Source organism: Mobula birostris, chromosome 5, assembly GCF_030028105.1.
Source record: "Mobula birostris isolate sMobBir1 chromosome 5, sMobBir1.hap1, whole genome shotgun sequence".
Taxonomy (NCBI): Eukaryota; Metazoa; Chordata; class Chondrichthyes; order Myliobatiformes; family Myliobatidae; genus Mobula; species Mobula birostris.
Window position 1 is genome coordinate 58422908 of NC_092374.1, and position 1044281 is coordinate 59467188.

Below are 1044281 nucleotides of genomic sequence, written 5' to 3' on the forward strand. Positions count from 1 at the left end.
TCTCTACTGAGGTTGCGGCTCAGGTTTAGTTGGTTTTTAGTTGTTTTTTTTAATTCATAGGGATGTTTTTGGGGACAGAGTATAGATTCAGGGTTCAGGTTAGGGTTTACCAACAGGGATGTGGGGGAAGCAGAAGCTGAACCGGAGTGTAGGCCTCTGCTCCGCATTCAAAGGCCAGCAATATGGACGGTGTTGGGCCTGCAGGCCAGTGGGGATGAGCGCTGGTGACCCCCACCCCCCACTCCCTGCGCCAGGTCTGCAAGTCTTCAGCAGGCTCCAGGATCAAAGTACCATGGAGGCAGGAGAAATGAGTGCCAGTGACCTCCTATGTACACGAATCGTCGAGGCTGGAGTTCGAGGCCTAGTGTTCAGGGTCCCGGTTACTGCAGTGTTCAGTATTCAAGGCCTAGTGTTTGAGGCTTTCTTCCAGGGTATACATTCATCATCATTGGCGATTCCTGGGGTCGATACTGAAGATCAAAGCCCAAAGGTCAATTGGAATTCCGGGTCAAGGGCAGATGGCCAAAACCCTGAGTCCACTGAGGAAGTCAATACGCAATATCTGCAAATCCATGAGTCCACTGGAGACTGGTGGGTGGAGATGACCTTTCCTGTTGGAGGATTGTGTTGTGGTTGTGTGAGTGGGTGGAATGGAGGAATGGGGCTTGTTTTGCTTTTGTTGTTTAGTTGCTAGTTTTGTTGTGTTCCAGATCACTCTGCCAAGTGTTGTGGGCATGCAGTGCTGGCATCAGAATATTTGGCAAAACTTGTGGGCTGCCCTAGCTCACCTTTGGATAGTGTTGATTGTTAATGCAAATAACACATTTCTTTGCGTATTTTGATGTACCTGTGATAAATAAAATAAATCTGAACAATAACTAGATTCAGATTTAGATCTAGTTATTGTGTGGGGAAGGGATCTGGGTAGCCAGCTTCAATTACACTTGAGATAGTGAAGGTACCTCCCCAGCCGGTAGGCCAGGAATTCCAGGCTCCAAGTTAGGGTGGAATTTGATGAAGAGAGGCAGAGAGGGAAAGACGCCATGTGAAGTTCCTAGAAGTCTAAGTGAGCTGTTTTAGTGCAGTTGAAGATGGTGCACATTGCAGTCTCAGAGCACTGGCAATGAAGAGAGTGAATGAATGTTTACTATGATGGGATGAGAGCTGGCAGTCACATACGATTATCACCACTGTAAGTTCCTATCCAAGCTGCAGTGCCTCAACTTACGCTGCTATCATTGGATCTGAATTCTGAAGCAACACCACACGAGCACTTTCAACATGGGAACTGCATTAACTCACGAACGAGGCTCCTGCCACCCCCTCGAGGCGATGAATGATAAATACTGACTTTGCCCACAAACCTGTAGCAAAGGTGAAAAACAGACTCCTCTATCATGGTTGGTGTTCATGCTTCTTGAATGGTGTTGGAGTTGCATTAAAGTGAGGAATTTTCCATTGCATTCCTGACTTGTGACTAACAGAAGGTGAAAGTGCTCTCGAGAGATAAGTCATTTTCTTTGGCCACCACTATATTTGGGAGACTAGTCAATTTAGGAGTTTCAGGTCCATGATAAACCCTGGAGTTTTTATGGTGGGGAACTTGATAAAGTTAATTCAATTGACTGACAAGGGAAGATGGTTAGAATATTTCATATTGGTGACTGCCATTGTCTAGCACTCACACTTGGAACTCTGAAACCACAGATTCACATAGAACAAAGAAAGAACATAGAGCAGTACAGCATGATAACAGTCAAGTCAAGTCACTTTTTATTGTCATTTCGACCATAACTGCTGGTACAGTACACGGTAAAAACGAGACAACGTTTTTCAGGACCATGGTGCTACATGAAACAATACAAAAACTACACTGAACTATGTAAAACAACACAAAACTACACTAGACTACAGACCTACCCAGGACTGCATAAAGTACACAGAACAGTGCAGGCAATACAATAAATAATAAACAAGACAATAGGCACAGTAGAGGGCAGTAGGTTGGTGTCAGTTCCGGCTCTGGGTATTGAGGAGTCTGATGGCTTGGGGGAAGAAACTGTTACGTAGTCTGGTCATGAGAGCCCAAATACTTCCGTGCCTTTTGCCAGATGGCAGGAGGGAGAAGAGTTTGTATGAGGGGTGCGTGGGGTCCTTAGTAATGCTGTTTGCTTTACGGATGTAGCGTGTGGTGTAAATGTCTGTAATGGTGGGAAGAGAGACCCCGATGATCTTCTCAGCTGACCTCACTATCCGCGGCAGGGTCTTGCGATCCGAAGTGGTGCAATTTCCGAACCAGGCCATGATGCAGCTGCTCAGGATGCTCTCAATACAACCTGTGTAGAATATGGTGATGGTGGGGGGTGGGAGATGGACTTTTCTCAGCCTTCGCAGAAAGTAGAGACGCTGCTAGGCTTTCTTTGCTATGGAGCTGGTATTGAGGGACCAGGTGAGATTCTCCGCCAGGTGAACACCAAGAAATTTGGTGCTCTTAACGATCTCTACGGAGGAGTCAACGATGTTCAGCGGAAAGTGGTCGCTCCGTGTCCTTTGACCTACAATATTGTTACAAACCAAATAAATTAGTAATTAAGTAACCAACTAAACTAATCCCTTCTGCCTACACAATGTCCATATCCCTCCATTTTCCTCACTTTCATGTGCCTATCCCATCATCATTCTGTGCTGTGTCATGTGACATGGGCAATCATGGTCTTGACCATTAATATTCTTGGCAAATTTTTCTACAGAAGATTATGAGAGACAGGGATAGAGTAGACAGACCTCTACTTCTGGGAAGTGTCTTTACAAGACAGGTGATCCCAGACATTATCAATGCTTGTTAGAGATTGCCTAGCATCAGTGAACGCATAACCAGGACTTGTGGTATGTACCAGCTTCTCATAGGACCATCCACCACCTGCTCCCATGGCTTCACATAACCCTGATCGGGAGCTAAGCAGGTGCTACACCTCGCCCAAGGGTGACCTGCAGGCTAGCGGACGGAAGGAGCACCTTGCACCTCCCTTAGCAGAAATGTATCTCCACCCTGCCACTCAAGTGCCTATCTAAACAACTCTTAAAAGTCCCTAATGTATCTGCTTCTGCCAGCACCCTAGGTGGCGTATTCCATGCACCCACTACTTTCTGAGTAAAAGAACCTGCCTTTCACATTTCCTTTAAAATTACTCCTCTCACCTTAAATGCATGCCTTCTGATATTAGACATTCTACCTTGGGAAAAAGATGTCTATCTACCCTATCTATGCCTCTCATAATCTTATAAATCCCTTTCAGATCTCCCCTCAGCTTCTGACGCTCCAGAGAAAACAACTCAAGTTTGTCCACTCTTTCGTTAAAGCACATGCCCCTTAATCCAGGCAGCATCCTGGCAAACTTCCTTTACACACTCTCCAAAGCCTTGACATCCTTCCCACAATGGGGTCACTAGTACTGTTGCAATACTCCCAATGCAACCTAACTAAAGTTTTAGAGCTGCAACAGAACTTCCTGAATTTTGAAATCAATAGCTCAACTAATAAAGGCAAGCATTCCATAATCCTTCTTAATCACACTGTGTAGCCACTTCAAGCGAACTATAAACTTTGACCCTAAGATTCCTCTGCTCATCAACACCATTAACAGTATGCTCTTTATATTTGACTACCAAGGTGCACACTTCACATTTGGCCAGGTTAAACTCCATCTGCCATTTCTCTGCCCATATCTGCAACTGATCTATATCCTGCTGTATTCTTTACCCGTCATTTATGCTATCGACAACTCCACCAATTTTCATATCATCTGCAAACTTACTAACCCACCCATCTACATTTTCTTCCAGGTTATTTATATACATTACAAACAGCAGAGGTCCCAGAACACCACTAATCACGACCTCCAACTTGAATAAATCCTTTTGACCACCACTTCTGTCTTCTATGGGCAAGCCAGTTCTGAATCCAATGCCCATTTCACCATTAATCCCATGCATCTTAATCTTCCAGATGAGCCTCCCATGAGGGACCTTGTCAAACGCCTTACTAAAATCCATGTGGCCAACATCCACAGCTCTTCTTTCATCCATCATCTTTGTCACTTTGTCAAACAACTCAGTCAAATTAGTAAGGCACAACTTGCCCCACACAAAGCCATGCTGACTCTCCCTAATTAAGCCATGGTTTTCCGAATGCTCATAAATCCTATCCCTAAGAATTCTCTCCAGTAACTTCCCTACCACTGATATGAGATTCAATATTGTGGGTGTAGGGAACTCTAGTTGCCCCGTAGGAGGAAGGAAGCAGAGGCTAGGAAAGGGTATAGAAGCGGTTCAGCACGATGCTGCCTGGATCAGAGAGCAGGAGCTACAAGGAGAGGTTGGACAAGCTCAAGTTGTTTTACTTGGAGCATCAGAGGTGGGGGAGAGATCTGATAAAGTTTATATATCTATTAGAGGCATCAATAAGGTAGGCAGTATCTGTTTTCCAGGATAGAATTATGAAGCAGCAGAGGATATGCATTTATGGTGAGAGGGGAAATGTCTTGGGTTAAGGGTGAAGGGGGAAAAGTTTAAAGGGAACATTGGGGGGGGGCTTCTTCACACAGAGAGTGGTGGGAATGTGGAATGAGCTGTCAGATGAAGTGGTAAATGTGGGCTCACTTTTAATATTTTAACTATTTTTAATATTTTTAATATTTAATATTTGTAATCCAGGGAGTGTGAAAGTGCAGAGACAAATATCGCTGTGATGATTGTACATTCTAGTACCAATTGTTTGGCAACAATAAAGTTTAAAGTATTTAAGAAAAACTTGGACAGGTACATGGATGAGAGCTGTACGGAGGGATATGGTCCAGGTGCAGGTCAGTGGGACTAGGCAGAAAAATGGTTCCGCACAGCCAAGAAGGGCCAAAAGGCCTGTTTCTGTGCTGTAATGTTCTATGGTTCTGTGGTTCTAAGTACAGGATTTTTTTTTAAACACAGAGAATAGAAGCTGTCTGCTCTGGGCTGCCAGGGTGATGGTGGAAGCAAAGACAATAATGGTGTTTACCAGGTTGTGATATAGACACATGAATGTGCAGGGAATGGAGGGATGTTCATTAGGTACAGGCAGGAGATATTTAGTTTCATTGAGCTGAGTGCAGACGTTGTTGGTCTGATGGATCTATTCCTGTGCCGTACTGTTCTAGGTAGCCAATGATGTCATTCTGCAATAGAGAATCTGGCCAGGAAATGCAATTGTGCAACTTTTTTTTGGTGCCAAACAACTGAATTTCATCGAAATCTCATCTCCAACCAGGATCGTGTCCTTAATACACCATTAGTGCGGCTGGTCCTCTGTGTACAGAATGCAGATTCACACGAGGGGCCATGAGTATATGCAGAGGAAGAGAAATGGTGTGTGGTGGGAGTGTTGAAGTCATGCTCAAAATTTGTGTGGGCACAAGTGGAGTAGTTCACTCACATGAAGAAGGGCTCAATAACGGGACTTTGGCTTTGGTCAGAGGGACTTAGCCGTAGCTGTTTTGAATCTTGCAGTTACATCCTACTCCAAGCAGTTTTCAGACATTAGCCAGCCTTCACAACTCCTATTGGCTTCTATTGTTTAATAGGGTCCTCTGCCCATCCATCACATCCATCTCTCACTGATTGCCCTTTGTTCTACTCCAACCCGGGCTACCCTGCCTCTCCTCCATCCTCCCCAATCATCTCTTGGCCTCCTGTGGAGAGATCTTTGTACATCTGGAATGGACAAACCCTTGAACCTCATGTGCAATAGTTCAACGTTCCCTCGAATTTCCCATGATTGACCCTGCAATGTAGACCAGTACAGAACAGCTGTGGAAGATTCTAAGCCTGTGAACAGTACATCAGCCTGAGTTTGGTATTTTTGCTGTTGTGTTCTGGAAACAATTGAAATGCTAATCTTAAATTAAGTCATAAAGCAAATGCTTTAGCAATCAGAGATCTGATTTTTCTTCTCCTGCCTGATATAATTTTATATCAATATTAATTGAATTTACATTCTGTAACTGGTAATGAAAGATAGTGAGGGATCACTTGTAATTCAGAGAATAATTAAACCATTGTGGACCCCTGTTTATGCAAGTTTATATGTCTATTTTCTTCTTTTACAAGATGAAGGATCAACTGAATTAAACATAAGCAAAGCCTCTATTCTTCAACCTGGCTAATCAATATTCAATATTGCAAAATCTCAGCCACCATCACATCTTCAATTGACTGTCACAATGCAATTTATTAGCCCTAAGTGAAAGATGCTTCAGTGAGGCTTCACTTGCAAGTGTGAGGAGAATGGAATGGAAAATGTCATGTGGATGATAAGATATATCCTGATCAGGCACATTTCTTTAACCCTGTCCTCTCATATTGCACAGATAGAGGAAGACAGACACGCATTTCTATTGCACCATCCTCATTCAGGAAGGCAGAAAGTGCCCTACAGCCTTTGTGGTGCCTTTAGCGTGCAGTCACTATTGTAATGTATGAAGAGCAGCAACCATTGTGTGCACAACAAGGTTGCAAAAGCAACAAAGTAATAAGAGAAGTTGCAAATCCTGAAATTTTGAGCAACACATAAAGTGCTGGAGAGACCCAGGAGGCAGGCAGCATCTGTGGAGGGAAATGGAGAATGGAAATGTAATATTTCCACCCTGGGAAATGACTCTATCTATCCTATCCATATTTATCATAATTTTTATCAACTTCTACCAGCTCACTGCTCAGTCTCCAACACTCAAGAGTAAACAAAATCCAGGTTTGTCCAAACTCTCCTGACAACAAATAATCTCTAATCCAGGCAACATCCTGAGTAACTTCTTCTTCATCCTCACCAAAGCACCCAAATACCCCCTATAATATGGTGACAAGAACTACACACAGTATTCCATATGTGATTTAACAAAGGTTTTATGTAGCTGTACTGACTTGACGATTATCCTTGCTCATTGCCCTGACCAACAAAGGCCAGCATGCTGCGTGCATTCTTTATCCACTTTCCATCAGTATAGACCAAGCTTCCCTCTGTACATCAATGCTCCTAGAGGTCCTGCCATTTACTGTAGACTTTCTTCCTATATTTGATGGGTGGTGAGGAAGACAAATGATACGATAGCATTCATTTTGGGAGGACTAAAATATATTTGTAAAAGCAAGGATGTAAAATTGAAGCTTTATAAAGCACTGGTGAGGCCTCACTTTGAGTATTGTGAGCAGTTTGGGGTCCCTTTTCTAAGAAAGGATGTGCTGATGTTGTGGAGAGGGTTCAAAGGAGATTTACAAAAATATTTCTGGGATGGAAAGGCTAATCAAACAAGGAACACTTGATAGCTTCTGGGCTGTACTCATTGGATTTCAGAAGAATGAGGCGGTAACCTATTATAAGGCCTCAATAGAGTGGATGTGGAGAGAATGTTCCCTATGATGGGGAATCTAAAACCAGAGGACACAGCCTCAGATAGAGGAACATGCACTTAGAACAGAGATGAGGAGGAACTTCTTTAGCCAGGGGGTGGTGAATCTGTAGAATTCATTGCCACAGGCAGTTGTGGAGCCTAAGTCATTGGGTATATTTAAGGCAGAGGTTGATAGATTCTTGATTAGTCAGGGCATGAAGGGATACAGGATGAAGGCAGGAGATTGGAGCTGAGAGGAAAATGGATCACCCACGATGAGATAGCAGAACGATAGGCCAAGGGACCTAATTTTGCTCCTTTATCTTATTGTCTTATGATTTCCAGAATGCAATAGATTACTCTTGTCATTAAACCCAATCTACCATTTCTCCACTGATCTATATCCTACTGTAACCTTGACAACTTACCTCATTATTCAGATTTTGCTACTTTTTGCATCAACTGCAAACTTAATAATGAGTCTATTTACATCTTTACCCAGATCATTTCCACTTATCACATGCAGCAGAGGTTCTAGCACTGGTTTCTGCCAAACAGCACTGGTCAGACTTCCAGTCAGAACACACCTCTTCATCATACCATCTGTCTTTTATGGCCAAACAAGTCACCATGCCTCATCTTCTGAATCAGCTGAGCATGGGGGCCTTGTAAAATGCTTCTTAAACTTCATGTGTAAAACATCCACTGGGCTGCCTCATCAGCCATCTTCCTCACCTCCTTACAAAGATCACTTGTTTGTAAGTCATAGCCCCAACACAAAGCCATGCCAACTATTCCTAATATGTCCACACCTTTCCAGATGTGAGTAAGTCTTATCCCTGAAATTTCCCTACAACTGATGTATGACTTACTAGCCTGTAATTTGCTGTTGGGCTTCTCAAACAAAGGTAAAATACCTGCCTATTCTCTAAACCCATGAGACCTTGCTTGTAGCTAAAGAGGATATAAAAATTTCTGTCAAAATCCCAGGGATCTTTTTTCTCACCTCTCTTAGAATAGAACCCATCAGACCCTGGGGACCAAGCACTAAAGTGGAGCAGTCTGAGAAGATTAATTAAGGGATTATGTGTGAGGTTAGAACTCTTGTTTGAAAGTGGTAGTAAATAGTTTCAGTTGTTAGTGCTAAGTGCTTCTCAAAGCAGAAACTTGTTTGGACTGTACTTTTCTTCCAAAATTCAGTTCCATTGACTTCAATCAAACCAGAGTTCTGAAATAGTGTACATAAGATCATAAGACTATAAGACATAGGAGCAAGATTAGGCCATTTGGCCCATTGAGTCTGCTAGGCCATGCCAGCATGGCTAATTTTGTTTTGCAACTCTATTGTCCCACCTTCTTGCTGTAACCCTAACCTCCTTATCAATCAAGAACCAACCAAACTGTGCCTTAAATACACCCAATAACTTGGCCCCCACCCCCACGGCCCTCTGTGGCAAGAAATTCCACAGATTCACCACTCTCTGACGATATCCCTCCTCATTTCAATTTTAAAGGGACATTCTTTGATTCTAATGATGTGCCCTTGGATCATAGGTTCTCCTTCTAAACGGAACATCCTCTCCATGTCTGCTCTATTCAAGCTTGTGAGTAACCAGTTTCAATGAAATCTCTTTGACGAGTTTTAATGAGATGTCCCTCTTCCTTCTGGTCTCCACTTAGTACAGGTTCGGAGTCATCAAATGCTCCTGATTGCTAAGCTTATCATTGCTAGGATCATTCTTGTAACCTCCTCTGGATCCTCTTCTGGGCCAGAACATTCTTCCTCAGATACAGGGCCCAAAAGTGCTCACAATATTTTAAACTGGTCTGACCAATGCTTTATAATGCCATATAAAGGCAGTCACAACCATTTTATGCATTTAGCTGAGAGCAACGGTGAATTACTGTTTCCAGAAGTTTATAATAACAAAGTTATGCTTCTCTCACTGCTGTGTGGAAACAGACTCACAGCAAGCTAATATTTAGCCAAGTATATTGTACACAGTGTTATCAATCACATTGAAGACTGTGTGAAATATAGCTTGCAAATAGCCAAACAAACGACATTAGATGGAGAACAACGTAATATAATGTCAATCATTGCTAAAATTACCAAACTTGATAATGTAATATTTTCCACAAGGACTAAATATTATCTGATAAGAATTATTAAGATAAACATTATCGGGTCCTATGGATTTAAGTCAAAGAAGGTCATACTTGCTCCATTAAGCCTTGACAAAGTCACACTGTGGGGTAAGGTTTTGGTTGCAGTAAAACAGGTAATAGCATGTTGAACAGACTCCAAAGGAGTGAACTAAAAGGGATAACAATTGGCTATTTCAAACTGTAATAAAACACAAGCATCATCTTCCTAGTAATAGCAACTGTTATGTTTGTTCTTTAACAAAGACAAACTTTGTATGGGTTTAAACTAACACATATTTATTCACTGGACACTACAGTCATGGCTTCTAGCTGCACACTTCAGCGCACATTCCTGGTTCATCAACTCCACTTCCAGTTCCAGGTGAACCGTCTGCATTGCACACTGGGAACTGAAGTTCTTTATTATGTACACACTTAATAAATTAGCAACTGCACTCATTTCTGCCCCTTGACACTCTTGAACTTCCAGCATACTGCTGAGTCTCTTCTATAGTGAAGACTGATGCAAAATACTTATTCAGTTTGTCTGCCATTTCCTTGTCTCCCATTACTATCTCTCCAGGGTCATTTCCCAGTGGTCCAAATTCTACTCTCACCTCTCTTATACTCTTAGCATATATGAAAAATCTTTTGCTATTATTGTCTAGCTTACCTTCATATTTAATTCCACCCATGGATTTTTTAGATGCCTTCTGTTGGTCTTTAAAAGCTTCTCAACCCTCTGATTTCCCACTAATTTTTCCTGTATTGTATGCCCTCTCCTTTGCTTTTACGAAGGTTTTGCCTTCCCTTGTCAGCCACGGTTGCATCATCCTGACTTTGGAATACTTCTTATTTGGGATGCATCTATCTTGTGCGTTCCAAATTTCTCCCAGAAACCCCAACCATCGTTTTGCCATCATCGCTTCTAGTGTCCCCTTCCGATCAACTTTGTCCTCCTCCTCTCTCATGCCTCTATAATTCCCTTTACTCCAAAGCAGTACTGATTTATCTGATGTTAACTTCTTCCTCCCAAACTGCAGGGTATATTCTATAATACTATGATCACTGCCTCCTAAGGATGCCTTTACCTTAAGCTCCCTAATTAAAACCAGCTTATAACACAACACCCGATATAGAGTAGCCTTTCCCCTAATGAGCTCAATCACAAACCGCTCTAAAAAGCCAATTCTTAAGCATTCTACAAATCCTCTGTCTTGGGATCCAGCACTAACCTGATTTACATGCATATTGAAATCCCCTATGCCTATCATAACATTGTCTTTTTGATATACATTTTCTGTCTCCCACTGTAATTTTTAGCCCACATCCTGGATACTGTTTGGAGGCCTAAATATAACTCCCATCAGGGTTCTTTTATCCTTACAGTTTCTTAATGCTACCAACAAGTATTCTACTTCTTCTGATTCTATGTCACCTCTTTCTAATGATTTGATTTCAGTTTTTTTAGCATCAGAGCCATCCACCCCCAATTACCTGCCTGTACTTCAATACAATGTGTATCCTTGGATGTGAAGACCATTGGAATTTGGATTTCAAATGAGCCACCTGATGGCGTGGTGAAAATATATCCAACATTAGCTTTCAGAAGTAAATTGGATGAAGATTTGAGAAACTCCAAGGATTTGGAAAGAGGCAGAAGGAGTAAAGAGCTGGTGGCCAACTATACTGACTGCCTGTACTTAATTTTGTTTTATTTTCTCTCTCTCTCTCTCTCTCTCTCTCTCTCTCTCTCTCTCTCTCTCTCTCTCTCTCTCTCTCTCACTCTCTCTCTCTTGTTTCTATAACTTTAAGGCCAAAGAGCAGAGGAAGATATGGGAATGTTTTCATGTTGTATGTCATTGTGATCCACAACCTGCTCCTCACAAGGTCAGTGCAAGCAGATTCAATTAGGATTTTCAAAAGGGAATTCAATGGAATCGCAAGGAGGAAAACACTGAAGGTTTAAAAGGAAGTAAAGCAAAGTGAAACTAAGATGATAGAAAGCCAGCATGAATTTGCTGATTTGTACTGACAGATAATTATACTGATCTTCTCAGGGTCAAAACACCTATCAGAAGTAAACTCATCACTATTGACTAATCAAATCAAATTCAAGTTTAATTATCCTTCAATTATAACTCAACCATACATGAATACAGCTGAATGAAACAACATTGCTCTGAGGCCAAGGTGCAAAACATACACAGCACATTCAAAATAGTGAGCAAAATAAAACTTATTCACGCAAAAAAAAACACATATACAGCCAAGACCCTGAGTGACATGCCCTGCACATTGATGGTCCTTAAAAACAAGTATACCGCTTTGGATACTTCTGTGGGGGATGACCTCCCGGGAGAATGCCATGGCAACCGGGTGACAGGTACTGAGCATAGATCCATGGTGCAGAAGGGAAAGAGAGAGAAGAAGGGAGCAGTAGTGATAGGGGACTCAATAGTGAGGGAAACAGACAGGAGATTCTGTAGACGTGAACGGGACACGCGTATGGCATGTTGCCTCCCAGGTGCCAAGGTTAGGGAAGTCTCAGATCGTGTCCACAACATCTTGTAGAGGGAGGGGGAGCAGCCAGATGTCTTGATACATATTGCTACCAGTGACATCGTAAAGAAAAGCAAAGAGGTCCTGAAAAGAGAATTTAGAGAGCTAGGTAGAAAGCTGAGAAGCAGGACCTCCCGGGAAGTAATGTTTGGACTGTGGCCTGTGCCACGTGCCAGTGAGGGTAGGAACAGGATGATTTGGCAGATTAATGCATGGCTGAGAAGCTGGTGCAGAGGACAGGGCTTCAGGTTCTTAGATCATTGAATCTCTTCTGGGGGCGGTATGACCTGTTCAAAAGTGACGGGTTGCACCTGAACCGGAGGGGGACCAATATTCTCATGGGCAGGTTTGTTAGAGCCATTGGGGAGGGTTTAAGCTAATTTGACAGGGGGGTGGGAACTAGAGTGAAGGGACTCTGGATAGGACAGATGGTAAAAAAGTAAAGATAGTGTGCAGTAGGACAAGTTTGCTGATCTGTACTGGAAGGGTAGGCAGGTGATGGGACTTAGTTGCAGCCAACAGGCTGAGTACCAAAACACTGGGGATGCAGAATCAGAAAGGACAGCAAATATTGTATTCAAGGTGTTGTATCTCAATGCACGGAGTATAAGAAATAAGGTGGATGATCTTGTTGCACTATTACAGATTACCAGGTATGATGTTGTGTCCATCACTGAATTGTGGCTGAAGGATAGTTGTAGTTGGGAGCTGAACATCCAAGGTTACATGTTATATCAGAGGGTTAGGAAGGTAGGCAGAGGATGTGGTGTGGCTGTACTGGTAAAGAATGGCATCAAATCAGTAAAATTATGTGACATAGGATCGGAAGATGTTGAATTCTTGTGGGTTGAGTTAAGAAACTGCAAGGGTAAAAGGACATTGATTGCAGTTAAATACAGGCCACCCAACAATGGCTGGGAAGTGGACAACAGTTTACAACAGGAAATAGAAAAGGTGTGTAAAAAGGGAAATGTTATGGTAGTCATGGGAGATTTTAACATGCAGGTTGATTGGGAAAATCAGGTTAGTAATGGATCTCAAGAGAGTGAGTTTGTTGAATGCCCAAGAGATGGCTCTTTAGAGCAAATTGTCATTGAGCCTACTAGGGGATCAGCTATGCTGGATTTGGTGTTATGTGATGAACCAGAGGCAATTAAGGAGCTTAAGGTGAAAAAAACCCTTAGGAACCAGTGATTGAGTTCAACTTGAAATTTGATAAGGAGAAAGTAAAGTCTGATGTAGCAGTATTTCAATGGAGTAAGGGAAATTACAGTGGTAATTCAGAATTCAAAAGGCCTTTGACAAGTTGTCACACATGAAGTTGCTTACCAAGTTAAGAGCCCGTGGTATTACAGAAAAGTTACTAACATAGTTAGAGCATTGGCTGATTGGTAGGAGGCAGCGAATGAGAATAAAAGGATACTTTCCTAGTTGGCAGCCAATATCTAGTGGTGTTCCGCAAGGGTCGGTGTTGGGACCACTTCTCTTTATGCTGTATGTAAATGATTTACTTGATGGAATAGATGGCTTTGTTGCCAAGTTTGCAGATGATACGAAGATTGGTAGAGGGGAAGGTAGTGTTGAGGAAACAGGTAGGATGCAGAAGGACTTAGGCAGATTAGGAGAATGGGCAAGAAAGAAGCAAATGAAATACCATGTTGGAAAATGCATGATCATGCACTTCGGTAGTAGAAATAAATGTTTCTCATGGAGGTGTCTTGGTTGTCAAGTGGGCACAGCCTCAGGACAGAGGAACACCATTTCAAAACAGAGATGCAGAGAAATTTCTTTAGCTAAGGGTGGTGAATTTGTGGAATTTGTTGCCACATGCAGCTGTGGAAGCCAGGTTGTTGGGTGTATCTAAGGCAGAGATTGACTGGACATGGCATCAAAGGTAATGGGAAGAGGGCCGGGAACTGGGGTTGAGGAGGAGGGAAAAAAGATCAGCCGTGATTGAAAGGCAGAGCAGACTCGATTCCCTAATTCTGCTCCAATGTCTTATGGTGCACAACCACTGTAATCCAGCCTGTCATTCCACCAATCGAACACCGGAGGGCAGCACTGACTGGAGTGGCCAGCCTACAAATGAGCGTGGACACCACACTGCACTGCCTTCAGCATCTCCTCTCTTGGTCTGCAGCAGTGGCCAGCTCCTCCGACACCCAGTCCAGCTACTCCGATCCACAAACTGATCGGGTAGTCCTGCAGTATCCGAAGTTCTTGAAATCCAGCATTGTCTTGCGATCATTAAAAAAAATTGACAAAGAAAAATACACCTTTGGTTGGCCCTGAGAGGCAGCTGCGGACGAATACGTCGCCACCTTACTGGAAGAGAATATAAACCAGTTGGTGCTTTCTCCCCCATTGCAATTTTGGTGAATGTGTAACACATCAAACCTTTCCAATGTTCCGTGTATTTAAACCCCTTGGCACACGCAAGTAATTTTCTTTATCATCTTTAATAAAATCAAAATTGCAACAGAACCAGTCTGGCAAGATTACCAAAAGATACCAGGGCCATGGAACACAAACAACATGGTATTTATTGAAGTGCTGACAGGTGACTTCTGGCAATGAACATGGGGTAGGCAAGTGTAATGACACTGTAATGAGAAAATAATACAAAAAAATACGAGATCACCCAGTCTTGGAAGAGTGGAAGTGCTTTCCGAGCACCATCTTTGATTTAAATTTTTGGGATATGGTTTTATGCTTGTGTCCTCAAACATGGCCAGAAGGCTTCCCTTAAGCTCAACAAAATCATATAAATGAATTGTATGTATCATAGTGCTTTGAAGATAAATTTTCATGTTGCTGCCAGGGCCAAACAAAATGCACACCCAATTCTGTATACTAAAGATTCACTTTCTCTCCCACCTGAGTGCTGTAGTTACAGTGTGTACCAGGAAAAAAAAATCCAGTGTAGTTACTCACCAAAGATTCGTGACAAAACTTCACAAATCTGTACACTCCATTGTGCAGAAGAACAAAGGTTGCAGATACAAAGGATACTATTGTCCGCAGCTTTGCTTTGAAGTCAACAGTTGGAAAATGTGTCTTTGTCACTGGGTCTAAACCCTGGAACAGTTGGTAGATCTTTGCCATAAAGACCAGAACATTCACATGGCTCTGCATTGAACTGAGGGTGTGTGGACGGACTCTTTTTCAGGGACTTCAGTTCAGAATGTTATTTGCTTGCTTTTATTGTTTGCATGATTTGTCTTTTTTTTGTCTGCACATTGGGTGCTTAATGGTCTTCTTTTCTTTTAATGGGTTCTTTTGGGTTTCTTTGTTTTGTGGCTGCCTGTAAGGAGACGAATCTCGAGGTTTTATAATGTATACATACTTTGGTTATAAGTGTACTTTGAACTTTGAAGCAATAGAGAAGTGTGACTCAGCACCAGCAACTAGGACTGGGAAGTAAATGTTGGCATTGCCAGTGACATCACATTCTACGAGATAATAAAAATGTTGATGTAACGTAGAGCCAATAAAACACTTCTGAAGCATCCACAATCAGAAAATTAATAGTGATTCAGTAATATAGTTACACGGATCAGGATATAATCATTCACTCCATCACTTCTCCGTGTGAGAGTTTGGACAGAAGTTCAGTTTAAAGACTCATGAAGACAGCACACCCAGCGGTGCTATGCTCTCTCCGCGCTGCAAGGAAGGGGCAGATTAGAATTCTGTGCTCAAGTTTTTGAAATAGAACTTTAGAAAGAACTGTCTAACTTAGAAAAATAGTACCGTCTATTCGACCACAGGTAGTGAGCATGGCATAAACATGAGAAATTCTGCAGATGCTGGAAATCCAAAGCAACACACACAGATTACTAGAGGAACTTAGCAGACTTGGCAGCATCTGTGGAAATGAATAAGCAGTTGATGTTTTGGGCTGAGAGCCTTCTTCCGGACTGGAAAGGAAGGGGGAAGATGGCAGAATAAAAAGCTGGGTGGGAGGGGAAGAAGAGTAGCTAGAAGGTGATAGGTGAAACCACATGGGTAGGAAACAGTATGGGCTGGATAGGAAGGAATCTGATAGGAGCAGAGAGTGGACCATAGGAGAAAGGGAAGGAGGAGGGTTCCCAGGGTAAGATGATAGGCAAATGAGAAGTGGTAAGAGGCCAGAGAGGGGAATAGAAGAAGAGGGGAGGGGGAGAGAATTTTTTTTAACGGAAGGAGAAATCGTTATTCATGCCATCAGGTTGGAGGCTACCCAGACAGGATATAAGATGTCAAGAGGCCATGGACCACATGATAGAATGGGAATAGGAATCGAAATTAAAATGTTTGGCCACCAGGAAGTTTTGCTTTTGACTGATGGAGCTCATCAATGTAGAGGAGGCCACATCATGAGCAAAGGACACGATAGACAACCCCAGCAGATTCGCAGGTGAAGTGTTGCCTCACTTGGAAGGACTGTTTAGGCCCTGAATGGAGGAATGGAGGTGAGGGAGGAGGTGAATGGGCAAGTGTAGCACTTTGGTCATTTGCAGGGATGAGAGCAGGGGGGGGAAATTAGTGGGGAGGGATGAATGGACAAGAGAATCACGGAGGGAGCGATCGCTGTGGAAAGTGGGAGGGGGAGGTAATAATGTGCCTGGTGGTAGGATTCTTTGGAGATGGCATAAGATGCAGACGATGTGTTGGATGCGGAGACTGATAGGGTGGTAGGTAAGGACAAGAGGAACTCTATCACTGTTAAGGCAACAGGAAGATGGGGTGAGCGCGGAGGTACGGGAAATGGAGGAGATGCTGGTGAGGGCAGCATCAATAGTGGAGGGAGGAAAAACCTATTCTTTAAGGAAGGACACACCTCTGATGTCCTGGAATGGAAAGCCACATCCTGGGAATAGATGCGGAGGTGAAGAAACTGAGAAAGGGGAACAGCATTTTTACAGGAGACAGGGTGGGAAGAGGTACAGTCAAGATAACCGGGTGAATCAGTAGGTTTATAAACAATGTCATTTAACAGTTTGTCTCCAGAGATGGAGACAGAGAGATCGAGAAAGTGAAGGGAGGTGTCAGAGATGGACCAAGCCCAGGCAATGTGTGTTTACAAAAGATTACAGATCTTAAGGAGGGCACAGAAAGCATTTTAAGTGAATCCCTTTACATAATATAGTTCCAAGGGGAATTAGGTCAGTAAAGGCTGATTGTTCTATGAATAAAAGGTGTTTTTAAGATTTAAAAAAATTGATATATCATACCGCAGGTGAATTTGGAACAATGCGCTGTTGTTGATGGTATTGTGGAGAAATTTATACTGGAAAAAGTTTTCTCGCACAAACAAAAATCCCACCAGAATTTTGGGAGTTGGATCTCTCTTAGGTTCTGGGGCCCAGAGCATTTGGTGCCAATTTGTTCTGCTCAGGTGAGCCAGTTTTCAGCTGCTCTCCACCAAAGATTTGAGAAGAAGTTCCTTGGTTTGCTCTACATGTACATTGAACCTTTGAAGACAACTGCAAATACTCTCTGTCTCAGCATCTGTCTTTCTGACTCCCTAGCAACCAACACAATCTCATTCCACCTGAACCTTACATTCTATGCATATGTTTTGGGAGTACTTAGATTTCTAGGCTAAAAAGTATTATAGACAGGGAGCATTACAGTGCACTGTGGTGTCCTGGCATTGATTGCCCTGCTGAGATCCGATTTAATAAATAGTATAGAGGAAACAGAAAAGGCTTCAAAGTCTCCAGACTTGAAACACTTGCATTGGATTCTGGATAAGTTTGTCTCACTGTGGCAGGGGAAGTATGGGAAGTTGAAGGAACCATGGTTAACAAGAGATATGGATCATCTAGTCAAGAGGAAAATAGAAGCATACTTAAGGTTTACGAAGCAAGGATCAGACAGGACTCTAGAGTTACAAGGTAGATGGGAAGGAGCTGAAGTGGAAGGGTGGGTTAGTAAGTCTGAAGATGCATGAAAGTTGGTGTTGTTGTGGAGGTTTAGAAGGTTGTCATAAGTTATATTGGGACATTGATAGGATACAGAGCTGGGCTGAGAAGTGGAAGATGGAATACAATCATGATCTGTAGGTTGATACACGTTGGAAGATTAAACTTGAAGTCAGAGTACAAAGCTAATGGTAGGATTCTTAGTAGTGTGGAGGAACAGAGGGATCGGAGCTCCACGTCCATATATCCCTCACAGTTGCCATGCTAATTGGTAGCATGGTTAAGAAGGTATATAGTGCACTACCCTTCATTAGTTGGGGTATTGAGTTCAAAAGGTATAAGGTCATGACGCAGTTCTACAAAACTCTGTTCTGGTGACCTCATTATAGGAAGGATGCAGAATCTTTAGAGCGGGTGCAGAGGAGCTAAACCAGGAAGCTGCCAGGAATAGAGAGCATATCTTATGAGGAGAGGTTGAGCGAGCTAGGGCTTTTCTCTTTGGAGTGAAGAAGGATGGGAACTGACTTGACAGGGCTCTGTAAGATGATAAGAGGCATAGATAGATGGAATGAATAGCCAGAAACTTTTTCCCACGGTGGAAATGGCTAACGCAAGGGGGCATAACTATAAGGGGGAAGTATAAGGGGCATGTCAGAGGCAGGTTTTCACACAGAGATTAATTGGTGCATGGAATGCGTTGCCAGGGGTGGTTGTAGAGGCGGAACATTAGGAACATTTTAGATTGTCGCGCAGATGAAGAAAAATGGTGGACTATGTGGGAAAGGAGGATTAGATTGATCTTAATATAGGTTAGAAGGCCAGCACAATATTGTAGGCTGAAGGGTCTGAGCTGTACTATTCATTGTTCTATGTTGTGTTAGCTGATTCTCTTTCCACAGATGCAGTCTGGCATGTTTCCAATCTTTTGTGATTTTATTTCAGGATTATTTCACCTACGCTTTTTATTTCAAAGTAAAGAGTTGCCTGAATTATCAAACATTTTCATTTTTAATTTTTCTACACTGAGTATAGGTGAGGTACAATTCTAGCCTGGACATGATATTTTGTAGAAACTACTGTACACCCCAAATATCCCTATAGAAGATCGTTGAAATTAAATGTTAAAATGCTCTCTTCACTTGATGGGTTTTTCCAGTTTTAATTTTAGTTGTTTTTATTTCACATTCTAAACATCCCAAACCCTATTCCATGTCTGATGGCTCTTGACTGAGTAAGTGATTCCCCACATGGAGTCCAGTGACAGGGCGTAGCAACAAATCATCTTTCACTTATTAAATTCTTCTGTGCAAATCTCACCAACAATCTGTCCTAGTCCAGCTACACATCCATGTTTGCCTTCATCAGCTGTGGCATTGGTTACAACGGTTTACTACAGTCATGCAAAATGTTGGTTAGGTCGCTTTTGGAGTATTGTGTGCAGTTCTGGTAACCGCATTATCAGAAAGATGTAATTAAGCAGGAGGGGGTGCCAAAAAATTTCTGAGAGATGTTGCTGGGACTGAAGAGCTTGAGTTATAAGGAGAAATTGAAAACACTGGGGCAGTTTTCCCTGGAGCAAAGGAGGTTGAGAGGTAACATGATAAATTATGGGAGGCTAAGATAGTGAAGCAGACTCTATTTCCCATGGTTGTGGTCTCGAAAACTGGAGGGGGTCTGAGGGGTAAAAGTTTCTCACAAAGGGTAGGTGATATCTGGAATGAACTGCTGGAGAAGGTGGTGGGGACAGGAACAGTAACAACATTTAAGAGGCAGCTGGACAGGCACTTGAAGGTGCAGAGCATAGGGAGAGAGAATTAATGCAGGCAAGTGGTATTAGTATAGAAATGGATAATGGTTGCATGGGTGTGAAGAGCATATCAGTAATTTTTTTGAAAAAGCTGCTTGTCTACCTTGGCATGATGGGTTCCACTCATCTCTGAGTCAGAAGATTATGAGCTTGATCCTCAGCAGAAATACTTTCCATAAATCTGAGCTGCTAGTAGTGCAGAGAGAGAGCAATGCAAAAGTGAATCATGTCAAGTGGAGTTACAGAGAGACAGGCTCCTTACCCTACCTGAATCCCAGTTTTTTTTTTATTCTCTCTACAATCTCATCAACTCATTCCAGATTCTGCCACTGTGGAGGGTTCTAGAGAGTTTGACCATTCACCCACTCACGTTGACAATTTACACTGGTCAATTAATCTACCAAGTAATACATCTCAGACAAACTGCGGCACCCAGAGGAAATCAATACTGTCACGCACAGTGTGTAGGTGCTGACATAATGTGCAAGCTGAACACAGACAGCACCCCGGATCAGGATTGAACCTGGGCCTCTGGCACTGTGAGACAGTGGCTCTACTCACTGCACCAGTTTGCCACACTCTGGACAGTGAAATGTCAGAGCACTACTTGGAAGGCAAACAGGGGAGTTCAAATGCATGAATCATACAGCTGAAGAGCTTTTCACCCAAAACACTTACTGTTTCTCTCCCCAAAGATGCTGACTGACCTGCTGAGTGTTTCCAACATTTTCTGTTTTCATTTCTGAACTGCATTTCTTGGATTTGACTTTCTTATCATACACAGCTGGTGGGATCTGGCTCTGCAGGACATTTGACTGCCACCTTTCATCAGTGACCGTACTTCAACAATGCCTCATTACCCGTGAATTTCTTCCTTTACTACTTCACAATGGTGCAAAAGTAGCTGTAGTCTTTGCGTGCAAGGAAGGAGTTTAGCTTCCAATACTTGGCATGTGATGTGTAGCACTGAAAATTAATTTATTTTCCTAAATACAGCTTGTATAATCAAGTTTTGTTTTCCAGTCAGCAGTTTCTCACAAGAATGAAGTCAAAAAACTGTTTTAGAGATCACCAGCAACTAATCTATAATGACCAAGTAACAAAATCAAAAGGATTTATGGATATTTTAAAAAAAGTCTCTTTGGCCACACAGACTTCAAGTAAACAACCAATTACATCTCACAGTGAGCTTTAATTGAATAATCTAATTTTTCTGCATAAGCTGCTCTTTATTTTGCATGCTGAGATGTTGGTTTGATCAGGGAATAATCCATGGCTTTCACAAGGCATTCCCGGGCCACACTAATAACATTTTGATGCTTGGCGTTATCTTCCAGCTTGCCAATCACAGTCAGGATCTCCAGCAATTCGCTCTCAATCATCCTTTTGGCAATCTCCTTGTCCGCTTCCATCAGGTTTAGAACGATGACCAGACCACGATGCTGGATCTCCAAGTTGTCATGCAGACAGAGTCGCTGCAAGATCTCTAGCCATTGGACTGTCTGCGTTCAAAGGGAGGGAAATAAATCTCATTGGATGGCTTTCAAAATCCCACTTTGACTTTTCCTCTGCAAACTTTATTGAGGCAACATGATTCTAGGAACTATGGAAGAATTCAGGAGAGACAAACTGGAGGCAAGGATTTAAATGGTGGTGGATGTTACAATGCCACTGATTAGTTGAGGAGAAGATTTCATCAATAGTGATGTAGCTCATGAGTGGAGCTAGGCTAGGATGAGGGGAAGGGGAAGAAATGAAGGGGGAAAAAGAAGAGAAGAAAGGGAAGTAGCAGGGTGAAGGGAAGTGAAAGGGAGTAGGTGAAGGAGAGAGATAATCAGAAGGAAGAGGAAAGCAATAGGAGAGGAGAGGAATGATGAAGGGAGATGGATCCAGTGAGGTGGAGATATTGGGCTTGTTAAGATCGCTGAAGGGTCAAGGATGATGGAGCAAGGGAGAGGGGAAGATGTTTGAGGAAAGGAGAGTGTGTTTCAACAGCAGATACACTGAGGTATAGCTGGAATCAAGTGAGATCATAGTAATGGGAAAAGGTGATGTGTTTGGTGACAGAATCATTTGCCCCAAAGTTCATCCTTAGGGTAAATATTACATGAAGATTGGGTCAAAATATGTCAGCTTTAGAGTTTCCAGGGAGTAGAATGGGGTCAGTGGCCAGGGCACAGTGGTTGTAATGGAGTCTTAAAGGATTTAGTTTTCTAAATATTTCTACTCATACAGTCCGGTATGTTAGACAGGATGTCCAACAATTTAGGGACAGTACAGATAGTGCTAAGATGGAGCTTGCATTCACCTGAACTTGATGTTATGGGTGCAGGGGCTGGTGCATAGATAAAAAACAGAAGGAACAAGGGCAGCGTCACAGAGAGGGAAGCCACTGAGTAGACTAGAATAGAGGCGTGAGTGATTCCCACCTAGATAACCAACAGGGAAGAGGCACTGGAGGAGAATGGCACAGGGAGCAGTGTCAGGGCTGGCAGATAGTGCACGTTATTAAGAGTAGGGTTTGATGTCTTCCACTGGCACAGGTGACAGCACACATCATTCTATAACGAATGACTGAATGATTACACATTCTACCTTCATTCATTTTAAGATGCCCTATGGACGTTTGGAAGTCGGGCATTATAAATTTAGGAAACACACCATCTAATTTATGCAGAGAAAGTTCCCACAAACAGCTAGAGTGAATGGTCTACCATAATAATGTTAGTCAAGGATAACTAATGAGCTCAGGTCACAGAAGGGATTCCACTTCTGTATGAACGCTATCTGCAGGATCTTGTATGACTATCAGTGGAATAGACTAGTTGTCTTCACGCGTCGTGTTCCTTTACATTACAGCGGTCACGTCAGATGTACCCAGTACCTCAAGAGCACATTGAGTGGTGGAAGGTGCGAGATAAAGACTCTTCATTCTCTCATGCACTCTAAGATTGGCAAATCATGCAAAGTTATGAGACGAGTCAACTCACGACTGTTGTTAGTTTGTGGCAGAGTTCCTTGCATTTGGCTGTGAGGGTGGCAAGAGCTCCACTCGCTGCTCGCTGGAGCTTCACATCATCTTCACCACACAGTAGTATCAGTAGCTTCAGTCTGTCATTCCCCTCAACAGTATAGCGCTGCTGGACCTTCAGAAATAAAACCAAGGTTCATTGCAGGAAGGATGAGACTGTGCTGGAGAGCATACAGAGAAGATGCACCAAAATATTTCCAGTTTTGAAGGAGAGAATGGCTGACAGAGGTATATAAAAATATGAGTGCTATAGATCAGGCAGGCAGTAAGAACCTTTTACCCATGGTGGGAGTATCTAAAACGTGACACCATATGTTGAAGGGGAGAGTTAGGAGGTTTAAAGGAGATCTAAGGGAGAACTTTTCCACATGGAGAGTTTTTGGGATCTGGAATGTGCTTGTGGTGGAGGAAGGTCCTCTCATAACATTTAAAAAACATCAATTTAGGTACCTGAGTGATAAAAATTTCCCCCTATCTCAGCCAGCTAATGGCAACACTTTAGCTTGAATCACCAAATGCAGGTAAATTGGATCAGTATGGGTAAGTACAATGATCAGCCTGGACAAGGTGAGCTGAAGGGCTTATCTCTGAGCTGACTCTATGACTCTTTACAAGTGCCACCTCCGTGAATGACTGATCATTGCTTTGTTCAAGGTTCTGGCTGGGACCAATGGGATAAATGTTGAGCGGCTGTTTCCTCAGGCAGAAGAGTCTAGAACCAAGGGATGTAGGATAAGGATGGAGCTGCCCTTACAGGAATGAGGATTTCTTTCCTGAAGAGGCCAAAAAAGTACAGTACGTCCCCATTGAACCTCACCAGTTTTTATGGATGCATCATAAAAAGCATTCTATCTGGATGCATCATGGTTAGCTGTAACAACTGCTCTGCTTGAGACCACAAGAAAGTCCAGAGAGTGTGAACACAGCTCAGCATCTTATTAAAGCCAGCCTCTCCTCCATGGACTCTGTCTACACTTCTCACAGCTTCTGTAACGGGCCCAGCATAAACAAAGAGCCCTCCCAAACCGGACATTCACTTTTTACCCTCTTCCCATCAGGCAGAAGATGAAAACACCTAAGAAAATGTACCACCAGGCTCAGGGACAGCTTCCATCCTGCTGTTATAGACTATTGAAGGTACCTCATGTATAATAAGATGGACTTTTGACCTCACAATCTACTGCACCATCACCTTCCAGCTTATTGACCACCTGCACTGCACTTTCTCTGTAACTGTATCCTATTTCTGCATTCTGTTATTGTTTTTCCCTTCTACTATCTCAATATAATTAGTAATCAGTAAGTATGGCACGCAAAACGAATTTTTCACTGTACATCCATAGTAAACTAATTTATTATTTAAAGAGAAATTACAACTCTCTGTCACAGTCAAGATCTGCGAACAACACTCCTTTGGTCGACATCTTCTGGATATATCATGAAATCATCTTTTTCACTTCTTTTATGTCTTTTATATTTGCTGTTTGGAGATTGTTTGGATGCTTCATCCTCTGCAGTCTCCGAGCGGATTTCCTGGAGGCAGAGACAGTGTGTACAAACCTTGTAGAGGGCAGGCTGCAGGATGGGCTGAAAGCCAAAGCTTGGCTCCATTTCATTGATTATAGCTTCCATTATTTGCCAATGAAAGCAACGAGGGAAACTGAAGCCACAAAGCAAGTGCAGAAGGTGAGCGCCAGCTACTTGTCTTTTGATTGGTTGCTCTGTACCAGAGAGGGGAGAGCCTGCCGCTGCTGCACCCTGAGAGTGCTGCCCAGGTTTTTGCCTGCATTTTGGATGTGGACTTGGCCTATGGACTCTTTTTTTTTTCCAATCTTATAGTTTTTATATTCTGTGTTTTTTCAGGGGCATTTGGGGGTCAGTGTGCCTGATCTATTTTCTTTGTTTTTCGTGTGGGAGGAAGGATTTGGGGGTCGATGTGCCCGATCCATTTTGCTCAGTTTTTGCGCAAAAGAAGGGATTGGGCATCAATCTGCCTGATCCACTTTGCTCAGTTTTTGTGCGGAAAGAGGGTTTTGGGGGTTGATGTACCTGTTCCGTTTGTTCCTCTTTGTTGTGGGGAGATGGGATTTGGAGGCTGATGATTATGTTGCCTTTCTTTTATTTCTTGGTTTCATGGCTACCCAGATAATTGAAGAATTTCAGAGTTATATACTTTGATAATAATTGAACCTTTGAACTTTTGAATAGTTCTTAAGTCTAGAAAGTTGCAGCTCTTTGTTATTCAAGGCGCAGACTGGTAGAGTTTTAGGAATTAGTGGATTTAAGGGATGCCCAGAACAGGCAAGATGGTGGAGCTGAAGACAAGAATCAGCCAAGATCTTATAAATGTCAGCGCAGTCTTGATGCCTCGTGTGGCCTATACTGTGCTCCTCCTTCTCATGTCGTACATGACTCACACTATTCAATCAATAACACAACCAATCTGCGAACACTGTAAATCTGGAAAAAGACCAGCAAATGCTGAAAATCCTGGCTACAGTTATATTGGGATGGATGACACTGGCCTGTGGCTGAGCCAGAATCTGGAGAATGAAGGCAATAAAAAGTTCATCCCCTTTCATTTATGCTTCAATATCAAAATTAGTTAACAGATGGAATGAAAAGCATTCTCACATTCCTGCAGATAACAAATGATTAAACTATACCAAGTCACACTTACTTCTTTGCAAATGGCCATGTTGCACATACACTCAGTGGCTGCTTGTCGAATTTGATCATGTTCCTCATACATATAACACTCAATCTCAGGGAGAGCTTGCTCCTTGATTATCTTTTGCCTAAAAGCAGAATGAAAGGCAGATTCTAAATAGTATTTTGTGATCTCAAGATCGACCACACTCAACGAATATGGTGATGAGTGAAACACTGGCATGCGCTTAGTGTCAGCAAACAGAAACAAGTTCTCCAATTTAGTTCTTTCTTTAGAGCTGGGTGCCTTTCCGCTTTTTATTTCAGATTTCCAGCTGAATTTCTGTTCCCTCAAATTGTACTAAGTCCAGCATATCTTCAAGTTGCTTTCAACAGGAATGGAATTCAAACTAATTCAACTAGAAACACTAGGGGCCTTTAAGTCTGTTACTGTTTCACCAGATGCTGCCTGACCTGCTAAGCGATCCCAGCATTGTTGTTATCTCGGAGTTCCAGCAGCTACAGTTTTTTATTTTCAGAGAATGAAAATGTCTTCCTGATATCATCTTTCCCTTTTGGCTATCAGCAAATGACCCAATGAAACCAAGCTGTATATCTCATATGAAGAACATTTGATAGAACATCTGTACTCGCTGGAATTTAGAAGAATGTGTGGAGGGGGGCAGCGGTCTCATTGAAACCTACCTGATCTGACCATGGACTCATCTCCACCTACCTGCCTTTTCCCAAAACCTTTAATTCCCCATCTATGCAAAAATCCATCCAACCTTGTCTTAAATATATTTACTGGGGTAGCCTCCACTGCTTTATTGGGCAGAAAATTCCATAGATGCACTATTTTCTGGGAAAAGCAGTTCCTCCTCATCTCTGTCCTAAATCCACTCCCCAAAACTTGAAGCTATGTCCCCCAGTTCTAGTAGATGTGGAAAGGATGTTTCCCATGGTGGGATAGTCTAGGACAAGGCACAGCCTCAGGATAGAGGGGTGTCCATTTAAAACCAAGATGTGGAGAAATTTCTTTAGCCAGCAGGTGGTGAACTTGTGGAATCTATTACCACAGGCAGCTGTGGAGCCCAAGTCATTGGTGGTATTTAAGACCGAGCTTGACAGGTTAATGTTGGAGCAGACTCCATAGGCCAAATGGCATAATTCTGCTCCTACGTTTTGTGGTCTTATAATCTTATCGCTTGTGATAAGCGGTCTTCCGTTGGTCAGGGCCAACTACAGATGTCAATGTGATTGATACGCAAGCCAGGGCAGTACAATATGGAGAGCAAGCTGTTGACCTAGTGATAAAATCATCGGGAGATGCTGTTCACCTGTCAAAGCTCAGTGAACCATTCATTCATAATTAACCATAATAATAAGTTCTCTCAAATGCAAATAAACATTGCTTTTAAAGCCACGCCAGTCCTTTAGATTTTAAACAAGAATGTCATTTAAAAACACCCTTTTGTGGTTTGTTTCCTTAGTACATCGTTAGAAAAAGGTCTGATCTAGATTTGAGTAGCGGTCTCACGGCTACACAAAAAAAGATGGAGATAATGAATACTTCGCATTTCCAGCCACTTTGAAGCTGGATGGTTGTAACCTTCAGCAAGGTCTTCAAGGTCTGTACTCTAGGAAAGAGAAGACTGTGGGGTGAGTTGAAAAAAAGTTTTTAAAATTATGGAAGTCTTTCATGGAAAGACATTAACATTTCCATTTGATGCAGCAGCCAAAATTAGCTATTAATACAAGATAATCACTGATAATTACAATAGTGAATTCAGTAAAACTTCATTATTCAGACTTATGAAGGGTCTTGGCCTGAAACATGGACTGTTTTTTCATTTCCATAGATGTTGCCTAACCTGCTGAGTTCCTCCAGCATTTTGTGTGCTTTGCCTTGGTTTTCCAGCATCTGTAGATTGTAACACACATCAAAGTTGCTGGTGAACGCAGCAGGCCAAGCAGCATCTGTAGGAAGAGGTGCAGTCGACGTTTCAGGCCGAGACCCTTCGTCAGGACGTCGACTGCACCTCTTCCTACAGATGCTGCTTGGCCTGCTGCGTTCACCAGCAACTTTGATGTGTGTTGCTTGAATTTCCAGCATCTGCAGAATTCCTGTTGTTTATCTGTAGATTGTCTTGTGTTTGTTATCCAGCTTATGATAGGAATATGAACTTCCTTCCCACAGCAAGTGGCTGTGATGAATAGATAAGCTGAATTAAAGGGGAAACTGGATAAATACATGAGCGAAAAAGTAATAGCAGATCTGATGATGGACTGAGATGCAAAGGAACAGGAGAAGGCTTGCGTAGATCATAAGTGCTAACCAACCACGTCACCAACATCAAATGGGGAAGACTAGGTTGGAAAAATGCTGCTGATCCTCTACCTCTCCTGGAAGGGTTGTTGAGGTCCCAGGATAATAGTGAGGGAGAAGGTGAATAGACAGATATGTCTTTCCCTTCCCATGGGGCAGGGGAAAGGAATGGATGGCTGGGGTGGAATGAGTGGACAAAGCAGTGACAAAGAGAGTGGTCACTGTGCAAAGCAGTAATTGGAGGACAAGGGAAGACAGGACCGGCAGTGGGATCCCTTTGGAACTAGCAGAAATGATGAAGAATGGTACGTTGGTTTGGGAATTGGGCAACTTTGCATCAAAAATTAATAAGTGTTTTGGTAATGTAGGGAGGCTAGGAATGTTCTCCTTAACAGCAAACAAGGTTAGTGGAAGATTCATTAGTATTGGTCTGAAATTATGAAGGGTTTCGTCAGAGGAAATGAGGAAAAACATGGCAGAAAAATCAATAGCTGGAGATCAAGAGTTGTTACTTAGCACAAGAAGCAACGGGAGACAAGGTTACATATTTATCAGAGTTGTTTTTATCCTGTCTGCATTGCCTGAAAAAAAAGTGGAAACAGAGTTATAGAAAATTGCATAATTATTTGAAATTTGGAAAGAAATTTCTGGAATTTGGAGTCAGATGAGAAGAAAGTTGGAGAATATTGGTGGTATCATTCAAAAGGGCAGTGCAGGTGTAACGAGGAACCCTCTAAGATGCATAATTCTGGTAGAACAACATAAACAAACATCGACAGAAGCAGAGATTTGGCTTTGCAAAGGTAAGCAACTTGCCTCAGCTTCTCATTTTTTGCCGCAAGGTTTGTGAGTCCCATCAAAGCCTCATAGTTCTGCAGGCCATCCCGCTCGGTGTTCAGAAGGCTGACCAGTGGCCTCACCACTTCATAGATCTGAAGGGGAGGCAGAGAAGAGATCAGGCTCTATAAAACAGGTCAGCGATGAAGATGACAAGAATACATATGACCAAGTGACTGCTTTTAAATGACTCATTTTCATGGACAACTCTTTCAAAGAATGAGCACAGAAATGGAGCTGTTTGTCAGGGAGAGAAACATGCACAACAGAAAAGATTCCAAAGACACTAAAAATAAATGTGATTAGGCTACTCAAATAAATCAACATTTTGAGAAGGCTTTTAGAATAAAGTCACTTAATGCAAGGAGAGTTGTATAGCACAGAAACTCGTTTAATTTATCTTAAAACTCTGCTTTAAGATATCTCTACCATGGGAGAAAAGAACTTATGAAGTCTCCCTGTGAAATGATGCTGTTCTGAAGCCCAGAGAGCAATGGAGAAAAACATAATCAACAACTGACTGACTTCCATCTTTAACCTCACATATGTACATAGTGAGTGGAATGTGCTGTCTAATTCATACTGTGGCTATTGTAGGCACAATAGCGTCACCATTATCATTACTACTAAATTATCTTAATGTTGCAAAATCCCACCTTTATTCCCCCCACCCCCAACATTGGTAGTGATCATTATCCAATGACCCACTTACCCACCGCCCTCAATGGGCAGGACATCGTCACCAGGTCAGTAACAAGTTATTAGAATGAGCCAAGTTTGGAAATTTTTACTTTGGCTCAAGATGGCTTTTTTTCTCTAAATTAAACAGAGAAAGCCATCCAATATTTTGGTGGGTGAAAGGAGAATACCACAAAATCAGTCACTTAATAGCAGTAATGACAGAGTCCACAGTGATTGCTCCAATCTACCTAGATAGAGTTATTGTCTATGCGTTTGACCAACCATCAGCTGGGATAATGAAGTTATGACACTTGCCTTGACCCTGACAATCAAGGAGCCAAATAAGTTTTTTTTGTGTTGTTACAATTTCAGATCCAGTACAAACTGCAAAAAGAAAAGTTTCAGTCCCTTCTCTCTTCTTCAGGCCAAACCATGGACAGCAAATAGAAAGGGAAAGAAAGAGCAAGTGAAATAGAGAGAGAGAGAGAGAGAACAGAAAAAGTGAGGCAAGCAGAGAGAGTGAAAAAAAGCTGCAGCTAGAATAATCCAGAGCGGTGTTTCCCAACCTTTTTTATGCCATGAACCAATAACATTAAGCAAAGGGTCTGTGGACCCCAAGTTGGGAACCCTTGATCTCAAGCAAAGAACATCTACTGGATGACCTTATTGAGTCAGACAGAGGAACAGTTAACATGTTGGGTCAAGACACCTGCATCATGATACAACAAAGGCCTGCAAATCTAGAATCCAGTAAGTAAGGGAGGTGATGTGGAATAAGATAATGGAATGATGGTGGGCAGATAGAACAAGTGGGAGATGAAGAGACAGAAAGATGGATACATAGGAAGAAGATAATGAGACAGTCAAATAGACAGATGGGGGCAGAGAGAATGAGAAAGAGAGAGAAAGGGACAAGAGAGAGGGAGAAACAAAAGAGACACAAACTTGAAGCGCTGTAGTTCTTCTATTAAATGAACTCCCACAGTGACATTAGGAGAGAAATTTGCAGGATATAGACCTAACAATGATGAAGAATTGCCACCTTCTTTCAGGTCAGGTCAGTGCATGAATTGAAGGGAGCATGCAGGCAGTGATTCTTCCACGCACCTTCCACCCACGTTTTTCTAGCTGTTAGAGATTAGGGGATGACAGGAACTCCTGAGGGCCGAGGTAAATTTATCATGTGTCTGACATGTGCTGCCACCATGGTTCATCAGAGGAAGTAGTTTCAGCCATGCTGCTGCATGGAACCTTAACCAGAAGCAAACATTTGCTTGAACTGTCCCAGGTTGTTACTTCCTTAAAGTGAAGGTGAGCAATGGAATTAGAAGATGAACATCGCTCTGGATCGAATATGAGTCAGGTTGGTGCAGCCACTGGAGGGTGAATTTAGAAATCAAATTATATGGCATTGTAGTCCCCCTTCTTTAAACATATCCCAATATCTTGGCAGACTGCCTTCCAGAATATTCTATATTGAACTCATTCCAACTCTAGCCTGGCTTATTTATGAGGTTGGAAACTTGGCTTCTCAGAAATCTACAGCTTATTAAACATACTCTGAGGCTTGGAAGCAAATTGCTCTGAATAATGGCAGATCAGTTCCAAATGATGAAGGTTAAATTGTCTGTACTAGGCTTCTGATGAAGGGTCATTGGTGAAATATTAAATGCATTTTCTCTGGCAATGGTATTCTATCTTGCCATATAAAAAGGATTTTACACTGCCTTTCATGGAGTCAGGATGTCCCAAAGTGCTATAAAAGAATGTAGTCACTGTTCTAATGTTGGACAAACAGAAGCCCATTTACATTCAGCAATATTCTACGAACAGTAACCTGATATTAAGTGCAACATTAGCAGAACTGGTTGGTATGCCTTTAATAATTTTATTATTGAGTTCTATCGCACTGCTGAATCATGCCAGAATGTGCAGTATGTCAGACGTCTGTCAGTCTGGGGAGAGAGACACAGAAAGAAGAATGTTGTCCCTCATTTCAAGTGTTTATTTTAATAAAGTACCTTTGTTGTCATTTGATTGACTGACTAGTTTCCAGCATTTGGGAGAGACTTACTAAAATTACGAGCAGGAAATTGGATCATATTTGAGGCTGGTGGCTGATTGAGAAATAAATATTGGATACTGAGAATATCCTCTCCGCTTTCATTGAACATTACACAAGGGTTATTTTACTTTGGAGGACCAACAGAAGATTGGTTGGTCATCAGATAACAACATCCTTCTGAACTCGGCACCCTCTCACTGCTGCATTGAGCTGTCAGCCTAGGCCGAGTACTCGAGGCTCTGAAGTAGGTCAGACCACAGCTTTTTGACTGAGGCATGGCTGGGTCCCATTGATTCACTGTTGAATGAATTCAGAGCTTTGAGTGATCTTGGGAAACATATTTTGATGACAAAGGCAATGACAAACAAGTGATCCTGAATAACACATACATAGTGCTGGAGGAAATCAGCATATCAAGCAGCATCTATGGAGGATAATAAATTTTGAGTCAAGACTGGAAGGAACGGAGGTGGATGACAGAATAAGAAGGTTGGGGGTGGGGAGTGGAAGGAGTACGAGCTGGCTAGTGATAAGTGAGAACAGTGAGGGGGAGGGGGAGGGAGGAGAAATGAAGTGAGAAGCTGGGAGTTGATAGATGGAAGAGGTAAAGGGCTAAAGAAGAGGGAATCTGATCGCAGAGGACAGTGGACCATGGAAGAGAGGGAAGGAGGGCTCCAGAGAGAAGTGATGGGCAGGTGAAGAGGAGTGAAGGGGTGAGGGGGGAACCAGAATGGGGAATGAAAAGAAGAAAGAAGGAGGAGGGGGGAGAAATTACTGGAAGTTAGAGAAATAAATGTTCATGCCATCAGTTTGGAGTCAACCCAGACTCAATATGAGGTGTTACTCCTTTGACCTGAGTGTGGCCTCATTGTGGCAGTAGAGGAGGCCATGGACTGACATGTTGGAATGGGAATGGGAAGTCGAATTGAAAGGGGTGGCTATCAGGAAATCCCACCTTTTGTGAAGGTTGGAGCAAAGGTGCTCAACAAAGTAGTGCTCCAATCTTCGTCAGTTCTCACTGATGTGGAGAAGGCCGCACAAGGAGCACCAGATACATTGCCAGTCCATTTTCCCTTTCTCCCATGGTCCATGGTCCTTTCCTTCTCCTTAAGCCCTTCATATCTTCCACCTATCCCCATCCAGCTTCTTACTTTATTCCCCCGCCCTACTCACCAATCTTCCCCTTCACCTATCACCAACCAGTTTGTACCCCTTCCCCTCCTCTCACCCTTCTTATTTTGGCTTCTTCCCCCTTTCTTTCCAGTTCTGATGAGTGATCTCGGCCCAAAGCATTGACTGTTTATTCACTTCCATAGGTGCTGCACAACTTACTGAGTTCATCCAGCATTTTGTGTGTGTGCTGCTCTGCAGAATCTCTTGTATTTATGAAACCAATTCTGAATATCATGCAATGATTGAACTTAACAGCACTGTGGGGAAATGTGGACAAGTTTTGCAAATTTCTCTCAGGGAAACCAATTTGAACTGCAGTGCTCTATCAATCAAAATCATTAGTACATTATTTGACTCTTTGAATGACTCACTCTATTTCCAACATGACTGAAAGGGGATAACAATAACTTGCATTTGTATAATGTGTAGTAGAGGTAGTAAAACCTCCCAAGATAACTTAACAATGTTCATATACCGTATGTTTAGAAAAGTGCTGAGATCTGTGCTTCAAGTTCATATCTGCATTAGCTTTCAAGTTATGTTGAAAGAAAGGTGGATTTTCAGCTATACGGTACTGATCATGACCTTCTAGTTTGCTGCAAATGCATTTAATAGCCATTGGAGACATTGTCCCTCCTGTAGGAAGTGGGACAGATAATTTGTCTACAATATATTCCCATGAACAGTTCTCTTGTAATAACCAAAATCTGTTCTTTGAGGCTGATATATTGAGTCGGGCTTTATGACACTGCCACTCGTCCTTGTAAAAGAATCAGTGAATCCTTAGTCCAGTGAGGACTTGGTTTAATATTTCATTTGAAAGACAGCATTTCTGACAGTATAGCACCAGATTTGTGACTCAAGTGAGATCCATAAACTTGTAACTCAGACATACATGACACGGATGGAGGCACAGCAGATTTGGTTAGAAAGTAGCCACAATGCCTGTAAAGTGAGCCCCCCCACCCCCCCGCCCGTCTCTCTCTGTTACTAAAACAACTCTTTTACTGAATGTCTGTTTCTTTTCCATTCAGTCACTTCCAGTTGCCAGATAGATTTTCACTTACCCTTTCACCAGGGAAGGCTATTTCAGGGTCGGAAATGGCAGTGATCTTAGCAAGAGCATGGGATGCCTTGATTTTGCCAATGTCAGTACCATGGAGGGCAAGTGGTAACAACGACTGAAAATGAAAATAAAAGATAGAGAGGACAAGGAAGACTTTATCAGAATGCAGAGCTTAATATCGAAAATCACAAGTTTCTGTGTAAGAACTTGTTATCTGACTCTAAAACCCCTCTCTTTTAATGAAATATTCTGCTCAACAAACTCAATATAACATGACAACTTTCTATTTGATTGTTACCATCAGCATTTACAAACTTGTACAACTTGCTTTCCCTTAACATCAAAGACAATCATCACAGATCACTTATCAAACACAGCTTAGTACAGAAGCTCTGAGAGGGATATTAGGATTGGGAGGGCAAAGGACAAATCAGTGGGGTAAAGGTGTAGGGAAAGAATTCTCAAGTTTTGACCGCTGAAGGCACAGCTACCAAAGATGGAGCTATTAGGAATGGAGGTGGCTCAGAGACCAGAAATGGAAGAGTTCAGATAACTAGGAAAGTTATAGCTTAGAGGAGGTTACAATGAGTGAGACAGTGTAGGAATTCACAACCATAACTCCCTTCCCTGCTTCCTTACAACTCTCAGTCCACAAAAGAGACCCATATCAGAATCAGGTTTACCATCACTCAACTATGTCATGAAATTTGTTTTTTTTTTGTGGCGGCAGTAGAGTACAGTGCAAACATAAAGTTACTACAGCATTGTGCAAATGTGCTAGGCACCCTAGCTATATATCTGTAGCTAAGACTTTTGCACAGTACTGCATAAAATCATACAGGACCCAGACAATGTAAAGAACAAGGTCTTTTGACTAAAGTGACCAAAAGCCAGGATGGATGATAGTTGGGAGTTGGAGGGAGTCTGGAAACTGATGTTAAGAGTACTTAATAATGAAGACCTTAATAATCCTCACTGTTCACATGTAAAATTAGCTTTGGTGTGCACTTGGTAAGCTGAAACCCATAAACTGAAAAATGGCACTGGATCAAATAGTTCTTCAACAGCCACCATGGACAAATAAGGCCAGAATCATCCTCCTACTCCATGGATATTGACACTTATATACAAACTAAAATGTCAGAAACTGTTTATTATTTATTAATGCTCCCAGGATAAAAATATCTATTGAGTGAGCAGTCAATAGAAGACTCTACTAAAAAGAAGTATCAACATATATTCTAGTTATCACTGAATTGATTAGTAAAGGATATTTATTTGGTGTCACAGATATACACCTTGAGTTCCTTCTCTTTCTCCACTCACTGAGGTGGTCACAAGCATTTATTACGGTCACCACTCATTATTGTTGATATCTATTCTTCATGACCCCAGAGAATTATATCACAGCCATGCAATGCCATAACATCACATCAGTAAATGCACATTAGCCAATGATACCAAATGAAGGGAATGTTATTAACAGGAAAGGATAAAAGCAGAGTAACATCTTCAACTCAACTGCTAAGGGGCGGCGTTTGAAAGATGAAGAAGATTGTGAAAGTGTTGTGGGAGAGATGCAGAGAAGCTGTTTCTGTTTGGGAAGGAAACCAAACTAGGTCCCACCACTTTTGAAACAAACACTAATAAATCTGAAAGAGCATTCGGGAGAACCATTTACACAAAGACCACAAAAATGTGGAACCCACTTTCACAGAGAGAGGCTGAAATAACTAGGAAAGATACGCTGAAGTGGAGGCCAGATGGAAAAAGAAGTGGGCAGACTGGGGTGATATGAAGAGGAGGGGGAGGAAGTTTATATTTAGCACAGATAATGGCACAAATCAGAATACAATTCTTCTGTACTGCATGCTCTGTGTTATTCTGTATAAATACCTTTCCACCACCTTGTGCCACAACTTTGCCACGATCTCTGACATCCTCAACCAAAGCAAGGAACACTCTAAATGTCAAGAGGAAAAGGGGATTTAGTTGTATATTAAAAATATATGACACACATGCTTTCTAAGAACTAAAAATGCCATTCACAAAGCACAGTTAGCTAAACCATTGCCTCGCTGAACAAAAGGCCCAGGTTCAGTCCTGGTCTCGGGTGATCTCTATGTGGAGTTCGCACATTATCTGCATAGGTTTCTTCCTGGTGCTCCAATTTCCACCCAAAGCTGGTTGCTAGGTTAATTGGCCACTGTAAATTGTACTTAGTGAGAAGGTGGGTGGTAGAATCTCTGTGGAATTGACAAGGATGAGGGGAGAATGAAAGATGGGATTAATGTAGGGCTGGTGTAAGTAAGTGGTTGGTGATCAGTTCAAACTCAGTGGGTCGAATGGCCTATTCCTCTCTTTCATTCTATAAAGATGCCATTCCTTGCTGACGTTTACTTTGCAACAGCACTGCTATTAATCACAGAATCCAGGTGGACAACACAAGGTGCACTGTGGGAGCTGCCAATTAATGCAAGAATCTGATTTCAAATGTATTCATTTTTCTGGGATTTGAACTTCACAGTCAAGTCAAATCTTATATTGACTATCCCTATTGGCCATTGATCTGGAATCATCTCTAGGCCAGACTGGCTTATGGTTGAAGGATATTAGTGAACTAGATTGGCTTTACAATAATCAAGTAATTTTGTGGTCTTTATTGATAATGACTCCTTATTCAATTTCACACTACGAGACTGAGACTTTGGTTGCAGGCATCTGTGTTACTGGACACTAGTTCAGTCACAGTACCATCTCCCCCACTGAATTCAGATAGGCAAAGTAAAGATCACTTTGGTACTATGTAGAAACTGCCCCCCCACCAACCTTTACCCTGGCAAATATTTATCTCCTAACCAGTATTTTAGCACATTCTAATGTTGCAAAAGGAATTTAACAATTGGAAGACTTAGGCAAGAGAATATTTTAGTCAGCGTAGGGAATGCTATTTGAATTTTGTTGTACTGTATTAATAGCTTTTCTCAGCCAACTTCTCTCAGTGGGTTGCATGTGCAACTCCAAATGTGTCACATGACACACACACACACACCTCACTCTCTGTGTATTAAATAAACATGAATACCCTCAGACTGCATACAGCACATTGAGAACCAGTGTTTTATAGCACTTCAGTGTTGCCGATAATGATCTATCTCTGTGTCAGAATGCTGTGCCTCAACTACAGCTTTAGAGCACGTTGTTTAGCCTGACACCTACATGACCAGCTCTCCAATACATCCAGAGAGAGATTAAACTGAAGCCCATTTAGCCACGCCGGAGAACGTTTTGAATGCAGTTCTCCTTAAGCCAAACATAAGATATATCTCACCGTGCCATGAGCTCTTTGGTCTGGTCTGTCAAGATTTCACTGTCTGCCTTCAGCATGACAGCAAGGGTGGAGACAACACCAGCTTTGATCAAGCGCTTCACCCTCTGGATCACAAAATCTTTTTTATCCTGTGTGCAACAGCAAGAGTGGTAATCGTTTTACAGCCATAATCATCTAACATTCTCCTTAATGACTTCATTCAACACAAAACACTGCTCCTTGCTTGTCTGATCCATGCCTCAAATTCACCCGACCTCCATGCGCAACTCCATCTCTCTCTCATATTCTTTTCAGGAAGTCAAGAGTCGTATTTCAGCCTAAAACTCAGCACTGCTAGCCTATGGGGGCTTTTAGCCGAGATGCTAAAGCAGGGCCTGTGTGGTCTTCTCAGTTCAATCTAACAAATCCCATGTCCATGATTTGAAGAGTCCTTCAACATATCCTGGCCTGTATTTAATCTTCAGCTAAACACAAAAGCCAGACTGGCTTAGAATTTGATTCTTGGTCACTGACAAAAATGTACACAAAAATTAATAGATTTGGATTGTAGTTCATTGTCAAAACTTGGTCTATTAACTGCAAATGGGTAACCAAGCAGACGTTTCTCCTCCAGTACCTCATTACTGTCTGTGGAAATGCATTTGATTGCCACTTAAAAGTACCTACTTAACTATTCCCTCTATCAAGAATGGAACACTTCAATTTTTCATATTGTCACCTGGTGTTTTTCCAGATCTGTCCATAGTCTTGCCCTCTCACTATAGATTTCTCCAAAATCTTCAAAATTACGGACCCCCCTGATTTTAATTGCTCCACCGCTAGTGATCCCGCCTTCATCTGTTAACCCCTTAAATACTGCAATTCCTTTCCTAAACTTCCCTCTCTCTCCATCTCTTTTTTTTTAAAGTCCTTAAAACCTGCTTGTCTGACTAAGCCTTTTATTTTCTGTGTTAATATTTAGATATGTAGCCTCTCTCAATTGATGTCTCTCTCACAAAACATCTTGGAAAGCTTTCTGATTCAAAAAAAATCCTCTATAAAGTAGTGTTTTAAAGCAATTTGGATCACCTTGAAGACGTGAAAGGTGCTATGGAAATGCGAGAATATATTTTTACCTTTGGATGATCTTCAGGCACATGTTGCTTTGACAACTTTGCCAACTCAACCAGCTCGGGTATCTTTTCTTTTACATCATAGCTGTTTGTGCAGTTTACTAGGACTGATCCCACAGCATAAAGGATCGTCTTGTCAGTGGACTAAGAGGGAGGAAGAAATAATATTAGGAAAAGGCGCCATCCCACCTCAAGTCTCCATACTTCCATGTGAAGAAGAACACAAAAACAGTTTAATTATGGTGGAATTTCATTAACGATCGGAAGTGACAGCATCACCAACACTAATCAATCGTAACTAATTAACACTAACTCAGACTATATTTCGTGTTTCTCTCTCTGTCCCTCTCTCTCAACTTGCACTAGCACTAGTATGTTTTTTTGTTTAGTTGTCATGAAAGTAAAGTATGTTATTTCATGTTAATTTTTGTTTACAGTAATATACTGTGTTGCTTCTGCTGCTGCAGGGTTAATTTCCATGACATTCATATCCTGTATATATATGACCATGACAATAAATTTTAACTTGGACATGATGAACTAGTATGAAAAATTTAATTATTTATTCAGTTCCCATTTTTAACCAAATTCAAAGAATACTGAATTCCATGTCAACGTGATAATTATTTGTCAGTTGTTCAGATTCGGTTGTTCCGCAGATGACTAGAAGATCATTGTCAGCAGTGAGCACACTCCCTGACCTTTACAGGGACAGGAGCAGATGGTTTAAGAAAGTATGTGATGAATGTGTGGACAGCATAGAACAGACTAAGACACTGGAGCATGTCAACGTTAAGAAAGCAGATGTGTAGCTTTTGAAAAACATTAGGATAGATAAGCTCCCGAGGCCAAATGGAATATGTAACAGGATACTATGGAAAGTGAGGGAAGAGATTGCTGCACATTTTGCAATGATCCTTGTGCCCTTACTGGTGACAGATGCAGTTCCCAAACACTGTAGAGTGGCAAATGTTATTCCTTTGTTCAAGAAATGTAATAGGGATAATTTTGGGAATTATACACCAGTCAGTCTTACATCAGTGGTGGGCAAATCATTGGAGAGGATTCTTAGAGACAGGATTTTTGAGCACTTGTTCATTCAAATGTGAATCTGCTACTGTTGGAGCCTGTAATCTACATTTCGGTGGTGTGTTTTCAGGCTGATTGAGTGATCTGGTGCTTTGTTGTCTTCGAAAGGGTTCTGTGAGGCTTCAGGCTTTCATTTCTGTGTGCTTTGCTCATTTTTTTGCCATATGCACAATTTGTTTTTTTTTTGTGTGGGGGTTGGGTTTGATGCTTTTCTTTGAATGGGTTCCATCGTGTTCTTTGTTTCATGGCTGTCTGTTGGAAGCTGCATACATACTTTGATAATAAGTGTAATTTGAACTTTTGAACTTTGAAGCATAGCTTGATTAGGGATCACAAACACAAGAAAGTCTGCAGATGCTGAAAATGCAAAGCAACACACACAAAATGCAGGAGGAACTCAGCAGGTCGGGCAGCATCTATGGAAAAGAGTAAAAAATTGACATTTCATGCCAAGACCATTTTGCATCAGGGATAGTCAGTATGGTTTTGTGAGGGACAGGTAATGGCTCATAAGCCTGACTAAATTCTTTGAGGAAGTGTCAAAAATTGATGAAGATAGAGCAGTGGATGCAGTGCATGTAGATCTTAGTAAGGTGTACAAGAAAGTTCCCATGGTAGGCTCATTCCAAAAGTCTGGAGGAATGGGACCCAGGGATATTTGGCTGTTTGGATTCAGAATTGACTTGCCCACAGAAGGCAGAAAGTGGTAATAGATAAATGGAATTCTGCCTGCAGTCTGTGACCAGTAGTGTTCTGCAGGGATCAGTACAGGGGCCCCTGCTCTTTATGATTTCTAATAATAATTTGGATGTGGATGTGAAAGGATGAGTTAGTAAGCTTGCAGATGACACAAAGGTTGATGGTGTTGTGGATGGTTACAACAGGACATTGATAGAATGCAGAGCTGGGCTGTGAAGTGGCAGGTGGAGTTCAATCTAGAAAAGTGTGAAATGGTAGATACACTTAGAAGGTCAAATTTGAAGATGGAGTACTAGGTTAATGGCAGGATTCTGAGCAGTGTGGAGGAACAGGGGGATCCTGGGGGCCAAGACCATGGATCCCTCAAAGTTGATATGCAAGTTGATAGGGTGGTTAAGAATGTATATGATGTGTTGGCCTTTATTAGTTGGGGGATTGAGTTCAAGAGCTGTGAGGTAATTTTGCAGCTCTATAAAACTCTGGTTAGACCACACATGGAGTATTGTGGTCAGATCTGGCCACATCGTTATTGGAAGGATGTGGAAGCTTTAGAGAGGGTGCAGAGGAGAGTCACCAGGATGCTGCATTAGAAAGCATGTCTTATTTTATTTATTTTATTTTATTTAGTGATACAGTGAATTATATTTATTTAGCGGAGGGGGCCCCTCCAGCCCTTCGAGCCACCCCACGCCAGCAAGTCCACAAGTTATGAGGAAGTGTTGAGCAAGCAATGGCTTTTTCCTTAGGTGTAAAGGAGAATGGGAGGTGACTCAATAGAGATGTACAAGGTGATAAGAGGCATAGATAGCGTGGACAGCCAGTGCCTTTTTTTCCCAGGGAGGATATGGCTAATACAAGGGGGCATGATTTTAAGGTGATTGGAGGGTAGTATAGGTGGGATGTCACGGGTAAGAATTTTTACACAGAGACTGGTGAGTGTGTGGAACATGCTTCCGGGGTTGGTGATAGAGGTAGATAAATTTGGAACATTTAAGATTCTCTTGGATAGGCACATGAACGAAAGAAAAATTGAGGACTATGTGGGAGGAAAGGTTTAAATTTATCTTGGAGTAAGTTAAAAGATTGTCATATCATGGGTTAAACATAGAAACATAGAAAATAGGTGCAGGAGTAGGCCATTCGGCCCTGCACCGCCATTCAGTATGATCATGGCTGATCATCCAACTCAGAACCCTGTACCAGCCTTCCCCCCATACCCCCTGATCCCTTTAGCCACAAGGGCCATATCTAACTCTCTCTTAAATATAGCCAATGAACTGGCCTCAACTGTTTCCTGTGGCACAGAATTCCACAGATTCACCACTCTCTGTGTGAAGAAGTTTTTCCTAATCTCGGTCCTAAAAGGCTTCCCCTTTATCCTCAAACCGTGACCCCTCGTTCTGGACTTCCCCAACATCGGAAACAATCTTCCTGCATCTAGTCTGTCCAATCCCTTTAGGATTTTATATGTTTCAATAAGATCCCCCCTCAATCTTCTAAATTCCAACGAGTATAAGCCTAGTCGATCCAGTCTTTCATCATATGAAAGTCCTGCCATCCCAGGACTCAATCTGGTGAACCTTCTTTGTACTCTCTCTATGGCAAGGATGTCTTTAAAGGGACTGTACTGTTCCATGTTCTAAAATCAATATGATACAGATGCTGAAAATCTGAAATAAAAGCAGAAAATACTAAGAATAGGCTGCAAGCCAGTGAGTATCCATGGAGAAAGAAAAAAAAATAGAGTCAGCATTTCAGATTTGTTACCTTTTATGAGAACTTTATTTCTCTCCTCATGGATGCTGACAGTCCTGCTGAGAATTCCTGTATTTTCTATTTTCATTTACTAATTGAAGAATGTATTTTTATGCTCTTTGGAGGGAGTGTAGCTCTCTGTAATACATGGAACTGGGGCCCATTGAGACCACGTACCTTTGATAAAGCAAACATTGCCTGCATTGCTGGCTCGTCCTGAACGAAGTCGTCTTTCACGTCAGCGTCCAAAGTCAGGTATGCCATGCCCTCAATTGCCCACTTTCTTGTGCGGGTGTCGATGTCCTGGTTGCATAACCACCTAAAAACATGTTCAGTTTGTTTACTTGGCTCAACACTGCATTCCATTCACAGTAATTCAGTGTATTTAGCTTGGCTTGTTAACAGATATCGGGACATCCAATCCAGTCAGGAAGCACAGTGGTACAGCTTATAAAGCCACTCCCTCATGGTGCCATTACCCTGGGCCCAGTCCTGACCTCCAATGCTATCTGTGTGGGGCTTTCACGTTCTCCCCTCACCGGTGCCCTGGGCTCATCTCACATCTGAAAGAATGTGCAGGTAGGAAGGATTATTTCGGACTTTAATTTACCCCTAGTGTGTCAACAGGAAGGTGGGGGGAAGTTAAGATAACACTAAACAGCGACTCCTTTGCTTGCGTCTTTGGAAACACCTTTATTTCTATCTTTGATTTCTCTTTTTTTTTTCCATTTGAGGGTGTGGGGGGGTTCGTCTGAAGATCCTGACCCAGAGTTACACCCTGACTTCGGTTCTTTGTGGGAATGGGACCCGCTCTCAGGGCCTCATGACGGGCCGCTTTTTGATATTCCAAGCACGTGGCCTGGAAGGTGAGTGCACCTTCAGGGTTCCAGGAGTTCATGGCCCTGGGGAATTGCAGATCCTAGGCTGGTGCATCTGACTGACGATTCGCAGGAGAACACAGAACATCAGGAGCAGCGGGCTAGCTGCCAGGGGTTATGTATCCGGACAGCTGCGCCTCTCTGGGCACAGAGCTCGGAAAAAGCAACACAACAGACTTCTAACGTTATAAATCAGCGAATTGTTTGTTATGTCTCCCCTCTCACTGTGAAACAGGGACACACCTTTTTCCCTCATTAGAGAGAGTGAGAGCATGTGGTATGTCGGATTATCAGGTGAATGAGCAGTTTTAGGGGTACGGCAAGTCTGTGTCTTTGTTGATGCTTTGCTACACGCTTGAGTGCTCGGTGGAGGGTGTTGTTGCTCTTTTGCTGGTGCGGGGGTCGTTGCCTTGCTGCTGCTTGTGTGTGGGAGGGAGAGCTGGGGTGGGGGGCTTTGGGTTCGAATGTTTTAACTGTCATTCATTCTTTGGAACACTACTCTGTTTTCGTGGATGTCTGCGAAGAAAAGGAATTTCAGGATGTATATTGTATACATTTCCCTGACACTAAATGCACCTATTGACCTATTGACCTATAGATAAAAGGAAGAATCTGGGAGCAGGAGAGGAAGAATAGAATGAGGTGGGGGAGAGATAATGTAAAAATGGATGGTTGATAGTCAGTGCAGGCTCAGTGGGCTGAAGGGCCTGTTTTCATGCCATATCATTATGACAGTCAGTGGAAAATCAGCCATTAATCTCCATGAAAGGGAGTTACTGTTGTAGTTATCAGGTTTAGAGACCTACGCTAAATGGCAGAATTATTCAGATTGCCTTTACTCAGGACATCCCAAAAGCAATTTACAAAGAATTAAGTGTGTTTACTGCCTTAGTAAAGGTTCCACAACCTCAGTGAGATAATGACCAAATCATTTTTTGAGTGGATAATTATTTTTTGGGCAGAAGACAGGGAGCTGATGGAATCTCAGTGTAAAACTCCACCTGAAGGACAACACCTCTAACTCTGTATTCCTTCTTTGCTGCTGCACTGGTAAATCTCCAGTCGGGAGCTTGACTAGCCCCCTCCCATCCACCCTCCCCAGCCTTCTGACACATGGATGAGGCTAACCTGGCTCAAGCACATTAAATTATCCTGAAGAACTGATATCTATTCAAACTTCATCCTGTACCTTATCAGTATTATATTAAGATATAGATATTAAACTAAAAAAATCTATTTTATCTTTACGGCCCTAATATATGCTACACATACATTTTTCTTCTGGTAAAATATTTGGACAATCATTGAAAAGGCAAAAGCTTTAGTTGCAAGAAACTTAATATAAAAAATAAAGTGATCTTTCAAAAACCCCAGGCTATGTTTACAAAGCTCCCTTACCAATATAAAATCTACAATTTTCACTTGTAAAGCTGCTATTCACTTGACTCAGTTCCTTGGTCTCCACTGCATCTGTTCTCAGGATGAGGCTTTCTATTCCAGAACATCTGACATGTGCTCCTTCTTCAAAGAATAGAGTTTCCCATCTGCTACCATCAATACTGGCTTTAACTCCATCTCCTCCACTTGCAGGATATTCGCCCTCACCCCATCATCCCTCCACCATAACAGGGATAGAGTTCCCATTGTCCTTACCTACCATCCATCCGATCATTCTCTGTAATATCCACCTTCTTCAACAGGATCCTACCCCTAAACACATCTTTCCCTCCCCTCCACTCTCCACTTTTCACAGGGATCGTTTTCTATGTGACTCCCATCCCGTAGATCCCTGCAAGCGGATCAAGTGCTACTGCTGCCTCTTCACTTCCTCACTCTCTACCATTCAGGACCCCAAACAGTCTTTCCACCTGCAAGTCTGTAGGGGTCACTTATTGTATCTGGTGCTTGTGGTGTGGCCTACTCTACATTGGTGAGACCCGACATAGATTGGGGGACTACTTTGTTCCCCTTTGCTCCATCTGCCACAACAGGCAGGATTTACAATCTTCGATTTGTAAAAACGCTATTCCTATTTTGGCACGGACTAGATGGGTCAAAGGACCTGTTTCTGTGTTGTAGTACTCTATGACTCCATGTTCTTGTGGCCACCCATTTTAATTCTATTTTCCATTCTCATTTTGACATGGCCTCCTCTACTGCCACAACGAGGCCACTCTCAGGTTGGAGGAGCAACACCTCGTATTCCATCTGGGTAGCCTCCAAACTAATGACATGAACATTGATTTCTCTAACTTATTGTAATTTCTCACCCCCTCCCTTTTTTCTCTTTTCCCATTCCCAATACTGGCTCCCATCTTAACCCCTCCTCTCCTCCTCACCTACCCATCACCTCCCTCCAGTGCCTCTCCTCCTTCCCATTCTCCCATGGTCCACTCTCCTCTCTTATCAACCTCCTTCTTCTTCAGTCCTTTTCCGCTTATCACCTCTCAGCTTCTCACCTTGGTCCCCCTCCCCCACCCACCCAATTTCCACATCACCTGGCTTCACCTATCATCTGCCAGCTTTCTTTCTTTACCCTCTGCTTACTCTGGCTTCCCCCTTCCTTTCCAGCCATATTTATTACAGTATTTCCAGCCTTTACTGCTAATAAGTAAGTTGATATTTAGAGCCCAATTTTTGGTGGAATTCTGGAGTTAGTAAAAAAAAAAGCCTGGGAAGGTAAGATATGGAAATACTGTATATTTTCCTCATCCAGTTTTTGTAACACTTCAAATTTAAAACTCTCATCCTTACTTTCAAGACCTTCAGGTCTTCAACCCTTCTTCCTCAAACGCTTCTGGTTCTACTATCCTCCAAAGTCCCAGAACACCCCTAATCTGCTCTCTAAATTATTCCTGAATTTAAGTGCTGCCCTTTTGGTGGATGTGCCTACAGCAGCTCAGGCTCCTTCTAAGCATCTGCACTTCTTTCTTCTCATTGAAGCAGGTCCTAAACGAATTTACCTCCTGGGCCGAGTTTTTGGTTCATTACCACCATCTGAAGTTTGGTTTCAGCTTTTGTTTGTAAGCAGCAATGTAATTTGTTCTTGTTCTCGTGCTCTACATACCTACCTTCTACATCACTTACACCTGTGCAGTGACTTGTCTTAACTATATATCTATTCTAGAGCTCAAAGTACTTACTTCCTACATTGTTTTGCAAGTTTTTCAGTGGATCCTTCAGAGAATTGCCTCAGTGCATAGTCCGTCCCTCCAGCTGATCCAAGCTTGCATAGGCCCTACAGACAGAAATTTAAACAGTATTTCTTTATGGTGGCCTCTAAAATTTACATTCCTTTGTTACGTCAGCACCAAAAGATATAACAAAATACCATTGGTAACAGATCTGAAACATCAACTTTGCTTCTGTCACCATAGATTCTGCCTGACCCAATGTTACTGGATTTTCTGCTTTTTATTTAGTTTAGATGCTTTGAAATGAGGTGATCAATGTTTTTAATTCTACCACAGAACAATCAAGACAATAGCTAAATTACCGTATCTTAACATTTTCAAAAAAGGCAAGTGTTAAAATGCTTTACTCCATCATTCAAATGAGATCTGCAAATAATTCAGTTGTCATAAGTCTCCTTTGATTTGTTTCGTAAGTCATTTATGTTTACACCGCAGTTGGAATATTACAAATAAAGTGAAATTCACCTTTTATCAATGAAGTTAGGAGATGAAAAGATCCATCAAAAGATCTTTCTTGATAAATTGGAAATAATTACCCAAATTTGGTACTGAAAAAAATCATATCATAAAGAACCCTCCCTATGATGCCTCATATACAAAAGTATTCAAGTGCCTTTGGACTTTCAAATTAAGCCCAATAATTTTTTTGCTGGTGGTATTGCACCTTTAATGAGAACCTTGAACACATCAGAAATTCCAAGACAATGGAATTTCTTATCATTAGTCTCTTATCATGAATGTCTTATTCACACATAAAGGGTTATTAGGACAGATTTCACGAAGTTTGGCTGAAGAGATCCTGTTCTATGGAATGCCTTAAAGGGGGAGAGAGAGGCTGATATGCTCAGCGTAGGATTTCCAGAGTTTAGGGCCTTGGAAGACAGGCATGCTGACCAAAGGTGAGGTGAACAGATGAAGGTGGAGAGTGCAGAGTTCTTGAAATGTTGTTGGGATAGGTAAACTAGTCTAATTAGACAGGACATAGTTTTGGTCATCTGAGATCAATAATGTGGGAAGTGAGGCACAAGAATCATAGCCTTTGGATTTCAACATACTTAGCTTATCTAAGTACATTCACAAGGTTTCAGTGTTAGGTGTTGATGGCTTTTGTACCAAGAAAATCTGCCGTTTGTAAGATTATCTTCATTTGCTTTGATATTAATAGCTTGCATGCTTTCAGATGAGGCAGCAGTGCTCTTGTAGATTCATTGCAGTGGCACTTCTTACCCTGCATGAGTGAATGCCTAGGGGAAAGAAGTTGCAATCAAGCCACAAAAAAAGTATTATTCCTTGGGAAGAACATGGGTCAGGAAGAGGTCATATCTGTCTATGCTGCTATGCAATTATACCTACTCTTTCTCCATAAAAAGTGCTCTTCTTCAAAAATGTATCCAATTTGCTTTCAAAAGTTCCTGTTGGACCTGTTTCTACCACGCTCCCAGGTAAGATGTTGCAGATCACAACTCACTGTGGAAAGACGTTCTCCTCATCTCAACTTGTTCTTTAGCTTCATCTACAATCTGTGTCCCTCTGGCTACTGATCATCCTGTCCCTTAGGGGAAAGGATGCTCTTATAGATTATGAAGACCAGCATAGAACAGTTGTACTGAATGTCGCATTTCTGAGACATAATCTGAAGATATTGGATATATTCAGGATTCAGGCAGCCCCAGTGGAAAGAGAAACAGAGATAACATTTTAGGTCAAAGAATCCTCCTCAGAACCAGGAAAGAGAGAAAAGCAATTTTTTAAAGTTGCAGAAAGCTTGAAGGCGGGATGGATGCGACAAAGGTAATATCTGTATTGAGGTAAAGCCAGGGACAGTCAAAATTGCAGTGACAGTGGATTAAAGGCACAAGTTAAAGTATAAATAAAGGCAAAATGACAATAAAATATTACAAAAAGCAAAGGTGTGGAATATGCCCAGGAAGTCAGGCTGTGCTAATGGACAGAGAAAATGTGCTTAGGTCTCACCAATGGATTACCTACAGCAGAAACAGTCAGCTCTGATACTGACAGAGAAAGCAAGCTACTGGGAAGTTTCATTCAATATTGAACCCAGAAGGTTGGAACATGTGCAAACTGAAGTTAATGTGTTGTTCCTTAAGCATGCATTGGTCAATGATATAATGGTGCAAGAGGTCACAGACTGTGGATCAGAGTGGGAGTGGAATAGTGAACTGAAGCAGCAGATGCTTAATGTTGGCCCTGTAGATTGAACACATGTGTTCTCCAGTGTAGTTATACAATTTACATTTGATTTATTCAATATAGAAGCAATCATATTGTGAGTATCAAAAGCAATAAGCTCAGTTGGAAGAACTGCAAGTGAGTTGCTACTTTGCCTGGAGGGACTGTTTGCTTTCTGGGTCGCCAGCCGGTTGGAAGGGAAAAAGTGGAAAGGAGGTGTTACATCACGTGCAGTGCCATGATAAGGCTGATTGGTGGTAGAGCCAGAAGAGTTTATCAAGGGGAATATTTCTTTGAAATGCTGAAAGGAGTGGGGGGGGGTGAAATAATATGCCTGTTGATGGAATCTTGTTGGGAATGGGGGAAATGCAAATACAGAGGCTCGAGCAGTGGAAAATTTCTAATATAAGCCATTTTTTTATTTCTAAGGTCCATTTCTTATCCCCAAGTTTTACGCACTTTGAAATGAGCTAAGTGAAACACAGGAGTGCTTTAAATGCTATCTGAAGAAGCATGTTATCCAGACAGCCTTTGGAGAGAACAATGAGAATGGCAAAAGTCATTTAAGGTGCCACTGGAATTGCAGTTCTGTGACTTTTTATGATTTTTCGACTATTACTAGAAAAGCTAAGCAGAATAAAAATGTCATGATTAACTTGCAGGCAACATCTTTTATTGCATCTGGGTTGCTGGCGTTGTAAAAGAACATTAGTTTGTTCTGTCCTTTAGAGCTCAACAAGAAAAATATAGCCATCTCATTCTTCAGTAAGAGGTAGCGCTTTACATGAATATTATTCTATTTAATCCATTGGCAATGGAGAGAATATTTTGGCAGTAGTCTTCATAACCTCTCTGCTGCTGGCAGCCATAACTAAACTCTGAAATTTCCTCCCCAAACCTCTGTTTCCTCACTCTCTTTTCTATTTTCAACATATCTTAAAAACCATCTCTATTCCAATAACTACTAATGTGACTTGATGTCAAATTTTGCTGTAAACAACCTTGTTTGATTTAAGACTCTGTGGAATAAAACACTGTTAAAACAAAGTTTGACTTTAAAATAAACAACAAATCACTTCTCGACAGAAAACAAAACTGGAGAAGAGTTTTCACCCAGTTAGTAATCTGGGCCTAAAACATTTCACGTGTTAGTAAAGGTATCATTTATAAAAGGAAATTCCATTAGAGAATGTTCCCTAATATCATTAGGACGGGAATATGTGCAACTTGATAAGTGAGCATTGAAATCAGGTTATCACAAGAAAAGTGGCAGTGTTTAATAATGGATCACTCTGAATAACCCAGTTTTAAATTACTCAAATATGTATGGAACCATCTGTTAAGGAAATCAGATCTCAGTAGTTCATTAAGTGTGATCAATTGCCTTTAAACTTACCTGTTAATGCGCTTATAAACAAACATACCATAACTTCCTCAAAGTCTTGTATCCAAGTGGGCTAAGCAGAAACGGATTAAATGGATTGGATTCTAGAAGTGATTTTCTAAACTGGGCTGAAGTATAGTTCGATCTCCTAAACTATTGCATGGTACTGCATGAACCTGATTTACACTGGATGAAATCAGCAGTTATAATGTTATCATTTCTGTTACTGATCGGGCCATTTTCAAATGAACAAGATGAAACGGAAGCTCTATCCAGTAACACTATAAAAAGACACTTGATTCTGCATTCTGTTATTGCTTTCCCTTGTGTTAATTCAATGCACGGTTGCAATGAAATTATCTATATGATAGTATGCAAAACAAAGACTTTCTCTGAACCTTAGTATATGCGACAATAATAAATCAATTTACCCATTTATCCTATTGCTCACATAGTTAGCAAGAACACTTGAAGAGAACTCACCACTAAGGCTCTGATCTTGATTTTCTCATTGGTTGACTTTTTATACATGTCCTTCAGTAAAGTGATTCCATTGGTGATGATGAAACCTGCTCTACTGGCTTTGCTAGCTGCATGGATGACGGCCTCCAATGCCACCACTTGGTCAATCTCTCTGTCTGAACCACATAGTGCGACCATCATCTCCATCACCCCTTGCAAAGCCAGAATGCTGTTGCCAACATCAAAGGGTCCCTGAAGGAGTGCGGACACGCACTGAATTGCGTGCAGGTTTTTCTCCATGTTCTTGGGATCAAACTTGCTCCTGCAGCATGATGATGAAAATATATTTTAAAAATTTGAGCATTATTCTCCTCCTTGTTACCACCCAGTAAACTCAAACTCATCCAAAATGCTGCTTTTCAAGTTTGAATCCTCTCCAATTAAGCCAGCAGGTGATTCTTTTAGAAGTCATACTGTGCAGAGACAGTCAAGTCCAACATGACCATCAGGCACTTATTTACACTAATTCTAAATTAATCTCGTTTTATTCATCCTTCCTTCAAACCAAACTCCACCTCCCCCAGCTTCTAACATGAATCTACACACTATCAGCAATTTTATGGCAGTATATCGACCTACATGTCAGAGCACCCAGAGGAAGGCCAAAAGCTCAGAGGTAGAACATGCAATCCTTACACAGATAACACCGGAGGTCAGTATCAAACTGAGGTCATTTGAATTGTGAGGCAGTGGCTCAACACATTGTATTACTGAGCTGCCCAATATTCTCCTTATTTGATAGCTCTCTCCTGCTCACGGACGTATAGTCAGACAGTCTCATACCCAATTTCAATTTCATTAACTCTACATTTGATGGATTCTGCAATTTCCTCTCAAAGTCTCTTACCTCCTTTCAATTTGGGCACACTCATGTTCAGCTTAGTACCAAATGTTGTCTGTTAATTGCTCCTGCCACATTCTTCAGGGAAATTTTAATATATTAAGAGTTTTTAATGCAAATTATTATTGTTTAGAGATATTTAATGTAGTTCTTTCAATTGGTTCTAGTTTCCTAGTGTAAATTGAATGAGAGAAGTTAAAAGGCAATTGAAATTCAGTTTCCAAGCAAGCCACACTTCCCTTCCCTTTAAATGTTCCATCAGTCGAGGTCTGATACAAATTGATTAGTTCCACTTGAATTTCATAAATCAAATAAATTTGAAAAACTTTGAACCAGAACTTCATAAATTTTAAAAAATATTTTGCTTTTCACACTCTGGAATAATGTTGTAAAGTTATCTGAGGTGCAGGCTAAAATTTAGCTGTGTCATTAATAATTGATTTCCAGATGTGGTTTTCAAATGTGGCTTAGTGTCTCCAGATCATGTCTACAGGTCTACATCCACAACCCATGCTGAAACCTCAAGCACAAACCAAGTTAACATGGCGCTGAGAGAATGCCACACTGTCAGTGGTGCTGCCTTTTGTATGAAGCTTTAAACTCAAATTTGTATGCCTCTCTGCGAAGCCTGAGAAGTCCCTTGACATTGTTTTTAAGTAAATCAAAGGAATTCTTCCTTGTATTGAAGCTAAGGCTTATCAATAACAGAAAAATCAGAATTTCTGGAATTACAAAAGTAACTGCCTTGACCCATGGAGGCTCTCAAATACGAAAGTATTAGTTTTAACTTGCTGAATGATCTCTGACAGCTGGCAATGGAAACTGGGATGGTCAGCATTATCTGAATAGCAATGCGAAGATGAGGGAAGATGCTCTCATTTCCATACTGAACAATAAATTCAAGAAGCTCTTCAGGTCTTGATATTTTCATGCCTTGATGGAAACATTCTGCAATCCAAAATGTCTTCATATAGCTGCTGTCCATCAACATCAGAGCTGTACAATTTGCCCAAATTTTCGCACTTCTTCTTTAGGTCGTTACTGTCAGCACCGTAACACAGTCCCTCGACATCAAGAAGGAACCCAAACTTGGCGTCAGTGTCGTGCAAACGAGCGACCCTTTCGTCCATTTCTCTGTGAAGACGGTCGAGTGTTCCCTTAATGACTCTTTCCATTTCCTCCTATTAACCCAGCATCTCTTGAGTTCTCATCAGCCATTCATTTCTTTCGTCTCTGATGTCTTTCAACTTCAATATTCCATTCTTGACAGAGACCGACTCCTTCTTCAAGTGACTTACTGACCAACACTTCTCTTTCATCATAAAGATGATCTCGGAGGGCTTTCAAATCCAGGGCAGCATCGTGGAAGTTCATGCTAGGATCCTGCAGCCTCTTTTGAATATGGTCAATGCGAATAAGTACTTTGTTCTAAATGAATTCATTCAGGACACCCGGTGAAAGATAAGACGTGGATTCAGGATGACTTTCCAAATGAGTGAGGTGTTCTTTTATGACAGGGTCAAAGATGGCCAGTAGTTTCAGTAAGCCAAGGAAATTTCCCACGTTGGAGTCATTGTCTAGCTGAAGTGACTCACTGTGTCGCAAAGCCAGGTTCTGAGTCGCAAGGAATTTTATGCAGTGAACGATTCTTGTCAAGATATCACGCTGCTTTTCCTTCTCAATCTGTGACTGAAATACTGCGTCAATAACTCCTCTGTTTCCAGCTAAACTTCTTTCCATTTCTTTCCACTGTGTGAAGCATTCTCGATGATTCTTGACATTTTCATGAACACTAATCCTTTCAGGTGCTTTCCACTGGTTGAATCCACTTTCCTGCTCCAATGAGGGTTCATGGTCTGCCGAGAATAGAGAAGACAACAGATACAAAATACAGACTTTTTAGAAGGGGAATAGACCAGCCATGAGTGTATCACTTCCTCACCATGACCATTTCCCAATTTCCTCTTGAACCAAGTTTTGTTTATTGAGCGGTTACTTGTTGGTAGGAAAGGCTCCTCTTGGATAGGAGAGTTATTCTATTGTACTGGAAGGGTCTCAATCCACCTACTGTATTTTTTTGGCTCTCCTCCATTATGTCTTGTTTAAGTTTGGAGAAAATAAGAAGTCGGGCGTTTGATACATCTTTTAAATTTGAGCAAACTTGGTGACCTTTTATTCAATATTTTCATATGATGTAATTCTTATTACTTTTACAGTTAACTATTCTTTTTTCTGCAAATTTTTAGACTTGATCAGAAGGATTTTCCCCTTTTTTTAAACTGTATCCTCAAAGTGGACTGCACAGTCCCCTTTTTTTTGTTTTAGGTTAGCTTAGTGGGTCTTTTTTTTCTTAATAATAGAAAATTTTGAATCTTTTTTTTCCATGAACTGTTAAGAGGAGAAGTGGTTCTCTTTTCTCTTTATATTAGCTTAATACTATATATGATTTTGACAGTGTATACTCCTTTCTTTATTTGTATTATTTTTGAAATATGTATTTGAGATAACCTCTCCTCTGGTTTGTATTTATCCTTATTCTTTCAAATCAATAAAAAAAAGATTGAAAGTGGAAAGGCCCCTCACTGTTCTGGAAATACTTCGAACCCAGCTTTATTATTTCTGTTCTCAACGCGTCAGGCAGGATTGCTTTTCCAGTATCCTTGTCAAACTTCCGAAGTCCAATGTCATGCTGTTCAATCACTTCTGGTATGACAGTCTGAGGCTCTTTGACACCATCCAGTTCACTAGGTTCAGTGTCGTCCGGTTCAATCTCGTCAGGTAAAATCTCACCAATAAACTCAACATCACTACCACCACCATCGTCTTCCACTCCTGTCATATCCATGATCTCTGTGGCAGCCTCACTCTTAATCTCATTATACTTGGATTTATCTGACTTGACTTCCTCCTCGGCTTGTGACGCATTTGTACTTGATCCGCCTTCGGATTCTAACAAACTTGTAGCAGGTGCAGGCTACGCCATGGAACGTGTCAAACTACTTTTTCCCAGCTTTTCAAAGAAGGGCATGAAGAACTTGCTCGACTTCTTGGCTTCCTCCACCTCCAACTTTCGTCTCTTCCGTCCTTCAGCTCCACTTTCCTTCTGTTACATACCTCAAGGAGATCTGTGATTTTTTTTGGGAGAATGATGTAATGGTCTTTTGGAGGTCACCTGATGTAACTTTCCCACTGGTGTGAGGTCACGTGATGACATGTGCACCACGGGTATATAAGGGAAGACCCCAGATGACGCAGTTAGTTTTCAGTTTTTAGATTCCAGCTAGAACATACTGTGTCTCCGTTTCTGTTGAGTATTTGTTTTTATGACGCAGTTTCATTTTTTAAATGGTTGTTACATTCTGTTGCAAGGTACAATATTGCTGGACCGAAATTTTTGCTAGATGTGTTGATGTACCTTATTCTAGCAGTAGTACGGGAGAGTGAAGACCTTATCGACGTACGGGACCGGAAGGATTGAGAGGAGTCGGTATCGTTCAGCAGTTTAACAAAGGATCGTCCTTATTGAGTCTTCGTTGAAGGAGTAGCGACCTGCATCAAAGATAACTCTTGCCAAAAGAAAAAGAGTTCATGCAAGGTTTGCTCTCTCTAGAATTTAAGGTCAGTTGTTTTAAACTGTTTATTTACTGCATCGTAAATCCTTTGGACAGAACCAGCAGGAAAGTCACGTCTATGAAGAAATCCTTCTCCAGAGAAGTCTCTCCCAATTGAACGTATAAATTCAGTGGACTTTCGAATTTACCATTTTAAGAACTATATCTGACTTTACCGGTTTAAGAACTGTTTTCGCATTTAACGCTTTAAGAACCAGTGCCGAGTGATGATTTGTTGAACGGCTGCATAGCAGTTCACTTCCGGTTAAGGTTTTCGTTTGTTTTTTTTATCGTTTATCCGTGTTTAATAAATGTTTGGTTGTTTTTATATAACCTGTCTCAATTGATATTCATTGTTGCCAGTTACGTAACACTTCTTCTTCGTGAAGCAACGTTTCATGGTCTTCTTACACAATGCACTGAAATAAGGCCATCCTAGTGCTTCTCACCCATGATAATCAAAGACAGATCATACATCTGAAGAAAATTCTTTCTTCACTATCCGAGGATGGCTTGTCTGACTTTAATAGAAACTGCTCAGTGGTGCCTCCCCCTTCAAGTGGCACCCAGGGTACGTGCCATACCTGCCATATCTTAGATACGCCACTGCTGCCAAGGCTGGTGGTGGAGGAATTTACGAGACTCTTAGGCACAGAAAAATGTAGAGAATGGACAGACATAAACCATGTGCAGACAGAAGCGATTGGTGCTATTAGCTTAATTAATTTGTCATAACATTGTTCCTATCTGTATAGTTGTTCTATGTTGTAAGTTAATTTTTAGGTTTACTAGGAGAATGAAGAAGGATTTGTTAGGACAAAGAACATGTCCCTGTCCTGTTTAGCATTCACTACACGAGGGGTAATTGATAAGTTCATTGCCTAAGGTAGAAGGAGTCAATTTTAGAAAACCTAGCACCTTTATTCTTCAGCATAGTCCCTTCCTACATTTACACACTTAGTCCAGCGGTCGTGGAGCATACGGATCCCTTTTTTGTAGAAGTCAGCATCCTGGACCTCCAGAAGTGGTCCACAGCAGGGGTGATTGATAAGTTTGTGGCCTAAGGTAGGAGGAGATGAGTTATTAACTTCAAACTTTCTGCATAATCACTTAAAGAGTTGAACTGCAGTTGCATGTAATGAGAGCTGTATAACTCATCTCCTTCTACTTTAGGCCACAAACTTATGTTCTCGACCACTTCTGGAGGTCCAAGACGCCGACTTCTACAAAGAAGGGATCCGTATGCTCCACGACCGCTGGACTAAGTGTGTAAATGTAGGAGGGGGCTGTGTTGAAAAATAAATGTGCTAGGTTTTCTAAAATTGACTCCTTCTACCTTAGGCCATGAACTTATCAATCACCCCTCGTAGCTCTACCCACTGCAAATTTTAGCATTGTTTGTTTTTTTAACAACCGCATATCATTGATTTTACATGTTTTCAGAGTGGTTTTTCCTAATTGTCCTCATTAACATATCAACCATTTTAATTCATCAACAATGTATCCCTTCACCAATCCCAAGCTCACTCAATCATTTACACTGCAACTTAAAATTTGCCCTAACTATCCTTCCCTCATTCACGCTGCAGCTTAAAACAAGCTTGTTCTTCCCTTAAGGGCAATCCAACCTTGGCCTCAGTGTCATTTATCTCTTCCCTCCCCATACACCTTGACATCACTGAAGCTCAGTGTCAGTCAATCTTCATCTTGAATATACTCAATGACTACCTTGCACAGCTCCCGAGGGCAGCGAATTCAAAGATTCACAACCTTCTCAAATGGGCAATCATTTATTCTGACACACAAAAAATAGGGGATAAGAGACCTAGAGGGGATATGCAGAAGAAGCAGTTCACTGAATGGTGGTTGGAATTCAGGTGCTCATCATGATACTTCTTAAGCGTTGTAAGTATCTGCCTATATAGTTGGTTTAGGCAGGTACTCAAAACGTTTTGGAAGTGTATTAATGAGCACTTGAATTGTCAAGGTTTTGAACGCTACAGAGTGAATGTTGGTATATGGCATTAGTCTAGACAGACACTTGGGAGTCAGTATAGGCATGCTGAGTTGAAAGGCTTTTCTGTGTGCTTTATCACTCCCTGACACTAAGTCCCCAATCCTCATGATGTACTTGAAAAACAACTTGGATTTCTATCAAATTTTGCACATCTCAGAGGTTTTTACAGGCAATGAAGTACTCATGAAGAATAGTCATTATTGTTATGTAGGGAATCTTGCATACAGTAACATCCCACAAATGGTAGTGTAATACTGAACAGACAATTTGATTAGTAATATTAAATGAATGGTAAGTATTGGCCAGAACACCAGGGAGAATTCCATTTGCTTTGCTTCACAAAAGTCCCTTAGCACCTCTTTAACTCTCTGAAAGTTAATTCAAACAAAGATACCTGCTCTAGTAAAATAAGTGACACAGTAGTGTAGTGGCTTGCACAATGTTTTAAAGTACCAGCGACCTGCCGCTGTCTATAAGGGGTCTCTCTGTGACCGCATGGGTTTCCTCCAGGTGCTCCATTTTCCTCCCACAGTCCAAAGACGTACCGGTTGGTAGGTTAATTGGTCATTGTAAATTGTCCTGTAATTAGGCTAGGATTAATCAGGAGTTGCTGAGCTCAAAGAACCAGAAGGGCCTACTCCATGCTGTTTCTCAATAAATAATTAAATCTGATTGCCAGATTGGACTATTACACTCAGCTCTATGGGTTGGAACGTTAACCTATATTTATCAGACTTGAAGATAAACCATCTTGCACAGAATGGAAGCATAAAGGTCAGAGAACTTCACGGCTGATGTTGTTTGGAATAATGTAAGTACTCTCTACGCTCCCAGACTGGGGAAAGGACACTTGTCAGGCTACCTGTGCTTAATGCTGAGAATGGGATTGTGCAAGGTCTCTCCTAGTCAGTTGGTATGCTGATGTCTACTTGCTTTCTTAGATATATAACCAAACAGTATGACCATAACAGGAACCACACATCAGTCTTAAAACCAAGTGTTCAACCCATATACAAGTGATATAAGAAAAATAATGTTGCCCGGGTGGCACAGTAGCATAGTGGTGAGTGTATCGCTTCACATCACCTGCGACCATTAATCAGGGTTCAATTCCCAGTGCTGTCTGTAAGGAGTTTGTACGTTCTCCCCATGCCTGTATGGGTTTCCTCTGAATGCTCTGGCTTCCTCCCACATTCCAAAGCTGTATGGTTGTGGTTAGTTGTGGGCATGCTATGTTGGCACTGAAAGTGTTTTACACTTGCGGGCTGCCCCCAGCATAATCCTTGATGGTGTTGGTCATTGACGCAAATGACACACTTCACTGTATGTTCGGATGTTTTGAAGTACATATGACAAATAAAGCTAATCTCTTTAAGATAATTGCTTTAAATAACAACACATAAGCATACCTCTGCCCAGATAATAGAACTAAAACATAAGGTAACAGGTAGCTGGTCCACTGACAATCAGGAGTAATTTCCACCCCCATATGCCACTTACGTTATATATCCCTCACAGATTTTTCGGAAATTTGCTCTTTCCTGGTCATCTCGAAGATCACAGTAAAGTTTGTTGAGTAAGATCGAAGCAGTGAGGCAGGTGTTCTCAGTCAGGGGCAAGCAGTCTGGCAGTTCAGGGAACTGCCCTCCCACTTTCAAGATTTTCTTCAAACCTGAAGGTGAAATATCATTCTTGAATTAAATACAGAGAGAAATTGATTGGTTTATTGATTCCTCAAAGACTTCTCCTACATAGTACTGCTAAAACCATGTAACTATGGTAACTGAAATTAAAGTGTTTTGGAATATGTCGGAAAGCTCCAGTCCTCCATTTCCACTCATATGAGTTTCCACAATTTCCATTGACAGTGTATTTTAGCTGCCAAGTCCTAAACTCCGAAATTCCTTCCTTAAATCTCTCTATCCATTGAAATGCTCTTTAAACCTGGCTATATCAGCAGGATTGTACATCTACAATGTACATCTATGTGGGTCAGTGACAATTTTTGTTTGATAATCCGTCCTGTTTACTATCTTAAATAAGCTATGAAAATATAAATTGCTTTCATAGTTGTTGACTTTTATACATCCTCTTAAATGGCGCAGCAGGTAATTTGTTCCTGGGCAAGCTTTGGCTCAATCAGTAATGCCCCTATCTCGTTAGTATAAATAATAGAAAAAATTAGCTGCTGGAGGAACTCAGCAGGTCAGGCAGCATACTGTGGATGGAAAAGGACAGTAAATGCTTCAGGTCAAGACCCTTCATATGGACTGGGCCTATCAGTCCAAACTAAGGACCACAACCTAAAACATCAACTGTTTCTTCCATCCCCGCCCCCACCCCCAACCAATGTTGCTAAAGCCAGTGAGCTCATCCAGCAGTTTGTTTCCCTTGCTCCAGTGTGTATCTAAAAACAAAACCTTTATTTGGGCTATCACAGGCAGAAAAGATACTAATCTCAGTACAGGCACAAGGAGAGGAATTTACTTCAGCAATGCTCTAGTGACCCTAAACTTTTGTCCCCACATTCTAAGCAACATTACTTCATAATGTATAACTAAGAAGACAAATGATGAAGAGTTTACTAACCTAAATCAATGGTTTCCAAACTTCTGGTGTTGTCTTTAATGTCCAGGTTCTTTCGAGGTACATTTCTAATCAGTAGGTTGAGAACTTGATCTCTCCCATGTCCTGTGACACGGGGGTGAACCAGCATTTCTAGCAGGTGTGTGATTATCACCTTCATAACTTTTGATGTATCTGCAGAAAATAAAACAAACTTAAAACCAAGAGGAGAAAGAATTCTTCTTATGTCAATTATGGCAAACCTGTGCAAAGATATAAGCCAATAGGAATCCACTGAAGTCAAGCCAACAAACTGAATCATATAAAATCAACAGAAACCATTCTCATGTATGTTTACCACTTGCGGCGAAAGACAAAATTATCCTCAGGGCCATAAAAAAAATCTCTCCAGTCCACCTGTACAGTCAAAACTCCAAATATTTTATTGTAACAGATCCAGAGTTTTATTACAGTGAAATAACAGGAGATATTGTGATTATCAATAATGGATCTTGTGTAGTGCATTGGGCCCGGAGGTTATTTGTTTAAATCCCACTGCAGCTCCAAATCTGGACTGTTCTGTCAGAAATTGATGGCCTCAGCGCTACCTTCTCAAGGGCACTTGTGGATGCACAGTAAGTACTGGCCTTGCCAGCAATGTCCACATTCCATAAATTAAGAATCATGAACAGTTTTCAGAAAGTAGATGGATATGTAATGGAATGGGAACAATTGGCAGAGTTTTGGTGAAAGTGAGAGGAGAGTGATTAACTGGTAGGTCATTCAAAGACCTCTAACTATGTGATGGAGCCAAATTTTTTCCTTTGGTGCCTGATGATTTTATCTAACACTCGGTGTGTCACATATTAATTCAGCCAAAAAACAATCTGATTTTTTATTAAGTGGGCAAAATCAGCAAAATGAACAGAGCAATACAGATTGTGGAAAGTGAAGTGTGATCTGGAAAGATATTATTTATAGGAGAGAGGTATAACAAAGATACAAATTGTAAAAAATTGCAGTAAAACATAAACACTTATGTAGAAAACATTTGATAAATGTTATCTTCTGTGGAATAATAATAAAGTATTTGTAAGACTATTGAATGGATCTCTTGTATGATAAAAATGAACTCTTGAATGGAAAATTCCACAAAAAGTAATGGATATGGCCCAGTCCATCATGGGTAAAGCCCACCCCACCATTGAGCCCATCTACACAAAGCGTTGTTGCAGGTAAGCATCATCCATCACCCATCAGGGAACACCCAACCCCCCGCCACCCCCCACCCCGCCCAATCTAGGACATGCTCTCTTCTCGCTGCTGCCATTGGGAAGAAAGTACAGGAGCCTCAGGACCCACACCACCAGGTTCACAAACAGTTATTACCCCTCTTAAACAGAAAGGGACAACTTCACTCAGCTTCACATACCCCATCATTTAGATGTTCCCACAACATATGGATTCACTTTCAGGGACCCTTTGTCTCACATTCTCAGTATTTATTGCTTACTTATGCATTATTATTATTTCTTTCTTTTTGTACTTGCACAGTTATTGCCTTTTGCACAAGTTGGTGGGGTCTTTCACTGACATGGTTATGGATTTATTGAATATGCCTGCAAGAAAATGGATCTCAGAGTATATGCTGTCATATATGTACTTCGATAATAAATTTACTTTGAACTTTGAACCCTGTTTCACAGTCTACCTCCACATGGCCCTTGTACCTTTTTGTCTGCTACATGTCACTTTCCCTGTAACGGTAACATTATATTCTCCATTCTGATGTTCATTTACCATTGTAATACCTGCATGTACTTACATATATTTAGAAATTATCTGTCCGGAGAGCATGCAAAACAAAATTTTTCACGACACAGTATCTCAGTACATGTGACAATAATAAACCACTTATCAATGACAGGAAAAACAACAATCAGAAAGGTTACAAAATACACAAATTTCATGATCAGGATGTATGCATCTGAATTACCCAAATGAGAGGGTCAAACAAACTAAATGGTTAGAAGCATGTAAGGAGACTGGAAGTTATTTATTTATTTAGATATACAGCACTGAATAGGACCTTCCTGCCCTTCGAGACACAGCACCGCGAATCACAGGACAATTTACAATGACCAATTAACCTACTAACCGGTTGGTCTTTGGACTGAGGAAGGAAACTGGAGGACCCAGAGGAAACCCATGCGGTCCACTGGAAGGACATACAGATTCCTTACAGGTGACATTGGAATTGAACTTAGCCCTTAGCTCTGATAGCGTCGCACTAACCACTACGCCAGAAATCTGCAGGAATGGAAGGCAATATTCAGCAGGTTAGGCTGCAACAATGCAAAAAGAAGCACAAGTTATTGTTTTGGGTAAACAGCCTTTCCTCAGAGCAAATGCTGAAAGATCAGTGAGTTGATCTCTGTTCCTCCTCCCAAGGTCACTGCCTGATCTGCTGTCAGCATTCCCTGCTTTAAATTTCAGGTTTGCAGCATCTGCTGCATTTTATGCTTGTGGCCATGATTAAGACATTAACATTCCTGTCTGCAAGATCTGTAGGAAGAACAAATTGGCAGTGAAGAAATTGCCAGGGCTTATCTACAAATCAGTTGCTGCCATTGTCACCAAATGGGATCAGAAACCATTAAGGCAAATACCCTTGGCGCTCAACAGATGTAACCAAATAGTAAATAATATTTTGCCACATATTAACATAATGCAAGTAACAACTAAATCATTATCTGATTGTCATTATTGCCTTTAAAATGATTGTTTAATACATTTTAAGGTAAGTTTTCTCCTTTGGTTAGATCTATAGATAAATAGTTCTCCAAAAGTGACATTACAGGTAGACAGGATGGTAAAGAAAGCTTTTGGTATGCTGCTTTTCATCAGTCAGGATGCAGAGTAAAGACGTTAGGACGTTATTTTGCATGTTTACAAGATGTTGGTGAGGCTGCATTAGGAGTATTGTGTTCAGTGTTGGTCATGCTAGTGTTAGAAAAATTCTAAGCAACACACACAAAATGCTGAAGGAACTCAGCAGGTCAAGCAGCATCCATGGGAATGAATGTTTCGGGCCAAGACCCTTCATTAGGACTGAAAAGGAAGGGAGAAGATGCCAGAATAAGAAGGTGGAGGGAGGGGGAGGGGGGGGATGAAGTAAGAAGCTGGGAGGTGATAAGTGGAAAAGGCAAGGGGCTGGACAAAAAGGAATCTGATAGGAGAGGAGAGTGGACCATGGGAGAAAAGGAAGGAGGAGGGGCACTGGGACCTGGGAGAAAAGGTAAGAGGCCAGAGTGGGGAAATGAAGACTCTGTGACTCTATGACTCTAATAAATGGACAATTCTGTTTGAATTAGTTTTAACGTAAACCCAAGAACCAGATACATACCAAGCACCAGAGCTTCATCTTTCCCACGATGCTCCTTACTATCTGTGCCTTCAAAGTTATCCATGATGGTCTGGAAGAGACTGGATGTTGCCAAAGTAATCTCTTTGTCGTACAAGCCCAAGAAACCACAAATCCTATCCATTTCCACATAATGCAAAACAGCCAATGCCTACAAACATAAGATTGTCATCAGAATTAGTATCCAACCCTCCTAATAAAGAAGACATGCACATACTGACAGAAGGTGAAATAGGAGGTGGTAATTAAACTCCTCAATCTTTTGCCATTCAAGTCATTGCTGATTTAAATATACTTACCCTGACTCTGTGTTCTTAACATACTGGTTAGGGCAAAAGTAAAAAAGGTTAAGTTGCTTTTCAATTTGTATCAGAACTAGCCAGTTCTACACTATGGTTATCCGCCTATAACATGACATCAGTTTCAATCGCTCCATAGATGCTGACTGCTCTGCTGGGCATTTCCTGCATTCTACATTTGGTTTCAGGTCTCAGCACTGCACCTACCTGCATTTCAGCTTTTACAAGTCCATTTATTTGTTTTCTCTTTATCTAACTGCCCTCATTAATAAATCATCCAGAAGGATGCATTAGCAGTGTATCACACTGGCAATTTTGACCCCACACTTTGAGAAACATTTCCTTAATCTTACCCACCTCTACCCCTCCCTCTCGGCCAATGTTTTCTCTCTTTCCCAATGAACATTCCTCAACCTGAAATATTAACACTGTTTCTACGTCCATAGATGTTACTTGATCTACTGACTTTTTCCAGTACCTTTTTGACTTTTGAAATTTATTTTAAATTATAATTTGAGTGGGAATCTGCAGCATTCTGGAGAGAGAATTCCATGCTTCTAGATTTTACAGGAATAGTTGATTTCTCTCCCAAGTAGCCTACCTGCTTTTGTCCTACATTGTCTTAGAACTATTTTGCTTCTGAGTGATCTCAGTCAACCCACCATTTAATCTTCCATATTCCAGTGGTAACAGGCCTAATTTCTGTAATTTCTCTCTGTCAACCAGATGGGTGACATTTGGGGAAACTTTGCTGCACTTTGTTCAGGGCCCATCCATCTTTCTTATGTTGTGAAGCCCAAAAGTATGCACAGTTCTCCAGGTCATATCTAACCACGGCTTTGTGTAGTAAAGACCTGATTAGATATCATCTGGATAATTTATATATATATATATATATATATATATATATATATATATATATATATATATGTGTGTGTGTGTGTGTGTGTGTGTGTGTGTGTGTGTGTATATATATATATATATATATATATGTATGTGTGTGTGTGTGTATGTATATATATATATACACACACATATATATATAAAACACAACTGTAGATTTCTTGTTTGTGATTTTATTAAATGAAACTGAGTGGGAGGTTTTTTATGGAATATTAACACCAGCACGCCACTACTCTAAAAACAAACTAGGGCTTTAGTTTGTGTTTTTTAATGATAGTAATCAAAAAAGCATGCCCAGAAATTCTTTTTTAAAAGGTTTGGGATGTTTTAGGCTATTGAAACTGTTGGCAACTCATCTGAAAAATATTAACCATGTGTTTTGCTTTTCAAATGTTACTTACCAAGATGGAGAATTTATGTATAGACCACTGATCAATCATATATGATGATGGATGCAAAACAGAACATGCTGGACAATGGTATGAGTGTAAAACTTGAGGGTTGGCAGTGGCCCAGGATATGAAAAATGCAAGCAGTAATGCGTAGCCATGAATACACAGGTATTTATTATCATCATTGCCAATTTATTCTGAAAACTGAGAGTTAGTTCAAGATTTTTTGTGACAGATGTTCTGCTAAACAATGATAAGTCATAGAGTTGTACAGGAGAGAAACAGGTCCTTCAGCCCACCATCTTCATACTGACCTCTTTGCTCATCTAGACTAATCCCACTTTTTTGTATTAGGACCAACTCCTTGCCTATTTAAATGTCAGGTATAAAACCCTCTTAAATATAATAATCTAAAAAAAAGACCCTGTAACGAACCTTATATGGGCAGGATGTGGAGGCTTTGGAGAGAGTGCCAAAGTTTACCAGGATGGATTTAAACATCGTGTCCAAAAAGCAGAGGTTGAGAGAGACTTGGTAGAACTTTATAAGATTATGAAAAGCATAAACAGGATAGACAGCTGTTATCTTCTTTTCCCCAAGGTCGAAATGTCTTAACACTAAAAAGCATGTGTATAAGGTGAGAGTTTGGGGTGTCTGAAATGTGCTGCCAGGTTGGTAGTGAAGGCAAATATGATAAAAACATTTAAGAGGCTCATAGATGAGCACAGGGATGTACAAGAAATCAAGAGACAGGGACAATGTGTAGGCCAGAGAGATTAGTTTATTGAGGTGTTTAATTACTAAATAATTCTGTGGAGTATAATGAACCAAAGGGCCTGCCCTTGTGCTGTTCTTCTTTATTCCCGATGTCCTATGAACCAAAAAAAAAAGTTTTAGCCCTCCGTATTCTATCAATTCTATATGAGTTCATACTTACTCTTGACTTGTGGCGGCTGCACAGGCCCGAAAGTGTTCTGATTGCAGCCAGCATCATTTCCGGCTTCTTGGTTTCAATTAGTTGGATCAACAGACTAAGTCCGTTGTTTCTGAAGATCTTCTCAGCTCCTGCATCTTCCCTCGCAAGTACAATCAGGTTATTTGCAGCCTGGTAGAAGAAACCACATTTAGAGGAGGATTTAGGGGAGCACACATTAAGTAGTGATGCAAAGTAAATGTTTATGAAGCATAAAAGGCCACCATGAACTGTTGAAAGCCCTTCTTTCATCTGTGAGCTGGAAGGTGAAGAGCCCACACCACCTTGCACAAGAACACAGAAATTAGAAACAGGGCTTAGAGCATGGATTGATACCTGAAAGTATGATGTGGTGGCTATTAGTGAAACATGGTTACAGGAGGGGTGTGATTGGCAACTAAATATTCCTGGATTTAATCGCTTCAGGTGTGATAGAATTGGAGGAACAAGAGGGGGAAGTGTTGCATTGCTTGTCAGAGAAAATATTATAGCGGTACTCTGGCAGGATAGATTAGAGGGCTCGTCTAGGGAGGCTACTTGGGTGGAATTGAGGAATGGGAAAGGTGTAGTAACACTTATGGGGGTGCATTATAGACCACCAAATGGGGAGCGAGAATTGGAGGAGCAAATTTGTAAGGAGATAGTAGATATTCATAGCAAGCACAAGGTTGTGACTGTGGGAGATTTTAACTTTTTTAGATTATGAAAACACGCAGTCCCCTTTTATTGTCATTTAGTAATGCACGCATTAAGAAATGATACAATATTTTCCCAGAATGATATCATGAAAACACATGACAAACCGACTTAAAAACTAACAAAAACCTCATAATTATAACATACAGTTACAACAGTGCAAAGCAATACCGTAATTTGATAAGAACAGACCATGGCACGGTCTGGCACAGTCACCCATAGACTTGGAAGCCCATACTGTAAAAGGGTTGGATGGTTCAGAGTTTGTAAAATGTGTGCAAGATAGTTTTTTGCAGCAATACATAGAGGTACCAACTAGAGAAGACGCAGTGTTGGATCTCCTGTTAGGGAATGAGATAGGTCAGGTGACAGAGGTTTGTGTTGGGGAGCACTTCGGGTCCGGTGATCACAATGCTATTAGTTTCAATATAATTATGGAGAAGGATAGGTCTGGACCCAGGGTTGAGATTTTTGATTGGAGAAAGGCTAACTTTAAGGAGATGCAAAAGAATTTAGAAGAAGTGGATTGGGACAATTTGTTTTATGGGAAGAATGTAATAGAGAAATGGAGGTCATTTAAAGGTGAAATTTTGAGGGTACAGAATCTTTATGTTCCTTTTAGGTTGAAAGGAAAGACTAAAAGTTTGAGAGAGCCATGGTTTTCAAGGGATATTGGAAACTTGGTTCGAAGAAAGAGAGATATCTACAATAAATATAGGCAGCATGGAGTAAATGAGGTGCTCAAGGAATATGAAGAATGTAAAAAGAATCTTAAGAAAGAAGTTAGAAAAGCTAAAAGAAGATATGAGGTTGCTTTGGCAAGAAAGGTGAAAATAAATCCCTAGGGTTTCTACAGTTATATTAATAGCAAAAGGATAGTGAGGGATAAAATTGGTCCCTTAGAGAATCAGAGTGGATAGCTATGTGTGGAGCCAAAAGAGATGGGGGAGATTCTGAACAATTTCTTTTCTTCAGTATTCACGAAGGAGAAGGATATTGAATTGTGTAAGATAAGGGAAACAGGTAGGGAAGTTATGGAAACTATGATGATTAAAGAAGATGAAGTACTGACGCTTTTAAGGAATATAAAAGTGGGTAAGTCTCCGGGTCCAGACAGGATATTCCCTAGGACCTTGAGGGAAGTTAGAGTGGAAACAGCAGGGGCTCTGACAGAAATATTTCAAATGTCATTAGAAACGGGGATGGTGCCGGAGGATTGGCGTATTGTTCATGTTGTTCCATCATTTAAAAAGGGTTCTAAGAGTAAACCTAGCAATTATTGGCCTCTGAGTTTGACGTCAGTGGTGGGTAAATTGATGGAAAGTATTCTTAGAGATGGTATATATAATTATCTGGATAGACAGGGTCTGATTGGAAGCAGTCAACATGGATTTGTGCATGGAAGGTCATGTCTGACAAAACTTATTGAATTTTTTGAAGAGGTTACCAGGAAAGTTGACCAGGGTAAAGCGGTGGATGTTGTCTATATGGACTTCAGTAAGGACTTTGACAAGGTTCCACATGGAAGGTTAGTTAGGAAGGTTCAATCGTTAGGTATTAATATTGAAGTAGTAAAATGGATTCAGCAGTGGCTGGATGGGAGACACCAGAGAGTAGTGGTGGATAACTGTTTGTCAGATTGGAGGCCGGTGACTAGTGGTGTGCCTCAGGGATCTGTATTGGGTCCAATGTTGTTTGTCATATACATTAATGATCTGGATGATGAGGCGGTAAATTGGATGAGTAAGTATGCAGATGATACTAAGATAGGTGGAGTTGTGGATAATGAAGTAGGTTTTCCAAAGCTTGCAGAGAGATTTAGGCCAGTTAGAAGAGTGGACTGAAAGATGGCAGATGGAGTTTAATGCTGATAAATGTGCGTTGCTACATTTTGGTAGGACTAATCAAAATAGGACATACATGGTAAATGGTAGGGCATTGAAGAATAGAACAGTGGGATCTAGGAATAATGGTGCATAGTTCCCTGAAGGTGGAATCTCATGTGGATAGGGTGGTGAAGAAAGCTTTTGGTATGCTGGCCTTTATAAATCAAAACATTGAGTATAGGAGTTGGGATGTAATGTTGAAATTGTACAAGGCATTGGTGAGGCCAAATTTGGAGTATTGTGTACAGTTTTGGTCACCGAATTATAGGAAAGATGTCAACAAAATAGAGAGAGTACAGAAAAGATTTACTAGAATTTTACCTGGGTTTCATCACCTAAGTTGCAGAGAAAGGTTGAACAAGTTGGGTCTTCATTCTCTGGAACGTAGAAGGTTGGGGCGGGGGGAGAGAGTTGATAGAGGTATTTAAAATTATGAGGGGGATAGATAGAGTTGACGTGGATAGGCTTTTTCCATTGAGTGTGGGGGAGATTCAAACAAGAGGACATGAGTTGAGAGTTAAAGGGCAAAAGTTTAGGGGTAACACGAGGGGGAACTTCTTTACTCAGAGAGTGGTAGCTGTGTGGAACGAGCTTCCAGCAGAAGTGGTTGAGGCAGGTTCAATGTTGTCGTTTAAAGTTAAATTGGACAGCTATATGGACAGGAAAGGAATGGAGGGTTATGAACCCAGTGCAGGTCAGTGGGACTAGATGAGAGTAAGAGTTCAGCACAGACTAGAAGGGCCGAGATGGCCTGTTTCCGTGCTGTAATTGTTATATGGTTATATATGGGTAGGCCATGAGACCCTTCAAAGCAGCTCCACCAAATAGTGCGATCAAGGGGGATCTATGCTGGACCTAGTAAAAATCCCCCTATTTTTAATCTCCAATTCCTTAGATAAAGGCCAAGATGACACTTGACTTCTTAGCTACTTGTTGGACCTGTCTGCTGGCATTTCACCATGTGCCAACGACCCTCACCAATTTCTATAGATGCTTCATAGAAAGTGCCCTACTCTGATGCGTCATGGCTTGGTATGGCAACTGCTCGGCCCCAGACCACATGAAACTGCATTGTCATGGACGCAGATCAGCACATCACAAAAAACAGCCTCCCCTCTGTTGACTGTGTCTGTGCTTTTCGCTGCTTCAGTAAAGCAACCAACACAATCAAAGACCCCACCCATGCTGAACATTCTCCCTCCTACCAAATCCCCACCTTCATTGGGCAGAGGATACAAAAATCTTAAAGCATGTATCACCAGCTCAGGGAGAGTTTCGATCCTACTAGTATTGAACGATCCCTTTGTACGATAAGATGGACTTGACGTCACAGACTATCCCATGTACAATATAATCTATCTGTACTACACTGCTATTGCTTTACTCTTGTACTTCCCCAATGTACTGGTGTGAAGAAATATTTTGTATGGGTGGCATGCAGAACAAAGTTCTCAATTGCACGTTGGCACATGTGGCAATACTAAACCAATTTAGATTTGAATTTTAGATTTAGAGATGTAGCACAGAATAGGCCCTTCCAGCCCTTTGAGAAGCACTACCCCACAACCCGATTTAACCTTAACCTAGTCACAATTTACAATGATTAATTAACCTACCCGGTAAGTATTTGGACTGTGGTTGGAAACAGGAGGACCCAAAGAAAACCCATGCATTCCTCAGGGAGGACGTACAGAGACTCCTTACAGAGGATACTGGGATTGAATTCCAACGCCCCAAGTTGTAATAGCATCGCGTGAACTGTGGCGCTGATTTACCAGCTTATCAATTTTTTTTGCCTATGAATTATAGAATTTTCTTGTACTCATTATTTAGGTTATTAAGAGGCTTCTTAATAACCCAATTAATGAAAATCAAAAACTACAGTTGGTGAAAATCAGCACTGAATATAGTAAATGCTGAAAACACTCAGTAAGTCAGGCAGCCTGTGCAGAAAGAGAAGCTTAACGTCTCATCTCAAAGACAACAGTATTGCCCACATTGCTGGACAGTGGGAAAAGGTTAATATGAATGACAGTACCTTCTTAGAGTAAAACTAAAACACTTGTATTTTTATATTTCATCTCATGGCCTGAGAAACTCACAATGTTTATAGGCCAGGAAGTCTTTCTGAAGTGTGGGAACGTAAGACCATAAGACCATAAGATAAATGAGTAGAATTAGGCCAATTGCTCCACTGATCATGGCAGATTTATTTGCCCTCTCAGCCCCATTCTCCTGCCTTCTCCCCATAACCTTTGACACCATTACTAATCAAGAACTTATTAACTCCTGCTTTAAATATACCCAATGACATGGCTTCCACAACCATCTTTGGCAGTGAATTCCAGAGGTTCACTTCCCTCTGAATAACGAAATTCCTCTTCATTTGTGTTCCGAAGGCATGTCCTGAGGCTTGCCTTGAATTTACATAGAGCAAGCCTCCACTAGAAAGCAATGTGAGAGTGACCAAATAATCTAGTTTAGCAAGGCCAGGCAAGGAATCAGAATTGGCCTTACTCTGGGCAGAACACATCTGCACTTCTATGTTCACGTGAGAGGGGGTTGGTTTATTGTCTCCTCCTTCCCCAGCAGATCAACTTTTATATGACATCTGCAGTGGGCCTTGACACAATATTCTTACTAAGAGGGGAATATATTCCCAAATGAGTCATAGGCTGATAACTCTGAACTTATTAGAAGTCAATGTGAAGCGACAGTCATAATCCATAGCAATTCAACATTACCAAACAAAGACAAATTTCTCCCCTGGTTTCCCATCTTCAGGTAAAGAAAATCAGTCCAAGATTTAGACAAACCTTTTCCTTCCTTTCTTTATCAATACTCTCATCCAGTAAAACCTCAAACATCCGTTCCACTCTCGAATCTGTGGAGAACTGAATTTTTAGCTGTTGGAAGGGAAAAATACACATTATCACTTGAAAGAGTGTGAATAAAGCATTTAATTTGCTGACTTAGTCAAGCTTCTTTGCACTTTCCCTGTGAGAATGAAAATTCTCCCACAATCTGAGACCATGGACATAGATACTTTTTGGTATAGATTCTCCCCAGGTGAGAATGAGGCTTAACAGGAGTTGACAATCTCAGACTGAATCATTGTTGTATACACCAGTCTTACTCCCAACATTCAGTAGACTGATTCAGAGTTTGAGGAATAGAAGATTAATTTAATTTTTGAAAAAAGCACCTCTGTGCTGGTATTTACATTCCTTCTCAGATTTATTCATCCCACCTCATTACCAGTACCTTCTTCTCCATTTATTATTCTCTGAAACACATCTGCTCTATAGACTGTCACTCCACATTTCCACTACCCTCTGGGTAAGGAAATGTCTCCTGAATTTCCTTTTAGTAAGTGTGTATTATCTATGGTCCCATTTTTGGTACCTTTCTCAAGGGAAATTGTTTCATCCATGTTTGTCCAAAGAACTTGTTCTTTAACGTTAAAAACATCTCTCAAGACATCTCAATTTCCTCTTTTCTGGAGAAACAATCCCAGCCTTGTCAATCTTGTTTGATGGCTATAACTTCTCAGTTCTGGTCTAATTCTTTCCCAGTCTGTTTCTAGTGGCTTGAAATCAAATATAGAGACCAAGCTTGTGCACAGCGATCCATGTGTGGTGTAGTCAATATTTGATGCATAATTTCACAGCAGCCCTGCTCTTTAATTCTCTCTCTGGAAATGAACCCCATGGTTGGTACTCCCTGTCAGCATGAAAAATTATGGATGCTGTAACAATGTTGAAATAGTTACTTTGGTCATAAGCCAATTAGAGCTAATTCTAAGACATAGGACTAATTATATGCTTTCTTTATCTCTGTGCAAATTAAATAATGGTTGCCAACCATGAAACAAACACGGCAACTTTCCACCTACATTAAACTGTGACACTGCAAAATATTTCATAAAGTAAAACTCACATTTCTGTAGACTCTTATAAACCCAAAGCAGTTGACAAACAATTAAGTGTTTTTGAAATGTAGTCACAGTTGTAACAGAACATAGAACGTAGAACAGTACAGCACAGGAACAGGGCATTCGGCCCTCAATGTTGTGCTGAACCAGCTAAAAAGCAAATCAAAAACGCCTAAGCACTAATAGCTCCTACCTATACAGCTGGAAATGTGGCAGACAGTCACATACAGAAAACAATGTGTCATAATAGAATAATGAAGAATGTTTGAAATCTTCACTTTTATATTAACCCTCTGGTTTTCATTTTACTTGGAAAAGCAGAACCCATTTTGGTCTGGAGCTCAGGAGGCTCTGGAAGCATGGTGACACTTGTGGGCTGCTCCCAGCACTTCCTCGCGATTTGATTTTGTGCAAATGACACACTTCACCATAGGTTTTGATGTACATGTGACAAATACAGCTAATCTTTATCTTTAAATCTTTATATACAAGTATGGTGAGGTACAGCTGCAATGAAAAACTTGTAGCAGCATCACGGGCTCATAGGTTCAGACAACACACAGAATATAAATTATTGATAAATTATACAAGACAGTGAAGAGGAAAAAGACTATGCCAAAAGAATGCAAAAAAAAACACATTCAGAGGGAAGCTCATGGCAGAGCCAGAGGTGGTTCTGTTGCTGAGGTAGGATTAGGGTTGTTAGTTAAGTAGCATGTTTTCCAATGGACTTGAATGTGGCCTAGTCCAATATCACAGATTATTTTCACTGAGTTGCAGATGAGCTCATTTTCTGATGGACATATTAAAAGCTATTCAACAAGTTAGATCGTGTTTCATCTGGCCCATCACCCATGCTTGCTTTCTGCACTTTTTGCACAGTGCACTTACTTTATGCAGTCCTTTGGGTCTGACTTGTTGCGATCCACCTCTTGCCATCTCACAAGGCCAATTGTGCCTCAGATGGTGGCCATAGAGCACCATGTCGGTCTGCTGCTATCAAAGGCCTTCAACTGCTTTTAAATGTTTATCAAGGGTTTAGAATGTTTAATTTATAAAAAATAAACTTTTAAAAATATGAAGTACATTTTCCAATACTCTCACTTAAGTGGGAAAAGTTATTTGAAAACAGCAGTAGTATCTTTTGAATCAAGGATGGCAAACTTGCACAAACGAGTGTGTTGCAATACAGCTGTCAGAAACCCCTGCCATGGAGCTAAGGAGCTAGTTGTGAAGTGGAGAGTCCAACAGCAGAGCTGCAGATCAGATGCACCAACATCTGAGCTTCAGTTTGTTCCTTACGTCCACCCTTGCTGTTCACGGGCAGGAATGTCAAGAATGAGCTGACCCCTACACTGTTCCCAGCTGATGATTCTCTAAGGAGCAGCTGCCCAAGGGTGAGCACAATTAACACTGCTCTAGCCCTCTCTCACCTTCTCTTGAATATCATGATTCAGACGCCGCAAAGTTTCTTGAAATATCTTGTTCTTCGGTTCCAATGTTGCACATCTCTGGACATCTTTAAAAGCTTGGTCCAGTTTTCCCAACTTCTCCAATGCTTGACTACGCCTGAAGAGAGCTTTGATGTCTGATGCGTCCACATCAATAGCTGGTAATAGAAGTAAGCTATTGCTTATTCAGGTAAATACCTCAATTTATCACTGAAACAACAACTTCTATTTACAACACAGAAAGCGAAGTAGCCCAAAGTGTTCATTAGAGTAATAAACAATAAAATTCAATGATCAGCCAAAAGGGCCAATGAGCAATGATGATCAAAGGCTTAGTATTAGCAATATTTAAGGACAGAGAGGCAGGGAGATTTAAGGAGGACAGGGGTAAGTTTTTTACTCAGAGAGTGGGGAGTGCATGGAATGGGCTGCCGGCAATGATAGTGGAGGAGGATATGATAGGTTCTTTTAAGAAACTTTTGGATAGGTACATGGAGCTTAGAAAAATAGAGGGCTATAGGTAAGCCTAGTAATTTCTAAGGTAAGGACATGTTTGGCACAACTTTGTGTGCTGAAGGGCCTGTATTGTGCTGGAGACTTTCTATCTTTCTATCTTTCTATTCCACAGCTTAGCACCTTGCCAGCTGAAGGCACAACTGCCAAAAACAATTTAAGTATATTTGAATGTAAGGAAGGGGTCTGAATTGAAAAATAGCAGATGACAGTGTAGATGGGGATACAGTAGTATTTGAGAACTAGGCTGAAAGTTTTAAGAAATTAGATGACAAGGGATCATAAGACTTTACCTTTGGAAGCATCTGATGCAGCAGGCACATAATTTTCCTTGAAAGAAGCAAAAAAAAAGTCAGGTTATGACCAGTTTTATTTAAATATGTGATGCAAATTGCAATGCATTTCACTCTACTAGACAAGAAGCATGAGCTTAATAAATATTATGGTATTTTCTGAAAAACGTGCCAATCCCATAAATACAAGAATTTCTGCAGATGCTGGAAATGTTCAGCAACACACATAAAATGATGGAGGAGCTCAGCCATTCAGGAAGTACCTATGGAGGGAAATGGCCATGTGACATTTTTGACTGAGACCTTTTGTCTGCACTGAAGGACAGACGGAAAGATAGCTGGTATGAAGAGGTTAGATAAAGGGTAGAAGAAGAGCCGTCAAGCAAATGGATCTAGGTGTGGAGGGCTGATAGGTAGATGGAAGTGGGAAGAATAGAAATGGTGAGAGAGGCTGGGAGGTGATACGTATAAGCAACGAAGGACTGCAGATGGTCCCCTCTCCCTACATCTCCGACCTGCTTATTCCACCTCCCTTATTTGGTTCCCTCATCCACATTACTTTCCTATCAAATTCCATCCCCTTCATCCTGCATCGCCTGCACACAGTGGCTGCACAATGAATCACCCGAACAGTCACTAATTTAATTCAGTGGAATCCTCCACGCAACAGCAAAGAAACTTGATCATTCAAACCAAAATGAAACAAGAATGCAATTCATCATTACCACCTTGAGCGATGGGTATTAGATGGAGAACCTGCCAGATGCCTTCATCCTATGAATTTATGTAAAATATGATCTCTTATCTTCATAAGAATGAGGGTAATTGTTTTAATTTCAATAAGTTTGATGTGGCATATTTCTGTGTAAATTATTAGCAACCAAGTTTCTTACATCACAACTGTACTTCAACATCAAAGGTGCATCAGGTGCTTTAAACGGTTGGAGATGGAAGACAGATAATTTGCAATTCAGGCAGCATTGGTGACTGTGTGGCTAAGTACAGCTCCAACACCATATACAGGTTTGCTGATGACACCACTATTGTGCAAGGGTGGTGATGAATCAGCATACAGGAGGGAGATCGAAAATTTGTCTGAGTGGTATAATAACAACAAGCTCTCACTCAGTGTCAATAAGACCAAGGGACCGATTGTTGACTTCAGGAGAAGGAAAGCAGAGGTCCATGAGCCAGTAATTATTGGAAGATCAGCAGTGAAGAGAGGGTCAGTAACTTTAAATTCCTGGGTGTCACTATCTCTGAGGACCTGTTCTGGACCCAGCATGTAAATGCAATTGCAAAGAAAGCACAACAGCGCCTCTGCTTCCTTGGAAGTTTGTGGAGATCTGGCATGTCATCAAAAACCTTGGCAAACTTCTGTATATGTGTGGTGAAAGTGTGACTGGCTGCATTACAGCCTGGTATGGGAGCACCAATGACTGAGCGGAAAATCCTAAAAATAGTAATGGATTCGGTCCAGTACATCAAGGGTAAAGCCCTCCCAACCATTGAGCATAATATGAAACGTTGCCATAGAAAAGCAGCATCCATCATCAAAGATCCTCGCCACCCAGGCCATGCTCTTTTCTCATTGCTGCCATCAGGTAGAAGGTACAGGTGCCTCAGGACTCACACCACCAGGTTCAAGAACAGTTACTACCCCTCAACCATCAGGCCCCTGAACAAAAGGGATAACTATACTTATTCTATTTCTGGTATTCCCATAACCAATGGTCTCACTTTAAGGACTCTTTATCTTGTTATTTCATGTTCTCATTATTTATTGCTGTTTATTTATATTTGCATTTGCACAGTCTGTTGTTCACTGATCTGCTTACTGTTACTGTTCTATAGGTTTGTTAATTATGCCTGCAGGAAAAAGAAACTTGGGGTTGTATGTAGTGACATGTTTGTACTCTGATCATAAATTTTACTTTGAACTTTGAACATTTTATAAGCCATCTGGGGCCTCAGTGAATGATGAGATAAGCACTTTCAATCCTTAACTGAGTTTATGGATTGAGAAGGATACATACAAACACAGAAAAAATGGATAAATAAGTGTCATATAAAAAATAGAAATCCAAAGAGAGCACAAACTTTGATTTAAATAACAGAGACTGAAAAGTAAGAAAAAAGTTTTTTAATATTTTAAATGTGTTCAGAATTTTTAAGAGGGGTTTACTAATGTAAGAACAAGATTGAACAATTACCATAGTTTCTTTTCTGTGCTAGCAAGTGCTTTAATATTTACCACATCATTTAATTCTCAGGCTTAATTTCTACACTGAGTTCAAAGTTCAAACTTTGACCTTGAAATCATTTTATCCCCAGACTTAATTTCAACATTGTTGAGTTGAACAATTAATGAGCAACTCTAGAATGTTGAGAATTACATCAGGGAGGATGAGATTGAGAGGTCACTTAGGTGAAACAATTGATGGAGCAGTGCAATTCAACTGGCAAGTTCAGAGATTGTTAATTCTTTGCTGCACCTCTTCAGTTTTACTCCACTTTTCACTTTGGAGTAGTGAAAGCAAGATCTGTGCAAGTGTGAGAAACGTTGAAAACAACAAGTCTCCACACATGTGAGTTTCACCTGGCCAATAAAAAGAAGTGAGGTTTAAGCAGAGCGGTCATTGTCTGAATGAACAGAGTTAGAGTGGAGAACTGTGAATTTGGCTCAAGGGGCTTCGGTGAGAAGGGGTAGAGACCAAAGTCCCGGAGACCATTTCGGATTGGTCAGTGTATGAGTGGGCAGTGTAGTGGTCTGAGGTCTGAGGTTTTGACTCAAGGGGGTTCAGCAAGGAGGTACAGATGAGTAACAGGTAAGAACAGGTAAGGTCTTTTTTACAGTAGTTAACTATAAAAGGTAGCAAATTAAATAAATTAGGAATACAGGATCAGGTGATACGTTGTAGCTGCATGAAAGAGGAGCTGGTGCACCCCATTGATGTTATTGATAACCACATCTACAGCAAGTGTTGGTTGCTTGAAACACTGTGACGCATCAGGAAAAGGATGAATTTCCTGGACACTGTGTTCCAGAAGGCAGTCATACCCATTAAATTACTCACTTCAGATTCTGGGTCAGAGACAAGAGGTTGTGATTGTGAGTGAGGCAGGTACGGGGATCCAAGGAGTCTCAGTCCTTGAGCTAATTCAACTGGTCTGAAATTGCTGTGCCCTGTGAGGATGAGACAGGAAGCTGTAGGAAGGATAAGCAATCGAACTGTGGCATCCTAGTTCATAAAACTATTCAGTGGCAGGAGGGGGGATAGGAGAGAAGAGAAATAGATTGGGGCATTGGGGAATAGATGGGGGAGCAGTATAGTCAGAGGAATAGATACAATTCTCTGTTGTTGTGAACCATGTCGGTCCCAATAACATAGTAAGAACAAAGAAAGAGATTTTGCTGAGGAATTTGAGTAGCTGGGAACTAAATTAAAATGCAGGACCAAAAAGGTAATAGACTCTGGATTCTTACCTGAGTCACATCAGATTGGTACAGGGTTACTGACAGCAGAGTGCTAAACGTATGGCTCAGAAATTGGTATGGGAGAAATGGGTTTGAACTTGTGGGACATTGGCACCAGTATTAGGAAGGAAGGAGCTGTTCTGATGGCCTGGGCTCCACCTGAATCATGTTGGGAGCAGGGTCGAGGCAAATTGCATAATTGTGAATTAGGGGTCTGGACAGGGCTTTAATGTAAATAGTAGGGAGCTGGATTCAACAGTTTGAAAAACTATGGATAAGGTAAAAGAGAGGGAGAGTGCAGGAGGAATTACTGAAGTCTCCAGAATAAAGAATGAGATGAAAAGTTTAGAAAGGGATAAAAATTTAACTTCAGGTAACATGGAGTCAAAATTGAGAAGAAGGGTAATGAACACAAGACTGAAGGTGTTATATTTGAATGCACACAGTATAGGAAATAACGTTCCTGTAGCACAGTTAGAAATTGACAGGTATGATATTATGGGCATTACTATCACTGAAAGAAGTTCACAGCTGGGAGCTTAAGGTCCAAAGGTACGCGTCATATTAAAAGGGCAGACGGGTATGAGGTGTCTTAGTTGATAAAGAATGAAATCAAATCCTTAGGAAGAAGTGGCATGGAATCAGAAGATATAGAATTCATGTGGATAGAGTTAAGAAATTGCAAAGTTGAAAAGACCCTGATGAGAGTTACGTACAGGCCTCCAAACAGCAGCCAGGATGCGGGGTACAGATTAGAATGGTAGATCAAAAAGGCATGCAAAAATAGTAATGCTACGATGGTCACGGGGGGATGTCAATATGCATGTTGTTTGAGAAAATCAGGATGGTGCTGGATTCTAACAGCAGGAATTTGTGGCATGCCTACAAGATGGCTTTTTAAAGCAGCTTGTGATAAAGCCCACTAGGGTAAAGACGATTCTGGATTGACTGATTCTGAGATACAGCACAGAGTAGGCCCTTCCATCCCTTCAAGCCATGCTGCCCCAGCAACCCCCGGCAACCCAACTAACCCTAACCTAACCACGGGTCAATTTACAATGACCAATTAACCTACCCAGTATCTCCCTTCTCCAACCTCATATCCCTTTTGCCAATCAACTTTACAGCTCTTAGCTCCATCCCTCCCCCTCCTGTCTTCTCCTATCATTTTGGATCTCCCCCTCCCCCTTCCACTTTCAAATCTCTTACTATCTCTTCTTTCAGTTAATCCTGACGAAGGGTGTCGGCCCGAAACGTTGACTGTACCTCTTCCTGTAGATGCTGCCTGGCCTGCTGCGTTCACCTGCATTTTTTGTGTGTGTTTCTTGAAATTCCAGCACCTGCAGATTCCTCGTGCTACCCATTATATCCTTGGACTTTAGGAGGAAACCAGAGGACCCAGAGAAACACATGCATTTCATGGGGAGGATGCATAGAAACTCCTTACAGGTGAACTTCAAGCTCCAGAACACATTAGGTGTTGTGAAATGAACCAGATTTGATTAAATTGCTTAAGATAAATCTTTGGAGGCAGTGATCATAATAAGATAGAAACAAGTGAAAGTCTGCAAATGCTGGAAATCCAAGCAACACACATGAAATGCTGGAGGAACTCAGCAGGTCAGGCAGCATCTGTGGAAAAGAATATCATTAATGTTTCAGGCCGAGACCCTCCATCAGGACTGGAGTAAAAAAGATGAGGAGTCAGAGTTAGAAGGTAGGGGTAGGGGATATGATAGAATTCACTCTCCAGTTTGAGAGGGAGAAACTAAAATCAAATGTATTAGTTCAGAGTGGAGTAAAAGGAACTACAGAGGCATGAGAGAGGAGATGGCCAAAGTTGATTGGAAGAGGTTGCTAGCAGGGATGACAGGAGAGCTGCAATGGGTGGAGTTTCTAGGAATAATTCAAAAGTTGCAGGATCAGTTCATTCAAAAGAAGAAGCATTTCAAAGGGAGATCGAGGCAACTGTGGATGACAAGGAAAGTCAAAGATACCATAAAAGCAAAAGACTGAGCACAAAATATTGTAAAAATTAGCTAGAGGATAGGGAACATAGAACATAGAAATCTGCAGCACATTACAGGCCCTTCGGCCCACAATGTTGTGCCGACCATGTAACCTACTCTAGAAACTGCCTACAATTTCCCTAGTGCATAGCCCTCTATTTTTCTGAGCTCCATGTACCTGTCAAAGAGGCTCTTATAAGACCCTATTGTATCCATTTCAACACCACCAGCAGTATATTCCACACACCCACCACTCTCTGTGTAAAAAACTTAACTCTGACGTCCCGCTTGTACCTACTTCCAAGCACCTAAAAAAAATGCCCCCTAGTGTTAGCCATTTTGACCCCGGGAAAAAGCCTCTGGCTATCCACACAATCAATGCCCCTCATGATCTTATACACCAAGGAGAAAAGGCCAAGTTCACTCAACCTATTCTCATAAGGTATGCCTTCCAATCCAGGCAAAATCCTTGTAAATCTCCTTTGCACTCTCTCTATAGTATACACATCCTTCCTGTAGTGTGGTGACCAGAACTGAACACAGTACTCCAAGCGGGGTCTGACCAAGGTCCCATGTAGCTATAACATTACCTCACAGCTCTTGAACTCAATCCCACAGTTGATGAATGCCAACACACCATACCTCTTCTTAACAACACTGTCAACCTGCATAGCAGCTTTGAGTGTCCTATAGGCATGGACCCCAAGATCTCTCAGATCCTTCACACTGCCAGAGTCTTCAAATTTGACCTACCAAAATGAACCGTTTCACACTTATTTGGGTCGAAGTCCATCTGCCACTTCTCAGCCCAGTTCTGCATCCTATCGATATCCTGCTGTAATCTTTGACAACCCTCCAGACTATCCACAACATCCCCAACCTTTGTGTCATCAGCAATCTTACTAAACCACCCTTCTATGTCTTCATCCAGGTCATTTATAAAAATCACATAGAGGAGGGGTCCCGGAATTGACCCCTGCAGAACACCTTTGGTTATCAACCGCCATGTTGAATGCGAAGCTTTTAAAAACCAACAGAAGGAATAATGAGAGAAAAGATGAAATATGAATGTAAACTAGCCAATAATATAAAAGAGAATACCAAACATTTTTTCAGATATATCTAAACAGTCAAAGAGAGACAAGGGTGGACATTGGACTGTTGGAAAATGACACTGAGGCAGTAATGGGGAACAAAGAAATGATGGACAAACAGAAGATACCACGGTTTTTTTCTGGTGTATAAAGAGTAAACGAGAGGCAAGAATGGACATCAGACTGCTGGTAAATGACACTGGAGAGGATGTAATGGGGAACAAAGAAATGGCGGAGGAACTGAGTAAGTATCCTGTACCAGAATTCGCTGTGGATGACATCAGCAGTTTGTCAGAAATTCAAGCCTGTCAGGGCATAGAACTGAGTGTAGTTACTATACTAAGGTTAGGGTGCTTGGGAAATTGAAAGGTCTAAGGTAGATACAATGCCTGAAGAAGATGAACTATATGCCAGGATTCTGAATGAGATAGTTGAAGAGATTGTGGAGACATTAGTAGTGATCTTTCAAGAATCATAGATTCTGAAATGGTTTTGGAGGATTGATTTCAGACTCTTCAAAATTGCAAATGTCGTTCAATTTTTTAAGAAGACAGAGGCACATGACAGGAAATTATAGGCCAGTTAGCCTGGCTTCAGTGGTTGGCAAAATATCAGACTCCATTATTAAGGATGATTGGAGGCACATGATAAAGTAGGCAGAAGTCAATATGGTTTCCTTAAAATGGAAATCTCACCTGACAAATCTGTTGGAATTCTTTGAGAAAATAACAAGCAGGACAGACAAATAAGTATCAGTGGATATTGTTTACTTGGATTTTCGGAAGGTCTTTGATAAGATGCTGCACAATAGACTAGTAAACAAGATAAAAGCTTGGTATTACAGGAATAGACAGAAAACTGCTGGCACGCAGAAGGCAAAGTCTGGATGCCTTTTATGGTTGGCGGCCAGTGACAAATAGTGTTCTGCAGGGGTCAGTGCTGGGTCTGCTACTTTTCATGTTATATGGATGACAGAATTAATGGCTTTGTGCCCAAGTCTGCAAATGATACAAAGATAGATGGATGGGTAGGTAGTGCTGAGAAACCAGGGAATCTGCAGAATGACTTGGACAGATTAGAAGAATAGGCAAAGAACTGACAAATGAAATACGACGTAGACAAGTGTATGGTGATGCACTTTGGTAGAAGGAATAAAGGTGTAGACTACTTTCTAAATGGGGAACAGATTCAAAAATCAGAGATGTAAGGGGACTTGGGAGTCCTTGTGCAGGATTCCCTGAAGATTAACTTGTTGGTTGATATGGTAGTGAGGAAGAAAAATGCAATGTTAGCATTCATTCCAAGGGGGCTAGAATATAAGAGCAAGAACATAATACTGAAGCTTTATAAGGCATTAGTTAGACCATATTTAGAATATTGTGAGAAGTTTTGGTACCCATATCTTAAAAATTATGTGCTGCCATTGGAAAGGCTCCAGAGAAGGTATATCAAAATGATCCCAGGAATTAAAGGGTTAACATATGAAGAGCATTTGATGGCTCTGGGCCTGTTTCTTCTGGAGTTTAGAAGAATGAGGGGGATCTCACTGGAACGTACAGAATATTGAAAGACCAAGATAGAGTGCATGTGGCGAGGATGTTTCCTATAGTGGTGGAGTCAAGGATCAGAGGACACAGCCTCAGAATAAAAGGACATCCCTTTAGAACAGAGATGAGGAGGAATTTATTTAGCAAGAGGGAGGTGAATCTGTGGAATCTGTGGCCAATAATTGGGTATATTCAAAGTGGAGGTAAATGTGTCACTTTGGGGAAAAGACCGGAGAATGAGTTGAGAGAGAAAATAAATCAGCTATGATCAATGGGCTGAATGGCCTTATTCTGTTCTATGTCTTATGGTGTTCTGGTCAAGTGATGATCATTTATACATTAATAATGGTGGACATTTATAGTCTGGGTTTTAATTTCAACAAGATCTGGCCAGGTGTATGCATGAGGCAGACTAATTATCTCCTCAGACTCACTATGAACAACGTAAACTAAATTCATCCACTAGCTTTCATTCACCTCTTGGGAGGTGTTGCACTGCTCATTTCTGAACGTCTTTCACCTTAGCCCTCGAGGCGTAGTAATGTTCTCATAAGACAATAACCAACAGGTTATCAGGAATCTTTATTTTTAGTTCTTAGTGGGTAACAGATTGCATTAATTTCCACTTGGAATAAATTTGATTTAAATAATATTCCTCTTAATCCATCAAGTTGATCATCAAAATTAGAAATTTTAGGCAAAAATACTCCCAGAATCTAGAGGGCGGAGCCCTAGCCCAACAGTAACAGACCAACCATCTCTCCCAAAGTGCGATCAGTTATCCTCTTACCCCATTTTACCCGTTGTACCTGCAGCTCTTTCCTTCAGAAACTGGCCTTTAATGGCTGCAAATGAATCTGTTTCCACCATCCTATCAGGCAAAAGGTTGTAAATCCCAAGGATTCACTGCATATAAAAGTGTTTTCTGCAGGTGTTATATATCATAGATACTGAATACATAGATCCTCTAACCCAAATAAGAAGAAATTTTTGATGGAAGAAGGACATTACCGTGGCTAACAAGTGAAGTCAGACCCAAAGTAAAAGCAAAAGAGAGGACATACAAGGAAGCCAAAGCTAGTGGGAAGATAGAAGATTGGGAAGCTTTTAAAAACTTGCAGAAGGAAACTAAGAAGGTCACTAGGAAGGAAAAGATGAATTATGAAAGGAAGCTGGCAACTAATATCAAAGTAGTTAAGAAAAGCTTTTTTAAGTATATAAAGAGTAAAAGAGAGTTGAGAGGAGATATAGGACCAATAGGAAATGATGCTGGAGATATTTGTAATGACAGACGCAGAGATGGCAGAGGAACTGAATGCATATTTTGCATCAGTTTTCACAGTGGAAGACACTTACAGTATACTGGACATTCAGGAGTGTCAGGGAAGTGAAGTACGTGCAGTGAAAATTATGACTGAGAAGGTGCTCAGGAAGCTTAATGGTCTGGACCTGATGGAATGGACCTTCGGCTTCTGAAGGAAGTAATCGGAGAGATTGCGGAGGCATTCGCGATGATCTTTCAAGAATCGATAGATTCTGGCATTGCACCAGATGACTGGAAAATTGCAAATGTTACTCTGCTATTTAAGAAGGGTGGTAGGCAGCAGAAACTATAGACCTGTTAGCCTGACATCAGTGGTTGGGAAGTTGTTGGAATCGATTGTTAGGGATGAGATTATGGAGCACCTGGAGGCACATGACAAGATAGGCCAAAGCCAGCATGGTTTCCTGAAATGAAAATCCTGCCCGACTAACCTACTGCAATTTTTTGAGGAAATTACAAGCAGGATAGACAAAGGAGATGACGTAGATGTGCTGTACTTGGATTTTGAGAACGCCTTTTGACAAGGTGCTGCACATGAGGCTGCTTAGCAAGATAAGAGCCCATGGAATTACAGGGAAGTTACTGGCATGGGTGGAGCATTGGCTAATTGGCAGAAAACAGAGAGTGGGAATAAAGAGATCCTATTCTGACTGGCTGCCGGTTACCAATGGAGTTCCACAGGGGCTGGTGTTGGAACCGCTGCTTTTTACGATGTATGTCAATGATTTGGACTATGGGATTTGTGGCTAAGTTTGCCAATGATACAAAGATAGGCGGGGGAGCGGGTAGTGTTGAGGAAACAGAAAGCCTGCAGAGAGACTTAGATAGTTTAGGGGAATGGACAAAGAAGTGGCAAATGAAATACAATGTTGGAAAGTGTATGGTCATGCACTTTGGTGGAGGAAATAAACAGGCAGACTATTATTTAGATGGGGAGAGAATTCAAAATGCAGGGATGCAAAGGGACTTGGGAATTCTTCTGCAGGATACCCTAAAGGTTAACCTCCAGGTTGAGTCGGTAGTGAAGAAGACGAATGCAATGTTGGCATTCATTTCTCAAGGTATGGAATGTAAGAGCAGGGATATGATGTTGAGGCTCTATTAGGCACTTGTGAGACCTCACTTGGAGTATTGTGTGCAGTTTTGGGCTCCTTATTTTAGAAAGGAGCCTCAACATCACATTGGAGATGGTTCAGAGAAAATTCACAAGAATGATTCCAGGAATGAAAGGGTTACCGTATGAGGAACGTCTTGCAGCTCTTGGACTGTATTCCCTGGAGCTCTGGAGGATGAGGGGGGATCTCATAGAAACATTCCGAATATTAAAATGCCTGAACAGATTAGATATAGCAAAGTTATTTCCCATGGTAGGGGAGTCTAGGACAAGAGGGCATGACTTCAGGATTGAAGGATGTCGAATTAGAACAGAGATTCAGAGAAAGTTATTTAGTCAGAGGGTGGTAAATCTGTTGAATTTGTTGCCACAAGCGGCTGTGGAGGCAAAGTCATTGGGTGCATTTAAGGCAGAGATAGATAGGTTCTTGATTAGCCACATGGCCAAGTGGTTAAGGCATTGGACTAGCAACCTGAAGGTCGTGAGTTCAAGCCCCAGCTGAGGGAACGTGTTGTATCCTTGAGCAAGGCACTTAATCACACATTGCTCTGCAACGACACTGGTGCCAAGCTGTATGGGTCCTAAAGCCCCTCCCTTGGACAACATTGGTGTCGTGGAGAGGGAAGACTTGCAGCAGGGGCAACTGTTGGTCTTCCATACAACCTTGCCCAGGCCTGCACCCTGGAGAGTGAAGACATGGTCTCGCAAGACTAACGGATGCCTTTATGATTAGCCAGGGCATGAAAGGGTATGGGGAGAAGGCAGGGGAGTGGGAAATTCTGGAAGAATTGGATCAGCCCATGATTGAATGGCGGAGCAGACTTAAGGGGTCGAAAGGCCTACTTCTGCTCCTGTATCTTATGGTCTTACGATCTAACCCTATCTGTATTCCTGCTTTCTTCCCATATTCCTTGATGCTTCTTGTGTCAAGAAATGCATTTACCTCTGTCTTGGATATACTCAACATTCTATTCTGCAACCCTGCAAAAATTTCCTTTCCAAATACTTTTCTAAATCTCTTTCCAACACTCTTATTTTAATATCTCACTGGGCTTGTGATCATATATTTTCTAAATGGAGTCTCTCATTGCTGATGCAGGATTTTGACACAAAATGCCAAAAATTCCATTCCTCCCACAGATGCTGCTTGACCCACTGTGTTCTTCCAGCAGTTTGTTGCTCTCATTTTAATTATTTGTACATGGGCAAATCTTACGACGGAATGAGCATGCATTTGTCAGTAAAGTTGCAATCATTTAGAGTCAGTCCTTACCTTTTTCAGGTGGCATGCTGCTCGGTTTCTGTAAAGTGTAGCCAGAGCTTTCTTGTCTTTAGTCAGTTGAATAGCTTTAGTGTAGCAGTCAATGGCTTTGTCATAGTCTTTGTTCTGAAAAAATGCATTGCCATTCTCCTTTAGCTGAATTGGATCTTCCATCTGAAACCAGTGTACAGTAAAGGAAAGTGAACCCACCGTGCAGGCTGATGTTCATAGTGCCATATTGAGGGAGCTCTGTGCTATTGTAAGTGGTAACTTCCCAAATCTGGGCTCCATCTCTGCTTTCAGTTTGATGCAAATGATCCCATGGCCACCATTTTAAAGAAAGATAGAAAAGGTCTTTCTCATTTACTGGTCAATGCCATTTCAACTTGATGTTGATATTAAAAAATGATTTGCCTTATCATATAAATATTCATGAAAATCGCTTCTGTTTTTCTGAGGCATTGTGTCTGATATAGTCTAAGAAGCACAGTGAGTAATTGGTGCAGGGCAAGTGCAATAATGTCTATGTAATCTGCTGCAATGATTTTGGTTGTACAATGATATTGACCCCCATGAGTAGAGAGGACATCCCCCCCCATCCCACTGCCATAATTGTATTCAGCAGAGCGAACCACTGTTTAGCTTTAAAGAGATGTCCCTTTAAAAAGTGATGAGGAGTGTTATTTAGCTAGAGGATGGTGAATCTATGGAATTTGTTGCAGCAGAAGGCTGTGGAGGCCAAGTCATTGGATATATACTAAAGGCAGAGATTGATAGGTTCTTACTTGGTAAGGTGGAAGAATCAAATTTAAAATAGCTCCAATGATTAATGGACCAAAAGGACTAATTCTGCTCATCTATCTTATAGTGTTTATCATCTCACCCATAGAAATCAACACCAAACCACACTCTCTTCAGTTATTGCATCCTGCAATAAACAGGATGAGTCTTCCAAAAACGGAATCATCATGCTCTTTTAATTTTAAATATGTACGGTAGATTATTTTCATTTAAACAAAGCAAGGTTACTAGATGTATGGGAATTCCATAGGTAGATGAGTAATTTAAATAGACAGACCTGAAAGCAAAGAACAGATGGATTTGTTTTATTGGGGAGAAATGAAGAAGAATGGAAAGAGGCACAAAGATACAAGAGAGATTGTAAAACACAGAGCAGTACAGCACAGAACAGGTCCTTTGGCCCATGATGTCTGTGGCAACCATGATGCAATCCAGACTAATCCCACCTGCTGGCATATGGTCCATATCCCTCTGTTCCCTAGGTGTTCGTGTGCCTGTCTAAATGCATTTTAAATATTGCTATTGTATTTTCTACCACCTCTCCTGCCAGCATGTTCCAGGCACCTCCCATTCTCTGTGTAAAAAATCTTGCCATGTAAATCTTCTTTAAACTTTCCTCCTCTCACCTTAAAGGTTTGTCATTTCCACTCTGGGAAGAAGATTCTGACTATTTACCCTATATATGCCCTTTTATATATTTCAGCCAATTCATCCCTCAACCTCCGCTCCTTGTATGATGGCCAGTTGAGCCTGTGCTTCAGGCATGCCTTCTGGGATGCAGTCCCTTTTCTCTTTGCTGAATGTAGGAAGTGCTGTACATAGTCCTGCTACTGTCTTAACTAGGATTCAATATTAGTGTCACTTCTTCCATAAAGTTCAACAGCTGGTATTATGAGCGGATGATACCCTTTTTTTCTTCTTTAAGTTAATATCCTGCCTCTCCCTTGGCATAGCAGTGCTTTCATGAACACTTTGCTCGAGTCCACCACTGAAGCTGCATTGATTCTTCCCACAATGATAACTTTCCATGCGGTGCGTCCCTACTTTACAAAAGTCAAAGTCATCTATCATTTCTAACAGGGTACAAGGAGACAAAATAGATACAAGGTCACACAATATCTGTCCTACAAATGCCTTCTCTGTGGTAAACCATATATATATATATGTTGTAACTGAGTTACCCGTCTGGACACGCCCCTCTGCTCCTGTGGCTCCTCCCACAGACCCCTGAATAAAAAGATTGTGCCACTGATCCTCCTCTCAGTCCAGGGCAGATACTCAGCATGGTCGAGGTCACTTTTACTGCTAATGAAAGCCTTTCAGTATTTACTCTACTTCCAGTCTTTTGGAGTAATTGATAGTGCATCATTCTCCCAATCACCCTCATCACAAAACACCCATCTTAGCTATTACTGATCTCATTCTTCAGATTCTTTGTTACCTGATTGGCTGACTCAGTCAAACAACAGATGTCCCTTCTTCTGTATTTTTGCAACCAATGGAAATGAAAACAACATTGCAATCCATATTTTCAGTTGTGGTACTGTTCACAAAGAGTTTCCAAAAGGATTGCTTGTGATCCCTGCTGAGCTAACGCCAATTCTGCCGGGATACCCAACTGCAATATTACCTCACTAGAAATATTCTCCTTCCACCTCTCAAATAGAAAACTTCAGTCTTTTGGAGTTATTGAAGGTGCTTCAGTCTGTCCTGTGTTTTGTGATATCACACCGGAGGAAATATTGTATCATTTGTTAATGCATGCATTACTAAATGACAATAAAAGAGGACTGTGTGTCTTCATAATCTAATCTAATAATCTAATGGTTGTTGGTTCAGGACCCACTCCACAGACTCAGGTATGAAGAACTAGGCCAAGGCTCTGCTGCTCAGTTAGAAGAGCCCTGATTTGTTGGAAATGCAGTTTCTCAGATGAGATATTATACTGAGACACCACTTTGCCCCTCATAAACCAGTATCTTCTGGATGAAGATCAAAGTTTTCCTGAGTGCCTCAAGCAAATGATTCATATAATAAACCAGAGTAAATCAACTAGTTACTTCAAGGATGTTTGCATAACTGCAAGATATCTTGAAACACCAAACCAATGAATTACTTCTGAAGAGTAGGGAATGTTTGAATTATAGCAGCCAAAATGTGCAGGGCAAGATCTAGAGGCAGCAATGAAAAGTGTCCTGTTAATTTATTTCAATAAGGCTAAAGATTGATTATGATAATATGAAGACCTGCCCTGCCCTTGTTCAAAAGCTGCAGCAGGTTATTTTACTTCCACTTGAACAGAGAGGGCCTTAACTTAAATGGCTCATGCAGTGTAACATTCCTTCATTGTGGTACCAGGAGTGTTTAAACTGAACCCCATGCTCGCATCACTGGAGGGAACTTACATGCTCGGGGCAATGGAGCATTGTACTCCCAAAGGATACTGGCTTTCTGAAAGATTGTACTGAGCACTCCATCTAACAAATTTCATGTACTCTTATGTTACTCTCTTAAACATTACGGGTAGCAGAAACTAGCACTTCTCGCACGTTTCTCCTGAAGCTGAGAAAAAAAACACAAAACCGGGTTTTTAAAATAGAGAACTATTTCTAAAAAGCTGGTCAAATAGCTTTCATCTACCAAACCACTATCTATTTGTACATCATTTTATAGGACCATAAGATACAGGAGCAGAATTAGGCCATTTGGCCTATCAAGTCTACTCCACCATTTTGTCATGGTTGATCCATTTTTCCTATCAGCCCTAATCCCCTGCCTTCTCCCCGTATCCCTTCATGCAGTGACCAATCAAGGACCTATCAAACTCTGCCTTAAATATACATAAAGACTTGGCCTCCACAGCTGCCTGTGGCTAAGAATTCCACAGATTCATTACTCTCTGGCTAAATAAATTCCTCCTCATCGAAAGGGGCACCCCTCTATTCTGAGGCTCTGTCCTCTGGTCTTAGACTCTCCCACCATAGGAAACATCCTCTCCACATTCACTCCATCAAGGCCTTTCACCATTTGATAGGTTTCAATAAGGTCACCCCTCATTCTTCTGAATTCTACTGAATACAGCCCCAGAGCCATCAAACGCTCTTCATATGATAAGCCATTCAATCTTGGAATCATTTTCACGAACCTCCTTTGAACCCTCTCCGGTTTTAGCACACCCTTTCTAAGATAAGGATCCAAAGCTGCTCACAATACTCCAAGCGAGATCTCAGCAGCGCTTTATAAAGTCTCAACTTTACGTCATTGCTTTCATATTCTAGTCCTCTTGAAGTGAATGTATTTGCCTTCCTCACCACAGACTCAAACTGCAAATTAACCTTGAGGGAATCCTGTACAAGGACTCCAAGTCCCTTTGCACCACAGTTTTTTGTATTTTCTCTCTATTTAGAAAATAGTCAGACATTTCATTTCTTCTACCAAAGTGTGTAACCATACACTTCCCAACAATTCCATCTGCCATTTCTTTGCTCATTCTCCTAATCTGTCTAAGTATTTCTGTAGCCTCTCTACTTCCTCAAAACTACTTGACACTCCACCTATCTTCATATTGTCTGTAAACTTTGCCACAAAGCCATCAATTCCATCATTCAAATCACTGACATACACCATAAAAAGAATTGGTCCCAACACAGACCCCTGTGGAACATCACTAGTCACCGGCAGCCAACCAGAAAAGGCTCCCTTTATTCCCAGCCTTTTCCTCCTGCCAATCAGCCACTGCTTTATCCATGCTAGAATCTTTCCTGTAATACCATGGGCTCGTAGCTTGTTAAGCAGCCTCATGCGTGGCACCTTGTGTGGCCTTCTGAAAATCTAAGTACACAACATTAACCGATTCTCCTTTGTCTGTCTTGTTTGTTGTTTCTTCAAAGAATTCTAACAGATTTTTCAGGCAAGATTTTCCCTTTAGAAAACCATGCTGACTATGGCCTATTTTATCAAGTGTCTCCAAGTACCCTGAGACCTCATCCTTAATTTGGCACAGACTAGAAGGGCCGAGGTGGTCTGTTTCCGTGCTGTAATGGTTATATGGTTATATGGTTAATGATCGACTCCAACATCTTCCTAACCACCGAGGTCAGACTAACTGGCCTATAGTTTCCTTTCTTCTGCCTCTCTCTCTTCTTGAAGAGTGAAGTGACATTTGTAATTTTCTAGTCTTCCTGAACCATTCCAGAATTTAGTGATTCATGAAAGATTATTACTAATGTCTCAATGTCTCAGCCACCTCTTTCACAACCCTAGAGTGTACACCTCTGGCCCAGGTAACTTACCTACCTTCAGACCTTTCAGTTTCCCAGGAACCTTCTCACTAGTTATGGTAACTTCACACACTTCATGACCCCTGACACCTGTGGTCCGATATCCACACTTGCCTCTCTTTTATACTTCATGTATCTGAAGAAACTTTTGGTATCCTCTTTAATATTATTGGCTCACTTACTTTTGTATTCCATCTTTACCTTCTCAATGACTTTTTTTATTTGCTTTCTGTTAGTTTTAAAAATCTTCCCAATCATCTAACTTCCCACTAAGTTTGCTCTAGAATATGCCTTCTCTTTGACTTTTATGTTGGCTTTGATTTCTCTTCTTAGCCACAGTTGTGTCATCTTTCCTTTAGAATAATTTTTCCTCTTTGGGATGTATGTATCCTGTGCCTTCTGAGTTGCTTCCAGAAATTCCAGCCATTGCTGCTCTGCTGTCATCCCTGCCTGTGTCTATTTCCAATCAATTCTGGCCAACTCCTCTCTCATGCCTCTGTAATTCCCTTTACTCCACTGTAATACTGATATATCTGACTTTAGCTTCTCCTTCTCAAATTTCAGGGTGCATTTGATCATGTTATAATCACTTCCCCTAACGGCTCTTTTACCTTAAGCTCTCTAATAAATTCCAGTTCATTGCACAACACCCAACCTGGAAAAACTGATCCCCTAATGGGCTCAACCATGAGCTGCTCTAAAAAGCCATCTCATAGGCATTCAAGTAAGTCCCCCTCCAGGAATCCAGCACCAACCTGATTTTTCCAATCTACCTGCATATTGACGTCCCCCACGACTATTGTAACATTGCCCTTTTGGCATCCATTTTCTATCTCCCATTGTAATTTGTAGGCTGCATCCTTACTACTGTGGGGGGTGGGGGTGTACAACTCTCATAAGGGGCTTTTTACATTTGCAGTTCCTTAGCTCTATTCACAGTGAATCTTTGATGTTTATAAATTTTGATCTTTATATATTTACAGTTCAAATAGGAAAAATACTTACCTGCAAAGGATCTGTTATTGTAACACCAAATTTGTTTCTCTTTCCACAGATACAGCCTGACTATTTGTAGTATTTTCTGTTTTTATTACAAAAGATATATCTATCCTTCCTGTCCTTAGATTCAATGGTACATAGATTGTCAAATCCATCTTCATTTAGCCGTGCTGAGAGCCACCTATAGCAATGGATTTGTCTTCCCACTTTATTGAGTGAATTACAGATTCAAACTCACATGCATCAGTAAAACTCAGCATTTGGATTTGTCACAGGACACCACTGCACTTTTCAATTTGCTGGCACATTGATGAAATGCTTAAGTTCCATTCAACTCAGTAAAAATTAAATTATAAATACTCTAGCACTATGGAGGAAAGAGTGGGTGTCAAGTCCACTTCTTAACTTCTTCTGAAGATAAGTCACTTCTTAACTTTATCCCCAGGACATTGATTTCAGGTTGCTAGTCACAAGCTGAGTACACTGTAAAGTTGGTTATCTTGGAAATTACTTGGCTGTGTTAAAATAGCCCCATGACTATATCATCAGACAGATAGCCCAAGAACATTAAATATTCCTCTCTAGGCCAGATCCTTTTAAACTTATTATTTACATCTCAACGAGACTTTGATCTCGAAGATGGAAGAATAACATTTCCCAAATTGTCGTCATCAAAGGTCAGATAGATGAGTTTCTCTTCACTACAGACAGAAACACTGCCGTTACAAAGGCTTTTGATTCCATCCCAGTCAGAACAAAATAACTTCAAGAAAGTAGGAGTATCCAACCCAAACCCAGCCAATATAAATACAACAAAAAAGCCTAACTAAAGTGGTTTGGAGAATTTCGATCACTGCCCAGATCAGAATCCTGAAGTGGTATCGCAGCTAAAGTTAAGTACGCCAAAGCTTTTAAAATTCCGTAAAACACATGAGTAATGCTATCTGGCCTGCTATCCTCCCTTATTTGGGTAGCATTTACTGAGACCATGTCTTCCTTCCCTAACAGTTGCCCAGCTCATTAGCTTGGCATTGTAGAATAAAAAGTTAAATTTATTTTTGCAGCTACAGGTAAGTGGAAATAAAAATAGAACCTCATTGAAATATACAAGCCTACCAGAATGTGAGGGGTGAATAACAGGCCACTGTTTCAAGAATAGTTCCAATATTGAACTGATTAAGAATCTCTAGCCTAATTAATAATCTTTCTGCCAAACCTGCTCCCATTGATTAAGCTAGTGGATATTTGAACATTTTCTGGTTTTTTTCAGACAAATTGGATTCAACCTGTAGCTGTCAAGATATTAAATAAATTCTGATAAAGACAATTCAAGAGATGTCATTGCAAAAGTAAATTATTTACACATTATCACATTGATTCTCTGGGGTTCACTGTGCACAATTTAGCTGCTTTGCCTTTTACTTTTAAGAAACTTTCTAAGTGCTTCACAGATTATAAAGTACTTTATTTTGATCTAAGGCTGTAACTGATGCCAGAGAAATGCAAAACTTTCCTTTCAAAGTGATTGGAGAATTCACAAAATAACTCAAACAGTTGCAAAAGGTTGCTTACGTACCCTTTTGAAGGTGGTGCACCAACTTGTTCCACGTATTGTGTGCTGTCACACTTCTCTGCATGCGTTTTACTTGTGCTAACGTGACTTGTTCAGTCTATATATATACATATACATCTCAATGAAATACTCCAAGACAGTGTAATGGCCCTGGTGCTGGTAGGGAGGTACTTTGCCCTTCCAAATTACTTACTAGTCTAACAAATTCTTTGTGAATGCCATTAGCAGAGAAATAGTCTTAGAGGAAAAATATCTTATGATTCTGACCACAGTGCCATTTGGATTAAATTCCCTATCAATGGTTTCATTAATGTTTTTCAGACCCCCTCTCAAATCAAGTTAGAACTGTCCACATCTATTTAGAGAACAGAGAGACAGCTGAAGATTGGGAACAAGTGGTGTGATTGACATAACCAAGGGAGACAACTATCAGCAGCTGCTAAAGCCAGAGAGTTCCAGCAACTTCCAGCAGCTTTCTTATTCCTTTGTTAAGTTTACCATGTGATATGCTGATTTTATTTTGGCACCTGTAGCCATATTTAAGTGAAAATGGATACAAAATTCTCTGGCCTGGAGGATTGTGGAGGCTGGCTCAAAAGGGGTTGTTAAAGAGAAAGTAGACACATTTATTGAAGATCGCAAAATTGAGAGCTAGGGAAAACTGGCAGAAAAGAGGTGATGAGGCCTGCAGCTGATCAACCACAATTGCATTAAATGGCTGGGGAGGCGTGAGGGCCGAATGGATTATCCCTGTTCCGATTTTCTTGTTTTTATGTTTAAGTCTGTGCTAGCACTCCCAATGCACTTCTGAGAGCCAGCTACCTTCAAAGAAATTAATCAATGCATTGCCTGCTCACTCTAATGAGATAAGCTATGTATCCTGGCACTAATTAACGTTAAATATGTAACAGAGAACATTGCAGGACCTTCAGCCCACAATATCAGTACGGAACACAATGTCAAATTAAACTATAGCTCTTCAGTCTTCTCATGATCCATATCCCTCCATTCCCTGCATATTCATGTGTCTAACAGCTCTTAAATTCCACTATCACATCTGTTTCCACCACTATCCCCATCAATCTATTTCAGGCATCTAACAATCGCTGTGTAAAACAATTGACCCACACATCTTAAAACTTACATCCTCTCAACTTTAAAGACACACCCCCTAATATTTGAAATTTCTACCCTGGGAAATAGTATGTTGACTGCCTACTCAATCTGTTCCTCTCACAATGTTTTAAACTTCTGTCTCAGATACCAGAGAAAACAATAAAGTTTGCCTACTATCTCACTATAGCTCATGGAGATGTTGGTGGTGGCTCACATGCCCTCTAATTTAGGCAACATCATAGTAAACCTCTTCAGTGCCTTTTTGAAAGCTTTTCCTGTAACAAGCAACTAGAATTGCATACAATATTCCAGTGCAGCCTAACCAAATTTTATATATCGGTAACATCGCTTCCTTACTCTTATACTCAGTATAGTGACCAGTAAGGGCAAGCACGTTATGCATCTTCTTTATCATCCTAGCTACTTGCATTAACACTGTAAGGGACCTGCAGACTTGGATCCTGAGATCCATTTGTACAACAAGGTCTTGCCATTAGCTGTACACTTTCTCTTTATATTCCCTGCATGTTTGATTGGGTTAAAACCCTCTCTGGTATTTCTTCCCTCATATCTGTAACTGATGTGTCATTTGAAAGCCATCTGCACTGTCCACAACTCTACCAAAATATATGTTGTCTGAAAACATGCTCACCCATTTACATTTTCACTCTATTTTATATATATTTGTGTGTATAAAATATATATAGTAATGAGAGAGAGAGAGAGAGAGAGACAGACAGAAGTAGTAGAAGTTTTTCTGGTATTTTGGGTTATACCTCATTGAGCATCATATGAACTGGCCATCATCAAATTGGTGTTTGTGGGATCTCATTGGGCTGAGATCACTGTGCTTCCTTTGGTGGACTGTATTTTGAAAATACCTTTATTGCCAAAAAAGTAGTTTGACCACTTGTTTCTATTTGGGAGAATCAGGCGCTATAAAATTAACCAGCCTCATCCCCTGTTTTCAGTTGGCAATAGGTTTACAATTGTCATATATACAGAACTATAATGAAAGTGGTTTCAAATGGGCCGAATAGCCTTTTCAGCACTGTCCTTCTCTACGGCTCAATAAAAGTGTTGTCTTGCATGCCACCCAGATGGATCACTCCTAAAATTGAGGCAGTACAAAAAGAAAAAGTAATAACAGAATGTAGAATAACAGGCTCTGCTGGTTACAGAGAAGGTGTAGTGCAAGCTTTCAGTAAGGTGCCTGGCCCATGATAAGATAGACTGAGAGACCACAACTTCACCTTTGTTGTGCAAGAGGTCCATTCACAAGCCCTATAACAGTGGCATAGAAACTGCACTTGCGTCAGTGGTGCACGTTTTTAAGCTTTTAGATCTTTTGCCTAATGGAAGCTGGAAGAAAATTGATTAGGTGGTGGGGGGGGGGGGAGAAATCTTTGATTATATTGGCTGCAGTAGACAGTCCATGGAGGGGAGATTGGTTTTTGAGATATGCTGAGCTTTGTTCACAATTCTGTAATTTCTTGTGGTCTTGGGCAGAGCAATTGCCATACCAAGCTGTGATGCCTCTGGGTGGGATGCTTTCTATGGTACACCTGTGAAAATAGATATAGAAACAGCAAGCATCCCATTCTATCCTTTTGGAATGGTAGTCACCCAAGGTGGTCTGGCAATTCCTGGAAGGATTGTAAAAGATACTGTTAAAAATGGAAGCCCTTTCTTCTAGTATGAAATGCAAATTTGATTCCCACAGTAAAATATCATAAGGGCTACATCTGGGTGATTTTGTTTCACTCAAGAAATACACAACAATCCCTTATCCAAATACACCAGATGGATGCAAATTATTGCTGCACAGTAAGGTTACAACAAGGTCAAAAGCTCTATTGCGACTAAGACACAACGCGCTGCGTGATTTATTTGTGTGAACTGAATGACAAGCAAAAAATTGGGAACAATGATTGGGAACTACTGATTCACCATGGTGCTTCGGAAGATGGGGGTACAAGACTCAGCAGATGCTGAAATCTCGAGTTAAAGACAAACCACAGGAGGAACTCAACAGTTCAAACAACATCTGCAGAGCGAAAGGAACTGACAATGTTCCGAATGAAATCCCTGCAGCCAGTCCTACCAATCACTGTGTTTGCCCTGGACTGGTTTAACTTCCTGAAATGCATCACTTCCTCTTGTCTGAGTTAAACTCCATGGGCCATTCCTTTGCTCTCTTTCCCAGTTGATCTATACCCTGTTGTAACCTTACATAATCATTTTCATTGTCCACTACACAATCCACAAACTTACTAACCAATCAATGAATTGCTCTTTTAATCCTTTTCTAGTTTTTGATCCTGCCTGGCTGTCCTACTATGTACACCGGTATCTATGTACTCAGTGGCCACTTTATTAGGTACCCCTTTACACCTGCTGATTAATGTATGTATCTAAACAGCCAGTCATGTGGCAGCAACTGAACTAATAAAAGCATATAGACATGGTCAAGTGGTTCAGTAGTTGTTCAGAGCAAACATCACAATAGGGAAAAAATGTGATCTAGATTACTTTGACCGTGGAATATTTGATGGTACCAGATGGAGTGGTTTGAGTACTTCAGAAACTGCTGATTTCCTAGCATTTTCATGCACAACGGTCTCCAGAGTTTACAGAGAATGGTCGGAAAAATAAAAAATATCCAGCAAGTGGCAGTTCTGTGGGTGAAAACACCTTATTAACGAGGAGATTGGCCAGACTGGTTCAAGCTAACAGGAAGGTAACAGTAGTTCAATTAACCATGTGTTACAACAGTGGTGTGCAGAAGAGCATCTCTGAACGCACAACCCGTCAGACTTCGAAGTGGATGGGTTACAGGAGAAGGTGACCACCAACATGCACTAAGTGGCCCGTTAATAGGTCCAGGAGGTTCCTAAAAAACTGGCCACTGAGTGTACAGTATATCATCTCATGGGTTCTCATTGTCTGTAAATCTCACTTTATTTTCTCTCCAGGATGCGTTATCGAATTTTCGACCCACATTTCCTGTTTAACCCCTCTGAGGTAAAGTGGTGTTAAAGAACGAAAATAGTTTTAATTCTTTTATCCCCCATGTATTTGGAAATGCTGCTCAATGTGCCTGTCAGGTATTATGTGTAACCTGCGACGCTGAAACACCATTGCACAGAACAATGCCTCTCAGTGTGAGATGTTTGTGCAGTCGTTTGTTCCTCAATACCTCCTTTATAATCAGAATGGAACGAGTTAATGAACCTCCCAGACATCCACAATCACCCCATCTTCTCGCTGCCTTGACAGTGATAGAGATACCTATCACCCTAAGAGCCTCCGCGACCAACGACCAACACATCATTCTCCACAACTTCAGCCATCTCCAAAGGGATCCTGCCACCGAACATATCTCTACCCATGCCCCCTACTCCCCCACCCCCACTCTCCGCTTTCTGCAGGGATCACTCCCTCTGTGATTCATTGACCATTCGTCCCTCCCCACTAATCCTCCTCCTGGCGCTTATCTCTGGAAATGGCCAAAGCACTACACCTACCCATTCATCTCCTCCCACACCTCCATTCAGGGCCCCAAACAGTCCTTCCAGGTGAGGCAACACTTAACCTGCAAATCTGCTGAGGTCACCTGCTGTGTCCACCACTCCCAATGCAACCTCCTCTACATTGGTGAGACCCGTCTTAAATTGGGAGACCACCTCATCAAGCACCACTGTTCCATCCACTAAAAGTGGGAATTCCCAGTGGCCCATCAGTTTAATCTCGTTCTGACACGTCGGTCCATGGCCTCCTCTTCTACCACAATGAGGCCAAGCTCAAGATGGAGGAGCAACAGCTTATATTCCGTCTGGGTAGCCTCCAACCTGATGGCATAAATATTGATATCTCCGTTAAAAAATTTCCATCCCCCAGCGCTCTTCTCCTGTTCCCCATTCTAGCCTTTTACCTCTTCTCACCTGCCTATCATCTCCCCCTGTGTCCCCTCCTCCTTCCCTTTCTCCTATGGTCCACCCTCCTTTCTTATTAGATTCCTTCTTCTTCATCCCTTAACCTTTTCTACCCACCTGGCTTCACCTATCACCTCCTTCCACCTTTTTATTCTGGCATCTTCCATCTTCCTTTCCAGTTCTGAAGAAGGGTCTTGGCCTGAAATGTCGACTGTTTATTCATTTCCATGGATGCTGCCTGACCTGCTGAGCTCCTCCAGCTTTTTGCGTGTGTCGCCTTTGGAAATAGCAGAATAAACTTTCTCCAATGCTTTAATTTGTGTTCTGAATACAGAAGGATCTGCTTATTCTGATGAAGAATTGGGCCATTTGGCCCATGGGTCCATTCTATCTCCTTGGGAAGCAACCTAATCAATTCTGCCTCCCATCCTTGATTCCCCTGCAATCAATTCACCCTCATGTGCTAATCAACTTCCTTGTTATGCTTTTACTGAAGATTGTTGTTGTTCACTCCCCAGAAGGCATTAATGTTACCACTTGTTTACCTGGCTTCAGAGCACAGATATGTCTATATAATAACTCTAATAGTGCTCTTAAGATCTAAAATCATAACCCAACAACAATGAAGATCAATAACAGGACTGCAGTTGCTGGAAATCTGAAATAAAAACAGAAAATGCTGAAACAATCTGCAGGTCAAAGGGCACTGGTCTTCAAGCTGAAACATGAACTCTGCCTGTCAGAGGGTTGCTGACTCAGCTAGTTCCATCAATGGCCCAATCCTCCCCAGCATCAAGGACAACTTGCAAAGGCAGTGGCATCAAGAGAGTGGCATCCATCATTAAGAACCCTCATCATCCAAGACCTGCTCTCTTCTCATTACTGCCATCAGGGAGAAAATACAGGAGCTGAAACCCACACTCAGCATTTTAGAAACAGTTTCCTACTGTCTGCCATCAGACATCTGGACAGTCCATGAAATCATGAACACTATTTCACCATTCCTCTTGTGTACTATTTATTATTTATTTTTATTTTCACAACTTATATCACTGGCAATAAACCGGATTTTGATTCTGATTCTAATCCCAAAGATATTATCTGACCTATTGTATGTTTCCAGCATTTTCTGTTTTTATTAATCAACCATGAATTTCTCACTTTATTTTTCATTGCAGTTAGGGCTGGATTTTTTTTAACTTTATATTTGTATTTTGTTTTTGGCCCAAATCCAAGTGTGAGGAGGAATGCCCTGCTGTTTGGACGATTTAACAGCCGGGCCGGATCATTTGAAAAGGTAGGGTGTTAGGACATGAGGCAGGGGTCAGACAGGTTCTGCTTGCTGCTCCGTGACGTTTACTCAGCTCTGTGCTGAACTGAGGCTGACACTGTGGCCTGCTCTGGCTGCTCCAGGCTTCATGCTCCAGGACTCAGTTTGGTTTGAATGCTGTTTACATTATTGATTGCACAATTTGTGTTCTTTCTCTCTCTCTCTCTTCACTCTGAATGTTTGACCATCTTTTTTATAGATTCTTTTAGAACATAGAAATCTACAGCACGTTACAGGCCCTTTGGCCCACAATGCTGTGCAAACCATTTAACCTACTCTAGAAACTGCCAGGAATTTCCCTACCACATAGCCCTCTTTTTTACTAAAGTCCATGTACCTAATCTATGAGTGTCTTAAAAGACCCTATTGTATCTGCTTCTACCACCTTCACTGGCAGTGCATTCCATGCACTCACCACTCACTGTGTGAAAAACTTAATTCTGATGTACCCCTTGCACCTACTTCCAAGCACCTTAAAACTATGCCCCCTCATGTTAGCCATTTCAGCCCTGGGAAAAAGCCTCTGACTATCCCCACAATCAATGCCTCTCATCATCTTATACACTTCTATCAGGTCACCTCTCATCCTCCATCACTCCAAGGAGAAAAGGCCAAGTTCACTCAACCTATTCTCATTAGGCATGCTCTCCAATCCAGGCAACATCCTTGTAAATCTCCTCTGCACTCTCCCTATAGTATCCACATCCTTCCTGTAGTGAGGTGACCAGAACTGAACACAGTAGCCCCAAGTGGTCTTACATAGCTTTAACATTACCTCACGGCTCTTGAACCCAATTCCATGGTTGATGAATGCCAACATACCATATGCCTTCTTAACAACACTGTCAACCTGCGCAGCAGCTTTGAGTGTCCTATGGAAATGGACCCCAAGATCTCTCAGATCCTCCACACTGCCGAGAGTCTTACCATTAATATTATATTCTGTCTTCAAATTTGACCTACTGAAATGAACCACTTCACACTTATCTGGATTGAACTCCATCTGCCACTTCTCAGTCCAGTTCTGCATCCTATTGATGTCCTGCTGTAACCTTTGACAACTCTCCAGACTATCCACAACACCCACAACTTTTGTGTCATCAGCAAACTTCTTCATCCAGGTCATTTATAAAAATCACAAAGAGGAGGGGTCCCAGAACAGATCCCTGTGGAACACTACTGGTCACTGTCCTCCATGCAGAGTACAAACAGTCTACAACCACATTTTGCTTTCTGTGGGCAAGCCAATTCTGGATCCACAAAGCAAGGTCTCTTTGGATCCCATGCCTCATTACTTTCTGAATTGAGACTTCTGAATGGGGAACCTTACCTTTTAAAGATTAAAAATTATTTTAAAGATTGAAAAGTTTTGGTGATAATAAAAAACCCCACTAAGCAGAAAAAGTGGGGGAAAACCCCCATTAGGTGTACAACCCCAGAGCCATGCTTCATAGAAAAAACTTCTAAAGATAAACATCAAACTGCCAGCAAGAAAAAAATACCAAAAATTTACAATTAGATCATGGAGAAAATCTATCAATTAACCCAAATGATAATAACAAGCAAATGAACCCCATCTTTTCTCAAAATCAAGTAAAGAAGCAAATCTCAAGGTTCTATAATGTATACATACTTTGATAGTAAAGGTACTTTGAACTTTAGATTTTCAATCTGTGTAAAATCAGATATTTTAAATTTTGTCAAATGTAACAGCTTTCAATTTTTACAATAGATAGCAACTAAATTTGAGATGACAAGAAATGATAGTTGCACATTCAAATTCATTGTATTTTCCACCTGGGTTATGTACTCATATCACTGACAAGTCTATCCAATTTATTTGCAACATCTGGGAGAAACTGAAATCTGATATACTTGGCTGAAGTTATTTTTAAATAATTGAAAATACCAGATTTTGCAAAACAACAATAATAGCCAAAGAGATCCCATTCTCTTGAGAGTCAATGTACAGAAAGACATTTATCTGCCACAGGAAGGAACAGCGCACAGCTCCTTAATTGTAACATCGTCCTTGTTGTAAGTGTCCTTGACTCCATCACATAATGAACTACTTGGCTTAAACCTTCAATTATCCTTGAACTACAAGAAATCAAAAGAGCCCCGCAGCAGACACTGTCCCTACTCATATTCTCAAACTGAGCCCGAGGAACCACTGTCACAAATTTAACATCAATCCTGCCTCCCTTTTCTGAGAAGAGGAGGGACTTAGCCACTGTGGTGATGCCAAAATAGTGACCATCTTCAGAAGAGAAGACAAGTTTGATTCTGGTAGATATAGAGGAGTCTCCCTATTGCCTGCCGTACTCGAGGACATGCACTTAACGTGAAATGGGAAGAGTTCACAGGAGATGTGCAGGACAAGTTGCTTTACACACAGAGAGCTGGATACCTACATGCGCTGCTAGGGGTGGTAGTGGAAGCAAGTCTGATAGAAGCATATAAGAGGCTTTTGCATAGGCATATGGATGTATAGAAAATGGTAAGATATGGAATTTGTGTCGGAAGAAGAGATTAATTTAGTTAGACATTTAAATACTACTTTAATTAGTTCAGCACGACATCATGGGCTGAAGGCCCTGTTCCTCTGCTATACTGATATGCGCTCCATGTTTTAGGTTGCTAATCCCACTTGCTGTCCACTTGCTGTACATAGTCCATATCCCTCCACTCCCCGCCTGTTCACATGCCTGCCTAAATGTCCCTTGAATATCGTATCTGTTTTCACTGCTTCCCCTTGCAGCATGTCCCAAGCAACGGATACTCCCTGTGAAAAAAAATTACCTACCTCATAAATCTCCTTTGAACTGTACCTCTCTCACCTTAAACCTTTGCTCACTCGTACATACAATTCCACACTGGGGAAAAGACTGAATTGCTACCCTACCTATGCCCTATCTGTCAGAATTTTATAAACTGCTATAAGGTGGCTCTTCAGCGAACATGGTCAAAGTTTGTCTAACCTCTCCTCACAGCTATTATTTCAAAAACCAGATGATGTCTTGGTAAATCTCTTCTGCACCTTCTTCAAAACCTCCACATACTTCCTGTAATGGGGCAACTGGAACTGCGGATGATATTCCAAGTGAGACTTAACCGAAGTTTTATACAGATGCAATGTGACTTGCCAGCTTGTTTACTCAGTACTTTGACAGGTAAGCATGCCATTAGCCTTTTTACCACCCTGTTGACTTGTGTTGCCACTTTCAGTGACTTGCACCTCAAGATCCCTCTGTACATCAGGATTCCTAAAGGCCCTACCATTTACAGTGTACTTTCCTCTTGCATTTGACCTCCAAAAGTTGCAGATTTGGCAGCAGGCAAAAGGAGCAGGTCATCTGATCTTCAAGCCTGCTCCGATATTTATAACTTCATGAAATAAAATAAAAATGACTTAATAACTTCATGGCTGATTTTCTACCAATATTTTTCTGTCCTATCTCCATGTACTTTGATTTCCTTATTATAGAATGAACTCCATGACAGAGCCCTCCATGCCCTCTGAGGCAGTGATTTCCCAAGATTCACCAGCTTGTGAGTGAAGCAAACTCTCTTCACTTCAATCCTAAATAGCCTATTCCTTAGTTTAAAACTATGTTCCCAAGTTCTTAACTCCTCAAATAAGGGAACTATACTCCACACATCTTTCATAGAAACATAGAAATCCTACAGCAGAATACAGGCCCTTCAGCCCACAATGCTGTGCCGAACACATACTTTCTTTAGAAGTTACCATTGGTTACCCATAGTCCTCTATTTTTCTAAGCTTCATGTACCTATCCAGGAGCCTCTTAAAAGACCCCATCATATCCGCCTCTACCACCGTTGCCAGCAGCAAATTCCACGCACTCACCGCTCTCTGCGTAAAAAACTTACCCCTGTCATCACCTCTGTACTTACTTCCAAGCACCTTAAAACTGTATCTTCTCACGTTAGCCTTTTCAGCCTTGGGAAAAAGCCTCTGACTATCCACGAGATCAATGCCCCTCATCATCTTATACACCTCTATCAGGTCACCTCTCATCCTACATCGCTCCAAGGAGAAAAGGCCAAGTTCACACTACCTGTTCTCATTAGGCATGCTCCCCAATCCAGGCAACATCCTTGTAAACCTCCTCTGCACCCACATCCTTCCTGTAGTGAGGTGACCAGAACTGAGTACAATACTCCAAGTGGGGTCTGACAAGGGTCCTATATAGCTGTAACATTACCTCTCGGCTTTTGAACTCAATCCCACGGTTGGTGAAGGCCAATACACTGGATGCCTTCTTAACCACACAGTCAACCTGTGCAGCAGCTTTGAGTGTCCTGTGAGCGCGGACCCCAAGATCCCTCTGATCCTCTACACTGCCAAGGGTCATACTATATTCTGCCATCATATTTGACCTACCAAAATGAATCACCTCATACTTATTTGGGTTGAATTCCATCTGCCACTTCTCAGCTCAGTTTTGCATCCTATCAATGTCCCACTGTAACCTCTGACAGCCCTCCACATATCCACAACACCCCCAACCTTTGTTTCATCAGCAAATTTACTAACCCATCCCTCCACTTCCTCATCCAGGTCATTTACAAAAATCATGAAGAGAAGAGGTCCCAGAACAGATCCCCGAGACACATAACCGGTTACCAACCTCCATGCAGAATATGACCTGTGTACAACCACTCTTTGCCTTCTGTGTGCAAGCTAATTCTGGATCCACAAAGCAATATCTCCTTGGATCCCATGCCTCCTTACTTTCTCAATAAGTCTTGCATGGGGTACCTTATCAAATGCCTTGCTGAAATCCATATACACTACATCTACTGCTCTACCTTCATCAACGTGTTTACTCACATCCTCAAAAAATTCAATTAGACTCGTAAGGCACGACCTGCCTTTGACAAAGCCATGTTGACTATTCCTAATCATATTATGCCTCTCCAAATGTTCATAAATCCTGCCTCTCAGGATATTTTCCTTCAACTTACCAACCACTGAGATAAGACTCACTGGTCCATTATTTCCTAGGCTATCTCTACTCCCTTTCTTCAATAAGGGAACACATCTGCAATCCTCCAATCCTCCTGAACCTCTCCTGTCCCCATTGATGATGCAAAGATCATTGCCAGAGGCTCAGCAATCTTCTCCCTTGCTTCCCACAGTAGCCTGGGGTATATCTCATCCAGTCCCGGTGACTTATCCAACTCGATACTTTCCAAAAGCTCCAGCACATCCTCTTTCTTAATGTCTATATGCTCAAGGTTTCCGTTCACTGCAAGTCATCCCTACAAACGCTAAGGTCCTTTTCCGTAGTGAGTACTGAAACAAAGTATTCAATAAGTGCCTCTGCTATCTCCTTTGGTTCCATACACACTTTTTCACTGTCACACTTATTTGGTCCTACTCTCTCATGTCTTATCGTCTTGCTCTGCGCATACTTGTAGAATGCCTTGGGGTTTTCTTTAATCCTGCTTGCCAAGGCCTTCCCATGGCCCCTTCTCTCTCTCCTAATTTCATTCTTAAGCTCCTTCCTGCTTGCCTTATAATTTTCTAGATCTCCATCATTACCTAGTTTTTTGAACCATACCCACATTTCTGAATCTTCATCTTTTAACAAATTTGATTGAGATGTATGGGAAATCCTTACTCACAAGTTATTTAATAAATTTTATAATTAATTTTCTATTTCTTCTCCTAAAGTGGATGACCTAATATTTCCCCCCGCACTGTCCCATATACTCAGCTTCTCCATACCCCCTTTATACCTTCACAATCAATCATCCAAGCCAGGGGTTCCTAACCTTTTTTATGCCATAGACCCCTACCATTAACCTAGTGGTTCATGGACCCCAGGTCGAGAACCCCTGATCTAAGTGTATTACTCCAATAAAACTTAGAGAAATGATACTTGGTCCCCTCATCAAAACCATTGATATAGTTTGTGAATAGCTGGCGTCCAAGCATCAATCCCTGAGGCACCCCATTTCCAGCCTGTCAACCTGAAAAGCATATGGGCCTTACACTTAATGCCCATGGTACTAAAGTTCTCTACCAACCTGACCATAAGGTGAAACACTGCCATTCAACAACAGAGATCCATGTCAAAAACCTGAAAATTGTGCTCCACCTTCAATATCTTTGAGATATCCCTCAGCAAAGGCTGGCTTTGTTGATGAAAATAACCATTGCCTTTTGCATGCAGCACATCCTTCAGTTGCTGCTGAAGAAAACCGTGTTTGAAAATGAAGACCACAAAGCTTGGCAGCAGTGAACACTGTCCTCCTGTACGCTGGTGGGACACAGAATACCTTTTACTTTGAGAGTATTGGAGGGAGACCAACAATGACGTCTCCGTGGAATATTGCAAAACCTCTGCCAGGATCAGTGAATCAATATCAGCAGTCTCTTCCAGAGCAACATCCTCAGCATTCAGGCTCTAATTGCACTTTGCTGGCTCTGATAAGCCGGCCATGCTGTTTGCACACCAACACAAGACTCACAAAGTGCACACACTATTCCAAACTCTGACAAAAGCAAGATGGAGATCGGGGGAGGATGAAAAATTCCCTAGGCAAAAACTGGAAAGGAATGGTAAAAAGCTAACTGGTACAATTAAGTGCCCCCAGTTGGTTCTGAGAAAATATATATTGTAATAAAACATAAAGAATCAAAAGAAGTTAGGCAAAGCAGAACAGCCATTGCTTGAGTGGACAGTGTTAGAGTGGGGAACTGAGACTTTGGGTCAAGAGGCTTTGGCAAAAAGAGGTGACAGCTAAGGTAATGTTTTGTTAAGTTGTATTTCTTTCTTTATCATTGTACAGGGAGAGCAGTGGGAGTGGAACCTAGGGAAGTGGTGTGCTCCTCTTTCATAATGTGAGAAGTCAGAGAGAATCCAGTGTCTCTGCTTACTTCAGTTTCTTGCAGTCTGTATTGGGAAAATGGAGCTGGATCTGGATAAATTGTGGGTTATTCAGGAGAATGAGGACTGAGGAGACAGGAGTTACAGGGAGGTAGTCACACCTAAGTTGTGAGAGGCAGGTAGCTGGGTGACTGTCAGAAAAGGGAAAGGAATAGGCCGTCAGTGTATGGGATCCCTGTGGCTATTCCCTTCAAAAGCATGAATGTAGCTTTGAATACTGTTTTGGGGGGGGCAACATACCAGGGGAAATCTGGCACTGTGTTTCAGAAGGAAGTGGGGAGAAGAGTGTGGTAGCCCAAGGGAATCAATCACTAGGGGAACCAAAATGAGATTCTGTGGAGATAAAAGAGATTCCCAGATGGTATGTTGACTCCCAGGTACCAGGGTCAGGGATGTCTCAGGAGGATGGTGAATAGCTGGAAATCATGGTAGCTAGAAAAAGGGATGAGATCCTGAAGAGCAAATACAGGGAGAGTTTGGAAGTTAGGAGCTAGGAATATAGTTACTACAATAAAACTTGGAGAAATGATACTTAGTCCTCTCATCAAAACCTTTCATATAGATTGGGAAGAGCTGGGAACCCCTGAGGCATTCTATTCACAACCTGACAACCTGCAAAGCATATGAGCCTATATAGATAAGATCTCTGTATTGCTGCCTACATTCCTTGTGCCAGTGAGGGTAGAAAGAGTGTGGTATGGTAGATGAATGTGTGGCTGAAGAGTTGGTGCAGGGGGCAAGGTTTCAGTTTTGTAGATCACTGGGATCTGTTTTGGGAAAAATGGGGACCTGCCAGAGGACAGGGCAGCTGGTGTAAAGGTACTCTGCCCTACTGTTCAATGTGATGAAGTTCTTTCTCATTCTAAGACTTCAGTTTAAACAATGTTTTAGCATGTTCAAAAAAAATCTTCTGCACATTAATATATAGCGAAACACCAACTGAAAAAATGTCATTAAATAGTAAGTGAATTATTCACCTCTTGAACATTAATTACCAGTTTACAATCTTATAGAGTATGTTTGCATAATTAGGTAGTCAGTTTACTTGGCAGGTCCAGCTGATTAATATCTCAGTTGTTTCAGATTATTTAAAGCATTGAGGAATGAGCATTATAACCTTTAGTGAGTGTTGAGATTAGATGATATAATGAACATAAAGGTTGAGTTCATCTTTGTGTTCATCATACCATCTAACCTCAGTGTTCAGTGCCACCATTAACAAGATGGCTTCATTATAGAATTAACAGCTTCGACATGTGCAAAAGATTTCCTAAACAACACAGCTTTTATGCAATCCTTTACTCTCAGCACTTAAAGAGTAAGTGTAGAACAGGGATGCATCTCAGTAAGATCAGGTAGTAAGATTGTGTTTCTAAATACAAACCTGTTACCATCCTTCACAATTTTTCCTGTCTTTTTCTAATTAATTTGTTGTTTGTTTTTGGATTTGGCCAACAGAACCAAAGCTTGACCCTAACAACCCTTGAGGAGACTGGGGGTGAGCTGTTGTCATGAACAGCAGCATCTTTTTGGTGAAGGTTCTTACACTGAGCTTTTGGGTAGGGACTTTCAGGACATAGACCCTGTGATAACGAAGACCACATTTCCAAATCAGGATGGTGTATGACTTGCAACAGAACCTAGAGTAATGGTGTTCCCAAGCACGTGTCCTTCTTGGGGGATTAGGAAGATTGTGGGTTTGGGATGTGTATTCATTACAATCAGTGGGCATCAGTGATGGGCCTGCTCTTGTAAGCACAGTATTTATGTGGCTGCACCACTACAGTTCCAGGTCAGATGTGACTCAAGACATTAATTTAGCTTACCTTGAGATGTTGGTGTCAATAAATGTTAAGGGGAGGTGATAACACTCTTTTCTTTTGTACATCACCAAAGACTCTAGTAAATTTCTACAGATTACCATTGAGAGCATTCTGACGTGTTGCACCATGGAGGAGCCAATGCATATATTCAGAAAAAGCTGCTAAGTGTTGTCTCAGCCAGCTCCATTATGGGCACGAGCCCCCCTCCCCACCCATGAGGTACTCAAAAGATAATATCCCAAGGAGGTGGCATCCATCAGGAAGGACCTTCACCATTCAGGCAATGCCCTCTTCTCATTATGACCATCACAGAAAAGATACAGGAGCCTGAAGATACACTCTCAATGTTTTAGCAACAGCTTCTCCTGCTCTACCACCAGCTTTCTGAACAGTCTATGAACCCATAAACACTACCTCACTACTTTCCTCATGTTTATTTATTTTTATATATTCTCATTGTAACTTACCCCGTAATTTTTTATGTACTGCACTGTACTCCAGCCACAAAACAACAAATTTCGCAATTTACTGTGTATCAGTGATAATAAAGATGATTCTGATTCTTATTGGAAATCAGAAGCAAATTTCAGAATCAAAATCAGATTCAGATATATTATCATGACATGAAAATTGTTGTTTTGCTGTTGTGTTTCAGTGCAAAGACATAAAATTACTTCAGATTACAAAAATACGTAAACTGTGCATAAAAAGGAATAACTAGGTCGAGTTCACAGACCATTCAGGAATCTGATGGTGAAGGAGAAGAAGCTATTTCTGAATCATTGAGTATAGGTCTCTATGCTGCTGTACCTCATCCCAATGGTGGTAATGAGAAGAGGGCATATTTGAACAGTGTAGCGCTTAGTAATGGGCCCCACCTCTTGCAGATGTCTCAATGGTGGAAGAGGTTGTGCTCATGACAAAGCTGGTGAAATCTACAACTCTTTACAGATTCTTTAAGTGTTGTAGTTTCAGCCAGCTCCATTATGGGCACTAGCCACCCCCCCCCACCCGTGAGGACATATTCAAAAGATAATGTCCCAAGAAGGTAGCATCCATCATGAACGACCTTCACCATTCAGGTAGATGGTCAGCTCATGGCATTTTTGTGGTACTAATGTCCATTTGGGTGGTGGGGTGGAGATACATCTCTACCAAGGACAGTGTTAGGCGCTCATTCCCTCCACTAGCCTACAGGTCACCCTTGGGCAAGGTGTAATAACTGCTAAGCCCCCTATCAGGGCCATGTGAAGTTGTGGGAGCAGCTAATGGATGGTCGTGTGAATAGCTGGTGCATTCACAATTTCTAGTGACGCGACCACTGCCACCAGACAGACAATCTCTGAAGAGTATTGATAATGGCTGAGGTCACCTGTCTTGTAAAGACACTGCCCAGAAGAAGGCAATGGCAAACCACTGCTGCAGAAAAATTTTCCAGGAACAACCAGGGTCACAAAGACCACGATTGCCCACGTCATTGGACATGGTAGATATTATTGATGATAATCATGAATATCCATTACCACTTATAAACACATAACTGAATGTTGTCCGAGTCTTGCTGCTTGTAGGCATGGACTGCTTCATTTCCTAACATTGTTTCTAGCTCTTTCTGTCTCATGTGTTAAGGCAACTCCCCTTAAATCCATTTCTTTCATACTACACAAATCCCTAAAGGAGTGGGTTCCATACTCCCACCATTTTCTCGATAAAATTATACACTTTAATACATTTACAGTATTAGTGACTTTTGTACACTCAGTACCTCCTGTACCTAATAAAGTGGCCACTGGATATATACTTATGGTCCCTGGTTTTAGTCTTAACCAAAACAGGAAACATCTTCTTGTATCTATCCTAACAACTTACTTTTACATAAGCCCATCACCACTATAGGGGCATAGGCTGCCATCAGCATCACACCAGAGGCCTCTGTCCTGGGCCAGTCTTTCAAGTTGTCCCCAGGTGTAGTCCATCTTAAACCTTCTAGGCAAAGAGCCTTCCTCTCCCAAGGATGAGGTCTTTGGAGATTCTGTAGACCTGGGCTTCTACGGGATGGGGTTGCTAGCCCCATGTCCAACCCTCTGCCTTTCGCAGCTAGGCTTGGGACTGTCCATGGCAGAGTTCAACCCTTATCAAACCTCTTCATAACTTGAAAGACCCTATCAGATCTCCTCACTAACCTTCGCAGTAATCGAGAGAAGATTTTTATTCTTTAGCTGTTGCCTCTCGTTCAAAGATCATTACTTCAGTTATTTTGTGTATTCAATATTTTTTGTAAAGGACATCAAGCCAAGCTATCCTGTGCTCATAGGATATTCTGAACCCATTGAAATTTTAAAACTACCAAGAAATGTATTTATAAAACCATTTGTCTCTATGAAACGTCGCTGTGTCTGACTTTAGTCAATGCAGATTCCTCCATTTCTTTGATAGTTATGCAAGCAAAAGCCAGCTGTAATATTCTGGTCTGCCTGCTTTTCTTCCATTTTTACATTTTGTAAACTACTTTGGAAAAACAAGGTATAGAGCAGCTATGGCAATATTTGATAACAGTTCTTGAAGCTGGGACAGTGAAAAGCAGACATCAGACTGCTCCCCAATCATTATCAGGTTCCGAATTCCATTTCTATGAACTATAGGCAAGCTTATATCACTAACTAGGTGCCCTAATCCTCTGCAGTCTGAAATAGTGAAAGTCATTTAAACAAATAGATGCTTTTAGTGTTTTCCAACACAATTATCAGCTTAATGGAGATAAGCCATGGGGAGTAGAGTTTCCACTCTTCTCTACCTCTGATGTAGGCATAATGTGGGTGGGAGAATTAAAATCAATGCCAACAACTGTGGAAGGTTTAAGCATGAGTGAATAACAGCCAAATTCACTCAGACTCACTCATCTGGCATCTCCCCCAGTGCAAGATCCTGCCAATTGCAAAACTTCAGGGTAGGATCTGCAAATCATGCCTAGCATCATACAGATACAATGGGTAATTGGCCACATGCTTTAGAATTTGTTTCACATCGATAAGAAGCTGATTTACCAAGAAACTTACTAATGCAAACTGATTAAACATTTAAATGGTTCACTGTAGTTTATACTCTAGAAAGCCATTTTCAGTTACTTTAAATTGTGTTATTTGCAATTAAACAATTAGACACCACTAGAATAATTATTTTGTGCTAATAAACAAGTTTTTATTCCAATTTCTTTAGCAAGATCAATAAAGGTTTCCTTCGGAACCCAAACTTCTGTGTTTAAGCTGGCTGGTAAAAGAGTCAGGGGAACAGGACTTTCAAGTAACGAGTGAGGCAAAGCTAGAACATACTGCTTGAAATAGATATGAAAAGATTTATTGGCAGGCTTCAGAATGGAATTGAATAATAGAAGAAATATTGCTGGAATTTGAGGAAAGAGCAGAGAATGGCACTATATGTAAACCAGTTACCTGAATGCACACAGCATGTTAAGGAAACATGTTTGCAAAATAGCCGAGGTTGAGAGTTAAATGTTCCAGGATATTCAATTTTTAAAAGAGGTAATCAAAATGCAAGAAAAGAAGGGATGGTTGTAATAATAAACAAAGAGGCAAAACAGACAGAAATGTGTACCTTAACCATATCATAAACGTGTTTGTTATATGTAAGAAAGTCAAGAAGTTGAATCAGACTGGATAAAGCTAAGAAATGTAACAACTACCCTGCCAAGCTCCATCAGAAATTTTGTTCATTTTAATAAGACCAACTTAACTCAAATGGAATAAGCCTAGTTTGTTTAATCTCTTGTCACAGCTCTAGCGTAAATGCTGAGTTGAATGAAATTAGCATTATCAAAACAAAAACTAGAGAGATTAATGAGACTGGAATGTGATAAACCCCAGCGCCCGATGACATACATCCCAGGGGTTTTACAAGGTTTTGGATAGAGGTGGTTATCAACTTCCAAAAATATTACAAATTATGCAGCGTTTCCCACATGTTGGAAGGTGGCAAGTGTGACTCCTAATTAAGAAAAGATGGAGAGAAAAACAAGTCTGAAAGCATTTATCACAAGGCTCAAGAACAGTGTCTATCCTGCTGCTGTAAAATGATTGAAAGGGTACCTAGTATAATAAGATGAACTTTTGATCTCACAATATACCTTGTTATAGCCTTGCACATTATTGTCTCCCTACATTGCATTTTCTCTGTAAGTGTAGCACTTTATTTAAATTCTGGTATTGTTCTCTTTTGCAATACCTCCATAAGATATAGGAGCAGAATTCGGCCATTTGTTCCATCGAGTCTGCTTCGCCATTTCATCATGGCTAATCCATTTCCCTCTCAGCCCCAATCTCCTGCCTTCTCCTCATATCCCTTCATGCCCTGACTAATCAAGAATCTAACAACCTCTGCCTTAAATATATCCAATGAATTGGCCTCCAATGCTGCTTGTGGCAACAAATTCCACAGATACACCACTTTCTGCCTAAAGAAATTCCTCCTCATCTCTGTTCGAAAAGGATGCCCCTCTATTCTGAGGCTGTGTCCTCCGGTCTTAGATTCCCCCACCACAGGAAACATCCAAGATTCAAAAGTCTATTTATTATCAAAGTATGTATGCAGTATGCACCTCTGAGATTTGTCTTCTCCAGGTAGCCACGAAACAAATAAAACCATAGAAATTGTTCACAAAAGACTTCAACCCCCACCACAGAAAAACTTACAAATCGTGCCAAAATTAAATCACTCAGACAGCAACAAGAAAAAAACAGCTGAAAACACAGAATATAAAAGACATAAAATGGAAAAGAGTCCAGTCCAATCCATAAACCGCAGAACTTCGATAACACCATCCAACGGCCTGGAGAGAGAACACTTGAGCGCAGAGGAGACAGGCTGTTACGTACAGAATTCTTATCCGGCAGCACCGAGTGATAGGCCATCACCCACAAGCACCTTATCCAGCAACAATAAGTGATAGACACCTTATCCAGCAGCAGTGAGAGGTAGGTAATCAGCGCTGAACACTTGTTCACCTTCCGCATTTGCCTCAATGTTCCAATATTCCTCGATGCTTTAATTAGTAATTAATGGACTCTTTAATCAGTGAAATGGAGTCAAAGATGGGTTCGCATCCTGTCTCTAATCTTTGCCATAAGGTTGCCTGCACTCACCTCCTGGAATGTTCTCAGAGAGAGCAGAGTACAAGATCACTCAATCAGTCTCCATATGGTAAATTGCAGGTTTTAACAGTCCCAGAAACACATCTCAGATAAAAAGATTTACAAGAAGTAAAATAAACAGTTTCGTAGACTATCTGGAAGATGTTGCCCAGGAAATCATTGCTCAGTGGCGTCATCTCCACATCCACTCTACCAAGGCCTTTCAACATTCGGGAGGTTTCAATGAGATCACCCCTCATTCTTTTGAATTTCACTGCGTACTGGCCCAAAGTCATCAAATGCTCATCATATGAAAAGTTTTCAATCCCAAAATCATTTTCATGAACCGCCTTTGAACCCTCTCCAATGTCAGCACATCCTTTCTTATATAAGGAACCCAAACCTGCTCACAATACTCCAAACAACAGGAATTCTGCAGATGCTGGAAATTCAAGCAACACACATCAAAGTTGCTGGTGAACGCAGCAGGCCAGGCAGCATCTCTAGGAAGAGGTGCAGTCGACGTTTCAGGCCGAGACCCTTCGTCAGGACTAACTGAAGGAAGAGTGAGTAAGGGATTTGAAAGTTGGAGGGGGAGGGGGAGATCCAAAATGATAGGAGAAGACAGGAGGAGGAGGGATAGAGCCAAGAGCTGGACAGGCGATAGACAAAAGGGGATACGAGAGGATCACATACTGCACCTCTTCCTAGAGATGCTGCCTGCACAATACTCCAAGTGAGGCCTCACCGGTGTCTTATAAGTCCTCAACATTACATCCTTACCTTTATATTCTAGTCCTCTTGAAATAAATGCTAACATCACATTTGCTTTCTGCACCTCTGACTCACCTACAAATTAACCTTTAGGGAGGGAATCCTGCGTGAGGACTCCCAAGTCCCTTTGCACTTTCATCTTTGATAATAAATTTACTCCGAACTTTGGATAAAGAAACTTATCAATTCCTAATTAGCAGAATGCTAAAATCTATAATTAAGGACATAGTATTAAGGCAGTTAGAAAATTATAGGAGGATCAGGCAATCAATGTGGATTTATGAAAACCATGTTTGATAAATCTATTAGCATTTTTGTGGTTTTAACTCACAAAGGAATTGGATCTTCAGGCAACCTTCAATAAGGTACCATACAAGTGGTTATTAAATAAAATTATAGTCCTAGGATTAGAGCAATACAGGATTGTGGAAGGTAGACTGATTAATAAACATGAAACAGAGATTTGCAATAAAAAGGTTTTTTTCTGATTGTAGGTTGGTGGCACAGGGGTCGATTCTGAGGCTCCAGTGATTCACAATTTACGTCAATGATTTAGAAGAAGGGGAGTAAGTGCCATGTATACAAATTTTCCTGATGATAAATTGTATACGAGGTGAATACAGAGAGATTTTAAAAGGATGTTGAAAAGCTAAATGATTGGTGATAACTTGGCAGATGGAATGCAATATGGAAAAATGTGACATCATCCTCTTTGGTAGAAAAAATGAAAAAGGTGGAGTTTAAAATTGTTTTGCATGGTCACTGATTGAAATATGGTGTTCAGAGGATGTGATTGTACCCTTGTATTAGTCATGGAAAGTTAACATATGGGTACAGTAATTGGGAAGGGAATCAATATGTTTACTTACATTACAAGAAAATTGGAATTCAAGGGGTGACGATAGCTCCCTGGAGCTACATATAGAGAGAATGCAGAATTTCCTAGTGAGAGTGCATCTAGTCTATTGTGCACAGATGGAGTTATACAGCATGAAAACAGACCCTTCAGCCCATCTCAACATGCTGGCCAAGTTGCCTACCTGAACTGGTTCCATTTGTCCGCATCTGGCACATATCCATGCAAACCTCCGGTCTTTGTGACAGAGGGAATGCAATGAAGGTTTACCAAATGGAAAGGGAAATAAAATAGGTCTTATGATTTTTAGAGGACAATTGACTGGACGTGTGTGTGTGTGGGGGGGAGGGGAGATGAGAACTAAATGATTATGTTGTTCAATGGCTCCAATTGGCACCTTCCAATGTTGTGTAATAATCTGGTCGAGATATTCTGCAGTTTGGCTGCTTTGCATTTCCACACCAACCACCAGGGGGACCACTTCAGCAGAACTGGGAACTTTCATTCCCGTACTGCGGCGGCGGGTCTTTATCTCTCTGTCCAGTTCACAGCTAAATGAAACTTACTTCTGGGGTAAGCTGTTCATGCGGATTCCTTTCCAGTTTAAAGTCAGGGTTGCAAAGGCAAAGCAAAAACATTCCGGAGAAGTGAAGCGGGCCACATAGCAAGAAACGTGAGTTAAATGAATTGTGACCTATTTAAAATGCACATTCTTTGAGGGAAATGGAGCTCTGACTGTGGTTGCATAGGCTGGTAATTTTATAATAGGTTTACTGATGCCAACCCGTACTCATTTTATGGTTTATATACACGATATGATTAGTTGATCATCATTCAGAGTGTGTAATGACGGTTAAAAGTGGATTAACTCATTGCTAAAATCAGGATGTGATTCTGAGACACCCACAAATAAAATAGCTCTGGGTTGATATTCGCACTCTTGTGTTAAGGAGGGAAAGGCTGGTGTCGCAGTCCGAAGGTGTATACGCTGGGAAACCTCTTCAGTGCTGTAATTAGTCCATATTCCCGCGGGATCATAAATGGTAGACGTTATTAAATAAATGGAGCACCCGGCCGGGCAACTGGTGGAGGACGCAGTACAGCCGTTGCAGGGTCTATGCCTGGCGTTGCGTTATCGGCATAAAATGTGTTCATTTTCCACTTTATCAGCTGTGCGGCTGCCCAAGGGCTGGGTTCTTTCTGTGCACTAGCTGACCGGATGAAGCAAGTGGAGATTGGACCACACAACAATAGCTCTGTGTATCTCTCTCGCTCGCTCGCCCTGGGCGCGTGCACGTGAGGGGGCGGCGCGTGCTTGCGCGGGTTGCCGGCTGGTGCGCGCGCGCGCGCCGAGAGTGGACCCAGACGGCGCTCACCTGGAGCACTGGGCAGCAGGTAGGGAGCGGATGCACCGGGGCGGCTTCAGGTCAAGGCGGAAGGGTGGGGAAAGGAGGGCAGGGCTGGGCAGTTAAAAGTTGCGAGGTTTGGCGGGGTGGTGCATGAGGGGAGGGGAGATGGGTGGAGGTTGCGTGTGTTGGAAGGGGGCTGAAGTGTGTATGGGAAGTGAATGATTGGCTGTAGTTGGAGGGAGTTTCGAGAGTGCTGAGGGGGATTGTGTGTAAAAAGACGGAGTATGTGGGGAGGAGGCAAAAAAGAGTGGGTCAGGTGCTGCATTTCTCAATAGACTGTGTCCTGTGGTTATAGAATGTGCTGCTCTGTAAAATCGCAACTGTGCTTCCTCATACTGGAGTATGGAAAGCAGTTGTTGGGAATGGTTATGTCTTAGTCCAATGGTTTTGGTAAAAACAAAATGAGCTCATTAATAAACACTGGAGACCATGGTCTTGTAAACTGCACTTTCTGTCCAAAAGTATGTCTGACACCCCATCCCCTCCCCACCACCTTATATTGTCTTTTGCCCCTATCTTTCTAGTCCTGATGAAGGATCTTAACCCAAAATGTCAACTATGTATTCCCTCCATAGATGCTGACTGACTTGCTGAGTTCCTCCAACATTTTGTGCCTGTTGCTCAAGATTTACAGCATCTGCAGAACCTCTCATCTTTTTGTCTTTCTGTAGAAGAATTTTGGCTTAGTGGTGTGACAAGCTCTCTAAAGCACTTAAGATTGAACGTATTATGTTGTTAAGTGGCTTTATCTTTTAGTTCAGCTCTCATAACCTGTTCTTGTGTTAGGAAATAACAGGAGTCATTTTGGCTAAGAGAGAAAGCTTCATAACATAAATTAAAATTTTAGTCCAAAGTTAAATTTTGTATCAAATTCTGTTTGAGAACCTCAGAATGTACTTGACACAGATCAAATGACTGCTTTGTTTTGAGTCATCTGCAGTGGAGGTTGACAAGGACTTGGATAGGGGAAGAAGGGTCATTGATTGAAGAGGGGTGCAGGAACAATGCAGATGAGGTGTGGAAAAGGAGAAATAGATACATTTATTACATATAAATATACATGTTTACATATAAATAAAACATGTCAGTTTTCATCATAAACACAAGTTTCTCCAGATGCCAGAAGTCTTGAGGACACACACAAAATGCTGGAGGAACTCTGAAGTTAGGCAACATCTATGGAGGGACATAAACTGTCGACATTTTGGGCTGAGGCCCATCATCAGTTTTCATCTAATTTTTTCAGTGTCATAGTGTAAACTGAGTTTGCATACAATTCATTTCAGGTTTTTTTAAAATTAACTTTTCTACTTTTGATCCTAGTTCCCTCTTTTGTAATAGTAGCGATTTTAAGTTTGAGAAGCAGAGGTTTTCCTTTTCCCCGATTTGATTTTCACTTTAAAAAAAACAGTTCAGAACAGATTAATCGTTTAACTTGTTGCAGTGGTGATTGGTAAAGAATGGCAGGCATAATATGTGTGGATGTGCAATTTTCACACACGGATTATTGTTTTTATTTAAATGTGATTTTTGAAGTGAAATCTCAACAAAATGACTTTGTTGGTGTTCAAAATCCATTCTCCTCGAATCAAGTGGGCTGATCTTTATTTTGGCTGGGTATATACAGATATCTTATCAATAAACTGGAGTTTGAAACAGACGTAGAGGTGACTTACGAATAGTTATTTCAGATGCTTGCTGGCCAAATCACTAGTAAAGGCACATTATCATAAATTCTGCCCAGTTAAGTAATATTAATTTGTTGCCTACATCAATGACAGAGCAGATTAATGTGTAAAATAGCCAGTTTGTTTCAAAACTATGACCTCTACTACCTAGCAAGACGAGAACAGTAGATGAGAGAAATTGCCACTATCTATAACTTCCCTTCAAAATTCCTTTATCATCACCATTTCAAAATCCATTGGCTGCCCTCCCAATGACTACAGGAATGCCTTCACCACTCCATTACTTTGAGGAGGTATGTCAAAGGACATTAAGAGGGTTAGAATACTGGCCTTGCTGATGATTTCTTCCTTCAGGGAAAATAGTACAAAAATGTTACACGGAGTGCAAAATTTCAGCTATCAGGTTTTCAATATGAACTTTCTAAACTAAATATCTACTTTAATGGAGAACTATCCTGCCCCTCATCTGAATTATCATATCATGTACACTGACCTCAGAGCTAAATTGATAGGCATTTTGACATGGGTTTTGTATAATTAAATTTAGTAAAATGGAATTCAAAGGCATGACTTCCTTTTTTATTGTCTGAGAAATTTTAAAGTGGGTGCTGCGGAAAGTAAGAAATAAACAAAATATGGCAACTCTGATCTCCTCAAAGACTGCATTCATTGCAATAGTACTTAGCATGTTCCAGGGGCGTCATCAGGCAAAACATTGTGTCCAGCCTTAAAGATAATTCCAAACTGTGATCAAAGGACTGGTAGCTTTTATTTCTAATTTTTATTTTTTTATTTAGAGATACAATGTGGTAACAGGCCCTTTTAGCCCAATGAGCCTGCGCTGTCCAACTATACCCATGTGACCAATTAATCTACTAACCCGTATGTCTTTGAAATGTGGGAGGAAACTAGAGAAACCTGGAGGAAACCCATGTAATCACCCACTCCTTATAGGCAGTGGCAGGAATTGAACTTGGGTCACTGGTGCTGTAATAGTGTTACACTAATTACTGTTACTGTACAGCCCTTTAGGAACATCTTCAAAGAAATGCATTTGTATAGCACACTTTGCTTTTCTTTGATATCCTGAAGTTCTTTTACAGCCAATTAATTTTTCAGGAAACGTAGTCGTCAAATTGCATAGAGTAAGAGGAGACGTGGGTGACTGCAGATGCTGGAATCTGGAGGAACTCACCAGGCCGAGCAGCATCTACGGTGGATAGTTGATGTTTCAGGTCAAGACCCTTCATCAACACTGGAAAGAAAGCAGAGATAGCCAGAATAAAATGGTGGGGGGAAGGGGTGGAGCAAGAGCTGATAGGTGATTGGTGGATCTAGATAAGGGGGATGATGGAAATTCTTTGCCACTCAGACTTCATCTGTGGAGAGAGAAATGTTGTTAACATTTTGGGTTGCTCAACTTTCGTTCATTACAACTGGGAAGTGGAACCAGTTTAAAGTTGCAGAGAGAATGGGGAACGGTGGAGAGAAGAAATGAAAAGTTTGTGGGAGGTGGAAATCAAGAGAGATAGGATGGCATTTGTGGACATGACACCAGCTGAAATTGTGTGGTGATGATGAAAATTAACAAAAGCTGTGCCTTAGAGCGGTTAAAATAGATGAGTGAAATCTAAACTAGAGAAAAGGGGAAAATATACATGGGAAGGTATGAGAGCAAGAAACAATCTCTGGAAGAGCTCACTGGGTCAAGCAGCATCTGAAGAGATGGGGGGGGGAATGGAAGGAACTGCTGATACTTTGGGTTGTAACCATGTACTGTAACAGTTTCGTTCCCACCTAGATTCTGCTTGACCTGCTGTGTTCCTCCAGCAGATTGTTTGCTGCTCCATATTCCAGCATCTGCAGTCTCTTGTGTCTCCAGGGGGTACAAGAAATAGGTTCTGAACCTAAAACATTGACAATTTCTTTCCCTTGACAGATGCAGCTTGACCTGCTGAGTTCCTCCAGCAGATTTGGTTGCTCTGGATCCCAGCATTTGTGATCTGTTGTCTCCTAGAACAATATACAAGGCTGGGAAGTTCGAAGAAACTTTGAGGGGATGGATGTCTGAATTTTGTGTTGAGTCCTGAAGGCTATAGTGGGGAGATGAATGGCTCTTCCTTGATCTTGTGTTGGGCTTCATTTCAATAGTGTAGCAGGTCAAAGTGAGGTTAGAATGGAGAAGTAAGACAACAGGCAATTGTGATTTTGGGGTCATTCTGGCAGATTGAATGAATGCTTTCAAAGAATCACCAAAAGTTTCACAATGTCAAATTTCCCCATATAGAGGAGTCTGCATGTTAGCAACAATTCAATATATTGCTTCAATTGAGGGACTGTTTAGGTCCCATCACAAGAGGGTAGTTGCAAGGGAAGATGCAGTAAGAATGACCTAGGCCCTGGTGGAGATGAAGGAGTGGGATTTCTACAAAGGAGACATTCATTCAGAATGCTGAAATGGTGGTGGGAGGGGGAGGTGAAGCAAAAGATTGTTTGGCAATGTAATCTTATCGGTGGTATTAGAAATTACTCAGGATGACTTGTTGAGGATAGAAGCTCGTGAGGTGGGAGGTGAACACAGAGGCAAATTGGTTTATTATTGGTACGTGTACTCGGATGCATTTTGAAGATTTGCATGCCATTTAGACAGGTAAGTCCATACACGAGTACATCCAGGTAGCACAAAAGGGGTGGGGTGTGGATAGAGAATATGCAGAATATACTGTTATGGTTGCAGAGAAAGTGCACAAATGAAGTGTGAGAGCCATGACGAGGGAGACTGTGAGATTAAGAGTCCATCTTTATTTTTGTAAGAGGTCTGTTCAGGAGGTCCAAATTGACAGTGGATAGAAGCTGGTTTGTGCTGAGACTCTGGGGCATGTGTCAGTCAGAAATAAGCGAAGTGCTTGTTTATTTTGTCTGATGGGAGGGGGTTGACAAGGTGGGAGAGGTCCTTAATTACATTGTCTGCTTTCCCCACACAACGAAGTCCCTGGAGAGGACTCCCCATGTGGCCTCCTGTATATAAGTGAGACCCAACGTAGATTAGGAGACCCGTTTGCTGATCATCTACACTCCATCTGCCAGAAGAAGTGGGATCTCCCGGTGGCTACCCATTTTAATTCCACTTCCCATTCCCACTCTGATTTATCAATCCATGGCCTCCTCTACTGTTGTGATATGACCACACTTGGGTTGGAGGAACAACACCTTATATTCCATCTGGGTAGCCTCCAAACTGATAGCATGAATATTGATTTCTTGAACTTCCGGTAATGGCTTCCCTCCCCTCTCCTTCATTTCCCATCCCTTTTTCCCTCTCTCACCTTATCTCCTTGCCTGCTCATCACCTCCCTCTGGTGCCCCACTTCCCTTTTCTTTCTTCCATGGCCTTCTATCAGACTCCCCCTTTTCCAGCCCTGTATCTCTTTCACCAATCAACTTCCCAGTTCTTTACTTCATCTCTCTCTGTCTCTCATCACCTACTTTTTTAATCTACTCCTCGTCTTTTTTTTTCCTCCAGTCCTGCCGAAGAGTCTTGATTCGAAATGTCAGCTGAACTTTTTTGCCTGGCCTGCTGAGTTCCTCCAGTATTTTGTGTGTGTTCCACAGAGGGGAAGCTGGTGTTTGTGCATTGGGTGGGAGGAGAGGAAGTGAGAGCAGACGTAGGGAATGAAGCAGATATAGTTGAGAACCAACTCAACGATGGGTAAGTGGGGTGCTGTGTAGCACGAGGACAAGTGTGTCATCAGATTAATCAAAACAGAGACTGAGAAACTGGGGAATGGAGTACAGTCCATGCAAAAATCAGGGAGGGAGGGGGTATATTCAGGAGAGTTGTTTGAATTTGTGTAGTGAAGGCTTACTGATAAATGGAGAGAGAGTAGTGTAGAGTCAAAGATGGGTCAGGTGAAAGCAACTGCAGGTTTAAAACTGACAGAAAAGGTGTGTATTTGGAATGAGTTGCCAGAAATGGTGGTGAGGCAGGCACATTAGCAACATTTAAGATCCATTCAGTTATGTACATGAAAATGAAAGATTTCGAGGACTGTGAGCCCAACACAGGCAGATGAGACTAGCTTGCTGAGCAGCAGTTAGCACGGACTTGTTAGGGTGAATGACCCATTTCCATGCTCTGATTCTGAGAGGTGGAAGATTTAACAGGGACCTGAGAGGTACTTTCTTCATGCAGAGGGAAGTGTGCGCATGGAACAAGCTGCCAGGAAAAGTAGCTGAGGCAGGTACAGTAACAGAAGACGTTTGGGTAAGTACCTGGATAAATGGGATATGACCTGAATTTGGGCAAATACAAGTAGCCCAATGAGCAGAGATTGGTATGGACGGGTTGGGTCGTAGGACCTGTTTCCGTGCTGTTACTCTCTGCAGTGTTGCAGTTCCATATAAGAGAAGGAAGCAGCACTGATACAGTCACCAGAGGAGTGAAAAAGAAAGTAAGGGACTGGAGTAGTTCCACATGTTCTACAAAGAGACACATATAACTTGGACCTATGTGGGTTCCCTTTAGCTACACTTCTGATTGAGAGGAACTGAGTAGAGATACTAAGGTGTACATACTGAAGCAAGAAAGGGAAAATATTTATTTATTTGATAGACTGAGATACAGTGAGGAGTATGCCCTTCCAGCCCTTTGAGTCACACAGCCCAGCAATCCCCAATCTAACCCTAGCCTAATCACAGGGCAATTTACAATGACCAATTAACCTACCAACTGGTACACCTTTGGACTCTGGGAGGAAAGTGAATCACCTGGAGGAAACCCACACGGTCACGGGGAGAACGTACAAGTTTCTTACACGCAGTGGTGGGAATTGAACCCAGGTCGCCTGTACTGTAAGGCGTTGCGCTAACCACGATGTATAGTTTAGGGTGGGAATTTAAGACCTAGGATTTGTGCAATGAAGGCATGACATGCTTGTCTTCATCAGTCAAAGCACTGAGTACAAGTCAAGAAGTCCTGTTGCAGCTGTATAAAACTTAGATTAGGTCACACTTAGATAATGTGCAATTCTGACCGTCCCATTACAGGAGGGATTATCAGGGTGCTGCCTGGTTATGAGAGTATTAGTTGTAAGGAGAAGTTGGGCAAACATGGGTTGTTTCCTCAGGAACTGAGGGGAGGCCTGATCGAAATTTTGAGAAGCATAGGATAGATGGTCAAAATCTTTTTCTCATGATGGAAATGTCAAGTACCAGAGCTTTAAGGTGAAAGGAAAGGTTAAAGATGTCTGGGGCAATTTGTTTTTTACAGAGTAGTGACTGGAAAGCTCTGCCAGGGTAGTGGTGGAAGTAGATATGAGAGTGGTGGTTAAGAGCCTGTTAGATAAGCACATGTAAATGCCGTGAATAGAGGGATATGGATCATGTGCAGAAGCAAATAGTTTAATTTTGCACCATGTCTGGAGCAGACATTGTGGGCTGAAGGGCCTGTTTATTTGCTGTACTGTTCTTCATTCTAAGACACGACTGCCAGTGGTGGAGTAATTCAAAGCCGAGAATGGCCCTGAGGCCGGAACTAACTAATACAGAATTGTGGCACGGTTGAAAGAGGTTGCAGAGATAAAGTAGGGGTAAAGCCTTGGAATTTCAGAGAGACAAGCATTTTAAAACTTAGCCATTGACTTGGGACTTCTGAGGTGAGAGCAGGCACTTGGCAATGTTCCCGGGCCTCTCTTAGCCTCCTGCTGTTTTATGTGCACTCAGATGGAGCACTATTCTGAGATGGTGGGAGTGAACGAGTTAAAGATGAATTTTACATATGCAGAATAAACGCTGCTTAAATGAGTATGTGCTTTAGTTACTGGTTAACCTAGGTTAATATTTACATGCTCTGCCAATTGTATCGTGAAGGTGATAGGGTTATATCATGAGGTGTGTATTTTAAAAATCAGAAACAGCTTTTGGCCTTTCCAAGTTGATTATCATTATGATCAACTTTCCTTCGATGTTGGACTAATTTAACCATAAACAGACCTCGCCATCATACTGGGTATTTTTATTGTTTAAACTTGAACTGTGAAGAGCTCCTTATGATTTCTACATTATTAATAATTTAAATTTATTAACTGATCTTAAATCCTCTAGGTGTAGAGGTTTAGTATCCACCTGGTTTTGAATCCATTTTGATTCCCAAGTGTTCATACAGAGCCCACTGCATAGTTGTTTGTCTAAATTTGTCACTATGATTTGCATACACATTAGTCAGTTTTGAATTCATTTAAATAGAACCTTTAAAAGTCCAAAGCAATATATCTGGGACCATTTAACTCCATCAATGCTAAAATGGTAAACACCAGTTATTTAAAGCTCTCAAGTTCCATTTATTTTTAAATAAAAACCTTTGACTTCTAGATTCTATAATATAATTTCATGAAAAGTGTACAATTAATGCCACTAAGTTTTTGAGGTTGGATTGAGGGAATATTCTGCTAGAAAAAGAGGAATCTATGGTTAATGTTCCATTTGCATTATGTTGGTTAAGACAGCTGTATTTGTCTTTGGTTTTTAAGAGATTTTTTTTTCTAAATTTGATTAGAAGAGTTTACTTCTAAAATCAGAATTGCACGTTAATACAAAAGTAAGGTACTGAAAGTTGTAGAAAATTTTAATTTAAAAATGTAAGCAGTTAGCAGGGTAGAGTGAATGTGGAGGGGAGGGCAAAATTAATATTTTAGAAAAATGACTGGATTAAAACAAAGATATTGGATAATGATTTATTCCAATTTAGACCATAAAATATGGGAAAAGAATTGGGCCATTTGCCCCATCAGGTCTGCTCTACATTCAATCACGGCCAATTATTTTTCCCAAACCACATTCTCTCACCTTTTCATAACCTCTAACCCCTCCCCCAAACCAATCAAAAACCTAGCAATCTCTGCTTTAACCTGCACAATAACTTGGCCTGCATAACCCTTTATGACAACAAAATTCCACAGATTTACCACCCCCCGTCTGAAGAAATTCCTTCTCATCTCAAGATGTGCCTTTATTCTGAGGCTGTGTGCTCTTGGATCCTGGACTCTCCTACCAATAGAAACATTCTTTCCAAGTCCACTCTGTCCTGAATGCAGACTCCAAGTCCACTTTTGCCGCTTATTTCTGAATTCTCTCCTTATTTAGAAAATAGTAAATTGCCTTTGGTGCATGCGGATGGTAAAATCTGAAGGAAAATTAGTGACACGCTAAAGAGAAAGTCAGTGAGGGAATAGAGGTGTTCTGTGAGCTGGCGTAGTTTCATGGTCCAACATCTAATGAAAATGTGGAAAGTGATTGATAGTTGATTATAAACAGATTGGGAGAGTTGATAGATCAGCGATGTGTCTGTACCTCCTAGAGCTCAGCTGGACTACATCCAGAGTTAATTCATAATTAAAATTATGAGTATGTGTTACACACCACCATCCCCTGCAAACCAGGCACAACCTTAATTTTAAATTCGAGAATTGGAGGATGTGTACAGAAGCATAAAGATTTTGTACTTTTACTGAGATTTTAGATATTGCTTTGAATAACCTCTGAAGTTCAATCTTCAGAATAATGTTTGACTGTGTGTCTGCTGTGGCTTCATTAGTGATTTTGTCTTCCTTCTGAATCAGAAGGTTGCAATCCCATTCCAGAGACGTGAGGAAAAAAGTTGAGGCTACTGTTCCACTACAGTACTGAGAGCAAAGGAGAGGCTGTCTGTTGAGTGGGACGATATATTGTGGTCTCATCTGTTCTCTGGGGTGGATGCAGAGGATCCAAATGTAACATTTGTAGCACAAATATATCCCTTGTATCCTGGTGAATATTTATCCCTAATCAATGTCTCTTGGAGAAACAATCTCATCATTAATGCAATTTCCCCACATCCCAAAGCCATGGGTTAGTAGGTTAATTAGCCACTGTAAGTGGCCTCTAATGTGTCAGTGAGTGTTAGAATCTAGGGAGAGTTGATGAGAATAACATAGTATTATCATAAATGAGTGGTTGGTCTGACTTAATGGGCTGAAGGGCTTGTATCCATACTGTGGTATCTTTCATAATGGGAGATTGCTGCATGTAAATTGGCTGGAATCCCGTCTATATTACAACATGCTCATCTATCAGGAGCTGGTTTGAAAGCTGACCGAAATATTAATATGGAACGAGAAAGAAGAGTTTTCTTTCTAGTATACTTATGAGGGAAGGGAAAGGTACCATTGGGATATAAATATGTCTTCATTCATCCTGAAAATTTCCAGCTGAACCCATCAGGGAAATTCATGGCAGCGTACTTTTAATGGAGGCACCAGTTCTGCAACAAATTTTCTTGACCATCAGAGAGGAGGTTGAACAATGTGTTGGTGGTTACCATCAGATGAAACTGTATTTGGAACAGTCCACACAACCTTGTTTTCTTTGCCTGCAAATTATCCAAAACTAAATTGAAACAAAATGTTGTAATGAAGTGGGGTTTTGTGTCATTAAAACCTCCTGAATGTTGAGGGGTTCCAGTTGGGTTGTGGGAAATGGTGTGAGGTATGGATGGAGTAGAAGAATAAATCATGTCAACAACAATTTGGATCTGTGAAGCATTTCTTTTAAAGGGAGGATCCAGAGGACTGGGTTATGGATGCTGGCAAACATATTGAAATTCCACACTGGCATCCAATAAAATTAAATTAAATACATTTGGAAAGCTAGTGTTGGTAATAATCTCAAAACTATCAGATCATCAGTCTGGCTTATTCATGTCTTCCACTAGGAAATCTCCTGCCCTTGCCCATCTGAGCTATGTGATTCCAGAACCACTCTCCCTCCCACCTGTACTCTAGTAAGGCACTCAGTTCAGGAAAGGGCAGTAAATGCTGGCCAAGTCGGTAATGCCTTCTGACATGCATCTTAAAGGAAAATGGATAAATCCCAAGCCAGTTCAAATATCCTAGTCATGCAGAGGAGGAGGAGGAGGAGAAGATGGCGACGCGACACAGCTTGCAGCGGCCACTCTGGTGAACGATATCTGTCAAGTAGGGTGCTGTGCACAATCCTGATTTGATGGAGACAGACGTGAGAAGCACGGAGGAACATCTGGAGAAACTTCTGAAATGCCTGTTTCACTGCTGCTGCTAAGGTGTGATCCAGAATCTCCGGAGGGGAAGGTCCCGAGTCCTCAGCTTTGCTTGTTGCTCGGCGGCTGGGGCGGGGTCAAAGCACTTGGCTGAGATGGTGCTCAGTGTCGGAGGGCTGGTCAGAAGCTCGAAGTTTTCGGACGGACTAAGAGTCGACTGCGGTCGGGTGCTTCCAATGCATCGGCAAGTTTGGAGCGCTTGGGAGTTCATGCAGGGAGGGTTGCTCCCTTCTACCGTCTGTGTGAGATGATGGGGCTATCGGGACTTGAGACTTTTTTTTTACTGTGCCCATGGTCTGCTCTTTATCAAATTACGGTATTGCTTTGCACTGTTGTAACTATTTGTTATAATTATGTGGTTTTGTCAGTTTTAGTCTTGGTTTGGCCTGTGTTTCTGTGATATCACTCTGGAGGAACATTGTATCATTATTAATGCATGCATTTCTAAATGACAATAAACGAGTACTGAGTGTCCTCATAATCTAATCTAATCTAATATGCATGGAAGTGGGGCCCTATGACCCAACTGGTCCATGCCAACAGAAATTCCCATCTCTGCTATTCCCATTTGCCCTATATTCCTTCAAGCTTTCTTAGGTACTTGTCCAAGTCCTCCTTAAAATATTGTTATTGTAACTGCCTAAGTCACTTCTGGCAGCTCATTCCATAAACTACACTTTCTAGGTAGATACAGGTGCTTCTCGGGTTCCTATTAAATCTTTCCCCTCTCTCCTTTAACCTGCACCCTCATTCATGACTCGCTGGCCTTAAGAAAAGAATACAAGTGCCCCTCATAATTTTATTTACCTCTATAAGATTGCCCCTCCTTCTCCATGCCTCAGTGAATAAAGCACTAAACTCCTTTACCTCTCTCCATGCCTCAATCCATCGAGTCCCAGCAGCATTCCCATAAATCTCCTCTGCTCTCCTTCCAGTTTAATAGCAATTCAATGGAATGTTTGGGAGAATAGGCCCAGAGGAGGGAGAAGAGGATGCAGGGGAGCCCTATACCATTTTAACAACTGCCTTTTTGCATGTAGTGTTTTTAATCCTGTGGCACTGCTGTAGAATATTTGACGGGTTAGAGTCAGACCCACAGCAGTCAGTCAAGTTGCCAGGCAACGGTATGTGCAACCTTTTGTTTTCTCCCTCATTAGTCATGATACCAGGTAACAGGGGTCAGGAGTGTTGGTTTCTGCAGCCTCGTGCAGTTTAATCACGGGATTTAGTGTTTTGTTTTTCTCAACTCTCCTACTGCAGAGGATATTTTTTCTATTTTTTCTATCCTGTTTTAACCAGTATGAAACAATTGCGATCGATTTTAATACTGGGGAAGCGGGGGGCGGGGGGGCAGTGGAAGTCATGAGTTGACAATTCCTTACAGCACTTCCAGCCTGAAGATGTAGAAGCACAAAATATTCTCCTCACTGCGAGTTAATTAGAAGGCCAAAAGGAATGCAAAGTGTCAACATATTGCAAGAGAAGGAATGAAAGGATTTGCATTTTCTCTGTGCCTTTCCCCTACCCGAGGGCATCCAAAAACATTCCAAGTCAATCTTTGGAATATGAGATGGCAGCTAATTTGCCCACAATCAGTTTCTGCACGCAACAAGCTGATAATGACCAAATTAAACTGTTTTGATTGGTTGAATATTAAATTGGAGGTAGAATCCAGTGGCTCCTCCATGAACCCATGCTGTGAGACCTGGGAAGTCTATGGGTTTGATCCATAGTTTCTGGTGATTCCTTCAAGGCACCTGGCCCAAAACATTGGGCCACCTGAACCAAGGCCTCCTTTTCTTCCATAAACTCTGATCCTGTAAAACTTCTGGAGAAACAACTGGGATGTTTCACATTGTTATGCAAGTGTGTTCAAAGTAAATTTGTTGTGGAAGTATATACCGTATATATCACCCTATGCTACCCTGAGATTCATTTTCTTGCAGAAATTCACAGTAGAATGAAGAAATAAAATGAAACAAAGACTGATCATCAATGGTCAAAAGAAGACAAATCTGTGCCAATACAAAAATACAGTATAAATTAGTTAATACATAATACTGAGAATGAAAATGAATCCATAGGCTGTGGAATCAGTTCAGTGTTGAGTGAAGTTATCCATGCTGGTTCAGGAGCCTGATGGTTGAGAGTAATAACTGTTCCTGAATCTGGTGGTGTGGGGCCTAAGGCTTGTTTTCCCCCTTCCTAATGGTAGCAGTGCAAAAAGAGCATGGTCTGGATGGTGGGAGTCCTTGATGGATGCTGCTTTCTGTGGCAGTGCTCGTTGTAGATGTGTTCAGTGGTGAGGAGGGCTATATCCACCACATTTAATAGGTTTTTCTTCTCTTGGGCATTAGTGTTTCCATAGCAGATCATGATGCAGTCAGTCAGGATACTCTCCACTGTGCATCAATAGAAGTTTGTCAAGGTTTCAGATGACATGCCGGGTCTACACAAACTTCTTAGAAAGCAGAGAAGCTGCCATGCTTTGTAATGACACTCACATGCTGGACCCAGGATAGATCCTCCAAAATGATAATGGCAAGGAATTTGAAATTACTGACCAGCCCCCCCCCCCCCCCCGATCCCCTCATGAGTACTAGCTCATGGGCCTCCAGTTTCCTCCTCCTGTATAATCAACTACTGTATTGTATTCGGTTTTGCTGACATTGAGTGAGAAGTTGTTCTTATGGCACCACTTGACAAGATTTTCAATTTCCCTCCTGTATGCCAATTTGTCACCACCTTTGATATGGCCAATAAGGTGTTGTTGTCAGCAAACTTAAATATAACATTGAAGCTGTACTTGGCCTCACAGTCATTAGTATAAAGTGAGAAGAGTAGGGCGATAGGCATACCTATAACTTCAACATAACGTAACCTTACCTCAGCTCTTGAACTCAATCCCTCAGCTAATAAAAGCCAACACTTTTATTACCACACCATAAACTTTCTTAACCACCCTATCAACTTGCATCGCATCTTTGAAGGAACACTCACAACACGCTGGAAGAACTCAGCAGGTCGGGCAGCATCCGTGGAAAAGATCGGTTGACGTTTCGGGCCAGAACCCTTCATCAGGACTGTAGGTGGAAGGGGCAGAGGCCCTATAAAGAAGGTGGGGGGAGGATGGGAAGGAGAAGGCTGGTAGGTATCAGGTGAAAAACCAGTAAGGGGAAAGGTAAAGGGGAGGCAGTGAGGTGATAGACAGGAAAGGTGAAGAAAGAATAGGGGAAAACACAATGGGTAGTAGAAGGAGGGGGAACCAAGAGGGAGGTGGTAGGCAGCTGGGGGAGGGGGCAGAGTGACATAGGGATAGGGGAAGGGAGGGGGAGGGAATTACCGGAAGTTGGAGAATTCTATTTTCATACCAAGGGGCTGGAGACTACCTAGACGGTATATGAGGTGTTGCTCCTCCAACCTGAGTTTAGCCTCATCATGGCAGTAGAGGAGGCCATGTATGGACATATCTGAATGGGAGTGGGAAGCAGAGTTGAAGTGGGTGGCTACTGGGAGATCCTGTCTGTTTTGGCGGACGGAGCGGAGGTGCTCGACGAAGCGGTCCCCCAATCTGTGTCGGGTTTCACCGATGTAGAGGAGGCCGCACCGGGAGCACCAGATGTAATAGGTGACCCCAACAGACTCACAAGTGAAGTCTGGCCTCACTTGGAAGGACTGTTTGGGGCCCTGAATGGTGGCAAGAGAGTAAGTGTAGGGACAGGTGTAGCACTTGCGCTTACAGGGATAAGTGCCAGGTGGGAGATCCGTGGGGAGGGACCGATCCCTGGGGGGGGTGGAGAGGGAAAGATGTGCTTAGTGGCGGGGTCCTGTTGAAGGTGGCAGAAGTTGCGGAGGGTAATGTGCTGGATCCGGAGGCTAGTGGGGTGGTAGGTGAGGACAAGGGGAACTCTGTCCCTGCGGGAGGATGGGGTGAGAGCCGAAGTGCGCGAAATGGAGGAGATGCGGGTGAGGGCATCATTGATGACAGCAGAAGGGAAACCACGATCCTTAAAGAAAAAGAACATTTGAGATGTCCTGGAACGGAAAACCTCATCCTCGGAGCAGATGCGGCAGAGACGGAGGAACTGGGACTAGGGAATGGCATTTTTGCATGTGGCGGGGTGGGAAGAGATATAGTTGAGGTAGTTATGAGAGTCAGTGGGTTTGTAGAAGATGTCAGTGGACAGTCTGTCTCCAGAGATGGAGACCGAGAGGTCGAGATCTATGGATGTAGACCCTAAATCCCTCTGTTTCTCAACAATAAGGATCCTGCCATTAATGTTATACTCTGCTTTCAAGTGCAACCTTCCGAAGTGTATCACTTCACACTTCTCCAGATTGAACTCCATCTGCCACTTTTCAGCTCAGCTTTGTATCAATGGCCAGTTGTAACCTGCGGTTATCTCCCAAAAGCATTGAAAGCCAAGTTACGGGCATGGTTCTTCAGTGCATATCCAGTGGAGTGATAGATCCTGTTCTTTCATGTGACCTGAGCTTCCTGTTCATTGTGGAAGTTAGTCAATGCAGATAAAGATTCAACAGAAAAGGTGAAATGACCAAGGCAACTCTTGCCCATGTGACTTGGGACAACTTCAAATAAAGACCATACCAGTAACAGGAACTTCTACACCATGCAATTTAGCACAGTTTCTCTTTTTTTAATTATAGAGGTGTTCTGCAGAATGTAATTTGACTCTCTCTATGAATTGAATTTGTGAAGGAAGTTAGTTCTTGAATAAATTAGGAAAGTTAAATAATAGAATGACATCCATAAATTAAAAGGCATTCTGTTACAGAGGAAGATTTTATATCATATTTACTTTAATATAGGTAAAATGTGTAAGACTTTTCCAAGGAGCATGGAGACAGAGGAGCAGCACAGAAACGGGCCCTTCGGCCCACTGAATCGTTTCTAACCATCGGACACCCATTTAACTAATCCTGCATTAATCCCCATTTTGTTCTTTTCGCATCTTCAACTCCTCTCTCCGGACTCTGCCTCTCACTTCCACACTTGGGGCAATTCACAGAAGGCAATTAGCCTACCAGCCTGCTCTTCTTTGGGCTGTGCAAAGAAACTAGAGGACCCAGATGAAGGCCACACTGTCGTGTCAGCTGCACGTGAGATTAGGATTGAACAGAGCTCTCTTGATTTGAGGTAATGACACTATTTTCTGTGCAACTGTGCTACATTATCAAAATAATTGATGCCATATTACATGAGATTATAGGGTAATAGCTTGATAGTTGATTTTTCTGAACGTTTTATGGGGAGGGGAAGGGAGAGAGGCACAGTGGTTTCAGGAAAATGATTGGAACCTTAGCGTCTTAAGACGTAGCTGTGATTGATGGGGTGATTAAAGAGGCTAGAGGTAGAGGTACACAGATCTAGAAGGAGATTGGAAATAGGATCAGGTGGGACCAAGAGGCCAATTAGGAATATGAATGAGAATCCTGTAATGCTGCTCAACACCTTGGTTGACCTCCAGAATTAATTTATTCATTTTTCAGGATCCATCCATAACTGGAAATGATTACTATGTTCTTCTCATTGTGCTGTTGTGTAGGCACTTAGAGGATTTAGACCTGCAATGATAAAGGAACAACAATATATTTCAAAACCCAAAAGTGCAACAGCAGCTGGATGGCATTGTCAGTCATATTTTATTGATGATTGAGAGTAGATTGACTGTATAAATATTGGCAGGACATAGAGTAGAAGTCCCTCTTTCTTCTTTGAAATAGAGTCTTAGCACCTCTTGCATCCATCGTGGGGAAATTGACACTTTTGACAGTGCAGCACTAAAAAAAAGGTACAGCATTTGCACCTCAAAGTTTGTGCTTTATTCTCAGAAGTGGGTTTTGTACCTATAGCATCAAAGTCCGACATAGGAAGAGTACTGCATGGTCAGTGCAGTGGGGAAGATTTACATTATCTGAGTCTGGGTGAGGGTTGTTAGATAGCCTGGGGATTGCAAGTGACTACATCATATTAGGCATAAGAACACCAATGACCACAGGCCCTCTGGGCTGCAAAGTTAGTCTCACTTGTGAGTTCCTGTCTCTCACAACAAATAGTCACACCAAATCCCATACAAAGCTGTGTGATCCCTTGAGGGAGGCAAAATTTCTGGCTAGAATTAGGGCTGGGGGATGGACCATTTTTTCCTCTTCCCACCACTGACAGCATCTATAGGAGGCACTGCCTCATGAAAACAACATCAATCATCAAAGATCTCCACCACAGGAGTCATGTCGTCTTTTCATTTCTACCATTGGGCAGGAGGTACAGGAATCCGAAGTTCCACATCAGTAGGTTCAGAAACTGCTGCTTTCCTACAACAATCAGGTTCTTGAACTAACCTCTAAAACCCTAACCCTACCTCAGAAATGCAACTTCAGATCTCTTGCACAACCATGGACATGACTCTGAATTTTTTTTTTGTTTTTTTTTGCATTTATTTCTTGTTTTGCACAGTATTTTATTGCAACATTAGGTGTAATTTGTGTATATTTATATGCTGCATGTCTGCCTGTGGATCCGCTGCAAGCAAGTTTTTCATTGTACCTGCACCTCACTGTACTTGTGTATATGGTAATGGTAGTAGTTTGGAAATATGTGAGTTAGGCATCTGGGTGACATAATCTATCCATTGGAATTGGTGTTGCTTTACCTTGTTAGAGATGCTGTACGTGCTGACCTTCTCCAGTACACTGGTGTGTCTGTCCTTTCAGCTGATCCTCAAAATCTTTCATAAGAGTCTTTGGTGGTACTGTTCCAGGGCCTGAAAGCCCTGGCATATGACAATAATGTTGGCTTGGCTTGTATTAAACGATGCAGTTTGTTTTTAGGATTTTTTTCAGATATTCAGTTTTGATTTAATTAGTGATCCATGGCTGTCATTTTCTCTTTGTTACAGTAGCTCACCCAGTGTTTCAGGAATGCTGTGGTCGGTCATTTGGAATTGCACTATATTTAATGGTTTCATTTTTTTTCTCTGCTTGCCCTCCATTTTGGGTACATCGGTGGTTTAATACATTGGCTCTCCCTCAGCTAGAAAATAGGAAGGCAGTGGTTCAGGTCTCAGTCCAGGAGCTCCAGTATAAAAAAGACCAGATTGACACCTCAGTGCCATTGAGGAATGGATGCACAGTTAGAGATCTATCTCTTGTATTCAACTTTAGGCTGAGGCTCCTTCTCTTTCAGGTGCATGCAAATGATTTTATGTTTTATATTTTCCCCAGTGCTCTGGTCAGCAGAGTACTTCAATGGTCATTGTGACATTGCTATATATAAGTTAATTTTATTTTTATTTTACTTATTTATTGAGATAAAGCATAGAATAGGCCCTGCTGGCCCTTCGAGCCATGCTGCCCAGCAATCCCTCGATTTAATCCTAGCCTAATCATAGGAAAAATTACAATGGTCAGTTAATCTGCCAACTGTAGATTAGTCTTTGAACTGTGGGAGGAAACGGAGCACCCAGAGGAAACCCACATTGTCATGGGGAGAACTAAACCCTGGAACTCCTTACTGGCAGTGGCAGGAATTGAACCCAGGTCACTGGTACTGTAGGGTTGTGCTAGCTACTGCACTACCATACTGCCATGTTTTCGGTTAATTATAGAGACTACATTGGATCTGTAAAATGAACGTGGATATCCTGAGGCTGTGAAAGACACTGATGTATTACAGCCTCCCTGTATTTCTGGCTGTATGTAGCAGATACTGATTTCTCTCCTTGGTGGAAATCCTAGTTGTAAATACTAGTTTATTGCTGATCAGGGCGTGCAACTTGATTAAATCAAATATACAATTTTAAAAATCCGAGGTCAGTAAGAGCCAAATTGAAGCTACTAAATCATTTGTAATTCCTTGTTTGCTCACCAGTGTGGTCTGAGGAAACAACTTCACAGCAATGTGAATAACTCTTAAACCATTCTCATTAATAGGCTCTAACTGAACCAGCCACACACATACCATGGCTATAGTAACAACCATCTCTTTGGTACAAGTCAAAAGTAAAACTGCTCTCTCTCTGCCTGGAAGAGTGCAGCTCCATCAACTCCCAAGGAACTTGCTGATTGGCGACCTGATCCACTTTGCCAAAACATTCTCTTATGCTGTCATGGTGCTGTGATATGTAACATCTATAAACAGTGTTGCAGTATCTCATCAGGACTTTCCTGCTTCCTCCTCCTCCAGCATTTTGTGTGTGCTGCTCCAGATTTCCAGCATCTACAGTTTCTCTTGTGAGCCAAGTTTTCATCTGATTAAATGGCAAGTGGTGTTTAGTACCATAACAGTTAATCCAAATCAATTTTTAATTAAATCTTCATTGATTTCAAAAATAACAGGAAGCACATCAATGTAATACCAGACTTCCTTGGTTAGGAATACCTGATTTACTGACTTCCCGACATATGAACAAGCTCTCACAATATCCTTAAATTCTGAAGCCTGACCTACGTACACCTGTTCATTCCAATGAAGGGTAGAGCTAGTCTCCTCTCTATCTCACTCTTTTTATTAATTGTTCCTTGTTAGTCTTGCATAAGTTTTATGCCATTCATTACAATACTGTACAGGAATGGTTACCATGTTGAGTATTTCTTGTGCATTTTCCAGCTTATGAACAAAATTATATTTGCATTTGCACAGTGTGTTCATTCATCCTGTTTACAGTTACTGTTCTATAGATTTGCTAAATATGCCCTCAGAAAAAAGAATCTCAGGGTTGTACATGGTGACAAGTATGTACTCTGATAATAAATTTTACTTTGAAAATTATCCTACAGCATCCATAACACAGAACCTATTCGTTATCTTGGGTCGATCTGTAACAAGGAACTCAGTTTGTTTACATTTAACAAATAATAATGATTTGCATAGAATAGGCTGTGACTCACAACCAGCTGCTTGAGGCCAATTAGAGATGAGGAATAATCTCTATTGCTCCTCTAAGTTTTAAGTTCAAGTTTAATTGTCATTCAACTATACATGAATATAGTCAAACGAAACAGCATTCCTGTAGGGCCAAGGTGCAAGCATATCACCAACAGCATACAATGCATTGCACATAGCGTATAGCATAAATAGTACATGTGTGTAACGTATTGCAAGAGACATTCTCTATTGGCCAGGCATGTCAACTCAGATAGAAGATATTGTGTCTCAGTGTGCTGTCTGTAATGAAAACAAAAACAGCAATCCAAGAGAGCCTCTGCTTCCTCACCCACTACCAGGAAGACCATGGGAGAAGATTGGCACAGATCCCTTTCACTACAATGGTACGGAATATCTGTTTTGTGTGGACTACTATTCAAAATATCCGGAGATCACCAAGTTAAGTGACACGTCCAGTCAAGGTGTCATTACCACAATGAAGTCGACATTCACAAGACATGGGATTCCGGATGTCGTTGTTAGTGACAATGGTCCACAATATGCCAGTGGTGAGTTCAGAGGGTTCTCAGAAAGCTGGGAATTTCAACATGTTACTTCCAGTCCAGGGCACGCTCAGTCTAATGGACAAGCAGAGAGAACTGTACAAACTGTCAAGAGCATGCTCAAGAAGGCACAAAGCAGCAACAGTGACCCTTACATTGCTCTGCTTGAATACCGCAACACACCGATCGAGGGTGTGGGGTTCTCTCCTGTGTAGCTGTTGATGGGACATCGTCTGAAGTCCAAACTGCCAACATCCACAACTCTACTGACTCCTGAAGGTAATGCTCAAGTACATGACAAGCAAAAGTACAAGCAAATAAAGCAAAAGAGCTACTATGACAGACATACAATACAGTTGCCAGATCTACATACAGGTGAAAATATCAGAATACAGAGAGGGGACACTTGGCAACCAGCTGTGGTTGTGAACAGACGTCAGCAACCAAGATCCTTCATAGTTCGCACGCTGAATGGAAGAGTCTACAGTAGGAACAGGAAGCATCTGCTGAAGACCGGCGAGAATGAGTTTCCACGTACAGGTGCACAGGACATTTCCACAGATACAGACATGGAAACAGACGACACCAAGAGTGATGCAGACTGCAAAGACACAGAGGTCACTCAAGAGACTGACATGGATGAAGGTCAAGCACAGTCACAGTTGTATCACACACGGTCTGGGAGACAAGTCAAACTTCCAGCTAGATACAGAGACTAGACATACAGTTTGAGGCAAAGTCACACATGTCATAAGTTCCAAGGTGTGAAATAAAAGGTTTATTAGTCTATGTTAGTAAAAGAAAATACACTGCTATTAGTATTGTAAAATATAATGCAGAATACAGTACAAGAAAGTAAGTTTTTTTTAGTTTATGTCATAGTTGTTGCACTGTGAGAAGGGCATACCTAGAGGCATTGTTTTGGTAATCCACAGTGTTACCAAAAAAAATCTTGAGAAGGGGGATGTAATGTATTGTGTGAGTATTCGTATTATCAGAGTGCGTATGACGTCAGGACGGGGAAAAGGGTTTAAAAAAGTGGAAGTCTGGTGAATAAACGTTGGTTGTTCAATCTACACCGGTGTCCGAGTCACATAAATATTACAATGTGGTTACAATTTCAGAAAACATACAATCAGAAAGAAAAAATATATACAGCCCTAGTCCCTGAGTGTCCAGCTTGCTTTTGCACCGAACGGGCACCGGAGAGTAGCACTGATGGGAGGGGCCAGCACCCAACCCAAACAGATTCCTGCACGCCCACAGAGCTTCAGATCTCCTCCCCTGGGCGACTGCAACAGCTGACCCCATGGCCTAGGGCTAGTCCTCACCACAACCAACTCCCCTGCCACTGGTCTTGCCAAAGAACCAGTGAATTAGACTGGCAGTGTTCTACATTACCAATGACCAAAAGGGTTGCGTGATCACGATAAAAAAAATCCAAGACAGTTACTCGCACTTATTTTTGGATTGTGCACCATTCAACAGCACATGACAAGTCCAGGCGACAGCACAACAATGAGTCATAACAATGGTACACAGTAAGCCCAGCTCCATCGTCATCAAGCCAATGCTGATGGGATAGTACTACAGTACTTGATGTTCTTAGTACCCAGCAGCGACTTGTGATCATGCAAGTGGTGTACAAGATGAACAAATACATTTTTGATTAGACCTGACGATGCCACTACATGGAAGCATGCCGCCATCTTACTGGAAGTGGCCAGCAACACACCCATTCCTTTTGGTAAATAGAATGAACCCTAATACTTCCCTCTGACTTATTTTCAAAGTGTAAATAAGCCAAATGCTGTGTTAATAAATTGGAAGCTTTCAATTACTAGTTTTTCTTTTCTCATTGAGATCAATTTAAAACTTCCAATTTAACTTGCAGTGATACAAAGCCCCTAATTGTAACTTAATTTGGATGAAAGTGTAGCTTGGGAAACTAGTTAAGACCAAAATAGTTGTTATTATCTACTGATGAAGAGTCTTTGTGATGTTACTGTTTTGGGATCATGTTTCGGTAACAACTCACAACTTTTCTATGTTCCTTTGTTTTACATAGGAAGATAAGAGCAAGAGTAGGCTACTCTGTCCCTCAGGCCTGTTCCACAATTGAATATGATGATGACTGGTCTGCCTTCGAGCTTACTTTCCCTTCTGTGCCAGTTCCCATGGCCCTCATTTCTCTAATCTTTCAACAAAATGTCTACCTCATTAAGTACCCCAGCAATTCTCACTCTCTAATTGTTCTATTTGCTTGATGGCTTGGTAAACAACATAATTACCTCAGTAACCCTGGCTTTGCCCCATTGATGAATTTCTTTTGCTCCATTCATCTATGACCTAACCTCTCTGCAACTTGGGTTTTAATTTTCCCATTATGATGCAAGGTTTTTAGTCAGAAATGTAAACTCTGTTCACTTTCCACAGATGTTGCTTGAACTGCTCAGTTTTCCAGCATTGTTGGAAATGAATAAATTTCATTGGGATCTGGAAGGCTGATGAAAACATTCAGTATCAGTTGCCCAAAGGAGATTCAGCCTGGGTATCAGAAGGTGAGTCCACCAGTTGTAGGATATCACAAGGTGAAGAACAGAGGTCTAAAAATGGAGGGACACTGAAACTCTGGGCATTTAGGCTCTAGGATTTAGTGGGATAAAGAAAGGAGGCACAATAGTGAGATGAATAACATATTGGGAGCAAAAGAGAGGAGGGGCAGTTATGGTAATGATGACTACAGATGTCCTTCCAAAGAATAATATGTAATTCATATTCATGTATTGGACACACATGTTCTGTGTTACTGTGAAAAGCAATCATGATGTTTGAAAATTTGATTTTTCTTCTGAATCTAATCCATCTTGGTGCTCAGACCAAATGAATTGAATAACATAATCACCCCAAATGTTCTAAATGCAGCATGTAATTATCTCCTGTGCCTCAGTCCATTTGCTGTTCCCCCAGTATAGATGTAGACTGGCACTAATTTCCATCAGTAAATCATGATATTGCACAAATAATCTCTGCTCCAAATCATTAAGAAAAAAAGTTTTCCTTTTCTTTAATTGAAACAACAGAACTTCAGGGTTATGGGCCAAATTGCCAATGACTTTGAGTATAATTAATGCCAATAAGGTCACAAAATTCAAGCCACAGGGACAAAATCTAGCCCAAAAAAAATCACATTATAATCATTTATAAATGTTTTGCATTGCACTTAATAATTTATTATATGTAAATTTGCAACACATTTCAATTTCTTTTTCCACCCGGATTCAATGCGTTTGTCTTTGACATTGAATTGCAGGTTGAATACAATAAGCATAGATGGTCCAGTAAGCAAGCAGTCATCCCTGATCATTTGAAACTCATTACCTTTTGTAGTGTAACTTTTTTTTCCCTCTGTGCCAGGCAATGAACATCTCCTAGAGAGGAGAGTACAATTACGTACCTTTGAAATACCGTGGCATTAATATAATCAATTCTCCAATTGTCAGTGTTCTGGGAGGCACCATTAATTTCTGCTTTCTGCAAGGCACAAGTCAGGAGTGAGATACAATATTCTCAATTTTCCCTGAATAAATGTAGCCTCAACAAAATGAAGCTCATTTAGTAGTCCTCTTCATTGCCATTCCTTTCACCACCCTAAGCATTCTATTTCTCACAAATTCACAAGGCACTATTATAGTGGAATGCATTTGACTTAACCAGTTCTTGAGCATCTCAACACAATCCAGGGCAGCAGCCCACTTTATTGCCACCTCAGTGGTCACAATAAATATTCTTGCTATCTCCATCACCTCATGGCTGTTGTGTGTACTCACCACAAAGTGTACTGCTATTTACACCCAAGGCTGCTGCTACAACTTTTTGTAGATCTGTGACCTCTACCAATTGGAAAAATAAAAGCAAAATGTACAAAGACATCACACCAAGTTGTATGTTATCCTGACTTGAGAATATTCCTTGATTGTCACTAGATTTAAATTGTTCAACTCTTTACTCAACATGTTGGGAATACCTTTAATATAGAGAGTGCAGTGATTTAAGAAGACTGTCATTACTACTTTTCTGAGAGAGAGGCAGTAAATTATGGCCTTTTGGTGACACCCATAATTCAAAAAAGAATTAAAGAATATTTTCTTTGTATAATGGTTATTCCCCCTGCATTTCTCCTGTATTCTTCAATACCAGCAAAACAAATGTAAGTTTGAGTATAATATAATATTTTGATTATCCCAGCATGTAATAGTCAAGATATGACACAGCAAAATATATAATTAGGTTGAACATTGCTGTTCATTGAGCCTCTCCCTAACCAATTCAAACAATGTTTGCACACAAGGTCTGTGATCTTTTCTGGGGCCATTTGTGAGTGTTTCGGTCTGATTTGGAGCTTAAGTACAAGTTTAATTCAAAGTTCAAAGTAAATTTATTAACAAAGTACCTAAACGATATGTCCATAAGACATAGGAGCAGAAATCATGGCTGATTTTTTTTTCTCCTCCTCAACCCCATTTCCCAGCCTTCTCCCCGTAACCTTTGACACCATGTCCAATCAAGAACCTATCAATCTCTGCCTTAAATACACCCAATGACCTGGCCTCCACAGCTGCATGTGGCAACAAATTCCACAATTCACCACCCTCTGGCTAAAGAAATTTCTCTGCATCTCTGTTTTGAATGGACGCCCCTCCATCCTGAGGCTGTGCTCTCTTGTCCTAGACTTTCCCACCATGAGAAACATCCTTTTCACATCAACTCTGTCTAGCCTTTCAACATTCGAAAGGTTTCAATGAGATCTTCCCCCCTCATCCTTCCAAATTCCAGTGAATACGACCCAGAGCCATCAAATGTTCCTCGTATGATAACCCTTTCATTTCTAGAATCATCCTTGTGAACTTCCTCTGGACCCTCCCCAATACCAACACATCTGTTCTAAGTTGTGGAGCCCAAAACTGTACACAATACTATTTCTTACCCTGAGATTCATTTCTTGCAGGCATTCACAGTAAATCAAAGAAACACAATAGAATCGATGGAAAAACTACACAAAAGATGGACAAACAATGTCCAAAAGACTACAAATTCTGCAAATACAAAAAGAAAAACAAAATAATAACAACAAGTAATATGAGGACATGATTTGTAGAGTCCTTAAAGTGAATCCATGTGTTGTGGAATCAGTTCAATGTTTGGGTGAGTAAAGTTATTCACTTTGATTCAGGAGCTGGTTGAGGGGGTAACAACTGTTCCTGAACCTGGTGAGTGTGGGACTCGAGGCACCTATACCGTCTCCCCAATGGCAGCAGTGAGAAGAGAGCACAGCCTGGATGGTAGAGGTCCTTGATTATGGATACTGCTTTCCTCTGTTAGCACTCCTTGTAGATGTGCTCTGTGTAGGGAGGGCTTTACTTGAGATGGACTTGACTTCATTCACTACCATTTGTCAGCTTTTCTATACAAGGGCATTGGTGTTTCCATACCAGACCATGATGCAACCAGTCAGTATTCTCTCCATCATGCACCTATACCAAAGAATCTCCTCAAACCCCTAATGAAATATAGCTATTGCCATGCCTTCTTTGTAATTGCATCAATAAGTTGGGCCCAGGATAGATCCTCAGAGATGTTGACACCCTAGAAATTGAAACTGGTCACCCTTTCCACTGCAGACTGCTCAATGAGGACTCGCGTGTGTTCTTTTTGATTCCCTGTCCTGTTGTCCACAGCAAATTCTTTGTTCTTGCTGCCACTGAGTGCAAGGTTATTGTTGTGATACCACTCAACTAGCTGATCTATCTCACTTCTGTACGTTTCCTCAGCACCATCTGAAATTCTGCCAGCAACAGTTGTGTCATCAGCAAATTTATAGATGGCATTTGAGCTATGCCTAGCCACATAGTCGTGGGTGTAGGGAGAGTAGAGCAGTGAACTATTTATGCATCAGTGAGGTATGCTGGTATTGAATGTCAAAGTTCAAGAAAAGGTAAAAGTAAGATTTATTATCAGAGTACATACCTGTCCTTGAAATTCTTTTCCTGCAGGCATACTTAGCAAATCTCCTTCCTTCCGCCCTTAATTCCTGCTGGAGTCGTTGGGGTGCCATCATGACAAGCTTTGCACCAGTCTGCTCCATCTGTCGCGGTTGTGTGCCAGAGCCTGAGTCACCGCAAATGTTTTCCCTGTCCATTCTCTAATGTTGTCCATCCATCTTTTCCTCTGTCTACCTCTCCTTCTTTTCCCCTCCACAGTTCCTTGTAGAACGGTCTTTGCAAGGCCACTGGATCTTGTTACGTGGCCGTACCAACTCAGCTTTCTTTTCTTCACCATTGTGAGAAGGTCTTCATGGGGGCCAATGTGGTGCTGGATTCCCTTGTGGACCTGCTCGTTTGTGATGTGGTCCAAGTATGAGATGCTCAAGATGTTGCGATAGCATCTCATTTCCAATGCCTGTATCTTCCTGTGTAGCTCTGCTGTGAGGGTCCTTGTCTCACATGTGTACAGGAAGATGGAGAATACCAATGCACCTGGGAGTCTGATCTTGTACTTCATGGTGATGTTGCTGTCCCTCCATATTGTCTTGAGTTTGGAAAGTGCAGTCATTGTGCGGTTCTTGCCAGCACTTCTGGTCTTGATCCTTCATCACTGATGATGGCCCCCAGGTATTTGAACTGCTGCACTGTCTCAAGTTTCTGACCATGGACTGAGATGTCTGTTTTGATGGCACCGTAGGCATTTGTCATGAGCTTGGTTTTCTCAGCACTTATTTCCATTCCAAACTTTGTGGAGGCTTTGTCAAGATGGCTGACCTTGAAGACCATGTGGACACAGTCAGCATCGGAGGGAGAAACATCACAAACCTAAGATTTGCTGAAGACATTGATGGACTTAGCAAATCTATAGAACAGTAACTGTAAACAGGAGAAAACTGCAAATGTAGGTATGAATAACAAACATGAAATAACAAGATAAGAATCTTTAAATGAGTGTAAGTATCCTGTTTTGTTCAAGAGCCTGATGGTTGAAGGGTAGTAACTGTTCTTGAACCTGGTGGTGAGTCCTGAGGCACTTGTATCTTCTACCTGATGGCAGTAGCAAGAAAAGAGCCTGAGTGGAGAGCAACGTTTCATGTAGAGGTGCTCAGTAGTTGAGAGGCCTTTACCTGTGATGTACTGGGCCAAATCCACTACCTTTTGTAGGATTTACCATGCAAAATCATTGGTGTTCCCATACCAGGCTATAATGCAGCCAGTCAGCACACTTTCAGCCACTTCTGTAGAAGCTTGCCAAGGTTTTTGATAAGATGCTGAATCCCGGCAGACTCCTGAGGAAGTAGAGGCGCAGTGAGGAGAGGTGTTACTTCCAATTAGCACTGACTGTGGTCTCCCGTTGAGAAAATCAAGGATCTATTTGCAGAGGGAAGTACAGAGGCCCAGAATTTAGAGCTTGTTGATTAGAACTGAGGGTATGATAGAACTCAATGCTGAGCTATAATGAATAGACCATAGACCATAAGACATAGGAACAGAATTAGGCCATTAGGCCCATCAAGTCTGCTCTGCCATGGCTGATCCATTTCCCTCAGCCCCAATCTTCCTGTCTCATCCCTGTATCCCTTCATGCCGACTTATCAAGAAACTATCAACCTCTACCTTAAGTATACCCAATAACTTGGCTTCCACAGTCACTTGTGGGAACAAATTCTAGATTCACCACTCACAGGCTAAAGAAATTCCTCATCTCAGTTCTAAAGAGATCACATCCAATTTTAACAGGACCTTTCAACATACAACAGGTTTCAATGAGATCCCTCCTTATTCTTCTAAATTCTAATGAGAACAGGCCCAGAGACATCAAACACTCCTCATATAATAAGCATTTCAATCCCAGAATCATTTTTCTGAGCCACCTTTGAATGCTCTCCAATGTCAGCACAGTCAGCACAATTTCTTCAGTAAGGGGCCCAAAACTGCTCACAATACTCCAAGTGAGGCCTCACTAGTGCTTTATAAAGCCTCAACATTACATCCTTGCTTTTATATTTTAGTCTCTGAAAATGAATGCTAACATTGGCACAATTAACTCAATCTTACAAATGAACCTTTAGGAAATCTAGCATGAGGACTCTAAGGCTCTTTGCACCTCAGATTTTTGAATTTGCTCTCCATTTAGAAAGTATTCTACACTTTTATTTCTTCTACCAAAGTGCATGACCATGCACTTCCCAACATTATACCATCAACCACTTCTTTGCCCATTCACCTAATCTAAGTCCTTCTGCAGCCTCTCTACTTCGACACTACCTGCCCATCCACCTATCTTATTGTTGTCCACAAACTTGGCCAGAAAGCCATCAATTCCGTCATCCAAATCATTGACAAATAATTTAAAAAGCAGTCACAATAAAGACCTCTGTGGAACACAACTAGTCACTGGCAGGCAACCAGAAAAGGCTCCCCTTATTTCCACTCTTTGTCTCCTGCCAATCAGCCAATGCTCTATACATGCTAATACTGTACCTTTCCCGTAACATCATGGTCTCACGTGCAGCACTTGGTCAAAGAATTTTTGAAAATCCAAGTACACTGCATCCACCGATCCTCCGTTGTTAATCCTGCTTGTTATTTCTTCAATTCCAACAGATTTGTCAAGCAATTTTTTCCCTTAAGGAAACCATTATAATTTTGGCCTATTTTGTCATATGCCTCCAAGTACCAAAACTACATCCTTCACAATCAACTCAAACATCTTCTCAATTATTGAGGTCAGGCTAACTGACCAATAATTTCCTTTCTTCTGCTTCGCTCCCTTCTTGAAGATTGGAGTGACATTTGCAATTTTACAGTCCTCTGGAATCATGCCAGAATCTATTGATTCTTGAAAGATCATTACTAATGCCCCCACAATCTCTTAATTCACCTCTTTCAAAACCCAAGAGTGTTGAACATCTGGTTCAGGTGATTTATCTACCTTCAGACCTTTCAGTTCCCCAAGCAACTTCTCCCTGGTGATGGCAACTTCACTCACTTCTGCCCCATGATGTTCTCGAACTTTCAACATAACACTCATGTCTTCCACGGTAAAGTCAGATGCAAAATACTTATTCAGTTCATAAGCCATTGCCTTGTCCCCATTATTACCTCTCCTGCAGTCTGATACTTACTCTTAACTTTATATATAAAAAAAACTTTTGGTATCCTCTTTACTATTGGCTAGCTTACCTTCGTATTCCATCTAAGCTCTATTATTCGCCCCCACTTTGGCTTTTATGTTTGTTTTGACTTCCTCTGTCAGTCACAGTTATGTCATCCTGCCTTTAGAATACTACTTTGGGATGTATTTATCCCGAATTGCTCACAGAAACTCCAGCTATTGCTGCTCTGCCATCATCCCTACTAGAGTTCCCTCCTAATCAACTCTGCCCAGCTCTTCTCTCATTCCTTTAATTCTCTTTACGCCACTGTAATAATGATACATCAAGCTTTGCCTTCTCCTTCACAAATTGCAGGGGAAATTCTACCATATTATGATCACTGTCCCCAAGAATTCCTCTACCTTAAGCTATCAAATTCCAGTTCATTGCATAACACCCAATTCAGAATCTACTAGTGGGCTCAACCACAAGCTGCTCTAAAATGCAATCTTGTAGGGATTCTACAAATTCCCGTTCTTGGATCTGGCACTAACTTGTTTTCCCCTATCTACCTGCATACTAAAATCGCACATGATTATCAGAATATTGCCTTTTAACATGCATTTTCTATCTTCCTTTGTAATTTGTAACCCACATCTTTACTGTTTGGAGGTCTGTACCCAACTCCCATCGGGGTCTTTTTGCCCTTGCAGCTTTTTTAGCTCTACCCACAATTCTACACCTTCTGATCATGCATCATTTTTCAAAGTATGTTAAGCTCCCAGGCATGAGAGATGTTAATCTCTCAGGCATGATTAAGCAACGCCCACATCATATGTGCCTATCTCTCACTGTGCTAGAGTTCATGTACATTAAACCATATACTCCATGCATTCAAATATAACACACTTACTCTTTTTATGTCCTCCTTTTATCCTCCAATTCATCCCATTAGCTGCAATTACGCCCTACCAGCAGCCTGTCCTTGCTTAGTCTCACTAGACACTGCCTGTGTTTGTAAAACTACTTCCTTGTCACTCCAGCCCCACCCCACCTTCGCCAAATTAGTTCAAACGCTTCTGAACAACTCTGGCAAACCTGCCCCCAGATATTAGCCACCCTCAGGTTCAGGTATAACCCATCCCTTTTGTACAGATCGTACCTTCCCCAGAGGCGACCCCAGTGATCCATAAATCTGAAGCCCTACCCCCTGTACTAGTTCCTCAGCCACACATTTATCTGACAAATGCTCCTATTCTTATCCTCATTGACGCACGACTCAAGCAGCAATCCTGAGATTACTACCTTAGAGGTCTGGCTTTTCTGCTTTCTACCTGGCTCCCTTAAACCTCTCTTCAGGAGCTCCTCACCCTTTCTACTTGTCATTTGTGCCAATATGTACCAAGACATCTGGCTGCTCCCCTTCCCCCTCTAGAATGCTGTGGACCCAATCCAAGACATTCCTGACCCTGGCACCTGAGAGGCAACATATCATCTCTATTACTTTCACAGAATCTCATCTCTATTCCACTATGAAATTTCCAATCACTACTGCAGTCCTCTTCAACCCTCTCCTCTTCTGAGCCACAATGCCAGAGACTGCTCGCTGTCACTGTGGCCTCCCCTCCCCCCACCCCGTCCCCAGTAGGTCATCTCTCTGAACAGTATCCAAAGACAGTGTTCGTATTATTGAGGGGAACAACCACTCTGTACTGACTGCCCATTTCCCTTTCTTCTCCTGGCAGCCACCCAGTTACCTGCCTTCTGCAACCTAGGGCAACTACCTCCCTGTTAGGTCATCTATCATTTTCTCAAGTCTCCCGAATGAGTCTGCAGCTCCTGTTCCTGAACACGTTCTAAATAGTTGCACCTCAGTGTGCCTAGTGCAGAAGTGGTTACCTAGGAGGATGGTGCCTCCCCGAATTCCCACATCTCAAAGAACACGACACAGCCCCTGAAGCCATTTTCACCGCACTAATTGTTCCTTAACAGACGAGGAAAAACATAGGAAACTCAGAAGCAGTCAGAGGAAACTTCCCCTCAGCATTCAGGATGAGGTAGTAAATTGGATTAGATAATGGCTTTGTGAGAGAAGTCAGAGAGTAGATGGTTGCTTCTCCGACTGGAGGCCTGTGACTAGTGATATGCTGCAGGGATTAGTGCTGGGTTCTTCGTCATTTGTCATCTGTATCAATAATCTGGATAGAACATAGAATAGTACAGCACAGTACAGGCCCTTCGGCCCACAATGTTGTGCCGACCCTTAAACCCTGCCTCCCATATAAAACCTCCCCCTCCACCTTAAATTCCTTCCTATACCTGTCTAGTAGTCTCTTAAATTTCATTAGTGTATCTGCCTCCACCACTGACTCAGGCAGTGCATTCTAGGCACCAACCACTCTCTGAGTAAAAAATCCTTCCTCTAATATCCCCCTTGAACTGCCCACCCCTTACCTTAAAACCATGTCCCCTTGTATTGAGCAGTGGTGCCCTGGGGAAGAGGTGCTGGCTATCCACTTTATTTATTCCTCTTAATATCTTGTATACCTCTATCATGTCGCCCCTCATCCTCCTTCTCTCCAAAGAGTAAAGCCCTAGCTCCCTTAATCTCCGATCATAATCTATACTCTCTAAACCAGGCAGCATCCTGGTAAATCTCCTCTGTACCCTTTCCAATGCTTCCACATCCTTCCTATAGTGAGGCGACCAGAACTGGACATAGTACTCCAAGTGCTGTGGCCTAACCAGAGTTTTATAGAGCTGCATGATTACCTCATGACTCTTAAGCTCTATCCCTCGACTTATGAAGGCTAACACCCCATAAGCTTTCTTAACTACCCAATCTACCTGGCAACTTGCAGGGATCTGTGGACATGTACCTCAAGATCCCTCTGCTCCTCCACACTACCAAGTATTCTGCCATTTACTTTGTACTCTGTCTTGGAGTTTGTCCTTCCAAAGTGTACCACCTCACACTTCTCCGGGTTGAACGCCACCTGCCACTTCTCAGCCCACTTCTGCATCTTATCAATGTCTGTCTGCAATCTTCGACAATCCTCAATACTACCAACCTTTGTGTCATCTGCAAACTTGCCAACCCACCTTTCTACCCCCCACATCCAGGTCGTTAATAAAATCATGAAAAGTAGAGGTCCTAGAACCAATCCTTGTGGGACACCACTAGTCACAACCCTCCAATCCGAATATACTCCCTCCACCACAACCCTTTGCTTTCTGTGGGCAAACCAATTCTGAATCCATCTGGCCAAACTTCCCTGGATCCCATGCCTTCTGACTTTCTGAATAACCCTACCATGTGGAACCTTATCAAGTGCCTTATTAAAATTCCCCTTGCAATGATAATAATATGGTTAACTGGATCAGCACATTTGCGAATGGCATCAAGATTGGGGATGTCGTGGACAGTGAGGAAGGCTGTTATGGCTTGCAGAGGGATTTGTATCGGCTGGAAAAATGGTCTGAAAAACGGCAGATGGAATTTAATGCAGACAAATGTGAAGTTTTGAACTTCGGTAGGACTAACCAGGTTAGGTCTTACACAGTGAACAGCAGGCCTGTAAAGAGTGTGGACCTGAAAATGCAGGTCCATAGTTTGTTGAAAGTGGCACCACAGGTAGATGGGGTCATAAAGAAATCTTTTGGCACAATGACCTTCATAAAAAGTGTTGAGCATCAATGTATGTAAATGCGAGCTTGATTTCAATGTTTAAGAGAAGATTGGATAAGTACATGGATAGTAGGGATATGGAAGGCTTTGGTTCCAGTGCAGACCAATGGAAGTAGGCAGTTTAACTGGTTTCAGCATGGACTAGATGGGCCAAACGGCCTGTTTCTGTGCTGTATTTCTCTAAACTCCGACTGCAGCAGTAAAAAATTGAAAATGTCATTGAACATTCTTGCCAGTTGTTTTCAGTGCCCTACCAGGTACACCAGGGCCAGATGCCTTGCTAGGGTTCAAACTCTAGGAAAGATGTTCTGGCATTGGTTTCCAGGACAGTGATCATAGGGTTACCAGGTGCTGCAGGGAAACTCCTCAAAGCTCCTCTGAGTGTTACCACTGAGGAAGTGCCTTCCTCTGGATGAGATACTTTTCTGCAACAACCCTATCCCTACCTCATCTGTGGGATAGTACGGACCACTCTTGCACTAACATAGACTCCTTCCCAAATGTCTTTTCTTGCACAGTCTTTATTTTATTTCCACTCTTTACGGTTAACATCTGTGTTGTTTTTACCCACATGCTGGTAATACTGCTGCTTCCAAGATGTTCACAGTACCTGTATCTATCCATACATGTAAACATGACAAAATTTGACTTGCCTTGAGACCTTATGACTGTGTCTTCACTCGTGATTTAGTAAAAGACTATTTAACAATATTTTGAAGTTCTTTGGCATCTTGGTCCAACTGTTCAAACAAATTATGCATATGTTTTCACTTTGTAATTTTGGAACTTGCTATGTGACAAGGGGTGTTGTGTTTCTGACATGTCAGTCATGACTTCATTTTGCATGGTTGAACACAAATTGACAGGTCTTGAAGTTGTGAAAGACTGCTTAATATCTTGCCAGGTAACCTTAGCCATAGTAGGTGAATCAGAAGGATTGTATATCGCAAGTGAGTCTCAATCATTCCTAATGAGTTGTATTCTGCATAATATATTTCCTAGCTAATTAGTGTGGAAAGAATCAATTGTTCACTCACACGATAGCAGAAAAAGTTCCTGTCAAATGAATTACCTTCCTGTATTGAATGGAATTTCATCTAGTTTGTGGTGTGTTTGTTACTGGTAATCCTTGTATCATTAGTGAATTTCCATTTAAATTACAATATGTTTTAAGCTTCAATGGATAGCCTAATTTCTTTCTCTCTCTTTCCCTTGACATGTCACTTTTTAAATTGTTTTTCAAATAGTTTTATTATACTTCCCTCAATGCCTGTAGCTTCTTTATGTCCTAAAGTACTCAAGATCACTCTGTTGTAGTTTGGGCCTTTTGATCATCTTCAGGTTTAATTGCTTCACCTTTGACAGCCAAGCTTTCAGCTGCAAGACCTTGGGCCCTGTAGATTTCTCCCTGAAACTCTGTTCTCATTTAAGGCTGTTCTGAAAACATACCTTTTCAGCTAAACATTTTGTTTTGTGTTCCGGAATCAACATGCACGGCTCAGCGTCAAATGTGTGCAACAGCATTCCTGCAGATTGCTTTGAGATCTCTTTGCCAGGTTGCAGTCAGTATAGGGAAAAAAAAACTGTTGTTCTCAATTGTTACTGCTCTTGTTACTGGTACTGATATCGCTGGTCAATTTTATCGTGGTATCTAATGGTGAATGTGCTCTCAAAGAATCACTCAAAGTTAGGCTTTTTTAAAAATTTGGATCTGGTTTCTGTTTCTACTAAATGTTGTTGTTGTCGTTGTTGTCATCATCATCATCAGTGATCACTTGTAGTTGAGAATGATTCTGGTTGATCTGTTCACTTGTGGGTCTTGAGATGACTGAAGAGACCAATCCATGATCCACAGGCCCTATTGCAGTGTTGGCAGGTATAGGTGGTGGATGCAGCTCGTTTGGCCTTTCCTAGTCTCTATTTACATCGAAGCCACTTAATGTTAGTGACACAGTGGAGGTATTCTTCGAACTGTGTAGTCCCCTCATAGCAAGTCCTTCTGCAGCTTTTCCTATCCTGTGCTAATTTCTCCCATCCATTCGGGTTGATGTGGCACTTCCTCACGTGGGTCTTGATATTGTCTTTGAAGTGCTTTTTCTGCCCTCTTGGAGTGTACTTTGTAACGGTGGTTGTTTAGGGAGGTGGGAGTCAGGCATACTATTAAGTGTAAGGCATTTTCAAATGTATCCTAAATTCTTTAGGCATTTTAAAATGCAACATTTGGACAAAATTGAATTTTTTTTGGACTTTTTCCATAAATTTAAGCATACTGTTTATAAATATCCTTGTATAAGATAAATTTATAAGAAAATTATGAATGCAGTATCTGGGTTTGACTAGTAATTGGAGAAGTGGTTTCCATTTAATATCTAGATGAACATTTCATATTATGTGTGCCTGATATCTATGCATTATTTCTAGAGAATCGTGTAATTCCTGGATTCAAACAACCAAAGTAAATTCTGTTTTTAATGTGAAGGGAAGTACAGTTTGTCTCAGTGCATGAAACTTTGAAAATAGGTGAAGGACATTGAAGGGCAGAGCAGCCTTAAAGCATACAGTGTTGAATTTCTGTTTCAGAAACATGCGTATTCGATCTCTCTTCCCATATACATTGATGCCTTTTGTATCTAGACATTGGCTTACCTGCTAAGTTTGACCATTGGTGGTAGTGAGTTTCACAGGTTCACCGTTTCCTATAGGGGAAAAAAATCCTCATTTTAGTCCTATTGTCATAAAACATATATTGAAATTGACTCCTAATTCTAATCCTCATCCAGGAGAAACGTCCTCGCTGTCAAGTCTTGTCAGATCTATTCTCATTCTGCTGAATGAATACAGGTATAGTTAACCCTATTCCTCCTTGTACAACAGGTCTTCTATTCCATACTTAGTTTGGTGAATCTTTGTTGTCTTCCTCTGTGACAAGTGTATCCTGCGGTGACGAGATCAACACAGCGCATACTCTGCCCAGTGAGGAATCGTCAGGCCCTTTTATATTTTAACTGTACAATAAGTCCTTGGCCTATTTTCAAGGCCTCTTGCAATGAAGGTCAGTGCACCTTTTCTTGTCTTAACTGTCAGCTATGTGTTTGCTTTCAGTCATTCATTAAAGGACACCCCATGTTCTTTTATACATCCAATCATTTTCAATCTTTCTCCATTTGAATATTATTTTCAATATTATATTGCATCTGCCATGTATTTGCCCATTCATCTAAATCACTTTGAAGTGTTCGCTTAATCCCACCCAGTTTTGTCCCATTTAGAAGTATTATTTTCGGTTCTCGAATCTAGATCATTGATGTATATTGTGAATAGTTGGGCCCAAGCAATGGTCTCCAAGGTAGCCTGCTAATCAGTGCCTGTCAAAGTTCCAGTTATTCCATACCATTTTCTGTCTCAATAAATCTTTTTGTTCTCTTGCATTACCCTTAGTTCTACATGCTTTAATTTTACATACTAATCTCTCTTGTGGGACATTATCAAATTATTTCTGAAAAATCCAAACACACAATATCTACTGTTTGTAGAGGTTGTGGAATAATTATAGAATAATTCACTGTGGGGGGCAGGGAGAGATTTGGGCCATTGAGTCTATGCCATCCAGCACCCAGTTGCACAAATCCTATTTTATTCTCTGCATTCACAACAGGCTACTCACCTACACACAGCTATTTGCAATAACTAATTAGTTTACTAATTTGCACATCTTCAGCACCTGTGAATAAACTGAAGTACCCACGGAACACCAGAGTTCAGGATCAGATGTACTGTAGGATGCTGAAAATGGACCAACAAAGGACTGTCGCTAATTTACAAAGCAAGGTGGTCTTCCTTCAAATCATGGACTAAGTTATTGGTCCAAACCATTAAAACATGTATTATCTGGTCACTGTTGCATTTCCACTTTGTAGGTGCTTGTGTGCACAAATTAGGGTTTGCATTCCTTCCTTGTCATGAGATTTCCACATCAAAACCTCCTTGGCAGAGTGGTACTCCAGCAAGTAAATCACCACCTCTCAGCTCCGGTAGCCCAGGTTCGATCCTGACTTTGTCTTTTTAGTATGCAGTTTGTACCTTACCACTGTGGCTGCATAGGTTTCTGCTGGGTGCTCTGATTTCATCCCATATTCCACAAGAGTGCTGGTTGGAAGGTTAATTAACCACTATAAATTGCCCCTCATGTAGGTGAATGGTAGAATGTGGGATGAATTGATGGAAATTTAAGTAGAATAAATGGTCACTACAAGGTTAGTGTAAATCGGTTAGCATCGACTTGACAGGCCAAAAGGCCTGTCTCTGTGCTGTATGACTGTGATTCTATTTACTTGACTTGAATTCGATTTCCCTCTTAAAGTAGACCTGTAACTCTCAGTTACCTATTACACATTCTAAATTCCACTGTAATTAGGAACAGGGTGATGAAGATAAACATATTGCAGAAATTACAACCTTTGTCAAATATGCTGAATAATAGATGGCAACCCAAAATGTTTGAGCTACTTGAGGTCATGGTTTTAATGCTTGCTTACTGTAGAAACTTCACCATAGCCTGCAGCACCCTGGCAAGTGGTAATTAATCTCTAAATTGTTGTTTTCAGGCAGGAGCAGAAGGCAGAGAGGAGAAGGTATGGTGCTGGGAAGGAACTCTTGGTGTTTTTGCTCAATCAAAACCTTTCTTCAAAGCTGCTTAGGTTTTAACTATGGCATGATCACATTTGTTTGGAATAGTATTGCTTTCTATGGTAACAAGTTACTTGATCCCTAATTTGCATCCAGTCTCAACATACTATTTCAGTTTGCTAATTGGGAGGAGTATTGTTAGCATTTAACTTGCGTCATTTCAGACTGCAAAAGTCTTATTTTAGGACTTGAAAGCAGCCTTTTCCTTGCCCCTATTGAGTGTCCTGCTGAGTGACCCTTAACCACTTGGGCAAGATAGAATGCGCTGAATGTCTTACCATTACAGTAATTCAAGCATCAATGCCACATGTGCAAGAAGTATAGGAGCAGGAAGAGGTCATTCAAACCCCTAGAGACTGTTCTGCCATTCAGTCAAGTCCCCACTGATCTTCATCTTGGCTCCATTTAACAGCTTGGTTTCCATGTTTAATTAACCTAGCCATACAAAATCCTAGCAATCTATCTTAAAATTAGTTGTACAAAGATGTGAAAACCTTTCATTCACTGCCAAGAAACAGTAATTGCGGTTTTAGTTTCTTTATCATCTAGGAGTTTGGGTTCTGCTGTTAATTTTTCTTTGTGATGGTCTAATGACTTTATATTTGCACTTGTACTCTTTCTCACAATGTGTGTAAACAACTGGCAGGATCACATGAGCTTGCATGTGAAAGACTGTTTCAGAAATTTTGAAGTGGTGGTTACATGGAATCTGTAGTGCAAATAGGTCATTCTGCTCAACTCTCTGTGCCAGTGTTTATGTTCCACTTGAGTTGCACATCATCTCATTCAATCAGCATATCCTTCTTTACCTCCTTCCCTTGTCTGTTGTACATCTTAAATCCTCATTAAGAGGTTTCAGATGTTGGAAATCTGTAATAAAGCAAAATGCTAGGTGCACTTAGAAAACCAGACATGATCTGTAGGAGAGAAACAAAGGCATTATCTCAGCTTACTGATCTGTTACATTGATATTGTTTCTCTCTTCACAGGCGCTGCCTGGGTCACTGAGTTTTCCCACCATTTGTTGATTTACTCTACTTAAATGCCTCTCCACTATTTACCCCAAATACTCCCCTGTGTGTGAGGGAATTCTATATTTCTTCATGTGCCTGGGTGAAGCAATTCTTACTAAAAAAAAAAATCTTATCACTTTTATTAGTGACAGTCTTCTAGTTTTGAAGCCTCCTTCCACCAGTGTAACTCCTGCAAAAGTGAAATCGCCCCATCTTCACCTGGCCTGTCAACTGTCGTCTTTATCTTTAAGTATCTGTTAGCTGATTTTTCTTGAGAGTCCCAGCTTCTGTAATCTTTCCCGAAGACAAAATTCTCTCTGTTCTAGTACCTTTGAGTACCTTTGCCAGTGCTTTGATACTGTGTGCAGTACTTCTGGATAATAGTCTTAGACAATAGACAATAGGTGCAGGAGTAGGCCATTCGGCCGTTCGAGCCAGCACCGCCATTCACTGTGATCATGGCTGATCATCCACAATCAGTATCCAGTTCCTGCCTTATCCCCATAACCTTTGATTCCGCTATCTTTAAGAGCTCTATCCATCTCTTTCTTGAAAGCATCCAGAGACTTGGCCTCCACAGCCTTCTAGGGCAGAGCATTCCATATATCCACCACTCTCTGGGTGAAAAGGTTTTTCCTCAACTCTGTTCTAAATGGCCTACCCCTTATTCTTAAACTGTGGCCTCTGGTTCTGGACTCACCCATCAGCGGGAACATGCTTCCTGCCTCCAGCGTGTCCAATCCCTTAATAATCTTATATGGTTCAATAAGATCCCGCTCAGCCTTCTAAATTCCAGAGTATACAAGCCCAGTCGCTCCAATCTTTCGACATATGACAGTCCAGCCATCCCGGGAATTAACTTTGTGAACCTACGCTGCACTCCCTCAATAGCAAGAATGTCCTTCCTCAAACTTGGAGACCAAAACTGCACACAGTACTCCAGGTGTGGTCTCACCAGGGCCCTGTACAACTGCAGAAGGACCTCTTTGCTCTTATACTCAATTCCCCTTGTTATGAAGGCCAGCATGCCGTTAGCTTTTTTTCCACTGCCTGCTGTACTTGCATGCTTGCTTTCAGTGACTGATGTACAAGGACAACTAGATCTCGTTGCGCTTCCCCTTTTCCTAACTTGACTCCATTTAGGTAATAATCTGCCTTCCTGTTCTTACCACCAAAGTGGATAACCTCACATGTATCCACATTAAACTGCATCTGCCCACTCACCCAGCCTGTCCAAGTCACCCTGCATTCTCATAACATCCTCCTCACATTTCACACTGCCACCCAGCTTTGTGTCATGGGCAAATTTGCTAATGTTACTTTTAATTCCCTCATCTAAATCATTAATATATATTGTAAACAGCTGCGGTCCCAGCACTGAACCCTGCGGTACCCCACTTGTCACCGCCTGCCATTCCGAAAGGGACCCGTTAATCGCTGGTCTTTGTTTTCTGTCAGCCAGCCAATTTTCAATCCATGTCAGTACTCTGCCCCCAATACCATGTGCCGGAATTTTGCCCACTAATCTCCTATGTGGGACTTTATCAAAGGCTTTCTGAAAGTCGAGGTACACTACATCCACTGGCTCTCCCTTGTCCATTTTCATAGTTACATCCTCAACAAATTCCAGATTAGTCAAGCACGATTTCCCCTTCGTAAATCCATGCTGACTTGGACTGATCCTGTTACTGCTATCCAGATGTGTCGTAATTTCATCTTTTATAATTGACTCCAGCATTTTTCCCACCACCGACGTCAGGCTAACTGGTCTATAATTCCCTGTTTTCTCTCTTCCTCCCTTTCTGAAGAGAGGGACAACATTAGCCACCCTCCAATCCACAGGAACTGATCCTGAATCTATAGAACATTGGAAAATGATTACCAATGCGTTCACGATTTCTAAAGCCACCTCCTTAAGTACCCTGGGATGCAGACCATCAGGTCCCGGGGACTTATCAGCCTTCAGACCCAACAGCCTATCCAACACCATTTCCTGCCTAATATAAATTTCCTACAGTTCATCCATTACCCTAGGTCTTTTGGCCACTATTACATCTGGGAGATTGTTTGTGTCTTCCCTAGTGAAGACAGATCCAAAGTACCTGTTCAACTGGTCTGCCATTTCCTTGTTCCCCATAAAAAAAAATTCACCCATTTCTGTCTTCAAGGGCCCAATTTTGGTCTTATCTATTTTTTTCCTTTTCACATACCTAAAGAAGCTTTTACTATCCTCCTTTATATTCTTGGCTAGTTTACCTTTGTACCTCATTTTTTCTCCGTGTATTGCCTTTTTAGTTACCTTCTGTTGCTCTTTAAAAGTTTCCCAATCCTCCGGCTTCTCACTCGTCTTTGCTATGTTATACTTCTTTTCTTTTATTTTTATACTGTCCATTACTTCCCTTGTCAGCCACAGCCTCCCCTTACTCCCCTTACTCCCCTTAGGATCTTTCTTCCTCTTTGGAATGAACTTATCCTGCACCTTCCACATTATTCCCAGAAACACTTGCCATTGCTGTTCCACTGTCATCCCTGCTAGGGTATTGTTCCATTGAACTTTGGCCAGCTCCTCCCTCATAGCACCATAGTTCCCTTTGTTCAACTGTAATACTGACACTTCCGAATTTCCCTTCTCCCTCTCAAATTGTAGATTAAAACTTATCATATTATGGTCACTACCTCCTAATGGCTCCTTTACCTCGAGGTCCCTGATCAAATCCGGTTCATTGCACAACCCTAAATCTAGAATTGCATTCTCTCTGGTAGGCTCCAGTACAAGCTGTTCTAAGAATCCATCTCGGAGGGACTCCACAAACTCCCTTTCTTGGGGTCCAGTACCAACCTGATTCCTCCAGTCTAGCTGCATGTTGAAGTCCCCCATAACAACTGTAGCGTTACCTTTGCGACATGCCAATTTTAACTCTTGATTCAACTTACACCCTACATCCAGACTACTGTTTGGGGGCTGGTAGATAACTCCCATTAGGGTCTTTCTACCCTTAGAATTTCTCAGTTCTATCCATACTGGCTGTATGTCTCCTGATTCTATGTCCCCCCCCTCGCAAGGGACTGAATATCATTCCTCACCAATAGAGCCACCCCACCCCCTCTGCCCATCAGTCTGTCCTTTTGATAGGATGTGTACCCTTGAATATTCATTTCCCAGGCCCTGTCCACTTGAAGCCATGTCTCTGTTATTCCCACAACATCATACTTACCAATTTCTAATTGTGCCTCAAGATCATCCACTTTATTTCTTATACTCTGTGCATTCATACAATACTTTTAATTCATTACTCCCCTCACCTCCCATATCAATTCCTATTTCACTTGGCCATACTGTATGATCCCTTCTTGAGCTTTCAGCTCTGTTGATTCTGCTGTCTTTCTTAACATTTCTTATTCTCACTTTCCCTTTATCTCCATCCTTATGTTTCCAGTTCATCTCCTCACCCCCACTACTTAGTTTAAACAAACCCGTGTTGCAGAGGCAAACCTGCCTGCCAGAATGCTGGTGCCGTGCTTATTAAGGTGCAACCCGTCCCTTTTGTACAATTCATCCTCACCCCGAAACATACCCCAGCGGTCCAAGAATGTAAATACTTGCTTCCTGCACCAGTTCCTCAGCCACACATTCCGATCCATTATCTCCCTGTTCTTGACCTCTCCAGCACAGGGAACTGGAAGCAAACCAGAGATAACCACCCTGGAAGTCCTGCTTTTCAGCCTTCTTCCGAGTTCTCTGAAGTCACGCTGTAGAATATCTTTCCTCTTCTTCCCCACGTCATTTGTGCCAACATGCACCACCACTTCTGGATGTTCACCTTCACTCTCGAGGATTCCCTGCAATCGGTCCGTGACATCCTGAATCCCGGCACCAGGGAGGCAACACACCATCCTTAAATCTCACCTGTTGCCACAGAAATCCCCTTCTGTACCTCTCACTATGGAGTCATAGTTTTGGTATACATCAGTTTGTGCTGGATTTTGGTTAAACAGAAAGGTTTGAGAAGTTCTTTGGTAATGAGAAAGGCATGTTCAACAAGAGAGTCAACACTTTTCTTTCAAGGAGATAGAGAAAACTGGAATCTGGAGCAGCACACAATCACCATCTAGTAGTTTTCATCCATTTTCACCTATCTTTCTCCATCACCCTCTCCATCTATCACCTACATGCCACTACCTCCCAACCTCAACCCAACCTGCCAATCAATTTCCACCCTGTAGAAGTTGGGATATTATGTTGGTGAGGCTACTTTGAGTATTTTGTGCAATTTTGTTATCCTGTTATAGGAGGAAGCTATTAAGCTAGAAAAACTGTACCTCAAATCTGTTACTAGTTCTTCCTTCAGTTAGTCCTGACGAAGGGTCTCGGCCGGAAATGTCAACTGTACCTTTTCCTAGAGATGCTGCCTGGCCTGCTGCGTTCACTAGCAACTTTGATGTGTGCTGCTTGAATTTCCAGCATCAGCAGAATTCCTCGTGTTTGCGTGTTGTTACGTACCCCATAACTGGGTTGCCAAACCAGCAGAAATGGACCACTAGTTGGAGTCTGGATTACTGGAAACTAATAAAGTTTTATTAAAGAAATAAATAACACAGTACTCTAATCGTAAGGATATAAATGCAACAGGTTAGCAGTGATAAAACACACATGTACACAGAACTAGGGTAACAGGAATCAACCAAGCTCTATCACAGACTAGGGGTAAAATGATCAATCTCAAGTGACACAGAGTTCCGTTCAGCTTAGTACAGTTCGCAGTAATCGCTCTTGTGCCGTTGGGGAGAGAGAGAAATGCAAATTGGATTCAGGCAGACCTTTGATGTTCACAAGTGGTTTCGGGTGGACCCTTTCATGTCTTCTGCGGTCACCGACTGTGACCCCTCCATTCGGGATACGACCGTTCTTCCGCTGTGAACTCAGCACCCAGGCAAGGGCGGACACACACACCAGGTTCCCACCGATCATACCCTTTTCACCCTGTGCGTCTATGGCCGGTTCCCGCGAACCAGACCTCTAACTACCACCAACTTGTGGGGGCACACCACTCTTCCAGGGTCTCGTTATCTCATGATCTCGTGGTGTGTGTCGTGCCTTAGCGAACCTGTTCTTTTTATCCCCCTGCTGGGGTATCGCCTGACCATCAAACTTCAAACAGTTCAGGTTCAAAGCAACTGGTCTGTCAATACTCTGAAGTGTGTCTCTTTTCGTTATCTCTCTCCCCTCTCATTAACATTTTGAACGTTTCTCCATTTGTCTCCCTTATCCCTCTCATCGGCATCAATCTTCTGATAACTTGGTTTGTTGTCACAGTGTAAACTAGAAAAAGTTCAGAAAATATTTACCAGGATGTTGCTGGACTTGGGGGATTAAGTTGCAATGAGAGGTTGTGTAGACTAGGACTTAATTCACTAGAACATAGGAGGAGTGGGGGTGGGGAGGGGTGACCTGTGAATGGTATACAAGATCATGAAGGGAATAGACACGGTGAGAATACAGTTCATAATGTGGGGTTGCTAAAATCCAGGAGTGCATAGATTTAAGATCAGAGGTGAGAGATTGAAAAGGAACATAAGGTGCAGTTTCTTCACGCAAAGGTGCTGTGTTTTTGAAATGAGCTGGTTAAAAAAAAGTCATTGAGATGGGCACATAAGCAACATTTAAAACCATCTAGATCGGTGCATAGATGGAGAAGTTTAAAAGGCTATGGGCCAAATGTAGGCAGATGTGACAGGATTGCTGAGAAACTCGGTTGGCATAGCCAAGTCAGGCTGAAGAGCCTGTTTCCTGTGTCCCCAGGTCATCAATATTTATATTCTTCTCTTTATACTGGAGAATAACTCTTCTCTCCACTCTCAGTCTTGATACAGGTTTTTGACCTGAAATGTAGGCAGTTCCTGTCCTCCTGCTTAATCTGCTGCATTCCATTGCTGGAGGAACAAGGTAATTGCAATTTTCTTTTCAAAATATTTAATAAAATCAACCCATATCCTGCATTAATTTTCAAATACTAACGCAATGACTAGTGAAAAGTGGTTTTGTAATCAACAGAGGTATGTTCCTTTCTTATACACACCACATCATTGAGGTTATGTGCTCCTTTTCTATACGCTATGTCTCTGATATTTGTTCGTCCTTTCATCTGGGAGCACGCTCCTCCCAAGTTCTCTTCCCAAAACATTGAGTAACAGAGGAAGCATTATTCTGTCAGTGGTTAGGCATATTAATGGGGGGAGTGAAGCCAGGGTGAAAGGGAAGATAAAAGGTTCAGTAAATGGCATCCAATTGTCTACAGGGGATTGGGGCTGCAGTGCATTGAGGACTGGTGGCTGTGGGAGTGGGTGGATGGGTCACAGTAAGTGTTGAAGATGGGAAACCACTGTGAGTACAGCTGTAGAGCACAGTTAGTGTCCCATTCTCAACTTTGTGTACCTAACTACAGTCAGTTCCCAGCACTAGATTCTATGTGTTGATCTCCCAGTGGCCGCACATTTTAATTTCACGTCCCACTCCCATTCTGATATGTCTATCCACGGCCTGCTCTACTGTCAAGATGAAGCCACACTCAGGTTGGAGGAACAACACCTTATATTCCGTCTGGGTAGCCTCCAACCTGGTGGCATGAACATCGACTTCTCTAACTTCCGTTAATTCCCGTTCTTGCCCCATCCCTTATTTATTTATTTATTCACTATTTTTTACTTTTCCCCTTTTTTCTCTCTCTCTCTTTTCTCCCTCTGTCCCTCTCACTATAACTCCTTGCCTGCTCTCCATTCTCTGGGCTCCCCTCCCCCTTTCTTTCTCCCTGGGCTTCCCGTCCCATGATCCTCTCCCTTCTCCAGCCTTGTATCCCTTTTGCCAAGCAACTGTCCAGCTCTTAGCTCCATCCCTCTCCCTCCTGTCTTCTCCTATCATTTTGGATCTCCTCCACCCCCTCCCACTTTCAAATCTCTTACTATTTCTTCTTTCAGTTAGTCCTGACGAATGATCTCGGCCTGAAACGTCGACTGTACCTCTTCCAATAGATGCTGCCTGCCCTGCTGTGTTCCACCAGCATTTTGTGTGTGTTGTTTCTATGTGTTGAGCTTTGTTTGTACAAGTCCCTTTTAAGTTTTACCAAGCTGGGCACTGCATTCACAACTTCTGCATAAGTGACCAGAGGCAATAAATGGCACCTTCATGTGTGTTGCAAACTGTTGGGAATTACTTGTGCTATGTAGTAGATTTTCTAAGCCAGCATGTTTTGTGATGAGGAGATGTGGAGCACTTAGTACCTGTTTCCACATAGCCAGCTCTACTTCCCTTGGAATGTCGTGTTATGAAGTTTTCAAAAAAAAAAGTAGACTGACGTACAATGTATCAAAAGGATCAAATATCGGAGACATAGCGTATAGAAAAGGAGCACATAACCTCAATGATGTGGTGTGTATGAGAAAGGAACATGACCTCCGTTGATTACAAAACCACTTTTCACTAGTCATTGCGTTAGTATTTGAAAGTTAATGCAGGACATGGGTTGATTTTATTAAATATTTTGAAAAAATTGCAATTACCTTGTTCCTACATCTGCCTTGCACCACTCAGCAGCTGCATGCTGTGAAATGTGTTTTAAAATAATTCTAAATATGATTGCAAAAGGCATAATTAAGCTTATGGATTTAGTACACATACAATTATAGGGATCTCCTCTCTTGAGTCCACTGTAGTAGGATTGTTTCTTCGAGTACTGTGTTGTTTTTTTTTAGTCATAGTCATATTTTATTGATCCCGAGGGAAATTGGTTTTCCTTACAGTTGCACCATAAATAATTAAATAGTAATGTGTAAATTATGCCAGGAAATAAGTCCAGGACTAGCCTATTGGCTCAGGGTGTCTGACCCTCCAAGGGAGGAGTTGTAAAGTTTGATGGCCACAGGCAGGAATGACTTCCTATGACGCTCAGTGTTGCATCTCGGAGGAGTGAGTCTCTGGCTGAATGTACTCCTGTGCCTACCCAGTACATTATGTAGTGGATGGGAGACATTGACCAAGATGGCATGCAACTTGGACAGCATCCTCTTTTCAGACACCACCGTGAGAGAGTGCAGTTCCATCCCCACAACATCACTGGCCTTACAAATGAGTTTGTTGATTCTGTTGGTGTCTGCTACCCTCAGCCTGCTGCCCCAGCGCACAACAGCAAACATGATCGCACTGGCCACCACGGAGTAAATTGGATTTACTCTTGCTCCAGCATTTGTGCTTTAATGGAATCTTGAGTTTGAATTTAAAAATAAATGCCTGGAACAGAACTAGGGTGAGACCATCCAGCCACATAAACGTGTTATGCCCATTAGATGAGATCATGGCTGATGTATGACCCAAACTCCATATTTAATCTTTGTTTACTTCTCCACCCCTACTGCTCGGCCACAGTGGAGGTGCTACACTCTGAAGCTGCTAATCCCGTGAATACACTGGGACCACTGCGATGAGGCCAACTGTTATCTTCTATCATTGCTTAACTGGGGCTTTGCACTGAACTCTTTCTACATCTTCCATTAACTCTGAACTTTTGTGTAGGAAGTGTTTCTCAGAAGTGAGTATTCAGCCTTGAATATAATGACCAGGTTTTCCACTAGTCCACAATCTTACACTGGAGCTGCAATCAGGATTGTCACCCACTCCACAATATTCTAGATCTTCATTAGAGCAATTTTTCATCATTAAAGCATTTTAGAGCAATTTTTCATCATCAAAGACAATTTGATCACTGACTGTTCTAATTCTTTCCGAGGAATTTGGTTCTTTCTTGCATGTATTTTGCTATTTTTCTAGGATATTAATTTTTTAACTAAAAGGCTCATATTTGAATATTTTAAAAAGAAAGCCTAGCACATCATTTCATATTTCCTGGCTGTGCATCAACTTGTTCATATCCTGTGACAATATGAGCAGCTGCAATGTTGCATCAGACCTTGGTCCCTGTCTGTGAGGGGTTTGTGTGTTTTTCCTGTGACTGCGTGGCTTCTCCTGTTCCTATATCTTCCCAAAGTTTGTTGGGCTAATTAGCTACTGAAAATTGCCCTTACAATATGGATGAGTAATAGAATCTGGGGGGGGGGGGGGAGTTGATGGGAATGTGGGGAAGGTAAAATAGAATCAGGGTAGGATTAGCAGAAAAAGTGTACTTGGTGGCCAGTACAGTCTCAATGGTCTAAAGTCTGTTTGCATGCTGATTTGAGGCTAGTATTGTATATAGTGATGCTAGAATTAATACGAGTATGGTTTATGTTCACATCTGCTTCCACTTCCAGCACCAACCCAACAATATCTCAGTCTCTGCTTGTGTTCTAAGCCCTCATTTGGACCTTTGCTCCCTTAAGTATTGAATATGCCAGTGCTCAGTGTAATACAGCATACCTTTTGGCCCACTATGTCAATGCTGACTGTCAAGTACCCTACTATACAATACCATTTCAGAATCAGGTTTAATATCACCAGCATATGGTGTGAAACTTCTTGTCTTTGCAGGAGCAGTACAATGCAATACATAATAATAGAGAAAAAAGTAATATTTATATAAATTAAGTAAGTAGTGCAAAAATAGAAATGTTTAAAAAAGTAGTGAGGTAGTGTTCATGGGTTCAATGTTCATTCAGAAATCGTGTGGCAGAGGGAACAAGCTGTTCCTGAATCATTGAGTGTATGCATTCATGCTTCTATTTCTCCATCTTGATGGTTGCAATGAGAACAAGGCATGACCTGGATGATGGAAGTCCTTAATGATGGATGCTACCTTTTTGAGGCATCACTCCTTGAAGGTGTCTTGGATACTACAGAGGCTAATGCCCATGATGGAGCTGGCTAAGCTTACAACTCTCTGCAGTTTATTTCGATCCTGTGTGGTAGCACCCCTCCTTCCCAATACCAGGCAGTTAGAGTGCTCTCCACGGTATATCTGTAGAAACTTACCAGCTCTTGATTCATAGCCTTCTGGTCCTTGGTAATTTATCTCCCGGCTGTTTCTTTAGGTTCAGAGTTGCACTGGATTTTCCAGTCTTCTTTCCCATATGCAGTCACTCAGTTTTAAAATTCACAGCCTTCCTTTTAACTCCCTCTTTATATAACCCCCTCCATCCCAAAGAGATCTCTTCAGTTCTCCATATCTGGCCTATTGCACATCTGATTTTTATTGGTGCACCACTATATTGACTGTCCTGTTCATAGCCATAGTCATACTTTATTGATCCCGAGGAAAATTGGGTTGTACATGTTATTTATTACAAATTACTATAAATTGCACATTTAGACAGACGTAATGTAAAGATTTTTACTCCTCATGTACTTGAAGAATGTAGGTAATAAAGTCAATTCAATTCAATTCAACTGTCTTGTATCCAGCTGCCACGGCTCAGAAGATGCTCCCTCCAATTAGATTAGATTCAACTTTATTGTCATTGTGCCGAGTACAGATACAAAGCCAATGAAATGCAGTTAGCATCTGACCAGAAATGCAAAGAATAGTGTTATTTTCAAAATAACTACGAATAAAAAGTAAGTGCTACAGCACACAAATGTAAAAGTACTGAGACAGTACAATATGGGTACAATACTGCTTAGTGATGTGAGGTTCAGCAGGGTCACAGCCTCAGGGAAGAAGCTCTTCCTGTGCCTGCTGGTGCGGGAGCGGAGGCTCCTGCAGTGCCTACAGAATGGGAGGAAAGTAACAAGTCCATGGTTAGGGAGGGATGCATCCCTGATAATGCTTTTCGCTCTGCCCAGGCAGCATTTATGGTAGATGTTCTCAATGGTGGGCAATTGGGTGCCAATAATCCGCTGGGCAGTTTTCACCACCTGCTGGAGTGCTTTGCAGTCTGATACGGGACAATTGCCATACCACACTGAGATGCAGTTGGTGAGTATGCTCTCAATGGTACAGCGGTAAAAGTCCATCAGTGTCCTGGTACAGAGGTGAGATTTCTTGATGCTCCGCAGGAAATAAAGGCGCTGTTGTGCCTTTTTGATCAGGATGGAGGAGTTCAGGGACCAGGTGAGATCCTCGGAAATGTGGACACCAAGGAATTTGAAGCTTGATACACGCTCCGCTACAGCTCCGTTGATGTAGATGGGGACGTGAGTGTGGCTCCTAGCACGCCTGAAGTCCACAATGATCTCCTTGGTCTTCTGGGTGTTAAGGGCCAGGTTGTTGTCAGCACACCACGCGGCCAGGTGCTGGACCTTGTCCCTGTAAGCCGTCTCATCATCCCCTCTGATCAGGCCAACCACCGTGGTGTCAGATCACACTTGCATGCCTATTAGCCCAATGACTCAAACTAACTTTTGTTCACTTTGTCCCCAATTTCTTGATTGTGCTGATGATGCCCCCCCCCCATGAATTAGTTTTGGACATTTAATGCATTAATTGCTGTAAATGCAATTTGCTTAATATTTACATTGTCATGCCAGTTTGGACATATAATAGTAAAATTTTGTAGTAAACCTGTTTGCCCAAAACAATAGATGACATGCAAATTAGATATACAGGTTTCCCCCGCCATCCGAAGGTAGAGCGTTCCTATGAAATGGTTTGTAAGCCGAAATGTCGTAAAGTGAAGAAGCAATTACCATTTATTAATATGGGAAAATTTTGTGAGCATTCGCAGAACCAAAAATAACCTACCAAATCATGCCAAATTACACATAAAACCTTAAATAATAGTAACATATAGTAAAAGCAGGAATGATATGATAAATACACAGCCTATATAAAGTAGAAATACTTTTCCACAATCATTACTGCACTGTTCTCCGTAGTGAAAATCTCACGCAAGCGCCGTCGGCAGAAAATCTCACGCAAGGGCTGTTGGCAAAAACACGGCACAAGCGCTCTCCAGTAACCTTTAAGCTATGAAGCTGCCAAATCATACCAAATAACACGTAAAAATACACAGCCGATATAAAGTAGAAATAATGTATGTACAGTGTAGTATCACTTACCAGAATCGGGACAGCGCAGAGCACACTGATGATGGTGTGTTAGGCTGAGTTGTCGCAGGTTGGGTGGTGCAGTGGCCCCCACCCTCCGGGCCACCAACCAATACATTGCTGTGAAGCATGCAGGAGTGCAGTGGTTGCCAGGAGGCACACAGCACATCATTAAGAAAAAAAGCGAAAATAAACACGCTAATTAATTAGTTGCCGCCCGACACATAATTGTTGGCCCAGATCAGTGCGGATTGCTGATTGCATCGCCTCTGATCTGGGCGGACAATTACCTGTGGGGCGGCACCTAATTAATTAGCATGTTTATTTCGGCTTTTTTCTTAAAGATGTGCTGTGTGTCTCTCGGCTACTGCTGCATTCTCCGCGAATCGGTACAGTATCTGTCCGTGGCCTGGGTGGTGGGACACTGGGGTGTCATCTCGTCGTCTGTTTCCATTAGAGCAGGCAGCTCATCTTCTCTTATGACTGCCCGCCTCAATGTCAAAGGTCAAGGTTCATCGTCTGCTGTGGCTTGCTTGACTGCTGAGCCTCGCGCATTTTTCTATCATACAGTTCTTTGTAAGGACTCAAAGAATCTTGCAAATATCCCCTAAACCTACGTACCCTTTCAAAATTAAAGTCGTACTTTATCACTACTCAGTCGGTTTCGATTGTTATCCTTTCCTCTTCCAATTGCATCAGCTCTTCCTCTATCAGTTCTTGGTCATGGGATGCCAAAACCTCTTCAACATCATCTTCGTCAGCTTCCACAAGCCAAACTCACTTTGTCCTTGCTTCGTTCACCATGATCGAAACACTTAATTATGTCTAGTTTTACGCTAAGTGTAACACCCTTACGAACTCTTTCAGGCTTTTCCGACACCATAGAACTCATCTTGCAAACGGCTGCTCACAGGCTCATGTTAAAGCAATGCTGGCGAGAATGCCGTTCCAAATCCGGGGAGAGCGGCTGCTCGGGGCGTGCGCTGCTTTTTATCGCGCGCTGATTTTTTTGTGTGCTGAATTCTTGTTCGTAACAGTGAAAACACCTTCTGAAAGCAAAAACAGGGTACTAATGTAGGTCTTTCGTAACAGTAAGGTTTCGTAAAGCGAACATTCGAAAAGTGGGAGACACCTGTAAAAGAAATGATTAAACTATTATGGGGATTCTCAGTTCCAATTTTCCACATACACTTATTTCAGTTGTTCTCAGTCAGCCTTGATACTTTGCTTCCCTTTCTTGGCCACTCTATTCCATTTTAGCAGGCAAGCTATCCCCCAAACATATTGACCCTTAGAGCTATTCTGATCCCACTAACTCTCGCCTTCCATTTTGCCATTTTCTCTGTTTACTTCATAACCTTTCTGGCAATACTGTCGTTTGTTATGATATTGTACTTTCTGTAGACCCTGCTGTATTGTGGCCCTTGGATGCAGGAAAAATATAGTTGAAAGGGCCAAAAACTCTGATCCATTTGCTGTACTTAATTCTCATTTTCCCCACAGTACTCCTGAACATTTACTTGGAGCCTCACACCACAGTGCTAGCCCTATTTCTTCTTCCTTAGTTCTCTCTAAGGCTCTAAAAATGTTCTTTTTTTTTTATTGAATTTCATCATCAAACAAACATTTCCATAAGATGTATTTCAGATACTGTACATATATATCATATAATCATATTTGTCGCACATCTCCACATAATTATCTGAGGTATACACTTACAGAAAGGAGAAGAAAGAAAGAACAATCGAAGGAAGAAAACTATGTACGTAGTAGGGAGTGATCTTTTTTTTTACAATGTATTCATTGACTTGTGAGATTAAAATCAGGCCTATGAGGTGTTATGTAGTTAAACCATTTTTTCCAGCATGAATAAAATTGTTCCAACTTATGATTAACAGATGCTGTTATCTTCTCCATTTTGTAAATGTGCATTGTAATTTCCATCCGTACTTTTAGAGTTGGGCTCTCCTGTGATAACCATTTCCTGGTAAGAGATTTATTTTCTTCTAACCAGTGCTGTCACCCAAAACTTAATATTACGTGGAGTGAGTTTAATTATCTGATGAGTGGTTTCTGTAATGGTGGGATTCTTAGGAAGCTGGGCTAGATTGTACAGTGAAAATGATTAGAATATTACAGCTTCTGACACGGTCTCTCCTGCTTTCCGCTCTATCACAGATATTTCCTACCTTTTCCCCTTTCTTGGCATCTTAAAACAATAACACTCATTTTTCTCTCTTCTTCCTGATGGAAGTCACCTGCTTTTCTGTGTTCTGCTCTCTGTTTTCACATTTACTTATGTTAGGTAATGGTTCATTAGTGTTTTGTAACTGCGATGTACATAAAAGGTTTTTAACATTTGATATCGAGTCATGGAGGCACATAAACGGACCTAACACCCCACCATATCCATGCTAACCAAGTAGACCATCTACACTGATCCCATTTGCCCACATTAGATCCATGCCTTGCCCATTTGTTTGACTAAATGTCTCCTAAGCACAGTCATTGTATCTGGTTCCACCACCACTTCTGACAATGAGCTCTGCATATGAACAACTCATTTTCTAATATTTCCGCAACCTTAAAAGATTCTATGTGCCTTCGGCAATCTTTTGTTTGAATTGAATAACAGTGATAATGATCAATATTAGCAATTGGCCCGAAGTATAATGGTGTCTTCTGAAAATTGACTGCCAAATGTAACACAGGAACGTTTTGTGCTAGTGGTTAACTGTGAACATTGGCAGATTTTTTAGAAAAATGTGGTGTTTAGCATCCAGGCAAGAGATAAATGTTCCTTAATGCTCGTAGGCTCCAAGGCAAGCTGGCTAATTGGATCCAACATTGGCTATGTGACAGGAGGAAAAGGGAGGAAAAGTGTTTTCTAATTGGAAAACTGACTAGGATTGTTGCGGCAATCTTTGCTGCTTGTGATTACATATGAATGACTTGGTTGTGAATGTAGAAGGCACAACTAATAAGTTTAAAAATAACAGAAAAATTCATCCCAATAAATGCAAGTTGATCCATCTATTGTAAGTCAAATAATTGCAGAATATACACCAAGTGGCCATTTTATAAGGTACGGGAGTTTTATTTATTTCTATTATTTAGAGATAGTGTGGAACAGCACCCCTCCTCTCCCCCCCCTGCCCAGCAGCCCTTTGACTTTAACCGTAGCCTAATCACAGGGCAATTCGAGGTCAGGGCCTCTGTCAGTCAGAGCTTGACTATGGATATTGCATCTAGCTGTCTAGATGCACAAGCCTGGGCAGTACGATATGGAGCTGTTGCCCATGTAGCAAGCTCCCCCTCTCCACACATCTGATGAACCCAAAGGAACAGCAGAGACTGGTACGGTTTGGGACCAGCAGCATCGCAGGAGTTGCCAGTCAGCATTGAACTCAATGTAGGGATCCCAGCTCTGGATTTTTCCCTCTGGGTTTACTCCCAAAACCTTCCCCCTGAGTGGGTACAGTCGCAAGGCAGTGGAGCTGTGAGATCAGAGTTTGCTTTCCCCTAGATGAGCTGCCAACCACGGCTGACAAGCCCCATCTGCCCAAAGTGACTGGTTTTAAGGCGCCAGTAACCCACCTTTTCCCCTTCTCCTGCCAGTAGAAACAGTTCCACCAGGCTTGGTAGCTAAGCCACACATGAAGGCCGGAAGCAGGACTTGGTTGTCATTGGCTATTTAAGGTGCATGCCATTGGGAGCATTTAATAGGTAGTAGGAGCTTGTCCCAATTACCACCCACCAGCTATATCAACCTTGAGGAACCACAGAACAATTTACAAAGACCAATTAACCTAATAACTTCTACGCCTTTGGACTGTGGGTAAAAACCAGGGCACCTGGAGGAAACCCACCCGCACACAGCAAGGGACATTGGAACTGAACTCGGAACTCCGCTCCGAGTTGTAATGGCATTGTGCTAATTAGGGTACCAAAAATGGTAGCTACAGGAATGGAACCCACTGTGGTCTTCAGCTGCTGTGGCCCATCCACTTCAAGGTTCAATGCGTGGTACGTTCAGAGATGCTCTTCTGCACACCATTGTTGTAAGGTGTGGTGATTTGAGTTACTGTTGTCTTCCTGTAAACTTGAACCATTCTGGCCGTTCTCCTCTGACCTCTCTAGTTAATAAGGTGCTTTTGCCCACAGAGCTGCTCACTGGATAGGTTTTGTATTTCAGAACATTCTCTGTAAACTTCAGATACCGTTATGTGTAAAAATCCCAGGAGATCAGTTTCTGAGGTACTCAAACTACCATGTCTAGCGCCAACAGTTATGCCACGGTCAAAATCACTTTCTTCCCCATTCTGATGTTTGGTCTGATCAACAGCTGAACTTCTTGACTGTGTCTGCATGCTTTTATGCATTTGAGTTGCTGCCACATGATTGGCTGATTAGCTATTTGCATTAACAAGCAGGTGTACAGGTGTACCTAATAAAGTGGCCACTGAGTGTATACAGTAAATGGCAGGGTGTTAAGGAATCTTGATGAATAGCAAGACTGAGGGGGTTCAAGTCCATAGTTCGACAAAAGTGACAATGCAGGTGGATAGGATGGTGAAGATGGCATATGGCATGCTTGGTTTATAGGCAGAGCATAGAATACGAAAATTGGAAGTTGCAATTTTACAAAACATTGGTTCTATTTTTAAAATGTATTCATTTATGGGATGTGGGCATCACCAGCTAAGCCAGCATTTATTGCCCATCCTTAGTTGCCCTTGAGAAGGTGGTGATGAGCTGCCTTCTTGAGCCACTGCAGTCTGGAGTATTGTGTGCAGTTCTCATCATACTACAGGAAGGATGTGATTGGGCTGGTGAGGGCAGAGAGGAAATTCTCCAGAATTTTGCCTGGATTGGAGTCTTTACTTACAGGGAGAGATTGCATAGGCTGGACTTGTTTTTCCTGGAGTGACGGAAGCTGATGGGTAACCTGACAGAAGTACAGTATATAAAATTGAGAGGCAGTGGATGGTTAAAATCCTTTTCCCATCGTAAGAGTATCAAAAATGAGGACATAAGCTTAAGGTGAGAGGAAAGAATTTTAAAGGGAATCTGAAAGGCAAGTTTTGCTTTAGACAGAATGGTTGATATTTGGAATGTGCTGGTGAGGAGGTGATGATATTGGATACAATTACTGAGTTTAAAAATACTTAAACACTTGGGGCTATAGAAGGAACGCACCAAATGCTGGAGGAACACAGCAGGCATGGAAAAAAAGTGCAGTCGACATTTCGGACCAAGATCCTTCAGCAGGACTGGTGAAAGGCCTCTGCCCGAAATGTCGACTGTACTTTTTTCCCATTGATGCTGCCTGGCCTGCTGAGTTCCTCCAGCATTTTTTTGCGTGTTGCTTGAACTTGCAGCATCTGCAGATTTTCTCTTGTTTGAGGGATAGAAGGGTACATCTCTATTGTAGGCAAATGGGAGTAGTGTAGATGTGCAGACAAGCTTAGCATGGGTGTTTGTGGCCCAGAAAGGCCTATTTCTGTGCTGTATAACGCTAATATATTCTTTCTGGGTTCCCAGGTATATTAATAAACTTAAAACAGATTTGATGCCACAAGAAGTTTGCATCCATCGTTAGGGCCATTCACAACCTAGGACATGCTCTCTTACTAATCCTAGCAAGGAGGTAGTAGAGGAGTCTTTAGACACACACACTTAACATTTTAGGAAGAGCTTCTTTCTCTCAGTTGTCAGGTGTCTGAATGATTCATGAACACTGCCTCACTATTTTGCTAACTTTTTACATCGCTTATTTATTATTGAGTTTCTGAACTTGTAATATAACCGTAACTTGCGGTAAATTTTTATGTGTGTACTGTTGCCGCAAAACAGCAAATTTCACGATGTGATAATAAACTTGATTCTGATTATTACTCTATGCTAAATAAATTATTAGAAATAAAAATTAGAAAAATAAAAATCTAGTATTTGTGTGGAAAATGCTGCAACTCTCAAAAGGTCAGATAGCACCTGTGAAGAGAGAAAGAATTAAAGTTTCAGATCAATGAGCTTTCATCAGAACTGTGGGGTGAAAAATGTGATGAATTTTGAGAGGTAGAGAAAAAGTGGGGAGAATAGAGCAAATGGGGAGAGACGTTGATAAGGTAGAAGACAAGAAAGGTTAATTTAACACATTAATTTTGGAAGATAAAAACAGCAAGGGAATTCATCTTGGTAACTAGATCAGTGGTAATGTTTTTATGTGTCCTGTACATTTATGGTGTTTGCGTGGGATGGTTCCCCGCACCCCCCCCGCCCCCCCGATAGTGCTGGGCAAGGTTTAATCAACGCACTTCGTGGATTGGACTCTATAGTTCGCATGTTTCTGGTCACACTTTTTTTTATTGCTGTTGAATAAGGGCAGCCTGCAGATAACAAACACTGAGATGAACTGAATATGCCTGGACTCTTTCGATATTGTGTTTATAGCCTGTTTTTTTTATGCATCGGGGGTGCGGGTGCGAGTTTGATGTTTTTCTTTGAACAGGTTCCAGGGCTGTCTTTGTTTCATGGTTGTGGCGAAGACTAATCTCATGTTGTATACTGCATACATACTTTGATAATAAATATACTTTGAATCTTTGAAAAGGGTTTTGAGGATTAATATTTTACCAGGAAAGTCCAATTAAAGATAGAAATGCATCATTTGAATTGAGTGTGCGTCATTAAGCTCCAGATCTGGGAATTGTCATTCTAGAGTTTTGATTTAGCAAGAGCAAACAATATCAGTGGGAGATACGAGAGCCTGCTGATGCTGGAATCTGGAGCAACAAACAATGTGCTGGAGGCACTCAGCAGGTTGTGGAACATCTGTGGGAGGAAAAGAAAATGTCAACACTTTGGGTTGAAACCCAAAGTTATATCCTTCTGGTCAGGGTGGTGCCTGCTTACAGCACTTCTGTGGTTGATTTCTTCTGGACAGATCATGAAACATACATTTCACCTTTTTTTTTTATGTATATCTTCATCTTCAATGTAATTCTGGAACTGTTGGAGCATGTGATCTGCAGTTTGGAAATTGTTTGGATGTTCCAGCACTCTGCAGTCTCCAAGGGGATTCCAGGAGGCAGAGGCATCATGCACAAACCTCGTGGTAGGCAGGCTGTGAGTTGATGTTCAAATCCATTTTGCCAATTAATGTTACGAGGGAGATTGAAATGCATTCTACCTGCCTTTTTATTGCTGGAGGATCATTCTGCTTACAGAGAGGGGAGACTGCCCTATTTTATCACTGATGAGATTACTCTGCTACCGAGAGGGAGAGTTGCCCAGGTTTTCTGTGTTTTGGATGTGGACTTGGACTGTGGACTTTTTTTTTCAGTTTTAAGGGGGTTTTTTTGCTCGCTGTTTTTTTGGGTGCGGGGATGGGGATTTGGGGGCGATGAATGCACTGCCTTTTTTTTTGGTTTCATGGAGAAGAAGAATTTCAGAGTTGTATACTTTGACAATAAATGAAACTTTGAACCTTGCGTCAGGACAGAGTGGAGAGGTGAGATGGCCAGCGGAAGGAGAAGTGGAGCGGTGAGAAATGATTCTGAGGTGACTGATGGACTGAGAAGAGGTGAGATATTAGATCAATAGTGCCAGGTAGTGGAGGTGAGGGGGTGGAGTTGGAAGACTGTGGCAAGTGAACGATGGTTGGAGGCAGATAAGAGGGGAAAATGTGAAAAATCAGTAAGGTGAGAGGAGTGGATTGTGAAGATGGGATGCAGCTGCTGGAGCAGTGCATAAGCGATAGGGCAAAGAACGGGTATGAGATCTGGCAGGTATGGTTAAGGAAAATCCCGAGAGCTTCCTATAGCTATATTAAAGGAGAGTGAGAGTAAGTTCCCTATAAATCAGCAGGGCCACCTGTATCTGGAGCCACAGAAGGTGGGTGGGATTTTAACCAATATTTCTCCCCTGCTTACTGAGCAGAAAGTCATGGTTGCTCAAGAGATAAGGGAAACAAATAGAGCTGTTTTGAAGAATGGTCACATTAACATGGAGGAGGTATTTGCAGCCTTACAGGGCATTAAGGTGGATAAATCCCATAATCCCATCCTCTTTCCCACCCCCTCCCCGCCCCCAGGACCTGACCAAGTGCATCCTCAGACTTTGAGAAGGCTGAGAGGAAAAAATATCAGAGGTCCTTGTGATTATATTTGCTTCAATGTTGGCCACGTGAAGTTCCTGAAGACTGGAAGGTGCCTACAGTTCCGTTGTTTAAAAAGGATAGCAAGGACAATGCAAGGAATCACAAATCAGTCAGCATGGAGCAGTTACTGGAGGAAATTGAGGAACATGGCCTACCCACATTTGGATAGACAAAGTCTGATTAGGAGAAGTCAGCATGTCTTTGTGTATGGGAAATCATGCTTGAAAAACCTTTTTAGAGGTTTTTGAAGAAGCCATCAAAAAGGACAGTGGATGTTGTTTATTTGGACTTCAAAAAGGCCTTTGACAAGGACCTGTGTGTAGGCTGATCTGGAAGGCTATGCCCCATGGAATCTTGGGAGGACTAGTTAGGTGGATTCAAAATTGGCCAAGAAGTAGGAAGTAGAGGTTGGTGGATGAAAGTCAGTTCTCGGGATGGAAGCCAGTGACAAATGGTATGCGGGAGGGGTTGGTGGTGGAGCTTTTGTTATTTGTTATTGATATAAATTATTTTAGTGATAATACACAAGGCGTGATTGGTAAGTTTGTGGATTAGACAAAATTCTGAAGTGAGAGATCTGAAGAGAATGGCCATACTAGTTCAAGCTGACAGGAATACAACAGGACTCAAATAACCATGTGTTACAACAGTGGTGTGCAGAAGAGCATTACTGAATGGACAACATGTTGAACCTTGAAGTGGATGGGCTTATGGCATCAGAAGACCACAATGAGTTCCACTCCTGTACCTAATAAAGTGGCTACTGAGTGTGTGGTGTTTTTGTATCTGTGAATATATTTGTTTAGAGATCTGTAAAGGTGTGGCCCCTATACGAAAGTATGTTATATCAAGAGTGTTTGAGGAACTGCAGATTTTAAAAAAAATAAGAGGAAGATTTGGGCTTCTTCTCCCTTTCTTTCCTGTCCTGATGAAGGGTCTTGGTCTGAAACAGCTGTTTATTAGTTTCCATTGATGCTGCCTGATCTGATTTCCTTCAGCATTTTGTGTGTGTTCTGATTGAGCAGTGTATTTCAGAAGAGGTGAAGCACTGAATTGGCCTGATAGGCCCCTGCCAATGTTTATGCTTTGTTTGTTGATACTGTCATGGTGGAATTGATCATCATATTTGCGCACATTATCTTGGCCTGGTATCCTGAGAGCTTACTTGGTTCTGGACAGGTTATTTGTTCTTGACTTTTAGTACACACACAGCTTCCTATCAAAGGTACTGTCTCAGAATGAAATTCTAAATCAGAACCTGTACAGTGGATGTTAACTATTTCACGGTGCTACTTGGAGGAGCAAGCAATTTCTCCTTGTCCTTGGCAATGCTTATCTAATAAGAAGAAATGTTGGTGAAGCTTGCTAAAGACAAATTATCTGCAGCATTCCTACAGCACAATAACATCCACCTCACTAATTAAATACATCCCAATGCACTTAACATGGATGTTATTAAATGAAAATTGGAAAAAAAAACATAGGTAGTAAAAATGGCACTGACAAATGACACTGCCGCTGACATTGGAGAGATTATATTAGAATAGTGACTGTACTTCAGAAGTACTTTTTTGGCTCTAATGCATTTTGGTAATTTATGAAAAGTGTTATGTTTATGCATGTTAGTTTTTCTCCCATAGCAGAAACCTGTTATATAAAGCTACCCTACTCTGATATACAGGCCCTTCCTTGAGTACACACCATGTGTCTGAGAAAGTGTTTGGGAATCCAGCAGGATGGATTTGCCAGTTGCTCAGGAGCGTCGGTGGCATCTACTGGGCAGGAGCTCTGTGTGCAACTATATTTCTAACTTGTGAATTGTGTGAGTTGCTGCTATAACCCAGGAAGGATTAATAATGGAACTGGTTAATCCGTTGCTGCTAAGGCCTTGCTTGCTATCTGCTGCAGAGTGGCAGCCAGTGATTTTTGCTTCCTTTACAGATATAAATTGAAATCCATTAGCCAACTTTGAAAGTATTTTCTTCCATTCATATTGCAGTCTCCTTTGCACTTGATGCTCCGCGTATACAGTAGGTATTTACACTTTTCTTAACATCCTGTTTGGGGTTTAAACTCTCTGATTTAATTGACTGATTTGATGGTTTGAATGGATCCATTTTCTATGTATGTAAGAGACCTGGGCTGTGTTCACGTTTGACTCCACAGGTTCAGTAAAGTTTATACTTCACCCAGTCTTGTGACTTCCCACAGTTTTTTTGCCAGTTGTTTCTGCTTGAGATGCAGATGTGAAATGTGCCTTCATGCTGACAGGGAAATGTACTTGTGCCCAACAGTTTATACAGAATTATATTTTCCATGTCAGCCTAGGAAGCAATCTTGTTAAATTAATTTCCAGAGTTAGTAGAGATTTAAAGTTGACTATAAACTGTGTCTGCATGGGTCAGTCCTCTTCTTCATTGTGCAGTTTTGGACAGAAATGGGACAATCACATCTCTGTCGAGAGATTTTGAGCATCATAACAGTGCACTGATTATTTTAAATGGGTTTCATCACTGCAATGAATCAAAATGTTAACTCAACCAGGAACTTGGCCACCACTGACTGTGATTGCCAATATTTCAGGATAGCTGTTATAGTCTCAGAATTAGTAATCAAACTACAGGATTCTGTAGTAATCCAAAAAAGTAAAATTTATAATGTATACTTTTACTTTTTGTCTTGCTTTAAGCATAAATTGAAGTATGTGGATATCTACGTGACGCTCAGCTGTGAAGTATCCTAATCAGTTTTGAGAAGCCTGCTTACTTGCAGCAGAGTTGCAAGAGGCAGGTCATCAGAAGGAGAATGTGTTGGGAAGCCAACAGCGCTCTGGGTTGGGGTATTTGCAGACAAAGTCAAGTGTGCACTGGAAGCTGGCAACCTCTCTAGTGGATAGGGAAATTAACTTCTGTTGTAAGGATTTCTTTGATATTCTTCTCAGATTCTTTACGGTAGGAAACTTTGTCACATGGTGTGAGCAGAATTATCTGCAGCTTAATGTGAAAAAGACTAAGGAGCTGGTGGTAGACCTGAGGAGAGCTAAGGTACTGGTGACCCCTGTTTCCATCCAGGGGGGTCAGTGTGGACATGGTGGAGGATTACAGATACCTGGGGATATGAATTGACAATAAACTGGACTGGTCTAGGAACACTGAGGTTGTCTACAAGAAGGGTCAGAGCCGTCTCTATTTCCTGAGGAGACTGAGGTCCTTTAATATCTGCCGGATGATGCTGAGGATGTTCTACGAGTCTGTGGTGGCCAGTGCTATCATGTTTGCTGTTGTGTGCTGGGGCAGCAGGCTGAGGGTAGCAGATACCAACAGAATCAACAAACTCATTCGTAAGGCCAGTGATGTTGTGGGGATGGAACTGGACTCTCTGACGGTGGTGTCTGAAAAGAGGATGCTGTCTAAGTTACATGCCATCTTGGTCAATGTCTCCCATCCACTACATAATGTACTGGGTGGGCACAGGAGTACATTCAGCCAGAGACTTACTCCTCCGAGATGCAGCACAGAGCATCATAGGAAGTCATTCCTGCCTGTGGCCATCAAACTTTACAACTCCTCCCTTGGAGGGTCAGACACCCTGAGCCAATAGGCTGGTCCTGGACTTATTTCATAATTTACTGGCATAATTTACATATTACTAATTAACTATTTATTACTATTTTCTATTACTATTCTATTACTAGTTATTATTTCTATGACTATTACTATTTACTGTTTACTAATAGTAATATTACTATTACTATTTATTATTTATGGTGCAACTGTAACGAAAACCAATTTCCCTCGGGATGAATAAAGTATGACTATGACTAGAAGTGATCCTTTCTTCCCTCTAAGATGCCGCTAAAGCCAGCATCAGCAAACTCTCAGCAAATCATGCAGTGTCTGTGGAGAGATCAGCAGAGTTAATATTTCTGGTTGGTGACCTTTCACCAGAAAAGATGATGTAAGATAATCAACCTGAAATGTTAACTTACTTTCTCTCTTTTCAGATACTCCCTGACCTGCTGCATATTTCCAGCAATTTTGGCTTCTGTTTCAGATTTTCAGCATTCTGAGTTTTAATATTTTTTTTACTCCTTAAAACCTCCATCTTTCTCTGAGCCTCTTCCCATTTAACCTGGTATCTTCAATGTAGTTCCTCCTCAGGTTTGTGTGACAATAATCCAGTGAAACACCGAGACGCTGTAATATCTAAAAGTTGCTGTAAGTCTTTTATAAGATGAATATCATCCGGTAGCACTTAAATCTACTGTGATGAAGTATTTTGAGAGGTAGGTGATGAAATATATCAATTTCTGCCTGAGAAACAGCCTGGATCCACTCCAATTTGCCTACTGTCACAATAGATCAACAGCAGATGTCATTTCATTGGCTCTTCACTCAATGCTGGAGCATCTGGACAGTGTAAGTGCATATATCAGGATGCTGTACAGTGACTGCAGCTAATCAATAAGAGTTGGGCCTTGATAACTCCTTGTGCAACTGTATCCTCAATTTCCACACTTGTAGATCCCAGTCGGTTTGGACTTGCAACAACATGTCCTCTGCAATCACCATCAGCACAGGTGTACCACAAGGCTGTGTCTAGCCCCTGCTCTACTCACTTTATACTTGTGACTGTGTGGCTAAGTATAGCTCCAATACCATATTTAAGTTTGCTAATGACACCACTATCATTGACCGAATCCAGGCTGGTGATGGATCAGCATATAGGTGGGAGATTGAGTGGTGCCACAATGACAACCTGTCACTCAATGTCAGCAAGAGCAAGGAGTTGATTTTTGACATCAGAAGGTAACCAAAGATCTGATCCAGTCCTCATCAGAGGATCAGAGGTAGAGAGCATCAGCAACGTTAAATTCCTTGGGGTTACCATTTCAGAAAATGTGTCCAGGTCCATGACATAAGTTCAGTTATAAAGAAAACACGGCAGTGCTTCTACTTTCTTAGACATTTGTGAAGATCCAGCATGTCATCTAAAGCTTTGACAAGCTTTAATAGATGTTAGGTGAAGAGTTTATTGACTAGTTGCATCATGGCCTGGTATGGAAACACCAATGCTCTTGAATGGAAAAGTCTACAAAAAGTAGTAGATACAGTCTGATGGGTCACAGGTAAAGCCCTCCCCACCTTTGAGCACATCCACATGAAGTGCTGTTGCAGGAAGGGAGGATCCATCATCAAGGACATCCACCATCCAAACCATGCTCTCTTCTCACTGATGCCATCAGGAAGGAAGTATTGGAGCCTTAGGAACCACACCACCAGGTCAGGAACAGTTATTACTCCTCAATCATCAGGTTCTTGAACCCAAAGGGGATAACTTCACTCATTCCGTCACCACACTGTTCCCACAACGTATAGACTTACTTTCAAGGACTCTTCATCTCATGTTCTCAATATTTATCATGTATTTATCATTATTATTTCTTCACTCTTTGTATTTGCACAGGTTAGCTGTTGCACATTGCGTGTTTGTCAATCTTGTTGGGTATGGTCTTTCATTGATTCTGTTGTGTTTTTTGTATCTGAAAATCCACACGAAAATAAACTTCTGTGTTGTCTACGGTGGCATATATGTACTTAGATAATTAATTTATTTTGAACTTTGAAATGGGTTACAACTTTTTCATTTCCAATACACTGTTTATTAACTAGAATAACAGGCCCCAATCTCTGTTTCAATATTTATTTAATCTCTCTGCCAGGCACTGGCTGTGTGATACAATATGCATTCAGTCCTTAGAATTTGGGGTTGCAATGAGTGATAAGGCACACAACTGCAAATTATATGCTTACATGTAACAACATACCGAGTTCCTTCCTTAATCTTACAATAACACTTGTAAATAAAACTATAGCAACCACGCTATCTTTGTTTTGGTGTCAGATTAACCAAGTAGAATATCTTCATACCTAGTGTGCTAAGCTTGTGTTTCCATTACAGTGTTACTTAAGATAATGCATCTGATGACACTTTATTTTTCTGTTTTGTATTGCAGTGTAAAATCATAACCCTAAAGTTCAAATTATATTTCTGGTCTATATGAGCTCTTATTACAGTTTTGCTTTAGGAGCTGGTGATCAGTTTCCATTAACAGCTTGATTAAAAAGCTTAGAATCTTTCATATCCATATACAGTCACCATCCCCTGGTACTCCTCCTTCCCTTTCTCCTATGGTCCACTCTCCTCTCCACTCCTTTCAGATTCAGATTCGTTCCTCTCCTGGTTTCACCTATCACCTTCCAGCTATCCTCCTTCCCCCCCCCACCCCCACCTTTTTATAATGGCATCATTCCCTTTCCTTTCCAGTCCTGAAGAAGAGCTTCGGCACAAAACATAGACTGTATATTCATTTCCATGGAATGCTGCCTAACCTGCTGAGTACCTCCAGTTGCTGATACTTGCATTTGAAGCACATGTAGTTCAAGCTCCCCATCTTGTACAAGAGCTGCTTCCAGGAACTTGTCTTCAATGCTATTCACATCATTTTCCAATAGTTCTTTCAAGTTCATCACACATTCTGACATATTTTAGAAATTTAGATACTAAAATCTAAGTTAACACAAGTGAATGATGAGAGATGACCCCACCAATAGAAGTGTTGCATTTCATGAAAACCCCTTTCAAATACTGTGGCACGTTCTCCAAATACACTGAGAAACGGATTCCTTGTGCTTCCTCTGGTTAAATGTTTAATGCTTGGTGTGTATAAATTGCCTGTCATGTTTCTGCAATCATAACAGACTCTACAATTCAAGAGCATTTCCTTGGTTGCAGATACTTTAACAGAACGGACCAGTGCCTCCAGGACACTTACTAAATTGACATTGGATTTTGGTTTCCCCCATTTTTATCCTTAATCCTTCAATAGCATTTGTACATTAACCATAATTGTAGTACACTTGACCAATAAAATGATGTACTGATCAGGTGTCTACCATGTTGCACACTTCTGAGACACACAACAGAGAAAGTGAATCTTAATTTTCAGTGAGTGTCGAATTGCATAGTATTTATAGCGTAGAAATGAACCATTCTGCCCAATCAGTCCTTATTGGTGTTTACACACAGGTCTCCTCCCATCCCTCTTCATCTCGTCCTTTCAGCAAATGCTTCTATTTTTTCTGCTTTGTACATTTACCTCAACCCCACTGCCTGTCATTCCCTTGGCTGGCCATTGGATGGCCATTCTCAAGAAGATGTTGTTTAGCATCACAGAGAAATGGTTAATCATCTCAAATGAGTTCTGATATTGTGGTCCAATTGCTGGAATTTTGTGAAGTCAAACATGTCAGAATCAGGCTTATTCTCACCAGCATGTGTCGTGAAACTTGTTAACTTAGCAGCAGCAGTTCAATGCAAGTCTACCAAAGACTTGCCAGTCTACCAAAGGCTTGCCAGTTTACCAAAGCAAGCACTGAAAGCCAGAGGGAATAATAATAACGCAAACAACAGGAATTCTGCAGATGCTGGAAATTCAAGCAACACACATCAAAGTTGCTGGTGAACACAGCAGGCCAGGCAGCAACTTTGATGGGAATAATAATAAAGTGCATTACTTTTGGTAATGTGTAGTTGGTTTATTACTGTCACATTTACCCAGCTACAATGAAAACATTTTACTTGCCATCCAAACTGATCATTTCATCACATCAGTACCTTGAGGTAGTACAAAGGGAAAAACAATAACAGAATGCAGAAGATCATGTTACACTTGCACAACAAGTGTAGTGCAAGCAGTCAATAAGGTGCAAGGCCATGAGAAGGTAGGTAGTGAGGTAGAGAGTCCTTTATATTCATACAAGAGGTCCATTCACATTACCTTAAAAGAGTGGGATCGAACCTAACCATGAGCCTAGTGATTACTTGTTTCGTGTAAGATGGAGTGCTCGGATGCAGTGGCCACTCCAGATCCAATCAAAAGTGTATTTGTCTTGTACATCTTTTTTACGATCACGACACTAAGAACGTCAAGTACTGCAGACTATCTCATCAGCGAGTTGCTTGATAGCAATGGAGCAGGTTTTACTGCATACAATTGTGTTCTGTTACCTGGACTTGGACAATGCGCAGTGCAAGTGATTGTCTTGGATGATCTTAATGCAATCGCAGGACCCTGTTGGACATTGGTAACATAGAATACTGCAATTTTGGTGCACTGGTTCATTGCCAAGCCCGTTTGCAGCCACGGGGGCGCCTATTGCAGTTGCCTAGGGGAGGAGAGCCAAGGCAGTGTGGAAACGAGCTGAGGCTCTCGGGAATCCACACTGGTTTGTGGCTGGCCCCTCCCATTGGTGCTGCTCTCCAGTGTTTGCTTGGTGGAAGAACCGGCGGGACCAGGACAATCTACAGTCATGCACTCAGGAACTTAGAATATATTACTTTGTTTCATTGTGACTTTTTTTGTTCCTGAAATCATAACCATATGCGCTATTTATGCCATCTGCTGTGTGTTGCTGCTAAAGTGTTTTAAGCCTTGGCCCTGAAGGAATGCTGTTTTACTTGGCTATATTCGTATGTCGTTGAATGATAATTAAATTTGAACATGCTCTCAGGGTTTTGTATCTTCTGCCTGACAGCGCGTAGGGAGGGGATGGTATGAGAGAATGACATGTGGGAGTGATCTTTAGTTATTTTGGCTGCTTTATTGAGGCAGCAAGAAGTGCAGAAAGATGCCATGGCTGGTTTTCAAGATGGACTGAGCTGTGTCCACAACTGTCTACAGTTTCTCGTGGTCCTGGGTAGAGCAGTTGCCACAACAAGTTGTGATGCATCCAAATAGGTAGTAAAGTGGTAATAGCATTGGTATAAAGGTAATTACAAAATGTAAAAGCTAAATCTATCTCAGTGCTCTTCATGTCAACCCCTCCTTTTTATAGCCGCCTAAGGAAGAAAATTTCAAAGATTCACAACTCTCCTGAATGAAGTAAATTTTTCTAATTAAATGGCTTCATAGTTCCAGAAGCTCTAATCAGTAGAAGCGATCTCTCAGCATCTACCCTGCAGGTTTCTCCAGAATCTAAGATTAGGTGAAATTAGCTAGTTTAGTTACCTAAATGAGAAGTTTAATTAGTACCAGGAAGCTGAAAGCTAGGTCTGAGAATGAAATAAGTTGCCCAGCAGTGTTAATGCATATAATTGAAACCAACTGCAGAGTTTTTCTTAAGTTGCCACAAGGCATTCAATGGAAACTTCAAATGGAGCAACAATATTTATTAATGTACTTGCACCATGTCATGTGATAATGTGATCAGTGTCAATTCAGAGCTTTAATTTGCATTGGGTCAATAAGATGACTATGAATTGTATAAATAGCTACATGTGCTGGGCAATAACAATTATTCTGAATCTGTTGCCGTTGCTCTACAGAATGAATCATGGGGACATTTGCTGATTTAGGGAGGGCAATTTTAGCTTATGTCTGCCCCCAAATCATCATCAGATTGAGTCCAATGCTATGATTTGCATCCCATTCATTTCTGCTCTCTTCTGAAACAAATGATAGCCTTGGGTTGCACTGGTACTGAGTTTGATAACAATTATCCTTGGGTGAGTGGGGACAATGAAAAGAAAAAATGAATTTCCACTTCCATAGCACTTCTGATAACATTGGAATCTCCTAAGTATTTAACTGCCATTGGAGCATTTTCTAGCAATGTCATTGCAAAAATGTCGGAAGAGTAGCAACCCATTTATACAAAGGAATATCCCCAGGACAACTTGGCTCTATTTTGGTGTTGATTATTGGGGTATGAGCATTGGACACAAAACCAGGGAAAACTCACTTGCTGTTAAGAACATAGACAGTACAGCACAGAAACAAGCTCTTTGGCCCATAATGTTGCACTGAATTCATTACGCTAATTAATGATGTGATCTCGCTGGCTGTCTCCTCAGAATTGGATCACCTGGTCAACAGTAATACCTACAGTCAAGCTTCGGTTTATTAACAACAGCTTAGCATTCAACACAATCATACCCTCAGTTCTAATCAACAAGCTCCAAAACCTGGGCCTTTGTACCTCCTCCTACAACTGGATCCTTGATTTCCTCACAGGAGACCACAATCTGTGCGGATTTGAAATAACATCTCCTCCTCTGTGACAATCAACAGTGGGGCGCCCAAGGATCTGTGCTTAGTTCACTGCTGTACTCTCTCTAACCCATGATTGTGTGGCTATGCACAGCTCAAATTGCATCTGCAAGTTTGCTGACAGCTATTGTTGGCAGAATTTCAAATGGTGTTGAGATGTACAGGAATGAGATAGATTAGCTAGTTGTGAGGTGTCACAACAACACCCTTGCATTCAATGTCAGTAAGACCAGGGAATGAATTGTGGGCTTCAGGAAGGGGAAGTCAAGGCAACACAAACCAATCCTCGCCAAGGGATTAGAAGTGGAAGGAGTGAGCAGTTTAAAGTTCCTGGGTGTCAACATCTGAGGATCTAGTCTAAGGACAACATATTGATGCAATTACAAAGACTCTTGGCAGTGTGGAGGATTAGATGGATCTTGGGGTCCGGGTCCATAGGACACTCAAAATTGCTGTGCAAGTTGACTCTGTGGTTAAGAAGGCATACGGTGCATTGGCCTTCCTCAATCGTGGGATTGAGGTTAAGAGCCAAGAGGTAATGTTGCAGCTATATAGGACCCTGGTCAGACCCCATTTGGAGTACTGTGCTCAGTTCTGGTCGCCTCACTACAGAAAGGATGTGGAAACCACAGAAAGGGTGCAGAGGAGATTTACAAGGATGTTGCCTTATGAGAATAGGTAGAGTGAACTCGGCCTTTTTTCCTTGGAGCGACGGAGGATGAGAGGTGACCTGATAGAGGTGTATAAGATGATGAGAGGCATTGACGTGTGGATAGTCAGAGGCTTTTTCCCAGGGCTGAAATGGCTGGCACAAGAGGGCATAGTTTTAAGGTGCACGGAGGAGATGTCAGGAGTAAGTTTTTTTACACAGATAGCGGTGAGTGCATGGAATGGGCTGCCGGCGACGGTGGTGGAGGCAAATACGATAGGGTCTTTTAAGAGACTCCTGGACAGGTACATAGAGCTTAAAAAAATAGAGGGTTATGGGTAACCCTAGGTAATTTCTAAGGTAAGGACATATTCGTCACAGCTTTGTGGGCTGAAGGGCCTGTATTGTGCTGTAGGTTTTCTATGCTTCTGAGGAACAAAGGCTATATTTCATTAGGAGTTTACGGAGAATTGGTATGTCACCAAAGACACTTGCAGATTTCTGCAGATGTACCATGAAAAGCTTTCTAACTGGATGCATCACTGTCTGATGTGGAGAGGCCACTGCACCGGATTGGAAAAATCTGCAGAAAGCTGTAAACTCAGTTAGCTTTTTTTCATGGGCACTAGCCTCCCCAGCATCAAAATGCGGCACCCATCATTAAGGACTCCATTACCCAGGACGTGCCCTCTTCTCATTGCTACCTTCGAGTAGGGGTACAGGAACCTGAAGACACACACTCAACATTTCAGGAACAGCTTCCCCTCTGTCATCACATTTCTGCATAGGCAATGAATCCATGAACACTACCTTAGTATTTTTCTTCCTCTTTTTGCACGACTTATTTAATTTGATTATTATGTATTGCTGGCACAAACATTTCATGACACATGTCAGTGATACTAAACCTGATCCTGATTCTAATTCTAATGGCACCTAATTCTTTCTACTTGTACATCGTCCATTCCCTCCATTTCCTTTATTCATGTACCAATCAAAGAACCTGTCAGGCTCTTCCAGTGTATCCAACTCCATCCCAGCATTTTCCAGGCACCCAGCACTCTGTGGGGTTATACATACTATATCTCCTTTGGACTTCCTTGTCTCATTTGAAAGACACGTCATCTCATATGAGATGTCATGATATCAAAAGCCAGCATCTTTGATAATGCAGCATTTTGTTAGTACTATGTATATTGTGAACATGGATTTATTTGTACCCAACTGTCTGGAATGTGAACTGTGCCCATAAACCATGTGACTTGGAGAAATCTCTTGGACAGCCCTTTGGCATCAAAGACAATTAGCTTCCACAAAGTGTGGATGATATCTGTGCATGATATATTTTAATATAGGTTAGCCATTGTACACCAGGTAATGCATGTTCTTGATAGAGTGAGGTCTTTCTTGGTCCAATGGCAAAGAGTACCAAGACAAATGGAAATCGGGCTCTGTTGTAGTGACTTTATTGCATGTCTACTTATGCATGTAGACATGTGTATATAACATCTGCATAGAGTCAGATATGTAGGATCACAAATACAGTTGCACAATCTTTTCCTTGACTCCCCTCCCTTGCCCCTCATGCCATCCCACCCTGAACTTCCTCATTCTCCCTACTTCTGACCCCTTTCCCCAATAACTCTTCCAAAATTCCTTGCTCCTCTTCCCTCTTAGCTGCCTCCCACGTTATTCAATTGTTACCCAGTGAGCTCATTCCCCCTTGAATCCTACCCTCCTTCTCTGCCACTTCCCTCCCTCCCCCCCCCCCCAACTTCTCCAGTTGCTCACTTTTTCTCAGATGGAGGCTATGCGCCACCTGCTGTGGTTCGTCCTCCTCGGGTGGGGGGGGGGGGTCATATCGCAATTTCCAATTGTGCTCTTCCCTCCCTGCCCATGCCCAGTACCAGCAGTCATGTCATCCAAGTCTGACAAAGTACCCAAGAGCCCCAGGACCTCTGCCAGAAGCTTTCAGGGGAATTCATTTGCCCTCTTGGTGCTACTCTGTGAGAGTAGACCATGGCTTGCAGTGGACACAAACAAATGGGGGTAGATTCATTCTGCAGATGTGGGACCATGTCTCTCAGCTGCCATTTTCATCCTGATATTAAGCTCAGAATCTACTTACCACACTCCTTCAAAGCTCCCTGGGCCCTCTTTCACTACCCACTCCTCCAGCCCTCCCCCACCCCCACCCCCACAGCAAGCACAGCTGAAGCCGCAGGGATATTGAAGGGAAGGCTGTGGATATTCTCCTGTCAGCCGATGGAGACAACTTGTGTTCAGATTACTGGTGGTTGGCAGGGTACTGTATCAGGGTGGCAAGGAGACTTTATGAAACTTCCAGCAGTCCATCTAACCAGCACTATCAATATTGGTTGTCTTTTAAGGGCCTAAATGCATTTCTGAGATGCCATATGTACTGTTTCCTGTGTAAGCTTCACAGGAGCAAGGAATTCATTGCATTCTGGTATATAAATATGATAAACTAACCTGAATCTGATGTAATGAGGTTTTTGTAATGTCTGGAAGAAGATGATGTTACTGAGCAACACAACCAAGGTTGACATCCTTCAGATGCTTCACGAAACTCGTTCTTTTACGTTTTCTTTCAAATGTGGTTCTTCTACTGTTGGAGTCTGTGGTCTCTACTTTGGTGTTGTGTCTTTGAGCTGATTGATCTGTTGCTGTGCTGGCTCCGAGGGTGTTCCATGAGGCGTGCAACCTCGAGGCCAAGAAGTCTGGAGTTGGGGCACAAGACTGTGATCAATTCCAATTCTCATCGATTTAAAGCACTAAGGAAGGTTGGCCTCATTGAGGCAAGTGCAGAAGGTGAGGGGGCAAGGGGGTTGTTCAACGCTGTCTGCCAGCCTTTCGTTCACTACCACTGGAGGAAGGCGCCTGCATGCGGTCTCTCTCTTTCTGTGTCTCTCTCATGCAGTACTTCTAAGTGTTCGGCAAGGGTTAATTGACACGGTTTGTAGATTCGGTTCTAATTCACATTATGTGCCTCTGGTTTCTGCTCCTTTTGTTTTTAATGCTATTTTGGGCAAATTTTGATCGGGGCGGCCTGCAGATAATGAACACTGAGCTGTATATGTATGGAGTGTTTGATTTTTGTGTTTTACGTTCTGTGTTTTTCCCTCTTTGTTGCCATTTGCGCGATTTTTTTTTACATGTTGAGGTGGGATGAATGGTTTCTCTTTGAACGGGTTCCATGGTTTTCTTTGTTTCGTGACTGTCTGTGGGGCAGGTGAATCTCAGGGTTGTATACTGCAAACATAATTTGATAATAAATGTGACACACAGCAAAATGCAGGCTAGGCAATATCTATGGAAAAGAGTACAGTCAGCATTTCGGGCTGAGACCCTTTAGCAGGATTGGAGAAAGAAAGATGAATAGATTTAAAAGGTAGGCGAGGGAGAGAAACAAGGTGATAGGTGAAACCAGGAGGGTGAAGTAAATAGCTGGGAAGCTGATTGTTGAAAGGGATGCAGGGCTGGAAAAGGGGGAGCCTGACAGAAGGCAGAAGGCCATGGAAGAAAAAAAAGGGCGGAAGAGCACCAGAAGGAGGTGATGGGCAGGCAAGGAGATGAGGTGCGAGAGGGAAAAGGGGATGGGAAATGGTGAAGGGAGGGAGGCATTACCGGAAGTTCGAGAAATTGATGTTCGTGCCATTGGGTTGGAGGCTATCCAGATAGAATATAAGGTGTTGTTCCTCCAACCTGAGTGTGGCCTCATTACGACAGTAGAGGCGGCCATGGACTGACATGTCAGAATGGGAATGGGAAGTGGAATTAAAATGAGTGGCTACTGGGAGATCCTGCTTCTTTTGGCAGATGAAGCGTAGGTGCTTGGCGAAGCAGTCTCCCAATCTACATCAGGTCTCACAGATATACAGGAGACCACATCGGGAGCGCTGAACTCAGTATATGATCCCAACAGACTCACAAGTGAAGTGTCGCCTCACCTGGAAGGACTGTTTGGGGCCCTGAATGGCAGTGAGAGAGGAGGGTAGGGACAGTGGTAGCACTTGTTTCACTTGCAAGGATAAGTGACGGAAAAGGGGGTCATGTCGGAAGCGATTCCTGCGGAAAGCAGAAAGTGGGGAGGGGGAGGGCAAGATGTGATTGGTGGTGGGATCCTGTTGGAGATGCTGGGAGTTCCAGAGAATTATGTGCTGGATGCAGAGGCTGGTGGAGTGGTAATAAATGTACTTTGAATCTTAGAGTTTCTTGATTCAATTTCTACTGATGTCATATAAAATTGCAATGTCCAGGAAATGATTTACATTTTAAAAATAATTTCAGGTACCATAAGCACTTGAATGTGGAATTTGAGTTGCCAGAGCTTAGTAGGCTAAAAACCTAATGTGGGAAAATGATATTTGTGTAGATTGCATGGATAGAGTGGCTTGCTTTTATGCTGTATGATTCTGTTCCTGATGGCTAGTGCTGAGCACAAAAGGAATGAGGAAGGAAAAATAATTTATAGGAAGTCTTGAATTGGGTGTGGAATTTGAATCGTGTAACTAACATACTATCAGGTCTGACTCATTTAATTATTCAGATTGTAAACAGTACTGTTCTAGGATCAGGAATTAATGTGAATATTTTGGAGGAGTTGAAAATACAGGGTTTTTTTTTATTACCCAATTTTAAATGCCTTTGAGAAGGTGGTTGTGATCTATCTCCTTGAACTGCTGTCGTCTGATTTGAAGGTTCTCCCTCAGTGCTGTAATGTAGGAAATTCGCAGGAGTGGCAGACATATTACCAAGTGGTGTTAAACATGAAAGGAAACTCACAAGTGGTGGCATTCCATGTACCTGCTGACCTCGTACTTCCAGGAATGTAGGTAAAAGGTTTGGGAGGTGCGGTTGTAAATTACTGATGACGACCAGGGTGGTGATGTAATTTTCACAGATTGGCTATCTATATTTTTAATACCAGTTGTACCTTCCTTAAAGATGGTGTGTTTTAGTCGTCTTAACTTGTAGCATTACATTACTGGATGTTCCCAGTGCATGATGGTCTTCCTGTGAAGGAATTTGGGTGAGTTCATATTCACCGTACTGCAGTAATCCACTTGAGTTTGAACTGCAAAGGAATTTGGGTTAGTTCATGTTCACCGTATTACACTAATCCATTTGAGTTTGAACTCGGTTTGCTGGTCTAAACAGATGAGAAGAAATTTCTTCAGCCGGTGAGTGGTGAGTCTTTGGAATTCTTTACCAAAGGGGAGAAGATACTGTATATTGAAAGGTGGGATTGACAGGAATCAAGAGATATTGGGGTGAACCCTGAAAAGTGGCACAGTGCTAAAAGATCGACAGTGATATTAGTGAAAGGCAGAGCTGGCAAGGAGGCTGAACAGTCCAATCCTGCTTCAGTTTCATATGTTCTTAATTTAGCTTTGCATCAGAAAATGAGTAAACCAGAGATGATTACGTACATTAACATTGTGCAGTGTGATGAGGCATTTTTTTCGAGCACTGATGGAGTCGTGGTGGTCTTTCAGCCTATTGTGCATGTACTGACTCTTCTGAAAGCAATATAATCACTCCCACTCCATTTCCTTTTATTCTGTAGCTCAGTAAATTTCCCCTTTTCAGGTGTTTATCTAATTTTCTTTTAAGAGTTGTTATTGAATGTATTTGCAGTACCTTTTAATGCAGTGTGTTCTAGCTGCTTGACTTTTAAAAAGTAGATGCTCGGGTGACGTTTTGCTTACCACAGTCCGGAGGCGACATTGACTTACACATAATTGGGCACTTTTTTTTAAAAGCATGTCGTACCAGACATTCAGCCATTCTTGTCTGGCACGTGGTGTCAGGATCGAGTCACATTATGAATGTTCCTGACTCGACCCTTGTATTTTTTGAGGCCGAGTGACTAGCTCAACACTCAACCTGGCACAGATGGAAAGTGTGCTCGGGGTGGCCTGACCTGGATTCGAACTCGGGGTCCGGCGCTGATCTCACTGTGCCACCAGCCGGCCTAATTAGGCACTGAGCCTAATTAAAAAGGAGTCAGGTTTAAGCAGAGTGGCCATAGTGTAAGTGGGCCAGTGTTGGCGTGGGAAGTTGAGCTTTTGGCTCGTCGAAGCTTTGGTGAGGAAAGATGTAGGCTGTAGGTAGATTTTTTTTCATTATTTATTTTTTCTATCTTTTTTTCTTATTCCACGTATAGAGCAGTGGGGATGCCAGACAGGATAGTTTAATGCTCTTGGAGGATGTGGGAAGGTAGGGAGATCTCTAGTGTCCTTGAATGCAAGAAGTGCATCCAGCTGTAGTGTCTAACAGAGCATGTTAAGGAATTGAAGGTGGAATTGGATGAACTCTGCATCATTTGGGAGGCTGAAGGGTTGATAGACAGGGCATGCAGGGAGGTAATTACACCAAACATGAAGAAGATGGGTAACTGGGTGACTGACAGAAGGGGGTGGGGGAAGAGAATAGGAAGCCAGAGCAGAGTACCCTGTGGCCATTCCCCTCAGCAATAGGTGTACTGCTTTGGATACTGTTGGGGTGATGACCTCGTAGAGAAAAGCCACAATGGTCAGATCTGTGGCACTGCATCTGGCTTTGTAGCTCAGAAGGGAAGGGAAGAGAAGAGGTGAGCTGTAATGATAGGGGATTTGTTGGTTAGGGGAAGAGAAAGGAGAATGAGATTCCCAGATGGCTTGTTACCTCCTGGGTACCAGGATCAGAGACATCTCGGATTGAATGCACAGCATTCTTAAGTGGGAGCGTGAGCAACCAGATGTTGTGCTCCACATCAGTGTGAATGACATGGGTAGGATGGGCAAAGAGGTCCTGGAAAGTGAGTTCAAGGAGTTGTGTGCTAAATTAAAGGGCAAGGTCTTCAGGGTTGTAATCTCAGGATTGCTACCTATGCTACGTGATAGTGAAGCCAGAATTGGGAAGATCATGCAGTTTAACATGTGGCTAAGGAGTTGGTGCAGGAGAGAGGGCTTCAGATTTTTGGTTCATTGGACTCTTCCAGGGAAGGTGGGACCTGTACAGAAGAGGCAGTTTGCACCTGAACTGGAGGGGGACTAATATCCTCACAGGAAGGTTTGCTAGTTGCTAGTGCTGCACAAGGGGTGGAGGAGGGCGGGTTAAACTAGAGCTCCAGGGGGGTTGGAACAAGAGTGTCAGAACAGTCAGTGGAATAGTTGTGAAGAAAATTGTTGTTAAGCTTGCATACAAAGTCGGGAATTAAAAGGTTGAGCATGGTGGGACCAATGTTCTGAGTTGCACATATTTCAGTGCAAGGAGTATATGCAAAGGCGGATGAGATTAGGGAATATATCACCAAATGGAATTATGACATTATAGCCATTATTGAGTCTTGGTTACAGATGGGCAGGGCTGGCAGCCCAATATTCTGAGGGAGGGATTAAAGTTGGGTGGATGGCATTACTACTCAGGGGAAAAAGTCATACCGGTGTTCAGTCACTTCTTGTCTATTGAGGCTCTATGGGAAGAGCTGAAGAATAAGAAAGGTTTGACTATGGTAATGGGATTATATTATAGACCACTCAACAGTCTGCGGGATTTAGAGGAACAAATTTGTAGAGAGCTCACAGACTATTGCAAGAAATGTAATGTTATGATAGTAGCTGATTTCATCCTTCTGCATATTGACTGGGACTCCCACAGATGGATGTGAAAGTATTTGTCAAATGCATTATGGAAAGTTTTAGTAATCAGTACATAGAAGTCACAGCTAGAGAGAGTGCAATACTAGATCTCTTATTAGTGAATGAGACAAGGCTAATGACAAAAGTTTGTGTAGAGGAACACTTTGCATCTTGTGATCATAATGCTATTAGTTTCGAGGTAATTTTGGAAGAGGATAGGTGAGGTCCTTGGGTTGAAATCCTAAATTGGAGAAAGGGCAATTTTGATGGTACGGAAATTGGGCAGGTTATTTTCTGGCAAAGTTGTACTTCCAAAGAAGGAAGCCTTCAAAAATTTTTGAGAGTACAGGGTTTGTATGTTCCTGTCAGTGTAAAAGGCAAGGGTAACAGGTTAGGAAATCTTAGTTTTTGAGCTATTGAGGCCTTGGTTAAGAAAAAGAAGGAGGTGCATAGTAGGTATAAGCAGGCAGGAATAAATGAGGTACTTAAGGAGTGTAAGAAATAAGGTGCTTAAGAAGGAAATGAGAAAAGAAGACATGAGGTTGCTCTAGCAGACAAGGTGAAAGAAACTATAAATGCAAAAAGAAATAATAAGTCAATAAATATTGAGAACATGAAAGATGAAGAGTCGTTGAAAGTGAGTTCGTAAGTTGTGGGAACACTTCAGTAATGAAACAAGTGAAGTTGAGTGAAGTTAACCCCTTTCATTGACGAGCCTGATGGTTGAGGGGTAATGACTGTTCCTGAACCTGGTGCTGTGAGCAATGAGGATCCCATAGCTTCCAGGATGGCAGCAGTGATAAGAGAGCATGACCTGGGTGGTGGCGATCCCTGACGCTTTCTTGCGACAATGCTCCATGTAGATGTGCTCAACAGTGCGAAGAGCTTTACCCATGATGGACTGGGCTGTAGCCACTACTTTTGTCGGATTTTCCATTCAAGGGCATTGGCGTTTCCATACCCGGCTGTGATGCAGCCAGTCAATATACTGTCCACCATGTGTCTATAGAAGTTTGTCAAAGTATTAGGTGTCATACTGAATCTTCACAAACTCCAAAGGAAGTAGATGATCTGGTTTTTAACTTGATGTTTGTGGGAGCTTGCTGTGTGGAAATCGGCTGGTGTACTTACCACAGCAAGAGAAAATCTGCAGGTGCCGGAAATCTAAGCAATGCACGTAAAATGCTGGAAGAACCGAGTTGCTCCAGCATTTTGTGTGTGTTGGTGCACCTACCATGTGCTATTGAGTACTTAATATTTAAGTAATATATGTGTAATCTTGTGTATGTGTTTGTATGTGTGTGTATATATTAAGAATTCTTCATTTAAGTAATTAGGAGTTATATGTATAAATGTGAGTTGCATACATATGATACATGTGCACCTCGCTTAAAGTAAACATGAAATTAGACCTGTATTCCCAGTCCTGCGTCTTCCTTTGAATTAGTTTAATGTTTTGAAGGTACAAAACATAATACATTCCATTACTGATGTGCTCCGAAAGAATTTAATTGGTTCTAAAGAATTTACTCATACAGCATTGATACAGGCCTTTTGGCCCATCTGACAAGATGCCCATCTAAACTAGTTCCACTTGTCCATGTTTGATCCATATACCTCTAAACCTTTCCTATCTATTTGGTTGCTCAAACATATTTTACCTGCCCCAAGCACTTCCTCTGGAAACTCATTCCACATACCCACATCCTCTGCACAGAAAAAGTCTCCACCACCCCTCCTCCCCAGGTTCCTGTTAAATCTCTCCCCTCACATTAACTCTGAGTCCTCTTGTTCCTCTGGGGAAAATGACTGTGTGCATTCACCCTATGCATGCTTCTCAGTATTTAATGCACTTCTATTTAGATCACCTGATGGTCACTTTCATTCATTCATGACTTGGCTTCGCAAACGAAGATTTAGGAAGGGGGATGCCCACGTCTGCTCCAGGCTCGCTGGTGGGTGACGAGGCCAATACGGGACAGGCAGGTCCGACCACAGCGGGCTGCAAGGGAAATTCTGTTCTGGGTTTATTGCTGCTGTGTCATGGTTCTTCCTCCTTCTCCTTTTGTCCTCAATGCCAGCCATGCATGTGTTCTCGAAGGAGGAGACAGACTAGTGAATGGTGTGTCACCAGGCCTCGCGATCGGAGGCTAGATTAGACCACTGGTGATGGTCAATGTGACAGGCACCAAGGGATTTCTTCAGAGAGTCCTTGTACCTCTTCGGTGCCCCTCTGTCACGGTGGCCAGTGGAGAGTTCGCCATACAGCAAAATCTTGGGCAGGCGATGATCCTCCATCCTGGAGACATGCCCTGCCCAGCGTAGCCACTCTAAGCGATAAAGCCATGGCCTATATAGTCTCTCCCTATATAACCCAATACCTTGAGTTCTGGCAACATCCTTGTAAATCTTTTCTGCATTCTTGTCATCTTAGTGGTATCTTTCTGATAGTAGGTGACCAAAACCGGACACGATATTCCCACTGCAGCCTCGCTGATGTCTTCTGTAACTGCAGTCTAACATCCCAGCTTCTGTCAGTGCCCTGACTGATGAAGCCCTGTGTGCCAGATGCTTTCTTCACCACCCTGTCTACATGTGATACCACGTTCAGTAAACTAGGTGCTTGCACTCCTTGTACCCTCTGTTCTACAACACTACCCAGAGCCCTGCTGTTCATAGTGGAAGTCCTACCCTGGCTTGACCTCCAAAAATGCAAAATCTTGCACTTATCTGAATTAATCTCCATTTTCCATTCCTTGGCTCATTTACCCAGCTGATCAAGATCCCGCTGTAATTTTTGATGCCCTTCGCTGTCTCTGATATTACCTATTTGGGATATTTTGATTTGGTGCCAGGTTTTCTATAAATACAACCCCATATTTAATGTAGCTGAAATTCAGCAAACCCTCATTCTCTATTTTAAAATAAAATGATTGAATTTAAAAACTACACATAGAAATGGTGTTCAACCAGCAGTAAATTGAGAAAACCCGACGATTTTGTTTTTAAATCTACTTATCAGTCTGTACCTGTAGCTTGACATTTTAAGGAAGTTAACCTTTGTACTTTGTAGCTTATCGTAGAATGAGTACACCATTTTATAATTGATATTTTATGCTGTGATCTTTCATGCTGCCAGTCCTTGTGATTTTCTTTATATGCTTTGATGTTTCTGTTTTAACTGCTATATCAGGTGCTTGCCATGGCTGTCTCTCTGTTAGTAATCATTTGAATTATTTTAGAATGCTTTGACTATTGGTTAGGTACAATAGAGCAGAGACGTTAATGGCCAATGCTGCAAGAGTATTTCAGTGTGTTTTAAAAATGCTCACTGATGTAACTGCATCGTAAATGTACAGGCTGTGAAGGCTGGAAATTTATAATATAAATTACTCAGAATGCTTCTCAGTTCAGGAGTTATCCGCAGACAGAGGACAACAGCATTGGCGCTCCGGGTCTCTGACGCTGGCAGTGCTATAATTGCATATGCTGTCAAACTGCAATTGCACTCTTAAATTTTGTTTAAAATTTGGAATTTTTAGGATGAACATTTTTAATGAGAGCTCTGAGCACCAGTGATCAGAGATAGTAATGTAACATCAGTCTGATTTTGTGGGACCTTTCTGTCCAGAACTTACCATCTCAAAGTGTGTATAAGTTTGTAAGTGCCTCATAGGAGCTCAAGAAACAACATATGGCCCATTTTATCTTCTGTCCCATTCACGATCTTTTCCCTTGGTGATACTGTTCTGCAGTATCCTTTATACCCCAAGGTCACCTTAATATCTAAATATCTGTCAGTTGCTCAGTGACCAAGTGCCCATAACCTTCTGGAAAATTCCAATGATTCACAACCCTCTGAGTAAACACATTCTCCCCACTTTCTGCTGCCCGGATAATCAAGGACACAACCCACCCAGCCAACACACTTTTCGTCCCTCTTCGCCACGGGAGAAGGCTCAGGAGCTTGAAGACTCGTACAGACAGATTTGGAAACAGCTTCTTTCCAACTGTGATAAGACTGCTGAACAGATCCTGAATGGGATCTGGGCTGTACCCACCAAATATCCGGACCTGCCTCTCGGTTTTTTTGCACTACCTTACTTTCCCTCTTCTATTTTCTATTTATGATTTATAATTTAAATTTTTAATATTTACTATCGATTTGTACTCCAGGGAGCGTGAAGCGCAGAATCAAATATCGCTGTGATGATTGTACGTTCTAGTATCAATTGTTTGGCAACAATAAAGTATAAAGAATAGCTAACCCCTTACTTTGAGAAGTTGATTCCTTTTTTTAGGGCATCTCAGCTCAGAAAAATTTCATTTCTTGAATCTATCCTGTCAAGCCCAATGAGATCGCTTCTGAACTCGGTTAAGTTGGGACCACTTTAGTGACTACCATGTGTCCTTGTAGATCCTGAGATTGCAAAAGATGTGACAGGAATTTGCTGATTGTAAAACAAATGCCAATGAATTGGAAGACTCTGCCCTCCTTGCAGTTTAAAAGAAAATGTAGTTTGGAAAGGAAATTGTTAAATGTTAGAAGCATACAGAATCATTTAGTCTCATGGTATGCTAGTGAGACCCACCCACAGCAGGTGAATAGGTTTTTCCAAACTGAAACTATTTGCATCATTGTTTGCTTGCCACCTTCTATGCTGCACGCCAGGAAGCAACTGCAGGTTCCTCTTTACTGGTGCGTATGCCCGACAAAAGCTGCAGCTAAGAAATGATTATAAAATACATTCATGAATTTAAAGATTCAAAGGTGAGTGATGACGCAGCCTTTCAAATTCTGTATTCATAGTTTCTGTGTACTTGTCTGCATAACTGTTTTGTTCAGTATGGAAATTCATGTCCAAATCACTGACTAATATGCTTGTAATTGTAACCCAGCATGGTAACCAATATTACAATCCTGGTTATTTGTTGTGGCTACCACCAATCCACAGGATTGTTCCAAATATTCACCTGCTTCAGCCACGTTTTATGAGAAGGAATTCTGCTGCCTCTAGTGTGATCTGTGTGTGTGTGTGTGTGTGTGTGTGACAACAGTGTAGCTGAGGCTGAACTCTCCTCTGAAAGTAAAGGCTGTCTACCTTGCTTGAACCTGTTTACATGGGCCAAATCTGGTTTAGGTTAAGTGTGTGCGATTAGGAACCATTCAAACTGGTTGGACAGTGTTGTGCAGGCATGTAATAGGAGACAAAAGGTGGAGAGAGGTAGATTGAGTGTGCGTGTGAAAGGGGGAGAGTGGGAAGGACTGGGGGTTGGGTAAGTAAAGCAGGCACGCACATTTTTTTTGTCAGGAAAAAAATCAAACGAGCTCGGCTGATTTATTCCTGTTGCTCAAGGGTTGGGCCTCCATTTTATATCAAAGCAGACCTCTACTAGCGAGCTGATCTGCTGAAGGGGCAATTAATAGTGGTTTTGCCAAAGATACCCACATCCAGTGAACTGGTGTGTGATTCTGATCTGATTCCAGCAAGCCTGGTATTTTCAAGGTACTGAATTTAATCTTCACAATTGGTATTTTAACTATGCTCAGTGCACGGTGTGCACACAGAGCTCCCTTTGAAAGGAGCGTAGCCTCCTCTCAGACCAGTGTACCGACAGAACATATTGATTGCAAATATCACCACTTTTAAAATGGAATATGAAATAAAGAATAGAACAGCAGAATAACAGGCCTTACACCCACGTCTGTGCCAACCATGGTTCCAATCTGAACCAATCACCTTTTTTCTGTTGCTTACCCCTCCCTTCAGGTCTGTTTCAGGTGCAGGTCTCTTGTATTTCTTCAATTAATGGTCAAGGTGAACTAATCTTGTGAGGAAAGTTTGTGTTTGGGAACTTTTGGATATTTTGCAAAAAGCCAGCACAGGCTTGATGACTGAATTGGCCTCCTGTGCTGTGTTCTTGCAGAACCTCAGTGTAAAATTCTATTGAAATCTCAACATTATGTAGAAATTTTAATTTAATTTTGGGAAATGCTGTTCTCTGTGGAGAACAACTATAGAATTATTGACTGGCGTTTCAGTTTGCTCCATCTCATTAAAAGTTGTCAACATAAATTGAACAGAGCTGATTTAAATGCTAACTGTGAGTTTAGTTATATTGAATACAGGTGTTTATACTCTCTCATCTCCCACCCCCAAACCGAAAGATGGTACATGCCCTTCTTGATTTTACTTTGCCTCAGTAATGCTGCCAGCAACAAATGGGTTATTTTTATCACCTTCAAATTTATGCCTCAGCCAAGTGAACCAGAAACTTAAGCGGAACTCCTGAATGGGGGATAATTTCAGAATTGACCATAAGACCATAGACCATAAGATATAGGAGTAGGCCATTCGGCCCATTGAATCTGCTCTGCCATTCAATCATGGGCTGATCCAATTCTTCCAGTCATCCCCACTCCCCTGCTTTCACCCCATACCCTTTGATGCCCTGGCTAATCAAGAACCTATCTATCTTTCCCTTAAATGCACCCAATGACTTGGCCTCCACAGCCACTCGTGGCAACAAATTCCACAGATTTACCACCCTCTGGCTAAAGTAATTTTTCCACATCTCAGTTCCAAAAGGACATCTTTCAATCCTGAAGTTGTGCCCTCTTGTCCTAGAATCCCCTACCATGGGAAATAACTTTGCCAAATCAAATCTGTTCAGGCCTTTTCACATTTGGAATGTTTCTCTGAGATTCACCTCCTCCTCTTCTCCTGAACTCCAAGGAATACAACCCAAGACCCGCCAGACGTTTCTCATATGGTAACCCTTTCATTCCTGGAATCATTCTTGTGAATCTTCTCTGAACCCTCTCCAATGTCAGTGTATCCTTTCCAAAATAAGGATCCCAAAACTGCACACAATACTCCAAGTGTGGTCTCACGAGTGCCTAATAGAGCCTCAAAATCACATCCTTCTAGAAATGAATGCCAACATTGCATTTGCCGCCTTCACAACTGACTCAACCTGGAGGCTAACCTTTAGGGTATCTTGCACAAGGACTCTCAAGTCCCTTTGCATCACTGCATTTTGAATTCTCTCCCCATCTAAATAATAGTGTGCCTGTTTATTTCTTCCATCAAAGTGCATGACTATGCACTTTCCAACATTGTATTTAATTTGCCACTTCTTTGCCCATTCCCTAAACTACCTAAGGCTCTCTGTTTTCTCAACACTACCCGCTTCTCCACCTATCTTTGTATCATCGGCAAATTCAGCCACAGATCCATTAATACAGTAGTCCAAATCATGGACATACATTGTAAAGAGCAGTGGTCCCAACACCGAGCCCTTTGGAACTCCACTGGTAACTGGCAGCCAGCTAGAATAGAGTCCCTTTATTCCCACTCTCTGTTTTCTGCCAACCAGCCAATTGGGTTTATTATCACCTGCTGTGTGTCATCATATTGTCACCAGGACTAGATTTGACTTGGGTCTCGTTTGCAAAATGACTTGACAAATCTTTGGTCATTGGCAATACCCTCTGGAATATAGCTCATAGTTGGAGGGTCTGGCTGTAGCAGCAGATTTCATGGGAATGTTCTTGCCATCCAATCATGAATTGCTCATCTGCAACCTTCCTTTCTTCCTGAGGGGCTGATCAAGATTCAAAATTGTTTACTATAATTTCCAGTTCACTGGTGTAAAGGAGAAAAAAATAATTATTACTCTGGATCTAATGCAGCATAAGATAAAGAACACAATAAATAAAAATACTTTAGTTTGTGTACATTGTACGTTCATAACATGACGCTAGGCACAGTAGTGTCTGTACATAAGGTATCTCTGACAGAAAGTGATAAAGTAGTGATGGGTGGGGTGGTGTTGAGGTGTAAGTTAGTGGATGTAGGTGTTGATCAGCCATAGAGTGATCATTCCATGGAATATGTCTTGTTTTATCACTCTGCTGAGGAAGTAACCTGGATTAAGACTTGGATAACCTCCTGGTGTATGTCAACAAATGGCAGATGTTATTTTTGGCACTTAAATGATAGGAATAGCCATTTCAAGAAGATAAAAAAACCAAGTCATATGTTCTTCTTTCTATGAAGAGTGGTTTTGAATGAAGGATACATGACTTGCCTGCTGTAGAATCTTAATGGATATGATCCTTTTGGTGGCTGCCCATTGGGTGATGATCTTCTTCACAATTATTTTACTAAAATGGATGACTTTAATGATGCCCTTTAACAAAAAAAACATGCTGTGTTATGTACATGTATATTCCATGCCCATGAAATGCTTGCAGTTCAATTTTAATGGCTTTAAGTTCAATTTGTTAAAAAAAACTGAGCATTGAGCACACAAGAGATTTGCATTTATGCGCTTGTTGTGGATACGCTTGTTCACATGGATATGATGGGTTGAGGATGTTACTCTGATCCTTGTGTCTACCATTTTGGACCAGTTAATACAATTTCAGCAGGTGACCTTTGACAATGTATCCATTTGCTCTCGCCACTGCAGCATTCAAATCCATGCAGTATTTGTGTACAGTATACCTTTTTCACTATGTTGATGAGAATGTGATTTTTTTTTTTCTTTTACAAAGCAATTTAGATTCTGCTGCCTACAAGAATGATGAAAATCTAGGTAAATATTGGAACGAAGCTGTGCAGAAAGGAAGATAGGAAATGGGATTAATTGGAGAATTCTCTCAATGAGCCTATGCAAACAGATTGGGCCAGATGTCTATCTGTGTGATTTAAATCAGAATTGGGTTTAATATCACTGGCATACATCATGAAATTTGTTTAGTGGCAGCAGTACCTTGCAATATGTAATAATAAAATAAAACTGTAAATTATAATAAAAAATATTTTTTAAAGTTTAGAGTTCATAGTGTACTGGTTTTCTTTCTCTTATGAAAATCCCTAAGCTTTATCAGTTGAATAATATTAAATAGATTCATCTGAACTGGTTCAAAGTTGTCTGGCCTCTTCACCTCATTATGTCCGCAAGTCAATTTCTAAAGCCGTGAACTTGACTGGGGAAGTTAAAGGTGATGAATAACAGCAAGATGAAAAGGCAAAACAAGTGCAGTCTATTTTGCTCAGTCGTAAACCCAGCCTGAAGTCTCTCAGTGATTCCAGAAGGTGTGGCATTGTTAGATTGCAGCTTTGCATTGGTTGACTATGTCCTTCAAAAACAGCAGTGTGATGGTTACCAGGTAATCCAGATCAGGTATCTTACTGTTTGGATTTAAATAGATATGTTTTATTGACATTGGTTGTGGGATAAATGATGGCTCAGGCAACAGGGAGCAGTTCCAAGCACTTGGAGATCTTTGAAACCTACCTAAAAGAGTTTACATTCTTATCTGAGACATGGCATCTGCACTCTGTAGCATGCTCTCTGCTGTACAGGAGTATTGGTCTATATTTCAAAATTCAAAGTAAATTTATTATAAAAGTACATATACACTACTGTATACTACCCTGAAGTTCATTTTCTTGTGGGCATTCACAGTAGAACAAAGAAGTACAATAGAATAAATGGAAACACTTCACACCAAGACTGGTAGACAACTAATGTGCAAAAGAAGACAAACTGTGCAAATACAGTAAAAAAAAAAATGTGAACAAAGTTGTAGAGTCCTTGAAATTGATCCATAGGCTGTGGAATCAGTTCGATGTTGATGCAAGTGAAGTTATCCACACTGATTCAGGAGTCTGATGGTTGAAGGGTAATATCTGTTCCTGAACCTGGTGTGTGGGACCCAAGGCTTCTGTACCTTGTTCCCGATGGCAGCAACAAGAAGATAGCATGGCCTGGATGGTGTTGGGTCTTTGAGTGTTGCATTTTTATGGCAGTGTGCCTGGTAGATGTGCTCAATGGTGAGGAGGGCTTTTTCCTGTGACGGACTGGGCTATATCCATGACATTTTGCATTTGGTTTTTCTGGTTTGGGAACTTGAACCCACAACCTTCTGACTCCAAGGCAACAGTGCCATTTATTACATCAGGACTGACAGCTCCAGGTCACTCTGCGAACCTCTCCTAATCGTTTATGCAAGTGTAATGTACTTACTGAGTGCCTTACATGACCCAATGACAATAGTTTGCGCTGCGCACTGTTACACATCAGCAACTACTTGATTTGACAAGGTACTGATGTATTTTGTTTTGGCTACTAATGTAGCGTCTTGAGACATTTCTTAGTGTTAAAGAAGCTGTATGCAAGCAAAATATTGTAACCATGAATGATAAGCTGCAGTGTGCCAAGTTATATAATAAAAAAAGATTGGGGTCATTTGGAATGTTTTCAAATATGACTGAAGCCTTTGTGTTTATCAGGGATGAGAATTAATTAGTCTAGAAAGTATTGTGGGAAGAGTAAGGTATTAATTGTCCCACGTTTGATCAAATTACTTTTAATTTGAAGTATTTTGCAGATTAATTTTATGTAAAGCTGCTTATTATAGTTTTCAATAAATATCCTTTAAAACTTGACGTTCTTAAGACATTATTTCAGATATTCTTTTCACAATATAAGACGGCAGTTTTTTCTCTCTTAAAAACCAGGCTGAAAGGGGACCTTGTAGAGGAATTTCCTTTGTACGACAAGGTTCAATGGATCAGGCTTAGGGGAAAATGTTTCCATTTTTGAGCACTGAAGCATTTGTACAACCTAATCATTAATAATTCCAATAGTGAATTCATTAGGGACTAGTTTACCTGGACATTGGTGAGAATGTGGAAATCATTCCCATGGAACAGTGGTTGAGGTGAATAGCAGAAAAGCAATTAAGGGGAAGCTCTGAGATGAAGAGGTTGAGTGGATGTCCTTGTGGAGCTAAAGCATTTGAAAAGACTTTTTCTCTGCTCTAGATTTTAAGATGTGTTCCTTTCTCAAAGACTTTTGAACACAAATATAAATAGAACATAATTCTACAAGTCTTGATGAAGGGTCTTTGCTGAAACTGTTTACTCTTCCATTGATGCTGCCTGGCCTGCTGAGTTCCTCCGGCATTTTTGTGTATTGCTTTAGAACATGGGCCTTATTAATGAAACTGCATTATTTTTATTTTGAGTTATAGATGAGATAGTATATTACTCACAGCAGATATCTTTTTTTAAACATCTGTTTATATGTGGAGGAAATGGAAACTATAGCAACCTTTCCCAATAGGAGGATCATTTCATTAATATGTGTGGAGGATATTTACATGTAAATTCAATGCAAATAAATCTCATAGCCTACCTTATTGCATGTTGTCACCAAGCTTGATTGATGGGGTTTTTATCTAAGGAAATAGGATTGGCACAGGAAAATAAAACTTGGAAACTTGGATAACAGACCAGCCTTGACTATATCAAAAGGATTAAAAGGCCTAGTCCTGCTTCTATGTTATATATTCTTATCGCATTCAGATTGACTGTCATTATAACTGACTCAACCTAAAGCATTCTCTGTTTCAAAGCAACACATAGAAAATGCTGGAGGAACTCAGCCGGTCAGATAGCATGAACAGTCGACATTGCAGGCCGAGGCACTTCTTCAAAACGAAGGGTCTCGGCCTGAAACATTGACTTTTTTATTTCCATAGTTACTGCCTGGTCTGCTGAGTTCTTCCAGCATTTTGTGTGTGTTGCTTTGGATTTCCAGCGTCTGCAGGATTTCTCAAGTTTATTCTCTATTTTTAAGATGTTCCTAACTTTAACTTTTGTATTCCACTAAAACCCTCAAATTGCATTTTATGATTTCAAAGGTCATCTGCTTCTTTTAAGGCAGGGATCAGATACAGGTCATCTGCTTCTTTTGAGGCAGGGATCAGATACTGTAAGCAAAATTGGATCTAAATTAAAGTTATCTTAAAATAAAACTTTCAAGCTCAGTTCAGTCAGGACTTTTAGCTGTAGAATATTGGGGTCCAGTAAAGAATGGATTGAGCACTGTATGGTTGTTATCAGTTGTCAAGTTAAAACGTTAGGTGGAATAAAAAAAAATTGAGAGAACTCCAATGTATACTTCCTTTCATCCATAACACTGTTACCTGTTCTCACCAGGTCACAATCTCCGATGGTATGAATATATCAAATAACGATAAGATTAAACCACATGACTCAAGACTGTCCTACTCTTCAGTTATATTATTACTGATTCTCAAATCTTCTTTTCCCACCTGATTTCCAGCTGCTTTAATTCATTTTTTGCAGAAAAATGGGATTATGTCTTGAGGATATACATCGAGTGAGCACTCTGGCATTGAGGCTTCTGACCACTGACAACCTGCAGGGTGTAGAAATTTCTCCTTGCCCCAATCTTAAAAATGGCATCTAATCCTGAAGCTATTTTCCATCATTCTAGACTTCCATCATGGCTGATTTAAAGCCCTCTCAAATCCACTCTCCTGCCTTCTCCCCGTAACCTTTGATGCTCTGATTGATCAAGAACCTTTCAACCTCTGCTTTAAATATACCCAATAACTTGGCCTGCACAGCCATCTGTGGCAATGAATTCCTCAGATTCATTACCCTCTGGCTAAAGACATTTTTCCTCGTCTCTGTTCTAAATGGATGTCTGTCAAATCTGAGGTTGTGCCCTCCGATCCTAGAATCGCCCGCTCTATCAGACATCCACTCTATCCAGACCCTTCAGTATTTGATAGGTTTCAATGAGATCACCCATCATTCTTCTCGTATGTTAACACTCCTCATACATTAACGCTCACCTTTCATTCCTGGGATATTCTCATGAACCTTCTCTGGACTCCATCCAATGCCAGCACGTCCTTTCACGGATAAGGGGCCCAAAACTACTCTCAATATTCCAAGCACGGTCTGACCAATGTCTTATAAAGCCTGAGCATTACATTTTTGCTTTTGCATTCTAGTCCTCTTGAAATGAATGCTATCATTGCATTTGCCTCCGTACCACTGACTGAACCTGAAAGTTACCCTTCAGGGAATCCTGCGCGAGGACCCCCAAGTCCCTCTGCAGCGCTGTTCTTTAAAAAAATTTTGCCCTATTGACAAAATAGTCCATGTCTTTATTCCTTTTGCCATGCAGTTCCTAACATTAAATTTCATCTGCCACTTCTATGCCCATCCCCCCAATCTGTCCAAGTCCTCCTCCTGTAAACATCCACTCATTCTCCTTTGTCTATCCTGCCTGTTATTTCCTTAAAGAATTCCAACAGGTTTGTCAGGCAAGGTTTCCCCTTTAGAAGACGATGCTGACTTTGGCCCATTTTCTCATGTGCCTCCAAGTACCCTGCAACCTCATCCTTAATAATAGACTCCAACATCTTTCCAACCACTGAAGTCAGGCTAACTGGCCTGTGATTTCCTTTCTTCTGCCTCCCTCCCTTCTTGAAAATTCGAGCTATATTTGCCATTTTCCAGTCCTGAGGACCCATTCTGCCACTCACTTCTGTCCCCTGACACTCTCACATTTCTGGCATTCTGCTAATGTCTTCCAAGTAAAATACTGACACAATATACTTAAGTTTCTCTACCATTTCTTTGTCCCCCATTAATACCTCTCCAGTGTAATATTCCAGTCATCCGATATCCACTCTCGTCTCTTTTACTCCTTGTATATCTGAAAAAATTTTTTTTGCATCCTCTTTTATATTATTGGCTAGCTTTCCTTCATATTTATTCTTTCCTCTATTTGTGGCTTTTTTTTAGTAGACTTCTGTTGCTTTTAAAAAGCATTCCACTAATTTTTACAATATTATGTGCCCTCTCTTTTGCTTTTGTGCTGTCTTTGACTTCCCTTGCAGTTGCCTCACCCTTACTTTGGTATACTACTTCATCTTTGAGATGCAATTTTCCTGAGGTTTTGGAATTTCCCATAGAAGCAATAGCTGTTGCTGTTTTGCCGTCATCCCTGCTGGTGTCCCCTTCCGATCAACTTTGATCAGCTCCTCTTTCGTGCCTCTGTAATTCACTTTACTCCACTGTAATAGTGATATGTCTGATTTTAGCTTCTCCTTCTCAAAATGTAGGGTGAATTAATCCTCCAAAAATGCTCCCGTCCCCATTGATGATGCAAAGATCATTGCCAGAGGCTCAGCAATCTCTTTCCTTGCCTCCCACGGTAGCCTGGTGTAAATCTCATCCAGTCCTGGAGACTTATCCTACTTGATGCTTTCCAAAAGCTCCAGCACATCCTCTTTCTTAATGTCTATATGCTGAAGCTTTTCAATCGGCTGTAAGTCATCCCTACAATTGCCAAGACCCTTTTCCGTAGTGAATACTGAAGCAAAGTATAAGTATCTTTGCTATTACCTCTGGTTCCATACACACTTTTCCACTATCACACTTGATTGGTCCTATTCTTTCTCATCTTATCCTCTTGCTCTTCACATACTTGTAGAATGCCTTGGGATTTTCCTTAATCCTGACCTCCAAGGCCTTCTCATGGCCCCTCTGGCTCTCCTAATTTCTTTCTTAAGCTCCTTCCTGCTAGCCTTATAATCTTCTTGATCTCTATCATTACCTGTTTTTTTTTAACCTTTCATAAGTTTTTCTTTTCTTCTTGACTAGATTTTCAACAGCCTTTGTACACCACTGTTCCTATACCATACCATCCTTTCCCTGTCTCATTGGAGTGTACAGGTATTCATCACCCTTTTTGATTTTGGCCCTCTGTTGCACTTTAACTCATTGTGCTCTTTAACTCATCTTACTGACTGCAATTTTGCCCTGTCATCTGTCTGTCTGTCTTCACAGTCTCACTGCATCTACTTGTATACCAACTGCCCCATCCTCAGCCCTATCACTTCAGTTCCCATTCCCATTCCCCTGCCAAATTTAGTTTAAATCCTCCCCAAATGCTCTAGCAAACCTACCCGCAGGGATATTGGTCCCCCTTGGGATCTGGTGTAACATGTCATACCTTCCCCAGAGGAGATCCCAGTGATCCAGAAATCTGAAACCCTGCCTCCTGCATTCAGCCACGCATTCATCTGCCAATTTATTCCGGCATTCCTACCCTCATTGCCACATGCCACAAGCAGCAATCCAGCAATTACTACCCTCGAGGTCCTGCTTTTCAGCTTTCTACCTAACTCCCTATATTCTCTTTTCGGGACAGCCTCCCTTTTCCTATCTAAGTTGTTGGGACCAATATGTCCCATGACTTCTGACTGTTCATCCTCTCCCTTTAGAATGCTGTGGAACTGATCCGAGATGTCTCTGATGCTGGCACCTGAGAGGGTAAATACCATCTGGGTATCTATTTCAAGTCCACAGAATCTACTTTTTGCTCCTCTAATTATAGAATCCCCTATCTCTACTGCCCTCCTCTTTCTACCCCCTTTCTCTTCTGAGGCACAGATGCAGAGACCTGGTTGTTGTGGTTCCTCCCGGTAGGTCGTCCCCTCCCAACTGTATCCAAAGCTGTATACTTACTATTGAGGAGAATGGCCACAGGGATACTCTGCACTGGCTGCCTGTGCCCTTTCCCTCTCCTGACAGTCACTCAGGCACCAGCCTCCTGCAATTTAGGGGTGACTACTTCCCTGTAGCTTCTATCTATCACTTCCTCATTCTCCCCTATGAGCTGAATATAACAGTCTCTAAGGAGCTGCAGCACGATATATTTTGTGTAAATGTAGTTGTTAGGGAGATTGGAGATCTCCCAAGTTTCTCACATCTCTCACAAGGATCATACCACTGCCTCCAGATCTATTCTCAGCATACTAGATATGTACTGACAGAAAAAAATAGAAACTTTCTTGCTTATTAACTTGAACTCTGCCTGTGCTTGTCCAAGTCTGTTCCCATCCAAGCCTGATGAGCCTAAGCCACACAAATCCCTCTCATACCCAATGAATATATTTCAATTGAATCTTCAATCTTCAAAATGCCAGAAAGTTAATCCTACTTAATCTTTATATAACAAGCTTCTAAGCTCAGAAAGACTCGAGAGAGCATTGATTCTATTGATATAAGTGTAACATTAGAGATGGACATCAAACAGCATGGTTCTGTGAACGAAGTTACACCAAGGCCCAATATAATTGGATCCTGACAAGAGATTCTGCAGATGTTGGAAATCGAAAATAACACACACAAAGTGCTGGATGAACTCAGCAGGTCAGATAGCATCTGTGAAAAGGCATAACGAATCAATGTTTTGGTCTGAGACTCTTAACCCACTTTCTGGCACGAACTATTCCTTAATTTCCTTCATATCAAAAATATCTTCTTTCGTTTTATTTGACGATTGAGTCTTCATATCTCTATTAAACTGCACAGAATCAAGCCCTTCATCCCAACTATTCTATGCCAACCAAGATACCAATCTAAGCTAGTCCCATTTGTCTGCTGGGCCCACATCCCTCTAAATCTTTCCTATCCAGGTACCTGTTCAAATGTTTTTAACTGTTGTTAATGTACCTGCCTCAACCACTTCCTCCAGCAGCTCTTACCACTCTGACCACTCTCTGTGCAGAAGTATTTCCTCCTCTGGTTCCTATACCCTCTCACCATAGACCTATGACCTTTAGTTATTTATTCTGGAACCCTGGAAAAAAGAATGCATTCACCCTGTCTAGGCCACTCATGATTTTATACACCTCCATAAAGTCACACCTGCCCCCATCCTGTCGGTCTCCTATGCTCCCATGATATAAATTCCTATCCTGCCCAACTTCTCCCCCGAATCCTGGCAGCATCTTTCATAAATTTTTGCATTATTTCCTGCTTAATGACCTTTTTCCAATAACAGGGTAGCCAAAACTGTACACAATATTTCTAGTACTGCCTCACCAATAACTTGTACAACTGGACAATAATGTCCAAACTCCTGGACTAAATGTCTCTTCTCCAGGGTAGAAAATTCCAGAGATCTACCTTCTGAGTAATTTTTTTTTCTTCTCATCTCTGTCCCATTAGCACAGTTGTCACTATTTTAAGGCAAGTGACCCATTATTCAAAAGAGGGAAACAAAATTAGACAGAGCTATGAAAGAAGTATATGTAAAGATGATGAAACTGAATCCAAGATTTGAGTTTAATGAAAAATTTTGAAGGAGGGAAGAGGGGTGTATTCTGGAAGTTGACTTCTGCTGAAGGGATGGACCGCAAAGGTGAAGTAATGAAATTTGGCAATGTTTAAGATCCCAAAAATGGAGAAGAATGGATCTTGGAAGATCATAGGACCAGAGTCAGATAGAGACACAGGAAGCGGAGAGACCAGGAATGGATTGAAGTTTAAAATCTCTGCATTCCTTTCTTGGAGCTATGATAACTTCTTGGTAAAACCTTAGGCTAGTTTGCAAGTACAATAAGCAATTAAAAAGGCTTATCAGGGCAGTCTTGTCTCAACTTTCAGGGAGTCTGACCTGAGGTTGTTTATACAATTTTGCTCTTTAAACAGGAATATGCTTGCATTATGGTCATTTCAAAGAAACCGCATTAGATTTATTGAATGAGTTGAGTAATTAGAAGAGATCGAGCAGGTTGGGTGTAGATTTATTGGAGTTGCAAAGAGAGAGATGTGTTCTTATTGAAACCTGTGATATTCTGATTGGTCTTTATGGAGTAGATGTTGAGAAGATGATTCATTTCCTGGTGCGATCTACAACTAAGAGAATGATTTCTGAGTAATAAAAGACTAAGTTAGAAATGAGAAGGAATTTCTTCCAGACAAGTCATGCTTCTTTAGAGTCCTTTACCACTGCGTGCTGTGGAGTCTGAATTATTGACCATATTTAGTCAAGTAGGACAGATTTTTGCTTTGTTAGGGAGTTGAAGGTTATCAACCATGAACTTATTGATTGATGGAACAAATTTATGGTGTAGTATAGCCATGTACTGTTCGTGTTTCATGTGATCTTGTGTTCTTGGTGTTGTCACTATGTAGTCTGGGACTTCCAACAGCCAGCCGGTTCAGTAAAGGCCTACCTTCAAGTAAGACAAATCATATTGTGCCTTCTAGGAAAAAAATAGTTCTTCAGATTTAAAGTAGTGAAATGTATGAGATATCCAAGTCATAATGTACAGATCAGCAGTGCCAGGCTCAGACTTAGACTTTTGTTGCCCTTTTCCATGCATTGCACCCAAGACTGCATCTTAAAAGCATTGCAGAGGGGCACTGCCTTTTCCATTACCCAAAAGCCCCCCCTTCCCACAGCACTTTTCTGAGTAGACACTGGAGGGGGAGCACTACCCTATTATCAGATTTCTTTTCTTCCTATTGTTCCAGGTGGAACACAAACATGCACATTCTTTCCACTGATAATACGCATTTGCAGTTCAAGATGTGGCCTCTTATGTTGGGAGGGAGGGACCCAAACAAACTGGGTGACCACTTTACAGACCAGCCAGTCTACAGCCATGATACTGAGCTTCCAGTCACCCAAACACGAGGAAATCTGCAGATGCTGGAAATTCAAGCAACACACAAAAAATGCTGGTGAACGCAGCAGGCCAGGCAGTATCTATAGGAAGAGGTACAGTCAATGTTTCAGGCCGAGATCTTTCGTCAGGATTGAGTCCTGACAAAGGGTCTCGGCCGGAAACGTCAACTGTACCTCTTCCTATAGAGGCTGCCTGGCCTGCTGCGTTCACCAGCATTTTTTATGTGTTGTTCCAATCACCCGTCTCTTTAATTCTTCATCTCATTTGCAGACCACCCTTGTCCTTCAACACTCTTTCTCTGAACCTGTCACAGCTCATCTTTCTATTTGGAGTTCTAAAGGGTTGGTACTGAATTGCCAGCACGCATTCAGCCAGTTATGTGGTGCAAGTACACGTACTCACACTGCCCACCTTAAGCAATGTTAGCAGTAGAGTTGAACAGCAAGTTTGCAGGAATCAATTGCTACAGCTTAAGTTCAAGAGCTGGTTATGCCCAAGTATCTTTTTTGAGATGTTTCCTGCTTTTGCAATGTTACTTTCCATTGCCCGTTGCTCTATTTAATCCTTTTAACATTGCCGGCTGTCTGCAATTCCTCTTCTGAAACAATCCATGAACCCTGACATTTTGACCAAGTTTTTGGCTCCCTGAATGCATATCTTCATGTGTGTCTCGTGTCCAATTTTATATGATTTTAAAAGCTCCAGTGAAGCACATTGATAGCCTTGTTAACAGTGTTAAATAAGTGGAAGCTGTTCTTTATTGAACAGACCCACCTTTCGTTTTGGTATTTGAAATCTCAAAGGTTGTTCCTGTGCTCTTCAAAACATGATGTACTAAAGCAATTAGCCTCATTTGCTCATGTCCATTCCTGTGAGATGCTTTGTCCTGATTTTTTATTGAACAGAGAAAATATTTACAGATGGAAAAGGAAATTGAACTATTGAGAATTAAAGAGCTGAACAATTTGTTCGCAAGTTTACCTTCAAGATAGTTATTGATGCAATTTGTATCTTGTAATGTTGCAGTTTCTTGGGGTGCCTCCTTTAGAAGCTGGTTAATGATTCCATGAATATACAGAGGCACCTTTGTACCTTTTACACAAGTCGTTGGAGAGACTGCCATTTGAACCAGTAAATACGTTTCACATTACACAACCCGTGTAACAAACTTGCTCTTCAAGGCTGGATGATACAGGCTCAAGTTGGACTGAATGTGCTTCTGTGGAGTTTGAGATAAACTGTGTTCAGGGAAGTTGTTGATTTAAAACAATCCGCAGCTTGACTGAGTGTTTTGAAAAAAAAACATCTGGTTCCGACAGTCTGAAACTGGATCACAGCTTCAATATTTGCTGAACGACATTGGTAAGGAGATGGCTCATTATGGAGTGCAGTCTCTGAAGTAGATTTTATTCTGTTACAATAACACCTTGGACAGTAAGTTGGAAACTTTAGCATTAATTTTGATACTGTGTTCACAAATCAATGCTTCACATTCTATAACTTTGCTGAATTTTGCTGTTGTGTGAAATTTCTGAAGCATAGGATTAGATCTATAATGCTACACTTATTCTGCACATCTATAGGTGTCAGATTGGATAAGTTGATGGCACTTTCAGTCCTGAGTCATAAGGTTGTGGAACTCACATTCTGGAACTTTGAACTAGAATCCAAGTGCCTTTTAGTTGAAATTTTAAAGCAGTATCCCATCTACTCTTTTGGGTGGCTGCGAGAGATCTTGTGGCCAGTTTTGCAAAGATGAACTAGTTCTTCCTGAGTTCCCCTCCAATATTTTCCCTCAGCCGTCATCACCAGAACAGATCGATCATTATTGGATGCCTGCGACGCTTCCTACATTTCAACCTTGATACCACTTAAAGTACATTGACTGTAATGAACTGAAGGAGAGAATGTGCTATAGAAATCTGTTACAGGGTGTAGTTATTTGGGGGGCTTGATTTCCCAAAGGGCTTCTGTAATTTAGCTTGTTTATAAACAATTCAAGATTTGAGCATTTTCATCCCTCAGGCCAGTTCCTTTTTAACTTTATAGTATTTTGATGCCTTCACCCTTTATAATGAAGAATTTATTTTCATACAGGCTTTCATTCCTTTTCAATTTGGACTTCTAGTACCATTCACTAATCCTGTGTCATGTCGTTGCCCTTCACTCCTGGACAATCAACCAGGAGTTGGTGAGCTCAATATCTAGTGAGAAACAGGCCATTCAGCCAAAGATCCATGCTTGCCATCAAGTACTTAACTCAGCAATCCAACTTACCAGTGCTTGGCCCACAGATTTCTATGCATTGTCACATTGAAAGCTTATCTAAATGCTTCTTAAATGTTATGAGTTTACCTGCTTCATCCACCCACTGAGTTTTTAAAAAAAGATCTTAATCAGATCTCCTTCAGGTCTCCTACCTGTATTTTTATTTTGATAGCTCTGGTGTGGGGAAAAGTTTCCCACCGCCTTACAGTCCTTTGCCCTAAAAGTAAAATAATCCACATTCCCATGAATCCCTTGAACAGCTGTTTCAGGAGGAAAAACAAACTTTTACATGTGTTGCAATAAGCAAAAATGCAGGAAAAGAGTTGGGTTTCAGTGAGCAGCGAGGGATCTAGAGAGCCAAGGGGTTTTTCAGAAGGTTCTCCTGGTGCTTGAACAGCTAAAGGACATCCACCAGTACTGGAAAGGCTGCATTGAACATGGAAATGTATAGCACAGGAACAGGCACTTCAACTCACCATGTTGTGCTGAACTAATTAAACTAATAATTAAACCCAAATGAAACTGATTCCTTCTGCTACACAACCTCCATACCCTTCCATTCTTTAACATGTTCACATGCCTATCTAAGAGCCTCTTAAAGGTCTCATTCAATAGCTTTATTTGTCATAGGAACATTAATGCATATAGTGAAATGCATCATTTGCATCAAATCAAGGGAATTGTGCTGGTCCCCCTCCCCCTCCCACTTTCAAATCTCTTACTAGCTCTTCCTTCAGTTAGTCCTGACGAAGCGTCTTGGCCCAAAACATTGACTGTATCTCTTCCTAGAGATGCTGCCTGGCCTGCTGCGTTCACCAGCAACTTTGATGTGTGTTGCTTGAAATTCCAGCATCTGCAGATTTCCTCGTGTTATCAATTTTGCAGGTTTTATCTCATGATATTACAGATTCTGGCTCCCTCTCATAACATAAACCTTTGGAGGAGGTTTTCCTCCATCTGCCTTGTACCTTAATGTATGGTGTACACTGTTACCCTGTGAATGTTCAGTTTGAAAGATGTGCATCTATTGTTTAGACCACAGATGATGGTTTCCTGCATACTGACCAAATACTGGGCACTGTTTGAAGTGCAGACACAAGCCCTGCATCTTTGATGGCTTGCAGAACAATGCAACCCCTCTTTGTTTCATGATATTGCAGGGCAATACAGGAGCACACTTTCCACCCGCCATGCCTGTGTGAGTTCTTTGTCAGAGCTCTCCATTCACTCCTACTTTGCTCTTTCCCCATTGTTCCACTGGAATACACTTCCCTTCATTTAGTTTAACTCCCCTGTTGTTGAATCTGTTTCTGCTCTTCTGAATGATGCAGTCCTGATCATTATAACACACCGGGTTTATTCTTTCTTGGCTTTGAAATTGGAGAAAAAGAAGTATCTTCAACCAATTAAATGTGAATGATCATCAATATAATTTGTGTCAGCAGGAAGATTTTCATCTGTCAGTATATAAGCAAAGTTAACCACTAAGATATATAAAAAAATACATTTTAAGATCCAAAATACAAATCTCCACATCAGTTATAAGGCCATAAGATATAGGAGCAGCAGTAGGCCATTCGGTCCATCGAATCTGCTCCGCCATTCAATCATGGGCTGATCCAATTCTTCCAGTCGTCCCCACTCCCCTGCTTTCACCCCATACCCTTTGATGCCCTGGCTAATCAAGAACCTATCTATCTCTACCTTAAATACACCCAATGACTTGGCCTCCACAGCTGCTTGTGGCAACAAATTCCACAGATTTACCACCCTCTGACTAAAGTAATTTCTCCGCATCTCAGTTCTAAACGGACGTCCTTCAATCCTGAAGTCGTGCCCTCTTGTCCTAGACTCCCCTACCGTGGAAAATGACTTTGCCATATTTAATCTGTTCAGGCCTTTTAACATTTGGAATGTTTCTATGAGATCCCCCCTCATTCTCCAGGACTCCAAGGAATACAGCCCAAGAGCTGCTTGATGTTCCTCATTTGGTGACCCTTCCATTCCTGGATTCATTCTCATGAATCTTCTCTGAACCCTCTCCAATGTCAGTATATCCTTTCTAAAATAAGAAGCCCAAAACTGCACACAATACTCCATGTGAGATCTCACGAGTGCCTTACAGAGCCTCATCATCACATCCCTGCTCTTGTATTCTATACCTCTAGAAATGAATGCCAACTTTGTATTCGCCTCCTTCACCACCGACTCAAGCTGGAGGTTAACCTTTACGGTATCCTGCACAAGGACTCCCAAGTCCCTTTGCCATCTCTGCATTTTGAATTCTCTCTTCATCTAAATACTAGTTTACCCATTTATTTCTTCCACCAAAGTGCATGACCATACACTTTCCAAAATAGTATTCCATTTGCCACTTCTTTGCCTGTTCCCCTAATGGGCAAAGGTATGTTTTGACACCTTATAGAAGTACGTAACCCTGCCATGGATGGTCCCAAGCCTGGCTGTAAAAGGAGGTTTGGGCATGGAGCTAGAAACCCCATCCCATAAAAACTCAATGCTACAGGAATGCCTACAGAAGCTCCGAAGACCTCATCCCTGGGAGAAGGAGGATACGCCAAGAAGATGGGTGACACCTGGGAAAACTTGAAGGACTGGCCCGGCACTTAGATTTCTGATGAGCTGCTGGTGGCAACCTATGCCCCTGTAGGGGTGAAGGGCTTGAGAAGAAATATGTGGTGCAAACATTTGGAATTCTTTTATTCCTTTGAAATCCACATACATTATATACTGCTTGTGTGACAATTGCAATAGATTAAACATCAAAGTCCCTGTAAATGGTATTTGCTTTCCCTTACCACATTTAATTATACCAATAATAAATGAATTTCCTCCTTACAAAGAAAGCCTCTATTGTTTAAAATGTAATGCGAAGGATAATATCAAAATCAGCATTATTGAGTCAATAACCGGTAATTAGTACTACTTGCCACCTTCGGAATGTTATTTACAACTGCGTCCTTGAATTCTACTGTGGAAATACTGGAACTCCTTTAGAGAGGCGGTGTGCTGCGAAGCCATACTCATAGCAGCTGCTGCCATTTTGCTAGCTTTCAAGGTCACTTCAAGTGTTGCAACTTCTGAGGATAAATGGCAGTTTCCAATGTGACCCGGATTCTTCAGAAACTCTTACATTTTCACGGAAGAAGAATGTCAAGTAGGAGGACTAAGTTATCGGGGATTGTTTAAACCTGAAAATGTGCTCTGCATGGAAGCTGTGTATGGTTTTCTTCATTACAGTTGATGCCTTTTTAAATTTCTATTGTAAACTATTCCAATGTTCTCCTGGCCTGCATCCTTTCATTGCCTTACACCAACTTGTTCAACTGAAACCCAGTTGTTCACATCCTACCTCACATTTCTTTACACATTGCCTGCATGATCAACCATATTAATCCTTACTTGACAATATCTCAGTTTTCGTGCATCTCCTCCTTAGTTTTAATTCCATCCATGAGATCCAGCTAACCCCGTCCACCATCAATTTTTCAGTCTCTATAACTCTTCTCCTTATTTAACCATCCAAGACACCTCAAAGCCTCCAGTTTTGCTTTCTTGCACATAGCCCACTTTTACTGTCAATTTATGCATAGCTAGCTCCTATTTACAGCAAGGTTGCTATTGTGTTTCTTGCATTGACTACAGTTCTTTTTAGAGGGGGAAAATAATCTTTGTAAAATTCTCTAGATCAGGGGTTCCTAACCTGGAGTCCACAGACCATTCGGTTAATGGTAGAATTCCATGACATAAAAAAAAGTTGGCAAACCCCTGTTCAAGATCATCCTGAAGGAAAGATGTCTTTTTTTAAAATTTGATTTGCTTCACCATTGTCAGCTATCCTACTGGGACCTAAGCTCTGGAATCTCCTCCCTAACCCACAATCTCTTGTTCTGTCTTCATTACCTTTATCCAAGTATTTAATATCTCCTTACAGGGCAATCTTCATTAGTAAGATGATACAAGAATTGGCCAGTTCCAGAAGATCATGTGCCTGTTCTTACACATGTCTTTGCTTGATCAACAGGTGCTGATCCTCTGCGTTGTATCAATGAAGAAGCTTGATGCCACGATAAGCTGCAGATGACTTGTAGCCTCATTGTCAAGGAAGGTAACTGATAGACCATGTTAATGTTGTGGTATCTGAATCTGAGAAATACAACTTCATGATACATTAAATATATTTGATTGCACTTTCCAAACCATATTACTGCAAATCTTTTTATTGACTAAGTTCAAATGTGGTTCAAATAGACATGCTATTTCTGTTTGCTAAAACAAACTGCTGGAATAACTCAGTTGGTCAGGCAGTATTTGCAAAGGGGAATGGATGGTTAGTGTTTTGGCTCAAGAGCTTCATCTACATCTGAATCATCAGCTGCCCACTTTGATCCACTGTTCCTGCCTAACCCACTGAGTTCCTCCAGCAATTGGTTCTTTTTTCTGGCATCTATAGTATCTTGTGTCTCTTGATATTTCTGTTTTCTATTTTTATTTCCTTTAAGTTTAAAAATGATCCATAAACATTCAACAAGATAGGTAAAAAGACTAGTTTCAGTAATGGTACTTCAACAACCCCCCCACCCCCCAACCACTGTGTAGACACATCTTTCTGGCATATATTATTGGATCATCTTCCTCACCAATACTCAATAAGGAAACCAGTCACCTCAAATTTTGCGGAACTTCCAATGATATGTAAAAAGTGAGAATAGTATTATAAATATCCTTTAATTCTCCAAACATGAAGAAAAGTGAATTTTACGTGGTCTTGTTGTGTGTTAATGGAAAACCAAACTTATAGGGATAATGGCCTGAATTCTGCTTGCCTGGCAGTGTCCCAGATCCCTTAACTACTCATTGTTTCTATTTACTTTTTCATTGGTTTGCTTGATATATGTATGTTCCTTTTTTCAAAAAAAAAATCTGAATGAAAAACTAAATAAGTTATTAAATTTGTTTACCAGATGAGTTCCACTGCAGAAACCAGAAATACTACTGTTAGACAAAATGGGCACAGTGGTGAAAGTAATTTGCGGGAGAAGATCTACAAGAAGGTAAATGACCAGTTGTGTGGCATGCTTCTTAACAAACCCATTCATGGAATGGGGTGTTGAAAATAATGTTAATTGTTAATGCTGAGGATGTCTTTCATTTTGCTGTGTGCTTAATGCAATAGATTCTGAGCAGATCTGGTCATCAGCAACAGAGCGTACTTCTCCATAATTTATAACGTATGGGACATCCCTCACTCTTATAAACAAGACAGCAGAGCAACTGTATTTAATCAGGAAGGTAGACCACTAGGTTAGTAATGACACCTAATGTACCTAAAATGAGATTCAAGTTGAGTGAGGTTAAAAGATAGGAGCACATGTGCAAACTTCAAAGCAGCCGACTGTCTAGAGATCTAAGTGCTCCCACAATCATCAACTCACATCAAAACTCAACCATCTTGTCATAACTTGTTGTGACCTGCTAGTGGACTATTAACAGACTAAAAGAATGAGAAATTTCCAATGATAACCACAACCTCAGAGTAATTATCTTTAGTCAGATACGTGGAAAATAGATGATCCAATCTGGTCTTCTGAACACTTTCAGATAGTTTGATTCGCTCCATATGATATCAAGAAATGTTTGAGAGTACTGGATACAACAAAGGCAATGAGACCTGCCAACAGAGACCCCATAGACTGCAGATGTGGAATCTGGAGCAACAAACAATCCAATGTAGAAACTCAGCGGATCAGGTAGCATCTGTGGGAGGAAAGGAATTATCGACGCATCGGGTCTAAACCCTGCATTAGGACAGGTTCTCAATCCGCAATATCGACAGTTACTTTGCTCCCATAGATGCTGCTTGGCACAGTAGATCGTTTGATGAGACCAGACAACATCCCAGTTGCAGTGATAAGGAATCACATTTCATAACTTGCTGAGCTTCTAGTCTATCTATTTCAGTGCAGCTACAACACTAGTGTGTAAAATACCTGTGACAAAGGAAAAAAAAAACAAATTCAATCCAGGTATTAATTGTATGGAAACAAAAATTAAATGCATTTACAAGTCCACTCGTCTGTTCTTGATCATCAGTGAAGCGGCAGATGGTATTAACAATAGTTTCAAGAGTACTTATTCAACAATGGACTGTTCACTGATGGTTGAGTTTTGAGTTTTTCCAGGAACCTTCTGATTTAAACTTTATTGCAACATTAGTTTAACGTGTGGATGTAAGAGATGGATTCCTGATGTAAGGTTAGAATGGCAGCCCTTGACATTAAGGCATCATTTCACTGAATGTGACAACAAGGAGTCGGAGGAAAGTGAAAATCCCTGGCTGCTGAGGAGGAAATTCTCCTTTGGCTGAAGCTGTACCTCACGTGAAGCAGGATGATTGTGGTTTTGGAGGTCAAATTGGCTCCAGAACATTGCTGCAAGAATTTCTCAAGATATTGTCCTAGGTCCATCCATCGTCATCAGCTTTATCTGTGATCTTCCTTCATAAGGTGACAAATGGGGATGCTTGTTGTTACTGTGCCCTATTCAAACTCGTACAATGGAGCCATTCATGTCTGTATTAACAAATCCTTGACAATATTTGGGCTCGATTGATATGGCACAGTTTACGTTTGTATCAAACTAACGGCGGTCTGATTAACATCTCCAAGAAGAAGAGTCTAACAATCAGCCATTGCCAAGTTCCCTCCAGCATCAACATCCTAGGGATAATTGATAATTGGATTGGATTTTGGTTAAAAGACCAGTTCAGAAGACGACGACTAGAAGATAAGCTTCATTTGTCACATGTACATCAAAACGTGCAGTGAAATGCGTCTTTGCAATCAAATCAAATCAGTGAGGATCGTGCTGCTTCCATGCTTCCAGCACCAACATAGCATGCCCACAAATTTACTGAACCTAACCCTAACCGTACATCTTTGTTATGTGGGAGGAAGCAAGAGCACCCAGAGGAAACTCGCACATTGACGGAGAGAACATACAGACAACTCACACATCGACGGAGCGAACGTACAAACAACTCACACATCGGAGTGAACGTACAGACAACTCACACATCGGAGCGAACGTACAGACAACTCGCACATTGACGGAGCGAACGTGCAGACAACTTGGCCCTGAAAAGCATTTAAGCTAAGTGCTAGGCTACTGTGCTGCTACCTGATGATTGATGTCCTGTGGACTTGCAATGCCTTTCCAGCATCTCATAAAGCAGGAATATATGTGAATACCTTTCACTTGCCAGGAGGAATCACTCCAGCAATTCTTGAAGTTCAACACTACCCACATGTTTGCAACCCACATTGTCCAAGATATTCACCTACTCCACCAACAGCCCACCACAGTTTTTGTGAGGTCTAGAAAGTACACTGAAGCAGCTTGCCACAGTTTGGTTGGCACAGCTGACCAAGCCCATTTGCTACCGAGTGCATATCATCTGGAGTTGGAAATGTACAATAGTACCACCGATCCTTCATAATTACTCGGTCTAAATCATGCAGCTCCCTACCTAAAAGCACTTGGGAGTGCTCTTATCAAATGGACAGCCGGGGTGCAAGGAGCTCACTCACCATTAGTGCTTCAGGCAGCTGTGATCAGGCAATGAATCCCATTCTTTCCTACATCTCAAAGAAACAAAAAGATCCCACGCGTTTTGCAGTGAGGCATTAGAATCATCATGTTTTGCCACACTGAAATTGGTGTTCATCTTGGAAATAAATGTGATTGAATTTGCAAACCATAAATCAAGTTCAACTCCCAACCCAGTTTATAGAACAATTAAATTGTTTCAATAAATCTGGCCACACCATTATTTTACAAGTAATGGTCATCCCATACAGTGCAGAAACAGTGGCTAATTAATCTACCAATCTGCACACCTTGGGTATGTTGGGGAGGTGGGGGAGAAGAACCGGAGCACCCAGGGAAAATATGTGGTTATGGAGAGAATATGTAAACTCTACGCAGACTGCACTTGAGGTCAGGGTGGAACCAGAAGTTCTGCTACCTTGAGGCAGCAACTCGAGAGGCTGTGCCATCGTGCCACATAATTATCATCACGTTGCTATCAAAAACCCATCCAGTTCAGCAGTATGCTTTAGGGAAGGGGATCTGCTGTCCTTGCTCATTCAGATCTGTATGTGGTTCCAGTCCAATACCAATGTGGCTGGCCTCCTAGCCCAGCCAAACAGGACACCCATTTCAATGCTGCAACATTTTAACTTAAAAGACTGTGACAGAACAGGTGGACAGTGCTAATTCTCCCGCTAGCCTTGCCCCTTTGCCTGGTTAGTCACTTTCCCTCGTTCTGTCCCTGGTCTAGTTTCCCCAGTAGTTCACACACTTTGCCCTCCCATTCTGCAGTTCTTGGGAGTTCACCACTTACACACCCCGATAGTAAAACCAGTCGCTAGCTCAGCTAATCAAAACAATCCCTTCAGTTAATGTGCTCTACTGGTTTATAGCTCATAAAAATAAGGATTCCAGACTCCGGCATTCCAAACAGTTTCATTAATATTCACTCACATTGTTACATCGGTTTGTAGACAGCAGAACAGCCCCAAAAGACATGAGGGACAGTTTGGGGCATCCTAAAATAATGTGCGGGTTAGTGGGAGCAGGTGCGCTTACACTTTTTGCACCCTCTCAGTTTGACTTTGCTGAGGGGTGTGGAGGCTGGATTTGGGGTTGGTGAATAGTTATACTGGAAAGTTAAAGATAGTGTGTCATAGAAAAAGTCTCTGTACATCTGTAAATTTTCATACATGTTTTCATTTTTCTATTTGTAAATACTTCCTTTTCTTCATAACTTATGGGCAGATTTTGCTTTTTTTTCACCTGGCACTAAATAAAACCCCTTGCACTAATGTGCTGTTGCGGCTTACCATCTGTTTTTTAAACTGGTGGCCCTCGTTGGACATGCTTACCCACACCTGATAGTGAGATGTGACAGACTGTTCTGTAAATGTGGGCAATAAGCCTCAGGCTTGCAAGCAACTGTGAGTGAAATTGATAGAGTATAGATATGATATAGCAGAGTTGATTTTCTTGTTTACAAGATGTTTAATCATTTTGGGGAAAAATATCCTGTAAAGCTTTTAAGGTTTATTTTGTATATCTGATTTTTTTTCATGAAGATTGAGGTTTGGAAGGAGCATTTGATTCGGGCATCCAAGTGTGGCATTTGGTCATGATCAGTGCATTGTTGCTATGCCTGAGTCCTCCCCTTTTATCACAACTGTATGATCAGAACATTCTGTTTTGTTTTATTGTTGCTGAATAGACTTTGAGATTCTTCTGACTATAAACAATTTTGTTTTATAAAGCTTTGTATTACACACAGTAGTTTACAACAAATAGTATAGTCATAGTCGTACTTTATTGATCCCCGGGGAAATTGGTTAAAGACTACCAATTCCTTTGTGACAGCTTTTAAAATGGCTCAAGACATTTAACAGATGCACTATTAAACCAAAAAACTGCGACACTGAACCGCAGTTCAATGGATGTGGGTGATTGAGGTTGAAAAAGAAATGATTTTGAAGATGATATCTTAAATGTGGAGAGGGTTAGAATGGAACTCCAATGAATAGAGTCTTAAGCACGGAAATCTAAAACTGAAACAATGCAATATTTATATTTTGCTTTTGCTCCAGACTCCATCATCTGCACTTCAAGCATCTATCCAACTGGGGATAGGTTATGCTGTTGGAAACCTTACCTCCAAACCAGAACGAGATGTGCTCATGCAAGATTTCTATGTTGTTGAAAGTGTCTTTCTACCAAGGTTGGATTTTAACTTTTTTAAAGACTTGGTTCTACTTTCAAAATAATTCCACTTTAACTCTGACATTCTGGTGAGGCCATCTTAACTATTTTATGGTGGTTTAAAAGAAATTTTGGAAAGTTGTTAAGTAATGAAACTACAAGTTAGCCTCTGTAGAAAATTCATACGTCACAATGAACAGCAATAACATCCATTTACATAACGCTTATAATGTAACAAATATGTCCCTAAAGTAATTGCAAGTCTTCCGTGACCTTGAATTGTTCTTTTCAGTTTTCATATTAAACCCTGAGGATCAAAGAAATAGATCTTGCCAAGTTGCATGGACCTTGGCTAAAATCCATTGTTAGCAAAGAGATCAGAAGAGAAGGATCTGTGAGTTTAATACTTAAATTTAATCCCAAACCCCAACTCTTTAAATGATCTTTTAGTCATCATGTGTATGTCTTTCCTGGCTTTGTCATTCACTTTGGGCTGATTATGCCTCTTAATCTAAGGCATTTCCACATTAAAGACAGTAGATAGATTAAAAAAAAATGATGTTTGTAGAATTATAATTTAGCACTTTGATTTGCAAATGATTTTTCTTTTCCCATTTTGAGATCAATAGATTTTTGTGATTATTATCTATGTATATATTTGTAGCTGGTTCCTGGCTATATTATAACTGTTGTATAAATGAATAATGCTGCTGTTCATGTACTCTATGTTATTGTTAGATTCTTTCAATATTTTAATAAATAATCCAGCTCTGGTGTGACATTCATCTGCTTTTGAAGGGCTAAAAATAAATAATAATCAGACCAGAATGTAATTCAGCTTAAATTTGAGGTTTGCCAGGGGTTTCTGTTCTTTTAGATGACTGAGTTGTTTTAATGAGACGTTTTTTAAAAAAAAATCCTCTTCAAGACCAGCTTCTGACAGATTGATACACCAGATCTGGATCGAAAAGAAAGACCCCAAAAAGCCATCGTAGGAAGGAAGTTGTATTTCCATTGAACTTGTCTTCAGGATGCCTCAGAGATTCGCAACCAATGAAATACTATACTTTGTGAAGTTTGTTTAATATAGGCAATGTGGTAAACAGTCTGTGCATTGGAAGCACCACAGGCGACAATACAATGGCCAGCAGACATTCTGTGTTAGCACCCCTTTCCCGTACTGTTGCTTTATCCTTTGATGTGCAGAATTCTGTCATATACTCAGCGATGTGAAGGATTAAGAACAAAGAGTTCCAAAGATTCTCTAGCCTCTGAATGAAGAATTGGCTGAACCCTCACTTTGTCACTGTGATGGTTCTAAACCAGGGCTTCCCAGCCTCTCTCATGCCATGGACCAAATACCATTACGCAATGGGTGCATGGATCCAAGGTTGGAAACCACTGTTCTATACTTTCTATCTCTTCCTCTACTCTGACAACCCGTGTAAGGATATTGTATGTTTCAATGAGGCTACATACTATCTAAACATAGGAAAGCACAAGTCCACTCTCTGTCCTCTCTTGACAGGACAAACTCATCATCTCAGAAACAATCTCGTGTACTGCCTGTGTTGTAAATCAGTTGTTCTCTTGGAAGAGAGACCAAACTGGAGCAGAAGATTCTAATGCAGAGGCCTAAATAAGTACAGTAAAATGTTTTTATTCTTGTATACAGATTCCCTTGCATAATTTGCTTTCCAGATAGTTTCATGGAGACATGCTAATTATAAATGGCGTCACAGGTAGACAGCATGGTGAAGCTGGCCTTCAACAATCAGGGATTTGAGTATAGAAGTTAGGAAGTTATGTTGTAGTTGTACAAGATGTTGCTGGGGCTACATTTGGAATAATTTTTTTTGTTTTAGCCACCTTACTATAGGAAAGATATAATTAAGATGAAAAGAGTGCATAGAAGATTGCGAAGATGTTGCCAGAAATCAAGGGACTGAGTTATGGAAATAGGTTAACTGGATTGGGACTGTTATCACTGAAGCTTAGGAAAATGAGGGGTGATCCTGTAGAGGTGTATGAAATTATGAGGGGTATAGATGGGATCAGTGCACACAAGCTTTCTCCACTGGAGAAATTGCACAGTTTGGGAATTGAACTCGTTCTGCAGAGGGCATAAATTTAATGTGAGAATGGAGAGGTTTCATATGAAACTGGAGGGGTAACATTTTCATCCAGAGAGTGATCAGCATTTACAATGAGCAGCCAGAGGAAGCGATTGAGACAGGTACACCAACAACACGTAAAAGGTACTTGGACTCATACGTGGAGAGGAAAACTTTACAACAGGGATTCTTAATTTTTTTATGATATGGACCCCTTTGACAGTCCGGTGAAGCCTATGGACCCCTTCACAGACTAATATATTAAATATAGAAAAGACAGGAAGACAGCGATCATGTTCAGTCTAGCAGAGGGTCTAACAACTACCATAATTTCAAAGTAGTGATGAGCATGCCGTAAGTAATACTCTGAGATGTGTGTAACGTCTGTAATATGCTGTGAAAGAATCTGCGATTTCTATTGGTGACGAAGTCACAGGTACTGCTGACACTACTGTGGTTTATTGCCTACATTCATAATTCAAGGAAATGCTAAATTTCAGGTAGAGGTTAGTAAATATAAAGATGTAAATTTTTCCCATCCAATATCAAGGACCCCTTGGAATCTATCCACAAACCCCCAGGGTCTGTGGACGTCCCTGTTAAGAACCCCTGCTGTAGAGGAACGTGGGTCAGAAGAGGGGAAATTGGTCCAGTGTATATGGGAACTTTGGTCATCATGGGTGTGTTGGGCCAAAGGGCCCATTTCCAAGTAATGACTCTGAATCTCTGATTCTGTATGAAGACACATTTCAGTCAGTTTTTAAAAAAAAAACTCACTTTCTCATTATTTTTGCCAAATGCTAGAAAATTTTGCACTTTTTTACATGGTATTTCATCTGCCATCTAATTGGCTGTTCACTTGGCCTGTTTACATCTTCTTGAAACCTCTCTGCATCCTCTTCATAGCTTATACTACAAACAGACTTTAAAAACAAATTGGACATAATCCCCTCATCCAAATCATTGATATAAATTGTAAACATCCAGAACCACAACATCAGTCGTTGGGAAGTATATGACACCTTAATTGTCATTGCATTTAAGAAGATAACCCATCACTGTCTCCTGATGGACAATTAACAATAAATTCCAACCACTCCAACAATATTGACATCTCATATAATGAATGTTCTGTGTTTAAAAAAATTCCTGATATATAGTGCTTTTAATACACTTGTCAAATCAGTAAATCTATTCTCATTCCTTTTCAGTGAAGGAAGTAATCTTACACCTGCACATCGATATCCTGACTTTAGGTTCAAGACGTATGCCCCGTTGGCTTTCCGTTATTTCCGGGAACTTTTCCATATAAAGCCTGATGATTATTTGGTAAGTTCCATTTGTTGTCGTCTTTGATCCAATATTTTTGAAGGATTCATGGAAAGAAAAGGGAAATTTGTTGCTCTCCAAGGCACTGTGTAGGACATTTTTACCATGAAGGGCTACATAGATGCAAAATAATGCCAACTATTTGCCAGTTCCATAAAATAGTAAAACACTCCCAATGTGCATTAATAATGCACCATGTAAAGAGATTACAGCATAGGTAACTAAAGATTTAATGTGAGGTAGACTTTGAAAAGCATCTTACAGGAGAGGTAAAACTAGGTTTAGGAAGCGAATTCCAGTGCTCAGGACCTCTGGTAGCTGAAGGCACAGCAGCCAGTGTAGAGGAGACTAGAATGGGAACAGGGTTCAAGAATAGAGCATTAAAATAAGGTAGAGAATTTTAGAAAGCAAATATTTCTGGATTAAATCACAACATTCTTGAGGTAAAAGCATGATTTGAAGGTAATCTGGATGCCGTTAAGAATATTAATTGAATTGACATAATTGACCTGAATAAATTAATTAGGAAATAGATGAGTTGAGATCAGACCACATAAATTTCAAAATTTAAAGGCCAGAAGAAAGTAGCATTTTCATTAAAAGGATAAGGCTTTGAAAGAGGTGTGAGCTAAATCAAGTAAGTGTTTCATTGTTTTATTTTTGATTTCTCTTTTCAAATAGATAGTAATTGTGTACTAGGCTTGTGAAGATTAACACCTGTGGTTATTTAACTTTCTCCCATGGAATTGATCACATGCCATCTGACCCTGCTTATATTTTATGACTGAAAGCAAACGAGTAAATGCTTTATGTATACGTATGTAATGTGAAATCATGCATCAACTTGGTGAGGATGAGGAACCTGCAATTTGTGCATCTTCACAAATCTCACACAATTAACCCTGCTCAGTTTTTCCAGCCTCACATCTTCTACTCCTCCTCAACTACTTTATTAACTTTGAGAGCTGGCTAACCAAACAGAACAAAGTAATAGGACTAGTAATGATTGTCTTGGGCAATCTTTTAATTTGTTAATAAATGTTAATCTAATACCAATCAACTCCCCCACCTAGCAAGTGAATTACAAAACCACAAAATCTCATTCCAACAAGTATCAAATTGTTGCTCCAAATGTTTCAATATTTTCTGAGTCTTATCCTTGTGGTCTTTTTCTATATTTTATACATGATTTGATACTTCCTTATCTTTTGACTATCATGTTTTGAAACTTATAGGAACATAGAAAACCTACAGCACAATACAGGCCCTTTGGCCCACAAAGCTATGCCAAACATGTCCTTACCTTGGGACTGCCTAGGCTTACCCATAGCCCTCTATTTTTCTAAGCTTCATGTACCTAGCCAGGAGTCTCTTAAAAGACCCTATCGTTTCCGCCGCCGCCGGCAGCCCATTCCATGCACAACTAAAGTGATAAAACTTATTGTCATTCGTTAGAGAATGGAAACAGAGAATGCTGATAATATTCAGCAGATCAGGAGACATCTGTAAAGTGAGAAATAGATTTAACTCTTCAGCTCGACTTTACAATGTTGCTGTTAGACATGTTGATTACTTACATAATGTTATGCTTTTATTTTTATGTTTTCTCTACCTTCTCAAAGCAATAATGTTGCATGATTTACTGGCTGGGAATATTCCATACCAGCTTAAACACCTTTTTGCTTTTGAGTCATTAGTTCATGAGATGGAATATTTAATCCATTGTTCTCATGCACTTGCCTTACTTTTTATCAGTTTACAGTGACAGCATGAGAAATCTGAGGTGAAGGTGAAGGATGCTCTAGTTGGATGCAGATCTGTTGATCACTGTGTCAGCACCAAATGCCATGGCAATTTATTACACCATGAAGGAAGAACAGGTTCAAAATGTATGACGATAGGGAAGCTACAACCTTGATCAGAGTTCATCACTTTAAAACAATTTACTGTATATTTCAAATATGCAGTGATCGACTGCAATATATTTGGTACAAATGTGGAAAGGTACATAACTAATACAAACAGTTTCTAACCAGACTGGAATCTTGTATGCATCCTAATGCCTATATTTTTTTATGTAAGTTATGCATTTGAATTTGCATAACAAATGTATTTAAAAAGTTGAATTTATCCATGCATTGGATGAAAAAATATGAAGTGTTCAGTATTATTGAATTAGTGACTTAATTTCACCTTGTGTTTGATTGGTTTGCATTAAAGAAATGATGCTACAAATTTTATCCTTTCCTTAACTTGCCTTTGGTGAATTAATAGGCATGCTTCAGGCATTGATATTGAATGAACAAGAATCTTTACAACTTTAGAAAAAATTACAGTGTGAATGTTTTCCAAAATCCTAATGTGTTTATTCTGTTCCTCCTTCCCAGTATTCCTTATGCAATGAACCACTTATTGAGCTTTCCAATCCTGGTGCAAGCGGGTCCTTATTTTATGTCACAAGTGACGATGAATTCATCATCAAAACTGTGCAGCACAAGGAGGCAGAGTTCTTGCAGAAGCTGTTACCAGGGTACTATATGGTAAGACAGCAATAATCAAAGGCTTCCTAAGCCGTGTACTGGTTTCCCCTTTCACTAGTCATTGTATAGAGTTGAGTATAGTGGAGAGCGCGATCGTTTGATACCTGGGGATTGAGAGATGTATAGACTGGTTGGGAAAGGGGGAATGAGGCACAAGGTCGATAATTAGTCGCAGAGCTGACTTAAGGGCATGTGACCTAGTCCTGCAATTTCTTACATTCTTTGTTCAATATTCTGTTAAAATGGTTGCATGTACATTTAACAAGTCATGTAAAATATGATACTGGATTAAGAAATTGTACTCCGTGTGATATTTTATGTTTTTGGATACACTTGAGGAAACAGATTTAATAGTTTCATAAGAGAAATGCTTAAAGAGATCATCAGATAATAGGGAAGGATGAGAGAGAGAGTTGGTTGTTAATCAGAGGGACAGAGTTTCTCTTTGGAAGAGAATGCTCAGAGTGAAGGTTCAGTAACTTCCTGGACTATTTTATGGGCCTGAGTGGTTGACTGTCAAGGTTAAACACAAAGAACTTGTAGCACATTTCTGTATTTTGGTTGATTTATTTTTCCTTGCAACCCTATTGCCCTGCCTTCTCCCCATAACCTTTGACACCTTTACTAATTAAGTACCTCTCAACCTGTTTTAAATATACCCAATGATTTGACCTCCACAACCATCTGTCGAAATGTTTCACCTGATTCACCATCTTCACCACCACCCACCCCCTCCCCCATCGGCTAAACCTATTCCTGGTCTCCCCTATCCTGAGGCTGTGCCTTCTGGTCCTAGGCTCTCCCACTATTGGAAATGCCATCTCAACATCTGCGCTACCTAAGCTTTTAAATATTTCATAGGTTTCAATGAGAGATGTCATTCTTCTAAGCTCCAGTGAGTACAGGCCCAGCCATCAAATTTCTCATGCGTTAATCCTTTCACTCTCAGGATCATTCTCATAAGCCTCCTGTGGACCTTCTCCAATGGCAGCACACCTTAGATATGGGGCCCAAAACTGCTCACAGTACTCCAAATGTGGATTGAACATGCCTTGTAAGACCACAGCAGTACCTCCTTGCATTTATATTGTAGTCCTCTTAAAATGAATGCTAACATTGCATTTGCCTTCCTTACCACTGACTCAACCTGCAAGTTTGCCTTTAACTCAAATAGCTCTTGTATTCCTGAGTCCCTTTGTACTTCTGATTGCTAAATTCACACCCCATTTAGAAAATAGTCTATATCCTTATTCCTTCTACCAAAATGCAGGACCTTTCAGTAGACTTCCTGCTTCCTCAACACTACCTGCTCCTTCACCTATCTTTGTATCATCTGCAAACTTAACCAAACTTCGACAGAGCTGAAGGGTCTCGGCCCAAAATGTTGACTGTACTATTTCCCATAGATGCTGCCTGGCCTGCTGAGTTCCTCCAGCATTTTGGGTGTGCTGCAAGAAAATATCATTGCAGAACTGGCAAATTTGGATACAAAGGGAGCAAGTCCATTAGACCGTAATACTGAGCAGAATTAGGCCACTTGGCCCATCGGGTCTGCTCATCTATCGGATCACGGCTGATTTATTGCTGCCCTAGTCCCAGTAGGTGATGTGGTCCAGGATTTATGAGGTCCTGTCAGAGTAGCAGGGACTCAGCCATATCTTCTGTTCCTTACCTCAGCATCTCTTTCAGCACGTTAATGACGCCTTTGCGAGCAATCACAGGGAATGCGGTATCAGTCCTCTCCTCCCCTTTGCTTCTCACCAAGGAGTCTTTCCAGATGAAACAATCATTCACCTGCACTTACTGCAAACGTGTGCTCGATTTTGTGTTCATGATTCAGCCTCCTATACATTGGTTAAATTAAATGACGTTAAGCAATCACTTTGGTGTCAACAGAAGGGATAGGTGTAATTAGGCATCTTTAGTTTAATTGCTTTGGCATAACACCATGGGCTTGAAGGGTCTGTTCCTGTGCCATACTGGTCTGTGTTTACATGGAGTATTGGTAATTTAGTCAAAGAGCTTTCTCTTGCCTGCTTCTCTTGTTCACCATTTTACTTCCACTCTTATCTCTCTGAATGTGGCTTACTTCATTGTTATAACAAGGCCCAGCATAAGTTGGAGGAGGACCATCTAGGCATGTTGCAGTCTTCCAACGTTAATTTCTGCAACCTCTACTAACATTTTGTATCAGAACTGGCCAATTCTGCTGTAACTCATCCCTCTGTGACATTGCCTCCTGTTGGCACAGCCTGACCTGCTGGCAGGTCCCACAGCCCTGTTCTCCAACAGTTTACATTCCTTTGTCTGTACTATTGCCATTAAACAATTGACCACTATTTATTGCCACAGCAACCCTGGCCTCACCCCTTTTGAGTATTCCTTTTACTGAATCTATCCCTTCCTTCGAACCCCCTACTCCCACACCTTCTCTGCCTCTCCTCTTTCCCAGTTTTGATGAAGGTAATCAATCTGAAACGTTAACCCTATTTCCCTTTCCACGGATGCTATCTGAATTGAGAGTTTCATCACTTTCGCTTTCATTTCTGATTTCACTGCAGTTTTTCTCTGATTTTCTTGTTTGATCATTTCGTGACCTTGTTGAAGGTAACAGAATGTATCACCTTGAGGCCAAGTCTACATTCTTCCTACAACCCAATAGAAGCCTTTTACTTTGCCAGCCAACTTCTACTCAGTACCGAATGCCCATAATTGAAATTAATTATAATAATTATAGCTGATGCAGTTTGGGAAGATTTTTCTGAAACAGGTGCTCAGATTATAGATGCACTAATCTGCCTTTCTGGCTGTGTGACAGAGTGCTTGATTAATTTGTGAAAGGAAACACAATATCTTTGAGTAAACAGAAACAAGTATTTGGGGGGGGTGGTAGAGATTGGGGGCAGGGTTAGAAAACTGAAGGTGGAAGTGTGATTGACAACAGCTTCAACTTACTGAGACAAATCCAATTTTGTGAGAAAACGTGAAGGGATTTTCTTGGAATGATAATATGTTGCTAAATGTCATGATTAATGTATTAAGTTGTATTGATTTAATAATGAGTTCAATATCCACTATCGTTCTACAGGTAGGAATTTACCCAGAAATAGTCACCAGGGCAGATGGTTCAAACTAATGTTCTTTCCATTTCTTTGTGATTACTCATAATGTATAATGAATTTCATGTCAAGTTTCCCGTCCATAGTTTTAATCGAAATTGGCTGCAGGATTCTCATAGATGGGGGTGGGGTGGGGTGTATGCCACGTCTGCCTTTGACCATTGTTGCATGGAAGTGGAATTTAAGTATGGCCAGGCAGCACTTAGAAATTGATGTGCAACAATTTTAATCTGAGATTTTTTTTTCTCTCCCTTGCAGAATTTAAACCAGAACCCAAGGACACTGTTGCCAAAGTTCTATGGATTATATTGCATGCAGTCAGGAGGTACTAACATAAGAATTGTGGTTATGAACAATGTGCTGCCACGTTCTGTGCGGATGCATCAGAAGTATGATCTGAAAGGCTCGACATATAAACGCAGAGCCTCAAGGAGAGAGAGGGAAAAAGATATACCCACATTCAAAGACTTGGATTTTATACAGGACATGCCAGATGGTCTCTTTTTTGACGCTGAAACCTACAATGCTTTGATAAAAACACTTCAGAGAGATTGCCGGGTACGTGAAATGTTATTTTAATACTTGCTGTTGAACTTTTGAATGGATCGCAAAGGACATGGGCATACAGTGTTCTTAGCACAGATACTTGAAGCCCTGGTTAGACTTAATCTGAGTAATGAGCTGCTCAGGGAAGGATGCATTGGAAACAATACAGCATTGTTAACTGAATCTCTCTGGAATATTAAGATTTAAATATGAGGAGGAATCACAGAAATTAGCCTTGTAGACTGTAGAAAACTCTTTCCCAGATCAGCGAAAAGTCAAACTATAGGATATAGATTTGGGGTTAAGGGAAAAAGACTTGGCGGGGACATAAGGGAGTCTAGCTTCACCCAGAGAGTGACAAGAACCCACAATGTGCTCCCTGAGTGTGGTTGAAGCTGGGCTACTGACACAATTTAAGCAGTGTCCAGATGAGCATTTGCATTGACTGGGCATAGAAGGCAATGGAGCAAATGTTGGGAGGTGGGGTTAATATAAAAGGGTCTGTGTTTGTTGGTGTGGACAAGTTGGGCCAAATGGTCTGTTGCCATGCTGTATGATTCTATCACTGTACAATCCCCTGGAGATTTAAAGTCCAAGGAGTACCTTGGCCAAAGTGTGGTCTCTATCCTTTTTCAGAGGTGGCCCTGTAAGGTTGGCAGACTTGTTCCTATTACACCAGCTTATGAAACAAACAGTATCCCACCCATGCAAGATAAAAGCTCTACAATTTGATCAGAGTTTGCTTATAATATCAGTTTGAAAGATGTGATGGTGGCAAGACACAGAAGAGGCTTAACATTTAAGCATGTCTACAGAAAAGGTCCTTGAAATGCCACTTGTCCTATTGATAGCTTGTGTTCAGGTTGGTTCAACAATGCCGGATAAACTCTAATCATTGGGGGAATTTTAAGAGGTAGATGTAATACCATTATAGGATATGGCTTGTCAGCTCTGGGTGAACATATTCCAGGAGGCTTCACCATGTGACCTCTGGCCTCCCGGTCTTCATTTTAATAATCACACTTCTGGTTGGCAATTACACTCATCTTCATGATGCCTTGCCTTGCCTCCCTATCCAGTTGGAGATTGAATACTATTTGAATGATTCTCAACAGAGTTCATTTCTCTCTAACCGCCTTCCACACTCACACAAGTCTGGGTTTTTCTTTTCTCAGATTTCAGCATTGAGAGAAAATTAAGAGGGAAGTAAATCACAATTAGAAATTCCTGTTCATCATGGGTACATGGTTGTATTCCTTCTGTATGTTTGGTTTCATTGACTTCAGTGAGCAGAGATGAGGCCAACAGCAGCAGCTGGAATCAGCATGCACAAATAGACCTGACAACCCAAGAGATATCCTCACATTGTGTTTCAAATGAATTTTATTTATATTGACGCCCTGCAGATTAATCTACAAATTTTAGAGGCTTGAGGATAATTGAGGTGATGGCATGCACTCACAGAGACTAGGCTACACGAAGTAAATGGGGAACTAGGATTGATGAGATATTGCTTTATGCTAAACTATCTCCTATGTTGTGAAGAGGCATAAAAATAATAATGACAATAATACTTATAGTTTTGATGTAACTTTTTCTGCAATCATGCAGAGAGGAGACGAAATCTGTCGCTTCATTCTTTTAATTCAAGCAACTAATTTGTAATGTACACCATGTTTCTGAACATTTGATTTGCTCTTATTATTTGCCAGATTAATTGTGAGCAGTTATATTTTAGTATGTGTAGGATATATTTTGTGAGCATTTGGAATAATGGGTTTGACGAACGTAACTCCTACTGAACAACACAAAGGCTGAAGTTGTCTAACACTGCAAATAATACGAGAAGGTCCAGCGGGTTCATGAGAATGAGCACGGGGGCAGGGGGGAGGGTTAATGTATGAGGAGCATTTGATAGCTCTGGCCTTGTACTTGCTGGAGTTTAGAAGAATGAGGGGGAGGGGTCTCACTGAATATTGAAAGGCCCAGATAGGGTGGACATGGAGAGGATGTTTCCTATAGTGGAGAGTCTAGGACCAGTGGACACAGCCTCAGAATACAAGGACATCCCTTTAGAACAGATGAGAAGGAATTTTTTTTAGCCATAGGGTGGTGAATCTGTGGAACTCATTGCCTCAGGCGTCTGTGGAAACAGTCAGTGAGGATATTTAAATCGAGTTCGATATGTTCTTGCATAGTAAGGGCTTCACAGGTTATGGAGAGAAGACAGAGAATGGGGTTGAGAGGAATAATAACTCAGCCATAATGAAATCATGGAGAAGACGTCTGAGTGGAATGGCCTAATTTTGCACTTGTGTCTTGTGGTCTAATAGAAAGGTTCAGGTCTTGGATTTTGGGATTGGAGGTGAGATAGATGAAAGGGGAAAGCATAATATTTCCTGTCTGTCTTCAGGTAATTGTTTGTCTTTTTTTTAAAAAAAAAGCTCAATACTAATCAGGTTGATGGTAAGATATTTGATCATGGCCTACAAACGGTGGCATGCATTTTAAATGTTTAACCAGAACACATCATGGCTAAAGATTAATCCTCTGTCATAAACAGGCATCGATTGTGCTTGAACTCTTAATTCTGAAATTTTATTGACTTAAGTGGACCTGAGTTTTGGAAACCAGTTTTAATGGAGGGCCATCACTAAAGAATTTCTAACTCTTAAACTCCCTAAAGAAGATTGTACAGCATTACTTTTGGGCAGCTATCTCCGCTGAACCTTTAAATATTAAGAAACATGAAATGGAGGAGGAAGAGTGGTGATAGGCTGCCCCTATATGCAATTAATGAAAGTGAAAAATGTTGAAAAAAAATATTTATTTTATTGGAGATAAGTTTCAAATAAATGCCAAGTAAAAATTGCCTAATGATTAGTTTCAACTGTTTGAAAAGATGGAGGAAGGTAAAGGTTTAAACTGGGATCAACAGGCTGTCCCCAGGTAACAAATGGAGTTAGTTTTCGGAGGTCCTTAATTCAATTTTGATCATAAGTTGGTTAATACACAACAATCATTCAATATGGTAACCACAGCACTGTAATGAATGACAGCAAAAGCACATGAGGCTAATGAAAAAGAAATTAGAGAGAGAGAACTAGTTCCGCCATTTACCATTTCTGGAAATGAATATATGCATGTACATCAGAGTTCTGAATTTAATATTATGGGAGCTTGCTCGTACTGTAGGGGTGTCCATAAGCTGGGTATTAAATGGTAGATAATTGTGGAAGATAAGACTGATAACCTTGGAAATGCATTTGTTAAGTTATGAGTCTTGCTGGAAAACAAATTTTCTCCCAAGTTGCAGTTCTCTTGCAGACTGCGCCAGGTTTTCCTCCAGGACTTCCCTGTATTTTGCAGCATTCAATTTACCCTCTACCTTCATAAACCTTTCAGGGCCTGCTGCAGTGAAGCATCCTCACACCATGATGCATCCACCACCATGCTTTATGGTTGGGATGGTGTGTTTTTGATGATGTGCAGTGTTTGGTTGCGCTAAATATAATGTTTAGTCTGATGGCCAAAAGGCTCAATTTTGGTTTCATTGGACCATAGAAACTGCTTCCATTTAATTTCAGAGTCTCCCGCATGCCTTCTGGCAAACTCTAGCCAAGATTTCATGTGATTTTTTTTTTTCAACAGTAGCTTTCTCTTTGCTGCTCGTCCATAAAGCTGCAACTGGTGAAGCACCTGGGCAACAGGTGTTGCTATGTCCAGCTGTCCCATCTCAGCCACTGAAACTTGTAACTCCTCCAGAATTGTCATGGGTCTCTTGGTGGCCTCCCTCACTAGTCACCTTCTTGCATGGTTACCCAGCTCAGAATGGTCTGCTCTAGGCAGATTTACAGCTGTGCCATATTTTTTCCATTTCTCAATGATTGAATTAACTGTACTCCAAGGGATTTTCAGTGACTTGGAAATCTTCTTGTATCCATCTTCTGACTTGTGCTTTTCAATAACCTTTTCGTGGAAGTTCTTAGTGTACTTTTGTCTTCATGGTGTAGTTTTTGTCAGGATACTGACTCAGCAGCAGTTGGAGCTTCCAGATACAGGTGAATTTTTACTACAATCAATTGAAACATCTTGACTGCACTCAGTGATCTCCATTTAACTAATTATGTGACTTCTAAAACCAATTGACTGCACTAGTGATGATCTAGTGTGTCATATTTAAAGGGGGTGAATACTTGTGCAATTAATTATTTTCTGTTTTGTAATTAATTAATTAATTTAGATCACTTTGTAGAGATCTGTTTTCACTTTGACACGAAAGAGTCTTTTCCTGTTGATCAATATCAAAAAAGCCAAATTTAATCCACTGTGATTCAATGCTGTAAAACAATAAAACATGAAAACTTCCAAGGTGGGGTGAATACTTTGTATAGGCACTGTATATTATAGTTAGAAGAGCAGATCAGGTGCTTGGCATCCGGGTAAGAGATTCCCCAAAGCTCTCCATAGACTGCAGTCGGGTCAAGGGTTTCAAAGTAAATTTATTATTAAAGTACATACGCAGTATGTCACCATGTAGTACCCTGAGATTCATTTTCTTGCAGGCATTCACAGTAGATGCAAAGAAACACAATAGAATCAATGAAAAAGTACACACAAATTGTGCAAAAAGAAAATGAAAAACAAATAATAAATAGTATCGAGAATATGACTTGTATAGTCCTTGAAAATGAGTCCATAGGTTGTGGAATCAATTTAGTGTTGAGTAGAATGAAGGTATCCACTCTGGTTCAAGAGCCTGGTGGTTGAGGGGTAATAACTGTTCCTGAACCTGGTGGTGCAGGTACACCCTTAACACTTAAAATATATTTCATGTAACATTGCTCATAAATTCAAATATATCACTTTTGACTCATTTTTGATTCTTTCTGGACTTTAGTATTGAAAATATCAGCATCTGTCCCCAATGGGTTTAATGTTCAGTAAGCATGCAGGCAATTTCGTAGTCTTGACTTAACTATAGAAACATAGAAATCTACAGCACATTACAGGCCCTTCAGCCCACAATGTTGTGCCAACCTTGTAACCTGCTCTAGAAGCTGCCTACAATGTCCCTACGGCACAGCTCTCTGTTTTTCTAAGCTCCATCTACCTTTCTAAAAGTTTCCTAAGTGATCCTGTTGTATCTGCCTCTATCGCCTTCGCTAGCAGTGCATTCCATGCACCCACCACTCTCTGTGTGGAAAAACTTACCTCTGACATCCCCCTTGTACCTACTTTCAAGCACCTTTTTTTTTAAAAAGAGCCCACTTGTGTTAGCCATTTCGATCAATTCCTCTTATCATCTTATATACCTCTATCAAGTCACCTTTCATCCTCTGTTGCTCCAAGGAGAAAAGGCCAAGTTCACTCAACCTATTCTCATAAGGCATGCCCTCCAATCCAGGTAATATCCTTGTAAAACTCCTCTGCACTCCCCCTATGGTATCTAAATCCTTCTTGTAATGACATGACCAGAACTGAACACAGTACTCCAAGTCGGGTCTAACTAAGGTCTTGTATAGCTGTAACGTTACCTCACAGCTCTTGAACTCAATCCCATGGTTGATGAAGGCCAACACATCATACGCCGCCTTAACAACACTGTCAACCTGCACAGCAGCTTTGAGTGCCCTATGGACATAGACCCCAAAATCTCACTGATCCTCCACACTGGCAAGAGTCTTGCCATTAATATTATATTCTGTTTTCAAATTTGGCCTACCAAAATGAACCACTTCACACTTACGTTACCTCACGCCTTATCTTGTCTTTCGATCTTATCTTATCTTCACAACTACCTCTGTGTCCCATCAGCCTTTCATTATGGTTTCATGCATTTTGCTCTCTTGCTTGCTCTTCACCAATTCTGTTTGGAACATTATTGCTTCCTGTTCTCTTCAAAAGTAAAACTGCAGATGCTGGAAATCTGAAACAAGGGGGTTTTCTGTAAATACTTAGCATATCATTTGGCATGTATTAAGAGAGGGAAACAACAAAACATTTTTAATTCAATGAGTTAGAATTGGAGCTACTCGTGATACAAACTGGAAAAACTGGTTATCAGAAATGATAGGGTTTAGTGTGAAGTCTTGAGCAGTGAATGGTTGGCGGATGAAATGCTGTACCTCAGGTTTATGTTAGAACAGTGAAGGAGGCCAAAGGTGGTATCAGAAAGAGATAGAATTAAAGTGATAGGCATCAGAAAGCATCCTTGTGAACTGAATAAAGGTGCTCGGCAAAGTCAGTACCCAATGTGTATTTGGTTTCGGTGCTGTAATGGAGACCACATCATGAGCATCAAATGCCAGATTGGAAAAGTTACAAGTAAACTGCTGCTTCATCTAGAGGATGTTCAGGTCCCTGGGTATATAAGATCCTTCTGACCTCCCTGTCTTTGACATCTCTTCCCCTTCCATGAAAACCCAAAGTAAATTTGAGAAACAGCTTCTCGTCCATTCACTAAATACATTACGGTTCTCGAGATTCAACATTAAATTCAATAATTTAGATAATTAGTCCTTCCAGTTTCTGTCAGGCATTCTTCAAATATACTGCAAGATCATTAACCAATAATGTTAACCTTTTTTCCTTTACTGTAATTCTGTAGCCTACTGGTATTTCTAGTATTTCTAGTTTATTTGTTTTCCAGTAACTGCTGTGTTTTGTATGTCACATTCCTGTAATTTCTTTTCTCTTTTTGGTCTCTGTTTTCATTTAGTTCTTTCTATTTGTATCCCCTTTAGCCAGATGTGATGCAATTAACAAGTCTTCAACGCACTGAGTCTGTCATCACCAGTGACATCCTTAGTACTTTATTTCCCTTCATCTCCACAGATGTTTATTTGTTCTGTTTATTCCCCTTTTCTCAACATGTTTTGTAATGTTTCCCAATCTTGATGAAAGGTCATCAACCTGAAACTTCTGTACCTCTCCCATTGTCCTGTCTCTCCCCTAGGCCCTCATCTTTATCCTCACGTTTGTTTCCTTATGAGCACTAATTTATTTCATTTTATTCTTGAGTGGAAGTAAACTTCTTGCTCACTTTATGAATTTGTAAATTAGTGTTTCTTCCACCTCCTCAACATTGATCATTTTAGCTCCCCTGCTGATTCATTCTTTTGCATCTCTTGACTCGACGGCTCCAAAATGCTCTTCACCACTGCACTGTCTGTAATTTGAGTTAATCCAAAACTCTACTGTCCACACCTAACTTGCCTAAGTCACAGCAGTACATCACCCTTCAGGTTCCCTTTCTGAAGTTTCCTGACTTCTCTCTCCTCTTAAAATGTTTCCTGGAACTTGCCTCTTTGTCCAAATCCTTCGTACTTTTCTATGTTAAAGTAGTTGTTGGAGTTAAAATATTATGTTAAATACCACACTATATGACTGGCTCGCCATTGCAGCTTGGAGATTTAACGTTATTTCATTTACAGTGTAGGTGGATTCAAACAAATGATGTCATTAACTTGTGAAAATCAAAGAAACTGCAGATGCTGGAAGTCTAAAATAAAACAGAACTTGTTGGAAATACTCAGCAGGTCAGCTGTATCAGTGTGAAAAGAAAGTTAATGTTTTAGATTGATGGTCCTCTTCTGTTTTTATTTTAAACGCCATTAACTCGGTGGTTTGGCTAAATAAGTTCATGTGAAAACACTTTTGATTCCTAATATTTGGATGTTAACTGTTAACTTGTCATCAGGTTTTGGAAAGTTTCAAAATTATGGATTATAGCCTGTTGTTGGGAATCCATAACTTGGACCTGGCTGACAGAGAGAAAGAAAACGAGGTGGAGAGCCTTCAGACTGCCCAAGACGGGAAGCGAGCAGTAGGACAGAAAGCATGGTATTCCACTGCCCTGGAATCCATACAGGGTGTTACAAAATCGGGAGAATCTGTTGGAACAGATGAAACGTAAGTCAAGTCAAAATTCTCTATGGTGGTTGGTCAATCTTTGCTGAATTTAAATTAATTGCTGTGTTATGAACTGATTTATAGGCTTGTGGTTAATTGTTTTGCTTTCCATTAGAATGCACAGTAATGAGTGCAGTCCTACAATTAATTCACTGGAATAGTAATCTAATTAAATAGCTCACAGCACTTAACAAGTTTCTAAACAAGCAGAATCAGATTTATTATGATTGACTTGGATGATCTGAAAGCTGTTGTTTGCAGCAGTTGTCCAATACAAAGACATAAGATTACTATAAATAGTGCAAATAGAATAAGGAGGTATTGTTCATGTGTTCAGATTGTTCAGAAATCTTATGGTGGAGGGGAAGAAGCTGTTTTTGAATATCTTATTGTGGTTCTTAGAGCTCCTTTACCAACTCCTCGATGGTAGTAATGAGAAGAAGGCAGGTCCCTGATTGTGTGGGTCCTGATGCATTTTGCCACTTGAAGTTTCCTCAGATCACAAAAGTATAGAAGACCAAGAACAAAGTGCTAGTAAAGATGGGTACTTGGTCAGTATGGATGTGGTGGGCCAAAGAGTCAGTGCTTTCGATCGGAGTGTGTTGGAATGGGAGAGCCAGTGGCCTTATGAATGATAGCTTTTGTGGAGGTGGACATTGGGTGAATGATGGGGAATGAGAGGGATGAATGCAAAGTAACACCAATTAATAACATTGATGCAACATCTTTAACATTCTGTGCTGCATTCCAAGAATGTTGTTAAAGCAAATTTGACAACCGTTTACAAAGATGAGGGTGGGAACTGGAGTGATTGGGCTGAGGAAAGGGATGTCGGTTTACAAGCAGTGCAACTGTCAGGAAGGATGAGCAGATGAGAGGGCAAAAATGCAGTCAGTGGGATGGGTTGCAGTGTAAAAGAGGGACAAAATGGTGACAAATACAGGACTGCAGCTGTTACATTTGAATATAAAAATGATGTAGATGATCTTGTAATGCAGTTAGAGATTGGCAGGTTTCATAGAGTCATGGCTGAATGATGATTGTAGTTGGGAGCTTATTATCCAAAGATACAAAATCGATCGAAAGGACACAGGTAGGTGGAGGAGGAGGAGTGGCTCTACTGGTTAAAAAATGAACTCAAATCCTTAGAAAGAGTTGACATAAGATCAGAAGATGTGGAATCCTTTTGAGAAGATTTATGAAACTACAAGGGTAAGAAGACACTGATGTGAGTTATTTACAAGCCTCCAAACAGTAGCTAGGATATGGTCTACAAACTACAGCAGGAAATAGAAAAAACTTGTCCAAGAGGCAATGTTATGTTAGTCTTGAGAGATTTCAATATGCAGGTAGATTAGGAAAATCAGGTTAATGCTGGATCCCAAGAGAGAGGATTTATGGAGTGCTTCCGAGATGGGTTTTTGGAGCAGCTTGTGGTTGAGCCCACTCAGGGATCAACATTTCTGGATTGGGTGTTGTGTAATGAAATTTGATTTAAGCAGCTAAAGGTAAGTGAATCCTTGGGCAACAATGATCATAATATGATAGAATTCATCCTGCAATTTGAGAGGGAGAAGCTGAAGCCAGATGTATGAGTATTACAGTGGAGTAAAGGGAATTACAGAGACATGAGAGAGGAACTGACTAAAGTTGATTGGAAGGGGACACTAACTGGGATGACAGCAGAGCAGCAATGGCTGGAGCTTCTGGGAGCAACTCAGAAAATGCAGGATAGGTATACAGTACCTCAAAGAAGAAATAATATTCTAAAGGCAAGTTGTCCCAACTATGGTTGACAAGGGAGCTCAAAGCCTACATAAAAGCAAAAGAGAGGGCATATAATAGAGCAAAAATTAGGGGGAACTTAGAGGATTGGGAAATTTTTAAAGACCAACAGGAAAGATGCTAGCATGGATAGAGTAGTAGCTGATTGCAGAAGTCAAGAGTGGGAACAACGGAATGTACTTTGGATTCCCTGCCAGTGACGAGTGGTGTTTCACAGGGGTCCGTGTTGGAACCGATTCTTCTTGCCTTGTATGTCAACTATTTAAATGATGAAATTGATGGCTTTGTGGGCATGTTTGCAGATGATATGAAGATAGGGAGAGGGGCAGGTAGTGTTGAAGCAGAGAGGCTGCAGTAGGACTGACATTAGGAAAATGGACAAGGAAGTGGCAGATGGAATACAGTGTCAGGAAGTATATGGTTATGCACTTTGAAAGGAATAAAAGTGTAGATTATTTTCTAAATGGGGAGAAAATTCCAAAATCCAAGGTGCAAAGGCACTTGGGAGTCCTCATGCAGGATTCTCCAAAGGTTAATTTGCAGGTTGAATCGGTGATCAGGAAAGCAAATGCAATATTAGCATTAGTTTCAAGAGGACTAGAATATAAAAGCAAGATGCAATGCTGAGGTCTGTATTAGGCACTGGTGAGGCCTCACTTGGAATATTGTGAGCAGTTTTGGGCCCCTTTTTGTAAAAAAAGGATATGCTGGCATTGGGGAGGATTCAGAGGAGGTTCATGAGGATGATTCCAGAAATGAAAGGGTTATCGTATGAGCAGCGATTGAAGGCTGTGGGCCTGTACTCACTGGAATTTAGAAGAATGAGGGGGGATCTCATTGAAACCTATTGAATGTTGGAAGGCCTAGATAGAGTGGATATGAAGAGAGTGTTTCCTTTGGGTGAGTCTAGGACCAGAGGACACAGGCTCAAAATAGAGGGGCGTCCATTTAGAACAGAAATGAGGAGGAATTTCTTTAGCCAGAGTGTGGTGAATCTAGAATAACTACAGGGGGCTGTGAGGGCAGGTCATTGGGTGTATTTAAGGTGGTGGGTAATAGGTCCTTGATTAGTCAGGGAATGAAAGGTTATGGGGAGAAAGCAGCAGAATGGGGTTAAGAGGGAAATGATCAGTCATGCTGAAATAATGGAGAAGACTCGATGGGCCAATTAGCCTAATCCTGCTCCCGTGTCTTATGGTCTTTTATTACCATAGGTACCTAAAAGTTTTGTCATAGTTTGCAGTTTCGCGGAACATCTCAAAGAACCGAAGAGAACAAGAGGCTTAGAGAGGGGACACAAACAGCTTGGAGTCCTGATGCATCTGCAGGCACGGCTTTTGTGATTGACCAAACAACATATTCCACTGTATGTTTCCATATATATGTGATAAATCTGAATCTTAAAATAGAAAAGTTAGAGTTTGAACAGGACAGAAACGGAGATGTGCTTAGAGCATTATAAGACTGGAGCAGATTACTGAGGTAGCAGAGCCTAGTGTTCACATCTATCCAACCAGAGGCGTTGTTGCATGACCAATACTGCATTAAACATTTACTGTGGAAGATAGAGGTGAGAGCATGGCAGAGAGTGAAAATGGACAGTATCGATTTGGTGTAATATGGGTATTGCATGACTTGGGGTCAGGCTAGGTCTGTGAGCAAAGTGGTGATGTATGGGTGAGAAATAGTGCAATCTAGCACATGATAAGAGGAGTTTTGAATGAGCTGAAATGTATAGAGGATAGGTCAAGGGAAGCTCTCTAGAATGGTACTACATTGCCAAGTCTAATGTAAGCAAGGGCATGAATTAAATTATGGATGATCTGAGAATGAAGTAGAAGGAGACTATGGGGAGGTTGATGGGTCAAGATAATAAATATTAATTTGTAATGTTAGGATTTCTAACAAATGTATTGTTGGAAGAAATTAAAATGTTTCTTATGCTGTGTGGTAAATGCAGAGGATTTCTGGAATACTGTCTGTGTTTAGAACATCAATCATCTTCAGAAATAAACTTATCCATATGTTCTCCTGGTATATGTACTGTGAGTCCAAGAATTGCTCAACTGAGCCATCTTGAATTGCTAAATATAAAATTTGTGTGTGAAAATTTATATCTAGAATATTTAGTCAGGATTAATTGGGTTGGTGTAAGTGTGAGATTTAATTTCACGTCAGCCAAAGATGAAAGATGGTGCCACTTTCTGCCAACTCCCCACCTAGCCCCACTTCACCTACAGTCAGTGGCCACTTTATTAGGTACATGTAGACACCTGCTCTCATCAGCCAGTCATGTGGCAGCAATACAATACCTAATAGCATGCAGACATGGTCAAGAGGTTCCGTTCTTGTTCAGACCAAACATCAGAATGGGGAAGAAATGTGATCTAAGTGACCTTAACTATGGAGTGATTATTGGTGCCAGACGGGGTGGTTTGAGTATCTCAAACTGCTGATCTCATGGGATTTTTGTGCACACCAGTCTCTAGAGATTACAGAGAATGGTGTGAAAAACAAAGAACATCCAGTGAGCTGTAGTTCTCTGGGTGTAAATGCCTTGTTAATGAGAGATCAGAGGAGAATGGCTGGACTGGTTAAAGCTGACAAGAAGGCATCAGAATCAGGTTTATTATCACCAGCATGTGTCGTGAAATTTGTTAACTTAGCAGCAGCTGTTCAATGCAATACATGGTAATACAGAAAGAAAAATAAATAACTCAATTACAGTAAGTGTGTGTGTGTATATGTATGTATGCGTTTTACTTATCAAACTAAATTTCTTCAAACACCTAATGAAATGTAATCTTTGTCTTGCCTCCTTTATAGCTGCATTGATAGGTTGGGGCCAGGTTAGATCCTCAGAGATCTTGACACCTAGTAACTCAAATAATCACATATTGCAACAGTAGTGTGCAGAAGAGCATCTCTGAATGCACAGCACATTGAACTTTGAAGTGGGTGGGCTACAACAGCAAAAGATCACACCAAGTGATCCTGTACCTAATGAAGACTACTGAGAGTACGTTCTCTCCTTCCACACTTGTGAACATTTTTAGCCACTTTTATTTTCTTACATCGTTATTTTTCATTTCTCTTTCCAGAATGGGCGCCATACCTGCCAAGAATAGTAGAGGAGAGCGCGTCCTCCTTTACATGGCGATCATCGATATTCTACAATCTTACAGGTATTGACTGTTTGAGTAGAATTACCTTTATTTTGAGCAAGTGTTCCTTTTTCAAACTGACACTTCACACTAGCTGAAGATTCCGGATACATAAGGTGGCAACGGCACCTCTGCCATTGGAGGTTTAATTTTGTTAGTGAATGCATGTCAAATATTATTCCTTTTTATCTACAATTAGCAGCAAACATTTTGGACTGCCTTCGATTTTAAAATGCTTTACATCCAAGTTCTTAAAATCATACATTGAAAGAGCAGTGGGATTGGGGAATGAAAGGAGCACCTGTGATGACAAAATAAATGGTTCTATTGAATTTACAGCCCTCGCCCCATACTAAATTGTTAATGACACCACAACTCAGCTAGTAGAGTTGGGGCCTGAGAGAATCAGTCCTGATTTCCATTGCTGTATGTGTGGAAGTTTCGTGTTCTCTCTGTCATCACATGGGTTTTCTCCAAGTACTCCACTTCACTGTCACATCTGAAAGACACTGAGATTAGTGGGTTTGTTAGCTAGTGTACTTTGTGCCTAGTCTGAGTGAGTGAGTGGGTCTGGAGGGAATTTGATAGGGATATGAGCAGAACAAAATGGTTTGTGTAAATGTTGCTTGATATTTGGCACAGACTCAATGGGCTGAATATCCAGTTTCCGTGCTGGAGGATCAACAGTTGATCCTGTACGTATGGAATCAGAATCAGGTTTATTATCACTGGCATGTGACATGAAACTTGTTAACTTAGCAGTAGCAGTTCAATGCAATACATCATCTAGCACAGAGGGAAAAAAACAATAATAATAAATTAAAAATAAGTAAACAAAATCAATTACAGTATACATATATTGAAAAGATTTTTAAAAAGTGCAAAAACAAGTACTGTATATTTTTTTAAAAAAAAAGGTGAGGTAGTGTTCATGGGTTCAATGTCCATTTAGTAATCAGATGGCAGAGGGGAAGAAGCTGTTCCTGAATTCCTGAGTTTGTGCCTTCAGGCTTCTGTACCTCCTACCTGATGGAGGGGTGAGGCAAAAGTTTCAGAAGAACCTCATTGCCAAAGAATGATGGTGGGATTCTATGCATTAGCTTTCACCAAAAACAAATTTGCTGTCAGTATTGGGGTGAGGTAGAAGATGATGGTGAAGTTGGGGAGGACAGAATTAGTTAAGGCATGGGAACTAACAAAGCAGGCAAACTCCAATGTGTGAGCAAATAAAATGAGATTGGTATAAATAGGGTTGGGGTGCTTGGGTGGAGGGATTTAACATTCTATTAAGAGAGGCTTGAGTGAGAGTCTGTACTACTTGGGAGTTTAGGAAAATGAGGAATGACTTTAATCAAACATTAGGTATTTGAGTTGTTTCCACCAATAGGAGAGTCAGAAACCTGGAGGGATAGCTGCAAAATAAAGGGTTGGTCATTTAGAACTGAGTTGTGCAGAATTTTCTTCTCTCAGTATGATGTATTTCTGGACTACTTGGAGGATGGTAATGGCTAAATTATTAGAAATATTTCAGGTGGAGGTAGATAAATATTTGAGAGAAGCAGTGGAGGTCAGTGGAGAACTGGACAGCAGAAGCCAGCATAGATCAGCCATTATCATGTTGAATGATGATGCAGGCTAGAGACGCTGGTGGTCTGCACTTTAGAGGGCCAAAGGGCTATGTCTCAACTAGATTGCTGACTATATGCAGGTTTGACGTTCTGACTGGCATTTATCTCTCAGCAAAGCAAAATATGAGAAAATTCAAATCTAGATAAATCAGTCAATAAGGAACAGGAATAGCACAACAGTGCTTTCAATAGCGCGGCAGGGACAGGTAGGAATCTGTATATCAACCCATCCACCATAGCAGATTTAGTAGAAATGCTCCCTCATCGGCTGTTCAGTTAGATATTTTGGGTCTGAAGCTCTGTTGTAGCCAGACACAAAACGTTCACATGGCTACAGTAGGGAGGGAGGCACACCTGTGACCTTCAAGCACAATGTTGACGACCAAGAAAGGGAATCTTTGCTGTAAAGATACAGTAAAATGAAACGCTGCAGGAACTCAGCAGGTCAGGCAGCATCTACGGGAAGGAATAAACAGTCAACATTTCAGGCTGAGAACCTTCATCAGGACTAGAAGGGAAGGGGGATGAGGCCAGATGTCTGGGACATGGAGGGGATGTGTGTGAGGGCATACCCTTAATGGGGATCACCCTGTTATCTTAACAGGGATTGAGTTCTTCTCCTTACCTACCACCCATGAGCCTCTGCGTCCAGTGCATCTCTGCAACTTCCACCATCTTCAATCGGATCCTATCACCAAACACACCTTTACCTCTTTCCCACCACCCGCCACCCGGCCCCTATCTCCAGTTTCCACAGGGATTGTTTCTTCTGTGATTCCCTTGTCCATTCCCCTCTCCCCAATAATTTCCCTCTTGGCCCTTATCTCTGGAAGTGTGAGAAGTGCTACACGTGCCCATTCTCCCCCTCCTCCCTCACCTCCATTCAGGGCCCCAGTCTTTCCAGGTGAGGCAACACTTCACCTACAAGTCTGATGGGGCCGTCTGTATCCAGTGCTCCCAATGCAGCTTCCTCTACATTGGTAAGATCTGATGTAGATTGAGTGTTTGTTTTGTCGGGCAACTTTGCAGAACAAGCAGAATTTCCCTGTGTCCATCCATTTTAATTCCAATCCCATTCCCATTCCTACGTGACAGCTTCTAGTACCACGATGAGGCCACGCTCAGGTTGAATGAGCCACACCTCATATTCCATCTGGGTGGCCTCCAACCTGATGGCATGAATATCCATTTCTCTAACTTCCGGTAATTTTACCACCTCACCCTTCCCTCCTCTTCCATTCCCCATTCTGGCTTCCCTCTCCTCCTCGCTCTCCTCCTCCCCTTTCCGAACAGATTCCTCCTTCAGCACTTTACCTTTTTCACCTATCCCCTCCCAGCTTCTTACTTCATTTTCACTCCACCCACCTAGCTTCATCTTTCGACTTCTAGATTGTACTCCTTCCCCTCCCCTCACCTTCTAATTCTGGCTTCTTTCCTCTTTCTTTCTAGTCTTGGTCCAAAACATCAACTGTTTATTCCCCTCCATAGATACTGACTGATCTGCTGAGTTCCTCCAGCATGTTATATGTGTTACTCTGGATTTCTAGCACCTGCAGAATGCCTTGTTTTTATCTTTACTGTGTGACTAGGTTTGCTGATCATGTCACCAAGAGGTTTCTTCCTTGACTTTGCTAACCTCTTGATTATGAGCACAATGATTATGCATTGCTCATATTAGTACATTATACTGTTTCAAAGTTAAATCTTCCCTGCAACATTCAACATTATTTTTCAATATGCATCTTCAAATCACAATTGCAGTGAGTTAACATTTTCAAACACGGATATTTTTCTGCCCCAAAAGGTTCATCAAGAAACTGGAACACTCCTGGAAAGCCCTCGTCTATGATGGGGTAGGTATACATTTCATTTATCTTTGTAACTGAAAGAGTAGGATTACTAACTGTACTTAGAGTAGTGCATGGGAATTGAGAAAGTATCCCAAAATACACAAGTTTTCATTACTCTGTCAAGTTGTCAAGAGATGTAATTCCAAGTAATATATGTACTCATTCCACAAATGGGCCTGCGTATAATTGCACTATGTATAATTTATGGAGCATACAGGACTGACTGGATCTTCGTTGCCATGAACCTCCTTCCTTTATTACTCGAGGCACTTCACTATATGCTTCGACTAGTTTCTTACTCTCATGTGATTATGTACCACAACCACTTCCTGTTGGAGCAAGTTTGACATTCTCGGAGTTCTTCGGCTGAAGAAGTTCCTATTGCTACAATATTATTCATTAGTATTTAATTTATCAAGAGCTTGTGTGAAACATTGTTTTCATTTGGTGGTAGTGATGAAGTTGTTCTGGAAAGTCAAGATGTTTAATTTTGAGGTGGGATTATAGTAGGTTTCATTAAACACTTGTTTGTATGTTCTTGCCATTTTTAATTTGCTCTCCGTGATAGTGGCTTCTGAGGATAACAGTATTGTTATCACTAGGCTATGGCATGCCTAACAAGTATAACAGCCTGTGAAGTTTATGATCAGTTCCTGCTATTTCCACTATTAGGTAGGCCAAGTGGAATAGTATTACAGTCAGACTTGTATGTCAACTTTGCAAGCGTGAAAATTAGGCAGCCTCTGGGAAATTGGACATGAATCTGGATGCAGATAACTCAGGACCTGTTTGTCAAAGATCTCCCAGACCATATTTGTCCCAGGTTTGAATTCTTTCCAGTCGAAACAGAAAAAAGTGATTTGTTTATATAAAAAAATACATTTGCTGAAGTCATAGGGTGTGGTAAGTAAACTTGAGCAATCAGAATTTTCACTTGTGTTCCAATTTATGACTAGCCCTCTGGGTTGTTCACAATTTACAGCTTCCACCACAGGCAGTGTGGTCTTCATTGATATTTGGAGCTGATCATCTTGGGTATTATCAGGCAATAAATGATAGCTAGCATTTTAATCCAACTTCATAACTCAAACAGGGCACATGGAGATCTGGGAATAAGTTCCCACCATCATCCTGAGAGGGAAAACATCTTTCTTGGGCCGTGGGGTAACAATGTGAAGTTGTACATATTCCGATTGTCAGTGGGTCAGGCAGCACCTATGGAGAAAGAAACAGAATGAATGTTTCAGGTAGATGTCTAATTATTATAATAGGCAACATTTAGATACTTGGGTTTTAAGGTTAAGCTGGGTTGGGAGGGCAAAGGAACATATTTGTCATAGGATCAAGAACAGTGGCAATAAAATGATGCAAAGGGGAGATGGTGCAAACACAAAGGGGAAGGTAATAGGACGAAGACAGAAGCAGGAGGTCATTCTGGGGGAGGTGTCAATGAAGCAGAATCATTATCTGAGTTTACCAAAATAAAAATTGGAAATGTGCATTATTATATTCAATATTGAGTTTGAGAGGCTGTTTGGTCAATGGCCAGCTGCTGTTTCTGGAGTATTATTTTGAACATACCTAAACAATGCTGGAGAAAGAGAATTCAAGTGACAAGCCCTCAGTTCTTTGTGTCATTCTTACGATCACAAGACACTGCTGCGTATTAAGAACATAAAGTACTGCTGGACTATCCCATTAGTGAGCTGCGCAATAGTGGAGGAGCTGGACTTGTGTGCCACATTGCCACCTGCAACAGGAAGGCTTCGAAGTCAGTACGCGGAGGCAGTGCACAGACTAACAAACAGTACAAATGATTGTCTTGGACATTTTTCTTGAGGCCGCAAGACCCTGTTACTGCAAGTCCGGTTCATTTGCGAGACTGAAGGCAGGGGAGCTGCGTGGCCTCGGTTATTGCGTAGATCAAGACCGCATGCCGTGGGGTCACCTAATGCAGCCACCCAGGGAAGGAGATGCCCGAGGCGGTGTGGCACAGCTGACGTTCGTGCTGGGTTGGGGGCTGGCCCCTCCCATCAATGCTGCCCTCTAGTGCTCGCTTGGTGGTAGAGCAGCTGGATTGCGTTCATCTGTGGCTGCACTACCGCGTGATGATTGGGCTGCTGTGGGCTCGTTCTTGCTGACATCCCATGCACCATCAATCTACAGGACATGACAATCAGGGACTTGAGCTGTTTTTTTTTATGTAATTGCATGTTTATGCTATCATAATTATGTGTGCTTTTTGTGGCTTGTGCCGTATATGACTATTGGTACTGTGTTTGGCACCTTGGCCCCGGAAAAAGTGTTTTGTTTGGTTGTATTTATGGGTATTCATGTGTAATTGAATGGTAATTAAACTTGAATTTGGTATATATCATCTTATGATAATGCAATTCATACAGTCTGGCAACATATATGATATGATGGACTCTTAGCCTCATAATCTATATTGTTAAGATCATACACTTTATCGTTTACTTGCTGTGCATTTTTTCAGTAGCTTTTACACTTTACTCTGCATTGTTATTGTTTTACCTTATCCTACCTCAATGCACTATGTATTGATTTGATGTGTATGAACAGTAAGCTAGACAAGTTTTTCATTGTATCTTGGTACATGTGACAATAATAAAACTATACCAATACCAATTTATTGATGCGATATAATAATGTCCTTGAGCTATTCCTAGCATTATATCTCCCAAAACTCGTTCTAGCAATAGATTTGGGAAATAGGATGGCCATTCAGATGAGGACATTCATTGAAGAGGCAACATTTTAGCACAGAATGGTGTTTTTAAAGAAACCCACAGAGTAACATTACTTATGCCACACTGTCCAGTGTGGACCACAAGAAAAGGGCCATAAAGTGCCTCAAGCTTTTTCTGCCATTCAGTAAAATCACAGTTCAATTTCCTACCTTAACTTCATTTCCCCACAGATTAATCTTTTAACTATCACTTGGTGCCCAAGAATAATAACCTTAATCATGCCCATCCAGAGCCATTCTGAGATAGGTAACATTGAAGATTTGCAACTATAGATATTAGAATTATAGGCCTATACAGGATAGAAACAGGCCACTCGGCGCAATTTGTCCATGCCAACCTAGGTTTCTATCTGAGCTAATCCCAGCTCTTCTTCTCATCTCAGTTCCAAGTGGCTAACCCCTTGTCCTCCAACTGCATCCTCTTGTTCTGCACTCTTCAGCCAGAGCAATCACCCTCTCGCCTTCTACCCTGACATCCTACCTGGCATCTTGTATAGCTCGGTATGATCACTAATCCTTCCATCAAATTCCATCGTGTGTGAGTCACTCGCTATCAGTTTCTCTGCAGAGGGCAATGTTCTTATCAGAGTAGTGAATCTACCCTGTCCTGCTTCAGAGGTACACTTATTTTTCAAAGGTTCAAAGTCAAATTTAATGTCAGAGAAATGTATACAATATACATCCTGAAATGCTTTTTCTTCACAAACATCCACGAAAACAGAGAAGTGCTCCAAAGAATGAATGACATTTAAACATGAGAACCCCAAATTCCACCCCCACCAGTTTTTCACTGACAATGTGGTCTCACCAAGGTAAGAAAGCCTTCCGTTCTCCTGTGCTCTAAGAGCTAAAAGATTCGATATCACAAATGATATATCTATGTATCACAGGTCATGGCGGGAAAAACACTGATAAGTGTCCCTAAGGGTTGTTTGTCTTGCACCTTTTCCATTTTTGATTCTTCCTGTAGCAAGGACGGTCTGTGGTGTTGAATTTGACAGTATAATTGTCATCATGCAAAGCATTATTCAGCAAAGCATAAGCAAAAAAAGGTGATGTCAGAGACACTGAGGAAAAGAAAGGGTAAATTGCACAACTACCTATTACAATAGCAAGGACAATGAAACTGAATGATACATATTTGGATCCCTCTATAATTGGGCATGTCCTTTCTTGCAGTGACATTGCTCCTTGGCTTACTCCATCACTGAGCTTTATGGTGGGACATGAGTTTGTGTTTTACCTTATTTATACATCTAACTTTTTTTAAATCTTCCATTAGGACTCTGTGTCAGTCCATAGGCCGGGATTCTACGCTGATCGTTTTCTGAAGTTTATGAGCAGCAGGGTGTTTAAGAAGACATTGTGTGAGTATCAGGGAATGTTTAATGCTTTACTGTTGTCTGCCATTTTAGAACAACTGATAGATGCTGACTGTATGGAAAAAGTATCCAAGTACAATCACTTAAAGTAAACAGCCATTCAGCCCAATGTGTATGTGCTGGCTGTTTAAAGGAGTGATCCAGTTGGTCCCATCTTTGGCCCAGCAAATTCCATGTTGATATATACTTTTAAGTCTGCCTTCTTTCAGTCAGACCACTGCCGATCACAACTTGGTCCAATTTTATTTTTGAAAAGATTTCTTCTCTATTTTTTGTGTCTTTAAAGATGACCTCTGGTTACCAGCATTGGAGATTTTAATGCGCACCATCAAATCTCCACTTGACCACTTTTCTAAGGAAGAGAATCCCAGTTCCCTACTTTCAGTACACTTTTCATTTTTCCACAATATTTTTCTTGTGCTATTTTGAAGGAAACTGCCATTTGATGTTTTTGGCCTCCTGTCGATTGACAGGAGTACAAGTTATAGCAGTGGCGAAAGGTTGACTTCGGTTTGATTCCAAATTAACTAGCTTTACGATTAGTATCTATAATGTGTACTCACTATTTAACATTGGATACCTTTAGTTTAAAAGCTTCATTTAGATTACAGACCACACTTACCCAAAGAAAAACCAAACCTTATCAAAACCCTATAAGCATGCCTTACATCAGAAATTACTGTATAGGTGTTATATTGGATATTGTAAGTTTTCATCATTTTACTATTTAAAAAGCAACATAATGAAGCTTATGTAACTCTGAAATAATAGCAGGAGATGAACAGACAGGGAATGGAGGGATACAAACCATGTGCAGGCAGATAGGATTACTTTAAGTTGGCTTCATATTTAGGAAAAACATTGTGAGCTGAAGAGCTTGTTCCTGTGCTGTACTGTTCTACGTAAGATGCTAGAAACACTCACAGGTCATGCATTACCTGCAGAGAGACAAACAGATGAGGCTCTTGGTCTTTGATCTTTCATCAGTGGATAAATGTACAGATGAAAAGTCCACAACTTTAAACTTTAACTCTTGTTACTCTTTCCAGTAAAGGTATTTAAGGAAAAGATGGATATAGACCATAATTGGAGTTTATTCCATTCAGTGAATGTGGTCAAGTTCAAGGGGACATAAGACAAAAATGATTAGCAAAAGAATCAGAAGCGACATGAACAATTTTTTTATACACAGAGTATTTAGGACCTGGAAATCAGTGATGGAGGGGAGTAGTCAAGGATAGCAGTAAGAAGAGAACTGAATATGTGTTTTAAGTGAGGAGTGCAGAGCTTAGAGATCAGAACAAGTGCAGATCTGACACAGAAAATCTGTCATCATAGTAAATGCTGAATCAGCTTTGGTTGTGTGGACTTCTGTCTCTTGGGTTCTTATGCTTGTCTTTTGGTATTCTGCAAATGGATTTGGTATCATTGTCGATTTGTTCATTTTCACAGCCTTACGATCGTCTCCTTTGAAGAAATCTCGAAATTCCATTCCGGTTGTTAAATACATAGGGCAGGAAGTTTCAACCTCTGGACTCATACAGGACGTGGCTGAGGGGAAGAGTGAGATGCTGTTGGGAACTAGGAGCTATTGTAGTCTTGATGAGGAAGGTACTGCATAGTATTTATGTTTGACTTGATTTGGACATTAACCTGGGATTAAGGCTCATGTGAACAATTAATGTCTTAGTGAGAGGTGCTGTCTGCTAAATGCTCTTTGCCTCAAACAGATAGAATTTTGAGCTGAAATTGTTTCTGCTGTGGGTTTGCAGATTTAGGTGAATAACCATTTGCAGTCATTGGAAATGGACAATGGTATGTCGGAGTCAGACCTGCAGTCCAAATTTAATCAGAACTGTCCCCTACGCAAGGATTTTATTTGTCTACATTTCATCGCAGTGCAGCATGATCACCCAATTCCACACTTCACATTTTTGAAATTAAAGTAATAACTTTGTCATTTTAAATCTAATCCATTTCAGAGTTCAATTCCATTAGTACTTACCTCAAGTACATATGAGACTGATTCTTTGTCCAGTGGCAGACTGTTAGCTTTTGAAGAGAAAAGAAGCAAAGCTATTTGTCAATAATTCCACTCAAAGCTTAATCCCTGAATTAAGAAATAAGGGACATCCTGAAACTGGCACAAAAGAAAGTCATTCAGTTCATCAGGCCTTTGGAACTTCTATGCAGTTAGTTCCATTTCTTTGTTCCTTCCTTCTTCACCTGCAAGTTTCCTCCTAACTCTATCCAAGCTTCTGATACTTTAAAGTTATTCCTGGCTCATCTTCCATGGCCTTTCCAGGCACAACAGTCCAGATCCCAACATTAGTTTTTTTTTAATTTGTCCTCAAGTTACCTCTGGTATATTTTCCCATTAATTTCTGTTTGTGCTCTTAGGTTAAAGACCCTTCTGTCACTAGAAGTAATTTATTTACACCTTTATGATTCCGAGCACTGCTGTTAACTTTCCCTTCAGCAAGGCAGCCTAGTTTTTCCTCATCTTCCTATGTAGCATTCTTATAGCATTTCTGGTAAATCTCCTCTAGAACCTCCGTAAGACCACAGCGTTCTCCCTAAATTCTGGGATCCAAAGTTAGGCACAATACACATACTGAGGTACAACTAGTATTTAGTAGCAAAACACAAAATGCTGGAAATACTCAACCAGACTGCATCTATGGGAAGCAAAGCAGAATTAATGTATCTGGTCGAAGACGATTTATCTGATGCACTTTCTGTTATTTTAGATTTCCAACATCTGTAGTTTCTTCTTAATGTTCAATTACAGTTTACCTATTTTTGTAACTAGGGGTCAGTTTACAATTTGTGCATTTTTTTATCTATCAACTCTGCTTTCAAATGCATCTCCCCCATTTTACACACATCTGCTGTCACTCCATCCTCCCGCCACCCCACTAGGAATAGGGTTCCCCTGGTCCTCACCTACCACCCCACCAGCCTCCGGGTCCAACATATTATTCTCCGTAACTTACACCACCTCCAACATGATCCCACCACTAAGCACATCTCTCCCCCCCCCCCCTGCTTTCTGCAGGGATCGCTCCCTACGTGACTCCCTTGTCTATTCGTCCCCCCCCCATCCCTCCCCACTGATCTCCCTCCTGGCACTTATCCTTGTAAGCAGAACAACTGCTACACGTGCCCTTACACTTCCTCCCTTACCACCATTCAGGGCCCCAGACAGTCCTTTCTGGTGAGGCGACACTTCACCTGTAAATCGGCTGGGGTGATATACTGCGTCCGGTGCTCCCAATGTGGCCTTCTATATATTGGCGAGACCTGACGCAGACCGGGAGATCGTTTTGCTGAACACCTACACTCTGTCCGCCAGAGAAAGCAGGATCTCCCAGTGGCCACACATTTTAATTCCTCATCGCATTCCCATTCTGACATGGCTATCCACGGCCTCCTCTACTGTAAAGATGAAGCCACGCTCAGGTTGGAGGAACAACACCTTATATTCCGTCTGGATAGCCTCCAACCTGATGGCATGAACATTGACTTCTCTAACTTCCGCTAATGCCCCACCTCCCCCTTGTACCCCATCCATTATTTATTTATATACACACATTCCTTCTCTCTCTCTCCTTTTTCTCCCTCTGTCCCTCTCACCATACCCCTTGCCCATCCTCTGGGTTCCCCCCTCCCACTTTTCCTTCTCCCTAGGCCTCCTGTCCCATGATCCTCTCATATCCCTTTTCCCAATCAACTGTGCTGCTCTTGGCTCCATCCCTCCCCCTCCTGTCTTCTCCTATCATTTTGGATCTCCCCCTCTCCCTCCCACTTTCAAATCTCTTACTAGCTCTTCCTTCAGTTAGTCCTGACGAAGGGTCTCGGCCCGAAACGTCGACTGTACCTCCTCCTAGAGATGCTGCCTGGCCTGCTGCGTTCACCAGCAACTTTGATGTGTTCTCCAATATCTTTGCTACCTTCAAAGATTTAACAGCCCAAATCCCTCGATCCTCATTCTGCTATCCCTTTTAAGATTGCAACATGTGGTTTGTAGTGCTTGTAATTTTGTTATCAAAATGGATCATTTCAAATTTCTGTATTAAATATTTTATATGTCTTTCCACTTAGTCTGCCTTCTGAAGGCTGGTACTAAATACTTCTCTATCGACTGCGCGTTTGGTGCCTTTTGAAGAATTTGAAATTATACACTACACACAAAAGATGGATGGTCTCTACACTGACCCAGGGAAACACTTCTCTGTATTTTGTCTGAGAAAGCAGCTGTTCACCAGTCTGCTTTCTGTCCCTCAGTCCGCTTCGTACGTAAGCTGCCACTGTTCCTTTCATCTCATGGTGTATTATGACACTTGGAACATAATGTCTTTAATAATCAGTTCAAAGGCAGAAACTTAAGCAATGCACCACAACATTGTGAAAAGTGGTAATCATTTGAATTTAAAATATACAGTATAACCAAATTAATGGAAAGAACGTAAACATTATAATGAGCTGGCGGCAGTTACCTTTCATTTTAAGGGCCAAGAGAGGGCTGAGTAATTGACAGTGGGGGGGAAGGGTGTTTATGGAAGATGCTTCCATTTGTGGGAGAGGCAAGAACTGGGGTATTGCACAAGGATAGGCATCGATAATCCCAGAAGGGATTCAAATAGAGAGTAGTTAAGGATCAGAGCAGGAATGTGTTTTAAAGTAGGCTGGATAAATACCAGAGAAAGGAATGAAGTGAAAAGATGTGAGAGTATAAATGCTGGCCTGGACCAGGTGGACAAAATGGTCTATTTCTGTGGAATGTGATTCACTTGGAGATATGCTTCAGTTGAAGCCATGGCTGCTTTGTTGAAAGAGGCTATCCTTTTTTTAAAGTAATCCTTGGGAGAACTTGTTATTTTATTAGAGTATGAACTCAAATGCTGGGTGGTGTGGGGGCGTGGTTATACCCTCACCCACCTTGCTTTGAGAAAGGTGAACCGAGTGAGGTGCTGATGAATGGCTAATCTGCTACGTGTTCACGCCCTTAACAGAGTTTGAAAACTTGATCCTGGGAATCTGCAGGCATCTTGCATTGAATTAAGCCCTATTATACAACATACTATACACTGTATCTTCTGGCTTTGAGACTAATTGGAAGACTTACATTTGAAAGATTTAGCTTGCCATACATTTTGGATCATGTGGAAAACTTTTTTAAAAAATGGAAATAATCAGCGTGTCATTTGAAGAAAGAAGCAATCAACACTTCAGATCTATACCTTTCTTCCGAACTGGGAAGAGCTAGTGAGGGGGTTTTGAAAGAAGAAGGATGAGGGAGAAGAGAATAAAAGGGAAGGGCAGACATAATCAAATAAAAACAAGGTGGTGTGATGTGAAAGAAAAGGATCCTGGGAGGGGTACCCAAACAGAAAGTCGGGCTGATGCTGGGTTGAAGGTAGGAATTGCAATCATTTTCTGAAGATGGGTAATACAGATTTGAAGAAAAGAAAGCCAGGTTAATTTCACTTCTCACTAAAGCTAAATTTTAAGAGGTTTTTTTTAATTAATGAGTGGAAATTTGCCAGTTGCCTTGGTGAGATTTGTATTCAAGTCCTCACAGAGAGAGCATGTGTAACAGTGGCAGTAGTTGGCCATGTGGTCTGCTCTATCTCTCAGCACGATAATGGCTGATCTTCCTTAGCACCATTTTCCAGTACTTTCACCACACCTCTTGATGTTCATAACATCGAGACATCTAGCCATCCTTTTGAATGAACACAATGACTGAACTGCCATAGTCTTCCTGGTCAGAGAAATCCATGTTCACTACCCTCTGAATGTTTTTTCCCCCCTGAAACTGCCCCCCCCCGGGTCCCAAGTAAAGCAAAAATCTTTCCCACATCGAGTGTCAAGTCGTGTAAGAATTTTGTACATTTCAAGAAGATTTCCTCCTATTCTTCTACACTCCAGAGAATACAATCCCTGTCCACTCAATCTCTGCTCATGTTGCAATCGCACCATCCCTGGAACTAGTTCAAATGGATCTTCACTGAACATAGCACAATACAGGAACAAGCCTTTGACCCACAATGCCTGTGCCAAACATGATGTCAAATTAAACTAAATCTCTTCTGCTTGCCCATGAACTAAATCACTTTGTTTCCTGCATATTCATGTGCCTATCTCAAAGCCTCTTAAAAGCTGATATTCTACTGTATATACTTACAGCACAACCACAGCAACCTTTTCCAGACACCTACCACTCCCTCTTTAAAAAAAGAACAAACTAGACCCACATATTTTAAACTTTTCCCCCTTTTGCCTTAAATACATGTCCTCTGTTATTTGACATTTCTACCCTGGGAGAAAGATTCTGACTAACCTATCTATGCTTCTCATGATTTCATAACTTCTATCAGGTTTCCCCATTCAGCCTCCATGCTCCAGAGAAAATAACATGAGTTTGTCCTGACACTCTCTTCCTTCAAACACCACTACTGATGCTGCCCTCACCCACATCTCCTCCATTTCCTGGACATCAACACTCACCCCATCATCCTGCTGCTTTAACAGGCATAGAGGTCCTCTTGTCCTCACCTACCACCCCATCGAATACATCATTCTCCATATCTGCTATCTTCAATGGGATCCTACCACCAAACACATCTTTATCTACCGCCCCCCACCGACTCTCTGCTTTCCATAGGGATTGTTCCCTCCATGTTTCCCTTATCCATTCGTCCCTCCCCACTAATCTTCCACCTGGCACATAATCCTTCAAGTGACTGAAATGCTACACCTGCCCATTCACCTCCTCCCTTACCTCCATTCAGGGCCTCAAACAGTCCTTCCAGGTGAAGCAACAGCTGGCCTGCAAAGTGCAGCCAACTATCCGACCTTCTACATTGGTAAGACCCAATGTAAATTGGGGGATCTCTTTGTCGAGCATCTTAGCTCTATCCACCAAAAGTGGAACTCGCTGGTGACCGATTTCAATTCCTATCCCTATTCCCTTTCTGACATGTCAGTTTATGGCCTTCTCTTTTGTCATGTTGAGCCCACTCTCAGGGTGGAGGACAATACTTCATATTCCATCTAGGTAGCCTCCAACCTGACGGCATGAACATCGATTTCTCCCTCCGGTAATTCCCCCCCCCCCACTTCCCTCTTCTATTCCCCACTTTGGCCTTTTCCCTCCTCTCTTTACCTGCCTATCACCACCCCCAGTGCCCCTTCTTCTTCCCTTTCTCCCATGGTCCACTCTCCTCTCCTATCAGTTTCTTTCTTCAGCAGCCGCTTACCTTTCCTACCTATCTGACCACCTATCACCTGCAATCTAATCCCCCCCCACCTATTTATTCTGGTGCCTTCCCCTTCCTTTCCAGTCCTGAAGAATGGTCTCAGTCCGAAACGTCAACTGTTTATTCACTTTCATGGATGCTGCCTGACCTGCTGAGTTTCTGGAGCATTTTGTGTGTGTTGTTTATGGTTTGCACCCTCTATTCCAAGCTATCATGCTGAAGCTCTTCTGTACTCTTTCCAAAATCTCCGTGCCCTTCGTGTAAAGGGTGACCAGAATTGCACACAGATGCAGACTGCATCTTCTCTATGTGGCAAGTACTTGTACACAGTATTCTATTCAGTATCACAAAGCCCTGTCTGATTTGCAATAAAATTACCTGCTCCCTAATCAAACTCTCCCCACAGAGATGTCGGTATATAAAGTTAACTTTTACAGTGTCTCTAATTTGAGTTATGAATGCTTTGTGACTATATGGTTCAGAGAGAGCTTCATCCTATCAGGAGAGGGGGTGAAAGTAGTGATCAACCTGTCACATCAGTACGTTGATCTTACACTAAGGCCCCATTGAACATTAACATTTCAAAACATTTGTTACTTAACAAATTTCCCGAGTTTCTGTTACGTTCACCTAAGTTGATGTCACATATTTCCATATTATATTCCATCTGCCGTGCTCTTGCCCATAAGCACGGCTCCTGAGAGTAGCTGGTTGTTATTTGCAAATGAAAACACTTTGTGTGTTTTTTCTTTTCCCTGTTACTGTTCCTCACAAGCATCCACAATCATGTCTGAGACCAGACAATGTGACAGAGCTGGGAACAATCCTGGAGCTTTCCTGGTCAATATTGCTTCATTGTGTATCAGTAATTTTTCATAGTAGCATGGTGACTCTAGACTAGATACCCTGGGTCTTGAATTATCAAGTGCAAATCCCATGACATCTGGCAAATTTCAATTCAATAAAACATCTGGAATGAAAGTCTAGAATCAGACAAGGTTTTCAGATTGTAATAATACGTCCCTGCTTAATTAGATGCAAATCTGCCATAGTTAGCCGCTCTGGCCTCAGGACACATGGCAATGCAGCTGACTCCTGACTGGAGTTATTTTGATCAAACACAGCTATGTATGGAAAATAAATGGCAGAAATGTAAATTCAAAAGGTTGTTGGACCTGTTGTTGGTTACTTAGTTCAAAACAAAATTAAACTACTTTTTCCTTGCTTTGTAGCAATGGGATATCGTAGACGCAGACCTGATATCTTACCCAGCACCACATCTTTATTTGAAGCAACCTCCTTGGCAACAACACTTTCCTCCACTTCGTTATTTCTGAATGAACCAACACCATCTGAAGGAACTGCAAACTCTTCAAACAAGTATGAGTCTTGTTATTTTGTAGAGCACCTGGGCTTTTGAAGGTCGTATTTCACAGACTGCAAAGATGTAAAAAGTGTCAAAATTGAAATTACCTCTTCATTTGGAATATTCAAGTACTTGGGTACCTATGCAAATGTAGCCAGATGGTTTAGTGTGAAGTCCATTGGTAATGCTGTCGTAAATATCAAGAAGGATTCTGCATTGATCTTGTATCTGAATTGGTGTGAAATCCTGCAGTGTATAAAATTGAAACTGAGGTATTCTTTCTTGCTTGATCAGATTAGTACATTATTCCCTATTCGCTTCCACTACCTTTGCTTGAGATGGTGTTGAAATTGAGCATTGCCAGTGGCAGATAAATGTGCAGCAAGTTTTATTGTTTTGTAAGTGCCTTTGGGAATGTATTGACTTGTTATTTGCTGTGACATTGTAAGAATTTGAAAATCAATAACTCCAGGTTAATTATATCATAGAGCAGGAACTTGGCAAGTGTGTCTTTTCATGTTACTAATACATTCTCCCCCACTCCCTTCCTTCCTCCCCACTCCTGCCAAGCGTGCATATAAAAGGTTCAGCTGGCCAATGGCTTGTATTCTGTGCCTTGAAACACTAAGACTTAACACTGACCAATAATTCTCCCATAAAATGCTACATATGATGTTGTACTCTATACTAGAAGCATTGGAGTCCTCTAACCACTTGTATATAGAGTGTATACTTTGTTTGCTTTGTCAAATGGTGTTCCTCTTTTTAAAAAGTGCGGGGAACAGCTCACAACTATCCACTATTTATGTTCTGCATGCTAGTAATCAGGTTAATTACGAATATACCTAAAAGAAAGTAAATCCTGATCTTTTTGAATTGCTTTGTACCTCATCAAGCATCACAACACTGGGTGACGCACCTGCCGTTTTCCATTCCAGATCTAATTTTCAATGTTACAAATACTGATGGCAGTAACATTTTTATCTGCATGCATCTCTAACCTACCTAATGGGAATAAACACAAGAGAGCCTGTTGATCATTGATAGCAAACTTAACTGCCAGCAAGGACACTTTCTTATCTTAAGGGCTTGGTATTTACCTCAAATGATAAGACTGAGTTTCTCATTGATATTATTTAAGCAAAGAAGGAAGAATGATCCCAGACTTTTTTTTAGGAACTACTCCAATTAGGATTTTTAGTCCTAATACTAGGCAGTAATGTGAACATTTAATTGACATCACATTTAAAGGTTGACACTGTGAGAATCCTCCAGGGAAACTTTAGATATTTTGTATTAAGGGTTTACCTTGGCAGCTTCATTCCGGGCTTGCATGTCCTCATGAGGACAATTTATTTGCATCATACTGCAGACTACTTTTTAAATTTCATTTTGAAACTAATATAGTTTGAATATCAATCAAAGCTGGAAGTTTTCTGTCATAGTAATTTGCTTCAATAATTTATTACTATAACCCTTACACTTCAACATTCATGCAAAAAAACTCGCTGTGCATAACAACAGGAATTCTGCAGATGCTGGAAATTCAAGCAACACACATCAAAGTTGCTGGTGAACGCAGCAGGCCAGGCAGCATCTCTAGGAAGAGGTGCAGTCGACGTTTCAGGCCGAGACCCTTCGTCAGGACTAACTGAAGGAAGAGTGAGTGAGGGATTTGAAAGTTGGAGGGGGAGAGGGAGATCCAAAATGATAGGAGAAGACAGGAGGGGGAGGGATAGAGCCAAGAGCTGGACAGGTGATAGGCAAAAGGGGATACGAGAGGATCATGGGACAGGAGGTCCGGGAAGAAAGACAAGGCCGGGGGGGGGGGGGTACCCAGAGGATGGGCAAGAGGTATATTCAGAGGGACAGAGGGAGAAAAAGGAGAGTGAGAGAAAGAATGTGTGCATAAAAATAAGTAACAGATGGGGTACGAGGGGGAGGTGGGGCCTAGCGGAAGTTGGAGAAGTCGATGTTCATGCCACCAGGTTGGAGGCTACCCAGACGGAATATAAGGTGTTGTTCCTCCAACCTGAGTGTGGCTTCATCTTTACAGTAGAGGAGGCCGTGGATAGACATGTCAGAATGGGAATGGGATGTGGAATTAAAATGTGTGGCCACTGGGAGATCCTGCTTTCTCTGGCGGACAGAGCGTAGATGTTCAGCAAAGCGGTCTCCCAGTCTGCGTCGGGTCTCGCCAATATATAAAAGGCCATATCGGGAGCACCGGACGCAGTATATCACCCCAGTCGACTCACAGGTGAAGTGTTGCCTCACCTGGAAGGACTGTTTGGGGCCCTGAATGGTGGTAAGGGAGGAAGTGTAAGGGCATGTGTAGCACTTGTTCCGCTTACACGGATAAGTGCCAGGGGGGAGATCAGTAGGGAGGGATGGGGGGGACGAATGGACAAGGGAGTTGTGTAGGGAGCGATCCCTGCGGAATGCAGGGGGGGGGGAGGGAAAGATGTGCTTAGTGGTGGGATCCCGTTGGAGGTGGCGGAAGTTACGGAGAATAATATGTTGGACCCGGAGGCTGGTGGGGTGGTAGGTGAGGACCAGGGGAACCCTATTCCTAGTGGGGTGGCGGGAGGATGGAGTAAGAGCAGATGTACGTGAAATGGGGGAGATGCGTTTAAGAGCAGAGTTGATAGTGGAGGAAGGGAAGCCCCTTTCTTTAAAAAAAGGAAGACATCTCCCTCGTCCTAGAATGAAAAGTCTCATCCTGAGAGCAGATGCGGCGGAGACGGAGGAATTGCGAGAAGGGGATGGTGTTTTTGCAAGAGGCAGGGTGAGAAGAGGAATAGTCCAGATAGCTGTGAGAGTCAGTAGGCTTATAGTAGACATCAGTGGATAAGCTGTCTCCAGAGACAGAGACAGAAAGATCTAGAAAGGGGAGGGAGGTGTCGGAAATGGACCAGGTAAACTTGAGGGCAGGGTGAAAGTTGGAGGCAAAGTTAATAAAGTCAACGAGTTCTGCATGCGTGCAGGAAGCAGCGCCAATGCAGTCGTCGATGTAGCGAAGGAAAAGTGGGGGACAGATACCAGAATAGGCACGGAACATAGATTGTTCCACAAACCCAACAAAAAGGCAGGCATAGCTAGGACCCATACGGGTGCCCATAGCTACACCTTTAGTTTGGAGGAAGTGGGAGGAGCCAAAGGAGAAATTATTAAGAGTAAGGACTAATTCCGCTAGACGGAGCAGAGTGGTGGTAGAGGGGAACTGATTAGGTCTGGAATCCAAAAAGAAGTGTAGAGCTTTGAGACCTTCCTGATGGGGGATGGAAGTATATAAGGACTGGACATCCATGGTGAAAATAAAGCGGTGGGGGCCAGGGAACTTAAAATCATCGAAAAGTTTAAGAGCGTGAGAAGTGTCACGAACATAGGTCAGAAGGGATTGAACAAGGGGTGATAAAACAGTGTCGAGGTATGCAGAAATGAGTTCGGTGGGGCAAGAGCAAGCTGAGACAATAGGTCGGCCAGGACAGGCAGGTTTGTGGATCTTGGGTAGGAGGTAGAAACAGGAAGTGCGGGGTGTGGGAACTATAAGGTTGGCAGCAGTGGATGGGAGATCCCCTGAGTGGATAAAGTCGGTGATGGTGTGGGAGACAATGGCCTGGTGCTCCTTAGTGGGGTCACGATCGAGGGGTAAATAAGAGGAGGTATCCGCGAGTTGTCGCCGTGCCTCGGCAAGGTAGAGGTCAGTACGCCAGACTACAACAGCACCCCCCTTATCGGCGGGTTTAATAATGTTAGGATTAGTGCGGAGGGAGTGGAGAGCAGAGCATTCCGAAGGAGTGAGGTTGGAATGGGGACAAGGTGCGGTAAAGTCGAGACGGTTGATGTCCCGTCGGCAGTTAGCAATAAAGAGATCCAGAGCAGGCAGAAGACCAGAGCGAGGTGTCCATGAAGAAGAGGAGGGTTGAAGACGGGAGAAGGGGTCATCGGTGGGGGTGGAAGAGTCCTTGCCGAAGAAGTAACTAGCTGTGCATAACTAGCTAGTATTTATCAAACAAATCGCTTCAAAGCCCACTCACAGCCAGATATTGAATAGTTTTTAAGAAAAATTCAAGTTTTGATTGGCTCATTGTATATCAGCCAGGTGGATAAAAGTGCTAATGTACAGAATCATCTGTTCAAGAATTGGAGCAACACTTTTTTTCTAAATTTCTCCATAATTGTTTTCTGATTACTCAATATTTTTATGTTCATTTGAATCTTTTGTTCATGTTATTTTTTAAATTTTTATATTAAATGAGGCTTTTTTACTAATGCCTATGTTTTGGTGATTTAATAAAGTCCTTGCTATTTTTGCTATCAGGATAATATCCTAGCATCAAAATACATCTGAGTGGGTGCAAGAGGATTTAAGTAAGACTGATGTCAGTAGAAACCAGGTTAAAACTCTTCACCAGGCATAGCTGTAACTCACATAAAAGGAATTTGTTGTTAGAGACCAAAATGTCAACCCCAGGACATTGCAGCAGGAATTCCTTAATGTAGTGTTCAAGGACTAATCATCTCCTGCCACATCATCAGTAACCTTTCTTTCATCATAAGGTCAGAGGTAGGGATTTCTGTTGCTCTTCTGTTCATGTCTGCCCAGACAATGAAGCAGTCCAGGTCTGGATGCAGCAAGACCTGGAAAATATTTAGACATGGGCATTTGTGCTCCATAAGTGCCAGATAATTATCATTTCCAACTGGATACAGTCAAACAACCTCCACTTAATATGCAGGGCTATTATCTTAAGAATCCCAGTCAATGACATTCTGGGAATTGCCATTGACCAGAAACCTAAGTCTGCATAAATACCATGGGTAACAGAATAGGCCAAGTCACCTGACTCACCTCTCCACTGTCCAGGCCCTTTCTACCATTTACTAAGCACAAGTCAGTGATATGGTTGCCTGGATGAATAAAGAAGCTCCTCATCAACCATTAGAAAATAGCAATCCAGCTGTCAGATTAAGCACTCATTGCTTCCAATAGGCATGTCGTAGCTGCCACATGTCTCACCCACAAAGTACACACCAACAGCTGTCTTTTGGCCTCATACTGCCCTGCAAGTCACAACCAGCATGCTTAAGGGAACATCGCCATCCACGGGTTCTCCAGGTCATACAACATCCTGTTTTGGAAATGCATTTCCAGTAAGTCAAAATCCTGGAACTCACTGCACTACCTTCACCATATGCAAGGTATTGTCACCATCTTCTCAAGCACATTACTGGATGGAGAGCAAATGTTGGCCTTGCCAGGGAAACTTACAACCTGTGTAGGATGAATAAAAAATCATATTGTTTCTGCATTAGTTTGGACAGTCATGAAGGTGGATAATGCCTTGTACAAAGTCAACCCATTAATGGAATTTGGCAGGAAATATTGACACAGACCTTGTGTCAAGAAAAGGCAGCACAGTACCACCACTAGTGCAGAGACTGCAGCACACCACTAAAGAACTGTGTTCACTTCCGACCTTGGTATGGAGTTTGTACGTTTTCCATATGACTGCATGGCTTTCCTCTGAGTGTTCCCGCTTCCTCCCACGTCACACTGTGCAAACTTGTAGCATAACTGGCTACTATAAAAATGCTCCTGTAATGCAGGGTTGTGGTAGAACCTGGAGTGGGGGGGGATCTACCCCTAAACCAGGGGTTCCCAATCTGGGGGTCCATGGGCCCCTTGCTTAATGGTATTTGTCCATGGCATAAAAAGGGTTGGGAACCCCTGCTCTAAGCTTAAGGATAGAGGAACCAAAGGGCCTTTTCCAGGCTGCTTAACTCTGACTTGTAGCTGTGAGCCCCTCAACACTTAAAATGGAATACATTTGACAGCAAATTCAAAAACTTGCATGGAATAATTGCATGTGGAAATCTAGAAGTTGGTGTGCAAAATAGCCTGTTCCTTCTCGGGATTTTTTTTTGTACAAAAAGAATTGGTTACACCTGAACCCGAGGGGGGACTAATATCCTCGCTGGCACGTTTGCTAGAGCTATTGCAGAAGGTTTAAACCAGGAGATCCCAGCCTTTTAATGCCATTGACCAATACCATTTAGCAAGGGGTCTGTGGATCCCAAGTTTGGAACCCCTGGTTTAAACTACGTTGGCAGAGGGGATGGAACCAAAATGATAGGGCTGAGGATAATGCAGTTGGTATACATATCGTCGCAGTGTGCACTGAGACTGTGAGATGAACAGGTGGATCACAGGGCAAAATTGCAGTCAGTGGGATGAGGTGAAGTGTAAGTGGGACAAAATCAAAAAAGGTGATGAATACAGGACTGAAGGTATTATATTTGAATGCACACAGTATACGGAATAAGGCAGATGATCACGTAGTGCAGTTAGAGGTTGGCAGATATAACATTGTGGGCATCACTGAGATTTGACTGAAAGAAGATCATAGTTCAGAGCTTAACATCCAAGGATATGCCTTGCATTGAAAGGACAGGCAGGTAGGCAGAGGTGGGGACTGAAAGTATAATCCTTGTGAGTAGAGTCAAGAAGTTGCAATAGGAGTTATATACAGGCCCCGGAACAGTAACCAGGATGTGGGATATAAATTTCAATGGGAAATCGAAAAGGCATGTAAAAAGGGTAATGTTACAATAGTCATGGGGATTTTCAATATGCAGTTAGTTAGGAAAATCATATTGGTGCTGGATTCCCAAGAGTGGGAACTTGTAGAATCTCTACAAGAATGCTTTTTAGAGCAGCTTGTGGTTGAGCCCATTAGAGAACAGGCAATTCTAGGTTGGGTGTTGTGTAATGAACCAGATTTGATTAGGGAGCTTAAGGTAATGGAACCTTTAGGAGACAGCAATCATAATATGATAGAATTCACTCTGCCGTTTGATAGGGAGAAGCTAAAGTTAGATGTATCAGTCTTACAGTGGAGTAAAGGAAATTACAGGGTTGTGGGAACAGCTGGCCAAAGATGATTGGAAGGAAACACTAGCAGGAATGATGGCAGAACAATGGCTGGAGTTTCTGGGGCAATTCAGAAGGTGCAGGATAGATGCATCCCAAAGATGAAGAAGCATTCCAGAGGGAGGATGAGACTATCATGAGTCGCGAGGGAAGTCAAAGGCAGTATAAAAGCAAAAGAGAGCGTATATAATAAAGCAAAAATTTGTGTGAAGTTAAGCGGTTTGGAAAACTTTTTAAAAACTAACAGAAAGCTATTAAAAATAACATGAGGAAAGAAAAGATGAAATAGGAAGGTAAGCTTGCCAAAAATACCAGAGGATACCAGAAGTTTTTTCAGATATGGAAAGAGTAAAAGGGAGGTGAGAATGGATATTAGGCTGCTGGAAAATGATGTTTGAGTGCTAGTTGGGGTGGGGGGGGGGTGGAATAAAGAAATGGCAGAGGAAATTAATAAGTATTTTGTGTCAATCTTCACTATAGAAGGCAATAGCAGTATGCCAGAAATTCAAGAGTTTAGGAAACTGAGAGGTCTGAAGGTAGATAGGTCACCTGGACCACATGGACTGCACCCTAGGGTTCTGAAAGGGGTAGCTGAAGAGATTATGGAGGCATTAGTAATAATCTTTCAAGAATCACTAGATTCTGGCAGGGTTCTGGAGGACTGGAAGATTGCAAAATGTCTCTCCACTCTTTAAGAAAGGAGGTTATAAGCTAGTAGGCCTAACTTCAGTGGTTGGGAAGATGTTGGAGTCTATTATTAAGGATGAGGTTTTGGGGTACTTGGAGACACATGATAAAATAGGCCAGGGTCCGAATGGTTTCCTTAAGAGGAAATCCTGCCTGACAAATCTGTTGAAATTCTTTGAGGAAATAATGGGCAGGATAGACAAGAGTCATTGGATGTTGTTTACTTGGATGTTCAGAAGGGCTTTGACAAGCTATCGCACATGAGGCCGCTTAACAAGGTAAGAGCCCATGGGTGTTACAGAAAAGATACTAGCATGGATAGAAGTTTGGCTAATTGGCAGGAGGCAAAGAGTCACTTTGCCTCCTCTGAAGAGTCTTTTGTTTTCTGTTGAGAGCCACTCAACATCAAGACGACAAAAGAAATGATAATTGACTTCAGAAAGATGAGGTCCAGAGAAAAGCCCCACTATTCAGTAATGGTGAAGTCGTGGAAAGAGCTCCAGTTTCAAGCTTTTCGGGGATGAATATCACTGAGGGTCTCTCTTGGTCTGTCAACACAACCTTGATAGTAGGGAAGTCACAACAGCAGCGATACTACCTGAGGTGCTTAAGGGGAGCTAATCGGCTCCAAAAATTACTGGCCAGCTTTTAATCGATATGCAATAGAGAGCATACTGACCTACAGAATAACAGGCTGGTACTCTAGCTGCAGCAAGGCAGGTCACAAAACACTTCAGTGGGTTATTAGGATGACTCAGCACATCACTGGGACTCAACTACCAAACCTGGAGACAATCCTCAGTGCCTATGTCATAACATTATTAAAGACCTATCTCATTCTGGACACTGTCTGTTCAATCTCCTGCCATTTGGTAGAAGATATAGAAATATCTTAGCCAAGACAGTAAAACTGAAAATCAGTTTCTACCTGAGGGCTGTTGTGCAGCTGAATAATGCTACACCCTTGCTTGCCAATGGCCTTTGAGTGGTGTGGACTATCAAAGTCACTTGTTCCATGTATATATGGGAATTTCTTTTTAATTAAGCTGTACCACATGCATTGTGAATATTCGTTTTGCAGAGACTGGGGTAGCACTGCAACCTCGTTGTCTTGAGCAATGGCAATAATGTTCTAGTCTGTTCTTTTCAAAAGGGGGCCTATTCTGGTTGGCTGCAGAAGTTGACATGTGGACCACTTCTTTTCATGTTATATGTCAAGAATTTAAATGATGGAATTGATGGTTTGTGGCCAGTTTTGCAGATGATACAAAGATAAGTGGAAGGGTAGATAGTGTTGAGGAAGCAACGAGTCTGCAGAAGGACCTGGACAGATTGGGAGAATGGGCAAAGAAGTGGCAGATGAAAAATAGTTTAGAACTGCATGGCCATCTATTCTGGTAGAAGAAATAAAGGCAAAGGTGTAATTCAATTAATGTTTCATGTTGATAAGCTTTGATCAAAACCAGGATTGAACAGTTTGTATTATGAAGAGCATTTGATGGATCTGGGCCTGTATTCACTAGAATTCAGAAGAATATGGGGTGACCCAATTGAAACCTATCGAGTGGTGAAAGACCTTGAAAGAGTGGATGTGGGGAGGATGATTCCTATGGTGGAATCTAGGACCACAGGACACAGCCTCAATAGAGGGGCATCCTTTAATAACAGAGATGAGGAATTTTTAGCCAGAGATTGGTGAATCTGTGGAATGTGTTGCCACAGGCAGCTGTGGAGGCCAAGCCTTTACAAATATTTAAGGCAGAAGTTGATAGATTATTGATTGGTCAAGGCACCAAGGGATATGGGGAGAGGGCAGGAGATTAGAGCGGAGAGGAATAATGGATCAGCCATGATAAAATGGCTGAGCAGACTCGGGAGCCAAATGGCCTAATTCCGCTCTTATATCCTATGATTTTATGGTAAAGGGACTTGGGAATCCTAGTGCAGGCTTCCCTAAAGGTCAACTTGCAGGTTTGAGTCACTGGTAAGGAAGGCAAATGCAATGTTAGCATTCATTTTGACAGGACTGGAATTAAGGGCAAGGATGTGATGCTGAGGCTTTTTAAGGCATTGGTCAGACCACACTTGGAGCATTCTGAGCATTTTTGGGCCCCATAAAAGATATGCTGGTTTTGGTGAGGGTCCAGAGGAGGTTCTCAAGATTGAAATTATGTGGAGTGTTTGATGGAGTTTAGAAAAATGGGGGAGGGGCAGAATCTCATTGCAACTTGTGCAATATTGAAAGGTCTAGACAGAGTGGATGTGGAGAGCATGTTTCCTACAGTGGATGAGTGTAGGACCAGAGAGCACAGCCTCAGAATAGAGGAACATCCATTTAGAACAAAGGTGAGAAAGAATTTCTTTTGTTAGAGGATGCTGAATCTGTGGAATTCATTGCCACAGACTGCAGGCCAAGTCATTGAGTATATTGAAAGCAGGGGTTGATAGATTCTTAGTTAGTCAGGGCATCAAAGATTACAGACAGCAGACTCAATGGGCCAAGGGTCCTAATTCTGCTCCTATTTCTCATATATTTACACTAAAAAGCCTATTCCATCTGTATCAGTATAATTTATTAAGTTGAACCATTTATCATACAGGCCTACATGTATAGTTCTGTCTCGAAATAAGATGTCATCAAGGGTGCGGAACTGTTCAATGGCTTTAGTGGAAGTAGTGTTAGGAAGAGGAGCAGTCTAACGAGCAGAGCCATTGAAAGTTGAAGTTCATTATCCCCTTGAATGAGCAGATGCAGTCAGAAGTTCCCATCTGCCATCTACCCCAAACATTAGGAAAAGACAGACTAAGTAGAAAGGCATAGAAACAGAATCTAAGATCTATTACAAAGTGAAGAGAAATGAGAGAGGCAGGAAGCCAAGTTTTTTCAGTCATTTAAACCCAATATGCATGCATCTATCCTTAAAGTACACTCACACTTCAGTTTGCTGGTTGTACTACAGAGCTGTTTTTAATACATTATAGTAAAAGTATTGAAACAACTAATGTAATGACTGTCCTTAATAATTTTGCTCCCTCGATGGCCTTGTTAATTATTGTGTTAAGATAGGCGAGTTAATATGTGTTGCAGTATATCCTAGCATTTGTCTGATTGATTCTAACTCAGCATCCTGGCTCGGAAGTATGTTGGATTCCAGTTAATTGGTCCATGGGTTAATCGAGGCAGCTGCTTATTTGGGATAGCCCTTGAAGAATAAAAATTAATTGCAAAAATAGCTGGGATTCACTTTGTTTATTTGGGACATGATGCCACTTAATTGGGGCAGGAGACTGTTGTCATATAATTTCTAACTAGCCTCAGTCACATGAACTTGGTGTGGCCATTAGACACTACACGTGCTTAGACCAAACAGTTTTTAAATAGCGGCAGTTGTGTGTTTGTGTTCAAAAAGCAGTGATTTTTGTCAGTTATTGAGAAATAAGCAGTAAGACAATTTGGAACCGTTCTCTGGGGTTTCAAGCATTCGGGCATGGAGATGCCAGGAACGGCCGTAAGTGAAAATGAAATGATTTCATTACTTCAAGTTAGGAACTATGAAGAATTTGAAGATATTGACAATCATCTTCAATGTTACACCGAAAATGAAGATTTGGAGGATGCAATCATTGAAAGCATTGTATGAAAGCAGTCCCTTATCTGCAATAGGTGCCTGTGCTAATTTTGTTCATCTACAGTCAATCAAAAGAACACAGCTTTGTGTTGGCTGTCTGTCGTATCCGGTGATGATAGTGAAACCTGTGCTGGAGTGTTTTTTTTTAAGTGGAAAAGCATTGTACTGGGACAGTTTCACTCACTCAACCTCGGAAGTCCGGCTCCGATGGTACAAGTAGACGTCACAAACTGGGTTCTTCCTTGCTTGCAGTGGATAATCGTGACTACTTGTGTGCCTTATCACGCCCTTTGCTCTCCACAAACCGTTGCAAAGCCACCTTCTTGGCTGTTGGATTTCACCGTTGATCTCATCTGCCCAGTCCTTTGGAGCTAATTTTACATTCTAGGACAGGCATGTCTCTATTTCACCAGGGTATGAGGCTTGCCAGTGACCCTCACCTGGTTTAGCCCACCTGTTGAAATGGTGTACCAGAAGTGGCTGCTGTTACATACGAATAGCTACTTGTAGCTACAGACGTGAGCTGATTGTATGGAGGGGATCAAAGGTGAGTGAGCTACCCCAAAATGAACATGACAAGCCCCTTCACCAGAGGTGTGAATCTTCCCTGAGCACCCCATGCAGCATACACTGGATGAATTCCTCCATCGCTAACTATTAGGAACTAATACTCAGTTTTATAGTAGTGTTGTAATTTGTTCTGAATTTTATTTAAATACATAATTTGTTACTCAGTCAAATGGTAGTTTACTTTTTTTATGCTTTTATATAACTATTTCCATGAAATTTCAGCTAATTGAGATAGCCACTTAGTTGGGCTTAAATGCACCAGGCCCCAAAGGGGTCCAATTAACCAGAATCTACTGCATATCGATTTTTCTTCATAATGATTTTGTTAGAACCCTGGAGCTGTCTACGTGACAGCAACATGGGAATACTTTCCCAAGGGATAGTAAATTATAAGTAGGACAGCTGGGAAGTAGCACTATTCAAGAAGGTGGCTGATTGGCACCCTCTGAAAGGCATTGAGGATGGGCAATAAATAATGGCATTGCTGGTGCCTTCAAGTGTCAATGGAGAAAAGAATATTGATTATGACAGTACTCATTCCTGTTGGATATATTTGAGGACCAGTTGTAATATTTTGTCCATTCTCATTTTGTGAGGCATAAAGTTTTTCTGGAACCTTAAGATGATGTTTACAGCCCAGCTGTCTGAAGAATTGGTTTCTGAGAATTCAAAATAGTCTTCAGGAATCTGTCTTTCTCGTGAACACAGAATGATTCATCACTTAATGGAACAGTCTTTTTAAATTAACTAACGAGGGACTGTAATTGCTAAAATGGTGTAATATCCTGTTATTAACCTTTGTGCCAAAGCTACTGCAGAATGTTTACATCTTTTAAAGTGGTTCATCTGATTTTCCTACACCCAACATTAACTTTTTGAGAGATTCATTATCAGGTATATTTTTTTTATTTAATCCACATCCATCCACTTTCACTCTCCTGATTTAGTTTTTGGATTAAAGTAATTCAGTTCCCATTTTGCGGAGCTCATTTCCTGTTGTTCCGTTCACTCGTGACTTACGATTACACATCAAAGTTGGCATTGGTTTGGTGCTCTGATACCAAACAGAAATTCCTGATGCTCTGTTGCTGAAGGCAGCTGGTGCCATGATACAAAGGATCATCTGTTGGGCTTCTACTTAGAATAATTAAGTGTTGAGTTTGTAGACATGCCCATTCAACTATAAGATAAAGACGACCAGTCTAGAACAACGTCTTCTGTACCACCTCATATGAAGAGCTATTCACAGTATTTCTGAACCAAAAGGGGCTTCCTGAAATGGGGAAAGTGATGTGGTTTTAGATTTGTGTGGGGTTTGAATTATTCTGCAGATTGAAAGAAGGATTATGTATTGTGTTACCCATACAAGAGTAGAAGGAAGCATTTATTCAAATAGAAAAAAAGTCGCCTGTCAGGTGTGGTTATCTCAAAGCTTATGGACTCAGTGGTGAAGGGATCCACTAGATTTAATTGCAGCAGCCGCTCATGACACATCTTCTAAAACATAATCTTGTATGGCAACATAGCCAATAATTGAAATGTGTGGAGCCAGAAATTTTGATTTTTTTTAAAATCAAATAACCTATCCAGTGTACCCAAAATCCATATGTAATGATCAGAAATTCTCAGTTGACATTGTTGTGGTAAAATCAAAAGAGATGCATAAGAGTCATTTCAGTCCCAGTAATTTGTTGGTTAAAATTATTTAGTTTTGAAGTTTTGTTATTGTTTGATAACTGGTGAAGTTTAAATTTTAAGGTATTTTTATTACCCTACATTCCCTGTTAAATTCTAACAGCGAGCATATGTTAAGGAATACATACTTTGGTGACAGTTCACTAATTGAGTTGTTTAATAGGCTTTTTACCCAACCTTCCTGGTGCACTTCATTCAGGCACATCTGTAGCTGTAGAAAACATTGGAAATGCTCAAGATCAGGTCACATTTGTGCAAAGAGAAAAAGCTGTTTAAGGTTGAAGATTCTCCAATAGAACTGGGAAAGTGGGGGGGTAAAAAACAAATTTGTTCTTAAGTTGCAAGAGAGTGAGGAATGAATGTCGAGGACAAAGGGAATATTTCTAGTAGGGTGATCAAAGTTCCCTAACCCCAATCCTCGTCCTCATCCTGACATCTGTTTGGAGCTTAAATTCATCGGGGCAGATTCTGGAATTGGGCTGTGCTGTTTACAGAGCTGCCAGGTTGTTAGATTATCTGGAGAGAGAAAACAGACAAAGGAATGTGTAAAATGTGTGAAATGTAGGTCAGAGCTATTACTGACACTTGGAACTAAAAGAAAAGTACGGGAGTTACAGACAAAATGCTGGAGGGGCTAAGCAGATCAGAAAGTGTCTATGGGGCTGACGTTTCAGGCCAAGACCCTTCATCAGGAAATAGCTAGCAGATCTGGCAGTGTCGGTGAAGAGAGAAAAACTGAGTCACTATTACAAATAAATAACCTTAATGCAGGGCTGGCTAATTCTGATAAAAGCAAAAAGAAGTAGTCATGTGAAATTGTTCAATTTGGTGTTAAGTGACAAAGGTCTTAAAGAGCCAGGAAGGGAGATGAGATGTCGTTCTTCAAGCTTAAGTTTCTGGTTTAATATAGTGCTGGTGAAACACAGCGACGTCTTACTGGCAACAAACAGAACTATGAACTACTTTATGGATCACACTTTTTCTGTGAAACAATCAGTGCCATCAATAGCCTGTAACTTCCCTCCAGAGTTGAACTTTTGAACTGCCTGTACAAACGACCTGGCATTTTTGTGGTGGGAACAGAAGCCTTGAAGGTGCAGGACAGTTGTGGCATGGTGTGTACAGGCGGAAAATGAGGTGGTGGGGCCTAGACCAAGCAGCAAGGAACATGCCACTGCTGGAGTGGACACGGGCCCGCACTTGTGAGCGAAGAACGAGGCAGTATTTGACCAATTTAATCACCGGATCAGATTGGAAAGGTCGGGATGTCAGCCCCATGGTGAGGGACAGACCAGTGTTCTGCTCACTGCTCAGATAGGTTTATTCATTTCTGTGCTGAACTGAGGCTCTGGCCTGCAACTAACTGGCTTTGTGGTTGTGAACTCACTTTTGTGAACTTTAGTTCTGAATGTTAGTTGCCTGCTTCTGATTATTTGCACAATGTGCTTTTTATTTTGCACATTGACAGTCTTTATTAATAGGTTCTTTTGGGTTTCTTTGATTTAGTGACTACCTGTAAGGAGACTAATCTCAAGGCATACATACTTTGATAATAAATGTACTTCGAACTTTGTTAGTCCTCATTGGAACAGTGCAGGATGCTCTGAGCATGCAGGTCAGAGAGGGGGTAGGGTGGAGACTTAACGTGATGGGCAACTGGAAGTTCACCCATGTAGAGCACCTCATTTAGTCCATGGGGGTCATCCCTGTCACTTTAAATCTCTCTCCTGCCCCACTTTAGACTCCTGCACAGTTTGTGTAGCCCAACACAAGCTTAAGGGAAAACACCTAGTCTTTCAACTGGATACATTGGAGCCTACAGGACACCATACTGAATTGAACAATTTTCTCTAAACTGCTTTCTCTGATTGATTAGTTCTGGTGTAAGATTATCCATCTGTCACATTAAGTGAATTTTTTTTTCTTTCCACAGACACTGCCTGATGTATTTGACATTTTCACCATTCTTTTGGTTTTAGCAATGACCTGCATTTGACAGCTTGAACATGTCCCTCTTTCTAACTGACTTCACTTATCTGTCAACCAGAAACCTCCGTAAACAATGTAGACCCTGCAATCACTCTCTTAGAGATATTTCCTCTCTCCTAGCCTCCCTACAACAAGCTTTCCCAGTTATGGGAAAAAGCCTTTGACCTGAAACATTAACTTTTTTTTTCCATAGATTGCATAGGGTCAGTGTCCCTTGGCTAACTTTTTCTTTTCCCTCATGCAGCCTAACGTGCTGAATGTTTCCAGTATTTTTATTTTTATTTTATGTTTCTAGCATCTGCAGCCTTCAATCTTCAATATCTGTAACTAAGTTTGTACATTCCAGATATTAGCTCAATTTAGTTGTGCCTGGTATTGTAGCAAACAGTCGCTTGCCCACCTTGATTTAATGCTTTTGAATTCTTAGATTGTTTGTTCTGATCACTCTAGTAATTTTCAATGCAGGAGAAACTGATTTTAGCAACCATGTCCATAAATAATAATGTTATTGAGACTAACTTTGGTTCCACCCTTTGTAGGTTTTACATGTTGAATGTTCATCTGGGAAATATTCTTAAAACAGTGTGATTTTTACCTTCAGTACCTTATCAAGCAGTGAAGTATCCATTTGAGTATTTTTTGTTCTTAGACACATCCAGTTCCATAGGTGATTTAAAAAAAAATTCTTGTAATCATCCAACCTTAAAATCCATGTTCCATGACAAAGATTAAGGGAATAATTTCTTCCTACTCACTCCCCCTTTATTTCACACACCTCAGCTAAATCCCCCTGCTCTGCCTCTTCTCTGTTCCAAAGAAAGCAATCTTAACCTTTTCTAACCACTGCAGGAAGAAAATATTTAACCTCCTTGAAATGATGTTGGGTTAAATTAGACTTCCATCTTTCTCTGAAAAATCTTTGGAACATGTTCAAAGATTTTGCAGTTTCAGATACATTGTTTATTTCTGCCTACCTAGAAGCCCACATTGATGTTCACACTATCCAAGGCAGTCGGCTATTAAGCTGTGTAGCAACCTTGTTTGTAATATGGGATGCCAAACTTGCAATCTCTCAAAGATTTTGACAAACCTCTATTTTTAATTTTAATGTAATTTCAGAGAAGGAAATCCAACTAGCTCCACTGTGACTTTGGAAGACAGTGCAATCTGCTTAACATTGGAGAAAAGTACACTTGAAATAGAAAATGATGACGATTCTGAATTTGACATTCGTTTGGTAAGTGCAAATGCGTGGGAATGGACCGTTCCATAAGAGGACATTTTTATTTCCCTTATTGTAGCACATACATTAATGTAAATGCAAGATTGAATCACAAATACTACATAGCCACAATATCAATTATTAATAATTTTCCTTTTGTAGTTTAATACTGATAAATGTCTTGTTTACAAGTCTCCATTTCAATGAGTTCATTGTGTGGTCAGAAGGCATTAAGGAATAAAATATCAATTTGGGTAAATGGCTTAAGGATAGACTTGAAGTTATTTTCTTCATTTGTATGGCTATTTTAATTATGAAATGTGAACTGAAAGATTAATGGTTCCATTTGAGAAGTATTTTTTGTTCTTAGTGTTTTATTTCACTGACAATTTACCCATTTTGGATTTGTTCCAATGTGGGCACTTAGCAACACTTTCTGCTTCGATGCATCCTGACCCAATTTACCAAGCAGGTGGTAAATTAGAATAAATGCTTTGAAAATACTGGAACACTAATGAATTGTTTGGCTTAATTAGACTCCTGTGAGCAAGTAGATTAAACAAGTTATGTGTATAGTGACAAAATTACTATTAGGACCAGTGAGAGGTAAAAGAAAATTACTTATGATTAAGCACAATTCTAAGTTTTCAAACTTCCACAAACTAATCCTGAGTAAAAATAAAATTAGTTTATAATCATTCAAAGTTAATGTTGAAGTTGCACAATTATCAGATTTCTGTTTAGAAGGCTCCTTAATTTTAAATGATTTCTAGTATGCATTGCCATGTAAATGACAAGCAGCAACATAATTATAGCATGAAGTATTGAGCATGCTGCACAAAATTACTATAAAGGCTAGGCTGATAAAAGCTGCTTGTATTTCTACAAGGAAAGCATGAAGAACATAAAATCTAAGAACAGGAATGGACTATTCAGCCCCTGAGACATACTCCACCATTCAAAAAGGTTATGACTGATCTATCCAATTTCCTGACTTATACCTATCTCCCTGATTTCCTTTAATATCCATCTGTGTTTTGAACACAGAGCTTCTACAGATTCTGAAGTCGAGAATTCTGAAGATTTATTGCCTTTAGAGTGAAGAAATCTTTCCTTATCTTGAGGCTGTAGTTCCTAGGTCCATGCTCCTCGGGCCAGGAAACTGTCCTTCCCGCATTTACCCCAATGACCCCCTAAGAATTTTATGTGAGTGATTTAAATATGCAGTTTACCATCTCCTTTCTCCCTGTGAATTCTATAGTGTTCTGTTTGTTCGGAATGAATAGACAGGAGATGCTGAGGATGTTTTCAGCAACAGTACTTTGAGGTTCATCAAGATGCACAGACAGGAAGGAAGCTTCTCTTAGTGGCTTACTATCCAGGTAGCAAAAGGAGATCCAACTGAAAGAGTCCGTAGTTCTATTGTGGGGGGGTGGGGGTGAGGAGAATGAGCAGGGTACAGTGTGAACAGTAATCCCTCTGTAAAGTCGCACCTTTGATATTGTCCCTATGGAGTCTCTTAATGCATGGCAAAAGCAGAGTGGCTTACCTCCAATATTTTCAGTTTTTTTGTTTCCTAAAAAGAAAAATAACAAAAGTACTCACTAACCCTTTTACACATGACAAATCTCTGCCATTGAGAGGATGCACATTCAAAATCTGTACACTGTTGCCGATTGCTTCCTTTGAAGCTTCAGGGGAAACGAACACATTAATGAGCTCGATCACATTCAACAGGAACTGAGCTTTGTGGCCACCCTTACACTCGCCCCATAGTCTCACCTCCTTTGTACAGCCAGTACCTGCTCAAGTAGACAACTGGTGGTATAGTGGCATCTGCAATGGACTTGGAGGTGAGTGACCCAGTGTTCGAATCCGGACGGCTCCTTGCATACTTTCTGTCCCTGCTACACCGAGTGGCAGGCTAGCAACTCGGCCTCAATTTAAAAAAAACAAATATAAGGAAACAGCAAGGTTGCCACCTATACGTCACAAGCCGTGGAAAGGAACAACAATATCTGCTCAAGTGGCTGCTTCAATTGTGGTGGGAACGTCCCACTGACAAAATGCCTTGAGAACCTCTTAAACAACAGGAATTCTGCAGATGCTGGAAATTCAAGCAACACACATCAAAGTTGCTGGTGAACGCAGCAGGCCAAGCAGCATCTGTAGGAAGAGGTGCAGTCGACGTTTCAGGCCGAGACCCTTCGTCAGGACTAACTGATAACCTCTTGTCAATTTTCACTGTCAAAGGGTGTTTCATAATTTCAAAATTCCCTTTGTTTACCAGAGATATTCACTTTCAGTTGAAAGAAAAAAAATTTTTAAACAAAAATATTTTAATTTATTCATTAAAAAAGTCACTATTGATGTTTTAAACAGTCATTTAGCATTTTTAAAAAGGTTGTAAAATCCTTTCCAACAAATGGAATTAAATTGATGCTTCAGCTGCAGTTGCTCCATTGCTGAGGGAGTGGAGACAAAGTACATCAGACACTCTTGGCTCAGTAATTAAGCCCCAAGCAGACCAGATATCAGACATGCCAGGGTCACAATTCACTAGCTAGTACTATTCTAAAGACCTAAACGCCTCTGTATTTTGAGCAGTCTGTTTCTCCATGAACTCATTATATACAGCATCTGTATGGGGGGAAAAATCCGGTGCATAAATTGCACTGTCTTGTAAATTTTTCCCCTCTCTATGGAGTTAAATTGGCTTTTAACTTGGGCAAGAATTCAACTAAGTATTCTATTTTTGTAACCTCCCAAACCCACAGCCGTTATCACTATGAAGGCACAATGACATGGAGTAACTTCAATGTATTCATCTGTAATTTGAAATGGATTACAAAACCGAGATTTGTGATTCTGAGAGGAGGACAGAAGTTTTTTAAATTGTTCTCTTTTGAGGAAGTAGAGACACTTGAGACCTGAAATTTCACCCACTGCAGTAAAATCACTAACATATACTTTGGTAATGCAACCATTCCTTTTTATTCACATCTCATTCTTCTTATCCATGGTTAGACTACGTCATTGTTTCAATTTTTAAAAAAGACTTGACTGCTATAAGTGGTCTATCTGGGTAAGCCAATAATTGATGAAAGCTAGGTACTCATAAGGATTGTATGTGCCCACGAGAATGAATGGTGTCTGATCAGATATAGAAACTTTCCAGCTGTTTCTTTGAGGTGGTCTCTATACCATGGGGAAATGGTCTTGAAGAAAATAGTGGTTGTGACTTTCCATTTAACCATCTAAGTGACTATCTAAAGTAGCACAAATTGTGCCAAATGCTCGCTAGGTTAGGTATGATAATACCTCCATTTTGTTTTATATTGCCATTGCCTCCAAATTATAAAGTAGTTCATTGGATGTAAGGCATTTTGAAACACTGAGAGTGGGGGAAAAGCAATAGGAATGCATATAATTTTACAAACATGAGAAAGTCTGCAGATGTTGGAAATCCAAAGCAACTTGCAAAATACTAAAGACCTGAAGAAAGGTCTCTGCCTGAAACATCAACTGTTTATTCTTTTTCATAGATGCTGCCTGATCTGCTGAGTTCCCCCAACATTTTGTATGTATTGCATATCATTTTATTAAATATAAGCTGTCCCCACTCAACTACCCCCATCTCTCCAATCAGATTCTGCAGAAATCTACTGGAATGCAGAAACCAACTTTGAGTGTGCAAACAACCAATTCCACATAAAGGTTAGCATTCAAATGTAGAAACTTGACACTGACTGCCCTCCCCATCTCAAACAGTTTTCCCGTAGCAAATAACGACCTTTCGATATGTTTTCATTTGGGCATCTTTTTGTTTATGGAGGTAATTTGGAGGCTTGCGTACAATGCCAAGGTCGTTTCCTTCTCGAGTCTTTAGTTAGTATTTGTGTTTATCCACATGAACTGTCTGTAGAAAGATAAAAGAAACTGTTAATATTCAATTTTTAAGTTACTCCCCTAAATAGTAATGTTTGAACACCTACACTGAAGCACTTCTTCCAGAAGCATCCTACTCTTCTAGTTACTGTACTGGGAGCAAGAAAATACTTGCTGTTGTACAGAAATTTAAAAAGGGTGCTGGAAATATTCCACAGAATGGGCAGCATCTTTGTAGAGAGAAACAGAATTGAAGCTTCAAGCCAGTGTCCTATCCTCCAGTTTTGACCTAATTATCTCTTTTATGTGAACTTAGTTAAGGGATTAATATTAGACCAGAAACATGAGGACAAGTCCACTGTGCCACTTAAGCTAGAGCTATGGGACCTGAGGTCATTTTGTGTCCACCTGAGAAGACAGGCAGAGCCTCTGTTTAATGTTTCACCTGAAAGATGGCACCAATGACAATGCAGCACTCCCTCAGTGTAGTAATGGAACGACAGCCTAGATTATCTGCACAAGTCTAAGTAGATCTCAAACCAACAATCTTAGTATTCCTTTTGTTTTCCTCTTTATTATTTATTTGCTTTCTGACAGGGAGTGTGGGTGGGTGTTGATAAATCAAATTAGGTTTGTGATTTCATTGTGGGTGTTTCAAGAGAATGAAGCAGATCAAAATTACAGCCACAACAATGTCAGTATCATCAAAATGATCTTTGTGCAATTAACCTATTGTAAGAACGTGAGATGCTCTGAAAAGCCACGAGCACCTGAAATGATCTCTTCCTGTGAAAAGTTAAAACCAAACAAAGAATCATGATGGCGTGAATATCCAGAGAGGAACTGTTAAATACTGCACCTTCCATTTAACAGCCCAACAAGCTAGAACATAGAACAGAGATACACCTTTCGGCTCACAATGTTTGACTGAATTAATTGAATTAATAATCGAATGCCCAAGTAAACTAATATCTGTTGTCTACACAGTGGCCATTAAAGCTGCTTCCATTTCCTGCACATGAACCTAAAATGGCTGTCTCTTGCACAACTAGGATCATGTTATCCAATAAAGTCAAGTTTATTGTCATAAGCATAAGTAACTACATACATAGTTGCAATGAAAAAACTTATTTACAGCACCATCGCAGGCCCATAGCATCATACGAGCAGCATTCACGAGAAAAACATACATTAAAATAAGTGGAACACATTTTTTACAAGAAAGGATACAAGTAGAACAAAAAAATTGTCAATTTTAGTGCAAGAGATCAAAGTGGTCGCAGTGTTGCTAAACTGCAGTGATTAGGATTGTGATGATTGGTTCAAGAACAGAATAGTTGAAGGGAAGTAGCTTGTATTGAACCTGGTGGTGTGGAACTCCAGTTTGAGTTAGTTTTTCATTCAAAGTTGTGAAAACAATACTGAAAAATATATCCAGACAGCCAGTGAACCTAATCTAAGTGTCTCCAGCACAGTGCAACCCTATGCTACCAGTGTAAAGAAAACTGTATCTAGGTAGACATTTTTTGGGGTCGGCTCCAGGAGAGGACTGCCACCTGCTGGGAAATGGGATATCGCGAAGTCATTGGATCATCAGACCAGTTTAGACAAATTATGCAAATAAAGATTGTGCTGTGCATTCTGCACAGAGGGAAACTAAGCTTAAGAGTTAACCATTCCAATTTAAGACAAGGTAACCTTGTTTATGAGAAATTATCTTGTTAGAATTATTTGACCTGGTGATTTGACATGGAACAGGAAAAACAGAAATTTGACTGCATACTCCTATTGTGTGAATGCAAAACATTTGACCTACATCAGACTGCTGTTTATTGATTATAGCTCAGCATTCAACACCATCAGACCCTCAGTACTAATCAACAAGTTCCAAAACCTGGGCCTCTGTACCTCCCTCTGCAACTTCCTCATCGGGAGACCACAGTCAGTGCATATCAGAAATAATATCTCCTCCTCACTGACAGTCAACACTGGCTCACCTCAAGGATACGTACAGAGCCCATTGCTTTACTCTTTCTCTCCACACCCATGACTGTGTGATTAGGCACAGCTTAAACAGCAGCTATAAATTTGCCAATGACACAACTATTGTTAGCAGAATTTCAGATGGTAACAAGGAGGTGTGCAGGAGTGATATCGATCAGCTAGTTGAGTGGTGTCACAACCATAACCTTGCACTCACTGTCAGTAAGACCAAGAATTTGATTGAAGACTTCAGGAAAGGGAAATCAAGGGAATACACACCAGATCTCATGGAGGGATTAGCAGTGGAAAGGGTGAACAGTTTCAAGTTCATGGGTGTGAACATTTCTGAAAATCTATCCTGGACCCAAAATGTTGATGCAATTTGATGCAATAGCAGCTATTTTTCATTAGGAGTTTGAGGAGACTTGGTATGTCAGCAAAAACGCTTGCAAATTTCTTCAGATGTACTATAGAAAGCCTTCTAACTAGTTGCATCACTATCTGGTTTGGAGGGGCCACTGCACAGGATCAAAAAAAGCTACAGAAACTGCTAAACTTGGCCAGCTTCAACATGGACACTAACCTCCTCAGCATCGAGGACATCTACAAAAGACAATGCCTCAAAAAGGCAGCATTTGTCATTAAGGACCCCCCCCCCCCCCCCGGAAGGCTGTACAACAGGTGGTCAAAACTACCCAATGCATCATGGGCATCAGCCTCCCTGCCATCAAGAACATACAGTATATACAGAAATGTGCCGGAAAAAGGCTAGTAACATCATGAAGGATCCCAGCCACCCTGCTCATGGACTCTTTGTCCCACTCCCATCAGGGTGGAGCATCCATCAGACTCAAAAACGGTTACTTTCTCCAAACAGTAAAGTTGATCAACACCTCCATCCACTAACTAACTCCTCGACACCTCCAATCACCACTACTTTATCATTTCCTGTCAGTCGCCTTATGTACAGACGCTCCTGTGCCAAATACCACTTTATGGATATACAATCAATGTATTTAAATATAAATACACAAGATAGGTTGATGTTTTTATTATTATTGTGTACTTTATCTTATTGCATTTTGTTTTGTGCTGCATTGGATCCAGACTAACAATTTTTTCATTCTCCTTTACACTTGTACACTGAGAATGACATTAAACAATCTTGAAATTTTGATTTGAATTGAACTATCAAGGAAGGAGAACAGGAGTCTGAAGTCACACACTTAGGAACAGCTTCTTCCCCACCACCATCAGATTTCGGAATTGACAATGAACTCATGTACACTACCTCACTAATTTTTTCTTTTGCTCTCTTTTTGCAGTATATATTATAGTTATTGTAATTGTAGTTTTTTCACTATTATGTACTGCTGCTGCAAACAACATATTTCATGACATATGTCAGTGATATTAAACCTGATTATGATTCTGACTAACCTTCCTTCGGGTTGATGTGCTCCAGTATGCACCAAAGGGCAAGAAAGAATTTTACACAATAAGTAGTGCAAAAAAAATCCATTTCCCTGTTGCTAAATACTCTAAATGAAATCAGTCACCTTTGAATGCTGGTCATTATTTCATATAGCAGAAACGTGAAATGATGACCAACATAAGAAAAGTTTCTGTCCTTGAGTCAAATTGTGAATTTTGGGTCAGTTTCATTGTGACTACAAAAAATTTGTTTAGGAACAGGTGAGATGGAGGGGCAGGGGTAGGGGTTGCATGCGTGACCCCACTATTTCAGAAATGAGAGAGAGGGGGCTTATCAGTCTGTTAGCTTAACATCACGGTTAATGGTTGATGTGGACCTAGTGGGCTCCCCCTCCCCCTCCCCCTCTCATTTTCAAATCTCTTACTAGCTCTTCTTCCAGTTAGTCCTGACGAAGGGTCTCGGCCCAAAACATCGACTGGACCTCTTCCTATAGATGCTGCCTGGCCTGCTGCATTCACCAGCAACTTTTATGTGTGTTGCTTAAAATTCCAGCATCTGCAGATTTTCTCGTGTTTGCGTGAATATCTTGCTTCTGTGTTTTGTGGCTCTAGACATGTGGAATATTTTTGAACATCTGGTGTATCAGATTTGAATTGACATTGGTTTATTTTTGTCATGTACTGAGATACAGTGAAAAGCTTGTCTTGCTTACTGTTCATACAGATCAATTCCTTACACAGTGCATCAAAGTAGTAGAAGGTAAAACAATAACAGCATTCAGAATAAAGTGCAGCAGCTACAGAGAAAGTGCAGTCAGACAATAAAGTGCAAGTTCATGACAAGGTTGTGAGGTCACAAATCCATCATATTGTTCTTATAAGTGCAAGGTAGAAGCTGTCCTTGAGCTTTTTGGGATATTCTTTCATACTCTTGTATCTTCTGCCCAATGGAAGGGGGGAGAAGAGAGGATGTTCAAGGTGGGTAGGGTCTTTGATTATGCTGACTGCTAACTGAAGTACCAAGAAGTAGAGGCAGAGTCCATGGAGGGAAAGCTGGCTCCTGTGATAGGCTGAGCTGTATCCACAACTCCCTGCTGTTATGGGCAGAGCAGTTGGCGTCCCAAACCATGATGCATCTAGATGGGATGCTTTCTATGGTGCCTGGACTAAAAAATAGTAAGGGTCAACAGGGAAATGCCAAATTTCTTTTGCCTCCAAGAAAATAGAGGTGTTAATGAATGATGTCTCTGTGGTTAGGCCAGGACAGGTTATTGGTCTCCATGTCTAAGAAATGGCATATTTCCCATGGTGGGTGTCCAACAAACGTTCACTGGACTGGTACAGGGTTAGTTGTGTGAGGAGGGACTGAATGGAGTAGGCCTGCATTCTCTAGAGTTCAGAAGGACAGGAGGTGATCTCATTGAAAATTTTAAGAATGTCATAGGCTGGATGCAAGGAGGATCTTTCCACAGGCTGAGGAATCTAGAACCAAGAATTGGATTCTTTAAATAAAGGAAAGTTTGTTAAAGAAGACAAGTTAAAATCTCTTGCACAGAATGGTGAATGTTTGGAATTCTGTTTTCCAAATGATTATAGAGGGTATTAGTTAAGCAAGCATTTATTTCCCATTCAAGCTGCCTCTAAACCCGGGGTTCCCAACCTGGGGTCCACAGACCCTTTGGTTAATGGTGTAAAATAAAAGGTTGGGAACTCCTGATCTAAACTGAGGGCAATTGATTGGACCAATTATTGAGGTAAGGATGGCAGATTTCTGTCCCTTCATGACAACTGAACCAGGTGGATTTTATGGCTGTCTGGTAATTTTGCAGTACAGTAGCTATTTTTTGATACTACTAGCATTCCAGATTTATTTAGCTGTTGCAGAGGATTTGAACTTGTCTCTCAAGAACGTTGGATGAGGCCTTGGGATTGCCAGTCGAGTGATTTAATAACTGTACTAACATATCATGTCAGATCACAATTATGGCTTCAGGAATACCAGCTTCTGTTATTTTGTTTTCCATGAACAAGAACTCCTAAGTGATAATCGTCATAGCATAATAGCATTATCTTTTAACTAAGATTATATTATCTCAAGTACTTTAAATGAAATGTTTGTTATACTTTTTTTTAAAAGGTGTAATATTACTGTTTGTGTAAGCATAGTAAATTATTTCTTAACTATGGGGGCGATGATTTTTTAAATTCTATTGTGGTTAATATTCTTATTATTTATTGCGTATACCCACAAGGAAGTGAATCTCAGGATTGTATATGCTGACATGTATGTACTTTCATAATAAATTTACTTTGAATTCTGGTTTCGTCCCACAGTCCAAAGATGTACCGGTCAGTAAGTTAATTGGGCATTGTAAATTGTCCTGTGATTAGGCCAGGATTAAGTCAGAGTATTGCTGGGTAGCATGGCTCAAAGGGCTGGAAGGGCCTATTCCCACTGCATCCCAATAAATAAATGAATAATAAACTTTGATCTGATTCATCCACCAGCAAACCACAATATATGACTTATTGACTCTTAAACCCTCCTAAAGGTAAGGGAATGAAACTGCACCCTATGAGGTGTTGCCCTGTAGAAAGCTTTGCTAAGATTATATAGGGCTGTGTTTAGAACATTGTGAATTGAAATTCTCTGTCTTGGAGGTCTGTGGATACTCAGTCATTGAGGATTTTTAAAGTGAAATCTATGTTTGGGTACTCGAGGAAATGGAGGTTATGGAAATGAGGCAAAAATGGGCGAAGTACAGAATCAGATATGATCTATTGCAATAGGAGAGTGGAGGAAGTGTCTACTTCCTCAACCCAATTCCCTTTCCATGGTGTCTAAAATTTTTTTCAGTCTTAATCTGGAGTATCCACATGTCACTGTGGTGCAGAACTATAAAAATATTCAAGACCTGAAACAAAAATAATTATCTTCATTTTTTGAAATAGTCTGCTCTTATCAAGAGTGTATCCCAAGTCATGAGGAACACTTACCCCATTAATCTCCCAAGACACTTGAATTTCTATAGCAAACCTATATTCCACATATATTGCTCTGTAATGTTGACATTTCATGGTTCCAGGAAATTGAAATGAATTATTTTAAAATATTAATTTCTTTTTTTAACTTACACAGAACTGCATCCCATGAAGGTTATTGCAGCATTAGAAATCTTTAATGCAACTGCCTTCCCTAAGAAGATTTTTGTTTTTAACCTAGTAACTCGACAGGATGAATTTGTTGGATGGATGTCAGCACAGGCAGAGAATAAACCTAGCCTAAACATTCCTTCACCACCTGGAAAGGAAAGATACTCTCTACACTCCGGCTAATTGAAGAATTAAAACAGAAGTCTCGTTTATTAAACAGAGGATTGTATAAACTCAGATACATGCCATGGACCTTGTCAACTGACATTGAACAGGCCAGGATTCGAAAATGAACATTTCACACTTCAGCACCATGTCTTTGTTGTCTGCTGTACAAATAGCTACTTTATTTTTTCCTCATTTATGTGATCCCTCTTGATCATCTGGGGGGAGAAAAAAAAAGTTCGGCATTTTTACTGGTTCTGAAATTCTACCAGATGTATATTTTGTTACTTTGCTGGTTTTGATTGCATACATTTCAGTATCTGGCAGTTTTAGAATTTAAAATTTTTCAGATGCCAAAAACACTTGTGCCTGAAGCATGGGTGTTAACTTTTCTATTTTGTTAAATTTCCTAAGGAGCAATCTTTTAACCAGCCTACGGATAAAATTGTCTACTTTGTACTTGCATTGAATTGCAATGTTTGCACATGACTACATTAACAGATATTCTAGAAACTCTAGTTTCGCTTACCTGTCAGTTTAAACAAAAGTTTACAGAAATGTATACACATCATCTCAATGTCTATTTTAAATATGACAAAGAGTCTATTTTAATGAACTCTTTCTGAGAGATCTTAAAGGTCTCTGTAAATAAGTATCTATAAAATTGTAAGAAGTTTGCTTGAGATGCTTCCTGCAATGTAACGTTCACTTAACAAAACTCGTGTACAGTAATAATCTGTCAAATTTATGTTCTGAGTTGTATAATAATTGAATGGCCTGCTGAAATTTATGCTGCATTATGTCTGTAAATTGTATAGGACTTGAGTTTTGCTGCCATTCTGAATCACTGTAAATCTTTTTCCAAGCAATCATGTTCAGATTATTTAAATGTTACATTATTGTTGAGCATCTATTTATTGAAATTAGTCTTGCTGCAGCCATTTTTCTGGTAATGGGAGATTCTTGGCATCCCCTAGCGGATGTGGTTTAGCACTGCATAACCTGGAGTGCAAACTAAAGATCGGTTTAATTGGCCAATGTTTTGAATCAAATAGAAAGCACTTAGAAAGAAACCACCAGCAGAGAATGAATAAAAAGAAATGTTTAACTTGAAACTGAAGCATCACTTCATTTTTTTAAATTTGCAAATTGCCTGGTATTGTTTTCTCTTAAGAGGCTTGGGTGTCATTTGTGTGTCCTAAGTAAATCTTCAACATTTTACCTAGAAACTACATGTAACTGATCAGCAGGAAGGATTTCATTCTATTAACCTGGCCAAGGAATCTGTTTATTTTGAATGGCAATATTATTCTGAAATTGAAGCCCTGGATTTGCACTCATTATTTATGGGTAAAGCATATCTTTGTATTTGATAACAATCCTAGTATATTGACTGAAGGGAGTGAGACAAAACATAAAGGATGTATTGCTTTCCAAGGTCTGGAACAACTTGCATCTTTGAAGAATGCATTGCTTTGTAACGTTGAAGTAAACCAATACTTGGAAAAGGAGACCCCAGAGTGACCAGCTCTGTGTTTTAAAGCAAAACAGGGAAGAACCATCGAGTTGGACATGAAGGCAAGACTGTGTAAAATTTACTTTTGAATGATAGTGATTAACTACTTATGCCACAGTTGTGTGGTGGTAATGTGCATGTGAGATAAGTTGATTATTCAGAGTCTGGTTGGGCTAAGGTCTGAAAGGGGATTTGTACCCCAACCTGTCATGTGAACAATAGCTGGTGTTAAATGTATACAGCATCCACCATACACATCACTTGGTGCACATCTTACCATATAAATGCTATTGATAACTGTGACTTGTATGTTTACATTTAGAATATGATTCTGCATCATAGTGCAACATTACATTCATTATATACACATTGCTTTCCTTTACAGCATAAATATGGAACTGAAAACGAGCTGTTAAAAAAAACAACAGGAATTCTGCAGATGCTGGAAATTCAAGCAACACACATCAAAGTTGCTGGTGAACGCAGCAGGCCAGGCAGCATCTCTAGGAAGAGGTGCAGTCGACGTTTCAGGCCGAGACCCTTTGTCAGGACTAACTGAAGGAAGAGTGAGTAAGGGATTTGAAAGTTGGAGGGGGAGGGGGAGATCCAAAATGATAGGAGAAGACAGGAGGGAAGGGATAGAGCCAAGAGCTGGACAGGTGATTGGCAAAAGGGGATACGAGAGGATCATGGGACAGGAGGTCCGGGAAGAAAGACAAGGGGTGGGGGGACCCAGAGGATGGGCAAGAGGTATATTCAGAGGGACAGAGGGAGAAAAAGGAGAGTGAGAGAAAGAGTGTGTGCATAAAAATAAGTAACAGATGGGGTACGAGGGGGAGGTGGGGCCTAGCGGAAGTTAGAGAAGTCGATGTTCATGCCATCAGGTTGGAGGCTACCCAGACGGAATATAAGGTGTTGTTCCTCCAACCTGAGTGTGGCTTCATCTTTACAGTAGAGGAGGCCGTGGATAGACATGTCAGAATGGGAATGGGATGTGGAATTAAAATGTGTGGCCCCTGGGAGATCCTGCTTTCTCTGGCGGACAGAGCGTAGATGTTCAGCAAAGCAGTCTATTCCTCTTCTCACCCTGTCTCTTGCAAAAACGCCATCCCCTTCTCGCAATTCCTCCATCTCCGCCGCATCTGCTCTCAGGATGAGGCTTTTCATTCTAGGACGAGGGAGATGTCTTCCTTTTTTAAAGAAAGGGGCTTCCCTTCCTCCACTATCAACTCTGCTCTTAAACGCATCTCCCCCATTTCACGTACATCTGCTCTCACTTCATCCTCCCGCCACCCCACTAGGAATAGGGTTCCCCTGGTCCTCACCTACCACCCCACCAGCCTCCGGGTCCAACGTATTATTCTCCGTAACTTCCGCCACCTCCAACGGGATCCCACCACTAAGCACATCTTTCCCTCCCCCCCCCTCTGCATTCCGCAGGGATCGCTCCCTACACAACTCCCTTGTCCATTCGTCCCCCCCATCCCTCCCCACTGATCTCCCTCCTGGCACTTATCCGTGTAAGCGGAACAAGTGCTACACATGCCCTTACACTTCCTCCCTTACCACCATTCAGGGCCCCAAACAGTCCTTCCAGGTAAGGCAACACTTCACCTGTGAGTCGACTGGGGTGATAGATTGCGTCCGGTGCGCCCGATGTGGCCTTTTATATATTGGCGAGACCCGACGCAGACTGGGAGACCACTTTGCTGAACATCTACGCTCTGTCCGCCAGAGAAAGCAGGATCTCCCAGTGGCCACACATTTTAATTCCACATCCCATTCCCATTCTGACATGTCTATCCACGGCCTCCTCTACTATAAAGATGAAGCCACACTCAGGTTGGAGGAACAACACCTTATATTCCGTCTGGGTAGCCTCCAACCTGATGGCATGAACATCGACTTCTCTAACTTCCGCTAGGCCCCACCTCCCCCTCGTACCCCATCTGTTACTTATTTTTGTGCACACATTCTTTCTCTCACTCTCCTTTTTCTCCCTCTGAATATACCTCTTGCCCATCCTCTGGGTCCCCCCCCCCCTTGTCTTTCTTCCCGGACCTCCTGTCCCATGATCCTCTCGTATCCCTTTTGCCTATCACCTGTCCAGCTCTTGGCTCTATCCCTCCCCCTCCTGTCTTCTCCTATCATTTTGGATCTCCCCCTCCCCCTCCAACTTTCAAATCCCTTACTCACTCTTCCTTCAGTTAGTCCTGACGAAGGGTCTCGGCCTGAAATGTTGACTGCACCTCTTCCTACAGATGCTGCTTAGCCTGCTGCGTTCACCAGCAACTTTGATGTGTGTTGCACGAGCTGTTAAAATATTGGTTTTCTGCACTGCATGCTTACATTATCTAACCTTGTGTCTTCAAGTTCATTAAAGAGAAAAAGATTCTAGCCTAGCATCCTTGTCAACATAATCTGGACAGAATGAGTGGATCTTTTCTACCTGCAATGAAGGACCCTTGGGTGCCCATTTTTCTGCCTGTAAAACATACAGCAAGGCCAAATTGTTCTCTTGAAATTGTATACCAATGCACAAATTTTGTATTTATTTCTTTTAACTTCCATTCAGTCCTTGTTTTGACTTAGTTTCACTTAAATGTTTTGTTTTGCCCGTACCAATTGGGGAAGTGATGGGAGTTATATACAGGGCTCCGAACGGTAACAATTACTACTAATTACAACAGGAGATGGAAAAGGCATATCAAAAGGGCAATGTTATAATATATAGGTAGATTGGGAATATCAGTTTGTGCTGGATCCCAAGGGGGGGAATTTGTAGAATGCCTACAAGATGACTTTTTAGAGCAGCTCGTGGTTGAGCCCAATAGGGGATCAGCTGTTCTGGATTGGGTGTTATGCAATGAACCAGATTTGATTAGAAAGCTTAAGATAAAGGAACCCTTGGGTAACAGTGATTATAATATGATAGAATTCACTCTGCAATTGAGAGGGAGAAGGTAAAATCAGATGTATCAGTATTACAGTGGAGTAAAAGGAATTACAGAAGCATGAGAAAGGAGCTGGCCAAAGTTGACTGGAAGGGGACACTCGCAGGGATGTTAGCAGAGCAGCAGTGGCTGGAATTTCTGAGAGCAATTTGGAAGGCACAGAATAGATACAGTACATCACAAAGAAGAAATAGTATTCTAAAGGCAAGATTACGCACAGTGGCTGACAAGGAAAGTCAAAAGCCACGATGAAAGCTAAAAAGAGGGCATATAATGGAGCCAAAATTAGTGGGAAGTTAGAGGATTGGAAAACTTTTAAAAAACCAACAGAAGGCAACAAAAAAGTCATAAAGAAGGGAAAGATGGAATACAAAAGTAAGCTAGCGAGTAATATTAAAAAGGATACCAAAAGTTTCTTCAAGTACATGAAGAGTAAAAGAGAGGCAAGAGTAGATATTGGACCACTGGAGAGGTAGTAATGGGGGACAAAGAAATGGCAGACAAACTGAATAAGTATTTTGCTGTGGAAGACACTAGCAGCAAGAGTGTCAGGGAGCAGAAATGAGTGAAGTGGCCATTCCAAGGGAGAAGGTGCTTGGGAAACTGAAAGGAGATAAATCATTTGGACCAGATGGTCTACACCCCATGTTTCTGAAACAGATGTCTGAAGAGATTGTGGAGGTACTAATAATGATCTTTTACGAATCAATAGATTCTGGCATGGTTCTAGAGCACTGGAAAATTGCAAATATCACTCCACTCTTTAAGAAGGGAGGGAGGCAGAAGAGAGGAAATTATAGACCAGGTAGCCTGACCTCAGCGGTTGCAAAGATATTGGAGATAACTGTTAAGGATCCTGGTGCAAAAAGTCATCTGTTTATTCATTTTCAGAGATGCTGCCTAGCCCACAAAGTTCTTCCAGCAGTTTGCGCGTGCTTTGGATTTCTAGCATCTGCAGACTTTCCCGTGTTTACAAATGCTAAAGAATGTGGTTTTGGAATACTTGAAGGCACATGATGAAATGGGCTGAAGTCAGCACGGAATCTTGCTTGACTAATCTGTTGGAATTCTTTGAAGAAATAACAAGCAGGATAGACAAAGGAGAATTGGTGGATGTTGTGTATTTGGATTTTCAGGCCTTTGACAAGATGTCACACAAGACTGCTTAACAGGAGCCCATGGTATTACAGGAAAGATACTCACATGGATAGAGCACTCGCTGATTGGCAGGCAAAGCAAGGGAATAAAGGGAGCCTTCATAGTTCCACCATGATCTGTGCTGGGACCACTTCTTTTTATGTTGTATGTCAGTGATGTGGATGATGGAATTGATGGCTTTGTGGCCAAGTTTGTGGATGTTACAAAGATGGGTGGAGGGGCAGGTAGCGTTGAGGAAGCAGGGAGTCTGCAGAAGGACTTAGATTGATTCAAAGAAGTGATAAATGGAATACAGTTTCTGGAAATGTATGGTTATGCACTTTGGAAGAAGAAATAAAAGTGTAGCCTATTTATGGAGGTACAAAGGGACCTGGGAGTCCTCACGGAGGATCACCTAAATGTTACTTTGTAGGTAGAGAAGGCAAAAGTAATATCAGCATTCCTTTCGAGAGGACTAGTATATAAAATCAAGGATATAATGTTGCGGCTTTTTAAGGAACTGGTAAGGTCTCACTTTGGAGTACTGTACTGGGAGAAATTTTGGGTCCCTTTTCTAGGAAAGTATGTGCTGACTTTGGAGAGAGTTCAGAGAAGGTTCACAAGAATTATTCCAGAAATGAAAGGGTTACCATATGAAGACCGATTCATGGCTCTGGGCCTATACTCACTGGAATTCAGAAGAATGAAGCCTATCAAATGTGGAAAGATCTGGATAGAGTGGATGTGGAGAGGTTGTTTCCTATGGTGGGGGAGTCTAAGACCAGAGGGCACAGCCTCCGAATAAAGGGACTTCCATTTAGAACAGAGATGAGGAATTTCTTTACCCAGAGAGTGCTGAGTCTGTGGAATTCATTGCCACAGGTGGCAGTGGAGGCCAAGTCATTGCGTATATTTAAGGCAGAGTTTGATAGGTTCTTGATTAGCCAAGGCATGAAGGCAAGAGATTGAGGCTGAGAGTGAAGTTTTCTGACGACTCTGCCATAGTTGGATGCATCAGCAAGGGAGATGAGGTTAGGTACAGGGCTATGGTAGGAAACTTTGTCGCATGGTGTGAGCAGAATTATCTGCAGCTTAATGTGAAAAAGAATAAGGAGCTGGTGGTAGACCTGAGGAGGGCTAAGGCACCAGTGACCCCTGTTTCCATCCAGGGGGTCAGTGTGGACATGGTGGAGGATTACAAATACCTGGGGATACGAATTGACAATAAACTGGACTGGTCAAAGAATACTGAGGCTGTCTACAAGAAGTATCAGAGCCATCTCTATTTCCTGAGGAGACTGAGGTCCTTTAACATCTGTTGGACAATGCTGAGGATGTTCTACGAGTCTGTGGTGGCCAGTGCCATCATGTTTGCTGTTGTGTGCTGGGGCAGCAGGCTGAGGGTAGCAGACACCAACAGAATCATCAAACTTATTCGTAAGGCCAGTGATGTTGTGGGGGATGGAACTGGACTCTCCGACAGTGGTGTCTGAAAAGAGGATGCTGTCCAAATTCCAAAGACATCTTGGACAATGTCTCCCATCCACTACATAAGGTACTGGTTGGGCACAGGAGTACATTCAGCCAGAGACTCATCCCACCAAGATGCAACACAGAGTGTCATAGGAAGTCATTCCTGCCTGTGGCCATCAAACTTTACAACTCCTCCCTTGGAGGGTCAGACACCCTGAGCCAATAGGCTGGTCCTGGACTTATTTTCTGACATAATTTACATATTACTATTTAACTATTTATGGTTTTATAACTATTTAATTATTTATGGTGCAACTGTAACAAAAACCAATTTCCCTCGGGATCAATAAAGTATGACTATGATTAAATGGATCAGCCTTGATAAAATGGCGGAGCAGACTCGATGGGCCAATGGCCTAATTCTGCTCCTGTATCTTGTGTTCTTACATGATAGTTACTGGTAACAGTCATTAATGGTATAATGGGCATTGATGTGGAATTGCTGTTGCCCTCTGGGAACTGGAGGATTTCAAAGGATTATCTAATGTGTGTGATGGGTGGCATGAGTTCATGGATATTTGGATTTTCTTATCCAGCCATTGCTATGTGCAAGATCTGGTACTAAAAATTCACTAATGTAATGTGTTCCGGGGTTACATTTAGATTTCCTGATACAACAGAATGGTTTATTAGGTCAGCACGTTTGAGGGGATTTAAAGGTTGAACATTGTAATGGCCTGGAATCACCCATTAGTCAACTTGAACAAGGTCAGCAGTATTTCTCCTTTAGAATGAGCCAACGAGTTTTAACAATTAAATTGTTTTAAACTTACTTTTACTGAGGTCGGTCTTTTATTTCCTTTATCCAATCTAATTTCTGCTGACTTAAAATTCTGAAAATGTTCTGATGTTATCTGAAGCCATGTTCCCTGAATTACCATATCAGTAACACAATTATTAATAGCAGGAAATTGCATTCTAGGAAATAACAGTAACAGCATTTGTACAGAATGCCTAGAACATAGCTACATACATTCAAAAGATACTCCACCTAGGTCAATCTTACTTTTCCACAACTCATTATCAGGCAGCACCAGATTAAGGGTGCCTACCCTGAGATGAAGAATGGTGGATACAAATATTCACAGGCTTGCAGTTTGGGCTTAGATCACATTAAATAACCTGTCAACTTGTTGAGAAAGCAGAATTAAAGATGTGCTAGGGTCCTAAACAAATCATTTTAATCACATTAGCTAAAAATGACAATGGTTGTGTCATTGGGTTGGGGAAAAAATGGAGGACAGAAGTTCAATAGCTGGAAATTTAAATTCAGTTAATTCAATCTAAGTTAAAAGCTAGCACTCATAATCAGTACTATTAAACTACCAAATTGCCGTGAACTCAGTTCAATAAAAACCAGTAATAGAAGGAACACTGCCATCTTGGAAGAGCCGAGCTTACATGTGACTCTTGTTTCACAGAAATGTGGTCAGCTATTAAAATGTCCTCTGAAGTGCTGAATCCATTACAGTATTTGCCAGTGTCACCCAAACCTCATGAAATAGTGATTATGATTATAAGGACACGCAGTCCTCTTTTATTGTCATTTAGTAATGCATGCGTTAAGAAATGATACAATGTTCCTCCAGAATGATATCACAGAAACACAAGACAAACCAAGACTTAAAAAACTGACAAAAACCACATAATTATAACATATAGTTACAACAGTGCAAAGCAATACCGTAACTTGATGAAGAACAGACCATAGGCACGGTAAAAAAAAAAGTCTCAAGGTCTCTCAAAAGTCTCCTCATCTCACGCAGACAGTAGAAGGAAGAAAACTCTCTTCCTGCCACGAGCTTCCAGCGCCACAAACTTGCCGATACAGCATACTGGAAGCACCCGACCACAGCCGACTCTTGAGTCTGTCCGAAAACTTCGAGCCTCCGACCAGCCCAACAACACCGAGCACCATCTCTGCTGAGCACTTCGACCCCGGCCCTGGCAATAGGCAAAACCAAGGGTTTGGGGCCTTCCCCTCCGGAGATTCTCGATCGCACAGTAGCAGCGGCAGCGAAGCAGACATTTTAGAAGTTTCTCCAGATGTTCCTCCATGCTTCTCACATCCGTCTCCATCAAATCAGGATTGTGCACGGTCCCTGCTTAACAAATACGGTATCATTTCGGAGCAGCCGCGCTCGCTGCATTGCACCGCCATCTTCTCCTCCTCCCCCTTAATTCTCTGTAATAATACAAAGGATTAAGGCAATTCAAAGCAAAGCAGGATGTACAGCAAGATTTTTTAAAAAATCAGATCGAAGTGATCTATAGTCAGTATCAATTACGAATTATGTAATTTCAACTTACTTTAAATGCAGAATAATTTAAATTTCTGAATGCGCACTGCAGAATAAATTAGTCAAAATCGAGAGAATCTACAGATGCTGGAAATTCAAGCAACACACAAAATGTTTGAGAAACTCAGCAGGTCAGGCAGCATCTGTGGAAAAGGGTCTGAAACATTGATTGTACTCTTTTTCCATAGATGCTGCCTGGACTGCTGAATTCCTCCAGCATTTTTGGTGTTGCTTACATTATTTAAACCCATTTTTGTCTCATTTAGCTTTTCCACTGCATTTGTTTATAATCAGTGGTGCTATTGACCAGATAATTGTTTGGCTGTAGTAAGTTCAGGACGAGATTCAGATGCTGGGCAAAAATTGAACTATGAAATATTATCATCTGGGTTAAAATTATAACAGTTCAAATTTCAGAAAACTTCAGATTTTTAGCACCATGATATTTCACTATTGTCATTTAATTACATTCACTTTTTTGTTTAAACAAAAACATGGATTGCAACTGTGCAGCAGTTTAGGTGGCTACACTAGCATGTCAACAGGTGGCCAGATGGAAAAAATTTCAAATGTACTCTCCATTTAACCACCATTCCAGAGGATATGCCTTGATGTTGATAACTTCAAGGGAGAGAGTAAAGAGCACAAAGTTCCTTGGTGTGCACACAAAGTTCAATTTAACCTGGACCCACAATACCTCATTAGTCAATAAGGAACAGCAGTGTCTACATTTTCTGAGGAGATTGAGGTGTGCAAGGCTCTCTGCCCCCATTCTAACAAATTTCTACAAGAACACCATCAAGAGTGTCCTCTCCCGCTGGAACATTGTGTGACACGGAACTGCAAGGCATCGTACCATAAGACCCTGCTGAGGATTCTAAAAAAAACGCAGAGAGGATTACTCAGGCCACACACCCCCTTATCTGTGACATGTACTGGGAGCTTTGGATACAAAAGGCCCTAAGCATTGTTGAGGATCCCTATTACCCATCCCACAATCTCTTTAACCTACTACCATCAGTAAGGAAAGTGAGGGAGAGCAGCCAGATACATATTGATACCAATGACATAAGAAGGAAAAGTAAAGGGGTCCTGAAAAGAGAATTTAGAGAGCTGGGTAGAAAGCTGAGAAGCAGGAACTGCTGGGTAGTAATTTCTGGATTGCTGCCTCTGCCATGTGCCAGTGAGGGTAGAAACAGGATGATTTGGCATATTAATGCATAGCTGAGAAGCGGGGCAGGGCTTCAGGTACTTGGACCATTGAGATCTCTTCCGAGGGAGGTATGACCTGTTCAAAATGATGGGTTGCACCTGAACCCAAGGGGAACTAATACTCTCGCAGGCAGGTTTGTTAGAGCTGTTGGGGAGGGTTTAAACTAATTTGGTAGGGGGTTGGGAACTGGAGTGAAGGGACTCGGGATAGGACGGATGGTAACAAAGCAAAGATAGTGTGCAGTCAGACTGTCAAGTAGGGTAGGCAGATGATAGGACATAATTGCAGCCAGCAGAGTGAGTATCAGTGCATTAGGGATGCAGAATCAAAAAGGCTACCAAATACAGTACTCAAAGTGTTATATTTCAATGCACAGATTATAAGAAATAAGGTGGATGACCTTGTTGCACTAATACAGATAGTCAGGTATGATGTTGTGGCCATCACTGAATCATGGCTGAAGGGTAGTTGTAATTGGGAGCTGAAAGTCTAAGGTTATACGTTATATTGGAGCGATAGGAAGGTAGGCAGAGGGGCTGGCATGGCTCTACTGGTAAAAAATAGCATTAAATCAGAAAGATGTGACATAGGAATGGGAAATGTTGAATCCTTGTGGGTTGAGTTAAGAAACTGCAAGGGTAAAAGGATCTTGATGGCAGTTATATATAGTCCTCCCAACAGTAGCTCGGATGTGGACCGCAGATTACAATGGGAAATAGAAAAGGTGTCTCAAAAATGTTATGATAATCATGAGAGATTTCAACATGCAGGTCAATTGGGAAAATCAGGTTGGAAATCCATCTCAAGAGAGTGAGGCTGTTAAATGCCTAAGAGATGGCGTTTTAAGAGCAGTTTGTCATTGAGCCTACTAGGGGATCAGCTATACTAGATCGGGTGTTATGTAATGAACCAGAGGTGATTAAGGAGCTTAAAGTAAGAGAACCCTGAGGAGGCAGTGATCACAATATGATTGAGTTCAACTTGAAATTTGACAGGGAAGGAGTAAAGTCTGACATCCCAGTATTTCAGTGGAGTAAAGGAAGTTACAACGTGAAGAGAGAGGAGTTGGCCAAAGTAAATTGGAAGGAGATGCTGGCAGGGATGACAGCAGAGTATCAATCATGCAAGTTTCTGGAAAAAATGAGGAAGGTGCAGAACAGATGTATTGCAAAAACAAAGAAATACTCAAATGGCAAAATAGTACAACCTTGGCTGACAAGGGAAGTCAAAGCTAATGTAAAAGCAAAAGAGAGGGCATACAACAAAGCAAGAATTAATGAGAAGACAGAGGATTGGGAAGCTTTTAAAACCCTACAGAGAGCAACTGAAAGAATCATTAGGAGGGAAAAGATGAAATATAAATGCAAGCTAGCAAATCAGTATCAAAGTGGATAGTAAAAGCTTTTTCAAGTATGTAAAAAAGACAAGGACATGGCAGATGAACTAAATAAGTATTTTGCATCAGTTTTCACAGTGGAAGACGCTAGCAGTGTGCCAGGTGTTGAAGGCTGTGAGGGAAGAGAAGTGAGGGCAGTTACTATTACAAGGGAGAAGGTGCTCAAAAAAACTGAAAGATCTAATGGTACATAATTCACTCAAACCAGATGAGCTGCACCCTAGGGTTCTGAGAGAGGTAGTGATAGAGATTATGGAGGCATTAGTAATGATCTTTCAAAAATCACTGGAGTCTGGCATGGTGACTGAAGACTGGAAATATTGCAAATGTCACTCCACTCTTTAAAAAAAAGGACAGCAGCAGAAAGGAAATTATAGTCCTGTTAGCTTGACCTCTGGGTGGAAAGATGTTGGGAGTCAGTTGTTAAGGATGAGGTTATGGAGTACTTGGAGACACAGGACAAGATAGGACTAAGTCAGCATGGTTTCCTTAAGGGAAAATCTTGCCTGATAAACCTTTTGAAATTCTTTGAGGAGATTACAAGTAGGATAGATAAAGGGAATGTAGTGGATGTTATATATCGGGACTTCCAGGAGGCCTTTGACAAGGTGCCACACATGAGACTACTTACCAAGTTAAGAGACCATGGTATTACAGGAAAGTTACTGGCATGGTTAGAGCATTGGCTGATTGGTAGGAGACAGTGAGTAGGAATAAAAGGATCCTTTTCTGGTTGGTTGCCAGTGACTAGTGGTGTTCTGCAGTGGTCTGTTTTGGGACTGCTTTTTATGCTGCATATCAATGATTTAGATGATGGCTTTGTTGCCAAGTTTGCAGATGATATGAAGATTGGTGGAGGGGCAGGTAGTGGTGTGGAAATAGGTAGACTCCAGAAGGACTTAGACAGATTAGGAGAATGGGCAAGAAAGTGGCAAATGAAATACAATGTTGAAAAATGCATGGTCAAGCACTTTGGTAGAAGAAATAAATGTGCAGACTATTTTCTAAATGGGGAGAAAATTCAAAACTCTGAGATGCAAAGGGACTTGGGAATCCTTGTACAGAACAACCTAAAGGTTAACTTGCAGGTAGAGTCAGTGGTGAGGAAGACAAATGCAAAGTTAACATTCATTTCATGAGGTCTAGAATACAAGAGCAGGTATGTGATGCTGAGGCTTTGTAAGGCTCTGGTGAGACCTCACCTTGAGTATTGTGAATAGTTTTGGGCTCCTCATCTAAGAAAAGATGTGCTGGCATTGGAGAGGGTTCAGAGGAGCTTCAGAAGGACGTTTCTGGGAATGAAAGGGTTATCATATGAGGAACGTTTGATAGCTCTGGGTCTGTACTCCTTGGAATTTAGAAGTATGTTGGGGGTGGGGGAATCTCATTGAAAGGGTGACCATTCAAATGTTGAAAGGCCTAGAAAGACTAGATTTGGAAAGGATAGTTCCCATGAAGGGGGAGTCTAGGACAAGAGGGCACTGCCTCAGGATAGAGGGGCACCCATTTAAAATAGATGCGGAGAAATTTCTTTAGCCAGAAGGTGGTGAATTTGTGGAATTTATTACTGCAGGCAGCTGTGAAGGCCAGGTTGTTGGGCAGATTTAAGGCAGAGTTTGGCAGGATGCGGCATCAAAGGTTATGGGAAAAAGGCCGGGGAGTGAGGCTGAGGAGGGGAAGAAAGGATCAGCCATGATTGAATGGCGGAGCTGACTCGACGGGCCAAATGACCTAATTCTGCTCCTGAGTCTTATGGTGCTGTGGTCTTATGGTCTAGGAGGTGCAGGAGCATCTGGGCTAAAACAGCCAGATTAGATAACAGCTGTTTCCCTCAGGCTATTGAATACTCTGCCACCACCGAGGTCTTGTCGCAGGACAGTGAGCTATTTACTGTTTACCTGTGCTGTGCACTTCATGCATTTTGACACACAAAATGAAATACAGCAGACTGCAGGTAAAATCACAGAGCGGAATACATACCATGGAACTCAGTCACAAACCTGCAGAGCTCAAGAATTCCAGCTTTTACAAACATACAAAATCATGATCAGTTGGCACTGTAAGATCCTGCTGCTGACAAACTACAGTGGCTGTACAGCATCTTTATTTCTGGGCAGACACTGAACCATGTCTGATATGGAGCTCCAACTTTTAGGAATATCTTGAAGGGGTTCTCATTTTGTCTATTTGCTGTTAGATATACCTCCAGTGATGTCCTGTGAGCTAGACTGTGTTTGAAATGGCCTGTCAATTTTCTACATTTTCAAAGCCACCATCAGAGACACCTAAGGTAATGAATCATTGCAGACTGTGAGCAATAGCTGATGTGTTCAAAGGCAAATGGCTCGCTGCACCTTTCACATTTAGTGTACCTTTGATACTAATTATTGCTTTTCATTTAATATTTCATCCTTTTGCAACATCCAAGAACTATAATGCACACTTTTTATTGATAACTTACCATTAAAGCAAATGATTGTCAAGTCTATAGCATCAATCAGGTGTACTATGACTGCAAGAAAACATATTACCCAAGGGTGTTCAATAAACTCCAGTCAAAGCAATGGCTACAATCTATATCACTGCCATATGTCATGAAATTTGTTGTTTTGTGACAGCAGTGCATTGTAATACATAGTAAAACAAAAACCTATAAATTAGAAGTATATTTTATATACAAAATTAAATTAAATAAGCAGTGCAAAAAGATGGGAAAAATACTCAGGCAGTGTTCATGGCTTTATTGTCCCTTTAGAAACCTGATGGTCAGGAGAAAAAGCTGTGTCTGAAATGTTGAGTGTGTCTTTAGGCTGCTGTGCCACCTGCCTGATGATAGTAATGAAAAGAGGACATGTCCTAGGTGATGGGGGTCCTTAATGATGGACACTGCCTTTTTGAGGCATTGCCTTTTGAAGCTGTCCTGGATGCTGGGGAGGCCAGTGCCCATGATGGAGCCTGCTGAGTTTACAGCTTTTTCATGTGCAGTGCAGTGGCCCCTCCATGCCGGACAGTGATACAACCGGTTAGAATACTCTGCACAGTACATCTGTAGAAATTTATGAGTGTTGTTGGTGACATATCAAGTCTCTTTAAACTCAGAATGAAACATAGCTGCAGTTGTGTCGACTTTGTAATTGCATCAGTATGCTAGACCCTGGATAGATCCTGAGATGTTGACACCCAGGAACTTGAAATTGCTCAACCTTTCCACTTCTGATCCCTCAATGAGGACTGGTTTGTGTTCCCTCAACTTTTCCTTCCTGAAGTTCACAATCAATTCCTTGGTCTTACTGATGTTTAGTGCAAAGCTGTTGCTGTAACACTCTCAACCAGCTGATCTACCTCACTCTTGTATGCCTCCTCATCACCATCTGAAATTCTGCCAATGATAGCTGTGGGCAAATTTATAGATGTTTCAGCTGTGCCTAGCCACACAACTGTAGGTTAGAGCGTAGAGAACTGGGCTAAGCAAGCATCCTTGAGGTGCACCAGTGTAGATTATCAGCAAGGAGGAGATGCTCTGAGGGTGTGATAGTGTTGAATGTCAAGATGTCAATAAACAGCAGCCTGACATGGGTAATGCTATTGTCCAGGTGATCCAAGGCCAAGTGGGAAGCCAATGAGATTGCAAGCACTGTAGACATACTGTGGTGATAGGCAAATTGCAGCTAGTCCAAGTCCTTGCTTAGGCAAAAATTGATTCTAGCCATGGCCAACCTCTAAAAGCAGAGGGAGGTAGTCACCTCTACCTGCAAGAGGCAGGCAACCAGGTGACTGTCAAGATCGTTCTCCTCAATAATGTCACTTTGGATGCTTTTGGGAGGGCCAACCTACCAGGAAGAAGCCACAGCGAGCAAGTCTCTGGCAGTGTCTGGCTCTGTGGCTCAGAAGGGAAGCAGGGAGAAGAGGAGTGCAATAGTGTTCAAATATATAAAGAGTAAAAGGGAGGTGAGAGTGGATATCAGACTACTGGAAAATGATGCTGGAGAGGTAGTAATGGCGAAGGAACTTAAGTATTTTGTGTCACTCTCCACTATGGAAGACACTAGCAGTATGCCAAGAATTTGAAAGTGTCAGGAGGCAGAAGTGAGTGTTTTTGCTATTACTAAGAAGGTGCTTGGGAAGATGAAAGGTCTGAAGGTAGATAAATCACCTGGACCAGATGGACTCCACCCCAGTGTTCTGAAAGGGGAAGCTGAAGAGATTAGTAATCATCTTTCAAGATTCACTAGAATCTGGGATGGTTCTGGGGGACTGGAATATTGGAAATATTACTCTACTCTTTAAGAAGGGAAGGAGACAGAAAAAAGGAAATTATATGCCAGTTAACCTCACTTTAGAGGTTGGGAAGATGTTGGACTCCATTATTAAGGATGAGGTTTGGAGTGCTTCAAAGCACATGATAAAATAGGCCAAAGTCAGCATAGTTTCCTTAAGGAGAAATCTTACCTGACAAATCTGTTGGAATTCTTTGAGGAAACAACGAACACAATAGACAAAGGAGAAGTCGGTGGGTGTTGTTTACTCGGATTTTCAAAAGAACTTTGACAAAGTGCTGCACATGAGGCTGCTTAACAAGATAAGATCCATTAGTATTACAGGAAAGATACTAGCATGGATAGAAGATTGGTTGACTGGCAGGAGGCAAAGAGTGGGAACAAGGGCCCTTTTCTGGATGGCTGATGGTGACTAATGGTTTTCCGCAAGGGTTGGTGTTGGGAATGCTTCTTTTCACGTCATATGTGAATGATTTAAATGATGGAATTGATGGCTTTGTGGCCAGGTTTATGGACGATATGAAGATAGGTGGAGGGGCAAGTAGTGTTAAGGAAGCAGGGAGACTGCAGGAAGATATAGACAGATTTGGAGAATGAGCAAAGAAGTGGCAGAAAGAATATAGTGTAGGAAAGTATATGATCATGCACCTTGGTAGAAGGAATAAAGGCATATCCTCGTGCAGGCTTCCTTGAAGGTTAACTTGTTGGTAAGGAAGTCAAATGCAATTTTAACATTCACTTAGAGAGGACTAGAATATAAAAGCAAGGATGTAATGCTGAGGTTTTATAAGGCATTGGTCAGATCATACTTGGAATATTGTGAGCAGTTTTGGGCCACTTATCTAAGTAAAAATTTGCTGGCTTTGGACAGGGCCGAGAAGAGGTTCACGAGAATGATACTGGGAATAAAACGGTTAAAGTATGAGAAGTGTTTGATGTCTCTGAACCCTTACTCGCTGGAGTTTAAAAGAATGAGGTGAGATTTCATTGAAATTCATCTAGTATCAAAAGGTCTCGATAGAGAGGATGTTTCCTATAGTGGGTAAATCAAGGATTAGAGGGCACAGTCTTTGACTAGAGGGATGTCCATTTAGAACAAAAATGAGGAGGAATTTCTTGAATCAGATGGTAGTGAACTTGCAGAATTTGTTGCCACATGCATTGAATATATTTAAGGCAGAAGTTGATAAGTTTTCGATTAGCAAGTGTATCAAAGGTTACAGGGAGAAGGTAGGAGAATGATGTTGAGAGATAATAAATCAGATCTAATGGAATGATGGAGCAGATCTGATGGGTCCCCTATGTCTTTTGGTCTTATGGTCTTTTGTTCTGACATCTGCCTCCAAGACAGAGATTACAGGGTCATCAGTTGCTGCACGTATTTGCACAGGTGTAGTTACATTCTCCCCTCAAAGCATGCACGAAAGGCATTCAGTTCATCTAGGAGTGAAGCATCACAACCATTTATGATATTAGGTTTTATAAGAAGTAATAGCCTGCAAATACTGCCAGAGCTGATGTGCATCCGATTGCATCTCGAACCTCAATCAGAATTGTCTTCTCACTCCTAAAACCACAAGTTGTATCTGGGGATGTTGTATAGTTCTGGGTCACCAGTCTTGAATGCCATAAATCTAGCCCCAGCAGACTACAAATCTCCTGGTTTATCCAGGACATTTGGTTTGGTTATGTCTGATATGTTCTTAAAGGCACTACTTATCCACACAGGTCTTGCCGAAGTTGATAACTGTGGCGTACTCAGACCCAAATGAATCCCTAAATATTGTCCAGTCCACCAACTCATATAAGTCTTGTATGCACTCCTTCGCCTCCCTTGACCATACCTTCTTGGTCCTCACCACTGATGCTGCCGTCTTTCGTCTCTGCCTATATCCTGGGAGTATAAGTACAGCCAGATGATCAGACTTGCCTAAGTGCGGGTATGGGATGGCACGGTAACCATTCTTGATGGTGGCATTAGTGGTCAAGTGTGTTAGCTCCTCTGGTTCCACAGGTGATACACTGGTAGTAGTTACATAGAACAGTACAGGCCCTTTGGCCCACAATGTTGTGCCAACCCTTAAACCCTGCCTCCCATATATCCCCCTACCTTAAATTCCTCCATATACCTGTCTAGTAGTCTCTTAAATTTCATTAGTTGTTCAGACTATTAGTTGAAATCTCCCACGATGATAGCAAGGGCATCAAGATGTGCAGTATTGTGCCTGCTGATTACGTTTCTTAGCTCCTCCAGTGTTGCCTGACGTTGGCCTAAACTGGAATGTACACTGCTACCAGGATGACAGCAAAAAACACCCAGAAGATAAAATGGACAGCATTTGACTGCTTGGTGTTCCAGTTCAGCTGAACAGGACTAACAGAACTGACATGTTTGTACACCACAATGAGTTAATCATACAGCACACTCCATCTCCTCTGCCTTTAAGACTCAGCTCTCCTGTCTTTGCAGAGAATCGTGAAGCCATTGGAGTAGTGTACTTCTCAGACAACAGCAACTGCATGTGGAGGCAAATAGCCTAGTGGCAGGGTGTCAAGAAACAAACATTCTCTCGATGTCAGTAAATGTGATCTAGTCATTAACTTCAACAAGAAGGCAGAGCATATGCCTGTCTCCATCAATTGTGCTAAGGTAGAGATGATTGAGAGTTTGAAGTTCTGAGGTATAAGTACCACCAATAACTAGTCTAGCTTCAGCCACATGGATGCTATAGCTGCAAAACGCTCACCACCACCTCTACTCCCAAGGAAAGGATAAAGGCTAAGGAAATTTGGCATGTCCCCATGACTCAGAAATTTTCATTTGATGCACCATAGAAAGCATCTTATTCAGGTACATCACAGATTGACATGGTAGCTGCATTGCTAAACTGCTCCACAGACCACAAGAAATTGCAGAGTTGTAAGCATAATAAAGTCCATCACACAAATCAGCCTCCTCTCTAGTGACCCTGTCTACATTTTCCGTTACCTTGGAAAAACCGTCAACATCAAGACCCCACCCATTCCGGTCATTCTCTCTTCTCCCCTCCTATTGGCCAGAAGATAAACAAATCTTGAGAACAGATGCCACCATCTGCTGTGAAGAGAACTTTGAACATACACTAAAGAGTATTGATTTCTCAGTCTACCTGGTCATAGCCTTGCCACTTTATTCCTCTACCTGCACTGAAATTTCTTGATAAGTTACTTGTTATTTTTCTTAAGTGTTAAAAGTGCAAAATTCACTGACAGTGGCCATACAAAGTTGTGAAGAAAGCATTCTGCATGTTGGCTCTCATCAGTCAAGCCAACAAGCTTAGGAATAAGGACTCTCTGTTGGGAGTTATACAAGCCGTTATGAGGCTAACCTTGAGTTTTATGTAGGTTTGGTCACCTTGTTATAGGAAAGGCATTGTCAAGCTGGAGAGAATGCATAAGAGATTTACAAGGATGCTGCCTGTACTAGAGAGCCTGAGTTATAGGGAGAGCTTGGTCACATTGGATCTTTATTTCTTGGCATTTAGAATGAGGGATGACCTCATAGAAGCCTATAAAATCATGAGGGGTATGAGGTAACTTTTTTCCATAGGGAGTCTAAAGCTAGAAGGCACAATACAAAAGGGGAAAGATATAAAAAACACACACAAAATGCTGGTGGAACACAGCAGGCTAGGCAGCATCTGTAGGAAGAGGTACAGTCGACGTTTCAGGCCAAGACCCTTCATCAGGACTAACTGAAAGAAGAGGTAGTAAGAGATCTGGGAGGGGGAGATCCGAAATGATAGGAGAAGACAGGAGGAAGAGGGATGGAGCTAAGAGCTGGAAAGTTGACTGGCAAAAGGGATACCAGGCTGGAGAAGGGAGAGGATCATGGGACAGGAGGCCTAGGGAGAAAGAAAGGGGGAGGGAAGCACCAGAGGAAGATACAGTGAGGGACAGGGAGCAGAGAGAGAGAGAGAAATGGGAAAATATATATTTTTCTCCCTTTTTCAGCCTGGTATCCCTTTTGCTAATCCACTTTCCAGCTCTTGGCTCCATCCCTCCCCCTCCTGTCTTCGCCTATCATTTCGGATCTCCCCCCTTCCCTTACTATCTCTTCTTTCAGTTAGTCCTGACGAAGGGTCTCGGCCTGAAACGTCGACTGCACCTCTTCCTAGAGATGCTGCCTGGCCTGCTGCGTTCACCAGCAACTTTGATGTGCGTTGCCAGTGTTCCCGCCCACATTTTGGTCCGGCCCATCCGAACAGTACGCATGCGCAAGCCTCTCGCTTTTACTTCCGGTCGTTTTCATGCCGGCGCCCGGTCAGGGTGAGCGTGCAGTACAGCCAGCCGTACCCGAGGCAGGGCGCAACTAACAGACATTTGATGACAGCGTTAGCCTGCTGCCGGTGACAATGGCAGGCATTCTGAACCGGAGTCGCCTCTGCCTCTGCCCAATGATCCAACAGTTTGCTCGCTACCCGAGGCCGACAGACATCAGGGGACTGCGGCACGCAAATAGCCGCTTTCCCAAGGTGAGTCCTTGATCCAGCTGCTGCTGTTTTATTGTTGTCTTTTTACGCCTCCATTCACGTGCTACTGGCTTTCCCGGCCGCTATTCCGCGCCCGACATTCCCTCAATTCCGCCCTCTCGGCTTCATCCGACCGGATGTCCCGCCCTCTTCTTGTTTTGCGATGTTATTGGTGCACCGTTGCCCCCGCGTGCCCCTGGAATCGTTGACGTCATGCTCGTCTGTTTAAGCCAATCGTGAGCGCTCTAAGCCAACTCACGGTCAACTCAACACCTGTCCTCTACCTCGGGCAAAACTCTCAATGCTGGGCAATTCAGCAAGTCAGGCAGCATTTATGGAGGGAATCTCTGTCTCACACGTATCTAGAACACGCCTTCTCTACACTCCACTCCGGTTTTTGTGGCTGGTTGATGGCCCATCAAACAAATACAGTTCGGCAAATGTGAAAGTAGAAAGGCAGAACCATCATCTGGGGAAGAAAACTGATACTTTCGGTTTGTGTCATCACAGCTTTTGGCCATATAATTAGTGTGCGTACTTGCTACAGAGGGAGTGCAACGACAATTTACCAAATGGTTCAAGGTATTCAAGATTAAAGATCGTTAAAAATCATTACACAGGGAGAACGAAATAATGGTTACTCCGGATCCGATGCAGCGCCAAAGACACACAAGAAGGAAAAGAACACAATAATTTTAAAAAACACAATAAACATTAATACATAAGATAGATGTTGGGTTTGTTGTATGCAATAAGCTGGAGACTGCATTTTTCAGTTTAATAGAATGGAGGGAAGGGGAATCCAATAAAAACTTATGTTCTAAAAGGGCTCAAGAAGCTTGGTGAAGGGCGGCTGATTCTCCTACTCTTGGACTGGAGTATGGGGGTACACTTAAGAATGAGTAAGCTGCAAGTAACAGCCTTACTGAAACAGAAAGTGAAAGGCTAAATAGTGGACAAATGGAGAGAATGGAAAGAAAACAGCAGTTCACACAGAAGAAACCGAAAATCCTTCATTAAGTATATAAGTGAGAATGAGAGAACAAATTGAATGGATTATGGATAGCAGTGGGCCAACAAGATTGCAACTACTGGCCTAGTGAGGTGTTTGGGAAGGATTTAATCCTAATTGGAAAGGGGATAATCATGGTAGAGTGGACACATAATGGGGAGATGGAATTTAGAACAGTGAAGATAGAAGATTTAAACAGCGTTATTTGCCATATGTACATCAAAACATGCAGTGAAATGCGTCATTTGCAACAACGGCCAACAATCAAGGGTTTGACAATTGTTGCCATACTTCCAGCACCAACATAGCATGCCTATATCTTACTGTCCCTCACCGGACACCCTTGGGTTTGTGGTAGTAAACCAGATCACCCGGAGGAATCACACAGGGTCACAGGCAGAATGCACGATTTCCTTACTGTTAGTGGCAGGAATTAAACCCCAATAACTGGTGCTGTAAAGCACTGCCCTAACGTCTACGCTATATGTTAGAAGTGATATATTTTGGCAGAAAGAAAAATGACAAACTATATAGATGAAATGATGCACTTCTAAAGGGTATGTAGGAACAGAGGAACCTCAGCGTAGCAGAGCTGATCGAAAGAGAGGCCAGTAATGTAGATGCGGTGCCAAGGATGGGAGCATCAAGTACAAAAGTGGTGAGGTTATGTTGCATGAAACAATGTTTGGGCCACATCTGGAGAAATGCATCTAATTTTGGACGTTTATAGATATTTAGATCCTAAAAGTGGTGCAGAAAAAATTTACTAATATAGTTCCAGGATGAGGGAATTCAACCATAAGCTTGGAGTGGGGACGCTGAGCTGTTCTTAGAGCAAAGAACACTGAGAAGAGGTGTATAAGGTCATGACTAGTTTAGATGGGATAGAGGTTCAAGAGTAAAAGGTGTCCACATTTTTATATAATTCTTATAATTGTTGAATGATGTTTTCATTTGCATGTTGCACCAACACACCACAGAAAATTCCTAATACATGTATGTAGCGATTAAAGTTGAATCTGATTCTTAATCCTTGATCAAATCTGTGGCATGGACCTGAAATCACAATCATTTCAGAGAGTTCAACAAATCCATCTTGTCAATTAAATTTTATTCATTTCTTGATACTTTTTTGTTGTTTCATTGACATTTTTATATGATCATGGTTCTGTAAAGTGGCAATTACATACTTTTATCCATGGAAAAGTGCCAGTATAAACTTATCATTAACTCTACTTCATTAGTCATATGATGGGTGATACACTTAACGCGTAGTGATGTTCAAAGTGGAAATTGATATTGACATTTTTCTGGCTGGCTCTTCGTGCTCTGACTTCTGCCTTGATTCTAATGTCAAAAACCAAACCCCATGGGAAAGACATTTGGATAGGTAGATACTTTATTGAACCCAGAGGAAATTACAATGCCATAGAAGCATTACAAGAACACAGATATACAAATACTGGAAGAGAAGTAAGAAAGAATTAAAAAATAAGTTACCTCAAGCAGTCTAAAAGGATAGCGTCATCACTTACCCAGCTACAGATTGACTCATTATAGAGCCTGATGGCCGAGGGTAGGAATGACTTCATGTAAGTGCTCTTTGGAGCAGCGCAGTTGTTACAAATATAATTTTAAGCTCCTTAGGAAAATCAGGATACTCACAGCCACAGAGACAACATGTTATAGAGCAAGTAGTCAACATCATAAAAATATCACAGAAGGGACCCACTTGTAGCCCAGTTTCTTTTGCACCACAAATTTAAACTAGTTATCTGGTTAGTTCCATTCCCATGCTACTTTTTACCTCTCCATTTAAGTTCCTGTCCAATTTACTTTTAAAAGTTCTTATTGAATTTGTTTCTGCATCCCTATCAGCCCACACATTATACATCATAAAAGCTTTGTAAAGAAAAATCTCATTTCCTTGTTTGATTCTTTTCTGGTTACCTTGTATGTTTCGTTGTAACAATTTCTTCTTGTTCCACTAGATGGAGCCTCAGATAGACTGCGTTAATGCATTCCACTACTAGAGGGTGTTAAATGTCAGCAAGTGTTTTTTACACACATGAAGAACTACAATCATAATAAGTGTGGTGCTGTGTGAAATCCTTCTCATTGCAGAAGCAACATAACATCATAGAGGAATACAGCGGAAACAGTTTGACCTTCCACACTGAGTAGTTGCTCAGATTTTGCTATGTTTTAGGTTTGTAGGGATGGTTTTGGCGACAGCTCAGGAAGACGGGGGACGGGTTAGGTTTAGGGAATAAGGAGAGTTAGAGTCAGAGGCAGTAAATAACGAGCCAGGGCAGGAGCTGGAGTTCGGTCAGAGCGCTCCATAGTAGAAGGCCAGTGATCCCCGTGGATGGATGTTAGGTCGGTTGTCCCCATGGACAAGGACTGGTGACAACCAGAATGGTGAGCCTTGGGATCAGAGGCCCATGTGGTTGAATACGGAAGGTTGAAGACTAAAGTAACCAAGCCCGGAAATCGAGCCTGAAATTTGGAGGCCTGATGTCTATGAGTCAGGGCCAGAGATGGACCTTACCTTCTCCCCACCCCCACCCCCACCCCACCCAAGTTGGCAAGTACCAGGGTAAGAAACCCATGCGATTCTGAAATTTGAGACCAGGAGTTCACGCCCCATGATTGGCGAGTCCTGGGGTCACTGCCAAAGGTGAAAGCCTGAAAGTTGAAGACCAAAGTCTGCAAGTCTGAAAGTCAAGACCCAATGGTGTGGAGTAAGGTGGTCTGGAAGTCAGAAGCCTCTTGACTGGGACACTGAAGGTTGGAGGCCAGGAGACAGCCTGTCTTCAGTTTGGAGACCTGTCTGTGGGTGAGTGGGTGGGAGGGAGGGAGGGAGAAAAGGGGCTTGTTTTGCCATTGTTGTTCTGCCCAAACGTTGTGGGCATGCTATGTTGGCGCTGGAATATGTAGGGAAACTTGCAGGCTGCCCCTAGCGCGTTATTAGAAACACAAACAACATATTTCACTGTATGTTTTGGTGTATATATGTCAACAGAATCTGAATCTGATACAGGCCTTTCAGTCCAACCAGTCCATGCTGATCACGGTGCCCATGCAGTGAGATTAAAATTCCTGTATTCACCCTGCATCGACATCCCTGTGAGTCCCACCCCTCCATGTACCTATTAGGCACTGTTTAAATAGTACTATTTTACCTGGTTTTAGCTACCAAGTATGGCTCTTGCACAAGTGTGAACATGTTGCAGAGTGTGTGATATGACTTGTATGGACATGTGCACAGATCAAAAAATATGAATGATTCAGATTAAGTCATACATACTAGAATAGAATGGCGTTCCTTGCTCATGCGAAGCTCACAGAGCAAGGCATATTCATGGTAATAATAACACAAGAATGTATACAGCCAGTGCAAAACAATGGAATGGTGCAAAATATAGCAATGTTAAGTGAAATTGTGCAAAGAGAAATGCAATAGTGACGATAACAGGGGGTAGAATTAAGGGGTTGAGAATGTGTCAGTACTACTGGGAAAGGGATGTGAAAGATACTGGTTCAGAAGTCTGTTAGCAGTGGGGAAGAGGCTGTCCTAAGTTGGGTCGTTCAAGCTTTCAAGCTCTTGTTTCTACTAAAAGATAAAAGAGAGACAGGAAGTGGCCAGGGTGACAGATATCTTTGACTGCTGTCAGCTTTCCTGAATGCAACACCATGAAGATGGATGGGATGGAAGGAAGTGGGAGGCCTGCGATAGACTGAACAGTGCCTTCCACTGTGGGTTCTGTCAGTCCTAAACTGAGCAGTTGTTACATCAGCTCGAGAATAGAAGCTATCCGTCAATATACTTTATATGGTGCTTCCTTTGAAGTTCACGAGAATCTTCATGAACAAGTTGAATCTCGTCAAACACCCTAGAAAGTATATACCCCAGTATGCTTTCTTGATCACCACTTCATTGTGAAAGTTGCTGGTGACCTGGATGCCTAGGAATTCAAAGCTGTTGACTATCTTTACAGAATCTCCATCAAATGAATAGGGTTGTGTTCAAACCCTATAACCATCCCCTTCCCCGTTCCCGCTTCCTTAGTGTGACAACAAGCTCCTTCATCTTGCTAACATTTCTCTGCTTTTTTTGGATAATTCTTACTGCTCTGCATTGTATCAAGTTTTGATCTGTGACAATATTTAATGTTTGTGCCATCTGGGTTCTCATAATCCTGTATGGTAATTCAGAAACCCCAAAAGTTCAGACTCTGGGCTCACCAGATAATACTTCCTGCTCAGCGTTTTGACTCACTAAGGCCCCAGTTCCATACATCTTTTTAAATTACCAGGTTCACTGAAGCATTTATTTTCTTTTTTGTTAAGATGTTTAACACCTTTAAAACAAAGTGAATTACAATTGTTGAAGTGTTAACAGGAAAAACATTGAATGGCCTTGAAAATCTGCTAATCTGTCCCCACCAGAGTCACAGATAAGATGGATAAACTGAATTTTAGCTAAACATAGCGTATAGTGTGCAAAGAACACACAGGGCTCCAGGAGGTGTGCTTACTGTATTGAAGGTCTGGCACAAGTTATGTCATGCAGTCAAGCAGCAGTTGTGATGTGAGAATCAATCAATGTTTCAGGTAGATTCTTAATTCTGGAGGTTCTCAATAAGCCTCGGCAATTGTTTATTTATTTATTGATATACAGTGCGGAACAAGCCCATCTGTCCCGTTGAGCTGTGCTGCCCAGCAACCCTAGCCTAATCATGAGACAGTTTACAGTGACCTGTTTGCAGACGATTTGCTGAAGACTTGTTCAAGTCTGATGGGGATGAAAGTTTTTTTTTGTGCAGATGGTGGTGAATCTTTGGAACTCTGTACCTCAGAGGGCTTTGGAGACTCACTCCTCAAGTTCATTCAAAGCAGAGATTTCTTAGGTAGTCTCTTAAGATCAAGAGATAAATTCCATTTCATTCTTGGATATTCTTAGGAGATATGAAGGAAATGAAGACATATGGGAATAGTCTAGAAATAGTGTTGAATGAGATTACTCATGATCTTGATCAATAGGATTCAAACTGAAAGGGCAAACTCAGACTTCTACTCCCAATTTTTATTTTCATACCTTAAATTCCTTTTCAGCCTCATCCCTATTTATCATTATGTGTCTCTGTAATATCCTTCAACTTGCTGTTCACCAGCTCTCCATTCAAATGAAATTCCTTTAGCCAGAAAATGTGGAACGTACTTCCTTATGGAGTGGTTGAGGTGTACAGCACAAATGCATTTAGGTAAGGACATGCAGGAATAAGGAATAGAAGATTATGCTGATAGTTAAATAAGAAACAATGGGGGTCTATTGAAACGGAGCTTTAAACTATACTTTGGGTATGTTTGTGAAATGAGCTGAATGTCAACTGTGTATTGTCTAATTCTGTGCAACTCAGTATTTGCTGTCCTAACTGGGATCCGCTAACTCAATAGTGAAGATTGAGCTTGCACATTGGCTGGGGTTTGTGGCTTCTGTGATAAATGTATCACAGAGCCTGCCCATTAAGCTTTTGACCATTGGCTGGTATTTCAAAGATTCAAAGTAGATTTTTATCAAATAATATATAAATTGTACAACCTTGAGATTTGTTTGCTCACAGGTAGCTACAAAGCAAGAAACCTGAAAGAACCCAACTAAAGAAAAAAAAAGACTTGCACCCAATGTGCAAGAGAAAGGAAAAAAACACAGATCAAGCAAACAACTGAAGCGAACAACAACATTCTGAATCATGAAGTTAAGTCATCAGATCGAAACTCCAGAGTAGGCCCAAAGCCTTGCTTATCAGTTCATCATACTAGCAGGCACAGAGCACAGCAGCTGGGGTTGTCTTCATAGACTGCGCCATGGAGAGAGGAGTGACCATTATGTAGAGCGAGCAGAATCGGCTCTGGCCTTGGGTCCTGACGCCCTATCTTTTCTTTCAGTCTATCTGTGCTGCAGTTTAAATTAACCAGACAACAGAAGAGAGAACGGTTCCAGCATCCTGGAGAGGGGAGTGAACTTCGTGGAGAGTGAGCGAAATTGGCTTTCGCCTCCGATCTGGGCCAACGATTAAATTGCCTAAACAGCGATCTCACCTTGCACTGGAACCTGGCTACTGTGAAAGGCTCGGGGCCTAGACCGCACCGCCAGCAACTCACTCTGGGCCCAGATTTCACTGCCCAGCCCGAAGCCGCTCTCAAGCTCTTCAAATCAGCTCCATGCCCAAGGCAATCCAACCTCACACCTGGTCTAGTTGTTTGGGCATCAGAGCTCCTCTGCCCCAGCCGCGATTTCTCCTCTCGGTGCCTAGAGCCATCCAACCTGGCACCCGGGCCAATTGTACAGGCATCAGAGCTCCTCTGCCCCGGTCCTGATTTCTCCTCTCAGAGCCCAATTTGATGCAACCTCACACTCAGGCCAGGTGTATGGGCATCAAATCTCCTCTGCCCTGGTCCCAACTTCTCCTCTCTGAATGGCTCACTCCATCTGCATTGATTCTGTAACACAGTATCTTGACACATCCCCCAAACTCGCCTTGCCACCGCTAGCCCTTTCACTGTTTGTGGCGGTAATTTAACATAATTTACCTCAGAAATGGTGTTTTTCGTGATGTTTTTTGTCGGATTTCTCAACTTAGTACGTGCAAACCTTTTCTTAGCTAAATTTATCACTTGAAGAATTTCACTAATCGTTTGTCATGTTACCTTTTGCAGAATTTCCATTCAGAAAAATGTTTAAAGCTCCAAACAAAAGAAATCCATTCCTCAATTTTAAGAAGAATGGAAAATACAAGGTACCCTAGATTGACAAAAGGTTTTGTTCATTGGTCTGTGTGCACAGTGTCTGTGTGTAATATGTGCATGTAGTGTGGGTTGTCAGTGCTCACTGTGTGTGTTGGTTGGCTGTTCAGGTGTACACTTGAGCATGCTCTACATGTAACTGCATGTCAGTATAGTCCACAGTATATACGAAAATGCACATGTGCATTCTTTACATATTGCGTGTGTATACAGTAGTTTCTAACTGCATATATTGTCTAGATGCTTGTAATGTCTCATTTGGTCATAGTTAGTAATTCATCTTATAAATTAATTTGGGTTTGTGTTGACAAATCCTATTTCCAACACAACAAAAGCATAATGATGTAAAGACATTTGGAAGAGGAGAGTAACAGAGCTTCAATAATTTGAAGATCTACCATTCATTATGGTATTTCTGATTTGGGGTATCAAATACAAAGGATTTGTTTGCCTTGACAACGAAAAGTTGTAACAATTAATTTGTTGTCCACAAAATTAACATTTCTAATCTCTTTTCCATCTTGTCTGCAAGAATCCCCCTCCTACTACCTGATTCCTGTAAACTGCTGACCACCTAACATTAAAGCCCAACCATCTTCTCCAATATATTTCCTCAATTATTCATTTGATTACTTGAGATTTAGATGTTCAGAAGTGCCATGTGGAGTAGAGAAAGTGACAGGTAATCTATGCATTTCAAACTTTCATGGGACAATGTAGTAATAACTAAACTGTCCAATTGTCGTAACTACAAAGAGGTTTCCCTGCCCTCAGCCACATCACCAGAATCCTCCTCAACTGCCTTTGTCTAGTGGCTACGTGACTTGTAATGTAGATCCTGTCCACTAGAGTCACAGTAGATGTAAACTTCATCATGGAACAATTTCAACAGAAGAGCAAGGAACAGTATTAACATAAACAAGAGAGAATCTGCAGATGGTGGAAATCGAAGCAACACACACACACACAATGCTGGAAGAACTCAGCAGGACAGGCAGCACCTATGGAAAAAGTACAGTCGCTGTTTCAGGCTGACACCCTTCAGCCGTACTAGAGAAAACAAAATGAGGAGTAGATTTTAAAGGTGGGGAGGCCATTAACATGGCCTTTTCTGACTTCACTAAAGCATATGACTGCATCAACTGGGAAGGACTATAGAATTGTTATCTTACATTTGCATCATGATGATATGGAAGCCCTGAAACTCCTCACAACAGAACCAATTTCAGTAGAGGCCATTCCTGTGACTTGTTTTCAGTCTTACTACAATGCTTTATGTCACTTCCAACAAGCTTCCCACAGAGAGGAAGAAATCCATAGGATTTATGGGAAACAGAACTTGCAAAACTTGTATCATCCCCATTTCCAGAACTAAAGTAAACCTAAATTCCATAATTACGCTGCAAGACACAGATCACACTTGTTCCAAGCCACTACTGATTCACAGACATATCTGAGAGAATTGGCCTAACATTCAACATCTGCAAGACAAAGGTCCTCTGCTAAGATACTCCCAGTGTATGATATTATACTCAAATAATAACAATTCATAGCAAGATCCAGGAAACCAAGAACTAAATTACATTTCTATGGTGTGCTTCATTAATTGTTGGAAATGGAAAGAGAGTAAATAGTACATTTCTACAATATAACCTGCTAGTTCTTTGTTAAAGAGGAAGGTTTGTTGTAGTGTTTAGAAGGGGCAGAAAATGTTGAAGCAAAGAAGGACTGAAACTATTTTTCTTCTCCGTAGCTTGCTGGATGAAACCACCTATGAAAGAATTGCAGAGGAAACACTGGGTCTTTTATCTGACTTCTTTGAAGATCTTGCAGATCAGTCTTTTGTTCCAAAAGACTATGATGTAACATTTGCGGTAAAATCTGCTTGTCTGTATCTTATTGTCCAATTTCATACTTGTGGAACCCTTGTGTTTCCATGATACTATTTACCCTTTGGCCCTGTAAAAGGGACAAACTGCTGACTTACTACATGGGAAGAAATGTATGAGCATAGCTTGAGAGAAATTACCAAGTGATGATCTACTCTTGACTGTTGCGCATGCATAGGTCAATGAGTGGAGCCAAATGGTTGTGCTAAATGGACGCCATTGTACACCACTTACCATTTCAGTTGTTACTCTCCACCTTGTCTGCTGACCTCCAAGAGGTCAATAAGTCATCAGGCTAATGGGCTTATACTATGAAGTGGTACAGGTCAGAGCCCAGCAAAGTTTGGACAATCAGGGCAGAGAAAAGAAAAATGATGGTGGCAACAGGAAAAGGGCTAGTTTAAGGACTGGAAATGTCTGAATAGTGATTGTACAAGTGCTGGACCTGAAAAATGAGTGTCCAGGAATACGTAGATGATTGTGATGTTGGGAAACAGCAAATCACCCATATTTAGATGGTGCCAGGAGGGGGATGGGAAGCAGGAATCCAAAGATGTTCTGGTGGGGAGACAGTTGGAAATTGGGAGACCAGTAGCATAAACCAATAGAACACAAATGCTGGAAATCGGATGTAACAACACTAACTGTTACATGTATTTGGTGGGTGAGGCAACATCTGTGGAAAGAGATATAATTAACATCTCAAAAGCCCTAGACCTAGTATCAGAGACAACAATGCTAAATGGTAATAGTGCGGAGGAATCCTTTTAAGGTGGCTTAAGAGTGATGTGTCTTGGATTTGGTTGATGAAAGTGGGTGAGACCTGGCAGCTACCCAATCTAGCACCACGGGTGGACCAGTTCTGTCAAAGGGAGTACTTCAGGGAGATATGGTGTAATTCCATGGGTCCCTGACACTTGAGGATATCTTGTTCTGGAGTAAATTTCCAGTGTAGCGCAAAGTGTCCTGAAGATTGCTATTATTATGTTCTTCAGATAATATTTTTTTCAATTGTATAATGTAGAAAAGGAGCATATGTAATTGAAGTTCCAAATAAATATGTCATCATTATGTTCAGCCACAATTATAACAGTGAATGGTAAGGCCCTGGGAGTGATGCAGAATAGAGAGGCCTAGGGGTACAAGTACGTAGTTCCTTGAAAGTATGTGCTACAATTAGATAGACTGGCAAAGAAGATGAATGGCATTTTTGCCTTCATCCAGAGTTGGGATGACAAATTACAGATGTACAAGATGTTGGTGAGACTGCACGGAGTATTGTGTGTAGTTTTCGTCATCACACTATAGGAAACGTGATTAAGCTTGGAAAGTGTGAGAAAAGATTCACAAAGCTGTTTCCAGTATTGGTGGACTTGAGCTACAAGGACCAGAAGGCCACAAGACATAGGAGCAGAATGAGGCCATTCAGCCCATTGGGTCTTCACTGCCATTCCACCATGGCTGATTAATTATCCTGCCTTCTCCTGATAACATTTGATGCCCTGATTAATCAAGAACCTATCAACCTCTGCCTTAAATATACCCAATAACTTTTCCTGCACAGCTGTCTGGCAATGAATTCCACAGCTTCATCACCCTCTGGCTACAGAAATTTTTCCTCATCTCTGAGCTAAATGGACTTCTCTCAATTCTGAGGCTGTGCCCTCTGGTCCTAGACTCTCCCACATTAGGAAACATCCTCTTCACATCCACTCTATCTAGGCTTTTCAACATTCGATGGGTTTCAGTGAGATCCCACCCTCATTCTTCTAAATTCCAGCGAGTACAGGCCCAGACCCATCCAACACTCTTCGCATGTTAACCTTGCCATTCCTGAGATCATTCTCGTGAATCTCCTCTGGACCCGCTGCAATGCCAACACATCTTTTTCATCGATAAGGCGCCCTAAACTGCTCAAATACTCCCTTTGCCCCTCTGATTTTTGAATTTTCTCCTCATTTAGAAAATAGTCCACACTTTTATTCCTTCTACCAAAGTGCATGACCGTACACTTCCCTACACTATATTCCATCTGCCACTTCTTTGTCCATTCCCACAATCTGTCTTAAGTTCTTTTGCAGACACCCTGCTTTCTCAACACTATCTGGGTATCATCTGCAAACCTGGCCACAAAGCCATCAATTACTTCATCCAAATCATTGACATATAACATGAAAAGAAGTGGTCACAACACTGAGCCCTGCAGCATATCACTAGTCACTGGCAGTCAACCAGAATAGGCCCCCTTTATTCCCACTCTTTGTCTCCTGCCAGTTAGCCAATCTCCTACCCATCTAGTACCTTTTCTGTAATATCTTGGGCTCCTTGAAACAGCTTCATGGGTGCAGCCCCTTGTCAAAGGCCTTCCGAAAATCCAAATTTGTTTATCCTGCTTGTTATTTCCTCACAGAATTAAATCAGATTTGTCAGGTAAAATTTCCCCTTTAGAAAACTGCTGACTGGGGCCTATTCTATTATGTGTCTCCAAGTACTCTGAAATCCCATCCTTAATAGTAGACTCAAACATCTTTCCAACAACTGAAGTCAGGCCAACTGGCCTATAATCTCCTTTCTTCTGCCTCCCTCTCTTCTTATAGGGTAGAGTAACTTGCAATTTTTCAGTCCTCCAGAATTCTTGAAAGACCATTACAAATGCCTCCACAATTTCTTCAGCTACCTCTTTCAGAACCCTGGGCTGTAGTCCATTTAGTCCAGGTGACTTATCTACCTTCAGACTTCTCAACTTCCCAAGCACCTTTTCCTTAGTATTAGCAATGACACTCACTTCTGTCCCCTGACACACTCACGTTTCTGGCATTCTGCTATTCTTTCACAGTGAAGGTTCACATAAAATACTTACTAAGTTCGCTCATCATTTCTTTGTCTTCTATCACTACCTCTCCAGTGTCATTTTCCACAGGTCTGATATCCACTCTCTTCTCTCTTATGCTCTTTAGTGTATGTATCTGTAAAAACTTTGTGTCCTCGTTTATATTATTGGATAGCTTACCTTCATATTTCACCTTTTCTCAGTTTATGGCTTTTTAGTAGCTTTCTGTTGGTTTTAAAAAACTTGCAAATCCTCTTACCTTCCCACTAATTTTTGCAATATTATATGCTCTCTTTTGCTTTTATGCTATCTTTGCTTTTCCCTTGTCGCACACACTTTCCTCATCCTCCTTTATCTTTGCGATGTATCTTTCCTGGTGCCTTCTGAATTTCCCCCAGATACACCAGCCATTGCTGTTCTGCTGTCATCCCGAATAGTGTCCCCTTCCAATCAACTTTGGCCAGTTTCTCTCTCATCCCTCTGTAATTCCCTTTACTCCGCTGTAATATTGAAACATCTGGCTTTAGCTTCTTCTCAAACTGCAGGGTGAATTCTATTATATTATGATCAATGTCTTCTAAGGTTTCCTTTGTCTTAAGCTCCCTAATCAAATCTGGGTTGTTACATAACACCCAACTCAGAATTGCAGTTAGCCTAGTGGGCTCAATCACAAGCTGCTCTAAAAAGCCATCTTGTAGGCATTCTACAAATTTATTTTTCCAGGGATCCAGCACTAACCTGATTTCCCCAATCTACTTGCATATTGAAATCCCCCATGATTATTGCTAGATTGCTCTTTTTACAGGTCTTTTTTATCTCCTGTTGTAATTTGTAGCCCACATCCTGGCTACAGTCCAGAGGAATGTGTATAACTCCCATCAGAGTCTTTTTACCCTTGCAGCAGTTTCTTAGCAGTACTCAGAATGATGCTATATCTTCCGATCCTACGTCACCTCTTTCTAAGGATTTAACTTCACATTTTACCAACTGAGCCACACTACACCCTCTGCCTGCCTGCTTATTCTTTCAATACAATGTGTCTCCTTGGATGTTAAGCTTCCAACTATGATCTTCTTTCAGCCACAATTCAGAGATGCCCTCAACTTCATACCTGCCAATCTCTAGCTGCACTACAAGCTCATCTACCTTATTCCATATTCTACCTGCATTCAAATATAACACTTTCAGTCCTGTATTCATCACCCTTTTTGATTTTGCCCCCACGTTACACTTCAATGCATCCCACAGACATTCCTCACAATCTTACTACACACTGCATCTAGTTATATAGGAACTGTCCAGTCCTCAGCCCTATCACTCCAATTCCCATCCCCCTTTAAAGTCACCCCACAGTTCAAGCAAACATGCCTACAAGGATATTAGTCCACCTTGGGTTCAGGTGTAACTCTTCCTTTTTGTGCTGGTCATACCTTCCCCAAAGAGATCTCAATGATCCAGAAATCTGAAACCATGCCATCTGCCCCAATTCTTCAGCCACACATTCATTTTCCAGATCATCCTATCCCTACCCTCACTGGCACACTGCGCAGGTAGGAATCCAGAGATTACGACCCTGGAGGTTCCGTTTCTCAGCCTTCTACCTAACTCACTATATTTTCCCTCTGGGACCTCTTCCTTTTCTTATCTACGTCATTGGTATCAATAGGTACCACAACTTATGGCTGCTCACCCTCCCCCTTTAGGATGCTTTGGACCTGATCCGAGACATCTTTGACCCTGACGTCTAGGGGGCAATGTACCATTCGAGTGTCTCTTTCATGTACACAGAATCTGCTTTCTGCTCCTAATAATGGAATTCCCTATCACTACTGCACTCCTTTTCTCCCACCCCCCCACCCCGCCACTTCCGTTCTGAGCCTGAGACCTGGTCATAGAAAGATAGAAAACCTGCAGCACAATACAGGCCCTTCAGCCCACTAAGCTGTGCCGAACATGTCCTTACCTGAGAATTTACCTAGGGATACCCATAGCCCTCTATTTTTCTGAGCTCTATATACCTGTCCAGGAGTCCCTTAAAAGATCCTATTGTTGCAGATTCCCCCGGTAGGTCCCGCCTCCCCCCCCCAAACACTTTCCAAAGTGGTATATCTACTATTGAGGGGAATGGCACAGGGGTACTCTGCACTGGCTGCCTATTCTGTTTTCCCCTCCTATCTTCAGCAACTTGGGGATGACTACCTCCCTCGTGCTCCTATCTATCACCCCTTCATTTTCCTGTAAGAGCCGAAGATCAACCAGTTGCAACTCAAACTCCTTAACAGGGTCTGTAAGGAGCTGCAGCTCAGTGCACTTCTGCAGATGTTATCAGGAAGACTGGAGAGGTCCCACATCTCACACAAAGAAAATACGTTACCTCCAGACCTATTCTCAGCACACTAGTCACGTACTACAGAAAGTATCTTACTCGAAACTTACTTACCTACTTAGAACCTGTACTTGCCCAGGCCTGTACTCTTAGGTGCCTGTTGAGTCAAAGCCAGACCACTCTAACACTGCCCCACTGCAACAATGGCTGTTACACCTCCCTTCCTTGTATTAGCCTGCACTGATTGCAGCCTGTCGAAAAGAGCTAAAAGCACTGGAATTCCTTTTAAACCTCGCACTGTGTCACCAACAAAGGACGGTCCTCTCGCACTGATATATGGAGAGACTGGGACTGCTTTCCCTCGTGTGAAGGGGTGAACTTACAGAGGTCTATAAGACCAATAAGAGCATAGATAAATTTCCTTTCAGATTAGGGGATTCTAAAACTAGAGGGCATAGGTTTAAGTTAACAGGGGAAAGACTTTGGAGACCTGTGGGTTTTTCCTCACAGAGTGGTGGTTATATGGAACAAGCTGCCAGAAAAAACGAAAGAGGGGGGCAATTTTTAAAAAACATTTGGGTACTTGGTCTTCATGTACCGAGATTGGCAACAGTGGGTCATGCTCCCATAAACAAGTTGAGAGTTTACACATTCTATCTGCCAACAGCGTTCTACACTGGTGATCGTACACCACATCGTTTTACTTGTTTAAGGGAACATTTGTATACGGAGACATGATCCACTCTCGCTGATCTCGGTACATGAAGACCAAGAAGGACACCACTTTAACTGGGACATTGTGGAGGTTCTAGCGCAGGCAAACACGAGACAGGCATGAGAATTTTTAGAAGCGTGATTCTCTTCTGATAAGTCCATAAACAACATTGAAATAGATGCCATCTACAAACCCCTAAGAGGTAGCTAATCAGGACTGAGGCAAGCGAACAGGGGCCTCTGTAAACGCGAGCACTCCCAGAGAGAAGCACTAACTATTGTGCACTGAGGGTGTCATCTTGACTGGTGATTAAATGTTTGCAAGCTAATTGCCAAGCTCAGTGAACACTGGAGTATCAGACAAAGCTATACAAGAAGATATTAGTATATTTAAATGGAATGGATAATGAAATCATAGCTCGGTAACAGTTTATGCTGACTCTCCACCAGAATAAATCCCAATTTGCAACCTTTCCCTACATATGTTTTCTTTCAAATACTGATCCAGTTCCCTTGTGAAAATTACTTTTGAACCTGCTTCCACAACTCCATCAGACTATGCCAGATTCCAGATACAACTTGCTCACATCAGAAAAAAAAATCTTGTTGCTTTGGTTCATTTTCCAGTTACTTTTTTGTGTTATTAGGTTAGGTACTAAGACATGTCCTAACTGTTAGGCCAATCACTTACAAAGGAGATTTTAGAGTACGTAAGGCAGGGAGCATTAAGGAGTGGAATTCTGAAGTTAAGCATGTGAAAATTGGAGCAATGAAAACTGTGGTCAGAATTCTAGATTATGGAAAGAAATGCAGTATTTTATAATGCACATTCTCTTCAATTGAAAAAAAAATTCCCAATTTTAGACAGACCTTATTTAAAGAAGCAAATCAAAACCAAAAACAAAGTATAAATTAAATAAAATGAAAGATTTTTTACAAGAATTGACTAAGTATCTTTGCAGATGGATATTCATAAGGAAGCTCAATAAAAATGGCTGAGTCCTGCTGTATGCACCATATCAGTAACACAATTCCAACCAGCCAACAGCCTAAATAGGGTGAACAGGAGGAACCTATTTCCTTTGTAACCAAGAATTTATAACCAAGCTGAAGATTAGAGGGGAATTGAGAGAAAAAAATCTTAACAAGGGTGGAGATCTGGAATTCACATCCTGAAAGGGAGATGAAAATAGAAACTTGCATCATATTTAAAAGGAACATGGTTGAGTGCTCGAAGAGCCAAAAATAACAAATAGCCTCCATTGTTGTTGAATATTTTAATGATGTGAGTGATGTGTGTTTTTTTTTAAAGTCACTTGGAACTTTTTATACCGATAAAATTCCCAATCTAATGTCAGTTGCTTACTACTAAAGTAACGTCATAAAGGTACTCACAACATTGACAGGCAATATGTATGTATTGAGATTGAAGTTACCTGATAACCCAGTTTTAAAATGTACACAATTGACTTAAAAGCACAGGAGCAAGTCTGGAGCTTGGGGTTTGAGGTGTTTGGCATACCTATGTTGGAAATCTTCCCAGTAGTTAACGTTTTTGCTCTAACCAGATCTGCGTTTCATTGTTAATAGTACGAGGGGTGATTGATAAGTTTGTGGCCTAAGGTAGAAAGAGTCAATCTTACAAAACCTAGCACATTTATTTTTCAACATAGTCCCCTCCTACATGTACACACTTAGTCTAGCAGTCGTGGAGCATACAGATCACTTCTTTATAGAAGTGGTCCACAGCAAGGGTGATTGATAAGTTTGTGGCCTAGGGCAGAAGGAGATGAGTTATTAACTTCAAACTTCCTGCATAATCGCTCAGAGTTGAACTGCATGTGCATGTAACGAGAGCCTCTTGGACCTCCAGGTGGTCCACAGCAGGGGTGATTGATAAGTTTGTGGCCAGAAGGAGATGAGTTATGCAGCTCTCGTTACATGCACGTGCAGTTCAACACTATGAGTGAAAATGCAGAAAGTTTGAAGTTAATAACTCATCTCCCTCTACCTTTCCACCTTAGGCCATGAACTTATCAATCACCCCTGCTGTGGACCACCTGGAGGTCCAAGACACCGAATTCTACAAAGGAGGGATCCGTATGCTCCACGAACGCTGGACTAAGTATGTAAATGTAGGAAAAATAAATGTGTAGACACGAGGAATTCTGCAGATGCTGGAAATTCAAGCAACACACATCAAAGTTGAGACTGTACTTCTTCCTAGAGACACTGCCTGGCCTGCTACGTTCACCAGCAACTTTGATGTGTGTTGGTTGAAAAATAAATATGCTAGGTTTTCTAAAATTGACTCCTTCTACCTTAAGCCACGAACTTAAGATCCCTCGGACCTTGAAGGAGACTAGTGTTGAAATTGCGGGGGTCCTGGCAGAAATATTTAAAATGTCGCTGTCTACGGGTGAAGTGCCGGAGGATTGGAGAGTGGCTCATGTTGTTCCGTTGTTTAAAAAAGGATCGAAAAGTAATCCGGGAAATTATAGGCCGGTGAGTTTAACGTCAGTAGTAGGTCAGTTATTGGAGGGAGTACTAAGAGACAGAATCTACAAGCATTTGGATAGACAGGGGCTTATTAGGGAGAGTCAACATGGCTTTGTGCGTGGTAGGTCATGTTTGACCAATCTGTTGGAGTTTTTCGAGTAGGTTACCAGGAAAGTGGATGAAGGGAAGGCAGTGGATATTGTCTACATGGACTTCAGTAAGGTCTTTGACAAGGTCCCGCATGGGAGGTTAGTTAGGAAAATTCAGTCGCTAGGTGTACATGGAGAGGTGGTAAATTGGATTAGACATTAGCTCGATGGAAGAAGCCAGAGAGTGGTGGTAGAGAATTGCTTCTCTGAGTGGAGGCCTGTGACTAGTGGTGTGCCACAGGGATCAGTGCTGGGTCCATTGTTACTTGTCATCTGTATCAATGATCTGGATGATAATGTGGTAAATTGGATCAGCAAGTTTGCTGATGATACAAAGATTGAAGGTGTAGTAGACAGTGAGGAAGGTTTTCAGAGCCTGCAGAGGGACTTGGACCAGCTGGAAAAATGGGCTGAAAAATGGCAGATGGAGTTTAATACAGACAAGTGTGAGGTATTGCACGTTGGAAGGACAAACCAACGTAGAACATACAGGGTTAATGGTAAGGCACTGAGGAGTGCAGTGGAACAGAGGGATCTGGGAATACAGATACAAAATTCCCTAAAAGTGTCGTCACAGGTAGATAGGGTCGTAAAGAGAGCTTTTGGTACATTGGCCTTTATTAATCGAAGTATTGAGTATAAGAGCTGGAATGTTATCATGAGGTTGCATAAGGCATTGGTGAGGCCGAGTCTGGAGTATTGTCTTCAGTTTTGGTCACCAAATTACAGGAAGGATATAAATAAGATTGAAAGAGTGCAGAGAAGGTTTACAAGGATGTTGCCAGGACTTGAGAAACTCAGTTACAGAGAAAGGTTGAATAGGTTAGGACTTTATTCCCTGGAGCATAGAAGAATGAGGGGAGATTTGATAGAGGTATATAAAATTATGATGGGTATAGATAGAATGAATGCAAGCAGGCTTTTTCCACTGAGGCAAGGGGAGAAAAAAACCAGAGGACATGGGTTAAGGGTGAGGGGGGAAAAGTTTAAAGGGAACATTAGGGGGGGCTTCTTCACACAGAGAGTGGTGGGAGTATGGAATGAGCTGCCAGACGAGGTGGTAAATGTGGGTTCTTTTTTAACATTTAAGAATAAATTGGACAGATACATGGATGGGAGGTGTATGGAGGGATATGGTCCGTGTGCAGGTCAGTGGGACCAGGCAGAAAATGGTTCGGCACAGCCAAGAAGGGCCAAGAGGCCTGTTTCTGTGCTGTAGTTTCTATGGTTCTATGGTAACTTATCAATCACCCCTTGTATATTGAGATTATGTTATAACCAAGTCTTTGGGAAGGTGCCAACAAGTTCCACTGAAGCCAATATTCATCATATTGCTTTCTGCAACTAGCTCTAGATCAACACATGCATAATCGTTTAACTAGTTACTCAACCAAAGTTTAATCAAATGAATTTAAATTGAAGAAATATTGTATGTTTTTGTTATTTAGGAATAAATATTAAATAAATGTATAATTTTATTGAAACAAATATGAGGAAAGAATGTTTGCCTTTTAAAATATAGTCAGAATTAAGTTTATGAGCTCTACCTGTCCAAACCCATAAGTCTGTCTCTGGTCTCAAAACATTAAATCCATAGCAGATAAAAGAATATTTATAAAACTTTTATTTTCAAGACTATTAATAAAATAAACCTTCCAGTAGATTTATTTTTATCCTTTTTATAGACTGGTGTGCTGACAATAAAGTTGGGGGAACCTTTGGGAACTTACGTGATTAACAAACAGACTCCAAACCGACAGATCTGGCTCTCATCTCCAATCAGGTATGTACTGAAAAAAGAACAAAGCTCCTTTCCTCTGACATATGACAATGGTGCTTAACAAAAGAGTTTAAAGAGATTAATTTTTATGTTTTCTTCCCTTTTGCTGCATTTCTCACAGCATCACTTTTCACAATCTTGAATCATGAACAACCTAACACAGTTGGCGGACACCTGGCCCATTATATCTTCTATGGCTCTTGCGTCTAGTCCTAATTTGACCCACTGTCTTGTTCTTTTCCTAAATGTTTGCAGTCCTTTCTCCTTTAAGTATTTATCCAATTCCTCCTCTGAAGGAGACAGTTAAATTTGGTCCAACTACCCTTTCGGCAATATGTTCCAAACTGTAACCACATTGATAAAAAGTTTTTCTCTTATCACGTCTGGCTGTTTTGCCATTTACATTAATTATGTTTTCTGATTATCAACTCTTAATATGTTGGAAATTATTCTTTTTATTTAATCTACCAAACCAATTTGAGCATTGCATTAAATCTCCTATTATTCTTCCTTGGGGTGAACACCTCCCAGTTTCAGCAGTTATAACACTTAATGTCTGGATTCATTCCAGTAAATCTCATCTACACACTTTCCAAGGCTTTCATATGTTTTCCAAAGTATAGTTTTCAGAGTTTGCCACAACATTTAATAGATTTCTTCCTTGCCTTTGTATACTCTTTACATTGTAAAGTCCGTGATTCCATATATTTTTAATGGTTTTGAAATTTTTCTTGCCACCTTCAAAAATTATGTGCACAAAAGCTCTGTCCTTTCTGTTCTTTTACTGATTTTGGCACATTTAATATCCATGGTCTCTTGCTGTTCCTTTAATTTTAAAAAAATGACAGCGCAGAAGGTGGGACCTATACAGAAGAGACAGTTTGCACCTAAACTGGAGAGGGACTAATATCCAAGTGGGAACGTTTGACGGTATTGCATGGGTGGGAGGATTTAAACTAGAGTTGCAGGGGATGGGAACCAGAGTACCAGAACAGATACTAGAGTGGTTGTGGAGACAAATGTTAACACCTCAGACAAAGTCAGGGAGCAAAGGGTGGCAAAAGGAAGCAAAAGCATAGTGGGACTAATGTTCTGAGCTGTGTATATTTCAATACAAGAAGTATGTAGGAAGGGTAAATGAGCTTAGGGCGTGAATCAACATGGGTTATGGCTGGTGGTGTAGTGGCATCAGTACTGGACTCTAAGGCAGATGGTCCTGAGTTCAAGCCCAGCCGGATCCCAACCTGGGCAGCAGCAGTACCTGCGCAGAAGAAAGGCCTGGCGATCTACTTCCATATCTTGCCATGGAAACACTATATGGTCCATGAGATCACGAAGCGTCAGACTTGACTAAACGACTGAACAACAACAACAAAGCCATTAGTGAAACTTGGTAGCAGGAAGCTCAATATTCCGGGATTACATTGTTTTAGACATTAAAGGGGGAGGAGTGGCGTTACTAGTCAGGGAAAATGTCACGGCAGTGTTCAGTCAGGACAGACTGGAGAACTCATCTAGTCAGGCTTTATGGGTGGAACTAAGAAAGGTATGACCACATAATGGGTCTATATTATAGACCACCCAATAATCCACAAGATTTAGAGGAACAAATTTGGAGAGATATCGCAGACTGTTGCAAGAAACAAGGTTGCGATAGTAGGTGGTTTTAACTTTCCACACATTGACTGGGATTCCCATATAGTAAAAGGACTAGATGGGATAGAATTTGTCAAATGTGTTCAGGAAAGTTTAGTTAATCAGTCCATAGAAGTCACAATGAGAGAGTGTGCAATACTTGACCTCCTTTTAGTGAATGAGACAGGGCAGGTGACAGAAGTTTTGGTGGGGAACACTTTGCATCTAGTGATCATAATACCATTAGTTTCAATGTAATTACGGAAAAGGATTGGTCTGGTCCTCGGGATGAGATTCTAAATTGGAGAAAGGCCGATTTTGATGGTATCAGAAAAAATCTGGCAAGTGTGGATTGGGACAAGCTGTTTTCTAGCAAAGATGTACTGTACTTGTTAAATGGAAGAACTTCAAAAGTGAAATTTTGAGAGTACAGAGTTTGTATATTCCTGTTAGAATAAAAGGCAAGGATAACAGAGTTGGAAACCTTGGTTTTAGAGAGATATTGAAGCCCGGGTTAAGAAAAAAAATGATGTATAACAGGTACAGACAGGTAGGAACAAATGAGGTACTTGAGTATAATTCATATAATCAATCTATGTACAGTATATAAGCTTTCTTAAGTATTTCTATTTATTGTGTTTTTTATTATTCTGTTCTTTATCTTAGTGTTTTTGTATGCTGCATTGTATCTGGAGTAACAATTATTTTGTTTCCTTTACACTTGTGTACTGGAAATGACATTACACAATCTTGAACAGGAAATGCACGTACTATATAATATCAGGGCCCAATTATTATAAAGGCAATCTTCATGTTATGAGATACATGGGAAAATCTGCAGATGCTGGAAATTCAAGCAACACACACAGAATGCTGGAGGAACTCAGCAGGCCAGGAGGTGTTACTGTTTTCCATAGATGCTGCTAGGCCTGCTGGTGTTGGCCCGAACCATCTTTTCCATAGATGCTGCCTTGTCTGCTGGGTCCCTTCTGCATTTTGTGTGTTGTGCCTCATGTTATGAAGATGAGGTTGCAGTCCTAGAAAATGACACATACTGTGATTAATACAAAGCTACATTATCTGTACATGTGTCTAGAAATGTGATGAAAAAATAAACTTCGTGTTCATTTCTTTTATTCATGTAAATTATGTAAGCAAACTTTATTCTACATCTCAAAATTTTGAGTAATGCTTTGTGACTTTTGTAAGGACAAATTGTCATTGTCCAAATGGTTGTAATTGGAACAGTATGTTTGTTATTTTTTTTAATTTATTTTCCTTTAAATCTCTTGTTCCTTGGATATCATTGCCATAGAGACAAAACAAATGCCAGGTGTAACTTAAGAGAGACACATTTGCTTCTAAGTCAGAAAGCTCTGTGTTCAAATCCTCAGCATAAGTCTTTAGAGACAAATTCAAAAATCTACCCTACTATTCCTGGGTAGCATGAAAGAAGAATGAATGCTGTTGATTCATGTCAATGTAAAATATGCTATGGCACAATTTTGAAGAAAAGTAGGGGAATTATCTCCACTACCCTCTACAGTACCTATCCCAATCAGAATTAGGTTCCACAATTAACATTAATAAAATGGTGTTTGGTTTAAATACATTGCTGTTTATTGGAGCTTGCTGTACACAAACTGGCTGTTATGTTTTCTACACAGCAATATTGATTACATTTCAAAAGTACAATATTGACTGTAAAGTGCTTTGAGACTGATCTGAAGATGAAAATGAAAAAAGATCTGAAAAGGATTGTGAATTGTGGTCAGAAATGCAAGTTTTTCCTCTTCCTTTACAATGTTCAGAAAATTAAAGCTCATTCATTACTGGGCTGTTTGATTAATTTTCTTCATGGGTATTTTTTTCCAAAATTATTGCATGGGTTAGGAATTAATTGGAGTCAATGGAGAAAATGTAATGAAACTGCTAATATGTTAATGAAAATATGTTCCCATTTATCATTATTCTGGAGTTTCTTTGATCTTTATTGCAGCAGCTGTTGGTAGTCATTTCTTATTCAGAACTATTAAGGTTTTGCAACTTCTTTCTTCAAAGTTAGTCAAACTTGAATATCTGAATCTATGCCATCTGGAAGGGTCTTTCTCTTGGCTCTACTTTCTCTGAACCTTTATTTTAATGATGGCATCTTAAAACATGGACTAGATGGAGGCAGGCAAGTGATCCTGTTTGACATTTGAGGGCCCTAGCATCATCAAGTTAGTGAAATGATATTAACTTCACAATGATGCCTAAAGGGGTTGAGTATGATGTGTGGCAATCCTGTCAATCTGGAGCTTGGAAATAAACTTGCGGTAACATGTCGTCATGAATTTTGATAAGTTTGCTTCAATTTGAAAAGCTCATTAGAATTGGCTACCCTGCTTAAGCCTCTCCTTCCTTAATCACACTGCATCCTTTAAGTAGCTTTCAGATGTCACTGGTAGTGACCTATCCTTTGTATCATTTACAGTGGCTCCTTGCAGGTGAATTCCTGCCTCTGCCCACCAGACAAGTCAAAAAAAGTCTTGGATCTTTCATCTAAAGGAAATCCTGCTGACAGGATGCCATGTTGTGAGGTTTAAACTGTTCTCATCAGTTTTTTTTTCCCCTCTCTATATTTTTCCTCAGTGGTCCTAAACGATATGATTGGACTGGAAAGAATTGGATCTATTCTCACGATGGAGTTTGTTTACATGAACTGCTCACAAAAGAGTTCTCCACGATGTTCAAGACCAAAGTGGATGTACTTGCAGTCGTTGATATGAGTTATGTGTGACCCTGCAAGAAACTATAAGGAATGATTCTGAAGAAATATTTTGCAGATATTATGTATGGAACCTTGTTCTTTTGATGGGAACTGGAACACTGTGAAGACTGGATTCAACTTATATATTCCTGATTAAATTACTGCACTTCTTTCCACTGGAGTCTTGCTCATCACTGAATGATGGGAAACTCTTCCAATATATTTTGTTTTCTTAGTCTGGGTTTTTTTAAAAATTTCATGCATACTTTCCATGATAAATTGCTGATTTGTTTTCTAAATTTAGTTTATGTAATGCATTGGAAAATAATATTGGATTGTTGGCTCATTTGCTTTCTGTTAATTATGACAATCTTCTATAATTTTGTTTTGCTGCAGCATGGAATTTAAGCATTAATACCAAACTACATTTAACCTTAATATCCTCGATCTTTAAAAAATCTATATTTTCTTAGCTGTGGAAAAATTATTATATCATCCATTAACAAATGGGTAAACATTCCTTTCTGGGTTCCTGCTGGGGAGCAGAATATGAAAGGATGGCAGGATGGATATTCAAAGCTGCAGCCTCGTAGTCCTATTCATAGCTCAATTTTAGTTCGGGGAAGGAAATTAACTGAAACATTTAAAGCAAGGATTATGTAACTTTTTTGCATTTATTTTGAAGTGCTATTAACTAGATCATATTTGCCAATCACTGGTATATGACAGGAAAGAAGATTATTCTTGTTTCCATAGTAGCTGAATTTGCCCTCTTTGTCCTGTTTGGTAAGGTGGGAGACAATTCCAAGGTTGCTCATTGTTTGAAATGTAGGTTAATGCTTCAGTTACTTTTCACTCATCAAAAATAATTTGTATCATCATCTAACAACAAAAAATAATAGTGGTACAGGACGTAACTGGATGAGGAAGCATACATATGGTGACACAAAATGGACTGAAGAAGGAGGGGAAACAAAACAGTATACAGTGGACAAACAAGAGAAGATCTGCAGATGCTGGAAATCCAAGCAACACACCCAAAATGCTGGAGGAACTCAGCAGGCCAGGCAACATATCTATTTAAAAAAGTAGCTGATGTTTCCAGCCAAGACCCTTTGGCAGAACTGGAGAACTACTCATCTCTATTTCTCCATTCCTGCTGAAGGGTCTTGGCCCAAAATGTCGAGTATATAGTGGATTCTGATTAATTGCACTATTGGTTAATCGAGGGAGCCGCTTATCTGGAACAACTCTTAAAGCACAAAAACTAATTGAGAAAATAGCCAGGATTTCCATTGTTTATTTGGGACACTATATTGCTTAATTGGGTCAGGAGACTGTTGCCGAACAGTTTCTAACTAGAGTCAGACGTGTGCACTTACATGGCCGTTAGACACTACACTGCTTAGAGTGAACAGTTTTTAAATAGTGTCAGCTGCATGAGCTTGTGTTCAAAAAGCAGTGATTTCTGTCACTGCTAGTTAGCAAGAAATAAGCAGCAAGACAATTCAGAACTGGCTGTTGTTTCAAGCATTCAGGCTTGGAAATGGCTGAGAGTGAAAATGAAATGATTTCAGTACTTCAACAAGTTAGGAACTACCAAGTATTTGAAGGTATCAACAAGCATCTTGAATGTTACAATGGAAATGAAGATTTGGAGGATGCAGTCGTCGATAGCATTGTATGAAGGAAGTCCATTATCTACACTAGGTGTCTGCACTGATTTTCATTGTTTACAGTCAAACAAAAGAACGTGGCAGCATACAGGTACACTGAATGAATTTCTCTGTCAGTAACAATTGGGTATTAATACACAGTTTTATAGTACTGTAGTATTGATAGTGTCAAATATGTTCTTTATTTCATTTAAGTACATAATTTGTTACTCAGTTAATGGTAGTTTGTCTTTTTTATACCTTTATAACTTTCCAAAGTGTACTAGTCCCAAGGTGGCCATATTAACCAGAATCCAGTGTATTTGCTTACCACTTCTGTCAAGTGGAGTAGATATACAGTCTGAAAACTAACCTCAATTACCAATCTTCTCAGTATGTACTCTACGGTTGCCTTTAATATTTTCATTTCATACAGTTACAGTTAACTATGATAGAAAAGCAGCAGTTTGATGTTGCATATTGAGATTTAACAGCCAATTGACAACCACCTGGGCTAAGTGGATTGCTTCAATTCCTCCATGATGTTCAAGGTTGGAATAGGAATTTAGAATATGACTCTTTAATTGTACTTCCCTGCAAAGAGTTTAAATCTATATTGTCACATTTTGGTACATAATAAACCCACCTTGCATTTCCAAACAAGTCTTGCTCAGTCCGCTATTGTACTTGGAATCCCATTAGCTCTCCAAATGCAGTGAATTTACAGAAAGGCGGATCTAAATGGCATGAAGATTGATAGAACTGTGTAGCTCCTTCCCTACTTAAGGCTGATGAAATTCAACAGCCTTAAGTGAATAAATACTGTCTTTGGATAACCAAGTTTCTTCTCCGTGTCCTCAGATGATTAAGAATCAGGCATTTGGACCATCCATGGTGAGTCTGAATAACGACTCTAGTAAGTCAACTTCAGAACTGAGCTGCAGAGCCATTTTTGACTCTTGTGAGTAGTTAGAAAGAAGTGTTGAGAAAGTAATAGAGGTAGGAAAGGCCGGAAAAATTAGTATTATTTATTTTTGAAGATTTGATTACTGAATATATAAAATACAGGAAATGCAATAATCACTATTTGCTTCAATTGTATTAGAAAAGTAAATATCCTGTGTAGTATGGAAGCAACAATTTGCAATTGCACATTGTTTTCAGTGTAGCAAAGTATTTCTGACCAGAGCACATCAGCAACCAGGAGGAAGGTTAAAGATGCCCTTTAAGTAGGTCAACAAAATGTTCCAGAATGTCCTTGCAGACATAACAAGGAAAGCTGCAACTTCTCCCATCCTATCATCATTAACCAAAGACTCAGAGCAGAAGATTGTTAAGACAATAAATAATAAATGGAGCACCTTTTAGTACTCTGAAGCATCCCAAAATGCTTTGTTGCTAGAATAATACTAATGAAGCAAAAGTCAAACTGCTGGAGAAACTTGGCATCTGTGGAGACAAAGGGATAATCAACGTTTTAGGTTGAGACCTGCATCACAACTCGATCAATCATCTCATTGCCTCCACAGACACTGCCTGACCCACCAAGTTCCTCCAGCAGTTTGTATTTTTGCACCATATCCTCATACCTGCAGTCTCTTGCATGTCTTTTTTATTGTTCCACTATGAAATCTCTTCAAAGTATGCCCATTTTGAATAAGTTTTCCTTCAGTCCTGATGCAGGGTTGTAATTTAAACATCAACTATCCCTTTGCTTTAACATACTGTCTGACCCACTGAATCTCTGGCAGTTTGTTTTTTCCAGTGCCCAGCACCTGCAGTCTCTTGTGTCTTCATAGTACTCTTGAAATTTGCTCACTTGTATTAAAATCATCAGACACAGGAGCAGAATTAGACCATTTGGCCTATCGAGTCTGCTCCGCCATTTCATCATGGCTGATTTGCCATCTTTCTCAACCAGGTTCTCCTGTCCTCTCCTGCCCTTACTAATCAAAAATGTATTAATGTCCACTTTAAATATAGCCAATGACTTGGCCTCTATAGCCGTCTGAGGCAATGAATTCCACAGATTCACCACCCTCTGGCTGAAGAAAATCTTCCTCACTTCTGTTTTATAGAGATGGCCTTCTGAGGTTGTGCCCTCTAGTTCTAGACTACCCCTCTGCAGAAAACATCCTCTCCACATTTAATCAATGCAAGCCTTTCTAAATTGGATAGGTTTTAATGAGATCTTCCCCCCCCATTCTTCTAAACTCCAGTAAGTACAGGCCCAGAGCCATCCAATACCCTTCATACATTAACCCTATCATTCCAAGGGTAAGTACAGCAAGGCCTTGGTGCTTCCTTTCCAAGTTGATCTGTGTTCAGACGCAGAAATCAGCAGATGAGATTGAACTCATGGCCGACATTCTAGATTTGCTCGACCACTTCATTTATTATTTACAAAGGGCTTCTATTTAACAGTGCCTTCAATTTAGTAAAATACTTAAGAATTTTTTTGTGATAAGGGTTATTTAAAACAGCCGAGTCATATAAAGACCTAATAGGGCAGATGAATAAATGTTAGGTCTAAGAAGAGGGAATATTTTAAAGGAAGAAACAGGTGAAGAGTCTTGGGAAGTCAGTTACTGAGCTTGGCAGCCAATAGAGGAATTTTTAAATTCATGGATGCACAAGGCAGCAAAATTAGAGGAAGGGAGATCGATGGTGATCAAAGGACCAGAGTAAATTACAGAAAAAAAGAGGGTGAGAAGAAGTTGGTGTACATGAATAATTGTTTTTGTTGTGATGCTTCGAACTTCTGCAACACCCAACATCCAAGACAGTAAGGGAGTTGCACCTTTTGTACATCAGCAGTTTTGGCGGTTATTGGAGGAGAAGGGCCAGCTGGTGGTGTAGACTTCAAGGCAGATGGTCCTGAGTTCAAACCCAGCCAGGTCCAAACCTGGGTGGCAGTAGTATCTACGCAGAAGAAAGGCCTGGCAATCTACTTCCATATCTTGCCACGAAAACCCTATGGTCCATGAAGTCATGAAGAGTCAGACTCAACTCAATGACTGAACAACAACAAATTGGAGGAGATGAGACTGTGTGATCGGAAGTATAGGGGAGGGATGATTGTGAGGGAGAGGAAATGGGTCAGTGGAAGTGCATTGGGCCCTGTGCTAATTGTAGGGTTGTTGTGAAATCATGAGTGGAATTGAACTTGGGGCATCAGAGATGGTGGTGGGGGGAGAGTTTGGTAATGCAGAGTTGGGAGGGGTGGGAGTAGCTCAAAAGATAGAAGTTGATTGTAGGTGTTGGTGGAGTCTCAGTTCATTACAGCATTTGGAAGACTTAGTTGTCCTGGGAGTTAACAATAATGGATTCTCCCAGAACAGTTTGGTTTACAATGCCTTTCAGGAAGGATTTCAGAGGGTGTACATCAGATACACAAACTTAGTGCGTATTCTGCAGTGCTGCAAAACAACCTAGAAATGGTTATTAAATGAGCTACTGGCGGAACTCAGCAGATCAGGCAGCATCGGAAGAGGAAAATAGACAGTAGATGTTTCAGGTTGAGACCCTTCATTTCCACGGAAAAGAATAGAGGGTCCAAGTGAAGGTTTTTGACCCAAAATGTTGACTATTTCTCTCTACAGATGTTGCTTGACCTGCTGAGTTCCTACAGCAGTTCATTTTTTGTTCTGAATTCCATCATCTTTCTTGGGTCTCTGTAGATAATCAATACAGCATTTCACTCCATGGTTAGTATATTTTCAATTGAGAAACAGCACAAATTGAACTAATTTCTTGGGATTTCTGTTTTCCGAGTGAATTGTCTTTGTTGTGCAATTAATTAATTGTTTTGTGCCTTATTCTACCTGTAAGGGGGTTTCGATTTTTATGTTACTGCGGAGGCTAATTAAAATGGCGTTTTTGTTATGTTAATCTGGGGAATGCGGCTTTGTTGTGCTTTAACGCTGAGAAAGTTTGCGCTAGCAGCTTATTGTGGTTTAGTGTGTGATAAGAGAGTGCTATTAACCAATTGGGATAGTTGTTATGGTTTTGGTGTATTTGAAGATACTGTATGCGCGGGGTTTTGGGGCAGAAGGCGGGAGAGCGAGACAGAGGATGGACCAGGTGCTGTGAGTCCGCTAACGGGGTCGGACCCCGAGCGGGACGTTCGGCGAGGAGACGGAGACGGACTCGTGTGGAGCGTCTGGTCGACCACCGTTGTTGGTCCCAGGCGGCCGGTCGAGGTGGTCCGAGGGGTCACAGGGTGAAGAAGAAGGTCCTTGAGCTCCAACGGTTTTTGTGCACGAAGAGAGTGAACTTTGATAAGTGTGGCGCCTTTTATTTTCCTTTTATATTTTATTCTCTTTTATTTATATAGTTCTAGTAATATCTATAAACTGTAAATCATTTAATTGCATCTGGTGTATTGTCTGTTATTTGGGCGGGGTGGGGTACCTCACACAGCATCCACACAAACGAATTACCCAGTTTGGCGGGGCCGAGGCTGTTTCCCTAGACGACAGCGAGCCGAGCGACCCTGAGGGTGGCCAGGGAGGCTACATACCCAACCTCCAACCCTTTGGCAATGTCAGTGATGTCAATAAATAATCTTTTTAACAACTAATAATGACGGGCACAATTAACATAGTGATATTTTCCATCAATAATGACCTTTTAGATTTTAATGCACCAAGGAAAATAACCTCGATTAATTTACTGGTGTACTATTATCTTTAACCTCTCAATTTGGCAGTCTGAAGTACCCACCTGCTTCAATAACATGGCTTCAATTATACCCATGCCTCAGAAGAAGAACGTAGTAACCTGTCTCAATGACTATCGTCCAGTAGCGCTTACATCTGCTGGAGTGAACAGCTTTGAGAGGTTGGTGATGAAACATATTAACTCCTGTCTGAGAAGCGACTTGGATCTGCTCTAATTTGCCTAGTGGCACAACAGGATAACAGCAGATACCATTTCATTTGCTCTTTACTCAACACTGGAACATCTGGACAGCAAAGTTGTATGCACCAGGATACTCTTTTTTCAATTACAGCTCGACATTCAATACTGTCATCCCCTCAAAACTATTTAATAAGCTTCAAGACCTTGGCCTCAATACCTCATTGTGCAATTTGATCCTCAATTTCCTCACTTACAGACTCCAGTCAGTTCAGATTGGCAACAACATCTCAACACTCTCCATCAGCACAGATACACAACAAGGCTGTGCTCTACTTACTTCATATTTATGATTATGAAGCTAAGCACAGCTCCAGTACCATATTTAAGTTTGCTGATGACACCACTGTTATTGGCTAAATCAAAAGTAGTGATGAATCAGCATATAGGAGGGAGATTGAAAATGTGGTGGAATGGCGCCACAACAATCTCAATATCAACAAGCCCAAAGAGCTGATTATTGGCTTCAGGAGGAGGAAACTGGAGGACCATGTGCCGGCCTCATCAGGGAAATAGAGGTGAAGACGGTTAGCAATGTTAAGTTCTTCGGTGTTACCATATTGGAGGATATATCCTGGGTCCAGCATGTAGGTGCATTTACGAAGAAAGCATGGCAACACATGGCAAAATTCTTTAGAAGTTTACATAGATTCAATGTAACGTCTAAATCTTAGACAAACTTCTGTAGATGTGTGGTGGAGAGTATATTGACTGGTTGTATCATAGCCTGATATGGAAACACCAATGTCCTTGAGCAGAACATCTCACAAAATGTAGTGTATATGGCTCAATCCATCACAGGTAAAGCCTTCCCCATCATTGAGCACACCCATACCGAGCACTGTCACAGGAAAGCAGCATCCGTCATCAGGGTCCTCTACCACCAGGTCATGCTCTCTTCTCGCTGTTGCCATCAGGAAGGAGGTAGAAGAGCTTCAGGGCCCACAACACCATGTTCAGGAACAGTTATTACCCCTCAACTATCAGGCTCTTGAACCAGTAGGGATAACTTAACTTGCCTCCATCACTGAACTGTTTCCACAACCTATGGACTCACTTCAAGAACTTTTCATCTCAATATTTATTGTTTATTTTTTATTATTATTATTTATTTTTTCTTTTCTACTGTATTTGCACAGTTTGTTGTCTTTTGTAAGTTGATTGTTTGTCCTGTTTGCCCTGCCTGTTAATTGAATTATGTTTCTTGGATTTACTGAGTATGCGTAAATACGAATTTCAGGATTGTATACGGTGACATATACGTACTTTGATAATAAATTTACTGTGAACTTCGAACTTTCTGCATGTTACAACAAAAAAAACCTAATCTTTATATCTTTTCTTCTTTTCAGCCTGATTTCCCTGTACTAAACTAATGGGATTAAAGTCTGTCAGAAAGAAGCAGTAAAGCAAAAGGAATACATCGAATGCCATTCAGGAAGGCCACTGTTGCAACTACAGTATCGGTAACAACTTAGCATGAAGGGCTTCAGACTGCAGAGCAAATGAGAATGTATGCTGTCGCTATAGACTGACACCTATTTACCTGTTGGCTGCATTACCTAATGAAACACCCACTAGTTATACAGAGAGGAAGTTGCAATGAGTCACCTGTATGTCATTTCAGTTTCGATGCTAAACAGGAAGTTGACTATTTCTGCTTATTTGAGGGGCCCCACAACAGAACAGATATAGTGAAGTTAAAACAGAATCCTGGGGAGAGCTGCTTCTGGTGTTCGGTGAACAGTAAGTTTCTTTTTTGTGATTGTGAGCAATGTGTACTTGTGTGCGTGTGTGAGAGAGAAAGTTTCTGGGTAGATGGGTGTGTTCAGTTTCCAAATACAATAGGGCTGCAAAAATAAAAAGTAATTGATTCCATTTCTTAATTATGTTTTCCAAATGTAGTTTGCAAGGAAAAAATACTTATGTCAATTAATGGAAAATTAAATTCCTGGTTCAAACGTTCATTGGCTGTGAGGATGTAAAGCAGATCTGTTTCAGTGCAGCTTACTTGTGGACCTTGCATTCATTAACTAAAACATAATTTGAGCACTTTAAAACACGTAACCTGAGTCCATATTGAATGCATCAAGTGGTCTAACTACAAATCAAATGATCTCAAGTTGCATTTGGGCACACCCATCAAGATCAGCATTTTTGAAGCAAAATTTAAATGAGGTATTTGTTGCTTTCCTTGTTGCCATGTAATGTAATTTAATTCCAATAACTGGGAAGTGATTATAGCCATGTGACTTCTTTGCTGTTTTTTGCTGTACTTTATGGCTGTTTTTTTTACCTGCCAGCCTTCCTTTGTTACAAGCTGATAAGGAGCAGGCAAATAGCTAAAGGAAAGGTTCAATATTATGCAGTGGAATGATTTTTAAAATATGCTATTGCAGATTCAGTGATCTGAATGTACCAGGGTAGTTAAAACATTGTTTATTTTGGATGGCAGCAGATACTTCATAATTTCACAATTTTTATGAGTTGTACTCTTGAGACCACTGTGTATTTTGATTATATGTACACTTTACTGCAATTCCTGCGCTGCCAGTGGAATAATGGAGTTCAAAGGTTGGATTTCTATTGCCTGCACTGAAACTGTGATTATGGTTGCTTCAACTTTAGAGAGAATTTTTTTTCTATTTCTTTCTTGATTCCCATACCATGTGCTATTGGAAATAGAGCAAGATCACGCAATTTCTTCAAAGCCATCTTCCAGTGCTCTCTTGGAACCAACTCAGCATATCTGCAATGGCATGTCCACTAATTGCTTTGTTTTTATATGGTAAAATACCTAAACGTATATCATGGCTACATTGTGAGGAAAAAATTGATTCTCAGCTACAGTAGATGTATCCCCTGCTCAATCTTTCACATCCACAGATTTCACTGCTCCATCATTGGCAGCTGAGCCTTCATCTGCCTGCACCTTAATACTGCAATTCCTGCTCTAAACCTTTAACTCTTTCCTCACTGTCAGGATTTTTTAAAGCCTCCCTTTTTGGCCCAGTCATTTTTCCAGATACTGTACCTCCTTATGTTGTTCAGTGTTAAATTCTGAATGATTGCATTCCCCCAAAGTACCTGGGAATGCTTTACAACATTAAAGATGCAAGTTGTTGTATTTGATAACAAATATTAAACCAAATTTTAAAAAGGCAGCATCATTCATAGCCATTGTCTACACTTTACGGATACCCTGAATGTGAACAAATTCCCTAATTATTATTAAATTCAATATTTTTATATATGTACATATTTTCATTCCTATTAACAGCAGAACAAGTTTCCCCTCTTTCCACTTTTAGTAATTTTTCATTCTAAACAGTCTTATGTGCTTTCTATGTTCTATAGACATTGTGCAAGTAGGAGGGATTAGTGTTTGGATGTTTTTGATTTGCTTTGTAGCTGGTTCAGCACAACATTGTGGGCCGAATGGCCTGTTCCTGTGCTGTACTGATCTATGTTCTGTGCATTTGATGCTACCACTACAGTCCCGTAGAAGTATGGTTACCACATCAAGAGTTTATTGAGTATTTTCTGACTAATGGACAAAATCAACATGAATGTCTATAAAAATGACCTCTTCATTACCTAGGGATGACCTATACCAGCACCGTGTATTGTGTTCCTTATTTGTTATATGTAGTCTATGTTTAATTGTTCTGAATTTTGTCCATGACTTCAACTCCACCAGCAATGTTTGCGCAAGAAGGTGTGCTGAAATGCTGATTGTACATTAACAGACAATGAGTACTCCATTATCCTCCATGGAAGCCCATCCTGTGGTACAATGCATAATAAGGAAGAACCTCAGCTTTGTATTCCTGCATGTAAATCTAAGATTGGATACTCTTGGATTAAACCTCCTGTTTAATTTCTTGTTTTAGTTCCACAGTTTCTGGCTCGATTTCTTCCTCATCTTGTTTTTCTTCAAACTTGACATCAGACATTGGTGCCATGTAGTTCCATTAAAGTCAAAAACAAAGATTTTTTAAAATTTCTGGTTTTGCACTACTTATTTAAACAATTGAATATGCATGAAAGTCAGCAGATGTTGGAAATCTAAAGTAACACACATAAAATGCTGGAGGAACTCAGCAGGTCAGCCAGCATCTATGGAAATGAATAAACAGTCAATGTTTCTGGCTGATACTAGTCTTGGATGCTACAGAGGCTATTTTCCATTATGTAACTGACTAATTTTACAACTCTCTGCAGCTTACTATGATCCTGTGCTGTAGCCCCCCCCTCCCCACATACCAGACAGTGATGCAGCCTGTCAGGGTGCTCTACACAGTACATCTGTAGAAATTTTCGAGTGCCAAATCTCCTCAAACTCCTAATGAAATATAGCTGCTGTCTTGTCTTCTTTATAGCTGCATAGATATGTTGGAACCAGGTTAGATCCTCAGAGACATTGACACCCAGGAACTTGAAATTGCTCACTTCTCCACTTCAGGTCCCTCTTTGAGGATTGGTGTGTGTTCCTTCATCTTGTCCTCTCTGAAGTCCACAATCAGCTCTTTGGTCTTACTAACATTGAGTGCAAGGTTGTTACTGTGACACTACTCAACTAGCTGGTATATCTCTCTCTATTTTTCCAGTTCTCCTACAAAGAAGGTTAATATTGTAGGGAAAATAGCTGGGATATTGCAGATTCAGTCACAGTCTGTTCAGAGTCAGCTACTCTAAGTTGGATGGCTGTAGGTGTGTTATACTGCCAGAATGAGGGAAGAGAGAAACACCCATTCAATCAGTGTACCAGTGGAAGGCTTGCATTTCTGTACTACTTTTAACAATGTAAGCCAATGATGTACCTCAGAAGTGTAGTCACTGTCATAGTGTAGGAAGCACAGTAGCCAATTTGCACACAACTATGACGCACACACAGCAAGACAATGGCCAGACACTCAGTTATTTTGTAGTGTTGACTAAGATAAATAGTTGACCATGACATCAGAGAGACTCAGCTGTCCTTGGAAACACTGACATACTTTATGAGGGAGTGGAGCCTTGGTTTGGCATCTGGGTTGAAAGGCATTTCCAACAGTGTAGCAATCCTTCAGCACGATTGGGGCAGGAACTCTCAGCCACATGCCTCAAGCAGCACTGAGCTAGGTTCCACGCTCTCTTAAGAACCTACTTAATTCATTTGCATTAAAGGGATTCACTGTAGAAGTTTCACTCATAAAATAACATCAATTGTCCTATGTGGAAATGAAAACTCAACAGCTCGTGCACCAGTAGGGGGCAGCCATGTTAGCTACCCAGGATCAGAACTGTCTTTTCAGATAGATGCAAAAGATTCCGCATCATTATGTTAAAGCACACCAGGTGAGTTCAGTGTTTATCCTTCTGCAAACACTACCAGCACAGATTATCTACTCATTATCAAATTGCTGTCTTTGGGAGATTACTATGTGAAAACTGGTTGCTGTATTTCATACAAAACAATGACTATACTTCAAAAACACTTTGTAAAATGCCAGGGTTGTTCTTTGCTGGTCCCTGACTTCTCAGGAATTTCCTCCCATCCTCTTCATATTCTACAAGTTCTTTGTCTCTTGTGTGTTTAGCAAGTTTCCATTTCAACATGCACTGTACAGAGAATATTGCAATTTTATTTACCTTTTCACAGCACAAAATAATTTCCATTTTTAATTACTAACTTGACATTTAATTTATCCTTACTTATGCACCTGGACTATAGTAAATTGCTGATGATGTTGTCTGAGACCTGTTGTAGCAAATGCTCAGCATGGTGGATTCAAAATCATATGGAACCTTTATTTGGGGGAGTTGGATACTAACTAGAAGGAAATACAAGGCTAAGAGGAAATGCTATTGTCCAGCTAAGTAGAGTGCTTTCCTTAAAAATAAAAGTGCAAGTTTGACGAACTGAATGACTTTCATGCATTATTGTACTCTCTTTATTATTGTGTTCAGGTAATCTATTGAGTGGTCTTATAAATTTGAGTTACAAGTCCTCATTATACTGGTGCTAAAATCCGCAAGTTCTCAATATTAAAACCTGATGTGTTTTTTTGAATTCCTTCATGGTTGCACTCCCTCTCTATCTTCATGATGACTTCCACAGCTATAAACTTTCAAGGTTCCTTTGTTTATCTGGTTCTAGTCTCTTAATCCTCTTGAATTTAATTATTAATCCATTGGCAGCCATGTCTTCACTTAGCAAGGCTCTATTGTCTGGAACTCCCTTCCTAAATTTCTCTTCTTTAAGATTCGGTAAAACCCTACTTTATTGAACAAGCTTGTAGTCACCTACCCTAATACTTTCTTACATATGTAGCTCATTGTTATATTTGTTTTGTAACATTGCAGAAATGACTTGGGAAAGATTGCTATGTTCAATAAGTGCATACATATAGCACCTTTAAGTTATTTTTACACATGTAAATACCACAGCAAAGTAACCAAGCAATGTAATCTCTGTATAATAACTCAATGGGTAGTTGGCCAAAAATGTGACAAGTCTAAATAACCATCGTAAACAAGTTGCAGCAATACCTATTGCAACACACACAACATGCTGGAGGAACTCAACAGGTCATGTAGCATCTATGGAAATGAATAAACAGTCAATGTTTTGGGCTGAGACCCTTCTTCAGGACTGAGGAAAAAAAGGGGGAAGATGACTGATTAAAAAGGTGGGGTGAGGGGAAGCAGGCTAGCTGGAAGGTGAGAGGTGAAGACAGGTGGGTGGGAAAGGTAATGGGCAGAAATCTGATAGAGAGGAGAGTGGACCACAGGAGGAAGGGAAGGAGCAGGGGATCCAGGGGGAAGTGATGGGCAGATAAGAAGGCCAGAGTGGGGAAAAGTAGAAGAGGGGAGGGAGAGGTAAAACATTTTATTACCGGGAGGTGAAATCAATATTCATGCCATGATGTTGGAGGGTATCCATAAGGAATATAAAATGCAGCTCCTCCACCCTGCGGGTGGACTCATCTTGGCAAAAGAGGAGGCCAAGAACCAGCATGTCAGAACAGGAATGGGAATCAGAATTAAAATATTTGGCCACCGGGAAGATCCGTTTTGGCAGTTGGAACCGAAGAGCTCAATGCAGCAGTTCTCCAATTTACGATGGGTCTCACCAGTGCAGAAGGAGGCTGCATCAGGAGAACCGAACACAACAGATGACCCCAGCAGGTTTGCAGGTGAAGTGTTGCTCACCTGGAAGGACTGCCTGGGATCCTGGGTGGAGATGTATGGACCGGTGTAGCATTTAGGCCACTCGCAGGGATAAGTGCTGGGAGGGAGATTAGTGGGGAGGGACAAATGGACAAGGGAATTGCAGAGGGTGGGGGGGGTGAAGGTAAAGATATGTTTAGTGGTAGGATCCCTTTGGAGTTGGCGGAAGTTGTGGAGGCCGATGTGTTGGATGCGGAGGTTGATGGGGTGGTAGGTGAGGACAAGAAGAACTCTTAACACTATTAAGGCAGTGGGAAGACAGAGTGAGTGTGGATATTCAGGAAATGGAGGAGATGCGGGTGAAGGCAGCATCAGTAGTGGAGTGAGGGAAACCCTGTTCTTTGAAGAAGCGGGCAGTACCTATTGGTATTTCAACTATTTTTGATATAATAAAATAAATTTCACGTCACATGTCGGTGATAATAAACCTGATTCTGATTCTGAAGTTTAAGAGTTGCACTTAACAGCATTCTAAGCATTTCACAATTAAGGTCACCGCATTTTTGGAAGGATGTGGAAGCCTTCCAAAAATGGAAGTGGAGCTGCTCCAGCCTATGGTCAGGCCACACTTAGATCCCCTCCAGTTCGCCTACCAGCCCCGACTAGGAGTTGAGGATGCCATCATCTACCTGCTGAACCGTGTCTATGCCCACCTGGACAAGCCAGCGAGCACTGTGAGGGTCATGTTCTTTGACTTCTCCAGTGCGTTCAACACCATCCGTCCTGCTCTGCTGGGGGAGAAGCTGACAGCGATGCAGGTGGATGCTTTCCTGGTGTCATGGATTTTTGATTACCTGACTGGCAGACCACAGTACGTGTACTTGCAACACTGTGTGTCCAACAGAGTGATCAGCAGCACTGGGGCTCCACAGGGGACTGTCTTGTCTCCCTTTCTCTTCACCATTTACACCTCAGACTTCAACTACTGCACAGAGTCTTGTCATCTTCAGAAGTTTTCGGATGACTCTGCCATAGTTGGATGCATCAGCAAGGGAGATGAGGCTGAGTACAGGGCTACGGTAGGAAAGTTTGTCACATGGTGTGAGCAGAATTATCTGCAGCTTAATATGAAAAAGACTAAGGAGCTGGTGGTAGACCTGAGGAGAGCTAAGGTACCAGTGACCCCTGTTTCCATCCAGGGGGTCAGTGTGGACATGGTGGAGGATTACAAATACCTGGGGATACGAATTGACAATAAATTGAACTGGTCAAAGAACACTGAAGCCGTCTACAAGAAGGGTCAGAGCTGTCTCTATTTCCTGAGGAGACTGAGGTCCTTTAACATCTGCTGGATGATGCTGAGGATGTTCTACGAGTCTGTGGTGGCCAGTGCTATCATGTTTGCTGTTATGTGCTGGGGCAGCAGGCTGAGGGTAGCAGACACCAACAGAATCAACAAGCTCATTCGTAAGGCCGGTGATGTGGGGATGGAACTGGACGCTCTGACGGTGGTACCTGAAAAGAGGATGCTGTCTAAGTTGCATGCCATCTTGGTCAATGTCTCCCATCCACTACATAATGTACTGGGTGGGCACAGGAGTACATTCAGCCAAAGACTCATTCCACCGAGATGCAGCACAGAGCGTCATAGGAAGTCATTCCTGCCTGCGGCCATCAAACTTTACAACTCCTCCCTTGGAGGGTCAGACACCCTGAACCAATAGGCTGGTCCTGGACTTATTTCATAATTTACTGGCATAATTTACATATTACTATTTAACTATTTATGGTTCTATTACTATTTATTATTTATGGAGCAACTGTAACGTAAACCAATTTCCCCTGGGATTAATAAAGTATGACTATGTCTATGACCTTAGAGAGGAAGCAGTGGAGATATACCAGGATGCTACCTGGATTAGACAAATATCTTATGAGGAAAGGTTGAGCAAGCAAAAGAGGTTGAGATGCGACTTGATAGAGGTGTATAAGATGATAAGAGACATGGAGCGAAGAGCCAGCACCTGTTTCCCAGTGTAGCAATAGCTAATATAAGAGGACGTACTTTTAAGGTGATTGGAGGAACGTTTAGGGGGGAATGTCAGAGGTAGTATTGCACCACTGTGGATGGTTGTAGAGACAGATATATTAAGGACATTTAAGAAACTCTTAGATAGATACATGGATAAAAGAAAATGAAGGGATATGTTGGAGAAAAGGGTTAGATTAATCTTGGAGTAAGAAGGATGGCACAATATCATGGCCAAACCGTCTGTACTGAGCTGTACTGTTCTGTTCTTCTGGTGTATTGTTATAATTTAGGAATTTTGACACATTAAGTTCCCTCAAACGGCAGTGACCCAAGAGTTGGTCAGTTTTGCTGGTATTTCCATAAAGAAATGTGGATATTTCTTAGCATAAGTACCAGCAGATTTCAGGATTCTGATGTCAATTCAAGTGCCAATATTTTTGGTTTGAACATCACTGGCTAGTTCCTGGTTCTGCTTCTCACATGGCATCCAATGACCAAGCAGGAACTTGCCGAGATTCCCAGAAATATCGATGGAATACAGTGTTACCTGCTTTTATTGCCCATTCCTAATATCCTACCTGAAATTTATAATCTCTGACAGTGCTGCTCTCCTTCAATACCACATTGCACAATCAATGTAGATTACATGCTCAAGTTTCTGTTAAGAAACTTGAACCAACTAATATTAACTCAAACTCAAGGAAGCTACCTACTGAGTTGCTGTGACTCATACTATAGAAACTGTGATTCAATCCCAGCTACAACCCTCTGTTTTGAATTAAATGTATGATTTGTCTGAAAATCTGACAGCTATTTGATAACACATTGTCTGGCAGTTATCTAGAATAGTAACCTTTGAGCTTTGCTGCATTTCGAAACCAGTCTTCAACTGACAGCACCTTTCACCAGACCTGCTGCCTCACAATACCAAAGACTGGGTTCAATTCTGACTTTGGATACGGTGTATATTGAGTTTGTACGTGAATTTCCTCCATCCTCCTCCCACATTTCAAGATGCATGTGTTGGGAGATTAATTGACCATTATAATTCCCCTCAGTTTGTAGGTGTGGTTGAATGTGGAAGGAGATCTGTGAATAATATGGAGTTGTTTTTGAACTCATGTAAATTCAATGTTGATGATTCCAATATTTGTATTTTATTCTAGATTTTCAGCATCTACAGTGTTTAGCTTTTGAATGAATAAACCTCTTCTTTGAATGTTTGAGTATTAACAGTGGATGAAGTTTGATCAACAGTTCCCAGAGTTCCAGGTGCATGAAAAATTGTCTTTTTAGACATTAATCTGAGACCTGTTTGGCTCTTCTGAGGAAGAACAATGTCCTGGATATTTTCCCCCCTGCCTTGTCATTTGAGTCATGCAAGGAGTACAGCTAGGAAATCATCGTAATTAGTGTCACTATCGGCAGACCATGTGGACACTAGTCAAGTTTTGCAGGATCTTTCAAATTTTCAGCTGAGTTCAGTACATGGATTGAATGATCTTTCACTATGATAGCTGTAGATCTTTCCTTAGTGATAGAGGTTGTGGGCTTGGGAGGTAGTGTTGAGTAATCTCTGCGACATTCTTTGCAAGATATTTCCAAGAAGGATTGTGAATGGTTTTAGTTTCTTTCTGAAAGTCTGCAAACATGGAATAAAATCTGTTCTTTCAGGAGTTTACCTGGTTTCCAGGATTTTGACCATTCTTCAAGTATTGTAGCAGCTTCAGCAGTGCTGGGTATTGTGGGGTAAGCATATGCAGCACTTGCCCATGAAATTATATCAAGCTGTGACTTGAACACCTTGATGCTTTAAACCTCGGGACTTCCATATGGAGTTCAGATGAATGAGATCAATTTCAATAAAATCTGAATTCAAAGAGAACTTCGGAGCTTAAATAGGGTGAAGGCTGAGTCCAGCATTTGGGCTTATGGTGCATATAATGGATCAGCCATAGCAGACTATTAAATTGACGATAACACTGAATCTTTAAATCACCCCAAGGTGTGATAGACAGGCTTCATAGATGCTTTGAGGGATCTGAGATTTTTCTCCTCAGACAGTAAATATCTTGGACGGCTACTGTTCTCAGTTATGTTTCTCTGCAATAATACACGTTTAGGGCACTAAGATGGGGTTTGTAAATTGATACAGAATTTACAAGCGGCAATGTAAAAATGTAAAGGAAATTACTAAAGAAACAATGTAACTAAAAACTGGTGAATTCTGACAATCATGCACTTTCTCTTGCCCATAAAATTACAATCTTACTTCTAGCTGCTCTCTGGAACTTTGACAAATTAGTTTGTAACATTAACACATTTTTAACAGCAGGAAATTGTAATGTTACTTAATGACAGAAAATACAATATCTGGAATTCTTCAGAAATCTTAGAATTATCTAGACATGATGTCAGTTATAATATAGGATATCCAATCAGGTCAGATTTGCCTTGAGTAACTGAAAAACTGTGTTACACTCACTGTTGAGAAAAACTTTAGCTCTTTTTAATTAAAGCTATCACAATGGAGCTGAAAGCATATTTTTATACTGCATTATTTCTCACAAGTTGTTTAATGTATCTATCTTGTTCAAAGACTTAACTAAGTGTGGTATTATTCAGCTGAATATGCTGTCTCAAACTGCATTCATCAATCCTGGAGAGTAACTCTGATACAGGGTTTAGCTGATTTCATAGCTGTGTATATTATTATTATCTATGTAATCAAGTCTTATTCAGAGATATTTATTTGACTTAGCCCACATATAACTTGGAAGTCAATTATCCCTGAAACCCAGGCTCGTCTAACCGTTGTCTAGTTATGTTCATGTAAGTTTAGTCAACTATCCTTGATCAAAGCCCACTATTGGTACTGGTATCATTGCTTTTGTGGGTTTTTATTTAGCTAAATATCTTCAAGGTTTTGATTAGTCAGTTTCCCTTAAACAATTATTACAAAGTTTCCCTGATGATGTGATTGCTTGCATTCTTAACTCTGTTTTTTGCTTATGGTTCATGATTTGTTTAACCATCATTGTCCATGAATTATCAAGTTTTAAAATTCCTTCACAGTGTGGTATATGGATTCCTATATTTCAAAGTACAGCTGTTTCTCACAGTCAGCTGGGAGCTAGTTATAGTAGGTTGTTTGTGGAATATATATTGGCCAAAACTCCCTTGTCCTTGATTTATTGTCACAGAGCCTCATTTTAATATCTCATCAAAAAGGCAATACACGTTCCTTCAGTACCGCACTAGCATCAGCCTGAATGATTATACTCAAGTTTCTGAAGATAAGACTTCAATCATCAATTGAATGTCAACACTAAGGCTTTCTATGTATCACGTTATTAAATCTGGGAGCTCATTCAGATCTAAAGTGGAAGTCAGATGCTGTGTTTAGAAATGTCTGTACTTCAAACCACTTTACTGACTGCATGGCATTTTGTTTCTTCCCCAAAAAGAGTACAGAAAGTCCACGTAAGCCTTATCCCACCCTTCTGCTCAGTGTCAACAAATTCCTGTATTTCACTGCAGCAGGCTCAGTGGTTGAATGGCTTAATTCTGCTCCTATATCTTCTAATCTTTCTCTTTCAGGATGATCCAGCTGACCCTAAAACACACTTCCACTGTTTGTCTCAGTGTTACATATTCAGCACCCTGCAGCGAAGACACTTATCTTAAATTTACTAGTGACTCTTATATTCGTAAATCTTTAGCTCTGGACATAATGTCTTTTCAATTCACAGATGCTGACCAATCTATGTCATCACACCTTTTACCTTTTTTCACCCCTCTAAACAAGCATTGGGTGAAAGTTTTCTTCTGCAACTGCCACAAGCACACCACATCCTTTTTTTGGCTATTGCGGTTCCCATCAGCTTGCACTGACAACCAGCAGCCACTTCCTACTACCAAGCGTAACTTTCCTTTTTTAACTGGGACTCTCCCATGCCCTGCCACACTACTTTATTGTGTTTGTCAAAAATAACACTGGATTTCATTTATATGGTATCTGTAAGCAAAGCAAACTTGTGATTTTCCACACAGTAATTATTTGGCAGAGTTTCTCATCAGACCTCTGAAGGAGATGTTAGGACAAGTGACCAGAAGGTTAGTCAAAGGCTAAGTGAAGTCAGAGCCTTGATGCTGAAAATGTTGCCCAGGTTTGTCATTCCTCCCTGTGCCTTGGGGTGCATTGGGCAGCAACCCTGCCATTCCTTTAGCATTTGTCTGTTTGTTACGAGTCCGAGTTGCTAGCTCGAGGCTCAACTCAGCACGGATGGAAAGCATGCAAGGTGCTGGCCAGGACCACTCGCCTCGAAGCCCAGTGCAGATGCCACTACACTACCAGCCAGCAATACTTAGGTTTGGGAGTTGGTTAGGTTATCATGCAATTGGAGGGCTTTGCAGAGATAATATTCGTATTACTTCCCCAGTTCTTGGTGCCTAATGTAGGTTCTCCTTGTCTCTGAATCACACAACAGGATGGGTACTACTGCTGTTCAGTAGACCATGAATTGATGCAGTGTTTGAAGAACAAGATCACAATCCCTCATTTCTCCAGTCAGCCAAAGATCATGCTAGTGCAGTGTTGTCACTTTCATTGAGTAGTAGCTCCTGTGAGGTCAAAAGAAAGGTCATTTATATTCCTCCTTGAAATTAATGCGTGGTGAAATTTATCTCCACTACCTCTAGATAGACAATTTCCAGATGTAATTCTTCAGCCAGTGTAAGGAGCTATTTGAGGAAAAGTTTTCCAGTGACTTTCCTTACTCACAGAGCATGTAAACAGGCACTACAGCCCAACTCAACCAAGATACCCATCTAACTTAGTCCCATAGCCTCCAAATCTTTTAAATCCATATGCCTGTCTTTGTGACAGACTAGGGGAGAAACACCTCTATTATAATTCTGACATCAAGCTACCTTTTTTGCCAATGATCACCACAATGTCTATGTGATTCCAGGGTATGCTGTTCTGTTCCCAAGCTGGGGAAATGAGGAAATAAATTCAGGGCATAAGTACTTCCTCACCATTGTTATGTGCTGAAGATGGAATTTCGTCCATTCCAGGGAACATGTTGTTTTTCAACTATTAGATGGTCTTCATCCGAGAAGCTAAACAAGGCCTCGATCTAACGTTTTACCTGAAGAACATTATCTTTGTCAGCAGTACAGCAAGATTCTCTCTGCATTGGGAACTCAACCCAAAAGTATTTTTCAGAGTACTGACCACTGGGCAGCTGATGAGGCACAATTCTTTTTCTTGTAAGGTTTAATGGAGGTTTGCAGACCAAATAATGTGCATTACTGCCACCTCCTGAGTTGGAATGTGGAGCAAAAAGACGTGAAGTAAACCCCCAACCCACAACTCAAATAATATCAAACTGTCTAATGCTTTTCAGAAAACTAACTACACATTTATATACATTACAACGGCAGTGATATCCCAACAAACTTCACAAGTTGAATTGTGCCTGTCCCAAAGATCTCAATTTAGCAATTATGTTTCACTTTGCACTTCACTGGAACTGTATTCAAATAATACATGCTGCACTGTTTCTTGACAAGTGCACTCCCTACTAATGCCCAAATCACACGCTTTAATTCTGAGAAAGGAATTATTTAACCTAGTATATCCAATGCGTAAATGTGTAAGCATAACTTCTTCCTCCCTTTTATACCCATCTCCCAGTGGAGTTCCCACTATCCTCTGAATTTTAAATGCTGTCCTTTTTTTCTTTATCCAAACTTTGTTGCCACAGTGCTCAAAGAGACTTTTTAATTATGGCTTTCACCTCCCCTTTATCCAAAGTCACCACTACATTTATGTCCTTAATTTTAAGTGATTGCTTGGCTTAAATCCCTGCCTGCCTTCAACCCCAGCAAGAGCAGAGACCTGGCCCATAAGAAATGCATGCACCAGCAACCTCAACAGATGTTGTCCGATCTTAAGACAAATGTCTGGCCTACAATTTGAAGTACCTGTTTTAATAGATGTCAAAACAGAGAACAAATCAGAGCACCAAAATAAATAATCAGGGTGTACTTCTTCAACCCATTCCAAGGCTAAAATGATTGCAACCATCTCAGATGTGAGTACTGATACTTTGTCTGATCATCTTTTCCTAATAGTTGCCTGAAACTTTGAAACATAAACAGAAACGCCTGAACAACCGGTCAGTGGATCTTTTGAACCGTAGGTGTAGATATGTATGAAGTGTTAAAAAGCCATAATTCTTGTTTTTTTTTCTTGAAGGCTTAAATCAACTGCAGGCAAAGTGGAAAACCATGGAGGAGCAACAGGAAGGGATACACGGGGCCATGTTCCACAATAAACAACCCAAGATGTTGTGCCCATTCATTTCCCATCCACCCAAAACGTATAAATGCAGTGCTCCCAACACTGTACCAGTGTTGCCAATATTGGAAAACCTGCTTTATGACCCCTTACGTTAACCCAATACTGTAAATCATTGCGAACTGTGACCTGCGTTAAAGCACAATGACGTCAAACTCCTTTGAAGTTTGGATTCTTTCATCCTTTCGCAAAAAGCACTGAGGCGTTGGCCATACGTGGAGCATGCCATTCTGCACACAGAAGGGAGGCGGGGAAGGGAGTGTCACAAATAGGCTATTTGTAAAACAGTCGAACGCAACACACGGTGTACAGCTCTTGATGAACTAATTTCAAGTACTGCAACTATAGATGTCGAGCCCTGCGCTCGAAGTAGTGTATGTAATGAGTTCGCTCTTTCTTTGCCGTTCCCACCCGCCCCAAGTCGCAGTGTCCAATCCCGAAGGTTTAATAAGAATGTTGCAACCAGCATTGTTGCGAGTTTCAGGGAAACTCATTCAGAGCTGGAAAGTGATTGGGATAACTTCACCCAGCTATTAGCTACCTCTTTGTAGTGAAGAAATTCGTTTCTGCAGACCCCAACTCGCATTGATGTGAAAAGATATTTCCCCCCACTGTCGCTTCAACAGGAAAAATGCCCGTCAGAAGAGGAGAGGTGATTGTAATCGCATCTTGTTTTGTAACTGAATTTCTTCCGACCTTTTGTTTCTCTGAACCCTCCTCCTCCCACTACAGTACAATCTTAACTTTTTTTAAAACCCGCCCGCATTTTTCTTAAAGTTAAAAATCTAGCTGTAACTTTATTTTAGTTGCGGTAAAAGTATTCTTAAGATAATGTAACTGAAATAGTAATAAGATTTGCGCAAACGGGTACAATTTACGTACAGGGAACTGCCATGTAAACAAGACCGAACGAAACCAAAGTGATCATAGAACCGTTCAGCGTTGAAACATGCCCACCAGCCCACCATTTCCATGGTGACCATAACTGACGTAGAGTTGACAGAGTTCTGTAAAGAGAGATTGGGGTAAATCGAGTGTTTTTATTTGAGGGGCAAGACGATATAATGGGCAGAAGGTCCTTTTCTGTAAGACTGGGTTTACCAAATGATTGAGATACTGCAAGGCTAAGGCATGATGACATGTAATGCTGTAACAGTTCCCAAGCAGAGTTCTGGCTCTCAGATGGTCATTTCATCCAGTGTTTATTGATGTAAATGTTTAAAGCGTTGTTGTGTATACTGTGCACATTTAATCTTTATAAAAATTTTTTAAAAAAAGTGGGAAGATACGGAACTGATACGGAGATTGAAACAGTTAATATTTTTCTGTCCCTGACCTTCCATCTATGTTTAACAGTGGAGTGCTCAGGACGCTATTGTCTGGCTTCTTTTAAAGAAGCAATGACTAATTCTACGCTGAAAGGGTGGCTGACCTGATGGTGAGATCAGATGGAAATGTTTTACCTAGTAATTGTATTACCCTGTTTTCCTAATCTAATATCTTGAAAATGGAAAACGTCTGCAGTTTACATCATAATAGAAACTCTTTGCATATATAAATAGTAAACGTTCAGTTACAAATGCCACAAACTGAAAGACATCTGGCTCTGCCACCAGGCATCCATGTTACAAAGGTGGTCAACACAATCTTTATTTTGTTTGGGAAATGAAATCATGAGTATTGAAGGTAAGTTTATATATTTTCATCTTAAATCCTCAAAAAGTTTTTGTCTGAATTTTAATTTCTCCAACTTCTGACATTTCTCTCCCCCCCCCCACCCCTCGCCCCTCCCCCCCCTTTTTCATTCTTCATTCTGTTTACCCTCTTACCTTTTCATCTCCTCACCTGCCCATCACCTCCCTTTGGTTGCCCTCTCCTATTGGATTCCTCCTCTTTCAATTCTTTACTTCCACGTATCCTCTCCCAACTTTTTACTTCATCCCCCTCACCTGGTGTCCTTTATCACCTACCAGCTTTTACTCCTTCCCCTCCCCCCCTCACCTTCTTATTCTGGCTTCTGCCCCCTCGCTTTCCAGTCCTGATGAAGGGTCTTGGCCTAATACGTTGACTGTCTATTCCCCATCATAGATGCTGCCCGACTTGTTGAGTTCCGCCAGCATTTCGTGTGAGTTGCTTAACAATTCCAGCATCTACCAAATCTCTTGTGTTTATTAACCACTGGCTATTGGGATTGCATGTAAGTTGCTGCTGCAGTCACTACTCATACCAGTATCATGTTGAGGCAGCTATTTTGAGTCAACCCAATATGGTTAAATTTACAAAAGAAATGTAGACGTTTTGTAAAATGTTGTTATACAAGGCCATTGCAGCAGATATTAGTTGTAATTAGCAGTAATAGAAGCATTTAATTCTGCAAGATTTTTTCACAAAATTAAATATCCTATTAAAATACAGTCAGCCCTCCGTATCTGTGGATTCCACATCCGTGGATTCAACCAACTGGGGATGGGGAAAACCTGGAAGTTCTCTCTCCAGCACTTGTTGTTTGAGCATTGTTTGCCTCGCATCTCGTTCGGGTTATATGGGAAAAATTTTTGAGCATTCCCAGATCCAAAAAAAAACCTACCAAATAACACATAAAACCTAAAATAACACTAACATATAGTAAAAGCAGGAATGATATTCTACTAGCAGAATCAATACCGTAGTAACATTCGGCAGCTTTCAAGATTCTTTCTCTCTGCGTGTAAATACATAATACGAATGGTGGACGCAGGCAAGTTCAACGCACGCGCAATGTCTTTATTTCGTTCACCACGATTGAAACGCTTAATTACGTCCAGTTTTATGCTAAGTGTAACACCCTTACGAGCTCTCTTAGGCTTCTCTAATACCTTAGGACACATCTTGCTAATGGATACACAAAATAAATCGAGATAAAGCAATCTCGCTGCTCGGGGTGCACGCTGCCTCTATAACAGCTCGCTGCAAAACAAATGCTGAATGCTAGTTTCGCTTTTCATAACACCCTTACGAGCTCTCTTAGGCTTTTATATAAGGGACTTAGCATCTGCGAATCTTGGTATCCGCGGGGGGTCCCGGAACCAATCCCCCACGGATACGGAGGGCCGACTGTACACACATGCAACTTTGACAATGTTTTAATTTGGCCATCCAAGCATTTGTAGTTACGTACAGCAGAAACTTTTTTTTGATCGCACCACATTTATCTTGTCCGTGTGCATTTAGTGATGTGGAGGCCTTGCACTGTAAAGTCCGCTCCCTTCAACGTCCCATTCCCATTTGGCATAGGTTTCCCCTCTTGTGAGTACACTGAATTTCACTGTCAAGAAGTATATGATATGTGCTTGTTGGCAGTGCCTACTGGTAGCATGTTGAAGCTAGTCAGATTGGTGGAGCAACGCTGCATAGCCTTTTGGTAACCATTCCCTCCTTCTGTTTTTCCTTATCCCTGTCACCCCACCACCCCTCCTCTTCCCCACCCTTGCCCTCACCATCTGTCTTCACCTTTCTTTTATTCCTTGGTCTATTCTGTCCTATCAGAATCCTCCCCCTTTAGTCCTTTGTCTCTCCCACGTATCATCTCCCAGCTTCTTGCATTATTCCCTTTCTTCACTCCCACCCCTCCCTTCTGGCCTGGGTTAAACTATCTCTTGCCAGCTTATGCCTCTCCCCCTCTCCCTACCCTTTTATTCTTCCTTTCTAGTCTTGATGAGTGGTGTTGACTGGAAACGTTGCAAGCTTTTGGACCTGTTGAGTTCCTCTATCATTGTGTGTGTGTGTTGATACTGGAGAATAATTCCCATTCTGGAAGATCAGCAGCTTTCAGGAAGATAACAAGGCCTCTTGTGCTAAGTTGATGTACTCTGAGCTGCATTCAAATCCATCACCGTGCACCTGGAAGCAGATTGTGAGCAGAATCCTCAAGCCACTGCTGATGAACTGGATCAAATATCGCTGCCCATATTTCTCATGCAGTGGGGCATTTCAGCAAGGGAAGGTTGAGATTGTGGCCTTGTAGCACAAGGGTTTTCAAGCTGGGGTCCACGGACCCCCTTGTTCAAAGGTATTGGTCCATGGCAAAAAAAAAGGTTGGGAACCTCTGCTGTAGCAGCTGGAGAACAGCTTGCTGTGGTGCAGAGGTTCTGGGTGTTTTGTACAAATGCACAGAGTGAGATCTTTCTTGCCACCATCCTGGCCACATCATTGTACCTGTAAAACCAACCAAGAGGGTGATCGTTGAGTTTGAACTGCCCATTCAAAAGCTCTCTCTTTGGACTATTATGTACTGTTCAGGCCAAGATATTCTGGTAGTGAAATAGATTGTTTATTGGCATTCCTCAGTACTTGCGTGTAAAGCAGAACAAAATCATTGTTACTGGGGATCCTATGCAGCCTAAAAAGCATTATAAATATAAAGGCAATCCTATAAAACACAATGTACATGTAGCTGTTGTATCCAAGACTATCTGTATGTCATAAAGTGACATTAGGTGATTGTGTGTGTAATGGTGATAGGGAAGATAAAGAAACAGTAAAAATGTATTTGAATTAGATTAAAACTTCTATTGCAAAGAGCCTAAAAATTGGAAAATTTGCAGACTGGTAAATCTTTAAAATAGCTCTAATCTTTGCATTGGTGAATACTGAGGAATCATTTTCAATGGTCGATACAATGACTTGGATAAATATCAAGGGAAGTTTTAAAATGCTGATGTGAGGGATTATTGAATGAGTGGAGAATGCTATACCACAACTGGCAGTGGATATATTAATATTTTGTAATATTCTGTGTGTTGCTCTTGAAATACTAATAATCTAGTTTATAAACAAGCACTTGAAACGAGTGGAGAATGTTGTTAAGATTTGTTTTCTGAACTAAAAGTAGTATGGTTGTATACGATAAGGCTTGGGATCCAGGGAAGTTTGGCCAGGTGGATTCAGAATTGGCTTGCCTGCAGAAAGCAGAGGGTCATGGTGGAGGGAGTACATTCAGATTGGAGGATTGTGACTAGTGGTGTCCCACAAGGATCGATTCTGGGACCTTTACTTTTCGTGATTTTTATTAACCACCTGGATGTGGGGGTAAATGGGTGGGTTGACAAGTTTGCAAATGACACAAAGGTTGGTGGTGTTGTGGATCGTGTAGAGGATTGTCAAAGATTGCAGCGAGACACTGATAGGATGCAGAAGTGGGCTGAGAAGTGGCAGATGGAGTTCAACCCGGGGAAGTGTGAGGTGGTACACTTTGGAAGGACAAACTCCAAGGCAGAGTACAAAGTAAATGGCAGGATACTTGGTAGTGTGGAGGAGCAGAGGGATCTCGGGGGTACATGTCCACAGATCCCTGAAAGTTGCCTCACAGGTAGATAGGGTAGTTAAGAAAGCTTATGGGGTGTTAGCTTTCATAAATTGAGGGATAGATTTTAAGAGTCGCGAGGTAATGATGCAGCTCTATAAAACTCTGGTTAGGCCATACTTGGAGTACTGTGTCTAGTTCTGGTTGCCTGACTATAGGAAGGATGTGGAAGCATTGGAAAGGGTACAGAGGAGATTTACCAGGATGCTGCCTGGTTTAGAGAGTATGGATTATGATCAGAGATTAAGGGAGCTAGGGCTTTACTCTTTGGAGAGAAGGAGGATGAGAGGAGACATGATAGAGGTATACAAGATATTAAGAGGAATAAATAGAGTGGATAGCCAGCGCCTCTTCCCCAGGGCACCACTGCTCAATACAAGAGGACATGGCTTTAAGGTAAGGGGTGGGAAGTTCAAGGGGGATATTGGAGGAAGGTTTTTTTACTCAGAGAGTGGTTGGTGTGTGAAATGCACTGCCTGAGTCAGTGGTGGAGGCAGATACACTAGTGAAATTTAAGAGACTACTTCTCTGTGTTACGTACCCCATAACTGGGTTGCCAAACCAGCAGAAATGGGCCACGTGTTGGAGTCTGGTTTAACAGAAACTAATGAAGTTTTATTAAAGAGATAAGTAACACAGTTCTTTAATTGTAAGGATATAAATGCTACAGGTTAGCAATGATAAAACACGCATGTACACAGAACTAGGGTAATAGGAATCAACCAATCTCTATCGCAGTCTAGGGGTAAAATGATCAGTCTCAAGTGACGTACAGTTCAGTTCAGCTTAATACAGTTCACAGTAATCACTGTTGTGCCGTTGGAGAGATGGAGAGAGAGAATGCAAATTTTGATTCAAACAGACCTTTGATGTTCTTCGCAGTTAGCTTTAGGGCAAACCCTTTTATGTCTTCTGTGGTCACTGACTGTGACCCCCTCCATTCCGGATACGACCGTTCTTCTGCGGTGAACCCGGCACAGACACACACACCAGGTTCCCGCTGATCGTACCTTTTCACCCTGTGCGTCTATGGTCGGTTCCCGCGACCAGACCTCCAAACTCACCAACTTGTGGGGGCATACCGCTCTTCCAGGGTCTCATTATCTCGTGGTGTGTGTCGTGCCTTAGCGAACCTGTTCTTTTCATCCCCCTGCTGGGGTATCGCCCGTCCATCAAACTTCAAACAGTTGAGGTTCAAAGCATTCGGTCTGTCAATATCTGAAATGTGTTTCTTTCTCGTTAATCTCTCTCTTCTCTCTAATTAGCATTTTGAATGTTTCTCCATTGTCTCCCTTATATCTCTCTCATTAGCATCAATCTTCTGATTACTTGGTTTTTCATCACATCTGGTAAACCAATTACTTGATCAGCAGAATTTTTGGGGATGAAAAGCACTAAGATGTTTATTGAAATAGTCATCAAAATGATACAAGTGGAAATGATGTATGAAAGGCAGAATTGTTGTAGATCTCAAGTATGGAAGTAAAATGATAATTTAGTGAGAAAGCGGGGTCCTTTGGCCCACCAACCACAGTAATCTTATGATAATCTCGCTTTTATTTTCTCCCATGTATCATTCAACACCTTTCCCATATCTTTTCTCCACGTTTCTACTTAGAAACAGATGATGTTCAATTTATAGTGTCCAATTAACCTAACAATTTAAATGTGAGAGGAAATGGGAAGAAATCAACAGCGAAGCAGGAGGAATCAGTCTTGCTAATTACTTGAGCACAACAGCAGGCAATCAGTGGATAATTGTAATTACAATACAGAACATGTCTGTTAGGGTGTATTCTGGGGTTAGGGGATATAACAAATATTAATTTCACCAGCAACCAATCTTCAAACATGAACGTGGATTGTAGATTGGATTTTAAATGCAACCTGAACAATAGTTTTCCTGGAGCTGTGCACTGGAGTTGACTGCAAACACAGTGTTGTGTTAAATGCCTAACTAAACTAGTCTCTTCTGCCTACATAATATCCTCAATTACCAGAATGTTCTCTGGATTAGAGGGCATGTGCTGTAATGACGGACAAATTTGGATTGTTTTCTCTGGATTTACAGAGACTCTGTGGAGACCTGAGAGAAATGTATGAAATTATGAGGCACATAGATAAGAGTAGACAGCCAGGGGTGGTAGTGGAGGTAAATGTGCACATTCCCTCCATTCTCTGCACATTCGTATACCTATCTACTCATCTATCTAAGCGCCTCTTGAATACCTTTATTACCACCCCTGGTAGTGCATCTATCACTCTATGTATATGGGGGGAAATTGCCCTGTCCATTTCCTTTGGACTTCTCACCTCTCACCTTAAATGCATGCCATTAGACATGTTAATCCTTGGCGAAGAAATACCGGCTATCTACCCTATCGATGCACCTCATAATTTTGTAAACTTCTCTCAGGTCTCCCCAGGCTCTCTGTTATCCAGGCAAAACAACCCAGATTTGTCCAACCTGTCACCAGGCATATGCCCTCTAATCCAGGAAGCATCCTGGTAAAGCTGTTGTACACTCTCTCCAAAGCCTGCACAATGTTACTCTGTAGGCTTGAGGGTTTTGCCGGAAGCCTGAGTGCTGCGGTTGGTGGGTGAGACTGGGGATGCCATTTTAGTCTGGGGTGGAAGGGAGTCCGTGAATTTAAAATTTGGTCTGAGGCACTGCAGCTTTTATTTGAATTTTCACTTTGCATTGTAAATTGGTAAATTAATATTGTAATGGTTTTGATTTGTAAAGCAGAATCTTTTATTAAAGCCAGTGATGCATCAAAAAGTCAGTCTATTAGTATATTGCAGAACTGATGAGTTGTAAAATTATTTCAACCAAATATTAAAAAAGCAAGCCTTAATTTCCTGGATTTTAAATGAAGAAAACATTCTTGATTGTTTTTTCTTTCTTAGGTGGTTTTTGTGGCTGAGATGACTCAACCGAACAGTTCTCTGGTAGATAAAAAGATGAGAAATCTGACTAAATAATCACTAAAAATACCTTTTCTGAAGTAATGTGTTAAGTTAATGCCGCAAACAGTGAAGGGATGAGCCGAAATGGTGCGTTGCAGAATCGAGTTCCGATGGCCGTAGGACTGGCCCGGGTGCGAGGATGCATCTCTCTGGGTGCTGAGAGGAGAATTTGGGGCCTGTACCATTGGACCGGGTGTGAGGTTGGATCGCTGTGGGTGCTGAGAGAAGTTGGGGCCTGTACCATTGGACCAGGTGTGAGGTTGGATCACTGTGGGTGCCGAGAGGAGAATTTGGGGCCTGTACCATTGGACCAGGTGTGAGATTGGATTGCTCTGGGTGCTGAGAGGAGAATTTGGGGCCTGTACCATTGGACCGGGTGTGAGGTTGGATCGCTGTGGGTGCTGAGAGAAGTTGGGGCCTGTACCATTGGACCAGGTGTGAGGTTGGATCACTGTGGGTGCCGAGAGGAGAATTTGGGGCCTGTACCATTGGACCAGGTGTGAGATTGGATTGCTCTGGGTGCCGAGAGGAGAATTTGGGGCCTGTACCATTGGACCAGATGTGAGATTGGATTGCTCTGGGTGCCGAGAGGAGAACTTGGGGCCTGTACCATTGGACCAGGTGTGAGATTGGATTGCTCTGGGTGCCGAGAGGAGAATTTGGGGCCTGTACCATTGGACCAGGTGTGAGATTGGATTGCTGTGGGTGCCGAGAGGAGAATTTGGGGCCTGTACTATTGGATCAGGTGTGAGGTTGGATCGCTGTGGGTGCTGAGAGAAGTTGGGGCCTGGGCAGATGAGGCTTGGTGCCCGTACAACTGGCTCGGGTGTGAGGTTGGGTGGCTCTGTGCGCCAAGCAGATTTGAAGAGCTTGAGAGCGGCTTTAGGCTGGGCAATGAAATCTGGGTGTGGAGTGAGTCTCTGGGTGACATGGTCTAGATACTTGGCCCTTCGCGGTAGCCAGGTCCTAATTGAGATGCAATCCACTGTTTAGACAATTTAAATGCTGGCCCAGATCGAAGGTGCGAGCCGACTTTGCTTGCTCTCCGGGATGTTCAGTCCTCTCTCCAGGGTGCTGGAGCCTTTGCTGTCCATTGTATGGTCAATTTAAAAGGTGGCCCAGATTGTGGACCACCATAGCCTATACCCCATCCTTTATACTCAATATTATTGTAATGTGAGAGACACTGAAGCTAGTTGATATAAAAGTGGTTTGTTCAACAAAAACAAGCAGCAGGCATCATATTCGGACACTCTCGGAGGAAGAGGCCTCCCAACCCAATATTACGTGACATTTTTATCTGCTAAAGGTCAAACAGCAGGACAATTCGAAAGTTGCAAAGTATCTACAATGCTTCCTTTGAATTGCATTTAATTTTCACATACTTTCTTCTTCACACCCACACTCCAGACACCCAAAATGAATGTTAATCAGCATTATCAGGTTTGCAATCAACTCCAGTGCACAGCTCTACGAAAACTATTGTTCAGGCCGTAATTTAAATCCAATCTACAATCCACATTCATGTTTGAAGATTGGTTGCTGGTGAAATTAATATTTGTTATATACCCTAACTTCAGAATACACCCTAACAGACATAATAAGATAAGGTATTAACACCAGGGTAAACTAATTGACCCAAAGGGCCAGGTTCCAAGTTAATAATTTATTATTTAGATTACCTGTACTATCACTTCTCTCTTTGTACATTTAAAAAAAAGCACAAATGGGTCACCTCAGTTCTCTTTCCTTGAACAGCCAATTTGTAGTCTTCCCTAGTGGTTGTATACTCTCTCAATTCCTTTCTCATCCTTCTTTCTTTCTAGCTCTATATATTTCCTCCTGACTTTGCAGCTTTGGTTAATGGATGGTCGACCAATTCCTCATTCATATCTAGGCTTTTCCAGGATTACACATCTATATCAAAACCAGAATCTGTTTTTATGCAGAACTTTTATCTAATTTTCTGGAGGCTTGTGTCTGTGATGTGATAAAGCATCTTGTTGTGAACCTTCTGGTCGGGGAGAGGTCAAGGGCGACATGTGGATGAAATCTGTCCTTTCCAAAACTGTAAAGGCTGCAACTTGATGGATAACTTTAAAATAGGTAATCTTAGTATTTCCTGATGCTCAGTTTGATTACCTTTCAGATTTGCTTATATGGATAATTGATCTTTTTGCTTCCTACTGTTGCTTCTAAATTAGTTTAGGCTTGGTGTTATCTAACTTCAAGATGTTTTATCAGCACTGTGTGTACATCATCTCCACATCATCTCAGCCCCACACCTCAAGATTCAGTTCATTTTATTTAAGTTCTCTGCCTAATTGGATGTCGCAAGTATGTAATTTGCTCAAAAAGCTTCCATTAGGTGGCAGTTTTGGCCTTTTATTCATCTAGTTCAATCACTCCACATTTGGCAGCAGTTCCTTAAATTGTCAAGGCCCTGTACTCTGTAATTCTTTTCCTAAACTATTCTACCTATACTTTTCCCTACTTATAAGATTTTCCTTCAAAACTTTCTCTTTGACACAGCTTTTATTCCATTCCACTAATGATATGTTGTTAGGTATCAAATTTTGTTTGAAATATCTGTTGTGTTTTGCACTAAAGATAATGTATAAGTGCCAGTTGTTGGTACACTTTGCCTTACTTTTGGGAAGTAAAGCTATAGCGCTTGCTGTTTATTTCAATCATGTTCAAAAACACATTTTCATGTTATGGAATACTGTTGAAGCTTTCTACTTTGAACTTGGGGTGGCTTTTATTGCCTATCCCAGAGAGATTTTTTACAATAATCCGAGGAGTTTCATAGTCAGCAGTACTCAAACTGCATGATTCTTTTTGATTTGCTTCATTTCTTGACTTTGATCATTTTTACTGTCAGCGGAGAACAAGCTAATGTCCAAGGTGATGTTAAGAAAGAGCCGGTGTTGTATTGGGATTGGTAAATCCCCAGCGCCTGATGGGATATAATCCAGGTTGCTATGGGAAGTGAAAGAAAAGATTGCTGGGTTGTTGACAATAGTCTTTGTATCCTCTCTAGCCTCAGGGGTAGTACTAGAAGATCGGACGATGGCAAATCTTGTTCCTTTGTTCAAGAAAGGTAATGGGGTTAACCCTGGGAATTGTAGACCAGTGACGCTTATGTCAGTGTTAGGCAAACTAATGGAGAGGATTCTTGGGGATAGGATGTATGAGTATTTGGAGAAACACAGCCTTATTAGGAATACTTAGCAAGGCTTTGTAAGGAGTAAGTCATGCCTCACAAGCCTGATTGAAGTTTTTGAGGAAGTGACAAATCAATTGAAGGTAGGACACAGACATTTCAGTAAGACTTTTGACAAGGTTTCCCTGTGGACGGCTCGTCCAGGAAAATCATGAGGCATGGAATGCACAGAAACCTGGCATTGTGGACTTGGAATTGGCTAGCTCACAGAAGACTGAGGGCTGAGTAGCAGATGGAACGTATTCTGCCTGGAGGTTCATGACCAGTGTTGTTCTGGAATTCTACCCTGTGATTTTTAAAATATGATGAGAATGGGGAAGTGGAAGGGTTTGTAAGTTTGCAGATATCATTGAAGGTTGGTGTCATTCACAGTATAGAAGGGGGGTTGTCATAGGCTACCATGGGATGTAGACAGGATGCAGAGCTGGGCTGAGAGCAGCAGATGGAGTTCAATCCAGAAATTTGTGAAGTGATACTTTGGAAGAGAGCTTGAAGACAGAGTTAGAGTTTAATGGTAGAATTCTTAGCGGTGTGAGGAAACGGAGAGAGATCTTGAGGTACAAGAACATTGATCCCTCAAAGTTGCTGCTCTAGTTGATAGGGTGAGTAAGGTGGTGCACAGCGTGTTGGCCTTCATTAATCGGGGATTGAGTTCAGCAGTGTGTGGTAATGTTGCAGCTCTAGAAAACTCTGTTTAGAGTATTGTGTTCATTTCTGGTTGCCTCATTTGTAGAAAGGATGTGGAAGTTTTGGAGAAGGTGCAGAGAGGATTTACCATGATGCTACCTGGATTGGAGTGCATGCCTATGAGGAAAGGTAGAATGAGCTAAAGTTTTTCTCTTTGGAGTGAAGGGGGATGACAGGTAACTTGATTGATAGAGTTGCCTAATATTTTTTAGGTATATTTAGAGTGGACAACCGGAACCTTTTTTCCCCGGTGTGACAATGAGTAATACCAGGGAACATTCTTTTAAGCTGAGTGGGTGGGGAAAGGAGGGATGGAAAGGAGTTCAGGGAAGATGTGAGAGATAAGTGTTTTTTTTCAGTCATCAATACCTTGAATGCACTGCTGGGGTTGGTGGCAGAGGTAGATGCAGTATATTAGGGACATTTGAGACCCTTAGATAGGCACATGGATGAAAGGAAAACTGAGGGCTATGTGGGAGGGATGGGTTAGATCAGTCATGGAGTCAAGGTTAAAAGGTCGGCATAACATTGTAGGCTGACGTGCCTGTACTGTTCAGTGTTCTACTTTTGGAACATCTTGTACATTAATTGTACAATCTTCTCTCATTCGTGGGTAGTTTGTATTTTTAAAAAGGCTGCATGCCTGTGCAGTGATTTGTTTTCCTGCCTTATCTTGAATTCTACCACATCTCGTCATGTGCTTCTTTCTGTGCTCTGAGTACAACGTTGCCAAAATTTCTGGAATTGCTGTTTGTAGAGAAAGAAACTTCCTACACAGAAGGAGGCCACTTCTCAGTGTCATCAACAAAAATCTATACATGCATCTTACAGATATCATCCAGTGTAATTAACCTATTGTCTGGCCTAATACAGGCTGAGTGCCCCTTATCTGAAATTCCAAAATCCGAAAACCTGCAAAATCCGAATTATTTTTGAGCGCTGACGTGACGTCACAAATGGAAAATTTCACAAGACGCTGGAAAAGTTCCCAGGCAGGTCTCTGTGCACCATAGACAGTTCTGAGAAGTGACCTCGTGTATGTAATGAACAGAAGTTAATGAAAAATAGAAGAACATTGCATCATAAAGTGAAAAATGAAGATCTCAAGTTGTGTATCATCAGTGTTATAGTGAAGATATGCCGCTTAATCCTAAACTGAACGTGAAACAAACAAAGGTCTGTTGCAATGAACTGAAAATTGAAGGTAATTCTGAATATATAGGAGGCTGGTTGCTGAAATTTAAGAAAAAGCATGGCGTTAGATTTTTAAAGCACCTGCTGATCACAAAAATTTAGCACCAGAACAACTCTACAATGCTGATTGATTTTATACCTTATATAAAACCTGAGAAAAGCAAAATACAAATAGTGTGCTGTAGCCTTTTAATCAAAATGTGGCATCATAGGTGGAGACTGAAAGCATGCCATAGCTTTTTGTTCAACAGCTGGTTCAGGTATTCTCCCAATGCTGTTATTGTTACCCTGCACACATTATATTCTCATCATATTAATGATATGTAATCACTTTTACTGTTAAGTGCATGTGTATGATGAACACGTGTAAGATAAAGACTGCTTACCAGTAGCACACAGATTCAGGGTCAGAAATGATGGCGATGCCAAGCTTTCTCATTATATATTCTAAAATCAGATTTTGGATTTTTTCTGAAACACTTCTGGCCCCAAGCATTTTGGATAAGAGATTCTCAGCCTGTACTAGCTCTAAAGAAACTAGATCAGCACTAATATACAAGATTTACTCTGTGGCCTTCCACGTTTTTGCTGATCTGGTTTACTTAAAGTCTTTTCCTCTATCACCCTTTTCAGGCAATGAAGATGCCAGATCATCTTTGCCCCTTTTGTGAGTTGGAGGGAGGAGAAACTCCTCAATTCTCCTCTAACATACTATTAGTTACTTAAATCTGTCTCTCTATGTTAAACAAATTAGTTCATTTGATCAACTCTTTGGGTCCTTCATGACTTTATGAATCTCAATTAAATTGCCCTTCATCCTATTCTAGTTAAACCTGACTAAACTTCTCCAGTTCTAACCTTCATGATTATCTTCTAGGCCCACTCGTGTGTTATCATATCCTCCCTGTGATTACAACAGAGGAGGCTGCTATCCATCCCAATGAAACTGTACCAACTCATGCAAGAACAATCTATCTCATCCCATTCCCCATAACTCTGCAATTTATTTCCATTCAGTTACTTTTCCAGCTCCCCTTGTAGTGGTAAATTTGAATTTGTCTCCAAAAGTAATGCACTGGGAATGCCTTCTAATGCCAATACTAAGCCATATTTTCTTGAGTTGCTTGGGTGAATCTACCATGGTTGGGCCAAGTTAAATTAGCTGGCAGCAGCAGTGATTTCTCCCCCCCCACCCCCAAGGTAATTGAATAGTTTTTATGAAAAGTGTGTGCATATGAAGGGACAAAGTTTTTATTTCTGTCTCACCATTTTAGTGGCTCATGACATCTTGATACCCCGTAGCCAATGCAGTATTTTTTTGAAGATGCATAGGAATTGAGAAGCTAATTTACCTTCTTCAAGCCCACTACCTGATTATTACTAGCTGTTCAAATTGTAGTTTATCTTGAAGTTCTTCAGTTGACCTAGATATTTACGATTGCTGGAAAGCACAAAAGTGGGACTCTGAATTGGCATTTGAACCTCATTCTCTCTATCCAAGACGAGCCCACTAAGTTGACATCTCAATACATGTACCTTACAAGAATTAGAGATAAGATAACTATATATTATGAGAGATTTATAACTTGAAAGCTTCATAACTAATACCATGAAGCTATAATTTAAACCAATGTGGTATATTTGCAGAAACAATCTACATAATTTGAAATATATGATGCAGACCTTTGTGCTTGGTTCTTTTTAAGCCACAAGTTGGGATACACAAATGGTAATGGCTTTCACATCTGAGTGAAATTGGAATCTTGGAAAAAGTTCAAAGGAAAGCTGTAGAACTGAGTTGTGGTCTAAAACAATGTTGTTGCCTATTTAGCTTTGAAAAGTTTGTTCTATCCATAGTACGTTGTTAGGAAGTTTCCACTGTGTCATCTCTGCCAAGAAATTCTGTGGTTTTTATCCGGGAGTGAGAGTCTGGATTGCAGGGATCTCAGCTGTCTAGGACAGGCTAGATTGACTGGCAGGACCAACATTTTCACATGCAGCTTATTTGATCATCAGGAAATTGCTCTGGAGCTGCGGATATTAAAAAATAAAGATGTAATTAATTGCAGTTACTAAAAAAAATTAATTAATTGCATCACCTTCAATACTGCATCAGTGTAAATCTTTTATTCTAGGGTCTTGAAAAAGATTAGAACCCACATCTGTATAACTCCAATTTGTGAGAGTCAGCCACTGAGCCAAAGCTAAGTCACTGTCTTGTGCCTCCCTCTTTGTTTAATGCGGCCAGCAGAAATGAGGTTCTAGTTCATGTATTGGAAATGAAAGGGAAGATGTTTGCCAGGTCAGTTACTCCTTTTCTTTAATATTATGACATTTTGTCCTCCATTAAAGCTTGGAAAACCTGGTAAAGGTTTGCCAGAAAGCTTTCATAAAGCAGCCTCTGCCGTGCTACTGATGAAAATGATGGAAAAACAGAGGAAGGGCAAGCAGTGGGTTAACAAAACTTTCATTCAGCCTCTACTGCAAGCTGATTTCGGTACGAAAATTATGTACATTTACTGGGCCATCAGTTAATCAGGACAGCTGTTTATTTGGCACAATTCTTAAATAGAGAAAGTAGCTGGGATTCCCTTTGTTTATTTGGGGCAAATTTGCTGAACAGTTTCAATCTAGCATCAGTTGCATGCTTAGGCACTACATATTTTTAAATAATGTCAGTTGCGTGTGTTTGTGTTCAAAAGGCAGTCATGTTTGTCACTGATAGTCGGCGAGAAACATGCAGTTAGACTACTCAGAACTGTTTTGCTCACTGCGGTTCCAAGCATTCAGGCTTGGAGATGCCAGAAACAGCCAAAAGTCAAAATGAAATGATTTCACTACTTCAACAAGTTAGGAATTATGAAGCTATTGGCAATCATCTTGAATGTTACAATAAAAATGATTTGTAGGATGTAATCATGTGAACATTGTATGAAGGATATCCATTATCTGGATTAAGGTGCTGAGCTGATTTTGTTCATTTACAGTCAATTGAAAGTACACGGCAAATGAACTTCTCCGTTGATAACTATTAGGAACTAATGCGCTGTTTTATAGTACTGTAGTACTGTTATAAATTTGTTCTGTATTTCATTTAAATGCCTAAATAGTTACTCAGTTAAATGGTAGTTCACCTTTTATAAACCTTTGAAATATTTCAATGTATCTTTGGCTAATTAGGACTACCACTTAATTGGGCCAAAATGTACTGGTCCTGATGTGGCCCAGTTAACTGGGATTGACTGTAGTAAACTGAAGGCACTGAAAATTAGAAATATGGTTGGTGTATGTATGGGAATCGGAAAGGTTTATACTTTGACACAGTTTTTATGGAACACTTTGTTGACTGTTTGTAATAGTATTGATCTATACTTAGTTGGAGGACAAATCTGCTTGTAGAAGATACATTTTTCCTTGAGTTTTATCTTTAAGTAACATACTAAGTAACCCCAGTTTGGAGAAAGAATAAAATTGGGGGTCATAAACGTAAGGCATTCCCTGTGGAGTTTATTCGTGACTTGGGGCAAAATGAATCAGAATGTGGGATTTATTCTTGGAGAATAGGGTATATTTAAGGTAATGCTGGATGATTAACACAAGGAGGGGATAGAAGGAAAGGTGGCAATATAGGCAAGTGGGGTTAGTGGAAATGAGTGTGGAATGCTCTGCCACAGACTGCAGTGGAGGCCAAGGCCATGGGTATGTTTAAGGCAGAAGGTGATAGTTTCCTGATCGGTCAGGGCATCAAAGGATATGGCAAGAAGGCAGGTGTATGGGGTTGAGTGGGATCCGGGATCAGCCATGATGGAATGGTGGAGCAGACTCGATGGGCTGAATGGCCTATGTCTTATGTGATGGCTGAAGGGCCTTTTTCTATGGTCTATAATTATGAAATATTGATAGTATCAGGGAGGAGGCCTGATTGGAGCATAAGCAACTAGATCAATCTAAATACTATGTATTTTGATTATTCTGCATATTTACATTATTCTGGGAAACTGTGCTCTCAACTTAATTAGAAATCAGCATTCTGCGATACAAAAATCTGTATGTGGTGAAAACAATGGCATTAGCAATGTAGAGACACCTATTTTAATTAGGAAATTCCAAAGATGCCGATGATTCAGGTCAACACACACAAAATGCTGGAGGAACTCAGCAGGTCAGGCAGCAAATGGAAATGAATAAACAGTTGACATTTAGGGCTGAGACCCTTCATCAAGACTTTTTTTTAAAAAAAGGTTGTTTGTGCACTTAATAGGAGTGGAGCATGTTAATTTTGAAATTCTATGCAGAGTTTTTTTTTCACCATTCCAGCCCAAGCCAAGTGATATTGTTTACTACTTTTTAAAAAAAACTAATTACCCAGCTTGGAGTGTTCTGTCTGTTCAACTGGCCTTGATACCTTCAAAGATTCTGTGTGTGAATCCTCCCTGGTTTCTTTTCCTGGGCTCCCTTCATAATTGTACTGTTTGCTACTGATTTCCTATGCTGCTGTCTGAATTTGAGCAAAGCTTTACTGATGATATCTTAATTCATTCTGCTTGTTTAGCCAACACTCACTTGTCAACTACATTGAATTCTGGTCTTATTGTTGCTTTTTTTTCCCCCTAGTCCTTGTAAGTTATTGCACCTTCTCTTGTCTGGAATTGTTCAAATTCTGGTGGGTTGAACATTTCCAATTGGCTAAAGCATTAGTGGCCCTGCCATCAATTTCACTTTCTAAATTGTTCGGCTTCTCCTCCGGTTTTAATGGACCTTGAAGTCTATGGCTCCAAGCATAATGTATAACTATATAACACTTAAAAGAAAATGCTCCTTCAGTGCAAATTGCTGCACTTAATTTCACCATTCTTCCTTCCAAACAATGATGTTTCTTGTGAATCCTTATTTGACCTTGTGATGGAGCATCGTCTTATTCTTTCATGGTTGATCTTACCGTAGCTTTCTCACAAATTTTACAGAGGATGCTTTGAAAATTTAGTACAGAGAAGAACAGTGAGTGTGTCATTATTAATAGTACAATATAATAACTCATGTATGATGCATCAGTTGCTAAGAACGCCAATTATTCTTTGCATGGCAGTGAATGAGTCTATTCTTTGAAATGAAGATTTTTAAAAAATCCTCATCATAGCCATTTGATTGGATTATAAATTTTAAATATTGGATCATGTTCTACTTCACTTTGAGAACTGCTTCATATACACTTTTTAATTAATACCTCAAAGTTCAAAGTAAATGTATTATCTTAAGTACATTTATGTCACCATACACAAACTTGTGATTCATTTTCTTGTACGGTAAATAAAAGAAACACAATAGAATCAATAAAAGACCACTCCCAACAGGGCAGACTAACAACCAATGTGTAAAAGATGACATACTGTGCAAATGTGAAAAAGGAAAAAAAGTAATAAATATTAAGAACATAAGATGAAGAGTCATTGAAAGTGTACCCTTGAGTTGTGGGAGCGTATCTGTGTTGGGGTAAATGGTTGTCCCTTCTTCAAGAGCCTGATGGTTGAAGGGTAATAATTATTCCTGAAACAGGTGTTGTGGCTTTTAAGGCTCCTGTAGCACCTTCTTGATGGCAGCAACAAGATGAGAACACTACTTGAATGGGGGAAATCCTCTGAAGTGACAACACCAAAGAATTTAAAGTTGCGGACCCTCTACACCTCAGAGGACTGACTCATGGACTTCAGATTTCCTCCTCCTGTGGTCAATAATCAGCTCCTTGCTCGTGCTAATATTGAGTGAGAGGTTGTTGCTGTGCCACCACTCTGCCAGATTTTCAATTTCCTTCCTATGTGGTGATTCATCACCATGTTTGATTTGGCCAACAACAGTGGTGTTGTCAGAAAACTTAAATATAGCTTTGGAGCTGTGCTTAGCCTCACAGTCGTAAGAATAAATGAATAAAGCAGGGAGCTAAGCACACAGCCTTGTGTGCACCTGTGCTGGTGTTGATTGCGGAGGAGATGTTGTTGCCAATCCAAACCTGCTGGGGTCTGCAAGTAAGGACTCTGAGGATCTAGTTGCACAAGGAGGTATTGAAGCCAAGGTCTTGAAGCTTATCGATTAGTTTTGAGGGGATGATAGTATGGAATGCTGTAATTGATAAAGACCATCTTGATTTATGCATCTTTGCTGCCTAGATGTTTCAATACTGAGTGAAGAGCCAATGAAATGGTACCTGCTGTGATCCTGTGGTGCCAGAAGGCAGATTAGAGTGGATCCAAGTTGCTTCTGAGGCAGCAGTTGGTATGTTTCATCACCAACCTCTGAAAGCACTTCATCACTGTGGATGTAGGTGCTACTGGACAATAGTTATTGAGACAAGTTATCATTCTTTGGCACCAGTATGAAAGAACCCTGCTTAAAGCAGGTGGGCAACTCAGACTGCCGAAGCAAGAGGTTAAAGATAGCAGTGAACACTCCAGCCAGTCGATCTGTAGAGGTCTTTAGTATTTGGGCTTCTCCGTGGGTTCACCCCGCTGAAGGATGCCCTGTCATTGGGCTCAGACTGAAATCTCAGGGTCTTTGGGAGCTGTCAGAGGTTTTGAAGGTGCCTCCATATTTTGAAGGACAAAGCAAACATAAAAGGCATTGAGCTCATCTGGGAGCGAAAGCTTGTTATCACCTATGTCACCAGTTGGTTTCACTTTGCAGGAGTTGATAACATTTAATCCCTGTCACAGCTGCTGTGCATCCTTCAGTGACTCAAGTTTGTTCCAGAATTGGCACTGTACATGTGAGATGGCTTTCCCGAGGTCACCGGACCAAAACACCACTAATCTGGCCCTCTGCAGACTGTGGATCTCATGGTTCATCAGGACTTCTGGTTGGGGAAGACTGAATCATTTGTGGGGTACACTTGATTATGGTTGTTTTTGTAAAAATGTTTGATAACCACAGCATATTCGTTCATTCAGATCCTCTGAGTCCTTGAATGTGGGCCAGTCAACCCACCTGAAGCAACCCAGTAGCCACTCCTCTGCCTCCTGCGACCACCTCACTGATGTCCATACCTCTGCAGTCTTGCTCTTTAACCTCTCCCTGTATGCTGGTAGGAAGAGGACAGCCAGGTGATCAGATTTCCTGAAAAATGGTCTAAGGATGAAATGGTAGGCGTTCCTAATTGGAGTATAAGGGTGGTCAAGATGATGGCACCCCCTTGTGCTGCGGCTGATGTGTTGATGATAATTGGGCAGAGATTTCTTCAAACAAGCCTGACTGAAGTCGCTGGCAGTGATTTGAAAGGCATCAGAGTGGGATGTTTCTTGTCTGCTACTCAGTGCTCTGCCAGTGCAGCGTACCCCTGTGGCTATTCCACTCAATAATCAGTATTCAACCTTGGGTACTGTTTGGGAGGATTATCTACCAGAGAGAAGACACAGCGAGCAGGTGTATGACACTGAGTCTGGCTCTGTGGCTCAGAAGGGAAGGAGGGAGAGGATGTGCAGTAGCAATAGGGGATTCCATAGTTGGGGTGGGGGCAGACAGGAGGTTTTGTGGATGTGATGAAGACACTCAAGATGGCGTTCTGCCTCCCGGGTGCCAGGGTCAGGAATGTTTCTGATTGGGTCCACAGCATTCTAAAGCGGGATGGTGAATAGCCAGAAGTCGTGACACATATTGATACCAGCAACATAGGTAGGAAAAGGCGATGGTCCTGAAGAGAGAATATGGGGAGTTAGGCAGAAAGCTAAAAAGCAGGCCCTCCAGGGTGGTAATCTCTGGATTGCTGCCTGTGCTACGTGCCAAAGACAGTAAGAATAGAATGATCTTGCAGATGAATGCATGACTGAGGAATTGGTGCAGGGTGCTGGGTTTCAGGTTTCTGGATAGTTGGAATCTCTTCTGGGGAAAGCATGACCCATACAAAAAGGATGGGTTTCCCCTGAACCTGAGGGGTCAAGTATCCTTGTGGGCAAGTTTGCTAGAGCTGTGGGGGAGAATTTAAACTAATTTGGCAGAGGGTTAGGAACTGGAATGGGGAGGATGGGGCAGTTCATATAAGACCATAAGATATAGGAGCAGAACTAGGCCATTTGGCCCATCAAATCTGTTCTGCCATTGCCTCATGGCTAATCCATTTTCTTCTCAGCCCCAATCTCCTGCCTACTCCCTATAACTCTCCATGCCTTGACTAATCAAAAATTTTGCAATCTCTGCCTTAAGTAGACCCAATGACCTGCTCTCCACAGCTGCCTGTGGCAATGAATTCCACAGATTCACCACTCTCTGGCTAAAGAAATCTCTGTTCTAAATGGATGTTTGTCATTTCTGAGGCTGTGCCCTCTGATCTTAAACTCCACCACCATGGAAAGCATCCTCTCCACATTCACTCTGTCGATGCCTTTCAACATTCAATAGGTTTCAATTGGATCCCCCCCCCCAATATTCTTCTGAATTTCATTGAATACAGAACCAGAGCCATCAAACTCTCCTCATATGATCAGCCTTTCAATCCCAGAATCATTTCCATGAACCTCCTTTGAAACCTCTCCAATGTCAGCCCATCCTTTCTTAGATAAGGGGCCTAAAACTGTTCACAATACTCTATGTGAGGCCTCAGCAGTGCCTTATAAAGACTCAACATTATATCCTTGATTTATATTCTGGCCATCTTGAAACGAATGTTAGCATTGCATTTGCCTTCCTCACCACTGACTCAACCTGCAAATTAACCTTTAGGGAATTTTCTCTCCATTTAAAAAAAATAGACTACGCTTTTATTTCTTCTACCAATGTGCATGACCATGCAATTCCCGACACTATTCCATCTGCCACTTCTTAGTCCATTCACCTAAACTGTTTATGTCCTTCCACAGCCTCTCTGTTTCCTTAGCACTACCTGCTCCTCCACTTATCTTTGCAAACTTGGACTCAAAGCCATCAATTTAGTCACCCAAATCATTGACATATAACGAATAAAGAAATGGTCCCAGCAGAGAACCCTGTGGAACACCACTAGACATCAGCAGTGAACCAGAAACTGCTCCCTTTATTCCCACTCTTTGCTTCTGCCAATTGGCTCTATCCATTGCTAGTATCTTTTCTGTAATACCATGGACTATTAACTTGCATGTGGCACCTTGTCAAAGGCCTTCTGAAAATCCAAGTACACAACATCCACCAATTTTCCTTTGTCTATTCTGCTTGTTGTTTCTTCAAAAGAATTCCAACAGATTTGTCAGGCAAGATTTTCCCTTAAGGAAACCATGCTGACTTCAGCCTATTTTATTTCGTGCCTCCAAGTACTCTGAAGCCCATTCTTAACAATTGACTCCACAATCTTCCCAATAACCGGGGTCAGACTAACTGGCTTATAATTTCCTTTCTTCTGCCTCTTTCCCTTATTGAAGAGTGGAGTTATATTTGTAATTTTCTAGTCCTCCAGAATCTCTTGATTCTTCAAAGATAATTAATAATGCCTCCACAATCTCAGCCACTTCTTTCAGAACCCTAGGGCGTAGACCATCTGGTTCAGATGATTTATCTACCTTCAGACCTTTAAATTTCCAAAGTACTTTTTCCCTAGTAATGGCAACTTCACTCACTTCTGCCCTCTCAAACTTCCATATCTTGCACAGTGAAGACTAATGCAAAATACTTATTCAGTTCATCTGCTACTTCCTTGTCCCCCATTACTACCTCTCCAGCATCATTTTCCAGTGGTCCGATATGTACTCTTGCCTCTCTTTTACTCTTTATACCTCTGGAGAAACTTATGGTATCCACTTTAACATTATTTGTTAGCTTACTTTTGTATTCCATTTGTTTCCTCTTTATGACATTTTTTTGTTACCTTCTGTTTTTTTTAAAAGCTTCCCAATTCTGTCACTTCCCATTAATTTTTGCTCTTATTATATGCCCTCTCCTTGGCCTTTATGTTGACTTTGACTTCCCTTGTCAGCCATGGTTGCATCACCCTGCTTTTAGAATACTACCTCTTTGGGATGTATCTATTTTGCATATTCCAAATTGTTCCCAGAAACTTCAGCCATTGTTGCTCCGCCATCATCCCTGCTAGTGTCCTCTTCCAATCAATGTGGGCCATCTCCTCTCTCGTGCTCCTGTAATTCCTTTTACTCCGCCATAATACTGATATATCTGACTAGCTTATTCCTCTCAAAATGTACCCAAGGGTTCCTTTACCTTAAGCTCCTTAATCTATTCTAGTTCATTGTACAACAGCTACTCCAGAATAGCTGATCCCTAGTGGGCTCAACCATGAGCTGCTCTAAAAAGCCATCTTGTATGATTTCTACAAATTCCCCCTGGTGGGATCCAGCTCCAGCCAGATTTTCCCAATCTACCTGCATATTGAATTCCCCCATGACTGTCATAACATTGATTTTTTGACATGCATTTTCTACCTCCCATAAGGAACTTTTTACCCTTGTAGTTTCTGAACTCTACTCACAATGTTTCTACCCCTTCTGATCCTATGTCACCTCTTTCTCAGGATTTGATTTCATTTTTTACCAATAGCAACACCCCACCTCTTCTGCCTACCTGCCTATTCCTTCAATACAGTGTGCTCTTTGGATGTTAAGTTCCCAGGTATAATCTCGTTTCATCCACGATTCTGTGATAGCCACAATATTATAAATGCCTATCTCTAACTGTGCTACATTATGCTTCATATTCTACAGTACTGCGTGCATTCAAATATGACATGTTCAGTCCTGTTTTCATCACCCTTTTTGATTTTCGTCTCCCTTCTACATTGCATATCCTTCCAATATCATCAGCCTTGCCTTGCTAGCAGTCTCACTACACAGTGTCTCTGTTTGTAAGCCAACTGCCGCATCCTCAGCCCTATCACTCCAGTTCCCATTCCCTGCCAAATGAGTTTAAATGCTCCCAAGCGGCTCAAGCAAGGATATTGGTCACCTTTGGGTTCAGGTGTAACCCTTCCCTTTCGTGCAGGCCGTACCTTCCCCAGAAGGAATCCTAATGATACACAAATCTGAACCCCTATCCCCTGCTCCACTGCCTCAGCCATTCATTTATCTACCAAATGCTTCTCTTTTTACCCTCACTGTTGCATGGCATAGGCAGCAATCCAGAGATTACTACCGAAAGGTCCTGCTTTTCAGCTTTCTACCTAACTCCCTAGAATCTCTCTTCAGGACTTCCTCGCCTTACCGAGCTATGTTATTGGTGCCAATATGAATCAAAACTTCTGGCGACTTATCCTCGCCTTTAGAATACCACAGACCTGATCCAAGATGTCCCTGACCCCAGTAAGGCAACATACCATCCAAGTGTTTCTTTCACATCCACAGAATCTCATGTCTACTCCTCTAAATATGGAATCCCCTAACACTACTGCAGTCCTCATCTTTACCCTTTCCCTTCTGAGTCACATAGCCTAACTCAGTCCCAGAGCTCAGGTTGCTGCAGTTCCTGCTGTTAGGTTGTCCCCCCTCAATAGCATCCAAAATGATACACTTATTATCGAGGGGAATGGCCACAAGGGTACTCTGTTTTGGATGCCCATTTCCTTTCCTTCTCCTGACAGTCACCCAGATACCTGCCTCCTGCAACCTGGGGGTGACTACCTCCCTGTAGCTCTTATCTATACTGTACATTCCTCAGTTTCCCATATGAGCGGAAGGTCATTGAGCTGCAGCTCCAGTTCCTTGTCACGTTCTGAAGAGTTACAGCTCAGTGCACCTGGTGCAGGTGTGGTTTCCAGGAGGCTGGAGGGCTCCCAGATTTCCTGTGTCGCACACAAGTAGAGGCAGTGTGTAGTGAGACTGTAAGGAAACACAGGCAGATGGTAGAGCAAAGCTACAGTCAGTGGGATGAGTTGAAATGCAACAGGGGGCAAAATCAGAAAGGTGATGAATACAGGACTGAAGGTGTTATATTTGAATGCACGCTGTATACAGAGTAACGTAGATGATCATCTTGAGGCGCAATTCCAGATTGACATTTGTGACATTGTGGGTATCACTGTGTCATGGTTGAAAGAAGGTCATCGTGGGGTGCTTAACATCCAAGGATACATTTTTTACTGAAAGGACAGGCAGGTAGGCAGAGAGGGTGGGGTAGCTTTGTTGGTTAAACATGAAATCAAATCCTTAGAAATGGGTGACATAGGATCGGAAGATGTAGAATCCTTGAGGGTATTGTTAAGATACTGCAAAGATAAAAAGACCCTGATGGGAGTTGTATCCCTCATCCTGTTTACTATTTGGAGGCCTGTATACAAGTTACAATTGGAGACAGAAAAGGCATGTAAAAAGGGCAATGTTATGATAGCCATCATGCAGGTAGATTGGAAAAATCGAGTTGGTGCCAGATCCCAAGAGAGGGAATTTGTAGAATGCCTATAAGATGGCTTTTTAGAGCAGCATGTGATTGAGCCCACTAGTGGAAAGGCAATTCTGGCTTGGGTGTTGTGAAATTAACCAGATTTGATTAGGTAGTTTAAAGGTAAAGGAGAGGCGAGAGTGGATATCAGACCAGAGGAAAATGATGCTGGAGATGTAGTATGAGGGGCCAAGAAATAGTGCATGAACTAAAGTATTTTGAGGCAGAAGTGAGTGTTGTTTCTATTACTAGGGAGAAGGTGCTTGGGAAGCTGAAAGGTCTGAAGTTGGATAAGTCATCTGGATCAGATGGACTACACCCCAGGATTCTGAAAGAGGTAGCTGAAGAGATTGTGTAGACATTAGTAAGATCTTTCAAGAATCATTGGATTCTGGAATGGTTCTGGAAGGACTGGAAAATTGCAAGTGTCATTCCACTCTTTGAGATGGGAGGGAGTCAAAAGAAAGGAAATTATAAGCCAGTTAACCTGGCTTCAATGGTTGGGAAGATGTTGGAATCCATGATTAAGAATGAGGTTTTGGAATACTTGGAGGCACATAATAGAATAGGCCAGAGTCAGCACAGTTTCCTTAAGGGAAAATTTGCCTGAAAAACCTGTTGGAATTATTTGAGGAAATAACAGGAAGGATAGACAAAGGAGTCAGGGAATGTTGTCGACTTGGATTTTCAGAAGGCCTTTGACAAGGTGCCACACAAAAGGCTGCTTAGCAAGACAAGAGCCCATGGTATTACAGGAAGATAAATAGAAGGGATAGAAGATTGGCTGACTAGCAGGAGGCAAAGTGTGGGAGTAAAAGGTGCTTTTTCTGGTTGGCTGATTGTGACTAGTGGTGTTCTGCACGGGTATTTATTAGGACTGATTCTTTTCATGTTATATGTCAATGATATGATGACAGAATTGATGACTTTAAGGCCAAGTTTGCAGATGATACAAAGATGGGCAGGGAGGCAAGTAGTGTTGAGGAACTTGGGCAAATTGGGAGAATGGGTAAAGAAGTGCCAATTGGAATATAGCATATGGTCATACACTTTGATAGAAGGAATAAATGTGTAGACTATTTTCTAACCAGAAATGTTTCCAAATTCTGAGGTGCCGAGGGACTTAGGAGTCCTTGTGCAGGATTCCCTAATTTGCAGATTCAGTTGGTGGTAAGGAAGGCAATTGCAATTTTAGCATTTATTTTGGGAGGACTAGAATATAAAAGCAAGAATGTAATGCTGAGGCTTTATAGCATAGTCATAGTCATACTTTATTGATCCCGGGGGAAATTGGTTTTCTTTACAGTTGCACCATAAATAATAAATAGTAATAAAACCATAAATAGTTAAATAGTAATATGTAAATTATGCCAGGAAATAAGTCCAGGACCAGCCTATTGGCTCAGGGTGTCTGACCCTCCAAGGGAGGAATTGTAAAGTTTGAATGACTTCCTATGACGCTATGTGTTGCATCTCGGTGGAATGAGTCTCTGGCTGAATGTACTCCTGTGCCCACCCAGTACGTTATGTAGTGGATGGGAGACATTGTCCAAGATGGCATGCAACTTAGGCAGCATCCTCTTTTCAGACACCACCGTCAGAGAGTCCAGTTCCATCCCCACAACATCACTGGCCTTACGAATGAGTTTGTTGGTTCTGTTGGTGTCTGCTACCCTCAGCCTGCTGCCCTAGCACACAACAGCAAACATGATAGCACTGGCCACCACAGACTCATAGAACATCCTCAGCATCGTCTGGCAGATGTTAAAGGACCTCAGTCTCCTCAGGAAATAGAGACGGCTCTGACCCTTCTTGTAGACAGCCTCAGTGTTCTTAATAATGCATTGGTCAGACTGCACTTGGGAGTATTGTGAGCAGTTTTGGGCCTCCTATCTAAGAAAAGATGTGCTAGCATTGGAGAGGGCCCAGAGGTCAGTCACGAAAATGATCCTGGGAATGAAAGGGTTAATTTAGGAGCATTTGATGGGTTTGGGCCTGCATTCACTGGTATTTAGAAGAACGACGGGGGATCTCATATCCTATCGAATATTGAAAGACTCGTATAGACTGTATGTGTAGAGGATGTTCCTTAGAGTGGGTGAGTCTAGGCCCAGAGGGTTCAGCCTCAGACTTGGAGTGACAGTTCTTTTTAACAGAGATGAGGAAGAATTTCTTTAGCCAGAGGGGAGTGAATCTGTGGAATTCATTGCCACATGTTGCTTGTGGAGGCCAAGTCATTGAGTATATTTAAAGCGGAAGTTGATAGTTTCTTGGTTAGCCAAGATATTAAAGGTTAGAATGAAATTGAATTGACTTTATTACTTCCATCCTTCATATACATGAGGAGTAAAAATCTTTGTTATATCTCTGTCTAAATATGCAATGTGCAATTTATAATAATTTATAATAAATATTATGTACAACAGGATAGTCAATATCATATAGAAATATAGTTGTGTCAGCATGAATTAATCAGTCTGATGGCCTGGTGGAAGAATCTGTCCTGGAACCTGTTGGTCCAGGCTTTTATGCTGCAGTACGGTTTCCCGGATGGTAGCAGCTGAGCAGTTTGTGGTTGGGCTGACTCTGTCCCCAATGATCCTTCGGGCCTTTGTTACACACCTGTCTTTGTAAATATCCTGAATCATGGGAAATTCACAACTACAGATGCGCTGGGCTGTCCGCACCACTCTCTGCAGAGTCCTACAATTGAGGGAAGTACAGTTCCCATACCAACAGTGATGTAGCCAGTCAAGATGCTCTCAATTGCGCCCTGATAGAAAGTTCTTAGGATTTGGGGACCCATACCGAACTTCAACTGTCTGAGATGAAAGAGGCGCTGTTGTGCCTTTTTCACCACACAGCCGATATGTATAGACCACGTGAGGTCCTAGGTGATGTTTATGCCGGGAAGACAAGAGAATGGGCTGAGAGGGATACTAAGTCAGCCACGATGAATGGCAGAGCATACTCAATGGGCTAAATAGTCTAATTCTGCTCCTATGTAAATTGTCTTGTGCAGTGGCAGGAAGACACACCCTTTCTCTATACACACAGTGGCTGCACCAGGCTTGTGTCATTCATAGTCATAGTCATACTTTATTGATCCCGGGGGAAATTGGTTTTTGTTACAGTTGCACCATAAATAATAAATAGTAATAAAACCATAAATAGTTAAATAATATGTAAATTATGCCATGTCATAAATTATGCCAGTAAATTATGCCATAAGTCCAGGACCAGCCTATTGGCTCAGGGTGTCTGACCCTCCAAGGGAGGAGTTGTAAAGTTTGATGGCCACAGGCAGGAATTACTTCCTATGACACTCTGTGTTGCATCTCGGTGGAATGAGTCTCTGGCTGAATGTACTCCTGTGCCCACTCAGTACATTATGTAGTGGATGGGAGACATTAACCAAGATGGCATGCAACTTAGACAACATCCTCTTTTCAGGCACCACCGTCAGAGAGTCCAGTTCCATCCCTACACCACTGGCCTTACGAATGAGTTTGTTGATTCTGTTGGTGTCTGCTACCCTCAGCCTGCTGCCCCAGCACACATGATAGCACTGGCCACCATAGACTGACAGAACATCCTCAGCATCGTCCGGCAGATGTTAAAGGACCTCAGTCTCCTCAGGAAATAAAGATGGCTCTGACCCTTCTTGTAGACAGCCTCATTGTTCTTTGACCAGTCCAGTTTATTGTCAATTCGTATCCCCAGGTATTTGTAATCCTCCACCATGTCCACACTGACTCCCTGGATGGAAACAGGGGTCTTAGCTCTCCTCAGGTCTACCACGAGCTCCTTAATCTTTTTCACATTAAGCTGCAGATAATTCTGCTCACAACATGTGACAAAGTTTCCTACCGTAGCCCTGTACTCAGCCTCATCTCCCTTGCTGATGCATTCAACTATGGCAGAGTCATCCGAAAACTTCTGAAGATGACAAGACTCTGTGCAGTAGTTGAAGTCCGAGGTGTAAATGGTGAAGAGAAAGGGAGACAAGACAGTCCGCTGTGGAGCCCCAGTGTTGCTAATCACTCTGTTGGACACACAGTGTTGCAAGCACACGTACTGTGGTCTGCCAGTCAGGTAATCAAGAATCCATGATACAAGGGAAGCATCCACCTGCATCGCTGTCAGCTTCTCCCCCAGCAGAGCAGGGCGGATGGTGTCGAATGCACTGGAGAAGTTAAAAAAACATGACCCTCACAGTGCTCGCTAGCTTGTCCAGGTGGGTGTAGACACAGTTCAGCAGGTAGACGATGGCATCCTCAACTCCTAGTTGGGGCTGGTAGGCGAACTGGAGGGGATCTAAGTGTGGCCTGACCATAGGCCGGAGCAGCTCCAGAACAAGTCTCTCCAGGGTCTTCATGATGTGGGAGGTCAATGCCACCGGTCTGTAGTCATTGAGGCCGCTGGGGCGAGGCAGGATGTCTTCCACAGTACAGGAACCCTCCAGAGCCTCAGGCTCAGGTTGAAAACATGGCGAAGTACTCCACATAGCTGAGGAGCACAGGCTTTAAGCACCCTAGTACTGACACCATCCGGTCCTGCAGCCTTGCTTGGGTTGAGACGTTTCAGCTGTCTTCTCACCTGTTCAGCTGTGAAGCCCACCATGGTGGTTTCGTGTGGGGAAGGGGTATAGTCATGAAAGCAGGGTGGGGGACTGTGAGGAGGGGTAGGGGGAGGAGAGTGGAATATGTGTTGGTTGGGGGCTGACAACAGATGGCTCATGTGTGGGATGGGGAGGGGCCACAATGTCAAATCTGTTAAAGGACAGGTTAAGTTCATTGGCCCTGTCCACAGCGCCTTCAGCTCCTCTGCTGCTAGTTTGCCGGAACCCAGTGATGGTCCTCATCCCCCTCCAGACCTCTCTCATGTTGTTCTGCTGGAGTTTCCACTCAAGCTTCCTCCTGTAGCTGTCCTTAGCCTCCCTGATCCTGGCTTTCAGGTCCCTCTGTATTGCCCTCAGCTCCTCCCTATTTCCATCTCTAAACACCCTCTTTTTAGCATTCAGGATGTCCTTAATGTCCTTTGTCACCCATGGCTTGTTATTTGAATAACAAAGGACAGTTCTTGTTGGAACATTGCAGTCCACAGAGAAGTTAACATAATCAGTGATGCACTCTGTGAGCCCATCAATATCCTCTCCATGTGGCTCACAGAATGCCTGCCAGTCTGTCACCTCAAAACAACACTGGAGCGCCTCATAAGCCTCCTCTGACCATTTTCTCACTGTCCTCGAAGTTGCAGGTTTACTCTTCACCAGAGGCACGTAGCAGGGTTTTAGATGCACGAGGTTGTGATCTGACTTTCCCAGTGGGGGGAGGGGAGAGGAGCTGTAGGCATCCTTAACGTTAGCGTACATCAAATCCAGAGTCCTCTCCCCTCTGGTTGTACAGCTCACATACTGCGTGAAGTTGGGCAGTGTTCTAGCCATGGTAACCTGGTTGAAGTCACCCGAGATGGTAATGAGGGCACTCGGGTGCTGGGTTTGTAATCTGGCTATGACAGTGTAAATGACGTTGGGTTGGCAGAGGGAGGGATGTACACAACAACCACAATTGCATGCGAGATTTCCCTCAGTATGTCATTCTGCACCTTGGAGTGTGCCACCCTGAGGCATTCTGATTCAGACAGCTCCTTGTTTTGGTTGACCAGTGCACTTGGGGAATATCAGAGAGGTTTCCAGTGAGCTTATGGCCTTCCAGCAGCTGCCAGTGTATGTCTCTGTGTGTGTTCCATGGAAGAGTCTGTGGGTAGTTCTGCAACCTGGGCTGAACTTTAGCAAAGGCCATCGGATCTGTTCTGGACTGTGCTTCCCGAGCATGCGATGCAGAAGAGGAGGATGACTACCTTATTTGCACCTGGACAATGTTGAGGACAGACTCTAGCTGTGCACAAAGAGTCTTGCAGGAAAGCCATGTCACCAGCAGCCAAGCATATGTTGCCATTTGAAATCTGTGGTGAGATGATGATAAGTGACTCCTTGAGAACATTAGACCACATCCACCATTTCTTGATCCTGTTGTGTCTGTCACCTGCAATGCAGACCACAGCCTGATTGACTTGTTTTGCAGAAGCTTCTGCACAAAGGATAGGTGTGACTGAACTCACGGAACTTCCTGGGATAACAGGCCCATCCCTAATGCTGAAGAAGAATTCTCAGCCTGAAACATTGACTGTTTACTCTTTACCATCGATGCTGCCTAGACTGATGAATTCCTCCAGCATTTTGTGTATGTTGCCGAGATGTGAAACTTCTTTTGAATTTTTTTCAAGAGTGGTAGAGAATATCGAAGTCAATACTTTCACCTGTCATTTTCCTCTGATGTGTAACATTAGCATGACGTCAGTAGTCAGGGATATTTAATGAAATTGGGCAACACCAGTGTTTATTTTCCAAGGCTGGGTATTGGGAGCCAAGCGTGGACTATTTGTGGACTTCCCTGTAAGCACTCCTCTAAAAATCCAGACTATCGGTTTAACTCTCTCTCCAGAGTCTTGGAGTTACAGTTAGAATATTTCCCTTGTGCTGTGCTGTAAGTGTCACCTTTCAGAGTTGTTAAAACTCACCCTTCAGTGGATTTAAGTGCTCATGAGACTTTAAGAGCAGGGGAGCTTTCCCTCAAAGTTGTGGAGCCAGCATTACCCCGTAACAACATTAGATCAGATTATCTGGTGTTTGCTGGGTGGATTTGGCTGCTACATTTCCAATATTGTAACGAAGTTAGAAATGGGTTGTAAAGTGCTTTCAGAACGGAACAGCAAAGGCCCTTTGGAAGTGTTAATCTGTCTGTCTGTATCTTGTTTTACGGCGGTTGGCATCCAGCTTAATGGTGCATTACCGCCACCCTCTGCTCCAGAATGTGCACTAGACATACATTCTAAATCCCTTCACCCAATCGCGCACGCGCACACGCGCACACACACACATATACATATATATATATACACACACACAAACCTACACTTCACCCTCCCATCTTTGACCATCCTAGTATCCTATTCCTGTTTATTCATCATATTCTATAAAAAACCCTTGTACCCCTTAAAAATGCTAAAAATACCCAGATTTGTGCTCTCACCCATGCCCAGCAACCCTTTTAGTGTGAATTCCTGCATCCCCAACTCCCTTAATTTATCTCTCATCATCTCTCTCTGTATCCCATACTTCCTGCAACTCAGAACTACATGTTCTACTGACTCCTCTTCCTGACATTCCTCACACAATCCTGTCTGATGTTTCCCTATCATTTTCAATGTTTTGTTTAATGCACAATGCCCCAGCCTTAACCTAGTCCACACAATTTCCTCTCTTCTGTTTCCATTACCTACCCTAGTAACTGCAACACTCTTTTGTATTTGATATAAATGCCTCCCTTTCCCCTCCCAGTCCCATCTTTCTTGCCACATTCGGTTGACTTTTTCCCAGATTACACACTTAACCTCTGCTTTACTGATACTAATGTGCATTTCCATATTTTCTTTCTTTAACGCCCTCTTTGCCAACTCATCCACCCTCTCATTCCCCTTCACCCCTACATGTGCTGGAACCCATAGAAATTTTACCTGACCTCCCTGATTTGCAATTCTTGTAACTAACTGAAGGACTTCATAAAGTACATCTTGCCGACTGTTTGTGTGAAAAGACCTTAAACTTGCTAGAATTGAGGATGAATCTGAACATATCAATGCTTTGACTTGAAGTGTTAATCTGTCTTTTTGCCCTCATTTTCAAATGAAGACTGGGAGAAAGGAAGGCGTGTGGTAACAAGGGAGATGAGAATCCCCACTGGCAGTGAAATACTTGTGAAGTTTAATGACATGTTCAGTAAAGTTATAAAAGAAAAATTAAATACTTATTTTAAAAAGTGCTACCAACATTACAGGGTTTTTTTAAGAGTAAGTGTAAGAGCTGCAGACCCAGGTACTGGGAGGAGAACCAGGTGTCTCCTTCCTGGTTCTTGGGGGGTGGGGAATCCTGCCTCTTTTTGTTAAACGAGGTAGTGTTGTTTTAACCTGTAGATCTCCAAAATGGCTGTGAGATTCCAGAGTCAGGCAAGTATTGGCTGCATGAAGTGTTTCTGTTAATCCTTGCGCGTCGTTTATTTTGAAGTCTCAGTCTCTTTGAAACTCGCACAGTAACGCCAGCGCGGGTTTTGCAGCCCTCAGCTCCCGTATTTTTGGAGCCGTTTGCAATCCGTGGCTCCCCCGCTGTTACAGGAAGCAGCCAGGGCGTGCTGGATGCTCAGGTCGCGGTATGGTTTGCGCTCCTGCTCCAGTCAGAAACGTACGGGGCTATTGTGCCTCGTCTTACATTTTCTTCCTTTATCTGTGGCGCTCCTGTTAATCTTGTATAAATTGAACGATGGCTTAAACTTTACAACGTTCTTGGCACTAGGTTACTTAATTCGTCTTCCTACGTAAATTACAGTGCAGAACCAGCTCCCTGCCAAATACTCTTGTTAATCGCTGGTACGTTTATCGTATATTTTTTTGGGGGGTGGGGGGATTTCTTCATGGGAGAAGATTATGGTTCAAATCTTACTCTATTCGTTAAGAGGCCATAGGGCCCATTGGACCTGAGCACTTTGAAAGGACTAATCCAATCCTCTGCTCTTGCCCCATATATCCTTCACGTATTTTCAAAGCTTAACCTTCCCAGTGCAGTGCCTTCTATTACCCTGTGCCAACTATTTGAAGGAAAGATCCCTGGTCATGTTCTAGTCAGGCTGATACTCGAATCTCAGACACGTGTGAAGAGACAATACAATTGCAGTTTTAATTTTTTAAGTGGATAAATTTGGAATATTTGCAAACAAATGTTGATTGGTGGTGATTACTGAACAAGAAATTGGCTACCAGCAATAATCTTTGTTGCTAATTCAATCAACTTGGTTAAAATTCAAATACTTGGCATGCAGGTACATTCTATTTTTGGATTAAAAACTCAACAACTGTCCTTTTAGAGAAGGTAAAATTTAAATGATTTGGACCACAGGTAGAGAAGTGATCAGAAGGTTGTTAGCTAATAGGACATTGCAAAGTATCCATAGTGCAGGTGTTGTGAGGGGTGAGGTAGGAGAACTGGGGTGGTGAGAGAGGTTACAGAGAGGGAGTGGGGTTGCTCTGAGAGTTAACATAAATCTGCTGGGCAAAGTGGTTTCCTCTTTTGTAAGAAAAGGAGGTCCAATAGACATAAAATGCAAGTCTTGGATGCTGAAACATGGTGATTTTGAAAAGGCTTTTGTGTGGAGATATACCTTGCAAAAGCAGTGAAACTTGTTTAGTAAGAATTAAATAACAAGGCGTAAAGACTATTGTAAGGATTTTGTTCACTATTTTGGGATGTTCCAAGCACTTTTTGTCAGGGATATACTTTTGAAGTCAAGAGGCTGTAAGAGAAGAATAGCAGCCAGTTTGTATGTGGAGAAAGTCCTACAACAATGTTATAACAATCACAAATAAGGGAAAATCTGCAGAACCTTCTTGACCAGCCTCCCATGCGGGACTTTGTCAAATACCTTACCAAAGTCCATGTAGCCTTGCCTTCATCCACTTTCCTGGTAACTTCCTCAAAACTCTGTAAGATTGGTTAGACGTGACCTACCATGTACAAAGCCATAGTGACTGTCCTTAATGTCTATCCGAATACTTGTATATCCAGTCTCTTGTAATACCTCCCAATAACTTTCCCACAACTGATGTCAGACTCACCAGCCTATAATTTCCTACTTTATGCTTGGAGCCTTTTTTTAAACAGTGGAACAACAACATTGGAGGAAAAGATGTGCTTGCTGGTGGGATCCTTTTGGAGATGGCAGAAATTACAGTCTCCAAAGAGATCCCACCTGCTTGCAAGCAGAACAAGTGCTACACCTGTCCTTAAACCTCCTCCCTCACCACTATTCAGGGCTCCTAATAGTCCCTCCAGGTGAGGTGACACTTAACTTGTGAGCCTGTTGGGGTCATCTACTGTATGTGGTGCTCCCAGTATGGCCTCTTGTGTATCGGTGAGGCCCAACATAGGTTGGGAGACTGCTTTGCCGAGCAACTATGCTCTGTCCAGCAGTAAAAGCGAGGTCTCCCAGTGGCCATCCATTTTAATTCCACTCCCCATTCCTATTCCTATTCTGACATGTCAGTCCATGGCCTCCACTATTGTCGTGATGAGGCCACACACAGACTGGAGGAGCAACACATTGCATTCCATATGGGTAGCCTCCAGCCTGATGGTATGAACAATGATTTCTGAAACTTCTGGTAATGAACCCCCCCCCCCCCGCACCATTCCCCATTCCCATTTCTCTCTCACCTTAACTTCTTAGCTGCCTGTCATCTCCCTCTGGTGCTCCTCCCCCTTTTCTTTCTTCCATGGCCTTTTGTCCTCTCCTATCAGATTCCCTCTTCTCCAGCCCTGTCTACAATCAACTCCCCAGTTTTCACTTCACCCCTTCCCCCTCCTAGTTTCACATATCACCTTGTGTTTTTCCCTTCCCTCCCCCCCCACCTTCTTAACTCAGGCTCCTAATCTTTATTCTCTCCAGTCCTGAAGAAGGGTCTCGGCCTGAAACATCGAATGTATTGTTTTCCATAGATGCTGCCTGGCCTGCTGAGCTCCTCCAGCATTTTGTCTGTGTTGCTTGAATGTTTATAACAAGTCATTTGAGAATTTTTTAAAAGGCATTGATTGAGAGATGACTGCCTGTTATATGAGCAGCTCTCTGACTCTTTATGAAAAGAGAGGAAACTCTGTTTTTATTTTATGCTGCCTAAAGGGGAGTTTAGGTGCAGGAGTCTCTCAGTACTGCAGTGGATGAGTGTCAACAAATGTCCAAAATGAGCCGTGAACCCACGTCTTCTGGCGGTGAATTGTTTGGAAGGAAACAGTTTGAATTCTGGATCAGTTTAATATCTTTGACTTTTGTCGTGAAGTTTGTTTTTTTTGTATGACAACAGGACAGTGCAATGCATAAAAAATTGCTATGTTATGATAGGAAATATTTATTAATAAGGTAAAAGAGAGCAAAATAGTAATGTAGTGTACTTGAACTGTTCAGAAATCTGCAGGAAGAGGGGAAAAAGTTATCTCGAAGATATTAGGTGGTTCTTCAGGCTCCTCTACCTCCTCCCAGATGTAGTAATGAGAAGAGGGCATGTTCAGGATAGTGAAGGTCCTTAATGATAGATGCTGCCATCTTGAGATGCCACCTTTTGAAGATATCCTTAACGATGGGGAGGCTAGTGTCCATGTTTAGCTGGCTGAGTTTACAACCCTCTGCAGCTTTTTTTTTATGGCTCCTGTGCTTTGGAGCTTCCTTACCAGTTAGATTGCCCTCCATGGTACATGTGTAGAAATTTGCTGGTCAAACTATACCAAAACAAATCAAACTCCAAATGAAGTATAACTGCTAGCCGGCCTTTCCATGATTGATCAATATGTTGGGCCCAGGAAAGATGCCCTGAGATGTCGATGCCCAGGAGCTTGAAGCTGCCCACCCTTTTCACTGCTGATATTTTTTTTATTTCAAAATATACTTTATTCAAAAATAAATATATACAATAAACCATTCAGTAACTTTTCCTTCTTTATATACGTTTCCATTATACTCAGTAAAATATCCGTATTAATAGCCACCCACGTAGCACTCCCGTAGTTCAGCTTAGCATATCATTGTTGAGGGGTATACTCCCCGCCCACCGACCCCTCCCACTCTCACGGGTGGAGAAACCTATACTGTGGTCCTTCCCCACCGGGCCCTTGCGGTGGCTGCACCAAGTTTCAGTGCGTCCCTCAGCACGTACTCCTGCAGCCGAGAGTGTGCCAGTCGGCAGCATTCTCCCACGGACATCTCCATGTGCTGGTAGATCATCAAGTTTCGGGCTGACCAAAGAGCGTCTTTCACCGAGTTGATGATCTGCCAGCAGCACCGGATGTTGGTCTCCGTATGCGTCCCCGGGAACAGCCCGTAGATCAGAGAGTCCTCTGTTACGCAGCTGCTGGGGATAAATCCCTCACTGAGGACTGGTATGTGAACTCCTCACTTCTTCCTGCAGTCCACAATCAGGCTCTTCATCTTACTGACATTGAGTTCAAGGTTGTTGTGACACCACTTAACTAGGCAACCCATCTCATTCCTCCACATTTTCTTGTCATCAAATGAGTTTCTGCCAACAAAAGTTGTGTCCTTGGCGAGGTTATAGATAGTGTGTGAGCTGTGCTTAGCCACAGTCATGGGTGGAGAAGAGAGTAGAGCAGTGGGCTAAGCATGCATTCTTGAGGTGTGCCTCTGTTAATTGTCAGCAAGGAGGAGATGTTATTTCTGAACTTTTGAAGGGAGGGGGAGGAGAATAGCAGCGAGTGGTTGGCAAACAGCTGAAGCATCTCTGTATGGTAGGGTGAAGGAAGAGCTGTACAGTGCATTGATTGACTTGGAGCATTTTGGGACATGATATCTCGCTGTGTGCACCCATTAGTCTTGTCTTTATTAGCTCTGTTAATGCGGCACAAAGGAATGATGCTAAATCAGGAGCTTGTCAACAAATAAGATGTCATCTTTGAGAGTGAATGAACAGAGACTTGATGGTGGAGGGAAATTGGTCAAATCCAGTGGAGAATGAGTAGAGGTTTTAGGGTTGGGAATGGTTAGGGGTAAGTGGGAGAGGAGGACAGAGAGACTAAAGATAGGGAAGAATTCTTAAAATCAAACATCGAAAACAGCTACTACCTTTAAACTTCTCCCTTTTGGCAGCAGTAATTGTGTGACATGGCTGGATCAAAGAAGCCTACTTTAAAACAAATAACTATATGCTTCTAACGTTCATCCCTGACCTGAGATTAATTCAAATGCAAATATCATAATGTGAATCTTTTAAGGGTGAGATGCCATATATGTAGCTAACAGAGCAGTGGTGGAAAAATTTGCCTTTTAATGCAGTGGTTGTCAAGTATATCTTTCACTGTAAGATGTTTAGTATTTATTTAGAGAAACAGCATGAATAGGCCATTCTGGCCCTTCCAGCCATGCCAGCAGCAACTCCCAGTTTAACCCTAGCCTAATCACAGGATAATTTACAATGTCCAATTAACCTTCTATCTTTGGACTGTGGGTGGAAACTGGAGCACCCGGAGTAAACTTGCACATTTATAGGGAAGACGTACAATCTCCATGCAGACGGCTTTGGAATTGAACCCTGAACTCTGCTCTCAAGCTGTAATTGCATTGTGCTAATTGACATTTCAGATGAGTATGTAGATATACGTGTGTCCTTTCACCTGGGAATGGTGGAATGATAACCAGTCTGCGGGGAGCATGTAATGAACATACTTGAGTGCGCACTTGTGCTGAGAGGAAGAAATGAAGATCTAGTTTGAAACATAGAAAACCTACAGCATAATACAGGCCCTTCAGCCCACAAAGCTGTGCCGAACATGTCCTTGCCTTAGAAATTACCTAGGGTTACCCATAGTCCTCTGTTTTTCTGAGCTCCATGTACTTGTCCAGAAGTCTCTTAAAAGACCCTTTCGTATCCGCCTCCACCACTGTCACCGGCAGCCCATTCCATGCACTCACCACTCTGTGTGTAATTAAAAAAAAAATTACCTCTGATATCTCCTCTGTACCTACTTCCAAACACCTTAAAACTGTGCCCTCTCATGCTAACCATTTCAGCCCTGGGAAAAAATTCTCTGACTATCCACACGGTCAATGCCTCTCATCATCTTGTACACAAGGAGAGCATGGAAAATCTTGGTAACGGAGTAGTCTTTAACTTTCATTGGGTCCTGCTGCTGAATTAGACTTTTAACAGTAATGTTAGTGAAAGAATTTGAGCAAGTAGATGCTTTCACGTTGAGGAAAAGAAGAAGGGGACAAAATAGAGGCTAATAAATAATCTCTTCAGAATCAGGTTTATTATCGTTAACATATGTTGTGAAATTAGTTTTGTGGCAGCAGTAGGTAAAGTTACAAAAAATAAGCGTGAAAGAGGAAGGGGGTTTATGGACTATTTATAAATCTGATCTTGGAGGGGAAGAAGCTGTTCCGAAAATGTCGAGTGTTGATCTTCAGACTCCTGTGCAACCTTGCTGATGGTATCAGTGAGAAGAGAGCATAGAAAAAAACATAGTACAGGCCCCTCAGCCCACAAAGCTGTGCCAAACATGTACTTACTTTAGAAATTACCTAGGGTTACCCATAACCCTCTATTTTTCTAAGTTCCTTGACTAAGCATGACTCAACTTGAGGCACTGCCTTTTGAAGTTGTCTTCAATGGTGGGGAGGATTGTGCCAGTAACTGACTGAGTCCAACACTCTGCGTCTTCTTTTGATCCTGCACGCTGGAGCCTCTACGCCATGCAGTGATACAGCTAGTGAGTATGCTCTTCACCACACTTCTGTAGAAGATTGCTAGAGTCTTTGTTGATGTACCAGTCTCAAACTCCTAATGACATATAGTTACTTGTGTACCTTCTTTGTGATGCATCCATTTGTGTATGATTTTGACCTGTACATTTTTCACGATTTTAAAGTATTTGGATAATTCGTCTACTGAGTTGCAGCTACAAACCTGGTTATAATTTTGTGAAATTTTGCATAGAGAGCAGAAATGTAATAGTTTTAATGGATTCTGTCCCCCCAGTTTAGCCTCTGCCTCCTGGTTTAGAAGTCTACCTCCCACCGCTGGATTTTAGACTGCCTTTCTGCATTCTCCTTATTGTATTGGTAGTTACCTGTGTTAACCTGGTGAACTTTAACTGTAAGAGGTCAGTAGTTGGAATTCCAAAGAGATGAGAGTTTTGCCTTTAATTGCATTATCACATTTAGTTTGTTCCAGCCTTTAATTCAATGCTGTCCTTGTATTCTCATTTAATATTTACGCCAAAGCCAAAATTACGTGACAATCACCTTGTTTTCAAATTTCTATCTGCCGGAATCTGTTGTGGGCAGTTGCCTGCCAGGTTTCCAGTATTGAAGCACTTCAAAAGGGAAATGTTTTATCGCAAGGCACTGAAGTGCACTGTATAAAGGGAGTCTGTTACTTGACATGGAATCTGTCGAATCAGTTGCATTATTCATTAACAAACATGGGGCCTTGTGTAATCTCACCTCATTTTGGTAAAAATCATGCTGCCTGTGACGTGAACCACTAAACTTCCTTGAAGTGATCAGTTGAAAATGCAGCAATGAGATTTGTAGCTGTTTTTTTGGGAATATTTGAATACATTTATTTTTCAGACTGATAAGTTGCTCAAACTGTATAACTTTATTCTCTTTTAAAACTGTGGCTGACAATGAAGTCAATGACCCCAAACAACTTTGGCTTGCTGCCTTGCATTCTGTGACAAAAATGTGAGTCTTCAGAAAGCCAAAGCAATTCACTCTAGTGGTGATTCATTTGAAAAGCTTTGCTTGAGATCTGAAATTAATTTCATTCTGATGATTCCTTTTGTATTTTGGTTTATTGTGCTGTTTTTTTCCTCAGGGGTACATGTAGTTTTTCTGAAACAGAATGGTGGGGGTGAGCATATTTCCTAGTCTCTGCTGCTTATTGCAGAAATAGAACCAAACCCAGTAGAAAAAAACAATCCCAGGCTTGACTGTTTAAAAATTGTTATTGTTTACTTTAAAGCCCTTGGGTGGATTCTGTTGGAACTCTTTCAACATGTTTCAATGGACCATTTGTTTTATTTTTTAAAGGTCGCAAAGGTTATTAGATAACACGGCTGACTTTCAGCAGAATTGTTCAGATATTAGAGATTGGTGCAGTTTTTGCATGATCGATTTTTCTGCCCTCCTAGAGTCCCAAGTTGAAATAGTCTCACTGATGGTCATGTGGCTCTTTGTTCCTGGGCTAGTAACAAATTTGCAATTATAACATCAACACACATAAAAGTTGCTGGTGAATGCAGTAGGCCAGGCAGCATCTCTAGGAAGAGGTACAGTCGATGTTTTGGGCCGAGACCCTTCGTCAGGACTAACTGAAAGAAGAGCTGGGAAGAGATTTGAAAGTGGGAGGGGGAGGGGGAGATCCGAAATGATAGGAGAAGACAGGAGGGGGAGGGATGGAGCCAAGAGCTGGACAGGTGATTGGCAAAAGGGATATGAGCGGATCATGGGAGAGGAGGCCCAGGGAGAAGGAAGGGGGGGGGAGCCCAGAGGATGGTCAAGGGGTATAGTGAGAGGGACAGAGGGAGAAAAAGGAAAGAGAGAAAAAGAATGTGTAAAAGAATAAATAAATAATGGATGGGGTACGAAGGGAGGTGGGGCATTAGCGGAACTTTGAGAAATCAATGTTCATGCCATCAGGTTTGACAAGTCAATAATGCCATGAACATTGACTTCTCAAACTAGGCCTCCTGTCCCATGATCCTCTCATATCCCTTTTGCCAATCACCTGTCCAGCTCTTGGCTCCATCCCTCCCGCTCCTGTCTTCTCCTATCGTTCTGGATCTCCCCCTCCCCCTCCCACTTTCAAATCTCTTACTAGCTCCTCTTTCAGTTAGTCCTGACGAAGGGTCTCGGCCTGAAACATCGACTGTACCTCTTCCTAGAGATGCTGCCTGGCCTGCTGCGTTCACCAGCAACTTTGATGTGTGTTGCTTGAAATTCCAGCATCTGCAGAATTTCTCGTGTTTGCGTTTTTAAATTATAAGAGCAGCCTGTTTCAAGACACTTCACCCAAGAATTATCTTGTTGTGTGGCACCTAGTTTTCACTGCTATTAGGGCTAGCGTTCAGTGAAAGATGCAAGTTTTAGGAAGGGAGCGTTAATGAGGTACAGTGCTTTAGAAAGTGAATTTTGCAGCTTTGCTTCGGCTGCAGCAAGCAGGATTTTCCAGTGGCCAACCGTTTTCATCCCAATTCCCATTCCGACAAGTTGCAGTCCATGGCCGTTTCTGCTGTCCTGGTGAGGCCATTCTCAGGCTGGAGGAGCAACAACACCCCGTCTTCTGTCTGAGTAGCCTCCAAGCTGATGGCATGAGCATCAGTTTCTCTAACTTCTGGTAATTTCTCCCCCACGTGCCTTCTCTTTATCCATTCCCCAGTTTGTTTCCCCCTTACCCCTTCTCTTTACCTGCCCATCACCTCCCCCCCTTCCCTTTTCTCCCATGGTGTACTGTCCCCTCCCATCAGTTTCCTCCTTCAGTCCTTTAACTTTCCGCTTGTCGTCTCTCAGGGAAGGGAAGCAGCGCCTTGCTCCTCTTTTGTATCTCTGTGCCACATGTCTTTACTTGTATAGTAGACAGACTCTTAATGATGTAGTAACATGTTCTGTTTGTAAAGAAGGCAGCGTTATAATTGATACTTGAGGTTAGCAGTTGAGGTAAGACATGACAACCTTTTATCTGTGCTTCAGCACTGCACCTTGCCTGGTGATTTTAATGTGTCAAATCTCATTATTAGTTCACAGGAATCTTTTGTGACCTTTGAAAATAGTGGATACTTTGTAAATAAAAATAATTTCCTTAAATCAGTTTATTGATTCATTGTTAACAGAGGAAATGCATGACTCTTAGATGTGCTGCTTTTGTGAATGAAGCTCTGCACTGGGTTGCTGACTGCTCACACAAGGTTTTGTGGTACAGAGAAGAGGGGACTGTTCTCTGATGTTCCAGCCATCATTTGTCTTTAAGTCACTATGTCTAGAACATTCTGTTCTCACGTTTCTGTGTGGGAGCTTTGTGTCCTTTTTACTGTATTACAATGACAGAAACAGGTGGCAGGGTGGAGATACACGGGCAGTACCTCCAATCCCACAATCTCTACCACCAAGGACAAGGGCAGCAAGGCATATGAAAGTATGATCTGCAAACTCCTAAATCACAAACCATTGTGACATGGAAATATACTTGCTGGCCCTTCACCACCCGTGACACCCTTCCTAACCGTGCTGCAGGAGTACCCCCAACAGTAGAAGTACAGCAAGTCATTACCACTTTAAGGATACCTGGCTCGGCAATGAACTTTGACCTCATTCATGATTCTGAAAAATCACAAAGTAACCTAGGAAACACACAAGGCAAGTGGATGGAGTTATGATGCAGGTCCCCAACTAGCCACTTAGGAGGCTGAATGGTCTCCCTATTCAAATATAGATTATAAAACATAATTTAAAGAGCATACGCATGCTAGTCAGGAGATTCAACGTATTGTGTTTCGTCCATCACCACAAGCCACCTTTGTATCTCTGCATAAAGTACCTATTACACTGCACATGTGAATAAATGACCAAAAATATGTAAAAGCACAAAATCCTGGAAGCATTCAGTTGGTCAGAAGCAACAATAACAGTTATTATTTTAAGTCAAAAGTTCTCACTGCACAGATGCTGCCTGACTGAGTGTTTCCGGCATTTTGTTCTATTTAAAATCCTGGCAACTGCATTTTTAAAACAAAAATTCACTCCAAAGCCATTTCATGCTGAGTCTTAGCAGTTGTGTGAAAGGTGCAGCAGAACTGTGACAGATTATTCTACAAAGTATTTGTTCTTTTTCCACTTTCTGACCGAGTTTCTGCTATTGATCACTATCGAGTACAACCTTTCAGAAGGGATCACTTGCCGCTGATAGTAATTGTTCACTTTCCGGCTCCCTTTTAAAATATTATTTAAGATGTTAAAATCTGATTTTTTTTTTGTGTGTGTGTGCTTTTACTTGTAGATTGGTACTTTCTGCATGGTTTCCATGTTATTTTGATGACTACTGCAGCAGTTTTTAATCCTGCCGAGATCTGCGCCCTGCTACTCAGTTGTTGGGTACTGTGCTAAAACAGCAACCAAGGAAAATCGAAGCAACTTGAATAATTTAGCATGTGATGCAGCTTCTTCCACAGCCATAAGCTCCCTGGTTTGGTAAAAATCTATTTGAGCTGTGCATGTGTTTATTTTTAATTCTGGTTGCTCTTGGTTTTGGAAATGTTTAATGAAGCCCAGTCAGCCTGATGAGGCACAGCATCTTAATAGGTAACTTGTGCAGAGATACAAAGGTGGCTTGTGGTGATGGATGAAACACAATACGCTGAATCTCCTGACTGGCATGCGTATGCTCTTTAAATTATGCTTCATAATCTATATTTGAACAGGGGGACCAATCAGCCTCCTAAGTGGCTAGTTGGGGACCTGCATCGTAACTCCATCCATTTGCCTTGTGTGTTTCCTGGGTTATTTTGTGATTTTTCAGAATGATGAATGAGGTCGAAGTTCATTGCCGAGCCAGGTATCCTTAAAGTGGTAATGACTTGCTGTACTTCTACTGTTAGTACTCCTCAGGGTACTCCTGCAGCACGGTTAGGAAGGGTGTCACGGGTGGTGAAGGGCCAGCAAGTATATTTCCATGTCACAATGGTTTGTGATTTAGGAGTTTGCAGATTGTGTTTTCATATGCCTTGCTGCCCTTGTCCTTGGTGGTAGAGGTTGTGGGATTGGAGGTACTGCCTGTGTAGGCAGGACTAATAATTGCAGTGCATCTTGCTGGTCATACACACTGTAGCCTCTGGTGGAGGGGTAGGGGGGGTATCGGTATAAAAACGAAGCCAGCTATTTTGTCCCAGATGATGTTGAGCTTCTTGGCATTTGCTGGAGCTGTGCTCATCCAAGCATGTGAAACGGATTATGCTCCTGCTTGTGGTAATGGAGAGGCTTTAAAATGCCATGTGCTGATTCTCTCACCACAGGACAGCTAGCCACTTACCTGCTCTTAGAACTGTACTAACTATGTAGTCGTTTCAGGTGAATTTCTGGTCAGTGACGGCCCTCAGTGTTGTTTGTGGGGGGGTCTTGACAATGATATTGCATTTGCATATTGGTTAGGCTTCCTCTTGTCAGAAATGGTCATCAGCTGACACTTTTGTGATGCCAGTATTACCTGCCACTTACTGAGCCCAGACCTGAGTGTTGTTTTCAGACTTGCAGACATGAATTAGTTTATTTGCCATGGAATTGCAAACATTTTTCATTGCCTACCTTCTGACTTTTAATGGAAGGGAAGGTCTTTAAAGCAACCAAACGTGTTTTGGTCCTGGGACACTAATCTGAGGAATTCCAGCAATAATATCCTGTGGCTGGGACGACTTGACTGCCAACTACCCCAACCACCTTCCTGTGAATGAGGTATGACTTCAACTTCTGAAGCGTTTTTGCTTGATGGACATTCACTTCATTTTCAGCCAACGTTCCTCAGAATCACCTTCAACCCAATGCTGAATAGATCTCGAGAGCTGTTGCTCTTGCCTTGTATTCAAAATTCATTTGTTTGGTCCATATTGATGTCAGTACCATAACTACAGAGGAGCAGTTTGGGTGGAATGCAGCTAGTTCTGGAGAGCAGGTCTTCATTACTTGGACATTCTCTGGTCCCTTATCCAGTGCTGTTATCCATTTCCGGATATCTCCTGGAATGAAACAAATAGACATGGGAATATCATGAGAATCAGAATCGGAATTAGGCTTATTATCACTGGCACGTGTTGTGAAATTTGTTAACTTAGCAGCAGTTCAATGACGTACATAATATAGAAAAAAAAGTAAGTCAATTACAGTATATATATATAAAATAGATTAAAAATCATGCAAAAACAGAAATAATATATAGTAAAGAAGTAAGGTGGTGTCCAAGGGTTCAATGTCCATTTAGGAATCGGACGGCAGAGGAGAAGAAGCTGTTCCTGAATTGCTGTGTGTGTCTCTTCAGGCTTCTGTACCTCCTGCCTGATGGTAACAGTGGGAAAATGGAGAAAAGGCCATGCCCTGGATGCTGGAGGGCCTTAGTAATGAACACTGCCTTTCTGAGACACCGCTCTTTGAAGATGTCCTGGGTACTTTGTAGGCTAGTACCCAAGATGGAGTCAACTAAATTTATGACCCTCTGCAGCTTCTTTCGGTCCTGTGCAGTAGCCCCCCTCCCCCATACCAGACAGTGATGCAGCCTGTCAGAATGCTCTCCACGATGCATCTATAGAAGTTTTTGAATGTATTTGTTGACATGCCAAATCTCTTCAAACTCCTAAGGCTGTCTTGCCTTTACAACTGCTTCGATATGTTGGGACCAGGTTAGATCCTCAGAGATCTTGACACCTAGGAACTTGAAAGCAGAACTGTTTCATCTATTTGGTGAACCTGGGTGGACATGGTTACATACAGTATGTGTCAGTCTTTGCTTTAGCTCTTGGCTGCTGGGTTTTGCCATCATTTTGGATGGAGGTATCCTGGGTTTTATGATCTTGACTCCCTTTGGTATACTGAAAATAGTAGGTCAAGCTACACCTGTGGAGAGAGCAGCAACTGATATTTAAAGTCAGTGATATCAAACTACTGATTCTATAGATATTGTAAAGCACCCACTGGTTTAGAGTGTTCTAGCTTTCCATCATCTATTTTTTGCATGAAGTGCTTCGCTGAACGTCCTCTGCTGAATGGCCTCCTGTTGTGCCCCGGTATCTCTTTAATTCTTTAATGAAGCCCCTGAGCTGCCTTGCCTGTAGCCTTCAGCTTTGTAGTACTCCTTTGCTCTGAATTTACCCATCTACTGTTACAGATCCTTTAGACATTTATGCTGAGGATATTGTCTAATCTTAGCAGTAACTTGAATTGATGTTTAAATCTGTCGCTCTGTTTGACGTTAAATTTACATGGGTATATTATGCATGCAAACACTGTGATTTGATCTTTTCATTTAAAGACTTTTTGTGGGAATTGATTCGCACTCTGGTGTGAAGGGAAAGTATTTTCTTGATTCTAGTGATGTGATTTACCCAAGTGGGCAGGAAATAGTTAACATAATAGTTAACATAACTGGATCATTCCTGTAGTTCCCTCATTTAATCCATCATTGTAATAATGTTGAGGTTTAGTCTTTTATAAGTAGTGGATGAAAATGCGAGTTTAGTTTTAAGTTGAACGACTAGTAGAACACACATCTACACTTTATTTATAAGTTTGGATATGATTAGCTGTTTTATTTGCAGTGATCATGCACCATAGTCCCTATTTGGTGTGTATGGTGTTATAATGCACTGAATTTTAGTATAGCAGCCAAGGTTCTGTGACTGACATGCATCCTCAATGGGTTGTTGTGCCTCCCCAGTACAATAGAACTGGCTGGATTTGTGGTGCATGTAGGGCAGCAGTGTATTAAGGTTATGTAATCCAGCTTGATAAATTCTGGAAATGGATGTATCCCAGGCGTGAGGCTGACCAGCTCTGGGTGATCGCTATAGTGCAGCATTGCACTCCGGTATGAAGTCCCTACAAGCACTGCAAAGAAAATGGGCCCATCTGATGCATTCGTTCAGGCTTTACAGGAGATTTGTGAGTTACTTGCCTCTTCTTTCTGGTTTCAAACTTTTTGTCCGTCTTAATTGGGCTTTGTGTACTTTTTCCCTTTCTGTTATAAGGTGATCCGAAGTTTGCCTCTGGTAGTTAAACATTCTGGTTATCTACTTCTGCAGTTTAAACAGGTATAGTGCTGCTAGCTAAAGAGATTTAATTGTTGTGCTGGCAACAAATTACTTCAAATGCAAAATAGAATGAAACAAATGGTGACAAATATATCAATTAGCAGTAATTGTGTATGCAGCCTCTTTTAAATCATCTTGATTTATACCTAATGAATCGTAGAATGATTCATTGCATCTCTGCAGATTATTTAGAAAGATTGTTTTGGTACCATTTGATCTCCCCTGCACTGCTAATGTGTTTTACCAGTAGCCCTCCAAATGTTTCTTTTGGTGAAGTATTTAGTTTGGTTCCCATATTGGAATTTGCACATCAGTCAGAGCATTCCAGTAATGAAGTTGCTCCTACCTATTGCCTATGGTGAGGTAAGCAAGTTTTTCCATTATACCTGAGCCTCATTCTTTTGCATGTTTTGACCCTGGGCTGGTAAATGCGAAGTGTCTCTTCGTGCCTGTGGTGTTAATAGGCATGGCCAGTGTTGATTTGGAACATTTCATACAATGGCACTCTGCTCCTCAGAGGACTTTGCAGAACAGAGCTCCTTGACTACACAGTGGCTGGTACAGTGGCATGCAAAAGTTTGGGCACCCCTAGTCAAAATTTCTGTTACTGTGAATAGCTAAGCAAGTAAAAGATGACCTGATTTCCAAAAGGCATAAAGTTAAAGATGATGTATTTCTTTAATATTTTAGGCAAGATTACATTTTTATTTCCATCTATTACAGTTTCAAAATAACAAAAATGGAAAAGGGCCCGAAGCAAAAGTTTGGGCACCCTGCATGGTCAGTACACCCCCTTTGGCAAGTATTACAGCGTGTAAACACTTTCTGTAGCCAGCTAAGAGTCTTTCAATTCTTGTTTGGGGGCTTTTCGCCCATTCTTCCTTACAAAAGGCTTCTAGTTCTGTGAGATTCTTGGGCTGTTTTGCATGCACTGTTCTTTTGAGGTCTATCCACAGATTTTCGATGATGTTTAGGTCGGGGGACTGCCATGGCAAAACCTTCAGTTTGCGCCTCTTGAGGTAGTCCATTGTGGATTTTGAGGTATGTTTAGGATCATTATCCTGTTGTAGAAGCCATCCTCATTTCATCTTCGGTGTGATGTTTGCTTCCAGAATTTGCTGGTACTTAATCGAATTCATTCTTCCCTCTACCAGTGAAATGTTCCCTGTGTCACTGGCTGTAACACAAGCCCAAAGCATGGTCGATCCACCCTGTGCTTAACAGTTGGGGAGGTGTTCTTTTCGTGAAATTCTGCACTTTTTTTTTCTCTAAACATACCTTTCCTCATTGCGGCCAGAAAGTTCTATCTTAACTTCATCAGTTCACAGGACTTGTTTCCAAAATACATCAGGCTTGTTTACATGTTCCTTTGCAAACTCCTGACGCTGAATTTTGTGGTAGGGACGCAGGAAAGTTTTCTTCTGATGACTCTTCCATGAAGGTCATTTTTGTGCAGGTGTCCCTGCACAGTAGAACAGTGCACCACCACTCCAGAGTCTGCTAAATCTTCCTGAAGGTCTTTTGCAGTCAAATGGGGGGTTTTGATTTGCCTTTCTAGCAATCCTACGAGCAGTTCTCTTGGAAAGTTTTCTTGGTCTTCCAGACCTCAAGTTAACCTCCACTGTTCCTGTTAACTGCCATTTCTTAATTACATTACGAACTGAAGAGACGGCTACCTGAAAGCACTTTGCTATCTTCTTATAGCCTTCTCCTGCTTTATGGGCATCGCTTATTTTAATTTTCAGAGTGCTAGGCAGCAGCTTAGAGGAGCCCATGGCTGCTGATTGTTGGGACAAGGTTTGTGGAGTTAGGGTATTTATAAAGCTTTGTAATTTGCATCACCTGGCCTTTCCTAACAATGACTGTGAACAAGCCCTAGCCCTAACAAGCTAATTAAGGTCTGAGACCTTGGTAAAAGTTATCAGAGAGCTCAAATCTCTTGGGGTGCACAAACTTTTGTATGGTGCTCCTTTCCTTTTTTTCACTCTAAAATTGTAGAAAACAAAAATAATACACTAATCTTGCTTAAAATGTTGAAAAGAATGTTTCATCTTTAACTTTATGACTTTTGGAGATCAGTTCATCTTCTGCTCACTTAACTATTCACAGTAACAGAAATTTTGATCGGGGTGCCCAAACTTTTGCATGCTACTGTATTGGAGATCCACAAGCCCGTTGAGAGAAGGAAACAGTGGATAGTTCCCATATAGTTCCCATATTGGCTATCAGTCATTTAGTCATTTGGCCCTGTCTGGACACCAGAGCTTTCAAACATTTTCAAAGGTTTTGCAAAGCTAGTGGCAAGTAGGACACCCCCTTTTCTCCCTCCCCCCGCACCCTTCCACCATCCATCAGTTTCAAGTCTTTCGGCGACCCGCAGCTAGCTATCATGCAGTTTATGGTGTAGTTGAGACAGATGACTGTCCTCCAAGAAGATGAGTTTGCCAAGCAGATGCGGGATGGAATGCACTGGTCTTTGTCAGTGTCCCCCTTGTGCTGCATAAGACAAGACTGCTCTATAAACTATTCCCAGGGATGCCCAGTCAGAACAAACATCAACTGCTACTGGAAGTTTAATAACTTGGGCAGACTCAAGTGCATTGCTTTCTAAAACTTCTCAGTCTTGGGTTACCAGGGACTGCATAATACAGATAGGTACACACTGAAATACTGAAGGCTCTGTGGGAACAGCCACAATATAACTCCTTCTGGTCATTTCAAACTGAAGAACTAGACTCTGCATCTCTTTTTAAAAAGAAGACCTCGGATTTGATACTCGTGGAATATATACGGAAGTAAATTTAAGGTCATGCTGACATAATTAGAATGATGTCTTTCACTGTGAACTACCTTGCACTATCTTTCCATGCCTCGAGTGCATTTTGGTAATCTGATCACTTGGCTATTTTCCTCCTACCTGCATACAGGTGGAGGCTAAAGAGCAAGGCTCCAGAGATGAGGAGGTGGTCGAGGGAATTAGAGGGGCGGCTATGGGATTGTTTCGAGTTGGTGAACTGAGCTGTGTTCAAGGACATGTCAGAGGATCTGAGCCAATAATTCACGGTTGTCATGGACATTACAAGACAGTTGTAGACAAGTGTGTCCCCACAGTATCATTTAGAGTCTTCCACAACCAGAAAATCTGGATGAATCATGAGATGTGCAATCTGCAGAGCATCAGAAAGTGGCGAAAAAGTAAAATACAAGAAGTCCAGGTATGAGTTCTGGAAAGCCATCTCACAAGCAAAGTGGAAATTCCCAACCAAACTTGAATCACTGAAACATGCTTAACTACACTGGTACAACTTAAATGCTATCACCTACCAAGCAACGTAGGTGACAACAGGGCTTCACTCCCAGATGAGCTCAACGCCTTTTATGCTGGCTTTGACTTTCGAAGTGTGGAGGCAATTTCACGAACTCCCACAGCCCCTAAGGACACTGTGATTTCAGTCCCTGAGGCTGATGTGAGAGCATCCTTCATGTGTGTGAGCCTACGGAAAGCATCCGGCCCAGACGGGGGATCTCACAGAGCACTACACACCTGTATTGATCAACTGGCTGGAGTGTTCATTCATATCTTTAACTTCTCACTTCAGCAGTCTGAGGTACCCATCTGCTTCGAGCAGACTTCAATTATACCAGTGCCTCAGAAGAAAGTGGTAGCCTGCTTCAATGACTATTGCCCAGCAGCAGTTACATCCATAGTGATAAAGTGTTTTCAGAGATTGGTGATGAAACACGCCAACTCCTGCCTGAAAAGTGATTTGAATCAACTCCAATTTGCCCAGTGGAGCAACAGGTCCACAGCAGATGCCATTTCCTTGACTCTTCACTCAACCTTGAGACATCCAGACAGTGAAGATGCATGCATTAGGATGCTCTTCATTGGCTACAGCTCAATACTACCATCCGCTCAAAAACTAACCAATGAACTTCAAGACCTTGGCCTTAATACCTCCTTGTGCAGCTGGAGCCTTGATTTCTTCACTTACTGACCCCAGTCAGTTTGGATTGGCAGCAACATCTCACCGCAATCACCAGCAACACAAGTGCATCATAAGGCTGTATGCTTAGCTGCCTGCTCTATTCCATCTATACTTATAACTGTGAGGCTAAGCACAGCTCCAGCACCATATTTAAATGTGCTGCCGACACCACTGTAGTTGGACGAATCAAAGGTGGTGATGAATTAGCAAATAGGAAGGAGATTGAAAACCTGCTGAGTGGTGCCACAGCAGCCTCTCACTCAATGTCAGCAAGACTGAGGAGCTGCTTATTGACTTCAGGAGAAACCAGAGGTCCATGAGCCATTCTCATTGGGGAATCAGAGGTGGAGAGGGTTAGAAACTTGATATTCCTTGGTGTTATCATTGCAGAGGACCTGTCCTGGGTCTAGCACACAAGTGCCATTATGAAGAGAGCACGGCAGTGCCTCTATTTTCTTAGAAGCTTGTGAAGATTCTGCACGACATCTAAAATTTTTGACAAGTTTAAGTAAAGAATGGCAACACACACAAAATGCTGGTGGAATGCACCAGGTCAGGCAGCACCTATAGGAAGAGGTACAGGTGACCGACCGTTCAGGCTCTTCGGTCTCGGCCCGAAACGTTGCCTGTACTGCTTCCTATAGATGCTGCCTTCCACCAGCATTTTGTGTGTGTTGCTTGAATTTCCAGCATCTGCAGATTTCCTCGTGTTTAAGTAAAGAATGTTCTTTTTAAAAAAAGTTCTTAGCTGTCCAAAAAATACTGCAGTTCATCACACTCAAATAACTGTGCTGTGGTATAAGCTGAAACTTGCTGCAGGTACCACAGGTTCCAGGGAGAAAGACCCAGTTTGGGGCCTGGAGCCTGTTTTTTTTTAAAGAAAAAAACACTTCATGCTGTTGGCTCTATTAATGTACATAAAGGAAGATTGTCATGGTGATTAAGGGCTTGTACTAAAATCAGGAACATGAATTTCTGTGTTGTACCTTTGCAAATTCTATCAATAAGGGAATATTTTTTGAAATTAAAACCAGATTGTTTGGATTTTGCCTCATTGCTGTTGGAACTTGTGTACAAGTTGCCTGCTGTGTTGGTGTATAGTTTATGAAATCCTTAAAGGAATCGGAATTGAGCCTGAAAGGAATAGGAAAAACACCATGGCAAGTTTTTTTTTAAAGAAATTCTTGTAAATAAAGAAAAAGCCATGCACCCTGAGGAACTCAAAGGAAAAGAAGCAGCATTTATAGAAAATAAATCAAATGGGGAGGTCAGGAGAATAAACTTAATTCCAATTTATTGAATACAAATTACAATGTGAGATAGAAAATGAATGCCAAAAGGGCAATGTTCTAATAGTCATGGGGATTTCAGTATGCAGGTAATTAGGAAAATCAGATCGGTGCCAGATTCCAAGAGGGGGAATTTGGGGAATGCCTATGAGATGAGCTCACTAGCGGATCAGCTATTCTGGATTGGGTATTGTGCAAAAAACCAGAATTGATTTTAAAAGGCTTAAAGTAAAAGACTCTCTAGGGCGAGTGATCATAATATGATCAAATTCCCTCTGAGATTTGAGAAGGAGAAGCTAAAGTCTGATGTATCAGTATTACAGTGGAGTAAAGGGGATTACAGGGGCATAAGAGAGGAATTTGCCAGAATTGACTGGAGAAGAGCACTGGCAGGAATGTCAGTAGAGCAGCAGTGGCCAGAATTGCTGGAAGCAATTCGGAAGGCACAGGATGTATACATCCCAAAGAGGAAGAAGTATTCTAAAGGCAAGATGACACAACTGTGGCTAACAAGAGAAGTCAAAATCAACTTAAAAGTCAAAGAGAGGGCATATAACGGAACAAAAATTAGTGGGACTCAAACACGAGGAATTCTGCAGATGCTGGAAATTCAAGCAACACACTTCAAAGTCGCTGGTGAACACAGCAGGCCAGGCAGCATCTCTAGGAAGAGGTACAGTCGACGTTTCGGGCCGAGACCTGTCGGCGAAGTCCTGACGAAGGGTCTCGGCCCGAAACGACGACTGTACCTTTTCCTAGAGATGCTGCCTGGCCTGCTGCGTTCACCAGCAACTTTGATGTGTGTTGCAAAAATTAGTGGGAAGTTAGAGGATTGGGAAGCTTTTAGAAGGTGACTTAAAAAAAAAAGTCATTAAGAAGGTAAAGATGGAATATGAAAGTAAGCTAGCCAATAATATTAAAGAGGATATCAAAAATTTCTTCAGATACATAAAGTGTAAAAAAGAGGCAAGAGTGGATATTGGACCTTTGGAAAACGATGCTGGAGAGGTAGTAATGGGGGACAACGAAATGCCGGATGAACTGGATAAGTATTTTGCTTCGGACTTCACTGTGGAAGACACTAGTAGTATGGTTGAAATTCCAGGTATCAGAGATTATGAAGTGTGTGAAGTTACAATAACTAGAGAAAAGGTTCTTGGGAAACTGAAAGGTCTGAAGGTAAATAAGTCACCTGGACCACAGGGTTCTGAAAGAGGTGGCTGAAGAGATTGTGGAGGCATTAGTAATGATCTTTCAATAATCGCTAGATTATGGAATGATTCTGGAAGACTGGAAGATTGTAAATGTCATTCCACTCTTCAAGAAGATTATAGGGCTGTTTGTTTGACCTCAGTGGTTGGGAAGATGTTGGAGTCAATTGTTAAGTATGTGGTTTTGGGATACTGGAGGCATATGATAAAATAGGCTGTGGTCAACAAGGTTTCCTCAAGGGAAAATCTTGCCTGACAAATCTGTTGGAATTTGTTTGAAGAAACAACAGGATAGACAAAGGAGAATTAATTGATGTTATGTACTTGGATTTTCAGAAGGCCTTTGACAAGGTGCCACACATGAGGCTGCTTAACAAACTATGAGCTCATGGTATTACAGGAAATATTCTTCTTCTCCTCCTTCTTCTTCTTCTTCTCCTCCCCCTCCCTCTCCCCCTCCTCGCAGTTGGCACCCAGCTTAATGGGGCATTACTGCCACCTTCTGCTCCGCAGTGTGCAATAGACACATTCCAAATTCCTTCACCCAATCATACACACATACTGTATATACTCTAATCTACATCTTATCCTCCCATCTTTGGCCATCCTAGTGCCCTATCCCTGCTTATTCATCATATCCTATAAAAAACCCCTGTACCCTTAAGAAAGCTAAAAATACCCTGACCTGTGCTTTCTCACCCATGCCCAGCAACCCTTTTAATGTGAATTCCTGCACCCCCAATTCCCTTAGCTTGATTATCATCAACTCTCTCTGTATCCTATACTTCCTGCAACTCAGAACTACATGTTCTACTGACTCCTCTTCCTGACATTCCTTACACAATCCTGCCTGGTGTTTCCCTATCATTTTCAATGTTTTGTTTAATGCACAGTGCCCCAGCCTTAACCTAGTTCACACATTCTCCTCTCTTCTGTATCCACTACCTACCCTAGTACCTGCAACACTTTTTTTAATTTGATGTAAATGCCTCCCTGTCCCATCTTTCTTGCCACATTTGGTTGATTTTTTTCTCAGATTACACACTTAACCTCTGCTTTACTGATACTAATGTGCATTTCTATATTTTCTTTCTTTAACACCTTCTTTGCCAACTCATCCACCCTCTCATTCCCCTTCACACCTACATGTGCTGGAACCCATAAAAATTTTACCAGGAAATGTAAACGTAACTTTGCTGGATCAAATAACGACAGCACAAAAAGATCGTTACTTATCTTTCCACCCATTTATTTCTTCGAGCTCAGCCGACAAGTGAACTTGGACCCGACATCAGGGAAAGAACTTTTCTCATCTCCCCGGCGGTTCTACAGGTTCACTGCCCGATGTCAGAATTGTCAGAAGTTATAAGGCCACCGATACAAAAGAACGATCAGTTTGATAACCATTCCGGTCAAGTCAATGGATTATTGATACAGAGAACAAAAGTGCAATCGATTTGTTAGATACTCCAGCCACCTTAATTAAAGAAAGGAATGTCCTACCTGGTTTGCTGGAGCCACAACTTAATTACAAAGATAAGAACATCCGTCAGATTTGTGCTTTAATTAAGAAAGGAATGTTCTGTCCAATTTCCATCAGGCACTGCCTTTTGTCAAAATCAAAAGGTGTGAAAAGCCCAGAGACATCTATGTAGATCTGGGCGAACTTTAACCCTTATCTCCAAAGAAGGCAGCTGTGAGACATTATTCAAACACACTGCAGTCACAGACATAGTCAGTACTGAATCTATTGTTTACGGGAATCTTGAGAATCCCCCTTTCCCTTAAACTTTATCAGAAAGATTCCAGCATGGATAAAGCAGTGGCTGATTGACAGGAGGCAAAGAGTGGGAATAAAGGGAGTCTTTTCTGGTTGGCTGCTGGTGACTAGTGGTATTCTGCAGGTGTCTGTGTTGGGACCAATTCTTTTTATGTTGTATGTCAGTGATTTGGATGATGGAATTGATGGCTTTGTTACAGTTTTCAGACAATTTGAAGATGTGTGGAGGGAGGTAGTTTTGAGGAAGTAGAGGCTACAGAAAGGTCTGGGAGAATGGGCAAAGAAATGGTGGATGGAATACAGTGGTGGGAAGTGTATGGTCACGCACTTGGTAGAAGAAATGAGAGGGTTGACTATTTTCTAAATGGAGAGAAAATACAAAATTCTGAGGTGGAAAGGGACTTGGAAGTCCTTGTGCAGGATTCCCTAAAGGTTAATTTGCAGGTTGAGTCTGTGGTGAGGAAGGCAAATGCAAAGCATTCATTTCAAGAAGACTAGAATATAAAAGCAAGGATGTAATGTTGAGATTTTATTGAGGTCTCACTTGGAGTATTGTGAGCAGTTTTGGGCCCCTTATCTTAGAAAGGATGTGCTGAAACTGGAGAGGGTTCAAAGGAGGTTCACAGAAATTCTGCTCCTATATCTTATGGTCTTAGGTTCTTATATAATCCATAGTGGTGTGAATGCAGGCAATTTGCTTAAAGAGCTGCATTTTAGAGGAAGGTAGGCAAGCACATGAGGGAGGAATGGGGTAAGGTGTACGGTGAGTACAAGTTCACATAAAGCACAAACACCAATCGGGGACAGTCTGCTATACTCAAATATTACTCCCTATCTTCCTGAAGTTACTGATGGGAGTGTGTGTTCTAGCAACTACACTAATTTGCGGTCTTGGGAGTTAAATCAATTCAATTCACATTCCACCTTATCTCATTCTCCAAGAGACTACAATACTTTCATGGATTTCAAACTGGCTGATATAGTTGAATTATTGTTGCAGAGTGATAAATTTTGATAGGCTTATTTATCTTTAAAGCATATAAAGAAAAGCAGAACCTATATTTCTTTAAAACCTTTCATGGCCTCTCAGCTTTAATAATCGTCGACGCTCTTCTGTGACATGAAAAATACTCACAGGAAGCTCCCACATACAACAATGTGATCTCCTGGAAATCTGGTAGGGGTTTGTTGACTGGGGGTTGAATATTGGTCTGAAGAGTCTGTGGGCCACCTTTCATCAAGAAATTTGGATTTCTTGCATCATCCTGAATAGCAGATGGTTCCCCTGTTCTTGAGTTGAAAGGCATGGCTGTGCTGCTGTTATTTCTGCTTGTACTTTTCAATGATGGTTGGCTATGGAAGCTGCAAGGACTTCAGGCTCATTTTTAATGGTAGTGGATAAAACCCAGAGCTGGCTGACTTGGCCCTTTTTGGGTGTTAAATAAAGAAGAACAGGCAGATATTGTCTAGTTTCTGATATTCATTCTGTAACTAAGTACCTGCCCTTTTTGGGTGTTAAATAAAGAAGAACAGGCAAATATTGTCTAGTTTCTGATATTCATTCTGTAACTAAGTACCTGTTGTTTAACATTTTTGATTCATTTCTTAAAATAGAATTGAAAAAACAAATATATATTGAGCTTCCTTTGAACCCAAAGCTGCAATTCAGTGGAAGTTGTGTCAAATCTGTTTGTTTCAGAAGAAGTGAATAGTTCTTCCAGGCCAGTGAATTAAACAAAGTTATAGATGAGTGTAATAGGATGGATGTAGATCAATAAAAAGAGAAGGTAACCAGTAAATCTAATAGGAAATTCAAATGAAATTACTTCATTCAGTGTGTGGCGTATCTATGGAAGTCACTTTCATGTAGAATAGTTAAAGTGAATAATAAAAATTCTCCAAAGAAGCTGGATAAACATACCATGAGACATTGCAGAATTAAGCCGTTCAGCCCATCAGGTCTCTTCCACCATTCCATCATGGCTTATCCTGGATCCCACTCAACCCCACACACTTGCCTTCTCACCGCATCCTTTGATGCCCTGACTGGAAACGATAAACTTCCACTTTAAATATACCCACGGACTTGGTCTCCACCGCAGTGCATTCCACAGATTCACTAGTCTCTGGCTTAAAAAAAAATTGCTCCTTACCTCCACTCTAAAAGGTTCCCCTCAATTTGAGGCTGTGTCCTCTAGTTCTGTATGCCCCCACCATAAGAAACATCCTCTCCATATCAATCTCATCTAGTCCTTGCAACATCTGATAGGTTTCAATGAGATCCCCCTGCGTTCTTCTAAATTCCAGTGAGCACAGGCCCAAAGCTGCCAAACCCTCCTCGGATCTTAACCTCTTCATTCCTGGAATCATGCTCGTGAGCCACCTCCGTACTCCAATGAAAGACATCTTTTCTGAGATATGGGTCCCAGAATTGTTGACAATACTCTTAATTGTGTCCTGACCAGAGTCTTATAAAGGCTCAGCATTGTCTCCTTGTTTTTATATTCTATTCCCCTTGAAATAAATGCTATCATTGCATTTGCTGCCTTTACCACAGACTCAACTTGTAAACTAGCCTTCTGGGAGTCTCGCACGAGGACTCCTAAGACCCTCTGCACCTCTGATGGTTGAACCTTCTCTCCATTTAGATAATAGTCACCACAATTATTTCTTTTACCAAAATGCATTATCATACTTTTCCCAACATTGTATTCCATCTGCCTCTTTTCTTCCAATTTGTCCAAGTCCTGCTGCAATCGAACTGCTTTCTCAGCACTACCTACCCCTTCACCTATCTTTCTATCATCTGTGGACTTTACCACAAAGCCATCAATTCCATTATCTAAATAATTGACAAACAATGTGAAAAGTAGTAGTCCCAGTACTGACCCCTGAGGAAAACCACTAGTCACTGGCAGCCAACCAGAAAAGGCGCTTTTATTTCCACTCGCTGCCTCATGCCTGTCAGCTATTCCTCCATCCATCTTTCCTGTAATGCCATAGGGTTTTATCTTGTTAAGCAGCCTCATGTGTGGCACCTTATCAAATGCCTTCTGAAAATCCAAGTAAATGACATCCACTGTCCACTCTGCTTGTTACTTCCTCAAAGAACTCTGATAGATTTGCCACGCAAGATTTCTCTAACAAGAAACCATGCTGACTTTGACCTATTTTATCATTAGTCCTGGAAACCTCATCCCTAATAGTAGACTGTCAACATTTTCTCAACCACTGAAGTTAGGCTAACTGGCCTATAATATCCTTTCTTTTGCCTTCCTTCTCCCTTAAGAGTGAAGTGATATTTGCAATTTTCCAGTGCTCCGGGACCATGCCTGAATCAAGTGCGTATTGAAAGATCATGACCAATGCATCCATTATCTCTTCAGCAACCTCTGTCAGGACTCTGGGATGTAGTCCACCATCTGGTCCAGGTGGCATATCCACCTTGAGACCTTTTCTAGTTTGCCCAGCACTTTTTCCTTTGTAGTAGCAATGGCACCCGATCCTGCTCCTTGAGACTCACGGACCTCTGACACACCATTAGTGTCTTCCATAATGAAGACAGATGCAAAGTTCCCATTTAAGTTCAGCTACCATTTCTTTGTCCCTCACTGCTACCTCACCAGCATCATTTTCCAGTGGACCAACATCAACTCTGTCCTCCCTTTTACTCTTTATATAACTGAAAAAAACTTTTGCTATCCTGCTTCATATTATTGGCTAGGCTTTTCCCTTCTTATAGCTTTTTTAGTTGCCCTGTGTTGGATTTTAAAGCTTCCTGATCATCCAACTTCTCACTCACTTTTGCTTCCTTATATGCCTTTTCCTTGGCTTTTATGCAGTCCTTAATTTCCCTTATCAGCTACAGTTGCCTACCCCTGCCACTTAAGAACAACTTCTGTGGGACATACCTATCCTGCACGTTGTGAACTATTCCCAGAACCTTCAACCATCTCTGCTCTGCTGTCATCCCCACCAGTATCCTCCTCCAGTCCACCTGGGTAAGCTCCTCTCTTATGCCTCTGCAGTTCCTCTTATTCCATTGCGATACTGATAAATGTACTCTCCCTCTCAAATTGCAGTATGAATTCAATCATATTATTATCACTTAATGTAAAGGGCTCCTTTACAGTAGCTCCCTAATAAGATCTGAGTTATTACACAGTACCAAACCTAAGATATCCTTTCCCCGAGTAGGCTCAAGCACAGGCTGCTCTAAGAAGCCATCTCATAGGCATTCAACAAATTTCCTCTCTTGCAATCTGGCACCAACCTGATTTTCCCAATCCCCTTGCGTATTGAAGTCCCCCATTACAATTGTGTCATTGCCCTTATTACATTCCTTTCCGGCTCCCTTTGCAATCTCAACCCTACATCTTGACTATTATTTGGAGGTCTTTATGTGATTCCCATATGTGTTTTTTTAAAAACCTTTGCAGTTTCTTTACTCCACCCACAAAGATTCAACATCCTCTGACCCGATATCACACCTTTCTAAAAATGTAATTCCATCTCTTTCGAACAGAATCAAACCACTGCTTATACCGTCCTGCTTGTCTTTTCGATACAAAGTGTATCCTTTGATGTTAAGCTCCCAACTATGGCCTTCTCTCAGCCACAACTCAGTGATGCCCACAGCATCACACTGACCAATATCTAATTGCACCACGAATTCATTAATCTTATTCTGAATGCTATGCATGTTTAAATGGAGCATCTTCAGTCCTGCATTTTTCGTCCTTTTGGAATTTGCCTCTGTGGTACAATGGGACTCTTCGCTCTGTCTGCCTTTGTACCTAATCATTGGCTTGTCCTTTCTCGCATTCATGTTACATCCATCATCTACTTGTAAACCTGCTGGCTCATCCTCAGCTCTGTTATACTGGTTCCCATCTCCCTGTCATATTAATTTAAACCACTCCCAACGGCTCTAGAAAACCTACTTGCAAGAATATTGGTTCCCCTCGGATTCAAGTGCAATCTGTCCCTTTTGACTAGGTCACACCTGCCCTAGAAGAGATTCCGATTATGCAGAAATCTGAATCCTTGTCCCCCGCACCAATCCTTCAGCCACACATTTACCTGCCACCTCATTCTATTCCTATCCTCACCGTTGCCTGGCACAGGCAGCAATCCCAAGATTACTAGCCTTGAGGTCCTTTTTCTCAGCTTCCTTCCTAACTCCCTGTATTTTTTTTTCAGGGCCCCTTCCCTGTTCTACCTATGTCGTTGGTACTAATATGTACCATGAGTTCTGGGTGCTCAGCCTTCCTTTTCAGGATACTGTGGACACGTTCAGAAACATTGTGGACCCTGGCAGCTGGGAGGCAAACTACCATCCGTGTTTCCTTTTCGCGCCCACAGAATCGTATACCTGTCCCCCTGCCTATAGAGACCCCTATTACTGCTGCCCTCCTCTTCAGTTCCCTACCCTTCAGAGCCACAGGGCCAGACTCGGTGCCAGAGGCATGGCCGCTATTACTTCCCCCAGGTAGGTTGTTTCCCCCCTCCCCAGCAATACTCAAAATGGATTATTTGTTGTTGAGGGACAGCCGCAGGGATGCTCCCCACTATCAGACATTCTCCCTTCCCTCTTCTGACAGTTACCCATTTGTCTGCCTCTTGTTGCCTTGGGGTGACTACCTCCCTGTAACTCCCCTCTGTCACAGGAGAAGGACGTAACAGAAGGGTCTGCTGACATGGCGAAATAAGAAGGGCTGATGGAAGCTTATATGGAGCATAAATGGGACAAATGTCTGTTGTGTTGTAAGAACTGTCATGAGTATTACAAACAGTTGTTGTTTTCCTACAGGCCACAGTCATGGAAGAAGTGATATGGGAACAGTTCACTGTGACTTTACAAAAAGTAAGTTTCCTTTGGGTAATTAAACACTATGTAAATGAATGGCCATGCAATTTCCTGTGTCTGAATGCCTGTCTCTCGTTCTCCTATGACTCTTATTTTAAAATGAAAGATTTATATTCTGGGTGTGGCATTGTGTGTATATCTTTTTTAATTGATTTAATTCTGCAACTGACAAATGTTCTTTTAATAGTCAAATCATTTCCAAATGGTATGTCTGTCCACAGATATTTTGGATTAATCTTCATTTCATGAGATTGATAACATCCTACTTTGAGAGAAGTTTCTTCTCAAAAAAAAACAAAACCAGATGTGGATCAATTAACTTTAATATTCTTTTCTACTGATATCTTAGTCTGTCTTCATTTGTCTTTATCAAATGGAATTGGATTTGTCTCATTCAATATAGATGGCGCTATTAAACACCTATTCAGTTCTCATATAAAGGAAGTTGAGTGGTGTTGCTAAGTTTATGTGACAGCCATGAAACTTTGGCCTAGTCACTCTGGTCCATTTGAGATGCTGCACTGCAGATGGGTTCCAGTTGGAAATAGCGGCTCTCCACATTTCCCACCGTAGATGCTGCCTGACCCGCTGGGTTCCTCCAGCACTTTGCATCGTTCGTGTTCCAGCAACTGCAGTCTCTTGTGTCACCAGCAGTTATAGTGTTGGATATCTATAACAGTTAGCGTTTAGCTGCCCTGTGGATGAAGCAACTTCAACTAACTTTTTAAAAATCTTAAGATGTTTCTTTGAAAGCTGTCCTTGTATTAATTGTTAAAATTTCAGTGTGAATAATTGTTTAACTGAATATGCAAACATTGTTATTTCACTCTTCCCCAGGACTCCAAGCGGGGATTTGGTATAGCAGTCTCGGGTGGAAGAGATAACCCCAACTTTGAGAACGGTGAAACTTCGATCATCATCTCTGATGTGCTGGAAAAGGGCCCAGCAGATGGGTTACTTCAGTGAGTAAGATTACCTGAACTTTTGCTATGCAAAACTTTAACTCTGAATTTGACTTGCAGTGTTTGGTTTTAAACATCTTCTGGCTCAGTGGACAAGGTAGTCAACTCCTGATTTTCAGAAATGTGTGTGTTCAAGTCCCAAACTGGATCCCTAAGATCTCACTTTTACTTCTGAGACATAATCAGATCAGGGAGAAGACACAAAAGCCTGAAACCACATATCACCAAGCTCAAGGACAGTTGTTATTATAAGGCTATGAATCAGGCATCTTGTTCCACAAGATGAAATGAAATGAAATGTCTTTATTGTCATTGCATAGTACAAATTGTCATGCACCAATACAGCGAAAATGAGTTTGCAACTCTCGTACTCAATGCTATAAAACAACAAATAAAATAAATAACCAATAAATAAAATCAAGTAACCAGCCAGTATAAGCAATGTCCAGCAGTACAAAAGCGCAACTCAGATGCATGACAGCCATAAAACCAGTATTAAAAGTAGCAATATAACAAATTTATGGATGATGCTTGCTGTGGGGGTTAGAGCTGTTTTTCAGTCTGGAAGTGCGGGCATAGATGGAGTCATGCTTCATGGCTTTGTACCTTATTGTCTGCTTGCACAGCACTTTGTGTGTAACTGTACTTCCTCAGTGTACTGGTGACGATGTAATGTTCTGTATGGATGGCGTGCAAAACAAGGCTTCTCGCTGTACCTCGGTACCTGTGACAGTAAATGAGTTTATCTTTGAGACGTTATGCAATCTTAGGAATTAAAGAATGAATGGGATTGTTTGAAGAGCAGCAGAGTCTCCCCAGTTTCCTTATAACTCATGTCCTCCAGACCCAGCACCATCCCTGTAAATAAGACTGAGAGTACAAAGAAAACTTCCATCTTTCTTGTAGGTTGGTGACCAAAACTGCACACACTAGGTCTCACCAATATCTTTTACATCTTCAACATAACATCTCAACTCTTACACTCAGTACTTTGATCTATGAATGTCATTGTGCCAAAAGCTTTATTAATTTACCTGTGACACCACTTTCAATGAATAATGGACCTGCACTCCCTGACACCATTATTCTACCGCACTGCTCATTGCCCTGCTGCTCACTGTATAGGACTCATCCTGATTAGTCCTCTCACAGAGCGACACCTCACACTTGTCTGCATTAAATTCCATCTGCCATTTTTCAACTCATTTTTCCAAGCTTTGATTGTCTTCCTCGCTGTACACTACACCCCCTAATCTTGGTGTCATCTGCAAATTTGCTGATCCAGTTAACCACATTATCATCCAGATTGTTGATATAGATGACAAACAACAACAGACCCAACATCGATCCCTGCAGCAGTCCACTAGTCCCAGGCCTCCAGTCAGAGGCAGCCATCTACTACCACTCTCTAGTTTCTCCCGCAGAGCCAATATATAATCTAATTTACTATCTCATCTTGATTGCTAAGCAGCTGAAGTCCATGTCCGCAACATCTACTGCCTTCATCAACTTCCTTGGTAACATTCCCAAAAAACTCTATCATGTTGGTTTGATACAATCTACTTTGCACAAAGCCATGCTATCTATCCCTAATCAATCCCTGTCTATCCAAATACTTGTAAATCTGGTCTCTTAGAATACCTTCCAATAACTTGCCACTACTGATGTCAGGCTCACTGGCCTATAACTCCCTGACTTATTCTTAGAGCCTTACTTAACCAGTGGAACAACATTAGCTAATCTCCAATCCTCTGGTACTCAACTTTCACTAAGGATAATTTAAGTATACCTGCTATGGCCCCAGCAATTTCAGCACATGCCTCCCACAGGATCCAAGAGAATGCTTTGTCAGGCCCTGGGGATTTATCCACCCTGATTTGTCTCAAGACAGCAAACACTTCCTTCTCTGCAAACTCTATGAGGTCCATGAACTTGCTGCATTTCCTCACATCTATAGACGCTGTCTGTCTCTCGGAGTAAATACAGATGCAAAAAAAAAAAAAAAAATCCTCTTAAGATCTCCACCATCTCTTCTGGCTTCACGCATAGATTAACATTCTGATCATCCAGAGGACCAATTTTGTCCCTTGCTCTTGAGATGGCTGTAAAAGCCCTTAGATTTCTCCTTCATCTTGATGGCAAGAGCAACCTCATGCCTTCTTTTAGCCCTCCTGATTTCTTAAGTGTTCTCCTGCATTTCTTATACTCCTCAAGTACCTCATTTGTTCGTACCTGCCTATATCTACTGTGAACGTCTTTTTTCCCTTAACCAGGGCCTTAATATCTCCCGAAAACCGAGGTTCCCCAAACCTGTTATCCTTGCCTTTTATTCTGATAGTCACATAGAAAAGGCTTTGTACTCTCAAAATTGCATTTTTGATGGCCTCCCACTTACCAAGTACATCTTTGTCAGAAAAGAGCTTGTCCCAATCCACACTTGCCAGATCATTTCTGATGCCATCAAAGTTGCCCTTTCTCCAATTTAGAATCTCAACCCAAGGACCAGACCTATCCTTTTCCATAATTACATTGAAACTAATGGCATTAAGATTCTAAATCTTCTGATCCTCTGTTGCCGCTTTCTAAAGATTTGTTTTCATTTTTTCTTAACAGAGCCAGCCCACTCCTTCTACCCACCTACCTGTCCTTTTGATACAATGTGTATCCTTGGATGTTAAGCTACCAAATATGATCTTCGTTCAGCCACACCTCAGATGCCCAGAGCATCATACCTGCCAATTTCTAACTGCACTGCAAGATCATCTACCTTATTCCATATACTATGTGTATTGAAATACAACACAATTGATCCTGTAGGCATCACCCTTTTTGATTTTTTAAAAAAATTTTCTCCCATGTTACTTTTCTGCTCACCCACTGACTGCAATTTTTCTCTATTATTTGTCTGTCCTTCTTCACAGTGTCTCTGTACACTGCATCTGCTTGAACACCAGCTGCTCCATCTATCAACACACACAAAAAATGCTGGTGAACGCAGCAGGCCAGGCAGCATCTATAGGAAGAAGTACAGTTGACGTTTCGGGTCGAGACCCTTCGTCAGGACTAACTGAAAGAAGAGATAGTAAACTATCTCTTCCTATGTACCTCTTCCTAGAGAAGCTGCCTGGCCCGCTGCATTCACCAGCATTTTTTGTGTGTGTTGCTTGAAATTCCAGTATCTGCAGATTTCCTCGTGCTCCATCTATCATTCTGGTTGCTGTCCTGCTGCCAAATTAGTTAAAACTCTTCCCGACAGCTCTAGCAAACCTGCCAACAATGATACCGGTCCTCCTCCGGTTCAGGTGTAACCTGTCCTTATTGGACAGGTCATGCCTTCCCCAAAAGAACTCCCAATGATCCAAAAATCTGAAACCCTGTCCTCTGTACCAATTCTTCAGCCATGAATTCATCTGCTGAATCATCCTATTTTTACCCTCGCTGGTGTTTGGCACAGGTAGCAGTGCAAAGATTACTACCCGGAAGGTTCTGCTTTTCAGCTTTCTACCTAACTCTCGATATTCTCCCTTTTCCTACCTATGTCATTGGTACAAATATGTTCCACAACTTCAGGCTGTTCACTCCCTCTTCTCCCCCCCACCCCTTTTGGAATGCTGTGGACCCAGTCCAAGACATCCCTGACCCTGCCACCCAGAAGGCGACATACCAAACGGGTATCTCTTCTGCATCCACAGAATCTCCTGTCTGCTCTCCAAACTATGGAATCCCCTGTCACTGCTGCAGTCCTCTTCTTCCCCCTTCCCTTCTGAGCCACAGAGCCAGATTTGGTGCCAGAGACATGAACGCTGTAGCTTTCCTCTGCCAGATCATCCTCCTTTTCCCGACAGTATTGAAAGTGGCATACCTATTGTTATGGGGAACAGCCACAGTGATGATCTGCACCAGCAGCCCTTCCCCACTTTCCTCCTCCTGTTGATCACCAAATTACCTGTGTCCTGCACCTTCGGATTTAACTACCTCCCTGCATGTCCTGTCAATCAATCCCTCAGCCTCCCGAATGAATTTGTCCAGTTCCAGCTCCACTTTTTTTTTTAAATATAATTTTTATTGAGTTTTCGAAGTGATACATGAGAAAATAATATCTACCCTCCGACCTCCCCCGATATATACTCCTACCTAAAAAGAAAAAAAAAGAACCGCCTGAATATTGGAAGGTTTGCACATTCTCTATGGAATAAAAATAAATATAGTATATATTTTTTACTTTCCCCCAAGGAACCAAGATCTTCATCATTGGAGCTATAAATAAGGGCTCCAAATATTCAAAAATGTTTCATATTTATCTCTTAAAATCTAAAGCATTACTTAGCTTCTCAACTCTCATATTTCCCTGGGGAATCTCTTTGAACTTCACCATGTTGCTATGTGTTTCCCTCCCAATCATCCAGCAGCTCCACTTTCTTAACACAGTCTGAAAGAAGCTGTAGCTGGATACACCTGCAAGTATAGTCATCAGAAACACTGGAATTCTCCCTCCCTGCCTACATCCTGCAAGAGGAGCATTCCACTATCCTGCTTGGTAACCCCACTGCTCTACTGTGCAGTGAGAAAGAAAAAATAAACAAAATAAAATCCCCCTACAGTCTCAAAGGTTCAAAGGTACGATTTAATGTCAGAAAAATGTATACAACGTACATCCTGAAATGCTTTTTCTTCACAACCATCCAGAGGGGTGCCCCAAGAATGAACGACAGTTAAATGTTAGAACCCCAAAGTTCGCCCCACCCCAGCTCCCCTCTGTCCCATGCGAAAGCGGCAGCAAGCAACAATCGCCCATTCCCCCCCCCCCACCAACATAAAAAAGCATCGGCACCCGCCACTGAGCACTCAAGCGTGAGCAAGGCAGCAGCAAAGACACAGACTTGCAGTTAGCCCAAAGACTACGTTGTTCACCCGGTATTCGACATACCGCAGGTTCTCTCTCACTCCCTAATAAGGGAGAAAGAGATGTCTCCATTTTCACAACGAGCAGAGAGACATAACAAACAACTCTCTAGTTTACAATGTTAAAAGTCTGCCGCATCGCTTTTTTCGAGCTCTGTGCCCAAAGATCATGAGTCTCTGAACACACAGCTGCAGATATTCTGACTCTCCCGACGACACACGGGTCTCCTGTCGTGACACCGACCCTCGATCTACTCATCTCCAGAGGCCTGAGATCCTAGGCTCCCAAAGCCAAGCCGAATACTTAGGCTAAGCCCTTGGAGTGCGGAACAGTGGCCAGTTATGAAATCCTGAGAGTGAGTCCCATTCCCGCAAAGAACCGTAGTCAGCAACTTCAGGTCAAGATCTTCAAAAGAACCCTGAAAGGGAAATGTAAAGATATTGAAGATGGAAATAGAGCTGTTTCTGAAGATGCAAGCAAAGGAGTTGCCGTTTAGCGCCTCATCACTCCACTCCGCTGCCTTTGCCTCTCCTTGCTGAAGCCAAGGCAGCTATAAGCCAGAACCTGAGCTCTGCACTCTAACACTAGCCTACTCACAATGGCTGCTCCCACAATGACCCAAGAATAATTGAGTTGCTGTACTTGTTCTGGAAAGTTGGTGAAACGCTTCCAGTGACTGGGATTGATAAAACAATTTATAACCTAGGGTTAATGGGCTATTCAAGTCCAACTCAAGTCACTTTTTATTGTCATTTCGACCATAACTGCTGGTACAGTACACAGTAAAAACGAGACAATGTTTTTCAGGACTGTGGTGTTACATGAACAATACAAAAACTACACTGAACAACGTAAAACAACACAAAACTACACTAGACTACAGCCCTACCCGGGACTGCATAAAGTGCACAAAACAGTGCAGGCATTTGCAATAAATAATAAACAAGACAATATGCACAGTAGAGGGCAGTAAGTTGGTGTCAGTCCAGGCTCTGGGTACTGAGGAGTCTGATGGCTTGGGGGAAGAAACTGTTACATAGTTTGGTCATGAGAGCCGGAATACTTTGGTGCCTTTTGCCAGATGGCAGGAGGGAGATGAGTTTGTATGAGGAGTGCGTGGGGTCCTTCATAATGCTGTTTGCTTTATGGATGCAGCATGTGTAAATGTAATGGTGGGAAGAAAGACCCTGATGATCTTCTCAGCTGACCTCACTATCTGCTGCAGGGTCTTGTGATCCAAGATGGTGCAATTCCCAAACCAGGCAGTGATGCAGCTGCTCAGGATGCTCTCGATACATCCTCTGTAGAATGTGGTGAGGATGGGGGGGTGGGAGATGGACTTTTCTCAGCTTTTGCAGAAAGTAGAGATGCTGCTGGGCTCTCTTTGTTATGGAGCTGGTGTTGAGGGAGCAGGTGAGATTCTCCACCAGGCGAACACCAAGAAATTTAGTGCTCTTAACGATCTCTACGGAGGAGTCGTTGATGTTCAGCGGAGAATGGTGGCTCCGTGTTCTCCTGAAGCCAACAACCATCTCTTTTGTTTTGTTCACATTCAGAGACAGGTTGCTGGATCTGCACCAGTCCATTAGCCGCTGCACCTCCTCTCTGTATGCTGACATTGTTCTTGCTGATGAGACCCACCATGGTTGTGTCATCGGCGAACTTGATGATGTGGTTCGAGCTGTGTATTGCTGCACAGTCGTGGGTCAGCAGAGTGAACAGCAGTGGACAGAGCACACAGCCCTGGGGCACTCCCATGCTCGGTGTGATGGTGTTGGAGATGCTGCTTCCAATCCAGACTGACTGAGGTCTCCCAGTCAGGAACAACTATTTGATATTTCCTGAAAATTGTAATCACTTAAGTATTACATTTAAGTTTTGTTTGTTGCCTTATTACTTCTGAGTTTTACTGCAGCCTTTATGACCAAATGCACTTTACAGCCAATGAAGTGCAGCGCTGTTTTAATGTTGGAGGTGTGACAGCAATCTCCCACAGTTGGTTGTCTCATGGTCTGTTTGGTGATGTTGATCAATGAGTAAATGTTAACCAGGCAACTGAGCAGAAATCTCCCACTATTCAATGAGCATATAATAGTGACCATGATATTTTATTTGTGTTGATTAGAGATGCATCTACTAGATTTAACATTTCATGAGAATACAATGTGGCACTTCCTCAGGGGTGTTGACCACTTTATTTTGTGCTTCAGCCTCTGAATGTGAATTGAGGTCTTCAGACAGCAGAGCTACCCACTGATGCACTTAGTTCATTTAGAAACTAATATTCCTGGAGGTTGGTATTGTGCAAACCAAAAGCCATCCAATATTTCAAGTACAGATCAATCACAACTTAGATTTGTGAATGGTGTTTTAACTGTTTTAGATGTTAAAATTAAATCATTGAATGTTTCTGAGTCTATTTCAGCCTGCTTTAACAGAACTTTTTTTTATTCCTTCAGTGAAAATGACCGGGTTGTCAGTGTTAACGGCTGTCCAATGGAAAATGTGCTTCATTCCTATGCTGTGCAGCAATTAAGAAAATGTGGGAAAGTAGCCCAAATAGTAAGTGTTGCTGATTCATACTTGCTGTGATTGATGATTCATTCATGTCACATGTGGCTGTTGATTTGCAGGTCTAAATACTGATGTTGAAATCCCATCTCTGTACCTGTGGATATTTGAGGTCAAATAATTAAGTAAAGCATAATGAAAATTTAGTTTCTGTGATGAGCTCAAAGACGTGGATTGTTGTTTTAAAAGAAAACACATATGGCTCATTCCTGTCCTTCATTAATTTGAAAGTCCTTTGATGATTTTAAACATGTGCTAAGTATCTTCTCATTCTGCAGGGCTTGAAGAATAATTTCTGCTTCTCTTGTCTGTTTTCATCATATTGTGGAAAATATATCTTCTGTGAACATATAGAATTTCAAACTACATTAGCAGAGTTTGCTGATTGTGATTTTTAATAACTGCCAGAATATCAGTTGTTAGTTAATAGTGGTAACGTGTATGGTTTGTTTCTTTGAGTGCTTTTCATCAGCCTGCTTATTGTTCAGATTGACCTCGTGTTTGAGCATGGTAATCCTTTCTAAACAAGTTCTCTTCATTGATCTACTGGAGCATTCCACGTAAAAATGATGATTTTATACATATATAAAAAAACATTTTAGTGGCTATAATGCAATTATCAGCACTGATTTAGCATGTGGGTTAACCGTCAGTAGCAAGTTTAAATTTAATAATGTTTAAAAGAAGCAGCTTGTGAGACTTTACTTTTGTCACATTTCTCAGTGTATGATTATCCTGGATTTTACTGTGGGTCTGCATTCCCTTCCCCCCGGCATTCTTCATTACTTTATCTCTCCCTACCACATCTTGTGCATTTCCTCTGTCGTCACAGGCTTGTTGCTGGAGGAAATCGGATGCTGGAAATCCGGTGAACCACAGTTAAGACTGTCCAGTCAGAATCTTGCCCCACTTTGCTTGTCAGTAAATGATGACCTATCGATCTTTCTTTGTGAAAGTCTGCTGGGGAAATGCAGTGGCTGATTGCTTTACATCCTCTTCCGATGCCTTCCTTGTTGTACTTGCTGGGAATTTTGCAGTGTAGGAAAATGCGGTTCTGCCCATTGTGCAATGATATTCCTCTTCCCCATGTCTTTTTCAAATAACTATCCTATTTACCATTTGAAGTTGAATAAGGTCAGAGACTGTGTGCTCCCAAATATGTAGCTTGATTAAAAACGTACCTTGGTATTGAAACATTTTAATGAGAGTAGAATTAAATATAGTAGGTTCCAGTTAACTGGGTCATCGGTTAATTGGGGCAGTGTTTATTTGGGACAGCTATTGAAGAACAAAAGCTAAATTGAGAAAAGAGCTGGGATTCCCTTTGTTTAATTAGAATGATATGCCACTTAATTAGCAGTTTCTACCTAGCGTCAGTTACGTGCACTTGCGTGGCTATTAAACACTACATGGTGCTTAGAGCGATCGGATTTTAAATAGTGTCAGTTGCATGTGTTTGTGTTCAGAAAAATAGTGAATTTTGTTACTGATAGTTGGCAAGAAATAAGCAGTAAGACAATTCAGAACTGTTTTACTTACCGCGGTTTCAAGCATTCAGGCTTAGAGATGCCAGACACAACCATTGTAATTCTTAACGCCAAGTTATGGATTACAAATGTATAACCAATCATCTTGAATGTCATAATGAAAATGAAGATTTGGAGGATGCATTAGTCAAAAGCATTCAATCATGGCAGTCCATTATCTGCACTAGGTCTCTGCGCTAATTTCGTTCATTGAAAGTCAATCAAAAGAACATGGCTGATGAATTCTTTTGCCAATAAATATTAGGAACTAATACACACTTTTACAGTACTATAGAGGTATTGGTAGTATTCTAATTTGTTCTGCATTTTATTTAAGTGCCTAAATTGTTACTCAGTTAAATGGTAGTCCGTCTTAACTATTTCCATGTAGCTTTGGCTAATTGGGCAAAAACTTATTTGGGTTAAAATGTTCTGGTTGTGATGAATACTGTATAATAGTTCGTTATTTAGAGAAAGCCTGAATAATGATCATCTGTTTCCTTGCCCTCTGGTGAAATATGGACATTAAGTGCCATTACTGAGGTGGTCAGAAGCCACTTTATGCCATCTAAACATGGTTATAGTTAAAGGTTAGCTTCGTTTATGATCCTGACTGTTGAATTGGAACAAGGGCATTCTGTCCCTGACTGCAGTGTTCAATTATCTGGTAAGTAACAATTTATAGGACAGTATTTGACAGCAAGCCAAGTAGGGAAATATTGTGAGGTGTTCAGAAAATGATGTTTTGAAGAGGAGGAAAGAGTTAGGTTGGAATTGAAGGGAATGTGGTAACAATAGAATGCATGTGACTGGTAGCTTGATAGTCATATAGACTGAAGGGCCTGTTTCGGTGCATTGTGACCAAGGAATATCCAAATAAATGGAACATACAAAATTGGGACAATGCCTGTGGTAATCTTTTCATCCCTCTTCCCTCCGAGAGAAGGCTCAGGAGCTTGAAGACTCGTACGGCCAGATTTGGGAACAGCTTCTTTCCAACTGTGATAAGACTGCTGAATGGATCCTGACCCAGATCTGGCCGTACCCTCCAAATATCCGGACCTGCCTCTCGGTTTTTTTTGCACTACCTTACTTTCCATTTTTCTATTTCCTATTTATGATTTATAATTTTAAAATTTTAATAATTACTAATTTTTACTATTAATATTTTTAATATTTAATATTTGTAATCCAGGGAGCGGGAAGCGCAGAATCAAATATCGCTGTGATGATTGTACATTCTAGTATCAATTGTTTAGCAACAATAAAGTATAATCTTGAGAACCTAGGAAGGAGGATACCAGTCAATTCCTCGATTCTTTTTATTCGGATTATGTCTATTATCAAATTCATGTGATTAATTTTTAAAAATTCAGGGATATAAAGTTAGGATTAAAATTGATTAACTATGATTACTGTTTCTGGAAGAATTCAAAATTTCTGTTACCCTCTTCTTGTTTCCTAACGTCACCCCTAATTATCTGGACTCTGTTCTTTAAACTATACATTATAGCTGAAGATTTTCCTGTCAGTGAAATGCATTGGTTTTTTTTGGACTCCTGTTAGAGTACACATTGAGCTTTTCAATGGCACCTGCCCCTTTAACTTTTTCCCTGTGGCATGATCTTTCCATTTCTTTGGAGTTTTTTCCGCTATTTTGAAGCTACTTTGGCAGAATATTTTTTGTCACCCTAATGTGTTGCCACAGACTTAACCCTTTGCATAACATTAATATCTTTTAAAATAAAAATGCAAGTTAATTGCTGGATGAATTGTTAAATCTGTTGTTTAATGGATTTGGAGTGGCTTTGTCACCCCTAGATTTTCCATAGGACCACATGCCAGAAAGAAACCATTCAGCTTTTCCAGCCTGTTTTGCCACTCATTTTCCTTTTCCAGCCGTGTCTCAGGCTGGTTTCATGTTCTATTTGGTCTTTCATGATGAAAGACCCTCTTGCCCCTAATAGGTGATGGATTGTAGCTATGTAGGTGCAGTATGATCAAGATTACAGCACATCGTTTTGGAGGGGAATGTTCCTCACATGACTAATTCAGCATCTGGCTCAAGCTGTAGCTTGATGCTTATTGTAAAACCCTTTACTGGTTTTCAATGTTTTTCTGAATGCTTCTTTGCCATTTTTTGCAAATATCTATTTTGAACATTACCATCAAGGTGAGCATTTGTGGCCCACCCTAACTATTCTACTGGAGCAGTTATTCTGGATCAGTGATTACTTGATTCCTTTCTGGGTCTGAGGAGTGGATGAAACCTGCATGTAATTTCTTTTAAATTGAGGTGCCTTCTGCGCACCATCTATCCCATGGACTTGACAGCGTGAGGTTTTGGATCAGTTGCAAGGAGGTTCCTGACATTTGGGGACAAGGTGTACACAGGTGAACTCTGACCACGTACATATGGATGAACATGTCCCTAGCCCCCACTGCCTCTCATTCCTCCATACTGTACCATCTTCTCTTTCTCTTACAAATGTAAGAACTAGGAGCAGGAATAGGTCATTTGGATCTTCAAGCTTCCTCCTCCATTTAATAAAATAGTGGCTGATGTGGTCATAAACTTAACTCTACAGTGGGCTATCTATCTCTGCTTGAGAACATTCAAAGACTGTGCTCCCACCTTTCTTTGGAGGAAGACTATTCCAAAATAGACCCTCGGAGCAAGAAGATTTGTTTCATTTGTATAAATGGATTACTTGTTTTCCTTGCTTCCTCAGGCCGTTGCAGTCTCCCCACCTTCTTCATCTCACTTTTAAGTCCCTTTCCTCTTCTTTTCCTTCTCTATTTTCCTCACTTTCTGCTTCTACCCTTCCTTTCCCACTGTCCCATTCTTCTCCAGGATGTTTCTAAGAGCTGTTGGGAGTGGATCATGTTTCTGTGGGTCTCTAAGCTGGGAAGGAAAGTTAATGTATTTCTCTAAAGAAGAACAGCAAACTAATTACTGAGGCCTGGTTTTATTTCAGATTCATTTAATTCACAATTTGCATTCATCAGCTGCTTTGGTGGGACGTCATCTTTTGCATCTGGATTATAAGTGTTAGTAACATTGTGACAACAGAACTGTTCCTTTAATTTATCTGATATTGTGACTGACAGTTGTACAATTGTGGGATGAAGTGCTTCTGATGACTGACTCAAATGGTGATCGCCTTGCTGTTTGTTGTTGTTTTAACAGACAGTGAAGAGGGCTCGGAGAGTCCCAGCTCGGCAGCCCGTGACTGAACCTGAGAATCGGTTCTTCGATGTGGCTGATGACTACGATCGCAGAAGTGAGCACAGTATCCAGAGTGACAGGAGTGACGGTGGGCCCAGAGGATATGACTACAATCAAGACTACAGCCCAGACAGAAGCTACAGACGAGATAGGGAGCGCAGCAGGAGTTACGAGAGAGGCCAGAATAGAGAGCATAGCCGCAGCAGGGACCACAGCAGGGGGAGGATATATGACGACGACAGAGGTCACGAGAGGAACTATGGGCGTGAAGGGCCTGGGCGGGCGAGATTATACGATGAAGACCAGGGACACAATAGAGCTTATGAACAAGGTGACCGAATCCAGGGAAGGGCGTACGAAGAGCACTGGGGTTATGATGACACCTACGAGCGAGATGACAGAGGTCGCAGAAGGAAATACGATGAGGATCGTGGTCGTAGTAGAGTCCACGAATATCGCAGAGAACCGGCAAGAGCCCCGAGCCGTGATCGACTCAAATCCAGAAGCCCATCACCAGAGTCTTTTCATTCTAATGATGGAGGGCTTCCAAAACCCTACAGAGTTATGCTGGTTAAGAGCAGAGCAAATGAAGGTGAGGAAAAAAGAATCTCCAATTGTTATCTGATATTAATTAGGAAAAGAACATGTATCTAAAAATGTTCAGGGTGGAGAGTTGTTGAAGCACTGTGTGCTGCCACTGTGTAACTGAATGAATGCACGTGTGCATGATATTAGAAATATCAGGCTCCTGTCAATGGTTTGGATCTGTTAAATTTTAACAGATGCATTCTGAGGACTTTTAAAAGTAATTAAGAATTGTGGAATCAAAGTAGTTAGATCGGGTTGAGACACAGATCCAGATGCTGAAAAGCATTGCAATATTTTTATGCAGAAATTTAAGCTATCGTTTGAGTCAGCATTAATTGAACACTTGCCACATACTGTATTTTCTTAGCCTTTTTTAATCAACTTCAGCAGTGATTTGCATGATGAAGGTGGTACAATTTAAAACTGAAATTCAAAGTCAAGAACTGAGTCAGCAATGCAGAAGTTTCAAACCTGTTTACTTTACATTTTGCATTATTGAGGCAACAGTCCCAAATTAACCAATAGTTTCCATCCACCCAGCATCTTTTTACATACTAATCAAGCCCCAAAGGGCTTCACAGCAGAATTAGGAAATAAACTTTGACTGATTATACATTGGTACAAGTTGACCTTCACTAATCCGACTACCTGTAATCCAATGGTGCCGGATTAGTGAAGGTTAGCTATTGCTTAATGTGATCCTTCTGTAATTCGGCACTTTCCCTAATCCTGCACTCTTCAGGTCCCGATGGTGCTGGATTAGTGAAGGTCGACCTGTACTAATGTAATGTCCAAAGGTTTGGTCAAAAAGTTAGCATCATAAAACAGATGATTCATGATGGAATTTTGGATATGAAGTTTATGAAGTTAGAGCCACAGCAACCAATGAGGGGACTAATTTGTAAACTGAAGGTGGGACATTAAATTATGAGCATTTTGAAGTATACTACATGATAGTTAATTTGTTTGGAAATGATGTGCATGAAAGCCTGGGCTTGACTATTTTGAAGGCATAAAATTCTCTCCGTGTTCTATTGCTACTAGGCTATAGAGGCAAAGGTTATCTACTGAGATGGTGGAGATCTGAAAGAATTGTGTGATGTGGTTAAAAATGCAAAATGATTGGCTCTGAGAATGCAGGAAGAAGGTTAATTGTAATGAATGTTCTATCAGTGTTGTAGAAATTGCCTCAATGAATCGGAATCAAGTTTATCGTCACTGTCTTATATGATATAAAATTTGTTTGCAAAGATGTAAAATGATTATAAATTACAAAATAATGCAATAAAAAGTGGAACGAGGCAGTGTTTGTGGACTGTTCAGAAATATGGTGGCAGAGGGAAGAAGTTCCAAAATTTTCAATTGTGGGTCTTCGGGCTCCTATTCCTCCTTACTGATGGCAAGAGCGTAGGCCTTGGAATGCAAGGGTCGTTAATGATGCACGCTGCCTTTCAAAGATGTACTCAATGGTGGGGAATTTTGTGACCATGATGGAGCTCTGTTGCAACTCATCAGAGGGTTCTCCACCATATGCCTATAGAAATTTGCAAAAGAGTCTTTGGGTGACATAGCAAATCGCCTCAAACCCCTGACAAAGTAGAGATGGTGGTGTGTCATCTTCATGATTACCTCAATGTGTTCAGCCCAGGATGGATCCATAGATGTTGACACCCAGGAGCTTAAAGGTTTTCACCCGTTTCACTGCTGACCCCTCGAGGAGGACAGGTGTGTACTCCCAACCTCCCCTTCCTGAGCACAAGAGATTCTGCAGATGCAGGAAATCTTGAGCAACACACACAAATTACTGGAGGAACTCAGCAGGTCAGGCAGCATCTCTGGAAATGAATAAACAGTCAATGTTTTGGGCCATGATCCTTCATAGGGACTGGAAAGGAAGGAGGAAGATGCCAGAATGAAAAGGTGGGGGAGGGGAAGGACGATAGCTTGAAGATGATAGGTGAAGCCAGTTGGGTAAGAAAGGTAAAGAACGTGAGGAGAATGGACCAGAGGAGAAAGGGAAGAAGAAAGGAACTTGGAGAGGTGATAGCCAGGTGAGAGAGGTAAGAGGCCAGAGTGGGCAATAGAAGAAGAGGAGAAGGGAGGAGCATTTTTTTTCCCACACAGTGCTGGACGAGCTCAGCAGGTCAGGTCACATTTAAAGAGAGAAATGAGCAATTGCCATTTTGGGCCAGAACCTGCCAACATTTTGTGTGTTCCCTTTGTAAGGTCCACAATTAAGCCAATGTCTGCACAGCTCTCGAGACCAAGAGAGGCTGAGTTAAGTAATATAAGAACAAAGTGAAATTGAGTTGGTATGCTTCTAACCATTTTGAAGTCTTTGTACATTTTGTCTACTAGAATATGGCCTTCGATTAGGCAGCCAGATCTTCATCAAAGAAATGACAGGAATAGGGCTGGCTGCCAAGGATGGAAACTTACATGAAGGGGATATTGTTCTCAAGGTAAGTTGTTTTTTTTAAATTGACTGTTCTAAAGACAAATGAGATCATGGTTTGCAGGTATGCTGGGTCAGAATATTGTAAAACTTCTACAGAAGTAATAGACAGTTTGGTCCACACAAACATGAGGAAACTGCAGATGCTGGAAATTCAAGCAACACACATAAAAAAATGCTGGTGAACGCAGCTATAGGAAGAGGTACAGTCGACATTTTGGGCTGAGATCCTTCGTCAGAGTCGGCCCGAAACATCGACTGTACCTCTTCCTATAGATGCTGCCTGGCCTGCTGCGTTCACCAGCATTGTTTATGTGTGTTGACAGTTTGGTCCAACCTGCTTCCAAAGTTGTGCTCCATAAACTTTGCTCAGGTGTTTTGATCAGAGTGGCATCTCTTAAGAGTACTGGGTTGAAGTTTCTTTATTCTCTCCAGGTCTATCTGATATGGAGAAAAAACGGTTGCTGAATAATGAAAAAGTAGGAAATTTTAAAATTTAGCATTTTCAAAATCAAGTATTTACTCTAAGCAAGAATGGGATGCGCACACCTTGGAGGTAGATTATATCTAGTTATCGTTGTTAAACATTCACTTTTAATTCTCTGTGGTGGGATTTAACAAGTATTAAATACAAGCCTAGCAAATCAAAGTTGAGTTTGTCACATGCACAGGTGCAATGAAAAACTTATAGCAGTGTTACAGGCACATAATATCATATAGGCAGCATTCACAAGAAAAAACTTAAATTTATTGAGAACTGTACGTAATCTTTTGAGAAATAACCCAATTAAAACAAAAAAACTATTAACAAGGAGGCTGAGAGTTAGATGCCATGCAAAGGAGAACAGTGTGTATTGACCAGCAGCTAGTGCCAAGTCACTTTGATCTCACTGACTGGTTAATCCGGATACTTAATAACTGCATGATAAACGGCTGTTCTCGGATTTGGTCTTTGATTGTCAAAATTCAACAGAGAATTATAACCTTGGCTTTATTCGCTGACTGTTGCTGCCTGTACCCAAACAGATCAATGGGACAGTCACTGAAAACATGTCCCTGGCTGATGCCCGAAAATTAATTGAAAAGTCACGAGGGAAGCTCCAACTTGTTGTGCAAAGAGATGCGAAGCAAACGTTGATCAGCATTCCACCTATGGATGACAGTGAGTCTGATTCAGAAGGTGAGGCAATAAGTAACTTCAACCAATATTAGCTCTTTTGCTGCTGAACTTGCTAATCTTCATTTCTAACTTCAATATATTGATTTTAAAGTTTCTGGAAATTTCTTCAGGTCCTTGTTGCCTTCTATCTCTGTAAACTTGTCCAATTTTATAAACTTTAATATTTTTGTACTTCTCTAATTTTAACCTCTTAATTATTTGCTTTTCTTCATTTACTTGAAAGGGAATCACTTCACTATTAGCAGCCTCAATAATGGCTATTGAGTTCCTCCATCTTCAGCCATCGAGTCATAGAAAAGTATGGTGCAGAAACAGGCCCTTTGTCCCATCTAGTCCATGCTGAAACCATTGAATACGCCTACTGCCATCAACCTACACTGGGACCGTAGCCCTCCATACCCCTACTATCCATGTACCTATCCAGCAATTACTTTGCAAAATCTTTTTGCTAAATAATTGCTGCTTCAATGTTATTTGTTTTTTTTTAAAACAAAGAAATTCATGTAACTTTCAAATGTGTATTTACTCTCAAAGTGAAATGTTTCTGCCATTTACTATATCAAAACTAGTCACAAGTTTGAACACAGTTCCCATTATCCTCTCTTAATGAATAAAGCTAGTGAGCCTATGATCGACACAACTTTCTTTATTTCGTCTTTCATAAATCTTGATGTAAGCTCGGGAGGAATGGGAAAGTCTTCAACATCTCTGCTTTTTCTTGACCCTCTATCTTGTACAGAAACCTCGGGTACTACACCACTAGGTTCAGGAACAGTTACCACCCCTCAACCAGCAGGCTGTAGAATCAAAGGGGATAACTTCACTCAACTTCACTTTTCTCATCATTGAGATGTTCCACAACCTATGGACTCACTTTCAAGGCCTCTTCATCTCATGTTCTCAATATTTATTGTTTATTTGTTTTGTTGGGTGGTTTTTCATTGATTCTGTGGTTATTATTTTATAGATTTATTGAGTATACCCACAGGAAAATAAACCTCAGGGCTGAAAATGGTGACATGTGCTTGGATAATAAAATTTTCTTTTGAACTATTGTCATCTTCAACTTTTTAAATTTTGATTTGTTTTCTTAAATTGTGAGTCACTTTTCCAAGTTTTGCTATACCTATTTTCCCTCTGTCCTCTTCCTAAAATTGTGACTATTAGAAGGGCAGTGGCAACAGATGCAGGGAAAGCCATTATTTGTATGTTCTCACCCCTTGGAACACTATACCAGCCTGATATAACTTCATGAGCGTTGCTCCATTTATAGTCTAAATTCTGGAACTGTCTGCCCAACAGCTTGGGAGCAGGTTCACCTCAATAACAGTAGCTCAAAAACCCAATTTATCACCAGCACCATTTTGCCAATAATTGGTAATAGACAACAAATGCCTGGGGATAACAAAATAAATTTAGAACTTGCATGTATCTTTGGGCTGAACAAAAAACTGTGCTTAATAAAGCTTGCCTGTAATGAACCATTCTTGATGTGACCCTAGAGCATTGAAGGGAAATGCTCAGTTTTCAGAATGAGTGTCAAAATTTCCTTTAGTTATGAGCAGTGTTCTGATTTCCACCACCACCACACACCATCATTTCTGCAAAATTTGAAAAGAAGAATTAAACTTACTTAAATTTTTTTTTAAACTTTACATTTGTGACTTGACAAAGAAAATGAATTCCTAATTGCATTTCTGAACTGAAACATGATTTGGGCCCTGGCCGGAGGACATGATCTATAAATATCTTTGTTTTATTTTTGGTACTGCATACTTTTCTGCTGCATTTCTAATAACCTGTGTGGTTGTTCTAGAAGAGTTGTATGAGGTCATTGAGTGTAAACTAAAAATGTGTTTGCGTCAATGGCCGACGCAGTCTGAGGATGTGCTGGGCATAGCTTGCAAGTGCCACTGTTTCCAGCGCCAGTGCAGCACGTTAACGACCTGTATTCTGAAAACTTATGGGTAGTATGTGGGAGGAAATTGGAGCATCTGGAGGAAACACACCATCACAGGGAGAGCATAAAAACTTACGGAGAGTGACAGGAAGTGTAATGCGTCAGGCTAGTGTTATGCTACCATGCTGCCCTTAAAATATAAAAAAAGATTTTTTTTATATTTGTAAAGTTTTTGACCAGTAAAATCCCACTAATCTACTAATAGCCTCCTCGAGTTCCTTGCTCTCAACATTCTGAGTAAAGGAATTTCTACTGAATTCTCTTTAAGGCGTGTTAGTGGCTGTCTGTCTTGTATTTATGGCCCTGGTTGTGGTCTTGCCCCACAGAATGCTTGTGGAGAATATGTCTCCACTTAGCAAAAAAAATTGCAATAATAAAATAAAATTCTCAAAACAGTAGAAACTTGACAGGAACCCTAATCTGTTCAGTCTCCCTGCATTCCCTAATTGATAGAAAAGAAAAATGCAGCTTCACTTCCTGGGTTAGGAGATAGAGTATGATGCTGTTTAAAATTTATTTTTCCCACCCTCCTGGCTTCACCTATCACCTTCTAGCTACCCTCCTTCCTCTCCTCCACCACCTTTTTATTCTGCTGTCTTCCTCCTTTCTTTACAGTCTTGAAGAAGGGTCTCTGCCCAAAACATCGACTGTTTATTCATTTCAATGGATGCTGTCTGACTTGCTGAGATCCCCCAGCATCTTGTGTGTGCTGCTCTTTAAAATGTGTTGTGTTCTTTTTATTGTTCCTCTATTTCTTTCTGCTCTCTGCTTGTTCTGTTAACCAAGTGCGCTGGAGATGGAATGGTCCCAGTTCTCATGTGGCTTGCTGAAGACACTCCACTCTGCATTGATTCATTGGAAAACAGAGTGCTTTCACAATTAGTCTTGTTTCCATGGGTTCAGTTATGGCATTGGTTGCAGTTGTAATGACACTTTATAGGTTGTGTTGTGGAGACTTTTCAGCATGCATTTAATAAAGGCACTCGGGCAGAATGCAAAACAACCAGTTATTTTAGGCGATTTTTGTTTCTCTCATCTCACCAAGTGCAGATTTGAACACTGGGGGAATTTGTTCTTGAAACAATGTCCTATTTAATCCAGTACTACAGACCAAAATTTTTAGCCAAGTTCATTGGCAATTATTGTAACATTCACTATATAACAATTACAGCACAAACATTTAACACTTCCAGTCCATGCAAGTGTTTATGCTCCAAGCAAAATTATTTTTTACCTATATTCATTGAGTATCAAATTGTTTAGAGTATAGGATTGTTAATAGCATTGAAAGAGGTCATTTAAGTCCATAGAAGCTCTTGGTGGATAAATTCCATTGGCCCTATTCTCCAATCATTCTCCATAGGCCTGCAGATTATTTTTCCTTGAATACTTATCCAATTTCCTTTAGAATGTGCTGATTGACTATTTCCCTCACTTTCCTCATATCTCACTGGCATGTCCTTTCGTTTGTGCACCCTCTGTATTTTCTGCAGCCATTCCCTATGGAATCAAGTCCCTGCTGCTTTGGAGAGAAAAGTTTCTTCTCAGTTCCCTGTGCATTTTTTTCATTGTCTCAAGATTTTACATTTGTGCTCAACAGAAACTTCCTGAACAATGGGGTTATTACTTGATTGAGATCCATTACAATATTTATCGAAAGTCAACCGTTTTATGAATTCACTTCCCTTGTAGGGAGGGTTCCAGGCTCTTGTACCTGAATAAAATGTTTCTTTGCTTTAGGCATTTCTGAAATTGATTCAAACCGCTCGTATTCACCTCCTCCGGAAGAAAGGAAATCACCGCATTCTGATGCTTCTTCACATTCTTCTGGAAGAACGACTGACAAGAAAAGGTATTTTTCCTCTCTGTCACCTGTCTTCCTAATATAAATACATTTGTAAACATCATAACTCCACAATTACGATTGCCTTTTTCACTCCCGTTTTCATGGAATCGCAGATGAGAAGCATCGTGTAAAAATGATTATAGGAGAACACTACTGAGGGAATATGATGATCGATGTGGAGTGGTATTGGGTTCTGATTCCCAGCATTTTATCAATCAGCTGCCAGCGTGGAATATACAGCTCATAATCAGACTATTCAATCCAGCTGGTGCTATTTAACCTCCATGTGCACCATGTTCTATAGTGACTGATTGTTACTCCTTAGTAAGACAAATAACAGGTAGAGTTAGAGTAATAGCAGTACCTGTTAAGACAATGCATCAAGTACAACCCTTCGGTATCGATACCGCTGTATTTTTAATCCATCCTCATTTTGCTGCATCTGCGTTTCTGGGCAGCTCGGTGGCACAGCTGGTAGAACTACAATTTCAGTAACATGGGTTCAGTCCTGGCTCATGCTGTCTGCGTGGAGTTTGAATGTTCCTCTAGAACCATGTAGGCTTCCTCCCATGTGTGGATTGGTCATTGTAAATTGCTCCCATGGTGTTTACAAGTGGCCATGCTCTTTTCATGCTGCCGCCATCGGGTAGAAGGTACAAGAGCCCCAAGACTCGCACCACCAACTTCAAGAACGGTTACTACCCCTAACCATCAGGCTCTTGAACAAAAGAGGATAACTACACTCCTCTATTGAGATGTTCCCACAGCCGATGATCTCACTTTAAGGACTCGATCTTGTTATTTCATGCTCTCATTATTTATTTATATTTGCATTTGCAATTTGGTATCTTCTGTGCTCTACTTGATCTTTCATTGCTCCTGTTATAGTTACTATTCTATAGATTTGCTGAGTATGCCCACAGGAAAAAGAGTCCCAGGCTTGTAAGTAGTGGCATAAATGTACTTTGATAATAAAATTTTCTTTGAACTTTGAAGCAAGCAACAGGAAGGATAAGAGATTAACATAGCAGTGCACAAAGGGATCAAGCATCTCCGTTAAAATGCAGTGAGTTTCTTGCCCATGTGTGTTCACTCTTCGGGACCAAGAGCACTATTGTGAATCAACATTATGTGGAGTAGAGTTAACTGGCCTGCCAGCATAATGCAGCTCTACAATTCACTCCAAACTTTCTCAAGACAGTCTGGCAAAAGGAGTTTCCCCTCAATTCTCCTTTAGAGTGGCAAGGTCTTTGAAATGAATCAGTTATTTCTGCTGCAGATATCTGGATTACGTTCATTAAACTGTTTGGTTTGTCTGAGATCTTACCTGTATCCATATTTTTAAACCTGGATTTAAAGCGATATTTCAATCGAGTTTTTACTTCTGAGTGACAGTTTTCAGTAACTTCTGCGGAACCTTGGGATGCAGCCTCTGTGTACAGGCAGTAAGGTATCATTCAGATATTTTCCCTGTTGTACAAAGTGCATCAGTTAATTTATCCACAGCAAGCTTTCGCAAAGCAGTGGGATAAGTTGCCAGTTTTAATCAATGGGGAAAGCAGTTGAGGAATTATCAGAGAGATGCTCTTGATTCATGGAATATTCTGATCTCAAATGGTGGTGGGGGGGGGGCACTTGCTCTAACAGACCAATACATCTCACCGCCGCAGAACCACCTTTTATGTGATAAAGCCACAGGTGATGCTGTAAGTTGTGCTGCAGTCTAGGACCTGTGTTATAAAGTACCATGTCAAGACATTGTGGTTTGAGATGTTCTGTTCCTCAGTGAGCAGTAGAAAATGTGAAATATTGCTGACCAGCTGCCCAATCCCATGAATTTCCTGGATCCATGCCCTATTTAAGAGTTAAACAATCATGCCCAAGGTTGGAGGTTGTTCATACCAGTAGAATGGCAGTCTAACCATTATTGGTTACTTTCAAACAGTGTTTGCCACTGAAAATAAACTTGTGTGGACTCTTATTACTTCTGCTTTTAGGTATTGCAGATTAAAAATAATTTCAAGTGACTTCCTTTGAACTTTTTAGCTCCTTACTTCCATCTCTATTCAGCTTGTTTCTTTTGCCCAGTGTAACTGGTAATAGTGTCCCGGTTTGGATACTATTCACTAGCTGTTCTGCATTGGAAGTACGTAACTGTTTGTCCTGTTCACCCGCATTCCAGGTTTCCCAATGATGTTAATGAGATATTTGCATATTCTACTGATAAGTAATCTGGCATCAAAATCAGAACAAGTTATTTGTGCAGTTGTAAAACCAGTGCTGTTTAAATGTCATCTGGCACAATCTGCTCTAGCCTCTGTAGGGCCATCCTTAGGAAAGCTGTGGACCACATTTTCCCCAGCATCTCTAAGTGCCTCTTTGTCTCTGTAGCACTGGCTACCATCATTCCTGCTTCAGATCATCTGTGCTGCAACCTTCATCCATGCACTTGTTACCTCGAGATGCGACTGTTCTAATGCTCTACTGTGGCCAGCCTCCCATCATTCTACTCTCTTAAACCAGAACTGCTACCCGAACCCTCATGAAGACGTGTTCGTTCTGCATTCCCATATTGCCAACAGTTCAAGTTCAGAGTCCCAGCTCTGTTAATATCTGGCCCCTCCATCTTTGCAATGTGCTCTGTCCTGATTACCTATTTCCCATTCAGGCCCCTTTATTCCTGCATTTGATTACCCTGTCATTGGGGCCATGTCTCTGGCTATCAGATCCCAGGGTTTGAATTCTTTGTGATCTTTTCTCCATGGTCAGTCTACCTTTCTCTCTTTCTAACATGTTCCATATGGCTTTGATTAATCACCTGGTCATCTGTCCTCATATCTCCTTGCATTGTTCCGGATCTCTTTTTTGGTTTAATATTTTCTCCTGTAAGGTTTCTTGATGTCTAGTTACATGTAAGAAGCTACACAGATTTTTGCTGGTGCCTCTGCCCTCTGAAAGTCTTTATTGTTTTGTATTCTGATCATCAATAATCTGAAGGGTCTAATATATAAAACAACACACCAGGAAAAAGCTGCAGGTGTTGAAAATTTGAAGTAAAAACTGGAAGTGCTTAAAGTACTCAGCAGGTTGGCTGGCTTCTGTGACGGGAAAAAACAGTTAATGTTTCAGGTCAACGACATTTCATCACAACTGGGCAAAGTTAGAAATCAGATGTATTTTAAGCTGCAAGAAAAAGCAGAAAAGGGTGAAGTAAACATCTCAATATATCTTTTAATCGTTCCTTTCCTTCTCTTCACCCATACCCTTTCTTCACAACTTTAAATATGTCTGTTTTCTAACCTTTTGTCAGTAACTATTTCTCTGTTCACAAATGCAACCTGACTTGGTGAACATTTCCAGCATTTTCTATTTTGACAAGTACTAAATGTGTTTTTTTTAACTTTGCTGCCTCTCCGCTTTATTGATTCTTGCTGCACAAAGCAGAGAGATGCTGAACTTTCTCTAGCACTGCTGAGTAAACATTCTTTTGGCATAGTTGAGAATGAGCCCAAACCACAACATTTTCTTCTTTTTCTAAAACCATAAGATTCTGTTTTTCTTATCCCTTTCATTCCCTCCTCTTCTGTTTGCCTTTGTTTTGATATTTTCTTTCTTCTTTTCCTGCCTTTCGATCCCTTCTCCCTTAATCATTCTCCCTTAACTTGCTACAGTATATATTTTTCCTGTTCTGTTGCCACACTGCCTGTTTTCTTAGCCATTGCTCATCATGACAGTAAGTGAGGTGGAAATTGTTATGCTCCACTATGCAGGCTTCTGTTCTGCAAACTTCTTGGCTTTTTCTGCCTTTCTGTTTAGAGGGATATCTGAAGCTCTTTCGTTGTAGACATAATAAAAGCCAAAATCTTTTTTTCTTCTTGCACAAACTAGGTTCAATGTATCATGATGGATGACTTGAGACTCGGTACATTTCCAATAGCCAAGTATTTAGCTCTTTTCATCCTTCTATTCTGCTGGGTCTGCTGGCAATCTAGGGCTGAACTGGCAGCCTCTAACCACAGAAGGGTCGACAAGTTGTTTGATTGCAGAAGTTCCAGTCTGCACAGTCTCACTGTTTAGTAGCACATGAAGTTCCGGAGGAGCTCAGCAGAGGGGGTAGGTTGGTGGGGGTGAAGTAAGAATATTTTGAATCAAGATGCTGACATTCTGTGGGCTATGTACAATACTTATAAATATGCCTTTTGAATTACCCTCACTCCATTCTGCAGCATGTATTTTCCCTTTAAGCAACGTACTTTTAAATTGACTTGATGAACTTCAGACTTCACAATCTTTGAAGGACTCTGAGGACTTGTCTCTCAAGCATACAGCTAGGACACCTTAAGTGAATGAGGATTCATAGCCATGGACAGAAGGAAGACAGGCATTGCGGGGGAGGGAGGGGAAGGTGGGGGGATTGGAGATCTCCAAGCCAGGCTAAAACGCAGAGGAATGAGACCTCCTCTACCCAGCATCTTAGCAAACGTACAGTCGCTGGAGAACAAAATTGAGGGTGTGAGGACAAGATTGCTGTATCAAAAGAAAATGAGAGATTGTTGCATTCTATGTTTAACCAAGACATGGCTTATTCCCAGTGTGCCATATATGGTGATCAGCCCTGAAGGCTTCTGGACTTACAGGATGGACCAAGCTGCTGGTTTGAAAAAGACAAAAGGTGGAGGTGTGATTTCATGATAAACTCTTAGTGATGCTGAAATGTGGTGGTTTTATTGAACTTGTGCTCACCCAACTTTGAACACCTAATAATAGACTGCAGTCCATTCTATTTACCTAGGGAGTTCTCATTTGTAATCTTCACCGGAGTTTGCATACCACCGGTGGTCTCGACTAGCATGATGCCACCTCCAAACAATACGTCCATCCCCTTGCATTTCATATCATAATCAGGGGACTTCAACCAGGCTCGCTTGAAGAAAAATCTGCCCAATTACCATCAGCATATAACCTGCCACTCCAGAGGTCCCAACACACCAAACCAGCCTCTTACTAAGATAAGGAATGCCTACTCTTCCATGCCCAGACTGCATTTCATAATCTGAATAGTTGGATGCCCTTCGACCTGCATACAGGCAGAGGCTAAAGAGCAAAGCTCCAAAGATTAAAACAAAGGTGGTCACGGAGCAATGACAGGGTTGCTTCAAGTCAGTGGACTGGGCTGGGTTCAAGGGCTCACCTGTGGATCTGAATGAAAATACTGGTTGTCAAGTACTTTATAAGATGAGTGTGTCCTCACAAAATCATTCAGTCTTCCCCAACCAGAAGCCCTTGATGAACCATGAGGTCTGCAATCTTCTGATGGCCAGATCAGAGATATCTGAGTCTGAAGTAGTAGTATTCGGATAGGATAGGACAGTGGATCATTGAACAAGAGGAAGGAAGAGGGGAGCCCGAGGGAGGTAATGGACAGGTGAGCTGAGAAGGGGTGAAATGGTAACCAGTATGGGGAGTGGAAAAAAAAGTGAGGAGGAGGAAGTAATTATTGCAGTTTAGGTGTATCTATGTTCATACCGTCAGATAGAGGGTATCCAGACAAAATGTGCGGTGTTGCTCCCTCAAACAGAGTTTGGCCACATGGCAGTAGAGGAGGCCATAGACAGATATGTCAGTATGGGAATAAGAAGTTGAATTGAAATAGGTAACCAACGGGGTATCCTGGCTTTTGTGGTGGACAGGGCGAGGGTGCTCAACAAATATGCCCCATTTCCCATTTAGGTAACCCTCACTCATTCTCTTCTCTTTACCTGCCCTTGACATCTTTCTGGTTCCTCTCTTCTTTCCCTTCCTTTCATGTTCCTCTCTCTAATTAGATTCTCTTATTCTTCAGCCCTTTACCTCTTCAACCTACCCCTCCCATTTTCTTAATATGCCCACTCGCCTATTTTTGCCAGTTTTTACTCCTGCTCCTCCCCCTCATCTGCCCCCTTTTCCAGACTTACAGAAGGTTTCAGCCCAAAGCGTCAATGGTTTATTCTCCTCCATAGATGTTGCCTGGCTTGTAGAGATACTTCAACATTTTGTGTGTTTAAGTCAAGTTTCCAGCATCTGCAGAGTTTCTTGTGTTTTGGCTCAGTGTTTACACTCGGAAATCTCCCTGAATCTCTCCTGTTGGATATTTGAATGTGTTTGACCTATTTATTTGAGTGCTGATGAAAGACAATATGAAGTCTTTTGCAGATAAGCTGACTTGTTATCAACAACTTGGCAATTTTGTATAGATAAATTTTTGAGCTTGGGGCATCTGGAAATCTTGGAGGTGGGGGTGGAGTGGGAGCTTGACAAATTTGACAAATAGCAAAGCTGTGGCAGGGTTTTCCCGTCACTGAAAAGCTTGAGGGCTTTGTTTGGACAGGTGGGATTTGATACAGTGCAATACTCTAACCCAATTAGTTTTATTTGAGGTCTTTCGTGGCCTTGTGCTCAGTTCCAGGAACTGTCAAGATTGGCCTTGAGCTATAGTAGGTAAACTTAGATAACAGGGACTGTGAGCTATCAACTGGGCAATAGGCCTCATTTACTAGGATATTGAATCTATAGTGTCAGTTTAGGCCATACACTCTACCTGGCCAACACTGTTGTTTATGCTGTGCAAGTCATCTTCCACTTCCCCTTGTATGTTCTATTGGGCTGCAGATAAGCTATGAGTTTGTGGTACGGAGCAATGGGCTTAGTGGTGTGAATAGTAACCTCCTGTTCCAATGTTCCTGATTTTCTCAGCATTTCTTTCTGTTCCTTTTTGTGTTTCCAGTTTGCTCTTGAATGCATTTGTGCTATGGGAGTGAGTTTTCACATCCTCACCATTCCCTGAATAAAGGCATTTCTCCTGAATTTACCATTGAATGTATTAGTGATTATCTTGTATTTGTGATGCCATGCATTGTTCTACCTCAGAACGGAAAGCCTATCTCCTACCCTAACAAACTCCTTTCTAATTATAAAGAGTCATATAACACTACACCACAGAATCAGGCCCTTTGCCTCATCTAGTCCACATTGAACAATCAGCCTAGTCCCATAGACTGCAACCAGACCATAGCTCTCCCATCATGTACCTCTCCAAATTTCTCTTAAATGTTGAAATCGACCCCGCATCCACCGTTTGCCTTGTCAGCTCGTTCTACACTCGCAGCACCCTTGTGAAGAAGATTCCTCTCATGTTCCCCTTAAACATTTCACCTTTCACCCTTGACCCATGACCTCGAGTTGTAGTCCCATCCAACCTCAATGGAAAAAGCCTGATTGCATTTACCCGATCTGTATCTTCAATATGTTGTATACCTCTATCAAATCTCCCCTCAATCTTCTACATTTTAGGGAACAAAGACCTAACCTATTCAACCTTTCCCTATCACTACTGTATAGTTGACCTAGTGAAATAGCTTTAAACCACCTTATTCCAGAGAATAACCCTGTTCTCTTGATTTGGGTGTTCTCAATTTGTACTTCTCATACCAATAGTATTTCTGTCTGTTGGGCTTGATTACAAGCTCAGTGCTTCCAGCCTTTGCTAAGTTAATAATTGGAGACTTCTAATATCCATAGTTTTTGTTCCATAGTGCTTTAATTCACTTCCTCTTCCAGGAATTCTCTTCCAACTCAAATAGGATCTTTCCTCTGCCAAAAAAATTCTTTGCCTCTTTTTGTCTCAACTTTAATCTTATTTTCTGTTATCTACTAATCAACATAATCATAGCAGCTGCACGTAAAGAAAATCTCTACCAGTCAAGTTAAACTGGCCATGTGATTGGCAGCCTATATGCCAACCTAGTCATCCACTCCCTCCATCAAGTCGAGTCAAGTCACTTTTTATTGTCATTTCGACCATAAACTGCTGGTACAGTACACAGTAAAAACGAAACAACGTTCCTCCAGGACCATGGTGCTACATGAAACAACACAAAGCTACACTAGGCTTAGTGAGACAACACAAGGCTACACTAGACTACGTAAGACAACACAAAAACTATACTAGACTACAGACCCACACAGGACTACGTAAAGTGCACAAAACAGTGCAGGCATTACAATAAATAATAAACAAGACAATAGGCACAGTAGAGGACAAATTACAATATAATAATAAATGATGTAGATGTCAGTCTAGTCTCTGGATATTCTGATGGCTTGGGGGAAGAAACCGTTGCTCAGTTTGATCGTGAGAGCCTGAATGCTTCGGTACCTTTTGCTGGATGGCAGGAGAGAGAAGAGTTTGTCTGAGGGGTGTGTGGGGTCCTTCACAACGCCGTTAGCTTTGCGGATGCAGCGTGTGGTGTAAATGTCTGTAATAGCGGGAAGAGAGACCCTGATGATCTTCTCAGCTGACCTCACTATCCGCTGCAGGGTCATGTGATCTGAGACGGTGCAATTCTTAAACCAGGCAGTGATGCAGCTGCTCAGGATGCTCTCGATACATCCTCTGTAGAATGTGGTGAGGATGGGGGGTGGGAGATGGACTTTTCTCAGTCTTCACAGAAAGATGCTGCTGTGCTTTCTTTGCTATGGAGCTGGTGTTGAGGAACCAGGTGAGATTCTCTGCTAGGTGAACACCAAGAAATTTGGTGCTCTTAACGATCTCAACGGAGGAGCTGCCAGTGTTCAGCGGAGAGTGGTCGCTCCATGTCCTCCTGAAGTCAACAACCATCTCTTTTGTTTTGTTCACATTCAGAGACAGGTTGTTGGCTCTGCACCAGTCCATTAGCCGCTGCACCTCCTCTCTGTATGCTGCCTTGTCGTTCTTGCTGATGAGACCCACCACGGCTGTGTCATCGGCGAACTTGATGATGTGGTTCGAGCTGTGTGTTGCAGCACAGTTGTGGCTCAGCAGAGTGAACAGTAGTGGATTGAGCACACAGCCCTGGGGGGCCCCCGTGCTCAGTGTGATGGTGTTGGAGATGCTGCTCCCGATCCAGACTGACTGAGGTCTCCCAGTCAGGAAGTCTAGGATCTAGTTGCAGAGGGAGGTGTTCAGGCCCAGCAGTTTCAGCTTTCCAGTCAGGTGCTGAGGAATGATTGTGTTGAATGCTGAACTGAAGTCTATGAACAGCATTCGAACGTACGTGTCTTTTTTGTCCAGGTGGGTGAGGGCCAGGTGGAGGGCGCTGGCGATGCCGTCGTCTATTGAGCGGTTGGGACGATACACGAACTGCAGGGGGTCCAGTGAGGGGGGCAGCAGGGTCTTGATATGCCTCATGACGAGCCCCTCGAAACACTTCATAATGGATGTGAGTGCAATGGGACGATAGTCGTTGAGAAAGGACACTGAAGACTTCTTCGGCACGGGGACGATGGTGGTGGCCTTGAAGCAGTGCACTGTGGCATTGGTGTGTACCATCTGCAAAACACACTGCGGTTTCCTCTGAGGTTTTCCAACAGCACCTTCTCCAGATCTGTGGTGTGTACCTTCTAAGGAAGGGGAGAGCAACATGTGCATGAAAACACCACCACTTGCAGGTTCCCCTTCAAAGCACACTCCATCTTTGAATGGAAGTGCATCATCTTCCTTTTATTCAGGGTTTAAAACCCGGAACTCCCTATCCAAGGACACTGAGGAAGCAGCTTCCCAAGAAGGACTTGCAGCACTTCTAGAAGACGGTTCACAAGCACTTCTTTGTCTGCGTTGGTGCAGATGGATTAAATTATCAATCTGCAACATCCTGTCGAATGATTGAGTTAAAACAAGACTGGAGAATAATTGGCTGTGAAGGAATGTTGATTTGAGAGGTGTGAAGCAAATTCATTTGTTTCTTTCTTGCATTCTACCAAATCTCTCATTTATAATTGAAGGTCATAATTGGAAATTTTCTTTTTGCACAGTTCCAAAGAGGAGCCCTCCAGCAGACTGGCGAGAATGGGAGCCATGCCAACTCCATTTGCAACAAAGTCTGACCTGCCCACTGCTATTGACTATGAGAAGGAAGATAGGACAGAGGAGAATTACAGAGGTAAGTTGATTTCCCTTTTCTTGGAGAGAAACTAGTTGGAAATGCTGTCTGCAATGTTCCTTCAAATAGTTAGTTCTTAAAATAATTAGTTTATATTGATTTTTTTTTTTTTTGCTTTGTTACTCCAAAATACGGCTAGTGTTTACAAACCTTGAATATTCTTTTGAACAATGAAATTCTCTTACATGGGAGAGACCAGATAAGATTGAGATTATCCTCCTAGAGTGGGGAGGAATATAACAAGAATTGATCAAATTTAAGAAAACTATTGATAAAGGTCAATGGAAAACTGAGTTGGCAGGAAGTTCAGTAAACAGCGAATTAAGACGAGGATTAAGTTAAAGAATGTTGAAGAAATGAGAATTTTTAGTGTGTTTTTGGATGTACTACTTGGGTAGTGGAAGAAGATAAATAACTCTTCAAGAAGGGAATTGATTAAATGTCATAGAAAGGCAGCTTCAGAAGCCAGCACAGGCACTATGGGTTGAATAACGTTTTGCATTTGTATTTTGGAAATGTGATGGACTGATAAAAATGTCTTTTTCTGCGTAATATCGTAAAAAATGCAAAACAATAAAGATGCTTTTCTTGGATTTTACCTGTTTGCCAACTTTACCTGTCTATCCTGAAATCATAGAGTTATTTCTACCTTTTTTTGCTTGTGTTGGAGAATCCTATTCACAGGCTTTGGCATTTACTTTATTGGGTTTCAGTCTGTGGGTAGTACTCTAACCTTGAAGGCAAAAGGTTTCTGATCTAAAAATCCAGATGTGCACCAGTGAAGTGATGTGAGAGAGAGTGAGATATATATAGATGTCTCGTATCTTCCTTTTGGGTAGTAATTAAATGGTCTCAATTTTGAAGAGCACAACAGTTCTCTGGAAATTCTTGTGCCAAGTTCTTAACAAGTCTTATCTGCTTGGCTATAAATATATTTAATTGAACTGCAATTTGTAAAATCTTCTTGTATGCTGATAGAGGATACATTTGCCCCATGTCTCCCCTGTCCATTCTATCCATTATCTTCAAATCTACACTCCAATGCCTTCCCTGCACCTTTTTTTCAGATTATGAGAACACTCAGTCCTCTTTTATTGTCATTTAGAAATGCATACATGCATTAAGAAATGATACAATGTTCCTCCAGAGTGATATCACAGAAAACAGGACAAACCAAAGACTAATACTGACAGAGCCACATAATTATAACATATAGTTACAGCAGTGCAAAACAATACCATAATTTGATAAAGAACAGACCATGGGCACAGTTTAAAAAAAAAAGTCTCAAGTCCTGATTGAGTCCCTGAGAGCAGGCGGCAAAAGGGAGAAGCTCCCTGCCATAAACCTCCAAGGCACCGACAACTGCCGATGCATTGGAAGCAGCCGACCACAACTGACACTAAGTCCATCCGTCCGAAAACTTCGAGCCTCCGACCAGCCTCTCCAATACAGCCTCCCGAGTGCCATCCTCTGCCGAGCGCCTTCGACCTCGCCCCGGCTGCCGGAACAAGCAAAGCCGAGGATTCGGGGCCTTCTGCTCCGGAGATTCCGGTTACCACACAGTAGCAGCGACAGCGAAGCGGGCATTTCAGAAGTTTCTCCAGATGTTCCTCCGTACTCTCACGTCTGTCTCCATCAAATCAGAAATGTGCACGGTCCCCTACTTGACAGATTACAGATATCATTCACCAGAGGGGCCGCACACACTGTGTCGCGCCACCATCTTCTTCTCCTGTAAGATGCTCCTTTTAACAACTTTTAACAAGCTAGGTCTAAAAAAAATGTTAGTTCTTAAAGCATTTTGAGAGCTTGGAAGCATTCAAATAGTTTTCTAATATTTATGTAATGTTATGTAATGTCTTCAGAGTGATCGAGCTCTACAACACAGAAAGTATACCCTTCAGTCCAACTCAGCTTTGCCCAATTTTTCTCTCTCGTTTTTCTACAGTTTCCAAAGTTGAAGAACCAGTAGTAACGGCTCCAAAGAAATTTCTTCAACCAAGTCCAGAAGATCAAGAGATCTTTGGGTAAGTCAGGATACCCAAAAGGGTCGATGTAGAGACAAGAACTGTTTGTTTTTGGCCAGGATAACTTTTAAAAAATAGAGCAGGCATTTCAGTAGTGAATTTTTAACTTGTTTACAGGATGTTGACATCAGTGGAAAGATCAGTGTTTATTGGTTAGGTTTTGATAATCTAACACCTTGACCTGTTGTTGTCCATGTGGTGAAGTAACTTCCACAGGGCTACTGGGTAGAAGGTTCCAACAACTTGAACCAACAACAGTGATGCTGTTACCATGTCCTGTATGGCTTTATGCATTTGGTGGTGTTCTGATTGCCTGCTATCCTTGTCTTTCTAAGTATTTGAGGTTGTGGCCTGAGAAGTACTATTTGAAGAAGCCAGTGCATCATGTAAAGGATGCACACTGCAGCGACAGTTTGGAAAGTTAAGGCAAATTGCAATTGGGTGAGCTAAATTGCTAGTTGTAATTCTGAGATTGATGTCTGTATAACAAAGGTATAAAGGGATTTGGGATTTTAAAAACAATGTATATATTTAGGTCACATCAGCTCTGATCTCATTTATTGAACAACAGAATGGGGTCAAAGGACCAAATGTTCTCTGAAGCCTTAATGAAAGGAATAGCAACAATTCCCTTTTTAACCTTGACCTGGATCGACTGTAATTTGTTGATATTGAACAGAAGCTTCAGTTTAAATTTGGAATAGAAAGCATTCCATATCCATGGCTGTGTTACTCCTTCAAGTTGAAGGATAACTTTGGTTTTGACAAACATTTGGAAATGGAATGGTGGGGGTTATTTAAAATGTTTTTGTTAAATGACATTAAGATAAATATTGCCATACAGACACATTCCTCAGCAACGCCATTGGAAGTTGATTAGTTTAAAGAATCACTTTGAACAACTGGAGAGTGAAGTGTCATGAAGTCGTTCATCATGGAAACTGACCTTTTGGTCCATTGATGCTGTTCCAATTGTTAAGCACCCACTTAAATAAACTTACACTAGCCCCAGTTTATACTGTGTTTGAACACCAGAACCAAATATTACAGTGCAGGAGGCCATTGGGCCCATTCTGACTGCACCAACTCTTTGAAAGAGAGCGCTCTAATTCAGACTAGTGCTTTCCCATTGACTCAGTTCCATGTGTATCAATTTAAATGGGGAATTTATGAATATAGATTCTGATAAAAGCAAGGGTAGGTCATTCAGGCTGTTGAGTCTATTCCACTATTGAATTATGTTAATGCTTTGTCCACTTTATCTTATTACCTTAGTTCTGGGATCCAAAAATATCACTTGCAGAACAAAACTTCATTAATCCATTTGTTATTTTTGATAACCAGAGGGAATGATAATCTTTTTTTCAAAGTTTTGGTACAAAATGCATTAACATTCACATTGCAGGAGCGGAACATTACTTTGATCCAAATATAATTATTCTTATTCTTATTCTAATTCCATTCCCCACCTCCCATCCCTGACTGGCTGTATTACACGCAGTATAGGATCCCCAATGCCTTTGACCAGAAAATCCTACAAAAGATATTGGATTCAGCCCAGCAATCATGGGTAAAACCCTCCCAACCGTTGAGCACATCTACACGAGATGTTGCCGTAGAAAGGCAGCATTTATCATCAAAGATCCTTACCACAAAGACCACGCTCTTTTCTCACTGCCGTCATCGGGTAGAAGGTACAAGTGCCTCAGGAATCGCACCACCAGGTTCAAGCACAGTTACTACCCCTCAACCATCAGGCTGCTGAGCAAAAGGGGATAACTATGCTCATTTAAGGACTCAATTTAGGACTCTGTGGTATTGATGAGTGTTATATAGTTATTTCATGTTCGTTATTTATTGCTATATATTTATATCTTCATTTTCACAGCTTGCTTACAGTTACTGTTTTATAGATTTGCTAAGTATGCCTGCAGAAAAAGAATCTCAGGGTTGTATGTGGTGACATATATGTACTCAGATAATAAATTTTACTTTGAACTTTGGAAGGCGAGGCTGTTCAGAGTGGAATATGAAATATTTTAATGAATAATACATTCTGTTTTCTACAGCCCAGATACAAAAATGGTGCAGTTCAAGAAAGGTGATAGCGTTGGCCTCCGACTTGCTGGTGGCAACGATGTGGGGATCTTTGTGGCAGGAGTGCAGGAAGGTAGCCCGGCTGAGAATGAAGGGCTTGAGGAAGGAGATCAACTGCTGAAGGTAACTCCTCGAGGCACCTCACTTATTGACTCACCTCTGTACAAACTCCAGTTTCAGATTTACAGGTACAGGGCTGGGATAGAATGGTTCAAAACATCTTCAATATGGCATGCTCCCAATCAATTATGATATCCTTTCCACATTATATCTACGCTGTCCGCCCCACCTAACAAACACTGACTAGGAATTGGTGTGGGGGGTAGGAGGGAACAGAGACTTAGAATTAACCTGAGGGGCTCTGTTGTCTGAGAATAATTGCCTTTGGTTTAGTTGAAGTGAAGTTGGATGCACTGACACTTCAATGGAGAATGGGTGATTTGATTTGAGATTCACGTGTCACATTATTTCCAAGTTATCCTTTCCATTTCCATGTAGAACCTGGAAAAGATTTCTCCCAGTATTCTTTCATTTTATTCCCTGTTCATGTTGTTGCAAAGTCCAGTATGTTATCAAGTAATTCAAGCATCAAACTTGATAGCGTCTTGTAGTTTGAAGCTGTTATCATATCCATTGACAGATGTCCATCTGTTTCCCCCCCAAATAATGGAAGAGTTAACCAGATGTGGATCGAGAAGGACTTATTTGACGTGCCATATCAAACCTTGCTGCCTAGTAACCCCTGATTTAATCCTAGCCTAATCATGGGACAATTTACAATGGCCAATTAGTATATCTTTAGCCTGTGGAAGGGAACTGGAGAACCTAGAGAAAACCCACATGATCACGGGGAGAACGTGCAAACTCCTTACAGATAGTGGCAGGAATTGAAACCCGGTCACTGGACCTGCAGAGCGTTATGCTAACCACTAGGCTACTGTGCATAAATTGTTGGATTAGAACTCATTAAGTAGGTTAAATACTTACTTTTATTCTCGCATCTTCCCGCTTCCTTTCCAGTCCTAAAGAAGGATCTTGGCCCCAAACGTCAACTGTTTATTCATTTCTGTAGATGCTGCCTGACCTGCTGAGTTTCTTCAGCATTTTGTGTGTGTTGCTTTGTGTTAAATGCTGATTTGATTTAACTTTGAAAATTGCTTAAGTGTTAGTGTGAGTTTTGACATTAGAATTGTAGAACTTGTCTTGGCACCAGCCTTGTGATGATGGCTTTGATTCCATCATCACGTCATAGGAAAGATGAAGTACATGAGATGAGGGGCCAGGATGGGTAGCCAATTCAGATGGGTAGCGATTTAAGGAATTGGCTATAGGAGGAGTTGAGAGGGATGTTTCAAATTGTGATCTGGAAAGGTAGTGAAAGCAAGTGCAATAGGAACTTTTGAAAGAATTGAGTAAATACCTGAAAAGTACTGTGAAGAGCAGAGAGATCTTGGAAAGTATATAGTCTTGCACTTGGCAGAATGGACTCTTCAGTGTTACATAATTCCACAAACACAGAGTGGAAGATGGTTAAAGGGTTACTTCTGATTTTTGTTCGATGCAACCTATTTGCCTGAAGAAAAATAAAAATAATGCTTCCCTGCAGTGTGCTCACCTCCATTTTATGAATGGGTGATAACTAAGTTGTTTGTATATCCCACCAGATAAACTACATGGATTTCCGTAGTATTGTACGTGAAGAAGCTGTTCTATATCTTTTAGAAATTCCGAAGGGCGAAGATGTGACCATCCTTGCTCAGAGCAAGTATGACGGTATGTAATTTAAACTAAGCCACTAAACACTAAACTGAGTTGATAAACCCTTATTAGGTGAATCCACGAGGATTCTTTATATTGTGTATTCTACTGCAAATGGTTCAGACTGAAGCCAAAAATTGCGATTGCTGCTCATTGTTCTAGGTCAATACCTGGAAATATTGACTGCTTCCCCTCCAGATTTGCTGTGTGACCTGAGTATTTCCGGCATTTTCTATTTTTGTTGGGTCTAGGCTGATTGGCTCCATTCTCTACCAGTCAAAGGGAGTTCGGTAATGAAATCCTTTGGTTTCTCTTAAAGTTGTGTAAAGTTATTACAAGATGCAACTTTAAGTTCGTCAGCCTAATCTCTCTGCTTCTTTTGATTATTTGATAACTGACAACCTGTGACAAGCTGATGAATGACAGCACAGTTACCATAAACACAAGAGATTCTGTGAATGCTGCAAATCTTGAGCAACACATACAAGGTGCTGGAGGAACTCAGCAGGTCGGGCTAAGACCCTTCATTGGGGCTGGAAAAGAAGGGGAAAGATGCCAGAATAAAAATAAATCCTTAACTTCATCAGAATGTGGCCTTTGCATGTATAAACCATGTCAGTATTGTAGAATGATGGTAGTAAGTGGATGTACTTCCTCTGTCACTGGAGACATTTTTTCCAATGAAAAGTGTGGGTCTTGTGGATATTGTTTCTGGTCCACTATCCACTGTTTTGGTGTGCTTTTAGAACCAGATATAATTTGGATTGGATTTATTGTGCACACAAACTGAATTGCAATTTGGCACTTAATCCAAGAGTAGGGCAACACTCACAACTCGCTGGAGGAACTCAGCAGGTCGGGCAGCATCCGTGGAAACGATCAGTCAACATTTTGGGCCGGAACATTGACTGTTTGTTTCCACGGATGCTGCCCGACCTGCTGAGTTCCTTCAGCATGTTGTGAGTGTTGCTTTGACTCCAGCATCTACAGAGTATTTTGTGTTTCCAAGAGTAGGGTAGATGTCTGTCAAATGCTCAGACTTGTATTCAGTCAGCCAGTCTCTGCATCAAGAGTGTTTCAAGGTGATGAAACTGCAGGAGGGGTCCCTGCAACTGAAACTTGGTGGGTTTGAGAATCTGATTTCCTTTTGGACAATAACAGAAGACGGTGGGTTTGAGAATCTGATTTGTTGTTGGACATTAGCTGGAGTTGGTGGGTTTTAGAACCTGATTTACTTTTGGACACTAACAGTAGATGGTGAGTTAGAATCTGATTTGCTGTTGGGTATTAACAGGAGTCAGTGGGTTTGAGAATCTGATTTGCTGTTGGACATTAGCTGGAGTCAGTGGACTTTGAAGACATGAAGGGGAGAGGGTAGGATTGGCAGTGGGATGGGGTAAGAAGGAAAAGACTGGTGGGTTGGGCTGTTAATGGGGTGGATTGTGGGAAGTGAATGGTGGTTATAGCAGGGTGATAGGTTGGTGGAAGAACTGGTTGGGGTGATGGTCTTGTAGAGAGGGTAAGGGGAGACTACCTTTTAAAAAAAAAAAAGTTTGGTACCCTCGTCGATACTAAACATCATTAATACTGGAGCAAGAATTGAGCATTGATTCTCCAAAAACCTCCTGCCATCTACAAGGCATAAGTTGGAAATATGTTGCAGTCTTTCCTATTTGCCAGGGAAAGTGTAGTTGAGCGAGGTGTAAGAGTTTAACATTGTCCTAGGACAAAGCATATTATTTAATTAATACAGTGTCGACCACCCTAACCTTCCTTCCTTTCAGCAACCTCACTTTAGCTGCAGCATGTGCTGTGCACAAAATGCATTCCAGTTAGTTGCCTAGGCTATTCGGCCAGCGTACCTCAAACTTGAAGCCTCAGCTACCAGTGACAAGGGCAGAGGGTTGTGGTGCACCAGCGCCAAAGGTTCTCCTTGTCGGCAGCTCCATCATTCCAACAGAGCATTTTTAAATACTTTTAACTTGAATTCCCATAGGTTCTCTGCTTAATGCAACCAGATTTGTCCTATTTCTTAAAATTTTAATGTACTTGGTCTTTCATTGGTTTCTGTTCTTCTCAAAATGGAAATGTATTGCTTGAAAGATAATCCCTAATTAAAACGAGCTGTAGAGGATTGTGTTGCTAAAGACTAGTAGAACTCGGTCTGTAGATGGACCTGGATTATTGATGGCTGCCTGTCCGGCTGATAAGCTGGTTTGTACCCATCCTTCATGGAAAATAATGTCAACCTCTTAGACATTGTGTTCAACTGCTTGTGCATCTAATTTTAGCCAATAGGATAAGAGATGGTCTTTTGCTGGACCTGATTTTTCAGAAAGTTAACAGTTGATTGGTAGATTCGCTTATCGTAGTTGCATGTACTGAGGGAAAGTGAAAAATTTAGTTTTGCATACCACCTATACAGATCGTTTAATCATATCAGTACATTGAGATAGCACGAGGGCAAATAACTGAATACAGAAAAAATTGTTACAGAGAAAGTGCAAGCAGACTGTAAGGTGCAAAACCGTGAAGCAGTAGATTAAGGTTAAGAATCAATCTTAATCATACAGCAGTTATTGTCTTGTAGGTAACAATAGTCTTATCACAGCAGGACACGTGCTGTCCTTAATCCTGGCAAGTACTTTCAAGTTTTTGTATCTTCTGCCGCTGGGGAGGTGGAGAAATGAAAATGGGGTGGGTGGGGCCCTTGATTATGTAGGCTGATTCATTGAGGCAGTGAAGTTTAGACAGAGTTCATGGAGGGGAGGCTGTGGTATGATAGCACTTGTGTTTCCCAGAGTTTTAATTATCAAATTGAAGGCAGTGGAAATTCTAAAATTAATTCTGGCAGCAGATGAAGTAGAATTCTGGAAGTGTTATCCATATATAAATGTTGTTTAGTTCTCTGCACTCTTGTATTGCAACAGTACAAGTCAGTACTGAAAATGGATGGTCAAATGCCATTAACATTAGTCCCTTCCTAATGCTTTTTTTTTCCTTCTCTTCACTAGTGTACAAAGATATAATTAACTCTGGCCGTGGCGATTCATTCTTCATTAGGACTCACTTTGAGTACGAAAAAGAGACTCCACAGAGTTTGAATTTTACCAGGGGTGAAGTCTTTAAAGTCTTGGACACCCTATACAATGGAAAACTGGGAAATTGGTTAGCAGTGAGAATTGGCCCTGACAACATCAAACACCTGGAGAAAGGAATCATTCCAAATAAAAGCAGGTGAATTCTGAAATTCCACAAATGGTTCATATAAGTAGAAGTAAACCATAGGAAATGGGTAATTTAGTTCCTAGAACTTGCTTCACTGTTTACTAAAGTCATATCTGATCTTCTACGTCAACATCACAGCACTGTATCTGTAGGGCAGCCAGAAACTCGTCAATCTGTGTCTTAAACATACTCAACTGAGCATTTATATTTCTCTTGAGGAAAGCATCTTCCCAATCTATGTGTAGGTGATGGAAATTAAGGAATCTGGGAAGTGGAGACAGATTAGCTCTGCAATTAAGAATGCCTGCATATCCGCATAAAGTACCAATATCCACACGTCTTGGAGACGAGCTGGAAAGAGGGATTAAACTTCGATGGCTTTGCCTTAGCGCAGAGCAAGACGTCCTATTTTCTTTGTTCAATGGTTCTGAGCATGAGGATTGGAGAGCATCAGAAGCTGAAGAGCAGGAGAGTATTTGTAAAGGGGGCAGAATTGATATACACACTTATTTGTATTCCATAGGGAAAATCAGAATGGAATCCACCTACAACTGTCAAATATGACCTTTTTGGGTTCAAGATAAATTTGGTCAGTTTGAACAAAGGGCTACTTACTTAGTCTGAGTATTTATTTATAAATCTCTACTATAGACAACAACACACACAACATGCTGTGTGTGTTAGTTGGATTTCCAGCATCTGCACATTTTCTGTTGTCTGTCGTAAGCAGCTGTATAAGATGCTGATTGATCATCCAGCTTTTCTTGGAAACTAGTCATATGATGCAATTACATTTTCCTCCCTGCTTTCTGTCTGACTTTAACGCAGAGTCTGCAAAGTTTAATAATAGGTGGTTCACTTGGGTTTGGTAATTCAAAGCCCAAGGTGTAGATGACACATTCCATTTTGCGTCAATTTAACACAGCAGGCATTTGATGCACTTTGCAGATGCTTTTGTCTTTTTCAATGGCATTCAATGTTTATGTTAGTTCATTTCCACTTGTGGCTTGTATTCAAATATCTCTGTAGCCTCATCCCTCTGTAACTCTGGAATCTCTATAGGGCTTGTAGCTGTCGACAGTCTGTGCTTCACCATTTCCGCTAGCTGGTCACAGCCCTCCTGCACTGGTGGCTATCTCTTTAGCTCCCTGAACCTCTTGGTCTCACATCTTTTGAAGATTCTCTTAAAACCTACCTAAGAGTCCAAGCTTTTGGTTTCCTATCCTAATTATCAGCTTTTTTCCCCTGGGATGTTTCTCACGAGTCAGAATTTGACATTTGAACTGCATAGTGAATTACTGAGGCTTGTGAACAATCTTAAAAAGAAGGATCAATAGTTCCTCAGTGGTCATAAGTTTTCTATCTAACCCCACTAGCACTAAAATTAGCCTAATTCTACTGCCCATTACCAGGTCATGACCATATATACATCTAAGTACTATTTAAATGAGGTGAGCATTTCTGCTTGCACCACAGTTAGTTCCAGAACCCCGCCAAATGTTGATTCCTTAGAGGGAGGGGGTCGCAACTTTTATTATGCAGTGGACCTTCACCATCCAGGCTGGAAACCCCTTCTCTTAGGGAAATGGATTCTTATTTATTCCATGTAGGCCCGCTGCAATTTTATACACCTCAGTTAAGCCTTCTCTAAAGCAAACAACTATTTCCTCATGGCTACAGAACTGAAGAAGTGAAGCTCAAAAATTAGTGCAAGTGTTCCTGTTGATGATGTTCAGAGGAGCATTACTCAGTCACTGCACAGTGATACTCCCTCATTCATAATTTGTTTCCAAAGAAACTAGCTGATATATACTGTTCTACCACAACCTTGCTGCTCTTCCGTTCCATGCCGTTAACTAATAATGGAAAGCATCCTGTATATATTTTTAGTCACTTTTGATCCATCCTGCTTCATATATTTCTCCAGGAACATGTACCTCAAGCTCACCCCTGTTCCTCCTCACCTTCCTGGCCCCCCTCTCATTTATTGTGTAATCCCATGCTTTGTTGATCCAAAGTGTGTTACTTTGCATTTCACTGGATTGAATTCCATTTGCCAAAAGATCATAGGTTTGTTAATGAGTTGGTGACACAAAGACAATTCCACAACTTCGTGCCCAGTTACGTCTTGTGATGGAGTGAATGAAACCAAGGATATAAGGCCAGAAGACATAGGAGCAGAATTAGGCCATTTGATCCATCGAGTCTGCTCCACTATTCAATGAGGGCTGATAATTTTTTTTCCCTCCTCAGCCCCTCTCCCAGGCGTTCTCCCCTTAACCTTTGATGCCATGTCTAATCGAGAACCTGTCAAGCTTTACCTTAAATACACCCAACTACCTGGCCTCCACAGCTGCCTCTGGTAATAAATTCCTCAAATTCACCACTCTTTGCCTAAAGAAATTTCTTCACATCTCTGTTTTAAATGGACACCCCTCTATTCTGAGGCTGTGCCCTCTTGTCCACCAGGACACCATCATGGGAAACATCCTTTCCACATCTACTCTTTCTAGGCTTACAACATTCGAAAAGTTTCAGTGAGATTCCCCCCCACCCCTCATCCTTCTAAATTCCAGTGAGTACAGACCCAGAGCTATCCAAACGTTCCTCATATGATAACCCTTTCATTCCCAGAATCATCCTTGTGAACCTCCACTGAACTCCTCTCCAATGCCAGCACATCTTTTCTTAGATGAAGAGCCCAAAGCTGTTCACAATAGTCAAGGTGAGGCCTCACCAGTTCCTTATAAAGCCTCAACATCACATCCCTGCTCTCGAATACTAACATTGCATTTGCCTTCCTCACCACTGACTCAACCTGCAAGTTAACCTTTAGGTCGTTCTGCACAAGGATGCCCAAGTCCCTTTGCATCTCAGATTTGTGGATTTTCCCCATTTAGAAAATAGTTTGCACATTTATTTCTACTACCAAAGTGTTTGACCATGCATCTTCCAACCTGTACATAGGGGACTAGCACTGAAGGAGTGTAGAGATCATGAACTATATTTCAGCACTGGAAGAGGTTACAGATATGATTGCAAAAAAAAAATCTTTGATTTAAAATCTCTGATCCACTGCTTTTTGTTTAAATTGGAGGCTAGGAGGCTGCATTTTTGCATTGCCACAGAAATTAAATCTCACAGGAAAGATACTTGTGATGAATGTCGAGGTTTTGCTCACTACTGAAGGGTTAAGGTCAATTCTTGGGCTTAGCATTTTGTGTGTATTGCTTAGTTAATTTTGTTGCCAGTTGAAGAGTGGTCACATAGCACTACTAGATTACTGTGTTCCGTCTAGCTAATGAATTAATAATTTTTTTTCTAATACCCTGCTAGAGCTGAGCAAATGGCCAATGTGCAGAATGTCCAGAAGGCAGCTTCAAGTGACCGAGGGGATTTTTGGAGGTCACGAGGTCAACGGGCGGCAATGAAAAAGAACCTTCGAAAGAGTCGCGAGGACCTCACAGCAGTGCCAGTTACCACCAGGTTCCCAGCGTACGAGAAGGTTGTTCTTCGGGAAGGCAAGAGTCATCTTTTGTATTACTCAGATGCCTTTCTATGTTAAATTCTTGTTGCTGACATACTTGGTTGACTGAATACTTACCCACCCCACAATTACAGAAATGAGCTATAACAAATCATCTGCTAGAGAAAATCAATGTTTAAACAATTTTTGAATTGGCATAAGTAACAATCCCTGTTGATAAAAATGTATGCAACACACATCAAAGTTGCTGGTGAACGCAGCAGGCCAGGCAGCATCTGTAGGAAGAGGTGCAGTCGACGTTTCAGGCCGAGACCCTTCGTCAGGACTAACTGAAGGAAGAGTGAGTAAGGGATTTGAAAGTTGGAGGGGGAGGGGGAGATCCAAAATGATAGGAGAAGACAGGAGGGGGAGGGATAGAGCCAAGAGCTGGACAGGTGATAGGCAAAAGGGGATACGAGAGGATATTGGGACAGGAGGTCCGGGAAGAAAGACAAGGGTGGGGGGGGGGGGGACCCAGAGGATGGGCAAGAGGTATATTCAGAGGGACAGAGGGAGAAAAAGAGTGAGAGAAAGAATGTGTGCATAAAAATAACTAACAGATGGGGTACGAGGGGGAGGTGGGGCCTTAGCGGAAGTTAGAGAAGTCGATGTTCATGCCATCAGGTTGGAGGCTACCCAGACGGAATATAAGGTGTTGTTCCTCCAACCTGAGTGTGGCTTCATCTTTACAGTAGAGGAGGCCGTGGATAGACATGTCAGAATGGGAATGGGATGTGGAATTAAAATGTGTGGCCACTGGGAGATCCTGCTTTCTCTGGCGGACCGAGCGTAGATGTTCAGCAAAGCGGTCTCCCAGTCGTGTCGGGTCTCGCCAATATATAAAAGGCCACATCGGGAGCACCGGACGCAGTATATCACCCCAGTCGACTCACAGGTGAAGTGTTGCCTCACCTGGAAGGACTGTTTGGGGCCCTGAATGGTGGTAAGGGAGGAAGTGTAAGGGCATGTGTAGCACTTGTTCCGCTTACACGGATAAGTGCCAGGAGGGAGATCAGTGGGGAGGGATGGGGGGGACGAATGGACAAGGGAGTTGCGTAGGGAGCGATCCCTGCGGAGTGCAGAGAGAGGGGGGAGGGAAAGATGTGCTTAGTGGTGGGATCCCGTTGGAGGTGGCGGAAGTTACGGAGAATAATATGTTGGACCTGGAGGCTGGTGGGGTGGTAGGTGAGGACCAGGGGAACCCTATTCCTAGTGGGGTGGTGGGAGGATGGAGTGAGAGCAGGTGTACGTGAAATGGGGGAGATGCGTTTAAGAGCAGAGTTGATAGTGGAGGAAGGGAAGCCCCTTTCTTTAAAAAAGGAAGACATCTCCCTCGTCCTAGAATGAAAAGCCTCATCCTGAGAGCAGATGCGGCGGAGACGGAGGAATTGCAAGAAGGGGGTGGCATTTTTGCAAGAGACAGGGTGAGAAGAGGAACAGTCCAGATAGCTGTGAGAGTCAGTAGGCTTATAGTAGACATCAGTGAATAAGCTGTCTCCAGAGACAGAGACAGAAAGATCTAGAAAAGGGAGGGAGGTGTCGGAAATGGACCAGGTAAACTTGAGGGCAGGGTGAAAGTTGGAGGCAAAGTTAATGAAGTCAATGAGTTCTGCATGCGTGCAGGAAGCAGCGCCAATGCAGTCGTCGATGTAGCGAAGGAAAAGTGGGGGACAGATACCAGAACAGGCACGGAACATAGATTGTTCCACAAACCCAACAAAAAGGCAGGCGTAGCTAGGACCCATACGGGTGACAAAGGAGAAATTATTAAGAGTAAGGACTAATTCCGCTAGACGGAGCAGAGTGGTGGTAGAGGGGAACTGATTAGGTCTGGAATCCAAAAAGAAGCATAGAGCTTTGAGACCTTCCTGATGGGGGATGGAAGTATATAAGGACTGGACACCCATGGTGAAAATAAAGCGGTGGGGGCCAGGGAACTTAAAATCATCAAAGTTTAAGAGCGTGAGAAGTGTCACGAACATAGGTAGGAAGGGATTGAACAAGGGGGGATAAAACTGTGTCGAGGTATGCAGAAACGAGTTTGGTGGGGCAGGAGCAAGCTGAGACAATAGGTCGGCCAGGACAGGCAGGTTTGTGGATCTTGGGTAGGAGGTAGAAACGAGAAGTGCGAGGTGAGGGAACTATAAGGTTGGTAACAGTGGATGGGAGATCCTCTGAGCGGATAAAGTCGGTGATGGTTTGGGAGACAATGGCCTGGTGCTCCTTAGTGGGGTCACGATCGAGGGGTAAATAAGAGGAGGTATCCGCGAGTTGTCGCTGTGCCTCGGCAAGGTAGAGGTCAGTACGCCAGACTACAACAGCACCCCCCTTATCGGCGGGTTTAATAATAAGGTTAGGATTAGTGCGGAGGGAGTGGAGAGCAGAGCGTTCGGAAGGAGTGAGGTTGGAATGGGGACAAGGTGCGGTGAAGTCGAGACGGTTGATGTCCCGTCGGCAATTAGCGATAAAGAGATCCAGAGCAGGCAGAAGACCAGAGCGGGGTGTCCATGAAGAAGAGGAGGGTTGAAGACGGGAGAAGGGGTCATCGGTGGGGGTGGAAGAGTCCTTGCCGAAGAAGTAGGCTCAGAGACGGAGACGGCGGAAGAAAAGTTCCGCATCATGGCGAACACGGAACTCGCTGAGGTGTGGGTGAAGGGGGACAAACGTGAGGCCTTTACTGAGAACAGAGCGTTCTGCCTCCGACAGTTGAAGGTCGGAGGGGATGGTAAAGACCCGGCACGGATGAGGGCTGGGATCAGGGGGGGGGGGGGGGGCGGGGGCTGGGTGTGTCAATGGTGAGGGACGGGTTGAGGAAGATGGGGCTACGGAGTGGTGGTGGGGGAAGGGGAGATGGGAGTCACAACAGTGGCACATAAAGACCCGGCCTGGAGTTCAAGGCTGGCGTCGCAGTTGGTGGTTGCGCAATCGCTGTGAAGGTGTCCATGGTCGTTGCTGGAGTCCGGGTTTTGAATATGCCCTGAGGTGTTGGAGCCAGCGAGATCAGTGGCAGGGGCCGCAATCTGAAGTTCATGCCTGCTAGCGTCGGGGCCAGCAGGCTCTGGAGTCCGTAGATGTAGGATCTTGCGATCTTTGCCTAACATGACAAAGTCAAAAAAACGGCAATTGCAGGCGTGAATCCATCGGAGGATGAAATAACGGGTAGGACCATTACAGACGGCGAAGAAAGTGTCCCGAAGGTGTGGAAGGGTCTGGGATAGGGACACCAAGTACCTCCTCATGGCGGAGAGAGTCGCCTTCAGAGCTTGACGGGAGAGGCAAAGAGAGGCAGAGTCAATAAAATGTGAGTACCTGGGATCCTCAGAAGGACGGGAGAAGCGGCGAGAGGCAGAGTCAATAAAATGTGAGTACCTGGGATCCTCAGAAGGGACGGGAGAAGCGGCGAGAGGCAGAGTCAATAATTGTATAAAAATGTATACAATGTAAAATGTATAAAATGTAAACAATAAAAATGTATACATTGTTAACACCTTTCTACATATAAATGAATGAAAAGGAAATCTAGTAACTGTGTTAGCACCTAAATCTCTTGAGCAACATCCCAAGACCTTTCATGCCGTTGAAGTGGTATTGAACTGTAGTCTCTATTATAATGCAAGAGACACTTCAGCAGATTTGGGGACAGCAAACTCCAACAAATAACAGTGACTAAATAATTTGCTTCTCTGATTTTAATCAAGGGGTAAATGTTGGCCAGGGTACTTGGGGAGGGGGGCAAGGTGGACTGGTAAAGAACTTGCTTGAATAAGGTGTTATCACCTGTCAGGACCATAATATCTTGGGGCTTGGTTGGAATGTTCTCTGCTGTTGCAATCAGAAGTTCATGGGCTCAAAACCAATTTCAGAGACTTGAGCACAAAATCTCAACTGAGGCTCGAGCAGTACTCTAAATGCTACACAGTCAGTAGGAAGTTAAACAGCTACCCATCTGAAATTGCAGACTATGCCCTGGACATTATTTCAAAATAGATAGGAAGGGCAGAAGGTGACTTCCTCTTGAGTAATTAAAAATTGGGTACAAAAAACATTACCAAAATAGATCATGTTGTTATGTTGCTTGTGAGCACAATTTGGCCACCATATTTTTCTGCCTTCTGGATGTCTGAAGTTAATTTTTTTGTGAAAGCAGATATTTTTGTTTTTTATTTAAATGATCAGAGAAGAGTTTTCGAGCCACACCACCCAATAATCCCCTGATTTAATCTGAGCCTAATCACGGGACAATTTACAATGACCAATTGACCTACCAACTGGTACGTCTTTGGTCTGTGAGAGGAAACCAGAGCACCCAGAGGCAACCCACGCGGTCACAGGAAGAACGTACAGACCCCTCACAGCTAGTGGCAGGACTTGAACCCAGGTCACTTGTACTGTAAAGGGTTGTGCTAACCATTACTGGTTCTGATATTTATTCAGTGGTGCTATGGAGACCTAAGCCTCTCACTATCGAATTACTGTGGAAGAAATTTTAACTTAAAGTATATTTGTTGTCAGGGACCTTCTACTTCCATGTAGTTCTGCACACTCCAATACCATACTTGATATTCATTTACCCCTCTTTGCTGTCTTTAGCTGGCTTTATGCGGCCTGTGGTGCTCTTTGGGCCTATCGCTGAAATAGCTACAGAGAAGCTGGCAACAGAGTTACCAGATACCTACAAAATTGCCAGTAAGTAAGCCGTGAAACACAGCTGTTTTAACAGAAGACTGTATGAATCTTCAGGTGCTTACGTTAGAAGCTAAAAGCACTCAGCCATGTATAAATTGTTATTCCAGAAACGGAACCCAGAGATGCGGGCTCCGAAAGGGCATCTGGTGTGGTTCGATTGAACACAGTCAGACAGATCATTGAAGAGGTAAGAATAATTCAGGCAATGACTTAATTTTCAACAATCTTTCAACATTCTAAAATGTCCCAAGGTATTCATCAGGCTAGTTGCAAAACAAGTAACACACACAAAATGCTGGAAGAACTCGTCAGGCAGCATCAATGGAAATGAATGAACAATTGACCAAGACCATTCGTTAGGACTGGAAATGAAGGAGGAAGGAAGACACCAGAGTTGAAAGGTCGGGTGGAAGGCGAGGAAGACTAGAAGGTCATAGGTGAAGCCTGGTGGGTGGGGTAGGTAAAGGGTTGGAGAAGAAGGAATCTGGGAGAAGAGAGTGGACCTTGGGAGGAGGGGAAGAAAGAGGGGCATCAGGTGGAGGTGATAGGCAGGTGTGGGAATGGGGTAAGAGGCCAGAGTGGGGAAATGAAGAGGGAAGAGTGAAGGGAAATATCACTGGAAGTTGGAGAAATTGATGTTCGTGCCATCGTGTTGGAGGCTACCTGGGTGGAAAATGTGGTGTTATACTCATGGTATAAGAAGGCTGACATGTTGGAGTGGGACTGGAGATAGGAATTATAATGGTTGGCCACCAGGAAATTCCGCTTTTGCCAGATGGAGTAGAGGTGCTCAACAAAGCGATCACTTTGGGTCTCACCAATGTCGAGGCCAAACAGAAGACCGTTAACCTGGCCAGGTAAGGAGGGGGTAGAACATGTGACCTACTGCACAGTCAGGTTTTTGGGTTTGAGGGGATAGAAAAAGAATTCCAGATCTTCACAACGTTAGCAACTGATACCAAGCAACCAAAATGGACCAAAGAAAATGGGCACAAATCACAAAGCTAGAGATCGAGTAGCACAGATGAAAGCTGTATGGCTAGAGGTGTCTGCAGAGACTAGATGTAACCATGTAACAATTACAGCACGGAAACAGGCCATCTCAGCCCTTCTAGTCCGTGCCAAACTCTTACTCTCACCTAGTCCCACCAACCTGCACTCTGCCCATAACCCTCCATTCCTTTCCTGTCCATATATCTATCCAAGTTAACTTTAAATGACAACATCGAACCTGCCTCAACCACTTCTGCTGGAAGCTCGTTCCACACAGCTACCACTCTCTGAGTAAAGAAGTTCCCCCTCATGTTACCCCTAAACTTTTGCCCTTTAACTCTCAACTCATGTCCTCTTGTTTGAATCTCCCCCACTCTCAATGGAAAAAACCTATCCACGTCAACTCTATCTATCCCCCTCATAATTTTAAATACCTCTGTCAAGTCCCCCCTCAATCTTCTACGTTCCAGAGAATAAAGACCCAACATGTTCAACCTTTCTCTGTAACTCAGGTGATGAAACCCAGGTAACATTCCAGTAAATCTTCTCTGTACTCTCTCTATTTTGTTGACATCTTTCCTATAAATCGGTAACCAGAACTGTACACAATATTCCAAATTTGGCCTGACCAATGCCTTGTACAATTTCAACATTACATCCCAATTCCTCTACTCAATGCTCTGATTTATAAAGGCCAGCATACCAAAAGCTTTCTTCACCACCCTATCCACATGAGATTCCACCTTCAGGGAACTATGCACCATTATTCTTAGATCCCTCTGTTCTACTGCATTCTTCAACGCCCTACCATTTACCATGTATGTCCTATTTTGATTAGTCCAACTAAAACGTAGCACCTCACATTTATCAACATTAAACTCCATCTGCCATCTTTCTGCCCACTCTTCTAACTGGCCTAAATCTTTCTACAAGCTTTGAAAACCTACTTCATTATCCACAACTCCACCTATCATAGTATCATCTGCATAATTACTCATCCAATTTACCACCCCATCATCCAGATCATTAATGTATATGACAAATAACACTGGACCCAGTACAGATCCCTGAGGCACACCACTAGTCACCGGCCTCCAATCTGACAAACAGTTATCCACCACCACTCTCTGGTGTCTTCCATCCAGCCACTGCTGAATCCATTTTACTACTTCAATATTAATACCTAACGATTGAACCTTCCTAACCAAACTTCCGTGTGGGACCTGTCAAAGGCCTTACTGAAGTCCATATAGACAACATCCACGCTTTACACTCGTCAACTTTCCTAGTAACCTCTTTAAAAAATTCAATAAGATTTGTCGAACATGACCTTCCATGCACAAATCCATGTTGACTGTTCCTAATCAGACACTGTCTATCCAGATAATTATATATACCATCTCTAAGAATACTTTCCATCAATTTACCCACCATTGGCATCAAATTCGCAGGCTGATAATTGCTAGGTTTACTCTTAGAACCCTTTTTAAACAATGGAACAACATGAGCAATACGCCAATCTTCCAGCAGCATCCCCGTTTCTAATGACAGTTGAAATATTTCTGTCAGAGCCCCTGCTATTTCCACACGAACTTCCCTCAAGTTCCTAGGGAATATCCTGTCAGGACCCAGAGACTTATCCACTTTTATATTCCTTAAAAGCTCCAGTACTTCCTCTTCTTTAATCATCATAATTTCCATAACTTCCCTACCTGTTTCCCTTATCTTACACAATTCAATATCCTTCTCCTTAGTGAATACCGAGAAAAGAAATTGTTCAGAATCTCCCCCATCTCTCTTGGCTCCACACATAGCTGTCCACTCTGATTCTCTAAGGGATCAATTTTATCCCTCACTATCCTTTTGCTATTAATATAATGGTAGAAACCCTTGGGATTTATTTTCACCTTACTTGCCAAAGCAACCCCATATCTCTTTTAGCTTTCCTAATTTCTTTCTTAAGTTTCTGTTTACATTCTTTATATTCCTCGAGCACCTCATTTACTCCATGCTGCCTATATTTATTGTAGATATCTCTCTTTTTCCGAACCAAGTTTCCAATATCCCTTGAAAACCATGGCTCTTTCAAACTTTTAACCTTTCCTTTCAACCTAACAGGAGCATAAAGATTCTGTACTCTCAAAATTTCACCTTTAAATGACCTCCATTTCTCTATTACATTCCTCAGTGGTGGACTAAAACACTCACCTAGGTTCTTGTATTCCAGTAACTGGACTGGGATGTGAGCCAACGACTTTGGACTCAAAGGCAAAACTGCACCCACTGAGTCGCATCTGAAATTAGAAATGGTTTTTCTAGCTTGGGGATAATGAAGAGGGAGGACAAGGATTAATTAGATTGTGCTGAGAGGCTGGCCTATTTTACAGTCCTGAAGGGGCCTTCAAGTTCGATTCTATGTAGCCCAGGAAGTGGAATTTTGTGTTCTAGGAGGGTTCAAGTCAACACTCTAGATTGATTTAGTGGAACAGTTGTCACCTTGTACTTGCTAGTGCAACTTCTGCTTTAGCTAATGAATAAAAGGTACAGACCTAGCTCTAAATTGTAGATTTATGCTGAAATTTTTCACTAGGATACCACACCAGTATTGGCAAGAATTTGCATCCTTTTACTCTTTAGTATTATTATGTTTGGCACTAAAATAACTAGCTTCTTTGAAAATATATTAAGAATTCCACAATCTGGACATAGTGCCTGAAACTAGGGATCAATTGCGAATGTGAAAAACTGAAGTGGTTAACATTTTTGTTAGGCAAAAGATATTAAAGATTATCAAACCCAGGCAGGTAGCATGAGCTCAGGTAGAGTGCCTTGAAAGAGTATTCAGCCCCCACAACTATTTTCACATTTTAGCACCTCATTTTCTAAATTTTAGGGTTTTTTGAGCTAATCATCATGTTGAGTGAAAGAAAATTCCAAAACCTGTCAACAATTTACTAGAAATTAAAAAACAAAATTATGAGGCTGCAAAGGTATTCATCCCCTTCGAAATTACTATACTGGCTTACTTCAGGTGTAATATACTGTATAACCTTACCAACTCATCTAATTTGATATAGAAAACTGGAGGATCACCTGAATAAGTAACCCCCCCCCCCCCCCCGCCATAACATCCTACAGGTACGGTAGATTTCCAACAGATCAAATCAAAATGAAGACAAGAGCATTCAAGGCAAGTCAGGGAAATGATAATAGGGAAACACAAATCTGGGGAAGGGTACAAGACCATTTCAAAGACACTTAACATACTTTACAGCTCAGTGCAGTCCATCGTGAAAAAAGTGGAAAAAAAATATGAAACCAATGCCACACTGCCTAGGTCATGCTGCCCCTCTAAACTTAGTCACTGGGGAAGAATAGAAGTTGTAAGAGAGGCTACTGTGATGCCAACAGTCACTGTGAGTGAGCTGCAGAAGTCGGTGGCTACAACTGGAGAAACGTTCATGACTCCACAATTCAGGTCTTGTACAAAATGGGTATTTATGGAAGAGTGGCAAAGAAGCAGCCCTGGCTAAAAAAACACATCCTTTCTCATAAAGACTTTGCAAAGCATCACTTAAAAGATACTGTAAAGATGTGGAAGGTGCTGTGGTTGGGTGAGACTAAAGTGGAACTTTTTGGCTGAGCTCTAAGCGACACATGGCATAAATCTAATACTGGACAACAGCAGGTAACTCCATCCGTACTGTAAAGTATGGTGGAGGTAGCATCATCTTATGGGGATGCCTTTCAGTAGCAAGGACTAGATATCTGGTCAGGATTGATGAGAAGAAGAGTGTCGGTAAACACAGAGAGATCCTGGATAAAAACCTGCTATCCTCTGCCAGAAAGCTTATAAAGTTCATCTTTCAGCAGGACAATGACCCAAAGCACGCTGCCAGAGCAACCATGGAGTGGCTTCAAATGGAGAAAATTTGTGTCCTTGATGGCGCAGTCAGAGTCCTAACCTTCTCCTGATTGAACATCTCTGGCAAGACCTTGAGATTACTTTTCACCACCGCTCCCCAACTAATCTGCCACAGTTTGAGCAATTTTGCAAAGAGGAGTGGGCACACCTTGCTTCATCACGTTGTCCAAAGCTCAGAGAGATTTGTCCAAAAAGACTACTGGTTTAACTGTAGTCTACGAGAGCTGGTTCAACTAAGTACTGAGCAAAGGGAGAGGAGTACTTTTGAACTGCTGACGTTCCAGTTCTTGAATTTTTAGTTTTTCATGCTTCACCATTTTCCCTGTTTTTTGGCACTACCTTTGGGGGGGGGGGGGGGGGAGGGGAGAGGGAGGAGCATGTGATTCTCAAATAAAAATGCTCAGTTAAATTGATCAAAATCCCTGGTGGTAATACTCGTGTGTCCAAAGGGCTGGGGCTGAATACTTTTACAAGGCCATTTATGGATCGGTGATTTAAATGGCAAAACTGACTCTGAGCTGAATGAGTTGCATTCCTGTATTCCTATTAATCTTCTATGTGAAAGAAATGGATTCTTCACTGGTTCATGTTGGTCAGTGAATTATTATTATCTAATTCTTTGAACAGGACAAGCATGCTTTACTGGATGTTACGCCCAAGGCTGTGGACCTGCTGAATTATACTCAATGGTACCCGATCGTTATCTTTTTTAACCCGGACAACAAACAGGGCGTCAAAACCATGAGGCAAAGACTGAATCCAACTTCCACCAAGAGTTCCAAGAAGTTGTATGAACAAGCTGTCAAGCTAAGGAAGAGTTGTTCTCATCTTTTTACAGGTGAGAACCAATATTATTTTGATAATGGAGCAGAGAATTGGGTAACAAAGAGGAGAAAATGACTACTCAGCCCATTATACCAGTGCTGGCTGTTTGTTGCCCAACTTGTCCTTTCCTGTGCATTGTCATTTTTTCAATGACAAGCTGAGGAATTGAATGAAATTATTACGCTTTCTGCAGTGAATTAAATAATTACACAGTTAAAGGTAACCAGTTAAACACAGGCTCAATGAAGAGCAGGAAAAGCTCTTCCTGGTCTCTGGCCAATGTTTGTTCACATTGTGTCCAATAAACAAAACTGGGATCTTGCCTTGTGCAAAATTGTAACAGAACTTAATAATATGCTTTAGCATATCTTGTGGACCATGGAAACATTCAATTCTATGAAGTCGTAGCTTAGGAGTATTCTGTGACCACAGTTCATAGAACCAGTCCTGACTGAAGGGTCTTGGTAAGAAATGTCCCCTGTTTATTCCCCTCCACGGATGCTGCCTGACCTGCTGAGTTCCTCCAGTGTATTGTTTGTGTTGCTCAGAAACTCCAGAGCTTATGGCTTGGGTAGCTGAAGGCACTGTTGCCAGTTGTGAAGTGAAGATTACCAGAGACCAGAATTACTGGAGTGCAGAGAACTTGGAGGTGCATCGGTGATTAGAGAGACAGTTGAGGCAGGGAGAGATTTGAATGCTACAGTGCAAATTCCTAAACCTGGGTATTTGCCAGGCCAGTGTAAAGTGGATGGGTGAAGCCAATAGTTAAGTGCTAAAGTTACAAAACATCCTCCTAGTATGGTGTCTGAACCTACAAACTTAATGCAACTAACTATGCCAAGGTGAGTAGCAAACGTCATTTGTTGTCAGGTCCACCCAGTGAAAATGTCACTGGCCCTGACTGTTAAGCTGGGTTTTCTGTGCACTAACTGTGGCTCATGACATTGATTGGTTAAATATCTGGGTGATCTGGTACAACTGTAGTTGTAAAGAGTTTGTATTTCTCTCTGTTTGCTTCTTCACTGTCTTCAATAATGATTCTGTGGGCCTGTCAGCTTTAACCATGTTTTGCATGCATGATATTACTAGTTTATTTAAGGCCATAATTGAGAATTTGAAGATTTTCTGTCTTTTTAAAGAAACAATTTATAGGAAGCCAGTGTTTTTAAATGAGCACCCATTTCATTCTTGTGTTGGTCAGGTAGAGGGGTGCAGAAAGTTAGAAAATCAAAGGTTAAACCTTTAAGCATGCAAAAGGAGACTTCAGAGGTATAATCCTGATTTAGCTTTGCAATGTAGGATGAAAAATTATGGAAGGTGACTTGCATTAAGCATAGATGTCAGTATAAACCATTTCAACCAAATGGCCCATTACTATATAGTGAATTGTATGTGTGTTTAGGAAGCATTTAATACAATGCATTCTATAGTATACCTAGTACTGATGTATCACCAAGTTACTACAAGGGCTTTCAGCCATGCTGATAAGGGGGAGATTACTAAATTTTGACTTTAACCTTGCAGAGACGGTTGATCTCAATTCCTCTCATGATGGCTGGTACGGATTGGTAAAGGATCTGATTCGAGATCATCAGGCTTCTGCAGTTTGGGTTTCGGAAGGCAAGGTATGTATCGGGCAAGTTGACAGTTTCTTGTGCAACACTTCTATGAGGCTAATTTTAAGATGAGTCTGATTTTAAAGCAGTATCTGATATTAACACATTATTAATTGATCCTAGTACACACATCGTGGGACTCACAAGAAAGGCTCACGCCGAGTGTTTTTGTAATGATTTGAAATCATGGGTATCAACTGCAGTTCCAACAGATGGAGTCTTTAGTTAAAGGACTAAATTAGTTATTGAGTCAAAATGTATCTCCATCACACTTGTCAAAGAACTTGAGCTGTGCTAGTCAGTACCTAACACAATTGTGCTGGAAAAGAATGGCAGCCCTTGAGAAGATATACAGCCTGCTCCTCTTAAGAGAAAATGGGATGAGAGTAAGTTTTATGCTTGAGTACTTGTTTCTCTGTTCCCACCCCTTCCAACCATTCATTCACCTCTCCATCCTTGTAGATGAAACTGTTTCAGAATTGGGTGCAATTCTCTTGACATTCTGATGCATCCACTGACCCTAGCTGATCTGCACTTTTTTTTTTGTTTAGTTAGTCCCATTAACTAGCCATAGTCATGTATTTTAAATAACCCCACCATTGCCCAGATGCATTAATTTGTGTGTTTTTTTTTAAGTAATTATTTCTTTGGTTAGGATTTTCCCAATGGATTATCCAAGTTGGCTGTTGTTTAACCACACCACAATGTAGAGATTACTCAGTTAATAGTTGTTAGTGTGATATTGAAATTTGGTGGACTTCAGTGCCCATATGTGGATGCTTTAAGCTTGTACATTTTTGGCCTGCAGTTTCTATTTCAGATTTCAAAGATTTGCGTACAACTATTTGCAACTGCCTATAGTGCTGGAATTTGGAATTTCTATTGTACAGTGGAGAAATCGATCTTTGAATCTTGGCCTGTCGTTATGGTACATTGATTGGGTTTCCAAATACAGTGGCATTAGTACGTCAGCAAATCAAGTTACTACTTATTTTGGGATGGGCAGTAAATACTGGCCTTAGCAATGAGCTCTCGCATCCTACAAGTGAACTCTGCAAAAATGTAGAGATCAAATTTTGGCAAAGGTTTAGAATGTGCTGGGAAAATCCTGCTTTCTCTTAAGAGGAACTGATCATGCATTAACCTTTTCCCACCCAGACTGTGGGTATGATGGGTCAGTTTGGCTGTTCTCCAGATGGGACTGGTTCAAGAATTGTAGCTGGGAAATTGGAGCTACTTTACAGATTTAAGTGGTCACAAATATTCCATCCTTTCCACTTGGGGCAGCCATTAGCTGTTGATCTATTCCCGCAAAGAGGAGATTTTGAGGTATCTGGGTGGGAAACTGTTTCCTTTGGTGAACACTGGCATTCATACACTAGCTTGCTCTGTTTCTAATGTAGGCTGACGGATTAGGAGATGAAGATCTTGAGATGCCTGACGATCGCATGTCTTACCTGTCAGCAATGGGAGCTGACTACCTCAGCTGTGACAGCCGATTGATGAGCGACTATGATGACACAGACACTGAGGGTGGCACCTATACAGACAACGAGCTGGATGAGCCAATAAATGAACCTCGAGTATCTTCTGTTGCCAGATCATCGGAACCTGTGCAGTTTGATGAGGTCTGTGTGCTACATTCAGGCATTTTCTTCATCCATGGATCTTGCATGTGACCATCAAGGAATATGGCCCACCTATATTTAAATCATCAGTAATTACACACAGGATTTGTGAGTCATTTATTCACATGCATCCCTTCCCATTCCTCTTTTTCTTAGTCTATCATTCTATCCATTTCTTTCTCCCTTGAGTGTACCCAGTTACTCCTTCAGTTTTCCTGTTCATCACTACCATTCCCTGCAGTATTGTATTTTACATCCAGACTACACTCCACAAAGTGTCTTTTGCACACTCCATAGGATTATCTGTGACGGTCTTCTATCAATGACCTCATTCTGATGTGGAAACATCTCGTTGAAGCAATTTCTACAAGTTAGTGTAGATGAGATTTACTAGCATTTTTAGTCAACATTTTTTATTATCAAACATATACATTTTTTTTAGAAATATTAAATAGTGTGTTCACGTCCATTCTTAGTCTTATGGGTACAGGTCCCCACACAAGGATGATTATTCAGTTGGATGATAAAAGACAATCTGTTCTTGTAATAGATTTGTGAATTTGTCCATTTTAAAGGTTCAAAGGTTCATTTATTATCAAAGTATACAACTCTGAAATTGTTCTTCTCCAGATAGCCATGAAACCAAGAAAGGAAAGAAAGAACGGGAACACGGTCATCACCACCCCCCCCCCCGCAAAAATCTCCCCTCCCCTGCACAAAAAATGAACTAAAACAATACAGGAACATCAACCTCCAAATCCACACCCCCACTCCCCACACACAAAATAAAGAGAAATATCAGGCGAAAAACACAATATTAAAAAAAACTACAAAGCCGGGGGAAAAAAGTCTTAGTTTACTAGTGTTGAGTAAAGTGTTTATCAATGACCCATCTTTTATTTTCAGCGGAGGCAAAGTCCAGAACCACCTGTAGCTCGAGGACAGATGAGGAGAGCAGGTAGCAGGGAAGTTCTGAGAGATCCCAGCCCTCCTCCTGACTTCAGACCTGAGCCACCAAAGGTAATGTTTGTCATCAACCGCCTGACACTATTTCAAGATCTGCTCTTCTTATTGTTAATGCATTTTATTTCTAACCATTGAAAACACTCTATCCAGACGCACACAGCTTGGAATGGCCAGGCTCACGGACAGCTTCTGTCATTATAAGACTTTTGAACAGGCCTCTTGTATGACAAAGATGAACCTGTGATAAAGTGAGAGCATTGAAACAAGCCCTGTGGCCCAACTGGTTCATGTCGATCAAGATTCCCGTATAAGCTAGTCCCAAGTCTTCCTTTTAGCCCATATCCCTTTATCATTTTCTAACCATGTACCTGTCTAAGTATCTTTTAAATGTTATTAATGTCCGGTGTCTACCTCAACCTCTTCCTCTGGCTGCTCATTCATATATCAATCACTCTGTGGGTGAAAAATAGCTCCCCTCCATCTCAGCTCTCTTAATGTACCTTGTTGTGGCTTTGTAATTTTTTTTCTACCTGCACTGCACTGTCTCTGTAATTGTAATACTATATTGTGACATCCTTTCAAATGACAGGGTAAGAAGAGGTGTTGTTTTAAGTAGCTGTGTGAGTCCTTTAGCTAATAATGAATGTCAGTGGATACAGCTTGTCAATTTAATCAATATTGTTTCCAACTTCCAATCTGCCCTGAAATTTACTTAGTTCATCTCTGATACCACTCTCTCCCTTTCTCAATTTCTGTCTCCTTCTGGAGACATTGTATCTATTAATATCTTTTATAAATCTACTGACTCTCACAGTATCTCGCTGAAATCTCTTCCTATCTTGTCACTTGTAAAAATGCTATTCCATTCCCTCTGCTCCTCCATCTCTGCCTCTTCTGTTCTCAGGATGAGGCTTTCCAATGTAGAACATCTGAGATGTTCTCTTTTCAAGGAACAGGGTTTCCCTTCCACATTGAAGCTGCTCTCACCTGGATTTCCTCCATTTCCCACACATCTGCCCTCAACCCATCCTCCCACTTTCATAACAGGGATATGGTTTCCTTGTCCTTGCCTACTGATCCATGAGCCTCTGTATCCAGCACTTCGTTCTCTATACCTTCTGCCATCTCCAACAGCATCCTACTACTAAACTCATCTTTCCCTCCTCTTTCACCCCACATGTTCACTCTACGCAAGGATCACTCTCTCCATGAGTCCATTGTTCATGCATCCTTCCCCACTGATCTCTCTCCTGGCATTTATCCTTGCAAGCGTAACAACAAGTGCCACACCTGCTCCTACACCACCTCCCTCATCACCATTAAGGGCCTCAAGTAATCCTCCCAATGGAGGCAACACTTCACCTGCGAGCCTATCATCTGTTGTAAGCAGCAGTTCTGGTGCGGTGAGGCCAGAATGGGGGACTGCTTCACTCTGTTTGCCAGTAGAGGCACAGTCTCGTGGTGGCCATCCATTTCAATTTGGCTTCCCATTCCCTTTCTGTCCATGGCCTTCTCTGCTATCATGAAGCCAAACTCAGGTTAGAGGAGCAACATTTCATATTTTGTTTGAGTGGCTTCAAACCTGATTACATTAACATCAGTTTTTTTTGGTTTTTAAACTTCCATGAATTACTACCCCTTCTCTTTTTCCATTCCCTGTTCCCATTACTCTATTACCCCTCTTGTTTCCACACCTGTCCATCACCTCCCTCTGGTGATGAGCAGGCTTTGCCTTTCTTCCATGGTCCACTGTCCTCTCCCATTAGATTTCCTCTTTCTAAGCCCTTTACCTCTGCCTTCTACCCCCTAGCAGCTTCTTACTTCATCCACCCTTGCCAACTCATAATCCTCCTCCCCCACCTTCTTATTCTGGCTTCTGCCCCCGTCCTTTCCTAATGAAGAGCCTTAGCCCAAACAGTCAGCTGCTCATCCACTTCACAGATGCTGCTTGGCTTAATGAGTTCAACCAGCATTTTATGTGTGTTGCTCAAGATTTCCAGCATCTGCAGAATCTCTTGTGTTTATGATTTCCAGCTCTTTGTATTCTTACTTATCCCTCTCCCTGTCTCCTGTCTTCACACTCATTTCCCCCTACTCCACCTATTGTTTTCCCTCTCTCCATTCACCTGCCACAGTCTTCCAACTCCACCCCACTCACCTCCCCTTCCTGGCACTTCCTGCTTGACATCTCATACCCCACCTCAGTTCCCCACTCCTCCTGTAATTCTTTCTCACCACTCCAGTTCTCCTCCTCATTACTGGCCACCTTGCCTCTCTGCTTTCGGTCCTAATGCAGGATTTCAGCCTGAAATGTTGACAGTTTCTGTCATCCAACAGATGTGGCATGACCTGCTGAGTTCCTCCAGCAGATTGTTTGTTCCTTGCATTGGATTGGGTGATGTCAGTTCTGTGTAATTGTACCAAAGTTAATTCTGTGGGATGTGGTAGGGTTGAGAACCTGCAAGTAATTGGGAAGGAGTGGATAGCACAGGAAGCATTTAAAACTTCTGCGTATAGAGTTATAGGTGTCCCCCGCTTTTCGAACGTTTGCTTTACGAAACCTCACTGTTATGAAAGACCTACATTAGTTACCTGTTTACGCTAACAGAAGGTGTTTTCACTGTTATGAAAAAAGGCAGCACGCGAAAGAAAATCAGCGCACGCCCCAAGCAGCCACTCTCCCCCGGATTCGGAACTGCATTCTCACCGGCATTGCTTAAGCACGTGCCTGTGAGCAGCCGTTAGCAAGATGAGTTCTAAGGTATCGGAAAAGCCCGAAAGAGCTCATAAGGGTGTTACACTTAGTGTAAAACTAGACATAATTAAGCATTTTGATCGTGGTGAACGAAGTAAGGACAAAGTGAGTTTGGCTTGTGGAAGTTGACGAAGATGATGTTGAAGAGGTTTTGGCATCCCATGACCAAGAACTGATAGGTGAAGAGCTGATGCAATTGGAAGAGGAAAGGATAACAATCAAAACCGAATACAGTAGCAAACGGACCGAAAGTGAAGTCGTCCAGGAACTGAACGTGAAGCAACTGCGTGAGATTTTCGCTGCAATGATAAAGTAGGACTTTAATTTTGAAAGGTTGCGTAGGTTTAGGGCATATTTGCAGGATGGTTTGAGTGCTTACAAAGAACTGTATGATCTAAAAATGCGTGGGGCTAAGCAGTCAAGCATAGTGTCGTTTTTCAAGCCTTCCACATCAGCCACAGCAGACAATGAACCTCGACCTTCGACATCGAGGCAGGCAGACATAGAAGAAGATGACCTGCCTGCTCTGATGGAAACAGACAACAAGATGACACTCCAGTGTTCCACCACCACAACCTCCGGGCCGCGGACAGAAACCGATCCGCGAAGAATGCAGCGGTAGCTGGGACGCACCCAGCACATCTTTAAGAAAACAAGCCGAAATAAACAAGCTAATTAATTAGGTACCGTCCGGCACTTAAGTGTCGGCCCAGATCAGAGGCGATTGCCAATTGCGTTGCCTCTGATCTGGGCCAACACTTACGTGCCGGGCGGCACCTAATTAATTAGCTTGTTTATTTCGGCTTTTTTCTTAAAGATGTGCTGGGTGCGTCCCGGCTACTGCTGTACCCCTGCATGCTTTGCAGATCAGTATCTGTCTGCTGCCTGGAGGGTGGGGGCCACTGCACCACCCTAACCTCCGACGACTCAGCCTAACACACCATCATCAGTGTGCTCAATGCCTTCTTGATTCCCATAAGTGATACTACACTGTACATACATTATTTCTGCTTTATATCGGCTGTGTATTTTTATGTGTTATTTGGTGTGAGTTGGCAGCTTCATAGCTTAAAGGTTACTGGAGAGCGCTTGCGCCATGTTTTTGTCAAGAGTGCTTGCGTTTAATTTTCGCTACGGAGAACAGTGTAGGCAATGATTGTAGGGAAGTATTTCTATTTTATATAGAAACAGAAACATAGAAAATAGGTGCAGGAGTAGGCCATTCGGCCCTTCGAGCCTGCACCGCCATTTATTATGATCAGGGCTGATCATCCAACTCAGAACCCCGCCCCAGCCTTCCCTCTATACCCCCTGACCCCCGTAGCCACAAGGGCCATATCTAACTCCCTCTTAAATATAGCCAATGAACTGGCCTCAACTGTTTCCTGTGGCAGAGAATTCCACAGATTCACCACTCTCTGTGTGAAGAAGTTTTTCCTAATCTCGGTCCTAAAAGGCTTCCCCTTTATCCTCAAACCGTGACCCCTTGTTCTGGACTTCCCCAACATCAGGAACAATCTTCCTGCATCTAGCCTGTCCAATCCCTTTAGGATTTTATACGTTTCAATCAGATCCCCCCTCAATCTTCCAAATTCCAACGAGTACAAGCCCAGTTCATCCAGTCTTTCTTCATATGAAAGTCCTGCCATCCCAGGAATCAATCTGGTGAACCTTCTTTGTACTCCCTCTATGGCAACGATGTCTTTCCTCAGATTAGGGGACCAAAACTGCACACAATACTCCAGGTGTGCTCTCACCAAGGCCTTGTACAACTGCAGTAGTACCTCCCTGCTCCTGTACTCGAATCCTCTCGCTATAAATGCCAGCATACCATTCGCCTTTTTCACCGCCTGCTGTACCTGCATGCCCACTTTCAATGACTGGTGTATAATGACACCCAGGTCTCGTTGCACCTCCCCTTTTCCTAATCGGCCACCATTCAGATAATAATCTGTTTTCCTATTTTTGCCACCAAAGTGGATAACTTCACATTTATCCACATTAAATTCCATCTGCCATGAATTTGCCCACTCACCCAACCTATCCAAGTCACTCTGCATCCTCTTAGCATCCTCCTCACAGCTAACACTGCCACCCAGCTTCGTGTCATCCGCAAACTTGGAGATGCTGCATTTAATTCCCTCATCCAAGTCATTAATATATATTGTAAACAACTGGGGTCCCAGCACTGAGCCTTGCGGTACCCCACTAGTCACGCCTGCCATTCTGAAAAGGTCCCGTTTATTCCCACTCTTTGCTTCCTGTCTGCTAACCAATTCTCCATCCACATTAATACCTTACCCCCAATACTGTGTGCTTTAAGTTTGCACACTAATCTCCTGTGTGGGCCCTTGTCAAAAGCCTTTTGAAAATCCAAATATACCACATCCACTGGTTCTCCCCTATCCACTCTACTAGTTACATCTATGAGATTCGTCAGACATGATTTTCCTTTCACAAATCCATGCTGACTTTGTCCAATGATTTCACCGCTTTCCAAATGTGCTGTTATCACATCTTTGATAACTGACTCCAGCAGTTTCCCCAGCACCGATGTTAGGCTAACAGGTCTATAATTCCCCGGTTTCTCTCTCCCTGCTTTTTTAAAAAGTAGGGTTACATTAGCCACCCTCCAATCCTCAGGAACTAGTCCAGAATCTAACGAGTTTTGAAAAATTACCACTAATGCATCCACTATTTCTTGGGCTACTTCCTTAAGCACTCTAGGATGCAGACCATCTGGCCCTGGGGATTTATCTGCCTTCAATCCCTTCAATTTACCTAACACCACTTCACTACTAACATGTATTTCTCTCAGTTCCTCCATCTCACTGGACCCTCTGTCCCCTACTATTTCTGGAAGATTATTTATGTCCTCCTTAGTGAAGACAGAACCAAAGTAATTATTCAATTGGTCTGCCATGTCCTTGCTCCCCATAATCAATTCACCTGTTTCTGTCTGTAGGGGACCTACATTTGTCTTTACCAGTCTTTTCCTTTTTACATATCTATAAAAGCTTTTACAGTCAGTTTTTATGTTCCCTGCCAGTTTTCTCTCATAATCTTTTTTCCCCTTCCTAATTAAGCCCTTTGTCCTCCTCTGCTGAACTCTGAATTTCTCCCAGTCCTCAGGTGAGCCACTTTCTCTGGCTAATTTGTATGCTTCTTCTTTGGAATTGATACTATCCCTAATTTCTCTTGTCAGCAACGGGTGCATATAAGCTGTGTATTCATCATATCATTCCTGCTTTTACTATATGTTTTATGTGTCATTTGGCATTATTTGGTACTTTATTTTTGGGTCTGCGAACACTCACAAAATTTTCCCATATAAATAAATGGTAATTGCTTCTTCACTTTACGACATTCCAGCTTAGAAACCGTTTCATAGGAACACTCTACCTTCGGATGGTGGGGGAAACCTGTACCTGCCCTTGGCCAATGGGATCCAATTACGTCTCGGGTATCAGATAAATTTTAAGTGCAAGAGTTAGGTTCAGAATGGCCATGTTTGGGTTGGGTTTTAATTTTATGTGTTGCAGCCGGCACACTGAGTGCAGCACTGAACGAAATGCTGAAATGCCAGAAGTGCTGTTGGTTGGATGTACCCTTAAATTAGAGCCCTCGTGTATGTGATATTCTGTGGTGGGAAGGGGGAAGAAGTGGGTGTTCTGGTCAAAGGTTATTGGCCAGAACACCCATCATCAACATCACTTTAAAAACAGATTTCCCTCTGGTTATCACATTGCCTAGGGAGTCTTGTGCCCAAATTCCAAAGTGAAATAATAACTGAAATGGTCTAGCATTATTACAATCCATTGTGTCTGATTTTATTCTTGTACAGGCCAAAGCTGAAGTGCATGGATACGCGAAAGAGCCTCCAAAGCCGTACTACGATTCTCGTTACAGTAGCTCGAGTCCTGGGAGCAGTGAGCACCCCCGCAGTCAGGAGGCCACAATCCCTTCCAAGCCGCAACCTCCTCCGGTGGCTTTGAAACCCTCGTTTGGGGCCAGAACGGCAGTCAAGCCACCGGCTCCAGCCACTATGCCCCCAAGTGAAGAGGGTGAGCAGTACATCGATGAAGAGTTGGGAGATGGGGACCAGCATAAATCAGTATTGGGCAAAGTGAAAATATTTGAAAAACTGGATCACAAAGCTCGAGCTCAGAGACTGCAAGAACTACAAGAAGCACAAATGGCAAGAGTAAGTTGCAACACAATTTTAATGATCAGTGCGTTTTCTGGTTTAAATTTACACTTCATCTCTAGCAACAGCAGAATTTTAGCAGTAATGTCCTGTTTCTGCTTTTGTAGAAAAGTAGATACAACAGTAAGAGACCACTTAGTCCATGATGTCAAAAGTCAAGCTGCTTGGCCTATTCCCAAACTCATCTCTCGCTCTGTAGTCCTGTTGGTTTTGACATCATTAAGTGCTCATGCAGTACACTTTAAATACCTGGAGTTTTTCTGCAGCGACTCCATCTTGAGTGAATTCCAGACAACCCCTGCCTGGCTGAAAGCTTTTATCTTCACCTTCCCTCCAATCGTCTTGCTTATTGCTTAGAATCTTCTGCTAAAGTTCTTGTTGACCAAGCTCTGAGCTCTCAATTACTGAATTAAGTTCACTATGGGTCAACGTCTCTCAATGAGTGGCCTGTCGTTTCAGAGTGAGATGAGGGAATTTTCCAGCCTGCTTCAACACTCATGGAACCGTTTGTCCTTCCCTCCCTCCCAGCAAACCACAATTCAACCTTGGCCTAATCACAGGACAGTTTACAATGGCTAATTAACTTACCAACTGGTATGTCTTTGGACTGTGGGAGGAAACCGGAGTACCCAGAGGAAGCTCACGTGGTCATGGGGAGAACGTCCAAACTCCTTACAGGCAACAGCAGGAATTGAATCCGGGTTGCTGATACTGTAGAGTGTTGTGCTAACCACTAAACTACCAATATCAGCTGTAGTCCTAACTTTTAAATTCCTGTTCTCACCCCCTTACCTCTTAATTCCTTGGCTGTCAAAGAAAACCTTTGAATCTCTGAAAGAACTTAACAACTAAGCACTTGGGGCCCTCAGAAGATTTTTGATCATACATGATGTCATTGAGTGTGTTTAAGTCAGAGATCTAAAGATGTTTGGATAGTTAAGAGATTTACATTGGGGTTTGAGGGTGTTAAGGAGTTGTTGAGTTAAATTAGCTGTGAACTTGTGAACAGTAGAGCAGGTTAAAGGTTGTACATCCCTTACATGCTTCTGTCCTTAAATTCTCAGGTTCAGCTGCTTTGACCCAATATTGCCATATAGGAACAACCATACTTAAATCCTAATTGAATCTTTCTCCTTCCTTATCTCTATAAATGAGCTCGAGCCCTGTAACCCTCAGATCTTTGCTCCAGTTTTGTATTTTCAGGTATCTGACTCATTTCTCAAGCCTCCGACTTTGACTCTATCTTTAACTCCCTCTTTCAAGCTTTGCTATACCTCCCGCTAAACTCCTCTTCTGCTAAAAGCTACCTCATTAATCACTTTTGTAGTCAAACTTACAACCTATCCCAGTGTTAAATGAGATACGAAATCAGTATGTTTTTAATTCAGTCAAATCTAAATGGTGTTGAACAAAAAATCTGCAAAATTGCAGCCATGTGAAAGCTAGCTAAGGTCCTGAAATGCAAACTCTTGATATTGATGAGGAATTTTTGTATTATAGCTTATTTGATTTAATTTACCTCATCAGTGGTTATCTGGTTTAAGACCATAATTATTCATTGGCAAAAGACTTCACTTTGATTCTCTAATGACATTTACTAGTTAACAGTGTTGTTATCCTTCTCTAACTTTGTTTGTTCCGAGTTGGAACATTGACTGTGTGATGAATTATTGGCCTAATCATCTCAGTTAGAGCAGGAGAGCATCCATTGGAAAACCAGAGGAGGTTAATTGGATATTTTTCATGAGGAATCATCTTGACAATGTTTAGGAATACAAAATGGATTGACCGAGGTTTGGCATTCATCACTGAGCACTTGATAACTTGTTAGAGTAGATTGTGTGGCAATTTGGTCAGCAGTGTATTTCAAAGATTATCATACAGGGAGACCTTACAACTCAACTTCAGGTAGTGAGGATGGGACATTAGGAATTACCATAAAGCTTCCAACTGAGGAATTTTGTGCTAAATCCTTTACAAAATACAAGGGAAATTTGTGAGAGCATGCAATGAATGAAATTGAATTTCTTCGAGACAAGATGGCACCAGCGAACAATGATTTCTCGGTCAACATCTTCCAGATGGCAAACCTTTCCAATTATTTCACTTCTTCTCCGTCTTCTGCTTGTTCTTGCCCTGTTGGAGACTGTTGGAGCCTATGACATACGGTTTAGAACTCGATCGAAGGATCCAGCGCGATGCTGTGCCTGGAGAGCTGCCTCACGGAGATCAGAGATGGGGAGCCAAAAAGGACTGAGAGCACGAGTTGAATTGTGGAAAAGACCAGAGACGGGATTAGGAACAACTCCATCTCGTAGCTGTGAGAAAGATTAAGCATTTAGCTGAATGCGGAGGGGGTCAGATCTGCGTTTGGGCCCGGGTCGACGGTCACTCTTTATGGCAGAACTGAGCTCATGTGGATACTCTTCTGGCATGCAGAAGAAAAATTTCAGATATTCTGAGATTTATGTGATTATTGGGCTGTACTTTACATTGGTGTCCTTCAATTTTTTTGTGTTTTCTTTCTTGTGGATGATTGGCAGATGGGTGATTTGTTAATTTTTTGTATGTGGGGGGGGTGCTGGAGATTTGGTGCTACTGTCACTATCCTTTTCTCCAAGTGATGGTCAGAGAATATTATTGTTGCTGTTTTTTTCTGCGAGTACTGGGGTCGGGGACTGTTATTGTCACTTTTTTTTGCTGTGGAGAGGGGGAATTTTTGGGGTCTGCGGGTTTTGTTTCTTCTCTTTTGCCTGCTTGGGAGGTGGAGTTGATGTCTTTCGTCAGCATCATGGTCTTTGGATATTTAATAGCTATCTGGAGTAGACAAATATCAGAGTTGTATTGTACTCTGACAGTAAAATGAACTTTGAAAAGAATAACAGGATTGCGAAGAGTCAACTTGGATTTATGAAATAAATTCCGTTTGACCAATATACTAAAGTTCTTGGAGGGATAATGGGAAGCAAAGCAAATGTAGTGTATTTGGATTTTCTAAAGTGTTGTGTGTAGTAGTTGGTTAGCAAATTTAGAGTGAAGAGTTAGAGTAACATACCGATATGGACTGAGGATGGCTCGTTGGATTAACTGTGGAAACTAATGGATCTATCTTGAGTTGCTGGGCTGTGACTAACCAGTGATCAGCTCTTGGGCTCCAGCAGTTCATGACCAACATTTCAAAGTTTGCCGATGATACAAAACTAAGAGAGATTGAGAGTAGTGAGGAGGATGAGTGAGTGGCAGATGCGGTATGATCCACTTTGTTGCATGGAGTATTCTTAAATGGTGAGGCAGTGGGTAGTGTTGATCTTCGAAGTGACTTGGGTGACCCTGCACATACACCACTCACTGAAAACCTTTGTGTAGATGACATAAGTGCTTAGCAACGCAAAGAGTGTGCTACCCTTTATTATGAGACAGGAGAAAAGATGTAACTTTGAGACTTGTAGTAACTTAAAACCTTATCTAGAGTAGTGTGTACAATTTTGATCTCACCTGAAAGGGATAATAATACAAAAGGTGTGCCTCAGAGTTTCATTAGACTAGGCACGTTTGCCACATGGGAAGATAGTGAATAGACCAGACTTGTATTCTCTAGAATTTAGAAAAATCAAAGGAGATTGAAATTAACAAGATTTTGAGGCCCTCCTTTGTTCAGAGTTGACCATAGATGTTGTGTCCCAGCCGTCTATGTGATACACAAGCCAGGGCTGTACAATATGGAGAGCAAGCTGTTGCCCATGTAGCAGGCTCCCCTCTCCGTGCAGCTGACAAATTCAAAGGAATGGCAGACACCGGTACACTTTGGCACTAGCAGCACAGGAGTTGTCAGTGTGTGTAGAACTGCCTTCCGGACTCCCAGCTCCGGATTTTTCCTTGGGGTTTACTCCCGATCCTTCCCCGTGAGTGGGTGTAGCCACAAGGCAGATTTATTTGATTTTAGTGCTGTCTTTTGTTAGATATATTTGCATTGTTGATTTAATAATCACATATATATTTTGATCTTTGTCCACTGTAATTTACACTGTTCTTTTTAACCTGGGTTAAATGGTGTCTGTTCTTTTTGCAGCTGGAAATAGCACAAAAGACCCCAGATATCTATGCTATTCCTATGAAACCACCTAAAGTGGAACAACCACAGTCACACAGGTAAGGCAGGTCCCTATCAGTAACTCACTCTCCAAATGTACAAAGTGTATTAGTATAGGTTTATTATTGTCACATGTACCAAGATACAGTGAAAATATTGCATATTGTCTTGCATATTGTTTATCCAAATTAAATCATTACACATGAGCTAGAATAAGGTAGATCAATAACAATGCAGAATAAAGTGTTAAAGCTAGTGGAAAAAGTTCAGTTCAGGTAACCAATAACGTGCAAGATCTTAACTAGGTAGATTGTGAGGCCAAGAGTGTCACAGTCCCGACTATTAATTCCCCATTTTCTCCTAATTCGCTTTGATGGCAACACAGCTGGTTTTCATCAAGACCTGCAGCATAAGAACCCCTCTTTGCACCCACTAGTTGCCAACTCATTGGTTTTGCCAGTGTGGTAATTAACATTTCCCGCCCACTTAGGATTGTGTGTTCTAAGTTCTACTCTAGTTCCGAGGTTTACCTGTGAAACTCAGTCTCTCCGTGTCAAGATCAGTATTCTAAGTTTTACCTCAGCACCGAGGTTTACCTGTGTAACTCTGTCTCTCCGTGCTAAGAAAAGTTTTGTCTGCCGCTTTCCTTTCTACGCTCCGTGTCAAGGTAAGTTCTGCCTGCCTCCTGCTTTCCTGCACTCCCTCCTGCTTTCCTGCACTCCCTCCTGTTTGCCGTGCAACACTCACGCCCGCATCTACATCCTAACTCACTCTCTGTGCCTGTGTCCTGCGTTTGGGTTCACCTCGTTTGCTGCAACAAGAAGTCCATCTGACTGTTCAAGAGTCTGGTAACAGTAGGGTAGAAGCTTCCCTTGACATTGGTCGTATGTGCTTTCAAACTTCTCTATCCACTGCCCGATGGGAGAGAGGAGAAGAAAGAATGTCCGGGGTGGGTGAGGACTTTGATTATTCTGTCTGTTTTTCTGAGGCAGCAAGAAGTATACAACAGCAGATTCCATAGAGGGGAGGGTGGTTCCTGTGATGTGCTGATATGTGTCCACAACTCTCTGCAGTTTCTTGTGGTAACATGCCGTGTAGTTGCCATGCCAAGCTGTTTGCGTCCAGACAATGCTTTCTATGGAACATCGATTTTGAGAGTCAACAGGAGTGTGCCAAATTTCTTTAACCCCCTGAGAAATAGAGGCTTTCTTGGCCATAACATTAACATAGTTGGACCAGGGTGGGCTATTGGTAAACTGCCATTTCATCCTTTGAATCTCTGTGTCATTCAGTCAGATCGTGATAGCTCTGTTAAATAACTCCATTGACCTGCCCATGGCTGTTACTACCTCTTGCCCATCCTCTTCCAATGTTGAGTTTGCAGTTTTCAGTTGATCTTTGTAACCCTCTTCCCCCAAAGAGCACCAAGACCAAAGTTCTACTCTCTTTAGTGTGAAGACTAAAGGGAGTAGAACTTGCTTGAATGGCCTGCCTTAACATTTTCAGGTAATATCATGATGCTCATGTGTTCTGCACACCCTTCTTCTCCCGCTCAACCATAGGAAATGGATCCTCTCCCTCTGTTCTGCCATTGTCTTGAGGTTAAATATGTGTTTAAGAATAACAGGATTTAGGGTAAAAGATAAAGGAATTGTTCCCTTTGGTAGAATGTTTAGAATGTGTTGGCCTTCATTACAAGAAGCTTTGATATAGGAGGAAGGAAGCCATGTTATAGTTGTACTAGGCATTGGTGAGTACTGGGTATAGTTTTGGTCTCCTTACTGGAGGATGTACTTGGAAGTTAGGGCTACAGCAAAGGTTCACCAGCTGTTCCTTGGATAGGAAGAAATTGAGTTCTTTAGGTCTCATTTTATCAGAGTTTTGAAGAATGAGAGATCTCATTGAAACGTGCAAGCATCCTTAAGACTACACAGACTACATGTGGGGAGGATATTTTCCCGAGGTGAAGTATCTAGAATAGGTTGTCATGGTCTTGGGATAATATGATAAGACATTAAGAACTGGAAGGAGAATTTTCTTCACTCAGGTTACGGACCTTAGGAATTACTTACCACAGAAGGTTGTAGGTGCCATGCTGCTGAATATATTTTGAGGTACAGAGAATTGCAAAATGAGAGGTGTGGGAGAGAGCAAGAATACAGTACTGAGGTAAGGGATCAGATGTGGTTGGACTGAAAGAGGGAGCAGGGTTGAAGGGACTAACAGCCAACATCTGTGTGCGGTTTCTCTAGAAATTCCCTAAGGCAAAGCCGATGAGGTGCTTTATCCACATGTACAGAGATTTTCTTCCCTCTTCTGCGGAATATGTTAGACAATGGTCAGTAGACTATTGTTAGATGGTATCTGTGAATGTCACTCACAGGTGGGTAAATGGTAGAAGACCAGGATCTGCTCCTGCCATCTTAACAACAGAAACATACAGTGTGATCAGAGATTTGATTGTGAATTCCCCTAACTTGTTCCTGTTTTGGCGAGAAGCCAAAATAAGTTTTTAAGTCCTATCACTTTTTGATCAGTTATCACCTCAGCTGGAAGGTCACAGGTCTTTCCCTGCCTTCTATTGACTGCAGCAGGCTGTTGTGTCGACAACTACCTTTCTCCTTACTTGCCTTGTGATTTTGCTTTCCTTTATGTGCTTTCTCGCTCTCTTTGGAGGGCACTCCATCTAGTGGCCCGGTTGAAAGCCACTGAATCCAGGTTGGATGAGGTTGGTTAAAATTTTCCCTGAAGCTCTAATTTAGATTTTGTACACTTGCACAGCTGAATTATTTTTACATTTGACTTTATTTTGAATGTATAGCAGGTGATTGGGCCCTACTGAGTCTGTGGTAATGCATCAGAGGAGCTACCTCTCTGTTCTCCTTATCTCATTAGTGCCTCTATTCTTCCTCATAGGTCAGAAGAAATGGAAACAAGCTCTTCAGCCCAGACTTGTTTATGTTGACTAATGTGTCCATTGGAGCATGTCCACATTTGTCCTACATCATTCTAAGCTGTTCCCATCATTGTACTTTTAAACATTATAATTGTACCCATCTCTACTATCCTCTGGCAGCCTGAAGCTTGTACATTTGTAGCCATCTCGTACAGAACACAATATAGAGGGTAGGTTGAGACAAGCTGGTCATGATGCTTTCATTCTCGACCACCTTCTCCAGCCACCTATCCACCACCACTTTCTAGGGGTCCTTCTGAGAGTCCACATCTATTTCACCTTAAGCACCTGAATAGAAATGCAAGAACCTAATGTCAGAGTTTATAAGTTAAATGATTGGTGTCAAAAGCCAGATCTGAAAAGATACCCTGTGAAATAGCAGAAGGAGTTCCACACTGCCAGAGGTGACTTCTTTCAGATAGCTCTTTCTGCCTTTACATAGGACATAAAATTCCAGTGAAACAAGTTAAAACTACATGGAAGTTGACCCTGATCTCCTGGTTAGTATTTATCTTACAGTTGGAGGTCTACAACCTGGGCTTCCATTTTAAATTTGCTAGCTCATGTACTTTTAACAGGCAGGAATATATTGGAATATTCACCACCTGTTAACAAAACCAGAAGAGAGTGCCCATCCAAATATCTCCCAGTACTTTGTTTTTGTTACAGAATGCGTACAATTTTTTTTGCATGTTTTGTAAGCCAGGGTGTTGGAGTTTAGCCATGTTATCTTCTATAATAGATCCCATTTTAATCACAAGTCTCTGAAATTCTTCAGCGGTTCTGAGATCTGTACGTTTTTTAATGAAGAGCTGTTGTTTTAAATAAATTCCATTTGGGTAAGCTATTTGAACCTTTTCTCACTTGGATAGGTGAATTGTGCTTCAATAATTGTTCCCATGTTAAGCATCCTAACCTGCAACCAAACTTTCTTCCTCTGGAAATATGTGATTTAGTTAGTTGTCCAGGGCAACTTGAAAGCATTGCTGACTTATGCATTATTGGAGCTGATCTTCCGATGTCCCACTGGCAGTTAGAGGATCTGCACCATAGTTGGAAGTCTTAACCTTCCACTGTGCTGGAGGACAATAATATGCACTTCAGCCATGATACTGAGCTCCCATGGAGTTCAGCATAGCTCTGCCATCTCCGACTATTTAGTCTGGTCCCGCCCCAGATTCTAGGCAGGTCCAACCTTTGTGAGTACGCTGGAAAGCAGAAGTAACATCGAGACAACATAAAAGTCACATGAGTTATTTTTCTGAATGCAGCGACTAGATTTTTAGTTCAAATGTGTACCAACTAAATTACTCTGTCATCCTCCTGTCTCTATATTTTATTGCCGATCACTGGTAGGTTGGAATTTTCTGATCCACATGGAGAACAAGCAGGAATATTTCTCGGTGATGTGAACTAAGAATAGCAGTATTTAAATTTCTGTGATATCAATACTCACATTATTAACAAATGAGATCCACCAGGGTTTATTAATTGAAACTATTCAGATTTACTGGGAGATCTACGAGTGCAGGAAATCTATGAACTCTTTACAGTTCTAACAATTGGTACTTTTGCAAATGGAGTGATTTGATATTGTATGAAAGAGTGCTTTCTTCATATCAAACCCTGGAATGGTTTGTTTTACACTGATATGTCTGAAATGGCTTAAATATTGTGACCTACAGGACACAAGATCAGGTACTAGATATTTGTGAGAGACTGGAGGCGGCCAAAATGACCAGAGTAAAGAGTGGAGAATAACCTGAACTTAATGGCAAAACAGTATTTCCCTGTTCTCAGGTGGTCAGATTGACGGTCTGATATGGACCACGGCAGCAAGCCACAGTCAGAACCCTTGATGTCAAGCTTGAGAGCCCTCTTCCCCAGGCCTCATCCCTCTTTCCCCCTCCCCGCTGAAGTTTTATCGAATTGGCCATACAAAATCATTTTCATAATAAAATTGCTGAGAATGTATAAAGCCAGAGAAATGATCCGCAAATCTGCAATGTCAAATGATCCTTGAGATCCTTTTGTTTTTACTTTGGGTCTGGGGACGTAGCTTTAACCTTTATATATAATTCCCTGCAGGGAAATAAAATTTTATCTTTGAGTTGTTAGGGCCAATTCGTTATTGATCTCGACTGCCTTGGAGCATATTTGATGACCTACTCGTGCTTCTTACCACAAAACTTGCCCAAAGGCAATGGAGAATATAATATGAAAGGTTTTTTGAGGTGACTTGCACTGTTCATGCAGATGTTAACATTTGAGCTGTTTGATTTTGTGTTTATCACCACCAGCAATGTGGGTCAAACTTAAAATGTGTTAAGACAATTAACAGACTCCTAGAATAACCCCCTCCTACTGGGTATGGCAGAGGTGTCTTTAAGACTGCCATTGGTACTCCCAAAGATCGGTCATGTAGTTTTCAGTGCATGCAAGTGATGTGTGTACTGTACCATACTCTGAACCCTCTTTAGATCACTGCTGAACTTCTTTGGGAGTCTATCAATGAGGAGTGAGGGTAATGCTGCATATTACAACTGTAAGTACTGTAATTATAGAATAGCTGGTAGCAACCTGTTGGAAGATCTAGCCCATTAAGTTTTCCCTAGGAATTGCAAGAACAACTCCATTTGCCTCAGCTCTGGTCAGTTATGTGCTTGCTTTTACAATATGCAACAACTGGCAATGCATAATACATTCAGGACATCCAAATTCAACCGCCTCCAGAGTTGTAAGAAGTAGGAGGCAGACATTGTCCTACCAGCTCTATGTCCTGTGGGAAAGATTGATGTTCTGGCTAGTCTTCCCAGAATATCAATGTCTTTTTAACACACGTGACATCTAGAGAGGATGTACCTGGAGTTTTAAGAGAAACCTCATGCCATTTTTGAACATGTAGCCTAAAAAAAACCAGAGGATTTTGACTGAGGTATGATCACTCAAAGCACATAAATAAGAAGGGAGGGACAAGATTATTGTTGAAAAATTAGTCACAGAAATAAATGGCAGAGATATGTTTCATGCGTAGAAAACTATTTTACTATTCTTAACTTAATTCAACTACGTTTAACAATTCTCTGCTTTATAACACCTAATTTTCTCTTGGTATTTTAACATTAGCTCTTTTTTTTGCTAACTTCAGACCTCCTGAGCCCCAGAAGCCCGCGCCACAATCCTACCTGGACCCCAGCGGATTTGGCTACAGAGCGGAAGATGATGAGGAGGAGGAGCAGTATCGCAGACAACTTGCAGACCATTCAAAGAGAGGTTACTATGGTCAGCATGGGCCTCATACCACCAAATACAGGGATACTGAACTTTAGAAAGGGGGATACTTCATACCATGGTTTTAATAAAATGAAAAATAAAATCAAAAAAACAGATGTGCTGGAAATGATCTGCTGGCCCACAAGCTCCTGGACCTTCAGTGCTGATTAACTTGCAGTTGCTCCCAGCAATAGTAACTTTATTTCAATGGGACTTGTATACTTCGCGAATGCTGCTCCAGCTGCCTTTTACTATAGTTTTCACATGAAGCTTTTTTTTATACATAATTTCCAATTCAAGGACAAATTAAGGTCTTTTTAAAAAAAAAAGGGCAGACCTTTGTAACAAAGTTCTGCACAGGAACGCAAAAGTGCCTCTTGTGTTTCTTTTTCTTGAACAAAAAGCTTGCTTTTGGAGAGATTGTAATTGGTGAAGGTAATGACACTGGACTTGGTATGAATTTGAGTTATATTTTTTAACTGATAAACCATTGTGGTGTAAAGATCCTTTTGGGACCAGAGGAAAGAGTCCTAATTTTGTACTGCATTTGCAATTGTCATGTGCAAGAATGTATCTTGTACACAGAATGCATTTTTTCTAACTTGTAATGATGGTATTGATTTTAAATTGATCAAATAAAACATTATGTATTTAAGTGCTATTACTTTTTAGCTTGGATATCAAGATGCAGATAAAGTTTGGTTTTGGGGATTTTTGAATTGTGCTTTTTAAATTGTGAATGATAAAAACTTGTTATTGTAGAACATTCTTCAAGTTATCAGAACCTCTCAATGTGTTATAACCACTGAAATACTTTCAAAAGTTTAATCACTTGAAGGAAATGCCAATTTTCACAATCTTTCAAATGATTCAATTAAAATATTAGGGTTATTTTTAACTTGTATAGTTCTACAAGATAAAATGTCACTGGCATGTATAGCCTCTGGAAAGGTGAGGAGATGCCACTTTCAAACTCCAGTCTGTGGGTGAAAGTGCTCCCGAGGCTCTGTTAGTAAGGAGCTCTGGATTTGGACCCAGTGTTGATGAATGAACAGTTAATGATTTGCAATCAAAAGAGTATATGATGTGGAACAGACTCTGTACTCTTCTTGTGTTCTCACAGATGTGCCTTGTCATTCTAGGTTGTAGCTCTAGGACCAGATGTTTGATGCCTATAATGGACAATCATGTGAACTGTGTGAGTGAGTCTGGGGCTGAGATCAATGTTGTTCTCCTTTTACCCCCAAAAGATTAGTTAACCAATGTACAGTAAATTTTAAATGGCCCTCAAATGAACTGTTTCTGGCACTTGTGCAATATATTTTCCCAAGCCTCAGTCCACTTGTTTATCAATTTCTGGTTCAAAATGAGGTTCTGATGAATGCCAGTCTTATTCACAATTAAACTGACAGCCTGTGTAAATTTATCACCCTCTGTACCTCATTGTGCCTGAATTAGAATTATTGATCATAAAGTCACATTTAATTTTGTATATTTCAACAACTTTTATTTAATCATTTACAACATCTAGGCATCGCAGCTAAGGCCAACAATTTATTGTCCATGTCTGATTGTTTGATATAAAGATTTTTTTGGGCCATTTCAGCAGATATTTGAGTCGACCAGTTTACTGTGGGTCTGGGGATGCATGTAAATGAGACAGGAAACAAAATCTGTCATTTTACCCTGAATGACAATATTGGATTGCTGCAGATGCAATTATCTTATGGCCATATTTGTAATTTAATGTTTTTTTTTATTGCCTGAATAGTCCTTCAATGTAGGGAAATTTGAACTTTGTCACTGAAGCATTTATCCAGGCTCCAGATAACTGGCAACACACAGAAAATGCTGGATGAACCCAGCAGGTCAATAATAAACAGTCGATGATTTTGGGCCGAGGCCCTGCAGGACTGAGAGGGAGATGCTTGAATTAAAAGATAGGAGAAGGGAAAGGGGCTAGCTGGAAGGTGATAAAGCCAGATGGGTAGGAAAGGGCAGGAAAAGGGTACTGATTATGGATGATCAGCCATGATCACAGTGAATGGCAGTGCTGGCTCGAAGGGCTGAATGGCCTACTGCACCTATTGTCTATTGACAAGGGGTGGAGACGAAAGAATCTGATAGGAGAGGGTATAATAGGAGAAAGGGAAGGAGGAATGGACCCAGGTAATAGGCAGGTGAGAAGGAGTAAAAGGTCAGAGTGGGGAAGAGAGGAAGTGAGGGGGGGTGGAGAATTTTGTTCATGGGAAAAAGAAATCTATATTCATACCATCAGGTTGGAGGGTACCCAGACAGAATATAAGGTGATCCTCTTCTACCCTCAGGGTGGCCTCATCTTGGCACAAAAGAGGCGGTCATGGATCAACATGTCGGAATGGTAATGGGAATTGGAATTAGAACGCTTGGCCGCTGATAACCGGTCCGGTGAAACATTACAGAACCCTGGGGTTCAGTGATCTTTATTCTGGAGTTCAGTCACTGAACTGGCTCTGAAAATTAGTTCCATTCCTCCAGGAAGTGTTGGAGGCAAGGTACAACTTAGTGGCAGAAAAGATTTGGGGCAGTGCAGCAGCATTGGCTCTGTAGCCTTTTAGTTGGTATTGTCACGCATGTCTCTTGCACTACATCATGGAACAAATGCAAGGGGCTGAAGTTATGTTGTCAGGTCTACATGCAATGTCTGATTAGTGCAGCTCAACTGTGCTTCAGTCACAATCTTATCATCCACATCTGGGATGTTGTAATCATGATCTAAGCCCTAAGGTAACTACAGAGGGATCTCCCCACAGGTAACAGTTGGATTGTCATATTTGTGACGATCAAATAAGGAGACAGATGGCGGGGGTCCGGGGAGGTGAACCACAGTCTCTGCTGATTTGAATCAAAGACTTGAGTGAGGTTGAAGAAGGCTGTATGCAGAGGCTGTTGCTGTGCACTGCATCTTTCTTGGTGTCACACGGCAAAGATCATATACGCTCTGCCTCTAGATGTCTGGAATCTACATTGATTTTAGAAACAACTCTTCAAATTCTAGGATGAATCTGTTCAAAGAAATCCAGCCAGTGATCTCCCAGTAAAATGAGGGTAGTGAGATTCCTCTCAAGTTACCAGAGGTTTCCTTGTCTCCTTTCTTGTAAATGTGCAAGACTACAACTCCCAGAGGTCTGGTATGGGCCTCCCTCTTCTCAAATTTGGGAAATGAGATTGTGGATTTGTGACTGACCCTCAGCAGCTAAAATGCAGTATATAGGTGTTCATTCCCTTTGCAGTTCATTCAGAGGCAAAGCTCCAAGCCTGCTTGTAATAACCCATTAAATGGTATTTTTTTCTTAAATAGTTGAACACATTACTCTTTATATCTTTCATTAATTGTCTGTCGTACCCTCTCTGCTATCAAAAGTGCACAAATTTTTGAAGACAGGATAATTTTGAAAGGTGGATAGAAATCTGGCTTTCTTAATGGAGAAGCAGGAAGGAAGTTCTGCTAACCTTCATAAACGATTGGATCCCAGTTGGAGTTTTCTGTTTGGTTCTGAGTATTGACCTTTCAATGGAATTCAAGTATGAGATGTTACCTATGTGGTGTACTGGAACGGTTCTAGGGATGAGGGAGTTCAAGAATGAGGGGACACTGGAGAAATAGGGGCTGCTCTTTGAACAAAGAAGATGAGCATATTACAAGAGGCTTCAAATCACATTTGGGGTTCACTAAATTAGCAATTTAGTAATTTTAAATGAATAATCAAGGAATGAAACCAGAAAACAGATTGAAAGTGATTTGTAAAAGGAAGAGGAAATTAATGATGATTTGTGACGGACTATGGTAACAGCAGGTACCATCAAAAAGGAATTGGATAAATATTTCAAAAGGAATAGCTGGCAAGGTTGGGGGAGAAGGGGAGTGGGTCTAATTGGGAGGCTCTTTCAGTGGTGTGAAACTGGCAAAATGGCTGAATATCCACCTGTATCTTGTTTTACGGCGGTTGGCATCCAACTTAATGGTGCATTACCGCTGAATATCTACCTGTGTTCTATCAGCCTCTTAATGTCAGAACAAGTGCTCGGCGTTCACTGTGGATTGTAACCAGCTGGACCATGTTCATTCATCATCTTCCCAAGCTTCAAATGAGCTATTAAACCAAGATCCCACCCACCCTCTCAGGTGAAAGTAAATGGTCACATGACATTTTTTGAACGCGAACTCCCTCCCGTATCCAATGTTTGTCCCTCAATTAACACCACCACGACAGGTTACTGAACTACAACCTCGTCGAGCTTACTACGCACAGATTTCCACGGTAATGCCGATGACCACCGGCGCTGCGATTGCCCAACCAAGGGTGAGTAGCCATTCCGCAGCTTTATGCAAAAAGCTGTGGGTTTTCTTAATCCACTGGATAGTCTGTCAAAGAGAGAGATGAAGTAGGATTGGAGGAATAGGGTCGACATTTGCGCTGTAAAATGTAATAGCAACGCCACCTTCACACTTGATATCCTGAACCTCCTTTATCGTATTGAATGATTTTGTGTGAGGTTCAATCACATTCTTAAATGCAGAAAAGAGCAAGAATCTTCTTAATTGCCTCCTGATGCTTATAAACCATAGCAACACACACGAAATGCTGGAGGAACTCAGCAGACCAGGCAGCATCTATGGGGAAAAAAGTACGGTCGACGTATCGGGGCGAGACCCTTCGGCAGGGCTGGAAAAAAAATTAGTAGATGTCCACTTTTCCATAGATGCTGTCCGGCCTGCTGAGTTCCTCCAGCGGTTTGTGTGTGTTACTTGAATTTCCAACATCTGCAGATCTTTTTGTTATAAACCATAGTGTTGCCTGTTTAGCACCTCTACCGCCCCAGACCACTCTTCCTCCTTTGTTTCTATTCACAGACGCAAAATGGAAACGGGCTCTTTGGCCCAATTCATCGACCCGCCAACCATTTTGCCTGCGTTTGGCTCATATCTCTCTAAACCCCTCCTATCCATGAACTTATCTGAAGGTTTTTAACACGTCATTGTATTGGTCCATTGCTGAAACCCTCTCGATGGCTTAGTCACCCATGAAGGTAACCATCCAACGCACCCCAAGGAGGTCACCCATCATAACCTTGGTTTCACACGGAAGCCTCTTGGTGGTATCCTAACGCACAGTTAGTGCCAGATGTCTCTCACACCTTGTGCTCACAGACCTACACTTGGGTCTGACAATGCCTCAATTTTAAAATGGTTATTCTCCATGTTCATTCTGTCTTCTACACCCTACTCGCCATTTCTGCAAACTTGTAACCCTCTATCTCTCCACCTGCTTATGATTCCGACTTCTTGTGTAGCACTGATTTCCATCCCCCAGCTGCCTAGTTCCTGAGCTCAAGAAACTCACTCGCTTACAGCTTTTTTCTCTGCGTTATATTCCTAGATCGAAGTATTCTTCCCAATATCTCCCAGAACTTTGAAACATATGATTGCGTCAGAGGTACCAAATAATTGCATGTTATATGTACTTCTAGCCAATTGAACAATTTTCCCTCACCAAAGAATGGGCTGGGACTGGATTATTTTATTTAAACTCCATTCTCAATCATAATGAAAAGTTAATTTGTGCAGTACGAGCAGCAGTTTTAACCTCGCCTGCAGTTTTTTTTTGCCGTAACAACAGTGTAAAATTGAAAGATTCTTTCAGAACTTCCCACTGAATCATGGATTTGAAGTGAACATTTCAGAAGGCACGGGAGGCTGCAGATGCTGGGATCTGCAAAACAAAAACAAAAACAAACTGCTGGAAGAATTCAGCCGGTCAAGCAACGACTGTGGAGGGAAGTGGGCATGTGCAGGAAGGGTTGCATCCGTTACATTTCTGTAGCGCAGTTCTTATCCTTTTCAGGGCATCCTAAGGTTCTTTGCACCAATAGAGTGCGAGCTGTTGGTAGTCAGAATAGTGATGCAGGAAGCATGACAGTCGTTCTGAACACATCAAAATGTATCACATAGATGATTTAAACGTTTTGTTAAATCTGAGTTTAATCAGTTTTACAGCACGAAACAGAACCTTCGTCCCAAATCGTCCGTGCCGATCCAAGCTGTTTCCAGGTATCCTGGTTTCTCTCATACCCCTCGAAACCTTTCCTATACGTTAATATAACATAAGGTGCCCTCAAAGGTTAGATAGAAGCAGCACGGGTCTCGATAAAACTGTAGCGTTGCCTGTTTCGCAGTTCTGTCACTCATTAACAAAGTTTTTTTGTATTGACGGGTTTCCATCTCAGCACCTCTAGTACCTTTCCGGACTAGTTGGATCTTTCTCCAGAACGCAAGTGATTTGAGTGCCCCTGCCAGATCTGGTAACGCAATCCCTATCTCGCCGGTAGTTATTTTAAAACTCCTCTACTGAGTCACTTCAGGGACGTGTGGAAGGGAGAGTTTTAGGAAAGGTTTTGATCCCACCCCCTTCCTCCTCCTGCTCCTGGAAGCGTGTAGGGTGGAGAAGGAGGGCGGTGAGTTTTCAACAAGGCGTTGTGAAAGAACTTCTGGACTAGCGCCGTGCTGGGGTTGTGTGTGACTGCAGAGTCTTGGGACCTTTCTCCCTCTCCTTGCTGCCCGTCCTCTGCTGCTGGATGTCACTGCCGGTAGTCTTGCCCAGTTCTTGCCCCGTGGTTGCTGGTGCAGCCGGCGGAGATCCCTCACTGCGCTGCCGAGGTCGTTGGGCTCCGGGAACGCTGCCCCAGAATCCTGGGAGCAACCCCGGGCGCCAGGCGGTATCCAGCCCGCTCTACGGCCGCTCCCTCTTCGCCCTGGGACTGCTGCAGATCGCCTTGGGTTTTTCCGTCGTCTCGCTCAGCTTCGGGGCTCTGTCCCTCACCGAATCCCCCAATGTCAGGAACTCGTGTCCTTTCTGGGCAGGCTCTTCGGTGAGTTGACAAACTTTAAAATAACTAGTGTAAAAGCTTAATTGAGGCATCAAGTCTTGTGTTGTGCCTTAGTTCTCGACTACACTCGGCAATTTAACTGTTTCGTGAGACTTCTCTATTTAAGAAGGGTCGTGAATTCTTACTAACACACACTCCTGTTTGTGAGCGATTTCTTACTAATTACTTTCTTCTAACCCTCTTGTCCTTTTTTTAAATAACTAGGCTACTGTTTTTTTGAAAACTGTATAAGGTGCAACCATGACAATAACAACAACATCTTGCATTGGTACATCTCTTTTAATGTAGAAACACGGTGCAAAGCGTTGCAAGAGAGGAAATTGTGAGTCGGATTGGCGGCAAGGGTAGATGTGACTTTAGAGAGTTTAGGCAGCATTTTAATGGGGGGGGGAGATTTAAGGAGCAATGTCATTGTTTAAGCCACAGGCAGTTGGAGTCACATCATGGAAAACGAGGGCAAGGTTGAGGCTAGAACAGGAAAAGGATGTTGGCGGGGTTAGTTGCCAAGTTGGGGACTTCAGAGGTGTTTCAGAACAATTTTCAGATCGACGTGTTGCTGACCAGTGAATCAGTGTAGATGAGGGGGTACTAGGTGAGTGGGATTTGTCGAGTTAGGGCATAACAAAGTTTAATTGGGGTGGAAGAGGGAGACTGCATAGGGGTGGTTTAGAAATGTCAAACATTAACAAAGACGTGAGTGAGTTACAGGAAGGGATGGAGATTTTCGAAAGAGTACAGAAGAAGTTTACCAGGATGCTGCCTAGATAAGAGAGTATGTGCTATAAGGGGAGTTTGCACAGACTTAGAATGTTTTCTTCAAATGTCGGAGGCTGAGGGGAGATCCGATAGAAGTTTACAAGTTTCTGAGAGGAACAGATTGGGGACACCGTCACGATATTATCCCCAGGGTAGAAATGTCAAATGTCAGAGGACCTTTAAGGTGAAAAGGGAAAAGTTTAAAGGAGATGTGCAGGAAGTTTTTGTTTACACGTGGGAAGTGTCTGGAAGAGGCCGCCAAGGGTAGTGCTGGAAGCAGATACCATGGTGGTGTTTAAAAGGCATTTACAAACGTTTGTAGATCATTGAAGGGGTATTGATCAAGTGCAGGCAGCAATGATTTAATTTGGTATAGTGTTCAGCTCGACTCCGTGACAGGAATGCCTATTCCTGTGTTCTAAGATTTTAACAGCAGGTCACCTGAGGTGGGAAAGAAGCCACTTGGCTCAATAGGTATCAGATTTCTCCCAAGGAATCACTGATTTATTTGCCCCGCTTCCTTCTTCATAATGTAAATATGTTTTTGGACATCACAGTTCTATTCCTTGAATTCCCTAGTTTCCATGATCACCTCCATTATAAATGGACTGGAAATACACATTTATCACCTTGTACATCTCCAATGGCTCCACAAATAGACAACCACACTGATCCTTAAGAAGATCGACTTTCTTCTAATTTACTCTTTTGTCTTTATATGCATGTAGACTCTTTTAGGATCCTCTGTCTTACCTGTTAAGGATATTGCATATTCCTTTTTTGTCTCCTGATGTCCTTTTTAAGTATACAATTACATCCCCTTCAGGGAACTTACTTGATCTAAGTGGTTATATCTGATATATGATTCATCCTTTTTTCCTGACCACATCCTTAATATACCTCATCAGCCAGGGCTCCCCAATTTATCCACTCTAAAAGAAATATGTTGGTTTTGAACATGTTTGTCAAATATGTTCAGGAAAGTTTCTTTAAACAATAAACAGAGGTCCCAACTAGAGAGTGTGATATGGAAGCTCCTATTAAGGAACGAGACAGGGCAGGTGAAGAAGTGTGAGGAGGAGAACACTCACAGAAGTGGGAACACTTTGGATCTCGTGGTCATAACTCCATTAGTTTCAAGATAATTATGGAGAAGGATATGACTGGTTCTCAGGTTGGGATTCTAAATTAGATAGCATCAGAAAGGATCTGGCCAGGATGGATTGGGAAAGGGTGTTTTCTGGCAAAGGTGTGATTGGTAAGTGGGAGGCCTTCAAAGGTGAAGTTTGTGAGCAGAGAATTTGTTTGTTCCTGTTAGAATAAAAGAGAAGGCTAACAGGTTTAGGAAACTTTGGTCTTTGAGGCATATTGAAGCCCCGGTTAAGAAGAAGGAGGAAGTGCAGAGGCGGGCAGGAACAAATGAGGTGCTTAGGAGTGTAATAAATGTAAGAGAGAAAGCAGGAGGGCTAGAAGAAGGCATGAGGTTGCTCTGGCAGTCAAGGTGAAGGAGAATCCCAAGGGCTTCTGCAACTATATTAAGAGCAAAAAGAAAGCAGGGGACAAAATTGGTCCACTTGAAGATTAGTGTGGTCATCTACACACACAGCTGAAAAAGATGGGGGAGATCTTAAATTAATGTTTTGCATCTCTATTTACTTGGGAGATGGACACAGAGTCTTTAGAGCTGAAGGAAAACAGTGGTGAGGTTATGGAGCATATACGGATTATAGAGGAGGAAGCATTTGCTGTATTGAGGCAAATTACGTGGAAATGTACCCACACGGAATATAAGGTGTTGTTCCTCCAACCTGAGTGTGGCTTCATCATTGACAGTAGAGGAGGCCATGGATAGACATATCAGAATGGGAATCGGAAGTGGAATTAAAATGTGTGGCCACTGGGAGATCCTGCTTTCTCTGGCGGACAGAGCATAGGTGTTCAGCATCTGGGTAGCCTCCAACCTGATGGCATGAACATTGACTTCTCTAACTTCTGTTAATGCCCCTCCTCCCGTTCTTACCCCATCCCTTATTTATTTATTTGTTTCTTTGTTTGTTTTTCCCTTTATTTTTCTCTCTCTCTCCCTCTCACAATTACTCCTTGCCTGCTCTCCATCTTCCTCTGGAGCTCCCCTCCCCCTTTCTTTCTCCCTTGGCCTTCTGTCCCATGATCTTCTCCCTTCTCCAGCCTTGTGTCTCTTTTGCCAATCAACTTTCCAGCCCTTAGCTCTATCCCTCCCCCTCCTGTCTTCTCCTATCACTTCAGATCTCCCCCTCCCACTCCCACTTCCAAATCTCTTACCATCTCTTCTTTCAGTTAGTCCTGATGAAGGGTCTTGGCCCGAAACCTTGACTGTGCTTCTTCCTATGGATGCTGTCTGGCCTGCTGCGTTCCACCAGCATTTTGTGTGTGTTGCTTGAATTTCCAGCATCTGCAGATTTCCTCGTGTTTGAGCCTGACATCAGTTGTGGGTAGATTACTGGATGGTATTGTAAATGATAGAATATAGAAGTATTTGGATACATAGGACCTAACTAGGGATAGTCAATATTTTTTTTGTGTATAGAAGGTCATGTCTAACAAATCTTAAAGAGTTTTACGAGGAAGTTACCAGGAAAGAAGGTTCACCAGATTGATTCCTGGGATGGCAGGACTTTCATATGAAGAAAGACTGGATGAACTGGGCTTGTACTCATTGGAATTTAGAAGATTGAGGGGGGATCTGATTGAAACGTATAAAATCCTAAAGGGATTGGACAGGCTAGATGCAGGAAGATTGTTCCCGATGTTGGGGAAGACCAGAACGAGGGGTCACAGTTTGAGGATAAAGGGGAAGCCTTTTAGGACCGAGATTAGGAAAAACTTCTTCACACAGAGAGTGGTGAATCTGTGGAATTCTCTGCCACAGGAAACAGTTGAGGCCAGTTCATTGGCTATATTTAAGAGGGAGTTAGATATGGCCCTTGTGGCTACAGGGATCGGGGGTATGGAGGGAAGGCTGGTGCAGGGTTCTGAGTTGGATGATCAGCCATGATCATAATAAATGGCGGTGCAGGCTCGAAGGGCCGAACGACCTACTCCTGCACCTATTTTCTATGTTTCTATGAAAGGTGATGAAGGGAAGTCAGTGGACATTGTATGAACTTTAGCAAGGCCTTTGACAAAGTTCCACATGGGAGGCTAGTCAAGACGATCCAGTTGCTTGCCATTCTTTGTGAGCTAGTAAATTGAATTAACCTTTCGCAGGAGAGACCAGAAAGTGGTAGTGGATGGTTGCCTCTCTAACTGGAGGCCTATAACCAGTAATGTGCCGCAGGGATTGGTGCTGGTTCCATTGTTGTTTGACATTTACATTAATGATCTGGATGATAATGTGGTAAACTGGATCAGCAAATCTGTGGATAAAATTAGGATTAGGGGTGTAGTGGACAGTAAGGAAGGCTATCAAATTTTGCAGCATGATCTGAACCAATTGAAGAACTGGGCTGAAAAATGGCAGATGGAATTTAATGCAGAGAGGTGTTGTACTTTGGAAGGCCAAATCAGGGTAGTTCTTACACAGTTAATGGTAGGACACTGAGAAGTGTGGTAGAACATACAGAGACCTGAGAATACAGGTCCATAATTCCTTGAAAGTGGTGTCACAGGCAGATAAGGTTATAAAGAGAGCTTTTGGCATATTGGCCTTCATAAATCAGAGTATAGTGTACAAGAGTTGGGATGTTATGTTGAAGTTGTATTAGACATTAGTGAGATCAAATTTGGTATGTTATGTGCAGATCTGGCCACCTTTCTGCAGGAAATGTATCAATAAGATTGAAAGCATACAGAGAAAGTTTACAAGGATGTTGCAGGGACATGAAGACCTGAAAAGGTTGAATAGATTAGGGAATAGAGTCATAAAGTGTAGGAGAATGCGGGGAGATTTTATGGAGGCATACAAAATTATAGAGGGTATAGATAGGGTTAATACAAGCATGCTTTTTCTACTGAGTTTGAGTTGGACTAGAACCAAATTGGTAAAGGTGCTGAGGAAGAGGATTTCTTGGAATGTATGCGGGATGGTTTTATGAACCAACATGTCGAGGAACCAACTAGAGAGCAGGCTATTCTGGACTGGGTTTTGAGCAATGAGGAAGGGTCAGTTAGCAATCTTGTTGTGAGAGGCCCCTTGGGTAAGAGTGACCATAATATGGTGGAATTCTTCATTAAGATGGAGAGTGACATAGTTAATTCAGAAACAAAGGTTCTGAACTTAAAGAGAGGTAACTTTGAAGGTATGAGACGTGAATTAGCTAAGATAGACTGGCAAATGACACTTAAAGGATTGACGGTGGATATGCAATGGCAAGCATTTAAAGGTTGCATGGATGAACTACAACAATTGTTCATCCCAGTTTGACAAAAGAATAAATCAAGGAAGGTAGTGCACCCGTGGCTGACAAGAGAAATTAGGGATAGTATCAATTCCAAAGAAGAAGCATACAAATTAGCCAGAAAAAATGGCTCACCTGAGGACTGGGAGAAATTCAGAGTTCAGCAGAGGAGGACAAAGGGCTTAATTAGGAAGGGGAAAAAAGATTATGAGAGAAAACTGGCAGGGAACATAAAAACTGACTGTAAAAGCTTTTATAGATATGTAAAAAGGAAAAGACTGGTAAAGACAAATGTAGGTCCCCTACAGACAGAAACAGGTGAATTGATTATGGGGAGCAAGGACATGGCAGACCAATTGAATAATTACTTTGGTTCTGTCTTCACTAAGGAGGACATAAATAATCTTCCAGAAATAGGGGACAGAGGGTCCAGTGAGATGGAGGAACTGAGCGAAATACATGTTAGTAGGGAAGTGGTGTTAGGTAAATTGAAGGGATTGAAGGCAGATAAATCCCCAGGGCCAGATGGTCTGCATCCTAGAGTGCTTAAGGAAGTAGCCCAAGAAATAGTGGATGCATTAGTGATAATTTTTCAAAACTTGTTAGATTCTGGACTAGTTCCTGAGGATTGGAGGGTGGCTAATGTAACCCCACTTTTTAAAAAAGGAGGGAGAGAGAAACCGGGGAATTATAGACCGGTTAGCCTAACGTTGGTGGTGGGGAAACTGCTGGAGTCAGTTATCAAAGATGTGATAAGAGCACATTTGGAAAGCGGTGAAATGATCGGACAAAGTCAGCATGGATTTGTGAAAGGAAAATCATGTCTGACGAACCTCATGGAATTTTTTGAGGATGTAGCTGGATGTGGTATATTTGGATTTTCAAAAGGCTTTTGACAAGGTCCCACACAGGAGATTAGTGTGCAAACTTAAAGCACATGGTATTGGGGGTAAGGTATTGATGTGGATGGAGAATTGGTTAGCAGACAGAAAGCAAAGAGTGGGAATAAACGGGACCTTTTCAGAATGGCAGGCGGTCACTAGTGGGGTACCGCAAGGCTCAGTGCTGGGACCCCAGTTGTTTACAATATATATTAATGACTTGGATGAGGGAATTAAATGCAACATCTCCAAATTTGTGGATGACACGAAGCTGGGTGGCAGTGTTAGCTGTGAGGAGGACGCTAAGAGGATGCAGAGTGACTTGGATAGGTTGGGTGAGTGGGCAAATTCATGGCAGATGGAATTTAATGTGGATAAATGTGAAGTTATCCACTTTGGTGGCAAAAATAGGAAAACAGATTATTATCTGAATGGTGGCCGATTAGGAAAAGGGGAGGTGCAACGAGACCTGGGTGTCATTATACACCAGTCATTGAAAGTGGGCATGCAGGTACAGCAGGCGGTGAAAAAGGTGAATGGTATGCTGGCAATTATAGCGAGAGGATTCGAGTACAGGAGCAGGGAGGTACTACTGCAGTTGTACAAGGCCTTGGTGAGAGCACACCTGGAGTATTGTGTGCAGTTTTGGTCCCCTAATCTGAGGAAAGACATCGTTGCCATAGAGGGAGTACAAAGAAGGTTCACCAGATTGATTCCTGGGATGGCAGGACTTTCATATGAAGAAAGACTGGATGAACTGGGCTTGTACTTGTTGGAATTTGGAAGATTAAGGGGGGATCTGATTGAAACGTATAAAATCCTAAAGGGATTGGACAGGCTAGATGCAGGAAGATTGTTCCCGATGTTGGGGAAGTCCAGAACAAGGGGTCACAGTTTGAGGATAAAGGGGAAGCCTTTTAGGACCGAGATGAGGAGAAACTTCTTCACACAGAGTGGTGAATCTGTGGAATTCTCTGCCACAGGAAACAGTTGAGGCCAGTTCATTGGCTATATTTAAGAGGGAGTTAGATATGGCCCTTGTGGCTACGGGGATCAGGGGGTATGGAGGGAAGGCTGGGGCGGGGTTCTGAGTTGGATGATCAGCCATGATCATAATAAATGGCGGTGCAGGCTCGAAGGGCTGAATGACCTACTCCTGCACCTATTTTCTATGTTTCTATATTTCTATGAACTAGAAGTCATGGGTTAAGGGTGAGAGGAGAAGTATTGAAGGGGAAACTATTGAGAAACTTCTTCACTCAGAGGGTTGTGCGAGTGTGGAATAAGCTGCCCGAAGAAGTGGTGGATATGGATTTGTTTTCAATGTTTAGGAGATGTCCGGGTAAATAAGTGAATGGGAGGGGTATGGAAAGCTATGGTCTAGGTGTAAATTGATGGGATTAGGCAGAATGACAGTTTGGCATGGACTAGATTAGCTGAAAGGTCCGTTTCTATGCTGTAGTGATCTATGACTCTAAAGAGATTTCACTATCTCAGTTTTAAAAGCCTCCCACTTACCAGGCATCACTTTACCTGCCAACAGCCCCTACCAATCAACCTTTGCAAGTTTCTGTCCAATGCTACAATTTATAACTTTAACATATGGACTAGTTCCAATTTTTTCCAAGCTATTTTACATTTTTGAAGTCTGGGCATTGGCTCCAAAGTGCTCCCAGACTAATACATCAGCCACTTGCCCAGCCTAATTTCGTCGAAGGAGGTCAACTGTTATCCTCACTCCAGTACAGCTGTCTATTTACTGCTTGAGAAAGCATTGCTGAATGCACTTAAATTCTCTCCCAGCTAAATCTTCAGGACTATGACATTCCTAGTCAATATTAGGGAAATTAAAATCACCTGCTGTTACAATCCTATCCACACCAATATGAGATGTTCCCAACATATCTGTTCCTTTAATTCTAGCTGCTTACTGGGGAGGCAGCAATTGTATGATTCTATCAACGTTATCACCCCCTTCTATCTTTTCTGCATTCTCCCCATACAGCCTAGGAATATCCTCTTTAAGTGCCGTCATGATACTAATGTTAATTCACATTGCAACACCCCCACCTCCTCTCTTATCTCCACTCCTATTGCAATAGTAGCATCTCTACCCTGGTATATTAAGCTGCTGGTCCTGCCCATCTCTCATCCATGTTTCTGAAATGGCTATAATATCACAATATCATGTATCTATTCATGCCCTTGGTTCATCTGTCTTACCCGTCTGGCTACTAGCATTTAGGTAAATTCAACTTACCCTACCAGACCTACCTCACTCCCAGTCCTGTTCCTGCCTGTACTACCCACTAGACTTGTAGGCTTTAACTTCTATATGTGCTTCAACTTTCTTATCTGGTACAGGACTACTTTGGATCTCACTTCCCTACCAGGTTAGTTTAACCCTCCTGAGCAGATACAGAAAATCCAGGATTTTTATCTTCAGGTGGAACCATCTCTTTTTTCAGGTCATCTCTGCCTCAGAAGAGATCCCAATGGTCCAAGAACCTGAATCTTCCCCTCCTGCACCAGCTCTTTAGCCATCCATTTATCTGCCTGTACTCACATTCCTACTCTTGCTAGTTCATGGCACCAGGAGGAATGCAGAGGTTACCTCCCTGGAGGCCCTGCCGTTTAACTTCTACCTAAGCCCCTACACTCACTCTGCAGAACTTCATCCCTTCTTCTATCTATACAACAGCCTCTGCCTCCTCACTCACCCCACTGAGAATACTCTGCAACTGCTGCGACCTCCTCGACCCTGGCACCCAGGAGAAAACACACCGCTTTGAAGCCTTGCTCGTAGACACCGGATCCCCTGTCCATTCCCTTTAGGATCAGGTCTCCTTTCGTTGCAACTTTCTCTGACCCCACCCTCCCTGTGCTGTGCATCAGAGCCAGTCATTGTGCCCCAAACCTGGCTGCTAACAGTACTCCTCTAAAATGCTATTGCCCCTCACCAGCCAAATGCTATATCTGTTACTAAGGGGAACGGCCATGGGGAAATCCTCACTCCCTATCTACCCCCTCTGCCTTTCTCGGTGATCACCCACCTACCTGCTGCCTGAGCCTTTGGCATAATCACCTCACTGAAGCTCCTCATAAAGATGCTTCCAGCATCATGGGTGCTCCTGAGTGAGTCCGAATGCCTGGCCACTTGATACGGTCAGTCTTGAGCTGCAGGGGAACATACTTCACACCTGTGTAGTCATCAGGGACACTGGAATCTTCTCCAATCTCCCGCATTCTGCAAGAGGATCATGTAGCTACCCTTACTACAGAGGAAATTAAAGATCTTGCCTTATCTTACTTTACCACGAGTCAGTGTCCAAAATGAAGCCTGTTGAATTAAAACCCTCATCTAAGACATTCCAAAATGCTCATGCCAGTGTTCATAGATAGAACTTGACCGAGCATCACATTAGGATTAGAAAAATCTGATGACCAAGCTGTCTCAGAAGCCAACAACAGAACATCAAATGGGCGAATCCTTGCAAGGCATCAGGCCTCGATGATGTACCTGGTAAGACTCTGAAAACCTGTGCCAACCAATTGGTGGGAATGTTCAAGGACATTTTCAATCCCTCATTGCTGCAGTTGGAGGTTCCCACCTGCTTCAAAAGGGCACCAATCGTCCCAGTGCCCAAGAAGAGCAGGGTGAGCTACCTCAATGACTGCCACCCAATTGCACTCACATCTACAGTGATGAAGTGCTTTGAGAGGCTGGTCATGGCCAGAATCAACTCCTGACTAAGCAAGGACTTTGACCTGCTGCAATTTGCTTATCCCCATAGTAAGTCTACAGTGGATACAATCTCAATGCCTTGGACCATGTGGACAACAGCAATAGGCTTGTCATTGATTACAGTTCAGCATTCAGCACCATCATACCCTTAGTAGTAATCAACAAGCTGCGAAACCTGGGCCTCTGTACTTCCCTCTACAACTGAATCCTTTGACTTCCTCACCAGGAGACTACAGTCAGTGTGGATAGGAAGTGATATCTCCTCCTCAGCAGCAATCACCACCAGCGGACGTCAAGGATACGTGCTTAGCTCATTGCTCTACTCTCTACACCCATGACTGTGTGGCTTGGCACAGCGCAAACACCACCTATAAATATGCCAATGATACAACTTGGCAGAATCTCAGATGATGATGAGGAGGCATACAGGAGTGAGGCAGATCAGCTGGTTGAGTAGTGGAGAGACAACTACCTTGCACTTAAAGTCAGTAAGACAAAGGAATTGATTGCGGACTGCAAGAAGAGGAAGTTGAGGGAACACGCTCCAGTCTTCATCAAGGGATCAGCAGTGGAAAGGGTGAGCTGTTTCAAGTTGATGGGTGTCAACATCTCCAACATCTCTGAAGATCTACCCTGGACCCAACATATCGATGCAATTACATGGAAGATATGAGTGGTTATAGTGAATTTCTGCTGTGGAGTGCATTCTAACCTGTTTCGTCACAATCTGGTATGAGGAGCAACTGCACGGGATTGGAAAAAGCTACAGAAAGTAGCAAACTCAGTTTGCTCGATCATGGGCACTAGACTCCCAGCATCAAGGATATTTTCAAAAGGTAATGATGGCATCCATCATTAAGGACCCTCATTACCCAGGACATGCCCTCTTCTCATTGCTACCATCAGGGAGGAGGTACAGGAGCCTGAGGTCACACACTCAACATTTCAGGAACAGCTTCCTGCCATCACATTTCTGAACGGACAATGAACCCATGAACACTACCTCAGTACTTTTATTGTTCTCATTTTGCACAGCTTATTTAATATATGTACAATTGTAATTTATAGTTTTATGACAAATTTCATGACATATGCCAGTGTTGTTCCATTGTTTAAAAAGGGCTCTAAGAGTAAACCTAGCAATTAATGGCCTGTGAGTTTGACATCAGTTGTGGGTAAATTGATGGAAAGTATTCTTAGAGATGGTATATATAATTATCTGGATAGACAGGGTCTGATTAGGAACGATCAACATGGATTTGTGCATGGAAGGTCATGTTTGACAAATCTTATTGAATTTTTTGATGAGGTTACTAGGAAAGTTGTCGAGGGTAAAGTGGTGGATGTCGTCTGTATGGGCTTCAGTAAGGCCTTTGACAAGGTTCCACACGGAAGGTTAGTTAGGAAGGTTCAATCGTTAGGCATTAATATGGAAGTAGTAAAATGGATTCAGCAGTGGCTGGATGGGAGACGCCAGTGGTGGATAACTATGTGTCAGATTGGAGGATGGTGTCTAGTGGTGTGCCTCAGAGATCTGTACTGGGTCCAATGTTGTTTGTCATCTATATTAATGATCTGGATAATGGGGTTGTAAATTGGATTAGTAAGTATGCAGATGATACTAAGATAGGTGGAGTTGTGTGTAATGAAGTAGGTTTTCAAAGCTTGCAGAGAGATTTAGACCACTTAGAAGAGTGGGCTGAAAGATGACAATGGAGTTTAATGCTGATAAATGTGAGGTACTCTATTTTGGTAGGACTAATCAAAATAGGACATACATGGTAAATGCTAGGGCATTGAAGAATGCAGTAGAACAGAGGGATCTAGGAATAATGGTGCATAGTTCCCTGAAGGTGGAATCTCATGTGGATAGGGTGGTGAAGAAAGCTTTTGGTATGCTGGCCTTTATAAATCAGAGCATTGAGTAGAGGAGTTGGGATGTAATGTTGGAATTGTATAAGGCATTGGTCAGGCCAAATTTGGAGTATTGTGTACAGTTCTGGTCAACAAATTATAGGAAAGATGTCAATAAAATTGAAAGAGTACAGAAGAGATTTACTAAAATGTTGCTTGGGTTTCATCTAAGTTACAGAGAAAGGTTGAACAAATTAGGTCTTTATTCTTTGGAGCGTAGAAGGTTGAGGGGGGACTTGATAGAGGTGTTTAAAATTATGAGGAGAATTGATAGAGTTGATGTGGATAGACTTTTTCCATTGAGAGTGGGGGAGATTCAAACAAGAGGACATGAGTTGAGAGTTAAAGGGCAAAAGTTTAGGGGTAACATGAGGGGGAACTTCTTTACTCAGAGTGTTAGCTGTGTGGAATGAGCTTCCAACAGAAGTGGTTGAGGCAGGTTCGATGTTGTCATTTAAAGTTAAATTGGATAGATATATGGACAGGAAAGGAATGGAGGGTTATGGGCTGAGTGCAGATCGGTGGGACTAGGTGAGAGTAGCGTTCGCCACGGACTAGAAGGGCCGAGATGGCCTGTTTCCATGCTGTAATTATATAGTTATTATTGTTATATGGTTATATTAAATCTGCTTCTGATTTAGAATTTACAGATGGAATGAAGAGGGAAAATCCTGATTGCAGCATAAAACCAGTACAGAACTTGTTGGCTGAATGGCCTGTTACTGTTCTAAGTTAATTAATTTTTGACTTGTAAGTTTCCAATTAAGTATAGTCCTTAAATCACAAATACTCCAAAGGAAATCCACAGCAGTACAGCGGTTAGAGCGGTGTTATTACAGCTCGAGGTGTCAGAGTTCAATTGTAGTGCCGCCTGTAAGGAGTTTCTGTATCCCCTCCCCATGGAATGTGTGGGTTTTCACCGGGTGCTCTGATTTCCTCCCACAGTCAAAGTCTGTACTGAGTCATTGTAAATTGTCCGCTGATGAGGTTATGGTTAATCACAGTTGCTGGGGCTTGCAGGGGCATTGTGTCTCAGAGGGCCGTCAGGGCCTACTCCATGCTCTATCCCTAAGTAAATAAATGAACAAATCCATGTGGATGTTAGTTTGAGATTGGTTCATTAAGTCCATATTACATATTTGGCTGAAAGTTTTAGTCCTCCTGTCTAAGCAGTTCCTGACACATCCTAAAGTTTAGAGCACTCTGTCCTTAACTTGAAGCCAGGTGTATGGCTACATCATAAGGTGCAGACTCTTGCATCTGTACATGTACAGGTTGCCTTGTTGATATTACAACTGTCTCTCCAAATTATCTTTGTCCTGCAGAAGCCAAATTATAAATGGTTTGGTCAGGAGTGGTGGTTATGTGGGAGTGACGTTGTAAGTAATTGGTGCATTAACTTTTACCATTGTTATGCCTTTTACTTGAAACCATGGGCAGAAAAGGTAAAACTGAAATGTATTGCAGCTCAGGGTTTGGGATATTGCCAGTACATAGTACAGAAAGCTGCTAGGTAAGAGGGTGGGGGGGGGTGTTAAAAAGGTTGGTGGTTCTTGTGGAATGGGAGTGGGGAGAATCACAGCATTACCCACTCTGAGAAAGAGTTGCTTTGTGATAGTGAAGAATTCTGACTGGCATGTAGTGTTAGTGTGTCTACCCCATGCACTTTTGAAGATTGTAGGAGTTCTATCCAATGATTGCTTGGATCATACAGTTAACCTTTTTTTCAATAATGTCTCCGAGGATACTGTGTGAGTTTCTGAAAGTTGCTTTGGGCAAAGAAGCTGCTAATTCCATTGAAGGTGCGGGAAGCCTGGCAGATTCAAACTGTGTACAGAATGTCCAATTGACAACCACACCAACAATCTAGGAAGCAAAAAACAATTGTGTCTGGCTCTGTTTCACCAATAAATCCAGTACAAGACTGAAGTTTGCTGATACCTCTATTTTAAAGAACATCAAGAAACATTGCACTGCACTGGAAGCTTCAACCAAGTCTTCCTGTTGCTTCCAAATAAATTACACCAAGTTGCATGTCTCTTGAAGTCCAGTGCTGATACCACTACACTACCAGCTGGCCTCAGGTGATCATATGTTTTGTCAAAGAAGTGAATTTTGGGGAGAGCATCTTAAAGGAAAGGATTGGGGAGTGACAGGATCCCAGAGGAAGGACCTCCAACAGGGGGAGTGACAGAAATTGAGGAGGCCCAAAACAACTTGGGCCCGGAGGGAGTTCTGAGGGACAAGGGATGGGGGTGGAGGAGATTTTTTTAGGAGGGATTACATGTGGGAGCTTCTTTCAGATATATTCTCATGAGCCCCATTGGGATTATTCATGACGTTTTGAAGGTGCTGTCTAATTGCCAGATAATTCCATTACCTGGGGCTAAAGTGTATCAGAGGAAGTGTGGTATTGGAATTGGTGGGGAGGTCAAGGAATGGAATCCGCAATGCAAAATGAAAGTTCCAAGCAACAGTCAAAGTTAATGGAACTGACACAACAGAGAAACTGATATCTTGAAAGCTCTGGATCCAGTGTGAAGGTATCTCTCTGTTAAACTCTGGGAACAGTTTATACTGTGCTACTGCACTAATGGACTGGTATTAGTTCAATTTCAGACAGTGTGAACACAGTCAATTCCGTCATGAAAACCAGCCTGTCCTCCATCGATTCCATCTACACTTTCCGTGCCCTTGGGAAGACCCCTCCCACCCTTGTCATTCCCTCCCCTCCACCCCCACCCACTTCCATCATAAAGAAAGGTACAGAAGTTTGAGAACAAGCTGAAGGCAGTGTTTGGACCTCTGTTGTAGCTCTTCAATAGACCTCTTGAACGCTAACAATGATTTTTTTTAATCTCTCAGTCTACCTCGTGCACCTTATTTGTTTACCTGCACTGTGCTTTGTCTGCAAACATAACACTGCATCCTGCATCTTGTTTTTGTACAACCTTGATGTACTTCTAAAGCAACATACTCTAAAATGCTGGAGAAACTCAGCAAGCCGGGCAGCATCTATGGAAATGAATAAACAGTCAAGGTGTTGGTCTGAGGCCCTTCATCAGGGCAGGAAAGGAAGGGGGAAGATGCCAGAATGAAAAGGTGGGTGGAAGGGAAGAAGGATAGCTAGAAGTTGCTAAGTGAAGCCAGGTGGGCAGGAAACATAAAGGGCTTGAGAGGCAGGAGTATAATAGGAGAGAAGAGTGGATTATAGGAGAAAGGGAAGGAGGAGGGGAACTAGGGGGAGATGATAGACGGGTGAGGAAAGTTAAGAGGCCAGAGGAAGAAGGGTGGGGGAGAGAAAAACTTTTACTGAAAGGAGAAATCAATACTTATGCCATCAGGTTGGAGGCTACCCAGATGGAATATAAGGTTTTTCTCCTTCTCCCTGAGGATGATCTCATTTTTGCCACGAGAAGTCCATGGACCAACATGTCAGAATGGGTCCACTCTCCTTTCCATCAGATTCCTTCATCTCCAGAGTGAGTCCGGAACAGAAAGTCATCCAGTGCTGGTCCAAGGAAACAACTGAGAGTCTACGTGATTGATTTGAGTCTGTAAACTGGTCCATGTTCAGAGACTTGGCTGCCAGCCTAAATGAGTGTGTCACTACCATCGCAGACTTTATCAGCAAGTGTATTGAGTACTTTGTACCAAAGAGGACAATCCAGGTGTTTCCAAACCAGAAACAGTGGATGAACTGGGAAATCCACTTCCCACTGAAGTCTAGGTCTGCAACATTCTAATCAAATGACCCTGACCTTTATAAGAAATCAAGATATGACCTCTGTAAAGCAATCAGATGCTAAGAGATAGTACCAGTCCAAAATCAAGTCTCAATCCAGCCAACAGCTGTAGTGGGGCTTACATGCTGTAGTGGGGCTTACATGCTGTAGTGGGTTACAAACAAAGAAGAACCGCATCACCAGCAACAGCACATCCATTCCTGATTACCTTAGCACATCATACGTACGTTTTGAACAGAAAGGAACAGATGTGTCACCATTCACCCTGGAAGTCTCCAGTGCACCTGAATCTACAATCATTGTCATGGACGTAAGACCAGCCTTCTGAAGGGTGAACCCGTGGAAAACATCAGACCCAGATGGTGGCTGTGGCTGTTTCCTTGGATCCTTCATGGATCATCTGGCAGTTAATTGCAGACTTTTTTAACCTCTCTCCAAGATTGTGGTTCTCTCCTGCTTTAAAAAGACCACTATCATCCTGGCACTCAAGAAAAGCAAGACAATGTATTTTAATGACTATCGCCCAGTGACTCTAACATCTGGCATCATGAAAGTACTTTGCGAGGCTGGTCATGGCACACATCAACTCCTGCTTTCTAGACAACAGTGACCTACTGCAATTTGCCTACTACTGAAACTGGTCTGCAGCTGACACTCGTTTCCCTGGCCCCTCGCTCATCTCTGGAGCATCTGGACCTGAGTCACCTTCATCAGACAATTCTTTATTGAGTACACCTTTACCTTCAATACTATTATTCCAAACAAACTCATCACCAAACTCTGGATGCTGGGGCTTAGTGCCTCCTTCTGCAACTAGATCCTTGACTTTCTGACCAACAAATTCAGTAAGAATGAGCAGCACCGCCTCTGCCATGATTATTCTAATCATTGGTACTCCACAAGTTTGTGTCCTCAGCCCTCTACACGTGATTGTGTGGCCAGATTCTGCTCGAAGTCCATCTACAGTTCTGAAGATGATAGCACTGTAGTGGGTTGCATCTCCAATAATGATGAATTGGAGTATGGGAAGGAGATAGAATTCTCAGTGAAATAATGTAATGACAACAATCTTTCCCTCAACGTCAACAAAAAAGCTAGTTATTGACTTCAGAAAGGGGGGCAGTGCAAATGCTCTTGCTTGCGTTAACACTGTTGATGTGGTGGTTGAGAGCTTCCAGTTGCTAGATGTGAATATCATCCCAAAAGCTTGTCCTTGTCTCACTATGTTGATGTGATGGCCAAAAGAGCTTACAAACACCACTACTTTCTCAGGAGGCTAAAGAAATTTGGCTTGTCACTGTCAACTCTTTTCCAATTGTTGTCAATACAGCATAGAAAGCTTTTTGTCTGATGTATAACAGCTTGGTATGGCAACTGCTCTGTGTGCGACCACAAGGATCTGCAGAGGATTGTGAACACATTGCTCAGTACATCACAGGAACCAGTCTCCCCTCTAAGGATTCTGTCTATGCTTCTTTCTGCCTCAGTAAAGCCTCAGTATAATCAAATACCCCACTAACTCTTGTTAATCTCTTTTCTTCCCTCTCCCATCAGGCAGAAGATACAAAAACCTGAAAGCATGTACGACAAGGCCTAAAGGCAACTTCTATCTCACTGCTATCAGACGTTTGAAGGGACTTCTTGTATATTAAAATAGACTCTTGGCCTCACAATGTGGACACATGGCCAAGTGTTTAAGGCATTTGACTAGCGATCTGAAGGTCGTGAGTTCGAGCCCCAGCCGAGGCAACGTGTTGTGTCTTTGAGCAAGGCACTTAATCACACATTGCTCTGCGACGACACCAGTGCCAAGCTGTATGGGTCCTAATGCCCTTCCCTTGGACAACATCGGTGTCATGGAGAGGGGAGACTTGCAGCATAGGCAACTGCCTGTCTTCCATACAACCTTGCCCAGGCCTGTGCCCTGGAGTGTGAAGACTTTCCAGGCGCAGATCCATGGTCTCGCAAGACTAATGGCCTCACAATCTATTTTGTTATGATCTTGCACTTTATGATCCTGGTCTGCATTTTTGGTAGCTTTTACAATTTACTCTGCATTGTTAAAGCTTTACCTTAGCTCAATGCACTGTGCAATGATTTGATCTGTGTAACAGTATGCAAGACAAGAATTTCACTCTATTTTGATACATCTGACAAAAATAAACCAATATCAATGCCAAGACTTCAGAGGAGATTTATGGGACGAGGGTCGGAGTCATGGAGAGAGTATGAGTAAGTTAAGACTTCTTCATTTAGCGAGTAGGAGAACGAGGGGTGATATTATAGAGGTGCATAAAATCATGAGGCATATGGACAGGGTGAATGCATGCAGTATATATTCCCAGGGTTGTGTAATCAAGAGCCGGAGACATAGGTTTAAAGTGAGAGAGGAGAGATCCCCGATGAGCAACTTTTTCCACGTAGAGGGTGGTTATTCATGGAATCAGCTGCCAAAGGAAGTGCTTGAAGCAGAGAAGTTACTTGGACAGGTGTTACTTGGACAGGTGCGTGAATAGAACATGTTGATATGGGCAATATGCATGCAAATGAGACTACCTTAGCTAGAAATCTTGGCATGGGCCAGTTGGGCAGAATGAGTTTCTGTGTTCTATGACTCTAAGAGCAGGAGCTGGCCATAGGACTGAATTGCAATTATAAGACTTTCTACATCAACTCTGCATTCCTTCCTGATCCTGCCCCTTCCATTGCCTGGAATGTTGTCCATCTTGCCCTGTGGCAGGAATATAGCCAACAACAGCCTCCTGGGTTTGAGAATTCCAGACTCTCAATACACGCTTGAGGAAGTTTCCCTGTATCTTGGTCCAAAAATGTGAAGTTTCCCTGCTCCAAACTAGCCACACTCTTTCAAACAGAATCTATTATCAGATCTAAAGTTTTTTAGGATTATGTGCACAATACCTACCTAGTTGCATGCACATCAAGACATGCACTTGGATGAGATGATGTATTCTGATCAACCTTCTGGATAGCTAGAAAATATAGATTATGGGACACATTGTATCTGAGTCTTAAAGTGCCACTTTGCAGATTTCTCCTGGAAAACTAAATCAGCAATAATCTTCAGATTCAAGATGCTCGCTGGACAATTTGGTCAAATAGTGGAATTTAATTGTGTTCCATTGTTAGATATTAGAGCAAGCTGAAGTAATACAAATGTTGGTTAAGGGAAGGCAGGTTTATTTGTATTGCACTTTTCAAATACAGGGCTCTACATAGAACAAGATATAAAAACCAAACATCAAATTTCAGACAATATAATGAGAATAAAATCACACACAAAAATAAATAAATAAAAATTGCAGTGCAGGGCATTCTACTTAAAAGCTACAGCAAAAAGAAAAAGTTTCAGGCCTTGAGTTAAAAGAGCTTAAAGTCAGGGCAGACTTCAGATCACCTGCAAGGTTATAGTAACTAAAAGCTGCTGCACCAGGTTTAGTTTTGACCCTGGGATGGTAAGCAAACCCACCCCAGATGACCTGAGAGCTCGGGAAGGTTCACAATGCAACAAGAGATCGGAGACGTATTTTGGCCCCAGACCATTCAGTGCTTTATAAAGCAGTAGTAATGTTTCAAAGTCAGTCCTTGGATGGACAGGAAGCCGGTGTGGAGTGATGTATTCGACTTTCTTGGTCTTAGTGAGGACTCCAGCAGCAGTGTTCTGAAAGGCACAGTGCTGGTTATTGCAAATTCAAGGGCAGTGCATATAGTTTTGGTCTTGATTTACTTTCTTAGCAAGCAATACAAAGAAGTTAAATTAGATTGTCCCTGTGATGAGGGGGTTGTTGGGTGATGGGGTCCTTCTCTGAACCTCCTGTTGACTATTGTGGGATCATGTGAGAAGGATGTCCACTCTGTTGGGGAAGTTTCTGAGTAAGGGAAAGCCCATCAGGTTGTGATGAGAAGGGATTACTTCCAAAGATTTTTGAATGTCCTGTATTTTCTGCCCTAGAAACCTGCGAATGCCTAGTTGCTAAGAGTATTTAAGAAATTTTGGGCTACTGGGGAATTGGGAGTTGAGGGGATCAGACAGGAAAATGTAGCTGACATCAAAGATCTGATCTGGTATGACCTTAATGAATAACAAAGGATACTTGAGGGAACATGTGGCCTTTCATCTGAATCTCTTGGTTACAAACTCTTGCATATCATGTAATTTCTTCAATTACAGCCCTTTGTGAATTTGAACACCTCTGTCAAATGTATTAACCTCAAGCTCCAAATAACCAGTTAAAATGCAAGTTATAACTTTTTAATCCCCATTTACATTAGTTGTCCATCTGAACATGAGGACAACTTCTCTGACTTGGAGTTTGTTTTTCATTTACAGGTAATTCTTTCAGGCATCCTGGGATTAACCACATGGAAAAGGCCAATGCTGCTTTTGGTAGGCAAGATTTGATTTTCTCTGTCTCCCTCAAACCAATTGGTATGGTTGGGCTTACAACTGAAGCACAGAAAGAGTTCCTTCAGCCCATTAAGATTGTTTTGGGTCTTTAAAACATGGATCTATTAATAACCTTTTCCATTTCTCCATCATAAAATTTGCTTGAACTCTTGTTTTATCACAAGCATCAGGCCCACTACCGCTGCAAAATCCTCCTTTGAAAGATTTATCTAATTGCCTTTTGAAAATTACTGTTGAGTCTGCTTCCACTACCTAATCCAGATCACAAATCATGTTAAAAATGTTTGCCTGCTCTTGCTTCACAAGACTAATTTTTCTTATCCAATAAATAACGTTACACTGCCTTTCTCTACTTGCATCTGTAATTTCATATCAGAAAAGGCTTTAGTCCCAGAGTTTGAATTCTGTTTCCATCTATTATTTGCTACATAATAGAAGGGTCTTGAAGCTTAGTGTACAGAATTTAAATCAAGGATCCATCAATAACCTTTTCCATTTCTCCATCGTAAAACTTGTTTGACTGCTTAAGTATCTGGTGTAAAGACTCCTGTCCTGCACAAAATTGGAGGTGGGCCAGCAAGTTGGACAGATAAATCTTTGCCCAAGGACTACTTTATCTAGCAATGTAGCCCAATGCTGAATCATTTCCATGAGGAGAGTAATCAGCAAACACTTTTATTAATTTTTTTTGTCTGCCTTGGAAGGCCTCTGCTGCAATTTGTTGTTGCATGTTTTCACCTGCCTGTCCCCAATGTTCTTGAATTGCCTCCCCAAATTACTCCTCTTCCCTCCTTCGGAATATGCCTGAGAATTTACCTATAGCCAAACTAATGATCACCCACCATAAAATCAGAAAATACTGAAAATGCTCCAGGCAGCATCCATGGAGGAAGAAACAGTTGATGTTTCAGCATCTGTCCATGGATATTACTTGGCTTAGGTTTTCTGTTTGTATGTCAGGTTTCCAGCATCCAGAGTGTTTTTATTTCAAACTGCTGTCCCAACTCAAACATGGCACACTCTTCAACCCAAACTATGCGATGTCCGGGGATGTGTTTCCATTATGTGAGGGCAGTGGCTCTTATCATGGGCCATATGGCCCTCCAGGGGGTCATGCTGGATTTCACGGGGGCCACAAGTTAAAGAAACAAGAAACATAGGGCCACAGGAGTTTCTGAATGGGCCATGTTACTGTTTTAATGAGATATTACTAAAATATATAAGTAAAAAAGAAGTGAATATATGTAACTTATTTGGAACCCTGAATGAACTGAATGGGAAAATATGCTGGATGATGCAAATGAGGCAGCAGAACAGCTTAGTCTGTGTGTGTAAAGAGGTGGGGGGGGGGAGGGATGCCACATCAAGTGTTATCTCTGCTCCTGCGTAACCATGCACAAATCACCTTTCACACCCAGAGTGGCCCGTGGAGCCCCGCTTCACTTCCATCCCCAAATCACAATTGGGCTGCCTGCAGCAAGGCCAGTCTGTGAGTATTCTGCAGGAGGCTGGTTCTACTGGCGTTCCACTGACCGGTAGTTGTTATGATGCATATAAAATGTGACAAGACGGCTACAGTTACTGCAGTGGGGTCATTTGCCAGAAACGGCTAAACTGCAGAAAGGCAAGAATGCGTGAAGTCTACCACTGCATCTTCCATTAAATCCCTGATACTTACCATATTTTGAAAGGAAGTTCAATTTGCTCTTCTTGGTGAGTCCACGCCCTTTATTACATATTTTGGCCAGTGAGGAAACGCAATTTGCCAGGGAATTTAAGACAGATACCAAAGTTTCAAAAAGTTTAAAGAGGTCAAGAGCTATTTTTGGAACACAATATTCCGGTGGAAAATATAATGGTTTCTGCAACTGATGGTGCTGCTTTGATAGTAGGAGATACAGAGGATTCTTTGCTCACTTAAAAAATACTGTGCCTGATTTTTTTTTTGGATATACTGTTCCATCCACTGTCAACACTTGGTTGCAAGAAAATTGGGAGGACATTTGCACCTCTACCGTTGTAATAATGGCTGTCAATTCCATCAAATTAAATGCACTTCAAGATCGTCTTTATTGACAACTTTGTGAAGAAAATGAAGAACATTTTGAACTACTAATGCATACAGTGGTCTGATGGTTATCAAAAGGTAATTGTATTTGCCACTTTGTTGCACTTCAGGATAGTATTGTGGCATTTCTAAGTGATAAACACCTTGGAAGCAAATTGTTGCTGCTAAGTCTGACATATTTACCTGTTAGATATATTTAAAAACTGAATTTATCATACAAAAAGTTGCAAGGAAAAAACTGCAATTTCATATCCTGCAAAGAGGCTATTGCTGAATGTGAACGATGTTGGCCCCACGTTGCAAGAACGTCTACTTGAGCTGCAGAGTGATACAACAGCTCACGCAAAGTTCAAATGCAGCAGGAAAATTTCTGGACCAGGAGTGATATTCAAAATAAGTTCCCACAGCTCTGGGAGATAGCAAAAATGTTTTAAATTGGATTTCCCACCTCTTATCTTACTGAATGTGGTTTTGGTCAAGCTTTTCACCAGCTATCAAAAACTCGCAACCACCTTGATGTTGTGAAAGGAGGGTGACCTTTCATTATCTTCAACTGAGTTGCAACCAGATATTCAAAACTCATTACTTTACATCAGCCACAAGGATTACACTTAATATCTGAAGTAACAATATTAAGCGCTTTTCTGTTGGAACAATATTATATTGTATATATTATAAAATAAAGTATCATTTTCAGAACTTTGAAACAGTTTTATTTTTCATGCACATCATATACCTATAAGCTGTTAAAACATAAATATTGACTGTATATTAGAATAATTAGTACAGTTGACAAAAAAAACTTCAGCGACTAGCAGAGACTATGGCAGGTGAGGGCCACACAGGTAAGTGAAAGTCATAAGTGGGTCAAAAGCAGGAAAAGGTTGTGGACCAGTGTGTGGGGGGGGGGGCTGCATAAACACTAGATGTTCTTGTGCAGTACACAGCTTTGTGATGTTAAAGACTAGAGAAAATTATTGATGAATTGAATGCAATATGTCAAATGAAATGGGATTTTCTACAACACCGCAACAGGTCTCTTTGCTTCCCCCGTTAACAACAACTTCCCTAAACAAGTGCATGCAATGTTAGTTAATCCCTGCTTCATCTGGTAGATCCTGGAGTCATACAGCCGAGCATTTACAGTCCAGGAGAACCTGCAGAATGACAATGGGGCCGTGCTGGCGAAGGTGAAGCTGCACTGCAGATGGTTAGAGTTGGCCTCATTTCTTGAAAAAATGTTGCTGTGATCTGCAGATCCCAGTTCCTAAGCAGTGAAAGGCTTGTATTTCTCTGCTGCCTTTTCACAGTCTCTGGGCATCGATCCTGCTTCACAACCATTCACATGTTTTCACTGTTACCCACACAATATTAGTGATTTCTTTTCCTGGACAATAACACTACTGTTGGTTACCTAACTGAAAGGCTTCGGTCACTTTACATGCAAATAAAGTAGGAACCATATACTAAGTTATTTTGGCGATCAAAATAATTCTTGCAGTCATTTTGACACACTCTAATATCTGTAAGAAATGTGAGAAAGTATAATTTTTGTGAAAGGCAGATTTAGATTACACAATATTACTTACTACATTGGCTAGGAGGCATCGAGGGCAGTGGGATGGTAGTAATGTAATTTCTGTTGAGTACTGTAATGTAATGTTAGTTCCTTACTAGCCTGAATCATCCATCTCTTCCAGTGATCATGTGCAAGAACCTACAGGTATTAGTTTTCACCTCTTCCAGCTTTTGGGACGTTTTGTCTCACGACTTCCTTACTCCAGTTGCCTACTCCTGGTCAAACATTTAAATTTTCCCTCAAAATTAGCAACAGGCGTATTTAAAGAAAATGAAGATTTATAAAAAAAAAAGTCTTTTGTTGGTCATAACAGGTAACTGTTTAATTCCTGATGATTTAGGATAATTCTAGAGTGTTGAGAATGCTACTGTCAATATGTTTCCTTTGATATTTGGTAACAGCCATGTATTGGTGGTTAGTGTGTTCACTTCCTTCTAACAAAGGATATGAGTTTGAGTCCCACTTTAGCGGGGGTTAATTTAAATTTTTTAATGGCAGCATTGAATTTACAACTTATAAAATATGATTCTATGTTTTTAATAGATATTGGAGCTTAAAAAATTTGGTTGCAGGGAATCAGAAATAAAAAGAGAAAATGCTAGGAGTCTTAACAGAGCAACACATACGAAATGTTGGAGGAGCTCAGCAGGTTATGTGGCATTTATGAAAATTGGGCCAAGAACCTCCTTCATGACTGGAAATGAAGGGGAAGATGCCAAAATAAAGTGAATAGAGGGGAACAAGGACTAGCTAGAAGGTGATAGGTGAGCCAAGTGGGTGGGAAAGGTTAAAGGGCTAGAGAAGAATGAATCTGATGGGAGAAAGCAAAGAAGAGGGGAGACCATGGGGAGGTGATAGGCAGGTGATGTACAGGTCGGGCAGTATCTGTGGATAGAGAAACAGGTAATAAATTAACCGGGGGAGGTGATAGGCAGGTAATGTACATCTCAGGCAGTATCTGTGGATAGAGAAACAGGTAATAAATTAACCAGGGGGAGGTGATAGGCAGGTGATGTACAGGTCAGGCAGTATCTGTGGAAAGAGAAACAGGTAATAAATTCTTTCAGTGCAACCAAAATGTTCTCCTTGTTATTACTTTCACAAGTATTGCTAGTACTGCTGTTTTTATTTTGTATGTAGAGCGGATTTAAATGTAATTCCTTCAGATCTCAGGAAGAATGAAATAGCTCTGTGCTACAATTAGGAGGAACATTGTTAATTCTGAAATAGTTTATAGTTTTCTTCCCTGCATTTAAAGGATCTGATCATCATGAACTAGACTAGTATTTATTACCCATCTCTAATTGCCCTTGAACTGAATGACTTATTCTAGAGTGTAGCTCTTCTTGTCCCCTTTAGTAGAAATTGTGGATTCTTTCATTGGCAGTGAGAAAGACAGTGAGAGAGTAGTTGATAGTCAATGGGTTCCCACATGGATCAGACTGAGTAAAGAAAGGCAACAGATTTGTATCCATAATCAACATTAGTGAATCAGTTGAGGATTTGCATCAAATCCATAATTTTTTTAACTTCTATTTTATTTCAGAATTTAAGTAACAGAATTTAAATTCCCTGGCTGCAGTAGGAATTTGAACTTGTATCTCCAGCTCATTTTCCAGTTCTCTGGATCATAAGTCTAGTGTACTGGCCCACACTGATGCATGTCAGACTTTTATTTTGGTAGACCCAGTGACCTCATGCTATCATATTTTTGTTGATATCCACCCTGAGTAACTTTGCTTTGATGTACTGTATGTGTAAGAAGACGGGATGACTGCAGGTTGAGATGGGTTGAACACCTGAAATGGCATCACATCCAGCAGCCATCCCTCCTATTGCCTGCTATTTCTCAGCCTGCCTTCTCCCTTTCATTTGAGTTACACTGAACTCTGCATCAGAACTACTGTGTACAGATGTGGTTGCCGTGCTCTCGGAAGGATAGAGAGGTGCTGAGGGCTTGTTATTTTGAAGGTGTAAATCCAAGCTGTTTGGGTAAGTTGTCCAAATTTGGAAAACGGTTTGCTTCCTAATACAGAACAGTACAGTACAGGAACAGCCCCTTCGGTCCATAATTTTACACCAAACTAATTAAGATAGTTCTAAGTGTCTATATACAATAATCCGATCTACCTATATAATGGCATATCCCTCGATTCTCTACACATCCACTTGTAAGAACCTCTTCAATATCTTTATCATATTTGCCTTCAGTATCATCCCTGGCAGTGCATACCAGGCTCCCACCACTCTCTGTGTTTTTTAAAAAAATAAATAAATAAAAAATAAAAAAATAAACAATCCTTTGAGCTTACCCCTCTCACCTTTCAATCCTAGTAAAAAGATACCAGCTGTCTACTCTATCTGTTCCACTCATAATTTTATCAAAGTCCATCAGCTCTGTCCTCAGCCTCAGCCACTCCAGAGAAAACGACCTGAGATTGTCCAACCTCCCTTTATGGCACATGTTCTCTAATCCAGGCAACAGCACCCTCTCCAGAGCCTCCACATCCTTCCTAAAACAAAGCAACCAGATTTGTATGCGATACTCCAGACGAGGCCGAGGCAAAGTTTTGTCAAGCTGCAACGTAGCTCCCAGACTCCTGAACTCAGTGCTTGAAATAATAAAGAATGCCATATGCCACCTTTAACACCCTGTCAGCCTGTGCTGCCACTTCCATGGAGCTATGGACTTGGACCTTAAGATCCCACTGTACATCAGAGGAATAGTTAGCAGGAGATAGGGAGGCTTCTGCAGAAGATTTCAGTGCTTGCGGCTTTGGTAATTTAGAAGGCAGGTATTACAGCCCAAACTCTGACCTATAACCTATTCGTGAGAGAAGTGACTGTTTGGAAGCTGGTCCCTATTAAATGAAACCCCTGAATTATGGAGTTGCAGAAGATTTGGAACTTGTATAATGCCTTATTGATATTTCAAAGCTCTTTACAGCCAAGGAAGTACTTTCAAAGCATTAATGTTACAATACAGAAAACAGTGTGGCAAATTTGTGCAGAGTAGGCTCCCAAAAACAGGTCATTAATTTTATCATACTCCAATAAGATGCTAACAGCAAAAAGCCATCATTTGCAATATCATCTGCTGTTTCTCAGCATGCCTTCTCCCTTTCATTTGAGTTGCACTGAAAGAGCTGGAAAGAGCACAGAGTATTTATGTAATGTTGACGAAGTTATAGGGGTAATTTGGGCAGGCTTGGACCTTATTCCTTGTACTGTGGGAGACGGGGATGACCTTATAAAAGGCCCACATGCAGGATTCCCATAGGTTAACTTGCAGACTGATAAGGAAGGCAAATGAAATGCTAGCGCTTACTTTAAGAGGACGAGAATATAGAGGCAAGGATCTAATGCGGAGACTTTATAAGGCACTGGTCAGACTACACAGAGTATTGTGAGCAATCTTAGGTGCTTCATTTAAGAAAGGAGAGGGTTCAGAGGAGGTTCAGGAGAATGATCTTGGGATGGAAAAGTTAACGTATGAGAAGCGTTTGATGGCTCTGGGCCTGTACTTGCCGAAGTTTAGAAGAATGAGGAGGTATCCCATTGAAACTAGTCAAAAATTGAAAGACCCAGACAATGAATGTGGAGAGGATGTTTTTTATAGCGAGGGAGTCTAGGACCAGAGAGCACAGAGAAACATAGAAAACCTACAGCACAATCCAGGACCTTCGACCCACGTTGCTGTGCCGAACATGTACTTACTTTAGAAATTACCTAGGGTTACCCCATAGCCTTCTATTTTTCTAAGCTTCATGTACCTATCCAGGAGTCTCTTAAAAGACCCTATCGTATCCACCCCTGCCACCATTGCCAGCAGCCTATTCCACGCACTCACCACACTGGGTAAAAAAACTTACCCTTGACATCTCCTCTGTACCTACTTCCAAGCACCTTAAACTGTGCCCTCTCGTGCTAGCCATTTCAGCCCTGGGAAAAATCCTCTGACTATCCAAAAGATCAATGCCTCTCATCATTTTACACAGCTCTATCAGGTCCCTCTCGTCGCTCCAAGGAGAAAAAGCCAAGTTCACTCAAACTATTCTCACAGGGCATGCTCCACAATCCAGGCAACTTCCTTGCAAATCTCCTCTGCACCCTTTCTATGGTTTCCACATCCTTCCTGTAGTGAGGTGACCAGAACTAAGCACAGTACTCCAAGTGGGGTTTGACCAGAGTCCTATATAGCTACAACATTACCTCTTGGCTCCTAAACTCAATCCCACGATTGATGAAGGCCAATACACCGTATGCCTTCTTAACCACACAGTCAACCTGCACAGCAGCTTTGACTCGGACCCCAAGATCCCTCTGATCCTCCACAACGCCAAGAGTCTTACCATTGATGCTATATTCTGCCATCATATTTGACCTACCAAAATGAAACACCTCACACTTATCTGGGTTGAACTCTGTCTGCCACTTCTCAGCCCAGTTTTGCATCCTATCGATGTCCCACTGTAACCTCTGACAGCCCTCCGCACTATTCACAACACCCCCAACCTTTGTGTCATCAGCAAATTTACTGACCCATCCCTGCACTACTTCATCCAGGTCATTTATAAAAATCACAAAGAGAAGGGGTCCCAGAACAGATCCCTGAGGCACACCACTGGTCACTGACCTCCATGCCGAATATGACCCGTCTACAGCCACTCTTTTCCTTCTGTGAGAAAGCAAATTCTGAATCCACAAAGCAAGGTTCCCTTTGGATCCCATGCCTCCTTACTTTCTCAATAAGCCTTGCATGGGGTACCTTATCAAATGCTTTGCTGAAATCCATATACACTGCATCTAATGCTCTTCCTTCAATGTGTTTAGTCACATCCTCAAAAAATTCAATTAGGCTCGTAAGGCATGACCTGCCTTTCACAAAGCCATGCTGACTATTCCTAATCATATTATGCCTCTCCAAATATTCATAAATCTACCTCTCAGGGTCTTCTCCATCAACTTACTAACCACTGAAGTAAGACTCACTGGACTATAATTTCCTGGGCGATCTCTACTCCTTTTCTTGAATAAGGGAACAACATCTGCAACCCTCCAATCCTCTCCCCGTCCCCAGTGATGATGTAGAAATCATTGCCAGAGGATCAGCAGTCTCCTCCCTCGCCTCCCACAGTAGCCTGGAGTATATCTTGTTTGGTCCCGGTGACCTATCCTGCACTGGCACAGCTTCAGAAAAAGAAGGACGTCTCATTACAACAGAGATGGAGGAATTTCTTTAGCCAGAGGGTGGTGAGTCTGTGGACTACAAATATGATCATAAGACCATAAAATATAGGAGCAGAATTAGGCCATTTGGCCCATCAAGTCTGCTCTGCCATTTCGTCATGGCTGATCCAATTTTCCTCTCTGCTCTGATCTCCTGCCTTCTCCCCATATCCCTTTATGCCCTGACCAATCAAGAATCTGTCAACCTCTGCCTTGTATATACATAAAGAGTTGGCCTCCACCAGCTGTCCATGGTGAACAATTCCACAGATTCATGACTCTTTGGCTAAAGTAATTCTTCCTCATCCCCATTCTAAAAGAATATCCCTCCACTCTGAGGCTGTGTCCTCTGCTCTTAGCCTCTGCCACCATAGGAAACCGCCTCTCCACATCCACTTTATCAAGGCCTATCACCATTTGACAGGTTTCAACGAGGCACCCCGAATTCTTCTGAATTTTAGTGAATATAGCCCAGAGCCATCAACTGCTCTTCATATGACAAGCTATTCAATCCTGGAATCATTTTCGTGAATCTCCTTTGAACGGTCTCCAATTTCAGCATATTCTTCCTAACATAAGGGGCTCAAAACTGCTTACAATACTACAAGTGAGGCCTCACCTTGCTTTTTATATTCGAGTCCTCTTGAAATGAATGCTAACATCATATTTGCCTTCCTTACCCCAAACTCGACCTACAAATTAACTTTAGGGAATCCTGCACAAGGACTCCCAAGTTCCTTTAACCTCTCAGATTTTTGTATTTGCTCTCCATTTAGAAAATAGTGAACCCTTTCATTCCTTCTACCAAACTGCATGACCATACAATTCCTGACACTGTATTCCATCTGCCATTTCTTTACCCATTCTCCTAATCTGTCTAAATCCTTCTGTAGCCTCTCTGCTTCCTCAAAACTACCTGAACCTCCAATTATCTTCATATCATCTGCAAACGTTGCAACAAAGCCATCAATTCCATTATCTGAATCATTGATATAATGTAAAAAGAATTGGTAGCAACACACACCCCTGTGGAACACCACCAGTTACCAAAAGCCAACCAGAAAAGGCTCCCTTTATTCCCACTCTTTGCCTCCTGCCAATCAGCCACTGATTTATCCATGCTAGAATCCTTCCTGTTATACTATGGGTTCATATCTTGATAAGCAGCCTCACGTATGGCACCTTGTCAAAAGCCTTCTGAAAATTCAAGTATCCAATATCAACTGATTTTCCTTTGCCTATCCTGCTTGTTTTTTCAAAGAATTCCAACAGAGTTGTCAGGCAAGATTTTCTCTTTTACTCTTTATGGTAATAATATTCTTGGCTGTTTGATTTGCCAAACCAAGGTTACTCTAAAATCTCCAGGCACAATCAAGACACAGGAGACTGCAGATGCTGTTATCATCAGCAGCAGCAGCAGACAATGTGCTGCAGAACTCAGCTGGCCAGACAGCACTGGTGGAGAGAAATGGACGGTTGATATTTTGGGGTCGAGACCCTTAATCTGGACTGAAAAATAGAGAATAATAGTCATTAAAATAACCAATAGAGGTGAGGTGAAAGGGCAGGGAAAGAGAATAGAGAATAATAGTCATTAAAATAACCAATAGAGGTGAGGTGAAAGGGCAGGGAAAGAGCTGGTAAGTGAAAGACTATAAGACATAGGAGCAGAATTAGGCTATTCGGCCCATCGAGTGCTCGCTGCCATTCCGTAGTGCCCGATTTATTATTCCTTTCAACTCCATTCTCCTGCCTTCTCCCCATAACATTTGATACCTTTACAAATCAAGAAACTATTGTCCTCTGCTTCAAGTATACCCAATGACTTGGCCTTCATAGCATCTGTGACAATGGATTCCACAGATTCACCACCCTCTGACTAAAGAAGTTCCTCGTCATCTCTGTTCAAAGGGACAGCCTTCTATTCTCAATCAGTGCCCTCTGGTCTTAGACTTACCTACAACAGGAAACACTCTCTCTACTTCCACTCTGTGTAGGGTTTTCAATATTCAATAACTCTCAGTGAGATCCCGCATTCTTCTAAACTCCAGTGCCATCAAATAGTCATAGTCATACTTTATTGATCCCGGGAGAAAATGCTCAGAGCCATCAAGCACTTCTGCACGAATCCTTTCATTCCTGGGATCATTGTGGTGAACCTCCTCTGGACCCTCTCCGGTGCCAGCACATTGTTTCGTAGATAAGGGTCCAAAGCTGCTCACAAAACACCAAGTGCGGTCTGACCAATGCCTGATAAAGCATTATATCCTTGCTTTTATATCCTAGTCCTCTTGAAATGAATGCTAACATTACATTTGCCTTCCTCACTGCCAACTCAACCTGCAAGTTACCCTTCAGGGAATCCTGCACAAGGACTCCCAAGTCCCTTCAGATTTTGATATTTCATTTTGAGTGCTATTTTTAGTTTTAGTAATATTGGGGAGCATAGGATTGAGAGCCATCCTATCAGGTACGGAAATGGATTTCGTTGTTCTATTTACTTTGTAGAGGGTGAGGCTTCAGGAAGATTGGTTAGGCAGCTAATAATAGAAGCTTGATAGAAGTGACTGATTGGAGGATGGAGGTCATGTGACAAAATCTCCAGGACAATGTCACCTCAGATGTAACAACCCTCCTGTTGTGGAGCTGGAGAACATCATCAAAGTTCAAAGTAAATTTATTACAACAGTATATGTATATATATATATATATATATATATATATATATATATATATATATATAACCATTTACAACTGTGAGATTCATTTTCTTGCAGGCGTACTCAATAAATGCATAACAGAATAATAACCATAACAGAATCAATGAAGGATCACACCAGCTGGGCGTGCAATCAGTGTGCAAAAGGCAACAAGCTGTGCAAATACAGCTTGTTGCCTTTTGAAATAGTAATAAATAAATAAGCAATAAATATCGAGAACATAAGATAAAATGTCCTTAAAAGTGAGTCCTTAGGTTGTTGTCATTTCAATGATGAGGTAAATGACGTTGAGTGCAGATGTCCCCTTTGGTTCACAAGCCTAATGATTGAGGGGTAATAACTGTCCCCGAACCTGCTGGTGAGAGCCCTGTGATCCTTGTACCTTCTGATGGTACCAGCTAGAAGAGAGCATGCCCTGGGTCCTGGGGGTCACTAACATTTGCTGCTTGGGAGCTTTTTTGGCAGTATACTACCAGGGGAAAAAACTGGTTAAATAGATATTCGAAGTGTCTGAATAGATTTACTCCTAATGTTTTCAGAACTGTGGTCCCCATTGTAATGACAGTGGTCAATTTCTCCATACGAAAATCTCACAAGAAGTTTTGTGATAATGGCCAATAATTAGCCCTCAATTATGTTGAGTACTGGATAAAGTTTGGCCTGGATGCCTGTGCACTGTTCTTTGAAAATGTTGGCATGGGACCTTTAACATGCAGATGAGGCTGCAGTCTAATGTCTCATCTAAATGCAGCTCTTGTAGGATAATATATCCAGTCCACAGGTTAGAGGTCCTGAGCTGGAGCAAGGCCAACTTTGTAAGATCTAGATGGTGTCAACTGGGAGACTTTATTTAAAGACAAAGGAACCTCAGGAAAGTGGGAGGATTTTAAAAGGATCATATCAGTCTAGGGGCAGTATATTCAGGTAATCCTGGATGACAAGAGATGTTGAGGCTCTGGTCAAGTGAAAGAAGAATGCTTGTATTGTGTCTAGGTAGCTGGGTGACTATGCCTTACTGGATATAAGAAGTTTAAGATCAGGCTTTCCGTGTTGTGCCATTGCAGTGAGGCGATGCTGGAGTGTTCTTTCCAGGGCGAAGGTCTGGGCAAAGTTGTATGGAAGACCGGCAGCTGCCCATGCAGCAAGTCTCCCCTCTCCACGACACTGATGTTGTCCAAGGGAAGGGCAAGGGCCGATACAGCTTGGCACCAGTGTCGTCGCAGAAGTTGCCAGAACAAGGTTGAAGGCAATGTCGGACTGCCTTAAGGACTCCAGCTCCGGATTTGTCCTCAGAGTTTACTCCCGAAGTCTTTCCCATGAGCAGCGGAGGTTTGAAATCAGAGTTTTCCCTCTCTTAGATGGACTGCCTTCCCAGGCTGACGAGCACCAAGACAACACTGGAGGACAATGCCTTCAAGTGCAGTCTCTGCAGCTGAGACTGTTACTCCTGCGTGGGCCTCCACAGCCACAACAGACGCTGCTCTACCAACACAGACTGAAGCAAGACTTTCCAGGTGCAGATCCATGGTCTCGCAAGACTAACGGATGCCACCACCAAGATCAGGCTTAAGGGGAAAATCTGGATGGGAGAAATAGGGTATAAGATGACAGATTTGGCAGGCAGAGTTAAAGATGTTCTTTAGTTATATTAAGGGTTAGGGGGTGACTAGGAAGAGACATTGACTGACAATGATTGTTTATTAACTTTAGTTCAGCTTTCAATACAATCATTCCCCAGAAGCTGGTGGGAAAACTGTCCATGTTGGGTCTCAACACTTCCCTCTGTAACTGGATTTTGGACTTCCTGATGAAGAGACCACAGACTGTCTGTATTGGCAGCTACATCTCTGGCTCCATCACACTGAGCACCAGCACCCCTAAGGGCTTCATGGTCAGCCTACTGCTATTCACAATGCCAAGGCCAAATCCAGTTCTAACCACATCATAAATACCAAGAATCTTGCAGATACTGGAACTCCAAAGCATCATACATAAAATGCTGGAGGAACTTAGTAGGTCAGGCAGCAACTTTAGAAATGAACAGTCAACATTTCAGGCTGAGACCCTTCTTCAGGACTGAAAAAAAAAGTGGGAAGATGCCAGAATAAGAAGTTGGGATAGGGAAAGAAGGGTATCTGGAAAGTGATCCGTGAAGCCAGAGTGGTGGGAAAGATATAGGGCTGGAGATGAAGGAGAGGAGAGTGGACCATAAGAGAAAGAGGAGGAGGAGGGGCATCAGGGGTGGTGATTGGCAGGCAGAGAAGAGGTAAGAGGCCAGAGTTGGGAATAGAAAAAAAGGGGAGCATGTGGGATTTTTTTTTTTACCAGGGGGAGAAATTGATATTCATGCCACCAGGTTGGAGGCTATTCAGGTGGAATGTAAGGTTTTGCTCCAACAACCTGAGGGCGGCTGCATCCTGGCATAAGAGGAGGCCATGGAGTGGCATATTGGAACGGGAATGGGAATTGGAGCTAAAATGTTGCATCACCGGGAAGTTACGCTTTTGGTGAATGGAACGGAGGTACTCAAAGAAGTGTCCCCCGATTTATGACGGGTCTTATCAGTGTAGAGATGGCCGCATCAGGAACACCAGCTATGGAATAGAAGGCCCAGCAGGTTCACAGATGGCGTATTGCCTCACCTGGAAGGATTGTTTGGGGTGCTGAATGGAGGTGAGGGGGGTGGTGAATGGACAGGTGTAGTGCTTTGGCCCAATGCAGGGATAAGTGCTGGGAGGGAGATTAATGGGCAAGGATGAATGGAGGGAGAAATCCTGGTGGAAAGTGTAGAGCAGGGGGAGGGATGGAGGTATAGATGTGTTTGTGTTAGGATGCCCTTGGAGATGGTGGAAGTTAAAAAGAATGATGTGATGGATAGGGAGGCTCGTTGAGCTAGCCACATCGCTGAGTTCACTGACAACACAATGGTGGTTGGTCTCATCTCCAACAAAGACGAAACAGCATTCGCAGAGAGGTAGAGCAGCTTGCAGACTCATGTAAACACGACAACCCGTGTCTCAACGGCACAAGACTAAAGGGATGATTGTGGACTTCAGGGAGTTGCAGGCCAACCACTACCTACTGCATATCAATGGCTTCTCCATGGAGAGGGTCAGGAGCACCATGTTTATGGGCATGCACGTTACTGATGAACTCACCTCGTCTCTCAATACTACCCTTTTAGCCAAGACAGCACACTTTCTGAGGAGTTGGAGGCAATCATTCTTATTATATTCTTCAGGAGCACCTTCAAGAAGAGTTCCTGACCAGCTGTATCAGCATCTGGTATGGGAATTGCAAGTTGCAATACATCAGATTGCAAGGGCCTGCAATGGATAGTGAGGACCCCTGAAAGCATGATCTCCCACATTCAGGACATGCTGTATATCAGAAGTGCTGCTTATATGTTGTCAAAATTCCTTCGATCCTTCCCACAATTGCTTTGACTTCCTGCCGTCACACAGCAGGTGCCACGGCATAAGGACCAGAATTGTCAGACTGAGTAACAGCTTCTTTCCCCAGGCTGTTCGACTTCCTAACACCATTGCCTCCCTGTCTGAATGCCCCTCTGCCTCGTCCTCCCCTCTCTCCCCAAGTCACGGACACTCTCATTGTGCACCGGTCACTTTTTGTCTTTTATTGCTGCTGTATCACCTATTTATGTGACTGCTTGTTTTATTATAACAGTGCCAGTAACATTTATATTGCCTTACATAATAATGCAGCTCGCTTTTTATGTGAACCTGTCAATCTCCAGGCCATGCCCCTCAGGGACACGTGCTAATATTATGTTGTGACTATATTGCTGGATCTTAACTACATGTGCTGTGTGTGACTATACTGTACTGCATGTGCTGAGTTCCGCACTTTTGAGGAGGAACAATGTTTTGTTTACCTGTATACTTGTGTATGGGTGAATGACAATAAACGTGAACTTGAACTAGGTCCCCTAAAGACTATCAGGGCTGCCTATGTATAGAGCCACAGGAAATGTCTGTGATGTTTAAATGTCTGTTTCTGCTCATGTTTACTTAGGAGAATATGATGGATGGCAAATAAATGAGGGTAATAAATAGTAATCGTGCTTATTACGAGGAAAGAGGTAATAGCAGCCTTGGAGCCCATTAAAGTGCGTGAATCCTTAGGGTTTGATCAAGTGCACTCCTAGACCTTATAGGAGGCCAGTGATATTTGCTTTACCATTAGCCACTGGCGAAGTCCCAGAAGACTGGAGAGTGGCTAATGTTGTTCCATTGTTCAAGAAAGACGGGCCTGAGACCTACAGGGGCAGTGAGTGTGATTTCAGCTGTGGAGAAGTTACTGGCGAGGATTCTGAGGGACAAGTTCTACCATCTCTTGGTAATCAAGGCCTGATCAGGAATTGTCAGCATGGTTTTGTCTGATGAATCTTTTGGAGGTTTTTGAAGATATAACTCGGGATAGGTGAGGGTAGGGCAGTGGATGTCGTCTAGATGGACCTTTGCCTAAGTCCCGCATAGCAGGCTGATCTGCAAGGTTAGGATGTATGGGATTCAGTGGGGGGGTTTTGAGGTAGATTCAGAATTAGCTTGATAATAGGAAGCAGAGTATGATGGTTGAAGGTTGATTCTCCTGCTGGAGGCCTGTGACTTGTGGGGTGCCTCAGAGTGTGGTGCTGGGACCCCTGTTATTCATTATGTATGTAGATGATTTGGATATGAATGTTAATGGTACAACTGGCAAACTTGTTGATACAAAATGAGGAGATCAGTGATAGTGAAGCAGGTTACAATGACTTACAACAAGATCTTGATGTCAGAGAAGTGGGCTGCAGAATGGCAAATGGGTTTCAGCTTAGATATGTGTGAAGCGAGGCATCTTGGGCATTTGAACCAGGGTAGTGAATGGAGGGTACTGACGAGTGTTGTGAAGCAGAGGGACCTTGGAATTCAGTTTGCACAGTTCATTGAAAGTAGACAGGGTGGTGAAGAAGACAATTAGCATGCTGGCTTTCAGTCAGGGCATTCAGTTTTGGAGCAGGGACGCTATGGTGCAGTTATATAAGTCATTGGTGAGGACACACTTATATACAGTTTTGTACACCAAAGGTCACCCTGTTAGAGGAAAGACACTGTCAAGCTGGAGAGGTGCAGGAGAGATTTACGAGGATGCTACCAAGGCCAAGGTGTCTGAGATAGAGAGAGGTTGGTCACACTGGATTTGCATAATGATAATAAGTACTTATTTGGAGCATTTTTTTCACAGATGATGTACCTCAAAGTGTTTCACAATGGAAAAAAAATGTAAACATGCAAATAAAAGACAAAAAGATCTTTGTTAAAAGCATAGTTAAATAAATAGGTTTTGAGCTGGTATTTAAAATGTGTCAACTGAGTCTGTATCCCCGATAGTTTTAGGTATTAAATTCCGCAGTTTAGTAGTGCAGTTCAAAAAAGCTGACCTGTTAGTTATGTTTTGCGGGAGATTGTTTAAATTTAAGGGACCGGCGGTAGAAGACCTGGGAGCTCAAGCAGGGTTATAAAACAGAAGTGATTCTGTGATGTACTCCAGTCCCAGACCATTGAGAACATTAAAAATAAGTAAGAGAACATTAGAATTCTAAAAGATACAGATAGCCAAGACAGAGTAGTCTAGCAAAGGCATTCTGAATGAGTTGAAGTTTGTCAATAGATTGCTTTGAAATCAAAAGGAAGGGGAGTCTATTTCAGCGTATGAGGCTGAATTGAAGAGATTGTTTGAGCATTGTCAGTTTGGTAATGGGCTTAAAGATACACACAAGATTGTTTAGTTTGTGGAACCTTACAAGAAAGCATTCAAAAATGGCTCCTAACTGAAACACATTACATTTAAAAGAGCAGTTGAAATAGCTATATCAATGGAAATAGCAGACAGATGCAATTGAGTTGCAGTCAAGAATGAAAGTGAGCATGAACAAAATTCAAAGTACATGGAGCTTAGAAAAATAGAGGGCTATGGATAACCCTAGGTAATTTCTAATGCAAGGACATGTTCGACACAGCTGAAGGGCCTGTATTGTGCTGTAGCTTTTCTATGTTTATAAAATTGCTATGTTTATAAAATTGCAATGTTTATCAGAAGCCAACTTGCCAAACAAATCGTGTTACCATTGTAGCAGGGGCTCACATACACTAGACCAATGCAGGTTTAAAGGTGAAACTTGCAGAAAATGCAACGAAGTATGACACATACAAAGAGCATGTTGGGCAGACAAAAATAGATGAACTGCGCAGGGACGAGAAAAAGATAAAAAGTCAAGTTGCAATTTCAAGAAGAGCACAAATCTGCATGCTGTTAATGACAAATCTGATAATGTTGAGAGTGACGTAGGACCAGGTAGCCTTGAGATTTAGAATATGAAAACTATCAAGAGACAAGCAATATGGCTTACACCAGAAGTGAACGGCAAATTAATTCAAATAGAGTTGAAGACTAGCTCAGCTGTTTCAGTCATTCCACAAAATGAGTTTGAATGGTATTTCAAAAATATGAAGCTGAAGCCTGCAGATAGGCAGCTAAAAACTTGTACTGGAGAAAAGATCGTTCTTGCAGGAATAACGTTCATAACAATGAAATGCAACAACCAACAAGCCAGTTGGGTGTGTATGTGGTAAAAACAGGAAGGCCAGCATTGTGGTGGTGTGGTTGACTGAGACAACTGCAACTTGATTGGAGATCCATCCTGTATTTGCATGCCATATGCCTTGCAATGGAGTCAGTTGAAAGTGAATTAAGAAAGGTACTGGATGTTGGTGCCTCTGTTTGGAAAGCAGACTGGACCAAAGAAGGACCATGTTGCTCAGAGGAATCGTGAAAGTGATGAAAGCAGTGGTCAGAATACAAAAGTTTTGTTGGCAATTTATCTGAGAAAGCTTCTGATATGTTAATCAGGCACTTGTGAAATGTGGTTCGGTTTTAAGCTGGTTCAATAAGCTTCAGGAAAGTTGCAAGCATTCGGTTTTTGTGAGAATAAAGAACCAGAATCTACTCTGTGTGCATTAAGATTATTGCATGAACTTCAAGCGGGAGACAAAAAGCTGCTTGCAAAAGTAGATGCAAAGAACAAAACCCAGATGGATGAATGGAAGGCCAAAAAGGAAGGAGTCCATGGAGATATAAAAACAAAGGATTCATCACATGATGTTGTGAATGAGGACCAAGAGGAGAAATCTGATCGTAAAGGGAGCAATAGAAGTTTTAATAAGAGAATACTCCAATGAACTAAATGCACCTTCTCAAAATCGAGGTGCACATCCTAGAAAGAAGGCAAAGAAAAACAGCAGGATAAAGAGAGAGAAAGAACGAAGCTGGGACCAGGAGAGAAGCAAGGATCAAAGTAGATCCAGAGAGAAAAGCTGAGGGAAGGAGACGAAATGTGTTTAGAGCCCTCAGAACCACTCCCTTTGGTCTCAGAGTCAACTCCTACAACCACCATGGAGGAGGGCCCAGAACCTGAGATTGTTTCACAGCTACAAGTCTCTCCTGCCAAGCAGAGTGATTACGCTTGTCAGGAAAGACATTATTCCGCAAGAGTAAGAAATCCTCTACAACGATTAAATCTTTAAGCCTGAATAGAACAACTTAAAATTTACTATGTTGTAGATGTCTGTACAGTGTTTACATTATATAGTATTTTGTGTTCCTAGATGAGTTGCAGTCTACATTGAGTTGAAGTTTATAGCTAAGCAGGGAGGAGTGTTGTGTATGTAATATTTCAGTAATATATGAGTAATATTGTAAATATATTTGATTAAACATTCTTATTTATTTCAATAATTCACTACAGGTTATATGTAAAAATACATGAATTGTGTACATCATGACACCACCAGGTGATACGTGCGCACCTCACTTAAGGTAAAAGCTGAAGTTAGACCCACATTCCCAACTCTCTTGTTTTCTTTTGAATTAGCTTAATGTTTTGGAGTTACAAACATACTAGGTGCATTTAGTAATTTCTAATGAATCGGAGTTTAGTGATAACCCTGCAGATGGTACTTTCACAGATGGAGGCCACTAATCTTGGTTTATTGATCCCTACCGTGATTTTGGACCGCTCACATTGGCTCCCTAAGTCATAGAGTGGATTCCACCTATCCAGAGGCACAGTAGACATGAAGTCCACACTCAGATTCCTTATTGCCACCTTTTATCAACTCCTGGATTCTCTTCTTCTGTGTTCTATAATGCTCCCAATATCCAGACTGCCAGCTATTTGCCGCAACATTATAATCCTCATCAGTTGATTCTATACCATTTTTAATTTCTCTGGTCAGTATCACTTTTTTCTTTTAGGGTTTTTTTTTGCCATGAAGGATTTTTTTTCTTGCAACTTGTGGGTTATTTCTTGTACTGCTAACCATTGGCTGCTCATTGTCATACCTTTTAAATTGTTCTACCAGTTATCCACATCAATTCACCTCGGTTTCCTGTGTTAGACTTAAGACCCTACTTCTGTGCTGCACCATCAAATCCAGTGCAAATTCCCTTATGGTTACTCTATTGAAGTCATTTATCAACCCCACCTCATTACACAAAATTTAAGGAAGGATTTTAAAGTCTTCAAAGTAGTTCAGTGGTATTGACTAGTACCTAGATTGGGCTGGTTCGGCTTGTATCAACTGATGTTTAGAAGTATAAGAGGGGATTTGATTAAAGCATAAGGTTATGAGGGATCTTGCCAGGATGGATGTGGAGAGTATATTGCCTCTTGTGCAAGAATCTAGGATGAAGTATCATGGCTTTAATAAAAAGAGTTGCATATTTACAACAGAAATTTTGTCTCATTGTGGACTTTCCACCTCAAAACTTGGTGGAAGGAAACTTTTTGAAAGTTGTTAAGGGTGAAGCAGATGGACACTAGCTTCGTTAGGAGGCAAAAGATAACTGGTGGTAGGCTTGTGCACGGCTGAGGCTATAATCAGGTCAGCCCAGGATTTTATTGAATGGCTGATGCTGCTCCTTATTTTGTAAGTGTTGGGGGAGGGACTGCAGAGAACCTTTGTTAGACTTGGCTCTCTGCATGAATTTGTCTCAATCTTATGTTTGTTTCAGAATGGGACAGTGGCATAGCCAGTAGAGTTAGTGCCTCGAGTGTCTGACTGTGACCTTGGCTGCTGCTGATGTGGAGTCTGCAAATTCTCCCTGTGAATGGATCGGATCCTCCCACATCCCAAAGGCAGCTTCTTGTTCACTGGCCACTACGCATTGCAGAGGAGTGCTGAAATTTGAATAATTTAAGAAATACGATTTGAATAAAAGGGTGTTTGAGGGTCAGTGCAGATTTGTTTCTATGCAGTGTGTCTCCATGTCTCCCTCTGATCCTGAGACACACTTCAAAGCAGTAAAAGCGCTTTGAGCGGTATTGTGCTATCTGTGTTAACATTAAAAAATATCCTGCCCTTGCATTAACTGGTTAAACATTTCACCATCTGTAGAAGCTGAGGTGGTAAAAGAAATGGTTTAAAAGCAAGTTCCATTCTTTCTTTGTCTGAAAGATAAACCAACCATAACTGAACAAGCACTGACCCGGGTTTCCTCCAGTCTCAGCACAAACACGTGTTGCCATGGTTAATCGCTGGATCTTTTATTCTCAAAGGAGTTGAAAGGGAAAGAACTCTCTGCCTCGTGCTGACCTTTATACACATGCTTTGTTTTTGTTGGACATGGAGTCCCCAAAATACCATAAGTAATCAGCCATTTAAATGTGCTTTTAAAATTAATCTGATTGTCATGACCTTCAATCTCCAAGTCAATATATTCTACAGAAAATATGATACATTTTATATATTCCAATGTGTCCTCTAGAAAATATGAACAGCTCTTTGAGATCTCTGTGTTCCTCCAATTCCAATTTCTTTCCCAAATTATTCCACCATTGGCAGCCATGCTGTCAGTAGCCCAGGGTCTCAGTTCTGGTATTCGCTCCACAAATCTCTGTCCTCTTCCCTATTTTTAAGTGCTCCCTAAAACCCACTTCAGCTGCAGTTTGCTGTTAAACCTTTGGTCATTTTTCAAGGAGTCAGACAATATCATATTTAACTGAGTTGGTGTGAGAGACTGAGGGTGCATCTATACTTGTGTCCCTTTATGTGAGGTGAGGAGGTGAATGTGTGTAGGTGGGGAGAGAGGGGAGTACGTGCTTGAGTAAGGCAGCAGGGTAGATTGGATGGGATGCGGGATATGAGTGGGGAGGGAAAGTGTGTGTAGGGTGGGATCAACAGTCCAGGTAAGTATTGTCTGTGAGCACAGATGTCTTTACAGCTGTCCCAATGAATAAATAGCCATACTGCAAGAAAAGTGACCCTTCAGTCCACTAAATCCATACTAACCAATAAGCACATGCTTACAGTAATCCTACATTAATCCTATTTCATTTTCCCCAATCCATCGCTCCACAAATCTCTTCGTCCTCTTCCCTATTTTTTTAAATGCTCCCTAAACCCCACTTCAGCTGCCTGCCCTGCAGGTTGCGGGGGAAAATTAACTTGCCAACCAACGTCATTTTTTGGGATGTGTGAGGAATCCGGAGAGCCCAGGAAAACACACATCGTCTCAGAGGATGTTCAAACTCCTCACGGTCAGCATCAGAATTCAGGATTGAACCTGCATTGCTGGAGTTATGAGACTCCAAGATACAGGCTACAATACTGTGCCACCCCACATGAGGTGACCAGCTGGCATTTGGCATTAGAGGGTTCAGTCCTTTCACAGAGCTCCACCTCCACCTGCTCTTAAACGGGTGGAGAGGGAAGACGATGGCCTATTAAGTGAAATGTTTCTTTGTGAATTTTTTATTATTATGAATCTGTTATACCACTGGCGTTTCGGGCAGCAATGAAGGTCCTCCATCTCCGGTGGTGTTCAGGGCTTCCTTCATCATGTCAGAAGCTTCCTCTCAGTTTTCACTACTGTCAGTCATGCAAGTCCCAGGTGGAGACTCAGGAATAACGTCACACTCAGATGTCATTGCTATTTCCATAACTATTTTGTTTTACCAGTCAGGGTTGTTAGCCCTGAGATGAATCCCCAAACCTGGAGGACTGGTGGACCACTCTTAGTCTGCTCTCTACCCTTTGACCTGTTTGGCATAGGTGACCCTACCAGGAGCCAGAGCATAAGGCCCTGGCACCAGCCAGCATAGCTCTCCGGGTCCTTGAGGCACAATTAGCCTCCAAACCCAAAGACAAGGTTGTGGTTGTCTTTAGAGGATTTTGTGAAATGGCTTCTGCTTAATGAGTGTACTCTGCTCAAAGTCTTGGGAATTTTTAGTTTGAAAATCAATGAACAATGCTAATAATTACACTGACTCCATAGTGTGACTTCCCTGACCAGGAATTGATATTGCATATTTGTTTTAATAATTAAATTGAATTTGCAAAGCAGTGGCTAATTGAAAAATATATTCTCACAGCAAGCCAGGCAGCATCTGTTGAAAAGTACAAAGGTCGACTGTTTACTCTTTTCCATAGATGCTGTCTGGCCTGCTGAGTTCTTCCAGCATTTTGTTTGTGTGTGTGTGTGTGTGTGGCTTGCATTTCCAGCATCTACATATTTTCTTGTATTTGAAAAGTATATGATGTTGTATTTGCATGTAGACCCATTCTGGTCACTCACAAGCACTGGCAAGCTTAAAAAGAATTTCAAGCAAAGCAGATAATCAAATGACACATATTACAATATCATTCGTTTTAAACAAGAAAACCACCGTTGGCTGATGAATTTTGTGCCGTAATGGGTGTCCTGAGTGCTCTGGTTTCCTCCTGCATTTCAAAGACGTATGGATTAGTATGTTGTGGGCGTGCTACGTTGGGTCCTGCAGGATGGCACACTTGTGGGCTGCCCCCAGCACATCCTCGGACTGTGCTGATCGTTGGGGAAAATAACGCATTTCATTGTATGCTTCACTGTTTTGATGTACACGTGACAAATAAAGCTAATCTTTATCTTTATCAAAGCAGAAACCAGGCTGTTGATATACTCTAGTGTTTGTGTCTTCAGTTACAAAGCTAAATTTATCCTTGTCTGGCTATTGATGGCTAAATTAAGATGTTCACACAAGTGACTCTTGGATGTGGTTTGCAACAGTGCCCTGCCCCAGCCTGTGAAAATACCTGTACCGCGCCTTGGCTCAAAAGGTCTGTATATTACTGCAACAAGCATCTGTACACTTCTTCCCCAAAACCTTTGTTCACCATTGCCCTCCCAAGTACAAATGCTCTTTGCCCAAAGCGTCTGTACATTACTGTGTGCCAAACATCTGTGAACTGCTGCCCTTTCCAATATTCCTGTGCATTATTGAACCCATAGTATCAGTGCTGCCCTAAAACATCTGCTTTCCATTATTTCCCCCACAAACATCTGTGTCCAACTGTCTTTCCCTCAGAACGTCTGTACATTACTGCTCACCAGTAAAACATCCATCTATTACTTCCCCTTTGTGACCTCTGACCATTTTAAGGACGTTATACTCATTTGACTTTGAACCAGGGTGAAACCAGCCCTGTCAGACTTCAGCATCATCTCTTTTGGGTAGCTTTGGGTTTTGCAGGTGGCAGCCACAGATACACTATGCTCAGCCTGTGGAAAAGTGAGCTTTTGCTGATGGCTGTCCTCTTTTGCTTAGGTCAACCTGTTCATCCTGCTGTCTGTCGTCTGCGTTCTGCTGAACTTGGCCGGATTCGTGCTCGCGTGCCAGAGCGCGCAGTTTGTGTCTGGTATTGTGGACTGTAAGCTGGTGAGTGTGTGTGGTATCTTCCTCACTGATTATTTCAATGAATGTGAAGAGGATCTATGGGGAAAAGAGCAAGGAATGAAGAAGGGCGCCATCCATAAGTCTGTGGTTCAGTGGTGGTGCCATAATACTACGGTATATTTTTATTTGATTACATAAATAGATCATAATCAAAGTGTCTGTATCCAGTAATAATATCATAAACAGAACTTAACAGTATCTAAGGTCCAGGCCTGGATATTTTACAAATCCAGCAATGTGCAAGTAGTTATTGTGTTCTACACAATAAAAGGAGGCTGTTTAGGCCATCGTTCCTGTACCAGCTCTTTGAAAGAGCTCTCCAATTAGACCCAGTCTTCCTTTTCTTCTGCCACAGCACAACAAAATGTTTTCCTATCGAGAACTTATTCAATTCTTGTGTGAAACTTTGCAGGTCACAACTGAGTATATTCATATATTTTATATTTTTGCTCTTTTTTTAAACAAATTATTTTAAATCTCTTGTCTGGTCTCTCTCACCCCTGATTTTGAGCAATTTTATTAATAATTTCCCCTTAAAGAGCACAGCATAATTAGAAGCAACAGTTCCCTCATGCTCGATATATCACCTTTCATCTCATCCCCTACACTAACCCTATATCCCTTAATTCCATGATATCTAACAAACTATTACTCTTTGTCTTGAATACACTTAACAACCGAGTCTGCACTGCCTTCTTGGGTGGAAAATTCCAACGACTCACTAGCCTCTGGATGAAGGAATTTCTTAGCATCTCAGTGCTGAATGGTTGACCCCTCATTTTGAGACTGAGGAATGGCAAATGGAGTTGAGTTCAGATAAGTGCAGGGCATTGCATTTTGGGAAGTCAAAAGAGGGCAGGACTTTCCCAGCGAAAGGCATTTCTTGGGGAGTGCTGTAGGACAGTGGGACCTAGGAGTACAAAGACATAGTTCCCTAAAAGTGTGTCATAGATAGACAGAGTGGCAAAGAAGGGTTTTGGTATGCTGGTCTTCTCCAGTCAAGGCATCCAGTATTGGAGTTATGAAGTTGTGCTAGATGTTGATTCAGCTGCACTTGGAGTATTGTATTTAGTTTTGGTTACCCGACTACAGAAAAGGTGCTATTAAGATGGAAAGAATCCAGGAAATATTTACAAAGATGCTGCCAGAACTCGAGGGACTGGGTGAAAGGGAGAGGAAAGGCAGGCTAGGGCTTTGTTACGGAGTGTAGGAGACTGAGGAGTTTAAATCAGTGAATGCACACACTCTTCTTTTTTTCCCCATGGAAAAGGAATCAAAAGCTAGCAGGCATAGGTTTAAGGTGAGAGGAGAAAGTTTTAAAGGAGCCTGAGGGGAAACTTTTTCACACAGAGGGTGGGACATGTATGGAATGAGCTGTCAGAGAAAGTGGTTGAGCCAGATAAAATGAAAACATTACAAAGATATTTGGGCAGGTACATAAATCACACGCAATTCCCTCCCCACAATTGATAATAACTCCAGAAGGTGATGTCTCAAGAAGGCAGCATCTTTCATCAAAGATCCCCACCATCTTCTTGCAGCCAGGGCAGAAGTCCCACTTTACAGCTACTTCCCTTCAACCATTCAGTCCTTGAGAACTGTTACCAGAGTGGTACACTTGTAAAGCTGCTGCCTCACAACTCCTGTTACCAGGTTCAATCCTGACCCACCGTGCTGTTGGTATGGAGTTTGCATGTCCGCCCTATGACCTTCCATATCCCAAAGACATTCAAGTTGATAGGTTATTTAGCCACTGTAAGTTGCCCCTAGGAGGTGGATGTCATAGGGTTGAGGTACAGGTTTGACGTGTATTCACAGCTGTATTTTAGACACACAGAAGCACAGCTAGATCCCATAAACACCAAAGATTCAAAGTACATTTATTATCAAAGTATGTATGCAGTATACAACCCTGAGATTTGTCTTCCCCACAGACAGCCACAAAACAAAGAAACACCATGGAACCAACCTGTTCAAAGAAAAAGATCAAACATCAAACCCACCCCCTTGCCACCACATGCAAACAGTAACACACCAACGTCTGTCGTAGTGAGTGGTGGGATTTGGCAGGGGTTGATGGGAAGGTGAGGAGAAGAAAATGGAATGAGTGTTAGATGAGTGTAAATGGGTGCTTGACAGTCTGCATGGACATGATGGGCCAAAAGGCCTGTTTTCATGCTGTACGACTCTATAACACAATGGTGTTTGTGGGACCTTGTCATCCTGCTGCATTTTCTAATTGACAGTGGAAATTACACTTCAAATGTGTATTTCACTGTGAATATGGCTTTGAGATGTCTTGAGAGGAAATTGAAATGTTCTATAGAAACACAAACCATTCCTTAGTCCTATTGGGAAGGCTTGTGATGGGTCCATGAATAGTTGTAATGGGATAGAGCTCCCCCATTCTGAAAACCATGTACTTTGCAGGTATCATTACCACAGTCCTTCTCCATGAGGCACATTTTAAAGACTTGAAGGGTGTGGTGTGCCTGCTATCCCGCCACTGTTTGTTCTGCAGGTGTGTTGATGCAGTTTAGTCTGAGCCCAGTGTGTTCCCAGCCACCCAGCGGAAAGTCTCTGTATTAACTGGGAGTCACCAGAAACTGTACACCAATCTTCAGAGTTGTTCATGGGAAGAAAACCAAAAGGGCTGTAAGAATGTAGAGTTTTAATTTGATTCTCCTTGAAGTTTAAAATATTGCAGATGGGATAAAAGGTTGGCAGTGCAGAAAGTAAAAAGTGTGGTTTGCTCGCCACTCACCAGGAAGGAAAATGGACAGAACAGGTGACCAAGGATGGGAGTGCAGGAGCAATGTGGTTATAGACAGGAATTGTGTTGTAAACTCTCCAATAATGTGTCTAACCAGGCTTGGAAGCAGTATTATCTATAGGATGGGATGAAGGTCAGGGGAAGGGTTTAAGGTTTATGATCTGGTGCCTAATGTTAGAGGCTTTGACTAGAAATTGCACAGGGGTCAAATGGCTTAGGTGAGACTAAATTTGGCCAGCAACAGATGGAAATACAAGCTGGACTTCTGACTCTGATTTTCAGGCCTCCTACAGATGAGACATTGGGGCATAATGCCTTGTTCGTGAAGGGCCTGCTTCCTCTTTTAGGGCACATACGAGCCTGCTACTAAGGACTCTATACCCTGGGACACATCTGAGTAAACAGGCATACATAGTACAATTAAAAGATCTACAGATATGGAGCCAGAAGAGGTGGAGATGTAGTTCTCCACTATCGTCCCCATCTCTCACTACATAAAGTAATAAGGCATGAAAAAGGCTCTTTGACCCAACTCATCTGAGCCGATCATAGTGCGCATCCCAAATATGCTCACCTTTGGCCTAATCCCTCTAAACCCCTCCTATCATGTATTTATCCGAATGTCTTTTTTAAAGCATACTAGGTGTCATTTCTAACAAATGAGTGGAGGCCAAAATTTGACCCTATTGTTGGATGATTTTATGGTAGAGAGGCAACAGGTGTTGCTTGTCCTACCATCATAATCTCCTCTCCACCTGCTTCTCTGTCTATGCATGTTCCTATTAATGTCATTTTCCCCTTCCAAGTTCCTCTTACACTCAGTCCAGCCGCCATCACCCTGTTCCTGCCCCCCCTGCCTCTCCACCTGCCTGTCACCCACACATTCCTCCCAGTGGGTTCCCTCCCCCTACTGTTCCCATCTGTCCACCTCACCTCCCTCACTTGGTTCCTTGGTTCCACACTCCACCTTCTTCTCCTATGAGATTCCACCATTGTCACCTCTACCTACCACCTCCCAGCTTCTGTTGCTAATTCCACACTCCCCTCCATTCCTAAATCTAGTTATTGCCCGCCAGCTCCTGCTTACCTCTTCCCCCACTTCACTTTATAGTGGCTGTCTCCCCTTGACTCCTGCAGTCCAGGTGAAGGGTCATGACCCAAACCATTACTGTCCACTTTCCTCCACAGATGCTGCCTGACCTGCTGAGTTCATCCAGCATTTTGTTTGTCAGTCTGAAGTTCCATTCGCCACTCAGCACTGTGCTCAACGGCCTGAACTGACTGACAGCTAAGTAACACATGAATGATTTAATCTTTGCTTTGAACGCCTGCACAGCTTTCAAACCCTTCTACATTTGTCAAAAAGTCATTATCAAATTTCGTAAATGTCACCAAAATCTACCCTGTGATTCATTTCCTTGCAGCATTCACAGTAGAACAGAGGTACAATAGAATCAATGAAAAACTACTCACAAAGACTGAAAAACTGTGCTCATACAATAAATGAATGATAATAACAATTGTTCCACTGAAATGTTGGGGAGGGAAGAGGGAGGGGTTAATGCTTTGTTGCTGCTTGTGCATGGGAGGGGGAGGGGGTCTTTGGGGTTCTAATGTTTTACCATCATTCATTATTTGGGTACTCTTCTACTTTTCATGGATGCCTGTGAAGAGCAAGAATTTCAGGCTGTGTACTGTACACACTGAACGGAACCAGTGAACCATTGAAGTAAGTAAATAGATAATACCAAGGGCATGAGTTGTAGGGTCCTTGAAAGTGAGTCCATCGATGCTCCCCCTGCCCTACTTATTGCCCAGCTTCTTCTAACTCTGACCTGCAGACCACCTTGGATATTAATTGATGCACTATTGATAACCACGCCATCAGGTGCCAAGGCCCAAAAATCCTCCTCTGAACCCTTGGTCCTCCATACTTAACTCTCTCCCTTACAGAGCTCTTTAAAATCTACTTCTTTAGCTACCGTGCCCTCTGCAGCAGCATACCTGCACTTACCGTGGGCCTCCTCACAGTGAAGACATTACACAAATTCAGATTGTTGTTGTGAGAGCAGGCTTCGCTGGGGAAAACACAGCTGTAGGATCACCTGTCGTTCTAAAGCGGTTGAGATTGAGAAGATCTTTGGATGAGTCATCTGTTCCATTAGTAAAAGCCGTGAGCTGCAACAGAGCACTCTCTCTGACCAGGCACTTTTAGATTTATGAAGTAATGTGATTTGCAGGGGTGGGGTTATGACATCTAGTAAATCTAAAAATACATCCAGTTTTTAGCTCTCAGAGTAAACAGCACTGGATTGCAGCCTACCTAGAGGCATGAAGAGATTTTGGAGGTTTGATGAACAATACCTACAGCTTGCATTGGTATAGCACATTTAACATCATTTTAAAAAAGACCAATTGCATCCAAGGAGCACGATGCAACCAGAATTTGACACTGACTGTTATCGAGGATGGATTTAAGCCAAAGGAGAGAGAAGAGGATTCGGGAGAGAATGGCAAAGCTGAGGACCTTGGCAGCTGAAGGAACTGGCTGCCAGTGGGAAAGAGGCAATGGGAAAGGTGCCAGAAATTGAAGACCACAACAATCTCAGAGATGCGCAGGGACAAGGACAAAGAGTGATTAATAAACACGGAAAAGTTTAAAATCAAGTCTCAATTCTTAGCTATTTTAGGTTGATAATGAATGTGATTTGCTCTTCACTCCATAGCTTTGTGACCTGAATATTCTGGAAAAGCCTGTAATGAAACAGAACGGGAGATACTTAGGGAAATATTACCCATTGGGCCCCAGGAACGGAATTGGAGGCTCCCCAGTGAGATCGGCCATGGCCAACCACGCTTTAGCCTGGGGAATGGCCCTCTTACCCGGCTGGGGTTTCGCCAGGCGTCCTGTGCAACCCAATACCCTGTGTCGCCACCAGACCACGAAAGTATCATGCTCGTGGACTGCAGCCAGTGAGCAGCTGTCCTCCCAAGTCTCTCAGCCTGGCAGACAGACTCGCCGACAGCAACTGCCCCACAGGAAAAAAAATAAGAGAAATGTTCTCGGCTCCAGATATAACTGGGGTGGAAAGCCCACAGAGGATGTAAGTCATTGAGTGAGCAGTGCAGTGTTTCAGGCTGAAGAACTTGCCTTTCTACCCCTCCTCGGTTTATCCCAAGTACTTACAAACATTAAAGCCTTGTCACCGTTTTAATGTGGAGATGTGGCACAGCAAGTTCAAAGGCAACAATCCGGTAATTGAACAGACCGTGTGTTTTGTGACACTGATTGACAGGGAAATGCTATCCAGGACATCAGTGTAACTTCCTTGCCCCTTTTTCAAAAACAATACCCATGGAATCTTTGACATGCACCATTAATTTAATAACGATAAACCTGGTAGCTGTTTAATAGAAGACATTTGCCTGGGTATACTCAAGACCTCCAGTGTGGACAACTTTGGATGCAGTGTGTTCATTGAACACAGACTGGTCGATCTCAGGGCTGGAAAATCAGCCATGATTTTGATGAATGGTGCAGTGGGCGCAAAGAACCAAATGGCCTCCTCCTGCCATGATATACTGTCATCTTAGCTGTTGAGTGGATTGTGCGATAAGAATCTTGATTGAATATGTCAAAATAAACACAGAATGTCGTAAATATGTTTAGAAATTAATCCGTATAGGTACGTCTCAGAGAAAGGCTTTTCAGCCTATCCCCTCCACACTAACAATCAGCTGCCCAAGGTATATTAATCCAACTTGACAACTTATATCTTGCTTGTAACTACTGCCTGCATATCTCTGATCTCTGCCAGCTCTATTACACTGAGAACTTTAGTCTCTAGCACACCAACGTTATATTCTCTCCACAAAGTTTCTAAAAGAGAATAGGGTAAGCATGTGAAGAATCTGCAGGGCAGTGGAGAAAGAGTGGAGAGTGGAGTTGAATAGAAGGCTCTCCAGGGCATTGGAACTGAAAGGTCATGTTCAATGCTGAAGAAAACGGTCTGAAGCACATTGGTCCAATTGCCTGCATGAAAGACCCTTCCATAAATGCAAATTCAAACTGTTCCTCCAGTGTAACCGGTGCTGATGCAATCTTCCACTTTAAGATAAGTTCTGTGTAATCCTCTTCCCTCTCCATTCTTTTCCCTTGGACCATTTTGTTTATTTGTGTTTTTTTTTGTTGAGAAACAGGCAGAATAGGCCCTTCCAGCTGTTCAAGCCACGCCACCCAGCAATCCCCTGATCTAATCCTAGCCTAATTATGGGACAATTTACAAGGACCAATTAATCTACCAACTGGTGTGTCTTTGGACTGTGGGAGGAAACCAGACCACCCGGAGGAAATCCACACGGTCATGGGGAGAACGTACAAAACTCCCAACAGGCGGCAGCAGGAATTGAACCAGGTTGCTGGTACTGTGAAGCGTTATGCTAACCACTACCCTACCGTGCTGCCCTTTATGCATCATGAAACAGTATTCTCACCCCATGATCTCCTGTCCATAAAATTTAGCAGATGGGAGTGTGGGGGCATGTGCGAGCTGTGTGGAAAATGTTGCCCCTTTGTTCCTGGAAACTGACCTGCATACAGTTTGGCATTTTTTTTTTTTTTTTTACATTCCAGGCAGTAACTTACATCCCTGTGGAAAAAGACTGGGAGAAGGAAGCCACCTACAGCACCATTTTGCGCATTTAAAATGCTGTTGTCAAGTCATAGAGATATAAAGCACAGAAACAGGATCTTTGGCTCATTTTGTCCACGTTCAATCAAGGTGCTTTCCTGATCCAGTCATGTTCACCACCATTTGGCCCGTGTTTCTTCAAACATGTCCGTGAACCTCAAATGATATAGTTGTACCTGCCTGTACCACTTCCTTTGGCAGCTCTTTCTATATACCCTCCATGTGGAAAAGTTTTCCCTTCAAGTCCCATTTAAGTCTTTCTCTTCTCATCTTAAGCCTATGCTCTCTAGTTCCATTCCCCTTCCTCAGGGAAAGGACTGTGACCATCTTATCTGTGTCTCTCATGATTTTGTATACCTCTATAAGGTCATTGTTCATCCTCCTTTACTCCAGAGGGGATAAAGTCCTGTCTATCCAGTCTCTTATGAATCGAACCCTTGTCAAAAGCCTTGTTGGAAATGTGTCTTGCAAGCAACAACATGATAATCCCCTTTAATGTTATTGATCGAGAGAAAGCTCTCAGGCAGTGAATAGTGAGAGCCCTGCCCTTTGGTGAAGTAAATACCCGGTGATGTTGCAAGGACATGACTGGGGATGAACCCAAGTGTAAGACACAGGTGCTGAGGGAGAGTCGTGAGGCGTTAGCACCGTCATGAACGGGCAACCAGCGTCCAGGAGAGTCTTTACACAGAGACAAGGGTCACGTAGAGTATCCAGAAAACGATGCGGAACTTAGAACTGACAGTTCTCAGGAATCAGGAAACAGAGTTTACTCACACCAGGATCGGCCAACAAACTGGCAGCTCCTTGTTGTGATCACAGGGTCTTTATCCTGTATTTTCTGATGGAAAGCAGGTGTGCGTAGTTAGTGGAACTGGGGAATGGTTGGAAATTCAACGAGGAGATTGAGGCCCAATTCCTAAGGTAACTGGCAAGGTGGGGGATTGTCAGAAGGGACCATGACAGGTGATCTTTAATGAAAGTCAGGAAAACTACATCTGTGGAAACTTCTGAAACAAAAATGCTGGAAACGCTCAGTAGGTCGGACAGCATTTGTGGAGAGTAAAATGGAAGACCCTTTGTCAGCACTGAGTAGGAGAGGAAAGGGCCAGTTAGTATTAGGTTACAGAGAAGGCATGAGAGGAGATGGATAGTACAAAGGAAATATCTGTAATAGGATATGCTGGGTCAGATGGATGAATTGTGATGGTGGTAGCTTCACTTGTTTGTGTGTGTTATGTTGATTACAGTGGAACTGGTCATGGTATATACCCAACTGGTCAGATTACACTAAAGGAGGGAGTAAAACCGATGCAGTATGACTTGTAGCAGAAGTGGCCAGTTGTGATGTATATGGAGAAAGTGATTTGGCTAAAATTAGAGAACACAATATGAATTCCAGAAGGCTACAACATGCTGAGACAGAAGATGGGGTGCTGTTTCTTATGTTTGTGCTGTGACAGTACAGGTTGGAGAGGGATAGAGAATTAAAGTGGCAGATAGGACGCTTTATCCTCATCTTTAGCCTTAGTCGGTTTCCTAATCCAAAAGTTGGCTCCTCTTTTACTGCAGCACACCCTCAGTTCTGCACGAGAGCATTAGCTTCGATTTTTGTGCTTGGTCTTGGGAACTCAGAGGAAGGTGTGCTACCCACTGGACTTGGCTAACGCCTAACAGTGGAAACCACTGCCAATCACAAAGAGAATTTCTAAACTTATTTCATGGGGACAGTTGGAGCTGGACAGGGAATGGAATTTTCATCAAATTGGATATGTTCAAATAAGCAAAAGTGAGATATAATCTGTAGTAGTGGTTTTATTGATCATTGTCACTGCCAATAATCCTGGCCCACTTGAAGCTGGCATTCAAAGTTATTCAACTAATTAATGTAATTGTAACCATTATAATGATGGTTCATTTAATAGTGATTTGTAATTTAATCACTGAATGTTTCTAGGGCAAACAACTGCTAGTAATTAATTCATAGAAAGATGTAGCACAGTGATGCTTTTCAACCCATCTTGTTGATGTTCTGCTCCTTAAACACTCTTGCTCTGTAGTCCTGCGTTATTTTTACTTCAAGCATCTATTTAAATCCTTCATGTATTTTCTATTAACTTCATTCCTCCTGCCTTTCCAGGCACTGAACACTAGATCACATGAATGACCTTAATCGGACAGGCAATCTGTTCCTTGCCACATTGTGTTGGTGGGAGCTTTCTGTGTACAGATGATTGGATTGGATTTGTTTGTTACTGTCACGTGTGCTGAGATGCTGTGAAAAGCTTTTGTTTGCAAGACATCTCGGCAGATCATGTCATAATTAAATAAATTGAATTGGTAAATAGAATAGCAGAATGGAGTGTGCAGGTGGATGAATGTAGTGCAAAGGTCACAATGAGGTAGGTTGGGAGATGAAGATTTCATCTTTATTGAATGAAAGGTCCCTTCAGGAGTCTGAATACAAAGGGGTGGAAACTGTTCTTGAGCCTGCTGGTACACGTTCTCAAGCATCTGTATCTTCTGCCCAATTGAAGGAGGGAGAAGAGAGAATGACCAGGGCGAGAGGAATCCTTGATCATGTTGGCCGCATTCCTGAGACCATGGGAAGTGTAGATGGAGTCAGCAGCAGGGAGGCTGGTTTGCATGATGGACTGGACTGCACTTAAACTCTCTGCAATTTCTTGCAGTTTTAGACAGAGCAATCGCCATACCAAGCTGGGATGCATCTGAATAGGATGCTTTCTGTGATGCATCTGTAAAAATCGGTGAGATTCATTGGGAACATGCCAAATTTCCTTTACCTTTTGAGGAAGTAGAGATGTTGTTCTGCTTTCTTGGCCATAGTGTTAACCTGACTGGACGAGGATAATTTGTTTAGCAACTACAATTCAACAATGAGCCTGTTTTAAAAAGCTTCATGCTGAGTTTCTGCGCAGAATCATTAATTTCTTAACTCCTTAACTGCTTTAAATTTCTGTGTGTTAACATGCTGGATGACCTATTCTAGGCATAGCACATAGATACAATCTTCAGGAAGGCACACCAGCATCTTTACCAAGTTAAAGAGGTTTGGTATGTCATTGAACACTAACAAATTTTTACAGATGCACCATTGAAAGTATTCTGACTGATTGATTCATGGCCTGGTTCAGCAAGCCAAATGTGCAGAAACATAACTAGATGTAAAGGGTAGTGAACCTCGGCCCAATGCAACACAGGCACCATCAAAAATATCTAATGAGGTCCTGCCTCAGGAAGGTAGCATCCATCATTAAAGACCCACACCATGAAGCCATGCAATCTTCTAACAGTTACTGTCAGGCAGGGGGTACAGAAGCTTAAAATCCATCTAGGCAAGTTCAAAAACAGCTGCTTCCCTTCAGCCAGCCTGCGTAATTCAGAGGAGCTAGACTACGACCACTTTGCACAGAAATGGACTATATTTTGTTCTAGTTGTGTTATTATTTGTATATATTATTTGTTTAATTTACAGTGCCTTGAAAGAGTATTCAGTCCCCACAACTTTCACATTTTACTGTCACGATTTCTATATGTAAAATACGTTAAAGTAGGATTTTTTTGAGCTTGTCTACAAAACCTGCATTATGTTAAATCAAAAGAAAAATTCCAAAACTTGTCAACAATTTACTAAAAATTAAAAACCAAATTTGTGAGGTTGTAATTTCTGTGCTAATTTTTCTCAGAAGCAATACTGTTTATTACCTGACTCATCTAATTTGTTGATGTGGAAAATTGGAGGTTTAGCTGTTTTTTATGAATTCATAAGAATATGTATCCCCTCCCTCTGTAAGGTCCAACAGTATGGTATATTTTCAACAGATCAAACCAAAATGAAGACAAAAGAGCATTCAGGACAAGTCAGGGAAATGATTATGAAGATGCACAAATCTGGGGAAGGGTAAAGACTATCTCAAAGGTACCGAACTTACCTCAGAGTTCAGTGCAGTCCATCTTGAAAAGGTGGAATAATATGAAACTGCAGTCACACTGCCTAGATCAGGCTCCCCTTCTAAACTTGTCACCAGAGAAGAATGGCACTTGTAAGAGAGGCTACTGTGATGCCAACAGTCACGGTGAGTGAGCTGCAGAAGTCAGTGGCTGCAACTGGAAAGAAGTTCATGGCTCCACAATCTCTAAGGCTCTTCACAAAAAGGGTATTTATGGAAGAGTGGCAAGCCCTGGCTTTAAAAAAAATATATCCTTCCTCTTAAAGACCTTGCAAAACATCACTTAAAAGATACCGTAAAGATGTGGAAGAACGTCTTGTGGTCAGATGAGACTAAAGTGGAATTTTTTGTCTTAACACTAAGCAGTACATATGGCGTAAATCTGATACTGCACATCAGGCAGATAAGGCTATCCCTACTGGAAAGTATGGTGGAGTTAGCATCGTGTTATGGAGACGCTTTTCAGCAGCAGGGACTGAAAATCTGGAATGGATTGATGGTGAGATTAATGCAGCTAAGCAGAGAGAGAGATCCTGGATAAAAACCTGCTAGCCTCTGCCAGAAAGCTTAAACTGGGGAGGAAGTTTGTCTTTCAACAGGACAACAAATCATAACATATTGCCAGAGCAACCAAGGAACGGCTTCAAATGGAGAAAATTTCTGTCCTTGACTGAACCAGTATGAGTCCTGACCTTAACATGATCAAACATCCCTGACAAGATCTCAAGATTGCTTTGCAACTAACTTGGCATAGCTTGAGCGATTTTGCAAGGAGGAATAGGCAAAGCTAATAGAGATTTATCTCAAAAAACTACTGGTTGTAAGAGCTGCAAGAGGTGGTTCAACTAAGTAGTGAGCAAAAGGGATGAATACTTTTGAACTGCTGACATTTCAGGTTTTCAATTTTTAGTTTTCCATGCTTTACAATGTTCCCTTTTTTTTTGGGCTCTACTATGAAAAAAGGAACGTGATTCACAAACAAAATTCTCAGTTAAATTGATCGAATTCCCTGGTTTTATCCAGGATCTCTCTCTACTTAGCTCATTTATGTGAACGAAGGGTTGGGGCCTGAATATTTTTACAAGACACTGTATGCTTTTGTGATTATTGTGTCTCTAATGCTATGTACCTGTGATACTGGTGCTGCAACTAAGTTTTTCAATGCAGCAAATGACAATAAACTTGACTTGCAGTGCAAGTCACTGTAAGCAAGTGCTGTCTTATCTGGAAGTAGGTACAGGTTCTGTGATCGCTGTGGAAGGTTGGGACCCATGTGATTTTAACTCGTGTTCCCAGAATAATGCCTGGTGCATTGAATTAGTACAAAACCACGTACTGCTGACACACTCATTTTCTCACATTCCCCATCACGTGCACACCCTCCTGACAGCTAGCGTTTTAATTGTGTCGGATCTGTCGAGTCTGCACTCCCTCTGTGCCTGCATAATCCCCACTGGGCTGAGAGCCCTGTATAAAAGGGGTGGCCAAGTGCTGCCGATCACCACTGCAGCCTCCCAGAGCAGATATGTCAGAGATGGCGAGTCAGAGCTCCCCGGTATCTGAGAGGAAGAGCCACCAGCCTAAGAAACTTGAGGGGTGGATGGGCTCCTACGGGCTGTTCGTCTACGAGCGGGAGAACTTCCAGGGCCGGTGCCAGGAGTTTACCGGCGGGTGCACGAACCTCTGCGAAGCCGGGTTTGACCGGGTGGGATCTATCCGTGTCGAGTCTGGCCCCTGGGTGGCCTACGAGCTGTCCAACTTCTCGGGGGAGATGTTTGTCCTGGAGAAGGGGGAGTACCCTCGCTGGGACTCCTGGTCCAACAGCCACCAGAACTACTACATCATGTCCTTCAGGCCCGTGTCCATGGAGTCAGAGCAGCACAAGATCTGCCTGTACGAGATGGCCGAATACAAGGGGCGCAAGATGGAGATTGTGGACAACGACCTTCCCAGCCTCTTCACCTACGGCTTCACGGATCGCGTGGGCAGTGCCACTGTGACCTGTGGCACCTGGGTGGGCTACCAGTACCCGGGCTACCGTGGCTACCAGTACTTGCTGGAGAGGAATGAATACAGGCACTGGAACCAATGGGGTGGTCGGCAGCCACAGATTCAGTCCATCCGCCGCATCCGTGATGGACAGTGGCACAGGGCCGGCTGTTTCAACTAGAGTATCCTCAGTGAAGACTGGAGCCAACGGGCCTGACCACATGCACAATGAGTGAGCGCAAGGTCGTGTGGTGCAGAGCAGTGAAAGACGGAGCATTTCTTCATGATCAACGCTCACCAGAGAGTTAAAATGTAAGACTTATTCAGTGGCAGAATTTGCTCCAGTGTTGAAAGCATCTTTGCAATGACAAATAAATTCACTTTAATGGCACTAAAAGAAGTTTCCTCTATGTTTTTTGACTTGTCTTTGTTACTTTCATGTATTACTGTTCTCATGCACTTTGGACTTTTCTCTCTCCTCTCTCCCTCCCTCTCTCTCCTCTCTCCCTCCCTCCCTCTCTCTCCCTCCCTCTCTCTCCCTCCCTCTCTCTCCCTCCCTCTCTCTCCCTCCCTCTCTCTCCCTCCCTCTCTCTCCCTCCCTCTCTCTCCCTCCCTCTCTCTCCCTCCCTCTCTCTCCCTCCCTCTCTCTCTCTCTCTCTCTCCCTCCCTCCCTCTCTCTCTCCCTCCCTCCCTCCCTCCCTCTCTCTCTCTCTCTCCCTCCCTCTCTCTCCTCCCCCCTCTGGAAAATTGAAGTTGTCTTGAAAGGCCCACACCCTTGCACTACCTACGTTCTTACTCTGTACGGTCCAGTCCCACTTTCCCTTTGCGCACTGACCTACACCAGCTCCTGATGAAGTAAGACCTCAATTTGCATTTTCTTACTCTTGATTTAAAACCCCCTTTCTATCTGAAACACTTTCTCTAGAAATCTCTGAACTCCCTGAAAACTCTGAAATCAAACCCAAGTTTAAACTATCTTCAGCTGCAAACTGTCTTCTGGAATTCCTTTCCCAAACCTTTTTCTTTATTCTGACATTCTCTACCTTCAAAATGCTTATCAAAGCTCTCTCTCCTTGACCAAAGTTTCGATTACTGTCCTAACTAGCATGGATAGAGCTTTGGTTGATTGGCAGAAGACAAAGAGTGGGAATAAAGGGAGATTTTTCTGGTTGGCTGTCGGTGGCTACTGGTGTTACACAGAGGCCTGTGATGGAACCGCTTCTTTTTACGATATATGTCAATGGGTGATGGAATTGAGGGCTTTGTGGCCAAGTTTGCAGACGATGTAAAGATAGGCAGGTAGTTTTGAGAAAGTACAGAGGGTACAGAACGACTTAGGCAGGTTAGGAGAATGGGCAAAGAAGTGGTAGATGGAATACAGTGTCGGGAAGTGTACGATCATGCACTTTGGTAGAGGAAATAAAAGTGTAGACTATTTTCTAAATGGAGAGAAAGTTCAAAAATCTGATATGCAAAAGGACTTGGGACTCCTTGCGCAGGATTCCCTAAAGGCTAATTTGCAGGGTGAAGACGCCAAATGCAATGTTAGCATTCATTTTGAGAGGACTAGTATATAAAGGCAAGGATATAATGTTGAGGCTTTAACACTGGTGAGGCCTCACTTAGAGTATCATAAGCAGTTTTGGGCCCCTCGTCTAAAAAAAGGATGTGCTGACATTGGAGATGGTTCAAGGGAGTTCCATGGAAATTATTTGGGATTGAAAGGATTGTCATATGAGGAGTGTTTGATGGCTCTGGGTCTGTACTCAGATGGTTCAATTAATATCGGAGACTGTAGCCAGTATACAACCTGAAATTCTTACTCTTCACAGAAATCGATGAAACAAGATAAAAACATCAGGACCCCAAAGTCCCCCTCCTCTCTTCCTATCACACAACCTGGAATTCAGAAGAATGAGTGGGGAGGGGGGGAGTCTTGTTGAAACCCATTGAATGTTGAAAGGCCTCGATAGAGTGGATGTGGAGAATGGTGGGGGAGTCTAAGACCAGAGGATACAGCCTCAGAGTAGAGGGACATTCATTTAGAATGGAGATGAGGTGAAATTTCTTTAGCCAGAGAGTGGTGAATCTGTGGAATTTGTTGCCACAGACAACTGTGGAGGCCAAGTCATCGGGTATATTGAAGGTAGAGGTTGATAGATTCTTGATTAGTCAGGGCCTGAAAAGATACAGGGAGAAGGCAGGAGACTTGGGCTGAGAGGGAGATGACAGAGCAAACTCGATGGTCCAAATGGCCTAATTCTGCTCCTAGGTCTTATGGTCTAATACCTCCTATGTGCCTTTGTGACATCTTCTGTTTGGTGATGCCCTGATGAAGGGGCCTTAGAACATTTTCCTACATAAAGGTTGCAAAAGGAATAGGATTTGTTTTCTTTCCATCACAGTTCCGGATGTTTATAGTTTTGCATTATTTAAATAATGATAACATTGTGGCAAAGCAGCCCATAGACATAGCACTTTGTGAAAGGCGCACAAGACCCTCTATTGCTTCTAGGTTAGAGCTTTGATCAAGGTGACAGCTGAACTTAGTCTTGAATGTTAAAGCTCATTTCTCACTGAGCACTCCTGTGCATGGAGTAATAGTTCAAGAAGGACTGGATAGGAAAGACATGTTTCAATCAGTAGAGAGGGTGTGCATTTAAAACAATAGAAACGTTGAAAGGAGTTGAGGAGAATGCTGTCCTCATGCCCAGAGGTGCTGGCAGTCTGGAACTTGCTGCATTAAGGTCTGTGTATATTGAAACCCTCAGTATATTGAATGAACTGCAGGGCTATGGGCCAAGTGCTGGGAATTAGGACTAGTTTCAATAGTTCTTACTTTGCTGGTATCAATTTGATGTGCTGAATAGCATTCTATGACTAAGTTCTGTGACAGAGCTGGTAATTCCGGTGGTGGTTCTGACAACCTCAGGGTGACCCAAAGTGCTTCACAGCCAATGAAATGATCACTGTTGTAATATGGGAACTACAGCACCTATCTGCACATGGGAAGGTCCAAAATGCTGACGTGATAATGGGCTGATCACCTGTTTTATTAATGTTGATTTCAAGGCTGAGAGTATGAAAGAATAATAAATAATTATCCTATTCATGCAAATGGGGATCTTTTATGTCCACCTGATGGCTCTCTGTGTCTACCTTCACAAGGCATCCAAAAAACAGCAGCTCCAATCTCTCAGAACTGCACAGAAAGTGTCAGCCTTGAGTTTCATACTCAGATTTGTGTAGGGAGATGAAGTCATTGCTTTTGACTTGGAGGTAAAATGGTGACTGACTGAGCTGCAGATGCTAGTATGAAATTCCTCAGCCACACTTAAAAGATGTTGGTTAACAGTTTCAATTTGCCCATTAGAATTAAACTTGAAAACAAAAATGAGCCATCTTTATCCTTTGAGAGTGGGGCACACTAGAGCAGGTGACTTGAATCTGTCCCTTCCCAAGATATTGATGCAGGTGATTTAAAAGTACAAACTCTGTGAATGTCAACTGCATTTGAGAATGATTTATTGGGAAAAAAACAGTAACTTGGTCCTTTTCTTAAGACCCATCCGTTCATCACAACTTTTGTGATAATTATTAGCCAAACGTATGGGAGAATCCATTTATATGCATGCTTAAAAATCACTTATAGACATGTATGTATGAGAACAGCAGGGCCTTGATGTAGCATCTCATCCAGTGGGTACCAATTCCAACAGTGTGGCTCCCCCACCATACTGCATTGCACTGTGGGTTAAGATTTTTGGGCTTACATTTTGGATTTGAGACTTGAGTTCAGAATCATATGTTGCAGTGACAAGAATGCCATCTGTCAGGGGAAACTCCCTTGGTCTTCCCAAGATAAGACCCTTTGAATCCTTTACATCACCCCTGAAGGATCAGCATCAGGAAATGTTGATGCTGTAAGTCAACAACAGATTGAAGTTGGATATGCGTCACATATTTAGTTGCAAACAGAAATTCTTATTGTCCGATGCATTCATTACTTGTTGAGGTTTGGCGTTCAGTTAAGCTAGAACTTCGATCTAATGTATTTTTCTTTTTGTACTTGCAGGTCAAGATTATTGAGGGTAGCAGTTGCTTCTGCTGCGAAGACAGCCAGGCAACGAAATGCAGCAGTAAGAAGGAAATATTGATATTATATCCAGTTCTCTCCGTGACATGTGACACTGTTCGCCTTGTGCTTAAGGTATAGTTCATGCATCACCTGCTTGTAAAACTATGGCATGTGGCTGGAAAATCCTTCACTGAGCTCCAGCTTGACCAATTAACAAGCCTGAATCTTCCAGAGCAATTGAATCCAGAAATTGAAAAGCTAAAACAGCTGATGCAGGCATTTCAACCAGAATGCCTCAGGATGTGATTGATACCTCCCTTGTGGCCTAGACAAGATTGTACATCTATAGAGGAACTGTGATCCCAGAAATCTCTCTCAGATGAGTAAAGGGCTTGAGTAGCTAGACAAAGAGAATAAAGAGACAAGGCCTATGCAAGGCTGGTCTCTTACTTATATAATCCAATGACTATAAGCACAAGCCTACCCAGGGCTGTGTTCTTTAACACCGCCTGTTCTCACTTTTTACAAGTGACTGTACCTCCACAGACAAATTCATTCAAGTCCTAAAGTTCACAGATGACATGACTGTAGTTGGTTTTGTTGTAACTGTGAACTAAGTCAGCAGGGAGACACGGCTGGTAGATATAAAATTATTTATTTGGGACACACACAAGCTGACAGCCTTTGGGGTCACGAGAGAATGAGAGAGAGAGAGAGAGACTCCCCTACCCAACATTACAGAACATTTTTATATGTTAAAGAACAAAGGCAACAGGACAATTTCTGTAGTTACAATGCCCTCATAATGCTGCTTTTGAGTTGCATGTAATTTTTAATAACTCCTGCGTCTTCCCACCAATGCACCTAAAATGAGTACGAATTACAAGTCGTATTCATGCAATGGAGTGTTGAGTGCATTCATGCATATGCAGACATATATCAGTCAATTGGGTATTTCCTGATCTTCAATTTACTGTTCTGAACTGTATTTAAATTCATTCTACAATCCATATTCAGGTTTAGATCTGAAGGTTCATTGCTGTTGAGGTTAATATTTGTTATATACCCTAACTCCAGAATATGTTCTAACAGTCTCATCTCTAATAATAATGTTATACTGCTATCAAAAAGAGTGAGACTGCCTGGTAGCATGGTGTGTTCCTAACAACTTGCTGCTTAATGTTATAAAGACAGCAGAAATGAAGATTGACTTTCGCCGACAACCTCCTACGTGCGCCCCCCCCCCCCCCAGAAATTAATGGTCAGGCTGTGTCTGTGATCGAGTCATTCAGATTCCGGGGGCCACCATGACTAATACACTGAATTGGGACAAGCATGTTACGTTCATCTGTAGAAAAGCCCAGCAGAGATTGTTCTTCCTACACCAGTGTGGGAAACTTAACATCTCAGGGCGTATCCCAGTGAGTTTTTACTCACATTGTGAGTACATTGTGACCACTTATATCACTGTTTAGTTTCCTGCCACCTCCTCCCTCTCCAAGTCCAGGTTGTAGCGAGTGGTGCACACAGCAGAGAAGATCATTGGCTGTGACATTAAAAGAGCTGTCTATCGCCAGAGCAATGAAAAGAGCTGGAGAAGTTACCGCTAACTCCTCCCACCCTAGCAGACACCCATTCACCAAATTGCCCTCAGGGATGTGCTACAAGTCCATCACCACCAGGGCTACACATCATCTTCTTTCCCGTAGCTACCCAGCTTCTCAACAAAACTCACACAGGTGTGATACCCTCACTGTCCCTGCAAAACATCCATAAAATGCTTTCCTTGTTCCGTTGATAATTATTGAGTCTGTTTATATGCTCACATTTATTTAAGTTTGATTATTGACATTTACACATATGACCATACTGCTAATTGTTGATTTCTCGTGGTTGTTTGCACTATTGTCTTGTAAAGTGTTGTTGCTACTGTGTTCTCTGTTGTGGTATTGTCCTGTTTTCTATGTTTGGCACCGAATCACAATCCATTCTGGTATGTTTTGTATACTGGCAATAAAGTGATTCTTTAACTATGTCATCTGTTGACTGGATGAGGGGATGTATCAGAATTAGAGCCATGCCATTCAGAAGCAATGTAGGCAAGCATTTTGTAACCCAAAGTAGAGTGGATATCTGGCACACCTTCCTCTAAATAGTTTCTTGAAGCTGGATTGTATGCCCCATGAAGGACAGATTTTCATTTAAATGGAAACCTGCTATTTATTTTAACAAATCTCATAGAACAGTGCATCTGCAAACTTATTAACTCGCCCTTCCACTTCCTAATCTAACTAATTTATAGAAATCACAAAGAGCAGGGGTCCCGGAACAGAACCCTGAGGAACACCACTAGGACTTCCAGGAAGAATACACTCCACCTACTACCACCCTCTGCCTTCTGTGGGCAGCCAATTCTGAATCCAAGCTGCCAAGTCTCCCTGGACCCTTTCTGAAGGGTCTCAACTTTCTGAATGAGTCTATAAATCCATATGGGCTGGCCAGTAGTATACTGGCATCAGTACTGGACCCCAACGTGTATGGTCCTGAGTTTGAATCCGGCCAGGTCCCAATCTGGGCAGCAGCGGTATGTGTGCAGAAGAAAGGCCTGGCAATCTACATCCATATCTTACCACGAAAACCCGATGGACAGTTGTCTACCTTCATCCTGCCTTCATTCATTTTTTGCCACTTCCTCGAAAAATGTCAATCAGTCTTGTGAGTAATGACAAACCCCTCACAACGTCACGTTGATTATCCCTAATCGGACCATGCTTCTCCAAATGCTCATAAGTCCTTTCTCTAACCTTTCTCTCCAATAGTTTGCCCACTGCTGATAGAGTCTCATTGGTGTATAATTCCTAGGATTATCTCTATTACCTTCCTTGAACAATGGAAATAACACTTCCCATCATACAATCTTCTAGTATTACTCCTGTGGCCAATGAGGATGCAAAGATCATTTCTAAAGGTGCAGCAATCTCTTCTCTTGCTTCCCATAGTAACCTGGAGTATATCCTAGCAATACACACAAAATGCTGGAGGAACTTAGCAGGCCAGGCAGCATCTATGGAAGAGAGTACAGTCAACATTTCAGGCCGAGGCTTGTCAGCAGTAGTGATGAAGGGTTTCAGCCCAAAACGTAGACTGTTCACTCTTTTCCACAGATGCTATCTGGCCTGCTGAGTTCCTCCAGCATTTTGTGTGTGTTGCTCGGATTTTCAGCATCTGCAGATTTTCTCTTGTTTGTGACTGGAGTATACCCTGTCCAGCCCTGGGGACTTGCCTACCCTAATGTTTTTCAATTCATTTCAATTCAAGTTTAATTGTCAATCAACCAAACAGGGATACTCATGAAGACAGCCAAATGAGACAGTGTTACTAAGGGGTTATGGTGCTAAAACACGTCACCAACAGTTACACACAAGAACACATTTATGGAATAAAAGAATCACAACCCCACCCCCACAACTCTGCGGCTTAATGCCCAGTCCTGGCACATACAAGTCAACAAACCCATATAGAATATCGGTAAGGTACAACAGCACAGAATATGCATGCATGTAGTCCAGACCCCCTAGCCCACCAGACCCCATGCCCTACATATAGAATATTAGGAAAAATACAACAATGTACAATATGCATGTATATATAGTCCAGACCCCCTAGCCCACTGAAATCATCTCTCGACCAGTCCCGATGCCTGCTGGTGATATCACAGCTTTGAGGCCCAGTCCTCGCTTATACAGGCACAAAAAGTATGTCAATAAAAACACAACCAGACAAATATATATGTATACATGAGGAATTCTGCAGATGCTGGAATTTCAAGCAAAACACATCAAAGTTGCTGGTGAACGCAGCAGGCCAGGCAGCATCTGTAGGAAGAGGTACAGTCGACGTTTAAGGCCGAGACCCTTCGTCAGGACTAACTGAAGAAAGAGCTAGTAAGAGATTTGAAAGTGGGAGGGGAGGGGGAGGGGGAGATCCAAAATGATAGGAGAAAACAGGAGGGGGAGGGATGGAGTAAGAGCTGAACAGGTGATTAGCAAAAGGGGTATGAGAGGATCATGGGACAGGAGGCCCAGGGAGAAGGAAAAGGGGTGGGGGGGGAAGCCCAGAGGATGGGCAGAGGTATAGTGAGAGGGACAGAGGGAGAAAAAGAGTGAGAGAAAGAATGTGTGTATATAAATAACAGATGGGGTACGAGGGGGAGGTGGGGCATTAGCTGGTTAACTTCTCTAACTTCCCCTAATGCCCCACCTCCCCCTCGTACCCCATCTGTTATTTATTTATATGGTTAGTTATGACTATATATAGTTAGTTCTTCAGTTAGTCCTGACAAAGGGTCTCGGCCTGAAACGTTGACTGTACCTCTTCCTAGAGATGCTGCCTGGCCTGCTGCATTCACTAGCAACTTTGAAGTATATATGTATGTAGTTCAGACCACTCAGTCCATTTGAAAGCTTCAGTCAAACACAACTGCATTGTGTCACGCCCTGGTGGAGCGTGATGGCTCAGACACCTCTGCCCCGGCAAGCGGCCCGCAGTTTGAGGCCCGAGTCTCATCGAGTGTCGCTACAAAATCTGCAATTGACCATAAGAGAGCTCATCAATTGCCGAGTGAAACCCTGGGAAGGCAGCGTCAGCTCTGTTCTGGATGCTGCGCCACACTGCCCCCAGGGGAGTGCCACGGCTTGGTCTCCTCACTGCGGCGGCTGCAAACAGGCGACACCGTGGTTTCAGACCTAGACATCACTCTGACTGAGGCCAGGGACTACTCCGCCATCTTCCTCTGCTCTCATCCAATAAATCAGCATGTTGAACTTGATTAACCAGATTAACAATGACCAAAGGGGTCTTGTGATCGCAAGAAAAGTGACCATGACAGCCTCTCGCTGTTTGACTGTAAGCCTCCATCGACTCAGGCTGCAGCATGTCGCACAGCTCTTTCGTCAACTCCACCAGTGAGCAACTCATTGATGGTGTAGACCTGCAGTTCTTTAAGCTTTTAATGAACGCAGGATCTTGTGAATGTTAGAAGTATGTTTAAGTACAATGGTAACACCTTTTGTTGACCCTATAGAAGGTGCTGTGACCAGTCATGCCACCATCTTGCCATCAAAGGTTCTATAAGACCATAAGATACAGGAGCAGAATTAGGCCATTTGGCCCATCGAGTCGCTCTGCCATTTCATCCTGGCTGATCAAATTTTCCTCTCAGTCCCAATGTCCTGCATTCTCCCCATAACCTTTTATGACCTGACCAATCAAGAATCTATCAAACTCTGTCTTAAATATACATAAAGACTCGGCCTCCACCGCTGCCTGTGGCAAAGAATTCCACAGATTCACCGTTCTCTGGCTAAACAAACTCCTTCTCATCTCCGTTCTAAAAGAACACCCTTCTATTTTGAGGCTGTGTCCTCTGGTCTTCAACCCCCACCATAGGAAACATCCTCTCCACATCCATTCTATCAAGGCCTTTCACCATTCGACAGGTTTCATTGAGGTCACCGCTCATTCTTCTGAATTCAAGGAATGCAGGCCCAGAGCCATCAAATGCTCTTCATATGACAAGCTGTTCAGTCCTGGAATTATTTTCGTGAACCTTTTTTGAATTCTCTTCAGTTTCAGCACATAGTCTCTTTCTTGACCTCGACAAGTTCCAGCATATCAGCCTGGTCTACACTGACCTCAGATTCATCAAGGTCCCTCATTTTGTATGTGTTAAATATTCCACTGTCGCTAGTTGTGCCCTGTGAAATTCTAAGCTTTAGAATTCCCTCCTGGACCTTCCCATCTCTCTGCGTGCACAGTATTTTCTAATTTCAGATTACCCGTGGTGGGGCTGGTACAGGAGCTGCGTCAAAAGTGAGAGACCCAGCCAGGTTCAATCCTGACCTTGGGTATTGTCTGGGTGGAGTCTGCACATCCTCTCTTCCAGACATTCCACTTTCTTTCCACATGCAAAAAATATGCAGATTGGCAGACTAACTGGCTGCTGTAAATTGCCCCCGGTATGTGGGTGAGTTATGGAATCTGGGAGGAGTCTATGAGAATATGGGGAGAATGAATAATGCAATTAATGTGAGATTAATGGTCAACATGAACTTGATGGGCCAATGGGACCCTTTCTGTGAGGACCCTGGTGAGGTGCATAAAGTGCTGAATCTTAGTCAGAGTAAGCAAGAAGAACTATGTCTTTAGCAGGGAAGTCAATAACAAGAAGAGAAAAAATGTAAAGTTATTTCTGGATTGATTAGAGGATGTTGAGGAAGAAGTTATTGTCCAAAGAACGGAGGGCTCCGGAACTCGCTGTCTGAAAGGGTGAAGGAGATGGAAATTGTCAGTGCGTCCAGGTGTGGCCTAACCTTCAGGGCTATGGACTGCGAGTTAGAATGTACCAGGAAGCTGCCTGGATCAGAGGCGATGAACTATTATGAGCGGTGGGACACACTTGGATTGTTGTCTCTGGTGCATTGGAGGCTGAGGGGAGACCTGAGAGAAGTTTGTAACATTTTGAGAGATATGGATAGGGTATGAAAGATCTTTTTTTATGTCCATATCAGAAATGTCAAAGACAGTTAAGGTGAGAGGGAGGATGTTTAAAGGAGATGTGCAGGCAAGTTTTTGACACAGAGTGGTGGGTGCTGAACCAGGCTGCCCGGACAAGTGGTGGAAGCAGATATGACAGTGGTGCTTAAGACACTGTAAGATAGGCACATGAATTGTGCAGGGATGAAATGATATGGATGACATTGCAGGCAGTTTAACTTAGCATTGTGTTTGGCACAGCCATTGTGAGTCGCACAGCCATTGTGAGTCATACAGCCCATTGCTGTGTTGTACCTTTCTGTGTTCAGAATAGGCTAAAGAGATTATTTATTTGCCCAGTGTAATGCTGTAGGCTCAATGGTCATTTCCTGTGCTGTGGAATACCATGTGCTTTATGATTACACATTCTCATCAGTCACTTTCTGGGAAACGACATTACTTCTGAACTCCAGGATATATCTCATGGTTAAGGCCACACAGGAAGAGTGATTATGCCAGGAAGGACTAAATGGGGTGTTTAAAAAGTAGGAGGCCTGGGTAAAATCGATAAGAAGAGCAGAGTATTTCATCATTTGAGCTGGTAGAGGTTTCAGAAGGGATTTGGGGAGAAATCTTTTCACCCAAAGTTTGCTTGGGGCCTGAAGATAACTGCCTGGAAAATTTGCTGGAGGTAGAATCATGCTCACATTTACAAAGTACTTGCATTTGTTGTCATCCACTCAGCCGTGTACAATGATCCTGGAAACGGGAAGAGTTGGTGATGATGCTGTGGTCCAAGTGGTCATCCTCAGTGCCTTGATTTTGAATGATTCTTTCACATCATGTTAACTCTCAGTTGCTGTATTACTACAGCATGGCAAGCAGACTCACTGCTCTAAAAATGTCGGAAACAACTCAGCAGATCGAGCAGCGTCCATGGAGGGAAAAAGCAGAATTAACATTTCAGGGTGGTGACCTTGCACCGATTCTTAACCTGAAATGTTATCTGTTTCTCTCTCCACAGATGATGTGCTGGTTATTCTCAGTAACTTCTCTTTGGATTTCCAGCATCTGTGGTGTTCTGCCTGGGCTCCCATTAATTATTTCTCTCTTTTTCCCCCCTCCCAGGACCTCCTGTTTGCCATTTGTGTGCTCAATGCATTGACCACCACAGTATGTGTTGTAGCTGCAGCTTTACAGTATCTCCAGATCTTCTCAGGCAGGCGACCTCAGGCGGTGAGCTTAACAAAACCACTTTTGTATATTTTCAAAACGGCCACTCATCCAAACCTTTTGATGTTGTGCCAAATCAGAGGCACTCTTGTATCCGATTTAGAAGGTTGCGTGCTTGAGTTCTTTTGCAGAGATCTGAGCAGCCAATCCACACTGAAACTACCAGTGCAGTACTGAGGGAGTATCCTACTGCGGGAGAAGCAATCTTCACAATGGGATGCCCCTATTAAGTGCTTTTGGGTGGATTTAAGAGATTATGGGTGGCTGTAAAGATGATACGGCCCTATTTCCCAGGAGAGCAGGAAGGCTTTTCCTGGCTGCATTGCCAATATTTATCCACCTTTAAAACAAATAATTGGATTACAATTATCATTACTTGAGAAATATGTAACTGGGATCTGTTGTGAAAAACACAATATAACTTGAGGTCCTTTTCAGTACTGCCCCAAGAAATGATAGAACTCTTTGCTAGCTGTGCCACTTGTAGGATATTGACAGACAATATCTTGCAGCAAGGGATGGTTCCTCGCTTTAATTTTCTACTCAGTTGTGCTCATTGTGGGTGAAGGCAGCACTTATTGCCCATCCTAACCTCCTTTGAGATGGTGGTGCTGAACAACTTTCACCACTTGCTGCAGTCAGTGTGGTGAAAGTTCTACTGATATGTTGGGATGCAGGTCCAATGATCATAAAGAAACAGGGACATGCAGTATTTCCAAGCAAGGATGGGAGCCTGCAGAAGGTGGTGTTCCTTTGCATGTAAAGGGGACCTGTGTCTCAGTCTCTCTGAGTTGTATGCATATCTCATTGTTCTTTTTGTTCAATATATTTTGTCAGATTGAACCCCCGGTACCCCAAGAAGAGTCTGAGGGTACACCCCAGATTCCGGATCTGGATGAATTTGTTCCTCCCATCCCACCTCCTCCGTACTTTTCCACTTTCTGCTCCTACAGTCCCAGGATTAATCCACGGTAAGGAGGGTTGTCCCTTTCCATCTTTTTCATCCACAGCACTCGGAATGCAACATGGACCAAATGAAACAGTGAAACGTTGGAATCCATGGCGTTCCAGAGATTTCCACAGATCACTAAAGTGTCATCGTCACAGTTGGTTAAAACAGAACAATCAAGAAGGCAAATATGTTTTGAGAGATGCGAAACTGCAGATGCTAGATATGGTGTATCTGGAGAAACGATCTGTTGGAGGAGCTCTTTGGGTTGAGCGGAGTCTGTGGGAGCAAGGGAATTGTGAACATTTCATGTCAAAACCCTGATCGGGATAGATGGAGCAGATGTTTGTTGCTTCAGGAAAGCATGTTATCTTTTATAATTAGAAAGCTCCAAGATCAAAGAGGAGGAGGAGGTCTTGTCACAGCTGCATGAATTCCTAGACTATATGCAGGGTACTGTGTACCACTTCAGATGACATACTCTAATGAGGATATAAAATCTTATAGATTAATTAGAGCATGACAAGGGGTCCAAGAGATAGGTTTTGAGGAATGATTACCAAAGCTAAGGCATTGATCTCTGGATTGTAGATAGTTAGTTTCTTTATCTTTATATGAATGACTTGGATTGAAATGAATGACATAGATTGAAAGAGACTGTAACCTATCAAGCTTTGATGGTGAGGAAGAGTTATAAAGGTTGAGCAAAAAGACAAGAATAAAGAATGGTTCAATGAAAAATTAGAAATGTTTGGTTCCAGATATATGAGCCCCACTGAGAGCACATTTAGAATATCCTTCATGGGTCTGCTCTTTCACCTAGGGAGTGATATATCTGCCATGTGGGATTACAGTGACGATGTATCAGATTGATTCCTGGGCTGATGCATGGGGAGAATAGGCAATCAGGCTGCCTATTTTCTAGCACTGTAAGAATAAGAAGTGACATCAATGGAATGTGTGCAGATTTGCCGGGTAGATGTTGGACCTAGATCACAGTCTCAATAAAAACTACTAAGAGGAGAAGATATTTCTTCACCTGGACTGTGGTGAATCTTTGTAATTTTCTATCCAAAAAGGCTCAGGAAGCTCAGTCAGAGTATATCCAAGACAGAGATTGGTAGATTTTTATATACTAAGGAATGAAGCACGAGTCTGTGTTCAGGAAAGTGGTGAGGCCTCTGTTGGTCAGAGTTGACCATGGATGTTGCATCTTGGCTGTCTAGATACACAAGCCTGGGCAATACGATATGGAGAGCAAGCTGTTGCCCATGTAGCAGACTCCCCTTCTCCACGCTTCTGATGAAGCCAAAGGAACGGCAGAGATCGGTACAGTTTGGTACCAGCAGCGTCGCAGGAGTTGCCAGTCGGCATTGAACTCACCTTAGGACTGCCAAAGGGACTCCAGCTCCAGATTTTTCCATTGGTGTTTACTCCCTAAGCCTTCCCCATGAGGGGGTATAGCCGCAAGGCAGCAGAGATTTGAGATCGGAGTTTTCCTTCTCCTCGATGAACTGCCAACCATGGCTGAATTCAGGAAAGTAGAGTTAAAGAAAACTGTTAACTATGATCTTATTTGCTGCCGGCACAGGCACGAATCTTATTTTAGCTTGGCTTAAGCGAATTTAAAATCCTTATCTGCTATTGTGTAATTTGGATTTTTATCTTGAGATTAGTGTATAAGATGATAGAGAGGATAGCCAGTTCCATTTTCCCAGGGTGGCGATGGCTAATACAAGAGGGCATAACTTTCAGGTGAGCGGAGGAAAGTGTTGGGGGTATGTCAGAGGTAGGATTTTACACAGAGAGTGGTGCGTGTGTGTAACGCACTGCCAGGAGTAGTGGTAGAGGTGGATATATTAGGGAAATTTAAGAGACTCTTGGATAGGCATACAGTATGGATGAAAGAAAAATGGAGGACTATGTAAAGGGAAGGGTTAGATCTTTGGAGTAGGGTAAAAAGTCAGCACAACTTTGTGGGCTGAAGGGCTTATACTGTACTGTGGTCAATGTTCTATCACCAGACTACAGCAAAGTAACAATAATGCCATTCATTCACTACCATTCACTTGGTTTTAATAAGAGATTGAAATCTAATGGTCAAATCTGTTATCTGGCTGCATAATGCTTGAAGACTGTCTGTCCTATTCTTGTTCCAGGATTCTTAGCAATGATGTAATTCCTTTGACGCATATCTACGCCTCCAGGATGAAAGGGATTGAAGTGTTTTGTCCTGTGGAACCCCCTCCCCCTTATGAAGCAGTTGTGAGGGACCAAAATAGCGAGCAGGTATGTTGGAGAAACAAAATGTGTTGGAAAACATACAAGGCAAGGATGCATATCCAGGAGTAGAGAGTCATTGATGGCGCTGTGCAGGTTGAAAAGGCCAGAACAAATATGAGCCAAACATTTGACTTGCTGAATGTTTCCAGCACATATTTTTTTTATTGGCTTTGGGTAGGATTAAAAACAGAGGTTTTTTTGTTGAACTTTGACTAAACCAAGTAGATTTAGTTCTGGCTGCCAGGACCTGAACCACAGGATCTTTGTATTGTTTATATGAGACACAAGGCCATTCAACCATGTTATTTTTCTACAGCAATCCAGTCACTCTCCCTCTCCTTTCTTTGTGGCACTATATTCACAGTTCAGTGCCTATGTGAATCCCTTTGGAGTCCCTAATTGACTCTGTTTACAAACTGCTTACAGAAGGAGGCCAGTCAGATTACTGGGTACATGCTGGCTTCCAGCAGACCAATGCCATAAGTCCTGTTTCCCCACTAGCTGTTTCCTGCAGCTTGTGTTCCTTCACATGTCCATCAGCACCACAGTATCTTTTTACTATACAGTCTACAGTGAACATACCTGCACACTGGGATGTGTGAAGGAACTGGAGCACCCACAGAAACTTGTGCAGTGGCAGGGAAAGGGTGCAAACCCTTCCTGAACAGCACCAGTGCTCAGGATTGAACCTCATTTCAATGGAATGCTGAGATACCCCCACTTTATAGGTAGAGTTGCAGATGGAAACCACCATGTATATGAAGGTTTATCCTGGACTCCCACTGCCACTCCTTGAATCTTTAGCCATTTCTCCAAATCTTTGTTATCTTATCCTTAAACCATCTGCTAATGGAAGCACCCTTTCAGTTACCCAAATACTTATCGTTAGGGTTAGGGTTAGGGAGTTGTGGGCATGCTACAGTATGTTGGTGCCAGAAGCGTGGCCAACGGTTGTCTAAGATAACACTGTTTGAAATGAAGGATGAGAATTACAATCTGTTGAAAAAATGTTCTGCATAAATGTATAATATTATAAAGGTGTAATAATAATAAGGTTGTTGTGGTGGGAGATTTTAATTTCCCAAATATCAATTGGCATCTCCCTGAAGCGAGGGGATAGATGGGGTGGAGTTTGTTAGGTGTGTTCAGGAAGGTTTCTTGACACAATATGTAGATAAGTCTTCAAGAGGAGAGGCTGTACTTGATCTGGTATTGGGAAATGAACCTGGTCAGGTGTCAGGTCTCTCAGTGGGAGAGCATTTTGGAGATAGTGATCACAATTCTATCTCCTTTACCATAGCATTGGAGAGGGATAGGAACAGATAAGTTAGGAAAGGGTTTAATTGGAGTAAGGGGAAATATGAGGCTATCAGGCAGGAACTTAGAAGCATAAATTGGAAACAGATGTTCTCTGGGAAACGTACAGAAGAAATGTGGCAAATATTCAGGGGATATTTGCGTGATGTTCTGCATAGGTATATTCCAGTGAGACAGGGAAAGGATGGTGGGGTACAGGAACCGTGGTGTACAAAGGCTGTTGTAAATCTAGTCAAGACGCAAAGAAGAGCTTACAAAAGGTTCAAAAAACTAGGTAATGATAGAGATATAGAAGATTATAAGGCTAGCAGGAAGGAGTTTAAGAATGAAATTAGGAGAGCCAGAAGGGGCCATGAGAAGGCCTTGGCGGACAGGATTAATGAAAACCCCAAGGCATTCAACAAGTATGTGAAGAGCAAGAGGATAAGACATGAGAGAATAGGACCAATCAAGTATGACAGTGGAAAAGTATGTATGGAACTGGAGGAGATAGCTGAGGTACTTAATGAATACTTTGCTTCAGTATTCACTACAGAAAAGGATCTTGGCAATCGTAGGGATGACTTACAGCAGACTGAAAAGCTTGAGCATGTAGATATTAAGGAAGAGGATGTGCTGGAGTTTTGGAAAGCATCAAGTTGGATAAGTCACCAGGACTGGACGAGATGTACCCAAGGCTACTGTGGGAGGCGAGGAAAGAGATTGCTGAGCCTCTGGCAATGATCTTTGTATCATCAATGAGGACGGGAGAGGTTCTGGAGGATTGGAGGGTTGCGGATGTTGTTCCCTTATTCAAGAAAGGGAGTAGAGATAGCCCGGGAAATTATAGACCAGTGAGTCTTACTTCAGTGGTTGGTAAGTTGATGGAGAAGATTTATGAGCATTTGGAGAGGCATAATGTGATTAGGAATAGTCAGCATGGCTTTGTCAAAGGCAGGTCAGGCCTTACAAGCCTGATGGAATTTTTTGAAGATGTGACTAAACACATTGATGAAGGTAGAACAGTAGATGGAGTGCATATGGATTTCAGCAAGGCACTTGATAAGGTACCCCACGCAAGGCTTATTGAGAAAGTAACGAGGCATGGGATTCAAATGGGATCCAAGGGGTCATTGCTTTGTGGATCCAGAACTGGCTTGCCCACAGAAGGCAAAGCGCGGTTGTAGACGGGTCATATTCTATACGGAGGTCGGTGACTAGTGGTGTGCCTCAGGGATCTGTTCTGGGACATCTACTCTTCATGATTTTTATAAATGACTTGGATGAGGAAGTGGAAGGATGGGTTAGTAAATTTGCTGATGACACAAAGGTCAGGGGTGTTGTGGATAGTGTGGAGGGATGTCAGAGGTTATAGTGGGACAATGATAGGATTGAAAACTGGGGTGAGAAGTGGCAGATGGAGTTCAACCCAGATAAGTGTGAGGTGGTTCAATTTGGTAGGTCAAGTATGATGGCAGAATATAGTATTAATGGTAAGACTCTTGGCAGTGTGGAGGATCAGAGGGATCTTGGGGTCCGAGTCCATAGGACACTCAAAGCTGCTGTGCAAGTTGACTCTGTGGTTAAGAAGGCATATGGAGCATTGGCCTTCATCAATTGTGGGATTGAGTTTAAAAGCCGAGAGGTAATCTTGCAGCTATATAGGACCCTGGTCAGACCCCACTTGGAGTACTGTGCTCAGTTCTGATCGCCTCACTACAGGAAGGATGTGGAAACCATGGAAAGGGTGCAGAGGAGATTTGCAAGGATGTTTGCTGGATTGGGGAGCATGCCTTATGAGAATAGGTTGAGTGAACTCGGCCTTTTCTCCTTGGAGTGTTGGAGGATGAGAGGTGACCTGATAGAGGTGCATAAGATGATGAGAGGCATTGATCGTGTGGATAGCCAGAGGCTTTTCCCCACGGTTGAAATGGCTAACACAAGAAGGCACAGTTTTAAGGTGCTTGGAAGTAGATACAGTGGAGATGTCAGGGGTAAGCTTTTTATGCAGAGAGTGGTGAGTGCGTGGAATGGGCTGCTGGCGGTGGTGGTGGAGGCAGAAACGATAGAGTCTTTTAAGAGACTCCTGGATAGGTACATGGAGCTTAGAAAAATAGAGGGCTATGGGTAACCCTAGGTAAGTTCTAAGGTAAAGACATGTTTGGCACAGCTTTGTGGGCCAAAGGGCCTGTATTGTGCTGTAGGTTTTCTACGTTTCTAAATACTGATCTTTCCCCAACCGTAACTGAGCACAGCTTCAGGATATTTTGCACCTTCCACAGGGACAGCAGAATGGCTCATCTGTGGAAGCTGCTGCCTCAGAGTTCCAGTGACCTGAGTTCAATCCTGATCTCGGGAGCTGTCTGCGTGTTCTCCATGTGACTCTGCAGGTTTCCTCCACGTGATCCAGATTCCTCCCGCATCCCACAGACGTGCAGGTTGATCAGTTGTCTGGCCACCGTGAATTACACCTGAAAGTGGCCACACCAGTAGATGGAGTGACAAAGGAGATGCACAGTGTGCTTCCCTTTGTTGGTTGGGGCATGGAGTATAAAAATAAGGAAATCATGTTGTAGTGTATAGAATTTTGGTTACGCCACAGCTGGATTAATGTGTCAGTCCCAGTTGTCCCATTGCAGGGAGAATGTGAGGCTTTGGAAAAGGTGCAGAAGAGGTTTACCAGTACGCTGTGTGGATTAGAGAGTATAAGCTATAATGAGTGCTCGGACAAACCTGTGTTGCTTTCTACGGAGCATCAGACTCTGAGGACAAGACCTGATAGAAATTTATAAGATTATGAGAGGCATAGAGTAGAAATGTCAACCAGTGGTGCATTGCTAGCCGGAGCACACCGGAACGCGTCCGGCACATCTTCAAGAAAAGAGCAGAAATAAACAAGATAATTAATTAGGTGCTGCCCAGGGTGATTTGAGTATCTCAGAAACTGCTGATCTCCTAGGATTTTTACACATACCAGACTCTGGAGTTTACAAAGAATGGTGCCAAAAACAAAAAAAATCCAGCGAGTGGCTGTTCTGTGATCGAAAACATCTTGTTAAATCCGCTCGTTGAAGTGCAAAGGTCGTTGAGGCAGGTACATGGATAAGAAAGGTTTAAAGAGATAGAAATAGAACATAGAACAGTACAGGCTGTTTGCCCCTCGATGTTGTGGCAACCTTTAAAACTACTCTGAGGTCAATCTAATGCTTCCCTCCTACATAATCTTTCATTTTTCTATCATCCGTGTGCCTATCTAAGAGTTTCTTAAATGTTCCTCTACCACCAGTGTCATGCACCCACCACTCTCTGTGTAAAGAACTTACCTCAGACATCTCCCTATACTATCTTCCAATCACCCTCAAATTATGCTCCCTTGTATTAGCCAATTCACCCTGGGCAAAAGGTCTCTAGCTATCCACTCCATCTATGCCTCTTATCATCTTGTACAGATCTATCAAGTCATCTCTCACCCTGCTTCACTCCAAAGAGAGGAACCCTAGCTCACTCAGCCTTCCTTCATAAGACATGCCCTCTAATCTAGGCAGCATCCTCTGCACCTTTCTAAGACTTCCACAGCCATTCTATAATGAGGCAAGCTGAACTGAACACAGTATTCCAAGTGTGGTCTAACAGGATTCTATAGAGCTGTAACATTAGCTTGCGGCTCTTGAACTCAATTCCCCTGACTAATGAAGACTAACACACTATATGCATACTTAGTAACCCCATCAACTTGCCCAGCAACTTGGAGGTATCTATGGACATAGATCGCAAAATCCCTGTGTTCCTCTACACTGCTAAGAATCCTGCCATTAACCCTGTACTTCACATTCAGATTTGACCTTGCAAAATAAATCACCTCACGCTTTCCTGGGTCGAACTCCATCTGTCACTTCTCTGCCCAGCTTCGTATCCTGCCAATGTACCGTTGCAACCTACAATAATCCTCTGCATTATCCACAACTTCACCAACCTTTAATGTGGGTGAAATGCAGACAAATGGTGCAGGCTGCGGTAAGCAACTTAGTCAGCCTGAACAAGCTGGGCTGGAGGACCTGTTTCCATGCTGGGTCACTCTATGACTCTTAACTGTCCTGCTGCACTTCTTTGAGTTTATTTTGGAATCGAGATGATATTTGTAGCTGTCACATGGCCGTGACACTGACACTCCGGGCTGCAGCCTTGTGTTTAGTCTGGTTGCCACAGCTTCAGGCTCAATAGTCACATCACATTGCCTCAGCGAAACAGGCCAAAAGGCAAGACTCAGTCCAGAGCACTTCCCTTTCACAAGCTGTTAATCTTTTCTCTTTCTGCTCTAGTGCATTTGTCACTGACGAGCTAGTGAGCAGCCTATAAATGGGTTGGCTGTGATTTTGGAAAGAGGTGCTGGCGGGGGATGGGCTGTCTGTCCTGCCCCAGTTTTACTATTGTATCCCGACAATGCACCATCTCGGCATTTCATGGATTCATAGTCAGTGACAGTAGAGAAAGGAAGACCATAAATATGAGCAAGGTTGAGAGGCAGCAGTCTCTCCATTCCCTGCAGATTGGTGCTTTTGTCTAAAATTGCTTCTTTATTGCTGAAATTTGTTGGCTCACTGTCTGGCACTCCCTTTTAAAGATTAAAAAAAATCAGTCTTGTCTTCAGGTCCCTTCATGATCTCACCACCCCCCTCGCATTGCTATATTGCTATAAAGTGTTTCAGTCTTTACATCCTCAGAGATCCTCTTCACTTCCAGTTACTGTACTTGTACATCCGTGATCTCAATCAGTGACTTACCCCACCAAGGTCTCCACTTTTCCTAAACCTCCCTGCCTCTCCTGCTTTTCCCAGGAAGCCCAGCTCTGTGACGCAGCGTTAAACAAACTGTCCTGAAACCTCTTTGGGTGTGGTGACAATCTCTTTTCATGATGACCCTGCTGTGACATATTGTGCGATGTTTCACAGTATTAATGATGCTGAAAAAATGCAAAGTGGTGTTGAAATAAGGAAAAGAAATTGCCTTTTAAACTCACGGGAAAGCATAGGCCATCAACTTTTGCTGTTGATGTTTCTGTAGTTTCTTTTTTTATGAGGCGGAGTTGCTAGCTGGGATGCTCCACCCAGCACGGATGGAAAGCGTGCCAGGGGAGCCGGCTGGGTTCGAACTCAGGAGCCTTTGCTCCGAAGTCCGGTGCTGATGCCACTACGCCACCAGCTGGCTAAGGTGGTGTTGCCTGCACTTTATATTTCAACTCTTCAGTCATCAGGGTGACATTCAGTTTTGACCCCAGTGTGATCTGCCCTCAGCTTTTGCCACTCCCAAGCAACCACTTACGTGATATACTAACCGTGAGCATGAATCAGCTAATCAAAGATGAATAATAACAATATTTAACTAATAGTCAGATAGTTATTTCTCATATCCACTCTTTCAGCGGAAGAATGCAGAAGGGATTATGGCTCCATGAATGTCAGCGAGAGTTGACTCTAGACAATGAATCAGGAAAGCCAGATGTCTGGACTTGTTGTCTCTGCACAGACAGGCACCAACTTCCTCCCTAGAGATTTTAAAAGAAGCATTTTGTCTCATTGAGCAGAAATGTTTTTAGAAAAGGTTTTAATCTGTATGATGTGTCTTGCAACCTTGGGGCATAGCGTAGTGTTTGTAAATGTTCGGGCAGCCAGTTAAAGGTTCCAAAGGTACATTTAATGTCAGAGAAATGTATACAATATGCATCCTGAAATTCTTTTTCTTCACAACCATGCACAAAAACAAAGGAGTGCCTCAAAGAATGAATGACAGTTAAATGTTAGAACCCCAAAGACCCCCCCACACGTAAGCAGCAGCAAAGCGACAATCCCCCCCATACAAAAAAAAAGTATCAGCACTCTCCACCAAGCACTCAGTAAAGACACAGACTTGCAGTACCCTAAAGACTACTTGTTCACTCAGTAATTCAACAGACCACAGGCTCTCTCTCTCCCTAATAAGGGGAAAAAGATGTGTTTCCATTTCACAGCGAGAAGGTAGACATAACAAACAAGTTGCTGATTTACGCGTTAAAAGTCCGTTGCATTGCTTTTTCCGAGCTCTGTGCCCAAAGAACTCGGGTCTCTGGGCACACAGCCACAGATCTTCCGTCTCCCACGATACACTGATATCCTACAGGGGCAACGACCTTGAGTTCGCCTGCCTCCAGAGACACAAAATCCTGAAACTCTGAAGGCGAACTAATCTTCTAGGCTGCGTCCTTGGTATATCGAATAATGGCCAGTTGTGAGAACCTGAGAGCAGGTGCCATTTCTGCAAAGAACCAAAGTCAGGGTGTAACTCCAGGTCAGGGTCTTCAAAAGAACCCTAAAAGGGAAAAACAGAGATATTAAAGATGGAAATGGAGCTGTTTCTGAAGATGCAAGTAAAGGAGTCGCCGTTAGGCGCCCTTGTCTCCTAAGCTCCACCCTGAGGTGTTGGTGATGTAGGAACTGCAACAACAAATTGTGCACAGCAAGTTTCAACAAACAGCAGCAAGGACAAAATCACATGCTTTTAGTGAAGTTGGCTGGGAATATAGTTGCCAATGTTCTAGAATTGCCCCAGTGTCTCTATGAAGTGAACTAATTTTTAGGGAAGTCCCTAACAGGGGAAGTTCACAAGGTGTATTTTAAAAAGAAACTTACTTTTATTCAACGCTTTTGCAAATGTACAAGAATGAACATAGCTGTTTAAGGCAAGATTCAAGAATCATCTGGTTGGTCTTTTGGTTTCCTGACTGTGAGAGGGCAGGACAATGAAGATTGACATTTTGGTTAGACATTGGTAGAATAATAGGATAAAGCGGGTCGTGTGATGAAAGGACTATATCCTGTCAGAGGTGATTAAACATAATAGAAGCAGGAGTAAGCCACCAGATCCGTCAAACCTCGTCCAACATTTAATATGCTCATATCTGCTCTGCCTCATACCTCAACTCGTCTTTGAGCCAGTTCCCCATAGCCCTCGGTTCCCTGATTCAAAATCGTAACCACTCTTATCATTCAACCTCCATGATCCTCTTGAGTAGAGAATTCCAGAGATCCACCAACCTCTGTGAGAAATTGTTTCTATGCAACCTAGTTTTAAGTGACTGCTTCTTAATCTTGTAACCATGTTCTCTTGTTCAAGATTCTCCCACTAGTGGAAACATCTCAACACTTGCCTATCAGGCTCCCTAAGAATTCTTCTAAACTCCAAAGAGTATAGGTCTACAAAGAACTTGAAAGCCTTTAATAGATGGCAGTGACAGCCAGTTTAGCACAGGTCATGTTGAATAGGTTGGCCTGTCTTCCAGGTGTAAAGCCTGAATGGATCATCAGAAGTTAAGACCATAGTTTCTGCCACACTTTCAGTGAAGTTTAAGCAGGACAGTGGTCAGTGTAAGCTCTGAGGAAACTCCATTGTGATCTTTAAAGCTGTAATTTAAGGTTGTTGAAACAATTATGTGGATATGACTGATGACCCTTGAGTTAGAGGGCTAAAAATAAAAAATTGCTTCAGTCAGTAACAATAGGCCCAGGGCTGTGCTCCTGCTAAATTAAAACATACAGATGCTACTCTTCCTTTACAGCAAGTCCTCTGAGGACAGGGCCAGATGACAAAATCCACAGGGATGGACGGAGTACTGATTTCTTTACCTCAGACAACAGGGCTTGGTGTGATATTGGTGGGAAGCATTATTACCTCCCAGTGAGAAGGCTGTACCCACTTCTCACTGGGTTCAAGACCAGTCCAATAACTTGATCTTAGAAGGTTTAAGGTGACATTCCGAGGGGTACAATGAGATTCACCAATGGTGAGATTATTGGAAATGGGCAAAATAGGAGAGAGGCAATAATTTGAAAGGACTTTTATCAATCCATTTATTAAATACAGTGAGGAAGTTGGGTACTGATGGACTAGGAATTTCTACTTGCTACTTGTTCAAAGTAAATTTATTATCAAAGATGTATATACTTTATGTGACCATTTTATTGGGTACACCTGTACACCTACTTGTTAAAATAATTTAATCATCAACTCAACGCATAAAAGCATGCATATATGGTCAATAGGTTCAGTTGTTGTTCAGATCAAACATCAGATTAGAGAAGAAATATGATCTAAGTGACTTTGATCATGGAATGACTGTTGGTGTCAGACAGTGCAGTTTGAATATCTCAGAAACTGCTGATCTCTTGGGGTTTTCCCTAATGTGAAAAACAAAAGCAACCAGTGAGCGGCAGTTCCATGGGCAAGAACACCTTGTTAATGAGAAAGCTCAGAGGAAAGTGGCCAGACTGGTTCAAGCTGAGAGGAAGGAAACGGTAACTCAAATAACCATATGTTATTACAGTGGTGTACAGAAGAGCATCTCTGAATGCACAAAATGTCAAAACCTGAAGTGGATGGACTACAGCAACAGAAGACATGAATGTGTTCTCAGTGGCCACAAGGCACCTACAGGAGGAACCTGATTGTTCCCATATACTACAACCAGGAGATTCATTTGCTTGTTGGCAATTACAGGACAAAGAAGAAATACAATACAATTTATGAAAAACTATACATAAACAGACAAAAACTAACAATCAATGTGCATAATAAGACAAACTGTGCAAACAAAAATAATGCTGAGGACATGAATTTACATTGAGTCTATAAGGCGTAGAATCAGTTTGGAGCAGTGGTGATTGAAGTTATTCATGCTGGTTCAGAAGCCTGATGGTTGTAGGGTAATAACTGTTTCTGAACCTGGTGTCTTGTTGACCTAAGGCTCCTGTACCTTATTCCCATTGGTAGTAGTGGGCAAAAAGCATGGCCTGGATGATGGGGATAGGTGCTGCTTTCCTGCAGCAACACTCCATGTAAATGCATTGCCTGTGATGGACTTGGCTGTATCCATCACCTCCTGTAGCCATTTCCATTCCTGGGCATTGGTATTTCCATACCAGGCCATCAGTCAGGCTGCAACCAATCAAGATACTCTCCACTGTGCATCTATAGAAGTTTGTTTAAATTTTTGTGGCATGCCAAGTCTATGCAAACTTGAGGTGCTGTTGTGCCTGCTTTGTGATGACACTTACATGCTAGACCCAGCACAGATCCTCTGATATGTTAACGCCAAGTAATTTAAAACTAACTGGTGTTAGTATTCTCATACAAACACTGATCCCTTTGAGGTTGCTAATATTAAAAGTGAGGTTTCCAGAACTGTGTGGTTGGGTCTTCTTGCATGGTGTTGCGTCGTGTTGGTTTCCATGAACCATTGCGTTGATCGAGTGTAAGATCCCACAGCTGCCGTGACTTGGCCTAGCACCTGAGACCTTGGGAGCCTGCCCTCAAGGGGAAATATGTAAAATACCAGCAGCACTCTACCAGTTCCTGTAAAACGATGCTGCTTTGGGAATGGATGTTGCACTGATCAGAGATGGGAGAGTGCCCCCAGAGATTTAAGGAATGTGGAGGCTTTGAAGAGGGTGCTGAAGAGCTTTACCAGGATGCTGCCTGGTTAGAGGGCACGTGCTGTAGAGGCTGAGGGGAGACCTGATTAAAGCGTATAAGAACATGGGAGATCTAGAACAGCACAATACAAACCCATTTGCCTACAATAGAGCTGAACTTTTCAAGTTCAAGTTGATTGTACATATATACAACCAAACAAAACCACGGTCCTCCAGACCACAGTGTACCCACAAAACACATATCACACACAGAACATAAACCAAAATAGTATACCATAAATAAATTAATAAAATATAGCTCAAAATATATTTAGTGTACAGCACAGGTAAACAGTAAGCAGCTCGCAGTCCTAGTGACGAGACCATGGTGGTGGCAGGGTATTCATTACTCTCACAGCCTGAGGGAAGAAGCTGTTCCCCAGTCTGACAGCCTTTGTCCTAATGCTTCTGTACCTCCATACTGACAGTGATGGGTCAAAGAGATTGTGGGATGGGTGGTGGGGACCCTCAACAATGCTTTGGACCCTTCGACTGTAATGCTCCCAGTAAGTATCCCATAAATAGGAGGGAGAGAAACCCCAGTGATACTCCCAGACTTTCTTACTATCCTCTGTAGGGTATTGCAGTCTGATGCTTTGCAGTTTCCGTACCACACAATGATGCAGCCATCCAAAGCACTCTCGATGGTGCTCCTGTAGAAAGTTGTTAGAATGGGGGCAGGGAGCCCTACACACCACTGTCTCCTCAGAAAATATAGACACTGTTATGCTCTCTTGACTAATGAGGAGGTGTTGTGGGTCCAAGTTAGCTCGTACATTATGTGCACCAAGGAACTTTGTGCTCTTCACTCTCTCCATGACAGAGCCATTGATGTGCAATAGGGAGTGGTTGACTTGCACCTTCCTGAAGTCCATAATCATCTCTTTTGTCTTGTCCATGTTGAGACTCAGGTTCTCACACCATTTGGCAAGCCTCCCTATCTCCTCTCTATTCCAACTCATCAGTGTTGTCCATGAGGCCAGCCACTGTTGTATCATCAGTGAACCTGATGATACAGTTTGAGCTGGATCTGGCAGTGCAGTCGTGAGTCAGCAGTGGGCTGAGCACACGGTCCTGGAGGGCACCAGCGCTCGGATAATTGGAGCTTTTGCTGCCAACTCAGACTGACTGGAGTCTTTCTGTCAAAAAGTCCAAGATCCAGTTACAGAGAGTGGTGCTGAGTCCCGACAAGGACAGTTTACCCACCAGCCTCTGAGGGATGATCATGTTAAATGCCAATAAACAACATTCTGGTGTATGAGGCGTCATTTTCTAGGTGGGATTGGACGGAGTGGAGAGCCAAGGCTATGACATTGTCAGTGGGCTGATTTGGGCAGCAGGTGAACCAGAAAGGGTCCAATGTAGCTGGAAAGTGAGATTTTATACAATCCAGTTGCTCAAAGCCTTTCATGATTGTTGAAGTCAGTGCTATGCAACGGTAATTGTTTAGGCCAGCTATCATCTTGTTCTTGGGCGGCAGAATGATGATAGCTGCCTTGAAGCCTGCAGAGTCAGTGGACCATTGCAAAGAGATGTTGAAGGTGTCCATTAAGATCTCTGTTAGCTGAGCTGCACAGTCCTTCAGCATCTGGCCAGGTATGATCTCGGCACCACAGCTTTGCATGGGTTTACCCTAGCTAGGGAAGCTCCTACCCAAGCTGCAGCCAGAGAGATTGCCTGTTCCTCAGGGGGCATGGGGCTTTCCTCACACTGTCACATTGTCATTGTGTCAAATTGTACATACAAGGCATTCAGCCTATCAGGAAGAGAGGTGCTGCTGTTGCGCAGGTTGATGTGCAGAGTGGACTCGTAATCTGTAATTGTTTGAATTCCTGAACCAAGTGGTGTGGGTGCTAAGACTCCTGTACCTTCTTCCAGGTGGCAGCAGTTAGAAGCGAGCATGTTCAGTGTGGTTGGGGTCCCTCATAGTGAGGTACTGCTGTGCTTTCCTCATAATTGCACCAGGACATGTCCTCCAAAATAATAACATCAAGGGATTTAAAATTGATGACCCTCTCCATCTCTGATTCCCCAACGATGACTGGCTCATGGACCTCTGGTTCCATTGATACCAATGATCTGTATGCATGGATGAGGAAAGTGGATATGTGGTGGGGATGGGGCAGCCTTGTAGGCTCCATGAACATTGATGTAGAGCAGGTCTAATCTATTCTCTTCTCCGGTTGTGAAGTTGATATGCTGGTAGAAGTTTTGCAGGAATGTTTTTAAGTTGGCGTGATTGAAGTCACCAGCAATAATAAAGAATCCATTGGGGTGAGAGTGGCTTGGAGTTTGCAGATGGACCTGTCCTGGGACCAGCACATAAGTGCTGTTATGGAGAAAGCACAGCTTGACATCTAAAACTTTGACAAACTGCTATAGATGTGTGGTGAAAAGTATATTGACTGGTTGCATCATGGCCTGGTATAGAAACACCAATGCCCTTGAATGAAAAAAGCAGTGGATACGAGGCAGTCCATCACAGGTAAAGCCCTCCCCGGCTTTGAGCACAATTACATGGAGCGCTGTTGCAGGAAAGCCGCATCCCGTATCAAGAACTCCCATCACCCCCAGGCCATGCTCTCTTCGCACTGCGGCCAGCAGGAAGGTGGTACAGGAGCCTCAGGACCCACACCACCAGGTTCAGGAACAGTTATTACTGCTCAACCAGTGGGCTGTTGGAACCAAAGGGGTTAATTTGACTATGGACTTACTATCAAGGACTCTTCATCTTGTGTTCTCGACATTTATCGCTTATTAATTTGTTATTTTTTGTATTTGCACAGCTTGTTGTCTTTTGCACAGTGGTTGCTTGTCTGTCCTGTTGGGTGTGGTCTTTCATTGATTTTATTGTTTTTCTTGGATTTACTGTGTATGTCCACAAGAAAACAAATCTCTGGGTTGATTATGGTGACATACATGTACTTCGATAATAAACTTACTTTGGACTTTGAATAGGGTTGACCTGGGATAATAATTCAGCTATGATGGAATAGCAGGGGAGATTCGATGGGCCAAATGGCCTCATTCTGCTCCTATGTCTTATGTACTTATGATCTTATTGAGAAAAAACTCTATCTGCAGTGAGCAGTGGGCTCTTACTACTCCGGCATTCTTATTGATATAAACACATAAACTTCCTCCGCAGGTCTTACCGGAGGTCGTAGCGTTTTTGTCTGCCCGAAAGGCTTTCTAGCTGGATGGCCAAGTCTGGAGTGTGTCCTGGAGTATGTCAGGATGAGTGTGTGGCAGTCTCTCATCTCTTGCTGGATCAGACACAGACACAGGATATCCAGCTTATTTTTTAGCGATTGGACAAAAGGAAGTAGAATTGTCAGGAGTGGATCTTGCAAAGATTCGGCGTGCTTATTACATCTCTGTGTCCTTGCACTCCGCTTCTAATGTTGGTTTCTCTGAGTAGCTATAGTAGACTGCAATGCAGTGTGAGGTCCCACTCCACACAAACAGGATGAGAAATTTCACCATTGATTGGAACTGGAGTGGCTGCTGCGACCGTACCCGTCGCCATCTTACGATGGCATAGTGATAAGAGGTCAAGATGCCCCCTCATACTGTGTGGCAGGAGCTTTACAGGCTCTACCTCTGTGCTGTGTGTCTTTGAATCAATAGCCATCTGAGCTTTTCCATCCACTCAAGAGTGCATTGGCTGGTTCTGTTTAAGATCCCATGGTAAGACAATAACTTCAACAATGCAGCCCTCCCTCATTACTGCACTGAAGCATCAACCAATGCTCAAGCTGGTGGAGTGGAATTTGAGTTTACATCCATTTGACTCAGAAATGAGAGTAATTTAGAGGACAGTGTCCAACACCAATTGTTTTCTGCACTTTCAGTGTGAGAAGATATGGTAGAATTTTAAATATCATTTTGAAATTGCATTGGATCTTGAGGACATTTGATTTTAACTTGGCAAATGTATGTTCCAGGTTCCAAGCTTGGTGGATTCGAGGACAACAGAGACAGAACAGGAGCGAACATCATGTGCAGCTTCTGACGGTAAAGCAAGAGTGCTGTCCTGGCTGATTTCCTACCCTTGTTGGCTGTGTTTGTGGAAGTTTCTTCACATGACCTCCTCCCATACCCATCCACCTTTAGGCGGTCAACACATCCATCTTTGTGATGCTCTGCCCATCCATGACCAATCTGAATGCATGCATTCCCTTCATCAGGCCTGAATCTTGCCTGTCCATTGGAGGGCCCTTTCCTTCTACTTCATGATTGGCATTTCTACAATTCTGAAGCAAACTCGTTCAAAGAAGTTTTTTGTCCCCAGTTTTCTTCCTTGGTTTAGCTGTCACTAATGTTATGGAGACCAGACTTACAGACTCTTCAAAGACACGATCCCTTCAGCATTTGGCTTCACAAAGCTACATGTGCAAAGGTGATGGCCAAGCCTATGGTTTTGCCCTGTATTACTAAATCTCTACATTTTCCTCAACAAGGACCTATTTAATAAAAGGTGCGAGATATTGATCAGCTGTATCTTCTCAGATCTTCAAACATTTTTGTTTAAATATGCTTTCAGGACAGTATAGTATATGAATCTGTAGATGATGTTGTTTCCAAATACACTACAATACATTTATACATTCCAATACACTCATCCTCCACTGCCCCCCCCACCAATAACCCTATCTCATCACCACCAAGGCCAGCCTTAATTGTAAGAATACCTTGAGTTGGATTCTTTGATGTAGCTGTACACTGCATTTGTTCTTTAGAACTCCTGAGAAAGACTTCCTTTTTCTTAATGACCTCTCCATTTCTTTAAGGTTAACCATAGCTCGAGCTTCTAGAGCCTCCCAGTGCTCCGGTGTTGGAGTTATCCAAAGGCTGCTGTAGATATTTTGCTCCCCAGTTCTCCATTTTGGCATCACTCCTAGTGTGATTTACCCAAACCCCAACTGCCAATGACACAATTTACTACTTGTGATACCTTTTGTGATGGTTCTTTTCAGGAAATTGGGATGTTCTTAGTGCTTCACTGCTAGTGAGGTGTCGACAGTATAGGAAAGTGGCAGACCATTTAACAGACTAAAGACTAAGGAGCTGGTGGTAGACCTGAGGAGAGCTAGGGTACCGGTGACCCCTGTTTCCATCCAGGGGGTCAGTGTGGACATGGAGGATTACAAATACCTGGGGATACAAATTGACAATAAACTGGACTGGTCAAAGAACACTGAGGCTGTCTACAAGAAGGGTCAGAACTGTCTCTATTTCCTGAGGAGACTGAGGTCCTTTAATATCTGCCGGACGATGCTGAGGACGTTCTACGAGTCTGTGGTGGCCAGTGCTATCATGTTTGCTGTTGTGTGCTGGGGCAGCAGGCTGAGGGTAGCAGACACCAACAGAATCAACAAACTCATTCGTAAGGCCAGTGATGTTGTGGGGATGGAACTGGACTCTCTCACGGTGGTGTCTGGAAAGAGGGTGCTGTCCAAGTTGCATGCCATCTTGGACAATGTCTCCCATCCACTACATAATGTACTGGGTGGGCACAGGAGTATATTCAGCCAGAGACTCATTCCACAGAGATGCAGCACTGAGCGTCATAGGAAGTCATTCCTGCCAGTGGCCATCAAACTTTACAACTCCTCCCTTGGAGGGTCAGACACCCTGAGCCAATAAGCTGGTCTTGGACTTATTTCCTGGCATAATTTACATATTACTGTTTAACTATTTATGGTTTTTTTATTATTTATGGTGCAACTGTAACGAAAACCAATTTCCCCCGGGATCAATAAAGTATGATTATGACTAACAAGACAATTCCACAAGCAGTGTTGCTGATAATCAATATGATAATGACCATGATGTAGATTGGGGCAATGCTTTGGGGCAGCACAGTAGAGATGCTGCCTCACGGCTCTTATGACGCCAGTTCTGAAATTGGAATTGGTTATTATTGTCACATGTACCGAGATACAATGAAAATCTCATATTGCATACTGTTTATACAGATCAAATCATTACACAGTGTATTGAGGCAGAACAAAGTAAAACAATTACAGAATACAAAATGAAGTGTAACAGCTACAGAGAAAGTGTAGAGCAGGTAAACAGTAAAGAGCAAGATCATATTGAAGTCAATTCTGACCTTGGGCATCTCTGTGTGGAGTTTGTATATTCTCATGTGTGGACTCATCAGAGGATCTGAAGGAATACATCATGGTTGTCACAGATTCTATAAAAGCAGTTGTGGACTAGTGTGTCCCCACAAAATTGTTCAGCTTCTTCCCCAACTAGAAGCCCTGATGGACCATCAGGTCTGCAACCTGCTGAGGGTTGATCTGTGGCATTCTGGTCTAGTGACCAAGTAAAATACAAGAGGTCCAGGTATGGCCTCCGGAAAGCTATCTTGTGTGTGGAATGGCAATTCCGGACCGAATCTGAATCACTGAATAAGGCTTGACGGCTGCGGCAGGGCTTGAATGCTATCATTGCCTACAGAGTGAAACCAAGTGATATCGGTAATAAAAGGCTTCACTCCCAGATGAGCTCAATGCCTTTTATGTTCACTTTGACCATCAAAACATGGAGGAACCTTCCTGAACACTCACAGCCCCCAATTTCAGTCTCTAAGGCCGATGTGAGAGCATTCTTCAGGAGGGTGAACCCACAGGATGCATCTGGCCCAGACAGGGGACCTGGCTGAGTGCTAAAGTCTTGTGCTGATCAACTGGCTGGAGTGTTCACCAATATCTTTAACTTCTTGCTTTGGCAGGCTGAGGTACCCACCTGCCTTGAGAAGGCTTAGATTATACCAGTGCCTAAGAAGAATTGGTAGCCTGGCTCAATGGCTATCATCTAGTTGCACTTGCATCCACTGTGATGATGTTTTTTGAGAGGTTGGTGATGAAACATATCAACTCCTGCCTGAGAAGCGACTTGGATCCAGCCCATTTTGCCTACCATCACAACAGGTCAACAGCAGATGCCATTATCATTGGCTCTTCATTCAACTGTGGAACAGCTGGACAGCAAAGATGCATACATCAGGATGCTCTTAATTGACTACAGCTCAGCATTCAATAATATTATCCCCTCAAAGCTAATCAATAAGGCCTGGGCCTCAATACCTCCTAGTGCAATGGGATTCTCGATTTCCTTACTTGCAGACCCTAGTCAGTTCGGTTTGGCAACATTCTCCTTCACAATCTCCATCAGCAAAGGTGCACACAAGGCTGTACTCACCTTATCCTTATGACTGAGAGGCTAAGCATAGCTCCAATGCCATTTAAGTTTGCTCGCTGTCATTTATAGAATCAAAGGTGGTGATGTATCAGCATATAGGAGGGAGATAGACAATCTGGCTGAGTGGTGCCACAACATCCTCTTGCTCAATGTCAACGAGACCAAAGAGCTGATTATTAATTTCAGGAGGAGGAAGCTGGAGGTTCTCATCAGGGGATCAGAGGAGAAGAGGGTCAGCAACTTTAAATTCCTCGGTGTTATCATTTCAGAGGATCTGTCCTGGGTCCAGCATGTAAGAGCCGTTACAAAGAAAGCATGGCAGTGCCTCTTCTTTCTTAGAAGATTGCGAAGATTTGGCTTGTCATCTAAAACTTTGACCAACATCTATAGATGTGTGGTGGAGAGTATATTGACTGGATGCATCACAGCCTGATATGGAAACACCAATGCCCTTGAATGGAAAAACCCACAAAAAGCAGTGGATATGACCCAGTCCATCATAGGTAAAGCCCTCCCCACTATTGAGCACATCTACATGGAGCGCTGTCACAGGAAAGCAGCATCCATTATCTAGGGCTCCCACCATCCAGGCCATACTCTGTCCTCACTGCTGCCATCAGGTAGGTGGTACAGGAGCCTCAGGCCCCACACCAACAGGTTCAGGAACAATTATTACCATCAGGCTCTTGAACCAAGGGGGGTGACTTCACTCACCCCATCACTGAACTGTTTCCACAACCCATGGACTCTTCTTCTCCTCATGTTCTCTACTTATTTATTAATTATTATTATTTTTTCTTTCTCTTTGTATTTGCACAACTTCTTGTCTTTTGCACATTGGTTGGTTGTCCGTCCTGCTGGGTGTGGTCTTTCATTGATTCTATCATGTTTCTTATATTTACTGTGAATGGTTCCAAGAAAATGGATCTCTGGTGACATACAGGTACTTTGAATTCTGCCTGTGACGTTGTGAATTTCCTCCAGGGTTTCTGACTTTGTCTTGCATCACAAAGTGGTAGGTTTATTAGTTACCCCTTATATGTAGGTGAGTGATAGAAATGTAAGCGGGGGGGGGGGGAGTTGAGGGGAATGTGGAGAAAATGAAATAGGATTAGTTAAAATGGCAAATTGATGATCAATGGGGATTCAGAGCATAGAGCACAGAACAATACGGCACAGGAACAGGTGCCAAACTCATTATGTTAACGACACCCAATCCCTCCATTCTCGGCACATTCATATGCCTGTCTAAGAGACTCTTAAACATCTATTTCATACCTGCCTCTGCTCTTGGCAGCACATTCCAGGCATCCACCACTCTGTGCAAAATCATTTTGCCTCACACATCTTCTCTGAACTTTCCCCATCTCACCTCAAATACATGCCACCTAGCAGTAGACCTTTCGACCACAGGAGAATGATTTCTATCTATGCCTTTTGTAATATTATAAACTTCTTTTAAGCCTCTCTTTTATTGTTTCTGTGCTATATAATTCAACCTGGGAAAGACTGCTACCGCTCCTCAAGGTAATGGCCAAAGGGATATTATGTCCACCTGAGAGGGCCTTCATTTAATGTCCCCTCCAACTGTGCAGTGTTCCCTCGTACTCCCTCATTCCGGGGATTTTGGTGCACAAGGCTCTTGAAGCAGTACTTGAACCCATAACCCACTAATCACAGGTGAGCGAGTCACAGTCGATGAGGATAAGGTGGTCATGTGGCTGGCGCTGCTGTTTAAACATCAGCTGAGAATTCCTTGCATTGTCTTGCAGACAGCAATAGTCCAAGTTGTTCCCTCAGCGACCCCCTACAGCTGTGCATCGTGCACCCAGCCCACAGCAGGAACTCTGAAGCAGGATGCAGGAAGCCAAGCAGGTCTGGCGTGAGAAGATCAAACAGTGACCCAGTGCTCCAGGAACTAGTAATAGAAGGTAACAAATGGTGTGGAGAAGAACATTGCTGGATCATACTTCACTTCTCATCTGTTATAAACAGTATATGGGACACGGGAGTTTTCTAACAGATTTACTGAAATGACATCAGCATTTACAGCATGTAATTACCAGGGGGCCCTGAGCAAGCTAGGGCTCCTTTCTTTAAAACTAAGATGATTATAAAGGGCGATCTGATAAATATATTTAAATTTTGAATTTATAAAGCTATTTATTTTTTTAATTTAAAGTTACAGTATTGTGCACAAGTCTTAGGCACATGTAAAAAAAATTCTGTTAAGTGAAGATGCTTTTAAAAATAATGAATAGTTTCTAAATATCAAAAAATTCTCTAAAGAGCAATAAACAGCAAAAAAAAAATCAAGTCAATATTTGGTGTGACCACCCTTTGCCTTTAAAACAGATCAATTCTCTTAGGTCCACTGTCATGCATTTTTATAAGAAAATCAGCTGGTAGCTTGTTCCAAGCATCTTGGAGAACTTGCCACAATTCTACAGACTTTGGCGATCTCACTTGCTTTTGTCTCTCCAACTAGTCCCAGACAGCCTGGTTGATGCTGAGATCAGGGCCTTGTGGAGGCCATACCATCTGAAACCATATATAATAAAAAAAACAGGGGTGCCTGAGAGTTCTACACAGGACTGTATAATCTCTTTATAAGAAAGTCTTTTGATTGGTTTGTTCATCTAACCTCAGAATGTGGAAACATGGAGATTAAGTAATTTAACCAATCATCAGAGTTCTGGACCATTGATCTTAAAGACAAGATTGAATCCTACCATGGTTGGAAATTTTAAATTCAAGGAAGCACTTAAATTTGTGATTTTTAAAAAAAAGGTGATTCTAATAATATCCCTGTAAAGTACCAAACTGTCTTAGAATTCCACTTTTTGACTAATGCTCCTGGGGATGGAAATATGTGCTGCTTATTATGCAATTCAGTGCCTTGTAACTGCTTTTTCAGCTCAGGGTCAGGGTTAGGGTTTGGCATTAAACACCTGCACTTTTGATATCATCCACATCTTTCGATGAGCGTACGTAGTTTGAGTCATCATTTTGTGTGATGATGCTTTTTGGGATGTATTAAATGTTAGAAGTATTAGATGAAGACATTGCATTGACTGATGGTAAATCCTGTGTATTTATTTAACTGGGAAGAGGGCTCTCTCCTCATCTGCTATTGTTCTTTACACTTACTTACTTATTTACTTATTGATTGATTGATTGGGATACAGCCATGCTGTCCAGGAAACCCCAGTTTAATCCCAGCCTAATCACAGGATGATTTACAATGACCAGTGACCCACTGGTACATCTTTGAACTATGGGAGAAAACCAGAGCATGCGGAGGAAACCAATGACTGAGATACGAGTAATGATGAGCACCTTCCTGCTCCACTGGGGGTGGGGGAGAGGGAAGCAGTCTGGTGTTCCTTGATGGCTTAAGCCCCTTCATGCATAAAGGATTGTAATTTTATTTCCCCGCCCATTAGCTAGATGTTGTGTTCAAGAACAGCTTCTTCCCTTCAACCATTCAGTTCTTAAACTTACTGCCATAAACCTAATCACTATCTCAGTTTAGTAACACCCATGATGACTTTGCACTAAAATGGACGACTTGTCTTTCTTTGTGAATGTTGTGTCTCTAATGCTGTGTCTGTGATTCAAGTAAGATTTCACTGAAAAAATTTCCTTGCATGTATATATTTTCCTGTGCATACATGTACTTGTGTATACAGTATATTCGACACAGAACTCCTCTTGGATTCATTAACTTAGCCACTTCTGAGATCTGTACAAGCCCACACTAGAACCCATACCAGTCCTCAGCAAATGTGTCCAGATGCCAGATGTTGTCTAGTTATCACCACAGATGCTGCCTGATCCACTTATTTGCTCCCGTTTTCTTTTTCAGTCCAGATTCCGGCAACTGCAGCCCCTGGCATCTCAGCTGATGTGTGTTCTGTGCTGGTCTGAAGGATGCCATTAACACCCTGCAATGGGGTGTAGTGGTTATCTTATCGCTGTTAGTGGTTGGTGTAATGCTACTGAAGCACAGCGATCTGATTTCAATTCTGCCACTGTCTGTAAGGATGCATGTTCTCGTAGTTACCTCATGGGTTTCCTCCAGTTTCTCCCCATGTTCTGGTTGGTAGGCTGATCGGGTGGCATGGGCCTGTACTGTGCGTTATCTCCAGATATAAGTAATAAAAACTACAGGCAACCCAGCGAGGTACTGTGAAGCTGCCTGTAGAGAGAAGGGTCTTGAGACCTGACACCCCTTACTCAAGGCTTGCCAACTCCGGTAGAACCTATTCCCTGGGATTTTCTAATAGAAGCGCTAGCCTCAAATCCACCCTTCATCGGAAATTGTCTTCCTGATGCTCACCTCTCCAGATCCTTAGGTATTAGGAATGTGCATCAACTCTTCATTACACAATTGGATGATTCTTTAAATGCTGGTATAGTTTTATCCCCAAGATTGATCCTTCAGTTTCATAGAATCCAGTGCTCTTCATATCACTCCCCTCCTATGAAATCCAATTTGTGATGCCCATCTAATGGGATAGATATTTGTGGTTTTTCCACATTCCTGCACCAAACCCTTGCTACCATTGTCATGAGTTAAGTCTGCCTCCTTTATTGTTTTTCCAGCATCTCACAAACATCTCTATTGTCTCTCACAGAGCTGGTGGTGAGCTGTGAGGCCGCAACGCAAACTGACGAGAGGTCCGAGGTTCAGGCTGTGACCTTACGCAGAGGCCGCAGGTCGAGAAGCCCCAGGTCAAGGCCAAGGTCACTGGTGGATTACACCAGCTACAGAGACACCAAGTTGTTGGTGGCCAGCTTCTTAAAGCATTCGTCATGCAGCATGACTCCCGAAGTGCAGGAACTGGTGGACAGTATTAGGTCGGTGTTACAGTCAGATGAGGAACATATGGAAGAGGCTGTGGCGAGTGCCAATATTCTTGACCAGGTAAGGAGCACTCCTTGTAACTTTGCTTCTCCCTGTGCAGTATTACCATTATCCTCCCTTACCATGCCATAGGTGTGGCGCGTGGCCAAGTGGTTAGGGCATTGGGCTCACGATCTAAAGATCATGGGTTCGAGTCTCGGCCGAGGCAGCATGTTGTGTCTTTGAGCAAGGCACTTAACCACACACTGCTCCAGTCCACCCAGCTGAAAATGGGTACCGGTAAATGCTGGGGGTTAACCTCACAATAGACTGGCGTCCTATCTGGGGGGCGGGGGGATTCTTGTACTCTCAGTCGCTTCACGCCACAGAAACTGGCATAAGCACCGGCTTAATGGGCCACAAGGCTCGGGACAGACTTTAACTTTAACCATGCCATAGACTAAATCAGCACGGGGGTCATTTAAGCCACAGCTTCACTTTATTGAACCAGGATGTGTTGGCACTAAAAGTAGTTTGATGGAGTGGAGGGAACTTGTGGAGACAGAGCAGCAGCTCAGACTATTTGGATGTGTGGCTTCTCCTGTATTCTAAGTGGATCACATCCGAGCTTAGATTAACAAGTTGTGGGTTTGAATAGTAGTTCAATACAGGGAGAATATTCTGGTAACTTGATTTATTATGTACCAAGGTGCAGATAGTTCATACTGATCAATTCATTACGCTGTACATTGAGTTGACAAGGTAAGAACATAGAACAGTATAGACCCTAAAACCCACCATGATCAAGATCATTCTAGCGCTTCTCTCCAACATAGCCATCCGTTTGTCTGTCACAATAAAAGAATTCAGAATAAAGTGCGACAATTACAGAGAAAGTGCAGTGTTGATAGATAAAGGGTGCAAGGTCATAAGGTAGATTGTGAGGTCAAGAGGCCAGCTTACCATATGACATAGGAGCAGAGTTTAGGCTATTTGGCCCGTTAGTTCTGCTCTGCCAATTGACCATCTGATCGTGGCTGATTTATTTTCCCTCTCAACCCCATTCTCCTGCATTCCTTCCGTAATCTTCGATGCTGTTACTAATCAAGAATCTATCAATCTCAACTTTAAATATACCTCATGACTTGGTCTCCAACAGCAGTCTATGACAATGAATTCCACTGATTCACTGCCCTCTGGCTAAAGAAATTTCTCCTCATCCCTGCTCAAGAGGGACATCCTTCCATTCTAAGGCTTTGTCTCCTCGTTCTAGACTCTCCATTATTTGTAATATCCTTTCCACATTCACCCTATCCAGGTCTTTCAATATTCAGTAGGTTTCAATTTATCCTCATTCTTCTGAATTCCAGCAAGTACAGGCCAGCCCAGTACTGGCCCCCGCAGCACCCCACTCACCACTGACTGACAACCAGAGAAACACCCATTTATACCAACTCTCTGCCTTCTATTGGTTAACCAATCCACTATACATGCCAATACACTTCCTCCGACTCCATGCATTGGTATCTTATTTATAAGTCTCTTGTGCGGCACCTTATCGAACACCTTCTGGAAATCCAAGTATACAACATGCACCTGTTCCTCTCTATCCACTGCACTCATTATGTCCTCAACAAACTCCAGTAAGTTTGTCAAACAGGACCTGCCCTTTCTGAGTCCGTGCTGCATCTGTCTAATGAACCACTCCTTTCTAAATGTTTTGCTATTTCTTCCTTAATGACAGCTTCAAGCACTTTCCCGACTACAGATGTTAAGCTAACTGGCCTATAGTTGCCAGTCTTTTGCCTACATCCTTTTTTAAAAGGTGGTGTGACATTTGCTGTCTTCTAATCCGCCTGGACCTGCCCAGAGTGCAGAGAGTTTTGGTAAATGATTACCAACGTGTCTACTATAACCTCCGCCAGTTCCCTCAGCACCCTGGGATGCATCTCATCAGGACCAGGGGCCTTATCTACCTTCAGGCCCTCTACTTGCTCATCATTATCTCTTTAGTGACAGTGATCTTACTGAGGTCCTCACCTCCCATTTAGTCCATAACGTCATTCTTTGGCATTATTAGATGTGTCCTCCACCGTGAAGATCGACACAAAATAGTTATTCAGCCATTTCCTTATCACCCAATATCAATTTCCCCTTCTCGTCTTCCAAACGACCTACGTTGACCTTAGCCGCCCTCTTCCACTTCATATATTTATAAAAACTTTTGCAATCCGTTTTTATATTTTGTGCTAATTTACTTTCATACTCTATCTTCCCTTTCCTTATTTCTTGTTTAGTTGTTTTCTGTTGCTTTTTAAAGTTTTCCCAATCCTCTAGTCTCCCACTACCCTTTGCAACTTTGTACCCATGAGCTTTTAATTTGATACTATCTTTTATATCCTTAGTTATCCAAGGCTGGCTCTCCCCACACTTACTGTCCTTACTTTTGACTGGAATATACTGTTGTTGAGCAGTGTGAAAAATCTCTTTAAAAGTATTCCACTGTTCCTCAACTGTCCTACCAAATAGCTTGTGCTCCCAATCCCCATTAGCCCACTCCTCCCTTGTTCAAGCATAATGCACTAGTTTTAGATCTAACTATTTCATCCTCCAGCTGTATGCTAAATTCAATCATACTATGATCACTCTTTCCAAGAGATCCATCACTAGTCTTTTTACCTTGTTCCTTCCCACCATCTGAGGATCAAAACTACCTTCCATTTTCACTTCCTCCAACCTACTGTACTGCATACAGTGCTCACAAGGTGATCCTCTCCACAGAGGAGAATGGCGAGGTACCCATGTGTGGAGCATTGATATTTAATCCCTATGGATTGCTGAGAACTTCCAGTCACCAGTCACAGTAGTTCTCTATCCCACTCTGAACCATGTCTCTGGCCAGCTACATGTGAAGCCCAACATTAAGTTGTCAGCTATGCGGTCTATGTAGCATTTTTTTTTATTTTCATTACAACAAATAACTGACATTTTTCTGCATTAATGAAATTCTGTATTTTGTTACTCCAGGATTTTCTTTAAAGATGCAAATACATTTAAGGGTTTAAAAGTTCTCATGTATATGAATGCATCAGGACTGGGTATGGTGGGTGTTTCACTTAGAAGAGAATGTGGATGGGGAGGGGTTTACCAGTGATCCAGGGCTGAGGGACTTCAGTTACACAGACAGGCTACAGCTCGAAAAACGTGAAAGGTGTTGACACAGTAAACAAAGGAAAGGTTTCCACTGGTAGGAGAATGTGGACTTACAGTACATCACATTAAACGTTGCAGAGAAATAATTTTCATGCAGCACATCATAAACACAAAAGATCCTGCAGCTGCTGGAAATCTTGAGTAACTCACACAAAACGCTGGACCTACAGACGGAATAAACAGTTGATGTTTTGAGGCAATACCCTTCACCAGGGCTGGAAAGGAAGGGGGATGAAGACAGAATAATGTAGTGGGGGAAGGGGAGGGGGACAAGCTGGCAAATAGTAGGTGACACCAGGTGGGGGAGGGTGGAAATTGATTGCAATAGAGATGAAATTTGAATTTGTATGAATATAGAAATGTCTTAGTGATATGAAAAGTGCTAGACCAGTAGAAACTACTGCTCTCCCATCCACACTACCATTCTCAGGTAGATAGCTGCAGTATTTTGCTTTCAGGGGCCTATTCTCCAAGTAGACTTGACACGGTGAATATGGAGAAAATGTTTTCTCTTCTGGAACTAGAGGTTCCTGTTGAAAAAAAATAAGGGGTAATAAATCACCCGCCAGAGGAACTCAGTGGGGTGGGCTGCATCAACGGGAGGAAAGAAACTATCAAGTTTTCAGGTTGCAACTGCCGCAGGACAGTTTTCATCCCAAAACGTTGACAATCCCTTTTCTTCCATTGATGCCCTTTGACTCCGAGATCCTCCAGCAGATGTTTTTTGCTTCAGATTCCCGCAGTCTTTTGTGTCTCTGAAACTAAGGGGTCACCTACCTAATTCAGAGATGAGGTGGAATACCTTCCTGAGAATTGTGCCTTTGGAACGTGCTTTCACTACCCTCAAGCTAGACAGATTCTTGATAAGCAAAGATTAGTAGGCATTGATGGAAATTAAGAGTTGATCTTATTGAATGACTGAACCAACTTGAGGGGCTGAATTTGTATGCACCTGGTAACCTAAAGAATTTTTTTTTGGGATAGGCGATCACAGGCAGCTTGCAACACACTGTAATGCGCAGGGAGGTGACCCAGACACAAAGGCGCACACGGCTACTCCATCTACAAAGCTGTGGAGATCTGAGCACGTGTGCTGTCGGCGAGCAGCGGCCGGTAACCCGAGGAAGGGTGGTCAAAGGCCAGCAGGAAAGGCCCCACAGTCTCGTCGGTGTGATACAAGAGACAGTGCTGTAACCATGCCAAACATTTCTGAGTGCGATTTGAGCCAAAACTCTGTCTGAAAGCTGAAGCAACAGATGCCAGGATGGCTATAATTTCAAGATGATAGTACAATACAAAGAGGAGAAGCTTAATTAGAGCCATACTTAACATACTGGAAATCAACATGTGAATATAACAATGAGGTGCAGCACAAACTCCAAGTGCCCTTAACTCAAATGACAAATTAATAAAATTTGCCGTTTATGATGCTGAAATATTTAGTTGTTCGGATTCCTCAGCTCTTATTGTCATTAAGTTAAATCTCTTGACACTTTCTGCCTAGTTTTGATAGAGAGATTTCAGTGACCTACGCTGTTCCTTGCGTCTTGATTTGAAACAGAAACTAAGGAGTTACCCTTCTGATGAGGTATAAATTGAAATAACTCTGATGATTTCTGTTACCTTTACTGCACTGAATTATCAAAGTACTACGTTGTCTTCAAAATGGGGTTCTTCTCTGCAGATGCATTTTAAGAGTGCTGACCATAAACAAAAGCAAATAAATTCGACATACAAATGGTGCATTTTATAAACTCTCCAAAAAACTAATGAGTTTTGTTGCTGTTTACACATTCCAGATGCAAGAGTTATACCTTCAGCCTTATTAATCTCATTCTGATTGAAAACTGATTAATGAAAGCCTACGAGCTGCTTAGGACAGAAAAGACCCAGTGGTACATTTGTGTGACAAAATTATCTCTGTTGCATTTTACAGCAATTTATAATTTAAAGTTTAGCGTATGGGTGTGTGTATACACACACAAACTGCATAATCATCTTGCTGCATGTTAGGCTAACCACACACTGAGAAATATGCATCAAGAAAATTTACATTTCACTGTTGGTCAATACTCAAAACTGGAGCCAGGTGTCCTCTGCCACTGTTAACTTAACAATGTAGAACAGTGGCTCCCCTATGTCAAACTCTTGTCCTGTGTAAACAGATGGAACTGCATTTTGAAGAGGGATTGAGAAACTTCACCTGCCATATTTGGCTGAAAGAATTGGTTACCACATTTCCTACAACTGCTAAGTTTACCTGTATTCCAGCATCCATGTGACTTCTATCTTGGGAGATTTGTTCCAGCTTGATGGTCTCACACCAGAAAAGTCAACAAAAAATAGTTGCAGTAAATTTACTTCCATCATTGTAAATTCACCATCTTAAATGACTTACAGTAATCTTCTGTTACAAAAGTCAACAAAAGGCTCTTTGTCAATAGGAAATTAAGCTGGTGCACAGTTGTTTCTGATAAGTTTTATTGGTCAAGAATTGTGAGACACATGCCCTGTGCTAACAGTGCCTGAACACTGTAACAGAGGTAATACATGCAACACACAGCACAGCAGCTACAGAGAGGCAATATGTGGAAACGTCAGTCATAGGACAGACGTGTAGTAAACTGAAACAGGAAGGTCAGCAAGAATCTCAGGGGTATTTGCACGCCCTCCTCCACAGGTACAATCCAATCACACTGTTTGAACATCAGCTCAGGTGAAATCAGTCACGTGCTGCTAGTTTTGTGTTTTAAACCTAGTAAACAGTAGCAAAGTTACTAACAGGCCCTTTCTCAAGGCACTTTCAGACAAACCAAACCATACCTCGGATATTATTACACAGTGGCTTAATATATCAAAGGGATGAGTAAATGTACTGAAAATGGACAAGTGCTAATGTCAGAAAACCAAAACAAAGAGAGATACTGGAGAATACCTCAGTCAGCTCCTGGGGTGGGTCAACAGTAACTTCAGCTGTGTTCTTTTCCCTCTCCTACAGAGGCTGCCTGACACAGCATGTTTTTCCCACTCTGTACATTTCCAGGATGTAGGCCTCCCATTTCCCCACCTATCTGCCCTGAAGATCAGGTGGCCGACAAAGGCTTTATATTAATCCACTAGTTTATTGCCTACCATTACCAATGCCAGATTTATTCACTTAATTAAGACATTGGGATTTCAACTAACATCTCCAATTAATTTGACTTTTAAAAAAAAACACAGGCTATCTGTCTGAAAATCCATGCTGGCTCTGAGTTTACATTCATTAGATCCATTAACCCACACCTCCCTGCAACCTCTCTCTCTCTCTCACATGCCCCTCAAGTCCCACCAATTCTGTCCCTCACCTACTCTAGGGGTAATTTACAGAGCTAGTGAACCTACCAACATGCACATCTTTGGGATGTGGGAGGAAATCCATGTATTCTCTAAGAAAACAGATACTCCACAAAGACAGCAGCTAAGGATAGGATCAAACCTGGTTCCCTGTAGCTGGGAGATAACATTAATTATCCATGGCACCATTCAGTCACAATGGGCTTGCTAATTACTAATCCAGTCTTATCATTAAGATGGTCAAAGTGTTTTCCAGATGTTTTTAATGAATCAGAGTGCCATTATGCACTGTGGTGTTGCTAAAATTTTACTGTGGTTTCTTGTTAGGAAGAGTCACTATCTCTCAACACACTTTCAAATTACAAAAGGACCTGGAGGGAATGGATTTCAATTCATCAGTTTCTAATCCTATTGCTATAATTTTTTTGACTATCACACACTGAAATGATGCAATGCCCACAGTATAGACTTCCATAATGTGCCGTAACACATGGTTTGGATTTCCCTGGATACCAATTTAGGGTTTCACTTAGCACATCTGTCAAACTGCTCTGCTCAAACCACTCCCGGCTCTTTACAGCCTGCCAGAATTGGCCTCCTAACAGTTTGTGAGATTGACAACTCTCTGACCCGTTCTTAGAGGGTTTCATCACAAGGCCCCCTACCCACCTTTTAATCCCACCCAGTATGATCATCACTTCTTTTTAAGTAAGGTGTGTGTGGCGGGGGGCAGGCAGGGGGATTGATCCTATTGATCCTTCCCCTCCACCATCCCCTGGAAGATTTCTCTTAAGGAGTTTTGCACAGTGCTCTCCTAGAGAAAGAAGGTCCAGGTAAAGCAGGCCTTTCAAGAGAGCAGCCAAGAAACTATTTAAAAGCAGAAGGTGATAAAAACCTGGAACACCTCTGCCGATGGCCATTAATGCCAAAACCAATTAGATTTCTGCTAAACAAAGATACTGAGATACCCAAGGTGAGTAGCTATATGGAGTTAGATCTATATACCTGTAGTCCCCTGGCATTAAAAGGCCACTTCCTGTTCCTGTAACCTTGGGAGACTCCAGACCTAGCCTTAGAGGACTGAAAGACTTTCAGACGATCTGAACGCTAGCCAGCCTGTCTAGTTTAGGGAAAAGGCCGCTTCTGATAGGCATGCCAGAGGAGTTCAGTGTATGCTGGCTTTCACCAAAGAATGACTGGCAAAGGCAGAGAAATCACATGAAGGTTGCCAGGCATGTGAGAACTGCTGAGGGACAGGAAAAGGATACCCTATGCTATCATACGGCTCCCTACACCCCAGCTCAAGCCCTGAACTGACATATCTGTCCAATTGGGCAGTTTCATCCAAAATAGGGAACAGGCAAACCTCTAGCCCAAGATGAAGGGAGCAAAGGCCCCCTTTGGAGACCCCCAACCTCTAATCAATGATCATTAAGAGGTAAACTCCACCCTACTGCATCCATCATCTGTCATATGAAAACTGCACAATGAACATTGATTACTTGGGGTTCTTTTTCGTCTTTACAGTTCAGCATTTTGAAGAATTAACAAAAGAGATATCTGCTTTTGGTCCCCAGTGCTAAATATGTGCGAGAATATTGGCTGCCAGATGCAAACACTTACCCACACCTCCACAACTAAGCCCTCATTTACATTCACACTCTCTGCCAATGACACACCATGGTCACAATGTGTAACATGAACAAAATGCACTCCAGCTACTCATAAAATCTTCCCTAGCAATACCGCGCAAACACGCAACCTTCACTACCAAGGGCAAAAGGTGAAATGGGAACACCAGCTGCAAATTTCCCCCTACAATGGGTCGCAATCCTGACTGTAAATGCTGGAAATCTCTTCCTAACAACACTGGCGGAGATCCTTCACCAGAAGAACTGCAGCATGTCGGGAAGGGCTAGAAACTTTCGCCTTACCAGGAACACCATATCACTTGAAAACAATTTGGTCCTCTTGACTTCAATGCATACAGAAGTGTTTACAGTTGCTGGCTGATACTCTTGCACGGGTTCAGAAGCGGAAACCATGGGTGAAATTCTTTCAGAAACATTAAAATTTTTTTTTGCAGACTCAACACATTTGAATACTATTTTCCCTCTTTGCAATTGAGAGAAAAAATGTTAAGGAGTACAAATCATTACACGCATCACTCGCTTTTCCCCCCTTCCCTGAAAAATAAACCTTTAACAGTAACATAAATAAATAAACATTGTCGCTGTATTACAAACACAAAAGATAATCCTCAAAAAATACTGGATTATGAACTACATTCATAAGTGCATTAATCTGATAATAATTAATAGCTGACATACTTCAAACAACATTACAAAGTAGAACATTATGTTGCTGTGTTATAATCTCCTGATATCTTATATTCTATTGCACCAAATGACAAAAAAGTATATTCTAGTACTGCATAAAATATTTACATTAAGTTCACATCGGCATGTGTAAGTATTAGTTATAGATATTAACAAACGTATCATTGAATGAAACCCTTTAGGTTGTGCCATGTCATTTTAATAACTTCAAGTAATGCTGTGACAGAGCTGTGCAGGTTAACACTTTAATCTTGTGTGTAAACATAGGAATTGAGTATTCACCTGAACTAGAGAGAAACTCTGGCATTTTCAGTATATTCACCCTCAAATTACTCTGGTCATCATTAATTTAGCCTCATGCCTGAAAATGGGAATGCCTCTGATATTCCAATAAAATTCTGGGAATCTCCTGTTGCTGGAATGTGTAAGGACACTCTGTTCTAACACTTTAATCATATGGAAGCTAATCTATAAGGTGCGATGATCATAAGTGGAAATTCACTGGTTGGGCGAGCAGGACAGAGCTGAGAAATGGGATTAGGCTGGATAGTTCTTTCACACCCATCTGTGACAGAAGGTGAAATGACCATCTTCTGTGCTAGAAACTTCAATGATCACTGCTCACCTAAATACTAACCTCAATGAATCAAGCTCCTGTTGGAATAGGCATAGTGTCACTACAGTGCAGAATAGTGCTATCACTTGCTCCACACTACATCCTTATTACGTACAGTGGTTAAGGTTCTGCTCTATTAAATGCTCACTCCCAACAGTGACATAAAACTGGCTACAATTGACACAACAATCTATTAAGTGGAGATGTGTGTAGAAAATCAGATGGCTTCAAGTTAAACAACATAGAACTCAAGCTGATACTCTGGCTTGGTATTTGTTGATGGGAGATATAGAGGAACAAGAGTGTGCACGTTAAATACCCCAGCACTGAATTAGATGCTGTCTATAATGTAGACTAGGGTCTCAGATCATGTTTAGAAGTACAAAACTTGGCAGGACTCAGCAAATTTGCTGCTAACATTTTACTAAATATAGTTTAAGATCATCTATTGAAACTGTTTTTAACTCATTTCACCTCAACCCTAGGTCTCTGCATTTAATTTCCAAAACAAAACATTAGTTCAACCAAGAGTTTGTTAATGATTAGTTTTCATGTGACAGATGTTACAAGAACGGAACTGCAAAGCACTCCATGCTTTTAATCTCTGCTTTTTACCAACTTGAATTAGAAATTCACAGCCCATAACTTCTTTTTAAGATTGAAAAGTGGTGACACAGAAATTATATTAGATCTGCCCTTAACTTCAGAGAATGGCTTCAAACTCCGACTTGGATAGGATTGTCAAAATAAATTCTTTACAAACACTCCAGTGCATGTTGGAACATCTCAATGAGGTAAAAGAATAACAGATTAAGAGAATTCTTCAGGAATATTTTAAAATATAATTAGGAAAGATCTAGGAATTTCCAAATCAGACATACTTTTAGATACTTTGTAAATGCTTATCAGTTTGTTTAGCTTTAAATACATTTCCCAATGTCATAGTCACTCACCTGCATTGATCTAGTTCTGCATAAGAGCCCTCTCTTAAAGAACATCAAGCTATATAGGTGCCCAGTTACTAATTCTGTGTTATCTTGGTGAGAATTAATCTGCGAGAATATATTTACATTTATTTCTATATAAACCGCACAAAGTTGCATGTCTGAAAGGCAAAGATTTGAATTTTTTTTTACAGATTTTTTTTGTCAAACAAAACAGGTTTAAAAAAAATTATAGTTTCTGCAGCTGCAGAAATGCAGCAATGGTGAACACAATCAAACCACACAGACACTTCCACTTTGCACACCGGGGCAGGGTTTGTCGTCCTTTCAGATGTAAACAGGCTGTTCTTGAGCTGTCAGCAGTCTATACATGGCTGCAGGCATGGTCTTCATGTGAATCTGAGGGAGAAGGGAGGAAGACTAGGTTGAATTTCTACATCACTGGTGCTGTGGAGAGTAAATATTTTGTTCAGCATGGCTTTTCATCAGCACTGCGGCAACATCAAACTAAACCACTATCTTGGCAACTTGATCAGGAGGTTCAAAGTAAAGATGAGCTAGCATTTGAAAGTGAATACCTTCAAAATCACCCTTAACAATAGCATTATTAAGCACAATTAAAGGGCAGCAACAAAAGCTCCATCAGAGAAGTTGGTTTTAAGGAGAACATAATTGCCTGTGGGGATGCACAAGAGGTTAGAATAGCACAGTAGTGTGGTAGTTAGCTTGACGCTTTACAGTAAAGATGACTCGGGTTCAATTCCCACTGCTGTCTGTAAGGGGTTTGGACATTTTCCCCCATGACTGTGGGGCTTCCTCTGCATGCTCTGGTTTTCTCCCACAGTCCAAAGGCATACTGGCTGGTAGGTTAACTGGTCAATGTCAACTGACCCATAATTAGGCTAGGATTAAACTGGGGGAATGCTGGGTGTTGCAGCTTGAAGGGCCAGAAGGGCCTGTTCTGCACTGTCTCTCAATCAGTCAATAATTAGGGAGAGGCCACAATCTCAATGGGTGCAGCACAACAGAAGATTACAAAGGTAAGGAAACATGAAGTTACAAGGGAAATAAAAATCAAGAGAATTTTAAAATTGAAGTTCCACTAGCTGCCAGCCAATTCCAAATACTATTTACACAGGAACATTAATTATATATATATCCCCTACTTATTGTATATACATTTTCCCATCAGCAAAAGACGGAGAGACCACGTGATGGAAGTCAGTCAAGTTATGAAGCGATTCATAGACATACATTCTCCCCGTGCATGCATGGGCTTCCTGTCAGTGCTCCAGTTTCCTCCCGAAGTGTAAAGGCATACCAATTGATAGGTTCATTGGTCACTGTAAACTGTCCTGTGATCAGGCTTGGGTTAACTCGGGGGTTGCTGGCCAGTGCAGCTCTAAGGGCCGTAAGAGCCTATTTTGTGCCATATTTCAATAAACAAAAATATATACAACATGGAAATCAGCCTTTCCACCCACTGTCCTCACTGACCATCAGCCACTCATCCCACATTAATCCTTTTATTTTTAAAAATTCTTTCCCATTATTATCAACCGCCCCCAATTCCACCGTTCACCTAGACACATTCGTGCCAGCTTACTGCCACCAAGTTTCCCCATGAACCACACATCTTTGGGCTGAGGTTGGATACCAGGGTGAACACACAAACTCGTAAACAAACAGCACCTGAGGCTGGTTTTGAACCCAGATCTCCGGCACTGAGAAGCAGTGACCCTACTAGCTGCGCCACTGGACTAGCCAGGGTTCAATAAGGTAGTTGCAGAGAAAATACTTAGACAAGGTAATGACCCAAGCAGTTCACTAATTGGAAATGGGCAGAGGCTATAAGAAGAATGAGATAATAATAAATTGGACTTTGGAATGTGAAACTCGCTCCTTCACGGAGTGCTTGGGAGGAATAGCTGAGACGGAATTATGAGGAAGCTGAATAAACTATGGGAGAAGGGATATGGAAATGGTGATGAAGAGAGTTGCAAGTATCACATGAATACTAGCAGTGACTGGCTGGGCTAAGCACATTTTCATTAACAACTCTTTATTAAAAACCATACTCATCCTCTAACATAACATGGCCATTGAGAATACCAACAATATGGAGAAAATGTAGTCCAATCACAAACAGGAGAAAATCTGCGGATGCTGGAAATCCAAGCAACATTTACCAAATGCTGGAGGAACTCAGCAGGCCGGGCAACATTTATGGAAAAGAGTACTCAGTTGACGTTTCGGGCCAAGACTATTCATCAGGCCCAAAATGCTGACCAGAGAAAACGTAAGCTACTATATACACATTGTCAATACAAGCAGCTGATTTTTATTTTAATAGTAAAATTGCATCATATTTTCTCATGCCAATGTAAAGTGAAGACAGCAATAATTATTATTTCTGTTTTCAGAGGGGGTGAGCGCCACTGGCACTTTCTGCCCATCTCTATTGACCTTGAACAGAATAGCTTGATAAAGCATTTCGTCAGGCAGGTAAGGGCCAAGAACAATGCTGCTGATTTGGGATATATGCAGCCTAGAGTGGGCAAGGATATATTTGTTTTCTCAAATATCAGAGAAGCAAGGGTGTTCTTGCCACTATTCCTGTTACAGAATTTCTCGATCAACAACATAAACTTCCCATTCAAGGTCGAATTAAATTCTGCAGTTGTGGAGGAGGATTCAAATTCATGTCCCCGGAATGTAGTTCAGGCCTCGGGACTGCTAGCAGTCACTGTGTGCCCTTGTTTACAGGTCTGGGAACAGCTGAAAATAGACCAGTTCACTGCCATAAGCAGATATTACAGTTCAGCGAGGTGTAAACTTCATTCACGAAGGGACAAAGTGTTTACTGATTCTGCAGGTATCAGTTGGACAAATCTTTCAAAGTGGTAAGGTTGTCAAAAATTGGAGCTTGCAGTACACCTTTATAAATAGATGCACAGTACAAATGTTAAATCTTTATGGCTCCTGCTGTGGCGATTTCTGGGCACCACGCTTTAGGAAGAAGGTAAAGGCCCTGGAGATGGTGCATGGGAGATGTATCGGAGTACTCTCTGAAATAAGAGAGGTGTTTTTTTTTCACCTTCAAGCAAGATTTGACAGAAAAGCTCAAAGTTGTGAGGGCTTTCATTGTGCCAATTTTGATGACCCATTTCTGCGGGCAGAAAGACTGATAGCCAGAGACATGTTTGTAAAAGTGCAAATAATGAGAATATTTTTACTAAACCAGTTGTAATCTGGACTGTGTAGCCAGTGGAAAAAGATTAAAAGAGAACTTTTAAAGGGCAGTTGAGTAAGTTCATGGAAAAGAAAAATCAGTGGGCCTTTGGGTAAAGGATCTGATCCCACTGTTCTTTTCTGGAGCCAGGACAGGTATGATCAACTGAGTTGCCTCCTCCAGTGCTGTTTAATTCCATGTCTCCTTGGTATGTGCAGACTTAGAAGATATCTATTCAAACACGCACTTATTTGCAGATTTAAAATGCAAGTATGCCATTTCAATAAAAATAAGACCAAAAAAGAAAAAAATGGTAAAAACATGAGGATACATTTATGATTTTGATTTAAAAAAAAAGATTGCTCAGAGAAGAACACCACCGTTGGTTACCAACACAAAATAAGCAGCAGAATACTAACAGCGGACCAGTCACTCCTCCACACTCAGTTTGATTTTATGTCAATGGAACCAGTTGCTGAGGAGACAACAATGGGAGGCTGTCTCACTTGGTGTCAATGACCACTGTATCCTGGCATGTTTACTTCAGAGGTAAACATCACAGGTACATCAGGGACCAGTTTCAATCTCTGTGAGCATGCAGAAGGTTAGCATTTGGATCAATTACTGTGGAAGAATTTAACAAAGAGGGACTGCAAAATCTGCAGTTTGACTGACACACAGATTTGATTTCTTCCCAGGAGAAAAGTTAGAGACCTACTTCAGTCTTCTGGGGCTTATTCTTCACACCAAGGTAATTTGAAGAACACACTAGTGTAACTGATCAGACTGATCATAACATTTGCTAAGAACACGCCAGGGACCTGTGCCAAACTAGTCTGAAATATACTCCATAATGTCACACTATTCAGGTTGAATCCACTGGTGACAAAAACAACTTGTAAAAGGAACCAGATCAGAGCGCATGCAAGCGGATGCCAAAACCGCCAAGTGAGAGGGACAAGGTTCCAGTACGTCATCTGACATGAATGATGATAACTCCAACAGCACAGCACTCCATCACAGTTCGGGCTTTTAAGGCTCAGGTTTCTAGAGACTCAAACTCAGTGGAGAGAAAGCTTTGCACTGATTTACAAGCCCGCAGGGAACTGAAGTCTTGTCAGTCTGGAACCTCTGCCTCCCTTCCTGTGTAGGGAGAGTATGTCATGGTCACCCAAGTGACAATTTCCCTTTTCTGGAGGCTGGTAACACTGATTGGGTGTTTGCAATCTCTCACCATTTAGATGAAATGCTTTTTTTTCCCCCGCCAAAATTGGCTATTTCACTTTTCCACACTATTTGCCAGATCGCTAGACATTGATTTGACCCACTCATAATGCAATCCCCTCAGCAACACATATATCCCTTTGGACACCGTTGCATTGGGGGGGGGGCAGTAGATGACCTATCAGCACACAGCGGCAGCAGCCAGGTCAGTAACACTGCGGCCAGCACTGAGGCTCAGCAGGGAAGGGTAAAGTCAAGCACAGCAGTAGGTAGAGGGACAGACAGGAGGTTCTGTGGCCACAAAAGAGACACTAGGATGGCCTGTTGCCTCCTGGGTGGCAGGGTCAAGGATGACCAAGAGCGTCTGCAGAACATTCCCAAGACAGAGGGTGAGTCACGGTGTAGATTAGCATCACGAAAGAGGGAAGCAGTGCTGTGTAGAGAGCAGAGGGAGTTAGGAAAGGGGCTGAAAAGCAGAAACTCCAAGGTAGTAATTTCTGAATTACTCCCAGTGCCATGTACTGGTCAGGGCAGAAATAGATAGACAGAACAGATGAATCAGTGGGTGAGGAACTAGTTCAGGAGGCAGGGTTTCCTGGTTCTTGGATCATTGGAACCTCTCCTGGGGTAGGGATGACTTGTACAAGACAGACAGCTTGCACCTTCACTGGGAGGGACTGATAATCTGACCAGGTGGTTTACTGATGAGGGTGGGGAGGAAAGGGTTAAACTAATTTGGCAGGGGAATGGGAACCAGTGCACCAGGTCAGAAAGTGGAGGACTGAGATGTTATGACTAGTAAGAACAGGCAGGAGCAAAGTAACACGCAGCTTGTAGTGTCTGTATTTTAACGCTATGAGTATTATTAGTAAGGATAATCGAGCATGGATCAGTACATGAATGGGTGAGGGGGGAGGGGAGGGGGAAGGGGAGGGGGAGAGAGAAGGTGGTGGGGGAGTTGCACTATCAGGAACAATATCACAGCTGCACTCAGGGTGACATGAGGGAGGGTTCATCACAACTTATCTACCTGCCTCCGCATCATGAACAGATTTAGCAAACCTACCTTTGGTACTTGATCCAAATCATTAATACAAATAAAAAGTTTATGTCCATGGACTGATCCTATTGCAAACAAGAGAAAATCTGCAGATGCTGGAAATCCACGCAACACACACAAAACGCTGGAGGAATATCCAGAAGGGACTTGACAAGATCTCTCTCTAAAGATTATCGTTCATGATGTCGGATGTAACATACTGATGTGGACAGAGGATTTCCAGGCCAATGAGACACAGTAGGCATAAAGGGGTTGGCAAGATGTAGCAAGTGGTATGCTGTAGGGTCACACACAAAACGCTGGAGGAACTCAGCAGGCCAGGCAGCTTCTATGGGAAGGAGTACAGTTGACTTTTCGGGTCGAGACCCTTTGTCAGGACTGGGGAATAAAGATGAGAAGTCAGAGTAAGAAGGTGGGGGTGGGATGGGAGGAAGAAGTACAAGGTGGTAGGTGACAAGTGAAACTGGGAGAGGGGGAAGGGGTGAAGTAAAGAGCTGGGAAGCTGATAGGTAAAAGATAAAGGGCTGGAGAATGGGTGATCTGATAGGAGAGGACAGAAGGCCATGGAAGAAAGGGAAGAGGGAGGAGCAGCAGAGGGAGGTGTTGGGCAGGTAAGGAGACAAGGTGAGAGAGGGAAATAGGAATGGGGAATGGTGAAGGAGAGGGGAGGGGCAATCACTAGAACTTATGCCACCAGGTAGGAGGCTACCCAGACAGAATATAAGGTGTTGCTCTGCCAGCCTGAGTGTGGCCTCATCGCTGCAGTGGAGGAGGCCATGGACTGACTTGTCGAAATGGGAATGGGAAGTAAAACTGAAATGGGTGGCGGACAGGTGGTCCCACTTTTCCTCACAGACCGAGCGAGGGTGCTCGGCGAAGCAGTCTCCAAATCTACATCAGGTCTCACTGATTATACAGGAAGCCACAATGGGAGCACCAGATAGAGTAGATGACCCCAACAGACTTGCAGGTGATATGTCACCTCACCTGGAAGGACTGTTTGGGGCCCTGAATGGTCATGAGGGAGGAGGTGTAGGGGCAGGTGTGGCACTTGTTCCACTTGCAAGGATAAGTACCTGGAGGGAGATCAGTGGGGAGGAACAAGTGGGCAAGGGAGTCGCGTAGGGAGCCACCCCTGTGGAACGCAGCAAGTTGGGGGGGGGGATGTGGGGGAGATGTGCTTGGTGGTGGGATCCCTTTGGAGATGGTAGAAGTTACAGAGAATTATGTGCTGGATGCAGAGGCTAGTAGGGTAGTAGGTGAGGACAAAAGGAACCCTATCCCTGGTGTGGCAGCGGGAGGATGGGGTGAGGGCAGATGTGCATGAAATGTAATTTGCCCCCCTCCTCTCCTTCACCATTCCACATTTATGTTTCCCTCTCACCTCATCTCTTTACTTGCCCATCACCTCCCTCTGGTGCTCCTCTCCCTTCCCTTTCTACCATGGTGCTCTGTCCTCTCCTATCAGATCTCTCCTTCTTCAGCCCTTTATCTCTTTCACCAATCAACTTTCCAGCTCTTTACTTCACCCCTCCCCCCCTCCTGATTTCACCTCTCACCTACCACCTTGTACTTCTTCCTCCCCTACCCCCACCTTCTTTCTCGGACTTCTCATCTTTTTTTTCCAGTCCCGAAGAAGGGTCTTAGCTTGAAACGTCAACGGTTTACTTTTTTCCATAGATGCTGCTGGCTTGCTGAGTTCGTCCAGTATTTGTGTGCGTTGCTTTGGCCTGTAATTTCCTGCTTTTTGACTCCTTCACTTTTTGAATCAAGTTACATTTGCTACTGTCCAGTCTAAATCTAACCATCCAACATTTCCCAAATCTTGGGAATTTTGTAAGTTAAAACTAATGTATCTACAACCTCATTGGCTACTTCCTAGTGATTTGTCAGCCGGCAGTTCCAACAATTTGCTCATGAGCACGTCCATGGTGATTATAATTTTCCAAGTTCCTTCCACCCTCCAACTTCTCTGTTTACAGCTGTTTCTAGAGGGGCAATATACCTATTTAAATCATCTCGCTTTCCTCTGGTAATTCCCCAGACAGACTTTCTATAGAATCTGTGCTCACATTGTTATCCCATTCTTTAAATATCTATAGAAACTGTTTTTATGCTTCTGGCTAGCATTGTCTTCTATTAAAACACTTCCCATCTTAAGAATTTACTCATTTGGTTTTTACATTCTGTCCAATGTGCCTGCCTTTGTACCAACCTATTATTGTAAGTTTGATGTTACTTTTAATATTTTTAAAGCTAGAATGGTTGTTACCTGAAGGAATTTTGTCATTGGAATGTATCTATCCTGTACAATCTGAAAGTAGCTATTAAATGTCTGCTCCTGCATTCACCAATCAATCCTTTAACCTATTATGCCAGCTCACTGTAGATATTTTTGTTTTCATGATCAGCTTTCTTTTAAAATACTACTCTTGGACCAATTCCCTCCCGCAAACCAAACATAAAATTCAATTATTGTTACTGCTACCTATGGATATCTTTACAATGAGATCAGTAATTAATTCTGTCTTAATATGTGTTGGCAGGACCTGGTGTGGGCTTTTCTCCAATTGGCTCCAGAAACAATGCTAAAAATACGATGAAACCTTTATCCAGGCTACCTTTGCCATTTGTTTATACACAAAAATAAATCCCCCATGATTACAGGCAGATCTTTTTCACAAGCTCCCAGTATTTCCTCCTTTACATTCTGTCCCACCATAGGGTTACTGTACACCGCTCCCACAAGTGAAATCTGGCCTCTATTACTTCTCATCTCCACCCAAGCCACTTGTACTGACTGGTTTCCTGAACGTGGGCCATCCTCTCGATTATACAATGACCATCATTAATTAGCAGAGCACCCTCCGCCTTTTCCAACTTCCCGTCTTTCCCGAATATCACGTAGCCTTCAAAATCCAGCTCCCAATCTATGTTGTTCTGCGGAACGGCTATTCAATTCACTCAGTGTTATTTTGATGGAAGTCCTGAGTTCATCAGTTTTATTTTGAAATTTAAATGCAGTCAGATATTGAACATTTTAATCCTTAATCTTACTTACTGATAGACTCTTGGGTTTCTATTCTTTTCCAGCAATCTATTATTTCCCTGATAAATACCTTTCCAGTTTGTCCCTACACCTTTTTTGATCTTGATCCTCTGTCCCCACATTAATTTAACATTCTCTCTGCCTCCCTGGCACACTGGCCCCACCGTGGTTCGGGTGTGAACCAATGGTGCAGTCCACTTTTTCCATGCATGGTGCTAATGCCCCATGAGCTGAAATCTCATCTCAACTGATTGACCCCATTTGCTGCCTTTTTTATTACACCGCTCTCACTTTCAGAGGTCCTCCAATTCTTCTTGGTTTTCTGTCTCCATCACAATGCATAGGTAAATGTTCATTGCCAGCTCATAGCTATCTTGGCATTCCTTCCCCCTAGCTGTATGTTGCCTCTGAAATATTTCCCATAAAGGACAGGACTCCTGCTTGACCACATCTCATCTCTCACATCCTCTCATCCTGGAGGAGAAGGTGGGAGAGCTGAGGATGGATTACCCCTTGGAATTTCTGCCAGCTCCAACATAATTTCATCACCAGGCACGCAATCTCTTTCCTTTTCAGCACTGTGAACTGATCACTCCCTCATCCAGTAGCGTTGTGGTTAGCACAACACCTTACAGTACAGGTGACCCAGACTCAAATCCTGCCGGTTTGTACATGCTCCCCATGACCGTGTGGGTTTCCTGCAGGCGCTCCAGTTCCCTCCCACGGTTGGTTAATTTGTCATTGTAAATTTTCCTGAGATTTGGATAGGGTTGCTGGGCGACTTGGCTCAAAGGGCTAGAAGGGCCTATTCTGTGCTGTATCTCAATCAATCAATAAATCAATAATCTTTGATCCCACCTATCTCCATGCACACACAAGAGATGCACATCAGTCCATTCACCTGTTCTCTTTTCATCATCCAGAGACCCAAACAGTGAATCAGTGATTTACCTGTGTTCCTCCCCCAATCCAATGCGCTGCATTCAGGTTCACAATGTATTCTCCTCTACAATGGAGAGCCCAAACACAGATCGAGTAATCGCCTTGCTCAATCTGCAGGAGCAACGTCAACTTGAGGAGTTGTTACTGCTCTGATTCCCCAATACACTCCTCGCTCACCTTAATGAAAACCTTGAGGAAAAGCATCTCATCTGGGCATGATGCAGTCTAGTGGAGCTAACTTGCTTTCTTTCTCTATCTATCACTACTGGCCATTTTTGCCCATCATCACTTTGGCTCAGGTTTTTGCTTTTTATTAACCCTGTCTGGCCTGTGGGGTTTGACCCACAGCCCTGCCATTGGGAAGCACAATTGGCTTCCAAATGTTATCCTAATCCATTGTGTTTCACTCTTTCAGAGACAGACCCTTTGTCTAACCCATCCCTCCCTCATCTTCTCTGCAGAAAAGTTGAAATCTAACTCATTTTCTCTCTTGGTTCTAAAAAAGGGTCTAAGATCTGATACATGAAATGATTCTCTATCCACAGATGGTGCCTGACAGATGAACATTTCCAGCATTTTCTCTTTTTATTCCAACATGTACCAGTTGGGCTGAATATCATGTTTCAATGCCAAAGATTCTCAGTAATCAGAACCAGTTTCTTTTTACTGGAAAAAAGAACATTTTCCAGTGAGAGGCAGACAGACAAGCATCACAAATCATTCAATAATGGATTAACTTTTCTAATTCTTCAGTGACATACTTAGAGACAGGATGAATGAGAGCACTTACTTCACCAACTGCATTGGACAAAACGTGGACTATCTTCTCGTGAGGTGTAGCGACAACACTTTGCCCATTGATTTCTATAATGCGATGGCCAACTCTCACTCCTCCACGCTCTGCAATCCCTCCGCGCATAAGGCTGCAGATCTGAAATGGAATATGAACCAGTCATTGGTTAGTCATCTCAGATAGTTTTCAAGCATGAAATGAACTTTCATTTTGCTCAAAAAGTACAGCCATTGCCCAACTCCAATCATCCCAATGAAAGAGGGTTAACTCCATAATTACTCACAGAATCCAAGTCTATCAATGCCAATAATAAATATATTCAAAAACACTGTACTGAGAATACAAGGAACACCAAGAATTCTCAGCTATTTTGGATGAAGAATTCTCTCTTCATCTCAGTGTGCCAGCACCAACGTGTGCACTATCTCAGAAATGGCTCAAAAAAAGGGAGAATGATGAGTTGACTGTCGATACAATGTGAGAAAGGGGAGAGAGAAAGAGAGTGAGTATGAGATGGGGCATTAGCAAAGGCAAAGGAGGTAGAGACAGTGGACAAAAGTGAGAAAAGGGTTAATATAGAAGGAGAAGGAAAAACATCGGGAAACTGAGAGAGACACATATAAGATAGGTAAAGTTACTGAACATGAGTGAAAGTAGAGATGGAATGAGAAGGACACACTCAAAATGCTGGCGGAACTTAGCAGGTCAGGTAGCATTTATGGAAATGAATAAACAGTCAGCATTTCAGTCCGGGTCCTGGCTCATAATGTCAACTGTTTATTCTTTTCCATTGACACTGCCTGACTGGCTGAGCTCTTCCAGCATTTTGTGTGTGTTGCTTTGGACTCCCAGCATCTACAGAATCTGTGTTCCTGGAATGAGAGAGAAAGCGGAGGAAAAGGAGAGAGTGGAGGGAGAAGAGAGAGACAGCCCGAGAACAAGAGAAAGAGACAGACACAGACAGAGCGACAGCACAACTGAGAGACAGAAGGCAAACAAGTATGAGAATAAAATGAGATAAAAGATAAACTTAGATTTCATACATCATTGCCTGTAGCCCTGAAGCAACCCAAAGTAACTTACAGTCAGTGAAGCATCTGATTTTATACAAGAACACAATAAGCAGCCTGAATATCTCCGGAGGTCCGAATGACTTTGTACAAGTGCTGGTCGTGTTCACGGTTTGTCAGGTGACAAAGTAGTTGTACAAGGAAGCATTAGTTACTTGATTTGGGGGCAAAGGAGACAGGAAGAAGCCACATAACCTCTCGAGATTGCTCCACCATTCAATTAGATCATAGTCCGTTTAACTCCATTCATCAAACTTAATTCTATACCTCTTGATACTCTCACCTTAAAAACAAAATTAATACGCTGTTGAAATTAATAATTTCTTGTACCACCAGTACATGAGTTCTCCCCAAGGTCCTAACCAACATTTAATCTTCTATTAACGTTGAAACAAACAAGTGAAGTGTAAATAAGAAAAACTACTGAAATAAAAACAGAAAATGCTGTAAAATACACAACAGATCAAACAGCAGCCGTGGAGAGTGAAACAGCTAATGTTTCAGGTTGGCCTTTCATATGAACATGGAAAAGTTAGAGATCAAACAGGTTTTAAATTGCAGGAAAGGCGGAGAGTTGCAGAGAACGATGGGAATGTTTATGATGGAGTGGAGACCAAGGGAGACTGAATGACAGAGGTAGAGGTAGTGATGGCTGAGAGAGGGTCATGAACACTTCTTCATCACAGCTGATCTGTCGAAAACTGATGTAAAAGGAAGGTGGAAGGAGAGCAAACAAATTTTGAAACTGAGAGATACTGATCAGAGCATTTGCTGAAAACCGCAAATAAAAGAGAATGCTGGAATACCCAGAAGAGAACGCTCTGCTTTCAGATCATCTTGCATTATCTCAGAACAAACAACAAAGAAAAAAGCTATTGGGCCCATACTACTATCTTACTCCTTGATCATTCTTTATTGGAAGAGAATGAATTTCTCTTTTGAAGGCTTGTGATAAAAATCACTTCACAACCCTTTCAAGGAGTGCATTTCAGCTGATAAGAATTTGCTACAGATTTTCTCCCCATGTCATCTTCAGGTCTATTGCCAATAACTTAAGACCTATGCCTTGTGGTTATCAACCCTCCTACAACTGATGCAACCTGATCAAGCGTTTTGAACTAACGTAACCTTCCTTGTATATCACATTATTTATAATCTCCTCTGCACCAAGGCAAAATCTCTAGTTTACAGGAATATGCTAAGTGTAAACTGAATGCTCACTTACTTCATTACAACTGTAGCCACAGCATATGGCAAAAATATCTTGGCTGATTCTCCAGGGTTGCACTATTATACATGCTGCCTTTTGGGTGCCCCCTGTCTACATTAAGGGTGTTAAAATTGAGAGGGCTGTGAGCTTCATGTTCCTGGCCCAACCACTCTGATGTCATGGCAAAGAAAGCTCACTAATACCTTTACCTCCTCAGGTCCCGGTCAACCCTTACCAATTTTTATGATGCACCACAGATAACGATTCTATCTGAATGCATAATAGCTTGGTGTGGCAACTGGCCTGTATATGACTGCAAGAAACCGCAGGGTTGTGAAGACAGCTCACATCAAGAGAAACCCACCTCCCCTCTACTCTTTGCTGCCTTGATAAAGCAGTCAACATAATCCAATGCATCACATACCTCAGACATTCTCTCTTCTCCCTCCCTCCCATCAGGCAAAGAAGATACAGAAGCCTGAAAGTGCATAGCACCAGGCTCAAGCACAGCTTCTATCCAGCAGCTGTGAGTCCCCCAGCACAATAAGACAGAGCCTAGACCTCACAGCCTTCATCGTTATGGCCTTGTCATGTGAGGGATTGGCTCATTTGCCGGTCAAAACCTACTTCCACTGTGTCCGTTGCTGCTTGGCCCATTTAAAAGGTGCAGTAGCTCTTTCCCCTCGGTTTCATTGTGTGTCACGGCACCGGATTCCAGTTCCGGACCTCTCAGGGGTACAAGAATAGCAAGTGTGAGAGACTTGCTCTTTCCTTTATCTCCAGGACATGCTTCAGGCTGAAGTCGTGACCAGCACTGAAGGACCACAGGGAAAGAGCATTGCAGTCATAAACCGGCCTCTAGTGTTTACTTGGATGAGTACTCATTCACAGCTTGCTTAACTTTGTAGTTTTATAACTTGGTGGGGATCTAAAGGAGTACTCTTTGAGTTAAAAGGCTACTGAATATTTAGTATTGTGTAGCTTAGGGTAGCTTAGATGAGCACTTGTTTAGCAAGATGCCCGGTTCAGTGTTTCACTGATCAGTTATAAATAATTAATTAATGTGCTCACTTGCAATCTGTGTCTTCTGTTCCACTTACTGGATCCTCAAATCTATTTACACATTGGAGGTCTTGCACCTGACTGTCTAGCTAGAAGATTGGACCTTTGAACCTAAACTGCATTCTCTGTAGCTGTTGCATTCTATCATTGCTTTTCAATTGTACTACCTCAATGCGATGAAATTATCTGTTAGGATGGTATACAAAACAGTTTTTTTTTAAAAACTGTACCTCTGTACAGGTCAAATAATGAACCAAATTATCAATTCATCATATCAAGTTTCCTGCAAAAAGACAAACGAACTTCTTGGTTTTAAATGCTTGGGATGTTGGAAGAGAGAAGTGAATGGAAAAAGAGTGAAGATCTGTCATCCTTTTACTTACAATACCGTTCTGTACACTGAAGCCCAGTTGATAGCGCAGGTCTGGCCTCCGAATCAACACCGTGGTGACAGGAGGGCACCGCACAATGTTCAGTTTGACTCGAGACTGGTTCTTTAAACCCTGGATTCAAAAGACAATACAAAATGAGTTACTTATCAGGAAGCAGACTGAGAGCTGGATTTGTTGCGGAATTAACAACTTGCTTCCATGTTTTCCCTTCTTTTGACTACATTCACAACCATTCTTCAGTGCCTTCCTGTTATGAGCCACCACTTGAAAAGTTCAAGTTTCTCCAGTTACTCCCAACTATCTGGGACGTTTCACGTGGACAAGGAACCCAACACTGGAGGAACTCAATAGGTCAGAAGTGTGACCACAAAGCATGTTAGAGGGCTTCCAAAGGTTAGGAGACAGAGTGGTCTAGGAACTGTATCAGGGGAGGACGTGAAAATAATGAGTGAAGCAAACCTTAGTCTTATGTGGACACTGCTACCATTTACTTTTTTTGCAAAAATTGACCTTATTAATTTTTAAATGTTAGCTCCTGGCTTTTAAAACAGTGAACTGTGGCAAAGTGGCTCAGATACTGCTCTAGTAATCCATGGTCTTGGCATGATGAGCCAAGTCTTTTTGGTTCCGTTTTCTTGGGTGGGTATGCCAGCAATTATTATCCATTTCCGATTGCTTTTGCATAGGTGGCAACGAGCCAATCGGTTACGTGGGACCTCAGCTATGGAAAGCCCTCCCTTAACCTTTCTGCTTCTGACTCATCCTCTTTGACCCAGTGATGATGGAGGAGGACAGAGACCCTGTGGAACATTTTGAAGTTACAGAAACATTGCGGATATCGTCGGGGATATCCGCATGGGGCGGGGGGGGTGATGACTGGGAGTGGGAGAGATTGACTTGAAAATAAGGAGAAAGACATTGATTGGGGACCTTCTGTAGGACAGCAGGCACAGAGACTATGAGTGTAAAGACTGCATAATTTGTTGACCACAAAGGAAACACAGTGGTGCAGATAGTAAAGCCTCGAGAACAGAGGTTCCCAACCTTTTATTATGCCAGTGAGCCTTACCATAAACCAAGAGTCTGTGCTCTAGAGGTACCTCCTAAGTGACGCCATGAGACATATAGAGCATTTACCTTGGCCATGGTGAAGGAACAAACATATCAAGTGCCGACTACACTCATTCTCCTTAAATACATCAACTGCGTGTTCTGATGGAGTACCTTTATGATGCTCTGACAGGTGGATAATGGAAGTCCCACCAGGCTGGTGCCATTGATGGACATAATCTGGTCTCCAATGTTCAGCTTTCCAGACTTCTCTGCAGGCCCTGCATGCATGATGTTTGCGATGATCACTGTTGGAAGTATGGAGCCCCAGCCTGATTCAACGATCACCAAACCCAGAATTTCACCTTTCTGCTTCTCAACATGAACCTGAGGAGTAGAAACAAACTCCTTTACTATTTAAACAGAATTTAAGTTACAGACCCAGCAACAAGGCCTCTGATCCCTTCTAGCAGAATCCACCATTCAATCATATAAACAGGGTGCAATGAAACAGTGGGAGGAGTCAGAAGCACCAGGACGGGTCACAGGAGTAAATGACATGATTCAATGAATGAATTCATTTGGACACTGCTGTGTATGGAGTGCCCAGGGAGAGGTAGCACCTCTAGTGAAAGTACTTGTTATGTCCATCCTGGGGCAGCTCACTCACCTTTGGTCCCCACCGGACACTCAGCTCTCACCTGTGGCTCCAATTGGCTGTTTGCATGCGACAGCAGACACAACCTGGTACACCACCTTGACCGGCGGGCTAACCAGCTGAGGGTAGCTCATACATGGTGAAATAGGGAACTGCCTGTCTTAGCACGTGAAGTCAGCTCCAGCGGACTGGGCAGACGAGATCGAAGTGAGAATCAACAGCTAAGAAGGTGGTTCTGTGGCGATTTGCGGAGAGAGAAATGGCACACAAGAAGTCAAGGTTATCCACTGCAACTAAGGGAGACCCCCCCCATTTGTGACGACTACTCACACCACTGGACCCAGACTTCCAAGGTCGAGACAGTGGAACTAACCAAGTGCAACGCCTTTTCCACTTTAAAAACTCTCCCTCACAGTTTTCATTGCCATCATCGGATATGACAGACAACTAACACGCTGTTGTGTTCCTTTAACTGAACAAAATTAGCTTCAACACCTAGTGCAGATAATGGACTGCTTTCAATGACTGCACCCTCCAAATCTTCATTTTCATTGTAACATTCAAAATGATTGTTGACACCTTCAAATTCTTCATAGTTCCTACATTGCTGAAGTAGTGAAATTGTTTCATTTTCACTCCTGGCCATTTCTGGCATCTCGAAGCCTGAATGCTCGAAACAGCAGCGAGCAAAACGGTTCCAAATTGTCTTACTGCTCATTTCTCGCTAACTGTCAGCAACAAAAATCACTGCTCTTTGATCACAAACACATGGAAATGATGCTAATTAAAAACTGTTCACTCTAAGAATGGAAACACGAGGAAATCTGCAGATGTTGGAAATTCAAGCAACACACATCAAAGTTGCTGGTGAACGCAGCAGGCCAGGCAGCATCTCTAGGAAGAGGTACAGTCGACGTTTCGGGCTGACACCCTTTGTCAGGACTAACTGAAGGAAAAGCTAGTAGGAGATTTGAAAGTGGGAAGGGGAGGGGGAGATCTGAAATGATAGGAGAAGACAGGAGGGGGAGGGATGGAGCCAAGAGCTGGACAGGTGATTGGCAAAAGGGATATGAGAGGATTATGGGACAGGAGGCCCAGGGAGAAGGAAAAGGGGGAGGGGGGAGAAAAACCTAGAGGATGGGGAAGTGGGAAGTATGGATATGTGCTGACTATAATGGAAACATATGTAAAGGCTGGAAAGTTATTGAATGGTTTATTGTATATAATTTATTTTTGAATAAAGTATATTTTGAAATATAAAAAAATTAAGCAGCATAAAGTCCCAAATAACTTAAATGAATCCCAGCTATTTTCTCAATTAGCTTTTGTTCTTTAAGAGTTATTCCAAATAAGTGGCTGCCCTGATTAACCGATGACCCGATTAACCAGAATCCACTGTACTGGATATTGTATGGATGTTTCAAATGAGAAGATAGTTTCCTTCCTTTCACCTTCTGCACATGGCTCTGAAGACTTTTGATTGACAGAACTCCTCTCCAGTTCAGAATTAATCAATAACTGACTCCGCAGCTGTTGCCAATCACTCCTAAGAACATTGGCACCAACACCGCAGATCCAGAGCACTAAACGTCCATGTGCGTGGCTTCCAACGTCCTTCTGAACAGCCAGAAGAGGTGGGAGAACCCAAAGGCAGGTTCCATCATTGCACAATAAATGCAGAAATCAGCTCCGAAGTAGATCTTCAATCCAGATGGTGGTGAGAATGTGGAATTTGCTCCTGCAGGGAACAGTTGAGGTAAGGTGAAGATGGATTTAAGGTGAAGCACGATAAACAAGAGGAAGAAAGGAGTGGAAGAAAATGCTGATGGAGGTGAAGAGGAGCAAGAACAGCAGACTAGCTTGTCATTTAAAAGACACAAGATTCTACACAGAGTATCAGCTTACAGCCAAGTCATTCACATCTATTAGACCACTCTAATGTTTATATTCCATACAAACCTTCCCCTGTCTTGTATTTAACTTATTTAAATTAGCAGCTTTAAATTCCTGGGCATTAACATTATCAGATGACCCGTCCCAGGTACAACACATAAATGCAATTACAAGGAAAACACGCCAGAGTCTTTACTTTCTATGGAGGTTAAGGAGCACAAACAAGCTTCTATAGATGTACTGTTGAATGTAGTTGCATCATGGTCTGGTCCAGCAATTCGAACGTGCGGTGATGTACGACTCTGCAGAGAGAAGTGGACTCAGCTCATACATTACTGGCACATCCCACCCCTCCATCAGTGGCATCGACAAGAAGTGTGCCCTCCTGAGGGCAACACCTATCAATAAAGACCCTCAACATCCATGCCATGCCATCTCTCCAGAGCTACCATCGGGCAGGAGGTGCACCACAGCAGCTAGTCTCGTAGGACCTGGTTCTTACTTCGCTTCAATCGTTCAGTTTTTAAGTCAGCAGCAAAATCCCGATCACTACAGTTTGGCAACTGTATGACAACTTTGATCACCGTTTGCTGAAGTGGACAGTTATTTTGTTCTAATACATTCTTCCTTACGACGGGAGAGTCCGTGGCCACAAATGAGAAGTCAGAATAGTGCGTTGCCTCCCAGGTGCTAGGGTTCAGGATGTCTCGGAGTGGCTACAGAAGATTCTCAAGAGGAAGGGTGAGCAGTCTTGGTGTACATTGACAGAGGTAGAACGGGAGAAGAGACCCTGTACAGTGAGTACGAGGAGTTGAGGGAAAAGGCTGAAGAGCAGGACCTTCAAGTTAGTAATCTCTGGATTACTCCCAAGTGCTTGTCAGGATAGGAATAGGATGATGGGATACATGAATGAGTGACTGACGGCTTTGTGCATGGGGCAGAGTTTCAGATTTCTGAATCACTGAGGTCTCCTCTGGGAAGGCATGGCCTGTACAAAAAGGACAGGTAGCATCTGAACCCAAGGGGATACAAATTTCAATGGGAAGTAGAAACGGCATATCACAAGGGCGATGTTACAACAGTCACGGGGGGTGGGTGGATTTGAATATGCAGATAAGACTGGGAAAATCAGGTTGGTGCTGGATCCCAAAGAGAGGGAATTTGTAGAATGCCAATGAGATGGCTTTTTAGAGCAGCTTGAGACCACTAGGAATAAGCAATTCTGGATTGGATGTTGTGTAATGGACCAGAATAGATTAGGGAACCTAAGATAAAGGAACCCTTGGGAGACAGTTATCATAGTATGATAGAATTCACCCTGCAGTTTGAGAGGGAGAAGATAAAGTCAAATGTGGAGTAAAGGGAATTACAGAGGCATGAGAGAGGAGCTGTCCAAAGTTGATTGGAAAGGGACACTAGCAGGGGTGATGGCAGAACAGCAATGGCTGGAGCTTCCGGGTCAATTTGGAAGGCACAGGACAGAAATGTCTCAAAGAAGAAGCAGCATTCTAAAGGGAGAATGAGGTGATAAGGGAAGTCAAAGACTGTATAAAAGCAAAAGAGAGGGCATATAATATAGCAAAAGTTAGTGTGAGGTTTTAGGATTGAGAAACTTTTAAAAAACAACAGAAGACAACTAATAAAAAGCCATAAGGAAGGAAAGGATGAAATATAAAGTTAAGCTAGCCAATAATATCAAAGAGGATACCTAAAGTTTTTTTCAGATATATATAAACAGTAAAATTCAAAAATCAGAGGTGCAAAGACACTTGGGAATCCTTGTGCAAGATTCCCTTATGTTAACTTGCAGGGTGAGTCGGTGGTAAGGAAGGCAAATGCAATGTTAGCATTCATTTTGAGAGGACTGGAATACAAGAGCAAGGATGTAATGCTGAGGCTTTATAAGGCATTGGTCAGACTACACTTTGGAGTATAGTGAGCAGCTTCAGGCCCATTATCTAAGAAAGGATTTGCTGACAAAGGAGGTTCATGAGAATGATTCCAGACATGAAAGGGTAAACATATAAACTATCAAATAGAGACAGTGTGGATGTGGAGAGGATGTTTCCTATAGTGGACAGAGGGCAGAGCTCAGAATTGTGGGACATCCATTTAGAACAGAGAAGAGAAGGAACTTCTTTACCCAGAGGGTGGTGAATCTGTGGAATTCATATACAAGTCATTGAGTAAATTTAAAGCAGAGGCTGATAGGTTCTTGATTAGTCAGGACATTCAAAATTTATGGGGAGAAGGCAGAAGAATGGGGATGAGAGGGACAGTAAATCAGCCATGATGGAAAGGCTGAGCAGACTTAATGGGCCGAGTGGCCTAATTCTACTCCTACATTTTATGATCTAAAATTGTGTATAATTTATGCTTCTATTCTTTGTGTGAATGCTGCGTATATGATGCCAGGTACCTGTGATGCTGCTGCAAATATGTTTTTCATTACACCTGTGCCTACATGTACTTGTGGAGATGACAATAAACTCATCCTGGCTATTTACTAGCTGCCATGTAGGAAATGGAACTAGCTCAGATAGACATCTCAGTTGGCATGGATGAGCTGGGATGAACAGCTTGTTTTCCTGTTGCATAACTCCATGATTTCAATACATTCATCGCAGTTTGAAATAGTAGGACATAGGGTGAAAGACAGACTCTTACTTGGATGAATTCCTCTCCCTCATTTATCCATTTGCTAAATAAATGCACTCAAGGGTGCCATCGCAATCGTTCTGAGTCATATAAATCCAAGCTCACCCCATCCATTGTCAACTGGAGTCTGAGGGGAGTGTGATTGCATCCAGCAGAGTTGCAAATAAAGGATGTTGACTTTATTGATTCACCCTAACATGTTGCCATGGTTAGGAATTTCAATGTTTAACCAATTCTGAGCTCCACTGTCAGGACACAAGTCAGAGCCTAGGACAGGACATAGAAGAGTCTTGTGGGAATAGTGTCAGAAGTGATGGAACAGCAATGGCAAGAAGCTACAGTTATTCTCCTTGGATCAGAGACAGGAGGGCGAGCTTTGATGGTTGGGTTCAGAATCACAAAGTGTTTCCATTGGCAAAAGAACAGATTCAGATTTAAGTTAGCTGGCAATCAAACCACTGGTGACATAAGAGGTAAAGATTTAATACAAGTCAGATGTTGTGAAAAGGAGGTAAAAGCAGATTCAATAGTAACTTTCAATGTGATTTGGATAAATTCTTAAAAAGGCAAATTTCAGGACACTGAGGAAAGACCAGTGGGAGGGGGATTAATTGGAGAGGCCTTCCAGCACTGGAATGATTGACCAAACGGCCTGTTTCTGCATTGCTTATTCAACATACTGCAACAGCAGAAAAGCTAACAGGAAGGAATCCATGGTTTCTTCACCCAGCACAACAGTCCAAGTTGCTTTATCTATCTTTTAAAAAAACGTCTTCGACACAGGTTTTAAGGAAAAGAGAAAAGTGAATAATTGTGATACCTGCGTACCACATTACACAAGAGAAAAACCTGCAGATGCTGGAAATCCAAGTACCACAATACACATGCATTTACTGATCCATGTTATATTCACCTTGAATTCATCTGTCATGAACTATGACCCCTCCATAAAATTAATGCACCACCAACCAGGTAGGCAGGAGGAGAGAGAGCAGCACGCCGCACATGCGCAGCCCTCCGGTGAAAAATGATATCATATTCATTAAATAGGGGCCATGGACAATTCTGAATTGATGGAGACAGACGTGAAAGCACAGAGGAACATCTGGAGAAATTTCTGAAACGCCCGTTCGCTGCTGTCGTTACTGCACGATCGTGAATCTTCCAGAGGGATGGCCTCAAAATCCCTGGCTTTGCCTGCTGTTGGCAACCCAGTTTGAGGTCGAATCGCTCGGATAGAGATGGTGCTCGGTACTCGGTGTTGGAGAGCTGATCGGAGGCTCGAAGTTTTTGGACGACTCAGAGTCGGACTGTGGTCCGGCATGGCAGGGAGAGTTTTTCTTCCTTCTCCCGTATGCGTGAGATGTGGGACATTTGAGAGACTTTGCTTTTTACTGTGCTCATGGACTGTTCTTCATCAAGTTATGGTATTGTTGCACTGTTGTAACTATATGTTATAATTATGTGGTTTTGTTAGTTTTTTCAGTCTTGGTCTGTCCTGTGTTTTGTGATATCACACCGGAGGAAATATTGTATCATTTCTAAATGCATTCATTACTAAATGACAATAAAAGAGGACTGTGTGTCTTCATAATCTAATCTAATCTAATAATCAGATTATTTTTATCAAATCAGAAGCCTGATACTCCACATCACTTCCCTTTAAGCATTCAGTTCTTGAACCAACTGACACAATACTCATCACTACGTCAGTGTAGCAACACTATGACCAGTTTGCACTAGTGGACTTTTTGGTTCTAATTGAGGTTTGTAACGTATCAGCTTGTATAATTTACAAACGTATGTTCACCTTATAAATACTGTGTTTCTAGTGATGTGTGCCTGTGATGCTGTTGCACATTTTTCATAGCATTTGTGCATATGACACTAAATTTGACTTTGACTTTTGAGATTACGTGTAGCCACACTGAGGCCTGGTTCTATTTTTACAATTTTTGGATGGGAAGGCCACATATCAGAAGACTTTTCAATTCAACAATGCCGGTGGTCACCGAACTTTAACGGTAATACAGACACCCCAAGATCCTGCCCCTTAAACCTGAACCCGTCAATGCCACACCTACTTCTTTGCAGTTTTCCGACTTGGAGAAGTGAATCAAATCGTCATTGTACATGTCCTGAGTGTTGAGGAGGTCACTATATTCCTTCTGGCTCAGGTCCTCTGGATTAATCCCATTTGCCCTCAAGAACTCCTGGTAGGCGACACTGAATGCTTGGCCGATGGACTGGGCTATCAACTGAGCCTGCAGAAAAAGACGGAAGAGATTACATTTAACAAAGAGAATCAAGGCAACTTACTTGGTGCATCTAGGATTGGAATGAAGTTAATAGAAGACTGACATCAGCACCATGCTTTCCAGCCAATCAGAACATTGCCAGAGTAACCGTTTCCTATTTTTTTTAATATGGCACGATGTTGTTCAGCCCACTGTGTCTGTGCCTGCTCTCAGCAGATTCCCTTTCCAGGTCTCAGCCCCAAATATCAACTGCTTACTCTTTTCCACATATGCTGCCTGACCTGCTGAGTTCCTCCAGCATTGTGTGTGCGCTTCCCCTCATTGACTTCCCTTATAATCTATTCTTTCACTCCTGCCTGTTAACACCTCCCTGATTTTTTTCCCCCACACGAAGGGCAGTTTACAGCGGCCCAACTAACCGGACCGTAAATCGCCCCAGTGCAATGGATGAAGAAAGAGGTGCAGCCCAAGGAAACGCATGTGGCCAGGGGGAGAATGTGCAAACTCTGCCCAAACGGCACCCCAGGTCAGGATTCAACCCGGCTCACTGGAGTGATGAAACAACTCATCAGCTGTGGTGCCACAGAATTAAGATTCTCAAGAAACCTCTCAAATTGCCAATAAACTACAGCTCCCCCTCGGCCCAAGATGTCAGTGCTGAGTGACAAAACAGAGTTTTTTTTAAAACACTTACCTTGAATAATTTCACTTGCCGACTGAGCCCTTTGATTATAATTAGGCTTATGGTTGATTTTGAGTGGCTAGATACAGGGTGGGAGTCAGCAAGAGCAGGAAAAACAAACTTGGAAAAAGGACTGAACTATTTAGAGAGGGGAAAAAAACCCAACTCTGATGCATAGGGATCATAAACGCTTTGCCACCTGACGCACACTGCTACGTGTTGAGCAGCAGTATGAGATGCCACAAGGAGAACCCGGATGACCCTGAGAGGGTGGGGATTACTCACAGCGGGAAATGAGGGAGGAAAAGGATGTTTCCCAAGGTGGGGGAGTCTAAGATCAGAGGGCACAGCCTCAGGATAGGGGGGCGTTCTTTTAGAATGGAAATGAGGAGCCAGAGAGAGGTGAATCTGTGGAACTTGTTTTCAAGTCATTGGGTAAACTGAAGGCAGAGGTTAATAGGTCCTTGATTAGTCAGGGCATGAATAGATACAGGGAGAAGGCGGGGGATTGGGGCTGAGCAGGAAAATGAATCAGCCATGATAAAATGGCGGAGCAGACTCGAGGGGCCAAATGGCCTAATTCTGCTCCAAAATCTTACGGTCTTGCAGTTTAAGAAAATCATTCCACTGGTTAAACTTCAGACAGGGAGAGTTTGGGAGACTAGACAATAGGTTTACTGAAATTTATTCCTGTGCACGTTAATGAATGCACTGTGACTTTCAACCAAACGGCAAGGAAAGGTTCTAAGGTATGGGTGGTACAGGGGCTCAGCTTGTAGAACTACCACCCCACAACACCACAGACTTGAGTTCAATCCCAACCTGAGGCACTGTCTGTGTTGAATTTGGAGATTCTCCCCTGACCACGTGGGTTTCCTTTGGATGCTCCAGTTTCCTCAAACATCCCAAAGAAGTTCTGGTTGGTATGTTAAATGGCGACTATCAATTCTCTTTAGAGTGAAGGTGAATAGTAAAATCTAGTGGGGGGGGTAGTTAGTGTGAATGTAGTAATGAAAACCAATTTCCCCCGGGATCAATAAAGTATGACTATGAGAGAACGGGTAGACTATAAATGATTGCCAGCATGGACTCAGTGGGCCAAAGGGTTTGGCTCCGTGCTGTGTCTGTGATCCTACATACCACAAGAGCAATTATCAAGCCAGAATGGACGCTGAGTCACATATTAGAACTAAGTTAGGAAACGTGGTAGGCTTTGATAAGCATTTTAAATGAGAAGTGGGGATGAAAAGGATTGGGCAAGAATTCCAGAGCTGCAAGAGCTCAGAGATGATGGAGGGTAGGTAGTAGAGCTGGTAGAGGTTCACAGAGATATCTAACCCATATTAATGATAGGAACATTGGGCAGTCTTTTTTCCCTGAGCTGTATTTATCCAATTCCCTTTTGTAGACTTCTACTGAATCTTTCTTTATAGGTTCTAAGCAGTAGGCTCCAAGTCTAAATCACTTGCTGCACAAAAAAAATCTCTCTGCAGCTTCTGGCTCCTCTGACAATCCCTTACATCAGGTTCTTGGAGATTATCAGCCTTCGTTCACAGAAAGCACACTTCTTCCTATATGCTTCAACTGAAACCTTCACAAATCCTGACACTTTTATCAAACCTCCTCATGACTGAGCTGCAACTTGCAACACAATAATCGAAAAGCAGGAAATGGGATTAGATCGATGAGACAGGCAGAATGGGACAAATTGCCTCCTCCTGAGCCTCAGATATTCTACTTCAACTTTCTCTTGTCTCAGAGAGAATGACCTACAAAATGGGAACAGAAATTGCTCACATGATCTCTCCATCCTTTTCTGCTGTGAGCCAGATCACAGCTTTCATAACCGTCGGCCTCAGCACCACCTCCTGACTCGATCCTGCAATCTCTTGTAACCTGAAAACCAATCACCAAGTGACAGCAAGTACAAAGATTCACAATCCTCACAGAATTGCTCATCTTAGGTTACATTTTATTCTCAAACTGACCCTCCCACAATCCTCTTTTTGATTTCCCCAGCAGAAGGATTATCTATTCAACGTCCATCCTGTCAAACCCTCTCAGAATGGTGTGCATGTCAAGATCTCCTTTAATTCTTCCAGGGCTCAGACCTAATTCATCATTCCTTACTTCTAGGAATCAAACAATTGAACTCCTGTGTGTTTCCTCCATGTGAAACATACCTTCCTTAAATGCCAAAACTGTACACTGTACAACAAAGTGTATTAGAAATGTAGAAAGTATTCCATTATTTTGTACGACATCCTCTCTGCAAGGCCAGAATTCTTTCGCTTCCTGCTTACTTAAAAACCAGGGTTTTTTTTTACCATTGCCGTACCCGCAGAATAATTTCCACTGTACCCTTCCACAAGATCAAAGTACTACATACGTCTTCGGACTCAAAGACATGGCAGATCATCTTGTACTGCCTCTTCCCATCCTGCGAAGGGTGAGACGCTTCCACACTGTCCTGGGAATTAGATCGGGGCATGCGGCGACGCGCCATCAGCACCACAATGTTTCCAATATCCGCAATGTACGAAATGGTCCTTAAGGGATGGTCCATCATAGTTTCCTAAGAAAGAGCAGTGAGAGCGTACGAATATCTTACAGTAGTCGCAAGTTTTAAGAAAAGCTATTCGATATAATTTGTTGAAAAGAATTTTTGCAGCAATGGGTTATTTTTTCCACTCATTTCGAGACAGTTTGTGGCACTTCTCTACATTTACGCAGACAACAAAATGGATTCCTACTGTCCAAATCAGGAGCAGGTCTCCCCTCAACTCTAAACATGCAATCACATGCCATCATGAAACACATGAAGACGTGTCTCAACACACTCCATGCCGACCAAAGCAAATAGTTGGATAGACCTAAAATACACTTACATGAAGACTACTGACATAAAACACTCCCATGCACAGAAAGACACCCTAAAGCAGTCTGACGTCAACTGCATGTGCACTAACAATTTCCAGCACCAAAACCAACTGCACATATTCACCTTAAGACCAACTTCATAGGTTCATGCATATTCGTACTCTCCCAGACATTCCTCTGACAACTACGCAGACATATACACAGACCAAAGCCAACTTCGGAAACACAAACACCCCCCTCCAATGCTAACCAAATTCTCACTACGAAACAGACACACAGCAGTCCACCCAGCAACAGCCACATCCACCAAAACACCAACTCACTCACACACACACACACCCAAAACAGTACAGCTGAAATAAAGACACAATATCCCTACAGTTACTGACGGAAGCCTCACCTCACCCTGGTCCGTAATGCTTCTCGCGCTCATCAGAGAGCGAGAAGCCGCCACAGACTGCAGCGCAGCCACGATCGTACAGGATGAAGACCGCTAGCTAACATCAAGATGCCACAACCTGTCAATCAATAAGCTCATTCAGTGCACTGGCTCATCTGTCAAACAGCAGAGAGCCAATTAGCCGTCACTCGGCACAGCTATAAATCCCTGCCAGCAGTTCGACACTGGGCAGTCCAAACAACGAGTTAAGGCTGCATCCTGTCAGATCCATCCAGCACCCCCTTAAATGCAAGTAGCAGAGCAATCAGCACGACATAAACATCGCTGCTTGAAGCAGGCACACAGTGGCAGTCTCCCCTTAAACCAGCCCTGCTGGTCTTCGTCTGAGTGAAGATCTTCTGCTAAGTGTTTACCAGAGAATGAGACAGCCCAACTCTGGAGCAATTTTTCAATGTTTCCCACAACTCTGCAAATATCCCCCTCCAGTTACAAATCTCTTTCCACAGTTGCAAATGAATTTTTTTCCATGAGGCAGGAGGTATGGAAACTAAAAGGAGAGGGAGTGTTTTTAATAAACTGAGATTTTATTAAAATCACCAGATGTTCAAGCTAACAGTCAGGTGGTAAAACAATTACTCTTACATCCCTTACCTGCGAGTCTGCATTGAGCACTTTAATCCTCTGGGTTGAAATGAAGAGGTCCACCTCCGTCATAGGTTGGGGTTCTCCCTCGGGTGCCTGTACAAAGAAACAGCAACATGGGAGAGGCCACCACTGCAAACACACACATAACTAACACAGCTAACTCTGCCTAAGCAAGTCTAGTGACCTTTCATTTTGTAAAGGGTATTTTGTATTTGATTTTCATCTCTAAAACAGCAAACTGCCAGATGCTTCACTCTGCTGGAGTCAGTTATCAAAGATGTGATAACAGCACATTTGGAAAGCAGTGAAATCATTGGACAAAGTCAGCATGGATTTGTGAAAGAAAAATCATGTCTGACGAATCTCATAGCATTTTTTGAGGATGTAACTAGTAGAGTGGATAGGGGAGAACCAGTGGATGTGGTATATTTGGAATTTCAAAAGGCTTTTGACAAGGTCCCACACAGGAGATTAGTGTGCAAACTTAAAGCACACGGTATTGGGGGTAAGATATTGATGTGGATGGAGAATTGGTTAGCAGACAGGAAGCAAAGAGTGGGAATAAACGGGCCCTTTTCAGAATGGCAGGCGGTACTAGTGGGGTACCGCAAGGCTCAGTGCTGGGACCCCAGTTGTTTACAATATATATTAATGACTTGGATGAGGGAATTAAATGCAGCATCTCCAAGTTTGCAGATGACATGAAGCTGGGTGGCAATGTTAGCTGTGAGGAGGATGCTAAGAGGATGCAGAGTGACTTGGATAGGTTGGGTGAGTGGGCAAATTCATGGCAGATGCAATTTAATGTGGATAAATGTGAAGTTATCCGCTTTGGTGGCAAAAATAGGAAAACAGATTATTATCTGAATGGTGGCCGATTAGGAAAAGGGGAGGTGCAACGAGACCTGGGTGTCATTATACACCAGTCATTGAAAGTGGGCATGCAGGTACAGCAGGCGGTGAAAAAGGCGAATGGTATGCTGGCATTTATAGCGAGAGGATTCGAGTACAGGAGCAGGGAGGTACTACTGCGTTGTACAAGGCCTTGGTGAGAGCACACCTGGAGTATTGTGTGCAGTTTTGGTCCCCTAATCTGAGGAAAGACATCCTTGCCATAGAGGGAGTACAAAGAAGGTTCACCAGATTGATTCCTGGGATGGCAGGACTTTCATATGAAGAAAGACTGGATGAACTGGGCTTGTACTCGTTGGAATTTAGAAGATTGAGGGGGGATCTGATTGAAACGTATAAAATCCTAAAGGGATTGGACAGGCTAGATGCAGGAAGATTGTTCCCGATGTTGGGGAAGTCCAGAACAAGGGGTCACAGTTTGAGGATAAAGGGGAAGCCTTTTAGGACCGACATTAGGAAAAACTTCCTCACACAGAGAGTGGTGAATCTGTGGAACTCTCTGCCACAGGAAACAGTTGAGGCCAGTTCATTGGCTATATTTAAGAGGGAGTTAGATATGGCCCTTGTGGCTACGGGGATCAGGGGGTATGGAGGGAAGGCTGGGGCGGGGTTCTGAGTTGGATGATCAGCCATGATCATAATAAATGGTGGTGCAGGCTCGAAGGGCCGAACGGCCTAGTCCTGCACCTATTTTCTATGCTTCTTCAAGCAGGTCACAGGAGATCCATAAAGGTGGGGGGGGGCGGGGTGAGGGGAGGCTTGAGAATCAGTGCAGACTCATTGGGCTCAAAAGCCTGCTTGCATGTTTAATGGTTCTCATTCTAGATGAGCAGGATGTGTCTTCAGTGGCAGGATGCTCGAGTGAAAGCAAGTACAGAGAAAGCCAGAGAGCTGCTGCCTCACGTGAACCAGGTTCAACCCTAATCTCAGGTGATGTCTGGGTGGAGTTCACATGTTCTCGGCGACTGTACAAGTTCCCTTGGGTGCTCTTGTTTTTCTCCTACATCTCAAAGGCATCTTTTAATTTGTTTCTGAACTGGCCATTGCCAATTTGGTGTCCCAGGTAAGTAGGTGAGTGGCAGAATCTAGGAGGGAGATGATGGGAATGTGGGGAGAAAATAAATGGGAGCGACACATGCAGGTGCTGGAGGGTCAGCGGATCAGATATTTCTATGGAGGGTCAGTGGGTCAGACATTTCTATGGAGGGTCAGTGGGTAAAACATTTCAATATAGGGTCAGAGGTCAGACATCGCAATATAGGGTGAGGGGTCAGATATTTCAATAGAGGGTCAGGGGTCAGATATTTCAATGGAGGGTCAGGGGTCAAAAATTTCAATGGAGGGTCAGACATTTCTATGGAGGGTCAGTGGGTCAGACATTTCAATGGAGGGTCAGGGGTCAGACATTTCAATGGAGGGTCAGTGGGTCAGGCATTTCAATGGAGGGTCAGTGGGTCAGGCATTTCTATGGAGGGTCAGTGGGTCAGGCATTTCAATGGAGGGTCAGTGGGTCAGGCATTTCTATGGAGGGTCAGGGGTCAGACATTTCTATGGAGGGTCAGGGGTCAGACATTTCTATGGAGGGTCAGCGGGTCAGTCATTTCTATGGAGGATCAGTGGGTAAGGCATTTCTGTGGAGGGTCAGTGGGTCAGGCATTTCTATGGAGGGTCAGTGGGTCAGGCATTTCTGTGGAGGGTCAGTGGGTCAGGCATTTCTATGGAGGGTCAGTGGGTCAGACATTTCTATGGAGGGTCAGTGAGTCAGACATTTCAATGGAGGGTCAGCGGGTCAGACATTTCTATGGACAGCCCACATCCCTATAGAGGGACACAGACAGCCCACACTCCTATAGGGGGATGTGGACAGTCCACATTTCTATAGAGAGACATTGACAGCCCACATCTCTATAGAGCAGGGGTGGCCAACCTCTTACATTCCATGTGTCAACTTTTTCACTCACCAGTTCAGATGCGCCATACAACCCTTGTACCCCCATTCAATTCTTTTAAAAAGGTTAATATAGAATTCGTGCGTGAAAAAAAAATCACATCTGAACTCGTGCGTGAAACAAATTGAGGCATGAAATGCAAAAGGTTGGCCACCCCTGCTATAGAGGGACATGGACATTTCAGGTTGAGGCCCTTTATCAGAACTCCAGTGAAGGGTATCAATCTGAAACACTGGATGTTCATTTCCCTCCAAAGATGCTGCCAAGTTCCTTCAGCACCTACAGGTGTTACTCCACATTTCCAGCATCTGCAGAGTCTGGGTTCTCTAGGATTACATGGGTGAGTGCAAATACATGCTCGATGGTTGGTATGGACTTTTGCTAGATCACTCTAAAGCCACCTTCTGGACCGTGAATTAACACTGCAAACAGACAACAATTTGACGACGTTCTTGCGCTAGATCTGTGCCATTGCTTAGATAGCACCAACCTTCTGCTGACACGGCATTTTCTTACTGGCATCCAGTCTCTATAGAGAATAGTGAGTGAACAAATTTAACAAGGCTTGCAGGGATAACTTAACTGGACAGTTTGTATTGCATACACTTCATCATTGAATACCGATTACCAAAAACATATATACCCTAATTGACTCCGACCTCAGCAGGTTTTCATTGGATCACAGGGGTAGAATAGTGAGAGGCCTCCAGACTCCCATTTGGCTTTCTGACTCCATCAAGATCTATTTTTAATGCCACACACCCTTGCTCTGGACTGTATCTGTAGCAATCTTACTGTGTGGAACCACGGCAGCATTCCTAGACTGGGAGTTTGCACTTTCTACAAAATAACTACTCTGCAAACTTGGCAGAAATCAACCCTTCATCTGCAGAGAGAGAGGGAGATTGAAATCAGTCTGCAATCCAATAAATAGCTTGTGCATTTCAAGCCTGATTAATGCCGAATTAATGCACAAAACTTAGAAAACAGAATGCCAGATCCTTAATTTATTTCTAGAAATAAAGAGGAGAACAGGTAGCTTAAGATGTTACGTTTACATGACAATAATATCTAGGTGCCTTGGTTAGTTTGTAGTACTAGGGGTGTGTGACGTATCCACTGACAGATGGAAGAACTCAGTAAACGAACAACCTTGCAGATTACACAGGGGAGGAGGCTGTGCAGCACAACAATCCACTCCAACAATCAATGAAATTATGGCTAATTTGTGATCCAAGTCCATCTACATGCTTGGGTTTATTACAATAAACGTGGCCTGCAACATTCTATTGGGTATCCTTAAAAATATTAATCATCTACTACTTTTTATGGGGAAGAGGTCTCTACTTCTCACATGCTTCACAGAAGGTTTTTCCAAACTGCTCCCCTGATTGATCTAACTTTAACTTTAGGGATTTAATCACTGCTCTGGATTCCTGCACCAGAAGAGAAAATTTCACTGTCCATCTACCTTATTGAACTCCCCCCTAAATTCTAATATCCTCAATTACATTGGTCTTTAACTGCCTCATTCTGGGGAATGCAAACTTAATGAACATAATTATGGCCTGCTGTTTAACCCATTTGCATTCACTGTGCAGAGGCAAATTTTCTCTCCAGACTTTCTACCAGTTGGCAACCAGCTGAAGAATAAAACAATACACAATGGAGAAGATGCAAAGTAACATTCATTGCGATGAAGGTGCAAGAGACTACAGATGCTAAAATTTGGAGCAACAAACAAGATGCGGGAGGAACTCTGCAGGCCGAGCAGCATCCGTGGAAGGAAAGGAATTGCTGGTGTCTTGGGTTGAATCCCAACACTGAATTCCTCCAGCAGATTGCCTGTTAATTATGATGAGGCTGATGAGATAAATATAATGCTCATGTGGAAGCTGCAGCAAGAGGTTTTGCTCCAGAGGAAAAAAAGACAATCCCATCATCTCTTCCCAGCTACAACTATTTCTTTTCATCCTTTGGGCTGAGAGGACAACCTTGTTGAGGAAGGCTAAACCCTGTTGAGGAAGGATGAGTTGGCATTCTTTGGGATTTAGAGAGATGAGGGGTAACCTTATTGTAACACGGAAGATTCTAAGGGACATGACATGGGAGATGTGAGATATCTTCACTGGTAGACGAGTCTCAAGCAAGGGGCACACAGTTTCAAAGGGCCGGTCAGTTAAAGCTGAGGCAAGTGAAATTTCTACTCATAGGTTAGTGAATCCCGAAAATTCACTACCTCAGAGTTGAGGAGGTTAGTTCATTAGAAATATCTGAAGTGGACTTATATCAATATTTGAAAGATCTAGAAACTGAGGGCTATTGGAAACTGGCACAGCACAGATCATATTGAATGGTGGGGTCGGCTTGAGGGGCCTGTTGATGAACTAAGGCTCCTAATTGTTTGCTTTTCTTGTGTTCTTTCCTCATTCTTATCTATCTTTTGCTTATATAAAGCCCTCACTAAATGATACCTGGAGCACTGAACGCAGTTCAACTCATCTTGGGAAAAATTTGTCGGCCTTAGGAGGATGTGGACTGTAGATTTACTAGGATGATACCTGGACCCCAAAGGTTGCAAACTCAAGATCTTACAAACCAGTGTGGGCATAAGTTTATGAAGTTTTCAAGATTTTAAGAGAGAGTGACAAGGTAGTTACAAACTCTTACTGGAGAAGTCTAGGATGAGGGGGTGGAGTCTAAAATTTGAGCCAGGCCTTTCTGAACTGAAGTCTGGAAGCACTTCTGCATGGAGTTGGTGATGGGGGAGTCTAACTCTGTTCTGCAAGTGAGGCGGGGTCAACCTTAAACCTGTGAGATAGATGTTTTGTTAACCAAAGGTATGAAGGAATAGGGGCTAAGATACACTCATGGAGATACCATAGGTCACAGAAGGAATACAGCCTTCTCCTGTTCCTACAGTTCTTTTGAATTACCTATGGTTTTTGCTCAGACCAAACCTGACAATTTCTCACTGCAATACATCACTACTGCTTTAGGCAGATTTGATGTTATTTTAAAACATTGCATTACAAAAATATTATGCCCATCAAACATGCTGCTTTAATCAAAATTCCATGCCAGATTAGTGTGAAAAGCAGACAGTACTACGTTAATTGATAAACCCAACATAAAGCTTTCAATTTTACTGGGGGTGGCGGTGAGAAAGTAGGGCAAAGTCAAATAGTTCAGCAATTCATCTCACATGTTGCTGGAGGCTGCCAAGAACAAAAGCTGGAAGGTAATGATTACTTTGCCAAAGCATTAACAAACTCCAAATTAAACTCACTTGCAGCAAAAATACAACAGAGCTCTGAAAATAAAGGACAAATTCTACATTCTAGAAAGCAACACATACATTTTCTGCATCCAGCATCCAGCATGTAGAAAAGAAAACACCCAAGTTGGGCAATAAGGGCTAAGTCAATGATTTATGAGCAGATATTGCTTTAAAAAAAAAGAGTAGAATGCATGGCCAAAATGTTGCACCAACTTTAGATGGAACTAAAACCAGTCAGGACTCTGTAGTCATCTAAATGGTACCATGCTCCTATCAAAAGTGAAAAAGAAATGGCTGAATGTAGGAAAAGAGCATGGGTCTGAACTACTTCATTCCAGTCCGACTTGAGAAAGAGCAGTAGTTTATTGTAGGCCTTGCACTGCATTAACCTTGCAAGAGAATGCAAAGTCCTAGGATGCTTCCTCCAAGGGTTGTACCCAGGAAGCAAACAAAATAGTAGTTGAACAGTCACTGGGGGACCTCACCTGGTAAGAAGACCTGCGAGAAAAGTCGGGGACAGGGAGGGATGACCAAGGCCAAGAGAGACTAGACACAGCGGGACTTACTGGATGTAGAAAATCAGACACAAAGAAGTTAGCTGGCAAAGTCTAGTAAGTTAAAAGAAAATGCAACTCGCGAGAAACAGATGAAAGAGGCGCAAAACGTGGGCTACTGCACCTTCTTCCGGTTTTTGGCCAATTTCTGGGCCATCTGTGTGCCATGGAATAGACAAAAGATAGGAGAATAGTTAGCACAAAATTGGCAAGAGGCAAATGCTGAGAAACATTCACAAAATACAGCAGTTTGCTTAGCGCACAAGTTGGATGGGACCTATGAACAAGATCAATAATAGAAACGCTAGCAAATCATTCGGTAGCTCTTCTGTGATAACTGACAGAAGAGAATGACGTTGTTTCCTTTACAGGCATTTAGGAAAACTGGGAGGTATCGACAGGATCAACAGAGAGATAAAAAAATTTTGATTTATGAAGAAAAAGCCAATCACATGTAACATTTATTGCAACGTCAAAAATAATCCCCAAAATTATCTGGCATTATATAAGATTATATCTGTCTCTATATGTTGCACTATCAAGAAAAAAGCTATGGAAGAAAATCTGAGTGTATATAACATTGTCACAGTGATAATAAGTGAAATTTTACAGAAATAAATCTGCCTTCCAGCCCCAGTTCACCCGGTGTTAATGCTGCACACAAAACTACTCCTACCTCTCATCGCCTCACTCATCTATTCATTTCTCATGTTTATTTAGCTTCCCCTTAAATGCATCTCTGCAATCTGTCTCAACCACTCCTTGCGAGATAAGAGTTTCAGCTCTGCATGCACCACTCTCTGGGGTAAAGAACTTCTCCTGAATCCCTACTTGATTTACTGGTGAAAATCTCTATTAACAGTTTCTTAGTCTTAATCCCACAGTAAAGGTTTTGGTGGGAAAGATGTCTGTCAGCCTAAACTTTAGCTAAAGAGGAGTGACCTAACTTGTTCAGTCCATTTTGATTGATAAGCTTCGTATTTCGGTATCAGCCTTAGAAATCATTTTGTCTCTGCTCCATTCTCTCTATACATACTTTTAATAACACCAGAACTGCTCACAGCCCTTTACACATTGTCACAACTGTAGATGTAATAATGAGAGGCTGGAGTAAGGTTGTGTGCACAATAATCACCAATAAGGAACTGCCCTCACAATGTCAAAAGGTTAAGAATGCTATGGAAGATAGACCAGTCTGTGGTTAAAATAATTCAAATGCAGAAGGAACAATTTCAAGATTGAAAATAAAACTGGTCCACATAAAATGGGATCAAATATTGGTTGGAAAAGCTGTAGTTCGGGGCTTTAACAAAGGGATAGACTATACAAGGGAAGAATCTGAATAGGGCAACCAGACACTTTTAAGGGGATAACCATATGGGAGTGAACAGTACACCGAGAGGCCTTTAGGAAGTGGATGGCTCTACAGGGGCAAAAGGTAGGGCAACTAAATTCAAATGATATCCAAACAGAGATCAAAGCGTGGCAGGAAAAGATGTCGTCAGTAAAAGTGAAAACTAGGTAATGGTAGGAAGTTCAGAGGAGAGGAAGAAAAGGAAATAACAGGCAAAGAGTATGAGAGGAAACTGGCAGCAAACCAAGGGTCTCTGGTTATGTAGACAGACTGGAGAAAATGGCATTGTTCTCACTGGAAAAGAGGAATCTGTCAGGGAATCTATTTAAAACCATGGAAGAGTAAATGGAGGAAGCCAGTCCCATTGCTAGAGGGATCAATAAGAAGGGACTTAGAAAGAAGGTGACTGGCAAAAGGACCAAAAGCAACTTAAAAAAAAGTGTTTTCTTTTAAGAACCCAGTGAGTGATTCGGATCTGGATGGCATTGCAGGAAGTGCTGGAGGCAGATTCAGTTGAGATACTAGAAAGGAAATTTAAAAGTTATTGAAAGGAGGAAAAAGTGCAAGTCTCGTGGAAGCGTGGGACTAACTGGAGTGCATCTGTGTATGCCCAGCTTCTCTTCCACCTGTGATTCTGGAGCCAGGTTTAACAAAATACAGAAATGCATCATAGCCTTATTAATTTTAAGATTTTATTAATCCCTTTAGTTATTTTCAGTAATATGTAGTATCTGAGCTCTGAACTCCATTCATTTTTCCATCTTAGACTCCGGTTGTCCAAAGAAAGTGTCTCACACTGACCTAGACTGGAACTCATTTGAGAAAGCTTGGTGGTTTAAGGTCATGGGTCCTATCAGGCGAGCTCCTCAAAACACTTGTCTATATTACACACTTCAACCAATGCCTGTGTGGAAATGCCTTCCACATCTATCACCCAACCCACAGGTTTCTCCTGAATTCTCTATTAGATTGACTGACAACCATCACATGCTCATGTATATAGGCACGTCTATTAAAAAGCTTTCTTTCAAAACTGGCCGAGACACTTTAAGTTTGTATAAGGTAAAAATAATTTGAGGAATACATATTAATTTGGGATTTAAAACATGTGAAAATGGTCAGGAAATATTAAAAAAAATGTGGGGGAGGACTGTAATAAAGGATGATTTTGCGACAGTAATCTTAATTGATGAAATTCCATACTGCAAGACAGCAAATCTGAGAAGACAACTTAAGGCAGAATACAAAACATATTCACTACTACCTTGTACATTTGATGTAGATAAGCAAGGATGGATTTCTGCTTTCTGAAATCTCAGGACTATCAGTAGTAATTGGAGATTTAAAAGCATCTTAATGTTTCCAATTTCTGACATATTTTATTTCCCCCTATATCTTTATCCAATCTTTTTTTCCCCTCTCTATTTCTTTCTCAGTCTGTTCTGACTAATTCACCCACTTTCCCTCTCAGTCTCCAATCGGTTTGCTTCTCAATCACTGGTTAGGAAACAGAGCCAATACTACAAGCCTCCTTTCCTACAGTACATTGAGATAGGCTTCTGTTCCCAGCTCGGTACAGGGAAAACATGTACTGAATTGAAAAGCCAGTGGGGGGAAAAAAAAAAATCAACAATCAGGCAAGCAGAGTTGATGCACTTTCCAAAAGCCCAAGTGAAAGATTTGATTGGATACAATGGGCTTGAAAATGGTTACACTGAATTCCTTAGTCTAATCCTATTGACACAAGCATGCATAACTTACTACAGGTTATCCCTGGGTAATGAAACATCCTGTTCTTGTCCAGAAGTCAATTCTGGGCATGAGTTGGAAAATACACAAAACTCAGTCGTATGGTCACTATACCTTCACCATATGAACAGCATCAAATGCATACAAGACTTTATGAAAAAAGTGCAGAAAGAGAGAATAAGGTCAGCCATTCGCAGGAAGTAATGTACATAAATACATTGGATTTTTCCATTTAATATTATTATGGGAGCTCGTTCGAATGTAGGGGTGTCCACTTAACCAAGGCTTTCATAAGCCTGGGGTGGCCAGTATTGATCCAGAGTGATAATACAAGTCCTGAAAATTACAAAGGATTTTGAAAGGGGAGACAGAAAGATGATGAGAAGGATGTTCAACTTTCAGACCAATTTGATGACACTTGCTGACACAGGAACAGAAGGATATTCGGCCTCGTCATCATGTTCTGCCATTCAGTTTCCAGTCACTGGGGAAAAGGTGTGACAGATGGAAAGCAAGCCCCATACAGCGGAGCTGAGTCTTTAAAACGCCTCAGGGAGAAATGCTAACATTTTAATAAATCCTCATTGAGGTTAAAACCCAAGTTAAACACAAACTTGACTTCCCCGTAATTAATGACTTTGGGGATTTAATCTTTCAAGTTTCTGTGAAACGTTAGCCAAAACCTGAACCATCTCAATGTATGCTAATGTAAAGTATTTATAGAGAACTTGGCTGTGTAGGAGTAATGAGATCTCCCAGGCTATCAACCAGGGAAACAAGGGAGAATTAAAGATTCGGCGACCAAGTAGAGTTATTCTCCAAAGATTATATGACTGGATTTTAGCAGCTGAATTGGCCTGAAATTGCTCACTTGCCTCAGACCTGAATGTAAACTTCCTAGAACATCAAAGTAAAAGCATCTAATCACTAGGTGACATTTCTGGATCGCATGTATTTTGAGTTAATTGTTTAAAAAAAAGCAGGTACCCTTCTGGACAGAGGTGTGTTCCAAATTAAAGTAACTTGTTTTAATTCTCAAGATCAAGACAGAATGCAACAGAGACAATGAATGTGTCTGGGAAAGTGGATACAACTGAACACAATCCAGGGGAAAGGAAAAGAGAGGGTGTGCCCGGGCAAGAGAGGATAGGGAATGAGAAAGGTCAGGGGTGAGAGTTTCCATTCAGCCATCCCCACCAGTGGTGAAACAGTCCTGTGAAAGGGCAGTGAACGATGTCCAGTGGGACCCCAAATGGGATGAGGTCATCACCTTGATTCTGCTGACAGCTTCCTGCGCCTGCATCATCCGTACATTTTTGGATGGGGTTTTGTCAGACAGCAGCTGGGTGGAGCCCAGGTAGTTGGCCGCAAAGATGATGCCATCGATTAGATCCTCTGGGTCACAGGGTCCAGGGACTACAGGAGAGAAAACAAACACGTCTGGAGTCTCTGGTAAAAACTGTCACAGGTAAGGAAGTTGACAGGTATCTCAAGGATGGGTAGTGGGTTTGCTATTTTCTGCCATATTCCGGGAACTATCATTGTGTGGCCTCCAACTTTCAGTATCTCTGCATTGTTTTCAGAGCTTTTCTGACCTTTGCTCTACTCCACCCCCCCCCCCAATTTTATTTTCAACACAACTAGTGAACTGAAGTGCTCTAAGAAATTCACATTTGAATTTTAGTTCAGTGCAGTGCTTCTAATGATATGCCCATGTCATAGCTGGTAACCATGTGCCTGGAAGGGGCCAGGAGCTGGAGGGCGGCACGGTAGCAAAACGGTTAGCGCTTCACTTCACAGGTTCAATTCCCGCCCTGTCTGTAAGGAGTTTGTACGTTCTCCCCACAACTGTGTGGGTTTCCTTCGGGTGTCTGAGAATCCTGATCAAGGCTCTTGGCCCAAAACGTTGACTTTACACTCTTTTCCATAGATGCTGCCACGTTCATCCAGCGTTTTGTGTGTGTTCCTTCCCGTGCTCCAGTTTCCTCCCACATTCCAAAGACCTACGGGTTAGTAGGTTAATTAGTCAGACGGGTGTAAATTCAGCAGCTCAGGCCCATTGGGCTAGAAGGGCGTATGACCATGCTATATCTCTAGAAAACAAAATCTCTGTAACCACTGGATTATCCTTATTCTGCTTCTTCAAGGAATAAAATAAAGCAGAAACAGTTCACTAAAAGCCTCCTATCATCAAAAAAAACACTGCCTACTGGATGACTTGCACAACCAACACTTTTCTTATCTGCTTCCAAGATTCAGCTGTAGTGCCCCTTGTAAATAAATGGCATCGATTCAGCAACACCTTACATTCCGTTTGGGTAGCCTCTAACCTGATGGCATGAACACTGATTTCTCAAATTTCTGGTAACTGCCCCTTCCTCACCATTCCCCCCTCCCATTCCTGTTTCCCTCTCACATCTTCTGTTCTTACCTGCCCATCACCTCCCTCTGGTGTTCCTCCCCCTTCCATGGTCATCTACCCTCTCCCATTAGATCCCCCCCCTTCTCCAGCCCTTTATCTCTTTCACTAATCAACTTCTCAGCTCTTTACTTCACTCCCTCCCCCTTTTCCAGCTTCACCTATCACCTGCCAATTTGTACTTCTTCCTCCCCTCCCCCACCTTCTTAGTCAGATTCATTCCCCCTTGAAGGGTCTCGGCCCAAAACATCGACTGTTTACTCTTTTTCATAGATGCAGCCTGGCCTGCTGAGTTCCTCCAGCTTTTTGTGCAAATTGCATCCATTTAGAAGTCTAATAGGGCTTCCCACAGTTAATTTGCCTCTGAAAGTTCAAGAAATGTGGTCGAGCACAAAGGAAAAATACCTCTGGTTCTGATTGAAATCTGTGTGTTGTCCAACTGGGAAAGCACAAGCCACAATGATCATCACAACTTGCTTTAAACACGCCAATGCTTTCCTGTAAAACTGCAACAGCTTCAAGAACAACCAGCTTACGCAGGTCCATTAAATGAAGTGAAATGTTTTTAGGAGATTTGCAGATGCAATTACCCAAATTTGACAACTAGATTTAGGGTGGGTGATCAAACGCTTGATAAACGACAGAAACTGCAAAGACACTGAAAAGTGATTTACCTCAGGAGCTGTGTGTGTTACCCGTGCACTGACTGCCTAGCAAAGGAAGAGGCCATTCAGCCCTCCTGACCTGTGCTATTATTTATGCACCACACAAGCCCCTCCACCTCCCCCCAACCCCACCCTCAGCTTCTTCTGTTTGTCTCTCCCGTATGATTATCTAGATTCCTCTTAATCATACTGGAGAGTAGATATGGTGGTGTTCCCATCTTGGTCAAAAATCAGTCATCTATCAATTTTTGAAAGTTGCATTGAAATGAATTAAATCCTGAGATTATGTGGAAGATGCATAATGACAGCTCTAACAGTCAGGTAGTAACAAACAAGCTTCCATACCTCTGGGCTGGCAGTTACACAAATGCACAACACACAGGCCCAAACCTAACATTCAGTTTCACTGCCGGTGTCCATGTCCCACATGAGACCTCTGCTACCCTATTCTCACCCCCTCTCCATATTGTTTCCTTGTTTAATGTTTCTCCAGTTGCTGGTAAATTGCTTGTAATTACTGGGGTGTGATTCTCTCCAAGTCTGACAGACAAGGGTCTGTCTGATCCCATCTAGTCACTCAGTCCAGGACACAGGATCGTTTAGTTCTGTTCCTGTGGGTCTCCTACACACTCTAAAACAAATGCATTCTGGAAATGATGACTGTTTTGGAAAATCTACATGCTTCTTAATGATAGCAATCTTTCTTGACAATGTATAATTTCTAACACCTCGCACCAAAACCCAACATTATTTGGACATGGAAGGCAAATTATTTCCAAGGCAATCTCAGAACAGCATGAAACCCCATCTGTTGCGTTGCTGTGGCCACACAACTGCAAGCTGTGGGTTCATGTGGCACCCCAGTCTGAAATACAGAGGTCCAGGCCAGCAATCCCCTGCAGTGCTTTAAAGTGTGGCCCTTTCTGTTGTCCCAGGTGGACCTTTTCAAAGGATATCAAGGATGTTCTCTCTGAAGCGCTAGCTAATACATTTATCCTTCAATGAATATCACTGTCTTTTGCACACTGATGCTTGTGGGGACTTGCTATATCCCCAGGTGATGTCACTGATCTCGGGAGACACTGAAAGAGGCACACAAGGCACCAAAGAAAAGTACGTTTGTACATATTGCTTCTTTCGTTGCAGCTAAAGTAGCACTTTTGAAGTATGAAATGAAAAACTCAGCAATCAGTGCCCTACAAATAGTTATGTGATGGTTACAAACTAATCTGCTCTTTTCCTTCCAAAGCGGTGGCTAGGAAAGCTTTTGTCCATGGAGCAGACCGAGCTTAGCATCTCAGTCAAAGCGTGGTACCTCCAATAGTATCTTACACCTTCTGTACTGCACTGGAACGAGCTCAATACTTGCATCTCTGGGGTGAGAATCCAACTGCCTTCCAAGATGGAAGGCACTTTTAGACCTCTGCTCAACTCAATCTTCAAGGAGAAAAAGCATCAGAGGTTTGTGAGAGTCATGCTGGGGAAGGGCTGGGGAAAACAATTACAAAGTACATATATTTTGACATTTTGCACTGGACCAGTTAGTTGGATCAAGATAGTTCAGAGGACACTCAGCAAAACACACGCCTGAATCTGTTTGAATAAACCAAGTAATGAATAAACTTAAAAACTATAATTCATTAAATACTGTTGCATATGCCATAAAATACAGATAACAATTTCAATATTCTTAAGAATAACAAAATTTCAATTACAATTTCAACAACTTTTCAATTACAAAATAAATGCACAGCTAAAAATAAATGCAGGAAAGATAATCTCTTTTGCTACGCCGATAAATAAAACATTACAATTTCAGAACTTGGTTTAAAATGGTTAGAGAGCACCTTACCTTCAACATAAGTGGGAAAGGAGGCCAAAGCTTTTCTTGACTGAAATTAAGACAGACACTGCTTCAGACACCACACAACATGCTCTAGCCTGCCCACCATGTTACTTAACCCGAAGCATTTTAATCCAAACATGCTGACAAGATTTGACATGCAGTATAACAAATCCAGTGTTTTTTTTTTATTAACTCAAAGCTGACAGAATGAGAGGCATCTTGAGAGTCTGCACCACACTGACAACTTGCTTGCAGCTCTCGGGTATTTTTACCCTGCAAATTAATGGGTCAGGGATAATCATGTGGTCTGCAGTTTTATTTCCCCTCTTTAAATATTTATCCAATTCTTCTTTTGAAAGCCGCTAACAATCCTGTTTCCACCACATACTCGGGTAGCATCCCCTAAATCACAAACAAACTCGTCAGGTTTTTAGCCCAGTATCAAAGTTTCTTGCTGCTTGTGATCTTTCAAGATCCAAATTCATTGGATCAATGATGGATTTAGGACAGGATTGAAAAAAAAACATGAAAAGACTACCGCTCAACATGGAAATAGCTGCTGTTAAAAACACAGTTAAAATCCTTAACTTTCAAGATGTTTCACAAACGATTTGGACTCAACGGAGGGACCATTTTCTTTTAACTGATTTCTTGCGATCTGGTATACGTTGCCCAGAGTGGTGGAAGCAGATTCACTAGTAGCTTTCAAAGAGGAGTTGGACAAATACTTGAAGAGGAAAATATGCAGGGCTCTTAGGCGGCAGGGGAAAATGGGACTCACTGGAGAGATCTCTCAAAGAGCCTACATAGATATAACAGGCCAAATCAGTTCCTACCGCATTACACAAATCTCTGATCAGTCAGAAGACTTGCTGGAATAAAAATGTCCCACTTGCCTCTCACAGTGCCAGACAGACCCTTTGAGAGAACCCACCATCAAGTAAACTGGCAAACATTCTTAAGAATTTGAGACAATATCACAACGGTCAGCATCCACAAAAATTTATTTCATACACTGTAATTATGTTATAAATTAGAATCATACATCAATTCTTAAAATGTTAGATCCAGTTAAGATAAGCAAAATTCAAGCATTTTTGAAACATAGTGCAGCAATATTAAGACCACAATGAAATATGGTTGAATTCCTACTACCAGGACTTAAGTCTCCAGAAACAGACTGTCAACACAAAATCAAGTACCTTCAAATTATCCAGTAAGAATATCCTTTTAAAGGTCTAGATATTGAACTGAAACCAACTTAACTCTGACTCAAAAATCTTTGTGAATGGAGTACGTATCCTGCTGACAAGAGCATGATGGAATTCACACGTTGAATAACAGAATATAAAGAGGAAGTAACAGCACTTTGGGAATCTTAGGCTACAAGATGCAAATCCATCTGAGTCCCCTAAGTGGTTTGTCTATGACTTAGTTAGCAGCTATAGCATAGAATAGTATTGGTTTGAATGCAGGATCACCGACCCAAAACATTTAACTTTGTTTCACACTCCATAGATGCTGTCTGACGTGCTGAGCATTTCTTCTGTTTTTATGTCAGTGTCACCACACGTGGTATTTTGCATCTGAAGATTCTGATAATCTATTCTTTAATATTATACCTAGCTTTGGGTAAATACTCAGCTATGAAGTAACACTGCTTTCAACCTTCATCTCTTCACAGGGTTTAGACGACTACTGTTCCTCATCCAGGCCTGCCCACCTGGAAAAGGTCCTTAGTAAACGTACACACATTCAGGATTACGGAAGACGGGTCTCGGCCCAAAATGTTGACTGTTTATTCATTTCCGTAGATGCTGCCTGACCTGCTGAGCTCCTCCAGCATTTTCTGTGTTGTTCAGGATTACTTTTAAGGTTGTGCTCAGCACAGGTAGCATTTTAATATGTTCAATGATACCATGGCTCTGAGTGTGGTGAGAGTGTGGAATGAGCCGCCAGAAATGCGGGATTGCAGACTCAAAATCAACATTTATCAGAATCAGACTTAATATCACCGGCATATGTCATGTAATTTGTTAACATTGCAGCAGTGCAATGCAATACATAATAAAACAGAATAAAAACTCTGAATTATAGTGTGCATATAAAATAGTTCAATTAAATAAGAAGTGCAAAAAAAAAATCAAAATTTTTAACAAAAGTAGTAAGGTAGTATTCATGGGTTCGATGTCCATTCAGAAATCTGATAGCAGAGGGGAAGAAGCTGTTCTTGAATCATCGAGTGTGTGCCTTCAGGCTCCTGTACCTCCTTCCTGAGGATAACAATGAGAAGAGGGAATGTCCTGAGTGAAGAGAAATTTGGATAGGTACATGGATGGGAAGGGTATGGCACAGTTGCAGGTCAGTGGCATTAGGTAGAATGATAGTTCGGCATGAACTTGGTGGGCTGAAGAGCATGTATTTGTGCTATAGTGTTTTACGACTCTATAACTCAATCACTTTAAGATGCTAACTTACAATGTCAGAGTTTCTGGTCCATTCAATTCTCCCATCATTCCATTATGGAATTCCTCCATTCACTTCTCCTCTACAAGCAGTGGAGATGCTTTATCTAGTTTCCCTGAAATACATCTCGGCTATTCATCTCAACCACTCTCCATGGGTGGGAGATTCACATTCTCATCACACTCTAGAAATAAGGTTTCTCTTCAATTCCCTATTGAACTTTAGTGACTACCTGATGGTAGAACATTACAGCACAGTGCCAACATTAATGGATGGCCTTTACTTCCAGTCTCCCTTGGTGCAACAGATTTCAAGAGGTTTTGTCTCTTCCTTATTGATGCTGAATTCAACAATGAACAAGGCAACGCGCTTTGACCTTTTACCGTGTTCTTTAAAAAGTTACATCTCTAAACTGTTCCAGCTCGGATGAAGCCAACTGACTGGAAATAGTAACTCCGTTTCCCTCATTCCACACAGTGCCTGAGCTCTGAATGGCTCCAATATCGCCCTTAGGGAAGCAACTCAAAGAATGGGCTGAGAGGGGACGAGTGCTGACGATCAGTGGCCGGTAAAAAGGACGGGTCAGCTATGTTGCAGCAATCCGCTCTTTCTGACAGTTCTCCAACTAACTTGAATGCTGTCTCCGCAAAACTTTCAGACCAACCTGATATTGTGCTTACATAAAATTATGCACTTGTATAACAAAAGGCTATTCAACCCAACCAGTCATGTTACACTTGAATGTCCTCCTGTCTTTCCTTATCTGTCCCTGTGAGTGTAACACCATTCCCTTCTCCCTCATCTGTTTGTCTAACCTCCTCTTAAATGCATCCATTGTAATCATTGCTTCCAACTCCTGTAGTAGCAACTTCCATATTCTCATTACTGTTTGGGCAGGGAAATGTTTTCTTATTCCTGACTGAATTTCCTAGTGACAAACTTGTATTGATAGCTTCTACTGTTGGCCTTCCACTCGTTCTTGCTGTATTCCGTTCAATTAAAATCTTTCAGTACAGTTATACAGCAGAGAAATAGGCCCTTTAGCCCAGTTCATCAATTTAAATATCACCCACCGACCTCCTTTCCTCCGGAGAAATGAGACCCCATTTGGTTAGTCCTGCATTGTATTACATATTTCTGGTCACCTTCATTGTAGATAGTTCCTACACGCTCTCCAGTACCTCTATATTCTCAAATCTGGTCTAACAGAGGCTTGATATTGGATTAGCACAATTTACCCGTTTCTCAATTCACTCCCTTGGTTATAAACCCTGCTGCTTGGTTAGCCATGTTTATGGCCTTACTAATCTGCACTGCAACCTCTATTGACAGCACTGGAAACACTGGAGGAGCTCAGCAGGTCAGGCAGCATCTGTGGAGGGAAATGGACAGTTGAGATGGTTTGAGCCGAGACCCTTCATCTGGACTGATAGGCACTTTAAAGAGGGCACAGAAAGAGCTGCTGGGTGATAGGCATATCCACGTGAGGGAGTGAGGTTATGGGAAAAAGGCAGGTCGATGGAGAGGAGTCCATGGCCATATCAGCCATGATCTTATTGAACAGCGGACCACGGGCCAGATGGCCTACTCCTGCTCCTACTTCTTATATACTTATGTAATAGGCAAATAGGGGAGGGGAAAGTGTAATTAGCACCAGAAAGGAGGCAACATACTTTGACCTTTTATCATGGTCAAAGGTAAAAAGACAGGACTGATAAAGAGAAGGCGATTTTGTTTTAAATTTAGAGGTGCAGTGTGGAACAGGGCCTTGCGGCCTTTCAATCTGAACCACACAGCAATCGCAGATTTAATCCTCCTCACACGAGACAATTTACAATGAGCAATTAACCTACCAACTGGTACACCTTTGGACCAACTGTCAGCAGGCTGGATGGAGAGCGAGGTGTTGTAGAGGTTGGTTGTAGGGGATTCGCAGCCCGTTCCTTAGTTAGAGCCCTCAGCAATTTGGGCATCGAGGGAGAGAGGAAGAGGAGAGCCATCCGCAGTACCACCGATGCGGCAGAGAGGGCCTCAAGATGGCTGTGGCTCAAAAGAGGGGAGCCATGGAGTCATAAGTAGCTAGCCATCTGGACACAAGCTGGGGTCTGATCAGCCCCGGCTGGGTCACCTGGAGGAGGGTGTATGATGTTGAAAGACCCGAAACACCTGATGATTCCAGGAGCATCACTGAAGATGTGTCCAGAGGCATCAGTAGATTTATGTACACAGTGGACTGTGGGAAGGAATTGGAGGACCCGGAGAAAACCCATGCATTCCACGGGAAGGACATACGGACTCCTTACAGATGACACCAGAATTGAACTCTGATGCCCTGAGCTGTAATACTATCGCACTAACCGCTACGCTATTGTGGCGCCCACGATTCCATCACTCCAAGATGATAAAAGGAGGGTGGAGTGTGGAACAAAGGGAGTGAGGTGGGAAGGCAGAGGGGAGGGCTGGGAAGGGCAATCAGTGGGAGGAATGTGTGCATGAGAAGGGGGTGTCTTGACCTAAAACAGTGACTGTCCATTTCCCTCTACAGATGCTGCCTGACCCATTGAGCTTGTCCAGATTCCAGCGTCTGTCATCTCTTGTCCGGAATTTTCATTGGTTGGAGTATTTGTACTCAGGTGAGCTGGTTCGATCCTAAACTCGGGAGCAGTCGGTGTAGCTTGCAAGTGTTCTTCGTGATAGTGTGGGTTTCTTCTGCATATTCCTGTTTCCTCTTATCTCTCAAAGATGTATCAGTAGATTAATAAACTACTTTAGTGTAGTTAAATGATAAGAGAATTGGAGGAGCTGTAAAACACATGCAAGAGTGAATGTGTTGTAAGGATACAGCAAAATAAGGTGGGGTAGGAGAAGGGTTCAAAGTACATTTATTATCAAAGTATATATATAGTTACAACTCTGAGATTTGTCTCATCTTCTCCAGACTGCCACAAAACAATGAAAACCATGGAAGTCATTCAGAGAAAAACATCAAACCTCCCCATGCGCAATAAACAAATCGCGCAAATGGCAACAGGAAAGAACATGTTTTATATCAGATTAGATTATGAGGACACAGTCCTCTTTTATTGTCATTTAGTAATGCATGTATTAAGAAATGATACAATGTTTCTCCAGAATGATATCACAGAAACACATGACAAACCAACTTAAAAACTAACAAAAACCACATAATTGTAACATATAGTTACAACAGTGCAAAGCAATACCATAATTTGATAAGAACAGACCATGGCACGGTAAAAGTCTCAAAATCTCTCGAAAGTCCCATCATCTCATGCAGACGGTGAATCTCCAGTGCCGCAAACTTGCCGATGCAGCATCCTGGAAGCATCCGACCACAGTCCGACTCCGAGTCCGTCCGAAAACTCTGAGCCTCCGACCAGCTCTCTGACACCGAGCACCATCTCTGCCAAGCGCTTCGAAACCAGCCATGGCAACAGGCAATAGGCAAAGCCAAGGATTTGGGGCCTTCTCCTCCGGAGATTCTAGATCGCACAGTAGCAGCGGCAACGAAGCAGGCATTTCAGAAGTTTCTCCAGGTGTTCCTCCGTGCTTCTCACGGCTGTCTCCATCAAATCGGATTGTGCACGGCCCCCTAGTTAACACATGCGATATTCATTCGGAACGGCCACGCGCGTTGTGTCGCGCCACCGTTCTTCTCCTCCCTCCATTATTGTGAAAACACAAGTTCGAAAGAGTCCAATTGAACGACAGTCCAATCCATAAACCGCACACAAAGAACTTTGGTACCATCTCTGATGGCATTGAGTGAGAGAGACCATTCGAATGCAGGTCCCTTCCCTCGGGAACAGTGAGTGAGAGGGAGAGAGAGACTGTCGCACGGAGACACCTTCTTCCGGCAGCAGCAGCAAGCAAGAGGCTGGTAGTCAGTGCTGAACACTCGCTTGCCTTCCTCAATCACCTCGATGTTTCAATCTTCCTCGATGCTTTAATCAGTGAGAAACGGAGTCAATCATGGATCTCCAAGCTTTTTGGCTTTGAGGCCACTTGCTTCCTGAAACCTTCTCGGGGTCAGCAAAGCGCCAGATCGCTCAATCAACCTGAAAATACACCATCAAATTGCAGATCGCAGGCTCCAACAGTACCGGAACCACAGTAAAAAGAAAAAGAACACGTAAAAGAAGTGAAAGAAGCAGTTTCATGAGCCATCTGAAAGATGTCGCCCAAGGTAGCATTGCTCACTGGCTTCATGGACACCCCGCTCTGGTCTTCTGCCTGCTCTGGATCTCTTTATTGCTAACTGCCGACGGGACATCAACCGTCTCGACTTTACCGCACCTTGTCCCCATTCCAACCTCACTCCTTCGGAATGCTCTGCTCCCCACTCCCTCCGCACTAATCCTAACCTTATTATTAAACCCGCCGATAAGGGGGGTGCTGTTGTAGTCTGGCGTACTGACCTCTACCTTGCCGAGGCACAGCGACAACTCGCGGATACCTCCTCTTATTTACCCCTCGATCGTGACCCTACTAAGGAGCACCAGGCCATTGTCTCCCACACCATCACCGACTTTATCCGCTCAGGGGATCTCCCATCCACTGCTACCAACCTTATAGTTCCCACACCCCGCACTTCCCGTTTCTACCTCCTACCCAAGATCCACAAACCTGCCTGCCCTGGCCGACCTATTGTCTCAGCTTGCTCCTGCCCCACCGAACTCATTTCTGCATACCTCGACACTGTTTTATCACCCCTTGTTCAATCCCTTCCGACCTATATTCGTGACACTTCTCACGCTCTTAAACTTTTCAATGATTTTAAGTTCCCTGGCCCCCACCGCTTTATTTTCACCATGGATGTCCAGTCCTTATATACTTCCTTCCCCCATCAGGAAGGTCTCAAAGCTCTATGCTTCTTTTTGGATTCCAGACCTAATCAGTTCCCCTCTACCACCACTCTGCTCCGTCTAGCGGAATTAGTCCTTACTTTTAATAATTTCTCCTTTGGCTCCTCCCACTTCCTCCAAACTAAAGGTGTAGCTATGGGCACCCGTATGGGTCCTAGCTATGCCTGCCTTTTTGTTAGGTTTGTGGAACAATCTATGTTCTGTGCCTATTCTGGTATCTGTCTCCCACTTTTCCTTTGCTACATCGACGACTGCATTGGCGCTGCTTCCTGCACGCATGCAGAACTCGTTGACTTCATTAACTTTGCCTCCAACTTTCACCCTGCCCTCAAATTTACCTGGTCCATTTCCGACACCTCCCTCCCCTTTCTAGATCTTTCTGTCTCTGTCTCTGGAGACAGCTTATCCACTGATGTCTACTATAAGCCTACTGACTCTCACAGCTACCTGGACTATTCCTCTTCTCACCCTGTCTCTTGCAAAAACGCCATCCACTTCTCGCAATTCCTCCGTCTCCACCGCATCTGCTCTCAGGATGAGGCTTTTCATTCTAGGACGAGGGAGATGTCTTCCTTTTTTAAAGAAAGGGGCTTCCCTTCCTCCACTATCAACTCTGCTCTTAAACGCATCTCCCCCATTTCACGTACATCTGCTTTCACTTCATCCTCCCGCCACCCCACTAGGAATAGGGTTCCCCTGGTCCTCACCTACCACCCCACCAGCCTCCGGGTCCAACATATTATTCTCCGTAACTTCCGCCACCTCCAACGGGATCCCACCACTAAGCACATCTTTCCCTCCCCCCCCTCTGCATTCCGCAGGGATCGCTCCCTACACAACTCCCTTGTCCATTCGTCCCCCCCATCCCTCCCTACTGATCTCCCCCCGGCACTTATCCGTGTAAGTGGAACAAGTGCTACACATGCCCTTACACTTCCTCCCTTACCACCATTCAGGGCCCCAAACAGTCCTTCCAGGTGAGGCAACACTCCACCTGTGAGTCGACTGGGGTGATATACTGCGTCCGGTGCTCCCGATGTGGCCTTTTATATATTGGCCAGACCCGACGCAGACTGGGAGACCGCTTTGCTGAACATCTACACTCTGTCCGCCAGAGAAAGCAGGATCTCTCAGTGGCCACACATTTTAATTCCACATCCCATTCCCATTCTGACATGTCTATCCACGGCCTCCTCTACTGTAAAGATGAAGCCACACTCAGGTTGGAGGAACAACACCTTATATTCCGTCTGGGTAGCCTCCAACCTGATGGCATGAACATCGACTTCTCTAACTTCCGCTAGGCCCCACCTCCCCCTCGTACCCCATCTGTTACTTATTTTTATGCACACATTCTTTCTCTCACTCTCCTTTTTCTCCCTCTGTCCCTCTGAATATACCTCTTGCCCATCCTCTGGGTCCCACCCCCCCCCCCGGCTTTCTTCCCGGACCTCCTGTCCCATGATCCTCTCGTATCCCCTTTTGCCTATCACCTGTCCAGCTCTTGGCTCTATCCCTCCCCCTCCTGTCTTCTCCTATCATTTTGGATCTCCCCCTCCCCCTCCAACTTTCAAATCCCTTACTCACTCTTCCTTCAGTTAGTCCTGACAAAGGGTCTCGGCCTGAAACGTCGACTGCACCTCTTCCTAGAGATGCTGCCTGGCCTTCTGCGTTCACCAGCAACTTTTATGTGTATTGCTCACTGGCACCATCTAGACTGGATGAGACTCATGGCGCCAGCAATTGGGACTGATAGGATGCTCTCCGGGAGCCAAAGTGGACACGCTGGCCTCAGTGGCATCCTGTGTTGTGATTTACTGCCTTGCTTTAGCTTTACCAATCATATACCCATTCTGCCAATGTATGGCATCAGCGCTCCTCACTAATCAGCTTGTAACATTTCCAGTAAGATGGCAATGCACTCTCACGCAGCTGCTTCTACGGGATCAAAGGTGTTACTGTCTTTGTTAAGTGTATTTTTTACAATCACAAGACCCTGCACGACATTAAGAAGTTAAAGTACTGAAGGTCTACCCCGTCAGCAAGTTGCTCATTGGCAAAGAAATTGACGGAACTGGAGGATGCGGATCAGGCTGCTGCCTGCATCAGAGAAGCATGGGAGGGGTTGGTGCACGTAGACGGTGTGCAGTCTAATAGTGAGTGATCACTTTAGTCACTTTTATTGTGATCGCAAGACCCTAATGGAAATTGTTCATGTGGAATGCTGCAAGTCCGCTTTGCCGGTTTATTAGCAAATGGGGGGGGGGGGGGGGCTGTGCAGCCTCGATCGTAGTGAGGACTGGACCTCATGTCCCAGTGTCGCCTGTTTACAGCCGCCCAGGAGAGATGCAGAGTCAGCACGGTAAACCAGCGCGCCGGAGGGGTAGCGCAGCGTCCCAGCTGGAGTCAGTGCTGCCCTCCACTGTTCATTTGACAGAAGACAAAGCAATATTTGTTCCACTGCAGACTGCTGCAACATTCACGGACTCAGGAACTTGGACTGTATTTTTTTGAGTGACTGTATTCTACTGCTACCTCATATGTGCTACACGTGCCTTGTGCCGTGTATGACTGCTGTGACGGCACCTTGGCCCCAGAGTAAAGCTGCTTCATTTGGCTATATTGATGGAGATTCCTGTCTAGTTGAATGACAATTAAACTTCAATTTGAATTTAGCCAGAGCATGGTGACTCTCTGCAGACTGCTCTCTCCAGATCCACTCATTACTTCCATTAATTTGATATGATCAGCATATTTGGGTTACCTTCCCCCAATGAAAATCAATTAATCGAGGCAACTTTGTTTATTATATATACATATACTGAAATACAGTGCAAAACTGTTTTGTCTGCCACCCAGACAGATCACTGCATCACATCAGTACACATGTGCATATGACAATAAACTCAACTTTGACTTTGAGGCAGTACAGACGGCTAAATACAGAGTTATAGTTACAGAAAAAGTGCAGTGCAGATAGGCAATGAGGTTCAAGGTCATGACAAGGTAGATCGTGAGGTTGCGTTTTCAATTTATTGTACGAGGGAAATGTCAATAGTCTTATGACAGCAGGTGAGATTAACAGCTGTTTGAAAGGTGTGAAAAGAGGGTAAAAGAGGTACAGCATATTCATTACACTGAGCAAGAAGGATCTGTTGGGATTACTGTGGATAAATAAAAAAGAGGCTGAAGATAATGGCCCTATTTTACCTCAGACCTGAACCCAATATTGTTACAGGCCCTTGGTAGGACGGAGTTTGGCCCAATTTATTTAATTTTTTTTTTAGTTGTCATGTGCACTGAGATGCTGTGAAAAGATTTTGTTTGTATGCCATTTTGTAGACACATGATCCCAGGGAAAAATACATCAAGGTAGGTCAAATGGGAAAGAGAAACAAAATGCAGAATAATGTGTTTATAGTTACAGAGAAAGTGAGTGTACTGCAGGAAGACAATGAAGTGTAAGGGCCATGACAATGTAGACTGAGAGATAGACTGTTCCACAGGTTGAGGGGGCGGGGTTGGGGAGAACAGAACAGCAAATTAACCTGTGAATGAATGCCTTACACACAGAGTCAGGAGGAGGAGGGAATCTGCAGTCTCACCCAGAATTCCAGCACAATCCACTCAAAGGTCAAGCAGCACTTATCTGGAATTCAGAAACTGAGAGAAAAAAAAACTCTCAGTACATTGACATCTACAGCTGTTAAGGGGTCTTAATGAAACTACTCCATTGCTTAGTTAGGACAACATGGGCTAAATGGCCTCCTCCTATAGCATAAATTTTTAAGACTGAGACGTGTGTATGCCAAAGATAGGAAAGAAGAGAAAGCAATTCTGAGCAAGTACATTACTTTGGCAGTAACAAACTTGGGGAACTGTGTACATACATCTACTGATACTTCTGGACACATCTTCAGTGATGTTCCTGGAATCATCGGGTGTTTCGGGTCTTTCAACATCATACAACCTCCTCCAGGTGACCCAGCTGGGGCTGATCAGACCCCAGCTTGTGTCCAGATGGCTAGCTACTTATGACTCCATGGCTCCCCTCTTTTGAGCCACAGCCATCTTGAGGCCCTCTCTGCTGCATCGGTGGTACTGCGGATGGCTCTCCTCTTCCTCTCTCCCTCGATGCCCAAATTGCTGAAGGCTCTAACTAAGGAACGGGCTACAAATCCCCTCTAACTAACCTCCACTGGGAGACACCCCGCTCTCCATCCTGCCTGCTGACAGTTGCTGACCAGTCCTGCATATTTGAAGAGCTTCCTTTCAAAGGCCTCTTCCGAGCGATCTTCTCATGGGACTGTCAGCTCCAGCAGCACCACTTGCTCAGTAGACTCAGACACTAGGACAATGTCTGGTCACAGGGTGGTGGCTGCGATATGGTTGGGGAACTTCAGCTGCCGTTTGAGGTCCACCAACAGCTGCCAGTCCCTTGCAGAGGTCAGAATGCCTGCAGATGTCTTTTGGCGGGTATTGTCTGCTCCCCAGCTCTAACAAAGGGAATGGTCCGCTTGGAGGGTCGGGATCGCTTCACCCACTCAACTCCTGCGCTGACGGCTTCAGCGATGGTCTTCAGGACCTGATCATGCCTCCACCTGTACCGTCCCTCACCAAGTGCCCTTGCACAGCCGCTGAGGATGTGCTCCAGGGTTCCTCGCACAGTGGGCACGCAGATGACTCTGTCTTGCCCCATGTGTGCAGGTTTGATGGGCTTGGAAGCACATCGTACACTGCCTGGATGAGAAATTGGATGCAGTGTGGTTCGGTTTTCCAAAGATCAGCCCAGGTCACTTTCCTCTCAACCGCATTCTCCCATCTTGTCCAAGCTCCCTGCTGCTTCATTCCCACCGCCTTGCAGGCTCTCATCTCCTCCACTACTGCTCTCACCTCCTCCTGAACTAGACGGCACCTTTCCTTCCCTCTGGTGTCCACTTGGGGAGTTGGAAAGGATCCTCGCCCAGCTCGGCCTCGTGTGACCACTCCCACCAGCCTCCTGTGATGCAGCCTTGCCTCTGCTTCCTGAGCAGCTTCCTCTGCCCTCCACTTCCTGCCAGTACTTACTTGGATCCCTGCTTTAGCCACCTTCGGGTCACTTGAGTCCCTATAAAGGTCTTCTCCAGCTAAATTTTTTCTATCTTACTCCCAGCACAGATGTAGCTGGCATGTGTCCATTCACAGAGTCGGTACTGCTGACATGCAGAGCTCTTCATTTCACACAGACAAACTGTTCCTATGACTCAACCACATTGAATAATGGAGTGTTAACACTCCAGCAGCAGTACTGCGTCAGATTGCCGACTGTGCTGGGGATCGGTAACCTGGCCCCTGTCCAGAAAGGTGGAAAGCCACACAACAATTTCTGATCTGCCATGCACCACATTTCTCAAGAACAAACACAACTGGACTATTCACTCTGGAAAATTATTACACCAACTCATTTCTATTTTAAATTTCAACATTTTGATTTCTTTATTGAGATTAATTTGTCCACGATCTATTGCAAGTATATAATTTAGATTAATTAGTAACTGTTAATAGCAGTATCTTTAAGAGGCACATAAGCATGCATAGAATGGAGGGTTAAGGACCACATGCAGTCAGAAGGAATTAGGCATCATTAATTTAATTCTGTCAGCACAACATTCTACACGTGTACCACTCTTTTCATCAAAATCTGCCCCAGTGTAGATTCATTTTCTGCTTGTGGGCGCTGCTGGCAAAGTTGGAATTTCTTACCCAATTCCATATGATGGGAATTGTTCTGAGGATAGTGAATTACATCAGGAGTCGAAATGAATAGCTGGGGGAAGGGAAGTTGATAGGAATGTGGGGGGAATAAAATGGAATTAGTGTAAATGGATACAACAGGGTTGGGGCGGGGGGGGGGAGGGTCTGCTTCTCCAATGTGGGTTACTTTGGATTTCCAGCATCTGTTTTGGACCCGTTTCTGTTCTCTGTGACTCGACCACACTCTATTGTGAGTCACATAACAAGACCCAGAAGGCAAGAATACCTCAACTTGTGGGACAATCATAAAGACTAGACAGGATAATGTTAATTTTAACTAATGTGAAATTAGTGTTTATAGGTTCTATTTTCATTATTTTAACTAGAGCAATAAAGTCACAAGCCACCAGTCACAAACCAAAAAATGCTTCATTATTTAATTTCATAAACAAAAATAAAAGCGTCAATGCCACAGTTCACATGGAGATCCTGCTCAATAGATAAATTTAACTCATGGCTGATGGAGAAGAGGCCGACGAGTTTGGGGAGGCTGAGCCATTGAAGATAGAGCTACGAATAAGATGTGCTTAAACCTGGACATTGTACAAAGATCAGGATCGAAGATTGATAGGGATCGCGGAGAGTTGAAGGAGGTGGTTGTAGTTGGGGTGGGGAGAGGGAAGAAAAGAGAGATGAACACAACAATCAAATCAAATTCAAACTAAAGATTCATCTCAGATCCTGGTCAGAATACTCTTGCAAAATATTAAAAGTTTAAAAGAAGTTGAAAAATGAATACTCAAGGGCCCTTTACAATTACATGAGAAATACTTACTTGAACCTTTAATAGAGAAGGCAATGATTAAAAAAAAAGAAAAAATACATTAGACTGATGCTATGCTCAAAGAGCAAAGTGCTTCAGGGCAAATACAACTATCGGTCCTACAGCCTTTGTATTAAATAACATACATCAGGACACACAGTGCTGCATTTCCAATCACTTGAATTTCTCACAAAACAAGTAAGCATGCAAGCTATGAAGAAACCAAATTATTAAACTACTGAACTCAAACTGAAAGGTAATCAGAACCCACCACCAAACCACTTCAGGCTAGCAACTCACTTGAAGCAAAAAGAAATCCCTTCGCTTTTGGACAGCACACACTTACGAGCACCAACACCAAAAACCGCAGACTGATATATCATTTCTACAAATAAGCCAGGCACTGAATAAGTGTCTTCAACTAGCTTGTGTGATCATAGCTGGCTTTGAATAGGATTTTTCCTCTGTTGTGCTTTAACAGTACTGAGATAAAAAGGTGGAGAAGAAGGGAAGGAATTCCAGAGACCATGGTGTGTTTATCGATAGACTTGATGAACTGGCTAGTGTTTCCCAGACACTTAATTTTCTTTGCTCCCTTGCACCATGGGAGGTGTTTGCTATGTTTTAATCACATATTTACCCAAATGTGCTGGTGATATTTGACGGTAATGCTTAGAACCAGTGTCAATGAGGAAATTGACTTTAAATAATACAAAGCCAGGGGCAAATACTATGGCTGTGCACTGTTCTCATCTTGAAGCAACTGGGATCAGTCTCTTTATGCCTTTGAGTACTTCACCAGCTGATCTGAGTGGAGCAACAACACTGGAGGCTACAATCACAGGCTGGGAATAAAAGGAATAAAAGGAAATTTCAAAGAGTACTTGCTCAAGAGAATTGCCCAAGGCCTTATCTAACGAGGGGGAGAGGGGAGGGGGGGGAAGAGGGGGGGGAAGAGGGGGGGAAGAGGGAGGGGGAAGAGGGAGGGGGAAGAGGGAGGGGGAAGAGGGAGGGGGAAGAGGGAGGGGGAAGAGGGAGGGGGAAGAGGGAGGGGGAAGAGGGAGGGGGAAGAGGGAGGGGGAAGAGGGGGGGGAAGAGGGGGGGGAAGAGGGGGGGAAGAGGGGGGGGGAAGAGGGGGGGGGGAAGAGGGGGGGGGAAGAGGGGGGGGGAAGAGGGGGGGAAGAGGGGGGGGAAGAGGGGGGGGAAGGGGGGGGAAGGGGGGGGGAAGGGGGGGGGAAGAGGGGGGGAAGAGGGGGGGAAGAGGGGGGGGAAGAGGGGGGGGAAGAGGGGGGGGAAGAGGGGGGGGAAGAGGGGGGGAAGAGGGGGAAGAGGGGGGAAGAGGGGGGGAAGAGGGGGGGAAGAGGGGGGGAAGAGGGGGGGAAGAGGGGGGGAAGAGGGGGGGAAGAGGGGGGGAAGGAGAGGGAGAGAGGGAGGGAGAGGGAGAGAGATGGAGAGAGATAGAGAGAGATAGAGAGAGATAGAGAGAGAGAGAGAGAGAGAGAGAGAGAGAGAGAGAGAGAGAGAGAGAGAGTATGTGTGTGTGTGTGTGTGTGTGTGTTCGTTCACATGCATGCACACACATGTGCACATCTAATGTAGTGTCCAGGCATGTCTACTGCTCTTTGCTTTTGGCTAGCTCACTGGCACTTGATGATTCCTGTGGAAGTCTACTTATATTAAACAGCCACTTTTGGAGAATTACTTGCCGTGAAAGTTGACTCCAATAAGGGAGACAGTTCCTTCAGAAGAGGAGCATGGGCAAGTGGATGTAACGAGGAAAACAATCAATTAGTAGAAGTTACTGTCTGTCACCAGTTGCTAATGCTCTGGTAGATAACCTTGTACCAATGCTTTGGCAAATAAAGACCAATTTAAGTACCTCATAGGTTAAATACAAATCAAACACAGAGATCGATGCACAAGAAAGCAAAACATTTTCATGTGTTTTCTAAGGGCATCAAATATTGTTGTCTCGATGTGTAATTACAGCAAAAAGGTTAACATACATAAACTTTTGAAGTTTATGGGTATGAAATCTTCACAGGAGGTAACAGGTTGGTGTGGGAAGAGCAGGACTAGGGAAGGCAGTGAAAGAAGTTATATGCGGCCAGATTCGGGGTGTACCTCTCGATTCGTTGCTGTCTCTGCTGCGTCCTGAATGTCTGTTCGATGCTGTGTCACGGATGACTCTGCACCTCGGGGAGATGACGACCCTGGTGAGGATGACTGCTAAAGGCAGGGAGTTGGGAGAGAAAGAAACACGTTTTCAAAAGTTTGGTCACAATGCAAACTATTCCTGGTGAAGACAAGAGCCTAAAACAACTGAGGAAGCTATTTTCTCTCTTGCAACCAGAAGTTATTTCACTATTTTAGAATCTCCACAGGAGTTAAACCCAAAGGACATAGTTATAACATGCCACACAACAATCTGACAAAATGTATCCAACAACATGTCCAAAAAAACAGGAACCTCAATATATTTTGCCTCTGAAAGATGCGTGTAATCCTTCCTTAGTTCTTGAGAAAACTTGTTCCCTTACAGTCTTAATAAGGAATAAACAGTTTGATTAGCAGGGAAAAGTAAATGCCGGGTGCACAACTTCTAAAGCATACAGGGCTTCTAAGTCAGTGTATTAATTACGACACAAACCTCTTCATCCTGATAATTTACTGGATACATCCAGAAGTTTTCCATTATGATTCCAGTTGAAGAGCCTCCTTTCCCACCGTCTTTCACAATCCTGCCTCTTGATATCGCTGCCTTACATTCAGTCAATTTGTGCAGAGCACCCGGGTCGGTAAAGAATTATCCAGCATCACCGTGTGCACAGTGAAGCTCGTAACAAGATATCCTGAAACTATCAGCTTTCACTGGCTTTAACGCCGTGGCAACCTCTCATGCCAACTGATGGAGGCAAAGTGATTCAGAAAAGCAAAATCATGCCACCGTGAGATTTGGAAATTAAAACGGCAAATGCTAGAAACACTTAGTGTGTAACTGTGGGGAGAGAAACAGAGTGAAATCAGCTTCAAAGGCCATTGATCATGAAACATTAACTCTGTACCTCTAGCTATAGGGTTGCTGACTAACCAGTTTAAAACAACTTGCTTACACATCACTTTTCACCTCCTCAGGTCATCCCCAAGGTCCCTTTCAGCAGGCGCATTTCTCTTTCAGGAAGAAGCCAAATAGCACAAAGCTAGCTCCAATAACCAATAACGGGATTAAAGGCTAAAACTAAACTAAGGCGCCACTGAGCAGAATGCCCCTCTTCTCTCTAAGAGGGAGGCAGGATTCGTTCCACATCTCACTGCAAGAGAAGACAAGGCCCACGTCTAACAACTCATCAGAACGCCAGTTCAGTAGACACCTTGCACTACTGCGGGGGGGGGGTGTCTGGTTGTAGTGAGATGTGCAGCCACCATGTGTAGGCAAGACTGCTACCGCTGCACATCATTCTGAAAGTGACTACCTTAAAAAAAACGAGGGGAACACAGTGTGATGTTTCCTTTGACAAATAATACTCCTTTGGTTGTAAAGTGCTTCAAGACATTGAGAGGTTGTAAAAGGCACTATAGATATACAAGATTACTTTTCCTTATAGCCTCCCTTGTTCATTAAGCTTTTCACCCTGTCGTTAATATACAACCATTTTTACTGTTCTGATTGTGATCTTTCTTGTAAAAATTGTGTACAACTTCAGTTTAATTTGTGTTTTTCTTCTGAATGCTGTGTGTCTGGGACATTTCAGCAAGTAAGCTTTTTAAATGTTCTTGCACGTATGACAATAAGCTCAAGTTTGACTTTCAGTTTGAAATTCTATTTAATAACGCTCCAGTAAATGATTGCGGGAAGCTCTAAGTCTTTAAGAGGTGCCGGGGGCAGGGGGGAGTTAGTATTGCAACTTTAAACAGAGCTGTGCTACATGTAAAGCAGCACACACAAAATGCTGGACAAACTCAGCAGGTCAGACAGCATCTATGGAAAAGAGTAAACAGTTGACATTTCGGATCCTGATGAATGGTCTTGGCCCAAAATGTTGACTGTTTACTCTTTTCAGTAGGTGCTGCCTGACCTGCTGAGTTCCTCCAGCATTCCATGTGCGTTGCTCTGAATTTCCAGCATCTGCAGACCTCCTCATGATTGGGATATATGTAAACCAGCAGATCTAAAAGCTGTTTATATCTAGGTGGGTAAAGAGGGGCCAAACTTCAAACATAAAGTCAAAGTCTTTGTATGATTATAATTAGCTTCCATATTTACCAAGGCAAGCACAGCACACACGAATGTTTAATTAATAATGGATAGAGGACTGAGCTTGAAAAGTCAGTGTCATTTTCAGAATTTACCACTCAGTTGATCTGAGCACTGCCCAAATCATGCTTCATTTTCTCAAACACAATTTAATTATCAAAACACCACAGTTGCAACCCACTGGACTGAATTTTTGGTTTCAACAAAGCATTAAGGTTACTCTTTTGCCTCTGTTGCTGGCTTCTCAATTCAATCCCATTCTACCACGACCCGTAAACACTTCCTCAATTATTTAAAGTGCAGCTCGTTTGACAGCATCATGAATAAAGGATAGATTGGAAAAAGTGCCGAACAAAGACAAGGAACAAATCAGCAATCACTTTAATCATCTGATAAATGCAAATTGTCATATTTGACAACGCCACTTAATTTTAGAAATGGAACAGTTAGAGTAATGTGTGTACATGGGGGGGGGGACTTCTAGAGCTGAATTTGTTCTTGAAATTGCACTTGGAAGAATCCCCTATCACTAGTTCTCCTGCTGCATTTAATAAAAAAACTAATTTATTCAACCAACAAGGTCCAACCTAGAAGCAAGAATTAATCTTCAAGCATTCCTAGGAGCAGCTTAGAAAGCTATCCAGATTCCAAAAAAGGTGAAGAAACAGCATAAACCATTAATTATTACTGCACTCTAAGTATTAGGTTTATTTGTCATAAATACATCAAAACATTGAAACATACAGTGAAATACGTCGTTTGCATCAAATCAAAGCAGTGAGGATTGTGCTGGGAATCCCACAAATGTCACCATGCTTCTGGCTCTAACATAGCATAAACAACTTTTTAATCCAAACCCATGTGTCTTTGGAAAGCGTGAGCAAAGCGGAACAGCCGAAAGAAAACCCACTCAATTATGGGGAGAACATGCAAACTCCTCGCAAGCAGTGGCGGGAATAGAACCCTGATCGCTGATGCTGTAATAGCGTTACGCTAATCACTACACCACTATGCTGCCCTGTGACAGAAGGTCAGTCCCCCTGACCTAGTTACAAAGAATTTTTTAGGAAAAGCTCAGTTGATCAGGGGTTAACAGGAAAAGGATTGACAAAACGCACAGAGCACTCACAGGAGAGTTGGTGAGAGCTCTGCCCAAAGATTCCAAATCACAAAATTATGAGTTCAACTCTCACTGTGGAATCATTATGTGTTGACACCTAGGGCAGTAAAGTGGGATAAGGAACCAGGCAACACATTAAGTTAGGCCCTGTCAGCTCAGGTGTGAATATCCCAAAGCATAAAAGAGCTGGTTTCTTGGCCAACATCAATGAACAAAACTATTCAGTCAACAGTCTCTTTTTTGAGAGTACTGCTGTACACAAATTGGTTACCACATTTCCTCATTACACCAGAAATATTTCACTTGGTTGGAACCCACTCTGGAATGGACTGAGATGCTGAAGGTGTCAATGAGTACTTCAAAACTGAGAACGATAACCTTTGGTACTCTAGGAAAGTCAAAAGATTTGGGGAATGGCAGGAAAGCAAAGGCGAGATACAAGATCAGCAATGAATGCCGCTGCCTGTTCCTAGTCACTGGAGGGCCTCAGTAGACCAGTGCATTTTGTAGCAGGAAATGAGACCATCCAGCCAAATATGTGTGTGCCAGTGCTTTGAAAGATATTCAGGAAGTCCCACTCCCCCTGCCCTAACATCTATGTACTGGCCATGCTATACTGGACAATTTAAGAACATAAGAAACAGAAACAAGTGGATGTAATCAATCCCTTATGCCTGGCCCACCATCCACTAAGACCTTGGCTGATCATCTACATGAGAACCGCCTTCCTGCACCAATCCCATGTCCCATAGTATCCAAAAATACATTGAATGGTCCTCAAAATACCCAGCCACTGAGCATCTAAGGTACTCTTAGAAAGGGAATTCCATAGATTCACTAACTTCGAGGTGAAGACATTACCTTCATGCATTTCCTAAATATTCTAAAGATATTTAGAGGTTCTTAGATAGGCATATGGATGTGCAGAGAATGGAAGGGTAAGGACCATGTAAAGAGAGAAAAGACTAGGAGTCATTAGCTTTAGTAGTCCGACACAACATTGTGGGCCAAAGAGCCTGATGAGGATCTATACTATCCTATGTTCTAAGTATTCCTCTCAGAGGCAATTCCAATGTGCCCTTTCACACTGTTCCAGAAGACTGCAAGACATAGGAGCAAAATTAGGCCATTTGGCCCATTTCGTCTGCTCCGCCATTTCACCATGGCTGATTTATTATCCCTCTCAACCCTATTCTCCTGCCTTCTCCCCATAACTTTTGACACCTTGACTAAACAAGAACCTATCAACCCCTGCTTTAAATATGCTCAATGACTTGGCCTCCACAGCCATGCACGGCAATGAATTCCACAGATTTACCACACTCTGGCTAAAGAAATTCCGCTGCTACTGTGCAATCGAGAATCTCCGGAGGGGAAGGCCCCAAATCCTCAGCTTTGCCTATTGTCTGTTGCTGGGGCCGGGGTCGAAGTGCTCGGCAGTGATGGTGCTCGATGTCGAAGGCTCGAAGTTTTCGGACGGACTCAAGAGTCGGCTGTGGTCTGGTGCTTCCAGGATGCTGCATCAGCAAGTTTGCGGCGCTGGAGGTTCATGGCAGGGAGAGTTTCTCCCTTCTACCGTCTACGTGAGATGGTCGGACTTTTGAGAGACTTTGAGACTTTTTTTTACCGTGCTCATGGTCTGTTCTTTATCAAATTACGGTATTGCTTTGCACTGTTGTAACTATATGTTATAATTATGTGGTTTTTGTCAGGTTTTTAGTCTTGGTTTGTCTTGTGTTTCTGTGATATCATTCTGGAGGAACGTTGTATCATTTCTTAATGCAAGCATTACTAAATGACAATAAAAGAGGACTATGTGTCCTCGTAATCTAACCTAATCCTCATCTCTGTTCTAAATGAACGTCCATCTATTCTGAGGCTGTGCCCTCCGGTGCTACACTCACCCGCTATAGGAAACATCCCCTCCACATTCACTCTTGGAGAAACTTGGGTTGTTTTCTCAGGAGTGACAGAGGTTTAGGGGAGACCTGAAAGAGGTTTATAAAATTATGAGAGGCATAGATAGGGTAGATAGTCCTTCTCCCCTGCAGAGTATAAATGTGAAATACTAGAGCAGAAATTTTCAAGGTGAGAAGGGAAGAGTTTAAAGGGGATACCTAAGGCAAGTTTCTTCGGACAGAGTGGTGGGTGTTTGGAACAGGTTGCCAGAGTTGGAAGCAGATAAAGTGGCTTTTAAGAGGCTTGTAGACAGACACATTGACATGTGGGGAGCGGAGGGAGATGGATTATATGCAGGCAGGAGAGATTTATTTTAATGTGGCGTCATGTTCAGCCTGTCCTTGTGCTCTGTTTTTGTTTTCTACGAGTACAAGAGGGAGGGGTGAGGACTGGCCAAATAAAGAGAAAAAAAACAGGTAAATCCTTGACAGTCAGACTTGACCAGCCAGAGTTCATCTGAGCACAGGGAGCCTTATGAGTAACACAAATGGACTTGAGCTTTGATCAGTTGTGGCTGAAAGAAGGGCAACTCAATGAGCTTCAAACATGAAGGCTTGTGTTTAGATTGGAGGGGTCCAGATTGTTCCCTGAAGTGGCAGAGATGGGGGGAGGTGGGACCAGAGAGTGGCTTTAGAAGATCATGAGGGGCTTAGATCTAAGGAGGTTGGAGAGGGTCAGCAGAGGGTCATGAGTGGGGACTCATAGTTCAAAGTTCAAAGTACATTTTTAGAAAGGATATACTGACATTGGAGAGGATTCAGAGAAAATTCACAAGAATGATTCCAGGAATGAAAGGGTTACTGTACGAGGAACCTCTGGCAGCTCTCGAGCTGTATTCCCTGGAGTTCAGGAGAATGAGGGGGGATCTCACAGAAACATTCTGAATGTTAAAAGGCCTGAACAGATTAGATATGGCAAAGTTATTTCCCATGGTAGGGGAGTCTAGAACAAGAGGGCACGACTTCAGGATTGAAGGACGTCCATTTAGAACAGAGATGCAGAGAAATTATTTTCGTCAGAGAGTGTTTTAATCTGTGGAATTTGTTGCCACAAGCAGCTGTGGAGGCCAAGTCATTAGGCGCATTTAAGGCAGAGATAGATAGGCTCGTGATTAGCCAGGGCATCAAAGGGTATGTGGAGAAGATAGGGGAGTGGGGATGACTGGAAGAATTGGATCAGCCCATGATTGAATGGTGGAGCAGACTCGATGGGCCGAATGGCCTACTTCTGCTCCTATACCTTATGGTGTTACATTTATTATCGAAGTATGTATACAGATTATAACTCTAACCAAAATAACAGGACCACTCTTCAATGCCCCAGCCCGTATCGATTGCCCTGATGAAACTGCTCAAAAACAGTAACCAGAATCCAGGAATACATGCAACATGAACCTCAAGATCACCCAAAACGAGTCCACAGCCACCAGCCTCACCGATCAATCCTTGCAGCATGGATCCCAAGAGGGGCATGAGGTGCAGAAAGGATCAGACAGGAGGGCTGGACTTTCAATTCTAGCTCCTGAGGGCGTGATGGGGTCAGAGACTCCCATAGTGTTACAGAAATATCAAGACCAATGGCGACATCTATGGACCCGGCATCGTATTGGGATTAGAGAAGATGGAGACCGGACAGGTACCACTAAACTGATGGGCCAAAGGGCCTGTTTCCATGTAGTAAGACTCCATGCGCTGTCCCATGTGTGTGAAGTGGGCTCCACCTCCGAGTCAACGACCTAGGGTCACAGGTTGCACAATGTGGGGCAAGACCTTCATCCCATCAGCCCCATATCAGACTAGTGTACCCGTGTTTGTTGGCCAGCTTTCCCTTTCTCTTCATCCCGCTCCCTCCGAGTTCCCACACAGGGATGCAATGCCCTCCGTGGGAGTGGGTGCTGGAACGAAGAGATGAGGGAATCCCTCAGCTGACCAAGACTGTCCAGTCCCTAGCCTGCGGCAGTTGAGGGGCTGCTCCCTGGTACGGATCGGGGGGGGGGGGGGGGACCGAACCAGCTGACCGTTCTCATGGGTCAATGTGGGGGGGAGGGGCTGACATCAACATGTCTCAGCAGGCCGGAGGGCAGGGAGATTCCCTTCCTGCAGTCAGAACAGGTGAAGAGCCTCTCCCCAGGGTGGAAGGCCTGGTGCTGCAGCAGAATAGCAGAGCGGGTGAAGCCCTTGCCACACTCAGAGCAGGTGAAGGATTTTGCCCTGCCAAGGATGGCCTGCTGCTCCAGCAAGCTGGCTGACCAGGTGAAGCTCTTCCCTCACTAAGAATGATTCTCCTTCACTTGGACAGCCAGGTACTCCGGGAGGCTGGAGGAGCGGCTGAGTCCCTGCCCACACTCAATGCAGACGAGGAGACTTCTCTTGCCCTCCGTGGGGCAGTGTGCAGGTGTGCCAGCAGGCGAATCCCCTTCCACAATGAGGGAAGGTGAAGGGCCACTTACCAGTGTGGACAGAGTGGCGGGCCAGGAGGGTGTTGCAGCGGTTGAAACCCTTCCCGCAAACAGAACAGGAAGGGTTTCAACCGCTTCCCGTTTGAACTTCCCGTTTCTGCCTCCTGCCAATCACCCAATGCTTTATCCATGCTAGCATCTCCCTGTAATATCATGGGCTCTTATATTGTTAAACAGTCTTTTGAAAACACAAGTAGACAACATCTACTGACTCTCCGTTGTCTATCGTGCTAGGTATTTCTTCAAGGAATTCCAACAGATTTGTCGGGCAAGATTTTTCCTTAACGAAACCATGCTGACTATGAACTATTTTATCATGTGCCTTCAAGTACCCCGAAAGCACATCCTTAAAAATTGACTCCAACATCCCAACCACTGAGGTCAGGCTAATTGGCCTTTACCTTCCTTTCTTCTGTTTTTCTCTCTTCTTGAACAATGGAGTACCATTTGCAATTTTCTAGTCCTCCAGAACCATGCAGGGCCTTCAACCTCACTGAGCTGTCCACCTGAGGCAGAAGCATGCCATCCTAAAACCCATGGTGACACTCCAGTGAAGGTCTTGAAAATGAGGCTTTAAACTGAAGCACAGATTGCTCTCTTAACTGACTGTAGATAGCCCCGCAGCCACTCGCAGGAAGAGAGAGGGGAGTTCTCCACACTGCTGTGGGCTAATGTTCATCTCTCAATCCACATGATCTGGCTACTCTTTACACCCTTCTTTGTGACAGCATGCCAAGCACACATTGGCTACCACCTGTAGAAAGCATCTACATTTAAAATGCCTTGAAGTACTTTAGGGTGCCCCAAAGTTGTGAAAAGAGTTCTAAAAATTCACTGCATATAAAACAGCTCAGACTCTCTCTATGTTATATCACACCCAATTCAAACCACCTCTCATCAAACAGAACTTCCTTCCTCCCTTTTTTTCCCATCTTACATTCATTTAAAGCCCTGACATCCTAACATAACTTGATTTCTTGTGTCTCCCCTGTTATTCTACAACAACCATTACACAGTGCTCCCTTCTAAATTTGACCCCAAGCTATTGTAAGGAGATATCAGGCCAGGTAACTACGATAGGTCTTTAACAAGGAGAAAGGTAGAGGGTTTTAGGGTGGGAATTCCAGTGGTTAGAGTCATGGCAACTGAAGGCACGGCTGCCAGTGGGAGAGTGAAAGATACAGAAGTGTAAAAGAGGCTTGAATTAGAGGAACTCAGGGGTGTAGAAGGGCTAGAGAGACAGGAATAGAGGTGGCCTTGTAGGACGAGAATATCAAATCTCATACTTAGTGAGCCAGAATCCTCTCAGCATTGATCTGGGTGATGGGTGAAAGGGATTGCATGACAAGTTAAGAAGTGGGTGGCAGAAATTTGGATACGTACAAAGATTTGCAGACTGCAAGGTTCAAAATTTGCCAGAAGAGCATGGGAGGTAACCCTGCAAACCGCTCCGCCAGAAATATTTACCTAGCCTCCATAGTCTTAAAGAAAATTGGGAGTTCATCAGAAACATTCCTGCTGTTCATTTCTTCCCAAGGTGCCAGCTCTTTATGAAATACATTCACAAGCCCTGGGCACATAAGCATTGATCTTATGAGATTAGATGCAATCCATTTTATTCTGTGGTGGAAAAACAATTAAGATATATCTCACGCAATCCAGACTGGAGAAATTCAACCACCCTATGACCTGCCCAAAAGAAACCAAGGATCAGTGAGACTAGAACTAGAGGTCATAGGTTAAGGGTGAAAGATGAAATATCTAAGGGGAACGTCAGAGGGTGGTGAGAGTGTAGAATGAGCTGCCAGCATGTGATGGATATGAGTTTGATTGCAACATTTAAGTTGGATAAGTACATAGATGGGAGGGATATGGCGGGCTATGGCCCAGGTGTAGATCGATGGGACCAGACAGAATAACAGTTCAGCATGGACTAGATGGGCTGAAGGGCCTGTTCCTGTGCAAAAGTGATCTATGATTATGACTGTTATTAATTCAGCATAACTTGGCTGGGTTTAAAACTGAACAACGCCCTGACTCAAGTTATCACCAGAACAGGGCCCTACTTGTTTTAATAGCAAAGAAAATAACATCTTAAGCAAATGCTCAAACTGATTGTGTATGGCGTCAAGCCCTCCCCCCACAAAGATCCAAACCTGGAATCTTCGTGGACACTCTTAGTATAGTCAGATGCGTCTTTGTTCAGCTGATAATTATACCAAATCCCTGTGTGATCTCTCTGATGGCAGTACAACATTGCCAAAGCACTATGTCTATCAGGAGCAGGGGAATGGCAGGCCAATATTTATCTCTCAACCAGTGAAAGCTGATAATCATGTGGTTTTTTGTAGGAGGTCACACTGCACAAATTCCATTTTATAATTTTTAACGACGACACAAAAGTATTTCAGTGCATGCAAAAATGACTTGGAGCACGAAAAGAGATGGAGAAATGACATGCTCTTGTTCTTTCAGTATCTTCCATTTCTGGTAGCGCAGTCAGTAATGTTTGCTTGGTGTCCCCTCTCCCAGTTTCAGTAGAGACTGACAGCACTGCTCACTTCCACCATCAGTATCAACGACAGCAAAAGCAGCAGCAGACACACGGGAAGGCGGCAATCTCCAAGTTCCCCTCACGTCACACAACACCCTGATAAGGAAGTGAACAACTTGATGTATATTTCTCCATTTAACCCCAGAAATGTTGGCAGTATAACTGCGTATGTAAGCCACCAATGACACTAGTCATTGTTTTTTAACCCTTTTATCTAGGACAATATACCAATCGGGTGGCATAGTAGTGAGACATAGCTTCTGTCCAACATAAAACACTGGAAGAGGCCAGCTACACCTAATAGCCAGTTTCTGTGGGAAACAAATATAACTGTAGATGCTGGAATCCGAAACAAAACTGATATATTGGAAGAACTCAGCCAGTCAGGCGGCATCTGTGGAAGGAGAAACCAATGAATGTTTCAGGTCACTGAATTCCAGCGGATTATTGACACCCAATTGCCCACCATTAAGAACATCTACCATAAACGCTGCCTGGGCAGGGTGAAAAGCATTATCAACGATGCATCTCACCCTAACCATGGACTTTTTACTCTCCTCCCATCGGTAGGTGCTACAGGAGCCTCCGCTCCTGCACCAGCAGGCACAGGAAGAGCTTCTTCCCTGAGGCTGTGACCCTGCTGAACCTCTCATCACAGCGCTAAGCAGTATTGCATCCATATTGTACTGTCTCAGTACTTTTATATCTGTGTGCTGTAGCACTTTTTTTATTCGCAGTTATTTTGTAAATAACACTATTCTTTGCATTTCTGGTCAGATGCTAAATGCATTTCATTGGCTTTGTATCTGTACTCGGCACAAAGACAATAAAGTTGAATCTAATCTAATCTAATCTTCCTCAGAACTGGGGGAAGGCGTGTCAATTTTTAAAAATAGTACTTGTGGAAGGAGTGAGGTAGTTCATTGTGTTCTCCCTTCATCCCACACACCCCTCTCCTCATCAGCCCTGCTTTGAAAACTATACCCTCTCTGCTCTTATCCCCCAAGTTCCAAAAACAGCCCGTCCTGAAATGCTGACTAGTTTTTCCACGAACTGCTTCACGACTGGCTGCGTTCATCCAGCATGTTCTGCTTTTTTTTGCAGCCAGGTTCTGTGCTAGAAGGTTGTGGGCAATTCTCTGCAAAAGGTTATGAGGTGGTGATGAGATACTGTATCACTGTACTGCCTCCAGCAGCCCATTTCATATCACAACAGGAGGTGAAAGGAGACACTGCAGTTCCTTTGAGGAGTAGCTCATATATTATTAATACTAGCAGATGCCCGGGAGCACGTTAAAATTAGCCATTGAATATCAGCATGCAGGTGACAGCTGGCCAGGACCAAGGTTCACTCAAATGTCTGGAGTAGAATACCTCGGTCTCAGGATCATTCGAAAATGACCATTAAAAACAAAACAGGGTGCAGAATGCAACAGTTAGATTGTCAACTTGCTGAACTGGTACCCCAGAAACCAAAGCTGGTGACCTGAAGACACAAGTTGTTGATAAAATTTAATTTAATGCATCTTTAGTGCACCCTTCAAGTGAAGAAATTCTCCCTCAGGTTCCCCTTGAACATTTCACCTTTCACCCTAAACAGATAATAATCTAGTTCCAGTGTCATCCAACCTCAGCAGAAAAATTTACCCTATCTATACCCCTCATAATTTTGTACACCTCTATCAAATTTCCCCTCATTCTCCTACACTCCAGAGAATAAAGTACTAACCAGTTCAACCTTTCTCTACAACTCAGATCCTCAAATCCCAGCAACATCCTTGTTCTTGTTCAATCTTATTGATATCTTTCCTGTAGGTAGGTGACCAGAAATGCACACATCCTTCACATCTTACGCAACTTTGAAACATCCCAACTCGCGTACTCGATACTCTGATATGTATATAAAGGCCTATGTGCCAAGAGCTCTCTTTACAACCCTATCTACCTCAAACATCAGTCTGGTTTAACATATTACAAAGGGGGCAAACTGCTCAGGCCTGGTTGTGACTCCAACCCATGACAAAGCAGCTGCTTCCTGAAATGGTCCAGCAAGCCCCTTAATTCCAGGATAATTAGTCTAATTAGCAAATGCCTCATCATACTGAAGCAGGAGTCGTAAACTTCTCGGATGGTTGGATGAACTTTCTGTTCACTCTGTTACCCTCCAAGGCCCCTGTGCTCCTCCTGTTCTGGCCTCATGTGCATGCTCAACTTCTAACACTCTATCTTTAGCTTCCGAGTCCCAAGACTCCAGAAACTCCTCTGCCAACCTCAGCCTTCCTCTCCCCCTATAAGATACTCTTTAAAACCTATCTTTTCAGGCATTCTACTGTCAGCTATCCTAAAGTTACCTTACACACCCAACAACTGCTTTCCTTTGATAGTGATACACCCAAGTTGTTTCGGCAAGGTCAGAGGATCTATATAAATGCCAGTTGTCATTAGGTTGGTAATTACTGATTGGCCTGCCTCATCTATCTTGCTCCCTTGTTTTATACCTTTGCCCTTCAAGCACAGCACTCAGAGCAACAGGGGCATGAATTAGTCACTTGGATGCACAGTTCCAGCCATCAGGCATTCACCTGTGTACACTGCACACACAGTAATACACAAAAAATTCAATTACCTGGCCCTGATCACTGCTTTTAAATCCCAAGCCCTGATCGCCTCACTGTCACCATGGATGTCCCGTCCCTATACATTTCCATCCCCCATCAAGGTGGCCATGAAACTCTCCACTTCTTTCTCAACAACAAACCCAGCCAGGCATGAACACTGACTTCTCTAACTTCCGCTAATGCCCCACCTCCCCCTCGTACCCCATCCGTTATTTATTTATATACACACATTCTTCTCTCTCTCTCTCTCTCTCTCCTTTTTCTCCCTCTGTCCCTCTGACTATACCCCTTGCCCATCCTCTGGTTCCCCCCCCCCCACACCATCTTTCTCCCCGGACCTCCTGTCCCATGATCCTCTCATATCCCCTTTGCCAATCACCTGTCCAGCTCTTGGCTCCATCCCTCCCCCTCCTGTCTTCTCCTCTCATTTTGGATCTTCCCCTCCCCCTCTCAAATCTCTTACTAACTCTTCCTTCAGTTAGTCCTGATGAAGGGTCTTGGCCCGAAACATCAACTGTACCTCTTCCCAGAGATGCTGCCTGGCCTGCTGCGTTCACCAGCAACTTTGATGTGTGTTGCTTGAATTTCCAGCATCTGCAGAATTCCTGTTGTTTCAGTTCCCCTCCACCATCACCCTCCTCCATCTGGTGGAACTGGTTCTCACACTCAACAATTTCTCAATTTCTCCTCTCCTTTTCTCCATACTCAAGAGTGTAGCCCCGAGCACCCACATGGGCCCCAGCTCGCCCTGCCTTTTCATTGGATACGTGGAACAGTCCATGTTCCAAGCCTTCCCTGGAAATGCTCCCAACGCTCTTTGTGCTACACTGAATACGGCATTGGTGATGTTTCATGCACTCATGCTGAGCTTCTCAATTTCATCAACTTCGCCTTCAATTTCTACCCTATACTTCAATCCACTTGGACCATTTCTGACTCCCCTCTCCTCTTTCTCAACCTCTGTCTCCATCTCTAGCGACAAACTGTCTACCGATATCTTCAATAAACTTACCGACTCCCGTGGCTATTTTGATTTTACCTCTTCCCACCATCTCCTATAAAAAATTCCACTCCATTTTCTCAGTTCCTTTGTATCTGCTGCACCTCTTCCCAAGATGCAGCTTTCCTTTTCAGTCTCCTTCTTCGAAAGTTTCCCATCCCCCACCATTTATCTGCCCTCATCCGCATCTCCTCCTGACATCTGCACTGACTCCATCTTCCTGCCAGTTTAACAGGGGTAGAAATCCTCTTGACCTCACCTACCACTCCATAAGCCTCTGCATCCAATACACCATTCCCCTTAACCTCTGAGATCTCTGATAGGACCCTACAACCAAACACATCTTTACTTCCCCCCACCCCCACTCTCTGCTTTCCACAGGGATTGCTCCCTCCATGATTCCCTTGTCAATTCGTCCCTCCCCCACTAATCTCTGGCCCGGCACTTATCCCTGCAAGTAGGAGAAGTGCTACACTTGTTTTATTCAATTCCTCCCTCGCCTGTATTCAGGGCCCAAGCAGCCCTTCCAGGTAAGGCAACACTTCAGCTGAGAATCTGTTGGTGTCATCTACTGTACCCGATGTACCCTCCACTACATTAGTGAGACACGAGGTAGATTAGGGGATGGCTTTGTTGAGCACCTTCACTCCATCTGCAAAAATACAGGATCTCCCAGTGTCCAACCGTTTTCATTGCAAACCCCATTCCGACATGTCAGTCCATGGTCTCCTCTTCTGCCATATTGACATCACTCTCAGCTTGGAGGAGCAAAACCTCACATTCCTTCTGGGTAGCCTCCAACCTGATGGCACGTACATTGTTCTCTCCAACTTCTGGTAATTTCTCTCCTACTCCTTCCCTCTTCAATTCCGCCCACTCTTGTTCCCCTCTCATCTCTTCTCCTCAGTTGCCAATCACCTCCTTTCCTTTCTCCCATGGTCCACTCTCCTTTCCCATCAGGTTCCTGATTCTCCAACCCTTTAACTTTTCCACCAATCATCTCCATCTTCTTATTTCCTCCCCCCTCCACCTGGCTTAATCTTTAACCTTCTAGTTTGTCCTCCTTCCCCTCCTCCCCTCACCTTCTGATTCTGGTTTGTTCCTCCTTCCTTTCTAGTCCTGAAGAAGGGTCTCTGTCTGAAACATCGACAGTCTATTCATTTCCACAGATGTTGCCTGACCTGATGAGTTCCTCTAGTGTTTTGTGCGTGTTGCTCTGGACTTCCAGTGTCTGCAGAATCTCGTGTTTATCATTTGCTGTACCACACTGCCATCTTCAGGCAATATCCCCTGACTTGCACAGAAACTTTCATCCACAGCTCCAGAGGAGATCACTACTGCTTCCAGAGGTGCAATATCAACTGTGAAAACTCAGGTCTACTTCCCTCATTTCACAATGGCACAGCTGCCTCATGGCTTTGGAGACCTGCCCCTGCAATCTATCCTACCTCTGATGTGTGTGTAACGTTTGCATATCTTCCTGTGGCTGCATACTTTCCCCAGGTACTCCGGTTTCCTCCCATATCCCCAAGACATACAGGTTGGTTGGTTCGTTGGCCGCTATATATTGCCTCATGTGTAGACGAGTGGTAGAACCTGCACCGATTAATTAATGAAAATGGCTACTTGATGGTTGGCACTGACTTGATGGGCTGAAGGGCCTGTATGGTTGCTTTATGATGCAATGAATCTAGGAACTGTAAGGTACCATGAACTCAACTCAATGCCTTGTCTCACCACTTCTCTCTGACAAAATAACATATTTCCACAATGCAACACAACCCTAAAATGATGTTGTGTACTCACTGAGATAAGGCAGGAAAAGGAGATCATAAGATACAAGAACAGGATCGCGCCATTCTGGCCTAACGAGTTTGCTCATTCAATCATCTTTCTCTTCAATCTTATTCTGTTGCATTCTCCCTGTAACCTTTAATCCTCTTACCAATCAAGAACCTATCAATTTCTGCCCTAAATAACCCAGTAATTTGGTCTCCTCAGCCCTCTGTGGCAACAAATTCTACTCACCACCCTCTGGCTTAAGAAATCCTTCCTCATCTCAATTCTATAGGGACGTCCATTTATTCTGCCCTCAAATCCTAGTTCCTTCTACAAATGGAAACATCTTCTCCATGCTCTATCCATCCACGCCTTTCAGTAGCTGGTAGGTTTCAATGAGACTCCCTCCACATCTCTCCAAACTCCATCGGGTACAGGCTCAGAGCCATTAAATACAAGTGCAGGATGTGATGCTGAGGCTTGATAAGGCACTGGTGAGGCCTCATCTTGAGTAGTGTGAACAGTTTTGGGCTCCTTATCTTAGAAGAGATGTGCTGGCATTGGAGAGGGTTCAGAGGAGGTTCACAAGGATGATTCCAGGAATGAGAGGGTTTTCATACGAGGAACGTTTATAGCTCTGGGTTTGTACTCGCTGGAATTTAGAAGGATGGGGGGGGGAATCTCACTGAAACCTTTTGAATGTTGAAAGGACTAGACAGAGTAGATGTGAAAAGGATGTTTCCCATGGTGGGAGAGTTTAGGATAGAGGGGCAGAGATGCGGAGAAATTTCTTTATTGTGGAATTTGTTGCCACGTGCAGCTGTGAAGGTAAGGTGGTTGGGTGTACTTAAGGCACAGATTAATAGGTTCTTGGTAGGACATGGCATCAAAGGTTACGGGGTGAAGGCAGGGAAATGGGGTTGAAGAGGAGAAAAACAGATCAGCCATGACTGAATGGCACAGCAGACCCAATGGGACTTGTGCGCATGCGCCAGTCGTGCATGCAGCCTGTTACAGCTGTTCCAACTAGTTTTCTTACTTTTTTCTTCTTACTTTTTTAGCTTAGTTATTTGTTGTATTTTTTTCACGGTAACACGTTGAAGCTGCACCCTAACATGCTGGTGGAGAGAGTTTTATTTGGGTTTTTAGCGCTGGAAATAGTTACATTCGTACACGTCTCATTAGCGGGGCAGCAGTATGGTCGCATTGTTTATTCCAGGGACCAGCTGATTGCGCTTATGCTGGCCGGTTTAGCGAACAGAGCAGCGGACACCCCGGCTGAAATCTGGAGGAAAACACACAGAGGATGCAGAGGGGGATCAAAAAGGCGAGGAAAGAGGACCGGGTCGAGACAACAGAGACTTATGGAGAAGAGGAGTTCTCCACTTGGACTGCACGTGGACATACCGACCAAAACTTTTCCATGGAGGGCTTCCAGACCATTCGGGCTGACCAGAAGTGCACTGTGAGTGGTAAGCATAAAGGAGTTGGGGGCTTGCTGTTCTGGTTAACAACGGATGGTGCAATCCGGGTCATATTACGATTGAGGAACGTGTTTGTAGACCGGATATTGAACTTTTTGCTGTTGGACTCCGGCCATATTCCACCGAGATACAACACTAGGCGTCATTGGAGGTTGTTCCTGCCTGTGGCCATTGAACTTTGCAGCTCCTCCCATGGAGAGTCAGACACCCTGAGCCAATAGGCTGGTCCTGGACTTATTTCCATCTGGCATCGTTTGCATATTGTTGTTGGATTGTTTGTGGTTTTTGTATTTCTATATTTATGCTCTATTCTTGGTTGGTGCAGCTGTAAGGAAACTCAATTTCCCTCGGGATCAATTAGGCCACTATGTCTATCTAAGTGGCCTAATTCTGCTCCTATGTACTAATACTTTTCATTCATTAGGTCATTTATTCCCAGGATCATTCTCATGAACCTCCTCTGGATGCTCTCCAGGGCCAGTCTATCCTTCCATGGGTACGAAGCTCAGAACTGCTTAGTGTTCCAAATGATGTCTGACCAGCAGCTTATAAAAGATTTAGCAGTACACCTTGTTTTTACATCGGACAATCCAATTCATGCATGAAATCCCCAAAGCAGCAGTTCAAGAACGATCAAGAGATTTATTCTAATGAGGTTGATTGGGGATAAATACAGGCTGCAGGACTGTGGGTAGGACTCCCCTACTACTCTCTGCAGGGAGGAGGTCTCCATAGGGTCTTTCGCACCCCAGAGAACGTTCAAATTCAGTTATTCTGACAGTGCTGCACTCCATTAGTATTGTACTTCTGCTTGAGGCCAGAATTTCATGGTGGGACTTTAACCAGCAAACCAAGAGAAAATCAACAACTGTTGGGAGAACTGAGGAACAAGCAACATCTGTGGAAGCAAAGGGATTTTGCTCCAGACTCTAACATCTGCAACCTCTTGTGTCTCCAAAGCAAGAGGGAGTGCTGTAGAGTGAATCATGTGTATCAATACATCTAGTCTTAACATACACCTTGCAGAGTGACACTCCGCTGAGAGACATTCAGTACATTCAACAGACTTGCTACAAATGCAGAAAATGTCCTTCAGGAAGGAGAGACGATTTCACTTCCACCATCTATAATCATACACAGCTAGCTCTCTGAAATGAGTATAGAACCAACAGGCTTGAAGTGGCAGTCCCATCACATCCAAGTTGAACTAGATTAGATTGGGAAATGTAAAAAGTACTGCCAGGCAAAAATTAATACTGGTTTGCACAGGTAACTATAAAACTTCCCAAGGACGAAACACTGGAAACTAAAGCAAATACAGGCACCATCTGAGAGACATGAACATCACTGCAGCAGCCTGAACTTTCTGGTTTTGTACAAACTGCATTATTTACTGTCTGAGATAAATACTGTTCTCTATGATGCTTTGGTCAATATTATTCCTGACCCAGTATCACTTAAAGAGATCATCTGGTCATTATCACACTGCCACTTGTGGGGTGTTGCTGTGTAAAAATACGGTGCCACAAACAATGAATAACATTTCATACTAAACTGGCCAAAAAGATCATTAGGACACATCATCTTTCACAACATGATAAAAATATTCAGTCCTTAAATTTTATTTGCAACAGTAAGGAGAACTGAACTGAATATGCCTGAACTCTCACTTTTGCATTTTGTATTCTGTGCTTTTCGCTCTTTTTTCGTTGCCAATTGCGCGATTTTTTTTCCTTTTTCCGCGTGGGGGAGGGTTGGTGTTTCTCTCTGGAAGGTTTCCATGGTTTTCTTTGTTTCCTGGCTGTCTGTGGGGAAGATGAATCTCAGGGTTGTATACTGCATACATATTTTGATAATAAATGTACTTTGAATCTTTGAATATTGTTTCTACTCATGCGCCATTTCCAGAGGTTCATCAAGAAGCAATGTAATAATAAGTCATATTCAGGTTTAGTACTGTAGGTTGGGGCAAATGTTGGTCAGGATGCTGGGAGGACTTCTGCTGTTCTTCAGAAGAGAGTGGGATCTTTTACATCCATTTGAGGAAACAAATGGGGCCTTGCTTTAATTTCTCATCCTAAAACAATGGTCCCTTCAATAGTGATGTCCTGGGATTCTGCTCAAGTCTCTAGAGTAGGACATAAACTCAATGTTCTAACCCAGAGGTGAGTACACTGCTCACTGCAGCAGGGCGGAAGTGGACACCGAGACTCAAGTCATCACGACCAATTAAGATGGCTTAGGCTTGCTGACTGGGGCTATTCCTTTGTTTTCTAAAAAAAATTTTTCTTGTTTCGTTAGCCTCAAGAAAAAATAGAGGCAAATTCAATGGGGAAAAGGGATCCTGAAATAACCTAGCAAAATACCAGGAATAAGAATGTAAGCAGAAACAGGAATCGACCATCCAAGATTTTATGCCTGCTCCAGCTTTCAACAAGATTATGACAGATCTTTTACACCACTTCTCTGCACTAGGCCTATGGCCCTTAATATGTTTAATATCCTTATCTTTTTCTGTCCTGAGCACTTTCAGCCACTGAGACTCCACTGTCACCTTGAGTAATTAATTCCAAAGATTCACCACTCCCTGGGTGAAGAAATTTCTCATCTTCATCCTGAATGGATCTCTTTTCTGTGAGACTGTGGCCCCTGGTTCTAGGCAACCCAGCCACGGGTAACATTAACTCTATGCCAGTTATATCTATATAATTCAATTAGATCACCACTTACTCTTCTAAACTCAAGACAGTATTGTCCTATTCTGCTTTACTTCTCCTCACAGGACAAACTCACCCACCCAAGAATCAATTTAGTGAACCTTCGTGTCACTCCTGCCGCCAAAAGTATATCCTACGTACAATATTTTAAGCACAGTCTTACCAAAGCCTTCTATAATCGGGATAAAAATTCTCATTCTTGTCCCCAAATATTTTTGCAACATATTGTTTGCCTTCTTAGTTGCTTTCTGTCCTTGCATGCTAACTTTGTAACTCTCATAAAAGTCCCTCTGAATTCCGACACCTTTAAACAGATCAGTTAAAAAAAAAGAATTCCCTGTTTTTTTCCTTTTTCTCCAGAGTATGTGTCCTCATGTTTGCCACTTTATGTTCTGTTGCATTAATTTTCATTCACTTATCCTGCCTATATCTCATCGAAGCTTCTCTACATCCTTCTAACAGTCTACAAGGTCACCTAGCTCAGTATCACCAGCGAACTTGGACATATTACATTTGATACCCTCATTGAAATCATTGTGAAAATCTGGGTCCTCAGTGCCAATCCTTGGAGCTCGCACACTACCAACCTGACACTATTGCTCCTTGCAATTTCAAGAATGTTTTCAAAGTCCAAAGATTTTGTGTACTTACATCTCCATCCATTACCATTTGGATCTCACAATCTGCCGTTGGACTAACATCTTGGCGCATAACCCAGATCGGTTCTGCAGGCTCATCAGGAGTGTACGGTGATCGAATGGTTCGAGTCTTCACCTCTTCGATTGCTTCCTTAATGTCCTTAATTGCTAACGATATGGCATCCCTTTGTTCCCTAGTGTGCCTCACTACTTCACCTAGACCTGTGGAAGATGCAGAGTGCGAGTTCAGAGCCAAGGTGGGGTCATCGTTCTCTGAGTTCTGTTCGGCCTCGGGCATGTCCTCGGAGGCCTGGCCCAGGCTTTGGGAACTCATGCTTTCCTTCACCTCAGCGACAATCTGGTCGATGTCTTCTTCCTGCTCGTAGCTGTCCATGCGTGGGTAGGGCGCAAATTCGGCTTCCTTCTCCGGGCTGTCTGACTCGTTGTCCGAGCGCTCATCGTAATGGTGCAGTCTGGCACCCAGGGCTTCCTTGCGGTAATTCTCGGCCTCCTCCCTCTCCTGCTGGTACAGCTGCAGGTTCCCTCGTCCATCCGGCTCGGGAGCCTCCACGATCTCCTCGTAAACGTGCTCCTGGGCCGAGTAGTCGTCGTAAGGCTCAGCATACTGCTCCTCGTCGCTGTGGTGGAAGGCCTGGTGGGTGTAGACATAGCCCGCGTAAGCCGAGCTCATGAGGCCCTCGGGGTCTACCACACCAAATCGCAGAGCGCCGGGGAGGGCGTGGGAGGCAGCCGCTTCCGCGTGCTCCGACTCAGCTTGCTCCGTGTACTCCTCCGCTTCTGGCCGGCAGTGCACGGCATAGGACCTCTCGTCCTCCTCGCTCTCAGCCAATCTCTCCCGGGAACCGAAGGGCTCGGCCTGGGCGCAGAGCACATCCCCCTCCGCCCTGTCTGTGTGGTTATGGAAGCCGCTCTCAGTGCTGGCCGACCTGGCCAGTGGAGCCTCCTCGTCACCCGCGAGGGCTCCCCGCTTGCCAGCGGCGCAGCGGTACGGCCGGGCCCCTTCCTCTGCCTCTTCTTCCAGGCGCTGAAGGTCGGCCTCCACCGCCTCATTCAGCTCCCCACTCCCAGGCTCCTCGTCTACCACGTCCCGTGGCTTATCCATCTCTGAATCCCAAAATGCCGTCTGCCTATGTGAACAGCATCCTGTTGGCCGAGGCTGGAACAGAAACACAAAAAAAGAAGAAAAGAAAGAACATATCAGTGACAGTTGGCATAAATACAGCTTTTTCACAGAGGTAGCACAAGCACTCCCCACCTTCCATCATGCAGAAGATGCCAAAGACTGAGAATGTGAACCACCAGACTGAAGGGCAGCTTCTCGCTGACTGTTATCATACCTCTCATACACCAAACTCTATCTCCCTTGTTGCGGCTTTTGTCAAGCGCCTCCGCACCATCTGCTTTCCCAGTGGCCAAGCATTTTAATTCCCATTCCTGTTCTGACATGTCGATCTTTGGCCTTCTCTTGTGCCAAGAAGAGGCCACCATCAGAGTGGAGGAGCAACACTTTATATTCCACCTGAGTACCCTCCAACCTGATGGTATGAATATCGATTTCTCCCTCAGGTGAACAAATCTCCTCCCCTCCCCCACTCTGACCTCTCACCTGCCTATTACTTCCCTCCGGGTACCCTCCCCCCCACCCCTCCTTTTCTCCTATTCTCCACTCTCTTCTCCTTTCAGATTCTTTCTTCTCCAAACCATGACCTTTCCCACCCACCTGGCTTCACCTAGCACCTTCCAGCTAGCTTCTTTCTCCCCCCACCCCAACCTTTTATTCTGGCGTCTTCCCCCTTCCTACTCAGCCTGAAGATGGGCCTCGGCCCGAAATGCCGACTGTTCATTTCCATGACTTGCTGAATTCCTCCAGCATTTGTATGTGTTGTTGTGGTCTTTGCACTTTTATTTGTCTGCCTGAACCGCACTCTCTTTAACTGCTATTTCTGCAGTCTGTTTCTTTTTACTCCCCAAGGTAACTATGTGAAATTATGAAGGGGGTAGAGGGTGGGTAGTAAGAATCTTGTTCTTTTGCTGAAGATCTCTAAAATAAATGGGTATAAGCATAATGTGAGTGATAGATGGCTCAGAGGGGATTTGAGGGGGAATTTTTACCACATATGGGGTGGAGGCAAATGCATGAATTGCCAAGGGAAAGAAGACAGCAAACCAAATGCGGGTAAAGGTGCTTAGTATAATGGTCTGCATGGACAAGATGGGCCAAATGGCCTGATGCTATGGAACAACTCTGTCACTTTATCCAAAACCAACAATTGGCATCCATAAAATTCTTTTCACCATTTTGGAATGTTTCAAAGTTCAAAATTCCAAGTACATTTATTATCAAAGTATGTATACTTTATACAAATGAAACCACCTGGTTTCCTCAGCTGCGTAAATCTAATGAAGACAACCTCCAGCCCTGCCAAACTCGTGAGATTGAGATGCGCTTGATCCCCCCCAAACCCCGGTTTATCTGGATGCCGTGTCATTTGCTACCCTGTTGCAAATTAATGCCACGAAATAACTAACAGTACACTGCATACGATTAAAGAAATTATATTTACGAATCTTAACTGAAGGGTCACTAAAGAATAACAAAAAGGTTCCATTCTAATTAAACAGTCAAATGTGCAGAAGTTGGAGCTCATCTTGAACTTCCCTGTCACTCACGCGCTGGGCCCTCGGTCAACGTGTAAGCATACACTTCCTTCAGAACATCACTCGCAATCCATCTCGAACAAACAGGTTTCCCACCGATCGTATGCTACAACCGGTTCTCCCCAGCGTCTTCTCTCTCCAGCTCCTCTCGAACAAAATCTCCAAGCCCAACCTTAGTGTCCCTCACCAGAGAAACCTCCCCTTAATCCAACCATCCTGATTGGATAGCACACATTTCTCCTCAAGCAACACACGTCAAAGTTGCTGGTGAACGCAGCAGGCCAGGCAGCATCCACAGGAAGCTGCCTGGCCTGCTGCGCTCACCAGCAACTTTGATGTGTGTTGCTTGAAATTCCAGCATCTGTAGAATTCCTCATGTTCGCATTTCTCCTCATCTTTTATCTTCAACAGTAACCCAAACAAGCTAAAAACAAGCAGCTCGCACATAACAGCACAAAATGAAATACATACAGCATAACAGTAAAAATATGCACCAGGGCATTACACAACCTTGAGATTCGTCTCCTTACAGGCAGCCATGAAACAAAGAAACCATAGAAAAACTAAGCACAGAAACAGGCCTTTTGGCCCTTCTTAGCTGTGCCGAACCATTTTCTGCCTGGTCCCACTGACCTGCACACAGGCCATATCCCTCCATACACCTCCCATCCATGTATCTGTCCAATTTATTCTTAAATGTTAAAAAAGAACCCGCATTTACCACCTCGTCTGGCAGCTCATTCCATACTCCCACCACTCTCTGTGTGAATAAGCCCCCCCTAATGTTCCCTTTAAACTTTCCCCCCCTCACCCTTAACCCATGTCCTCTGTTTTTTTCTCCCCTTGCCTCAGTGGAAAAAGCCTGCTTGCATTCACTCTATCTATACCCATCATAATTTTATATACCTCTATCAAATCTCCCCTCATTCTTCTACGCTCCAGGGAATAAAGTTCTAACCTATTCAACCTTTCTCTGTAACTGAGTTTCTCAAGTCCCGGTAACATCCTTGTAAACCTTCTCTGCACTCTTTCAATCTTATTTATATCCTTCCTATAATTTGGTGACCAAAACTGAACACAATACTCCAGATTTGGCCTCACCAATGCCTTATACAACCTCATCATAACATTCCAGCTCTTACACTCAATACTTTGATTAATAAAGGCCAATGTACCAAAAGCTCTCTTTACGACCCTATCTACCTGGGACGCCACTTTTAGGGAATTTTGTATCTGTATTCCCAGATCCCTCTGTTCTACTGCACTCCTCAGTGCCTTACCATTAACCCTGTTTTTGTCCTTCCAACGTGCAATACCTCACACTTGTCTGTATTAAACTCCATCTGCCATTTTTCAGCCCATTTTTCCAGCTGGTCCAAGTCCCTCTGCAGGCTCTGAAAACCTTCCTCACTGTCTACTACACCTCCAATCTTTGTATCATCAGCAAATTTGCTGATCCAATTTACCACATTGTCATCCAGATCATTGATATAGATGACAAATAACAATGGACCCAGCACTGATCCTTGTGGCACACCACTAGTCACAGGCCTCCACTCAGAGAAGCAATTCTCTACCACCACTCTTTGGCTTCTACCATTGAGCCAATGTCTAATCCAATTTACCACCTTTTACCACCAAAGAAACCCAAAAGAACCCATTAAAAGAAGGCCATCAAATACCCAATGTGCAGAGAGGAAAAAAAAAGCAAATCATGTGAACAATAAGCACAAGCAAATAACATTCTGAATTGAAGTCCACAAAGAGAGCCCATCCACAGACCCTCAGCTCTGCACAGAGCCAAGTAAACCTCGTGGAGCAAGGAGTTGAACCGGCCAGTCCCTCTGCTCAGGCCCCGACACCCTGACCTTCCCAATCTGTCCTGGTGCTTAAATCATCAAGTTCAGCTGCTTCGATACACTCGGGGGCCTGGATCCTGCTGCCTTTACTCGGTCTGTATCTGACCCTTCCAAATCAGCTTGGTGTTTACATCAATTGAACTCGGGTCTTCCTCGCTCTCGGCAACGGGCCTGCTGCCGCCTCTCGGTTCTGCCGCATCGAATCGCCTCCAAGTGCAAAGGGAAGTTCCAGGCCATTGTTTGCCATGATCGTTTACCAGAAAATGAGTGTTTTTTTTTTATTATTTCACTGGCCACCTGCCAGAAATCGCTGAGATTCACCATCGCCATCTTAAATATCAAAGTACTTCATAAAGCAAGTTTAGAAGCACAATCATTCCTCTATTTTTGGGAAAGCTGCAGCTAATTTGCATAAAGCTAGTTCCTGGGATTAGATGGTTAGATGGGATTATCCCACCCACAATAAGATTTTATAAGAATAAGGGGTAATCTTTTTTGAAATACACAAGATCAAAAGGCATGACAGGGTAGATGATCAGATGTTTACACTAGATATAAAATCTCAAAGAATAGGACAAAGTTACAGTCATTTAAAATCAAAGTGTGTAGGAACTCCTATCTTTATTTAGAGATACAGCGTGGAACAGGGCCTTCCGACCCAACACGCTGCACCAGCCAGCAAAATATCTATTTAACCCTAGTGTAATCATAGGACAATTTCCAATGACCAATTAACCCAGCAACAGGTATGTCTTTGGAATGGAGGAAGAAGCTGCAGCACCTAAAGGAAACCCACGTGCTCACAGGAAGGACATACAAACTTCTTCCAGAGGACGCCGGATTTGAATTCTGATGCCCCGAGGTGTAAAAGCTTCGTGCTAACCACTTTGCCACTGCAGGGCCCCAATTCTATGCAGTGATGATGAATAGAATACAATTCTCTACCTGGAGATTCGTGGAGGCCAGATCACTGAGGTGCTTTAAAGGGGATGTAGATACAGTTTTGAAGGATCGGGGAATTGAGGGCCATGGAGAATTGGCATGGAAGAAATGAGGCTTGGTGCAGATCAGCCATGACCACATTGAATGATGGACAGGCATGAGGGACAGAGTGGCTTACTCTGGCTCCTGTCATGTTCTGATAAAGCAAGATCCCACAAAAGGCCTCAGATGCTAGACTCTGGAGCAACAAACAAACAATTGCTGGAGACACTCAGCAAGTCAAACAGCACCTGAGGGAGAATATCCAGATGCAGCATTTCAATCAGAAACATCCACACTTTCTTTCCTCCCAAATACGCCACTTGATCCATGGCATTCTTCCTGCAGACTATTTGCTGCTCCCACCCACTGGAATTTGACCAGATCGCCCATTTTCATGGCATTAATTTGTTTATTTTGGATATGATTTGGAATGTGCTGGGCTGAAGTGCAATGGAATTTGGTATAAACAATCAAACAATCTTTACTTCAATAAACTGTGCAATAAAACTTGGGAGAACTCTCCTACTTCCCTTCTCTAAGGAAGGTGATAGCAAGGTGAATATGTTACTGAAAGTCAAAGAGTTTTCACACAGGCACAAAGATTCAAAACTGTTGTCACAACCCAGATTTACAGTAAATTGTATGAGAAGCTAGATCTGTAGTACCAACCATGCCGTTATCCAATGGTAAAAATGAATACCTAACAGAGGCCACCTTACCAGCTCTGCCCTCCACATGCCTCCTGCGCATTAATGTGGTTAACTAATGACTGACAAATCCTCTGGGACTGTCAGCTTGTTTCCTGGGGATTTTAGAGAGGTGGGTGCAGAGATAAAGGTGCATTGGCTCTCATCAATAGTGCGTCCGGAGATCCCTGGATTACAGAAGGGTCTTGGGGAGGAATAAATGGAGTAGTAACAGAATACTGCTAATTATATTATGATTATATTATTATTTTAAGCAGAGTTAACATGAAAGGAAAACAAGATCTAACAAAATGACCGGAGTTCGGAGATAAAATAATGATCTATGTCTTTTCATTGGAGGGTTTATTCAACAGTATTAATTTTGAGGTCTGAACCAAGAGTACATCTGTAAATTTCTCTACAACTCCAGACTGACACATTGAATGAAACCAATTTAAATCACAGTGGTCTAGAAATACACAGGAAGATATTTTTGCATGCCATCTAATACAAATGTTTGTAGTATTTTATTGAAAGGCCGACACATTATTACATTGGGGAGTGGGGGGGCTAAATATGGACAAAACTTTTCTGAATCATCTGTGTTTGGCTGGTGTCCAGGCATGTGCAGTTACCTCCGATCACCTGTTAACATGGTCTGCTTGAACTCCTTTTGTGCAAGTCTGTCCTGTGTAGAAGACATTCATACAGAGGTAGGTTTTAAAGTCATCGACTTGCTTCTAAACAACTTGAAGGAAGCTGCATGGCAGATTCTAAGTTGTGTGTCTTGATGCAGAGTTTCAACCCTATATGTTAACAATCCCTCACTCACCCCACGGATGCTGCTCGCCCGAGTTCCTTCAGCAGAAGTTTCATTATCCATAGTCTTCTGTGGGCTCAGGAGCCTGGGCCACCTGCACAAGGTTCCCGTAGAGTGATTTAGTTACCTCTTGGTCCCACACATCCTGCCTCTCAGCTGGTCTCAATCTGGCTTCCCATTACAGGCCAGATAATTACCTCTCCCGAAGTTGTTTAGGATGGTGGTGAGTAGTGGTAGTTAAAGTTGGGGCATTTGATGGTGTGGTGTTCAAGTTAACTGGACACTACTTTGCCTGGGACACTGAGGAGGTTCTGGCATAGCCAAACACAAACCAGGCACAAAACATTTTATAAGCTTGTTCTCTTCTGACAAGTCCATTAACAAACATATCAAAATAGATGCTATCTACGAACCCCTATGGCCAAAGAAACGTGAGCGAATAGAATTCAAGAGTTAACTGAAGGGGTGGCAATGAGGACTGAGGCAAGTGAAGGGGGGGGGGGGGGGTCCTTATATAAATGCAAGCACTCCCAGAGAGAAACACCAAACATCTATAATGGTGCTGATTTCCATCATCCTCAACCTCAACACCTTGATGGGTAGCTTCCAATAGCTGCTGCTGTTCTTGGATAATTTTGAATGTGTCTAACTATCACAAGTCCTTTTGTAATTTCAGCCATTGGTGGTACCATACGGGCACTCCAACTGACCTGTTAATGCAGAAGTAATCTGGATCGGCAAGAATCTTATTTGACCTCTTGGGTGATGAACGTAGCATATTGGCCATTTTAGTTTCTGTCAACAGCAGAGCCACTCATTTGTGGTTTAGGACTTTGCTCTGTATCAGAGACGTGGTGAGGTTTGGAAATGGATTAAGTGCAGCTGAAGGATCAGCTGTACTGCTGGAGATTCCATAGATCACGAGAAGGAAAGATGACACAAAGACACCTGTGCGGACATCAGAGCAGATACAATGGAGACTGAGAAACTGGAAGAACGAAAAGGAGGAAGAGTGGGAGGGAGGGAACAAGTACAATCAAGGTAGCTGTGGGAATCTGAGTTTGAGATGGATATTGGTGGCTAGCATATCCTCTGAGATGGAAATCAAGTGATTCAGAAAAGGTAATGTCAGAGAGAGACTGAAGTGGTAGATGCAGGCTTAATTGTAACATTTAAGAGAAGTTTGGATAAGTACTTAGGCGCGACAAGTAGGGCTGCCAACTGTCCCATATTAGCTGGGACATCCTGTATATTGGGCTAAATTGGTTTGTCCCATAGGGACCTCCCTTGTTCTGTATTTCCCCCGCTAAGGTACAGCATTCCTATGAAACCATTTGTAAGCCGAAATGGCGTAAAGCGCAGAGGCAATTACCATTAATTTATATGGGAAAAATTTTTGAGCGTTCCCAGACCCAAAAAATAACATACCAAATCATACCAATAACACATAAAAGCTAAAATAACACAAACATATAGTAAAAGCAAGAATGATATGATAAATACACAGCCTATATAAAGTAGAAATAATGTATGTACAGTGTATCAGAATCGGCAATATTAGGGACTTCCGGTGAGGCACGAGGCAAGATGGCAGCATGGCACTGAGCGCTGACATACAACCCTCCTTTTACAAGTTCTTCAGGGCTCATAGACGGTCTTAATACAAGGTTGAGTTGGAGAAAGATCTAACTAAAGACATGGCTTCAAAAAAAGATACAAACTCAACCAGGAAACAAGATACCAGCAGACGATAACAAGCTTGCGATTCATCCAAAGAAATAGCTATGCTAATTAAACAAACAATGGCAACGGAGATGGAATCGCTGCAAGAAATGGTAGCCCACATGCTAAGGGAGTTGCTGGAAAAGGCTCTCGACCCCATACAGAAGCAAATGGCAGAGAATGGCAACATTCTCCAGGCGTTAAAGGAGCAAGCGGACATTCACGCTAAAAAATTTAACACGGTCTTCAACAAAATAGACAACATTCAGGTTTGCTTACTCAAGAATGAGAAAGTTGCTAACTCCTGTCTCGTGGAGGTGTCTAAGATATGGAAGAAGTTAAACGACTTGGAGGATAGATCCAGGAGAAACAACGTGTGGCTGGTCAATTACCAACAGGCGCTGAGGGCGACAATCCAAGAGGTTACCTCCAGAAGATGCTGCCTAATTGGATTCCAGTGCTCAAGAATTTCCACAGCACTCCTTTGGAAATCGATAAGAGCACATAGGATCTTTTCCAACAACACCTCAAGACTGCGGACCATGGTTTTTAGGCTTCTACGGTACACCGACTGGCAGGCTATCCTGGAGGGTGCGAGGAAGACCAAACCTACTCTCCCTGATGGCACCTAACTGCAGTTCTTCGCCGACCACCGCCCCGGCACGATGCAGGAACGGCAGGGATACAAGGAGATCCGCGCTAAACTTCGACAGAAGGGGATCAACTCGTTCCTCACATACCCAGCGATTTTGAAAGTGAATATCAAGGGCATGAAGATGTCATTTAACTCGGCAGAGGAAGCGAAAGAAGTTCTGAAATCATCGGTGCTGGGAGGTATGGAAGAAGACCCTGAGCAAAGTCCACACGCTCCTCGGGAGGAGATGGAACAGCATTAAGAGCTCTAACTAGCCTGTATGCGCAATTTATCAGGCACGGGCAAGTTAACATTCTAGGTGTGAAGTTTTCTGGTTATTCCTCTATCCAAAAGTTATTCATTGCACCTTTGCATTTAGTTAATTAAGGGGCCAATTTGTTTCCGACTACTGCAGGCCAGAGTTTTAAGGTAATATTCAATATACCCAAATGTAATACTTCATCAAGAATGAAGCTGAAAAACAGCAGTTTGTTCTGACTAACTTTAGAATGTTATGTCTCCAGTAGACTCGTTTACATTTCTGGGCACCAGATAAGACGTCATTAGCGCCATCGCTAAGCGACGGTTTATTGAAGCGACAGTTTCATGCAGTATAGCTGTTGCGATCTTGATCATGTGTTACTGTATAATATATGTGAGACGGAAATGGTTTTACTTATATAGGTTAACGGGTTTGTCCAGGTTTTCTTTTTCTTGTCTTGTTGATATGATTATCTATGAGAACTGCTTTGCCTTTCTAATTTGTTGGTGCTGGAAGGGGGCGGTTGATGTCAGTGTTCAGTGTCTGACATTGCTAAATGACACTCACAGATGTTACAAAACAAAGGGTTGAATGGGAGGGGTGATGGGTGGGGGGGTGGGAAGGGGGTAACTCAGGGCTCCACCACCAACTTACAACAACAGATCCAGGGGAAGATGAGCAACACAGATAAATTAGAAAGTCTTACTATCGTATCATTTAATATTAGAGGATTAAACTCTCTACAAGCGTTCAAAGGTTTTAGATTTCTTACGCAGAAAGAAAATAGATATTGTGCTGTTACAGGAAACACATCTTAAACCTAATGACATTCCCAGGGCTCAAAACCGTTTTTATAAACCTGTTGTGGCATCAGCTGATGGTACTCATACGAAAGGAGTTATGATAGTAATGAGACGTAATATTAATGTATCAATTGAAAGGACGGGCGCCGACAATAAAGGACGTCTAGCTTTTTGCTGCACATCCATTCAGGGTAAAAAAAAGTTGCATTCATTAGTCTATATGCCCCAACTATATTCGAAGTTGAATTTTTTTCCCTCAATTACCTCACAATTACTGAAGTTAAGTGACTACCAACTGTATGTTGGTTCGGACATGAATGCTTTGGTAAACATTAACCTCGATAAATCTTCCTCAACTGTATCAAGCTCTCAATAATCTGCTTCCAAAGCACTTAACCTTTTTCTAGCGGAGGGTGCATAATCCGTCTGCTAAAGACTATACCTTCTTCTCCACAAGACATAAAACCTTCTCTCGGATAGATAACATTCTTCTATCCTCCGGTCTGCTGCCTTTAGTACACTCAATAGAATTTTTGCCCAGACATCTATCTGATCACAACCCAGTCATATCTACTTTTAATTATGGCAAAATTAAAAATAAGGCTACTAGGTGGAGGTTTAACTCCACCCTTCTAAAAAAAAACGACGAATTTCTATCACAACTGAGAACAAAACTGACAGAATTTATAAATGTAAATAAAAAGTGTCTCAGATGTGACAGCGATTCGGGCCTCCATCAAGGGTTTCTTACGAAATAACGCTATATCGTTCAGTTCTCACCTACATAAAAGCCGGCTTCAAAGGATTTCCACCTTAAGAGAATGTAAGGTTTTGGAGAATGATCTCAAAAGGAGATACACCATAACAAAAGAAAATGAGCTCAAAACAAAACAAGCAGAATTAAATGATTTATTAAGAAGCAGGGCAGAATATATGATCCATATAACCGAATATAAGTATTACACAGAAGGCAGCAGGCCAAGCCTTCTTTTAGCTCTAACGCTCAAACAACAGGAAGCTATACCAGCGATTAGATGTGGTAAACGTGGAGTAGTATCTTCAACAGAGGAAATAAACGAGACATTCAAGAATTACTTTAAAGAATTGTATACAAGTGGCTCAATTCTTTCTGAGAATGACTTCACGGATTTTTCGGTGGATTAGACCTCCCTACGTTGTTGTTAGAGGACACCAAAACTCTAGACTCTCCTATTACATTGGATGAGCTACTCAAAGCAGTCGAAGCTACAAATAAGGGCCATACGCCAGGTATAGATGGCATTCCTGTGGAACTTTACCTAGCACTTTGGGATATTCTTGGACCAGTATGGTTGGAAACATTAAATTATGCTTTTGGAAATGGCGCTTTCCATAGAGATCTAAACACAGCCTTGATCACAGTTATACCTAAGCCCGGTAAGGACCCCTTGGAGTGTGCCAATTACCGTCCAATCTCCTTGATAAATGCCGACCTCAAGATATTTTCCAAAGTCTTAGCCAATAGACTTGAGATAGTAGTTGGGAAAATAATTAGCCCAGATCAAACGGGCTTTATCAAGGGGCGTCTTGCATCTGATAATATTCGCCAGCTCTTAAACGTACTGAGTGCAACACATAAAATCCCAGCTGGCTGTGGCCTGCTATTTCTAGATGCTGAAAAAGCGTTCGATCGCCTTGAATGGCCATATCTTTGGAGAGTCCTAAAAGAATTTTTCAGCGATAAATTTATCAATATGATTCGAACACTGTATGCTAATCCTTCAGCCCGGGTAAGTGTGGGAGGAGGTTTCTCAGAGTTATTTGACATAGGACGGGGCACACAACAAGGGGACCCTTTGTCTCCTTTAATTTTTAATATATCTATTGAACCGCTTGCACATTTAATTAGAAACTCTCCTCAGATCTCCCCTATTACAATAGGTACAACATCGCATTCAATATCACTTTACGCGGACGACACGCTAGTTTATATGGCAAATGTTCAACAAACTCTCCCCTATGTTTTAAAAGCACTGGAGCAATTTGGATTTCTTTCAGGATACAAAGTTAATTTGTTAAAATCAGCATTGATGCTGATTAATACGGATAAAAGTAAGGTATCTCTTCCTCCCCAGATTAAAGTTACAAATGAGGTCCTCTACTTGGGTATTAAAGTTAATACTTCCCTATCATCTGTGGCTAAAACAAATTACTCCTTAGTTCTGAAAAAAATAGAGAAAGATATTAATAGATGGAGACACCTGCCAGCATCAGTCCCAGCCCGTATTTCGGTCATTAAAATGAACATCTTACCCTGCATTAATTTTATCAGCTCAATGATCCCACTTGCACCTCCAGCAGGATATTGGCAAAAACTGGACTTCTTACTACGATGCTATGTTTGGAATGGTAAACGACCCAATATAAAGTGGTCAGCTGTGCAATTCAAAAAGTTGGATGGGGGATTGGCATGTCCAAATTTTAAACTGTATCACTGGGCATTTGTATTAAAATGTCTTAGCTATTGGATGGAGGAGGATAAAGTTTCGTCCTGGAAAAATATAGAATAAGAGCTAATAGCACCAATAAGGTTGAAGGACTTTCTCCTTATAGGTATGTCTACCAAAAAATGTGATTTGCATTACGGTCCAATTTTAACCCATATGCTACAAGTGTTTAGAGCAGCAGAAAAATTCCTAAAATTTAAAAGCGTATGGTGTGAATCATCTGCATTATGGAACAATAATTGTTTTCTATCTGGGGGGAAACTACTCATTAACAGAACTTGGGAGGATAAAGGTATTACTACTCTTCAAGATATTAATGGGGCAAGTACTATCCTTAGCTTTCAAGAACTGATATCTCGATATAATACTGATAAACATTCTCTTTTCTTCTATTTTCGAGTAAGGTCAGCTTGTAAAGCCTACGGCGTTCCCTGGGGGTCAGATTTAAAGGACCATCCCATTTTAAGTTGGATACAGAGTGCTCTAGGACAGATAGTGTCATATATCTATGATAAATTAAACTCCCAGAAATATATGTCCACATCGGGAATGAAAGCCTGGGGTAGGGACATATCTGAATTGGGACAAGACTTAGACTGGGACGCGATTTGGGATAATGCTGCCAGTGCTTCGAAAAACCCAAATCATTGGTATATACACTTGAAATTTTGTCATAGGGCATACTTAACACCGAGAATTAGACATCAAATGGGACTGGTTCCTGACCCTTATTGCTCATTTTGCCCCCATGGAGCCATTGGCTCATTTATACATGTTGTATGGGAATGTCCAGGGGTTTTTGATTTGTGGGGGAAGGTTATCAGTACTCTTACAGAACTAACAGGGGTACAATTACCAATGGACCCCGCTGTACATCTTCTAAATGACGATTCCCACCTTTCCCTTATGGAAAAAACACGCAAAATCTGGCTGGCAGGCCTGACTGCAGCTAAGAAGGTTGTAGTCCAGTGCTAGAAACCTCCCCGTGATATTTCAAATACTCACTGGCTCCGAAGCTCTTTAGACATTTCTTACCTGGAACTTTCATCAGCAAGAGTAAATGATACACGACCAAACACAATGTGGACAAATTTGATATCTAACTTAAAAGATCTTTTGTTAAAATAGGAATGCTTTGTCTGTGTATGTACTACTATTCAGTTGATTGGTGGAGGGGAGAGGGATGGGGGGAGAGAGGGGTGGAGGGGGATGGTGATGAAGGTTGGGGGGTGGCTGGGTTTAACAGTAAAAATGTAATTAGCAACTGGTTGTATTGAATGTAATTTGTTGGTGTTGCAATAAAAAATTAATAATAAAAAAATCAGCAATATTAAGCCAAAACCGATTTGTAGGGAAAAAAATCAGCACGTACAAGCTTGCGCATGTCACGCATGCGCACACAGGTGCCCGCGCAAGGCTTCATGGTTATGGTAGTCTTTCTCGGGGTAGACATAAGTGTCCCGTATTTGACTGCTACTTTTGTCCCTTATTTGGGAGTGAGAAAGTTGGCAACCCTAGCGACAAGGTTGGAGAGATATGGTCCAGGATCTGGTAGACGGGACTAGGCATATCAGGTTAGCATGGACTAGATGGGCCAAAGGGCCTGCTTCTGTGTGGCAGTACTCCATAACCCTCTATAAGTAACTCAAGTACTAGATCTACTCCAACTGGGCCTCTTTCTAACAGCACATACTAACACAAAATCCACACTTCACTGGTCTCCTAGCACACAGCGGCTTGTAGGCTGCAGCGTGATATGAAAGAGTCCCTGCAACCTCAAAGCTAATGAGGCAAAGTAAATCATCTGGTAGCAGTTTATTTCAGGTGTCTGAATTCTGCAAAGTTTTGCCTCATATATAGTTCACACTCTTTCATCCATGAAGGTTGATTTATGGCAAGTCTCAAAGGATCTCCCAGCAGTGAGCGATGATCACATCATTGAAAAAGTCACTTTGCCATTTATAGTTGCCATGTGCAACTCCAAACTTCTCGCCTTAATTGCATCACCACTGCTACTCCAGTCTGTGCATGGGTTACAGCTGCATGTTAAATCGACCAATTTCCATTGATAACAATATTATATGTCTGCATCCGTAAACATCTTTATGCAAAGTGGGCCTAAGCATAGACATGCATTGATGCCCATGTCTGTGCACAAGTTCATGCTCACACACGTGCAGAAGCAAAAACATGAAACAGCAGTGCACCCTTGCGCGAAGGTGTGGAAGTAGAGGTTAAAGTAAGGATAGCCTGGGGTAGTTGTAGTCAAGGGAGACCGTCGGAGACTCCTCTCTTTACTGCAGACAAGATAGGCTGGATTAACTGCAGCACTGTGTACTCAAACCAGACGAGTGAGGCCTCTGCAGTGAGACAGCTCCAGAAAGGTCTTCCTAAAACACAGCGTCCCTTTACACAATAAAGTGTTGGAGACAGACAAGATATCAAAAGGATAACTAAGGTTCTATTGTCTTTACTAACTTCAAAATACCATTGGTTGTCTGCTTGAAGTTTCAAGACACTTTCTTTTGAATATGGTGATTGAACGAGTAAGGAATTCAAACGTATACAATTTATAATGATCAATATTCATAACTGATAAGCCAATTCTGTATAAAAATAGCAGTTGTTTGTTGACGGTGACAGGGGTCCATGCTGTTCTTCTTGTGTACAAGAAAATAAAAGGAATGCTTGAATAGTAAGGGTATGCGTGTTCTGGGCCCAGTTATTTTATTATAATATCCGTGATGACAGTTACTTCAACAATCGAAATGCTAAAAACACCCTAAACTAAACTTCACCTTCCAACTTTAGATGTTTGCTGTCACAAACCCCCCACCCTACCTCCTTGGTGCTGTCTGCCTTCAACCATCTATTACTGACAACTTTATTCAAAGTTGAAAGCAAACTTATTATCAAAATACACATACTTCATCATATACAACCCTGAGATTCATCTCCTTGCAGGCATACTCAATAAATCTATTGAATAATAACAACAGAATCAAAAAAAAAACACCCAACTTGAGAGTTCAACTAAACTGCTAAAGACGACAAACTGTGCAAATACAAAAAGAAAGAAATAATAATGATAGAAGCACAGAAAACCTACAGCACAACACAGGCCCACGAGCTGTGCCGAACATGTCCTCACCTGAGAAATTACCTAGGGTTACCCATAGCCTTCTATTTTTCTGAGCTCCATGTACCTGTCCAGGAGTCTCTTAAAAGACCCTATCGTATCCATCTGCACTAGCCCATACCATGCACTAGCCACTCTCTGCGTAAAAAAAACAACCCTGACATCTCCTCTGTACCTACTTCCAAGTGCCTTAAAACTGTGCCCTCTCATGCTAGACTTTCAGCCCTGGGAAAAAGCCTCTGACTATCCACACGGTTAATGCCTCTCATCATCTTATACACCTCTATCAGGTCACCTCTCATCCTCTGTCGTTTCAAGGAAAAAAGGTCAAGTTCACTCAACCTATTCTCATAAGGAATGCTCCACAATCCAGGTAACATCCTTGTAAATCTCCTAATCACCCTTTCTATGGTTTCCACATCCTTCCTATAGTAATGGAACCAGAACTGAGCCAACACCGTATGCCTTCTAAACGACACAGTCAACCTGCGCAGCAGCTTTGAGTGTCCTGTGGACTCGGACCCCAAGGTCCCTCTGATCCTCCACACTGCCAAGAGTCTTACCATTAATACTATATTCTGCCATCATATTTGACCTACCGAAATGAACCACCTCACATTTATCTGGGCTGAACTCCATCTGCCACTTCTCAGCCCAGTTTTGCATCCTATCAATGTCCCACTGTAACCTGACAGCCCTCCACACCATCATCCACAACACTTCCAACCTTTGTGTCATCAGCAAATTTACTAACCCATCCCTCCACTTCCTCATCCAGGTCATTTATAAGAATCATGAAGAGTAGGTGTCCCAGAACAGATCCCTGAGGCACACCACTAGAGACCGACCTCCATGCAGAATATGACCCGATAACATCCACTCTTTGCCTTCTGTGGGCAAGCCAGTTCTGGATCCACAAAGCAATGTCCCTTTGGATCCCATGCCTCCTTACTTTCTCAATAAGCCTTGTATGGGATACCTTGTCAAATCATCATCATCATCAGGTGCCATGCTCAGTTTGAGCTTTGACTACCATGGCCCACACATTCCTATTTCAGGTCAAGTGGACCAATTCATTGGTATTCATTTCCGGCCGCTGTCTCCATCATCATTACTGTGCATTGTAACTCCTCTTTCCAAATCACATGTCCAATGAAGTTACGTTGCCTTTTCATGATCTCATACATTATTTCTCTTTTTGTGTTTGCTCTGTTCATGACATCCTCATTAGATATTTGTTTCGTCCATGATATTCTCTGCATCCTCCTCAAAAACCACATCTCTGCTGCTTCAATTCGTTTCCTCATGTTACTAGATATTGTCCAACATTCTGAGCCATATAACATAACTGGATAAACGTAACATTTCAGTACTCTGAGGCGGGTTGTCATGCCTAGTTTAGTTCCACCAGCATGTTGTGGTGTTGCTTGAATTTCCAGCATCTGCAGATTTTCTCGTGTTTATGCCTAGTTTAGTGTTGGTCAGTATACCCTTCATTCTCGTAAAGGTGCCTTTTGCCATCCTTATTCTTCTTTTGATGTCCATGTCGCACCTGCCATCTGATGCCACCCAGCTTCCTAAGTAGCAGAAGTTCTGTACTTGTTTTATGTCTTCCCCATTTATTTTCAGCCTACAGATAGGATTCTCCTTCTTTTTGAATATCACCATACATTGTCCTTTTGCAATTGATAGATAGACCCATTTTTGCACTTTCTTCAACAACTATAGCAATTAAGTTTTGTAGTTCTTCCTCCGTACTTGCAATTAGCACAGTGTCATCTGCATATCTAAAATTATTGATGTTTTCACCGCCAACTTTGATTCCCAAGATGTCTCTTATTTTTTGTAATATTGTTTCACTGTACACATTAAACAAATCGGGGAGAAAACGCACCCTTGTCTAACACCTCTCTTGGTTTTCGTAAACGGACTCACTTCTCCATCTATTCTTACAGCGGCAGTTTGCTCCCAGCACAGATTTCTGATCGCCTTGTCAAATGCCTTGCTGAAATCCATATACACTACATCTACTGCTCTACCTTCATCAATGTGTTTAGTCACATCCTCAAAAAAATAAACAAATAAGTAATAACTATCAAGAACCTGAGATGAAGTGGCCTTGAAAGTTGAGTCCACTGGTTGAGGGAACAGCTTAATGATGGGGTGAGTGAAGGCATCCCCTATGGTTCAAGAGCCTGATGGTTGAGGGGTAATGACTGTTCCTGAACCTGGTGGTGCCAGTCCTGAGGCTCCTGTACCTTCTTGCTGATGGCAGCAGCAAGAAGAGAGCATGCCCTGAGTAGTGGGTCCCTGATGATGGATGCTGCTTTCCTACAACAGCATTTCATGTACAGTAGACATGCTCAATAGTGGGGAGGGCTTTACCCATTATTGATTGGGGTGCATCCACTACATTCTGTAGGATTTTCCAATCAAAGGCATTGGTGTTTCCATACCAGGCTGTGATGCAGCTAGTCAATATACTCTCCACTACACATCCACAGAAGTGCGTCAGAATTTTAGATGTCATGCTGAAAATCCACAAACTCCCAAGGAAATATAGGTGCTGCTGTACTTTCTTCGTAATTGCACTTATATGCTAGGCCCAGGACAGGTCCTCTGAAGTAATAACACAGAGGAATTTAAAGTTACTAACCCTCTCCACCCCTGATTCTCCAGTGCTGATTCCTCAATACCACTGACTCAGCCCATAACAATGGTGTCGTCAGCAAAATAGAATATGGCATTATAGCTGTGCATAGCCACACAGTTATTAGTGCAAAGCTAGTGGAGCACAGGGCTAAGCACATAGCCCTCTGGTGCACCTGTACTGATGAAGATTACAGAGGAGATGCTGCCAATTCAAATTGGCTGGTTTCTGTAAGGGAGGAAATCAAGGATCCAATTGCACAAGGAGGGATTGAGGCCAAGATCTAGGAACTTATTGATTAGTTCTGAGGGAATTACAGTATTGAATGCTGAACAGTAGTTGATGAAGTGCATCCTGCTATGTGCATCTTTGCTGTCCAGATGTTCCAGGTTGAGCGAAGAGCCAGTGAGATGGCATCTGCTGTGGCCCTGTTGCTCCTCTAGGCAAATTGGAGTGGATCCAAGTCACTTCTTAGGCAGGAGTTGATATGTTTCATCACCAACCTCTCAAAGTACTTCATCACTGTGGATGTAAGTGCAACTTGGTGATAGTCATTGAGGCACGTCACCACGCTCTTCTTGGGCACCGGTATAATTGAAGCCTGCTTGAAGCAGAGTTAGTACCTTACACTGCCATTAGCCACTCCAACTCTCTCGCTGGACTCCATCTGCTTCAGCTCGTTTATAAAACCACCCATAGCCCTGCCCCTCCTGACCTCCGCAAGCTCCTCAATAGATCGCCATGCCCAGAAACTGGCTGCCAGTCCATCTCTTCTTCATAATTCAGAGCCTTGCCTACAGCTGCTGAGTCTCTGGAATTGCCTGTCTGAACCCTTCTACCTCTGCAGCTCCCTCTCTCCACTTTAAAACACTTCTTCAACCAAACACTGGTCTCTTATCTTGACTCAGAGTCAAATTAGAAAACAGAGTAAGAGAATATCCTGATGGCATTTTGGGACATTGGCACTGTTGATACACGACAATGCCGCAAGGTAACAAATGCTCCTGTCCTATTAATCAAGTCAGGCCTACTTTCTATAATTGAGTTAGCAGGATTGGAGATGAAAATAAGAACAGATGGAGCTATATATGAAAATGTGACTGACCTGTTGACTCCAGAATGGGCAGCTTGTGGAGTTGCTATAGGGCACAAGTGATAAGTGAACACAGGCTTCGTTCAAAAGCAATTAACTTCGGCAAAAATGTGGGAAGAGGTGATAGGTTTGTGAACGTAAATGGACAGGGGAGGAAATGTAGAGCACAAAGGACCTTGGTGGGGCGGTAATGTAGAGTGGAGGATGAGACACTGATTGAGTGGTTGGATGGAAGGGGAGTTTAGTTATAATTGGTTATCGACCAAAGCCAGGCGTCTCATTCCAGCTTGGTGAAGGAGTAACAGTTAAATGCTTGTAAACCAGTCAAAAGGTGCTGATGAAAGATAAGAAGTTTTAGAATATATATCTGGTAAATTCTCTGGACATGTTTGAAGAAAAACACACACACACACAAAAACGAACTTCAGATCAAACTGATTAGCTGAGTGAGGAGTATGCCTGAATATCCACAACATTGTGTCAACTGCTGAAGCAAGCGAGTGAGAGAGCAACATGTTGCAGGGCAGCAGCCATTTGAAAACTGCAAGTCTCGTTGGGAGTCAGTCACTGTTAGAGCCAATAAAAAGAAAGGAGGAGTATGTGGAAGGGCCATTGTTTGAGTGGTCCAGGGTTAGAGTGATCCAGTTTTGGTTCAACAGGCTTGGCCAGGCACAGATGCAGGCTCTAAGTAACTTTCCAGTAAGTTATTTTCCTGTCAGTACATTGCTATTGCGCTGAGAAAGGGGTCCCAAGTTAGTGGTATGCTCCTTGTAGGGACTTGGGTGACCTCCAGCCTCCCTGATGACTACATCTGCATGAAGTGCACTGAGCTGCAGCTCCTTGGAGACTGTGCTAAGGGACTGGAGGTTGAAGCTCATATGGGAGACTGGGGTGATATATAGGGGCTACAAGGAGGGAGGCACCCCTAAGTTGAAGGAGGCAGGTACTTTGGCTGTCAGGAGAAGGAAAGAACTTTTTTTTGGGGGGGGGGGGTTGGCAATGTACCAGGGAGAAGCCACAGCGAGCAGGTCTCTGGCACTGGAAAGGCAAGCTGTAGTGATGGATTTATTACTTAAGAGGACAGAAAGGAGGTTCATTGGACAAGAGCGCTATTCCCCACATGGCTTGTTGCCTCCTGGGTGCTATGGTCAGAGATATCTTGGATCGAGTCCACAGCATTCTTGAGCGGGAGGGAGAGCAGCCAGCGGGCGAGGTCCACGTTGGAACGAACAACATGGGTAGGATGGGTGATGAGGTTCAGTAAAGCGAGTTCAGGGAGTTAGGTGCCAAGTTGAAGGACAGGATCTCCAGGGTTGTGACCTCAGTTTCTACCTGTGCCACCTGCTAGTGAGGCCAGAAATAGGAAGATCATACAGCCATGTGTTCAACTAAGGAGTTAGCGCCGGGGGTGGGGGGGGGGGAGCGGCTTCAGATCTTTGGATCATTGGGCTCTCTTCCAGCGAAGGTGAGACTGTACAGAAGGGAGAGTTTGCACCTGAACTTGGAGGTGGGAGGGGACTAATATCATAGCAGGAAGATTTATTAGTGCTACACAAGGGGAGGTTCAAAGTTCAAATTAGTTTATTATCAAAGTCAATACATGTCACCATGTGCAATTTGAGATGCATTTTCTTGTGGGCATACTCAATAAATCATAATAGAATAATAACCACCCACACCTACTTGGGTGTTCAACCAATGTTGAAAAGACAACAAACTGTACAAATTTAAAAAGTAATAATAATAATAATAATAATAAGTAATCAATAAGAATTGAGAACATGAGATGAAGAGTCCTTGAAAGTGAGTCCCTAGGTCATGGGAACATTTCAGTAACCAGACAAGTGAAGTTGAGGGTAGTTATTCCCAGTTCAAGAGCCTGATGGTTGAGGGATATTAACTGTTCCTGAACCTGGTGGTGTGACCCTTCTTCCCGACGGCAGTAGCGAGAATAGGGTACGACCAGGGTGGTGGATGCTGCTTTCCTATGAAAATGCTTCACGTAAGTGTGCTCATTGGAGGGGAGGGATTTACCCATAATGGAGTGGGTCTTTTTATAGTATTTTCCGTTCGACAGCACCGGAGTTTCCATACCAGGCTGTGATATAACCACAATATATTCTCCACACACATCTACAGAAGTCTGTCAGAGTTTAAGATGTCGTGCTGAATCTTTGCAGACCCCTTATGAAGTAGAGGTGTTGCAGTGCATTCTTCGCAATTTCCCTGAAGTGCTGGACGCAGGACAGGACCACTGTAATGATAACACTGAGGAATTTAATATTGCTGACCCTCTCCACCTCTGACTCTCCCATGAAGACTGGCTCATGGACCTTTGGCTTCCTCCTCCTGAAGTCAATATTCAGCTCCTTGGTCTTGCTGGTACTGAGTGAGAGGTTGTTGTTGTCACACCAGTCAGCTAGATTTTCAATCTCCGTCCTATATGCTGATTTGTCACCACCTCTGCTTCAGCCAAAAACAGTAGTGTCATTACCAAATTTGAATATGGCATTGGAGCTGTACTTAGCCACACAGGCATAAATGTAAAGCAAATAGAGCACAACCTTGCAGTGCACCTGTGCTGATGGAGATTGTGGAGGAGATGCTGCTGCCAATCTGAACTGACCGGGGTCTGTAAGTAAGGAAACCGAGGATCCAATTGCACAAGGATGGATTGAGACCAAGGTCTTAAAGCTTCTTGATTAGTTTTGAGGGGATGACAGTATTGAATGCCAAGCTGTAGTTGATAAAGAGCACCCTGATGCATGCACCTTTGCTGGTTTAACTCTAGGTATAAACTAGAGTTGCAGGGGAACAGGAACCAGAGCACCAGAACAAATAGTGGAGTGGTGGTGGAGAAAGAAGTTGTTACACCTACAAGGTCAGTAATCAAAAGGTCAAGCATGATGGGACTAATGTTCCGTTCTGTGCAAGGAGTATTGTAGGAAAGATAGATGAGCTCATGGATCACCACGTGGAGTTATCACACTGTAACCATTAGTGAGACTTGGGTGCAAGAGGGGCAGGACTGGCAGCTCAGTATTCTGAGGTTCCATTGTTTTAGACTCAACAGAGAGGGAGGTATTAAAGGAGGAGGGGTAGCATTATTGTCAGGGAAAATGCTCAATCAGGACAGACTGAAGAGCTCATCTACTGAAGTGGATGAGTAGAACTAAGGAATAAGAAAGTTATGACCACATTTATAGGATTATATTATAGGCTAACCAACAGTCCACGGGATTTAGAGGAGCAAATTTTTAGAGATCGCAAACTGTTACAAGAAACCCAAGGTTGTGGCAGTAGTTGCCTTTAACTTTCCATACACTGACTGGGACTCCCATACTGTAAAAGGATGCGATGGGATAGAGTTTGTCAAATATGTTCAGAAAAGTTTCCTTCATCAGGACATAGAAGCCCCAACAAGAGAGTGTGCGATACTTTATCTGCAATTAGGGAATGAAACAGGGCAGGTGACAGAAGTTAGTCTAGTGATCATGATGATTTTAGTTTCAAGGTATTTATGGAAAAGGATAGGTCTGGTCCTCAGGTTGAGATTCTAAATTGGAGAAAGGCCAATTTTGATAGCATCAGAAAGGATCTTTCAAGGATTTGTAGGGATAGATTGTTTTTTGGCAAAGGTATAATTGCTAAGTAGGAGGCCTTTAAAAGTGAAATTTTTGAGAGTACAGAATTTATGTATTCCTGTCAGAAGAAAAGACAAGGATAACAGACTTATGCAACCTTGGTTTTCAAGAGATATTGAGGCTCTGGTTAAAAAAAAAGAAGGAGGTGCATACAAGTGTTATCAGGCAGGGACAAAGGAGGTACTTGAGTTTAAGAAATGCTCGAGAACATTTGGAGAAATCAGGAGGTTGTTCTAGCAGACAAGGTGAAGAAGAATCTTAAGGGCTTTAACAGATATATTAAGAGCAAAAGGATAGCGAGGGACAAAATTGGTCCCTGGAAGATCAGAGTGGTAATCTGTGTGTGGAGCCAAAAGAGGTGGTGGAGATCTCAGATGGGTATTATGCATCTTTATTTACTCAGGAGACGGACACAGACTCCAGAGGGTGAGGAACTGCAGCAGTGAGATCATGGACTGTATATAGATTCCAGAGGATGGGGTGTTTGCTGTCTTCAGTCAAATTAGGGTAGATAAATCCGCAGGGCCTGACAAGATGTTCCCTTGGACCCTGTGGAAGGTTAGTGTAGAAATTGCAGGGGCCTATGCAAAGATATTTAAAACATCCTTAGCCATAGGTGAAATGCTGGAGGACTGGAGGACAGCTAATGCTGTTTAAGAAAAGCTCTAAGAACAAGCCAGGAAATTATAGGTCAGTGGAAACATTATTGGAAGGTCTTCTAAGGGAGCAGATATACAAGTATTTGGATAGACAGGGACTGATTAATTGATTGGGGATAGTCAACATGGCTTATGCATGGCAAGTCGCGTTTAACCAACCTTAAGAGTTTTTTGAGGAAGTTACCAGGAAATTTGAAGAAGGCACAGCATTAGATGCTGCCTACATGGACTTTAGCAACACTGTTGCCAAGGTCCTGCATGAGAAGTTGTTCAAGAAGGTTCAGTCACTTGGTGTTAAAGATGAGGCAGTTAACTGGATTAGATATTGGCTTTGTGGGAAAAGCCAGAGAGTGGTGGTAGGTGGTTGACTCTCTGACTGGAAGCCCGTGACTAGTGGTGTGCCACAGGGATCAATGCTGAGTCTGTTGTTGTTTGTCATCTGTCAACAATCTGCATGATAATGTGGTTAACTAGATCAACAAATTTGCAGATGACACCAAGATTGCAGACATTCTGGATAGCAAAGAAGACTATCAAAGCTTGCAGCAGGATCTGGACCAGCCGGAAAAATAAACTTAAAAAAAAAAAGCAAACACGAGGAAATCTGCAGATGTTGGAATTTCAAGCAACACACATAAAAGGTGCTGGTGAACTCGGCAGGCCAGGCAGCATCTCTAGGAAGAGGTACAGTCAACGTTTCAGGCCAAGACCCTTCGTCAGGACTAACTGAAAGAAGAGCTAGTAAGAGATTTGAAAGTGGGAGGGGGGAGGGGGAGATCCGAAATGATAGGAGAAGACAGGAGGGGGAGGGATGGAGCCAAGAGCTGGACAGGTGATTGGCAAAAGGGATATGAGAGGATCATGGGCCAGGAAGCCTAGGGAGAAAGAAAAGGGGGGGGGGGAGCCCAGAGGATGGGCAAGAGGTATAGAGAGAGGGGCAGAGGGAGAAAAAGGAGAGAGAGAAAAAGAATGTGTGTATATAAATAAATAATTTTCCCCCCTCCCTTCACCTCTTCCTAGAGATGCTGCCTGGCCTGCTAAAAAAACAGATAGAATTTAATATAGGCAAGTGTGAGTGCTGCACTTTGGGAGGACCAGCCAAGGTGGGTCTTGCACGGTAAGTGGTAGGGCACCAAGGAGTGCAGTAGAACAGAGGGATCTGGGAATATAGATCTATAATTCCTTGAAAGTGGTATTACAGGTAGATAGGATCATAAAGAAAACTTTTGGCACACTGGCCTTCATAAATCAATGTAATGAGTACTAGAGTTGGGATGTTACGTTGAAATTGCATAAGATATCAGTGAGGTCTAATTTGGAGTACTGTGTCCAGCTTTGGTCACCTACCTACATGAAATATGTAAATAAGATTGAAAGAGTACAGAGAAAATTTACAAGGAAATTGCAGGGACTTGAGGACCAGAGTTATACGGACAGGTTGAATAGGCTAAGACTTTATCCCTTAGAATGTTAAAGATTGAGGTATACAAAATTATGAGGCATATAGATGGGGTAAATGCAAACAAGCTTTTTCTACTGAGGTTGGATGGGACTACAACTACAATTCATCGGTTAAGAATGAAAGGTGAAATATTTAAGGGGAACATGCAGAGAACTTCTTCACTCAGAGGGTGGTGAGAGTGTGGAATGCGCTGCCGGTGCAAGTGATGGATGTGGATTGATTTCAACAGTCAAGAGAAATTTGGATAGGTACATGGATGAGGGGGCTCTGGTTTTGATGCTGGTTGACGGGACTAGGCAGATGGGCTGAAGGGCCTGTTTCTGTGCTGTAGTGTCCTATGGCTCGAACTTATTTCGATTGGTAATGCCTCTAGTAAAGCACCTCGTTTTCCTACTCTGATGCACATTGCTGTGCTCAGACTTACTGTTCCACAGCAAGTCATGCCTGCCATCACCCCATATTTATCATAATCTATTCTTGTTGTTCAACTCTATGGCTTCCAACATCTCAATCCTGGTGTTTAATCCATTGATGGCATTGTCTTTTAATAGTGGTACAAACCCTTTCAAGCGATGCAGCAACCCTCTGCCCACTGAAGAGCTCCCAGTAATGACTATTGCTTCTTGGTGAATGGCAGGTAGCTGATATCATTAGCCACTTCGGCATTACCAGTCCTCCCCCCACCCAGCCCCACCCCAACCCCACTCACAAAACTGCATTCAGGAAACCCTCTCCAAGCTCTCCTCCTTCCATGCTCATGCTTTCAGAACAACAGGAGGCCACTCAGTCTAGAAATTGTCAATCATCAACAAGATTCTAGAGAGAACAGAGGGGAACATGTGGACAATAAATGAGCTTCAATTAATGTAAGTGGGTGTTGGATGGTCTCTATTGAATTAACAAGCCAAAAAACCCATTTCTGTGCTGAATGACAATTTTTCTATGATCAAGGCCCATCTTGGTTCCATTTTCCTTCCTGATTCCAACAACACTTCCCTAAAGATGAGACTTCTATCCATCTCAGCCTCTATAGCCTTCAGAGATAGAATTTCAAAATTTATTCTCCAAAACCTGTTCTCCTTTTCTTCATCTTCAACGTAGCATCTATTTCTCTGAGAATTCCTCAAGGAAGAAAATAAAAGGCAATGTCTTTAATGTTGAAAAGGCTTCACCACAGAAAACCCGACCGACAATTCATGCTTACTTGAATAGTGGACCAGAGGACGAGATGGTGTTGGAGCTTCATTGAGGAGGACACAATGGTGGAGATTGAGAGGGAAATCCCACTATTAACTCAGACACTCCCGTCAAGTATGAAATGGTTCAATTGAGAAATAATCAAAAGATCAGAATTGGAGTGTTTGAAAAACAAGGAGGTAATATTATAATATATGAAGAGACCCAAAACCATGGAGAATTATATACTTAGTGCCAAATAAAATGTGTCATTGTTGAACAGTAACTGGGGACAAAAACAATGTCAAACAAGAGAAAATCTGCAGATGCTGGAAATCCAAAGCAACACACACAAAATGCAGGAGGAACTCAGCAGACCAGGCAGCATCTATGGAAAAGAATATAGTTGATGTTTCAGGCTGAGACCCTTCATCAGGACTGAAAAATAAAACATGATAAGTCAGAGTTAGAAGGTGGAGGGGGGAGGGAAGGGGAGGAAAGAAACACAAGTTGTTAGGTGAAATGGGGAGGGGAGGGTTGAAGTAAAGAGCTGGGAAGTCAATTGGTGAAAGGGCTGGAGAAGGGGAGAATCCGATATCTGATAGGAGAGGACAGAAGGCCATGGAAAAGGAGGAGCACCAGAGGGAAGTGAAAATGAGATAAGGAATGAGGAATGGTGGGGTGGGGGGGGGGCACTACCATAAGTTAGAGGAATCAATGCTCATGTCACAGGTTGGAGGCTACCCAGACGGAATACTAGGTGTTGCTCCTCCAACCTGAGTGTGGCCTCATTGTGAAAGTAGAGGTGGCCATGGATTGACATGTCAGAATGGGAATGGGAAGTGAAATTAAAATGGGTGGCCACTGGGAGATCCTGCTTTTTCTGGTGGACAAAGCGTGCTTGGCGAGGCAGTCTCCCAATCTCCATTGGGTCTCACTAATATACAGGAAGCCACACCAGGAGCACTGGATACAGTAGATGACCCCAAGAGACTCACATGTGAAGTGTCACCTCCCCTGGAAGGACTGTTTGGGCCCTGAATGGCAGTGAGGGAGGTGGAGTAGGGACAGGTGTGGCACTTGTTCTGCTTACAAGGATAAGTGCCAGGAGGGAGACCAGTGGGGAAGTGGAGAGGGACGAATGGACAAGGGAGTCACATAGGGAGTGATCCCTGCAGAAAGCAGAAAGTGGGGTGGAGGGGGGAGGGAAAGATGTGCTTGGTGGTGGGATCCCATTGGAGATGGCAGAAGATATAGAGAATTATGTGCTGGATGTGGAGGTTGGAGGGGTGGTAGGTGATGTCAAGAGGAACCCTATCCCTGGTAGGGTGGTGGGAGGATAAGGTGAGGGAAGATGTGTGCGAAACAGTTGAGGGCAGTGTTGATGGTGAAGGAAGGGAAGCCCCTTTCTTTAAAGGAGGAGGACATCCGTCCTTCGTTCTGGAATGAAAAGCCTCATCCTGAGGATAGTTGTGACGCAGAGAAGGGGAAGACATTTTTACAAATAACAGAGTGGGAAGAAGCATAGTCACACCCATCAATGTCTTTTCTCCCATTGTGGGGGTATCTGTAGAAAACAACCAAAATATTCCTTCAGCATATAACATGAATTTCTGTAGTGCCTTCAGCCAGTCTAAAATGTCATAACCCATTAAAGACAGACAGCCATTGCTGGAGGAACTCAGCAAGTAAGGCAGCATCTTTGGAAGTGAATAAACAGTTGGCATTTCGAGCCAAGACATCTTCCTCAGGACTGGAATGGAAGGTGGAAGAAGCCAGAATAAGGAGGTAGGAGTGGGGGAGAAGTAGTACAAGCTAGAAGGTGATAGGTGAAGCCAGGTGGGTGAGGAGGGGGGGAATGAAGTATAAAGTTGGGAGATGATAGGTGGAAAAGGTAAAGGGCTAGACGAATCTTTACTTCCGCACACCCACCCCCATCTTCAGTTTCTGCGGGAATTGCTCCCTCAGTGATTCCCTTGTCCATTTGTCCCTCCCCACTACTTATCCCTGCAAGTAGAAAAAGTGCTACAGCTACCCATTCACCTCCTCCCTCAACTCCATTCAGGGCCCCAGACAGTTCTTCTAGGTGAGGCAACACTTCACCTGCTAATCTGTTGGGATGGTCCACTGTATCCGGTACTCCCAATGTGGGTTCTCTACACTGATGAGACCAGATGTAGACTGAGAGGTCACTTTGTCGAGCATCTTCGCTCCAACTGCAAAAAGCAGGATTTCATTGTGGCCAACCATTTTTAATTCTAATCCCTATCCCCATTCCGCTAAGTCAGTCCATGGCCTCCTCTGTTCTCTGTTGCCACAATGAGGTCCCTCTCAAATTTCATCTGGCTGGCCTCCTATCTGATGGCATGGACATCGATTTCTCTAACTTCCAGTTAACTTCTCCCCTTCCCCTCTCCCTCTTCTTCAATTCCCCACTCTGGCTCCCTCTTGCCTCTTCTCCTCACCTGTTTATCAGCTCAGCTGGTGGATCTCCTCCTTCACTTTCTCCCATGGTCCATTGTCCTATCAGATTCCTTCTCAGCCAGCCTTTAACCTTTTCCACCTATTACCACACAATTTATTTCAACCCCCTCCCCCAGGCACCTGGGATCACCTATCACTTTCTAGCTTGTAGTCCTTTACTTCCCCTACCTTTACATTCTGGCATCTTCCCCCTTCCTTTCCAGTCCCAAAGAAGGGTCTCAGCTCAAAATATCAACTGTTTGTTCATTTCCATAGAGCTGCCTGACCTGCTGAGTTCCTCCAGCATTTTATGTGTTGCTCTGGATTCCCAGCATTGGCAGAATCACATGTTTATGAAATACACACAGTCCTCGGGTTGCAGAAGGGTCTGTTCTTGGGAACTGTCCATGCGCCAATATCTCTGTCAGAAACAGCTTTTTTATAGCTACCTACAGTATATTCAAGATACAGTTGCTATAATTCTTTTGTTTCTTGAATAATAAGACCATAAGACATAGGAGCAGAATTAGGCCATATGGCCTATCGAGTGTGCTCCGCCATTCAGTCATGGCTGATCTTTTTTTTTCTCTCCTCCTCAACCCCAGTTCCCAACCTTCTCCCGGTAACCTTTGATGCCATGTCCTATCAAGAACCTAACAATCTTTGCCTTAAATACACCCAACAACCTGGCCTCCACAGCTGCATGTGACAACAAATTCCACAAATTCACTATCCTCTGGCTAAAGAAATTTCTCCACTTCTCTGTTTTGAAATGGCGCCCCTCTATCCTGAGGTTGTGCCCTCTTATCCTAGACTCTCCCACCATGGGAAACATCCTTTCCACATTACTCTGTCTAGTGTAAAGTTTCAATGAGATCCCCCCTCGTCCTTCTAAATTCCAGTGAGTACAGACCCAGAGCCATCAAATGTTCCTCATATGATAACCTGTTCATTCCCAGAATCATCCTTGTGAACCTCCTCTGGACCCTCTCCAACGCCAGCACATCTTTTCTAAGATGAGAGGCCCAAAACTGTTCACAATACTCAAGGTGAGGTGTCACCGGTGCCTTATAAAGGCTCAGCATCATATCCTTGCTCTTGTATTCTAGACCTCTTGAAATGAATGCTAACATGGCATTCATTTCCTTCCTTTTCAAATCTTTTTATTGTTACATTATACAAAAGAAATAACACAAGTACATTGAAGTAACAACACTTACAATGTCTCAAAAAAGACTATCTTAAAGATTGAAAAAAAATTTGTGATAACAAAAAAAAACCTACTAAGCAAAAAAGTGAGGGGAAAAAAAAAGAACCCATTAGGTATACAACCCCGGAGCCATACGTCACACAAAAAGCTTCTAAAAGTAAACATCAAACCGCCAGCAAGAAAAGAAAATAGACCAAAAAATTTACAATTAGATCATGGAAAAAGATCTATCAATTAGCTCAAATGACAAGAACGAGCAGATGAGCCCCATCTTTTCTCAAAATCAAATAAAGATGCAAAGGTTCAACTTCTAATTTTCTCCAAACTAAGACACAGCATCACTTGAGAGAACCATTGTGACAAAGTGGGAGCCGATATATCCTTGCACTTCAACGAAATGGACCTCCTAGCTATCAATGTAACAAATGCAATAACATGTTGGTCAGACACAGAAATACCATGAATATTTTGAGGAATTATTCCAAAAAGCACAGTTAATTTATTAGGTTGTAGATTAATTTTAAGTGCTTTAGAAATTGTTGAAAAAACCGACTTCCAGAACTGTTCCAATAAAGAACAAGACCAAAACGTATGTGACAGTGTAGCTAGCTCAGTTTTACATCATCACAATGACTATCAACATTAGAAAAGGTTTTAGAAAGTCTCTTCTTCCTCAAATGATAACGATGTACAAATTTAAATTGAATCAATGGATGGCTGGCACAAATTGAAGAACAGTTAACCAACTTCAAAATCCGCATCCAATCCTCCGTCATAAAAGTCAAATTGAGTTCCTTTTCCCAATCCTGTTTAATTTTAGATAAAGGATGCTTATCTCATTGTAATAATAAATTATAAATACTTCCAATAGAACCACTGATCGAAGGATTCGTACTCATAATAGTATCTAACAAGTCAGCCTCCAATATGTAAGGAAAATTACTTAAATATTTTTGTAAAAAATGTCTAACTTGAAGGTATTGCAGAAAATGTGAGTATGAAAGAGAATATTTATCAATTAATTGTTCAAAAGACATCAATCTATCTTCTTTAAATAAATCCAAAAAAGAATTAATACCTTTATTTTTCCAAAGTAAAAGAATTGGATCACTCAAAGAAGACTTAAAAAAGTAATTTCAATAAATTAAACCAGTGGTCCCCAACCACCGGGCCATGAGGAAACGATATGATTTGGCGATATGAGTCATCTGCACCTTTCCTCATTCCGTCACGCACTGTTGAGCTTGAACGCATGCAAGGTCATTATCCGCGCGTCATCTATGTCAGCGCGGGAAAGAGATCAACTCCTCCAGCTTGCTGAAAAGTATGTCTGACATAACATCTCTGCCGGCATTCTGGATCAAAGTCAAGGCTAAATATCCTGAGATAGCCACGAAAGCACTGAAAACGTTGCTTCCATTTCCAAAATATCTCTGCAATGAATGCAACGAAAACTAAATTGTGGAATAGACTGGACATAAGGAACCCCCTTTGAGCATCGCTGTCTCCCATCACCCCTCAATGGCACCGTCTCGTTGCAGGGAAACAAACCCAGGGCTCCCACTGATTCAGCGATATTGGTGTGTTGCAATGATTTTATATGTTCATACCTGGAAAATCTGTGCTGTGTGTTTAATATCCAAACGTTACTTAAAATGTTATGATGCTATTGACTTATGTGACTTATATAACAATTACAGCACGGAAACAGGCCATCTCTGCCCTTCTAGTCCGTGCTGAACACTACTCTCACCTAGTCCCACCGATCTGCACTCAGCCCATAACCCTCCATTCCTTTCCTGTCCCTGTACCTATCCAATTTTTCTTTAAATGATAATATCGAACCTGCCTCTACCACTTCTACTGGAAGTTTGTTCAATACTTACTTCAAGCTCCCCTGTCCTCCCCTGATAATTGACTTATCACTATATTCATGCGAGGAAAATATACACAGTGTGTTTAATATTAAATTTGTTAGATAAACCCTTTTAGAAATGAAATTGAGTGTATTAGCCACTTATCACCTATATTCCGTTCGTGATTAACACTCCCCCCGAACAGAATCGCCAAAAACGATTTGTAGGAAAAAAATCGACACGTACACACATGCGCACTGGTGCCCGTGCAAGGCTTCATGGTCACTGTATTCTTACTCGGGGTAAACACAACATATTTGACTGCTACCGTTGTCCATTGGCAACCCTCCCCCCACCCCCACCACCCCCGGGTCAGCCGGTCCGCAAGAATATTATCAATAATAAACCGGTCCACGTTGCAAAAAAGGTTGGGGACCCCTGAATTAAACTACAAAGTTTAAATTTTTTAAGATTAAAAAAAAAATGCGGAACTGGAGCCAGGTTTGTAAAGAATACTTAATCACAGGATATAAGTTTAAATTAACAACTTTAGCTAATTGTATAGGTAAAGCAGTTCCCAATAACGAGGTTAAATAAAACTGTTTTACAGCTTTCAGTTCCAGGTCTACCCAAATTGGCCGATCACTCTTATCAACCCAATATAACCAAAAAGACATATATCGCACATTAACAGCCCAATAATACATTCTTAGATTAGGCAAAGCAAGACCTCCATCCTTTTTCAATTTTTTAAGTGACATTTACTAATTCTTGGTCTTTTATTATTCCAAATAAAAGATAAAATAATAGAATTTTTTTTTTGATTGGACATGGCATTCATTTCCATAACAATACCCATAATTAAACTGATGGAATATATACTACACCCAATCCTTAATAAATACAACTTTGTTGAATTACTTGGAAAATATGATTTAAAAACATAGATAATTTGAGTAAAGTTGGATTTCCATAAGTCAGGTCATCTGGGAAACCTCTATTTTTGAAGGGTGATCCTAAGCTGTTATACAAGTAAAGCATTTTGGGAACTACAAGCTTCAACAAAGGAAATGATAACGTGTTTATCATTATTTTGGGAGGGAGCACCTGACTTGGTGGTATGGGGTTATAGCAGAGGGGTGAGTGGGTCGAGAGAGAAAGAAGATGAAGGATAGATGGGAGAACTCCCATTGTCTTCTACTGGGATTTCAGTTTTTGTTCTGTATCCATCAGATAGAAGGCAGACAGGGTCCAGGTTAATATCTCATATAAAACAGTACATTTTTCAACAAGGAGCAGAATTATGACAGAAATTGACTCTGATATTTGGAAAGTAATATACAGCTGTTCAAAGAGATGGATGTCACTGAGAGTTATAGATGAGGAGATGGTTGGAGAGTAATTCAGAATTCTAAAGAATTTATGTTAACCATAAAACTTCTTGATCTCAATTTCAAAGATAGTAGGAGATGCATTCAAGGGGAAGCTGAATTAACGTATACAAGAAAAAAAGAATGAACTTTGATGAGGAACTGAAGAGGGATAGAAGGAGCCTTCTATGGATGATAAACACGACTATCAAAGATGCAGATACTGGAATCTGGAGCAACACACACAGATGCAGTGGGTCAGATAGAAAAATGGACAGTTGATGTTTCAGGTCAAGACCTTTCATGTGGATGGACTTGAGTCTCTGTCAATGACTGGAGGTGGAGCCACAATGAGAAGGGAGAAGCAGTGGGTAGAACAGGGGCAGCATGGTGGTGTAGTGGTTAGCACAACACTTTGTATACAGGCGACCTAGGCTCGGTTCCCACCACTGTTTGGAAGGAGTTTGCATATTCTCCTCGTGGGTTTCCTCCAACAGTCCAAAGATGTAACAGTTGTTAGGTTAATTGGATATTGTAAATTCTCCTGTGATTAGGCCAGGGTTAAATCAGGTGACTACTGGGTGGCGCAGTTCAAAGGGCCAGAAGGACCTACTCTGCACTATATAAATAAATAAATAAAAGCAACACACATCAAAGTTGCTGGTGAACGCAGCAGGCCAGGCAGCATCTGTAGGAAGAGGTGCAGTCGACGTTTCAGGCCGAGACCCTTCGTCAGGACTAACTGAAGGAAGAGTGAGTAAGGGATTTGAAAGTTGGAGGGGGAGGGGGAGATCCAAAATGATAGGAGAAAACAGGAGGGGGAGGGATAGAACCAAGAGCTGGACAGGTGATAGGCAAAAGGGGATACGAGAGGATCATGGGACAGGAGGTCCGGGAAGAAAGACAAGGGGGGGGGGGACCCAGAGGATGGGCAAGAGGTATATTCAGAGGGACAGAGGGAGAAAAAGGAGAATGAGAGAAAGAATGTGTGCATAAAAATGAGTAACAGATGGGGTACGAGGGGGAGGTGGGGCCTTAGCGGAAGTTAGAGAAGTCGATGTTCATGCCATCAGGTTGGAGGCTACCCAGACGGAATATAAGGTGTTGTTCCTCCAACCTGAGTGTGGCTTCATCTTTACAGTAGAGGAGGCCGTGGATGGACATGTCAGAATGGGAATGGGATGTGGAATTAAAATGTGTGGCCACTGGGAGATCCTGCTTTGTCTGGCGAACAGAGCATAGATGTTCAGCAAAGCGGTCTCCCAGTCTGCGTCGGGTCTCGCCAATATATAAAAGGCCACATCGGGAGCACCGGACGCAGTATATCACCCCAGTCGACTCACAGGTGAAGTGTTGCCTCACCTGGAAGGACTGTTTGGGGCCCTGAATGGTGGTAAGGGAGGAAGTGTAAGGGCATGTGTAGCACTTGTTCCGCTTACACGGATAAGTGCCAGGAGGGAGATCAGTGGGGAGGGATGGGGGGGATGAATGGACAAGGGAGTTGTGTAGGGAGCGATCCCTGCGGAATGCAGAGAGTGGGGGGGGAGGGAAAGATGTGCTTAGTGGTGGGATCCCGTTGGAGGTGGCGGAAGTTACGGAGAATAATATGTTGGACGCGGAGGCTGGTGGGGTGGTAGGTGAGGACCAGGGGAACCCTATTCCTAGTGGGGTGGCGAGAGGATGGAGTGAGAGCAGATGTACGTGAAATGGGGGAGATGCGTTTAAGAGCAGAGTTGATAGCGGAGGAAGGGAAGCCCCTTTCTTTAAAAAAGGAAGACATCTCCCTCGTCCTAGAATGAAAAGCCTCATCCTGAGAGCAGATGCGGCGGAGGCGGAGGAATTGCGAGAAGGGGATGGCGTTTTTGCAAGAGACAGGGTGAGAAGAGGAATAGTCCAGATAGCTGTGAGAGTCAGTAGGCTTACAGTAGACATCAGTGGATAAGCTGTCTCCAGAGACAGAGACAGAAAGATCTAGAAAGGGGAGGGAGGTGTCGGAAATGGACCAGGTAAATTTGAGGGCAGGGTGAAAGTTGGAGGCAAAGTTAATAAAGTCAACGAGTTCTGCAGGCGTGCAGGAAGCAGCGCCAATGCAGTCATCGATGTAGCGAAGGAAAAGTGGGGGACAGATACCAGAATAGGCACGGAACATAGATTGTTCCACAAACCCAACAAAAACGCAGGCATAGCTAGGACCCATACAGGTGCCCATAGCTACACCTTTAGTTTGGAGGAAGTGGGAGGAGCCAAAGGAGAAATTATTAAGAGTAAGGACTAATTCCGCTAGACGGAGCAGAGTGGTGGTAGAGGGGAACTGATTAGGTCTGGAATCCAAAAAGAAGCGTAGAGCTTTGAGACCTTCCTGATGGGGGATGGAAGTATATAAGGACTGGACATCCATGGTGAAAATAAAGCGGTGGGGGCCAGGGAACTTAAAATCATCGAAAAGTTTAAGAGCATGAGAAGTGTCACGAACATAGGTTGGAAGGGATTGAACAAGGGGTGATAAAACAGTGTCGAGGTATGCAGAAATGAGTTCTGTGGGGCAGGAGCAAGCTGAGACAATAGGTCGGCCAGGGCAGGCAGGTCTGTGGATCTTGGGTAGGAGGTAGAAACGGGAAGTGCGGGGTGTGGGAACTATAAGGTTGGTAGCAGTGGATAGGAGATCCCCTGAGTGGATAAAGTCGGTGATGGTGTGGGAGACAATGGCCTGGTGCTCCTTAGTGGGGTCACGATCGAGGGGTAAATAAGAGGAGGTATCTGCGAGTTGTCGCTGTGCCTTGGCAAGGTAGAGGTCAGTACGCCAGACTACAACAGCACCCCCCTTATCGGCCGGTTTAATAATAAGGTTAGGATTAGTGCGGAGGGAGTGGAGAGCAGAGCGTTGGGAAGGAGTGAGGTTGGAATGGGGACAAGGTGCGGTGAAGTCGAGACGGTTGATAAATAAAATTCAGGTCACCTAAGAAGCAAGAATCACAGGAACCTCGCTTTGGGGCTTGAAGCAAGAACACGACAGGGCTCCTCAACAGCACATGGTCCCAACTACATAGCTCACTGGAAGTGATTTAATTTTTCCAAAAGGTAGGCTCAGTAGATTAAATTTAAATAAAGGTTGTAAATTGATTTTAATTAATGTTATTTACATGAAAATTTATTGACAATGTTGAATAGTAAAGTTACTAAAAACCATAAGCCAAAGCAATATGAATATAAATATAAGCTAAGCCACAATTTTGTACCCAACTTTGAAAAAACATTTTCTTACGAAGTGATATGATCAGGCTCAAATATAGCCCTAGCACGTGAAACCTGAGTTTGTTCTCTGCTGCACAAATACTGAGTTCTGGGTCAAAATTGAGATAAGCACACATGGATTTCATCTTCAACTGAAACAACATCATTTCTATCCTGGCTTTTGTTGCTTATTGAACAAGAAAAAGCTTGCTCACATATGTAAGAAGTTGAAAACTGCAGCAAAATGTTCATTACTTTCCTATGAATGGCAGGATACTCTTCTTTCACAGAAATCCAGAACTTGTCCAAGGACAGGTCAGTAAATCTCGAGTGCACGATCAGACTGCAGCTCACAATGTTCTTCCTTTTCTCTCAAAGTCAAGTTCTCAGGCTGAGCAGAAGATTCAGAGAAAGGGTCCCTCACCCAGTCATATACTTGTGTTGAAAGAGAGGAAAAATACTGTTCAGTTTCCCTCCAACTTTATACTATACCAATAGAGTAAGGGAAAGTTGGGGGAGGTAATTTGGGAGGGAGAGGTTGATGTCATGGCCCAAGTAGGGCAAGTCGATCTAATTCTCAGAAAACATACTTCACACTCATCAGCCTATGTCCTCCCCTCTGTGCAATACAGCGCTCACCAAATATCAAAAGCCTCCCCGATCTCATGTCAAAAACTAAGAATGAACTCAACCAAAGAAACACGGTCCTACTGCGCATTGCCATACTGAGCTGAGAGATCTCTAACAGGATTGCTAATGGGGCTGCTTGGTCACTGCCCACCACTGCAAGAGCAAGCGCTGCACGAAGTTCAAAATAAACAATCTTTTTTTTTATAATTACGATCTTTCGCTGAACGGCTAGCAATCTCTCACAGAACCCTGGTTGAGAAACCCCGGGACAGACAGTCAAAATCTTTTTTCCCCCCAAAGGCAGAAATGTCCAGTAGTTGAGGATATACGCGAAGAAAAAATGAGGTACAAAGACAAACTAGCCAAGAATATAAAGGAGGATAGTAAAAGCTTCTTTAGGTATGTGAAAAGGGAAAAAATAGTTAAGACCAAAATTGGGCCCTTGAAGACAGAAACGGGTGAATTTATTATGGGGAACAAGGAAATGGCAGACCAGTTGAACAGGTACTTTGGATCTGTCTTCACTAGGGAAGACACAAACAATCTCCCAGATATAATAGTGGCCAAAAGACCTAGGGTAATGGATGAACTGTCGGAAATTTATATTAGACAGGAAATGGTGTTGGATGGACTGTTGGGTCTGAAGGTTGATAAGTCCCTGGGACCTGATGGTCTGCATCCCAGGGTACTTAAGGAGGTGGCTTTAGAAATCATGGACGCATTGGTAATCATTTTCCAATGTTCTATAGATTCAGGATCAGTTCCTGTGGATTGGAGGGTGGCTAATGTTGTCCCTCTCTTCAAAGGGAGGAAGAGAGAAAACAGGGAATTATAGACCGATTAGTCTGACGTCGGTGGTGGGAAAGATGCTGGAGTCAATTATAAAAGATGAAATTACGACACATCTGGATAGCAGTAACAGGATCGGTCCGAGTCAGCATGGATTTACAAAGGGGAAATCGTGCTTGACTAATCTTCTGGAATTTTTTGAGGATGTATCTATGAAAATGGACAAGGGAGAGCCAGTGGAAGTAGTGGACCTGGACCTTCAGAAAGCCTTTGATAAAGTCCCACATAGGAGATTAGTGGGTAAAATTAGGGCACATGGTATTGGGGGCAGAGTACTGACATGGATTGAAAATTGGCTGGCTGACAGAAAACAGAGTAGCGATTAATGGGTCCCTTTCGGAATGGCAGTCGGTGACCAGTGGGGTACCGCAGGGTTCAGTGCTGGGGCCGCAGCTGTTTACAATATATATTAATGATTTAGATGAGGGAATTAAAAGTAACATTAGCAAATTTGCTGATGACACAAAGCTGGGTGGCAGTGTGAAATGCAAGGAGGATGTTATGAGAATGCAGGGTGAATTGGACAGGCTGAGTGAGTGGGCAGATGCATGGCAGATGCAGTTTAATGCGGATAAATGTGAGGTTATTCACTTTGGTGGTAAGAACAGGAAGGCAGGTTATTATCTAAATGGAGTCAAGTTAGGAAAAGGGGAAGTACAACGAGATCTAGGTGTTCTTGTACATCAGTCACTGAAAGCAAGCATGCAAGTACAGCAGGCAGTGAAGAAAGCTAATGGCATGCTGGCCTTCATAACAAGGGGAATTGAGTACAAGAGCAAAGAGGTCCTTCTGCAGTTGTACAGGGCCCTGGTGAAACCACACCTGGAGTACTGTGTGCAGTTTTGGTCTCCAAATTTGACGAAGGACATTCTTGCTATTGAGAGAGTGCAGCGTAGGTTTGCAAGGTTAATTCCCGGGATGGCAGGACTATCATATGTTGAAAGATTGGAGCGACTGGGCTTGTATACTCTGGAATTTAGAAGGCTGAGTGGGATCTTATTGAAACATATAAGATTATTAAGGGATTGGACACGCTGGAGGCAGGAAGCATGTTCCCGCTGATGGGTGAGTCCAGAACCAGAGGCCACAGTTTAAGAATAAGGGGTAGGCCATTTAGAACGGAGTTGAGGAAAAACTTTTTCACCCAGAGAGTGGTGGATATATGGAATGCTCTGCCCCAGAAGGCTGTGGAGGCCAAGTCTCTGGATACTTTCAAGAAAGTGATGGATAGAGCTCTTAAAGATAGCAGAATCAAAGGTTATGGGAATGAGGAGGGAACTGGATACTGATTGTGGATGATCAGCCAGGATCACAGTGAATGGCGGTGCTGGCTCGAAGGACCGAATGGCCTACTCCTGTACCTATTGTTAAAAAAAAGATATGCATTTCAAGTGTGAGGGAAAAAGTTTATAAAGAGGTGGGGAAGTTTTTTTGTTAAATACAGAGAGTGGTAGGTGCCTGGAATGGGCTGGTGGGGTGTGGTGATGTTGGGAGGGGTTGGGGGAGTGCTGGAACCAAGATAACCACATTTGAGAGGTTTGTTAGACAGAAGAACATGCAGGGATATGGATAATGTACAAGCAGAAAGGAATTAGACATTGTGGGATGAAGAGTCTGTTCTTGAACCACACTGTTCTTTGTTCTATGCCACTGCCCACTCTGTCATTGTCACCTTGTCCTCATGAGCCCACCTCCCGCTGGGGAAAACTCCACTGAGGTCAGGATACAATTATTTCTCTCCCCCAGTAATAAGGGGGAAGTTTATAACCTGGCCTGGCATCAAATGTAACTAAAATGAACCTTATTATAATCAATGTTTTCAGGACACCTTTGGTGTGAAGAGATGAAGTATATTCAGACAGTAATAGAAAACTATTTTTAAATTTTATTTTCTCAGTTCACTTAATTGCAAATTCACAAGATTCTTAATAGCAACTTCTATCAGAGTGGTGTCACATTGAAAGGGAAAAGCACATTGCTGCTCTTGAAGGTTATTTTTAGTTTCACAGGCTTAAAGCCTCTCATTTGTCCCGAACAGTTCATTTTATCCTCTGTCAAGATTTCTCTATTTCTCAAATTCTTACCAAATTCCAGCCTCCACTGCATTCCCCAATTCAACTAATCGATCACTGCTGGAGATACCTTCAGCTGCCAGAGCCCCGAGCCCTGGAATTCCCTCCCCAAATCTCTCAAAATCCCTCCCTAAATCATAGCCTGACATGGCAATTTAGATGCCCAGGAATTAAGAAGCTACAAAGGATAGTGCAATCAATTCAATACATTATGGGCACAACTCTGCCCAACATCATCAGTATGAGGTGCTGTCTCAAGAAAGCATTATCTATCGTCAAAGCTGTGCCATTTTCTCACAACTACCATCAGGCCAGAGGTAGAAGTCTGAAGTCCCACATTACCAGGTTCAAGAACACTTACAGGATGGGAATAAACAGTCAATGTTTCGGGCCAGGACCCTTCATCAAGATCCTGATGAAGGGTCTCGGCCTGAAACGTTGATGGTTTATTCCCACCCATAGATGCTGCCTGACTTGTTGAGCTTCTCCAGCACATTGTGTGTATCGCTCTACGAGGGGTGATTGATAAGTCTGTGGCCTAGGGTAAAAGGAGTCAATTTTAGAAAACCTAGCACATTTACTTTTCAACATAGTTCCCTCCTACATTTACACACTTAGCCCAGCGGGTCATGGAGCATACGGATCCCTTCTTTGTAGAAGTGGTCCACAGCAGGGGTGATTGATAAGTTTGTGGTCTAAGGCAGAAGGAGATGACTTCAAGCTTTCTGCATAATCACTCAAAGAGTTGAACTGTACGTGCATGTAACAAGAGCTGTATAACTCACCTTGCAACTCATGACCAGTCTCTTCACCCCATAGGAGATCTTTCACTATTCTTGATAGAGTTCTCTTTGTATGTGTCGAACACAACATCTGTTCTGCTACTCTGACTGCCTTCCCTCAGAGCCATACCCAGAATTGTTGTGGCAACATCTCTGAAAGTAACTTGATCACCTTTCACTCTTTGGACCAAGTTCATTCCATCAACCAATGTAGGAGAGTTTCCTGGGAGTTGCTCTTCTACTGCTACATTTTTCTACAAGGTTGTGGCTAAAGTAGCTTTATCTGTCTTTCTCAGCGATCCTTCTGGTGTGGACAGGGCCCAGGGCAATGGTCCAAGGGGATGAGAAAGGATATCCTCCATACATAAACTGCTCCCTTGTGCCATCACTATGATGCGTCCAAACAAAGACCTGTCTGCTTTGAAGATGATCGCTCTCCCATTTGATTTCACTTCTCTCTTTTTACATATATCACTGAATGTTTTCAGCTTGTTGGTTTTCATTGGGTCATGGAATTTCTTTGCTGGTGGGTCTTCCTCTAGTCTCTCATCCTTGAAGGTTGCAAAGCATTGCTCACCAATCTTATATGCCTTCATCGGGTCAGAGGCAATGTCCTTGGGGGCTGCCTTTGCCGTAGAGATGCTAATGAGGTCCCACTGCTCTGCAAATGGGTTGACCCATTCATGTATGAGGCTAACCACTGCTGAAACTGCTTCCTCCTCTTTCTCGATTCGATTCGTGGCTGCTGTAGCTCTGCACGACAAAGCTCTGATTTGTTGCCTTGCACCATCTCCCTTAACTGTCCCAGGAATGCACTGCGGTGCTCAGCTGTTATGTAGTAACGCTTGATAGCTCCAGCATTCAGGCTGAACCGTGATGTGCCTCCAGGAGTCTGTGTGTCTTTGTTCACTGTGGCTTCAATAGCCTGGTCCACAGGGATCTGCCCAAAGAGGTTGTTACTTGACAGCTGCACTGAGAATTGGCCTGTCTTGAAGGCCTCATACACAGAAGGATTCTTCCCTGGGAGGAACAATCTGTGCAGACAGTGGACTGCCTTTATAAAATATTTCCAACAATTACATTCTCCAAATCTTCATTTTCATTGTAACATTCAATATGATTGTCCATACCTTCAAATTCTTGAAGTAATGTAATAGTTTCATTTCACTCCTGTCCATTTCTGGCATCTCCAAGTTTGAATGCTTGAAACCACAGTGAGCAAAACACTTCTGAATTGTCTTACTGCTTATTTCTTGCCATCTATCAGTGACAAAAACCACTGCTTTTTGAGCACAAACACACGCAACTGATGCTATGCATTTAAAAGCTCTTCGCTGTAAGCGCGATGTAGTGTTACATGTGCATGTGACTAACACTAGTTCGAACTGTTCGGCAACAGTCTCCTGTGCCAATTAAGCTGCATAGTGTCCCAAATAAACAAAGGAAATACCTGCTATTTTCTTGATTAGTTTTTGTCCTTTAAGAATCCCAAACAAACGGCTGCTCTAATTAACCAATGGCCCAATTAACCGGAATCCACTATCATATAAAATCGAAACTTTATAGATTTCCATTTCGAAAGCACCTTTCAGTGTCACAGGAAATGAGGATAATTATGTTGGAAACTGGCAGCAACTAAACATCACACTGGGGGAAGAAAAAAGCATCTCTGACAATGCTGCATCCTATCTGGAGAGGAAGTTATTGATCTGAATATCTCGTCATTCAAATATAGCTGGCTAGATGAGACAAAAAAAAATGAGAAAGCAGTAGTTCCTTTAACCCTCAACTACATCAGAAGCCTTAAACACTAGGTAGCAAAACAATGCAATAACTTTTGGTGCAGTAGACTGCATCAGAACATAGTTTAAAAATAAATTCTACTCTACAGAAATGTGCGTATATACACACACACACACACCACAGGATGCACTGCAGCATAACAAAGAAGGAACCAGTCAATGCAAATCCTTGGGATCTAATACACAGGCATTCAGTTCATTATGTCTGTGCCAGCATTTTGATGGAACTCTCCCACTCCCTTTCTCTTTTCCCCCTTAGTTCTGCAATTTTTAAACACGTATTAGCAAATTCCCTTTTAAATTTACCATTGTATTTGTATTCATTATCCTTTACTGGCAGTGCATCACAGATCTGTTTGGGAGGGGAGTGGGGGGGGGGGGTGCAGAGAGGACCTCACCTAGCACATGGGTCTTCTGCCAGTTCATTTCAGATGACTCTGAAGAGGTCAGTAACAACAATTATATTTATATAGCACTTTAAATGAAGGAAAGCATGTCACAGCACCCCACAGAAACATTTGCAAAGTGAAGTTCTTTCTAAGAGATACTTAGCCTGAATTCCAAACACTTCCACGGTCTTGGGGGAAGGGAAGGGTAGAGAGCTTTAGGAAATAAACTGAGGGATAGGGCCTTAGAAAGCAACTGATTAAATTTGGAGATGATCATGAGGAAGACAGAGTTTGAGAAGAGCAGAGATCTTGTAAGATGCACAGATATAATCAGGCATCACAACCTATGTCTCCTCTAAGCTGTGCGAGTGTGCGCACACACGTTTTTCAACCAAAGGAAATTAATGTGCGCACAAAAGGTTAGTTACCTAAAATAATCTAGTAATTAATAATTATACTTATTGAAAATAATCTTTTAGCTAAATGTTTCTGTTAACTAGTTAGTCGGTTTTTCAAATACCACAATGCACATCACTAATTTACATCGCCCCACCTTTCCTCTTCCGGTTTGTACAGCCGCATCATGGCAGCAGCCATCTTTGGCGGATAGTGTTCATGTCATAAAGTTTACAAAGATCTGTTTCAAATCCTGCAGATAGCTTACTAAGTTTTTAGTAAATACTGTCACAAGAAATTGATAAACATCACATACAAAGTAGCTTTACAGGTTTTAAGTGATGTCTTTGATGAACTGGCTGCACTGTGCAAGATTCTGAAAAACAGTGGCCTGATGACACCGATTGATTCACTTCATTTTGCGCGAGGCTCAATTAACAATATAAGAAAGCAGCATCTGGGAGACAATGCTTTGTGGAGTGACAAAGTTAAAGTTTTGCTAAGCTAACAACGTGAAGAAAACGTCACAGTAGATACAAGTTCGCTGTTGACTTTTATAAATAGTCTTTGTGTTCATTTGGAAGAAAGGCTTCCTGAAGATGAGGTACAAGAATGGTCAGCTTTTGATTTCTCCGCAATTGTAGATTGTGACTTCACATTTGGCAGTGAACAAGTTAATGCCTTATGTCTTAAATATCATGATTTTCTAGCTGAAAATACTGTAATAGACAGTTCAATGATTTCAAATTTTCCATGCAAGAAAAAATTAAATCCAAACTGATTTCAAACCTTGCTCAAATGGTGGCATTTGTACTTCAAAATGAACAGTTTTGTGACCTTGCACAGTTGATGGACATTGGAGGAACCTTTCTTGCGTCTAGTGCAGACTGTGAGCGAGGTTTTAGCCTAATGAATCAACTCAAAAACAAGCTGAGTAACCTTTTAGGTGACTGTCATTTGGATATGTTAATGAGAATCAAAAGCTATCAATTGGATGGAAGTTCTATTAGTCTAGATAGAGTTTACAAAGAATGGGTAAATGCCAAAGACAGGAGAGAGAAAAAAATAACTAAGTGACTTAAATATGTATGTTATTTTGTTGTTATTCTGTGCAGTTTTATGTCAAATATTTAGTAAACCTACGTAAACGGTGCCATCACACATCAAATTTGCTGGTGAACGCAGCAGGCCAGGCAGCATCTCTAGGAAGAGGTACAGTCGACGTTTCCGGCCGAGACCCTTCGTCAGGCCCGAAACGTCAACTGTACCTCTTCCTAGAGGTGCTGCCTGGCCTGCTGCGTTCACCAGCAAATTTGATGTGTGTTGCCTGAATTTCCAGCATCGGCAGAATTCCTCCTGTAAACGGTGCCATGTGTGCATTCAGTGCGCATATAAGCCACAGGAAAAAAATTTGCACAACATAAGATTTTTGTGCACACTATTAAAAATTAGAGGGAACACTGATCACAACTAACACGTCAGCTGCCTCACATTGCCAGATATCCAAAGCTGAGTCCTGAATTTCGGTTCTGTGTGGAGTTTGTTGTGGGACCATGTGTGTGTTCTGTCACATCCCCAAGACCACCGTAAGTGGACTCTACTGTGCAGGTATGCGGTAGAAACTGCAGGGATTTGATGGTCACGTGGGTAGCAAAACAACAGCCGTGCAAATGGGTCGCTATTGGCTAGCATGTACTCAGGGGACTTAAAGGCCTGTTTCCGAGGGTCGTGTAAGTCTGCATCACTATGACTTGAGAAATAGAAAATTCTTGAGATACGGGTCACAAATGGCAGCGGGTCGCAATCTAAATCACATTCGCTGGAGAGCACAAGGCCAGTAGTAATTAGTTGAAGGATGTACATTATTGCATTTAGGGCAGCAATGGAGATCCTCTATCTCTGTCTGACCTTGGCCATCTTCTCATCATGCCCCAGTTATGGTTCTGGGTCCTCAGTTGCAGAAAGATATAGAAGTGTTCTTCATTACTGTTTACTTATCAATTTTTTTGACCAGTCAGTGTTGTTAGCCCTGAGCTGAACCCCCAAACCTGGAGTACAGTGCACCACTCAGTCTGACCTCTACCTTTTGACCTGTTTGGCATGGGACACTCTACTAAGAGCCACAGAACAAGGACCTGACTTCAGCCAACATTGATCTCCAGGTCATTGAGGCATGCAAACCTCCAAACACTACAAGACTGGAGGAAATAGTTGAAGGAGTCCCACTCAAAAATGTTCTCATCTGTGGTCAGTTTTTGGTATTGTATTTCCACCACCTTCCTCCACATCATCACCAACCTTGCTTGCCTGATATTCACCAACTGACCAAGCAGAACTTTCTCAGCTCCTTATGGGCAAATTCCATTCCCTCACCAATTCTATCTTGTTCCCTGGCAATTGCCACAGAATGAACTAGACTTCAGCCTTAATCTTATTCAGCACCATTTGCTTGAGATCTGCTACTTCAACCTCAGGAGCACCCCCTACTCTGCCCCAGTTTATCTGCTGCTGAAACCAGCACTCATACTTCTACTGCTCCAGTTGATTAATTGCAATTCAATCCTCAAACACAAGGAAATCTGCAGATGCTGGAATTTCAAGCAACACACATAAAATTTGCTGGTGAACGCAGCAGGCCAGGCAGCATCTATAAGAAGAGATACAGTCGACGTTTCAGGCTGAGACCCTTCGTCAGGACTAGCTGAAAGAAGAGCTAGTAAGAGATTTGAAAGTGGGAGGAGGAGGGGGAGATCGAAAATGATAGGAGAAGACAGGAGGGGGAGGGATGGAGTCAAGAGCTGGACAGTTGATTGGCAAAAGGGATATGAGAGGATTATGGGACAGGAGGCCCAGGGAGAAATCCTGACCATTCTTCCTCTATAAGCCTCTTGCACCTCCTTGCTTCCTTCACTCCAGCACAGCCAACCGTCCCTACAGCTGCCAAAACCGCAAGCTCTGGAATTCTCCACCAAATCCTCCCTTTCCATCCTTTTCTCCTCAAGATCCCACTTTGAGCAATTTCTTATCATCTGCCCTGCTACCACCCCTTGAAACGTAATGTCACATTTTGTTTGACAATACTGTTGTGAAGTACCATATTATATTACGTTTCATTAAAAATTACATTCAGATGGAAGTTACAAAATGGGTCAATCTACACATTACCAAAAGCTAATCTGAAGTTGACACAGCGGCGCAGCTGATAAGAGCTGCCGTCTCACAGCGCCAGAGACGCTGGGTGCTGACTCGGTGAGGTTTTCATATTCCCCCTGTGATCATCTGGGCTTCCTCTCACATCCCAAAAAGGTAAAGCTACTGTTGTATATTGTCCCTCGTGAATAGGCGAGTGATAGAATCTGAAAGGAGTTGATGACAATGTGGAGAGAATAAAGGTGGAATTGGTGTAAAAACTGTGCAGATTCAGTGGGCACAGTTTCATGCTCTGTCTCTCTATGGGTAATCCAACTAAATTCCATCGGTTCTATAATGTTGAGGCAGTAATCTGGCCTTCAGCCTTTGAGTAGCAACTTCATTCCCATCACTAGCTCATGGTACCAGAGAAGTATCTGCACTGCTATAATAGGGTTCCTGTAAGCACATCGACAAGGCAACATGAAACCACTACTCAGAAATAAAACAACCATCTATATTACAAACAGGGTAGCAAGACCCCAAATTCTCAGTCACCTCTGCAACACAGTCTCATTTCTTTTCCACATAATAAGACCAAGTTCAGTAGCCCCTCATCATCAGTGAATCACCGTGAAGCACCATGATTGTTGAACTTCAGCAGCCAATTTACACACAGAAAGCTCCCACAACAGCAATATAGTCATTAGATTAGATTCAAGATTAGATTCAACTTTATTGTCATTCTGCCAAATACAGATACAAAGCCAATGAAATGCATTTAGCATCTGACCAGAAATGCAAAGGATAGTGTTATTTACAAAATAACTGTGAATAAAAAAAGTGCTACAGCACATAAATATAAAAGTACTGAGACAGTACAATATGGATGCAATACTGCTTAGCGCTGTGATGAGAGGTTCAGCAGGGTCACAGCCTCAGGGAAGAAACTCTTCCTGTGCCTGCTGGTGCAGGAGCGGAGGCTCCTGTAGCGCCTACCGGATGGGAGGAGAGTAAAAAGTCCATGGTTAGGGTGAGATGTATCCCTGAAAATGCTTTTCGCCCTACCCAGGCAGCATTTATGGTAGATTTTCTCAATGGTGGGCAATTGGGTGCCGATAATCGGCTGGGATTATTTTGGTAAACAGAATGTTGTGAGGGAATAGCAGTGAACACTCTTCCGAGCAGTATAGAATGGTAGAATTTTCTGTTGTACGTTCTTCTCTCAGACCTGATGCAGGGTTTAAACTACAAGTGTCGGCAATCTTCCCCCTTTTGCCCCTCCCCCACCACTGCTGCTGTTTGACCGGCCGAGTTCATTCAGCAGATTGTTGCTTCAGGTTCGAGTGTCTGCCGTCTCTGAGTCTCTCCAGCATGTCTAATCACCACTGACACCAACCCTTCTCTGATCAGCATCTCAGGGCAACATCACCCTATAAAGATCCACCCACCTCAGTCATGGTAACTTGAATTAATTCACATCCGTTCTGAAGCACTCTGATCAGAATTTAACACTAACCCCACACTTGAGATATCAGCAACACGTGACCAGAGGTGTTTGGTCAAGGAGGAATACTTGAATGAAGGTCTTACAGTTGAGGGGGCCGAACATTTCTCAAAAGGGGTGGACAACTGGGTTTGTGCACCCCTTCCCACCACCCATGCCTTTGACATACAACAGTGCCAAATTTAAAAGCATTCACTCTGCAACTCTGTGCCAAGTCACTGAATTACAAATGTAGTGGGTGTTAAGCACCAGGGTGCTGAGAGCTCCTTTAATATATTTAAATTTTATGCTACTTAATTGCACAGACTGAGTGCCAGTTAACAAGCTCAACCTGTATTACAGTTCAAGATTTCACAAAGCAGCTGGTAAACATGGAAAGGCGTTTCAGGAGTAAAGTCACTGGATCAGCCAATCCTCAACTTTCTTTTGCAATTTGTTTTTAACTTTACCATCCAAATGAAACTTTCATAACTTGTACAAAATCCCTTCACCCTACTTCCAAGATCTCTGCTCTCCCCCAAACTCTGGATTCTTGCTCATTCTGCATAAATTGATGCAGGAAGTTACAACCACATGTGGGGAAGAGAAAAGGCAGCTGTCTACAAAACTCAGTATTAAGTGTCAAAGACTATAATGTGTCCAGGTGGATGAGATGCTGTTCCTCAAAATTACACTGGGCATTAATGGAACAGTACAGGGGGAATTGATGACTATGGTGGTTCTGCATTCAAGTGTTCAAGACAAACCCAGGGGCTCAATATTGTATTTAACAATTTCGGGCAACTACCTTTTTGATAGATAGATAGATAGATAGATAGATAGATAGATCTCTCTACCCGCCCCCCCACACACAGCTGTGGCTGTACTTTTTCTAATTTGATTTTTCCTCCACTTTTCTTTTGTCCCCAACTGTCAAAGCAATTGTTACTGTGATAACAAAGGTTACAAATAGTCCTGTGTTCTCTCCGCCTTCCCTTCACAGCAACTCAAAACACATTTGTCTTTTTACTGGAAATACAAGAGTCTACAGATGCTGGAACCTAGAACAGCATACCAGAGATGCTGTCAGTGGGGCAAGCAGCATTAATGGAGTGAAATGAACAGTCAGCATTTTGGGTTGAGTTCCTTCACCTGCACTAGACTTCTGGGGTCCACTCAACAACTTTTCACTGTTCCTATTCTGATGAAAGGCTCTTGACTGAAACAACTCAGTTTCTTTCCCCCAGATGCTGCCTGACCTGCTGAGCACTTCTATCATTCCTGTTTTTTTTGTTTCCAACGTCCAGTTTTATTTTGCTGCAGGAACAGAATAAAAGCTGATGCTGCATTCTGAGAGTTGCAGATGCGCTGAGTACAATCAACCAATTCAAGTTTTGGTTTTACTCTGCATAGACACATAAAACCTGTCAATCAATGCTGGCGTTCAATCATCCTCAGGTATGTGCACTCACTGGGTTGTGGATGAACTGACTTGCAGAAATCCAATTTCAGGAAAATTCTTCCATGTCAAAGATATGCTGCCCTTTGGGGAAAAAACGAATCATTGCAATCTGAAGACAGCAGCACATTTTCTTCTCCCTACCTAGAAATTGAGTGATTTCTTTTCCTATCAATAATCCACAATATCTGCATGCATAGGGTTGCTGGAAATGCTGTTAGCTCTACACTACCATGGAAATACTACAATCCTACTAGAAAGTAATTTGATGCTTCTTCTACACATCAAGCAAAAACATCCCCACAGAAATTCTTTCCATCTGCTGGAATCAGTAATAGTTAATAGTCTAAACTCAGCAATACAACTAGAGAAGATATTTGACACAAGATGAAAGACAAGCTCCTTATTTTGCAGCTACGTCACCTTGTTCATGGCTCGTTCCCTCGATGGCAACATCCCAACATCCATCCCATTAAACAACCTTTAGGATCTTATAATGTTGAATAAGGTAGCCCCTCAAATCTTTTAATCTCCAGAGAACACAAAGCCAATTGTCCAGCTTCTCTTGAAGGACACAGAACAGGGCTAAGTTGGGCAGAAGGGCCAGTCTCCATACTGTGTAAATCCATAAGAGTCACAATAGTAAAACAGTGGAGATAGAGACAGAGACGGAAACACAAACGCATTCTGATACGCACCAAAACAAACAGGCACACACACAAAAACAGAGTTGCATACAGTCTTACAAACTCAGCCCAACACAAACATTATGAGATTGTTAACTTACTAGGGATGGAAGCTTCTAACACAAACTACAAATTCTACGTTGTGACCACTGAGGAAATGCACAATTGACTTCCAATTCCACAGATCAGCAGTCCTGCCTCTCTGAAAGATGATCTCAGTCAAAATGTACACATGGATTAACACTTCACTAATCAGCAACATTAGTTTGCCTGAACATTATCGTTCTTCCTTAAAAACGCAATCCCAAGAATTTATTAGTCTCGTGTACAGTGCTGAAAAAGAAAACAGGAAGTAGTACAGGGGACAAGCCCTCAGCAAATTTAGGAACATACTTGCCACAAAAATAGATTGTCCAGTTATGTCCATCATACAATTCAATTTCAATAACAAGTCACACAGAAAAGGGAATGAGAGACAAACAGTGAGTCACACGCTCACTGTCAGTCTCTCATTGGACACAAGCTTGGCTAGCACTACTAGCATTTCTGCCCAGGGCAAAACGGTCCGTAGATGGCGCTGGCCATTCACAGCCTTCAAAGCAGTCAAGACCCATCTTGTCATTAGGGATGGGGTCATTCCTACCTCCAGCGAGTCCACATCAAGTAATACACCAACACCACTCTCTCTTAGCATCTCATATACACCAACCTGAAAACTTGGCCCTGCATGCCATTCACCAATCTACCAACTGCCCCAACAGACCACCACAACCTTGGGAAAGCAGCCAGCATAATCTAAGGCCCCTCCCACTTAAATCCTTCTCTACTCTCCCTTCAATCTGGCAGAAGATACAAAGGCTTAAAATGCATACCACCAGCCTCTAGGACAGCTTCAATCTCCCTGTTCTAAATCTCCTGAACGTACCTCTCATAGGATAAAAGTGAAGTCTTGATCTCTCAGCAACACGCACAAAATGCTGGAGGAACTCAGCAGGCCAGGCAGCATCTATGGAAAAGAGTAAACAGTTGACATTTCAGGCAGAGACCCTTCAGCAGGACTGTTTATCAGAATGTACTTAGGTTTATTGTATCTGTGTATATATGACAATAATAAACCAATTACTGGTTCCTTACAGAGCAGGGAGGGGGTAATGGGTAATGGGTACCATCTCCCACTACCTATTAAACGCTCCCAATGGTGTGTGCCTCAAACAGCCTCTGAAAACCAAGTCCAGCTCCTGACCTTCACATGAGGCTTAGTCACTAGCTGACTGGCAATTCCCACAACGCTGTCGGTACCAAACTGTATCAGTCTCTGATATTCCTTTGGGTTCATCAGATGCGTGACGGGAAGGTGCTTGCTGCATGGCGACAGCTTGCTCTTCATACCGTACTGCCTAGGCTCGTGCATCTAGGCAGCTAGGATGCAACATCCATGGTCGATACTGGCTGACGGAGACTTCACAAACCTAAAACTCAAAATATGGGCCTTTCTGCCAACCCTCCACCCATCCCTCAAACAGCATCACCTACCACCTTGTACTTCTTCCTCCCCTCCCCCCCCACCTTCTTGCTCTGACTTCTCATCTTTATTTCCAGTCCTGAAGAAGGGCCTCGCCCAGAAACATTGACTGTTTACTCTTTTCCATAGACGCTGCCTGGCCCGCTGCGTTCCTCCAGCATTTTGTGTGTGTTCCTTCGGATCGCAAGATCACTTGGGCAGAGCTTTGGAGACTGGAGCCCTTCCGCATTTCTTCCCTTCTGCAGTCCCTACACCATCACAGCTGCACACACGGGGGCTGAGAGAGGACCCTAACTGCAAGCTTTGTGGTCAGCAGGGTTCACTGGCACACATACATACTGTCAGGATGCAAAACAGCTTTAACACAGGATGGTATAGGTGGCGCCACGACAAGGTCCTGCTGTCCCTTACTGACACACTGGAGCAAGAGAGGTGTAAAAAGAGGCCAGGTGGCAGAGAAGCAAACAGGCAGTCATTTTCATCAAGAAGAGGGCCACGCCAGTGTAACGTTACAGAGAAGCCATTTCATTATAGCACTTCAGAGAAGCCATTTTATTATCAGTTAACAGTTACCATTACAATTACTATTACTGAGAACCCAACACCAGTCATATCAAAAAGGCCTAAATCTAACCCTCTGCAAATTGCCAAATCATGGGACATGAGGGTCAATGTGGGGATGAAGTTGCAGTTCCTGGAGGTGGTGCAAACCACACTTTGACCAGACATCGTGGAACACCGAAGACAAGAAAATCATCCTGGTGGTGCTCACAGTACCATGGGAAGAAGGATGTGAGAAGGATCACAAGAGGAAGGCCCTGAAGTACCAGTCCTTAGTCCAGGAGCACAGGGACAAAGGATGGCAGATGTGGCTATTCTACGTGGAGATTGGCTGTAGAGGGTTCCCGGCAAGGTCAGCATAGAGGTTGCTGCCTGCACTGGTCCTTGATGAAAAGAGCAAGAGCCAAGCAGTTCGCAGGATGGGGGAAGAAGCGGAAAGAGCCTCTTGCTGGATATGGAGCAGGCGAGAGGAGTTGAGCTGGAAGTCGGGAGCAGATGTGCAGTGACTTGGCCCCCACTGCTGACCCATCAGCTGGAGCATGTAGTGGTTAGGGGTCGAAACACTCCATGAAGGTTGGGCACCAACTGATGACATCTGCCCCTGGCTAAAGGCTACAGTTACCTCGTCAGGTAACTAAAGAGAGTACCCCTGTGTGTGATGCCAGCAAGGGTGTGTTACTTGGATTTCCAGCATCTGCGGATCTTCTTGTGTTCTTGATCTCTCAGTCTACCTTTGTTCTGGCCCTTAGACTTTGTCTCTGCTCTTTCTCTGTAACTGTAACTCTACTGTTTTTGCTTTTCCATTTATACTGCCATGAATGGAGTTAGGTTTATTGTATAAAGTATAAAGGCATCTGTTAGTCTTGTGAGAGCATGGATCTGCACCCGGAAAGTCTTCACTCTCCAGGACACAGGCCTGGGCAAAGTTGTATGGAAGACCAGCAGTTGCCCATGCTGCAAGTCTCCCCTCTCCACGACACCAATGTTGTCCAAGGGAAGGGCATTAGGACCCATACAGCTTGGCACCAGTGTCATCGCAGAGAAATGTGTGATTAAGTTTATTGTATCTGTGTATATATATCACAATAATAAACCAATTACTCCCACAGTGGACCTTTCTGCCAGCCATCTGCCTATCCCTCTACGCTGTGGCCACTTGTCACATCTCCTCATCCTGACTGGCTGGTTCCCTCCCTTTTCTCACAGCAGGTGAATGATCCATATCTTGACCCAAATCAGAGCGCGTGAGCAAGTGAGTGCGCAAGAGAAATCAGTTAATAGCTATACTGAGTAAGTGACAGAGCAAGAGACAAAATGTCAAAACAGAAGTAATAGTGGTTGATTTACATACAATGGTTTTCACTACAGATTGTGTCTACTAACACCCAGGTTACGTGCCTCTTGTCCAGTGGCAGCCTGTGTCAACAAGGGTTGTAAGGGGGTGGACTCGGGATGTTAATGAGGCACTGCAGGAGTACTTTGAGAGGACAGACTGGGATGTGTTATGTGAGCCACACAGGAAGGACATTAACAAAATGACTGATTGCATCACAGACTATACCAAGTTCTGTGAGAACACCATCCTGTCAGGCGGGACTGTACCTGAAAGAACTTTTGAATATGAAGAAGAATGTCTTCAGATCTGGAGATAGAAAAGCTGAGAGAATGCAGAGACTCCTACAAGAGGAAGCTGGAGTACAAGCTCCCGCAGAATAGCATAAGGGAGGTGTGGTTGGGCATGAAGCAGATCACTGGCTTTCAAGGTTAAGGAAAGGAAGATCGAGGGCTGCCTGGATAGGACCAACAAACTGAACTTGTTTTGCAACAGGTTCAGCACGGGAACTCCTGCTGTGCCCTCCCCCACTTACCCAGACCACACACCCTCCCTGCCCTTAAAGCCTTCTCGCTCCCCTCTGGTGAGTGCTTGTGTTCCAACGCCGCCCCCTCCAACTTTGGAGTATCCTGTCTCCATGGGAATGACCACCCTCCCCCGGCTGACTGTGACTGCAGGTCAGGTTAAGAGACAGCTGGGGAGACTACATCAAGGCAAGGCTGCTGGAGCAGATGGTATCAGCCCCAGGGTACTGAAGGCCTGTGCGAGCCAGCTGTCTGATATCTTGCAGCACCTTTACAATCTGAGTCTGAGTCAGTTAAAGATAGTGGTGCTATGAAAGACTTCCTGCTTAGCTCCTGTACCCAAGAAGGTGACTCCATCTGAACTTAACAACCACAGACCAATTGCCCTCACATCTCATATGATGAAGGTGCTGTAGAGGCAGGTCCTGACTTGCCTTGGACTGCAGGTGAGATCTTCATTGTACCCTCTACAGTTTGCTTCCCAACCTCATGTGGGAGTGGATGATGCCATCATCTACCCATTGCAGGGAGCCCACTCCCACCAGGAAGATGCTGGTGGCATTGTGAGAATCACATTTTTTGATTTCTCTAGCCACTTCAATACAATCCAGCCACTTCTTCTGAGCAAGAAGCTGCAAAGGATGTGCATAGACAAATCCACTATCTTCTAGATTACTGACTACCCAACAGATAGCCCCAGTTTGTACGGCTGAGTAGTTCTCTCTCTCTCTCTCTCTCTGAGATGGTGGTGAGTGGCACTGGAGAACAAGGCACTGTCCTGTCTCTATTTCTGTACACACCATACACCCCAGACTTTCAGTACAACTCTGAGTCTTGCCACTTGCAGAAGTTCTCTGATGACTCTGCGGTGGTTGGGTGTATCAGAGATGGGCAGGATTCAGAGTACAGAGGAGTGGTGGTCAAATTTGTGGAGTGGTGCTGGAGGAATCACCTGATCCTGAATGTGGACAAACCAGGGAGATGGTGATTGATTTTAGGAGGAAGAGGACTGATGAGTACTGCATACATTCTGGGAGAAGTTGCAGTGGTGGAGGAGTACAAATACTTGGGTGTTCACCTCAACATGTTCCTAAAGTTGCCATAGCCAGGGGTGGTAGTGGGAATAATCTCCCACTATCAATAAAGTGCTCCAAATGGTGTGCATCTCTAACAACCAAGTCCAACTCTTGGCCTTCACATGTGGCTTAGCTACTAGGCCCAGTGGAACTGTTTCTACTGACAAGAGAAGGGGTAAAGGCGGACCACTGGTGCCTCAAAACCACTTGCTTTGGGCAGGTGGGGCTCATCAGCCTTGTACGGCAGCCCGCCTAGGAGAAGGAAAACTATAATTTTAAACCTCCGCTGCCTTGCGTCCATGGGAAAGGTTTTGGGAGTAAACCCCGAGGAAGAAATCCAGAGCCAAGGTCCCTAAAGCAGCTTAATGTTTTTTACTCTGGCAACCTCTGTGACGACACTGTGACAAGCTGTATCAGCGCTTGCCCTTCCCTTGCACTACATCAGTGACGTGGAGAGGGGGAACCCACTGCATGGGCAACAGTCAGTTCTTCAAATCTTCCCACCCAGGTCTGTGCCCCGGAGAGGCCACAGACCACCAGAGGCGCAAATCCAGGATCCCCTGGGATCGATGGCTGTCTACTACACCTCAACAGACTTGACTGGAAAACCAACACCAAAGCCGTCCACGAGAAGGAGATAAGCAGACTGCATTTTCTAAGTAAGCTGAGATACGTCAATGTGTGCAGCAGGATGCTGGAGATTTTTACCAGTCTGTTGTAGCAAGTGCAGTCTTCCTTGCTGCTTTATGTTAGAAGAGCGCAGCATCGTGCTGGTGGTGCAAAAAGACTAAATAAACTCATCGAAAAGGCTGGATCTGTCCTTGGCTACAACCTGGACTCTTTTGACGTAGTGGTGGAGAGGAGATCACTAAACAAACTGTTATCCATTATGGACAATCAGGCACATCCTCTCCATGACCTAATGAATTAGAGCTGAGCACCCTTTCAAACAGACTTATTCAGCTCCGCTGTCACAAGGATCATTACAAAAAATCTTTCCTACAAAATGCAATAAGCATATACAATAGTTCATCTGTGCAACAGGAGAACACACATCATAGTACAATAGTCTCTGCTTTATTATTTCATACAGTATTGCACATTGGTAAATTACTGCATACGTTATTCTGTACGTTATTATTAGTTAAGTCTGCACACTGTTAAGTGTGTTTTTAAATGCTGCTGAAACAAAAGAATTTCCCACACAGGATCAATAATATTACAATAATAGTACTTAATATTTTTAATATTATTACGACTGAGTATTTGAGATACTGAATATATAGGAAGACAAAAATGTCTACTGTTAGGCCTCTGCCTTAACTTTGGCCCTTCCAAAAATAAAGCAGTCGTGGGAGACCATTTCAAGCCCAAATATTCTCAGTATAATCCTGTCTAATGACACTGAGTCTACATTCACAATGTCACCCTTCTGGGGACAGAACCAATCAGATATCCTGGGAAAGGGAATGAAAAGTAAATCAAAAACCCAAGAGGCTCCAAAACTTGGCTAGAGCACAGCTCCCAATTCTCAGCTGAAATTTACTATTGTAGTCTGGGTTTGTTAACCTGTAGCAGCTGCAACATCTTGCATTTATATAGAGCTTCAGACATAGCAAATCGCATGAAGATGCTTCACAAATAGCTCCTCATTTAGCAAGGGCAGATCAAAAGTCTGGTCAGGTGGCAAATGCTAACGGATGGAGAGAATGGAGAGTTTCTCTCATATTGCACCATCACTAAAAGCCCTGCAACATGAGGCAGGCTCATTCTGAAGGCATTGGGTTTTGAAGCAATCTCCCATGACCACTTCATTTTTGAAAGGGCCGGAGTTAAGACAGAGGCTTAACAGAAGGCATCTTCCGCTTACTGCAAATTCAACTTCTTAAGTACAGAGGATGTGTTCTAGGGCTTTATTTCTTGGCAGCTAAAGATGCTCGATACCTCCCTGTGCAAATGGATCCTCGATTTCCTTACTCGCGGACCCCAGTCGGTTCAGATTGGCAACTACATCTCCTCCACAATTAACATCAACACAGGTGCACCACAAGGCTATGTGCTTAGCCCCCAGCTCTACTCCCTTTATTTTTGTCTGTGAGGCTAAGTACATGTCCAATGCCATATTTAAGTTTGCTGATGGCAGTACTGCTGTTGGTCAAATCGAAGGTGGTAACACATTAGTATATAGGAGGGAGATTGAAAATCTGACTGAATGCTGCCACGACAATAACCTCTCATTCAACATCAGCAAAACCAGAGAGCTGATTATTGACTACGGGAGGAAGAGTCCGAAGGTCCAGAGCTAGTGCTAATCAGGGGAACAGAGGTGAAGAGGCTCAGCAGCTTCAAAATCCTTGCCGTTACCATTATCGGAAGATCGGTCTTGGGATCAGAACACAACTACTATCACAAAGAAGGCATAGTGGAGACTGTCCTGACTGTTTGCATCACAAACTGGTATGGAACCACTAAGGTCCAGGAATGGAAAAGTCTACAAAAAGGACCCCCATCACTCAGGACATGCTCTTTTCTCACTGCTACCATCAAGGTGGTGGTACAGGAGCATTAAGTTTTTTCCCTTCCACCAACAGATTTCTGAACGATCAAATGAACCCATGTATACTACCTCAGTACTTTTCTCCTCTCTTTTTGCGCGCGCGCGCACACACACACACACAGTGATTGTATTACGTATTGCACTGTACTGCTGTCACAAAAGAAATTTCACAGCCTATGCCAGTGATATTAAATGGGATTCTGCTTTTGAACTGATGGGTACAGCTCAGTCCATCACAGGCAAAGCCTTCCACACCGCTGAGCACATCCACAAGGAGCGCTGATACAAGAAAGCAGCATCCATCATTAAGGACCCATGCTCCAGGCCACGCTCTCATCTCATTACCATCATCGGGAAGGAGGTCAGAAACCCACGCCACCAAGTTCAGGAACCCGTTATTACCTTTCAACCATCAGGCTCCTGAACCAGTGTGAATAACGTCTCACCTCAACACTGAGGTGACTTCACAACTTATAGACTCACTTTCAAGTCAAGTTCTTAGTATTATTTACTACAACTGATGTTCTCAGAATTATTTATTTCCTTAATTTATTATTATTTGCACAATTTGTCTTCCTTTGCACATTGATTGTCAGTCATTATATATAGCTTATCATAAATTCTACTGTATTTCATTATTTTCCTCTAAATGCCTGCAAGAAAATGAATCTCAAGGAAATAAATATGTACTTTGATAATAACTTTACTTTGACTTTGTTCTCGGCTGACACTTTGTGGTAATACAGCACCCTTTGGATTTTAGTAATGTTGAACAAGATTTTATGGACTATTGGATATATTAATGCCCAATCACACACTTATTTCACTTCTTTTTTAAATGTTACACAGTATAGCAAATTTTCAAAGAAACACAGACCCCTCAGTTAATGGCAAGGGTCCATGCCATCAAAAGCGACGTGAACCCCTGGTTTAAAGGAAGGAGAAAATATACAAGCACCCCAGACCCTGGTTCTGGCTGCAAACCCACCCACGTTAGTGATCCAGGTATGCTGGATTCCACTGTGTGGATCCCAGCTCTGGTGTTACTCCCAGCACCCTGGCTCCGGCTTGTACCCTGGACCCCTGGCTCATGTTGCAGACTGAGAAGTGAGAACAAACACCGGAAAATTGGACGCTAGATTACTGGAACTTTAGTGCACTTCAGTATGCTGGGTTGCTTCAGGAGAGCTGTTAAAATGAAGCCCTGTCTTTCTCGAGGTGTATCAATGCATTTCTCAGCCATTCTTTTGAAGAACAGGGCTTCCTGGACTAATACACAGCCTTCAAATCACAAAAAAAACAAATGCTCTTACCTCCTCACAATCCTGGTTATGGGAGCTTGCTGAGATGCAAGCAATCAAGGCAGGCAATGAGCTCACTGCAAAATACTTCACGGTACTGGCACACAATGCACACTTAATACTCATTCACCCTACCTTTGACACACTGGCCAAAGCTTGGAGATGAGGGAGCAAGAATAATTACCAGCCTTCTAAGCTTAGTCACGCTAACCAGGAAAATGGCAGTGTATTTTTTTCCTCTCAGTTTCTTTTCCCATATGCCCCTCCTCTCTCTTGGGAGGGTTACATGTTTACAAGTCAGTGCTGTGGTGTGCATACTGGGAGCCTGTGTTCTATGTCAACATGTTGGCTGTGCTCTAGCTCTCTTATTAACACGGCAACAGCATCCTGCACTTATTGGGCCTTTAACATAACGTCACACCGGTACAATCAGTCAAAATTTCACCAAGGGGATAGCATACAGGCAACCAAAGTTTTAATCAATGAGGATATTCAGTGGTAACTTGAAGAGACAAGTGTGGGCCAGTGAGGTTTGGAAAGAAATCTAGTGCTTGGGGCGTTGACAACTAAAGCACACCTATCATTGATGGGAGAGGTTATATTCAGTGATGACCAAGAGGCCAAAAATAGCAAAGTGTAGGAATATGTAGTTTGTAGACCTGGCAGAGGTTACAAAAGGAAGCAGGGAGAGAAGAGCAAGATTTTTAATAAACCTAGTTGTTTCATAATCTACAGCCAGGCAACTTTTAAACATTGAAAATTATAAATGCTGCCCAGCTCTGTTAAAACCATGAACAACTGTAAAGAGGATGTGAAGACTGAAATTCTTGTATTTTGGGGATGAATGTATTGAGAGCAGAAAATCAGCCCGCTCACTTATTAAACAAACATGCCAGATCTAATGCAAACTGTCAGGTCAGATGACCAAAAACAGGGACAGTCATACAGTGATTAAAATTAGGGATGTGCAAGAGAGTGGGATTGGAAGAGTCCAGTGATCTCAGAGACTGTAGACATTTAAAAAGGTTTTAAAGATTGAGGAGTTGGGGCGAAACCACGTAGGGTGTTAGAAAAATTATGCAAATAAAATAGGCATTAATTCAAGCGAATTAATGGACTCCCTTGTCCATTCATCCTCCCCATCCCTTCCCACCGATCTCCCTCCTGGCACTTATCCTTGTAAGTGGAACAAGTGCTATACATGCCCTTACACTTCCTCCCTCACCACCATTCAGGGCCCCAGATAGTCCTTCCAGGTGAGGCGACACTTCACCTGTGAGTCAGCTGGGGTGATATACTGCGTCCAGTGCTCCTGGTGTGGCCTTCTATATGTTGGCGAGACCCGACGCAGGCTGGGAGACCGTTTCACTGAACACCTACGCTCTGTCCACCAGAGAAAGCAAGATCTCCCAGTGGCCACACATTTTAATTCCTTGTCCCATTCCCATTCTGATATGTCTATCCACAGCCTCCTCTACTGTCAAGATGAAGCCACACTCAGGTTGGAGGAACAACACCTTATATTCCGTCTGGGTAGCCTCCAACCTGATGGCATGAATATTGACTTCTCTAACTTCCATTAGTGCCCCTCCTCCCCCTCATACCCCATCTGTTATTTATTTTATACGTATTTTTTATTTTTCCCCTTTTTCCTCTCTCTCTTTTTTCTCCCTCTGTCCCTCTCACAATAACTCTTTGCCTTCTCTCCACCCTCTGGACTCCCCTCCCCGCTTCTCTTTCTCCCCAGGCTTCCCGTCCCATGATCCTCTCCCTTCTCCAGCTCTTGGCTCCATCCCTCCCCCTCCTGTCTTCTCCTATCATTTTGGATCTCCCCCTCCCACTTTCAAATCTCTTACTATCTCTTCTTTCAATTAGTCCTGACAAAGGGAATTGGCCTGCAACATCAACTGCACCTCTTCCTATAGATGCTGCCTGGCCTGCTGCGTTCACCAGCAATTTTTTGTGTGTGCTGACTGGACCAGGGCTGGCTTTTGGCGATGTTCACTCCTGGGAAGCTCTCGGAAGGACAGCTTTGTAACAGGCAGTTCTGTCTACAGGTCACTGGGCCACAGTAGAAGGCCGAATGTTCAGGAGATATAGTTTGCCAAGTGTTGAGACCACAAGACATCCTTGTGCATCAGCCAAGTGAAAGGAAATTAAGTAGGTTAATTGGCCTACATCAAACCAGGCAACAGACACCAGCAAAGTCATTTTACACCACTGTGTCTGATTTCAAGGAAGTTTCCACTTCCTTTGTCTCTTAGCACATCAAACATGGTCGCAGGCATAATTATATTTGCTCCATCAATTCAGAAAAATAAGGGGTGACTTCATTGAAAACCACTAAATGTTGAAAGGCCTTGATAGAGTGGATGTGGAGAGGATGCTTCCTGTGGTGGGGGAGTCTAAAACCAGAGGACACAGTCTCTGAATGTTCTTTTAGACTGAAGATGAGGAGGAATTTCATTAGCCAGAGAGTGGTTAATCTGTGGAATTTGGTGCCAATTTAGGTACATTTAAGGCAGAGGCTGATGAGCAGACTCAATGAGCCAAATGGCCTAATTCTGCTCTATATCTTACGGTCTTCAGTATGATGAGGATCAGCCCTTGGTTGTCTGGGTTCTCTGTCCTCTGAAGAAAGAGCTGCTTGAACATTCAGAACATTTGCCTTATCAGTTACACTGTATTCTTACTGGAAATACACAACTCAATGGAACCATTTGCCAGGCACAATATTTGCATTGAGTCACCTGTTGTCATCTTGAGTCCATAAGAGTTTAAAAACTTGATGTATTTTGAATTCAACAGCATCTACTTAAAATGCCGAATGCCTGTTTGGCATGATGGATAAAGACCTCGTATATCAATCAGGTTTTGTGTCATCAATCCTAACACTGAGGTTTAAGGACAAGGGTGTTGTCTTAAAAGGATAGTGAGAGTGGGAACCCATGCAGGTAACTGATCATGGGCTGATAGGTGAGACATGAAAAAAAAGCTGGGATTTGAGCAGAATTCTGGATGGTAACAAGTTTACTCGTGAAGCAAGGAAAAGCAGCATACCACAGAAGAGGATACTACAGCTGCCCTCGAGACCAGAAATAGAATCACTGTTCTACATCCGAGAACTTCCACCCCATCCCACACACGAATCTCCATGCTCCCTCCCTCTCCCCTTATGGGCTCAACGGCAATGGGAGAAGGAAGAATCAACAAACCACCCTTGAATGTCAACAGTACTTTTCACATGATCAGACATTCCATACAAGTGCAATCACAGATAAACCTGATACCAGCTGACTGATTAGAGAGCAGGACAAGAGACTAAATCGTCAACTGAGTTTGGTTTAAACTCCCCCCTCCCCCCACACACAAAACAGTAAATGTATGGAATAGCTGCCAGAAGAAGTGGTAGAGGTAGGTACATTTAAAAGACAATTGGAAAGGTACATGGGTATGAAATGTTTAGAGGGATATGGGCCCAGCTGAGCTAAGGCACCTTAATCAGCATGGAGGAGTTGGAATGAAAGGCCTATTTTCTAGGCCCTTTAAGTATGACTCTAAAGATTAGGGGGCAATTTTCAGAGTTTTAGACCTTGGCCTTTGAAGGTGTCCTGCCCATAGCAACCACAGAAAATGGGGTGCTCCAGGGCCAGAATTGGAGGAAGGTGGATACATTAAGAGGATGATGTAGCTGGCGCGAAGGTTAATTTATTATCAAAGCACGTATCCATATGCAACTCTGAAACCTGTATTTCTCCAAATAGCCATGAAACAAAGAACATGAAAGTCACCCAGAGAGGAAGTCTGGTGGAGGTGACAGATACTGGAATGACAGTATCTGATTCCACCTACTAGCTGACCTCTTGGAATCCTTTGGGCCAGTCCAACATCAAAATGCAATGCCATCTCAGCCTGGAATTGTCCTGCAGGGAACAACAGCTCAGCCGTGTCGATTATAACAGGCCCTTTCAGATACTCATAACACACAAAGCAGCCTCCTCAAAACCCACCCACCCAGCTCAAAATAAAGTGTACGTTGAGAAGTCTGCCTGGGTAAAAAGAAAACACTCATCAAATGCAGAGCACAGTGGCATTTCCTCTCGTGGAAATGACAATTTAGCAGAATTTATGCATGGACTAATCAAAGCAGAGTGAGCTCCTGAAAGAACATCACAGCGCCCAGAACAGAGACCAGTAATTATCCTTTCTGGGCATTGTTCCAACTGGCCTCCTTCAGCAGTGCAAGTGCATCTTGGAAGAGCTGGAGTTCAGAGAATAAGACAAGCTCTTGGTGTGAGAGAACTCAGAAGGGGAAGGAGGAGGAGGTGCTTGGGAGGAAGGATAGCATCTGAGATACAAGGAAACTCAAACTGCTTCTACTTCTGAGGATTCCATGCTGGGGTTCCTTGGAGGCAAACTCATTGTTCTCGGTCACTAAAGTTCAAATTCATTGAGATCTGTGACAGCCGGCATACCCAAGGAAGTTCATCACCAGATATCACTGTCCCCTGAAACTGCAGCCTACCAACTAAGGATTGGAGGGGGGGGGGGTGCACAACACTGTATGGATCAGCTGGGAGTCTGCTCCACTTTGGAGAACTGTCTCTGGAATACTCTGGAGGGAACAGGATGGTGCGAGAGCAGGTAATGGACTTTTGGGTCAGCAGGAGATTAGAGTCATGGAAAAGTACAGCACAGAAACAGGCCCTTCGGTCCATCTAGACCATGGCGAGCCATTTAAATGGCCTACTCCCATTGACCTCCACCGGGACCACAGCCCTCCATACCACTATCATCCATGAACTGATACCAACTTCTCAAACACTGAAATCAAGCTTGCATTCACCACTTACCCTGGGTGATCCTTCCGAAGTGCAACACCTCTCACTTGTCTGCATTAAACTCCACCTGCCATTTTCCAGCCCATATTTCTAGCCGGTCCAGATCCTGCAGCAAGCCACGATAGTCTTCCTCACTATCCACTACGCCCCCAACAACAACAGACTCAGCACCCATCTCAATGGCACACTTGCCTATACCTGCAATGGTCTTCCTTTTATTTCTTAAGCAGGACCTCAACATTTCTTAAAAACAGCGGTTCCCTACATATGTTTTCTTTACCTTTTGGCTCCACAGAAGGATTACTATTCTGAGCCTCCAGAAACAATTCTGTCCCTTGCAATCCTTTTGCTCTTAACATATCTGTAGAATCCCTTAGGATCCTTCTTCACTTTGTCTGCTAAGGCAACATCATGCCTTACTTTAGCCTTTCTAGGTTGCTCGGGATTGAAAAATGGACGTGGACTTGGAAAAAAAGCTTGTGTTTCCCCCAGACGTTGCGGCTAGAACACTCCGGCCAGACATGGTCCTGTGGTCCACAACAGCCAAGCTGGCATATGTTGTGGAATTGACAGTACCATGGGAAGATGGTGCCGAAGAAGCTTATGAGAGGAAAAAGACCAAGTACTATGAACTGGCAACTGAAGCTGCCCAGAATGGCTGGAAGACCAAGATTTTTCCTGTAGAAGTGGGATGCAGGGTATTCGTTGCTACATCTACGACCAGTCTATTGAAGAAGATGGGGGTGAGGGATCACTCCCTCCAACAAACAATCAAGTCCTTGTCAAATGCAGCAGAAGAAAGCAGCAATTGGATTTGGATTAAAAGGAAAGACAACAACCGGGCTGCAAGATGAAGTCAGGAGGGTATGGAACTGAGGGGGGGGTGTAGCTGGGACACTAGGTAGCACCGTTGAGCCCTCTGGAGATATCGTGGGCTTATCAACGAAACGTCAAAGAAGGAGGGTGCCCACCTGATGACCGCGATGATGTACCTATCCTCCCTCCTTGTCACCACTCCAAACCCACTGCCAACATCGAGAGTGGCAATTTACCATAGGGATTGAAACATCAAGTCCTAGTAGCTCTACATTAACACCTCATCTGTTCTTAGCTGCCTATATCTGCAATGACCCTCCTTTTATTACTTAAGCAGGGCCTCAATATTTCTTAAAAACCAAGGTCTGCTATTCCTGTTTACTTTATCTTTTGTTCTGACAGACTTTGTACTCACAAAACTTGAAGGGCTACCACTTACCAAATACACATTTGCCAGAAAACAGCCTGTCCCAATCCACATTTGCCAGATCCTTTCTGATACTATCAAAATTGGCCTTTCTGTAATTTAGATTCTAAACCCGAGGGCCAGATGTAACTTTTTGCATATTTACTTTGACCATAGTGATCACAATGGCATTAGTTTCAAAGTCTTCACTGCACAAACTTCTGTCATCTACCACTTCTCATTCCCTAATAGCAGATCAAGTGCTGTGTACCCTTTCGTTCAGAGTTCTATGTACTGATAAAGGAAAGTTTCCCGAACACATCTGACAAAATCTATCCCATCTCGTCCTTTTACAGTATAGGTGTTCCAGTCAATGTGGAAAGTTAAAATTACCTACTTTATAACAACCTTCTGTTTCATGCAACAGCCTGCAATCTCTCTGTAACTCTGTTCCTCTAAACCCTGCAGACTGTCAGGTGGTCTGAAATATCACCTCATTAAACCCATACCTTTCCTGTTACTCACTTCCACCCAAAATGTCTCACTGGATGAGTTCTCCAGTCTGTCCTGACTGAGCACTGCCGTGACATTTTACTTGACTAGTAATGCCACCCCTCCTCCTACAGTCCCTCCCGCTCTGCCACGGAATCCCGGAATAATGAGCTGCCGGTTGCAGCCCCCCCTGCAACCAAGTGTCACTAATGGCTACCATATCATAATTCCAGGAGCTGGTCCATGCCCTGAGCTCATCTGCCTTTCCTATGATACCTCTTGCATTGAAACACACGCAGCTCAGGACACTGGAGACAGTCTGCTCAATCATTTGATTCCTGACTTTGTCTGAGGTCTTAACCATATATGTCTCCACAACCTCTCCATGATCTGTTGTAGCACTCTAGTTCCCATCCCCCTGCAACTCTAGTTTAAACCCCCACCCAACCTCCTGCAGCGATAGCAAACCGCCCAATACTGGGTTGAGAAGACAGACAACCACAAATACTTATGTAGGAAGCAGGTAATAGTCTATGCTGACTCTCCAAAGTAGTAGAGATGTTGGGCTATTGCTGTGGGGTGGGGAAAGAGCAGAGAGAGAGCACCATCACCGGAAGAACAACACAAAGCAACCCTGGACTGGCAGAGGAAAGAGATGGGGGAGCAGCCGTACTAAGGGAACATTATACTATTGGACAAGCAGTGTTGAGGAAGCACTGCACTGTCAAAGGACTAATACTGAGGGGACGTAACAGAGTGCCTGACAGATAATAATGTAGAAATCACAAAGGGGAAGCCGCTGCCACAGGTTCATCTCTCCCACCGGCCAGTCCAGCACAACTTTGTCTGAAGCCCTGAGGGTTTCCCCAGATGGTCCAGTTCCGTCCCACTTCCCAAGTCTGTGCAAACTGCTAGGTTCACTGATCACTAAAAATTACACCTCTTCCCCTCTCCCCTCCCCCCCCCCCAGTGTGTATGGGGGGTGGGGGTAGTTGATGGGAATAGGGAGAGAATTAGAAAAGTTGGATTTGTGTTAATATGTTGATGGTCAGCACCAACCTGATGGGCTGAACAGTCTGATTCCATGCTCTAAATATCTAACTCCAAGTCTTGATTCCTGCACATGCCATCACCAAAAACAAGAAAGTAAAAAATCTCTAAGTATAAAAAGAGCTATAGAAAAATTCTCACCAGGATCCAACAGTCACTTTGAAGGATCTGATCTTCTTTTAGCTAATTTCACCAAACAAGAGCTTCAGCACTGGATGTTAAGGGTTGAAGATTCCGCTCACCACCAGCTCTGAATTCTTCTCACTCACATCAGATGGTTAATAGGGCATCAGGAATAGTGAGACGAAGTGGAAAGGAGAGGGGCTGAGAGCGTCAGGACAGATTTGAAAAAGCTGTTTAAAAAAATATCATGCAAGATGTTGCACTCTATAAATAGAGCTGAAAATTATGTAGGACCTCAACAGAACCATGGGTTAGGTCTCAGCTTGTGTATTAAGGCCAGTGCTGAACAGTTATCAAGGACTTGGAAAGGATGTGGAGGAGACTTGCCAAACTGCTCCTTGTCACAACTAACAAAGTGACCAATTACTAAAATTGCTAAATTTGCTGATGACACAAAGGCAGGAGAAGAAAGTGTTGTGAAGAGGAAACAAGGAGGCAAGAGAGGAATACAGTGTATACATTTATGAGTGTATGTTATGCGAGTAGATCAGGATTAATGAAATGGAGAAAATGTAGGTGTCCATTTTAAATTGAAGCAGCATGCATCTTCAGAATAGTGAGAGATTGCACAGCTTTTAGACACTGAGGGATTAGAGTTTAATTTGTGAAAAGCAAGCAGATAGGTAGACAAAATAAATAGCCAAACAGGTCATAAGGGATATTGAATACAAAACCAGGGAGGCCATGCCTCAATCATACGGGATAACAATGAGGACACATCTGCAGTATTCTGTGCAATATTGACCCTGTTAATTAAGGACAACGTTATTGCATTGGATGCAATTCAGAGAAGGGTCATTTATCTGGTGCCTAGAAAAGACAGGCTGTCTTATTAGGAAAGAAACAAGCTGAGCTGGTTTCTGGATAGGTGACAGGGGACTTGACTGAAGCATACACGATTCAGAGAGGAATTGACAGGTGGTTAGAGCGAGGATGTTCTCTCTGAGGGGGAGGATCTAGAACTAGAGGTTATTATTTAAAAAATAAAGCTGAACAATAATGATGAGGTAAAAATTCCCTCAGAACAAGTATTTGAAATTCTTCTCCTCAATAAGGGCAAACAATAGTTTAGGCTCAAGGGGCTGAAAGGCCTACCCCGGTTCATGATGTCTAGTGGATAAAAACATATTGCACAGCCATATTGCAAGCAAGAGGCACACACAAGATGCTGGAGGAACTCAGCTGGCCAGGCAGCATCTATGGAAAAATAGTACAGTCGATGTTTTGGGCCGAGACCCTTCAGCAGGACTGGAGAAAAAGAAAGATGAGGAGCAGATTTAAAAGGTGGCCGGGAGGGGGGCGGGAAGGGAGAGAAACACAAGGTAATAGGTGAAAGCGGGAGGGGGATGGATGAAGTAAAAGCTGGTATGTTGATTGGTGAAAGAGATACAGGGCTGAAGAAGGGGGAGGATAGAAGGCCATGGAAGAAAGATGGGGAGGGGGGAGAAGCACCAGAGGGAGGCAATGGGCAGGCAAGGAGATAAGGTGAAAGAGGAAAAAGGGGATGGGGAATGATGAAGGAGGGGGGAATGACGAAGGAGGGGGGCATTGCTGGAAGTTTGAGAAATCAACATTCATGCCATCAAGTTGGAGGCTACCCAAACAGAATACAAGGTGTTGTTCCTCTAACCCGAGTGTGACCTCATCGCAGCAACAGAGGCGGCCACAGACTGACATATAGGAATGGGAATGGGAAGTGGAATTAAAATGGGTGGCCACTGGGAGATCCCGTTTCTTCTGGCGGACAGAGCAATATTGCAACGCTGAAACAACGAGAGCCATTTCCTTTAGGTGCTGAAAGATTTAACAGGAGAAATCATGAGTGGTTTTCAACAAGTCAAAAGCTGTTTCCTCTGGCAGAAGAGCCCGTGACCAGCAGTCACACATTTTAGGGTTTTGAGGAAGGAAGCAGAGTGGAAACAAGGACAAGTCATTCGTCCACAGCGAGATGTGATCTAGAACAAAGTACCTCAAAGGACAATAGAAACAGATTTAACTACAGTTTAAAAAATGGAGTTGGATAAACATATAAATGTAAAAATACTTACAGGGCAAGCAGGAAGAAGTGGGACTACTAGAAATTCTTAGGAAAAGCCAGAGCAGACACAATGGACCAAGTGGCCTCCTGTACACCATCACTTTTCAAACCTGCTCCTTCACTCTCCTGGATAGTGTGGTAACTTTCCTGTTGGAGATCATGAACATCAATCCTACCACATTCTAAGTTGTGCCGAGCTTCCTTCTGCAGATCTGCTGAAAACCCCAGTTATAAGTACGTCGAGGAAGCGAAACTGCAGCCAACTTAACATGAACAAAAAAAAAATTGCCTTTTTTTCTGAATTTACAGAACATGCACAACAGTGAAACCAGTTCATTACCATGCTACAGTTCAGAGGTGACGGCCCTTACAAAACAACAGTCCCTCTATCTGATCCCGGTCATGTTTATTCTCCACATCACTGCCTCCTACCCTTTCTTCACCTTCCCCTATGATTTTCTTACTTTCCTTTATCCCCCATGTGTTTATCCAACTTCATGTTTAAAACATCTCCACCTCAACTACATTCTCCTGGACTGAGTCCCACACTGTTTGGGTAATGTTTCTTGTGAATTTTTTAGTGACTATCTACAATTCATGGATTCTACTTTAGAAATCACATCTTCATCCTATCTACCATCCTCACTCAATCTTTCAAAAATAATTTTCTTCATCAGAAAAAGGGGATGTGTGCACATACAGCAGGACATTGATAGGTGCAAAACTGGGCTGAGAAGTGGCAGATGGAGTTCAACCCAGATAAGTGTGAGGTGGTTCATTTTGGTAGGTCAAATATGGTGGCAGAATATAGTATTAATGGTAAAACTCTTGGCAGTGTGGAGGATCAGAAGGATCTTGGGGTCCGAGTCCATAGAACACTCAAAGCTGCTCGCAGGTTGACTGTGGTTAAGAAAGCATACAATGCATTGGCCTTCATCAGTCGTGGGATCGAGTTTAGGAGCCGAGAGGTAATGTTGCAGCTATATAGGAGCCTGATCAGACCCCACTTGGAGTACTGTTTCTAAAAACGCAAACATGAGAAAATCTGCAGATGCTGGAATTTCAAGCAACACACATAAAAGTTATAAAAGTTGCTGGTGAACGCAGCAGGCCAGGCAGCGTCTATAGGAAGAGGTACAGTTGATGTTTTGGGCCCCTCCCCTTACCACTTTCAAATCTCTTACTAGCTCTTCTTTCAGTTAGTCTTGACGAAGGGTCTCAGCCCGAAACATCAACTGTACCTCTTCCTAGAGATGCTGCCTGGCCTGCTGCATTCACCAGCAACTTTTATGCGTGTTGCTTAGAGTACTGTGCTCAGTTCTGGTCGCCTCACTATAGGAAGGATATGGAAACCATAGAAAGGGTGCAGAGGAGATTTATAAGGAAGTTGCCTGGATTAGGGAGCATGCCTTATGAGAATAGGTTGGGTGAACTCAGCCCTTTTTTCCCTGGAGCGATGGAGGATGAGAGGTGACCTGATAGAGGTGTACAAGATGATGAGAGGCATTAATCGTGTGAATAGTCAGGCTTTTTTTCCCAGGGTTGAAATCGCTAGCACAAAAGGGCACAGTTTTAAGGTGCTTGGAAGTAGGTACAGAGAAGATGGCAGGGTAATTTTTTTTTATAACGTAGAGAGTGGTGAACGCATGGAATAGGCTGCTGGTAGCAGTGGTGGAGGCCAATATGATAGGGTCTTTTAAGAGACTCCTGGACATGTATAGGAAGCTCAGAAAAATAGGGGGCTATGGGTAACCCTAGGTAATCTCTCAGGTTAGGACATGTTCGGCACAGCTTTGTGGGCCGAAGGGCCTGTATTGTTGGTTTTCTATGTTTCTAACAGACATCACAAAGCACTGTACCAGTAAGAAAAACCACTACCGTGACATCAAGACTGCAAACAGTGAACTCCCATAAAAAAATCACTGTGGAAAACAGCACATAACCTGACTTTTGAGACTTTGAAAGATTGAGCAAGTGGGATCTCTACAAGCAAGATGCGATCTTTCAAAATGTATATTTTGAAGGGACATGGGGGTTTGAGGGACACATCAAACTTGTAAACTAAACTACAGTCATCCATCAATTGGCTTTTTACTGCCTGAAACTGCCATCTTGGCACTGTTTGAGAGCAGCACAATCAAAGCAAACTATTGCCCTCCCTTTTGCTAATCTGATCCAGCAGTCAGAGCTGAGTGAGCTCAACAGCGTTTTTTAAAAAAAAACACAGGAATGCTTTTGAGCACTTGTGCTGAGCCGGCCAGTTTGCACTTCCAGGATCCGCAGTACAATAAAAGATGGGATTGATATTCATATCACATAAACACATGCTCGCCTATGCTCTGGTATCAAGCAGTCATCACACATTTCTGTAAAAACCAAGGTCATTACATGGCACCATTAGCCTGCTCCTTCCCAGGGCTGTCAGGAAAAAAGGCCTGCATTTCTGAGGAGTATCTGACCACTATAGGTCCTCCAGAGGGTGGTCACTGCTCTAACTTAGAAATCATGATTGGTGTACAGCAAGCTCCCACAAGTAATGTGATCAGATCTTCCATCGTTAAGAGGCAGAGGAGTAAATACAGCCTAGGACATTGGGCAAAACTCCCTCATACTTTGTCACACATCGTTCAAAATTGTGCATGTCCACCCAAGAGAGAAACAGCTCCAGTTTAATACTTTAGTGGATGCTGTAGCATTCTCACTGTAACCAGGCTCAACTGTGCTCTGGTGGACATGTTTTGTGGATTGGACTCTGTAGCTCACATTATGATGTGTTTCTGCTCGCTCCATTTTTTCATTGCTATTTTACATAATTTTGATTGGGGTGACCTGCAAATAACAAACGACACAGCACTTGACTGAAATGAACTGAATATGCCTGGACTCCTTCAATGACTTTCTGGCTTGGTGTTTTACACTTTCGTTTTGCCATTTGTGCAATTTGTTCTCTTTTTTCTTCCGTGTGTCGGGGGTTGACATTTTTCTTTGACTGAATTCCACGGAGTTTCTTTGTTCTGTGGCAGTCTGTGGGAAGATAAATCTCTGGGTTGTATACTTCATACACACTTTGGTGGTAAAATTACTCTTAGTCTTTGGATTGATAATAGTTATTCGCAAAAATCAGCTCCAAGGAGAGGTTGGACACACTTGGATTGTTTTTTCTGGAGCATCAGAAGCTGAGGGAGACTGATCGAGGTTTATAAGATTATGAGGCATGGACAGGGTAGATGGTCTTTTCACCAGGGTAGAAATGTCAAATACCAGAGGGCATAGCTTTAAGATAGCAGGGGGAAATGTACGAGGTCTTGTTTTATTTATACAGAGAGCACTGGGTGCCAAGGGTAATGTGGAAACAGACATGCCAGTGTTGTCCAAGAGGCACATGAACATGCAGAGGATGGAGGCATACAGATCAAGTGCAGTTAGATAGGTTTAGTTTAATTTGGCATCATGTTTGACTGAGTTATCCCTTTGTGTTAAAGGATCCCCTTTAAATTCACTCTCTTTTTGATACCCCTAACATGGGGAAAAAAGAATTTGACCTTCTTATATCCTACTGTCACGTCATCCCTCAACCTCCTTCGCTCAAGGGAGAATAACCTCCATGATAGGTAATCCAATCTCTCCCTATACCTATTGCCCTCCAATCCAGGCAGTGTCTCTGGTGAACCTTCTCTGTGCACTCTCCAGAATGGCTTATGATACCCTGATCACAGATAATTAGAGGCTGGGCAAATTTAGATCCTTTCCTCAGGTGCAGCGAAGGCTGAGGGGAGACCTGACACAAGTACAGGCAAACTCCGTGAGGGGGGGTTTGAGGAGGAAAGAGATGCATTCCCACAAAACAGCGCTACCACGATTTTCCATAAAGCAAATCTGTATCATCTGCTTATCTGTCAACAAATGAGAGCTGGAAACAGCTCTTATGTGGGGACTGCCTGTATAAACAGAGTAGACGGATTGAATTGTGTTGCACTTGTGATTACAGGTTTAATATTCGATCTTTCTGTGTCATATCATATGACGTGGTTAACATCATTGTCTTACTATGACCAGGATTGTTCTTGGTTCTTGGCAGATTTTATACAGAAGTGGTTTGCCATCGCCTTCTTCTGGGCAGTGTCTTTACAAAACGGGAGACCCCAGCCATTATCAATACTCTTCAGGGATTGTCTGCCTGGCGTCAGTGGTCACGTAATCAGTACTTGTGATATACACCAGCTGCTCACCACCTACATCCATGGCTTCACGTGACCCTGATCTCGGTCCGGGGTGGGGGGGGGGGGGGGGGGAGGCGCTAAGCAGGTGCTACACCTTGTCCAAGTGTGACCTGCAGGCTAGCGGAGAGAGGAGCGCCTTACACCGCCTTTGGTTGAGATGCATTTCCACCTTGCCACCAAAAGGTTTAAGGAGAGGGGGATCATTTAAAGGAAATATGCAAAGCAAGCTTATTTTTAAACTCAGTGGTAGATGCCGTCAGAGGATGTAGTGGATGCATAAAATATAGAAACATTTAAGAGGCTTTTAGATAGGCACATGAATGGGGAGGGAATGGAGGAATTATAAACCACGAGCAGGCAGAAGGGATTAGTTTAATCTGCCATCTTGATCAGCAGAAACATGCGGACCAAGGTGCTCCTTCCTGTGCTATTCTGTTCTACGTTCCAATACTGAATTAAACAATGTGCCTCAACATCATCACCCAACAATTAACCAGCCCGGTTATCTCCCCAGTCCCTCGAAACCAAAAATATCCTCAATATCATCCAACTGAAACCACTGCAGCACTGCTGGTCACGGAACACCTCTTACAATGGGCAGCAAACACAGACTGTCCTTGTTAAGCACAACTGTACCCTGAGTCTTGAGCAACTTCTAGGATAGTCAGTGCAATTTTCCAAACTTTACAATACATGTGCAATCAAAGAACAGCCTTGTGACTGAAGTGAAAAGCACTTTTTCTGATGCTTGTGACACAATAATATAACAACCCTTACAAACTTGAATGGTTATAGAGCAGTCCTTGAGACACTCATCCGATCATGAAGCACCCCCATCATGTTTGGCCTGTTTCATGGATGGTTTATTTCTTGTGCCAAAGTTTAAGTAAAGATCTAATGAAAGTATACAATGCAAGAAACACTGGAGTAACTTAAAATGTGAAAGATAGCTTTCATACTTGGTGAATCTTTTTTTTTATTAAGTGCAATCGTGAACAATAGCCAGATGAAAAATGCTGATCAAGTCAACTAGTTCTCAAAGAGAACTCTGATAGACCAATCAGATGGTTCACTGCTGCTCAGCAACAGAATACAAAAAAAAATCATGTGTACAATGTGTACAATCTGTAAGAAAGCATCACAGAGGTAGTCTCTGGTTTAAGGGGGAAGTTGATAAACTCTTCAGGTGGCATAATGGTCCAGAAGGCAGTGCTGCTACCACACAATACCAGGTTCAATCTTGACCTTGAGTGCTGTCTGCGCGGAGTCTGCATGTACTCCAAGAGTTCAACAAGTTTTGAGGGTATGCCATCTTGGAGCCGGAATGTGTGGCGACACTTGTGGGCAGCCCCCAGCACACCCTCGGCTGTGTTGGTTGTTAATGCAAACGACAAACTTCGCTGTATACCTTGCACACCTGACCAATAAGCTCCAATCTTGAATCTGGGTGCTCCGGATTCCTCCCACCTTGACAGAAGTGCAGGTGGATTAATTGGCTGTTCTTTTACCCCTGGTCAGAGCAGAACGAGAATTAGTGGGGACATGAAGGACACGAGAGAGGGCATGGGTTTACAAGGAAGTAAGCGGGGGAATGAGACTGAATGGGAATCCTCCTCTTCAGCTGAAAGAAAATATAAAGTTAACAGAATATGAAAATATTTCATGATGTGACATTCAGGCAGGGCCAGCATTATTGACAAAGATATTTGAATAAAGTAAAATAAAAGTAAAAACTGGCCGCATTACGGCCTGGTGTGGGAAGACCAATGGGAAAATCCTACAGAAGGTAGTGGATTTGGCCCAATAAATCAGAGGAAAAACCCTCCCAGCCATTGAGCACATCTACATGAAATGTTGTCATAGAAAAGCAGCATCCATCATCAAAGGTCCTCACCACCCAGGCCTGGCTCTTTTCTCGTTGCTGCCATCAGGTACAAGGCGTAGTGCCTCAGGACTCACACCATCAGGTTCAAGAACAGTCACTATCCCTCAACCATCAGGCTCTTCAACACAAGAGGGTAACTACACTCATCCGTTGAGACATTCCCACAACCAATGATCTCACTTTAAGGAATCTTTATCTTGTTATTTCATGCTCTCATTACTTATTGGTATTTACTTATACTTGCATTTGCACAGTTTGTCGCCTTCTATGTTCTTGCTCTTTGATTGATCCTGTTTAGTTACTGTTCTATAGATTTGCTGAGTATGCCTGCAGGAAAAAGAATCTCAGCGTCACATGTGGTGACATGTACTGTCTGTACTCTGATCAAATAAATTTTACTTTGAGCCCTTAAAATGAACGTACAACTGAGTAGTACATTGCATGGGGAAATACCAACCAAACCCCTCCCCCCCACCATAGAAATATTATCTATATGAGGTGCTGCCTAAAGAAGGCCACATCCATCAAAGATTCCCATCATCCAGTTCCTGGCATCTTGTCGTAGACGGCACAAAAGCCTGAAGACCCACTCCACCAGGTTCAAGAACAGCTACTTCCCTTCAACCATTCAGCTCTTGAACCAACTGGCAAAAACCTAATTACCACTACAGTTTAGCAGTACTTTGACTACTCTGAATATTTTGCATTAAAATGGACTTCGTTCGAATCATGCTTTCTTGAAAAAACTGTGCACAATTTGCCCATATTTTTCTTGCATCCTTGCAAGAGATAAGGTGAGGACATCTTGCAAGAGATGGGTGGGAACCTCTTCCCACCCTATCCCTTTTCTCATTTCTATCATCTCCTCCCCATCCACTCTCATGATGAGGCCCTCCACTGCAGAACATCTAAGATGTCCTCTTTCTCCCCCCCCCAAAGAACAGGGTTTCCCCTCTACTGCTATCAATGCAAGCCCCACTAGCAGCTACTCCATTTCCCACACGTCACACTATCTCCCTTTCCCCAATGTAACCGGGATAGGGTTATCATATCAGGGAAAGGGTTTCAGCTACCACCCCACAAGCCTTCATATCCAGCATATCATTCCCTGCCACTTCCACCATCTCCAACGGGATCCTACTAACAGGGCACATCTTCCCTCCTCCTCTCTGCTTTCCACAGGAAGCGTTTTCCCCATGACTCCCTTGTCTGTTTGTACCTCCTCAATCACTCTCCAGGCATTTATCCCTGCAAATATGGTGTGATATTACTGCCCCCATGTCTCCTCCCTCACCATCATTTAGGGTCCTAAACAGCTTTTGCAGGTAACCCCAATCCGCTGGGATTTTTATTATATTCAATGCTCATTTTTGCGGCCGCCTCTATACAATAGCTGATATCTGACGCAGATTGGGGGACCACTTTGTTGAGCATCTTCATTCTGTCAGCTGTGACAACCAGAATGTCCAGGTGCTCAGCCATTTTAATTCCACTTCCCATTCCCATACTGACATTTGTCCATGGGGTTCCTTAACAATGAATACTGTTCTCCTGCCACAGTGCTCCACATAGATATGCTCAATGGTGGGGAAGCCTTTGCCCGTGATGGACTGGGCCGTATTCCCTACTTTTTGTAGGCTTTTCCACTCAAGGGCATTGGTGTTTCCATAGCAGCCCATGATGCAGACATTCATGATACTCTCCACAACTATACAAGTCTGTCAAAGTTTTAGATGACATGCTGAATCTTCACAAAATTCTAAGAAAGAAAAGGCGCTGCTATGGCTTATTTGTAATGTGCTGGACCAAGAAAAATCCTCTGAAATAATAATGCCAAAGAATTTAAAGTTTCTGGCCCTCTCCACTTCTGATTTCTTGATGAGGAGTGGCTCAATCAATCTGTTTCCTTCTCCTGAAGTCAATAACCCACTCCTTGGTCTTGCTGACATTGAGTAAGAGGTGATCGTTGTGGCACCAATCGCAAGATTTTCTATCTCCCTCTATATGCCGATTAATCACCACCTTTGACTCGGCCAACAACAGTTGTGTCATCAGCAAACTTAAATATGATATTGGAGCTGTACCTAGCCTCACAGTCATAAGTATAAAGCAAGTCGAATCTTGTGGTGCAGCTGTGGTGATTGTAGAGGAAATGTTGTTGCCAAACAGAGCTGACTGGGAGACGCAAGTGAAGAAATCAGAAATCAAGGATCCAGGTGCACAGGGATGTATCGAGGCCAAGGTCTATGCTAATGTCTCTAATGTGGAACTTGAATTCAACACTCTGACAGAGATCAAATATGATGCAGTGGAGACTGAGATTTTGTCCTTACCGAAAGGCTCAAAGAACAGAAGTCCAGGATTGTAGGTTAAATCACAAATGTCTTGCTCTATGTCAAATGTGCTTGAATTTTAAATACAACTTACCATTTTATTCCCAGTTCATTGCCTATGAATTCCCTCCACAGACTTGTATCTCTCTTCATCTGACACAGCCACGGTTGTCTTCACTGCTCCCTCCAATCAGAAGCTCTTCAGACTTTCGTCTTGGCAGCAGATGGTTACGGTAAAAGTACCAAGCAGAACCTCCAACTTCATCTCCTCTTCTTTGGATTTCCCTTGGGGATACAAATGGTTTGCTCACAGTTTCTAAGTTTACCTTTATAAGCAGAAACATCCATCTCTATATTTCAAGGCATCTGCCTCTGAAAGACGTGCTGATCCACAGCAGTTGCCTTTGGGTTTAACCAAACTGCCTGTACTTAGCCTCAGAGTCAAAAGTGTACAGTGAGTAGAGTGGGGGGCTAAGGGTACAGACTTGTGGTGCACCTGGGAAAATGACTGTGGAGATGCTGTTGCCAATCCGAACTGACTGGGGTCTGCAAGTGAGGAAATCCAGGATCCAGTTTCACAAGGGGGCATTGAAGCACAGTCTTTAAGATTATTGATTAGTTTTGAGGGGATATTCGTATAGAATACTGAGCTGTAGTCAATGAAAGCCATCCTGATATATATATCTTATGGTCCAGATCATAAGACCATAAGATATAGGAGCAGAAGTAGGCCATTCAGTCCATTGAGTCTGCTCCGCCATTCAATCATGGGCTGATCCAATTCTTCCAATCATTCCCACTCCCCTGCCTTCTCCCCATACCCTTTGATGCCCTGGCTAATCAAGAACCTATCTCTGCCCAATGACTTTGCCTCCACAGCCACTTGTGGCAACAAATTCCACAGATTTACCACCCTGACTAAAGTAATTTCTCCGCAGCTCTGTTCTAAATCCTGAATCCTTCAATCCTAAAGTCATGCCCTCTTGTCCTAGACTCCCATACCATGGGAAGTAACTTTGCGATATCTAATCTGTATAGGCCTTCTAACATTCAGAATGTTTCTATGAGATTCCCCCCTCACTCTCCTGAACTCCAGGGAATACAGCCCAAGAGCTGACAGACAGTCCTCATACGGTAACCCTTTCATTCCTGGAATCATTCTCATGAATCTTCTCTGAACCCTCTCCAATGTCAATATATCTTTTCTAAAATAAGAAGCCCAAAACTACACACAATACTCTAAGTGTGGTCCCACTAGTGCCTTATAGAGCCTCAACATCACATCTCTGCTCTTATATTCTATACCTTTAGAAATGAATGGCAACATTTCATTCGCCTTCTTCACCACCAACTCAACCTGGAGGTTAACCTTCAGGGTATCCTGCAAGAGGACTCCTAAGTCCCTTTACATCTCTGCATTTTGAATTCTCTCCCCATCTAAATAATAGTCTCTATGTTTATTTCTACCACCAAAGTGTATGACCACACACTTTTCAACATTATATTTCATTTGCCACTTCTTTGTCCATTCTCCTAAACTATCTAAGTCTCTTTGCAGGCTCTCTGTTTCTTCAACACTACCTGCTCCTCTACGTATCTTTGTATCATCAGCAAATTTAGCCACATATCCATTAATCCCGTAGTGCAAATCATTGACATACATCGTAAAAAGCAGCGGTCCCAACACTGACCCATGTGGAACTCCACTGGTAACCAGCAGCCAGTCAGAATAGGATACCTTTATTCCCACTCCTTGTTTTCTACCGATCAGCCGATGCTCCACCCATGCTAGTAACTCCCCTGTAATTCCATGGGCTCTTATCTTGCTAAGCAGCCTCATGTGCAGCACCTTGTCAAAGGCCTTCTGAAAATCCAAGTACACCTACTGCATCTCCTTTGTCTACCCTGCCTGTAGTTTCCTCAAAAAACTTGCAGTAGGTTAGACAGGCAGGATTTTTCTTTCAGGAAACCACGCTGGCTTTGGCCTATCTTGTCATGTGCCTCCAGGTATTCCGTAATCTCATCCCTAACAAGCGATTCCAACAACTTCCCAACCACTGATGTCAGGCTAACAGGTCTATAGTTTCCTTTCTGCTGCCTCCCACCCTTCTTAAATAGCAGAGTAACATTTGCAATTTTCCAGTCAGCCAGTACAATGCCAGAATCAATCGATTCTTGAAAGATCATTGTTAATGCCTCCAAAATCTCTCCAGCTACCTCCTTTAGAAGCCGAGGATGCATTCCATCAAGTCCAGGAGATTTATCCACCCTCAGACCACTAAGCTTCCTGAGCACCTTCTCAGTCGTAATTTTCACTGAACATACTTCACTTCCCTGACACACTCGAATGTCCGGTACACTGCAAACGTCTTCCACTGTGAATACTGATGCAGAATACGCATTCAGCTCCTTCATCTGTGTCTCTCATTACAATATGTCCAGTGTCATTTTCTATTGGTCCTATGTCTCCCACTTCGACTCTCCTTTACTAAAACTTTTAGTATCTTCTTTGATATTAGTCACCAGCTTTCTTTCATAATTTATCTTTTCCTTCCTCATGACTTTCTTAGTTCCCTTCTGCAAGTTTTTATAAGCTTCCCAACCCTCTATCTTCCCACTAGCTTTGGCTTCCTTGTATGCCCTCTCTTTTGCTTTTACTTTGGCTCTGACTTCACTTGTCAGTCACGGTAGTGTCCTTCTTCCATTCAAAAATTTCTTCTTAGTAGAAATATATGTCTTGCACTTCCCTAATTTTTCGCAGAAACTGCAGCCATTGCTGCTCTGCTGTCCTTCCTGCCAGTATCCCTTTCCAGTCAACCTTGGCCAGACCCCCTCTCATGCGACTGAAATACCGACACGCTGGAATTTAGTTTCTCCTTCTCAAATTTCAAAGTGAACTCGATCATATTGTGATCACTGTTCCCTAAGGGTTCCTTAACCTTAAGCTCTCTTATCACATCCTGATCATTGCACAACACCCAATCCAGCACAGCCCATCCCTTAGTGGGCTCAACAACAAGTTGTTCTGAAAAGCCATCCCTTAGATATTCTACAAATTCTCTCTCGAGGTCCAGCACAGGCTTGGTTTACCTAATCCACTTTCATGTTAAAATCCCCAACGATTATCATGACATTGCCCTTCTGAAACGCCTTTTCTCTCTCCTGTTGTAATTTGTAATCCACATCCCCGCTGCTGTTTGGAGGCCTGTATACAACTGCCATTAGGGTCCTTTTACCCTTGCCATTTCTTAAACTCAACCCATAGAGACTCTGTGCCTTCCGATCCTGTGTCATCCCTTTCTAATGAGTTAATATTATTTCTTATACACAGGGCCACACCACTGCCTCTACCTACTAACCTATCTTTTCAATACACCGTATATCCTTGGACATAAAACTCCCAATGGCAGCCATCCTTTAGCCAAGTTTCAGAGATGGCCACAACGTCATACTTGCCAATCTGTAGCTGAATTTCAAGATCATCCATTTTATTTCTTATGCTGCATTCATTCAAATACAACACTTTCAGTCCAGTAATTGTTGCTTTCTGTTTTAACTGCACCACGCCTCTATTGCCCTGTAACTTATCTCACTGGCTGTAATTAAGCCTCATCTCCTGCTTGTCCTTTCTATCATCTCTGTTGCACGCTATCGTTGATTTATTTCTGTTTTCTCCTTCCTCAGCCCTATCACTTCAGTTCCCATCCCCTTGCCAAATGAGCTTAAACCCTAAACCGGTCTGCTAGGATATTGGACCCTTTGATACAGGTGTAACCCGTCCTTTTTGTACAGGTCGGACCTCCCCCAGAAGATGCCCCAATGATCCAGGGACCCAAAGCCCTATCCCCTACACCAGTCTCTCAGCCATGCATTAATATGCCTAATCATACTATTCTTGCGCTCGTTAGCACGTGGCACAAACAGCAATCCCGAGATTACTACCCTTCAGCTGTCTAGCCAACTCCCTGAATTCCCTCTTCCAAGGTTCAGATGTTCCAAGGTTGAGTGAAGAGTCAGTAAGATGGCATCTGCTGTGGTTCTGTTCTGCTGGTAGGCAAATTGGAGTGGATCCAAGCTGCTTCTCAGGCAGGAGTTGATGTGTTTCATCACCAACCTCTCCAAGCACTTCATCACAGTGGATATAAGTGCTACCGGATGATATTCATTGAGGCAGGTTACCACATTCTTCTTAGGCACCGGTATAATTGAAGCCTGCTTGAAGCAGGTGGATACCTCAGATAGTCGAAGCAAGGAGGTTAAAGATCTCAGTGAACACTCCTGCCAGTTGATTAACAAATGCAAGTGTCACATCAACAGCGGCATGCCAGAGGGGCAACGCTGGCTCAGCAATCAGTCGTCTCTCACTGCTGCCCTTACAACACTGTGCAAAAGTCTTAGGCCCCAGATTTTTAATGTAAATTTTGATTAAGGTGTTTAGTTTTTATTTTCTGCATTATTGCATCAGAATAAGAGCAAATTTTAGATTTCCAAACATTCATTTTCCAAAGAAATTTAATGATTGAGATTTTAAAATTTTCTTAAATAAAGTAACATATTCAGTAATAGACCACTTTTCAAATAAAAAATGATTATTTTGTAGGTATATAGCCGAGTGCAAGATGGTACCAGTGACCAACATGACCAACAGCAATGTCCTGCAGACAATTCATGAAATTACTTTGTTTCCTTCTTTTAAATATACTTCTACTACTCCATCTTCCTCTCACCCCAACCCTCCCCCTCCTCTCCACTGACACTACCAGCCTCCCTCCCCCTCCCCCCTCTGATCCCAGCTCGCATCCGTGCCGGGTCTTTACCATCCCCTCCGACCTTCAACTCTCTGAGGCACAACGCTTTGTCCTCAGTCTTACCTTTGTCCCCCTCGCCCATACCTCAGCGAGTTCCACGTTCACCATGACGCTGAACTGTTCTTCTGCCGGCTCCGTCTTCAAGCTTACTTCTTCGGCAAGGACTCTCCTACCCCCAATGACCCCTGCTCCCATCTTCAACCCTCCTCCTCTTCATGGACACCCTGCTCTGGATCTTTTTATTGCTAACTGCCGAAGGGACATCAATCGCCTTGACTTCACCACACCTTGTTCCCATTCCAGCCTCACTCCTTCCCAACGCTCTGTTCCTCACTCCCTCCGCACTAATCCTAATCTTAGTATAAAACCCGCCGATAAGGGGGGTGTTGTCGTAGTCTGGCGTACTGACCTCTACCTTGCCGAGGCACAGCGACAACTCACGGATACCTCCTCTTATTTACCCCTCGATCGTGACCCCACTAAGGAGCACTAGGCCATTGTCTCCCACACCATCACCAAATTCATCAGCTCAGGAAATCTCCCATCCACTGCTACCAACCTTACAGTTCCCACAGCCCGCACTTCCCGTTTCTACCTCCTACCCAAGATCCACAAACTTGCCTGTCTAGGTAGACCCATTGTCTCAGCTTGCTCCTGCCCCACCGGACTCATTTCTGCATACCTTGACACTGTTTTATCCCCCCTTGTTCAATCCCTTCCTACCTATGTTCGTGACATCTCTCATGCTCTGAATCTTTTCGATGATTTTAAGTTCCCTGGCCCCACAGCTTTACTTTCACCATGGATGTCCAGTTCCTATATACTTCCATCCCCCATCAGGAAGGTCTCAAAGCTCTACGCTTCTTTTTGGATTCCAGACCTAATCAGTTCCCCTCTACCACCACTCTGCTCCGTCTAGCGGAATTACTCCTTACTCTTAATAATTTCTCCTTTGGCTCCTCCCACTTCCTCCAAACTAAAGGTGTAGCCATGGGCACCCGTATGGGTCCCAGCTATGCCTGCCTTTTTGTTGGCATTGTAGAACAATCCATGTTCCAAGCCTATACTGGTATCTGTCCCCCACTTTCCCTTCGCTACATCGACGACCGCACTGGTGCTGCTTCCTGCACGCATGCAGAACTTGTTGACTTTATTAACTTTGCCTCCAACTTTCATCCTGCCCTCAAGTTTACCTGGTCCATTTCTGACACCTCCCTCCACTTTCTTGATCTTTCTGTCTCTATCTCTGGAGACAGCTTATCTACTGATGTCTACTATAAGCCTACGGACTCTCACAGCTACCTGGACTATTCCTCTTCCCACCTTGACTCCTGCAAAAATGCCATCCCCTTCTCGCAATTCCTCCGTCTCAGCCACATCTGCTCTCAGGATGAGGCTTTTCATTCCAGGACGAAGGAGATGTCCTCTTTTTTTTAAATATATAAAAAGAAAGGGGTTTCCCTTCCTCCACCATCAACTCTGCTCTCAAACACATCTCTCCCATTTCACACACATCTGCTCTCACCCCATCCTCCCACCACCCCACTAGGAATAGGGTTCCCCTTGTCCTCACCTACCACCCCACCAGTCTCCGGGTCCAATATATAATTCTCAGTAACTTCCGCCACCTGCAACGGGATCCCACCACTAAACACATCTTTCCGTCCCCCACTCTTTCTGCTTTCTGCAGGGATCGCTCCCTACGCAACTCCCTTGTCCATTCTGCCCCCCCCCCCAACATCCCTTCCCACTGATCTCCCTCCTGGCACTTATCCTTGTAAGCGGAACAAGTGCTATTCATGCCCTTACACTTCCTCCCTCACCACCATTCAGGGCTCCAGATAGTCCTTCCAGGTGAGGCGACACTTCACCTGAGAGTCGGTTGGGGTGATATACTGCGTCCAGTGCTCCCAATGCGGCCTTCTATATATTGGCGAGACCCGACGCAGGCTGGGAGACCGTTTCGCTGAACACCTACGCTCTGTCCAGCAGAAAAAGCAGGATCTCCCAGTGGCCACACATTTTAATTCCCTGTCCCATTCCCATTCTGATATGTCTATCCACAGCCTCCTCTACTGTCAAGATGAAGCCACACTCAGGCTGGAGGAACAACATCTTATATTCCGTCTGGGTAGCCGCCAACCTGATGGCATGAACATTGACTTCTCTGACTTCCGTTAATGCCCCACCTCCCCTTCATACCCCATTCCTTATTTATTTATTATTCCAGGTGTCCCTCGCTTTTCGAACGTTCGCTTTATGAAACCTCGCTGTTACGAAAGACCTACATTAGTTACCTGTTTTCGCTAACAGAAGGTGTTTTCACTGTTACGGAAAAAAAAGACAGCGCGAAAAAAGCAGTGCGCGATAAAAGGCAGCGCACACCCCGAGCAGCCAAGCTCCTCCCCCGGAACAGCATTCTCACCGGCATTGCTTAAACACATGCCTGCGAGCAGCCGTTAGCAAGATGAGTTCTAAGGTATCGGAAAAGCCTAAAAGAGATCGTCAGGGTGTTACACTTAGCGTAAAGCTAGACATAATTAAGCATTTCGATCGTGGTGAACGAAGTAAGGACAAAGTGAGTTTGGCTTGTGAAAGATGACAAAGATGATGTTGAAGAGGTTTTGGCATCCCATGACCAAGAGTTGATAGATGAAGAGCTGATGCAATTGGAAGAGGAAAAGATAACAATCGAAACCGAATGTAGTAGCAAACGGACCGAAAGTGAAGTCATCCAGGAACTGAACGTGAAGCAACTGCATAAGATGATAGAAAAATGCGCGAGGCTAGCAGACAAGCATACTGTCGTTTTTCAAGCCTTCCACATCAGCCACAGCAGACGACAAACCTCGACCTTCGACATCGAGGCAGGCAGACATAGAAGATGATGACCTGCCTACCCTGATGGAAACAGACGATGATGAGATGACACCTCAGTGTCCCACCACCCCAACCCCCGGGCCGCGTACTGATACACTGCCACGGAGGATGCAGCGGCAGCCGAGACACACCCAACACATCTTTAAGAAAAAAGCTGAAATAAACAAGCTAATTAATTAGGTGCCACCCAGCACGTAAATGTCGACCCAAATCGGAGGCAATTGTCCATTGCGTCGCCTCTGATCTGGGCCAACATTTAAGTGCCGGGCGGCACCTAATTAATTAGCTTGTTTATTACGGCTTTTTTCTTAAAGATGTGCTGGGTTCCTCCCGGCTACGGCTGCATTCTCCACGGATCGGTATCGGATCGCTGCCCGGAGGCTGGGGACCACTGCTCCACCCCAACCTCCCACGACTCAGCCTAATACACCATCATCAGTGTTCTCGGCGCTGTCTTCCCAATTCCCGTAGTGATACTACACTGTACATACATTATTTCTACTTTATATAGGCTGTGTATTTTTACGTGTTATTTGGTATGATTTGGCAGCTTCATAGCTTAAAGGTTACTGGGGAGAGTGTTTCTGCTGAGAGCACTTGCGCCGTGTTTCTGCCGAGAGTGCCTGCGTGAGATTTTCGCTACGGAGAACAGTGCGGCAATGATTGTAGAAAAGTATTTCTACTTTATATAGGCTGTGTATTTATCATATCATTCCTGCTTTTACTACATGTTACTGTTATTTTAGGTTTTGTGTGTTATTTGGCATGATTTGGTAGGTTATTTTTTGGGTCTGCTAATGCTCACAAATTTTTCCCATATAAATAAATGGTAATTGCTCCTTCACTTTACGACATTCTGACTTATGAACCGTTTCATAGGAACACTCTACCTTCGGATGGCGGGGGAAACCTGTATTATATATTTTTTCTCTCTCTTTTTTCTCCCTCTGTCCCTCTCACTATAACTCCTTGCCCATCCTCTGCGCTCCCCTCCCCCTTTCTTTCTCCCTAGGTCTCCCGTCCCACAAACCTCTCCCTTCTCCAGCCTCATATCCCTTTTGCCAATCAACTGTCCAGCTCTTAGCTCCATCCCTCCCCCTCCTGTCTTCTCCTATCATTTCGGATCTCCCCCTCCCCCTCCCACTTTCAATCTCTTACTATCCCTTCTTTCAGTTAGTCCTGACGAAAGATCTCAGCCCGAAACGTCAACTGTACCTCTTCCTATAGATGCTGCCTGGCCTGCTGCGTTCACCAGCATTTTTCATGTGTGTTGCTTGAATTTCCAGTATCTGCAGATTTCCTTGTGTTTGCATACTTCTACTACTAATCTGTTTGTGATTGGGGTCTGTAATTTACATTTGAAAAGGTGTTTTTGGGCCAACTGAGCGATCTTGAACTTTTGCTGCCTTCGAGTGAATTTGGCATGGCTGAAAGCGAGGTTGAGAACGGAATGCCCCTAACGGCGAAGCAAAAACCCATGATCAGCTCCAATTCTCAAACAACTCGCCAATTAAAATGTCGAGCAAGATTGAAATCAATGAGGAGGTGAGCAGCTGTTCAGGACCATCTGAATCTTTGAGTCGCTGTCTGCCTGTTTTTGCTCGGTCTCCCTCTTCCTTGTTGCTGCCAGAGGAACATGCAAGAGTCTTAGTCTTGGGCAAGATCTGATTGGCACGGCTATGGAATGGAATCATTTTAAGAGGACTGCAGTTTATGTTACGTGTTTCTGGCTACTCCTTTTTTTAAAAATTGCTATTTTGCACAACTTTAATCAGGGCAGACTGACTCTGTGGCCTGCAAATGGCACAGTTGAACTGAACTGAACTAAACTGAACCTTCCTAGACTGTTTCAAGGAGTCTGCAGTTAGATGTTTAATATTCTGTGTGTTATTCGCTTGTTTTTGCTGCTTGCATGATTTGTTCTTTTTTTGCACATTGGGTGTTTGATGTTTTCTTTGAATGTGTTCCACTGTGTTTATTTGTTTTGTGGTTGAATGTGGGGAGATGACTCTCAGGGTTGTATAATGCATAAATACTTTGATAATAAACGTATTTTGAAACAAAGATAACAAACAGGTGCGAATGATCAATGACATAATAAGTTGAATGAACTGATTAACTGAAACAGAAACGGAAGTAGAAGGAGAAATCAAACTGGGCGAGGTGCCCATGTGGCAGATTCAAATCATCAATTCTTACACCATGCAAGTGAGCACAGCAACAAGACACAAGGTGGTCATCCTGCATCAGCAAGGTGTCTCCCAAGCAAAGGTTTCACAGCAGACTCCAGGAGTTTCAAGCTATGCTGTCCATGCTCTTCTGAAAAAGCACAAAGAAATGGTCAAGGTTAAGGACCAGAAACAGAGTGATCAGCCACGGAAACTGAGTGCAGCAGGCGAGAGATTCATCAAACTGACGTCCCTTCTAAATCTGGAGCCCAGCACTGCCATCAGCTCTGAGTTCACAGAGGCCACTGAAACACAAGTATACCACCCTATAGCCTGAACAAGTCTTGTCAGAACTGGTCTTCATGGAACAGTTGCAGCCTAAACGCTACTTCTCCAAAGTGGGGACAAAGCCTCCACTTTTGAGTCCCTGGAAGGATACCTGTGCATTCAAGCTCCACATGACAATATTACAGGACAGGGTTGAATTTGGGTCAGGCAAGATGTTTCCAAAGGTGAAGAACAAAGCTGTCCCTGCCAAGACTAAAGCTACATCCAAAGCCTTGAAACCCAAGAAAGCTTTTTTGAAAGGTGTTCTCAGTCAAGGCAGAAGAAAATTAAGACACCACCTACCTTCGGGAGGCCAAATATACTCAGATTGAGAAGGCAGGCCAAGTATCCCAGAAAGTGTGCTTCCAAAGGGGAAGAAGTTGGACCATTATGCTATTATTAAATTCCCTCTCACCACCAAGTCTGCTGTGAAGAGAATTGAGGACAATACCTTGGTTTTCATTGTTGACATTAAAGCCAACAAGCATCAAAACAAACAGTTGCTAAGAAATTCCATGACATTGATGTAGCTGAAGTCAACATTCTTATCAGGCCTAATGGTAAGAAAAAAGTCTCTGTCCACCTGCTCCCAGACTATAATGAATTGGATAGAAACATAGAAACACAGAAAACATACAGCACAATACAGGCCCTTCCGCCCACAAAGCTGTGCTGAACATGCTCCTACCTTAGAACTACCTTGGCTTTGACCATAGCCCTCTATTTTTGTAAGCTCCATGTAGCCATCCAGGAATCTCTTAAAAAACCCTATCGTTTCTGCCTCCACCACCGCCGCCAGCAACCCATTCCACGAACTCACCACTCTGAGTAAAAAACTTACCCCTGACATCTCCTCTGTACCTAGTTCCAAGCACCTTAAAACTGTGCCCTCTTGTAGCAGCCATTTCAGCCCTGGGAAAAAGCCTCTGACTATCCACACGATCAATGCCTCTCATCATCTTATAGAGCTCTATCAGGTCACCTCTCATCCTGCATTGCTCCAAGGAGAAAAGGCCGAGTTCACTCAACCAGTTTTCATAAGGCATGCTCCCCAATCCAGGCAACATCCTTGTAAATCTTCTCTGCACCTTTTCTATGGTTTCCACATCCTTCCTGTAGTGAGGCGACCAGAACTGAGTACAGTACTCCAAGTGGGGTCTGACCAGGTTGCTATATAGCTGCAACATTACCTCTCAGCTCCTAAATTCAATTCCACGATTGATGAAGGCCAATACACTGTACACCTTCTTAACCACAGAGTCAACCTGCGCAGCTACTTTGAGTGTCCTATGGACTCGGACCCAGAGATCCCTCTGATTCTCCACACTGCCAAGAGTCTTACCATTAATACTATATGCTGCCATCATATTTGACCTACCAAAATGAACCACTTCACACTTATCTGGGTTGAACTCTGTCTGTCACTTCTCAGCCCAGTTTTGTATCTCTAACCTCAGACAGCCTTCCACATTATCCACAACACCCCCAACCTTTGTGTCATCAGCAAACTTACTAACCCATCCCTCACTTCCTCATCCAGGTCATTCATAAAAATCACAAACAGTAAGTGTCCCAGAACAGATCCCTGAGGCACACCACTGGTCACCAACCTCCATGCAGAATACGACCCATCTACAACCACTCTCTGACTTTTGTGGGCAAGCCAGTTCTGGATCCACAAAGCCAATTGCGTCGCCTCTGATCTGGGCCGACACTTACGTGCCAGGCGGTACCTAACTAATTAGCTTGTTTGTTTCGACTTTTTTCTTAAAGATGTGCTGGGTGCATCCCAGCCACCGCTGGACCCCTGCATTCTTTGTGCATCGGTATCGGTTCGCTGCCCGGACGGTGGGGGCCACTGCACCACCCCAACCTCCGATGACTCAGCCTAACACACCATCATCAGCGTGCTGGGCGCTGTCTTCCAGATTCCCGTAAGTGATACTACACTGTACATACATTATTTCTACTTTATATCGGCTGTGTATTTTTATGTGTTATTTGGTATGATTTGGCAGCTTCATAGCTTAAAGGTTACTAGAGAGCGCTTGCGCCGTGTTTCTGCCGAGAGCGCTTGTGTGAGATTTTCGCTACGGAGAACAGTGCAGGCAATGATTGGGGAAAAGTATTTTTACTTTATATAGGCTGTGTATTCATCATATCATTCAATCAGGCTTGTAAGGCATGACCTGCCCTTGACAAAGCCATGCTGACTATTCCTAATCATATTATACCTCTCCAAATATTCATAAATCCTGCCTCTCAGGATCTTCTCTATCAACTTACCAGCCACTGAAGTAAGACTCCCTGGTCTATAATTTCCTGGGTTATCTCTACTCCCTTTCTTGAATAAGGGAACAACATCCGCAACCCTCCAATCCTCCGGAACCTCTCCCGTCCCCATTGATGATGCAAAGATCATTGCCAGAGGCTCAGCAATCTCCTCCCTCGCCTCCCACAGTAGCCTGGGGTACATCTCATCTGGTCCTGGCGACTTATCCAACTTGATGCTTTCCAAAAGCTCCAGCACATCCTCTTTCTTAATATCTGCATGCTCAAGCTTTTCAGTCCGCTGCAAGTCATCACTACAATCACCAAGATCCTTTTCCACAGTGAATACTGAAGTATTCATTAAGTACCTCGTTATTTCCTCCGGTTCCATACACACTTTCCCACTGTCACATTTGATTGGTCCTATTCTTTCGCGTCTTATCCTCTTGCTCTTCACATACTTGTAGAATGCCTTGGGGTTTTCCTTAATCCTGCCCATCAAAGCCTTCTCATGGCCACTTCTGGCTCTCCTAATTTCCTTCTTAAACTCCTTCCTGTTAGCCTTATAATCCTCTAGATCTCTAACATTACCTAGCTCTCTGAACCTTTCGTAAGCTTTTCTTTTCTTCTTGACTAGATTAACTACAGCCTTTGTACACCACAGTTCCTGTACCCTACCACTCTTTCCCTGTCTCATTGGAACATACCTATGCAGAACTCTACACAAATATCACCTGGACATTTGCCACATTTCTGCCGTACTTTTCCCTGAGAACATCTGTTCCCAATTTAAGTTTCCAAGTTCCTTCCTGATAGCCTCGTAATTCCCCTTACTCCAATTAAACGCTTTTCCAACTTGTCTGTTCCTATCTCTCTCCAATGCTATTGTAAAGGAGATAGAATTATGATCACCATCTCCAAAATGCTCTCCCACTGAGAGATCCGACACCTGACCAGGTTCATTTCCCAATAGCAAATCAAGTCACTAATAAAATTATCATCTTAAGAAGACCTATATGAATATTTCAATAAAAAAATTAAAGGCAAAGAAAAAACAGCTCCACCAGCTAAATTAAGTGTTCCTCGGTGTCAATACCTCTGAAGATCTATCCTTGGCCCAACATATTCATGGAATTACGAGGAAGGAAGAATAGTGGCTATATTTCCTTAGGAGCTTGAGGAGATTTGGTACGTCACTAAAGACTCTGACAAATTTCTATAGATGTACAATGGAGAGCACTCAAACTGGTTGCAACACCCTTGGGTCTGGAGGAACCATTGGACAAAATCAGGAAAAGCTGCAGAGGGTTGAAAACTCAGTGAGTTCCATCATGGGCACTGGGCTCCCCAGCATCAAATACATCTTCAAAAAGGCAATGCCTCAAAATGGCGATGTCCATCATTAAGGACGCCCCTCACCCAGGGCATGCTCTCTTCTTATTACTGCAATTAGAGAAGAGGTAGAGGAGCCTGAAGACACACACTCAACATTTTAGAAACAGCTTCTTCCCTCTGCCATCAAATTTCTGAACAGACATTATGAACATTACCTCACCATTTCTGCAGTATAACACACACTGTACATAAACTATAAATTATAAGATATTTAAGTATTGCACTGTACTTTTGCTGCAAAACAACAAATTTCACGTCACTGATATTAAACCCAATTCCGATTCTGCGCCACTGCTACTATTTTCCTGTAGCACTGTCAGCCTTATAGCAATAAGCCAAATTTAATCTGTTATTAGATGGGAGTTAAGAGCTAATTTCTTTCCTAAATGCCAATGATGATACAGGACTTGCTAGAATGGCGCCCTCCATAAAGATCAGCAACCTTCAGATATCATCAGTGATTCCTTCTAATTATTAATCAATGGCTCATGAAGGCCGCTGGAGCTGGCAGAACAGTTGAGCACAACAGAGAAAGCCAGCCAAGTGTTCCACCTGGGAATGTATTCTCAGTCCCAGAACGTAAAATCTTACATAGATTCCTATTCGGAGTCAAACCTCTCAAGGCTTTAGTAACCTTTGAATTCCAATCAAACAGAAAGTTAAAAGACTAATGACTGTATAAGCCTTGAGGCAAAACAACAAAGCCAATGAATAAAAAATGGCAAACAAATACATTTACTTACACAGCACTTTTCACCAGCTCAAGAAATCTAAATCCACTTTATAGCTAATTAGGCTTCGTTTGAAGTGCAGTCACTGTTGTAATGAAAGAACTTTAACAGCCAAATTATGCACAGCAAGCTCCCATAAACTTTAATGCAATGCTAATCAATTATAAATACAAGAAGCTCAGCAGATGCTGGAAGTTCAGAGTAAATCCAGTTTATACTTCTGCGTCAAATGTACGCCATATGTATGGCATAGCCGCGTACCCTACGCTGTACTCCTCACCGAACCCTACGCCGTAGCCTAACGCGCGCCTCTCCTAAAATGTAACTACGTGTCGCGGCGACGCAGACCCCAACTGTGATTGGTCCACTCGGTAGCATCGCATTTCCTCCTACGCATTTCCGGTTGCTGCTGCTTCTCCGCCATTTCAGAATTGAGAGAGAAGAAACTCTTGTTCGACATTTATTAGCTCCAACATGATGCGCTCAGTTTCAATCGCCATTGTTTAAAGTACAGGAAGAAACTCAACAGTGGCATAGAAACCCCACTGCCAACTAGCGTTTTGGCGGTGAATTGCAGAGCAACGCAGACACACCAACGCACAAGTATAAATGCTCACAATGGCGTAGGCCACTTGCGTAGGCTACAGCATAGCCCGTACACACAAGTATAAATCAGCCTTAACACTTACAAAACGCTGGAGGAACTCAGCAGGTCAGGCAACAACTACGGAAATGAATTAACAGTTGAGGCTTCGGGCTGAGATCCTTCTTCAGGACTGGAAAGGAAGGGGAAAATGCCTGAACAAAAGATTGTCGGGGGGTGGGTGGGGGGGAAGAAGAGGGGAGGGAAGGAGAACAAGCTTTTGGGCAACACACATAAAAATTGCTGGTGAACACAGCAGGCCAGGCAGCATCTATAGGAGGAGGTACAGTCGACGTTTTGGGCCGAGACCCTTTGTCAGGACTAACTGAAGGAAGAGCTAGTAAGAGATTTGGAAGTGGGAGGGGGAGGGGGAGATCCAAAATGATAGGAGAAGACAGGAGGGGGAGGGATGGAGCCAAGAGCTGGACAGGTGATAGGCAAAAGGGGATATGAGAGGATCGGGGGAGAGGGGGAGAGGGGACAAAAATTAATAAAAATAAATAAATAACGGATGGGGTACGAGGGGGAGGTGGGGCATTAACGGAAATTAGAGAAGTCAATGTTCATGCCATCAGCACACATCAAAATTGCTGGTGAACGCAGCAGGCCAGGCAGCATCTCTAGGAAGAGGTACAGTCGACGTTTCAGGCTGAGACCCTTCGTCAGGCAGCATCTCTAGGAAGAGGTACAGTCGACATTTCAGGCTGAGACCCTTCGTCAGTCCTGACAAAGGATCTCAGCCTGAAACGTCGACTGTACCTCTTCCTAGAGATGCTGCCTGGCCTGCTGCATTCACCAGCAACTTTGATGTGTGTTGCTTGAATTTCCAGCACCTGCAGAATTCCTGTTGTTTGCGTTCATGCCATCAGGTTGGAGGCTACCCAAAGTATAAGGTGTTGTTCCTCCAACCTGAGTGTGGCTTCATCTTGACAGCAGAGGCGGCCGTGGATAGACATATCAGAATAGGAATGGGACGTGGAATTAAAATGTGTGGCCACTGGGAGATCCTGCTTTCTCTGTCGGACAGAGCATAGGTGTTCAGTGAAACAGTCTCCCAGCCTGCGTCAGGTCTCGCCAATATATAGAAGGTCACATCGGGAGCACCGGACGCAGTATATCACCCCAGCCAACTCACAGGTGAAGTGTCGCCTCACCTGGAAGGACTGTCTGAGGCCATGAATGGTGGTGAGGGTGATAGTGTAAGGGCATATGTAGCACTTGTTCCACTTACAAGGATAAGTGCCAGGAGGGAGATCAGTGGGGAGGGATGGGGGGAAACAAATGGACAAGGGTGTCGCGTAGGGAATGATCCCTGCAGAAAGCAGAAAGAGTTTGGGGAGGGAAAGATGTGCTTAGTGGTGGGATCCCGCTGGAGGTGGCAGAAGTTACGGAGAATTATATGTTGGACCCGGAGGCTGGTGTGGTGGTAGGTAAGGACAAGGGGAACTCTATTCCTAGTGGAGTAGCAGGAGGATGGGGTGAGAGCAGATGTGCGTGAAATGGGAGAGATGCGTTTGAGAGCAGAGTTGATGGTGGAGGAAGGGAAGCCCCTTTCTTTAAAAAAAAAAAAGGACATCTCCTTCATCCTGGAATGAAAAGCCTCATCCTGAGAGCAGATGCGGCGGAGATGGAGGAATTGCGAGAAAGGGATGGCATTTTTACAAGAGACAGGGTGAGAAGAGGAATAGTCCAGGTAGCTGTGAGAGCCCGTAGGCTTATAGTAGGCTTAAAGTCCGTAAGCTTTTGGGCAGTATGGTAGCATAGTGGTTAACACAACGCCTTACAGTACAAGTGACTGGGGTTCAATTCCTGTGACTCCCTGTGACCGTGTGGGTTTCCTCCGGATGCTCTGGTTTCCTCCGACAGTCCAAAGACGTACCGATTAGTAGGTTAATGGGTCTTGTAAATTATCCCTTGATTAGCCTCGGATTAAATAGGGGGATGGCTGAGCGGTGTTGCTCAAAGGGCCAATTCCACAGTGTATCTCAATACAAAATAAATAGATGATTGGTGAAGCCAGGTGGGTGGGAAAGGTAAAGGGTCAGAGAGGAAGGAATCTAATAGGAGAGCAGTGTGGATCATGGGAAAAGGGGAAGGAGGAGGAGCCCAGGATGGAGGTGATAGGCAGGTGAGAAGAGGCAAGAGGCCTCAAGGGGGAAGGTGAGGGAATTTTTTTTTTGTTAAACCAGAAGGAAAATCGATGTTCATGCCATCAGGATGGAGGCCAACCACACAGAACGAGCTGTTGCTCCTCCACACTGAGAGTGGCCTCATCGTGGCACAAGAGGAGGCTGTGGACCGACATGTTGGGATGGGAATGGGCAGAGAAATTAAAATGTTTGGTCACCGGGAAATGCCGCTTTTGGCAAATGGAGCAAAGGTGCTCCATGAAGTGGTCCCCCAATTTACGATGGGGGTCAGCAATGCAGAGGAGGCCGCAGCAGGAGCACCAGCTGCAGTGACTATAAAACGTATTCACCGCCCCTACCCCAGAAGTTTTCATGCTTTATTGTTTTACAACATTGAATCACAGTGGATTTAATTTGTTTTTTTTTTACATTGATCAAAAGAAAAGACCCTTTCATGTCAAAGTGAAAACAAATTTCTACAAATTGGTCTAAATTTATTAGAATTATTAAACACAAAATAATTGATTGCATAATTTCTCACCCCCTTCAAGTCAGTATTTAGTAGATGCACTTTTAGCAGCAATTGCAACCTTGAGTCTGTGTGGATAGGTCTCTATCAGATTTGCACATCTGGACACTGCAATTTTCCCCCATTCTTCTGTACAAAACTGCTCAAGTTCTGTCAGATTGCATAGGGATCATGAGTGAACAGCGCTTTTCGCATCCAGCCACAAATTCTCAATTATATTGAGATCTGGACTCTGACTTGGCCACTCCAGGCTTGAACTTTGTTGTTTTTAAAGCCATTCCTGTGCAGCTTTGGCTTTATACTTGGGGACATTGTCTTGCTGGAAAACAGGTCACAGTTCTCTGGTAGAATGCATCATCAGGTTTTTGTCCAGGACTTCCCTGTATTTTACTACATTCATTTGAAAGCAAACAGATTTAGTTTTCTCATCAGAGCTCATAGGATGAGCTTCCCTCACAAAAAAAAATCTTCACCAGTGGTTCAGTGAGGATCCAACTTGCGCCCTTTCTTTTCTTTTCCAATCTTTTCATTAATTTCATCATCATAAACATTACAGAAAATAGATACAGAGCAATTGGGATTACATTATTGATAAGTAGTTTATACAAGTATAAGCTCAATTGACACATCATTATTGAGCCTCCCAAAATCTCAAAAAGTACAAATATAGTATAGGAAAATATAAAGTGAAAATATAAAAATATCATGAAAAAAGAAAGATTATACCCCAAAAGAAAAAAAATCTAAACCAATTAGAAGAAAATTAAACTAAAGAAAAAAAAAGAATGGGATACCTCAGATAAGACCATTAGTGTTGTTAACTCCACTCCCCTCCCCGTATATGGAGTAACAAAATAGAATTGGAAAGGGTCAAATTACATCATATGAAAGTATTGAATAAATGGTCTCCAAATCTCTTCAAATTTAATAGAAGGGTCATAAATGATGCTTCTAATTTTTTCTAAATTTAAGTAAGACATAGTTTGAGAAAACCATTGAAATGTAGTTGGAGGATTAATCTCTTTCCAATTCAATAATATGGATCTTCTAGCCATTAGTGTAACAAAAGCAATCATCCAACAAGCTGAGGGGGTCAGATGGTGTTGTTTTATCATTGGTAAACCAAAGATTGCAGTAATAGGATGAGGTTGTAGATCAATATTCAAAACAGTTGAAATAATACCAAAGATGTCGTCACAGCATTTCTTTAGCAAAGGGCATGACCAAAACATATGAGTTAATGAAGCTGTCTCAGAATGACATCGATCACATATAGGATTTATATGAGAGTAATAACAAGCTAATTTATCCTTGGACATATCAGCCCTGTGTACTACTTTAAACTGTATCAACACATGTTTAGCGCATATAGAGGAAGAATTAACTAATTGAAAAATTTTTTGCCATTTCTCTATAGGCTTAAGTTCCCTTTCCCAGTCGTTCTTAATTGAATTCGATACATCTGGATTTATTTTCATAATCATATTATAAATAATTGCTACTGGACCTTTCTGAAAAGGGTTTAAATCTAGAATTCTTTCCATTATATCTGATGAATATGAAATCGGAAAGGTAATAAGAACAGTATTTTAAAAGTTTCTAATCTGCAAGTATCTAAAGAAATGGGACCTAGGTAAATTATATTTATTAGATAATTGTTCAAAAGACATGAAACAATTATCCAAAAATAAATCAGAAAAACGTATTATACCTTTAGTTTTCCACACTAGATAGGCTTGATCCAAAAGAGGGTTGAAAAAGAAAATTGAATAGAATAGGACTTGCTAAAATAAATTGATTCAATCCAAAAAATTTTCAAAACTGAAACCATATTCAAAGAATATATTTAACTACTGGGTTATCCATATGTTTGTCCAATTTAGAAAAATCAAAGGGAAGCGGGGTCCCTAAAACAGAACCTAATGAAAACCCTGAAACAGATTTACATTCAAGACTAATCCATTGTGGACTTGAAACTGTGTCCCAATTTCATGTCCAAAATTTTAAATAATGACTACTAATTGCCCAATAGTAAAATCTAAAGTTCGGCAATGCTAAACCACCCTCCGTTTTGGGCTTCTTTAAGTATCTTTTACCTGGTCTAAGATTTTTATTCTGCCATATGTATGAAGAAATTTTTGAATCAATATTATCAAAAAAGGATTTCGGGATAAAAATAGGCAATGCTTGAAATAAATATAGAAACTTAGGTAGAATCATCATCTTGACAGCGTTGATCCGACCAATTAAAGACAACGTCACTGGTGACCATTTAGTAAAGAAACATTTAATCTGATCAAATAAAGGAAAAAAATTAGCCTTTAATAAATCCTTATGCTTCTTGGTGATTTCTACTCCTAAGTAAAACAATCAGTAACTAATCTAAATGGTAAGCATTTATAAATTGGGACCTGCATGTTTAACGGAAAAAGTTCACTCTTATTAAGATTCAATTTGTAGCCAGAAAATTTGCTAAACTGAGCCAACAAACATAAAATTGCAGAAATGGATTTCTCTGGGTCAGAAATATATAGTAATAAATCATCTGCGTATATTGATAACTTATGTATCTCATTCCCACGAATAATACCTAAAATATTTGGTGAATCCCAGATAGCAATTGCTAGAGGTTCTAAAGCGATATCAAATAATAAAGAACTTAAAGGACAACCCTGTCTAGTACCACGAAATAATCGAAAAAAGGGAGATCTTTGATTATTAGTAAAAAACCGAAGCCAGAGGAGTATATCAGTTTAATCCAAGATATAAATATCGGGCTGAAGTTAAACATCTCAAACGTACTGAATAAATATGGCCATTCAACTCTGTCGAAGGCTTTCTCAGCGCATCTAATGAAATAACACATTCTGGAGTTCTAAGTGAAGGAGTATAAACAATATTCATTAATCTAATATTAAAAGATGAGTAACAATTTTTAGTAAATCCAGTTTGATCCTCAGAAATAATCTGAGGGAATACCTTTTCTAACCTAGACGATAATATTTTAGAAAAAATCTTAGAATCTATGTTCAGCAAGGATATCGGTCTATATGATGCACATTCAGTAGGATCCTTATTTTTTTAAATTAGGGAAATAGAGGCTCTATAAAATGATTGTGCTAGTTTACCTATAGTAATTGCATCTTTAAAAATTCTGCACAACCAAGGGGAAAGAGTGGAAGAAAAAGACTTAAAAAGTTCTACTGTATAACCCTCTGGACTGGGTGATTTACCAGAATTCATTGAAGAAATAACACTCTTTATTTCTCCATCCGTAATAGGTATTTCTAATTTTAAGCGTTCTTCGGATGTCAATTTCGGAAAGTTCAATTTCAATTTGTGCCTTGTGCCCGATTCCAGGAACCCTCAGGCGTATCCTGGCAAGCTGCTAAACCAGCCTCACACAAGGCAGATACACGTGGTGTTACAACCAGGTCCTGAAGAGTCTGGCAGCAGCAATCGAGACCAAGAGGATAGCAACCAACTCCTTTTCCCCTAGAATGATTAACTCTCTGACACCAGCAGCATTCGTCCAGGAAGGAGGGAAAAGACCAACTTTTCTCCCTCCTAAACCAGAAACAGGACACATGAACACAGCCCGTGACTGGATAATGCCCATGAATGTCAATAAGCAACTCACCCTTCTACTGGAAATTGCTGCCACTGACCTTGGGCCAGGCTTGGTTCTCTGGTCCAATTCATTACAGATTGACTGCATCGTGGAACTCACAGGCCCGTGGGAGTATTCAGTGGCTGAAGCCGATGAACACAAGAGGCTATGTTACGCAGATCTAGCAGCTGAAGCTCAGTGATGCGGCTGGAAGACCAGTTTGTCCTGTGGAAGTGGGATGTAGGGGATTTATAGCCACATCCTGCATCATGCTGAAGGAGCTAGGTCAAATTCTATGGCAAACCATCAGATGCCACAGAAAGAGGCAGTCACTGGCTTTGGATCAAGCGAAAAGAACTCTCCTAGGCTCCAAGATAGCATCAAGAGAGTGGAATGACCTAATAGAGGATGACTTGGAGAGTCATCGTCAAGCCCTCCATAGATGTAGTGGGCTAATCGATGAAACATGGAGGAAGGAGGAAGGAGGGTACCCACTTGAAAACCCCTGTGCCACTCCCAACATCAAGGTCAGTCTCGAGCAAGTGCTCATGACCCACTGGCATGAGGGATGTTAACATCTTATCCTGTGTTTTGATTTTTATTTTAACCCTCTACCTTCACAAGCCGTCCAGGGTCTGCTGCTGTGAAGCATCCGCACAGCACAGTGCAGCCACCACCATGCTTCACAGTAGGAATGGTTATGCCAAACATAGCATTTACTCTGATGGCCAAAAAGCTCAATTTTGGTTCAATCAGACCACAATACCTTCCTCCAGCTGACGTCAGCGTCTCCCTTCTAGCAAACCCTAGCCGAGATTTCATGTTATTTTCCCCAACAGTGGCTTTCTCTTTGCCACTCTCCCGTAAAGCTGCGACTGATGAAGTATCTGGTCCACAGATGTTGGATGCACATCTCCCCCATCTCAGCCACTGAAGCTTGTAACTCCTCCAGAGCTGTCATAGGTCTCTTGGTGGCCTCCCTCAATAGTCTCCTTCTTGCATGGTCACTCAGTTTTTGAGGATGGCCTGCTCTAGGCAGATTTACAGCTGTGCCATATTCTTTCCATTTCTTGATGATTGACTTAAACTGGACTCCAAAGGATATCCAGTGACTTAGAAATTTTCTTGTATCCACCTCCTGACTTGTGCTTTTCAATAACCTTTTTGCAGAGTTGTTTGGAGTGTTATTTTGTCTTTGTGGTGTAGTTTTTGCCAGGATACTGACTCACCAGCAGTTGGACCTTCCAGATACAAGTGTATTCTTACTACAATCATTGAAACACCTTGACGACACACAGATGATCTCCATTTAACGAATTATGTGACTTCTAAAACCAATTGGCTGCTCCAGTCAAAGTTGCTGGTGAATGCAGCAGGCCAGGCAGCATCTCTAGGAAGAGGTACAGTCGACGTTTCAGGCTGAGACCCTTCATCAGGAGGGTCTCAGCACGAAGGGTCTCGGCCTGAAACGTCGACTGCACCTCTTCCTAGAGATGCTGCCTGGCCTGCTGCATTCACCAGCAACTTTGATGTGTGTTGCTTGAATTTCCAGCATCTGCAGAATTCCTGTTGGCTGCACCAGTTACGATTTGGTTTGTCATATTAAAAGGGCTGAATACTTAAGCAATCAATTATTGTGTTTTATATTTGTAATTAATTTAGATCACTTTGTAGAGATCTGTTTTCATTTTGACATGAAAGAGTCTTTTTCTATTAAAAAGTCATATTAAATCCACTGTGATTTAATGTTGGAAAACAATAAAACATGAAAACTTCTAAGAGGGGGGCAGAATATTTTGTGATAAAGTGCTGCTGCACCTGGACAGACTTTTTGGGAGCCCTGAATAGAGGTGAGGGAGGAGGTAAACAGGCAGGGATTAGTGCCAGGAGGGAAACAACTGGCAAGAGACGAATATGGACAAGGGAATCACGGGGAGAGCGATGCGTGCAGAAAGAAGAGAGTTGGGGGAGGAGGTAAAGATGTGTTTGGTGGTAGGATCTGTTTGGAGATGGCAGGTGATGCAGAGAATGATATGTCGGATGCAGAGGCTCAGGGCTGGTAGATTAGGACAAGAGGAACTCTAGCCCTGTTGAGGGGGCAGGAAGATGGGGTGAGCGTAGATGTCCAGGAAATGGAGGGGATGTGGGTGAGGACAGCATCTGTGGTGAGATGACGGAACTGAGAAAAGAGAGTAGTATTTTTACAAGAGACAGAGTGGGAAGAGAACCAAGGGAATAAGTATAAAAGATGTTGGCAGAGAAAGAGGAGAGAAGTGTCAGAAATGGAGCAAGTGAATTTAAGGACAAAATGGAAGTTGGAGGCAAAGTTGATGAAATTGACAAGGGTGCATGAATCAGCACCAATGCCGTCGTCAATGTAGTGGATTGTAGCTGGGGAGCATGACCAGGGAAGGCTTGGAATGTGGACTGTTCTACGTAGCCAATGAAAAGGCAGGCATAGCTGGGACACATGCAGCTGCCCATGGCTACCTCGAGTCAGGAGAAAGTGGGTGGAGCTGAAAGGGGGAAAAAAATCAAATCGGTGAGGGCAAGGAACACACACACAAAATGCTGGAGGAACTCAGCAGGCCAGGCAGCACTTATAGAAAAGAGTACAGTTGATGTTTTGGGTCAAAACCCTTCAGCGGGACTGGAGAAAAACAGATGAGTAGATTTTTAAAGATGGGGGGAGGGGAAGGAGAAACACAAGGTGATAGGTGCAATTGGGAGGGGGAAGGGGGAAGTAAAGAGCTGGGAATTGATTGATGAAAGATACAAGGCTGGAATAGGAGAGGACAGCAGGCCATGGAAGAAACAAAAGGGGGATGAGCACCAGCAGAAGACGATAGTCAGGCAAGAAGATGATGAGGGGGATGGGGGGGGGGAGCATTACTGGAAGTTTGAGAAATCAATGTTCATGCCATCAGGTTGGAGGCTATCCAGACGGGATACAAGGTGTTGTTCCTCCAACCTCAGTGTGGCCTCATCAGAACAGTAGAGGAGGCAATGGATTGACACATCGGAATGGGAATTGGAAGTGGAATTAAAATGGGTAGCCACTGGGAGATCCCACTTCTGGTGAGGGCGAGGAGCAGTTCTGCCAAATGGAGGAGGGTGGTGGTGGAGGGGAGCTGGTTGGTTGTTTTGTTGAGAAAGTAGAGAGCTTCAAGACCTTCTTCAGGGGGATAGAAATGTATAGGGACTGGACTCCTTGGTGAAAATAAGGTGGCCATGGACAGTGAGTTGATCTCAACAGTTTGAGAGCATGCTGAGTGTTGCAGATGTAGGTAGGAAGGACCTGAACCAAGGGGGATAGAATGGAGTTGAGATACGAGGACATGAGTTCAGTAGGGCTGAAACAGGCAGAGAAAATAGGCCTACCCAGAGAGTCAGGTTTCTAGATTTGGGGTAGGAGGTAGGAAGAAGCAGTGCGGGGCAAGTGAATTATGAGTTTGATGGTAGTGGATGGGAGTTCTCCAGAGTTGATGAGGTCAGTGATGCTGTCAGAGATCTCTCACTATTTAAATAACATGCTTTTTAATTTTTTTCCGCCAATTTCACATTTTCTCACAATATACTCCATTTGTCCGATCTTTGCCACTCACTTAAGCTATCTATATCCTTGTACATATTCACTGCAATTTGCTTTTCCTTTCTTCCTTTGTGTCATGAGCAAATTTAGCTTTTATATGTTTGGTGCTTTTATCCAAGACATTTAAATAAATTGAAAAGAAAAGACCCTGGAAAATGCTCCTTGTTAGATGCCCAAACATCTATCCATTCCAATGTTATCATCACATCAGAAACAACAGCCTCCCTTCCACAGGCTTGGTCTATATTCCTCGCTACCTCAGTAAAGCAGCCAACATAATCAAAGACCCCTCCAACCCCAGTCATCCTCTCTTCTGTTTCCCATCAGGCACAAGATACAGAAGCTTGAAAGCATGCCCACCAGGCTCAAGGACAATTTCTATCCTGCTGTTATAAGACTACTGAACAGACATCTTGTATAAGATAGCCAGTTACCCTCAATCTGTCTAGTTATGGTCTTGCACTTTAGTGACTACTTGTACTGCACTTTCTCTGTAACTGTAACACTATTCTGCATACCATTATTGATTTTTCATGTGTATCACATCCCCTGGTGCCATTCCTCCTCCCCTTTCTCCTACAGTCCACTCCCATCTCCTATCAGATTCCTCCATCTCCAGCCCTTTACCTTTCCCACCCAACTGGCTTCACTTATCACCTTCTAGCTCTCCTCCTTCCCCTCCCCTACCATTATACTCTGGCATCTTTCCCCTTCCTTTCAAGTCCTGAAGAGGAGTCTCGGCCCAAAATATTGACTGTTTGTTCATTTCCACGGACACTGCCTAACTTGCTGAGTTCCTCCAGCACTTTGTGTGTGTTCTGAAATGATCTGTCTCGATTGCATGGAAAATAAACATTTTCACTGTACATGTGATAATAATAAACCAATTTTCCTTTTATACCACAAGGTTAATTTTTCCACAAAGGCCTTGGGTGAGTGACCTTGTCCAATGAAAACCCAGGAGCAGCACTTCCATCAGTCCCACATTATCTGCAAATATGTTACGTCTTCAAAAAAAGTACAACCGATCAAACATGTTGATTTTGCCTGCTTACCTTGAATCAAAGTTCTCTGCTATTTAAAGTTCATTTAATACCTTCCAATATTTTCCCAGTGTGGATTATGATCTAACTTTCCTGAATGAAAGAGCAGCTTTCACTATTTTCCAATCTAACTGAACCTTCCCCAAAAATTAAAGCAAAGCCATCAATTATCACACTAGCTACTTGTGATAAAACCTCCGGATGTAGCTTGCCAGTATCCGGAAACTTGTCAGCCAAACTCAACCAACTGACTTGTAATTTCCTTAAGTTCTTCCTTTCCAACTTCAAGCTTTTTCTGTCAGCTCAAGACTGAAGACCCATATAAAATACCTACCATCTGCATTTCCATTACTAATGCCCCAGACTCATTTTCTAGAGGCCTGACATTCAATATTTTACCTTTTCTCACAGGACCTAAAGAAATTTGTGCTGTCTGTAAAATCATGACAAGGTAGACACAGAAGTCCAAATATCAGCACGTGATGCTCATTAATAAATCCAATCAGAAATTCAGAAAGAAAATCAGAGGAGTGACTTTCACACTCTGACCACTATGTTGGGAGTGATTGAGGTGAATGCACTTAAGCAGAAAGATGAAATGCTGAAGAGGAAAAGGGTCAAATGAAATGTTTCCTTGGGCTGCACTTCCCCCAAACCATTGGAATTGAGTGCCCTGGTGACCACTTCAGAAGACAGAGCCATACAGCATGGAAGCAGGCCTCTTGGCCCTTTAGAATCAGTAGAATCTATTCTTCCCAGATTCCATCCCTACTCTCACCTAAACACAGTTGGTAATTTACAATGGGCAATCAACCTTTGTACTCATAAGGCTTTGGTATCTGCAAGGAAAACTAAAGAGCTGATTGCTGACTTCAGGAATGGGTCGGAGAGTCAACATGTACCAGTGTAATTGAGGGAACAGTGATGGAGAGCCAGCAGCTTTAAATTCCTTAATATTAACACAACAAATGTCACACACTGTTCTGAGCTGTGTAAAAAGAAAGTGCCCAACGTCTTTACTTTCTTAGCTAGTTAAGGAGGTCTGGCTTGTCAGTGAAAACTCCATCACAAAATTTTACAGGTGTACTGTTGAAAGTATGATGACTGGTTGCATTATTGCAATTCGAATGCACAGGAACACAAGAAGCTGCAGAGACTAATGGACTCGATTCAATACATCACAGGCACATCCTTCCCCACCATCGATAGTAACTACAGTAAATGCTGCCTCAACAAGCCAACAGCCAAACATCCCCAGCACTGGAATTAGAATATTAATTGTCATTTAACTATATACCGTCAAACGAGACAACTTTTCTCTGGACCAGGGTGTAAAGCACCCTAGTACATATAACACACACTAATTTAGGAAAGTAAGAATTAAATCTACAACTGAATAAACAAAGTAAGGTAGATAAATTAAATATTGTAGAGTACAGAACAAATTATCCTGAGATACTTTGAAAACGGCGAGGCAGGGGGTTCTGAAGCCCAATGGCCTGAGGGAAGAAGCTGTTTCCCATCCCAACCATTCTTGACTTTATGCATCAGAGTCTCCTTCCTGAAAGATAGAAAATCAAAGAGGGTGCTATATGGGTGGGTGGGATGCTTAATACTACCAAGCGCCCTGCATATGTAACGCTCCTGACAAACGTCCCTGATGGATGGTAGGGAGACCCTCCATGATCCTCTCGGCCATTCTCACAGTCCACTGTAGGGACTTCTGGTCCGATGCTTTGCTACTCCCATACCAGTTGTGGAAATGCAGCTGGTCAACGTTCTCAATGGTCATAGTACTGAGATACAGTGAAAAACTTAAGTTGCACACTGTTCATACAGATCAATTCAGTACACTGTGCATTAAGGTAGTACCAAGTAACAGTTTGCAGAATGGAGTGTAATAGCTACAGGAAAAGTGCAGTGCAGGAAGAGAACGAAAGATTGATAGATCAAGCCCATCTTATTGCTCTAGGAACTGTCTCATAACAGTGGGTAGAAGCTTGTCCTTGAGCCTGATGGCATGTGTTTTCAGGCTTTTGCATCTCCTGTCCAATGGGAGAGGGGAGAAGAATGTGCAGGGTGGGTGAGGTCTTTGATTCTGTTATGTACTTTGCTGAGGCAGTGAGAAGTATAGATAAGAGTTCATGGAGGGGAGGCTGGTTTCTGTGACGTGCTGAACTGTTTCTTGCAGTCACAGGCAGAGCTGTTGCCAAACCAAATCTTGGTGCATCTAGATAAGAAGCTTCGACAGTGCAAAAATTAGTAAGGGTCAATGGGGACATTCCTTAGCTTAGAGACATTGGTGAGCCTTCTTAGCCATGACATCAATGTAGTTGGACCATCTGGTCATGCCATCTTTCTGCAGGTAGTCTGGTAACCTGAAGCCCCATGCCACTAAGTTCAAGAGCAGTTATTTCCCTTCAACCATTCAATCCCTGAACCAACCAGTAAAATCCTAATTGCAGCAGTTTTAGAAACACTATGACCACTTTGATTACCTTACATTAAAATGGATTTTTTGTTCTAGTTCTGCCTTCCTTCTTGTAAAAACATTAAATTTATATTTAATTTTAGGCTTTTCTTGTGAATGCCACTTATATGAATCTATGTGCCTATTTTTCATTGAATCTGTGCATTCACATACTTGTGCATATGACAATAAAACTCCAATGACACTGGAGCAATGGGTGAAAACCCACCACATACAAACTCCACACGGACAGCACCTAAGATCAGGATTGATGGAAATGTGAGGCAGTAGCTGGCATTGCTCTGGGTTAGAGTCACACATCTGCCAGATGGAGCAAATATAGGTTTTTGCCCTTGATGAAGATGCAGAAACTAGATGCATGTCTAACCAGAATCAGGTTCATTATCACCAGCATGCATTGTGAAATTTATTAACTCTGCAGCAGCGGTACAATACATGACAATATAGAAAAAAAAACTGAATTACAGTGAGGTATACATGTATTAAAAAGTTAAATTAAACAAGTAGTGCAAAAACAGAAGTAAAATAAGTGAGATAGTGTTCATGGATTCAGAAATTGGATGGCAGAGGGGAAGCAGCAGCTCCTGAATCTCTCGCCTTCAGGCTTCTGTACCCCCCTGCCAACGGTAACAATGAGAAGAGAGCACGTCATGGGTGGTGGGGGTCCTTACTGATGGACCACCTTCCTAAGGCACCACTCCTTGAAGATGTCTTGGATACTACAGAGGCTAGTGTCCATGATGGAGCTGACTAATTTTACAAGTTGCTGCAGGTTACTTTGATCTTATGCAGTAAGCACACCCCACACCCCTCCCTCCCCACATACCAGACAGTAATGCAGCCAGTCAGAATGCTCTCCATAATACATTTGCAGAAATTTGCGAGTGTTTTAGGTGACAAACCAAATCTCCTCAGACTCTTAATGAAATATAGCTGCTGTCTTGCCTCCTTTATAGCCACACTGATATGTTTGGACAAAGTTAGGCCTCAGAGATACTGACACCAAGGAACTTGAAATTGCTCACTCACTCCACTTTTGATCCCTCTATGAGGACTGGTGTGTGTTCCTCATCGTATATTTTAAGTCCACAATCAAAATTCCAGTAGTTTAATGTTCATTGTGACAGGGAGATCAACTATTCCAAATTTATTTTTATCAGTTGAATTCAAATTTCCCAGCTCCCATAGTGATAGGACTTAAACCTATGTTTTCAGATCAATAGTCCAGGCCTCTAGACTCCTGGTGCTATCATTTATGCCCTCATACCCCTTCACAGAGGCAGATGAAGTATTTGGGGGGGGGGGGGAGAAGAGAGAGCTAATCAAAGGAACCCAGAGAAAGTCACTCTTTGCAAAGAAGACTGGGATGTACAAGCCATCCATTCCAGCCAGCAGGACAGCATGATTAATATCTTCACTAGCCCGGATACCCAGATAAGCAGAAAGGTGAGAGGCTTGTTATTTTCATTGTATGTTTACAACCAAAAAATGTACGATCTGGTATCAGCAACTATTAGTCAGCTGGGTGACAGAGACAGGAGACAGGGAGCTTCGGGAGTGTTTGATCTGGTGCGTATTTGAAGGGAACCAGTCAGATCACTGACATGTGCCGTGAAATCTGTTGTCTTGTGGCAGCAGTAAAGTGCAATACATAAAAAAGTGCTGCAAGTTACAACAATAAATATAAAAAACAAGTAGTGCAAAAAGAGAGCAAAATAATGAAGTAGCATTGGTGGACCGTTCAGAAATCTGAGAGCGAAAGGGAAGCAGCTGTTCCTAAAATGTTGAGAATGCACCTTCACGGTCCTGTATGTCCTCCCTGAAGGCATACAAAGCGGCCGCAAGTGTCCTTAACGGATGCCGCCTTCCTGAGGCACTGCTTCCTGACGATGTCCCTGATGATGGGGAAGCTGGTGCCCATGATGGACCTGGCTCAACCTACAACACTCTGCAGCCATGTCTGATCCTAACCATTGAAGTCTCTGTACTAGACCATGACACACCAGTCAGCATGCTCTCCATTTTCGTAGAAATTTACTGGAGTGTTTGCTGGAGGTGAAAGGCCCAGAGATCTTATGGTGGAATACATTCTGTTTCTCACTTACAAACATGGTTGCCTAATTCCCAGAACCATCTTTCCAGCTCTTGGCCACATTCCCTCTTTCCACCTTCCCCCAACCTGTACATTTTAGGCCTACATTTTCCCATGGCAAAGACAAGTAACCCAGTCCTCGATCTCACAACTACCCAACCAGACCTGTGAAACATTAAGCTTGCCTTTAGAAAATACCAGCCACTTTCAAACAAAATGACTGAAGTTGTACATTAGTATTTGTAGTATCATCTATTCCCTTCCCCGATTCCACTGATCTGCTGAGATTCTCATCAGTTCCAGATTCTTGCCGTTCACTGCTCAGCTTCCAAAAACCTCAGCTCATTCATCCATTATACCTTGGAGCTCCTTCAGTGATCCCCTTGCATTTTTAAACACCCTCTGCCTTGTGTACAAATTACAAGCTTTTCATCTTTGAACATTCTTCTTCACATATAGCTCTCCATTCCTCCCCAAAAGGAAGCGTGCAGGCAGAGACTTGCCTGCTGAGTTCCTCCTGCATTTTATGTAAGTGGAGGCTGCTTTAAAGGTGACGTCATTATGATGGGGCTGTGGAGTTGACAAAATACACCAAGGAAACACGAGTCAAGATTAGTTGGATGACAAAAACTGATTAAAAAAAATGAAGAGCAGGAGACCCAAGAGTCCACAGAAACACCAAAAAGAAAAGCACAAGGAATAAATGTCCTCTTCACTATAAAACAATTTGCAAATGTACAGCTCATTTAACTAAGTAAAAATTCTCCCGTTCTCCAAAAGATCAACAAGAAAAAAAAAATCAACCCACATTGATATCAAGGGACACAAAGAGAATTCAGGGCAAAGAGTTAAAGTTTGGAGGAGAAGAGAGATGAGGAAGACTAAGGGAGAGGTATTGAGACCCGAGACCTGAGACCGTGGCAGCTGAAGGCACGGATACAGTATTAAAAGGTCGAGGGATGGGCAATAGGCCCGATTTGGAGAAGTACAGAGATTTTAAGAGTTGAAGTGATGAACAACTTTTTAAGAAGATGAACTGAAGGAAAGATTAAAACTAAAGCAATAAATGAACTGCTGGAGGAACTCAGCAAATCAAGCTGTGGGAACAAAGGAAAAAAGAATTGTCGATGTTTCAGGTTCTGATGCATGATTTCAACCAAAAACGCTGACAATTCCTAACCCATTCCCCCCCACTCCCACCACAGATGCTGCCTGACCCCAGAGTTCCTCCAGTTTGTTTTTCAAAGGATTCGAAGTACATATATTATCAAAGAATGTACAAGTTATACAACCTTGAGACTTGCCTGCCGAAAGAACCCAATTAAAAAAAAGACTAAAACCCAATGAACAGAGAAAAAAAAACACATAAATCATGCGAACAATAAAAGCAAATAACTGTATTCTGAACCAAACTGGGTGCACAGACCCAGAGCAGCCACTGTAGGCCCACAGCCTTGGTCTCAGCTCATCACACAGCAGGGCAAATCACTGCAAAGCTCGCAGACACGAAGTGTGTAGCAGCCAGAACAGTCTCATAGCCTCAGCACCACGGGGAGAGGTGTAAACCTCACGGAAGAGCAGGCAGAATCGGCGTGGCCCTCACCTCCGGTCCTGACTCCCTGCCTTTTTAAGTCTATCTGGGCCAGTGTTAAAATCGTCCAAACAACAGGCTGTTCCCCCACACCTAGATCCAGAATTTTGAGTCCAGATTGTGGCATCTGCAATCCCTCCTAATTTAATTAAAACAAGTTCTACCTGTCAAGCAGGATGACCTCAGTAATGCAGGGAAACGACAAATAAACAGGCCTTTTGACCCATGCCAACCATCATGCCCCTACTTACACATCATATTCTTATTTCATTTTATTCTCCCCACATTCCCACCAACTTCTTCCCCCGCCCACCCCCAGAATCCACCACTACTCACCTACGTAGTAGGGGGAGTTTACAAGGGACAATGAACCTCCTGACCCACAAACCTTTGGAAACCAGAGCACACAGAGGAAACTCACAGGAACAATGTGCAAAATCTAGGTAGACACCACCCAAGATCAGGACTGAAAACAAGGCTCTGGTGCTGTGAGGCAGCAGTTCTACTAAATACACTGCCCTCCAATCCCAAAATCATTGTAGCTGATGCACAGAGAAGACAGACAAAGATCATCGAAATTTGCAAACTTCAGTCAGTGAATTCAACTACACTGGTGGTGGGTGTGTGGAAAGGGACAAAATTTAAATGAGATTAATACTTCTTAAGCAGTTTAGCAGGTACAGAAGGTTTTACCAACACTTCATTTTCAGATGCCCCTGTTGAGAAGTTGCTGGTGAACTCCATCAGGATTCAGCCAACACTTTCTGAGATCGCCACAGCAGACAGCACTCAGGCTGAGGGGGAGGTGGTGTGCATGGAGGGGTTGTACAAGACAGTACTGTATACTGCACAGAAGCGATGTGTGAAAGTCAAAAAAGGAGACAGAAGTTAGGATGAACCAGGAACGGAAGCTGCAGAGTTGCAAGTCCTCGTGATGGAGCAGATCTGTCGTAAGAGGTCCAGAATGGGCTCAAACCCTGCAGCTGGTGCAAAACATTTACATGGAAAATTCCTGGGGCTGATGCGAAGGACAGATGGGCACCAGCCACAACAGCTAATCACTCACAACCAATCTTAAGCCTTTGCCTGGTCGGTGTCACAGATTCAACCAGAGCCACCAAATTCCAATTCTGGCTGTTGTCAAACACCTTCTTAAGGAAATGGCAGCCCATCCGGGACTGGAAAAGTCCAACAGCATAAAGGGTGTGCAGGGGGTTAAGAGAGGTAGTCTGGGTCACATAGATGACCTCGTGTCTACTGGTATCCAGGAAGGAACCGTTTTTGGCGATCGCTCATTCACTGCACCTATGAAATGCTGGTAAGTGCAGGCCACCTATTTAAGTTCTCTCTCCTTTTCTGAGGTGTCAGCTGTGACTCAGCGGATGGCACTCTGTCACACTCTGGTGGGTCCAAGCCCCCCACTCCAGTACAAAAACCTTGGCTGACCTCCAGTGGTGTCAGAGCAGCCATCTTTTGGAGATGTCTGCTCAGGGAACATAAATCCCATGCCACAAGAAAATACAAGAGATTTTCTCGGGTGCCTTGGCTAATATTTCCCTCTCAATCAGCAGAATTAACAGAGTTTATTCAGTCAAAGCTATTTGTGGGAGCTTGCTGTGCACAAAATGACTATCATAATTCCCACATTACAACAGCAACTGCACTTAAGAAATATTTAATTCTGAAGCACGTTTAGCCGTGACAATGCCAAAGGGATTGCCCTTCCTTGGAATCAAATGCAATCACGTCATTCTTGGAATTAAATGCAATGGTTAACTTGTGCAGAAATATTAGGGGAAAAAATAAACGCCTCTTAACACTACGCGGGTTATTACATTTTGTAAAAACATTTTCAAGTGCCTTTCAGATTATTGCTTTATTCACTGCTGTTAAAGTAATAGCGCAATTGAACCAGTTATATTTGGTTTATAAATCATCTTAGCACACTTGCCCATTAAATCAAACGAATTTCTACACCCCAGTACTAAAAGGCTTAATGCGAATTGACGGACAGGTTATAGGTTGACGTGGACTAGACTGTGGGTAAAACGTTGCTGATGTTCTACGATATCTTCACTCCCTAGGTTGAAGATTTTATTTCTCCAGGACGTACTTCTACACAGGGAGAAAAATTACGCACACTCACAGACAAACTGATGATTTTAAGAAGCTTTACCCTTACAGCCGTAGGCCTGGCAATTTAACCTCAAGATGCCACATCAACCTAACAAAGCATTACTGCAGCACTATCTTCAATAAACTGATTCGCCACAATAAGATAAAGCACATCCTGGATGTTCCAATCATTGCACAATTCATGAGAAGCAATAAACCAGACTGGACGTGCATAAATAATCTTGTCCAACAAGGAGGAAAAAGAGGTAAAGACTGGGCTTTTCAATTTCTTCTAATGCAATGCCAATGTAACAGGATTTTTTGCTTTGCTTTAAATGTTTTTGGGTGCAATACAGATTCCAACCCCACATCACCTTTCAGCATCTGTCGCAAACCTATTCTGCAAATGAAAAAAAATTAAAGGACGTTCTGTAAAGATGTATTAACACAATCTTGTTTGCACCTACCTGTGATATCTAAAGCCCCACAAGCTCGGGATTCGATTGCATTGCGTGCAATTTGCACGTTTGCTTGCAATGCTTCAAAAGCTTTTTTTGCGTGCCGACTCTCCGCCTTATACACAGACACGCACAGATTTTGCACAGTGAATGACGTTCCCTCTCCAGCAGGAAGTCGTCCCGGTGCATGCAGCCGGCTGTCGAGGAAAGATGCGCGTGCGCTTTGCAGGCGGCGGCCGGATTTGATGTACGCACGCGCTTAGTGAACAGCTGCCGGCGGTAAGGTGAGTGACGGCCTTGAATCCAGCGCGCAATCGCGACCAGGAGAACCTGAGACAGTTACACCTCCGTCCCGTCTCAAGGATCAGTCCAGCCCGTGACCCGAGCCCAAGCCTTCCCTCCCGCTCCATGGTCAATTCAAACCCAGACCAACCCCAGCTAAACAAACTCTGTTAATCAATTTAACATCTTCAGGTGCTTAATCAATTTATTGATCCTCTGAGTCTAATCAACCTTGATGATTCTGCCCAATTCAACCACCCATTCATCCACAGGACACTTCTTTGCCTGACCACCTCCCTTTCCAATTCTTCCTAATATCCCTGCCCACTCCACTCTCCTCAAGGGCCTGTCCAACCTCTGACCTCTCGCAAAGGATGTACACAATCAGCACCTTCACAATGTCAATCCAACCATTGCCTTAAACAGAAGGTGACTGAGCAACTAATATACTACCAAAGGATCAATCCTGATGTCTCTTGGGGTTAATTCAACTACAAAAATCATTCAACAGGGCCTGGTTTTCTATCATTATGGACCTCCTCAAGGCCTAGTATTAACTGATGTGCAGGGCCACCCCAACTACCTAAGCGTCTTCCAAAGTGTTGGTGCGACCTAAGAAACATCTAAAGCGGCATACACAAAATGCTGGAAGCATCCAGCAGGTCAGGCAGCATCTAAGGAAATGAATAAACAGTCTTCAGGACGGGAAAGGAAAGAGAAGAGCCAGAGTAAAAAGGTGGGAGGGGAAGGAGGCTAGCTAGAAGGTGGAGCCAGGTGGGTAGGGCAGGTAAAGGGCTGGAGAGGAAGGAATCTGATAGGAGAGGAGTGTGGACCATAGGAGAAAGGGAAGGATGAGAAGACCCTGAGAACGTGACAGGCAGGTGAGAAGAGCTAAGAGGCCAAGGTGGGAAATAGAAGAAGAGGGGATGGGGAGGGAAAATTTCTTGCTTTAACCAGAAGGAGAAATTGATATTCATGTCATCATTGTGGAGGCAACCCATAAAGAATATAAAGGTGTTGCTCCTCCACCCTGAGGGTGGCCTCATCTTGGCACAAGAGAAGTGATGGACCAACATAACGGAACAGGAATGGGAACTGGAATTGGATTTAAAATGTTTGGCCACCGGGAAGATCCGCTTCTGGCAGATGGAGCAGAGGTGCTTGGCGGAAGCGATCCCTCAATTTACAACGGCTCTCACCAATGCTTTGGGAGCACCAGACACAATAGGTGACAGGTGAAATGTTACCTCACCTGGAGGAACGGTTTGGAGTCCTGAATGGAGGGAAGGGAGGAGGTGAGTGGGCAGGGTGTCACACTTTGGGTGCTTGTAGGGATAAGTACCGGGAGGGAGGTTAGTGGAAAGGGACAAATGGACAAGGGAATCGCGGAGGGAACGATCCCTGTGGAAAGCGGAGAGTGGGAGAGAAGGTGAACGTGTTTGGTAATAGGATCCCTTTGGAGGTAGTGGACGTTGCAGAAGCTCATGGGCTGATAGGTTGGAACTCTATCCCTGTTAAGGCGTCAGGAAGATGGGGTGAGCACAGATATCTGGGAAATGGAGGAGATGCGGGTGAGAGCAGCATCAACGGTGGAGGAAGGAAAGCCCCGTCCTTTGAAGAAGGTGGACAACTCTAATGACCTAGAGAGGAAAACCACATTCTGGAAACGGGTGCCGTGGAAATGAAGGAACTGAGAAAAGGGAATGACATTTTTACAGGAGACAGGGTGGGAAGAGGTACAGTCAAGATAACTGTGGGGCGGTAAGTTTACAAAAGATGTTGATTGGCAGTTTGTCTCCAGAGATGGAAAGTGGTAGATTGAGAAAGGGGAGGGAGGTGTCAGAAAAGGACCAAGAGAATCTAAGGGTAGCGTTGAAGTTAGAGGCAAAATTGATGAAATTGACAGCTCAGCATTGGTGCATGAAGCAGCACCAATGCATTCATCAACATAGTGGGGGAAGCATTGGGAAGCATTACTGGAGAAGTCTTAGAACATGGACTGTTCTACGTAGCCAACGACAAGGCAGGAATAGCTGGAGCCCATGCAGGTGCCCAACTCTATCCCTTGGGTCTGGAGAAAGTGGGAGGAGCTGATGGAAAAATTGTTGAAGGTGAGGACCAGTTCTATCAGTTGGAAAAGGGTGGTGGTGGAAGGGAACTGGTTGGTTCATTTATTGAGAAAGAAGCAGAGAGCTTTAAGGCCTCCTTGATGGGCGTAGAGGTGTATAAGGACTGGACATCCATGGTGAAAATGGGGCGGTCAGGGCAAGGAAACTGAAAGTTACTGAGGAGATTGAGAGTGTGTGAAGTATCACGCATGTAGGTGGAAATGAACCAAGGGGGATAGAATAGAGTCAAGGTATGAGGGCACGTTAAGAGGGGCAGGAGCAGGCAGAGACAATGGGCCTAACCAGACAGTCAAGTTTATGGGAAGAGAAATGGTGGTGTCAGATTTGAAAGGAAGGTTGGGTGTTCAGAGGAGGCAGGGTGGGAGGAAGATGGAGGTTCCAAAGACCCAAGCATGGAGCCTAAGGGACCAGGGGATGGAGAGTGATAGTGTGGGAAAGGGAGCCTAGGAACCCAGTGGCAACAAGGGAAGACTCGGCCTGGAAGTGTTGGTGGTCAAGGAACGGGCTGGAGCTGGAGCTAGAGGTTGCGCAATTTTCAGTTGGAAGGCATGCAGGATCGTAGGAACTGGTAATGACAGCAGTGGAATCTGGAGTATGGATCCTCTCGGGGATGTCGGAACCAGGACTGGTTATAATTGTCTCACTGATCTAGAGACATCCAGTCATCAGAAACAGAGTTGGAGCCGGCGGGATCCACAGTCTGGAGTTGGGTGATCTTCCAATCCCTTACTGGACACAAGGAAGGTGAAGAACTGGTGGTTGAAGGCATGGATCTAGTGGAGCATGAAATGTCAAAGAGATCCATAACAGGCAGAGGAGAGAGGGGCCTGGAGCTGTGGCAGAGACTGGGACAGGACCACCAGGTATCTCTGCATAGCAGAGAGGGTGGCACATGGAATTTGGAGGGAGAAATGGTCAATTAAACCTGGGATCCTCAGTGGGTCCAAACCCAGAGACCTGAAAATGGATCTGGAAGACATGTGGAACAAGATGGTGGTGAAGACGTCCCGAGGAAGGATACTGTGTAGCAAGTCTGGGTGAGTTCATGGTTGAAGAGTCGGAGGATGGCAGAGATCACAGAGGGGGAGTAATGAGAGAGGTTTCACTGAACTCCCATTGAAGAGCAGATTTAAACTTCTCCAGGGTAGGCATCCCTCGAAGAGTGGAGCAGCAAATCATAAACACGAGAAATTCTGCAGATAGTGGAAATCCAAAGCAATAGATGCAAAATGTGGGAGGAACTCACTAGCCACTGACACATCATTAAGGGGTCTATGCTCTTCCCAGACACTCCCTAAAATCAAACTACCCTTAAATCCTAGAGGCCACACAGAGCTAGCAGTTAGTCCAGTTTGGTTCTTGTAGGTGACAAATGTCTGATCCCCACCTAGAAGTAGGTCCATCCAAGACCCTATCCCAGATGAAGATCAATTCCTACATTAGCCAATTCAACTTGATACTCGGGGGTCAATCTAAAACCTAATAAAGAGCTTCTCCATTCCCAGTTCTAGGGATCAATTAAAACACCTTAGGAATCAATTCAACATGATCTCCAAAGCCACAGTACAGATCCTCACTCTAAGGCAAACCTTGAATTAAAGTGGATTTATCTATCCCTCACCTGCAGAAACTCCTAAACGCCTAAGATCACCCTTGGACCAATCAAACACTAATCCAAGATTCTCAGAATAGTTTACCACACCTCTCTGACCTCACTGGATTTAGTCCAGGTTTACTCTGGAATTAAACTGAGGTCAATCCCAGTGCACTAGATATTCCCACTTTTGAGTACATTATTAAATTTCATCAAGGGTAGTGCACTAGAGATCAATCCCCTGATAATGTCCCTACATAGTCCCAACCCCATCCTGGTGATCATACTGATATCATTGGGCTCAATACTTAGGAGGTAGCATAACAAACTATCTGCTGGACAAGTTGATTAGCATCTGTGGAAGGAAAAGAATTCTTGACGTTTTGAGTCCTGAGGCAGGATGTCAGGTTGTAACACTGACAATTCCTTTCCTCCCCTAGATGCTGTTTGGCCAGCGGAGTTTCTCTGGCAGATTGCTTGTTGCCCCAGAATCCAGCATCCGCAGTTTCTTGTGTCTCCAGTTAGTAGCAAATGTGTCTCGAACTCGGAAGGATGAGAATTCAAGTCCAATTCCAAGGTCTGACCTTACACATCCAATGTAATACTTAAGGGTGTACTGCACTTTTTGGGATGACAGCTTTGGAGTGAAGTGTTAAATTAATGTCAAAATGATGCACAAGTATTAATGGAAAATCCAGAATACTGGAAAAGGGTGAGGGACTGAGGACCTTTATCATCTGTTGGACAATGCTGAGGATGTTCTACGAGTCTGTGGTGGCCAGTGCGATCATGTTTGCTGTTGTGTGCTGGGGCAGGTGACTGAGGGTAGCAGACACCAACAGAATCAACGAACTCATTCGTAATGCCAGTGATGTTGTGGGGATGGAACTGGACTCTCTCACGGTGGTGTCTGAAAAGAGGATGCTGTCTAAGTTGCATGCCATCTTGGATAATGTCTCCCATCCACTACATAATGTACCAGTTGGGCACAGAAGTACATTCAGCCAGAGACTCATTCCACCGAGATGCAACACAGAGCGTCATAGGAAGTCATTCCTGCCTGTGGCCATCAAACTTTACAACTCCTCCCTTGGAGGGTCAGACACCCTGAGCCAATAGGCTGGTCCTGGATTTATCTCCTGGCATAATTTACATATTACTATTTAATTATTTATGGTTTATTACTATTTATTATTTATGGTGCAACTGTAACAAAAACCAATTTTGCCCGGGATCAATAAAGTATGACTATGACTATGAGATTTCACTGGGGTCCTGGTATTGTCCTCATCACATATATGTGTGGGAGTCTGCTGTAAGCAAACTGACTGCTGAATTCCTGTGTCAAAATGGTGACTATGTTTCATCAGCCAAAAGAAAGACATATGATTCATTTTTCCCCTTTGTCCTCAGGATCCTAATACATTTCAACAATTGGCGACCCATACCTAATTGAGCTTCACATGACAGTCTGAACCCAGTCATCAACACTGGGAGACAAACAGCAGGCTACCTTACCTCTCTACAATCAATTTAAAGGCACAGAACTAGGATGACTGTTGATTCTTAACCTGCAGTGAGAAAACGATTTCCTGCACAAGGAACATTTAACTGCGGAGCATGTGAAAACAATGCTGCCTTATGTGTGCCGCATTGGTCACATCCATCAATATCATAACAGATGGTGACACAGTGTCCAGCAGGTTGCTGCCTCAAATCTTTCGTAACCAGTGTCCAATCCTGACCTCTGGTGCTGCCTGTGTGGAATCTACAAATTCTCCCCGTGTCTGCAAGGGTCTAACCTGGATATGCTTTTCCTCTGTTCCTGAGATGTGGTTAGTAAGTTACTGTGAATTATGCCAGTGTAGATGAGTGGTAGAATGGGCCGGGGGGTGGGGGGGGCTAAAGTTAATTGGTTTGTGAGAGAGGATATATTACAAAAGAATAAGTGAGGGAGTTTTCATATAATGCTTCATTGTCAACAGCCATTTCTATTTGTATAGCAGCTCTAATGAAGTTTAATTACACACAATCTGATGCTGGAAGCCAATATTAGTGCTAAAGAAGATGACAGAGATAAAGGGACTATGGAGGGATTGAAAAACAAGGATAGGAATGCTGAAATAGTTGTACTGCTGCATGGGGGGGATGAATGGAGGGGAGGTTTCAGCAAGAGAAGGGATGATGAGTAAATAGGATTTGGTGCAATGCTGTAGTTTAAATAAGTTCACTTATGGTTACAGTTCACATAAGGATATCTAAGCCTTTTACTTTGTGCTGATTAATACTGATTCCTCAAGACCCTTCCTGAATCAATTTTCAACTCCTCAGTATTCCTGATGCTAAGATTATAACTTTGACAACTGCATTATTGGAAAGCATTATAATGAGGGACACTTTATGACCGCAGTGAGATATGTGCTTTCATTAAATCTACAAAGATGCTTCTGTCTCTCTGTCTCTGTCCTCCCACCATCCCCCCCTTCTCAGTTTAGTGGGAAGGGCAAGTTCTAAGGTCACTGAGACATTTCCTCTGGGGTAAAGCAGAGCTGTCTGTAGATTTGAGAAATCCTATGGAATACAAGGGTATAGTGGGGGGGTGGGGGGAGCGCAAGAAAAAGATTTTGTTTCCATGGAACAAGGGAGGCCACAGCTGATCAGAAAGGAAAGAAGAAAAAAAAGGACTTCTGCTTTATTGCACCATCCATGGTTTGAGTGATTTTACAACCACTGAATTCCCTCTGCATGTGAAGGAGATTGGACATAAGGATCTTAAATGACAGAGTGAATATTTATCATCTGGACAATGTGTATCAAATTTACCACCTCAGTTATAGTGCCCTCAGGATTTGTTCAGTGAGTAATGGTGCCTATCCTAATAAATCATTTATTTTACACTAATGGACTGCCGTGCTTTGGTTTGCAGTATTATTTTCTTTCGTGCAAAGAATTTCAAGTACATTCAGTTTAGCGGTCTGTGGCGGAGAGAACAAGCATCCTCCCACTCCCTTCATTTCCCATATCTTGGTCCCTTACATATTTATCTAACTTCCCCGAAAATATGTTCATGTGGTAGTGCATTCCATATTCTGAATTGGGGGGCAAAGTGGAGGGGGTGGGAATGTTTGTTACAGTACAGTCATGCTATCAGTAATAACTCTATAGGTGCACACTGCAATGTGTCCATGTTTCTCCATGCTGTTCCTGTTCAGTAATTCAGTCACTCGATTGCATTTGGGGAACTGCTTTCCATCAGCCCAGTTAGTGTCTGTTTACACCAAGCAACAACTCGGTAATCTGCAACAGCTGCAGCTTCCTCACCTCTGAGCACTACAACCCAGCCTGATGTCAGGGACAGAGAGGAGAAAGCACTTCATGGGTCCCAGAGGAATTACTGCTATCCAGAGCCATCAAATTGATGTCAGTTGGTCAGGTTACTGCAATATGTTAATTTTAAACTTTACTGGATTAGAATTGCTTTGCAGCCCATGATATGTTCCTTTAAAAAAATTGTGCAATGCTTAAAATGTATTTTCTTCTAAAATTTATTGTGCCAGTATTTTCTGAGACATAAGTCTTGAACTCTCTTGCTTGCTGTCTTACTGTTTGTACCTTAATTTTAATATTTTATGATCTTAAAAAAAGGCTAATGCAAATAAAAAATGCATGCATAAATCATGTAAATAGGGCAAAGGTACAGTGGCTCAGCTTGTAGAGCCACTGACTCACAGCTCCCAAGATCATGGGTTCGACCTTGACTCTCGGTGCTTGAGTTTACCCCTTTTCTATCTGAATTGTGTGGGTTTCCCCTGAAAGTCCCGGTTTCTTCCCACGCCTCAGAGACATGTTGGTTAGTAGGACAAGTTGCTTCTGTAAATTGTTCCCAGTGTGCAGGTGATAGAAATTTGACCCAAGTGATTGTGAATTTGGAGAAGAATGAAACAGCATTAGTTTAGGCGCATTTGAAGGCCATTATGGAGGCTCTGGGCTAAAGGGCATCTTCATGGTACGTGGCACTGGTGAGGAAACATACTTTCTTTTTTTAAACCTGGTGGTTATGCCTTCAGTGCTAGGGCTCTGACATACACCCTGCCCTTAAAAACTGTCCTTTCTATCTCTTCTTCTTTAAGACCTACATATTCAACCATGTTTTTGGCCAAATATATTAATATCTCTTAATACAATACAGTGCCAAATTTTAACTGTTTAAAAATTTTAACATAAAACATTATTGTACAAAAGATACATAATATAAATACGAACTTGTAACAAAAAACACATTATTCCTAAAATATGTAAATAAACCCTTGCCAAAACAGTCCACAGGGGTACTATCAACTGCTACCAATTAGTTTTGCAAACGATAACTGCGTTAATAAAGCATTTGGTTAAACTGCAGATGGACATCAAAGTATAGATTTCAAACTGTGGCAGGCTGCTATGCATTAATGGGGATTGAGATAGTAAGAAGCAAGCTTCATAGCAAAATCATGCAAACAGATTGAGCTAAAGAATTTATATGGCTTAATCTACAAATCCAAATTCATCTGATCATCTGGCTACTTTACACAGCAGAATCCTAAGCGATGCCCAATAAATCAGCGTCAAAGATCTCAGTTAATCTGTTACAAATCTGTTCTGCAAATTATAAACTCTGTATTACAGACAGGATTCTCCTGATAAATCAAAGAATCACAAATATAATAGTCATTAATAAATTTAAAAGTCAATAAAAAATACTTCATCCAGGGAGTGGTGAGAATGTGGTATTCACTCCATCTAGGAGTGGTTGATGACAGTAGAGATAGGTTTAAAGGGAAGCTGGATAAAAACAGAGGAAAAACCAAATTGATCATATTATGGTGAGAGGAAAGGAGCATTGGATTAGTAGCACCAGCACAGTACACATTGGAATGAATAGTGTATTTCTGTGCCGTAAATCTTATGTAAACACGTTGTCAAAATGTCTATTTTTTTTTACTTGTGTACAGAACTTACATTTGGAAATATGGTAGTGGCTCAGTTGTTAAAGTACTGAATTAAGAATCCAGTGACCAGAGTTCGAAACCATCACAATACTTGAGGTTTAAATTATTGTTAAAAATCCAGAATTTACAAACTAGCTTCTAACCTCAGTGGTGATAACCATGAAACTTGGATTATTTTAACTACTGGTTTACTGGTGCTGTTTGGGTGGAAAACATGCTATCCTCCCCTGGCCTATGAAACAGCCCAGTGAACGACTATGTTCAAGGGGCAAGGAATATTGGCCTTGCCTCAATGCCAACCTCTCTATCTCCCACAACCCTCCAAGAAATGAATACCAGTAGAGATACTGGACTGACTTCAAAGTTCAAAATTCAAAGTAAATTTTATTATCAAAGTACATATATATTTGCCATATACAACCCTGAGATTAATCTTCTTGTGGGCAAATCTATAAAATAGTAACTATACCAGGATCAGTGAAAGATCAACCAAAGTGCAGAAGACAACAAACTGCAAATATAAATAGCCAATAAATAATGACAACATGAGATACTGAGATAAAGACTCATTGAAAGTGAGATCTTTGGCTGTGGGAATATTTCAATGATGGGGCAAGAGAAGTTGAGTGTAGTTATCCTGTTATTCAAAAGCCTGATGGTTGAGGGGTAGTAACTGGTTTTGAACCTGGTGTTGCAAGTCTTGAGGCTTTTCTGCCTTCTACCCGACGGCAGCAGCAAGAAGAGAGCATGACCTGGGTGGTGGGGATCTCTGATGATGGATGCCGCTTTCCTACGACAGCGTTTCACGTAGATGAGCTCAATGGTTGTGAGGGCTTTACCCGTGATGTACTGGGTCAAATCCACTATTTTTTTTGAAGAACTTTCATTCAAAGGCATTGGTGTTTCCATACCAGGCTGTGATGCAGCCAGCCGATATTCTCTCCACTACACATCTATAGAAGTTTGTCAGTTTTGGATGCCGTGCAGAATCTCTGCAAACTCCTGAGGAAGGAGAGGTGCAGCTTGCTTTCGTCACAATTGCACTGACATGCTGAGTCCAGCACAGATCCTCTGAAATAGTGACACCCAGTTATTTAAAGTTACTCCCCCTCTCCACCTCTGATGAAGATTGGGCCATGGATCTCTTTTCCCTCTCCTGCCATCTTTAATCATTTCCTTGGTCTTGCTAACGTTGAGTGAGAGGCTGTTGTTAGGACACCACTCAGCTAGATTTCCAATCTCCCTCCTATATGCCAATTCATCGCGGACCACGACGGTGGTGTCATCAGCAAACTTAAACATGGCAACAAAGCAGTGCTTAGCCACATAGTCAAAGGTGTGAAGCAAGTAGAGCAGGGGCTGAAGCACTCAGCCTAGTGGCATACCTGAACCGATGGAGATTGTGGTGATGTTGTTGCCAATACACACTGACTGGGGTTTATAAGTGAGGAAATTCAAGATCTAATTGCACAAGGAGGTATTGAGGTCGAGATCTTGGAGCTTATTGATTAGTTTTGAGGGATCATGGTATTGACTGCTGAGCTGTAGTTAATAAAGAGTACCCTGATATAGTTATAGAGTCATAGAAAATTACAGCACAGAAACAGGCCCTTTGGCCCATCTCGTCCACGCCAAACCATTTAAACTGCCTAGCCCTATTGATCTGCAACGGGACCATAACTCTCCATACCCCTACCATCCATGTACCTATCCAAACTTCCCTTAAACATTGAAATCAAGCTCACACGCACCACTTGTGCTGGCAGCTCTTTCTGCTGTCTCACGACCCTCTGAGTGAAGAAGTTTCCCTCTCATGCTCTCCTTATACCTTTCATCCTTAATCCATGATCTCTAGTTGTAGTCCCACCCAGCCTCAGTGGAAAAAGCCTGCTTGTATTTACCCTATCTATACCCCTCATAATTTTGTATCATCATCATCATGGCTTGGCTTTGCGAACGATGATTTAGGAAGGGGGCTGCCCACGTCTGCTGCAGGCTTGCTGGTGGCTGATGAGGCCAATAGGGGACAGGCAGGCCCGGCCACAGCGGCTGTCGGGGAGGATGGTCGTAGACGTGGGAGTGTCCTTCAGCCTGCGCAATGGTATTTTAGGTGGAGTGCAGTGTGCACGGTACTGGCCCCACCCCTTACACCCAGGGTTCATCTGCCATGGCCTAGCAAGCTGGCACGGTGACAGTGAGGTCCTCGGGTTGTAGGAGCTACGTCAGAGTTTCCTTCTCCTGGGTGGATGGCCTGACAAGGCTAACGAGCCCCACCTGCCCGGGTTTGGATTCAGAGTTGCCCTTCTCTTAGGCTGGCTGCCAACCAGGGCTAACGAGCCCAGCCTACCCATCCAGTTATACCACTGGACACTCGGTCGCGCCATGATGTAGCAAGCTCGGTGGAAATGGGGGGCACCGATGAGCAGGTGTTGCTACGGGCACAGTAATGTAGGAGAGGCCATTTGCAGTGGCCTCCTGCCTAGCAGGCCAGACAGTGACTATGTGGCGAGCACTGCACCAGGAAAGGAGAGGCTATCAAATCTCCTCTCAATCCTCTTATGTTCCAAGGAATAAAGTCCTAACCTATTCAATCTTTCTCTATAACCCAAGTCCTCCAGACTTGGCAATAACATACTTATAAATTTTCTCCGTAGATCTTTCCTGTAGGTAGGTGACCAAAACTGCCCACAATACTCCAAATTAGGCCTCACCAATGTCTTACTCAACTTTGTATGCATCTTTGCCATCCAGATGTTCCAGGATTGAGTGCAGAGCCAATGAGGTGACATCTGCTGTGGACTTGTTGTGCTGGTGGACAAACTGGTGTGGATCCAAGTCACCTCTCAAGCTGATATGTTTCATCACCAACCTCTCAAGACACTTCAGCTCTATGGATGGTCATGCAACGGGGCTTTCCCAGGAATAACTAGCTATCCTGACAGTTATTGGGTTCATCTTTATTTGATAATTGTCACAGGCAAAATTGGCCTCTCTTTAAAAAAAACAGAGAAATTAAAGGTCAAAAACAGGCCATTCAGCACAATAGCAAGGTTAATTGGTAGACGGGAACAATTACAACATTTAAAAGATAGATATATGGATGGGAAGTGTTTAAAGAGACATGAGCCAACTGGAAGTAAATGGGACTATATTAGATGGACATCTTGGCCGTCATGAATGAGTTGGGTCAAGGTGGTTGTTTCTATGCTGTACAACCCTATGGTCAAGACAATCAAAGATCACCTGAGGCGGTGGAGTCGAGGTAAACCAATCACAACCCTACTGAAAAGACACACAAACAGATGCGCAAAAGGGTTGAATCACGTTCTGTCCATTTTTGGTCCTCCTCTTGCTACAGTTAAACTCCGACTATTCAGCACACCCAGGACTTTGGTGGTGCCAGATTAGATTTTCTGAACTATTGGATGTTAGTGAATGAGGAGTGATTTACTGGCCTGTAATCAATAGAGTTCAGAAGGATGGAGATGGAATGTCATTGAATCCTACTGAATACTGAAAGGCCTGGATGGAGTGGATGTGGAGAGGATGCATCCATTTGTAGGAGAATCTTGGAGAGGAGGGTACAGCGTCAGAATAAAAGCACGTTCTTTTAGAACTGAGGTGAGGAGAAATTTCTTCATATAGTGAATGGTGAACCTGTGGAATTCATCGCTACAGAAGACTGTAGTGGCCAAGTCATTGGGTGTATTTAAGGCAGAGATTGACAGGTTCTTGACTGGTTAAGGGCTGTGGGGAAAAGGCAAGAAAATATAATTTAAAAAGAAACCAGCTAAGATTGAATGGCCTATTCTGCTTCTATACCTTACAGTTGTATAGTTATTACTAATAATATGCCAACACGCTGTTGGCTCACTTTTGACGTTACTCACCATTTACTTAAATTTCCCACTGAACCCATTAAACTTAAAGGCAGCACAGGAACTGGGGCACTGGTGAGTTGGATGGGAGAGAGGCAAGTATTACCTGGTGATCCAGATAGTAATATCACAACTGGTGTCATCCCAAAGGCACGACACAATAACATTAAACAATTAGTGCTACACAGTAATATCTATGTAAATCTTCAGACAGCCACAATACTAAACACCACTAGAATAGTCTGAAAGTTCCTAACAATTGACAAATGAGCATGCTTAGCTATGACCGTAACTCAGGTTTTACCAGTTTGAGCTGAGCGATAATAATAATAAATAAGCAATAAATATTGAGAACCTGAGATGAAGAGTCCTTAAAAGCAAGTCCATTGATTGTGGGAACATTTCAATGATAGGGCGAGTGAAGTTGAGTGGTTATCCTCTTTGATTCAAGAGCCTGATATTGGAGTGGTAGTAACTATCCCTGAACCTGGTGGTGAGCCCTGAGGCTCCTGTACCTCCTTCCTGATGGCAGCAGTGAGAAAAGAGCATATCTTGGGTTGTGCGGGTCCCTGATATTGGGTGCTGCTTTCCTCTGAGTGTCTCATGTAGATGTGCTCAATGGAGTGGAGGGCTGCACTTGAGATTGACTGAGCCATATCCACTACTTTTTGTAGGATTTTCCATTCAAGGGCAATGGTGTTTCCATTTCACGCCGTGATGCAGCCACGCAATATACTCACCACTACACATCCATAGAAGATTGTCATAGTTTTAAGTGTCATGTTGAATCTCCATAAACTCCTAAGGATATAGAGGCACTCCTAGGTTTTCTTTGTAATTGCGATTTGTAATGCTGGGCACAGGACAGGTACTCTGAAATGATACCACCAGGGTATTTAAAGTCAATCCTCTCATCTGATGAGGACTGGCTTATGGACTGCGCAAGTCAATAGTCAGCTCCTTGGTCTTGCTGACATTGAGCAAGGGGTTTTCGTTATGGCACCACTCAACCAGGTTTTCAATCTCCCTCCTATATGTTGATTCATCGCTATCTATAATTCAGCCAATGGCAGTGGTATCATCAGCAAATTTGAATATGACATTGGAGCTGTACTTAGTCACACAGTCATAGGTGTAAAGCAAATAGAGCAGGGGCTAAGTGAACATCCTGTGGTGTACTTGTGCTGATGGAAATCTTGGAGAAGTTTTGTCAAACAGTTGGACTGGGTTCTGTAAGTTAGGAAATAGAGGATCTAATTGCACAAGGAGGCATTGAGGCAAAAGTTTGATTAGTTTTCAGGGGATATAATTTCCTGTATTTTGCCTTCCCTTTTTAAAAAGTGGAATGACATTTGCAATTTTTTCTGTCCTCAGAACCATTCCAGAATCCAGTGATGCTTGAAGGATCATTACTAAAGCCTCTACAATCTCTTCAGAATACTGGGACTAACACAGGTGACTAACCTTCAAGCCTTTTAACTCTCAAGCACCTCCTCCTTAGTAATAGCAACCAAACTCACTTAAGCCCCTTCACAATCTGGAATTTCTGTTATGATGTTGGTGTCATCCACACTGAAGGCTGATGCAAAATACTTATTCAGTTCATCCACTATTTCTTTGTTCCCCATTACTACCTCTCCAGCTTCATTTTTCAGTGGTACAATGTCCACTCTTGCCTCTTTTACTCTAGTTATCTGGAAAAAAAATTGGTATCCTCATAGAATTGGCTAGCTTACGTTCATACTTAAATCTTTTCTCTCACTATTGCATCTTCTAACGTCTCACTTATTTTTGCTATATTTTATGCCCTGCTTGCTTTTATACTGTCTCTGATTTCCTTTGTCAGTCATGGTTGGCACATCCTTCCCTTGGTGTACTGCTTCCCGATGTTGGGGAAGTCCAGAACAAGGGATCACAGTTTGCGGATGAAGGGGAAGCCTTTTAGGACCGAGATGAGGAAAAACTTCTTCACACAGAGAGTGGTGAATCTGTGGAATTCTCTGCCACAGGAAACAGTTGAGGCCAGTTCATTGGCTATATTTAAGAGGGAGTTAGATATGGCCCTTGTGGCTACGGGGGTCAGGGGGTATGGAGGGAAGGCAGGTACAGGGTTCTGAGTTGGATGATCAGCCATGATCATACTGAATGGCAGTGCAGGCTCGAAGGACCAAATGGCCTACTCCTGCACCTATTTTCTATGTTTCTTCCTTGGGATGAACTGATCCTGCATTTTCCGGGTTACTCCCAGAAAGTTCAGCTAAAGCTGCTCTACCATCATCTCTGCTAGTTTCCTCTTCCAGTTACCTTTGGCCAGCTCCTCTTTCATGCCTCGCTAGTTACAGTACCTTCACTCAACTGTGATGGCAACATGTTCAATTTTAACTTCTCCCTCTCAAACCACAGGGTGTATTCTATCATATTCCGATCACTGTCTCTTAAGAGTTTCTTTTCCTTAAGTTCCCTAATCAAATACAGTTCATTGTACAACAGCCAATTGAAAATTGTCTTTTGCCTTGTGTGCTTGAGCACAAGCGTCTCATAGGCATTCTACAAATTCCTCCTCTTAGAATCCAGCACCAGCCTGATTAATCCCAGTCTATTTACATACTGAAACTCCCCATAATTGTAACATGGTCCTTTTTACATACCTTTTTTTTAATCTTCTGTTGTAATTTATATCCCACACTCTGGCTACTACTCAGAATCCTGTATACAACTCCCATCAGGGTCCTTTTACCTTTGCAGTTTCTTAAATCTACCCAAGTTTCTGATCCTATGTCACTTCTTTACCAACAAAGCTACTCCACCCCCTGTACCCACCTGCCGGTCTTTATGATATGAAGTGAATCCTTGGATGTTTAGCTCCCCGCTGTGATCTTTCAGCCATGACTCAGTGATCCCCATTCATACCTGACAATTTCTAACTGCGCTACAAGATAATCCATCTTATTTCCTATAGCGTGTGCATTCAAATATAACACATTTAGTCCTGTATTCACCAACCTTCTTCTCAATCTTGCCTCCATGTTGCCTGAAGCTACATTCTTATTCTTTACAAATTTAGTTTTATTCTTTATTCTACAGACTTCAGTAATCTCTCCTGCACTCTCCTTCCCTTTTACTTTATCCATATAATATATTTCCAAGATGTTGAACCCACACCTCTACTATTTAGCTTACAGCCCTATCTACAGCCCCAGCATGTTCTAGGTGCAGTTCTTCTCATTGGAACAGCTCCCTTCTTCCCCAATAATGGCGCCAATGCTCCACAAATTCAAAGCCACTTCTCCACACTGAACTTTGAGCCACACATTTAACTCTGATCTTACTAACCTTGTGTCAATTTGCAAATGGCCATGAACAATCCAGAGATTACCACCTTTTTGGTTCTGCATTTTAATTTAGACTCATCCCCAGATGCTCAAATTCCCTTGGCAGAACCTTTCATTATTCTTCCTACATTATTGGTACTCACATGGACCATGACAACTGATCTTTCCCCCTCACTCCAATTTCCTCCGTAGTCAGATGAGATGTACCTAACCCAGGCACCAGGCAGGCAATATAGCCTTTGGGAAGTTCTGTCCTTGCATTCATTGTAATTTGTGTCTATTCCCCTGACTATACATTCTCCAATGATGACTACATATATTTATTTTCTCCCCCCCACTTGTGGTTATCAAAAACCGCAGTGAGGTTCACCAGCTCCCACATCATGCAACCACAATACATCATTGGATCCGGCAGCCCCATTTCATTTAATTATTTGTAATTTAGTGGTTTTTTTGAATATTTATCTACTTAAAAATAAACCATACTTGTTCTTACCTGCTTCTCACCTGTGCCTCCACGCCAAAGGGTCTCAAGTCAACATCTGATTCTCATTTCTACACCGGCTCACTCATACAATGGCCGCTCCAAAATAGCTGCTCTGCTTCACTATACCTTACTTCCATTGGCCGAGTTACACACATACCAAAGCTCTTACTCTCCGCTCCTCTGACTGCTGCATGGAGAAAAACAACTGGAGAATGGACAAGTATCTTGCTTCTATCGTGCAAATTTTGCCTAGTACTGAGGAATACGTAGCTCTTAGCAAAACTTTAACCCTCTGTTACCCATTCACACAAAAATAGACATCAAAAGGGATGTTAATGTAATTTTAAATATGATTTGCTTTAACATTTCATGAGGATTTTAACTAATGAGCAAGAGGAGAGATCCCACTTCCCCTCCACCAATGTACTCATTCATCTGTCTTAACTTGTTCACGCATTGAACAACTGTGTAAAAAGGTGGCTCAGTAGCCTTGCGGCCAGCATAATGCTATTACTGTGCCAGTGACCTGGGTTCCATTCCCGCCGCTGTCTGTAAGGGTTTGTATGTTTTCCCCTATGAGCTCTGGTTTCCTTCTACATTCCAAGACATACGGATCAGTAGGTGAATTGGTCACAAAGGATGTAAATGGGCTGCACAGGCTGGTTGGCCCCAACAGTCTAAATAAATAAAAATAAAAAACTACTTTAACTCCACTTTCTTCAGATCAAAGGCGTAGTGACAGAAACTTGCAAGGACCCAAGGGTCACCTGCCTTTTCATTGGATACTATTTCATTGTAGAACAGTGCTTTCAGTTTTAATATGGATCCTGCCCTTTCATCAGTTCATGGATAACTGTATTGGTGTCTCATTCATTCACAGAGAAATCAAATTCCATTACTTTTCCTGCCAAATTTCACCATCGTCTTCCCTTCCCGGATAGTCATCTCAATCCTGGGAGTTATTCAGCAACTGATATCCTTTACCTGTCCACAGCTATCAAGCATATGTGTCCTCCCACTCTGCCTCTGGTAACAACTCCAATTCATTTTCCCAATTCCTGTCTCCATCATATCTGATTTATTAATATGCCCTTCCATCTTCCTGCACCATGGATTCACTCCACCATATATGACGTAACTATTGACACCATCACAATTATTTCCTGTACCTATGTTCATACCTACTCTCCTGAAGAGAGCAAAAAGAGCACCTCCACTCCGTCCGCCACAACAGCCAGGATCTCCCGGTAGCCACCCACTTCAACTCTGCTTCCCACTCCCATTCAGATATGTCCATACATGGCCTCCTCTACTGCCATGACAAGGCTAAACTCAGGTTGGAGGAGCAACACCTCATATACCGCCTAGGTAGTCTCCAGCCCCTTGGTATGAACATAGAATTCTCCAATTTCTGGTAATTTCATGCCCCCCCCCACTTCCTCTATCCCTATTTCACTCTTCCCCCTCCCCCAGCTGCCTATCACCTCCCTCATGGTTCCACCTCCTTCTTCTACTACCCATTGTTTTCCTGCCTATGACGTCCCAGCTTCCCCTCCCCCACCTCTGTCTTTCAAATTACTGGTCTTTCAACTGAACCTACAAGCATTCTTCAAATCCTTCTCCCCCCTTTGTTCAGTCCTGACGAAGGGTTCCCACCCGAAACATCAACTCATCATTTCCACTGATGCTGCCCGACTTGCTGAGTTCCTCCAGCGTGCTGAGAGTGTTGGAGATCCCGTCTTACTTTCCATTCAAATATCTGCGATTTATGAGTCATGCTTTACATATTCTGCCACCTTCAAAATTATTTTCCCCATTCAGCATTGCAAAGGCATGACTTCCTGAGCAACTCCTTGGTTAGCTCTTCCAGCCCCAATTACTTGCCCTCTTACAGCACTATCCCATGCCGCTGCAGGACCTGAAGCACCTATCCCAATTCATACTGGGACCCAAAGATTCCTTCCAGCTGAAGCAGCAGTTCTTAATTGTGAGAAATTTTGGGCTCAATATTGAAAAGATATGCTGATGTTGGAGGGGCCCCAGAGTAGGTTCACAAGAATAATTCAAGAAAGAAAAGGTTTAATGTACAAGTGTTTTGATGTCTGTGTGCCTATACTGTACAGTTCAGAAAAATAAGGGATCTCATAGAAGCCTACCAAATACTGAAAAGCCTAGCCATAATGGGTATGGAGACGCTTACATTAGTAGGAAACTCGAGGAGCTGAGCCTCAGAATAAAGGAATTATAAACTTTAGAACTGAAGTGGAAGCTCTTCAGCACCTCACCTTCAAGACACCATCAAATTCTACATCTTCAGGTAACTCATCATGCCTGTATCAGAACTCGTTGATTTGACAGTAGCTCATCCTTCTGTGATCTTGCTCCAGATTTTCCTCCATTAACAAAGCCTGGCCAGCTTGCCACACACCTCAGCATTTTGCAGTTTTTACATTTGTGCTCTCACTTGCTAACTGCCCTCATTTCATTATATTTGTGTCCCTTTGTTCAAGATCTTACCCCTAATCACTGATGAGTCAATCTACTGTTGAGCACAATGAAAACCCTCACCTTATCCATTAAGTATTTTCCCCTTTTGTTTATAAATCAATGTCTTCCACAACAAAATATTGAAAACTCATTTGGAGACATAAGAGACCACAGATATTGAAACCTGGAGCATCAAACAATCTCATAATCTGATTTAATATCACTAGCATATGTTGTGAAATTTGTTGTCTTTACGGCAGCAGTACAATGCAATACACAATAGAAAAAACCATGAATTACAGTAAACATATTACATAGTTAAATTAAATGAGTAATACAGAAATAAAATTATAAGTAGTGAGGCGGTGTCTATGGTTTCAACGTCCACTCAGAAATTGGATGGCAGAGGGGAAGCAGTTGTTCCTGAGTCATTGAATGTGTTCCTCCTTCCTGATGGTAGCAATGAGAACAGGGCAGGTCTCCAGTGATGGCTATACTTAATAATGGATGCTACCTTTCTCAGACATTGGTCCTTGAAGACGTCCTTGATGACATCCTTGATACCATGGAGGCTAGTGGTCATGATGGAGCTGACTAGGTTTACAACTCTCTGCAGCTTATTTCGATCCCGTGCGGTAGCACCCCCTCGCCCTCATACCAGACAGTGATGCAGGCAGTTGGAATGCTGTCCGTGGTACAACTACTGTCGGAACTCAGCAGGCTGAAGCATCGGTGGGGGGGTGGGGGGGTGTTGGGGCAAAGGGTAAATTTATTGTCAATGTTTAGTTGAAACTCAATGAGGATCCAAAACATTAACAACCCCTTTTCTCCCATAGAAGCAGCTCAACGCTGAGTTACTCCAGTAGATTGCTTATTGCTGTTAAAAACTTGCTTCCTTGCTTTCCCTGTTTTGGCACGGTGTTTTCAATCTGATAGGTTAACTGTTTCCCTTTCCACAGCCACCTCTTGAGCTGCTGAATTTCCACCATTTTCTGTTTCAAACTCTCAAGCTTATTTCAATTAGAAATCCATACATTTAGTGATAGTTTTACAAGAATGGAGTCAGTGGGTGGATGAAAATTTAAAAAAACTGATATAGTCAAAGTTCTAAAGTACATTATCAAAGTATGCATGTATTACACAACCCAAGATTTGCCTCCTTACAGACAGCCATGAAACGAAGAAACACCAAAAGAATCCATTCAGGAAAAAAAAGACTGTCAAACACCCAATGTGCAGAGAAAAAAAATAATCGTACAAATAAGTAAGCAAATAGCATTCGGAACTGAAGCTTTGTGAAAGACACCAATCAGGCATCATTGCGGCCCGAGCAGGCCACAGCTTCAGTTCAGCGCAGAGCTGAGTACACGTCATGGACCAGTGAGCAGTGTGCAGAACCAGCCCATCTCTCATCTCTGGTCCCGACACCCCGACATTTTCAATCTGGCCTGGTGTTTCAATTGTCTAAACATCAGGTTAATCCTCCCTCTCGGCCATCTCTGGGGCCTGGACCATGATTCGGCCCATCCTGACCTTTCTAATTTGGCCCGGCACTTAAATCGATCAGACATTGGGACTTGTCTTGCTCCGCAGATAAATAGTCACTGGTCATCACCAGCATCATCTTTATGTCATCATCATAAAGTACAGAAACAGGCCCTTCTTTCTAATTCATCCATGCCAAGTAAGTGCCCTCCTTAGCTTGAACCATTTGCTTGCATATAGTAATAATGGTAAGTACTTTATTGCTCCTGAATGGAAAATTTTGTCACAGCAACATCTAAAACTACTTAGCAATAAATATTAACTTAAGTACAGAATAATATACACAATAATGATTTACCAATGTGCAGAACTGCTTTAATAATGTACAAAATAATAAAACAGACTATTGTACTATGCTGTGTGTTCTCCTGTTGCACAGATATGAACTGTTGTTTATGCTTATTGCACTTGGTAGGAGAGAGTTTCTGTATCGAACCTTGAAACAGCAGAGCTGAAAGACTGTTCGAAAGGGTGCTCTGCTGCTTATTCAGTCTATCATCAAGAGGATATGCTCAATTGTCCATAATGGATAATAGTTTGTTTAGTGACCTCCTCACCACCAACTCAAGAGAGTCCATGTGGTAGCCAAGGACAGAGCCAGCTTTTTTTGTATGAGTTTATTTAGTCTTTTTGCATCACCAGCACCGATTCTGCTACCTAACAAACTTGTCCACCAGTTCTCTATACTTCAATTCCTGCCCATCTCCAATACACCCAAACACTGCAGCGTCAGGGAACTTCTGCAAGTGACAAGACTCAGATTTGTACTGAAAGTCTGAGGTGTACGGTGTGAACAGAAATGGAGACAGGACAGTCTCCAGTGCCACTCACCACCATCTTAGAGAACTACCCAGCCATACAAACTGGGGTCTATCTGTCAGGAGTCAGTACTCCTGGAGACAGTGGATTTGTCTATGCCCATTCCTTTGCAGCTTCTTGCTCAGAGGTGGCTGGGTTGCATTGAAGGCACTAGAGAAATCAAAAAAAAATGTGGTTCTCACAATGCCACCAGCATCTTCAGGTGGGAGTGAGCTCTCTGCAACGGGTAGACGATGGCATCATCCACTCCCACATGAGGTTGGTAGGCAAACTGTAGAGGGTACAATGAAGATCTCACCTGTGGTCCAAGGCAAGTCAGGCCTGTCTCTCCTGAGACGTGAGGGCAATTGATCTGTAGTCATTAGGTTCAGATGGAGTCACCTTCTTGGGTACAGGAACCAAGCAGGAAGTCTTCCATAGCACCAGTATCTTTTCCTCACTCAGACTCAGATTGTAAAGGTGCTGCAAGATATCAGACAGCTGGCTCGCACAGGCCTTCAGTACCCTGGGGCTGATACCATCTGCTCCAGCAGCCTTGCCTTGATGTAGTCTCCCCAGCTGTCTCTTAGCCTGACCTGCAGTCACAGTCATCCCCATGGAGACAGGATGCTCGAAAGTTGGGGGGAGGTGGGGGTTGGAACACAAGCACTCACCAGAGGGCAGGGAGAAGGCTTCAGGGGCAGGGAGGGTGTGTGGTTTGGGTAAGTGGGGGAGGGCACAGCAGGAGGTCCTGTGATGAACCTGTTGAAAAACAAGTTCAATTAGTTCCATGTCCCTTAAACCTATCTGTGCATTCACCCCTCATTAAGCTGGTCCCATTTGCTTGCATCTACCCCATGTCCCTTTACACTGTTCCTTTATGTGTATCTGTCCAAATGCCTTTTAGGGATTTTAATTGTACTCACCTCTGGCAACTTGTTGCAAGTGATGGCTTGTGGTGATACTTGCGACCTATGTTCCCTTTAAGCTGTGCGTGTGCGCGCGCACACACGTTTTTCAACCAGCGCAGAAAGAAAACTAATGTGCGCACCAAAGGTTAGTTACCTAAAATAATGTAGTAGTTAATAATTATACTTATTGAAAATAATCTTTTAGATAAATGTTTCTGTTAACTAGTTAGTCATTTTTTTCAAATACCACAATACACGTCACTAATTTACGTCACCTCACCTTTCCTGTTCCAGTTTGTACAGCTGCATCACAGCGGCAGCCATCTTTGGCGGACAGTGTTCATATCGTAAAGTTTACAAAGATCTGTTTCAAATCCTGTAGGTAGCTTACTAAGTTTTTATTGAAAAAGATCAGTCAAATGACCCTGTGGCTAAATACTGTCACAAGAAATTGATAAACTTCACATACAAAGTAGCTTTACATGTTTTAAATGTCTTCGATGAACTGGCTGCGCTGTGCAAGATTCTGCAAAAGAGTGGCCTGACACCGATTGATTCACTTCATTTTGCGCGAGGCAAAATTAACAAGAAAGCAGTATCTGGGAGATAATGTTTCGTGGAGTGACAGAATTAAAGTTTTGCTAAGCTAACAACGTGAAGAAAACGTCACAGTAGATACAAGTTCGCTGTTGACTTTTATAAATAGTCTTTGTGTTCATTTAGAAGAAAGGTTTCCTGAAGATGAGGTACAATAATGGTCAGCTTTTGATTTCTCCGCAATTGCAGATTGTGACTTCACATTTGGCAGTGAACAAGTTAATGCCTTTTGTCTAAAATATCATGATTTTCTAGCTGAAAATACTGTAATAATTACAGTCTAATGATTTCAAATTTTCTGTGTAAGAAATAATTAAATCCAAACTGATTTCAAACTTTGCTCAAATGGTGGCATTTGTTCTTCAAAATGAACAGTTTTGCGACCTTGCACAGTTGATGGACATTGGGGGACTTTCTTGTGTCTAGTGCGGACTGTGAGCGAGGTTTTAGCCTAATGAATCAACTCTAAAACAAGCTGAGAAACCATTTAGGTGAATGTCATTTGGATATGTTAATGAGAATCAAAACCAAATTGGATGGAAGTTCTATTAGTCTAGATAGAGTTTACAAAGAATGGGTAAATGCCAAAGACAGGAGAGAAAAAAATAACTGAGTGACTTAAATATGTGTTATTTTGTTGTTATTCTGTGCAGTTTTATGTCAAATATTTTGTAAACCTACATAAACTGTGCCATGTGTGCATTCAGTGCGCACATACTTTTGTCACAGGAAAAAAATTTGCACAACATAAGATTTTTGCTCACGCTGACTACTGAAAATTAGAGGGAACATTGCTTGCGACATCACTTGCAGCTGTCCTGTTGTAGAGCAATTTCTGAATTTCAGGCCTTCAGGGAAATGCCTGTCCTGTCTTGGGAGTGCAATGTGGGCAAATTCTGTACTTGAAACTAAGCTTAGAGGAGGGGCTGTAATAAATTGGCAGGTTGTTGATAAAGCAGGCAGCCAAATGTTGAAATATGAGATGATTACACATCACAAGCAGTCTTATGGTTTTAGCATGACCAACAAAATGTAATTACACCTGCTACAAGCAGGATCAATAATCTATTAATGCAGCAGGCTACAGTTCTACAATAGGCAGATACAATGAGGTTACAGAAAACCATCTCCAAAGCTTTTAGCAAAATACATATTAAAACACTCCCATCATTGCAATAAAACCACTACTTACAAGGCAATAAATTGCAGAGTGAATGTTTTTATTAAAAGAATCTCCACTACAGAATAAATAGAAAGTTAATTTACAATCCAGCTTAATAACTACTACAAATTCTAAATGTGGTTCTTAAATCTGTGTATAGGTATAAAACAAGTCTAACAATAAATAACCGATGCCACTATTATATAACAATACCAGTTTGGACAGAGCAGCACTAGAGCATTTTGTGCCACTCAATGGCACTGACAAAGATAACTGCAAGGAACTCTCTTGCATAGGATCCCAGTGTTAGAGGCTTCTCGCCAGAATTTCCTACCCTTCTGGTACTGGTACATGGCTACACACAATATTCAAACAGAGGGAGGCTGGTTACATTCACAACGAGCGCCTTGCTGGCAACTGCTAATAAGCAAATGTTCTTGGAACCCCTTTCTCTAACAACAGCTGATTTATTTGCTGAACAATTATGTGAATTTGTGGTTCAAAAAATGAAAAACTATCAGAAATTGTTAATTAGCAACAGCATGTGGGGTGTAGGGTGAACAGAAGCTACAGTTAGCAAACTCTTATCGCCCTGCAGGTGAGTGGGGAACCCTCAATTGACATGATTTGCAATCTTTCCAGGATTGAACTGGCCACACCCCCAACAGGCACTTCATTTCAAAAATCAGATTCATTGGGGCTCCAAGCTTTATTAAAGAGCCTTAACATTGACAAAAGATGCACAAGTGGACAAGTTCAAACCATGTCCTTTATACTTGTACCAAATTACTAGGCCGTGGTCTTTACTACATTGTTGTGAAACGGCCATTACATTAAGACACTAGACACTAAGTTAGGCACCTTTCACGCTTCCCAGTTCAACATGACATTCACAGGGACCTCTTACAAATCCCCCAATCACAGAAGGGTTACAGCACCAAAGTGGGTTATTTGGTCTGGAGAGTTTGCACTGGCTCCATGCAAAGCTGATTCTGCTCGTACCTTGCAAATTACTTCCTTTCAGCTCTCTTCTGGACTTCAGTTGAACTGCCTCCACATCAACTCCAGCAGTGCTTTCCAAAACCTACCCTACTCACTGCATAAAGACTTCCCTTGGCAAAAGCAGCAAAAGTGGACAACTATGTCTCCGAGTTCTTGACCATTCCGTTTCACCAGTGGAAAGCTTCTCTCACTACTTTCGAACTGTTGTTTCTGTTTCATCCATTAAGCTTTACACCTCTTCCTTACCCACAACCACCCACATCCGCCTTCATATAAACCTCTCAGAGCCTGGCAAATGCAACCCAACAATCAACGGCAGACCTTTTCTACAAACCCTTTAGCCTGCTCTACATTTCACAAATACTCATCGTGATCAAGGGTCATTAGGTTTCTGTTCCTTACCATGGATACTGGTGGATGTACTAAGCATTTCCATCCCAGAGTCAGATGAAGGCTATCAGCTCCAGCATCCCAAAGCATTTATTTTCTCCTGCTTCATGCACAGAAGAACCCAAACTAGGCTCAGTTGCTCTTCTCCTTCCCCTATCGCCTTTGGCCAGCACAGAGTGACGCAGACTGTGTGGATGAGCATCCACACACTTCCACCATTCGAGCAAGCCGTTTCTAAACAGGGAGCTGCAATCCTGTGGGCTATTGCATTCACCAAAATGTTAACAGCCAGTTCAAGTTAGAAGAATACATAAAACTAAACTTGTGCAATGATGCACAACCCGATTAGACTCATAAAACAAGGGCGAAGAAAATAAAGAGCTTGGCTTTTTAGTGCCTGGTCTACTATCTAGATGCAAGAGAACATCTACTTTACACATTTGGTTTTAATGAAGTCCATGAAATTTAATACCAGGTCACCTGACCAAAAGACCCCTGATGCAATTAGCACCAGCAACCAAAGATCAACTTCTTCTTCCAAGCAAGTTTTAAGCTGATTCTTTCAATCTAATTAACACTACAGGGAGGAAGAAAAGCACAAACTCAGTAAAATAAATCTCTTTGGAATTGGTTCTACTGTCTTTCTAGCAGTCAATGCAACTGGCTCACCTTTCTCCATCGATAATGCTCATTGTCGATGCGTTATGATGGTATGCTGTCACAGCTGCCAACAATTCATTTCCTGTTCCTTCACAGTTCTAGTGAGGTTTCACTCAATATTACTTTATTTTAAGATCTGCACAGATAAAAAATAAATCTCAATGTGTTGGGAAATTTTATAGAGAATTGCAGCCATTTTCACAAAAGACTGCAGTCAAGTGGAACTTTGATTTTAAAATTAACACAGGTATTCCTGCAGATCACGAGAGCATTTACACTCACAAGCCCCATGTTGAATTCTGTAGGCCCAGTGATTACAGGGATGAGTTCAAATGCCATCAGAGCAGCAGGAGAATTTAAATTCGGCTGAACACATCAATATGGAAGCCAAAAGCCCGCAGAAGTAATGGAGCCTACACATGTACCAGGTCCTTCTTTAAAGCAACAAGCTCATTAGGGAAGAAAATCTGCCATCATCCTCACCTAGTCTGGACTTTGTAGGGCTGCTCAGTCACACCTGCTTGTCAAGACCGTTTCAGAAGTTTGCTTCTACTGGCTTTAATGGAATCAAACTTCAGAATGGGAGATCAACAGGGAGCTGCCATCACATTCCATGTCCAGCTGAGGACGCCACACCCACAGGAATGGGGTCAAATTCAAAATGCCCAAGATGGTCTAAGCAAAGCATTTGATTTCACTAAAACATGTCACCCACTGTAACAGGGGCTCTAGAAATTAACTTCTCGTAAGAGGGGGAATTAGACAATGCTCACTGACAGTTTGCTATATACAATGCTGTCTCCATTTATAATTACCTTAAATTAATGGCAACACAATAATGTAGTTACAGCAGAAATTAGAAGTTTTCCATCTTATGGATGGTTATTGACATACTGTAGCAAGGGCACTTGAATCTGCTATTTTGCCTGTACATCCTTCAAGAACAGTGTCACCTCAAACCTGCTGAAACCCCATCTAAGCCTCAAGAAACTGCAGGTGCTGGAATCTGGAGCAAGACGAAAAGCTGCAGGAACTTGGGGAGTCAAGCTGCATCCACGGACGGAACAGGACAGTCACTGTTTCAGGACAAGACCCTTCATCAGGACCGAACAGACAAAGTCCTGATGAAAAGCGTCAACCCAAAACATTGATAGCCCATTTCCCTCCATAGATGCTGCCTGACCCACCGAGTTCGTCCAGCTTTTTGTATGCTGCTACCCATCTAAATTAGCCTGGTCTCCTGATTGAAGAACACATTTACAATAGACGGAGCACAACAAAGGTTTACCTGATCAAATAGTGGGATAAAGTTTTATCCTACACGAGGAGATATCACGCAAACTGGGCCTCTACACACTAGACTTTGGAAAGAATGAAAGAACATCTCTTGATTCCTGGGAGGGGGTGTGGGGAGGGGGTTATGAGGAGATTAGCTAATGTGGACCCATGTTTACAAGAGTCTGGAAGAACGAGACATGATCGCACTGTGAAAGGGACCAACTGTAGGTAATCCCCACTGGACTGACTTTGACAATGGGGCGTAACCACACAATAAAAGGTGGGAGGAAAATCAGAAAAGGAGAAATTTCCTAATGTAGAGGGTAGGAAGTCCACTGCACAGAGAGCACTGGATGTTTAGCCATCAAGAACATACAAGGCTGAGCTCTATTTTTCAAGCACCATGGGAGATCCAAAAACACAGGAACTGGGTGGGAAATTAGGCAATGGAGAGGTCACAACACAAACTCCTGCTTCTAATTCTGCATTTTTGGACTGTCCAAATTTACCCGACACATTATTGTTCCTGTTGGGTTTACTCTTCAACCCAGAGGAGAACCCTTTAGCTGCAGCATAGGAATGAGTGTTTTATAAACCAAATTCTGTTTTTCTCTAGATGACTGTATTACAACACACGGCCAAGTAAACCCAGCCGGAAGCTGTTGGGTAAACGTCACAGCAACCTGAGAAACTTGTTAGTTCCAACTAAATTTACCTCATCACCAGGCAAGAGAGAGAGAGCGGTACAACTTCAGTGCAAAGGTTAACACGCACGAGTTACTTATTGCTGCCTCACTGCTTCAGTTACTCTGGTTCAATCCTGATTTTGGGTGCTGTATTTGAGAAGTCTGACCATTCTCTCTGCAGCTCTCTTGGTTTCCCCAGTGTGCTTCAGCCTCCTCCCAAACACATGCTGAACAAGTTTATTTGACACTACAAATATTAATTCTTTAGTGTAGTTAAATGGCAAAAAGAATCAAAGGGGTGTTTAAGGATGTGTGGGAATCAAAGGGAATAAAAGCAAAGGTATTGTTCTGCTACGAGCTGGCACAACACAGGAAGCCATTCAGGCCAACAAGTCATAACAAGATGCTATGTTGTTTGATAAACCATAACAGGACAATTCTTTTTACTCTTGTCTTATAGGTGTCAGCAACAGCTCTCCCTCTGAATACAACAGTACCTATATAGAATGGTGTAAACTAATACCGATACAATTAAAAACAACTACACCTTTTCAAGGTATCAAAAATTCAAGTTCTTTTTTAAAGCTCTCTTCAGAAGAAATTCCCTCCTTATTGAAACTTATGTTAAACAAAATGCTTTACTGAATTCACCAACTAGTACAACACCCTAGACAGCAATGAGCTCATTCTGGATTAATTGTGCAAATATTATTGCTCAATTTGCACCTAAAAAGAGCCAGGGTGATTGGGGGGGGGGGGGGGGAAGAGAGAGAGAGAGAGAAAGAGATGCAGCAAATTTATCCTTTCTTTGAAAAGGTTCTCCTGTTGGTGCTGCCTGGAAGGGTTCTGAAAGCAAACTCAGATCTAAATTCTCTCAAAAGCCCCAGAGTCTCTTGCACCAATTGGTTCAGGCAGAATAGACCCAACGAGCTGGAGCTGTGCTGCATCATTTCTGAGTCATGTACTAAGATTTTACTTGGGGATTGGACAGGGTTCTGGTTAAAAGGATCAGATGGCAGCATTCCCTGTTATCATTTATCTGAAGAATAGTGTGGAATAACAGGGGTAATTTAGTTCATAGTGATGAGACAACAAAATCTTACTAGGCATAGTCCTCCTAGCAAGCAGAGGAGGAAAAAAATGGGACGTTCATCCCGTTACAAATGTATTTACAAAACAAAAACCTATTCGTGGATAACTTGCTCAAAGAAACAAAACAGATAACGCACAAGTTTACATTTTTCATTTGCAAAACTGTATACCTCTTACACTGAAGTTTAAAAATCAGCTGGTGTTTGTATTATTAGTTTGCAAATCTCATCTCTACATAAAGCCCCCACGAATATAGTTTTTGTTTTAGGGTCAGTTTCAGTTCAGCCCCATTTTAAAATGGGACTTGCACAGTACTGAAGACTAACTTTACAAAAAAGCGCCATGCAACATCGGTGGTCAAAACAGAACTGTGTTGGGGAGCTGGATTTAAGACTAACCGTAATGTGGCTGAGTATTCTCCAGCTGCTACTGACAAAATACCGTGTCTAACCATTTCCTGTAAGCAGAGGCAAACCTGGCCTGCTCTGAGTTAGTACAGCCTAAAAGGATCGTATCAACAAAGCGATGCTCGTCCACAAGGCTGTGCAAGTCCAGCGAGGGGCCGCGTTTCAAGCGCTTGGTCTCCTGGGTGTAGCTCTGCTTGGACGAGCCTGCCGCCCCGTCAATGTCCATGCAGTGAGGGGAGTAGCTGGAGGCAGCGGCCAGCTGTAAGCTGTTCACCGTCGCCTCACTCCTGCCGGAGGGGTCGGCCAAGACCCGAAGGTGATCTCTGTTCCAGCAGTGCCAAAGGTAAAACACGGACCTCCTGCAAGAGAGAAAACAGGAGCAGGGTTGAGTTCCCAGCTGGCTGGGGGTCGGAGCAATATGGATAAACACAGAACTGGAATGCATGACTGGTCACGTTGCTACAGTTCAGAGGCCATTATGCTGGAAAGAGGGTAGAAAAGATTTGAGGATGTGTGGAACTAAAGTAAATAGGGTTGAGCAGACTAGGAATTTATCCTTGGAACACAGAAGAATAATGGGTGATTATATATATGTGTTAAAAACTTGTGGGTCATCGATAGTCTTCCTCAAAAGGTTGGGGAATAGGTAAATTGGTTATTATTGTCATGTGTACTGAGATACAGTGAAAAATGCAATGCAGGCAGACAACATGGCCCAAGGCCACCAGGTAGATTAAGGGATCAATTATTGTACTGAGAGTTTTAGAATAGAGGGATTGAAGCTGTTCTTGAGCCTGGTGGGATGTGCTTCTAAGCTTTTGCATATTTGTCCGATGGGAGTGAGGGGAGAAAAAAGGCGGCCCAGGGTGAGAGGGGTCAACTGCTTTACTGAAGCAATGAGAGATGTAGACAGAGTCCCTGGAGGTGAGGCTGAACTCTGATGGGCTGGGCTGCGTCCACTGCTCTCTGCGGTTTCTTGTAGCTCTAGCCAGAGCAACTACAGTGCTTATGTTTAAGGTCTGAAAGGAGAGATTTAACAGGAACCTGAGGAGCAAATACTTCAACCAGAGTGAAAGTGAATTGAGCTGCCAGAGAAAGCAGTTGAGGAAGGCACATTGACAGCATTTGAAAAGGCACTTGGACAAGTGCACAGACAGAAAATGTTAGAGGGATATGGGCCAAATGCAGGAAAATGTTTATATCCTGGTCAGCATGGACAGGTTGCATCAAAGGGCCTGTTCCCTTGCTCCATGATATCAGAGCAGTAATGAAGGTAGATAAGGTAGCACACAGGAACATTAGTGAAGTGGTTATTGGACTAAGAACCAAAAGCCTAGACAAAGGAATTTGTATCTCACAGCAACTAGACCAATTTATATTCAACAATTACATGGTTTTGGAATGGCATCAGTAATATCAATGGTGAACAGCTAGTGCCATAGTTTCAGTAACTTTCTCCGGGGAAGGGAATCAATAGTGCACACCTATAACTGCAGGTCAAAGCAACATTTCACTGCCCTCTGAAGTGGCTGATCAAAGTAATCCACTTCAGGGACGACTGCAGCTGAAAAACAACTTTCTGTGGATAACTTCAGTGCCAGCACAGAATACAAGAGCAATGAGGTCATGCTAGAATGGTGTGAAGTAATGGTCAGGTTCAAGCTGGAAGACTGTGTACAACACAGGAGGGATGTGATGGCAGCAGAGATAATGCCAGCACTGGAGAATTGTAATGAGGCTGGCATTCATTTCATTGGAGCGCAGGATGCCAAGAGGAGTGTTATTACAAAAGGCAGGACAGGGTGATCGTGAACAACTTGCTTTAAATGGTAAAATCTAGAGGACGGGCCTTAAAGGAGATTGGTAGAGGAATGAGGGAGTGCAGGGGAAAGCTGAAGGCAAAGATGGATAAGATGAAGGCAGCATATGGGGTTACTTGCTCATATTAACAGAGGCATAGAATACAAGAGTCAGGAGGTCTTGTCCATGATGGAATGCGTAAGCAGGCCTGATGGGCCGAATGGACTAATTTGCTCCTACGCCTTGTGGTATAACGCCAGGGAACATTAGCCAGGCCACATCTGGATACTGCATGCATTGGTGATTCTCGACAGCACTCGCTTGAGACTCAACATTTCAGTTACGAGGAGACCCAATAGACTGGGTTTGTTTCCCTCGAAACAGAGAAACGAATCCAAATTTATTAGGGGCACACAGACGAAAGATAGCAAGGAATCTGGGTCACACTACCTGAAGGGTTAGGAGGTAGGTACTTAATCGCTGAAATATAGGATTAATACTGGTAGAAAAAGGCCAGCGTGGGAAAAATGGGCCAATGGGCCCGTTTTCATGATAAATAATTCTGCCACAGGCTAAAAGTGATACTATACCGCCACCTGGTGGCATTAGACAATACTACATGACTGGCTTGTGAAGCCTCCGGGAGTTGAATTTGCATTTTTATTGCACCATTCGTGGCCTCAGCAACTAATGATGCAACTCTGTATTGTGGTCACTGTTGTCACTGGCAGAAATGCAACAGCCAATTTCCACACAAACTCCCATAAACAGTAACGTTGAATTCACAATGATGTTATCAAGATCGGAGTGCCTGAGTAAGAAGAGACTCGTTAGGGTGGGACTCACCTCTGGAGCATGGAGGTTGAGGAAGATTTATCAAATCCAGAGGGAGTAGATAAGGTGGATGGTCATAGTCCCCCCCCCCCCCCACCCCCACCCCAGGATAGGGGAATCCAAAGCTAGAGGACATACATTTAAGGTGAGAGAGGGGAAAGATTTAAAAGGGACCCGGGGAAACTTCTTTACACAAAGGGTGGTGGGCAGCCGGACAAGCTGTAGAAATGGGTACAATTACAAGGTTTAAAAGAAAGTTAAACAGGTACACTGATGGGAAAGACGGCCTTCAGAGCAATCTCACCCAAATTTGCCTGTAACCAGCTCTCTCTCTCACTTTCATCAATGCTCAATTATTCATTGTTGTCGCTCACACCCGGGGTCGTTCAGTGGAACCAATTAACCTGCCAGCCGACACTGACATGGTCACAGGGAAAGCATGCAAACTCCACACAGGCAGCACTGGAGGGTAGGGTTGATTCTGCATTGCTGGAACTCAGGCAGCCACACTATCTGCTGCATCTCGGTGCTGTAGCAGGTGAATAAAGATTTGTGTTGTCAAGTGAGTGATAGGTTTCCAGTCAGGACACCAAACGAACTCATGCATATTCTTCTTGAGAAAAGCAGCGCGTGCATGGAGATTGCATGTTCACCCTGTGACTACACGCTCCAGTTGATCTCCCACAGGTGTTTAAGTGGCACATGAATACGCAGAGGATGGAGGGATATGAACCGCGTGCAAGCAGAGGGAATTAGATGGCATTAGCTTAATTGGTTTGGCACAACATCGTGGGCCGCAGGGCCTGTTCTTGTGCCTGTGTTCTTAACCCCAAAGCTTTTGGTTGGTTAACTGGCCACTGCAAATTGCCTCTACTATGGGTTTTAGTTGGGTTGCAGTCTCAAATCCCAAGAGTTTCTGGAATTCAAGCCACACAAATAATATCCAGACTGTAAAGATCAATCCAAACTGGAATCAACGTGGGCGCCTTGCATTCCCACAATCCCCCAGAGAGTAGATATTTTCCGTCAGTTTACCTGTGACACCACAGTGCCTCATGTCCTGGATAAGACTCGATGAGATCGGAGCAAAGCTCCATTTCCTCTTCAATTATGAGGGGCACGTCAGCGGTGTACTCCTCCGCAGATGTGCCCTCCTCCCTTCCGTGTGTGGAAAGGTCAGCGTGGGGGTTTTTGTGCACAGATGTCCTCCCGAGCCCCCCAGTGCTTGTAACGGCTGTTCTCCTGGAATTGCCCACCACAGATTTCAGCAGGAACTGACGGTAATGAAAGCCACTGTGGTCAGACACATGGGAGGATACCCAGTACTTGGTGTTGGACAATTCATCAAGAAGAATCTGGGAAAGACACAGAGAAAACAATAAACCACTAGAAACTGGGTGAACAGTGTCAGTCAATATCTGGATGCATCATAGCATGATACAGCTACTACCCTGTCCAAGACCTTAAGAAACTGCAGAGGGTTGTGGACACAGCTCAGCACTTCATGAAAATCAAACACCCCTCCATGGACTGTCTCCCACTGCCTTGGAAAAGCAGCTAACATGATTAAAGATCTCTCCCACCTCGGACATTCCCTTCTCCATCCCCTTTCGTTGGGCAGAGTTTACAAAAAGCCAGAACAAAGCACACCACCAGTTTCTGTTCAATTGGATTACCACTCTGTGAAGTCTCTTGCAGGGATCCAAGTCCTGACGAAGGATTTCGGCCCAAAACATCAACTGCACTCTTTTCCAAGATGTTGCTTGGCCTGCTGAGTTGTTCCAGCATTTTGTGTGTGTTCGCCAGTTTCAAGGAGAGCTTCTGTTTTATAACGACTGAATGGACCCCTTTTACCATAAGGTGGACTCTCGACCTCAGTCTACCTTGTCAGGCCCCGTGCCTCATCTTCTACCATCACTGCAGCCTCTCTGCAACTGTGACACTTCATTCTGCATTGTCATAGCTTTTCCCTTGTACGCCTCTATGTATTGATGTGGTGAAACTATCAGTATAGGCGGCATGCAAAGACTTTCACTGTACCTTGGCACACGTGACATAATTAACCAATTACTTTGATCCAGCCAAGACCATGAGGAAAACTGATGAGAGCGCTTTAGAGGGCTTTGATAGGCGAGAAGATAAAACATTCTGCAAGGAGAGTGGGCACAGACTAGAAGCGACAGCCAATACAAACTAACGAGCAGGCTCCTGAAGAGTACAAAGCCAGCATGGCCCAGTTGGGCTGAATAGCTTGCACTCACCATGAATGGGGAAAATGAGATTGAAGGGTCATACCTTGAGATTGCACTTTGCCACGTGCTGCAGGATCCAGATTCGGTGGGACCAGGCATTATAATTACTCGGGTACCTCCCAGCAGCTGCAGAGCACACCGCCATCTCATCCTGGATTACTCGATGCATTTGTTCTGTTGAGACGACTCCCGAGTTATTCCTTGAATTTGGAAGGCAGAGCTCCTGAATGAACTTCTGAAATACCCAGCGCCTTTTGGAAAATAAAGCAGCAGCTGGGGATCAGATCGCAGAGCCAGCTTATCAACTTTATGAAAGCCCCATGAGGCGTTACACATTGTTAGGATGAATGAGAGCACAGTTTGGGAACAGAGAGCCTGGGGGAACCAGAGTATGATCTGTGCACAAAGGTGCTGGAGCTGCTTACAGTACAAAAAGCAGCATGCAGAAGAGATTCAGAAAGATGTTACAGGGCTGCAAAGGCTTAGGCAAATTCTATGGTGGGAATGGTTCCTTAAGAAGTGAGGGTGAATTAACTGAGGCGCATTTAGAATACCAACAGGTGCAAACTGGCAGGACTTAACCGCGGTTGAGAGCACAGAGTGGAATTTCCTTCTTGTTGTGCATCCTGAGATACAAAGATAACTTCTGTTTATGTGCCATTCAGTCAGATCATGTCTTCAGTACATTGAGGTAGTAAAAAGAAACAGGATGCAGGATATAGTGTAGTAATTACGGAGAAGCTGCAGTACAAGCAAACAAATAGCGAAAGGGTCACAACAGCTAGACTGCGAGATCAAGAATTTATCTTCAGCATACGAGAGGGGACAGGCTTAAGGTGAGGGGGGAAAAATTTAAAGGGGACCCGAAGGTCAGCTTCTTCACACAGAGGGTGGTGTAAATGTGGAACAAGCTGCCAGAAGTGGCAGAGGCAGGTACAATTGAAACATTCAGAAGACATTTGAGTGAACTGACCGGTGTATGAATTGGAAAGACTTGGGAGATACAGTATGGGCTAATGGACTAGCTCAAACAGCACCTTTTGACATGGACAAGATGGGCTGAATGGCCTGTCTTGGCTCCTGCAATATTCTATATAGTTCTGTACCCATGAAATATGCACGAATAATAGACACTGACAAAGTTTCAGGCAAAACTGCAGTCACTATTTACATAGAACACTACACTATACAGGCCCTTTGACCCAGAATGTTCTGCTGAGTCTTTAACCTACTCCATGATTCATCAAATCCTTCCCTCCCACGTAGTCACCACCCCATTTCTCTTTCATCCTCTTAAATGTCTCTAATACATCTCCCTCTACCATCACCCTGGCAACACGTTCCACAAACCCACCACTCTGTAAAACAAAACTTAACTCTGACATTCCCCTATCACTTTCCTGCAATCACTTTAAAATTATGTCCCTTCATATTAGCCATTTCCACTCCTGGGGAAAAAAAATGTGCTGTCCACTCTATGTATCTCATCAAGTCACCTCTTATCCTCTTCTACAAAGAGAAAAGCTCCTGTTATTCAACCCATCCTCAAAGGACATGCTCTCCAATCCAGGCAGCATCCTGGTAAATCTCCTCCACACCTTCTCCAACCTTCCTATAGCAGGACAACCAGAACTGAACACATTATTCCAAGTGTGGTCTGACTATAGTTTTGTAGATCTGCAATATTACCTCATGGCTCTTGAACTTAATCCTCCAACTAATAAAGGCCAATACACCGTACGCCTTGTTAACCATCCTGTCAAGTTGCACTACAACTTTGAGGGATCTATGAATGTGAACCCCAAGATCCCCCTGTTCCTCCATACTTGTTCTGGCTTCAATTTGACTTTCCAAAGTGAATTACTTTACACTTTTCCGGTTTGAACTCCATCTGCAACCTCACCCTTTGTGCTATCTGCAAATTCGCTAACACATCTTTCCACTTTCTCATCCAAATCATTTGTAACAATTACAAAGATTAGAGGTCTCGCGAACAGATCCTCATGGAACACCGCTGATCATTGAACTCCAAGCTCCACACCGTCTACTGCCACTTTCTGTCTTAACTCTCTCTCAACTTAACGAGGGCAAGCCGATTGTGAACCCAGTTTCACTGAATCCCATGCCTCCTGACTTTCTCAATCAGCCTACCATGGGGAACCTTGTCAAACGCCTTACTAAAATCCATGTCCACTGATCTGTGTTTTGCCACTTCCTCAAAGAATTTAATTAGACTGGTGAGGCACAACCCATCCTTCACAAAGCCATGTTGACTATTCCTAACCAGGCTACATTTCTCCAAATGCTCATAAATAACTAAGGATCCTCTCCATCGTTTGCCCACCACTGATGCAAGACTCATTGGTCTATAATTCCCAGGGTTAACTCTATTCCTTGAACAAAGGAACAACATTTGCCATCCTCCAATCATCTGGGACCACCCTGTGGCCAGTGAGGATACAAAGATCAAAGATACAACTATCTCAAAGTTCAAAGTAAAGTCTATTATCAAAGTACAAACATATCACCACATACAACCCTGAGATTCACTTTCCGGCGGGCATATGCAAATCTATAGAATAGTAACTGTAAACAGGATCAATGAAAGAGCGAGAGCATAGAAGACAACAAACTGCAAAAGCAAACGTAAATAACAAGAGCATGAAATAACAAGATAAAGAGGCTTTAGAGTGAGATAATCGGTTGTGGGAACATCTCAATAGATGAGTGTAGTTATCTTCTCTTGTTCGAGAGCCTGATGGTTGGGGGGTAGTAATCGCTCTTGAACCTGGTGGCAAGAGCTCTGAGGCACTGATACCTGCTACCTGATGGCAGCTGTGAGAAAAGAAGCCAAGCCTGGGTGGGGAGGATCTTTGATGATGGATGCTGCTTTCCTATGATAGTGTTTCATGTAGATGCGCTCAATGGTTTGGAGGGCTTTATCCATGAGGAAGACTTTATCCCTCGAGGAAGACTGGCTCATTGACCTCTAGTTTTTCTCTCCTGAAGTCTATCAGTTCCTTGGTCTTGATGACATTGAGAGAGAGGTTATTGTTATGACACCACTCAGCCAAATTTTCAATCTCCTTCCTGTATGTTGATTCATCACCTTTGATATGGCCCACATCAGCAACCCTGAGTGTGGTGTTGAAGCTGTATTTAGACACATAATCGTAGGTGTAAAGCGAGTAGAGCTGGGGCCTAAAGACAACCCTGAGGTGCACCTGTGCTGGCAGAGATTGTGGAGGAGATGGTTTTGCTAATCTGAACTGGCTGGGGTCTACAAGTGCAGAAATCCAGGATCCAATTGCCTCATTTTCATCTCTTCTCTCATTTTCAGTAGTAATGTGAGATATATACTATTCAGCCCTGGGGAATATTCTATCCTAGTATTTTTGAAAGGTTCCAGTAAACAGTCTTTCTTAATGTCAAATTTCTATTGACGGCACACCAAGAATAAATGGGAAATGGAATCTAGGAAGGTGAATGATACCAGTCTCTTATTACGTTTGTATTTTTACAGAACTTCAAGAGTGAAAATGCTTTCCTCATGCTCATTCTTCAGGGTGGCAGTCATTTTTTTTCTGGAAAAATGTCTCTACTTATCAAATTTTCTTGGTACATGATATATCTCATCAGTAATCATTAAAACCATCTCAGAATCAAAACATTAAGGAAAACTTTGGTGACATGGTCCAAGCAGAGTTTCTGAAAACATATTGTATGAAGAGATAATTTACACACCTGTGGATCCAAGTTTCTGGGCTTTTAGGGAACTTTGTTAAGGCCAGTTTTCCAAGGTACAAGTCTTTAATGGGATCCAAAGCTCCAAGCTGTACCAGTTCTTTTCTGGAAATAATATCAGAATCATTCTCTTGATGCAGATTTCAGTTATTAATCAGGCAAAGCAAAGCAGGGACTTTTTTTTTTAAAAAAGGTAAATTAAAGAACTCAAGTACTAATTACAGCATGTGTAAAACGATTTTAATCATAGTCATTATTAATCATCTCAGCAGGCAGCCTTTCCTGCCACAGCAATAGTTCTAGCCATAAGAGAATTTAGAGAACAAAACCAAATATCTTAAGGTTTGGAGTTTAAATTCCCCCACAGCAACAAATATCCTGGAAGAAGAGACCCTGAAGTGACTGGGATTGTTGCTAAGCCCCAGCTGCTCTTGGGGAAGGAAATTTCCATTGCAGCCTAATCAGCATTCATGATGATACAGGCCAGTAACATGGCAGGGGACTAAACTACTGACCATTTCTTGACTTCCACCATGGGTGCTGAGGAACTTAATTCCAGTAACTGAATTAAGCCTGGTATAAAAATCCGGGGGTTCAAGATCATTATCACAAGCAAGCATACCCAGGATGTAAATGCCATGAAAAATAAGCTATTTCTAGCAACAGAACAGCAGATTACGAACAAGACAAACATGAATTACATAACCTTAAGTTAACATAAATTATACATAACTTACTTGACACAATCAATAAAAATAACATAACAACATTGGTGCAAGTTGAGGGAAACCATCTAAAGTGGAATTAGGATCTTTCAGCTCAGTTGAAAAACCTGATGGCAGTAGAGAAGTGGCTATTGTTGAACCTTGAGGTGTGGGTTTTTAGACTCCTGTACCTCCTGCTTGATGACAACAATGAGGAAAGGACATGGCTTGGATGATAGTGAACACAAAGCCACAAAGGTTGTGAAACTCTCCTGACTCCACCCCCCCCAAAAAAAACCCTAAAAACGATATCCTTAACAGGTCTGACTCCAGCTACTAAATTAGGATGCCATAACTGTGCAACAAATGGAGCTCAGTTCCAGAGATCCAGGTTTAATCCCAACCCCTGGAGCTGGTTGCGTGGAGTTTGCGTATCTCTTCCCCCCACCCCCCCCCCATTGGATCCGACTGTTTAATTGTCATTTTCTTTGTAGTTTAACAATCAATTATTTGCTTGTATTTTAAGTAGCCTTTGAGTTCACAACAGCTTAATATGCCTCTGGTGGCTTTACAAAATAATTCTAAAGCTTCTTTGTTCTTTCGTTAAGTAGCTACTGTTTTCTCATTGGTTGATTTTACAGCAGTATTGAATAAGTATTTTCTATTTGTATTATCTATGGATTCTCTCATCTTTCGGGCATAAAAGTAGCTGTTTTATGTGAGGCACTATCTTTAGATCCTCTCTTCTTCAAGTAGCAAGACCCCCTGTTACTCTCTGTTCCTGTTCTCTTTGTTTTATCAACTCTGCATGAACTGTGAAGCAACAAGTTTTATGCCCCGATCTTGGCTTCTAAAAAAAACTTGAATTTAAATACCAGGATCCAACAATTTTGGTGTAGTCAGCAACAGGATATTCCTGAATTTAAAATTTGTTACAGATGCAGACAAAAGAGGGAATTTTAACCACATGACAAAAGGGGTAACATCCACTGTTCCTCTTGTCTGAGAAAAAAAATTTCTGGCTTTGAACATCGGACAGAATTCAGGATTGCAAAGTGCTGCGATGCTACTATAAAAGAGAATCACCCATGCAGGTACTGGTTGCAATCTACTTGATCTTAATTTACCTGGTTACGACCTATTCTCATTGCACAGCGATCTATTTTGGCACCCGGTGAAAACAGAGGTTGTACGATCTATTTGGCCGTGATCTATTTGCTTTGTTGGATCGACCTATGTGGTTGTGATCCAATTGTTTGCTGAGTAATCTATTTGCTATTTGGCTACAACCTATTAACATCTCAAGATCTTGGTTAAAGTGATAAATGTACCTATGAATTAAGATTAAATCAAAGCAATGGCCAAAGTCGCAAAACTTAAGAACTCTTATCTGAATAAAACATATCATTTGGATAAAATTAATAAAAAATATCAATATTAAGTTTACTAAAATAAGAGGGTATGTGTTAAAATCCAGAAAGTGGCTGCTACTGATTTAGAGATAAGACTGAGCAGTCAGATTGAAAGCGTTAATGGGGCAAGTAAAGTTTTTTTTGCTCGGCAAAAGAAATGTGAAACTTGCAATAAACTACGAAAACAGTACAATATATAGCAAGAAGTCTAAAGAGCAAAGCTTTGCATTAACTGAATGTGCAAAAGAACGCAGTAATTCAATGTGCATTGTACAAAGTTTCAAAGTGAACTGAAACAACGCAATAAAGTGCAGCCGCAACTTCAGGTGGGCAGTCCTACCAGTGACACTACTGCTGGTGCTCCATCATGGGAAACACCCACACCTTTAATGCTCCACCCAAGGAATTACAGATCACATCCAAGTCTCCCTGTACAGCACCACCATCCGAACTCCAAAGAATTACAGCCTACATCAAACAGCCCTCTGAGACAGTGTCACCATCTGAACACTGAAGAATTACCGGATGGACATGAGACTCTACAGCAGTCCCTAGTGACTCAAGTGAGAATGACAGCCATGAAACAGTAAGACTGACAGCTATGTCACAGCTTGCTCCAATAAAGAAAAGGGAGTGAAGACACAGAGGACTGAAGATGAAACCATTGTTAATTAATATATTGACAAGCTAGTGGCCGATCCATCGACTACTGCTCAACCACTCAACAATCTGCTGAAGAACTGTATGTGGTTTGATGACCCTGTGACTGTTAATGAGAAACTGAAAGCGTTTCAAACAATATAGGCAACATTGTGTACAGTGCCTGCATTAAGAATCCCTGATGCAGGTAAACCATTTACCCTGTATGTCAACGAGAAACACGATAACCATATATACAACACCATATAACAATTACAGCACGGAAACAGGCCATCTCGGCCCTTCTAGTCCGTGCCGAGCTTCTACTCTCACCTAGTCCCACCGACCTGCACTGGGTCCATAACCCTCCATTCCCTTCCTGTCCATACATCTATCCAATTTAACTTTAAACAACAACATCGAACCTGCCTCAACCACTTCTGCTGGAAGCTCGTTCCACACAGCTACCACTCTCTGAGTAAAGAAGTTCCCCCTCATGTTACCCCTAAACTTTTGCCCTTTAACTCTCAACTCATGTCTTCTTGTTTGAATCTCCCCCACTCTCAATGGAAAAAGCCTATCCACGTCAACTCTATCCCCCTCATAATTTTAAACACCTCTATCAAGTCCCCTCTCACCCTTCTACGCTCCAAAGAATAAAGACCTAACTTGTTCAACCTTTCTCTGTAACTTAGGAGAAGTTATCTGTAACGATAGCAGTTTTAACTCAAGAACAAAGAGTCTGATAGTGTCCTGTTGGTCACTACCCTGCCAAAGAACTGACTCTACACACCCATGTCCCTCAGTGACAGAGAGACTCAAATGGCTGTTTCTGAAACTGAAATGCTGGCATTAGGAAGACTGGCTCCTGGTAACCCGAGCAACAGGCTGAACTAAAAGCTTTAACTGAAACCTGCAAGCTGGTAGGAGGAAAATCACCTATTTTCTACACTGATTCTCAATGCTTTTGGAGTTGTCCATACTTTGGAAACTTGGAGACGAAGAAGATTTCTTACAACTGTGTGAGCTCCAATCAAGAATGGCCAACTTGTACAAGAATTTATGGATGTCAGAAGTTGCTGTATTAAAGTGAAAAAGCCACTCCAAAATGACCACAATGGAAAGCTGTAGAAATGCATTCGAGGATAACATTGCAAAAAGGGCAGCACAGGAAGGAATAAAGGAAATAGAAGTACTGAGAACATGCAGTGAATCTGACACATGAAGTCATGGAAACAAAGTTGAACTATGTATCACAGACGAAGATATTTGAGAAATCGAGCTCAATACTCTAACCAGGAAAAGGGGTTTGGATGGAGAATGGTGGGAAATCACAGAGTGATGGAAAATGGAGATATGGCACTAATCATAGTCTAGTAGCCCCAACTATGTTGCTTCCTTATTTAGCACAACAAATACACTCCCCAGGACACAATGGACTGCAAAAGATCACCACACTGGTGGTCGAATCCAAAGTTCAGGGCACAAGTTTGACTAACATTTGAAAGATACATGACATGCCAAAAACAAATCCTGGAGCAGTAGAAAAGCTATCCCAATTAGGTGCTCCTGTCCCACCTGGTCCATTTTTACACTTACAAGCAGACAACATTTCTCTGCCAAAGTGCCAAGGATACTCCAATCTACTGATAACAGAGGACAAGTTTTCAAGATGGCTGAAAGCTATTCCAGCAAGGAAAGCCATTGCCACACACACAGCAAAAACTCTGATCAAAGACTGACTATATTCCTAGATTGAGAAGGCCATGTCATATCGACTCTGACCAAAGACCACATTTCACTGGGAGCATTTGCCAGGAATTATGTCGACTGATAAACATTGAATGGTCTTTTTGTTGTCTATACCACCCAGCGTCATCAGGACAGGTTAAACGAATGAATGGAATTATTAAACAATGACTAGGTATCATGTGGAACGCGTACCATGGCCTATGGATCTTCCTCCGGTCTTGTGCAGTGTCAGAGCAACCCCAAACAATTAAACTGTCCATCTGAGGCGGTAACCAGGCGTCCTAGGTCACTGCTGGGACCTCTCGATCTCAGAGAGCAATACACACGTTATGGCAGACAGTTTAGTTAACTATCGTGTGAAGTTAACCCCAACTGTCCAGTCTGCTTCTCAACAGGTTTCTGCTGCCTGGCATGATCCAACAGGAGGACATACCCTGATCCCTCAGGTGGGAGGGCCACTGGCAGCTGGATAGGAAGGTCTTTATCAAGTACTATTATTGACAAACCAAGTAGAAGGTAAAGTAAGTGGATACATGCCCAGCCACTGCAAGCAAGCTAAAGTGGTATCCGACAAGGACAATAAGCAACATGGTTAATTTTTATTAGTACAAACTCACATTAGTATGCATACTAATCTGCCTAACCACAACATACTTATGAATACTTTGAAGTATTCAAACCTTTGCTATTTTATAACCCAAGTAGTTCTTCTGATTATTTTAAATGTAAAGTAGATACCAGAAATTTTTTCTGCCCCTGAATTTTCAGATGTAATGATTCTAAATGTGTGATTTAGAATCAAGGTGGGGGGGGGGAGAATTGTTGGATTGACTGTTTGATTTTAATCTTCATTTATTTTGCAGTTTATCAATTATCTGCTTGTATTTTATGTAAGCTTTATCTACATAACAGCTTAATATGCCTTTAGTGGCTATACAAAGTACAATTCTAAGACTTCTTGGTTCTTTCATTAAATGGCTAGTATTTTCTCATTGGTTGATTTTACAGCAATACTGAATAAGTATTTTATAATTGTTTTTGTTATATACGGAATTTTCTTATCTTTTGGATAAAAAAAAGTCGCTGTTTCATGCTAGGGACCATCTTTACATCCTTTCTTCAAGTAAGACAACCCATTGTCACATCTGTTCTTATCTCTTTGTTCTATCAACTCTTAATAAAATAATCATGAAGCAGTTGTTTATGCCTCATTCCTGATTTGTAAAAGAACCTTGGATTTGAACACCATGATCCAACACCTCTTAACCATGCAGGTTCCCTCTGGATGCTCTCGTATTCTCCCACATCAGAAAGAATGTGAGTAGATAGGTCAAATGGCCATCACAGTGACCCTTAGTCACAGGTGAAAAAAGGATTAATGGGAATGTGAGAATAAAATGGTTTATGGTAGGATTAGCATTGAAATAGGTGCTTGATTGTCAATGCAGGCCAATTGGTTGAAGGGCCTGCTTCTGTGCAATTTAACACCAATCCACTCAGTTCACGGACAATCAGCAATGAACAAAGAACCTTACTTTTCCAGCATTGTCCACATTCCTTGAGCAAGCCCTTTATAAAACAATTCTCACAGCAACATCCATACATCATGCCCAATAAGTTAGCCTCTGAGCTTGTCCAGAGAATTACTCCTTTATGCAAATACATAACTGATTAAACAGTTTTAAAATATCGAACTACTGTGTTGTACCATAGGTGCTAACTCATGGACCATGTGAACTTTCTGCCATTGAAATACAGCGTTTTTTTGGGGGTTTTTTTTCCCTTTTCTCTATTGATATATATATATAGAAAAAAAACCCCAAAAATACTAATATATATATTAGTATACTATTGTTACCTTAGTATGTTATGTTTAAATTACATTGTTTGTATCACTTTTTTTTCTGTATTAATATCTCCTGTAATTTTATTATATTCTAACAGTGTATTAGTTATGGCTTACCTTTTTGTATACTTATTCAATAAAAAGAAAGAAATACAGCGCAGCACTGCAGTCCAGCTGACCAAACAGTTACTTCACGGTGAGAGAGCAACCCCCATTCAATCCTGAACTTGGATTTATGGTTAGAGGGAGTCTCCAACTTCACTGTGACCGTGTGGGCTTTCGGTGGTTTCCCCCCACATCTGATAAACAGGTGGGTTGATAGGTGCGTTGAGCACAGTAAATTGTCCCTACTACGTAGGTGAGTCTAGGGCAGGGGTCTCCAACCTGAGGTCCATGGCCCCTCAGTTAATAGTAAGGGTCCATGGCATAAAAAAGGTTGGGAACTTCTGGTCTAGGGAGAAGCTGATGGGAATATAGGAGGAATAAAATGAAATGAGTGTAAGTAGAAACTCAATGGACAGAAGGGCTCACTGGGTTAAAGGGCCCTGTTTCCATGGTGTCTGACATAATTAAGCCACTCTGATTGAAGATGGCCCATTGGATTTCTTGTAAACTCATGCGCATCTATAGCAACAGCCAGGGCCCAAATGATTGCTAATTTCACTCTTCAAATTTAATCATCAGCTTTACAGAATGGACTGTAACTGGGTAAGTAGTTCAATGCTTTTCATTAGGAAGACTGTTTCATCCATTTCATTGATGCAAGAATAGCCTGTGGTGCCAATGAATAGAAAGGTAGATCTAAGCAGCTTGGTTATGCCTGTTCAAGCAGAGCTGTTATTTTAGGGTTATGACAGCCAATTTGAGCACAGCTCCCTCAGTGTGAAAATTTTTCTTCTTGCAAGTATGAGGTTAAAGAGATACAAACATTGGCCAAAAAACAAAAAGAGAATGTGATGTCACTCTTCAACAAAGCTCAATCACATTGTGGAATCTTTCACCCAAGTGAGCAGACAATACCTGGTATTAACATCTCATTCAAAACACCAATAAGAAACTGTTCATAGGGATCAAAAACATTGACAGTCCAGTTCAGAATGCCAACAGCAATCCAAGCTGGGGTGGGCACATCTGAGTGGTAAGTTTGGACAGGAACAATTTCCTTCAGTTTATTTGGATCAGATGGGCCCTAGCGAATGAACGAGAACGAACACACAGACACAGACACGCGCGCAAACACAGTTCTTCCAAATGGCATCGTGACAGAATACAGATTCTGCTACTGGTAGCTATTCTTGCTCATTTCTAATCTATAATTTAAAGAATTCATGAACTTTAATAAAGAAACTTTCTTGCATAATATTTAGTAAAACACAAGGGGCATGCAGGAAAATAGATTGAAACACAAAGCTACTGAACGCACACTAAACAGAGTCATACAGAGATACAGCGTGGGGCATGGAACCCTTTTAGCCCAAGTGAGTCCACTACAATCATCATCCTCTCATGTACATTAACCCTTAATCCCTCGCCCCCACCATTCTTGTCATCTCAAATTCATTGTCATTCCAACCATATAAATGTATATCACCAAACAAAACATCTTGGCTCCTCTGGGCCAAGATGCACAATACTACATATGACTCACACAGAAAGTAACATCACCACAAATAAACAAAGTGCATTTACATCACAAGTTAAAGTAAACAGCATAACACCACTGGTACTTCAAATGTGATGAGACCTGGGCGGTGGCAGTGAGTTCAGTAGTCTCACGGCCTGCGGAAAGAAGCTGATTCCCATCCTAACGGTTCTTTTCCTAATGCTAGGTACCTCATACCTGATGTTAAGGGGTCAAAAAGGTTGTTGGATAGATGGGAGGGATTATTAACAAAGCTAAGAACCCTGCATATTCAGTGCTCCTGGTAAGCATCTTGGACGGGTGGAAGAGAGACCCCGGTGATCCCCTCAGCAATTCTCAATCTTTTGTAGGATCTTGCAGTTTGATGGCTTGCAATTGCCATACCAGACAATAATGCAGCTGCTCAGAACACTCAAAAGTGCTCCTGTAAAGCAGGTTAGAGTGGTGGGTAGGACTGGGTGGGATGGGAGAGCTCGCTTGCCTCAATTTCCTCAAGAAGTAGAGGCACTGCTGTGCTTTCTTGACTAAAGAGATGGTGTAGGGCGAACAGGAGAGAGCAACCATTATGTGCACTCCCAGAAACTTGGTGCTCCTAGCTCTCACAGAATAACCATTTACGTGCAGTGAGGAGCGGTCAGCCTACACCTTTCGGAAGTCCACAATCTCTTTAGTCTTGCCCACAAAGACCCAAGTTGCTGTGCTCACACCATTGCCCCAGCTGCCCCATCTCTTCTCTGTACACTGTTTCATCATCACTGATGAGGTCAACAACTTGATTCTGTTGGAACTGGATCAGGCAGCAGAGTCATGTGTCACCTCCTCCAGATTCTACCACTCACCTATTCTCTAGAGGTAATTTATTAAGCAGCCAATTAACCTACCAATCTGCATGTTTCATGAACGTGGGAGGAAACCAGAGTATACTGAGGAAAACACCATCACAGGGAGAAAGTGCAAATTCTACACAGAAACCACACAAGGTCAGGACTGAACGTGGCTCTGTAGAGCTGTGAAACAGCTCAGTTCACTGACCAATTGTGCCATCCAAATTAAGTGGTCGGGCCCTTTAAGGATCCCGGGCTTTCCTCTGGGACTAGAAGGGATTTTTGCAATGCGTTGTAGCTTTGTATTTATCACAAGGTCAAGAAAGTAACCAGGTTTCTGGTGCTGTGGATTTTGGATTTAACCTCTAACTGCTGTTTAATAAATAAATCCCTTTGTCACATATCCCACTTTCCGAGTTCTGATCCTCTCCAGGCAAACAACCCTCATTAAACCCAGTAACTCTTCAAATCTCCCTTACTCATCCTAGACAATAGCTTCATCACTAGCAGACTCTCCTCTAGAATCTCGTATTTCTCAAGGCCATTCTGCCCCTTGAGTTGGTGGTACCACAGCCAAACAGATATGCTGCATTCTATTTTCTCACATGTTGATCATCAACTCCCCAAATCCCCCAACACTCAGGGTAATCCACAGTAACCAATTACTCTACTGATCTGATTGTTGTAATATTCTTCATTAATATTCTCCATCCAACCCTATCTTGTTCTAAAATTTAGTTTATGTTCCTGTTATACTATGCCAAAGAAACCACATAAATGCAAGTTGTTGTAGTGATCAACATCATTTCCCCCACCCCCACAGATCATTTTCACCATCTTCTCTCTAGTTAGTATATTGATCGGATCTTTCAAGTGCTCTTGCACTGCCAAAATGAAAGATAAAATCCTCAGTATATTGCCAGCAATCAATATCTTCCTATCATTCATTAACAGGGAGAAAAGCAACACACACAATCTTATTGCGAGTCAATGCATGAGACTGAAAGTCATTCTGTGCCTGAAGAAAGTACTCAGCTCCCAATTCTTTGTTCAAATAAGTATTACAACCAAGGATTTTGATCAATTTAACTGAGAATTTTTATTTGTGAATCGCATGCTCTTTCTCTCTCCCTGCACCACCCCCCCCCACAGTACAGCCCCAAAAAGCAGGGAAAATTGTAAAGCATGAAAAACAAAGCCAAAAATCTGAAATGTCAGCAGTTCAAAAGTATTCATCTCCCTTTGTTGAAGCACCTCTCCCAGCTATTATAGCCAGTAGTCTTTTTGGGTAAGTCTCTATTAGTTGCAGCAGTGGGCAGCAACCTGAGGTCTTGCCAGAGATGTTCCATCAGGTTAAGGTCAGCACTCTGACTGGGCCACTCAAGGACATCGATTTTCTTCATTTGAAGTCACTCCATGGTTGCTCTGGCAGTGTGCTTTGGGTCATTGTCCTGCTGAAAACAAATATCCTCTCCAGTAAAAATCCTGGCAGAGGCTAGCAGGTTTTCCTCCAGAATCTCTCTGTATTTAGCAGCATTCTTCTTCCTATCAATCCTGACCAGATTTTCAGTCCCTGCTGCTGAAAAGCACCCCCATAGCACGATGCTACCTCCACGATACTTTACAGTAGGGATGGCATTACCTGGCTTATGTACAATATTGCACCTGAGGAAAGTCAGCATTTTTATTACAAAGGGAATGAGTACTTCTTCAGCCTCACAATTTTGGCTTTTAATTTTTAGTAAACTGTTGATAAGAGTTTGGAATTTTTCTTTTGATTTGACAAGTTGCACAATGACTTGTAAATTAGCTCAAAAAATCCTACTTCAACCTATTGTAAATTTAGAAAATGAGACAGTAAAATGTAAAAATAGTTGTGGTGGCTGAATACTGGAGGCACTGTAGATGTGTGGCGGAAAGTGCGCTGACTGGCTGCATCACGGCCTGAAATGGGAACACCAATGCCTTTGAGCAGAAAATCCCACACAAGGTCGAGGAATCGGCACAGAACATTATGGGTAAAGCCCTCCCAACCATTGATCACATCTACATGAAACATTGCATAGAAAAGCAGCATCCAAAGATCCTCACCACACAGGCCATGTTCTTTTTTTCCACTACTGCCATCAGGTAGAAGGTACAGGAATCTCAGGACACGCATCACTAGATTCAAGAACAGTTACTACCCCTCAACCACCAGGCTCTTAAACAAAAGAAGATAACTACAATCATTTAAGGACTCTTACCTTGTTATTTCATGCTCTTTTTTGCTATTTATTTATTATCTGCATTTGCACAGTTTGTTCAGTGTTACTGTTCTATAGGTTTGCTGAGTATGCTCGGAAGATTAAAAAAATCTCAGGGTTGCACGTGGTGGACATCTATGTACTCTGATAATAAATTTTACTTTGAACTTTGTAGCAGCAAGCAGCACTTTTGTCTAAGTCAGAAGTGCGATTCTGAGCCACTCCGGAAATTCAAGCAGAATAACTAGATTGATACTCCAATGAAAGAATCCATTTTTAGAGATCCAATAATCCAGCATTGCCCAGGATTTTGTTTACTCCCAGGTTTTCTGGACTGTTTAATGTTACTGTTAGTACACAACAGCTTACTTAATTCAGTTTTAGATGTTTCATTATAGAGTACATTTCCGTGTGCACAGCAGGGTGAGGTAAAGGGAAAACAAACATCTTGCTTGCAGCCACATCATAAACACAGACTACACACAGCATATAAACTATACAAGATAATGAAGAGAGATTAAAATAAAAACTGTGGAAGAGGAATACCTTAGTGCAAAAAAAAGAGACAATCAAAGACAAGTCAGTGGTGGTCTGCAGAGGGAGGGTTAGGGTTGTGCATGTAGAAACAACAGGCAGTTCGTGTTATAATATACATTTCCTACATTACAATGTCTACACTTTAAACATGCTAATTTGGCTGCAAAGCTCTATGGGACCCAAAGATGATTTTTTAAAAAATGCTACATGACTGGAACATCCCCCTACATTCAACAGGTAATTGCAGCCATCTGCAATACGAGTAACAAGTAACTGACCCTTAAGCCCAAGGTGGGCGAGGTATTGAACCACTTGGATAATGATGTTTGCTCACTGTAACGTACCTGACATTCCAAGCTGTAGTGAAGTCTGGATTTAGCAGCAGTAGAGTACAAGTGAGATCAGTCAGTGCTGAAGGGGAGAGGAGGAACCAAATATTTTAAATTGTCTAGATTAACACCAAATTACATCATTTAAAAGCTACAGAGGAGAAATTCATCCTTGGTTGCATGTGTGAGAGTTGGCTGCCACACCAGCATCTGCAGAATCTAGTGTCTGTTCTTATTCAAACTGATTAGGCTCGGTGGCTTTGAGGAGGTTCTTTCACAGTGGATGTCTGATCTTCTACCTCAAGTCTACTAGGAATGTGGGAAAGATTTCCCTGGTTTCTGATAATCTAGTTCAGATTTAAATGTTTTCACTGACTCAACAGCCACTGGTAGCTTGCTGTGAGAAGTCCAAAGATTCAAAACCCTTGGAGAAGAAGTTATTCCTCGCTTTGGTAGTACATAGCAGATCCCTTTCCTGGTACTTAGTTCGGACCCATTGCCCGGGGATAACAACCTCTGTTGCCAGTCTTCTGTCCCTTTCAGAATTGTGTGTATTCTTTCAAATTGCAGAGAAATTGCATTGTTCCTCAAAAGACAATCCTGTTATCTCTCTTTAGTCCACAGAATGGCTCTACTAAAACTAATGAAGCCAAACATGCAGGAAACAAGTACAGCTGCTCAATAATGTTCTCACACATTTGGTGCCACTGACAAATTTCTACCCTGATCATCTTTCCAGAAATCAAATGCTTTTACAAAATCCACAGGAATTGCATAGTAAACCGGAACAATATTAATTCACAAAAATTCTCGTTTAAAAATCCTTACCGATTCTCTACAATTATGTTAAGACCAGGAAGTGTTAAGTCACATGACAAAAACAGGATTCAGAGTTACTTACAACACAATAAATTTACGTTTACATATATGTAGAATCATTGAGTTATACAGCACAGAAACAGGTTCTTCATCCCAACTCATCCATACTAACCAAGGCACCAACCCGAGCTAGCTCCATTTCCCTTTAAACCTTTTCTGACCATTACTAATTTTTTAATGCCGCAATTACACCTCCCTCTACCATTTTGAATAAACTGACAGGTTATTCAAAAAAAAACACCACCCTGCGTGAACAACCAGTCCCTCAGGTCCCCTTTAAATCCTTCCCTCTCACCTTAAACCCATGAATTCTTATTATAGGCTCCCGTGCCCCAGGAAAAAGACTAACCATTACTTTATCTAAGCTTCTCATAATCTTATATAGACTAGAAGATCACCCCCTAGACACTAATGCTCCAGGCAACACAGCCCCGGACTCTTCTCATAATACTCAAGTTCTCTAGTCTCCACATCTTTATGATACATTTCTAAACCCCTTCCAGCTTAATGACATTCTTCCTAGAGCTGGTTGGCAGGAACTGCACACAAGTGTGGTCTAAAATCTTGTACAGCTGTAACATGACATCCTAAACACCCTCTACACCAATATGTTTATCACTTCAATGGAACGACATACTTCCACTCCAAGGTCTCTTTCTGAACCTGGCCATTTGCAGCACAAGTCTTGCCCTGCTTTAACTACAGATGAACTAGTGAAGGTAGGGTGATCTGTATACCATGTCTTGACATTGTGCTACAATTCTCAATATAGCTCAGCATTCAAAACAAAGCACCAGTCAACAGAACAAATTGGACATTGAACTACATCACTAAAATGACACCAGCTCACTTCTGGCTGAACTGTCCAGCCCCCAAATTCTGCCAATCTTAGGGAGTCCAAGCCCTGTCCAACTGACTTATGTAGCATCCTGGTTAGGCAATGGTCAAGTTTTAAAATACTCTCCCTTGAGCTGAAATCCATCCAGGATCTTACATTTTAACTCTCCAACTTACTCCAGCCTCCAATAACGAAATCTTTGGATACTTCCCATTCTGGGTCTTTCAGAGATTCCCTTCATCCAACTTGGACAAACATTCTTTTGGAGATCTAAACTCTGGGATCTTCTCTTCACTTCCATCTCCAACCTTTGTTCAAGCTCTTTACTTTTACTTCGGACCAGGACTTGGTTCATCCTGCCCAAATAACCTTGAGGTGAAATGGCTCAGAAGAACGTATATGGGATACATTACCGGGTTAGAATAGACTGTATAATTATCAGGGGAACAAGAGGGGGAAGTTGAAACAAGCTTTAAATCCTTTCGATCATAGAAGAGTACAGCACAGGAACAGGTCCTATGACCTATCACGTTTGCTCCAAACATGACACCTTAACTAAATTTAACTAATCCCATCTGGCTGCACTATTCTGTACATTATTTTCTACCGGCTCATGTGTCCGTCAAAATATCTTGACTATTGCTATTCTGTCTGCTTCTACTACCTCACTGGCAGCATGCTTGAGGCCACTGTAAAAATATCTCCTTTATATCTGCCCCCCCCCCCCCACACCTTAAATCCAAGCCCTTCAGTATTTGACATTTCCAACCTGGGAAAGAGACTTGGACTATTTGCCTTCCTGTGCCTCTCAATTTTATATACAATGTTTGTACTTCAAGTTGTCCTTCAGCTTCCAGTGATCCACGGAAAACAATCCAATCTCTTTATATCCAATACACCTCAATTCAGACAACATCCTAAAACAGAAACCTTTTCTGCACCCTCTCCAAAGCCGCCACATGCTTTTTTTTGTGCAATGAAGAGACGAGAACTGAACACAATACTCTGAAACACAGCAGGAAGCTGTAACACAAATTCCTCACTTTTATACTTAATGCCTGACAGATGAAGGCAAGCATGCTACAGGCCTTCTTTCATGGACTTACACCCCAAAATTCCTGCCTGTCAATGCTCCCAAGAGTCTTGTCACTTTACTGTAAACTCCCCTCTTACACATGACCTTCCAAAATGCAACATTTCACACTTGTCTAGATTAGACTCCATCTGCTGTACCTCTGCCCAATTTCCAATTAAAATGGAAGAAAACCCAAAGAGATGCTTTTGCCACATCATATGCTCAGACCTCAGTTATTTCCCCATTTAGACATCAAAAGGGACAATAATCCCCAAAGGGAGGAGGAAATAAAATCACAAATTGAAGCCATCTATAAGATAAAGGGAACTAGGATTGTGTGCCTTTAAGTTTCAAACACATTATGTTAAGAAGGAGACTAACTCAGGAGCACTACCTCAATATTAAATTGCATGCATTGAAAGTAACCAAAAACAGAGCATACCGTGAGATAATAGACGTCTAGAGAGAAAAAAAAGTGCTGAAACTGAGGAACAAATGTTATTATTTACTTTAAATAGGACACAGGAACCACATTTATTGCCCAACCTTAAATTAGACCAAAATGTGAGGCTTGCTGGAGCGTTTCAGAGAACCGCTATGAGTCGACAACAATACTGTGGAGTGGGAATTATAGTACATACAGACACAAATGGAGTAAGGAATCTGGATTCTATCTTCTAAAAGACCACATGATGTTCCAATTGTCACCATTATTAGGGCTAGCTTTTTTTCTTTTGCCTGGTCAGGTTGTTATTTTGGTAATCATGAAGCTTGCATTTACCTTCATGTAATGAGGTTTCATAATACACAAATGAAATAAAATACAACTTGAATATTATTAGTGTTAATATTATAGCATTTTCTAACAACAAAACTGAAAAATCAATACTGTATGTGGACAAAAAGTACACTGAACATAGTAGGTATGTACCCATGCACAGTGTATAAATTTACTTGATATTAAGATTGAAGTGTTTCACAACACACTATATTGCTTTCTTTTGATTCTGGTTTTAAAGTGTATAGATTATTTTTATCTCCAACTATGGAGCAGCCAATGTATAGATGACCATGGAAAATTCAGTGATTTGAGATTAAATCCAGTAACTTTTAGGGGCTTTCAAAAGTTTATCAGGTAGGATAATCGGTAACCAAGGAATGCAGACTTTTCCTCCCTAAGGGAATTACCAGTAGCCCCCGTTATATGTGGCAGTAACTTTTGAATTAATACTCTTGCACTGTTGCTTAATATTAGTGAATCCAAATTTCTGAGTAGCATGATTGGAACTCCTTTAGTTCAAGGTAGCGATAGAGTTTTAAAAATTCAGTGGAAAACATACAGCTTTGCCAATGCCTGTTAATAGAATTATATTGTACAGGCTGATTGGGAAGCTTCCCAAGGTCATTAATCATCATCACGTGGTCATTTTTTGGTGCTAAAACAGGTCTTGTACTCAATCATTGGTAATTCAAATAATATTGAGTGACATCTGGGGGGGGGAAGCTTTTATCAGAATATGAAATGATGTAACAATTCAGCCCAAGTTTTTCAATTTAATCATTCCTGTTGAGCTTTCATGTTTAATTGTTCCATTTCAGAATCTGAGTATATTGGAAACAGATGGATTGCCTGGATTATGTGCTTACATATTGGTTTTCAAGTATAATCATCCAACATCTTCCCAGACACACGATGGCTCTCATCTGCACTAGTAACTCAAGGAGTTACTGGTAGTCTTTGACAAAAATCTCCAGCTTGCTTTAACGTCTTACAACGTTTGATATCTTTGTGAGCCAGCCATTCTACATTCTTCCTAGGTAATGTTTATGGTATTTTAATCTTTTTCCTTTACATTTCTACAACAAAAGTTATATGTTGAAGTCTCCACAATTGCCAAATTTAAAGGCTGTTTAAAAACTAAATGTACAGTATTCCCTTATCAAGTACTGAAGCAATGTCTGATGGTATCACAGCCAGAGCAATCATATTCTAGGCCAAAGTAGATTAATAAGCATCCAAAAATAAAATGATTCCTTGGTCATTGTAGACAGCCTCTGCAAATGTATCCAAGGTGTTTCCTTGATATCTTGGTTCTTTCTCTGTAATGTATTTGTCTAGCTAGTTTAAACCATATTAGAAAATATACACAAAGTTTCAGTTTCTCTTTATGGTTCCAGTGGACCAAAAGTACTTAGGTCAGATCCACACAAATAAATATAGATCTGAAAAAAATCAATTAGAGATTGTTTAATATCATTTCCAGTACACAAGTGCAAATGACACAAAATTGTTTCTCCAGATCTGATGCAGCACAGAAATAAAGATAAAAACACAATAATAATTTAATAACATCAATAAATGTAGGTACATAAGAATATAAATAAAAAATGTTGATCAGCCTTACTGCTTGGGGAAAGTAACTGTTTGAGAGTCTTGTGCAGTAGAGAGCTTCCTAACATCTCAGAGTGACACGAGTAGGGATTTGGATAGTGCAGCTTTCTTCAGCCTCCTCACAAAGTCGAGGCTGAGCTTTCCCAATTGTGTAGACTGTGTTCTAGGACCATGAGAGGTTGTGTGAGATGTGCACTTCCAGGAATTTGAACCTGCTCACTGTTTCCACTCTGTACCACTGATGTAAAGAGGGATGTGGGTGGTGCAGGTTCTCCTGAAGTCAACAACCAACTGCTTTGTCTTGTTGACCTTGAGGAAGATGTTATTTGCCTGGCAAAGGATAAAATTAAAATCCGTTGGGGTTACAGAGGGCTTCCTAGGGAAATTTAGGGAAAAAAAAGCAAATCCTTATGTTAAATATAATTTACATGCAAAATTCAGATTCTGCATGACCTACACAGGACACACTCTACAAAATCCTTTTTCAAAAAAGGTAATGGAAGACATAATGTTGAATCTATACAAATTTACCTGTTTTCAAAGCAACCTATGCAAAAGAGTATCACAGCAATGTAACCCAAAAATATATCTGAAAATCTCAGCAACATACACAAAATGCTGGATGAACTCAGCAGGCCAAGCAGCATCTATGGAAAGCAAAGAGTACAGTCGACATTTTGGGCCAAGTCCCTTCGACAGGACAAGAGAAAAAACGCTGAGGAGTAGATTTTAAAGGTGGAGGGAGGGGAGAAAGAAACAAAGGTGACAGGTGAAACCTGAGGGGGGAGGAAATGAAGTAAAGCTCTGGGAAGTTAACTGGTGAAAGAGACAGAAGGCCATAGAAGAAAAAAGGAGGGAGGAGCACCAGAGGGAGGCGGTGGGTGGGCAGGCAAAGAGATAAGATGAGAGAGGGAAAAGGGGATGGGAAATGCTGAAGAAGTGGGGGTGTGGGGGGCACTACCAGAAGTCTGAGAAATCAATGTTCATGCCATCAGGTTGGAAGCTACCCAAACAGAATACAAGGTGTTGTTCCTCTTACCTATCAGGGATAGGGTTCCTCTTGCCCTCATCTACCACCCCAACAGCCTCCGCATTCAGCACATAATTCTCCAAAACTTCTGTCATCTTCAATGGATCCCACCACCAAGCACACCCCCCCCCCCCCCCCCACTTTCTGCTTTCTGCAGGGATCGTTCCCTATGCGACTCCCTTGTCCATTCGTCCCTCCTGGCACTCAGCCTTGCAAGTGAAACAAGTGCTACACCTGCTTCTACACCTTCTCTCTAACATACTACCATACAGGGCCCTAAACAGTACCTACACTCCATCCACCAGAACAAGCGGTATCTCCCAGTGGACACCCATTTTAATTCCACTTCCAATAAGTCTATCTATTGCCTCCTCCACTGTTGTGATGAGGCCACACTTAGGTTGGAGGAACAACACCTTATATTCCATTTGGGATTAAATTCCAGCTCTTTACTTCATTCACCCTCCTCCCCTTCAGGTTTCACCCATCAACCCCCACCCCACCTCTCTCGACTCCCCCCACCCCACCCCTCTCCCCACCTTCTAAATCTACTCAGCCATTTTCCTCCAGTCCCACTGAAGGGTTTCGGCCTGAAACGTCTACTGTACTCTTCCACAGATGCTGCCTGGCCTGCTGAGTTCCTCCAACATTTTGTGTGTTGCTTGGATTTCCATTATCTGCAGATTTTCTCTCGTTTATGATCTGAAAATCTCAGTCTTCAACGGAAAAAATTAAAATCAGGCTGCCTTTGGACAGTGGAGGGTCTTCTACAGGGGTTCCAGAAAAACTAAAGGTTGTGTCCGTCCTAAGGCTAGGTTGTGTCACTACTGAGCTATGCACTGCACACACGACCATTCCACTATCAGTAGAGTACTTTAATGACCAAATATGTATTCTTGACTATTACGGTGCAATTCACACTTATTTCTACATGTCAAAAGTACCACTAACCAATGTCATTTTGTTTTACTTCATTATTTATCTGGCAAAGACAGCATCTGCTGCCCTTGAAGATGGTGTTAAGAAGCTTTCTTGAACTACTGCAATCTGATTGAATACGGCGATAATGGTACAACTAGATTGCTTAATCAGCCACAATCAGAGGGCAATTAAACTTAACCGCATGGGGTTGGGGTAGTCTGTAGTCACACACAGACCAGGTTTCCATCCCTGAAGGACATCAGTGAAAATTAGTACATTTTAAATGACAATCTAGTCATCATTAATGAGGTCCATTCTTTTTAAAAAATCTATCACAACATGGAATTTAAATCCCACTGAAACCATGATAGGATTTGAACTCTATTCATAGATTATAAACCCACAAATCAGGTCTGGTAATTTGATTGCAACACCACCACTGTCCATTGGGACAATGTGCAAAGGTCAGGAAAGAATCTAAACTCTAACAATTGGAGGTGCAAATTTCTTCCAAATTGTTTGGTCGTAAAGATTTGAATCTGGATAAAACTGCGAAAGGTCAATATTACAGTGGAGATTTAATATTACTGGCACTCGCCATCACTCCACAGAGAATGGCTTTGCCAACTTATTCAGTTTTTGGTATGGTATTTCTAATGATATCATACAAAAAACTCAATGGAGATGCTATATGCATCCAGATCATTCTTTGGGTAAAGTGTATCAGCTATTATAGTGAAGTAAATAGTAAACGCAGGACAAAGTGCTGTGCTGGCAGAGAGCAGGAACCCTAAGGCTTTACCTTGGATAATTAATGGTTTCAGCATACATCAACGTTTGGGAGGAAGAGGAAATTACCCAGTGTGGTGATGGGGAAGTTAAGTGAAAACCACTTTCCGCTCATTTGCCAGTTGCCCAGACTAGAGGAGGATCTATCTGGAAAGAACATTAGTGCAGATGGACTTTTAAAAGGTGGTTTTGTGGTCATGCTACCGAGATTCTAGTCTTTTAAAAAAAAATTATAGACATATTTAATTGAGCACTAGAGCACAAAAGTACAATATGCATCATCAAAAGGGAAGGATATTCACTTAACAGTGCTTTTCACAAAACTAGAAATGACACTCAGGCAACATTGAAAATGTTGTAACTAATCAGCACATCTGTTTTTTTATATAGTGAGCTTTTTATTTCTAAAGTTATCTCTAGGATTAATCTTTCAAAAACTGGAAGAAAGCTCAGACATTAAAAAACATTGTTGTTGGTTCTTGTACATTCATCCAAGAAAAGGGACAAATTCCTGCAGAATAAGTATAGGGAGTTTGGTAAGAAGTTAACAAGTATGATCAAGGGTAGTAATCACTGGATTACTCCCAGTGGCAGAAATAGAGAGAAAGGCCAGATAAAGTTGAGGCAAAGGAGATGGCGCACGGGGCAGGAATCAGGTTCTGTCACCATTGGGATCCTTTCTGGGGTTGATGCCACCTATCTGAGCGGGACGGGCTGAACTTACACCAGAGACGGACTAATATCCTTGCAGGAAAACCTGGTAATGCTGCACAGGATTTCAACTAGATTGGCAGGGTGTGGTGGGGGGGGGGGTGGTAATCTGGGCAGGAGCAAGTCATGGGATAAAGTAGTAACTAGCAAGAACAAGTTTAGCCATCAGGATAGACAGCGGCACAGTAAAGGGAGAGGAAGAAAGACCTGTCAAAATTGCATTTATTTTAATGTTCAGGGTTTAATAGGCAAGGCCAAGCTCAAAGCTTGGGTCGGCTCTGAGGACTTGAATGTGACAGCCATAACAGAAACATACCTGAGAGACGGGCAGGTCCGGCAGCCCAGCATTCCAGGATACAGATGCCACAGGTGTGGCGGAGGTGCCGGGAAGCATTGAAGGACTTGCCTTCTTGATCATAGAGGATATTTCAGTACTTTGAGATGACAATCTTGGGCAGAGCACACAGTGTGGGTAAAAATGAGAAACAAGGGAAGGAAACTCAAGTGGGTTATGAAAACTCAAAGGTGCTCTATAGCAACATTAAAATTAAAGAACAGCTAGGGAGAGGATAACTCCATTTAGAGAGTTGCCTATGCCTCAAGCTGAAGGAGATGGGTGGGATTTTTAAACGAATATTTCATCTTGGTGTTACGGAGGTGAAAATTACAACTGCTCAAGAGATCATGGAAACAAGCAGTAATGTTTGGAAGACAGTCACATTACCAGGAGGAGGGCTTTACAGCCTTACGGGCATTAAGACGGATAAATTCCCAGGGCCTGACCAACAGCATCCTAGGAGTTTGTGGAAGGTGAGAGAAGAAATTGCAGTGGCCCTTGTGGAGATATTTGCTCCATCATTATCCACTGAAGTTCCCAAAGACTGGAAAGTGGCTCATGTTGTTTCATTATTTAAAAAGGACAGTAAATACAAACCAGGAACTACAGGGCGGTCAGCCTGATATTAGTAGTGAGGAAGTCCTGAGGAACAGGGTTTGCCAGCAATTAGATACACAGAGTCCGATTAGGGGTCAGCGTGGTCTTACGTTTGATAACCCTTTTAAAGCGGTTTGAAGAGCTAGCCAAAATAGTAGACGAGGGTAGGGTGTTGGACGTTGACTAGTTAGAAGGCCTTTGACAAAGTCCTGCATGAACTTGATGTCAAAGGTAGACAGTGTGGTGAAAAACTACTTAGCACATTGCCTCATTAGTCACTGCATTGAGTCCAGGATCGTAGTTGCAATTGTATCAGTCGTTTGTGAGAACATACTGAGTACTGTGGACAGTTTTGATCACTGTCATAGGAAAGACGTAGTTAAACTGGAAAGAGTGTAGAAACACAATTGAGGTTTTTGCCAGGACTAGAGGGACTGAGTTAGAGAGGCTAGCCAGGCAGGTTTTCGGAGGGTACGAGGATGAGGCGGCTTTATAGAAATGTTTAAAATTATAAGAGGCATAAAGTGATAGGATAGTCTTTGGGGTAACTGCAACGTCTGTGTCTTTGCTATTGCTTAGCTCACGCTCCTGCTCGGTAACGGGCATGCTTTTTTTTGCTGGGGGCGGGGGTATCATTGTCTTGCTGCCGCTTACACGTGGGAGGGGGGAGCTGGAGGGGACTTTGGAGCTCTCATGTTTAACTTTCATTCATTCTTTGGGGCACTTCTCCGTTTTCGTGGGTGTTTTGTGAAGAAAAAGAATTTCAGGATGTATATTGTATACATTTCTCTGACGTTAAATTGAACCTTTGAATAGGAACAGTCCCTTCCCCAGGGTAGGGAAGTACAAGGAAGATTTCAGGTGAGCAGGGAAATATTTCAAAGGGACATGGGAGAAATGTTTTTCATGCAGAGGATAGGAGGAAATGGAATGAGCTGCCAGAAGAAGTGGTTGAGGCAGGTACAAGAAATGATACACTTGTACTGGCTAACTGGAAAATTGCAAATGCTTCTCCGCTATTTAAGAAAGGTGGGAGGCAGCAGAAAGGAAATTATAGATCTGTTAACCTGACATCAGTGGTTGGGAAGTTGTTGGAATCAATTGTTAGGGATGAGATTACGGAGTACCTGGAGGCACGTGACAAGATAGGCCAACGCCAGCATGGTTTCTGAAAGGAAAATCCTACCTGACAAACTTACCGCAATTTTTTGAGGAAATTACAAGCAGGGTAGACAAAGGAGATGCAGTAGACATGGTGTACTTGGATTTTCAGAAGACTTTTGACAAGGTGCCGTACATGAGACTGCTTAGCAAGATAAGAGCCCAAGGAATTACAGGGGAGTTACTGGCATGGGTGGAGTATTGGCTGGTCGGCAGAAAACAGAGTGGGAATAAAGGGATCCTATTCTGGTTGGTGCCGGTTACCAGTGGAATTCCACTGGGGTTGGTATTGGGACCGCCGCTTTTTATGATGCATGACAATGATTTGGACCATGGGATTAATGGATTTGTGGCTAAATTTGCTGATGATACAAAGATAGGTGGAGGAGTGGGTAGTGTTGAGGAAATAGACGGCCTGCAGAGAGACTTAGATAGTTTAGGGGACTAGGCAAAGGTGGCAAATGAAATACAATGTTGGAAAGTATATGGTCATTCACTTTAGTGGAAAAAAAAATGGGCAAACTATTATTTAGATGGGGAGAGAACTTAAAATGCAGAGATGTAGAGGGATTTGGGAGTCCTTGTGCAAGATACTCTAAAGGTTAACCTCCAGGTTGAGTCAGTGGTGAAGAAGGCGAATGCAATGTTGGCATTCATTTCTAGAGGTATAGAATATAGGAGCAGGGATGTGATGTTGAGGCTCTATAAGGCGCTCATGAGACCACACTTGGAGTATTGTGTGCAGTTTTGGGCTCTTTATTTTAGAAAAGGATATACTGACATTGGAGAGGGTTCAAAAGATTCACAAGAATGATTCCAGGAATGAAAGGGTTACTGTACGAGGAATATCAGGCAGCTTTTGGGCTGTATTCCCTAGAGTTCAGGAGAATGAGGGGGAGATCTCATAGAAACATTCCAAATGTTACAAGGCCTGAACAGATTAGATATGGTAAAGTAATTTCCAATGGTAGGGGAGTCTAGGACAAGAGGGCATGACTTCAGGATTGAAGGACGTCCATTTAGAACTAAGGTGTGGAGACATTACTTTAGTCAGAGGGTGGTAAATGTGTGGAATTTGTTGCCATGAGCGGCTGTGGAGGCTAAGCCATTGGGTACATTTAAGGCAGAGAGAGATAGGTTCTTGATTAGCCAGGCCATCAAAGGGTATGGGGAGAAGGCAGGGGAGTGGGGATGACTGGAAGAATTGGATCAGGCCATGATTGAATGGTGGAGCAGACTCAATGGGTCGAATGGCCTGCTTCTGCTGCTATATCTTATGGTGTTATGGATCGGTACATGGCTTAGAGGGATATGGGCTGAATGCAAGAAATTGGGACTAGCCAGATGGGTAATGAAACGTTGACTGTTTACTCTTTTGCTGCCTGACCTGCTGAGTTCCTCCAGCATTTTGCGCGTGTTCCTTTGGATGAGTATCATAGTTGGCATAGACTCATTAGGTTAAAGGGTGTGTATCCATGTTGTGTGACACTGACTCCAAAACCTTAACCATCTCACCCCTAAGTACCTTTGGTGGTGCAGCACATCCTCAATACTGCACTGTATGGCTGCAGTGACTGATGGAGTGGGTGATTGTTTTGGAAGTAGAACGAGAAGGAATCACAAAGCAGAGGATTTAGGATTTGAACACAATCTGCAGCTCAGACGTGAGAATACTAATCACTTATGTTTGGAGCGTTTTAAAGCAGGTAGTTCTGCTGCCTCACAGTTCCAGAGATCTAGCTTTGATCCCGATCGTAACTGCACTGTGTGTAGAAATTACACTTCTGTTGTGACCATATGGGCTTCGCCATGCTCTCCCACCTTTCAAAGAAACATTGGTTGGTAAGTTAATTGGGTACAGTGAATTATCTAGTGTAGCTGGCTGGCAGGATTATCAAGGTGATATTGATGTGCCTGAGAAAGAAAATAGATCAAAGAGAAATAAATAGAATGCCTTCAAGATCTGGTGAAGATGCAAATAGGTTGAATTCAGTCAGAGAATATTGAGAAACACAAGGCATATGTTAATTTATTGCAGGAGGAGGAGGTGAAGTAGAAATTGGTGCAATATTAGAGAGGCGTTTTAATTTAAAAAAAACAAACAGGCAGGAGTCATCAGACCACACAATATTCTTGGTAACTGCTTGCTCCTTAAAGGCAAGATATTAATTAGAATAAAGCAGCTACCAACAGTATAACCTCTATCAAATGTTAAGCCAGGAACAAATCTCCCTTACTTAAATGACTCCTGATGACATCAGAGGCACAAGTGAACATAATTAACACTGGAATTTCTGGATACCGGACATGTCATAAACAGCTGCTCCTTTCATGAACTTCAACAGAGTAAGGTGAGCTCATTCTATTTAATAAAAGTTAATTGTCCTCAAAAGAATTCTGTAAAATTGTTGCTTAATAAACCAGAATAGAAAATATTTATTATCTAACAACCTCTCACAAGAGGCTTCATAAAATTAACTTTTCCTTTACAACTGGAGGGATTTGCTAATTGTATATGTAGATATTAACAAAAAATATTGTATAAAATACAAATGGGAACACCACTGGCTAATAGAAGCAACTTAAAATAGGACTGTTATTGAGACACAATGGCTTGCCCTCTCACCTACTGAACTAGAAGGTTATAGGTTCAAGTATCCCTCTCGGCTAACATTTCATTGCAATAGCAAGGGAGACAGCACTGCCCGAGGTCCTATCTTTCAGGTGAACCTTTGAGCAGGTTGATGTTTAATCAGATGGATTAAACTCTTTCAAAAAAAACTTATTTTGAAAGAGTCCGAAAGATTATGTGGTATCCTGACCAACATTTATTCCTCAGTTGACATTACTAAAACAAATAATCTGCTCATTACCTTTTGTGGGAACTTTGTGTGTGTGAACTGGCTACCACGTTCCTACATTATAACCAGCACATCACTGAAACTGCCAACAAGCCATTTACAAAGAAACGACAGTCCACCTTTTCATTAGCTTTCCCCAAGTTCTTAATACCAGCACGTTCATAAGTACTACTGCTATCACAAATGCTGAACAAATCACTATTTTCCTCAGGAGATGAGCAGAAAATCTGAAGGGTGATTTGGCCCACATGAAAAACCATGAATCTCATGGGTTTGGAACAGGAGTCCCAACCTAGGGTGCACAGACCCCCCTTGCTTATTGGTACTGGTTCAAGGCACAAAAAAGTAAGGAGCTCCTTCTCTGGAATGACAGTGATGGATATATGGAATTTGATGAAAAGGAAAGCACAATAGCAGTCTGGAAACAGAATGAGGGTAAAGAGTCATGGCAGATTAACCAAAAGCTTGGAAAATGCAATAAAACTGACCTACTCACGTATAGACAGTAGAACCAATAGCCCAAGATAAATGATAGTGACGCACACCATCTATTACTGGGCAGTCAATCACCTCTATACTACCCTCTGCTCCCAGACCTGGAGAGGATGCGGACCCAGGAATATCAGGGAAAATTTCAATCTTTTCTTCTCTCTCTGCAACTGCCTACAGCCCCATAAAATTACAGCGCCTCGCTGTTCCAATTATGGTCACCTCAGCACAGGTTTTCGTAAATAAAACAGCAGAGGCGTTTGAAATTTAAGGGAAACTGTAACAACGCCTTTATTGTCAACCAAACGCAGGGCACAAAGTATGGTAAAAACTTTCCGTCATTATGTCAGATCAGCCTCAAAGTGAACCCCAACTCAATGTCGGTGGTTGCAAATTATGTCTTATATTTCTGCCCATTCGATCTCTTCTTGCCCTTTAATTGTTGAAAATCACAATACTCTTGCTCATTCCAGGACTTTTCAATTGTTTCATCTATGGGAGGTATCAACCTTACATAGCCAAAAATCTCATTCCCAGAGGGTGTGCATATAGGTGAAGCCACTGCATTTTAAAGAGGACACGAGGAGCAAAATATCAGTTTTTTTAAAAAACAGTCATTTACTTCTGGTACACAGCGCCCAAAGGGGTGGAGGCAAACGATTATTATTTTGAAGCATTGAGAGACACAATGCTTCAAAAAGATGCACTCCTAATGAAGGGAAATAGATTAGTATACATGGGCAAAAGGTCAGCATAGACATAATGAGTCAAAGGATTCATTTCTGTGCTGTACAACTCTATGACATCACTAATTCCCACCCTAACTTTTGGAATTCCCTCCAAAAATCCCTCCTCTCACCTCTCCTTTACCCCTTCCACATCAACCGCACTTTGCCGTCTATTCTCTGGTTATCACATTTTGTTTGAAAGTGTGCTCGTGAAAGATCTTGCCCAGTTATACTATATTAAAGGGATTAGACAACCTCAAACAGTTGCTATCCTACACTACACAAATTACATCAGGCAGTTCAAAAAAAATTGTTTTACTCTTTGATGGTCACATCTAGTTCAACACTTAATACAGAATATCCGACACTTACCATCCCTGTCCAACCACAGCTTTCTCTGCCGGTAGAGAACAAGTTTACTATGAATGAAGGGCAAGAGTAGTTTAACGCACCAGCTTTCTAGACCAAGTTTATTTTCCACCAGTACTACTGGACTCCGGTTGCACCTGGCTTCAAGACATGGAATCAATCCAATCTCATCACTGAAAAAGAAAACACAGGAGAAAGCAAGTTACACCACCTTCACACTGGAGCCAATCTTCTGCATGCAGTTCCTCATTGGAGATTTTGGCGTTCTGCAAGTATTTACACCCACTGCAAATTAAAATACCACCTATCAGCAATGGATCAATACGCCAACAGAAGTAAATACCAGCAGTAGGCCAACACACACACAACATACATCTATAACCTCCAATTTGCAGGAATGCAGCCGCTATTAAATCTGAACGGCAGGCAAAGCCGCAGAATTCCTCAACATAAATGAAAACAGACGGACACCAGGATAACAAGAGATCATTTTCTCTTATCCGTGGCCTCACAAGGAAGCTGGTTCGTGCACGGACGAGCTGCGACTGTCTTTAAACCGACAATTAAATGCAATTTTTGAAATCCACCCCCCTCCACCGCCCCGCTCGGTATTAACAGATTAAATTCTTTCGAACAACCCAACTTCTGCTCAATTTCTTCTCCCAAAGGCATGCTCCGCCCTTGTCCTCTTTAGATTAACCTCCAACTCTTCCTTCCAACAACAGTCTCTCTCCCCCCCCCCCAAAAAAAAATCCCATCCTTTTAATTTGCTGCGCTGATTCCGGCCGGTTTTGGGCGGTGCCTGGCCTGGTCGGGTTTGCGGGGAATAGGCTGTGGCTACCTCTGCCGTTCCTTACATGTTGGGGTTCCTCCTAAAAGCGTTGGCAATGTCTTTGACAACCCTTTGAACCAAAAACTTCACCTCCTCTTCCGACTCTGCCATCTTCCTCACTCCCCTCGCCGCCAGCACTACTTCCGGGGCAAGCCAGGGAGGGGAGAAATGCACGTTACTTTTTAAAAGGACATGCACACGCTCGGCGCAGCAACCTCACGACAGCCCGGGAGCAGACGGGGGAAATCACTGGGCAGCGGGGGCAACAGCGAGATGCCGCCTGCAAACATTCCCCACCCATTCTAGTCTCTGCAAAACGTGCAACACTAATAGCTCTTTTGCTTATCAGCGCCCTATGCACCGCAACACTATTCTTGAAAAAGGGTGCATAGTATCGGCTGCCTAATTTATGTACGCATGCAATACCACAGCCCACTTTAAAAAAGAAGAGCGAAAGGATTTTATTAGTGCTCTTCAGCCTATCTAGCTGTACCTCTTGCTAAAAGATGTTTGTAATTTCATTGGAAGGGGGTAGAAGTGCAACTAATTAGATTTATTCCCTCCCCACCCCAAAACTAGGAATGTATTTATTAGCTGCTTTATTCACTGTAGTGTAGTTGATGAGAACAAGCCACCATTGGAAGGGGCCCTTAAGCATCTTTATTATAAAATCCACTCCCCAGAATACAAGAAATTATAGGCCATTCAGCTCCTTGTCCTTTCTCTGGAATTTAATCTGTTACCTCCTAATTATTTTCCTGCACTATCCTCATATACAATTATTCTATACTTAAACATCTATTGATCACAAATTTTGATATGGGCAGTGACTGAATCCCTCCACAGCCCTCTTGGATGAAAAACTCAGGTGTTAAGAGTGTGGGAATGTATCAAATTCAATTCTATCCATTTCAATGAGCTCAACTCTCATTCTTCTAAATTAAGAGGGTACCCAGCCAGTCTGTTTAATCATCCCTCAAACAACCAATTTACCATCCCAGGAATTAATCTCATAACTGCCATTGCAGTCCTCTGGTGAACATAAGACTTCTGTGCATGGGAGACTAGCATTATGTATAATATTGCAGATAAGGCATCACCAACTTTCTACATCATTGGAGAAAGAGATATTTACTCTTGTACTGAAAACCTCTTGCAATAAAAATCAAGATGCCATTTGCCTTAATGGCTCACTGAACCTCCTTGCCAACTATCAGTGACTGATGCAAAAATTGAACTCATAGTATTCACAACACATGAGCAGACTCTTCAGCCTACAATATCAGCAGTGCTGATCATCCAATCTCTTCATGTTCATGTGTCTGTTAAATTCCTCTTAAACGCCACTCTAGTGTTTGCTTCTACACCACCAGTAGTTTTGAGGCACCCACCACTCTCTGTGTAAAAAGGGTGCCCTGCGCATTTCCCTTGAGATTTCCCCCTCCCATCTTTAAGTTATGCTCTCTTGTATTTGACATTGCTACCTTGGGAAAGAGAGTGATTGCTGTGCCTATATTTTTATAAACATCTATTAGATCCCTCCAAAGTTGAATATGAACACCTTTCATATTCTCACTATATAAAAGATGCACTCCTTTTTCCACTTTTCTTGACAAAATATAAGACCTCATATTTTCCCACATTATATTCCATCTGCCTTGTGTTCACCTGTTCACGAAACCTGTCTATACCCTGTGAAGCCTATATCAGTCCATAATGCCACTTGGTATCGTATTGTCCTCAAAAGTGTACGTATATGTTGCACTTGGCATGATTATATGGATGATTGATTTAGAATGCCAACAGTTAGCCCCCCAAACCTGGGTACAGTGGGGACACAAGAGACTACAGATGCTGGAATATGGAGCAAACAACAGACTACTGCATGAACTCAGCAGATCAGGCAGTATGCACTTTGAATCTTTAAATGTATAGAGTTGATGTTTGAAGTCCAGATCCTTCACCAGAACTAGTCAATCCAAAACCAATCCTTCCTGCATTCCCAAACTGTACAGAACACTTTTATTCCTACTCTCTGTTTTCTATCAGCCACAATCTGCATGAGCATTTTACCTCCAATATTATACACTTTAACCTTGTTTAATAATCTCCTGGTCCTTTATCAAAAGCCCCTCTGAAAGACAAAGTGAATCTCAAAAATTCAGACTGATTTGTGAAATTCCCTTTTATATTTACTTTCTTCATTACAATAAAGTTGACCATTCAGCTCAAAGGAGCATTCCTTTCAGTCCCATTCCCGAAACAGCAAATCCACTGGTGCCATGTCCTCTCTCCCATTTCCCTAAAGTCTGCTACTTACTCTCCCTCACATGTCAATCAAACGACCTTTGGCCCTTTTGCCACCTATCTACAATAAAGGATAGCTTACCACAGACAATTAATCCGCCAGCAAAAATTTAGGATGTGGGAGGAAACTGGAGCACCCAGTGGAACCCCACATTGCCATGGGTACAACATACAATCTCCACATAGGCAGCACTGATGATGACTGTTGCCCAAAGCTACTGTTGTTTTCCAAATGCCTTATACAATTCTTCTAACAAAGAGCTCCGGCATCTTAATTACTATTGGCATCAGACCTTTTTTTTACTAAATGCAATCGTGTACAATAGCCAGATCACAAATGCTGATCAAGTCAACTAGTTCCCAAAGAGAACTCTGAAATGCCAATCAGATGGTTCACTGCTGCTCAACGATAGAACACAAAAAAATCATATGTACAATTAAGAAACATTAAAAAATAGTAGAAATACTGGAGTCATGATGATCATGATGAAGTCTGCTGGAGAGAGACATTTATACACATGCTGTCCTCCATAATTCAAAGAGATTGAAGGATAAGGTTGCAGGGTGACAAAACGTGGCAGGAGCACTTGGAACTAAAAACTAATCCCTACCGGGAGAAAACAGTACCTGTTCTTTCCGCACTGTTCTCCAGCAGTTTAAGGACGAAGTCCAGCCGGAACATAACTCACAAGTGCTCTTGAAAGTCAGGTATTAACCCTACCTATCTGGTTACTTACTGGTTTGTCGTGCTTATGTTGTACATAGAAACATAGAAAACCTACAACACAATACAGGCCCTTCTGCCCCAATCCTATGCTGAACATGTACTTACTTTAGAAATTCCCTAGGGTTACCCATAGCCCTCTATTTTTCTAAGGTCCATGTACCTATCCAGGAGTCTCTTAAAAAACCCTTTTGTATCTGCCTCCACCACCATTGCCAGCAGCCCATTCCATGCACTCACCACTCTGCGTAAAAAACATACCCCTGACATCTCCTCTGTACCTACTTCCAAGCACCTTAAAACTGTGCTTTCTCGTGTTAGCCATTGCAGCCCTGGGAAAAAGCCTCTGGCTGTCCACACGATCAATGCCTCTCTCCTCATCTTATACACCTCTATCAGGTCACCTCTCATCCTCCGATGCTCCAAGGAGAAAAGGTCGAGTTCACTCAACCTAGTCTCATAAGGCATCTCCCCAATCCAGGCAACATCCTTGTAAGTCTCCTCTGCACCCTTTCTATAGTTTCCACATCCTTCCTATTGTGAGGTGACCAGAACTGAGTACAATACTCCAAGTGGGGTCTGACCAGGGTCCTATATAGCTGTAACATTACCTCTTGGCTCTTAAACTCAATCCCATGGTTGATGGAGGCCAATACACTGTATGCCTTCTTAACCACAGAGTCGACTTGTGCAGCAGCTTTGGGTGTCCTATGGACCCGGACCCCAAGATCCCTCTGATACTCCACACTGCCAAGAATCTTACCATTAATACTATATTCTGCCATCATATTTGACCTACCAAAATGAACCACCTTTGCACTTATCTGGGTTGAACTCCATCTGCCACTTCTCAGCCCAGTTTTGCATTCTATCAATGTGCCACTGTAACCTCTGACAGCCCTCCGCACTATCCACAACACCCCAAACTAGTGGTCACCAACCTTTTTAAGCCCAAGATCCCCTACCTCGACCTCAGTGAAAGGCAAGATCTACCTACTAAATCGTTTAGAGAAAAAACAGCTCAGATTGTGCTTCCAATTTGAGGCCCTTCATTTGGGCGAATTGTATTTGAATTACACAAAATACTTTTGTCAAACTTTCAAATTAATTCAAACAAGAAAACACTGTAACTAGCATATCAAACAGGCCATAGCTGTCTTTCTTTAAGAATATTACAATACTTCACACCTTTAATTCTAAGTTTCATTATTTAATTTTATTTCAACACAAAAAATAAATATATAAATATTGACTGTTGCACTCAGTGTGATGGCTGGGGCTGAATACTTTCTGCTAGTTCCCTGAAATTTGGCTCATAACTACAGACAGCCAGTCTGAGACAGTCTGTGAGGTGTAGGGTTGCCAACTGTCCCGTATTCCCCCCCCCCCCCGCTAAGGTAGAACGTTCCTATGAAACCATTCGTGCCGAAATGCTTTACGTCGAAGAAGCAATTTATATGGAAAAAAATTTTGAGCATTCCCAGACCCAAAAAAATAACCTACCAAATCATACCAAATAACACATAAAACCTAAAATAATATTAATATATAGTAAAAGCAGGAATGATATGATAAATACACAGCCTATATAAAGTAGAAATAATGAAGATTAAGCCAAAACCGATTCGTGGTGTAAAAAAATCGGCACATACGCACATGCGCACATAGGTGCCCACTCAAGGCTTCATGGTCATGGTAGTCTTTCTCGGGGTAAACACAAATGTTCCGAGATTTGACAGCTACTTTTGTCCGTTATTTGGGAATGAGAAAGTTGGCAACCCTAGTGAGGTGTCTGTCAGTAAGTCAGCTCCTGTACTTAGATTTAATAATTTTCATCTGTGAAAATGTAGTTTCACATAGATAAGTTGACCAGAAGTAGGCACTGACTTTTAGTGCTATAAAACTAACGCACACACCGTGCATTGCAAAGCCCCATCAGTAGTAATTGCCACCTGTTTATGAATGGGGATGCCATTTTCACGGACATATTTTTTAAAACTCATTGTAAATATCCTCACCTCTCGTTCTTTCCTTTAATTGCAAAAGAGTGAGGAAGTCCTCCTTTGTTGTAAAATCCTGGAAAACCATTCTGACAAATACAACAAGCTGAGCTGTTTGCATTACATCCAGGGATTCATCAAACTGTAGTGAAAAATACTCACGTCTTCTGACGGTGACTCTACCCTCCTTGTCGCTGCTGCAGGGCCAAGCGGTGTATTATGTATTGCGGTTGTGATGCTGTTTTTGTTTTTAAAGTCATTAAAAACAGTCTCTGCAGTAATGACCATTGCTTCCTTGATTAAATCGCCACCTGTAAAAGGCTTCTTGTGTTTAGCCAAAAGGTGAGTTACACGAAATGATGCTTCAATAGCAGTCTTATTTTGAGCAGCATGTTTTGTGGAAAATGATTGTTGGGCCTTCAACCCCAATTTCAGCTGAACTTTCCTGGCACAAATTGTGCTCTTTGGGGGGGGGGGGGGTAGGTGTCTTTAAATTCCTGGTGGTTGGTGTTGTGGTGCTGCTCCAGATTCCCTCTTTTAGTCAGTGCTTATGTTTGGTAGCACAACATACATACGCACTTGTCTTTCACCAAGGTAAATAGAAATTCCTCTTCCCATTCTGGATGGAATTTGTATGTTTTCGCCTTCTTTCGTGGAGCCTCTACTATGCTATCAGGATATCACGATCGATTGCCAATTGTGTCGCTTCTGATCTGAGCCGACATTCACGTGCTGGGCAGCACCTAATTAGTTAGCTGGTTTATTTCGGCTTTCTTTTCTTAAAAATGTGCTGTGTGCATCCCGACTACCGCTGCACCCCTGTACGCTTCGCGGCCCGGAGGTTGGGGACACTGCCGTATATTGATGTTTGCGACAGTCTGTACTCTTACCTAATCTGATTGGTCACTTTGATGCAGCACAAGCTACGCTGAAAACGCGGTGCATGGTGGGGGAACTACACACATGCGCTCTGGGCAGAAAGAACGGAACTAAACCCCCGCAACCCGGAAACAATCTCTCTTTACAAACAGCTTTTTAGTGAAAATATTGTTATATTACCATTATCCTAAATAGTATTATTTACTTTTATAATGCTCACGTTACAACAGTGTTTGGGTATTTATTTTTGAGTTTTCTTCAGGGTCTACTGGGAAAGTCTCAAAGATCGACGGGTTGGCGACCCTTACCCCAAACCTTTACGTCATCAGCAAATTTACTAACCCATCCCTGCACTTCCTCATCCAGTTCATTTATAAAAATGGTGAAGAGAATGGGTGCCAGAACAGATCCCTGAGGCACACCACTGGTCACTGACCTCCATGATCCGTCTACAACCACTCTTTGCCTTCTGTGAGCAAGCCAATTCCGGATCCACAAAACAAGGTTCCCTTGGATCCCATGCCTCCTTACTTTCTCAATTCGTCTTGTATGGGGTACCTTATCAAATGCCTTGCTGAAATCCATATATACTACATCTACTGCTCTACTTTTATCAATGTTTTTAGTCACATCCTCACAAAATTCAATCAGGCTCATAAGGCATGACCTGCCTTTCACAAAGCCATGCTGACTATTCCTAATCATATTATGCCTCTCCAAATATTCATAAATCCTGCCTCTCAGGATCTTCTCCATCAACTTACCAACCACTGAAGTAAGAGTCACTGGTCTATAATTTCCTGGGCTATCTCTACTCCCTTTCTTGAATAAAGGAACAACATCCACAACCCTCCAATCCTCCAGAACCTGTCCTGTCCCCATTGATGATGCAAAGATCATTGCCAGAGGCTCAGCAACCTCCTCCCTTGCCTCCCACTGTAGCCTGAGGTACGTCTTATCCGGTCCCGGAGACTTATCCAACTTGAAGCTTTCCAAAAGCTCCAGTACATCCTCTTTCTTAATGTCCATATGCTCAAGCTTTTCAATCTGCTGTAAGTCATCGCTGCAATTGCCAAGGTCCTTTTCTGTAGTGAGTACTGAAGCAAAGCCAAAGTCCTTTTCTGTAGTGAGTACTGAAGCAAAGCCAAGGTCCTTTTCCGTAGTGAGTACTGAAGCAAAGGACCTCTCCTTCCTTTCTTAAACAATGTCAGTAAGACCAAGGAGCTGATTATTATTTTCAGGAGAAAGAAACCAGAGATTCATGAGCCAGTCCTCATCGGGGGGGGGGGGGGCAGCCCGAGGTAGAGACGGTCAGCAACTTTAAATTCCTAGGTATTATCATTTCAGAGTAGCTGTCCTGTGTAAGTACAATTATGAAAAAAGCACGGCTGTGCCTCTATTTCCTTCAATGTTTGTGAAGATTCAGCACGACATCTAAAACTTTGACAAACTTCTATAGATGTGTGGTGAAGAGTGTGTTGACTGGCTGCATCACAGCCTGGTTTGGAAACACTAATGTCCTTGAACAGAAAATCCCACAAAAAGTGGTTAATGTGGCCCAGTCCATCACAGCTGAAACCCTCCCAACCATTGAGCACATCTACGCAGAGCACTGTTGCAGGAAAACAGCCTTCATCAACAAAGACCCCCACCACCCAGACCATGCTCACTTCTCACTACTTCCATTAGGAAGCAGGTACAGGAGCTTCAGGACTCACACCACCAGGTTCAGGAACAGTTATTAGCCCTCAGCCATCAGGTTCTTGAACCAGAGGAGCTAACTTCACTCAATTTCACTTGCCCCATCACTGAATGGTTCCCCACAGCCTATGGATGCATTTTCAAGGACTCTTCATCTCATGTTCTCAAAATTTATTAGTATTATTTTTCTCTTTTGTATTTGCACGGTTTGTTGTTTGAAATATTGTGGAATATTGGTAGCTCATGTTGGTTATTTGGAAATTTGTTTGGTTGCTGAGCCTGACAAAATGTTTGCAGATGTTTCAGCTGCAAACGAGAAGCCATCACCATTGTGTAGATGTGGGGTTGTCTCCTCAGAATGCCGGCTTATATACTCCTCCAGTGTCCGAATGGATATTGATTAGGTGTTGTGATCTGGCTGGCTGGTTTGAAACATTGTAAACAGTTTAGCTGTGGAAGATTCTGATTGGCTAGCTTCAAGGGAGGTTCATTGAAGTATTTGCTTCACCATCCAGATCCCGAAATTACTGGTGATTCGTTGATTGTTGACATCATTGTTTCTCTTTTCTCCATAAAGGTTTACAATCTGCATCTATGTCGATGTGTTTGTTGATGGATCCTCCTGCAGAGTACCACGCTTTGAGAAATTCTCATTCTTTTCTTGTTCTTGTTTGAGTCAGGACTCTTGCTATCATCCATTGAAATGGTGTCCTTCTTTGTCTTCATGAACTGATACAAACACATCAACATAGAACAGTGAAGTTACATAAGGACTTTGTAAATCAGAGGGAAGATTAATAATTAATGGGAAAAGAATAATAATTAAAACTCCAAATTATATCTGAAGTAGTCTTTAGGCAGTGGACATTGATACGTACAAACCTACTCAGAGATTTCATTTCCTGGAATTACTGAATGATAAACCATAGAAAGTGGGCATTCACCCACTGTATTTGCACTTATATTTTGAAAGAGCATGTACTGATTTCCCCTTACTAGCCTGTATACTGCTCCTCATGAAGAAAGTGCTGAACGTTCCCATTTCTTACAGGGTCAAATGGAAATTAAGATACATTTGTATTTTATTTTTTATAATAGATTTTATACTTTTTTCGGTTCACCCCAGAATGCTTTACACCCAATGAATTTTTTTCTGTTGTGTCTTCACCATTGTAATATCTGAATTACTGCAACTACTTTGCACATAGCATGCTCTGACAATTAAGAGCTAATAACCAAACAGAACTTAAAATAGAAACAAATTCACCCCCCTCTGGTGCTCGTCTCCCCTTTTTTTCCTTCCACGGCCTTCTGTCCTCTCCTATTAGATTCCCCCTTCTCCTGCCCTGTATCTCTTTCACCAATCAACTTCTCAGCTCTTTACTTCACCCCTGCCACTCCCGGTTTCGCCTATCACCTTGTGTTTCTCCCTGCCCTCCCTCCACCTTTTAACTCTACTCCTCATCCAATCCTGCTGAAGGGTCTCAGCCCGAAACGTCGACTGTACTTTTTTCCATAGATGCTGCCCGGCCAACCGAGTTCCCCCAGCATTTTGTGTGTTCTATACTCTTCTTTTTTCTAGCATCTGTAGGTTTTCTCTTGTTTGTCATAACCAAATAGATGTTGATTGAGGGATAATTATTGGCTGGGGCTACTTTTTGTCAAATTAGTTCCCATGGGATCTCTAACATTTGTTAGAAGAAGCAGAGGAAGCCTTAGAGAAGCAGTGTTGCACACTCCCTCGGTATAACACTGGAGTGTCAGGCTATCTTCTGGACTGGGACTTGAAGGAATCTTCACATATGCAGTTTGGTGGGAGGGGAATGTGCAAAATTTAAAATATGATTACATTTTCTCTGCAGCATTGCCATTTTTTTGGAGGAAGAAGGTGGATGAAAGTAGCAAAAAAAGACATAAATCAATCACTTGGCATGTGGTCAGGTGGTTAAGGCTTTGGGCTAGTGATCTGAAGGTTGTTAATTCGAGCCTCAGCTGAGGCAGCATGCGTGTCCTTGAGCAAGGCACTTAACCACACACTGCTCCTGCATGTTTATAGCCCAGTGGCGGTGGTTGGCCCAGTATGGGCAAGAAGAAGAAGAAATCAGAGGATTTGAGTGCAAAATCCACAGACCCAGTATAACACACCGAAGGCTGGCCTTTCAAAATCTACCAAATTCCATGAGGGGAATAGATGGTTGAATTAAACTGGCTGCAGGATATCAGTCCATCCTGGGATAAAGAACAGTTTCTACATTTGACCTCTACAGAAAAACGTAGTGGGGGTGCCAAGGCGCTGCAACATTTGTGGGCTACACCCAGCGCATTCTCAGACTGTGTTGGTTGTTGATGCAAAAACAACACATTTTGCTGTACGTTTGATGTACATGTGACAAATAAACGTCATCTTTAAAATAATAATTTTTTGGAATTTGATTTTCAGAATTCTGGAAAGGTTTTATAAAATCCAAGCAGCTTCTTGCAGAGTAACATTAATCACTTCAGGTGTCCTTCCGTTCCTGGCAATAGTAATGGAAGGAAATTGATTTACAGTATCGACCCCTAAGGCTGATTTATACTTGTGCGTCAAATGTAAGCCGTAGATACGGCGTAACTGTGTACCCTATGCTGTACTCTATGCCGAACCCTACACTGTAGCCTAACGTGCAACTCTCTCAAAATGTAACTACGCATCGCTGCGATGCAGACCGAACAACTGTGATTGGTCCGCTTTGTAGCATCGCATTTCCTCCTACGCTGCAATAGCTTCCCATTGGGCGACTGAAGGGCAGGGAAGGAACTCTGGCTGCAATGCTTTCCATAAAGCTTTACAGACCTCCTAAACTATGGAAGACCCTGTGCTTGACGCCAGCTTGTAGCTAGCTGCTACAGCCTGTCGACTTCCACCTGAAGCTAAAACTCGAATGGTGATTGCCAGTCTCTGAGTATACTGTGCGTACACTGATGCAAAATAAGTGGTTGGAGACGATGAACCAAATCGTCAAATCTACCTGCCGACATCCAAAAATATTTGAAATGTATTTCCTCGTCCATGTCTCTCAGTGGCCGGACAAGCACAGAAAATTTACCCTCCTTCAGTTTCAGTCGCCATTGTTTGAAGTTTGAGTTTCTTCGTGTTGCGTTTCAACACGAAGGAACTCAACACAGTGGCATAGAAACCTCACCGCCAACTAGTGTTTTGGCGGTGAATTGCAGAGAGATGCAGACACACCAATGCACAAGTATAAATGCTCACAACGGCGTAGCCCACTTGCGTAGGCTACGGTGTAAGCTAGTATGCACAAGTATAAATCAGCCTTTAGTTTTAAGTAGATGTGGCACATTTAGTCAATGAGTCAATGCATTTAATTACACAGAAGCTGAATGCACAAGCAGGCTACTTAACACAGCTGCTGTTTAGTGTCTTCTCACATTGTTCTAATTCAGCGTAAGTGCATAACCTACTCCTTCTCCCCCTTTGTTACACCTCTGATGAAACCTCCTGCCCAGCCTTCTTGTTTGTAGTGGTAACTGTGAAATTCAGTGCCCCCTGGGCATGAGGCAGAGAAAAGGGAGGAGAAAAGGGAGGAGGATTAATAGCAGGTCTCCCTGATTTCTCTGTGTTTGGGAACGCAACACATTAAATGAGGAGAAATTGAAGAGCTATAATTTTTCAGATCAAGGGACTGACCTAACTGTGGGTATGCACTCTTGCAAGAGGAGGTGAAGAGGGTATGATTGAAGATTGAGTTGATTCACTGTGCCACCTCATTTTGGGAGACCTATTAATTGTTCAATGGTTACATTACTCATATGTTAAAGTATTTATCACAATCACGAAAAAGTCTGCAGATGCTGGAAATCAAAGCAACACACTCGAAACGCTGGAGGAACTCAGCAGGTCATGCAGTATCTATAGAAATGAGTAAACAGTTGTTGTTTTGACTGACACCCTTAATCAGGATTGAGAAGAATGGGGAAGATACCAGAATAAAAAGATGGCAGGGGGGAAGAGGTTAGCTGGAAGGTGATAGGTGAAGCCAGGTGGATGGGAAAGGTCAAGGGCTGAGAAGAAATCTGATAGGAGAGGACCTTCACACCATTCACCTCAAGCAGGATTTCCTGGTGTTCAAACATTTTAATTCCCATTCCCATTCCCGTTCCTATAAGGTGTTGTTGGAGGAGCAATACCTTACACTTGGGTCTAGGTATCTTCCAACCTGTTGGCACGTACCTTGATTTCTCGAACTTCCAGTGAACAAATTCCACCCTCCCCCCCCCCCCCACTCACTTCCTCTATTCCGCACTCTGACCTTACACTGCTTGGGACCTACCTATTCCTTTCCCCTGGGTGGCTTCTTCCTTCCTTTTCTTCTCTTGTCCACTCTCCTCTCCTCTCAGATTCTTTCTTCTCCAGCCCTTGACTTTTCCCACCCATGGGAATTGGTGGGTTTATAAAAGATTTCAGATGACAGTTTGTCTCTAGAGATGGAGACAGAAATATTGAGAAAGGGGGAAAGTGTGGACCACACATCAAAGTTGCTGGTGAATGCAGCAGGCCAGGCAGCATCTCTAGGAAGAGGTACAGTCGACGTTTCAGGCTGAGACCCTTCGTCAGGACTCCTTCAGTTAGTCCTGACGAAGGGTCTCGGCCTGAAGCGTCGACTGTACCTCTTCCTAGAGATGCTGCCTGGCCTGCTGCGTTCACCAGCAACTTTGACGTGTGTTGCTTGAATTTCCAGCATCTGCAGAATTCCTGTTGTTAAGGTGTGGACCAAGTGAATTTAACGGCAGGGTGGAAGTTAGAGGCAAAGTTGATGAAATTGACACATCGACTCCTGCCTGAGGAGTAATTTGGATCCACTCCACTTGCCCACCTCTTTCACTGGCCCTTCACTCAATTGTGGAACATCTGGACAACAAAGATGCATACGCTGGGATCCCCTTCATTGACCACAGCCCAGCATTCAACACTATCATCCCCTCAAAACTCATCACTAAGCTCCAAGACTTGGGACTTGATACCTTCCTATAGAACTGGATCCTCAACTTCCTCACTTGCAGACCCCAGTCAATTTGGATTTTCAACAACATCTCCTCGACAACCACCACCAGCACAGGCGCTCCACTAGGCTGTGTGCTTAATCCCCTGCTCTGCTTGCTTTATACCTATGACTGTGTGGCTAAGCACAACTCCAATGCCATATTTAAACTTGCTGACAACACCACGGCTCTTGGACAAATCAAAGGTGGTGATGTATCAGCATATAGGAAGATCATTGAAAATCTGGTCGAATGACATCAACAACTCAACGTCGCCAGAGGTCCGTGAGCCAGTCCTCACCGATTACTCATTGTTGCTCCTGTTTCCAGCGTTTGCAGTCTTTTGTGTCTTCTTATTATGCATTTGAAATAAGTGAGCAGTCAACGCTTTGAGTCCATTCCACCAATTATCAACATTTAAAATTAAAGTCTGTCCCGAGCCTTGTGGCCCATCAAACCGGTTCTTATGCCAGCTTCTGTGGAGTGAAGCGACTGAGAGTACGAGACTCCCGCTCCCTCCCCCCTGGATAGGACGCTCTTCCTTTATTTTCAATCCCAGGGCAAGGCATGTCCTAGTAGGGACTTGATTGCTTTTTATTAAACTTCTGTAAAGGTGTCCCAGAGCCACTTTCTTAAACCATTAAAAATCAGTTTCGGGATGTACTCATTGCATTATATGGCTTTGAGTTGCACTGTTAGCATGAGCTATTTTTGACGGGAAGAACATTATCTTTCTGCAAACTATAAAAATATTACATTATATACATACCAATTGGAAAATATCATTTAAGGATAGTGTTGGCCATTGGTTGAACACCAACTTATTTATTATCATTTAACATATCTGAATATATTTGGTATGATTCAACATTTATTGAGGGAACATTACTTTTCCAGGCGATAACAAAATTGATAGATTTTCAACTGGACGATACTGTTCATCGTCAGTATTAACTATTTGATGTAAATATTTACTGTGGGAGAACATCGTTTTTCTAGATGCATCAAAACCCAATGTTAAGTAATTTTAATTTGAAAAGGTCACTTTAGGAAGATATTGGAATAAAATGATTTGCTGTTAATATATGACAGTTAAAGATACTTGATTAAATTAAACCGATGAACATTAAGTTTAGAATTTTTCTGTATAGAGAGAAGTCTGAGTTTTGGTTTTCTATGCTATCTACAACTTTAAACTTGCAGCTAACTTCCTTTGAGAAATTAGCCCGACAGCTGGTCTGCGGAGGGATTCCCGAAACGCATCATTAGTGTGTATTACACCCGCGCCCGTAGCAACGGGTTTAAAAGTTAAAGGCAATTAGCACTGGGGTTTTGCTTGATGGACGCAGCTTGAACCTTTGTTTCGTGACGTTTTCTCCTTGTGATAAAACTGTCTCCCGGCGCTGTCGTCAGTACGACGTAAAAAGGGTAGATACTCCTTCACGGTGAGAGTAAACTTCGGGGATACAGGAGTCCGCTGTTCCGGGGTGAACTGAGAGAGATACAGACAAGAATTAACTGAGAGTGAGGGAGATAGAGAAAAGAGGCATCCGAGAAAGTAGTGATAAAGGGGGGTGAGGGAGGTATAAGGAGCAACTGAGACACAAAAATCATCGGGGGCGAGGCGCAAAGGAACTGAGAAATAAGAAGGAGCCGAGCGAAATAAGAAATAAGTCTACTGGGAGAATTGGGAGTGAGACAAAAGAGAATTGAGAGAGGACTGAAAGAGGAATAAGAAAAATTGAGCGAGAGATAAGGGAGAAGGGAACAGAAAAATAAGAGGGAGAGAAAGAGAGAGGTCTATTGGGAGAATTAAGACTGAGACGGAAAAGAGATAATAGGTAATAGTGAGATCAGAGTAAAAGGTAAAACTGATATAAAGATAGAAGAGTAACGTGAGAGAGAATAAAGGACACAATTCATAGAGAGATAGAGGGACTCAACTGAGTAAAGTGGAAAACTGAGTGTCAGTGAGGAGAGGAAAGAAAACTACACAGGAATACAAGAAAACTGAGATAGGAGATAAGTGAGAAATAAGAAAGAGGAAGTCTTAACTGGGGAAGATAAGACATCTAAGAGGGGTGAAAGAGGTGAAAGCTAATTGAGTGAAATAAAAAAAGTTGAGACATAGGAAAGAACTGGGAGAGAGGAGACACCTAGGTGAGCTAGAAACTGGCGAGAGATATAGGAGACAACTGTGAGAAAGCTAGGGATAAAAGGGAAAGGAAACAGAGAGGAGAGACAACAGACACAAGGAATCATTGAGATAAATGAGAACTGAGAGGAAAAAAGAGATTGAGGAACCGAGGTACAAGAAGTAACTGCATGTTACCTGAGACAGAAATAGAGAACTAACTAAGAGACACACATCAAGTTGAGGGAAAGGGAGAATAAAACTGAGTGGGAGAACTTTGGAAGCAAGTTAGAAATGAGCCAGGAGAGAGGCAGTTAAGAGGTTAGAGAAAACGGGAAGAGAGAGTAGGAAAAATTGAGATATAAGAAAGAATACAAATAGGAAAGAAAGGCTACTGAGAGAATTATGAAGATAATCGGATTGAATATCAGAGACAGAGAACTGAGAAAGGGAGTACTAAAAATCGACAGAGGTGAATAGACATCTGTGAAATATTGAGATAATTTTAAAAAGAGCACAACAGAAAGTAATATCAAACAGATGCGAACTGAAGTTCAAACTGAAAATTGAGAGAAATAGAAATATTTGTTGAGAACGGGCAGGGAACAAATTACAGACACAGACAGCAGGATAGAGCTAGGGCTTTGAGGTAGAGAAAGTATTTTAATTGAACAACCAGGAACAGCTCGAGGAGAGGAAAGGAATGTAGTGGGAAAGAGGAGAATACACTGTGGAGCAGAGTGATCAAGTACACCAAGAGACTGATCAAGTGCGAGTGGTGTTTGAGTGTGAGCACACTGGGTGGATAAAAGGGAGAACAATCAAAAGGGAGGAGACATAAGAAAATGGATTTTGGAGACAAATTTGAGGATCATAAAGGATCTCTTGCTCTCCACTCAACTCAGAAGACATATGCCAGACCTGTGTTGGTCTGCAACTGGTATGTAATTAAACCTGAGGAAAATCTTATTAAGCCTTGAATGTTTTCAAATGTAAAGACACTAAGAATTAATCAATTGTTTTCCTGATTCAACTTTGAATGATATAGAATATGGTGGTTCTGACCTGCTGGGACTGAAGGAGCTGACCTGGAGGGGGGAGGGGAAGAGTAGGGGAGGGGAAACATATTAGTTGCATCTATAAAACAAAATGTAGAAGATGTGTTGTGTTAGAGAGAGAGAGATCAACTAGAGTGAGAGAAATGATAATAGAGTTAATGATGTTTATCTATAAATAGGATTTTCACTGTTAGCCAATAGCAAGGGTAATGCTAATGATGCTTGTGTGTACGTGGTCCAGTGAAGCTGTCAAGGATTTATATGAATAGTTAAATCAGAACATTCAAAGATGACAGTTTGTGCAAATCCATTATCTTTACAGATGTACCATCTTGTTAATTGCAAGATTGATATATTTGTGCAGAGGATATTAAACCGCAGAAAGTTATCCACTCTAGTCTGAGAGCTCTTTTAAAAATTAGCAGTGCTCACCCTCTCTGGCATTGAAAATTAACTCTTAATTTTTAAAAATGTACAATTTAAAATAAAAGTATTTTACTTCTCACTTTTGTGCCACCTCCATTTTTGAGAGAAGGAATTCTGCACATTTGTCTTGTGACATCAGCTCCTAATTCTGAACCTACTTCTCCTAGTTTGGGAAACATGGGGAGACATAACATCTGGCTGAAGTCTTCCTCATTTACATGGGCTTCCATGTGTCTCCAGTCCAACACCATTGTAAATGCAACATTATGATTAACTTTCATAAACCAAGCCGATCATCTGCTTCATATTAATTCAAAGAAGGCAGTTAATACTAACTTTGCAAACAACACCCACATCTTGAAAATAAATATAAAAGAGGGTTGCTTGTTATTGGTCTGTATCCTCTGTACCAGGCCATGATGCACTGCATCAAAACATTCTGGATATTGTCACTTATGACATCACAAGAGATTCCCAAGGCTCTTTCTTAGAACCTTTGTGATTGTCCACTTTGATACCACTTATAAATTTACCTCGGGCTACATCCACACTAGACTGGATAATTTTGAAAATGCCTGTTTGGCGTAAAAACGATAGGCGTCCGCACCAGGTGTTTTTGAAAATATCTCCATCCACATTAAACCGGGTATTTGGGCAAATCTCCTCCTACTGGGCATGTGCAGGACACATCTACAGAAAACAAGTGAAGAGGAAATTGTATACTTGGTGTATATGTGGAGGCAACCGACAGGGAGTTCATGGACAGTATGACCCGACTGACAACGAACATTGAAAAACTGACTAACTCTGTTGCAGAGGGATTTGCAATGATGAGGAATATGATAGCTCCGCCACCCCCAACAGTACTTTTCACTGCCACAATACCAGCCTCACAGCCACTACAATAGCTACACATATGGGCACACAGACCCCCTGGTGGCCCACCAACATCTTCCCCACTCCCACAGAGGTGTCACCCTGGAAACATTTCCTACAGCCATAGTCTCTTCACCGATGAAAGGGACGACAAGTTTTTTAAAACCTCCGGTTACCCCATACACACTACAATGCCCAACCGGCATTTTCAGATTTAAACACTCTGGAGAGCATTTTAGAAAAACTCCATTTTTGGGGGAGGAAAATGCCGTTTCAGTGTGGACAGAGGGTCAAATGAAGCTTCGGTTACGGATTTATCCAGTCTAGTGTGGACGTAGCCTCAGAAGAAGTACGCAGGGAATTGCGTTTGACATTTCTAGAACATCCACTCCCAGTGTCATGCTCAATTTGCAACTCCACCTCTGGGATTGCAGGAGCACTGCATGTATAAAAATGATGAAGGCATTCAGAGGGAGAGTTGATGAATATTCCTTTGGTGCCTCTGATGTAGTTCAGCTGATTCCTGCACTGCAGAGGAAGAAACCTCTTTGTAGAGAGGTGCCTGCACAAGTGAGGTCATAAGACTCACTGTGAAGCACCTCTTTACAAAATGTGCATTGTGGTATTTAAGAAAGTGAAAACAAGAGTGTGCATCAATCATTCAGCTTCTAGAGACTGCCCTAGGCATTAATAAGATTAATTTTTGTCCTCAGTATCTTTGTGGCACATTTCTAGCCATCATTACCTCCCTTACCCCATCCTGGACTATTTGTCTGGAGGGTTGACTGTTCCATGGAAGGAAAGCATTTAGATGTCAAGATGTAGAACATGTGTCAGGAAGCTAGCACATAAGCAAGATTCCACACCGAACAGTGTGAAATGAAGAGATGACCTGTCTCTGGAAAGGTTGGACGAGGAGCTAACATTGGCCCAGGCGCTTGGGGAGAATCTCCTGCTCCTCAAAATAGAGTAGAAACTGCCCTAGTGACTACCTTGATATCTTTTTCTATGTAGGTATCAGCACAGGGAGGCGGAGCCTAAAGATTATGATATAGATGCAGTACCCCAGGGAGAGCGGAAAAACTTGCTGCGCTCAACGTATAGACGCCTTTCAAGCCTTGGTGATGGAGTAAGTAATCAACCAGAAGTGATAAATCAGTAAATGGACCCATGTTTAAATTTATACTTTTACTAGAAAGTCCAAGAGCCAAAACATGAATTCGGTTGCATTTATTTGATACTTTTGGCAAAAGTTTCAAAAAAACACCTGCAGCAAATTTCTGGGTATAACTCTGCATATATAAGCTGATTGTAAATTATTTCTCTTGTTTGTGATGGTAAATAATTTTCCTTTTTGAAAAGGCTTTCAAGCTATAATGAATCTCATGTAGTTTGTTGTGTTTTGATTAGTAGTGAGGAAGCAGTTGAATTGGAATGGTGTTCTCAGCTTTTCATACTGATGGATCAGCAGATAGGTTTGTGGGTCCACACCCTATTCCACTGCTTCCCTTCACGATCCAAAGCACACCCCTCATCATTATCTCTGTACAGCAACTGTGACTAATTTGCACTGCAACAGTTTTTTTTATTCGAATTGTGTTCCTTCTTGTATAATTTGTGCTTAATTTATGCTTTTTTTCTTGTGAATGTTGTCTATTTGATGCTGCTGTAGCTAAGTTTCTCATTGCATGTGTGTTTACATGTCCTTGTGCATATGACAATAAACTCTGACTTTGACTGAAGGTTTTGCTGTGCTGTTGTATGTGCCATCTAAACTGGTAAAGTGGTTTACTATTGTCACATGTATCGAGATACAGTGAACAACTTGTCCTGAGTACAGACCAATTCATTCCAACAGTGCATTGATGTAGTAGAAGGTAAAAGAGTAACGGAATAAAATGATAGGGGAGTGAAGAGAGAATGTCCATGGTGGGTGGGATATCCTGACGAAGGGTCTCGGCCTGAAACGTCGACTGTACCTCTTCCTAGAGATGCTGCCTGGCCTGCTGCGTTCACCAGCCACTTTGATGTGTGTTATTTGATTATGTTGTCCGCTTTATCAAGTGCAGACTGAGCCCATGATGGGGAGGCTGGTTTTTGTGATGTGCTGAGCTGTCTGCAGCTTCATGGGCATACCAGCTGCCTTACCAGGGCACGATGTAACCAGAGAGAATGCTTTCTATTGTACGTCAGTTAAAAATTGGTAAGCCTCCTGAAGAAGTGGGAGCTGCTGAGTTTTCTTGACTGTAGCTTCAAAGTAGGACAGGCTTTTGGCAAGATTCACTCCAAGGAACTTGAAACTCTCAACCCTCTCAACTTCAGCACCTTTGATATGAACAGGACATATGCACAGTCCCCTTTCCTGAAGTCAATGACCAATTTTGTTTTGCCGACTCTTTGAGGTGTCTTCCTTCCTCTCAGGAGGATGCAGGGTAGAGACCTCTATTAATCGGAACAGCAAGAGCCCATTTAGTACTTGGAACCTGTTCTCTCCGATCAGTAAATGTGGCTGATCTGTAGGTTAACCAAAAGAGTCTTTGTGCACAGTGGTGCAGCAGGTAGAACTGCTGCCTGTCAGCTCCAGAACCCAGGGTCAGTCCAGATACTGGGTGCTGCTTAAGTGTGGAGATTGCATGTCCTTCCTCTGGGTGTTCCAATTTCTGACCATATCGGTCAGTTTGATTGGCCATTGCAAGTTGTCCTGACAAGGGTCTGAACTGAGTGGGTGAGGCCCATTTTGTGTCGCTGTTTGCCAGTTGTCGCGACTACCTCCTCATAACAGGCAGCCCATGGACGTGGGGGTAAGCTGTTTTCACCACGAGAGGTTGACGAAAGTTGGACAAACGTGGGTTGTTTTCTCTTGAGTGGAGGAGGTTGAGGAGAGATCTGATGGAAGTTTTTAAGATTGAGAGGCATAGATAGAGTCGACAGACAATATCTTTTTCCCAAGGTTGAAGGGCCTAATGCCAGTGGGCATGCATTTAAGGTGAGAGGGGGTAATTTCACAAAGGTGAGAGGGGGTAATTTCACAGGAGATGTGCGGGGCAACTTGTTTTGCACAGGGTGTGGTGGGTGCTTGGAAGGTGGTGCCTTGGGTGGCAGAGGCAGATAAATTAGGGACTTCTGAGAGATGCTCAGATAGACACGTGAATGTGAGGAAAATGGAAGGATATGGATATCGTGTAGGCAAAGGGGATTAGTTAGGTTGCCCATTTGATTACTAATTTAATTGGGTCAGCACGACATTGTGGGCCAAAGGGCCTGTTCCTGTGTTGTACTGTTCTATGCTCTAAGGGCAGGGGTGGTGAGTTGATGGGAATGTGAGGAGAATGAAATAGGTTAGGATAGGTACAGTATAAAAATTACTACTTGATGGTCTGCTTGGACTCGAGCAGCTGCAGGACCTGTTTCCGTGCAGTATCTCTCTTTGAGTCCAGGACCCTGTGACATATCCTTCAGTCAACAAAAAATATCAACCTCAGATTTAATTTATGTGATTGGCTTGGCAGTGTTTGTCACTGGGGTTAACTCTGATCTGATATTGGTCCTATGAAGCTGCTTCTCGGTGCTACTGAAATGCAGTTGTTGTTCATGTGCTGTACAGAATTACCATGGTCAGGTCTTTCGCTTGTGGTAATTCATCCACTCTGCTGTGAGACAGGAGGCAATGAGCTCAATACACTTATGAGGCTAGATCACAAAAGTACCTCCGTTATCCCTTCATAACTGAGGGTTTGTTACAGTGCAGGGAGAGAAACCTTTCAGGATTTTAAGAGTTTCAGAACCAACATGGGTCGATAAAAGTAAGGTCCATTTCAGCCATTATCAAATTAGCCTGAGGCTGTCCTTATCACCTAAGAGATAGAAGCTGCCTTTTCCTACAGTTTTGCCATCAGGAATATCATGGCTGTTTCTTTTCAGCACATTTACTTAAAAAGCCAGATTAGGTTTGTTTGTCGCAGGAACATCAAGGCATACAGTGAAACGCGTCATTTGGGTCAAACCAAATCAGTGAGGTTTGTGCTGGGGCAGCCGACAAGTGTCACCAAATTTCTGGCATCAACATACCATTCTCACTCTCTCATCCCAACCATATGTTTTTGGAATGTGGGAGGAAACTAGGGAACCTGGAGGAAATACACAAAGTCAGAGGGAGAGCATATAATAGTAGGAATTGACTCCTGATCTTCCAGTTAGTGCTGTAATATGCTAACTGCTATGCTGCCTGACTCCCACCTCGTAAATGCAGTTGTGAAGAAAGCATGGCAGCACACCTACTTCCTGAGGAGTCTGCCATGACATCAAAAACTTTGGCAAGCTTCTATATTTGTGTAGTGGAGTTGACTGGCTGCATCAATGTCTTTGAAAGGAAAATTCCACAAAAGGTAATGGATTTGACTCGTACATCATGGGTACTACCCTCCCAATCATTGAGCACGTCCACGTGAAACGCTGTCATAGGAAAGCAGCATGCATCATCAGAGATCTTCACCACCCAGGTGATGCTCTTTTCTCACTGCTGCACCAGGTCCAAGAACAGTTACTGTCCCTCGATCATCAGGCTCCTGAACAAAAGGGGATAACTCCTTTGCCCATCCATTGGGTTGTTCCCACAAACAATTGTCTCACCTTAAGGACTCTTTATTCTGTTATCTCATGTTCTCATTTTTTATTGTTATTTATTTATATTTGCATTTGCAGTTTGTTGTCTTCTATGCTCTATTTGATCTTTCATTGATCCTGTTATAGTTACTCTATAGACTTGATGAGTATGCTCACAGGAAAATGCATATATGACATATATGTACTCTGATAATAACATTTACTTTGACTTTGATGCAAAATTCAGCTATTTCATTCTCAGATTGAATATCCACATCCTTTGAGCGAGGGAAATCCAGAGATACACAACCCTTTGAGGGGAAAAACACACTTCTCATCTTTGTCCAAAATGGCTGAAACCTTATCCAGGGACTGTGTTCCTTTGGCATTATTCCTTCCAGCCTGAGATAACAATTTCTCAACAATCTCCTGGTCAACCCCTCTCAAGATCTTTGTTTTAATGAGACTATTTCTCATTCTTTTAAACCCCACTCTGCAGTGGTCAATTTTTCTCATTCTCTCCTCATGATTGACACTCTTGATAGAGTAAATTCACATTGTTCCAGCTATTAAATGCAGATTGTAATTAAGTGAAATTAAGGGATTATGTTGATACCCCAGTACTAAGAAGAGGCAGACATCACGAACAGGTGCTCATTTTGTGTTAAAGGATTGGACTACCACTACAGAGTCGTTTATGTCACAAATTAATTTAAAGGATGATTATCGACTGAGGGAAAGGAAATCATTAATGGACATGAAGGATACCATGACAGAGTTTTTTGGGAGGTACGTTTTGAAAGGAATTTAAGGAAAAAAAATCACTTTTAGTAAATGTAATTCTTGAGTATTTTGATTGTGAACAATGGCTCAATGGCTAATTGGTTTATTATTGTGACATATACCAAGATAAGGTGAAAAGCTTTTGTTTGCATGCTAACCAGAAAGACCACTCCATACATAGGTACATCAAGATAGAACAAAACAGCAAATAATAAAATCTAATGTGCCTTTAAACCACCTGAATGGTTTTTTCTCCTATTAAAAGTAATATATAAATAATAGTTCTCATTGTGGTTACAGAGAAATGCATTGATTTGCTTACTCTTGAATTCCACTGCTAAATATCTGTCTCTGTCTCTGTCTCTATTTCTCTCTGTTTCTTCCCCTCCACCCCCCCACAACTTGCATTGCTCTTAAGGTTGTTTTGAGTACAAAGAGTTTGCAGGCTGTGATTCCTGCTGTTGTGACCAAGTGTTAAATTGTGTTTGGCCATGCTCCTGAGGATCACCTTAAGGTGTTTAGTGATTTTATTGTCTATTGCTCAAAGGGCTCTTGCCTCTGGGTCACTATAAGATCAAGACCCACTCTACTGGTAAACACAAAAATCCAAGTTCATCCTCAAATGATAAATTTCTGGGAAAATATTCTGAAAGCTCCTTTGGAGTTTGGGTCTGATCTTTTAGATGATTGTAAAGGACCCCATTTTAAGAAAAAAAGAGCAGGAAATTATCTCTATCTCTATCTCTGGAGACAGCTTATCTACCGATGTCTACTATAAGCCTAATGACTCTCACAGCTATCTGGACTATTCCTCTTCTCACCCTGTCTCTTGCAAAAATGCCATCTCCTTCTCACAATTCCTCCGTCTCCACCGCATCTGCTCTCAGGATGAGGCTTTTCATTCCAGGACGAAGGAGATGTCCTCCTTTTATAAAGAAAGGGGCTTCCCTTCCTCCACCATCAACTCTGCTCTCAAACGCATCTCCCCCGTTTCACGCACATCTGCTCTCACTCCATCCTCCTGCCACCCCACTAGGAATAGGGTTCCCCTTGTCCTCATCTACCACCCCACCAGCCTCCGGGTCCAACATATAATTCTTCGTAACTTCCGCCACCTCCAGTGGGATCCCACCACTAAGCACACTTTTCCCTCCCCCTGCCCCCGCTTTCCGCAGGGATTGCTCCCTTCGTGACTCCCTTGTCCATTCGTCCCCCCATCCCTCCCCACCGATCTCCCTCCTGGCACTTATCCTTGTAAGCGGAACAAGGGCTACACATGCCCTTACACTTCCTCCCTTACCACCATTCAGGGCCCCAGACAGTCCTTCCAGGTGAGGCGACACTTCACCTGTGAGTGGGCTGGGGTGATATACTGCGTCCGGTGCTCCTGATGCGGCCTTCTATATACTGGCGAGACCCAACGCAGACTGGGAGACCGTTTTGCTGAACACCTACGCTCTGTCCGCCAGAGAAAGCAGGATCTCCCAGTGGCCACACATTTTAGTTCCACGTCCCATTCCCATTCTGATATGTCTATCCATGGCCGCCTCTATTGTAAAGATGAAGACACACTCAGGTTGGAGGAACAACACCTTATATTCCGTCTGGGTAGCCTCCAACCTGATGGCATGAACATTGACTTCTCAAACTTCCGCTAATGCCCCACCTCCCCCTTGCACCCCATCCGTTATTTATTTATTTATATACACACATTCTTTTTCTCTCTCTCCTTTTTCTCCCTCTGTCCCTCACTATACTCCTTGCCCATCCTCTGGGCTTCCTCCCCTCCCCCTTTTCTTTCTCCCTAGGCCTCCTGTCCCATGATCCTCTCATATCCCCTTTTGCCAATCAACCGTCCAGCTCTTGGTTCCATCCCTCCCCCTCCTGTCTTCTCCTATCATTTTGGATCGCTCCCTCCCCCTCCCCCTTTCAAATCTCTTACTGTCTCTTCTTTCAGTTATTCCTGATGAAGGGTCTCGGCCGGAAACGTCAACTGTACCTCTTGCTAGAGATGCTGCCTGGTCTGTTGCGTTCACCAGCAACTTTTATGTGTGTAGCAGGAAATTACATCAGTCTCCTTGCCAGTATTTATCTTTCCAATTGCAAAGGTTTTTTTTGGTCATTGTCACAATTCTTTTGGTAGGAGCTTGCTGTGCACTCTATGCTTGCTATGTTTCAAAAAGAACCTTTTCAGCAAAGAAGGATTTTTGGGATGTACCCATACTGTGGTTCTACATTCTGTAAATTTGTGCCTTTCTTCCATTCTTCCAATCATGTCTGTAGGTGGTGCTGTGGTTAGGAATTTCGATTTTTGTTCAAACATTGGCTCAGCTTGCTATAGGCAGGCATTGAAATAGTAATTAATTCTCTTAACATAGTGTTAATACACTACCTTCAGGCTTTGTGGTACAAACTGAAAGCCTGCTCCTTTCCATTGGTAGGAGGCCACATTCTGCACCTCACTTACTTAAGTATGGCTGAGATACCTTACTCCTGGCAATAAAAGGTAAAATTGCCCTTCAGCCATGATTTCATGAATTGCCCGTAACTGTCTCAGTAATATAAATAACTCTCCTAATTTTGCTGTGGTTATATTGTAATGTACATACACATCTGTACAATGAACCATCCAATAATAATGACTTTGTACCCTAAGGAACTTTATTAGATCATAACAAAACATTTTGTTATCCTTTAAATTGAACCTCTAAATTTTTTGTTTAAGTAGGCAATTCCATGAAACTCATTTAAGGGGAACTTCCTAATCCATGATTGCTTTTCCAGCTAGAAGGATAGTAGACCCATGGGAATGTCATCATCCACAAGTTCTCCTCCAAAACACATTCCATGTTGAATGCATCATCGTCCTTAATGATCTCTGGGTCTAAATCCTGGAACTCCCCACCTTACAGCATTGTGGGGTATCTTCATGAGAACTGCTGCTGTGTTGTGATTATATCACCTAGAAAGGAACCCTCCCTCAGTATGCACATCAATTTCATACTACTAGAAGCCCTCAGCAGCTTAGAAAGCATTTGCGTAAAGAGAAATGGGTCAACATGACCCTTTATTGAAAACTGAGATTTCCTGCTTTCCTGTGAAGTTGGGATCAGAAAGAAGAAGGAATTATTTGGCATCAAGTGAGTATTTAAAGTTTATAGTAGATCTAGGGAAGAGCAAAATAGAAGTTGGGAGCACAAAGAGAGGACGTGGATTGATCTTGGAGAGCTGGATGAAGGAGAATCCCAACAACTTTTCTAAGTGCTTAGCTTTGGGAAAAAAAACAGGTCCCTTTAGGGACCATGAGAGGTATCTATGTGCTGAGCCAGGGGATTGTGAGCTGGATCCTAAAAATATACCTGTACTTCTTTTCAGTAGAAGGATGTGGAGGATGGAGAGTTAGGAGAGTGGTATGCTGATATTCCCAAGAAATGTTAGAGATAATGACATATTAAGGTAGATAATACACCGGCCTGATGAAATCCATCCCAAAATACAATGGGGGGGGGGAAGGGAGGAGATTCCTAGGACTCTGGAGATTTAAAAATTTTTGTTAGCCATGGTACTCGAAGACTTGAGAATAACCGATGTTCTTCCTTAATTCACAAAGACCATAAACATTAAACCAAGAAGCTACAGGTCATTGAGTTTTACATCAATGAAATTATTGAGGAAAGGAAAACTAAGGAGCAGGACTTATGTTCACTTGGAAAGGCAGTGCTGATTAGGAGTCAGAGTAGTTTTGTGCAGGGGAAATCTGACAGTCTGAGTTTTTTTTAAACTAAGTCAGAAAACTGACAAAGTCAAGCCCATAGATGAGGCTTACATGGACTTTAAGCGACCGTTTATCAATGTCTTGCATGGTAGGCTGGTCGAGAAAGTTAGACCACTTGTGATTCAATGTACATTGGCAAGCCACATCTAAAATTTCCTTGGTAATAGGAGGCAGAAGGTAATGGGCAAGGGGTGTTTTACTGATTGGAAATCTGAGACCAGTGGTGTACCGTAGGGGTTGGTGCTGGGATAATTGTTGATAATTGATGAGAATGTTGGATGGACTGATTATTAAGTTTTCTGATGACTCAAAAATTAATGCAAGTATTAGATATTGAAGGAACAGTTGTAAAGTTGGACAGAGAGTGGGAAATCGAATTTAATCCAAAAAAATGTGAGGTTGTGAACTTCTGGTCATCGAATACTAAGAGAAGCAAATGGTGGAGACATTAGAGGGGCCTTGTGGAGTAAATTTAAAGTTCACAGGTGGATAGGGATAATAAAGAAGCTATTTAGCACCCTTGCCTTGATAGGCCAAAGAACTGAGTAGAAGAGGTTTGCTGTCATGTTGCAGTTGTACATAACATTGGTCGGACTCCACTTGGAGTGTTGTGTATAGTTCCAGTTGCCACACTACAGGAAGCCATAGAGAGAAAGCAGATTATTCACCAAGGTGTTGCCTGGGAAGGAGGGCTGTGATTGTAAGAAGAGTTGGGGAGGCTGTTTTTCCCCATTGGAGTCTGAGTGGTGACCTTATTAAAATTGAGGGATATAAATAGGGTAGATAACAGAATCTTTTTCTTCAGGTGAGAAGTCTAAAACTAGAAGGCATAGGTAGAAAGTGAGATGAGGGAAATTTAAAGGAGATTTAAAGCACAACAATATGGAAGGAGTTGCTAGAGGAAGCAGTGGAATCAGTTACAATTTTAATGTTTCAAAGTCATTTGGATGTGTACTTAGACAGGAAGAGAATAGAGGGATATAGACCTAAGGCTTGCAAATGAGATTAGTATAGATAGGCATCAAGGTTGGCATGAATGAGTTGGGCTGAAGGACCCATTCCGGTGTTGTAAAATTCTATAACTCTATTCTAGCTTTCCAGTATCTGTAATGCTTTTTTAAAAAAATTAGTTTCTGCAGATGGGACTTCAAGTGTTTCTTTTTACAAGGTTCATTAAAGTTCCTGCCTTTCTGTTATGACCTATCTCTGCCTCTGCAACAGCCTGTTCTTTCCCAAAGAAAGACTACCATCCACTTTAGTCCTTTTGTCAACAAGTACATCAGGAGTCCAACTCAGTCTTTGTGATACTTTTTGGGTGAAGTGCTGGTGCCAAATGCATCCTTGGACATAATATCTCCCCAGAGTCACTGGAAACAAACACCTTGTGTGGAATTTCACCTGTCAAGGTTTAGTCTCTATATTGAGCACACTGAAAATTTTTGCTCGGAGTTTCTTCACTTACCTTAATCGAATAATGGCTCCTTTTCAGTACCTTATTCAGATCATGTGGATCCAAAAGCTCCCTTAGCTTATTTGGTTTTATCACACGTAGTCCTCATCTCCATTGCAGGGGGATGAAACCTGATTCATGTTTTCTTTGTTATGGCTGTCGTACCATAGAGTCATAGAGCTCAGAAACAGGCTCTTCAGCCTATTTATCTTTCTATCAATTATCCCGAACCTTTGTACCCCAATTATTGACCCCTCTAATGATGGAAATAGATCTTCCTGTTCATTTTATATAAGCCTTTGAACTCTACATCTCAATGAAACTTCCACTTAATCTCTTCTATTCCAAAGGAGGACAAACACAGTCTAATCTTTGCTTGCATCTTAAATTCTCCCGTCTTAACACCAACCCCATAATTCTTATCTTTTCACTAACATGGTGACACATCTGAACATACAAGTGTCCAATACAATTAAATTTAATGACTCTATCCTTGCATACACCATGTTGGCCAATAAAAACCACATCCTTCCTGCTTTCTTAACCACCTCATCTATCTGTCTCCACGCACACTCCAAGATCCCTGTTCTACCCTCGCTCAGTTGTTTTCCCTGTTTTCTTAAGTGAGACAGATAGATAACTCCAGGCTGGGTGGTTTTATTATTCACCAAAGCGTCACAGTACGCAAGGAACCAGTGTAAAAGGACTGTATTTATTGGTGTTATAACGAAAAGCAGATTTAAATATCGCTTGAAATTCCTTTGACTTCTAATAAGTGCTTCTAACAAATAAATGAATATACGATTATATAATAGCCAACTTGACGGCAAAAGCTAAATGCCTAACAACGTGATAATAAGTAATCAACAATAGCTGTGACCTTACAAGTAGTGAGATCTAGTAATTAGAGATAAACAAACCAAATCAGGAAAGACATAACAATCCCAATGTTCATCTACAGTTCTCACTGTCCTACAGTTTATTACAGATTCCCTTAGCTGCCTTTCTCCTCCCAAAGTTAATATTCCACAATCCTCCAGATGAATTTCCAGTCATCATTTTTCTTCCCACTTCACCTTCCTGCAGTTTGCTGTTTTCCTCCTCACTATCAATCAGATTGCTATTTTTGTATTGCTTGCAAACTTCATAATATCGCCTATGCTTAAATTCACATCATTGATAAATACCATGCTATTATATCATTGAATCAACTCCTTACTGCATAACAATATTGGTTTAGAATTAGGTTGTGTGGATTACCAATTGTGAGAAGCCTGGTTAACAGTTTAGCAATGGGGCAGATTGTTTCTGGAAATGATGTCAGACTCAGTGAGTAAGCCACACAACCTTGAAACAGCTGTGAATATTTGACTGTTGTATGGCAATGGTGTGAATAATGATTTGGGTGAGTTTTGTTTTTAATGTTCGTTTAAAAATTACAAATTTCCTTTTCAAATTTCAGAACTTCTGGCTGCCCTGAGGCAAACCATTGCAATGCTCTACCAAGGCACCATCCAGACCACTTCAAGATGTGAGTACCTGTATTCCAGCTCATTACTTGTGCAAATCCCTTGGCAAAGGGAATGATTGGTCACAACGATTAAAGGTTCAAAATTCAAAGAAAGTTTGTCATCAAAGTACATATATGTCACCAGGTACAACACTTCAAAGAAAGTTTAATCATCAAAGTACATGTATAATGCTGAGGTTCATGTTCTTGCGGGCATTCACAGTAAATACGAAGAAACACACTAGAATCAATGAAAAACCACATGCAACAAGATGGACAAACAAACAATATGCAAAATGTAGCAGACTGTGCAAGTACAAAAAAACCCAATAATATTAATAAACAAAGCGTAACAAATGTTGAGGATATGAGATGAAAAGTCTTTGAAAGTGGTCCATAAGTTGAGGGAATAGTTCAGCGTTGGGGTGAAAGAAGCTATCTCCACTGGTTCAAGTGCCTGATGGTTGAGGGGTTATAACTGTTCCTGAACGTGGTGGTGTGGGTTTTCAGGCTACTGTACTACCTCCCTGATAATGGCTGCAGTGAGAAGAGAACATGGCCTGGATGGTAGGGACCCTTGATGACAGGTGCTGCTTTCCTGCAACAGTGCTCCTTGCCGATATGCTCAATGGCGGTGAGGATTTTACCTGTGATGGACTGGGCTTATCTACTACTTTTTGTAGCCTTCTCTGTTTAAGGGCATTGCTATTTTCATACAAGGCCATGGTGCAACTAGTCAGAATTCTCTCCACTGCACATCTTTTGAAATTTGTCTAAGTTTTAGATAAGATGCCAAATCTTTGTAAACTTCTAAGAAAGTAGAAGTGTTGGTATGCTTTCTTTGTAATGGCATTTATGTGCTGGACCCAAGACAGATCCTCTAAAATGATACTAAGGAATTTAACAGAAAACGTATCTTTTAATTTCAAAGGTAAATAGATATTAAACTTTCTATGGATGTGGTAGTTAAGGAATAGGTATTTTAATATCTTTTTGTATATAGGTATCTTAACATCTCAATGTGATGTGAAATACCACATTGCAGGTAAGGATAGTAGAAATACAAGGTCCAACCTGAATTAAATATAGAAAGGAGCAAGCCAGATAAGTAGCCTAATGGAAAACTGTAAAAGTTTGGAGCAATGCAGTGACTTAGTTATTGAGAAGATGTTTCCACTTTTGAGCTATATGTACAAAACAATCAGTAAATGTTCAAAACGGTGATGAGAAAAGGGGAAAGTGATGGCTCATGTGGAAAATGAGTACTAGAAGGATTGTTTCTGCACAATAAATCGTATGAATTTTCATTGATGCAAAACAATAGTGAAATATCACCACTGCATTGACCAATACATGAACATAGGACATGGAATAGTACAGCACAGTACAGGCCATTTGGCCCATAGTGTTGTACCAACTTTCTAACCTACTCCAAGATCAATTTTACCCTTCCTCCCATACAGCCCTACATTTTTTTAAACCCATATAACTATCTCAGGGTCTCTCAAATGTCCCTAATGTATCTGCCTTTTCTACCAACCCTAGCAGCAGGTTACTGGCACACATCACTGTCTCTGTGGGAGAATCTATCCCTGACTTTTCCCCTAATAGTTCCCTCCAATCACCTTCAACTTATGCCCTCTCATATCCATCATTTTCACCCTTGGAAAAAGGTGTTGGCTGTCCACTGTCATTTCCTCTTATCATCTTATTTGCCTCTGTCAAGTCACATTTCATCTTCCTTTGCCCCAAATAGGAAAAACCCTAGCTCGTTCAACCTTTCCCCATTGGACATGCTCTTTAATCCAGGCAGCATCCTGGTAAATCTCCTCTGCACCCTTTCTGACACTGTTTCATTATTCTTCCTATAATGAGAGGACCAGAACTGAATACAATACTCTAAGTGTGGCCTAACCAGAGTTTCATAGTACTGCAACATTGAATTTACTCCCCCTACTAATGAAGACCAACATATATGCACCTTCTTAACCACCCTGTCAACTTTAAGGGATCTGTGGGCGTGGACTGCAAGATACTTCTGTTCCTCCACACTGTTAATTAATCCTTCCATTCACCCTTTACTCTGCCTTCAGGTTTGGCCTTCCAAGGTGTACCACTTCACACTTCTCTGGATTAAACTCCATCTGCCTCTTCTCAGCCCAGTTCTGCATCCTATCAATGTCCCATTGTGACTTACAACAACCTTCTACACTATCCACAACACTACCATCTGCAGACTTACTAACTCATCCTTTCACCTCATCCAAGTTATTTATAAAGAGCAGGGGTCCTAGAACAGATCTTGGTCACTGGCCTCCAGTAAAATATGCTTCATCTACTCCCACACTCTGCCTTCTGTGGGCATGCCAGCTCTGAATTCTACATAGCCAAGTTTCCCTGGATCCCATACCTCCTGACTTTCTGGATAAGCCTACCATGGGGTACATTCATTTAGAAATGAATCTCAGGGTTGTATATGGTGCCATAAATGTACTTTGATAATAAGTTTACTTTTGAGCTTTTTGAACTTGTTTTGGGGAGCCTTGTTGAATGCCTTACTAAAATACATAGGCACCACCTGCACTGCTATATTTTCATTAATATATTTTGTCACGTCGTCAAATAATTCATTCAGGCTTGAGAGGCACAGCCTGACCCTCATAACGCCATACTGACTATCCCTATTCAGACTGTTTAAGACCATAAGATAAGATACAGGAGCAGAAGTAGGCCATTCAGCCCATTGAGTCTGCTCTGCCATCCAATCATGGGCTGATCCAATTCTTCTAGTTATCCCCACTCCCCTGTTTTCTCCCCATACCGTTTACTGCCCTGGCTAATCAAGAACCCATCTATCTCCACCTTAAATACACCCAATGACTTGGCCTCTACAGCTGCTCGTGGCAACAAATTCCACAGATTTACCACCCTCTGACTAAAGTAATTTCTCCGCAAATGTTCTAAATGGACATCCTTCAGTCCTGAAGTCATGCCCTCTTGTCCTAGACTCCCCTACCATGGGAAATAATGGTAAGAATTCTCTCCAATAGTTTGCCTACCTCTGATATTAGACTCATTGGTCTATAATTCCCTGCGTTAACCCTATTACCTTTCTTGAACAAAGGAATAACATTTGCCAACCTTTAATCTTCTGACACTGCTTCCGTGGCCAGTGACGACACAGAGGTCATTGCCAAAGGCCTTCCTTTACCTCCCATAGTAACCTGGGGTATATCTCATTTGGCCCTGGGGTCTTATCTATCCTAATGTTTTCTCAAAGTCCCAGCATATCTTCTGTAGAACATAGAAGGTACAGTACAAGAACAGGCCCTCAGCCCACATGTTGTGCTGAATCAATTAAAATAATAATCAAGTGACTAACTAAACTAATCTCCTCTACCTACACAATGTCCATATACTTTCATTTACCTCACATTCATGTGCTTATGTAAACGTCTCTTAAAAGTCTCGAATGTTTCTGCCTCTACCACCATCCCAGGCCATGCATTCCAGGTACCCACCACCCTCTGCGTGTAAAAAAAAAACAAACAAACTTGCTGTCCTTACATCTCCTTTGAAATTACACCCTATCAGCTTAACTGTATTAGACAGGTATTAGGCATTTCAGCTCTGGGAAAAAGTCACTGCCTGTCTGCTCTCTCAATGCCTCCCATAATCTTATATGTCTTTATCAGATCTCCCCTCAGTGTTCAGCGTTCCGGAGAAAACAACCCATGTTTGTCCAACCTCTCATTATAGCACATACCCTCTAATCCAGGCAGCATCCTGGTAAACCACTTCTGCACCCTCTCCAAAGCCTTGACATCCTTCCTATAATGGGGTGACCAGAACCGTATGCCAGCAGTCCCCAATCACCGGGCCGCAAAGCACGTGGTACTGGGCCACGAGGAAACGATACGAGTCAGCTTCACCTTTCTTCATTCCCTGTCACGCACTGATGAGCTTGAACATAGGGTTGCCAACTCTCCCGTATTAGCTGGGACATCCTGTATATTGGGCTAAATTTGTTTGCCCCATACGCCCTTGTCCTGTAATTCCCCCGCTAAGGTACAGCATTTCTATGAAACCGTTCGTAAGCCGAAATAGCGTAAAGCGAAGAAGCAATTACCATTAATTTATATGGGAAAAATTTTTGAGCATTCCCAGACCCCAAAAAAACCTACCAAATCGTTCCAAATAACACATAAAACCTAAAATAACACTAACATATAGTAAAAGCAGGAATGATATGATAAACACACAGCCTATATAAAGTAGAAATAATGTATGTACAATGTAGTCAGGAAGATTAAGTCAAAACCGATTTGTGGAAAAAAAAAATCAGCACGTGCGTGCATGTGCACACAGGTGTCTGCGCAAGGATTCATGGTCATGGTAGTCTTTCTTGGGATAAACACTGTCCCTTACTTGACTGCTACTTTTGTCCCTTATTTGGGAGTGAGAAAGTCGGCAACCCTAACCGTAAAAGACATGTAGAGGTGAGCTTAACCCTACTTGAACACCCCGCCACCCCGGTTGGCTGGTCCGCAAGAATATTGTCAATATTAAACTGGTCCGCGGTGCAAGAAAGGTTGGGGACCCCTGCCGTATGCAATACTCTGATGCAGTGTAACTCGAGTTTTATAAAGCTGCAATATAACTTGCTGACTTTGGAACTCAATGCCTCGACAAAGAAGGGCAAGTACACCATAAGCCTTCTTAACCACCCTATTGACCTGTGTAGCCACTGCTATGGAGTTCTGAATGTACCCCCGAGGTCCCTCTGCTCATCAACACTATTAAGGGTCTTAAATGAGAGATCTATCACCTGACAGGTTCAATGCTAGTACTAGATCCAGTATGGTCTCTCCTGTAGTCGGTCTGTCAGGAACCCTTCCTAGATGCACCCATCTAACTCTTTTGCACTAAGGATGTGCCAGTCAGTATTGGGGAAGTTGAAGATATCTGTGACAACAACCTTTTTATTTTTGTACCTTTTCAAAATCTGCTTCCTGTTCTGTCTGTTGCTATTGGGGTGGGGTCTATAGAATACTCCCAACAGAGTGATTGTCCCTTCTGACTACCACCCACACCAACTCAATACACCATCCCTTCACAATGTCTTCCCTGTAAATTTGTAAGTGCCAGGACAGATTAAACCAAAACACTGTGTGAAAATCATAAAATTAGATATTCATTTAAGTTTAATATTACACTTCAATATTACGACTTGCAAATTATTGATCTTTGAGCTTAATTTGTAATTTCTTTTTGATGCTTCTCTGGTTTTTTGAGATGGTGAGCAGATGGGTTCTCCTCAGCTCCGGGCTCAAGTGCTGTATTTAATTTCCTCTGACCCTTTCAAATCCATTTCTGTTATTTCCTTCTGAAAGAGAATTACATTGACATTTTTAGTGCATTTAACTAAAATTGGTTCTACTAAGCTATTTGTACTCCACACAATCTTCTTCCCACCCTCCTTCATCTTTGTCGGTATAGAGGATGACCAGTTATTCAGAATGATAAAGCGGTACGCTCAGCATCTTTTAAATCAACCTTTGTGGCCTTGTTATGCCCAGCCTCATGGAGATGGAGGCCGTGTGATCCACTAGGAATCGAGTGAGCTCCAGACCACTATTTAATTTTGGTAGTTAAATGTAGTTTCGCAAATTCTTCTGTCAATGTTGCTTGAAACCAGTGGGTCGAGAGGGGAAAATGTTGACTGGTAAATCAACATGTTGTGGGCCCAAAGACTTTTCCCTCAGCAACCCTGTCTATAAAGCACAGCGGTCACTGTGGGTACAATGTTATCAGTTGCTCTAGAGTGGAGGGAGCCACACAGCATGCAAATATTGGCCTGGATTTGACACAAAATGTTTGTAAAACCATCCGTGTTCATTAACATTACATAATGGGGCTGAACTAACTTTATGGGTTCTCTGCATATTGGAAAAAAAATTTCAAAAATAAACCTTATTAATAAAAATACTTACAAGAGGTACAAAGGCACTGCAGGGTTTTCTGTACATTCGTAGTGTCGTGAGGTGTAGACATTCATATGTCATCAAGCTAATACATTCTCTGTGCCAAGCATGTGGCCTCTTTGGACAATATACACCTGAAGTATTTGTGGGAGTAGTACACAGTGTCCACCCCCTCAGCATCATCTGGCAGCAGGACCTCGGGTTGCAATCTTTCCCAACAAACACTTGGTGTTGACTACACCAAACTTCTGTGTGTCCCTCAGGATGTGCCAGGCAGCAATTTTCCCTTACAAGCATCTTATTATACTGAAAGACTTTGGGCAGACCAGAGGGCACTTTTCAGCAAGTTGATGCATAAGGTCGTTCCACAGTTGCCATTGGCTGCTGGTATTTATTGTCGCAGTTGCTTTCTGAGAACGAAGTCTGATGTTATAGCAATCCCTAACACTTGGTGGACAATCTGCACTGACGAACAGCACTCGCCTATATCTCCATCCTTGAACTGCATTTCCACTGGTTTCAATAGAGAGAAGCACCTGTCAGATAAGTAGTAGTTCATTTAAACTTTTAAATTTTTTAAAAGTACTGAAATATTTTGGGTTATAACAGCTGGAATGTATTTCATTAGTCTTTAATATCAGCATAATGGTGAAGCAGATAGTGCTGATAACTCACAGACTCTGATTTAGTCCGAGATCTCTGGTCCTATTATAGGGAGTTTGTGCATTCTCCAAGATTGCTTGAGCCCCTCCCAGGTGCTCCATTTTCCTCTGTCATCCCAAAGATAGGCTGGTCGGTGGGATAATTGGCCACTGTAAAGTACCCCTGGTGGAGGTGGGTGGTAAGAGAATCAGAAGGGAGAATAGGCATCTGGATGAGAATAGGTTTGTGGAGGAATGGGATTGCTGTGGGTGCTGTTATTGACCCAATGGGCTGAACAGCCTCCTTATATATTGTAAGGAATTATGAGAAATAGATTCATCATAATGCAAACTCTGGCATGGATTGCCTACAGAAATGTTGAGAAATTGGCCACAAGTAGATTAAAAAGGCATGCTAGTTATACACAGAATTGTGCATGAAAATGTGTGTATCCAGTTGGGAACTGGATGAAGGACTCACCACGTGCCTTGCATTTGCTGTGATGGAATTCTACTTATGACAGCAATAGCCTGGCTGCATAAAATACTGCTACTGGGGCGAGATAGGCAGGAGGGGAGGGTGCATAGCGATCTTGTGTGTGTGTGTGTGTGTGTGTGTGTGTGTGTGTGTGTGTGTGTGTGTATGAGGGGTCCGTCCTCATAAGCTCCAACTGATGTGTGTGGCTTCATGCCATGCTGATTTGCAGGAGATCAGAACCTACACTTTGATATAGTGTATATTAAAAGGCTGTTAGCAGTGGCAAAGCAACTAGCAAGGACATTTCTATAATCCTGAGCTTTCTACATTTTTAGAATTTATCTTGGCTGGCAAATCCAGCATATATTTGCTGGCACTTCCAGTAAGATGGAAGACACAGCAGCTTCTACAGGGCCAGCCAAAGGTGTTATTGTTTTTTTTTCCACATGTATTTGTTGTGATTGCAAGACCCTGCTGGACATTAGGGACTTGGAAGTACTGCAGGCCGACCCCATCAGTGAGTTGCTCATTGGTGGAGAAACTGAAGAAGGTGGACGAGTGCAGATCGTGCTGCTGCCTGCGGCAGAGAGATGTTGGTGCGCAAAGGCGGTGTGAGGTCGAACAGCGAGTGATCATCTTAGTTGTTTTTGTTATGATTGCAAGTTCCTGTTGCACATTGGTAATGTGGAATGCTGCAAGCCTGATTCATTGGTGAATAGCAGGGGTGTGCATAGCCTCAGTGATAGTGAGGGCCAGGCCTCTGCTGTGGTGTCACCTGTTTACTGCTACTCAGGAGCGAGGTGTTGGAGTTAGTGCTGGAGGTGGTGTGGTGTGGCATCCGTACTGGAATTGATGCTGCTCTCCAGTGTTCGCTCGGCAGAAGACAAGATGTATTGTGTTCGACTGCAGCAGCTGCAATATTTATGGACTCAGAGACTTGGACTATATTTTTTATTGTGACTATATTTTACTGCTCTCTTACATGTGTTATGTGTGCTTTGTGCTGTGAATGACTATTGGTACTGTGTTTTGCACCTTGGCCCCAGAGTAACATTGTTTCATTTGCCTGTATTCATGTATGGTTGGATGACAATTAAGGTTGAACATGAAGTTACTCCCAATCCAAATTGCCTTTGAGAACATGGTGACATAGTCCTTCTGTTGAAGGTATATGTACTGTGTTGTTGGGTAGTGAGCTCCAAGCTGCAAACCCAGTGACAATGAAGGACTGGAGATGTCCAACCAGCATGTTATATGGCTTGGAGGGAACCTGCAAATGGTGGTATCCCATGTGTCTACAGCCCTTGTCCCTGGCAGTGGAGGTCATAGATTTGGAAGGTTCTGTTGGATTAGCCTAGGCAGGAAACTGTTGTATTTTGCAGATTATCCCTGTGGTGGCCACCGAGGGTCATGGCGTAGGGAAGTGGTGTTTAGGGTAGCAAATACAGTGCCATCTATGTGGTACAGTTTGTCTTGGATGTCACTGAAGGTCTTGACAGTTGTTGGAACTGCACTCATCTGGCCAAATGGTGAGTATTACATTATACTCTCAACTTGTATTGAGCATGTTGGCATGTTCAGATAGCCACAATATTAATGTATGAAGACTAGTTTCAAGGTACTGATGGTTACTTTAAGCTATTGGTGCTGGTATTACTTCCATTGTGTTGGTCTATTGCCCTGGCAGTGCGACTGTACAAAGCTAGGCAGGGAGTTAAACACCTTCTCAAAACTCATCTGAATCAGAAACCTCCTTCAGGACTCTTAATGAAATTTTACTTGTGAAAAGATATTGCTGTTTCAAGGACAAATGAAGAGGGGATGAAGATGGATATCCTTCCACCATGTGATTCAAGTTGAATCCGAATTAATCCACGTATGAAATGATATAAAAAAAACTGTTTACTTACAGGAAGTGATGTTCATACACAATAAGCTACATACAAAATGAACCGCGCCTTTTGCAGCCTGACCACTCCTGCCTTGTATCCATAAGGTGTCAGCTTAACTACTGAAACTAAAAGTCAAATGGTCATTTTCTTCAGAGTCAGGTCTTGAAAACAGTCTTGCTCCACAGTTTTTACCCGTTCTCACATCGAAATGTCAGTCTTGATGACACACTTGCTCATGGTAATGAGGAGCAGAGTGGTGACACAGTACTCACCCACAATGACAATTGGGTGAGGGACTGTATCTCGGCAGTGAGTTGTGCCCTCTTAATATGTCCTCCAACTCACAGTAGTTCCTCAGAGTCAAGTAAGGAACAGAATTCAATAAGGTAACTTTGGATTGGGAGAGGTTCCTGTTTTGTGACACATTGCACTTCTCCTGCACATACCTGCGTTTGAACCACAAGAAGGATTCTAATGTTTACCCGATTCAGTTGCTCTGCACTGACAGGTTGCTTATAAATGTGCCAATCACTGCAAAGGTTGTCTTTGGCTACTCCTACAACTTTCTCTTCATACAGATATTGCTCTCACAGGGTCTGAGATGATTTGAGCGCCCATTCTCCAGGACTACTTCTTCATGTGCCTTGTGCGTTACACGATTGGGCGATCATGGCTTTCCACATCGAACGATCCCACGCAGCGTCAATGATATCTCGCACACCTAGATCTGTTAGTTCTTTCAGAGTGTCCATTATTTTCTTCTTTGCCTTCCTCTTCTGCATTTCCCAGGCATTCTATTTCTCCCTTTCTGATGACATGGCCCAGGAATTTAAGTTTCCTTTCATTTAATGTTCTCATTAAAGATTTTTTTGTATGGGCACGTTGGAGTATTGTATCATTAGTTATCCTATCTCTATATGATACTTTCAGCATTCTTCTAAGAAACCACATTTCTGTTGCTTCTAAGTTTCTTTGGAGTTTTGGTGTTATAGTCCATGTTTCGGAAGCATACAGCAAGATTGACCAGATGTAACATTTTAATAGCCTGAGCCTTGTTGTTATAGAAATATGTCTGTTGGTAAAAATGGGTTTCATTTTTTGGAAGTTGGATTTGGCAATGGCAATTCTTCTTTTTATTTCTACTTTACTTCTAGCATCTTGTGATATAAAGCTACCAAGGTAATTAAAGCTGGTCTTTTGTTCAATCTCTTGGTTACCGATGTACAATTGGCAGTTGGGAGTATCCTACTGTTTTAGTATTACCATACATTTGGTTTTTTTACAGTTGATGGTTAGACCAAAATCTGCACTTGTTTGTACTACCTTGTCTAGGAGGATTGTAGGTCTTCTGCAGCACTTGCTATTAGGGTGGTATCATCTGCATATCTTATATTGTTGATGTTAACACCTCCAATTTTTATCCCATCTCGGTCTTCTATTTCTCTGAGAATCATTTCACTGTAGATATTAAATAATTCCCGTGAGGCAACACATCCCTGTCTAACTCCCCTTTGAATTTTAGTCCAACTGCTTATATTACCATCAATTTTTACTGCCACCGTTTGGTTCCAATATAAATTTTGAAGCAGTTGTTGATCCCTTCTGTCAATATTTAGATTAGCGAGAATTTGAAATAATTTTTCATGTTGCATAAGAACAGCAGATGGATCCATATTAACAAATCCAGATATAGCATGTGAGAGGTGGATTCAGTATATAGAGCAGCTGTTTGAGGATAATAGAGGGGAACCCCCAGATACAAGAAAGTCCTTGGATTCACTTTACACCGCACGCTGTCGGAGCAGTGCTGCCAGGATAATCAAGGACACAACCCACCCAGCCAACACACTTTTCGTCCCTCTTCCCTCCGGGAGAAGGCTCAGGAGCTTGAAGACTTGTACGGCCAGATTTGGGAACAACTTCTTTCCAACTGTGATAAGACTGTTGAACGGATCCTGACCTGGATCTGGGCCGTACCCTCCAAATATCCGGACCTGCCTCTCGGTTTCTTTGCACTACCTTACTTTCCCTTTTCTATTTTCTATTTATGATTTATAATTTAAATTTTTAATATTTACTATCAATTTATACTTCAGGGAGCACGAAGTGCAGAATCAAATATCACTGTGATGATTGTACGCTCTAGTATCAATTGTTTGGCGACAATAAAGTATAACATATATTAAACACCCTAATTCTGGCCCACCTATTACCGAAGAAGAAATAACTAAAGCAATGAAAAGCATGAAACATGGTAAAGCCACTGGACCTGATGAAATTTCAGTGGAAATGAAACAAGCCCTAGAACAGTGGTCCCCAACCTCCAGGGCATGGAGCGATACATTGCCACGAAGAATGCAGTGGTGCAGTGGTAGTCTGAACTCACCCAACACATCTTTAAGAAAAAAGCCAAAATAAATAAGCTAATTAATTAGATGCTGCTGGGCATATAAGTCGGCCCAGATCAGAGGTGATTTACGTGCTGGGCGGCACCTAATTAATTAGCTTATTTATTTTGGCTTTTTTCTTAAAGATGTGCTGGGTGCGTTCAGACTACTGTTGCACCATTGAATTCTTTGCAGCAATGTATCGGTCCACGGCCAGGAGGTTGGGGACCACTGCCCTAGAAGATCTGGGCATAGATATTCTTTCTGAACTGTTCAATGAGTCTGGTGTATTGCCTGATGATCTCTTGAAATCAGTATTTATAACTCTGCCCAAAATTCCTGGAACTATTGACTGCTAAAATTATAGAACAATCAGGCTTATAAGTCACATAATAAAGATTTTGTCGGGAATTGTTCTGAGTTGAATTAAAAACAAGTTAAGGCCATAAACTTCTAAACTGCAATATGGGTTTATTGAGGATAGAGGAACTAGGAACACAATTTTCATACTACGAATGCTTTCAGAAAGGGCAATTGGATATCAAAATGATGACTTTTTATGTTTTATTGATTCTCTAGCAGATCTCCTTTTCCATTGACTCCACACCAAATCCGTTGGCACTTCTTCCAGTAACTTATGTTCCAGAACATGTCTTTAGAGCAAGGGTTCCTAACCTGGGGTCCATGGACCCCTCAGTTAATGGTGGGGGTGCCATGGAATAAAAAAAGTTTGGGAAACCATGCTTTAGAGTGTCTGGGGAAGTCGTCTCATCAGATGAATGTTCTGCTGTGAGTGTGCTAGAATCAGTAGTAGCCCAAGGTGCTGGCCCTGAATTTACAGTTCTATCTGGGTCTTATTCTTCTGAAGTGCCAATAGATTCTTGGCTCAGTTTCCTGGAGACCATTGGTTTATCAGTGTTCTGCAATCTGTTGTTACTGCTCCTCCAGTTCTCCTTGCTACCCTCCCCAGATTCTCCACCACTGTCCAGATGACCATATTGTCCACATTGGGACTGATTCTCCCTTGGGGCTTCTCTGGCCAGTCACAGCATCTCACTCAAACTATTGTGCAATGGTGCAGCGAGTGAGGGCTTTGCAGTTGGTCCTGTGATCCGTTCAGTTGAAAGGGGAGCCACTGACACACTTGGTGCAGTGCTGGTCCCTTGTTAACTGGAAATACACTCATGAGTTTTCAAGCTGGGTGACCTTGGGCACATTCTCACTTTCTACCTCAAATGAATCTGAAAATGAACCCTTCTTTGGGTTCGAATCTGAAGCAGAGGATACAAATTCCAGAGGAGGACTGAATACAAATTTGGTTTGAAGCATAACGGGAAGCTGGTTCCTATCTTTGTCAGTTGCTTTGATTTCATCCTCTGTTGAGTAGCCATGTCGTATTAGAGGGCTGGCACCAATGATCAGTTCTTCAGTCACCTTCCCAGAGGGACAACCATCACTGTCTAACCACAAAATAATCTGCAGTCTAAATCAGATACCATTTCATATAACTTTGCCTCTGCCAAGGCAGCCTCCTCTTCATGCTCCTCCTTGAGCACAGTCATTGTGGCCTCTATGAGCTTTCTCACTGCGCATTTCGAGTTTGCACTTCGCATACAATGCTCCCATTCTTGCTGCTGCGCCTCTGATACAGGCCCGTGCTGTAGCAATACTAATTGTGGTTCTGCTTGAGCGTTGTGAAAGTGCAAAAGATGCGCCATGTTTGACCTGACTTTCAGGGCTCAGTGATTGACATTATCTGAATTGGAAGCTGACATCGTAGCAAATGACACATCTCCAGCCATGGGTGATATCTTTGAAGACAAGTTACCTTTTCACTCTACTGCCTTTGCAGTGCAATGTTTACAGAGCTAGGTATGGAGTTAAACACCTTCTCAAAAATCACCCAAACAGGAAGCTTTTCTCCAGGCTTTTAATGAGATCTTACTTGTGAAAGACTGTTTTAAGTGGATGGAGATGGATGTCTTTCCATGTTGTGCGCTTCAAGTTGAGATCCAAATTAATCTGCACAGGAAATGATATAAAAACCTGCTTACATACAGGAAGTGATGTTCATACAAAATGGACTGCATACAAAATGAACAGTAACTGTAGAGGCCAGAACAGTAGTAGTTATAAATGGAATTGTGCCATTATTAGTGAATATCCATACTCGTTACCTAATGATGGAAGAAGATCATAGATAATGCAACTGAATTGGTAAATTGGTTTATTATTGTCACATGATATCTCAGCTTAGGACATTGATCTGGACAATACCTGGGGCTGGAATGTTCCCCTAACCATCTCAACAAGCATCAACACTCCAACCAGAGGAGTGACCTTTGACCTGAGTTTTACTGGCATTCCAAGAGGCTACGCTCAGACAAATGCTGCCTTCATGTCAAGGGCAGTCACTCTCACCTAACCTTGAGAATTGAAGTCTTTGATCCACGTTGGCACAAAGGCAATAATGAGGTTGGAACAGAGTGGACCTTGTGCAGCCCAATGATGGCATCAATAAGTTGGTGAGTAAGCGCTTCTAGATAGCACTGTCAATAACTCCTTTGATTTTAGCATTGATTAAGAGTAGACTGACTGGATGGTTATTAGCTGGGTTGAATTTGTCCTGCTTTTTTATGAAGAGGACGTATCTGTGCACCTTTCCATATTGTTTGTGGCTAGATGTACAGCTAATTCTGGAGTCCAGGTTTTCAGTACTATGGGGGTGTATCAGATGTCCAGGAAAGGGCTTGTTCTGTTCATGCTTGGACAACCTTTTGCCCTCACTGAACATTCAGCTCCCACCTGTGGCTCCGTGCAGCTATTTGCATGTGACAGTGGCTAGTTGTGGTACACTGCTTCGACAGGGCAAGCTCGCCAGCTGAGGGTAGTCTGCAGGCCTCATGCAACGGTGTTTTTTCAGACATGCCTGATCGAGCACGCGAAGTCAGCTCTGGAGGACTGGGCAGATGATTTCGGCAGTGAGATCCAGCGGCATGGAATGCGGTTCTGCAAAGCTACATGGAGAGCGAAGGGCATGGCCGGGCACAGAAGTCATGGTTATCCACTGCAAACAAGGAGGACCCCAGTTGTGACAACGACCTGTAGCACTGGACCTGGACGTCCATGGTCAAGAGAGTGGAACCGTCCCAGTGGCTTTTCTACTTTAAAGCTCTCATGTACAGGTTTTTTCATGCAGTTCACATCGTCTAAGTGCACAACAGAAGAACTGCTCAAATCCAAGTCTCATTATCAGATATGATGGACAACCATCTACGGCTGGGTTATTTTCTAACCCTATATCCTTTATGTTTACCAGTGTTCTCAGCCATATCTCGATATCAGAGTGTATCAAATTGATTGAAGACTTGTTTCTATGATGGTGGGGATCTCTGTAGGAAACTGAGTCCAAACAATTGCCACTTCTGACAGGGTATGACTGCAACTGGTTCAGCCTTGTCTCTAGCCTTCACATGCTGGACCCTACCGTTGTTGAAGCTGAGGAGAGTCTTGGAGACCTCTTCTCCCTGGGCTGCTCAGTTATCCACCACCGCAAAGGGCTTGGTGCAATAGGACTGCAGAGCTTCAATCTGATATGTCGGTCGTGCATGTTGCCTAGCAATCAGCTGCACCATATTTAATTTTGCCTGCTGCTAGAGCCAGCATGCCCATCTGCTTTGTTGATCCCTTGGCTAATAATAGTGGAATAGTGAATGATATACCAGACCACGAGTGACGGATGCTGGTGCTGTGCATTTCTGCTACTGACTAGATTAGATTAGTTTACTTTCATATACACCAGGGGGCAATGAAATTCCTTTCATGCATGAAACTTACAGTGTGAACAATGAACACAGTAATAATAACACAACGAGAATAGGACAGCAGAACAGTGCAATCTGAAGTAGTGCTAAAAGAAATGTGAATGTGATTACAACAGAATAACTGAGAGAGGTACATAGAGTGAGTCTGCAAACACGGCAGCACCACAGAGAGGGGGTGAATAGTTCACAACACTGACAGAAGTGTGGACAAAGCTGCTCTTGAGTGATCAATGGTACCTCATGGATACTCAGTGCTCCGTTGCTGGTTACCCAGAAATGATGGCTGCCAAAATCCAACCCCAGGTGAAATTGTCTTTATGCATGATTTGTGATCCAAATTTATCCTTTTTCTGGGTTTCAATATTATCATAGTTTGGACTTCTGGTTAAATGTGGGGTCATGTTATTGCTGGAGCCATCAAACTTTGCCATCCTTTACTCATGTTTTATGGTGCCTTGTGCCAGGCTGATGCCATTATGCCGCTAAACGTCTTGACCTCCTTGGTGCCTTGGTATGAATGATGAACACAAAATAATCTGCAGATGCTGGGGTCAAAGCAACACTCACAACACGCTGGAGGAACTCAGCATCCGTGGAAAAGATCGGTCGATGTTTCGGGCTGGAATCCTTCGTCAGGACCCTCCGATCTTTTCCACGGATGCTGCCCGACCTGCTGAGTTCCTCCAGCGTGTTGTGAGTGTTGCTATGAATGATGAAGCTGGCTCTAGTTTCAGGTTTGTGAATGAGGAACCATGAATGTAAGGACCAAGGTCTCCAGAGATGAGCAGTGAATGCAGTGTCCCTGCCACTGACTACTAGTTCTGCCCCAAAGAAAATATGATTGAAATGCTCAAGTGCAGAACCTGCACTGCATTTTTAAAATTATGTTTTACGGCAGCAGTACAATGCAATGCAATAAATTTCATGACACACATCAGTAATATTAACCCTGATTCTGATTCTGTGCAGGCTCTCCATGGTTTGAGACTGTCCTGCAAAATAGTGACAATTGGTCACCCTACTATCAGTAAACCCTTCTGTTCAGGCCACTCCCGAGTGCTTCTACTTCAATGCTTCTGTTATTCAATAGTTCATTTTATTAGCAAAGTGTGTGTGCAGAATACATCTCCAAGATTCATCTTCTCCAGATAGCCATGAAATACAAAAAAACCATGAGTCATTGAAAGAAAAGATATCAACACTAACTCCACATGAAAAAGAAAAAGAAGCAAAGCTTGCAAACCCCATCCCCTCCCTTGCACTAAAACTAACAGATCACACACCTGGAAAATGGCAGCAAGAAGACCAAACCCCAGAACCCCTACCATACAAAAAAACAGTGACAATAACATCAAACCTCAAACCCCCTACCACGTAAAAAACAGTGACAATAACTTCAAACTTCAACACCCCCACACACAAAAAGCTAACATAGCCTAACATAGGATATGTTCACCCTAACATAGGGTGAAGGAACCATGGGTGACAAGTGAGGTGGAAAACCTAGTCAGGTGGAAGAAGGCAGGTTTAGGAAGCAAGGACCAGATGGGTCTATTAAGGAGCTTAAGAAGGGGCTGAGAAGAGCAAGGAGGGGGCATGAGAAGGCCTTGGTGAGTGGGGTAAAGGAAAACCTAAAGGCATTCTTCAATTATGTGAAGAACAAAAGGATGACAGGAGTGAAGATAGGACCGATTAGAGATAAAGGTGGGAAGATGTGTCTGGAGGCTGTGGAAGTGAGTGAGGTCCTCAATGAATACTTCTCTTCGCTATTCACCAATGAGAGGGAACTTGACGACGGTGAGGACAATATGAGTGAGGTTGGTGTTCTGGAGCATGTTGATATTAAGGGAGAGGAGGTGTTGGATTTATTAAAATACATTAGGACCGATAAGTCCCCGGGGCCGACAAAATATTCCCCAGGCTGCTCCACAAGGCGAGGGAAGAGATTACTGAGCCTCTGGCTAGGATCTTTATGTCCTCATTGTCTACGGGAATGGTACTGGAGGATTGGAGGGAGGCGAATGTTGTCCCCTTGTTCAAAAAAGGTAGTAGGGATAGTCCGGGTAATTATAGACCAGTGAGCTTTACGTCTGTGGTGGGAAAGCTGTTGGAAAAGATTCTTCGAGATAGGATCTATGGGCATTTAGAGAATCATGGTCTGATCAGGGACAGTCAGCATGGCTTTGTGAAGGGCAGATCATGTCTAACAAGCCTCATAGAGTTCTTTGAGGAGGTTACCAGACATATAGATGAGGGTAGTGCAGTGGATGTGATCTATATTGATTTTAGTAAGGCATTTGACAAGGTTCCACACGGTAGGCTTATTCAGAAAGTTAGAAGGCATGGGATCCAGGGAAGTTTGGCCAGGTAGATTCAGAGTTGGCTTGCCTGCAGAATGCAGAGGGTTGTGGCGGAGGGAGTACATTCGGATTGGAGGATTGTGACTAGTGGTGTCCCACAAGGATCGGTTCTGGGACCCCTACTTTTCGTGATTTTTATTAACAACCTGGATGTGGGAGTAGAAGGGTGGGTTGGCAAGTTTGCAGACGACACAAAGGTTGGTGGTGTTGTAGATAGTGTAGAGGATTGTTGAAGATGACAGAGAGACATTGATAGGATGCAGAAGTGGGCTGAGAAGTGGCAGATGAAGTTCAACCCGGAGAAGTGTGAGGTGGTACACTTTGGAAGGACAAACTCCAAGGCAGAGTACAAAGTAAATGGCAGGATACTTGGCAGTGTGGAGGAGCAGAGGGATCTGGGGGTACATGTCCACAGATCCCTGAAAGTTGCCTCACAGGTAGATAGGGTATTTAAGAAAGCTTATAGGGTGTTAGCTTTCATAAGCCGAGGGATAGAGTTTAAGAGTCGCGAGGTAATGATGCAGTTCTATAAAACTCTGGTTAGGCCACACTTGGAGTACTGTGTCCAGTTCTGGTTGCCTCACTAAAGGAAGGATGTGGAAGCATTGAAAAGGGTACAAAGGAGATTTACCAGAATGCTGCCTGGTTTAGAGAGTATGGATTATGATCAGAGATTAAGGGAGCTAGGGCTTTACTCTTTGGAGAGAAGGAGGATGAGAGGAGACATGATAGAAGTATACAAGATATTAAGAGGAATAGATAGCCAGCGCCTCTTCCCCAGGGCCCCACTGCTCAATACAAGAGGACATGGCTTTAAGGTAAGGGGTGGGAAGTTCAAAGGGGATATTAGAGGAAGGTTTTTTTACTCAGAGAGTGGTTGGTGCATGGAATACGCTGCCTGAGTCAGTGGTGGAGGCAGATACACTAGTGAAATTTAAGAGACTACTAGACAGATATATGGAGGAATTTAAGGTGGGGGTTATATGGGAGGCAGGGTTTGAGGGTCAACACAACAATGTGGGCCGAAGGGCCTGTACTGTGCTGTACTATTCTTTGTTCTATGTTTATCGCCCACACAGAAAACAGCAACAAGAAAGAAAACACAGAAAACTGAAGGAGACCATATAAACTACAGTCCACATTAATAATCACATAAGTCTCAGAATTTTGAAAACATTCTCCTTAGGCGTTGAGAGCAACAGTTCAAACTCAGACCTTCTGTGGGGAGTGACCATTGACCCATGGCCTCCCGACTGCAGAACCGATGAGCATGGAGAGTGACCGCAGACTTGACCTCCTCCACATTTGCCTCGATGTTTCATTCTTCCTCGATGCTTCGAATGGCGAGAAATGGAGTTGATCATGATGGCCCTGCACCCCATCTATGATCTTCTGTTCAAGGCAGGTTATGCTCGCGTCCACTCCTGAAATTTTCTTGGGGACAGTAGAGTGATAGAACTTCAAACTGCAAGCCACAGGCTCCAACACAATTAAAATAAAGAGACTAAGTGGAAGGTACAAAAGCAGTGAAATAATTTGAATAATTAACTATCCGGAAGATGTCTCTCAAGGAATTCCCTTCCTCACGAACAAGTTCTTACTTGTACTATTCTCTTAGAAGTTCTCTCCGGAACTCCATTCCAGATTTAATTTGTATTATGTCCTTTGGATTTGGATTTGCCCACAAAAGTTGTAGAGAAATTATGGCACATTTTATTTGTCTCGAAGTGGGCTCAGCATAAGTAGGAGGGTTGGTTCATGACTTCAGACTACAAAGTCCATTCTTGTATTGCATAAGAACTGCGGATCAGCAGATGATTAAAGAGTTCTGATGCATTGTTGGGGTGGGAGGGTTAATGGTGAATAAAAGGATGGAAATTTAATGTTAGGGCTACACTGTCCAAAGGAAGATATCGGGAAGCTGTTCCTCATGTGGGGGTGAAGTGGAAATCTGGCATTCTTGCTAGCAAAATGTTGATTCCAAGGTCAACTAAAACTCTCAGAGCTGGATTTGATTGATTTATATTTTGTTAGATGAAGGTGAGTCCAAATTAAGCAAATTGAAGTCAAAATGCAATAAACTATGTTCTATGTGGTTGAAGGAAGTGCCCTCAATGACTGAATAAGACTCCTTAACCTTTTTGAGTACTGAATGTTATTTTGGAATGTAGATTTTTTAACTGCCAAAATTATTTTCATTTCTGTAATTTGAAGTCCAGGGAACATGATGAGAATATCTTAATTGGCATCAAAGCCTCTAGTTAATCATGGGAAAAATTAACCAGTATCCCAATTCTGATTATTCTTTCACTATTTTCTGTTAAAATCATCATCAAGCACACAATTAGGCTTGGTCAATGTGTCTTACCCTGTGGTGCTGAATAGATGTCAGTTTTCCTTTTCGGTTTATGCATGATTTTCATTGCGTATTAGGTTACCAGAATTCATGGAACATGAATCACTGCCTTTGGATAGAAGATGAGAGACCTGGAACAGTAAAGATGTCAGCTTGCAGTAGTATTACGAATGCTCTTACACTGTTTTAATTAATCTAAGCTGATACTGATATAAACTAAAATGAGGAATGCATGTCTGTGATTACACTTCTGCCTCAAAATCATGACAAATAATAGATCTGAGTGCATATTCACTGAGTGTGGGCTGGTATTGACATATTCACCAGATGGAAGGTCAGTCACAGTGACTGGGCTAATTTCCCGAACTTTTAACTCAGTAGCGTGGTGCAACAGTCCACACCAAAAGAATTGCATTGCTTCTACATGACATCTCACCCCCATCTTCCCAACAGAACCAAAGAACTGGAAACAAACCAATACAAGAAAGGACATCAGCCCTTGTTTGATAGATTCAAGTTTATTCCTGGCTGGAATTCCTACCAACATTGTGAGGCTGAGTTTACCAGAACCATAGTGGTTGAAATAGGGGGCTGAACAGCAGTTAAGAGTATGTAGTAAGTACTGTCCTCGCTAGTGCTGCCTGATCCCAAAATATGAATAAATAATAAAAAAAAATCAGACAACCTGATTCTGGTTGGATGAGTTAGAGCTGTCCCATTTGTAAATCTTGACTGGGGGATAGATACATAGGTTGGGTGACAGTGAGGATGGAGGCCATGGAAAGAAGGAAAAGATGTCTGTGACAGAACGGGAGGCATTGACCTGATCGTCTGTGGTGTGGTCATGGTCTAGAAGGCGGCATGAGAATGTCTTTGAGAGCAGAGATTTGATTTCTGCAAAGTAGGGGTGTTTGCTGAACCACTGTGGTACCAGCATTTTTGGTAGGTCAGATATTAAGGACTGTAAGATATAAAAGGGGTTAACATAGAGTGTGTAAGGAGAATTGGAAAATAACAGTGGTCAGTGTCCCATCAGCAGTTAGAAATGAATAGGTTTAGGGAAGGTAAGAGGCTGCACACAGATGGATTGGGAATTTTGGAGAATGATCGAAAGTCTGGACTGAAGAGTCGTGGCTAAAGTAATGGTCATGGAAGTGGAGGCAACAGAAGGAGAGTTCAGCATCAGAATTCAAGAAAATGAGGATGCAAGTGTGTAAAGGCAAGGCTTCTGAGAACTGTTTGTCAAGGATCTGGAAGGGGAAGATCAGAAGAGTTAATGAAAATATGACGGGCAGTGGGATTTGGGAAGAGATGGGTTTGAGAGTATAACAAAAGAGGAGAAAGATCAGGAGAGGTTTTGGAATTCATAGGTTTATGATCTATATGAAGGAAAAGGTAATCTGATGCAGCATTAAATAAAGGTAGGAATAAAGTGGAAATGCAGACAACCAAAGCTCTGAGATGGAGTAAGTTCAAAGTAAGTTTATTATTGAAGTACATATATGTCATCATATACAACCCCGAGATTCATTTTGTTGTGGGTGTATGCAATAAATCCAGAATAGAATAATAACCATAATAAATCAGTGTAAGACTGCACCAACCTAGGCAGTCAACCAGTGGTAAAATACAACAACAAACTGCAAATACAATAATAAATAAATAAACAATAAATATCGAGAATATAAGATGAAAAGTGAATCCATAGGTTGTGGGAGCATTTCAGTGATGGGACAATTGAAGTGGAGTGAAGTTATCAACTGTGGTTTAAGAGCTTGATGGTTGATGGGTAATAACCGTTCCTGATCCTGGTATTGTGAGATCTGAGGCTCCTGTATCTCCTGATGGCAGCAACGAGAAGAGAGCATGTCATGCGTGGTGGGGGTCCCTGATGATGCATGCTGCTTTCCTGCAACAGCGCTTCGTGCTGATGTGTTTAATGGTTGAGAGAGCTTTACCTGTGATGGACTGGGCTGTATCCACTACTTTTAGTAAGATTTTCCATTCAAGGACATTGGTGTTTCCATAACCAGAGTGTGATTCTGCCAGTCAATATACTCTCCACTACACATCTATAGAAGTTTGTCAAAGTTTTAGATGTCATGCTAAACATTCGCAAACTCCTAAGAAAGTAGAGGTGCTGCCGTGCTTTCTTTTCAATTACACTTGGGTGATGAGCCCAGAACAGGTCTTCTAACACCAAGGAATTTCAAGTTGCTGACTTTCTCCACCCCTGATCCTCCTATGAGGACTAACTCATGGGCTTTTCGTTTCTTCTCCTGAAGTCAATAATCAGTTCCTTGGTCTTGCTGACATTGAGTAAGAGGTTGTTGTGGCACCATTCAGCCAGATTTTCAATCTCCCTCCTATATCACCACCTTTGATTTGGCCTATGACAGTGGTGCCATCAGCAAACTTAAATATGGCATTGGAGTTGTGCTTGGCACACAGTCATAAGTTAAAATGATTAGAATAGGGAGCAAAGCAGACAGCCTTGTGGTTCCCTTGTACTGATGGAGATCGTGGAGGAGATGCTGTTGCCAATCCAAATTGACTGGAGTCTTTAAGTGAGGAAATTGAAGATCCAATTGCAAAAGATGGCATTGAGGCCAAGGTCTTGAAGCTTATTGTTTAGTTTTGAGGGAATGGTAGTATTGAATGCTGAGTTGTAGTTGATAAAGAGCATGCTGATGTATGCACCTTTGTTGTCCAGATGTAAACTGGTTTTGCAGAGAGAGCTCAGGAGCAAGCTTGTGCTGGTGTTTGGCCTTAAGACTGAACCTCTGGATGCGATGAGAATGGTACATATAGTGTATGAACTTACTTGTCATCCTTGGTGGCTCTAAATTGTGAATCAGTTGGATTCCTCGTATTATAAATTGGAATCAGAGACATTGGCTGAGGACATGTGGCTGTGAAATCAAATTTTAGTCGATAATTTATTGAAGACCAGAAGAGAAACAAAAAAAAAAAAACAGAAAATGAAGAAAAGGCAAAAGAGCCAGATGAAAGTCTCTTTTAGAGAGATGATCAGAGCTACCTCAAATTTGGTGTTCCCGGCAAAGGAGAATCAGAAGAAAAACAGAAAATTCTGGAAATGAGATGACAAGGAGATGATGAAGCCATAGTAAGTTCAAGATCAAATTAACTTACTGTATAATATACCTCTTCACCTCCCTGATTCTTTTGTCAGGCACCATAAATCTGTGTCCTGTGGTTACAGATCCATCTGCTTATTTACTTTATAAATGTATTAACTTCCTCTGTGACATTTTCCGGTTTAGGGAGACGGTGCAAATCTCTACTCATAACTGAAATCTTTCATCTCTTATATCATTGTAGTGAATGTGCACTTTCTCTAGGGACTTATTGTTTGTAATGAGTACAGTCCTAACTAGTGGAATGTTTTCGTTTGGAGAATAGCTAATGTCAAATGTCGGAATACTGAAACAGATCTTACAGCCCAACTGATTCGTGCTCCATATGAGCTCCTCCCACCCTCTTCATTTCTCTACCAAACAACTATCTTTCTGTTCCTGTTTTCCTCATCTGATGTGGTTATAGGGTCATACTGCATGGGACCAGGCCATTCACTACTCTTTAGGAAGGTGTGTTTGTCTTGGAGTAAGCACAGTGTCAGTTCAAGGTGGTACCAGGACATGAGGGATTAAGTTACAAAGTAAGACTACAAAAAACAGGTGTCCAGGAAGTTGTAGGTTATTTAATCAAAGTTTACAAGAAGGTCTCTGCTTTTGATGACATATTTAATTATGTTAATTCTGGAATCAGTAAGGAAATTGGAGAATTATTTTGCGGAAAAACACTATAGTGGTGTGATTAATTGTAAAATAGTATAACAGAGGTGTATATGTATTTTGGCTATCTGAGTTACAATTGAATTTGAGGAGGCATTAAGTTATATTTTATTATAGCCGGGTACTACCAGCCTTGCACAGATAATACACCCACAGCCTCATTACAGCTTTCTCCATATCCTTCACTTCTTATTCAAGTTATTTTTCACAAGTTACATTCTTGACAAGATTGATGATGTTCTGGTTCAACATATCTTCTCGATTTAGTGGTCACATTGACAGTATACAATAAAGTCTACAGGTTCTTTGCTGGAAGAACCTGTACTATGTAATCTCTAGCAGAAAACAGAAACAGTCTCTCTCCACCTGATCTGCCCATGATTTGCATATCCTGCAGTATTCTTTTTTCAAAATTTGATTCCAGCCTTCTATGGTCAGGAGGAAGCCACTGTCTTTGCCCAGTGGTTAGAAAGGAGTTATTTCTTCTCATGAGGAAGTCCAGAACAAGCAAGACCCAGCCTTTGAATTAGAGATGTTAGCTTATTAATTGGAGGACCAGCCTACATTGACCTCCTCCTGTCCCTGTGTTACTCTATTCCTTTTTTCTCACCATCCCCAATGAAGGAGTGGCTTTTCCCCTGAATTCATCACCGAGAGCACAGTAGATTACAGTAATACAACGTGTTGAGGTAATTGGCCTTGGGGAGTACTTTGGAGCAACAAGACTGCACAACAAAATGTAAAGTTGGGATCTTGCGCAAACCACTGGAGAAACTCAGCAGATCAGGCAGTGCCTATAGAGCAAAACAGCATCTTACATGTGTTGCTCAAGATTTCCAGCATCTGTAGAACTTCTTGTGTCTCAAACTTGAGATATTTGTTTTGTGCAAAATTACATCAGTATGGTATGATATCTTACCAGTTATCCAGAGACATGAACAACTGTGGTGGTTGGGAATTTTAACTTGGTTAGACAAATGAATGCACAATTAAAGTCCAGTGAAACGATAATCTATGTATCAAGTGTTTTGTTTTAAAAATCCCATCTGGTCCTTTAATGTCCATCAAGGAAGGAATGTTGTTATCATTACCCCTGATATAAGTTATACATGGCTCCAGATCTTCAGTTAACTCTTAACTAAAGAGCTTGACTCACAAGTAATGAATGCCAGACTTTTCAGTGATATCCAGTCACAGGACATGCAACCAGAAAAATGGAATCTTGCCGGGGGGGGGGGGGGGGGAGAAAACATTTTTATTTCCTTGTTGGTTTAATTCTGTTGAGAAAGAGGAAAAAAATACTTCCAGCATTTCTACAAAAAATTCTGTGGTCCAGTCACAAAGGTCTTTGGAAACACAGAATGGAAAATAACATATTCATACAAACAGATGTCAGCCACACTTACCTTCTACAACATTTCATAAAGTTTGTTATATTAATCTTTTCTTTATCTTTCCTAGGTTTCTGGAAACAACATACACTTATGACTTCCCTCCACTTTACCATTATACTCAGAGTTCTGTAAGTTTGAGGCATCTTCTGTAAAGTTTGTTCTTTAAATTAATAAACTTTTTATGAAAGTTTGTGAAATGGGTTTGCTCAATATATAAATTTATTTTTCCCTATGTCACCCTGTTGGTTATCTTGGCATCTGCTTGAACTACTGAGCTTAATAGAAACTAACCACCATCATCTGTCAGACCACTATGACACAAGTGATTAGACACCTTTGTAAGCTTTTCCATCTCAACATTGCCAAATGGAAATTTTTATGCTTAAAAACAAAAAAAAAGAAAACTACTGTACTGTACCACTATATTCTTTTGAATCTAGTTAATCTTACAATCCCAGTACTGCTTTGAATAGACAGGCCTTTTCTTAATCCACACAAAATTACAGCTCCACCCAAATCTGTTTTTGCTTCTTATAAATGTAAAGCCTCTTGGGTGACCTAATTGTTAACTATCTCATGACAATCAATGTCAGTAGACTTGTTGAACAATTATTGACAGTTGGGACTTGACAGGAAGCACCCTCGTCTTGGAATCTGAATGCTTGTGAGTGCAAGACCCTTTCTAGCACTTTACAAACCCGGGGAAGCCTCCTGTCACAGCAGAGTGATGTCAGCCACACATACCTTCTACAACATTTCATAAAGTTTGTTATGTTAATCTTTTCTTTATCCTTCCTAGGTTTCTGGAAATAACATACACTTATGACTTCCCTCCGCCTTACCATTGAGGGAGTTAGATATGGCCCTTGTGGCTAAAGGGATCAGAGGGAGTTAGATATGGCCCTTGTGGCTAAAAAGATCAGGGGGTATGGAGAGAAGGCAGGTATAGGGTTCTGAGTTGGATGATCAGCCATGATCATACTGAATGGTGGTGCAGGCTCGAAGGGCCAAATGGCCTACTCCTGCACCTATTATCTATGTTTCCATGTTTCTATGTTTCTATGTCAGGAGGCACAAATGCAGGCAAAGAGTTATAGAAACTTGGATTACTTGTTCCAGACAGCTGCTGAGGTTATCAGTCAGAAAAAGGGTATTAGGAATCATAGAACTAAGACAGGTATGAGCCAGGGTCTGACAGTATGTTGGAACAATTTTGGGTGGGGTGGAAGTTGCAAAATAGCTTCTTCCTATTCCTGTACCAACTTTCAATCAAGTGATATTCTGGCATCGTGATATTTGCAAAACTATTTTTTACTTTGAGGCATCTGAAAAGGAGGGATGAGTGGAGGACAATTTGAGGAGACTGAGAGAAAGGAGTGAGCAAAAGTGATTTGAGGCAAAGGGGAATGAGGCTTGTTAATTTGGTGTGAGCTTAAATGGTGTTGGTGTTCAGAGGCAACTGGGTGCCCATATTCACAAGTCACTGCATGTTAACATTTCGGTACAATGAGTAGTTAGAAAGGCCAACACTATAGCATGTTGTAAGAAGCTTTTGTTGCAAGAGGATTTGAGTACAAGATTGGGGAGGTTTTTCTCCAATTATACACAGTACTGGCAGGACCATATCTGGAAATACTGAGCACAGATCTGGTCATTGTACTTAAGGAAGGATGTACCAGTGATAGAGAGCATACAGAAAATATTCATTAGCTTGATTCCCAGGAAGAGATTCAGCAGATGTATAATCCTGAGAGCTTACAAAAATGAGACATGATCTCATTGAAAGGACCAAATGTTTTAAGGGGCTTGTTAGGGTGGATGCAGGGTTGGTGTTGCCCCAGCAATGGATTCTGATAATACTGCACTTTTAATATGAAGAGAGGGATTACTGATAACACTTGAGAGAGAGGTCAAAAGGTTTTCAGCAGTTATATTATTATGCTCTTCTTACATTCTTTCTATAATTTAGAATGTATATAACAGTGTACTTTTTTGTTCTCTTCCCATCCCATTCCCTTGTCTGTGCAGAAAGAGGTGCCAGAGAGAACAGTCGACTTTAGAAAGTGCCATTCCCAGTTTGTGGATAGGGATGATTATCGTCACTGCGGCCGGAATACCTGGCTGGATGAGAGTGGTATTTACCCCAACTCTGAACTCAAGAGAATCCTCTTCCCACCATTCAACCCAATACCTTCTCGCCTGAACTAAACCTAGTGTCTTTGCAAAGATCAATCTACTCAACAAGGAGCTTTTACTCAGTTTGCACACACTGGAATGTGTTTTAGTTTGTTCACTGTTTTTAATACTTTTCTAATAACTTTGACATGTATTGAAATTTTTTGCTGAGTAAATAATGAAAGCATAAATTACCCTTCTCTCATAGTTAAGAAAATACTCCTATCCTTAGAATTCATATAATCCATTTGATTTCACGGCTTTCCATGCTCTCCTTCCATCTCCCACACCTTCTACTGATCTTGATTTTATGACTTGGAACGATCCATTTTGTGGAATTGCTGGTCAGTAACATTTCTTCAGTAGAGTTTATGAAGAATCAGGTTTAAGTTCTGTTGAACATGCTAAATAGTTTATAACAATACCTGCCTTGTGTGTCACTGGTAAATAAATTAGGGTTTGGGTGCCAGAGATTTATAGCATCCACTCACTGAATGTCATCCTTACAATTAGCAAATCCTAAGCTTTTTTGCTCTATTACATTACTGTCCAGTTTTATGGAAAAGGAAAACATTTCAGATGTTTTAGAATGGAAAGCTTCATCCTGAGAATAGATGTGTTGGACCTGGGGGAACTGAGAGAAGGAAACAGCATTTTAACTTAACAGAGTGGGAAGAAATATAGTCAAGATAACAATGAAAACCAGTGAGTTTGTAAAAGATATATGTAGTCTCTGATATAGTTGATGGGGATATATGATAAAGATATATGTTGATGGGGACAGATTGAGAAAGGCGAGAGAGCTGTTAGAGATGGACCAAGTAAATTTGAGAGCAGGGTGGAAATTGAAGGCAAATCTGATGAAATTAATGAGCACAGCATGGGTGCAGGAAGCAGTGCCAATGTAGATTGCAATGCACAATAATACAAATCTATAACTTACATAAGACACATAAAAAAAGTAAGTAGTGCAAAAAGAGAGCAAAGAAAATAGAGGGTTAGTGTTGTTGGGTTCATTGTCCATTCAGAAATCTGATGGCTGGAGGGGAAGAATCTGTTCCTGAAATGTTGAGTGTGTGTCTTCAGACTCTTATACCTCCATCTTGATGGTAGCAATGAGAAGAGGGCATGCCCTGGCTGATGCAGGTCCTTAAATGATGACCGCTACTTTTTGAAGGTGTTGTGGGTGCCACGGAGACTAGTGCTCATGGTGGAGCTGGCTGAGTTTGCAACTTTCTGCAGCTCTTTCTGATCCTGTGCAGTGGCACCTCCAGACCAGATAATGGTGCAATCCCCAATTAAAATGTTCTCCATGACACACCTGTAGAAATTTACAAGTGTCCTTGGTGACAGACCAAGTCTCCTCAAACTGCTTATGAAATATAGCCACCGTTGTGCCTTCTTTGTGAGGCCCTCCTTTGGTCAGGGTCAACCATAGATGTTGCACCCCATTTGTCTACCTGATAGGCAAGCCAGGGCAGTACGATATAGAGAGTAGGTAGCTGCTCATGCCCCATGCAGAGGCTAACCTCCCTCTGCAGCTGTCCATGCAGAGGCTACCCACCTCTACACAGGTGAAGAACCCTAAGGAACAGCAGTGTTGCCGGTGTTGCCAGTCAACACTGAACTCAATGCAGGACTGACTGCTTTAGTGTCTCCAGCTCTGGATTTTTCCCATGGGGTTTACTCCCAAAGCCTTTCCCAATGAGGGGCTATATCTGCAAGGCAGCAGAGGTTTGAGATCAGAGTTTTCCTTCTAGATGAACCATGGCTGGTGAGCCCCATCTGTCCGAAGTGACTGGTTTTAAGACACCAGTAGCCCACCTTTGCCCTTTTTCTATCAGTATAATAGACAATGGGTGCAGGGGTAGGCTATTCAGCCCTTCAAGCCAGCACCACCATTCACTGTGATCATGGCTGATCATCCACAATCAGTACCCTTTTCCTGCCTTCTCCCCATATCCCTTCACTCCGATATCTTTAAGAGCTCTATCCAACTCTTTTTTGAAAGGATCCAGAGAATTGGCCTCCACTGCCTTCTGAGGCAGAGCATTCCACAGATCCACAACCCTCTGTGTGAAAAAGTTTTTCCTTAACTCTGTTCTAAATTGTCTACCCCTTATTCTTAAACTGTGGCCCCTGGTAGAAACCGTTTCACTCGCCTTAGTAACTAAGCCACGTGTGAAAGCCAGGAGCTAGACTTGGTTGTCAGAGGCTGCTTAAGATGCATGTCATTGGGAGCACCCACCCCCCGGCTATAACAACCTTCAACCTTAACAAGATTACTACAGGCTGGATGGCTGGAGGAGTGATGGCATCCACATCAGACTTCGATGTGAGTGGTCCCGGGTTCGAATCCAGCCGACTTCTTGCACGCTTCCCATCTGTGCTGGGCTGAGGTTGAGTGTCAAGCTAGCAACTCGGCCTTGTAAAAAAAACACAGCAAGGTTGCCACCTGATGTGCCACAAGGCATGGAAAGGAACAACAATAACAGGCTGGATACAGACAGGATATGTCCCTTGGCTGAAGTTCCTAGACAAGGGGATCAGAATAAGGAGTAGACCATTTAGGACAGAGAAGAGGAGGCATTTCTTTGTACAGCATGGACCCAGGATGAGGGACTTGGGTTATGTGAAACTTCTTTTTGTGTGAACACTTGCATTAATATGTTGGACCCAGAACAGATCTACAGAGATGGTGACACCCAGGAACTTGAACCTGTTCACCACTGATCCCTCAATGAGGAGAAAATGGGAGGAGCTGAAAGAAAAATTGTTGAAGGTGAGAACAAGTTCCACCAGATGGAGGAAGATATGGTAGAGGGGATCTTATTAGGTCTGTTGTCTCAAAAGAAGTAGAATACCTTAAGGCTCTTCTGATAGGGGATGATATTGATATTGGTTTATTATTATCACATGTACCAAGATACAGTGAAAAGCTCATCTTGCACACTGTTTATGCAGATCAAATCCTTACACAGTGCATTAAGCTAGAATAAGGTATAACAATAACAATGTAGAATAAATTGTAAAAGCTTCTGAAAAATGCTTTGCAGGTAGATGATAAAGTGCGAGGTCATATGAGGTAGATTGTGAGACCAAGAATCCATCTTGTCATACAAGAGGTTCTTTCAAGAGTCTGATAACTGGGCTAGATGCTATCCTTGAGCCTGTTGGTGTATACTTCTAGGCTTTTATATCTTCTACCTAATGGGAGAGGGGAGACAATGGAATGTGTGGAGTAAGTAGGGTCTTTGATTGTGCTAGCTGCTTTACTGAGATAACCAAAAGTACAGAGTGCCTATAGAGTGGAGGCTGGTTCCTTCATGTACTAAGCTGTGTCCACAGCTCCCTGGTGTTCCCTGTAGCCATGTTTAAAGCAGTTGCTTTACCAGACATCCAGACAGAATGCTTCCTGCATCAATAAAAATAGGTAAGAGTTGACAGGGATATGTCCTAAGAAATTACAGGTACTGGTGAGTTTTCTTTACTATGTCATCAACATGGCTGGACCAGGAGGTGCTATTGGTCAACTTGAAGTTCTCACCCCTCTCTCAACTTCAACTCCATTGATGTAGACAGGACTATGTGCACTGCCCCCCTTTCTGAAGTCAATGACAAGATATTTTTTGTTGAAGTGTAGAGAAAGATTAATGCTATGACACAATGTCACTAAACTATCTCTGTCCTATACTCCAACTCATTACTGTTTGAGATGCCTCCCACTATGTTGGTATTATCTGCACACTTGTAGATGGAGTTGAAACAGAATCTGTCCACAGTAATGAGTGTACAAGGGGTAGAGTAAGCAGCTGAGGCACCCGTGTTTAGAATAATCATAGCAGAGGTATTGCTGCCTATCTTTAATGATTGCAGTCTGTTGGTTAGAAAGTCAAGGATCCAGTTGCAGAGGGACGTGTTAACTACCAGGGTTCATAGTTAGGTGATGAAATTTCTTGAAATAATAAACAGTTCTTCTTTATTACTACAAACAATTGGTATCCTATAATTGATTCAGCTGTTGCTCATAATCCAGAGGTACATCACATACTCTGCCCTGCCCAGACTTGCTGATGTCTTCAGTCTTGCAAAGCAAGTCTTGCAAAGCAAAGCAAAAAATTTTCCTTAGTGGAAAACTTTTTTTGGATAGCCACTTTAAGAAAAAGTTCGAGGTACAAATTTACTTCTTTATTTTACTTAGCTTAACAGTGGAATTCTTGTAACAAGTCCAACTGAAATTTTCATTTGCGATTTCTTTTTCACTCTTTAGCTGGGTTTTCCATGATGTTCAGTCACACATTTCTCCAACTGTTACCTTTAGTGCCTAGATTTCCATCCCTCATGTACTGTCTGGGCCTTATCCATCAGATTTCTATCACTGAATCTCCTTTCAGAGGTCAGTTTAGAAACAACTGTCTCTCTCTCCTGTTGTAATGGATATTCACTATCCAGGGCTGAGAGACTGTCACAGTGGGGCTCTGGTAACAGACCCAAATGCAAGACACAGACACTAAAGTACAAGGAACAGGACTTGACTAGAGTAGGGACGTGACAGGATTCAGACCAGGAGCAGGGACAAGAACGCAGACTTGGGCTACGGAAAGCAGGACCAGGACTATAAGCCATGGACTAGGAGGCAAGGCTTCCACTCCAAGCCAGAGACTGGACAAGGACCCAGAACCTGGGAATTGCCTTGGGCTCAGACTCCAGAATCAGGCAAGGACATGACAGGGCTGCAGGCTGGGGTCTTGGGTCTTCAGGCTTGGGATCCTCATCTTGAACTGCAGAGGCTGATAACTCAGAGGATGGAGCTGAGAGCACTTGGGAACTGAACATCAACATAGAGCTGGGACTTATCCTTTGAAAAGCCAGGACTCATTGTTAACACAACACTAACATGAGACAGGACAGTACATGGATATAGAGCCAGGACATATACTTAGAGAAGCCAGGACTCAACCTCTCCACACCAAGGTGAGACAGGTCCAGCTGTTGGGTAACAGCAGAACAGCCAGACTTACCCAACAGAGGCAAAGACATATCCCCCCACAGGGCAACAACAAAACAGCCTGACTTACCTCACAGAGACAAGGACAAGAGACAAACACAAAAGAACAGATAGTTCTATCTCTGCTCCAGGGTTGCTCCAAGTCACAGTTACAGCCAGCAACCTCCACTGGCTACAGAAACAGCCAGATCCCTACCTAGCTCAGAGTGGCTAACAGCCACTCAACTCACCCAGGAAACAGCCAAATCCATACTACAAAGACTACTCTAACAAGTGGCAACAAGGCTCCATGAAGTAGTGGTTCTCCAACCAGGCCTGGATATCACAAATGGTTTCACTAGCCTTCCATCAACAGTTTACTCCAAAGGGGGCTGACAAAATAACCAGCAACCCACACACAACCTCAAGGCTACTTATATTGCAAACCCAAAGATGGGAATCAGGTGCCTATGATTAACTCAACCAAATGAAGGACCCCTGGAAGACCCGGAGTCCTGAGTCCACGGACCGGACCGTGAACCGGAAATCAGAGTTCCTGGACCGGACCATGACAGGGTCTTTTTTTTTTGCCAAGTTCAGCTCTCTAACATAGCAGCTGAAACTTCTAGAGATCAATGACTAAATTAATCTTCCAACTCATATTCTTTGTTCAGCTTCTTGCCCTAAATGGGTCTCCTGTTTGTAATATAAATGACTAACAATTGTAAGTGCCTTAAGTTAAAAGGACAACTTTTAACAAGCACACTGGCTATAGAACCACAAGATGCTGGCTCACAGCACCGGGACTGACTTCTCAAGAGATGCAGTGTAAGATAATAGGGTAATTTAACTGGGCTTGTTTCAAACCAGACAATGTGGTTAAGTTATTTAGTTCAAGGAAACTTGTAGACTGGATTGGTACTATTTAGCACATAAAAATAGCTGATCTGTTAGCAATTGGAAGGTTTGTGTGCTCAGGGGGTCAACCTCACAGCATTAATTGTGGGTATCTGGAACTCTGCTTCAGAAGCTTTTAGACCATATGTGTAAAAAGATATGTTAAAAAAAATCATATATGTGTGAAGACACCCAAGTGGTAGAAAAAAAAACAGTGCAAATTCAGAGAGCAGTCAGGCTTATTAGGAATGGTCAAGAAACAGCAAGAAGAATGACAGATAGATGGGGTGAATTAGAATCCATTCCTCTACCTTCTATTTCTATGATGGACGATTCATTCAACTGGACTTTGTTGGTATGCCTTTTTAACTTTTAGGAATTGTATCTATTTTTGAAATCCTTTGTGTTTTGGAAATCATTTGTAATTTGGAAATCTTTTTAAAAATAGAATACCTCTGTGAATTTTAAATGTGTTTTAAGAACTTTGTGTGAATTTAAACATGTATCACTAAAATTAAATGAGCTGTGTTTAAACTACTTAGTTAAATGGAAGTATCTCCTCCTTCGTAGGGAGGGTGGACCCACTGATTGAATAGTGGAGATTGGCAGCTAAACTTACCGTGGTGGATAAACAGGGAAGTGAACTATTCTTTGAAGAGTAGGTAGCTCTAGTGCAACCTCCCTTTAGTGAGGGTACCCATAGTGATCTGCAGTACTCTGCAAAGCCTTTGGTACGTATATGTAGCTGGGGTTTTGTACAGTACTGTCATAGTTTTATGTATTGCTCTGCACTGCTGCTGCTGCAAAACAAATTTCAAGATATATGTGAGTGATGACAAACCCCTGACTCTGATTTGGGTCTCTATTTTAGACTGAGAGTGGGAGGGGGGGCAGGGGGGGAAATCCTAGTTGGGAAAAGGGAAGGGGATAGGAGAGGGAGGGGAAAGTACCAGAGAGACATTCTGTGATGGTCAATAAACCAAATTGTTTGGAATCAAATGACCTTGCCTGGTGTCTCAGGGCAGGGTCTGTCTCTCAGCACTCCTTCTCTGCCACCTGTCCCACACCACAGCCTCCCCCCTCCACCCTCACCATTCCCAACATCCTTTGCCCCATTGACAAATATAGTACTGTACAAAATCTTAGGCACCCTAGCTATACCTATGTGCTGAAGCTTTTGCACAGTGCCATACCATAGGCCTTAAGGTCTTTGTTTAAATTTAAAACTTCGCTGTCAGCAAACCCAATGCCATCCCACTTGTGCCCAACGTGCTCAAGTTATGCCAAAAGTATTATTTTAGAAATAATTATTAATTAGCAGTAGTCTAACTCAGAAAGCTGTTGACAAATGGTAGGGCACCCCACCTAGGACTATAAAGTGGTAGACATTCTGGTTTCCAGCAGTTGCACAGGCAAATGCTGGTCAATAGTATGAATATACTAATTATAGAGCAGAAATATGGGACAATACCCCGTATGCTTCTTGAATCGAACATGATGAATATTTTATACTTCACTTCAGACACTAGAATGAGGAAGGGATAGAACATAAAGCAGGCTGCAGATTCGGCAGATCAAACCCCGCTGTACAACCTGCTGGACTCAGACCATCACAATTTGTACTAGATCCCAACAATGTAACAATAATTCACACCTGGAGACAACAAATTGGCCCCTTTTTAGATTGAATCCAAGCACTCAGGTGGGAACCACATGGTTATATGTTAGAACATGGTGACTCATATCTCAATCTCGATACGTGGGGATAACATGCATTCCTTCCACGCACACCTGAGGTAGCACCCACACCAGTAAACCGTAGAAATACCAATGAAGAGTGAAGACCGGCTGCTTAGGAAGCATGAACTAGAAGTACTAAAAGGTTTGACAATAGCCAGTAAAAGAAGAATACAGGGACAGGTTTCTGTACAGGGAGCTGCTGTGGCTTCTCCAGTACAAACTCTCCAATAAGTTTTTGGACAATACAGAGTTTGCAGGCAGTGTGCACCCCCGCCCCCCAGATGATGCTGAAGGAATTCTGAAGTAACTATTTCGGAATGCCAAGAGGTTATACGCCTTCTGAGGCAGTCACACTCCCCAACATATTCAGCAATTCTTATTAATGTTACACTCACAACACGCTGGAGGAACTCAGCAGGTCGGGCAGCATCCGTGGAAATGATCCGTCAACGTTTCGGGCCGGAACCCTTCATCAGGACTGAAGAGGGAAGGGGCAGAGGCCCTATAAAGAAGGTGGGGGGAGGGTGGGAAGGAGAAGGCTGGTAGGTTCCAGGTGAAAAACCAGTAAGGGAAAAGTTAAAGGGGTGGGAGGGGAGGCAAGGAGGTGATAGGCAGGAAAGGTGAAGAAGGAATAGGGGACAACACAATGAGTAGTAGAAGGAGGCAGAACCATGAGGAAGGTGATAGGCAGCTGGGGGAGGGGGCAGAGTGAACTAGGGATAGGGGAAGGGAGGGGGAGGGAATTACCGGAAGTTGGAGAATTCTAATGTTATTTCCCTTAGCTTTGGTACCGCTTCCACACGTGTGGAAATCCATATCAGATCAATGTGTGGATTTATAAACAAATAACTGGTGGGGATGTCTGGGGTGATTTTGTACTGTATTGAGTTAAATAATCAAAAGCCAGGGCTTACTCACAGGTTGTAAGATCAGAGAACAAATGTCAAGGGCGGACTGGGCCCTACTTCATTCTATAACATTACCCCTTTATTATAGTGAAAACCTCCACACCACGTGTGGAATACCCTTAATCACCACACAATACATGACTGATTTCGGGTTGTTGAAGAGATCGTGCGCACCCACACGGTGATAGCAGGATTACCGCTCGTTGACAATGAGGTGGAGACACAGGGTCCTCCCACTTTCCCTCTGAAGGGAATGTAGGGTCAGTAACAAAGTCAAACCAACCTGATTCCTCTGGTCGATCACATTCACCGAGTTCTCCTACATCAGAACCTCGGCAGGGAAGACGTAATCATCAAATCAAACAAGTTCCCTGGAGACCGCTTGCCTTAGGAAGAGATATTTACCCACAACATAGATGGCTAGACACTAGGTAGCGGTCACGAGCGGTAGCTCCACCCCCTTTTCTTTGTGAAAGAAAGTTTTAGACCAAGATACTCCTTCTGGGACCGAGGGAACATTTGGAAGCTCCATTAACATTATGGAGCAGAGTATGAAACTGAGCCTCATCCTTCACCTTCTAAATATATAAAGGGACAAAGTCGATCCCAAATGTCGACTCCCTCCCCTGCAGCTCAGGGAAAAACAAAATGTAGAGAAGAGGAAAGCCCATGTTAATGTAATAGAAACTCCACAGGAGAATTTTAGCAATAATTCTATTTAAAATGCTCCATCTGACAAATGAGATACTGACATACCTAGTCTTGGCTTTCCATTTGTCAAGCCTTGTATTTATGGCAAAATTCAACCGTGCCATTTTGATGCAGGTGCAGATGTTTCAATGCTAAATTCTGATATTATTCAAAGTGATATACTAGGGGAGCCAACCGGGAAGATTAAAGTTGTAAGCATACATGGAAATGAGGTGGAGTCCCCAATTTATAAAGTTCCCATTCAGATATATGGGATTAAATTAACAATAGAAATAGCCGTAAAGTCTTGTCACCAGCTTGTCCCAGATTGCACTGCACTCACACTTCCAGCCGGGACAAAGGATGCTTCCTGTTGGATTCATACTGCAACTAAGTCAACAGCTGATACATCTGCCCACTTGAATGAGACAAATATATTTAGAAACAGCTCGACTATCGTTAGGATAAAACGATCAGAGCAGGATTGAAACGTATTTTGTACAGAAATTATGACCACCTACTACAACATCCTAACCATTGTAGGATGGTTGATATTGATCTGACTAAATTAGGATGGACCAGGGATTTGGTAGCAACTAAGCAACAAATAAAAAATAACCAAGAAAGCACATGAAAAATGTTGGAGGAACTCAGATAATAACCAGCATGATGTTTTAAGAATTCTCCTGGATACTGTGTTGAAAAAATACTTACTACTTACAATGATGATTAGTGAGGAATAGAGAGATCTGTATTTACTGACAAGTACCTTTATTGTTTAAACTAATAAGTATGTGGATTCAGACACTAAATACCTTGTACACACTCACTAGGTATCCCTGACTCTCCTGAATGGTCAAAGAATGGCAAAGTTATTACTCGGGCAAAGGAGTTTACGCTGGCCGGGCATTCCTCATTGCCCCTATTCACTCACTACGTGTTTCACACCGGGTTGCTCACACTTGTATCTGTGATGGTTACTCTTCCAGGTTACCGCTACCAGCACACACGAAGCATCCATTTTTATATCCATTCCTTATCAATTCAAATGTTGCATTCCAGTGTCATTGGCCACAGGTCATGAGTCTGTCCTTTAACACCTTGTTACTGGCTCTGCTCCAAGCCAGCATCCATTTATTCCCCTCTTCCCATCAAGTGACAGTCGATAATTTATGGCTCTTTGTTCTCAATCAGCAATGAGCTCGAATCACTTCAGGCAGGCATCAACCCCAATTCACAAACTTGCATGTTATAGCCAACCAAAGAACATTTCACAAGTAACTTCTTATTTGGAAACGATCTCCAGTCCAGCAGATGACCTGAAAAATCACTGTGTCTTCTTCAAAACATTGATCAAGCCCAGCATTTCAAGCTCACAAAATGGAGAATAGAGTGTCTTCACAAAATAGGAGCCTCTATCCCCAAGCATGTGGCAAAAACAAAGACAATTAGTCTGTCTGTTTCCACTATCCTTGATTCATTTGAATTCATTGATTTGTAGATTGTCATTCTTTCTGGCCAACAACTGCTAAACCCAATTCCAAAGGATTTCTAATGCAGTACAGGTATGAAGCTGGTGAAGGAAAGGTTTGGGTTTGCTGCCCTAAAACTAAGTTAAGAAGCAAATATCTCCTGCCCTCAAGCAGGAAGAATTTATTCAAGAAGCCCACCAGGAATTCCAATACAATCATGGTGGCAGACAAACCACTTGTGGAATTAGGCAGCCACTATATTTCATTTGGAGTTTGAAGAGATTTGCTACGTCAACAAATACACTCATAAACTTCTATAGATGTACCACGGAGAGCATTCTGACAGGCTGCATCATTGCCTGGTATGGAGGGGCTACTGCACAGGACCGAAAGAAGCTGCAGAAGGTTCTAAATCTAGTCAGCTCCATCTTGGGTGCTAGCCTACAAAGTATCCAGGACATCTTCAGGGAGTGATGTCTCAGAAAGGCAGCGTCCATTGTTAAGGACCTCCAGTACCCAGGGAAAGTCCTTTTCTCACTGTTACCATCAGGAAGGAGGTACAGAAGCCTGAAGGCACACAGTCAGCGATTCAGGAACAGCTTATATTATTATTTTATAATTATTATTTTTTTTCTTCTTCTGTATTATGTATTGCATCGAACTGCTGCTGCTAAGCTAACAAATTTCATGACACATACTGATGATAATAAACCTGATTCTGATACTAATAGCTTTATATGTTTATTTATTGTTTATTCATATGCAACCCAGAGCAGGCCTTCGAGCCATGCCACCTAATGATCCATCTATTTAATCCCAGCCTAATCACAGGACTGTGGTAATTGAGACAAGCAGGGGGAAACAAGACTCTAAGTGAAATTCTCTCCACTGATGACATCAAACCTGCCCCAGCAGGAATTATTCCACCAGAATGTGTGGAACCCTTGTATTATAACGGTACATGGGTCTATCACGGAACCCCTACACCCTGACGGGAAGTGGGGGTGAAGGGGGGTGATTGAGATATATTGACAAGATAAAACACATGTTTAGATCTAAGTACTCATTTTCACTTGAGGAAGATTTTATAGATACATTGCCCAGGGATAATACACCCAAAATACGTGGTTGTTTCCAGAGTAAGAAATACTCAAACACCAGGAAGAAATGTCTCTCTTGTTATACTTTACTTTTAATACTCGTGCTTGTAACAATATTATTCAACATTGCCTTACTTACCATTCACTTTTTAGTAGACAAAGTCACATTTACTACGGAAACTCTCTGATCTGGCTGGGACACCCCTAAAGTTAGTATCTCAGAGAATATAGAATACTACAGCACAGCACAGACCCTTCGGCCCACAATGTTGTGCCGACCCTCAAACCCTGCTTTCCATATAACCCCCCACCTTAAATTCCTCCATATACTTGTCTAGTAGTCTCTTAAATTTCACTAGTGTATCTGCCTCCACCACTGACTCAGGCAGTGTATTCCACGCACCAACCACTCTCTGAGTAAAAAACCTTCCTCTAATATCCCCCTTGAACTTCCCACCCCTTACCTTAAAGCCATGTCCTCTTGTATTGAGCAGAGGTGCCCTGGGGAACAGGTGCTGGCTGTCTACTCTATCTATTCCTCTTAATATCTTGTATACCTCTATCATGTCTCCTCTCATCTTCCTCCTCTCCAAAGCGTGAAGCCCTAGCTCCCTTAATCTCTGATCATAATCCGTACTCTCTAAACCAGGCAGCATCCTGGTAAATCTCCTCTGTACCCTTTCCAATGCTTCCACATCCTTCCTATATTGAGGTGACCAGAACTGGACACAATACTCCAAGTGTGGTCTAACCAGAGTTTTATAGAGCTGCATCATTACCTCGTGACTCTTAAACTCTATCCCTCGATTTATGAAAGCTAACACCCCATAAGCTTTCTTAAATACCCTATCTACCTGTGAGGCAACTTTCAGGGATCTGTGAACATGTACCCCCAGATCCCTCTGCTCCTCCACACTGCCAAGTATCCTGCCACTTACTTTGTACTCTGTCTTGGAGTTTGTCCTTCCAAAGTGTACCACCTCACACTTCTCCAGGTTGAACTCCATCTGCCACTTCTCAGCCCAATTCTGCATCTTATCAATGTCTCTCTGCAATCTTCGACAATCCTCTACACTATCTACAACACCACCAACCTTTGTGTTGTCTGCAAACTTGCCAACCTACCCTTCTACTCCCACATTCAGGTCGTTAATAAAAATCACGAAAAGTAGAGGTCCCAGAACCGATCCTTGTGGGGCACCACTAGTCACAATGCTCCAATCTGAATGTACTCCCTCCACCACGACCCTCTGCCCTCTGCGGGCAAGCCAATTCTGAATCCACCTGGCCAAACTTCCCTGGATCCCATGCCTTCTGACTTCCTGAATAAGCCTACCGTGTGGAACCGTAATATCAGATTAAGAGGATCTACAAGCAACGATGATGCTAATAAAATATCACTAACTGGCCCTTACTCATTGGTCATCTGCGAACTAACACACTGGAACTTTAATACATGCCTCTGGCAAAGTGATTCACTCTGACTACATTGCAGACGAAATGAACATAGATATATGGGAAGGCAAAAGATCTCTTGCAAAAATGATTAATGACACCCTAACAAAACTGAAAAATTCTAGCCAGATATTAAAGGTAAACTAATACAGGAATCCCTTGCGATGGATCCCTTTACACTTAAGGAAAGTATAAACACTCTTATGTCATTGAATATTCCCACTCATGGTTTATACTTCAAATAGATTTAAAAGCTTCAGAGAAACCCTGGATCCATTTTTTTCGCATCGGAAGATAAGATGGAAAGATGAACTTCCCAAGTACCCAATGTTACGTGCACAGACAAGCCTTCAACTATTGTTATGTCTTCAGTTGCCTGGTGTTATCATAAACAGGCAAAAAGAATTTGGCCCTTAATAATTTTCATGATGTTTTCAAAAATATTAGAATAAAATCACGTGTACAGCCATGCCTTGACAGTTTCATCATAGTACTGATGTGATCCTTCAGTTCACTCAGAAGGTTGGAATTTCTGATGACAACAGTTATTCAGACATATTGTGGTTAGATTGGGTTCAAACAAGAGAATAATTCTCAAGAGAGTAACTGAACTGACACAATCAGATGAATGAGGCGCCTTCTTTCACAAGTTCCCTTTGCAGCCAATACCAAACCCCAACTTGGCTTAACACTCCAGCTGAAGCAATAGCTAAGGTTTTTCCAGCTTTTACAAGTTTACATTCTGCAGCAGCGAATACACTTCCTGGGTGGATTGGCACTACTTTAGTCTGGGTTGCAGATGTTCTTTTTTCAGTTTTCCAATGGACACTTCCCCTCGCCATTAGAATTATTATCTTTATAGAGCTACTTCTGTTGAATGTTGAAGCATGCAAACGCTGAAGTTTGGTGACTTCTGGCTTTTGTGTAATGGCTCCACTCCTAAGATTCCACTAACTCTAATACCAGATCTGCACTGTGATGGATTGTCTCTTTTACATCTGCTTTTTTATCCATTGTCTCGTACTCACCCTTTATCTATTCCTTTGGTTTGTTCTCAACCCTGGAAGTGTGAAGAGTAGGGAGTGCTCTAATCATATTATCCTTTTCCTTGTCCCAATCACTAACGGGTATGCATGTTTCTTGCCTCGTTTTGAGTGGGGTCAGGATGTGTCTGTCACAAACAATCAGTTTCAGAATACAATCCCACAGAAAGGCGACAAACATTTTTCACTCACCGATTTGGGTACTACATATTTACTTTCTAACAGGGATCACATTTTATATAATACGGTGCTTAAGACTTCATATAAAGTACTTTGTAAATATGTTGTTCACTGTTAATGATGGCATGACACTATAATGGTTTACACCATTGACTTTTAGATTCAAACCATCCGTCTTACTCTATCCTGTGTGTTATGTTATACAATGGGAAAAAGACCTACCTGGAGGAGGATGGCTACCCCTGACGAATCATATACGTTGATAACCTTTTTAACCTATTCTGTTGTGATTTCTTCAGTAACAGTGGTATAATCCTTGGTCCTTCGATGCCTGTAAAGCATTATATTGTCACAAAGTAGAACAGTTTGAATATCTTTTACTTCCTATTTGGGTATAGGCATGTATTGTGTATGTGACACTCCTACAATGTAAAATGTTGGTCTCCTAGACCTACCAAAATTTCCATTTGCTTTATATTTAATCTGCATATTCGTTGTCAAAATCCCATGGTCTGACAGAACAGACTGGGTAACCCTTGCTCAGTTAAAACTTCAGGGAAAACACAAAAGTTGGGAAGATGTGTCAATTCTTATCAGATTGGTCTAATCCTTAACAAAGTAAAGAGGGGAAGACCTGGGCAATGATATCCAGGGTTGTGAATCATCAAAATGGGAAGAAACTTATTTAGATGGTACTAGACAACGGTGTGACCTGTTGGGGCACCCTTTGAGAGAAGGGTAGTGCAGTCTGATGTGACCAGAATGAACATTAAATTTTCCTGAACATTATTGGTATCGCTTTGCTTTGGAAATTGAAGAAGAAAACCTCGGTTTATTAAAGAAGAACAGCTCGTAGCAAGGCAAATATAGCTCCTCCTCGTTTAACTAAGGATACTTTTGATGGCATCATTTCTGGTTGATCTGCCATCCTTGTGCCTCTCGTTCTCATTATAGAGACGTGCAGTCCTTTCATCCCCCGTCTCTTTATCTCTTCTGCTGTTTGTTGTTTGTCTCTGATCCTGGAGATGTGCATTTCTCAGCTCCTTTGTCTCTTTGTCTCTCCTCCTCCTGTGCCAGTTGTTGTTTCGAGATGTGCATGCCTCTCCTCCTCTGTCTTTTCTTCTCTCATCTTTTTTGTCCTGACTCTGAGTTGTGCGGCCCTGGCTTCATCTAATTCTTGTTCTCTCCCTCTCCTTGCCGCTTCCCGACAGCGCTTGGCATCATCTCTTGACCATATTGTCCCCCTTCTCTTTCCACGCCGCATAATTAGGCTGACCATTTTTTTTTACCCTAATGCTGGATAGAAGATACAAAGCAGTAACACCAAAGGATGCTGATTATTCATGATGATGTGGTTGGCGCTCTCCTAAATGGTCGTGATATAGTCACCGCTGTCCTTTGACTGCGGCAAAGGGTTTTATGGGTGTCTGGAAGTAGGTCATTACAATAAGATCTAATTATCTCTTATTGATGGGTGGCAGTTAGTTCTGTCCCAATCCTACACATGCTACACATGTGATTGGCAGAAAGTGACCACTCCAAATAGAGTTGCCCTGCCTTTTTGCTCCAGTAGGTGTCGCTGCTGAGGCTGGCTGTGTGCATGCGCCCGACTGTTGCGTCCCATTTTCCATGAAGGCCGATCGGCCCTCAGGTGAAAGCCAGCCTGTTGATTTTTGGCGAATGAGCAATTTTATATGAATATATAACCCTGAACTTTGCCTGCATTCTGTAAGTTAGTGCATTTTAATTTGATTTAGCCAAAAAAAGTGCCGCTGTAATGCACCGTTTGCGCTAATTGGAGGTCACAAACAGACAAACAGACAGACAGAGCATGAGAGTTTTAGTAATATATAGATGGTTAGTATCAGAATTCCAGCTTCACGCCCATGGGAAGGCCATAACCAAACCCTATGATCTGACATCTTTTATCGGGAGCCCAGAATTAACTAGACAGGCAAAATCCTCAACAGGTGAACTGTACTCTTCTTTTCCTTTCTTAAAGTTTCACTTTTTATATACTGCATATCATTATATTGTGAAACCATTTAACAGATGAACACAATTTTCCATAACTGAAATGTGAGATTACTAATCCCTGGGAAAAAGAAGACAGTAATGCACAATCTGTAATTTGTCTACAAGATTCGTTTTCAGAAAACCTGAATAACATTGTGCATCGCATCAAAAGCAATGTGGATAACCCTGTGAAAGAAATGAACTATCTTCAGCTCATTAAAAGACATGATGACCTGACAGCTAACAATGACAAAGACAGTGATCAAACTTGCATCGAGGAAATGGAAAGAACTGTTTGTGAATAAGAAAAGCTGAAGGATGGACGAATATGGACATTGATGTGTCATCGCCTGTTTTGGAAAAATTATATTGGTAACAATTCTTAGAGGTTTCAGTAATATGTGCAACTGAGATTAAGCAAGTGAATACTCTTAACAAAAAAAATCACACAGAAGCCCATACATTTGGAAGTACTCAATGAATTATTGGAGTTTGGATCAAGGAGAGCTCTTATAACACTGGTAAACTACAGGAATCAATGGTGGAGTGAAAGTCTGCTACCAAAAGGAGGTTTGTCAGGAGTCTGATCTTGAAACTGATATACAGAAGAAAAACTGGCTGAGAAATCTCTGCTTAGGAAGGGGGAGGTGTGGGGATGGCTGTGTGATGGATATTCAGTGTGCAGGGCCACGGGGCCTTTTTGCCAAGCTCAGCTTTCTAATATGGCTGCTGAAAATCCTAGAGATCAAAGAGCTGTGTTTGGATAAGTTAAATTTCCAACTAATATCCTTTGTTCAGCTTCTTGACATAAATGGATCCACTCTTCAGTTCTTAACGTAAATAGCAAACAATAATCAGCCTCAAGTTAAAAGGGCAGCTGTGTGCTCAGGGAGTCAGCTTCCAAGCAGTAATTGTGAGTAACTGGGAACTCTATCTCCAGAAGCTTTTAGATATCTGAAAAATAAATCATACTGTATATGCATGAAGTCACCCAGGTGGCAGAAAAACAGTGTAAATATAGAGAACATTCAGGCTTATTAGGAATGATCAAGAAACAGCAAGAAGAATGACAGATAGACAGGGTGAATTAGAATCCATTCCTCTGCCTTCAATTTCTATGATGGACAATTTGTTCAGCTGAAACTTGTTGGTATGTCTTTTTAGCTTATGGGAATTATATCTGTTTTTTTTGAAGTCCTTTGTAATTTGGAAATCTTTTTAAAGATAGAAAACCTCTGTGAGTTTTACGTGTGTTTTAATAATTTTATCTAGATTGAAGCGTGCATCATTAAAAATAAATGAAACGTATTAAAACTACAGTGGATTCCAGTTAATTGGAGCACATCGGGGCCAGTACACTTTGGCCCAGTTTCATGGTAATAGCTTGTCTTTTTTATATCTTCTACTATCATTTAACTGAATAACAATTTATGTATTTAAATGAAATACAGAACAATTACTACACTACCTATACCTCTACAGTACTATAAAACTGTGTATTAGTTCTTAATACTTATCAATGGAGAAATTCATCTGCTGTGTTCTTTTGGTTGACTGTAAACACCCAAAATCATTGCAGACGCCTTGTGCAGATAATGGATTGCCTTCATGCAATGCTTTAGAGATGATCACATCCTCCATGTCTTCATTTTGTGGATACCTTCAAATTTGTCATAATTCCTAATTTGTTGAAGTAGTGAAATCATTTCATTTTCACTCCCAGCTGTTTGGGTATCTCCAAGCCTGAATACTTGGAACCACGGTAAGCAAACAATTCCAAATTATCTAACTGCTTATTTCTTACCAACTCTCGGTGACAAAAATTACTGCTTTTTGAAAACAAACACACTCAACTGATGCTCTTTAAAAACTGTTCACTCTAAGCATGGTGTAGTGTCTATTGGCCATGCAATTGCACATGACTGAAGCTAGTTAGAAACTGTTCGGCACAACTTCCTTCCCTAATTAAATGGCATAGTGTCCCAAATAAACGAAGGGAATCCTGGCTATTTTCTCAATTTAGTTTTTGTTCCTTAAGCATTGTCCTAAATAAACGGCTGTCCCAATTAACCAATGGCCCAATTAATTGGAATTCAATGTAGTTTTTTAGCTGGAAGTATCTTCCCCCTGGTAGGGAGGAGGGATCCACTGCTCGAATAGTAAGTATTGGCAGCTAAGCTCGCCATGGAGGATAAACAGGGAAGTGAACTAGTCTCTAAAGAGTAAGTAGCTACATTATAATCTCCCTTTAGTGAGGGTATCCATAGCTACTTCTATTGGATGGAGCTTAAGGTCTTCATCTGAGTTTAGAACTTCATGGTCATCAAACCCAAACCCATTGTTGAAGATGCGAAGAAAGCGCTTGTGATTTTTGTCCTGTCTTAGTGATGTCATATAAATACAAGTTCTTCTCTTGATAATTTAAGTACAAGCCATTGAAACCGGAAAAGAGTGTTAATGTCATTTGCTTCTTGCTGTGGATACCTTTTGGTTCCTTGGCCAAAAGGTTGATGAATGAGTAACAGAACAACTATGGCAAGTTGCCCACAACTTGTGCTGAGCTTCACAGAAAGTTCTTCAGTTTTCCTTCCATATTCATTCAAATTAGTGTGACTGTCTTAGGGAGGAAGGTACCCTGGAATTTTCTAGGAAGGCCCATTGTTACTCAGACAATTTTCCATCACTTCTCAGATTACAACGCTTTGGTCTGTAGTTTATTTGGAATGTAAATTGAGCGTGGCCATATAAAGACAGTGAATGACGTTTTATCCCTAAACCAGTGAGATTTAAGGATCGGGAATAAAAGAACTGATAGAGAAAGGGAATGAATTAGATTCACATCAGGTGCAGGAAGAGAAAGGTAGAAAGGTAGCATTAAAGAAAGGACGAGGGAAGCCAAAAAAAAAATCAATCTAGTATTTTAAAAATTTACTTTAAATTTACCTTTTGTGGGAGTGCATTTACCCTGTTAGGTTTTCTTTCTTAGCTTGTAACGTTAAGTGATCTGGCAAGAGCATAAATCAAACCTTTAAAAATTTAGAGACACAAGAGGCACACATGCTGGAACCTGGGAGCCACAAACAAAATGCTGGAGGGACTCAGTGGCTCAGACAGCATCTATGGAGGGAAACAGGCAGTCTTTCTTTTAAATGGAGTAAAATGTTTGCGGTTGACACCCCTCTTCTGGAGGTGGCCATTATAAGGTCGAGATAGAGAAGAGTGTAACAAGAGTTGGCAAGAAGGTGAGGACTGGTGACTGGTGGTTAGAGGAGGGTGGAGGAGGATGCAGAGGCTGCCAGACCTGTGAATTCCTCCAGTACTTTGTTTTTCACCCTAAAAAACTTAACTGCACTGCTAATTAACAGCCTGAGCTGAATTGAACTGGCAGCGAATGTGGAAACCTAGCAACATTATGAAACTCATGGTGAGATTTATTTGGCTTCACTTAAGAATTGTCAGCAGAAAGGAAATACCTGGATTTCTCTCAGTCCTTCTCACTTAGTTGAGAAAACAGTTGATTGGATTGCTTGGTGGACATGTGTACCACGAATTGCATCTTGTTATTTCTGTCTTGAAAACACCCTCTTTATACCATCTGGATATGCAAGGATGCAAAAGAGGCAGGTTGTAGCAATTTCCACTGTATATAGAGGTGATGTACACAGATGTGAGATAGAGTTTTGACATATAGTTAAAGTTTGAAACTGGTGGAAGGAACACATGTCCAGTATCTTCTAACGTGTCTGAAACACCTTCGGGTTCATCCATTTCTTTCTTTGATGATGTTCAGATAGAGGAATATTCCTAACAGCTTCCTATCTCTGAATTTCACCTCTGGTTCATTGGCATCTAAGAAGTTTGTAGGCGCAAGTCCCATTCGAGCAACATGAGGGCATAATCTAGGGAAGTGACATCTATTGAATGAGACTGTCCACCCATTGAGATGAATGCAAAAGAAGACCTGATAGCTATCCCAAATGTTCTTGCTAATGTCGTTCCCTCAACCAGCAGCATAGACCGCAGGTTTTCTGGTCATTATCTATTTGCTGGTGGCAAGGAATGTTTTGTGCAAATTAACCTGCATAATTCCTTACTTATGCCAATGAATGCACTTCATTAAGTCTTTCACTGTCTGCAGTTCTCTTGATGATTTTTAGGTCATGGAAATGCATTATGTAGATGCTATCGATGGTGCGGAGGGCTGTGCCCGTGATTGACTGGGCTGTATCCACAATTCTTCGCAGCCTCTTGTATTCCAGCTTATGAGCATGAATGAAAATACAATAAATGAAAACGGCTAATTCTATCCATTTTTAAAAGGCAGGTAAATCTTGACACATATGTCTAGCTGTCAAGGGAAGGCCAGCATTCATTGCTCATCTCCTTGTGTCCTTAAGGAGATGCTTTCTTGAAACACTATGCAATGCTGTTGCCGGACAAGTCCTAAGGATTTAATACAGCAACAATGAAGGTACTGCCAACATATTTCCACATCTGGAGGAGGTGGTAGTAAAGTAGTTAATTTATTGGACTAGTAATTCAGAGACCTGTACTGATGGACCCCAACTTAATTTCAGTTAATTGAATTCAAAAATAGTATTTGAAAACCTGGTATCAGTCAAGGTGGCAATGAAACTAGAAATGGAAAATTCATTTGATTCACTAACAGCCTCAAGCGAAAGAAATTGTAGTGAACCTATACAAGGCCCTACAACCTTTAGCTAAAGTAGAATGTAAAGCAAAGCTTATGCCCTGAGTTACGAAGGCTGACAGAAACACAAAGATTTGAACAAGCTCCCATAATCTAATCAAGTTTAAATGTCTGTTGGGCATACATACAGTACATCCGTTGCTATGAATGGCAGAAATAGTTTCCACTTTCTCTCCACATTTAGTGAATGGTCTCTCTTAGAATCAGAATCAGGTTTATTATCAATGAATGTGTCATTAAGTGTGCTGTTTGTACCAGCAGTACAAAGCAAGATATAAAAATTACCCCAGGTTACAAAAAGTAAATAATGCAAAAGAGGAATAGAGGTAACGTCCATGGGTTTATGGACTGTTCTAATGGTGGAGGGGAAGAAGCTGTTCCTAAAGCCCTGACTGTGGGTCTTCAGCCTCCTTTATCTCTTCCCCAATGGTAATAAAGAGGTGAGGGCATGTGTCAGATGGTGAGGATCCTTAATAATGGATGCTGCCTACTTGAAGCACTGCCTTTTGAAGGTATCCTCAATGGTTGGGAGTGTTGTGCCTATGATGGAATCTTACATACTTTTGATACCATTCATTACAATACTGTGAAGGTACAATTACCACAATGAATGATTTTTGAGTAGTTTCTGACATATGCACAACATCAACGAACAGAGATGGTCTGGAAAAATGGAATCTGTTTATTAGTTGGGGACAGCCTATACCAGTGTGAGATCTGAGACGAATTCTAATTTGGGCTTAATTATTGTCAGCGAGTCTTGGTTTCTGAAGGAGCATCATGATAATGCTCCCTGGAAAGTGAGAAAAATGGATCTTCCTGCTTTTAAAATACTTAAGTGGTTAATATTTAAGTAATTATACTTTGTTTCAGTTTGTTGAGAAGTATCCACTTAATCAAAAGAATAAGTGCTTGAAGGACTTTCACTCTGGGATCCTTAATCAGAGAAGGATTTGTAATCTTATCTATAGTTAACCAAATCATATCAGGAAGTGTACCAACAGGCTTCCAATAAGGTCCATGAAATTTAAATTACTTTCACGATGAGATGTCTACTAAAAGTTAATCAGGGTTAGTTTTTAATCCTTTAAGCTATAGGAATACTTATCGAAACCATAGTTGAAGTTGCAGATGGTAAAGCATTGCAAAGTGTGATTGCAATCAGAAATGCCATTTTCAACTCAGTAATAAACTATAATTAAAAACCTGCTAGTTGAATTCAAAATAGCAAGCACCATTTTGGAATATGATAATTATATTCTTTATGCACTGCCAGCAAGTTCAGTTCTTCTTTCTCCTCATTGACAATAGAATGAGAAATTTATTGATCATTCTTTAGTAGCTATTCTGCCTGTTTCACAGAGCTGTCACCAATGCATATGCTACCGGAAGCAATTTCTAATTTATCATGATAAAGTATCAGTATAATAGATTTCTCTCAAGCCTTCACTGCTTTGCTCTAGAAAAAGAATTAAAGATTTTTCAGTCTGTCTAGTGTTATAATTCTTGCAGCTAGTACTGTCCTGATGTATATGTACTACATCCTCTCCAAGAATTTGATGAACTTCATAAAGTGTCATGGTTAGATCTAGTTATACGATCCGTAGCAACAATATACATATGTAACCCCTCCGGCCACCCTCAGGGTCGCTCGGCTCGCTGTCGTCTAGGGAAACAGCCTCCGCCCCGCCAAACTGGATAATTCGTTTGTGTGGATGCTGTGTGAGGTACCCCACCCCGCCCAAATAACAGAAAATACACCAGATGCAATTAAATGATTTACAGTTTATAGATATTACTGGAACTATATAATTAAAAGAGAATAAAATATAAAAGGAAAATAAAAGGCGCCACACTTATCAAAGTTCAATCTCTTCGTTCACAAAAACCGTTGGAGCTCAAGGACCTTCTTCACCCTGCGACCCCCTCGGACCACCTCGACCGGCCGCCTGGGACCAACAACGGTGGTCGACCAGATGCTCCACACGAGTCCGTCTCCGCCTCCTCGCCGAATGTCCCGCTCGGGGTCCGACCCCATTAGGAGACTCACATCACCTCGTCCATCCTCTGTCTCGCTCTCCCGCCTTCTGCCCCAAAACCCCGCGCATACAGTATCTTCGAATACACCAAAACCATAACAACTAACCCAATTGGTTAATAGCACCTTCTTATCAGACTCTAAAGCAAAAACAAACTGTTAGCGCAAACTTTCTCAGTGTTTAACACAACAAAGCCGCATTCCCCAGATTAACATAACAAAGATGCCATTTTAATTAGCCTCCACAGTAACATAAAAATCGAAGCCCCCTTACACATATATTCAGCAAACGGTTGTACTCTTCGCTTCTGTTTGGAAAGGCAAGGGTCACATATGCCTTTTTAATGAATTGTACAAAAATATGCGTTTGGCAGCTTTGGGCCTGTGCTCACTGGAATTTAGAAGAATGCAGGGGAATCTCATTGAAACCTACCGAATGATGAAAGGACTAGATAGGGTGGATGTAGAGAGGATGTTTCTTATGGTGGGGGTATCCAACCCTTTAGAACAGAGGTAAGGAGGAAATTTTTTAGCCAGAGAGTAGTGAATCTGTGGGATGCTCTGCCACAGACTGCGGTGAAGGCCAAGTCCATACGTATATTTAAGACGGAAGTTAATCATTTCCTGATTGGTCAGGGCATCAAAGGATATGGCGAGAAGGCAGGTGTATGGGATTGAGTGGGATCTGGAATCAGCCATGATGGATTGGTAGAGCAGACTCGATGTGCTGAATGGCCCAATTCTGCTCCTATGTCTTATGGTTTTATGGTCTTATCTCAATGAGTCTTGATAATGGGGTAAGAATGTGGAAGCTGAAGATAATCTGTTCACTCTGGACATTTTGGATAAACATTGTATGGTGGCATGGTAGCGTAGTGGTTAGCACAGTGCTTTACCGTACCAGTGACCTGGATTCAAATCTTGCCACTGTCTGGAAGGAAATTGTACGTTCTCCCCGTGACCATGTGGATTTCCTCCGGGTGCTCCGGGTTTCCTCCCACAGTCTAAAGACATACCAGTTGGCAGGTTAATTGGTCATTGTAAATTGTCCTATGAATAGGCTAGGCTTAAGTTGGAAGATTGCTGGGCGGTGTGGCTTGAAGGGCCAGAGTGGCCTATTCTGTCCTGAATCTCAGTAAAATAAATAATTAAATGTCAACAGGGCATTGGGAGAACTTTATATCATTTCATGGGATATTTCACCTTCATCTGAGAGTGCACAAACAAACCTAAGAAAAATTCTGGGCTCCACTGTCATCTTGGAAACCATAGTTTCATTTAGAGCTGACATCTGAAAATGGGTTAGCTGCAGAGCTGAATGGAGTTGAGAATTCCCCATATTATCCGAATCAATTCATGTAGCATTCCTGGCACCCTTTATTATTCAACTTTTGGCTCTGTCTCCTAGCCAGATGCAATATCACTACTGAGGGTTGCTTAGGGGAAGAATTCAGGATATGAGACATTGTCTGATTGGCAAAACCACAGTTGCAAGGGCTTTCTCTCATTTTGTGGACATTGTTGGGCTTGTGTTTGCCGAGACATATGTTTTGCATGAGGTTCTTCTGGGACAGAGAGTACAGATTGCTTTTCCCTTCTGAGCATCTGCCTTTGATTGCACTACAATGGTGTGTGCGATGCCTGACCAGAGTGAGGATTACCGGTTGCACATATGGATCTCTTTATGAAATTTGAAAGATTGAAAAACAAATAATTATATGCCTAACACGGCTAAGGAAACACATTTGTTGATCTTAGCATGACTTAGCTGCTGCAATATTTTGTAAAAATTCATACAATACAACCCACCAATTGTTGTGAATGGTTACTGTAATAAAATGTCACTCCAATAACTTGCAGTGAAATTGGACCAGGTTTAAAAAGACTGAACTTAGACCAATTCTGATGATTTTTGGACTCAGTAGATCATTTTCTGCCTAAGGTTTCCCCTCTGCCAAGACTGATACATCTGGAATTCAGGATTATTATGAATACGTACATAAAACCACAGCCCATATGCGATTGTTTAAGCAATGTTTAGGTAGCTGAAGTTAAGTGCCCTGTTGTTGCAATGCTTTAGTCAAGTCATTGCATTTCATCCACAGCAGCCTATTGCAATTGGAATGTTCTGCTTCTGATTTGTGGTTCTGCACTGGAGGCTTCTACGTCCAATCACCGGTTCAACAAATAATCAGCTGGAAGAGCTCAGCAGCTTGATCAGCATCTGAGGGAGGAAAGAAATTGACGACGTTTTAGGTTGATCCCCTCCTCCCGGATGTTATGGGGAAGCAAGTTTGGTAAGTGGGACGGAAGACATTGGTTGTGAGTAAGCACATTAACTATTTACAAGACAAACTGAAACATTTGTCCAAACATCTAAGCCAACTAAGTACTTATCTAAGCCTCTAAGTTGCAAAACATTCAATAACTCTTCAAGCCAAACTCAGTTACATGTACTTATCTAAGCTGAGCACCCGAAGTGCAGGACAAACATGACACTTGGACCGCAGGTTAGTGTCGGCCCCCGGATGACCACTATACAATACACAACACATTACACAATAATACCCAGAGTTATCAACCCACTAGTTACTACCCAGTGTAGTACACCAGCCTCCCAATACCCCAAAAAGTCACCAGCTTCCCCCGGAGTCTAATAGCTATGGAACTGGTCCGACAATTTGTTAATCTTATCCACCGACTGTCGGATGTAATCAGCCAGGTGAGTGATATTCCCAGACTAGTCGGTGATGTAGGTGCAGCACTTCTGACCACACAGCACTGGTGCCACCTTTCTTTACAAACAGGTAGTCTCTCCGATCCACCCATTCAGCAGGGGTGTGGGGCTGGCATTACTAGTCAGGGAAAATGTCACGGAGAGCTCATCTAGTGAGGCTTTATGGGTAGAACTGAGAAACAAGAAAGATACACATGACCAAATTAATGGGATTATATCATAGACCAACTAACAGTCTGTGGGATTTAGAGGAGCAAATTTGTAGAGCGATCGCAGAGTGTTGCAAGAAAAATAAGGTTGTGATAGCAGGTGATTTTAACTTTCCACATATTGACTGAGACTCTCATACTGTAAAAGGGCTGATGGGAAAGAGTTTGTCAAAAGTTTCATTAATCAATGCATAGTTGTCCCTCTAGAGAGTGCAATAATAGATCTCCTATTCGGGGATAAGACAGGGCTGGTGACAGAAGTTTGTGTAGGGAGACACTTTTGCATCTAGATATCATGATGCCATCCGTTTCAAGATAACTATGGAAGAAGAAAGGGCTGCTCCTTGGGGTGAGATTCTAAATTGGAGAAAGGCCAACTTTAATGACATCAGAAAGGATCTGGCAAGTGTGGATTGGGATAGGTTGTTTTCTGGCAAAGGTTTGCTTGGTAAGTGGGAGGCCTTCAAAAGTGAAATTCTGAAAGCACAGTGTTTGTATGTTCCTGTCAGAATAAAAGGCAAGGATGACAGGTTTAGGGACCCTTGGTGTTTGAGAGATAGTGAGGCCCTGGTTAAGAAATAGAAGGAGGTGCATAGCATGTATAGACAGGCAGAGACATATGAGGTACTTGAGGAGTTAAGAAATGTGAAAGACCTCTGAAGAAGGAAATCAGGAAGGCTAAAAGCAGGTATGAGGTTGCTCTAACAGACAAGGTGAAGGAGAATCCTAAGGACTTTTACAGATATATTAAGAGCAAAAGGATAGTAAGGGACACAATTGGTCCTCTGGAAGATCCAAATGGTAACCTTTACATGAAACTGAAAGAGATGGGGGAAATCTCAATGGATTTTTTTGCATCTGTATTTACTTGGGAGATGGACACAGTCTGCAGAAGTGAGGCAGTGAGGTCCTGGATCCTAGGCAGATTATAGAGCAGGTGTTTTCTGTCTTGAGGCAAATTAGGGTGGATAAGTCCGCTGTGCCTGACAATCTGTTCCCTCAGACCCCGGGGGAGTCTACTGCAGAAACTGGAGAGGCCCTAGCAGAGATATTTAAAACAGCCTTAGCCATGGGTGAGATGCCAGAGGATTTAAGGATGGCTAATGTTGTTCCTTTGTTTAAGAAAGATTCTGAGAATAAGCTAGGATATTGTAGGCCAGTGAGCCTGACATCAGTATTGGGAAAGTTATTGGAAGGTATTCTAAGGGACCGTATGTATAACCCTTTGGATAGACAGTGACTGATTGGGGATAGTCAACATGGCTTTGTGTGTGGTAAATCATGTCTAATTAATCTTAGAGTTTTTTGAGGAAGTTACCAGTAAAGTCGATGAAGGCAAGGCAGTGGATGTTGTCACACATCCCACCTCTCCCGGAAGTTCTGGGGTTCTCCCGCATATTAACAGTGGCTCCCTGATGCCCGCAAATAATATACAATATCACGGAAATAAATTTTTTTGAGAGTGAGTGAGCGAGAGAGCGCGCGAGAGCAAGCAAGTGAGAGAGAAAGCAAGCGAGAGCGATCACGAGAGAGAGGGAGAGCGAGCGAGAGCGCGCCATGGGAGAGTGTTCCAAAAAAAGAAAATATAAAATGTACGTCACCCCAGACTACCCTAAGGTGTACCCCTGCCTAATAGGGGTTAAAAATAATGACAGTGTTGCTCGCTGCACTGTTTGCAACAGTGACTCTTCTATTGCCCATGGTGGGTTAAGACTGTAAAAGACATGTTGAGGTGGAGTTTAACAGGTGTCATTCATTCATTAGCATAGCTAATGTTATTTAAACTAGCTGGCTGGCTGCTAAGGAGCTACTCTATTGCAAACATCCCACCTCTCCCGGAAGTCTCCCTCAAATTGATGGTGCTACCTCCCTGAAATGAGGTTCTGCAGGGTGGGATGTCTGTGTTGTCTACAAGGACTTTAGCATGGCCTTTAACAAGGTCCCACATGAGAGGTTGATCAAGAAGGTTCAGCTGCTTGGCATTCAAGATGAGGAAGTAAATTGGATTAAACATTGGTTAAGTGGAAGAAGACAGAGAGTGATCATAGATGGTTGCCTCTCTGTCAGGAGGCCTGTGACTAGGGATCAGTGCTGGGTCCATTGTTTTTTGTCATCTATATCAATGATTGAATAATAATGTGGTAAATTCGATCAGTAAATTTGCAGATGGCACCAAAACTGGGGGTGTAGTTGACAGCAAGACTATTAAAGCTTGCAGAGGGATCTGGACCAGCTGGAACAATGGACTGAAAAATGGGAGATGGAATTTAATGCAGACTAGTGCGAGGTGTTGCACTTTGGGAGGACCAACCAAACTAAGTCTTACATGGTGAGTGATAGGTTACTAGGGACTGCAGTAGAACTGAGTGACCCAGGAATACGGGTCCATAATTCCTTGAAGGTAGCATCACAGGTAGATAAGGTTGTAAAGAAAGCTTTTGGCATATTGGTCTTCATAAATCAATGTACTAAGTACAGGAGTTGGGATATTATGTTGAAATTGTATAAGATGTTGGTGAGGCCAAATTTGGATTATTGCGAACAGTTTTGATCACCCACCTACAGTGAAGATGAGAATAAGATTGAAAGAGTGCAGAGAAAATTTACAAGGATGTTGCTGGGACTTGAGCACCTGAGTTATAAGGAAAGGTTGAGTAGGTAAAGACCTTGATCTTTAGTATGTAGAAGACTGAGTGGAGATCTGATATACAAAATTATAGGGGGTGTAGATAGGGTAAATGCAAGCAGGTTATTTCCATTGAGGTTTGGGTAAGACTACAACTAGTGGTCATGGGTTAAGAGTGAAAAGTGAAATGTTTAAGAGAAGCATGAGGAGAATCTTCTTCACTCAGAGGAACAAGCTGCCATCAGAAATGGTGGATGCAGCTGTTGATCTCAGCATTTAAGAGGAATTTGGATAGGTACATGGAGGGAAGGAGTATGGTGAGCTATGATCTAGCTGTAGATCAATGGGACTAGGCAGATTATTGTTTTGGCAAAGACCAGGTATGCCAAAGGGCCTGTTTCAATGCTGTAGTGTTCTATGACTCTACGATTCTGCAAGGCAACCATTTGAATAGCCATAATTTGGGCCAACACCCGAGTTAGCGTATCCTCCATGTGCTTGAGAGCTATGGTTGTCTCATTGACCAGTGCCTCCATCACAAAAGCCATGTATGTGTTTTAGGGTCTTTTAAGACACTCTTAAATAGGAACATGGAGCTTAGAAAAATAAAGGGCTATGCGGTGGGGAAATTCTAGGCAAATTCTAGAGTAGGTTACATGGTTGGCACAACTAGCGGGCCGAAGGTCCTGTAATGTGCTGTAGATTTCTATGTTCTATATCAGTTCCTGGGACAGCCTGTCTGTACTGTACAGGGGAAAGGATATCATCCAGAACCTTTCTGCCTCTGTGGTATTAGATTAGATTAGATTATGAGGACACTCAGTCCTCATTTATTGTCATTTAGAAATGCATACATGCATTAAGAAATGATACAATGTTCCTCCAGAGTGATATCACAAAACAACAGGACAAACCAAAGACTACCACTGACAAGACCACATAATTATAACATATAGTTACAGCAGTGCAAAGCAATACCATAATTTGATAAAGAGCAGACCATGGAAATGGTCAAAAAAAGTCTCAAATTTCTGATCGACTCCCGATAATCCCCAATAGCAGGTGGCAGAAGGGAGAAACTCTCTCTGCCATAAACTTCCAGGCACTGACAACTGTCGATGCTTTGGAAGCACCCGACCATAGCCAACTCTGAGTCCGTCTGAAAACTTCGAGCCTCCGACCAGCCCTTCGACACCGAGCTCCGAGCACTATCTCTGCCGAGCGCTTCGAGCCTGTCCTGGCCACCGAGCAACAAGCAAAGCCGAGGATTTGGGGCCTCTCCCTCTGGAGATTCTGGATCACACAGTAACAGCAGCAACAAAAAAGGCATTTCAGAAGTTTCTCCAGATGTTCCTCCGTTCTCTCACGTCTGTCTCCATCAAATCAGGATTGTGCACGGCACCCTACTTGACAGATTACAGATACCATTCACCGGAGTGGCCGCGCAAGCTGCGTCGCGCTGCCATCTTCTCCTCCTCCTACCGGCTCTTACTGCGCCAACCCTCATGGGCAGGGTGCTCATTCAGGCTACTGAGGCGGTGTATGTACAGAACCATGTACCCTTGATAGTAGCGGCCATACCGTCCTGTGGGGAGCTAGTAAGTCGGTCCAGTAAGTACCATTTAGCCTCCAGGGAGTGCCCACCTTCAGGGCATCATTCAACATTGGCACAGTCATCCCAGGATACTGTTCCTGCTCACATTCGCTTTGCCCCGCTGACTGGTTGGACCTGTGCTCATTCTACCACCAGCAGTGAAGCTCCTTCCCCTTCCCTGTTGGCAGAGAGATTACTCTGAGTCAGGACCTTGGGATTAGACAAGTCATACGTAGGAAAGTACCGGCTCTTAAAGCACTTCAAGTATCCCTGGGGAGTACAGTTCGGTTAATCACCAAGAAATGGGAAGTACCTGGGTGGCTGTAAATCTGCCTACAGCAGGCTGGCCTCAAAAACTGAGTGACTGTGCAAGGAGGGGACTGGTGAGGGAGGCCTATGACATCTCTGGAGGAGTTACGTGCTTCAGTAACTGAGATGGGAGAAACTGCACATACAACAACTGGCCTGAATGCTTCACCAGTCGCAGCTTTATGGGAGAGCAGCAAAGAGAAAGCCACTGTTGAAAAAAATTCACATGAAATCTTGGCTAGGGTTTGCCAGAAGGCATGTGGGAGACACTGAAGTCAGCTGGAAGAAGGTTCTATGGTCTGATGACACCAAAATTGAGCTTTATGGCCATCAGACTAAATGCTATGTATGGCATAAGCCAAACAATGCACATCTTCATAACCACAGCAATCCTAACGTGAAGCATGGTGGTGGCTGCATCGTGCTGTGGGGATGCTTCACTGCAGCAGGCCTTGGAAGGCTTGTGAAGGTAGAGGGTAAAATGAATGCAGTGAAATACAGTGAAATGCTGGAGGAAAACCTGATGCAGTCTGAAAGAGAACAAGGTGTCTCAGGAAGGCAGCATTCATTATTAAGGACCTCCAGCACCCAGGGCATGCCGTTTTCTCACTGTTACCATCAGGTAGGAGATACAGAGGCCTGAAGGCACACACTCAGCGATTCAGGAACAGCTTCTTCCCCTCTGCCATCGATTCCTAAATGGACATTGAATCTTTGGACACTATCTCATTTTTTTAAAAATATACTGTATTTCTGGTTTTGCATGTTTTTAAAAATCTATTCAATATACATAATTGATTGACCTGTTTATTTATTATTATTATTATTATTTTTATTTTATTTATTTGTTTTTTCTCTGTTAGATTATGTATTGCATTGAACTGCTGCTGCTAAGTTAACAAATTTCACATCACATGCCGGTGATAATAAACCTGATTCTGATTCTGAACTTGGGACAAGATTTGTTTTCCAGAAAGGAACCATAAAGCCACACAGTAGGGGGGGGGGGGAGTGGGATGTCTTGGAGTGGCCAAGTCAGAGTCCAGACCTCAAACCAAATTAGAATTCGTGCTTGGATTTGAAAAAGGCTGTTCTCTCACAATCCCCGTGCAATCTGACAGAGCTTGAGCAGTTTTGTAAAGACTGGGGAAAAATTGTAGTGTCCAGATGTGCAAAGCTGATAGAGACCTATCCACAAAGACTCAAAACTGTAATTGCTGCCAAAGGTGCATCTATTAAATACTGATTCGAAGGGGGTGAGTAATTATGCAATCAATTATTTTGTGTTTAATCATTGTAATAAATTCCGATCAATTTCTAGAAATTTGTTTTCACTTTGACACAAAAGTCTTTTCTGTTGATCAGTGTTAAAGAAGCCAAATTAAATCCATTGTGATTCAATGTTGTAAAACAACAAAACATGAAAACTTCCGGGGGTGGGGGGGTGCGATGAATACTTTTTTTTTGGCACTGTAAACACACATTCTCATTCAAGTGAACTCACATGTGGTAACACATCTCGCAGCACTTTTTAAACTCAAGCCATTCAGACTTTATTAAGGGGGTGGTGCGAGGCAAATGACCCCCCCCCCACTCCCTACAGGGTTGGGGTGGGAAGGCAGCGTGCGACCCCTGATGTAAGGAACCCTGAATGGAATGTGAGAGGTCCCGTGGAGGGCACAAGGAGCCCTTATCAGGAGCAGACTTGAGAAATAACCCTTCTCCTTTAACAGTTTCCTGATCTCTCTTCCCCTGGCAGTACTTCCTCTGTATGGTACAGATGGTGTTCTCAAGCATTATTACCCAGGTGTTGGGACGACAGCCCCCCTAGGGTGCCCATCTTTCTATTAGAGAGGTTAACTCCAGTACCCCCTCAGCCCATATCCTCAACAATCATGTGGCCAGAGGCTCTCCTGGCTTCTGCCTGTTCATAGCCCCCAATCCCATTGGTTTCTTGGTGCCGAACTTCCTGATTTCTGTCATCTGAGGGGAGCCATTGTACTTTTCTCTCACCACATTCCTCATCCTCCTCCTGTCCTGTGAGGGCCAGAGGCACCACAGGCCAAATCTCCCCATGCTGGATATGGGACTGAGCGGTCACCAGTCTGGCCTATACTGTCTTGGGTGCATATGGGGGAGGGCAATCATCTCGAGGGAAAATCATAGGACTCTACTCTACTCTCTCTCCCTGATCCTCACCATCCAGCCATGTATACCCCCTCATCGGTCCACATTTTTGAGTCATCTCCCTGCAGCATCAAGGCTTGGACCTTAACTGACAGGATCCGCTTGCCAATTAGCCTGTCAGGCAGGCTCTAGTTGTTGCACCTTCATCTTCTAGTTGCCAGACTATCTCCACACCCTTGTCTTCTAGCTCTTTAGCCCAGGTCTGTCCCAGCTGGACAGCTTGCCCCAAGGCAGTATAGGGTTGGCGCAGTATTTCCACCTTGTTCTTGAGCCTTACTATCTCCTGCTCTCTCTGTGTGATTGTGTACAATCAGAAAGCATCCCTCTGGTCCACTTCCTCTTGGAGAATCCTGCTGCCTTAGTACGGACAAGATGTGGTGTCCAATTTTCACCTTGCAGTAGTCCAACTTGTCTGACCTGTCTACAGTTGTCCCATGGTCCACCAGTAGGTTGGTGAGACTCCTAAATCCTTTCTTATTGTCGGTCCACCCCGGGACTCAGCACTGTTCACATAGGGGGTTCTCATTTACTTTTCCTTTTAAAGATACTTATCTTCTGTTCAATCACTGAATCCTGCCGACTATGCCAAATGCTACGGGGAAGCAGATTTGGTTAGTGGGACAGAAGACACTGATTGTGAGTAAGCACTTAAACTACTTATTCACAAGATAAACAATGAAACACTCAACCAAACATCTAAGTCAAACAAGTACTTATCTAAGCCCCTATGTTACAAAACTACGGCACTAAGCATTCAACAACTCTTCAAGCCGAATTCAAATACAGATGCTTTTCTAAACTGAGTGGTTGAAGTGGAAGGACAAAACAAACACTTCTGTGCTCTAGTGTACCCCCACTGTTTACCATTTCCATGGCACCTTCGGTCCATGGCGATTCGAGAGGAAAAGAGGGTGCATGGTTGCCATGCTCTAGATTTAAATCTTACCGGTGCCGTGACATTATCAACTAGACAGAAGCTAGTGGGAAGGGCTGTGGTGCTTCTTATACGGGGCAGTCCCTGCCTCTCACAGGGAGTGGCTTTCGAAGAGTGGGTAAGTAAAGACATTTACTGCAACACCATGGATGCTGCATGACTCAGAGTTCCTCCAGCAGATTGTTTGTTGCTCTGATTCCAGATCTGCAGTCTCTTATGCCTCCAATCATTGGTTATTGAGCTTTGCATTACTTACCAGCTAATTTGTACATCTGGGGAGTTGGGCATCTCATTTAATGATTCACTCAGGTGTAGTACACTGGTTGGTACCACCTTGGAAGGCTAAGAAGGCATTAGTAACTAAAAGTGAATCAGACCAGAAGGAGATCTTGAAGTCCTTGAGGTTGTCCTGCTAGTCTATAAGGTCACAGTTGATTGTTCAAGTTCTTTATTTCCTGCCTGCTCCTGATATTGTCCAATTCACAAGGTCACTTATTCATTGATCTCAGTTTTAAATTTACTGAGATCCACAGCACTGTAATAGAGAACTACAAAGAGCTACAAACTTCTGTGATAATATTTATTATTATTTTGTGATAATAATAAATTGGTCCTTAATTGCCAACTTATTTATTTTAGAAGGGAAAATGCTATTCTCTTTGATCACTTCCTTTGTCTCCGCCACATCTGTTCCCAGATACAGCTTTCCTTTCGAGGACATCAGAAATATCCTCTTTCTTCAAAGAACGGGGTTTCCTTTCCTTCACCATTGATGCTGGCTTCACCCGTATCTCCTCCATTTCCTGAACATCTGCGCTCACCTCATCTTTCTGCTACATTACCTGCTACTCCTTGATCCTCTGCATCCAATACACCATTCTCTGCAACTTCCACCATCTCCAAAGGGCCGCAAATAGTCCTTCCAGGTAAGGCAACACTCCACCCGCGAATCTGCTAGGGCTGCCTATTGTGACCAGTGCTCCCGATGCGGACTCCTCTGCATTAGTGAGACCCATTGTAAATAAGCGGACTGCTTTGTCGAACACCTCTGCTCCACCTGTCAAAAGCAGAACTTCCCGGTGGCCAAACATTTTAATTGCGATTACCATTCCCATTCCAACAGGTCAGTCCATGATCTCCTCTTGTGCCATGATGAGGCCACCCTCAGGGTGGAGGAGCAACAATTTATGTTCCATTTGGATAGCTTCCACCCTGATGGCATGAATACCGACTTCTCCTTCCGGTTTAAAAAAAAAATTCTCCCCCTCCCCACTCTGGCCCCTGATCTCTTCTCACCTGCTGAAAACCTCCCCTTGGAACCCTCCTCCTTCCTTTTCTCCTATGGTTCACTCTCCTCTTCTATCAGATTCTTTCCTCTCCAGCCCTTGGCATTTCCCACCCACCTGGCTTTACCTATCACCTTCTGGCTAGCTTCCTTCCCCTCTCCCCACCTCAGGAATCCATCAGTGGGTCTGTGCTGTACGGACTCAAAAGGATCTCTTGTGATATACTACAAAGGAGAGACCTGTCTCGTTATCTTCCCTGTAACAGAGTTACACAGCATGGAGACAGACCCTTCAGTCTCCCAAATCCATGCTGACCACCAAACAGACATTTACATAAACGTCCAGTTTAATTAGTAGACCTGACTTTAAACAAAAAGGGTAGCAAACAAATAAGTTGCAAATCAGCCAATTCAAGAAGATGAAAGGAAATTGAAGAGGAGCTTATTCTTGAGACCATCTGTTGTACTCACAATGCATTTCATTCCCACTACACCTCTGGAGAATTCACACTCTGATGGAGTTATTCCTATTTCTTCAGCAATGCATTTCATAGCTTTGTTCTCTGTCCCTAGATTAGCAGATCTTCCAATTCCTTTCATTTCAAACAATGACTAATGACTAGCGGTGTACTGCAGGGCTAGGAAGTAGGGCTGCTTCTTTTTACATTGTACGTCAATGATTTGGGTGACAGAATTGATGGCTTTGTGGCTGGATTTGCAGATGATATGAAGATAGGTGGAGGGGCAGGTTGTGTTGAGCAAGCAGGGAGGCTGCAGAAGGTCTTGTACAGATTAACAGAATAGGCAAAGAGGTAGCATATGGAATATAGTGTCAGGAAGTGTATGGTCATGCACTTTGATAGAAGGAATAAAAGCACAAACTGTTTTCTAAATGGGGAGAAACTTCAAAAAACCAAGGTGCAAACGGATTTGGGAGCCCTCGTGCAAGATTCCCTAAAGGTTCACTTGCAGATTGATTCAGTGGTGAGGAAAGTGAATACAATGTTGGCATTCATTTTAAGAGGACTAGAATATAAAAGCAAGGATGTAATGCTGAGGCTTTATAAGGCACTGGTGAGGCCTCACTTGAAGTATTCTGAGCAGTTTTGGGTCCCTTACTTAAGAAAGGATGTGCTGACATTAGAGTGGGTTCAGAGGAGGTTCATGAGACTGATTCTGGGAATGAAAGGCTTATTGTATGAGGAACATTTGATGGCTCTGGACCTTTACTCGCTGGAATTTATTCATTGAAACCTATCGAATGTTGAAACGTCTTGATTGCGTGGATGTGGAGAGGCTGTTTATTGTGGTGGGGGAGTCTAGGACCAGAGGGCACAGCCTTAGAATAAAGGGATATCCATTTAGAACAGAGATGAGGGGGAATTTCTTTAGCCAGACAATGGTGAATCTATGGAATTCATTGCCACAGGCGCCTGTGAAGGTCAGGTCGTTGGGTATATTTAAGTTATATAATAGGCTCTTGATTAGTCAGGGCGTGAAAGGTTATGGGGTTAATGCAGGAGAACGAGATTGAGAGTGAAATGGGTAAACCATTATGAAGTGGCAGACCAGATTCGATGGGCTGATGGCCTAATTCTGCTCCGAAATCTTATAGAACATAGAAAACCTACAGCACAATACAGGTCCTTCGGCCCACAAAGTTGTGCTGAACATGTCCTTACCTTAGAAGTTACCTAGGGTTACCCATAGCCCTCTGTTTTTCTAAGTTCCATGTACCTATCCAGGAGTCTCCTAAAAGACCCTATCGTATCTGCCTCCACCACCATCACCAGCAGCCCATTCCATGTACTCACCACTCTCTTCATAAAAACTTACCCCTGACATCTCCTCTGTACCTGCTTCCAAGCACCCTAAAACTGTGCCCTCTCGTGCTAGTCATTTCAGCCCTGGGAAAAAGACTCTGACTATCCACATGATCAATGCCTCTCATCATCTTGTACACCTCTATCAGGTCACCTCTCATCCTCCATCGCTCCAAGGAGAAAAGGCCGATTTCACTCAACCTATTCTCACAAGGCATGCTCCCCAATCCAGGCAACATCCTTGTAAATCTCCTCTGCATTCTTTCTATGGTTTCCATATCCTTCCTGTGGTGAGGTGACCAGACCTGAGCACAGTACTCCAAGTGGGGTTTGACCAGGGTCCTATAGAGCTGCAAAATTACCTCTCGGCTCTTAAACTCAATCTGACAGTTGATGAAGGCCAATGCACTGTATGCCTTCTTAACCACAAAGTCAACCTGCACAGCAGCTTTGAGTGTCCTATGACTCGGACCCCAAGATCCCTCTCAGCCTCCACACTGCCAAGAGTCTTACTGTTAATTCTTTATCCTGCCATCATATTTGACCTACCAAAATGAACTATCTCACATTTATCTGGGTTGAACTCCATTGGCCACTTCTCAGCCCAGTTTTGCATCCTATCAATGTCCCACTGTAACCTCTGACAGCCCTTCACACTATCCACCACACCTCAACCTTTGAGTCATCTGCAGATTTACTAACCCATCCCTCCACTTCCTCATCCAGGTCATTTATAAAAATCACAAAGAGTAGGGGTCCCAGAACAGATCTCTGAGGCACACCACTGGTCACTGGCCTCCATGCAGAACATGACCTGTCTACAACCACTCTTTGCCTTCTGTGGGCAAGCCAGTTCTGGATCCACAAAGCAATGTCCCCTTGGATCCCATGCCTCCTTACTTTCTCAATAAGCCATGCATGGGGTACCTTATCAAATGTCTTGCTGAAATCCATATACACTACATCTACTGCTCTTCCTTCATCAATGTGTTTAGTCACATCCTCAAAAAATTCAATCAGGCTCGTAAGGCACGACCTGCCCTTGACAAAGCCATGCTGACTATTCCTAATCATATTTGCCTCTCCAAGTATTCATAAATCCTGCCTCTCAGGATCTTCTTCGTCAACCTATCAACCACTGAAGTAAGACTCCTGGGCTATCCCTACTCCCTTTCTTGAATAAGGGAACAACATCCGCAGCCCACCAATCCTCTGGAACCTCTCCTGTGCCCAATGATGATGTAAAGATCATCACCAGAGGCTCAGCAATCTCCTTTCTTGCCTCCCACTGTAGCCTGGGGTACATCTCGTCCAGTCCTGATGACTTATCCAACTTGATGCTTTCCAAAAGCTCCAGCACATCCCCTTCCTTAATCTCTACATGCTCAAGCTTTTCAGTCCACTGTAAGTCATCCCTATAATAGCCATGTTCCTTTTCCGTAGTGAATACTGAAGCAAACTACTCATTAAGTACCCCTGCTATCTCCTCCAGTTCCATACACACTTTTCCACTGTCACACTTGATTGGTCCTATTCTCTCATGACTGATCCTATTGCTCTTCACATACTTGTAGAATACCTTGGGGTTTCCCTTAATCCCGTCTGCCAAGGCCTTCTCATGGCCTCTTCTGGCTCTCTAATTTCATTCTTAGCTCCTTCCTGCTAGCCTTATAATCTTCTCGATCTCTATCATTACCTAGGTTTTGAAACTTTCGTAAGCTCTTCTTCTCTTCTTGACTTGGTTTACAACAGCCTTTGTACACCACAGTTCCTGTACCCTACCATCCTTTCCCTGTCTCATTGGAATGTACCTATGCAGAACACCACGCAAATATCCCCTGGACATTTGCCACATTTCTTCCGTACGTTTCCCTGAGAACATTTGTTTCCAATTTATGCTTCCAAGTTCCTGCCAGATAGCTTCATATTTTCCCTTACTCCAATTAAACGCTTTCCTAACTTGTCTGTTCCTATCCCTCTCCAACGCTATGGTAAAAGAGATAGAATTGTGATCACTATCTCTAAAATGCTCTCCCACTTAGAGACCTGACACCTGACCAGGTTCATTTCCCAATACCAGTACAAGTACAGCCTCTCCTCTTGTGGGCTTATCTACATATTGTGTCAAGAAACCTTCCTGAACACACCTAACAAACTCCACCCCATCTAAACCCCTCACTCTAGGGAGATGCCAGTCAGTATTTGGGAAATTAAAATCTCCCACCATGACAACCCAGTTATTATTACACCTTTCCAGAATCTGTCTCCCTATCTGCTCCTTGATGTCCTTGTTACAATTGGGTGGTCTTTAAAAAACACCCAGTATAGTTTTTGACCCCTTCCTGTTCCTAACTTCCACTCACAGAGACTCTGTAGACAATCCCTCCATGACTTCCTCCTTTTCTGCAGCAGTGACACTATCTCTGATCAGTAGTGCCATGCTCCCACCTCTTTTGCCTCCCTCTGTGTCCTTTCTGAAACATTTAAAGCCTGGCACTCGAAGTAACCATTCCTGCTCCTGAGCCATCCAAGTCTCTGTAATCACCACAACATCATAGCTCCAATTACTGATCTACGCTCTAAGCTCATCTGCTTTGTTCATAATGCTCCTTGAATTAAAAGAGACACATCTCAAACCATCCATCTGAGCACATCTCTTCTCTATCACCTGCCTATTCTCCCTCTCGCACTGTTTCCAAGCTTTTTCTATTTGTGAGCCAACTGCCTCTTCCTCCTTCACTTCAGATCAGTTCCCACCCCCCAGCATTTCTAGTTTAAACTCTCCCCAACAGCCTTTGCAAATGTCCCTGCCAGGATCCCCTTGGGATTCCCCTTGGGATTCAAGTGCAACCCATCCTTTTTGTACAGGTCACACTGCCCCAAAAGAGGTCCCAAGTGATCCAGAAATCTGACTCCCTGCGCTCTGCTTCAATCCCTCAGCCATGCATTTATCTTCCACCTCACATGGCACAGGCAGTAATCCTGAGATTATAGTCTTATGGTCTAATGGCAGAATAATGATAATAGGAATATTTAATTGGCTGCTAAATCACAAATTGTTGAAGGTGGTAGGGAAATACTGTACATGTATTTTTTACAATAAGCAATATAACTCTTACTGTGAAGTAACTGGAACAGATTCGGTTGAAATCAGCAAATAGAATTAGATATGGTCCTTCAGGATAGGGAGCATCCTGACTGGCTGTATCACTGTCTGGTATGGGAACTGTGCTTCCTTCAATCGCAGGACTCTGCAGAGAGTGGTGCAGACAGCCCAGCACATCTGTAGTTGTGAACTTCCCACTATTCAGGACATTTACAAAGACAGGTATGTAAAAAGGGCCTGAAGGATTATTGGATACCCGAGTCACCCCAACCACAATCTATTCCAGCTGCTACCATCCGGGAAATGGTACTGCAGCATTAAAGCCAGGACCGACAGACTCCGGGACAGCTTCTTCCACCAGGCCATCAGACTGATTAATTCATGCTGACACAACTGTATTTCTAAGTTACATTGACTGTCCTCTTGTACATACTATTTATTATAAATTACTATAACTTGCATATTGCACATTTAGAGGGAGACGTAACGTAAAGACTTTTACTCCTCACGTATCTGAAGGTTGTAAGTAATAAAGTCAATTCAATTCGATTCTGTTGCATGTGACATAGTGGTACATAAAAGTAGGACATGTTTTGTGTTAAACAGCTTTCACATTTACCATAGCATAAACAGAGGAGTCCAGTTCAGGGGGCTATAATCTTTAATATAGCATAACTGCAATAATACCCTCCAGCTGAGAGATGAAGGTAATATACCAGTGTAAAATAATCAATATCATGTCATCATAGTAATAATGCTGAACTAGAAATCCATAGCACCAAACTGATAATCTGGTGTCATGGGCGATAGAGTTTGGAGAGGGGGAGGGGTGGGATCATCAGGAGTTAAGCATAAGGAAGGTGAATTTAGAATTGAAGTGTCACTGGACTGGGAGCCAGTGTAGACAATGAAACAAAGGGCAATGTGTGAACAGCGCTTGGTTTAATGTTGGATATGGGCAAAAGAACTCTGGATGTTTACAGAGGTTGGAGATGGGAGACCAACCACGAGGAAATTGCAATCATTGAGCTATCAAAGGCTTAGATAAAGGTTTGGCAGCAGGTAAAAAGTCAGAGGAAACCTTTCATCTTTCCAAACCGCTGGTCCACATAGTTCTCTTGTACATTTCAAAAATGTCTGTATCCATTTGCTGGCAATGACCTATTAAGCAACTTCTTCAACCGTGGCAAGCTTTCTTATTCAACTACCCACATTAGTGAGATCATGGGCACGTTGCTGACCCTGAAATAGAGTATGAAAGTGAAAGTGACTCGTTTTCACAGACTCTACAACTCGTGTTCTCAACGTTATTTATTTATTTATTATAGCTTTCCCCTTTATTTATTTGACAATTTGTTGCATTTTTTACATCTGTTGTTTATCCATCTTTGTTGTGTGCAGTTTTCCATTGATTCTATTGTGTTTCTTTGTGGTTACTGTGAATGCCCACAAGTAAATTAATTTCTGGGTAGTAGTCAGTGGAATATATGCACTTTGATCATAAATTTACTTTGAACTTTGAACTTTAAATGATGGCCTCACAATGATGCCCACATCCAACAGATAGAAAAACAAATACTGACAGAGACAAAACCTCATATGAAATTACGATTATAATTGGGAACAAACGGTCTGCTGGAGGAACTGGAGTAGCATCTATGGGAGTCAAGCTGAAGCCATGCATCAGGAAATTGTAATTGTTTTACAACGTATGTACATATTATTTGGACAAGAGATCGTCCATGGTTTAGAGAGTAGCACTCTCCAAGCTCAGACAAATGAAGCTCCAAGCACTATTATAGATACCTCAGCTCAAAGTTCAGACCATCACTCCCAGTGTAATACTGCTGTGCAGCTGGGGTCAGCACCTTGAAACATTGAACAATAGTCTCATCTCTGGCCTCTAGTCATTGTGACTGATCCACAGGACAAGAGCCAAGGTGTTTCCCTCAGTACCCTGGTCAGCATCATTTCCAAATGCAGCTTATTTGGGCATTACTTCATGGCTGTCAGTGGGAATCTGTCACCGAGTTCGGATATGGTCCAAGTGTGGAGTGAGAGACACTGAAGCAGGTTGATAGTCCACAGACTTTAATGCGAACAGTGTTAAAGGGAAAGTAAACAATAAATGCTAGGCCAAACAGGGCCATTAACTAAAACCCTCAAATGGAAAATGAAGCCTACACTGCGGCTGAATAGAACAACTAAGAATAAAATGAATACCTCTAGTCTTCAGAATCAGTTGACTCGACAGTCCAATCTCTCAGGCAAGGCAGAATGCAGGCAGGAAAGTGTTGCTGTGTCTAAGTCTTGAAAAATACTATGATGGAATGAATGGAGTTAAATACTATCACAATGAAATAATAATTAGCTGACACATGCATATTCACAAGTGCAATCGCCGAATCCGGGGTTATGACAGGGAGCTCCTCTCTAGGCGCAGCCCCTGAGGCGCCACAGACCTGTGTCTGCTGGAAGCCCCAGATGAGGGACTTGTCCAAGATGTCCTTCAGTGATGCTGGTAGATACATGCCATGGTGTGCACAGCCAATATCAGAGCCAAAGACTTCCATGTCATAACAGAAACAAAAGCTTTTACAGAGGTAGCTCGACCAAGTGACACCGTGAGACGGATCATTTTCAAAATGAGGACCCTCGGATTGGAGCTAATCAGGCATCTCCTTCAACAGAAAAACTAACTAGGAATCCCTGAGCCTATCAAAATAAACTTAAACTTAAACAGAAAGCACCTGGAAACCGCAATACAAAGAGCAAATTGCTCAAGAAAAACACAAGGAACTCTTAAACCATTAATAACTGTTGTTAGGCAACAATTAACCAATTCAGGTGCTCTAAAAACCTCAGAGCCCAATGCTCTGGTGCCCTGCACAGGCCTGAAGAAGTCACTACAGACGCCTCTCCTGATAGCTGGCACCTCACGGTCCAGGAAGATCTGAAAACTCGAGATCCAGGGATGACTCAAGAGACCTGGGGAACTTGAGAGGGAGATGTGGGAAACTCAAGAGGCAGTGAGACACGGGGATCCAGAGACACTGAGATACCAGGGAACCCCAGCAGACTGAGAGACCGGGGAATCCTGAGAGACCTGGGAACCCCAACAGACTGAGATCAAGAAACCTCAGGCAGGGCCGAGAGGAAGGCTTGGGAGTCCTTGAGATGGGGAGGACATTGAATAAGTCCACTACATAATGTACTGGGTGGGCACAGGAGTACATTCAGCCAGAGACTCATTCCACCGAGATGCAACACTGAGCATCATAGGAAGTCATTCCTGCCTGTGGCCATCAAACTTTACAACTCCTCCCTTGGAGGGTCAGACACCCTGAGCCAATAGGCTGGTCCTGGACTTATTTCATAATTTACTGGCATAATTTACATATTACTATTCAGTTATTTATGGTTTTATTACTATTTAATTATTTATGGTGCAACTGTAACGAAAACCAAATTCCCTCGGGATCAATAAAGTATGACTATGACTATGCCTACTATGGAAACGATCGGAAAAATAAAAACCTTGGGAACATAGAGAAAGAGTCCTTGGGAAACCTTGGAAACATGAAACTTGAAACCTAGAGAAAGAACCTTTTCAAATCTTGCTCAGTGTTTTATCTTTCACATTTTGTCCAGAGGCAATTAGGATATAGTCTCAATTTCACAGATCAAGACAGCACAGACAGGTTTCTTTCATCACTAAGTTAGCTGCTTCTCTGCAGATCTGCTTAATTTACTACATGAAAGTTCAATTTTTCCAGTCTGTACCATGACTTTCATCAAGAGGTTAAAAATACTCTTGATAGGGTTACTTTTCTTGTGTATTTGCACATTCCAGCCAGGGATCAGCTTTTGGATTAGGGCTCTTCCAGAATTTACACCACTGACTTGAATGATGATTTGTTGAATCAATTGATAAGCTTGCTTGAAGCACTCATTTGTTATGCAGACCTAAGTCACTGGACTACAAAACTGGGAACCTAGGTACTTGTGACTTGAAAAGTTTGGAATGGATACCAGAGAAATCCAATGTAGACTAGAGAAGCTCAGAATGTAGACTCGGAACTCTTGGAATGTAGAGTCAGGACATGCACTCGGAATAAAGGCTCCCTCTCCTCAGGCCACCAATGTCAAAAAGTCACTGTTCAAACGTTGCAGGGTCCATTACTTGGCAAGATCCTCTGTCACGATGGAGACAGAAACAACAGTTTATACATAGAAATTCCAACGGAACATTGTTGTCTCGATGAATCACTCTGACCAATGAATCTCATGGCCAAGGTCAGCTGCTCTCTCTCTGCTGGGTCCATCTTTGTGTGGTCGAGACTTGCTGTCATCTGCTGTCACCAGGTTCAGATATGGCCCAAGTGTGGAGTGAGAGACACTGAAGCAGGTCGATAGTTCACAGACTTTAATGCGAACAATCTTAAAGGGAAAAGAAAACAATAAACACTGGGCCAAACAGGGCCATTAACTAGAACTCTCAAATGGAAAACGAAGCCTACACTGCAGCTGAAAAGGACAACTAAGGATAAAAAGAATACTGCTAGTCTTCAGAGTCAGTTGACTCGACAGTCCAATTTGTCAGGCAAGGCAGAATGCAGGTAGCGAAACGTTGCTGTGTCCAAGTCTCGACAAATACTACAATGGAACGAATGGAGTTAAATACTATCACAATGAAATAATAATTAACTGACATGTGCATATTCACAAGTGCAATTGCCGAATCTGTTGCGCTGCCAAGTCCGTGGTTGTGACAGAATCTGATTGTGCCTAAAGTGACAGAGTAGTGATTGAACATCAGATTTATTTAATTGACTGTAGTGCATTTGAGATGTCCTGAAGTTATCAAAATGCTACATATATATGCAAATTCTTTCAGAAATACATGACCACAGGTAAGAAAATGTCCCTCAAATTGAACTGGATCTATAAGAGTGGCCTCACAACTGAGAGATTACTTAATCATGTTAAGACTGGATAAGATCGGATGTAGTCCTTTAGAAAAGAGAAGATGGAGAGATAATAGACAATAAACAATAAACAATAGACAATAGGTGCAGGAGTAGGCCATTCAGCCCTTTGAGCCAGCACCGCCATTCACTGTGATCATGGCTGATCATCCACAATCAGTACCCTTTTCCTGCCTTCTCCCCATATCCCTTCCCTCCGTTATCTTTAAGAGCTCTATCTACCTCTTTCTTGAAAGAATCCAGAGAATTGGCCTCCACTGCCTTCTGAGACAGAGCATTCCACAGAACCACAACCCTCTGTGTGAAAAACTTTTTCCTCAACTCCATTCTAACTGGTCTACCCCTTAGATCTTAGATGTCTTCAACATTGGGAATTAGCTGGGCAGGATTTGTGTAGACAGAATATTTCCATCCATGTGATATTCCAATATTAAGAGATATAATTCTAGGCCTGTAATAAAATAAATTAAACAAATAAAGAAACAAGCAGTAATTTCTTTATTTATGAACTGGTTAGATTAAGAAACTACAGATCACAGGCAAATAGCATAGGTACTTTTCGGAAAAAGCAGAGGAGCGGACCAACTGCAGGTAAATGGGATAGGTAAGTACAATGATCAGCATGAACAAGCTGGGCTGAAGGGCCTTTTCCTGTGCTACATGATGCTACAAGTACATAAGAGAAAGGAGATGAGAAAGAAATGTTGGAAGGCTGAGCGGAGGCAGATGGAACAGGAGGAAGAAATACTGAACCTGTTTATACTCTCCATATTTCAGTGTTGTGGGGATGGTCGGGGACATCAATTCAGAGCCCTAAGTTCATTTGGTAGAACGGCTTCCTGCTGGGCTGCGAGGCATGGAGCTCTACACCCTCATTCTGTTTCGTGTGATGCTTCTGTTATTTTAGGCCAACATCAAAACAGAGAGCGAGAGAGAGAGAGAGAGAGAGAGAGAGAGCTAATGCTATAATGTTCACATCTGCCAAGTGATGAACAGGTCTGCTTTGCTCTAAACTCTCCGTTGCCAGCAGAACACATCCAGTAGCAATATGATTTTTTTCACTGATGCATATAACATTTTCCAGCTCGCGTTCCCATTCTGGGACGTGGTGTGAGGTTCATGAACACTGCTTTTCTATACTCATTTTTAACTGTACACGGTGTTACCATTTTCAATACAATGTTCCTTTATTTTTAAAGTTGGAATCAACTTTCCAAATGACTTCCAACAAGACTGAAGTTTTACTTGCTTTGGCCAAGATAAAAGCTGTTATGCTAACACCGGTGTAATTTATTGGAGGAGTGGTGAGGTTTAAGGAAGATTGACTGGGACAATGCCAACAATGATATTGGTGTACTGAACTGGCCTGCTGCCACTGGTATTGCTCCTTTACAAGCAGATCAGCTACTGAATGGTGCCGCTGAATTCTACCGTATCTGACTTTCCGAGTTCCTTAAAGGACTTCCAACTGGCTTCTGAGTTCAAATGAGGAAAAAGATCTCTTCCACTTACATCTCAACAAGCTGCATTACAGTAGCTCATAGACTACAGCATATCGGTCAGTCTGTGACATCAAATTTCTTCAGGTGCTTTGATTGTAGCGATGGCAGCGAAAATGTAAGCTGGGAGAAATAATTATCACAAGTTGACATGCACTTTATAGAGAATCAGGAGGCCGTGGTACAGAGAGAGACTATTTGCCTTTCAAGTCCATACCAGCTGCAAAAGGCTGCCCAGTCTAATTCCACTTCGTTATTCTGAACTTGCAGCCTAACTACATTGAAGAAGGCCATTTAGCCCATTGCCTGTTCACAGTGTAATCTCATTCCACATTCCTTTTCCCTATAATCTATCTTCCTCAGGTTCACATCAACTCCAGCCCATTCCACCAACTGTCACAAGGAGCAGCCTACATTGGCGGCCGACCCACCGACCCACATTGTCTTTGGGATGTGGGAGGAAGCTGGAGTGCCCGGAAGAAAATGGATGTGGTCATAGAGACCGTGCCAACTCCACACAGCCAGCACCTGAGGTCATGGTTGAACTCATGTTACTGAGGCTATGAGGCAGTGGCTCCACCAGCAGCACCACTGTGGCCTTGTAGGCTACAGCATGTTGGAGCATCAGGCTATGCTGGTGACATCGTAATTCGGGGAAAATATACAGTACTGAACTCCAAGAGGACCACAACCTTGTCATAGGGTTTGGAGGTTTGTGTGCCTCAATGACCCAGAGAGCTATGTTGGCTGGTGTCAGGGCTTTATGCTTTGACTCTTGGTAGGATCACCCATGCCAAACAGGTCAAAGGGCAGAGGTCAGACTCAGAGTGGTCCACCGGTCCTCCAGATTCAGGGTGGCAGGGGGAAGGGGTTCATTTCAAGGCTAACAACCCTAACCGGTAAAAAACAAAGGTTACGGAAACAGCAATGGAGATTTCTGTCAATGTGGCCAGGGACAAACAAAGATGAAGGAACTTCATTGCTGCCCTAAACGGGCAGCGGTGTAATGGGAAATGAATAATAATAATAATATACAGTACTGAATGTGTTAAAACAATCACGGTACAGTTAAAAGTGAGGAGATAACAGGACCATTCATGAGCCTCATCCAAAGTGTCTTGCTAATTAGAAGCAGAACTCAGAGTTCCCGGGTCCAGTTTCAATCCTGACCTTGGAAGCTACCTGTGTGGAATTTATACTGCAGCTTCTCCCTGTGACCTTGTAGGCATCTGCAAGTAACTCCAGTTTCAGTAACTATCTTCTGTACATTAACGTGACACTGGGTAGGTGGAAAAGAGTCAAAATGGAATTGATGGGCATGTGAAAGAGGGAATAGGTTGCATGGCCAAGTGAAAAGAAGGAAGGTAAAAGGAAATTATAGATCTGCCCCATCAGGAGCCAAGCATAGATCAAATGTGCTGAATGGTATCTTTCTGTGTTGTAAGGAGGGAGGAGAGAGAGCAGCGTGCCTGCGCTTGCGCAGCCCTCCGGTGAAAAATGATATTGTATCTGTTAAGTAGGGGCCGTGGACAATTCTGATTTGATGGAGAATGGACGTGAAAACACAGAGGAATATCTGGAGAAATTTCTGAAACGCTCGTTCACTGCTGTCATTACTGCGTGGTCGGGAATCTTTCAGAGGGTAGGCCTCAAAATCCCCGGCTTTGCCTGCTGTTGGCGACTGAGGTTGAGGTCAAATCGCTCAGACAGAGATGGCGCTCAGCACTCGGTGTCGGAGAGCTGATCAGAGCTTGAAGTTTTCGGATTACTCAGAGTCGGACCGTGGTTGGCATAGCAGGGAGAGTTTTCCTTCTTTCTCCCGTCTGCGTGAGATGTGGGAAATTTGAGAGACTTTGAACTTTTACTGTGCTCATGGACTTCTTCATCAGGTTATGGTATTGTTGCACTGTTGTAACTATATGTTAAAATTATGTGGTTTTGTCAGTTTTTTCAGTCTTGGTCTGTCCTGTGTTTTGTGATATCACACCAGAGGAAATATTGTATCATTTCTTAATGCATGCATTACTAAATGACAATAAAAGAGGACCTCGTGTCTTCATAATCTAATCTAATAGATAATTTCATCCAGCCACTATCTGAATGGGATGTGAGTTTGTGTCTGCTCCATCTTTTCCGACTGTGAGTTCCAGAATTCCATCATTTTCTGAGTGAAGACATTTCTCAAATCCATAAACCTATGGCTTGTGAGAAATAGTATCTTTATACGGGACAGACTACTTTAATTTACTCACATACCATTTTCCAGCCAATGGCTTACTTCAAAATTTTAGCTGTAGCAGTGTAGAAAGCATGATAGCATTTTGTACACAATAAGGTCCAAACATCCACAGCATGGAGATGACGAAGTAATCTGTTTTTGGTGATGTTGAAATATCGGCCCCATGCACAGATTGATGTTCTCTATTGCTCTTCTTCAAAACAATACATGGACTCCTTTATTTTGACTCAGAGAATAGACTCATCCTCAGTTTACTATTATCTGAGAAATTATTAGCTCTTGCCCTCTACTGCTCTGTGAGGATCACACCTGACTTTTATGCCCAAGCCATTGATGTGGGACTTGAAGTAACAATCATTTGACTCAGCTAAGAGAATTCCTTCTATCCTATGGATGAGGAAAGTTCTTTACAGCCATTCCACCCATGTCTCTTAAGCTGTAGAAGGTTGCAAATCTAATCAGCTCCATCTTGGGCACTAGCCAACAAAGTACCCAGGACATCTTCAGGGAGCGGTGTCTCAAAAAGGCAGCATCCATTATTAATGACCTCCAGCGCCCAGGGCATGGCTTTTTCTCACTGTTAACATCAGGTAGGAGGTACAGAAGCCTGAAGGCACACACTCAGCGATTCAGGAACAGTTTCTTCCCCTCCGCCATCCGATTCCTAAATGGACATTGAAACCTTGGCACCACCTCACTCTTTTAATATACAGTATTTCTATTTTTTGCAGGATTTTTGTCAGGCAAGATTTCTTCTTAAGGAAACTATGCTGACTTTGGTCTATTTTATCACGTGCCTCCAAGTACCCCAAAACCACATCCTTAATAATGGACCCCAACATCTTCCCGACCACTGAAGTCAGACTAACTGATCTATAATTTCCTTTCTCCTGCCTTCCTCCCTTCCTAAAGACTGGAATGATATTTGCAATTTTCCAGTCTTCCAGAACCATTTCAGAATTCTTGAAAGGTCATTCCTAATGTCTCCACAATTTCAGCCACCTCTTTATGAATGGTAGGATGTAGTCTATCTGATCCAGCTGACTTGCCTACCTTCAGACCTTGCAGTTTCCTTAGCACCTTCTCCTTAATAATAGCAACAACACTCAAAGTTCGCCACACAACCAATCAATCATGAGATTTCCACCCCACAACACAAATGAGTTTCCAAAATGATGACCAATCAACTGATTGATAAGTATATAAAGGTCAAGCATTCAAGGACACACCACAATTAACAATGCATTAACGACGTCTCCTCATATCGTGATGAAATGTTTGCAAGTAACTAGTCAAGATCAGAGAACAATTCAACCAACCAATATTGCTAATCTACCAAGTGAAAACTGACACAAAATACTTATTAAGTTCATCCATCATTTCTTTGTCCCCCATTACTACCTCTCCAGCATCATTTTCCATTGGTCCAATATCCACTCTCACCTCTCTTTTACTCTTAATATATCTGAAAAAAAATTCTCGTATCCTCTTTTATATTATTGGCTTGCTTTCCTTCATATTTCATCTTTTTTCATTGCCTTATATTGGTTTAAGAGCTTCCCAATCTTCTAACCTCCCACTAATTTTTGCAATATTATATGCTGTCTTTGATTTCCCTTGTCATCCACAATTTTGTCATCCTCCCTTTAGTATACTTCCTTCATCTTTCACTCTCTTGGGATCCAGCACTGACCTGGTTTTCCCAGTCTATCTGGGTATTGAAATCCCCCACAATTATCATCACGGTGTCCTTTTTCCATGCCTTTTATATCTCCTGTTGTAATTTGTATCTCAAATTCTGAGTACTTTTCGGGGGCCTGTATATAACTTCCATCAGGGTCTATTTACACTTGCAGTTTCTTAACTCTACCCACAAGGATTCTACATAATCTGAAGCTATGTCACTTCTTTCTAAGGATTTGATTTCATTTTTTACCAACAGAACCACACCACCCCTGCATTCTGCAACCCGCCTGGCCTTTCCATACAATGTTTGTCTTTGGATGTTGTGCAACTGGATCCTGGATTTCCTCACTTGTAGACCCCAGTTAGTTTTGATTGGCAAGAACAGCTCCTCCACAATCTCCACCAGCACAGGAGCACCACAGGGATGTGTACCTAGCCCCCGGCGCTACTCGCTTTACACCTGTGACTGTGTGGCTAACTCCATATACAAGTCTGCTGATGACACCACTGTTGTGGGCTGTTTCAAAAGGGGTGATGAATCAGCATACAGGAGGGAGATTGGAAACTTACCTGAGTTGTGTGATAACAACAACCTCTCACTCAACGTCAATAAGACCAAGGGACCGATTGTAGACTTCAGGTGGGGGTAACTAGTGGCCCGTGAGCCAGTAGTCATTGGCGGATGGTTCCTTGATAGTCATTTCCTCCCCCCACTTTGCAGAATTCAAAGGGGTGTATACTTGTTACTGAGGGAGGTGGGGGGGTGTCAACAGGAGAACCCTGCACTAACTACTTACTGCCTTTACACCACGATCACCCATCTACCATGTGAAGCCTGAACTCTGGGTTTGACCACCTCGGTAAAAGTCCAATCTTTGAGGTTTTCAACCTTCCAGATGGTTCCAAGTACATCCAGCTTGGCTCCAGTTCTTTTTCCTTGTCAGTCAGGAGCTGAATTTGGGTGCACTTAGACAATAGACAATAGACAATAGGTGCAGGAGTAGGCCATTCGGCCCTTCGAGCCAGCACTGCCATTCACTGTGATCATGGCTGATCATCCACAATCAGTATCCAGTTCCTGCCTTATCCCCATAACCTTTGATTCCACTATCTTTAAGAGCTCTATCCATCTCTTTTTTGAAACCATCCAGAGACTTGGTCTCCACAGCCTTCTGGGGCAGAGCATTCCACATATCCACCACTCTCTGGGTGAAAAAGTTTTTCCTCAACTCCATTCTAAATGGCCTACCCCTTATTCTTAAACTGTGGCCTCTGGTTCTGGACTCACCCATCAGCAGGAACATGCTTCCTGCCTCCAGCGTGTCCCATCCCTTAATAATCTTATATGTTTCAATAAGATCCCCTCTCAGCCTTCTAAATTCCAGAGTATACAAGCCCAGTCGCTCCAATCTTTCCCGCCATCCCGGGAATTAACCTTGTGAACCTACGTTGCACTCCCTCAATAGCAAGAATGTCCTTCCTCAAAGTTGGAGACCAAAGCTGCACACAATACTCCAGGTGTGGTCTCACCAGGGCCCTGTACAGCTGCAGAAGGACTCTTTGCTCTTATACTCAATTGCCCTTATTATGAAGGCCAGCATGCCATTAGCTTTCTTCACTGCCTGCTGTACTTGCATGCTTGCTTTCAGTGACTGATGTACAAGAACACCTAGATCTCGTTGTGCTTCCCCTTTTCCTAACTTGACTCCATTTAGATAATAATCTGCCTTCCCGTTCTTACCACCAAAGTGGATAACCTCACATTTACCCACATTAAACTGCATCTGCCATGCATCTGCCCACTCATCCAGCCTGTCCAAGTCACCCTGCATTAACATAACATCCTCCTCACATTTCACACTGCCAATCAGTTTTGTGTCATCGGCAAATTTGCTAATGTTACTTTTATTTCCCTCATCTAAATCATTAATATATATTGTAAACAGCTGCGGTCCCAGCACTGAACCCTGTGGTACCCCACTGGTCACTGCCTGCCATTCTGAAAGGGACCCGTTAATCGCTACTCTTTGTTTTCTGTCAGCCAGCCAATTTTCAATTCATGTCAGTGCTCTGCCCCCAATACCACGTGCCCTAATTTTGCCTGCAGAAGCAGATATAGTCATCAGGGAAACCACTAGGTACCCTGCAATCACACATCTTACAGGAGGAACTCCCTTAACTACCATCCTGCCTACACTTCAATCTAATTCAAGTCAAGTTTAATTGTCACTCAACCATTCATGAATACAGCCAAATGAAACAACATTACTCTGGGGCTAAGGTGAAAAACAGAGTGCCAATAGTCGCACACAGCACTAAGCACACACAGTGCGTAAAAGGTAGTAAGCACATACTGTATCACAATCACACAATAAAAGAGCCCAAACTCAAGCCATCAATCTACAGTTGACCACAACAGAGCTTGTTTTCTGCCAAGTGAATGCTGGGGGGGCAGCAGCAACTCTAGCCTGGACGCGGTGCCACACTGCACCCAGCCTGGGCACCATGCCACATCACCCCCGGCACTTGTTATATCTTTGGCTCTCACTTTTTGAGAACTTCGACAATCAACTAAATGATTTCAAATGACTCTGCACCCTTAGTCTCCCCTTCAAATGACTCTGCACCCTTAGCCTCCCCTGTTCTCACCAAAGCCTATCTACTCTAACACTGGCCCACTCCCATAATGGCCACTCCACTTGCATCTCACTTGTTTTTATTAGCCCTTGCTAAGTTACTAATAACCTAAGCAATCTTCCACTTGGCAGACAAGTCCTGTCAGGCCCTGGTCACTTTTGAAGCCTAGTGTGTAAAGTCCACAAACAACTACATATAGTATCTGGAAATATCTCTCTAAATCCCTCAGCTTTGCTAATTCCCTTTCTTTCTTTGAGTTCCCATTACAGCCCATTTTTTTTATTGTTCTGTCCTAATATATGGTTTAACATCAAATTCTAATAGCGTTCCTCAAAATATTTTACCATGATGCAGATGCAATTAAATATATGTACAGTAGCTGCTGTCCTAAACCCTATTTGGGACACTTCCTATGAAAGTGATAGTCTCTTCTCAATGCACTTGACAATGAAACAAAGGACTCATCTTCATAATGAATTGCCTGGGCTGCACTTTTCAAGGCAAGTGGAACATAGATCAAATTAGTAATGCTAATTCCTCTGCAAGACCCCTAAATACTTAGAGTAACAGAAAGACAGATGGCATGTACTAGTTATCAGTACTTCCAGAGTCTTTTAGTCCCTGTTGCAAACATTATTCAGTGCTGACCCTTTCATAATGCAGTTCCCACAGGCAGAGCACAATTTTTAATCAAGTTTACAGCACAGAAACAGCTCTCTGCCTGTGTTTATATTCCACATGAACTTCTTCCCATATTCCTTCATCTCATTAGAAAACTCAGTTTACCTCAGTCACCCCCTATTGGAGAAAATTCATGTTCTCACCACTTTCAAAGTAAAGAAATTGCTCCAGAATTTCTTGTCAGCAGACATTTTATTTTGTGGCCTCCAGATCTGATCTCCTTGAACCTCATGGACATGCCATCTGGCAGGGCCACCTACTTGGCATTTTTGTGCTCTGACCTTCCTCCCAGTGACACTACCCCAAGTTTACATAGTGGTTTACCTGGTTCTACTCCATTCTGGATGCTCTATCAAAGGGTCCATTCATGGAACTATTGGCTCTCACAGCACAGCAAGCAGTCAACATGGAATGAAGGTGCACAGCAAGCAGAAAAATGTTTTTCTGGCAGGTACTCCATGATGTGCCATTTGCATTTCTACAAAGTTACCAATATTTATCCTGCCCTTTTATCTGATGCCATTGAATTGCTGTACTGATGTCTTTCAGCTAAACTGAAGCGACGGTGCTGTGCAAAAGAAAATACGAATTTCATGGTATATGTGAGTGGTCATAAACCTGCTTCTGATATTGGTCTCTATGTGGACTGAAAGTGGGAATGGGACAGGGAGAGGGGAATCATGTTTGGGTAAGGGGAAGAGAGAGGGGAGAGAGAAGCACCAGAGAGCCATTTTGTAATGATCAATAAACCAATTGTTTGGAACTAAATTACCTTGCCTGGTGCCACAGGGCTAGGTGCATCTGCATCCGCACCACCCCTCTTCCCTGGCACTCCTCTGCCACCTGTCCCACCCCACTCCTGATCCCGTCGAGTTTGACCCTCTGCTTACTGTGACTTTTCACCTAGTAAAGATTTCTTCAGATAGGAGAAGTGCTGAAGCATTGATGCTGAAAGTTGGGCTCTTCGCCAGTCGTTGGAATCTGTACAAATCTCTTCATTAATTGCTCCACCCCCCACCATCATCTTTCATCTGTTTATTTTTCAGCTCAACCAGTTGAGATTTGATCCAAAAGATTATAACTGTGATTGTTCACAGTGATATTTCTCGCTTCATCGTCTGCACTCAGAGGCTACTTCGTTAGGTGCCTCTGTACTCCTGCTTATTGATGCAAATATCTCATCAGCCAATCGTGTGGCAGCAGCTAATTATACAAAAGCACGCAGGCATGGTTAAGAGGTTCAGTTCAACGTGCACAAAATGATGAAGGAACTCAGCAGACCAGGCAGCATCTATGAAAATGAATAAACAGTCAATGTTCTGGACATTGATGAGGACTTGATCAGGACTGGAAGGAGAGGGGGAAGATGCCAGAATAAAAAGCTTGCGGGGAGGGGAAGGAGGACAAGTTAGAAGGTGATAGGTGAAGCCAGGTGAGTGGGAAAGGTAAAGGGCTGGAGAAGAAGAATTCTGATAGGAGAAGAGAGTGGACCATGGGAAAAAGGGTCACCGGGGGAGCTGATAGGCAGGCAAGGAGAAGAGGTAAGAGTCCAGAGTGGGGAATGAAAGAAGAATGAAAGAAGAGGGAAAGGGGAGGGAAAGAAAAAAATAGAGAGGAAAAAAATCACCAGAAAGAGAAATCAATGTTCATGTCATCAGGTTGGAAGCTACCTAGGCAGAATATGAGGTTTTGCTCCTCCTTTATGAGAGTGGCCTCACTGTGGCAGAAGAGGAGGCTATGAACTGAAATGCCGGGACAGGAATGGGGATAGGAATTAAAATAGTTGGTCACAGGGAAATTGTGCCTTTGGCAGATGGAGCAAAGGTGTTTAACAAAGCGGTCCCTAAATTTATGTCGGGACTCATCAATGTAGAGGAGGCTACTTTGGGAGCACTGGGTACAGTAAATGACCCAAAGAGATTTGCAGATAAAGTGTTGTCTCACCTGGAAAGACTGTTTGAGGCCCTGAATGGAGGTGAGGGAAGAGGTTAAAGGAAAAGTGTAGTATTTCTCTCGATTGCAGGAGCATATACCAGAAGGGAGATTAGTGGGGAGGGATGAACGGATAAGAGAATCATGGAGGGAGTGAACACTGTGAAAAGCAGAGAGTGGTTTGGGGGAAGGTAAAATGTGTTTGTCGGTAGGAGCAAGATGAGGGAAATTGTGGAGAACGATGTGCTGGATGTGGAGGCTCATGAGGTGGTAGTGAGGACAAGAGGAGCTATCCCTGTTAAGATGGTGGGAAGCTGAGGTGAGCATGCATGTCCAGGAAATGGAAGAAATGCCGATGAGGGCAGCCTCAATGGTGGAGGAAGGTAAACCCCGTTGTGTGAAGAAGGGGGACGTGTCAGGGAAGTTCTGGAAAGGAAAGCTTCATCCTACGAACAGATGTGGTGGAGACAAAGGAACTGAGAAAAAGGAATAGTATTTTTACAGGAGACTGGATGTGAAGAGGCATAAGACCATAAGATATAGGAGCAGAATTAGGCCATTTAGCTCTTAGAGTCTGCTCCGCCATTTCATCAAGGCCGATCCAATCTTCCTCTCAGCCCCAGTCTCCTGCCTTCTCCCCATATCCCTTCATGCCTTGATCAATCAAGAATTTATCAACCGCTGCCTTAAACATATGTAAAGCCTTGGCCTCCACAGCTGCCTGTGGCAAAGAATTCCACAGATTCACCACTCTCTAGATAAAGAAAATACTCGTCATCTCTGTTCTGTAAGGACACCCTCTACTGTGAGGCTGTGACCTCTGGTCTTAGACTCTCCCACCATAGGAATCATCCTCCCCACATCACTCTATCAATGCCTTTAACCATTTCATAGGTTTCAATGAGGTCACCCTTCATTCTTCTGGATTCTAGTGAATACAGGTCCAGAGCCATCAAACACTCTTCATATGACAAGCCATTCAATCCAGGAATCATTTTTGTGAACCTCCTTTGAACCCTCTCCAGTTTCAGCACATCCTTTCTAAGACAAAGGGTCCAAAACTGCTCACAATACTCCAAGTGAGGCCTCACCAATGCTTTACAAAGTTTTTACATAACATCCTCACTTTTATATTCTAGTCCTCTTGAAATGAGCGCTAACCTTGCATTTGCCTTCCTCACCACAGACTCAGCCTGCAAATTAACCTTTAGGGAATCCTGCACAAGGACTCCCAAATCCCTTTTCACCTCAGTATTTTCTCTCCATTTAGAAAATAGTTAACCCTTTCATTTCTTCTACCAAAGTGCATGCCCGGCACTGTATTCCACCTGCCACTTCTTTGCCTGTTCTCCTAATCTGTCTAACTTCTTTTGTAGCCTCGCTACTTCTTCAAAACCACCTGCCCCTTAACCTATCTTCATATCATCTGCAAACTTTGGAACAACGCCACTAAGCCATCAATTCCATCATTCAAATCATTGACAAAAAATGTAAAAAGAATCAGTCCCAACACAGAACCCTATGAAACACTGCTGGTCATCAGAAGGCTCCCTTTATTCCCACTCTTTACCTCTTGCCAATCAGCCACTACTTTATCCACATTAGAATCTTTCCTGTAATGCCCTGGGCTCGTAGCTTGTTAAGCAGTCTCATGTGTGACATCTTGTCAAAGGCCTTCTAAAAATCCAAACACACAACAACAAGCGATTCTCCTTTGTCTGTCCTGCTTGTTATTTCTTCAAAGAGTTCTAACAGATTTGTCAGGCAAGATTTTCCCTTGAGGAAACCTACAGCCTATTTTACAATGTGCATCCAAGTTCCCTGAAACCTCATCCTTAAAATTCAACTCCACATCTTCCCAATCACTGAAGTCAGATTAACTGGCCTATAGTTTCCCTTCTTCTGTCTCTAGTCTTCTGGAACCATTATAGAATCTAGATCTAGATTCTGGCCTCCATGATCTCTTCAGCAACCTCTTTCAGACCTCTGATCTAGGTGACTTATCTGCCTTCAGACCTTTCAGTTTCCCAAGAGCCTTCTCTCTATTTATGGTAATTTCACTCACTTCATCAGACATCCCACCCGGCAAAAACTCGTTTCAGGGAGGTAGCACCATCAATTTGCGGGAGACTCCCGGAACTTCCGGGAGAGGTGAGATGTCTGCAATAGCGTAGCTCCTTAGCAGCTAGCCAACTAGTTTAAATAACGTTAGCTATGCTAATGAACGAATGGCACCTGTTAAACTCACCTCAACATGTCTTTTACAGTCTTAACCCACCATGGGCAATAGAAAAGTCACTGTTGCAAACAGTGCAGTGAGCAACACTGTCATTATTTTTGACCCCTATTAGGCAGGGGTACGCTTTAGTGTAGTACGGGGTGACGTACGTTTTATATTTTCTATTTTTGGAACACTCTGCCATGGCACGCTCTCTCTCTCTTTCTCGTGCGCTTGCTCTCTCGCTCTCTCTCTCTCGTGGTCGCTCTCGTGCTCGCTCTCTCTCGTGTGCTCGCTCGCTCTCTCTTGCTCTCTCTCTCTCTCGCTCTCGCGCTCTCACTCGCAAAAAAATTGATTTCCGGGATATTGTATATAATTTGCGGGCATCAGGAAGCCACTATTAATATGCGGGAGACTCCTGGAACTTCCGAAAGAGGTGAGATGTCTCCTTCATGCCCTCTGACACCTGGAACTTCCACCATACTGCTAGTGAAGAATGATGTAAAATACTTATTCATTTCATCCGCTATTTTGTTGTCCTCCATCACTATCTCTCCAGCATCATTTTCCAGCGGTTTGATATCCACTCTTGCCTCTCTTTTACACTTTATGTAACTAAAGAAACTTTTGGTATCCTCTCTAGTATTATTAGCTAGCTTAATTTCATGTTCCATCTTTACCTTCTTAATGACATTTTAGTTGTCTTCAGTTTGCTTTTATAAGCTTCCCAATCCTTTAACTTTCCACTAATTTTTGCACAACTATATGCCCTCTCTTTAGCTTTTATGTTGGATTTGACTTCACTTGTTAGCCACGATTGTGTCTTTTTTTCTTTAGAACAGTGTTTTCCAACTGTTTCTAGCCCAGCGACCCCTTAAAGCACCTTCATACTTGCCAACACCCCTCTTAGTCACAATATACTTTCCGGTGGCCCCATAGTGTAAAAGCATGTCTACCATGTGCTACTATGAGACAACTGATTCTGCTTAAAATTTTTATTTGTCTTTAACCTAGCTTGTATAATAACTATGCACTGCACAACAGCTTCAATGTCAATGTGAGGCATGAGCTTAAAAGTTTTTAGCAAGATTTGAAATATCTGCTTCAAGTTGTTACAGCAATAGTCTTTAAGTCCCCATATGTAACAATGACCAAGTGGTTTCTTTTTTTTTGTGACTATGTGGTTCACTGCACTGATGCCTCTTTCAACAAGATAGGAGGATGGAAATGCAATAAAGAGCAGTTTGGCTCTTCTCCGAAGTCCAGGAAAATTTGTACGACAGTGTCGCCACATACCACAAAAGCCGACATTTTTGAAAAGCATCTTTGCTTCTTCATCATTTTGAATTTTGGCTCTTGTTGACTTTGAGCAAAAATTCAACCACAATATCAAAAGATCAAGAAACATTTTAAGCAGCAGTCTTTTGACAACCAATGCAGTGTGAAAAAAGCAAATATTCAAACTCTTCATCATTATCTTGCATAACTGGTGAAATACACTGCTATTTAATGGATGAGCTTTAACTTTACAAGAATCATGCTTGAAAGCATTTCTCTGGCTAAAGTTTTTGGCTACGAGATGCTTATGATGAATTACACAATGGATTGCAAACAGACTTGGAATTTCTTTTTTCGTAAATGTCACTAAATTAGCATGGCAACCTTTCATAAATGGTGCTCCATCTGTTTTACAAGAAATCATGTTCCTAATCAAACTACCGTTATCCTCAATATACATTTTGAGCTCGTCGTAGGTTGATTCTCCTATTCATTTTTAACTTTTTACGAAAGAGAATCTCTTCATAAACTTTTCCATTTTTGATAAAATGTATGTATGCCATTAGCAATGCCTCGTTGATTTGCACAGTTGACTTCTCCAGTTGTATCCCAAATTCTGTTTTTTGTAGATCTGTGCATAGTTGATACTCAATGCCTTCACTCGTTTCATCAATACGAGGAACTACAGAGTTATTACTCAGAGGAATTGATTTTAAAATACTGCTATCCATTTTGAGAACAGTACTGAGCATTTCTGATACAGCAGGCATTATTCATCTTTCACCAATTTTGAGAGATTTTCCACATTTTGCTATCATTTTAGAAATGTTAGAAGGAGCAATGAGACCACTATCAAAGTCATTTTAGCTTTCTTGACAAATGGCTCAACAGTGCAACGTTTTTCAAATGCTTCTTTCATCTTCTGGAACTGAGTAATACCTTAAGAAACCTTATCAGAGTGTCTTTTACGGAAGTGTTCCTGCAATCTTGATAGTTTCATGGCTTCATTGGACAATACTGTATTACAAATAAGTCTCACACATAAAAATTGCTGGTGAATGCAACAGGCCAGGCAGCATCTATAGGAAGAGGTACAGTCAACGTTTCGGGCCGAGACCCTTCGTCAGGACCCAACATCTCGGCCCGAAACGTTGACTGTACCTCTTCCTATAGATGCTGCCTGGCCTGCTGCATTCACCAGCAACTTTTATGTGTGTTGCTTGAAGTTCCAGCATCTGCAGATTTCCTCATGTTTGCGTTACAAATAAGTCTCATGGGGTATCTGATGATCTAACGGTAACAGAATAAGACCATACTCCATGTATGTAAGATTGTATTGACACACCTTCTTAGCAGGATTAGAATTCAAGGCTTTACTGCCTTCAGACTCAGAGAGATCACACCAAATGTATTTATCTGTCAATAACGGGGCTAAATTAAAATAAAAAATTAACACAAATTGGGATTGCCTATTGGATGCTGATGACAGCAACAAGTTGACACAGATGAAACGATGATAGTGGCATGCTTAGGAACACGAGGCGAAGATGAAGACAATCACAACAGTGAAAATTACATTGACAAGGATTCAGATTGGAATCTGAATGTCAGTTGGGATAGAGCTGGTGTTTGGCAAGCTACCTTTATACTATTCCAGTTAGTGTGGTTGACCAATCACATAAGGCCTCATAATCCCTAAAGATGGTTCTTGACCATATATATGAAGCTGAGGTCTCTTTGAAAAGCTTAAGACACGTTGTGATGATGAGTGCTCACTGTCTGCAGAGTTATGGTTCTTCCCGTGTTCCAGTACCTCATCCTATTTTTTTGGGAAGTGCCTGCTCTACTAATGGTCAGTCAGGTTTCCTGACTCAAGCTAAGGTGCCGCTTACCAACCCACCTCCTGACGACTTCTGTTTCTCCTATTGCCACTTAGGACACCACCTCCTGTTGGGAATTTCTGCTTTAGAGTACTTCTTCCTCTTTGAGATGTATATATCCTGCACCTTCCAAAGCATTTCCAGAAATTCCAACCATGCTGTCTGCCAGTGTTCTTTTCCAATCAATTCTAGCCAGCTCCTCTCTCATAGTCATAGTCAGAGTTGTACTTTATTGATCCCGAGGGAAATTGGTTTTCGTTACAGATGCACTATAAATAATTAAATAGTAATAAAACCATAAATAATTAAATAGTAATATGTAAATTATGCCAGGAAATGTCCAGGACCAGCCTATTGGCTCAGGGTGTCTGACCCTCTAAGGGAGGAGTTGTAAAGTTTGATGGCCACAGGCAGGAATGACTTCCTATGATGCTTAGTGTTGCATCTTGGTGGAATGAGTCTCTGGCTGAATGTACTCCTGTGCCCAACCAGTCCATTATGTAGTGGATGGGAGACATTGTCCAAGATGGCATGCAACTTGGACAGCATCTTCTTTTCAGACACCACCGTCAGAGAGTCCAGTTCCATCCCCACAACATCACTGGCCTTACAAATGAGTTTGTTGATTCTGTTGGTGTCTGCTACCCTCAGCCTGCTGCCCCAGCACACAACAGCAAACATGATCGCACTGGCCACCACAGACTCGTAGAACATCCTCAGCATCGTCCGACAGATGTTAAAGGACTTCAGTCTCCTCAGGAAATAGAGATGACTCTGACCCTTCTTGTAGACAGCCTCAGTGTTCTTTGACCAGTCCAGTTTATTGTCAATTCATATCCCCAGGTATCTGTAATCCTCCACCATGTCCACACTGACCCCCTGGATGGAAACAGGGGTCACCAGTACCTTAGCCCTCCTCAGGTCTACCACCAGCTCCTTAGTCTTTTTCACATTGAGCTGCAGATAATTCTGCTCACACCATGTGACAAAGTTTCCTACCGTAGCCCTGTACTCAGCCTCATCTCCCTTGCTGATGCATCCAACTATGGCAGAGTCATCAAAAAACTTCTGAAGATGACAAGACTCTGTGCAGTAGTTGAAGTCCGAGGTGTAAATGGCTCATGCCTCCGTAATTCCCTTTACTCCACTGTAATACTGATACATCTGACTTTAGCTTCTTCTTCTCAAATCTCAGGGTGAACTTGATCACATTATGATCACTCGCCACAAGGGTTCTTTTACCTTAAGGTCTTTAATCAATTCTAGTTCATTGCACAACACCGAATCCAGAGCAGCTGATCTTCTAGTGGGCTCAACCACGAGCTGCTTTAAAAAGCCATCTTGTAGGCACTCCAGAAGTTCCCCCTCCTGTAGTCCAGCAGCAACCTGATTTTTCCAATCTACCTGCATATTGAAGCAGATTGGGAAAATATGTTTCAATATCTATTGAAATGGACTTGGAAATCGATTGGTTTATAAAAGATGTAGGTAGTCAGTGTGTCTTCAGAGATGGAGACAGAGAGATCGAGAAAGGGGAGAGAGGTGTCAGAAAAGGATCAAGTGAAGTGAAGGGCATGATGGAAGTTTGATGCAAAGTGGAGCAGCACCAGTGCGGTCATGAATTCAGTGCACACACAGTTGGGGAGAATTATCAGGGAAGGCTTGGAGCATGGACTATCCCACGTATCCAACAAAAAGGCGGACATAGCTGGGGCCCATCAGGTAACTATGACCACCCCTTGAGTTGGGAGGAAGTGGGAGGAACTAAAGAAGTAATTGTTGAGTGTAAGGATCGGATCTGTCAGATGGAGGAGGGTGGTGGTGGAAGGGAAATGGCTGGGTCTTTTGTTGTGAAGGAAGTGGAGAGTTTTAAAGCCTTCTTGATGGAGGATAGAAGTGTATGGGGACTGGACATCTATGGAGAAAATGAGGTGGCCAGGTCCAGGGATTTGAAAGTTATTGAGGAGTGAGAGAATGTGAAGTGCCTTGGATGTTGGCGGGAAGGGACTGAACCAAAGGGGATAGAATAGAGTTAAGGTACGCGGACACAAGTTTGGTGGCGCAGGAGCAAGCAGAGACAATAGGTCTACCTGGGGTGTTAGGTTTGTGTAACTTGGGTAGGAGGTAGAAGTGAGCAGTACGGGGTAAGGGAACTATGAGTTTGGTGGCAGTGGTTGGGAGATCTCTGATTTGATGAAGTTAGTGATCGAAATCAGAATCAGAATCAGGTTTATTATCATCAGCATGTGATGTGAAATTTGTTAACTTAGCAGCAGTAGTTCAATGCAATACATGATCTAGCAGAGAGAAAAATAATAATAAATTAAGAAGTAAATCAATTACATATATTGAATAGATTAAAAAACGTGCAAAAACAGAAATACTGTATATTAAAGAAAAAGTGAGGTAGTGTCCAAAGATTCAATGTCCATTTAGGAATCGGATGGCGGAGGGGAAGAAGCTGTTCCTGAATTGCTGAGTGTGTGCCTTCAGGTTTCTGTATCTCCTACCTGATGGTAACAGTGAGAAAAGGGCATGCCCTGGGTGCTGGAGGTCCTTAAAAATGGACGGTGCCCTTCTGAGACACCACTCCCTGACGATATCCTGGCTACTTTGTAGGCTAGTACCCAAGATGGAGCTGACTAGATTTACAACCTTCTGCAGCTTCTTTCGGTCCTGTGCAGAAGCCCCTCCATACCAGACAATAATGCAGCCTGTCAGAATGCTCTCCGTGGTACAACTATAGAAGTTTTTGAGTGTATTTGTTGACATGCCAAATCTCTTCAAACTCCTAATAAAGTATAGCCGCTGTCTTGCCTTCTTTATGACTACATCAATATGCTGGGACCAGGTTAGATCCTCAGAGAACTTGAAACTGTTCACCCTCTCCACTTCTGATCCCTCTATGAGGATTGGTATGTGTTCCTTCATCTTACCCTTCCTGAAGTCCACAATCAGCTCTTTTGTCTTACTGATGTTGTACCAGGTTGTTGCTGCAGCACCACTCCACTAGTTGGCATATTTCACTCCTGTACGCCCTCTCGTCACCATCTGAGATTCTACCAACAATGGTTGTATCATCAGCAAATTTATAGATGGCATTTGAGCTATGCCTAGCCACACAGTCATGTGTATATAGAGAGTAGAGCAGTGGGTTAAGCACACACCCCTGAGGTGCACCAGTGTTGATCATCAGTGAGGAGGAGATGTTATCACCAATCTGCACAGATTGTGGTATTCTGGTTAGGAAGTCAAGGATCTAATTGCAGAGGGAGGTACAGAGGCCCGGGTTCTGCAACTTCTTAATCAGGATTGTGGGAATGATGGTATTAAATGCTGAGCTATAGTCGATGAACAGCTTCCTGACATAGGTGTTTGTGTTGTCCAGGTGGTAAAAAAATTGTGTGGAGAACCATTGAGATTGTGTCTGCTATTGACCTATTGTGGCGATAGGCAAATTGCAACAGATCCAGGTCCTTACTGAGGCAGGAGTTCAGTCTAGTCATGACCAACCTCTCAAAGCATTTCATCACTGTCGATGTGAGTGCTACCAGGCGATAGTCATTAAGGCAGCCCACATTATTCTTCTTAGGCACTGGTATAGTTGTTACCTTTTTGAAGCAATGGGAACTTCCACCTGTAGCAGTGAGAGGTTGAAAATGTCCTTGAATACTCCTGCTTTTTGGTTGTCACAGGTATTCAGAGCCTTACTAAGTACTCCATCGGGACCTTGCACCTTGCAAGGGTTCACTCTCTTTAAAGACAGCCTGACATTGGCCTCTGAGACGGAGATCACAGGGTCATCAGAGTGCAGGAAACAGTGGGCTGATGGTCTGGGCTGAGGTTCTCTTCAGGGGGTAGGAATGAGGTGGTGCCTAAGAGTTGCTGCCTGGCCTCAGCAAGCTAGAGGTCAGTCCGCTACATGAAAACCGCTTCCCTTTGTCAGCGTGTTTGATGGTCAGGATGGGATTGGTGCCAGGGGAGTGGAGGGCAGCGCATTCAGAGGGGGTAAGTTTCGAGGAGGAGAGAGGAATGCTGACATCAAGTCAATTGATGTCTCCAACCCGCTTCCTCTCCTTGGACACCCCACTCTGGTTCTCTGCCTGCAAGTTAGGATGAAAAGACTTAGACAGGGCAGGAGGGCTGGAGACAGAGGGGGTCGTTGGTGTGAGGTGGGGAAAGCTTGCGTAAGAAGCAGACTCAGAGACAGAGGCAGTAGAAGACCTCAGTATTGTAGCAGGCGTGGGACTTACTGAAGTGTGGGCGAAAGGTGACAAAGGTAAGAGCAGGGGTGAGGGTTAGGATATTTAGGGAAGGTGGGGACGGATAGAAGATGGAGGTTTTGAGAACCCAAGAGGTGATCTCTACGGAGGAGTCGTTGATGCTCAGTGGAGAGTGGTCGCTCCATGTCCTCCTGAAGTCAACAACCATCTGTTTTGTTATGTTCACATTCTGATACAGGTTGTTGGCTCTGCACCAGTCTGTTAGCCTCTGCACCTCCTCTCTGTATGCTGACTCATCGTTCTTGCTGATGATACCCACCACGGTCGTGTCATCGGCGAACTTGATGATGTGATTCGAGTTGTGTGTTGCAGCACAGTCGTGGGTCAGCAGAGTGAACAGTAGTGGATTGAGCACACAGCCCTGGGGGGCCCCCGTGTTCAGTGTGATGGTGTTGGAGATGCTGCTTCCAATTCGGACTGACTGAGGTCTCCCAGTCAGGAAGTCTAGGATCCAGTTGCAAAGGGAGGTGTTCAGGCCCAGTAGGCTCAGCTTTCCAGTCAGTTTCTGAGGAATGATTGTGTTGAATGCTGAACTGAAGTCTATGAACAGCATTCAAACGTATGTGTCTTTTTTGTCCAGGTGGGTTAGGGCCAGGTGGAGGGTGATGGTAATGTCGACTGTTTCGGCATGGACTAGGAGGGCCGAGATGGCCTGTTTCCGTGCTGTAATTGTTATATGTTATATGGTTGAACGGTTGGGACAGTAGGCGAACTGCAGGGGGTCCAGTGAGGGGGACAGCAGGGTCTTGATGACGAGCCTCTTAAAACACTTCATGATGCTGGATGTGAGTGCAATAGGACGATAGTCGTTAATGCAGGACACTGAAGACTTCTTCAGCACAGGGACGATGGTGGTAGCCTTGAAGCACGTAGGAACAACGGCGCTGCTCTGGGAAATGTTGAAGATGTCAGTGAGAATCTCTGCTAGCTGGTCTGGACATTCTCTAAGCACTCTGCCAGGAATATTGTCTGGTTCAGCAGCCTTCCGTGGGTTGACCCTGCATAGAGTTTTCCTCACATCGGCTACGATAAGACACAGCACCTGGTCATTTGGAGGAGGGGTGGTCTTCCTCGCCGCCACGTTATTTTCCACCTCAAAATGAGCGTAGAAGTTGTACAACACATCTGGGAGGAAGGCAGCACCAGCATAGTCAGGTGATGTTGTCTTGTAGTTGGTGATGTCCTGAATGCCCTTCCACATGCATCGCGTGTCACCGCTGTCCTGGAAGCGGCTGTGGATTTGCTGGCCATGTGAGCGCTTTGCCTCTCTGATGGCCCGGGACAACTTGGCCCTCGTTGTTGTTAGGGCTGCCTTGTCACCTGCTCTGAAGGCGGAGTCACGGGTCCTCAGCAGCGCACGCACCTCCGCGGTCATCCATTTACAGAGCAGCATGTCTGAATGCACAATATATTGAACCTTGAAGTGGATGGGCTACAGCAGCAGAAGACCATGAAGCTATGTACATTCAGTGGCCACTATTAGTTACAGGAGATACCTAATAAAGTAGCCACTGAATGTATTTCTCTCTTCATAGATGCTGCCTGATCAAACTGAAAGTTTCCAGCATTTTCTCTTTATATCAGCATTTAACTACATCACTATTTCTCACACTATCTCCATATTCATTTCTAGCCCTCATCGGTACCTCCATCCAACTACCTACTGCCTACCTCCCGATTTCCATCTCCACTCAACACCTCCATCTTTCCCTATAAAACTGCCCACCTTGCCTCCAATGATGTAAAGCATTCTTAATCAGCAATTATTTGGTTCAATTGTGGTATTAACATCCAATATATCAGTCCATTTTCTCTGCATAGAATATCCACTCAAATTAGGATGTGAGGATTAAATAAGAAAGACAGATCACCCATTTATCTCATGTCATGGAAAGCTAGTTTTATCAGAATTGGCAATCTATGTGTCCTCTTTGGTTTTAAAGATGAATATTTGTTTCTGCTTAGATATTAATCTAACTATTTTTAAACAGAAGTATAGACTTGGTCAAATGTAAGTGGATGAGAGGAAGATATTAAGAGTATTGCAACAAGGCATCTGGGAGATATTAATAAATCCCTATGAAATAAAGAAGTTCACACGCACAAAGACGTGCGTGTGAGCACACATATACACACACGCACATGTGCACACCCACACACTTACACACATATATATATATATATGTAAAGAAGCATGCAGCTATCAATGAGAGGTAGGAAGCACAAATGACCTTTGATAGATGCAGTTGTTCTGAAGACTGATAGAGCAAATAAAAGATTATTCCACATACTGGAGCTATTTGCCTTACCCTGACATATCAGACACCTCATTGTACAACATTGTTCCATTCTACCAAATCCTTTTGGAACTGTTCCAACAATAATTATTCTGCGTTGCAATCAGGCTATTCCTGTTCTGGCTTTTTTTTTGTGATGTTAGCAGTTTTGCTAAAAACCAAAGGAAGACTCTGTTTTTCCTCTCTCTGGAATGTATAAATTAAGTTCAAAATATGTACAGTTGGTTTAGCTGTCCATTGAAAGAATATCTGTCACACAGAAAAACATTATTCAGTCTAACTGGTCCAGGCCATTTTCTGCGCTCAATGTAAGTCTCCTTCAACCCTCTCATCTCATTCTATCACCTTATTCATTCCATTTCTTTTGCCTTCGTGTATTTATTACCATTCCATATAAATGCTGGTCTACCCACGTGCTTTAACCACCCCCTGTGGGAGTTAATAGTTATGGTCATACTTTATTAATCCCGGGGGAAATTGGTTAAACTCGGCTTTCTCATTGCTGTCTGCATAAAGAAGTCTTTTTTAAATTCCCCAATGGATTCATTAACCATTATCTTATATCAAGTAACACAGTGTTGGAGCAGGTAGTGCTGCTTCTTCACTGCTTCCGTAACCTGTGCTTGAACTGATTCCAAACCATGCATGGCTTACACCTTCTCTTTGTGACTGTGTGGGCTTATCCTAGCAAAGGTGTTGGTAGATTAGTTGGCTGGTGTAGGAGGGTGTGAGAATTGTGACAGGAAGCAACTAATGTAGAAATCAATGGGGAAATGGGATTGTTGGAATTCCTTAGATTCTCGGAGAGCTGTCACGGACTAACTGGGTTTATGGCTTCCTTCTACATCATAAGGAACTATGATACCAATAGTCCCTGACCATAATATGATAAGTTTTTATCTGCAAGTTGAGAGGGATAAGGGCAGATCAGAAGTGTCAGTATTGCAGTTGAACAAAGAAGACTATGGAGCCATGAGGGAGGAGCTGGCCAAAGTTGACTGGTTGGATATCCTAGCAGAAAAGACAGTGGAACAGCAATGGCAGATATTCTTGGGAATAATGCACAAGGTGCAAAATCAGTTCATCCCCCGGAGAAGGAAGGATTCAAAGGGGGGAAAGTGGCCACAGTGTTTGACAAAGGAAGTCAGAGATAGCATAGCATTAAAAAAGAAGTATAACAGAGCTAAGGTGAGTGGGAAGACGGATGATTGGAAAATTTTTAAGGAGCAACAGAACTTAACTAAAAAGGCAATACGGGGAGAAAAAATGAGGTATGAACGCAAGCTAGCTAGGAATATAAAGGAGGATAGCAAAAGTTTTTTTAGGTATGTGAAGGGAAGGAAGATAGTTAAGAACAATGTTGGGCCCTTGAAGAATGAATTGGGAGAAATTGTTATGGGAAACAGAGAAATGGCAGACGAATTTAATAAGTACTCTGGATCTGTCTTCACTCCCTGATGTATGGATGGGCCAAGGACATAGGGTAACAGAGGAACTGAAACAGATTGACATTAGGAAGGAAACGGTGATGAGTAGACTGATGGAACTGAAGGCTGACAAATCCCCACGTTCAGATGGTCTGCATCCTAGGGTACTAAAGGAGGTGGCTCTGGAAATTGCAGATGCATTGGTGATCATTTTCCAATGTTCCTTAGATTCAGGATCAGTTCCTGAGGATTGACGAATGGCTAATGTTATCCCACTTTTTAAGAAAGGAGGGAGGGAGAAAACAGAGAACTATCACCCTGTTAGCCTAACATCAGTAGTGGGGAAGATGCTAGAGTCCATTATTAAAGATGAAATAGCGGCATATCTTGATAGCAGTGATAGGATTGGACCGAGCCAGCATGGATTTACCAAGGGCAAATCACGCTTGACTAATCTATTGGAGTTTTTCGAGGATGTAACAAGGAAGACAGACGCGGGAGATCCAGTGGATGTGGTGTACCTTGACTTTCAGAAGGCACTTGATAAGGTACCACATAGGAGATTGGTGGGTAAAATCAGAGCTCATGGCATTGGGGGGAGGATATTGACATGGATAAAAAACTGGTTGGCAGATAGAAATCAAAGGGTAGCAGTGAATGGGTGTTTCTCGGAATGGCAGGTGGTGACTAGTGGGGTGCCACAGGGCTCGGTATTGGGACCACAGCTGTTTACGATTTACGTCAATGATTTAGAGGAAGGCATTGTGAATAACATCAGCAAGTTTGCTGATGATACTAAGCTGGGTGGCAGTGTGACATGTGATGAAGATGTTAGGAGAATTCAAGGTGACTTGGATAGGCTGGGTGAGTGGGCAGAAACTTGGCAGATGGCGTTTAATGTGAATAAGTGTGAGGTTATTCACTTTGGGAGCAAGAACAGGAAGGCAGATTATTATCTGAACGGTGTGGAGTTAGGTAAGGGAGAAATACAAAGAGATCTAGGAGTACTTGTTCATCAGTCTCTGAAGGTGAATGAGCAAGTGCAGCAGGCAGTGAAGAAGGCTAATGGAATGTTGGCCTTTATTACAAAGGGAATGGAGTACAAGAGCAAGGAAATCCTTTTACATTTGTACAGGGCCCTGGTGAGACCACACCTGGAGTATTGTGTGCAATTTTGGTCTCCAGGGTTAATTCCTGGGATGTCCGGACTGTCTTACGCAGAGAGGTTAGAGAGACTGGGCTTGTACACGCTGGAATTAAGGAGAGTGAGGGGGGATCTGATTGAGACATATAAGATTATTAAGGGATTGGACAAGATAGAGGCAGGAAATATGTTCCAGATGCTGGGAGAGTCCAGTACCAGAGGGCATGGTTTAAGAATAAGGGGTAGGTCATTTAGGACAGAGTTGAGGAGGAACTTCTTCTCCCAGAGAGTTGTGGAGGTGTGGAACGCGCTGCCTCAGAAGGCAGTGGAGGCCAATTCTCTGGAAGCTTTCAAGAAGGAGCTAGATAGGTATCTTATGGATAGGGGAATCAAGGGTTATGGGGACAAGGCAGGAACCGGGTATTGATAGTAGATGATCAGCCATGATCTCAGAATGGCGGTGCAGGCTCGAAGGGCCGAATGGTCTACTTCTGCACCTATTGTCTATTGTCTATTGTATCTTAGAATCATTTTCTTTTATTTCAATCCTGTCATGCCCTTCCATAATTTGGAAGGTCTGTTGGATTAGCCCAGGCCAATGATCTGCATTTTGGTCAGTTTTTCTTGCAAAGTATAACCTCTCTGTTCATTGTAGTAAGATTTTAAACCTCCAGTGCCTTCATCATAACTTGAGTAGAATTAGTTGGAGAGCAACGTTTGGAGATTGCAAGAATTGAGATAAGCACAGAGATCTAGAACTTGCCTTCCAAGATACGCCGCTGCTTTCGAGAAGGAGTCCCCAGCAACAGAGTCAACATATATCAAAGCAACAGCGTGAATGTGGGACACCAGCTAGTTGCTAGGTAGTTCAATTGGTAGCACCCATAAACTGAGCCATTTGGAGTCATTTATCATGAAGAAAGACCCATCAGCCTAACTGGTCAATGCTGAATAAGGTGACCATCCAAGCTAGTATCAGTTGCCTGTGTTTGGCCCACACTCCTCTTAAATTTGAACTAATCCTGTATCTGTCCAACTGTCTTTTAAAAGTTGTTATTATAAAAATTATTATTTTCAGTGATCTCAAACACTTCCTCTGGCAGCTCATTCCGCATATGCACCATCCTAAGTATGGCAACGAAACTTTTGCAAGTAAATTGCAACAATCAGAGAGCGACTCAGTCCGACAATTAACACCCGAGCTTCACATTTTCAGAATTATTTCCAACCACCCTATGTGTAAAAATTTGCCACTCAAGTTATTTTTAAATCCTCCCCCCCCCCATCTGAAACCTATGCCTTCTCATTGTTGATTCCTCAACCCTAGGGAAAAGACTGAGTTCACAATTTCAAAGGGACACTACCTCCAAAAATATCTTTCCCTCCCCCAAATTCTACACTTTCTGCAGCAATCGTGATTCTCTTGTCCATTCTTCCTTCCCCACAAATCTCCCTCCTGGTACTTAACCCTGCATGCAGCCAAAGTGCAACACCTACCCATTCACCCCCTCCCTCATCTCCATTCAGGGCCCCAAACAGTCCTTCCAGATGAGGCAACACTTCCCCTGTGAACCTGTTGAACATATAGAACAAATAGAACGTAGAATAGTACAGCACATTACAGGCCCTTCGGCCCACAATGTTGTGCCGACCCTCAAACCCTGCCCCCCCATATAAGCCCCCACCTTAGATTCCTCCATATACCTGTCTAGGGATTCGGATTCGGATTTTGATAAATAAAATGAAATATAAGGTTTTTTCCTATATTTCCAAATCGATTATGTTTCAAAAGTACTAAGTATTTGAGGTATTGTGACATTGCGAAGGGTAGCTGAATACAAGACCTAGTGAGTGTGTGTCTTCAGGCTTCTGTACATCCTTCTTGACAGTAATCCATTCCTAGCCTTGGACTTTTGAGGGTAGTTATTTCATGTTTGCCTCTCTACATGCTGACCATAAAATCTATGACTGCATAAAGTAAACACAGAGGTTGCTGGAAAGACTCAACCACTGTGGAAACAGAATATTTCAGCTTAATTGGTTTTTACCAGAACAGGGAGAGACAGATTTGTTCAAAAATGGATACGATAAATATGGAGACAGGAGGAAAAAGCCAAAGAGAATGTTTGCAATAGGATGAAAAGCAGCAGATATTAAATAGCAAAAGAGATAGTTGTACAAATTTTGATTCTTGTTTCTTGAACAAGGTTTCAAAATTTGACAGCAGCATTTTAAAATTATTTTTACAGCCTGTAATTGGCATAACCAACATTTATTGTCCACCTCAATTTGTCCTTGAAAAGGTGATGATAAGCAGCTTTCTGGAACTGTGACAGATGCTCCTATTGTGCACCTGGAGAGGTGGTTTCCAGGATTTAGCCCAATAACTATGAAGGGGTGGTGGTTTACTCCCAATTGGGGATGGTGTTCACTTGGAGACGTGATTCCCTTGTGCAGCTCCTGTGTGGTTCCCCTAAGTGGTTGAGTCACAATATGGGAAAAGAGGGCAGAGGGAATGTTTCAGCTATCATGGAAGGACTGGGTACACCTAACTTGTTAATGCAAATATCAAATCAGCCAATCATCTGGCGGCAACTCAATGCATAAATGTATGCCAACATGACGATGAATTTCAGTTGTTGTTCAGACCAAACATCAGAATGGGGAAGAAATATGATCTAAGTGACTTTGACTCCGGAATAATTGTTGGTTTGAATATCGTAGAAACTGCTGATCTCCTGGGATTTTCACACACAGCAGTCTCTAGAGTTTATAGAGAATAGTTTGAAAAACAAAAAAATCCAGTCAGCTGCAGTTCTGTGGGCGAAAACACCTTGTTAATAAGAAAGGTCAGAGGAGAATGGCCAGACTGGTTCAAGCTGACAGGAAGGCGACAGTAACTCAAATATCCATGCATTGCAACAGTGGTGTGCAGAAGAGCAGCCCTGAATAAAGGACATGTGATGTGCTATAGCAGCAGAAGGCCACAAACATACCTCAGTTTGACACAGGAGCTGCATAATAAAGTGGCCACTGAGTGTACATTGTTCTGGGTGTCTGTTAAAATTCAAAAGTTGGCTATGTGATAATATGTTTATTAGAATTATATTAAGGTTAAATTATCAACATCAAAGATTAACTTGAGTCACCTTCATTTTACTGCTGGAGATGTAACTGTTACAAGCAGCAGAATTTCCCTTATTTCACAGTAAGAACTGAAATAATCACACAGCATAACATCTATCCCCATGCTGCATGGTGAATTACTGACTTGAGGCTGGGAGGATTTATTAGCTGAGTTAAGATTACACTTTAGTCATCAAGGTGAGTTGTCAATTAAGAACAGGCATTTGCATTCCTTGATTTCAGTTTGTTATCACCAATGTGTTTTTTCACTCATTTTGGCCTCTAGTACAGTGCCTATAAAAAGTATTCGCCCCCCCCCCCTGGAAGTTTTGATGTTTTATTGTTTTACAACATTGAATCACAGTGGATTTAATTTGGCTGTTTTTGGAACTGATCGCCAGAAGAAGACTCTTTCATGTCAAAGTGAAATCAGATCTCCAGAGAGTAATCTAATTTAATTACAAATATAAAACACAAAATAATTGATTGCATAAGTATTCACCCCCCCCCCCCCTTTAATATGACCCACCAAATCAACACTGGTACAGCCGATTGGTTTTAGAAGTCACATACTTAATTAAATGGAGATCTGTCGTTGGAGACCTGTGTGCAGTCAAGGTGTTTCAATTGGTTGTAGTAAAAATACACCTGTATCTGGAAGGTCCAACTGCAGATGAGTCAGTATGAGGGCAAAAACTACACTATGAAGACAAAAGAAACTCTGCAAAAATATTATTAAAAAACTCATCAGGAGATGGATACAAGAAAATTTCCAAATCACTGAACATCCCTTGGAGTACAGTTAAGTCAATCATCAAGACATGGAAAGAATATGGCACAGCTGTAAATCTGTCTAGAACAGGCTGCCTCAAAAACTGAGTGACTATGCAAGACCATGAGTGAAGGAAGGCAGTAAGAGATCTATGGCAATTCTGGAGGAGTTAAAAGCTTCAGTGGCCGAGTCGGGAGAGACTGTGAATACAACAGCTGTTGTCCAAGTGCTTCCCCAGTCAGAGCTTTATGGGAATGTAGCAAAGAGAAAGCCACTGTTGAAAACAATTCACACGAAATCTCAGCTAGGGTTTGTCAGAAGGCATGTGGGAAACTCTGATGTCAGCTGGAAGAAGGTTCTATGGTCTGATAAAACCAGAGTTGAGCTTTTTGGCGATCAGACTAAATGCTATGTTTGGCGTAAGCCAAACTACGCACACCCATCCCTTCCGTGAAGCATGGTGGTGGCTGCATCGTGCTGTGGGGATGCATCACTGCAGCAGGCCCTGGAAGGCTTGTGAATGTAGAAGGCAAAATGAAGGCAGCAAAATACAGGGAAATCCTGGAGGCAAACCCAGTGGTGCAGTGCTAGCCGGAACGCACCGAAGCGCGTCCGGCACATCTTTAAGAAAAAAGCCGAAATAAACAAGCTAATTAATTAGGTGCCACCCAGGGTGATTTGATATCTCAGAAACTGCTGAACTCCTGGGATTTTTACACAAAACAGACTCTGGAGTTTACAAAGAATGGTGTCAAAAACAAAAAAACATCCAGCGAGTGGATTTAACAAGATGTTTTCGCTCACAGAACAGCCACTCTCTTCAAAGACTTCAAAGACAGGGTTCTCTTATTTCTGCTTAGCGAGGAGAAAGAGTGGTCTGATTTGGAATGTCTAATGAGTCGCCATCCCCCAGTGAAGAATGAGAATTCTGAGTTAGTATCCATCCTTGCCTCTCTGGCGAATAAATGGAAAAATGCCCAGGTTTGAAGTCCCAGCTATGGCAGGCGCCGCCTATTCTGAGGAACTAAGCCCATCCCTGAAGGGGAAGAGGAGTACAAGGCTTGGGCGGAGTTGTTAGATGAGTGGCAGTGCTCTGATGATGTAAAGCGACAAGGATTGGTTGAGAGTTTGAGGGGGCGGGGCTGCTGACATTGTGAGAGCCATGCCACAAGGGAGCACTGGTAAATGCATTTGGCACAACAGTAGGCTCAATGGAGCTCAGGACGGGGGTTCAGAACGCGTCAGGAGAAGGGGGAGAAGCTCTCTGCCTACATCTTTCGCCTAGAGAGGCAGCTGAGTTGCATGCCGCACAGAGGAACCACTCAGGCGGCTGAGCTTGGTAAGCTGAGTGACTACCTCCATGTGCCAAATTTGAGGTGAGGATGAACAACAATACCCTAACTTATATCCTGACCTCAGTGAAATTGGATTCCACAGGCCTGCAAGGAGAAAGCTGGAGAGAGCTTTCTGAGAACCTTGTCCATTCACCCAGTGCTTTGAGCTGCTTTTGAGGAAGTGCGTGGCTGCTTTGGGCTGGATAATGAGTTTAGATGAGAGACTGTGTGGTTCACCCAGTCCAAGCCAATTGTGTTATGGCCCGGGGAAATAGCAAGAGTAATGGGAAACCCCAAATTTCCCGGAATGCCCGAGGGCGAAGCCCACTTGGTGGATGCTCCGGAAGATCACGAAGAGGAGTCGGGAGTGCCTGCTGAGTTACTGGTGAGGCCCAAACTGCAGAAGCCCTCGGTTGTACAGGCGAGCAGGATGGCAGTGATTGTCAGGAACACTACGAAGAGGGAGGTCATCTTCAAACGGGGGATGCCCCAGCGCATCTTTTCCCGGCGACGGTAATGTCTAATGTCCCTGTGAAACAAGCTGTGGAGAAACTAGTCGAAAAAGGGGGAAGGTTGACCGCTGAGTCATTCAACCTTGGGGCTCCCTGATACCTGTGGGTTGGAAGAGCAGGTTGGTAGAGAAGATTTTGAAGCTGGAAGTTGTCTTTTCCACTGACGAGTTTGATGTAGGTTGTTCCAAGAGCACTTGTCACACTATCCGGGTGACCAAGGACACCCTGTTCAAAGAGAGGTCGCAGTGACTGACCCCTGCAGAGATAGAAGACGTTCGACAGCATTTGTGGGAGTAAAAGAAAGCTGAAATCATCACCGAGTCCAGAAGCCCCTACGCATCCCCAATAGTAGTGGCCAGAAAGAAGAATGGGAAGGTACGGATATGTGTGGACAATAGGACTCTGAACAAGCATACCATCCCTAACCAGTATACGGTCCCAAGGATCGAAGATGCGCTGGCCTGTCTGAGTGGTGCCAAGTGGTTCAGTGTGCTGGACTTGAGGAGTGGATATTACCAGATCCCCATGAGTGAGGCTGACAAAGAGAAGACGGCATCTACTTTGGATTCTTCCAGTTTAGAAGGATGCCGCAGGGCATATCAGGAGCCCCGGTAATCTTCCAGCATGTCATGGAGAAAATGGTGGGGGATATGAACTTGCTTGAGGTTTTGGTGTACCTGGATGACCTCAGAGTGTTTGAGTCCACCTTGGAAGAACATGAAGCGAGACTACTGAAGGTGCTGGGCCGCCTGAAAGATGAAGGGTTAAAACTTTCCCTGGACAAGTGCCAGTTCTGCAAGACATCCGTTAGCTACGTTGGGCACATAGTCTCATGATATGGAGTAGTTACAGATCCGTCTAAGATAGAGGCAGTGACCACATGGCCAAGGCCCCAGACTTTCGCTCATTTCTCAGGTTCTGTGGTTACTATCGAAGGTTTATGCGAAAGTGAGTCACTCATTGAATCAGCTTCTGTGTGGTTACCCTCCCTTGGGGAAGAAAGGGAGGAGGACAAAAGGAGAGGAGGGTGAAGAGTACCGTAGCCCTTCTGAGCCTTTTGGACCGAGGTGGGATCGGAAATGTTAAGAGGCCTTTCAGTCGCTGAAGGAGGCGCTGACACACGCGCCTGTGCTGGCTTTTGCGGACCCCCCGATTGCCATATGTACTGCACATGGATGCCAGCTGAAAAGGCTTAGAGAGTGTCCTGTATCAGGATCAGGGCACCGGGTGGAGACTTGCTGTGTTTGACGGCTAGAGTCTGTTGCCCTCTGAGAAAAACTATCCCACGCACAAGTTTGAGTTTCTGGCATAGAAATGAGCTGTGGTGGATAAGCTGAGTAACTACCTCTATGGTGCCAGGTTTGAGGTGAGGACGGACAACAGTCCCCTAATTTATATCCTGACCTTGGCAAAATTGGATTCCACAGGCCATCGTTGGTTGGCGGCGTTGTCTGCCTACGATTTCAGCTTGAAGTACTGGCTGGGAAGCAGGAACGCAGGAACATTGATGCTGATGCTTTGTCCTGACGGGTGCATGAAAGGCTGGACAGTGACGAAGAGTGGGAGAGCATTTCTGCCCCGGGGGTAAAGCCATGTGCCAGTTTGTCATCACGGTGAAAGCAGAGGAAAAGGAGGGGCAGGATCGAATGGTACACCAATGGAAGCTTCTGATGACGCCATTCCACAAGATTATTGTAATCTGACTGCTCTGAAGACAAACCAGTTACCAGAATTGAATTCTGGGGAAGTGGCAGCTACTCAGCGAGACGACCCGGGCATTGGTATTAGTTGGTCAGTGGTTGAAAAGGGAGACTTGGCTCAGGCGGAAAAGACAAAACATGCTGTGGTGCCTCCATTACTGAGGGAATGGCCCAGGTTGGAGTTGAGGAACCAGATCCTATACCAGGTCACGTCGCCTCCGGACTGACCTCGACGTTCCCAGCTAGTTCTGCCTGAGAAGTATCACAGGTTGTGTTGAAGTCACTTTATGATGATTCTGGACATTTGGGGTTTGAAAAGACCTAAGGATTGCTCATAGACCGGTTCTACTGGCCCCGAATAAATCCAGAGGTCAAAGAATACTGCAGGTCATGTATTCGATGCATACAGAGGAAGACACTGTCTACGCAGGCAGCTTCCTTGTCCCACTTGCAGAGTGCAGGGTCTCTGGACCTGGTGTGCATGGATTTCCTGTCAATAGAACCCGATGCCAGCAACTCGGTGAATGTCGTAGCCATGACGGACCACTACACCGGATATGCACGGGCTTTCCCTACCAAGGACCAGAGGGCATCCACGGTGGCCAAAGTGTTATGGGAGAAGAATTTATTATGGCCTTCCCAGGGGGATACATAGTGATCAGGGGTGGGATTTCGAGAACAGTCTCATCCATGGAGCATGCTTGGAGTCGAGAAGTCGAGGACTACTCCTTATCATCCGCAAGGTGATCCTCAGCTCGAGAGGTTTAATCAGACTTTGCTAGACATGCTTGGGACCTTGAAGATCAGCCAGGAGCAGGTGGAGTCAACGTATCTGGTCCACTGTTACAACTGTACCTGAAATGAAGCTACTGGGTAGTCACCATGTTATCTGATGTTTGGGTGCAAGGCAAGGTTGCCCATTGACCTTTGTTTTGGGACTGACGAAGGTGACCTACCACCGAAGACTTATCTGAAGTATGTGTCTGATATGAGAAGAGAGTTGAAAAGGGCTTATGAATTAGTTGAGGTCGCGGCTGCCAAGCACAATCAAGGATATAAGAGGAGGTATGATCAAAAGGTGAGGTTCTCCCAACTCCTGCTGGGAGAGCGAGGCCTCATAAGGAATTTGGGGCTACCTGGGAAGCATAAGTTGGCTGACCGCTGGGCGGCTATGCCCTATGTAGCGGAGAGTCAGATGTCAAACCTACCAGTTTTCCGTGTGAAACTAGAGGATGGGAATGGGCCTGTCAAGATTCTCCATCAGAACCACATTCTACCTCTGGAACAAGAGGTGCAGGTTGACCCGGAGCCCGACCTGGAGTCTACACCTGACAAAAGAACTCTGCGGCAATGCAGGGTGACTGCAGAACCAACAACAGGAGAGATTAGGCCGGCCCCACCCCTGAGTGAGATACTGAATCGGAGGATGAGGACATGGGGGTGTGGTATCTGCTGCCTTTTGCTAACTCCTCACTGATTGAGAAGGAGACTCCCAACCCTTCTCACACTGAGCCAGGTGAAATCGAGGGGGGCGGGGGCTTATCTGTGGACAGCCCAGGTTGCAGCAGGGCCCTGCAAGGGATGAAGCGGGGCTCACCCAAGGGACAGAAGGGTCCGAGTTGCAGGTAGGCACGAGTGATAGGCCAGGGGAGACCTTGCCAGGTAGACCAGAAGTATCCCCGGTAGTACATGAAGAGGTTGGTGAGGGGGTACGGAGGTCTCACAGAATCAGGAGACCACCGGATAGGCTGGCCTATGTTGCACCGGGGGAACAGAGTGTGGCCCCAACCATTTTGGGGAGCTATGTCACTGCCTTTTACACCTGGGTTGGACTTTCGGTTTTGCAGGAAGGGTTGGCAAATGATCTCAAAGTCATGAGGACATGACTAAATTTGGTGGGGGGAGAGTGTAACACCTTGGGAAAGGTTTCACTGCTAATCTAATGGTTTCTCTGTAGCAGCAGTGTTTGGGTTATGACTAGAGATAACAGGGGCTTTGGAATATGCACTGTCCAATCAGGAGAGTGGTTTTCTTTCTTGTGTGCCCGAGAGCGAGGTATTCGTGGTTTTTTGTTCAGCGGAAGATGGAGAGAGAAGATGCCAGAATGGAGAGGTCATAGACTGCAGGATGGAATGGACTTGGAGTGGGGCCATGAGTCGACACCACCGGGGGGGGAATCGATGGAGAACTAATGGACAGGAAACCGTGAGCTCCAACGTGCACATTAGACTGTTTCATTAAAATGGGCCCTCTTCTTTTTGTTTTCTTTACTAACTCTTGAGTCAAATTAAGAATTATTAAGCTAAAGCTAAATCGTTTAATTGCATATGGTGTGCTGTTTGCTATTTTGTGGCACTGATTTGTAATGGGGAACATACCACGCAGCATCCACACAAGTGAGAGGTTTTGCACCTCAGGTTTCACATGTTTGGTGGGGCCAGAGATGGTCTTCCCTAGACTAACGCCGCCGGCTGAACCTGGGGGTTACAATTGTATTTAATTTAGATCACTGTGTAGAGATCTTGTTTCACTTTGACATGAAAGAGTCTTTTTCTGTTGATCAGTGTCAAAAAAGCCAGATTAAACCCACTGTGATTCAATGTTGTAAAGCAATAAAACATGAAAACTTCCAAAGTCTGGGAGTGAATACTTTATATAGGCACTGTATGTAACTCCAGATCCACAACAATACGTTTCCTCATTAACCCCTTCTAAAGGGTCCAGAAAACCACTTGTTCCAGAGCAATTAGGGATGAAAATATAATGTTGATTTTCTTGTTAATGGCCATAAACCATGAATAAAAAACAAAAAAAGGTCTGCAGATTCTGGAAATCCAAAGCAAAACAAAATGCTGGAGGAGCTCAGCAGATCAGGCTGCATCTATGAAAAAGAATAAAGAGTTGATGCTTTGGGCTGAGACTGCTCTTCAGGACTCAGAAGAAAGGGGGATGATGCCAGAATAAGAAGGCGATAGATGAAGCCAGGTGAGTGAGAAAGGTCAAGGGCTGGAGAAGAAAGAATCTGATAGGACAGGAGAGTGGACTAGAGGAGAAAGGGAAGGAGGAAGGGACCCGTAGGGAAATTATAGGCAGATGAGAAGAAGTAAAAGGTCAGAGTGGGAAATAGAAGAAGAGAGGTGGGTGGAATTTGTTTACCAGAAGGAGAAAGCAATATTCATGCCATCAGGTTGGAGGGTATCCAGACAGAATATAAGATGTTGCTCCTCCACCCTGAAGGTGACATCATCTTGACACAAGAAGAGACAATGGATCAACATGTCGAAATGGGAAGTGGAATCAGAATTAACATGTTTGTCCATCGGGAAGTCCCACTTATGGCAGGTTGTGCGGAGGTACTTAACGAAGCAATCTCTCAATTTACGACAGGTAATTTAGAGGAGGCTGCATCGGGAACAGCAGACACAATAGGTAACCCCAGCAGATTCACAGGTGAAGGGTTGCCTCACCTGGAACGACTGTTTAGGGCACTGAATGGAGGTGAGGGAGGAGGTGAATGGGCAGGTGTAATATCTGGCCCGCTTGCAGTGATAAGTGCCAGGAGGGAGTTTAGTGGGGAGGGATTAATATACAAGGGAATCACGGAGAGTGTGATCCCTGTGGAAAGCAGAGAGAGTGGGAGGGTAAAGGGATTTTTAGTGGTAGGATCCCTTTGGAGATGGTGGAAGTTATGGAGAATAACGTGTTGGATTCATGATGATTTCCTTGGGAGTGTTGAAAAATTGCTGACATTGTTATGTATGTATTAGGCTTGTTTTGCAAGCACGCAAACTTCTGAGAATTAGAATACTCCATCATCCTTCCATGCGCCATTATTGAAATATAATATTGAAAGAGACCAAATAATAGCACCAATTTCAGTTCAGGAAGGAACAGATCCTTCTTGTTCTTTAAAGCTTTAAAACTTCCAAATGTTACAGAAACTTCAGCTCCAAGGATGTCATCTTGGTTACTCTGCACTTACTTAAATTCATTGAATTAGAGAAAGGTCTACACAATTGCCCTAGAAACCACGAAGCTTGCTGGGCCATTTCAGAGGGAAGGTGGGGCTTGCTGTGAGTTAGGAATTAGGCCTTGGCCCATCGAGTCTGCTGCACCATTCAATCATGGCTGATCTGTTTTTCCCATCCACGTCTTCGACCCCATCCCCCAGCTTTCTCCCCGTAACCTTTGATGCCATGTCCGATCAAGAACTTATCAATCTCTGCCTTAAATACACCTAAAGATTTGGCCTCCACAGCTGCCTGTGGTAAGAAATTCCACAAATTCACCACCCTCAAAGTCTCCAGTTCAGATTACTGGTTTCTGAGTTTCAGTACTTATTAAACGGTACTATTCAGCCCATTGGGTCAATGTTAACACCTAGCAGAGAAATCTCATCCCTCTCATTTCTCCTCTCACTTTCCTGCTCCTCTTGTAACTTACTTTCACTCTTATCTTCTCTTCCCTTCTCTTGCCATTTACTTACAGCAAGGAATAATATAAAACTACTTAACCTCCCAATAGTTCGTTTGGATATTGGAGGAAATTGAAACACCTGTGAGAAACCAACATGGTCACGGGGAGAACATGGAAAATCGACATGAGGTTCCCAAGGGTGGAATCAATCCAGGGTCCCAGAGGCCACTGGGCTACAGTAGTGAGTACCTTGTCATTGTGCTGCCCTGGTGAGAATGGGTATCAAAGCACCAAGTATCTTCTCCGAAGCTGATTGTTTTACCGAAAGAAAATGTTGAGGCGCATCTGCAATAAGGTGACATTTGCACGCAAGTGAATATTTATCAGATATAAGGTGGAAGGATCAAAAATATTCATGATGAAGTAGAGCTGGGCTTAGCAGCATGCACGGGGATTGCAGATGATGTTGTGAGGACCAATTTCTGATTGGTGGAGGGAAAGGTGGTAGGGTTAGATCTTAGGGGGTAAGGTGCTAGAGACAGAAGGAACTGCCCAACACGAGAGGTGTTAGTGGAACTCAGTGGGTCAGGCAGCATCTGTAGAGGGAAATGGGCACTTAGGTTGAGATCCTTTGTCTTCTGGCTAGTTAAGGGTGAATTAAGTGAGAGCAATTGAGCCCGATTGGGTAAAGATTTGGAGGCATTAAGAGATTTGTTGCGGTTAGCCATGTAGAAAGCTACTGCAGGCCAAGAATCATAAGCACAGTTGACATCACCATCTCAGAGGGTCAACCTGATTTGGAAGAATAAACCATGGTGTCCTGGGAAAGGGAAACATACATTAAAAAGGGTTAGAAATATTGGAGAAGAAAGCCAACTGAATTAAAAAATGCAACACACATCAAAGTTGCTGGTGAACACAGCAGGCCAGGCAGCATCTCTAGGAAGAGGTACAGTCGACGTTTCAGGCCGAGACCCTTCGTCAGGACTAACTGAAGGAAGAGTTAGTAAGAGATTTGAAGGTGGGAGGGGGAGGGGGAGGGATGGAGCCAAGAGCTGGACAGGTGATTGGCAAAGGGGATATGAGAGGATCATGGGACAGGATGTGTCCTGTGCTCCCGATGTGGCCTTCTGTATATTGGCGAGACCCGACGCAGACTGGGAGACCGCTTTGCTGAACATCTACGCTCTGTCCACCAGAGAAAGTAGGATCTCCCAGTGGCCACATATTTTAATTCCACATCCCATTCTCATTCTGACATATCTATCCACGGCCTCCTCTACTGTAAATATGAAGCCACACTCAGGTTGGAGGAACAACACCTTATATTCTGTCTGGGTAGCCTCCAACCTGATGGCATGAACATCGACTTCTCTAACTTCCGCTAATGCCTCACCTCCCCCTCGTACCCCATCCGTTATTTATTTTTATACACACATTCTTTCTCTCACTCTCCTTTTTCTCCCTCTGTCCCTCTGACTATACCCCTTGCCCATCCTCTGGGTTTCCCGCCCCCCCATCTTTCTCCCCGGACCTCCTGTTCCATGATCCTCTCATATCCCCTTTGCCAATCACCTGTCCAGCTCTTGGCTCCATCCCTCCCCCTCCTGTCTTCTCCTATCATTTTGTATCTCCCCCTCCCCCTCCCACTTTCAAATCTCTTACTAACTCTTCCTTCAGTTAGTCCTGACGAAGGGTCTCGGGCTGAAACGTCGACTGTACCTCTTCCTAGAGATGCTGCCTGGCCTGCTGCGTTCACCAGCAACTTTGATGTGTGTGGCTTGAATTTCCAGCATCTGCAGAATTCCTGTCGTTTGAATTAAAAAATGACAGTTTTTGAGTCAGTGTTTACATTATAGGTTAGGACATTCATACATGGTTAGCTTTGCACAGAGGCCAGTAAGGTTAGCACATTTGGCAGCAATGAGGCGAAATATTGATGAGATAGTGCAATTGTGGCAGGTAGTGATATCAATGACAAAGTAATCCTAAAGGAATAGGGTAAGTATAAAGCTAATAAAACATTGGTCTAACCGATCAGGCCCAGCTGTGTGCTGAAAATTTCTGGGGAATTTGTGAACATGATCATTTGGAAGAATTCCACAAGTTTTCGTCATTGTTTTGAATTCTTGATTGGTGAAAACAAGCTCATACAACATTATAAGGGTTTTCAGAGCAACTGCAACAACCAATGTCTTTGGATACTTGGTTTATTTATTCAACATCTGTATTTTCAATGTGCTTTTAAGGCTTCAGAGAAACCAATAAATCTCTAATGTCTAAGTATACCAGAAGAGATTTATATAAACATATGAATATTTATCAACTAGTGTAAAATCAGTTTATTTCGTGTAACACTGCTTCACGGTCATTTGCAACTGGAACGCAGGCCCATCTGATAGGGATTTAAACAGTTTCCCATAATGCGGTCACACAAACTGACAATTGGTAGAAGTATAGGGAGAAGAAAACATTTTAAAATGGGCTTAGAAGTGTTAACATCAAAAGACATTCCTTCACATATTTCCTAGACATTACAACTTCCAGCAGTGTTATGCCCAGAAGAAAGACAAAGAAGAAACAAAAATGTAGTTTGGAAAAGAACTGTGAACCTGGCTTGCATTACATTAGGATGACAATATTGAGTTCATATTGTCCGGAACAACCTGACCTCAAATACCTTGCTCTATATTGTGTAATATTTCCCAATCAGTAACTCTACTCCCCCCTTATAATGTGAGATTGCACAAAAAATATCAACTGCAGTCTTTTTAAAAATTTTCTTTAGATGTGTATATTATATATTCAGCAATTAGTGCCATCCCTAAATATCCTTTAGACACTGATGATGAGTTATCTTTTGATTTACTGCTGTTGTTCTGATGAAAGACCTCCCTTGATATGATTTGGGGATGAAGTTCCAGGATTTAACATAGAAACATAGAAAACCTACAATACAGGCCCTTCGGCCCACAATGCTGTGCTGAACATACTTACTTTAGAAATTACCTAGGGTTACCAATGGCCCTTTATTTTTCTAAGCTCCATGTACCTATCCAGGAGTCTCTTAAAAGACCCTATCATTCCGCCTCCATCACTGTCGCTGGCAGCCTATTCCACACACTCACCACTCTCTGCATAAAAAAACTTACCCCTGACAGCCATTTCAGCCCTGGGAAAAAGCCTCTGATGGTCCACATGATTGATGCCTCTTGTCATCTTATACACCCCTATCAGGTCATCTCTCATCCTCCGTCACTCCAAGGAGAAAAGGCCAAGTTCAATCAACTTATTCTCATAAGACATGTTCCCCAATCCAGGCAACATCCTTGTAAATCTCCTCTGCACCCTTTCTATGGTTTCCACATCCTTCCTGTAGTGAGGCAATCAGAACTGAGCACAGTACTCCAAGTGGAATCCGACCAGGGTCCTATATAGCTACAACATTATTTCTCGGCTCCTAAACTCAATCCCACGGTTGACGAAGGCCAATGCACTGTATACCTTCTTAACCACAGAGTTAACCTGCGCAGCAGCTTGGAGTGTCCTATGGACTCCACCTTCATCAATATGTTTTGTCACATCCTCCAAAAATTCAATGAGGCTATAAATCTTGACCTGCCTTTGACAAAGCCATGCTGACTATTCCTAATCATATTATGTCTCTCCAAATGTCTATAAATCCTGCCTCTCAGGATCTTTTCCATTAATTTACCAACCACTGAAATAAGACTCACTGGTCTATAATTTACTGTTCTATCTCTACTCCCTTTCTTGAGTAAGGGAACAACATCCGCAACTCTCCAATCTTCTGGAACCTCTCCCATCCCCAGGAATGATACAAAAATCATTGCCAGGGGCTCAGCAATCTCCTCCCTTGCCTCCCACAGTAGCCTGGGGTTCATCTTGTCTGGTCCCGGTGACTTAATCCAACTTGATGCTTTTCCAAAGCTCCAGCATATCCTCTTTCTTAATGTCTATATGCTCAAGCTTTTCAGTCCTCTGAAAGTCATCCCTATAATTGCCAAGATCCTTTTCCATAGTGAATACTGAAGCAAAGTATTATTCAGTACCTGTGCTGTCTCCTCCTGTTCCATACACTTTCCCACTGTCACACTTGATTGGTCCTATTCTCTCATGTCTTATCTTTTTCCTCTTCACATACTTGTAGAATGCCTTGGGGTTTTCCTTAATCCTGTCTGCCAAGGCCTTCTCATGGCCCCTTCTGGCTCTCTAATTTCATTCCTAAGCTCCTTCCTGCTAGCCTTATAATCTTCTAGATCTGTATCATTACCTAGTTTTTGAATCTTTCATATGCTTTTCTTTTCTTCTTGCCTTTGTACACCACGGTTCCTGTACCCTACCATCCTTTCTCTGTCTCATTGAAACGTACCTATGCAGAACTCCATGCAAATATCCCCTGAACATTTGCCACAGTTCTTTTGTACATTTCCCTGAGAACAACTGTTCCTAATTTATGCTTCCAAGTTCCTGCCTGATAGCCTCATATTTCCCTTTACTCCAATTTAACGCTTTCCTAACTTGTCTGTTCCTATCCCTCTCCAATGTTATGGTAAAGGAGATAGAATGTGATCACTATCCCTCTCCAGTGCTATGGTAAAGGAGGTACACTTATGATTTAGACATGGCAATGATGAAAGAATGCAATTCGTTTCCAAGCCAGGCTGGTATGTAGAAGGTAGGTACTTGGTGTTTCCATGTAGTTGCTGCCACTATCCTTCCTAGTGAAACCAGCCACGGGCTTGGGACTGCAGTAGAAATAACTCCAGGCGAGTAACTGATGTAGCTGCCCCACACTGCAGCCATGATGTGCGGGTGCTGGAGGAAAGACATATCTGCAGTGGTAGAGTACCAGTCAAATTTTATCTTGGATTTTGAATGTTTTTTAACCAAGTTCATCTTTCTAGCACAACAGCTAGTTCAGGGGCCAAAGGGTTGTTTTCGAGTAAGTTAAACTTCTAACCAATATTCTCTGCTCAGTAACCAAGTGAAAAATAGGGCCTTTGTTGGCCCATTATTTAATCAAGAGAAAACAATAGGGTCCACTTCAGATTAATTAACCTGGTCTGATTAATGTAACTGAAAAACATCAGATGTGTGTGAAGTCATCAAGTAGTGTAAAAAAAAACATTATAAGTTTTAGAGAGCAGACAAGCTTGTTAGGAATGGCTAAGGAATAACTAGAAGAATGACAGAAAGCTGGAGTGGCTGGAATCCATTCCTTTGCCCTTGATTTTTGCAATAGATGAGTAGTTTGTCTACAATTCATGGGTATATCGCTATAGTTTATAAGAATTATATCTGGGTTTTGGAAATTTTTTCTGTTTTATAAGATAGAAATCCTCTGTGAATTTTAAATCTGTCATTAGAAATTTATCTAAATTTAAACATCTATCACTAAAAATAAATGAATTTTGTTAGCTGGAAGTACCTTGCCCTTGGTAGGGAGAGGAAATCCACCACCAAATACTGGTTATAGACAGCTAAACCTGCCTTGGAAGGTATACAGGGAAGTGGTCTCGCATTTGAAGAGTAGGTGGCTCCCATAAAACCTCTCTTGAGGGCACTGATAGCTGTCTATATTGGATAGGGCTTAAGAAGTTTGAGTTCAGAACTTTGTGTACAGCAAATCCAATACCATCACATGTCAAATGTCTTCAATGTTATTGTAGCACAGCTCATTCAGGCCAATGGAGAGAAAGTGTTCTAGCTTCTTACAGGCCTTCCTTTGCCTGTAGAAGTTGAAAAGGCCTTGGTGAGTCACTCGCTGCAATGTACTCAGCCTCTGAAGTCTGGCAAAGGAAGGCTTGTAACAAGCTAGAACATTCTTTCTTGTGGCCGCAGAATTTGTATGGATGTTCCAGTTACATTTCTCAGACATCCCACCCTGCAAAAACTCATTTCAGGGAGGTAGCACCATCAATTTGTGGGAGATTTCCGGGAGAGGTGGAATGTCTACGATAGAGTAGCTCCTTAGCAGCTAGCCAGCTAGTTTAAATAATGTTAGCTATGCTAATGAATGAATGACACCTGTTAAACTCACCTCAACATATCTTTTACAGACTTAACCCACCATGGGCAATAGAAAAGTCACTGTTGTAAACAGTGCAGCGAGCAACACTGTCATTATTTTGACCCCTATTAGGCAGGGGTACACTTTAGTGTAGTCTGGGGTGACGTATATTTTATATTTTTTTTGGAACACTCTGCAATGGCGCGCTCTCGCTCTCTCTCCCTCTCTCTCGTGGTCGCTCGCAAGCTCTCTCACTCTCTCTCTCGCTTGCTTGCTCTCTCACGCTCTCTCGCTTGCTTTCTCTCTTGCTCTCTCGCACTCTCTCTCTCCCTCGCGTGCTCTCGCTTGCTTTCTCTCGCGCTGTTGCTTTCTCTCGCACGCACGCTCTCTCTCGTGGTCGCTCTCGCGCTCTCTCTTGCTTTCTCTCACTCGCTCTCAAAAAAATTGATTTCCATGATATTGTATATAATTTGCGGGCATCAGGGAGCCACTATTCACATGCGGGAGACTCCCGGAACTTCCGGGAGAGGTGGGATGTCTGCATTTCTGGTCAATGTTAATTATTAGGGACTTGGTGATGGCAGCGCTGTTGACTGTCAAAAGTGGCTGGTTGCAGTTGGCGATGTTCACTACCTGACACTTTTGTGGCATTGATGTTGCCATTCATCAGCTCTTGGATGAATGTTGTGGAGTTCTCACTACATACAGGCATAGATTGTTTCAGTTTCTGGTTGGGAGGGGGATGTTGTGAAAGGAATTCTACATTGTGTAATCATCCACAAAAATCCACACTTTTAACATCATGGTTCTTGCTTCTTCTCCAATACCTGGGACAAAGGAATATTGCACTGCCATCCTGCATGGAAAGCATTGTGGTTCAGCACTCTGTAGGAAAACAGTGTATAATCTGTTTACTGAAGTTGAATTGAATTGGCTTTATTACTTACATCTTTCATATCCATGAGTAAAAATCTTTATGTTACATCTGTCTAAGTGTGCAATGTGCAATTTATAATAAATAGTGTGTACAACAGGACAGTCAATATAACATAGAAATACAATTGTATCAGCATGAATTAATCAGTCTGATGGCCTGGTGGAAGAAACTGTCCCCGAGCCTGTTGGTCCTGGCTTTTATGCTGTGGTACCATTTCCTGGATGGTAGCAGCTGGAACAGTTTGTGGTTGGGGTGACTTGGGTCCCCAGTGATCCTTTGGGCCCTTCTTGCACGCCTGTCTTTGTAAATGCCCTGAATAGTGGAAAGATCATATCTACAGATGCGTTGGGCTGTCCGCACCACTCTCAGCAGAGCCCTGCGATTGAGGGAAGTGCAGTTCCCATACCAGGCAGTGATGCAGCCAGTCAGGATGCTCTCAATTGTGTACCCTGTAGAGAGCTCTTAGCATCCAGGGTCCATACCAAATTTCCTCAACCGTCTGAGGTGAAAGAGGTGCTGTTGTGCCTTTTTCACTGCGCAGCCGGTATGTACAGACCATGTGAGATCCTCGGTGGTGTTTATGCAGAGGAACTTAAAGCTGTTCACTCTTTCAACTCCATTTCCATTGATGTCAATAGGGGTTAGTCTGTCTCCATTCTTCCTGTAGCTCACAACCAGCTCCTTTGTTTTTGCGACGTTGAAGGAGAGGTTGTTTTCTTGACACCACTGTGTCAGGGTGATGACTTCTCTGTAGGCTGCCTCATTATTATTTGAGATTAGGCCAATCAGTGTAGTGTCATCAGCAAATTTAATTAGCAGATTGGAGCTGTGGGCGGTGACACAGTTATGGGTATACAGAGAGTAAAGGAGGGGGCTTAGGACACAGCCCTGAGGGGCACCTGTGTTGAGGGGCAGAGGTGAGGGAGTCAACTCTTACTACCTGCCAGCAACCTGACAGGAAGTCCAGGTTCCAGCTGCACAAGGTAGGGTGAAGGCTGAGGTCTCTGAGCTTCTTGTCAAGCCTGGAGGGAATTATGGTGTTGAATGCTGAACTGTAGTCAAAGAACAGCATTCTCACATAAGCATTGTTCTTCTCCAGATCTGTAAGGACGGTGTGCAGAGCAGTGGCTATTGCAACATCTGCCGATCAGTTGTGTTGGTAGGCGAATTGTAAGGGGTTCAGTATGGGTGGTAGCATGCTGCAGATGTAGTCCATGATCAGCCTCTTAAAGCATTTTCTTATTATTGAGCTGAGTGCGACAGGACGCCAGTCGTTCAGACATGTTACCTTGGTCTTTTTAGGTACAGGAACAATGATGGATGTTTTGAAGCAGGAGGGCACTTTACATTGGGAGAGGGAGAGATTATAAACGGCTGTAAACACACCTGCCAGTTGTGCCATGCACACTCTGAGTACCCGCTCTGGGATGCCGTCTGGTCCCGCAGCCCTACGACTGTCCACTCGTTGGAAATACCTGTGTACTTCGGCCTCAGAGACGACCAAGCTGCAGGTCGCATCAGCAGCTCTCCTCAGGGGCTTTGTGATTGCAGCATCAAATTGAGCATAAATAAGATTTAGCTCACCTGGGAGAGAGGCAGCGATGTTGACAGCACCACTGCGCTTAGCTTTGAAGTCTGGATGGTGTGCAGACCCTGCCACAAGCTGCACGTGTTGTTGTTATTTGTGTGTGTTATTTGATTAAAGAAGAGCACTGGAAATCTGAAATTAAAACAAAAATTGCTGGAAACACTCAGCAGCTCAGGTAACATCTGTGAAAGAGAATCAGGACAACTTTAAATTTGAAGACCCTTCATCAGTTCTGATGAAGTGCCTTGGACCTGAAATGTTAACTCTAATTTTCTTTCCATAGACCTGCTGAATTCTTCCAGCATCTTCTGTATTTGTTACCTGGTAAAATGTTAGCATACTTCCTGCTATTTTTTGTTTTGGCAGGGCAGGAACTGTCTGTTGAAAAATTGAGGAAGATTTTATGATGGACAGGCTGTGCTTCATTGAACCAAGGGCCTCAAACTTCCATTGGCATTCAATGTACTCACCTTGAACCTCTTGCCAGTCATTGGTCAGGTTTCCATTTGCTGCCCACTCACTGCATGTCTCCTCACTTCTACTGCTCTTCACGCTGTCTTGCTCTCCGTTTCAGCAAGGCCTATTTCTTCTTGCCTGCCTTCCTGAACATTTCAGCAGATAGGTCAATGAAGTTCAAAGTCAAAATTTATTATCAGAGTACATACATGTCACGATATATAACCCCAAGACTTTTTTTCCTGCGGGCATACTTCGCAAACCTATGCATCAGTTCCGGTAAATGGCATCAATGAACAACAAACTGTGCAAATAGAAACAAAAATAAATAACGAGAGCATGAAGTCACAAGATAAGGAGTCCTTAAAGTGAGGCCATCGGTTGTGGGAACCCTAGAGATAGAATGAGTGCAGTTATTCCCTTTTGTTCAACAGCTTGATGTTCTTGAACCTTGTTCAATGAGATGTGGAAAGTCAGGATAACTGAAGAGTAAAGACATTCACTTTTACAGCATACTTATAACCCTTTGGGTTGTGCCAGACTGCTTTACAAGTAAACCTTAGAGGTTCAATCACCATTTTAATGTACGGAACATGGCAGGCATAATGCATTGAGTAAACTCCTGCTAGAACCAAAGCAATAATGACCAGCATAGAGGGATAATTACAAATGCACGCTGCTGGGATAACTCACCTACTCTTCCTCCACATTGTGCTAATAGATTTCATGTCCAAGGGAGAGAGCAGACAGGGTCTTGGTTAGATGTCTCAGACAGGAGGTCCTAAGGAGGAGCAGCCCTCCCTTGGATTGGGATGGAGAACTAGATGATTCTTTTTCTTTTGCTCAAGTTTTTGAACAGGAATCAAACCTAGATCTTTCTTTTCTTTTCAATATTTTTATTGGTTTCTACATAGAAGAATACAGAGTACAAGAAAGTGCATATAAAAGGTCAAAAAACATTTTAAAAACCTGCCAATTACATCATATCTATTCATAATAACAATTTCATTACCCCGTATTCATGTAAGTTAGTCAATAGTTATATTGAAACATACTAATTTATTACAAAAAAAGAGTCTAACCCCTACCAAGACCGAAGCTGTTTATTAAGGAGAAAAAAGGTAAAATACCTTCTCGTATAATAAAAAATTACGTTTTGGCTATATTATATTAACCGTGTAGACTGTCCAGTATGGGTTTCTTTAGAGTGAACTCTGTTGATAAGTTTTCTATTATTTCTCTTCTTGGATCCTCACTTCCTTTATTTGTAAGTAAACTAACTGATAATAGTTAAACATACTCTGAGGATCTGGATACGATTTAGAAAACACTTTATTTTATTGAGATTTTCCCTTTCTAGTCCCATTTATTTTAATTTTTTTAAAACCCTCCATGACTGATTTAGTTTTTAAAGAATGGGACAGGTTGGGTATTAGATGTTTTTGGGATCTGTTTGTTGGAGGAAATCTTTTCTCATTTGAGCAATTGTCAGCTAAATATAGCTTACCCAAAACTCACTTTTTTAGATATCTACAAATCAGAGACTTTCTAAGATCTCAATTATGCACATTTCCTATAAGCTCAGATAAGAACTTACTAGATGTGATTTTTAATTTGACACCTTTTCATAATGGTTCAATATCTAATATCTATGGTATGTTACTGGAGATAAGAAATGTTCCTCTAGACAAAATTAAGAATCTCTGGGAACAAGATTTACAGACATCAATATCTGAGGAAACTTGGAATGAAATTTTTAAACTGGTTAATACTTCATCGCTATGTGCTCGCCATTACCTCATACAATTTAAGGTGGTACATAGAGTCCATATGACTAAAGATAAGCGATCTCGTTTTTTTTCGGATATATCTCCCTACTGTGACAGATGTAATAATAGAGAAGATCTTTCTATTGAAGGAAGCAAGCACAGTTGGTTTGGAGTTGTGGCTGGGGCAGGTTACAGACGATTAGCTGCACAACCTAGACAGAGGGATTTTGCAGATGCTGGAAATCTTAAGCAACACACACAAATGCTGGAGTCAGTCAGTCAGCAAGTTAGGAAGCAACAATGGAGTGGAATAAACAGACAATGTCTTTGGCTGAGGCCCTCCATCAGGACTGGAGAGGAAGGGGACTGAAGCTTCCTTTGGTTTCCACCGCCTTCATTTACTGTCCTGCTGATGGACATTGGTCTGAAACAGCCACTGTTTATTCCCTTCTGTAGATGCTGCCTGACTTGCTAACTTCCTTCAATATTTTGTGTCTGTTGCTCACCTATGCAAGGGTGCTCTGAAAAGCAAAAAATAGGGATTATAGTTTGGGGTCTCCCAAACTGAACTTTTAACTGACATGTCTAATATTGGTTCAAGCAGTGCTCCTTCTTTTGAAGATATTTGCTCCCTAGATTGGGTTTCTTTTAGCGTTGTGCTATCCTTGATCAAAGTAATGGACATATCAATCCAGATACTTAGCAGTAATGAAAGAAGAGCAGTAAACAGTATCCTTGACAGCCGTGGTCTCCCTCCTGGGGCATCAGACAACCTTCACACGGCGTATCCAGCTATGAGCCAGAAATGCTGTATTATTGGAAAAATGATCCTGTGGGTGTTAGGCCCATTGGATTGACAACATTCTGTTACAGTTATTCATGGGAGAGCTTTTCAAGCAGGAGTCACTCACAGTGGCAGTTCTTGCACATGACTTCATCAGCACTGATACTCAAAGGCTACTTGATCACTATCAGATATTGCAATTTAATTATATATAATGGTAAAACTTAATAGGCATTCAATGTTTAATTTTGCCACAAACAATTCGGATGGCGTAAAGCGAATATCCCAATTGCCTTTATTGTTGGGTTTTCACAGAATCTGAATGCTGCTTGTTGATTAAATGCTGACTCCATATTCCTGCTCGACCTTCCCATCCTGCCGTACAGTTACCATGGCAGACTAGCTGCAAAGGTTCTGTCATCTGTTGTGTTCCTTCCTTAAAATATGCAAACCCAGAGTTACATTAATTGTAGGATTATTGCATAATTCCATCATATTGTGAGTACTTTGAATGATCCTCTGACCTCATAAGTTGTCACATTATGCTGTGCTGTACCATCAAACTCCTAGATCTATAGGGTATTCAGTTGATCTTAACAGGCTGTGACTTACACTGGGTACAGTTGTCTGTGGAAAATGGAGTGGTTAGCACAATGCTATACAGTGCAGGCAACCTAGGTTCAATTCCTGACACTGCCTGTTAGGGGTTTTGACAATCTCCCCATGACTGCGTGGGTTTTCTCCGGGTTACTGTAAATATCCCTAATGCATAGATGAGTGGCGGAACCTGGAGGGAATTGTTGGAAGAATAAAATGGGATTATTGTGATAGTCAATGGTTGGGGTGGACAATGGACTGAAGGGCCTGTTTCTATGCTTATGGATTTTAACGTGCAACCAGGAATATAAATACTGCCCACAACTAACCAGAACCAAGATTGTGCAAGTCCACTCTCCCATTCCAACCACACATATAAACAGAAAAATATGGTATAATCCTTTGAGCTGTAAAACCTACAGAAAAATTTTGGGGTTTTGTTGGTTAGAGATTTCCTCTTTCACATGATAGACTCTTGCAATTTTTAATAGCTTTGCAAATTGCTGGTCAGCAACTAATGAAAAATGATCTTGGTTGTTCTGATATCAAAACCAAATGTAAATACATCCTAAGAACGTTGGTCAAATGCAAATGGATTGAAGGCCGTGAGGATGGGATATGCTGACCTTGCAGTCAATTAGACATCTTTAAATGACCCCATCACTCCTCACATCAAAGATGAAGCTGAAATTCTATACTACATCTTTTCATGATAAACTGTCCCTTGGATAGCTTTTGACAAGTAGAATTGTGAAGTGATAGGTTACAATATTCAAGGCATTAGTGCTGAAATATGAAGACTATGCAGCTTACATCCCTATTGTATTGTAAATTCAGTAAATAATGAATATGGGTTGTAAAGTTCAGGTGGACATGTGGAACGTATTTGTTATCCCAATGTTAAACCAATGTGTTTTCTATTTACCGGGCATGCATGGTGCAGTAAAAATATTTTTAATCATCAGTTACATGTTCATTGGAATGAATCTCTTTTGGCAGGGTGTATGGCCAAGTGTAACTTTACTCACTACTGTGGATACAGGATGAAAAAAATGACCTGTGTGCGTTTTGGGGAACGGTTATCACCCTAAAAGATGAAATTTATATTCATTGCCACAGTTGCTGTTTGACCTGCTGAGTGTTTCCAATGTCTCTGGCTTTAATTTGAGCGAGGTTTTCTTTTTTTTTCTAGGATAGTTCAAATTACAGCAAATTAAATATTTTTTGCAATATAGTCATTGTTATAATGAAGGAAGCAGTAGTCAAGTTGCACAGACATTAGAACAGTGGTCAGCTAACATGTGTTGAGGAAGTTGAATGAAGATAAAGACTATAAGACATAGGAGCAGAATAAGGCCATTTGACCTATCAAGTCTGCTTCACTATTCCATCATAGCTTATTTATTAATCCTCTCAGCCTCCTGCCTTTTCCCTGAAACTGTAACGCTCTTACTAATCAAGAACCTATCAACCTCTGCTTTACATATGGACGATGACTTGGCCTCCATAGCCATCTGTCGCAATAAAATGCACAGATTCATTGGCCTCTGGAGAAAGAAATTGCTCCTCATTTCTGTTCTAAAGAGGTGTCCATATATTCTGAGGCTATGTGCTCTAGTCCTAGACTTCCCCATTATAGGAAACATTCTCTCCATGTCCAGTCTCTCTAGGTCTTTCAATATTCAATAGGTTTCAATGAGGATCCCTTCCCCCCACCCTCCCCACCGTTCTTCTAAATTACAGTGAGTACAGGCCAAGAGCCAGCAAATGCTCCTCATATTGCCTCCAGTTCTTCTTTAGAATATATCTAGGGAATTGTTTACATCCTAAGGAAACATTAGGCATGTGTGCAGGAGTTAGGTAAAGAGGTGGGTAGAACATCACAGGTATTGGAGGGCAATACTGCACACCAGAACAGATACACAGACAAAGGGGGCAATTGACATTAGCAGCCTATGGGTGCATTTGTTGGACTTCCCAGTACTATACTATAGCTATAGGGAGTAAGGCCCATTCAGTCCCCATCTTCTAAAACTTTAATTATGACCTGAAACAGAACAGAAATCAGTAAGAACCCCTTTGGTGAAGCAAAGGTATCTGATAGGGTGTTTCCATTGAAGTTAAAGCTGGAGAAAGGATCTTTAAAGGCCTACCTTAAACTGAATGCATAATGCACTGGTCTTGCTCATTCAATGCTGCACTGATGTTCTCAAGTGCTCTCCAGCTCACTGCGAGTTCGGAACTGTGACTGAGTCGTTGTGGGAATGATGTCAAGAGGCAGCGCAATGAAGGCGCAGGTCAAAGCACCACTCACTTCTCCCATATTATTCTTTTCAAACTAATCCTTTTGGAACAGAACTCAGTGACAGCTTCATGTCTCCATACACATACGTTGGAAGAAAAAGATCCTTAGTGAGGTCTCATGAGTTTGAAAGCTCAGGTGGTGTTGGCCACCACAGAAGAGATGTGAGCAGCACGACCCTCGCAGGATTGAAGACACAGGGACTGTATCGTGCAACTGTCGGGATGATTTGCTGTTGCCAAGGAGCCCGCACAATGTTGTTGTACAGAGTTAGCTGAGTGTTCCACCATTTTCTACTTCATCCATGTCAAAGTTATTTCTTTCCTTCACTCTCCTGGGTGATCCATACTCATTTGTTGGTTGCCATTTGACCTTTTCGCTTCCACCTAGAGCTAAGGTATGAATGAGAGACCATGAAAAGCCAGGCTTGGCAGCATGCAGGGTTGCTTTGTTTTGGGGGAGCGTGCGAGGTGGGAAGTTAATGTTGCATGTGGTTGTCAAATGGCTGATGGGTGGAAGAGAACCTTGCATCAACCAATGCCGATGCATCATCTTCCCTCGCTCCTTCTTTTAATAGTCTCTACACTCTGTCTTGTTCCTTTGACAGGTCCAAATCTCACTCTTGTCCAGGATCGTGTCAGGCACATCACATCATGGCCAGCCTGGGACCCTAACTTGTGTACCTCCAGATCTGTTCATCAGAAAGAAGCATGCCAGCATGTTGATGGTGTCTCAATACCAGTCACCTGGTTTTTGTTGTTGTGTATCTGGATGATTAGATGGAATCCTTAAGGTGTCATCAGCCATGTTTTAAGTGGGCATCCCATGCCTTCAAGCGTCCAGCCAGCACAGGTCCTCCCCAAGTCATGGCAGTGTTCTGTTCTGTGAACTGTTTATAACTTGGACAGTTCACAAGTCAAAAAGATGTCCACAAGTTGAGTTCTCACATGGCAGAAGATGTCTGTGGTTGGTCTCCCAAATGCTCCATTGTGTGTATTGACTGCGCATAAGCTGGACATTCATAACCTAGGGAGGACCTGTATGTCTAGATCAGGGCCAAACGCACCACAGCAACTTCCCTGAAAACTTTGGCATTCCCGCATGAACTTCTTACTTTGGTGCAATACAGATGCTCAATAACGGAGGCTTTAAAAAAGAAAATAGTGTTGCTTATCATCCCTGAACAAGCTGTCCATTTTAGAGTGTGGTCAGAAGTCAAACATCTGATTGCCGAACTGGTATGGACCACTATTTCCTTCCATGGTGTTTCTGGTGAACTAGCAAACCTTAAATGATAACTGACAGATTCATGGCTGGTGTTTATGAACCTAGGTTTTATTTCCAGATTTATTTTATTATATGCACTTAAACTTCCCAGTTGCTATGATGGTGCCTCCCATTCAATAATCCTGCTCTCCAGACACCAATTCAGTAAGTTAACCACAATCTGATGGTTTACCAGTATATTCTTCAGTTTTCAAGCACTCATACTTATCATAGTTGCTATATGGATACACTTGCTGGTTCCCTGCAGGAAGCTATTTGCAGTCGAACATCATAGGGTGTTGATGCAATTGTCCCTTAAACTAGCCACCTATTTTTGGTCTTCAGTGTTTAGATACCACCAAGTGTGAGATCTGGCAAAAATCTCTAGCACAGCTCTAGAAGGGTGCAGGAACAATGAAAAAGAGAGTAGAGGTGAATTTGATATCCCTGAAGACGATGGGCATCAGAAATTCTTGTTCTTATGCTTCCCACTCTTCCCAGCTTAATGATGTCCTTTCTATTATTGGGTAACCAGAACTGTACACAATACTCCAGGTGCAGCCTCACCAATGTCTTGGAAGATTATGTTAGATTAGCCCAGGTCAGTGATCTCAGTTCATTATGTAGGTGGTCCACAGTAAGGAGTGAGTGTTTCAGTCAGGTGAACTAACAAGTCCTGGATGGCGATGACTATCTTAAGTGTTGTTGTTGAATGTGCACAGAAAAGTGGAGAGTATTCTATCGTGCTCCACACTGCGAAAAAGAAATGTGCCCAAAGGCTGCAGTAAAAATAAATCTCCCAGTTACCATGACACTTCCAACATAGGCTGTGAACTTTGAGATTGTGAATTTTGTATGAAAAGTAGGAATGGTATGGCAGAAATTACCTGCAACTTTTTTATATAGTTTTGAGTTGTGGCTATTTCTTGACAGGACAACAGTCCTAATGTTACCATGGAAAAGGTGGCGATAAGTCTGCAGATGTCTGCAGGTTAAACCTTCTCTCCAGTGGCAGAGGGCATTGTGTGTACGATTCAGTGGTGTCAAGATCACTATTACTGATGCTGACAGTTGTTTTTGTAATCTGGAATTGTTTATAAAACTGTGCTTAAATTCTCCATTTGACTTGAAGTGATCTGAGCTCACAGCTGTGTATCATTAGTCCTGGAATGTAGCTAATATAAGCTCAGATATTAACATAGAATTCTCAGGAATCATCTTAGTTAAAGATGCCTGGTTCCCCTCTCACTACCTTGGGTGGGACAGAGGCAGATTCAGTGTCTTGCAATGTCAGAAACCTGGGCTCAGTCCTGACCTCTGGTGTTGTCCTTGTGTGAAGTTGAATAGTAGTATCTGGGGTGAAGGGAGAATAAGGTGGATTAATGTAGGCTAGGCATAAATGGCTTAATGGTCAGTCACTGGCACAGTGAGCCACAAGACCCATTTCTATCCTGTTTGACTTAGACAATTTTGGGATAAAGTCACCCCAAAATCCAAACCTGCGCTCCCAGTGTGTTTCTGAGTCAATACTGCATTTTCAGAGGTATTAATTTTCAGACGAAGGGCTAAACTGAGACTTGTTTGATTTCTTTGGTAGATGTGGGAGATCTCATGGAATTATTTTGAAGGAATACTTCTTAGCAGCCTCGCCCAGTTTTATTGAAACAAACAATGCAATCACCATGGAAGCTTGCTTTGTATAACAATGAGTCAGATGCATTTGCAACTATCTTTAACCAGATGCCTTGAATGGGTAATATATCGTGGCTCCATCTGTTCAAAGGCCAGCTTTTGACCAAGCCATTTGAAGCTAAGATGTGAAGTAACAAGTGAGAGCATTGGAAACAGCAAAAGCATAAATGCTACAAATGCAACAACAGGTCAGAGGCAGGGGATCATGCAGCACACTTTAACAAACTCTTTTCACCATCTACAGGATGTAAGTCAGAAGGTGACAGAATAGTTGTCTGGATAAAAGCTGCTCAAATACACGTGAAACTCGACATAATTCTGTACAAGAGTAACTCACACAAACTGCTGCAGGAACTCAGCAGGTCCAACAACAGCTATGGAAATGAATAAACAGTCGATGTTTTGGGCTAAGACCCTTCTTCAGGACTTGAAAGGAAAGGAGGATTCCAGAATAAAAGGGTGGGGGAAGGGGAAGGAGGACTAGCTATAAAGCGTTAGGTGAAGCCGGGTGGGAGGGAAAGGAAAGGGTCTAGAGAAGAAGGAATCTGATAGCAGAGGAAAGTTGACCATGGGAGAAAAGGAAGAAAGAGGCACACCAGGGGGAGTTGATAGGCAGGTGAGAAGAGGTAAGAGGTCAGAGTGGGGAATAGAAGAAGGGGGAAGGGGGAGGGGAAAACAGCACTGGAACGAGAAATTAATGTTCATGCCAACAGGTTGAAAGCTACCTAGACAGAATATGTGGAGTTGCTCCTCCACTCTGAGAGTGGCCTCATTGTGGCAAAAGAGGAGGCCATGGATTGACATGTTGGAATGGGAATTGGGATAGGAATTAAAATGGTTTACCAATGGAAAATAACGCTTTTGGCAGATGGAGAGGAGGTGTCTGACAATGTCGTACCCCAGTTTACATCAGGTCTTACCAATTTTGAGGACGCCACATCAGGAACAATAAATATAATGGATGACCCTGACAGATTCACAGATTCACAGGTGAAGTGTTGCCTCACCTTGACGGACAGCTTGGGGCCCTGAACTGAGGTTATGAAGGAGGTAAATTGGCTAGTATAGCATTTCTGGTGTTTGCGGGGATATGTGCTAGGAGGTGAATTAGTCAGGAAGGATGAATGGACAGACAGTCACAGAGGGAGTGATCCCTATGGAAAGCAGAGAGTGGTGGGGGGAGGGAGGTAAAGTTATGTTTGGTGGTTGGATACCATTGAAATGGCAGAAGTTATGGGGAATGATGTGTTTGATGCAGAGGCTCGTGGGGTGGCAGGTGAGGACAAGAGGAACTCTTATCACTGTTAAGGCAGCGGGAAGATGGGGTGAGTGCAGATATCTGGGAAATGGAGGAGATGCAACCGAGGGCAGCATCAATGGCGACGGAAGAGAATCCCCATTCTTTGAAGAAAGGACATCTTTGATATCCTAGAAAGGAAAGCCTAATGTTGGGAACAGATGCGGTGGAGACAAAGGAACTGAGAAATGAGAATAGTATCTTACAGGAAACAGGGTGGGAAAAGGTCTAGTCACAATAGACGTGGGAATCAGTAGGTCTATAAAAGATGTCGGTAGACACCGTCTCCAGAGATGGAGACAGAGATTGAGAAAGGGGAGCGAGGTGTCTGAAATGGACATGTGAATTTAATGGCAGGGTGGAAGTTGGAGGTAACATTGATGAGATCGGTTCTGTACAAAGTAGCCTGTTTGATTGACATCTAATCAGTCCTTTGTTCCGCCTTTGCTACAGTGGATGCTGTCCACAGAATATATTGGAGTGACTCATCAGCTCTGATTGACAACTCCTCTGGCACCAAAAAGAACCAAAGAAAAAGGAGAAAGCCTGCGGGTTTCACTCTGTCAGATGTCTTCCTGACCTGAAGTACTATTTTTTTCATTATCACCAAATCCTTGAACTTCCTACGTATGAATACTTTTTTTTAGATTAGATTATGAGGACACGCAGTTCTCTTTTATTGTCATTTAGTAATGTATGCATTAAGAAATGATACAATTTTTTCCTCCAGAATGATATCACAGAAACGCAAGACAAACCAAGACTAAAAAAAACTGACAAAAACCACATAATTATAACATATAGTTACAACAGTGTAAAGCAATACTGTAATTTGATGAAGAACAGGCCATGGGCACCGTAAAAAAAAGTCTCAAAGTCTCTCGAAAGTCCCATCATCTCATGCAGATGGTTGAAGGGAGAAACTCTCCATGTCATGAACTTCCAGCGCCGCAAACTTGCCGATGCAGCATCCTGGAAGCACCCGATCACAGTCCGACTCTGAGTCCATCTGAAAACTTCGAGCTCCGACCAGCCCTCTGACACCGAACACCGAGCACCATCTCTGCCGAGTGCTTCGACCCCGGCCCCGGCAACAGGCAATAGGCAAAGCCAAGGATTTGGGGCCTTCCCCTCTGGAGATTCTCGATCGCATGGTAGCAGCGGCAGCGAAGTCGGCATTTCAGAAGTTTCTCCAGATGTTCCTCTGTGCTTCTCACGTCCGTCTCCATCAAATCAGGATTGTGCACTGCCCCTATATAACAAATACGATATCAATTCAGAGCGGCCACGCACGCTGAGTTGTGCCGCCATCTTCTCCTCCCCTCCTTTATCATTCTGATACTTTATCAGAAGGACACTGCTAACTTGGGAGCTCACCATCCTCTCAATGGAAAGAACAATAAATGCTGACCTTGCATATCCAAGAAATGGATTTAAGAAAAATTATGTTCTCTATGTTAAAACAAGAATAATTCCAAGTGCAACACTCCTTTGGAACAGGACTGGATTTTAATACTTAAGTCTCCGGAGTTAGTGAGTCCTAGGTGTCTGGTTCTTATTGCTGATGAATTGCTTTGTGGTTGCAGACTCACTGAAACCTGCTCTTTATCCCTAATCCTCAGCGAACAGCTTGACAATAAGCCAAGGCTGAGAAAAAGGATTCATGTTCCTTTCAAATGGACTAAATTGCAATTGCCCGCCAGAGCAAACAAGTGATCTGCAGTTCAGTGGGATCAGCAGCAAGATGTATTTACCATTCACATCTTCTTGTAAATCTGTTCTTGGCAGATTGGCACATGGGTGGCACATTGGCAAGGCTAGAATTAGGCCTCCCACTTGGCTTCCGATTACACAGAAGTGACACAGATGAGAATACAAAAATAGGCAAAAGCATTTCAAAAGTGTGGGCACACAACACCCATGTTAAAGCCACATTCATTGTGGTGTAGAGTGACTTCCTATCCAGCTTGTTATTGGCCAACTTACTTTTGAGTGTGTCTGGGAATTTTCAAAAAGTGTACATTGGATACAAGTCTCTTCTGCTGACTTGCACTCTCTATTAACAAATACAAAACCATAATAAACCCACTGGTATGGCCTTCATTAGAGTACCGTAGCCACTTCTGAGCACTGTTCTTTAGGAAGGATGTTGAGGTCTTGGCAAGGATCAGAGGAGATTTGTTCAAGGTGGGCCAGAGATGTGAGAATAATGGTTACTTGGGAGAAAGTAGAGAGGCTGGGATCCTTCACTTGAAATTGAGATTACTGAGGGACGATTTAATTGAGACTAAAATCATGAGGAGTTTGATAAATGAGAACATCTCTCCAGTAGCAGAGGAGTCCCTGAGCAAAGACTTTTGTTTAAGATGAACAACAAAAGAAAAAACTTTCAAGAAGGAATTGGATAATTCTTTGAAGGACCAACTTTGCAAGGCAGAGGGTGAAGGAATAGACAAGAGGCACACTAAACTATTGGTGAAGACATGAGAATAACACAATGGCCCAAAAGGTTCATGTATCTGATGAAATTCATGTTTTATTAAACTTAACATTTCTCATTAAATCTTTTGCTGTAAGTCAGTGATGGAAGCTGTATACCATCCTCAGCAGAGCAGTTGAGAACCAAGTGAACTTGGAACTAGTCATTTAGTTTGTTACAGAAATGCACTGAACAATGTGAGTATAATGTACTCCCAATGGCCAATCATAGCATAGCGCTCCCCCTACTACTACTTGTTAAGTGGTTTGTACATTGATAAGAGTGATCAGTTCTCACACATTGGCCCATAAGTTGGTGATGATATTGCAATGTTGAAGTGTGAGTTGTAGGGAGTTGACTTTTTAATATGACTATCATCATCAATCTCCATTTTGCTTACATTCTGAAATCCATGCAATTAATCCTTAGCTCAGTGTTAAACAATCTTTAAGTCTCTCATTTTTATCATTTCATATTTTAGTATATGTTTATAAACAGGAGGTCAGATTAGGAAGACTTAAATAGCAGCCTGTCATTTTAATATACATGAAAAATTTTCAATTCCAGGAAAAGTTTCCAAATTCAATTCCTTTTGTATTTTTTTTAATAGCACAACTGCATTATGTCAGCACACAACCTTTTTTTTCCTCTCTAGAAATGATATCTCACCAAAATAGGTTTGTTTCAATTAAAGTCCAGTGGTTCCATGAGAATTGCTGAAGAGCGTTCAGTGTATTAACTTGAAGTTTTCATGGTTTTACTTTGGCTGAATTTCAACATAACTCAGAATTTGTCCCTGAGTATTATTTTCTTGTGCTGTGAAAGTTAACTCTCTGGTGCCAGCAGAAGCTATGAACAGGACTGTTTTTTTCTCTGAGAAACAGAATGAATATTTAAAACAGTTTCCAAAATGAGGACATTGAGGAGATGTGGAGCTTCCATGATATCAGATTGTCCCAATGTTCTTCGCAGGGGACTCACTTTGAAGCACAATCCTTGTAATTTATGAAATATGGCTGTCAAATGAAGTTTGGCACTCACAAACTGTAATGTGAAAAAGACAACTCTGCTATTTTAAATGTATTTTTTCATGGGATGTGGGTATTACTTCCTATCCAACTATAACTGTGTCCAAAAGACTTTTGACAGTCAAAGGTATAATTGTTGTCTGAAGACAGAAATAGGCCAGACAGGTTTAGCAATGTGGAATTTCTTCTCTGAAGAATGTTGGTGAACCAATGTGATGTAGCTTTAGTGGAGATTGACCAGGTCACATGCCCACCTTTTGCTGGAGTATTCCAGGAGATACTGGCTCTTCTTCCATTCTCAAATATGGCTTAGCTGCAGAGGATGGCTCACCTCCTTGCTGCCTCTGTGCTGCAACATTAGAATCCTGGAACAAGTTGAGCTCTGATGCCAGCACATCTAATCTCCTTGCCCATCAGCTTAATGCTGGTATAAGTGCTATAGCTCCATTCAGTTGACTGGGGCCACCCGTCTTGGTTGAAAAGGTCAGTGTAGTGAAGTGTTTTAAAAAATTATTTAATGTCAATAATATTTATAATCATTTTCTAGAACTTGAGTGTTTTTAATTATATTCATTCCTTTTAAGTGCTTTTACAGGTTTCCCCCGCCATCCGAAGGTAGAGCGTTCCTGTGAAACGGTTCGTAAGCTGGAATGTCGTAAAGCGAAGAAGCAATTACCATTTATTTATATGGGAAAATTTTGTGAGTGTTTGCAGACCCAAAAATAACCTACCAAATCATGCCAAATAACACATAAAACCTAAAATAACAGTAACATATAGTAAGAGCAAGAATGATATGATAAATCCACAGCCTATATAAAGTAGAAATACTTCTCTACAGCGATTGCCTGCACAGATCTCCGTAGCGAAAATCTCATGCAAGAGCTGTTGGCATAAACATACTCTCCAGTAACCTTTAAACTATGAAGCTGCCAAATCATACCAAATAACATTTAAAAATACACAGCCTATATAAAGTAGAAATAAGGTATGTACAGCGTAGTATCACTTACGGGAATCGGGAAGACAGCTCCGAGCACACTGATGGTGGTGTGTTAGGCTGAGTCATCGCAGGTTGGCTGGTGCAGTGGCCCCCACCCTCCAAGCCGCCGACCCAATACATTGCCGCAAAGCACGCAGGGGTACAGCAGTAGCCAGGAGGCATCCAGCACATCTTTAAGAAAAAAGCCGAAATAAACATGCTTATTAATTAGATGCTGCCCGACACGTAGTTGTCGGCCCAGATCAGAGGCGATTGCCGATTGCATCGTCTCTGATCTGGGCCAACAATTACGTGCCGGGTGACACCTAATTAATTAGCTTGTTTACTTCAGCTTTTTTCTTAAAGATGTGCTGTGTGCCTCCCGGCTACCACTGCATTCTCCATGAATCGGTACAGTATCTGTCCAGGGCCTGGGGGTTGGGGTGGTGGAACAAGGGGGTGTCATCTCATCGTCGATCAGGGCAGGCAGCTCATCTTCTCCTATGACTGCCCGCCTCGAAGTCGAAGGTCGAGGTTCGTCGTCTGCTGTGGCTGATGTGGAAGGCTTGCTTGACTGCTGAGCCTCGCGCATTTTTCTATCATACAGTTCTTTGTAAGGACTCAAACCATTCTGCAAATATCCCTTAAACCTATGCACTCTTTCAAAATTAAAGTCATACTTTATCATTGCAGCGAAAATCTCACGCAGTTGCTTCCCTTTCGCTACTGCATTCGGTTTTGATTGTTATCCTTTCCTCTTCCAATTGCATCAGCTCTTCATCTATCAGTTCTTGGTCACGGGATGCCAAAACCTCTTCAACATCATCTTCATCAGCTTCCACAAGCCAAGCTCACCTTGCCCTTGTTTCGTTCACCACAATTGAAACGTTTAATTATGTCTAGTTTTACGCTAAGTGTAACACCCTTACAAGCTCTTTCAGGCTTTTCCGACACCATAGAACTCATCTTGCAAATGGCTGCTCACAGGAACGTGTTAAAGCAATGCCATTCCGAATCCGGGGGAGAGTGGCTGCTCGTGGCAGTTTTGGGTGAGTGAAGTTGAGTGAAATTATTCCCTTTGGTTCAAGAGCCTAATGGTTAAGACTATAGGACAACAAGAAATAGGAGCAGAAATAGGCCATTCAGCCCATCGAGTCTGCTCTGGCATTCAATCATGGGCTGATCCAATTCTTCCAGTCATCCCCACTCCTCTGCCTTCTCCCCATACCCTTTGATGCCCTGGCTAATCAAGAACCTATCTATGTCTGCCTTAAGTGCACCCAATGACTTGGCCTCCACAGCTGCTCATGGCAAGAAATTCCACAGATTTATCACCCTCTGTCTGAAGTAATTTCTCTGCATCTCTGTTCTGAATGGACATCCTTCAATCCTGAAGTCGTGTCCTCTTGTCCTAGGATCCCCTACCATGGGAAATAACTTTGTCATATCTAATCTGTTCAGGCCTTTTATCATTTGGAATGTTTCTATGAGATCCCACCTCATTCTCCTGATCTCCAGGGAATACAGATCAAGAGCTGCCAGATGTTCCTCATATGGTAACCCTTTCATTCCTGGAATCATTCTCGTGAATTTTCTCTGAACCCTCTCCAATGTCAATATATCCTTTCTAAAATAAGGAGCCCAAAACTGCACACAGTACTCTAAGTGTGGTCTCACTCGTGCCTTATAGAGCCTCAACATCACATCCCTGCTCTTATATTCTATACCTCTATAAATGACTGCCAATATTGCATTCACCTTCTTCACCACCGACTCAACCTGGAGGTTAACCTTAAGGATATCCTGCACAAGGACTCCCAAGTCACTTTGCATCACTGCATTTTGAATTCTCTCCCCATCTAAATAATAGTCTGCCCATTTATTTCTTCCACCAAAACGCATGACCATACACTTTCCAACATTGTATTTCATTTGCCACCTCTTTGCCTATTCTCCTAAACTATCTAAGTCTCTCTGCAGACTCTCTGTTTCCTCAACACTATCTGCTCTTCCACCTATTTTTGTGTCCTCAGCAAATTTATCCACAAATCCATTAATCCCACAGTCCAAATCATTGACATACATTGTAAAAAGGAATTGTCTCAACACTGACCCCTGTGGAACTCCACTGGCAACCAGCAGCCAGCCAGAATAGGATCCTTTTATTCCCACTCTCTGTTTTCTGCCAATCAGCCAATGCTCCACCCATGTTAGTAACTCCCCTGTAATTCCATAGGCTCTCATCTTGCTAAGCAGCCCCATGAAAAGCAGTCATTGAAAGTGGGCATGCAGGTACAGCAGACGGTGAAAAAGGCGAATGGTATGCTGGCATTTATAGCGAGAGGATTCGAGTACAGGAGCAGGGAGGTACTACTGCAGTTGTACAAGGCCTTGGTGAGACCACACCTGGAGTATTGTGTGCAGTTTTGGTCCCCTAATCTGAGGAAAGACATCCTTGCCATAGAGGGAGTACAAAGAAGGTTCACCAGATTGATTCCTGGGATGGCAGGACTTTCATATGAAGAAAGACTGGATGAACTGGGCTTGTACTCGTTGGAATTTAGAAGATTGAGGGGGGATCTGATTGAAACGTATAAGATCCTAAAGGGATTGGACAGGCTAGATGCAGGAAGATTGTTCCCGATGTTGGGGAAGTCCAGAACGAGGGGCCACAGTTTGAGGATAGAGAGAAAGCCTTTTAGGACCGAGATTAGGAAAAACTTCTTCACACAGAGACTGGTGAATCTGTGGAATTCTCTGCCACAGGAAACAGTTGAGGCCAGTTCATTGGCTATATTTAAGAGGGAGTTAGATATGGCCCTTGTGGCTACGGGGATCAGGGGGTATGGAGGGAAGGCTGGGGCGGGGTTCTGAGTTGGATGATCAGCCATGATCATAATGAATGGCGGTGCAGGCTCGAAGGGCCGAATGGCCTACTCCTGCACCTATTTTCTATGTTTCTATGTGCGGCACCTTGTCAAAGGTCTTCTGAAAATCCAAGTACAGCACATCTACTGCAGCTCCTTTGTTTACCCTGCTTGTAATTTCCTCAAAAAAATTGCATTAGGTTTGTCAGGCAGGACTTTCCTTTCAGGAAATCATGCTGGCTTTGGCCTGTCTTGTCATGTGCCTCCAGGTACTCTGTAATCTCATCCCTAACAATCGATTCCAACAACTTCCCGACCACTGATGTCAGGCTAACAGGTCTATAGTTTCCTTTCTGTTGCCTCCCACCCTTCTTAAATAGCGGAGTAACATTTGCAATTTTCCAGTCAGCCAGTACAATGCCAGAATCTATCGATTCTTGAAAGATCATTGTTAATGCCTCTGCAATCTCTCCAGCTACTTCCTTTAGAATTCAAGGGTACATTCCATCAGATCCAGGAGATTTATCCACCCTCAGACCACTAAGCTTCCTAAGCACCTTCTCAGTCGTAATTTTCACTGCAAATACTTTGCTTCCCTGACACTCTTGAATGTCCAGTATACTGCAGATGTCTTACACTGTGAAGACTGATGCAAAATATGCATTCATTTCCTCTGTCATCTCTGCATCTCTCATTACAATATCTCCAGCGTCATTTTCTATTGGTCCTATATCTACACTCGACTCTCCTTTATATATTTAAAAAAGCTTTTAGTATCTTATTTAATATAAGTCACCAACTTCCTTTCATAATTCATCTTTTCCTTCCTATTGACCTTCTTAGTTTCCTTCTGCAATTTATTAAAGCTCCCCAAATCTCTATCTTCCCACTAGCTTTGGCTTCCTTGTATGTCCTCTCTTTTGCTTTTACTTTGGCTCTGACATCACTTGTCAGCCATGGTAGTGTCCTTCTTCCATTCCAAAATTTCTTCTTATTTGGAATATATCTGTCTTGCGCTTCTCTCATTTTTTTGCAGAAACTCCAGCCATTGATGCTGTGCTGTCCTTCCTGTTAGTGTACCTTTCCAGTCAACTTTGACCAGTTCCTCTCTCATGCCATTGTAATTTCCTTTATTCCACTGAGATACAAACACATTGGAATTTAGTTTCTCCTTAAATTTCAAAGTGAAATTGATCATATTGTGATCACTGTTCCCTAAGGGTTCCTTATCCTTAAGCTCTCTTATCACCTCTGGATCATTGCACAACACCCAATCCAGCACAGCTGATCTCTTAGTGGGCTCAACAACAAGCTGTTCCAAAAAGCCATCCCTTAGATATTCTACAAATTCTCTCTCTTGAGGTCCAGTACTGACCTAGTTTTCCCAATCCACTTTCATGTTACAATCCCCAACGATTTTCATGACATGGCCCTTCTGATATGCCTTTACTATCTCCTGCTGTAATTTGTAATCCACATCCCAGCTGCTGTTTGAAGGCCTGTACACAACTGCCATTAGGGTCCTTTTACCCTTGCCATTTCTTAACTCAACCCATAGACACACTACACCTTCCCACTATATGTCATCCTTTCTAATGATTTAATATTATTTCTTACACCACCATACCTATCTTTCCAATACACCATATATCCTTGGATGTTCATCTCCCAATGGCAGCCATACTTTAGCCAAGTTTCAGAGATGGCCACATGTCATACTTGCCAGTCTGTAGCTGAATTTCAAGATCATCCATAGTTATTAAGGGATAATAACTTCATGAACCTGGTGGTGTGAGTCTCGAGGCTCTTGTACCACCTTCTTGATGGGAGCAGTAAGAAGAGAGCATGGTCTTGGATGGTGGGAGTCCTTGATGATGGATGCTGCTTTCCTGCAGCATCACTCCTTGTAGATGGGCTCAATAGTGGCTGATCACATTCAAAATCCACAGCATTTAGCTTGGACCTGATGCCAGGAAGAAAATGAAGGAAAGCAGGAGAAAAGGAAAGAGTGAAGGAAGGAAAGAGGAAGGGAAATAAAGCGGGAAGGAAAGACTTGTATTTCTATAGATAGTTTCACAACCTGCAGATGTTAGCAGCTGAATACTTTTTAAAAAGTGCTCACTTTATTTTTAATGTAGAAAACACAGCAGTCAATATGTATTTGACAGAATATCAACTGGATAAATGACTTGACAGTTTGTTTTTAACAGTTGTTGGTTGAAAATAAAAGACACAATAATTGTAGAACATTACTTTCAATTCTGACAATAGGATGACTGGTGCACGGCTACAAAAAGGTAGAAAAAATTTTGCTTTGATGATCAGCAGTTGAACTGGATGTCTAGGTAAACTGGCAGAAATAGAAAACAGAGCACCCCTTCAATAAGCTTTGCAATTACAAACTGTAGATAGAACTTGACAGGCTAGATATATGTTGGTTGTAGCCAGGGGTTACAGTCTTAGAATCTGAAGTAAGACATTCGGAACTGAGTAATAGAGTTATACCCCACAATGAAACAGGCCCTTCAGCACAATTCACCTAAGCAGACCAAGTAGCCTATCTGAACTAGTTCCACTTGCTTGCATTTGGCCACTCTAAACCTTTCCCGTCCATGTGGTTGTCCAAATATATACCCGGCTACCGCCTCCTCTCACAGCTTGTTTCATATCTCCACCACCTTCTGGGTAACAAACCTCCCCCTCAGGCCGCCTTTCTCTCCTCTCAACTTAAACTTGTGCTCTAATCTGTGAAAAAAGAACTGTAACCACCCTAACTATGCCCTAGATGGGAAAAAATTCTTCTCTGGAGAGCTGTGAACCTATGGGATTCTCTACTACAAGGCTGTGGAGGCCATGCAGCTGAACATATTTAATAAGTAAACAGTGAAAATTTAGAGACATGGGGAAAGAGCAAAAACTTGGTACTGAGGTAAGAATGACAATGTTTTTTCAAAGGGCCAAATAGTCTATATCTTCCTGCTCCTACATTTCTACATTTCCTATTGGTGCTCGTGGATTTTTTTTCATGAATATTGAAGAAAAGCTAAAGTCTATCATCTTCATTCGGATGAGCCTTCTCTCTCATCCAGAGTCCCAAAATTCACCCTCTGTAAATGTGACTCAATCTGAAGGTCTATTACCAATATCCTGATTCAGATGCAATCCCATAAGACACAGGAGCAGAGTTAGGCCATTCAGCTCATCAAGTCTTCTCCACCATTCCATCATGGCTGATTCCATCATTCCATCATCCCTATTCTCCTTCCTTCTCCCTGTAACCTTTGACACCCTGACTAATCAAGAACCTAGCAACCTCTGCTTTAAAAATACCCAATGATTTGGCCTGCACCACCATCTGTGGCAACAAATTCCGCAGATTCACCATCCCCTTAAATTCCTCCTTACCCTTTTTTATAAAGAGACCGCCCTCTTTTCTGAGGTTGTGCCCTCTGATCCTAGACTCCCCCGTTATAGGAAACATCCTCTCCATGTCCACTTGATCTAGGCCTTTCAGTATTTCATAAGTTGCAATGAGATTCCCCCCTCATTCTTCTAAGCTCCAACAATTACAGCCCCAGAGTCACCAAACTCTCCTCATACATTAACCCTTTAATTCCCAGGAACATGCTTATAAACCTGCTCTGGAGCTCTCCAATGCCTGCACATCTTCTCTTAGATAAGGGGCCCAAAACTGCTCACAATATTCCATATGTGGTCAGAACAATCCCTTATAAAGCTTCAGTATTTTATATTCTAGTCCCCTTGAAATGAATGCTAACATTGTATTTTGACTTCCTTACCACTAATTTAACTTGCAAGCTAACCTTTAGGGAATTCTGCACAAAGACCCCAAATCCCTTTGCACCTCTGATTTCTGAATTTGCTCCCCATTTAAAAAATAATCTGCACCTTTATCCCTTCTACCAACATACATGACCATACAGTTCCCTACACTATATTCCATCTGCCATTCCTTTGCCCATTCTCCTAATCTGTCTAAGTCCTTCTGCAGACTCCCTGCTTCTTAACATTATCCTTGTATCATCCACAAACCTAGCCACAAAGCTGTCAATTCTGTCATCCAAATCAATTACATACAGTATAACATGGGGGGAAAAAAGCAGTTGCAACTCTAACCCTTGTGGAACACCGATAGTCACCGGGAGCTAATGAGAGAATCCCCCTTTATTCCCTCTCTTTGCCTCCTGATGGTCAGCCAATCTTCTGTCCATGCTGGTATCTCTTCTGTAATACCATGGGCTCTTAACTTGTTTGGCAGCTTCACGAGTGGCACGTTGTCAAAGGCCTTCTGAAAATCCAAGTAATCAATATTTACCTACTCTCATTATGTATTGCTTGTTATTTTCTCAAAGATTTCCAACAGATTTGTCAGGCAATGTTTCCCCTGAAGGAAACCATGCTGACTTTGGCTTATTTTATCATGTACCTCCAAATACTCCGAAACCTCATCCTTGCTAATGGACTCCAACATCTTAACAACCACTGAAATCAGGTTAATTAGCCTATAATTTCTTGTCTTTTGCCTCCCTCCCTTGTTAAAGAATGGAGTGACATTTGCAATTTTCCAGTCCTCTGGAACCATTCCAGAATGTAGTGATTCTTGAAAAAAATTCCGTTCTACCATAACCTGCCCGCTTGCTGAAATAGATCGCTTTCTAGTCCAGCGAGAACTCAAAATTAAAATTGCCATCTCTTACTTTAGACCTAGACTTTCCCTAGATCTGCCATGTTTTTATTAGTTGTAAAGTGCCTAAGACTCAACAGAGAATGCAAGTACTCCTTCTTTTCAGATATTAAGGGAGTTCCACCAACAATGAGATTGGAGCTGTTATACTCTGAGTATGAATCAGCTCCTCCCCAGCTCTCTCTAAGGAGCCTGTGCCAGATAAGAATCACCTTTGACTTGGGAAACATTGCTCCTTCAAGTCTACAAGTCTCTTCCATGAGGATGAACTTTGGGAGGATTCGGGGCTTTCTATTGATGTCTTTGCATAATTTACCCTCATTTAGAAAGCATGCATACATACTGTATGTATGAAGAGACATTATTCCTGTGGCCAAGAGTGAATTAACAAACAACAGTACGTAGATTGAGGTCACACCACGAATGTGCCTGCAAGATCTCTGAATAAGACGACATATTTAAGCAGATAGTTGGCTTTAATTTGTGAAATGGCTATTCCATATTGTTATCACTGTGATTTATAAGATTGTTTAAAATATGTAGTTTTATTGTGTCAAAAGATTTGGAAGGGGTTCAGTTGCCTACTATAAGCCATATCTATCCTTCTGATTCTGCTCAGGTATCCCTGGATACCTGATTTAATCATTTCACCCTCAGTTTCCAAGGCTGGACTCTGCCTTTTCTCCTGTAATCCTTTTTTTTCTTTATTTCCACATCTTTGATCATGGCTTTTGTCCCAATGTCTCTGTAAAGGCTTGGTGTCAGATTTTGTTTAGAGTCATAGAGCAATACAGCATAACAACAGGCCCTTCGGCCCATCTGGTCCATGCTGACCACAGCATCCTCCCTCCTTGTCCCAGTTGTCCACCTTTGGCCAAACCTGGAAGCCCCTCCCCTCAATATACCTACCCAAATATCTCTTACATTTTACAGTTGTACCCACCTCAAGTACTCACTATGCTCTGTGTAAGGAAGTTACCTCTTAGATCTCTTTTAAACCTCTTCCACTCTTATCTTGTATCTGATTACCATGGAGAAAAGACATGACCATTCACTGATCCATTCCCATCATGATTTTATAAACTTCTCTGAGGTCACTCTTCATTCTCCTTTGCAAATGGACGGACTCAGAGTTGGCTGTAGTCAGATGCTTCCAATGCATCGACAGTTGTCGACGCCTGGAGGTTTATGGCAGGGAGAGTTTCTCCCTTTTGCCGCCTGCTATCGGGACTATCGGGAGTCGATTGGAACTTTGAGATTTTTTTTTACCGTGCCCATGGTCTGCTCTTTATCAAATTATGGTATTGCTTTGCACTGCTGTAACTGTATGTTATAATTATGTGGTCTTGTCAGTGTTAGTCTTTGGTTTGTCCTGTTTTTTTTTGTGATATCACTCTGGAGGAACATTGTATCATTTCTTAATACATGCATTTCTAAATGACAATAAACGAGGACTGAGTGTCCTCATAATCTAAAATGACGAGGCCTGGGCTGAAGTGCAAGTTTTTGTTGTGGCATCAGGGCATAACAGGGAATGCCCAGCACGAAGACTAGGCAAATTAAGTAGTTCAATCAATGCTTTTGTTTGAAGAAATTGTTTTCAATAAGAAGTATTTGTGCTGACATGCCAAGAATTAGTGGGTCATTCAGTGAAGGCAGCTGAAATCCTTTCAATTCCCCTCCTACAGTAAGACAACACATTATAAACAATCTTAGAATTCATCATGAAAACGATATGAAATAGCCAAATAAAAGAAATTTTATCTGTTTAAATGTGTGATCTCATTCAGAGGAATCTTACAAGAACACTTCCATATGAGGTGACAATGGCAAAGTGCTAACTCCATCCATGTTCTGATGCCTATTTAGATCCTTTTTGCTGGAAAAGGATGCCTAGCAATAAATCTGCATGTATACTTTTGATTAAGTAAAGATAAAATAAGAAAAGAAATCCAACAGAAGGTCCATGATCCTCCAAAGTTTATATTCATAAGAAATATAGTGGATGTATAAAACTTCCTGACTATGGGATGATTTTTACACTTTACTCTCTTTGATTCTATTAGACTTAACAGTGAGAGAAGAACTCCGAGTACAGCAGGTTAGTATTTGGGATACTTCTAACATCTGAAAATAGCAATTCACTTACATTTAAACAATCCATGGCAATCACGGGAATTCTATAGCGTTTTCCAGGCAATAAGGTACTTTTTAATTATGATCACTGTGGTAATATTGGAAACATGGTGGTCTCTTCACGTACAGCGTAATCCCGCAAACACCGATATTACAACTAGATAATCCTCTTGGCTGCGAAGTACACTGATGTGTACAGAGATTGTAAAAAGTATTATATAAACGCAAGCTTGCAAGCTTATCCATTTTTCTACTGGTTGTGCCAACTGGAAAATACATAAGATATTGTCATGGTATCATTTCCACCACATAAGATGCCAGTTCAATGTTCTGCCTAAATATTGGCACCTTTCGAGAGTGAAGCTGTCCCTCAGACCCGCACTGCAGCATCAGTCTAGGACTTGTGCTCAGTTCTCTGTGAACCTTGACTCCACGATCATGTGAACCTGAGGCAAAGACACAACTCAAATGCAGCATGGACTGAGTGGGTGAGTTATCTTAATAATCCACCTGGTCTCAGGAAGCATTATCCCATGAGCTAAGCAACTAACCCTTCATCCTACCTTGGTTCTCATTGTACCACTGTTCCAGCTAATACATATACTGAACAGCTTGATGATCAGAATTCTGGAAGGGCACAATCAAGAATTCTTCAATTCAGTTGTTTCCCATTGTCCCTTCTTCAAGTTAGTAACCATTCTAATCTACTCAGGTTTTGAGGACAAACTGGTTCTCCTATGTGATCCCAGGAGAGTGCTACAGACCCAAAGGACCCATCTTCTCTCTCTGATGGGTGGAAAACATCTTATTAATCACTATTCATAGACAATTCTCTGAATTATTATTCATTACCTTGACATTGGGTAACTCATCCTTCTTCTGGTAATAGAGCGGCAAAGGATATTGTACATGGTAGCATGCTCACAGCATTGTAATGTCACACTTGTTAACATGCAACCAAAGTGATATCACAATTACAGAGTCTGGCAAATTCGGGATATTAACAGAAAATGTTGGTGATACTCAGTAAATCATTATCTGTGAAGAGAGTAACAGAATAAATGCGATGGGTCAATGATACTTCATTACACACCTGGTACCTTGCTGTGTGCAAATTGTGTGTTGCATTTTTTACATTTCATATGGCAATTTATTGGCTGTAAAGTACATAGGGATGTTCTCAGTCTATGAAAAATGCTTTGGACATAGAAACTTTTCCTCCTTTTTCCTATTCAGAAATATTGGCAACCAACTAACAGACTGAGCTCTCCATGGTCCATTTAGCAAGCTGTTTCCCTCTTTTTCCTGGCATTACTCAAGTATTCACATATTTCATTTCAGATTAGCTCAGGTCACACAGCTGCACTTTCCTGTCTGCTTCGTTACTCTGTTGGTACATCTTTCTTTCTTGTCTATTTAAGATACATGAACATATTCCATACACCTCAATGCCCTAGCACCCTTTAAAACTATATTCATAGTTATAGTGCAACACAGCATGGATACAGGGCCTTCATCTCAGCTAGTCCATGCTATGTTGTCTACTGAGCTAGTCCCAAATTCCTGTGTTCCACCTATACCCCTCCATCTACCTATCCAAAGTGCTTCCCTGTGTGATACTATTGCACCTGCCTCAGCCACGTCTTCTGGAAACATATTCCATATACTCACCATTCTCCATGGAAAAAGTTGCATCTCAGCTTCCTTTTAAATTTTACTCTTCTCACCTAAATCTATGCCCCCTAGTTTTGCCTTCTCCCACACCTCTACTGCCCACCTTATTTATGCCTCTCATTATTTTAATGCTTCTATTACTTTTCCCACCCCACTCTGCTACATTCTAAGGCATAAAGACCTAGCCAGACCAACCTCTCCCTGTAGCTCAGGCCCTTTCATCTAGCAACATCCCTGTAAGTCTTTTCTGCACTCCAACCACATCTTTCCTATAATAGGTGAACAAAACTATATACAGTACTCCACGCATGGCCTCACCGACAACTTATACAACCATAACATAATGTTCCAACTCTTATACTCAATGCTCTGATTGATGAAGGCCAGATTTCTAAATGTCCTTTTCTCCAACGTGTTTACTGTGAGGCTGCTTTCAACAAACGATGCACTTGTACTGCTAGGTCCCTCTATTCCTCCAAATGAAGATCCCAATCAGTTCTCTCCACTGAATTAATCATCATCTGCTAAATGTTTGCCTATTTCACACCCGGTACATACCCTTACATAGTCTGCTAATGACCTCCTGAAATTCACTGTTCAAAGTTTTGTGACAACTATAACCTCAAAATAGGAAATAACAATGGAAATATTCATCAGCTCAGGCAACAACAGTGAAGAGAGAAAGGGGGTTAATGTTCCGGGTTGAAGACTCTTCATCAGTGCTAGAAACAGTTAGAAAACCAATAAGTGTTAAATTACAAAGAAGAGGGAATGGTGCTGCTGAGATACATCCTAGGATGCGCTGGGACACATAATCAGTGATGTAACTTGGGGTCATCGGGTGTTCTGGGTCTTTCAACATCAGACACTCTCACCCAGGTGACCCAGCCAGGGTTGATCAAGCCCTGGCTAGTATCCCAGGAACATTGGTTTATGGCTCACACCTCTTGACCTAGTCATCTGGAGGCTCGCTCAGCAGCCTCTGTGACGGTCCTGGTGACTCTTTTCTTTGCAGCCCTCGTAATGCCAAGGAGAGAGTAGGTTCTACACAGCGAGCAGCCAGAAAAACCTCTACACTCCTCCTCTATAGATTCACATCGTGCCCTCCAGCACTGCTCTAACAGCTCCTGGTATTTGGGTTTCTTACATTCAAATGCCTCCTCAATCTGGTCTTCCCAACGAACTGTCAGTTCTATCATGACCACTTGCTTCAAGGTTTCTGATAGCGCGGCCAAGTCAGGCCTCAGGGATGATGATGCAATGAAGTCAGAGAGAACAAAGGGAATGTCTATGTTAGGATTGGGATGAACTGAGACTGTCTAGAGTAGGTGTAAATAGAAAGAGATGAATGAGAACAGATGAGAGAAAAAGAGGAAGAAAAAAGCTGTAATGATAATAAACCTTACTACTTGTAACAATTCCATTTTATTCTACCAGTTTCTAAACACCACCTAGTCTGACAATGACACTTTCCACATAATGCTTCTGAGATTCTTTCTTTAACCTCATCTACAGGTTTTCCAACTATATCTGTTCCATTCCCTGCCCTCATTACCCTTCACTTACCCTCATTCCCCTCGACATCCATGGACCCAAACAATTCGTCCAGGTGAAGTTGAGCTTCTTTCAATGTATTACATTGTATTTGATAATAACAATATAATCTTATTTACAGTTTGGGTAAATGATTTTTGGAATAACTTTGTTCAGTGCACACTGATGATTCTGAGCTTCCAGTTCCATCGCTTTTACAGTATTCTCCATTTTGCTTTAACAATGATCTCTTTGTCTTTGATTTCGCACCCTGTTCCAGTGATGCCTTGAGGAACAGCTTCTGATCTTCTGTTTAGACTTGACACTGAATTCAACAATTTCAACTAATCTGCTTTATTAATCTGTGTAGAAGTATCCCATTCTGATAATGGGTTAAGACCAAAATTCAAATTTATCTACATCAAACATACAGTGAAATACGTTAATAACCAAGACACTCATGGATGTGCTGGGGACAGCATGAAAGTGTTGCCACACATTCCGGCGCCAACATAGCATGCCCACAATATTTGGCAGAACAACACAAAACACAATAAAACAGAACACAGCAAGCTACAAAACAACCGTAGCAAAACAAGCCCACTCCTTCCTCCTTCCCACCCATCCATCCTTGCAACCCCAGAGCAGGATGTCTCCAGCAGACTTGGGGCTCTGGCCAACGGGCTATGGCTTCCAGACTTCCAACTGACTCTCAGGCTTTGGCACCGAACCCAGGACCTGCCAATCGGTGAAAACTAGGCCTCGACCACTGGTCTCGCCACTGACAGGACCCTGAACACTAGCCCGTGAACTCTGCACTCATGGGATCCTGAACACTGGGCCTTAAACTCTGTTCATTAATTTATTTTATCTCTCTGCACAAATGCGGCCTGACTTGCTGAGTACTTCTTGATTTCTTCTCTTAGCTCTGCTTTCTAATAGATGCAGAATTTTGTATCTCACTGTTCCAGTACTTTTTTTTTAAAATCTCACTGCCCATCTGCTCCTGGCTTCCAGCTTCCCTCCTCTCGCCTACTCCAAATCCGACAAGAGGCTCGTTCTGCCTCTTCCCCCATCCTACAAGCTGCTTGTTGTTTGCTCCTTTCGTCCAGGCCCAGAGCTGACAACAACCGTAATGCTGATTTGGCTGGGAAACATCTGCAGCCGATCTCCACAGGGAACAACCATGCCTGCCATCCCTTGTCTTTGCACTCCTGCACTAAGGGCTGGTACTTCAAGGTCTTTCTCTCGTGGGCCTCTTCCCATCCCTCCTCCTATGGCACAGTCAGCTCAACCAGAATTATTTTCCTGTCTTCAGTTGACCACAGTACAATGTCCGGGCGTAGGGTTGTGTGCACCACATCCGGGAACTGCAGCCTCCTTCCCACATCAACCCTCATTTCCCAGGACCTGGCTGTTAGCAGCAGATTGGGCTTTGGTTGTTTGATTACGAAAGGCATGGGTCCCTCTTTGATGAAGGTGATGGTCTTCCTCAAATCTGTGCCAGCCGTCCTCTTCTTGCATCTCTCCCGCTCTAGTGTGCCAGCAAGAGCCAGAAGCACCTTATCATGGCGCCACCTATACCGTCCTTGAGTTAGAGCTGTTTTACACCTGGACAGTATATGAGCCAGTGACCCCTTTTGACCACAGAGCTTACAGTTCGGGTCCTCTCTTATCCCCCATGTGTACAGATGTAATAGCAAAGGAAGGGTGTCATACACGGATCGCAAGAGGAAGGAAATACGGAAGGGCTCCAGTCTCCATAACTCTGCCCATGAGATCTTGCGCTTGGGCAGACCCCATTTTGTCCAGGCACCCTGAGACCCTTGTTCCACTGCCTTCGACATCCGCTTCTCTTCCTCATGGATCCGTACTTCTGCCTGTATCATGTCTCGCCTATTCCTTATGCTTGCGTTTCCCCACTTCTGGAAGTGAACTGAGCCAAGGCCTTGCCGCCCGACGCAGGAGTTGCCGATGATATCTCGCAGCTTCAGAGAACACACTGCCTCCTCCACAGCTGCGTTGGCTGCCCACTTGCGCCTAGATCTGGTTGTAACGCCTGCTTGCTTTACCAAGACATCACTGGAATCTCTCAAGTTTAATAAGGCTCTGCATTTTGCCACCTTGAATTCCTCCACAACAGATGACAGGGGAAGCTGCAGCTACCCAGATCAAATATAGAGGCCCACTGAAGAGAAGCTTGGGGGAACTCCCAACCACCTCCACAGGTGCTTTTGTTGGTTTTCCTCTCGATGCCGTGTACGGCAGTCATGAGGAACTCATAAAGTGTGAAGAGCCAAAGAAGCTTGGGCAGAAGGCAGTATTGGTATAGCCAGGTCTTGAATTTACCGGGTAGTCCGGATTTGTCAATCTTCTTCAGCCATTCGTCTGTCTGCTTCACAGCATTGGTGACATTGGCCCCATCTGTCAGTGACACATTAAACCACTTCCCCAAGCATTTTATCGGGTTATCTTCGATGGAAGGGATGACTTCACCGTGAACTTGGAGGCTAAACTTGCTGGCAACTTTGCCCTTTCTGATCACCAAACACCTGGACTTCTTGGCCTTGAAGGACATCCTTGCCCAAGTGGCTACATTGTCCAGGGTTTCCAATACCCATCTTGCTTGGACATGTGACACAGTTGTTATAGTGATGTCATCCATGAACCCTCGTAGAGCCGGCTGAACAATGCCCGACTCCAGTATCAGGCCACTGCTGATAATAGGAGGTTCATTCCCATAATAAATAGGATGGGGGAGATGGTGCACCCTGTTTGGAATCCTCTTCTGGAGGTCCTGCCAACTAGTTGTGAAATGAGCTGATGTAAATCTGAGTTTGAGTCCTCCTATGTAGCTGGTGATCATGTCTCGAATAGCCACTGGGATGTAATAGTGGTCAAGTCCTTCTAGGATGAGGTCATGTGGAATAGACCCATAGGCGTTCGCAAGGTCTAACCAGACAACTGTTAGGTCACCTTTTTTCTGCTTGGCCTCACAGATCAAATGGCTAATCATTGAGTTGTGTTCCATACACCCTGAAAAGCCTGGAATACCGCCTTTCTGGATGGACGTGTTGATATAGCGGTTCTGCATCATGTAAGAAGTCAGCTTTCTTGCGAGCACAGAAAAGGAAATCTTACATTCCACATCCAGGAGAGAAATTGTGGAAGAATCCTCTTCCTTTGGAATAAAGCCTTCCTCTGTCAATTTCCAACTTGATGGAACAGTACCTTTGGCCCAGATCTTTCTCATGACCTTCCACAGCCTCCGAAGAAGCTTTGGGCATTTCTTATACACCTTATAAGGTATGCCGCTTGGGCCTGGGGCAGCTGATGCTTTAGGTTTCCAGATGATGTCCTGGATTTCCTGCCATGTAGGCTCCTTCGCATTCAGCTCAGCTGATGGTTTTTCTGGTCTGCGCACAGCCCGATTGGTTCCTAGTCCCTCACCCCTCCGTGGGTTGCTGTGTGCCTCCCACAGGAACTCCTCTACCTCTGGCTTCGAGCTGGATAATATACCAGATCTTTGTTGGCCAAGAAGAGTTCTGGTGAAGCTGAATGGACCTCACAAACTGCGCTCGCCTTTTCTCTTTCTTCCTTCTTTGCTG

At 42.4% G+C, this 1044281-nt stretch overlaps 8 protein-coding genes and 2 pseudogenes across 35 annotated transcripts; 7 read left to right on the forward strand and 3 right to left on the reverse strand.

The window, feature by feature from the left end:
* Positions 1-20795: 20795 nt before the first annotated feature.
* unc45b (unc-45 myosin chaperone B) lies at positions 20796-93198 on the reverse strand. Its single transcript, XM_072258068.1, has 20 exons — positions 93108-93198; positions 85464-85625; positions 73625-73661; positions 72801-72976; positions 70250-70339; positions 64816-64983; positions 62267-62435; positions 58885-59055; positions 57796-57967; positions 49788-50088; positions 45680-45774; positions 41836-41977; positions 38119-38259; positions 37004-37131; positions 35569-35635; positions 33674-33787; positions 28667-28782; positions 25553-25670; positions 22832-22987; positions 20796-21343 (listed from the first exon to the last, which is right to left on the reverse strand). The coding sequence occupies exons 2-20, from the start codon at positions 85623-85625 to the stop codon at positions 21071-21073; spliced, it is 2796 nt and encodes a 931-aa protein (XP_072114169.1). The 5' UTR covers positions 93108-93198; the 3' UTR covers positions 20796-21070.
* A 22323-nt stretch (positions 93199-115521) lies between these two features.
* On the forward strand, positions 115522-291350 carry pip5k1ba (phosphatidylinositol-4-phosphate 5-kinase, type I, beta a). 15 transcript variants are annotated; one of them, XM_072258079.1, is made up of 15 exons: positions 115522-115578; positions 218364-218447; positions 219304-219393; positions 224014-224144; positions 227451-227568; positions 229956-230108; positions 233486-233785; positions 241476-241687; positions 246574-246657; positions 250069-250117; positions 254167-254251; positions 255719-255877; positions 262764-262911; positions 279524-279641; positions 290071-291350. In XM_072258079.1, exons 3-15 carry the CDS (start codon positions 219304-219306, stop codon positions 290083-290085), a joined length of 1662 nt encoding a protein of 553 aa, XP_072114180.1. In that variant the 5' UTR covers positions 115522-115578; positions 218364-218447; the 3' UTR covers positions 290086-291350. The 15 variants fall into 15 exon arrangements, with proteins under 15 accessions (XP_072114180.1, XP_072114170.1, XP_072114182.1 ...); XM_072258069.1 differs by having other exon boundaries at positions 115532-115678; XM_072258081.1 differs by having other exon boundaries at positions 115532-115678; positions 290155-291350.
* A 19480-nt stretch (positions 291351-310830) lies between these two features.
* fxn (frataxin) lies at positions 310831-343527 on the forward strand. 2 transcript variants are annotated; one of them, XM_072258093.1, is made up of 5 exons: positions 310831-311089; positions 318822-318901; positions 320662-320782; positions 331001-331098; positions 343410-343527. In XM_072258093.1, exons 1-5 carry the CDS (start codon positions 310970-310972, stop codon positions 343426-343428), a joined length of 438 nt encoding a protein of 145 aa, XP_072114194.1. In that variant the 5' UTR covers positions 310831-310969; the 3' UTR covers positions 343429-343527. The 2 variants fall into 2 exon arrangements, with proteins under 2 accessions (XP_072114194.1, XP_072114193.1); XM_072258092.1 differs by lacking the exon at positions 343410-343527 and adding an exon at positions 335365-335658 and having other exon boundaries at positions 310832-311089.
* Positions 343528-343707: 180 nt separating this feature from the next.
* On the forward strand, positions 343708-496358 carry tjp2a (tight junction protein 2a (zona occludens 2)). 6 transcript variants are annotated; one of them, XM_072258087.1, is made up of 23 exons: positions 343708-343803; positions 419912-419965; positions 420806-420930; positions 428293-428395; positions 433121-433751; positions 436106-436209; positions 437229-437382; positions 441083-441194; positions 451017-451144; positions 453096-453174; positions 455244-455394; positions 456936-457044; positions 460044-460266; positions 463594-463778; positions 468374-468469; positions 468577-468656; positions 474015-474225; positions 475737-475837; positions 477232-477456; positions 478363-478476; positions 485022-485381; positions 489454-489533; positions 495579-496358. In XM_072258087.1, the coding sequence occupies exons 2-23, from the start codon at positions 419921-419923 to the stop codon at positions 495757-495759; spliced, it is 3597 nt and encodes a 1198-aa protein (XP_072114188.1). In that variant the 5' UTR covers positions 343708-343803; positions 419912-419920; the 3' UTR covers positions 495760-496358. The 6 variants fall into 6 exon arrangements, with proteins under 6 accessions (XP_072114188.1, XP_072114187.1, XP_072114190.1 ...); XM_072258086.1 differs by lacking the exon at positions 343708-343803 and adding an exon at positions 357998-358263; XM_072258089.1 differs by lacking the exon at positions 343708-343803 and adding an exon at positions 371018-371039.
* Positions 496359-502154: 5796 nt separating this feature from the next.
* Positions 502155-603188, forward strand: fam189a2 (family with sequence similarity 189 member A2). Of its 3 annotated transcripts, XM_072258099.1 has the most exons (11): positions 502156-502612; positions 522397-522453; positions 546714-546824; positions 564342-564476; positions 572007-572114; positions 572949-573082; positions 575220-575349; positions 590087-590156; positions 595127-595285; positions 597995-598284; positions 602401-603188. In XM_072258099.1, the coding sequence occupies exons 1-11, from the start codon at positions 502319-502321 to the stop codon at positions 602608-602610; spliced, it is 1698 nt and encodes a 565-aa protein (XP_072114200.1). In that variant the 5' UTR covers positions 502156-502318; the 3' UTR covers positions 602611-603188. The 3 variants fall into 3 exon arrangements, with proteins under 3 accessions (XP_072114201.1, XP_072114200.1, XP_072114202.1); XM_072258100.1 differs by lacking the exon at positions 522397-522453 and having other exon boundaries at positions 502155-502612; XM_072258101.1 differs by lacking the exon at positions 546714-546824.
* On the forward strand, positions 554255-560757 carry LOC140197715 (beta-crystallin B1 pseudogene; annotated as a pseudogene).
* A 698-nt stretch (positions 603189-603886) lies between the features above and the next one.
* Positions 603887-799726, reverse strand: apba1a (amyloid beta (A4) precursor protein-binding, family A, member 1a). 5 transcript variants are annotated; one of them, XM_072258095.1, is made up of 14 exons: positions 799615-799726; positions 764827-765017; positions 687040-688203; positions 666570-666671; positions 650544-650583; positions 646878-647023; positions 642629-642661; positions 635816-635902; positions 634274-634459; positions 631029-631208; positions 623910-624122; positions 622677-622796; positions 618949-619089; positions 603887-609050 (listed from the first exon to the last, which is right to left on the reverse strand). In XM_072258095.1, the coding sequence occupies exons 2-14, from the start codon at positions 764827-764829 to the stop codon at positions 608979-608981; spliced, it is 2487 nt and encodes an 828-aa protein (XP_072114196.1). In that variant the 5' UTR covers positions 764830-765017; positions 799615-799726; the 3' UTR covers positions 603887-608978. The 5 variants fall into 5 exon arrangements, with proteins under 5 accessions (XP_072114196.1, XP_072114195.1, XP_072114197.1 ...); XM_072258094.1 differs by having other exon boundaries at positions 666570-666674; XM_072258096.1 differs by lacking the exon at positions 642629-642661 and having other exon boundaries at positions 666570-666674.
* LOC140198353 (large ribosomal subunit protein uL23-like) lies at positions 775089-778206 on the forward strand (annotated as a pseudogene).
* Positions 799727-823843: 24117 nt separating the features above from the next.
* On the reverse strand, positions 823844-866006 carry ptar1 (protein prenyltransferase alpha subunit repeat containing 1). Of its 2 annotated transcripts, XM_072258102.1 has the most exons (7): positions 865906-866006; positions 865052-865221; positions 849887-849953; positions 837941-838045; positions 834240-834447; positions 832980-833299; positions 823844-829669 (listed from the first exon to the last, which is right to left on the reverse strand). In XM_072258102.1, exons 1-7 carry the CDS (start codon positions 865989-865991, stop codon positions 829330-829332), a joined length of 1296 nt encoding a protein of 431 aa, XP_072114203.1. In that variant the 5' UTR covers positions 865992-866006; the 3' UTR covers positions 823844-829329. The 2 variants fall into 2 exon arrangements, with proteins under 2 accessions (XP_072114203.1, XP_072114205.1); XM_072258104.1 differs by lacking the exon at positions 837941-838045.
* Positions 866007-880021: 14015 nt separating this feature from the next.
* On the forward strand, positions 880022-922564 carry LOC140197254 (cilia- and flagella-associated protein 95-like). The gene is made up of 6 exons (XM_072257175.1): positions 880022-881605; positions 884040-884154; positions 888298-888416; positions 895098-895166; positions 920344-920404; positions 922305-922564. The coding sequence occupies exons 1-6, from the start codon at positions 881511-881513 to the stop codon at positions 922482-922484; spliced, it is 639 nt and encodes a 212-aa protein (XP_072113276.1). The 5' UTR covers positions 880022-881510; the 3' UTR covers positions 922485-922564.
* The last annotated feature ends 121717 nt before the right edge of the window (positions 922565-1044281 follow it).

Bases quoted from the DNA above. Each gene is read 5' to 3' on its own strand.
- unc45b (XM_072258068.1), bottom strand. From the start codon at position 85,625: ATGGAAGATCCAATTCAGCTAAAGGAGAATGGCAATGCATTTTTTCAG. The intron at 72,977-73,624 runs GTAAAGTCTTAT...TTCTATTACCAG, and splicing joins TGCATCAGATGCTTCCAAAG to CTATTGATGTGGACGCATCA. The intron at 35,636-37,003 runs GTGAGATATATC...CTTGACATTTAG, and splicing joins ACCAAAGAGCTCATGGCACG to AGTGTTCCTTGCTTTGGTTG.
- pip5k1ba (XM_072258079.1), top strand. From the start codon at position 219,304: ATGAGTTCCACTGCAGAAACCAGAAATACTACTGTTAGACAAAATGGG. The intron at 219,394-224,013 runs GTAAATGACCAG...CTTTTGCTCCAG, and splicing joins GGGAGAAGATCTACAAGAAG to ACTCCATCATCTGCACTTCA. The intron at 250,118-254,166 runs GTAGGTATACAT...ATCTTCCATTAG, and splicing joins AAGCCCTCGTCTATGATGGG to GACTCTGTGTCAGTCCATAG.
- fxn (XM_072258092.1), top strand. From the start codon at position 310,970: ATGGCAGGCATTCTGAACCGGAGTCGCCTCTGCCTCTGCCCAATGATC. The intron at 320,783-331,000 runs GTAAAATCTGCT...TCCTTTTTATAG, and splicing joins ACTATGATGTAACATTTGCG to ACTGGTGTGCTGACAATAAA. The intron at 331,099-335,364 runs GTATGTACTGAA...ATTTTTCCTCAG, and splicing joins TGGCTCTCATCTCCAATCAG to TGGTCCTAAACGATATGATT.
- tjp2a (XM_072258085.1), top strand. From the start codon at position 391,409: ATGGCTGTGAGATTCCAGAGTCAG. The intron at 475,838-477,231 runs GTATGTATCGGG...TTTCTAATGTAG, and splicing joins TTTGGGTTTCGGAAGGCAAG to GCTGACGGATTAGGAGATGA. The intron at 477,457-478,362 runs GTCTGTGTGCTA...TTTTATTTTCAG, and splicing joins AACCTGTGCAGTTTGATGAG to CGGAGGCAAAGTCCAGAACC.
- fam189a2 (XM_072258099.1), top strand. From the start codon at position 502,319: ATGTCACTGCCGGTAGTCTTGCCCAGTTCTTGCCCCGTGGTTGCTGGT. The intron at 522,454-546,713 runs GTAGGCAAGATT...TCTTTTGCTTAG, and splicing joins AAAGGCCAATGCTGCTTTTG to GTCAACCTGTTCATCCTGCT. The intron at 590,157-595,126 runs GTAAAGCAAGAG...ATTGTCTTGCAG, and splicing joins ATCATGTGCAGCTTCTGACG to ACAGCAATAGTCCAAGTTGT.
- apba1a (XM_072258094.1), bottom strand. The intron at 635,903-642,628 runs GTGCAGTAGCCC...TTCTTTGTACAG, and splicing joins TGGCCAAAAACCGGAAGAAG to GCACCCGAGGGAGAACCCCA. The intron at 634,460-635,815 runs GTAAGGGATGTA...GCTCTTTCTTAG, and splicing joins TGCTCAATGCAGACTCGCAG to GAAACTATGATGGACCATCC.
- ptar1 (XM_072258102.1), bottom strand. From the start codon at position 865,991: ATGGCAGAGTCGGAAGAGGAGGTGAAGTTTTTGGTTCAAAGGGTTGTC. The intron at 849,954-865,051 runs GTAAGTGTCGGA...TCTCCCCTTCAG, and splicing joins GCTGTGGTTGGACAGGGATG to CACTGACTGATCTCACTTGT. The intron at 833,300-834,239 runs GTATGACCCTTC...TGTCTTTCCCAG, and splicing joins TGGCAAAGTGCAATCTCAAG to ATTCTTCTTGATGAATTGTC.
- LOC140197254 (XM_072257175.1), top strand. From the start codon at position 881,511: ATGGATTTTGGAGACAAATTTGAGGATCATAAAGGATCTCTTGCTCTC. The intron at 881,606-884,039 runs GTATGTAATTAA...TTTTCTATGTAG, and splicing joins CCTGTGTTGGTCTGCAACTG to GTATCAGCACAGGGAGGCGG. The intron at 888,417-895,097 runs GTACGTTTTGAA...TTCAAATTTCAG, and splicing joins ATGACAGAGTTTTTTGGGAG to AACTTCTGGCTGCCCTGAGG.